This window comes from Schistocerca cancellata, chromosome 1 (genome assembly GCF_023864275.1).
Source record: "Schistocerca cancellata isolate TAMUIC-IGC-003103 chromosome 1, iqSchCanc2.1, whole genome shotgun sequence".
In the NCBI taxonomy this organism is placed as follows: domain Eukaryota; kingdom Metazoa; phylum Arthropoda; class Insecta; order Orthoptera; family Acrididae; genus Schistocerca; species Schistocerca cancellata.
In genome coordinates, this window is record NC_064626.1 from 707,280,674 (window position 1) to 708,434,106 (window position 1,153,433).

Here is a 1,153,433-nt window from a genome sequence, read left to right on the forward strand (position 1 = left end):
TCAAACGGCCGTGCCCAAAGATCACAACATGCCGACTCGATCGATCAGTCGATACACAGGATAAATAAAAAATAATAGCCACAGGGATAAGTGAAATAAAACAAATAGAGTGGTCCATCTTTTCGCCAGAGACTTAGTGCAGTCTTACTAGCGTAAACACTAGCATGGCGCAAAAAAATGTGGAGCGCAAGTGATAAAGTAAATCTAGTTGCATGAAACTAACGGATGGGTTCGCTTTAGTCTGTGCTCCGCTTACTTAACTTCCTTACTACGATCCACCATTCATTGCCACAAGGACATTCAGTCTCGCAGTGGTCAGCGATAATAATCTTTTGGCTCAGCAGCGTATGTTTCGAATGCTTATGTGTCTACAGACGAAAACTGTGGAATGCATCAAGTAGATGAAGAGAATACCAACTTTCTAGTACCGCGGACCTACGTAAGAGTCACAAGGAAAAAAAAGTTAGTTTACATCATTAATTTATTTAACAAATATAATTACAGTAGTGTATGTGTAGAGAAACATAATTTACAAAATGTAATTCAAACATGACAGATCATTGATTTCACAATTGCTTTAATGTTGTCTTACTTTTTGTCGTAAACAAGTGCAAAACTGAACTACTGACGCGTACGTCTTTTATGACCACAATTCATAGTACTATCTCCCTTTGGAGCTAAGGTTGCTAATGTTAGAGGCTCTCGCCTCTGCGGCGTCTTATTGGAATCACGGTGATGGCCATAAGGGAAGGAGATACGATGGAGTTAATTTTATGAACACGAGCCTATTTACCAATGATATGGGTTAATTCTTAAGCCTCTCCACCTCGCCATTCAGCGCCCATCAGCTCCAAGTCTCTCTGGTGCATGATGTGAAGTTAAGACACATTACGCTGTTGGTCGTCATCCGTCCGTCGAATGAATATGGTAATATCACTGGCCCGTAGATACTGTTTTTAGGAGTAACCTATACCCCGCACCTCATATTTAAAAAAAAAAAGTCGGTAACAACCTAATCTCTACACAACGCCACACAGGTAACTGTAACAGTCACGCCTACCCCACCGACGCCCATGAGACACTTAGTTCTAAGTTCTAGGGGACTGATGACCTCAGAAGTTAAGTCCAATAGTGCTTAGAGCCATTTGAACCATTATGGACACGCATCAAAAAAAGTTTTGTATACCTCGGTTCGGAGAGTTCCGGAATCCGTACAAAAAATTGTAATAGAGATCAACATAATCATCATTTCCGCCCTTTTTATTCCTCATGAAAACCATAAACTGCGTGTTGCACCACCATACAGCGAGACCTTCAGAGGTGGTGGTCCAGATTATTGTACACACCCGTACCTCTAATACTCAGTAGCACGTTCTCTTGCATTGATGCATGCCTGTATTCGTCGTGGCATACTATCCACATGTTCATCAAGGCACTGTTGGTCCAGATTGTCCCACTCCTCAACGGCGATTCGGTATAGAAACCTCAGAGTCGTTGGTGGGTCACGTCGTCCATAAACAGCCCTTTTCAATCCATCCCAAATATGTTCGATAGTGGTCATGTCCGGAGAACATGCTGGCCACTCTAGTAAAGCGATGTCGTTAACCTGAAGGAAGTCATTCACAAGATAGCACGATGGGGGCGCGAACTGTCGTCCATGAAGATGAACGCCACGCCAATATGCTGCCGATATGGTTGCACTATCGGTCGGAGTATGGCATTCACGTATCGTACAGCCGTTACGGCGCCTTCCATGACCACCAGTGGCGTATGTCGGCCCCACATAATGCCACCCCAAAACAGCAGGGAACCTTCACCTTGATGCACTCGCTGGACAGTTTGTCTAAGGCGTTCAGTCTGATCGGGTTGCCTCTCCGACGATTGAGTGCTTGAAGGCATATGCGATACTCAGCGGTGAAGACAATTTGATGCCAATCCTGAGCAGTCCATTCGCCATGTTGTTCTGCCCTTCTGTACCGCTCTGCATGGCGTCATGGCTGCAAAGATGGATCTCGACAGGAGGTCGGCTGTGAAGTTGCGCATCATGCAGACTATTGCGCACAGTTTGAGTCGTAACACGGCGTCTTGTGGCTCCACGAAAAACTTTACTCAACATGGTGGCTTTACTGTCAGGGTTCCTCCGAGTCATAATCCATAAGTAGCGGTCATCCACTGCAGTAGTAGCCCTAGGGCGGCCAGTGCGAGGCTTGTCATCAACAGTTCTTGTCTCTCCGTATCTCCTCCATGTCCGAACAACATCGCTTTGGTTCACTCCGAGATGCCTGGACACTTCCCTTGTTGAGAGCCGCTCCTGACGCAAAGTACAACGAGGACGCGATTGAACCGCGATATTGACCGTCTAGGAATGATTGAATTAAAGACAACAGGGGCCGTGTATCTCCTTCGCGTTGGAATGACTGGAGTTGACCAGCTGTCGGAGCCCCTCCGTCTAATAGGCGCTGCTCATGCATGGTTGTTTACATCTTTGGGCGGGTTTAGTGACATCTCTGAACAGTCAATGGGACTGTGTCTGTGATACAATATCCGCATTCAACGTCGTCTATCTTCAATTCTGGGAGCCGGGGTGATGCAAAATTTTTTTCTTTTTTGATGTGTTGTATATTCCCGTAGAGGCGAGGCATTTTACTTGCATACATGCATGTTCAGAGGAACGTTGCATCGTAATTCGGAATAACACAGGCACTGTAGTGTCGTATTTATCCACCGACACCGGGCGAGCGTCTTTCAAGTAAAATGTCTCGTTTGTACCAGAATATATGTAATGGATGTACGAATGCAGGCTGTAGACACATCGTTGACGTCATATGGAAGTTTGAGTCTAGCAGTGAGTCGTGCTCGGATAGCGTAATGGTTAGGCGACCGCTCGCGATAAGCAGGAAATCAGGGTTCGAGTCCCGCTCAGGCACTGATTTTCACTGTCGTCGTTCGATTATACAGCTGATGGTTGCCCATATCCGCAACTGCGAACATGTTTTATGTACTTCGTGACTGGGTCAATGAACAATCTACTGACTCTGCCCTATGTAGTGTTCTAAAATCCAGAGTGTCCTCCGCATTGTACGTGGGCAGAAACAGGGAACTGCGATTTCGTCTTTTAGCACTGGAAGTTAACCTTTTCTCTTCATGCTCCCTCCTGTGACAGTAATGGATTTTGTGCTTGTATCTTCTTGATCTTTGTTTTGTCATTTGCTTTCTTTTCGGGACACACTGAAAAGGCCGCAAGAGGACCTGGCATTTTCCTTACTAGAGTTCTCCTACAAAGGAAACCAAATACCTAGAGAGGAAATAGCATTTAGGCTGAACAACTCTCGTCAGAGACAAAGCCTAGACTGTGCATGAATGAGAACACAAGTACACAACCGTTTCTTAATGAAAATGATTTCAGTAATGAAAGTCATACCTAATGAACGAAAATATTAATTTTCGATGTTATACACATTTAGAACAAAAATAAGATTCAAAAGTTACAGTAAAAAAGGCACTATTTACTGCTTTCTAAGTATTATTAGCTTTCTTTGTTTCCATATACACTATGTGATCAAAAGTATTCGGACACCTGTCTGAAAATTACTTAAAAGTTCGTGGCGCCCTCCATCGGTAATGCTGGAATTCAGTAGTGTTGGCCCACCCTTAGCCTTGATAACACCTTCCACTCTCGCAGGCATACGCTCAATCAGGTGTTGGAAGATTTCTTGGGCAATGGCAGCCCATTCTTCACGGAGTGCTGCACTGAGGAGAAGTATTGATGTCGATCGGTGAGGCCTGGCACGAAGTTGGCGTTCCAAAAGAACCCAAAGGTGTTCTATAGGATTCAGGTCAGGACTCTGCGCAGGACAGTCCATTACAGGGATATTATTGTCGTGTAACCACTCCGCCACAGGCCGTGCATTATGAACAGCTGCTCGATCTTGTTGAAAGATGCAATCGCCATCCCCAAATTACTTTTCAACAGTGGGAGGCAAGAAGGTGCTTAAAACATCAATGAAGGCCTGTGCTGTGACAGTGCCACGCGAAACAACAAGAGCTGCAAGCCCCCTCCATGAAAAACACGACCACACCATAACACCACCGCCTCCGAATTTTACTGTTGCCACTACACACGCTGGCAGATAACGTACAACGGGCATTCGCCATACCCACACCCTGCCATCGCATCGCCACATTGTGTACAGTGATTCGTCTCTCCACACAACCTTTTTCCACTGTTCAATCGTCCAATGTATACGCTCCTTACACCAAGCGAGGCGTCGTTTTGCATTTACCGGCGTCATGTGTGGCTTATGAGCAGCCGCTCGACCATGAAATCTAAGTTTTTTCACCTCCCACCTAACTGTCGCAGTACTTGCAGTGGATCCTGATGCAGTTTGGAATTCCTTGTGATGGCCTGGATAGATGTCTGCCTATTACACATTACGACCCTCTTCAACTGTTGGCGGTCTCTGTCAGTCATAGGGACCGATGACCTCAGCAGTTTGGTCCCATAGGAACTTACCACAAATATCCATTTCTCTGTCAGTCAACAGACGAGGTCGTACTGTACGGTTTTGTGCTGTGCCTGTCCCTCCACGTTTCCACTTCACTATCACACCGGAAACAGTGGGTCTAGGGATGTTTAGGAGTGTGGAACTCCTGCGTACAGACGTATGACACAAGTGACACCCAGTCACCTGACCACATTCCAAGTCCCTGAGTTCCGCGGAGCGCCCCATTCTTCTCTCTCACGCTGTCTAATGACTACTGAGGTCGCTGATAAGGAGTACCTGGTAGTAGTTGGCAGCACAATGCACCTAATATGAAAAACATGTGTTTTTGGGGGCGTCCGGATACTTTTGATCACATAGTGTACACCGTAGCGACAAAGAAACTGGTATAGGCATGTGTATTCAAATACATAGATATGTAAACAGGCAGAATACGGCCTTGCGGTCGGCAACGCCTATATAAGACAAGTGTCTGGCGCAGTTGTTAAATCGATTACTGCTGCTGCAATAGCAAGTTATCAAGATTTAAGTGACTTTCAACGTTGTGTTATGGTTGGCACACGAACGATGGGACACAGCATCTCCGAGGTAGAGATCAAGTGGGGATTTTCCCACACGACCATTTCACGAGTGTACCGTGAATATCAGGAATCCGGTAAAACATCAAATCACCGACATCGCAAGAGCCGGAAAAAGATTCTGCAAGAACGGGACCAACGACGACTCAAGAGAATCGTTCAACGTGACAGAAGTGCAACTCTTCCGCAAATTGCTGCAGATTTCAATGCTGGGCCATCAACAAGTATCAGCATGCGAACCATTCAACGAAACATCACCGATATGGGCTTTCGGAGCCGAAGGCCCACTCGTGTATCATTGGTGACTGCGCGGCACAAAACTTTATGTGGCCAAGCGGTTCTAGGCGCTACAGTCTGGAACCGCGTGACCGCTACGGTCGCAGGTTCGAATCCTGCCTCGAGCATGGGTGTGTGTGATGTCCTTAGGTTAGTTAGGTTCTAGTAGTTCTAAGTTCTAAGGGACTGATGACTTCAGATGTTAAGTCCCATAGTGCTCAGAGCCATTTGAACCAAAACTTTATGTCTCGCCTGGGCCCTTCAACACAAACACTGGACTGATCATGACTGGAAACATGTTGCCTGGTTTGACGAGTCTCGTTTCGAATTGTATCGAGCGACTGGACGTGTACGGGTATGGAGACAACCTCATGAATCCATAGACACTGCTTGTCAGCAGGGGACTGTTCAAACTGTTGAAGGCTCTGTAATGGCGTGGTGCCTGTGCAGTTGGGAGAGATACGGGACCCCTGATACGTCTAGATACTATTCTGTCATGTGACACGTACGTATGCATCTTCTCTGATCACCTGCATCCATTCCTGTCCATTGTGCTTTCCGACTGACTTGGGCAATTCCAGCTGGACAATGCGAAACGGCCGGCCGGAATGGCCGAGCGGTTCTAGGTGCTACAGTCTGGAACCGCGCGACCGCTAAGATCGTAGGTTCGAATCCTGCCTCGGGCATGGATGTGTGTGATGTCCTTAGGTTAGTTAGGTTCAAGCAGTTCTAAGTTCTAGGGGACTGATGACCTCAGAAGTTAAGTCCCGTAGTGCTCAGAGTCATTTGAACCAATGCGACACGCCACACGTCCAAAGCTGTTCCGTGAACACTCTTCTGAGTTTAAACCCTCGCGCTGGCCACCAAACCCCCAGAAATGTACGTTATTGAACATATCTGCGATGGCTTGCAACGTGCTGTTCAGAAAAGATCCCCATCCCCTCGTACTCTTACGGATTTATCTACAGCCCTGCAGGATTCATGGTGTCAATTTCCTCCAGCACTACTTCAGACATTAGTCGAGTCCATGTCACGTCGTGTTGCGACACTTCCGTGTGCACGCGGGGGCCCTACACGATATTAGGCAGATGTACCAGTTTTTTTCGCTGTTTAGTGCATTTTCTCCAGCAAATAAATATTGACGTTTAGAAATGTTTCGATGCCACTTTCCAGTTCTTACAATTCTCAACAGTGTGCACAAGTCACTATAAGACGTGTGTCAACGGCACCCACTGTGAACTTTGCCTCCGTCATTAAAAAACGTTGCTAGTCTCGTAACTGTGTCACTGTATTTCGATTTTTGTGTAAAAAGAATGGTCCCTCACAGCCTTACTTTCGCCATTGGGGTTATGGACAACTGACAGCTCCTACAACACACGCTGACGTGTAAACAAACCTAGGCACTTGTGACAGGCCGGTCTCGGTATTAGCCGACCACTGTTATTACACGTGGGAACGAGAGCGCCTCGGTCGGCTTATATTCAGTTTTTATCGTGATATTTCGCGATGACACGTTGAACCATTTGACAGTAGACGCACAGTTATCATTCACAGTGCGATGCGTTTGCGATGAACCTTACTTCATTATTCATTTTGTCCTATGAAAATCCACGAAACTGAATCTAACAATTGAGGTTGCGGAAATGTAGATGTCACAGTGATTCGTTTTCTCTAAATAACTCGCATTCGTTCTTGTACATGATAAGTAACAAGAGCGATAAAACTGGAAACATCGTTTAGCATGTTAGTAGAAAATGTTTTCAGTACTGTGTCGTCCGCCAACGCATCAGACGCGCATGGGAGACACGGGAATCTTGCACCCCTCATGATGCCACAGTTAACGCAGAAATTCCTTTGGACGGGTGCGATGGCTGAGAATAGTACGCGGATTAGTCCTCAGTCAAGTAAAAGAGCTACTGGCAATCCTTGCGAGGGATACATTGCCGTCGTGTTAAGTCTCGCTGTGCAGAAGTGTTAGTGTTAATAATACATCGAAACTAAATGAGACGTGAGGCGTAACTCTCCCATGTGACGTATATAGCCGCCGAACCAGCGTCCCATGTTCCATTTCCGGTGCGGTTACTGGACGACCGCGTTCAGTGCGCCGAATCCCCATTCGCAGACATGAGCGGAGCGGAATAAATACGGCGGGCAAGGCGCGCTGCAGCTGGCAGTTTAATATCTTTTGGTTTCGGTCCGCCGGAGTTTACAGCGCCGCCCAACAAGTGGCGCGCAGCGGCGGCTGGCGAGGAGCTGCAGCTGGCCCGCTCTGCGCATGAACCTTGCTGCGCATGCGCGGCCGCGCCGGGCCACTGCAATCTGCTGCGAGGTGGCGCCTCCGCGGGACACTGCGGGATTCTCAGATCTCGCAATTCGTTAGTCTCGCAACCCCCATATTTAACTAGCTGTCAGTCCCACCTTTAAAGTGCCCCAAATGCCTTTGATTACAATAATAATAATAAAATATACAAAAAACGTTTTAGTGGATAAATTATAATTTGTGAGGTCAGTTATGTATTACTTCAAATTGGACGTCTAGAACCCTCGGCTACAAAAAATTTAAACGAAGCGTGTCAAAAAACTTCTTTTGTATCGAAACCCAGTTTTCGAACTGTTGTCAGTGACACCGACACATTTCACAGTTGCTGTTACAGCATCGAACACAGATTCCTAGCGTTGTCGTAAAAGGCTTTAAGCTGATTATTTCGAATCTTCAGCAACAACAGCAGCAGAAGAAGGTAACCAATATTACGTCGGAAAACATCGTTTTATACAAGGAATAATCAAAGCTACAGGACAAACACCAGAATCCTGAAGCAGTTATCGTAAATGAAATTTCAAGAGAATTATAAGAACAACCGTTCACTACCTGAGCAATCATGCTATTTAAAAGAGAAGAGTAAAAGATTTTATCTTGTAAGGTGTCTTATTACAAAGCCTTAGTAAGCTCTGATTTAATACTGAGACAGAATCACAATACGTCACGTAATAGATGTGTATTGTAATGTTGTTACGTTTTTGTCAAGCGTTTTTACTGAAGCAAAGTACTGTGCAAAACATACACAGGTGCCTTACAGGTAATAGGCATGCAATGAATAGTATTCTCTCTAGAGATATGCAAGATGTTAATGATGCGTCCATTGAAAGCTGTGCATGAACCTAGGTAGAAAATGAATATGAAGTTTATCCTAAGACACATAAATAATCATCTCTGATGGGGGTTAGTTTGGAAATAAAAAATTGAAAGCAAGTCACTTCTTGAAAACTAAAATAACAATAATAACATCTGAAGGCTTGAAAACGTCACAGGTCATTGCAAGTACAAAACTCCAATGTCCATACACAATCAAAGTTGGGAAGGGACATACAAAAGATAAAATTCAAAGAGGAAGAGCAAAAGTAAAAGTCCCAGAGAGACGCACAAAAGGCCAGCGTAATTCCGATGAAAAACAAAGAGAGATATTACAAAGTCCAGCTTCTGATCATGGCGTCAGGGGCCATATCTGTTCGGTGTAAAGACCACAAATGGTGTTGGTCCATAGCTGGCAGCTTCTGGAGGCAAAGCTCGATGTGGACGGAGTCGTCGTCGTTGCAGCAGCTCTAGAGTGAAATCCTAGTTGTGGGAATGCTTTCGCAATCGGCGTTTGGCCCAGGCAACTCAGAGCGAACTGTTGAAGCATAGCCCTGGTGCAAACCTAAATACTGCCTGGACGCCAGGATCCTGCAGGTACCACTTCCAGTCCTGCAGCCCAAGGAGGAGAGAAGCTGTGCAGGGCCAGTGGCCTCTGGCAGCTCTTGAGTTGCCTCTTAGTGATCAGATGGAGTGTGGCTATCCCTTATCTATCACCTGAAGAGCTGTCCCCTGCGGCATCTGTACCTACATAACAAGTTGGTTGCTGGCTGACAAAGCATTCCTCCTCTCACCCTGCAGAGGAGGGGAGATGATAGCACATCTCAAAGACTCTGGGAAGAGCTGAGTCCTCACTGGCAGGCGTGGTGGTGGGGGGGACGGAGGTGATGACCACCTCCGTCGGCGTTGCCCCAGCTGTGGCATAATGGAGCAGCTGAACACCAGGAAGCTGACTGCAGGTTGGAGCTGAGCCAAGTTAGTGTGTCTGGGATGGAGCTTGTAGACGACTCTGCCTTTGGAACAAAAGATGATGGTAGACTACTGGACCTGGGCAGAGGACCACAGGGAGGCCAGAACTGGTTAATGTTTTATGGCACACTGTGACATGTTGAAGCATCATCTCAGCTATGCCCAACCAGAAGATGCTTGTGGCCTTTGGTGAAGACAAGGGCCCAAACACAATCTGGGAGACAGTGGTCGCTTGACCATCGAGAGGAAGGGTAAGCGCTGGTAGGATGGATGATAGGTAATAGCGATTTGTGTGGTCGGCCAAGGAGCTTTTCTGCTGGGGCTGACCTGTCCTGGGGAATGGAACAATAAAAATCCAACGAGTGTAAGAGCCTTGTCCAAAGAATAGAAGAGCACAGTATGTATCAGCATTATGTCATTTGCTTTACAGAAAGAAGAGAACTCCTTGGAAACAATTGAGGGCTGTTGTATGTGATCATAATTTCTGGGAGTCCTCCAATTGAAAATACACAGTACAGGCCTTGAATTGTCTGCCATGTGAACACGGTAGACATGTGTGCAATGTAGAGTAAGTCACTGCCAGCATCTATGGTAATTATCCAGGGTACCTCAGTAAGCGATGAGCAAAACTGGGACCAGGGCAGAGGTGTCTGGCCAAGGAAAAAACAATGGGAATGGGTGGCCTATGTCTCTGGTAGGTGGGGCACGAGGCAACCATGTTGATGATCTGTGCCCACTTGTTGGCAGTCCAGGTGCTTGATGAGCACAGCACCCCAGTGCCTGATGCGCAAGAGAAACAAAATGCGCTTCTGGAAGGCTACTGGGATCACTAACCTGACACGACCATTGTTCCTCTGAAACAGGAGCACCACGTTGAGAGTGGAGAACTTATTCCGGTGACATCATAGGCCTGGATCTCCAAGTGTCTCATCGTCATGTGGTCTGGGGGCCAACTGCGATGCTCTAGATAGAGTACTTCGCGAAGCTGGGTCCTGAGTAATGTGGCACGTGACAAGTGACAAGATTGACGTCCAATCGAAGGCCGACAATGGCTACCTCGACAGCGACTGGGGGGGGGGGGGGGAGGGGGATTGAGACCAGACTACAACAAAGGCCATCGGTTCGGCAGCGGTCTCCAGGTGGATTTAGACTTTGGGATTTGCATCAAAAGCAGTGTCCTGACCCATGGACAGGTGCAAGAGGATGTCGGCATCAGCATGTCAGGTTGTTGAACGGTACTGAACATCACAATTATAGCTTGAAGAGAAACAGAACGCACAGCTGAAAGTGGCACGCCGTTTTGGCGGGAATATTTGCCGACACTTTGAAAAGAGGGAATAAAGGCGTGTGGTTCGTGAACAGCGTAAAATAGCGGCTGTAGACGTAATCATGAAACTTTCTTATATGGAGTATGATTGCTAGGGCTTCTTTGTCTATCTGACTGTAGTTATGCTGTGCAGCGGCGATAGTTTCAGATACAAATGAAATTGGTCGCGTCAATCACATGTGAAAGAACTACCCAAACTCATAAACTGATACATCAGCTGCCCAGATTATGGGCTTGGTGGGGTCGTACACTTTGAGACAAGTGGGACACAGGAAGGTCTGTTCCAAGCCCTAAAAGGCTTTGTCACATTATGTGATCCATTGCAAGTGAATGTTTTTGCGTTGGAAGTGGTGTAATGGTTCTGCGATAACTGTTATATGCAGAAAAATTCAGAGTAATACCTGAGATGCCTCAACAATTATTACAGCTAGTTGATGTTGATAGGGACCAGACGTTTTTGCACTACCTGAATATACTGTGGGGTAGGGTGGATGCCCCAAGTGTGACCCAAGTATTGCACTTCGTGAAAAAAACTGTATCTAAAATTTATTGCAATCCATTTCAGTGTGGTGGTACAGAAAGCTTGTATTGTAATGAATATTATAAAACAGTCGTAAGTTGCAAAATGCTCTTTATTGGTTCTAAACGATAAGTTTCATCCAGGTTATCTCATGTGGGTCATCATTCATAGCAGCGTAGTCTTCTACGCTGTTGTGTGTGATGACCAACATCGCACGGGATAATAAGACGATCCCCTAGCCTGGTGAAACTGCTTTTTTAATATCAATAAAACAGCACTTGTCTTTACTGCATTTGAGGTTTACCTGTTGGTGGACCGTGAACAGTGTGTGCAGGTTAGGCAGACCCTGCATGTCCTTGCCTGCGATGCGAGTGTCGTCTAAACAGTTCGCCGTTCCTGGCACACTGCGAGCGAATTGCTTGAGGTAGAGCTGAAAAACGGCTGGAACAATGGCAATGCTAAACAGAAGTCTACTATATTGAAACAGTCCAAAAGGAGTATTAATCACTAAGAAACGTTCGGAATATTCTATCACTAGAAACGTCAACATCTACGCTGTCATCACTTCATCTGGGTCCATCGGGCTATTATCCCCAGCCAGCGGTACCAGCCCCTCAGCCTATCTTGTTAATGAACACCAGATAAACCACGCAGCTACATTAGTCTACTCTGTGGATGCTGGTACTTTTGGGGAAAGGATCTTGAATCCCCTACTGATGACATCAGTACAGAGAATCGAGATCCCTCTACCTTTCTTCAAGCTTTCTGAGCAATGCTGGTAAGGGAGCTCCCTGAAACCATCAACGACCAGCAGCATCCCACCATCAGTTGAAAGGCAGTTCTCTACTGTAAGCTGATGCAAACCCTCCCCCTGGCCCTCCCAAAAAGAGCAGTAATGATGCTATAGATAAAAGCTTCATCAAAATTTTGGAGAAGGATGGCGTGATATCATGGAGTTAATCAACTGCAGAGTGGTGAGGAACTTATATGGGGATCATTGTACTGAGATGGTTTCAGACCTGAAGGAAAGATGGTCTGTTAAGGCACTCAGCCGTGTGCTCCACCATTAACTGCAAGTTGTTGATCGAGGTAAGGGGGGCCCACTCCAACCCTCTTCTGATAGATATTGCTGCTTAAAAAGCATGTACTAATGTCCATAATCTGTGTGAGAGGGATGAATATTGATTCATATGGTCACTTCTGGCTTGCGATAGATATTATCTAGATCATGCATATCTTACAGATACATTCAAAACATCTAACATATGTAAGCATTATAACTTCAGAGACATCTCATTTTCCATCACTGTCCCAGATCTATCGAAATTCGAGAGGCAGAATCCTAATTATTTAGCTCATATTTATGGTCTAGATGTAGATAAGAAAAAAGTGGGCCAGGAGATGTGGAGCATAAAGTAATTGGACACCTCTACTATTCCAGAGTAGCCATGCAGCATCTCAGACACGTAGATTTAATGCTATTCTCTGAATGCGAGAAGCTCAGAATTGTTGAAACATCATGGGGCAAGGCACTTTTGCCGTAGATACCTCAACTCGTTTACTAAGCTTGAGTGTTTAGAGAGACATGTGATTGTTTGAGACAAGAAATGGTATGTATGTATGTGTCCACTGACAATATAAACATATTCTTAAGAACGCCTACCGCCAGGAATGCTGTTCCTTTGTTGTATTGAGTCCTTAATTGTCCCTGTGGCAGTCTGTGAAGATGATCTCAATGCCTCTCACACCACATTCACAGAATGACACATACCATATGTAGCAGCATATCAAGTTGTATGCTCGTATGATCCAAGTTTTAACAAATTCGTATTATATGACGGGAATTATCCTGTTTGCTCTCTGAGTTCGATAACTTCGTGTAGTATGTTGGTGTTCTTTGTGGTAAAAACATTCTAACGATGACCTCGCAAGAGAATGATGCCTTACACAAGTAGGTAGTTGAACCTCAGATTTGTGGCTGCCATTGGATAGAAATGTGGAAACTCCGTGTAGAGAATACTGTCACCCAACCTGAGTGAACTCTGGTTGGAAAAAGATAAGGTCAGTATCATGCTTGACAACTTAGAAAAATACATTTCATTTTCCAAACGAATCAAGAAATTGCTATGCTTCCTGGATTCATTACAACAGATGCACAGACCTCTTCAGAAACTTGCTAAGACAATGTGTCATAAGGACATGCATATCACCAGAGCCACATATCCCAATGCTACAGAGTTTCAGCTTGTGATGAAGAAGGAGGTCTTCGCATACAAATACCTGGATTCGATGGAGAGATTCTGTGAAACCACGTTGCCAGGTACAACTAAATTCACCAGCAAACCTACAGGTACTGCTATAAGGGATGCAGAGTATAGGCAAATGCTATGTTTGGCAGGAGCTCAACATCTTTAATTTGAAGGGATATGCTAAATTGTTCATAGGGACAGATTTGCACTTGCTTGCAGACATTTTTGAGGAATTCTAGAGTATATGCCTGGGTAAATACACTCTTGATCCTGCCTTCTATTACACAATACTGAGGGTTTAGTGGATGCAATGTTAAGAAAGACATCTACGAACATCGTACTGTCGGCTGACGGTGAGATGTTGCTTTTTTTTTAATATAAGATTTGCAGAGGACTTTGCTGTGCGTCCACAGTTATGCCCCATGAAATAGTGAGCAGAACTACAGGCAATTTTTGGAAAAAGAATTGTCATGACGTCTTGCGACCCGTTTCTGGTGCCTTCGCTTTAGTTTCCTGGTTTCAATGTATTTTTCGTAATATTTGAAAGAAGTGTAGTTGCAATTGTTAACGCACTTTTCCAGGTTTGTGAAAATTTCGACTCAGTGCGTCGAAATTAGTTATGTAACTTTTTAAAAATTTCTTTCTGTTAGTGACTGCCGTGACAACCGCTTGGCACAGCTGTGAGGACGGGGCGTGAGTCGTGCTTGAGTAGCTCAGATGGTGGAGCACTTGCCCGCGAAAGGCAAACGTCCGAATTTCGACTCACGGTCCGACACACAGTTTTAATGTGTCACGAAGTTTCATATCAGCGCACACTCCACTGCAGAGTGAAAATCTCATTCTTGATAACTGTTGATTGTCGAAGTAGAGAGGATATAAAATGTAGACTGGCTATGGCAAGGAAATCGTTTTTGAAGAAGAGAAATTTGTTAACATCGAGTATAGATTTAAGTGTCAGGAAGTTTTTTCTGAAAGTATTTGTATGGAAGTGCAACACGGACGATAAACAGTGTAGACAAGTGGAGACTAGAAGCTTTCGAAATGTTGTGCTACAGAAGAATAGTAAAGATTAGATGGGTATATCACGTAAGTCGCAGGTTCGAATCCTGCCTCGGGCCTGGATGTGCGTGATGTCCATAGGTTAGTTAGGTTTAAGTAGTTCTAAGTTCTAGGGGACTGATGACCTCAGCTGTTAAGTCCCATAGTGCTCAGAGCAATTTGATTTTTATCACGTAAGTAATGAGGAGATACTGAATAGAATTGGGGAGAAGAGGAAACTGTGGCACAACCTGACTAAAAGAAGGGACCAGTTGGAAGGACACGTTCTGATGCATCAAGGGATCACCAATTCAGTATTGGAGGGTATCGTGGAGAGTAAAAATAGTAGAGGTAGACCAAGAGATGAATACACTAAGCAGATTCAGAAGGATGTAAGTTGCAGTAGTTACTCAGAGGTGAAGAAACTTGCACAGGACAGAGTAGCATGGAGAGCTGCATCAAACCAGTCACTGGGCTGAAGACCACAACAACAACAACAGAATTATTATCGGTATATCACTCGGCGCTACAACTGTGAAAACAGCTCTGAGACTAAGGCTGAGTGAGCTTGTAAATCAGGAGAATGCTGTTTCTTTCAGTAGTTTCCACCCAAGTTCTGGAGGTCAGTTTATTTTGTGTATTTTGTGGGTTCTACCTGTGGGCTTACAAAACATACTGAATTTAGGAATGTTCTCTTCTTACCTACACGTACATGTACATCTATACTCCAAAAGTTACCTTACGGTGTGTGATGGAGGGTACTTTATGTACCAGTGTCACTTCCTCCTTTTCCTGCTCCAATCGCGAATGGTTCGCTGGAAGCAGGATAGCTGGCTAGCCTCCGCGTGAGCACGAATCCCCCTAACTTTACCTTGATGGTCTTTTCGTGAGATATAGGAGATAAACCTAGCTGACATGATACCGGTGAGCATATCACCTGACATGCAGCGTACGGAATGTAACTGCCAAAAGAGAAACGATAATGACAGCTATCCACCGGTGCTATAGTGCACTTTATTCTGTGCCGCTATGTGTAGTGGATTCTGTGCTGATGTGGCACACTAGTGCTGTCTCAGAAAGAACCCGCTTGAGGGAAAGTGAGGCCATTCCGCGAGGAGGAGCGTCGCCCGCTGGGGCGCTAATAGCTGCAGCCTCGCCTCACCTGCTCCGCGGCAGGGCGGTGGCCTACACCTACAGTAATGTCACAGTTCACGGCCGCAGCTCGCACCACCCTCCGGGCCACAATCGATGTTCTCTTCTCGCTACGGGGGGACACTTAACCGCAAAAGTACGACGCCCCCACTTGCAACGCGCTCTCCTCAACAACCGAGAACATCGGAGCTCTTCATCCGTCGAAGAGACCTGCTCAGCAACAGAATTTATGGCGAACATGAAGGCATTCAAACTATGTGATTGAAAGTATCACACGTATGTAGTGTGGAACTGAGTAGTAGACCTCATGAGATGGGGACCCAACGGTGTAAAAGGACGCGGGTAGTATTGTGAAAAAGCACCAGCTTGACTATCAAACCTGGTACTAGGGACCTGCTCCTGACGTCTGGGACCCGATTGTCATTACGTGGCTAGTGAGGAGGGACTGGCAGAGTTTACCGTGATCCCGCCGATCGTCGCTTGCTTAGGCGGCTTGAAGGCCGTGTGAAGGAGAAAATACAAGAGCGCAGAGGTCTCTGCTGGAGAAAAAGACTCAGAATGCAGAACAGAACGTGAACAACGCATGGAAAATGACGAAATCGCAGAAGCCTACACTCGGGATAGACCGGCCACTCCGAGGAGAAAATGGGTCAGTCCACAACAAAGTTAACACTAGTTTTCGATCGGCTTTTGCGTGCATACATCAGACGCTTAGGTAATCAGAAATCCCCAGGTCTGACAAGGTCTGTGTCTGACACCTAAAACATCTACCTCCTTCCGCAGTCATCTACAGTCTACAATCAATACCTCTGCCTGATGTACTTCCCAACCTAAGAAGAACCTCGTTCTTCCGCAAAGCTTTCAGACCTATTTCACGCAAGTGCTCTCTAGGGAAAGTACATAGGTCTCACCCAGTTCCTCAAAGATAATAATATAATCACCCTTGACCAAGAAAGCTTCCGACCAGAACACAGCACCATCCACCGAACCCTACATTTGTTGGAACGCTTTGACAGAGTTGTGTTGAAACTCTTCCAGTAATGTTAAGTGTGACTTGCACCATAGCAGGCTGGTTGTGTTTGTATCTCTCGATTCGGTACTCTGCCTTTCCAATAAAGGGCCTCTAGAGAAGGAATGAGTGCCGATTTCTATTTATTTATTGCTTTTCTTTCCTTGCACAGCCACCGCTTTCTTTCATGCATCCTGTATGAATGAGGGAACAAGCAAAAGGGAGCAGGTCAAAACTCGCTCCAGTACAGTCAGATTGTTTGTAGTCTGCTATGATTTGATGTAGTACCGCCAACTCAAACTTCTGGCCTGGCAGTAGTGGGATCAAAGAGGGTAACATGATGGCGTGGCCGAACCACTGTTATCGCATGCACTGTGGAAAGCAGTTGGCACCTGTTCACCCACCAAGCGACCTGTACAAAGGTTAGCACAGAGAGAGCTGCGTAGGGTATTCGGCTCCTGGCGCAGTTGTCGGATAGGTTACTGCTGCTACAATGGTGGGTAAGAAGTGGAGGTCTCTGCTAAGCGCTTTCTTGATTTTTCAGACGAATATCCTTGGCCGTTATGTAGCCTTTTTTAAGTTTCAAGCTCCAAACTGTAGTCTTTACAAGGGTTCAAGTTAACTTATCGACGACTGAGTAGGTTATACATTGAAGCGCCAAAGAAACTGTTATAGGCATGCGTATTCAAATACAGAGATATATAAACAGGCAGAATACAGCGCTGCTGTCGGCAACGCCTGTACAAGAGAACAAGTGTCTGGTGCAGTTGTCAGGTCGGTTACTGCTGCTACAATGGCAGGTTACCAAGATTTAAGTGAGTTCGAACGTGGCGTTATAGTCAGCGAACGAGCGATGGGACACAGCATCTCCAAGGTAACGACGACGTGGTGATTTTCCCGTAAGACCATTTCACCAGTGTACTGTGAATATCAGGAATCCGGTAAAACATCAACTCTCCGACATCGCTGCGGCCAGAAAAGGGTTCTACAAGAGCGGGACCAACGACGACTCAAGAGAATCGTTCAACGAGACAGAAGTGCAACCCTTCCGCAAACTGCTGCATATTTCAATGCTGGGCCATCAACAAGTGTCAGCATCTGAACCATTCAACGAAATATCATCGATATGGACTTTCGGAGCTGAAGGCTCTCTCGTGTACCCTGGATGACTGCTCGACGCCAAGTTTTTCGCCTCGCCTGGGCACGTCAACACCGACATGGGACTGTTGATCATTAGAAACAAGTTTCCTGGTCGGACGAGTCTCGTTTCAAATTGAATTAAGCGGATGGACATGTACGGGTATGGAGACAACTTCATGAATCCATGGACGCTCCATGTCAGCATGGGGCTGTTCAAGCTGGTGGAGGGAGTGTAATGGTGTGGGGCGTGTGCAGTTGGAGTAATATGGGACCCCCGATACGTCTTGATACGACTCTGACAGGTGAAACGCACGAAAGCATCCTGTCTGTTCATCTGCATCCATTCATGTCCATCGTGCATTCCGACAAACTTGGGCGATTCTAACAAGACAATGCGACACCCCATATGTCTAGAATTGCTACAGAGTAGCTGCAGGAATGCTCTTATGAGTTTAAACACTTCCGCTGGCCGCCAAACTCCCCAGACATGAACGTTATTGGCTCTGAGCTCTATGGGACTTAACGTCTGAGGTCATCAGTCCCCTAGAACTTAGAACTACTTAAACCTAACTAATCTAAGGACTTCACACACATCCATGCCCGAGGCAGGATTCAAACCTGCGACGTAGCGGTCGCGCGATTCCAGACTGGAGCACCTAGAACCGCTCGGCCCATGAACATTATAGAGCATGTGTGGGACGCCATGCAAAGTGCAGTTAAGAAGAGATCTCTACTCCCTCGTACTCTTGCGGATTTACGGACAGCCCTGGAGGATTCATGGTATCAATTCCCTGAAGCACTACTTCGGACGTTAGTCGAGTCATACCAAGTCATGTTGCGGCACTGCTGCGTTCTCGCGGACAGGTGTACCAGTTTCTTTGCCTCTGCAGCGTAATATATTTCGTATGGAATGCGTGAGAACCTCGTAATTTTAACTAGCTTTCTTTGTAATCTAAATCCTTGATCTTGTGCCCTTCAGACAACCATCTGGTGGCTACTCCATCGCCTACCTCTGTAGAACGATTATAAAACGATTGCCTGTGTTATAATAAGCATGATTATATATAATTTATGTGTGGAATCTGTTAATTTCAACTACTTTTCTTTGTGAACCTCATCTTTGCTGTTGTGGCCATCAGCCACCTGATGGCCACAACAGCAAAGATGAGGTTCACCAAGAAAAGTAGTTGAAATTAACAGATTCCACACATAAATTATATATAATCATGCTTATTATAACACAGGCAATCGTTTTATAATCGTTCTACAGTGGTAGGCGATAGAGTAGCCACCAGATGGTTGTCTGAAGGGTACAAGATCAAGGATTTAGATTATAAAGAAAGCTAGTTAAAATTACGAGGTTCCCACGCATTCCATACGAAATATATTACGCTGCAGAGGTCGTTTAGTCTCTCTATACAGTGGAACTATTCTCAAATGATTTCGTATGTTATAATAAGCACAATGATATGCAACTGGCTTGTGCAGTCTCATATTCTTACATTTTTTCTTTGTGAATGATACTTTAACTCTGGCCCTTGATCCACCATGTGGTGGTTTCTTCATAATTCGTTGTTTTGGAGCTCGAATAGATAGTTGCTAGGATTTTGGTTCAGCAGTAAACCAATATAGGGTTCACCTTTTTTAGTAACCTCTTTATGCGTATTTTCTTTCTATGCTAGGTATTGGGATTAAGTTTTGAGATGCGGCATGCTTGAGTACGAACAGTATCAGATTCCCCCATCGGCTTTTGGGTCCCATCATCTGGTGCATGGTAATGTTCAGTAACTTAGTGGAAATCAACCAGTGGATGTTTGAGGAAATGAGTGTTTCCTTTTCTTTTAATACATGCACAATTATTGCTTCCTCTTCCCGACCAGCAGTGGAGAACGTTTAATGAATCAAGTTTGTGTGTTCAAATTCAACTCAAGGCGTCACCTTTACCGTAAATAACCTTGTGTGTTGAATAATTAATTGAGGGCACGTAAGCTCGTAGCATGTCAAGTTTGGTCTTTCTTAGATAATAAAACAGTTGAAATTTAGTGAAACCAGTATAGGTGCTAATAAACACGAATCGCTTATTTTCCCATTATGTCGTTCTTGTAACCAACTTGAAAGCATTATTTGTTATGAAAAAAATGTAGTACTAATAACAGAAAGGGCTGATTACCTCTACGTAGATAATTCAGAGAACCTAGCACGTTTATGACGCCACTACCATCGACCCTTATACTTTTGTAACTATTAATGCACATTAAGATCCGCTTTAACGGTTGCATAATTAGTTTATTAATGATTACTTCACTTTTTTTTAGCCAAGCCATTGGTTTCTGAAGTGAAATCTCCTTAGGGCATGTATGGAGAATGAATTTGGAATACATAAATTCAAATAGGACGATCATGACAGCTTTGATTGCAAACATAATTAAATTAAAGTAAGACAGTATTAGTATCACTCATTTAGGTGTGCAATCTAATCTCAGGGTAGGTACAGCAAACTTTCATGTGGGCGACCCTTCCAGTTTGTTAGTTCCTCCCCACTCATTCCTTATTAGTAGCAACCTTTCGGGTGGCGACCCTGTACCAGAATAACATCGCAAACTTCCAACAAATGCAGGGCGAGAGACAGGAAACACAGTACAGAGCCGTCTTTATCGACATCGAGAAATCGTTCAGTAGTCTGGCTTGATGGCTTAATATAGAAATGTCCCAGTAAGATATTCCAGGACACATGATCAGCATGATAGCCTCATTCTTAGCGGGGCGGCAGTACTCTTTTAGGTGCGGCAAACATGTTAGCACGATGAGGAATGTTGTGGCCAGAGTCCCGCAGGGTTCGGTTCTGGCTTCCGTACTTTACATACTCTACACCAACGACGTGCCAGAATTGGTGGGTGGTGAAGTTGCCCTGTACGCAGACGATAGGGCGATGAATAAAAGCAGCCCTTTTTACCTGTTAAATAAAGAAGCCATTTTTACAAATCAAATAACCTCTGCGGATCGATAAATATCTGTAGCTGACCAAATGTTAGACTGGAATGACTCGATGGTCGATTGAGCCTAGAGCTCGATAGGCGCCTGACATTTGCATAACAGGTAAACAGGATAAGAAGCAAGGGCAGCGCTATTTACCACCGGTTGCGCTGCTTTCTGCCAACTGTATCAGATCCTAAAGGGTGGGGATGGTGGGTTATCAATAGAAACAAAGTTAAGATTGTACAATAGTGTCACCCTGTCAACGATCCTGTATGCGTCATAGGTATAATCTATGGCAACCAGCACACTTCTGAGCAAACTGCAGTCATTACAAAGTCAAATCATTCGCAACATCACAGACGATGACCGGTACAGGTCAAACACACATATTAGGGACCTACTAGGCGAACCATCCACGTACACATACATAAAGAAGAAGTGTGCAAACTTCTATGAGAAGGCTTATAGTTAGCTCAACCATCTTATTCATCAGTAATGTACTTATTACCCCGCTGATACAAATAAAAGGCCTATGTCCACACTCGACAGACAGTTTAGGCTATAGCAGAATGCAGACAACAATCACGCACGCGAACAATCATTCAGATACATAAAACCGCCGTCTTCATTAATCAAGCCATGCTGGAAGTCAGACAGGCAAAGCCCTGTGGTGCTTCCAGGAATAAAATCCAGACACCGAGACGTTACCCGGCCGCTGTGGCCGAGCGGTTCTAGGCGCTTCAGCCCGGAACCGCGCTGCTGCTACGGTCGCAGGTTCGAATCCGCCTCGGGCATGGATGTGTGTGATGTCTTTAGGTTTGTTATGTTTAAGTAGTTCTAAGTCTAGGGGACTGAGGTCTCAGATGGTAAGTCCCATAGTGCTTAGAGCCATTTGAATTTTAAACCGAGACGTTGTGTGGTCGCTGTTGACAGCAGAATAGATCCGTCAGGAGAATTCAGTGACTGCAAACGGGGACTAGTCATTGAAGTCACCTGCGTAACAAATCCATCAGAGGCATCTCAGCTCTTCTTAAACTGCCCAAGTCGACAGTTGGTAATACGATTGTGAAGTGGAAACGCGATGGGATAACCACAGTTTAACCAAGACCAGGAAGATTTCATAAACAGACAGATAAGTTCTGTCGAGTATTGCGGAGAATGTACGTAAAAAATAGCATGAAATCAGGGGAAGCTGCCAGCAGTCCAGTTAGCACAATAACTTCGCGTAGGAAGTTAAAATGAATGGGATACGATGGTCAAGCAGCCTCTCATGAATACACACTCTATAGTTAATGCTAAGCGACGCTTGAGGAGGTGTAACTAGCGTCGCCGTTGGACAGTGGATGACTGGTTGAATGATTTGGTAAGATGAATCACGCTAAGCCCTGTAGCAGTCCCATGGAAGGGTTTGTGTTTGGCGAATGCCTGGAGAACGCTACCTCCCATCATGTTTGCGGTATGGGTTTATTTTTCGTGTTTGGGGTGTGATCCCCTTATTGTGCTTAAGAAAACTCCAAATGCGGAGGGATATAAACACATCTTGTAGCACTAGTAGAAGAACTGTTCATAGATGATGACTGTTCGTATGTACGCTGACATAATGCAGCATCTGTGAGTCAATAGTCGGTAGACAATGACATTTCTGAAATGGACTGGCCCGCCCAGAGTCCCGACCTGATCACAGTGGAACACCTTTTGGAAGATTTAGAGCGTTGATTTCGATCCAGATTCCAGCGTCTAAAGTCAATATCTTCTTTGGTTTCAGCTTTTGAAGAAGAATTGCTCCACAGACATTCTGACGCTTCTTTGAGAGTATTCTCATCAGAGTTGAAGCCGTCATAAAGGCGGAGGGTGGACACACCCCCTGTTAATATTGACTTATGGTCAGATACTGTATATGTACGCTCGACTGCGCTTTCTGTTATAGAACGAGAAAAATCATTACCACTAGTAATAGTAATATAGGATTTATTTTTCCATGGATCACACAAAGATATGGAACATGCCACTGCATTACGGCAAACATAATTTATACATACAGACGTTTGCAGGTCTAGTTTGACAAGATTGGGATGGACAGTCAGCCGAAGCCTTATCACTGGCACCATCTGACATCTGTCTGAAAAATTTGTTTTGTACAGGCAGTGTCGAACGACTTCTATAAACTGTGTTATGAAATATACATCTGTACCACGGTTTCTTTTATTGAAGACAATCGATTTCGGTCCAACATTAGACCATCTTCAGGTCTCTGAAAAGTACTCAAAGAACTGATTCAGTTCAAAACATGATAACAGGGCGCAAACAACCGTTTCTGAAACAGACTGAACATATAGATTACGCACAAAGTGTCACTAATTGCTACTGTGAGAATGCGTAGCTATGTTGCTTTTGAGACCAGAGATAGTCTGACTTTGTACCGAAATCGATTCTTTTCAATAAAAAAAATAGTGGTACAGCTGTATATTTCATAAAACAATTTTTAACCTTTTTGAAATCGATACTGTTGGATAGGTAGTAGAGCCCCCATCTTCCGCAATATAAGGCTACTATATTAGTAACGGATCAGCCTTGGTCAATTTATTCTATGTACAATACTGTAAACTTTATATACAGATTATAGTGTCCAAGTGTTATTTGCTTGTGTTACCTGTTTCACCAAACCCCTGCAGTATGTTACCTAAGCACTCTTTCATTGTATTGAATACATTGCTTAAGACGAACATTTTAACTCTCTTTTTTTTTTAAAGTTAGTTTTAATAAATTCCTCGGGCAGGCTGTGCTGCAATTTTACTCCTTGGCAGAAGATTCTGTTTTGAAATTTAGGTTTACTCTTTCTTGGTACATGTAGGTTCAGTCTAGATCTTGTTTTCTGGTTATGGAGAGAGTTGTTCGTGTTGAAATTAACAAGGGTTTTTATGTGCGTATCTGATGTTAAATGTAACTCACATGATCGTCTTGTGAATTTTGCAGTTCTTCTTATTTCCGTGCTTGCTAATAAATTGGAGAGGGGTTCTGCCTTGTGTAAGACACTTGAGTAGTTTTCTTTACAACCAGACATGTTTCAGCACTTTCTGTGCTATTTTCGGTTTGTTTAGTTTTTTATTTTACTTCTGAAAAATTGGTATTACACCTTGACCTTTAAAGAAACTCTTGATAAAAATATTTTCATCTGTAAAACGAAGTATTATTCTCAAATATTTTACATTCATTGGCACACAGTATAGAGACGAGACATGTGTCATTGAGCTGAAGCATTCTGTATTGTTTATTTATGATATTTCTAAGTGTATTATCATTGTAGTACATTTGGAAATAAAGTGAATCTATGCATTTATTTCCATACCTTACAAGAAGCTACTGAAAGTTTATGCCAGTAGCTCTAGTCTTTTACATCCAGAAATTAATCTATACCAAAAATTAACAATAGAAGAAAACTGTCACACCACACACCACTAACAAACCTCTGTGCAAAAAAAAACCACCTTACCACACAGAAGAACTACATAAGTAGCACCTACCCTAAAACTGTATATGAAACATATGTAAACATATGTAAACAAATGCGATGGTTCAAATGGCTCTGAGCACTATGGGACTCAACTTCTGAGGTCATTAGTCCCCTAGAACTTAGAACTAGTTAAACCTAACTAACCTAAGGACATCACAAACATCCATGCCCGAGGCAGGATTCGAATCTGCGACCGTAGCGGTTGCGGTTAAACAAATGCGTATCACTTTATTTCCAAATGTAGTACACAAATAATACCCTTAGAAATATTGTAAATAAACAACACGGAATGCTTCAACTCAGTGATACATGTCCCAACTCTTTACTATACGCATACCAATGTAAAATATTCGACAATAATCTCTCATTTTACAAATGTAAATACTTTTACCAAAAGTTTTTTGAAGTTTAAGATGTAACAACAATTTGCAGAAGTAAAATAAACCCACTGAGGAGTGCACAAAAAGTGCTGAAATATGTCTGGTTGAAAACAAAACTACGAAAGTGTCTTACATAAGGCGAAATCCCTCTCCAAGTAGCTAAAACCCCAATTTTTGAACAGATATTGACAAGGAGTCAAATACTATTGTTCGCAAGGTATGAATTTTAGAACCCAAGTTTACGACACATTTTTTTATTGTTTTGGTCCACTCTACCTCCTCCCAAAATATGGAAAGCCAGGAGTTTGCAAAGGAAGAGGTCCATAGTCACAGATGTCAAAACGATTTTCAAAAATGGTTCAAAGGACTCTGAGTACTATGGGACTTAACATCTGAGGTCATCAGTCCCCTAGAACTTAGAACTGCTTAAACCTAACTAACCTAAGGACATCACACACATCCATGCCCGAGGCAGGATTCGAACCTGCGACCGTAGCAGCAGCGTGTTCCAGACTGAAGCGTCTAGAACCACTCGGCCACACCGGCCGGCAAATGATTTTCACTTGCGACGGTCGTTTCCGGATCAGGACCCCTTACCTCAAACTGATACATTCATCTCTGAAAGATCATAACATCATCATGTAATCACCCTGAATATCCTAAAAGGCCTGTGTCGCGTATGTATTTACACTGAGGCGACAAAAGTTGTGGGAGACCTCGTAATTTCGTGTCGGCCCTACTTTTGATCGGCGTAGTGCAGCAGCTTAACATGGCATGGACTCAACAGGTCGTTGGAAGTCCCATACAGAAATATTAAGCCATGCTGCCTCTATAGACGACCATAACTGCAAAAGTGTTAACGGAGTAGGATTTTGAGAACGAACTGATCTCTTGATTATGTTCCATAAATGTTCGGTGGGTGGCCAAATCATGCGCTCAAACAGTGCAGAATATTCTTCAAACCATTCACTAACAGTTGTGGCCTAGTGGCAAGGTGCATTGTCATTCATAATAATTCCATCATTGTTGGGAACATGAAGTCCTTGAATTACTCCAAACGGTCCCGAAGTAGCCGAACAAAACCATCCCCAGTCAAAGATCGGTTCAGTTGAACCAGAGGACACAGTCCATTCCATGTAAACACAGTCCATACCATGCAGCCACAACCAGCTTACGCAGTGCCTTATTGACAATCTGGATTAACGGCTTCTTGGTGTCTGCACCACACTCGAACCATGCCATCAGCTCTTACCAACTGAAATCGGGGCCCAAAAGACTAGACCACTGTTTTTCGGTCATCTGTGGTCTAACCGATGTGCTTACGAGCCCAGGGGAGGCACTGCAGGCGATGTCTTGCTGTTAGCCAAGACACTCACGTCGGTCGTCTGCTGCCATAACCCACTAGCGCCAAATTTCGCCGCACTGTCCCAACGGGTACGTTTGTCGTACGTCACACATTGATTTCTGCGGTTGTCTGTTAGTACTGACAACTCTGAGCAAACGCAGCTGGTCTCGGTCGTTAAGTGAGGGCCCTTGGCCACTGCGTTGTCCGTGGTGAGATGTAACATCTCAGATTTGGTATTCGTGGTACACTCTTGACGCTGTGGATCTAGGAATATTGAATACCCTAACGATTTCCGAAATGGCCTGTTCCATGTGTTTAGCTCTAAATACCTTTCCGTGTTCAAAGGCCGTCGTGGTGCCATAATTCCCTCGGAAACATTTTCACCTGAGTCACCCGAGCTCAAATCACAGATCCGCTGTCCTTTTATACCTTGCGTACGCGAGAGTACAACCATCTGTACATGCGTATATCGCTATTCCACGACTTTTGTCACCTCAGTACGTATTTCGGGGATGTTTGACCTAGCAAGTAAACAATGATAACTGATGTTAAGTGCACTCGGTCTGGAGGCAAACCATGTTGAATATCCATTGACGAAATTTTAAGAACAAAACTATGGACAGAATTTATCATTTTACATCGGTACCACAGGTATAATATATGTGAAAACAATGACGTATTTGGGGAAAAAAATCGCATTGGATGTACATCCAATATCCTATTTATAGGAATTTACTAAAACTTTACTGTAAGATTTGTCGAATGAATCAAAACGTCACTTACCGTTGCTTAAAGCTGAGGGCTTCAAGTCAGCTGTAGCAGTGTCGTCTGATATACATTTGTTGCAATTGAAAAAACCTTCCGTTATTAAAAAGACAGATTTAGCCTGGGAAATACGTTACACTAAAAACTAAAGACTTTTGATTACTAACAGCAGGTGAAAAAAAAGTAAAAATTAATGCAATGTATAAGGGGCGATCAAAAAGTTTGTGCGAGGGCGTTGCTGCAGTGTATATACAACATAGCGCGACTCCGATACGGGTATGTAAGTACCGACGTGTAGGCAAGGAATTAGTGTGACATTCGTGTCTTTATGAAGAGCGTGAGGTAAAGGTGGAAACGTGACCTACGGTGACGTTATTACCAAATGCGTACAAACAGGACCATCGTGATTTTTCCTTGTCTACCGAGGGACAAACATCAGTTGACATCTATCGGAGAATGAGCAATGTGTATCAGGCAAGAGAGGATTTGCATATTTTTTTAAATGTTTATTAAGTTAATTAAATTGAGAATATCATAGCTTAGTTTAAACTTGGTTCCGATTTTGATCAGATCTTTATAGAGTTCAGGGAGGCCACACAGTCTTGAGCTGTAGAATTCATGTTGGCGAGAAAGTAGGTATCAGAGACAGATATTATACTTTTACCCTGTTTAATAACACCTTTAGCTCAATCATGATAAGACTGTGTGGAGTCTTTCTGCATCTGTTGGAAGTTGGCAAAGTTCAGGAAATCTCACTTTGTTTACATGGTCATCTTTGTTCATTAAGACAACACTATTTCCTTCGCCTGGTATGATTGCTATACAGTGGCTCTCACGTTGTTCTCACTCTCGAAATCGTCTAAAACTTGTCTTTTTTTACCTGGTGAGGCACTAGAAACGAGGTTAGGTTTTACCAGTTCGTGAACTACGAGATGTTTAGTAGAGACATCACCACCTAACGCACATTCGACGTGTATTTTTATTTTTTCCATTTATTTATCGGGAACGTTTTATGGTGAAGCATATTTAAAGCATTTCACCTGAACACTAAGTACCTGCACAAATACGTAGGTGTAACACTTTTGTAGGGATATGAAATGTTCACGTAGGCTCAGAAAGGAGATGGCAGGCTACACTACCACTCGTTTGACCCATGCTATAACATTGCTTGATTGTGTACACCAGCTATCCGGCAAAAGCCAACTTAAAAAGTTTGAAGTAGCCTCATTAAGCGAGTAATCGAGGAATCGCTTATGAAGGGTCTGCGAAGGTAAGATTAGACGGCACGCAGGGAGGCATCTTGGCAGTCATTCTTCCCGCTCACCATACGCTATTGGAACTTGAAGATATCTTCGTATAGTGTTCAGTGTCATGCACTTCACGGTGGCTCGCAGAGTAAAGATGCACACGTAGATACGAGGCAGACCGTCCACAGCATAATCTGCGGCTACAGCATAGGTAATGGCGACTTACTGTTGGATAGAACTGATCAGGTCATGATGTTCTGTCTCATCACTTATGCATCCGGAGCAACTGGCTTCCTCGCTGTTTGTGGTGCGTTAATGTTTTCTGACGGTGGTCGGAGGCCAGAAGATGGGTGTCCACATACGCATGTTCATTCTCAGTAGCTGTGTCCGTCCCGGTTAGCTGAGTGGTCAGCGCGACAGAATGTCAATCCTAAGAGCCCGGGTTCGATTCCCGGCTGGGTCGGAGATTTTCTCCGCTCTGAGTCTGGGTGTTGTGTTGTCCTAATCATCGTCATTTCATCCCCATCGACGGGAAAGTCACCGAAGTGGCGTCAAATCGAAACACTTGCACCAAGCGAACGGTTTACCCGACGGGAGGCCCTAGTCACAAGACATTTACATATCACACAATGACAGCACATACAAGTTGCTCCAGATATTAACTGATTTCTCATGCCACTAGTGTTCGGTTAACCACACGATTCTTTAAAAAAATTTCTTCAGTGTTCAGAGACCCTCATTGCACTTTGCCATTACCGATCGAGGTGGCGTGGTGGTTAAGACTCGGGCCTCATGCTCGTCAGAAGTGGCAAGCGAATGACCTTCCGGCAGTTCTTACTGATGTTTACTGTCTTCGCCCTAAATCGCTTGAGACATAAGTTGGGGTGGTTTTTCAAAGAAACTGCAGCCAATATTCTAGCGCGTATTGATCCAACTGAACTCTGCATCGACGTAACATTAAACTCAGACTTTGTTTCTTCACCGGCGACATATTTTCATGAGCTGCTATGGCTTTCTTCTTTGGAGATAATTGCTCTCGATACATATCCAACACATCGTCAGCCTTCAACATGCTTGTCCCAAATGAGGGTGGACGAACAATTTGTGTCTCATTTCGTGGCTCCTACATGCGGAACACCGTGAAATGTCATTACACCAATTCTACTATCACAAATTAACTTCGTTCAGCGTAATAGGAAATTACATTTTCTATGCGAGCATGATCACTACTACCAACTCACATAGTCTGTAGTTTGAATCTGGATATACAGTCTTTCTTCATTTTTTCGGATATTAGCGATGTAGACAAGATGGTTTAGTAAATCTCTCCATTGTTGCAGAGGCCATTACTGCAGATCTTCATCCACGAAGAGGTACTTTCTTCTGGTAACCGTTTTCCACAGACTTCCGCCCCCTTTTTTCGCTGCGGAAAATAAATACCATTTATTCCCTTTTTTATTATTTTTCGTGTTGAAACAGCTGCACTATTGGCTTTCGGTAACTCAATTTTCTAAAATATGTTTGAACAGAACATGAACAAGAAAGAGGCATATTGGCAACATAACACACAATCCACTGTTTGTGTAAGGGAGCACGTTCTGCAACCGCAGAATTAGGCTTCGACCGATTCTGCAGTGTGTCGTTCATTCCACTGTTCGATTCTGTGTGAGAACGAGCCTCGTGATTTACGATGAACAAATGCCATCACGCGAGCCGGGGCGCCGCGCATCCGCGGAGCCATTAGCATTGCAGTGCTCGCCCCATACCAGTGCTGCATGGCGGCCGGGAGACCCACGCAAACAAAGGCACGCCGTTTGCAATGCACGGGCAATAATGGCAGTCATTAACTAAGCGGCCTCGGCCGTCAAATATTGTGTTACGTCAAACAGGGAAGTATGCATTACCATCGGAGTCCGCCAACTGTCTCACATTTCCATGTCTTTCATTTCGTCATATCAAATGTACCTGATATAACATTCTCATTTGTGACTTTTTTTATTGAAATAGATACAGATAAATAATGACAATGTCGTACTTCCATTTAGAAATCAAATGCAAGTATAGTAGCTAATCAGTCTCCAACTGATGAGAATTAGGCTGAAACTGGAAACTGTAAACGAAAAGACACCATATAAATTGTACGTATAGAAAACGAGAAAATGAGGACAGACATACCATAGCTCAGCAAAACGAAAGTAGCGAAATAATCACTACTGGTCAAAATATTTTGTTTATCAATAAGGTAGCGGAAACGAACGTATTTGTAACAAAAAAAATCCTCTTCGTTGATGTGTAAATGAGTTTCGCTTGAGAAAATTTCCCAACTGATTCGTTTTTTGGCATATAAAATTAGCAAAAATGGCTAAGCGCAGAAAGAAGAATATTTCAAAGAAACGTGAAGTATTTGAAAAGTAGGTAAATCGTTGAAACAAGGTTATATACATCAGGTAAATCCGAGGTGCACAAACACAGGAAATTCGTCCTGTATCCATAGTCCATATCTTGTTTATGAAACATTTGTTTTGCAGTGGGTCGTGTTTTGGTACCTTTCATTGAGTGCGCACGTACTGGTATATATTCTCACCAGGACGTATCAAAATGAAGTTACACACGATCTAGTGCCCGCCGCGTCGTATACTTGAAAGATATTTGACTTTCAGTCACACGACGGAAAAGGGATACGCACTATCAATAGTCAACAAGGCATCTCATAGATTTAAAATATCTATACATCGACAGCACAGTCGGCTATCGCCATTCTTTAGCCAAGAGAAGCTGCTGTACGTTGTTGACCTTACTGAGTTGTTGTTACGTTAATCAATGCATTTCTTACTTGCAGTTGAATTTACCATAAGTGCTGCTGTTTATTGTTTTTGTGCTATATGTTGTTATGATAGTTTCTAATTATAATAAGAACTATCTACATAAAGACCTAAAAGGGTCCAATATTCAGGTACACACATTTTAAATAAATTTCCAGCAACTATTAGAAACTTGGTTTCAGATAAAGAACAGTTTGAAAGACTCTTTTATAGGCAACGATTCTAAACAGGGTCTGTTAGACCAGCTTAAGTAAAAATGTCTATTAGATTTAAGTTTTGACAGCACTTTGTCACAACAGTCAAGATCAGGTATTTCGTGCATGATAAATTTATTAAAAGTGCATAACCATGTTTCATTCTGACTGTGTATTAATTCTGTAAATACTAGCAGTTCCAGTTTACTGTTATGTATTCACATATTTTGACAACCTCTTGACAAACGATCACGGTAGTGAGTATTTTATTTCAATGTTTTACGTTTCTTATGTTACACTTCCTGTTTTGTTCCACACCAATGACGATCATCTCCTTTTTGGGTCTATTCGACGAAAACTAAATCTAATCTAATATACAACCTAATTAAATCTATGGATATGTTCGTAGCAAGAAAGAAGAGGAAAACCAGTTTTGATTTGTCTACTTATTTTATGATAAACTAAAAATTAGTCCACACTACCCTAATGGTTTAATTACCTCCCTAAAGCTGTTGAACGCTCTCACTTGAGTCGATATTTGGAGGCTGTTAGAACTCTGGGGCTGCAATAATTTAGTATTTCTCAAGGCTGTGGAGCGGTAAACAACATTACCCTTTTCCTCTTTTCGTCCAAAATAACTGAAGTCGGGAATTCCATTCACAATTAAATCTTTAAAAAAATGCATGATTTGTGCCCTATCAGAAATGGACAATTAAAGAAAAACATGCAACATCAGATTTCCTTCTTTTCTTGTGATGCACTTTATTTTATTTTAAAACAATATACAGCAACCAGTTTTGACCGGATTTTCCAGCGATGGGGTTAGACTGGAGGTTGAGGCATTCAACTAGCAACCACTGGATTTGGGAGGTGAGGTGGTTCGAACCCTATCCCCTAGCAACCTTGCAAACGGGTTTCTGTGGTTTCTCATTTTCAATTTAGGTGCATGCAGGTGATGGTAGCTTGCTATAGGCCAAGATCAATTACTTCAGAATTTCTTTCTTTCCTGACAGATTCCAGTTTTCTTGAAGATGCAGCCTCAATAAGCATCAAGGCGAACAGAATATCTCTTCGAAGATTCCCAGCACTAGAAACCACACGATAAATCGGTATTCATAAGACAGCATGTGATATGTTGATTATTTCTTGCTACTGTAGTGTTATCTTGAAGATGTGAGAAAGGAGGACAGGTGCTCCAAGACTCGGAAGCAGAGACGATGCTGAGGGCAGACGAAACTAGGAGAGATATTGTTACATCCAGTAAACCGTAAGGGGAGAGCCTTGCGAAAATGCAGACGCCACCAGACGCGGTCCCAGGGCGCTAGTTACTCTTCAAGGAATTAACATGTAACTTCATATGTCGTCTAGACGCTGTGGTAGGTTGCCAGAGTAGAACTTTGTAACCAACAGGCACGTATTAGCGATAAAACCAGCTTGATAGCAGCTCTGAGAACAGCAACGTCAGAAGGCTCACAAGGGTTAGAAATAGAGCGAAAACGCCTAAAGACTGTTGACCCAGCAGTCCCTACTCCGGGGAGCCCGAGGGGCGGGGCTAAATGACGTATAACAATAATGTTGCAGCCTTATTTGGCAGAGCAGTTACGTTTAGCTTTCAGCTGAACAATGTTGATACCAAATACGGACTTAGTGCAACTGCATTAACGTCCCCGCCTTAGGAGCAATAGAGGGGACCTAACTAAACCGTGATTGGCAGGCGCCTGCAAGGGACCTGCAGGATTGGCTGGGTGGCCCAAGTGGGAAAAGCAGTGCCCCCACGCGACTCTTTAAAACCCCTAGATTCCGCACTTTGGCGGAGTTCTCAGTTAGACGATCTGGGCGCCGAATCCGCGTCCGTCGACTCCAGCCTCGGTCCAGCTCTGCTAAGTCTGCTCTCTCACTTGGAGTGCCTCAGTGAACAGTTTCACATTCAGTATGTTTTGTTTTGCAATTAAGTTGTTGCCTTAAAATGCTGCTAGTGTTTGCTACTGTGGTTAGCATCCACTCCTGGGACTTCTGCACTGGCTTCTGTTGTTGTAACAGTGTTATTCATACTTTTTCTAACCCTATAACTAGCCTACAGTGTATTAGTTAGTCCTGTCTGGAATAAACAACTATTTCAAAACCCTGTTTGTCCAAGAGTCTCCACGAGTTCCCTACCAAGTTTCACCACCTGCATTTCTAGTAAATGCCTGTACCAGTGTTGGCTCAGATAGAAGAAAACAATCAAATGCCTTCACTGTGAATTGTCCTTCTGTCTTCTGCTCTGTACCGCTCGGGAGCACAGACTGATCAATAACCCCTTCTCTCCCTCTCCCACCCATGTCAGAACACGACAAGCATGCGCTACCTAATATGTTCCTAAACGCCACGCATAGAAACCGGATTCATCGTGGCTCATACCTTGGGTTCTTTTGGTGATAGGATGGTAGGGTCAAGCTCTTGGGATAGGCGTTCGTCCAAGGACCTTTTGTATACCCAACAGAAGGATCGTCTTAGTGTCACTAACCTACACTACAGGGTCAAAATATGAATATTACGCTTGCTCTTGCTTAGGCAAAGGAGCACATAGGTTGGTTCTTTTTAGATTTGATGTTGTCTACGGTGAGCATTAAGGGGCTTATGGAAGCACCTGTAGTTCATAGGATGTTCCTTAGAAAACCACAAAAACTATTTTTTACCATTTTTTGTTCCAAAAAGGTGCTACGGATTCGAAGACGTTTATGCAAAGAAAATGGCTGAAATTTTTTTGATATTCCTAAGATCCCGATCTCGAACAACACTGAAAATTTTGTTGATATCTATATCCTTGCTGAGATACAATGGTTCAAAGTTACCTCGCATACACACGAAACATATGCACGTAAAAGTTTCTTGATATCTTTATCCGTTTCCGAGACACAGAGGTTCAAAGCTGCCGTAATTGTAGACGCAAAATACTTACGTAAAACTGGGGGAGAGACGAAAACGTAGTTTATTAAGTAACGTAGCACGGAGAAATGTGCAGTAAAGTGTCTCCGTTATCATCAGAATGTTTTAGTAGTGAAGCACATGCAAAATTTTTGTGCACGTAACATCGGGTCTGAAGTATAAAATTAGTTTTGCGTTATTTACATTTCACGTAAGTAAACTATCGAAATTTTACTGACCTGTAAAGTTATTTTCATATGAGTGACATGTTCTGCTGTTGCACAGAGAAGAAGGAAACCAGCGGAAAAGCGAGCCTACCAGATCCCAAAAAAGGCGAATATCCTAATCTTTAAAATACTCTGACTGCAAATTTTGAGTGCCAGCTGCCTCATTCTATCTTCCTCCGAATCTTTAAAATTTTTCCTAAAAGTCCGGTATGCAAACATATTCGCGCTTTTTTATACTGAGAGAAGTAGATAGTGCCAGTGGGAGAGACACAGAAAAGTAGATAGTAGTTGTGGTACAGAAAGAGTGAAGGAGGTGATAGCTGTGTGAGAGACAGAGAGGGACACAGTGGCAGTGGAACACAGTGGACAGTGACAGAACGGTGCTAGGAAAAGAGTGAAGGAGAAAGGGAAAGTGGGAGAGGATTAAAGGGTCGAAGGAAGTGGAGGTGAATAAAAACCAGAGGTAATGAGAGACGGATTCTATGACCAAGACAACGAGGAAGAGAGAGATAATGACCGTGAGAAGAGACAGCAGCAGTGGGAATAAATAGTAGCCGTAAGCGAGAGAAAGAGGGTGACGGTGACAGTGCAAGGAGACAGTAGTAGTAGGACAGAAAAAAGGAGACTGGCTGTGAGACGAGAAACAGTGACAGAAAGGCACGAAGAGATAATCACAATGAGTTAGGCTAAATGAGTGAGGGGAATGGGCAAGTGGGAATGGACTGGTATGAGCGACCGTTGAGCAATGCACTAGTGGGCGTGAGTGTTACAGTTACGGAAGCTCGCAGGAGATAGATGTGAGTTGCATGTTAAAAAAAGAGCGCGAATGTGTTGGCATACGAAAATATTTGGGAAATTTTTTAAAGATGCTGAGGGAGGTAGAATGAGGCAGCTGATACCCCACTTTTCAGTCAGAATCTTTTAAACAGGGCCATCTTCGCCTTTCCCTCTGCGGCTGAATAATAATCCAAATTCTCCTCATTTAGGGTGACGCGTTTAACTGTGGGGAATGATCTTTCTCCATCGCAAGGAGTGACAAATGAGTACTTCATTGACGTAATTTGACTGAATAATTCCAAATCTTTTGTTTTCACGCGACTAAAAATTGTTCTAGCTTCTCTATCGAACTCAGCAGTATCAGAACCGTTTATTCTAACAGCTCTGTCGGTAATAAGCACGGTGTCCCAAGAAGATCACGTTCGTTCATTCCTGATTACTTCCTTAGCTCAAATCGAAACTGAAAGAAGAATAATGTAAAGTAATCTTGGAAGGTGAAGGGACCTGAGAGCATTACTGCTCCTTAGTGGTTTGCCAAAATACACTACTCCAAAGTAGCGTGGTTATATCTCTGCTTGGTGAAAACTCTGAGAACATTCTCAAAAAAAATGTTTTACCATTCTTCATGGAAATGCCATATTTTGTGAATTAAAATTGATTAAATGCACTATTATGCACAGTAGTGTAATATTATATAAAAGATGTCATATTAAGTATAAAAAAATCAAAATATAGAATATGCTTGAATTTATTTCCTTTAAGGTCAAAATATGCAAACATGCACGAGAAAATCCGGAGGCTGCCTCTTGCAGTAACATGGCACGAATTCGTATTAATTTGTTTAAAATAACTGAAATTTTATCTAGCCAACGTGGATAGCTGCGCCCGTTAGCACACTGCTTCTGTGATACAGGCTATGATGACGAACCTTGTATTAGAAGAGTGATTTGTGTTTTGATAGCAAAGAGGCAATACATTACTTTAGAATCACAATTCGTTTGGCAATGAAGTTATCATATTGTGAAGTAAAGGTATATTTAATTGTGGATTTGGGTATTTATTACATACTGCTGAGCGTATATATACTTTTCTTTAAAAAAACTTACGTTGCATAATTTTGTTGACCAAATGCTATCTGGACGAAGGCCTCCTAAACGCAAATTATAAACATAAAATTAAAAAAAATTGTTTTCAGAATAAATTAAAAAAACCTGTGAAGGTCCTGTTTAAGAGATCAGACTCCCCCCCCCCCCCCCTCCCTTTGAAAAAATCCTGGCTACATCCTTGATTCTTACAGAATGATTACAACTTTGACATTTCACCAGTCAATATACTGAAAACTCAGACTAAACAAAACAGAATGAATGTTATAAGTACTGATATGTACACAGGGTCAGAAGTAATAATTCGAAGTCCTAACTGTGAAGAATGTATTTGATACATGATTGAATATCAACAGTGAAAATTTCTTCCTCTTTTGTTGTTGTTGTGGTCTTCAGTCCTGAGACTGGTTTGATGCAGCTCTCCATGCTACTCTATCCTGTGCAAGCTTCTTCATCACCCAGTACCTACTGCAACCTACATCCTTCTGAATCTGCTTAGTGTATTGATCTCTTGGTCTCCCTCTACGATTTTTACCCTCCACGCTGCCCTCCAATGCTAAATTTGTGATCCCTCGATGCCTCAGAACATGTCCTACCAACCGATCCCTTCTTCTAGTCAAGTTGTGCCACAAACTTCTCTTCTCCCCAATCCTATTCAATACCTCCTCATTAGTTACGTGATCTACCCACCTTATCTTCAGCATTCTTCTGTAGCACCACATTTCGAAAGCTTCTATTCTCTTCTTGTCCAAACTAGTTATCGTCCATGTCTCACTTCCATACATGGCTACACTCCATACAAATACTTTCAGAAACGACTTCCTGACACCTAAATCTATATTCGATGTTAACAAATTTCTCTTCTTGAGAAACGCTTTCCTTGCCATTGCCAGTCTACATTTTATATCCTCTCTACTTCGACCATCATCGGTTATTTTACTCCCTAAATAGCAAAACTCCTTTACTACTTTAAGTGTCTCATTTCCTAATCTAATTCCCTCAGCATCACCCGACTTAATTTGACTACATTCCATTATCCTCGTTTTGCTTTTGTTGATGTTCATCTTATATCCTCCTTTCAAGACACTGTCCATTCCGTTCAACTGCTCTTCCAAGTCCTTTGCTGTCTCTGATAGAATTACAATGTCATCGGCGAACCTCAAAGTTTTTACTTCTTTTCCATGAATTTTAATACCTACTCCGAATTTTTCTTTTGTTTCCTTTACTGCTTGCTCAATATACAGATTGAATAACATCGGGGAGAGGCTACAACCCTGTCTCACTCCCTTCCCAACCACTGCTTCCCTTTCATGCCCCTCGACTCTTATAACTGCCATCTGGTTTCTGTACAAACTGTAAATAGCCTTTCGCTCCCTGTATTTTACCCCTGCCACCTTCAGAATTTGAAAGAGACTATTCCAGTCAACATTGTCAAAAGCTTTCTCTAAGTCTACAAATGCTAGAAACGTAGGTTTGCCTTTTCTTAATCTTTCTTCCAAGATAAGTCGTAAGGTCAGTATTGCCTCACGTGTTCCAACATTTCTACGGAATCCAAACTGATCTTCCCCGAGGTCGGCTTCTACCAGTTTTTCCATTCGTCTGTAAAGAATTCGCGTTAGTATTTTGCAGCTGTGACTTATTAAACTGATAGTTCGGTAACTTTCACATCTGTCAACACCTGCTTTCTTTGGGATTGGAATTATTATATTCTTCTTAAAGTCTGAGGGTATTTCGCCTGTCTCATACATCGTGCTCACCAGATGGTAGAGTTTTGTCATGACTGGCTCTCCTGAGGCCATCAGTAGTTCTAATGGAATGTTGTCTACTCCCGGGGCCTTGTTTTGACTCAGGTCTTTCAGTGCTCTGTCAAACTCTTCACGCAGTATCTTATCTCCCATTTCATCTTCATCTACATCCTCTTCCATTTCCATAATATTGTCCTCAAGTACCTCGCCCTTGTATAAGCCCTCTATATACTCCTTCCACCTTTCTGCTTTCCCTTCTTTGCTTAGAACTGGGTTGCCATCTGAGCTCTTGATATTCATACAAGTGGTTCTCTTCTCTCCAAAGGTCTCTTTAATTTTCCTGTAGGCAGTATCTATCTTACCCCTAGTGAGACAAGCCTCTACATCCTTACATTTGTCCTCTAGCCATCCCTGCTTAGCCATTTTGCACTTCCTGTCAATTTCATTTTTGAGACGTTTGTATTCCTTTTTGCCTGCTTCATTTACTGCATTTTTATATTTTCTCCTTTCATCAATTAAATTCAATATTTCTTCTGTTACCCAAGGATTTCTATTAGCCCGCGTCTTTTTACCTACTTGATCGTCTGCTGCCTTCACCACTTCATCCCTCAGAGCTACCCATTCTTCTTCTACTGTATTTCTTTCCCCCATTCCTGTCAATTGTTCCCTAATGCTCTCCCTGAAACCCTCTACAACCTCTGGTTCTTTCAGTTTATCCAGGTCCCATCTCCTTAAATTCCCACCTTTTTGCAGTTTCTTCAGTTTCAATCTGCAGTTCATAACCAATAGATTGTGGTCAGAATCTACATCTGCCCCAGGAAATGTCTTACAATTTAATACCTGGTTCCTAAATCTCTGTCTTACCATTATATAATCCATCTGAAACCTGTCAGTATCTCCAGGCTTCTTCCATGTATACAGCCTCCTTTCATGATTCTTGAACCAAGTGTTAGCTATGATTAAGTTATGCTCTGTGCAAAATTCTACAAGGCGGCTTCCTCTTTCATTCCTTCCCCCCAATCCATATTCACCTACTATGTTTCCTTCTCTCCCTTTTCCTACTGACGAATTCCAGTCACCCATCACTATTAAATTTTCGTCTCCCTTCACTACCTGAATAATTTCTTTTATCTCGTCATACATTTCATCTATTTCTTCATCATCTGCAGAGCTAGTTGGCATATAAACTTGTACTACTGTAGTAGGCATGGGCTTTGTGTCTATCTTGGCCACAATAATGCGTTCACTGTGCTGTTTGTAGTAGCTAACCCGCACTCCTATTTTTTTATTCATTATTAAACCTACTCCTGCATTACCCTTATTTGATTTTGTATTTATAACCCTGTAATCACTTGACCAAAAGTCTTGCTCCTCCTGCCACCGAACTTCACTAATTCCCACTATATCTAACTTTAACCTATCCATCTCCCTTTTTAAATTTTCTAACCTACCTGCCCGATTAAGTGATCTGACATTCCACGCTCCGATCCGTAGAACGCCAGTTTTCTTTCTCCTGTTAACGACGTCCTCTTGAGTAGTCCCCGCCCGGAGATCCGAATGGGGGACTATTTTACCTCCGGAATATTTTACCCAAGAGGACGCCATCATCATTTAACCATACAGTAGAGCTGCATGTCCTCGGGAAAAATTACGGCTGTAGTTTCCCCTTGCTTTCAGCCGTTCGCAGTACCAGCACAGCAAGGCCGTTTTGGTTAATGTTACAAGGCCAGATCAGTCAATCATCCAGACTGTTGCCCCTGCAACTACTGAAAAGGCTGCTGCCCCTCTTCAGGAACCACATGTTTGTCTGGCCTCTCAACAGATACCCCTCCGTTGTGGTTGCACCTACGGTACGGCCATCTGTATCGCCGAGGCACGCAAGCCTCCCCACCAACGGCAAGGTCCATGGTTCCTCTTAGTGACAGTAATCGACCATTCTTAAAATACAGCCACACATGAACAGCATAACAGAGTGAATGAGTGCCACTACCACCAACATAAACATAATCACCAGCAAAGAGTCGTGTATAAGAAAGAGAAGAATAGTTAATCATCATATCTGAAGAATTTTCTACTATCAAGCAAAGATATGTGTAAATCTCATTGATGAACTGAAATGCACAATACCAAAGTAACATACTTGTATATGATGCTCTTCAAACAGTATCACTGGTGTGTGTTGATGGCTACTGGTATTAAGTTTGAAAGTATACCTTATTTTTTAAAAAAATGTTATTTTATTGTTTTTCTAGATAGACCTGAGGTAATGGCGCAATATATCCACAATGACTGTGATTTAAATAAAATAAATTTCAAGAAGTCGAGTACTTTGAGGATGATTGTAAATATCACTTGAGTTACTTACCAGAAGAACAGAAATACTCTTGTGCATACATACAATCAATTGTAAACTATTTTTCTTTCGTGATAGCAAATCTTGAAGACCTTATACACGATTGCAAAAATGTAAATGAAAGATTATGCTTCATAACTTCACTTGAAACCTAATAACTGAAAATGAAAGTTAAGAGCCAGTGATTAATCAATTAATTTGATATAATTTACGAATATCTATACATTAGATCACTTATGGCAACAAAACAATAATAGGTCAGATATATACTGGGGAACAGAAATACGAGTTTGACATTAAAGAGGCACTCAAAGGTTGAAATTTCGCGTAATACAAAACGATATAAAAACAGTATAGCATAATACATCATGAAAGTCAATTTCAATGTTATAAATTATATGCTAAAAATAGCATACTGTGAAAACGTTTCTGCATTCTCAAATAATAAAATCAAACTCAAGGCTTCTACACTCCAGAAGATTTGATGGTTCTTATGGCATAAGTTTGTAGATAATGTATAGCATAATGCAGTCTTCAGGATAGTGCATGAAACCTGCATGTAAGATATTACATCAAAATTTAGTGGGAAACTGTAACAGCAGTGAACAAGTTAAAGACTCGTTTACCAAACAGGTGAGGAATTAAATGAAGTTATGACACACGATCATTTTCAATAATATAGGCAAAAAAAGACAGATCAATCATATTCTGAAAATGGAACAAGAAATTTTGAAGGCGGCATGCAGATTTCTGAGACCCTCACTGATCTTCATATAAATAAAGTACAAAATATCAAATCGTAGCTGAAAGTCTCCATGAGTAAATACATCATCTTTCTGTAGCCAATGATGAGAACTGAAATAATAAATACTTAGAGTAGTTTAAAAGTTTATAGATCCTTATGTTACCTTTGATGTGGTATATTAAGAAATTTCAAGCAACATAGTCTCAGAAATTGATACCACTAATAATTCCTTTAGAAAGTAACTTTTCTTCTTTTTCTTCATGATTGGCACCACCTATGGTTAGATGCACTAATCTTGATGACTGCCCATAATAAATGCACAAATTATGAATACAGTCATATGACTATAGAAAATGGTTGTATGAAAAATAATCAAAAATAGTAATTGAGCTCCTTGTAAGGAGCTGTTCAAAACATGCGGAATTTTAACTATATCATATGAGTGCATTTAACAATCCGTTATGCACATTACAAATAGACTTGATAATTAGTGCAAAAACAATTCTATCCTTGACCAAGAAACAAGATCAGCACTAAATTTGCAGTTACAGCTAAAGAATAAACATAAAACTCAAACCAGCATTTTCTTCCAGTGGACATATCTGCACAGTAAAATGCCAAAGGAGATTAAAGATAGAACTGAAATCAATTTATTAAACAGACAGTGTGCCAGTTGAGCAACACATTCTACACATTGAAGAACTGTGTAAATAAGACAGAGTAATGGTATGACAAAACAAGTGTAACAAAAATAAAAAATAATAATAATAAAACATCCATGTCATAACGTACCATACTTTTCCACTACAGTGTAGTTTTTTTTTTCTTTTTGAAAACTGTTCTCGAAAACTCTGTATTGGATGTTATCCTCTCTCTGAGCTCAACATACCACACATTACGCCGAGATATTGTCTCGGTTTTTCAGTCAAATAAATAGAATGTTTCAATACACAAAATGGAAACAATTCATCGCTTCAAATGTTACTGATGTCAGCTGACTGTGTGTATAGTGTTACATTATGAAATAATGTATGTGTAATGTGCATGGTGGTCTGTGCTCACAAATGACTGCACAGTGTAGCACTAGCTTTTTATGTGACTTTACAAAACAGTATCATAAACCAGTGACACAGCAAATGGAGTTGGGTTGTTTTCAATAACCTGACCCCGTATCAGGAATGCAGAGGCGACAGTTCCCAACCAGTCATTCTGCTTTAGGTTTTCTGTGGTTTCCCTACATTACTTTGGGCAAACTCAGGGCGTTTCTGTCTATGACGCCACTATCCGATCGTTTTCAGATTAGACCTTTAAGTATGTAAACGCCTGTTTACAAGAATAGATATTTCGTTTGTTCTTAATCTTTACTACCATAACTTGTCCAATACCGCTGCAAGACAGATCCATGGATGAATAAACCTCCTGCTCTTCCTCGTCGCCCTCCTTCTCCTCCTCCTTCTCCTCCTCCTCCTCCTCCTACTACTGCTATTACTACGCTGCTGCTACTAACACCAAGCGTCTGATATTTACTTACTCATTCGGCATTTACAAAGACACTTATCACATAATGTATTAATAAGATATCCTTAAGGCCCTACACTGAGTTCGAAAGATTCCAAGCCCTTGCTGGCTTGTCCTCTTTCATTTTTTGCATTTTATCACCCACTCGAAACGTTATCGGTGGGAGCGGGCGGATTAAGATTATGGAATAATGTGTGACCGGTTACTGAGAGCTCAAACTGCATTTGATCCGATTAAATTTGGCGTTGGCTCTGGTCTCTTTTCTATACTTTTCTATTGAATCTGTGAGTGTGGCCGCTTTGCGAGGAGCAGTGCAGTTGAGAGAGTCAAGTGTGATCTGGCGCTGGCCGCGGTGGCCGTGTGGTTCTAGGCATTTCAGTCCAGAACCGCGTGACTGCTACGGTCGCAGGTTCGAATCCTGCCTCGGGCATGGATGTGTGTGATGTCCTTAGGTCAGTTAGGTTTAAGTAGTTGTAAGTTCTAGGGGACTGATGACCTCAGATGTTGAGTCCCATAGTGCTCAGAGCCATTTGAACCATTTGTGATCTGGCTAGAGAGTTCCCAGAAGGCGGCTGATCGGTGACAATAGCGGGGTGGCGCCAGAGGCGATCCCTGGGGAACGGTTGGCGCCTACGTAACAGCCGGGATGCAGAGTTCAATGGCCCGGCAGAAGTTTGGAGCTACTGTCTGTCGCCTCGCAGTATAGTTCTATTGCTGAGTACGGCGTATTGATCGCCGTCCAGGCGTCAGGCATGTGCATTGTAAGGGGAACGCTCTCAGAACTTGATGTCCAACACTGTACCGTGCCCGACACATAGGCTCCACATGTAGACGCTGTTTTCCAGTTCTCTAATGCAATTTTTCGCGCCTCTGTCCTCACACGAGCGAGATGACTGGAGATGGTTCATGCTGACATCATAGAGGGCCGCTCAAACTTCACTCCAAGTGTCTCCTTTGCAGATGGATTTTGCGTGGTGTTTTTGGAGGGGTTGTGCGCGGCATGCAGTACGGAAACGATTGGTGTATGATCTCGCGCACAGCCACTATTGGAAGTACAGGAACGTGGAGGACCGAGGCGCGATAATTTTCCGGAGTTGGTGAGCTGATGAGCTGAGCTGAGTTTTCCGAGGAGTCTCATCTGGGCCGCCAGGTAGACAGGTCGGAGAGTATCATCTGGGCCGCCAGAGAGAGAGGTCGTAACATGTCTCGGTCGACTTAGAAGTGATTACGGTCACGGTAGCCCGGACAGAAAAGTTATCTTCCGAATGCATGCGGCTGCAGCTCGTAGCGGAGCCTGCAGAACAACCCAGAGCTGATAGCTGTCTACCCACGACCCGACTTTAAATTTTGCTAATGTATTCACAGCTGACGCTCTCAGCTATATGCACCATCACACTGTGGCCACACAAGCGATTTTTGCAAGTGTGAAACTGTAGATGAGTAATCTTACTCAATGACTGTCGAGTTTTTAGCCAATTTGAAATTCCATCCTGTTCACAATAGCAAGCAGGGAACGATAGTTACATAGTAGCTCCCCGTTTGACTTTACCTATAGCTCATTCTCAATTATCTTTTTTGGTCGATTATATTACAGAATTATTTAATTATCTGTGTGGGCTGGTTACGAACTTCCGGCATGCTGGAATAATTGTAGATCAACAACAGATATTTGTATACGCTGTAAATCTTCGTATGCACTTCATAATACATATACACTCCTGGAAATGGAAAAAAGAACACATTGACACCGGTGTGTCAGACCCACCATACTTACTCCGGACACTGCGAGAGGGCTGTACAAGCAATGATCACACGCACGGCACAGCGGACACACCAGGAACCGCGGTGTTGGCCGTCGAATGGCGCTAGCTGCGCAGCATTTGTGCACCGCCGCCGTCAGTGTCAGCCAGTTTGCCGTGGCATACGGAGCTCCATCGCAGTCTTTAACACTGGTAGCATGCCGCGACAGCGTGGACGTGAACCGTATGTGCAGTTGACGGACTTTGAGCGAGGGCGTATAGTGGGCATGCGGGAGGCCGGGTGGACGTACCGCCGAATTGCTCAACACGTGGGGCGTGAGGTCTCCACAGTACATCGATGTTGTCGCCAGTGGTCGGCGGAAGGTGCACGTGCCCGTCGACCTGGGACCGGACCGCAGCGGCGCACGGATGCACGCCAAGACCGTAGGATCCTACGCAGTGCCGTAGGGGACCGCACCGCCACTTCCCAGCAAATTAGGGACACTGTTGCTCCTGGGGTATCGGCGAGGACCATTCGCAACCGTCTCCATGAAGCTGGGCTACGGTCCCGCACACCGTTAGGCCGTCTTCCGCTCACGCCCCAACATCGTGCAGCCCGCCTCCAGTGGTGTCGCGACAGGCGTGAATGGAGGGACGAATGGAGACGTGTCGTCTTCAGCGATGAGAGTCGCTTCTGCCTTGGTGCCAATGATGGTCGTATGCGTGTTTGGCGCCGTGCAGGTGAGCGCCACAATCAGGACTGCATACGACCGAGGCACACAGGGCCAACACCCGGCATCATGGTGTGGGGAGCGATCTCCTACACTGGCCGTACACCACTGGTGATCGTCGAGGGGACACTGAATAGTGCACGCTACATCCAAACCGTCATCGAACCCATCGTTCTACCATTCCTAGACCGGCAAGGTAACTTGCTGTTCCTACAGGACAATGCACGTCCGCATGTACCCCGTGCCACCCAACGTGCTCTAGAAGGTGTAAGTCAACTACCCTGGCCAGCAAGATCTCCGGATCTGTCCCCCATTGAGCATGTTTGGGACTGGATGAAGCGTCGTCTCACGCGGTCTGCACGTCCAGCACGAACGCTGGTCCAACTGAGGCGCCAGGTGGAAATGGCATGGCAAGCCGTTCCACAGGACTACATCCAGCATCTCTACGATCGTCTCCATGGGAGAATAGCAGCCTGCATTGCTGCGAAAGGTGGATATACACTGTACTAGTGCCGACATTGTGCATGCTCTGTTGCCTGTGTCTATGTGCCTGTGGTTCTGTCAGTGTGATCATGTGATGTATCTGACCCCAGGAATGTGTCAATAAAGTTTCCCCTTCCTGGGACAATGAATTCACGGTGTTCTTATTTCAATTTCCAGGAGTGTACATTTTGACATGGTATTTTGCATTTCCGGAAATACCAATTGTACTATGTTTTAGGATTATATGAAAATGGGTCCCGACCAGAAACTAATCATCGAGTAAATAAAAAAATGTGAAATTTACAACTCTGACTGCTTTTTCGTTGCACTGAAATCTCGTAGTGATATCCAGCCTGACTATCATTTCAGAAGTTAAGGTATCAAGTTTAATATACTGTCCCCGTACCATACATTATTGGGAGACATTAATAAATCATTTTGTCACCAAAATAAATTATGACACAGTTTCTTGTAGAATTAATTATTATCCATTGCTTGATAGTTAAAATGGTGCTCAGGGTGGAGGGGGGGAGGGTAGAGTGTATTTGCCGTTCTGATACAGATTTATATAAAATCAGGTACACAACCCACCTCTCCTCCCTGGCACTTCGCAAGTTACAATATTCTCTACATACATTCTTATACAGGGTGTTACAATAAGGTACGGCCAAACTTTCAGGAAACATTCTTCACAGACAAAGAAAGAAAATATGTTACGTGGACATGTGTCCGGAAACGCTTACTTTCCATATTAGAGCTCATTTTATTACTTCTCTTCTCACATTAATCATGGAATGGAAACACACAGCAACAGAACGTACCACCGTGACTTCAAACACTTTGTTACAGGAAATGTTCAAAATGTCCTCCGTTAGCGAGGATACATGCATCCACCCTCCGTCGCATGGAATCCCTGATACGCTGATGCAGCCCTGGAGAATGGCGTATTGTATCACAGCCGTCCACAATACGAGCACAAAGAGTCTCTACATTTGGTACCGGGGTTGCGTAGACAAGAGCTTTCAAATGCCCCCATAAATGAAAGTCAGGAGGGTTGAGGTCAGGAGAGCGTGGAGGCCGCGGAATTGGTCCGCCTCTACCAATCCATCGATCACCGAATCTGTTGTTGAGAAGCGTACGAACACTTCGACTAAAATGTGCAGGAGCTCCATCGTGCATGAACCACATGTTGTGTCGTACTTATAAAGGCACATGTTCTAGCAGCACAGGTAGAGTATCCCGTATGAAATCATGATAACGTGCTCCACTGAGCGTAGGTGGGAGAACATGGGGCCCAATCAAGACATCACCAACAATGCCTGCCCAGACGTTCACAGAAAATCTGTGTTGATGACGTCACAATTGTGTGCGGATTCTCGTCAGCCCACACACGTTGATTGTGAAAATTTTCAATTTGATCACGTTGGAATGAAGCCTCATCCGTAAAGAGAACATTTGCACTGAAATAAGGATTGACACATTGTTGGATGAACCATTCGCAGGAGTGTACCCGTGGAGGCCAATCAGCTGCTGATAGTGCCTGCACACGCAGTACATGGTACGGAAACAACTGGTTCTCCCGTAGCACTCTCCATACAGTGACGTGGTCAACGTTACCTTGTACAGCAGTAACTTCTCTGACGCTGACATTAGGGTTATCGTCAACTGCACGAAGAATTGCCTCGTCCATTGCAGATGTCCTCGTCGTTCTAGATCTTCCCCAGTCGCGAGTCATAGGCTGGAATGTTCCGTGCTCCCTAAGACGCCGATCAATTGCTTCGAACGTCTTCCTGTCGGGACAGCTTCGTTCTGGAAATCTGTCTCGATACAGACGTACCGCGCCACGGCTATTGCCCCGTGCTAATCCATACATCAAATGGGCATCTGCCAACTCCGCATTTGTAAACATTGCACTGACTGCAAAACCACGTTCGTGATGAACACTAACCTGTTGATGCTACGTACTGATGTGCTTGATGCTAGTACTGTAGAGCAATGAGTCGCATGTCAACACAAGCACCGGAATCAACATTACCTTGGTGATTTCCCTAAATCACTCCAGCAAATGCCGGGATGGTTCCTCTGAAAGGGCAGGGCCGACTTCCTTCCCCATCCTTCCCTAATCCGATGAGACCGATGACCACGCTGTCTGGTCTCCTTCCCCAAACCAACCAACCAACCAACATTACCTTCCTTCAATTGGGCCAACTGGCGGTGAATCGAGGAAGTACAGTACATACTGACGAAACTAAAATGAGCTCTAACATGGAAATTAAGCGTTTCCGGACACATACCCACATAACATCTTTTCTTTATTTGTGTGTGAGGAATGTTTCCTGAAAGTTTGGCCGTACCTTTTTGTAACACCCTGTAATTCAATATTACTTATATTCTTGAGCCACTCTGTGACATAGTTGGATTGCCATGTAGTGCCTGTCTTTAACAATGAGTAATGTGTACGTCTGTTTCTATTTGATGATTCTAGTTAGCGTAACCAGTAGCTCCTCGATCCATACTGTATCGTAAGTAGATGTAAGACCTACGAAAACTAAGCCATTTTCATCACGTCTTGGAAGCCTTCCCTAATTCAGGATATGAGGGACAGCACTTGATCGCAACAACTGAAACATCCCCTTTGAAAATTAAAAATGACTGCGCTTGTTAGACAATTTTCTCTTTACTTATTCTGATCATCACTATACTGACACACAATATCTTTGGAGAAACGCAACCTGACTTTCAATAATCCCTACAAAAGAATGGCCCTGACTAACGATAACCTATACCCTTCATGAATCACTTACCTCACAAAAATCTTCGTTAGTCAAACTACTGCAGTACAGCGTGCGCCAATACTGCCAGCTGAATAACAAATTCTAATTACTGAAGGCACTAACTACTGATAGGCATAGTTAGCAAATGAAAGATTTTGATAGAGAACAAACAATGTCTTTACCTTAATAATGTTGAAAAGTGATCATATATATATATATCAGTCCATGATATCCAGTATTACAAATTTACTCTTTCTGATGGACACACGTCCAGATCGTCCGCTCCCAAAATTCTGCCATCTCTCTTCCCACATCCACCACTCCTGGCAGCTCACCTCCAACTGCGCAACGCTACGCACTGTTCACATCCAACTGTCCAACACTACACAAGCGAATATTCCAACAATGAGTCCAACCAGCCACAGACTGCACACACCGCAGTCAGAGATTTTCATACACAGCACTACGTGGCATTACCAACATAAAAACCTCAACAACCTACTTACACAACTTCTACCTGCACGAAACGCGCTTGGTATGTAGGAAGGCTAGTTTCGGTGTACGGAGTTAATCAGGTTAGTAACATTCACCTTACAGTGGGTGGCAGAGTGTACTTAGTCCCCCCATGTCCCTTCTCCCTTTTCCTGTTCCAATATTGAACGGTTCTCGAGAAGAACGATTGCTAATAAGCCTCCACATGAGATCGCATCTCTCTGATTTTACCTTCATGGTCCTTTTGCGAGGTATGCGCAGTGCGAAGCAATATTGTCTGACTGCTCTAGGAACGTGTGCCCTCTGACCTTTAACAGTAATGCGCTCTATGATGGTGAACACCTCTCTTGCAGCGTCTGATACTGGAGTTGACTGAGAATCTCCATGATCTACATCTACATCTACGTGATTACTCTGCAATTCACAATAAAGCGCCTGGCAGAGGGTTCAATGACGCACCTTAAAGCTGTCTCTCTACCGTTCGATTCCCGAACGGCGTGCAGGAAAACCGAGCACTTAAATTTTTCTGTGCAAGCCCTGATTTCTCTTATTTTATCGTGATGATCTTTTCTCGCTTTGTAGGTGGGTGCCTACAGAATGTTTTCACAATCGGATGAGAAAACTGGTGACTGAAATTTCATTAGAAGATCCCGTCGTAACGAAAAACGCCTTTGTTTTATAGATTGCCACTCCAATTCACGTATCATGTCTGTGGCACTATCTCTCCTATTTCGTGATAGTACAAAACGAGCTGTCCCTCTTTTTACTTTTTCGATCTCATCCGCCAGTCCCACCTGATGCGGATCCCACACCATGCAGCAATACTCCAGAATAGGGCGGGCAAGCGAGGTGTAAGCAGTCTCTATAGTAGACCTGCTGCACCTACTAAGTGTTCTGCCAATGAATCGCAGTCCTTAGTTTGCTCTACCCACAACATTATCTATGTGATCGTTGCAAATTAGGTTCTTTGTAATCGCAATCCCTAAGTATTTCGTTGAATTTATAGCCTTCAGATTTGTGTGACTTATCGCGTAATCGAAATTTAGCGGATTTCTTTTAGTACTCATGTGAATAACTCCTCACTTTTCTTTATTCAGGGTTAATTGTCACTTTTCGAACCATACAGATATCTTATCTAAATAGTTTTGCAATTCATTTTGGTCATCGGATGACTTTACAAGAAAAATGACAGCATCAGCTGCAAACAATCTAAGACGGCTACTCAGATTTTCTCCTATGTCGTTAATATAGACCAGGAACAATAGAGGGCCTAAAACACTTCCTTGGGGAACGCCAGATATTACTTCTGCTTTACTCGATGACTTTCCGTCTGTTACTACGAACTGTGACCTTTCTGACAAGAAAACACGAATCCAGTCGCACGACTGAGGCTATATTCCATAGGCATGCAGTTGGATCAATTTGACATCTCCTGTTGGTAGCACTCATTACTTCGTGAGAGTAAAGAGCCAGTTGTGTTTCGCAAGAACGCTATTTTCTGAATACGTGCTGACTATGTGTCAACAAATCGTTTTCTTCGAGGTATTTCATAATGTTCGAATACAGCATATGTTCCAAACCCTTACTGCAAATCGACATTAGTGATATGGGCCTGTAATTCAGAGGATTACTCCTACTTCCCTTTTTGGGTACTGATGTGACTTGAGCAATTATCCGGTCTTTAGTTACGGAGCTTTCTGTGAGCGAACAGTTGTATATATTTGATAAATATATACTTCTCAGCATGGTCGTGCGGTAGCGTTCTCGCTTCCCACGCCCGGGTTCCCGGGTTCGATTCCCGGCGGGGTCAGGGATTTTCTCTGCCTCGTGATGACTGGGTGTTGTGTGATGTTCTTAGGTTAGTTAGGTTTAAGTAGTTCTAAGTTCTAGGGCACTGGTGACCATAGATGTTAAGTCCCATAGTGCTCAGAGCCATTTCAACCATATTTTATACTTCTCAGCATACTCTGAGAGGAACCTGACCGGTATACAATCTGGACCGGAGGCCTTGGCTTTATTAAATGATTTAAGCTGTTTTGTTACACCGAGGATATCTGCTTCTACGTTTCTCATCTTGGCAGTTGTTCTTGATTGGAATTCAGGAATATTTACTTCGTCTTCTTTGGTGAAGGAGTTTCGGAAAACCATGTTTAATAACTCTGCTTCAGGGGCACTGTCATCAGTGACTTCACCGTTGTTATCGCGCAGTGAAGGTATTGATTGCGCCTTGCCACTGGTGTGCTTTATGTATGACCATAATTTCTTTGGGTTTTCTGCCACATTTCGAGACAGAATTTCGTTATGGAAATTATTAAAAGCACCTCGCATTGAAGTACGCGCTATATTTCGAACTTCTGCAAAACTTTACCAGTCTTGGGGATTTTGCGTTCTTTCATGCTTTTTTCGCTGCTTCTGCAACAGAGATCTGACCCGTTTTGTGTACCATGGGGGATCAGAACCATCACATATTATTTTATATGGTATATATCTCTCAATTGCTGTCGATACTATCTCTTTGAAATAATTCCACAATTTTTCTATGCTTACATGATTAGATCGGAAGGAGTGAAAACTGTCTTTTAAAAAGGCGGTAAGGGCATTTTTATCAGCTTTTTTAAATAGATATACTCTCCGTTTCTTTTTGATAGTTGTAGGTATTACGGTATTCAGCCTAGCAGCAACTGGCTTGTGGTCGCTAATCCCTGTATTCGTCACGATACTCACTCTTTGTCCAAGATTATTTGTCGGTATGAGGTCAGATATGCTTTCGCAACCATTTACGCTTCGAGTGGGCTCATGAACTAATTGTTCAAAATAATTTTCTGAGAAAGCATTCAGTACAATTTCTGATTACGTTTCTTGCCTGCCGCCGACTTTAAACGTATAATTTTTCCAGCATATCGAGGGTAGATTGAAGTCGCCACCAACTATAATTGTATGAGTGGGATACCTATTTGAAATGAAACTCAAGTTTTCTTTGAACTGTTCAGCAACTGCATCTTCTGACTCGGGCGGTCGGTAAAACTATCCAATTAATAGTTTAGCCAGATTGTCAGGTATAACCTCTACCTATACTATTTCTGTATATTGATAATTTTTACTTTATGGACCGTCTGACTACAACTGAATGAAACACAGTTTTCGTGCCATACGCGTTTCGCCTTTGTTTTCTGCAAGACATCTTCAGTGTCCTGGGATATGTACATATTTTTGCTATTTAGTTTACATTTTGGTCAATGTACCTATAAGTTAGAAACAGCTCTGGTGTTTGGATTTTGCTATTATGTAGTCATATTTTGAGCTGTAGTTACAGGCTGCGTGGACAATTTTTTTACATATTACGTCCCTGTTATATTTTTGGTGTTGTTCATCTTCTTATAAATGTCAATTTGCGGTTTTTTCCCCACAGTTCACAGCAATAGGAACTGAACACATGTTCTGATGCAATGTTTTGGGTTTTGCTGCGGACTATCAGATGTTAGTGCCAAGAATCGAATGTTACTGCCAACCTTCGAGTGTAATTATTGAAGTATCTGTGATTCGTTTGTGTATTTATTGTGTGTGTGTGTGTGTGTGTGTGTGTGTGTGTGTGTGTGTGTGTGTGTATGTGTGTGTGCGTGTCTGTTCAGAAGATGTTTGTCATGGTTGCTTATTCTCATCGTTCTGCAAATGTGGAATGGTCTGTTTCGTACTTCCAACACCTGATATGTTCCTTGTATCGTGTTTTAAAATTCCTGCATGTCATGCCTATGTATACTGCATCACAACTTTGAAATTCAAGTTTATATATTCCTGATTGTTGGAATTTGTCTCTCTTGGTAGCTGGTTGGCTTAGGTGTGATTGTTTTTTTTTTTTTTCCAGACTAATTACTATTTGGAAGCCGAGTCTCTTTAGGATGTTTGCAACTCTGTTTGTTAATTTATGTGTGTAAGTCGTGGTGTACCATATGGTTCTCTTCCCTGTAGTGTTGTTATTGTGTGTGTTTGTTGAGTGTGTGTGTAAGTTTCCAGCTTCTGAGTTTTCTTGTATTATGGGATGTTGTGTTTGTTTTATATTTGTGTTTTTATTTTTTGATTGAGCCTGTATAGTAAATGTGTGTCATACCCATTGTTCCCAGCTATTTGTATGATTGTACTCATTTCTTTTTCATAGTTTCTCTTCTTGAGTGGGATTCTGTTAAATCTATATAACATATGTTTTAGTACTACAAGTTTCTGGTTATGGGGATGGTTAGACGTGGAGTGTATTATTGTGCCTATAGCTATTGGTTTTTAGTGATGTTAAATGTATGTTTGCCGTTTCCTTTATTTATTGTAATGTCAAGAAAATTTATTTGATTTTCTTTTTATTTTTCAAGTGAGAATTTTACGTTCTGATTAGCTTTGTTGATTTCTGAGTGGAGTTTATCAATTTTTTCACTTGGCTCATCTACCAGACAAGTAATGTCATCCACCTATCTGTACCAATGTACGATTTTCAAACTTTCATTAGCGGTTATCTTTTCAAATATCTGATTTTCTAGATGACTGATGAAAATGTTTGCTAATGTTCCTGATATTGGGGATCCCATGGGCAGTCCATCACTTTGTAGATAATATTCATTCTAGAACTGAAAGTAGTTTTGTTCAGTTGTGAGTCTGAGCATATTTGTTATTTCTTTTATTGCTTCTGTGGTGAGGCTGCTGTGGGATGAGAAATTTTGTTCTATGATTTCTATTGTTTCTGTGATAGGGATGGAGGTATAAATAGTTTCTATGTCAAATGAAATGCTGTGTGTGGTATCTGTATGTTTTGTGTGTGTTCTATTAGGTTTCCTGTGTTTGTCACTGTTCTCTTGTTTTCTACTTTATAATGTTTTGTAACTAACTTTTGGAGGTGTTTGACTATGTGGTACGTTGCGGCTTTCTTGAGGTTGGTAACAGCTCTCATTGGCATTCTATCTTTATGTACCTTTGGTTGACTGCAGAGTGTTGGTGCTTGTGAGTTTTTCTGTGTTATGTAGTATTTCTGTTTGTCTGTGAGTGTGTGTTCAATGTTTTTCAGTGTTCGTTTCAGATTAGAGGAATCACAGAAAACATAAATCAAAATAGCTTTTGAAGAGATCTGAACATTGATCTTCCCAAACACCAGTCCAGTGCGTGAAGTACCCCGTATCATTTATGGGAAAGACGAACGTTCTAAGAAAAATCCTCAAGATGATACAAATACACTGCTGGCCATTAAAATTGTTACACCACGAAGATGATGTGCTACGGACGCGAAAATTAACCGACGGGAAGAAGATGCTGATGATTAGCTTTTCAGAGCATTCACACAAGGTTGGCGCCGGTGGCGACACCTACAACGTGCTGACATGAGGAAAGTTTCCAACCGATTTCTCATACACAAACAGCAGTCGACCGGCGTTGCCTGGTGAAACGTTGTTGTGATGCCTCGTGTAAGGAGGAGAAATGCCTACCATCACGTTTTCGACTTTTATAAAGGTCGGATTGTAGCCTATCACGATTGCGGTTTATCGTATCGCGACATTGCTGCTCGCGTTGGTCGAGATCCAATGACTGTTAGCAGAATATGGAATCGGTGGGTTCAGGGGGGTAATACAGAACGCCGTGCTGGGTCCCAACGGCCTCGTATCACTAGCAGTCGAGATGACAGGCATCTTATCCGCATGGCTGTAGCGGATCGTGCAGCAACGTCTCGATCCATGAGTCAACAGATGGGGACGTTTGCAAGATAACAACCATCTGCACGAACAGTTCGACGACGTTTGCAGCAACATGGACTATCAGCTCGGAGTCCATGGCTGCGGTTATCCTTGATGTTGCATCACAGACAGGAGCGCCTGCGATGGTGTACTCAACGACGAACCTTGGTGCACGAATGGCAAAACGTCATTTTTTCGGATGAATCCCGCATCTGTTTACAGCATCATGATGGTCGCATCCGTGTTTGGCGACATCGCGGTGAACGCACATTGGAAGCCTGTATTCGTCATCGCCATACTGGCGTATCACCCAGCGTGATGGTATGGGGTGCCATTGGTTACACGTCTCGGTCACCTCTTGTTCGCATTGACGGCACTTTGAACAGTGGACGTTACATTTCAGATGTGTTACAAGCCGGGGCTCTTCCCTTCATTCGATCCCTGCGAAACCCTACATTTCAGCAGGATAATGCACGACCGCATGTTGCAGGCCCTGTATGGGCCTTTCTGGATACAGAAAATGTTCGACTGCTGCCCTGGCCAGCACATTCTCCAGATCTCTCACCAATTGAAAACGTCTGGTCAATGGTGGCCGAGCAACTGGCTCGTCACAATACGCCAGTCACTACCCTTGATGAATTGTGGTATCGTGTTGAAACTGCATGGGCAGCTGTACCTGTACACGCCATCAGAGCTCTGACTCAATGCCCAGGCGTATCAAGCCCGTCATTACAGCCAGAGGTTGTTGTCCTGGGTACTGATTTCTCAGGATCTATGCACCCAAATTGCGTGAAAATGTGATCACATGTCAGTTCTAGTATAATATATTTGTTCAATGAATATCCGTCTATAATCTGCATTTCTTCTTGGCGTACCAATTTTAATGGCCAGTAGAGTATAAATACATAAATACACTGACGGAAAACAATCCCAACACCAAGAACGAATTGTGCTAGATAAACGGAAGTTGGTAATCGTGTTTCTACATTTGAAAGATGACATCTGTTCAAACTTTGCTCCACTAGCGTGAGAGTGGCGCTAGAAGTGAGTCAGGTTTGCTTTAAATACGCGGTCTGAGCGATAGTTACCTTTAATACTGTACGTAGTGAGTAGATGTTAGTCAAGAATGACTTTAAGGCAACAAAGACGCCATTATCAACAGCTCACTGAGTTTGAACGATGTCATGTAACTGGGTCACGAGAAGCTGGATGTTCCTTCGCGATATTACAGAAAATCTTGGTGGGAATGTAGCCACTGTAAATGGTTGCTGGTGAGTTGTAGACACTTGTGAGAAGCGGCGCTTGTGAGAAACTGGAATGTGGACACTTCTGAAAAATCCGGGGTGCCGAGGGACCGGCACAGGGTGTGTCACAAATGCTCGGCCACTACCTGCTGCTGCTTGGTGTGACTGAGCGCTCGACTTGTACAGGCCCAGGCAGCTGCTGAGGGACATTCACACTCCTCCAGTGCAGCCAGGTTACATTATTTCAGATTTTTTTTTTCAGGGAAGAGTGGCCTTAGTCAAACTAGAAATAGGATCTGATATTGCTCCCAAGATATCATATCAACCATTAGTTGCAGCACAGTTATGCGTAAGACCTTTTTCATTGGAATTTTTATTCTGATTAATCTTACATGGGGCATAATTTTCGCTCAACCTCATACTTAACGATGTATTTTACAGAAACTATAGAAACCGAAAATGTTTTCCATCTTTCAAACACTCACCCAAAATCTGATATGATAGGAGTGGCAACCTTTTACCATGTATTAAGGGGAGCCAACTAAAGAATTTGGTTCTCGGTAGAAACTTTTTTCTTTAATTATTTAGAAATAAACCTCAACTTTCCTATACCACGCAGGGTCTAATGTGAGTCCTGCTAGCAATTAGCGTTAAGTAATGCAATTTATGTCTTGAAACAAGATGTATTCATCATCCACTCAGACAGACATTGTTTCTAACATTCTATACACAAAAATAATGATTGTGATTGTTAGAAAAGCTATGACTTTTCAGACTTCATTAGTGAATCTTTTACAATTTGCAAGAGACATTTAGCCGACTTTGCGTCGTTTCCAGGGTACACCACGAGGAGGTAGTCTCTCTTCGTCCCCCATTACATTTATTTACAATATTTTCAGGATGTTTATTTGTTTACAATTTTTACAATAGGGCTATCGGAATGAACTGAACCCCTTTTCAATATTTATGAGTGTTGCTGTAGCTACAGCCATTTCCTTTTCTTTGTAATTTCTGTGCATTGGCCACGCAAGTAAGAAATGATTTTATATTGCCGTCAACTTGGAGTCTTGTAAGGGCCTTAGAAACTATCTCATCTGTCTTAAATGCGGACGTCTTTCTTCTTTTCCCACCTAGATTTAAAACTAGTTGGACAAATTGGTTCCCATGATATCCTACGTCCTCTCTGAGAATTTTTACTAAGGAGTAAAAATTTGGATGAACCTTCGAAATTAATGTATTAATCCCCGATTCCATCCTTCTGAAACATTGTTGGTGCGGTGACATCTTCCTGTGCCGTTCCATATATCCGTTGACATGTCTTCATTATTCAGCCATTGTTCAACAAAATAGTGGTAAACATCCTGTAGTTTCTCATTATGTGCCGTGCTCTCCTGAATGCATAGCCACCCATCATCTAACATGTCCAAGGGAATGGGGAATGTGAGCCAAAGGGGAACACAATCTTATGTGAAAACGAATTTCTTCGTTTTCCTTGTAGGCAGAAACAAGGCTGCAATTCTGCACATGCCTCCACAAATACTGATTGAAATTGTAGTTGCAGCCATTAATCTTTGCATCAGGAAACACACGTGTTACTGATTGGATGATTGCAGCTTCAAAACCCACCATGATAGCTATAGGATTCCATCCAGGTAAGTTGCTCTTAACAGCTGTAAAAAAGCGATCGTACGTTTCTCGCTTTTTATTGGGTAGCAAGGCGTACACAGTTGGAACTGTGAGTGTTTCCTCCTCAGAACTAGAAATATCGGCATGAACAGTAAATAACTATCCAAACTGCTTGCTGGAGCTTTTGGACGTTCCATGGACAAAGAACGAATTGCAGTCTGTTAAACAGGATTTTCCCCTTTCGCTGGCGAACACTAATATTATATCATTTGGTCCTCTTCGTCATCTGCAAGTAAAAATTTGCTCTAATCATTCATTAGCAAATGATGTTCTTGCATAAATATTCCTGCAGCATCGGTCGGATCTTGTGTAGATCACATGCTTTTTTGCCTAATGCATCGCACCGATCGTTTTGCACTCCTGTGTGACGGCAGTGATGTGACGATGTCATATCCTTGATTGAACAGCGGCCCTACTTCTTTAGTGTAAACAGAAGAAATTGAAGTGTCCGTTTCTTTTGCACGCCTTTTGGCGTTTGCCACGTGTTTACAACAGCAGTACTGAACTGCGGTGAGCTGCCTGTTTGGTATCCATAGCAGTACTGAACTGTGGTGCGCTACCTGTTTGGTGTCCCTGTAGACCACCCACAAACTGTTCGACCGGGTCTCCTCACAAAAGTCGCTCCTCACAACTGTGCTCCTCTCAAGTGTCCCAACCCCGTTGCTGGTAGCGGTGGACGCGGGACGGTGCGGTGAGAAGAAGACAATGATGCGGACGGCCACGTGGCACTACGGAGAGGGAAAACTGCCGTCTTCAGCATCTGCAGCAGCAATTCGAGCAGTTGGCACTTCAGCGACGCAAGTAACTGTTACAAGTCGGTTAACTGTTACCATTCTGTTACTTTGGTGGTAGCTCCGACCCAGACGCCCAGTAGCGTGCATTCCGCTGACCTCAAACCACCGCCATTGGAGCCTCAACTGGTGTCAAGCGAGAGATCAATGGACGACATGGTGGAGGCATGTTGTGTTTTCTGAAGAAAGGTGGGTCTGTCTCGGTGCCAGTGATGGCCGTGTGTTGGATAGGTGGGGTCCAGTTGAGAGCCTGCAACCAACAAACCTATCTGCATGCTAGACACACTGGATCAACACATGGAGTTATGGTCTGGGACGCGATTTCGTATTGCAGCAGGAGCACTCTCTCGGTTATCCCACGCACCCCGACTGCACATCTGTACATCGGCCTAGTGGTGCGACCTGTTGAGTTGCCAGTCAAGGAACAGCATTCTGGGGGGTATTTTCCAACGGGATAACGCTCGCCCATATACTGCTGTTGTAATGCAACATTTTCTACAGAGTGTCGACATGTTGCCTTGGTCTGCTCGATCACGAGATCTGTTTCCAGTCGAGCACATATGAGACATCATCGAACGACAACTCCAACGTCATCCACAAACAGCATTAACCGTCCCTGTATTGACCGACCAAGTGCAATAGGCATGGAACTCCATCCCACAAACTGATATCCGGCAGCTGTACGATACAATGTATGCAGATCTGCATGCTGCTTTCTACATTCTGGCTGTTACACAAGTTATTAATGTGCGAGCATTCACATTTGCAATGGCTTTTCTCGCTCTTACATTAACCTGTGTCTTAACACGTTAATCACTTAAATATGTTACATACACAAACTTATTCCAGAAATTTCATTAAAAAATGCGTCAAATGGCTCTAAGCACTATGGGACTTAACATCTGAGGTCATCAGTCCTCTAGACTTAGGACTACTTAAACCTAATTAACCTTAGGAAATCACACATATCCAGGCCTGAGGCAGGATTCGAACTTGCGACTGTAGCAGCAGCGTGGTTCCCGACGGAAGCGCCTAGAACCGCTCGGTCACAGCGGCCGGCGAAATTTCATCATACTATGTCAATTATTGCTCGGTGTTGGGATTTTTCCATCGCTGTACACGAAAGATAAAACGTCAAGGAGAGTTAGAAAACACGTCTACAGAAAAATCTCCTGGGCGCTATTGTTTACATAAGTTCCCCAATTTATACGAAAGAAACGGTTTACGACTGCAACTCCAGAGCACGCCATCTCGACAACGGGGCTGCTGCTGCCGCCCTGCACAGAGTGGAGTAAGGGAAGGAGTGGAGTGTGTGGGTCTGCGGGCGCCGCCGTGGGGCGCTAATTGCCGCCCTTACCTGCTGCCTAATGCCAGCGCCGCCATTACGGCAGTCGCTAACCTTTGCCAGCGGCGCTTGTCGCTTAAAAAGCGCACCCGCCGCAGACACCGCCGCCACCAGTTGTAAAGAGGCCCTGCAGGTCTCTAGCTCCCCACCATCCCAGCCACACTATGTTCGTTCCCAACGCGGCGTGTCTCGAGCTGTCCTCTGCTACCTTGGCCTTGCTGGTTGACTAAAATCATAGGTAATTAGATAGCTAGAGGATCGAGCAGTAACATTCCAATACTTCCAGGGTTGGGTACTGGACGAGGTCGTAGTTTGTTACTGTCTCTCCCCTCTCCCCAAATGAAACTTCATTCTCAGTTTTAACAACTGCATCTGTACGCCATCGGCTACCTTATGGCGCGTGACGGAGAGTACCTCTCGTGGCCGCTTCACTGTTCCACTTGAGAATGGCGCAGGGGATGAACTATTGTCGGTAAACCTCCGTATTAACTCTAATTTCTCGGATTTTCTCGTTGTTGTTCTTTCTCGAAACATATGTGCAAAGGGATGATGCGTTTAATTTACTTTATATTTATGCATAGATTTTACAATAGTATTACACATGACTTGTTGCAAGTTTTATTCAGAATAAATAACATTTCTTATGGTTTTATCTTTGATACAGATAAACAGTTTGTTACGTAATAATAATGCTACCAGGTAACCATGTATTCTACACTGATATGTAAAACTTAAGAACGAGATAGATAAAGTAACACCACATATTAACATATTAACCGTAGAGATAAATAAAAGTGCGTGACCATGTTGCCAGAAGTCTCCCAGTCGTTCACAGAAAGCTGGGCGTCGAATAGTCAAGGGCGCCCATGCCCGGGGATCCAGGGCAGGCGGTGGCAGCCCGCCGCCCCCCCCCCCCCTCCAGCTCTCTGGGAAAGGAAAAAAATATAGCGCAGTCAAGCGTTTTTCTTTCGAGAAAATGATTTAACAGTCAATATTAACAAGGTCTGAACTAGAACGTTTTTATGGCTACGCTCAAGTCGCCATTGGTGTTCCAAAATATTAAAAATAGTCCATACGGCCAGGTCTTCATCCCCCCCCCCCTCCACCCTCACACAAACTATTCTGAGGCCGCCCTTGCATATTGTGTGGAGTCAGTGTGACTATAGCGCCAATGGTGGCTGGCCCTGCAACACGAGGCAGCTTAAGGAACGGGAAAAGACAGTGTATAGTAACCAGTGAGCAGTTACCGTGCAATGTGGTGGTGTTCGTCGCTACATCATAGCCCAGAGACAGCATTTGAATGACTTCACCAGGGAAAGAGTCATCGAGAAACTATCAGAAGAACAATTTGTGAAGAATGTAGCCGAAGAGGTTCCTACTGGTCACAGAATTGTTCCATGTGCATGGTGAGCGTTCCGAACCAGAGGTACTGCTCCCCGAAGGAGACGAGCTCGTCGACCAAGGTCAACTGCGGCAGCAGACCACCGCTGCATTATGCATTAGGCAAGAAGGAATCCACATCCAACAACAGGTGCAACTGCAGCAAAATTTAAGAGAACTGTAAGTCACGGAATCTCACCTCCACAGTGGCACAGCGGCTGCATGTGGAGGTCCTCTTTGCCTGACGACCAGTATGTTCTGTTCCGTTGGCACCAGCACACCGGCAGCATCGTCTGCGATAGTGCCAGTAACATGGCGTCTCGACCAACGAGCACTGTATTCACGTGCTCTTTTCAGATTGGAGAGTTATTCTGGACGTACACTCAAATGGCGACAGATGGAAATAAGTAATACATCCAGAAATATTGTCCAACATGATCGTTTTGGTGGTCCTGGTGTTATGGTATGAGGAGGTATGAAGTTGCATGGACGTACTGATCTCTATAACTTTGAACACGTTACACTCATCAGTCAACTTAATTGTAAAACTGTACTCCTTCCCCGTGGGCCTCTTTTCAGATGTGCATTCGGACCTGACTTCATTTTTATAGATGACAGGTGCACCACCTGCTCTTGTGATTTTGAGCAGTGTATTCGCTATCACCAGCTGAAATTTATTCAAGGTTAATTGAAGTAGATCTTAGAAGTCTAAGATTTCCCATACCATTATCAAAAATGCCTCTGGAAATAACAGATTTAGATGTCTTCGTATCAAATAATGTATTGTGATATGTCGTTATCATTCCAATAATAAAGTTCAGTTTATGTAGAATGCTATCACTCCCAACCGTAACAAGAGATGGTACAGGGAAATACATTTATATGCAAGCCGGGCGGCCGAGCGGTTCTAGGCACTACAGTCTGGAACCGCGCGACCGCTACGGTCGCAGGTCCGAATCCTGCCTCGGGCATGGATGTGTGTGATGTACTTACAGGGTGTTTCAAAAATGACCGGTATATTTGAGACGGCAATAAAAACTAAACGAGCAGCGATAGAAATACACCGTTTGTTGCAATATGCTTGGGACAACAGTACATTTTCAGGCGGACAAACTTTCGAAATTACAGTAGTTACAATTTTCAACAACAGATGGCGCTGCAAGTGATGTGAAAAATATAGAAGACAACGCAGTCTGTGGGTCTGTGGGTGCGCCATTCTGTACGTCGTCTTTCTGCTGTAAGCGTGTGCTGTTCACAACGTGCAAGTGTGCTGTAGACAACATGGTTTATTCCTTAGAACAGAGGATTTTTCTGGTGTTGGAATTCCACCGCCTAGAACACAGTGTTGTTGCAACAAGACGAAGTTTTCAACGGAGGTTTAATGTAACCAAAGGACCAAAAAGCGATACAATAAAGAATCTGTTTGAAAAATTTCAACGGACTGGGAACGTGACAGATGAACGTGCTGGAAAGGTAGGGCGACCGGGTATGGCAACCACAGAGGGCAACGCACAGCTAGTGCAGCAGGTGATCCAACAGCGACCTCGGGTTTCCGTTCGCCGTGTTGCAGCTGCGGTCCAAATGACGGCAACGTCCACGTATCGTCTCATGCGCCAGAGTTTACACCTCTATCCATACAAAATTCAAACGCGGCAATCCCTCAGCGCCGCTACCATTGCTGCACGAGAGACATTCGCTAACGATATAGTGCACAGGATTGATGACGGCGACATGCATGTGGGCAGCATTTGGTTTACTGACGAAGCTTATTTTTACCTGGACGGCTTCGTCAATAAACAGAACTGGCGCATATGGGGAACCGAAAAGCCCCATGTTGCAGTCCCATCGTCCCTGCATCCTCAAAAGTACTGGTCTGGGCCGCCATTTCTTCCAAAGGAATCATTGGCCCATTTTTCAGATACGAAACGATTACTGCATCACGCTATCTGGACATTCTTCGTGAATTTGTGGCGGTACAAACTGCCTTAGACGACACTGCGAACACCTCGAGGTTTATGCAAGATAGTGCCCGGCCACATCGCACGGCCGACGTCTTTAATTTCCTGAATGAATATTTCGATGATCGTGTGATTGCTTTGGGCTATCCGAAACATACAGGAGGCGGCGTGGATTGGCCTCCCTATTCGCCAGACACGAACCCCTGTGACTTCTTTCTGTGGGGACGCTTGAAAGACCAGGTGTACCGCCAGAATCCAGAAACAATTGAACAGCTGAAGCAGTACATCTCATCTGCATGTGAAGCCATTCCGCCAGACACGTTGTCAAAGATTTCGGGTAATTTCATTCAGAGACTACGCCATATTATTGCTACGCATGGTGGATAAGTGGAAAATATCGTACTATAGAGTTTCCCAGGCCGCAGCGCCATCTGTTGTTGAAAATTGTAACTACTGTAATTTCGAAAGTTTGTCTGCCTGAAAATGTACTGTTGTCCCAAGCATATTGCAACAAACGGTGTATTTCTATCGCTGCTCGTTTAGTTTTTATTGCTGTTTCAAATATACCGGTCATTTTTGAAACACCCTGTAGGTTAGTTAGGTTTAAGTAGTTCTAAGTTCTAGGGGACTGATGACCTCAGAAGTTAAGTCCCATAGTGCTCAGAGCCATTTCGATTTCGATTTCTTCCCAAGTATTACAGTTGAAATTGTTCGTTGATGAGAATTTATATTTGTAATGTCTAGGTTAGACTACCTACAGCTGGAAAAGACTGGAGGATGTGGAACTGCAGATTGACTAACAGCAAAGGGAAATGGATTTTGAGAAAAGAGTCCAACACCGTTCTACATTTAGAGACTTAATCGTTACTATTACAATAGTAACGATTACTGTTACTCACATAGCCCATATTGCAGATAATTTTATGAGTTTTCTACAGCCTGTTTTGGAAGTAGAAATTGTTGCCAGTCAACATGTGTTAAGAATACTGTAGTTAACACACCTGGGTCTGCTCTACTGAGAAGGACAGATGACATTGTCATCTATGAGAGACAACCTCATGAAGAAGAGGATAAAGTGTGCTTATAAAGTAGAAGGTAGTAAAGAAGTATGGATATCATGTAACTAGGTATAAGAAGTACAAAAAACAAATGCATGTGTAAATTTAAAGGAATTACTGGCACATTATATACGTGCTCGTGAATTATTTTTGGGGCGAGGAGTCATGGCTATCGAATTCTATTAATAAGTGACATGACTGTGAGGAAAGGAGACAAAATTATTAAGAATGATATTAAAACAACGCACAAGGCGTTGTGTCAGGCGGACATCAGAAAGTGGGCCAGGGTTCTGTAAGAAACCAAATTTTCAGCTGCAATGGCTAGGCGAGGCCTATGCCATCGGGCACCAAGGTGACTAGCTGACACCTGCACACGGGCTGAATGTTCAGGAGCCTTCTAGAAGGTTATGGAAGAATATTTACGAAGACCTTCGAAATATCAGGCGACAACATCTCTACAAGAGAAACTCGTGTGAAAGTCCCTGAAAAAAACAGTATGTAAACGGCCAGTGCAAAGGACCAAGTCAATCGGTACCATGAGTTAAAAGGAGTGAGAACCAGGAAGCAGCTGGTAGCAGCGCAACAGCCAGGACGTCGGGAGCAGTCGCTATAGAGCGACACCTTTATTCCAATGCAGTAAAAACCACGAGAAGATTGTACGCATTCGAGGGAGGACAACTGAGCTTCAGTTAAATCTTCATTAACAGTTATTATCTTCATCAGGTTACCTTCCATTCAGAAGAGAGTTGCACGCAGCGACTGTTACATTGACTTGTAAATAATAGATTTCAGCTAGCAGTCGCCCTTTTTAAATTTTATTGGCAGATCTAGATTTCAGCTAGAAACTAGCCATTCTCAATGCACTATAATTTTTTATCAATGCATGTAATGCCTGTTGGCCGGGCTTTATCCACAGTTCGTTGAATACTAGTTTCTAGCTGAAATCTAGATCTGCCAATAAAATTTAAAAAGGACGACTGATAGCTGAAATCTATTATTTACAAGTTATTATCTTGAATTTTCTGCCTGTTAGAAAATAACAGACTCTCTAGAGTTCGCCTGTAGTAGTAGTAATGTGTCGTCTTCTTCTTTTTCTTTTTCTTTCTCCTTTGCCTTTATCCCGCGCCTACACGAGATTAGCATGGTTATTATCGGATTTGGTTATGTTAAAATTAGAGAGTGACCAGATGCCCTTACTGTTGCACTCCTTTACCCCTAGGAATAGAACCTATGCACCTCAATTCTGTACATGTAGTGTTATCCATATGCAAGTGTGAAAACGTTTTCTAAAACTTCGTGAATCGTGTAATGCAGTACCCGTCCATTATTCACTTCGACAGGTGTGCGAAACCGCCCAAAACCCACGTCCAGACTGGCAGGCACACCAGTGCTCGTCGTTAATCCACCAGCGGATGCGATCTCCTGTACACCTGCCAGAATCCCGGAAGCAGCATGCTACAAGGCGCGGCTATCTGAGCAGCCAGTAGTCGCAGCAACGAATAACAGTTGATATGCTCTGTGAGTCGGAGTATAAAGAGGGAGCAGCGCTGTCTCGCTCTTGTGTTTCATTGTCGTTCAGTATTCGACTGCGTAGTGCTGGAATGATTTAAAAGCACAGTACTCGTCTCCGATAGCGGAATGTACAACTCAGGAACCGAGAGTTGCTGGAAAGGACTAACATATACGAGGCAACTCAATGGCCACCACACTGACCATGTATCCCGGTTGTTCCGCCGCTCCACACAAGACCCCATATGGCCACCCTGGTCGCTAACTGCTCGACACCAGTGGCACTAGTTTTCAGCGCTCTACCTCAACAAGGAAACTGATTGTTGATTTGGGGCCACATAGTGAGTTGGGCAGGACTTCGACTGTCCACACTCAGAATAATTCCACACTCTTGGCTGTCTCTGGCAGCGGATGGCAATTTTAAGTCTCCTTTTATTAGAATAGCATGTTCAGGAAACATACGATATTTCACAAGTTCTTTCTGTAGTGCTCTGCCACTATAGCTGCTGACGCAGGTGGTTAATACTGATTACTACTTTTGGCCCTCCTCTGATGCTTCACTTCACTGAGATTACACCAACTTCTGAATCAATAATTACCTCACCAGATATTATTGAATCCTGTACTGCAATAAGTACGTCTCCATCATTGGTGAACAACTTATCTTAGCGATATGTGTTTCAATCTGCATTTAGAATAACATTACAGTTACCTTCCTGTTTCGACCAACCTTCTGTTCCTAATACTGTCTGTGTATTATTACCTTTACTAAGTGATTATAATTATGAGAACTTACCATGGATGTTACTAAGTTTACTAATTTATTAACCTTTTCCACTTCCGATATGTGAAGACGAGCATTCTTTCCCAATTCTGATATGTGTGGACGAACGTTCTATGAGAGCAATGTAGATGATCTATCTTCAATTTCGGCAGGCATTTCATCACTGACTGTAACGATAAATTCCTCTAACCTAAGAAAGCCAATGTGCACGCCACACGTGCTGTGCTGCCTAAGTAGTCCTTTCCTGCGAGTAGTGCACGCCTGACAGTTCTCCATCGCATAGATCGAGAAATTCGCATCCATTGTCGTCGCAGAATAGTCAAGGCTTCTGATTTATACCCTCCACTCAGTTTCAAAACAAAGGATCACTATCGACTTTGGGTCCGATGATGCAAATAGTGATGTTAGCCCGCATCCCTTGTATGACACTAGTTGCCTTCACTTCCTTAGACAACAATCTAAAGAAACGGCAGATATCCTCAGAACCTTAGCCACAGGCGTCATTCTTATCGACATAAGATACCATTTGCAGCCGGTTGCACCCAGTGCGTTGTATAGACGCCGACAGCGCCTTCTCCACGTCTCACATGAGAGCTCGCAGCAAACATACTGGGAGCATACTGGCCTTCTTTTCTGACATGACCGCTATTTCTCCACCATCCCCTTAATGTGGAGCTCCTAACAACCAGAATACCATACCTTTGCACTTGGCTCGATACCTCAGGAAAATCGGGCTCTAACCCAACAGACGAGGCATCTAAAGTTGGCTCAGACGTGTAATCAGCACTGGGTATCACCTCATACGCGCTTCTAAAGGCGTAAGGGTGCAATCGTACAGCCATTTCCCACTTGCACTCTCTGCCCAGAAATGTCACTCTCCAACACTCTGCCTCGAGGGAAGACAACCCAGCCAGATGCTGCGTATCCGATGTCAGTTCACAACAAGGTTTCGAGGCGATTACAACGGCACCAAACGTGCCTCACCTTTCGATTAAAATGTTGGAGGATATGAGTTTGAGAACTGTTGTTACCAAAAGATTTTCAAATGAGGGTGTCGTATGTAAGAAGCTGTTTGGGATGAGTAGTGTATCGAGAGAGCAGATGGGGATTGTTAATTCAGATTTGGTGGGAGGAGGGTTAGCTTTATAGGAATAGGTTGCGTGCGACAAGTAGCAGGTGTTACAGAGAGGAGGGGGTTGTAGAGTCGAACACTGTTTCAGGAGTGAGGAAATGTGGGAGGGTTATTACAGTCTCGGGTGAGGCGCTCGTTGTACACTAGGCTTTTGAAGTATCAGCACGATTTGGTTTGAGATTTGGAGGAATCAATGCAGTGTCTTAAGTGATAGATGAGAACATTGTTGACAATAAAGCGATCGATGGTTGCAGTCGATGGTTCAAATAGGTCGAATGGCTCTGAGCACTATGGGACTCAACATCTGAGGTCATCAGTCCCCTAGAACTTAGAACTTCTTAAACCTAACTAACCTAACGACATCACACACAATCATGCCCGAGGCAGGATTCGAACCTGCGACCGTAGCGGTCGCACGCTTCCAGACTGAAGCGGCTAGAACCGCTCAGCCACATCGACCGGCGGTTGCAGTCGATTCTGAGATTATACGGACTAGGAATGTGGGGCCAAAGTTCTTGGACACGTGTTGAGGTTTGTCGATCTGGAAAGCAGAGATGGTTTTCAATTCTCGCCCTGCTTCATCTTCTATAATCTCGAGGTCAGCTACCTCGATCACAACAATGAAGGTAGGCGGATGGACGGCGCCTGTGAAAGCCTAAACTCATTTACATTCTAAGACAAAAAAACACACATGCACCACAGAAGAATTATCCGAATGGGACAGAAATCGGTAGACGTGATGTACGTGTACAGGCAAACAAATGATTACCATTTCAGAAAAAGATGGATGATTTATTCAAGAGAAAGAGCTTCAAAAACTGAGTAGCTCAGTAACTCGTTGGTTCACCTCTGGCCCTTTAGCAATCAGTTATTTGCCTTGGCATTGTTTAACACAGTTGATGGAAGTACTTCTGAGGAATACCGTGCCAGAGTCTGTCCACATGGCACGTTAGATTGTCAAAACCCGAGAAGGTTGGAGGGTCCAGCCCACGATGTTCCAAAAGTTCTCAATTGGGAAGAGATCCGATGAAACTGGTGGCATGGGAATGGTATGGCAAGCTTGAAGACAAAAGTGGAAACTCTCGCCGTGTGCTCACCGCCATTATATCGCTGAAATGTAAGCCGGCTGGTCCCAGCGGAGGTTCGAGTCCTTCCTCGGGCATGGGTGTCTGTGTTTGTCCTTAGGATAATTTAGGTTAAGTAGTGTGTAAGCTTAGGGACTGATGACCTTAGCAGTTAAGTCCCATAAGATTTCACACACATCTGAACTTTCTTTTTTAATGTAAGCCCGGGATGGCTTGCGATGAAGGGCAACAAAACGGATTGCAGGATATCGTCAACATACCGCTGCACCTTCACAACACAGTGGTACGACGACCGACGATATTCTTGTCCTTTATAGCAAGCCATCCTGGGCTTACCTTTCAGCGAGATAATGCCCGCCCGCACAAGGCGAGAGTTTCTACTGCTTGTTTTCATGCTTTCCAAATTCTAGCGTGGCCAGCACGGTCGCCGGGTCACTCCCCAATTGAAAACATTTGGAGCATTACGGGCAGGCCCCTCCAGCCAGTTTGGAATTTTAACGATCTAAACCGCCAGTTGGTCAGAATTTGGCACGGTATCCCTCAGGATGACTTCCGACAACTGAGTGAGACAATGCCAAGTCGAACAACTGATTGCTTAAGGGGCAGAGGTGGCCCAAAGCTTGTTGAATTATTCAGTTCGTCAAACTCCGTCTCTTAAATAAATCATCACATTTTTCTGAAATTATAATCATTTGTTTGTTTGTACACGAACACCGCATCTACCGATCTCTGTCCCAAATGAATACTTCTTTCCTGATGCGCCTTTTTTTATCTTAGAGTGTACTTCAGCAACAGACAGAACTGTCCGCTGACTGCGCCTTCGACCAGGATAACCAGAACGGTTTGGAGTGTAACAAGTGTCCGCGGCGGCAACGCCCTGGGCCCGCGGCGCCCGCAGGTGACCGGGTCATCAGGCTGCGAGCTGCCGGCCAGGCCGTCCGGGCCCGCCGCCCGCCGCCTGCCGCCTGCGCTCTGCACCGCCGCCATGACCTTTCGGGGCACGCCGCCTCGTGACGTCAGCGGAGACCTCGCGCCTGCATCAGGCGCCGCAGGCCATTCGCAGGCTGCGCCTCTCCTCCGCCTTCCGCGGTATAACATTATCTAACTCGTTCTCTCAATTATTTCCTGTGTGCACACACAGCTGGCTGACTTTGCAGCATCATTAGTCGACCTCACAGCTTCCGGTCATGCGCCAGACCACTGATCCTGATCTCCTTCCTAGAAGACGGAGTTTGTTTTTTTATGCGGTCCAAAATATGTCGAATGCCGTCCAGTTCTGCAGTGATAGACGGTACTCCAAATTTTATGAGGCTACGAACAGCGTGAGAGGCAGGGTTGTAGCAATGACGGAAATAAAGGATAGGTTCATGAGTAGCGTAGTATTAAAATTCAAAGTGAAAAGATATCAGGCCATGATTCGCTGATGATATTGCTATCCTAAGGAAAAATGAAGAAGAATTACAGTAATGGAATGAACAGTCTGTACGAGTAAAGAATATGGATTGAGAGTAAAACGAAGAAAGACGAAAGTAATGGGATGATTAGCAGAAATAAGGACAGCGAGGTACTGGAGATCACGAAGTTGACGAATTCTGCTAACTAGACAGCAAAATAACGCATGATGAACAGAGCAAGGAGGACATAAAAATCAGACTAGCACTGACAAAAAGGGCATTCCTAGCCAATAGAAGTCTACTAGTATCAAACATAGGCTTTAATTTGAGGAAGGATTTTCTGAGAATGCACGGTTGGAGCAATGCATTACATACTAGTGAAACATGGACTGTGACCAAACCGAAACAGAACACAATCGAAACATTTGATATGTACTGCTACGGAAGCATGTTGAAAAGTTAGGTGGAGAAGAATGATGAGGTTCTTCGCAAAATCGGCGAGGAAAGGAGTATATGGAGAAAAATTAGAAGAAGAAGGGACAAAATATCAGGGGATAACTTCCGTAGTACTAGAGGGAGAAGTAGACGGTAAAAACTGTAGAGAAAGGTAGAAATTGGAATACATCTATCAAGTAATTGAGGACGTAGGTTGCAAGAGCTACACCGAGATGGAGAGGTTGGCACAAGAGAGGAATTTCTGGCGGACCACATGAAACCAGTCAGAAGACAGATGACAAAAAGAACTAAATTTGAAATAGAAATACTGAGCTATTATTTTATTCATTAACCATAGCGAACCACTACATGCAGGTGATGGAATGCCTAGATTAGTACTAAACAGTACTTTGGTCTGTTCAGACGTAAATGCAACCTAAATATGTAAAATAATTACAATACAACTCTGAAAAGTTCTGTGAATAGCATCGATAAGCAAAAACAACCTATATCTGTTTTATGTTATGCTTTGATTACCTTTCGAAGTAACCTCTAATGGCCACAGGATCATTTTGACAATGTTTGTAAGTGTCAACAAAGACTCCCTTTCGACTCGGTTGAAGCAGTGACGTCTCTGGATGTCCGTCGCAGTGAGGTGCAGAGAGTTGTACGTTGCCACTGTGATGGTTGTCTGCCCTCCTGCAGTTCGAGCTGGTACCATCAGGTCTCATCCTTGCGATGATGGTTTCCAGAAGCCAGCTTGTCCAGTAAGTTTCCTCCAGTTGCCATCTGTGCTTTCTTTTCGACAGTCAGTTTGAATGGCAAAACGCTAGAACACTATTGTGAAGGATACCGTCGTCGCTAATTCTAAATTCTTCCGCTATCAGTCCAAGAAGTAGGAGCTGGTCCTCGTGCCAACCTCTGTCGATCTTGCTCACTGTTTTTTACCGCTGTTCTGGCTTACAGTCGACTCAAACTATCCTAATCTATCCAAAAGCGTTTGTAAGACATCACGTGTTGTCCATCTTTATTATTTCGGCTATAGAGACTGATCTGATTCAGTCCCCCATTCCAGTTATTTGCCAGCCCTCTTCTCAACTATCTGCTTCCCTTGTAGATCTTCCCTCCCGGTGTCCATTCAGCTACGATGGATAATAATAAAGCTTTAATTACTATTAAGTGAGTTTTCCGTCGGTGCTTCGAAGAACATGAGAATAACATTAAAAAGGAAAACATTTCCCAGTGTTCTGCAGAATTATATTTATTTGGCCACAGACCAGTTTTCGGCTTCTCAGGCCATCTTTTACTGACAACTGAATGTCGCAAACGCAGATAAACATGCTGTGCAATTAAGCAGATAAACATGCTATGCAATTTACGCAAAATGTATTTGTAAAGAAGACGCAAAAAATGACAGAGTGTTTACGTAGGAAAACATTACATTTTCTGTCACACAGAAATAATTACATGAACTAAAAATGAGCATTTAGTAACTGATGAGAAATAAAATGAATTTACAGCTGGAATCTAGTGTTTGTAACGATATCTTAATTTAATAAAGGTGAAAATGGAAACAGTCTGATCATTTAATATTGGACGGAGTAGTGTGTTGGTTGATTTCCAGTAGGATCATCTTTCTAGTTTTGTTAATAGACTGTAAAACTTTACGTTCTACGACATATGAATGGTTTTTTTGCCAAAAGATGATCAGCGAAGGTCGAAACTTCCTTCCTTAATCTCCAGCTTCTCTCATGTTCACATACCCTAATTGCCAGAGCTCTGCCTTACTGACCAATATGCATTTTTCCACACTTAAGTTGCGAGACTTTATTTATTTATTTATTTATTTATTTTTGCAAGATTGTCTGAAATGTTGCCAATATAAGAGATTTTGCACCAGACTTTGTAACTATTAGGTGATTGCTGTAGGCCAGCGTACAGTAGTGATGTAATTTCATGCATTTTCTTTTTTCGTCGTACATTAGCAATCAGGGAAGAGCTATAAGCTATTGCTGGAAGCGATGTGTTTGATGGCCTGTAGTTCTGTTTGAGAGACTGATTCAGATAATGGAACAGATATGAGGCGAAGCATCATCGAATGAAAAGCTGCATGTTTGTAGCTATGTTGATGCTAGGAACTTGAGGGTGCTACCGTACCAGTAAAGCATTTCGTCTTCGGGCCACAAGTGGCCCATCGGGACCATCCGACCGCCGTGTCACCCTCAGGTGAGGATGCGGATAGGAGGGGCGTATGGTCAGCACACCACTCTCCCGGTCGTTATGATGGTATTCTTGACTGAAGCCGCTACTATTCGGTCGAGTAGCTCCTCAATTGGCATCACGAGGCTGAGCGCACCCCGAAAAACGGCAACAGCGCATGGCGGCCTGGATGGTCACCCATCCATAATTCGATGATCTGATGGGAACCGGTGCATCCACTGCGGCAAGGCCGTTGCCCACCGTACCAGTAGCTACGGTTTTTCTCTGTAAATGCTCAATAAGTATCTTCTTGTATTAAAAAAGTGTACATTAAGATCCAAGAAGAGCCTTCCAGTTCCATTGTAAACTGAATTTTCTTATGTTGCGGTTTTAAGTGCTGAGTTTAAAAGCTTTAATAAGCTACAAAAAATAAAGTTGCGTAGTTAATTTTATAAGTATTAGTTTGCAGGCAAATACTTGCAGTACTGGAAAGCAAAGTAGTCCCCGCGCCACAGTACCTCAGCAATCCGCTAGAGGAGCCAAAACAAAGTTACGCTGCCCATTGATGAAGTGGAGTATTGTGGGGTAATTCTTCATCTCCATTTGCAAGAGGACTACTCTGCCACAATCCTTTCTGAATTGATGAAAGTGTACGGCAACACTGCATCGCATGACACAGAGGGTAGTTGGCACACACTCTCCCAGCGTGGCCAAACACCTGTGAATGGCCAAGAACGAAGTTATCTCTATGTTACCAATCGGCAATGGCAAATGGAGGCCATGGAGCTCAGAAACCGGTGTTTCGCAATCGAGGTGATGGTTTCTTCGAGCCGTAAATAAATAAATAAAAATAAAATAAATAAAAATCCAGGTGATAGTAGAAATAGTGGAAACCGGTCGGTAGTGGATCGGTTTTCAACGTGTTGCACGGCATTGTGAACATGACAGAGATCACCGCCTTCTGGGTTCCGTGACTGCCCACACCCCTCAGATCCGAGGCAGGAACAGGAATATTGCACCAGTGTGCATAGTTCTTTAGACGTCCACTGCTCAGTGTGTCACTACAACCCAGAGACAGTGGCGCGAAACAAGCCAGCGGAAATATGCGGGTTCACCATCGGCGAAAATGACGTAGATCCGTCATCGGACAAGATGACGCAAAGTGTTTTTTTAGAGAGAAGGAAGATTAGTGTTTAACATCCCGTCGACGACGCGGTCATTAGGGACGGTGCACAAGCTCGGATTAAGGACAGGCTGGACAGGAAATCGGCCATGCCCTTTTAAAGGCACCAAGCCAGCAATTTGGGGAAATCGTAGAAAACAAACCAGGGGATTTGTACCGTCGTCCTCCCGAGTGAGATTGCAGTGTGCTAATCGCTGTGCTGCCTCGTTCGGGCCGGCCGGGGTGGCCGAGCGGCTCTAGGCGCCACAGTCTGGAACCGCGCGACCACTACGGTCGCAGGTTCGAATCCTGCCTCAGGCATGGACATGTGTGGTGTCCTTAGGTCAGTTAGGTTTAAGTAGTTCTAAGTTCTAGGGGACTGATGACCTCAGACGTTAAGTCCCATAGTGCTCAGAGCCATTTTTTTAACCTCGCTCGGGAGCTGCGGTGCTAACATATTATGTTCGTAAGGGGCACGCCGTCACAGGAGCATACTACCAAAATCTCCTGATGCATTACGGAAAGCTGTCTAGGCGAAGCGTCACTGCAAGCTGTCCAAAGTGGTCGTTTTGCTCTACGACAACGTTCCAGGTTATTTTGCGGACGACATAATCCTACATGCTGCTTCTCTGGCCGATCATATGTTGTCTTAGGCCCCTTATTCTCTTGACATTGCTGCTGCCGCTGGTTATGGGTTTACAGAAGCCAAAATCTAAGGTCATCAGTCTCTCCTCCTCACCACTCTGGAAGAAATCAGTGTACCCCATCTGTCTGTGTCTACAATAAATTCCGTGTGCAAGTATGAGAAAGTGATCCAAATATGTGCATGGTGTGTATCTGAGGCGATATGTGGGTACCAACCAGGTATTCACTTAGGGGGATGTGGAAAACCGCCCAAAAACCACATCCAGGCTAGCCAGCATATCAGCCTTCGTCGTGAATCCGCTGGGAGTGGGGAGTCGAACCGGACCCGACATATCCCCCCGGAAGCGGGCGCTTTAACGCGCACAGCTGTCTCAGCGGGGCCTTTCAGGACACACAGTGTCATCTTTGTGTTTCGTCGGTGGAAGAAAAAACTGCGTGACTGTTATTTCCAAAATGATAAGGTGATTTCTTAAGATCGAATATTTATCCGCCAAGTCATCCATCATTGGGGAAAATGTGTCACACTGAGGATGAATACGTAGAAAAGAACTGACACCGTCATCACATTTCGTGGTCGCACCTTGATTTTTTCGAGTTGATCATTGAAACTGTACTACTACCCGGTGTATACGTTTTAGCAGCGGTTCATATCATAATATCGACCCAACCGTTCTATCTCTACCTCTCTGTTCTTTATGTGGCATTTTTTCTCGTAGATTCATTGAAAGAGACCCACTAGCGAATCGGTCTTCACCGCCTTTCATTGGCTACGTTCCATACGGAAAGCACTGCCAAGTGGCCACAAGACATTAGTCTTCGTAAACGTCAGAGTCGGATTTTCTGGCAGAGCTGGGAAAATATACAGAGGCGTTCGCCAAGGATTTGGTATTCTAGCCCCTGCGACAGAAATCAGAACCCTTTAGATTATACCAGACTTTGGCATCCTGACAGTTTTTTTTCTTGCCTGGACACCCAGAAGGAAACTAGGCAGAATGTCAAGTGGAAATCGTCCTTCATAGGTTGTTTCCAGCTCGGTAGTGACACCTAGTGGTTTATCTAAGGATAGTCAGAAAGCTATTCGGCTGCAATCAATCTTAATATTAAATGTAAATATTATTATTGCAAAAAAAATTAACTTCCACTGTGCAGCGGATTTTGCACAGATTTGAAACTTTCTGGCAGACTCAAACTGTGTGCCTGACTGAAACTCCATACGAGTAGCTTTTCGCCGTCAAGTTGTCTACCGACCGTGCCATCCAGGCACGGCTCGCGACCCAGCCTCATAACTTTACGTACTTCCGCCGGTACGTCTCTCCTATTTCTTCTACTTTCCGAACTTCACAGAGGCTCTTCCACGTAACATGCGACACTAGTACTCACGGAAAACAGTCACACCATAGAGAATGATTTCGAAAATGGATATTCATTCTGCAGTGAAGTGTATGCTAATTCGAAACTTCAATCAATAAGTGTAGCGGTACACACTAGTATTTTGATCAGTACAGGCACACATACAGCTACAGAAGAAATGGTAAAAGTATCACTCAGTGGTTTTCTGCAAATGGTCTCACTCTCGGTTTTAAAAAGACACTATACCGATGCCTCTTCTTTAGTCTTTTTCTTCTTCTTGTTTATCCCGGCTTCTTGAGATATCTTGTGAAGAGACATGATACAAAAAGTTCCGTAGGGATGTAGGACAATCAATGAAGTTACACAACAGTTAATAATTTAGCTTTTGAAACTGCCGGTTTATTGGCATTTTTGGAAAGAAAAACAGTCATACTCTCATGCGGTCAGCAAACTTCATGTAACATTTTGTGTGTGTAATGGGCATTACTACGTCGCAAATCGCTCTTATGAATTAATTAAGCTGCTTTACAGTGTTGCTAGGCAACGTAATCAACAACGTGATACGTTACTCAATTGAAACTGGGCCTCGATACTTTGAATAAACTTTCGGTTCAGCGCGTGTCTCAAAATTGATTTCCAACTTCGTGCATTAAGTCCAAACGCATTTGCGACTATTGTACTCGATTTACTGGACAGCTCGATCACGCACTGGCGGGTAACGTATTTTAAATCGAGCGCACAAAATGGTTCAAATGGCTCTGAGCACTATGGGACTCAACTTCTGGGGTCATCAGTCCCCTAGAACTTAGAACTAATTAAACCTAAATAACCTAAGGACATCACACACATCCATGCCCGAGGCAGGATTCGAACCTGCGACCGTAGCGGTCGCGCGGTTCCACACTGTAGCGCCTAGAACCGCTCGGCCACCCCAACCGGCTGGAGCGCACAGGTTTCAGTTTTCCCTAATGGGCTAAACGATTCTTTTGTAATACCGTGATGTGTCTATCTCACGTAAAGTTTAAATGAAACTGGATTTACTCTTCATTCGGTTCAAGATCATAAAATAAAATTCACCACATAGATCAACGAACTGCACACTCTAAGTGATAACTGGTCTCAGAGTAAAAGTCGCACATAAATTCACACTTTTTTATCTGCATACAAAATTCAGAACACTTTTATATTAAACAAGTAAATTATGCCATGTAATTACTAATTGTAATTCACAGTCAATAAAATTTTATCGCCTGAGAAATTATTAGTTTGCTAAAACGGATTCAGATTACAGTCAACTCGTGTCTGGACGATGACGTCACGAATCGACACTCGCTTACAATAACCAATATACCTGTACTGAAAAATACTGTCGTTGAGTAATTTACTGACTTTTATTACAAATTTGGTGCCCCTTGCATCGCTACACTGTAATGTAATGTCGCGATAAGATCAATGACGTTGTAACTAACCTGTTTCTACGGTTTATTTCGTTAAGAGTGGGAATGGAAATGCTTATTGATTGTGAAACTAACGTGAGAAGATTAGGGTCGCCACCGACTCTAACCATACAACTAATCAAAGGTTTGGCCAAATCGGAAAATAAATTAATTTGATCACAGACCAAAAACTCATAAAAATTCGTACGTCGTGATATCGCTCATAGGAGATGCGATGTAATTAATAGTATTTCCCGTGCACTGTCCACGAGAATCAACCATTTAAAGTAAAATAGTACATGCATGAACACTGTGCAGAAGATCAGCTCCCAGCAACACACCTAAAAATAAGACTTAATCTAAAGCATTTGTTTTAAAATAAAAGGGGAAAGTAATCACTGGACCTGTGCGTAAGTAAACGCGTTGGATGTGTCAACAGGAAAGCCGCGAGGTGAGTGGCTTAGGTGCAAAAACGTAACCTCGGAATGTAAGAGAAGATTGTGTATAAAATCATTTATTCCTATGATATGGATGTGAGGCATGTACACAGTTCCTGATAACATTAATTCCTAAAACATTAAATAAAAGCATCGATACATACACCGTTATAATCTACACCTAAAATCATTGGTTTAAATCATTCATACAACTGCTGTTGCCTGATAACTGATCACAATAACTCGTGAAACGGTACACGTTTCGCAGTACATCCGAGTGCTCACGTGGTTTGTGGAGACGCAATTTCTAGGTATTGTGGCCAAGTTGCAACAATATCACATCACACAATCATGAACAGTTAACATTCTTTAAAACAAACATGAGACCAGACAGTTAGTGATGACGGTAGCCCAACAAACTTTAATGTTCAACCACGTGGTCGGGTCCCCACAAACGAAAGATACATAAAGCAAGGAAAATTTACGAGAAGGAAAAGCTATTAATATTTAGAAAAATGAAAGCTTATACAGGCACAGCTGAAGGCAAACAGACATTCATACAGAAGCGAGTGCTCACTTCTTATCGACACCTTTGTGTGGCGCTCTTCCGGTGGATCCAAGTCTGCTATACAAATTTACTAAAAGAAAAATCTGCCAAAGTTTTACATTCCTTGCTGCGACAAGGCAAAGCAATCTTTCAGAGTTGAAAAGCGAGACCAAAAGCTAACAGCTCTCCTCTCGCCAAGTAACAACGCGCCACGTGCTCAGTCTAACTCACCCTTCTTCGACTGGAGCACAGCTGTGGACACTTCCTGTACCGGCGGCAGACCGCCTCCCTTTTTCATCTCCAGCCTCCTCCACGCTTCGCGTGGCCTGGAAAACCCAAAGATGCCATTTCTGCCACCAACCTAACGCAGGTGGATTTCTCACAAGTAGCGCAAACCTCTTTGCCTACTTGACCACTACGAGAGTTGGCTATTCTGTACAATTGCTGCTGAATCTGTATCACTATTGCAGACTTCCTGCAGCAGACTACGCCACCGTCTAGCAGCATGACACACAACCACATTCATTCAATCACACCACTATGAGAGTTATGAGAAAAGATAAACAAGGAAAAGAAAGAGAAATGCTAGTGAAAATGGGCTACTGGAGTAATAAAAGGTGACTACAGGACCCTTTCAACGTTACAGAATTCACTGGAGTGTGCTAGGGTTGTCTAGTGTGCTGTTATACCTTAGTTCAGCTATCCCAAGATTCATACCACAAGTTGAAACGTACACTTTATATCAAATTTTACATGAATAATTGTAAATGGGGGCTAACAGAAACTGTCCGTTTAAATGAACCTCAAGAAATCAATGAACTCGTTAGAATTTCACTTTCTGACACGATGCACTTCACACTCACTACCCAACACACATACAACACTTCACTATTTGGTGAGACGTCCTTTCAACTGGCTGCACAAGGCAGGGATTGCAGCCAGTTCCGACAGAAAATGGATAGAACTGCGACCTCCACCGAGCCGTACACGCAGCTATAGTCAGCTCTGTCATCTTCTTTCTTGCTTTTCAAACGAACTGCGTACAGTGTCGGGTCGAATGACATATGAGCTGGTAACATCATCTCTGCTTCTCCATCAGTTGTCTTGCGATTCTCTCTCGACTCTCTGGAGCAAGTGCTGTGTCTTCGCCTGATATTGTTTAGTCAACAGAAAAACGAAGTGAATGCGCAATTTTCCGGTTATTCGGTGAATGTGTTTCATAATTTGTTTAATAAAGATTATTTCCTAGAAATTTGGATTACAGCATTTTTTTTGTCTGTTTCATAGCTTGAAGTTGCTTACTGCAGGTTGGGATTATTCTCGTCGATGTGTGTATCGTAATATACGGCTGTGTTTAAAGGGTTTCATTCGTTAACCGTCAAGTGCTGGTTTATTGTATAAAAGTGTCCTACAGATTTGCTTACGCGTTTTTCCCTTATTGTGCCGATTTGAGTCTTCATCATAAATACTGAGAGTATTGTTCCCCTGTGCTTGTTTTGGTGCATTTATTTTCTTTTTTGTCGCATACATCGTCATCCAGTATTGAAGTTTGTTCCGTCACATGATTGTCCTCAGTTTATATTAGACAATAGTCCTTCCATCTTCCTACCATCGTACCTTCATTATATTTGTATTCATTTTCCTTACCATAATGGTTATCAGTTCATCATGAAATTCAAACAATTACTTCAATTTGTTTTGCATCATACTTTCATTGTCTACAACATCTGGTTAATTCTTATTATGTTTTCCAGATTATAACGCCGATTAGACAGTTACATCAAGTTCCTTTTCATTCCTTTCTCATATTTCCTTTAGCTTTGATACATGAAATATACTTTCTACCATTAATACATATAAAATTCCTTCAACAATTCATAAACATAAAATACTTATGCCTCTAGGGTAGCGTTCTTTTAAACTTAACTAACGATCCTGATGTCAGTTAATCTTGCTTTCTCTTGTTCTTCAATCTATTAACTGTTTCTTTCTCTCTTCAGAAATTATTTCTTCTGTGTACTTCTTCATTTTAATCTTTTTAAATTAAATTATTATGGTATATTTGCCATGACACATACATTATATTTAATAACAATTGAATAAAATAATCCTTGTAACTATATATAAAACAATGAACTAAATAATACATCTTGTAGCTCATCCTGTGGTTCAAGTCTAATATCGGTGTCCTGTTAGTAATTACGCTTCTCGGTCTCTTTTCCTTCATATCCTCTTCATAAATGGTTCATATCTTCTCATTGATAATATTTCTTTATCTCTGTGTGGTGGAATAAACCTTTTATCACATCAGAATTACAGTTTGCAAGTATATAACTTCCTTCATGGGGAATTTGTATTATTCTGTTTGGTCTAGCATATAAATACTGCTGTTTCTTATTTAACTTTTTCTTTATCAACGCCTTTGGATCGTTTCTCACCAATATTTCTTCTCCAACAGCATAGGTTATTACCTTATTCATATTTATATCGAATTTTGCCTTTCGTAATTGAGCTTGATGTTGCAGATTTAACTCAACTTTCTTCGAGATGCCCTACTTAGTGAGATTGTCTCCTTCAATTTGCGGCCATCCCTTTAGCCAGTCTTGAGAATCATGCTTGCCATACATCACTTGGTCGGGTGAATATCCTGTAGTAGTATGAGGCAAGTCGCTATAAATCCTTTCAAATTTTGATAGCCGCCCGATCATTTTGTAACATTGGTGTGTGGTATAGGTACGTAGAAATCGATTTAATTCGTGGAACAACCTTTCGATTGGCTTCCCACAGGAATATAGGTTAATATTGTATTACTTCATAGTCTCTCTCCAGATTCTTCTGGTTTAATAGGTAGCATTGTCTGTCAATATCATCTTCGGTTTTCCAATCTCTGTTATTAACATAGGATGCACATGTAGATTCCTCAAAGGATACAATTTCACATACTTCGAAAAAATATCGTAGATTGCCAGAGTATACTTAAATCTTCCATGAATAGTAGGACATGGTCCACACACGTCACAAGATATCAATGTCAAAGGCTGGTGTGCTATGATTGGATGTAATTTAATTTTTCGGCAATAGTTGATGGGTTTAGTTTTCTGGAAAATCTTACATTTCTTTAGAATGTCAGTAGCCAAGCGTTCTAAGTCGGATGGTAGCGATATTGGGCTAACTTGGTTTTGCATTTTAAAGTTCAAAGCGTCCCCACTTGAGATGTGTATACCACAGTAAAGATCCAAGTTGTTCCTTTGGAATGCATACTTTCCATGGTTCGTCGTGAGTTTTTCTTAGAAATAATATATTAGGTTGTTAAGTATATAGACTACCAGAATAATTCGTATCTTCTTGGCTGATTACATATCGAATACATTTCCAATAAGGATCTTGTTCTTGCAACTGCGACATATTGTGACACAACTTTGAAATTTGTTTCTCACAAAATGCAATAGAAAGATTCATTGCTTTGAAATCTTAAGTCTGTTCCTCAAATTCTTCACTATCCTGTATTCTAGGCAAACGAGATAGAGCATCCGATACAACGTTGTCCTTCCCTTTTATATAATGCATTGAAATGTTATGTTCTTGAAGTAACAAGACCCATCTGGTTATCTTTGAGTGAAACATCCTTCCCATTAAAATATAAGACAACGGTTTATTGTCACAAAATATGGTTATTCTTTTTCCCTAGACAAAATATCTAAACTTTTTAAGCGCCCATACCACTGCTACCTCTAACTCTGTGGTATAGTATGCCCTTTCACATTTAGAGAGTGTTCTACTTGCGTATCCCATAATCTTAATGGTATTCGTATCTTGTGGATCATCCATTTGGAAAGATGTAGCGCCTAGGTCTGTTTCAGAAGGATCAGTGGCAATGCAAAAATCCTGTTCAAGTTTCGGATGACGTAACAACGGGGTGTTAACAAAAGCGTCTCGGATTTTGTCAAACGCTTGACTACACTCAGGGTCCGTTTCCACATGATGTTCTTTCGCAATAACTGTCATAAACATTCTTGGGTGATTAATTGATTAGGCAAAAATCGGCGGAAAAATGAGGCTAATCCCATGAAAGATGTTAATTCCTTTTTATTTTTAGGATAGGGCACTCTTTGATAGCACTCATTTTCTTAGGATTCGGCATAATACCGCCCGGCGTAATTATATGTCCTAGGAACTTCAGTTGACTTCTGATGAATCTAGATTTCATTCAGTGTACTTTTACTCCATACTCTAAGAATTTCGCAGATACTTTTCCAAGCAGATCAAGATGTCCTCCCATGTTTCGTTAGCAATTAAAAAGTCGTCCACATACAAGGTAACTCTATCGAGAAAATCTCGTCTAAGTACAGTGTCTAGCGCCTATATAAATACATCTCCACTAATATTTGGACCAAATGGCATAACAGTGAATTGGTAACTTCTGCCCATAAAAATAAAAGCAGTATACTTTCGAGATTCAATAGATATTTTCGTTTGCCAGTATAAACTTCTCATATCAAGGGATGTGAGGAATCTAGCACCACAGAATTTCTGAATTAACTCATTCAAATTCTCAGGTCTTGTCTGTACCGGTATGATTATCTTGTTTATCTCTCTGGCATCTAGAACTAATCTGACGTCACCATTCGCTTTGAGGACCGCCAAAAGAGGGCTACAATATTCAGAATGTGAGGGCTCTATAATTACCCACTCTAACATTATGTTAATTTCTTTCTGGACTGCCTCCATCTCTGACCAAGAAACAGAATAGGAAGCGCGACAAAAAGATTTGTGTGGATATGTTTTAATGCCGTACTCAAAACCTTTGATTATTCTGGGACGTTTGCTAAATAAGTGCAGATAATTACATAACAAGCAACACAAATCTTCTCATTGACTTCCAGATAGGTATTCGGATGTAGAGATTTTTTTCTGGGGTGTTACTTGAATTATGTCTTGTCCAGTATATTCAATGTAGAAAATATCACCAACTAAATTACAGTCAGTGCAAATATAGCTAACCGTTAACTTCATGCAATACTAATCTGGGACTATTTTGGACTTTGTCATAGAGACTATCAAAACGTCACCTTCAGAGTCCAAAGTACATGTTCCTTCTTTTAAATTGATGACTAATCCAGCATTACACAAAAGATCTAGACCCCAAACACATGGTTCGGTCATTCTTGAAAAATCAAGAAGGTACTTTCTATTGAACCCCCCTCCATTATATTGTTGACTCGTGCATGCATTAAGACTTTTTGCGCTTTCGCACTAAATGCTCCAGACACAGTGCATCCAGTAACAGGAAATGTAAGCACTTTTGCTGCTCGACTAATTTGTTAAAAACAATCTTGCGAATTTACGCTAATAGTTGCTACAGTATCAATAAAAATTTAAATATCAATACCATTTATTTCTACTTGAGCTACTGCCTGCAAAATTCGACCACACTTATCCGAAATGTAAGGTGTTTCTTCAGTGTGTTCCTCCCTTAGATCCAAATCATCATTATATCTCAGTACATTCAGTTTAAAATGATGCCTGCCCTCCTCATCCTCTCCAGTCATCCTAGGAAGACTTCGGTGACCGGCTCTAGTTTAAACTTTCGGTAGATGTCATATTCGGTGGTTCAGGTACTTCAACAGTGAATACAGTATGATCAGAATTTGGTAGTTGTTCCCTTCGCGACTTTCACCTCCAGAGTATCGGTCCTTGTGGTTGTTGGGCTTGTTGAGTTACATTTGCATCTACCCATCAAACTTCAGGTGTCGAAGGGTCTTTCCAAGATTGTATACTATCAGGATTGTCTTCTGGGTATATATCACGTCTGTGTGAATTACCATACTGATTATTCAAATCATTCTGTATGCATTTCCAATTTGCTTTTCCTGCACTAATATGATTCACCTGATTATTATTAGTTCCATAGTTTTCTTTAGTATAATAGGTGTTACGCTTATTATGATTATTATTACTCACTTTACTATAGCCATAAGATGTTGCTTGTCTTACTTCATGTAGTATAGGTTTAGTATTCCTATCTCGGATGTCGTTATTGTTAGTACTATCATTATTATTATTATTTCTTTCCTTTCTCAGACCTTATGTCTGGTTAAAAATGGAATGTGACGTGGACCTTGATCACGCGTGACTTCCTTTTAACTGTACGGTATATGTTACACTGCATTTAGGAACTTTCGGGTAATTGAACATGTGTCAATAATTACAGATTTCTGTAGTTGTATATATACGTTTGGATGTAACTGTATTGCGTTGATGTACTGGTGGATACTGTAGTTGATAGTATAATTGGTATAATGTCAACTTTATCCTGATGCCACATGTCCTTGACTTCCGCAGCGAGTTCAATGTATTTTTCAATTTTTTCTCCTGTTTTCTTCTGTATATTTGTTGTATTGGGTATGGATATTTCGATTAGTTGTGTTAATTTCTTCTTTTTATTGGTGAGTATGATGTCAGGTTTGTTATGTGGTGTTGTTTTATCTGTTATAATGGTTCTGTTCCAGTATAATTTGTATTCATCATTCTCCAGTACATTTTGTGGTGCATACTTGTATGTGGGAACGTTTTGGTTTTGTAGTTTATGTTGTATGGCAAGTTGTTGATATATAATTTTTGCTACATTGTCATGTCTTCTGGGGTATTCTGTATTTGCTAGTTTTGTACATGTGCTTGTATTGTGATCTACTGTTTCTATTTGTTGTTTGCAAAGTCTGCATTTATCTGTTGTGGTATTGGGATCTTTAATAATATGCTTGCTGTAACATCTGGTGTTTATTGTTTGATCCTGTATTGCAATCATGAATCCTTCTGTCTCACTGTATATATTGCCTTTTCTTAGCCATGTGTTGGATGCATCTTGATCAATGTGTGGCTGTGTTAGATGATACAGGTGCTTGCCATGTAGTGTTTTCTTTATCCAATTTACTTTCTTCGTATCTGTTGATGTTATGTGATGTAAAGGGTTGTAGAAGTGGTTATGAAATTGCAGCGGTGTAGCAAATGTATTTATATGAGTGATTGCTTTGTGTATTTTGCTATTTTCTGCTCGTTCTATAAAGAATTTTCTCAAATTGTCTACCTGTCCAAAATGTAGGTTTTTTATGTCGATAAATCCCCTTCCTCCTTCCTTTCTGCTTAATGTGAATCTTTCTGTTCCTGAATGTATGTGATGTATTCTATATTTGTGGCATTGTGATCGTGTAAGTGTATTAAGTGCTTCTAGGTCTGTGTTACTCCATTTCACTACTCCAAATGAGTAGGTCAATATTGGTATAGCATAAGTATTTATAGTTTTTGTCTTGTTTCTTGCTGTCAATTCTGTTTTCAGTATTTTTGTTAGTCTTTGTCTATATTTTTCTTTTAGTTCTTCTTTAATATTTGTTGTATCTATTCCTATTTTTTTCTGTATCCTAGATATTTATAGGTATCTGTTTTTTCCATCGCTTCTATGCATTCACTGTGGTTATCCACAGTCGCTGTGGTTATCCAACATGCAATCTTCTTGTTTAGTGTGTTTTCCCTTGACTGTGCTATATTTCTTACATATGTCTGTTCCAAAAGCCATATTTATATCATTCCTGTATACTTCTGTTATCTTTAGTGATTGGTTGAGTTGTTGTTTTGTTGCTGCCAGTAGTTTTAGATCATCCATGTATAGCAAATGTGTGATTTTGTGTTGGTATGTTCCAGCAATATTGTATCCATAATTTGTATTATTTAGCATGTTGGATAGTGGGTTCAAAGCTAGGCAAAACCAGAAAGGACTTAATGAGTCTCCTTGGTATATTCCACACTTAATCTGTATTGGCTGTGATGTGATATTATTTGAATTTGTTTGGATATTAAGTGTGGTTTTCCAATTTTTCGTTACTATGTATAGGAATTGTATCAGTTTAGGATCTACTTTGTATATTTCCAATATGTGTAGTAACCATGAGTGGGGTACACTATCAAAAGCTTTTTGGTAATCAATGTATGTGTAGTGTAGCGATCTTTGTTTAGTTTTAGCTTGATATGTCACCTCTGCATCTATTAACAGTTGCTTATTACATCCTTGTGCTCTTTTGCAACAGCCCTTTTGTTCTTCATTTATAATTTTGTTCTGTGTTGTATGTGTCATTAATTTCTATGCAATGACTGAAGTTAATATTTTGTATATTGTTGGTAGGCACGTTATGTGACGATATTTAGCTGGGTTTGCTGTGTCTGCTTGATCTTTAGGTTTCAGATAAGTTATTCCATGTGTAAGTGTATCAGGGAATGTGTATAGGTCTGCAATGTAACTGTTAAATAATTTAGTTAGATGTGAATGTGTTGAGGTGAACTTCTCTAGCCAGAAATTTGCTATTTTATCTTTTCCAGGGGCTTTCCAATTGTGCTTAGAATTAATTGCTCGGGTGACTTCATCTTTCAAAATTATCACTTCAGGCATTTGTGGTATCATCTTGTATGTGTCTGTTTCTGCTTGTATCCACCGTGCATGCCTGTTATGTTGTACCGGATTTGACCATATGTTGCTCCAGAAGTGTTCCATGTCTGTTATGTTTGGTGGATTGTCTATTTTAATGTGTGTCTGGTAAAAGTTCTTTTGGTTTGTGTTGAATGTTTGGTTTTGTTTCCTTCCATTTTCACTTTTTTTGTATCTTCTAAGTCGTTTGGCCAATGCTTGTAATTTCTACTTCTTTTTATCTAATTGCTTTATCGCTTCTTGTTGTGAGATTTTACCTAACCTTTTTCGTTTTTTGTCTGATATTTCATTTATTATAAATTGTGTTAGCTGTCTGATGTCTTTTCTCAGTTTTTCTATTCTGATCTGTAGTCTGTGTTGCCATGCTGGTTTTGTGGGTTTCTTCTGTGTGTTGGTTGGTTCTGATCTCTGCCTAGTGTGTATATTTAGTGTAGTGAGTGCTCCTATATAAACCAGTAGTTTTACGTCTTCCATAGTTGTATTTTCATTTATTTTGTTGTGTATGATTGTGTTGATAGTTGTTATTGTTGTTTCGACTTGTGGCTTATTTGGTGGTCTATGCAAGAATGGTGTAATGTCTGTATTTGTGTCTTTGTATTCTATATATGTCACCAGAAATTTTTCTTCTATATCTAACATGTGTGTCACTTTGTGTTTCATTTGTGTTTGTTCTGGTGGCTGTCTTAGGATTTCGTTTTCCTCTGATTGTTTAATTGATGCATGTTGTTCTTTGTTTGTTTGCTCTGAGATGTTTGAGTCCATTACTGCATTTTCTTCTTCTTCTGATTGCAAATTATTTTGTTCTAGTATTTGTTGTACTTGTTGTTTGTTGTTTTTTAATTCTGACTGGGGTATATTGTTATTTTTGATTACTACATGGATCTGATCAGCTAGTCGTTGTTCTGTTAAAAATTTTAATTCCGGGTATCTGGTAATAAATATTGTGTATACATGTGATCTGTATTCAGTTGTGTTGGTTCCTAAGTTTGTTGCTTGGTAATAACAGAACATGAGGTGTCGGTTAACTTCATCTGACCATCTCATCCTCTGTCTTTGTTTTCCTTCTAGAGTGATTGCAGGAAGCATATCCTGCAAAACACCTCTATTTGGATTTAAATCATTTTCCCTGTGGCTAGCAGTGTCACTACCATTGTGGACGGGCATAGGGTTCAAGCGTCGTCCCCGACCATGACAGCACTTGTCAGAGGCTTCATTAGTTCTGTCCTGAACCAACTAATCACAGTAAAAGGGGGGTTAGCCATATTAGTGGTTTGTTCTTTTCGTCGCCTTTTACGGGCCTCCACGGGTTCTTCTTCTTCTTCTTATTATTATTATTATTATTATTATTATTATTATTATTATGTTGTGAGGTAGACATTTGATTATTATTCCATACTCGGTCATCTTCTAGTATCATATCGATCGAATCGACCACATACAGTAACTGTTCCTCGTCATGGTCAGGGACGTTTACATGTTTCTCACGTATATGAATAGGTAATCTTCCCTTCAAAATACGTATTACTTCTCTATGGAAAATAGGATCACTCCAGTACCTCGTTTTTTTAATGTATTTCTCGAAATACTGTCTTAATGAACCTCATTTACTATTATACGATTCCAGTTGATATACCTCCTTTCGTAGCCTCTCTTGTTTGGTATTGGCTTTCTTTTCGATTTCCTTACTTTTAACTTCCATCCCCTCAGAAAGATCATCATCTAATTTTTTAGTTTGGTCCTTTAAATATTTATCTATGTACTTGCAAGTGTTTATTTCAATTTCAGACATCTTTTTAGACAGTTCCTCAATTTGGACATAAACCTTCAAGTAACTACTTCCACAGTTACAGATTTTATCTGACAAATCACTATGCCCCTTTGAAATAGTTTCACATTTATTCTCCCTCTCATTAATTTTACCCAAAATTCGGTGTGTAGGTTAGTCATATCCTTGGAAACTTTTATTTCTGATTCACTAAATTTTGTATTTAATTGTTCTTCCTGCTCTACTTTTAAGTTATAGAATTTCTCTTTTAATTGTCCATTATCATCATTATCATCAAATTTTTCATTGTGTAAACCGATTTGGGTGTTGAATTTTTCAGTTTGGTAGTCTTAATTTAGTATCAAATTTCTCATTTAAACGTCGCATATTCTCAGTTACTAATGTTGCATAGTAGTCATGAATTTAATAATATCATCATCTTTAAGCTCTGTAACATTTTACGTAATATTCACACTTTCCTGTGTAACTTTGGTGTTTACAGACTCCTGTATATTACTATTTCTATTTGTACTCGGGTCTGCTTCTACTGTCATCTCCATATCAATGATATTACTATCACTCAAATTATTTGATTGCTGTCCTACATTTATGACCCGAAAAATTCCAGCCACCGTCGCCGATGGACAGCAGTCAGCATAGGCGCTTGAACCAGCCACCTACTGTGGTGGCGCATATGCTGCACAGTTCGCTGAACGGTCGTTGGGCGGTCAGTTGATCAAGTATTGTACGTCTATTCGCCCATACGCTCCTCCACAGTAGTTGTTCACTCCTGTCATCTATTGCCTACGTTGCACAACTGTTGCCTCAGCACCGATTTTGGGTAGCACCATTTCGCCATGCATGGTATACTTTAACCATGGTAGCACACGAACAGTTTACAGACTTAGTCGTTTCGGAAATGCTTGCACACTTTACCCAAAAGTCAATGATCATGCCCTTTTGGACAGATAAAGAAATTGCGACGACTGCACTGTTTTCCGAGCCTCCCCCCCCCCCCCCCCGCCCCTTGACATGCTTTGCGTATCCTCCACTGCTACTGCTGTCACCAAATGTCTTATTGCACGTTGACATCTAATGCAGACAGTGGCCACATTAATCTGACTGGACCTGTATGAGGACAGTTTATGCAGCAGGTTTGTCACTGAGAAATCACATTTGAGTGGTGGCTGCTTGTGAGAAGATTGTGTTACGCTTCGTGTAAGGTGGCCAAATGTGTGTCTGCCAACACGAGTAGGAATTTGACAGCCGCAGGATCGTGGCCTAACGACACTGCAGTTTATCGTTCCGCGATGTTGCTACTTGCGTTATCCAGTATCCCATGGCTTTTTTGTGAATATGGAATAGGTAGGTTCAGGTGTGCCACACCCTCTGTGAGTAGGGCCAGAGGGGACAGACATAAGTTATAGTTCAGACTGCCGTGCAGGATCGTAGGGCTACGTCCCGTACTTTGAGCCAGGAAATGGGTTTGTTTGCAACAAGGTAATGCGACGACATCTGAAGCGCTGCGGACTGTCAGCAAGTCGACCATTGTAGCGGCTTCCATTGTTGCAGTAACAGCGAGGCGCGCAGACAGTGGTGCGCCCGAAGACAAGCAGTGCCAGTGTCTGTCCAGTTGAGTCACGGTTCTGCGTACAGCATCACGAACGGCGTATCTGTGTGTAGAGGCTCTGAGTAGAACGAGTGACGCCAGACCGCAGTCGGAATTGTCAAACAGGCAGAGCATCTGGGATGGTGGTTGTCGTCTCACTGAGCCCACAACATAATCACCTCTGGTTCGCATTGCAAGAAACGTACAATAACTTTCTGATAAAAGGTGCTACCGAGATGACGGTTTGACACTCAGTATTTCTAGAAGTACCGATGCCTAATCGCTCAAGGACTCTTAATTGAGACGGTTAAAAGCAAAGGGATGTAGGTGACAAAATCACGATTCTGAGAAAATGAGCTTCAAAGTTTGCACCAAATGTAAAATTCTATGTTTATTTGGTACACTCATAAGCCAAATCACTATGACCACTGTCCAACGCGACGTTGGATGTTGCCAGGTGGCGTTGCGGGAACGTGACGCGGTAACAAAATTATGCAAGCGGAGCAGACACGGATGGGGATAACCCTAGCGAAGATATGGGCTGAAGATGGGGAAATCATTTGAGATATGCGACTCTGACAAGGGCAGATTATTATTACGCAGAAATTGGTCGAGTGTTCATGTGCTACTGTCTTGAGTATCTATGGAAAGAGTTATGACAGTGAAACTACAACTAGGCACTAAGTGGTTGGGTATCCACGACTCTTCAGAGGACGCAAGGTTCGGAGGCTTGTGTGCTCTGTAAAGTAGGACAGACGGTGATATGTGGCACCTCTGCGAAAGAGAACAATGCTGGTGGACGCGCAAGTGTTTCGGAGCACATCGTTCATTTTACATTTTTTAACATGGAGCTCCGCAGCAGACCACCCCTATGTGTTCACATGTTGACCAACGACATCGTCAAGTACGATTGCAAAGGGCATAGGATCATCGGGATTCGACCTTTTATCAACTGAAACTTGTCGGCCCTTCGAGTGAATCATTTTTCGCTACACTAGGTCGCTGGTCGTCTCTACAAACGCCGTCATCGAGGTGAACTGACACTCGAAACGTGCAACGCGTCACGAATGCAGGATGTATGAGCAGTACTATGCTGTAGGAGACATTATCCTGCGTTTGCTTGGGACCTGCGGTAGTAATCGAAGACCCGCTGACAGCTGAAAACCACCTGCATCCCTTCATGATTGATGTCCTCCCCGACGGCGATGTCATCTTTCAGCAGTACATTGCCAGTGTCCCGCAGCCAGAGCCGTACCACAGTGGTTTGAGGAGCTTGATAGTGGACTCACGTTGATGTCTCTGCTACCAAATTCGCCAGATGTAAATCCTATGGAACCCATCTGGGTCACTATCGGGCGCCATTACTGCGTACGCGAATCAGCACATTACCTGTGTGTAGACATCTAATGCCACATACTTCCACAAACCTACCAATAAACTGACCGATCCCTGGTACGCAGAATCAATGATAAGTTATTAAGCAGGTGGTCATTATGTTTCGGCTCATCAGTGTGTATTGTCTGCATTAAGCATTATATGCAGTGCCTATTATGCAGCTATACATACAATATCACTATATTAAATTCAGAATTTTGTGCTCAGCGATGTTTCAGCAACTGATCTAGTTAGCACCTACACCCCACTGCCTCCGATGATATCACTTGCACCCTCTTGATTTTCGTTGATGTCATGTTTGGAATGACCTACAATGTTATACAACTTTGTCCCATTTTCACGTATTACTTTAATCCATACGCAACTTTCATTTAGTATACGTCACATATAACGGAGCGGATAAGACAAATGAATAAACAATGTTGCATACAGAACATAAATTTCCTAGCAAGCTGTAAGTACATACACACATAAATACTCCCTTGTCTTTTGTTATGGGTAATTTCTGTTCCATGTCCGACATAGCGTCCTTCGCAGATTGTGTGCTTGGCCCGCCACTTGCTGGTGATCTCCACGTGATTTGGAGAGAGATGTTTTTCACCAAAATATGGATGTACACTTTTATGTCTTTGCATCCAAAGGAAAAACACTTCTTGTTAAGTAATTCTTCAAATAACCAATAGGAAAACGTTCAAATTACCCTGTTGTCCGTATCCCTTTGCCACAAAACAGACCTGTTCTTCCACTACAATATGGTGCTCGTATCTCAAATATTCGATATTGTAACTTACAACCCTTTGCTTATAACCGCCTGAAATTGTAAGTGCAGCATTTGAAAGTACAAAAACATTAAAAATACATTAAGACAGTGAATATGTGAGACCTTGTATGCTCTCAGAACAGCAGGAAGCAAGGAACCTTTCACATCGTCCACAACGAAAAAAGTATAATTAAAAGAGTGCGTGGAATGCCTAAACATTGAGGCATCGCTACTGCGGAGCTGTCTGCAAATATGTACGCACAGTCAAGGATAAACGTACAATTAAGTAAAAAAAAAGTGTTCTAGAACTAAAACTTGTAAGTTGTTACAGAAATAAAACGAAATACACCAGGAATAGTGAAATGAATTTTTAAAAAAATTATTAAAAAGGGTGTGGCTGAGTGACGATACGTGAAGCCCTACAGACTAAGACAGTAGGGCTTCACGTATCGTCACTCACCCACACCCCTTTTAATAATTTTTTTTTAAATTCATTTCACTATTCGTTTTATTTCGGTAACAACTTACAAGTTTTAGTTCCAGAACACTTTTTTTTACTTAATTGTACGTTTATCCTTGACTGTACGTACATATTTACAGATAGCTCCGCAGTAGTGATGCCTCAATGTTTAGGCATTCCACGCACTGTTGTTTGGAGAGCACTAAGACGTACCATCCAATGCTTTCCGCACAGAATCCAGCATCGTCATGAAATGTTAGCCACCGATTCTGTGATGCAGAGAGCATTTGCGGTGTGGGCACTTCGAAAATTGGGGAAGATGTCGATTGTCCGTCTAAGGTGTTGTGGACCGATCAAGTCTATTTCACATTCAGCGGTCTATCAATACCCACAGCTGCAAAATTGGGGCTTCAGAAATCCGAGACCTGTCATGGTATCCCATTGCTTGACAAGAAAATCACGGTGTGATGCGGATTTACCACATCAGTCGTGATCGGATCTTTTTTCTTCGAGGATATTCGGGGCGCTGCTTTTCAAACTGTCAGCCTGAAGGGTGCAAGTTACGCCGACATGTTACAGAACTGCACCATCCCTAACCTGGATGATTAAGATCGCTGAAGCTACGACTTTTATGCAGGGTGACGCTCCACCCCTATTGCTACACGTGTGAAAGATCACTTGCGAACGTCGTTTGGTGGGGATCGCGTGCTGAGCTGCCGCTTCCGTCGTATTTGGCCTCCCAGGTCACCAGAAGTCGTACGTCCATTGCGATCGTCCGACCTCATTAGGGATGCTAAAAGACAACATTCAACGGTAATTTCACACCATACTACTGATTTACTATACAGAGAGGTTTACAACATTGTCCCTCGACTGCAGGTATTGTGGATGAATGAGGGCCGACCTGTTGTGCATTTGTTGTAAAGAACATCGTCCTTGCTAAAAATCAGTTATTATGCTAATTACTGCCGACGGCCTTACCGCAGTGGTAACACCGGTTCCCGTCAGATCACCGAAGTTCAGCGCTGTCGGGCTGGGCTAGCTCTTGGATAGGTGGCCATCCGGTCTGCCGAACGCTGTTGGCAAGCGGGGTGCCCTCAGCCCTTTTGACGTAAAACTGAGGAGTTACTTGATTGAGAAGTAGCGGCTCCGGTCTCGTAATCTGACAAAACGGCCGGGAGAGCGGTGTGCTGACCACAAGCTCCTCCATACCTGCATCCAGTGGCACCTGTGGGCTGAGGATGACACGGCGGCCGGTCGATACCGTTGGGCCTTCCAAGGCCTGTTCGGACGGAGAGTTTACGCTAATTATTGCTTCTGTATCCTATGAAGTACCCTCTGTTGGCCATTTTGTGCAATGTTTCAGTAAAACCTCAAGTCATTTCAAGCTTGTGTGTAAAATTTTACATCTCTACCTACATTATTTTGTGAATTACGGACTTTTGTGTTGCCATGTGTACTGTCCAGCAGTTGCTTTTCGTTTCCCTTTTTTGACTTGATTTTAAGCCGCTCATCATCGACTAATATCATTAGTCTGACGATAATTTGTGGTCACTGACTGAAATTAAAGATAGAAAAATGGCCTTGTATTGTGTAGGCATTCTTGAGACAAGCATCAGTGTCCATCTTTGGCCTTGGTTCCCAAACGTCATGAGACAATTATCCCTAAGTGCAATCAGATATTAGCTATTACCCCTCTCCCCAACCCACCCCCCATCCCAACCATCTTCAGAATTGACCCTTAGTGGACTCAGGTATTAGCTAATACGCCCTCCCCCTCCTCTTAAAATGACACAAGTTAAACGATATTTAGTTTATGTAGATGTTTCATTAAACCACGAACTTCTGGTCAGGGAAATAATCGGTATTATTTATTTCTAAAAGCATTTCTCATGGACTTATGGAGGAATCATGAGTGTATCACGGGTGTTACCGAAACTCCTCCTCAGAAGAAAGTTAACTACCCACATTTAAGATAGAGAGTTGTTACAAAATGTGCTTCCTCTGCACTCTCTCCACTTCCTGGTGACACTTCCTATGCCCACACATTGCACCCCACTTAAAATTAACATGTTTAAATGTTTACATTACACTTACTGTTCGTGAGCCACTTGAGACGGAGAAATTGGAATCCTTGTGTCTGACTACTGCCGCTAACAATAATAACAACAACAATAATAATAATAACAATACAACAATAACAATAACAATAACAATAATAACAATTATTATTATTATTATTATTATTATGACACTACTGTGTAGGCCCTGTAGGAGTGTACTAACCATTATACACTGCCTGTTGTCCCTGTTGTGTTGTGCTGACCGTTTGTTTTCTGTTGTGAAATGGATAACGAGGTAATTTCTGGTCTATTGTTGCAACTGCTTTCTTGAGATGTTCAAGCATATGTGATATATATGTGTCTGAATTTAATTGATTTAATTGATGAAAGGAGAAAATATAAAAATGCAGTAAATGAAGCAGGCAAAAAGGAATACAAACGTCTCAAAAACAAGATCGACAGGAAGTGCAAAATGGCTAAGCAGGGATGGCTAGACGACAAATGTAAGGATGTAGAGGCTTATCTCACTAGGGGTAAGATAGATACTGCCTACAGGAAAATTAAAGAGACCTTTTGAGAACAGAGAACCACTTGAATGAATATCAAGAGCTCAGATGGAAACCCAGTTCTAAGAAAAGAAGGGAAAGCAGAAAGGTGGAGGTAGTATATAGAGGGCCTATACAAGGGCAATGTACTTGAGGACAATATTATGGAAATGGAAGAGGATGTAGATGAAGATGAAAGGGGAGATTCGATACTGCGCGAAGAGTTTGCCAGAGCACTGAAAGACCTGAGTCGAAACAAGGCCCCGGGAGTAGACAACATTCCATTAGAACTACTGACGGCCTTGGGAGAGCCAGTCCTGACAAAACTCTACCATCTGGTGAGCCTGCTTTCCCTGCAGGCGAAATACCCTCAGACTTCAAGAAGAATATAATAATTCCGATCCCAAAGAAATCAGGCGCTGACAGATGTGAAAATTACCGAACAATCAGTTTAATAAGTCACGGATGCAAAATACTAACGCGTATTCTCTACAGACGAATGGAAAAACTGGTAGAAGCTGACCTCGGGGAAGATCAGTTTGGATTCCGTAGAAATGTTGGAACACGTGAGGCAATACTGACCCTACGACTTATCTTAGAAGCTAGATTAAGGAAAGGCAAACCTACGTTTCTAGCATTTGTAGACTTGGATAAAGCTTTTGACAATGTTGACTGGAATACTCTCTTTCAAATTCTAAAGGTGGCAGGGATAAAATACAGGGAGTGAAATGCTATTTTAATTTGTACAGAAACCAGAAGGCAGTTATAAGAGTCGAGGGGCACGAAAGGGAAGCAGTGGTTGGGAAGGGAGTGAGACTGGGTTGTAGCCTATCCCCATTGTTATTCAATCTGTATATTGAGCAAGGAGTGAAGGAAACAAAAGAAAAATTCGGAGTAGGTATTAAAATCCAAGGAGAAGAAATAAAAACTTCGAGGTTCGCCGATGACATTGTAATTCTGGCAGAGACAGCAAAGAACTTCGAAGAGCAGTTGAACGAAATGGACAGTGTCATGAAAGAAGGATATAAGATGAACATCAACAAAAGCAAAACGAGGATAATAGAATGTAGTCGAATTAAGTCGGGTGATGCTGAGGGAATTAGATTAGGAAATGAGACACTTAAAGTGGTAAAGGAGTTTTGCTATTTGGGGAGCAAAATAACTGATGATGGTCGAAGTAGAGAGGATATAAAATGTAGACTGGCAATGGCAAGGAAAGCGTTTCTGAAGAAGAGAAATTTGTTAACAACGAGTATTGATTTAAGTGTCGTTTCTGAAAGTATTTGTATGGAGCGTAGCCATGTATGGAAGTGAAACATGGACGATAACTAGTTTGGACAAGAAGAGAATAGAAGCTTCCGAAATGTGGTGCTACAGAAGAATGCTGAAGATTAGATGGGTAGATCATACAACTAATGAGGAGGTATTGAATAGGATTGGGGAGAAGAGACGTTTGTGGCACAACTTAACTAGAAGAAGGGATCGGTTGGTAGGACATGTTCTGAGGCATCAACGGATCACCAATTTAGTATTGGAGGGCAGCGTGGAGGGTAAAAATGGTAGAGGGAGACCAAGAGACGAATACACTAAACAGATTCAGAAGGATGTATGTTGCAGTAGGTACTGGGAGATGAAGAAGCTTGCATAGGATAGAGTAGCATGGAGAGCTGCATCAAACCAGTGTCAGGACTGAAGACCACAACAACAACATGTGTCTCATTTCCATTTTTTTCACGAGGAAAACATTCATACATTCGTTCCATAAGCTGTAACTTCCATCACACTCAAAACCAACGTAATTAATGGTAATTTATGTAATTAGTATTAAAGTCGTACGAAATAATGATAATAGTAATGAACTTTTAAAAATAATTTAGTTTACACCTCAGAAAATTTCACTTTATCCTTTAGCAGGTAATTATCGCTAGACTGGGAACCACTGGTCTATGGGATCTTTCTGAGTTCCTTGCTGTGGATGGAACAGAATTGACGGGCGTATTACTTTGATTGTGTGCCGTGTGGTTTGGCCCTGAAGATAGAGTAGCATTCGAGCTACGCTTTCGTTGCGTGTTCAGTGACACTGCAGTCGCCGTATCTGTGAAGAGATCATATTCGTCTGCTAAATATACACTGCAGAAAAGTGTATAGAGTGGTTTTAAGTTGGCGTGAATCTTGTCGCGTGATGAATACTTGAAGAATCTTTTTATGTGGCTACGGCCTGCCTCTTCGAGGTAGCTTTCTTTGCATATGTAAAGTGTGCCTGAAATACAGGCAATGGCGATTCCGTGCGAATCTGCAGCCTGCGAGATTGCCAGCACAGACCGATAAGAGTGAAAGGTCAGAGTGAGATTACACGCGCTAAAAGAAACTCGCCTAAGGAACCACTGCGGGTTCAGCGAAATTCAACACACACCAGACAACATCCATGATACAGCGAGGTATGACTGCGCTCAATGAACTCAAACGCAGCATGTGATATTAGGTGATTGTGCTTATTTTTATAATTCAGATTCTGCTGAGAGAGCTGAAAAATAACTGAACTAATAGAGACACGCAGTCGGCAGGAAAACAGTCATGAAGAGTAAGATTTAATGTCCCAGCAACAACGAGATTATTAGAGACGAAGCAATTGCTCCGATAGGCGAGGTAACTGGAAAAACCGCTTGTGCTATCTTCAACGGAGCCAGTCCGGTATTTGTTTTATGTGATTTATGCAAACAACAGTAAACGTAAATCTATTCCCTCCCCCCTACACACAATCGGTAAAACACTCTTTTTCCATATCGATATTACCTTAGAACTTGGATGAGTGCTGACATTGTTCTCCAACGTAGGGCGTTAGTTCATTGTCATTACTTCCCCGTCTTAGCTATGTTTCGGGTGATGATAACAAGAATTGTGCTCAAAAAGGAAAAGTTCATATCAGTCTAGTGAGCAGTTACGTATGTTCTGCATGATTCACTTGCTGGATGCAGATGATACTGAATAGGATTTTCGATACTAAATACTGTGTGGTATTTGTTTTGTAATTGAGCTGGTTTGTTAAAAATCAGAGCATGTAACTCATCACGGTATCGCATTAGAAGAGAGCTACGTGGGCCCTTTCCTATTCTGAGTAATACATCGCCCTTGCTGGTAATAATATACACTGCTGATATTTAGTATATCATCGACAAACACAGCAAATAACGAAATACACTCTTAAGACCAAAAAGCACAACACACCACGAAGAAATTATCCAAATGGGACGGAAATCGGTAGATGTGATGTGCATGTACAGACAATCGAGTGACTACAGTTTCAGAAAAAACTCGATGATTTATTCACGAGAAAGAACTTCACAAACTGAACAAGACAATAACGCTTTAGTCCACGTCTGGCCCTTAACAAGGCAGTTATTCGGTTCGGCACTGACTGTTAAGTTGTTGGATGTCCCCTGGGGGATATAGTGCCAAATTCTGACAACTTGCGTGTCAGATCGTCAAAATCAAAATGGTTGAAATGGCTCTGAGCACTATGGGACTAAACTTCTGAGGTCATCAGTCCCCTAGAACTTAGAACTACTTAAACCTAACTAACCTAAGGACATCACACACATCCATGCCCGAGGCAGGATTCGAACCTGCGACCGTAGCGGTCGCGCGGTTCCAGACTGTAGCGCCTAGAACCGCTCGGCCACACCACTCCGGCTCGTCAAAATCTCGAAATGGTTGGTGGGCACTGCCAATAATGCTCCAAAAGTTCTCAGTTGGGAAGACATTTGACGAACTTGCTCGCCAAGGTAAGGTTTGGCAAGCGTGAAGACAAGAAGTAGAAACTCTCGCCACGTGCGGATGGGCATTATCTTGCTGAAATGTAAGCCCAGTATGATTTCCCGTGAAGGACAATAAAACGGGGCGTAGAATATCGTCGACATACCGCTGAGCCTTAAAAGTACCGCGGATGACGGCCAGAAAGCTTCTGCTATGAAAAGAAATGGCATCCCAGGCCATCACTCCTGGTCATCGGGTCTTACGGCGGGTGACAGTCAGACTGGTATCCCACCACTGTCTGTGGCGCCTCCAGACACGTGTTCGCTGGTCATCGGGACTCAGTTTGAAGCGGGACTCAGCACTGAAAATTCTACTCTAGTCGATGAGATGCCAGGTCGAAGTGGTGGCTGTAAACGCTTCGGACAACGGTGGGATACGAACCGGACTATCACCCGCCATAGGGCCTGATAACCAGGGGTGATGGCCATTTCCTTTCATAGTGGGACCCCTTTGGTTGTCATCCGCCACACCCTAACAGCACAGCGATACGTCGACGATATTCTATGCTCAGCTTTGTCGTCCTTCATGGGAAGCCATTCTGGGTTTACATTTCCGCTAGGTAACGCACGCCCGCATATGGCGAGAGTTTCTATTTCTTATTTTCATGATTTCCATACCCTACCTTGACAAACAAGGTGGCCGGATCTCTCCCCAGTTGACAACGTTTGAAGCATCATGGGCAGGAAGTACTCATTTTTAGTATGCAGGATAGTGGGAGGAACACCTTATTAAATTTGAAGGTGATTTTGGGATATGCAGTGAACAGCAGTGCGATCTCTAGCAGCGACAAGGCCTCTAACCAGGAGAGGCTTCAAGTGGACCCGAGTTCGGATTACAGATATGGATCTGTCCACGCTGCCTCAGCTGTATGCCAGACATCCTCACTCGCAGTGGCTCGCAAGGGGTGCCATGCCGTTCCCTCTGCAGCCCATGATCACCAGCCTTGAGACCTGTTGTCCAAATTACCAGTTATGTGAACCAGAGACGATCATGTTGATACTCAATGGTACCCCATACCATCACGCCAGGGTGTGATACAGTCCAGGCATGACACAGGCCGCACCACTGTCGACGCACTTCCGTCTGCTTCCGCGGCAAGGGAAATCGCAAGAAGAGTTGCTGTGCCAACAGTCCTGTTTATTCCGTACGTCACCGCATTGTACGCGTGGATACTTGTCTGCTAAGCAGCCCATTTCCTGCACGGCAGATCAATATGTCTGCCCTCTACGTCGCGGGGCAATTCTGATTTCACATGACGTTGAGTGAGGCCTTCCTCAACTGATCGATCCCTATATCAGCATGAGAGTTGTGGGACCCCAATCAAGACCAGCAGCAATATCGTGGAACGATAATCTGCAGTCCCACATGATATACTGCGAAGTATGGATGAAGGGCAATAAGGATAATCCATTACAATGAAATGAACACCCTTAGCTGCTTACAGGCGTTGACATAAGTCAACGGGGACAGATGAAAATGTGTGCCCCGACCGGGACTCGAACCCGGGATGTCTGCTTACATCGCAGACGCTCTATCCATCTGAGCCACCGAGGACAGAGAGAATAGCGCGACTGCAGGGATTTATCTCTGGCACGCCTCCCGCGAAACCCACATCCTCAACGTATTGTCCCGCACTACATTCGTAGTGCCCCCGCCCATTATACTCATTACTCGCGGCGCGTTGCCGATTCCCGTAAGAGCTCGGGCACTGTTTGTGCATTCGCACAGAAGAAGAAGATGGTCAAGTGGCTGGTAAGCCTTAACTATATATATACAAAGATGGTATCCGTTCTTTCGGACATGTATAGCATATATAAAGGATAATCCATATTTCTAGATTTCCGGGAAGTGCTTGACGCGGTACCCATTGCAAGCTGCTAAAGAAGGTGCGAACATATGGAGCAAGTTCAAAGGTATGTGAGTGGCTCGAAGACTTCTTAAGTTATAGAACCCAGTATGTTGCCCTGTTCATCAGAGCAAGGCTATAGCAGGAGTGCCCCAGGGAATACGATAGGACCTCTATTGTTCTCTATATACATAAATCATTTGGCGGACAGGGTGGGCAGAAATCTGCGGTTTTTTTTTTTTTTACGGATATTGTGTACGGTGAGATACCGAAACTGTGTGAATGTAGCAGGATACAGGATGACTTAGGCAAAATTTCAGGTTGGTGTGATGAATGATAGAAAAATGTCAGTTAATGTAGAAAAATGTAAATTAATGCGTATGAGCAGGAGAAACGAACATGTAATGTTCGGATACAGCATTGGTATTAAGAGCCCGTAGCATTAGGCAGTATCACGGAGATGCTTCGGGACCTCAAATGGGAATCCCTGAAGGGAAGGCGACGATCTTTTCGAGAAACAATACTGAGAAAAATTAGAGAACCTGGATTTGAAGCTGACTACAGAACGATTCTATCGTCTCCAACATACAATGCGAGTAAGGATTACGAAGAAAACATACGAGACGTTAGGGCTCTTACGGAGGTATATGGACAGTCGTTTTTTCCCTGTTCTGTTTGCAAGTGAACAGGGAAGGAAGCGACTGGTGGTGGTACAGGATGCCTTCCGCCACGCGTCGTAAGGTGGACTGCGTAGTATCGATGTAGATGTAGCTACAGATGCAGATGTAGATGTGAGCGATTAGCGTCAGGCGGAATTCTCCTTCCAGTAATGCTTCTTCTCGCAAGGTGTTCGACTACTTTGTTATGTGCAGTTCCATGATTTCCCCTTATCCATAGCAAGTGGACATCTATGTCGTTATTCTTACTTCTGTTATTGCATCCAAAATCCAAAATATATCTGTTAGTGCGCTTGTCGAATTTTGCACTTTTTAATTTCTGCATAACGCTTTGTAAGTCCGAGAGTAGCAATGTGAGCTTAAATATCTGTATGCCATAATAAATACCCTACGTAACAGCCAACAATTCCGAAGTATCATCAGAAGTTTCAGGTGGAAGTGCAACCATTTTAAATCCTAAATAACCACCTTCTGCAGCGTGAACCGCTACGAGATGTGCAGGAAGAGAGTCGTTGAGGTTCTAGAAGGTAGCGACAGGCGTGTGGAGACCTGCCGACTTCAGTTCTGTGGCCAGCTACATGCACGGCCCGAGCAGCCCGATCGATGTGGTCCCACAGATTCGCGTTTGGGTTTTAATTCGGGGAGTCTGATTGTGAGGGGAGTAGGGCAAACCCATCCTGGTGCTCTTTCGAACTACGCACAGAGGATGCAAGCTGCGTTACATGTTGCATTGTCTACTTGTAGATGCCACTGTGCCGAGGAAAAACAAACTGCACTTAGGGATGCACAGATGCAAGGGTAGATGCATACACGGGTTGATCCAGCCTGGCTTTTAGAATGACCAGTTCTCACAGCGAGTACCACAATAATATTCCCCAGACCATAACGCTCGTTCTCCCTGCCAGGACCGCTTTGCTTCCAGACGTTTCATGCCGTGCACATCAACGATCATTTGACCCACGGAGCATAAAACGCGATTCATCTGAAAAGGCTGTCTGTCTCCATTTGGTGGACGTCCATTTGCAGTATTGGCGTGCAGATTACAGTCTCCTTTACCGATAAACAGCAGTTAGCATCGGTGCGTGAACCAGAAGCCCACACGGAGCAACGTTCACTGAACGGTAGTTCAGGAGACGCTGTTGGCAATCCCTTGGTACATCCTGATAGTTTGTCAACAGTAGTACGTCAGTTCGTCTGTACACCTCCATGGCCCGTGGTGCACCACAGCTGCCTCTGTGGTGGTTTTGGACAGTCCCATTTTGCGATCCATGGTATACATTAACCAAGGTGCCAGGCAAACGGTTTACAAACTTAGGCGTTTCGGAAATGCTCCTACCCTTGCCCCAAAAGCCAATTGATCATGCCCTTTTAGACTTCAAGATAAATCACTCCGGTTCCGACAACGACTGCACACTGTTTACCACGTCTGACCTCACATACCCTCCAATGCTAGTGCTGCCACCTGCCGACTGCACGTTGACGGCGAACATAGGCGGTGGTTACATTAATGTGGTAGGGCTATTAATGTGACGGGTACATAAATCGACAATCGAAAACGAAGTCTATTACTCTAAGTCCAGTAAAAGTTAAAGTTTGTAACTCAAGCTCACAGAATGGAATCAGCAACATTCCTTGTGCGATCCCAAAATTTGCACCAAGATCAGAGTTAAACATGCTTGTTTCTTTAATTTCGCATTTATCGTTATCTTCTTGAAGGTTTTCCCACTTGAATGCCCATTTAGGGAAATACATAGCATAACGTCCATTTCCATTCACTGTTTAGGTGCTTCCGTAACTAATATGTAGTGTCGTATTGTGGTTGATCTGTATATTTCATGTATGACTTAACATTCAAAGGTGAATCTACTCCTGCTAAATTCAGATATAATACGAGTATGATGTAATCCATTGCATGACTTGTTTCGTTACCTTTTAAAAGTAAATTCGCATGATTACATAGAGAGATTCACTCCGTTTTCCTGTCACGAAGACTTTAATTTTTGCATCTCAGTGATATGTACAACCACAACTACAGCCACCCCACCTCACCTCACAATGTGATGAAAAAAATGTTTCAAATGGCTCTGAGCACTATGGGACTTAACATCTGAGGTCATCAGTCGCCTAGAACTTATAACTACTTAAACCTAACTAACCTAAGGACATCACACACATCCATGCCCGAGGCAGGATTCGAACCTGTGACCGTAGCGGTCACGCGGATCCAGACTGGAGCGCCTAGAACCGCTCGGCCACCCCGGCCGGCTATGTGATGACCGCATATAATTATGAGGCGCTACGCTAGAGACTGCCTGGTGCATGGCACCCTCTATAGGTATAGCAGTGTCCTGTGTCTGACCCAGTACACTGCACAGAGGAATAGATTTCAAGAAGGGACAAAATAATTCGCAGGGAACCATAGAGTTAATGCTCATTTCAATCATTAAATTCTGAGATTAATCGTATATGAAGCTACTGAGTAGTCACTTTACGAACTGAGGAGGTCCTGAACTACACTCCTGGAAATTGAAATAAGAACACCGTGAATTCATTGTTCCAGGAAAGGGAAACTTTATTGACACATTCCTGGGGTCAGATACATCACATGATCACACTGACAGAACCACAGGCACATAGACACAGGCAACAGAGCATGCACAATGTCGGCACTAGTACAGTGTATATCCACCTTTCGCAGCAATGCAGGCTGCTATTTTCCCATGGAGACGATCGTAGAGATGCTGGATGTAGTCCTGTGGAACGGCTTGCCATGCCATTTCCACCTGGCGCCTCAGTTGGACCAGCGTTCTTGCTGGACGTGCAGACCGCGTGAGACGACGCTTCATCCAGTACCAAACATGCTCAATAGGGGACAGATCCGGAGATCTTGCTGGCCAGGGTAGTTGACTTACACCTTCTAGAGCACGTTGGGTGGCACAGGATACATGCGGACGTGCATTGTCCTGTTGGAACAGCAAGTTCCCTTGCCGGTCTAGGAATGGTAGAACGATGGGTTCGATGACGGTTTGGATGTACCGTGCACTATTCAGTGTCCCCTCGACGATCACCAGTGGTGTACGGCCAGTGTAGGAGATCGCTCTCCACACCATGATGCCGGGTGTTGGCCCTGTGTGCCTCGGTCGTATGCAGTCCTGATTGTGGCGCTCACCTGCACGGCGCCAAACACGCATACGACCATCATTGGCACCAAGGCAGAAGCGACTCTCATCGCTGAAGACGACACGTCTCCATTCGTCCCTCCATTCACGCCTGTCGCGACACCACTGGAGGCGGGCTGCACGATGTTGGGGCGTGAGCGGAAGACGGCCTAACGGTGTGCGGGACCGTATCCCAGCTTCATGGAGACGGTTGCGAATGGTCCTCGCCGATACCCCAGGAGCAACAGTGTCCCTAATTTGCTGGGAAGTGGCGGTGCGGTCCCCTACGGCACTGCGTAGGATCCTACGGTCTTGGCGTGCATCCGTGCGTCGCTGCGGTCCGGTCCCAGGTTGACGGGCACGTGCACCTTCCGCCGACCACTGGCGACAACATCGATGTACTGTGGAGACCTCACGCCCCACGTGTTGAGCAATTCGGCGGTACGTCCACCCGGCCTCCCGCATGCCCACTATACGCCCTCGCTCAAAGTCCGTCAACTGCACATACGGTTCACGTTCACGCTGTCGCGGCATGCTACCAGTGTTAAAGACTGCGATGGAGCTCCGTATGCCACGGCAAACTGGCTGACACTGACGGCGGCGGTGCACAAATGCTGCGCAGCTAGCGCCATTCGACGGCCAACACCGCGGTTCCTGGTGTGTCCGCTGTGCCGTGCGTGTGATCATTGCTTGTACAGCCCTCTCGCAGTGTCCGGAGCAAGTATGGTGGGTCTGACACACCGGTGTCAATGTGTTCTTTTTTCCATTTCCAGGAGTGTAGAACGGCCCGCTGACATATTACTCAAGTTGTTGTCTTGTAGGTAATGCTGTTAGCGCCTCCAGTTTCCTCAGTAACTGAATTCATTCGCGTAGTCGTCCTGGACATTCTTCACGTACAGATTATCCTCTTATTATCGCTTATTAATGAATGCCCAGCACTCAGTAATACGTCCACTCTCTTTCAAGGCGGGTTTGGAAACTCCCTCTACGTAGTCAGCCAGCAATTTCATAGTACAACAGTGCTTGACTTCGAACAAAAACGTTGTCACAATTATTTACAGTTTGCTTCCATACTGAGCCATGCCGCCTCTATATCCTTATATAATTGTGAAAGTGTCACCGTGCAGGAGTTTGTGCACAAACTGACTTCTCGATTACGTTCCATAAACGTTCGATGAGGTTCACATCGGGCGATCTGGGTGATAAAATCACTAGCTCGAATAGACCAGAACGTTCTTCAAACACATCGCGAACGTTTGTACCCAGATGACATGGAACTTAGTCATCCATAAGCATTTCGTCGTTGTTTGGGAACATGAAGTCCACGAATGGTTGCAAATGGTCTCCAAGTAGCCGAATACAATCATTTCGAGTCAATGATCGGTTCAGTTGGTCCAGGGAAGTCAGTCCATTCCATGTAAACACAGCCCACACCATTATGGAGACACCACCAGCCGGCCGGTGTGGCCGAGCGGTTCTAGGCGCTTCAGTTCGGAACCGCGCTGCTGCTACGGTTGCAGGTTCCAATCCTGCCTCGGGCAAGGATGCGTGTGGTGTCGTTAGGTTGGTTAAATTTAAGTAGTTCTAAATGTAGGGATCTACGACCTCAGACGTTATGTCCCATAGTGCTTAGAGCCATTTGAACCATTTTTTAAGACACCACCAGCTTCCACAAGCATTGTTGACAAACTGCGTCCACGCTCGCATGGGGGTGTGCGTTACCACTCGACCCCTATCACCAGCTTTTACCAACTGAAATCGGAACTCATCTGATCAGGCACGGTTTTCCAGTCCAGTCCAACAGATATGGTCACGAGCCTAGCAAAGGGTCTGCAAGCGAGTTCGTACTTTAGCTAACGCTCTGGCGTTGGTCGTCCACTGCCATAGCCCATTAACGCCAAATTTCGCCGCACTGCACTAACGAGAACGTTCGTTGTACCTCCCACATTGATTTATGAGGTTATTTCAAGCAGCGTTGCTTGTCTGTTAACACTGACAACTCTACGCAAACGCTGTTGCTCTCGATCGTTAACTGAAGGCCGTCGGCCACTGCGTTGTCCGTGGTGAGAGGTAATGCCTGAAATCTGATATTTTCTGCACAGTCTTGGCACTGTGGATCTCGCGGAATAGCCCGCATCTCGTGGTCGTGCGGTAGCGTTCTCGCTTCCCACGCCCGGGTTCCCGGGTTCGATTCCCGGCGGGGTCAGGGATTTTCTCTACCTCGTGATGGCTGGGTGTTGTGTGCTGTCCTTAGGTTAGTTAGGTTTAAGTAGTTCTAAGTTCTAGGGGACTTATGACCACAGCAGTTGAGTCCCATAGTGGTCAGAGCCATTTGAACCATTTGCCATCTCGCGGAATATGGAATTCCCGAACGATTTCCGAAATGGAATGTCCCATGCGTCTAGCTCCAACTAGCATTCCGCCTTACAAGTCTGTCAAATCCCGTCGTGCGGCCATAATCACGTCGGAAACCTTTTCACATGAATCACTTGAATACAAATGACTGCTACGTCGAAGCATTGCCCCTTGATGATTTGTGTACGCGATACTACCGGCATCTGTATACGTGTATACGTGCATGTCGCTAACCCATGCCTTTCGTAACATCAGGATATATATGTACTGCTATTCCACACGCACGGCTCGAAATTACGAATAAAAAACACAGTTATTCATGTGTGAAGCCGTAGTATTACAAGAGTGAAATACAAATATGGGTCCAATCATTGCTGGACAATTACAAGATGATCGAAGAACTAAAAGTCTGAAGTCGACAAGGATATGGAGAACTAATTCAATGACCGTCGTACACCCGCGTCCTCATTAGATGGTGACTGTCACGTATACTGAATGGCATTCTAGAAGCCACTTCTTCTCCAGAAAGGAGAAAGCTATTCAGGTCTGTTCTAGTTTAACCATCGATTGGCCACTTGCTTCCTAGATTCTCCGAACTTTGGAACTCCGCTCGTCACGAGAACTGGAGCGCAGTTAACGGCTGCCTTCCATCGAGCCAGGAAGGGGATTAACGCCAAAACGAAACAAACATCCGTCGCTGGGGATGTAAACAACGACCCCTCACTCCCCTCCCCTTAACAGACTACTCCGAAGATAGATTAATTGGTATACAAGCATGCGACCAGACAGATGGAGATAAAAAAGTGAAATATGAACCGGGACTAGACGTACGTGCAGTGTACGCCAAATATACTCACTGGAGTAAGCACAGGTGTCGTTTTAGCTACGAAGGTCATATGCAGATAGAGAATTAATCATCTTCTGCCGTTCGCGAGAAAATGACAAGAACTGTAACTTGAATTTGGAACAGAGCCAGTGTAGTACAAAAGAGTGCACACAACGTAACAGGCGCTTTTGTTAGATAATTTGGGGCGTGAAATCTTACAGCGCCGTTACAACTGAAAAACCGTAATGAGCGTCTTCGGAAAGTTCTTTTAAACGGCTTACCTGCCGAAAAGGAAATAAAGTGTGAGAGTGAGTACTTACGGAAGTATTACTGCAAGGATTAGATATAGCTCATAACATTTAGAAAAAGTAGCGACACTAGGGAATAAGGAGATAAAAGGTTATAAAAGGAAAGGATATTTGGTGAAAGTTAATAGTGCGAATTATTCACAGAATGCCTGCCGAGAAAGACGATATACGATCTTTAGAACAACGCCATAATAATTTTACTCCATAAGAGACGGTGCAGAAGGTATAGAAGCAGAACCCGCTAGTCTTCATCTATGGCAAATAAAACCCAAATGCTCACTACCAGTCCATAACCAATATCAGACCTTAAACCATAACAACGCTAAGAAATACTATCAACAAATTTATAAGAACGTGTGTACAGATAATGAAAGAAGTCATATAATCGCAACCAATATTCGCTCTGGTTGGAGAGCCTGATATCTGTGAACATAGGAAAGTATACCACTTACTGGCAACATGGGACTATTACAGGCCCATATATTAGATTGTGCGCCTAACTCACAAACATTTACACCATATTTTTGTGTATTGTTTGAAAATGAGGAGAAAACCCATCATTACGCAAAAAAATAAGTTTTTGTTTCATATAAAATATTTCACGTATGAAATTTGAGTTTGTATCATAATTTCAGTGCGGATATAGATTTGAGGACGAAAAACTCATTGAAACGTCGGCCATGAAAACCACAAAACAAAGGCATACACACTGTCCAGTAACATTTGTAAGGTGGCAGATTTTGCACCTTACATTATGCTAAATCAGTACTAATACACCGAATAATAATTGATAATTGGCCCACCGGTAGGAGAGAATGGACACAGAAGAGGAAGTTGTATGTGTCATGTCAGACTAACTAGATGGGCTCAGAGGCTGGAACACGGCCGGAACCCCTAAGGAGGGTGTTTATGTCATGTCAAACTGACGGGATGGCCGCGGCCGGACCCATTAGTCGCCTGGCACCTCAGACCACCAAAGACGTTGGGAGAGGCTGGGCCATCACAACAAGAAGTGAGAAGGAGCTATATGCGAAAGAGAGAAAGACGATTTCGCGCCACAGTGGAAAATTTGCGGAAGGCTGTGACGGGACTGGCGCAGAGGGCGTGTTTAAAGTTTGGCGGCAACAGTAACCGCGGGAGAATTCTATGTCGTGGTTGGGTACAAACGCGCACGGATACATGGTAGTCTGTGTCGTGATTGGCTACCAACGTGCACGGATCCATGCTGCGAAGAACGGCCAGGTTTGCAAAAACTCTGAAGGAGGACACTGGGGTCGGCTGTGGAGGACAGCAGTCGCGGTGTCTGGCTGTCCTGCTTGGAGAGCGTGGAGAGAAGAAGGTTGGGGAAGTTACCGGCATTGAGTCCAGTGGTTACTCTCCAAGTCTGAATAGTTTAGAGCATACGGCTCCACACACGTAGCATTATCTGTTCCTCTGAGGAGAGAAACAACAGATTTGTACTAACTTGTGGTGTTCGTATGCAACTGAAGTGTACGTTTGCTACCGCGCACTTGAGTCGACCAACTACTCTTGGCATATGTGCAAGTGAAACGTTCCCTTACAAAAATTAATGAATTACTGTGCTGATAAACCTCTTACATTACCTGCTGAGCAAAACAGAACGTACTCAGACATTACTCTCGTTACTTATTCTGATCAACACTAAACTGACATACAATATTTTTAGCGCAACGCAATCTGACTTTCAAAAATCCCTACAAAAGAATGGCCGTGACTAACATTAACCTATACGTTTCACAAATCACTTACCTTACAAAAATCTTCGTTACTCAAACTACTGCAATACAGCGAGCGCCAATACTGCCAGCTAAATAAAAGGTTCAAACTACTGAAGCCACTAACTACTGATAGGCACAGTTAGCAAATGAAAGATTTTGATAGAGAGCAAACAATGTATTTACCTTAATAGTGTTCAAAAGTCATAATACATATAGCAGTTCATGACATCCATTCTTACAAATGTACTGTTTCTGATGGACACACGTCCAGATCATCCGCTCTCAAAAATCCGCCATCTCACTTCCCCACATCCACCACTGCTGGCGGCTCACCTCCAACTGCGCAACGCTACGCGCTGTTCACATCCAGCTGCCCAACACTACAATGGCAGACAACAATGCAAACTAACCACAGACTGCACACAGCACAGCCAGAGATTTTCATAGAGAGCGCTACGTGGCGTTACCAATAAGAAAACATAAACAGCCTACTTACACAAGTAGCTTGAGTATTGACTAGTGACGGACTCCGCAATTGAACACTTACGTACAGAAGTTTACGGGCGCAAACCACGTCCACGCTGGAGATTAAAGCCAAGCTCGCTCACGGGAAAGACGGCATCACGACGTTGGCTGGGCCGACCGTCGTAATCATCACGCAGAATTACGGTGATATTAGCAATCATCAGCCAAAGTAGGGCACTGTAATTCTAAATGAGTTCGTATTCCGCTAGCTCTTTGACTGGCGCTCTCTGAGTCTGTGTCCGTTCAGGCAGAACTGCAATAGAGTCACTTGCGGGTTCAGTGTTGACTTAAGTAGCTGGGAAAAGAGGATACATTGTGCCAATGATGGACTAGTAAGGTTAGCGAGTGTATTGTATTGTCATGTTATGCTATAAATATTGCTCATCCTGTTCTGAATTAATCTTAATTTGGTATCATATGCTAATCACCGCATTATTGATTTCGTAGCTAGCAATCATCATATTTTTGTTTAATAATTAGAGTGTAATGGTAATTTCGATGCAAATGATACTGGGGGAATAACCGCGCATTTAAACAGAGCCAACTTAAGTCAGATAGCAACTCATGGTCGACTAAGACTACCAATAGATATTTTTCAATATATAGATAATTTTACAATAAACCCCCGTACGTTGCACATTAATGTGACCACCGAATTTGTTCGACGTCAACGAGCAATAATAACTCACAGACGACAGATGGCAGCACTATCAGTGGAGTGTATATAAAGCGTGTCGGGGGGACGGAAAAACTGTGACAGTCGTTGTCGTAGTGCGAAAACAGGGTTTTTATCTGACATTCGAAACAACATGATCATTGGCTTTTGGATCAGGGGTGGAAGCATTTCCTAAACCAGCTAAGTTCGTAGACTGTTGGCGTGCCGCTGTGGTGAAATTATACCGTGCATGGCAAAATGGCACTATACAAAACCGGCGCCGAGGCAATTTAGGTGCACCACGCGCAATACAGGTCAGGGCAATAAATGTCAGGGGTAAATGACGCCTTTGGAGATGAGCACAAGCGAACACACTTTTAACTGAAACTTCCTGGCAGATTAAAACTGTGTGTCGGACCGAGACTCGAACTCCGGACCTGTGGAACTCGAAATCGGGACCTTTGCTTGGGTAGCTCAGTTGGTAGAGCACTTGCCCGAGAAAGGCAAAGGTCCCGAGTTCCAGTCTCAGTTTTAATCTGCCAGGAAGTTTCATATCAGCGCACACTCCGCTGCAGAGTGAAAATCTCATACTGGAAACATCCCCCAGGCTCTGGCTAAGCCATATCCCCGCAGCATCCTTTCTTCCTTGCTAGTTCTGCAAGGTATGCAGGAGAGCTTCTGTGAAGTTTGGAAGGTAGGAGACGAGGTACTGGCGGAATTGGAACTGTGGGCCAGGAAGTCTCATATCAGCGCACACTCCGCTGCAGAGTGAAAAATCTCATTATAGACTTTCAACTGTTGAGCAGCTGAGCGCCCAGACGAATCAAGGTGCTACCAACAAAGTCTCCTCAATGACCGTTGTTGCGTATAAGCCTCAGCAGCAGCAGCAGCCGGCGCTTGGTTCAAAGACCTAAGTTGACTGCTGTTCATCGGCGACAAAGATCGGCATTTGCACGCCAGTGTCGGAATTGGACATCTACTTACTTACGAGACGTGGCCTTTCAGGTGAATCACCTTTTATACCCCATCGGACAGATGGCCGTTGGCGTGGATGGCGCGAAAAGTCTGAAAGCAAAAAAGGTGAGAGGATTATGGTCTGGGGAATGTTTCGTGGCATTCCGTTGGTGATCTCGTCATTCAGCAAGGCACAAGCATGCATTTATTCTTGGGGACCACATCCATCCGTACATGCAATTTGTTTTTCCTCAAAAAAATGGCTCTGAGCACTATGGGACTTAACATCGGAGGTCATCAGTCCCCTAGAACTACTTAAACCTAACTAACCTAAGGACATCACACACATCCATGTCCGAGGCAGGATTCGAGCCTGCGACCATAGCAGTCTAGCAGTTCCGGACTGAAGCGCCTAGAACCGCTCGGCCACCACGGCCGGCCGTTTTTCCTCAGCACGATGGTATCTACCAGCAGTACAAAGTAATGTATCACACAGCTCGTCCATGGTTTGAAGATCACTGGGATGAGTTTTCTGTACTTAACTGGCCACCAGGCTCCCGGATTTATAATCAATCGAAAATCTGAGAGGTCACCTCGTTCGGGATGTCCGCATCATGGATCCTCAACCGAAAAACCTAGGGCAGCTGCCCTGGCATTGTAGTTAGCATGGCTCAACATACTTGTCCATACCTTCCAAAACCTCACTGGCTTTCTTCCTGCACGTCTCTCAGAGGTCCGCGCTGCAGAATGGTGGTTATCCAAGTTTTTGATAGGTGGTCACATTGGTAGGGCTGGACAGTGTATATTAGAAAGAGCGCCAACCTCATATTCAGTCCATCACCTCGCAGTCAGGCTGGGCAACTGATGGGCGAAAAGGAAACGAAGAGTGCATAGGGTGTAAAAAAAATACTTTCCTACACTTTTAGAGTGTTTGGTGGAGATAAAAAGAAATACTTTTTTATGTGACCAAAAGTGCACCGCTTCCCAACTAGGGGTACTTGAAGGTTATAAGGTAGATGATATCCGGAGGCAATGTTGAAACTGCCGCGTGATGAATATTGTATCATAGATGTTGCTGACCTCCAATTGATTTCCTTTCGTGTGTATATGTGCGGGGGGGGGGGGGGGGGAGGAAGCATTTGCTGCACGAGGCACCGATAGACGCTCCAGAACTGGTTGCCCATTCGCCTGAAGCTGCATCCACTATTCGTGAACACCTGGTTGTGTTTAGCCTGTTAGACGTTCATTAGCTCACGCAGCCCAGGTGTGCATTAAACTGACGACATTTTCAACAACATCTATAAAACAATATTCATTACACGGCAGTTTGAACACCATTTCTGAACATCACTAATCGCCAAAACTTTCTTGAGGAATCAGCCAGTAAACGGTGCACTTGTGAAATTTTTGTCACATAAAACTATTTCTTTTCATCTCCTCTAAACACTCTAAAATTTTGTATACTTAGTTTTTTTACGCTCCCTATATATAAAATGGAGATGTGGGTCGTCTTCTTTGTCTTAACCCACCAATCACATTAAGCAACTGTAGGTTGTTCAACCGTGTGCCTGCTAATATGTGGTTTACCAGAACTAGAAACTGATCACAAAGTTGTCGTAATTAAGACATTAACAGACATTGCTCCCGAACGGACTTGTCTATTTGCACTTTTAGTACTGCGAACGGACCATGCCATTACATTAGAGCAGTGGTGGTCAAAGATTTCGGCTCGCAGGCCACGCTCAGGAGAGAGTGCCAGTCTCGCTTCGCAATTCCCCTACCGCCACGCCGCTCTGTCTGTGCCCGAGCAAAAGGAAGACGGGTAAAACAGCGAAAGCGCCACATTTAAATGGCAGTACAGTCTTACTGCGAACGACTTGACCTAATATTTCACATTTTTCAATAACACATATCACAAACAAAACAAGTCTTCACTATAAATTAATTACTTTTGACGCGCAGAAGACACAATATAATTTTTATCTGGTGCAAACTATTGGCATAAGGACAGACAGATGATTTTAAAGAGTTTCACACTCAAGTTGACATGTAATCTGACTTATTTAGTTTCATAATCGAGAAACGTCTATCACACAAATACGTCGATCGAAATATTGTAGGACTTTTCAGTTATGGAGACTTGGAAAATCTGCCTGAGAAAAGCAATGTAGACGTCCTGGATGGTTTTAACGTCAAAAGATCTGTAATTAAAACCAGAATTACCTTGCAGGTCAATCAGTTTCATCTGCACATGTACTGGGGTGCTTTCAACTGAAATGGCAAACGGTCTCGAAAACAGCTCGAAAATAGATGTAAGACTGACAGTGTCGTCAAAACCTTCATAAATCTATCGTTGTAATACTTGCAAGGCCACAATGAATTCTTCAAACCTCGCTCTTTCTGTACCGCCAATAAGCTTAGGAAGCTGTAATGTTTTTGTCAGATTGGGTATCTTCTGCAAAGCGATTTTCTTTTAAATGCGTCCCCATCGAATCAGAAAGAAGTTATGTCGCAATGTCTTACTGTGGGCAGTGGGCAGTCAAGTTCAGTTAAAATGCAAAGTCTGCAATTTATTCCGGATGTTCTAATTTTCGTTCCTGCACTCCTTTTTCCTTCATAAATTCAATAATAGCGTGATTTAAATCGAAAAATCGTTCTGGGCATGCCCCTTTACTTAACTAACGTACTTTGCAGTAATACATGAAGTTCCTAGAATGAACTATTCACTCTGCAGCGGAGTGTGCTCTGATATGAATCTTCCTGGCAGATTAAAACTGCGTGCCGGACAGGGACTCGAACTCGGAACCTATCCCTTTCGCAGGCAAGTTAGTAGAGGACTTGCCAACGAAAGTCAAAGGTCTCTTCATTCATTTCCACTGAAAATCGTTACAACTGAAAATGGAATAATGGGTGCAACTTCAGAAATTTTACCAAATTCTGCAAGTGCACCACGCCTGCAAATTTAACACAAAGTGGTTCTTGATGTACAGAACAATGAATCTCTTCTGTCGATCGATTTAATTTTTTGCTCTTTCATTATCATCGAAAAGTTCAAATTCTTTCTGCGTTGTTCTACACTCCTGGAAATGGAAAAAAGAACACATTGACACCGGTGTGTCAGACCCACCATACTTGCTCCGGACACTGCGAGAGGGCTGTACAAGCAATGATCACACGCACGGCACACCAGGAACCGCGGTGTTCGCCGTCGAATGGCACTAGCTGCGCAGCATTTGTGCACCGCCGCCGTCAGTGTCAGCCAGTTTGCCGTGGCATACGGAGCTCCATCGCAGTCTTTAACACTGGTAGCATGCCGCGACAGCGTGGACGTGAACCGTACGTGCAGTTGACGGACTTTGAGCGAGGGCGTATAGTGGGCATGAGGGAGGCCGGGTGGACGTACCGCCGAATTGCTCAATACGTGGGGCGTGAGGTCTCCACAGTACATCGATGTTGTCGCCAGTGGTCGGGGGAAGGTGCACGTGTCCGTCGACCTGGGACCGGACCGCAGCGACGCACGGATGCACGCCAAGACCGTAGGATCCTACGCAGTGCCGTAGGGGACCGCACCGCCACTTCCCAGCAAATTAGGGACACTGTTGCTCCTGGGGTATCGGCGAGGACCATTCGCAACCGTCTCCATGAAGCTGGGCTACGGTCCCGCACACCGTTAGGCCGTCTTCCGCTCACGCCCCAACATCGTGCAGCCCGCCTCCAGTGGTGTCGCGACAGGCGTGAATGGAGGGACGAATGGAGACGTGTCGTCTTCAGCGATGAGAGTCGCTTCTGCCTTGGTGCCAATGATGGTCGTATGCGTGTTTGGCGCCGTGCAGGTGAGCGCCACAATCAGGACTGCATACGACCGAGGCACACAGGGCCAACACCCGGCATCATGGTGTGGGGAGCGATCTCCTACACTGGCCGTACACCACTGGTGATCGTCGAGGGGACACTGAATAGTGCACGGTACATCCAAACCGTCATCGAACCCATCGTTCTACCATTCCTAGACCGGCAAGGGAACTTGCTGTTCCAACAGGACAATGCACGTCCGCATGTATCCCGTGCCACCCAACGTGCTCTAGAAGGTGTAAGTCAACTACCCTGGCCAGCAAGATCTCCGGATCTGTCCCCCATTGAGCATGTTTGGGACTGGATGAAGTGTCGTCTCACGCGGTCTGCACGTCCAGCACGAACGCTGGTCCAGCTGAGGCGCCAGGTGGAAATGGCATGGCAAGCCGTTCCACAGGACTACATCCAGCATCTCTACGATCGTCTCCATGGGAGAATAGAAGCCTGCATCGCTGCGAAAGGTGGATATACACTGTACTAGTGCCGACATTGTGCATGCTCTGTTGCCTGTGTCTATGTGCCTGTGGTTCTGTCAGTGTGATCATTTGATGTATCTGACCCCAGGAATGTGTCAATAAAGTTTCCCCTTCCTGGGACAATGAATTCACGGTGTTCTTATTTCAATTTCCAGGAGTGTAAATGCCGTTTTGTAATAAATAAGCAGTATCTGTCGCTTACTCAAATTGAGGATTCTCATCTTCTGTCATTTCCATTCGTTTTAAAGGATAGTAGCGACAGATCGCTATACTGCCTCATTTTGTGAAGACAGCCAATGGACCTGTGAATAACCTTCATACAATGAACAAATAGCGAAGGGTAAATAGTGCTAACAACACGATTCCATCGAACTCAGGAGAGTTGTGCCGAACTCAAAATGCCACACCACAATGCTAAATCAAATGCCTCACTGTTCTGGGTACTTCCGAGAAGTACCGAGCAAAGTCGAGTGACAGGCCGGTCCTTGGCCCGCACGCGGCACGCACATGCTGCGTGCGTGCGGCCCTGCACTAGAGCTTCGCACGGCAGCTAGCCGCTGGCTAGCTGCTTACTTTGTTGGTCTGTCTCCAGATTACTTAAAACTGTCGACACTAACGGAAAGGTTTGAAGTAAACGCGAGTATCACGCTGGTTTTCGTCTACGTGCTTCACTTCATCGAAGCAAGGGGTTCCAAACCTGTCTCATTGTATAGTGTAACTCTCTGCTGTCCATTCAAAGTTAGCGACCATAGATGACTGAGTGTTAAGTTGATCACTGACAGTTGAAGTGGGCTGGATGCTGCAGCTTTGCTGGCCTACCTAAACCAATAACATAACTCAATTTTGTAAACAACACTATTAGAGAGGGGCGATCCGTTCCTGAACTAATTCAAAGAGCCACATCTTTCTAGGGAGTGAGTGATTGGTGATCTGGAAAAATGAGCTTTAGCTCCTCTGATCCGAAATGTCTCTTTGGTGACACTGTACCACACAAGCGGCCTGTAGTGAAATTGTATGCATATGGAATATCATCTCAGTTACGTGACTGCCGGCCGGTGTGGCCGTGCAGTTAAAGGCGCTTCAGTCTGGAACCGCGTGACCGCTATGGTCGCAGGTTCGAATCCTGCCTCGCGCATGGATGTGTGTGATGTCCTTAGGTTAGTTAGGTTTAATTAGTTCTAAGTTCTAGGCGACTGATGACCTCTGAAGTTAAGTCGCATAGTGCTCAGAGCCATTTGAACCATGTTACGTGACTGGATTCGTGATTTCCTGTCAGAGGGGTCACAGTTCGTAGTAGTTGATGGAAAGTCGTCGAGTAAATCAGAAGTGATTTCTGGTGTTCCCCGAGGTAGACTTATAGCCCCTTTGCTGTTCGTTATCTATATAAACGATTTAGGACACAATCTGAGCAGCCGTCTTACGTTGTGTGTATATGATGTTATCGTATATCCACTAGTAAAGTCATCAGAAGATAAAAAAAAATTGATTCAAATGGCTCTGAGCACTACGGGACTTATTGCTGTGGTCATCAGAAGATCAAAACAAATTGCAAAACGATTTAGAAAAGATATCTGTATGGTGCAAAAATTGGCAGGTGACCCTAAATAACGAAAAGTGTGATGTCACCCACGTAAGTTAGATTACACGACAAATCAGTCAAATCTAAAGGCCGTAAATCTAGCTAAATACCTACGAATTACAACTACGAACAACTTAAGTTGGAAGAAATATATAGAAAATGCTGTGGGGAAGACTAACCAAAAACTCCCTTTAACTGGTAGGACATTTATAAAATGTAACAGATCTACTAAAGAAACTGCCTACACTACGTTTGTCCGTCCACTTTTAGAATACTACAGCGGGGTGCGAGATCCTTACCAAACAGGATTGACGGGTTCATCGGGAAAGTTCAAAGAAGAGCAGCACGTTTTGTATTATCGCGTAATAGGGGAGAGACTCTCACTGAAATGATACTGGATTTGGGGTGGACATTGTTAAAACAATGGCGTTTTTCGTTGGGGTGGAATCTTCTCACGAAATTTCAATCACCAACCTTCTCCTCCGAGTGCAAAAATATTTTGTTGACGACGACCTACATAGAGTGAAACGATCATCATAATAAAATAAGGGAAATCAGAGCTCGAACGGAAAGATATAGGTGTTCGGTTCTTCCTCAAGCTGTTCGAGATTGGAAAAAGTAGAGAATTATTGTGAAAGTATTCGATGAACGTAGATGTAGGTGATATTAGTGATCAGAACAAAGATTCTGCAGCAGGCCGCTGCAACGGTACCCCAAACAACATAATGAAGGAAACATTTCCCAACCTGTAAAAAAATAGCTATAGACCAAGTGCATGTATGGATTTATATACACAACTGGCCATTAAAATTGCTACACCATGAAGATGACGTGATACAGACGCGAAATGTAACCGACACGAAGAAGATGCTGTGATATGCAAGTAATTAGCTTTTCAGACCATTCACACAAGGTTGGCGCCGGTGCAACACCTGCAACGTGCAGACATGAGGAAAGTTTCCAACCGATTTCTCATACACAAACAGTAGTTGACCAGCGTTGCCTGGTGAAACGTTGTTGTGATGCCTCGTGTAAGGAGGAGAAATGTGTACCATCACGATTCCGACTTTGATAAAGGTCGGATTTTAGCCTATCGCGATTGCGGTTAATCGTATCGCGACATTGCTGCTCGCGTTGGTCGAGATCCAATGACTGTTAGCAGAATATGGAATCGGTGGGTTCAGGAGCGTAATACAGAATGCCGAGCTGGATCCCAACGGCCTCGTATCACTAGCAGTCGAGATGTCAGGCATCTTATCCGCATGGCTGTAACGGATCGTGCAGCCACGTTTCGATCCCTGAGTCAACAGATGGGGCCGTTTGCAAGACAACAACCATCTGCACGAACAGTTCGACGACGTTTGCAGCAGCATGGACTATCAGCTCGGAGACCATGGTTGCGGTTACCCTTGACGTTGCATGACAGACAGGAGCGCCTGCGATGGTGTACTCAACGACAAACCTGGGTGCACGAATGGCAAAACGTCATTTTTTCGGATGAATCCAGGTTCGGTTTACAGCATCATGATGGTCGCATCCGTGTTTGGTGACATCGCGGTGAACGCTCATTGGAAGCGCGTATTCCTCATCGCCATACTGGCGTATGACCCAGCCCGATGGTATGGGGTACCATTGGTTGCACGTCTCGGTCACCTGTTGTTCGCATTGGCGGCACTGTGAACAGTGGACGTTACATTTCAGATGAGTTACGACCCGTGGCTCTACCCTTCATTCGATCCCTGCGAAACCCTACATTTCAGCAGGATAATGCACAACCGCATGTTGCAGGTCCTGTACGGGCCTTTCTAGATAGAGAAAATGTTCGACTGCTGCCCTGGCCAGCACATTCTCCAGATCTCTTACCAATTGAAAACGTCTGGTCAATGGTGGCCGAGCAACTGGCACGTCACAATACGACAGTCACTACTCTTCATGAACTGTGGTATCGTGTTGAAGCTGCATGGGCAGCTGTACCTGTACACGCCATCCAAGCTCTCTTTGATTCAATGCCCAGGCGTGTCAAGGCCATTATTACGGCCACAGGTGGTTGTTCTGGGTACTGATTTCTCAGGATCTATGCACGCAAATTGCGTGAAAATGTAATCACATGTCAGTTCTAGTATAATATATTTGTCCAATGAATACCGGTTTATCATCTGCATTTCTTCTTGGTGTAGCAGTTTTAATGGTCAGTAGTGTCCAGCTTTTCTCAGTCATGAAAAGAATAGAAATTGAAGAAAGTTAAGCTCTACAGAACTCTACATTAACGCAGAAAACTCTTTGCTCCTTATACTGGATGTAAACAGTAACTGTTTACAAGTTATCACAGTGGTGCAGAGGAAGTCAAGAAGAAACAGTCTGATAGCCGGCCGCAGTGGCCGAGCGGTTCTAGGCGGTTCAGTCCGGAACCGCGCGACTGCTACGGCCGCAGGTTCGAATCCTGCCTCGGGCATGGATGTGTGTGATGTCCTTAGGTTAGTTAGGTTTAAGTAGTTCTAAGTTCTAGGGGACTGATGACCTCAGCAGTTAAGTCCCATAGCCCTCAGAGCCATTTGAACCATTTGGAGGAGGGGGTGGGGGAACGATGTGGCGCCCATTACGCGCCTGACGTTGGAGCTCCCAACTACCAGTAAGCCCACCCTCTGCGACCGCCCGGATCTTGCAGACTGAGGGCAACCTCTGGAACAGGACAAGCAGCCATGTCCGGCCAAAGATCAGTATCAGCCTGAGACAGAGCCTGAAGCCAGTTCGTCAGACAAACTGGAGAGGCCTTCCGTTCAGCCCTCCGGAATGTCTTTCGCCCCTTGCCACACCTCGAGACGACCTCCCACTCTACCACAGGTGAGGGATCAGCCTCAATGTGGGCAGTATCCAGGGCAGCCACAGTCGTAGTCCGATCGGGGGATACGTGGGACGAGCTGGCCGTCCCCGACAAACTCCCATCCAGACCCCCACAGTGATGCCCATTGGCAACAGGCTCAAGCTGTGTGACTGAAGCCAACACTGCCTGAAGCTGGGAGCGAAGGGATGCCAACTGAGCCTGCATCCGAACACAGCAGTTGCAGTCCCTATCCATGCTAAAAACTGTTGTGTGAAGAACGTCTGAACTAATCTACAGAGAGCACAAACAATTCGACACAAAATTTAAACGGTTATTAAAATACAAGATTGCCTAGTAAATGCAATAATGCTGCTACTTGCGCACTGCTGACACACTGCTCTGCGGCAGAAGGAGACTACGCGATTTTGCACTATTCAGGTACTAAAACGCGATGCTACAACTCTCAAATACTATAATACGCCAGAAATTTATGAATTAAACAATGAAAATAGCAAAAACATGCAAATTAATTGATCAATTTAATTAAGTAGTCAATCAAATTGATTAGAGTGAGAGGGAAGCCTATTCCAGTAACTCAGACCTGAAAGTGTACCTGTAGCAGTGAGGGGGGAGGGGGTTGGGGTTGGAGGATGGGCCGAGCGGTTCTAGGCGCTCAGTCTGGAACCGCCCAACCGCTACGGTCGCAGGTTCGAATCCTGCCTCGGGCATGGATGTGTGTGATGTCCTTAGGTTAGTTAGGTTTAAGTAGTTCTAAGTTCTAGGGGACTGATGACCTCAGCAGTTAAGTCCCATAGCCCTCAGAGCCATTTGAACCATTTGGAGGAGGGGGTGGGGGAACGATGTGGCTAACATCTCAACCACCAGTAAATCCCCCACTCCTCCCACACAAAATGGCAGGAAGTTCAAGTTCTATCAGGACAAATCAACATACCACAGCTAACTACATTAACCTAAGAAAATGGCAGGAAAGAAAGGTCACTTGGGCTACCTCCACTAACCTGTCACCCTATTGCCATCTCTTCCTAGGGATTGGTGGGAAGTTTGAATTTTGGAGAGAAGATAAGTCAGTTGGGCTATCTCTACTAACCTAATAAAATGGCGGGAATGAAAGGGCAATTCCACTAACCTAAGTCACCTGACTGCCACCTCATCCTAGGGATTGATGGGAAGAGGACACTACCTGTGCAGGAAATAAGTCTTTATTATTTTGCCTGCACTATTTATTTAAATAGTTTGATGCAGTACAGCTATCCAGTGTGTTCTCCACGAGGTCTGGACTCCAACTGACCTAGTACACAGTACCAGAGGCCGCTGTCGTCCATTCTGTGACGTAATCCAAGATGGCGATCATGACGTCAGCTTATGACGCAAGTTGTGTTATCCAAGATGGCGGGAAACAGTGTGTTCAACACGAGGTCTGGACCTAGTACACAATACCTCCACCAGAAGGCACTGTCGTCGTCTGTTCTGTGACTTAATCCAAGATGGCGGGGGAAAATAGCAGCAGACAGTGTGTTCACCATGAGGTCAGAACCTAGTACACAGTGCTGCCGTCAGAGAGCGCTGTCGCCCATTCCGTGGCGTAACCCAAGACGGTGGGGGAAAATGGCTGGAAAAGGACTCTCCTGTGCTGGACGTCAGTCTTTATTTTGCAGGCTGTGTCTCCACCACAAGATCTAGAGTCCAACTAACCTAGTTCACTATAGTGCCACCAGAGGGCGCTGTCATCTCTCCTGCATCGTAATCCAAGATGGTGGTCTGGGGCGAAAATGACTCAGCCTGCACTGGGCTGCTGAAGAGAGTAAGGAAGGAGTGTATTTTATTTTGGAACAATTTATTTAGGGATGGATTTTGAAAGATAGTGTATTTATCACATCGATACAGAACACATGCTCTGTCATGCTTAGCGTCACGCCACACAGCCCACAGACCTGTAAATTACTCCTAAAAAACCCTCTGCAGACACACAAACAACTCCTAAATTACCCAAATAATCCACACACAGATGCCCTCAAGCATGAAGTGGCGACTTCCCTTTCTTATAGGCAAGAAAAGGGGTTCACTATACTTTCAATTGCCTAGTTTCAACTACTTTTCAAGATCATCCAACCCCTTGCTTCGAGCATCCGAAATACAGGCACATAGATCGATGAATGTAGGAAATGTCTTTGGATTTTTGGTAGGTTAGCGAAGAAGACAGGTAATTGTTCTCGTACAAAATATTTATTAACTCTTGCATATACATTTACACACAGAAAACAACTCTTTCCTTATTGTTGTTAGGTGTAGTTTTAATAATGTCCAATTTATCTTTTAACTTATAACTTAAATCCACATCGGAATCATCTGTTTCTTTCTCCAACCAGTAATTTGGCAAATACAGAGAATTCTAAAACATATCTAATTTTTTTCCTGTAAAGTACTTGTTTCATGGCTTTAACTATTAGTTCTAATCCCTCCTGCAGTTCTTCTAGGCGAGAGCATTCGGGGATTTTAATTTTTCCTTGTTATTGTTAAAGCGTTCCACGTCTTCCTGTGTGTGTCGGTAACTCTTCTGCTCCACAGTCTGGCCGAATTTCTGAATAGAACTTTAAGTTTACAACCTTTGCAAACGAGTTGTCATTAAATGTAGTTATTCCATCAGTTTTAAACTCAGCAAATGGCTCTTCTGTTGCTAGGTGGACAACATCCAGTTCGCCACACTTAGATAGAATATAAGCATCCTTTTTAAGCCGATCCAAATGAGAATAGAGCTTAATAAACACATTTTTCGTGTATCCCTTAATACAGTAAACGTTCTCGATTCCACTGATTTCGGCCAGTACACCAACACGTGACCAGTTTCCAAGGCTGTTTACTGTAAACGCCAATATTTTGTATTCCCATTCGTAGTCAGATCTTCCCATACAGAATGTTTAAATCCGTATGTAAACCTGGTCTGCACATCGGCAATAGCTTCTCCTTTTTCCAATTACAGCTTATTATCTTCCTTTATAGCAGCTGTCTTCTCCATATACTCCAGTTTTCTTTTCTTTACTTCGAGGTCCTCCATTTCCAGTTTTCGTTTCCGTACACTTAATACATTAACTGCACTTACAGGAGTAATTTCTTTAATGGGGAATGGTTTAAGTCTGTTTGATACATTGGTCCTTTTTCTTAAGACTTTCGGTATAAGATTATTTGTAGGAACTAGTCCCAGTTCGGCGACATCTATATCTGACGGGGAACAGGGTTCTAGACTGAGAACAGGGAGAACAGGGTTCTAGACTCAGAAAAATAAGTTTCTCCTGCTTTAACATAACACTTATGCGTAATACTTATATTGTCTTTGTTGGAGTTAAGATCCTCCACGTAGTTTACAGGTAGATAATTAAAACTGCATGCACACGGAGCATAACTTATAAGCTTTTCTCGGTCCTGAGAGTCCGGCAGACTTACTTGCACACCAGTCAATTTTCGAGTATTCTTATTACCCCAGTAGACAAATTGCAGAACGTTGTTAAACATACACAGCAACTGTTATGTGAATTATTAGTTAGCTGATATCACATAGATGCAATTGGCACAGAGTAAAGTGGAGCACATTGTAAATAATGCTTGTTGGTGTCTAATACACTTAAACAGCTTTGCACTGGGTCGAACACGCGATCCATTCTGTAGTTGTATGTTGTAGCCTCCAGCCTGGTAATGCCATGCTCCTTAGCCAAAAAAGACGTAAAAGTTTCCCGTTGTCACGTATCTGGACACTTTATAAAATCTATAAGATGGTTACCTATAACTTTGTTTACTCCTTTACTTGTGATTTGACATATTCATTTCTTACATACCTTTACTCTACAATTGGAGCTCATCCACGTTAAACAGTGTATTCCAACTGTTTTATCGTTGTCTACTATCACATTGCTGCTTACCTGATACTCTCCTTCCACGCAGACGTCGTGGGTTGATATTAGGTAGTCGCACATGTCCTTTTTATTAAAAATTCCGGCAAAGTCTTGCGTTATGTCTAAATCCAAAAGGTAATAATCGTCTACAAGTATATGCTGCAATATTCCGGGCAGCTCTTCCATTAGATCATCCAGTTTAACGTCCACTAATTCCACTTTATACGGTATAGCCACAGGATATTTATATTTCTTCGAAATCATTTCCAGTGCTTCCGTGCCGATTTTGTCCAATATTCCTCTTGCTGTCACACTGTCGCTTCCATATAGGAGAAATGGTAGCTTTGCCTTGACACCATGTCTTGAGGTGACGAACTTGGAGAATTTACTACGTAGATAATAGTTAAATGAGCCACACATCTCCTTCTCTAACATGACAGATCATCCCTTCTCTAATTGCTCCTGACAGTCCCCTTGGTCACAGATTTTAACTATCATAATGTTATCGCAAAAGGGTTCTGTAATAAGAGTAAGTATATTTAAATTCTTCTTGCTAAGGAGCGTACCATTGTCGGTGTAATTTATGTTGCCAATGTCAGAAACAAGATTGTCCAGGTTCTCCAGTAGTAACCATAAACCGAAGCGTTCGTCAGTTGGTCTCGTCCTCCTCCCTAATAGTTGAGGCATGTTAAGCACTTTGGAGGAATCCATGTTGACACTTTCAACTAGCCACAGAAGACTAATCGGTTGCAGCTGTCATGCATCCTTTTATACTCTAAATATCCACGATGTCGGCACTTCCGGTCACATGATCTTCCAACCATAGATTCTAAATTTGATTGTATGACAGTCCAAGCGTAAACTCCTGGCTGAATTGCGCTATTTTGTGCGCAAGGTGTCCGTTGGAGGGAAGGCGACTGCCCCCCGCGAGTACATGGTCCCCCTGTCGGAGGTACGAGTCCTCCCTCGGGCATGAGTGCGTGTGTGTGTGTGTGTGTGTGTGTGTGTGTGTGTGTGTGTGTGTGTGTGTGTTGTCCTTAGCGTAAGTTAGTTTGCATTAGATTAAGCAGTGTGTAAGCCTAGGGAACGAAGATCTCACTAGTTTGGTCCCATAGAAACTTACAACAAATTTCCACTCACATCCTGTAACGACAAATATATTTTGACGCCATTGCACTGTTAGTACACGTAGATTATTTCGTAGTTTGGTTTTTAACCGACAGATCGCTAAATTCAAATCATTCAGTACTACGGTGGTTGCTGTTGTGGTCTTCAGATTGATTTCTCTTATTCCCAATTCTATTCAGTACCTCCTCATTAGTAACGTGATCTACCCATCTAATTTTCAGCATTCTTCTGTAGCACCACATTTCGAAAGCTTCTATTCTCTTCTTGTCTAAAGTGTTTATCGTCCATGTTTCACTTCCATACAAACACTTTTATAAAAGACTTCCTGACGCCTTAACCTATACTCGAAGTTAACAAATTGCTCTATTTCAGGAAAGCTTTTTGTGCCATTGCCAGTCTACATTTTATCTCCTAACTACTTCGACCATCATCACTTATTTTGCTCCCCAAATTGCGAAACTCATTTACTACCTTAATTGTCTCATTTACTAATCTAATACTCTCAGCATCACCTGATTTAATTCCATCACACTCCATTACCTTCGTTTTGCTTTTGTTGATGTTCATCTTATATCCTCCTTTCAGGACACTGTCCATTCCGTCCTTTGCTGTCTCTGACAGAATTACAATGTCGTCGGCAAACCTCAAACTTGTTATTTTTTCTCCATAGATTTTAGTTCCTACCTCAAATTTTTCTTCTGTTTCCCTTACTGCTTGCTCAGTATACAGATTCAATAACATCGGGGATAGGCTACACTCCTGTCTGACTCCCTTCCCAACCACTGCTACCCTTTCATGCCCTCTACTCTTATAACTGCATCTGGTTTCTGTACAAATTGTAAATATCCTTTCGCTCCCTGTATTTTACCCCTGCCACCTTCAGAATTTGAAAGAGGATTCCAGTTAACATAGTCAAATGCTTTCTCTAAATCTACGAAACCTAAAAACGTTGGTTTGCCTTTCCTCAATCTATCTTTTAAGATAGGTCGTGGGGGCAGTATTGCCTTGTGTGTTCCAACATTTCTACGGAATCCATACTGATCTTCCCCGAGGTCAGCTTCTGCTAGTTTTTCAATTCTTTTGTAAAGAATTCGAGTCAATATTTTGCAACAGTGCTTTATTAAACTGATAGTTTGGTAATTTTCACACCAGTCGACACCTACTTTCTTTGAGATTGGAATTATTATTGTAACACCCCACCTGTCACTTACCTGGTTTTGGTGTGTGTTCACCCCAGGTAATTGACTAACAGATCAACAGAGAGTGCAACGCTGCCGCAATGTCGGATAACGCAAAGAAAGTTATAAGGCCCTGTGACTCCTGATTGAATTGATTCACAATTGATCCCTTTTAATTAAAAGGGGTGCACATTGATGTTATATTCAGCTATTGAACACCAGATGCAAATGTTGAACATAAAATTAATTAAGAAAGTGACTTGGGATTTCAACTACTTGACTAAAAACAGATGCAGTCGATTAGCACAGACTTATTTTTAACTCACGGTCTTCAATCATCACATTACATGACTCCTAGCAGGCAGTGGAAATAAATTGCGTTTGCGTAGAGTAAAGTGCGATAATTCAAAAGTAATTCCTATCGACTGACCCAGGCGTAATGCAAAGTGCGAGAAGAATTCTACACTACACGGCCCATGAAACCCTCGTGGAAACTTTGACGACGTGATCCAACAAATTAATCAGTGGCCAGACAGGGTGCAATATCACCGAATACAGTGCGGCAGAGCGGCGTTGTTGTGCAGACATCGGCCGACCTCGTGGTGCTGCAAGGCTGTGCTCGTCTACTCACTCCTAGCTATCTTGCTCAGTACATAGCTGAACCAAAACTTCCTATCTCCAAGCTCAATCGTCCCATTTGCTAGGTCCCAAACTGCAGAGATACTCACTCTTTCCCAGGCAAACTGAGTAAAGAACGCCACGTCTGCACTCTAGGCAAGTTGGGAATGGTAGATCTCTACAGAGACTTCTCACAGTCCGCTCTTCGCCTCGGTTTCCCCTCCAGCAAAATCTGTTACACCAATTGCAGCGCAAGTCGCGTTAATTATGCGTCGCTTTCCAGCGCCGACCAATGCCTGCTCTGGGAGGTGAACAAATTCCCACAAAATTTCCCTTCCTCTCAACTTCTGTTATTTAGCTCCTCCCAGGCCACCCATCGAGGTTAGCGTCTGCACAATACCAAGTTTTCTGGAATTCTGACTCCCACCCAGGAGAGTATTTCAAATTCCTTGGTCCTACATTCCCATCGGAGGCCGGCGTATTGCATTCTGTCGCTCTTCACCTGATTTGCTTCAGACTCTGCGGACCGTGAATTCAGTGTGAAGTTGCTATAGTCATGAACACGCATATTTTGACCTCCGTTGACTGCTCCACCGTAGCTTTGCGCGGCTTTCTCACATTTTTCACAGAAAACAGGACGACGGACATTTATCAACAGGCGTACAAGTTCTCCATCTGTTTCCCGGTACACCAGCATGGAGTCGGGGTCAACCACCCACTCACTGTCACTCATCTTAAGGCGGCTGGAGGCCACACCCCATTACCGCTTTCTCAGAGCTTGAGGCGCCCTAAGGTGCCTATTGTCGCTTCCCTTAGCCGCTCCCCAGGCGGCCACGGTCAGTTCTGAGTACCTCCCTGGGGTAAACTAGCCTCCAGTAAATCGATGCGTTTCTACAAAGTTTTCATGTCGTGTGAATTACTTTAAAACCATCACCCGACATTAATTATTCCAATACCTCCATACTATACCCTCTACAAGATGCATTGTGCCTTGTCAGTCATTTTTGTTCAGCCCTACTGTTCGCTCGACTTGAGTTAGGTGATCTTTAATGACTTCATGTAAGGGGCATAGTTCTTGCCATCTTACATTATATTCTCCTTGATGTCTGAGGGTATTTCACCTGTCTCATAGATCTTGCTCACCAGATGGTAGAGTTTTGTCATGCTTCCCAAGGCTATCAGCAGTTCTAATGGAATGTTGTCTACTCCCTGGGCCTTGTTTCAACTTAAGACTTTCAGGTTTTTGTCAAATTCTTCACGTAGTATCGTGTTCTCCATTTCATCTTCATCTACGTCCTCTTCCATTTCCATAATTTTGCCCTCAAGTAAATCGCCCTTGTATAGACCCTCTATACACTCCTTCCATCTTTCTGCTTTCTCTTCTTTGCTTAGGACGGGATTTGCATCTGAGCTCTTGATATTCATACAGGTTGTTCTCTTTTCTCCAAAGGTCTCTTTAATTTTCCTGTAGGCAGTACCCATCTTACCCCTAGTGATACATGCTTTTATTTCCTTACATTTGTCCTCTAGCCGTCCCTGCTTAGCCATTTTGCATTTCCTGTCGATCTCATTTTTGAAACGTTTGTATTCCTTATTGCCTGTTTCATTTACTGCATTTTTATATTTTCTCCTTACGTCAGTTAAATTCAGTATCTCTTCTGTTACCCAAGGATTTCTATTAGCCCTCGTCTTTTTACCTACTTGATCCTCTGCTGTCTTCACTATTTCATCTCTCAAAGCTACTCATTGTTCTTCTACTGTATTTCTTTCCCCCATTTGTGACATTTGTTCCCTTATGCTCTCCCTGAAACTCTGTATAACCTTTGGTTTAGTCAGTTTATCCAGGTCCCACCTCCTTAAATTCCCACCTTCTTGCAGTTTCTTCAGTTTTAATCAACAGTTCATAACCAGTAGATTGTGGTCAGAGTCCACATCTGCCCCTGGAAATGTCGTACATCTTAAAACGTGCTTCCTAAATCTCTGTCTTACTATTACATAATCTATCTGAAACCTTCCAGTGTCTCCAGACCTCTTCCATGTATACAACCTTCTTTCATGATTCTTAAACCATATGTTAGCTATGATTAAGTTATATTCTGTTCAAAATTCTATCAGGCGACTTCCTCTTTCATTCCTTACCCCCAGTCCATATCCACCTACTACTTTTCCTTCTCTTCCTTTCCCTACATTCGCATTCCAGTCCCCCATGACTTCTAAATTTTCGTCACCCTTCACTATCTGAATAATTTCTTTTATCGCATCATATATTTCTTGAATCTCTTCATCATCTGCGGAGCTAATTGGTATATAATCTTGTACTATTGTGTTAGGTGTTCTTTTTTATGCATTATTAAAGCTACTCCTGCGTTACCGTTATTTTATTTTGTATTTATAACCCTGTATTCACCTGACCAGAAGTCTTGTTCATCCTGCCAGCGAACTTCACTAATTCCCAGTATATCTAACTTCAACCTATCCGTTTCCCTTTTTAAATTATCTAACCTACTCGCCCGATTAAGAGACCTGACATTCCACGCTCCGATCAATAGGACGCCAGTTTTGTTTCTCCTAATGACGACGTCCTCCTGAGTTGTCCCCGCCCGCAGATATGGATTGGGGAGAACGACATCATCATACAACCATGGAGTAAAGCAGTGCTATGGTATACGAATAAAAATAATCCAAATCACTTGCTCAAAGATTCTAATAGGTAAAACAATGATAGAAATAAATAAATGAAGACAAATGAAACGTTACTACGACGGTCAACATGATGTTACAAGGAAGTAGAATTAAAAAAAAAAAACATTACATTTATTGTCATTAACTGCATACAAATAATGATCAAAGTCATTACTATAACGAACTGCAAATGAAAATTTCAAACCAGTGGTCGAGTTTCGAACCCACAGCCTTCTGCACACTGTGAATGTCCGTTCACCACTACACCACTCCTTCACGCTGTACAGCACTATTATTTTTAAGGCGCTATGGTTTCATGCGGAGATCCGAAATTTGTTTTCGTCCACAACTCGCAAACGTAGGACCACCGTCCAGTGAATATACAGGGTGAGTCACCTAACATCACCGTTCCCTTTGGATCCCAACGTAATTCGGTGCTTTCCGATACACACGATCGAACAGCGGAGGAGTGGTACTCAAGCGTCAACTTTAGGTTACAATATCTCCGGATGTAATTAACGTTTTACAATGCAACAAACGGCACTGATTACATATTTGTTTATATGTTCAGATGTGCTAACAAAACTAAAGGGGTTCCATTTAAAAAAACGTAGGTTTGTGTTAAAAAACATACTTCCGTGCATTTTTTTATGGTTTGTATTAACCAATTACACTAGCCCCTCTCCTCACGTTCGGTCTGTGGAATCGATTCGTCAGTATTTGATGTGGTTTACGAAATATATCCAGCGGTAATGTTAGGTGACTCACCCTATATATATATATATATATATATATATATATATATATATATATATATATATATATTCTATTTCAGGTAACCAAAGCTAGAAGACGTTTGGCAACACCTTCTCTGCCTGGCTGCCTGAATTTGCACACGCGACGACGTGACTAGCTATCTTCAGTGTAAATTAACTCGGAAACGGCGCAATGTATCGAATTTTTTCTTAACAATTATTTTTCAACACAGCCTCCCCTGCAACACTCTTACAAGCTTTTCAGCCGGTTTCTGACAATCCTGTGCATCTATGATACGCCCGACAGTAGGGACATTTCCATTGGTACTAACTACAATCGAAAAGTTTACGAGGGTTTAGAAGTCTAGGGTTAATATCAGTTCATTTTCACTCCTTGAGAATGCATCATAAGCCATCTCAGACATGCTCATATTCTGCTGGGCTATCAAATAGGTTCCTTGACCATACATTTGTGTGTCCTTTCCCTCTCTATGAATGTCGTGGGTAAGGATCACGGCTCTTAAGAAGATACACTCTCGCATGTTGTCTAAAAAATTGGAAATATTGTCTCTCTAATAAATAAGGAAAATTATCAGACATCTGACTAAATGCCTAAAAGGCTGCTACTGTCCCTATCATAGTGCTAACACGATGCTCTTAATTTCTTGCTCGCTGAACGCTGGTGGACAAACAAACAGTCAAACTTTGTGGTTCGATAGCTCCCAAATTGTCTTCGGCTGTATTATAGTTTTTGAGAACTTGTTCTAAAAGCAGCATGATCGGGAAACTGGGCGAACTATAACATATTTATTTAAGTCCAGCTTATGTCCTTTGATGGATGAGCGAAACGAATATTGTTTAATGTCATTTCACTTCTGGAGGATTGTCACGAAAGAGATTCTGGAGTAACGTCATCGCCCATACGCGCAAGCGATAGGCGGACAGTCGTCGAGAATTCCCACCATAGTTGTACCACCAGCTGGAGCCCCATCTATTATGTCGGACTAATTGTTTGGAGGCGTGGTGTGGCCGCCAGACCGCACCATTCGCTGTGGGTTTGTTTACTGTCACCGCGGCCTCCCCCTTGGAAACAGATTACGCTTGCGGTCCAGCTGTGTTTGCCCGGTCACTGTCAATACCCCAGCTTAATGCGGGCTAACGCAGCAGCCGTAGTCTGCCTTGGCTTTCATTGCCCATAAAGATACTATCGTGGCAAGAAACAGTCGTGTACGATTTTTTACTGTCTAAATAATTAAACGTTAACAGAATTTTCCGTCGGTGCTTGGTACCGCGTGATAACAGTATTATTAAACACAATTTTGTAGAGCGCTAGCAAGTGTTTCCTACGTAATATTATTCAATAATTTAATTTCTAAGACAAGCTTCGGTATAGGGAAGAATTTCCTGGAGGTGTTCGTCTGGAGAGTAACCTTTTAAGGATATGAAAACTGGGCGATAAACAGTACAGATTAAAAGAGAACAGAAACTTTTGACAAGTGCTACTACATAAGGACGACGGACATTGGGTGGGTGAGTAGAGGGGCGATCAAAAACTTTCCGCATGAGCGCAACTTCCATGCGTGTACATAAGCGCCGGCATGTAGGCAAAGGATTAGTGTGACATTCGTGTCTTTCCGATATGCCTGTGGTAAATGCGGAAACGTGAACTACTGCGATGTTATTACCAACTGCGTCCAAACAGGACCAACGCGCCGTTATTCTTTTCTTGGCTACTGAAGGACAAACATCAGTAGACATCTATGGGACAATGAAGATTGCGTGTGGGGCAGCATGTCTGTCGAAAACCATTGCTGCTACTTCATGGTAACGCACATCCCCATACCGCACATGTAACTCAGAAGTTACGCCCACTGAAGTGGGAGATGCTAGAGTCCTGATCTCTCCCTATGCGATTAGTAAGCCTTTGGTTCCGTAAAACAGGCCTTGAAGGGACGACGATTCCTTTGAGACGAGAATGTGCAGCAGGCAGTTAGGACTTCTTCACACAGCGGGACACGGTGTTTTGCCTAATCTCCAGCCTGGTGCATAGGTAAGATGATTGCCTCAACGCTCACGACGATTTTCCTTGATTGGCATACCGGTTCTGAAGCACCTTCAGACGGAAACTTTTTGATTGCCCCTTATAATAAGAAAGCATTGAGTCTATTACGAAACAAAAAATCTCCATGGTTCAACCCGACTAAAAGAAAGGTTATGTTCATATGACACAAAGATATCAGACCTAAAGGAAAAGTTAATTTGTTAATGTAAGGAACTGTGGGGCGCAATAATTGCAGAGGGTGGCCAAGGCTTGGATAAACTTAGGTGACAACTCACGGGATACCTCCTAATATAGTGTCGGAGCTCCTTTTCCCCGTGCAGCAATTCATTGTGCCATGACTTCCACAAATCGTTGAAAGTCCGCTGCAGAAATATTTTCTTATTTTTCTTTAATTTCTTCTCGCTGTTCACCTTCCAAGCGTCCATAATCTTATGCATGGAAATCTATGGTAATATTGTTGTAAACTGAATTTTTTCGTGATGTTCAAAGTTTTGAAGTACGTTAATAGAGCAATAAGATTATCAAGACAGTAAACATGTAGACTAGGCATCCTGCACTGTTATGTACATGTTGATGTGCCTGACCGCTTTGAACTTCCTAACCCCACCATCAGGCCACTTTCCATCCCTTTAAGAACAGCTACTCTCCATTTTAGGGGGACACCCCAACCAAAAATTTCATTTTCTATTTTTTAAAGGCTATTTCACATCTTTGGAGTGTTTACTCGTAGATCCCAAAGCTGTTTGGTTGCATTCGAATTACAAGTACGTCTAAGAAATGTCTGAAATACTGACTGCATACGGGACTGTAGCACACAGAAAGATGCCAAAGATAATTTCCATCACCATCAAACAGAACCATCTTTACTCCGATCTTGGCATAAACTCAAATGGGAAAAACAAATGGCAAGATTTTCAGGAAAACAAGCGAAACAGTTGGCAGTCGTTGGAAATCAATTACTTTACCTGTTGACGGTGTAAATAAAAATTTAGGCAGTACCCTGAAGTCAGGTTCAGTACAGTCAACAAGTTCCAAGGAAACCGATAGTGGTTTACAATCAGATAGACCTTCCACTGCACCTCCTCAAGAAGACTGTGTAGATTTTTATTCAGAAATTTCAAGAAAAGGGCTACCCTGATCTTGAAATTACGAGAAGAAGCCTCATATAAGCAGCAATGGAAAACGTTATGGTGCCGGGGAATTTTAATGGCTATGTGTCCTGGAAAAATATTCATTTTTTTGATAAAATGTTAAAACCCGTTTTACCATAGGTTGTCTTTCTCAGTACCAACCCTACATAAATATTAACCAACCTAAAAGAAATTTTTCCAGGAATGTCTTTACGTACCTCTATGCATTAATAGTATCAAAATGTAATTATTTATTCTACCATCACATTTATAAATCGATGTTGTTGTTGTGGTCTTCAGCCCAGAGACTGGTTTGATGCAAAAAATGGTTCAAATGGTTCTAAGCAGTATGGGACATAACATCGGAGGTCATCAGTCCCCTAGACTTAGAACTACTTAAACTTAACTAACCTAAGGCCATCACACGCATCCATGCCTGAGGGAGGATTCGAACCTACGACCGTAGGAGCAGCGCGATTCCGGACTGAAGCGCCTAGAACCGGTCGGCCACAACGTCTGGCTGGTTTGATGCAGCTCTCAGTAAAGCTGCATGCCCTCGGGAAAAATTATGCTGTAGTTTCCCCTTGCTTTCAGCCGTTCCCAGTACCAGCACAGCAAGGTTCAAAAATGGTTCAAATGGCTCTGAGCACTGTGGGACTTGACTTCTGAGGTCATCAATCCCCTAGAACTTAGAACAACTTAAACCTAACTAACCTAAAGACATCACACACATCCATGCCCGAGCCAGGATTCGAACCTGCGACCATAGTGGTAGCGCGGTTCCAGACTGTAGCAGCACAGCAAGGCAGTTTTGGTTAATGTTACAAGGCCAAATCAGTCAGTCATCTAGACTGTTGCCCCTGCAACTACTGAAAAGGCTCTTCAGGAACCATACGTATGTCTGGCCTCTCGACAGATACCCCTCCATTGTGGTTGCACCTACGGTACGGCTATCTGTATCGCTGAGCCTCCCAACCAACGGTAAGGTCCATGGTTCATGGAGACGGGGGTCTATATCGATAATTAAAGAAAACTTAGTCTAACGGTTGTTTGCATTCAGTTTATCAGAAATGTCCACAATTTGTTTTCACAATTTATTTCAAATTTCAGCCTTAAATTTGAAATAAACAGTGAAAACAAATTGTGGGACATTTCTGATAAACTGAACGCAGACAACCGTTGGACTAAGTTTTGTGACTGTACCTACAAAATCCGGCATATGAAATTTGTGGTGTGAGTACCAAAAATTGGGTAGAAGAAAAGTAAAATTTTTGGGTAGAGTCTCCTCTTAAGTACCGCGACGTATAAACGGTACGTTCGTATGTAAGGTTACGCCGAACCTAATTATGATCTTTCCTCTGACGGCAGCACATTGTTTGCACTTCTCCCGGGCTACCAGCCGACTGTCCCACTTTACCGCCAGTGCGCACAATTCAGGCGGCGAGCGGGTGTGAGCGCACTTACTAGCCTAGTCGCATTCATATGTTACTAGAAATTAGATTTAGCGTATGTTTAAAGGTTGTAAAACTGCTATCAGTCACATTTTTACGATAATTTGTTTCGTCTTTACCTGTTTCATGCTGGTTTGCTCATTTTCTAACGGAGGAAGAAAGTATGAGTTTCATTGCTTGTCATCTGCCTGCGTTTCCGCTGCAAAGATTTGGTATTCCGTGTCTATCCATACACATTTTGATTCTAAGAACCTCCCAGAGCGAATGTTGCGATTATTCCACTGAAAAGGCTTGGTCTTTGAGACAGTCTTGTCAGTCTTCATTAGGGAATATTTTACAATTTTCACAAGACATTTAGCCCACTTTGTGTCGTTTCCAGGGAGCACCACGAGAAGGTAGCCCCTTTTCGTCCCCGTTAAATTTGTCTCCAATATTTAGAATGTTCATAAGCTTGCCAATCATTACATTAAATACTTTTCAATATGTACAAGTTTTTCAATGATTCTGGCGTTACAGTCGTCATTGTAACTTCCGTGCGTAGGCCACACAAGTCACAAATGACTTTAAGGTCCCGTCAGTTCGAGTTTTTTTTAAAACCTTTTGAATCTTTTTGTCAGTCTTCATTGCTGACTTTTTCCTTCTTCTCCCATCATAGTTTAAAATTAATCAGTCTGATGTCCGTGGTACTCTGCATCTTCTCTTCACTAATGAGTATACATTCGGATGAACTTTTGATATTAACATCTTTATTCTTTAGATACATCGTTCTGAGACATTATTAGTGCGATGGTGCCTTCCAATGCAATTCCATATCTCTCTTGGCATAAGTTCGCTCTCGAGCCAGTGGTCCTCTAAATAGTACTAAATGTCCTGAAGCTTTTTGTTTCCAGGCGTGTCCTTCCGAATACACAGCAAAGCCGTCATGCAACATTTCGAGGGAAAGATGTGCTGCCGGCCGGAGTGGCCGTGCGGTTCTAGGCGCTGCAGTCTGGAGCCGAGCGAACGCTACGGTCGCAGGTTCGAATCCTGCCTCGGGCATGGATGTGTGTGATGTCCTTAGATTAGTTACGTTTAATTAGTTCTACGTTATAGGCGACTGATGACCTCAGAAGTTAAGTCGTATAGTGCTCAGAGCCATTTTTGAAGATGTGCTAAAGCGAACACATTTTTATGTGACAGCGTATTTCCTCGTTTTCCTTACAGGCAGGAGCGAGGTCGCAATATTGAAGTTGTTTCCACAAACATTGATTAAAATAATAATTGCAGCCAGTAACCTCAGTTCCAGGAAGCAAAATTAGATGCTTGGACAATGGCAGTTTCGAAGTCCATCATCAGAGATGAAGGGTTCCACTCAGGCACCTTAGTTTTAATAGCTTTAAAAAAACGTTCATATGTTTCTCACTTTTTATTTTGCAGCAAAGTGGCAGCAAATTGGAATGGCATTTCTTTCCTTCCAAGACCTATTAAGGTCGGCGTGGAGTATGAAGTATTGTCCAAACTGCTTACTCGAACTCTTCAGCGTTCCATCCACAAGCAATGATTAGCAGTTTGATAAACACGCTTTTCCTTTTTCGCTGGCAAACACCAGTATTATGCCATTCGGTGGCCTGTTACCATCTGCAGGTAAAAAATTGCTACCATCATTCACCAGTAAAAATTGCTTCTCAAATACGTGGGCTCTTGTGTGTTCCCATATACACTGAAGCATCAAAGGAACTGGTATAGACATGCGTATTCAAATTCAGAGATACGTAAATAGGCAGAATACGGCGCTACCATCGGCAATGCCTACATAAGACAGCAAGTGTCTGGCGCAGTTGTCAGCTCGGTTACTGCTGCTATAATGACAGGTTATCAACATTTAAGTGATTCTGAACCTGGAGTTATAGTCGGCGCACGACCGATGGGACACAGCATCTCCGAGGTAGAGATGAAGTGGGGATTTTTCGATACGACCATTTCACGAGTGTACCGTGAATATCACGAATCCGGTAAAACATCAAATCTCCGACATCCGGTATAAGATCCTGTATAAGATCCTACAAGAACGGGACCACCGTCGACTGAAGAGAATCGTTCAACGTGACAGAAGTGCAACCGTTCCGCAAATTGCTGCAGATTTCAATGCTGGGCCATTAACAAGTGTCAGCTTGCGAACCATTCAACGAAACATCATCGTTACGGGCTTTCGGACCCGAAGGTCCACTCGTGTACCCTGGATGACTGCACGACACAAACCTTTAGGCCCGACAACACCGACTTTAGACTGTTAATCATTAGAAACATGTTGCCCGGTCGGACGAGCGTCGCTTCAAATTGTATTGAGCGGATGGGCATGTACGGATATGGAGAAGACGTCATGAATCCATGGACCCTGCATGTCAACAGGGGACTGTTAAAGCTGGTGGAGGCTCTGTAACGGTGTGGGGCGTTGCAGTTGGAGTGATATGGGCCCCCTGATGCGTCTAGATACGACTCCGACAGGTGACACGTACATAAACATCCTGTCTGATCACCTGCATCCATTCATGTCCATTGCGCATTCTGACGGGCAATTCCAGCAGGACAATGCGACACCCCATACGTCCAAAACTACTACCGAGTGGCTCCACGAACACTCTTCTGAGTTCCGCTGGCCACCAAACTCCCCACACATGAACATAATTGAGTATATCTGGGATGCCATGCAACGTGCTGTTCAGAAGAGATCTCCATGCTTTCGTATTCTTACGGGTTTATGGACAGCCGTGCAGAATTCATGTTGACAGTTCCCTCCAGCACTACTTCAGGCATTAGTGGAGTAAATGCCACGTCGTGTTGTGACACTTCTGCGTGCCCGCGGGGGCCCTACACGATATTAGACAAGTGTACCAGTATCTTTGGCTCTTCCGTGTATTTTCGCCTGATCCGCTGTAACCATTATTTTGCACTTTTGCGTGATGGAAGTGATGTTACTAAGTCGTAGCCTCGATTGAAGAGCCGGCCTATTTCCTCAACGTAAACAGATGAAACTGCAGCGTCCGTTGTTTTTGCCCGCTTCTTTGTGCTGACAAAATGTTCTCACACTTCATTTGCTGCTTCCTCTGGAATCCAAACACGGCTACCTTCCCCTTAGACTGTGTTCTTTTGTAGATAGTCTTTCTTTGCATTTATTCTTTTTAAACTTTACACAACGCCAGTCAGCCACTTCTTGTTACGAACTAATGCGCGGAACTTCGTGCAGCAAATGGGCTTTGGCCTTCTCCAGAATACATCGCAGGTAGCGGCGGACAGGTCAGTGTATTCTACTTCCGGAATAGCCTGTCCACTACCTACAGTGTTCCCAGCTCCGAGCAAATGTCAACACATTCCCTCTCCGTTCAAGTGTCACTCCGTGCAAGTGTCACAAAATCAAAACTTCGCGGGTACAAGTCGTGCGCGTACCAAAACAGCTAACGGCTCGAGGCGCCAGCCTGTCGCCTGGCCTCCTCCAGTTCGCCGCAGTACCGTTTGAAAGAATTTCCGTCCCCGACTTCACGGCGCCTGTCAGCCTGCACCGGTCATTGTGGAGCAGCTCTCGTCATTCATACAACGCCTGCGCCCTTCGTAAATCTCGGCGCCTCGGCCCTCAGCCGGCTCGGTGACCGCATTCGTACACTGTTCCTTGTTTCGGCGACCTCCCAAGGCGAGCGACCCCCCAAGAACCAGCTACTGCCGCGCTGAGACGCTCCGCTTGCCCTCTTGTCCACCCCGGTCGCAGCGTGCGGCCTCGGACCCACGACTCCACTCAGCTTACGCGATCATTCTATGTAAACGCCGATCACCCAACAAATAAGTGAACTATAAGTATTCAAATGGTTCAAATGGCTCGGAGCACTATGGGACTTAACTTCTGAGGTCATCAGTCCCCTAGAACTTAGAACTATCTAAACCTAACTAACCTAAGGACATCACACGCAACCATGCCCGAAGCAAGATTCGAACCTGCGACCGTAGCGGGCTCGCGGTTCTAGACTGTAGCGCCTAGAACCGCTCGGCCACCCCGGCCGGCGAACTATTAGTGTACAGGAGTACTTTACGATGTCAGTCATATTCTTTACCTTTAATAAACGGTTTCAGGCCTATCAACAGATGTCTAATCACTAGAGACCGGATTATACGCATCATAAAAACCTTAAAATATGCATGCAAATATGAATGAAAAATGCTTAACAATGCATGAAACGTGTCGAAATATGCAAGATCAAATAATAAAAACATGGTTGTTGGGGTTGCATTATATCTCAAATTCAAACCTGCGCATATCAATTACGAGGAAGGGCGCCGGCCACACAAAAAATCGGTACATTTAGAACGCTGATATTTTCTGAATACTTCCTGGTAGACATTAGGAAGGGGGCCTTTCTGAGACTATTTTCTAAAAACTTGCAAAATGGGGACGCATACCGTGTTTCAAGAATTGTTCCTTCTTTGCTGTTGTTTTCGGTAACAAGCGGATGTGATGCGAGTGAGTCGCAGCGAAACAATCGATATGTACAGGACCAACTTCGAGATGTATCGCACGCAGAGGGACACTCTCAAAAACTCCGTAATGTTTTATTTAAAATACAACATACAATCATGATTTTTTTTGAACAGCATTAACTTTTAATTAATACTATTGGACCAAAAGGGAGAAAAGGACGTTCTACACCAACTGAGGGAATAGGTCAATATTTGAAATTGGTGCTATGTTAGCACTTACTGTTTTTGGTAAAAGTTCATCCATCATATTAATAAAACTATCAATTTGCCACAAGGGTTCAAAGTCTGGGTTATTGTTTAAAATGTTTTCAAATATTTCTTTAAGTTTTAATGGGAATATCTCCAGCAATGAAGAATTCACTAGAATAATCTTATTCATTACATGAATAGATTCATTCAACGCCAAACCTTAAGTTTCAAGCTTTTCAATACTTGCAGCTATATGGGAAAAATGTGCTAATCACAGCAATGTCGTTTTTAGTACCGGAATCATTAAAAGCTTCTTTGTACTGGCAAAATGCCAAAGCAAATGTACTATCGAAGTCGTTTGCTACCCCTCTAATGGCCTTTAAATAGTCATTGTGAAACAACACAGCTTCGACCCACGTACCCCAGCGAGCTCCATTGGTTCGGAAGGTAAAGGCACAATGGGTAGCTTTTTCTTTGTAGGCCTTCATACGAGCAGGAGCCTTTATAACCTCTTTTATTTGTGTGTGAAATCAGTTTATTTACATTCACATAAGCAAAGCACGTCACATGAATCAAATTTGGACAAAATAATTGGAGGGCTTTTCCTGCTGTGATCATATAGGGAGCAGCATCTGAAATAAACACCGTCTGCAGAAGATTCTGGAAACATTTTTCTAATACCCTCATTCACAAATCTGGCGATGGTAGAATGATTTACTTTTTCAAGTTATTTGCAGGCCGCTAAATAGGAAGAAGAAGCCTCTTCTTTTAAAGCACCAACAATTAAATTTGTTATGTAACGGCCACAAAAGTCTGTAGTTTCGTCAACTGAAATCCAGATAATGCTGTCCTTGAGTTCACTGCGTATTTCTTCCAGAACATTTACCTAAATTGTCAGTATGTACGACATTTTTACGCAATGTTGATCCATATGGTACATTTTGATTTAAGCAATAGTTGCGCAGGAAGCCTTTGAGGATAGGGTTCGTAAGTTTGTGAAGAGGAATATTGCTTACGATGAATACTTCACATAGATCCATGTTAAACCGACTTTTTTGGTTACCTTGAGAAAAATCCCTGCAACTGGAACTTGCTGTTGTCAGACATTGTTGTCGTGGTCCTTTCATCTGCATTCCTGCGATATGAAGACTTGTATTGACGTGCTGGTCGATCTGAAACTTTTTTTTTTTTTTACACGAAACGTTTTTCTCGGAAACTCGACAAGATAGAACCATTTCGTCATATGTAAATGCTCCAAGATGGTCAGCTATACACGAAACGGTGTTTCTTTTTCGGGCTGCATGGTACACAATACGTTACACACTACATGTCGTAAACACGTTCAACTGTGTACAAGTAAATAGAAAGCTAAACTGAAACAATGAACATGCGACTAAATGCTTCCGTAGTTTAATTTAATTGTTGTCGACGTGTACGGTATGACAGCGGAGGCGATTAGCCGGGGGCGCGGGCGCTGGAGCATTGACTGACTGCCTGTTCCTCTTTTGTGATGATTTCGCAGGGCAGTGGCCTCTCGGTTACCGATTGCATGCAGCTCTAAATCGGGTCAATCTGTGAGACATGAATGCTAGATCGAGCTAGAGACCGCCCGTCTAAATTTATTGTAAACATAGAGCCAAAATGTACATCGTCACTAGTTTTCAGTTAAAATGTGCAATAACCGGTGAAAAGGAGCCAAAAATGCAAATGCAACGTGCAAATACATATAATCCGGTCTCTACTAATCATTATCTAATCGCATGAGTAGGAGTGGGACTGAACCTTTGTAATGTGCCAAAATACTGCTACGTTACAAAAAAATGGCTCTGAGCACTATAGGACTTAAACTTCTGAGGTCATCAGTTTCCTAGAACTTAGAACTACTTAAACCTAACTAACCTAAGGACATCACAAACATCCATGCCCGAGGCAGGATTCCAACCTGCGACCGTAGCGATCGCGCGGTTCCAGACTGTAGCGCCTAGAACCGCTCGGCCACCCCGGCCGGCTGCCACGTTACAAGCAATAGTAAAAAGACATGAACGCGTGGTCTCACTGCCGTATGTCGGAATAAAATATTCACGAGCTTACAACTCTGTCCGTTGTTTACACATCGATGGGTTTTCAAGTTGTAACTGACTGCTGTGAGGTTCATCCCTTCATCTTCGTATGGCCGTTGTACTAGCTGTGACATAGAGGTGCTCACTCCAACGCCTTATAAGCTAATGATTCCGCTTCGCGTCTGCCACGCCCGCCTTTACCTCGTGACGGTCAAGTTCCATGCTTTTCTCATCACAAACAGCTGTCTTTATTGAAGGTCCTTCCAAATATTCTGTTCTCCGTAGCTTCTTTTATTACGCTGTCCAGGAAACCGTTGCGATGTAATTAGGGGCAATATTTGTAGGGGAAAAAAGAAATCTTTGTTTTGATCCTGGACGAGACCAACCATACGCGACGTAATTAAGGAAACACTTCGGGAGGAAAATAAATGTTTGTTTTTAAAATGTTCTGTTCTTCTAGTTGCTTGCTTAAAGAAAAAATTAAGTAGCTAATGGTGAACATAATCACTATTGCTTCCACCAAAGTTCGACTTGTGACCAAGAAAAACACTGTTCATAGGGCTTCCCAGTGCGAGGTTGGCTTTCAAAATATTGGCTTCGTCACTGTACACGGGCCAACCAGCACATCCGTCGTAGTTAACCATATGTTCAAATGTGTGTGAAATCTTATGGGACTTAACTGCTAAGGTCATCAGTCCCTAAGCTTACACGCTAATTAACCTAAATTATCCCAAGGACAAACACACACACCCATGCCCGAGGGAGGACTCGAACCACCGCCGGGACCAACCGCACAGACCATAATTGCAGCGCCCCTGACCGCTCGGCTAATCCCGCGAGGCTGTAGTTAACCCTAGATGAAAGCAGGCACAAGTTGATTAAAACTGCATGCAGTAATTCACAGTTCTTTCACATTATTCGCCCCAGTTTGTTATTAAAATAATGTTTGTCAGTGCGAAAACTTCAGTAGATCGATCAGCATCGCGTGTTCATTTAACCTTCAGAAAAGCCAATAAAATTGTTCATAGTGCTTCAGCACACTTCTAAGTTGAAGTTCTGTAATCGCAAACTAACGATATTTTTAATTCCAGATCACCATCAAGGTTAACTGCAGAACAGTTCATAGATATTTAAAAAAAGTCGCCTAACCTGATATTATTCAGAGTCCAAACGCTGAACAACGTTATCAAACTCTTTTGCGATCGAGACTCGCGAAATATTTGCAATCCCGACCAATCGTTCATGCACCATGAATTTCTTCTAAGTACAAACAAGGTAAAATTATTTCAGAGCTCCTCGCCTCGCGATCGTCACAGCGAAACTTTAACAAGTCGCTATCGAATACTTAGAAAATATTTCGATTAACCACGAGAGGCGACTTCTGTCCGCACATACAACCTATCTGCACGCGAGCTCCGCTCCAACTGAGCGCAGAAATCTGTATTGCGCGAAAATGGCCGCCGATGCTTAATAAGGTTCATTCGATGATGACGATGATGATTATTATTATTATTATTATTATTATTATTATTATTATTTGAGGTGAGGGGCGCTGAACATCATGGTCATCAGCTCCCTGACGAAAAGTCAGCATGCGCATCTCATGGGTGGGGAGACGAAGGCTGTCCCCACATGAGGAACAGTTTACAATGTACTAAAGTCTGTAGCCGTTCCCCTCCAATTTAGGGGTGAGGCCTGACAGTCCACAAAATTTCACTAGTCTTGTTACACTGGAATCAGTACCTGCGATGATGGTGGGCAGATCTCCATCGATACTGAGGACTGCCCTAATATCAGTATGTAGGACACACGTTGCCAAAATATGCTGAACTGAAAGTGGCACACCACGACCTTCACAGAGTGGTGGATCCTCCAGCCGGAGGAGGAAGCCATGTGTTAAAGGACTATGTCCGAAGCGCGGCCTGGTAAGCAGAACCTCCTACCACCAGTGAGACTGACATGAAGTCCGCTATGCCTGTACGGTCGATTCGAGCACCACCAGTTTATTTCTGTCAACTGCAACCATTCAGTCTTCTACTGACGCATGATGCGTCAGTCAGAAAACGACACGATGGCGTGCAACGGGACGGGACACTGATGGACAACACCATCCCGACGTTCTTCCTTGGCTGCTTTGTCGGCAATGTCGTTTCCCTGTATCCCAACGTGACCAAGTACCCAGCAAAAGGTCACCTCCTTGGCACGGTGATGGAGCCGCTGTAAGGAATCATGAATGAGCTGAATCAGCTGGTCTGCTGGACACATGTGGTGATGCGCTTGTAGTGCACTAAGCGGGTCGGTACAGACAAGAAATCTTGTACGGTCATGTCTGTGAATCCTCTCCAGTACCATCAAAATGCCATATAATTCCGCATCACAATTTGTAAGCTGTTCCGGAAGATGCACTTTGAAAATCCTACCAGGAAAAACAGTTTTTGTAAAGTGAGGAAACAGTTTTCATAAAGTGGGAAAAACACTGGCATGGATATTACATTTTTCATGGAAACCATGTTGATTATTGTGTAGGTTAATCTAACACTTCATCGTAGCGTCAGTTGCTGACTCGTTATCCTAGTAGATTGATATCTAAGAGATCGTGGGTCGTATCACAACCGGTCCGACTTTTTTCTTTTGCAACACTTCGATTTCGCGTCTTTAAATTCAGACTGGCACATTTGCTGGACGCGTAATGCAGTGCTATCCTAGTGATTTGTAGCTAATGTAAAAGAGGGATGCCTACAGCTGACAAACTGCTATAACCAACGAAAAGCTTCAATGGTACCAGAAATGTTAACTTCCACCCCAGTCACGAAAATAGCCATCACTTTATGGAATGCTTGTTATTCCGTCTTGGCAAACGATCCTCTCCTGCAAAGTATCTAAGGCGTACAAAGTATTTTTCTTGAGAATGCAAGGAGTAAAATTACCACGTAGACTTCACAAGCGAAAATTGTTCAGAAGCTCCAGGAACACATCGGTTTGTTACATGTCACTGCAAATCATGTTTAACAACACTAATAAAAGTGGTCCACTCCAGAAGTGTTACACAACATAATTACCGGGATTCAGAATGGAGTTCTCCGCCTCGATAATGAGTAGTAAGCTATCAATACTCATAAAAAATTGAGAATACACAGAAATTAAAAACAGTATCAGTTGCAACCCTTAATCTCAGGAAACAAACATATAGCTGACTGGACGGTAAAAGTTCGAAGTCAATCACAAGATACGCAGCATTCCACCCATGCACGTTAGTTTTAACAGCTTTAAACAGACGATCATATCAAGCGAAACAACAAGTTTAGTGTCACTAGCCGCTGTTTATTGTATCCACAACATGTTTCAAAGGTTTAAATCTCAATCGTCAGGCGGATTTATATGTGCTAACATGACATGTGTGTGTCGTGTTACGACTCTGGGGCAACCTGTGGCACTGTCTGCTGTGGTCACAGGTTTCTTTCTGTGTCGTAATACATCGCATATAAACTGTCACTATTTGCCTATAAAGTGTCACAGTTTCTATGTGATGTATTATGACAGAGAACGTTGCCACTGGAGATAGTGTCGCAGGATGATCCTAAGTCGCACTAGAACATGTACATATCGCATTACCACATATAAATCCAACTGATGATGGAGGTTTAAACCTTTGGAACACATTTTGGCTATAAATAAAAACTAACTGATAACAACAAAATTGTTTCATTCGATATCAATAACAGCCTAAAGTGTTCGCATTTGAGCCATCATACGTTTCTCGCTTTTTGTGTCGTGGCAAAGCGTAAACAACTGGAATAGTGTTTCCTCCCAAAAGTTTGTAAGATCAGCGAGGAGTCACTCGCGTGGAAAACTTTTCCCAAGCGCATACGATGAATCTGAGATGAATATTAATTTGAAGGCTACTCAGGCGTTATTTAATATCAGAGAACTGCTCTGCAACATTTCTCAATAAAATGGTTCTAAGGTTAGAAGTTCTTCCATTTCCATATCGCGTTATCCTTCTCAGAGTCTTCGGATACGACGTCTTTCCAAAGGTATTTATCTGGAGTATAGTCCTTTACGGAGACGAAACGTGGGCAATAAACATTTCAGACAAGAAAAGAATAGAATGTGGTGCTAGGGAATGATGTTGAAGATTAGATGGGTTGGTCGAATAACTAAAGATGAAATACTGGAATGAACCGAAGAAAAAAGAAATTTAGGGCAGAACCTGACAAAAGAAAAGCATTGTTTGGTAGGACACATCGTGAGGCATCAAGGTGTAGCACCTTGGCATGAATACAGTAGGCAGGTTCAAGCTGATGTAGGTTACAGCAGTCTGGAACACGAATAAATACAGATCTGCAACAAGAAAAAGGTGCCTCAGTTTATAATGTTTATGTACTTGCTTCGCACAATGGCCGCGCTAACACACTTGTTTCTGAAGTTCTTGAACCAAAATCTGCACAACCACAATATCGCCCGCATAAATCATTTTATTTGAAAACAGTGCCAGTAAAAATTCGGACCGCGCATGTGGAAACACAGCCATCATCTGAAAGCCGTTTTCAACGCTTGTGGGAGCGAGGCTTGAGCTGATAACCGATTCGCCGCCCCAAGCAGTCCGGCGCACTCAAGGACAGGTCCAGGGGCTGGGCTACCTGCGAGACAAAGACGGGGAGGTGAGTTCCCGGAAGGCAGCGGGCACGGGCACGTCAACACAAGCGGGTGCTTCAAACACGAGGACAGCTCCACTTGTAGATTTACATTCTTAAAGTTACGGCATGGAAATTAAAAGACAGCTCTAGCATCAGCTGTAAATGGAACAAAAGTTATCACTTAGACCATTCTCAACAAAAATGTTTCGAAGTTAGGTGGTGTCCATAAATGTTGTTCATGGCAAAACTGGATACTGGAATGAATAGAAGACTAAACGATACGGCCCATATGCATTTTTTCAATAGCGTTTTTTTCTTCATCAGTGTAAATTTCGAAGTACCGTTTCATAATCAGTGCTTCAGTTGTTTCTCGAAGCACCTTCATCGCGGCGTCTACACGCAAGAAACATGTATCTGTGCATACAGTCGATTTCTACTGTGCGACACCACAATGACGATGCTGCCACATATATACGTTAAATGTATTTGCAGTTGAGAATAATGACAATCATCATCTGTAGAACTGAATGACGACGATGAAAATTCGTGCCCGACTGGGTCTCGAACTCGGATTTCCCGCTTATCGCGAACGGTCGCCTTACCATTTGGCTATTCGTGCACGACTCACGGCCACACTCAAACTTCCATATGTCGTCAACGATGCGTCTACGATCTGTACACGTACCTCCATTATGTATATTGCCGTACAGGGGAGATATTTTACTTGAGCGTTGCTTGCTCGGTGTCGGCGGATAAATTTGATATTGCACTGCCTGTGTTATTCCGAATTACGATGCAATATTTGGGTCTGGCCGTGAGTTGTGCGCCGGCCGGATTGGCCGAGCGGTTAAAGGCACTAGAGTCTGGAACCGCACGACCGCTACGGTCGCAGGTTCGAATCCTGCCTCGGGCATGGATGTGTGTGATGTCCTTAGGTTAGTTAGGTTTAAGTAGTTCTAAGTTCTAGGGGACTTATGACCACAGCAGTTGAGTCCCATAGTGCTCAGAGCCATTTTTCGTGAGTTGTGCACGGATAGCCGAAATCCCACGCCCGGGTTCCCGGGTTCGATTCCCGGCGGGGTCAGGGATTTTCTCTGCTTCGTGATGGCTGGGTGTTGTGTGCTGTCTTTAGGTTAGTTAGGTTTAAGTAGTTCTAAGTTCTAGGGGACTTATGACCACAGCAGTTGAATCCCATAGTGCTCAGAACCATTTTTCGTGAGTTGCGCACGGATAGCCGAAACAAAGTGAGTGAATGCGTCAACGATGAAGTTGAACGGGTGTCATGGGACGTCCGCCCCGAACAAACGTAACGAACAATAATGAACAAAATGAGATTTTAAAAAATATTAAGGTGGCCGATCGCGATGAGCTGAACATCCGGGTTCGTATCCCGGTCCAGTACAAATATTCATTGTCGTCATCCATTCGACAGCTGTCGGTTGACTTTATTCGCAACTGCGAATACATTTAATGTATTTCATAATGGTTGCAGTCGCCGCAGTGTCTGTTCCTTTGGACATGCATGCATGTCCAGAGGAATATCGTATCGTAATCAGAATACACACGCACTGCAATATCGTATCGTACTTCCACATGTTTCATTGTTACGTGGATGTGATGATGTCCTAAACTATTTCCTTCTAGTCTAATTAAATAAAACATACGAATGTCAGTAATTATTACTATTAATAATATGAGGGCAGATCTACGTCTGCATGATTACTCTGCAGTTCACAATCAAGTGCCTGGCACAGGATTCATTACTGTGCTTGGTGGCTGGCGAAGAACCACGCTCCGTGCAATGTGTGTACACTACCGCAGCTAACGGTTAGCCCCAAAATGCGTCATTCGTTAGTAGCAGAAAACAATTAATTAAATTCCGAAGATGCAGGTCCTAACGTAGTGGTCGTCAAACTGTAGCCCGCGGACCGCTTGCCACCCGCTCGCCCACGGTTGTTAGCCATATTTTATAATAATGTAATATGCATCTAGCAACTACCAGCCGAATCCAGAAGCAACGTTAAGAGTTTCTTAAGAATGTAGTTCTCCTCATCAGAAACAAACAAAAATACTTACGCAGACAGTAATACTTTAAGATGTTCTTCGGTTTAATTGGCGTTGGTGAATTCTGTTGCAAGCTAAGTAAAGCTCGTCGTATACCTCAGGGGCAGAGCGTAAACGGGGCGGTCACTGCGGACTCAGAGGGGCAGTGTTCTATTGTTTGCGTTCCAGTACAGACGACTCATCCGCGACTCCTACTCATCAGCCGCTATGAGATAAATTTTACACAGAAAGAACATGTATTCGTGAATGCGCGTTAAAGTGAAACTTCTTAATAAAATGATTACTTAAACTGCGAGTGAAATAGAATGTACTCAATTTACTATTCTTTATCATACCAACACTGACCCACAATATTCTAGCGCAACGCAATCTGACTGTTCAAAAATGATAACTTCTCTTCAAATAATTAATACAAAAGAATGGCCTGAATTAGTAGAAATCCTAATAATAGCCTATACATTTCATAAGTCACTTACCTCACAAAAATCTTCATTACACTAACTACTGAAATGCCACAAACACCGATACTGCTAGCTAAATAAAAGGTTCTAACTACTAAAGGCTGTAACTACTAATAGGCATGTGGTTAGCAAAGGCAAGATTTTGTTGCAGAGCAAATAATGTATTTACCTTAAGAATGCGACAACCAGTTCAAAAATTATATAATCGTTCATGACATACAGTTCCAAAAACTATACCATGACGGACACACGTCCAGATCGTCCGCTCGCGCTAATACTGCAAACCTCCAACAGTGCTAATTATTGACCTCTTACCTCCATCACTGCCGGCTACTCATTCCCTACTGCCATCACTATTGGCTGCTAACTTCCAACTGCTAGTGCAACCAGCCACAGAGTCTCTTACAGAGTGCGCACAGCGCTGTCGGAGTTATTAATGCAGAGCGCTACACAGCGCTGCCAACATACAAACAAATAAACAGCCTGCTTATAACAGAGGTGGTCATCTTCAAATGTGGCACCTACTTGTAGCATAGAATAAGAAATTAAACAGGCTGTTATAGTACAATACAGCAAATAGAAGAAAAGCAAGACATCTAGTACACATTTCTGATCGAGTCCCATATTATATAATGCATTGAAAAGTAAGGGCAATGACTGCCATTATCAAAAATGGTTCAAATGGCTCTGAGCACTATGAGACTCAACTTCGGAGGTCATCAGTCCCCTAGACCTGAGAACTACTTAAACCTAACTAACCTAGGGACATCACACACATCCATGCCCGAGGCAGGATTCGAACCTGCGACCGTAGCGGTCTCGCGGCTCCAGACTGTAGCGCCTATAACCGCACGGCCACTCCGGCCGGCCTGCCATTATCAATTAATCATCCAGACACAGACAACACAATAACACTGAGTCAGGCAGATACAGTGTGCAGGAAGTATTGGGGTCACTGAAGGTGGCAGCAATCTGAAACAGAGAACAGTGCCGACATTTAACGATCAGCACCTGGGGACAAGCGGCCTACTTGACGCCCCCTTGCTATGGTTATGCACTCGGGGGGGGGGGGGGGGGGGGTCATAATATATTAATTTATGTAGACCACCAATTAATAACAAGATCACACTAACTTATGTAGGCTACCCACTAGTATCCAGACCGGTACATATGTGACCCGAACAGCCGCCCCGTAATGTCCATACTGCCTCTCGAGCAAAAATGTTTACCGACCACTGCCATAACGCATTTACAATTAGCCGCCAATAATATCATACCACACGAGTTGTTACAGCTAGCAGAAAAGTGAGCAATAGATGGGTCAATCAATGTCAGAAAACAAGTATCACATCTACGAGAGTAATCCCAAAAGCAAGGTCCTCTATTTTTTTATAAGTACAGAACTCTGTTTGTGTGGCAGTTGGCCACACTGTTATGAAGAGTGCTTCACGCGCTGTGTATAAACATGCGCACGCCGCGCTGAGGCGCTCAGTCTTGGCTTGGCAGCCGTTGACTGGATCTCCCGTTGGATGTTACCGCCAAGTGCGAATTGCGCGCAGTTGTTCGATTTTTGAACGCAAAGGGCACTGAGCTGATTGAAATCCATCGCCAATTGACGGAAGTGTATGGTGAGTCGTGCATGGATGCCGAAAATGTTCGTAAGTGGTGTAGAGAGTTTGCAGCTGGTCGGACCGAAATTCACGACGAGCAAAGGAGCAAGAGACCGTCACTTTCTGAGGAGACAGTGTTGAAGGTTGAGCAAAGCATGCGTGAAGATCGCCCGATCACCCTGGATGATCTCTGCACGTTGGTTCCTCAGGTTTCCCGAAGCACCGCTCACAGAATTTTAACGGAAACATTGGACTACCGTAAGGTGTGCGCAAGATGGGTGCCACACATGCTGACTGAGGACCACATGCGACAATAAGTTGATGCTTCCCGCGCATTTCTTCACCGCCTTGCAGCCGAACAGGACAACTTTCTGGACTCAGTTGCCCCGGGTGACGAAACCTGGGCATACCACTTTACACCTGAGACCAAGCAACAATCACGCCAGTGGCCGCCACTGTGTCTGAATATCCGCGGCTTTGGCGAAGAAGGATGCCGCATCCTTCTTCGCCAAAGCCGCGGAAATTCAGACACAGTTTGCCGGTAAAGTCATGACAACCGTTTTTTGGGTTCGGAAAGGGGTATTGTTGGTCGCCTTTTGCCCATTGTGACCACAATTAACGCTAACAGGTACTGTGAGACTCTGAAAAAACTCAAACGGGCAATTTAGGACCGGAGAAGAGGAATGTCGAGCGAGGGCGTACACATTCTCCATGACAACGCTCGCCCACACATCGCGCGGCAAACTGTTGTTCTCCTGTAACAGTTTCAGTGGCATATAATGACCCATCCACCCTATAGTCCTGACTTGGCGCCCAATGGCTATTACCTGTTCCCTAAGCTAAAACAACATTTGGCCGGAAAGCGATTCAGCTCCGACGATGAGGTGAAAGAAGAGGTTCATAACTTTCTCAACAGCATGGCGGCGAGCTGGTATGACATGGGCATACAAAAAGTGCCACAGCGTCTACAAAATTGCATCGACAGAAATGGTAATTATGTCGCACAATAGCTAAATGTTCAAGCTGTAAACTGATGTAAACCATTAGGAGACCTTACTTTTGGGATTACCCTGGTAACTGCCTTTTTTATTATAGCAATCTTCAATCAAAATCAAATATTGGTACATCAATATCAATTGTGCAGATACCTCATGTAAGTTTGAACAAAATGGCTGATTGCCTCTATAGTCGTGTATTATGTCACTCTCTATCGAAAGACAAGGTCAGAGTGAGACTTTAACACTTTCCTGTTTTGGTAAGGAATCATTGAACAGTTCAAGTGTAGCAGCAATAGCAATACGCGCACAGCACTCTTACTGCAATCATTCACATAATAGCTTGTGTGACTTACACATGGCGTAATAGTTTTTTGAAAACGTTACACTACGATGAAACGTGATAAAATAAACAACAAAAACTGTAGAGTCGCGAAGAGGGCCTCGTGATGTGGTCGGCTAACACATTACATTTCCGCAAAATCGAGAAATTGCACTGTTTATGGCGTTAAGACGGAAAAAGATCAAATAGGATTTCTTTAGTCTTCCGTCTGTGGAACCGCGACATGCAGCTACAACTTGGATATAGTACGTAATACGATTCCCATCGATAGAATGAATAGTAGTATTTATATAGCTAAAAGGGTTAAATCCCTTTTTAGCAACGCCAGAAGCTTTACTCTGACTAATTGTGATTTACAGCTTGCAAAATCTTCCACCAAAGTGAGGGAAACGTGTCTAGCGCCGGGCTGGATGCTGCAATTCTCCAGTACAGTAGAAGCTCTTCCTGTCACTTCGTGAAACCTGCCTCACGCTTTCTCACACTTGTCGATGTCATGGAGCGGTCTATGGTCTTCGTGTGAGGTACAGGTTGTTAGTTTCATGTTATTTTGTCATGGAAACCACCAGAAAAGGACCACTAGAACAGTTACACAAGAGGGCGCAGAAAAATTTCCCCTACCAATCACAATAAAAGATTATTTATTCGTCATACGCCTGGTTTCAGGTTTGTGCCCATCCTCAGTTGTTTATACATTCATGTACATGTTTATATTGCTGGACATCACTGTATAAATACAAAAAAGTTTTGCTAGTGACTAAACAGATACAAGTGGAACAATTGTAAGTGAAAAGGCAGCATTTGTCGAAAATATATCTGCAGTTACATAAAAATGAAGCACCATATTTATAATTACGCTGTGATAACAGTCACCAGGGAAGGCTTGGGCCCAGGAGAGGCAGGAGCAACACCGAGAACGAATGCGGGAGCACTGGGCAAACATCAGAGCACGTAAAGGAAGACAGTTGAAATAACGTGGTCCAAAGATGACCTATACGAAATGAATGAACTAACGATTTCATAGCGGACAGAAGACGTATGTGTACGAATCATATATCAAAAAGATGCCCATATACACTGTATTGTCTACGGTCGTATCTAAGAAAAAAGGGACCAACAGTCCGTGGAAACTGACACTGTGTACTACACTGCAACATTTTCATCAGGCAGTGGTGTTTCGTGGATGATATGAGGTGTTTACACCAGCCCAGTATCTGTTTTTTGTGTGTTTATGTAACTTGAGAGATGGAACCATGCTCATCTGTAAACCAAATTATGGAAACGATGTCTGGAAGTTGAATAAGAAACCCTTGAAAGTGTCGACAGTAACGCATCCTTTTCTGATAATCTATTTCTTGCAATATCTATACTCGATGTTAACAAATTCCTCTTCTTGAGAAACGCTTTCCTTGCCATTGCCAGTCTACATTTTATATCCTCTCTACTTCGACCATGTGCACTATGTATGCACTACCGATTTCTTCGCAGATCTCTCACATGTGCCGTATGAAATGTCCGTCTCCTGGCTCAATCGACGCAACAATTTCCTTGGAGAGTTCACCAAGCGTCTTCGAACTTCAGCAATAACCTCTGCAGGCTGTGATGGTGTATGTTTACCTTCTTCACTGTTTAGTACACCATCTGACTCCAGCTTCCTGACAATCGATAAAATTGTTGCCTGTGTCGGAACTTTGCGCACATTGAACTCTCTCCAGAATGCCCGTTGTGTTGTAACCAATCAGTCCTGTCTTTTATTATGTTTTCACAACGAAAACCTGCTCTCGAAGTGATTACTGCATGTTTCTGCCAGATAAAGACTGCGAACGAATCACTAATTTGCTCGTCGTTGTCAAGTGTCCCGAATTAAACACTCACAGACTTTACAAACCGCGACCGACGAGGTTACGAACGAACTAACAACAGCCGAGCAAGCGCAGCATTATATTGCATAAAGGAACTCTTGTCCAAAACAACAATCAACTTGCCAACAACGAGTGGTAGCCTGAGCCACTGAGATCAGTTAAACAACTTTCAAGTTTCTACGAGCTTCCAGAGGGAAATTATGACCCATTGGAGTAGTTAAGGTTTACATGGATCGCCCTGTAGTAGACAACACTATATTCAGCGCGTATACGTATTCGTAAAAGCTAAAAGCTCCTTCTACTGCCCCTGTCGGATCATAGAAAACTATATTATCAGTTTCAAACAGCGGAAACTCCAGTGTGGCACATCAACATAGTACAAGATAAATTGCTACTTACCGCAAAGACGAAGACGGGCGCAATTCAGAGACACTTACACGTAAGCTTTCGGTCAGAGCCTTCGTCAGAAAGAGAAACACACACACCATTCATTCACACAAGCAAGCATTTTTGTCCGAGCTGCCGGAGTTGGCGGTCATGTGTGCATGCGGTGTGCTTGCTTGTGTGAATGAGTGGTGTGTGTTTCTTTTTCCGAAGAGGGCTGTGACCGAAAGCTTATGCGTGAGTGGCTCTGAATTACGGCTGTCTGCAACTTAATATACGAGTGTTATCAGTTTCAAATACTGGGAAGTATAGGACTCCGCAAGGATGGAGAGGGGGAAGGAGAAGGGGCGGGGACAAGAGGTGGCATTTGTCCCCTCCTGGAGTGTGGATAAACAGCTTTTCTTCATTACAGAATTCTGTCAAATTTCTGTCAGCGATTTAACTAAACTTCAGGTTAAACACTGCTGAACCCGGAGTGTAGAACCCTGTGGCTTTATCATTAGGCGGAAACCAGTGAAAAAATAATCAAAATAGTAACTGACTTTAGAGTGATTGTTGACCACGGATATGTTATTCATTATAACTGATGAACAAAATCTTGCACCTGTTTCATGATCCCTTTTCCAGTGTACAGCTCTGTATCAACGCAGTATCCTGTTTCGGGACAGAACATTATCCGCTGCTTGTATCCAAATCCTAAGGGTTTACTCCTAATAAATTACTTGAAATTGATGACCATAATATCTGACCATATGCTCGTCGGTGCTCATATTTTTGGAGAAAACACCAAACTTCATATAGTTTCGATCCATTTCATCAATGAGCGTGCATATCTTGAAATCTGCGACTACCAAATTATTATTTGTCAGATTAGCATTGACAATGAAATGCAGAGTTTTCTTCATTTTTAGACACCCGTTTCTGGAGCTTCTCACCAGTACATTTGCTCCTGAGGCAAAGAATGGTAGCCTGTAAGGCATAAAAGACCTGCAAAATTTTCGAAGACAGTCTACCGAAAAAGTAAATCCAAATCTGTTACTTTGTGCAGTATATCTGACACTTTCTTTCAGAATAGAATTTATTATTTCTTCATCGAACAGCGTTTCAAAAACTCCGATCGCTGATTTTCCTTTGAGAGAAGTTACTTGTTCCATAGCTCCCTTGATATCGCCATTATGCCCAAAATTCTCCTCGTAATCAGGCTGAACTTTTTCCTGATCAGCAACTAATTTTTTTATTGTTTTTGAAGTCAGTATTCTTTGACCGTTTTGGCCCTGAAGTACTAGGGTCATTTTCGGCCATAGGTTCTATACCGATATCGGCAACTGCAGTTGCACTTGAAACAATCTCCAACTTACCGGAAACATCATTATGACGAGTGTCCTACAATACGTCATCGTCGAATTCTTCAGGGTCAGAAACAACATACACTTGGCAGGAGAAAATTTAGCAATATTTATCTTATCTTCGTCATCATCATCTCCATTATCATTATCTTGGGTGAGAAAATTGGTTTGATTTAACACATCTTGTAGCTCGGTTACTGTATAGAATTTTCGGGTTCCCATATCTACAAAAAGAAAATGCAATAATTTCAGTCTGAAAATACTTTGTATCAGCCACGCTTCCAAAAGAAATTCGCTTTAAAATATGTACTAAAACAATATTTACTGGTAATAAATGACAGAATGAACATTTGTGAGCTACTATAATCTACAAATTTACTATATGATCGCATCATTTGGCAAAATAATAACAGCAATGCGAAAATGAACACAATTTAAAATCTATGATATTTGTATGCTCAACTTACCATCTGAATTTTAGTTTATTCACCTGCACACAAGAAGTTGAATGCAATATTTTGATTCTGCTCTGTCACTCATGTCAGATGAAATGTTGTCGATGATCCTGGGCCATTCAGCATTACCACGAAGACAAAGCCACCAACTGACGGACAAAAAGTGTCTGGTCCCCAAACAGTGATCGTGGTATTAATGGGTTAATCTTGGAAGTTAAATACGTCAGTCGAAAGAAATATAATACCGTTTTCTGTACTAGAATAGAGGAAAAAGGTTTGAAAGGTCGAAAAGATGTCCTCTCCAGGTACTGCGACATTCTCAAACTTCAAAAAGCAGTCGTAGAGCTACGAGTTATTCAATCCAGTTGGCCTGACTGAACAATAATAGGACAAACTGAAGAGAGCAGGACTCCTCGGTTCAGCCCTGGACTGTTAAAACTAGATTCTATCGGGCAATTTGAGGTTGGTTTTGGAAGATTTCCCACATTCCTCCAGTCGAATGCTGGCCCTGAGCAATACGTTTTTCAAGAAATTAAAAAAAAATAGCTTTCGAAACACATTTTATTCACCTTTAGATATGCCAGCCAATATTAAAAATAATAAGCATGGAAGTAATGCAATATATGTATTAACACGTTCATATGCAAAGTTTCGTAAGCAAACAAAGTTTTACAGAAGTCATCAAAGTTCACTAAGTGTTTCTAAAAGTTTATTACTGGTTTCTTCTCCTCGTGGAATATCGACACACAGCCGTTATTGATTGATTTTGGTGATATCCAACATTATTTTCTCAGTCGGTCTGTATGTTTATATTCCAGATTTTTAATTTCATTGACAGCCTAACATAACTGTAATACAATATTTTTGTAAATCGTTTCTATCTTCATTTCACAACTCATCGGTTACCACAGATGAAATTATGTAATGATAAATTTAATATCGTTGAATAAAAATGGTAGCATCCATATTCGTTTTAATAGAATCACAAGATTGCAAATACAATTGAAGTATGGATATGCTTTAGGTATCAGATTAATCTTCCTTGAAAGAACCGGGTGAATAATTATCAATCCATTCAGATGCAACTAGTTTTATATACCTCGTGCCAGAATTAGTGCCTGCGGAACGACGTAATCTCTAACACACTGACTCTGCTATATAAAAAATGGCAATTTTTTAAATTTTGCCGCTTCTTGCACAAATTTCTGCTTCGCTCATGCTGGGAAGTATACAAGATCATAATCACAGGGCGACGGCAACAGAGAAACAAAATGACTGCAACAGCGTCAGTGTACTACCACACAGCACTGAGAGCTAACGTTGGCTCCAACTGGAAACAAGTTAACATCAGTCCTAAGTCGCACACCGTCTTCCTGTTTATGTAGAAACAAATACTCTCGCCAGTCGAGCTGAGAGTCTTCTAAAGTGAGCAATTCAATATTAGATAAGCTCTTAGTATCAGTGCTACACTAGTTACACCATGCAAACGTGTTTAGTTTAATTATGTTTATCAGATAGATGACTGCTTCCACTATCTTACAGTGAATGTACAACAGGGTCATAAGCAGCAACAAAAAACCAATGTCATATTATGGCCCCCGTTGTCCCATGCAACTTTAGTTCCACAAACGTTTCAGCTCTTGGCTGGGCAAATTCGTCGAAGTCGGTTTCAAATGACGTCTCCCATCCTAACAACCATCGTCTAGCAGCTTTCAGAGTTATTCTTGGAGGCAATAGTAAGTGAATCACCCTGTATACCTCATACACGGAGCGGTCCATTGATAGTGACTGGGTCAAATATCTCACGAAATAAGCATCAAACAACAAAACTGCAAAGAACGAAACTCGTCCAGCTTTAAGGGGGAAACCAGTTGGCGCTATGGTTGGCCCGCTATATGGCGCTGCCATAGGTTAAACGGATGTCAACTGCGTTTTTTTAAACAGGAACCCCAATTTTTTATTACATATTCGGGTAGTACGCGAAGAAATATGAATGTTTTAGTTGGACCACTTTTTTCGCTTCGTGATAGATAGTAATAGTCACAAACATATGGCTCACAATTTTAGACGAACAGTTGGTAACAGGCAGGTTTTCTAAATTAAAATACAGAACGTAGGCACGTTCGAACATTGTACGTTCGAACATTTTATTTCGGTTGTTCCAATGTGATACATGTGACTTTGTGAACTTATCATTTCTGAGAACGCGTGCTGTTATAGCGTGATTACCTGTAAATACCACATTAATACAATAAATGCTCAAAATGATGTCCGTCAACCTCAGTGCATTTGGCAATACGTGTAACGACAGTCCTCTCAACAGGGAGTAGTTCACCTTCCGTAATGTTCGCACATGCATTGACAATGCGCTAACGCATGTTGTCAGACGTTTTCGGTGGATCACGAAACCAAATATCCTTGACGGACATCATTTTGAGCATTTATTGCATTAATGTGGTGTCACGCATGCGTTCTCAGAAGTGATAAGTTCACAAAGGTACATGTATCGCATTGGAACAACAGAAATAAAATGTTCGAACGTACCTACGTTCTGTATTTTAATTTAAAAAACCTACCTGTTACCAACTGTTCGTCTAAAATTGTGAGCCATATGTTTGTGACTATTACAGCGCCATCTGTCACAAAGCGAAAATAGTGGTCCAACTAAAACATTCATATTTCTTTACGTACTGCACGAATATGTAATAAAAAATAGGGGTTCCTATTTTTAAAAATGCAGTTGATATGCGTTTGACCTATGGCAGCGCCATCTAGCGGGCAAACCATAGCGCCATCTGGTTTCCCCCTTCAAGCTAGACGAGTTTCGTTCTTTGTAGTTTTTTCGTTTGATGCTTATTTCGTGAGATATTTGGCCCGGTCACTAGCAATGGACCACCCTGTATAAACTTGCATAGTTAAATAATGAATCTGTTATTTGGTAGATGATGCCTAATGTGAACAGGCGGAACACGGTTAAAAACAAAATGAACATTATCTTAAAAGAACCGATTAAAGTGGTTCCTAACGACATGATAAAATAACAGCAGTGTCATCTAGTTCGCACCTTTAGCCGAGTGGTCAGCGCCTCTGACTGCTATTCAGCGGGTCCGGGTCGGAGATTTTCTCCGCGCGAGACTGGGTATTGCGTTGTTCACATTATCATCGACACGCAAATCGCCCAATGTGGTGTTAACTAAAAAGACTTGCAACTTGCCGACCGACCTTCCTCTGGTTGGGACTTCTGGCTATCAATGTCATACGATCATTTCAGTTCATTTCATTTCAGTCGAAACTGATCAAAAATGGCTGCGAATATTAACCATATTAATTCAGTTGAGCACGTATGGATTACGTGAACTGTTAGACTCACATAGATTTTTAGATTTCAAATGCCTCTTGTACACCGGACTTTGCGCTTAGACAACAGAATCTGTTTCATAATCTCAATATAAGGTATAAAATCGTTTCCGATTTGTTTTAAGGCACGAATATCCCAAGTATCATATATCAGATTTAGGGTAGCATGTATGCGAAGAAGTTTACTGCTTCTGTTGGATTCCATAAGGAGCGAAGACAATTCAACAGTAAGAGAAACCATAGGCTGTCTTGGAAGAGGTTTCTAAAGCACTGAACTGGGATGAATTAGGATTACGCATCATTGGAGCTTACCTAAACCGATCTGAATGTGCAAAAGATACTGTTTTCCTTTCGTCCACCGCAGAAGAACTGCAACGAATACTAGAAGAAAGCAATAGTACAAACAAGAGAGTGGGCTTAAGTCTTACCGAAAAGAAGAAAGGGAAGTTTGACAATATGTTTCCGAGCCTACCGAGGAACTCCTTCACTTAGAACAACTAAAACCACGAACAAAATAATGGAAGGATAAACAGGTAGATTCCATTTGGAAAACCGAAAGTGTTATTCAGAAGTAAAATCCGAAGGAAGCTGAAATGGGAAAGCTTTATGCACTGTTAGTATTGATTACGCTGTTTAGTGTATAAGCAACGCAAAAATTGCATTCGGCAGCTGTTACCTAAGGAAGTGATGCAATGGCTGCCATTGCTTCCAGTGAACCTTCTCTTAGAGTAATCCCTTACATCCAGCATCATGTGGATATTGTGTATCCGTCACATTTCAAGGATAGTTCTGCGAAGAATGTCATTGCAACCATAAAGAGTCTCTACACAACTGAGCTTATTTAAAGTGGTATCGAAAAAAACTTAAAAACTTAAATGCTGCCAAAAGAATTCTTTTTAACTTCAGCATCACACCGCATAAAAATATTTCGACTGCTACTGCACATACACCTTTTTCACTGTACGTACCCTTTTTTACTGTTTCTTGAGCAGTTTATCAGATATTAAGAGCTTTGTTTTACGTGTACAAGGAAGGAAAGTTTTTAACACATTTTTCACAGCCGTCTATGGAGCGACAGGTGCAGCGCAAAAAGTACACAGGCAAAGCTAGTCCACTTTCCTCCGCTTCCTCTAAGGTTAGATGTTTGTTATTGACAGTAGTATTCACCACAATTTAATGTTACTTAGATCATACAGATTTAATTCCACTTGGTAATGTTCACTCTTGTAAGAGCTTGTTCGTGCACGTTTGACTTTCTCTCAGCTGGACAAATTCGTCGACGTCGGTTTGAAATGACGTCTCCCATCTTAACAACCATCGTCTAACAGACAGTAAATGAGATAGGAAATGCACTGAGATTAATACTCCTTTAGGATGAGCAAAATTTTCAGAAGTGTGGAAATTTATTGAAAAAGTTCAGTCAAACGAGAAGAATAACACTAGTATACAATTAACAAAAAAATGGTTCAAATGGCTCTGAGCACTATGGAACTTAGACCGAGCGAGGTGGCGCAGTGGTTAGACACTGGACTCGCATTCGGGGGGAGGACGGTTCAATCCCGCGTCCGGCCATCCTGATTTTGGTTTTCCGTGATTTCCCTAAATCGCTCCAGGCAAATGCAGGGATGGTTCCTTCCAAAGGGCACGGCCGACTTCCTTCCCCGTCCTTCACTAATCCGATGACCTCGCTGTCTGGTCTCCTTCCCCGAAACAACCAACCAAAAACTATGGAACTTAACATCTAAGGTCATCAGTCCCCTAGAACTAAGAACTACTTAAACCTAACTAACCTAAGGACATCACACACATCCATGCCCGAGGCAGGATTCGAACCTGCGACCGTAAGGGGCGCGCGATTCCAGACTGTAGCGCCTAGAACCGCTCGGCCACTCCGGCCGGCTACAATTAACACCAACAGAACAATGGGTAGACTACTACGAGCAACCACTGATGGAAAAGAGGGATGAATATAAAACTATTTCACAAATAAAATATTGACCGAAGGCAAAGAGATAAACATTGACATCTCCACATTTGAGACATTTGTACATAAAAAGCGCCCGAGAAGGACTCCTAGTAGAACCCATCATGTGTGAAAGAAGGAAACTATTCGAAGCCTTGACCTGGTGTATAAGTAAATTCTTAACCGGCGTTCATGTACTAAATCTGTGGAAGTGAGTCCGGGTATCAGCAATTTGCCAAAAACGAAATAACTGGATTGTGCGAACTGGCGTTCAAAACAGCTTCGAATCGTCTCGTAATAGATACGCACGGGTCCTGTGTTGTTTTCAAAGGAATCTTATACCATTCTTCCTGCTAAATAGTGGCAAGCTCAGGTATCGATGATGGCGGTGAATGGCGATCAGGAACGTTCCTCTCCGCAAAGCCTCAATAACATTGAGATCTGATGACTGCGATGACAGGGGAAATGCGACAATTCATCCTCGTGCCCACAAAACCAGTCCTGGACAGTGTGGGCTGTTGTAACATCCCCTTAGTAAATTTTATGAATTACTGTGCTAATAAACCTCTTACGTCATTTGATTTTCCAACAGCTGAGCAGAACTGAACGGACTCAGACATTTCTCTCTTTACTTATTCTGATCAACACTAAACCGACACACAATATTTTTAGCGCAACGCAATCTGACTTCCAATAATCCCTACAAAAGAATGGCCCTGACTAACAATAACCTATACCTTTCATGAATCACTTACCTCACAAAAATCTTCGTTACTCGAACTACTGCAATACAGCGAGCGCCAATACTGTCAGTTAAATAAAAGATTCTAACTACTGAAGGCACTAACTACTGATAGGCATAGTTAGCAAATGAAAGATTTTGATAGAGAACAAACAATGTATTTACCTTAATAATATTCAAAAGTCATCATATATATATCAGTTCATGATATACAGTATTACAAATTTACTCTTTCTGATGGAAACACGTCCAGATCGTCCGCTCTCAAAATTCTGTCATCTCTGTCCCCACATCCACCACTGCTGGCGACTCACCTCCAACTGCACAACACTACAATATCGAATATTCCAACAATGCCAACCAGCCACAGACGGCACACAGCACAGCCAGTGATTTTCATACAGAGCGCGACGTGACGTTACCTACGTAAAAACCTAAACAGCTTACTTACACTGTGTGGACAGGAGACATGTCTTGGAACGCAGCGTCACCACTGGGGAAAAAACATTCTAATATGGGATGGACCTCATCGGCCAAAACGGTCACACAATCCTTGGCAGAATATCAAAGGGGTCCATGGAATACCACGATATGGCTACCCAAATCATCAACGAACTCCCGCTATAGTTCATTCTTTGGACGTAAACTCGGCTAGAAGCTGGAAATAGCGAGAAACAAGACTCATCAGACCAAATGACTTCCTTCCACTGCTCAATGGGCCAAGTTTTAAGGCTTCAGCACCACAATATCCTGCTATGGGCACTTGCATCACTGATGGCGGGTTTGGATTAGCAAATCGTTCAAATGGCTCCAAGCACAGTCTCCTAGACTTAGAACTACTTAAACTTAACTAACCTAAGGACATCATACACATCCATGCCCGAGTCAGGATTCGAACCTGCGACCGTAGTAGCAGCGCGGTTCCGGACTGAAGCGCCTAGAACCGCTCGGTCACAACGACCGGCTTGGAGTAGCAGCTCGCCCTGTAGTTCCCTGCATATGCAGCTCCTTAGTTGTTTTGGTGCTGACAGGCTTCGCGTGTGCGACATTCAGTTCTGCATTGACTTCTGCAGCCGTAGTCCTTTTACTTTTCGACACAATCTTCGTCAATAGCCGTCCTTCACATACAGCCAACATACACTTTCATCCGGGTTGTGACTTTGTGGATAACGTTTTTCCGCTTTCCCTGTATGCGCACTAACTCTGTGATACGGTGCCTCTAGAAACACCAAACACTTGGGCTGGCTTGGTTGCGGAAGTACCCACCATGCGAGCACCAACAAACTGTCCACGTTCGAATTCAGTTGGCTCCAACGTAATGCACTCACAACAGAACACTGTTATGACCACGAGTGACATTTACAACGTATTGAGGACCTTGCCGTTCGTGGTCAGATACAATAGCTCAACCTGCGTGCCTCGCTAGCATCTGAATTTATTTTCAAGCATATATTTCTTAAGGTGTTTCCATATTTTTGTCCAACCCGTGTAATGTAAATACCCGGGCAGCGCCGAGCCTCTCGGCTGGTGATAATATAACCGCACGCAGCCGACTGGAATGTTGTGGACGGCTGTTCATAAATCATGACAGAGCAGTTAAACTTGTCATCGTTATGCAGGAACTAGCCGAAAGAATGTGTTACTTGTTAAAAGGAAGAACGAGTGTCGGAATCTGGGTGAGTACATTATCAGTTTCGACTTGAACCGAATTGGATAGCTGTGAAACGGTGCAGCTCCTTGGCTACTTAAGATGCAGCGGCACGCTTCTCCCCGAGTAACCACGAAGTCAGGACCATTGGGCAGAGTTAGCTTATTGGAAGAGCTGTGTTTAGCACAGGTCTGAGATCTCAATATTCCTTTTCAGCACTCTCATGGACTTTAATAATCGTCTCGACTCACAATACTGATTAATTCCCATGAGATTTATGATACTCCTCTTACTTAAAATATTGCTTGAAAAATAATAACAGCTTCTACATAAAGGTGGAAGAGCGTCTCTGTGCGATTGAGGACACCGACCCACAGGCAACAGAGGTAAAGGTCTAAACAGCATTAGGGAGCCGTTGTATTCTTAGATAAGAGGTAAGTAGCAGATGCTCCCTTCCTCATTGTTCACCAGCCAGTTCTGTTTTGCCTCCATGATGCAGCTATTGACCATCTAACCGGTGTTAAGGTAAAACGGACATTCAAAGGAACATATTAAGCTTTGTCAAATTTGGATTTTTTACTATCAGGATAGGATTTTTGATAGCATCTTATTGACAGTTATTCCGGATACAACTGAAGAAAATAAACTAAAAATAGAGCGAATTAATTACTAAAACATGGATGACAAACTGGATGCATGAACTGAAATATTGATTATCCTCAGTAAGATCAGTACATCATATGTCAGTTCTGTAGAAAACTAACTGCACAAAAGTCTTTAGATACTATATCTACACTTTCCAAATATATAAAAAGCAGTTTATAAATAGAAAGCAAGAGATGATACAAATGCTTGCAGTCAGACTTCCGTACTGGGAAGTTGTCTAAGAATATCACGTGTGAAATAGAAGCAACCCGTCTCAGTATGTTGTGGGTTGGCAGGAGAGCCAACACCGGGTGACTAGAGCAAGCCGAAGGCATGCGTTTTAGCTCACGCAGGCTGGCGTGAGGTCTGCAACAGGACAAGGAAATTAGACTTTAGAAAAACGGCCGTAGCTGGTGGAATACTTAACTTTAATCCATTAATGATGAGCGTCGCTCTTGCCCGTACACGACTCAGTATCAATAGTAACTGGTAATGGCGCCCTGCTAGGTCGTAGCAAATGACGTAGCTGAAGGCTATGCTAATTATCGTCTCGGCAAATGAGAGTGTATTTTGTCAGTGAACCATCGCTAGCAAAGTCGGTCGTACAACTGGGGTGAGTGCTAGGAAGTCTCTCTAGACCTGCCGTGTGGCGGCGCTCGGTCTGCAATCACTGATAGTGGCGACACGCGGGTCCGACGTATACTAACGGACCGCGGCCGATTTAAAGGATACCGCCTAGCAAGTGTGGTGTCTGGCGGTGATACCACACAGTACATACAGCATGTTGCGCCCTTTGATGTCAGGCAGGGAGCACCAATAGAAATTGTTTTGCTTGCGAAATGCTTGCAGTATTAGATGAGAAAATGAGGACAACAGGTATCTATTTTTGACTAAGAACGGCGTTTAATTGTGTACACCGCGCTAGGCTCCTGCTTAAACCAGTACATTTTGGAACTGCTGAAAATAGTTTTCTAACAGTTTGCTTCACGTTAAGAAAACAGCAAACAGAAAGTTGTTACCTATTGTTAACAAACAGTGAATAAATAGGAATCAGGAATATTTCTCAGTACGTCAATAATCCACCAGTCCACATGATGGATCATTAAGTCGTTCTTTACTGCCGGCCGCGGTGGTCTAGCGGTTCTGGCGCTGCAGTCCGGAACCGCGAGACTGCTACGGTCGCAGGTTCGAATCCTGCCTCGGGCATGGGTGTGTGTGATGTCCTTAGGTTAGTTAGGTTTAAGTAGTTCTAAGTTCTAGGGGACTTATGACCTAAGATGTTGAGTCCCATAGTGCTCAGAGCCATTTGAACCATTTGAATCGTTCTTTATTTCTAGTTGTGCGTAGCACATATGTTTTTATGACAGATGTGTAATGAAATGCAGTTGTTTAGCAGACAGCGGCTAACATTAACATGTTTCTAAGAAAGGAGGGCAAAAAAAAAAAGAGGGGATACAGTTTCGGGCGTAGAAGTTTTCTGTCAGCCACAATTTGCTATGACAAGACATTGAAGCTGAATATTTTAAATTCCTAGAAGGGAAGAAAGATAAAAAGACTTCTTCGAAGTTTCCTGTTTAGGGTGTTATGCAGAAAATGAGTGCTGCTATCTTCACCATGATACTCCTCCCCGTCTCTGGCTGAAATGCGAAGCCCTGTCTAATTTTGTTATTTTCATTCTATGAGTGCAAATTCTCTCGTGATAATGAGACACTAAGTCCTTTCTCCAGGGACTTTTCTGTCTACCAGAACGACTTGCGTTATCTGTTCTAGAGCTACCGCGCACACTTAGGTCACTGTTCAGGACGCCTTCGTACAGTTATTTGTTAGTAACACGAGAGATCTCCACTTGAGCGACGTTGCTTACCACCTGTCCAGAAAGGTGTGCGATGCTCTAGAGGCACCACTTTCTACTGAATTTCATCGTAAATTATAAACCTCAGGCTTTCGAATCCAAGTTGAAAAGCTTCTTAGCGGTTTATTCGTCTTGTTCTGTACAGGAGTCGTTTATAGACGCATATGCTGTGACGAATTTTAAATTTCTCGGGATACATTTTTGTATTCTAATAGCACTCTTACACTGTACTGGGTAACCCACGCAGTGTACATGTCCCTAATCTCTATAAATAAAAGACAGTGTCCTGACTGACTGACTGACTGACTGACCTATCATCCCCCAATCCAAACCGATAAGGACAGAAACTTGAACTTTGGAGAAGGTGTGGAGTTTGTACTGTAGGCATCATATTAAGAAGGTATTTTTCGAAATTCTAACTCTAAGGGGGTGAAATAGGGGATGAAGTTTTCTTTAAATGCCGCTATTAAGGCATTTTTGAAGCTAGACCTACGAAAATTGGTATTTCGTTTCTCGGTCAGAAATATAACAATTAGTGTTTCAGCGCTTTTGGAAATTTAAACCAATGAGGCTGAAATTGAGAGTGAAAGCTGTTTTTGAAAATATTTATTAAACAACTATTCAAGTATTTATGCAGCTACATCTATGAACATTGGTATTTGACTTGTCGAATCCAAAAAAAAAAAATACTTGTTTCATTGTTTTTAGGAACTGAGCCCTCAAGGGGGAGAAGTAGGGTATGAGATGTTTCATGAAAATATTTTATTATGAAAGTATTTTTAAAGCTAAATCTATGAAAATTCAAATTTAGTTTCTTAGTTGGAAATACACTCCTGGAAATGGAAAAAAGAACACATTGACACCGGTGTGTCAGACACACCATACTTGCTCCGGACACTGCGAGAGGGCTGTACAAGCAATGATCACACGCACGGCACAGCGGACACACCAGGAGCCACGGTGTTGGCCGTCGAATGGCGCTAGCTGCGCAGCATTTGTGCACCGCTGCCGTCAGTGTCAGCCAGTTTGCCGTGGCATACGGAGCTCCATCGCAGTCTTTAACACTGGTAGCATGCCGCGACAGCGTGGACGTGAACCGTATGTGCAGTTGACGGACTTCGAGCGAGGGCGTATAGTGGGCATGCGGGAGGCCGGGTGGACGTACCGCCGAATTGCTCAACACGTGGGGCGTGAGGTCTCCACAGTACATCGATGTTGTCGCCAGTGGTCGGCGGAAGGTGCACGTGCCCGTCGACCTGGGACCGGACCGCAGCGACGCACGGATGCACGCCAAGACCGTAGGATCCTACGCAGTGCCGTAGGGGACCGCACCGCCACTTCCCAGCAAATTAGGGACACTGTTGCTCCTGGGGTATCGGCGAGGACCATTCGCAACCGTCTCCATGAAGCTGGGCTACGGTCCCGCACACCGTTAGGCCGTCTTCCGCTCACGCCCCAACATCGTGCAGCCCGCCTTCAGTGGTGTCGCGACAGGCGTGAATGGAGGGACGAATGGAGACGTGTCGTCTTCAGCGATGAGAGTCGCTTCTGCCTTGGTGCCAATGATGGTCGTATGCGTGTTTGGCGCCGTGCAGGTGAGCGCCACAATCAGGACTGCATACGACCGAGGCACACAGGGCCAACACCCGGCATCATGGTGTGGGGAGCGATCTCCTACACTGGCCGTACACCACTGGTGATCGTCGAGGGGACACTGAATAGTGCACGGTACATCCAAACCGTCATCGAACCCATCGTTCTACCATTCCTAGACCGGCAAGGGAACTTGCTGTTCCAACAGGACAATGCACGTCCGCATGTATCCCGTGCCACCCAACGTGCTCTAGAACGTGTAAGTCAACTACCCTGGCCAGCAAGATCTCCGGATCTGTCCCCCATTGAGCATGTTTGGGACTGGATGAAGCGTCGTCTCACGCGGTCTGCACGTCCAGCACGAACGCTGGTCCAACTGAGGCGCCAGGTGGAAATGGCATGGCAAGCCGTTCCACAGAACTACATCCAGCATCTCTACGATCGTCTCCATGGGAGAATAGCAGCCTGCATTGCTGCGAAAGGTGGATATACACTGTACTAGTGCCGACATTGTGCATGCTCTGTTGCCTGTGTCTATGTGCCTGTGGTTCTGTCAGTGTGATCATGTGATGTATCTGACCCCAGGAATGTGTCAATAAAGTTTCCCCTTCCTGGGACAATGAATTCACGGTGTTCTTATTTCAATTTCCAGGAGTGTAAAAAACAAATGTTTCACTGTTTTTGGAAATTCAACCCCTAAGGGAGTGAAATAATAAGGGATGAAAATTTTTAAGAAAATATTTCGTCACATTAAAAAAAATTACAGCTAAATTTATGAAAACTGGTGTTTCACTTCTCGGTTAGAAATAAAGAAGTATTCGTTAGGGGATGAAAGTTGCTACGTAAATATCTCCACAAGAACGCAAAACGCATGATTAATAGCAACTTTGGACTCTAGCTACCAGAATCGCTTTTGGTCAGAAGTACATTCAGTAAAGATCATGCTCAAATGGCCTTAATTAGCGTGAAAAATCTTGGAAGGTGTTGCAATTTGTCAAAACAAAAACATTCGATTAAATAAAAAATAAAAAAATCTCTTCAGGCCATACAGTCCGCGAGAGCGAAACAGGGGCCGCTAAGCCAGTATTTCACAAACGGTTCAAGGTATCAAAACGATGTTTTAGTCTAATAACTGCAAAATACTGAGTGTTTTGATGAATGGCCAATATTTCCAACTTCTTAGCTATAAAAGCAGCAGTTGTTTTGTCTTTAAATGAAGGTACGTATTTTTGGTATAATACTCAATACCTCGTCATAAATTGAACTACAGTGCTGTAGCATACATCGTTGTTCGGAATGAAACATTTTAAAAAGACAGTTCCAAACCTGCTGACAGATTCTTGGAACACTTACAGACAACGTCTGGGTGGACAACAAAGGAAATAAACACAAGAGTAAAAAGGGCCAGGATTGTTTTTGGTAAACTAAGTAGTTTTCAAAACGGAGCATCTGATGTGTCGAACATGGAAATATATAACGAGATTTGACGTAACAACGTAGGCTCCCGCAGCCGAAGTTATAGTGATTAAAATTCTTCTGGCCGGCCGCGGCGGCCGTGCGGTTCTAGGCACGCCAATCCGGAGCCGCGCTGCTGCTACGGTCGCAGGTTCGAATCCTGCCTCGGACATGGGTGTGTGTGATATCCTTAGGTTAGTTAGGTTTAAGTCGTTCTAAGTTCTAGGGGACTGATGACCACAGCAGTTAAGTCACATAGTGCTCAGAGCCATTTGAACCAAAATTCTTCTGGGTATTGTACTGCGTCATTGTATAAAATGCTGTAATTATAAACTTAAAATAAAGTTTCACCGTATTACAACGGCCTTCCTCAGCGCAACACTGTTTTTGGTGGCGAAACGGTAAATCTATATATTGCAAACGATCAGTGTCAATACATCATATTTTTGAAACTTTATTCGCCCTAGAATGTAAGAGGCTACTCGTGGCGGAAGGGGGATGGTCGGAAACAAGCTGTTGATGACGTAGCCGGATTGTCAGAGAACGTCGACAAACGTGTATCCCATCCTTCTGCGCCCATGTGAAAGAGTGAGAACGTTGTCCGAAATGTTCGTGAATCGTGCAACAGAGGGGGCACTTTGGTACCATCACGGTATTGGCCTAGTGAGATACGGGAAAACGCCTAAAAACCACATCCAGGCTAGTTTATACAACGATCCTCGTCGTTAATCCGCCGGGGGGGATTCGAGCTGGGACCGACGAGCCTTCCGGAATCCATAAGGGGCCGCTTAACTTGCGCTTATCTGGGAGGGTGTACAACTCGCGAGAACGTGCTTATAAAACTCTAGAACCGTCTTTTAGGACAGCAACTACTAATATTCCTCAGGCCCCTACATGTCTATTCTGTAGAATTCGTGCTCGTACATTTAGGCAAGTAACAGGTCGCATAGAGGCATAGAAGCATTCCCGGAAAGCACCATCAATGAACATAACGAGAAGAAAGCTTAAAATGTGGTACAATCAAAAGCACCCTCTGTCGAGCATTTCAGTAATTGTCAGAGTACAGAAGTAGTTATAAATGTAGCCGTACAACGTGAGATAAGAAGATTGAGCTGCCCCAATAATTTAGAGTTCAGGAACAGAGCATTGCGCATGCCCAAGTTGAGCAATGCCAGTGTTCACAGCTCTAGGGGCCTATGGAGCTTCAGCTTGGTGTTTACATGGTCTAATAGAAGCAATATAATTATCAGGATACAGTATATGTCGAGATTCATTGCAGTTTAGCTCATAGTATCATTTCTTTTGAAAATCATTATCACAACACGTAGAAACGATTGAAATACAGGAACTCCATGTAGGTAGAATTACTACAGCGACGAGAGTCTCATGTCTGAACACTGAGATATGAAGATACTCCAAAACTGAAGTAGACTTCACTTATTATGTAAAAGGTCTCGAAACTGTGAAAGGAGTCTACTGGGATAAACGTATATGTGACACGTGAAAATTGTAGTGTTACTAATGTAAACTAAAATAAAATTATTATACTGTAAACGACGTACAGGATGATTCAAAATGAACTTACCGGGTTTAAGGCGTTGCAGCATTTATTGTGTTCAACTTACAATTGTAAATAACACACCAAATGAAAGAGCAACTCAAACAGTTTTGTTTCTATACCTGTGCACAATGGGAAGAGTATGGAATGACAAAGAGACTGAAAAACGTTTTGAACGCGTGCGAGTCTTTCACGCTTAAGCCCCAAGAAATATTCCCGACGAAAGTTTATGAGCCTTTCTTTTCCGGTTGATCAACTGTGACTGATGTTTCTTATCTTGATGTGCTGCAGCTATGGCCCTTGTCTCAATGGGAACAAGCTGAACAAGACATCTTTGGGAGCAAGATGGTGCGCCGCCTCGCAGGCACAACTCAGTGCGCGACTGGTTAAAAGACGTTGTATCGTACCGGTGGATTGGGCGCAAGGGGCCAGTTGATACAGCATTTTAAGCGTGACCTACACCTTCACACAAGATCTGACGCGATCGTGTGTATATGCATCCGATACCAGATGATCTGTCCGACTTTAGAAACAGTTTTATTGCAACAGTTACTCCTGACGCATTGATCAAGGTTTCGGAACAACTCGTCGTCGACCCGATGTGCGATCGGCGTTCACACAATAATTGTAAGAAAAACTATTTGTTTCTCTTTCATTTGGTGTATTATTTATAACTGAAAGGTGAATGTAATATGTGCTACAAAGCCTTAAAACCCGTATATTCATTTTGAAACGCCCTGTATGTCTCTGATGGGCTCTATAAAGCGGATCGCTGACTTTGCACGACCGCAGAGTCAAAGATACTGCTTCTGGTCTGAGATTGTAGTGTTGGAATAAGAGAGCGTGTGTAGCAGTGTGTGAGTGGAAGAGGATGCAGTAGGCAGTTTTGTGTGTGTGTGTGTGTGTGTGTGTGTGTGTGTGTAAAGTCACGAAGTGTTAGATGATAATGTAGGAATTTTCTCATGCCAATATTGTGTACTACACCGCGCGTTAAGCAGGTAGTTAAAAATGACGAGTGCTTTTATAATGGAATGTAAACTTAAATGTTAAAATGCAAATTTAATTGCGACAAAAAAGGATTACTGGATTGATATTACAACGAAGCTATACGAGTACACGTATTATTGGAAATATTAATGTGGAACCAGAAGGCTTATCGCAATTAAGGTAAAGAAATTAATTGTTATTACTTTCCTTTTGCCAGCGCAGTAGTGTAAATGAGTTGGCTGGTGATAAAATAAGAAAGAAAAATGATGCGAAGACATTGGACACCACATGAAAATCGTATCAAGGATATACACTCTCTCAGTGACTCTTCCGCACATACTCTCATGTATTCGGAGTCATCTTTATAGTAGTTCCTCTGTTATAGATTCCCTTACTTTGTAATAATTTTATCTTCTACTTGAGTAACATAGAATACTTTGCCTCACAAGTTTTCTGGTTTCTTTTCCGTCACTACTGAAGTCTCGCAACTGAAGCTTATTAGTTTGACTCACGTAGACAGGTTTGATAAAAAAAAAAGTCGGGAACTCGTTTATTTTAAAATTGTATAACCGAATGAAACAAAAAATGGATGAGTGGTTAGGCTGACGGTTTACGAACGTAAAGGACGAGCGTTCGAATCTAAGTTGAATCAACTGCTTTTTTATTTAGACATGTACATTTAAGATATTAAACATTAGTTCGCTACAAATTGTTCAGTTGTAGGCTCTTCTAGGTTCCACATTATTTCAAAAGATACTATTTTGTAGCAGTCTAATCTTTAAACGAACAGACAAATGGTCATAGTAAAAATATTGAAAATGGATTTGAATTACTTCGACCGCCACCTGGTGCCTCTATAGTTTTCACCTAAGAGAAACGTATCAGCCGATTGGCATACGTCATAGGTCCGCTTCAAAATGGCTGATGTCAATGTTCGCGAGCGAATAACTGCTCTCTTTGAAAACGGTGTTAGGGCATCTGAGGCCGGTCGTCGTTATGGTATTGATGCTTCCACAGCAAGAAGATGGGTTAGACGATTTAGGAATAATGGTGAGGTAGCGAGACGTCCAATACTTGGAAGACCACGAGTCTCTAAACAGAGACCAGTTGAAGAATTGGTCAGGCTGGCCCAGAATGCTCCTTTGTCACTCATCCGGTAATAGGGTTGACACTTTCTTCACAATAAAAGGAAGATTTTTCATGGACATAGTTTTTAATGGCTAGTGCATTCATATTTTTATTAAATGCCATTTTCAATCAAAAATAGCTCACATTTACATCTTAAGCCCTATTACTTCATATCACTATGGTATTTTGAAACTGATTTAGCTTTATGTAGGAATGTACTGTCATTCTTAAGCTGGTTAAAAAAATCTTTGCAGGACATGTCAACATTTATTACTATTTGAAGCTCTAACTTTGTAAGTTCTGGTGAACACCTGTTCCTAGCATCAGTCCACTTGTTCTTCATCATCGAAAACACTCGTTCCACAAATGCTTAGTATAAAACACCGGAGCCGAGAGATATGTGTCACTTTTTGTTGAGGCACTAGTGTGAAGAATTTTACCCACTTAGACGCAACATCACCATCCTTAGTGATACAGTTAGTAAAGTTATCTTTCACTTCACAAAATTCTTCATATGCCTGATCCAGGTTGATCCTATCTTATAGTTAAGTGTTTCCACTGCAAGTTCAAAATCACAATATTGTAATTCCCCATTCAAAGAAAGAGGCTCCAACCTTGCATACTTATTACTAGCTGAGAAGTTATAATGGTTTTCAAGATATTTCAACAATGTGTCATAGAAAGAATCAAATTCACATGAAATCATATTAAGAGATGTTGATGAAATCTCTACCATTAATTTCTTGGTTTCACTCCCATAGAATTTATCCTTCTTTCTTTGTGTAATCTTCTTATACATCATGGACAGACTGTTATGTGATTCAATTATGCTTAGCTCCCTTTTCTTCAGGTATTTGGATACTGTTTGCATTTGACCTCCTATATTTGACACAAAATGCAAGTAAATTTCAGGAATAATTCCTTTCACTGAATCTTCAGCTAAAAATACTGATGCAAGTTGCTTTGGACAGGTATCAATGCTCCTGAAATTGCTCTTTATAGCTGGCTAGCACTCAGTCTGTTAATGGCAGGAGTTAAGGACAGCCTTCTTGTGGGCACATGCCTTAATATCTCAGATCACTCAAAATCCATAAATTCAAAAAATGATTTCAGTTCCTCACGCCTTTCAGCTGATACTGAAAAATGATTATAGATCTTCAAAACACGATTCACTACATCCATTTCCAGCTCTTCCGTAGCATGCTTCATCGCATTATGAACCACGTGGTTTGAACAACTGGCTTTCTGCAGGTTGGAATTTATGGAAAGCAGTAATAGATAAACAGATTGTTTCCTGCAAAATTTACATTAGCATTGTCAGCGCTATATGCAGTTAAATTATTAATATTTAGTGAATGGCTCTCCAGACTATCAACAATTAACTTTGCCACTGCATTTGGAGTTTCATCAGGCAATAAATGTTAACAGTTTGTTCTGTACACCTACTAAAGGTTCAAAGTATCTTATCCAAATTGAGAACAACTTTCTGTTGCCTTTATTCGAAGCGTCTGTTGCTACTGAGAAAAACTATTTTCAGGAGATTTTAGAATAGTAACAACATCACTGACACTTTTAGGTGCTAATACGTTTTTCACCAACATTTCTACCTTCGTCTTGCCACAGGAAAGCTTTACAGCGGTTTCTGAATCTGTGAATATACATGACGTCAATTTATTGCTACAATCCAAACTTGAATAACTTAGGTTGTGTTTGACTGTGTGATACAAAAGTTCTAACTCACAAGCTATGACAACGTTGGCTTCAGATTTCTTAGAGTTCACAAAATATTTGGAAACTTTCGTGGTTTGACTACTTGCTTTCTCCTTTAACTGATGTCCTTTGTACTGAGCGTATTGCTTCAGATCAAACTGTCCACCATGAGAAAGACTGAATTCTTTCCTGCACAAAGTACAAAAAGCATGTTTATCAGAAGTTAAACCATGCCTAACCCACGTGAAAGTATCTTCCCATTTCTTAAAGTACACTTGACCGTACTGCTGTTGCTTGCCGCGTTTCTTCTTCGCTGGTGAACTCATTACAGTTCTTGAACAAAAGTAAATTAAGAAAACTAGACTTTCCACCGCATGGATTCAAGAAATTATCACTGCGACGAAGTTTATTAGTTTACAAACATCTGTAGTTCTACACATCAGAATCGGAAATAAGTATATCGACAACATTATCGATTACCCGATCAGGTGATCGTCAGAAGTACCAATTTAAACGTAGACCAGCCGAAAATCTACACTCCTGGAAATGGATAAAAGAACACATTGACACCGGTGTGTCAGACCCACCATACTTGCTCCGGACACTGCGAGAGGGCTGTACAAGCAATGATCACACGCACGGCACAGCGGACACACCAGGAACCGCGGTGTTGGCCGTCGAATGGCGCTAGCTGCGCAGCATTTGTGCACCGCCGCCGTCAGTGTCAGCCAGTTTGCCGTGGCATACGGAGCTCCATCGCAGTCTTTAACACTGGTAGCATGCCGCGACAGCGTGGACGTGAACCGTGTGTGCAGTTGACGGACTTTGAGCGAGGGCGTATAGTGGGCATGCGGGAGGCCGGGTGGACGTACCGCCGAATTGCTCAACACGTGGGGCGTGAGGTCTCCACAGTACATCGATGTTGTCGCCAGTGGTCGGCGGAAGGCGCACGTGCCCGTCGACCTGGGACCGGTCCGCAGCGACGCACGGATGCACGCCAAGACCGTAGGATCCTACGCAGTGCCGTAGGGGACCGCACCGCCACTTCCCAGCAAATTAGGGACACTGTTGCTCCTGGGGTATCGGCGAGGACCATTCGCAACCGTCGTCTGGATGAAGCGTCGTCTCACGCGGTCTGCACGTCCAGCACGAACGCTGGTCCAACTGAGGCGCCAGGTGGAAATGGCATGGCAAGCCGTTCCACAGGACTACATCCAGCATCTCTACGATCGTCTCCATGGGAGAATAGCAGCCTGCATTGCTGCGAAAGGTGGATATACACTGTACTAGTGCCGACATTGTGCATGCTCTGTTGCCTGTGTCTATGTGCCTGTGGTTCTGTCAGTGTGATCATGTGATGTATCTGACCCCAGGAATGTGTCAATAAAGTTTCCCCTTCCTGGGACAATGAATTCACGGTGTTCTTATTTCAATTTCCAGGAGTGTATATCTGAACGGTAATAATAACAAATATAACCAAATTAATGTGAATTTTTGTTGTTGTTGTTGTGGTCTTCAGTCCTGAGACTGGTTTGATGCAGCTCTCCATGCTACTCTATCCTGTACAACCTTATTCATCTCCCAGTACCTGCTGCAACCTACATCCTTCTGAATATGCTTAGTGTATTCATCTCTTGGTCTCCCTCTACGATTTCTACCCTCCACTCTGCCCTCCAATACTAAATTGGGGATCCCTTGATGCCTCAGAACATGTCCTACCAACCGATCCCTTCTTCTGGTCAAGTTGTGCCACAAACTTCTCTTCTCCCCAATCCTATTCAATACTTCCTCATTAGATATGTGATCTACCCATCTAATATTCAGCATTTTTCTGTAGCACCACATTTCGAAAGCTTCTATTCTCTTCTTGTCCAAACTATTTATCGTCCATGTTTCACTTCCATACATGGATGGCTACACTCCATACAAATACTTTCAGAAATGACTTCCTGACACTTAAATTTATACTCGATGTTAACAAATTTCTCTTCTTCAGAAAGGCTTTCCTTGCCATTGCCAGTCTACATTTTATATTCTCTCTACTTCGACCATCATCAGTTATTTTGCTCCCCAAATAGCAAAACTCCTTTACTACTTTAAGTCTCTCATTTCCTAATCTAATTCCCTCAGCATCACTCGATTTAATTCGACTACATTCCATTACCCTCGTTTTGCTTTTGTTGATGTTCATCTTATATCCTCCTTTCAAGACACTGTCCATTCCGTTCGACTGCTCTTCCAAGTCCTTTGCTGTCTTTGACAGAATTACAATGTCATCGGCGAACCTCAAAGTTTTTATTTCTTCTCCATGGATTTTAATACCTACTCCGAATTTTTATTTTGTTTCCTTTACTGCTTGCTCAATATACAGATTGAATAACATCGGGGAGAGATTACAACGCTGTCTCACTCCCTTCCCAACCACTGCTTCCCTTTCACGTCCCTCGACTCTTATAACTGCCATCTGGTTTCTGTACAAATTGTAAATAGCCTTTCGCTCCCTGATTTTACCCCTGCCACCTTCAGAATTTGAAAGAGAGTATTCCAGTCAACATTCTCAAAAGCTTTCTCTAAGTCTACAAATGCTAGAAACGTAGGTTTGCCCTTCCTTAATCTAGCTTCTAAGATAAGTCGTAGGGTCAGTATTGCCTCACGTGTTCCAACATTTCTACGGAATACAAACTGATCCTCCCCGAGGTCGGCTTCTACTAGTTTTACCATTCGTCTGTAAAGAATTCGCGTTAGTATTTTGCAGCTGTGTCTTATTAAACTTATAGTTCGGTAATTTTCACATCTGTCAACACCTGCTTTCTTTGGAATTGGAATTATTATATTATTCTTGAAGTCTGAGGGTATTTCGCCTGTTTCATACACCTTGCTCACCAGATGGTAGAGTTTTGTCCGGACTGGCTCTCCCAAGGCCGTCAGTAGTTCCAATGGAATGTTGTCTACTCCGGGGGCCTTGTTTCGACTCAGGTCTTTCAGTGCTCTGTCAAACTCTTCACGCAGTATCGTATCTCCCAGTTCATCTTCATCTACATCCTCTTCCTTTTCCATAGTATTGTCCTCAAGTACATCACCTTTGTATAGACCCTCTATATACTGCTTCCACCTTTCTGCTTTCCCTTCCTTGCTTAGAACTGGGTTTCCATCTGAGCTCTTGATATTCATACAAGTGGTTCTCTTATCTCGAAAGGTCTGTTTAATTTTCCTGTAGGCAGTATCTATCTTAACCCTAGTGAGATAAGCCTCTACATCCTTACATTTGTCCTCTAGCCATCCCTGCTTAGCCATTTTGCACTTCCTGTCGATCACATTTTTGAGACGTTTGTATTCCTTTTTGCCTGCTTCATTTACTGCATTTTTATATTTTCTCCTTTCATCAATTAAATTCAATATCTCTTGTGTTACCCAAGGATTTCTACTAGCCCTCGTCTTTTTACCTACTTGATCTTCTGCTGCCTTCACTACTTCATCCCTCAAAGGTACCCATTCTTCTTCTACTGTATTTCTTTCCCCCATTCCTGTCAATTGTTCCCTTATGCTCTCCCTGAAACTCTGTACAACCCCTGGTTCTTTCAGTTTATCCAGGTCCCATCTCCTTAAATTCCCACCTTTTTGCAGTTTCTTCAGTTTTAATCTACAGGTCATAACCAATATATTGTGGTCAGAGTCCACATCTGCCCCTGGAAACGTCTTACAATTTAAAACCTGGTTCCTAAATCTCTGTCTTACCATTATATAATCTATCTGAAACCTGTCAGTATCTCCAGGCCTCTTCCATGTATACAGCCGTCTTTTATGATTCTTGAACCAAGTGTTAGCTATGATTAAGTTGTGCTCTGTGCAAAAGTCTACCAGGCGGCTTCCTCTTTCATTTCTTAGCCCCAGTCCATATTCACCTACTACGTTTCCTTCTCTCCCTTTTCCTACTACCGAATTCCAGTCACCCATGACTATTAAATTTTCGTCACCCTTCCCAATCTGAATAATTTCTTTTATTTCATCATACATTTTTTCAGTTTCTTCGTCATCTGCAGAGCTAGTTGGCATATAAACTTGTACTACTGTAGTAGGTTTGGGCCTCGTATCTATCTTGGCTACAATAATGTGTTCACTATGCTGTTTGTAGTAGCTTACCCGCATTCCTATTTTCCTATTCATTATTAAACCTACTCCTGCATTACCCCTGTTTGATTTTGTGTTTATAACCCTGTAGTCACCTGACCAGAAGTCTTGTTCCTCCTGCCACCGAACCTCACTAATTCTCACTATATCTAACTTTAACCTCTCCATTTCCCTTTTTAAATTTTCTAACCTACCTGCCCGATAAGACATTCCACGCTCCGATCCGTAGAACGCCAGTTTTCTTTCTCCTGATAACGACGTCCTCTTGAGTAGTCCCCACTCGGAGATTCGAATGGGGGACTATTTTACCTTCGGAATATTTTCCCAAGAGGACGCCATCATCATTTAATCATACAGTAAAGCTGCATGCCCTCGGGAAAAATTACGGCCGTAGTTTCCCCTTGCTTTCAGCCGTTCGCAGTACCAGCACAGCAAGGCCGTTTTGGTTATTGTTACAAGGCCAGATCAGTCAATCATCCAGACTGTTGCCCTTGCAACTACTGAAAAGGCTGCTACCCCTCTTCAGGAACCACATGTTTGTCTGGCCTCACAACAGATACCCCTCCGTTGTGGTTGCACCTACAGTACGGCTATCTGTATCGCTGAGGCACGCAAGCCTCCCCACCAACGGCAAGGTCCATGGTTCATGGGGGGGAGGAATTTTTGTTACATGTATATTAAGGGGAAGGATTGTGTTGGGTTCTACGATAGTTTAGCGCCAAATATTTAAAAAAACGGAAGAAAGTGCTGTACGGGGAAATAAAAAACGTAAGGCGAAATTAACAGTAAAATAACGTAAGAATACGGGAAAAACGTACAACTTGGCAACCCTATCCGGTAATGAAGGAAAGCTTCACATTCCCCGGGCTCGTCAAGAACTGCTCTCGGAAGATTAAAGGACCATGGAATTATGTCCCGTCGTGCTTTTATTAAAAAACCGCTGTCTGTCGAACAAGCCGTGGACTGACTAACAATTGTGAGTTCCTGGGATAATGTCAATTAGAGGAAAATCTTATTCTTCAATAAGTGCACAACTGGGCCCACGAGAAGATGTCCTGCTTTTGTTTACCGCACAGATGGCCAACGGTACGACGCGCGCTTCATGGCCACACGCTCCAGAAGCGGACGCATAAGTGTGAAATGGAGCTGCATGTCTTACATGGGTGCGGGAACTTTAGAACCTATCCAAGGTAAGTTCATTTCAGCATACTATGAACATTTCATTGAAAATGTAATCATTCCTGGAGCTCAACTTTGGTATCCCGAAGGACGTTGCACTTACCAACATGATACTCATCCATCACACACTAAGAATAGGATTCAGAGCTGGTTTTAGATGAGGGACAATATTATTCAGTGCCTACCGTGGCCTCCAAAGTCACCTGATCTCAATCCCATAGAGAATGTACGGGGCCATCTTAGGTGGACTCTGTCCGCATCTCGTGGTCGTGCGGTAGCGTTCTCGCTTCCCACGCCCGGGTTCCCGGGTTAGATTCCCGGCGGGGTCAGGGATTTTCCCTGCCTCGTGATGAATGGGTGTTGTGTGCTGTCCTTAGGTTAGTTAGGTTTAAGTAGTTCTACGTTCTAGGGGACTGATGACCTCAGATGTGAAGTCCCATAGTGCTCAGAGCCCTTTGAATCATTTAGGTGGACTCTGCGGGATTATTGGACAGATCCTCCTTCGGGAACTGTGAACGCGCTATGGGATTTGGTTCATTCTTCACGGGAGAGAAATGCCATGGATGAAGACTTTTTCCATAGACTTGTAAATTCTGTGCCTCGAAGGATCCAAGCTGTTCGTGATACCAATGGCATGTGGACAAAATACTAAAGCTATATGTAGCCTACTCTTCATTTTTATTTTATTTCGTTTCCTGTAAAAGGCCTACATAGTTATTAGGCCAACAATACTAATTTCGAAATACAAATCCACTTGCTACTATATTATTTGTATTTTTGTGGGAGATCAGATGCATGTTATTTTTATTTAAAAATGGTTCAAATGGCTCTGAGCACTATGAGACTTAACTTCTAAGATCATCAGTCCCCTAGAACGTAGAACTACTTAAACCTAACTAACCTAAGGACATCACACACATCCATGCCCGAGGCCGGATTCAGACTGTAGCGCCTAGAACCGCTCGGCCACTCCAGCCGGCTATTTTTATTTGTATGGAAGGTTACATACGTATTGCCTCCCAAGGAAAATTGTTTTTAGACATCAGATTCACAAACCACCGAAGAGAATATTGAAGAAAAATAAAAAAAAGAGAATACAATTTAATAACACAAAGTAAATAAAGCACGAAACATTTGCGACGCGATAAGAAAGAGGCTGGGTGAGATTCGACCCGTTACACACTACAGCTCACAATACAGCAGGTTTACACGATACCAGGGAGCTAATGATCTCTTCTTTTTAGCGTAATGGTCGAATAGGCCTACCGTAGTTGAAGGACAAATATTAAACTGGAAACGACAGATATTGGAAGGCACATCCACTCGCTCGTGTAAAACGAACGTAAGTACTTAGAAAAATGTGCCAAGCAGCTGATGCGTTTTTCTTAGCTGAAAACTACAGAGACACCACGTGGCGGTTGAAGTAATTACTAATAAATATATCCCTTTTCAATATTTTAACTGTGATCATTTGTCTTTTTCTTTAAAGGTTATACTATTATAAAATTGAACTATTTGAAACAATATAGAACCTAGAAAAGCCTACAACTGCAGAATTTGTAGTGAATTAAGGTTTAAAATATTAGCTGCACAGGTCTCAATTAAAAAATGGCAATTGACTCCAATTAGATTCGAACGCTCGTAAACCGCCAGCCTAACCACTGAGCCACTGAAACAGATGTGAAGTGCTCATCGTTGTAGTAATTCTGTCGACGAGGAGTTGTTATATTTCAACTGTTTCTACGTGCTCGAATAATGATTTTCAAAAGAAATGATACGATGAGTTCGAACATATACTGAACACAAACTATTATATTGCTTCTGTTTGACGATGTAAACACGAAGCTGAAGTTCCACAGACCGCTAGAGTTGGGACCACTGGTACTTCTCAACTTCGGCATGCGTGTTTTTCTGTTCTGGGACACACTAAATTATCCGGGTCAGGCAATCTTTTTGCCCGTCATTGTACATTGGGGATTCACGGTATAAAGCTAAGACAGCCAACCACTCAAATAAAGAACGTACGGAAGGAGTCTTTATAGTTGTTTGCTGTATCACGAGTTTTCCCTACTCTCTTACCATACAGCACTTAATTAGCAACTCTTTCTGGACTCACCCTTGCCGGCCGGTGTGGCCGTGCGGTTCTAAGCGCTTCAGTTTGGAACCGCGTGACCGCTACGGTCGCAGGTTCGAATCCTGCCTCGGGCATGGATGTGTGTGATGTCCTTAGGTTAGTTAGGTTTAAGTAGTTCTAAGTTCTAGGGGACTGATGACCACAGATGTTAAGTCCCATAGTACTCAGAGCCATTTGAACCATTTTTGGACTCACCCTTGTTAATAAATAAGTTCAAACTTGAAAAGGCAATTTTAGTTTAATAACCCGACGAAGTCGTTAAAGATGGAGATCTAGTTAGACGTGGACAAGGGTGGATAAGGATGTGTGCTGTAGCCTCGATTAGGGTTCCATTTGCCTCAGGTGGTTCTGGAAAGAAATGTAAGATGAAATCGGGCTGGCGTAAGATGTATTCTCGATCAAGCAAAATGTGCGTTCATTGTTTCAGTATACGTCTTGCTACTGTCGCATCTACTTTACATTAATATACAAAGCACGTTCAGAAAGTAAGTGTATTGTGACCATAACGGGTCTTGTTTTTTGAGGATTGGCAGCACTGACTGGTAGAGGAGGTTCAGCTGACCAGAGAGAGCATCGTAGGAACACGATAGTACACTACTGGCCACTAAAATTGCTACACCAAGAATAAATGCAGATGATAAACGGGTATTCATTATACAAATGTATTATACTAGAACTGACATGTGATTACATTTTCACGCAATCTGGGTGCATAGATCCTGAGAAATCAGGAATAACCACCTCTGGCCGTAATAACAGCCTTGGTACGCCTGGGCATTGAGTCAAAAAGAGCTTGGATGGCGTGTACAGGTACAGCTGCCCATGCAGCTTCAAACACGATACCACAGTTCATCAAGAGTAGTGACTGGCGTATTGTGACGAGCCAGTTGCTCGGCCACCATTGACCAGACGTTTTCAATTGGTGAGAGATCTGGAGAATGTGCTGGCCAGGGCAGCAGTCGAACATTTTCTGTATCCAGAAAGGCCCGCACAGGACCTGCAACATGCGGTCGTGCATTATCCTGCTGAAATGTAGGGTTCCGCAGGGACCGAATGATGGGTAGAGCCACGGGTCGTAACACATCTGAAATGTAACGTCCACTGTTCATAGTGCCGTCAATGCGAACAAGAGGTGACCGAGACGTGTAACCAGTGGCACACCGTACCATCACGCCGGGTGTATACGCCAGTATGGCGATGACGAATACACGCTTCCAATGTGAGTTCACCGCGATGTCGCCAAACGCGGATGCGACCATCATGATGCTGTAACCAGAACCTGGATTCATCCGAAAAAATGACGTTTTGCCATTAGTGCACCCAGGTTCGTCGTTGAGTACACCATCGCAGGCTCTCCTGTCTGTGATGCAGCGTCAAGGGTAACCGAAGCCATGGTCTCCGAGCTGATAGTCCATGCTGCTGCAAACGACGTCGAACTCTTCGTGCAGATGATTGTTGTCTTGCAAACGACCCCATCTGTTGACTCAGGGATCGAGACGTGGCTGACAAAAGGAGTGTGCTTCTTGCACGACTATTCCCGTCCTCACTCAGCCTTAGCTACCAAGGCGCTCCTGGAATCATCCGGTTGGAATGTTTTGAACTACCCTGGTATTCCTCAGTCTTAGCTCCTTCAGATTATTATCTTTTCACCGGTTCTGAAGTGTAGGACGGAGTTAGCGGAAGAGTTCTTCGAGGATGACATAAAGAAGCTTGTGCCATGGCTCACCACATGCACTGAACAGGACGATGATCAAGTGGAAGAATAGTCAACAAGTGTATCAACAACATCCTGTAATTTTTAAATACACTTTTTTTCTAAAAAAAATATAAAAATCTACTACACTTACTTCCTGACCATGCCTCGTAGTTCGTTGTTCCTTAAGATATTATTTTATCGTATGCGAATAATAAATATGCTTTTTTATCCCAAATGAAGTGTTCTAAAATATGTTTCTTCTATTTCTGTGGTATCAACACACAGCGAGAAAATAGTAAACATGTTTACGGTCTTTCGGAGGTATTTCGTACAATTACGCACTGCCAGTTATGAACAGAGTACCAGATTACTGAATCTCCGATCAGGATACTATTTAATCGATGAAATGATTATCAGGCAGAGCTATTACAATATATTTACTTTTGTGCGTTAACATACAGCTATAACTGGCGGTGGAAATATATTTGCAGAGAAAAGCACATAATGATAAACATTACTGGCCATTAAAATTGCGACACCAACAAGAAATTCAGATGTTAAACGGGTATTCATTGGACAAATATATTATGCTAGAACTGACATGTGATTACATTTTCACGCAGGACAGCAGGCGAACATTTTCTGTATTGAGGACCTGCAACATGTGGTCGTGCATTATCCTGCGCAAATGTAGGGTTTCGCAGGGATCGAATGAAGTTTATAGCCACGGGTCGTAACACATCTGAAATGTAACGTCCACTGTTCAAAGCGCCGTCAATGCGAACAAGAGGTGATCGAGACGTAACCAATGGCACCCCATACAATCACGCCGGGTAATACGCCAGTATGGCGATGGCGAATACACGTTTCCAATGTGCGTTCACCGCGATGTCGCCGAACACGGATGCGACCATCATGATGCTGTAAACAGAACCTGGATTCATCCGAAAAAAATTACATTTTGCCATTCGTGCACCCAGGTTCGTCGTTGAGTACACCATCGCAGGCGCTCCTGTCTGTGATGCAGCGTCAAGGGTAACCGCAGCCATGGTCTCCGAGCTGATAGTCCATGCTGATGGAAACGTCGTCGAACTGTTCGTGCAGATGGTTGTTGTCTTGCAAACGTCCCCATTTGTTGACTCAGGGATCGAGACGTGACTGCACGATCCGTTATAACCAAGCGGATAAGATGCCTGCCATCTCGACTGTTAGTGATGACAGACAGTTGGGATCCAGTACAGCGTTCGGCATTACCCTCCTGAACCCACCGATTCCATATTCTGCAAACAGTCATTGGATCACGACTAACGCGAGCGGCAATGAAGCGATACGATAAACCGCAATCGCGATAGGCTACAATCGGACCTTTATCAAAGTCGGAATCGTGATGGTACGCATTTCTAATCCTTACACGACGCACCATAACAACGTTTCACCAGGCAACGCCAGTCAACTGCTGTTTGTGTACGAGAAATCGGTTGGAAACTTTCCTCATGTCAGCACGTTGTAGGTGTCGCCACCGGCGCCAACCTTGTTTGAATGCTCTGAAAAGCTAATCATTTGCATATCACAGCATCTTCTTCATGTCGGTTAAATTTCGCGTCTGTAGCACGTCATCTTCGTGATGTAGCAATTCTAATGGCCAGTAGTGTATATTGTAATTTAGGCCAATAGGCATAATTTGTTATTGTAGTGGTTTTGAATACCTTTACTGGTCAGGGCTAAATGACTATTGAAAATGTAATTGTTTTTCGATAGCTCAACATGAATTTCCCAAGGGATCGAAGTTTATCATGCATTTACCAGTAGAATAAGGTGTGGAGAAACTATTTTGCAGTATGCAACTTCCGACCGATTTTGACGAAACAGATTGTGACTGTGAACCATCAAAATTTGGAGAAACATAAAAGAAAATTAAATACGCGTGGTCATGAAGTAGTGAGACATAGGTTCTATACTAAATAATTAGTCCATACACAAGTTTCATTTAACTTTGAATTTATGACAGTCGATATATAACGAACTTACATCTTTTCACATTTCCAGATACACGTCGCACAATATAGTTTCTCATATGAATCTACTGCTATGCAGTATGGTACTTTCACATTACACTAAAATAATATTTTTTAAACAATAATAATGCGGTTGCAAGACATGCATGTCCGACACAAATTACGAGAGACAGAAGAATGAGTAACTGTTCATCGAGAATATCTCGTACATCAAAAGAATGTGTAAAAATGTTCGTCTTTTGTCCGCCCTTCCCGCAGTGGCTTTCAAAGTCAATAGTTCACTGTATCTCTGACGGCGCTTCCACAATAAACACGTCACGTCACAGGACGTTATTTGCTAACTGTAGGTGTTGCCGAGCGACTGCTCGGTTAGTGAATGATTTAAAATGGTAGGGCAATCACATAATGCTACAGAGCCCAACACATAGTTATAGGCAGAGTAGTCAAAAAAGTCAGAGCGTGCCTGAGAAAAGTGTAATGAGCCAGTAGTTGCGTTGTACCATACGTATTTTTTGGCAATATAGACCTTTTGCTTTCTAAGAGTGTTCGCTGATGACTCTATCCTTTGTATGAAGGAGATTTCTGGTGTGAATTACTGTGAAATTCAGAATGATTTGCAGAAGCTTAGTGCATGATGCGGTACTGATGACTCTCTTTAAATTTAGTAAAACCAATAAGAAACGCGATTGCAAGTTAAGCCCCTTGCATGTTTGAGTGGAGCATCAGTGATAAATGACTAATCTGTGACGTCCGTAAAAGACTTCGGCAGGCGCCTTTGTGGTGTTAGGTAGCGAAAGGGAAGAAGATCAGGGTTTAACGTCCAGTCGACATCGAGGATATTAGAGACGCAACACAAGCTCGGAATGTTTCAGAGATGGAGAAGGAAATCGGAGCCCGCATCTCGGGGTCGTGCGGTAGCGTTCTCGCTTCCCACGCCCGGGTTCCCGGGTTCGATTCCCGGCGGGGTCAGGGATTTTCTCTGCCTCGTGATGGCTGGGTGTTGTGTGCTGTCCTTAGGTTAGTTAGGTTTAAGTAGTTCTAAGTTCTAGGGGACTAATGACCACAGCAGTTGAGTCCCATAGTGCTCAGAGCCATTTGAACCAAGGAAATCGGAAATGCCACTTCAAAATAACCATCCCGGCATCTGCCTGAAGCGATTTAGGAAAATCATAGAAGACCTAAATCTGTACGGTCCGAAGCTCATGCGAAACCGTCGTCTTCCCGAATGCGAGTCTTGTGTGCTAATCATTGCGTCACGTTGCTCGGTTTAGGCTGTAGAGCGACCAAGAAAATCGTGTAGTGGGATGAGGCAAACGCCAAACTGCGAGTCGTTGGGAGGACGATGGGGCGGTGAAGTTTTAAGGTAAAGTTGTTCGATGTCGGTCCGAAGGTTCATCCTAGAAACCCCCTGGGGCTCATTTAGGTTGGAGTGGCTGATGAAATTGAAAAAGTTCAAAAAAGAGCTGCACGTTTTGTGACGGGTTTATTTCGACTACAGGAGACCGCTGTGGAGATCGGCACTAAATTCCAATGGGATGCTACGCAAGAGAAGCATCGGCCAGCAGTCAATGAGCTGCCCATAAAACTGAGAAGTTTTCTTCTTAGAAGCTCGAAGAACATTCCATTTTCTCTTAGTTACGTCTCGCGCCGAGGAGACAGAGATAAAATTACAGATATTTTCAATACGTGCAACAAGCCGCCTGCAGTGATGGCATTGATTTTGTTGGGAAGGGAGGAAATTAATACTGGTATGGTACTGTGAAATGGTTTGGCAGTATTTTCAGCAACATAACAAAAATTGTTTTAATTAATTTTATTAAGTAGGTACATACGTAAATTGTTTTATTAGTGCAGAATAACAAAAATATACCCACAAACCGCCACAATGACACATACAGCTACACAAAAATAAAACGCAATAAATTTCCTATACATTGTCTTCCGTGAACCACAAAGTTTAAGAATATAACTTATAATACTGCAATAATCTGTATTTTACCATGTACTGTGTTTAAGATTAAATCATAATTTACAATGTAAAACATGTTTGTTGCACAACGCAAGTTACTAGTGCTCAGTTAGACAGTTCTCATCCAATGTCACGACCTCACAAAGTACGGTTTCATAACCTTATAACCCGTAATACTATAAGATTGTGTGTTGTAATTACTGTGTACAATATTTTCCATTGCCCAAAGTTTAATTTACAATGTTAAAAAAGACGTGTTTGTAGCTCAATGTAAACGAACAGTGCTCAATTTAACAGTTTGTCAATGTTAAGAACTCACAAACTATAGCGCTATAACCATTTAACATACAATAATGTGTATTTTAATTCATTATTCCTCTTAATATTGTCCATTGTGTAAAATTTAATTTCAACGTTATGAAACTAGTTTGATGCACAACACTCTATGCAAGTGGATTGCATCTTCGCTAATAATCTATGGTTGCCTAAGAAGTACAGTCTCTCTCAGACGCTCGTCAGTTGTTTCCTGAAGATGGCCCAATAAGCCGAAAACTAGTTCGAAATAAACACAAATCAACAGAACAAAAAGAATATACTTGTTATTCAGCCTTAAATATGGAATTGTTCTGCCAAGAAGTAATGGAAGAATCCATAAATAACATTACAAAAATTGTTGTAATTAATTTTATGAAGTAGCTACGTATGTGAGATACGTTTTAAAAACGTATTTCACTTCTCTTACTATTGGCACTGGTTGTAGACAACCTTAAGGCGTACTTGGGACGGTAACTTTACAGTACGTAACGTAACTCTGCAGTACTGGAAAGGTAACTTCGCAATGCAAGGCTTCACTCCCCCAACTGCATTAGCCTTCATCTTCAGAAGTGGAATATTCACAATAGCTGTCACACATGTACACAACTTCCTTTGTCCGTTATTTTTGGCAGCTGTCGTGGTTGCGCATAATAAGCAAAGACAGCATTGTGTCTATGATCCCGTTTTTCCTTTCACCTCATATGAGTAAGCCTTCAAGCAGACACCACAAATCCATCGGTCAAATTTCCTGTTGCCTAGACGTTGTTGTGTGGAAAAACTGGCTACAACATTTGGGCCATTGTTTATAGTTGTGGAGATGCTGATGGACAGGAATCTAGGTTTCTTTCAACTACGATGAGACATTTGCCCAATGAGTCCTCCTTGCCGCGGTTCTGCTGCGATGTTGAAACCTTAGGTGCATCAGGAATCTTCGACAGATCTTTCGCATTTTCTGGAACCCTTGAACTCGAACCATAACGGTTTTTGAATTTTTACTACCACCACTCAGTAATCTTGTTCTGCGGAATTAAAAATTTGATCTCTTCCTTGGGTGACAAGTATGTCGTACACAAGTTTTCTGTCTTGCATCACGGTTAATCTAAAACCCAAAACCTGTATCTCAATAATTTAGTTGACAGCACGGTATTTAAGCTGGTATTGCAAATTGTGCGAACTGGGTGTCCAGTTTTTACATTTGTGGATTCAGTGTCCAACAAATACTTTTTGATAGTGTTTTAGGGTACATCATGTAGTTTTGATGGTTTATATATAGTAATAATTTCTTATTTCATTTGCCTAGCTGCAGCCAAGAAATCCGAAGTTTCCTAACTTTTGTACATTTTTTCACTGTTCACTTTGTTTAGGTTTTAATTCCACACGCTTTCCTTGAGTATCAGTAACTTTCTCCTTAGAGGCCATGTTTAACCAGATCCAGAAAAGTTCGAAGTATAATGTTTTAGCAAGAAAGCTTAAAAAATGTTTTAATCAGCTCTTTATTTTAAAAAAATCATACTTCTTTCATCAGGGAGCGTGATTTAGCAACAGTAAGGTAGGTAATTTGGCAATAGTCTGAAATTCATGTTTGTTTGCAGTTATGTGTGTGGAATACTTGCCTCAGTAATTTCTGCAATAAACGTCTTGCAGAAATGAGTAGAACTGATGTAAGGACAGCCTCAACAGTCGTCCAACTGAGTGGCCCAAAATGCAGTCCTACTATCCTTAACACCAAGTGTTGTCTACCTAATGTCCCTGTCTGCATGTATTTCAGAAAACAAGTAAACTAAATTATGTACGTAACATTATAGGTCTCAGCACCAATTTTCTAAAAATAAAATGCACGAGGGTTTCCCAAGAATTAATGCACTGCATTTTTTACCTCAGCCGAAAACAATACTTCGAATGCGAAACGTTACGTATGTATTATTTGAAGCCCCCTGAGTGAGTGCGCCAAGTTTCCGTCACTTCCGATAGATAGCGTAGCTGCAAGACTGTTTCAAAATGGCATCTGTAGGTGATTTACGTCTCAAAGACCTTGTAAAAAATAACTAGACTCACTGATGGCGCTGCAGTCGCGGGATAATTTGAACCTTCGGCTGGACGCCATTATAGTGGTGGTAGTCTGATGTGTTGTGTAGTACTGTTGTTTATGAAGACCCTGATTCAACGTTGTATATTTGTTGGGGCGTACATACAGTATTTGTTACTCGTAATTCTACTGTCTGTACGTTCCAGTCAAAAGAAGTACAATGGTGAAGAGTTGTGCAGCGATTTAAGTTGTTTTGTATGTCAGTGCACTTGCTTAGTAAATGTTTTTGTAACACGGTATTAGCATAATGTCTGTGCATATATTTGCAGGTTTCCTTTCTCAAAACCACAGCTGTTACAAAAATGGTTACACGCTGTCAGGAGGCAAGATTTCCGACCGACAGAATACCATTTTATATGTTCCGATCATTTTGAAGAAAGTTGTTTCCTTGAAAATTATGTAAATCGCAGAAAGCTGAAAGATGATGCTGTTCCATCCATCTTTCGTTTTCCAGACCATATACAGCAGAAGATAAATTTTTCTTTGTGAACCACATTTTATTTTAACTATAAAATTTGAGTTGCAAGCAACACGAAATTTGAGTTAGCAGGCTTTTTATCGTTATAAAATGCAACTGAATGTGCGTAATTGTAATCTGATTTCACAACTTCTCTCGATGGAACAATTGTTGAGGTTTATTTATTATATGAGAAAACCACTCATATAAACTGAAGTGTACATCTTCGAAAGTAAATATTGTGACTAATGCGATACTGGTTGCCTGCCTGAAGTCTTGTTTGTTGTAGCTGGCTGATCGGTAGTGTTTTCATGGTCTAGGTTAGGTTGAACCTTGATAATTTGGTCGTGAGTTGCCAAAGCAGTACGCCATATATAACGCACTTTTCAACATAAAATCTAAAGCAAGGTAGAGTCAGAAAATATCTATTAACATAGTGGGCAAATCTTCGAGTATTTTGATGCATTTTGCGTACATCAGTCGTAAATGAACTACGAAAAATGCTAGGGGTCCAGTGCATAACTTTTAGCTACGGCAGATTCGATGGACTACGTAACATAAATTCATAAACAGTGACTAGTTGCTGTTTGTTCATAAATTAAAAACTATATTGTAGTAACGTATTTAAATGAGGCATTATGTTTGTGACCTAACTCTAGGGAAGGCATTTTACAACCAAAAGCGATGTATAAACATTCGAAATCCGCGCGTCAGTTTAGCACTCTAATGGCCGCCGGCCAGCTATTGAATTTGTCCGCTCTTCACAGTCGACCACTCGTGCGGTTGTGGGGGCCTGTGTACGTCTGCTGTCGACAGAAGTACAGTTAGTTGCTGTGCACGGAGGGTGAGGTCATCGGAAGGCGGTTCGGCGGAGCTCCACGATTTGCAGCGGTCAGGGAGACCATCCACGGCTGTCACACCTGACATGTTGTCATTCGCGAGGACAGACGCATTACGACTTGGCAGTTGGCTCTGCATCTATCAATCAGCAGAGTGTGGATGCCATTATCCGCACTCTAGGATATTCTAAAGTGTGTGCAAGATGGGTCCCGCGGTGTCTAACGGTGGATCACATATCGCACAGAAAAAACATTTGTCTCGATTTATGGCAGCTGATCGGAGGAGGGGACTTCTTGTCCTAGATTGTGACAGGTGATGAAACCTCAGTTCACCATTTTGAGCCCGAAACAAAACGACAGTCGATGGAATGGCGCCATTCCCACTCCCCACATAAAAAAAATCCAAAGCAATCACCGTGTTCTAGGACTGTGAAGGTGTGATTATCATTTATGTGATGCCAAGAGGTGGTACCATTAATTTGAAAGCATACAGTATGTCAACACGTTAACAAAACTCTGAGGACTGCTGCACACATCGCAAAACAGGGTTGGGCAGTGTTATCCCACCCACCCTACAGCCCTGACCTAGCTCCATCGGACTTCCATTTGTTTGGGCCATTAAAGGGTGTTATTCGTGGAACTCCTGTTGAAGACTCATCGGTGACACACAGTGAAGCACTGGCTCCGCCACCAGGACAAGGATTAGTGCCGACAGGGCATACACGCCTTCGTTTCACTCTGGGGAAAGGCCACAGAACGGGATGGAGGTTACGTGGAAAAATAACGTGTCTAGATAAAACACTATTCTTTCGTGTGTGTAACTCTCATTGTGTTCAGTAATATAGTGCATTACTTTCTGTACAACACTCTTATATTACTAGGTTCTTGCAACTCTAAAATGAATCAGAAACTATGCAGCAACAAACCACCCCGCTTCGACCATGAGACGCTTCAGGCAACAGCAACTTGCTTTGTCATCCCATTCCACTAAGTGTGCGAGAGAGAAAGAGAGAGCACCTGTAACGCAACTCGAGAGGACATTGTCAAGCCCCCTTGTACCAAAAAAGGAAACACTATATTGGATGACTTAATTGCAGCAAGATTATAACAAAATACTGCAGAATTACCTATACTGCGAAATCACGTTACTTTACCCGACAAGGCACTCTTCACCATACACCTTCGGTGTTCTGTGGCACACGATTACAGATGTAGACTTAAGTAACTGTTACAGCTTGAAATGCAACACAGGGAAATCGTCTGCGCAGTATAGGATAGTTAACAGTATTTTGATTGAAGTTTCTAGATTTTCAAGTTTCGTCAATTGGGGAACATGTTATACAGTTATGCCGCAGCAAAAGATTGAAAGGCATTAGTGTTCATCAAATTACGATCTTGAAATACCATAGCAGGCTCACACTAATGTTTAACAGTCGTCTCTTGGACATTACCGACGTTTTAGCTATGCAAAATTTCCCTATAGACCGTCTGTGGTCGTTTTAAAACGCCTATTCCGCCGCGCTCTAGTATGCACAGTGCTCAAATACAGGGTTATTACAAATGATTGAAGCGATTTCACAGCTCTACAATAACTTTATTATTTGAGATATTTTCACAATACTTTGCACACACATACAAAAACTCAAAAAGTTTTTTTAGGCATTCACAAATGTTCGATATGTGCCCCTTTAGTGATTCGGCAGACATCAAGCCGATAATCAAGTTCCTCCCACACTCGGCGCAGCATGTCCCCATCAATGGGTTCGAAAGCATCGTTGATGCGAGCTCGCAGTTCTGGCACGTTTCTTGGTAGAGGAGGTTCAAACACTGAATCTTTCACATAACCTCACAGAAAGAAATCGCATGGGGTTAAGTCGGGAGAGCGTGGAGGCCATGACATTAGGGTTGCCATACGCCACGGATTTCACGGACAGTCCGCGATTTTAGGGTAAATGAAAACGTCCGGGCCGAAAAGGCAAATGTCCGCGATATTTGGTGGATTTGAAATCAACTTCCGGTAATTTCAAAAATTGCTGTCAAAGAAGCATCAATATGTTATCTCTTTGCCTTCACATTATATAAAATGCAAACAGAACAGAACAGCTTTCGAGATATGGAAACAATGGGCAGTCAGCCTCAGGCGTACGGTACATCCTCTTCGATTTGCGAGATTGCGAGTTGTCGATACAGTGGCGGTCAGTCATATCTGGCAATAAAGAGTATTATCCTCTTCGATTAGCTTGTTGAATGTTCGCATGGTTTGTTGTGCTTGCGATTTCGTTGTGTTATATTGTATTAAATAGTGACATTCAAGTGGATGCATGAAAACACAAGCTGTAAATTGAATGAGTCCCTTCTCTTTGTCCAAGTACTGAAATTAAAGTGTGTTTTGGGGGAGGTAAAAGATGAAAGTTTTGAGAATATGATGTCACATAAGAAATGGGTGTTCTTCATTCATAATTGTATTTCTAGTGAGCAGTATTCAGAGTCACTGAAAATTGTGGAATTTTATTTCTTCATTCCCAATCATAACGCCAATGTAGAGAGAGTCTTTTCCCTCATGAATTCTCAGTGGACAGAAGAAAGGAATAGGTTAACAGTAGAATCAGTTAATGCAATGATGCAAATACAGTACAATATGAAAAATGTAAGTTGCAGTGAATTTCATAAACTGATTGAGAACCAGATTAAGTTCCTTTAATCTATTCAAGGTTCTGAGAAATACGATTGGTATAAGAAAAGTTCAAATGATGACAATAGAACTTCGTGTACTGAATAATGTAATGCATATTCTTATTTTTTGTAATAAATGCTTTCTTAATGAAGCAGTCCTTCCTAAACTATGGATCATTAATTAAATGCACATTTCCCTTAGCTTATGGGCTTGAGGGCTCATTATTCCTTTTATTTCCTTCGATCGGCTGCGGTGACCCGTAAGTTTTGTCCTGGTTTTGGATTCCGAGATTATGGCAACCCTACATGACATGAATTGCTGATCATGATCTCCACCACGACCGATCCATCGGTTTTCCAATCTCCTGTTTAAGAAATGCCGAACATCATGATGGAAGTGCGGTGGAGCACCATCCTGTCGAAAGATGAAGTCGGCGCTGTCGGTCTCCAGTTGTGGCATAAGCCAATTTTCCAGCATGTCCAGATACATGTGTCCTGTAACGTTTTTTTCGCAGAAGAAAAAGGGGCCGTAAACTTTAAACCGTGAGATTGCACAAAACATGTTAACTTTTGGTGAATTGCGAATTTGCTGCACGAATGCGTGAGGATTCTCTACCGCCCAGATTCGTACATTGTGTCTGTTCACTTCACCATTAAGAAAAAATGTTGCTTCATCACTGAAAACAAGTTTCGCACTGAACGCATCCTCTTCCATGAGCTGTTGTAACCGCGCCGAAAATTCAAAGCGTTTGACTTTGTCATCGGGTGTCAGGGCTTGTAGCAATTGTAAACGGTAAAGCTTATGCTTTAGCCTGTTCCGTAAGATTTTCCAAACCGTCAGCTGTGGTACGTTTAGCTCCCTGCTTGCTTTATTCGTCGACTTCCGCGGGCTACGCGTGAAACTTGCCCGCACGCGTTCAACCGTTTCTTCGCTCACTGCAGGCCGACCCATTGATTTCCCCTTACAGAGGCATCCAGAAGCTTTAAACTGCGCATACCATCGCCGAATGGAGTTAGCGGTTGGTGGATCTTTGTTGAACTTCGTCCTGAAGTGTCGTTGCACTGTTATGACTGACTGATGTGAGTGCATTTCAAGCACGACATACGCTTTCTCGGCTCTTGTCGCCATTTTGTCTCACTGCGCTCTCAAGCGCTCTGGCGGTAGAAACCTGAAGTGCGGCTTCAGCCGAACAAAACTTTATGAGTTTTTCTACGTATCTGTAGTGTGTCGTGACCATATGTCAATGAATGGAGCTACAGTGAATTTATGAAATCGCTTCAATCATTTGTAATAGCCCTGTATTATCAGCATTGTTTATGTGAAACCTATCAATGTTCGATTTATATTTTATCTAGTCATGAAGCTGCTTTAGTACCGAAGTAAACTGTTGTGAAAGAGAGGGCGGAGGAAGGAAACAGTAACCCACTTAATCTCATTAAGAAGTAAAGTGTGACAGTCGGAAAGAAGTCGTGTTACGTTTCTATTTGGTTTTGGATGACACTTAAAAATATTCCATTCACTTGGCAACGTAGAGTGCCCTGTGAAATAAAATATTCTACGTGGGTGGAGTAACTCAGTAATGAATAATACTTTGTTTGAGATCTACTCGTTGTCTTGGAGATCTTACCTGAAACTGGATTCACATTTTAGGTTTATACAGCGCGTAATACGAAATTAGCTCAGGATACGCCAACAAAATTTTTATAACATTTTATTTCTGAATACGACACAGACCTCACGGCTTAAAAGTCAAACTATACACATTTCATAAAAATTGGAACACTGTTGACAGCGTTGATTTTTCGAGTTACAATGAAAAATCATAACATCCTGTTGATTTAACATGCAGTTAGAAATGTTACAGCTGATATCATTCGATCAATACACACAGTTCAGTCCGAAAAAGAGGTTATCACAGGAATTTACATCAAACATGCAACACAGACAATGTTTTTTATAGTTTTGTTAATTATTATACAATAAATAAATTAGATGCAGGATTCCTACCGTTTTAGGCGCTTGACTGAAGAGATCTTTCTATCAGTATTACCTGACATTCTGACATTTAAACATAAAGTAGGTTTTTAGCCGTTTGTTTATAGTTTTTGAATTGAGTATCGTTACGTATGTGTGACATACAAACGAATGGCAGTTGTAGACGAGATAAGTTAAACTTTTCTGAAGCATGTTGGCTGTTCATTGAAAATGAGCAATTGATAAAAACACCATTTTATAAACGTGCCAGTTTCATGTGTTCAGAACAATCAACAGAGTTCTATTGACTTGGTACATTGCTGTTTCAAAATCATATACATTACATGACATTCACGAGGTAGGGATTACTGTTACTGACATGTTATACTGTTATCTGAAATCTGGGTGATTACATGTCCTAACTGAACTAAGAGTTCTGGTATCGAACCATTCTGTTTGCTATCGAACCATTCAATTTCAGTCTCGAAAGCATAGCTTAATTCTTCTCCATCAGCTTCAACAAAAGAGATGTATTTATCGTAAACCATGTGCGGCCAAGTTAAGAGTGTGTCAACGATTTTTTTTTTTTTTCAAATTGACATGCAGAGTTTCGTAAAAAGAATTATAATGTTTAAAGCGGTTCTGTCTGGCTATTGTATACTAGGAAAATGTTTATTTTCGTATAAACGTTGGAAAAACATAAGTTTCTGTATCTTCAGTAATAAATAATTTCCAGCTCGACATAAATTTAAAGGAAATTTTGTTTCCATTCACGATTTGACCACGGGAACATCTTCGCGCGTATTGTTCACATTGTGAACTTTTATGGAGTAAACAAACTCGTTTATAAGATTCAAGGGAAAAGGTACAGTAGTATGAGACGGCTTTAAAGTTGTCACGCAACAAGCTGTCGTCTAGCACGGACCGCTGGAAAATAGTACTTACAGTGCATTCGGACTTCCATCATGAAATGTTCTGTTTTATGGAATTTTCCTTAATAGGTTAAAGTGAACGTCGAGATGATTTCTTTGACAGGGATAGGACAATATCCTCGCTCGAGCTTTCCCGGTCTCTCTCTAATGATCTCGTTGTCAACGGGACGTTAAGGGCTGATTTTCCTTCTTTCGTATGTAGCAGTTACTTGACACAAGCAAAAGCGGCATTTAACCTTGTATAGTTTAATCCATACAGCATTTTCGTCCTGAGCTAACCGCGGTCAAATTTAGATGTCCCGTCTGTGGTGTCGACGTACACATCGACTGAAATGAAAAGTTGCTACACATCTAAAAATCACACCAATGTCTTTTTTTTTTGGTCACCGTATCACAATATTTGCAACCTCGACGTGATCAGTCTCTTTGGTTCCAAAATGAGATTAAATTTTCTACGTTTCCAGCCACAATTCATCTCACGTAACATCATTGACAGTTAATTCTGGTGTACAAACTGTGCTTCCAGTGCACTGTAAACGTGTGACTCAAACAAATGATATAAATTCGGAAGACCGTATGTTGTTGTTGTTGTGGTCATCAGTCCTGAGACTGGTTTGATGCAGCTCTCCATGCTACTCTATCCTGTGCAAGCTTCTTCATCTCCCAGTACCTGCTGCAACATACATCCTTCTGAATCTGCTTAGTGTATTCATCTCTTGGTCTCCCCCTACGATTTTTACCCTCCACGCTGCCCTCCAATACTAAATTGGTGATCTCTTGATGTCTCAGAACATGTCCTACCAACCGATCCCTTCTTCTGGTCAAGTTGTGCCACAAACTTCTCTTCTCCCCAATCCTATTCAATACTTCCTCATTAGTTATGTGATCTACCCATCTAATCTTCAGCATTCTTCTGTAGCACCACATTTCGAAAGCTTCTATTCTCTTCTTGTCCAAACTATTTACCGTCCATGTTTCACTTCCATACATGGCTACACTCCATACAAATACTTTCAGAAACGACTTCCTGACACTTAAATCTATACTCGATGTTAAGAAATTTCTCTTCTTCAGAAACGCTTTCCTTGCCATTGCCAGTCTACATTTTATATCCTCTCTACTTCGACCATCATCAGTTATTTTGCTCCCCATATAGCAAAACTCCTTTACTAGTTTAAGTGTCTCATTTCCTAATCTAATACCCTCAACATCACCCGACTTAATTCGACTACATTCCATTATCCTCGTTTTGTTTTTGTTGATGTTCATCTTATATCCTCCCTTCAAGACACCATCCATTCCGTTCAACTGCTCTTCCAAGTCCATTGCTGTCTCTGACAGAATTACAATGTCATCGGCGAACCTCAAAGTTTTTATTTCTTCTCCATGGATTTTAATACCTACTCCGAATTTTTCTTTTGTTTCCTTTACTGCTTGCTCAATATACAGATTGAATAACATCGGGGAGAGGCTACAATCCTGTCTTACTCCCTTCCCAACCACTGCTTCCCTTTCATGTCCCTCGACTCTTATAACTGCCATCTGGTTTCTGTACAAATTGTAAATAGCCTTTCGCTCCCTGTATTTTACCCCTGCCACCTTTAGAATTTGAAAGAGAGTATTCCAGTCAACATTGTCAAAAGCTTTCTCTAAGTCTACAAATGCTAGAAATGTAGGTTTGCCTTTCCTTAATCTTTCTTCTAAGATCAGTCTTAAGGTCAGTATTGCCTCACGTGTTCCAGTATTTCTACGGAATCCAAACTGATCTTCCCCGAGGTCGGGGAAGACCGTAAGACCGTAAGACCGTAAGAGCGCAATTATTAGCAATGTCAACAAAAAATTGCGTAACATCTGTTGATAATAAACCTCGATCTCCAAAAATTTTGAATGAGAAAGTCAGGTTGATAGCAGGCAAGGCGAATGCTCTACTTCGTTTTATTGGGAGAATTTCGTGAAAATAGAACTCACCCATAAAGGAGACGGCGCACAGAACTCTAGTACAATGCATGATTGAGTACTGTTCGAGTGTTTGGGATCCCCCACCAGGCCGGATTAAAGGAAGACATCGAAACAATTCAGAGACGTGCTGCTGGATTCATTACCAAAAGATTCGATCAGCACTCAAGTATCATGGAGACGCTTCGTGAACTCAAATGGGAATCCCTCGAGGGGAGACGATACTGTTCCCGCAAAGTACTATTGCGGAAATCTAGAGACCCGGCATTTGAGGCCGACTGCAGAACAATTCTATAGACGCCAACGTACATTCCACGTAAGGACTATTAAGATACTATGGGAGACATTAGCGCTCGTACGAAGGCCTTTAGATAGTTTTTCCCTCGCTCTAGGGACAGGAAAGGAAATAACTAGTAGTGGAACGTGGTACTGTCCGCCACGCACTTTAGATAGATTTCCGGAGTCTGTATGTAGAGTTTGATGATTTTACAACACCAAATGTGTCAAATGTGTTCATTCTTTTCCGGAAACTCTACATTTTTTCCAACCCAGGCTGCCCTAGCCCTACGCGATTCAGATGTATTTAAGGAAGAATGTTGGAAGTGATAATGATATATCTTTACTCTTAAGCAGCAGAGGTTCAAACTTATTATATATGTTGAAGTTGTTGCTCTGAAAAAAGTTACTAACTGTAAGTGAAACCAACTAAGTGCAGTATCTAATTATAAAATTCAGTCCATTCTGCAGTATTCTTCACTCGTTACAAAAACAAGTTTCGCTCGCTTTTAGTCGTTTGTTAAGACTGATGCAGTTTCGCGCTCAGTAATGTGTAAGGGCTCTCAGATTAAAAAAAGGGATATAAACTCTGTTGCTATTTACTTATATGGATATGGTGTCTGTTTTTTCGGACATCAACGCCCGTCAGCAGCTGAAGGTATTAATATATAATTCTAATTTCGTTCTGTTACTATTGGTTATCCGTCTTAAACTGACTGCACTTTAATTAAAAAGAACTACACTAGACTCGTTTCGTTTTAATTTATAAAGCATCTTACGTGGTTAATCTGTAAACTGAATACATACATTTGTACATTTTTGATTGTTTTATGTTGAAAACAGCGTGTTGTTTATAAGGTTGGTGTGCAAGTTACTTGCGATGGTTTTTTACACATTTTGCTCCTTGCCTCCTTGCTAGCCAGCGGCTGGTGAATCGAATTCCTTTGACGTCAACCATAATCGTAAATATTCTAGCTCAGGAAATACTGCAGAATGCCAAAAACTGCCAAGTGCAAATGTGAAATGAAACCTTACGACACCAACCGCTGGTTGGAAGGAAGGAGCACAATATCTAAAGAAAAGTCGATAATCACGGAAGATGCTTTATAAATTAAAGCGAAACGCGTGTGGTGTAATTCTTTTCAATTAGATTGCAGTCAGCTCAAGACGGAGAACCTATAGAAACAGATGTTAACAGCTGCTGCGGAAGATGGCCACGCAAACAAACGTAAATTACAAGTAAGATTCGTGATTCTTCATTTGAGTGCAGACACCAAAAAAACAAAAACAGCGCCACGACAGAGCGAAAAGGCGTATGTGACGGTATGCTCCTCAAGACCGATCAATTTCACTTGTAACAATTTCCTTGATATGCAAATCGTTGACGATCAAGTGTTATGAGAACGCAAACTAAGATACTTTCCGAGTCTGCGCACACACGCTCTGTTAGATCAGATGCTACAGATTTCTGGAGAAGAACAAAACGAGCTAAAAAAAAAAAAATCTGGTGCAGCTCTGCTGTATAATTTTAAACTCGAATGCGATTCGGACTTGGCAGGCTGATGAGAAAATACACCCTGCTTTATTTTTACTTATTCTCTACTTGTTCATTTTACTGCCGTGCAAAACAACAACATACACGCAGAAGAAATTAGATACTGTATTCGCCACATCTTGTAGCACGTGTAATACGTAAAATCAAATCTCCCAAACGATCCAGACATCTCTTGAACAAAGCTGTCATAATTTGCTCAGTCTTACAACTGCTGAAGATAAAGGTTACCAATACCGGTACACTGTAAGTAGAAACTGATATTAAAATATTCTAGAACACACACACACACACACACACACACACACACACACACACACACGCCGGCCGCGGTGGCCGTGCGGTTCTGGCGCTGCAGTTCGGAACCGCGGGACTTGAATCCTGCCTCGGGCATGGATGTGTGTGACGTCCTTAGGTTAGTTAGGTTTAAGTAGTTCTAAGTTCTAGGGGACTTATGACCTAAGCTGTTGAGTTCCATAGTGCTCAGAGCCATTTGACCCATTTTTTTGACACACACACACACACACACACACACACACACACACACACACACTACTCAGTCGAAAGCGATACTCGAAGTAAGCGACGTTGCCACTAGACCCCGTACAAAGAAATGTACTGCAGTTGTGGCAATGTGTTTTTCTCAACACGACATTGGATTACGAGTTTTCCGGAGGAGAACCTGCATTTCTGGTTACCACACGTGGTGTATTAGACAACAAGACACGTCTAAACATAGAAGATGATGGATGCTGCGAATAGTGTTGCAAATGCTTGTCAGTTTCCTGATTAATACACATACCAATATGTCATCTCATTTAATTTAATAAGTTAGTCATAATTTACCGTTATCATTTACAGGAACGAAAGCACAATTGAGACGACAAGTGTTTAGCTTGTGTGACGGAAGGAACAATTATGATTGTATGGGTCATCTAATGAAGTGTTGTAATGTGATGAAATTTTTCAGAGACCGCTACCAGTCACAAAATTTTGTTGTTTTATTTAAATTATTTAATGAAGCAACATGTTTCGAATTACAAAGCTAATCTTCAGGCTACAATGACAACACAAAAAGTGTTTAATATATGCACGCATTGACATTAAATTTGTTCGCTACAGTCTTGGCATGTCTTGTGGTCATGCTGCAGAGAGAGAGAGAGAGAGAGAGAGAGAGAGAGAGAGAGAGAGAGAGAAGGATAACCTAATATGAGGCAATATTCACGACGTTTGTTAGTTGTCGTTCGCATAATTTTTCAAATTGTTATCACTCACTTTGTTCATATGAAATGCCTGTCTTCTTGTGATGTGTTCAGTTAACACCATTGTTCATAAAATTGCAACGGGCACTCAAAACACGTAATTACAATAAAATTCTACTGTGCAGTAGAAACAAAATCGTTGTCAAAATAAAGTTGTTTCGTATGACGTACCGATTAGTCGCTCTTGGTGTTGTATGTCACTTGCTTTGTTTTCTGCACATCTTGTAGCACATTAGAGTTGATTGTGATGGCGTATTTTAAGTGTTCATTGCAAGTTTTGAACAATGGCTAACAGGTTCTAAGGAGCCATACCAATGGAAGTAACTGAACCAACCACAAGAAGGAGGCATTCCATACGAACAACATCATTTTTTTTAATTAATTGAACAGTAAACCAACGATCGAACTGAGTATTTCTGCATAATAGGCCGATTTTTTTTTTATTCTGCAGCATGAACTCTGCACATGCAAAGATCGTAGAAACTTTAAAATCTCTGTGTGCATTTTGTTAGACGGCTTTTGTATTGACATTGTAGCCTGAAGATGAAGTTTGTACCTCGAAACGTGACGCTTTATTAAATAATTTGAGCATACCAACATTTTTTTAAATTGGTAGCGGTCTCCGAAAGACTTTATAATTTTTTTAAACAGTCACTGTACATTAACAGTCAAAATTGCTTTACAAAGTATTGTAAGTTTGTTCATATTTGGTAGCCCCCTGATTGAGATACTTTTGCAGTCAATATCGTAAGGTACATAACCATAAATAAACAAATAATCATTAATCACGTACAGATCGAGCGGAACTTTTTGTCGAATCGCAAAGTGCCGGACAATGTAGACAATAGAAACGTCCAGACACGTGAAGTTGTTATACTCCACACCAAGGAATTCATGTACATAGAGATCAATCATCGAAATTTAATAGACGACGTAGTTAAGTGTACTACATCATAGTCAGTAAAAATAGACGATGTGATATTGTTGTAAATGTAGGTGAGTGTGCGGACTTAGCCCTTATTTTTTGATAACGGAGTGGGCGTGACTGCATTAGTGACATAAAGTAGTGGCTCTCTTCACATTCTAAGCCCACTAAGTAGCTAGTAACATTTGAGAATAATTATGCACTGTTAGGTTCACATACTCCTCAGAGCGCAGAGAAGCTTTTATTAAAACTGGGACGAAAAGGTAAATAACAGTTCAAGAAAAGCAACGTTAACTGTTTTCAGTATCTAGCGGATTTTATCTTCAAATAACACTGGTAATTAAGAACTGTATCTTCCCACTTGTCGTATCGTTCTAATAAAATTCTAGATAATCCAGACCATAAATAGTCATGTTTTCATGTTCGCCGCTCCCACTGCGTTTGAAATCTCCGCGCCACCGCTACGCTTGAACGGCATAGGCTGCAGCGCGGCCAATGGCGTTGCACCTTGCTGCCCAGTAGGCTTCCCAGGGTTCCAATATGGCAACTCTGATAGTAGTAGCGTAACTTGCGGAGAAGATGTTTTGAAATAGTCGTACATTTGTGTCACTTGTAGAGCGCGAAGATATAGGTGTGTTACGTATAAAGCGGTTATGTTATTACGAGCATTAGTAGGTGTTATTATCCACCCATATCATAGCAATGGCGTGTGTTGTTAGGTTTATGTGTGTGTTATATGTATAACCTTAACTGGTTTTATGTTGGGTTGTATATATTGCTGAGTTTTTAATAATTTAAGCTTATATTAATATAAAATGTGCCGGTAAACATCGTATCTCTGCCCAACTTTCGTAAATGCCTTTTTAATATTTTATATTATTTTCGTAACCTTAAATGTCACGTTGCATATGATTTGTTTATGTCATGTATTATTGTTTGTAACGAAAGTCATTTCAGGATTTCGGTACGTTTGTTGTTATGTATGTATGAGTGAATGGTTATGTTGCTTCTGAGTGAATGGTTATACCATTAGGCTAGCGATGACAGAGCAGGTACTAAAAATAATAAGCAAGCCGAACGTCAGGTGTAATGTCAGCTGTTCATCTAAGACACAATTAAGCTGGAGTTACTGTGCATTACGAGAAATCGAGGAATACGCTGCAGTGGTCCCTGCAATTCATCTGCCTGCAGAAATATGCTGCTCCAAAATATTTTCTGGTGAGTAATATTTTTTATTTTTTTAAAATAAATCTTGGCAAATGTATGAACGTGTTGCAAACATGCAAATTGTCATTTCGCTGTTTCATTGAGCTTAGCTATTCCATTGGATAATCGTTCCTAATTGCGTGACACGTCGAGTGCAAATTGCTCTAATAGCAGACGAACGAAGTTAACATCCTTTGAAATGACTTCTTGAGTCAGTAACGTGCGTGTTTTTCACTCTACAAAAGTACAATTTCGTTTCGTAAATAATATTTTGTCTCTGGAAATGCAGTCCTACCAGTGTTTTTGTGCAGGGCTAACAAATTCTGGAAATTAGCTTATTGCACTGTTCTACATTCGCGTTACTGTGCAGCTGTTGTATATTGACTACTAATGCATACTAAAAAAAAGTTGTGCTAGGCACTTGACGTTGTAAATTTATGGTTTATACAAAATTTGCCATATTGTTCCGTATTGCATTGCTCGTAAAACTGATACGTAATCACTTTTTTTTATTGTTAGAAACGTGTTATTACTCGCTGTCGCGAGTGATCGGCGTGTGTTCATGTCTATGTATGTACAGAAGATATTGCAGCAACATACTACAGCGAGCGATTATATTCTAAATTGAGTAATGTTATGCAAGTGCTCAAGTTTTAATGTATTCGTGACTGTCAGTGAGAAAGTAAGGGAGAAGTGATCTAATTAAATTTTCACGAAAGATGACAGAGGAAATCTTTCCATGTCTTCTACCATATATTTTTGCGGGGAAACAACATCAAAAATGCAGCAACAGAAGCCAGTGCACAAACATCGCTTTCTTTGCAACATGAGAATTATATTAATAATATTTATCTCATCCTGTTTGTTCCTGTGCCTTTCGAACAGCTGATACCGGTTGTGTAGTACCAAATATTATCGTGTTCGAAATACACCACATGCATGTGCAACTGTAATATTTCTGCATAATTCACAGCGATGTCGCTGCTGCGTGGTAGGCTTTACTAGTGATGAACTGTTTGTAGGTGATTAATAATTACTTTGCTATCTAGGCTATAGCAAATTCAATTTATTTGACTGCGGTTATAAATTCGATGTGTGCAGTTTTTTTCGTTGTAAACTCGAGCAGACGTTTGCCACTGTAGTTCGTTTGTTACCCGTAAAGGTTGCAGCTTATGACTTAATTACTATTCGGTAAAGTGTGCAAACATGATTCGTTTTGAACTGACAGAATTGGGCTACCTAGCCACTCAGGATTCAGTTGTCGGTAAGAAGTTTTAAGCCGCAGGTACATGTTTTGATTCTTGATTTGGTAATGTTACCATTAGAAGTCGAATGCGTTTGAACACCATCTGCTATTAATTTTAAGCTTTGCACAGTTATTAACTGATGAAATATGACTAGCACTTACTGTTTTGCCACAAACATGAAGGATGGTGCTTGTTTTTCGTTGAACTCATCCATAGCTGGAAGTGATATTTTTGTGCAGTTAAAGCACACATTATAGCTTAGAACCACAGTTTCCGTCCAAGAGTTTGTGTAGGCACTTTATGATGTATGTGAAAGTTTAGACCTAAGACCGGAAATTTCATATCGTGACAGAGGGTGGTTATTGTTAAAGGAATTTTAGCGATACGGCGTGATTAGGTACTCGAGATTGTAGTGTAAGCACATTATTTTGATTCTGTGTTACTAGTTATTCTGTTGAAATTAACAACAGTAACAACAGTATGTTTCCTACTGAATTTCATGGCGCGCGACAATATTGTGAATTGTTAGCAACACAGCTGCAAAACTGCGTTTTCCTTCAGTTTGGCAATTTAGCAAAGGGGTTTTACAAACCAACCGCAACTGCACTAAAGTAATGAGCTTCCATAATCGTCTCTAAAATAAATACTCGTGTAATCGAACCTTTCTTTTTCAGAGTTATTTTCATTTTATTACGCCCATAATGCGCCGAATACAGAAGATTTTTGTATTCGAGATTGCACATCAGTGTCAACTAATATTCTTCATGTGACTGAGAACACATCCCTCACGGATTTAGTTTGCGTGTATTTCTATGTGTTTCTGTTTAATCTCTTACTGGTAAAATTACATCTAATCAAACACAGATTGCGTAGATGTTGCTTAAGCAGTATGTTTCTCAAACGATTTTCGCAGATCTTTGTGCGTGTAGGGTCGTAAACAAGTTTTGTTTTTTACTTCATACTCAGAGAATGGGGAGCGGCGGGCGAGAAAACTCTCTGTTGCTGGTTTAGTGAATGGATGATGGTCGGTGAAGATGTGAGGGTGTGGAGAATACGTGTTTGCTTAGTTTGGTGCTCAAGGCAGTGGCGAAGATGATTTCTGAGACGTGCTGCTTAACAGAAAGGAAAGAAACAGTTTGCAGTACAGCACGTGCCAGTCATTTTTATCATAAATATCCATATCTGCAACATGTTGCTGTAATGCGCAAACTGCTCGGCTGTGTGTAGTATCCCCCAGCTGTAGTGAGAAGCAAGCGCATGCGCCTTTGTTCTTGGGACACGGTCTATCCTGTCTCGAATTTGTTAGCAGCTGCACCAGTGTACCTGGATGGCTGCAAAACTATGCTAGCGTACCAGCAACGACGAGAAACTCCATTTTTTTACGATAAACTAGTCGCTTTTTCGCCTTACTAGCGTATTATATGGTACATATATCGCCTCTTTGAAAATTACTGCTCGTTGCTAGAATGGACCACTGTCGGAAGTAGATGTGTATCAGATTTTGATACAAAATGGAGATTATGACTGTGTCTTAACGATAAGTAATTCCCCATGTTATATTCAGGCACATCTCTAGATCACATGAATATGACGCAACTGGTTGTGGAACTTGGCGACAGGTGTGTCTAATAGTTAACATGTGAACTGAAGAGGTAGACGTCTAATAAAATACTTTTTTTCACTGAGAGTTATGTTTCTAGAGGTCAACTCTTGCGACCCAGCATAAGCAGCAAGTCAGTAACCAAATCGGCAGCATGACTTCCAAATATATTGATTGTGACGTTCCTAATGTCATATATAAAACAGATTTGTGTGTGTGTGTTTTTTTCGTTATCCGAAACAGTGGTATCGTTTGGTAATAAAAACACACACTAAGCGATTTTCAGCTCAGTTACAGAACCAAAGATACCTTGTGATGTAGAATGCAGTTGTGGACGAGGAGCAACTATATGACATAGCTGTGATGATAACGGTTTTTGGTGAGAAAGGCGTCTGATTATAGTCTCCGAGTATAACTCTGCATATTTAATGGAAAGTTGTTGCATCATATGCTGTTGCGACTTAGGTTTCCCTAAATAAGATAACGGTAGGAGTGGTCACTGACTCACCCTGCCGACAATCCTAAGTGTTAGGTTAGAAGAGGCGTGTCGTAGAGCACAAGGGATTGTTAGAATGTGGGAAGGTAGAAAATAGTTTTTTGTTCCTGTAGAAGTAATTACTCAGATTCTGCCAATTCTAAATTGACAAATTCCAAAATATGCTGCTTATTTCGTTTAAATATTCTAGCAGGATTGCAATACGGTAGAAAAATGTTAGAAGGTACCGTATAAAGCTACACACAAAACAGAGAAACCTTCACTTCGTGATGTTGTTGAAATACCACCGGACTAATCCATGTAAATGAGACAAGTTCGGCAGATGTCGGCAGTATTAAGCGTAATTAAATAAAGGAATAATGTACTTTTAGCTCGGCCGCATAATCCCCGGAACAGCTTTCTGTCGCGTTACTAAAATCACTCCTAACAGTGTCTGCAAAACAGCAGCATGCCTCCAGCGAATACGAGTTAACAAATTTAATAAGCTGTTATCATCTGTACAGAGCACTTAGTTTACACATCAGCACATCGTATCCCTATAAAATAAACAATAAACAAATATTCCCTGTTCTATCCCTTACGACCAAAAATTTAGGCTGCAACATCACTTGCAGAAATACTGTTTAAGGATTAAATGTTAATAAGTTTTGAACTAGCAAATCGGCGTTCCAAACCTTTTTTTACGGAATAATAGTTGTAACACCTGAAACTCTCGTACTTAGAAAGTGATTGTAAGTGTTTGCAATTCGTCTATCAACATTGTTTGTAAACTATATGTCAGGATACAACTTTCTCCATTGAGAAATAAATAAGATTTTTTTATGTAATGTAACTCGTGTTTTCAGATGATCTGTGTACTAAGGAGGTGTAGTTTATTCATAACAAAATTCATAGATTGAATCAGACGCTCTGCACAACAAAAAATTATAGTTTAACATTTGTATTGAGTTGTGTGAGGTGACAATTGTTTCGTAGTTATCGTTTGGACTGCGTTCCCCATTAGCAGCTGCGCGAAAAGGATCAGTGCGTTGTTCTGAGACATGTAAAAGCACTGTGCTTTGACACACACAAAAATAGCGCCTTTTTGTGACTTACGTCTTGGATTTTAATAGCAGTGTGAAGCTTGCCATATAGCCACGTGCTAGCGAACATTTTGCTAGATGACAGTTTCTGTAAAAAGCTGCCCGCATAGGAAACACAGTTGAGGTATCTGTAGGGTTATGATATTTTTTAATGGGAGTGGTTGCAGGTCCGTAATTTTGTGTGTGTGTGTGTGTGTGTGTGTGTGTGTGTGTGTGTGTGCGCGCGCGTGCGGGCGAGCGATCGTAACTCGGCTATTGATTATATTGCGTGTATGGACTATAGTAACCATCAGCATCTCCCAAATGGCAGCACTTGAAGCTTGATGGAATCGTTGATAGTAGTTTACAAAATTAGTCCTCATGATACCTAGATTGATATTATTGAAATCAAGTACGTTGTTTTGCTTTTTTGTCTGGTGGAGCTACGTTGACATGATCAGTTTTTGGATATGCATAGCTCGAATTAGGGGAGCACCATAGTACTGAACTACGAAATAATGTACGTCCCGCACGATCAGAAAGACTTATTTAAAAATATAGTGGTCTCACGCCTTTGTCCAGTTTGGATTTACGAATGTTCCAGGTGTAAATATAACACAACATGCGAAAAGCTGTATTCCATTACAGTTCTTCGTACCTCAGTGTATCTGCTTAGAAATATTACGTGTCTGACAGTGTAAGAGTGACAGAAAAATATGCTAGTTGCAACAACAAAAAATTACATTTTTCTGTTGCAACGAACATTTTTTTCTCTTAAGTTGCGCTTAAGTTGGCTGTCTAGAACCACCCTAGCCGAACTGTTGTCTGATGGATCTGTAACCCATGTCGGTCTCAAAGGATCGCATCTGTTTGTATCCATACAGTCTAACAAGTGAGGTTAAGAAAATGCTGAGTAATTGATGTTAATTGTTGAAATATTGAATGGATGATTTACTGAACGATAGATTATGGTTGTCGTCATTAAGGGAAACTTTGATGTGGGGTCAGAGGGACTGATTTCAAAGTTTCGAATGGGGGTATACTGACGTTTTGTGACGTGGCCTGAATGATCTGAGAGATTTTGTCAATGTTTAGGTTTGTGTACAACTCTGGTACCTTGTAGCATCTGTGGGAGTTCTGATGAAACTGTTTTGAATTCTCTGAACCTTGGTGATCTTAGTGTCGGAGGCCATCGGCCAAATATCGGAACCTTATGTAATCGTCGGTAGGAGTGTCATTTTGAAGATCCGTGTTTTTGTTGTGATAATTAGTCTGTTGCCCTTTATTAGGAGATTGTCTAACATTCGTGGCGGATACCTTTTGCAAATGTGAGTGACATGATCTTTTAAATGTCAGCCTCTTGCCAAGTTGGACGCCGAAGTATTTTTTGTTTTATTTTATCTTATTTCCAGAGAAAGATTGTGTCGTTCATTCTGATACACAGATCTCACGATATTCTTTTGAAAGTACATAAAATTTCTTGGGTCTTGTCAAGATTAACTGTTGCCTTCCTGTTGTTCACACACCGTTGCTCAAGTTTTGTGTGTTGCACAACTTGTTTACTATGAAATTAAGATCAGAACTACTTTTGAAGAGCTCAGTGTCAACAGCAAATAATGAAAGGTAACTTTCGGATTTTTTGGGGTATTATTTGCAAATATAGATTACAGGATTGGGCCCAAAGCCGTGTTTTGCGGGACTCCAGTTCTGTGGCTATCATATTGCTATCACCTCCTGGGACGTACACGTAGAAGACACTGGTGTACAGCCTCTAAAAAAATGGTTCAAATGGCTCTGAGCACTATGGAACTTAACATCTATGGTCATCAGTCCCCTAGAACTTAGAACTACTTAAACCTAACTAACCTAAGGACAGCACACAACACCCAGTCATCACGAGGCAGAGAAAATCCCTGACCCCGCCGGGAATCGAACCCGGGAACCCGGGCGTGGGAAGCGCGAACGCTACCGCACGACCACGAGCTGCGGACTGTACAGCGCTCTGGATGAGGTATCGAATATATTGCTTACCCCTACTTATACCTCCCGAGGAGATCACGAATGTAAAATTAGAGAGATTAGAGCGCGCACGGAGGCTTTCAGACAGTCGTTCTTCCCGCGAACCATACGCGACTGGAACAGGAAGGGGAGGTAATGACAGTGGCACCTAAAGTGCCCTCCGCCACACACCGTTGGGTGGCTTGCGGAGTATAAATGTAGATGTAGATGTAAACTGTTCTGAGCAAGTTAGACATTTCATTTTACAGGGTTAAAATCGTCGTCACAGTAGGAATGTTGTTGCAGTACGTTGGGTTTTTTGTGTCGTTTTGTGGAGTCATAAACTTAGGAAACAACAGTGCTGTGTTACACACGTGGTGCTTCAGGGCGAAAGGAAGACCGGTTCAGGGGTCATAGTATTGGGTCGTCCTGAAGAGAAACATGTGCGGATATTTACTATTCTCAGTAATATGTGAGGCAGAGTAGTTTGAAACTGTCAAGAATATGAGTGGTGCCGGAGATAGTAAATTACTAAAACGTTACTTTGTGAGTTTTTCTTCTACCTTGCTTTTTCAAATCGTTTTCATTAGTGTCACTGCCAACTGCAATTCAATGCATTTTGCTTCTCATGAAGTGAGGTGTTATCCCTTTAACCTGCACAAGAACATTTAAAACAGAAGCAAAGCAGATCATATGATTTGCCTGTAGACTAGTATCTTCAGACAGAGCTCCCTTATGGATAGAAATGCGCCTCCGTAGCTGAGTGGTCGGCGCAGCTGACTGCCATGCGCTGGACGCGGATTCGATCCTCGGTACTGCCAGAGATTTTTCCGTGGTGAGAGGACTGGGCCAGGCTGCACTCAGCCTCGTGAGGGCATCCGAAGAGCTGCTCAACCAATTAGTAGCGGTTCCAGGGTCTAGAAACCCGACAGCGACCGGGAGAGCGTTTGTTGGTCCCAAACCTCTCCATACAGTGAAGCCATAAGGAGAGGGGATGGTACGGCGGTCTGTCGGGCGGGACCAATTTCCCATCTAGTGCCAGAGCGCGAAACTTCACATTTTGGCATTATAGATAGAGTGCTCTTGACGGTCATAAAACAACTCACTATGTCTGACGTAGAGTTCAGGATTGTTTCCATTGTTAACGAGCTCTACATTGTCGCCACATACGTTCCGCGCCGGCCAGAGTGGCCGAGCGGTTAAAGGCGCTACAGTCTGGAACCGCACGACCGCTACGGTCGCAGGTTCGAATCCTGCCTCGGGCATGGATGTGTGTGATGTCCGTAGGTTAGTTAGGTTTAAGTAGTTCTAAGTTCTAGGGGACTTATGACCACAGCAGTTGAGTCCCATAGTGCTCAGAGCCATTTGAGCCATTAAGTTCCGCGCCTCCTCTTCCAATAATGAAGTAACAGGTTCTACAGCAGTTTCGGATATCGTGTTCCCTGCAATAACTAGTTCTGTGAATTGGTTATCACGCGTTAATCGGAAATTGATGCTCCGGTAGTGTGAGAATAGCAATATTTGCCAACTTCATCTGAAATTAGATTCAAATAGCTGTATGCCTATAACCATTAAGCATACGCTTTTGTGATAATTCCATTTCGAAGTGGTCCACACTGTCAACATGAAATATGTTTGTTCTGTCATGAAGCAAGGCGTGTACAATATTACGGTTGTCGGAAAAGCATTTATCGGTTATATGATGATGGCTTTAATGACGGGATTAACGTTGCTTAATGTTTGTGAGGACTCGCTGTCCGCTCTGTATAGTGTTCTACTTGTGCAAAATTGATACATGAAAATACACCATATCACGAAAGTCTTTCGAATATTTTTTTAACTGCCGTTTACTATGGTGGCTGGCTCATAGCGCATGCTACTGATGTTATCTGTTCATGAATACATTGTCTCGACCTGGTGTGCTAGAAAAGCTTCTGGGTTTATAACCCAGCAAATGTGTAGAGCGTCTGTAAATTGTTGGGAAGAATGCTCTCATCCAGTGAAGTACCTCAAGTCCACATAGGTCCATCGCTTTTCGCAATGTATATAAATACTGTAGCAGACAACGCTGGAAGTTCTGTGAGGCTTTCCGCGTTGATGCTGCTGTGTGCAGAGAAGTCGCACCGCTAGGAAGGTGTACGGAAGTACAGGAAGACCTGCAGAGGGTCGCCGCTTGGTGCAGGGAATGACAGTTGTTGCGACCCTCAACATAAAGAAAATCAAACGTATTGCGTACAAGTAGACAGAAAACTGGATGGATTATTATTTGATTACACGTTTGCAAACAATTAATGGAAGCAGTTCCTTCCATAAGATATCTAGGAGTTCGAGTACGTCGCGATTTAATGGAAGAATCGCGAAAAAACCGATATTTTATTGTGTAATTTATTTGATTCTTTAAGAGTAGCATCGCAAAGTTTCATAATACAATTCTGGCTAGAAATAGGTTTTAAAAATGTTTGTTTGGGCGTCTGCGCCTGCCACACCTCCTGTTACTATGCTGTGATCCATGCGTTCTCTACGCTAGAAATTTTTTGTGCGTTAATGTTTCGTTAACTCAATTGAAACGAGGTGCACATCAGTCTAGAAGGCAGTGAAAAAGATTCTCTTTGCTTGTTCCCTTATTCACAACTTTTTTATTCTATTTTTTTAATAGTACATGCTACAAATTTATTTCAATTTTTAGTTTTGCATATATTAACCTGTTTTGTTCGAAAGGGCCGTAACAGTGGAAGCATATTCAAAAAAGTTAGGAAATACCGAATTTCACCTATAAAAGGTACAGGAAATTAAATAGCAGTGTTACAGATATTGCTCTTAACTGTGAATCCTCAACATTCCCTTTGTGTAATACCGTGGTGCAAGTATCTTCAGGCAGTAGTCAGTGGAAAGCCATACACCCACAAACATTGTTTGCCATTTGCTGTTTTAGACGTTGTAAAATCAACTTTCATGTACCTAGCCTGTCGTGAACTGCTGAAGAAAATGTGTACATGGAAAACACAATACAAATGAGAGCTACAATCGCATTATGTGGATGCCTTGTCCAAAAAGAATATTTGTGTCCTCAACTGTTGTGAAGACAGCGGCATGTGATGCCTGTCTGGTGTTCAATAGTGGAAGTGTATGTAGGATTAAGTGCCTGCAGAGACTAGGCTTCCATGAAAGTGCATTTACACTGAAAATACTCAGAAGCATTGATTGAAGCGTAAGTGGACAAAGCTGAGGCAGCAGAAGAAAAAAAGCAAAAGTTGGCCAGGCAAAGGAGGCAGGGGAAGAGATTACTCCAGGAAGACGAGGAAGAGAATAAAGAGCACGGATGTGGTCAGCATGAGTCACTAGAGGTACAGTAATATCGTCAAAAACTGAAATAAAAACTTTAAATGCGAATTGCTGTAAACTGATTTTTTGAGCTGTATCATACTTTTTCTCAGTAACTATATAAGCTAAAATCCGGAAACTTGGTGCAGTTCATAAGAATTACTTACTGAGTAATCCTGTGCAGCTCTTTTCAGTCATCTTTTCTCGGAGAAAAGTTCTCCTTTGAAACTTGAGAAAAATAGACCAGTTCCGGGTAACACAACCAAAAAATTAATTTCGATGCAACTGTGACCTTAAACAAAAATCTGTCCCATACGTTTAACTACTCACTTATGCAGGTGTAAACTGTGAAATTCCAGTTTTATTGCTTGATTAATTTACGAGAAAAGGTACATTAAAGGAATAGTGGTAGTTAAAAATTCAAATCCTTGTGAAATGTATGCCGATGCGCGTTTTCAAAAAAAAATTGCACAAAAAGTCGAGCATTATGTTCTACATGATCGTCTCAAGTTTTACTAGTTTAGCTGTAATATTTTTGGAGATATATGTGTTTGAGTACAAGAAGGCATTGTGCCCTACGTCTGTAAAGTGAAACAGCCACATAAAATATATCGCAGAAACGCAGATGCCAGACAGAGATTGAGTGGAAGAATCCTCAGGAAATGCAGTCCGTCACCAAACGAGTAGCTTACAAAAACCACTATTCGAGCACTACTTGAATACTGCTCGTCAATTTGGTATCCGTGCCAGATAGGAATTGATATAGACAGTAGAGAATATCCAGTGAAGAGCAGCACCCTTCGTTACAGGTTCATAGTAAGCATTTAAGCGTCACGGAAATGATCAACCATCTCCATTGGCAGACGTTGCAAGAGAGGCGTTCTGCATGACAGTGTGCTTTACTGTTAAAGTTCCGAGAGCGTGCTTTCCTTGAAGGGTAAACAAATGTAGTGCTCCCTCCTACGTGTTTCGCGAACTGACCATGAAGATCAAATTAGAGAGATTCGATCCCAAGCGGAGGCTTACCGGCAGTAGTTCTTCCCGCGAACCATCGGCAACTGGCACAGGGAAGGAAGTGACTGTGGTACACGAAGTATCCTCCGCCACGCACCGCAAGAAATCATTGGTGAAAAGCGGATGGTTCTCGACGACTTGAAACAGGAGATGCAGCCTTCTCGTACAGATGTACCTCGTCTTTTAAGTTGAATTTCTGAACTTGGGTGCGGTAGTATTGGCCTCTTGCGCAGACCAGCTTAATCCGTTACCTCGCCTCGGCCCGCCTGCGTTATCTCTACAGAGATACCGTGTCGATTGCGTAGCTTGTAACGGCGCGCAGTCGCCTAGAAACGTTTTAAACTCTTCTAAAAAGTGATCACACTAACAGTGGATACGAAGACAATGCTTTTGGCGATAATAGCATTCATTTCGGGTGGACTGATCACTGCTCTTGCTTACTATCGATCCTAAACATTATGACCACTGCCCACTGCGTATTGAATGTCGCGTGCACCACGCGACATTCAATACGCAGGGCTCGTAACGCTGTAAAGCGGAACAGAAGTGACTGGAGAATCTTTCTAGCGAGAGTACTGGCCGAAAATGGGGAAATCGACTGACATACGCAAAACTAACAAAGGGAAGATTACGTCCCGGCGCCTGGGACCGAGCATCTTGGCGACGCTGGTGAGCTATTGGCGTGCTACGGTCGTAAGCGAAGTGAGTGAGGACAGTGAAACTACGAGTAGGCGGAAATGTTTTAGATGTACACGCCTAATTGAAAAAGCAGGTCGGAGATTTGGCCGCTCTGTAAAGGAGGGTACGCCGCGGTCTATGGCAGGGCCAATGGGATTACAGTGCTGGTTCAGGCACAAGTGTCCCAGAGCACAGCGCACTGTGTTTAACGTGGCACGCTGCAGCAGACAACCCCCACGTGTTTCCACGTTGACCTGACGACAGCATAATCACGATTGCAGTGGGCACGGGTCTACGGAGACTGGACCGTAGATCATTAGAAACGTGTCGCCTGTACTGATGAACTACGTTTCTTGTTACACCATGTCGTTAGCGGTGTCTGGCGAGCGGCTGCTCGAAACGTGCATCGCGTCTCGGACGCAGGGAGGATGGGCTGTGTGTTATGCTATAGGAGACATTTACCTTGACCTCCACGGTACTTGTGATAGTAATTGAAGGTAAAATGACAGCTGTTGACTATGTGAACATACATTCCTGGAAATGGAAAAAAGAACACATTGACACCGGTGTGTCAGACCCACCATACTTGCTCCGGACACTGCGAGAGGGCTGTACAAGCAATGATCACACGCACGGCACAGCGGACACACCAGGAACCGCGGTGTTGGCCGTCGAATGGCGCTAGCTGCGCAGCATTTGTGCACCGCCGCCGTCAGTGTCAGCCAGTTTGCCGTGGCATACGGAGCTCCATCGCAGTCTTTAACACTGGTAGCATGCCGCGACAGCGTGGACGTGAACCGTATGTGCAGTTGACGGACTTTGAGCGAGGGCGTATAGTGGGCATGCGGGAGGCCGGGTGGGCGTACCGCCGAATTGCTCAACACGTGGGGCGTGAGGTCTCCACAGTACATCGATGTTGTCGCCAGTGGTCGGCGGAAGGTGCACGTGCCCGTCGACCTGGGACCGGACCGCAGCGACGCACGGATGCACGCCAAGACCGTAGGATCCTACGCAGTGCCGTAGGGGACCGCACCGCCACTTCCCAGCAAATTAGGGACACTGTTGCTCCTGGGTATCGGCGAGGACCATTCGCAACCGTCTCCATGAAGCTGGGCTACGGTCCCGCACACCGTTAGGCCGTCTTCCGCTTACGCCCCAACATCGTGCAGCCCGCCTCCAGTGGTGTCGCGACAGGCGTGAATGGAGGGACGAATGGAGACGTGTCGTCTTCAGCGATGAGAGTCGCTTCTGCCTTGGTGCCAATGATGGTCGTATGCGTGTTTGGCGCCGTGCAGGTGAGCGCCACAATCAGGACTGCATACGACCGAGGCACACAGGGCCAACACCCGGCATCATGGTGTGGGGAGCGATCTCCTACACTGGCCGTACACCACTGGTGATCGTCGAGGGGACACTGAATAGTGCACGGTACATCCAAACCGTCATCGAACCCATCGTTCTACCATTCCTAGACCGGCAAGGGAACTTGCTGTTCCAACAGGACAATGCACGTCCGCATGTATCCCGTGCCACCCAACGTGCTCTAGAAGTTGTAAGTCAACTACCCTGGCCAGCAAGATCTCCGGATCTGTCCCCCATTGAGCATGTTTTGGACTGGATGAAGCGTCGTCTCACGCGGTCTGCACGTCCAGCACGAACGCTGGTCCAACTGAGGCGCCAGGTGGAAATGGCATGTCCCAGGAAGGGGAAACTTTATTGACACATTCCTGGGGTCAGATACATCACATGATCACACTGACAGAACCACAGGCACATAGACACAGGCAACAGAGCATGCACAATGTCGGCAGTGGATTGCCAGAAATCGATGTCAGTGATGTCTTCTGCTGTTTTTCCCCCCTTTTTGTGGTTCACTTGTATGGTATCACAGCCTGTATAGGATGCAGATAGTTTTGCATCAGTTGTGTGTTGCGAATGTAGCGTGAAGGGCTTTTATATGACAGTTTCGCAACACACAACTGATGCAAAACTGTCTGCATCCTATACAGGCTGTGGTACCATACATAGTGAACCACAAGGAGGGGAAAAAAAACAGCAGAAGACATCACTGACACAGATTTCTGGCCATCCACTGTCCCCCTCCCCCCTCCCAAATGCCACACCAGCCACTACAGTAACAAACAATGGACAAAGAGTTCTAGGTTAATCTAATTTAAGATGGTTTATTTTTAAGTAACATTTCTCTGTATGTATGTATGTATGTATGTATAAACGCCTGAAGACGAACAGAACCTGTTCGAAATGTGTCATATTATGTTAATTTAACAAAAATAAAAGAGTGACTGGTTGCAGAAATTGCAAATAAATGTTTTTGTTATTTCATATTGGGGAGGTAAATGAATGGAAGTCGATTTCTTGTCCTAATCACAGTCTAAATCATGAATTTGTAAATAGGCAGGATCACTCCTAGCATTAATTTTTGTAGGAAGAAAAGTTTTGCAGACTTAGTCTTCAAAAAGTAGATTAATCAGGTTCCTATAAAAGGAGTAAGGTGCCTCGCTAAGTATTTTCTATAGATCCCTTGTTAAGTTTATTTTCTGTCAGTTCCACCACCATCACACATATATACGGAATATACCGGGAGGAATGGTCCGTACTCACGGATATGACAGCAACGATCATTTGATGCAGAATACTTCGCATGAACATGTGCTCAATTCCGAATACACATTGTTGTTTATTTTCTATATTATTCAATACAGTGTCAGTTTTACACATGTACAGTAATTAGTAAACATTAGACAACGTGTTTCACAAAGTACCAGTTGAAGAATACGTATTTTAACACATTCACTTCTAAACATTAATGTACACGTCACATTACGGCTGTTGTACTGTTCACAATACATGTTCGAACATTCCACCGCTAAAACTTAGGCGACTTTGTGAACGTTTGGGTGAACATGTTGCTTTGCGTCTTTGCGTGCCTCCGTACTTCCCTAATGAGGGAAGCAGCGTCCATGATACGTCCAGGCAATTAATCTCGCGTATTCACCTTTCATTTGTACAACTCAGACTTCATTCAACCCTATAAATAAAAATCTGATAGCTATTTTAATGGCAGAAAGACATCCCGAGCAAATGGTATGCAAGCAACGATGAAAGTTCGGCTAGAAAACATCGTCAAAGAGCTTGGGTGGATAAGACACACAGGTGCGCGCCACTAGCTCAAAAACAGTGTACGTTAAATGTGTTTTATCTCGGAAACAATTCGGAATGGGCCGTACGTTCATATGAAGTTTTTCGCTTCAAATGAGTGTTCCTGTGATATCCCTGAGTATTGATCATTTCTCCTGGGACACCGAGCGAGTTGGCTGGTTGGTAAGACGCCCGGACTCGCATTCGTAAGTTGTAGTTAATATCACCGACCAGCCAGCCGTACTTAGCTTTTCTTTGGCTTCCCAAAGTCGCTTTAGACAAATGCCTGGATGGTTCCTTTAAAAATTACAACGCCGACTTTCTTGCTCGTTATCCTTCAGTCACAAATTGTGCCCAGCCCCTGATGACATTGTCGTCGACGGAACGTCAGAGCCCAGCCTTGCTTCCTTTCTTCGCACAGGTTGACATACAGACGTTTGATTCTGTGATACATATAATTACAAAGTTTTAACTATTCATCTTCTGAAACTGTCATAAATTATGCTCATTAGAAGTGCCCAGTTGTGACGAAATCTGAAGTCTCCATTCCGAACAAGAAAAATAACCACACTCGCCGACAGCTTTGGGTTCTTCTCCTAACGGTGTTTCGATTCTCAGCCCCACTCCGGTTCAGATGCCTGCTACTTGCAAATACAAAACTGAGAAACGCATAGAACGATGTTAAGTAGCTCCCCTACAGCTCCTGTAATTCAAAATCATAAAAGTTCTTAGGGTGTGCAGCATGCATGGCAGCAATCAAGGGCAAGAAGGTACTTAATACAAGAAACAGAGGGAAGCGTACCACAGTTTCGAAAGCGGATATGCTACAGGAAAGGACTGTCGCCAAGAAAAATAAGACTTAGCAGTGATTTGCTGGCCGCAGGTTTAGCGTAAGGATGTTGGAGTGCGATAATGTTGGAAGTGTACTTTGCAGTAAAGTTGCAGGGATTCCAGTGAAAAAAATGAATTTTTTCTGGAGCAGCAAAGCTCGAATCCCTGATTATCAGGATAAAATTTCGTCGTTAGAGATGCAAGTGAAGCCTAGTATGGATGTCGGGGCCAAAATCGATTTTTTCCATTCTTCTTCATCTGGAGCAGTGCTTCGTTTCTGACGACCTTAATATCGACGTTATGTTGTATTATAACATTGCTTTTCTTACTTTAAAAATATTACGGTTCGTTATGGAGATACCGCTACAGAAAATACAGTTGGTTACTAAATACTGAAAACCAGTTGCGATGAGCATAGTCGTGAGCGAAGGAAGGTCATACCTAACACTAAAGTCCACTCGCAGGTTTTTCGTAATGGTTACGCAAGGTAAGTGTGAAGTAGACCTGGTGAAGTTGGAACTGTGCTAGTTTAATTATAGCGTCGCTTTCATTTCCGGCGGCGAAGCTGTTGCGCTTCACACACGCTGCTCGTGGAAAAGGAGTGCGACGGGACTACAGCGTTCATCTCATACGGCCATCGAGGCCGGAGTCGTAATCCCATCGCTCATGAGATGAGATACGGTATCGAAGAGGGAGGTGGGGGAGCCACCAAGACCATATGTCTTCTTAAGTGGCTGCAGATATCGGAAAATGGAAGTTGTCATTAGGGGCTATGGCCCAGTTCTCTAGGGCGCGATTTCTAGGCGCTCCAGTCTGGAACCGCGCGACCGCTACGGTCGCAGGTTCGACTCCTGCCTCGGGCATGGATGTGTGTGATGTCCTTCGGTTAGTTAGGTTTAAGTAGTTCTAAGTACTAGGGGACTGATGACCTAAGATGTTTAGTCCCATAGTGCTCAGAGCCATCTAGGGCGCGAGGAATTCTAATTTTTTTTTCACCTCGCAAGTTACTGTCATTATTGAGACACTAATTATCACTGATAGTCTTCCTACCTGAATAGCAACGCATAAAATCGATAACTGACATTATCGAAAAAAGATCAATCAATAAGTGCTGAGGAGTATACATAGCAGAATTAATGTGTAGTATTGAAAATAACTTAAGGTGACAATTTGGCCGACTTAGGCGGTATTTAATTTTTGTACGTTGGATAAGATGACGTGAAATTCTACATAGTGGGTTTTAATTGTAAGTGATAACGCCAGTAGAATTTCAGCACTTATCTCTGACGAATTTGGCAGGGCTATACCAGCATCCAGTTTATCAAATTTCGAGCGCCATGTAGACGAACTCGACTGTAGCTACAGCGTTGGGAGAATGGCACCTAAGTATAGAAGTAGGCCACTCCTGAACCCATGTGTTTTTTTCTGATTTAACGATACAATTTTTTTTAGGGAAGACACTGTAGGTTATTTTTTTTTAAGAATCCGCTGTCTTGTCCATTTTAATGATACAGCTACTGTTTCCTTTCTTCGGGAAGATATGATTTATTGTAGCTTTTATTAAGTTTCTTACCTTACGTAAGAAAAGTCTCCGCGCATCGTGTGCGACAAAAAAAAAAAAAAAAAATTCCGTGACGATTGACTGAAAACTGTGAAGTAACCGTCCAGCTTTCTTTCATGGATACACTATTTGACGAAAACTATCCGGACACCTGGCTGAAAATGACTTAAAGGTTCGTGGCGCCCTCCATCGGTAATGCTGGAATTCAATATGGTGTTGGCACACCCTTAGCCTTGATAACGGCTTCCACTCTCGCAGGCATACGTTCGATCAGATGCTGGTAGGTTTCTTGGGGAATGGCAGCCCATTCTTCATGGAGTGCTGCACCGAAGAGAGGTATCCATGTCGGTCGGTGAGGCCTGGCACGAAGTCGGCTTTCCAAAACATCCCAAAGTTGTTCTATAGGATTCAGGTCAGGACTGAGCAGGCCAGTCCATTACGGGGATATTATTGTCGTGTAACCATTCCGCCACAGGCCGTGCATTATGATCAGGTGCTCGATCGTGTTGAAAAGATGCAATCGCCATCCCCGAATTGCTCTTCAATTGTGGGAAGCCAGAAGATGTCTAAAACATCAGTCGGCCGTTGTGGCCGAGCGGTTCTAGGCGCTTCAGTGCGGAACCGCGCTGCTGCTATGGTCGCAGGTTCGAATCCTGCCTCAGCCATGGATGTGCGTGATGTCCTTAGGTTAGTTAGGTTTAAGTAGTTCTAAGTCTAGGGGACTGATGACATCTGTTAAGTCCCACAGTGCTCAGAGCCATTTGAACCTAAAACATTAATGTAGGCCTGTGCTGTGATAATGCCACGCAAAACAAGGGGTGCAAGCCGCCTCCATGAAAAACACGACCGCACCACAACACCATCGCCTCCGAATTTTACTTTCGACACTACACACACTGGCAGATGACGTTCACCGGGCATTCGCCATAACCACAGCTTGCCATCGGATCGCCACATTGTGTACCGTGATTCGTCACTCTACACAACGTTTTCCACCGTTCAGTCGTCCGGTGTTTACGTTCCTTACACCAAGCGAGGCGTGGTTTGGCTTTTACCGACGTGATGTGTGGCTTATGAGCAGCCGCTCGACCATCAAATCCAAGTTTTCTGACTTCCCGCCTGTCATAGTACTTGCAGTGGATCCTGATGCAGTTTGGAATTCCTGTGTGATGGTCTGGATAGATGTCTGCCTAGTACACATTGCCACCCTCTTCAACTGTCGGCGGTCTCTGTCAGTCAACAGACGAGATCGGCCTCTACGCTTTTGTGCTGTACTTGTCCCTTCACGTTTCCACTTCACTATAACATCAGAAATAGTGGACCTAGGGATCTTTAGGAGTGTGGAAATCTCGCTTACAGACGTATGACACAGGTGACACCCAATCATCTGACCGCGTTAGAAGTCCGTGAGTCCACGAAGTGTCCCTTTCTGCTCTGTCACGATGTCTGATGAGTACTGAGGTCGCTGATATGGAGTACCTGGCAGCACAATGCACCTAAAATGAAAAACATATGTTTTGGCGGTGTCCGGATACTTTTGATCACATAGTGTGTATCAAGCAGTCAACTTTTATTGGCATCGCACTCTGGTTTAGTTGTTATCCTAGACCGTCAAATGCGGTAAGCGGTGTACGATGTGGATCGTTGGATGTCATCATAGACCTCTCTTATTTAACTTAACAATATACAAGTAGTCTTCTGCCGTCAGTGCGGTATCACGCAGAGACACTAATAAAGTCTAATTTATTTTACCATTTCTAATAATTTGCTATACGCTCACTATGTATACTAGCCAAATATTAGTTACGCCGACTGGTCGCAGTCATCTTTATCAATCGGTTCATTTGAATCCTATGATAAATATGCCCACAACTTCCATATACCCTAGTAGTCCTCTTTGTTTGTTTGAACGCGAAGTAATTAAATTAAATTTCGTTGCAATTGTGTATGCTTTGATCTCCTGCATAATCGACTAAGGAACATCGTGATTATAAATTGAACTACGGAGGAATGGTTTGCAACAACCAGTTACTGTTTAAATTTTGTGCTATTGTGTTTTAGCAGTTTTGGACGTTTTCACATGCTTTTGCGAAGGATGCACATTTAAATGAACACTGTAGAAAGCTGTTTGCTATCAGTACTCGTGTCTTCTGTCTGGTTACCGAAATTTTAACAAAATGCGTTGAATACACACGTCGTATGTTTCTGCGATCATATTGAAATGTAACACCTATGTTCGATACAGATTTCAAGTTTGTTTAAGCACCCGTATTGGGTTTCGGCTTTGTTCATGATCAGAATCTGTGATGACAAAAAGAAGTTCAGTTAGAAGCGTGCATCTAAGGGACCTTTATGCATGTTTGTTGCTTTGCGTTGTCAATAGTACAGAGAGATGATACCCCTGAAAGGGCATACGTATGCTCTGTGCCAGTTGTGCAGCATATTCGTATAAGCGCCATCCATATTCCAATCGTTAAGGAGAAGCGATTGCAAAAATTATCTGAAAAAAAAATCTGAGCGTATAGGAAATCAAATTTTAAGCAGTTCCTTTTTCATAAAACTGTATCCACAATGGCAAACATGGCAAAAAGCTTGTTTTTGTTAATAAAAAACTTATTACCTGCGGTCGAAAAATGTGAAAGCGGTAGGGCTTAAAAAGATTCCAGTACTTCTTTATGTTAGCAATTGCTTTCTTATGTTTCGAGACATATCGAAGAAACAGTTAAAAATCCGGTTCGCTACAACTCGTTAACATTCACGTTCCCGTACTTGGTATGTACGGTATGTACTTTATGTATAGCCCGCGGTAAGTCAAAAAAAGTACTTGTTTGACAAATTAAAAAAATTAATTTTTCGAGAAATCGATTTTTTGAAAAAAGCCTCTCCCAGTAATAGGTGAAATCCTCTCAGATGGTTCGACAGTAACGGTTTTTCGTCTATTTCGTGTCAAGCAGCTCTGCCGCCATGCCATTATATAATTTTACAATTTTTTAATTGTACGGTCAAAAAGTTAACATCGAAAACGTTGAGGTGTTTTTAAAACTATTTGAATTTTTATTTTATAAGAATAGCCTTTAAAGAAGGAAATTGCAGATATTTTTCACAATTTCAAAAGAAATCCTTTTCTACGACCCTTTTCCAGCAGTGCATCTTTATATAAACAAAAAGATTTAGTGGTCGCAGTTAACATTTGCCAGCGATCTTCGTGACGGAGGTTACAGTTGAATACTTATATTTTCTAAAAAATGTACTAGGGTATGTTTAGTTGATTTCTAGTGTTAGCAGCTGAGTAATAAAAGTGATACGTGCCAGTGCGGAGTGCGCCACCTGGAGCGGGGGGAAAACGGCGCTCGCGCGCACCCGAAACTGATCCTAAGCGGCTCGTGCTTACAGAAGCTTTGATATCTTGGCATCTGGACCACTTACAGAATTTATTTTGTACTTAAACTTCAGCTGGCCGGCCAGGTCGTAGCTCGTCAGATATGGAGGTTCGACTCTGTTTGAACTGTTCTAACACACTTACAAAACTTTCCGCGGTCCATACAACTTTCACCATACTGTAAGATAATCCGAGAAAATATTTTAGACTGTTTTTCGCTTTCAGAAAATAAAAAGCGTGTCACTGAACATTGTTCAACTAATGTGGATACTTTCGGTAGACACGCCGTCGTTAACTGCAATATTGAGGTTATAAGCAAAACAATTTAGATCAGTCAGCTGTCGTCAGCTCATCCTAGTGTTATCAACCTAAAGTCATGGAAGTACGAAGCCCTTCCTACAAACCGTTTCATTTCTATATTAACTTATCTCTCTAATTACTGAAGGCCTGCCGGTGTGGCCCTGCGGTTCTAGCCACTTCAGTCTGGATCCGCGTGACCGCTACGGTCGCAGGTTCGAATCCTGCCTCGGGCATGGATGTGTGTGATGTCCATAGGTTAGTTAGGTTTTAGTAGCTCTAAGTTCTAGGGGACTGATGACCACAGATGTTAACTCCCATAGTGCTCAGAGCCATTTGAACCATTTAATTACTGAATGGCCCACATACCAGGTGTTTGCTTAAGGGGCCATCATTATGCGTCTTATTAATCTCTGAGAAGAAAGATAAGTAAAATAACGTCCACCAGTTTCACTTTCCTATAATGTTTTTCCCCCGTTCTTGCTCAACAGAAGATGATGGAACGTGAACACTTAGCTTACAAACAGCAAGTAAACCAATGTATCATTTCACTATACTTTTTTATTGGCTCCACCTTGCACGAGAACCATTCATTCTGTACGAGAAGTCCTCTTGACTTCCGCAATCCTTGTTCATACGCATTTCTTGCGTCTTCATTCTTTTTTTTATTTTGAGTAAGGAGTAAGAAGAATTGGTCTACCTGTTTTAGTCTCTCGTCCAATTCTAACATTTTACCTTCTAGCATGTCCACCGGCTGCACACGCCGTTAGCTTACTTTTCCTTTGGTTTTTGCGCATCTCATTCATACACCACATGTAGACCACGCATCGGGACCCGCACCGTCAGACGCCCCGCAACAGCATTGCTCAGTCTTAACGAATTAACCATTAGCAGTTTGAATCGAAAACAGTAATACTGTTTACGATTATGCCTGTATGATTCTGTGTTTTCTAATCACTGAAAATTTTAACAAACAACATAAAATAGTATGCTTCTCCAAGCGTTTGAAGAATAAATTCTTTTTGAGTGTTAAAAATTGGTTCAAGAATTTTATTTACATGTTATGTTCCACTGTGGTCTGCTGTGCGTTATTATGAACTTGGACGACAACATTATTGCCGAGCGAGATCTTATCAGCATACAGTGGAAAGACTGTGTAATTAGCTGTGCGGTACAAGGAAACGAGTTCCTGCTCTACACAGGATGTTCTCAAAGGATGTGTAGATTCTGTGACAAAGAAGTGATTATGTAATTGCAAATTCAAGCCGAATTCACTTCAGAGAAAAAGTTGCTTAATGTATCCTTACAGTCAATGTACAGTATATTCTGTGTAATCAGCAAACTGAGCTTGTACACAGGAGTACCACTGTTAGCACATCAGTTTCCGGCCATCACGATATAGGTTTTCCGTGATTTCCCTAAATTGATCCAGGCAAATGCCGGGATGGTTCCTTTGAAAGCACTGTGCCGATTTGCTTCCCATCCTTGAACCATTCCACAGCTTGTGTTCTGTCACTAATGTCCTCTATGTCTACGGGGTGTTAAACCCTAATCGTCCTTCGGTGTTAGCAGAAGACTGAAGACACCACTTTCCGAACTTAAGAGATGTAGTGTGTACTGTGACTTGTAAGCTGCGACCAGTGAAATTCGCGCCCAGACAAGATCGAGTAAAGGTCGTGTAAACCCTGCGTCCGAACTCCACAGCTTCCCCGGCAGGTAGAAGGACCAAGGGCTCGTACGTGATGTACTGTCGAAGAGGACTGGAGATTATCGAACAATAATTGTAGTAAACAGTATGGAATTGTGGGTCCGGTTGGATGCAAAACAAAAGTGTTTAGCATCAAGGCGGACCCACAATCTCATAATGTTTTTTATGCGAATAGACCAGTGGATGATTTCAGGGTAAAATGATTAAAGAAATTTGTCAAAATTTTTACAAATGGAAGTGATAACAATTTTGTTATTTCCTGTCATACTTTTTTTCATAGGACCTCGTCTATGAAACTACAACTGAAAACTAAATTCAAATAAGAATTTTAAAGCCGTTTCACCGCTACTTGACAAAGCATTCTTCAATATGTAGTGTATATAATGTGCGTTCTCAAAGGCCAGTCTCATGCACACATGTAGTGACAAACGCTGAACATAACTTCCCATTTCTAGCGCTAGATGCGCTTACCCTCTATATATGAATTCGAAACATGAAAACAGTTCCAAGTCTGCATACCATTGTCGTTATCAGCACATGGAAGGTAAATGAGCGTTATAAAATTGTATATTAAGTAAGATGGTCTATAAGTAGACTGAATGTGAGTTAAAAAATAAGAAAAAGAATTTAAACGTTCCAGCAACTAGAACCAATATAACATAGGTATTGACAAAATCAGATTTGAATATCCGGACAACCCTATGAATGCGGAATCGACCACCAGATGTCACGAGAAGCGTGTAACCTCCCCCTCACTTATCGACCTTAATGACAGTGAAAAATGAAACCGCGTGTACCTAATGGGAATTTTGGAAAAGCAATCGTCACCGAAGTTAACCTGTCGGTAAAGAGGGAGGAAAGGGTTACATCTAAATGAAAGGAAAAGTGCTAATGAAACTGGTGGAAATTAATTTTGAAAAGGGGTAAAGTTAATAAAGAAAGTAAATGTGCAGCCGTTACGTTAACAATTAACTAGCGGTAATTAGGTATTTGAGATTTGGGGAAATCACGGTCGCCAGTCCTAAGGACAATTACTATAGTAACTGAAAAAGAAAGGTTATTACACATATAATTAGCACTAGAAGCGTGGCAACTGAAGGTTGACACGTGTAGTGTGAAAACTGTAAGTTTGTCAGAAGTAATAAATTTCGCTACGCCCTGACTTAATTTAGCAAAAGAATTAATAAAAACCGGAAAATCGAAAGTTAATTTAGTGGCTGAAGTTAATAGTGAGCTTTCTTTCTGAAGCACATCGAAATTCAGTAAAATACGGTTAGTCTTGGACTACCTCAACAATCATTTCAAAAGCTACTTGAATCTACGCAATTTAGAAATAAGAGATTTAACTTTGAACTTGAATTAAATGATTCTGAACAATTAACAATAGTAAAATTTAGTACGTACCAAGCTGAGCTGCAGTCACAGGTAAGCTAAAATATGGTAACAAAACTCGCACTCTTAATTTGTGCTTGTGTAATCTAAATATTGTAGCCAGCTATGAATGCCTTAACTGAACTTTGAAATTAAAGCAGTGAAAACGAATTAGCTATATTACTTTAATGCTGGCGTTTGAATTTCAACGACACTCGGGTTCATTTCGGAAAAGGAAGTGACTCTGCTTGGTAATGCAATTGGGACAATGAGCAACAAACGTTGATGCTAAGTTGCTGTAATTTAGTTACGAAAATGGTACAGTTTCAAAAGCTGAGGTCCGCCATACAGTTCTAAAACTTTACGTGCTTCCAGTCTTCCTTGTTGGTTGATTGAAGGTTTGAAGCCGTCGATCGAGGAGGTGGCGACAGTCACTCATTGTCGGCCGTCGCTGTTGCAGAAGCTGGATGTTGGCGCGCCTTCTTCTCGACACGGTCACCAGGCGAAACGGGCTCTTGATGTGCGCCAGCTAATGCTTCCCGTCCGCGACACCATGTCAGAAACTATCATCGCGAGTCGAGCGCAATTACATGCTACCAAACCCCGAAAGCGCGGCAACTCGCGGGAGCTTCACACAACGCACCTGCTCCACTCGCTACCCCAGCCAGACTCTCTCTTTGCCCGCGCTCCACGCGACCGAGTTAACACTACCAAAGATCCTACACACTTTGATTCTTCACACGACCTATAGATGTAATCGTTCGATAGCAGTTTTCCCTACGCAAGACCCAGCGTAAAAATACAAATAATATTTACGAAACAAACCAATTATACATCGACATAAATGCATAAATATATATATACAAACAGTAAAACAATTACAATATATAAAGAGACAGAAACGTCATATCTTGAGGTAACAAAGCAAGAGAAAAAAATAATAGTACAATAGATGGAAATAGGAGGATATGCATTTCCGGCGTTACAAGCGGAGCCGCCAATATAAAAGGAAACGGGTAATACTATGTTGACAATAAAGAAGGAGTAACGGAAGAATCGGCCGATCAAGAGAGCTTAGTGGCATCCATCGCCGACTAGTTATTTGGTGTCACCAAGTAACAGATCCATCAAAAATTTCAACATTTCTAAAGCGGGCCACGTCGGCTGTTAATTATGTGATTGTGTAGTGGAAACGCGAATGAACAAACATGGCTAACCACGACCAGGCAGACCTCATCTAAAGACGGACAGGGATAGTCGAGCATTGTGAAGGTTGATTGTAATAAAAATCACATGAAACCAACGGAAAAGTCACTCCTGAGTCCGAAGTGCTACCAGTAGTCCAGCTAGCACACCGAGTGGGTGACGACTGTGCGCCGAGATTTAAAAAGCTTTGTGCACAGTGTCGAGCAGCTGAGCATAAGCAACACATTTCAGTAGTCATTGTTAAGCGACATGACTTTGTGTAAAGATCGACACTAGTGCAAAGTGGATGACTGCAGACGAGTAATTTAGAGTAATTAATCCGACGGAATGTTCTGGGTTTTCGCGGATGCCTCGAGGATGTTGCCTGCCGTCGTGTGTATTGTCAGCAGTCAAGGACGGTGGTGGTGGTGGTGGTGGTGGTGGTGGTAGTATGGTATGCGGGTGTTTTTCGTGGACAGGGCGTTGGCTCTTTAATGTGCTAAAGAAAACTCTAGTGCGCAAGGATATGAACACAACTTACATCATTCTTTACTGCGTACAGTAGAGGAAAGGTTCGGAGACGATGATTGATTGTAAGAGCATGGCAGTATATTACGTCATGAAGCAGCATGTGTGAGGCAGTGGCTTGCGGACAATTACTTTCCTGAAATGGACTGGTCTGCGCAGAGTCCCAACCTTAACCGATTCGAACACCTTTGGGATGAGTTAGAACGTAGAGACTTCGCTGCAGATCCCAGACCACGAAATCACTACCTTATCTGGTTTTGGCTCTTTAGGAAGAATGGGCTGCCATTCCTCCATAGACATTCTGATTTCTCATTGAAAGTTCTCTGGCAGAATTCAAGTCGTCTGAAAGGCGAAAGGGGGAACACCCCCCCCCCCCCCCCCCCCCCGCCGCCCCGCCCTCATTATTAATGTCCATTAATAGGTGTCCGGAGACTTCTGATCAGATATTGTAGTAGGATATGGTATATCGTAGAACGTTGTGTCGACCTTTGGTTGAGCTTTGTTTGGCAGAAGGATGCTTACGTTGCTGGTCATTTGCATTGCGGCACCGACTTGGTTCGGACAGGACGGCATAGCACCTCACTGTGGGCGTATGGAGATTTTCCCGTGGACGAGAACTCACGGGGTGCAGGTAGCCGTCAGTTGCGGAACAGCTAGTTTTTAGGAATGCTGGGCGAAAATTTCACAGATGTTTGTTTGGGCGCAGTTTCCACGTAACAAGTGGCGGCGAGCGTAAGTAAACGAAAACTTATGGGGCCGTCACACGCTGAATATTTATTGCGCAGTAACATTGACCGTCTGAGAGCGCTATTGACGGTTTGCACAATACATTGGGGACAGCAGAGCTTTAAAAATATTCACGCTCGCTCAATATATTGCGTAATATATTGTACCGTGCGAGGCTGATGTTCTTTAATACGCGGCAGTTCCTGCCAAGACATCAGGATTTGCAGACATGCAAATGACTGACACAGCGACATGAGACGGACATGATTACATATTTAATAAGTTGCTGTAGAAATATTTGACTAAAGTGTTTAAGTGCAGGGAAATAACACTATTACTACTTATTGGTTCGTTTCAGACGCTTGAATTGTTCGTGGCAGAAACGCATAACAGCACCTACCGGTACTCTGCAATAACGTGTATTACTCTTTACTGGTTTATAAATTGCTTCCAGCATTGTGGAAAATAAAATCAGACTAGTATATCAACAGTTCCTTTTCTGTGTAAAAAAAAAAGTAGCGAAGTTTACCAATTAGTTGAAAGAGTCCTGGTGCATGCAAAGTGCCGATAGTCCTCAGGCTGTGCCTCCAAGTTCTCTTACACTGCCCAGTCACATTAATTTGACCACGTGCCAAAAGCCTGAACAGCCATCTCTTGCAGCGCGGATTGCCGCGGGAAATGGAGGGAGAGAGTCAATGAGGTTCTGGAAGGTACTGACAGGGATGTGGACCCATACCGGCTCCAGTGTCGTGACCAGCCGCGCTAGGTTTTTCCGGTTAGGGTCTGTGGCGCGAACGAGCCGGTAGAGGTGCACCACAGATTCTAGATACGGTTTAAATCCGGGGAGCACGGTAAACTCATTCTGGTACTGTTGCAACCACACATACACTGCGAGCTGTGTGACACGTTGCATTGTCGTGCCGGGGAGAAACAAACTGCATGTAGGGGTGGACATGTTCCCCAAGGATAGGTGCATACTGAGTTGATCCATTGTGCCTTCCATAATGACGAGATCACCCATGGAATGTTGCGAAAACATACCCCAAACCACAACGGCCCCTCCTTCGTCCCGGACCTCTGTGCTTTCAGACGTTTTACGTCGTTGACGCCAATGGCCATCTATCCCATGGAGCACAAAGTGATTTATCAAAAGGCCACCTGTAGCCACTCATTTGGCTTCCAGTTGCGCCTACTGCGGAGTCCCATGTGGAACAGCGTTCGCAGAACGGTCGCTCAGCCTCTTGGTTGATCTGGTCGTCAGTTGCTCAACTGTTGTAAGTTTATTCGCCGTTACGTATCTCTGCATCCGTCATGTCGTTCACCACTGTCATCTATGACCCGCGGTTCACCGCAGTTGCCTTGGCGCTTGTTTTACATTTTTCATCAGGTCGTTCATTTACATCTTTTAATGTAGATTACAAAACATATTCCATATTACGAACAGCAACTGTTGTTTTCAGCAATTGCAATTGAAGTAATAATAAATTAAAAATACATTAGACATTGAAAGAAAACACAAAAAATAATTCAAATTTTAAGATGATACGATGACAGATGATAGGGAAGACTTGGATAGTGAGTGAGAGAGCGAAATATTACTCTGTCTGAGCCAGCCTGGTCTGAAAGCCTCGGAACTACTTCGAGCCTTGCAGCCCCGGTTAGCTACAGTTTAATTTACGGGTTAATATTTCTAAACACTATTTACTAAAACACTATAATTGTTACGTTCATTGTGGAAAGCGTAGTGGTGTTTGAGGGTAAAGTATGTTATTTATTAGGGTTATTAATTAACCTTCAGCTGCTATATTATGTGCCTTGAATTTTACATGTTATATTGCTTATGTACTAAGTGTTCAGTTACAACTGTTACATCCCAACAGCGGTATAATGATCGCGGTTTGGCTACGCCTTCTGTTTATACTTAAATGGCTCTGAGCACTATGGGACTTAACATCTATGGTCATCAGTCCCCTAGAACTTAGAACTACTTAAACCTAACTAACCTAAGGACAGCACACAACACCCAGCCATCACGAGGCAGAGAAAATCCCTGACCCCGCCGGGAATCGAACCCGGGAACCCGGGCGTGGGAAGCGAGAACGCTACCGCACGACCACGAGATGCGGGCGTTTATACGTAAGCTAGAACAACTTTACAGGGTTGACTGCTTTACACTGTTTATTTGGTTCAGTTCAACTATTTTAGATGTTGTGTAAGGTTGTCGTGGTATGTGTTGATGAAAGTGTGTGCTGTTTGAGTGTGTGTGTGTTTCGGTACTGCCGTCTGAGTTGGTGCATGAATTGGAACTGCTGTATTGCGTGCTCCGTGTGTGTTGCAGTGTTCTGTTATACGTCCGTGTCTGTCTGTATTCGTCACGTAATGTCCTTGGGACATCAGCAGCGATTTTATTTACTATTTCGCACTCGTCTTTGTCTCTTATTGCGCGTATCATGTCATTGTTGCAGTGAGTTGGGATCTGGTGTACTGCTCTGCGTCGGTGACAGTGAAAAAGTTTATGTTCTCGGAATCCATGTTCCCCACATGTGCAAGCGGCACTTTGGATGCGGCCTACGAGGTGTAAGTGCGCATGGTAAGGGCTGCGACCTGTCAAAAAGTAAACCATACCCCGGCTGGGATTGATACGGCTCAGTCTCAGACGTGCCCTGATGTCCGAGAAGAACTGATACACCCTACGGCCCTTATCGCTTTATTCGCATTCCACCCGCCGTTTAACGAGTTGGCGCTTCTCTGTAATGTCCCGTCCGGTAATCTCTATTACCTTCTCCTGTCTCCCCCTCCTCAGCCAGTACATTGCAGCCCGAAACCGAATGGTTGTGTCGATAGGGAAGGTTCCAAGCACCATGCAGAGTGATTTCACTGGCGTGATGTTGAAAGCTCCAGACAGTCTTACCAGGGCACTTTTGTGTCCTCGCCGCACGATGTGCCGATTCGTCACCTGACGTACTCGGTGGGCCCACACTGGCTGCAAAACAGACCACAGACTAAAAGAGCGCACAGTGGTAAGTTCTCTGTGTGTAATGATACCTGTAAGTGTGTTATGTTGAGTCTGATCAACTTGTGCATGATCTTGGCAGCCCTGTCAGTCGTTGTTCTGATCTGTTCGTCAAAGGATAGTCGTTCGTCGAGTTGTGCACCAAGATATCGTTTTTTCCGTTGTCCGCGTATGCTAATGTCGTGTAGTTTTATGGTTGCAATACTTCTTAGTATTCATTTGAGTAGTATATAAACTCTTTTTGTGTAGAGCCATCAGAAGTTTATTATGTTTGCACTACTTGCTGATGCTTGTGAGTAGCTGTGTTGACCAGCCGCGCGGGATTGGCCGAGTGGTCTTAGGCACTGCAGTCATGGACTGTGCGGCTGGTCCCGGCAGAGCTTCGAGTCCTCCCTCGGGCATGGGTGTGTGTGTTTGTCCTTAGGATAATTTAGGTTAAGTAATGTGTAAGCTTAGGGACTGATGACCTTAGCAGTTAAGTCCCATAAGATTTTACACACATTTGAACAACTGTGTTGACCAGTGTTCGATTTGCACTCTTGAGCCCGCGGAGACCACCACCAGAAAGCTCATCTGCGTATGCTGTCCCCTGTTCGCACGATTATCCTCATCCAATTGATGTAGGAGGGGTTCAAAGGCGATATCCCAATAGAGGGGCCACAGATTGATCCTTGCGGGCAACCGTTGGTGATTACTTTAATCACTTTCTGATTTCCCGCGCGCCATTCAACCACCCTGTTTTTACAGTAGTCAGAGAGGCTATCGTAGAGGGTCTTAGGTATCTGCATCTCTCTGCCTCTTTCAAACATTGGGGGCCACCAGAGATCATCAAAGGCTCCCGAAATGCCTGTAAGAACAGTAACTGCGTATTTGTTTTCTATGTTTTGGAAAGCGCTCTTTTCTCATGCACGGTATACTTTAAGCACGGCGGCACGGGAACAGATTACAGACTTCAATGAGATTTTCACTCAGCAGCGGAGTGTGCGCTGATATGAAACTGTGTGCCGGACCGAGACTCGAACTCGGGACCTTTGCCTTTCGCGGTCCGGCACATAGTTTTGATCTGCCAGGAAGTTTCATATCAGTGCACACTCCGCTGCAGAGTGAAAATCTCATTCTGGAAGCATCCCCCAGGCTTTGGCTAAGCCATGTCTCCGCAATATCCTTTCTTCCAGAAGTGCTAGTCGTGTAAGGTTCGCAGGAGAGCTTCTGTGAAGTTTGGAAAGTAGGAGACGAGGTACTGGCGGAAGTAAAACTGTGAGGACAGGGCGTGAGTCGTGCTTGAGTAGCTCAGTTGGTAGATCATTGCCCGCGAAAGGCAAAGGTCCCGAATTCGAGTTTCGGTCCCGCACACAGTTCTGATCTGCCAGGGAGTTTCAGTTTACAGACTTGGCCGTCGCGTAAATACATCCACCCGTGGTCCGGAAGCCAATGATCACCCCCTTCTCTGCGTCAGACAAATCGCTCCGTTTCCACATTACGTCGACTGCATTGTTTTACACGTCGCTCCTGCGCGCTTTATATACCCTCCACTGCTAGTACTGCCACCTGCGGTCTGAACAGTTGTTGCACGTTGACATCGAACATGGGCGGTTTTCACATTGATATTATCGAACTGTGTAGCGTGTTAATATGGCCATACGTAGAAAATGCCTCCAAGGTACTTCTTCGCCCATCGCCGTTTTCTCTTTTTTTCTTTATGGAGCACGTAGCTATTGCAATCGCAGTACAAGCGAATTCTTAACCATCGAGCGCCGACATGTTCGCTTCGAAGGCAGAGTTCTAACGAGCGCTTGCCGGACGTAGGTATTCCACAGTATTGCTGTGCCGTTATTTATCTTGCACCTTCGTGCAGTATATTGACGCAGTTTTTCTGCCCAGTAAATTTGAGGTTTTGATGGCCTTTAGACCGCCTGAAGGAGAATAGCGTTGCGGAGGACAAATCCTGTCTTCCTCTTGCAGAGATGGCAGCGATTCGTGCTTCTGCGCATGCAGACCTTGGTCGTAGCGATCGCCGATCCCGTCTGGCGCTGTGATAATCGTACTCTTAACACCGTGGTGGACTAATTTCGAAATAAGAAAACAACGAGCTACGTACAAAACAAGGCAAAGGAAGTAAACAAAGCATTTGACAACGGCTACATAGCAGGTGCTTGGTAAGCAGTGTCGTAAGTCTGGTAGTTTAGGCTCGACCCCTGCCAGTATCTTACACAACCGTAGCTCCAAACATCACTTCCCCCGCTTCCATCCCGCAATCTTAAATTGCCACGTTGAAGTGTCTGCAGAATGTCTCGCTGTCGGGTTTTATGAAAACATTGAGGTCTGAGACAGCGAGGAAGATATGTGAGTGAATGCTCTGCCTGTAGGTAGGTTGAGAATTCATATACAGACGTGTTGAGGAAGCTGGTGCTGTCTTTGAGCCACGCCTCTAGTGTTCTCTTACTGGCAGAAACGTGGCGGATGGACATGTGGTGAGGCGGACGTGGTCCCACATCGCATTTCCACGCGGTTGGGCCGCGGCTGCGGTGTTGTCAGTGTTCGTGGACTGTGGTGGGACAGAGCCGAGGCGGAGGGAGCCCCAGGGTCGCGAAGGCGGCCAGTGTCGCACCGAGTGCGTCACCAGCGGCCTTGTGGGTGGCGCAGCCGCGCGTATTGTCGGCGGTAATTACTGTCGCCGCGGCGACCGGCCCGGCCCGTGTTGTCGACCTCGTTCCCTGTGCTCCCCGCGACGTATTTCACTGGCATAAAAAGACCACGTAATTGTAATTCAATATAAAACTACTTTGATTACTTATTTTTCTTTACGTAGTTGGAACTTGGCTGCTGCAAGCCTGAGATGTAATAGGTTGCATACCGAATGAAGCTGTTGAAATCTCAGCTTATGATCAAACTGGGTGAGCCTCACGACTTTATGCACTAATGTAGCTGCTTTAGTTGCAACACGGTCCACAGTGATGATAAAGTTCATGAAAGAAGTTAGTTTCCTGCATTCGCCGTTTTTGTAACTGTAGGTACTATCGATCGAAGTAAAAAAAAAAAATGTGATTTACAGTATTCATGACTACTTTCTTCCTGAAGCCGGTAGGGAGGAGAGGGGGCTTCATGATTTTTCCGTCCCTTTGTGTTTGCTAGGTTTCATTACATTTGGTTCGTATTTGGTAGCACGCGTCGATAAACTAATATCAGAACAGGCTGTGGGCAGGTAGCCATGCTGCTGGCACCGAGAAATACTCCTCGCGACTAAAATTATTGGCGCGTTTCGTAAGCCGAACTGAGTCCCACATTTTTCTACAAGCTCGCGAGCCAAGCGAGGATGAGTGTGTTCTTAATATTCCCACCTGAACAGCTCAGCAGTACGATACGACTACGATACCCATACGGCGTCCTTTAATGAGCTTTTGAACTAGTAGTCTGCCTTTGCCGAGCATATTTTATTATTTACTGTACCAGGGACATTTCATAAATAGTTCACACTGATTTTTTCTTACACTTTTTTAAAATCTTTTTACACACTCTCACTATAGTCTCCCTGATTCTCTGTGACTGAATCCCAGCGTCTCGGAAGCTCTATTATTCCATCCAGGACAGCACTTCTGTTCATCTGCCGTATGTCTCCGGTAACGATGGTAAAAGAACTTGCAGAGAAAGATAACGACGTCCACGCCTAGCGTTTTTTTCAAATTCGGGAACAAATCTAATTCTGGTGGACCCATGTCCGGAGTGTAGGGAGGATGCGGTAACACTTCCCATCCGTATTCGCGCAGTTTTTGGGCTACAACATTGCCGATATGCGGGGTAGCATTGTCGTGGAAAATGAGTGGCCCAACCTCGAGCAATTGATGTCGGGTTTTATGCGTTTTTCTGCGCAGGTACTGCATGGAGTTACGGTAACATACTGCAGCAGCTTTTGTTGTACATGCGAGTGTCTGTCAAGATGATCACTTGATCATACGCGAAAGCCATCATTTGCTTGAGCTTTGATTAAACCTGTCTAAATTTTTTTTGGACGTGGAGAATCCGAGGCTCTCCACTCATTGGACTGTGATGTCATGTCCGGTCCAAAGCCTCTAAACCACGTTTCATGAATAGCGACAATTCGACACAAGAAAGAGTTCTTGTGACCTTCACCGTCGAATCCTTGTTTCAGCAAGGTTGCAGTGTACAAGCGTTTCTGCTTCTCTTCAGCAGTCAAGTAATGTGGGATCTATTTCGCAGAAAATTTTCGTTTCTTCAAATCATTCGTTAGAATACGGAATACTGATGCTGAAGGAATTCCCGTGACTTCAGAGAGTTAGACATTGCGATCTTCTTCAAGAGCATCTGCCACTTGTTTCACACTTCGTTCATCTGTTGACGTTTTTGGTCTTCCAGGTCTTGCATTTTCGTCTGTGCTCATCCGACCACTCCGAAAACCATAAACCCAATGTGATACTGTACTGCGGTCCAACGTAGACTCAACACAAAACTCACTTAACGCACTGTAGATTTCTGTCGGGTTTTTGCCGCGTAAAGTTTCTTTATGTACGACCTGTGTGGTCTTCAACAGTCATAATACCCGAGACCCCTGCAGAGTCCATTTCTACCTCTCGCCAATTCTATGTTAGAGTTCACTGCGAAAAAGCAAAAACAGGTGCTTCTTCCTCGAACTCCTCACTACGTGTGATGTAATTTTAATTGCTGTTGCATCAAACAATCCACAGTAATACGAACCTGTGCTTTATTTATCACATGTCCTTCGTATATAATGCACTCCATCAACACAAGCGTAGCACACCATTAATCTGAATATGCTCTTTAGACTATAGCAACTGGTCAACGAAGGCTTTAATTCTCCTTTTTGTTCGTGCTCCTCCACTGCTGACTGCTGTAACAAAATAGGATTGTTGGCTTTCATACTTGTTGCTGGACGGAGATACTGATTGGGCGTAGATCTTGTTGTTAGAGATGAAGTATAATTATACTAGTGTGTACTGAACGGCGGCCTCTTCTTTTAGATGCATCGCCGTATCTTTTACCTCCCCGTAATATAAATAATTTTAAAGGAAGTAGTCTCTATGACGTTTGTCACTAATAACGCTTAACAGTGCCAAAAACTCAGCCGATCGAAATGAATGGAATCGATCAGATACATCATTGCAGATTGTTCTATTAATTTTTTGAAGGGCTACTAATATTATATTCTTTTCTAGCCTCGTTGTATTTCAAATTGCATTTCTCTGTTCTGTTCGCTATGAAGACAAATGTACAGATTCTCAAGACCAAAATGTGTATCTTAGTTTGAATTCTTTGTCTCTACTAATAAGTCTTCCTGGTAATTAACAAGTTTAATGTTTGACCTATAATCTATAATTATGTGAATAATGCAAATAGTTTCCTACCCCCTCCCCTCTCTGCATGCCACTGTGATTAACCTCTACATTTGTAAAATTCATGATTGCACTTAAACGGGGATATTTTACAAATCTCCACCACAGAAATGCATACCGCCTCGTAAAATTTCATTTCACGAGGTAAAGCGCAGCATATTCCATGATCCTAATGGGAACTACCTATCGTTTACAAATAATTTCTGTCTCATTACAGGCAATGAAGCCCATCCACAGCATAAAACTGCAAAATAAATCTAAAAGTAGAACACGAGATAAAAAGACAATAGGTTAAGCTAATTATTATTTCGCACTTCACCTCATTTTTGTGAAAACTGCATAAACCCAAAGAAATCAGTCTCGTGGGAGAGGATACCAACAGTTAAACAAGGAATTCGAACCACGTATCGCTTCTGATGAATCTTCGGTTCGTAGAGAGGTGAAGAGTTGGTCAAACGCTAACTGAAAAATTGCGTGGTCCGACGGGTATTCTATAGTCCGAGCTTTCGGTTCCCAGACACGCGGTTCACCGTTAGACTATCAGCCCCGACTCCTCAGGACAACAAACACAGTAGCCGCTCACGAGGGGCGACTTCAGTTTCTGACACAATAACTCTTCTAGAACTTCATCTGCCTTTTCCAGTGAGATCATGGGAAAGTGTTGTAGAATAAATTTAAAATCGCGACCTTCAGAAAAGATGAAGAAACACGTATCGTATTTGAAGGACAAATAAGATAATAAAAAGGAGTTTTTTATGGACATGCTCTCTGGAAAGGAGAATCGCCAAATTAACTAGTAACACAGTACAGGTTCTTCTGAAGCGAAGTGGTGTTGCTGGAAACGAAGCATGGATTGACGAATGATACACAGTAAGAACCCAATGAAAGAACGTAACAAAGCAGTTACAACCGTACCCCGCGAAAATGTGACGTAAACAGGTATCACCGTTCCTCGGCCATGCAGTCATATGGAGACTAGACGCATCAGTCGGTAAGATAACCGTGACCTAATGTCTACCGACGTCACATGCATAAAAAGTCGAAAAGAGAAGGCGCACATGCTTTTGTGGGATGTGTTGGCCGCGTTCTATTTTTCGTGGAGGGCGTGGCTGTCGCCTATTTTTACGCACCGGCGGTGGGCCACGCCATACGGGCACACTTGTGCGGCGGCAATAGAGCACGCTGTAAAGCGACAAAGGACCGAGACGGCCCGCGGCGATAAAGCGGGCGCCGGACCGCCTCCAGCCAGTCCGCCCCTCCTAAATAACTCACCCACGGCCGCGCCGCGCCGCTCCCTGCGTACCAACTACCTGCCGATGCGCGCGGGTCACGGGGTCAGTCCAACCGCTCCCCTCGTGAAATCTGCTGTATCCATCATTTGCCGGATGCCAACCTGCGAGTACACAGTCATGTACATTTTTGAACTCTCAGAGAATTTTGTCGAGGAATAATGTTCAACACATTGGTTCAGTTACAGTTGGTTCACGTGGTCCTGAGCGAGTGATCAGAGGGCGGGTAGGGGGGAGGGGGAGGTGTAAGCATTGATATTTGCGGGTAGAGAAACGATTTGGGTATAAGTTTGTAGGAAGGGGGCGGGGGGGGGGGGGGAGACCTTGGATTATGAAGTATTTTTAATATTTGGGAAGACGAATGGCAACTTGGAAGTACCCACAAAAAAGTTCCAGTTCCAACCCTGCGAAAAACCTACCTAATACCTCCCCTTAAATTATTTTGTCGAAAGAAAAACATCTGACAACACAATTTATTTCCTTTCCTTGCGAGCTAAGAGTGGACATAGCCAGACCCCCCCCCCACCCCCCCGCCTGTCCCTTTCTCCCAGCTATGGACGCCCTTGTCATGCAGTTGTGGCATTACATGAGCCGTGTTGTTTGAGTAAGTACCGCTTTGAAATAAAAATAGAACAAGTGGACTTTTCTCGGCAGTTTTATTTTTACATGAAAGCCTGTACTTCTATCTACTTTCTACACAGTTCCCACCAATATTCGACTTGTTTACATTTGTTTTTGAGTATTTGAAATGTCTGCTTTGGTGGATAATCCCGCCGACTGTAAAAAACGTGCTGTGATTGGTTTTCTTAGTACTAAAGGCTTGAAGTGGCTGAAATCCATCGTAAGATCAGTGAAGCGTATGGATATGCGATACGTGCATCAGTATTGGTGGGAATTATGTAGAAAAGTAGATGAAACTACAGGCTTTCATGTAAAAATAAAATAAGTACGAAAGTCTACTAGTTTTATTTTTATTTCAAAATTGTAAAAGGCATTACAGTTTTGAAAATGAATATATGATCCTTTCCAAACATAGGACATCATCGTCAAATATTACGACATATCATAGCATCTATGATACTCATATGTTTGTAAGCTCTTTGTATTTATCAGAACATGGGGTGCGTGGTTGAAATGATCTCAGCGACAAATCTCAAGTATACAGTGAGAACTATTTACGTGTGCAACAACGAGGATGCAGTGGGAATGCATTTACATCGGTTGGACGAACGTTATGAAAACAAACAGTCGAAACCGACGTTTCACGTAAGTCACGTGCAACGAAAATCTGTAACGCAACCATCTGTGTGTGGCGTGTTTATAATTATGTTTTATTTATATTTTAGGACAATTAATCTATAAAAACACACTAAATGTCATAAAGAAAGCGTGTAAACCGTCTGATGATGAATCACAAAGATTCGAAACCGGTAACGGTTTCCTTGGAATAAAAGAACTCAAAGTAAATTTGTGGCTGGTTGCTGTCCTAACACCATCAACATTTGTCTTCAAACAACAGTCACGGCCTCCATCATATCATCGTATGACAAAATTGCATAAAACTGTACTTGCTGAAAATACACGCCTCCTAGGTACGGTGCACACGAACGTTGTATTGTTATATCGCCAATTTTGGCAGTGGCCAGGCACTTCACACTCGTGGCCCGAAGTCACCCGACTGCAGCCTCTCCAGAACTAGTAGGGTGTCCTTGTTCAGGAAGTTATGGAGAAACTGTCTAGTCCCACCCAGCAGGCTTCTCCATGTTCGGTTCCTAACAGGGATGGAGACCCAGGACCGTAATAATCTAGGCGCGAATCCAAGGGATGGGTCGGGGGAGGAGGGTGAATCCACACCCCCTCCCCACCCCCCAAAAAAACGTAATAAAAGCGTCTACATATTCACCCATTTCAATTTCGACATTACTCAATTCAGATTTCATCCTTTGGCGACCCTGATAGCCGCGCGTTTTTTCTCCCTGCTTCCGGGATTCGGACAGGCGCGCCGTCCCCGGATCGAATCCGCAATAAGGTTTGACGAGGGCCGGTGTGTCGGCGGTTTCCCACATTCGAATAGGTTAATATACCAGGATGGTACTCACGTCCTATCTCAGTTACATGCTTCAGAATTTTTTTTATAAAACGTTCACTCACTTTCACATGGGTAAAATAGCCCGCAGACCATTGGATACACAGATTGCGTCCCGAGGATTAAAGTTGTGGCGAAAGAGAGGGCATCCGGTCACCCTGTAACATTAGGAGTGCTAAATCTGATGACTATTCCGACACTAAGTAGGTGCAGGATAAAGGGAAGGAGAAGCAGTAGTCATTGTCAATTATATGGCGATCCCAATGTACAACTACTAAGAAGAAACACTGTGTAAATACTGAAAAGAAGTTTCATGCCAAGTGCTACTGAACGTGTACCATATTGTAATCCAGTCGTTCCTTGACAGCCCTGACAAGCGTCCGCAGGGGAAGGGCAAGCGGCAGCACTTGCCCCTTCTCGAATCGAAGGATACACAGCTTTCGCGTGTTTCTAGCTGTCATTGCCTGCAATTCTACTAAATCGCAAAGTTATCAGTGCTGAGTAGGCCGATCCAAAATGATTCTTCGATCCTAATTTTTTCTGTTCGAAATGTGTAAATTTTGGTGAAAATCTAACAGTATAGGTACACGAATGTTTTTTCATAGTGAATAACTCGTTAAATAATATGGATTTAATCAGAAGGAAGATGTAATTTTAGATGTCTGAATCAGAATGTTCATATTAATAGAATAAAAAGTAAGTAGTTGGCTTGTACTACTCTAATACGTTTCCCATTTCGGTATCAAAGTAATGTACCTAAGAAACATTGAATGGATACTTACAAACCATTTGAGGTATTATAACTTTGGTGGCAATTCTTATCAGATTTAGCTTTTGGGACATTATACGGACACTACATTGTCAAGTTCACTGCATAGCTTGTATCAAAAATGGCAATTTTAGAATCTTGTCCACTCTTGCATAAGTTTCTGCCCATGGCAGTCCTCACCACCCAGCAAAAGCCACAGAATTCTTTTTTACGGACCTTTCTTCCTGCTGATTTAGGAGACTGACAGTTATGATGAAGGAGAAAGTCACAATGCATGATGATTGGTGTTTCATTAAGCCGTGTGTTTCACTAGCAGTACAGTTTGTCTGACAACGACGAATCAAACTACGCACGACGACAGGTGTTGGTCCTTGACAGGTTACACGTTCACAAGAGTCATCGTGGACTTACCAGTCGGTTGTGTTGAGGAAACTGTCGCTGATCAATTAATGCTATCGTGATTGACACCTAACGCATCTTTGACATCTGTTGGCTTGTTCTGTTTACATAATATTTTCTTCCCCAAATTCTAGTACTGTATTTTTGAAGGCTGTTGGACTGTGTCCGACCATCGGCTAGCTCGTGGTCTTTTCTTTTGGGGCTCAGTGCTCTAATTTTTTATTGTAATTTCCCTATGTCTGAAAGAGGTTGTAGACGGTCGACGGTGCTGTCGTTTATGTTGACTGCACATTGCTCGTGAATACTGCGAAGAATTAGTATAGAAAACACCAATTATTTTTTCCTTTTACAGTTACAGTTACAGCAATATTAAAAATTCACAATACTGAAGCAAAATAATAAGCTATACGTAGTGATACAGGATTTGAGACAGGGAATGGGAAAACTGTAGAGCTGCTTGGACGTCCGTATTCAACCCTTGAGTGGTAAGTCACTGGGCAAGTATTAGGCAATTTATTTAACAATTTATTAAACAGCAATAAGGACATTTTCAACATTGGTACTTGGCCATTACTGTAACAAAATCGGACACATGCCACCATAAAAGATACAAAAAGATAAACCGCAGTTAAACAGTTATTCGTTTTACGTAATTAGACCATAAACAAATGATGACCCAAACCCTGTATACAGAATTATTCCGCTTAGCACCCACTGGTAGGACCGACCAATTTTACTACAACTTATCAAATGTCGTTTAGTTGTTCGTAAATGACGCTCTTACTCCAAGTACTTAAATAAAATTAAGAAAGTTATTTTTAATTAGCAAGAAAAACCAGAGCTGTTTATATTCAGAACTACACTAGTAAAGGAGAAATTTATTACACTTCATTAAACGCCAAGTATTGAACATTGAACAATAAACATTAAATATTTAAAAGAAACGAACAGATAATTTAACTGTTAGTTCTGTTGAGCTAGAATTTGAAGAAGGCAGTTAACATAAATATCAGCTGTCGACATACAGGCAATGGTAAGAGGGCGAATCTAATATTCAAAACAAATTCTTACACGTCAGCTTAACAGCACTTGACTGGTGAGCCAAGAGATTAACGTTAAAGCTTTCAAGACAGAGCGGAGGCAGCTGTCTGCATTCAGATCCAGTTGAAATTGAAGAGAAGTGCACAAAATCTTAAACTTCAACAGTCACACAAACATCAAGGAGGCGAGCAAGGAATGGCAGTTAACTTCACAACGCTATGTACATTCAAAACAACTAGAATCTTATAATTTACACTGATGAACACCATTGTAAGTGAATTTAAACAGGAAAGCACTGTTAATATAATACCGTTCTACATATCCGAGGCGGACGCCTGTTCTGGTTCGTCAGGGATGACATTACTCACTTCCAGGTACTACAAAATGGCGACGCATTAGGCGTATTGGACACACCAAATTTAAATGACGCATAACAAGGTTCTACAACAGGGAAAAACTAACATACATAAGAGAGTTTAACAAACTGCTTAGCAGCACGCGCCCAGGCAAAGTGGTCCCATAATCCCGTTAAACCAACACGTTTACAAGTTTCAAATATAACTGGCGAACGTGCCTCAGCAGTTCTTTAATTCACAGGCGTGTGTTAGTAAACACAATTCTAATCTTAAGTATGACATTCACACTACTAGTGCCGAACTCGACATTAGAACAACCAGCAGTAGTAAATTTAACTGTTGCTCACTGTTAGGATTAAATCGGATAGGGCGAGCTCACCCAAGTCTGTCAGTAGGAAGTCAGGCCAACGTCGCATGCGATGTGGCTGCAGTTCCAGCAAAGCTGGTAGACACAGTCCCCACTCACACAAGCCACAGGACCCGCGGGGCCTTCCACAGGACAAGCCCACAACAGCGGCGCACAACCACGCCGGGAGACGCCACTCGTACCACACACTATCGGCCCTTCCACACCATAGCTCGGACACCGCCGTCGCATTCCCACGTCGCGCGCCGCTGTTTTGAGCACTCGCCCCAGTCAAGAAGCCGTGCACGCCGAGAACGCCACGCGGGGAACCTCTCTGAGGCAGCGGTGGCAGCGGAAGAGCACGATCGTTACGGACGTACCACATAGCCTATTATTACAATTTGCAGACATTCTTTCTCAGCTGGTAGATCTTACTGTTTACCTTGTAGGTATATATAGCTACTACTTGCATGTATTCAATTGAACTATGCTTATTTTTTTAATTAAACAGCTTTTACTGAATTGTTTAGGAATGTTCACTGGGAGTTAAGGGAGGTATGACAATAATCGCCCGCTTCACTGTCAGTATTTTCTGAACATAATTTCTCTCTCATAACACGACCGCTTATACTGGATGTGTATAAAATTTAGCCCGCATCTCGTGGTCGTGCGGTAGCGTTCTCGCTTCCCACGCCCGGGTTCCCGGGTTCGATTCCCGGCGGGGTCAGGGATTTTCTCTGCCTCGTGATGGCTGGGTGTTGTGTGCTGTCCTTAGGTTAGTTAGGTTTAAGTAGTTCTAAGTTCTAGGGGACTAATGACCATAGATGTTAAGTCCCATAGTGCTCAGAGCCATTTGAACCATATAAAATTTTAAAAAAAGTAGATGGTGCTAGAATTGTATTCAAATCAGTCTTTACATTTGCGGATGTTCTGTATTTTCTTGTCGAACATGTTGGGCAAGCAAAATATATTTTATTATGAGTCGCTCTTGTTTAAATGTCGAGATTTTCATACCAGCACTTTGTCCTCAAATTTACATTCGCTATAAGTAAAGGATATAAACAGCCTTTTCTTTACATCTCTTACGTTTTACGTATGTTCATTGCCTCTTCAACGTTTGAAATTCTTAGTATGATAGTTTTCACTTAACTGTATTTAACAACACTGCTGCTCCTGCTCTTCACCTCGCTGCTATAAAGAAGAAAAGAAGAGCCGAGACAGTTAACGGTGTGCTTGGCGCAGCTACTTCGAGCGATTGCCACTACCAGTGACGTTAGGCGATTTCGTTAACGTTTGTGTGGCAACGGCTTAGTGTTGCGGTCGTGTTAGGCACCTGTGGCTTTCAGTCACTGTTGCGGCACTCGTTTGCAAATGGCCGTTGAAAGCTGGCAGCTGCGCTGATAGCTGTCAGGGATCCCCTTTCGCCTAGTGGAGTACCTTCAGACTCTGAGAACTGTAGGCGATGTCAGTGGAGTGGGGAGAGGTTATGCAGTAGTTGGACTCTCGTGCTTGCGCTCTCTCTCTCTCTCTCTCTCTCTCTCTGTGTGTGTGTGTGTGTGTGTGTGTGTGTGTGTGTGTGTGTGTGTGTGTGTGTTTATTTTTTTTATGGCCAGTTGTGTATGAATGGGAATAATAGCAACTTCACTTAAGTGAAAACCTTCGTACAAAGAAGGTTGAGAGCAGAAGAGCCTGTGAACACACGCATAACATAGAAGACTTAAAAGAAAGTTCTCAATCTATGTGAACGTTCTCAGTCTTTGTTCATTTATTTTAGAAATGCAAGTATTGAGTTGAAGTTTTGGCATGAAACAATATCGCTACAAATCGAAAGAACCCAAAGCAAAATATACACATTTATTGTTTCAGAAGCTGAATACGCAGAAACTACTGTACTTAAGGAAAATAATAAATCATTAGCTAGGACATTTCTCTAAATTTCAATTACAAGATTTCATCGGGCTTCTGAAAAATCGTTTCTATGCGCTTTCCACCTTCTGTGCTGACGGTCCCGGAATTCAGTCTAACGAAAGGTGTTGTACCATCCATGCATTGCTTTGTCTGTTGGAGTTTTTACCTAAAATTTGGTATGTAATTACTGAACCGTCACAGTTCACTCACATTTACGAAATTAAAGGACATCAAACTTCTGCATCCCTCCAGTACACGGTATTTTCTAGCCCCCTGATGCTCTGCAACTACACCACGTCGCGTATTACTCTGCAACTACACCAAGTCGCGTATTACGAATCGAAACTTAGAGAGCTGCTCTGTTCACAGATATGCGTCATTTTTATAGGCTGCTATATGTCTTCTAGTTTTTGCTCAGTAACCTTTTGGAACCCCCATAGGAATTGGCTCAAATGGCTCTAAGCACTATGGGACATAACATCTGAGGTCATCAGTCCCCTAGACTTCGAACTACTTAAACCTAACTAACCTAAGGACATCACACACATCCATGCCCGAGGCAGGATTCGAACCTGCGACCGTAGCAGCAGCGCGGTTCCGGACTGGAGCGCCTAGAACGGCTCGGCACAATGGCCGGCCATAGGAATTATGAATAACTCCTCATGTAGTAAGAGGGTTTATTTTATTATTATTATTATTATTATTATTATTATTATTATTAGTTAGGTTAGGCTTATTATTCCCGATGTAGATCATTGAAGATATCTAAATCGATTATGTGCAAAAATGTTTGGTTAAAAACTAACATAAAATTCATTTACAAAAGTCGTGTAAGAGTTGTTTTTATCCAATAAACAGCATTATGCTGTGCAAGTGTGTTGGCAGTTATATTTGAAACATGACTGTCATGTACCCACTTCCAATACATAAATCGGAAGGAACACGATACGTTTTTACTGGGCACTCCTCCACGACAGCCGCACTTTTGAACAAATTTAACAGGACACCTTCACATTTCCTCACACGACAAGATTAAGACAGCCAAGCGCAAAATTACATCTGCCTCTACATGACTACTCTGCAATTCACACTAAAGTACTTGGCAGATCTTTCAGCGGACCACCTTCTGAATATTTTTACCTTTCCACTCTCGATTTGCACGTGGAATAAACGAACACGGTGAATCTTTCTGTGCGAGTTCTAATTTCTCATATTGTTTCATAATTAGTATTTCTCCATATGTAGGTGGGTGTCAATAAAACATTTTCATAACCTCAGACGTTGAACTTGGGTAAAGTATTTTGGAATACTGATCTTAGGTTTTATTTCTAGACAAGAAATGTATTTGTTGGGCTGCGCGGGGCCACTAGGAAGGCCAGCAAAATTGTACATATGTTAACACGAGCACTTACATCTAATAACAAACTGCTGCAGCTAGAGGCGACCCTTTTCCCCGAAGCCGCATTTCTCGTATCTTAACTAGCTCGTGGAAGCAACAGTTACATATCTGCGAATGATTCTGAAACTGTAATGAGTTTTTTGTTCAAAGGATGTCATGTGAAGCAAAATTGCCGATATTTTAGAAGTGATCCTTTCTGTGAGGGGTGGTACCTGTCATCAAAATTACGCAAAGATCTTCGACCTGCTTGATAGTCATATAATGACAAACTGCACATGTGTTGTTTGTAAGGTTTTGACTTGAGTAAGATTCCCTGAAGATCTCAGGCAGACGAGAGGTGTTCGCAACAAAGTCAGTTGACGTGCAAAGTCGCTTTTGGCATGAATTCCAATAACCTCAGACAGGCAACTATATGTCATCCACTGCAATACATTTGTGGAATTCCGATGTAACACTCTGAACATTGATGATAGATACGTATACGATGTTAGTAAGCTATACTCAGGGGACAGCCTGCTTATGCTTACTAGATTAACCTTACAATCGCTGCAAAATGAGCAGTTTTTATGAAGAAAAAATTATACAGTGGTCATAAGAGACCATCCAGTGCAAACGACAGTGTCACCTTCGTGCTAACTAATAAACATGCTGCATACCTACACTATTGGCCATTAAAATTGCTACACCACGAAGATGATGTGCTACAGACGCGAAATTTAACCGACAGGAAGAAGATGCTGTGATATGCAAATGATAAGCTTTTCATAGCATTCACACAAGGTTGGCGCCGGTGGCGACACCTACAACGTGCTGACATCAGGAAAGTTTCCAACCGATTTCCATACGCAAACAGCAGTTGACCGGCGTTGCCTGGTGAAACGTTGTTGTGATGCGTCGTGTAAGGAGGACAAATGCGTACCACCACGTTTCCGACTTTGATAAAGGTTGGATTGTAGCCTATTGCGATTGCGGTTTATCGTATCGCGACATTGCTGCTCGCGTTGGTCGAGATCCAATGCCTGTTAGTAGAATATGGAATCGGTGGGTTCAGGAGCGTAATACGGAACGTCGTGCTGGATCCCAACGGCCTCGTACCACTGGCAGTCGAGATTACAGGCATCTTATCCGCATGGCTGTAACGGATCGTCCAGCCTCGTCTCGATCCCTGAGTCAACAGATGTGGACGTTTGCAAGACAACAACCATCTGCACGAACAGTTCGACGACGTTTGTAGCAGCATGGACTATCAGCTCTGAGGCCATGGCTTCGGTTACCATTGACGCTGCATCACAGACAGGAGCGCCTGCGATGGTGTACTCAACGACGAACCTGGGTGTACGAATGGCAAAACGTCATTTTTTTCGGATGAATCCAGGTTCTGGTTACAGCATCATGATGGTCGCATCCGTGTTTGACGACTTGGCGGTGAACTCACATTGGAAGCGTGTATTCGTCATCACCATACTAGCGTATCAACCGGCGTGATGGTATGGGGTGCCATTGGTTACACATCTCGGTTACTTCTTGTTCGCATTGACGGCACTTTGAACAGTGGACATTGCATTTCAGATGTGTTACGACCCGTGGCTCTATCCTTCATTCGATCCCTGCGAAACCCTACATTTCAGCATGATAATGCACAACCGCATGTTGCAGGTCCTGTAAGGGCCTTTCTGGATACAGAAAATGTTCGACTGCTGCCCTGTCCAGCACATTCTCCAGATCTCTCACCAATCACCAATTGAAAACGTCTGGTCAATGGTGGCCGAGCAACTGGCTCGTCACAATACGCCAGTCACTACTCTTGATGAACTGTGGTATCGTGTTGAAGCTGTATGCGCAGCTGTACCTGTACATGCCATCCAAGCTCTGTTTGACTCAATGCCCGGCCAGAGGTGGTTGTTCTGGGTACTGATTTCTCAGGATCTATGCATCCAAAATTGCGTGAAAATGTAATCACAAGTCAGTTCTAGTACCATATATTTGTCCAATGAATACCCGTTTATCATGTGCATTTCTTCTTGGTGTAGCAATTTCAATGGCCAGTAGTGTACATTACGAAAAGGAACGTTCCAGTCTAGCCACCACAACGTACTCTATGCATTTCTCTTGTTTCAATAACATTTATAGGTAAATTGAAGGTGGAGAGGGCAGGAATGGAAAGGAAATGAAAGGAAAGGGGAGGGATCATTGCTGTCAGCTGCATTGGGACTCCTGCAGAATTGGCAGCGACGAGTGAAAATGTGTACCGGATCGGTGTTCGAACCCGGGATCTCCTGCTTCCTAGGTAGGTGCGGTAACCACTGCGCCGTCAGGGACAGAGTGTTGTCGCAACTGCACGGACTATCTCGGCTCGCCTCACGGCCGACTTGAGCGCCACCTACCCGCCGCCCCTGTCCATTTCCTTCACATTCGCTCTTCTGACATTCCCACAGGAGGTCGGACGTGTTTGAACATCCGCACTGAAGAAGGCGGATTCATTTTCCAGCTAGGCCTATCAAACTTACATGCATGTGTGGTGTCCGCTCTGTCGGACATGTCCGAAAGAACAGACACCACACATTCGTATAAACAGATAACATTTATGTTTCTACAAGTACTTACGGTGCCTGGCACTAAAGATTCGATCAACTCGCAAATGCGATCGAATATTTTTTAAATTTGTGCCTTGTTGATTGAACAGTAGCCCAGAGCTGTACATTTTGAGAAAGTAGAGAAAAATAGGTTATCATCTAACGATTTCCTATAGCAGTTTGGATCTCGTGAATGAAGTCCGATTTCGCACTAACCGCGCTACGAAAAACTGTGCTATTTCTGCGAAAGAGCTAATTGACCTCAAGGCTACGAAGCTTGACGTCAATGAAACAGGTGCACAGACCTGTGAATCGGCCGTACGTATCGTGTAACCGGAAGACTCTTGGGCTTTTTCCAACCACGTGGGATGCACTGTTAAGAAAGCGACGTAAGATAAACAGCAGCGGAAAGTGTGACCAGCTCTACTGCGTATGCCATATTCAGTTTAGTAAAAAAATTCATCGTGTCCCTATACTTTGCCTTAATCTATAAATAGTGATAACTTGGCAGTTACGCAGGCACACGTGTACTATTATCGTATCAATCTGCAGTCGAGCAGAGAAACTGCAATGAAATCTTAAATCGGATTCATAGTATTGATAAAACAGATTTCAGATTTCATGAAGCCATTACTTATTTGGTCACCTGTTCCGTCAACAAGCAACCTTGGAGTGTCAAACGACTTCATAACCGTAATGCCCCTCACTTCGGCGGCCCAGTCCGCAGCTCGTCGTCTCGCGGTCGCGTACTCGCTTCCCGAGCACGGGGTCCCGGGTTCGATTCCCGTCGGGGTCTGGGATTTTCACCTGCCTCGAAATGACTGGGTGTTTGTGTTGTCCTCATCATTTCATCATCATTCATCAATGTGGCGAGATTGGGCTGAGCGAAGGTTGGGAATTTGCGTGGGCGCTGATAACCGCGCAGTTTGAGCGCCACACAAACCAAACATCATCATCGTTGGCCCATGCTTACTGCTTCATAGAGACTTACTGTGTTGGTTTTTTTGTGCCCTTCTTTCTGATACAGTCCTGTAAGTCGTATTCCGTCGCACCGCCACCTGTATTTGTATCGTTCGTGGAGTGGGTTGCGTCTCTGAAGGAGGTCTTTCCAGTCTCTGTGGTACTTCCAGGCCGCATTGTAGTAAGTAATGTACGCGCTCTTTCTTTAGCCAATTTAACTGCGATAATTTCAGGCCTGGAAAATTAGATGTATCCCGTTGCCATGTCACATTCGTTTGCACCTACTTCGTTCAACGACGCCAGAGGCCTTAATGTTTGTCCTGATTGATGTTAGGTTGTTTCTCTCTCTCTCTCTCTCTCTCTCTCTCTCTCTCTCTCTCTCTCTCTCTCTCTCTGTGTGTGTGTGTGTGTGTGTGTGTGTGTGTGTGTGTGTGTGTGTGTGTGTGTGTGTGTGTCCTAAAGAACCAGTTGTTAAACATGATTTTAATACCTAATTAACCGACTTCAATATGTTTGAAATGATTCATCTGGAGCTTTGGGAACGGATTATCTTTTGTTATACGTGTTGTCCCAGGATGAATAGTTAATATCAAGGGATATGACAGAAATGATCATTCAAAGCAAAAGCCGAGTGAATATGGGCTCTAAAATGCGTATCTTAAGAGCTATGAGTACATGCTCAGTAGAAGAAATGTGTTTCGCAGGGGCGAAGATGAACAACTGGTCACAGCTCTTAAGGTATACGTTTTAGAGCCCATGTTTATTCGTTTTTCTTCGAATGATTGTTGCTGTCATATCCCTGGATATTGAGCATATCTCCTTGGACACCCTTCATAATTAGTGTGCGCAAAATTAAGTGCGACAGTTAAAATACGAATTGCAAGAGTCCATACTGTACCATCTAAAAAACTGAACTTCAGAAACACTTTTCGGGGAATTCGTTTCTTTTGATATGTATTAACTCCTGTGGCCCGTTTGAGCGGAACAGTTTGACGTGAAAAGAGTTACGAAAATGACAGACTCCCAGGTGATACGTAATGTCTGCCGTCTTAATAGCTAAACATAGTTGCGTGAATTTTTTTTTTTTTTTTTTTTTTTTTTTTTTTTTTTTTTGTAACAGCTGAGAGGCCGATAATTTTCGGAACACACACAAGGCAGAGTTGTTTTTGCATATGACTCAGTACTGTAATCGCAGTAAAAAAAAGTTGCCGATTTTGTTCTGTAAATGGTCTTCACAGGATTAAAATCTAGCAGCATTTTTAAGTCTGCATATGAAAGGGTGCAACACCAGTGACGAATTTAACGAATGGGCACCACCTTCTCTTTGATAGAATGTCTTACTTAGAAATTTGTAGCTTAGTGTAGTAGGGTGTACATAGTAGTGTGTTATACTTCACTGTTGGATAATAAATTCTCATAATCTGATTTCTAACTTCCTGTATGTTGAATCTCTTTCTCTCTTTGTACTTTCTGATATCGTACACATAGTTTCTCACTAAAGAATCGTAATTTAATATTTCTCCTACTTTCGCATTAAAACCCTCCGTTGCCGTCTAGCAGTGGCATTTACCATTTGCCACCTTCTGTCAACACTTACAGAGGTTTTATGCCTCCACATCAGACAGTGAGGATGTTGATGCGTCAATATCAGTGATACTGTTTTTTTTATTTTCTAGTTCTAACAAAGCACCGCAGTTCCAACGACTAAAACCAATTTAAAATTTTCTGAGAATAGGAAAATGTGTCTTTCTACCAGCAACATTTATCTGTAATGTTTGCGTGGTAACGAATGTAAAGGCTACATACTGGTAGAACAATACCACAGCAGATTCACAAAAGTCACAAATGGGGCATTATTTTCAGAAAACCAACTATTTGCTAGAGACAATATACGTTACAACGTACTTTTAGAGCTATACTTCACAAAATAAAAGTTACTGTGTTGTAGTGCATTCTTTCCCTACTCGTCACTGGAGTACAAATGTCGAGTTTCAATGCAGTAATTGAAACACAACAGAATAGGACAGCATGCCCAATTTATAAGGGCAACATTGGGACGTATTGTATCGTTTTCGGTGTAACCGCAGTGCAAAAAATGAAATGACTGTATGGCATTGTTGGCCGGGAAGCCCCATTCGGTTTCAGCCACCAAGTGCAAGTCTAGTTTCAGTCGACGCCGCATTGGGCGACTTCCGTGCCGATGATGAGGACAACACAGCTGCCAGTCCACGAGAGGAGAAAATCTCCAAACGCGGCCGGGTATCGATTCCCGGCCCGCTGTATGGGAGGCAAGCACGTTACCACTCAGTTAAGCAGGCGGACTCCGCGGTGCAGTAGTCCAATATCAAAAGCCACAGAGATGACGTTATCCAGATATTTGCTGGGAGGTGCTCCATTCCGTGAGTGTTCATAAAGGTCGTTACAGCGCGATGTTATTTGAAGAATTCCCAGGTCGCTAAATAATGACTTACGTGAGTTAAGTGTGTGCGTGCAGTAACACTGCGTATGTGCCTACCACGAGAGCTTCTCACCTTTTAGCAATCCCATGATGTGAGGCCTTACCACTAATAATAGCGGCATCGTAAACAAGTAGTGTCAGTTCTACTGAATTGTTTGTGGTAAAAATAAATTTATTGAATGAGTATGTTACGTGCAATGCAAGAACGTACAATACATCGTTCAGTTATTTAATTGCTGAATAATACAAGTAAGTAATATTCTTGTATCATAAGGCAAACTGTCTCAACACCATCAAAGAATATCAAATGGTTCAAATGGCTCTGAGCACTAGGGGACTTAACATCTATGGTCATCAGTCCCCTAGAACTTAGAACTACTTAAACCTAAGTAACCTAAGGACATCACACAACACCCAGTCATCACGAGGCAGAGAAAATCCCTGACCCCGCCGGGAATCGAACTCGGGAACCCGGGCGCGGGAAGCGAGAACGCTACCGCACGACCCAAAGAATATCCCTTTGGAGTAATATGGTACTGTTGTTGTTGTTGTGGTCTTCAGTCCTGAGACTGGTTTGATGCAGCTCTCCATGCTACTCTATCCTGTGCAAGCTTCTTCATCTCCCAGTACCTACTGCAACCTACATCCTTCTGAATCTGCTTAGTGTATTCATCTCTTGGTCTCCCTCTACGATTTTTACCCTCCACGCTGCCCTCCAATGCTAAATTGGTGATCCCTTGATGCCCCAGAACATGCCCTACCAACCGATCCCTTCTTCTGGTCAAGTTGTGCCACAAACTTCTCTTCTCCCCAATCCTATTCAATACTTCCTCATTAGTTATGTGATCTACCCATCTAATCTTCAGCATTCTTCTGTAGCACCACATTTGAAAAGCTTCTATTCTCTTCTTTCAGTGGTAATTCGTATTCATTGTAAAAGACGTGGTTCAAAAAAAACTTTTGTGTTTACAAAAGTGATGTTGAAAGAACTAAATGACAGCCAAAGAAAAATCGGTTTCCTAAAAGCTAGAAAATCACGAAACGTGAAAATGCAACCAAGTTTTCTGCGATTTCGGCCTACATTAACAAGAAGGGAAAGAACTGTCGACTACTGAATATGTGAAAGAGAGCAATAAACGTCGTGAGTAAGCTGCACGCCAAATTTATGAAGAAAACAGTTGTTAATCTACAAACAGCAGCATGTGGAGAAACATTTCGTGTTCTAAATTTACTGAATGACCACTGAAGATGTTTTGTAAATAAAAGCGAAACACGTCTGATGGAAAAAGTACGGAGCAAGTATAAGACAGAAAACAATTTATGAACAACCGCTACTGTGAAAGATGAAAACACAGAGAAACACATTACAGATGTTGCTTTTTTTGTTTTTTGGCTTTTGTGAATCTTTACTCCCCGGCGATTTGTCTGTTTCTCATTTTATGTAGTAGCACCATAATTGGAACAATTTCAGTATCTTTCTTGACGTTTTAACCATTCAGTGCTTTTACTTATTTGCGTATTTGAGAGAATATTGATATGCGTCCTAAAACAAAGCAAAAGAGAATATTGATAGCGTTCTTGCCCATTCGTGCATCAGCCACGTGATTATGTAATACTTGCTTAATGCTTGCCCATGATTTCGCTACTTCGACAGTTCTGCGTGCGCAACCAAGGTAACTCTCTCGGGGACCAGACAGAGAGAGGGAGGGAACGGAAGGTTGGCCGCTGCCGGTGTCGAGCTCCCGGCTTGCTTCCGGTCGCGTGTGGCAGCGCCCGCCGAACGCTGTCGTCAGTCGCCAGTTAACAGTGATAGGAGGTCGTCGACGGCCGCCCAGTCTCGCCACCCGCCCTACCCCGGCGCTAGGGATGGCGGTCATTGCTGAAACAACTGGTTTTCGGTCCTACCGATTTTTTCCTCTCCATTTTAACTCCATTACGAAAACCGCTCAAAATAACCGGTTTCTGAAAAAACCGGTAAATAAACGTAGCCATGTAGCAAATTCTAAGACCCCTCAGACTTTTGCGTTGTTCGTTTCAAGAAGATGTGCACAATAAAAATATCAAATAAAATAGGCAAATAAAAGAAAACTTCAGTCATCTTCCGTTTGCTACTTTCGTCGAAAAGTAATGCGGTGCTGAATGCTACAAAAACCTACCAGTATTCTCCTATTGACTCCACTTTTATGAAAAACTGCTCAAAATTATATTGTAATCATACCACTACTTCGGAATTACGAATAGTCATTGCTAAAGGGTGAAAACTCTGTTGTGTTAAGATGCTGTCATTCGAAGGGCTCCAAGTAGATAAAGGCATATTGTTAGACACAGGGAGCGGATCAACTACTTTTTATTTTTAACATGAACTACGAAAGAATTGTTAAGTTTTTAATTTATTACTGTCACCTTAATTCTTTCTCTTCTATTTTTCGCTTTTATTTTATACAAACAACTGTCAGATACAAAGCTTCTGTGTCAAATTAGTTCGTTCATTATTTCGAATGAAAAAGCAATTCTGTAATCAAAGTTATTTACCGTATTTACTTTTCCAACGCCAGTTTAAATAGAATTAATTTTTTGCTGAGGAAGGTGGTTCGAAGAATTGCGAACGTTGTTCGATGAACCCTCTGCCAGGCACTTAAATGTGATTTGCAGAGTATCCATGTAGATGTTTGAAACCTAAAAATACTCGTTCAATGATTCAAATGAACAATTTAGTTAGTAAGTGAAATGGAATATTTACTGGGAACAGTAATATCACGGTACTTAACATTTCAGTAATGAATTAATCCAGAGGCCAAAATTTATTTAAATTCGAACAGTCGAGATCGCAATAATATTTCTTTATTAACCGGTTTCGGCTTATCTATAAGCCAACTTCAGAATTTTTTGTGGGCCCCTATGGCTGGTGCTGGCGGCTCCTCGGATTTTTCTTGACACCACGACTGAATGTACGATCGAGGAGCCGGAGAATCGGGTCGCTGCTCTCCGTGTGACTCTGTTGTCAAAATTTATGAACAATATTTATTGTCCAGTCTGTTCATAAACACTCTTTCCATAACCTGTTGATCTGTAAGTGGACATCTTTCACCAGAAACATCATTCAAAGACGAAATCAGTCTTCCGGAATCCACAGAACTTAGTAACAACGGTAAATATTGTCGAGCTACAAATGAGAAGCCTGGCATACTCCTTTTAGTCAGCTCGCAAAAAACGAGTGGATGACTGCCGCTGAGTAACAGGTACAGCATCGCCTCAGCAGTGGTGTCCCAATTCTTATGTCGTGTGCGTGTTGTTCGTATTTAATTAACTGTTGGCGTTGTTGTTAAAACTGCCGTGATCGCATTTTCTACTTTGTGTAGTAACCCAATATTTCAAAGCAGTGGAAAGTTTATGAATCAGAATTACTCATCTTAAAAATAATTTTTTAAAACAAAAATCTTAGCTCCGCTGCTGCGACAAATTAATATACGCGATTTTTTTACCCGGTTATTAGTAAAAAAATAAACATATTATTATTGAGGCCAAACAAATACCGAATATAACAGGTTATTCGGAAGTTTAGAAAACCGGTATCAGTTTAAACCGGTCGGTTTTTCGCATCTCTACCCCGGCACTCCCTCCACAGCTGGCAGCTGGCGGTCCCACACAATGGGCACGTGGCGCTCTTCTCTCTGACCAAGGCCTGTTACTTTGTGTGTAGCTCCACAGCGGCAGCGTGACGCATCACCATCACATTTCGCGTCTTCACGCCACAGTTTGTCTGAATCGGGTCCGTTTTGAATTTGGAACGTCGATAGGGACTAAAGTTTTATTTTCCGACCATGTGATGCCCTTTTACCACCACAATTACACTTGAAATTAACAATTTTTAACATAAATATACCACAGGCTTATTTCTGGGGACTGTGTACTTTCCATCAATGTACAATTCGTAGCTTTTTCCTATCCCTGAAACACCAAAATATTCTTTCGTAAATTTACGTCGGCGACGTATTATGAAACCTACCGAACGCTTCTGAATGTTAGCACTTACCAAAATTAAATAACTTGTACATACGCTCCTAACCAGTTAATTAAAATTCCACAATAGCTAAAGCTCAATTTTTGTTTCTGTATAATTGAAATGCACGACGAAAATTTTAGTTTCATTCGTAGCATACAGATTCCTGTGAGAGATGCTTCGTAGGATAGGTGGGTAAAGATCTCTCATGGGTAAAAAATCACCCACAACACGCAGAGTACCACGGCCACCAGTAAGACCGATTAATTTTAAATTTCGATGGAAACACAAAGAAAGAAGACAGCACTTACGACTGGCGGGACTGTTGCAACGGCCTTAGAAAGACTCCAAACTGACGGCAACTTAAAATCATTTCTAGCTTACGTGGCCTATGCATTGAAATTGCAATGAAGAAGAAAACATCACTATCATTGGAAGTTACATAAAAAGTGAAATCTGGTTTATTGCATGTCATACATACTGGCTATGTTGTTAAAATTGTAAATAACTATAATAGGAGACGAAATTACATTACCTCCTGGTAGTTCTGTTTGGAACCGACGCGAAGTCTGATAAATGTCTCTTCCAGTTTGTAAAATATTCGTTAATGAAGACCGACAAAACTCTCTCGAAAGGCGTGACTCTTCTATGGAATCACAACACCGTTCCCCTTGAGTGATTTTTAGAATCAATGGGTGGACACACAATACAAAATTATTGCAACGGAAACGTGGGTAAATTACACACACACACACACAACTACATTTACACCTTCTCCCTCTCGTAAGTACAACTTGTTCTAATAAATAAAAACGCGTATTAAACGTTATATTATCCGTTTTGGCATTTTTTCAGCTGTTCAACATATATTAAAAGTAATTCCTAGTGACACCTGTAGTAGACCATAACACGCGTGGTATAATGCTAGATAGGAAACAGGTCCTTAGTGTGCCTGTATACCACCTACTAAAATCCACTTATCCCAGAAAGAGTCCTGAGCTCCACAGAATGTCTCTCCACTGGAGTGTCACTCCAGGTGAGTCTCTACACCCATTTCTCAGACAGATCACAACGACAAATATCAGTAACTGCTTCTTGCAAACACACTTTATCCTTGACAAGATAAAAAAATACAATAGAAAAATAAAATAGTTTCAAAGCGGTCAGTGAATACAGTTTTCAGCCGAAATGCTTGCATGTGTAATCATGGTGGTGAATTCTTTCTTTTATTAAGTACTAGAGGCATGCAAGCATGCCAACCCAGACAGTTGTTGCACCTTCCCATCCATCTATAAATGGAAAATGAACAACGCAAATAAGCATGTCGCACACGAAACCGGTTTGGCAGGATAAAACTATCAATTAGCGATTTGATGCTGTTTAACCTCTGACAACCAGCACAAAGCCATTTGTGGAATTCTATTTATTGTGTATAAAATAATTTCTAAAGATTTTCTTTACAAGGAGACCAATGGGGAAAAATATACGCTGCTGACAAGAAAGCTAATGGTCCTGTAACTTATAGCATCTTCTCAGTTGTGAATTAAATCGGTTACAGCGTTCTTTTACGTTTTGGATACCGTATTATTATGTAGACTTTTGTGACTAATACTATAAGCTTTACTTCGTCACATTCCACCTGTTGTTGTCGGCTATTTCCTTTTTCTGTCGTTTCCATACTTTCAATTTTGCACGTTTCTCCGTATTCGTTCTCCCGATTGGAGTTAAATAAGTGAAATAAGCAACATTGCTGCATTGCTGTGCTGAACATTCGTAAAATGGAACTTTGAGCTCCTGTAGCGGTGAATTTGTTTTTTTTTTTCCTTCATAATTACAGAAGCCGTGTAAAAAGAAAAACAATTCATTTTAAGGGCTATCCTAAACCCAAACAAGAGTTATGTCACCGATGCAAGATGAGTTTGTGAGTGATGGCGCTGAGCTTGAGATGTCAGGTAGGTTTAGGGAATCTATTCAGCGACAGCGTAACACTGAAATGTCAAAATGGATTGTTAAGTTTATCGGATGCTAATTGTATCTCACGGCGACTTCTACTTGCAGTGCTTCTCAAAGCAGCCAAATATGTCTGGTCGCAGTACACTGCTGCAGCATTAACTGAAGAGTCTCAACAGATATTTTATAATTTAGAGCATGTGAACTTGCTGGTCACTATCATTTATATGGTCCATATAATTAAAATTTACTGGTTATCAGTGAAATAATTCTCTAGCCCGAACTTTCGACCCTGCCTTCTCACCGAGAACAATCTCCGCCCCTGCCTGTGGAACTGTGGCCATTATTTTATGTAATGGAAGCACTCCTCCCCCTCCTGGAAGAAATACTGTCCTAGAGTTTTCATATCTAGTTCTGTTTCGGACCTGTACAGAAAAAACTTTTCATACTTCGATCATGTTTCTTCAGGCGCCATTAAAACCAGCCGTTAAAGCTGAGCTCGAGGATCAGCTATTGATCGTGACCATGTAATAGCTGACAGCCATTGCATCATATAACGGCGCTGCCTTCCTTTTGTATCGCTTTGCTTTTAGAAGTTTCACTGGCTGCAGTCTCTTTCAGTACGCGAAGACTTCGAACCCTGAAAACTTGAGACCGAAAATCTCAGCATGTGACAGTGATCTGTAGCATATAAGGACAATGTGTATTTAACACGTCGTTAATTGCCTGCTGTGGACAGAACATTTCTTCTGTTAGTGCTCTTCTCATGGTATTACTTTCACTTTCTCGCCCCCTTCCCTCAATATGTGACGCCATAGCAATTGCAGCGCTAGAGTGAACTCGTTCCTCTGCAGCTGGTGTATCTTGACGGACGGATGATCCTGCCACTCTGCTCTCGAAGTCGTATATTCTCAAGAGACAGCCAGAGTATTTGTGTTCTTGACAGGGTAAATAAACCGAACCTTCTTCACCATATTTTCTTATGCAGAATTTCCCAGCAGGGTCGCATGCATACTTCAGCTTTCCCGACGAACTTCGACAATATTGCAGTACAGTCTTGAGACTGTCTCTTTGTGGCACTCTTTATCACAGAAACTTGATTGATAATTTGAGGCATGCTTTCTGTGCTGAAGGGTTCCAGCCTCATTATTTTTTTTTGTGTATTGGAAAAATTCAGGTTTAGTTGTGGTTCAGATTCAATTTTGAAGTGAAGTTGCTTTAAAACTATACGTGCGCATACGTCGAGCGGGCGCAGAAACTGGGTACATGAATGAGACCGTGTCTAGTAACGCACAATGATTAGCATTTCAACGGTGGTGTCTGTTTTCACTTTGATCATACCGTCATTCGCCACTTGCCATTACGGTTTGAAAAATAATGGATGTTAGTGTGATGGCGCCGATGCTTCCAGGACATTCTTCAAATGGTTCAAATGGCTCTGAGCACTATGGGACTCAACTGCTGTGGTCATAAGTCCCCTAGAACTTAGAACTACTTAAACCTAACTAACCTAAGGACATCACACACATCCCTGCCCGAGGCAGGATTCGAACCTGCGACCGTAGCGGTCGTGCGGTTCCAGACTGTAGCACCTTTAACCGCTCGGCCACTCTGGCCGGCGGACATTCTTCAAGAATGTCAGAAGAGAGATGGTGGAATGTTTTGAACATAAAGGTGCAACTGATCTAACCGCAACATTCCATAGGCATTAGTCATGCGCAGTGTCGTCGTACAAGCGAAGCCGTTCCAGGCTGCGTCAGCGTATTTCGTTTCCCGGAATTAATTATGCTGCTTCAGCTTACAAGAGTGTTAGTGTTATCAGGCCATAAATAGCTCGTCGTGGTTAGTGGCGAACAAATATCGCAAATACGCCTATGAACAACAGGCAAGATTCTACAGACAGCAAGAACAATACTGCTTTTATGGTATTGCAGTTTCACAACAAAAAAAACTGCATTAAAAAGAATTTTAAATATTCTCTGGTGGGCGGAACACTGTGTCGAAATGGCGTCTTCAATAAGAAAAGTAACTTCATTTTAAATAAAGCACTATCAAAATTTCATCTTAAAGTGATTTGGCTCTTACAGTGCTCCTATATCTTTTTATGTGCAGGTGTCAATCTATATGTTGTATAAATAATATAAAAAAGTCACAATAGAAGTGTTAAGGATAGAGCCATTTCTTATCAGTATAGCAACGTAAAGCAGTACCAAGAATACACAAAACGATACAGCGTAACAAGGGTCTAAATAACAAATTATTTACAAAATTTCTATCGTCCAATAAGGTGGCAAAATAATGAAAATGGCGCTATTATGAAACATGTCATTGTGTCCTGGCAAGATACTGAAAAAATGGCCAACATATTCAAAAACACTTATTTTCGCACAACATTGACAAACTGGGGCAAGAATTAATACAGAACACATTAACTCGTACAGATGAAAAATGCAACAGCGCAGTTTACGACCTTTGCTGTCAAAATACTTAGGTCTTAGATGAATCTGGGAGGCGTTTTCAGAAAGGCGTCAAAAAGCATTTTAACGCTTTTGGACTGCACCATTTAATAAATCGTTGCTGTTTGTACTTCCTGTATTCAGGTTACTTAATACTTGAAATTGATAAACATCCTCGGCATACTCTACTACAGTAAAGGGCAAAAAGCTCGATTTATCAGAAGAGTTAGAAATTTATCCATCCCAACTTCAAGCAGCCGACAAATTTACTGTATTAAAAAGCTGAAGTCTATCGCCGCGACTTTTTGTTAGGCATATTGGTAAATTCTTAACTATTTTGGACGAAGAGCAAGATAGCTAATTATTTATATTAATGCATGTGGTATCACAATGAAGCAGACTCACCCAACTGTAGCAGTTGTATCCGTGCCCACAGCGAATTCGTAGCTCTGGACAGCATGTCTTCACACCAAAGGTTGCAGTGGTCTGTCTGCCTCATGGTTACAATTCTCGAAATTCGAGGGCCTTAAAATCCAGTAGTTTAGTATCTACAAAGTTTATGCATTTAAACATTTCAATTAGTTTTATGATACCGTACTTAAATTTTTATCTGTCGAATGTTGACATGTAATGTGCATATCGCGTCCTGTACTTCAGATTTATTTGAGAACAATGTTGCGTTGTTCCATTTTCTGGGTCCATTCTACGTTGCACGTTGGTAAGAACTGCCTCTATCTTCAAGAACGATCTTATTTATCACTATATTCTTTATAAATACTCTATAGAACATTTTTGTTGGCGGCACCGTGTGCAAGAATCCCCAGTAAAAGACAGACGTAGGTGGCATAAGAGCGAAAATACCATAAGGTGCATCCATCTGCCCAGAAACGTTTACTGCACCATTTAAAAAAAGGTACTTCGTGTTTGGATAAAGAATTTATACATACATTCATTTGGATGTCATACTGCGTTACGGGACGTGGTGAGATACGAGTATATATTACGAGTCAATCCCAAGCGACGTATTTGTCACAGTCACAGACGTATTTGTGTTGGAAGATTGAGATCAGATGCAACTCTCGAATTTCTTAGTTTCGACTGTTTTTGATGGTAAGGACTTCCAAACAGAAATGAAAATGTGGTGTAAGACTGAATACTTCATGTCATATTCGAAATGGAATATACTGGTTTTCGTGTGACATGAAATGTTTTGGTCAGATTCAGCAATTGGTTCAACGAGTAGTGTAATACATCATTTACATCCTGTTTCCTGTGGCCGAGGAGCTAACGCCGAGGCACAATGGAGGAAACCGACGAGTAGAAGTGGACTAATTGGTAATCTGCGCCCCGAGTGTGTGCTGCAGAACCGTCCACAGTCTGCAGTGTTAGCTATAGAGCGAAGGCGTTAAGTAACTCAAAATAAATATCATTTCACGGCGTTCGAAGGATACCAACCAAGGTATATGAGACAGGACTATTCTCCAACGATATACATTACCCTTGAAGTGTACATCTCCATTGTACTGACCTTTAACTGTTGATAACCTAAGGAAAATGTGCTAATGACAGTGCCCCTCTTCCATTCACACTCTGCAGTTTCTTCCACAGCTGCCAAGCTGTCATAAGCTTTGGTTTCTCTTGTCAAGCGCAAATTGGACATCTGTAACAACTGCACATCTGTCCCAAAACCCCAGCTCTACATCTGTATACAGGTTATCTATAAATGCTCGTATTTCCTCTCCTCTGTTGCCCGAAATGAATTAACTACTCCAGCCGTAGCTGAATCTAAGGTGACTGCAGTCTAATTGGAAACGTGGCCCTACCATCTCTTTCAGCATTTGACTGCGTGTGCAGTTCAGTGTCATCCTCCATCAGAGCATCTTAATTTCTGATGCAGGTCTGCATTATCCCTTTCAACAGAGCTACCTGCTCCATCAAAGATCGAATCGCTATGTGAGCGGTAATTGCATGTGCTCATGATGCAGCCATTATCCAATAGACACTAAATAATAAATGGTAACAATTAAAATACAGCTGACTGTAGAACTGAAATATTACCCTTAATATTTGCTCGTAATCATAAGCCATTTGGATTCGTGACACTGCCTAGGGTAATGCTCATACCTGCAGCATGCAGAAAACTGACTCGTCTGTCTCTGTACTTCCTAACAAACTTAACCCCAAAAACTCTTTCGCTAGTCAGACCGATCTGCCATCACACTCGAGAAAAACACGAAAAAGACAAAACAATTACTGAACTATACACATAGTGTTCTAAGAGTTGTGCTATTTTGTATGATGACAACTTTATTGAAGCCAGTGTTCAAATTCTTGAATATTATGTTCCATAACGCCTTCAAGTTTAATTGCAGAAAGTCAGTTCTTATCGCTTATTTACTCACAGAGAGGAATAACGTTCTAACTGCTGATAGTGCAAGACATTTTGCAAGAATAGGACACTGCGTCGTCGTCTTCGCCGTCGTAGTCTTCTTCTTCTCCTCCTCTTCCTCGTCCTCTTCCTTCTTCTTCATCGTCGCTATCGTTGTCACCACCACCATTACTCCCAGCATCACAACTATCAGGGGGTACTTCCAGCACTCCAGGTAGAATGTTTTCTAACGGTCTCCCTGGATCTGTTTCTGTCTTCGTATCATCCTGCCCCACTATAGTGTTCCTTTTTTGTCCTATTCTTTCCAGGACTTCTTTAATTTTGTCGATTTATATTTCTCTTGGGCGCCCAATGGGTCTTCGTCCTGTCACGTCTCTGTCCCAATACTGACGGGTAATTTGGTTAGGTCGCAACCGTTTCACTTAATCAAATCACTTCAAGTCTCGCTGTGTTCAGCCTGTCCGTACTTACTTCCCGTTACAGAACTCTACTTCGCGTGCTTGTTTCTGATATTGTCTCGGCATATCTTTTGTAGAGCAGACCCAGCTAATTTCATTTCACAAGCTTATAGCTGAATTACGTGTCCTGGTTAGGACGCTGCTCTCCAGACAATAGAACATAATGCGCAGAGTGAAAATTTTGGACATGGTCAGTTTAACTCGTAGAACAATGTCCTTATGCCAAACAAATTTTCTTATTAGATTGAAGAATTTTGATTCTTCGGTTACCCTGTTCAGAAACTCACTTACCACAACACTAGAAGACGCAGATTACTTACATTTTCAATCTTCTACGGCTCAAAAATAGGTTGCATGGAGAAGTTGTTTCATTCGCATTGCCACTGGCTTGTCAAGTTAACCTGAATTCGTTAAACGTGGTGATCCACAGATTCAGTTTCCTGTGCACCTCCTTGTTGGTTTTACACCCAAGTCGCGGCTTTATCCGCAAACTCTGGAAATTTAGGTCTTCTTTTACAAATTCCTTGATGTCCTTCATTGCTGTACCCATGAGTGTAATGAAGGGTAACGGGCAAAGAGAATTGCCCTGTTTCGCACTCGTCTTTCTTCTAAACCACTTCGACGATATATCCTATGTTTGTATGCCGTCTCACAGTTGTCGTACTGGATCCGAATTTTTGTAATTAGAGACTTGTGGACATTCCGTTTTTAGAAGTAACCTGATGTTTTTGTCTCAGCACACAGATATACCTGCACTAAATCTAAGAGCACTTTTTCTCAGGTCTTTTCTTTTCTCTCTGTCTTCTCTTCATTATTTGTCAGAATGCAAAAATAAGGTGAGTTACTCATCGGTTAGTTATAAATCCATGCCCCAAAATGCTATTGTTTGATGACTCTAAACCCATTTACTGGAGTATTTTCCAAGATCTGTAGACTTCGTGGAAATAAGGTGACCCCTCTGTAGTTGATTCATTTCCCCCTAGTTCCGTTTTTAAATATCGGTATAACAATTCTCTTTCTGTTGTCAGTGGATACCCCATTTTCTCCGTGTATCACTCCCTCTATTCGGTATGACCATTGTACTGATGCCGCTGCTTTTACCAGTCTGCAGTTAACTATCATTTCAGGGAGACTTCCCTCCTTCGTTTATTTCAGAGCATTTCTGTTTCCATCCAGGTACCTGGTGATTGTTACTCTTCAAGTAAATCAGCCACTCTGGAGACAGCTTAAGGAAATGAGTCAGTATCATGCACGAAATCCTGAAACAACGAATTTCCTAATTCATTCTTCATGTGACATAATTATTGCTAAATATGGTTCCTTAAAATGTATGGAACATAAGGATGAAATGTGCGGTGAATAAATATACTTTATGGCACAAGATGTATTGCAATACTTGCGACTGCACGACACTGCGACGACATGACACTCAGGGGTATATGTATCTACTCGAATCGTGTCTGTGGTGAAAGCTCTCCCCCTTGCAAAGTTTTGGCGATGAAAATTCTACTGCCATGGTCGTGGCTGCAGCCTTCTTCATATCTAGAGTTTTCGCCCTAGTGCTGAATAAAGCACAGAATAAATACGCTAGTTTAGGAAGTCGTACATTCAGTAGGTACGGGGAACATATACCATTAGAACTACTGATTTGGGCAGCAATACTTTGATTCAAAAAGAAATGTTTGCGTAAAACCGACTGTGAAACAGTGATACGAAAGACAGAAATGAGATGGATTTCTTTGACAGTAGATAATTAATTCAGTTCACTACCATCGATCTACTACGACGGAAGGTTGTGTCCTTACACTGTAGTATTATCATGAACGACAAGCAACACGAACCCTCAGTAGGGGGTCGCCTTTCCCTCGCCGTACAACCGCTATTGTTTGCGGCAGTCCACAGGTACGGAGTTTCAGCTCTAGTCAGTCGTAGGATTTCTTTCTGTCTTCCGATTACTAGTGTAGTTCTAGTCAGTCGTAGGATTTCTTTCTGTCTTCCGATTACTAGTGTAGTTACCTTAATCTTTCGAGTACTCCATTGTCATGTTTACCGGAGTAGTGCGTCTCTGCGTCAGAGACATCGTTTAGACCAGTGGCTCCCAATCTTTCCGCGACCATTACCCCTGAGTGTAATCAGATGTTAGTACCGCCGACGCCCCCCCCCCCCCTCCCCGCCCTCCTCCGCCCTTTCTCTCGCCTATTACCATCAACGTAGGCGCCTAAGTAAAGTTTAGAACGAAAAACAATTTCTTTGAAAACTTTAATTTTTAAAATGACAAAACATGAATGAAGTTGAATTTTTGTAGACGTTAATCAGACAATGAGGCAATTTGTACTGCTTATTTCTGATAACATTTTTTTTGCAGAATGATGAAGTAATCTTCAGTGCATCAGAAATGCTACCTACAACTCCTTCTCAGAAAAGGAAATTGATTTTTCCAGATAGAGGGTAGAAACTTCGTACAAAACACCATTCCTCTGCACCCATCCCCTGCGACAGTTGCTTCACCCACACCTTCATTTAAAGCCAACCAAATTAAAATGTGTGCGCTATACTTAGGCTTACTGTTCACTTGATTGCAGAACTTCTTACTTCTGGAGTGGCAGGAATTGGAAAACTTGAGGCAGACAGTAATTTGTATACGACCACTGCAACTAATAATAACTACGTACATCATGGAGAAGGCATTTTCATGAGAGATTTAAGCATATGTGATGCGTGTGTGTCTATTTTACTGCACAGGTAGGTGGTACATAGTATAGAGTATGTGTGTAGGGGGAGAACTGCGCGAGGAAGATTTTGTTCATACACTGACGGAAAAAAAATCGCAACATCAAGAAGCAGTCATGCGATATAAACGAAAGTTGGGAGGCGTGTATCTACATCTGAAATATGTCTGTGCTAATTTCACTCCAGTCGCATAAGAGTAGCGATTAGCGCTAGTGGCCCCGCTACAAGGTTGCAAATCGTGAGCGTTGAAATTGGACGTAGTGAGTTGATGTTAGTCAAGAATGTCTTTAAGGCGATAAAGACGCCATTGTCAACACCTCACAGAGTTTGAAAGAGGTCGTGTAATAGGACTACAAGAAAGACTCGGCAGGGAATGTAGCCACTGTACAGGGCGAGTGGCTATGAAGCAGCTCACCAAGATCTGGCAGAGCAGAGCAATAACAACTAGCACAAAGATCCAGCTAGTTGCAACACTAGTGTTTTCTACCTTCTTTTATGGTTGCGAAACATGGACACTCAAGGCCAGAAACAAACAGCGCATTGATGCGTTTTGAGCTTTGATGCTGGCGTAGGATGCCACGCATGGAATGGACCGAAAGAACAACAAATGTGTCCATTATTGAACAACTTGATATCCCCAGACGCCTTTCTTTTCGAGTCACCGAAAAAATTCTCCAGTTCTTTGGCCATATTGTGAGAAGAGATGGAGAAAATCGAGAGAAAATAATCTTGCAAGGAAAGATGCAGGGGACGAGACCAAGAGGAAGGGTAGCCAGCAGATGGATAGATCAAATCAAGGCACTAAGAAATCTGGCAACCGTCCGGGATGGAGACGCTTGGTTCATAGGGTCACGACGCTCAGCAATGAGCACGACGACTTTGATTGATTGATTGATATGATTGCTGGCAGCGGTGGTCACGGGAATGTGCGGTCGCAAGAAGACTGGGCTGCGTACGGCCACGTGGCCATACAGAGAGGGAAGACCATCGTGTTCGGAGTATGGCTCTGGCACCTCGTACTTTGCAGCAGCAGTTGGAGCAGCATTTGGCACCAAAGTGACGCAACGAACTCTTACAAATCGGCTCTTCAAGGACAGCTCCGCGCCACGGTGTCCAAATCATCTCATTTGCGACTTCAGTGGCGTCATGCGAGAGCACATTGAAGGGCAGGGTGGAAGTCTATTGTGTTTTCGGATGAAATATGAATCTGCCTCGGTGCCAGTGACTGCCGTGTGTTTGTTAGGAGGAGGCCAGTTTAGGACCTGCAACCAACTTATCTACATGGTACACACACTGGACCTGCACCTGGAGTTATGGTCTGCGTGCAATGACAGTGGGAACACACTTGCGGTTGGACCACACAGACTAATTGCAGAATTGTACGTCAGTCTGGTGATTAGACCTGTTGTGCTGCCATTCATGAACAGCATTCCAGGGGGTATTTTCCTACAGGATAACGCTAGCCCGCTTGCAGATGATGTAAATCGACATGAGTGAGTGTCGACATGTTGCCTTGGTCACCTCGATCACGAGATCTGCCTCCAATCGAGCACCCGTGGGAAATCATCGAACTACAACTCCAGCGTCATCAGCAAACACATTAACTGTCTCCGTATTTAGCAATCGGAGGCAACAGGCATGGAACTCCACCCCCCATTTGGCACCTGTACAACGCAAGGCATGCGTGTTTGCATGTTTGTCGGTAACACGGGTTATTAATCTACCAGCATTTCACATTTTCAGTTGCTTATCTCGCCCTTACAGTAACATGTGATCTTGCAATGTTAATCACTGAAATATGCTACCTAGACATGTATTCACGAAATATCATTACTCTACATTAATTTTCTTTGGTGTTGCGATTTTTTTTGCGTCAGGGTACATTCGTTTCACAAGCTTTAGCCCCACACTCCATTGTGCCGTCACACGTTCATGCTACTAGTTGACTAGATAGTAAATATTAGTAAATTTTGTAATCAGTACTACAGTCTCACGAAGTAGTGATAATATTAGTTGTAATATTGATATGAAAATGGTGTAGCATCACCATTTTGTTTGCACCACTCAGAAAATTATATTTTGCCCATCAGGAGCTAATTAACCTCAGATTGGGAAGCACTATTGGAGACAGTAGTCTCGTTATTATAATGTTTTTCTTTCTTAATACATCATCATGAGTCGACGTGGTGTAGTATATACTGAGGTAGTAAGTAGTAATTTGCCATGAAATCATATTCTGTAGTAAGAATTTCGTTTACATTTCTCAAGACATACCGTGCATCGGTTCTGAGCGTACAGACAGAAGTTTTTTAGATGAATGGAGTTTCAGTGAAAAAAAGTCATCGAAGCCATTATATTCGGCAGCAAAACTAATAGATACCGCCGCCAGTGCGGGGAAAGTCGTCGTAGAGCGAGAGGCGGCCGCGAGCATGGTGCAATTTGTGGGCAGGCGGCCGCAGCCGCTGTGGTGGGCCGTCTCTGTATTGGCAGACAGACCCGGCCGTCGCTTTGTCCTCGCTACCCCCCTTTCCCCCCACACAGCCCTCGCAAACCACTATTATAACCGCGCCCGTTCACGCCACATCAGCCCCCTAATTTGTTCACCGCTACAGCATGCGTCTCCGCGCCGCAGACAGGGCATGTCAAAAGCCCGGCCATCACGCCTTCCTGAAACAAGAAACGGCGCCCCGCTTGCCACAAATGAATGCTGCTTTTTGTTCTGATGAATGAAGTGAAGTCTGTATGGACAGGTAGGCGGCTGCGTGGATAAATGAAAGGTGGATTAATAGACGACGGCCGTGTTGTGCGTAGCATTTACGTGTTCCTTCGCTTGTGAATTCCTTGAACATCGTGGTCATTACAGTAGCTTGCCTGCTTGTCATAGAATAGAGCAGTTAATATTTTGAAAGACAAAAAGTTACTGACAGTCAAAACTGTGAAGGTGGGTAGTGAGTCCTACCTGGATAGACCAATGGTATACAGCATTGCCCACGACAGGCAAGTGTTCGGCGTCGAGTAACGATCCGACAAACAGATCAGACCGGTTATGAGGTACCACAATAGCTCGCACTCCGCTTCAGAGTGGATGATTCATTACGGAGCGTGGAAGGAAGTTTCCAGGAATTTCAACTTGGCGCCAATACACTAACAGGCTATGTGATAGCAGCACGTGCTAGCTTCGCACTATACTGAATTTAGAAACTCGATGATACCAACACTTCCTTAATTATTACGTACATAAACTTGTGGCGACAGTGGGGCCAAACCTTGTTGGCAGTCACCGATAGCGAAAAGGATACACACACACACACACACACACACACACACACACACACGCAAGTTCCGACAATTTATTTTTAACAAAACCATAAAAATATCGCCCCTTCCCTTGAAATACAACAAGACTAGTTGAAATTAAATATTTTCCGTTTACAATAAAACATTAACATTCTTTTTATTATCGTCAGTTCATTGGAATAAGATTTAAAAGAACTCACCTGAAAACTAATCTAATTCGTTAAGCAAGAATACCTTCATAAGGAGAAGTAAAGCTCTCCTTTTACATGTTGTCCTCTTTCTTTTTCAGCCTCTTTTTCCGCAGTTGCACTTACACAAGTTGCATAGATTAATTGCCGTCTTTAGCAACTGTAATAAGTGTTTTTAAGACTAGACGCGTTTCGCTTTATTTTAAAGCATCTTCGGTGGTCACTGTAACGATATGCTTTATTTCATTTACACGTTTGTTTGTTATGATCATTAACAGTTCACATGCTTGTTACCATAAACGGTTTTTATTGTTTTCGTTACTTGCGGTTTTTTACTTGTTGATTATATTCTTCTTCGTCTTCCACATGTATGTGTTAAACTTTTTGCACACAGCACTCTGACTACATTTAAGACATTTCTGTGTTGGGAAGTATCACTGTTCTTTCACCATTTCTCGTGTTTTGTTTGCTGTTGCGGTATGCGTTCGTATTTTATTTGTTTTCATAGTGGGTGAAGCATCTGCTATCGCTCTGCGAATATTTATATTTTCCATCTAGTGTGTGTGTGTGTGTGTGTGTGTGTGTGTAACTAACATGTGCTAGCTGCCGTGTGTAAGTGGTAAGTTGTTGCTTTATTATGGTACAGTGGTGGATGATCTAGGGTTGAAATATGTTGCCTAGTGTGTGGTATTATTTTGTGGCGCGTGTGTGTGTGTGTGTGTGTGTGTGTGTGTGTGTGTGTGTGTGTGTGTGTCAATATGTTCTATTAGTTCAAACAGCGTCTGGCTTCTGATTTTTGTCAGGTGATTTATTACGTGTTTCTTCTCTATTATTGTTTTTGAATTTGGAAATTTTTTTGGCGGTGTAGGAAATGTTTCTTGTTGCTGAATCAATTTTCACGTCCTTTTATGTTGTGGTTGGGTGGTAGTTCTGGAAATGTTAAATGGCTTTTGCAGAAGACCTCCGGAAAGAAAACCACCGCGCAACCGCAACACGAAAGGACATGGAAATAGATTCAACAACAAGAAACATCTCCTACACCGCCAAAAAAAAATTCTAATTCAGAAAGCAATAATAGGGAAGAAACAGCAAATGACCTGACAAACATCAGAAACCAGACGCTGTTTGAACTAATGAAACATATTGTTGGTAAGAATAACACGCATAGACACCACTTAATAATACCACAAACTAGGCGGTATTCCCTTCCTAGATCATCCACGACTGTACCATAGTAAAGAAACAACTTACACTCACAATAGCTAGCACATAGCTCCCTTCACATTCTCTCTCTCTCTCTCTCTCTCTCTTTCTCTAGTCGAAAAGTATAAACACACTCAGAGCGATAGCAGATGCTTCCACGTCTGTCAATTATCAAAACAAACAAAAGACGAACGCATCCCGCAATAGCAAAACAAAACACGCAAATGGCGAGAGGACAGTGATACTTCCAACACAGAAATGTGAGTGTATGAAGTGCAGTGAAAGTGTTGCGTGCAAACTCAACACACACACACACACACACACACACACACACACACACACACATACGTGGAAGACGAAGAAGAGTGCACTAAACAGCAAACAAAAAAACACCCTAACGAAAAGAATAAAAACTATTTATAATAACAAGTGAAGCATACGAATTGTTAATGATCATAACAAACAAAATTCTAAGAGAAAAAAAAACCAAATTGTTACAGTTGCCACTGAGGATCATTTAAAATAAAACGAAACGCGTCTGAACTTTATAAGACTTTTTTTATTACAGTTGCTGAAGACGGCAATTAACCTAGACAACTTTCCTTTTAATTAAAATAAGTGAAGTCAACCATATACAATTTACAATCAAGTATATTACGCTGACCAACGACCTTTGAATGAAACCTTATAATTAAAACTCAATCCTCAAAAAAATTTAAGACCCACAATATTTATAACACCATCCATTAAGAATAAACATCAGTATCCAGTCCGTCGTACCTGCCTCTTACTGAAAATTACTCCGAACTTTGCTTTAGTAGCTGAACAGGTTGGGATGCATTACTCTCGGTTACCCACCAACATGAAATTAGGTCCTCAATCATTCCTCTAACACTCTCCAATAAGGTTATTTACGTACTTAAGTAGAGTTTCCGTGAAACAAAAATGCTTTAGGAACAGTTCACACTAATCGGTTTATACACAGGCACTAGACAGGTTTCACAGTAAATGCATTGAGCAAATACCATAACCCACTAACTGTTCACCACTGCGAGAACTCCCCAACAATACAGAGGTTTTTCTGTAAAAAAGAAAAAAGAAGAAGACCGCCCCAGTCGAACGCATCTTCACTACCGTCCAACTGTTCAGCTGTAAATAATTTTTCAGCTCGAAGAACTGTCACTATGTTCTCTCTCCAATACTTCTGAGCAAAGTCAACACACATACTACTACTCAGGGGAGGGGAGAGAGAGAGAGAGAGAGAGAGAGAGAGAGAGAGAGAGAGATGGGTGCGGGGGACAACCACACCATAAACGAAATCTGGGTGGTGCAGCCGTTCCTTGGAAAACGTACCCACCATATATATTACGCCAAGAAAATAAAAAACGTTCTACGTATGAGTCTCTGCAGCGACAACATAAGTGTGTTAGTAGTTATGGTAGAGGACTGTTCTTTGATAATGTTGGCTACTGGCGCCAATGAAGCTTTATGAAAACTACAGACAAAACACACACACACACACACACACACACACACACACACACACAGTTTTTGTTTACTTTGTTTTGATGCGAAAGGGGTAATAAATTCCTGAATTTAAACAGTGAAGGACGAGGAAAATACTGTAGCTAAAAGTTAGAAAAAACTATGTTAGTCACCTTCGTACTTCGCTGCACCATCTCTAATGGCTAAGTTTTCTACGGGACGTTGGAGTACTGGGACTATGACAAATGAAACCGCATTTCTTTGCTTTGGAAGACATGTAGACGTAGGCAGAGTGAGTCTTCGATGTGGTTGGAAAATTAATCATACACAAATTGCTGAAAATAATCGGAAATCTGAGTACCATTTTTTGCGCAAACCAATGTTTACGGGTCTATCAAAGACAGGAGAGCATTAACAAATTCATTCCTAAAATAATCACCTTATAAAGATTTCGTAGACTGTTTTCTTCAAACTAAGTGCGTTGTTGGCTAAATGCACTTACTGATAAACTGTAACTGTGTGTCAGACAGACATGTTAGCTGAATTTCATTAGTTTTTTTTATCTTTGCTCTGCGGTGGAGCAGTCCATGTCTGCCTCTTGTTTCTTCGCTTTATTGGCAGAGACACTCGTACCAGAGCAGCACAGGACCAAAAGTGCGCAGAAAATTATTGATTAGAGTACAAACAGAGTGACATAGTTGTTTGCAAAAAGAGTATGCTGTTTGTACAAATCTTTTAGATTCAGCTTTAGACAGTGTGCACTAAAGGATTGGTCTGAATAGTAGTACGTGTCAGTAGCTAATTTCGACTATATGCGTTCGTCGCTTAAATACCAATTTGTTTCACCCGTTCGTGACTTTAGGTGTTCGTTACAGTCTTACTTATTCTGATAAGTTTCAGACGCACCAAAATTGTACGCATATCGCTCTCAGTAATCAGTGAATGTGTTGTTTTGACTGTATTGAGAAGTTTCTTTTACTGAGTACTGTTAGTAAATTGTCCTGAGAGTTGTCAGTCGCCCATGATCACGCTTGCCGCTTGCCGTATGTCTCTTGCCAAACACACACCTTTTAACAAGTCGGTGATCCGCCCTCTACTGAGAGATGCTGAACTTTGCGTATTTTCTTCGTACACGAAACAGCTGACGCATGCTTTTGGAAATCGTTAGCTGCATATGTGTATCGACGGACTATTACTAACCGCTGTGTACCTCGAAAAGACCATCGTTGGAACCCCTCCTAGAAGAAGGGCCAGTTGCCAATCAGCTCCATACCAAAGTACTGGTTTTGCTTTCTATCTGTTTCTTAAAAGTTTCTGAGCATACAGGAGAACGCAGAGATTTTCATGACTTAATGTACAATTTTATGCTTGGATTGGACGAGTATTTCGAAGGAAACTGGCCAGATCATCTTCAGTAAAACATCCCAAAAGTCGCCTTCAATGGCTTACGGAAAATCTAAATCTACATGGTTGGACGGAGATTCAAATCCGCTCCGCTTTCCAATGCGAGTCAAGTTGCCTTAACCATTGCCGTATCTCGCGTGGTCCCGCTGTCAAGACGAGATGGTCATATAATCGGTTATAATGCGTGGATTGGATTGTCTAGTTCGAAAATATGTTTCACTTCCCTCACTTCCTATACTTTCACCACAGGGTTAGGAGCGACAGATCGCTCATAAAAGGATCAGGGTTGTATTACACATCAGAGGATCAGCGTAGTTGACTGTTCCTGTTCGTGGCATGCGTACAAGGTGTTGGCACTCTCCGTCCAGTCGGCATGTTACAAGGGACTCGCTAATACTCTTACCACGTCTCAAGAACTACGCCAGATAAATGGAAAATATCAAGATATTCGTGACAGAAATAGCATAAAAGAATCGTACTTCGAATAAAAAACAAAGCTGTGGGGCCCACATAATACTCGGCTATAATCAGAGATTGGTAGTAGCGCGGTCATGGAAGCAAATCTGAATGTTTACCGAAAAGACAGGCTTCATGAGATGGGAGAGGAGGTTGTATTTCTGGCCGCGGACAAGAGCCTTACATCTACTGAGGTAGAAATGGAGGAAACATGCGAAATGGTTTTAACACGAATAACAATAACGATTGTATCGTTCACTAGATTCTGCTCCGTCGGTAGCTTGTAACATGAGAGAAACGTCCATTCTCTGCTGCATATGTTTTCAAGTCATACTTTATAGTTGGAAGGGATTTTAAAAACTCCAAAATCGGCTGGAAAATAACAACTTTAGACAGAGACGCAAAAGTACTTACCGAGAGACGCTGCAAAACTTGTCACTAAAATTTACCTAACACAAATAATTCGGTATTCTACCCATAATGTAAACGGACTCTATTTGTACGAAACAAACACACTCGACCTGAAATGATTCACGTAGAGATTAGGATCAATGCTCACAATACAGATGCAGCGAAAAGCTACAAAGACCTAGAAAAGAAAGTAAGTGTTCAATAAAATGGATAAGCGACAACAGATTGATACAGGCGGAGAATAAGTTAAGAAATTTAAATCATCGATCAAATTCCAGAAAAATATTTACCATACTGAATAATAAAAGATACTGGAGCTCAGTTAATTTTCGTATTAAATTCCGTCGCAGGTTGTAGTAGAACTCACGGTTTATTTTGCTCCCCATTGCAACGGCAGTGTGCGTTTCGAGGTAGTAAAGAAATCACAGTTTGTTAATTCTAATGTATTTCAGACGTAGCTTCCAGTCAGATGAACGGATGTGTGCAGTACCTTGCAGCCGGTTACGGACAACGTCGTCACGGGGAGAGGAATCTGCGTCATGCGTAACCGCAGAAATGCGCAGGAGATGACGCACTTCCATATCGTCCTCAAAGTACAATTGCGTCGTTGCGTACAGCTTGGGAAAGAATCCAGGAATGGCGCTGGGGATGGAACGATGGGGTATTTTTAGAAAAAACCAAACAAACTGGCGGAGGGAGAGAGAGAGAGGGGGGGGGGGGGGCTACTGTTGTACAGACCGGCGTTGTCGAATTGTTAGAAATTTTTCAGATACATGTATGTCAGAGACTCACATAATGATTTTGAAATGTTTCTCCAGAGTTCATCGCTATTTTGCTATTCAGTCTCATAGCTTTAACGGGCCATGCCGGAAAGAGAAGTGAAAACGTAACTTTCATAGGAAGAGTCAGCAGAACCGGACTTTCAGTGTTAGTTACGCAGGCGTATCTTGTGTCCTTTACGGTTTAGTCTGTATTAAATATACGAATACAAAGAAACTGGTCAAACTTCATTTCGTACAGCGGGCAATACGGCGTCGTATAACTGTTATCATAAATTAAGGAACAGAATGCAAAATTACTTTATGATTAAAATACATAGAAAAGCGATCCATTGCTGTCCGTTTACAAGTATTTGACTACTGGACTTCATTGGCATTGCTCTGAATTTTGGTAATGTTATGTACATGAAGATTGCCCCCATGAACTGCGAGACATACAGTTAGGTTATCACTAGCAGTTGAAGGACAGGCCGAAGCTCGAACTAATTAATTGTGAGTGTATAGTACGCAGGCTGCAGTTGTTCATGTTAGTATAGAATGGACTGCATAATTTCCGTGGACATAGTCCTCCTATATCTTCGGGTATTCTTAGCGGATACAATCTTGTAAGTGCTAGAAGAAACAGCAGCGCTCGTACCCGGCAGTTGTCGTTGACCAACATGTAGCTGCAAGTACACTTTGCTGTCAGCGCCATTTTAATGGTTAGTATGTGAAGAGAGCCGTGGTATATCTTGTACTTAACCATACTACTGCCATTTTTCTACAAAGAGATTTTTTTTTACGTACCATAAATTTAAAGGAGCAGATGTTACGTGGGAAACGTGCTTGCTATCTGCCGTGCAGGATGTACAAATCGTGTGTGTTCCTGCTTTGGACCGTAACTACCGAAGATGTGGGGGCCGTAGACTTTCATGTTCGTGATCACCATGGAATTTTTGTGACAAACATGGAATTTACGTTCGAACTTCAGTAGCTCAAAGATGCACTGATAACGTACTGATACTCAAAGAGACGGTTCTACAGATGCATGGCTTGCAAGCATTCACACTCTGAGCTTACTTCGTTAAATTTCAACTCATTATTGACAATCTGACAAGAAATTACTTCATCCGAAAATCTACTTCACTTGATGGAAATTTTTTAATACCGTGTGACTGTAACCTATCTAGCACTACATTGAAATTTTGAAAATCAGAGAGAAAATAACAGGAAAATTGAAATCATTATTCAGCGTTACAGTAATTAAAGTTCCCAAATTAACTAAGTTTGTACTGCGAAAGAATGTAAAAAGCGGTCGTTGTATAATGAAACTGTAATTGCTATCAGTTTTAAATAAAAAAATGTACACATTTCGCCGACTGACTTTTAACATTAGGAAAAAGATTCGAAGGAAACGTTAATATATTTATGAAAATTGTGACAGGAACTATGCCGTCCGCGTTTAGGTGAAAGTTTCGTAGTGTTTCGGATTAAATAATACACTCGTCACTGTTGTTTCGCGTTGCATTCGATCGGTTAACCTAACCATTGCTGCATAATGTATTAGCATGCCTGCCACTCATGGGAGAAAACGATGTTTTATATTCCATCCGACATTAGCATGCAATATGTAGTGCTACAAAAGTTGGAATTGTGTTCAGTCTTATGACGTTTCCTTGCTGCCAGAAATATACTTCACCAGAGGGGAGCCGGCCGTAGTGGCCGAGCGGTTCTAGGCGCTTCAGTCCGGAACCGCGCGACCTCTACGGTCGCAGGTTCGAATCCTGCCTCGGGCATGGATGTGTGTGATGTCCTTAGGTTAGTTAGGTTTAATTAGTTCTAAGTTCTAGGGGACTGATGACCTCAGCTGTTAAGTCCCATAGTGCTCAGAGCCATTTGAACCATTTTTGAACCAGAGGGGAAATGAGTCGCACATCAACGAATTGAGAGGCAGAAAGTAATCTTGCAGCCAAAACAGTTTCCCAAACTTCCCAAGTGTAGAATTTAACGTACCGTAATAGCGAATTTTATGTAAGTCTGATGCGCGTAACATTAGGCAGCCAGTGCAGTAGCGTGTGGCCGCAGATCTTGTTCATACTTTTGGAATCTTTTCATTCCAGCGAAGTAAACTTAAAATGACTAACATGTGCTCCGGTTATTAGAAATGCGAGAGATGATAGGTTGTATAAACGACCAAGAGCTGTGTTGTCAGCTCTGGAAAATGAGTCGATGTCAATAGGAAAATTTTTACGCCGTCAACACAATAATTGACAAATATTTTGCCCTAATTTAGCATGGTTTCTCATGGAGTAAATGGCACTGAGAACTAGGAGCTCTGAAGTTGACACTGTTGTAGTAGTGCTTCTGGTAGAGAGTTACGCTTCGATAGTGGTAACTGTGGATTGACTTACCCTCAGGCGGTTCACGTTGAAGCTCTTCTGATTTACGTAAAAGAAAACTACAAGTCGCAACCTGGTACGAGTGCCGCCTTTCTGTTTTTCTTCATTCCCAGGCTTTGCAAGAACATCTGAACGAACCCACCAACAAGGCCGTAATGAGTTCCAATACCTTTCCTTGACGGAAGTGCAGCTGCCGTAGTCAACGCCGTGCTTGGAGCATAGACAGAAACTCGTTATTTTCACTTGTCTAAGTAAACATGTCGTTGCTTTTCATACTGTATGATCTTCACAAGTTATTAGTTAGGTCAAATTTTGATTCGCTTTCCTCTTGGTGCCAAAAGATGGCTTTTATCGCTTTACTCATTTCATATCCAGAAGACAGATGCCGAATTTAATGAATGAGCTGTATTGGTTGGTTTTGTCTAAGAATGGCAAGCTAAACCTCCCAAAAAGCTCTTTATTAAATTTTTGCACCCGTCGGACTCTGAAATCCGTACAGTAGATCAGCGATTAAAGTACATATTTGTTACTACCTCAGGTTTCTTCATCTTGGCGGTCATGCATAAACTCGTGTCAGACACACAAGCCTCGTCGTGTCGTCGTGAGTACCAGTTAATTCTGTGCACTCAGTATTTTACCTTACTGTACGTAAGTCGTTCTTGAATAGAAGTACAGTAGCACCCCTCTAACCCGTCACCTTCGGGACCGGGACCATGGTTGGAACGAAAAAAGGTCGGATTATCCGAAAAATCTAATATTTATTGCAAAAAATATAAAAAGACATTTAGTACAAAAAATTAAACGATTTAAGAACTAAAAGACATCTACAGTAATATAAAAAGATGTTTTTTACACAAAAAAATGTCTACACACACTATAATATGTATTGGTTTTAAAAGGAAAAACGACAAACAAATTACAGTACTGTACTGTTTTTAATAACGTATAAACGATATATACTGTAGACTAAAAAAATGCTTATAGCACTATGTATAAAAAAGAAATTTTCTTACAAATAAATAAACTGTATGTATAAACTAAGAAATGATTATACTGTATGTATTGTTTTTACAGTAAAAACGAAAACAAACTACTTGGAAAAAAAGTCAGTGATACATTTTTGTTTAGCAGATGTTAGTATTGATTTAGCTGCAGTGTCCCTCCATTTTTTTATCCACAAAACGTCCATTGGAGTTGAAGTTGGATTCTGCTCGATGTACTGAATGGCGATGTCAAAAGCGTTTTATGCATCGGTGTGTGAAATCCGGGTTGAGGGTTCGTCTATGCCGTCCTAGTCCTCATTACAGTTTCTTGGCTAACAGCGGTAACAATCTGGTCGTCAATGAGCTCTTCAAAAGTGTCACAGTCTTCGTCACATTCGTTGATCCACTCTTCAACTTCATTGGCAGGGACGTTCGGCTCCAGAGTTGGTAGATCTTTAACGATTTCCAGTGCGTCGTTGTTTTGCTCATCTTCGGTATGCTCATTTTCATTCATAACTTGTGGCCAAATTTTACGCCACGATTTCCGCAGTGTGCCAGGTTGCAGTTCATCCCATGCTGCAGCGATTGTGTAGATAGCATCTTTGATGTTTAGGGATTTCATTGCCTCAAATAAGTTATGATCTTCAGATTTTTCCAATATTGATCTGATATACTTTCTGCGATATCGCCTTTGTAACCATTCGATAACGCCGTGATCCATTGGTTGGATGAGTGAAGTCACATTAGGAGGCAGAAAGAGAGCTTTTATGTCCCCTTTCCCCAAATCTTCCTCAGATGGATGTGATGGTGCGTTATCCAACAGCAGTAGAGTACGAACAGGCAGATTTTTTTGCTGCAAGTCTTTTTCGACCGATGGCACAAACTCGTCGAAAAACCAGGATTTAAAAATGTTGCAGTCCATCCAAGCAGATTTTTGATTGCAGTAATAAACCAGCAAGGAAGATAAGTTTATATTTTTGAATGCCCTTGGCTTCTCATATTTGCCAATGACGAACAAGGGGAGCTTGTGGGTACCATCTGCGTTGCTACAAGGAATGATTCTATCTTTTATAAGTTTCATTCCTACCACGGATTCATTTGAAGCTGCGAGCGTTTTTATTGGCAACATTTTAAAGTTCAGCCCTGTCTCGTCGATGTTACACACTTGGCAGGGTAACAGTTCATTTTCTTCTACTGTTCCTTGAAACTTAACAGAAAACTCCTTAGCAGCTGCGGCTTCGGCAGATAGTTTTCACCGGAAATAGAAACAAATCGGACACCATGACGAGTTTTCCAACGATCAATCCAGCCTTCACTAGCAGCAAATTTACTTTCGGCTTCCAGTTTTTTGTGCGAAACTATCGCTTTCTCTTTGAGAATTGGCCTGAATATTGGAGTTCCTTTCCTTCTTTCTTGACAAAACCACACCCACAATCAAGCAGTTCAAATATAGGCTTTTTTAATGTTTTCACCATCAATCGTAACTGTATAGGATTCAATGTCTTTCCGATTCTTCCTCCAATCCTTAATTTTCATAACACCTACATTCAGTTCCTTTGCAATTTTTTTGGAGCGAATCTCCTTCGTCCAGTCTTTGTAGCACTGCTATTTTTTCATTTAATGAAAGAGTTACGTGTTTACGTTTGAGTCCAGACATGTTGAAAAACAGACAACTGCACACACAATGAATCTACAATAATAGGTACTGTAGAGAACACGGAAGAAAGCAAACAACGCCGTTTTTTTAATCCCAACAAAGGATAAAACTGCACAATAACGTACAGTATAACAGTTTGCACAGCACAGCGATACACACCGCAACAATGGCTCTACAGGCGTCCAGTCAGTGACAAGTCGGCACAGGCTCGCGAGCCTGAGCATGGTCGGACTAACCGGAGTGACGGACCATCCAGAGTCTAATTAGAGGGGTTCTACTGTATTAAAAGAAATCCCTCGCTCCCCCCCCCCTCCGCCCACCCCTCACCCTTTCACCCTACCACGTCTCAATGCGGTCGCACTGGCAAGAGCCTGCAGGTGTTGGCGCGGCAGGTACGTAACACAGTCTTTGACAGCAACACCTACTCCAGTCAGCCACCAGCAGTGAAGAGTGATACTTTCACAATGCCAGACACTCGTGCCAGCCCCAACGTCAGCAAAATCATTAAATAAACGTCGGCCAAAGAATCCGAGCAGAAGCCAAGAGGCAATATGTCATTTAGTAAACACTTCCGCAGCACACTAATGTTGTCATTTCTCCCACGGACACTGAAGACAAGGTCGTTTTTGGCTCATAACCAGTAAACCAACAGAGCAGCGAGAAGTTGTTCACATTGGTTATTGTGAAATCAGGGGATATTTGATGAACAGCTTGATTCGAAATTAGGTTGAGAATATTCAGTTCTTCACCTACTTGTTCTGCACTCGATAATGTGTATGGTTTCACTTGACGTTGGCAATCACTGTACATGCAGTTGGATGAACGAAAGCAACTCTGAATAAATGTCATGACAGACGATAAGGAACATACTTGAAAATGCTAAAAGCAACCTTACAAAACACATTTGCCCTTATAGGGATTAAAAGTGATGGAAACGAAAATAAATGGGCGACTGGCTCTGTAATTTCGTAACTAGTCAGTGATGGTTGAAAGGCAGGGCGCAAATGCTTTAAATCAAATTCTGGTGCAGGTCACAGTCTTAACGCTGTAAGAAATAAAGTCACAGGCGATGGCAGATGATTAGGAATTAATCGCAAAAAAAACAACATTCGACTGGTGTCTAGGGGATTGCTTTTGCTAGAAGTAGGCATAAAGTCGTAAGAAGAGGTGTACAAAAGATAACGATTAACCCGTAAACATAACGATAAGTTGACGTAGATAAATGATCTAAGACATACAGAGCTCGATTATGGGGAAGGAGTAGCAAAATTGAGCTATTGTAAGAATATATTGTTAAAGCGTGTTGGTATCCTCCTAAAGCCACATTTTTAACTTTTTTTAAACTAATAGTCTGCGCATTCTCATTATACTTTTCTTAGGTAAACATTTGGCAAGAACTATTGTACAAATACTATCGATTGTAAGAAATAAATACAACGTTGGCGACTAACGGGAAACTGCAGTGAAAGGTGCTATAACGTGAGCCGACTTCTTTTGTGACTGACACTTGTGATGCATTATGCCGTTTACTGTTCCCGCACCGTGCGAGATTCTCTGCCGCAGGCGATTTTTGCACGGACAGGCGGCTGGTTAGCCGGTTCCCCCGCCCGTCAGCATGTGCAAACGTTATGCCATCGTGCTGATCCAATCAGCGGCGAGTGGAATCGATTAGCGGGCCGGTGAATGGTATTATCGGCTCGCATTACCCCCTCACCCGCCCGCCAGCAGGCCTAATAAAACGCCGCGGCGCTGCTGCAGCGTGGGCCGTTTTCCGCACTCGCGTATGCGGCTCACGTAGCTGGGTCTCGCGCGCCAACTGTTGATATTCATTCTGCGCTCATGATCTGGCCTCAGGGTACTCAGGAATGCAAGGCCACGATCAACAAATCCTGCTAATGTGGGCAATGGGTGAAATTATTCATTACAAATTTATTTTGGTGAGGAAGCACCAAATGTAACTAGACATGAGAAACGACCACTCCATGTCGGTTATTGAATCTTTTGTTACGTCTACGTTTACATACATAAATACACTGAAGTGACAAAAGTCATGGGATAGCAATATGCAAGTATACAGATGGCAGTAGCAACGCTTACACAAGGTATAAAAAGGCAGTGCATTGGCGGAGCTGCCATTTGTGCTCAGTGATTCAAATGGTTCAAATGGCTCTGAGCACTATGGGACTTAACTTTTGAGGTCATCAGTCCCCTAGAACTTAGAACTACTTAAACGTAACTAACCTAAGGACATCACACACATCCATTCCGGAGGCAGGGTTCGAACCTGCGACCGTAGCGGTCGCGCGGTTCCAGACTGTAGCGCCTAGAACCGCTCGGTCACCCAGGCTTGCCTCAGTGATTCACGTGAAAAGATTTCCGACATGATTTTGGCGTATGGCTGGGGTTAATAGACTTCGAACGCGAAATGGTAGTAGGAGCTACACGCATTTAACATTCCATTCGTAAATCGTTAGGAAATTAAATATTTCAAGATACACAGTGTCAAGTGTGTGCCTAGAATACCAGATTTCCAGCATTACCTCTCACCACTGACAACGCAGTGGCCTACGGCCTTCACTTAACGACCAAGAACAGCGTTGTTTGCGTAGAGATACCAGTGCTAACAGACAAGTTACACTGCTTGAAACAAACCCAGAAATCAGTGTGAGGCATACGACGAACGTCTACGTTAGACATTGTGGCGAAATGTGGCGTTAATGGGCAATGGCAGCAAACGACCGACGCGAGTGCCTTCGCTAACAACACGACATCGCCTTCAGCTCGTGACCATATCGGTTGGACCCTAGACGACTGGAGAATCGTGGCCCGGTCAAATGAGTTCTGACTTGATAAGAGGTGATTGTAGGGTTCGAGTATGGCGCAGACCCGACGAAGCCGTGGATCCCAGTTCTCAAAACGGGAGTGTGCAAACTGGTGGTGACTCCGTAGTAGTGTGGTCTGTGTTTACGTGAAATGGACTGGGTCTTCGGTTATCTTCGGCTATTGGAGACCATTTGCAGCCATTCATGGAGTTCGTGTTCTCAAACAACGATGCCACGTCACCGGCCACAATTGTTCGAGATTGGTTTGAAGAAGATTCTGGATTCTGAGCGAATGATCTGGCCACCCAGATCGCCCGACATGAATCGCATCGAACATTTACGGGACGTAATCGAGATGTAACTTGGGCTCAAAACCCTGCACCGGTAATACTTTTGCAATTATGGACGGCTATAAAGGACTCATGGCTCAATATTTCTGCAGGGGACTTAAGACGACTTGTTGAGCCAAGCCACGTCGAGGCGCTCTACTACGCCGGGCAAAAGGATATCCGACACGACATTCGGAGATAACCTATGACTTTTGTCACCTGCGTGTACACACACAATTGCTCCGCAAGCCACCATACGGAACCGGCCGCTGTGGTCGAGCGGTTCTATGCGCTTCAGTCCGGAACCGCGGTGCTGCTACGGTCGCAGGCATGGATGTGTTTAATGTCCTTAGGTTAGTTAGGTTTAGGTAGTTCTAAGTCTAGGGGACTGATGATCTCAGATGTTACGTCCCATAGTGTTTAGAGCCATCTGAATCTTTTTTTTGTGCCTCTGCTAACCATTCCCTTTCCCGTTCTACTCACAAACGAAACGAAGGAAGAACGACTGTCAATATGCTTCTGTACAAGCAGTGATTTCTGTTGTCTTCGCTGTCCTTACACGAAATGTATGTTAGTGGTAGAAGGATCGTTCTGCAGTCTGTCGCAAGTGCCCGTCTTCAGAAATGTGCCATGAGTGTTTCGCGAAAGGAGGGTCTTTTTCCATCCAGGGCCTCCATTTGAGTTCATGAACCTACTGGTAAGAAATTTAGCAGCCCGCCTCTGAATTGCTCCGACGTCTTGCTTTAAACCGACCTGGTTGGGATCCGAAGCACTCATGTGGCACTCAAGGGAGGGTCAGACAAGTGTTCTGTACGAAGTGAAGTCTCCTTTGTAGATGAGCTACAGAAGAGGTTGTAATCAATATAGACAGGCTGTCCGTCCTTTCAGCGCTCTGGGTGGCCACATGAAACAACAGTGGTCGCCGTAACTTGTAACATCAGGTACACCAAACATTCAGTGAAGGCAGAGGTAACAGACATTGCACATTTTTTGTCATTGAAATACAGTTTAAAGGTACTTTTATTCATCATAAATCATGCATTCAAATCACACATTAAAATGTTGGTTTACGTCCGTCATCGTTTGCCTTCTCTGTAAATGCCAACGACTTATATACACACATATATTTCACAAGTACGTAAGAAGGAACTACCCAACGTGAAATACGCGAAACCTCATTAAAATCTAAGGCGAAATAACTGTAAGTAACAGTAGTAAAGAGCTGTCATATGAAATCTAGGCAGATGGAAAGAAAGTAAGCAAAGCGTTTATTATTACAAAAGAACTGGCGTAACTGTTAATACATTTAGTTCATTGTGAGACAAGACAGTTAACACCGTCATGGGAAAATGTGTAGGGTTGTCTATGGAATCGTGATAGTACCCAAGCATGCACCATTTCGCCTGAAGAAAAACGATGACGAGGAATGCCATTCTTCGGGGCTCCAAAAATATGGCAGTCGTATGGGAGAAGTCAGCACTGTATGGAGGATGTGTAAGGGCTTCCCAGCGGAAGTTCTGCATCGTAGGGCTTCCCAGCGATAGTTCTGCAGCATAGTTGCAACAACCTTGGCATCATGTGGGCACAACCAGAACTTTATCTGCGAAGCTTTTACACATCCTCCATACTGTCCCAATCTTTCCCCATGCGATTGCCATATTTTTGGAGTCGCAAAGGAAGACATAATTGGCCGTCGATTTGCACGGTTGGGTGCAGTTACGGTTCCGTAGGCAACTGCAACAGTTTTTTCATTTATTTGTCTCACAGTGGGCTAAATGTATTTAGAGTTTCGTCGAGTACTCCTGTAATAATAATAATAAGATTACTTACTTTTTCCATCTGTCTCATTTAACATTTCACTGCCTTTTACATAAAGAAATTCGCCATTACCTGTAGGCTGAGATACATCGATAATACAGAAATGTGCATATTTATATTATCATAAAGTCTCCAGAACAATACAGCAGCTCGCACATCGCAAACATTACCCTCGAGATATCATATGGGGAATTATTTACCAAAACGCTTTGTGCTGGTAACAAAGAATAACAAAAAGTGACGACTCTTTATTTGTTTATAATATTTTTCCAACTAAAATACTCAATATGTATTCCAGCCTACAAAAGATTAGATAGTCCTATATATTTAATAGTGTACAAAACATTAATAGTGCGGAAGTATACATTTAAAGAAAGCAGAACGTACACGTTTATCATTTTCGAGAGCTAGTCAATCGGATTCACATTTATTATAATTGTATTTCATCGATCATTCGACACATTTTAATAATTAAGTATCACACTCTGCAAATTTGAAAATTCTGAACAAGGCATACTTTCATAGTTCACTGTCACCTAGAATTCTGCCTTAAGTGCCGGCCGGTGTGGCCGATCGGTTCTAGGCGGTTCAGTCTGGAACCGCGCGACCGCTACGGTCGCAGGTTCGAATCCTGCCTCGGACATAGATGTGTGTGATATCCTTAGGTTAGTTAGGTTTAAGTAGTTCTAAGTCTAGGGGACTGATGACCTCAGATAGTAAGTCCCATAGTGCTCAGAGCCATTTTTCTGCCTTAAATCTCTTGAGCACGTTTTCCTTTTGTCACTACACTTAACTCTTCATGAATGCCAATATTCGCTCACAAAGGCATTGGTGCCAGGGATACTGTACGAAAATCCTACCACTTCGGAAATACTGGGTACACCATGCTCAGGTACTGGAGAAAACATTTTAGGCCAGTTCGCAAGAAAATCACCATCTTTTTTTCTACTGCTGCTAAGGTAATCTCGATGACAACTACACTCCACATATAGGTCATCTGTGCAAATATTTGCACTTAGGTAGTTCTACATCCATTTCAAAATCTTCAAACTCGGACGCTTCTTGTAGAGAAAATGCTACAAGGGATGCGTAGGGGCTGGCATCTGTCATATATTTTTTGGCAAGTACTGAAGCATATTGCTGTAAAAGTTATTACGGCCCTCAGTTACATTCTTCTGTAATAGCATAGACAATACATTTAGGATTTCCTTTGCTTTGCTACTAAAAATGTTGTGTTTACTTTCCTATAGGATCTTAGAATTGAGAAGTCTCGTTTCTCTTTACGTCTGTAGTACATTTGAATCAGACCTTTCAAGTATTTGAGCTACAATTTCCAGCTGACTCCTAATATTACTTCATAAATCGAAGTAGCTTTCAGGTAACACTGCTTCCTCTGGGTCGTGTTAGGTAGTAACTTTGGAAAGTCAGGAATACTGTTGAAGTAACATTTAATTGCATCCCAGTTCCGAAGCAGTCCAGAAATGGCTGGTATTAATGAGAGCCTCCTATCCGGAACTTGGCTCAAATTTTCAGTCCATTTCAAATTCACAAATTCAAAGAAAGATTTTAATTCATCTCATCTTTTTGGATGAGGCAGAGAGGTGATTGTACATCTTTAAGACTATATTTTCAACATTGATATCTGATCTCTCAACTGCAAACTTAATTGTGTCATTTGTCAGTAAGGCCTGCAACATGAACTAAGTCGAAATACATCAAGTAGATGCTTTGTAGTGTTAAATTGCTTATGTTTAGAGGTTCGTTCACAACAAACTTGCCTGTTTCGGCTTACAATGCCATTTACAAGTGCACCTGTGGATATTGTGTATATGAATCTTATTTGCGACTTACATACGATCAATTTGATTTTTATAAATTACATTTTTTTTTTTACATTCAGGTGGAGTTAGATTATATGGTACGCAAGGTCTATCAGCTGACTTTCATGAAATGTTATCATAATCACGTAATTTTTGTTATATGAAATTTTTCGTGATAATTGTTTGAAATCTATTTGACAGTTGGGATCCTTAGATGCAGCATTTTTACAGATTTTTCGTCTTTGGGAGTCAGGGGTGGTGTGTTAATTGCATTTTCGACCGCGAGAAAGGATACACACATGGAATCACAGAGAACTCATATACAACAATTTTTGAGCAAATAGTATCTGTGCGACAAATGTACCATCCCTGACTCCCAAAGATGAAAAATCTATAAACGTACAGCATTTATGGATCTCAGCTGTGAAACCGTTATCACGAAAAATTTAATATTATAAAAACTACATGATTATAATAGGCCTACCTGTAATATTACTTCGTAATAGACGGCTAACGGTTGGCCCCTGGTACAATATGATCGCTAACTTCAGCTTGACGTAAGTAAAGACGTAAGTTCAAATGGCTCTGAGCACTATGGGACTCAACTTCTGAGGTCATCAGTCCCCTAGAACTTAGAACTACTTAAACCTAACTAACCTAAGGACAACACACACATCCATGCCCGAGGCAGGATTCGAACCTGTGACCGTAACGGTCTCGCGGTTCCAGACTGTAGCGCCTAGAGCCGCACGGCCACTCCGGCCGGCTAATGACGTAAGTAATAATGTTCACAACATCCACGAGTGCATTTGAAAATGGCACTGTAATCCAAAACAGGCAAGCTTGTTCTGCAGAAATCTCTAAATACAAGCAAATACAGATTACATTGTAGCTCCTGGACTTAATATAATTGTCTTAAGTGTGATATGATTTGAACAGTTATCTTTCTGTAAGTTAGGGTTTTTATTTGTCAGAAACTGATACATTGAATGTTTTCTTCCAAAGGTCACATTGGCATTGTCTGCACAGTAAGGACACACACAATTCACATGCAAATTGTGTATTTCTAAGTTCTGCAGTACTATATCATTAAGCGCCATAGATGTTTCCCCAGCATTTTGAACAACATCTATAAGTTTTTTTTTTTACACTCCCTAAGAAGGTTTAAAGTATCGGATGCAAACTGAAAGCATTTGTAGATTTCTTTTGTTTGATGTATCTGTAGCCAGCGAAAAAAAGAAAGTTAGTATTTCCTAGACACATTAAATTTGACGTAAAGTTGTTAACATTTTTAGGAGTGAGAACTTTCTTCACTGTTACTTCCACTTCAGTGTATCCACATGAAAGTTTGGAAGCAATTGCAGATTCTGGCAGTGAGCAACCGGCCGGCTCACAGCTAGAGGCCACCTACGGCTCTATCCTCTACCGCCCGACCTGAGGCTTTCGGACTGGATGGATGGTCTACAAAAGACGACTCGGGCTTTGTTTCGACAGTTCTTTCAGACGATAATAGGAGTGACCCACATAGACGCGTCGTTTCGACGACTACCGGACTTAGAAACGAGGACTCTGTGTTAGGAGCGGTCCTCCAAAAAGAGCCTGTTAACAGGAGAACGTGTGATTGTATCCAGTTTGGAAGAAGAGCACAGCTGCCTGTGGGTGTCACAAGCCGTACTGCGCGCATACCGACGACATGCTCTTATTCTCATCTAGGTGTAGGTGTAGGAACAGGTGGCAGTGTTGGTGAGCGGTTCATTATAACGCGAAATGAGCATTCCTCCTCTCCCTCCACGATTAAATACAACATATTGCTGCTCTTGTCGCACCTCACACTTCTCGCGGTCGCATAGTCAGTACTCTGTACGCTTCTCACTCCACTCTGGTGCTCAGGGCACTTTTTTTTTAAAGCCAGTTAAACTTACACGGCTGATTTTCCTATAGAATCCCAGCCATTTTTTAACAAATTTCCGAGTAAAATACAGATTTCATTGACATTATGAGAACAAGCACGTACAATGGCCAAATGTCTGCATCTCAAGTTACCAAACATATTATAAACGAATAAATTACAAAGGTTTATATTCACCGTCGTCAAGATTACCAATACATTAGAGGGAAGCTCTTGTTTCATTTCAACCAGCACCGCTTAAGCCGCCAGTCTGAATATTTTCTGTGTCCGAGAACAGCCGAGGTAAATGTGGTTGACGCCCTTGGCTCCCCATAGTTGCAGTTTGGTAATGGTATGACGTGGAGGATAATTCCTCTCGTCTTTGAATAAGCGTACCATTTGCTCGCGGGGCCGGCCGAAGTGGCCGAGCGGTTCTAGGTGCTGCAGTCTGGTCATGCCTTGGACATGGATGTGTGTGATGTCCTTAGGTTAGTTAGGTTTAAGTCATAAGTTTAGGGGACTGATGACCTCAGAAGTTAAGTCCCATAGTGCTCAGAGCCATTTGAGCCATTTGTTCGCGGGTACCAATATTTGCTTGTTAAATTAGTCTCGCGTATACCGGTGGAGAAGTGCACCTGTATTTTCATTTGCGTGCAGCCTGTTTACATAGTTATATGCAACTTAATGTTAATGTAATACGCGATTAGGATCTGCGTGAGACCATTTTTCTTTTCTTGTACATAGTTCAGTGGTTCTGACTGAGTCATTCCACTTCGTTTACAAAATCAAGTTGTCTATTGAAACTAACAAACGGCAATAGAACACAAAACCACGTGCCAGTAGAACACTCCATTTAAAAATAATGTAATACGTTCGACAATGTAATGCATTCGATATGAAAAACACGATTCAGAAGTAAAAATAAAATAGTGACTAATGATAATTTTTACAAGATGAGGACTCGAACATGGTTGTAGCAAGAGAGAGCCCACTCAAATTTTCAGTATCACTAACGTTTCCTTCCCATCACTTCCAGCATGTCAAAACGAGGTAATGGGTATTCCAGACTCCACAGACGCGGTGGGTAAGATAAACAATTAAATCTTCGTATCATTAATCTAAAAGCGCATAAAACGTTCGGGGAAAACCTGAACTGACTAAACATGTTCCTTTTGTTTTCAAACTGATACTACTTTCACACAACAAAATCGAATGGACGTCGCATCACAAGCTTGCAAAAATTCTAGACAAGACTAGTTTTAGAACAGAAGACAGCTGAAGAAAGGTCTCTGTATGTCCATCTTTCTAGAAATGGTTGCGGGGCTCGTCTGTTCGATAGAGGATGTGAAATTAAATACCTTTCAGCCGTCAATTTTCAACCTTGTTTTAATTGGCAACCAGTTTCAGCGTTTTATTACGCCATTTTCAGGCCCCTGACCGACATGTAGGAAGAATCTACTTTGGTTGTGTTCAAAACAGTCGGCAGGTGATAGTTGAAAAGATCACTGTAGCAAATATCTACTAACACCGGTGTTGCTGGCCCCTGTTCTGAACACAACCGAAGGAGATTCTTGCTACACGTCGGTCAGGGGCCTGAAGATGCGTAATAAAACGCTGAAATTGGTTGCCAATTACAACAAGGTTGAAAATTGACGGCTGAAAGATATTTGACATCCTCCAGCTGAAGAAAAGGAGAAGTTATAAATTTCGCGATTAATAATCATTAATGCAGATGGATCGTTAGACTGCCGCACAAACTCCCTTATGGAGGAAAGAGAAGCAGGTATCTCTGGCATTAAAAACAGCTGGAAGAATTGAAAACAAAGAAGCCGCCAAGTTCGTGTGGAAACCCGACTAGGTTCAGCAGAGAGTACTCACAGCCTGTAGCATTTGACCCTTGCAGTGCTCGCGTTTATCACGAATCTCTCGTCCAGCCCAGTCCCAAGTGGCGGGAAAAAAGTGCAAGTGATGGGTATATACGACGGGTAAAAGAACGGACCCTCAAAGTGGCAGATCAATAACATCGATTTGCTGCTGAACTCTTCAGCATATTAGAGGTTCGAATAAAAAAAATTCCGTGAGATAGAAAGTACTTCTCGTGTGGAACTCAGCTTACCGTTTTCTCGCACAATACTCTGTAATCCGTGGATGAAGGGCAAGTTAAGATTCCATAGTTGTAGATTCCCGGAAAGCGTTTGGTACTGTGCCGCGCCGAGCATACAGAAGACGTTCCCAAAAAGGTGAGAGGCTCGAAAACTCTGTAAATAATGGAACACAGTACACTGTTGTCGATGGCCCGTTTTCATCGGAGACAAGGGTATGGTCAGATGTGCCCGAGGAGCGCTCTTGTTATATAGGCCTATATAAATAAATTATATGATGGATAAAGTGAGCAGCCATCTGCGACTGTTTGCTAAGGGTGCTGTAGTATACGGGAAAGGATCGTCGTAGGCTGACAGTAAGTTGAAACAGAATGACTTGGATAAAATTTCTGTTTAGTTTGATTAATGGCAGCTTTGTTGTAAATGTGAAAAAGGTGTAAATTAATGCAAATGAGTATCAAAAACAATCTTGTAATATAGTGGTGTTGTGCTTGACACAGTCATGTAATTATACAACCACGTGTAACGCAGCAAAGTGATATAAAATGAAAAGAGCACGGGAGGTCTGTTGTAGAGAAAGCGAGTGTTCGACTTCCGTTTATTGGAATAATTCTGGCTAAACGTATCTCACAACTAGCTAAGAACATGTCAGCTCTTGCTGCCGCTAGTTTTTGTGTTATTGTTATTGTAGATTATAATTAATCGTAAATAATGTGTTAACTGTTTCGTCTTAGTTCATTGCTGTTACGCGTTTTTATTGTTTCTTTCTTATTTTTTCAGTTACCGTACTAACTTAGCCTTACTTCCATTTTTATTTAGCAGTTTATCGTACTATTATTGTTACTCTCATCATTAGCGCCTTTAATAGTACACTCTGTTTTCATTCCGTTTGTCTTGCTTTCAGTACCGTTGTGCAGAGATTATCCTAGCTCTGTTTAGCGAGTTCCTTTCCCTGTCATCATTTGACTGTTTAACAACTGCTGCAAAGCCCACTGCTCTTGGCCACAGAACGTACCACCGTCTGCAGCTTTCACTTCTGGGAACCTACGCTCCCCTTCCTAAGCGCACTTGTGCTTCGCTGTGCATTGTTCCAGTGTCCAGCAGCAGCATCCTCGCAAGCTTTGCACCTGAACTTACCAAGCTCCACATTGCACACGCAAATATCCAGTCTCTGCCAGCTTATCTCGACGGGTCCTGTCATATATGTCAAGACATAGACGTCCATTTAATACATCCGTCGGAGACCTGGCTCAAATCAAGTATTAGCACAAGTTCTGTAGAACTAGATGGCTACGCCTTTCAAACACAGGACAGATGAAACAGACGAGAGGGTGGAGTAGAGGCGTACATACACTATGATTTATCGGACTGTGCTACTCACATCTGACAATAATGAAGATAAACAAGTGGAATATATCATCATAGAGATTAAATAAAAAATGTGTGTGAAATCTTATGGGACTTAACTGCAATGGTCATCATTCCCTAAGCTTACACACTACTTAACCTAAATTATCCTAAAGACAAACACACACACCCATGCCCGAGGGAGGACTCGAACTTCCGCCGGAACCAGCCGCACAGTCCATGACTGTAGCGCCTGAGACCGCTCGGTTAATCCCCCACGGCAGAGATTAAATCCCGTAACAGAAGGTACGTAATATGTGTTACCAGTAAACCCCCTAAAGTAGGCGGGTTTGCCTCCATCGAAACTGCTCTTTTTCTTCTAAGTGTCGAATTGACATACGAGCATATAATTATAGCTGGTGACACTAACTTAAATTTTCTATTCAGTGGTCCTTCCACTATGAAATTCAAGCAGACGCCTTATTCTTTTGATGTGCCGCTACTTCAGCTTGCTCCTGCCTGTCATACAAATGGTAGCCACGTTCTCGGAGATATATTTTCAACGAAATACTCAAACAGCTCAAATATCTGCACCTGACATGTCTGCGCATGACATAATTTTCCCGACGTACTCGCTTTAATGTCCCAGAAAGTAACTGTGGCAGGTTACATACCGAGACTTCAAACGCATTAATTTATCTGAATTTACAACTGAGACGCAAGAAATACTTTTGGGGGACGTCTTCTATTGCCGTCTCGAACATAAGCGAAAAGCTTCATATATTTACTAACAAACTTACACAAATATGACATATAGGCTCCCTTAAAGACCTGCCTCTGGATGACGGGGTCCCGCGTTCGATTCCCGGCCGTGTTGGAGATTTTCTCTGCCTGGGGACTGGGTGTTTGTGTTGCCTTCATCATCATCATCATCATCATCATCATCATCATCATTCGTGACAGTGGCTAGATTGGATTGTGAAAAAAAATTGGACTGTGTAAAAGATGGGACTTAGTACGGGCGCTGATGACTGCACAGTTGAGCGCCCGACAAACCAGTCATCATAATCATCCCGTAAAGACCAAAAAAGTAAGAAGGAAAGCTCCACATTGGCTAACTGGAGAACTAAAATAGCTCATTAATCTCAGAGATGCTGCATATTGGGCAAACAAACTGCACTCCACAAAAAAGGTTCAAATGGCTCTGAGCACGATGGGACTCAACATCTGAGGTCATCAGTCGCCTAGAACTTAGAACTACTTAAACCTAACTAACCTAAGGACATCACACACATCCATGCCCGAGTCAGGATTCGAACCTGCGACCGTAGTGGTCGCGCAGTTCCAGACTGTAGCGCCTAGAACCGCTCGGCCACAATGGCCGGCTGCGCTGCACACCGGGAAATCATATTGCTTACAAGCCTATGGGAAATGTAAAACTCCAGCATTCCCATACATTGATTGACAACAGAAATAGACCACCTGTCCTATGGAAAAACCTGCATGGTCTTACTACATGCACCGTTAAAACTGCAGCCGATGCCATTGTCCCAGCGGAACAACTGAACCGGTATTTCACATTACCTACAACCAAAATTGAACCACAAAAATATAAAAAGCTGTACTCTCTTCACCTGAGAAAGAGACTTGTACTAATACTTCCAATAATTGAGTACAGCGATGTTATCCTGTAAGGCCTTTCTCAGGAAAACTCACCGCCCTGGAATGCCTGTTTTATCTATGATGATCGACTCTTTGATCACATTTCATCAGCATATGGACAACTATCCCGACTGCGTCGGGATAAGCGCAGAAATTTCCATACCCTCTGTATTCCTTACTGTCCTATCAACGTACACTGTCCCCCATACCTTTATTAGCCTTTAACGCTCTGGTATGAACAGCATAGCAGAAACACCCGTTTCCATCAGAGCAAAATCCTTTCTGTCCCACTCCATCGTTCAGCCACTAGAAGTCCTTCGCAGTAGCAGGATCCCACTGGAATAACTTCCTGCATTATATTGGAGAACCGAATAATATCTGCAGCTTCAGAAGACAGTTAATTACGTACCTACTAAAGCAATAATAAGGAATACCTGTTGGAAATTTAGTTGCTATGTTTTGCAATGTCACGTTGGGAGTGGTGTTACCAGACACTCCGTCATTAACGGATTCTTTCGTTTTTTCACCCTAATTTCCTTCCTCAGTTTATTTTTTACCCGACGTGAATTGAGCATAATCTTAGAAATAATCTTTTGAAAAATCACTTCGCTGTAGTTCCTTTGGTTATGTTGAGCTTCCAGATTGTAGGAACAACAGTGCAGTAGATATATCTCTGGAGTGAACATTCGGATGCGCAGAACAGATTTTGTGTCGTCAACACAGATTGCCAGCCAGATTGGACACGTGATCTCGGGACGCCGGAGGTTTGTCGGTAAATCTTTCTCTACATGTAGAATGCCATGAAATCGCTAGTATATACAGATTTTCTTTGCGTGTGTCATGGATTTGATATAGACGTTTCGGAAACAACATAACAATTTGTGTTTGATGCTTGGAATACGCCGAACTAATTTTCGGTATTTTTAATCGTATTGCTGAGTCCGTTGTAATTAATTTTTGCTGTGATAATATTGCGAAACGACTTGACAGCAACCCCAGCGCCTTTTGAAAGTGCCCGAAAAACACCGGAGTTGTTACCTATTAGAGATTATACCACCTACTTCATCGTCATCTTTTCTCCAGATTTTGTGCATTTATTTTCCTCCTCCTTATGGGCTTGCGCATCTCTTTGATTACGTACTGCTAATACCTAGACGTAGTTATTTAGCGCATTTTATATACATGCCCACACTACGTTACAGACCGAATAAAAAATGAAAAGAAAAAAAAAACCGATCGCTCTTCAAATTTTCTACAAAGCTGGATGTACTGTATCATAAATATTAAACATATATAAGACACTTTCCACCCTCCTCTCACCACCACCACCTCCTCCCCTGCCACGCCCCCGCGTCCCTTTCCAACATGGAAAGTAAGCGTTTCCGGACACATGTCCACATAACATATTTTCTTTCTTTGTGTGTGAGGAATGTTTCCTGAAAGTTTGGCCGTACATTTTTGTAACACCCTGTATAGAGGAAAAGAGCGTAACTTCTAAAAGTCTTGAAATGGCTATTTTTACAGCTGTGGGTTTCAGTTGCCTTTTAGGTGTATGGATACAAAGAAATGACTGTTGCAGATGACCAACGACTTTCCTCAACAGTCTTACACACTTCGCACACATAATAATAGATTTAAGATGTTTATTCAAAGTGCAACCAGAATATTCCAGTGTGTGAAAAGTATTCATACAACAAATCTTCTTCTTTCATGTATTTCCCTTTGCACCTGTAACAAAACCAGTAACTCATCATTCCTGCTGAGAATAAACTAACGTTGGAATCGCAACAAATAGAGTAATGATATATGTATTTCGTTGTCTGCGGAAAGCGTAAACAGACGGAGGTATCCCGCGACAACGTGACAATCCAAGGCGCAGAACGCAATGCTCCTCCAGAGATATTTCTACTCAATGTCAAGTCAACGGTACTATAGTAAATTGCTTCTCCTGGGTCTATGGTGTGATTCAAGCGTGGTGCGTAGTGTGTTCTTCACCGTTAGTGTTCAATAGAAAATCAGTTTCAAGTTAAAAAGTATTTGACGGTGAAGAATATGCATCTAATATACCTTCGCGAAGAAAGTTTTTATCTCAAAGCAAATATCGCCAAATATGTTTTAAGGAACGGGAAGATAGGTTTTCGTGGGTTAAGCCGGGACCAGATGTGAGTGGAGCGTTTTGTACTTTGTGTAGGAGGTATTTTAGTATTTCGCAAGATGGACAGACTGATCTGAGCGAGCATGCTCAATGCAAGGGACATCAGGTTACCGAAAAGTATAATTCTGAAATTTAAATAAACTGTCGGGCTATTTGTTAACTTATACAGTAAGGAAGAGTATGAAAAAAAGGTCAGGCCTATTCAAGAGACGGCTTGGGGAGCAAGAGCACACCACTTGAGCAGTGAGTGACGTCATTATACACCGCAGGGGAAGTGCAAATCGTACGCTTTGTGCACAGGAATGGCCGTGTGTTACGTTGGCCGTAGCCTTAGATGCAAGCGTATTACTCGTACGTAATGAGCTCAGAGTAGCTCTTTGTGAACCGATGAAAAGCAGCATTAGGGCCATGTTACAAACCTCGACGCGAAGGTCAGACACAGCAACATTAGCTTACAAGACGTCATTGCAGAATGGCTAGCTGCAGTTGTATGCGTACAGTGTAACAGGTAGTTGCGTGATAAATTTCGTAATAAAATAAGTGTTGTATACTACTATAAAAATTTTCCTTGTAATAAATTACCACGATTTAACAACTTTGTAGCAAAGATTATGTCGATGTTTGGACCTACATACTTGCGCAAGCAGCTTTTTTCCGCACATAAGAAAACGAACTGTACCCTCAGGAGCCGATCCAAAGCTTGTTTTCGAATTAACAGTGCTCAGAAAGCTGTACCAGATACTGACGCTTCAGTGAAAAGTAAAATAAGTAGAGTTCATTGACTTCCAGTGTTTTTATGTTTAATGTGTGAATAACATAGTCATGAAATATAAGTTGGTCTTAGTTTTAACTTCGTCTGAAAACGACATAAATAATACGGTTGCATCACTCGTAAGAAGTTTCGTGTTTTGTACTTCGCTGCACCATGTTCTTCGACCCATTAATTAAAAGAAATGTTTCATTCCATTATCATTTCTCATGAACGCACAGTCTTAGGAAATCGATTTGTCATAAAAGGCGTTAGTTAGCCACAGCAAAGCGATACATCTCCGTAGAACTAACATCAGCGGTTATAGAATAGATTCGTTGACAACAATTTGACGCATCGAACTGCCTTTTTTCCGATTCCTTTTCCTCTCTCGTGTGTCATACGCATGTCTTTCGGGCGGGAGCGCACGAAGCGTATTGTGGCCAGTAAACTTACAGGATGCCCTGCATTTAAAAGTCCATCATTGATCCTGTTTTCACTGATTTCCTTTATTATAATGTTCACAGTACTATGACTCGTTCCTAATTAGATATATATGGCCACCATCCAAACTGTATTGGCGAACCAACAAATTAAATAGCGTTTTCCAAGCAGTGCCACTAACCGCAGTGTTGTATCTGCCCGATGTACCGCAAACGCCAGGAGTGCGCAGCCCGATTGCGTCTTTGGCCGAGGTGGTCGGAAGATCGTTTGGACAGAGTGCTTCTTCAGAATCCTAGGAATCTTGCCTTCAGAAAACAGCCAATGTCACACCCGTCGTCAGTTGCTGACATGCTTGGCCCTACAGCAGCTTGAGATTTTGTAATAGTGTTCAGAGGCACACAGTAAGACCATCTCCCCCAAGGAGCTCGCCATTCTTTGGTAGGTTCGTACTTGACTACCACGGGGTCCTAGACTTCGCAGCACTTTTTTTCTTCCGTGCTGTATGTCTATCTTCTTGCTATTATTTTTCCCCTCCCTTGGGGAACATGTTTGGGGTATTATTGGGAATGTTCTGCATTCTTTTGCTGACCTGCGAACAGTCTCAACTTTCTTTTTGGCTCCCTTTTCCTTTCTTTGCTTCCCTTTTCCTCTCACTCCTCCGCTTCGGCGTTTGAGGATCTTCTTTTTCCTTCTTTCTCCCTGTGCACTCCTGAAGGCCGGCCCACGCGTCTGACGCGTGAAAGGTGACTGAGTAACGCGTAATTCCCAGCCCCGGGTCGACAGGTAGGGTTCGCATATCCCCCTGGTACAGGCCAGGCCCAAGGAGGGGTGATTTAACCTTCCCAAATTGCCAGTTGGTCCCTCCATCAGGTGTTTGGAAGGTGTGAACTGAGGTATGAACAATCACCTAAGGTGGGTGCGCCCCCTTGTGAAGGAGGCCTCCCTCAGTTGGAAGAAGCGCGCCATCGGAGACACGGGCAATCGTGGGGGATTTCCTCGAAATGAGTCAATCATCCTCTCCATCGACGTCGACGAAATGTAAACCTAATGAGGCTATTGATTCGAAGACCCTTCCCACTGCACCGCAGTTCCTTGTCGTATCACATACTGAAGATAGCCAGTCCTTCGCCACGGTCAATCCGTTTATTATTCAGAAATGTGTTGATGCCATTGCTGGCCCTGTGAAATACTGCTCTCGTTTACGGAATGGCACTTTGATTTTGGAGACGGCTTCTAATACTCAAGCACAACTACTACTTGCTGCCTCGCTTCTCCACGGCTACCCTGTTCGTGTCGAGGCCCACAGAACTTTGAATTCTTCCCGTGGTGTAACTTACACCAGGCTGCTTGACAGTCTAACTGAGGCTGAAATACGATCTTACCTCTGTGATCAGAGCGTCATTGCCGTCCATCGTGTAATGAAAAAGGTCGATTCCTCCTCGGTGCCCAGCCACACTCTTTTCCTTAAATTTGATAGGGTGGTGCTGCCATCCAAGATGAAAGCAGGCTATGAAATCATCATAGTCCGGCCGTACATTCCGAATCCGATGTGCTGCTACCAGTGTCATCGGTTCAATCACACTAGAACATCTTGGCAACACCCAGCCAAATGCGTAACCTGTGCAGGGATGCACACGAGGATGAAGGTCCTCCTCCTTCTCCCCACTGTATCAACTGCAGTGGCGCCCTTGCCGCCTCATCCCGGTATTGTCCCGTGTATCTAGATGAGCGGGCTGTTAAAGAGATTCGTGCCTTACCAGTAGCTCGCAAGTTACTGACTAGTCGCAAACCCTGTGTTCTCCGGTCTGGCACCTATAGTTCAGTTCTTGTTACCCCTCACTCCATGAAGGACACGGCCACGCAGATATGTGACCTCAAATTTGGCTCTTGTCCGCCGCTCGTGGTCTCGCGGTAGCGTTCTCGCTTCCCGAGCACGGGGTCCCGGGTTCGATTCCCGGCGGGGTCAGGGATTTTCACCTGCCTCGAGATGACTGGGTGTTTGTGTTGTCCTCATCATTTCATCATCATCCAGGACAGTGGCGAAATTGGACTGAGCAAAGATTGGGTAATTGTACGGGCGCTGATAACCACGCAGTTGAGCGCCCCACAAACCAAACATCATCATCATCATCATCATCATCTCAAATTTGGCTCTAATGTTATTAAGTCGCCCAGTGTCAAGGTAGCTTCTCAATCACCACCGCGTCACACGTTAAAATCCGGAACCGTCTAGGGCAGAGAGTTGCAACTTTGGTCAGCGAACTGGGATAGTTGACCGAGTAATATGTGTGACATGTAGTACTTCAACCATTATTGAGACCAGAATAAAAAAAATTCGGAGCCATTGCTTTTCAGCACGCTCTGGCATAATTTTCGGTGTCTCCACCTGAGAATAAATACTAGTTACCTTCGATACAAGGCCCCCGGAGTAGACAACATTCCATTAGAACCACTGACAGCCTTGGGAGAGCCAGTCCTGACAAAACTCTACCATCTGGTGAGCAGGATGTATGAGACAGGCGAAATATCCTCAGACTTCAAGAGGAATGTAATAATTACAATCCCAAAGAAAGCAGGTGTTGTCAGATGTGAAAATTACCAAACTATCAGTTTAATAAGTCACAGCCGCAAAATACTAACGCGAAGTCTTTACAGACGAATGGAAAAACTGATAGAAGCGACCTCGGGGAAGATCAGTTTGGATTCCGTAGAAATGTTGGAACACGTGAGGCAATACAGACCTTACGACTTATCTTAGAAGAAAGATTAAGGAGAAAAATGCTGAAGATTAGATGGGTAGATCACATGAGGAGGTATTGAATAGAATTGGGGAGAAGAGGAGCTTATGGCACAACTTGACTAGAAGAAGGGATCGGTTGGTAGGACATGTTCTGAGACATCGAGGGATCACCAATTTAGTATTGGAGGGCAGCGTGAAGGGTAAAAATCGTAGAGGGAGACCAAGAGATGAATACACTAAGCAGATTCAGAAGGATGTAGGCTGCAGTAGGTACTGGGAGAGGAAGAAGCTTGCACAGGATAGAGTAGCATGGAGAGCTGCATCAAACCAGTCTCAGGACTGAAGACCACAACAACAACAACAACAACCACCACTTTCGATACTAATGATGAGTGAAGAGAAAAGAATACCCTACAGGTACAGTATAATATGAAAGAACATACTATAAAGCTTGATACAGGAAAGCTGGATTGGTTAAGTTAAAATGTCCTTCTGGATATTCTTGATTTTAATTTTCCATATCGCCCCCATACTGTGATAGATTCTTTGGTAAAGCTTCGGCCTGTTTCCTCACTCTTTTTTTTTTACAGCTTAACTATTGCTTGGTCAGTAATGATATTGAAGCTGACGAACTTTTACATGTGGAGAGGTGCAAAGTAAGAATATGTTCCTGTAAATCGCGTTTCCGCATTGAGAGCGGCATATTTCTCCGCACATGTGGTCTGGCAGCAGCTGAAACAGCATGTAAAAGTACGAATGTATGCAAGGCGGCGTGTTCATCGATTGGTGACGTTGAAGACACGCTACCATCTAGTCCCGGCAGTGCAAGGGGAAAAACAGAAAAAAAGTCGCGTGTGGTAGGACGTGTACACTCATCCAGTGCGCGCTCGTTTCACCAGACAGAGGGGAGTGTTGTGTATTGGTTCCCCGTGATGACTGCACGCGTAGCTCTGCATAATGCGTAATGACAGCGTTAACATTAAACAGTTGCCGAGGGAAGTGGTGGTGCACTGCTATGTTAGTCAGGATGATTTGGATACGAAAGACGTTCGGACGTCTAAATTCAAATTTTCCTTTCCCTCCATAAGTTACTTCAGACAGTCACCAGAACGGTTTCTTTGCATAGGTGGTGGCCGATTATTTCTTGGTTTATGTCGTCCATTCTAAGCTTGAGATCCGTCCCTAATAACCCCGACATAGGCGGGAGTATGGTTCAAATCAGCGTCCGACCACCCTGAATGTCGGCAGGTGATGGTTGAAGTGATCACTGTAGGTATCTACTAATACCGTTATTGCTGGCCCCTGTTTTGAACACAACCGAGGTAGGTTCTTCCTGCACGTCGCTCAGTGACCTGAAGATGGCGTAGTAAAACGCTGAAACTGGTTGCCAAATAAAATGAGGTTGAAAATTGATTGCTGAAAGGGATTTAATTTGACATCCTGAACCTGATTTACGTTTTCCGTGATTTCCGTAAATCGCTTCAGACCAATCGCGGATGGTTCCTTTGAAAGGGCACGGCCGATTTCCTTCCCCATCCTTCCCAAATCTGATGGTACTGCTGACCTCACTGTTTGGTTCCCTTCCCCAAACCAACCACCGGCGAGACATTATATTCTAACTTTACTTCGCAGCTGTTGGTGGCCTGCAAAATGGCGTGGACACTTAAAACGTGCTAATTTCTTTTTTTGACATATGCACGACAAATGAAAACAGGAACATAGCAATAAACTAAGCACTCAATGCTATTTCCAAACCTTCTTTGTCACCTTATAGCCACCTAAAAATTACTTGATTATGGACACTTCCTCCAGTCAAAGCGCTCAACGTCACGTCCGAACCGTTCTTCTTTGTCGAACTGCCGCAACAAGTGGTCAGTTCACTTTGTCCGGCTTTCGTTTTAGTTGTGTTTGGATCCCGAATCGTGGATATGACTTATAATTTCGAATTTCATCACACACACACACACACACACACACACACACACACACACACACACACACACACACACCACATACGGGAGGACGGCGGATCAAACCCGCCCCCGGCCATTTGTATTTAGGTTTTCCGTGATTCCCCTAAATCGCTTCAGGTCAGTGGTGGGATGGTTCCTTCCGAAAGGCACGGCCGATTTCCTTCCGCATTCTTTCCTAATACGGGCTTGTGCGCCGTTTCTAATGATCTCGTTGCCGACGGGACCTGAACACTAATCTCCTCCTCCTCCGCAGTAGACGCGGTTCAGCGTCAGATATACAGTTATTATAACAACAGAGATAGGCTTACATTAGAAACGTTTCGCACGACATTGATACCAAATTTTTTAGGGCTGCAATTCATCGTTACTATTTGGAATATCAGTCATAAATGTAATAGCCGTAGCGTAGTGCTTAGGGCAATTAACCTGCCGTGTTGAACATCTTCAGTTCGAAACTCGTGAAACACAGTGACTTTCTTTATATTTAAATGTAACCAAAATACTTATTTTTAGTAAGTTAATTGATTTAAATTTAGTTTTTTAATTTCTAATGCTTTAATGAGTCGTTTCGCTATAGTATTGACTCTTTTATTTGCCCTTATTTTTCTTCCTATCATTCTTCTTTCATGCGGAGTCTGCCGGAATCGTCTATAATCTAAAGCAAGTTCCAACCAGGACTGCTCGCGCGTTGCTAAAGCGGCAGCTCGTGTAGTCAGTGTGAGGATAGATTCAGGTAATCAATGAATGACAGCGAGAAATTACAGTATGTTTTATAGCGCTGAAACTGAACTTACCTGTCTTGCGCCCGGTCATAGAGGTTAGCATTAGGACGTGAACAAAGCAGTTGTGATTTCAGTACTGCCGCAGATTGCTGACCTCCGTTGTAACGGAACCATTGCACGTCACCAGGTTGTAGTTAGGTTGCTACAAAATGCATCTTCTGCTGCAGCTGAGTCACTGGTTACTTAAAATCAGCTGTCGACAGAGCATCTAACATTTCCGTCCTACCTCACTGCGACCGCTTCCAGCATTGCTCCGCATTACACATCAACAGCATTTGTGAAGTGACACCCCGTACTTGTGTGTGTGTGTGTGTGTGTGTGTGTGTGTGTGTGTGTGTGTGGGTGGGTGTGGGTGTGGGTGTGTGTGTGTGCGCGCGCGCGTGCGTGCGTGCGTGCGTGCACGCGCGTGCGCGCGTGCGTGCGTGCGTGCGTGCACGCGCGTGCGCGCGCACGCACGCACGTCATTTATTACGAAACGGTAGTCGACAGTCGATGGGGCAACACCGTAGCGGCAAGTGACAGTCGTCAACTATCAAGTAATTTTAAACGGATAAAACTCATGAATGTTATATTGCTGGCCACCAAAGAGATAAGATTATGAAACTTTACAGAAGCTCTCCTTTCTTTCAGGAGTGCTAGTTCTGCAGGTTCGCAGGAGAGCTTCTGTAAAGTTTGGAAGGTAGGAGACGATGTACTGGCAGAAGTAAGGCTGTGACGACGGGGCGTGAGTCGTACTTGGGTAGCTCAGTTGGCAGAGCACTTGCCCGCAATAGGCAAAGGTCCCGAGTTCGAGTCTCGGTCCGGCACACAGTTTTAATCTTCCAGGAAGTTTCATATCAGCGCACACTCCGCTGTAGAGTGAAATATTTCATTCTAGATAAGATGATGTTAAAACCCTGTCTTACATTAATCTACGTAGTACTGTAAAAAGGAAAGCTGAAAGAAAACTGCACTAGGCAGTTACTCGTGTATGTGCGGTCCACGTAAAGCATTTGGAACTCTATCGTTGTTTTAGTACTCATTTACTGCTTTGCCGTGGTGCCGATATTTACTTTCCTGTGATTTCATGCCACATTAATTCTACTGTATATGGTTATCTCCCTTGTGTTATTTTACGTGTACCTCTAGAATGTGTTTTTTTGTTATGCACTAAACGAAAAATGAAAACTTTCCGTGTTTCGTCTCCGTAACTTTACGATAACTCAAACACAGATAAATATCGCACATTGACAGAAAGACGAAACACATCCACTCGCTGTTTGATTCAGAAATTAATGAGAACAGATTTCTAGGGAATGATTGCACAGTGGAAAGTTCGACTGTTTTTAACAACAGCTACTCAATCGCCACACATATTGGATAAAGGAAGCGTTTCGGCGATGTTGAAAGGCGTTGACATCGTGAGACAGATAGGAAACTGCTTGAACTGCATGCAGATTGAAATAGTGAATTCTTTCATCACAGTCATTGAGCAACGTTATAGGAAAGAAGAAAAACGCGAAAAGAAAGAACATAGACTGTTCCAGATAAGTTTTACACCACCTGCATATCTGCGAATATTGTTGTTGTTGTTGTGGTCATCAGTCCTGAGACTGGTTTGATGCAGCTATCCATGCTACTCTATCCTGTGCAAGCTTCTTCATCTCCCAGTACTTACTTCAACCTACATCCTTCTGAATCTGCTTAGTGTATTCATTTCTTAGTTTCCTTCTACGATTTTTACCCTCCACGCTGCCCTCCAATACTAAATTGGTGATCCCTCGATGTATCAGAACGTGTCCTACCAACCGATCCCTTCTTCTAGTCAAGTTGTGCCACAATCTCCTCTTCTCCCTAATCCTATTCAGTACCTCCTCATTAGTTACGTGATCTACCCATCTAATCTTCAGCATACTTCCGTAGCTTCTATTCTCTTCTTGTGTAAACTATTTATCGTCCACGTTTCACTTCCATACATGGCTACACTCCATACAAATACTTTCAGAAACGACTTCCTGACTTTTAAGTCTATACTCGATGTTAACAAATTTTTCTTCTTCAGAAACGCTTTCCTTGCCATTGCAAGTCTACATTTTATATCCTTTCTACTTCGGCCATCATCAGTTATTTTGCTCCCCAAATAGCAAAACGCCTTTACTACTTTAAGTATTTCATTTCCTAATCTAATTCCCTCAGCATCACCCGACTTAGTGGAATTAAATGCAAGGGGAGCGGGAATGAAAGAACATGCTGAAAATAGAAATGAAAAATAACTTGACTGTGAAATAAAAACAAGACTATGACCAAAATAAGGTCATTCGAAAGTACACATGTCTGCGAAATCAAAAGTAACTGCTAGGGAACATTAAATGCCTTGTTGCCACGTTGTGCGTTGCAACATGCTTGGCTCCTCCTTGCCATTCGGGACGACGACAGTTCAAACCTGCATCCGGCCACTCTGATAAAGGTTTTCAGTGATTTCTGTAAATCGCGTCAGGCAAATGCCGGGATGGTTGCTTTGAAAGAGCACGGCCGACTTCCTTCCCCATCCTTCCCAAAATCGATGGGACCGATGACCTCGCTGTTTCGTTCCCCTGACTCGAATCAACCAACCAACCAACCTCCTTGGCATGTTTTCCATACGGTGGTAGAGACGTTTCTGCGTAAGTTGTCAACTTCTCCGATGACAGCACAAGTGAGGTCATCCAGTCCTGCGAGTCAAACTGCAAGTTTCCACTGGTCACAAGCATTTTCTATCGCTTCATGTCTGCATATACCGCAGGTTCACCGCTGCCTCCTGGAGGAAGGTGTCGACAGGGTGAGCGCAGTGTGCTCGTGTATTACCCTCTTGCAAAGCAAATCCTTCTGTCGGGCTAGATAATAGGTTGGAGGATCCAGCACCGATATAACGCAGTCCTTAAATTACCATCCGCAGCTCGTGGTCGTGCGGTAGCGTTCTCGCTTCCCACGCCCGGTTTCCCGGGTTCGATTCCCGGCGGGGTCAGGGATTTCTCTGCCTCGTGATGACTGGGTGTTGTGTGATGTCCCTAGGTTAGTTAGGTTTAAGTAGTTCTAAGTTCTAGGGGACTGATGACCATAGATGTTACGTCCCATAGTGCTCAGAGCCATTTGAACCATTTGAACCTTGAATTACCTTATGTAGCGAAGAGAGACGGCTGACACTCGTACATGACACTAACCCAAAACGTCACTGACCAACCTCCTTTCTTTCGCCGCCCATCGCAGTGCTGAAGTATTGGTATTGTTTTTTGTTTGTAATTGACACAAGCAGAATTGATAGTGTAGAGACGGTTGCGTACTGCCTAGGTCGACTCATTCCTGCTAGCTGTCTGCAAAAATACAGTGCGGCGTCTTGTTGCAGTCTTCTCGCAGTACGTGCGAGTCATAATTCGTAGGCAGTGGACATCAGCAGACGTTGGTGATAAGGAAGGCCGCCATTGTCTTGTGTTTCATGTGGAGTATTCGCGTGATGATGCTTCCGTGTAAGGCACTTTCCGGGCATCTTCCCCTACTGTCATCCCTTCTTGCCGTGGAGTGACAATACGCTCACGGTGTAAACTTCAAATGATACTTCGAGGAATGTTAACAGAGTGAACAATTCTATCTAAGTGACAGTAACTCGTTCACGACAGGACACACAGCGCACTCTGTCCATCTCTAATGAGAATGAAGCTTTACTTTCACCTCTCTTATGTAGATGGATGTGCGAAGCAATTTTCTGTGGTAAAAAGGGAATTCAGAAAGTTTTATTGTTTAAAAAATCACACAGACTACGCATGACATGAGGGTATGGAAGCCTGTCTTGGTGGTATCTATCCACAGTGCAGTTACATTATTCCGTTCCAGCTGGCCTATAAAGTCTGTGATCCACAGGAGAAAAGCAGGTTGAACTCTTGGAACGCAGTAAGCACTTTTCAGTACTGATAAGAACGCTACGATCTCACGGGGAGGACATTATTAAAGACACTCGAATGTAAAGAGCGAAAAGTCAGTGCTGATTACCGACCGAATCAGGTCTAGGACGCAGGGATGTTCGTGGGACGTTGACTATCCGCCGCCATTAATACTGATACGACCTGACAACGCTGAAGCTGATGGTATATAGGTGTTTCAGGGGACAGTGTATAATAGTAAAGCGATGACGTCGCAAACGTGACAGTACTGCGAAATAGACTGCAATTTGTTATCTATCAAAAGTTACAGTTCAATTTTGGAGTGGCGCAAAAGTTCTTAAACTCGCCATACATCGCACGTTGTTGGAATTGGTGCCTCCGTATCTGATGACCCTAGTCTGTGCCTTTGTTGACGCAGTTACGTCGTTACTTAAGACAGCAGTAAGTAGGGGAACATCGGGTTTAGAACATCAAATAAAGAAAATAAACAAGTATCTTGAACACGTGACTGACTTTTCATGTTACATCACATCAACGGTCATGTCAAAAGATTTTTCTAGGAGAATGCCCATTCGAGGACCCAAACAGTCTAGTGGAGCACGGCAGCTGAAGCGACTCGGGGATCTGAGGTTTTTTTCCAGAAGATACCACGAAGGTTTGTAGAGCCTAAGCTCGAAGATGAAAAACAATACCGTACTCGTAACCTTCATGAACTGCGTTGTCTGTTACCTGCGACACCGAAAACGTAGATTTCATATCGTTTGTTTTTTGTCACATTTGGAACAACGTTTTATTACGTGGGTAACAAAAGCGTTCTGACTCTCATAATTTGCAAGCAAAGTATGTTACTGATGCGCACGTAAAAGTATTTTCAGTTTTGAACTACGACAAAAAAGACTACGTTTCAGCGTTGTTCCGACTCATTTGCAGCTTAGCGAAGGACACAGTGGAACAGTTCTCTAATGATTTCTACCGTAAAACACTTCCGTTTTTAGTGTTTTGTACTTTGTTTATAAAGAAGTATTGCTTTTTATTGTCATGTCTTGTTACCTTTACTTTCCAAAACTGACATAACTTTCTTCTTTCCTCAACGGCATCTAATGATGTAATTTGCAAGGGGAGGGTCCGTCATGTGTGTGACCGATTTTGATGTAGTTTTACAAGGACGTTCTCTATTGGAAATAAAAAGATCCGTATTTCGGGTTTTTGACACTCACTCCCTACTTTTTGAAAGTTGATGACGGAAAATGGCATTTTGAATGCTATACACCGAATAGTCGCCTAAAAACACATTTTTTATTAATGTAATATGGGGTCCAAAGCTAATAACGTCAGATTTGCTAACGTTTCTGTGTTTTCATGCTGTGGCTTGGGCCTCAGTCATTCTTCGTGTCTAGTACACCGAGGTTGGCGGTCGAGCGGTCAAGGCATTGATCTACCAAACTGCTGGCTCGTATTGTTTTCTTAGTTGGTTTTTTTTTCTCATCCAATATCTGCCCCGGTGTATCTAATAACATTCTGATAATGGGAATTTTTTGTTGAAATGAAACATCAGGTACGCGTTTAATGATCAGATAACTATATATAATGTAGAGACAGTTATTTTCATCGTGATACATGACGCTCTGCCAAAGGACTTTCGTAAATGATGATGCTCAACCGAGCTGTACCGTGAAAGTGATGCTACCGAAATGCACTTTCCTTTGTCAACCTGTGACGTTTACTTCTTCCGCCAGGTAAAGAATTTCATCGCGCGACTTCAAAATAACACGTCACAGCAGAGCAGAGAGTTAAAAGAAGGGCGGATGCTATCAAAATTCATACGTTGGTCCATAATCAGTTGTTCATGTCTGTCGTTCAGTATATTCTTTTATAATGATGGTACGGATCCAATTTAATATGTGATAGATCTGTTTTTAGCAACTTGAATCTGATATGTTTTCCACGAACAGTGTACCGGCAAACATGTTAATGCGGCGAGACTTCGTTCGAGTGTTGAGCACGGTGCGAGAAATATTTATGTTAGCCTTTTTCTGTTATAAGTTTCACGCCAATGATTGCGAGAACTCTCACAAATAGACGATCGATTTGGATTACGCAATAATATATTTTGGGTGTATATTAGTACTATGTATCACGAGGAAAGTAACTGCTAGTACATTGCATACACTTATTTCAGTATTAATCATGCCTCCAGCTGTTTTTCTTTAAAAAAGGCAAGAAATGTATCCCGATTATCACAATATTACCAGACACAGCAAAAAAAAAAAAAAAAAAAAAAAAAAAACACCGAATGAAATAAAGCCACGACCAAGAATCGAATACAGTCCTGGTAACCTAATGCCTCGACCACCGACCTCACTCCGTTAGAAACGTAGAATGAAAACACAAAAACGTTAATAACTTGAACATTATTAACTTTACGCTTCATATTAATAAACAGTGATTGCTTTTTAACGATCTTTCGATTTGTAGCATTGGAAAGACGATTTTTCGTCGTCAACTCTGACCCTGATTTTGTAATAAGCCAGGTAGTGTCTAGCAAAAAGCCGTAATAAGTGTTACTTTATTATCAATATAGAATGTCTTTGTAGAACTTGATCAAAATCGGTGACCCACGGGTCAGACCTTTCTGTTAGAGGTAAAAGAATGAGGCGGAGTAGAAATAATAACTGTTGTTCAGTGGGATAGTGCGACCACAACAGGTCGGAGAGATTCCGGTTGCAGCAGGCCGACGGACGGGGGAGTATTGACAGGGAACGGTGGTGAGGAGTTGTCGCCTTTGTTCCGGTGGCAGCTGTACCAATAGGCCCGCCAGCAAGCAGCCGGCAGCCGGCTGGCACTGCTTCCGTCACGGGTTGCGTCACGGGGCGGCGGCGGCGGCTGCTGCTGCTGTACCAGTGGTTACCGCCATTGTTCAGCAACTCCTCTCACACGCCACAGCTGTCGCCGCGCCGCGCCAGTCACGCTTCCCAAATGCACAGCGCTCGTCTCGTCTCGCCTGGTGGTTGTGTGGGACCCCTGTCAGGATTTCAGTAGCCTAACCTGCGTGGACACGCCAAAGACACATTGCATTTAAAGCCAAGAAGAAAAACATCTAATTATAGTTTGATGCGAAGCGGTAGAGGATCTAGCTGTTTTCCTTAATCTCGTCATCATCATCATCATCATCATCATCATCATCATCATCATCCTGTTCTTCTACTACTTTGTCCTCCTCCTCGTTTTTCTTTCCTTTCGGCTCTCTGTGCCCACCTCGCGCGGTCTTGTACTTGCTCTGAGTGTAGACACGTTATCTTGAGGTCTACCTGGCGACTTTTCAGTCACCGTTGCCTCGGTCTGCCAATGGATCGTTTGCCTTCAACTTTAACGAAAACACGAATTTTGCTGCTGTTTTAGACAGCTCTCCCCTCCTCAGGTGCTACACATTACCGCCTTCGAATTTCGTAATTAGTATCATGATCAAGAAGTTTCAGGCCAGATGTCCACCGAAACATTTTCGTTTCCATTACAGCACCTCGTTGCCCCTGCTTTTTTGTTGTTTCTGCCTTGTTCATGAATTAAAGGAGTTCACGACTGGTTGTCTTAACTTCTGGCGAATTTTCTGGGTTTTATGGTCGTGTTCCGGGCGCTCCAGGTTCCGGTGAGTCTTGCTCATAGTCGGCACCTCTGAAGATACCCATCGAAGCTGTGGACGAAACATCATGAACGGGAAAGTTTCATGGACCACAACCGTATAACTTGGAGACTATGGAATGCAACTGGGCGACTTACAGGAAGGTATATTTTCGACGTGAGCCAGTCCGAGATCGTCTTCTCACAAAACACCCAAGTTATTGACAGTTTCTAAATAAACGCAGATTGTGATTTTGGGATCGAGTGAGCCGTCGGCAGCTATTTTTGAGCCACGTACTGGACGACATTTGTCTTTTATAGGTCTATACCATAGATTTTAATGATACGCAATTATTTGTATCCGTTGGCAGGTATTCATACATTATGTTAAAGAAAGGTGTCGTCAGACATTAACTAGAATGGCGGGTTAAGAATATAACATTCTTCCACGTGGGGAAAATGGGTTCAGAAAGGGAAGAGAGACAAACTTGTTTCGTGATCTGCATACAGATCATCACTACAAAGAACAAATGTCTATAAACATTTCTCCCAGACGTCACAAACGTACACAACAGTGTGTTACTACCCCCCTTCTGGCCAACAAACTGAGAAATCAAGACATTTAAGTACGTTTATCTGCAAGCTCTGTTCCTTGGTAAGCGGCAGGATCCTGACTATGACTAAGATTACCGACGCTGTTGTTTTAAGGAGGTAAAAGTAAAGGGCTTCCTTTAACTTCTGTATTGCCCCCTTTGCTGTTCTGCCTATTTATAGTAGATACTCATTCTTTCTTTCACTCAAATGTACAAAAATATGCCAATGATTTGTTTCTGTCCCATCAGCGATGATGGTACTGTATGCCACCATATCGTATTGTTTAATGAATAATTAATAAAAAATTTCTTCGAAACTGCGTACGACAAACTGTGTTTGCTAATACTCCGAAGCGCCAAAGAAACTTGTATAGCCAAGCGTATTCAAATACAGAGATTTGTAAACAGGCCGAATACGGCATTGCGGTCGGCAACCCCTGTATAAAACACCAAGTGTCTAGTGCAGTTGTTAGGTCGGTTACTGCTATTGCAGTGGCACGTTATCAAGATTCAGAGTGAGGCTGAACGTGGTGTTATAGTCGGCGCACGAGCGACGGGACACAGCATCTCCGAGGTAGAGATGAAGTGGAGATTTTCCCGTACGACCATTTGACGAGTGTACTGTGAATATCATGAATCCGGTAAAACATCAAACCACCGACATCGCTGCGGCCAGAAAAAACATCCTTCAAGAACGGGACGAACGATGACTGAAGAGAATCGTTCAACGTGACAGAAGTGCAACCCTCCGGCAAATTGCTGCCGATGTCAATGCTGGGCCATCAACAAGTGTCAGCGTGCGAACCATTCAGCGAGACATTATCGAAATGAGCTTTCGGAGCCGAAGGCCCACTCGTGCACCGATGATGTCTACACGACACAAAGCCTTACACCTCGCCTGAGCCCGTCAACACCAGCATTGGACTGTTGATGACTGGAAACATGTTGCCTGGTAGGCCCACTCTCGTTTCAGATTTTGTCTACCGGATGGACGTGTACGGGTATGGAGACAACCTCATGAATCCATGGACCCTGCATGTCAGCCGGGGACTGTTCAAGCTGGTGGAGGCTCTGTGATAGTGTGGGGTGTGTGCTGTTGGTGTGATACTGGATCTCCGATACGTCTAGATACGACTCTCACAGGTGACACGGACGTAAGCATCCTGTCTGATCACCTGCACCCATTCATATCCGTTGTACATTCCGACGCACATGGGCAATTCCAGGAGGATAACGCGACACCCCACAGGTCCAGAATTGCTACAGATTGGCTCCGGGAACACTCTTCTGAGTTCAAACACTTCTGCTGGTCACCAAACTCCCTCCGCTAGTCACCAAACTCCCCAGAGATGAAAATTATTGAGCATATCTGGGATGCCTTGCAACATGCTGTTCAGAAGAGACATCCACCCCGTCGTACTCTTACGGATTTATGGACAGCCGTGCAGTATTCATGTTGTCAGTTCCCTCCAGCACTACTTCAGACATTAGTCGAGTCCATGCCACGTCGTGTTGCGGCACTTCTGCGTGCTGGGGGGGCCCTACACGATATTAGGCAGGTGTACCAGTTTATTTGGCTCTTCATTGTGTAGTCAAGTCGTAAACTAAAGACTATAACGTAAAACCTTTAACATTCCCAGGTAAGGTAGATACGTATGACTTTCTACGGACGATAAAGTATCATGAGGACCACATTGCCTATATAGTAATTGAAAAAATAGCATTTGAAGCAGTGAAAGGTATTTGGTGGGGTTCAGACACAACAGTTACTCTCAATTTATAGCGCAGACTGCCCTAGCTGCCGTACTATAGAGAATAGACAAGCGTTAGTAGAAAGACACTGTCATCTGTTCGGGAGGATTTAAGTCAACCCCGACAAATGCGCTAGTGAAACTGGAAATGAAATATCTATTAATTTAAAAAGAAATTAATTAATTGTCAGATTCCTACTAAAGTGTTTGTTTCGCACAAAACAGTTTCGCGTTCCAGTGACAGATTGATCAAGAAATATCCTTCTATAGCGGCTGTATATCACAACGTCCCGCCGTTACAGAGAATCTCTGTCGCTTCTCAGAAGCTGTACTATTTCAAAATGTCGTACCGAAATACACAGTTGAGCTAAGTTTTTGTATATGGCGCAATCGAAGAACAACATGAGCCGCAATTTATCCGAATGATCTCGTGTAAAGTTGCGGCCCGAAGAACTCCGACGGAGTCGTTCTTGTGTATGACGATAGTATGACGCAACGGTGAGGCAAACACAAATTTACGGCATCAACATCCATCCTTGAACTTTCAGCAGTCCTGGAGGTACTCATTCCGCAGAAGGGTTCTCGGGTGATGCGATTATAATAAACTACTAAAAAAGTTTTATACCATTTATATGTACGTACGTCTGAAGGGAGGAGTGGAATCAAAGAATAAGCTCTATGAATGTTTGGAAACCACACAGCTATTAAATAAAAAATATAACCAAAATATGGGCAATGTGTTGGAAAGTGCTAATCTTTGTACATATGTGAAATAAAAATGCTTCCGGATAACATTCAATACCATGGTACTCCAGTCCGTGCATTCATTGTGCGTGGATCCTCTTTCCAAAGACCCTTCCATCTGAATGATGAGAGGAAGGTGTTTGACAAAGTGACCACTTTGCCATAGTGCATTATCCCCCTTGGAAGACGAATCTATCGCAGTGGGACATCAGATAGGAGGATCCTACCCTGTACTACCATCAGTTTACCTTCGATAGCGAGAGGTATCTGATATTTGTACTTCGTACCGACACAAAATATGACGAACCTACCGCCCTGCTGAACCCGTGGGGCTGCATGTCTCAGATGTCCATTGGTACTTGGCCCACCTCTGCTGTCTGCTACGACGATCGTCAGGAGACAGACAAATCGATGATTGTGATCGCCTCAGTCTCCCAGTATGTATCGAACGCGATTTAAGGTTGAGCAACTATATAAAAATAGTTTTGCGAAGGCAGATAACAAACGCACGTTCACTTGGAGAATTGTAAATAAGCTCAGTTTGCCCACAATGGTGGTCCTTTGGCAAACTTTCCTCCTGCCGATTCTCGAGTAGACCCTGCTACTCATCGGTCTGTGTTTCTTAAGGGAACGACAGAACACGCAGACATCATGATAAGAGCGCCGTAAGTCGCCACATAATTGTTTATTTCGCGGGTAGCTCTTGCAGAAATAATCGTGGCATTTTTTTAAGACGGTTTAATATTCATCTCGAGAGAACTACCCGCCCTCATTGCTGAGTTCGTTAACGTACTTGCAAAAGCGGCGCGCGGCTCAGAAGTACGCGGTATCATCCCCAATATCTAGCCGGCAAGAGTGAGACATGTAAAGCAGTCCAAGTTATGTGAAGAATAGTTTGCGCCAGGCCGTATTCTACACGGGTTCGTCATGAGGGTACGCAGTATTGCTGTTCAGACACCCATGACTTTTAAGGTAACAAGAATCGTTATTGCAGACAATTTTGTATAAACATTGCTGCACAGCTTCAGTCTGTTTAAGGAACGGCTTTTGTAATATATAAGTATGTATTAACCGACAACCGGTTCCGATCAAGTGATCATTTTCGAGTCACGAATGCATTTACTTCAGGTAAAGAGCGGTTCTTGTTAACATCAAGTTAACAATTATCATCAGTTGCACTGTCTGTCACTTACATATTTCGTTAAACAGTCATTACTTCTGACATGGAGCTCCCATAATGACCTTTACGGTAGCTTCACCGAGAGACCTGGTGCACAGTTCAGTACAACAGATTCGCATTCAGAGGGTCCATTCGTTCGCTCTGTCATCCAGATTTTCGGCAGTTTCCCCATGTCAGTCATTGCCAATATTCGTCGACATCCTTGTCAAATGTGAACTTGAGTTCCGTCTGTATTGACCTTGTCGTTGGGATATTAAACCGTTAAAGAGATCACCATCCAGTGAGTCTGGAATATATAGGATTACGCTGGGGCGTTCGAAACTCATTCTTCCTGCACAGCTATCAAAAGTGGAACAGAATGGGGTAAAATGATGTTGGAATCGCTAAGTAACCTCTGCTTCCCACCACAAAATGGATTATGGGGTGTAAAGACTCCAGTGCGTTACACTATATTTACCTCACAAAGGTAATGACGCTGCATTATTCTGGCTGCCTTGTAATCCACTTTGAGATTAACTTGTAACTAATCTGTAATTTTCATTGGAAACGTAGATATACGTTATATCTTCACATTCTTCTTTAAAGATGGCTTGATAACCATTAAATTACATCGTTCTATTAAGTAAGATAACTGTTTAAGTATCCTGGTTGTAAAAATGTCAGTGTTCGTGTCCTAAGAATAAGTGTTTACTTCTTCGTATTACCACAGACCAGTGCCGTGTGAGGGAATAATTCGCTTCTGAGCAGCATAGCATACAGATCATGAATTAAACTTATCATCATGAATTAGGATAATGAATTAAACTTATTGTGGGTTACTATGAATCGCAATGATTAGGAAATTCATGACATATTATTCACTTCACACGATTCGAACTATTTTGTTCGACATTATTTTGACCCATATTATGCTTTAAAATAGGCTTTTCACAAATGTTTTATAAAAGACAGTCCATTAAGTTTTTGACAGTATGCTGTGGTACTTTTATATATTCTGTAAAAGTTAGAGCGTGCTCTTAGCTTTCATAAAACGTTTGTTAAAGATCTTTGTAATGTAATACCATCCTTGTCCACTTTATCACGACGGGCAGGAGGCACCACGACAGAGGCGACTAGCTGGTACTATATTTCCTGCCTAAATCGTGGGGGATGCGAGCCTTTTACCGGGGGACTGCTTGCAGGGCAAGTACACTCAGTTTCCTAAAAGGGCAGCACTCCCATGTTAGTAGATCACACGAAGTGAAAGAACAGGTATCACTAACCGTCTTTGAAATATAATGGCTTTGTTCCCTTGTTCTTTGGACTGTGCCCAGGGAGTCAGGAGACAATTTGAATCCGAGTCTTGTTCAACAAACTGGAATGAAGATCTACTTTTTTTTATAATTAGGTACAATGCTTCATCTCTTTTAAAACTCCTAATGAAAGAACATACTGTTGTATCGCGGAGACGTTATGCTTGTAGGCATCTGAATGCGCAGGTTTTACCTGCCTTCGTCCTTCTCCTAGGCGATGAACGTTGATACGCCACATTAAATAAACATTAGGGATATGGAACGCAGGAGGTTCGTACCCCGCTGTCAGATATCCGACGAGAAGTCATTCACTCTAATCACGGCAGGGGTGTTAGTAGAAAATGTAAAAGTAGAAGGAAGAGCGTATTCGGGGATCGATTTAGGGTGTGTTAATTATGTATGTATGTATGGATGTATGTATGTATGTTTGGGAAGATGTGGGAAAGTGGCCACTCTAAGTGAAACTGAATTTTCATGAAATCATGGCTATTAAGAGAAGTTTGTGGCATATGCACCTCTGATCTACATACTGTAAGGTATCAAACCAAATATTTATAACTAAGGTAAAATATATTTTATAGGATAAATAAACGTTTTTCTGAATGCTTTCATAGCGGCCACTTTTCCCTACCTAATGTGGTAAAGTGACCAGTTCTTTGCAACCATTTCCAAATAGATTGTTCAGTTTAAAGAAAATAGGTGGGCTTACCATTTTTATTTCACCAGTGATTATTGTTACAACGATAATACAAATGAGAAAGAAACGTGTTGCAATACATTGTTTGCACAAAAAGGTCAACAGATGAGAAGTAATAATTATTCCTAATGATGTAAATAGGGAAATCAACGACTAACTATCGGTTTATATTGCGGTCTAATTATTTCACAATTTATCCACTCAGAAACGATATTAAGTTATGTACAAAATTCGTACGTGAAGCTGTTAGCACCTCATCACATCCAGCGCACTGGTCATGAGCCCAGCGTTTATAGCTCGACATCTTACCCGTCCTTCATTTTCGGTAGAACTAGAAAATGTTTCCTTGCAGTAAAAGCAGTTTATGTCATTCTCCTCATCAGTGGAATTTTCTTCTTCCATTTATTCTTGAAAACGTTTCTTTTTAGCAGGAACTCTCGTAGCGTTTGGTCCCACTTTCAGCTTCTTATTTCTATTTTGTGTTACCTTACATTGTAGCAAATTGGTCTCATCTGTCTGTTTTTCTTCGAACATCCGTTTTTCAGGAAAAGCTCTTCATTTTTCTTTCTGTTAGCTTAAGCCAACAAATTTTTATAGGGGGCTCGAAGCGATTCTTGCAATGTTTCCGTGTTTACTCCTAATTCGTCTTTGATTCACACTTCAATTTTTAGACAAATGTTTTACATTCCGTGGGCTTATGTGGAACCCACCTGTTGGATATCCAGAGGGACGTTCTTCAGTTGTGGGCTGCCGAGGGGAACCTTCTCTTGGAGAAAAGTTGTCACGTATAACCTGAAGGCAGGCTGCACTTGAAAACAGCTCATACGTTGATTCCGGAAATGAACCAGTAGGACTATTTGGAGAAGACACAGGAGTTTGGAGTCCAGTGGGACCAGCACTAGCAGAAGACTCAGCAGATTTGCAATTAGAAGAGCCAATATTTGAACAAGTCCGTATAGAAAGGAATATCAGTAACCTCAGCAGCAGTATAGTCTTCATCGGTAAACACGTTAGGGTCTAGAGGAAAAACTCCATATTTTCTAAAGCCATTGATTGCTGTTACTGGAACGGCTGCACGAAGAAACGCTTCACCCAAGAGTGCACTTATTTGAAACTGTGTAATGATTTTTACTGGATTATTGCGAAGAAATTTTTCACAAGCTTGTGTGTGAAATGGTCTAAAAGGAGACATTAATGCCACATCCAAACGTTCGAGCTTATGGCTACAGTGTCGAACCAGGCATCATTTTCTCTGTTGTTATCAATGAAACCTATGTTCTTAGATAGGTAGAGAGAGACTATCTAAGATTATAAAACTGGATCTTGAGCAGTTGGTTTTGCACGTTTAAAAAAATGTTTAAATCAACCCAAAAAAACTTTCACCCTGCACCCACCCGCTGGGATGGCACGCAAATTCGGTTCCTGGCGGAACCCCATCATTAAATTAAACCTTCATTCTTCGCCTAGGGAAGATTACGAAAGGATGAATTAAATTTCCTCCTACAGATATGTGCACTAGAAAATTCGACAGCAAACCTCGCCGGTCGCGGTGGTCTAGCGGTTCTGGCGCTGCAGTCCGGAACCGCGGGACTGCTACGGTCGCAGGTTCGAATCCTGCCTCGGGCATGGGTGTGTGTGAAGTCCTTAGGTTAGTTAGGTTTAAGTAGTTCTAAGTTCTAGGGGACTTATGACCAAAGATGTTGAGTCCCATAGTGCTCAGAGCCATTTGAACCATTTGAACAGCAAACCTCTGTCAATTGAAGCAGCTGCTCCGACTTGTCGTCTTCCTTTTTAGTACAAAACTTTGCTGTTCTGGGTCTGAACTGTGAAAATATCGGTTTTATTTGCGTTATAAATATGATGAGCGGGAGGAGATCGTTCATCTTGGAGTATTTTAAGGTTATCAAAAAATTTGGCTACGTTCACCTTTTTAAACGCTTGTGCTCTAGCCATATAGCTATATTCTAGTTTCCTGAGCCTAATAAAGGTTGCCGTTCTCTAAAGCACGCCACCTAGTCTTTGACTGCCATTATAGACTCTCTGTTGAAACGATGTGGTATTTTTATGCTCTGCCAACTGGAAAGCTAACGCCGCAGGCCACGCACTGTAAAATTGCTTTTCCATTTTAAAAATTTAATTAAGGGTTTCTTGATTTTGGTTCTTCACTGAACGCTGCCGCTAAACTGTCCAGAATCTTTTTACTGACAACTGCATCTCTTTTCCCCCGAACCCTTCGTTTTAACGTATGACGTGGAACATTTGTTTGCAGCTGCTGCTGAAAAAGACATTTAATCATTCTTTAGTGTTTCAGTTGCGTTTTGCATCGCAAAATGGGTCCCATGGTTATTGCTTTGTTTTCCAGATTATTTCCTTGGTGTAATGGAAGTTCTTGCAAATCCTTGCAGAAGAGCAGAAAAGTCTATAAAACGATTTGTAATCTTCTAATTTCAGTTGTTATACTGTGCATAAATATGCAGTTAACTAGTTCTCATTGGGATAAAGAGGCTGAAAATGAACTGTCGGGAATTATAGCCATCCATGGCCACTTTTCTCGACTTGCGACGTTTCCAATTTTCCCAATCGCACGCCTTGCCTGTTCACAAGCGAAACAATACAACCGAAGGAAACGACAGTGATTTATATTTAATCCAAAAAAGGCATTGCGTGAACCGTGATATCACAAAAAAAAACTATTGCTCTACATAAAAGTGAAGTACCTATACTGGTGTGAGTGACTTTCCCTACATCAGCCGATGTAGGATAAGTCTCGTTTTCACAAACAGATAACGGAGTAAACTTCTTTTGTCAACGTCACCGACAACACTAATGGTGTCGAATACAGTTACTTTGGCGACTTTTCCCTAGAAAGCAGCACTATTGTACACATCGTATAAGCAGTGACCGCTTTTCCCAACCTGACCCCTTTACTCTTTCTTTCCCCTGTGTACGTATGTATGTATAATACATAATACTTGTGGAATAGAAAATCACACAGAGCTGTGGAGGCTTTTAGCTTTTACCATCTATTCTAATCATCTAAGACAAATGCAGGGAGCTGCACCCTAGGAAATAACGCAGGACTCACAGTCTACATTCGTAAAAGACATACAGCGCGTAGCATAGAAACTTAGCCAGTTGTTAGTCTGCATACCTCAACATTTCGCGGCTTCCAGCGATCCCTATCGGTGGACGACAGTTTTCCCGAAGCTATCGTGGCTACATAGAGAATAGACTCATATCTCCGAAATTTGGCAGACTCCCTGGGCTAAAATGTTCTTTGGGCTGTAACACAGCTCTGCTGTCCGAATGATACTGTCGATGACTGACTACCCAGTGATCGTGATTAGTAAAGAGTGTCTTTGTGCACCTCCCATGACGCCTCTCTCAATAGTGACGTGACCATACTAATGATTTGCTAAAGTCTGGAAAATACTTCCTCGTCCGTCGTGTAAGGAATTCTGTGTGATCTGTGGCCGGTGACTACGTGTCGCGCTGCCAGTTACGTGTTATCCCTGATTCAACAACCGACTTCTTATCTGCCTCAAGTAAACGATACTAGCAGGCGTCCGATCCTGGCTGAATTGTGAATTGAAAGAAATTCACATGCGTTAATATTCTATCTAGATACGACGTTAGTTTACCTATATGAAATAAGTTCTGTTGTTTCATTCTGTTCAATCCATGCGATACAGGGTAGTCCATTGATCGTGGCCGAACCAAATATCTCACAAAATAAGCGTCAAACAAAAAAAAACTACAAAGAGCGAAACTCGTCTAGCTTCAAGGGGGAAACCAGATGGCGCTATGGTTGGCCCGCTAGATGGCGCTGCCATAGGTCAAACGGATATCAACTGCGTTTTTTAAAATAGGAACCCCCATTTTTTATTACATATTCGTGTAGTACGTAAAGAAATATGAATTTTTTAGTTGGACCACTTTTTTAGCTTTGTGATAGATGGCGCCGTAATAGTCACAAACATAAGACTCGCAATTTTAGACGAACAGTTGGTAACAGGTAGGTTTTTCAAATTAAAATACAGAACGTAGGTACGTTTGAACATTTTATTTCGGTTGTTCCAATGTGATACATGTACCTTTGTGAATTTATCATTTCTGAGAACGCTTGCTGTTACAGCGCGATTACCTGAAATACCACATTGATACAATAAATGCTCAAAATTATGTCCGTCAACCTCAATGCATTTGGCAATACGTGTAACTACATTCCTCTCAGCAGCGAGTAGTTCGCCTACTGTAATGTTCGCACATGCATTGACAATGCGCTGACGCATGTAGTCAGGCGTTGTCGGTGGATCACGATAGCAAATATCCTTCAACTCTCCCCACAAAAAGAAATCCGGGGACGTCAGATCCGGTAAACGTGCGGGCCGTGGTTTGGTGTTTGGACGACCAATCCACCTGTCATGAAATATGCTATTCAATACCACTTCAACCGCACGCGAGCTATGTGCCGGACATCCATCATGTTGGAAGTACATCGCCATTCTGTCATGCAGTGAAACATCTTGTAGGAATGTCGGTAGAACATTACGTAGGTAATCAGCATACATTGCACCATTTAGAATGCCATCGAAGAAATGGGGGCTAGTTATCCTTCCTCCCATAATTACGCACCATGCATTAACCCGCCAAGGTCGCTGATGTTCCACTTGTCGCAGTCATCGTGGATTTTCCGTTGCCCAATAGTGCATATTATGCCGGATTACGTTACCGCTGGAGGTGAATGACTCTTCGTCGCTAAATAGAACGAGTGCAAAAAATCTGTCATCGTCCGGTAATTTCTTTTGTGCCCAGTAGCAGAACTGTACACGACGTTCAAAGTCGTCGCTATGCAATTCCTGGTGCATAGAAATACGGTACGGGTGCAATCGATGTTGATGTAGCATTCTCAACACCGACGTTTTCGAGATTTCCGATTCTCGCGTAATTTGTCTGCTACTGATGTGCGGATTAGCCGCGACAGCAGCTAAAACACCTACTTGGGCATCATCATTTGTTGCAGGTCGTGGTTGACGTTTCACACGTGGCTGAACACTTTCTGTTTCCTTAAATAACATAACTATCCGGCGAACGGTCCGGACACTTGAATGATGTCGTCCAGGATACCGAGCAGCATACATAGCACACGCCCGTTCGACATTTTGATTACAATAGCTATACATCAACACGATATCGACCTTTTCCGCAATTGGTAAACGGGTAATGGATCACGAAGCAAATACCTTCCGCACTGGCGGAATGTTTCGTGATACCTTGTACGTTTGTGACTATTATATCGCCATCTATCAGAAAGCGAAAAAAGTGGTCCAACTAAAACATTCATATTTATTTACGTACTACACGAATATGTAATAAAAATGGGGGTTCCTATTTAAAAAAAAACTCAGTTTGACCTATGGCAGCGCCATCTAGCGGGCCAACCATAGCGCCATCTGTTTTCCCCCTTCAAGCAAGACGAGTTTCGCTCTTTGTAGTTTTTTCGTTTGATGCTTATTTCGTGAGATATTTGGCCCGGTCACTATCAATGGACCACCCTGTATGTTCTGAACATGGGATCAGATAATACACACTTGCCGGAATGTTTCTGTCGTGTGCATTTGTACAGACTACAACAGGTCTTCTGCAAGTCTGTCGGAAGATGAAACTGTGGCAGGGAGTAACGCTCCCGAGGCGGCTAACTACTTATGTGCGGTGTGATCAGCGCGTGCAGGTAAGGAGAATTTTCGCCCCGTGCCGCCTCAGTGGGTCAGCGGCGCCCGCCCGCGCTGGGACGGTGCGGAGTGGAGCAGAGCGCCGCGCAGACCCGTGTTGTGAGAGGGGAGGAGGCCGCAGCAGGCTGACGGCTGGGAGGTGGCGGCCCGCAAATCGATGCGCGAGTTTTGGCGCGCCGCCCGGCCCGGGTGCCGCCGCCGTTGCTGTCGATAGCGCCGTGTCTCCTCGCGGCCGCGTGAGTGCGTGCCCGCTCGCACGGTGTGCACCGCCGGCCCCAGGATTGCCTTGCCATCAGCTGTTGTTATTTGGGTAGCTCTTAGGTACTCGGCAAAGGATTCAACCCTCTCGGCCTTCCAACGTTTCCTGTCGCAAGAAGAGACTACACGGATGAAGGTCACCTCACCTTCTTACAGTATTGCCAATTATTTCAAATGTTAATATAATCGCGAAAAAGGTATTAGACATTTCCTATTTTGAGTCTAGAACAGGCCTGGCCAAACCGCTCCGCAAGCGCCCCGGCCGCGCTCTTGCCTAGCGCTCCGATCGCTGTGGCGAGTGGGGCTGGGGGGGGGGGGGGGGGGGCAGACACTGAAGGCTGCAGCCGGACGCCGTCTGACGCGTCTTTGGCTCCGGTATTTGAATAAAATGACATTAGAAATCTACTCTGTAGGAATCAGCATGGGTTTCGAAAAAGACGATCGTGTGAAACCTAGCTCGCGCTATTCGTCCGCGAGACTCAGAGGGCCATAGACACGGGTTCCCAGGTAGATGCCGTGTTTTTTCACTTCCGCAAGGCGTTCGATACAGTTCCCCACAGTCGTTTAATGAACAAAGTAAGAGCATGTGGACTATCAGGCCAATTGTGTGATTGAATTGACGAGTTCCCAGACAACAGAACGCAGCATGCCGTCCTCAATGGAGAGAAGTCTCCCGAAGTAAGAGTGATTTCAGGTGTGCCGTAGGGGAGTGTCGTAGGACCGTTGATATTCACAATATACATAAATGACCTTGTGGGTAACCTCGGAAGTTCACTGAGGCTTTTTGCGGATTATGCTGTAGTATATCGAGAGGTAGTAACAATGGAAAATTGTACTGAAATGCAGGAGGATCTGCAACGAATTGGCGCATGGTGCAGGGAGTGGCAATTGAATCTCAATGTAGACAAGTGTAATGTATTGCGAATACATAGAAAGATCCTTTATCATTCAGCCACAATATAGCAGGTCAGCAACTGGAAGCAGTTAACTCCATAAATTATCTGGGAGTAGGCATTAGGAGTGATTTAAAATGGAATGATCATATAAAGTTGATCGTCGGTAAAGCAGATGCCAGACTGTGATCATTGGAAGAATCCTAAAGAAAAGCAATCCGAAAACAAAGGAAGTAGATTACCGTACACTTGTTAGCCCACTGCTTGAATATTGCTCACCAGTGTGGCATCCGTACCAGATAGGGTTGATAGAAGAGATAGAGAAGATCCAAGGAGAGCAGCGCGCTTCGTTACAGGATCATTTAGTAATCGCGAAAGCGTTACGGAGATGATAGATAAACTCCAGTGGAAGACTCTGCAGGAGAGACGCTCAGTAGCTCGGTACGGGCTTTTGTTGAAGTTTCGAGAACATACCTTCACCGAAGAGTCAAGCAGTATATTGCTCCCTCCTATGTATATCTCGCGAAGAGGCCATGAGAATAAAATCAGAGAGATTAGAGCCCATACAGAAGCATACTGACAATCCTTCTTTCCACGAACAATACGAGACTGGAATAGAAGGGAGAACCGATAGAGGTACTCAAGGTACCCTCCGCCACACACCGTCAGGTGGCTTGCGGAGTATGAATGTAGAAGTAGATGTAGAATTTGTGAAAATAAAATTAGCAAATCAATACAGTTTCTCATTGAGCAATGGAGCAGTCGTTGTTGATGGTGGCGCGCACTCTTCCTTTGCGTCCGATACGCATATAACAGGAATTTCATTGATTTCAAAATAAAATTGACTCCTGAAGCTTTTACCATCTACGCGCCGCAGTAATTTGACACCATTGTCAGTTCTGTGGGACCTGTATCTGACAGAAGCGAGAGCAGCGGACTCACAGTTCGGTGACAATGGCCAGATCATATGCAATTTTTGCTTGCTCAAATTCATCGCAAATCATTGTTAAATGATCCGCAAATAATCTCAGGGACGCGCTTTGCTTATAGCAGAATGGGATCAGTGGCTGAATGCAGCACATTGCGTCTCTTTACCATGATATTCTGAGCCCGAACTTCTAGCTAGCTTTTCTGGAAAACAGCAATTATGTACCGCTTTATAACTGAATGGAGTACACTTGCTTTTCAAATGAAACATAAACATAGCCTTTGTTTAAGCTATTTAATTATAGGTCGAAAATAATTCTGCTACAGAGAGACTTCCGTAACATACGGGTACGTTTGCTCAGTTAAATGGAGACAAGAGGAAAGACTACAGTTTGCTGAGAGGAGCTGCTCTCCTTCCTTACATTTTGCTATAAAACATTTGAAAATATAATTTCTCCGATTCGTTTCAGCCACAGACTGATATCTCTAGCATCGTTGATACGAATTCAGGGATCATACACGTTTTATTACATTCTTCATCGATAAGATGAAACATATCCTTAATCCTTAAGAAAAGAGTGCACGTTCGCTCAAAAAAAAAAACCTTCGAAATATTTTTTTTATTTAAAAGAGATGACGTTCTTAAATTAATGCTTCGCGTTGGTACTGATCAACCGCCTTCTCAGACGCCAAGTAGTTTGGTGACAGTACTAATTGCGTTGCATTAGATTAACATTCTAAACCACTCGTTCAGTGCCGAATGGGAATTGCCTTACTTTTCGTATCGTTTAAAGGCCAAGCGTGCGGTTCTATGCGCTGCAGTCCGGAACCGCGGGACTGCTACGGTCGCTGGTTCGAATCCTGCCTCGGCCATGGATGTGTGTAATGTCCTTAGGTTGGTTAGGTTTAAGTAGTTCTAAGTTCTAGGGGACTGATGACCTAAGATGTTAAGTCCCATAGTGCCAGAGCCATTTGAACCAAAGGCCAAGCAAAACACTTAATATGCCACTGCATTATTATGAGGTCTGTGAATGCTGGATAAACTGCAGGCGATCATTACTCAATAAAACTGAGTTGAATGTAAGCAGAGTGGTGTCAGTCATTTGTTGTTGACATCACGAATTATTTGAATTCTTTGAGTGAGTGTATTAATGCAAAGGAAAAATCATTTGGTTACAGATGTGGTGCAGCCTCAGTTTTATTTATGTCAACAAGTTTGTGACAAGGTCGCTTCACTGTTGGCGTTGCATGTTGCATATTGTAGCGCCATCATTCGCGAAAATACCAGATTTCTCCAGTAGTGCTGGGCACAAACTATTTTAGCAGCGCCACAGGGATGAATCGGGTAGCGTACACTGAATACCGATCTGATAAAGACGATTATTTCTAAACGTAATATGAACAATGAGTGCAAGTTAGTGATGTTGGAAGTGTTTACTGCGGGTGTAAAGGGCATGAAATCTATAGTGTCGTGCACTTCGACGACTATTTAAGTGTTATTGTCAACTGTTTACCGTCTAATAAACGTAACATAGCTTACGAAAATGCCTGAAGATGGAAAGAGAAAGTGTCACTTTTCGGATGATTACACAAAAGAGTGGTCTTTTGTCAAGGAAGGAATTACGGATCAGGAAGCGTCGTGTTAGATTTGTAGCTGTTTCATGTCAGTAACTCACGGAGGCGAGGCAGACGTGAGGCACCACATTTGTACGAAGAGTCCGCCTCCGTAGCGTAGCGGTAGCGTTACCGCCTACCATGCGGGCCTGAGTTCGATTCCCGGCAGTTGACTGGGTGATGTATGTTCTTCATCATTTTCATCATCATTGACTCGCAATTCGCCGAAGTGGCGTCAACTGAAAAGGACTTGCAATACGGCGGCCGAACTCCCCCGAATGGGGCCTCCCGGCCAACAATGCCATACGATCTTTTTTTTTTTTATTTTTGGTAGGAAGAATCATACAAATATATATGCGGTACCATCAACATCATAGCCTATTTCTACATTAATGATTTGCGGAGATACCCAGGAAGAATTGCTCGTTGCTGCTGCAGATCTAACAACAGCTTATAAAGTTGTCGGCCATCTCTGTCCTTTAGTTGTCTTGGTTGTACCGTAAAACTGAATGCCGCAATGTGTGCTGACTCCAAAGTCGCCGCAAAGCAGTCTACAGCTAGGACCAAAGCTGTAGCGATTGCTAAAAATATTCTCGCATTACCCTCCGTGTCAGAGTGCATGCACCAATTGCAAGAAGTTTAATTTTACGGCATTGACGCAGACACATCGAACCACAAGGCTGAAAAGAAGATCCATTTAAATGTACAATAATTTACTCAAACCGACGGAATCCAACAGAAGCTGTTTAAGTTCGATTCCCGCACACAACGCCACTGTGGAAAGAGTATTTTCGCTGATGTCGGTCCAATGGGCAGATGACAGAAATCGACTGCTGCCGGGGACTGTGGAATCAATCTTACAGTGCCAAGTTAACTACATGCTGACTTGCATGGAGTTTTATAGATACGTAAAAGGGAAAAAAATGACTTGCTGAAAAAGGTGAAACCTTCCGAAAAATACGGCGTATCAATCGCTTCTGCGGCAACAAGTTCCATGTAATTGTATTCTAAATAAAAAGTGATTGTATTAAATAAAATTTTTACTTCATTTCTACACCCCCATCTCAGTGTGTTCCGACGAAATTCCAGCTAGATATAGCAACCCTAACCGTAACTACTATTGAGAGTTTGAATGTCAAAAATGGAGCGAAGTCTGAAAATGATGATTATAAATTGACAAGATAGTATACATTACGCCTGATATGTCAACCAAATTTGTGAGGAATGGAAAATGAGAAACCTGCCTAGAAGCGGAAAGAGTTTCGCCATTGATTTAAACATAGACGAAACCTTGTACACCAACAAACAACGAACTAATCAAAACAAGAGTTGAAGCATTCAGCGAATTAAAAAGTAATATTCTATATATTGATCTCACTGAAAATTCTTAGAATTTGTGGTTTCATACCTCTCTACCGGAACTGAAACTAAGGATCACAGAGATAAGGCTGAAAAACTAAATTCTATTTTGCGAGATTCTTTCACGCGGTTCTTACTTCCCGTCGTCAGATACGAAAGTGACAAATATCGGATAAGTGACGGCTGGATAGAAATCTACGAAAATCGCTTAAAAAGGGAAAAATCAACTTGATGTGGTAAAATACCTATACGATTAAACGTAGAGTAACGACAGGACTTATTTCTTTTCTAGCAGCAGCTCCCGTCGCTGAGAAGCGACACTTTCCAAGTGATTCCAAAAATTTTCAACGGTTTCGTTTTCAAGAAAGATCCACAGACAGATACAGTTTTGGAACACGTTTTATGACCTTTCTGGAGTGAGAAAATCTCATCTTTACTAAGGAATGATGAAATGCGTTTGAAGCTATCTGAGCTCTCAGATATTGCGATAGTGAAAATTATGGTCGAACAGTTTGAGAGGAATGGACATCTCTAAAAAGGGCAATCACAGAAGTTCCGCAGGCAAACATAGGTACAGGAAAGGTAAGTGCAAAAAAACTTTGGGTAACAGAATAATTAGATTGATCGAGGAAAGAAGATAATAGAAATGATGTTCAGGAAAATTCAAATTCAAGAATACAGAGATGTTAATCCCATAGGAATGAAATAAATAGGAAGCGCAGCGAAACCAAGACAAAATAGCTGCGGGAGGAATCAAAAGAAATCGAAAAAGTAATGGTCGTGAGGAGGATTGATTCACTACAGAGAAAAGTTAAAACAGCCTTCGAAACGCAACGGGGATTGGTATTCCACTATTAAGTGCGGAGGAGAAAGCAGATAAGTGGTCTTTGACGAGGGGAGGAACTATCTGCTGACGTGATAGAAGAAACGGGAGTCGATACTGTAGTCATGGGGGATCCAGTATTAGTCAGAATTTAACAGATCTTCGGAAGCCGTGCAGTCAGATACGGAAGGAATAGGTGACATTTCTTCGGAATTCCTTCAATCACTGTAAGAAATGGCAACTAAGTGATTATTCAAGTTGGTGTGCAGAATCTAAGTCTATGAGCGTGTATAATCTATAAAAGTCGACAGACTTACGGAAAAATACCATTCACACAATCCTGAAGATAGTACGGGCATGTAAGTGCGAGAACGTAACGGCTCATGCATTCAAGTTGCTGACAAGAATAACGCTCAGAAGAATGAATAGAAAAGAAAACTGTGGATGGTTTGAATGACGCTCAGTTTGGGCTTCGGTAAGGTAAGGGTAGAAGAGTGGCAATTCTGACGTTGCGCTTTATAATTGCAGCAACACTTTAAAAAATCAAAATACTTCCATAGAACGCGTCAACCTGAGAAAAAGCGCGTGGTAATGTAAAATGGTGCAAGATGTACGAAATTCAGAGAAAAAGGGGGGTAAGCTATAGCGAAAGATGGGTGATATACAATAAGTAGAAGAACCAAGAAGGAATAGTAATACCTTAAGACCAAGAATCACGTGTTCGGATTGAAAAGAGCGTAAGACAGGGATGCAGTCTTTTGCACCTACTGTTCAGTCTAAACATCGAATAAGCAGTGACGGAAATAAAAGAAAGGTTCAAGAGTGGTATTAACGATCAGGGTGAAAGGATATTAATGTGAGATTCGCTGATCACATTGGTATCCTCAGTGAAAGTGAAGAATCACAAGAAATGTTGAATGAAATGAAGTGTAACGAGCAGGAATATGGATTGAGAATAACCGAACAAAGACGAAAATAATGAGGAGTAGCAGGAATGAGATTAGCGACAAATTTAAGATCAAAATTAGTGACAACGAAATGGACGGAGTTGAGGAATTCTGCTCCCTTGGAAGAAAATAACCCATGACAGAGGAAGCAAGGATGATTTAAAGAACTAGTATCACCCACTGACCTTAATCTGAGGAAGAAATTTGTGGGCGAAGCATTGTACGGTAGTTAATCATGGACTGAGAAGACCGTAAAAAAGGAGAATTGAATGGTTTGTGGTACTATAGAAGGATGTTGAAAATTAGGTGAAATATTAAGCTAAGCAATGAGGAGATTCTCCGTAGAATCAACATAGAAAGGAACACAACAACAAGAAGGGACAACATAATAGGGCACGCGTTCAGACATCAGGGAATGTCTTCTAAGGTACTAGATTGAGTTGTTGAATGTACGAACTGTAGGGGAAGACAGAGACTGGAATACAAGAGACGTTATGCTTCACGCTTTGGTTTACTGTTAAAATTCCGAGAGTCTATCAGTATATTGTTTTTTCTAGGTGTTGTTGTTGTGGTCTTCACCCCGAAAACTGATTTTTATGCAAATCTCCACGCTAATATACCCTGTGAAAGCCTCTTCATCTCCAAATAACTACTGCAACACACACCAATCATAACCTGTTCACTATGCTCGTCCTTTGGTCTTCTTTGCTATTTTTAGCCCCTCCCCACACACAAATATTAAATTGACAGTCCCTTGATGTTTCAGCATGTGCCGTATCAAACGATCCCTTCTGTTAGTCAAGTTATGCCACAAATTTCTTATATTCCCAGTTCTATTCATTATCTCCTCATAAGTTACACGATCTAATCATGTAATGTTAAGTGTTGTTCTGCAGTACCACTCTTCAAAAGCCGATGTTCCCATCTTGTCTGAACTGCTTATTGCCCTCATTTCACTTCCGTTCAAGTCTACACTCCAGACACATGTCTCCAGAAAAGGTTTCCTAACACTTATGCTGATATTAAGTGTTGAAAATTTCCCTTTTCAGAAACTCTTGACATTGCCATTCTGCATTTTATATCCTATCTGCTGCTGCCATCATTCTTTACTTTACTCTTCAAACAGCAAAACTCATCTACTACTTTTAGTGCGTCATTTCTTATCTGATTCTCCCAGCTTCGCTTGATGTAATTCCTTCCACGTATATTGCCCTAAAAGAGCACGAAAGCAAAATGAAAGGTGTACTAGCTCTCACGGTGGCATACCAGTAATGGCTCTTCCAGCGCATTATTCGTAACTGGAACAGGAAACGGGAGAAGTGTCGGTGTTACGCCGGCCGCGGTGGCCGAGCGGTTCTAGGCGCTTCAGTCCGGAACCGCGCGACTGCTACGGTCGCAGGTTCGATTCCTGCCAGGGGCATGGATGTTTGTGATGTCCTTAGGTCAGTTAGGTTTAAGTAGTTCTAAGTTCTAGGGGACTGATGACCTCAGATGTTAAGTCCCATAGTGCTCCGAGCCATTTGAACCATTTGTCGGTGTTACACATGCTAAATTGGCTTGCTCATCATAGATATAAATATTCACACACGAGCTGGAGACGAATAGTCACGCACTATGACGTCTCTGTTGGAATATGTAGCTATGCTTTACGGAGTTCCTCCCTCAACTGGTGAAGGTCCACGGAAGTGTGTTCACAGATCGAAAATGGCGATTACGGTTCTGTTGGATTCTCATCTTGGAAATTTGAAACCAAAGAAGATACTTCGAAGTCTTGATGAAATTCTTCCATTCACTAGCTGTAGGCATTCAATGCCATGAGACAACTTGCATTGTCCTGGTGAAACAGACTTTCCTCCACGGGAAGGCATTCGTCATCCATGGATGAAATTAATCCCTGAAGAAGTGTACTAATCAAATTATCCAAGAGCAGATTCCACGTTGATTAATAACTTTGTCATGAAAACGTCCCCTACCGTGTTTCGTTTGTCCTTCAATGGTTGCAGTATGCTTCTCCTTCTAGATTTCTTGCTGGGCACACTAACATGCAACAGTCCATTTTCGGTAATGTCAGCAATTTCAAGTCCCCCCTTGGACGTACTATCATTAGCGTGTGTGTTGGCAGACTCTGTCAAACTTCTTCGGAGCACAGTATGCAACAGTGTTCGCTGCACTAACGTACACACAAGTCTAGCCGCTCGTAGTTTGTTTAGCTGTGACAGTATGTCACAGCAAGGCTGCTGAAGCATAAGTAACCAGAGGAAAGATGGATACCACCTGTAGGAAAATTAGACAGTTTGGAGAAAAGATAAGCATGTGTATGAATATCAAGAGCTCAGATGGCAAACTGTCATTAAGTAAAGAAGGTAAAGCTGTAAGGTGGAAGGAATATATAGAGGATCTATTTGAGGGCAGCAAACTTGCGTTAAATACTAAAGAAAGAGACATGGATGTCCGCGAAGATGAGATGGGAAGTATTTTAGTGCGGGAAGAGCGCTGAAAGACTAAGTCGAAACAATGCCCATGGAATACACGACGTTTCGTTGACACCATTGAGATCATTGTGAAAGCCAGCCACAACAAAATTATTCCATCTGGCGTACAAATTTTATGAGACAGGCGAAATGCCCCCCTGGCTTGAGGAAGAATATAATAATTTAATTACAAAGAAGACAGGTGCTCACAGGTGTGAATACTAACGAACCGTCGGTTTCGATCATCTTTGGTATACGGACATGGATCATTTACAAAGGAAAGGAAATGTTGGTAGAAGTCGACATCGGAGATGATGTTTGGGTCCTGCAGAAACGTAGAAACATGCGAGGCAATATTGATCCTACAACGTCTCTTAGAATAGGCACTGAAAAAGGGAAACATACTTTTATATCGTTTGTAGAATAAGACGAAACTTTTCACAATGGGGTCTGGCTAACACACAGTGAAATTATGAATGTAGAAGGGATTACATAAGGGACCGAAAGGTTATTTACACGTGTACAGACCAGACAACAGTTACGATAGTCTGAAGACATGATAGCAATAATTCAGAAGGGAGTGAGACAGCGTTATAGCCTACCCCCAAGGATATTCAATCTCTTCATTGAGTAAGCAGTCAAGAAAACCAAGGAGAATGAGAATCAAAATTAATGGAGAGGGAATAAAAACTTTGAGGATTTCTAATGGCATTGCACGAGTAATTATGTGAGAAACTGCAAAGGAGTTTGGACGATAAGTTGATCGCAGTGGATAGTGTCTTGAAAAGAGGTTATAAGATGTACATCAACGACAGTAAAACAGGGTGATGGAATTGGATGATGCTGGGAGAATTAGATTACGAAACGAGACGCTGAAAGTAGAGTAGTTTTGTTGTGTGGGAAGTAAACAATTGGTGATGCTCGAGGTTGAAAGAATTTAAAAGATAGGCAATAGCAAGAAAACCATATTTAAGAAAGAACAATTTGTTAGCATCTTATACCAATTTGATTAAATCTTATTTCTGAAGGTATTTGCGTGGAGTGTACCATGTACAGAAGTGAAATGTGGACGATAAGTAATTCAGATAAGAAGAGAGTAGAATCATTTGAATCGTGTTGCATCAGGAGGATGCTAAAGATCGGATGGGTAGTTGATGAAACTAATAATGATGTACTGAATCGAATAGAGCAGAAAAGAAACTCATGATTCAGTTTGATTAAAAGAAAGGACCGGCGATAGTACACCTTCTAAGACATCAAGGCGTCACTAATTTAATGCTGAAGGAAAGCGTGATGGAAGGGAAGGGGTAAAAATTGTAGAGGGTCACCAAGAGATGAGTGTAGTAAGCAGGTTCTGAAGAATGTGTTTTGCAGTAGTCACTTGGAGATGAAGAGACAGGATTAGTATGGAGAGCTGTCTCAAACCAGTCCCAGACTGAAGACAAGGACGACGACGACGATGATGAATACTACTACTACTACTACTACTACTACTACTACTACTTATTTACTTACTTTCCTTTGGTCTTTCTGACCCATCTTAATCCACGTCCATCTGAAACATCAATGGCACGATCACACCATAATTGTGACAACAATTGCTTGCGATTTGGCAGTAATTTTCATACGCAGTAATTTACAAACGCTGACATCACTTCACTCGCAGTATTATATACACTGAGGCGATAAAAGTCATAGGATACGCCGTAATATCGTGGAACTCATTGAAAGACCGCCCCACAGAAACATTGAACCAAGCCGCGTGTATAGCCGTCCGTAATTGCGAAAGTGTTGACGGTGCATGATTTTGTGCACGAACTGACCTCTCGATTCAGCCCCATAAATGTTTGATAGAGCTCATGTAAGGTGATGTGGCTGGCCAAACCGTTCGCTTGAATTGTCCAGAATGTTTTTCAAAGCAGTCGCATACTATTGTGATTCGATGACATGACGTTGTTATTTGCTAACATAAAGTCAATGAATGGCTGCAAATGATCTGCAAGTTGCCGAACATAACCATTTCCAGCTAATGATGGTTTCAGTTGGACAAGAGGGTCCAGTTCATTCCATGTAAACACAGCCCAGACGATTCTGGAACAACCACCAGCTTGCACACTGCCTTGACAACTGGGGTTCATGGCTTCGTGGGGTCTGCACCACACGTGAGCCCTACCATCAACTCTTACCAACTAACATCGGAACTCATCTGCCCGGGTCACGGTTTTCCAGTCGTCTAAGGTCCAATCGACATGATCACGAGCCCAGGAGAGGCGCTGAAGGAGACTTCGTGCTGTTAGCAAAGGCATTCGCGTGTATCATCTGCTGTCATGGCTCATTATCGCCAAATTTCCTCGCACTTTTCTAACCGATCGTTCGTCGTACGTCACACATTGGTGTATGCGGTCATTTCACGCAGTGTTGCTTGTCTTTTAGCACCGACACCTCTACGCAAACGCCGCTGTTCTCTGTCGTTAAGTGACGGCCGTTGACCACTGCGTTGTCCGTGGTGAGAGGTATTGCTTGAAATTTGATATTCTCGGCACATTCGTGACACTGTGGATCTCGGAATATTGAATTCCCTAGCGATTTTCGTAATAGAACGTACTATGCATCTAGCTCGAACTACCATTTCGTGTTCGAAGTCTGTTAATTCCCGTCATACGGCCATAATCACGTCGGAAATCTTTCCACTTGAATCACCTAAATACAAATGGCAGCGCCGGCAATGCGTTGTCTTTTTGTATCTTGTTTACGCAATACTGCCACCATTTACATATGTGCAAATTGCTATCCCATGTCTTTTGTCACCTCATTCTATATAGGGTGTTCAGAAACAGTCTGAAAAGATTATAAGGGTGCTGCAGAGTAGGTTGAGCTTCGAAATAAAAATTTTTGAAAAATTTGTTATGCTGCAACGTTTTAGAGTCAATTAGCACTGAAGTTAACCAGTCACGTTATTGCGTTCGGAAATTCAGGCGGCTCGCAGTGACGGTGTCGCCAAAAATGCCTTCCGGTTGGTTCCCTAAAACCAAACAAGAGAGCGTTACCGAAACTGGACATGACACGGTAGGTACGATCGAAGCCGAGCAAAAGGCTGAGCAGTCTCGTGTGCTGTCATCAACAGCGTACGTTATGAGAACAATTGACGGCAGTAGCGTCTGGTGGGCCGCTTGAATTAGCGCGCAGTAGCGTGATTGGCTAACTTCAATAATAACCAAGTCGGGAAAGGAGCATCACGACGATAGTGAACGCGCTGGGATGAGTCCAATTGTTTATTAGAAAGAGACTCATAAGAAACACCACCACGGCTTCTGTCTAAATTTTTGCATTTCACACATTACCTTCGCGCATATGAATAATTTTCGCCTCTTTAGACGTGATGCAGCTGTGACTTTGACCTCGACGAAGGTTGAGGAGAATCCCACTTCTAGTCTATTTCACGTGAATTCCGGTGGAGTTTCCTCAAAAACAGAGCGGTCGGTTTCCTAGTGTAGCCTTGAGCAATTGAGAATGTGATGTCTGTAATCACCTTGACATGATGCTAAATCCTGTCTCCCCTCCCTTCTTTCTTCCCTCCAAAATAGGAACGAAATAAAGGTTTTGATGCGTTGCCGTTAGGGGGATTTGGGTGGCCTCTGTCTCAGATGCCATATGAAATCAGAATTTTTATTTTATTTTTTCAGTGATTACATAAACTTTGTCAGTTCTTTCCTTTAAGTCGTTATCCAGTTCTGCTTGTGAATGGTACTACTGCCGCTGCACTTATCACATAAATTAATTTCTTCCCCAACAAAGAAGGAAGCTTTGTACTAGCATGAACTTCTGGAAGAAAGCTCTGTTTTCATTATTGAGATTATCACTGGCACATGCCTGGCTTTGTTCCTACTTCAAGGTTTCTTTAATGGTTTTGTGTTAATTTCAGTGGCCATGTGTACGTCCTGTTGTTATAACAGCACTGTAATCTTACGTGAAGGGATTGTGTAGTTTTTCTGTCGAGAATTACCGCATCTGTGTGTTTCCCGTGTTAAAGAGTGTCGTGTTCTTCTTCTTAATCGAAAACAGTACGCTGTCGATGTGGAATGCACCTGGCAAAGCACGCCGACTGAACGACGCTGAACGACAGTCATCGTAAATTTTGCTCACAGATTTCATCCGTTCGTCACTCTTCCTTGTGTTGAACTAGTTGATGCTCTATTTATCGCATTGGTCTCTCAAGAGTCCAGTTCAGATGCAACTGTGGTTAGAAACATAATTCGTTTATGCATTTTTTTGGAGATGAGCAATTTTTTGTGTGTACTCATTTAACACACACAGAAATAACATATTCGTTGTTTTATTAAACTTAGTACTAGGCGTGTCGGAATGTTACTAGCCTAACAAATAAAGAATGACAGAAATTTCCTGATACCGATGTATTTTTCAATATAATACCCGTGTACGCTCAGATAACTTCCGCAAACCATTTAAATAAAAGGTATTCGATTTTGAGTCCAACCAAGAGTTCTTAGTATCAATCACTGTATCATTATTGTTAACTCGTCGTCTTTTGATGTATATTTTTGGGTTTGGGAAAAGAAAAATGTGATGGAGCCAGATTTGAAGGATATGGCGGATGGCGTAACAATTTGAACCCGCAGCCGCGCAGTTTCCAGTGTTGCGAGAGCTTTGTGCGCCGCTGCATTGTCCTGATGCAAAAGAACTCCGCGCGTAAAATTTCCGCGCCTTTTTTACTTTATCTGTTCTCTCAAATGGCGCAGGAGGATGCAGATGCATCGATAGTTACCCCTTTTGAAAGTAATCCACCATAATTACCCCTTCTGCATCCCAGAAGACCCAATGCCATCACTTTACCGGCTGATTTTTGCACCCAGAATTTTTTCGAGGTTGGGGACGAAGGATGTTGTTTTGTCTCACGATCAAAATGGTGAACTCGCGTTTCGTCCATTGTCACATACCTTCCAAGAAAGCCGTCTTCATTCGCTTCAAATTGGCGGACGATTTCTTCACAACACTGCACACGCTCCCGTCTCTGATCTGCACTGAAGTCTTTCGGAGGGAGGAGGAGATTAGTGTTTAACGTCCCGTCGACAACGAGGTCATTAGAGACGGAGCGCAAGCTCGGGCGAGGGAAGGAAATCGGCCGTGCCCTTTCCAAGGAACCATCCCGGCATTTGCCTGAAGCGATTTAGGGAAATCACGGAAAACCTAAATCAGGATGGCCGGAGACGGGATTGAACCGTCGTCCTCCCGAATGCGAGTCCAGTGTGCTAACCACTGCGCCACCTCGCTCGGTGAAGAAGTCTTTCGGGACCCACCGAGATTAAACTTTCCACATTCCCAAAATATCCACAACAGTGTCATGAGCATGCTCATGGCAGATTTCAAATGTGGTTTCAATGTGCTGCAACGTTGTTTGACTATCCCGCAAAATCGTATCGTGAAATTCAGTCACCGTTTCATCAGTAGCGACGGAGACAGCCCCTCCGCTCCTTGGCGCATTTTCCGCACTCGTTCTTCCACGTTTGAAGTAGGACACCCTGTTTTTCACTGTTGCGTAAGACGGGGCACTGTGCTTCAGTGTATCCCGCATGTCCTCCGCAATTTCCTTCGGCGTCATTCCCTTCAAATGAAGATATTCAATCACAGCACGGTTCTTTATTCTCTTGATATTCGCCATTTTGCTTACACTACATTATACAACGCACGCTAGCTGGAACCGCGAAATTTGACTTGCATAGCCACAAAGAGCCACCATAAAAGTAGGTGGTGGTGTTTGTGCGAGGCATTGCGGTAACTACCTCGTGCTGGGAAAGAGCCCTGGATTTTCGGAATACCATGCAGCTGGCGATTAATTATTTCAGTCTTCGCTTCACAAGATAGTTTGATAATGAAGCAAAGTACAAGAGTTAGGGAAAGTAATCAGATCCTATGCAGCTGGCAGTCACACCGGCTTTCCTGGCAAGTGCACTCTGCCGCCCCCGCCCTCCCCCCCCCCCCCCCCTCCGTCTCCGTGTCGTCATAATTATACTTGTTTCGGGTGTGGTGGTTCCGTTCGGTTCGTTAGCTGTTCGCTGGAAAGGGAACCAATCTATGCAAAGCGATTGAGCTTCTTAGGGAAGATGTTATTCACCATCTTATTTATTTTGCACTTCCAAATGAAACTTCGAAGACTTTTCTGTCTTGTCTCTACCACTATCGGAAGTATGAGGTGCCTTTCGTTCCGGAAAATGTAAAAATTGCTGAAACGTTGCGCACCGTGTCACGGATTTATTCGTCTCCCGCTCCTGACGAGTTGTGGTGGTGGTGGCAACACTCCTTTTCCTTACTTGATTATATACTGGACCACATGCATTCTAGGAATACAAATTATCTAACTGCCCTAATATTTCATCAGAAATTTTCACTTTTATTTTCGTTGATTGCCCTATAAAAACCATGGTTTTAGTCTTTTTCACATCTATGTTCATTCCATTTTCCTCACAGCTGTTGTTCATTTCTTGTAACGTAATGTCAATTGCCTTTTCATTTTCGCTTAGTTCTTCTGTGTCATCAGCGAATCTTACACATTTTATCTTGCCTCGAATTGTGACACAACTGTTTCATTGGAAGCAGTTTATAATTAAGAGCACGAAATACGTGTAGATACTGAGCAGGGTAGGTGAAAGGCAACAGCCTTATTTAACCCCTTTCTCCAAATTTAATCGCCCCGTCTTCTCATAGCGTTACTTTCAGTTGTTGTGCCACACATACGTTGCTAATTAGTCTCCTTTCTTTCGAGATAACTCCAATTCAGGACGTCTGAAAATTTAGTCGACCTAATTTTTTCGAAGTCTGCAGTAACTGCAAAGACTTCCCTACTTTTTTTGTTGTTCGCCACAATCCAGTTACTTCTTTTGCTGCTTTGCCGTTCTGAAGCCTAAGTGTTCTACATCCTGTTCTCTCTGAATTTTAGATTGCAGTCGCGTAATCATTATTCTTAGCAGCTTTCTGACGAATAAAATATCATATTTATTGTTCCGTACTCCGTACATTTCGTGGCATTAATTTCTTTTGTATTTAAATCATCATTGTTTATGTGATATCGTCTCACCTTTCTCATAAAACTTGCTTCAGAAACACTTTATTTCCGTCTTTCCTTGGCTTAAACTTTTTATCACAAGCTGCGACATGGTCGCGATCGAACAGTGATCCAGAAAGTATAGAATAAATGTCTTTATTTCCGTCTGTGATGACAAAATTTGTGATCGTAGACGGAAATGAAGAAATCTGATGCTTTTGGTCGTAATCCCATCTCACCAGTTATTGTGGAAACACATTTTATTTCCTTAAGCGCCATCTCAGCGTCTTCCATAATAATTGGAAATCCCTAGTCCTCCCTAGTTCTCCTTGTTCACAGCATCTGAACGACTTTTCGCCTCGTATAATTCTGAAAGCACCTTTTCCATTCATTCATTATTCCTTGCTTTCCTGCAATTTCATTACCATTCTCAGGATTTATCACGCACTTAGTGTTCGCTTTCCTCTTTATTTACTTCCTGCTATATCAAAGCGTACACCCCCCCCCCCTCCTGTTCTGCCTAGTTCTAGTTCCATAATTCATTCACGTTTCTTGTAGCCGTTTTGCTCTACTTTTCGTAGTTGATTATTTAAGTCATTGTCTTTTGCTACCTCGATTTTTTTACTTTTTCTCCTTTCTTTCACCCTGTCCAACACTGTTTCTCCCCGTTTCTCATGGTTTCTTAAAGTTAAAAAGAGTAACAAGACCGTCGCAACTTCCGCTGCTTTATGTATACAGTTTCTCAGACTACTTCAGTTGTTACTGCTGTCTGATTTATTTGGGTTGTTTTATCTCGTAATGTGATTGTGTTCTGAGTGTTGTGACTGTGGAAAATGGGGAAGTAACGAGGCCCACCGTTGGCACTTGCACCGTGATCAGCGATTACTTCTGCACAGTCGGCAGCCAAACCATTGCGACACATGCAAGTTAATAAATTCAACTGTCCTGTAGCAACACAGCGGAAGCAGTCGACGCGCTGATCAATCTCTGCACACGGCAATCTAATTTGAGTAACCTCCCGCTGTCAGCTGCGGGAGTGCAGGCGAGGCTACGAGCTAATGAAGTTGACGCAGCGAGGCGAGGCGGGACGGGACGGAGACGCGCTATCTGCTTCCTCTCGCTCATCCGAGTGCAAACTCCGGGCTGCAGCGGCGCCTCCTGCCGCCGGAAAACGCCGCGAGGGCGCGCGCCAGCTGCCGGCTGCCGCCTCAGAGCAATGACGTTTCATCTGCCTCCGTGCTAAATCCTGAGCCGCCCGGTGGCGTATCCGTGCTCGTCTCTGAAGTGCGAGAGTGAACTCACGAGTTCATTGCTTTCATTCTGCAGGGAAGGTTGAACTTATTTATACTGTATGTACAGAGTTGGTGCCAAGTTCGTGGCGTTATTGTTTTGCGTGTTAGTATTCCGATTTCTATGGGTTCTTTACCGATTACCATTTTTATGTGTGGTTTTCTATTGCTGTTGGAGTTCACATACTGTCACTTAGTCATTTGGAGGTAGTGAGTGGAGCTGTGGACGCTAGAAAATGCAGTACCAAGTGGAGAAATCAAAACTCTGGGAGGTTGTAGGGGACATCAAAACAAATATTTTTTCCTAATGTCATTTTTTCCTATGAGGAGTATTTAAACCGGTAGAGGAAGAGTTCTCTGGCGGCAAATTAATTAAACCAAGAAACACTTTTCCATTTTTTTATGACCAAGAGACAACACATTAACACAACCCAATTCCAATTACAGTAGATTTTCGAAAATGCCTCCATTGACACGTAAACAAGGTTACACCGTCGGATCATGTTCTGTCCGACACGGGTAAAACCCCAGGAGTATCCTGAATTGTTCCTGCTGCTGCTACTATCCAGGCAACCAGATCCTCTTCTGATGCAACAGGAGTTGCGTAGACAAGGTTGCGCACCTCTCCCCACACAAAAAAGTTCAGAGTGGACATATCTGGGGATCAAGCAGGCCATGGTACAGGACCACCTCTGCCAATCCACGTTTCTGGGAACCGTCGGTCCAGGAAACGACGCACACGACGACTGAAATGTGCCAGCGTCCCGTCATGTTGGAACCATATGCGCTGTCTTGTGGGGAGAGGGACGTCTTCCAGCAATTCTGGCAATGCTCTGGGTGGATAATCAACTGGTTCCAAGTAGTGGACACGCTGTAAGTGAAATGGACGTAACAACTGCTCTCGAAGGACTGTTCTTACATTCGTCTGATTCGTCCCCATGTTACGTGCAATTGCGCGAGTGCTGATTGAAGGATCCCGCTCCACATGCTGCAAGACAGCTTCCTCAAATTGCAGAGTTGTTACCGTGCGACGGCGTCTCTGTCTAGGTAATCTGCTAAATGACCCGGTCTCACGGAGACCTTGGTACATAGCAGCAAAGGTCGTATGATGCGGGATACGGCGATTAGGATATTGTTGTTGATAAACCCGCAGTGCAGCTCGTCAGTTGTGGTGCGCTGCGTAGTACGCACTAACCATGTCAGTGTATTCACTCCAGGTGTATAGCTCCATTAGTAAACAGAGACAATGCACTACTACACTGGAGGACAGCAGTTACCTACAACTGAAGATCTTAATACGGCCTCTAACAACTGCAGAGCGTAATACGGCCTCCACCGGTTTAAATAATCCTCATAGGAAAAAAAAGACATTAGGGAAAAATATTTGTTTTGATGTCCCCTACAACCTCCCAAGGTTTGTCGGTTTAAAAACTTTTCACCATGTAGATAAGGCCATTAGACACAGCACGGCAAGAAAGCGGTTTTCTCGAATTATAAGAAGGGTCATTTTTACATTAGCGACCCTTCACGTTGGGGAAGAAGTTCGGGGTTTGATGAATATCGTGTAAACGCATTAATCCACAATGATGCATGTCAGTGTACTCGAGAACTTGAAAATGTGGTGAACTGTGATCATTCCACCACCGTGCGACATCTGAATGCTGTTTAGGGGGAGGGGGATGTTCAAAAATCGGGTGTGTGGTACGGCATGCGGGTGACCATATGTGCATCTCTGCTTGCTCGTCATCAATTGGTTCGTAAACAACACCGACCATTCCTACCCGGTATCGTTACTGGTAACGAGAAATCGTGTCTTTATGCTAACCTAAAGAAAAAGAAGGCATTGGTGAGCCCAAACAAAGCAGCAACTCCCCGAACAAAGACGTGCGCTCATCTACAAAAGATAATGTTATGCATCCGGTGGAACAGCGACGGTGTGGTGTGCTACGAATTGCTTCCCCGAGCGGTAACCATCACAGCTGACGTTTATTGTCAACGACTGAGACTTCTTGCAGACGAACTCCAAGAATAACAATTAGGAAGACAGCATGAAATTGTTGCTACTCCACGATAACGCCAGCCCGCATTCTGCTAGACTGACAAAAGACGCTGTACAGGAGTTGGGTCAGGAAGTCATTCCGCACCAGACTTAATCGCTTGTTCTTGCGGCCTCAGATTTTCACCTTTTGCGCTGTCTATCGAACAGCCTCCAAAGAACTTCCTTTCCGAATTAAAATACACTCTGAAAATGGCTCGACAAGTTCTGCGCCTCAAAACTATGTGATTTTTACAGCCGCTGAATCGAAAAGTTGCCCTAGCGTTGGCAGACTGTTGTAAATAATGAAGGAGAATATATTATTTATCACTGAAGTTTCTGTTATGTATATCTGTTGTGTCTATTAAACTTATGGAAGGACACTACGAACTTAAGTAACAAGCCAATACTTTCAACTAAGATTCTGGAAGTGTGCACGCTCACTGTGTTCACCCCTTCAACTCTTGGCGGCATTCCACTTCGTGTCCTGCAGCAATTGAGCCTCCGAAGTGCAGCGTTCTAATTCAAGACTTCCGCAAATGGGAACAGTTGTGACTGGGTTCATGTTGTGGCAATCGTGGCTGGCTTACTGGTGACGTACCGGCGTGCCCAGTAAGAGTTGAAGTTCACTATAGCCCGATGGATTGACTTCTGAGATATGCTCACTTCATCGTTTATGAATTCACGGTTTGCCAAATATGGGAAATATCACTGCATTACTGTTTCCTTTGATACAAAATTGCTCTGGACACTATGGGACTTAACATCTAAGGTCATCAGTCCCCTAGACTTAGAACTACTTAAACCTAACTCAGGATTCGAACCTGCGACGGTAGCGGTCGCGCGGTTCCAGACTGAAGCGCCCAGAACCGCTCGGCCACACCGGCGGGTTCCTTTGATACAGCTTGAATGAATCCATCCCTGACGATTTTCTTGCTAGTGCGGCACGCGGAAGTTCCTGAACAGCACACGAAAGTAGCAGTAACTTGCCTCCCTATCCTTGAAATTCTTTGTTATGCGTAACTTTTAACGAATACATTACCTGCAGAATGAAATGAGAGGGGAAAAAGCGAACCAACTATCAGCTGACGTAGAACGACTTAGAGAAATACCATTTCCTTTTTACACGGAAATTATTCTTTGAACAAGGATGTCCTGAATTCGTACCGCAAAGAAACAGCTTCAGCTGCCTTCACAGAACGTATTATTAAACACGAGCAGATTCGAAGTGTCTCTATCCCACCAATATTTCTATTGTCTGTGATCCGTAGAGCAGAAATATTCCTTGTCAAAGGACAGAACAGTACCCGCATTCAATCTTTAATCTTCGCCACGTCGTATAAAGATTTCTTTTTAATTTCATTGCCTTCCATTACGAGAGATGACTGTCTCATGGGAAAATTTGAACACTATGGCGTCTAAACTTACACCCTGTAAATTCTGTTTTGGTACCGTGGTTTTGCATAATGTGGACAAAGATGGCTGTTCGCTTCATGTTGTGTTTGTATTCGTGATAACCTCATTGGTCAAGTAGAATGATGCCATCCAAGAACCTGACCCAGACTTACTATTCATATGCCGTTTTTTATCCTTTTTTTTATCAACTTGATTTGTTGGTGAAGTTGCGGTACATCTTTGCCATATTTATTGGCTTCATTCCCTACATACAGGGGATGGACAAATACATGGAAACACCGTGAGAAATTCATGCTTGTGCATAAATGCAGATGCTAGCAAAGCCTACAGGTTGCGCTTTTATATCTGACCGCGAACGACACCTGTTCAATGTCCTCAGTACGTTGCAAGTGTCAGTGGTGGTCAGAACAGTGTTCTGTGTAGTTCTGCGCATTATATCGGAGCTATGCGAATTCGAACGTTGGCAAATTGTTGTTGCTCTTTTGGTGGGTAGCCAAATTGTCTGGTGTTCCAAGAGGCACCATGCTGAATATCTTTACTGCACACAGGGAAAGCGGAAGAACAGAATCCGCTAAAGTCACAACGCGGACGAAAGTGTGATTGAAAGATAGTGACGGACGGTTATCGAAGAAGACTGTGACGACATGTAAGAGCGCTACGGCTGCAAAAAAACCTGCAGAACGGAATGTCACAATCGCGAATCCTGTCAGCACCAAAACAACACGAAGGAAGCTCCAGAAGCACGAAATTGCAGGGCGAGCTGGAATTCCAAAACTACTCATCAGTGATGCGAATTCCCGTGACAGGAACATGTGGTGCCACAGCCACAAAACCTGGACTATGAGGAATGAGTCTCGCTTGACACTAGTCCGAACTTCTGGGGGAGTTTACGTTTCAAGAGTGAAACTTGGTGAGGGTTCGGTGATGATTTGGCAGCCGTATCGTGGCATTAGCGTGGGTCCCTCAGTTACTCTGTAAGGTCACATCACTGCCAAAGATTGTCACCATTTTAACTGATCGGGGCCATCCCATGGTACAATGTTTTGTCCTCAGTGGTGATGCTGTGTTCATTCATCTTGCATCGTGCAGGCCTGATTTTGGGAGGAGCAAGAGGATGAATTGTCGCATGTCCCCTGACCACCACAGTCATCAGGTCTCATTACTGTTGAGACTTTGTGGTGGATTTTGCCGAGAGATATGCGTGATCGTCATTGACCTCCATCGTTACCCGACCTTTCCACTGTATTGCAGGAATAATGGTATGAGATCCTCTTGGAAACCACACAGGACCTGTAGTTATCCAGTCTGTGACCACTGGAAGCTGTTTCGAGTATCAACGGTTTTCCTCCACAGTAGTAGGAATGGTAATATATTGTTTTGTGGTGTGTCCGTGCTTTGTGCACTCATCTTTCATTTTAAGTCAATAAATTATAATAGAGGTCTTCCTGGAATTGCTTCATCTGCTTTTGGGATGTCTGAAAACAGATTTTTTTCTTTGATGTTACTGTGGTTTACTGAACCATATTGTTAGATGTAAAGGTTTCTTCGGGATTTTTGTAATGCTTTGTATCCGTCTTTTTGGGATTTTGGTAATGTTTTCTGTTGGAAAATTTTTCTTGATTGCTCTGGTTAATGGCACATGAAGTCTTTTATAGATACCGAGTACATGCATAAAACGCGTACAGTATAAATTTCAGTTAATCTATGATTTAAAAAGTTAAAAATGTTTCATCATACTTATTTCTGCACCATTCTTTCTATGTAATTTTGTGTACTTCACGGGAAGAAAATTTCATATTAATATAATCTGGCGAAGAGGTAAAAACAAAATGTCCGTAGACGCGTGCGCTGGTATTTACCACAGTCAAACGAAGCATATTGATCTGAAAGAGTCCTGTATTTAATTTAGCGTGCCGATATAAACCTCGTACGAAACGTCTGGAATTAAAACGCCAGTTTAGTCACGCAGCAACGGCACGTTCCGAAAATTCTTTAAAGTATTTCTGATTCCGTCTCGTGTGACTTCTGTCGCTGTTACTTCATGTTAGTCTGTGATTAATCACCCTAGGAAGTTGCTAGATAATGTGCTATACTGATAACAGAATATTGAAAATATGTTAGCTGCAGGCAGTTTAAAGATCATGATGGACAATGCTGCCTGCAGTGGGGTAGTTTTTCCTGGAAACAAACACAGAGTTCGCTGACTTAAAACGTAATGGCGACGATATGTTCTATTGTGCTGCAGGCACGTATCCGAGCCTAGTGTCATCGGGGTCCTAACAATCACCGAGAAACGGATATAACCTCCTTCAACAAAGAGATAACTAAAACTATATATATGTTGACATATATTAGTTTTCATACTTGTTATCCTCCTATTGGAGAATAGTGTGGCATAAAAACTAAGGATCTTGATAACAGCAAGAAACTTCACTTTTCAGCTGCTTGCCTGAGGGACAGAACACGTTGATGGAGCCGGCCGGAGTGGACGAGCGGTTCTAGGCGCTTCAGTCTGGAACCACGCGACCGCTACGGTCGCAGGTTCGAATCCTGCCTCGGCCGTGGATGTGTGTGATGTCGTTAGGTTAGTTAGGTTTAAGTAGTTTTAAGTTCTAGGGGACTGATGACCTCTGCTGTTAAGTCCCATAGTGCTCAGAGCCATTTGAACCACGTTGATGGTCTTGCAGCCTGAGTGGGTGCAGAAAAGATTCCAAACGGCTGAAGGCGACCATGCACAATTTGGCTAAATCCAACAACAAATACAAGGTCTTTGAGTTATAAGAAGTTGAGTATGGGAAGAGGAAGAGAGAGAACGAGGGGGAGATCTTCCACTGAGAAAACAGTAATAGACATATTGACATTTCCCAAGCGTGTGTGGAAACTGCCGAAATTGAAATTCCCCCATTTACGCGCTTTGATAGCCACAGTTGCAGTCTTGTATTCTCGATCGTCGTGCTGAGTGAATTTGCTACTGATAATGTAGAATGCACACTTCGATTTCATATCGTGTAATTTAGGACTTCACTGAATTGGGAAAATTGTGGGTATCATAAATCTCAAATCAGTTGTGTTCCTCTGAATTTCAATTTTCTTAAAGTTACATTAAAGCGCTGTACTCAGCCCTGACAAAAATCAATTATTATGTTGATTTATTTTATATATTTCACTGAATTAGTTAATATAATTAAAATAGTAGGCGTTTGTGGCGTTTTAAAACCTTAAGGAATGGAAAATTTTAACTATAGAGAATGAGGAAGGGGGACAAGACGTAGAAACCATAGTAGATAATTTGTAAATAAAGAACATATTGAACTGCAACAAAAATCTACAGAGGGCCTTCATCACCCTGCTCGCGAAAAGAGACACCAAAGATAAAATACATTTTCAAAATCACGAACGATTACACAGTCCCTTAGAGATCCTGATCGCTCACCATGTCGTCTGCGATCTGATTCCCCTCCCAGGTAAACATTCCGTACCACGACCATCAGCTCTGTGCAGTACGCGCCCTCAAGACAGTGGTTCCCAGCGAGTCCGTTCCTAATCCATGGCAAATTTAGAGGGGCATTGGCAATCAAATGAAGAAGCTTACAGTCGTTTACTATTCCACACAGAAGTTCGTTGACTATGAAAGGATATCCGCCTAAAAAGATTTTATGACCTCTTCGACTCGATTATGACGCTTTTGGAAAACAGAAGATTCCTTAAGAAAGAGCAGTTGGAAATTTCAAAATGATGTACCTTACTTTTTATATATGAGATGGTTTGCTTTTGACTTTTTTCTTTGTCGGAGACAATTCTATCACTTTCTGAATCTTTCCTCAATGTAAACGATGACGTTCTGGTATATTGCCAGGATTTGGAAGCACTTGATATAGATTTCACGAGGTCCTTAACGTGATTATTCCAGTTTGGGTATTAAAAACTTCAAGCCACAAACGGTAGAATTGTCACCACAGTAGGAGTTGATTGTCAACAAATGAAGGGGTAAAATCGGAACTAAAAAATGGATATCAAGAATTGTGACTTCAAAGGCAAATTTTAGTAATATAACCAGCTTTCTGGGCTGCATCAAAGAAGTTTTTCATTGCATTTTTTCATTGCATCCTCATCATCGTATTTAGCCGAAAGGGGTATGGTGTTGTCAACAATTTACCACCCAAGGAAATGTACAGATTATCGGCAGTGGGACGTGATGATCTAAGGTTGGCGATTGCAAATGTGATATCAAATATCGGAACATTAGTGTTACTGCACTTAGGCCTCTCACCAAAAATAGTACATTTACTTATTATTGCTACCCACGTGTGGGTCCTGCTGGACCGCACAATGTACAGCATGTGGTATTTCCATGGCTTTGGTTTAGTTTTCGTCTAACACAAACTACTTCCATTCCCTCCGAATGGGCTGTTTCCCGCTCGTCATACGATGTTGTTCCGGTCTTCCTTGACTTTTCTGCCAGGCCAGCTTAACACTTCAGAATTTTCTGCCTGATACACGAGGGCAGTTCAATAAGTAGTGCAACACATTTTTTTTCTCGGCCAATTTTGGTTGAAAAAACCGGAAATTTCTTGTGGAATATTTTCAAACATTCCCGCTTCGTCTCGTATAGTTTCATTGACTTCCGACAGGTGGCAGCGCTGTACGGAGCTGTTAAAATGGCGTCTGTAACGGATGTGCGTTGCAAACAACGGGCAGTGATCGAGTTTCTTTTGGCGGAAAACCAGGGCATCTCAGATATTCATAGGCGCTTGCAGAATGTCTACGGTGATCTGGCAGTGGACAAAAGCACGGTGAGTCGTTGGGCAAAGCGTGTGTCATCATCGCCGCAAGGTCAATCAAGACTGTCTGATCTCCCGCGTGCGGGCCGGCCGTGCACAGCTGTGACTCCTGCAATGGCGGAGCGTGCGAACACACTCGTTCGAGATGATCGACGGATCACCATCAAACAACTCAGTGCTCAACTTGACATCTCTGTTGGTAGTGCTGTCACAATTGTTCACCAGTTGGGATATTCAAAGGTTTGTTCCCGCTGGGCCCCTCGTTGTCTAACCGAACACCATAAAGAGCAAAGGAGAACCTTCTGTGCGGAATTGCTTGCTCGTCATGTGGCTGAGGGTGAGAATTTCTTGTCAAAGATTGTTACAGGCGATGAAACATGGGTTCATCACTTCGAACCTGAAACAAAACGGCAATCAATGGAGTGGCGCCACACCCACTCCCCTACCAAGAAAAAGTTTAAAGCCATACCCTCAGCCGGTAAAGTCATGGTTACAGTCTTCTGGGACGCTGAAGGGGTTATTCTGTTCGATGTCCTTCCCCATGGTCAAACGATCAACTCTGAAGTGTATTGTGCTACTCTTCAGAAATTGAAGAAACGACTTCAGCGTGTTCGTAGGCACAAAAATCTGAACGAACTTCTCCTTCTACGATGACAACGCAAGACCTCACACAAGTCTTCGCACCCGAGAGGAGATCACAAAACTTCAGTGGACTGTTCTTCCTCATGCACCCTACAGCCCCGATCTCGCACCGTCGGATTTCCATATGTTTGGCCCAATGAAGGACGCAATCCGTGGGAGGCACTACGCGGATGATGAAGAAGTACGACGTTGGCTCCGACATCGACCAGTGGAATGGTACCGTGCAGGCATACAGGCCCTCATTTCAAGGTGGCGTAAGGCCGTAGCATTGAATGGAGATTACGTGGAAAAATAGTGTTGTGTAGCTAAAAGATTGGGGAATAACCTGGTGTATTTTAATGCTGAATAAAACAACCCCTGTTTCAGAAAAAAAAGTGTTGCATTACTTATTGAACTGCCCTCGTATACCAGTGAGGTGTATAAGTTTGTGTAATTAATGCTCACTTCAGGTCCCTATCTGAATAAATGATGGTACGAGTATACTGTTCAGCTTTTTTATTTACTCATCGCCTGTACATTCCTTCTTCAGTATAATGTTGATTTAAATTTTCCCGATCACCTTTCGACTTTTTTTTTTTCAATGCCTCTCTTTTTGCTTAAAACGAGTGTATCAGCCCATTAAAGGCACTCTGATTTGATGACTGTGTTATAGTCTCCTGATTTTTTTAATAGATGTCTGAAAGCTGTTTCGGCTTTATGACAACCAATTTTGTAATCATTCTTTTCCAGAACAGTTTCCTGAATGGTTTCGCATGAATATTTGAACTGAGGAGCTACCTCGATTTTTCCAAACGTAGTTTTTAGAATTTTGGGTGCCATATTCTTAAAGGCATTGGTGTATGTCCAATCTATTGACAGTGCTTAGACATTATCGGAGCATGTGACCAATGCAGGTGATGCAGTCTGAATAGAGCTAGATGTATTCGAAAGTGTGCGTGATTCACTCCAAAGAAGGGCTAAAACATTTGTCAGGACATGTGGTAACAACGTACTGCACGCCTTAGCAGGGGCAGCCAAGAATTTGGCTTGCAAGTCGTGCCCTGTCTCACGTGCCATGGCACTCAGCTTGGCTGCACACTTCCCCCACTACCATTCCACGCTGTCTGAGTCTGAGGAGAAGCCAAGTCCCTGAGCAGAGAAAATCTCCGACCGAGTCGTGAATCGAATCTGGCCCCTTCGTTTAGCAAACCGCCACACTGACTGTGCAGCTATCGAGGCAGGCGTTAGTTGTAGTGGGACGACGCTGTTGTCTTCGGCAATGATCTCAGACTGGGGCTGAGCGGCACTTCTCTCTGACATTTGAAAGCATGCTGCTGCGTTGGGATATTGAACTTTCGAGGGCGTGTCTGTGCCGACTTACTTCATTCGTTACTGCGTCTGCCAGCTACTGTGCTTACTTGCGGTTTTGTCGCGGGGTACCAACTTCGCCTCAGAACCTCGTTCTTCGGACGACACCATACTCCGCGCGTTTAAATTTAGCACAAAGTGCTTGTTGAAGCACGGAACATTCAATCGATTGCTGTAATTTTTTGCTCTTTCATTGTCAACTAAATCTTTTAATAGATTATGCGTGGTGTTGTAATGTCGTTTCATAGCAAGTCTGCAGTACCTGTTGATTATGCGACTGCATAACAAATGTTGAAAACTCTCATCCCTCTCTTGTGTCATTCCCATTCATTTTTAAAGACTTGCAACTATATATCACCAGGCTGGCCGTTTTTGTGCTAATAGCCTCCGGAACTGTGAACGTCCTTCATACCACATACAAATAGCTGTGTTGACACGACAATTCTGGCGAACTGAAGAAAGTCGTGCAGACCGAGAAATACTGCACCGCAGTAGTAACTGAAATGTCGCGCCATACCGGGTGTACTTCTGCGAAGGACCCAGCAAAGTTTAGGCAAGCTGAGCCTTAGCCCGCACATCGGGCTCGCGTGCGGTTGGCACGCAGCGGCCAGCCATGGCCCAAGAAGTCTACGTGTTTGTAACAAACAGAGGACAGATTGGCCCATATCTCAACAGGTATTGGTTTCCGGACGTATTAGAGGAACTACCCTCGTATTTTTGACCAGTACTCTCTCCTGCAGGAATACATGCTACTTTTTTTAAAACTCCTTGTGTTTTGTGCAACGTATCGTGACTTGTTTGTTCAGTGTGTATTATAGTTTCGCAGTTGATAAAGTACTTGTTTTGGAAAGAGTAGTTCCACAGCTACACTCGATTGTTCTTATTTACTTATTTCGTTTTTTGCGACTAGAAACATTCGGAAGCGCTCATTCTTGTGACCAAGAAGTTATCAAGCTGTCAAACTCGGCTGATTAAAAGAATGATTACTTGAGAATAGTGTTGTGGCCCAGAAAACACGAAAGATGAAATATAAATAAATTACTCATCGTGAAAGTGGAAAAATTGGAAATTTGTGGTAAGGTCTCATGGGACCAAACTGCTGAGGACATCGGTCCCTAAGCCGCGCGGACCATGAAAGTGGGAACGTATACCGTTATGAGCTTACAACATTAGATACGGATAGATAGATATGGATTTTCGTAACCAACAGTTCAGTGGAGATTTGTCTATCGATGAAATTTCCAGAGAGTAAAACAGGATTGTGTCATCCTTATGAAATAAAAATTTGAATTATTTCTGGGAAGCGAAGAGTTCGTCGTCTAATGTGTGTTCACGTGCATACATGGTGGCGTCAAATTTATCCCACTGGGATTCTGGGGGGTGGGTTTGTGCAGATACAGCACAGAATCCGCCGATGCTTAATGAAGAACTACGGCGTAATTACTGTGCGCGCCCTGCGTGCTTCGCATAGTGAGAACCAGCGCGTGATTACAATTACCGCCTGCCCAGCAGTGACAAACGTGTTATTATTTCATGCTGCTCATGTTCACTGTAGCTGGAACATTTACAGCTGTAGATTTCTCTTGTTACTGCGTACAGTGAAAATAAATAATGCTCCCCTTGCTCTGCATTCCACGTGTGAGTGGTGAGCACTTCTAGCTGATTGCTTTCATTTGAGCGAAATCCTCTGAAATGGCACAGTTAGCCAAGACTAACCACGTTACGTTCTTCAGTTTTTTTCAGCAAAAATAGTGTAAAAACATGTTTCTTACTCAATAATTCCTACATAGATGTGGTAGGAAGTTCCGTTATTTCCGGCATGGAAACATTGACTGTCAAAAGTATGATGTGTCACATAGATGTTACTACTAATTATTATGATTTTTCGCCTTTCGGATGCATATACGTTACAGGTTAGTTGAAGTATTGATAAAACTGGGAACAAGCTGATAAAAAATTCTGCTGCCTATAGGCTTTCTGACAACTTTGCGTTGCTTTCACATAATTGAAATTCTGTGCTGTCGTCTTAAAGTGACGAGTTTTGTGCTTTCAGAATGTTTATTTAGTGGTGCGTTCTTGTTAATACGAACGTGTTACACCGAGAGTGAATCCTGACGAAAATTTCTACTAGGAAGGCTTCAAACTACAGGTGAACAACTCATTTGCATAGCTAATTACAAGTAAAATGAACTAGATTGCTAAGTGAGCTAAATGATTATGTGTATCAAATATCGAATGGAATGACGTCAATGAAAATTTGTGCCGAACCGGCACTCGAATCCGAATTTCCTGCTTTACGTAGGCGGTCGCCTTAACCGCTTTTGCTATGCATGCATGTCCGAGGGAACATTACAGAGCGAGGCATCGCTCCTGTCCAGAGCCTGTGTATCGGGAGAATGACTCCTGCGTGCACAGTGACAGGTGGTCTGAAGCGGGGCCAGTCGAATTCGTAGTTCTAATTTTCATCTGCTAGAGGACAGTAGCGGACAGACATTCAAGAAACAGGTCTAGAGAATGTTTTTATGAAGTGTTCTGTTTATTTCTTGAAGGTTTTTTGTTTATTTATGTTTGTACAGTTTTGTATGTGCTTTTAGTAGTGTGATGATGCGTGAATGTGGTCGAAAGTAAATATGTAGATCATTGTTCTACTGATAAACGCTATACGAACTACCGTGAGAAATTTTTAAGACAGTGTGAATGCAAACGACGGGTAATTCTGTATCATAATATGTTAACTAAGGTTATGGTAAAAGAAAAGCTAGAGTGCAAATGAAAGTAGTTAATAACGTAAAGTAGAAACAAAATATCAGAAGGTAAAATATTTACTTCGGGAGAAAGTACAGTTTGAAAGTGTGTTATTTGTTGATTAGTCAGTCATGAAAAGCGCGGACTAACGCCGGAGAAAAACGTTTTTCTATTGGCCTTAAGGAAAACTGAACAATCAAAACGGAGTATTCTTCGCGCGTCTTTTCTCTTGGAGATATGGAATGCTTACAACAGTTTAAAGTAGTCGAGCCTAGCCTTACAGTGGTTCGGTCGTTTGTAGTATGAGATCCGAAGGAAGATACAATTCGCCGGTTTTAGTTGTGCTACATGCCTCAAAAGTGCTTTAAAGTGAAGGCATATTTATTCGGGTTTGTTTTTTAGAACGTACAGATTTTTTAAAGTAATTTTGTGTATGAGATATGACAGTAATTCCGCTTGGCATATTGAGCAGATTGGTGACAGAAAACTTGAGTGCATTAGACACCGATAAACTTAATAGTACGGCGAGTATTTTCATTTAAGAAAAATCCGTGCTTATTAGCTGTTCAGATTTGGGGAACTACGTTACCATAAACGTGGTAACGTTTGTGCATGACTGTGTTAGGATTAGCACGGGCTTGGCAGTGAGCGTGTAGTTCTCAACTTCATAATATACCAAAGTTTTGCCAGTATTTCCATCTTTCATTCAGAATTTAGACCTTTTCCCCATTTTTTAGAATAGTTACGTTGTATACAGCCTAGTGCGAGTTGCAGTACGGTAGGTTTCTGCTCGGTTTTCCTACCGGCAATTTTCTGCAACAACTTCACAGGTAGGTGCAGGTAAAAGGAACTTCGCCGCCTCAAGAGGCACTAAATTATCGATAATGATGTGATACCTCCAAGACTCACCTCGAGATTTACGGGATCTGTTCATTTATTGACGTCCACTGTCATATTCAAACAAAACATCGGAACACTGCGCTAAAAGTTTTTTAATTATTGACGATGCCATTCGATAAGAGTTAAAAGAAAGAAGCCGATGCTTCACGACGTGATTACCCGGTTGTAAGAAGTACTGCTCCTGCAGTTTTTCTGCCGTGTTGTTAAATGACGATAATAGAATTGCCCATTGCTCCAAAAACAAAAGAAAATAATTTCAAAAATCAGTTGACAGAAAGGAAATTACCAGACATGTGATGAGACTTCTCTAGAAATTCGCAGAAAGGCATGCGATTCTTTTAGATCACGCCAAAAAGGAGACATTTCAGTTGGACGAGTAGTCTGTTTAATAAAGTTTGTAAGCTCATAGCGGTACACGTCCCCACTTTCACGATGTAAAAGAGCCCTTCTGTCTGTCAACAGGATGTTACATGCCAGTTGTTAAACGTAGAAAATGTATTTAAACAGGGACAAATAACACTTCTGGGCCCTTAAAGCGCCAACTGCCATTATAATCGAAAATGTAAATATTCTGAGAGAAATAACTTACCTCATAAATTTAAACAATAAATGAAATAAAAATATTTGTGTCTCCCTGTGGGTTTCAGTGACGGACTTGTAATTAACTTTTACATTTTCAAATATTTCCTTTCACCTCGTATTTCGACAGTATGGAAGGTTGTACTAAAATAGTTTGGGAGTTGGTCTTTGACACAGCTTTTTTCGGTTCTTTATGTGTCTTTAAGCCACAAGTTGAGTGTCTCTGCCGAACAGTTTTGCAACTGTACTTGATATCGATAGCTCAATCATTTGTCTGCACGTAAATAGTTTGCTGCGATGTCAGGGTGCTTAGTTTTTTTAGAACCAGGTTGGTACTGCCATGAAAGCAAAGTGTTACTAACGCATATGGGACGTAAACGATCTTCATTTGGGAGCTCTGTGGCGCAGTAGTCATTACTGTCGCGTGACAGCTAATCTGAATCGCTGCCAACTCATTGCAGCAGTAAACTGGCGTCGGCCCGACCACCGCAATCCTGCCAGTGCCAGAACGGCGCGAGGAGCTCAACAGAAGTCTCTTCCGCTCTCAGAAACCGAGTTTCTATGTCTGAAAAATAGTACGTCGTCAGTATAAGATATTGCAAATATACTGGACGTTGATGGTCACAGTTTTCGGATTCATCTGTTTTGCCCTTCACGATTCGTGGCTTCATGCTACCCCGTATTACATTTACGTACGTATGCAGCAGACCATAGAATTTCTGTTCATTTAGCAATGTGCTTGTATTATTAAATGAAACAACAAGTGCACTGTAACCAGTCACTGTTTATTTATCTCCATGACGCCTTTCAAAGGTTTAAACCTCCATCATCAGGTGGATTTACATTTGTTAGTATGACATTAGTGTATGTTGTGTTACGGTTTTTTGGAGGAACTTGTGGCGCTGTCTCCAGTGGTCATAGGTTCCTTGCACTGTCGTAACACGTCACATGTACACTGTCATATTCTGTAAATATGACAGTGTACATGTGATGTGTTACGACAGTGCAAGGAACCTGTGACCACTGGAGAAAGTGCCACAAGTTCCTCCAGAAAGTTAATGATTTCCTTAATATCACCGGCTTCCAAGTCCTTCCTAAAGACCCTACTAAATTGTTCAAAGAGGATGTTAAATATGCAATCAATTCATGCAAAAGCATATCCTCTGAGTTTGAAGCAAAACTGTTAACTAATATGAACCCAGTACCTCCTAGAATGTATGGGCTTCCTAAACTGCATAAACAAGATGTTCCTATTCGTCCAGTTGTATCATCATTCACTGCTCCATCTTACAAACTAGCTAGTAAACTGGATGTCCTAATGAAGAGCAAAACTAAATTCAAACCAAAGCATGGTATTTCAAACTCCGTGGACCTAGTAAATAAGTTAAGAGGTATATCTGTCTCACACAGTGATAAATTAGTATCCTTTGATGACAGCAATTAGTTTTCTAACATACCAGTGGTAGAATGCATTGATATTCTGACAGAGCTGATGCTCAAGTCTAATGTCAATCCTGTGGAATTAAATGACTGGAGACTGGCCGCGCAGACATGCTTGACACAGAACTATTTCCAGTTTCAAGGGACTCTTTATAAACAGTTAGATGGCTTAGCAATGGGTTCCCCTCTTATTCCACTGTTGGTTGTAATATTTATGGACCATTTTGAACAAAATTTTGTAAAAACAGAACCTTTGAGTGCAAATATCAAATACTGGTTTAGATATGTAGATGATGTCCTGTGTATGTGGACTGGTACTACAAGACAACTCAACACATTTTTAAAAAACCTAAACAGTCAACATAAAAATATCTAGTACACACACACACACACACACACACACACACACACACACACACACACACTGTTTCAAAAGTTACAGAAAAACTACAACTATAAACACAGTAATTCCTTCTTGCTCACAACACCCCATAGCTCACAAACATGCAGCTTTCCATTCAATGGTACACCGTCTCATATCCATCCCCATGTCCAGAGATGATTTTAAGGCAGAGTTAGATACAATAAAATATATTGCCACAGCCAATGGCTACAATCCAGTTCTTATTGACCACATCTTGCACAGGAAACAAAAATGGAAAATTATACCTCTCCTCTATGCCCCACCTGCTTCCCCATCCACTGTCTGCAAGATATTGTGTACACTACCATTTCTGGGTGAGGTATCACAGATTGTAGCCAAAGCACCGAAGTCCTGCAAGTATAGGCTTTCCTACTATGTCAGGAACACGACAGCCCAGTGTGTTTTTAATAGCAATGATAAGATCCAATTATTAGCCAACAGTGGGGTATACAAAATCACCTGTTCGATTGTGACAAGTTTTACATTGGTTAGTCAGGCAGAGACATAGTAACTGGGCTGGCTGAACAGGGACGCATCTGGAGGTTGGAGAATTCAGACTCTGCATTTGCTGAGCATGTACTGAATGAGAGTCACAACTACCAGCCAGTGTCCCGTGTACTTCACCTAGCAAACAAAGGTCATAAACTCAACCTGCTGGAAGCCCTGGAAATTAACAAACATCTTGCTCACATTCCACATCTAATCCTAAATGACCAGACACAGCTCAACACTTCCCCTCTCCCAAACTTCATATAATCATCTCTGTTGTTCATTACTTCCCACACTGGCTCTTCCTACATATTCCCAGTTTCCTGTATTCATTAAGTTATATATATATATATTTTTTTTGTTGAAGTTGTCTTTGTATTCCATATAGGCTGTAGTTTCAATAGTTAAGGCTTTCTTTTAACTGGTACTTTTATTACTGTCCTTGTTTAACACCCCTTGTTTCCTCATCAAATATTGTTCATATCTTATTTTGTTCGTTTATTTAATACAAACTGTTACACAGCCACTGTTTTGATTATAATGTTAATATCAAAATGTAGTATCACCACACTTTCAAAGATTGCATTTACTGTAGGTTCCCTCAAACGCCTCCATTTTCCTGCATTTATTTATTTCTGTTTATATTATTGATATTGCATAAGTTCCTTTAGTTTCGAATACAGTAAAGGTTTATTTGCCACTGAGATACTAGGAGAGGTGGCATTTACTTTTTGAGACTACCCATAGAGTGGTGTAGGATTGGGTGCCGTGCAGCTATCCTCCTTGGCGGACTCTCGTTTGTGAAAATGTAACAAAAATAATTTCTTGTGATATTCTAAACTATTAAAAGTAGTAGCTGCGTAGCGCAATGGCTAAGGGTCCAGGCCACTGGTCTTCAAACTACGGCCCAAGGGCAACGAATCAAGTATTCGTGTGGCCCGTGGTTCTCAGTCCATTTTATAAAAATATGCATTGACAGCTAACAGCAGAATCCAAAAACGTCAACTGAACTTAAGAGATTCTTAAGAGTTCAGTTTCTCCGCTCACAAAAACAGAAGTACTTACAGAGACAGTAACGTTTTAAGATATGCTTAACTTTAATTAACGTTGGAGAATTCGTACGTGAGCTAGGTAGGCGGCCTACCTCAAGGATAGAGCTAGAGGAGTGAAGTAGCGGAGGCCATTGCGGGCTTAGAGGAAATGAGGGGGGGGGGGGGGGGAATGTTTTATTGTTTGTCTTCCAGTACTGACAATCCGTACTGACCAGCTGCCATGGTATTAAATTTTGACAGAGAAGCAACCGGGATTCGTGATTGCTTGTTATTAACGCAGTCATCTTCAAATGCGGTACATATTCGCAGCAAGCAATATGAAATTCGTGGCTGTTGTAAAATAACGCAATGAGTAGAAGACAAATGGCATTTAAATCATTTACGTAATTTTTGTGATCGTGCGAGCAGTACTTTCGGGATACCGGCCAACCTATCGCACCCTTACTGTAGCTTGCCTCTCAGGGGCTCATAACACACTAATTTATGTAGGTTATAGGTAATAACAACATCGGTGGATATGCGGCCCGACGTGCAGCCTCACAAAGTCAGTTTTGGCTCCTGAGCAAAAAAAAGTTTGATGATCACTGCTCTAGGTTAAAGGTTGCGTGTTCAATACATACAGAACGGTAATTTTTTTAAAACCATTATCAAAATCGTTGTCGTCTTTACTTTTACCAAAAACAAACTGCGAGGAAATTATCCATCTTTTTGCATCAAGCATACAGGATCTTATTATTTGCGAAATTAACAAATGCAAATATTATTCTGTTTCATTCGACTCTACTCCAGATACATCTCATGTAGACCAACTATCTCTGATAGTGCGCTGTGTCCTGCCGTCTGGACCACGGGAAAGACTTTTAAGGTTCTTGGACATGGAAGACCATACTGCTGAACAACTCGGCCAGGGCTTACTAGATTTCTTAAATGAGAATGACATTGTTATCAGAGATTGTCGTGGGCAATGCTATGACAATGCCAGCAACAGAAGTCGGAAACACAGCTGCTTAGAAGCACAAATTAAGAAGATAAACAAATAAATACGCAGGATACATTCCATACTTTGCACATTCATCAAATTTGGTTGCCAAGTGCGCTGAAGAATGCTGTACACGAACAGCGTTTTTCTTCGATTTCATTGAAAGCCTGTACATTTTCTTCCGCTTTTGCCCATCGATGGGATCTTTTTTTGAAAGCATTTAAAAAAAGCTCGAAAACTCTGATTTTGAAAAGATGTCAGACACTAATAGTCGGCTCGCGCACATGTTACGAGGGACACTTACATGTGGTTTTGCCAGTATCAAGCGATTTCTTGGTGGCATATATAATAATATGGATAAAAAGATAGTGTGTCGAAATCAGACTTACGGACTAATTTCGAAGATGGATAAGTTGGAAATGGGAATAACGGCTATCACTTGGAACGAAAAACTTGAATGATTGCTAAGAGACTAGCACTTCATTCCAGTCGTAAGATCAAGACGTTAATATGGGAACGTGCAAGCAATGCGGTCTTCATTTTCGGATACTGAAAAAAAAGGCCAAAGTTCTGACCTGCTGTGGAGAGTTTAAGCAACACACTTCAAGGTGACAAAGCGAAATACAAAGTACGACAATTTCAGCGGCTCTAATAAACTCGATGAAGTTGGAGAAAACCAAATACGTGGACAACATTTTGAAATTTGGGTGTTTATTGTCATAATTGATAATGTGCTGTCTGCATCAGCTAAACGCATGGAAGTGTGCCACCAGGTGACTAGCGTATATGGAATACTTCGTAAATTCAAGTCTTTAACAGCAGAAGAGATTTTGGAAGAAAGCGTAGCACAATTCGTTGGAAGTCCCTTGCAGAAATATCGAAACATGCTGCCTCTATAGCCGTCCACAATTGCGAAACTGTTGCCAGTTCAGGATTTTGTGCACGAGCTGATCTCTCGATTATGTCCCATAAATTTACCAGGGGATTCATATCGGGCGATCTGGATGGCTAAATCATTCGCTCGAATTGTCCAGGGCGATTTTTAAACCAATTGCGAACAGTTCTGACCAGATGACACGGCGCTCTGTTATCTATAAAAATTTCATCGTTGTTTGGGAACATGAAGTCCATAAATTGCTGCAAATGGTCTCTAAGTACTGAATGGAGCCATTTCCAGTCAGTGATCGGTTCCGCTGGACCAGAGGACCCAGTCCATCCCATGTAATCACAGCCCACACCATTCTGGAGCCATAACCAGTTCGCACAGTGCTTCGTTGACAACTTGGGTCCATGACTTCTTGGGGTCTGCGGCACACTCGAATCCTACCATCAGCTCATTCCAACTGAAATCGGGAGCCATCTATCCAGGTCACGGTTTTCCAGTCGCCTAGGGTGCAAGCGATATAGTCACAAGCACAAGAGAGGCGCTGCAGGCGATATCGTGAAGTTCGCAAATGCACTCGCGTCGGTCGTCTTCTCCCACAGCCCATTAAAGCCAAATTTCCCCGCACTGCCCTAACGGATACGTTCGTCGCACGTCCCACATTGATTTCTACGGTTATTCCACGCAGTGTTGCTTATTGGTTAGCACTGACAACTCTACGCAAACGCTGCTGCACTCGGTCGTTAAGTGAAGGCCATCGGTCATTGCGCTGACCAAGGTGAGAAGTAATGTCTGAAATTTGGTATTCTTGGCACCCTCTTGGCACTGTGGCTCTCGAAATATTGAATTCCCTAACGATTTCCGAAATGGAATGTCCCATGTGTCTACCTCCAACCACCATTTCGCGTTTAAAGTCTGATAATTCCCGTCGTGTGGGCATAATGACGTCGGAAATCTTTTGGTACGAATGACCTGAGTACAAATGACAGCTCTGTTAACGCACTGCCCTTTTATACCTTGTGTACGCGATACTACCGGGGTCTGTATTTGTTCACATCACTATCCTACGGCTTTTGTCACTCTAGTGTGCGTGGCCGCTGCTATTGACAGCAAAACCCACGACCTGGAACGCAATTTTATAATCTTTTAATGGAAAATTAATTAAAATGATGTTTCTCTAAATGTAGAAAGCGTCTGAAGCATTTACTTTTATTTGATGATCGGCAACTGCAATGGAGAACGTTATTTTTAAACATTAACGAGCGTTAAAAAATGAATTACGGAACACCAGGGGACAAGAACGTTAAACCACCTCACCTTAATGAAGACATAATGCGATATGGTTAGACACATCGTTTTGATTAGCGTTATCCCTAAATTTACCCAAATTAAATGTAGACAAATTTTCTTGTAAATTATTGTCCTATTTTATATCCTGAACTTCAGGTCCTAAAGCAGACCAAAGGCCGCTTCTTAAGCATCTGCTACGATCGCAGCCCTGGCGTAATGCGGAACTTGGCTATAGCAATACAACGGTATTCCATAAGTTTCCACGGAAATCATTTTAATGTTGTAGATCTCGAAAGGTATTCGTGCAGCGCTTGAAGAAGAGAGCCGCTGGATGGCTCGTGAGCTTGCACGTTGTTGGCGAGACGTTGTCCGCGTGTACTTGACGGCAGCAGCGGCAGCTGAGCGTGATGCGCCTCGTGTCGTCTCGTCACGTCACGTTACGTCACGTCACGTCGCGGCCCGGCACGCCTTTGGCGCAGTCGCAGGCGCAGTGCGGCGTGGCGAGCATAGCGTGGCGCTCCTACCGCGCCGCCGCTGCTGCTGCACCATCACAAGCTAACACTGCGCGCGCTGGGCACCCGGCCCGTTAAATGCGGCGCCTGCATTCTCTATTTATGTCATGGAAGTTGTGTCGTGTTGACTAAAGCTGGATGTCTTCCTATCGGCTTTCCTCGTCTTTCCGTTCACAGCACGACGTAAGATTACCTGTTACAGCTTCTGATGTATGTGACTGTGACGTTTGCACCTTGAGACGTCAAAGACCGTAGTAGGTCCCATACATGACATGCTCAGAAAGCAAAGATTGAACCATTTACAATTAACCTCGAGTAATAAAAGAGTCTAAGGCGCTGCAGTCACAGACTGAGCGGCTGGTCCCGGCGGAGGTTCGAGTCCTCCCTCGGACATGGGTGTGTGTGTGTGTGTGTGTGTGTGTGTGTGTGTGTGTGTGTGTGTGTGTGTGTTTGTCCTTAGGATAATTTAGGTTAAATAGTGTGTAAGCTTAGGGACTGATGACCTTAGCAGTTAAGTCCCATAAGATTTTACACACATTTGAACATTTTTAATAAAACAGAAAATCGACAATCTTGGTACGTTGTACCTTCCGTCTTGCAATGTGCAATGGCTAGCGGAGTTAATCTGGATATGTACTGGTATAACCAGTGACAATTACATATTTTCGCAAATAACATCCTCTCATGAAAGCAACATGATGACATCTCGCCGGCCTACTCCTATCACGTAACTAATAGTGCGTTGTTCTTACAGTTGTAGCTCCGCAATTTCGGTTCTGATGCTGCGGTAATAACAACCTAGTATGAAAGGACGGGCATGGAAAACTACTTATACACTTAAAGTTGCGAAAATAATTCACTGAGAAGAATACATGTAATGGTGACTGAATTGTACGTGACAGATAAAGCAGATTAAGTGAAGTTTCAGGTGCCGACATCAAAGCATCATAAAGATGTGCTGCGAGCCTGTGACGGTCTCAATTAGTTTCGTGGGATTCTCCCTCTACCACCTCGCAGACATGCTCAGCGGACTCTCAGTGGGGCGAATGCTTGACCCGCGAAGTAGTGCCACTTTCCATTATTCGAGGACGTTTGTCGCATCTCTTTCCGTATGTGGTTCAGCTTTGTCGTGCTGTGAATTTGCGAAAAATAACTACAGTACCTCGAGCCCTAAAATGTTCTAAAGGCCTCAATACGTTTGACTAGAGATAGCTTGAAACTTCCTGTCAGACTTAAAACTGTGTGCCGGACCGAGACTCGAACTCCGGACCTGTAGAAGGTAGGAGACGAGGTACTGGCGGAATGAATGCTGTGAGGACGGGTCGTGAGTCGTGCTTGGGGGGGCTCAGGTAGTAGATCACTTGCCCGCGAAAGGCAATGTTCCGAGTTTGAGTCTCGCTCCGGCACATAGTTTTTATCTGACAGGAAGTTTCGTATCAGCGCACACTCCGCTGCAGAGTGAAAATCTCATTCTGGAAACATCCCCCAGGCTGTGGCTAAGCCATGTCTCCGCACTATCCTTTCTTCCAGGAGTGCTAGTTCTGCAAGTTCCGCAGGGGAGCTGTGAATTTTGGAAGGTAAGAGACCAAGGTACTGACTGAAGTAAAGTTGTGAGGACAGGTCATGAGGCGTGCTTGGGTACTCAGTCGGTAGAGCACTTGCCCATGAAATACAAAGGCCCTGAGTTAGAGTCTCGATCCGCTCACAGTTTTAATCTGCCAGGAAGTTCCGTATCAGCGCATACTCCGCTGTAGAGTGAAAATTTCATTCTAGAGATACCTTGTCAGCCCAATAAGGCCCCGAACCACCACACTTGATCTTCATCTGTGTCTCCAAAACATGATGGCTGTTTCACGGCCGTCATTACGACAGCGTGTAACACTAATGCCGGCAGCGTCACATGTCGTCACTAATCGCGGCTGTGACGGTGTTCCAATAGTCGTTGCAGTGTGAGCTGTTTCGTAGCTTTTTGTAATGCAGGCCGACGCAGTCGAATACGTAACATTAGTTCAAGTCATATTTATTGTGTTGCATTGTCGGTACACTTAGATGTGCACCTGATGCAGCTCGGCAGTCTAAAGATGTTTAACGAAACCGGCCGTAACACAGTAAAGCTGTAAATACAGCTGAGGTTATCTATGGCGTGGAACATCAACATATGTGCACTCATTACAGAGCTGAAGCATCTCATTGCGTTTCAACTTTGTATAACACCGACATTCCCATTCACGTAAAAGGTGTTTTTTGGCTACATTTACTCCATCTTTCATTCTAGATACTGCAGTTTTCACAGAGGTATGTGTAATAAACCTAGGGTACGTTCGACGATTCAAACTTCGTCACTAATTAGATATTGCGGATGCTGGCTCAGCTTACTGTCTGAAACTGTCATACTCCTGAAGTGATCTTGAACAGAGGTACACTGTAGATACATCTTATAAATCTCATTACTATTACTTGTACAAATGAAATTAGATTTACACTGAACCCTGCTGCGAAGTACTTCTCACTTTTCAGGTCTCCGGTGGATTGTGCTACTGTTCATAATGATTAGACGTACAATTTTCCTGACTTAGATATTTTAAAATTTTCATATTCTTCCAGTTCGCACCGCTTAAGTAGAAAATCCCCAGGCACACAAAAGAATCTGAAATAACAGGTCGTCTTCTGGAAAATTATTTTCCAAACTTTTTTAAACTTTGATTTTGCGTTAAAATTCCGCTGCTGAAATGTACTTTGGTAAATATGACATTCATTGTTATCTGCGGAGTGCTTTGGCTAACTAAAATTATTTTCAGAGAAGCAGAAATTATATAGAATTATAAAACCAGTAAATACCTCGTGATAACTCGTTTCTGGACTAGGGTGTGAAAAACTTCGTTCACATCACCGCAATAGTCGATGCTCAGTTAATCGAGAAATCCATTTTAAGTGTCGGATAGATACTTCTATAGTCGTATTCCGATGTAAATTAATTTATACAACGCAAGCAGTAACTGCGGTGAATATGTAAATACTTACCCTTTTTTATTGTCGTCGCAGATAGTCTCCTTGAACAGTTTCTTGGGAAACTTGTTTCTCAGTAGTGTCTGCAGGACATCTACTTCTTTCGTCGATAGCCGCTCCATGTTATTTATTTAGTTTGTGGATATACTTTTTCAGTTGTAGTGGCTAGTTATCAAAGTAGTTATCCAAAACTCGTACATAGGTTTCATTCTTAAACATCACGAACACATCGTTGTTTTGTCACATGTGCCTGTGTTTATTAATCTACTTTACCTAAAATAACAAATTTCCGAGCCGCAGCACAAATATCCGATTACCGAGCGTGGTCGACACTTTTTGGCGCCGACGATGGCTTCCATTCTCTAACAAACTGAACAATGAACCAGAGACTTTTTAATTCATTCTTCTAACTCAGCGATAACAGTTTACGTATATAAATCTAAAATAATAAAGCTTAATATTTACATTTCTTTTATCCATAGTTAACGTCATGCTAATGTCCACAAAATGCTTACAGTCTTTCTGGGGACTAACAGTCCGACCGTTTTCTGATCACGCATTACATCACACATGGAATGACATCTGTCTTCATTAACCCCCAAAAGGGTCGCTGTAGCGCGGCGAATAGTGATCTAACGGAAGCACTTCACAGGATTTCCATGCAATAGATTTTAAAGCGTGTTTTCAGTATGTGCGTGTTTCCATTCAATTGTGAACAGATTTCATGGTGAAACGCCCGCTAAATCACGCAGGGCTAACAGGTAATTAGGATTGTGGAAAGGCCGAAGAGAGTCGCGGTCGGATTCATTTCACAATTGTAATTTATTATCGTTTAGTACACAAATACACTTCTGAAAGAATTAAATTTGCTTCGCGGCTGAAGGTTCCAAACAGATGCTTCAGAATAAGTTCAATTTTGAAAAGACATGACATACAGTTAAATTTACGAATAAGATAAATCGTATACATATGAGACAAACATGCGGAACGGCTGAAGGCCGCCGGATTAAATCTTCAAAATTCCAAATATACTATGATTATTACTGAAGGCAGAAGGCCACAAAGTTTTAAGATGCTAACAGGGCTGATTGCCCACAAGGTGCGCAGAAAGAGATAAACAAACACAATAAGATAGCTGAAGGCCGCAAAGTCAAATTCTGCAAATTAAGGAAATATATATTGCAACAATCGGTAAAACAATACATTAAGTTTAAAAATTTCCTTTTTACAACACCAACGAGAGAAGGCCCACAATAACTTGTAAAATCTTTCAGAGAAAATTAAAACAACCTTTAAAGAGCAGAAGGCGGTAATGTTTGGACTTGAAGGAAACTCTGAGAACATGTTTCCAGGGCTGAAGGCGCACAACTAACCTTGCCAAATAAAAATACAGTTAAATTACAACAACATTAACACAGCCAAAAGGATGATTAATAGATGGATCGGTCTGCCCTCGTTCACTTAGGCGAGACAGGTGGTAAGTCCAACTACACTTAATTCGTGCGAACCCAGCCAAGGGACAGTCACGGACCGACCGACCAACCGCTTGCTTGCCACGACATTGTACACGAGAATTCAAGCCCCCTCCCCCTCTCCCAAAAAAAATACAAGTATCACTATCCACAAACAAACGCGTATGTGAACTGAGCTGCCAAAACTACACACCATGTTGGGCAGCAACAACAGTTGAGGAAAAGACACTGCGGCCGGCCGCGGTGACGGAGCGTTGTAGGCGCTTCAGTCCGGAACCGCGCGACTGCTACGGTCAGTCCGGAACCGCGCGACTGCTACGGTCGCAGGTTCGAATCCTGCCTCGGGCATGGATGTGTGTGATGTCCTTAGGTTAGTTAGGTTTAAGTCGTTCTAAGTTCTAGGGGACTGATGACCTGAAATGTTAAGTCCCATAGTGCTCAGAGCATTTTTTGAAAAGACACTGGCCGAAAACTACGTTAGCGGCCAGGGCAGGTAACCAGAACACTAATGGCCACATGGCAGAAAATTCCGCTGGTGTACTTCACTATAGATAAATTAATTTGATCATTTCCACCTGACGGCGGCTATTTCGAACACTTCACTTGTTGTGCTCACAGGAAAACCTCCACAACAGCAGCGCCGGAACCAACAACGTAATGCTCAAAACCACTCAACCTTAAAGTCCGGCGAGCGACGATGGTCGTACCGATCGAACAGCTCCAGACTGACTCCGACACTGCGTAGAGAACGCCAGTGGCCGCTTCGACTACGCCTCATGGAGCTGGCCTCGGACCAACCGAACGACCAACAATCCACCAAAAGTCAGGCCCGGCTTACGTGATGCGTGGCGGCAACGGTCGGGCGAGCGATGTCCACGCAGGGCTCACTGCTGCTGCAAGCCGGCTACTGGCTGGCCGGGGCTGCGCTCCATACGCGTTGCAACTGACTGCCAGGGCCCAACTCACGATCCGAGCTGCCACCGTGAATTCTCCTCCTCGCACGTCTCGACTGACTCCACGACAGATCACAACCGGGAAGTAATAGGAGCCGAGCAAAGATCCTATCAGAGGGGATATATCGATACGCGCTACTAGCGCCGATGGCGGTCAGGCAAAACGGCAACTCAGTAACGCCAGTAATTTAAATCAACGTGGTGAGATGGAAATACGTTAAAACAGGGTGTAAAATACCAAATGGTGGGACGGCGAGCCATGCACGGATCACATGGCATCTCTTCGATATCGTAAATTTCTGGTGATACAGCTGCTTAGTGTACTTTAAAATGTATGGTTTATCTGCCGTTATGTACCACTGATCCTACACACTTCCGTCGACATTATTTTTCTCATATGTATTTACATACATATATTGAATTCTGCTGACTAATCTGTGGACTATTTAATTTTTTCATATGTTTTTCTTTTAAGATTGCAAATGCGCATTCAGCACACTACCTGCTGCGTAAGTGCTTCCTGTCGTTGCAAAAAGTCACCAAATCGCGTAAATTTTGTCATTAAATTTCGAATGTATTGGACACACTATTTCAAACGACGATCTGCTGCAAAATGTCATGAATTTCTCACCGATGTTGGTCGTCGTTGTTACCTAGAGGGATCTTTGCGTAAATCGTGGCTGCACATTAAGGCTTTTGTAAGGACCTGTGGACTACCAACTCCAACTGCAAGTAGGTTAGATCTACAAATACTAAATTATTTTGTGCAGACACGGATATAAAATGATTGCATTCAAATACTTTCCGAAAATAAGATAGAGCAGAGTAGTTAAAACAATAAGAACCAATTTAGGCGAAGCGGAACCGAAGCACCCACCGTTGTTAATTTACATTAAGACAGGATATTTTATCTGCTCCAAACTGAGATGTAAATACAAAAAAATCTGTGTATTACAGAGTGAACCGTAACTGCTAAAAACTGTAAACTATCAATATTTTCTTAAAGCTGTGATTTGATCACCGTACGAGGCGCTGTAGGATCCAATTATTTCAAAACTTCGGTGTATGATGCAGACATATAATTAGATAGTAATATGAAACTGCCTGTTCTTTGTAGCATACGAAGCGAGCCTGACGTCGGCATTAAGCAAAGATGAAATGATCGTGAAACATTTTTGGCTGTGAGACGCCATCTGGGATGTTAGGCCGCCCATTGCAAGGCTTTTGAGGCTACTTCGGCGACTTAGTGTCGACGACGACGACGACGACGACGACGACGACGACGATGATGATGATGATGATGATGATGATGATGATTCAACATCCAGTCCCCGCGCAGATAAAACCTCCTACTTGGCGGGAAATTGAATCCGGCCCCCCTGCATGTAATTTGAGATTGCACCTGCTACCTGATGTATTTAAAATGCATACAAAACTGTGAGTACAGTGCACGAGAAATGTGAGCGTATACTACATAACTAATTTCCGTTGGAGGTAGTAATTCGTTACGTGCTTGCACTGATAAAAGCAGATTGCTTTGAATTTCTTGGTACATCAAGATATTTACTTAATTAGGCCTACCAGGACATAATATAACTCGCCGATTAGAGAAACTCATAGATAATCATCGAGTTATGAGAATATACGTGAAGGAATTTGTGTACTACGATAACTTCATTGTGTTGTACATTGTGATCTTCTATGTTACAGGTTCTCTTCCTGAACGCCAACAGCCGAAAGAAATGGGGGACTCCGTTTTACAAGGTGAGTTATCATATTGCTTTTTAGTGTTACTGGTTGCTCCCTTCTAACGATGTATTGATCGCAGTTACTGTCAAACAAGAAGAACGCTTCTTTCCCCGTAAAGAACGCTCGCGTGTTACTAATTAGATCGTTATGCAGTGCCTGATACGAAGGAACATCAAACATTGTCACCTTCCGAAAGGTGTCCGGCAGTTGAGAAATTTAGTAGCCTAAGCCGTTTTAGAACATAGATCCGTTCTGCCTCCTCTCATTATTGATTCAGTACAGATAACACCAGTTATTTTGCTTATAAATACTCTCTGCAGCTGTGGCTGAGCAGCGAGATGTTGTTTACTGTTCTCTATTCCTGTGCTGTGGTCGTCCTGTGGAAGAAGAGAAAACTTAGTTTTCTCTTCTTCCACAGGATGACCACAGCATTTACGAAAAGACTATGTAACATAAGTATGACATTATTGTAAAGCTGTTTTTGTAATGCCATTTAGCCTGAAGACGAGATTTAACCCTCGAAACATGTCGCTAAATAAATAAGTAATACAGTAGTTGACAAAGTTCGTGACTTGTAGCAGTAATATAAAAAAAAAGACTTTACGTATTTCTTGAGACAGTCACGGTCTAAGAATAGTCAAAATGGCTTCAAAAAGAAAGAAAAGCTAGGCTAATCGTTGTTCTGTGATACCCACGCTGTAGTCCGCAGTCCATTGCGCGGTTCGTGGCGGAAGGTATAACAGTATAGTGTCAGAGTGCCATTACGCTCCTTCACTTTCTTATTCCTGTTGCGGATGTACACAAAAAATGTTAAAATGCGTGTGAAATCTTATGGGACTAAACTGCTAAGGTCATCAGTCCCTAAGCTTACACACTACTTCACCTAAATTATCCTAAGGACAAACACACACACATCCATGCCCGAGGGAGGACTCGAACCTCCGCCGGGACCAGCCGCACAGTCCATGACTGCAGCGCCTCAGACCGCTCGGCTAATCCCGCGCGGCAGGATGTACACAGGAAGGAAGACTGTTGACACCCCTCTGCACGAGCCCGAATTTCTCTACTTCTCCTTTTAATGTCATTAAACGGTAAAATAAACAGTACGTTTCCAGAGTTATATGGAACGCATGCTCTTGGGTTTTTGTGAGGAACGCTTTCTGCGATGCCGAATGTCTTCTTTGTAATCTCCCCCACTGCAGTTAGTTGAGCGGTTCTTGGCATACACTGACTAAACAAACCCGCGACGAATCGAGCAGCTCATCTGCGTATCTTTTCCATCTAATTAATCTTGTGGCATGCAAAGACGAAAACGTTTGGGAGAGCAGTATGCTGATTTCGCTCTCCTCCGTACCGCATCCAATGACGCCATTGGCTGAAAATGACACTGCGATCTGTTCGTCCCGATTGACCCGTCTGAAGCTAGAATGGCGGAAAAAAATTTGATTCGGTGAAGATCACTGAGAGATTAATGGTACTCAAGAATATGTAAAATGAATGTTTTGTTAGCGACCTGTTTCGTACATTTATTGCACCTGCTTGGAATCCTCCAAAATGTTTATTACTGTCTTTGCCACGATGAAATTTATGTGGTCATTCCCAAATCCCCCCCTTAAATCACGCCTGACAGAAACTTTTAGATACTTGAAGTTGTAATCTTGCTCGATCGCCGGAATCTATTTACGTACATTACTTTCATTTGTGTTGAGGGTTAGCTGCCAATCTTTACACCAGGATTCAAAATTTAAACGTTCTTCCATATTTTTTCACATTCATTTTCGGAAATAGACTGGGCGGAAAAGGAAGAATGAACATTCAGTAGGAATAACAGTACGACTCATTTAGGTCGACGTTTCTCGCGCCGATATCCTTGTAAAGCATTATCGGTTTACACAGCGCATCAGATCTGGGTAAAATCTCGAGCTTTCGACGAAATGCTCCATCGTCTTCGACTTCTACATCTGTATCTTTACTCTGCAATCCACTGTGAGGTGCATGAAAGAGGTTATTTCCCATTGTACCAGTTGTTAGGCTCTTTTCCCATTCCACTTCAGCCGGGACAGCGGCTGTATTGTCATTGATGCGTGGAATCGAGCTCTCGACGCTAACAACACACAGAGGAATGCATTGAAGTGCTTACTTTCCACCGGTATAGACACGGACGCCATCTCTGGCGGCATGACTTGATGATGACGTACGCCTACCAGTTATTGCAGTAGCCACAACCTGTTGCTCACCGAGAGCGTTACTGCGCTACTTGCCCAGTACAAACACGACGACGCCAACGATTAACAATTACATATCACCACACTCCTCGCGCCTTACGTTCCACAACTGCGCTTGGGAGAATAGCGCGACGCGCCTGACATCCGCTCACACCTGGAAGTTTAGCATTTCCAGTCATGTTAGTCAACAACAGACGACAGTCAGCTGTTCCCGATGAAGACGATGGAAGATTTCGTCGAAAGCTCGAGATTTTATCTAAACAGAGAATATTTTATACTAGTCGGGCTCATTCATAATCGTTAGTGACTACACAATGACGAAGAGAACTTTTAACAACGACGTAGGTAGCCTTTATTTTTTTTAGGGTTTTATGCCTCAGTCTTTAAGAACTGCAACCTTATAGGATGGCTTTGTTGTCCCTCTGTCTGCCTGTCCGCCCGCCCTCCTGTTAAGAAAACTTTTCTCTTTTCTCAGGAACGTGTTAACATATACAGGTCAAATGTGTGTCACCTATTTAAGTTCTGTGGTCCCTTAACGTTGTAAAATTTTTAAGCTTCTAAGTCAGTGCCATTTATGTCACGTATTTTGAAACTCGGAGATTCACTCATCAAAATCTATAGGATAATTCCAGTTGACCTAGAATCATGACATTTGACAAGTAGCAACGTTTCACACTCCAATTAAAGGAAAAATCCGAAAACTTTTAATTTGTAATTATATCTCATGAAAATTTTTTTTCACTTCTTAACCGTCTTTATTTCCTCTATTAAGACCCCTTTTCTCTGGAACTGGTCAAGTTCAAATGTATGTCACGTATTCAGAAGGTCTACGGTCTCTTGACGATGTAAGCAATATAAGCTTCCAAGTAATTGCTGTGAAAAAATTCCGGCATTTACCCGTCATATTTTGAAAGTCGCAAACCCACTCATGAAAACCTATAGGGTACTTTCCGTTGACTTAGAATCATGAAATTTGGCAAGAAGCAAGGTTTCAGAGAGCAAGTAAAGTAAAAATTCCCAAACTTCTTAAACTGTCATTGTATCACATAAAAAGTATCTTTTTGCTATTTGAACATGCATAATATTTATCATCCGTCAAAAACATAAGAGGCGAACATTACTGGATGCAAACATAATACGTCAGTTGCTGTCAGGTTTTAGTAAGTAAATAAAAAATGTTTTATTAAATGTACTCTCTCTAAATACATATAATGTCCACTGCTCGCTTCATTTTGTATGTGAGAGCTAGTCTGAGGAACTACTGTAGAGATTTTGACACGGTCTTGGAGTTCCTGGGACTAATATCTTGCCAGTATCGATATGGATAACAGACAAAAATCGTTGACATTCTCGATTCATAGAATGGATGAACACAATAGACACATAATTAAGTTTGTACGGAACCCTCAGTGCGCGAGTCGTACTCACACTTCAGCAGTTTTTTTGCAATCCTTTCGAAACGTTTATTTATTCCACGCTAGCATTAGTTAGGATTAAGGTCAGAGCAGAAGCCGGTAAAAATATCTGTATCGATTATTTGCGCAACCGCGCTCCGAGGAGGCAATGTTTTCTGCAGATTGCGGCGTCAGCGTGACAAAAAATACAAGGCACCGTTTGGCGGAGTCACGCCTGGCGCAGAAGTAATGCGACAGCGGATGACGGCAAATCGAAAGCAATCCCGGCCGCGTCGGTGGCTGGACCGGGCAGTGCTTTAACCCTGCGCCAGCCTGCCCGCTCCCATCCCTCCGACACCCCCTCCTCCCCCCCCCCCCGACCTTCCTGGAAGCCATTATGGGAGCTGGCCAGAAGGCTCCGCGATTGTCTCGCCAGCGCCTCCGAACCACCATCTGGCTTACATTTGCACAGTTTTTCTTCGCGGCTTTCAGGGAGGGAAAGCAGGCCGAAGAGTGGGAACACTCCACTACGCACGACGGTACGAAGGCGAGGAGAAAATTTCTCGGTCTAGCATGGCGTATCGTTTGCAGCAATTTTTTTGTATTATTTTTGTACGTGTTATACAATCAAGTAAGAATATTGAGAGATTCGTATGCGGAATAGTCCTGTTTATATGGCTTTTTAAGTATACACGGTACTTATAAGTGGCGGAAAAATCGAAAATTTTGTATGACTTTATTAAATTCTATAGTCTTTCCAACTACGATGATGAAAAATGATTTGTATATACCAAATTTTGCCGCCACATCCCCTCTATTCGTTACAGAAACCAGTATTATTTCGAAAAGAACTGTGAACTTCCTGTTTCCAGTGATTATATGTGTGATACATTGTATATGTTGGTAACAGTACAGCTTTCTAGTGTCTGTAAATGATTTTCTTTGCGAGTATTTACTTTTGTTTCGCTTAAGCAGTTTCTTCACGTGCTACTGAATGATTGTTGCCCAAGTGCTACATATATTTGTGGAGGTGCATATCTTTTAGTGTGCAACAAATACAAACTATGCCACGTATCAAGAAATTCAGTAAAAGGAAATTCCGTGGTAACCATTTCACAAATGAAGCAAGCCACACAGTTGAAAGTAACCTATGTATCAGTTCTTCAGGAAAGAAACTCCCACATGGCACGCCTTCCAGTGGTTCAAATTTTTATGTTAACAATGATATTGCTTGTAGTGGATTTGCTGTTGTCGATGTGGGCATCGCATCTCCTTTCATAAAGAGAGTGGCGAAATGTAAACAATGTGATGGTGTAGGCTGTCTGGAAATAACTGAACAAAGAAGTTGCGTGAAGGGTTTAGTGTCAAAATTAGTTGTTCTGTGTATATCCTGCAATAAACCTACCTCGAAAATGACTTCCAACATTGTACATAATTCATTTGATGCGGCCGGTTATGTGACCGAGCGGTTCAAGGCGCTTCAGTCCGGAACCGCTCTGCTGCTACGGTCGCAGGTTCGAATCCTGCCTCGGGCACGGATGTGTGTGATGTCCTTCGGTTAGTTAGGTTTAAGTAGTTCTAAGTCTAGGGGACTGATGGCTTCAGATGTTAAGTCCCATAGTGCTCCGAGCCATTTGAAACATATGATGTGAATTTGAAGTTAGTGTATGCAATGCGTGCAATAGGAAAAGGAAAAAAAGGTTGCTCAAACGTATTGTGATTTGATGGACCTTCCTCCTCCTCCCAGTAGGTTCAGCAAGTACATAAAAATACTTTTAGGTGCCTTGATGGTTCTGTCTAAAGCATCTATGACACGTGCAGTAGAAGAAACTTTAAATATTAGTGGAACAGGGACATTGCTGTTGCACTTGATGGGCCATGGCAACCTCGAGGACATCGTTCCTTGAATGGTGTTGTAAGTGCTACTTCTCTGGAGAATGGAAAAGTTGTTGATGTTGATGTTGAGTGCTTATGTAAGTGCTGCCACACCTCCCATGGTAACACTGAAGGACATATTGAACATCAGTGTTCTAAGAATTATGGGGTATGGAGTGTGATGGAGCACTAAAAATATTTCAGAGGTCGGTGCCAGTTTATAACGTTAGATATACGAAGTACCTAGGCCATAGGGACTCCAAAGCTTTCAATAAAATTAATGAGTTAAATGATTATCGTGATACCGTGGTAAAAAAAAAACTGGAGTGTTGTAGACATGTGCATAAGGGGATGGGTGCTATATTGAGGAAGCTAGGAGGAAAAATGAAGGAAAAGTTGCTATATGATGGAAAATCTCTGTCTGGCCGAGGGAGATTGACAGAAACTGAAATACACCCTCCTCAGAGTTATTGTGGACTGGCCTTTAGACGAACTGCACCTCTGAATGATGTTACAGCAATGAGAAAAGCTGTATGGGCCACCTACTTTCATAAGTTGTCCACAGATGACCACTCTGTTTACAGACTTTGCCCTAAAGGAGCAGTTTCTTGGTGTGGTTACCAAAAAGCAAAAGAAAGTGCTCAAATATACCATATTAAGCATTCTCTTCCTGAGTCTGTTACGAATGAAATAAAACTAATTTTTAGAGACCTGAGTGACCCTGTTTTGCTTAGTAAATGTATTCATGGGAGCACTCAGAATACAAATGAAAGTTTCAACCATTGTATATGGGAAAGATTACCCAAGAATGTTTTTGTTGGACTAAATACCTTAAAAGTTGGCGTACTAGATGCAGTGATATGTTTCAGTGATGGAGTGATAGGGAGTTTGAAAGTCCTGAGAAATTTAGACATAAAATGTGGCTCTAATATGGAAGATCAATTGCTTGCGTGTGACAGGCAATGGGTGTATGAAGCTGAAAGACCCGCTCTTCAAATTACCAAACAAGCAAGACGTTCTAAAAGGAATGCCAGGAGGAAGCTTGAAGTTGAAGAAATGCTGCAGGATGAAGACTATGCTTCAGGAATGTTCTGAGGCACAGTTTAATTGGACTCGTATCTTCATTCGCAATTCCCTGCAAGTTGTATTTTTCAGAATTCAGGTACAAATATTTCCTAAAGTTTATAAAACATTGTTCTAATTTTTTCTGTAACTTGCAATAGTCCAACTTATGTAGTAGACCTAAGCTTTATTGCAGAATCAATTAAATTATAGAAAAAATAACATTTTTATTAGGAAAAAATTATAAACATTAAAATGTAAGATGTGACATTTTTTATCCTTGTAATATACGTAAAAGGTGGAATTAAATAGGTCTAGTACATCAGCCATCATGTCATGTATATCTGGTAAAAATTTGGTCTTCTTTAATTGTATAACATTCGATTAAATGGTTCCTCAGGTTGAGGAAGCATTTTGGAAAAAAATGCATCAATTTCTTTGTATTTTTTTAATAATTCTAAGCAGATTCAAAAATATTCAAAATACTTCTGATTTGTTTAGAATGTGTGCTGCATTACCTGATACCAATAAAAAAATCTGTAAAACATATACATTAAAACAGTGCCTGAAAGAAATAGGTGTTGAGTTTTATATAATATTGAGCCGGAAAACTACCCTGTATCCTTAAACAAATTGTTTTGAACGGTGCATCGAAAACGGAAATTCTACCAAAACTGGGGGAGGTTTATATTGACTCCAATCCTTCATTTCAGCGGTAGTGTGTATCTGAATTCGAACACGACCTTACTTCTCTCGGAGACTACTAAAACTAAGACCACAGAAATAAAAACCATGTGATATTCTGTGAGTGGTGATTGTAACTGTACGAAATAGATGACATTATAAACTTACCAGGTAAAGAGTGCAGTGCAGTTTACTTTAGAAACCTTTGTTCGAAGTTGAATGCAGTTGTTGTGTGCTGAACGGAACCAAATAGGAGAAATAGAAATCATTACCACAACAGAAGTGGCGAAGACATTCCCATGCGGTAGAAAGGATGTAGACATGTTTTCTGGGATTCAAAAGGCTCCCTTTTTGTGATTACGTAGTAAAGGTTAAAAATAGAGTAGAAGTAGCGATTCTCTCTCTCTATTCGTTTAGTCGGTTCCGACTCTTCGTGACCCCATGAACCAAATCACGCCACTTTTTCCTGTCTTGCACTTTCTCCCGTAGACCTTCCAGGTTGGAGCACATTGCTTCTGTGATGGCATCGATCCATCTCATCCTCTGACGTCCTCTTCTTCTAGTTCCTTCAATCTTCCTCAGCATTAATGTTTTTTCCAGCGAGGCATGCCTTCGCATTGTGTGTCCAAAGTAGGTCAGCTTTTGTTTTAACATTAGACCTTCCAGGGAGAAGTCTGGTTTTATTTGCTCCAATATTGATCTGTTGGTTCTATTTGCAGTCCATGGAACTCTAAGAAGTTTCCTCCAACACCACAATTCGAAGGAGTCAATTCTTCACCGTTCAGCCTTTCTAATGGTCCAGGTCTCACATCCATACATCACAACTGGAAAGACCATAGCCCTCACAATACGGATCTTTGTTGCTAGTGCTATATCTCTGGACCTTATAACCTTGTCAAGGTTTGACATCGCGTGTCTACCGAGCAACAGGCGTCTCCGGATTTCTTGGCTGCAGTCGCCATCAGCAGATATCTGGGAACCGAGATAACTGAATGTGACCACTACCTCCATGGTTTCTCCTGCTATATCCCACGAATTGGTAGGTGTAGTTGCCATAATTTTCGTTTTCTTCACATTCAGCATAAGACCGGCCTTTTCACTTTCGTCTTTCACCTTCAGTAAGAGTGTTCTCAATTCTTCTTCACTTTCTGCCAACAGGATCGTATCATCCGCGTACCTGAGGTTGTTTGCATTTATTCCAGCTATTTTAATTCCTGTTTCTCCTTCATCTAGCCTCGCATTCCTCATAACATGTTCTGCATACAGAATGAATAAGTACGGTGACAGTATGCAGCCTTGCCGGACCCCTTTCTGAATATTTATCCATTTCGTTGTTCCATACATAGTTCTCACCGTGGCTTCTTGGTCAAGGTATAAACTCCGTATCAGATGAATGAGGTGATCTGGTACACCCATGTTTTTCAGTACGTTCCATAATTTGTTGTGATCGACGCAGTCAAAGGCTTTGGCGTAGTCAATAAAGCAGAGGTACACATCTTTCTGGAATTCTCTCGCTTTTTCCATAATCCACCGAATGTTAGCAATTTGATCTCTAGTTCCTCTTCCTTTCATAAATCCAGCTTGTTCTTCTGGTAGCTCTCGATCTAGATATTGGCGAAGTCTGTTTTGTAAGATTTTCAACACAACTTTGCTAGCATGTGAAATAAGTGCGATTGTTCGGTAATCTGAGCATTCTTTAGAACTTCTCTTCTTTGGAGTGGGGATGAATACTGATATTTTCCAGTCTTCTGGCCACTGCTGCGTGATCCATATTCCTTGACATATTGAGTGCAACACTTTCACTGCATCCTTTCCAGTGACTTTAAACAATTCTGCTGGTATTTCATCAAGTCCACTAGTTTTGTTATCAGCCATATTTTCAAGGGCCCACTGGATTTCGCTCTCCAAAATATCTGGCTCTAGTTCTAAATTAACATTAACATCAGCAGTAGGAGCCCTGTCATTATGCAGTTCTTTCTTGTATAGGTCTTCTACATATTCTGCCCATCTTTCAGTAACATCCTCTGCTTCACTCAGATCTTTCCCGTTTCTATCTTTTATCATTACAATTTTTGCCTGAAATTTTCCTTTAATTTCTCTAATTTTCTTATAAAGATCTCTTGTCTTCTCCATCTTCAACTTCCTTGCGCTGTTCATTAAAGAATATATTTTTATCTCTTCTAGCTAATTTCTGAAAATCTTTATTTAATTCAAACATAGCTGATCTATCTCCCTTGATTTTTGCTTTCCTTCGTTCTTCTGCAACTTGCAGTGCCTCAACTGATAGCGATGTAGTCTTCTTACTGTTCCTTTTCTTGGGAATGTGTTTCTCTGCGGCCTCCTTGACAGTATTAGCTACTTCTGTCCACATCTCTTGAGAGCTTTTGTCCTCCAGCTGTAATACATTAAATCTGTTTTGTACCTCTAGAGCATAGTCGGAGGGTATAGAGTTAAGGTCGTATCTGCAAGTTGGGATACTTTTTGCTACATTCTGAAGTTTCAGCCGAAATTTTGCAATCAGGAGCTCATGATTTGATCCGCAGTCAGCCCCAGGTCTTGTTGTAGCTGACTGAACCACGCTCTTCCACCTCTGATTACAAAGTATGTAATCAATTTGGTTCCGGTGTTGGCCATCTGGCGAAGTCCAGGTATATAGGCGTCGTTTTGGTAGTTGAAACAGTGTATTAGTAATTATCAATGAATTTTCTTGGCAGAATTCTAGGAGTCTCTGTCCAGCTTCATTTGTTGTACCAAGACCATATTTCCCTGTTATACCTTCTACAGCTTGATTTCCCACTTTTGCATTCCAATCTCCAACTATGAAGACGATATCCTTTTTTGGTGTTGACAGTAGTAATTCTTGTAAATCTCCATAGAACTGGTCAATAATTTCCTTTTCAGCATCGGTCGTTGGTGCATAAACTTGAATTACTGTGATGTTGAGGGGCTGACCTTGAAGTCTGATGGACATCATTCTATCATTTTTATATTTGCATCCCATTACAGCTTTTCTCACTTTATCACTAACTATGAAGGCTACTCCATTACTTCTGTTGTTATCGTGCCCAGAATAATACACCATATGGTCATCCGAAGCAAATTCTCCCATGCCAGTCCACCTCATTTCACTTATTCCCAATACGTCAATGTTAATTTTCTCCATGTGTCTTTTCACTATGTCTAGTTTTCCTTGATACATGGATCTTACATTCCATGTTCCTATGCAGTGCTTCTCTTTGCACCATCTTACTCTTCGTGAAGCTCCTCTCAACCTGGTTCCCCCCGAAGATCCGATGGGGGAACTTGAAACTCCGGAACATTTTGAGCTGAGCGAAGCCATGGGCTTTTTTCTTGGGATAGTTCAGTGGTGGTTTCCCGTTGCCTTCCACTGTCCTCCAAGTCCTACCTGCTCACCGACTCTGTTTCCCGCTGGTGTTGGTTACCCAACCTTCCGCTGAGTTGCTCGGCTTAATAGGGGCACCACGTGTAGGTAGGAAGTTGGAGAATTGAGGTGACAGAGGCTGTGAGAACTCTCTTGCTGAGTTCTTGTAATCGCGTATCACCCCCATTTTATGCCAGAGTCTCATGATGTCTGCAGAGACCCCCCCAGGTCATTTCCTGGGCCCGAAGTAGCGATTATTCTGCCATTGTTCTGGACGAAATCAGTAAAAAAAATGAGGAGGCGGCCTGAAATAAAAATGTAAAAGGAAAGAACGTTTTATCGGGACAAAGCAGTAGCCGAGAAAGGTGCTTTGGCACTCAGAAAACGAGGGATGAACTAAAAATTGTTGAAACAAATATGCTGTTCCCCGGACTTGGCACCCTGCCATTTAGATATCTAAATACATTAGTTGCTGGAAGGGGAACAGTGGTGTTACAGCAGCCGAAGACCTTTTCAGTACATGCACAAGCAGCTTGAGTTCATGGCATGTGGTGAAATGCGGATGTTGGTCCTTCTGGGATAACACACAATTGAAGTTGCCGCCCGTTGGCAAGTTCGTTGCGTAGGATGCCGACGTGTCCTGGGATCCATACGAGCACCACTGAACGATGGGACCGGTCCAGGGCATAGGTGGACTCCTGGATGGACGCTACGAAAGGATGGCGAGGGTAGCACTGGTCGATAGCTTGCAGGCTGCTCACGGAGTCAGTACACAGAAGAAACGATTCCACGGGGCATGAACGGATGTACTGAAGTGCACGAGTGATAGGTACTAACGACAGCATGAATCGAAGCAGGCGACACAAAAGCAATTGTTAACAAGGTCTGAGAAGCTGATTACTTAGGTTAAGTAAACAAAGAAGAGCTTAAAATCGGTGTCTTGCATTATGCAGGCTTTCAGGACAAAGCCAAGTGTCATTTGATGGTATTAACATAAACTTCAAGTTAAACACAACAAACCTTTTGACATGCCAACTTATGTGATTCTACGCTACGCCAAATGAGCTACTGTAACTAACTTGATTTGGTAAAGTGCACTGACTCAAAAGCAGACTACCTTAAACACTAGTAGCATTTTTATCTAAAAACACTTTTCATTATTAGGCGGAGAAACGTTTCCTTTGCTGCTGGCGGGGCAAGCTCTACCACACACATACAGCACTCCCAGTTTCAGGTCCGTATGGAAAGATTTCAGTAATATGCATATGTGAGGAGAGAAAAGCGATTAGCACTTCTTAAACTCAGCATAAACTGCCACGCTGATAATGTTTTCTTTTATTTCTTCTAATTTTTGGTCTGCGGACGGCATTTATTCAGTTAGCTTCTAAATACCGGTATATAAAACTCCTGAACAGTTATTACACATACCAAATTCTGATGTTATCTACTATATGTAGATTTTGTGCACAAAACTAGATTGGTTCAATGTTGTGCTTGAGTCACACTTCGTTACACCCACTGCGCGATGCATAAATTATGCCACTGTCATAAGGTGGTTTGCTTCATGTTTTACATTCCGAATTGCAGTTGTGAAATGCACGTGGGATGTGTTTCCGGCAACCAACTATTTGACGAAGATGTTAAAGTTTGGCGAGAGTTACGTAACATACTAAAATAGCTGTAAATATTACAAACATTATACTTTGTATTTTATATTTAATTACGACATTCACACAACGTATTTTAATTTTAAAGAAAACGAAATGAGAACAACGGGACAAGAACAAGATTAAGCAGATTCTTTAAAACTTCTGGAACATGGTAGAATGTCAGTACTGTTAGTATTCCACCGAATCTACATTTCTTTAATGTAAGATTGTTTGAAACTGGGCGTAAAAAATGTTTTTACCAAAAGTATACGAACTGGCTGTAAATTTGTAAATGATTCCTGAAACAATCTAATCACAGGTAAGGATTTCGTCCTTACTTGTGATTAGATTGTATCACGATTTCGTCGTTGTCTCGTTGTCTCGTGCTTACACGTCTCGTCCAAATTTGGTCGGACCGCTGACACGTTATATGTAACTATATTTAGGAGTAATGAGTGGAAGACAACAAAATTTATTTAACGGTGGATATCTCGAAACTTTATACACTTTTCAACTTTTGTGGTGCTGCCTGCCACAGTTGGGTAAAATATCAGGGTATGTTAATAATTATTACTTTGGGACTGTCAAAAAACACGCAGTTTTAATGCCTTGTGCGCTTCACTTAACTGTTTTCGGAGACATCTTCTGTTGGCGAACATACTGAAGACACAAGGCTTCCAAATAGCGTATAAAACTGTTCAAATCCTCCAAACAAACTTGAATGTTAAAGTTGTGATGGAGTGTGCTTAGAAGACTGATGGGGCTGCACAAGCAGAGGTTGGTATTGCAAGCGCTAGTACGTGGTTTGTAGATGCACTTGGGTTGCCGCAGCTACCTTGAAGCCCGTATCTCCTCCCAGAACATCAGACAAGGCCGTGGTTGCCAATATTGCGGAGCTCCCTGCTGCTCCAGAGTATCCGACTACTCTGCCATCCAGCGCTGCCACTACCATCTATGCAGTGGTGGCTCCGAAACCTCCCCAGGCCAAAAACCAAAGTCTGGGACAAAGAATCAGCTGCCAGTGAAGATAGGAAGCAAGAATTCTGGCACTGTCGACATTCCTCTCCGTCACATCTCTCATGATTCATCTACAGAGCCGTTGGACCTTGATGTCGACCTCGGGCACACATTTCCTCCCCACACTGATCCTTCACCCATTACCGGCTCACCACCATGTCGGAAAGACAGGGTGAAAGTGCAATCTGCGTGACAGATAGCTCCCATATTAGAGTGGAACATTAATGGTTTCACGACACATGAAGCAAATGAAATTGTTTGCAAAGGAACGCCCCCTGTCGTTGTGTTTGCAGGAGACGCATTTTAAAGCATGTGATGCCCCTGTACTATGGAACCATACACCCAGTCGCAAGATGACCTGACTGGGGAAAGGGTCAAGGGAGAGGACGCTACTTTTGCCGATAAAGCACAACACTCCTTTGCTCTCCCCAGGCTACTGACCTGCGCGCTGTTGCAGTTGAAGTTTGTGTGTCAGAGGATCACAGTTCGCGCGCTGTATTCACCTCTGCACGATGCGATTGACTCTGAGCCTCTAATGGGTCTTATAGAACAGCTCCCCCAAACATTTCTCCTACGTCAATGCTTGTAACGCATTATGACACTCGACCTCTGCTTGTCCTCGGAGTTGTGTTTTACAGTGTGTCATGTCATCTTACAAGCTGTGCATATCAACATGCACTCCCACTAATGTCTGCGCTGCTACTGGGTCATTCTCAGCCGTCGACCTTTTTTCCTGCTCTCCAACCCTTGCAGACTCTGTTCAGTGGGAAGTCACTGAGATCTTCATTCCAGTGACAACTTCCCACTCCTTATTCACCTACTGGATGGAGCTCTTCCTGAAACGACACAACCACGATGGATGATCAGCAGAGCCACCTGGATGCTGTCCAGCGAGCTATCTGCCGATCGCTGTGGCAGTAACCTGGAGTGGGCAGAGACCATGTTGCACGAGTAAGCCATCATGCCACTGACTTCTCCATCCGGAAGTCCTATTGTCATCCTAGGAGGCCACCTGTCCCTTGGTGGACTGACTAGTGCTGCTCGGTCATCTAGGCAAGGCGAGCGGTTCTGCGAGGGTTTAAGTGCCGTCCAATGTCAGAAAACCCGCAGCCTTTCAATTAGCTGGGGCAAAGGCTCGTTGCATCATCAAGGAGAACTACTTAAACCTAACTAACCTAAGGACAGCACACACATCCATTCCCGATGCATGGACTTGTTCTATTGCAGTATAGGAACACATCAGGAGGATTTCGGTAAAGGCAGTGAGTTACTTATAGCAGCGTTGTTAAATCAAGTGTGTCACCAAACAACACCAGGAGACATCGCACAGATAATGCCGGAACATTTGCGCTGGCTACTGCCAATGCCAGCCAGAATCCAGTGTTCCATCATTATTGTGCCACCATGAAAAGGGGTGAGTTGGACTTCAGGTCTATCAATTCGGGGTCCTATAACTGCCCTTTCTCCATGTGGGAGCTGTATTCAGTACTGAATGTGGCTCGTGATACAGTACTCAATATCACGATCACATGTGAAAGAATATTACGTAACTTGCAACCAACTTCAAGGGAAGCCCCTTTACAATGTTTTAATTCGATTTGGCAGACAGCCAGCTTTCCCAACTCGTGGAGGGAGCAAGAAAGGACCACGTGTATCCCAATAGTTACCAGAGCGTGGCCTTAACGACCCATGTTAGAAAGACCTTGGAGCGAATGCTCAGCTGTCGCCTGGTCTGGATAGTAGAGACCAGGCAGCTCCTAAGTCGCTCTGAGTGTGGATTCAAGAGATTTCGATACACTGTCAACAACCTGACCTAGCTAGAGGCGGCTGTTCAGAAGGCTTTCCTACGTAAACAATATTTCATTGGTACATATATGTTGTGATATCTGTACGGCGTATGACACTACATGGAGACACCATTTTCTCAGGCAGATTCACCAGTTGGGCTTCCGTGGCCGTCTCCCCATCTTAATTGCGTTCTCCTTATCAGTGTAGTTTTTTCAGTATCAAGTTGGTGATGTGCTGTCAGATAGTTTCAGTACGAGAATGGTGTCCCTCTGGGCAGTTTTTTAAGTGTTACTCTCTTTGCCATAGCCCTAAACAGTATCACGTCTACAGTGAGGGGTCCCGTACAATGATCCTTATTTGTAGACAGTTTTGCAATTTTCTGTTCCTCCTCCAGTGTTGCAATAGAAACTCGTCAGTTTCAAGTTACAGTAAAGGGGCTGGAGGAGTTGGCTGTGAAGACTAGTTTCACATTTTCTGCAGAGAAGTGTGTTTTTGTGTAACGACCTGAAGGACCTGCAGGCTAGGTCCCAGAAGGCACTGAAGCGTATTAGCCACAGCTCTTGGCGAGCAGGCAGGACGCGTCTGTTACAGTTTTACAGGGCTTTTGTGCAATAGTTTCTGCAAAGGTCAGCGAGGCGTTTGTACCTGAAGATCATTGATGAGGGGATCAGGCTGGTCACAGGTGCCTACAGGACCAGCCTCTGTCCTGAGAGTGGGGATCCATCACTTCCCATCTGGCGGCAGCTGCTCGTGGTGTGTCAGGCGTGTCAGTTCCTCACTACTCGTACTTCCCCACCATACCATACTGTTGCTTGTCTGGCTATGGAACGCCTCTTTACAAACCGTCTGCAGGCAACGAAGCCTTTTGGGATCGATGCGATGTCTGTGTGGGAAAATCTCGGTATGGGGCACTAACGGGCTCAAGTCTGTGGTTTTAACTGACTGACACCCTGGTTACTGCAGAGGTCATGAGTAATTTTAGATTTAGTGCACTACTAGAGACATTGCACTCCAGTGCTTGCGGGTATGCTGTAACACTGCCCCTTCTCCCCTACAGCTAAGCAGAAAACTTCGCCCAAAAACAATAGCGTAATGCTGGACGTGTTACCGGTAGGTCCAAGCAACATGCTCTTTTCGTGAAAACACTACCGACAACCGACATTCTGTGCCAACGTAAGATAAGAGACATTAGGACCCTATCTATAGGTTCGTATTTTGTAGCACTCAGGTTGGAAATCGGTTAACCTCAAAATTTTGCTACGAGCACAATGTAGTAATATGGTGGTGACTTAGTAGTGGTTTACCTACCATGGTGTGCTATTTCCTTTACATATTGTATCTATGGCTGGAAATCGGTAAAACTGCAGTGCTTATAGAGTTCGCTATAACGTCATTATTTCCATCTCATATGAGTATACTATGATGTCACACACATTAGTAATGGAGTTGTGGCTCAGCAACGATAAATAATTCAGACCCATGCTGCATTGTGGTTGGCAGAGATCAACATGACGTGATTTTGAGAGCAGTGAAATGGCACTCACGTCAGTGGCTAAAATTTTGGAAAAGTACGAAAGGAATGTGGAAAACTATGTAAATGGTGGCAAAAATACAGAAAAAATATGAAAATTGGTGAAAAATACATCAAATTTGGAAAGAATGAGAATACTTACACAACTGCCAGGGTGTGGTCTCTGCTGATCCTTAAATGACAAAATTGTTATTAACAAATAGACCTTGAGTGACATGGCTTAACACAATTTGTTACAAACGAACAGACACACTCTGGTCCATCGTCTATTACGCCAAGATTCAAAGTGAACCACATCCAGTCAGCTGCCCCTGCTAGAAATGATGAAGATGACGATAGGGAGGGGGTACTTAAAATCTGATTGGCCCAGGGGGAATGGGAGGGGAGAGGAGAGTGATTGGAGGTGTGGGTGTTGTATTCTCCGAACAGATTGCAATGTATCAAGTTACATACGTTACATACGTCGCCATTCAGTTGCCAAAGTTACTATCAGTTGCTCTAAATAAAACTGGCCAAGAAACTGACTGGCGAACACAAGTCTTAACAATATATTACTCCATGGCTGTTCAGCACATGTCTTCTACGAGTTCACATAGCCCGGCAGCATAAATCATGTCTCAGGTGAAGAAATGAAATATTGAGCATCCAGATGCCTCGATACTACTACATTCAGTGGTTATCGGCAGAACTCAACAAACATAGACTGGTGTCGCTCGGACGCAACATAATCATAGTAAGGACTAAGACAGACTTCGTCGTTGATAATATTTTGATAAGTGAAGAGATAATAGCTGTGAAGATCTTGACAGTTTCTCATGTAGGCTCATTCTCGCTTCAGAAATATTTTTTGACGTTTGTGCTAGTTTTGTGTAGGTTCCGGACGAATTCTCTGCTGGTTACGCTACGTTACGAAATTCTGAAAACGTATATCAATTTTTGGGCGCCGTTTATATTGACAATAGGGTTATAATCAGTGTAACACAAGATGGTGGATAGTTACTGTATTTATACTGGGGCACTTGTTACATTTATCAGCTCTTATACAAATGACATATGGTCCAGCAAAAGCTACATAAATAAAGGTTTGTATGTTCTCAAAATAGCTTAAGAGGCAAAAAAGCTTTACAAGACTGTGTTTCTGTGGTTACTCTGGAGTGCATATCAAAGTGATATTTTTACAAGTGTAATCCAGTAATGCACTACATAGCATACCTAAACAAATAATTAGGTCAGATGAAACTATATGGTTCGAGAGACCTCTTCAGGTTGCCGGCCGGAGTGGCCGTGCGGTTCTAGGCGCTTCAGTTTGGAACCGCATGACCGCTACGGTCGCAGGTTCGAATCCTGCCTCCGGCATGGATGTGTGTGATGTCCTTAGGTTAGTTAGGTTTAAGTAGTACTAAGTTCTAGGGGACTGATGCCTCAGATGTTAAGTCCCATAGTGCTCAGAGCCATTTAACCCATTTAACCTCTTCAGGTCAGTTGGGACTGAGGAGGGAGGCGTGCTAGGGTAGTCTATGCAATTCTGCAAAGCCACTGTGCCAGGGCGGCGTAGTGGTTGTCGGGTCGGCCTAGTGAGCAGAACACTCTGGTTTGAATACCTGCGTCGATACATATCTTCATTCTTCGCTTCAATCTGCGTATGGATATCATAGATGTTTGAGACTTGAAAAGATCTCTGGAGCCACGTAGTTTCATTTGATTAGGGGACCTGTGCCTGGGTTTCAAGCATTATCTCCCGTTTCGTTCGATGCTGAGTTTCTATTCCAATATAGTTGGAGAGCCTTCGCAATCTAGTTAGAGTTTAGTGGGAATAACATATTGGGGCGAGGCGTAAACGGGAATTCGGGTTGAGTAGGGAAGGTTGCCGAGGGTAGCCCGTGCAGTTGTGCAAAGCCACGGTGCCGGGGTGGCATAGTAGATCTTGCCGTGACGAAAAACGTCTTTGCTTTAATGACTTCCATCCATACCTACTGAGGAGGAGCCCCGCGTACAAATTTTCAGTCCTCCTTTCAATCTGCGTATATACAAATAATTATGATATTGATATATAATCTTCCACATCTTTGGGAAAACAAAAGTATTTTTCTAGATAAAATCAGTGTTGTACTGATCAGTATCGCGACCCTACCTGTAGTCACAGGGCCCATAGTGTTTTACCTCCTTTTTATGAGAAAAGTTCCTTAGCATCTAAAATATCCACTTCAGAGATACAGCGTGCAGGTTTTGTTCCCTGCGCAGCTGCAGCTATGATATATGGATGTGTTCTCCCGGCAAGTTGCAGTGTAACTCATTCCCCCTTATTGTTGTTAGTGAGACGAGGCGCTCTAGTTCTAATGAGAATGGAGAGGGTAGGACTTCAAGATCCGGACAAACCATTAGCCTAATGAGCGGATCCAACACGAACCTCCAAGCGATCAGACATTATTCGTGTTCAGCGGAAATTGCCTAGCGATTTATGTACTTCGCTTACAGAAACTCGGACATTGTTAATCAGTCCGTCTGCATTGTCGCTTAGGCAATAAATCGATATGGTACTGCTTCAAGTCTTCTCTCTTCATACATGCAAAAATAAGAAAATCTGAAGTTTCGGTAATCTTATAAGGCTTTTAATATGATTACAATAAAACATAAACATGGAGCACCCGCATACGATCATCGAGTTATTCAGTTAAAATGTACAGAGACACGTTATGGATTAATGAAACTGTTGAACATATTACTTCATTTTCATCACAGCAGTGGGAATAACACGCCCTTTCATTTATCACAATTGTATATCGGTTTGTCTGTTGTTTGATTGATGGTTACGATTGGATGGGGTACTAGCTGCTAGACCATTGCCGGCCGCGGTGGTCTAGCGGTTCTGGCGCTGCAGTCCGGAACCGCGGGACTGCTACTGTCGCAGGTTTGAATCCTGCCTCGGGCATAGGTGTGTGTGATGTCCTTAGGTTAGTTAGGTTTAAGTAGTTCTAAGTTCTAGGGGACTTATGACCTAAGATGTTGAGTCCCATAGTGCTCAGAGCCATTTGAACCATTTGCTAGACCATTTGTTTGGAATGGTTTTATAGTTGAATTAAATACAGTCAAAAGAAATAACTGGAACCGTGGGCATATAATCAATGAAGATGTAATGTGATTATCTGATACTCGCATAAACCGTTCTGAAATTAGGACACCTGGGCACTCTTCCAGCCCCGACTAAAACTTACATTCTCATTGATGTTACCACCTTGTGATTCTCGCCAGATGCCGTTGATATGACTTCCTGCCACTGCATTTTCATTTATTTCATCACCATCTACTCTACATTCATTTTATTTTGGTTTTAAGTAAGTTTAACTAACGAAATCGCTAATCTGGCTTTCACGCGTTGTATGATTTCGTTGAAACAGTATTAACCATTCACTTCAGTGTAACAAGCTGTAAATATGTGATTTAGCACTTACTTAGCAGCATACCCCCTTATCGATTTAATCTCCAGGAATGACGTTTTCGGATTTTCCTGACGTCATACTCCTCCAATTACACCAACTCCCCTCCCCCCCTCCACCCCTTTCCTCTCTATCTGTCTCTCACTATCACTCTCTGATGAGACATGAATACATGAGAAAAGAATACATTGGAGGCAATTTTCACGACAGGAGTGTCTCATCTGCGTTACTGAACATGACGTAGCGTGTCCGGGAAACTTCAGTTTGGTTTATAGCCTGCTGTGAAAAACATAGCAACGACAAAGTGACGTAGAGCTAAATACTTATTCGTGTGCATCGGAACAGCGACAACAGAGCGAGTGACGCCATATGACACATTGTGGCCGAGCGCTTCAGTCCGGAACCGCGCTGCTGCTACGGTAGTAGGTTCGAATCCTGCCTCGGGCATGAATGTGTTTGCTGTCCTTAGGTTAGTTATGTTTAAGTAGTTCTTTTTCTAGGGGAGTGATGACCTCAGATGTTAAGTCCCATAATGCTCAGAGCCATTTGAACCAATTGAGCCCTATGACATAATCCTCGCATTCGGGATGGCACGAGTTCTAACTGGGACTTATCATCCAGCTGTATTACGCAGTTAACCCCAGTCGGATAAAGGCGAGTTCTGGAACGGTTCATTTTAAAAGGATGCTGTCGATCTCCATCCCAACAACCCGAACTTCTACTGCGCCTGTATTGACCTGAGCATCGACGGGACTTTAAACTTTTCTCTTGGAATAGCTGCAGCCGTTGGGATCTCTAGCGACAGATGTGTGTGAGGTGATACGAGGGGGACCCTGAAGTAGCGGGAATTGGGCTGCGGTGGAGAGGGAGAATAGGGAACCCAGTGTTCGACCAGGTGTCCGTTAAGATCACGCCACCTGAGTCAGAAAAGCTCTCCATGTGAAGGCAAACATCAAGACAGTGCTCATTTGTTTCTTCGACTGCAGATGTGTTGTGCACGCGGAGTTCGTTTCTCCAGGTCAAACTGTCAACCAGGAGCTCTACTTGGAGGTTTTGAACAGATTGAGAGTATCCGGAAGAAAAGGGCAGGTCTTCGGCGCAAAGACGACTGTTTCTTCCATCATGACATCGCGCCGGCCCACACTGCCCTCTCCGTAAAGTAGTTTTTGACCAAAAACGGATTGATGCCGATTGTACACCCCTCCCCTCCCCTCCTACTCGGATCTAGCCCCCTGTGATTTATTTTTATTCCCCAGACTCAAAAGGGACATGAAAGGAAAGGATTTTGCCACTGTGGAGAAGGTAAAACAAAAATCGCTGGAAGGCATAAACAACATCCCGATAAGTGAATTAAAAAACTGTTCTGAACAACGGAAGGATCGTTTGAGAAAGTGCATTATGGTCAACGGAGAATACCTTGAAGGTGATCACAATTTGGTGTAAAATATTAAGAAATAAAGACGTTATGACGAATTTTCCGTTTTCTTTTCGGTCCCCCCGTTTTTTGCGACTTTTTTGGAATATTTTGCTGCAGTAATATCGTAAAATTCCAAACCTCACAACGTATAGTTTTCAAGGAAATTTATTGATTTCGTGTGGAAGAGGGCTTGGTTTTAATGTTGATGCGGCTTTACGGGAGGCTGATGTAACATAGTTGCTCCAATACGTCCTGCCGTCGTGCAGTGAGAGCGTTCCTCGTGAGGGGATGAGCACTAGGCGTGGGCAAAGTGCAACAGTTTGACCTTTCTCCCGGTGCCGGTACTGCTCTAAATTGCCTTCCAGCCCTGGGTGGCCGCGAAACCCTGGCGCGGGCCAAGGCAAAGAAGACGAGTTGATTACACGGGACGAGCAGCCCGCCGGCTTCCGCGCCATTACCCCTTCTCGGGGCTCCAGCAAGCCTGTACACCGCCGGGCAGGTCCCAGCTCCTTTAGCTCACTCCGCTGATCAAAGAGGTTTTCACTGCATACACATTGCCTCGTCTTTGGTGTCAGCAGCTGCACAACTGTGCTGGGAGCATGACTAGCCTTATTCAGAGCGGTAAATAGGCTTCACACGTCAGCAGCAGCAGCGGCCGAGTGCTTCGTTACCACATTCGTTACGGAAAATTTACTTAAACGAGCCTTTTCTTTCTTTCTGTTTCGATGGTCGCAATATTTCTACACTTCACATCATGCTGTAGGCCAAGTGAAATATTCTCTTGCTATCTGTTGTACTGTTATGACGCAGTATTTGAAATACTTCGTATTTATCGTCGTGGTTCGGAGCCGAAGAACGAAGAAGTATCTGAAGATAGTCGCTGTTCTCAAGCTTATGTTCCATTGATGGCTCGAAAATACACTGAGGTGGCAAAAGTCGTGGGATATCTCCTAATATCGTGTCGGACCTCCTTTTGTCCGATGCAGCGCAGCAACTCGAGGTGGTATGGACTCGTTTGAAGTCCCTGCAGAAGAACTGAGCCTTGCTATCTTCGAAGCCGTCCATAATTGCGAAAGGGTTGCCGGCGCAAGATTTTGTGCACGACCTGCCTCTCAGTTACGTCCCGTAAATGTTCGATGGGATTCATGTCGGGTGATCTGGGTGGGCAAATCATTCGCTCGAATTGTCAGTGTTCTTCAAATCAATCGCGAACAATTGTGGTCTGGTGACATGGCGCATTGTCACCCATAAAGATTTCCTCCGTATTTGGGAACATGAAGTCGATGAATGGCTGCTAATGATCCCCAAGTAGCCGAACATATAACAATTTCCAGTAAATAGTCGGTTCATTTGGTGCAGAGGACTCAGTGCATCCCATGTTAACACAGCCCACACCATTAAGGAGCCACCACCAGCAGTACGTTGTTGCCAACTTGAGTCCATGGCTTAGTGGGGTCCGCGCCACTTTCGAACTCTACTATCATCTGACCAGGCCACCGCTTTCCAGTCGTCTAGGACACAGCCGATGTGGTCACGAGCCCAGGAGACGCGCTGCAGGCGATGTCGTGCTATTAGCGAAGGCAGTCGCGTCGGTCGTCTGCTGCCATACTCCATTACCGTTAAATTTCACCGCACTGTCCCAACGGATATTTGTCGTACGTCCCACGTTGACTTCTGCGGTTATTTCACACAGCGTTGCGTGTTTGTTAGCACTGACAACTCTACGCTAACGCCGCTGCTCTTGTTTGTTACATGAAGGCCGTCGGCTACTGCGTTGTCCGCGATGAGATGTAATGCCTGAAATTTGGTATTCTCGGCATGCGCTTGACACTGTGGATGTCGGAAAATTGAGTTTCTTAATGATTTACGGAAGTGCATGCCCCATGCGTCTAGTTCCAGCTACCACTCCTCGTTCAGAGTCTTCATTCCCGTCGTGGGACCATAATCATGGTGAAAACTTTTTCACGTGAATTACCTGAATACCAATGACAGCTCCGTTAATGAAATGCTCTTTTGTACCTTGTGCAAACGATACCACTGTCATATGCGTGTGTAGATATCGCTATCTCGTGACTTTGTCACTTCAGTGTAAATCATCACTGCGATTTGCAGGTAAAGTTTCCACCTAATAGTGATGCGCTCAAATGTTAAATTTCTGCTGAGTTGTTCTTTGCAGACGGTGACCTGGGAAAGCGATAAAATAAGTATAATGTTCCAGGACTGCGAATTTCCGAAAAATAATGCCAGATGAATGTAAAAATGAACCCTCCTGGGGCGCCGTACTCCACATATACACTCTGCCAATGTCTATGTAGTGCATGACAGGAGATACATACTATTGTATCACGTATGAGGACTTCTTGCCGTTGCATTCGCGTGTGGAATATGGGAAGAATTATCGAGTAAATGCCTCTTTGCGCTTCGTGATTAGACTAATCTTCAGCATTGTTAAGCTGAGTCGCGCTAGTATTTTACAAGAAATTGGGCTTTCAGACTCCGTCTTCTGCAAAACACAATGTATTTCCTTTCCTTCTTTACCCAGATATGTTTCGATACCTGTATGTCGTCTTCTGTGGGTCTCGATTTATTTGCGCAAAGTATCACATAGAAGTTTATTGTCGTTTTTTTGTTTTAGACCTAAAAACTATAACATATGCATTTTAGTTATTTTTGTTTTGATCGCTCACATGAAACTACATTAATTACAATAGCGGATATGTATAGGTCGGCTTGATTTTAAGGCTTTTATCCTTGTACAGTATGTCCTTTTCTCTGTAGTCAGAAAAGTCTTGCTGCAAAGAGTTCATTTCTACAAAACTTTTTCGTGAGTAGTGATTCTGTACCAACTGTTTTTCGTTCACGAATAATGCTCGTTGTGCAACTGTTACTGCTACGTGTGTTTACTCTCTCTGTTGGACGAATGCAATTAGTTCAAATGGCTCTGAGCACTGTGGGATTTAACTTCTAAGGTCATCAGTCCCGTAGAACTTAGAGCTACTTACACCTAACTAATCTAAGGACATCACACACAGCCATGCCCAAGGCAGGATTCGAAACTGCGACCGTAGCGGTCGCGCGGTTCCAGACTGTAGCGCCTAGAACCGCTCGGCCACCTCGGCCGGCCGAACGAATCCAGTTCCGAGTGTGTGAACAATGAATTTTTCTGTTCAGTGGCAACTTTTACGTGTGTTACTTGTGACATTTCCCCTTTTATTAATTCTTTTAGATCCAAACTGAACTTGTGATTTTAATCTTGTGCCTTTTACAGTGTTGATGAGGCAGAAAGAATGACTTTAGTATACATTCCGAGGTGGTCGTTTGTGGCTTCTTTCACGCAGTAGTTGCAGCGTAATTGCAATGGCTGTGCTCGCGTGTCCGTGCTCGTTATTAAGAGTTGTGCGGCCCGGCACAGGACGCTCGCTTCCTGCTGGCGGTACCGGTAGCTGTATGACGCACGAGACGCTTCCGGTAAGAATTTCCCGGAACTTCGTATCGGCCCGCGGCCGCGATAGCCCTTCACTGATAGCGGACCATTGCGCTCCCGCCGGGCTTTGGGCTCACCGGCAATCGTGGCCGCTTTTTGAGCGCAGAGTGAGTACTGTCGCTAAGTGTAGCTTTAATGTCTTCACTGAACGGAATATCATGTCACACGACATTTCTGTGACACACACATATTTATCCTTGATACCTCCCGAATATCAGTGAAAAGCTGCGTAACGGGACATCTTCATTTATTCCATTTCAGCGAATCTGATCCAACTTAACATATCTCTTGGGGCAGGATAAGCCACAGCCCTACACCGACACCGTTCCTCCACTGACACTGCCATATACTGCGTGGGAGAACGTCTGGTAGTAGTGTTAGGAAATCATTGTGTGGAAGATTCAGCATGTCTGAACGGTTTGCACTGATATCATTCCACGGACACATCTTCAATGATGTCATACCCATCCATCCAATTCAGTGCATGCAATTCATATGGAATGTATTTTACATAACACCACATTCAGTGACTTGTCACAAACCGATGCTAGCCGATTGGTTACAGCACAGGCGCATAAACTCTTAGCCTATCTGTGCCACACAGGAGAAAGACAAGTATTTTTGTGTTTTTGGACCACACAAAATATGCTTAACATTACCAACAGTAACCGCTGGGAAAGAGATGGACAAATGAAAGAGTAATATCGTGTGGCAGGAGTTTCAGATCGGAAATATTGTTTGCCGTAACTTTAAAAAAATAGATTTTTTTTTCGATCGTGTGATGGATGCTCACTGTTTGGGCAGCACTGATCGTTGCTTTGGGTAGCATGCGGCCTGTTGGCCGCGCGTTGGAGACCCCTAGGCTACAGCATGGCCATGCTACAGCATGGATAGACACGTCCTCTCACTGCGGCGTTTCCACGCCACCTGCCTGAACATAGGCACACGTCGCTTCAGGTATTTACGGAGTCCTCTACAGGGTTCAAATTACATTCAACAAGTTGTTTGTTCAGTGAAAAATAGTAATATAGTTCGATTTAAGTAAATTGGCATTTTCCAGCTGGCGGGCTGATGTACTCCCGTTACCAATACACCAGTGATGACTTGACATTGTCGGCTCGCAGTGTCGATGATGGTTGCAACGTCTGTGTTTGTACAATCTCTGTAATCTTCACATTACAGTGCATGCATGTCTGATAGAACTGACACTTATAACGTTGGCTCCCACTGCATTGCCAATTCCGCTGCCAAACTAGTTATAGAGCCGGAAACATTTACGACTGTATTCAGCCTGTTTCAGGGACTAATGTAGTTCCAGGATTATTAAAATTAAGGAATTATTATTGACGTGTGTGCAGAGACCCTTTAGGGATCCATACCATACGCAAATTTCACATATTTTACTTGACTTTTGCAGCAGATAGAAGTTTTAAATCGAGTTTCTATCGCCATGCAGAACAGAGCCCCATGGTGCCTGCCTGCGGTCTGTAGTTGAGACAGCATCGCAGCTTGGTGTCTAAACGCCAGATGCCAACCGCTTTAGATCTGATGCTAGCCACTAGTATGAATGACAGATGTAACTGGAAGAAATAAACAGAGAGCTCCATACATTTATAACAAAAATGTGTTCAAATGTGTGTGAATTCCTAAGGGACCAAACTGCTTAGGTCAACGGTCCCTAGACTTACACACTACTTAAGCTAACTTATGCTAAGAACAACACCACACACACACACACACACACACACACACACACACACACACACACACACACGCCCGAGGGAGGACTCGAACCTCCGGCGGGAGGCGCCACACAGTCCGTGACATGGCGCCTCAAACCGCACGGTCACTCCGTGCGGCTATTTATAACAGCATTGGCGTTTAGGGACACTAGTGGATTGTCATAGACGAACAAGTCACCACAGAAGCTGCTTTTTGAGGCAGTCCTGTTAGGAGAGGGATATAAGAAGAGAATTTAAGATTATCTCATTTCAAAGTAATAAATGTTTTCTGTTTTTAGTTCAGAGCACAGCGGTAGAGCCGCGCGGGATTAGCCGAGCGGTCTTAGGCGCTGCAGTCATAGACTGTGCGGCTGGTCCCGGTGGGGGTTCGAGTGCTCCCTCGGGCATGACTGTGTGTGTTTGTCCTTAGGATAATTTAGGTTAAGTAATGTGTAAGCTTAGGGACTGATGACCTTAGCAGTTAAGTCCCATAAGATTTCACACACATCTGAACATTTTTGAACAGCGATGGAAACAATCTGATGCCACAACATTCTAAGGCTTACGCACCCAGTCTCTGTTACACGTGTCTACGGTTTGAACTGATTTTATTCTCGGAGATCAGAGGTTCGTGCATCTTCGAAACACATTGATACTCGTAGTTTTGAGTTTTGTGCCCAGTGCGTGTGAAGCAAACTGCAAGAACGTCTGGGCTGTAGACAGTACTCGAATGAAGGGCACAGGAGTGGAAAATTAGTGTAGCATTTGTGTTCGCTTGTAGCGAAGTCTAGTTAACTGATTCGGTAACAGAGGTGTAGACTTGCGTCATTGTTTTGTAGGGTCTTGGTAAATACGTTTCTAGCTCTGAAATAATAAAGACTTTAACTTTTGATTTCAGTTCGTATCAACTTGATCTTAAGCTTAAGTTCAAACGAAAATTACTGTCCTTGATCGGAACATTCGTGAATAGCATCAATACTCATTCGTCATAAATTTTCTTCATTAATTATTGAAGATCTACCAAATTAACCAGATTTCAACAGTTTTTAATGGTTCACTGTGAACTTCGAAAATGGAACAAATATTTTCATTATGTCTGCACAGTACCCTGAGAACGCTAATAGCTGCACATGATCTTCATTTCTTGGAAAATTTACTGCAGAAATTACTAATCTTTAGCAGGTGCGAAAAGCATGACATAACATTAGTTTTACCGCTGTGTTGATTCTCTAAATTGGAAAGGCTGCCCTTGTGTTAGATTCAGTGTGCAGGGAAAGATGTTGGATGGCAGTACTAAAATATTAATCAAGCGTTGGGCGTGTAATTACTGAAGACGTTTTAGCTGCTTTCAAGCGGACGGTTGACACACATCGGACAGTTATGGCGAATTTATTTTCATAATATACGGACCGTTGTTGGCGATGACCAGTGCACCTTGATCTCACTTATGCCATTCGACAAAGAGAACCATATTGGGGCACAGTTGCCGGCGGGGTTTTTGGTTATATCACTTTTTCTCACATCAGTTTAACGTGACTATTAAAACCGGTCAAGCTAACTGGTTTCTGGAAAAAATCGGTTTTTCTTCGTATTGTTTCCTGTAATAAACGTAGGAATCGAAAACATTGAAAATTTGTGACTTTCTGTGTAAGATATAAAAAATCAAAATATTAAATAGGCAAATAAAATAAATCTTGCTCCGTTCGCTGCTTTTGTGGGGAGTTGTAAGTGGTTGAATAATACAAAAAAAATCACCGGCATTCTCCTGTTAATTCCAGTTTTTTGAAGTTTTGCTCAAGAATCTAGAATTGTAATTGGGGATTATTCCACCAGTTTGGCGCTACTAACAGTCAGTGCTGAAGTGCGAAAATTTAGGCCATTGTACCCTGGTTGACGTCTTAATTTGTCCATTTTCAAGGGCTACATGGGGATTGAGGCAGCAGCTCGGCTACTTTTTATTTTTATTGTGTATTATGAATGAATTGTTAAGACTTTAGTGTATTACTGTTATCATAATTTCCTTTTTTTATTGTTTCATAGGAATGGCAGCAAATCTTTAATCTTTTAAAGCAAATGAAGCATTGTACTCCATTGCTACTTCATTTCTTAAAAATATTTCCAGAGTAGGATTGGTGCCATTGTGCAATACAGCAGATGTCCGGCAACAACAGCGAGAAATGACTGTAGACAATGTGATGGTAACTGTTGCACACTGAGTAGACACGCGTGCCTTAAGCCACGGGACATGGTAACAGGGACATCATTGTCTCAGCAGTGCTGTACCATTTCTTATGCCATGTTTGGTTATTAAAAAAGCACTGATTGTTTTTCCAATTTTCTGCAGTAACGCAATATTTCAAACCAATGCAAATTTTAAAAACTAAAAATTTTAGCACTCCTAATTGATAGTTCGCTTTTTACTCTGTTATTAGTAAAAAAAATAATAAACCTGTTATAACGGTGCTCAAACAAATACCGAAAAATATCGATTATTCAGAACAAAAATACCGATATCGGGTTTAACTGGTGGGGTTTTTCCCATCCCTAGCCTCTATTTGACGAAATCGTCAGTACGCTGAGCAGTGTGATAGAGAGGAAAACTGGAATGGCCAAAACAACCTGTTCGGGCAGACGGCTGATTTATTAGCCAACCAACAACGTGAGGTACGCGCGCCTCTGGCAGTGCGCCGTCTGCTCTCGCCAACGGCGCTTAGGAATTCGTGTAGGCACTTGGGGCGTTGTGCAAATGAAGACGATTATGTCTGAGCTCCTCTGCATAGCCGGGGACGGAATACTCATTAATATTATGTTTCATCCGTGTTTGAATTACGTTACCCCCCGCATGAATGGGCTGAATAACCTACGAGTCCAGCGTGCTACACTATCTTGAAGACAGCAGTCCGTACCACATGTCGCAATAGTATCCATTCTAGCTCGTCCGTTGTGATGATAGTTTAATGTCAGTACACGTTTCTTTATTATATTCAAATGTACTTCGCAGTCCAGATAAGTTCCATAATCAAGTGATATTGCAGTAGTGTCCTTACACACGATTTTTTATAATATTGCTGTATTCAGCTGTTTTGGCGTCAGTGACACTGTTCTTTCAGTTTTCTGCGAGATTTTGAAGGAATTCAAGAGTGTTTACATGTAGCTGATTTTTATGAATCTTTGACGTTTGGCCAGTGACGACGATATTATGTCTGGATATCCTCAGCTCTTCCCACACTTTTTGTAAAATTAGATTGATAACAGAACTCACAGTCGTGGATGTTATTCTCATGTTTTTCATTCCCCAAATCCTCTCCCTTCGAGATGGAAAAATATTAGACAAGCTATTTTTATGTTTTCCAGGTTTTATCTTGAAATTCGGAAACAGTCTCACAGTGTGATGCAATTAGTGTGGTTAATGTATTTATCGGATATCCGTACCGTAGGTGCAGCCACAACGGAGGGGTATCTGTTGAGAGGCCTGAAGAGGGGCAGCAGCCTTTTCAGTAGTTGCAGGGGCAACAGTCTGGATGATTGACTGATCTGGCCTTGTAACCCTAATCAAAACGGCCTTGCTGTGCTGGTACTGCGAACGGCTGAAAGCAAGGGGAAACTACGGCCGTAATTTTTCCCGAGGGCATGCAGCTTTACTGTATGGTTAAATGATGATTGCGTCCTCTTGGGTAAAATATTCCGGAGGTAAAATAGTCCCCCATTTGAATCTCCGGGCGGGGACTACTCAAGAGGATGTCGTTATCAGGAGAAAGAAAACTGGCGTTGTACGGATCGGAGCGTGGAATGTCAGATCCCTTAATCGGGCAGGTAGGTTAGAAAATTTAAAAAGGGAAATGGATAGGTTAAAGTTAGATATAGTGGGAATTAGTGAAGTTCGGTGGCAGGAGGAACAAGACTTCTGGTCAGGTGACTACAGGGTTATAAACACAAAATCAAATAGGGGTAATGCAGGAGTAGGTTTAATAATGAATAGGAAAATAGGAATGCGGGTAAGCTACTACAAACAGCATAGTGAACGCATTATTGTGGCCAAGATAGATACGAAGCCCACACCTACTACAGTAGTACAAGTTTATATGCCAACTAGCTCTGCAGATGACGAAGAAATTGAAGAAATATATGATGAAATAAAAGAAATTATTCAGATACTGAAGGGAGAAGAAAATTTAATAGTCATGGGTGACTGGAATTCGTCAGTAGGAAAAGGGGGGAAGGAAACGTAGTAGGTGAATATAGTTTGGGGGTAAGAAATGAAAGAGGAAGCGGCCTGGTAGAATTTTGCACAGAGCACAACCTAATCATAGCTGACACTTGGTTCAAGAATCATAAAAGAAGATTGTATACATGGAAGAAGCCTGGAGATACTGTCAGGTTTCAGATAGATAATATAATGGTAAGACAGAGATTTAGGAACTAGGTTTTAAATTGTAAGACATTTCCAGGGGCAGATGTGGACTCTGACCACAATCTGTTGGTTATGAACTGTAGATTAAACTGAAGAAACTGCAAAAAGGTGGGAATTTAAGGAGATGGGACCTGCATAAACTGACCAAACCAGAGGTTGTACAGAGTTTCAGGCAGAGCATAAGGGAACAATTGACAAGAATGGGGGAAAGAAATACAGTAGAAGAAGAATGGGTAGCTTTGAGGGATGAAGTGGTGAAGGCAGCAGAGGATCAAGTAGGTAAAAAGACGAGGGCTAGTAGAAATCCTTGGGTAACAGAAGAAATATTGAATTTAATTGATGAAAGGAGAAAATATAAAAATGCAGTAAATGAAGCAGGCAAAAAGGAATACAAACGTCTCAAAAATGTGATCGACAGGAAGTGCAAAATGGCTAAGCAGGGATGGCTAGAGGACAAATGTAAGGATGCAGAGGCTTATCTCACTAGGGGTAAGATAGATACTGCCTACAGGAAAATTAAAGAGACCTTTGGAGAAAAGAGAGCCAGTTGAATGATTATCAAGAGCTCAGATGAAAACCCAGTTCTAAGCAAAGAAGGGAAAGCAGAAAGGTGGAAGGAGTATATATAGTGTCTATACAAGGGCGATGTACTTGAGGACAGTATTATGGAAATGGAAGAGGATGTAGATGAAGATGAAATGGGATCCGATACTGCGTGAAGAGTTTGACTGAGCACTGAAAGAACTGAGTCGCACCAAAGCTCCGGGAGTAGACAACATTCCATTAGAACCCCCCCTGCGGGTCCGGGGATTAGAATAGGCCCAAGGTATTCCTGCCTGTCGTAAGAGGCGACTAAAAGGAGTCCATCCCCCTCACGGGGGTAGTTAGCGCCTGCGTCTGGAGACGGACGGTTCCACGACCTATAATTGTGGTCTTTTTGGTTTTCACTTCTCGTTTCTTCCTTCCTTTTGTTGGTTCCTTTCTTTGCTCTTCTCCACCTCACTGTCTTCCTTACTCTTTCCCTTGACTTCTCCTTGCCTTCTCATTGCCTTCTTCTCCTTGCCTTCTCATTGCCTTCTTCTCCTTGCCTTCTCATTGCCTTCTTCTCCTTGCCTTCTCTGGTCTCCGCCTCGGCGTTTGAGACAGTCTGTCCTCTTTCTCCCTCTCTCTCTTCTTTTTCCTCTTCTTCCTTCCTTCCTGTGCGTGCCTGAAGGCCGACCCACGCGTTCGCACGCTTAGCCGTTGACGGGGTAACGCGTAATTCCCCGCCCTGGGTAGACATGTAAGGCACGCGCGTACCCCCTGGTAAAGGCCAGGCCCGGGGAGGGGTGATTGCCTGAGCTGATACCTTCTGACCATGCCGATTGGTCCCTCCGTCTGTTTCTCGGGAGGTGTGACCTGAGGTGTAAACATTCACCTAAGGCGGGAGTGCCCTCTGAGAGGGTCCCCACAAGGAAGGAGCGCGCCATCGGAGACGCTGGCAATCATGGGGGATTCCTCCGCAATGGATTCTACTCCATCTCTCTCGACTTCTGCCCAAAAACGGAAACGTGACCAGCCACCAGTGACAAAAGTACTACCGCCTGCCCCACAGTTCCTCGTCGTTTCTCGATCTGAGGACGGAAAGGATTTTTCCTCTGTCAACCCTTTCGTTATCCAGAAGGGCGTAGATGCCATAGCCGGATCTGTCAAATCTTGTACCAGGTTGCGTAACGGTACCTTATTACTAGAAACTGAGAGTGCCTTTCAGGCACAAAAACTGCTTCGGGCCACACTCCTGTACACGTTCCCTGTCCGGGTGGAGGCCCACCGCACTTTGAATTCGTCTCGTGGTCTAGTCTATACTAGCTCCCTCGACGGATTGACTGACGAGGAGATTCAATCTTTCCTCGCTGAGCAGGGCGTGACGGCTGTCCATAGGGTCATGAAAAAGGTCAACAATGACCTTGTACCGACCCGGACACTTTTCTTGACCTTCGATAGTGTTAAGCTGCCATCGCGCATCAAGGCGGGCTACGAGGTTATTTCTGTTCGCCCCTATGTCCCGACACCTACGCGCTGCTACCAGTGTCAGCGTTTCAATCACACTCGACAGTCTTGTTCCAATGCGGCTAAATGTGTCACTTGTGGCAGGGATGCCCATGAGGGTGACTGTCCACCTCCGTCTCCTCGTTGTGTGAACTGTCAGGGTGACCATGCCGCATCCTTCCGCGACTGTCCTGTCTATAAGGAAGAACGCTGTATCCAAGAAATTCGGGTCAAAGAGAAAGTGTCCACCTCGGCTGCTCGCAAGCTATTGGCTAGTAGGAAGCCCGCGCTGCTCCCAGCGGGGAAATACAGTACTGTCCTCGCCTCTCCTCGGACTACCAAGGAGGTAGCAACCCAGACATGCGATCTGACCTTCAGCACCACGGTCGTCCGTTCGGCCAGTGCTAAGATCGCGCGGTCGACGTCTCCTCTTCCTCCCATCACCCCACAAACACCAGCCCCTTCATCAGCTTCTGCTAAGACGAAGACCCCGAAGTCAGATGCACGGGCCTTCAAGAAGGAACCATCCCGTGCAGACTTCCTACGTACCTCGACCTCCCAGCCTTCGACCGGTACTTCCACCAAACGTCCTTCCAAAAAGGCTCATAGGAAGCACAGTTCTCCTTCTCCGCCACGGCGCATTTCTTCTCCTGCGCCACCCAGCGGTTGCCGCCCCAGGCCGTCACCCGTTTCGCCTGGCCGCACCGCTGGTAGCCGTACATCTGGCCGTTCACCGGCGGAGGAAGCTCCCCCTCCCGGCCATTCTCCCGAGATGGCCGATGAACCTATAGACCCAATGGACGATGACTGTCCGCCTACTGATGGCGGCGGCAGTGCTCGCTCGAAGCCAGGCTCTCAGCGGCCTTCGAGGTGACCCCTTCTTTCATCTTCCTTTTCTTACGATGGCACTTACTCACTGGAATATTCGCAGCATTCGCTCCAACCGAGAGGACTTGAAGTTGCTGCTCCGCTTGCACCGTCCGCTCATCGTAGCCCTCCAGGAAACGAAGCTACGCCCATGCGATCAAATTGCCTTGGCACACTACACCTCTGTGCGTTTTGACCTACCCCCTGTGGTAGGTATCCCAGCTCATGGAGGGGTTATGTTGCTGGTCTGGGATGGTATTTACTACGATCCCATCACGTTGCACACCGGCCTGCAGGCAGTTGCCATCCGCATTACTCTCCCCACTTTTACGTTTTCCTTTTGTACCGTTTACACTCCATCGTCATCTGCCGTTACCAGGGCAGACATGATGCAACTTATTGCTCAGCTACCTGCACCATTTTTGTTAACTGGAGACCTCAATGCCCACCATCCCCTTTGGGGCTCTCCAGCATCCTGCCCGAGGGGCTCCTTGTTAGCAGACCTTTTCAACCAGCTCAATGTTGTCTGCCTCAATACTGGCGCCCCTACTTTTCTTTCGGACACATCTCACACCTATTCCCATTTAGACCTCTCTATATGTACTCCCCAACTTGCACGCCGGTTTGGGTGGTATGCACTTTCCGATACATATTCGAGCGACCACTTGCCGTGTGTTATCCATCTCTTGCAGCATACCCCCTCTCCGTGCTCCTCTAGTTGGACCATCTCCAAGGCAGACTGGGGGCTCTTCTCTTCCAGGGCGACTTTCAGGATCAAACCTTCACAAGCTGCGATCGTCAGGTCGCACACCTCACGGAAGTCATTCTCGCTGCTGCTGAATATTCCATCCCTCACCCTACTTCTTCTCCACGTCGCGTACCGGTCCCCTGGTGGACCGCAGCATGTAGAGACGCTTTACGTGCTCGTCGACGTGCTTTACGCACATTTAAACGCCACCCTACAGTGGCGAATTGTATCAATTATAAACGATTACGTGCTCAGTGTCGTCGTATTATCAAAGAAAGCAAGAAAGCCAGCTGGGCTGCTTTCACAAGCACCTTCAACAGTTTTACTCCTTCTTCTGTTGTCTGGGGTAGCCTGCGCCGGCTATCTGGCACTAAGGTCCACTCACCAGTTTCTGGCTTGAAGGTCGCGAATGACGTCCTTGTGGCCCCTGAGGCTGTCTCCAATGCCTTCGGCCGCTTTTTCGCAGAGGTTTCGAGCTCCGCTCATTACCACCCTGCCTTCCTCCCCCGCAAACAGGCAGAGGAGGCTCGGCCACCTAACTTCCGCTCCTCGAATTGTGAAAGTTATAATGCCCCATTCACCATGCGGGAACTCGAAAACGCACTTGGCCGATCACGGTCCTCCGCTCCAGGGCCTGATTCTATTCATATTCAGATGCTGAAGAACCTTTCTCCTGCGGGTAAAGGTTTTCTTCTTCGGACATACAATCGCATCTGGATTGAGGGACATGTTCCCGCATGCTGGCGCGAGTCTATTGTTGTCCCGATTCCTAAGCCGGGGAAGGACAAGCACTTGCCTTCCAGTTATCGACCTATCTCGCTTACCAGCTGTGTCTGTAAAGTGATGGAGCGAATGGTTAACTCTCGATTGGTTTGGCTGCTCGAGTCTCGACGCCTACTTCCCAATGTACAATGTGGATTTCGTAGGCGCCGCTCTGCTGTTGACCATCTGGTTACCTTGTCGACCTTCATTATGAATAACTTCTTGCCGAAGCGCCCGACCGCGGCTGTGTTCTTTGATTTGGAGAAGGCTTACGACACCTGTTGGAGGGCGGGCATTCTCTGCACCATGCATACATGGGGCCTTCGCGGTCGCCTCCCTCTTTTTATTCGTTCCTTTTAATGGATCGACAGTTCAGGGTACGTGTGGGTTCTGTCCTGTCCGACACCTTTCGCCAGGAGAATGGGATGTCACAGGGCTCAGTTTTGAGCGTCGCTCTCTTCGCCATCGCGATCAATCCAATAATGGATTGCCTCCCAGCTGATGTATCAGGCTCCCTTTTTGTGGACGATTTTACCATCTATTGCAGCGCGCAGTGTACACGTGTCCTGGAGCGCTGTCTTCAGCGTTCTCTTGACCGTCTTTACTCCTGGAGTGTCGCCAATTGCTTCCGTTTTTCTGCCGAGAAGACGGTCTGTATTAACTTCTGGCGCTACAAAGAGTTTCTCCCACCGTCCTTACGACTCGGTCCCGTTGCTCTCCCAATCGTGGAGACAACCAAATTATTAGGCCTTACATTTGAGAGGAAACTTAGCTGGTCTCCACATGTGTCATATTCGGCCGCCCGTTGTACCCGTTCTTTAAACGTCCTCCGTGTTCTCAGTGGTATGTCGTGGGGAGCGGATCGAGCCGTCCTACTTCGTCTATATCGGTCGATCGTCCGCTCCAAGCTGGATTATGGGAGCTTCGTATACTCCTCTGCACGGCCATCCATCTTACGCCGCCTCAACTCCATACAACATCGGGGTTTACGACTTGCGATCGGAGCATTTTATACTAGTCCCGTAGAGAGTCTTCATGCTGACGCTGGCGAATTGCCACTCACCTACCGGCGCGATATACTGCTTTGTCGGTATGCCTGTCGGCTACTGTCAATGCCCGACCATCTGTCTTACCGTTCCTTTTTTGACGACTCTCTCGACCGTCAATACGGGTTGTATGTCTCTGCCCTGCTACCCCCTGGAGTTCGCTTTCGTCGCCTCCTTCAACACCTTAATTTTTCATTCCCTGCAACCTTTCGAGTGGGCGAGAGCCACACGCCACCTTGGCTCCAGGCTCAGGTCCGCGTTCACCTTGACCTCAGCTCGCTCCCAAAAGAGGTTACCCCCGGTTCGGTCTACCACTCCCGTTTTTTGGAACTTCGTTCGAAGTTCATCAACGTGACTTTCATTTATACAGATGGCTGTAAGACCAATGACGGGGTCGGGTGTTCCTTTATTGTCGGGGCACAAAGTTCCAAATACCGGCTCCATGGCCGTTGTTCGGTCTTCACAGCTGAGCTCTTTGCCCTCTACCAGGCTGTTCTTTACATCTGCCGCCACCGACATTCTGCTTATGTCATCTGCTCCGATTCCCTGAGCGCCATCCAGAGCCTCAGTGATCCGTACCCGGTTCACCCTTTCGTACACCGGATCCAACGCTCTCTTCAGCAGCTGGTGGACGTCGGTTCTCCGGTTAGGTTTATGTGGGTTCCTGGCCATGTCGGTATCCCTGGGAACGAAGCTGCAGATGCCGCGACCAAGGCTGCGGTCCTCCAGCCTCGGACAGCTTCTTGTTGTGTCCCTTCGTCCGATTTTAGCAGGGTCATTTGTCGGAACATTTTATCGCTGTGGCATGTCGATTGGGCTGCACTTACAGACAACAAGCTTCGGGCCTTAAAACCTCTTCCCGTGGCTTGGACGTCCTCCTCACGCCCTTCTCGGCGGGAGGAGGTAGTTTTGGCCCGGTTAAGAATTGGACACTGCCGGTTCAGCCATCGCCATCTGCTGACGGCTGCGCCGGCGCCGTTCTGCCCATGTGGGCACTTGCTGACGGTTCGACACATTTTAATGTCCTGTCCAGATTTCAACACACTGCGTCTAGATCTTAACCTGCCAAGTACCTTCGATGCCATTTTAGCGGATGACCCACGAGGAGCTGCTCGTGTTCTTCGTTTTATCAATTTGACAAACCTCTCTAAGGACATTTGATGATGCTGTTTTTTAATCCTATGCCTGTCAGTCTGTCTTTTATCGTGTTTTCCCTTTTAGTTGTTGTTGTCAACTTGTGCCTCGCGGTGCATTCTTAGAGTAGTCAGGGCGCTAATGACCATTGCAGTTGTGCGCCCTAAAACCACAAAAAAAAAAAAAATCCATTAGAACTACTGTCAGCCTTGGGAGAGCCAGTCCTGACAAAACTCTACTATCTGGTGAGCAAGATGTATGAGACAGGCGAAATACCCTCAGACATCATGAAGAATATAATAATTCCAATCCCAAAGAAAGCAGGTGTTGACAGATGTGAAAATTACCGAACTATGTTTAATAAGTCACAGCTGCAAAATACTAACACGAATTCTTTACAGACGAATGAAAAAACTGGTAAAAGCCGACCTCGGGGAGGATCAGTTTGGATTCCGTAGAAATATTTGAACACGTGAGGCAATACTGACCGTACGACTTATCTTAGAAGCTAGATTAAGGAAAGGCAAATCTACGTTCCTAGCATTTGTAGACTTAGAAAAAGCTTTTGACAATGTTGACTGGAATACTGTCTTTCAAATTCTGAAGGTGGCAGGGGTAAAATACAGGGAGCGAAAGGCTATTTACAATTTGTACAGAAACCAGATGACAATTATAAGAGTCGAGGGACATCAAAGGGAAGCAGTGGTTGGGAAGGGAGTGAGACAGGATTGTAGCCTCTCCCCGTATATTGAGCAAGCAGTAAAGGAAACAAAAGAAAAATTCGGAGTAGGTATTAAAATCCATGGAGAAGAAATAAAAACTTTGAGGTTCGCCGATGACATTGTAATTCTGTCAGAGACAGCAAAGGACTTGGAAGAGCAGTTGAACGGAATGGATAGTGTCTTGAAAGGAGGATATAAGATGAACATCAACAAAAGCAAAACGAGGATAATGGAATGTAGTCGAATTAAGTCGGGTAATCGCGAGGGAATTAGATTAGGAAATGAGACACTTAAAGTAATAAAGGATTTCTGCTATTTGGGAAGCAAAATAACTGACGATGGTCGAAGTAGAGAGGATATAAAATGTAGACTGGCAATGGCAAGGAAAGCATTTCTGAAGAAGAGAAATTTGTTAACATCGAGTATAGTTTTAAGTGTCAGGAAATCGTTTCTGAAAGTATTTGTATGGAGTGTAGCCATGTATGGAAGTGAAACATGGACGATAAATAGTTTGGACAAGAAGAGAATAGAAGTTTTCGAAATGGGGTGCTACAGAATAATGCTGAAGATTAGATGAATAGACCACATAACTAATGAGGAAGTATTGAATAGGATTGGGGAAAAAAGAAGTTTGTGGCACAACTTGACTAGAAGAAGGGATCGGTTGGTAGGACATGTTCTGAGGCATCAAGGGATCACCAATTTAGTATTGGTGGGCAGCGTGGAGGGTAAAAATAGTAGAGGGAGACCAAGAGATGAAGACACTAAGCAGATTCAGAAGGATGTAGGTTGCAGTAGTTACTGGGAGATGAAGAAGCTTGCACAGGATAGAGTAGCATGGAGAGCTGCATCAAACAACACAACAACAACAACAACAGTGTATTTATGTTCATTCCATTCAATTGTACAACGCATTATCTCGAACTATCATGAAGTTACTATATTTTGAGGACGGCTCTGCGTGGGCTATGTAGAAAAGATATGCATGGACGAACTCGGGATATATATCTTGTTCGATGTACTTAGCTTTGTTTACAGATGGGATTTGACCGAATTACGTGTAATTTAGGTTTTTCACGCTATTGGAATTTTACGCATTTTTATTGTAAACAGTGCTTGCAAAAATCTTGCTTCCTATTACATCTGCTTTTCAACAAATACTGCAATCTGCTGTGGTTTGGAGTTCGAAACACATCGTTGTAATTCAGTAAACGTTGGAAACGTTAGACACTGACCAGTCACTTCCAATACGATCAACATTGCGTTTAGCACTTGATGTCCATTGACGACAAGCGAGGAGAAAGGTATTTGGAGGGTGCTCAAGCATTTAAGTAATTGATTTCACTGCGGAAGACAGCCACTTATGCGACTTAAGTAATTTTCGTCGTTTGAACAAAATAGGGCAGTATTTCTAACATTACAGAGATCGTGAACTGCTCGCGCACCTCTGTGCTGAAAGTATATTGTGACCTAATTTGTCTACTTCATGTGCGACTAAACACTGGTTATACCCTGACAAAATTGAAGATTACTTTAATGGCATTTTTTGAATAATGTTAGTGAATTAACTGGCTCATTGTGAATTGTTATATAGTTGGAGTATAACTTGTCTGCTTACGGACAGAATGTGCGAGTGTTTTACCTTGTTTATTTTGACATTCATCGGGTCTTCTAGTGCCTCTTACTACAATTCATGAGGTACAAAATGCAATGTTCGGTCTGTGTGAATTCTGGGACCTCGTGAAAATGGTATTAATGTGGACGACATTTTCTGTAAGCCAAATTTTTTAAATAAATTGCAGGGAACTGTCTAAGTTGCAGTATTAATTTTCTTTATTACTTGTTGACAACTTTCAAGCCTAAGTTCATTATCAAATCATCCATTAAGCTCTGCAATAACATCAGTTACGACAGTCACATGACAGTTCATTCCAGTTACACGCATCGTGTAAATTAGCGCAGGGCTGAACTTCGTTCACCTAAAGAACGCATGACAGTGTGGAAGGTATTCAGACAATAGTGATCTCAGGCTCGAAACTAGCCATCAAGTAAGAAAGGAAATAAGTATTGCAACTTCGACGGTTCTCCGCAGTTTATTGTTTAATTTGGTAAACCATACTGTTACTGAAGTCATGTCTTCCAGAATCCTGGAAATTAGTAAATATTGTATAAGCGCCGTGTACACTGTTCAGTGAGTGAATGTACAGCTGCCAGTGATGGTAGCAAGTACCTATTAGGTGCATCAGAAATATTTACTCTCCTGCGTGTATCTGTGCAGATGCACACGCGAGTAAAAATGAGAAACTTCGTGAAACCCGGAAGAAACACGTGAAAAACCTTAAGTTTGACCACCCGAACCCCACCTGGATGAATTGTTGTAAAACCGAGTTTTGTAACCTCAGTCCATTCGCCAATGCGAAGATTTTGGCGCCAAGGCGTTAGTACGTGTTAAGTGATGTCACACCACGGCTTTCATCTCTCATGTTCCCTAATCTCTTGTGTCCAAAAGTTGTACGTAGTAAAATAGTGTACACAAAGCACTGTGGGTCAGCAAACCAAAGATTGTAGGCATATAGTTCTGTTACAGGGTTCGCGGGATAAGGAATCAACGTGGCATTGCGTTCGTACCGAACGCGGTGATAAAATCTGCTTTATTTTTCGCAAAAAAAAAAAATTGCAACGGTTGCGGAACGGACAAATTTTGTATTACAGAGAGTAACAGGGTATCTATTACAGTAGTTACGTATGTCGTAGTACCAAAAACACTGGCTGTCACTAACATACTCATAAAGTACGTACATGTCAAATGTGAAATGACTGTCACCACCAACCACCATGCACGTATAACTACGGCATAAAGTTGTATTCACTCATTAAAGGATATGTAACGTATATTGTGCAAAAGTTTACACGCCTAGCAAGGACACGCTATGTTTTGCCAGGATATTGTAAGCTGATTACCTGATACACGCTCTCGGGCAAAAATCGAATAGTCACTCGACTGGGACTGCCCCTCACAGTTCACTGACAGCGCATATGATGCGGCAGGTGCCCTGTCTTACCCAGCCTACTCTCGCGAACGACCTGACTTGAGGTCTCCTGTGAATGGCAGCACATTACGGTAAGAGAGGAGGTTCTTGTTTAATCACGTTGCACTTCAACTTGAAATTTCCGACATTTTGTACGTCTCAATTAACACAAGACTGTCGTATGCTGACCACGTAATCACATCTAACTGCATGGATCAACGATTTTTGTTGTTTACTTCATGCCGTAAAGTTCGAATTCCACTACTTATTTATTTTGTTTAGCGTACGACACAAATCAAGATTTATAGAGGATGCTAGTAAAGTAAATATATTCGTAAATTCGCATGAAAAATAAATAAGACAGATCACAAATATGCAAAGAAAAATATAAACACAAGTATAAATAAAGATTTACATATATGTATAAAGACAAAAAAGCAAGCGTGTAATAAAATTAGATGCACGTAAGAAGCATATGTCCAGATTAGTAATGTCATCGATGGCCTCTTCGATCGCACCCAGGAATTCAGTCTGACCGTGGGTACTTTCTAACAGGGATTCCTCGACGGTGTGTCGAATCGTTTGTCTTACAGCAAAGCAGTGGCACTCAGAAGTAACCATGTGCCTTTTACGCATGGAATTTGCGTACGCTAATACCAGGAACGGCTTTTTATTAAATTAATTTAATACACTAATATGAATGAGTTCGTCAATGGGATTGAAATCCGTGCAAATGCAATGACACGAAATGACATCAGTGCAAGCGGTTCAGAGATGCTGCATCTCCAGTTTCGTGAATGTGTGCTAACAATTGAAAATTTGTGTTGAACCGTGACGCTACGATGTGAACAGGATTTTTTTCCCAAGTGAATTTGTGTTTTTGCCTCCAGCGGCCTGAGATCGAAGTCAAGCTAAGGGTAATCCTTCCTGTTGGTAGCAATGAAATTAATTCCAGATATTGAATGCTGATAGTACTCCAGAAGATATCGTGTCGCCACTTCATTAGCCGCACTTACATCGATCAACTAGGTAAAATACCTTGCCTGGCGACGCTCTGAGCTTACAGGAAACAGGCGGACCATCGATGATTTTCAGCTACGTAACGAATGTCTCTTCGCCGTTCTACTGATTCAGATGTATATAGATCCACTATCTGCATTAGATATATTAAATAAAAGTATTCCTTTTATATATCTTGTGTTTCTCCATCTATATGTGGCGAGATTTGTCTCTGCCTTTTGCTTTGTAGGTGCACTGACTCTCTGTGATTGTAGAATATCCGCTACGGTCGCAGGTTCGAATCCTGCCTCGGGCATGGATGTGTGTGATGTCCTTAGGTTAGTTAGGTTTAAGTAGTTCTAAGTTCTAGGGGACTGATGACCTTAGAAGTTAAGTCCCATAGTGCTCAGAGCCATTTGAACCTTTTTTAGAATATCGCCCTAGACAATGACATTTACAACAGACAAGCCAAATTACATTAATTTCAAACAAACAACGTGAGTGCTGACAGGGACAGTCGAGATGCGTTCCTCTTACTTCTTTGCCATAATCTTTCTCTCTGATACAATGTAGTTAACAGTGCGAACAAATGGGACCCTCAGAACTTAACGAGAGCATTCTTTGAACGAGTAATTATTCAGTTTAGAACAAGCCTGACGCATCACCCGGCGATGGTGCATAATGATAACGCGCCAGACCTGTAATAGGGAGGACCGGGACCTCAAATTCCGGTTTGACCTGCTAAGTTAAGCTTCTGGCGGTCTGCTAGTTTCTTCGTTTGCCAGACTTTAGCTGTTAATTTTATTGAGTGTTCCAATAGTCCCCGTTTCGATCGCTACACAGTCCACAGTGCCGTTTTTGTCTTTCTCTGATATTTCATCAGTTTAAGTTGGTGGAATAGTTCGAAAAAGTGATACTTCGGAGGCGATCGATGAATCATGCGGCTGGTTTCTGTATGGGCCGTGCCTTCATAAATCTAGAAACGAAACAGCCATCATCGAGGTGGCTAGATGATTCAGTTGTGCAGTCGATTTCATAAACTGTATTGTTGTCTGAATGTAAGGGGAGTTTTCTGTATGACTGAGAAGAACTGGTCGAAACACTACCTGGATTTAGACTGGATGTCTCTCCTCAGGATTATCAGGCGAATTTTTTGTTGTGTTACTGTAGATAGTTGTAATTTCATTCCTACACTGCGTAGATGGAGTCTGACCAGACATGTATTGCTCATCACTTTTCATGCAACGCCCAGTGTCAACAAACAAAAATCATTTTTAAAGCAGAATTTTACGCGCCCATTCTACCCAGAGGTCCCAAATTAATCTAGTGCAATATTGTTTTTATCGATACATCATAAGAGCAACTGTAAAACAGGAAGAACAACCAGTACCCAAGAAGAGACTCGCGTGCCGCCGTTGCCCGCATTGACTGCTACCGCCATGCAGCAATGAAACTGTCTCTCTAGAGTACTAATTATTCTTGGTATTGTACTGTCCTTGTAAATACGTATCGATCAGACAAACTAATTTGGGACATCTCTATCTAATAGGCGTGGCAACAGCCTTGCCGCAGTGGATCCACCTGTTCCCGTCAGATCACCGAAGTTAAGCACTGTCGAGCGTGGTCGGCACTTGGATGGGTGACCATCTGGTACGCCATGCGCTGTTGCCATTTTTCGGGGTGCACTCAACCTCGTGATGCCAATTGAGCAGCTACTCGACCGAATCGTAGCGGCTCCGGTCTCAGAAAACCATCGTAACGACTGGGAGAGAGGTGTGCTGACCAAACACCCCTCCTATCCGTATCCTCAACTGAGGATGACACGGCGGTCGGATGGGCCCGATGGGCTACTTGTGGCCTGAAGACGGAGTGCTATCGAATGGGCACGTAAAATTTCGCTTTATAATAATTTTGTTTGTTAATAAGGAATACACCAACGCGCTTTCTTTAACATTGGGCGTCACATGAAAGTTGCGATGGGATGTATTTTTTTGGGCTGACTCCAGCTACACGAAACACCACAAGTGCTCCTGAGTAGTCTTACGGCGGACAGTCGTTTTGTATATAGCGTGTAAAAAAACAACATATACAAAATTTTTGTATTTAGAAGAGATAAAGAACAGATGCACCATTTCCCCGTTAGGGGTCGATGAAGGTAGTGACGCTCCTGATGTTCAGAAACGGTGTTCAGATAACGGTATAATGAATGTTTTTTTAGAAATATTGTTTACCACCTATGAATATCTTTTTTGTGGGGGGGGGACAAAGTGTTCGGTGTACGATACACCTATAGACGCATCAGAAGAATGGTTGTCCGTTTGGCTGAAGCTGCAGCAGTCATTCATGATACACTTGATTGATTTGACGGTGTTAGACAATCACCAGGACGCAGATGCTGCATTAAGTAATTAATTTAAACGGACGGTAATTTCTGCAACATCGCTGAAGCAATATTCATCGCACAGCAGTTTGAACACCTCACTGACCATCCGTAGCGTCAAATCCCTCATGGACAACTAGCGAAGAAACGATGTTCCTGTCTTATATTTGTCCCGTAAAAGGGTTTCTTTTTATCTCTTCTAAATACTCTAAAATTCTGTTCATGTAGTTTTTTTGACACCATGTGTATACGTATTGCAGCCAGTATCAGTCGGTAACTTTTCGCATAAAAATGAGTTACGCTTCTAAGTTTAGCTTGGCACGGTTTTGGTGAAATATTACAGAAGAATTGTCCAGATATTCTGCGTCGCAGTCTCGAAGCTAGCTGGAATACAGTAACAGAGGCGACCAGGAAGCGAGCGGCGGCATACAAACATGCAGCAGGAGGAGAGGACGGGCTCTTCCAAGGACTCCATTGACGTCAGGCGACGCACGCCGGGTGACTGCCTTAGAAAACGAACTGCCCTATCTGGCTGGCCAGCTGATATCACTGGAAGCAGGAAAATGTGAGTGTGCTCTCGGCTGCGTTTGTCGCTCTTTGTTGGGTACATGCTTGTTCACTGTGATGTACACCTGATGGTTTGGTTGTTTCTTCTTGCGAACGCGTGTCATGAGCAAACAGCTCCACTCGCACAAAGATGAATAAAGACTACGATTACCACATTTAATGTAGAATACGACGGTACTTTTGGACTTCAAAACAGCCCACGCCTTCCTATGATAACGGAACAGTGATGGAGGTACACTATTCAGGGGTCTTTGTTTCCACAAACACGTGTCTGTGCCTGTGCTGCATGTCATATTATTTTACCGAAAACAAAGTCCAAGACGTTCTTTAGTGCCTTGATATATGACTTTTGAAAAGAAGTTAGACGTTAATGCTAATAAAACACTTCCATAACAATGGCATTATATTTGTTATTTCCCTCCCCGTACCTGAACTCTGTAGGTTAATGCTCAGTAATTCAACTGACACGCAAGCCGGGCGCGAAATCAACCATTTCCACATGTAACAGTTCTCCCTTGCTCTAATTAAACTAGAGTTCAGTCGCTTTCGCTGTTTTTGATGTCTGTAGACAGATTATTTCCTGTTATAATCGGATACACATATTATATAAACAAAAATACATTGGAAACTTCGTAAATTTCTGCATTTCGTGCCGTAGTAGTACAGAAGGAACGACGTGACTTAAACTTGTCGGACATCAAAACCAAACTATTAATTTGTTTTATTGATACGTTTATCACGCTAATCTAGAAGCCGAAAGGTTTCTCCTGGTCATTTAAGATGGTTAGGAGTGATAGTACTGACATAAGTCTAATCGCCTGTTGTGCTTATGTGGATTCGTGTAAATTCCAGACACAGCAGCAAAAGCTTTCAGAACCGAAGGAAAAACGTATTACTATTATTATTAACGTTAATTCTCCATTAAGGAGAGCGCTAAAACACAATCAATTTTCATGACATTAGTTCTGTATTTTTTTCTTCCCAAAAAACTCTCATATATTCACTGTTTCTTCTTCCTCTCTTCTGTCCCCATACGTTCCTGTTTTCTTCTCTTTGGGCGTTTGCTGGAATTTTTTCTGATATTTTTTTGTCTCTGTCATGTCTTCCGCAGAGATGTTCAGTTTCTTGAGGTCGTCCATGGTTTCCTTTACCCAGTTTGTTTTCATTGTATTGCTTGTCAATATATTAAAATTTTTCTTGGTCAATCTATTTTCGTTCATCCTGTGTATGTGCCCGTAGAACTTTGCCCTTCTTTCTTGATGTTGTTTGTTATCGTGTCTGTCTGTTCGTATAGTTCTTTTGTCGGCCTCTTTATCCAGATCCTGTCTTTCTGAACTGATCCGTAGACATTTCTCAGTATTTTCCTCTCTAGTTTTTCCAGCTCCTTTTCTTGATTACTGTTGTTTCTGAGGCATACAAGGCCTCTGGTAAGACTACTGTACTGTAGTGTCGTAATTTGGCATTGATGAGAATACTTCTTTTGTTGTTATGGTTCCATGTAAGCTTCTATGCTTTTTGTAGTTTTGTGATCATTTCTTCATTGGATGTTGCGTTCAGTCCTGTTTTCTGTATAATCTCTGCCATGTATTTGAAATTAAGTACTCAGGTTATCTTTCCACACTTTGTTGCCAGTGGTGTCTGTCTTTGGATTTTGCGTCCATGTTTTGCGTTTTTTCATATGAGATTTGTAGTCCCAATTTTGCCGAGATTTCGTGTAGTCTCTCTAGAACTTCCTTGGATTCTTTCCTGCTATTTGCTATCATGGCTATATCATCTGCAAATGCCTGACATTTTATGTTGACAGTTCTAACCTTATGTGTCCCCTTATTTACCCCATTGACTCCTTTGTCCCATGTCCTGATTATTTTCTCCAGAAATAAATTAAATAGAATGAGTGACTGCGCATCTCCCAGCCTCATTCCTGTCTTGATTTCGAGTGGTCCTGATCTCTCTCCCATAAACTTCACTTTGGATGTTGTATTTGTTAATGTTTCCTGGATTAGCTGCCTGATTTTGTTGTCCACATTCATTTCTTCCAGTGCGCTGAAGTGTGTTTCTCTATCTATGGAGTCGTAGGCCTTCTTGAAGTCGACAAATGTTATTCTGGTGTTCCTGGACTTTCTTGTTGTCAATATTGTTCTCAGGCACCACATCTGTTCACTGCATGTTCTCCCATTTCCGAACCCTCCTTGTTATTCTCCTACCTGCGGATCTATTTGAGGCTGTGGCCGATTTAATAGGGATTTTGATAGAATTTTGTGTGTCACAGGCAGTAGTGAAATTCCTCTGTTATTAGGGTCTGTTTTGTCTCCTTTCTTATGAAGGGTGTGTATTATCGCTGACTTTCATTCTTCTGGTACCTTTTTCTGTTTACCAGATGTTTTTGATGATTCAGTGTATTTTGGGTGTGATGTGTTCGTGGTCTAATTTCCAGATATCCGCAGTCAGTCAGTATTCTGCAGGTACTCTGTTATTTTTCAGTGAGTTTATCATTTTCACGATCTCCTCGTGTGTTGGTGGTTTGAAATCGAGTTTGGCTTCTGGTTTCTCGAACTGTGGGTCTGCATCTGTTTTTAACAGTTTAATAGCATGTCAAAGTATTATGCTAATATTTCACTGTTCTTTTGCGAGTTTGTCTCTAATGTTCCGTCTTGTCTTTGGAAGCATAAGCTGGGTGTTTTGTATGGTGTCATATTTTCTTTGAATGTTCTGTAAAAAATTTTGTGTGTTGTTTTTGTTGAAGTCCTATCTCTTTCAATCTGTTGCTTTCACAACATCTTTCTTCGCTACGGACTATTTTCGAAGTGCTCTTCCATATCCTGTTGAATTCTCCCAATTGTCGGATGTTCTACAACAGTTAAATTTTTTCCAGGCTTGTATTCTGTCTACTATGGGTCTGTCACATGTTATCATCCACCATCTGTATATCCTTTTTCTCGCTGATTGCTCCAGTTTTGTGAGTTCTTCAACTTTTTCTGACAGTTCTGTCCAGTCGTCACTGTAGATTTCCTCAATTTTTTTCTGTTACTTCTTTCTTGTTTTATTGTAGGTTGTGTGGGTCTGCTCGGAAATTCCTGTTCGTTCTCTTGATTTGTCTACTGGGTAAAAATTTCGCTATAATTTGGAGTAATTGGTGATCGAAATCGAGAAAACCTCTCCTTGTTTTTACGTTCGTAATTTCTCTGGTGTATTTCATGGATATCGTAAAGTGGTCTATCTGGAATTCTCGTAGGCTGTTGTTGGAGGATTTCCAAGTACTGAGTTTCTTGTATGATTTCTGGAATTGTAGACATTGTTTTGAGGTCGAAATACCTGCAAAAGTTTATCCGGTGCTCTCCATTCGTGTTTGTCCGCTTGTGGGTCGTGTGTTTTCTTTTTGTGTCTTTGAATTTTCTTTCCCTAACCTAACTAGGTATTAAAATCTCCTAGTAAAACTTTCACGTGCTTCGTGGGGATTTTGTTGGTGGTTTCTTCCAGCTCTTCCCAGAAATCTTCCATCATCTGTGAGTTTTTCTTGTTGTAATTTTTTGTGGGGGCATGTGCTTTGATTAGTGTACAGGCTTCGTTTCCGTATCGAAAGTGTTGATATTTTTTCTGATTTTGAACTGAAATCTATTTCAGAATCTAGTATCGATTTGTGTACTACAAATCCCGTTCCGAAGTGTTTGAGTTTTCTTCCTGGAATAGTTATGGCAGGTTTCCCCTTATGTATTCTGCAGTTTTCCGAGTCATAGTGGTTCTCATCTGAGAATCATGTTTCCCGTATTGCCAAAATTTTGATAATGAATTCATCCATGGTGGGTGTCATGTGTTTCTATTTATCTGGTTTCAGTAGTGTTTCCGTGTTGAGTGTTCCCACGTAAAAGATTCTCTTAGTTTTGATGGTTTTTGAGAAGCTCCGATTATTCTCTTCATGACATGCCTGATACTCTGGAATCCGATGGTCCGGTCTATTACCCAGCCTTATTGACTGAGGCCTAGGGAAGTGGATTCTTTCCCATTGTTCTGTCACGATTAATGGTTTCTGTTGAAGTTTTGGTGGTGAAATCCCAAAGGATCTCACGTAATCTCGACTGCAATTTTGAATTCCAGAAGATTCAATCACAGCTGAGCTCACAGTGCCAACAGACGCTGACCAGAGTACCCATGGCTACCACACAGACGCGTCAGCATTTTGGGGTTTCATCTGTGACCCTAGGTAGGGCCCCCCACCGGGTGCTACCATCCGGAGCCACATGGATCCCGTTTTTTTTTGTTTAATGAGGTTGTTACTCCTCCCCTTCCTCATTCCTCATCTCTTGTAAGGTGAGGCCTCGGGCTTAGGACCGTCAATGGCGGAGTTCGAATACGTATCATTTTCTGAAATTCTTCAATGCATGTGCCGTTTGGGGTAGACTACGTGTGGCCATCTTATTCGACCGTCTCTGTAAATAAGTGACTGTTAACTGATTTTTCAATGGGCTGCAGGGAATTTTTAGTTGATGTATTAGCAAAACAGAAGTTCGATTCTTCAGAAAGCACGACTTTATCTGTGGTGTCTTCTTCATATTGTTAACTTTTGCGAAGTATTTTTAACTCCTATCGTCCTTAGGTCAGCAATTTATTATTTAATAATCGTATTTTCGTTACGTTGACTTCTAAATTATGTTTTCACGTGTTGCAGTAGGCAGAAATGTTACGGTAATTCGTTTTTTGCGTGTTACACAGCATTTAGTTTGCTGTACAGTTAGATAGATGTTCCTTGACCCCCTTAGATAAAATCTGCTTCCAGTGGCAACCGAAGCACCCTCGCTAGCAGCCAAAACTTGACATGCAACGAAGTTCTGTGTGTCATTACGAAGACTGCAGCATCTACAGCATTACATTACATTAAGAAGACTGTAGTTGTGCCTTTCGTATAATGTCTGGTGTATTTATCTTCAGCCTCTACGAAGGAAGGAAGGCTCTAACTGTACCTCACGCCGGTAGATTGTAGGGAGAATAGTTATTGTGAACTGGTGTCGACTTTAACGGCATTTGATTAGACTGTGACATCGTGTGTTCAAAGAATGTAGAGGATAGAGAATGGAAAGTAAACATATCGAACGTAAATCTAAGACATCAGAAATGTCCTCCAGCAATAGCAGAACGCTTAATCTTCTTGGTTTCAAGAGCAAGTAAACGACTAAGAATTAAAAAAAAACTTTTGAACTAATGTAACATGTTCGCCTGTTGGATTGATACATCTACATATACATTGCGCGCGAATCAACGTATAGTCTGTGGCAGAGAGTAATCTGGTTCACCAGACTCTATCCACCCTTCCAGTTCCGTGTACGCATTGTACTCTCCCCACAGGTTATCCAAAACTCGTAAACACAACACATGTCCTATAAACTGTTATAAACCTACCTGACGGTGGAGGCTTACACTTCTGAAATGCGTAGTGAAAATAAAATGAATTCTGGCTGGTTATCATAAGTTTGTAGTTTCAATTTATATTAAATTCCACTTGGAGACTTAGGGTCCTTCGTCTGGCTCATATATCTTCAACAAATTATCATTATAATCCTGTCATATCTTATGCCTGAAAGATGAAGACGATATCTTTTTCGAAAATCTTTCGAATCGAAACACACGCACCACTAAAAGTTGTCGTATTTCATGCTTTTGTGACAGAAACTAACGAGTTAACTAAAAAGTCATTCAGCGTGAGTTTCACCGAAAACTTTTTCGTGCCCTTTTCGATAGTAAGTTAAACGACGGAAATATGCGTAAAATTCTCAGCATTGAATTATTAGTAGGGTTTCCTTCTATTGTCAAATACATTTGTGTATGAAGTGTATCTTTAAAGTACATTAATACATAATTTGCTAAATTTGTGGATTTCGTATTGTTTCACTCTCCCTCCCTCCCCCCTCCCCCCCCATTCTCTCTCTGTTTCCTTTTTTAATTTTTTAAATGGCTGTATGTGCTCGCTCAGAACTTCTTCCTGAAATAACTGATGATTTGTTCTATGAACGAGCCTTAAGATCTTCAAAGCAGTGACGCATACTGTGTCGTCAAACTTCTAAAGGGGAAAAAAAAAAAATCCTGCCTCGGGTATGGATGTGTGTGATGTCCTTAAGTTAGTTATTAGGTTTAAGTAGTTCTAAGTCTAGGGGACTGATGACCTCAGATTTTAAGTCCCATAGTGCTCAGAGCCATTTGAACCATTTTTGAACCACTTTCTTGTATTTTGTTCAGTATTTTGTTCAGTGTTTTGTATGCATAAGGATCTTGTGCGTTGCTACTTTTTTGCGCTTTGCTCAGTGTTTTACGATCGAAAGGAATGTATTATATTATCATTTATTTATAGACGGATGTTCTTTGTTGGATATAAATTTATTATTTTATCGCATTTTGAACCATGCTATAAAGAAAAGAATATAACGATATTTGCTTCTCTTTTTTAGAGATACCTAAGTTTCTTTGCTTTAATTTTGATCAGTACCAGTGTTACATTACATAATAATGCTTTCCCTGGATCAGACAAGAAATAAATTATCTTACATTTTGTGTAATAATATTTCCATAACGCAATTGCCTAACGTTTTGCCCACTGGCTCATTATGACTCGAAATACCAAGAGTGTGTGCCATATTTAAGGAAAACAACAAGATTGAGACACAACGAAATCGTGAAAGCATTATTGAACTTTCGCAAATGTTAATGGGGATAATCTTCGGTGGGCCTGTAGCTGCAACGAGAAAGTCAATGAGAGGGAACGATAAGGACCAAACGCTGAGCTTTTCTCCAGTTGTCGCAGTTGGGCACTCGAAGTTTTCCGCGCTTTCGCCGAAACGAGCACCATCCGCGCTTGCGGCGGTCCGGACGGAAGCGCCGTAAATTAGAGGTAGGCTGCCTTCCAAAACGCGGCAGAGCGGATTCCCGGAAGCGGGACGCCGGTAATTGGCAAGCTGCACGCCAGGCGGTTTTACGATCACGTGCCGCGGGGACATCTTTAAGGCTGCCGGTCTCGCGACAGCCTTAAATAATGCCGCCTAATGGCTGGTGCCCGCCGACTTGCTACTCGTAGCCGCTGCTCCGCAGACCCTAGTGCGTTGCCGCAAATAACGCCCAGCAATACACAAGAATAGTCCACCGCCCGTTAATGATGGAGCTCGAGCCAGTAACTTCGTGTCACCGGCGACCAATGCGCGTATCGCCGACCCAGCCTTCGTATTAATCGACTCCAGAGGCCGAATACGGATGCAATAAAATACGCCCAGATGGTGTATTTTACTGTCTGACTAAATTTTCTTGCCTATCCATTCTTAGATTAGGTTCATTTGTATAATGATGGCACTTCTCAATTTCCAGTGTGTACGAGAAAACAATGTTTGAGGGAAAGGAAAGGAAAGGAAAAGGGCGATAATCTCTGCTGTCAGCTGCATTATGCGGAATCGGCGGCTATGAGTGAAACTATGTCTGGGACTGGCATTCGAATCCAGGATCTACTACTTACTAGACAGATGCAGTAACCACTGCGCCAGCCGGGACACTGTCATCGCAACTGTACGAACTGTATCGGCTCGCCTCACAGCTGATCCACACACCCATCGAGCGCCACCTATCGGCAGCAATATTATCCGTCAGTGACACTTTTTTTACGTCCAGTGTCTATTTTTATCATCAGTTTCGATCTCCCTGTAATTCATGGTAGACACATGTTTTGTGTTTTTGGCAGCAAGCGATGTAACGAGCAGGTTATCTGTTACGTTTCATCTGTTTACGTGAAACATAAACATTAAATGCTGCACTAAATGTCCTTTACATTGGTGAAATTAGCTGACAAGCCAAAGTACTATTGCTGCTGCCCGCCGCAAGATTGAATTCGCCTGTTGCCTTCGTGGGCACATGACACGGTAAGGAAAGTATACAAGCCGTTCCAAAATATTCGTTGCAGACTTCTAGGAGTTGTAGAGGGGGTTAGGTAAATAATATTTTGAATAGAGCGTCAAAATTACAGGCGCCTTTAGGGTGATTCCGTGATGATGTTACAAACTTTCTAGGGTGATGGAGATGCATAAAGGTCTCAATTTGGCGTAAGGGTCCTTGTACGAACGAGTCGAAAATTATAAGCCAAAACGTTCTGTTGCCTCTGACCGTGGAATTCGTGTACTGGCACCATTGTTGTGAAGATTGTAGGGTAGGCAACTTCCAGAAGTGGCAGTTTAGGACCAAAACAAGAAAAAAGTCCAGTAAATATGGGCTCTAAAATGTATAACTTAACAGCTATGAGCACTTGTTCAATGAAGGAAATCAGTTTTACAGCAGCGAAGGTCAACAAATACTCGTAGCTCCTCAGGTATGCATTGCAGAGCCCTTGTTTACTGGACTTTTTTCCCTGTTTTAGTCCATACTACCACAGCTCAAAGTCGCCTACCCTACATTATTACCAGCAACAGTTCCAGTACATGTATTCCAGTGTCAGAGGTATCAGATCGGTTTTCGCTCATAAGTTTCAACTCGTTCCTTTGCGGTACAGAGACCCTTACCTGAAACTGATACACTACCCTTCTCCATAATCCTAGAAAGTTTGTAACACCATAATGGAATCATCCTGTATATAGAGGGCTATTCGAAAAGAAGAAGAAAATTTCAAACATTTATTGCTTCCAAACTACTAAAGATGTAAACAAAATGCCAACGTTCCCAGAAACAGGAAAGTTCAAAATTTCTCTGCATTCAGTGTGACTACCATTGTGTTACACGACGAATATCAAAACGGTGGCACATTTCCTGCCACACACGAAGCAACTGGTCTCTCATTATGGAATTCACAGCTTCAAAAATGCTATGTTTCAGATTTTCAAACGTGTCGGCATAGGTGGGATAAAAACGCGGTCTTTTACCGCACTTGGAATGCCGTGACTAATAACAAGACATTTTTTCCCCTCTCTTTTACTACGTTGTATTTCAAAGATATATTTCTGATGATGTAGAAAATTTTTCATTTGGTTATGTAGTGTAGAACATGAAGTGTGACGGTTTACTTTGCTGTTTTATATACGAGTTCCTTATGCAAAGACTTACATTTTTTTTACGATCTTTCGAATAGTTTTATTAAACGTATTGTGTGAAACGGAATGCAATAGACAGAAGTGTTGTTAGAACTGTGGAGCGAGAGAGGTATCGATAATCGTCGAATCGAACAGTATGTGGCAAACAGTCGCGGGTGGCCTATGAGCGTGGCGGTACGGCAGCAAGTATTGCGTGTAGTAATGGTTTGCGTTTACACGCGATATTAATACTGGGTTTTCGTGTGTTTGTAATTTGACTTCATGATGGACATTCTAAACGGAAGCTGAATTACGCGAAAGCTGTTGGTTTTTCCAGAACGATGTTGTGCCAGTGACAATGCACTCATGAACAGACCGTATTGTCGGCTGTTTGGAATTGAGCTGCATTACATGAACTGTGAATTTAATATTGCTCATATTCTTGACTACAAGTCAATGAATTTCCATTCATTCATGTTTAAGATGCAAATTTATCTGAGTTTAACAGTTACTGGTAAGCAAAATTACAGTATACTGTGTCCTTGTTTATCAAATTAGCGTCATAGCGCTTTACTGTTTTCACCATCAAAGGATTTTATCATCAGAATTTTAACAGAATTGGGAAACTTCTCATACAGAGGTTTGCTTTTGAAGTTTCCAGAAGTAATACTTCTTTAGGTGTATACAATATTAATTTACTTCATGAAGTTTTTCTTTAAACACTTTCCGATTGCAAATTCACGGTCATAGTAAATCTCCAGGAACCGTTTCCTTCACAAACCCCACAGATAAGTAACAAGGTGTGAGGTCTGGAGACGTGGGAGGCCACTGGCGATGAAGTTCATCCTCTGTTTCTCCTCTTCCAGTTGAACGTCCTGGAATAATGTCATTGAGCCCTAGAGCAATAAGGCTGGGCACCATCTTGCATGAAGAGAAGTCATCTTCTTTCGTGGATGAATTCCATTTTCTTATCGTTCTTTCTGTGAGGAGGAGCAGAAGATGATCTTCATCGCCGATGGCATCCCTGGTCTCCAGACCACACACCTTGTGACTTTCATCTATGGGGTTACGTAAAAGATAGCATTTTTATCCACCCTATGCCCGACGCTTTTGAAAGTTTGCGACATAGCATTGTTGAAGCTGTGAATTCGGTAACGAGAGACCAGCTGCTTCATGTATTGCAGCAAATGAGCGACCGTCGTTTAACACGTGGTGCTCTCATTGAACGTATAAAAATTTGAACATTTCTCTTTCCAGGAACGTTGGATTTGTATCTCTGTCTTTTGTAGTTTGGAATCAATAAATGTTTGAAATCTGTTCCTTCTTTTTGAATGGTCGTGTACATGCGAAACAGGCTCCGGCACCTATGACTTGTACGCTCTGTAACGCCATTGGGTGACGTTTCTACACATGGATTCCTATTTAAAATGTTATTTAATCACTCTCTTCTTCAAATCCTAGCAGTTTGTAACGGCAATTTCCGAACACACTGTATACCCGGGAGCAGAGACAAATGGGGATCATTCTAGAGACGATGCATACTTTAAATGGGGAAGTCCAATGACTTAAGCAACTTTAACGAAGGGCAGATTGTTGTGGAACGGGGCCTATGAAAGAACATATTGGAAAAAAGCATTTCGGGAGCGGCGATGCTAGTCGACTGTGCTTGATACTGTCGTGAACATCTGTGTAAAGTGGCTGAAAGAGTGTCAGAGCACACGTAGGCAACACGGTGTTGGATGTCTAGACGTCAGCACACAACTCGGAGTTCGAAGGCTTGCCTGCTCAATAAAGGAAAATTGGCGGTCTAGTGACCGAGCGAGGTGGCGCAGTGCTTAGCACACTGGACTCGCATTCGGGAAGACGACGGTTTAATCCCGCGTCCGGCCGTCCTGATTGAAGTTTTCCGTGATTTCTCTAAATCACTCCAGGCAAATGCCGGGATGGTTCCTTTGAAAGGTCACGGCCGACTTCCTTCCCTGTCCTTCCCTAATTCGATGAGACCCATGTCCTCGCTGTTTGGTCTCTTCCCCCAAGCAACCCAACCCCCCGCGGTCTAGGGGCTGACGACATGGTACCCTCCTGGTGCAAGCACAAATGTTTTGGAGCACACCGTTCAGCACACGTTGTTGATGTGGGGCTTCCCAGCAGACGACCCCTATATATGCGCACGTTAAACGTGTCACCTAGTCGGGTGAATCATGTTCCGTATCACGGAACGTCGATGGACCTGTCCGGATACGCCATCATCCAGGCGAACAGCTGCGCGAAACATGAACAGCGCCGCGGAAGCAACCTGATGGGCCAGTATGATGCTATGAAAGGCATTCACCTCTGCTTTCAAGGGACTTACGCTAGTAATCGGAGGCACCAAGACGGCGATGGACTATATGAGTATTATTGCGAACCTTGTGTATCCCTTCATGCTTTACTACTTCTTCTCCGACGGCAATAGCATCTTCCAGCAGGATAACTGTCCGTGTCACAAGGACATGGTCGTGCTACATTGTTTTGAGGAATTATGTGGTAAACTGTCGTCTGTCTTGGTCACCAAATTCGCCTTATGCCAATCTCACAGAACACACATGGGACACTCTAGGGCGCAAGTTTCACATGCACAAACCACCGGCCCGTAATTTACGGGAACTGTCTTGCCTGTGCGTAGACGTCTGCTGTCAAATACACTCCTGGAAATGGAAAAAAGAACACATTGACACCGGTGTGTCAGACCCACCATACTTGCTCCGGACACTGCGAGAGGGCTGTACAAGCAATGATCACACGCACGGCACAGCGGACACTCCAGGAACCGCGGTGTTGGCCGTCGAATGGCGCTAGCTGCGCAGCATTTGTGCACCGCCTCCGTCAGTGTCAGCCAGTTTACCGTGGCATACGGAGCTCCATCGCAGTCTTTAACACTGGTAGCATGCCGCGACAGCGTGGACGTGAACCGTATGTGCAATTGACGGACTTTGAGCGAGGGCGTATAGTGGGCATGCGGGAGGCCGGGTGGACGTACCGCCGAATTGCTCAACACTGGGGCGTGAGGTCTCCACAGTACATCGATGTTGTCGCCAGTGGTCGGCGGAAGGTGCACGTGCCCGTCGACCTGGGACCGGACCGCAGCGACGCACGGATGCACGCCAAGACCGTAGGATCCTACGCAGTGTCGTAGGGGACCGCACCGCCACTTCCCAGCAAATTATGGACACTGTTGCTCCTGGGGTATCGGCGAGGACCATTCGCAACCGTCTCCATGAAGCTGGGCTACGGTCCCGCACACCGTTAGGCCGTCTTCCGCTCACGCCCCAACATCGTGCAGCCGCCTCCAGTGGTGTCGCGACAGGCGTGAATGGAGGGACGAATGGAGACGTGTCGTCTTCAGCGATGAGAGTCGCTTCTGCGTTGGTGCCAGTGATGGTCGTATGCGTGTTTGGCGCCGTGCAGGTGAGCGCCACAATCAGGACTGCATACGACCGAGGCACACAGGGCCAACACCCGGCATCATGGTGTGGGGAGCGATCTCCTACACTGGCCGTACACCACTGGTGATCGTCGAGGGGACACTGAATAGTGCACAGTACATCCAAACCGTCATCGAACCCATCGTTCTACCATTCCTAGACTGGCAAGGGAACTTGCTGTTCCAACAGGACAATGCACGTCCGCATGTATCCCGTGCCACCCAACGTGCTCTAGAAGGTGTAAGTCAACTACCCTGGCCAGCAAGATCTCCGGATCTGTCCCCCATTGAGCATGTTTGGGACTGGATGAAGCGTCGTCTCACGCGGTCTGCACGTCCAGCACGAACGCTGGTCCAACTGAGGCGCCAGGTGGAAATGGCATGGCAAGCCGTTCCACAGGACTACGTCCAGCATCTCTACGATCGTCTCCATGGGAGAATAGCAGCCTGCATTGCTGCGAAAGGTGGATATACACTGTACTAGTGCCGACATTGTGCATGCTCTGTTGCCTGTGTCTATGTGCCTGTGGTTCTGTCAGTGTGATCATGTGATGTATCTGACCCCAGGAATGTGTCAATAAAGTTTCCCCTTCCTGGGACAATGAATTCACGGTGTTCTTATTTCAATTTCCAGGAGTGTATATCTGGAAATCTACCGAAGAGTAGTCGAACGCATGCCACTCGGAGTCGTCGCTGTATTGCATTCTAAAGGTGAACTAAAACATTATTAACCACGTGATCATAATGTTCCTACAGTGTAATTAAACTTGCACTGTACAGTGGTGATGTGCATCACAGTACAACTCTTGTACTACATATTCGAATGAAACAATATTCCAGTTCTCAAGTGGGCGAAGAATGGCTGATACAGAAAACTATTTATTCTTCTGCGCTTATCATAAGTCGCAATGCTCGAAACTCATTTCTTTATGAACGAAATGTTTCACAAATACGAAACAGCGTGACAGTATATTTGCAATCAAGTTACAGTAACCAAGTTTCTGTTAACCTTCCTTTCAATCTAATCCTCTGATCTCGAAACCAGGAGCAACAAAAAACATGAAGGAGTGAAGGAAAGAAACAGAGAAATTCATCACTTCAATAACTTCGTCGTAATAACACAATATTTGGTACCTTGCAGTTAATAACATATTCCTATAGACAAATAGAATATAGTTAATTACGAGTAGCTTGACTTCCGCGTTTTCTGTAGTTCGAAAGAGTTCGCACAGAACGACAACAGAAGTTAAATCATGAACTTCTCAAGTGGTTGAAATATAGAATAAGGCTCGTATCAGGAGACGAAAGAACAAATTACCGTATGAATGTGATAAGGGAACAAAAAGTGCAGCCTTAGTACACGAAATACCAGCAGTCCACAACACAAAGGTTGCTTTGAAAACCATAGCTCTTTGGAAGGCGTGGTTGTAATAGTAGATGAACTTAACGGTGAAGCATGTTGAAATCCGTAATTTTACACACAGACGTGGCACTGCCTGCACTTAGTGCACAAATTGCGTGCTTACCAAACCGCATTCCGATTGCACCTTTTTCTCAGTACAAGCACTCACATTTCAGATAAAAAACCGAAAGATCCGAATTACGATATCCCATGAGTCCTAGGTTATCTCTGTTGCAAATAATTTGACATTCAACCCTGTCAGCGCTTTATACAAGCAAAAAAAAAATAAAAAAAAGTGCCACAGCGTGCCCCGTATTGAAATGCTGTTTCACTGTTAACTGGACCCGTGGCAGGGCTCCCTGGTCGGAGGCCTTGGTAACACACTGATAGCGTTGCAGTCAACCTCCACTTTGACATGTCACAACTAACTATTGCCCAAGGGGAAATACAGTTGCTGTTTGTTTAGAAGAACATCAACATAATTAATACTTGTCATTGACTAGGTACAGCAGGTGTTAGAATAAAGACCCACTGTAGTACCTGGAACTTTTCAGCAAATACTAGACCGCTGAGCTGGTGGAATGTCGGACGGAGTCCACATAGGGAATATTTGGAAGGGAGTTTCCAGTCCTGGCATCTGACTTTGAAACTTCCTGAAAACCTTCGCCAGAACCAGTGGATGGGAACTATCTTTCATTTGATTCTGGGACACACTCACCTAGAAAAAATGTATGACTAATACATGCAATTCGAGTGTATATAAGTCTATTTCTGCGTATAAAAAGTGAAGTTCGTAAGTACTTTCATGAATATTTACACTGGGCAATGGCGCGTAAATTAACGAAGTACCTGAGACACACAATACACATGAGCGATTGCACAAAACAGCGCGGCCGTTCTGCTATCAAAATTGTTCATACGAAGATGCGCCAGTTAAGAGGCGAGTGAAGATGAATGAGGTTTTTCGCGATAACCTTGTCTCTGGGAAATGAGTTACTCATACCTTGACATTTTGGCAAGTACATGACATGGTGCTTCGACAGTGATGCGTTTATGGAACCAGTGGACCAGAAATGAGTGGGTACTGGGACAGGCTGTATAATTACAGGGCAAGAGTACCGTCGTCATGCCCACATCGCCGTAACGGACGCACAGCCTCGTTGTAAACGGAGGTCGTTGACCTGTTTGCGTCGGCGGTACAACACCGTCTGCTGCAGATTAGCTTGTTGGTAAGCTTGTCCTTGCATCGGTCTCTGTCATTCAGAAACTACAACCCCATTGCTGGCGTGCTGAGAGGCAACACGCATCTTTTTCAGACTAGTCCCATTCTGTTGTCGGCTTAGGATTTAAACTCTCTGGCCTCCCGCAGTTCTGAGCGGCATAGCTAAACGCAAATACGATAGTGATTAAAATTCTTCTGGGTATTATGCCGCATCATTGCTAAAAACAAACAACAATAATAAACTGCCGGCCGGGTGGCCGAGCGGTTCTAGGCGCTACAGTCTGGAACCACGCGACCGCTACAGTCGCAGGTTCGAATCCTACCTCTGGCATGGATGTGTGTGATGTCCTTAGGTTAGCTAGGTTTAAGTAGTTCTTAGTTCTATGGGACTGATGACCTCAGAATATAAGTCCCATAGTGCTCAGAGCCAATAATAAAGTGATGTTTCGGCCAAACTGCAACGACCTTCCTCGTGCCCTGAGGAAGGCCGTTGCAATTCGGCCGATACGTCGGTTGTAGTTTATTATTGTTGTTAGTTTTTGGCAATGACGCATCATAATACCCAGAAGAATTTTAATCACTATGACACCGGCCGCGGAAGCCTACGTTCTTATATCAGCAAATATAATGGTTTGAAAAGCCATTACATACAGCTTGTGATGTGGGCTCCATTACCTGTTGCTTCCTAAATCGGCACGTTCACCTATCAAGTCAATCATCAAGCGCTGCAGGTTCTTTTAGCGACCAGTTGTCGCCCCACCCCAGCAACCACTATTGATGCTTCCTCAGGAACGTATCAGGGGTGTTCAATAATGCGACCCATTTTTCCTTGGCCAATTTCCGTTCAAAAAATGCGGAATTTGTTTTAGGCGATAAACAAGAGCACCAAAGATGTTCACAGGCACATGCAGAATGTCTGTGAAGACCTGGCAGTGTACAAAGACACAGTGAGTCGTTGGGCAGTGCGTCTGTCGTTGACACAAGGTCGCGTAAACCTGTCCGATCTGCCGCGTGCCGGACGGCCGCACACAGCTCACTTCTGCAATGTTGGTATGTGTGGACACTCTCAGCCGAGATGATCTAGGGATCACAATCGAACACCTCGCTGCACAACTGGACGTCTCTGTTTATGCTAGCACACTCGTCCACCACCAGTTGGGGTACTCAAAGGTGGTGCCCACTGGGTTCCTCGCCGCCTAACAGAATACTATAACGAGCAACGAAGGACCATCTGTGCAGAATTTTTTGGGCGTTACGAGGCTGATCGTGACAATCTTTGACGAACATTGTCACAAGCGATGGAGCGTGGTTCATCACTTCGAAACAGAAGCAAAACTGCTATCCATGGAGTGGCGCCAACAGCAACTCTCCCCCGAAGAAAAAGTTCAAAGCCGCACCCTCAGTCGGTGAAGTCATGGCGAGGGTCTTCTGGGGCTCTGAAGTGGTTATTCCGTTTGATGTCCTCCCTCATGGTGCAACGATCAATTCGGAAATTTGTACCTTACTACTCTCAGGAAACAAAAGAGAAGACATACGCAAGTTAGTCGCCAAAAAATGCATATGGACTTCTACGTCTCCTTGACAACGCAAGGCCTCACACAAGTGAGTGAACCCGAAAGGAGCTCACTAAACTTCTTCGGACTGTTCTTTCTCATCTACCGTACAGTCTGGACGTCGCACCTTCCGGCTTCCATCTGTTTGGCCCAATGAAGGATGCATTCCGCAGGAAGCAGTATGCAGGTGATGGGGAGGTTACTAATGCAGCAAGACGTCGACCAGTAGAGTGGTACCATTGCGGGCAAGCAGGCTCACCCAGCAAGGTGACATAAGGCCGTCGCGTTGAACGGAGATTGTGTTAAAAAATAAGGTTTTGTAGCCAAGAGAGTGGAGAATAATATGGTGTATTGGAATCATGAATAAAACCAATTTCCTTTCACAAAAAAGTGTTGCACTAGTTATTAAACGTCCCTCGTAGCAAGACTCTGGTTGATTCCATGCCGCGGTGATTGGAAACTGCTTGCAGCATGTGGGATGCCTCATACCATTCTGAAGTCTGAGTGAGGTCATGTACAGTGCTGTTGTATTGATCATTTTTGTATTAGGCAGCACCTAATGTCTAGTGTAAAGATCATTTCCGTCACATACATATAGGAGTTACAGTTTTCCAGAAACCGTACTGAGGGGTGTGTCATAAAGGGCACATAATAAAATATAAATGGATTGCCGAAATTAAGTAGTTTACATTTTAAAGATGCTGCCTGTGATTATATACGAAATAGATTACTGGATTGCACTCTACGGCTCCGCAGGCCCACCCTAGTTTTTTCAATGAAAATTTCCGTAACTTTTTCGGCATACTTGCACCTCACGTTCTGAAAATACCCAAAGAGTCTCGGCCCTGAACTCTGGAACTGATCGTTCAAAAAATGGTTCAAATGGCTCTGAGCACTATGGGACTTAACAGCTGTGGTCATCAGTCCCCTAGAACTTGAACTACTTAAACCTAACTAACCTAAGGACATCACACACATCCATGCCCGAGGCAGGATTCGAACCTGCGACCGTAGCAGTAACTGATCGTTATTTGTTCGCTTACACATGAGACTTCAAATATCCCCCCAAAAATAAATCACATAGTGCCACATCACAAGATCTGGGTGATCAATTAACATCATCTGTGCGAGAAATCACCCGGCTAGGGAATATCTCCCGTAACCAGTCGATTATTGCAATAGATGTGTCGCAAGTTGTGTCATCATTTTGAAACCAAACCTCTTCTGCATTCACCCCATCCAATTCAGACCACGCGCCATCTTCGAAGAAGTACGGTCCAGTTACGCACTCACCCTGAACCTCACAACACGCACTGTCACGCATTGTTGATGTGTAATGGGTTCTCCAGAAGTAGTCGAGGGTCTTCTGTTCCCAAAATCCTAAAAAAAAATGTTGTTCGCTCTTTGTTTCGCAGGCAGCCAGTGAGCAAATGCTCACAGCATTTCGTGATCGTTTGACTTCATTTCTTGAGTAATTCGAATTTTATAGACCCAAAGGTGCAGATCTCTTTTCAGAATTCATTATACGCTGTTTCTGGCAATAACCAATTGTTACGATTGTCGGCGAATAGATTTCACCAGACTTAACAGCAATATTATAATTCACAATGGGCGTGTTTTCCGCAGGACGACTGACACAAGGACGTACCGAGAGTCTCAAATTTAGCGGTCAGTCGCATCCACAGTTGTTGATAGCTCGGTGCATTACGTTGACCAAAACATTCCACGGAATTTAGAAACGTCACTGCACAACATTCACCCTATTTGTAAGAACTTGTACTATGACTGCTCGCTCATCCGTCCTAAAGAGCTCCATGAAAATCGTGCATTGTTCATTGCTGCCGGCTTATTAGAACAGAAATGGTGGACATTTCAGAAAGTGCTTTATTACGGGGCTCCCTTTATATTACTTACTTGAGTTGCCAAAAAGGTAGTGTCCAGATGCATGCTAAAGTGATGAAAACTGAAACTACCAACGGGAAAAAGTGTATCTCAGTTCATCCTAGCCGGTCGCTGTGGTCGAACGGTTCTAGACGCTTCAGTCTGGAACCGCGCGACTGCTACGGTCGCAGGTTCGAATTCTACCTCGGGCATGGATGTGTGTGATGTCCTTAGGTTAGTTAGGTTTAAGTAGTTCTAAGTTCTAGTGGACTGATGACCTTAGATGTTAAGTCCCATAGTGCTCAGAGCCATTTGAAGTTCATCCTATTTGCTGGACTTACACATTGAACATGTCGTGATTCTGACATATGCTTCATGGACTATTTTAAAGACTGAGTGGTTAAATGAAAGGCCCATCAAACAATTTAGGTAGAAATTACACCGAAGGCTGCTTGCAAGGATCTACCTCTGACCTCATCTCCTGGTCACTGAGCACTGTCTGAACTGGTGCACGCCAGTATCGCCGTGGAAGGAGATGATCTGATGATCATTTCACAGGGCAACCTAGAGCAAACTCACTTCGGCCTGCGGCTGGAGTATTCACAATAAACCCAAAGTGACAGCGCCATAGTTCTCTTACAACTGTATGTAAAACTTTTGAGGGACAGAACTCCGTCATAGCATTACATGGAACACTAGACACTAGGAAAGGAGTTATCAGGAATATGGGCATCTTCCAGGCATCGTCCGGACTTCCAAAGCACACATTACATAAGTTTATTGAAAGTGTCTAAACTGGTGCACACGATGGCCGACATCACATTGACAAGACTTGTTACTTTCGACTGCCTGCTGTACCACATCAGCTTTCATGAATAAAAGGAGGGATTGTAGATAGGCTTCTGCGCGGCCGCAGCTAATGACCATAATTCTGCATCGGATTCTTTCGTTCAGTGGTATAAGCATCACTAAATTTTATTTTCTAGCGACTGCATTAATTTTGCTGGCATCCATCGAGTTACTGGTTTTTGTTTCTTTTGTTGTCTGTTTGAATGGCTAATTAGTTGACTAATGAAAGTAATTGTACTTATATTCAAATGAACTATTGAACATGACACTTAGTCACTGCGTTGTATTGTAACTGTCTTAATTGAATTTCATATTCGTTGCTAATAATAAATACTGCATTTGAAGATGACCTCTGTAATTCACATTCATAAATGCATGTTACTTCCATATCAAAATTTATAACACAGCAACTGTTCAGTACAAGTCCTGCTCGTCCGTGTCTTGCCAGTACTGGAAGACAAACACTGAAATATTACTCGTCTCACATCCTCTATCCTCACAGTGGCTTTGCTACTATCCCCTTTGCCTCTGAGCCATGTTTAAGTATGTCATATCAGGATTCGCCAACGTCAACTGAAATGAAGCGCACCTTAAAATATAAGGGGCAGTGAAATGAAAGTGGGACTGACGGAAAAAATAGGGAAACTATTTATTATTTCAAAAGTGCTAGCCATAAGCGTTAAACCTTTGTCCCACTATGAGACTACGGAACCATGATTATGTCCAGGCGTATACCTCTTCGTCCGAAACAAGTGGACGGCCACTAATGTCTTTTACAGGGCTCCAAGTCGAGTGGGGAAAGATTGAGACTGTATGGGGGATCTGTAAGGGCTTCCCAGTGAAACATCTTCAGCAAAGTCAAAACAACCTTAGCAACATGTGGGCGGGCATTATCCTGCAAGCAGAATGATGCCTTCCGTCAACATTCCTGGGCGTTTGGATTTGATGGCGCGCTTCAGTGTTTGTGAAGTGTCTATGTACAGCTGCACGTTAATTCTAGCGCCGTGTTCCAGAAAGTCAATGAGCAGCGATCCCTAGCAGTACGTTAATTCTAGCGCCGTGTTCCAGAAAGTCAATGAGCAGCGATCCCTAGCAGTAAAAGAAAAAAGGTCATCTTGACTTTTACGGGGCTAGCGTCCCTGTTGTTGCTTGACAACGCAGCGGAAGTTTCGCTGGGAAGCCCACACACATCCTCCATGTATTCCTGATATCTCCCCATGCGATTTCTAATTTTTGCAGTCCTCGAGAAAGATGTGTATGGTCGTAGATTAGCTTCGGACGAAGAGGGGTACGCCTAGTACAATCATGGTTCCTTAGGCAACCGCAAACATTTTCCCATGAAGGCACTGATCGTCTTTTATCATGGTGGGGTAAGTGTATTAACAGTTACGGCGATTACTTTCGAACTAATAAACTGTTTACCTACTTTTCTCCTTTCTCCATCTGTCTCGTTTTCCTTTGATTGCCCCCCTGTCCTGTCTCTCTAACTATTTGTTGCTTGTTACTGAGCAGGAAAACAGCACTATTAAGAGCCTCTGAACGTTAGCGACGTTTCTCTGTATGGCTGTTAGTTACTAGATGCATATTATTATAAAACACGGCTTGATCAGCGAGGCATACGAATACTTGACTCGGGCCGCCGTTTAGCGACCACTGTCTTGGAAATAAAAAAAAATTGTTCAAATGGCTCTGAGCACTATGGGACTTAACATCTGAGATCATCAGCCCCCTAGACTTAGAACTAATTAACCGTAATTAATCTAAGGACGTCACACACAGCCATGCCCGATACAGGATTCGAACCTGCGACCGTAGCAGCAGCGCGGTTCAGGACTGAAGCGCCTAGAACCGTTCGGCCACAATGGCCGTCTCGTAATGCGTCATGAACCTTATATTAAGTACAAATTTTAAGTGAAACACATTAATATGAATTACCTAGTGCTTAAGGTATCAATGAAAAGGAAAAGAAACCAACATAGCAAAGAGAAGGCAAGTAACGAGCCACATTCTAGGAGTAAGTGCGTGCTATGTACTTAGAAGTGAGATATTATGTGTAATATCTCGAAATGCTACTGATTAACGCAAATTGACTTGAACAAGAAAATAACGCAGAGCAAGTGACATGTCGCGTAATTCTCTCTCTCTCTCTCTCTCTCTCTCTCTTTCTCTCTCTCTCTCTCTCTCTCTCTCTCTCTCTCTCTCTCTCTCACACACACACACACACACACACACACACACACACACACACACACATTGTTTTCTTCTCTTTACTCTTTCTCTGACTTTTCAAGTAGATTTTTTAATTTTAATTCGTCTGTTACCATGCTACCTTGTGTTGTGTGCCAAGGCCACTGGGCCTTGAAGCGAGTTACTACATAATTCGCAGAAAGGTTATGCGAAAACGTAAAATCAATAACGTAAGGCTGCAAACGGAAAAGATGTAACCACAGGAAGTATTTACAGCAGTGTATGCAACAGATTGTACGTCACAATACAAAACTAGAAACTAGTAAGGAACAAAAGGGAAACCTCACAAGGAATTTTTCAAATTAAGTCTGAAAAATCTGTGAATTATGACTAATGTTCAGCTAGTAGTCTAGTGAAAATGATACCTCCGTAATAGTCAACATGTTTCTGTACAAAACCTAAACATAGTACTGAAGTGCAATTTCCTTTATGCCTCCGTACATCCATCGGAAAAAATGAACCGTTACGGCAAATTGTGCGTTTGTCTGTCCGTCTGAGCTTTAAGAGTCCTCAGGAACGGGTATACGTATCAGGCTGAAATTTGTCACGTACTAAGGTCTACAGCCCCTTGGCTATGTAAAAAGCTTAAGCTTCTATGTTAATGCAGTCAGTTCATTCATCAGAATCTGTAGGGTACTTCTCGTTGACCTAGAATTACGAAATGTGGCAAGAAGCAACGTGTCGCAGTCTAAGGCAAAAAATTTGAAAATTATTTTATAATTAATCTCGAAACACGTAGAATTCCCTGGGACCAATATCTTGCCAGTTTCGATACCGGTAACAGACAAAAATCGTTTAGACTCCAGATTCACGGGGTGGGTGAACTATCTGTATGCATAAACTAAGTTTGGACGGAGCCCTTGGTACGTGAGTCCTACTAACACTCAACCCTATTTTTTCTGTGTAGTGTTAATTGAGTAAATATCACCGTTCCTTTGAATGAGGCCATATTATTAGTCACAAAGCCCACGAGGAAGTTTGTTACGGGAGTGTCAGAGTTAGAATGTAGATACACAAGACCAAAGGCCTTCACGAAGTTCGTGAACTGTCGCCACGGATAGTTTTGACTGTCCTTTTCTGAACTAAGAACATTCTTTGGGAATCCACAGAGTTGCCCCTAAATATGATACCATAGCATCTTTAACTTTTCTTGTCGTTCTCAGTTGCGTGTTATATTATGTTGATAATTGTCACGTAAGATCCTTCTGTTTGCAGCTCAATTTAGTTTCATGTAGACCGATCGTGACAATTATCAGCACAGTATGATGTCATAGGATATAGCAGAGTGGAATGTAAACAATGTAAACCGGCTTCCGCATTTCAGCGTTAGAGAAAGCAGAGAGAAATCTTTTAGCAAGTGGAACAGCATTAGTTTCTTATTTGGGGTAAAACGTTGCTGTGAACTAAAAGACGACTCAGACCCACAATAATTGCTTTTTTTTTCAGACTGTCCTATACGTTAGTGTTTCGTGGTAGTGCTTATGAAGGAGGTGAGGGTTGTGATCTGGAATTCAGTCACAAAATTAATGAGTTTGTCCACTATTAGGAAATGCTGGAGTAAATGTTCTATTGTAGAAAATGCAACAGATGAAGCATGTAGTGACAAAACTTTCAATAGCAGTGAGGTCCACTTTGCAGGTGATATTCTGCAGTATAATATTGATCTTGAAGGCGTCAAGCGCTAGGCAGTCATCGACAACGAGCAACCGGTGTCAGAGATCATAGGTGACAAAAACTTCATTCATCATGTCCGAAATGCGAAAGATGAAAGTGTGGAAGACGACGACGACGACGACGACGACGACGACGACGACGCTGACGATGTGTTGGTCCCAGCACATGCGAAATGTTGAATGGCAAAGTGATTACTTCGATAGAGAGACAAGTTGAACCAAGCCATGTTCAGTTTTTGCACATGATGAACGTGAAACATTGCACACAAAAGAAAAGACATGAAATGACCCACCAAAAAAAGCTGACTTCGTTAAAATAGTGGAAAAGTGGACCTATGGTAGCTTTCTTACACCGTTGTAACAGTCATATATTTTGCAGTGTATTTTATACACCGTAATGCATTACAGTGGTTCATGGGGAAGTACTGTAGTGCTATACTACAGCAGCCGTTTGAGTGAATTTTATCTTGTTGCTGTATTTGGTAGGTTTTTGAAATGTTTTATCTCTGATGTTCTGTAAGTCAAATACTGTACAATGTGTAGAACAGTATAACATTGTATTATGTGCTTTACAAACTTTCCATGCGTAGTTTGTCGTTCCGCAGCTCACTCTTGATACAATGCATAGATAAAGCGTGTCCCTCGACAGATGCGTTGCACCGGGCTTCTACCTTAAGTAGACGGTGCTCGTGAAAGTATGCGTCCAATCCTTGGAATGGTGCTATATGAGCCTTCTTGCCCATAACGGAACTCGATTTGCTACCCTCCCGTTCCTCGCCGCATTTCACAGACTGCGTCGTTTGTTTCCGCCACACAAATTTCTCCAGTATTGTAAGTCTTCAAAGATTTAGGAAGAGTCCCCGCAGAATTGAGGGTCGTAATAGAGAGTTGCTGGTTTGGTAAAATTTTGCGACTGAACCTGAGAGCGTACTTCAGTACCACACTTCTGATAATGAGTGTAAAATACCGTAAACGTTTATGAATCACTGATTGTGTACACTTTATTCCAAAAGCATCTATAGCACAAGTTTGGCGTTGAGCACGGCAATGTAATATGTTGTTTCTGAGGGGTCTGAAACAACGAAATGTTTGTTCCTGTGATTGTTGCCTCTTTCCGGCTCTGATGATGTCAATTCGCTGTTGGTAGCAGGACAAGAAAATGCTATGCCGTGAGGTTAAAGGTTTCTGTTTCATACCTCCGCACATTAGTTCTTGCAGATGACCAAGTAGTAATTATCGCAACTGCTGAAGACGCCAGCAAAATAACTGGAAAGCTTGAAAAATATGCCGACCGGTGTGGCCGTGCGGTTCTAGGCGCTTCAGTCTCGAACCGCGTGACCGCTACGGGCGCAGATTCGAATCCTACCTATGGCATGGATGTGTGTGATGTCCTTAGGTTAGTTAGGGTTTAAGTAGTTCTAAGTTCTAGGGGACTGATGACCACAGATGTTAAGTCCCATAGTGCTCAGAGCCATTTGAAAAATATGATTAACTGGTGCCTTAAAATATTGGGTGTAGAAAAATTTCCGCTAGCAGTCACAATAAACGGTTATTTATTCGTCACACGACCGGTCTCGGGCTTATGCCTATCCTCAGGTGTCTACACATTCATGTACATGTTTATATTGCTGGAGATCACTGTATAAATGCGCAAAAATTATTTGCAGGTGACTAAACAGATACAAGTGGAACAAATGTAAGTGGCAAGGAAGCATTTGTCGAAAATATATCTTCACTTACATAAAGATGAAGGATCATTATTATAATTACGCCGTGGTGACAGTTTTTCCACTTACTTGCACATTTGTAATCATTTTCACGTCCATATTTCAGTTTTATAAAGTTCAGCTGCATATTTCACTATTACGACATGAACTGATGAAATACACTGTTCATATACAAACAGTAGACTATGGTCGAAGAACGTGGACGTAGGACGTGTAACGATGTTGCTCATACAGAAACATGTAGGTTATGGTCTAAGAACTGAGCCACAGGAAGTGCAAGGATGTTGCACCTACAGAAACTTAAAAATCTATTATAAACTGCTAAGTTTTTTCCGCATTATGAAATTCTTTTGAACCACATTTTTGTCAGAGAACTTAGATCTAGGAAGTACAATGATGTTATAGACTTGAAATTTTAAAAGCTATTACAAATTCCCAAAATGACAGTTAAAGCTTGTGTTTACAATATGACTTTTACATATCACCATAATGACACTTGAATTGTTGTATGATTGCTACGTCTGATTTGTTATTATGTCAGAGGATAATGAATTCTTGTTTCAGAATATTTCATGAAATATCGGGTTCGATTCCCGGCGGGGTCAAGGATTTTCACCTGCCTCGAAATCACTGGGCGTTCTTTTTAACATCATTTATGAATGTGAGGAGTTAGGGCTGAGGAAAGGCTGGGAATTTGTATGGGCGCTGATAACCGCGCAGTTGAACTCCCCACAAGTTAACCATCATCATCTTCATGAAGTATGTGGAGATAAGATTTGTTCGCAAGCTCCACATGTTCGTTGAGATTAAGGTGTGGTGAGTCAGAGCTGTGGATGTAAATTTCTAGCTCTTCGAACAGATTCATTTTTTTCCATTGTTGACAGACAGTGTGTAGTATTTGTAGGTTTTGTGTAATGGCTGTGGCTGAGTGACCATGGTTTTTTAGATGCATTGCAAAGGTGGATTTATAAAAAGTTATTTAGCCGGAAGACATCCATATGCTCACGATATCTTACAGTGAAACTCCTTCCAGTTTGGCCTATGCAGAAATGTGGGCACTCACAAAAGTTTGAAAGTACCTGATTTGTGGTGGCACTGATTATTTGTCATACTGTTGTGGATGAGGTGCTGTTGTAGCTTCTTGTTAGTACTGGAAGAAATTTGAATACCAGTTTTCCAAAAGAGGTTGGGAATTTGGTATGAAATTATACCTACAAAGGGTATGTGGGCAAATGTGGTTTTTCTTCCTTGTGAATCTGATTTAAGGGTTGTGCATTATTTATTTTTGATTTTGTTGTAAATTTATCAATTACATCTGGGTTGTATCCATTTCTACGACCAATTTCTTTGATAATGTTAATTTCTTTGATAATGTTAATTTCTTTGATAATGTTAATTTCTTTGATAATGTTAATTTCTTTGATAATGTTAATTCCTTTGATAATGTTAATTTCGTTTTGTTCATCATGGGGGCTGAGTGGGATTTTATGTATATGATTAATTGTGGATATGAAGAATGCCATTTTGTGTTGTACTAGATGACATGAGGAGTTGTTAATGACAACATCACTATTGGTGGGTTTTCTGTAAATCTGGAAGGCATGTTTTTATTAACATTAGATATTGTAGGGTAAGAAAATTGCTGCCTTTATCTACTTGATGTTCTACAGTGAATTTGATGGTGTGCATGCTGCTGAGACCTTTAGCTAGTTTCTTAATCTCCTCAGCCATACCATTGTACAAGCTAATAGTACCATCTACATACATTTTGTAGTATATTATTTTATTTTCAAGTGGACAATCTGAACTGAAAAATTTATTTTCTTTGTGGTTAATGTAAATATGTACAAGTATTTCTGCCAAACTGTATGGTTGCGGGGGTTTTGTTTTCTGCTTGCTTGTTCTTGAATTGAGAACAACTGTGTGAGGTGAAATGACAAGTTTATTGTCTCAATATTTCTCACCAAATTACAGCTTTTCACACATTTTTCAACTCGCCAACATAAAAACAGCGCAATGGATAATGCATCTTGCCAACATCAAAAAGTGAAATACGTTTATACACAACAATATTACATATTAACCCTCTGAAAGAACATAATCCTAATCACAATAATATGAATGTTAAATTGGAAGTTTCTTTACATTAATGCTAATCACAATAATATGAAAGTTCAATTGGAGGTATCTTTACAAAATTGCTCCTACACATACGTTATGATGTTGGTCAGTACTACGAAAATCGTCCGATTCCGACTCAAAGTTCGGTACTGTTTAGGATGACAATCAAGTCTACGGTGGATGGTTAGTCAAATGACAAATTTGAGCGCAAGATTATTCAAGGTAGCTCGAGTTTACAGTGGACGCAAGCTGGTGAACCAACAAAGTTTATGCCTCTGCACGCGGTATTTACCTTAAGCTGTGATTTGCTGCTGTCTACAAGGCCGCTCTCTCCCACTGAAATTCCTACAAAACTAATCTGGCCTTTGCTGAACTTTCCAGCAGAAACTTTCCCTATGTTTCTCGTTATGCGAGAAAACATGTACTCAGCCCTAGCCTTATTATGTGGTAATATACACGCGCATGATTAGAGCAGCGTGCATATTATAGTGCCCCCTCAGTTCTCGCAAGAGCAATTAACCAATTTGTCTGGTTCGTTTTTCAACAGTTGGAGCTTAACGTTGCTACAGCTAATTTTAGCTGGAGTGCAGCCGCTGTGAACACAGTGTCCACACCAATTTCTTCTCTGCGTCATACGGAGCGTTAAGCACTCCATTCTGCACTTGACGCTAGTTCAGAGAAGACTCCCTCAAATATTTCTCTCTTGTCCTACTCATGGCAGAACTGCCTCTCACCACTAGGGTTCCTTTTTCACGTCACGGCTTTTTTCGAGCAATAGGAGCATTCCTGTTACTTTGTAGAAACACCCTCTACCAATCGCAGCGTCCCTTCTATCAAACTGCGTCGAAACTTCAGTAGTTTTCTCCTTCCTAGTGAGTTGCCGCCGATCGGACGTATTGTGCCAGTTCCAGACACCTAAAGTACATTGACGTTTCCGTGTGTCGCACTCGCTGGACGAAAATGCGCCACTTGCTTTTGTTCGTATCCCGTTGGAATTTCGAAACACAGTTTTAGAAAGCATGTTCTCTGATCTTGTACCGATGCCCTTGCTACAGGATGCCCTCCAGCTCGAATCACCTGGCCTGGGGTCGCTGTCCTCCTTTCTGCCACCCCTTTAAGTGGTTGCCGGCGTAACTCCCGCAGCACGGCTTCTCTACGCCGTTGTGGAGCTGGCTTTTCAAAACTAGAAGTGACTCGACTGGCGTTCCCTGTTCTACCTTCCGCTGAAAGACATGCATTGTATACGAATGGTGTTTTAATTACCATCGATTGATTGTCATCCCTTTTTGTATTACATATTGATAGGCAAATGTTCTCATAACTGTTGATTTATGTTAGGTACCATCTTCATGTTCTCATTGCTATTTGTCTCATATAAGGTGCGAATCTGACCATTTATTCTGCCACCTTACATATCCTCCTCCTTCTGTCTTCAATTTTTTACTGAGTCAATCAATGGTTGAGTAATTGATTGAAGACAGTGCAAAATTTGTTCAACTGCTGACTGTATAAATTGAGATGTTTACTGACCAACTTCCTATCTCAATGTTTAGTACAATTTACGCAGTGGTTCTATTCAGTCTCTTTCATTTACCTCGCACTTGATTTTTTGATGTTTTGTATTGTTCTATTGAACTAATTTAAGGAATTATTTTCTTTCAGATATAGTTGACTACATTGAAATTCAAACAATGTGCGTATGTTTATAAATTTGTATTATTTGAAAATTCTTCTTTTTATTTTGAGACTGTTCTATTTTATTCAGTTAATTTATGTTGGATATGTATTGAAGTTGAGGAAACCTGCATTTAATATTATCTTCCCCATTTTATAAAAAAAGTTACAATTTTCTTTTAGATTATACATAATCGAAAATATGTTTAATTCTTACAATTAAACTTTATAAGCTATTTCTCAACCTGTCTCATGATTTTACAGCTATAACCCTATTTATGACTCTATTTACATTCTCCAGATATCTTAATTCTACACATCATGACTTTACAAAAATTATCAACATTCACTTTCACAAACACTGAATTTATAAACCTAATTTTTACTCCATAAACTTTTCATTGACATCCTGCAATAGCTAAATCCATTCACGTTTATCTATCCTGTGTATTGTTATGAACACATTACACCCAAAAATTGTTAATAGTACGTTTTTCATTAACTTAAACAAGTTGAAAAAAACTGCAGTATAAGAAAATATTATTTACATGTCAAAATGAGCAACCAAACATCGTTAATAAAGATTTATCACACACACAGGAAAAGTTTACATTAACATATTTTTAAATACAATAAGAAATTAAATTGGTGTCCCTTTTTTTCTAGATAATAGTCCGTCACAGACAGTTCTTTCTCCTATCTGTACCATGGTTCACTTTTTCTTCAAGTGTTTCGACGCGTTTCCGTCGAAGGTGGAATGACGGTCGGCTGTGTGCCTCACCGTGTCTCCTTTGAGCATGGTATGACGCTTGGTATGCGTCTCGCCGCGTTTCCGTTGGTGAGTGTGGCATGACGGGTGCCCGTGCCTCGCCGTGTTCCCATCGAGAACGGAATGACGGTCGACTGAAAGGTCTGAAGGTCTGAGTGTGTCGTGAGTGCGTGGTATCCATTGTTCCATTATGCATATGCCTGTGGTGCAGTTGAATTGGAGATCCATTTTTGGAAGCTAAAACTTTTCTGCTTCCACATTCGTCGATTCCGTATGCCGATTCAACGTGGGTTATTTCGTCGGTAGATTTCCGTATGAGTTGTTATCTTCCATCTTTCTGGTATGCCATCTGAAAGCGTTGCAATATGCCATAAATAACATCGAATATATAATATGCTGTTAGAACAGTTAAATTATATTCTCACTGGTAGTTACATGTAATAATGGTCTTTTATAGGAAGGGATTTGAAAAGGTTTCTTGATCTCTTCTGGTCCAGCTCTTGTTTCTTCCAAATCTTCTGCGTTGTGTCTTCTGTTCTTGGTGCTTCTTGCTGTCTTCCTACTTGTGTCTTCGTTCTTCTCTGGACCGGGAGTTAGGATTGAAGATCTGTTTGACATCGTTGTCTTTTTCCGTTATCATGACGTCTTCTTCACAGTTGTTGTCTATTCTTCATTGTAATCGGTTGCTCATCTAGATAAGTTGAACAGCCTTCCATCCTTTTCCTGCTCCGTCCCATGTGTTGTTAGGGATTGTCAAGCAGATGTTGAATTTCGTATGGTCTGATGACAGTTTCCGCTATTCTGCACATTGAACTACAGAAACTCGTTTCTTCTTCTTCCTGTGGTGAATCTAAGCTTCCTCTCGTCCTCGCTGTAATATGTCCGCCTCCGTTCCGCTTTGTTGAACATTCTTCATTCCTTCACATGCAGCTTTGAATAGCTTGCGATAGAAGTGCCAAGTGACGAAAACTTTCGCAAAAACCATTGTTGTAAAGCTTCTGGGTGGCTTTCGTAGGAATAAAGCTCACTTCAGGGTACATGTTGCTTGCATTCAGGCTGCGTTGTATCTCTCCAAACTTTCCCACACAGGAGTTATCCTCTAGGAACGTCGTTTCCACAAAGGCCTCTTCTTTTGTTATCTCGTAAGCTGACGTACCAGGCACTCACACTCGGTGTTCCTTTCTCTTACGCCTAACCGCCCTCCTCAGTCTCGTCGTCGATCTGGCCGCAATGATGCTGCACCTTGGCTGCAAATCTCATCTCCAACATGTGACAGTCTTAATTCCTTAGATTACGCTATCAACTTTACAAACAGTAAAAAAATTTTTATATGACTGTACAAAAAGTATCATTAATTCTATCAAAATTAGCTTCCCCCTTTTTTTCATTTAACTTAATTCTACTATAAGATAAAGGTCATGGTTTCCTCATCTTCATCACGATGGATAGTAAATGTGAGATTGATGGTGATGACGGTTGGTATGTTAGTAACCATTTCTTTTTTATAACTACAGGTATATCATGCTGTTTTGAAAACTTCGTACCTTGACTCCGACAACCAGCGTCTTTTCATCTGCAATCTCTTCTCTTTGTCCTTAGCTGTAACAGAACCTCAGAATACACTTTTTCTTTTTTTTTGTTATTGCCCTTCAAAAACAGTCTCTATTGTTCTGTTGTATTGTTTTTAACTTCGTACTTATCCCTTCCTCCTAATTTTTTCGATTGTAAACTTTTACATTCCTGTCTTCCCTCATTGTATTCTTCCATATAGAAATCTTTTCTGGGTGAACTTAAAGCTCCTACCGTTCTACCTCCTGCCACGAAATAACATGTTTTTTGCTTATCTTAATATTTCAATTATCTTCCCTAATAGTTACCTCCCAACGACTTCTTATTCTTCTTTCTCTCATCTTTCTATTTCCATATCAGATTGTGGTATCTCCCACAAATCCTGTATGTTTCACATATTCCCCAAAATAGCTCTTCATTTATTTGTTCACCGTCCTCGATGGAACAAAAATTAAAATGCCCCTCTCTTTTCCCCTTAATCATCTATTTCCTACCTACTTCTTCCCTTCTTTTCTTGTACAAAAATCAACTTGCTCCTCCTTCACACTACGTCTTTAAGAGAGAATCTACTACTATTTCGTTAAACTATCCACATGGCTGATCTCTATTTTTCGTCTTATGTTCAATTCTTTCCCCAGAACACATTTCGTTTGCAGAAGAGTTATCTTAGTTGTTACTTTCCTGTCTTTTCATTATCATTATTTTCTTACCTTCACACGAAATTTATTTTATTTAATTAATCGAGATAAGTAGGCATTAGAAGTTTTATTTGTGTGATTCTCTCTTTCCTATTCTTTGACTTCAGGACATTGAATACAACTAAATTCTCGAGTGGACTCTTTTTTTTCTTTTGTCTAACCTTTGTACATAGAAAAGAATTTTACTTTTAACGCTGTAACCTTCCCATCGCTTGGTGCTAATTTACAAAATGTCTATGTTTCACATTAGTTACTGATGGGACTTCACTTCTAATTTAGGTATCACTATTGGTGTTTTTTATCAATGGTGCTTTATCCTCATGGCATACTATTACTTTCTCCGTTTCGTATAAACGCGCTACATCTTCTACAGTTTGGTCATCATCACATCAATTTTTATACTACTGTCTATATTCACCGTTTCTGACTCCTGTTCCTCATCATGGTCAGTCGATTCCCAGTCAATTGAATCCCAGCATGCTGGTGTCTGTATTCGATCGCCCCTTAAACGTACTTCAAGATCTGGCTTACCAAAACTAAGTCTATTTACATGTTTGATTATACAATTGACTTCATTGTTCGATCGAATTACATCTACATCTACATCCATACTCCGCAAGCCACCTGACGGTGTGTGGCGGAGGGTACCTTGAGTACCTCTATCGGTTCTCCCTTCTATTCCAGTCTCGTATTGTTCGTGGAAAGAAGGATTGTCGGTATGCCTCTGTGTGGGCTCTAATCTTTCTGATTTTATCCTCATGGTCTCTTCGCGAGATATACGTAGGAGGGAGCAATATACTGCTGGACTCTTCGGTGAAGGTATGTTCTCGAAACTTTAACAAAAGCCCGTACCGAGCTACTGAGCGTCACTCCTGTAGAGTCTTCCACTGGAGTTTATCTATCATCTCCTTAACGCTTTCGCGATTACTAAATGGTCCTGTAACGACGCGCGCTGCTCTCCGTTGGATCTTCTCTATCTCTTCTATCAACCCTATCTGGTACGGATCCCACACTGCTGAGCAGTATTCAAGCAGTGGGCGAACAAGCGTACTGTAACCTACTTCCTTTGTTTTCGGATTGCATTTCCTTGGGATTCTTCCAATGAATCTCAGTCTGGCATCTGCTTTACCGACGATCAACATTATATGATCATTCCATTTTAAATCACTCCTAATGCGTACTCCCAGATAATTTATGGTATTAACTGCTTCCAGTTGCTGACCTGTTATTTTGTAGCTAAATGATAAAGGATCTATCTTTCTATGTATCCGCAGCACATTACACTTGTCTACATTGAGATTCAATTGCCGTTCCCTGCACCATGCGTCAATTCGCTGCAGATCCTCCTGCATTTCAGTATAATTTTCCATTGTTACAACCTCTCGATACACCACAGCATCATCTGCAAAAAGCCTCAGTGAACTTCCGATGTCATCCACCAGGTCATTTATGTATATTGTGAATAGCAACGGTCCTATGACACTCCCCTGCGGCACACCTGAAATCACTCTTACTTCGGGAGACTTCTCTCCATTGAGAATGACATGCTGCGTTCTGTTATCTAGGAACTCCTCAATCCAATCACACAATTGGTCTGATAGTCCATATGCTTTTACTTTGTTCATTAAACGACTGTGGGGAACTGTATCGAACGCCTTGCGGAAGTCAAGAAACACGGCATCTACCTGGGAACCCGTGTCTATGGCCCTCTGAGTCTCGTGGACCAATAGCGCGAGCTGGGTTTCACACGACCGTCTTTTTCGAAACCCATGCTGATTCCTACAGAGTAGATTTCTAGTCTCCAGAAAAGTCATTATACTCGAACATAATACGTGTTCCAAAATTCTACAACTGATCGACGTTAGAGATATAGGACTATAGTTCTGCACATCTGTTCGACGTCCCTTCTTGAAAACGGGGATGACCTCCGCCCTTTTCCAATCCTTTGGAACGCTACGCTCTTCTAGATACCTACGGTACACCGCTGCAAGAAGGGGGGCAAGTTCCTTCGCGTACTCTGTGTAAAATCGAACTGGTATCCCATCAGGTCCAGCGGCCTTCCCTCTTTTGAGCGATTTTAATTGTTTCTCTATCCCTCTGTCGTCTATTTCGATATCTACCATTTTGTCATCTGTGCGACAATCTAGAGAAGGTACTACAGTGCAGTCTTCCTCTGTGAAACAACTTTGGAAAAAGTGACTGGTCTTCGTACCGCTCATCTCGTCAATTTTGTCTTTTACCTGGGTTTGGTGGCCTCACCTCGACTTCCTCTATCGGTTAGTTCCGCATGTTTTGTCCCGCTGAAGTTTGATTTTCCCAACCTTTCTGCATCCTGGCCATTCTACTTCCACCTGAATAACCTGGATTTGGCTGCTGAAAACCTCTAAACTTTCCGTCTTCGTTTGCACGGTGATTGTGTCTCGGATGATAGTTACCACCGTAGTTTCTAGGACCAAATCCCCCATCATTGTCATTTGCCCTCTGTGCGTTACCAAAACCATAGTTATTATTGTTCTCCCACGGGCGACTACCACTCCTTACAAAACCAATGCCTTTTCCTATGTTATTCTCTCCGTTGGAATTATTATTAAAACCTGATCGGTTACTGTTACTCCCCCTACTATTGTTTTCTCTGCTTGTACGTTGTTTTCTTGCGTCGTCTTCACTGAAGATGAATTCAAGTTCTCTCAACATTCCTTTAAATGCTGATAACGTAACGGTAACTTCATTGCGCACATCCGTATCAGTTCCTCATCGCTGTATGGATTATCTAAGCAATTACTTTTATTTGTCATATCTTCGAAAAATCTAACGGCTTGCTTTTCTCCGGAATTTTCGAACAACTCTTCCTGCAGCAACTCATACTTTATTCTGTTTTGTGTTTCTGTGGACCAGTACCGCTCCAAGAATGCAGTTTTAAATTGTTGATATGAATGGCTGTTCGCCGATACTCTTTGCATGATTTCCGCTATTGCTCCGTCCTTTTGCCCACAAATGAAGTCAAGTTTATGGCAAACCGATCTGAAATTGATTTATGAACGTGCGTGGATGTAAGCCGTTCCCACTTTCTTTGTAATTTTGTAATTTTTTGACTGTCAAAAAGTGATCATTGTGAAATTTTTCTCTTCCACCATACGGCGTTTGCTTTTTCACAACATTACTCCTTTCTTTCAGTTGTGTTGTATTCTCTTGTACTCGTTCTACCACATTTGGGCCTTGAACTGACATATTTGTGTCCCATTTAGTATCGTATCTACGCAGTGGTGTGCAGTTGTCTACACCGTACCGTTCCTCGTGTATCGGATTGAAAGATTCGTTTACATTTCCCGTTACTGGTTCCATGTATTGCCTTTCTATTAGATTCACATTAGCTTTCGGTGTGTAACCTGTTGTGCTGTGACTCGGCAATTGTGAAAATGGTAGATGTGTCGTCGCAATTTGTTCCGTACTCGCGTCACCCGCATACTTTCGGAGTGTCGGCTGCCGCTCTGCCGGAATGCGCGCGTCTACCGTTTCTCGCTCCCTTGTCTGGTGTGACCGCACATCGCCTACTTCGCTCCCCTGTGTTAACTGTTCCTTCCCTATTTGTTTTTGTTTTGCTTCCGTAATTGTAGGCTCAACCTCCTGTGGATGTACCACTGGAATCTCATGACATTTTTGTGGTTCAAATTCAAATGGCTCTGAGCACTAAGGTCATCAGTCCCGCAGAACTTAGAACTACTTAAACCTAACTAACCTAAGGACATCACACACATCCATGCCCGAGGCAGGATTCGAACCTGCGACCGTAGCGGTCGTGCGGTTCCAGACTGTAGCGCCTTTAACCGCTCGGCCACTCTGGCCGGCCCATGCGTATGTCAAATCTTTTTAATGCGGCTCGCGTGACACATTTTCAGACATTGAGCTCTTCCACGATTTGTTGCGCCTTACCAGACGTCTTACGTGCTAACTTATTCACTCTATGATTAATGTTAGACACTGCATCCTGCACCTGGTCAACGTTAGAACGCATCTTTTTCTGGTCAGCCATTAACGCTTGTATCAGCTCGCGTGAGTCTCTCGCCTCTCTCCGGATTCCAGTGAACTGTTCATTGACTTCTGTTCGTAATTTTCGCTGATCTTCGCGGACTTTCTCGAACCCCGCGCAAGTTTCAAATTGGAGACTACTTACGGCAGCATTTGACACTTTTTTTTTAGCTTTACCGTTTCGGTCTTTACATTCGCCGTTTCAGTTTTCAAGTCTGCTAATCCCGCATCTGTTGCTATCTTTAAATTCGTTAACCCTGCATTTGTTTCAAGTTTTAAATTCTTTAACCCTGTATTTGTTTCTGTTTTTAAATTCGCCGTTTCGGTTTTCAAGTTTGCTAACCCTGCATTTGTCTGCTTTACGACCATAGTGATTTGTTTCAATATTGCGAACACATTATCTGACTCTTCGCTATCATCACCTGTCACTATTTCATGAAAATTTTCCCGTTCGCGTCTTTCACGTGCCGTTTCACCGACTTCCGTGCACAGTGCGGACGCACTTACGCACATTCTTTGTGTTGGAAACTGTCCCGTTTAGTTCAAAATTACTATACTCGTTTCAACATACCGAAGTTGATCTTCCTCTGACTCTGTTCCAGACCCACTAGATCCGTCATTAGTTTGTTTTTGCGCTTTCGCTGACTGTGATACCAATCTTGAAACTGCTACCATTCCCTCTGCACTATGACTACGTCCCGTTTCGTGACCTGTACTCGATACCTTTTGTTCTACATCTATCTCTATTCTGCCAAGATCTTGAGTTTGACCTATCTGCGATACTCTTCGTTCTTCCGCCATTTCAGTTCGTTTAGCTAACCTCTGTCTTTCTCGAACCGGGCGAGCCTGCGCTCTCGTCAACTTCAAGTTATGGGACCTTACACGTTTCCAAAATATCATAGAAAGTTTCCTAGACTACGTACACAACAGTAGCAACACTGTTCACTGTTTGTGGGATTTCAGCCTAACTCAACAACGCCGTGAATAACTTCGTCAGCGAGGTCATGCACAATATACTTCTACTCAATGATTCTTCGATTCTACGTGTCAATACAACTTGTCTACGCTTTGGATCACACATTTACGGTATTTGTCCACTGTATACATTTACATACATTGGGTAACCTCGTCACAAAACACCATGAAAAAAAAAATTTGTTTTTATTCCTAATTTGACTAATTATCATCTAGGCAGACCAGTTGCCGTCCTGGCATGGTCGCCATTTGTATGGTTGCGGGGGTTTTGTTTATTGCTTGCTTTTTCTTGAATTGAGAACAGCTGTGTGAGGTGAAATGACAAGTTTATTGTCGGAATATTTCTCACCAAATTACAGCTATTCACACAGTTTTCAACTCGCCAACATAAAAACAGCGCAATGGATAATGCATCTTGCTAACATCAAAAAGTGAAATAAGTTCATACACAACAATGTTAAATATTAATTCTCTGAAAGAACATAATCTTAAGCACAATATTATGAAAGTTTAATTGGAAGTTTCTTTACATTAATCCTAAGCACAATAATATGAAAGTTTAATTGGGCGTATCTTTACAAAATTGCTCCTACACATAGTTATGATGTTGGTCAGTACTATGAATATCGTCCGATTCCGGTTCAAAGTTCGGTACTATTTAGGATGACAATCAAGTCTACGGTGGATGATTAGTCAAGTGACGAATTTGAGCGCAACATTACCCAAGGCAGCTCGAGTTTACAGTGGTGAATCAACAAAGTTTACGCCTATGCACGCAGTATTTACCTTAAGCTGCGACTATTACAGCGCCATCTGTCACAAAGCGAAAAAAGTGGTCCATCTAAAACATTCATATTTCTTTACGTACTATACGAATATGTAATAAAAAATGGGGGTTCCTATCTTAAAAAACGCAGTTTATATTTGTTTGACCTATGGCAGCGCCATCTAGCGGGCCAACCGTAGCGCTATCTGGTTTCCGTCTTCAAGCTAGACAAGTTTCGTTCTTTGTAGTTTTTTCGTTTGATGGTTATTTCGTGAGATATTTGGCCCAGTCACGATCAATAGACAACACTGTATATATATATATATATATATATATATATATATATATATATATATATATATATATATATATATATATATATATATATATACAGGGTGTTACAAAAAGGTACGGCCAAACTTTCAGGAAACATTCCTCACACACAAAGAAAGAAAATATGTTATGTGGACATGTGGCCGGAAACGCTTACTTTCTATGTTCGAGCTCATTTTATTACTTCTCTTCAAATCACATTAATCATGGAATGGAAACACACAGCAACAGAACGTACCAGCGTAACTTCAAACACTTTGTCACAGGAAATGCTCAAAATGTCCTCCATTAGCGAGGATACATGCATCCACCCTCCGTCGCATGGAATCCCTGATGCGCTGATGCAGCCCTGGAGAATGGCATATTGTATCACAGCCGTCCACAATACGAGCACGAAGAGTCTCTACATTTGGTACCGGGGTTGCGTAGACAAGAGCTTTCAAATGCCTCCATAAATGAAAGTCAAGAGGGTTGAGGTCAGGAGAGCGTGGAGGCCTCTACTAATCCATCGGTCACCAAATCTGTTGTTGAGAAGCGTACGAACACTTCGACTGAAATGTGCAGGAGCTCCATCGTTCATGAACCACATGCTGTGTCGTACTTGTAATGGCACATGTTCTAACAGCACAGGTAGAGTATCCCGTATGAAATCATGGCGGTGAATCGAGGAAATACAGTACATACTGACGAAACTAAAATGAGCTCTTACATGGAAATTAAGCGTTTCCGGACACGTTTCCACATAACATCTTTTCTTTATTTGTGTGTGAGGAATGTTTCCTGAAAGTTTGGCAGTACCTTCTTGTAACACCCTATATATATATGTTTCAGGAAACATTCCTCACACACAAATAAAGAAAAGATGTTATGTGGAAACGTGTCCGGAAACGCTTAATTTCCATGTAAGAGCTCATTTTAGTTTCGTCAGTATGTACTGTATTTCCTCGATTCACCGCCATGATTTCATACGGGATACTCTGCCTGTGCTGTTAGAACATGTGCCATTACAAGTACATATATATATATATATATATATATATATATATATATATATATATATATATATATATATATTCCTTACTGTCATTTCTTGTTAACAATGTTATTTTATTCCCAAGAATAAGCAGCTTTCACTCAGTTAATACTCGGCAGAAATCAAACCTGCATTTGGATCGGACTCCCTTAACACTTCGGCAGAAAGTTGTCCAGTATACCGGGGTAGCAGTAATCCACGCGCTTTCAAATCGAAACTAGAGTGTTTCCTCATGGGTCACTCCTTCTATTCTGTCGAGGAGTTCCTAGAAAAATTAAGCTGATTCTTATTGTATTGTTGATGGTGTTTACTTAAATTTATGGATTGAATTTTTTCGGGTTCATAAACATTTCATTTTTATATGTTATTACTTTTATGTTGTAATTTCATGTACTGTCATGTTCCAAGACTTTGGAGCTTTGCTCCTCTATTTGGTCCTACGGAACTTGATGTGTAAATAAATAAATAAATAAATAACTACTAAAGAATTTCCTGTGGCACACGAAACTGAAACATTGTGAAACAGTAGTCAAACCACAGTGAAAATTCTTACCCTGACTATGTAGATACAGCTCGAAAGATTAGGAAAGGTTGAAAGAAGGATCCTAAAATAAATACTAGAACCCACAAGCAGCCCTGTATCAGGATTCAGATTAAGATGTAATACAGAACTATATCTGATAGTTGAAAAGTTAACAGGTGTTGTGAGAAGAGTATGTCGCCACATATGCAGGATGAATAATGATACACCAATTAAATAAATCTTTGACTTGATAAACAACTGCAAATCCATAATCATATGACTGAGAAAGAAGGAAGAGATACCGAAAATATGGTAGTCGACATGAACACAATAAGAAAGGAACAGTTTTTCAAGAAGCAGTCGAAAAGGCAGGCTTTCAGGACAAGAAAAAAATCAAGAAATGGAAGAAAGTGGGCACAAGAAGACAAAGAATATTTTTCTCGAAGAATCAAAGAAGTGTAGGACCAAACGAAACTGCAGTTCAAAACAAAGAAGGAGAAACAATTTTGATATATCGCATCCTCTAAAAGGATTCTTCTGCTCCTTCTTCTTATTCTTCTTATTATTATTCTTATATTTATTATTATTATTATTTCTTTCTATACTCAGACGTTATGTCTGGTCAAAAATGGACAGTGACACGGACCTTGATCAAGTGTGACTTCCTTTTAACTGTACGGTATATGTGATATTGCATTTAGGAACTTTCGGGTCATTGAACATGTATCAATAATTACAGATTCTTGTAGTTGTATATATATGTTTGGATGTAGCTGTATTGCATTGATGTACTGGTGGATATTGTGAGGTATGACTCCTGTAGTTGATAGTATAATTGGTATAATGTCGACTGTATCCTGATGCCACATGTCCTTGACTTCCTCAGCCAGTTGGATGTATTTTTCAATTTTTTCTCCTGTTTTCTTCTGTATATTTGTTGTGTTTGGTATGGATATTTCAATTAGTTGTGTTAATTTCTTCTTTTTATTGGTGAGTATGATGTCAGGTTTGTTATGTGGTGTTGTTTTATCTGTTATAATCGTTCTGTTCCAGTATAATTTGTATTCATCATTCTCCAGTACATTTTGTGGTGTGTACTTGTATGTGGGAACGTGTTGTTTTATTAGTTTATGTTTTATGGCAAGTTGTTGATGTATTATTTTTGCTACATTGTCATGTCTTCTGGGGTATTCTGTATTTGCTAGTATTGTACATCCGCATGTGATTTGATCTACTGTTTCTATTTGTTGTTTGCAAAGTCTGCATTTATCTGTTGTGGTATTGGGATCTTTAATAATATGCTTGCTGTAATATCTGGTGTTTATTGTTTGATCCTGTACTGCAATCATGAATCCTTCCGTCTCACTGTATATATTGCCTTTTCTTAGCCATGTGTTGGATGCGTCTTGATCTATGTGTGGCTGTGTTAGATGATACGGGTGCTTGCCATGTAGTGTTTTCTTTTTCCAATTTACTTTTTTTGTATCTGTTGATGTTATGTGATCTAAAGGGTTGTAGAAGTGGTTATGAAATTGCAATGGTGTAGCTGATGTATTTATATGAGTGATTGCTTTGTGTATTTTGCTAGTTTCTGCTCGTTCTAGAAAGAATTTTCTTAAATTGTCTACCTGTCCATAATGTAGGTTTTTTATATCTATAAATCCCCTTCCACCTTCCTTTCTGCTTAATGTGAATCTTTCTGTTGCTGAATGTATGTGATGTATTCTATATTTGTGGCATTGTGATCCTGTAAGTGTATTGAGTGCTTCTAGGTCTGTGTCACTCCATTTCACTACTCCAAATGAGTAGGTCAATACTGGTATAGCATAAGTATTTATAGCTTTTGTCTTGTTTCTTGCTGTCAATTCTGTTTTCAGTATTTTTGTTAGTCTTTGTCTATATTTTTCTTTTAGTTTTCTTTAATATTTGTATTATCTATTCCTATTTTTGTCTGTATCCTAGATATTTATAGGCATCTGTTTTTTCCATCGCTTCTATGCAGTCGCTGTGGTTATCCAATATGTAATCTTCTTGTTTAGTGTGTTTTCCCTTGACTATGCTATTTTTCTTACATTTGTCTGTTCCAAAAGCCATATTTATATCATTGCTGAATACTTCTGTTATCTTTAGTAATTGGTTGAGTTGTTGATTTGTTGCTGCCAGTAGTTTTAGATCATCCATGTATAGCAAATGTGTGATTTTGTGTGGGTATGTTCCAGTAATATTGTATCCATAATTTGTATTATTTAGCATGTTGGATAGTGGGTTCAGAGCAAGACAGAACCAGAAAGGACTTAATGAGTCTCCTTGGTATATTCCACGCTTAATCTGTATTGGCTGTGATGTGATGTTATCTGAATTTGTTTGGATATTAAGTGTGGTTTTCCAATTTTTCATTACTATGTTTAGAAACTGTATCAATTTAGGATCTACTTTGTATATTTCCAATATCTGTAGTAACCATGAGTGGGGTACACTATCAAAGGCTTTTTGGCAATCAATGTGTGCGTAGTGTAGGGACCTTTGTTTAGTTTTAGCTTGATATGTCACCTCTGTATCTATTATCAGTTGCTCTTTACATCCTCGTGCTCCTTTGCAGCAGCCTTTTTGTTCTTCATTTATAATTTTGTTCTGTGTTGTATGTGTCATTAATTTCTGTGTGATGACTGAAGTTAATATTTTGTATATTGTTGGTAGGCATGTTATGGGGCGATATTTAGCTGGGTTTGCTGTGTCTGCTTGATCTTTAGGTTTCAGATAGGTTATTCCATGTGCAAGTGTATCAGGGAACGTGTATGGGTCTGCAATGTAACTGTTAAATAATTTAGTTAGATGTGAATGTGTTGAGGTGAACTTCTTTAGCCAGTAATTTGCTATTTTATCATTTCCAGGGGCTTTCCAATTGTGTGTAGAATTAATTGCTCGGGTGACTTCATGTTGCAAAATTATCACTTCAGGCATTTGTGGTATCATCTTGTATGTGTCTGTTTCTGCATGTATCCACCGTGCATGCCTGTTATGTTGTACCGGGTTTGACCATATGTTGCTCCAGAAGTGTTCCATGTCTGTTATGTTTGGTGGATTGTCTATTTTAATGTGTGTGTTATCCATTGTTTGGTAAAATCTCTTTTGGTTTGTGTTGAATGTTTGGTTTTGTTTCCTTCTATTTTCACTTTTTTTGTATCTTCTAAGTCGTTTGGCCAATGCTTGTAATTTCTGCTTTTTTTCATCTAATTGCTCTATTGCTTCTTGTTGTGAGATTTTACCTAACCTTTTTCGTTTTTTGTCTGATATTTCATTTCTTATAAATTGTGTTAGCTGTCCGATGTCTTTTCTCAGTTTTTCTATTCTGATCTGTAGCCTGTATTGCCATGCTGGTTTTGTGGGTTTCTTCTGTGTGTTGGTTTGTTCTGATCTCTACCTAGTGTGTATATTTAGTGTAGTGAGTGCTCCTATATAAACCAGTAGTTGTAACTCTTCCATAGTTGTGTTTTCATTTATTTTGTTGTGTATGATTGTGTTGATAGTTTTTATTGTTGTTTCGACTTGTGGGTTATTTGGCGGTCTATGCAAGAATGGTCTAATGTCTGTATTTGTGTCTTTGTATTCTATATATGTCAGCTGAAATTTCTCTTCTATATCTAACACTTGTGTCTCTTCGTGTTCTATTTGTGCTTGTTCTGGTGGCTGTCTTAAGATTTCGTTTTCCTCTGATTGTTTAATTGATGCGTGTTGGTCTTTGTTTGTTTGCTCTGGGATGTTTGAGTCCATTACTGTATTTTCTTCTTCTTCTGATTGCACATTATTTTGTTCCAGTATTTGTTGTACTTGTTGTTTGATGTTTCCTAATTCTGACTGGGGTATCCTGTTATTTTTTATTATTACACGGATCTGATCAGCTAGTCGTTGTTCTGTTAAAAATTTTAATTCCGGGTATCTGGTAATAAATGTTGTGTATACTTGTGATCTGTATCCAGTTGTGTTGGTTCCTAGGTTTGTTGCTTGGTAATAACAGAACATGAGGTGTCGATTAACTTCATCTGACCATCTCATCCTCTGTCTTTGTTTCCCTTCTAGGGTGGTTGCAGGAAGCATATCCTGCAAAACACCTCTATTTGGATTTAAATCATTTTCCAGTTGGCTAGCAGTGTCGTTACCATTGTGGGCGGGCATAGGGTTCAAGCGTCGTCCCCGACCATGACGGCGCTTGTCCGAGGCTTCTTTAGTTCTGTCTTGAACCAAGTAATCACACTAAAAGGGGGGTTAGCTCTATTAGTGGTTTGTTCTTTTCGTCGCCTTTTACGACTGGCAGAACATACCGGAGGCCTATTCTTTTCCCGGGCCTCCACGGGGGTTATTATTATTATTATTATTATTATTATTATTATTATTAACTGGCGTTTCTCTGTGTACTGCATATGCGTGGTGCCTTAGACTTGGTCTATCTGGAACAATAAATAATCCGTGGTATAACCCATACAAGCTTCCAACATTTGAATGCTGCAGATAGATGCTCTGTGCGGAGCCTCGTCTTTTGGATTGTGTCTTCAGGGTATCGACATCATGAAGATTGAAGATGGATGCTGTGCGGCTCAAAAGATGTTGTAGGAAACTGAACGTTGTCTGTATTCATCAAAGCCGCGATGCACTCTTGTAAAGAACTGCTCCCACTCCACCTCAGTGGACACCACTTTCGTATTTCGTCGAGGATTCTCTGCTTGGATTAAAAATTCATGTTCCGTTCACCTGTCACACGTTTCGAACCAGTAGAAGTCAACTTACATGTAGTAGCCAGCAGCAAATATGACATCATTCTGAAATGAATTAGTTAGGTGGACGAGCTGCTTCATTGCGTGTGAGTGTTATATACGCAACCGAGGAGTGGTTCCTCATGACACTGACCTCTTGTGCGTCAATCCGCAGAGCTGCGGCCGTGCGAGTAGCAGCTCTGCTGCTGTCCCTACTCGAGCGGCCAGCTGGCATTAGCGCCGCGAGCGGCGAGGGGTATTCCTCGGTCCACTGGCGGTTCTAGGTCCGTGCACTGTACACCCACCCGGTGGACGCTGCCTCCTGCACTTGTGACGCGCTGTTCTAGCGTAATTATTTAAATAAATGATTGAAAATGGACGTACTGCTGTTGTTGTTGTGGTCTTCAGTCCTGAGACTGGTTTGATGCAGCTCTCCATGCTACTCTATCCTGTACAACCTTCATCTCCCAGTACCTGCTGCAACCTACATCCTTCTGAATCAGCTTAGTGTATTCATCTCTTGGTCTCCCTCTACGATTTTTACCCTCCACGCTGCCCTCCAATGCTAAATTTGTGAGCCCTTGATACCTCAGAACATGTCCTACCAACCGGTCACTTCTTCTAGTCAAGTTGTGCCACAAACTCCTCTTCTCCCCAATTCTATTCAATACCTCCTCATTAGTTATGTGATCTACCCATCTAATCTTCAACATTCTTCTGTAACACCACCTTTGGAAAGCTTCTATTCTCCTCTTGTCCAAACTATTTATCGTCCATGTTTCACTTCCATACATGGCTACACTCCATACAAATACTTTCAGAACCGACTTCCTGCCACTTAAATCTATACGCGATGTTAATTCTGCAGCTCGTGGTCGTGCGGTAGCGTTCTCGCTTCCCGCGCCCGGGTTCCCGGTTTCGATTCCCGGCGGGGTCAGGGATTTTCTCTGCCTCGTGATGACTGGGTGTTGTGTGATGTCCTTAGGTTAATTTGGTTTAAGTAGTTCTAAGTTTTAGGGGACTGATGACCATAGATGTTAAGTCCCACAGTGCGCAGAGCCATTTGAACCATTTTTTGAACTCGATGTTAACAAATTTCTCTTCTTCAGAAACGTTTTCCTTGCCATTGCTAGTCTACATTTTATATCATCTCTACTTCGACCATCATCAGTTATTTTGCTCCCCAAATAGCAAAACTCCTTTACTACTTTAAGTCTCTCATTTCCTAATCTAATTCCCTCAGCATCACCCGATTTAATTCAACTACATTCCATTAACCTCGTTTTGCTTTTGTTGATGTTCATTCTTATATCCTCCGTTCAAGACACTGTCCATTCCGTTCAACTGCTCTTCCAAGTCCTTTGCTGTCTCTGAAAGAATTACAACGTCATCGGTGAACCTCAAAGCTTGTATTTCTTCTCCATGGATTTTAATACCTACTCCGAATTTTTCTTTTGTTTCCTTTACTGCTTGCTCAATATACAGATTGAATAACATCGGGGAGAGGCTACAACCCTGTCTCACTCCCTTCCCAACCACTGCTTCTCTTTCATGCCCCTCGACTATTATAACTGCCATCTGGTTTCTGTACAAATTGTAAATAGCCTTTCGCTCCCTGTATTTTACCCCTGCCACCTTCAGAATTTGAAAGAGAGTATTCCAGTCAACATTGTCAAAAGCTTTATCTAAGTCTACAAATGCTAGAAACGTAGGTTTGCCTTTCCTTAATCTTTCTTCTAAGATAAGTCGTAAGGTCAGTATTGCCTCGCATGTTCCAATATTTCTACGGAATTCAAACTGATCTTCCCCAAGGTCGGCTGCTACTAGTTTTTCCATTCGTCTGTAAAGAATTCGCGTTAGTATTTTGCAGCTGTGGCTTATTAAACTGATTGTTCGGTGAATAAATAGCACTCAGAAATTATTTATGACTGAGCAGCAGCGTTCCTAAATTGGTTAAATAAAATGAACAACATTGGGCAGTCACGGACGGGAGGGACAATGGCGGTCGTGGGGATGAAAGGGCAAAGGGTGAGGGGTGGTTTGAACTGTTCTTGGTTTAAATGGCTCTGAGCACTATGGGACTTAACATCTGTGGTCATCAGTCCCCTAGAACTTAGAACTACTTAAACCGAACTAACCTAAGGACATCACACACACCATGTCCGAGGCAGGATTCGAACCTGCGACCGTAGCAGTCGCGCGGTTCCCGACTGCGCGCCTAGTACCGCTAGACCACCGCGGCCGGCAACTGTTCTTGCAGCTTATATAGACTACTTTTATTTACTGTAATTAAATTTCGCCAAGTTTGTAGCCTCCGACAACGTCTCCTCGAACTATCTAATAACTCACGATCTAATACAAGAGCTCTGCCGATGAATGGCTTGCGCACGCAGTAAGCCAGCGCGTTCCCTGACCAGAGTGTGCTCGTAAATTAACTCCTTAGAACTCAATGCCCGAGCGTGGGAGCGTAAAACATGTTTAAACATTGAAAGCCTTCAGCCGGTCGGCCCTGGCGCATTTTGTGTGGCTTTTGCCCAAACTTGGACATCCTTATTAATCATACCATTTCTCCCACTGATACATCTTGTTTTTAGTGCTTCCTCCTGGCAGGATTTCTCTCATTTTTACTTTCCACTAAATGCTACTAGGACAATGTCTTAGCGTCACCAAACAGTTACTAACAATAAGGCAGGCTTTGCAGGTTCCGACCGCAACAATTGCCATACATTATGAATCTACCCCTGCTCGTATAAAACCCAGATTGCGTAATTATTGTTCCAAACAATCGTTACTACATGTTCTAACTGACATAATACTATTTGAGACTAAAGGGTTTCTCTTGAAAGTCTGAGAAACTGCATTAAACATCTGCAGATGAAACAAACGAAACAAATGCTTGGATAATTATAATTTATACTAGCCTGTAACAAGCCGAAAATGGATGTTCTACTAGGCTACGGATTAAATGCTCTCAAAAGAGAATAATTCGTGATATCCCAGTAAAATGTCACTGAAAAACGAAATAACCATCTCATTCTTTGTTTGAGCCAAAATAATTTCTTCTTAAGTCACTTTCTTCCTTCGACGTGATGTAGAGAGTACATTTAATTCTGAAATGCTGCACGAAATATCTCTTTCTTATCCCGTATGCTAAATTTCTTTTTTGTTGTTTGCCGCGTTTATCCCCAATTATGTTTACGAGTTTATAAATTCAGAGAGAGAGAGAGAGAGAGGGAACACACCGTCCAGCTGACTAAGCTGAGAGTGCGACGTCTGATTTTATTTTATTGGAAGCTTTCTCAAAAGTTGAATACGATAGAATGTTCTTCTGACGGTATTTGATTGCAACATTTCAGTCGCATCCATTTTCTCAGCTTCTTAATTCAGTGTTTGATATTTACTTGTTTAATAAATTATCATGCGTATCTGTCGTTTTCTTTTATTGCCATTAAAGATTCACTGCAGTCTCAAGGGTATTTTTGAGTGCAAGAAACAGTCATGAACACGTAAGCAACGTTTGCCAGACAAGATTCAGGAAAGGTAGTTATCTTCTCGTCAACATTAATTTATTGCGAATCTGAATTATAGATAGGCTGTGCGTTGGTAACGGCATACAAGTTTGTATTTTAACTGCCAGTCATCCACTTTTACTAGCAAATTTTTAATACTTCACCTTGGTTAACAGATGACTGACTGTTTTTATGAACACTGTTAGATAGTATATTAAAACTAGCAATATTACTACAGCGCATCTTGTTGCGGTTAGCAGATGGGTTTAATATACAGTGTTAGTTTTTTATTCGTCTCAAGAAGCTACAGGCGACAAGAGCTGACTTCTTTTGAGCCAGACATTCACGTTTTTCTAAATAAGTTTCTATCATGAGAACAAGTGGTGGTTTCTAAGGACATGAAACGAATGAATGAATTCGTAGTACAGTTATTACGGGTGGTAATAATAGACGGGAGACTAAAGTTGTTGTAATGTTCATTACGCCTATTAGTTTTTCAGTTAGCTTGTCGTAGACGATTCGTAATCTCTCAAGATAGTCAGGTCACAACGTACCTACTTCAAGACTGGCGGAACAAGGTCGGGATGTACAATAAACACATTTTAAAATAAGTAGTGTGCTGCCCCTGACACGGCCGAATTTGCTTACCTTGAAGAACGTTTGTATCTCGTTATCGATGTCCTTTTTAATTAATTCAGTGGATCACCAAATAAATGAATGCTAAACATATCAGCGATAGTGACACAAAGATGACTGCAGTGGTCGAACTGAAAAAGTTATATGAAATATTGACAGGGATTACAGGGAAGCCCGATGTTTCATTTGTAGCGGATATCTCCATTTATTTGTGACGTGAGACATGTCACGGACACACCAAGTGGATTCTATAAATTTAGTGATGCTCTGTGATGTAGAAATTAACATTTAAAGGCGGCGTTGTTACAACGCTGTTCCAATCGCGAAGTCATTGGTGCGTCGTTCATAACTACGGTTGGCAGTGCAGCTCGTGCTACGTAAACGTGGAGGAGGTGGTGTGTCTTACTTCCCCTACGTCGTCAGTTAAGCGGCACATGAAATATTGCGCACATGTCATTGTGAGAAGCTCATTCTAGGGTATATGGTACGTCTTTGTCTGAAATTCAGGTTGATTAAACCTGTTTCATTTTTCCAGTTACATTAGAATATTGGTCACGTCGTTGGATAACGTGATCAGTTTCATTAAAAGGGTGTTATTTCCATTTAAATATCACATAACTGTACATAGTCAAAAAATTGGCGTAGCATTGAGGTAATACTTAGGTATTTATTCGAAAACCTCTTCATTTGTTTGGTTATGTATTCCCATCCTATAAACTGCATACGCTGAAGGATTGTGATCATCACGTTCTTAGATATTGGGATAGGCACGTTATGAGGCAATGGCCATGGAGAAGGCGTTGTACATCAGACCATCTAGTCACAGGTGAAGATCGTTAATGAGTGCCATTGAAGGAATTTGATGGTGACAGTTATTCAGTGAAGTAAACGATTGCGTAACCCAACTGGTCGTCATTATTCGTTCGGTTTGTTTGTGCCCCAATCTTGATAGAAGTTCCGAGAAGCGAAATGGTAATCCTGTAAAGAACCTAGTATTTTCGAGCCTTGATGTTCGGCGCGTATTATCACCAACTTTTTTAGTTCTTTAAAACTTCAGGCATAAAACAGTCTACACTGATTTTTCAGCTGTTTCAAGCTTAGGCTGCGGAACTGTGACAGTAAAACGCGTTTCATCTGCTTGCGAATAGAATGTATAGTGATAGCAATCCCAATGAGCGGTTTCTTTAAATTTGTTTCTGGAGTATCTTTTATCTGAATATCGAGTGTTTATTTTCCAATAACACATGAAGTTTACACCATCGTCTGTTACAGTACTTACGAGGGGCGTTTGAAAAGTCCGTGCATAGTCCGAGAGATGGCACCACCGGCCGTATCGAGGTCATGTTTAGTTAGTAGCATCTTTGGAAATAACGCACACCAGGTTTCAGCCATATTGGTCTATTTCTTTGTGTTTGGCATTCGTGTGAATCAAGCAAGTCGAGTGATGGTCGAAAAAAGATCAAAAAAGAATTTCGTGTGGTGATTACTCAGGAGAGTAAAGAGAAGCTTGATGAACATTACGGTGACTCTGCACCTTCGATTAGAACAGTTTATACGTGGTTTAAAAATTTTCGGAGTGGCAACATTGGCACAAGTGATGCTGAACGTTCTGGATGCCCTGTGGAGGTTACGACTCCAGAAATCATTGATAAAATCCATGATATGGTGATGGATGACAGAAGAAGGTGCGTGAGATTGCTAGTGCTGTGGGCATTTCGAATGAACGGGTATATAATATTTTGGATAAACATTTGGACATGAGAAAGCTATCCGCAAGATAGGTTCCGCGATTGCTCACGCTTGACCAAAAACGGAATCGTGTGAAGTGCTGCAAGGATGGTTTGCAGCTGTTCAGGAAGAATCCGAAGTACTTTAAGCGTCGTTTCGTCACTGTGATGAAACATGGATACGTTACTGTACTCCTGAGACCAAACAACAATCTAAACAATGGGCCACCAAGGGAGAATCTGCACCAAAGAAGGCGAAGACCTTTCCTTCGGTCGGAAATGTTGTGGCGACTGTCTTTCGGGATTCGCAAGGGATAATTCTCATCGACTATCTGGAAAAGGGTAAAACTATTACAGGTGAGTTTTATCCATCGTTATTGGACCGTTTGAAAAACCGAGCTGCAGGAAAAACGCCGGCGATTGGACCGCAAAAAAGTCCTTTTCCATCACGACGATGCACCAGCAGACACCTCAGCGGTTGTGGTCGCAAAATTAATGGAAATAGGATTCCAACTCGTTTCACATCCCACCTATTCTCCAGACTTGGCTCCCTCAGACTACTATTTGTCCCCCAATTTGAAGAAATGGCTGGCGGGATAAAGATTTTATTCAAACGAGGAAGTCATTGCAGCAACTAATAGCTATTCTGCAGACTTGGACAATTCCTATTATTCGGAAGGGATCAACAAACTAGAACAGCGTTGGACGAAATGTGCAAGTCTAAAAGAAGACTATGTCGAAAAATAAAAAAAAAGGTTTACCCCAAACACGTAAGTAGTTTTTACTTTTGCACGGACTTTTCAAACGCCCCTCCTACAAGTGAAAACATGTATAGTGATCCCGACTATTATTTATGAAATAGGAACTTTTAGATTAAACGACTGTCCACAATAACCCTGGATTCGGTGTGGGGCGGCGGTGGGGTGAGTGGACTGCTGTAGTCTGTTGTGGGGTTGTGAACCGCTGAGGGCTACGGCGAGGACGAAGCCTCTCCGCCGTTTCTCTGTACCTAGTTCAGTACAATACAATAACGACATGTGAAACCAATGTCAGAATGCATATTACATATTGTGAGACAAATTCTCTTTTTGTTTGCTTCTCAGCAATAAAAATTTTTTGTGGCACTGTGACTGCATTATATAAAGTTTGTATCAGATTATCACGATGGTTCATTCATGTATAATAAAGTGCAATCTGGATGGACACTTTGTCATACATGAGTCAGCCTCGGCTGAGCAAAACGTAGAGTCTTCATCACAACAGTACGTGTGATGCACGACGTAGTTCGCAGTGTTAATAATATTCCCATAACTGTATCTATGTAACACTTGTTAAAAATAAGATTTTCTGTCACACACGTTGAATTTAAATGTGACTACCATAACGAGACAAGGAAACGCAAACAATAATCCTATAAAAACAACATAAAATCTCAGACTGCATTGACATAACTTCGACGGTTCGAATATAAAATATTTCCCGGTATTACGATACAGATTTTCCGTTGATTCGCGGTAACATAAAGTTTTCCATCTGAACACGGCGCCTGTTGTGAATGACACAAGCTTGCATGCATGCAGATTACTTCGGGCGACCCAGCTGCGCGTCGCTGAGGTAAAGAGGGCGCGACGGTGGCTCGTGTGATCACAACTGGGCTGTCAGTCCGCTGTCACATGTCAGCCATGTTGATTTTCCAAGTATTTGCGCAGTGATGAGTGTGTAATAGGGATGTCGGGGTCTGCGGGTGACCCTTACCGCTGCCGTGTTGGCAGTTAAACAAGGCAGATGACGGACAGGCGAGTGGGTGGGGGGTACGCCGAGATTCGCATTTCTGTGACCCGGAAAATGTTTCGTGCTTCGAAATTTCGCTAACTAAACCATCTCAGTACGCTTCGAAGAAAGATTCACAGTTCTATTTCATTTTACTGATGACGTTGATAAGTCTCCTGTCAACTACGAATTTGATATAAATGGAAGTATCTCTCTATCTTTTACTGATATTTTTCAACGTGAAATGGCAAAGGTGACATGTATCCATTTGTGTGTCAACCGTTCGATGATTTTGAACGAAAATGCATTTGGTAGCGAATTCGATTTCTTTGACCTCCCATCTTTTTCCGTGTTGCAGTGTGGCAGAAGTAAAGCCCTAGCTCAGTGATATAAGGTCATTGTACAATCATAGGTTGTATTAATTGCTAACGAGTAGTGCAATTTTTTGACTCCGAAAAACACATCGGTCGGAAGTAGTATAAGCATGGATCATGTGAAATTTGGCTTTTTCTGTTCGTGAGGTTTTGTATAGGGGAGCGCAGGTTAATGTATTTGTAGACACAAAGACTTTATTGCTAAGAGAACGCAGTGTGTCGTTCTTGATGGGGAAATTTCATCAGAAGCGTAAATATCGTTTGGTACATTTAAAGAAAATTAATGACTATTTTAGTTTGTAACGGAATATCAGCTGTTTTGAAATTTCGTGTAAAAGATTCAAACGGGGTTCGGAATTGGGACTCGAACCCAGCAGCCTTTCGTAGACAGCGCTCTTACCGAGTGAGCTATCCAGGCACGACTCACGACCCACTGTCTCAGCTTCACTTGTCCCAATACATCCGCTACTTCCAAGACTTCACAGCAGCTCTCCTTCATACTTTGGTGGACTATAGAGGGGACATTAGCTGTGAAATGGCTTAGCCACGGTTAAGGGACTGTTTGCAGAATCAGTCTTTCATTTTGCAGTGGACTGGGAGGAGCTCACTCAGACAGAGCGTTGTTCACGACAGGAAGATTCAGGGTTCGACTTCTTGCCCTGCACCAGTTCTAAACTGCAAGGCATTTCCACGATTGTTCCTGTTCACAGTGTATATGTAAAGTGTATGGGTAAAGGAACAAATTCTGAGGTCTCTAATTCCACAATATCTCAGAAAAGATGTCTTTATCCCTAACACCGAGCGTGGAGGCGCAGTTATTAGCAGACTGAACTCGCATTCAGGAGGAAGACGGTTCAAATCCTTGTACGATCATCCAGATTTAGGTTTTCTGCGATTTCACTCAATCGCTTCAGCCAAATGTCGGAATGGTTCCTTTGAAAGGGCACTGTCGATTTCCTCCCCAATTCTTGAAAGAATCAAAGTTCGTGTCTGCGTCTCTAATGACCTCGATGTCGACGGGTTGCTTAATCCTATTCTTCCTTCATTCATTCCTTTTTTTCCCCTCCTTACCATATATATCGCGTAATGACCATTCGGATAAAATTAGCGATAGTGTAATACACTTAGAGGCTTGCCTGCCTTCTTTCTTCCGATGCACCATCTGTGAAGCGAACGGGGAGCGAGGAAACCGTTTTATTCAAGCTACTGAGGCCGATAGTACTCGGCCGTACAGTACGAGTGAAAAGATACTGGAAATAATTACCAAAACATATTTTTTCTATTTTTCAGTTGAGCAGCACTTCTTTCCTTTAGGTTTCCGTTCACATATCTAAGAGCTAACATTAAGGTCTCCATCGTGCAAGGGAAACTCCCCGTTGCACCCCAACAGATTTATAGGTAAAATAGCCCAGTTGGTAGTCCGTTAGAAACTGAAAGCAGGTCAAGCTTGAAAGCAGGAAGAAGTTTTACAGAACTGTGGAAAAAGAAACAAAATAGAAACAGTGAACGGTCCAAGATGAAGATGTGCAACATCGAGAGCTGAGGAGGGATGACGGCGTCGTGGTTGTGTGGTCGAGGTTGCACTGCAAAGCGGGAGGTTTGTGTTCAAATCTCTCTCATCCCTCTTTTTTTTCGTAAAATTATGAACTGTCTATCTGATCATTGACATGTCTGTCTCCTTCTGTAGTCTTGGCAATTGTCATACTATACATTGGTTATAGAATGAGTCATGGGGTAAGAATTTATTACCGTCGCAAGTAAAAACAAAGAATAGTGAGAGCAGGTGAGATGCCGCACAGGCATCTCCCAAAACTGAAAACAACAAATAAACGGGTGTGAAGTATGTTACAAGCAAGGAATTAAAGAGTCATAATATGTGGTTCTTGTGTAGAACAAGAAAGAGTTACGTACGTCTGGAGGTCCCTTTCTTACTCCTCGCTGTTACACCACGACACAGATATAAATTTCAACAGAGACGTCAGTGACTGGACGGAAAGTTCACAGGTTTTTGAAATAACGTAAAAAAAGTGGGGCACGAGGAGATTTGAACGTGAATCTTCCCCTTCGCAGTCCAGCACCGTGGTCACATAACCACAACGCAATGGCTACTCCAAGTCTCTCGATATTAAACATTTTGAACTTACCCCGTTTACTTTTTTTACACCTTCCTGTTTTCATGCTTGATCTATTTTGCCGTCGATACTACTAATTAGAAATAACTGCGGAAGATTTAAACTGGATTGATAAGTTTTGCCTTGCGTGTCTGAGAAATGTGGTAACGTTACATGACTCTCTTATCACCTGTACTTTTATGAAGAAGTAGCTCTCGTAATTACATTTTAAAACTAGCGTGTATTTAGAACTTAATTTCATCTTGACTGACTTTGAATTAATCATCACTTTTTACGGTTACAGTGTCCGACTGCCAGCAGCAGAGCAGTTGCAGCGCAAGGAGAGGTGAGTCTCAGAGCATGCGCGCATACTCATCCATCTTCTTTTAAATGCGTCCCTGCGTTCTTATTTCTTTTATATACCCCAATGTTGTTCTGCTTCCCAGAGAGCTGAAGTAGTTCTCTACATTCGCAGTCTGCAGTATCATCGCTCCAATGTGACAAGATACACGTGATATACACCATGTTCTTTTTCAGTATGTACGGCCATATTTTTTTAAAGTTTTTGCGCCGGAAACGTATGTGTATCAAACTTCCGCACGCACATCAACAGTGCACTCTATAGAGCGCAGCTCCAACCGAATTATTTTGTATCTGCTTCCAAGACATGCTTCTTCACCTTCACTCTGTAGCTGGTTGTTGGCTATGGGTTTTGATGTGACTATGGCTATCGATTTTGACCGAACGGGAAAAAGAAAGGAATGCTGGAACATTGGTGGTGCTCCGGACAGTGATGGGGGAGATACGTGTCAGTTGTGGAATTTTGGAGGAAACATCCTGGCTTTCCTCTGAAGTGATATAGACCAACAAAAAGCTTGTATCTTCGTGGCAAAATGCTGATTGTAAATTGGCTCCTCTAGAATTAGAGTTCACTCTGCTGTGGAGGATCCCAGGGTGCAATGAGATAATAAGTTGAACATATTTTGAAAGTTGTATTAAGAGAGCTGCAATTTTTCCTATGAACGAATTATAATTTAATGATCATAAAGATACAGTATCGTAAGAAACCAAAACACAATTCTTCTTCGTCTCTCTCTCTCTCTCTCTCTCTCTCTCTCTCTTCCTCCTCCCCCCCCCCCCCTCTCTCCCTTTCGGAAAAGTACATAATTCACCTCGTTCTACCCCGGGCATGGGGCAAGAAAAATCAGGTTGGTCTATACTCACGTAGTTTTAAGTGCCTATAAGGTTTAACTACAGTTCTTACTGATTGTGTCCTTTTTTTAAGCCTATTGACAAAAATCACACAGTAGGACAGCCTCATTATCTTCGCTATCTATTCCTGTACTCGAATTGTGTGCCCCTTTTTTGCACACGAAAAAGAGGACCCTTCAACTGACTTGGAATAAAATCCAGCGCAATATAAACTTCAGTCAGGACAATCCTAAGAATAATTGTCGTCAGTTTTTGGTTCTCTCTCTCTCTCTCTTTTTTTACATTTGTCTTCAGACTCTTCCCTATATTGACCCATTCGTAATTTTATTCTGTTTCTTGAATAGTTTTATTCTTGCTCTTTCTCGTTTGGCAAATTTCTTTTTGTCTTTTTCCTTAGCAGTGGCGTTAACTTGTTTTTTTTTTTTATGGCGAATAAGTTAAGGCGGAGGCCTTCCCCTCTCTTCCGATACGTTTTTTCCCTGCTTTCATTACCTTTTGACAAAGACGTTAGAACTTTAGGTGGAACATGAAATTTAAATACCCTGTTCTAAGTTGTCATCCAAGAGCACCGAGGACTGGAACAGTAAATTGGACTTTCTTAGCCGGCGTCTCATTGTTACAGAGGGCTGAAATCTCGCCAGCTTTATCATCCAAACTGGTATGCATGTCTTTTTTGATTGGTGCGCTAGACGAAGGAAACTCCAGTTGCTGAGCTCCAAATATGATCACTTCTTTATTTGAAGTCCCACCAGGTCCGATTTCAATTGTCTGTTGGGAGCAAATTGGCGTCGGTGAATTTGGGTGGGTTAGTTGACCGCGTTTCGGTAGCTTCAAAACCATTAGTAGCAGTTTTCATTGTTAAGCTTTTAATAAAAGCTGATATAAAAAGTGTTGAAGTCTGAAAGAGAGTTATGACTTTCTTTGGGTTGCTTCTTAGCGTCTTTTGAAGCTCATCCCTATAATGAAGACTAAAAGAAACAAGTGGCAGAAGTCTATGAGAGCAATGTGGTGGTAGACTTAGCAACGAAACATGACTCTCCCTCGCCAACGTCAAAGTTCGTAGTATATTTTCAGAGGTGACAGGATACACCCCATGATTCCTCTAATTTAAACAGTATTGATTAACAAACTTTTTATGAAATACCGGTAATAAAGAATTTATATTTACAATTTATTAATTAAAATTTTCGTAATAGTTGTAAGTAATATTTTTATTAGTAACTGGTTTTGAACATTGGAATGAAAACTGGATTTTGATATTAAGTATGTAATTAGAAATAAGACGACGTGTATTTTTCATAAAAATGACTATTAGATGTGTTAAGCGTATATTCAATGACTTTTATATTGATATGAGGTAGGTACATGAACTGAACCGAAAAAGGAAAAGTCCGAAACGAGAGTCGATCCAGTGGTTACCAATCTAGAACGTTACTGCTTTTTTGCTATCTTTATGTATTTTATGCTTCACAGAAATGCTCGTCAAACATGCGCCTCTGTTTAATAGCTTGCATCGGCCAGGAACTGAACCCAGGAACCGGAGATAGCACGCGACCATCTTACCACAGAGCAGCACACTCTGTCAAAAATAGGTTCTACTTAAGGGTGTTCAAAACGCTTGGAAAACCTTAGCGATTTTCTCCAGAATTTTTGAGTGTTTCTTGGAGGGACTCTGGGAGATCAATATTTAAGTTTGAACTTCAAGTGCAATAAATATGAAAAATTATAAAAATCCGGTATGCCGTGTGATCTCCTTGTCAGTGAGCCGCTCTAGTCTAGCAGTGTCATCGAATGTGGCGGCCCATTTGAGCCTCAGTGATCAGCGGGCACTGTGAGTACGAGAATTACCAAGTCTGCAGAAGGCTAGCAGATGAAAGCATGCTCTGGATACGTGATCAGGATAACCTAGGTGGCCCGCCGTTGGCGAGAAACGTACAGAGGGTAACCGCCATAAGACAAACTCTAATAACAACTGAATCGGACTAGTTACTGAGAAACCACTAACATGGTTATAAAGACAAAATGAAGACGAGTGTGTGGGTAAAAACGCACACTCGATTGAAAAATTAGTTTGTGACTAAAGCCTTGAACGACTTTCTCAAACTGTGTTTCGACGCTTATTTGTCATTGAGCACTACAGAATATCATAGTAGATTTCTTATAAACAATACGTATAACAAATGACAGTCCAGAATGTGCATTCCACACATAAAAACATGAATTTTCACAAAAATCCATACATATAGGAAATGTATATATGTTAGTTCCACAACTTCCCCTAAAGCACTGGATTGTATGCAACCAATATTGATGCGCATATCACTTTCTGTTTGAAAAGAATCGCTGTGGGCGTAAGAACCATATACCTGTCAAAGTGTTGGGGGCGTGGGTGAAACAGAAGTGTAGCCCACCACACACGAATGCTGAGACCCAATTCACCCATGTAATATTTGAGAATGAGAGCACTTAGTGACTTGCAACAAACTTTACACGTAATTTCAAACCTTTATGAAACCTTTTCTGGCTGACGATCCGTACAAAAGATGAAAGGGGAAAAGTTTATCGTTTACTACATTTTTGCTGTTCATGCATAAAACTGCCGCATCAGGCACTACTTTCAATTTAATACATCTCAACTAGTAACTGTATTCGCGACACACATTGCAGACAGTATTCACATATACCTCTGAATGTACCTGCAAAATTACATTCTGGTACGACACCTAGTTCAGAAGGTATAAAGTCATCAACATTGAACAGCTTGAAAACAAAACTGCAGGGCGAAATTCACTAGAGATATAGGTGGCATTTGGTTACAAATATATGTGAAATATGTTAATTATATGTCACCTGGGCATATACAGACAAAACTGTGTATAAAAAAACTTTGCAACGATTTCAACCAAGGTTGGTACACATGCTAGTTGCTATCTGGAAATAAATACTGTGGAAGTAAGAACCAGCAATCTCCTGTTAGGTTGGGGATGATAACGTGGAGAGAGAAAGGGGGGAGAAAGAAATGGACAGCTAGAGAGGACATTGATACAGATACGGAGGAGAAGGAGATCGACAGAGAGAGAGGAGAAGGGGGAAATGTATGGAGAAAGGGAAGAGGAGCAGATGGACAGAGAGAGGGGGAGGAGGGGATGGACAGAGAGACAGGGTGGAGGCAATGGACAGAGGAGATGGTCTGACGGGGGAAGGGGGCGTGAAGGGGAGACAGAGAGGGCATAACGAAATGGTCGTGGAGGGGGAGGAGGACATAGAGAGAGTCGGCAATAGCAGACGGACAGTGTGTGTAGGGTAGAGGTGGGTGGACTGACAGAGGGGGAGAGAAGGAGATGGACGGAGTGGGGCTGAGGAGACAGAGGGGGGGGGGGGAGGAAATGGACTGATCGAGTCGGAATAATACATGCCCGGGCAACGCCGTGTACACAGCTAGTAATAAGTAAAACATCGACAGTAGCGGCAGCAATACAAAGTAAATTTAGATACAGGTATATGTATTTACTTTGTACAGATTGTTTATATTTACTAGCCACAAAATAGCATGTTTACCTTACCAAAATCATAATTATTGAACAAACTACTTAAGAAAAATAAAAAAACAAGAACAGTGATGGAAATCCGAGGAAATTTACTTGAAATCTGTTTTATGATACATGTAAATAATATAAAATTTATAGTTTTAAGTATGTTTCGAAAGTGGAAAGCTTGTGAGATTGATTGACAACTGATAGAGAGCTTAAATGGCCGGCCGGCATTTAGCATGCTTGGTGTCAGTCGGTTATTCGATGCTTTCAGGCGCAGTCGATCGGCTGTTGTCTTTTGGGAGAGTGCAGTACGTATGGGCGCCTCGAGTGTGTTTAAATTTTTCTTAAAGAGTTGAATCGCGGCTTGTGATATTCGCGTTTGTCACTAGCGAATACTCTGAAATATTTTGAGCTTGTGAACTTGGAATATTTCACATTAGGCGACCTAGTCTGAACTCTGAAACTTTACCGCGGTTTTTTGCGAGTGGCCTGAACTTGTAAGTTTGACTGGTTTACAATTGTGAAATTTCAACATCAAAATTGCGCTAAACGAACATTGATTTATTTTCAGAGATTTTCCAGAAGTTTACGCGATACATAACGTGAGACGCTGCTACTGTCTGGTTTAAGCTCTCGCTCAGACATCCAATAATTCAGTAATAAGCAGTTATAAAGCTGTGATAGATGATAAAATGTCGAAGGAAAGTGAATAAACGCAGTTTTGTTACATCGTAAAAATACTGTGAGTTGTGAACATTATTTTACATCTCAAATTCCTGCATGCATGCGTTTTGAACTTTCCGACAAAAAGCGTTAGTTTGCCCCCAGACTATAGCGTACTCAGCTCTTAGAAAGCCACCCACGCATTCGGAGGCACTGTGAATAGCGACTTTGAACTGAATTCCAATTTATAATTCCTGACTCACGAGCTAAACCATACAGTCGCAGCGCCATCTAAGAAGAACTGGGAAGTGTTGCTGCTATAGGAAATTCCACAAATTTCGTAACCCATACAAAAAATGACTCTACACTCATCCACCCAGTGCTGTAGACATGTCCAACCTCCTGGTAGCAATCCTAACTCAAAATTCTTTCTGTTCACACTTTCCAGGAAAAATGGACATCGGCGACATCTAACTTCCTCTCGTCGACATACAAATAGGGCAATTACAGTTTTGCCGCTTTCTGTCGATGTTAACGATCGGAATTGACGTCTTCCTTAGCAAGCTATGATCTTTGATTGGTTTTTAGGGTTCACTGAAACATTTGTTTTATCGTGATTATTGTTTGGGAAGCTGTTGACTTGTGCTTGTCAAGTAAATACGTTAGCAACGAAAAAAAAAGAAAAAGAAAACTAACTATACCGTATTAAAGCCCATGGTTCCTTCATCAGATGTTGCTTGGGGTTTACAAACTGATGAAGTAGGATGTCTCTTAAGGAATCGTTGACACAGTCTTCGCCTGCGATTTCAGTTTTAAATCTTTCATTAATGCCGTTTCTTCGATCCAACTGATAAGGTAAGCTTCACAAGTCTTTCATTGTTAGACTGAATAACTGATCCTCCTTACTTTTTAAGTATTTGAAGGGCATAGGTTGCCGTTCTTCCGTAATAAGTTTTTAAAATTTTCAGCCAGTTTATCGGTAGTGTAGTGAAGGTTTTCCGTACATTCGTTGACATAAATTTGCAGAATTGTCTGAGGAACATCTAATTGGTTTGAAACCTTCAGATACCCAGATTGGTCATAAATACATCTACATCATCACTCTGTAGTTCACAGTTAAGTGTCTGGCAAAGGATTCATCCAAACTACTTTACCGGCTTCTTCTCTACCGTTCCACTCCCGAACAGCCCGCGGGAAAAACGAACACTTAACTCTTCCCTTGCGAGCTTTGATTTCTATTATTTTATGATGATGATCCTTATACAGGGCGATTAACGAAGATATGCAAATATTTTAATATGTTATTCTAAAAGTAAAACTAAAGAAAAAAATTCATATAAACATAAGTCCGCCAATGTTTAGTTACTGAGTTACGGCTAATAAAAGATTTTGCCTGAAACTTAGCAACATCTCTAATATGAAGCAATCGTAAAACTGTACGAGGTTAAAGTAAAGCATGTTTTCCATTTATTTTGATGTTATTGGCCTGGTGAATGTAATAAAATGTGTCCCAGACGTGCATCTGCAGTAGTTTTCCAGAACATCCAGAGAAGCAAAGATTATTATACAAGAAATTTGTTCACTTTCCATTAAGAATGTGGAACAACCGTTAGTGGGTTGTTTCAGTCGTTTCCTAACCTTCAAACGAGTTATTTATCTGTATTGTTCAGTGAAAAAACATAACAGTGCATTTAAGTGAAACCAAATAGTAAATTTTGTAATTTGTAGATTATTTATGAAATAGGGATGCCTTTCAAATTTACGACATAGAATAAGCCGATATGGTGTTTATTTATGGCAAATGTAATGGTAATGCTACGGCTGTAGTTATCGAATATCGTGTACGTTATCCAACTCGGAGGATTCCGAATGCACGAACCATTAGTGGAGTATTTCGAGTGTTACGGGAGACAGGTTCTCTACCTAGCGTTCATTATCAGTACGAGCGCTCGATACGTGAAGACGATGATGAGGATATTATGGATGATGTTCAACGTGGCCCGGGCACCAGTACACGACGTATCTCGCAACGATTAGGCATTTCACAGTCTAAGGTATGGCGTACACTGAAGTACGATAATCTGTACCCTTACCATAAACAAAAAATGTGTCATTTACATTGGAGAGATCCTGCCCTTCGTTTGGAGTTGTGAAACTGGTTGAATACAAATACATTTTATTTACTAAATGGTTCAAATGGCTCTGAGCACTATGGGACTCAACTGCTGTGGTCATAAGTCCCCCAGAACTTAGAACTACTTAAACCTAACTAACCTAAGGACAGCACACAACACCCAGCCATCACGAGGCAGAGAAAATCCCTGACCCCGCCGGGAATCGAACCCGGGAACCCGGGCGTGGGAAGCGAGAACGCTACCGCACGACCACGAGATGCGGGCTTTTATTTACTGATGCGGCACAGTTTACTAGAGATGGTATAAACAATTTACATAACGAGCACGTATGGTCTGAAGCAAACCCACATGCAACAGTGCAACGCAATTTCCAGCAGCGATTTAGCATAAATGTGTGGTGTGGTATAGTCAACACACATTTTATTGGACCATTCATTTTCCCATGACGACTAAATGGCGGGACGTACAATTGCTTCAAGAAGAAATGCCCCACTTGCTCGGAGATGTTCCACTTGCTACGCGATTGCAAATATATTTTCAACCTGACGGCGCGCCTCCACATTTCACCAATGCCGTTACTACACATTTAAATGAACATTTTCCCTAGAAATCGATTGGTCGTGGTTGGTTGGTTGGTTTTGGGGAAGGAGACCAGACAGCGTGGTCATCGGTCTCATCGGATTAGGGAAGGATTCGGAAGGAAGTCGGCCGTGTCCTTTCAGAGGAACCATCCCGGCATTTGCCTGAAGTGATTTAGGGAAATCACGATTGGTCGTGGTGCTACGCGTCTGTGGCCACCCAGATCGCCCGATTTAACACCAATGGATTTTTGTATTTTTTGTGTATGGGAATGGATGAAAGACATAGTTTATGATGACAAAGTCAACACACTTAAGGCATTACTTGCTTGCATTATGAATGCAATAGACGAAATTTAGAACAACGCAGTGGAACTAAAACGAGCAACAAAATCTGTTCATACACATGCACCTAAATGCATTGAACTCGATGGAGACATTTTGAACATTTATTGTGAAATTGTACGTACACTGTACAACTTCCCTAACGTTGAGCTTTGTTTTTTCCGGTTTAACATGAGTTTACGTGTGCTATGGTATTAATAAAAGATCATCTGACACACTAATATAGTTTCAGTTAACATTATTACTATCATTTTTCCAAAATTAAATTCTCTACAACTTCTGTTGAAAACTATGTGCAATTGTCTGCAATTTAGAAAACAAATTAGGCAAAGTGGTTAATAAATTAAAAATTTTACGAAATTACGTCTTTGCTTCTCTGGATGTTCTGGAAAACTACTGCAGATGCACTCTGGGATATTTTTTATAAGATTCACCCGATCAATAACAACAAAATAAATGGAAGTCGTTCTTCCCTTTAACCTCGTACAGGTTTGCAATGGCTTCATATTAGCGAAGTTGCTAAGTTTCAGGCAAAATCTTTTATTAGCCGTAACTCGGTAACTGAACATTTTCGGACCTATGTTTACATGAACTGTTTTCTTTAGTTTTACTTGTAGAATAACATATTAAAATATTTTCATATCTTCGTTAATAACCCTGTATAGGTGGTCACCAACAAAAAAATTTTCACATCCTGAGGAGAAAGTTCGTGATGAAAATTTCATGAGAAGGTGCTGCCGCAGTGAAAAATGCCTTTGTTTTAATGATTGCCACCACAATCCTTGTATCATATCCGTGGCACTCTCCCCCCTTGTTTCGCGATGATACAGAACGAACTGCCCTTCTTACAACTTTTCCTATGTCCTCCGTCAATTCCATCCGATGCGGATCCCAGCAGTACTCCAGCCGTACTGAAAGTAGTCTCTTTAGTAAACCTGTTACATTTTCTATGTGCTCTGCCAATAAATCGCCTTCTTTGGTTTCCTTTCCCCCACAGCATCATCTGTGTGATCGTTCCAGTTTGTTATTCGTAATTGTAATCTCTAAGTATTTAGTTGAGTTTCCAACCTTTAGATTTGTGTGATTTACGTTAACTGAAATTTAGCAGATTCTTTTTAATGCTCATGGGGATGACTTCACACTTGTCATGATTTAGAATCCATTACCACGTTTTGCACCATACAGATATATTGTCTAAATCAGTTTGCAATTCGTTTTGATCCTCTCATGGCTTACTTGACGGTAAATGATAGTATCACCTGCAAACAGTCTGAGAGGACTGCTCAGATTGCCTCCTAAATCATTTGTATAAATCAGGAACAACATAGGGCTTATAATACTTTTTCGGGGAACGCCAGATATTACTTTTGTTTTACTCGATGATTTCCCGTCAGTTATTACGAACTGTGTCCTTTCTGACAGGAAATCATGAATCCAGTCACACAGCTGAGAAAATACTCCAAAGGCAAGCAATTTATTTAGAAGTCGCTTGTGAAGAACGGTGTCAGAAACCTTCCGGAAATACGGACTCAATTTGACGTTCCCTGTCAATAGCACTCACTACTTTGTTCGAATAAAGAGCTGGTTGTGTTTCACAAGAGCGATATTTTCGGAATCCGTATTAGCTATGTGTCAACAAATAGTTATCTCCGAGGTGATTCGTAATGTTCGAGGACAGAATATGTTTCAAAATCCTACAGCAAATCGACGTTAGTGATACAAGTCTGTAATTCAGTGGATTACTCGTATTGTTTTTTGGTTTTAGAGTCCAACTATCTGAAATCGAAAGAAAAAGAAGTTAGGGACCCAGTGAAAACTACCTCTGATTGTGGGGCAGAATGGTTACTTCACTGTTCAGCTCCATGGGCGCAATTTAGGTTATGGAGGTAAGGTCACTCGAGAAAGATTCGTGAACTGGTACTCAACGACACGGTACTAAATGCACTTTAATGCACATTAAGCATGTACTAACAATAGTTGTAATGTAAACATGTACGTCTTGGTTACAAAACCATCAGAAGTTGCAAGACTGGAGCAAAAAGTCACACAACGAAAACTTAAGTCACTAACGTTCAAAAAACTAGAAAATGTTACTGCCATAGTGGAGCAGCAGAGGTTAGTGTTGCACTTACTACTACTCGCTGTTAGCTCCTTGACACGGAAAAGCGCCGAACTACATTCCGCCTTGTGCTCCGAGTGCTCCTTCTTACATCTTATTGTCCTTCGTGGATAAGACAAGGAAAAGTTATTTCAGCTGTTTACGGAAATTCTCATCGACAACTGAAACAACATAGGCTCTATTACTATCCTGATAGAATATTTAGGGGAAGACATTATTCTCTCTGTAGCAGCGTCGTTGGCATATAACGGCATAATAGCTGACCGCATGAATCAGATGACATCGTGTTTTGCGCCCAGTGGTATCCGAAACCACGACGCTGGGCTCAGGTCAGCATATGAACAGCTTCCAGACGTTATGTATTAGTCCATTGGGTGAGGTCAGTAACAGAGGATCCGTAATAGGCGTGTTAGCGGCCGAGAAACAGATACGCTGGATGGCTACGTCGAATTGTGTCGCGATAGTAACGGGATTTGTGATACAATTTCCTTAAGACAATCGCAAACCACTAAGCGACATCCACGTCTTAAAACAGTAGACGTCAATAAGATGTCTCCGATGGTCCCCTTCTAAAGGGAAGTGCTCCGGCCTCCAACCGCAAATTCCGTTTAGCATCTCGACGAACCTCTGATGACAATAGTGTGGGTCCACGTTACTCGATCTCTAGAATTTCACATCCGAAATCTGGTTACTATTACTTTTAATGTGGGACGCTCGTTCCAAAACCCGAAACGAGAGAAGTAAGCCCGTTATGCGGTTGTCCTACAGGTCCGTTTCCTAATATTGTCTAGGAAATAAAAAATAAAGTTCGACAACTTTGTGTATTGTCAGTTACACAGTCTGAAAACAAGCTGAAGTACAGCAGTTAACATGAGGTCTTGTGTTCCTTCTTTCGTTTACTGGCAGACAGAAGAGGCAAATAGAGAGACTGACAAATAACATCCGCGGTATGGTCCTGGTGCGTAAACAATTGTTGTAACTTTAATTTTAGAGCGCTGCACTTTCATACACCGGATTTATTTGTGAGCAGTTACTGCTTAGTTTCGGTGAACTACAGCCAAGTCCGAGGAGCTTCTTCAGCAGTCTTTGTGTTTTGAAGATCACAAACACAGCTGTGCTTGGAGAACATCGCAAACAGCCCGGAGTCGTAACCCGGTGCTTGAAACAGTGTGTCGTAAAAGCAGCGCCAGGCGCGGAGCGACATCTTTACGTGCCGTGGAACTGCCGTTTTACTAACCATAAAAAGCAGCCATGTCGTTTCATGTCGCGCTACGAAAAATTACCGCCCTAGGTTGCTTAAGCCCATAATATCTAGTCTAAAAAATTGTCGTCTGCGACGCCTTTTTCGTACGGTTAAATAAATGTACCATGAAATGCCAAATTAATCCTCAGAACTAACATGAAGTTTGGGCTGCTGTGTAAACGTGAAATAAACCTGATGCTTTCGCCTCCTGCAGTTACATCCACAGGCTACAGTAGCGTGGTGACTGAGAACATTAGTACCTTTAAAATTTAGTCATGTCCGTATTAGAATGGTTTCCGTAACTACATATATCCTACAAAATTACACGTAAAAATTTTTTTAGTGGCACATGAGCAAAAAGATAGTTACAATCCCGGAGACAGCATACATGAAACACATTTTTTTCCGAATGTAGCAAAACACCTGAAATGTACAAAATACATCTATCAATTCGGTATAGCTGTAGCGCAATCGATACTTCGTGTGGCTACCACAAGCAACAGTATAGTGCGTAAAGTGATGTTGTTACTACAGAGATTGAGGCATGCGACGCGTTTATATTTTTTGTTCTAAAAAGATTCGCTCATGATAATGGAAATCATCTGTTACATCGAAAAACTGTAATAAAGCATGTAATCCGTATAGACTATTGCATTTTATGTATAAACCAGAAGTCGTGAAGGATTTGTATGTGCTTACGCTTGGAAGTCACCGCGCCTCTGAACGTATGCATTTCATGAATGGCAGAAGAATGGTAACTGGTTCCAGCATCTGAACATAAGCTGGCAGTCACTCGTGATGAGAACGGTCCTCAGCTTGAATGCAATACCTACCTGTTGTGAAGAACTGCAGGATGTACGCATAAAACGGGTTGTTTGGAGTCATAATTGCGACAGGTGCATGTTTAACAGACTGTGCATGTGACAAGGTCACAATGTCTTCATTAAGCCGTCCTCACACAGAATGCGTACGCCTACGTGGGCATGCCGTGTCACTGATTTTGTATTCTCATAGCGCAGAATTCAACATTATGCAGTATATTTAAGGGTTCACGTCAGTAATAAGTTGTTCAAATTTTCTGAACGTGCCGTATTATCTTAATAAGCATGTTCACACCCGTACTGAGTATGTAAGAACGTAAAAGTAAATTTGATAAATGTCATTCTTCAAGGTATTTTTTAAAATTTGTTTCTTTATTTCACAAATCTGTGTAAATGGAAATAGGAAATTCTATACTTGATCACATCGCTGTAGCATACGTTGGGTATGCGTCCTTCGAGTCATAGAGTATGTCACAAACATGTTATACCGTCCAAAATGTAAGTTTTCACCAATCGAGAAGACGAATGTTACGTGGTTAAACGCAAATAATATTTCTCTTTTTTCTTCCATTCCTCTTATTTTTCCCGCCCCAGACAGTTTTCTCGTTACATCCAACAATTATATGGCCGTGTTACTGCAGGCGAAAAACTGCAGCAGAATTAATGCCTGTTACTTCCGTACAGCCCTTGAAAATGGAGTCGAAGCATCGAAACCAGGGTTGCCACAGGTTGTGGAAGTCAGGGAATATGAGGGAATTTCAAACACGTCAGGGAAATCAGGGAAATATCAAGGTAAATTTGAAAAAAAAACACTAGAATGATCTCATTTTTGTCTTTGTAGATGAAATGGTTTGTTTACTGAAGTGTCATGCATCATCATTGGCTGGGTGCAGCTGAGTACGTGCGCCGCTTCCCTACTCATTCATTCCTACTGCTTCCCCCTCCCTACCACTCCCCTCAACTTGCAGTCAGTCTGCCACCACTTCTTGTTGGATCTGATTCTCAGAGACTGTAGGCACAGCGTCCGAAAAAGGCGATCATGTGTGCATGCGTTGTGTCCGAATGATTGTGTGAATGTGTGTGTGTGTGTGTGTGTGTGTGTGTGTGTGTGTGTGTGTGTGCGCGCGCCTGACAAAAGCTATGGCTGAAAATTTAATTGTGAGAGTGTGATTGTCTGTTTTATTTGCCCGTCTGTGGCTCAGCAATCACCTTTATGGTAAGCTGCTACTTATCCTCATTATTATTGATTCTCAGAGTATTTGAATAAGTTATCTGTTGCATGGATTGATCACAGTGGTCTTATTTCATCAACGTACTGTCTGTGGCTCGTGAACAGGTGGCCACACGAGTGGATTTCCACGACGGGCCAAAATCAGAGGCCTTTTCTGCGGGTGTCTGGAATGGATCAGGCCTGCCGATCTGAAGCCATTCGGTTCCCACTAATGTGGAGGCGTTGCCTTTCGGATCTAGTCTCAGTGATCTGCCCGCAGACCATGTATGTCTGTTTGTTTGTTTGTTTGTTTGTGTGTGTGTGTGTGTGTGGCGTAATGCAGTGGATTTTCATGGTTTATCCTTGGACCCAGGACTGCCATCTCTTCAGCAGGCCAGAGACAATGGGCGATGGCTTTCAGGAATTGCATCTGTCTCACCGCAAGTACGTTGTATAGCGTGGCATTTTGTTGACATTTTATTTGTTCTACTACATCTTGACACTTCCAAAGTAGTTTATATGTTAGAAAGTATGAACGAGAAGAAGAAGAAAATTGCGTCAGTCGCCGTCGTTTTGTACGCTATGTACTCATTTATTTTTAGAAATAAAAATCACACAATACGTGTAAGATAATGGATATAACACAGTGGGTAATAACCGACAATAACGAACGTAGCAGAGCAACATTTTATTGGCGGTCACCTACAGTGTTGGTTTACACAGTTCTTCCCCGCCTTAAGCACTTCTTTCAAGAGGCCAATTTTTTTCTGAGGTTATTTCTGAAATCAGCGAAGGTATTTTGAATCAGTCTTGCGACTCGAAGTAAATGTGTATTTTTGTCACCAAATGTGTTTCGTTTTATTGAAATAAAATGTCAGTGATCGTAATGAAACACATAAACCATGTGGTTTGTTTTCTCCATCTGAGAACAGTTCATTACGAAAGATGTTGATGTTAGTACTTAAAATTTTTGCTCACATCAGGGAATGCCATCTGCTTGCAAGTCTTTTCAGATATGTACTCGTTTGCGATATTGTTTTTTGTACCATAGCTGCAGAGACAGATTGTCAACTTACGTCTTAACCTACCCTTGAGATCTCAAAATTTGTCAGAGAAAAATGCTAAAACTTGTCTGGGAATCAGGGAAATATTAATGAATTTCACTTGGGGAAACTTGTGGCAACCCTGGAAACGCATTGGGCAAGAATGAGGAAATAGAAACATTATGACCGAAGACGGAATTTTATTAATTAATATATCCCTAACTTAGTATATCATGGACAAACGTGATATAATAGCGCTTACAACATCGCATGTTGGATCAAGCAGATGTATTTGATTACATCTTCTGCATTAGACAGTTTTTGTATAGGAACTTGGGTGTTATAAACATATGCTGTTTCAAAGGGCCGATTTTTTGAAGCACATTTTTAAAAATCAAGCTTCTTATGCGACTAGCAATACATAAATGATTAAAAAGTATATATCGGTGGTATCTGCTGGTGCAGATGGATAAACGAGAAAGTTTATTTTTATTAATTTATTCGCAACCAATGGCTAAGTACATCTCCACTTATGTAGAAGCGAAAAATTTGTGCTAGCCACTTGTTTACTACTATATCTTAGTTTATCTCGAGGACGAGGTATAGGGTATTTGGTATCGTACTGCTTTGAAATGCAGGAACCTACGTTCATTTTCCTGGCATACATCTAATTTTGTCGCAAATGTGTAAAATTTTGTTACAGAAATGATCCAATATGTTCATGACTTTCTTTTTAACATGTTAATCGGCACTGTATCCGCTGGTGTCCCAACAGCGTCTATAGGGTATCCTCCGCTCATATTCGATAATCGCTGATGAGTTTAACGCAACTGTTCCACGTTCGTTGAATTCGGGATCAAAAATCAGACTGTTCGCATTGTAACAAAGACTTGTAGGTATTGATCTTCGTCTTGTACCATGTATCCGCAACAGGCGTCTTGGTTTGTACATCCACATGCCCGCTTCATTACGAATTCGCTCTGAATCCCACACTGAACGTCCAGTGTGTTCAACCGCTGCGCCAGCCCTCTCTGGAAACCTGCATTAAGAATAAACGTCTCGACTCTTATGATACTGTTGTTTTATTTTCGCACTTAGCCTGGGGTATTTAATATTTCGGTTATACAGACGTATGTGATGGATTACGTAACTTAACGTAGAAAGTAAAGTAAAATGTTTCTCAAGAAATCTAAAAAATTACAGTGCCCAGTCACATTAATGTGACCATCTGTCAGAGGTCTGACTAACCACCTTTTGGAGCACGAACCACTGCGAGACGTGCAGGAAGGCAGTCAGTAAAGTTCTGGAAGGTGAACCGACAGGGACGTGGAGACATGCCGACACCTGTGCCGTGACCAGCTGCGCTGGGATTCTGGGCTGAGGAACTGTGGCGCGTACAACCCGATCGAGATTCTCGATTGGTTTAAATCCAGGGAGTTCGGTGGCCGGGGGAATACGGTGCACTGTGAGCTGTGTGACGCAATTTATTTTCCTGCTAGTAGATGCTATATTGCCGAGGAAAAACAGACGGCATGTGGGAGTGGATATGGTCCCCAAGGAATTATGCATACTTGTATTGATACACTGTGTCATTCACCATTACGAGATCGCCCAGGAAATGCCACAAAGAACAGCCGATGGCCATCCGTCCGATGGAGCATAAAACGTTGTTTATCTGTGGCAATCTGTCGCCACTCAGTGAACGTCGTATTGCGTTATTGGGATGCAAATTCCAGATTTCGTCGCCGATGGACAGCAGTCAGTATGGCTGCACGAACCAGGACCCTGCTGCGGAGGCCCATACGTTGAGGAGTCGGTCTTGGTCTGACCTTGGTTCACGTGGGCGGTCACTTGCTGAACAGTTGCATTTCCGTTCTCCCGTTCACATCTCCGCAGCCGTCGTGTTGTTCACCCCTTTCATGTATGGCTGGTGGTGCACCACAGTTGCCTCGACGCCCGTTTTGGTTAGCGCCATTTGGCCATTCACGGTATACTTTAACCACGGCGGCATGCGAATAGTTTAACAGTTAGCCGTTTCTAAAATCATTTTCACCCGAAAATCAACGATCACGCCTTTTTGGACGTCAAATAAACTGCTCCGTTTCCGCATTACGAGAACGGCTGCGCTGTTATGTGCGTTCTCTCGACACGCTTCATATACCGTCCATCTATAGACATTTTTTTTTTCCCAGTAACAAGCTCCGTTGTAAAATCCCGTACATTTCATTTTCTTATTAATAGCGATAAAAACAAGTAGGGTCCAGTTGTTGCTCTCCTGATAAGTTTCGTTTCATGGGAGCCAAGAGTACCACAAGCTAGTAGTTACGTTCCGACGGACACTTTATATGTATAAACTGGAGATTCACGGGAATTTGACCAGTGCAGTTTGATAAATACTGAGGTTTCTCTTCATTTATTCAGAATTCTACCCGTATGGTGATTTACAGAAAGAGTGGTACCAAAATGTATTCTCACTGCTGTGTCATATGTAATATTCCTGTTCTGATACTATGAACAAGAAGGAGGAGACTCAAGCATCTGCATGCTGAGATCTGACCAGTTCAAAGGATTATCGTCAAATGTAACTGTCGACTGTTCCAAATGCAGTAAAATCGATTGATTCCTCTGAGTGGGCATCAGAGCCTCGATGGATTAAAAAAAGAAGACAACGCACAGTTTCACCAGGCTTCTCTTTTTAATCTACTTTGTTAAGAACTACCATCTACACGTAGTTGCGAGAGTATGCTCTTAATACAGACCTCATGAAGCGTTTCTCAACAGCCGTGTCTCAACACATTGGTGTGTCGCGAATACGTGTCAGGTGTGTCACGAAATTCTTAAAGTTGTATGATCATCCGCAGAGAAAATATGTTGCACATAAAAAAAATATCGCCTAATAATTTCTTGGAGCAGCTCAGTTTAAAAGAAGTCGTCCATTATTTTACATGATTATATGAAAAATAATAAAAAAATTGTATCTAATTTATGTGTTTGCCTTTTTTGCGTCTAGGAGTAAAACCACATGTAGAGTTATCGCGAAAGTTTGAAACGTGCTTTGTTGTGTCACATAGGAAAATGGTTGAAAAACACGACTCTCGTCCGCGGTGGAGATGGGTGCATCATTCTCGTAAGTAGTATGAAACAGAAATTACGTGCCAAGCATGTCATGGTCGTCAGTATACTCGGCCTCGGAGAAGGCTCCCAAAAACGACGCACACGCAGCTGTTTGCTGATTCACTACATGTGTACAAGTGTCATGTACGGGTCACTTGTGCACGCGAGGCCGAACTGCAAACAGCTCAGCTGCGTATGCGTGAGTTGGGTATTTATTCAAACAAAGTAATAGTTAAAATAACAACCTAGTAGAAACGATGTTCTTCTTTTACAGTGAAGTCCTTAACTCAGTCTCAATTGAAGTAACATGGAGTTTCGAAGTTAAAAGACTTTTTCGCATACACTAATGAGACAAAACATCATGACCACGTGCTTAATAGCAGGTTGGTCTAGCTATGGAATGCAACAGAGGAGCGGTTGTGCGTGCCATGGATTCGAAAATACTTGACATGTTAGCGGAGGTAAATTTCAGCAGATGTCTACACACAGGTCACACAATTGTAAATTACTGCCCTGTGCTTTATGGGCGCGGAGCTGTGTCCGATAGTTCCCTAGATGGGTTACATCTGGTTCAGACTAGGCTAATATGGTGGCTAAAGCGCTAACGTGAGTTCACCAACATGCTACTCAAAGCGATTGGTGGTACGATAGTAGCCATGTGACACGGACGGTTGTGGCGTCATGCAGGTGAGCAGCAGGTACGTGATAATATTCACGTAGTCTACAGCTGTCATGGTGCCTTCTATTAATACCACAGGTCCCAGGAAGCCGAAGTGAAATTTCCACACAGGCCTGCGTAAGTGGCGCGGTGCCGTTCACCTGGATGATGGCTATCCGGATACAGGCACTGAGCTGGTGTAACAAGAAACGTTATTCATCCGACCAGGCTAAACTTCCAGTTTCGATTATCCCGTGCCAACTGCAATCGTAGTGGAGGAAGTCGTTGAGTCAACATGGGAGCACGTACGGGTCGTTTGCTGCGGAGCTCCAAGTTCAACAATGTGTGCTGAACTGTACCTAAACACTTGCATTTGCACCAGCATTGTACTGTGTAAACAGCTCGCTCACAGAACGCTCCCTACTCTACTTCAAAGAGCGGAGCAGCCACTGTCATCGACATTCTGTGACAGGCCGTGGACGTCCAAATTTCCGCCTACTTGTGGTTTCACCATTCTCAACCACCATGCATAAAAGCTGACGATCTGACGACAGTAGCACGCGAACAGCAGATCGGCTTGACCCTTTCCGAGATGCTTGTACCAAGGCGACGGACCATAACAATCTGCCCTATATCAAAGTCGCTTATGTCAGTGGATTTCCCCATTCGCGGCGCGGGTCGCGCTAGAGTGGTTCACCATTCGTCTCTGCGCTGCGCATTATATAGGTGTATTAATCGCGCAAACTAAACTGACACGCGGCGTGCCGACTCATGAGAGGTGATTTGATTCGATAAAAATAGAATGCATTCAACCGGCAGTGTCAGCTTTCCCTCGCTGCCGACCTAAACTGGCTAGCAAAAGAATTACAGAGTTAGTGTGTCGTCTGTTCGTAACAGAGTTAGTAATTGCTTTGGCGTAGTGCATATTACTTCTATGTTATGCGTAATTTGGGTTGAAGTAGTCTGTCTTAAAGACATATCGCACTTATTGACGTATCCATTGCTACAGATTACATAGAGTAGTTGTTGTGAAATATCTATAAGAAATGTATTTAGCAAATGTGATACATGGAAGTGTACTAATGGTTTTTACGTAGATTCTTCATATACACACAATTATAATGAGAAAATCAACAAAAAAAGCAAACAGTATGAAGTCTGCGAAAAGTCATTCAACTTCAGACACTTCATGGGTATCGTCAGCTTTATCTGAACAAGGTCCTGGTGATTCACTGGAGTCGCCTGTGCCAACATTAAAACTGATGTTGCCATTGGTAACATTAGTTATACCGTCGTTCGTCCAGTACTCCTCCAGTACTGTTCCACCTTACAATAGTAATCTGTCCAGTCTTCTCCAGTGACTGACACCAGAGAATCGTCCGCAAGTTTTCGGAGATTTTCCGCAGACATTTACTTTCGCCCGCGCAAGTTCGACTGCGTTTAGGTCACAGTTACAGTGCGGCAATCGTATCATTCTGTGATCTTTGGTGGTGACCAATACGTCGACAGCGTAGCATGTTGCGGCAGGTTTATGTACCTGCATTAAGGAGCAAAGAGCCTTCTTTCTCAAGGTTCAGCCGCACTCTGTTTTGATGTTAGCCACTCGAGCGACCGTCATTGAATCATAATAAGTGGGATGTTTGTCCAGCTTCCTATTGTGATAGGACGCACGGTCTAAAACAGTAACTGAGTTAAGGAGGAAGATGCGGTAATACTATTTCTTCAAATTATTTTTTCAAAGTTATTCGAGTTCACATGGCCGTGGTAATCTCCTTGGTTCGATCTCTTAAAGAACTTGAGGTAAGATGCCCTCAAAAAACCGTTCTCCGAACCGACAGATGATACTATTAATCTCTTGGAGGCTCTTCCCCAAGTGTAGCGCCGCCCATGTCTTCGGTTTACCAACAATTGCCACAAGTGAGGTTGTTAGCGAGCAAACACTCGTGTAGCTGGAATATTTCGTTTCCTGCCTCCCTAATGGCTTGACCTCTACAAAAAATCTAGATCTTCATTCCACAATGTCCTCACGTTCGAGTAACAAAGTTCTCTTGTTTCGAGACCTTTTCTACATGAAGCCGATTAACTTCAAAACTGTCCTAAGTTAAGTACCACACCAATTCCAAACTGTTTTAGATCTCAAAACTAGCAGCAGTTTCTTTATGTTGGAAACAGTTTTCTGCATCACATAGAAGTCTCTTACTCTATCACTAATGACGAGTTTGTCAAAGTCATCCAGTTCCTTGTGCATGTCTCCTATTAAGGACGGAAAGCAACGTCACTTCAAAACTCTGATCACATTTTACCGTTACTATTTCGAAATACAGTACTTTACTTCTACACAAAGTCGTTACAGTGTAATCAAAGACACATGAAAAAGAAATTCAGATCGAGAAGAGCCATCTATTGAAGGACAGTGGAACAAGTAGACTACTGAACCAAACGAATCTTTTCTTCTTATGGGTTCTTGGAGACTGTCTCGAATTAGTCTTGGTTAATTTCTCTGTCACCTCATACCGGACATGCTACTTCCTGTGTACTTATTGGTTATCCGGCCAGACTGTGATAACAGGTAGAACAGTTCCTTCTCCTTTTATTCCCTCATAACAGTATGTGATGTCATTAGGCACTATTTCGCATACTTGGCTATGTAACATTTTATTCTCTTTACATAATGGATTGGAAGGAGTGATAACTCCACGGAAGGACCAGCATCCCAAATTCAGTATTTACCCACGATAAAAAACTCGACACACCGAAGGCAAAATAGAACGAATAAAATAAAGGGACTGGGCAGCACCTTTGTTAGACGAAGATTGGCAGCACCAAAACAAGTTCATATCGGATCAAAGTTCTACACTGTCTTTAGAGTTTGGTCTATTCCGCTTCTCTCTCTCTCTCTCTCTCTCTCTCTCTCCCTCCCCCTGCCCCATTTCCGCCACCCCACCCACTGATCGTCAAATTAGTCTTCGCGATTAGTGATTCTACTTTCAATAGCGCGTCATGTGCGACAACGCCACACCAGACATATTCATTTTCTCCTTGGGTAGTGGTCATTAATGTTTTGGCTTATCGATATACACGCATACAGTAGTACGTCTAATTATACGCCACTAACGGAAATAGTGTAACATGTGATATAAATATTGCGTCAATCAAGCAGATGAACATAAGTTCACGAGGGCATTCTGGTGTGAAAGACTGATTCGTGATTTGCAATGGTTTAATGACTAACATAGTAAATTCGTGTTCAAGGGCGCGGTCTTGGTTGAGCGCATCGTTCTCGAACGTCTTTTTCAAGGTTGGCTACAACGGCGACGTGTCGCAAGCCATTCACATCCCCGAATGTTGAATATACGAGGGTGAGTCAAATGAAAGCCTTAAATTTGTAATCGCAAATCGAAATTTCGCGCCGTTTCCTGTAAGTTGGTAAGCGTGCTACAAACAGCGTGTAGAATGGCCTGTAGATGGTAGCATAGTGCAGATGCACACATACCTTCGCAGTATCAGTATAAAGATGACCGGCCCACTTGCGACTTGCACCAGGGAAGAACAGCGTTCTGCTGTTCGGTTTTTGCGTAGTGAAGGTGTGAAACCTATTGAAATTCATCGACGAATGGAGGTTCAGTACGGTGATGCATGTTTGTCACAGCAGCAAGTCTACGAATGGAGTAGGAAGTTCGCAAATGGTGTGACTTCAGTGGAAGATGCTCCTCGTCCAGGTCAGGCACAACGAGTTGTGACTCCACAGAACATTGCAGCAGTTGAAGCCATAGTGAAGGAAAACCGCCGAGTGACACTGAATGACATTGCAGCATGTTTACAGATTAGTGGCTGGTTTAAATGGCTCTGAGCACTATGGGACTTAACATCTGAGGTCATCAGTGTCCTAGAACCTAACTAACCTAGGGGCATCACACACATCCATGCCCGAGGCAGGATTCGAACCTGCGACCGTAGCAGTCGCGCGGTTCCGGACTGACGCGCCTAGAACAGCTTGGCCACCGCGGCCGGCTTTACAGATTAGTCATGGGTCAGCACATCACATTGTGCATGATGTGCTCCAGTTTCACAAAGTGTCTGCAAGATGGGTGCTACGGCAGCTGACTCCTGAAATGAGAGAACGACGTGTTGATGCTTGTGAAGAACCTCTTTAGCGCTTTGAACGAGAAGGTGATGGCTTCCTTGCAAGAATCGTTACTGGGGACGAAACATGGGTTCACTTCCACCAACCGGAAACGAAGAGAGCGAGCAAGGAATGGCACCATTCCTCATCACCAAAACAAAAGAAGTTTCGAACAGAACCATCAGCAGGGAAGGTTATGCTGACTCTCTTTTGGGACGAAAAAGGCGTCATTTTGGAGCATTACATGCCTAGAGGGACCACTGTCACCAGTGCATCATACACAGATCTCCTAAAAAATCATCTGCGGCCTGCAGTCAAATCAAAGCGACATGGATTGCTGTTAGCAGGTGTCCTTTTGCAACATGACAGTGCAAGGCCCCACACTGCCCGTACAACAGTTGCAACAATCACAGACCCGCATTTTGAGTGTCTTCCTCATCCACCATACGCACCAGACCTTGTCCCAAGTGATTTCCGTATGTCTGGACCACTCAAAGACGCAGTGGGAGGAAAGAAATACCGTTCTGATGAAGAGGTACGCCAAGCGGTGCATGAGTGGTTGCGCAGACTACAAAAAAAATTCTTTTTCTAAAGGAATTCATGCACTTTGTAAGCGCTGGAGGACCTGCATTGAGCGTGGGGGAGATTATGTTGAAAGGTAATACACTTTGTACCACTTGTGCACAATAAATAATATTTTAAAAAATATTTAAGGTTTTCTTTTGACTCGCTCTCGTAGAAGCAGGACGTGAATAAGAGTAAGAGGAAGAAGAAGAAGAAGAACTGAAACTACGTTGATATATCATCTGAAGAATCAGCATAGAGAAAAAAATGCTGTCGTCGCTTACATCGTTAAGACGGGTGGTGCTCGCGAGAGGACAGAGAGGTGGCAGAAGGTGGGCGCGGGCAAGCGTTTAGGCGAGCTGCAGGCGCCGGCTGCGGCTGGTGCGCGCGCAGGCAGCAGACGACGCAAATGAGTCCCCGGCGGGCGGCGTGATTAAACCGCGCCAGCCGCCGCCACCGCCGCAGCAGCCAGCAGCCAGCCCCGCCCCTCCCCGCGGCCGCACTTGGTGGGCTCAATCTCGCTGCCGCGCCGTCGCGGCCGCGGCCGCTGCCTGATTAAAATAATAGCCGCACTTGCTACTCGGGCCCACGCCTGCATCTCCATTCGTCCCTCCCTGACCTGTTGACTCCCGTCCGGTCGCCTTGTTAGTGCACTGCTGCGCCTGAAAACTGCTGACCGGAATAATATACATACGAATGGAGAAGAAAATTGAGGAAGTGGTAGATGACGATCAGTCTCACTTTAGCGAAGACTAGCGAACCCGGCAGCCTTTCGCAGCTGCAAAATATACCGGGTGATCAAAAAGTCAGTATAAATTTGAAAACTGAATAAATCACGGAATAATGTAGATAGAGAGGTACAAATTGACACACATGCTTGGAATGACATGGGGTTTTATTAGAACCAAAAAAATACAAAAGTTTAAAAAATGTCCGACAGATGGCGCTTCATCTGATCAGAATAGCAATAATTAGCATAACAAAGTAAGACAAAGCAAAGATGACGTTCTTTACAGGAAATGCTCAATAAGTCCACCATCATTCCTCAACAATAGCTGTAGTCGAGGCATAATGTTGTGAACAGCACTGTAAAGCATGTCCGGAGTTATGGTGAGGCATTGGCGTCGGATGTTGTCTTTCATCACTAGAGATGTCGGTCGATCACGATACACTTGCGACTTTAGATAACCCCAAAGCCAATAATCGCACGGGCTGAGGTCTGGGGACCTGGGAGGCCAAGCAGGGGTGGAGCGCCATCCTGCATAAACATCGTACGTTCCAGCAGGTGTTTATCAGCCAGGTTGGTGATGATGCGATTCTGTAACATATCGGACCCGTCACGGTAGCAGTTACAAAACCAGAATCACGCATTTCTTCGAAGAAAAAAGGCCCGATAACGGTAGATGTGGTAAATCCAACCCATACCGTGACTTTCTCGTCGTGCAATGGAGTTTTCACGACAGTTCTAGGACTTTCGGTAGCCCAAATTCTGCAGTTGCGGGCGTTGACAGACCCTCGGAGCGTGAAATGAGCTTCGTTGGTCCATATCACGTTACTCAATCAATCGTCATCTTCCGCCATCTTTTGAAACGCCCACACCGCAAATCCCCTCCGCTTCACTAAATCGCCAGGTAACAGTTCATGATGCCGATGGACTTTGTACGGATAGCATCGGAGGGTACGCCTCAGTGCCAACCAAACAGTAGTGTATGGAATGCCGGTGCAACGTGCGTCTGCACGAGCGCTGACTTACCCGTGCATAGACGAACCCGCTACAGTCTCCATTTCTTCTTGAACTGTGTCAGCAGCATTATGCCTTGTGCTTGGTCGGTCACTACGGGGTCTATCGTCTAAACAACCCGTGGCTTCGAACTTCGAAATCATTCTCGCCACAGCTGCATTTGTCAACGGACCTTTACCCGTTCTAACCCCTTCCTATGGCGATAGGATCGTAACGCTGAACTAGCACATTCGCCATTCTGATAATACAGCTTCACTAAAAGCGGCTTTTCAGGTAACGTCAACATGCTGCGACTGCTGGTGCATGTGATTCTCTCTTTTTTTTTCTTTATTGTAATTTTTATCACCTTACACAAGGCGGGCTGTCAGCAGCTGAGTACGCCGCTCTTCAGCCTTGAGATTTACAATAAGTAAGAAATACAGGGGACACAGAGTATACAATCAAAAATGGTGGGCGAAACAATGTAGACACCAAAAAACAAAAAAACAAAAAAAAACAAAACAAAAAAAAAAAACACGAAGCCGTTCACGCCTGACGAGAAAACAGCACTGACACTAGTGGACACGGCACACAAAACAGGGATGACGGTGATGGTACACGTGAACAGTGGCGGCGTTTCGGCGAACAAACATGAACACAAACGAAGGCACACACACGAGACACTAATGGCGATGACCTCCGGCGCGCGAATGTTCACTGAATGTGTGCGAGTCCGAGGACCTGCCAAGAGAGGAGGAGGAGGAAGGGGAGTGGGAGAGGGAGAGGGGAGAGCAGAGATGCCATGGGCAGGGGCGAGTGGGGGAGGGAGGAAGGGGGAGGGGAAGCCCGGGGGAAGAGGGGTGGAGGACGGGGGACGGGGGAAAAAAGGAAAGAGAAGGGAGGGAGGGTGCCTAAAGGAAAGGAAACAGGGAGTGGGGGGGAGGATCAAAGTTGATAGGAGGGGTAAATAAAAGGGAGGAGGACATCATCAGGGAGGGGGAGCTGGCGGAAGTCACCTCGGGAGAGGGTAAGGAGATTCTCTCTCTCTCATTACAGCTCCTTTTATACACGAATGTCATGCGCAGTCACTGACGTTTTGCTGTCCAGCGCCATCTGTCGGACATTTTGTGAACTTTTTTTGGTTCTAATAAAACCCCATGTCATTCCAAGTATGTGTGTCAATTTTTACCCCTCTATCTACATTATTCCGGGTTTATTAAGTTTTCAAATTTATACTGACTTTTTTATCACCCGGTATATGAAAAGTGGACACACATCCTAATCTGCTTCTACTCCCCCTTCTCTCCATGTCCCACTCATCCTCCCTTGGTCCATCTCCTCCTCCGCCGTCTCTGTGCCTATCTCCTCCACCCACCTATCTCTGGCCATCTTACCCCTCTGTATCGATTTCCTCTCACCTCCTTTCTGTCCACTCCCCTTCCCTCTCACCTAAAGCCTCGTTTATTGTTATTACAAATTTGTATTCGATAGTATTTTTCTAATCATAAGCCGATAAGCCATATGAACAACTGCTGTTTTCTGTGAAAACCGACTACGAGGAAGAGTACAAAACGATAGATTTTTGTATATACAGATTCTAAAACATATATATCATGAGAGAGAATATATATGGCAGAAGCAGTTTGTCTGTCTGTGAGAAAGATAACAAAATCACATTTTCACAGCAGAGCAGAGCACAGGATTTTCTTTCTCAGAATCTGTTCTGCCAGAATACTCTAAATTGTTGTTTAAAATATGTAATCCACGTATGGACGAATGTGTATTGTACAGTATCGCGTAAAGTGTAGAGTAACTCTGTTAAGAAGTTTTCGAAATTTTCGGTAACAATATTTCCCCTTTTATATTGCACAAATTAAAAGATATATGGCCTACCTGCGTCCGAATGTTTATTAGAGTATTCTGTAAAAATTTAAGTAAATGTTACCCTGTTTCCGCCCCAACGTTTGTTAGAGAATCCTGTTGAAATCTGAAGTAAATCGGTGAAGAACGTTCCGACATTAGTGGAAACATTAATCTACGACTTGTCTTTACGTAGGCACCAGTGAGGTGGTTCTGACTTCTGACGTTGTACTCGTAATGAAATTAAAACTGAAGATAAATCAAGACGCTTTCATGTAAAGTGGTGCAAGACGTTTGAAACTCTGAGAAAAATTTGAGTAAGCTATAGGGAAAGACGGGAACAAGGACCAAGAGGAGACAACCAGACTGGAAGACGAATAACGAAGTGCTCGGATTAAAAAGGATGTGTGTAAGGCAGGGATGCAGTCTTTCGCTCCTACTGTTCAATCGGTACATCGACGAGGCAAGACGGAAATAAAAGAAAGGTTCAAGAGTGGGATTAAAATTCAGTGTGAAAGAACATCAATGATAAATTCTCTTATGGCATTGCTGTTCTTCAGTGAAACAGAAGAATTGCAAGCCGGCCGGAGTGGCCGAGCGGTTAAAGGCGCTACAGTCTGGAACCGCACGACCGCTAAGGTCGCAGGTTCGAATCCTGCCTCGGGCATGGATGTGTGTGATGTCCTTAGGTTAGTTAGGTTTAAGTAGTTCTAAGTTCTAGGGGACTTACGACCACAGCAGTTGAGTCCCACAGTGCTCAGAGCCATTTGAACCATTTGAAGAATTGCAAAACCTTTCAATGTAATGAAGTCTAATGAATACGAAATACGGACTGACACTAAACCAAAGAAAGACGAAAGAAATGTGGGGTAGTAAAGAGCGAAAACTTAACATCAAAATTGGTGATCACGAAGTAGACGAAGTTAAGCAATTCCATTACACTGGAAGTGAAATAATGGTTGGCGGACGAAGCAAGGAGGGCACAAAAAGTAGACTAGCATAAGTAAAGAGGGATTTCCTGGCTAAAAGAAGTCTACTGATATCAAACACAGGCCACAATTTTCAGAAGAAAATTACGAGAATGTACGTTGGAACACGGCATCGTGGACAGTTCGGAAACCGGTAAATAAGAGAATCGAAGGGTTTGTGATGTATCGCTACTGAAGAACGCTGAAAACTGATAACGAATGACGAGGTTCTCCACAGAAAGGAACGTAGGGAAAGCACAATACGAGACGAAGAGGCTGCGTGAGAGGACAAGTGTTAAGGCGTCAGGCAATAACCTCAGTGTTACTAGAGGGAGCCGTAAAGGGCAAAAACCGTAGCGGAAGACACAAACTGGGATATATCCACCAAATAATTGACGACGTAGGTTGCAAGCGCTACTCAGAGATGAAGCGGCTGGCGCAAGAGAGGAATTCGTGGCGGGACGCAGCAAATCAACTAGAAGCCTGATGATTCCAAAAATTATTATTATTTTATGTACCATTCGACTCTATTGAATCATACAAAGTTTTGATATAATTTACCGAGCTTCAATGGCGTTTCTGTACGTATATTCTCTTCTTTCTTCAGTCTGTTCTGTTAACTTTTTGATCTTCGAGAGACTTCTCACTTGTCATTTTTTTGTGATGTGTGGTAATCACACAATTATTGTGACAAAACTGTCAGATTGCCAAAGCCTTCCACGCAGTTGGTAATTTCAGAACTTTTCACGAAACTAATTTACTGGGAGAAGTCTGCATAGTATGGTAATTCACTTGCTTAATACCCGTACTATTGACTCGTGACTCCTGTCATTCAATCTATATTTTCATCAGTGCCAGAATCTGTGGTCTGAATTTTTTTGTCTGAGTTTATAAAAGACTACTTTGTTTAGAGTGGATGAGATAGTTGCTTTGGTCTCGCCAACATGAGCATGAATGGCCTTGGGGAAGTATGTTCTGCGTCAACGTTTTCCTTCCGCCCTCCGAACCAGTTCAAACCTGGCGGTGACCATATCCCAACGTGATGCTGAATTGCAGATCACCATCCTCAGAGTGTTCCCGATGTTGTAGACATAATTACATTGTCAACGACATTGTCTGTACGTGTAATGGCAGAGATCTCGTCGACTACTATTTGCTGTCCAGTTTCTAGAGAGTCATCTGCTGCCATCTGATTTCTCAGGAAACAATAGGCACCAAAACATTGTGTATTTTATCCGGCTTGCTTTGTACATTGCAGTGTGTGCACTGGACTTTCATAACTGGGGCGGTACGGTTCTAGTGCCAGATTGTCTTTCCTTGAGAATTCGTACATTCAAATTAAGATCTGTCTTTTTTCAGTTACTGAAGACATAAAACTGTTCGAAAATGGTTGGTACACGTTTGGTGAATGCGCCTAGCTCTGCTAGAAATGTAAATATAGTACTCCTGAAATTCCAAGCGACTAAACTTGTAACTTAATAACCTATTTCATAATTTTACAGCGGTCCATACCAGCTGCCCGAAAAATACAAATACAACTATGAAAAAGGTCTCCCTGCTGTGGCGCCTAACCGAGGTACAAGCACGCACGGACACACTCTCTGACTCGCATCTATCTATTTGGTTCGACGAATGGGCAACTTCAGTGACACTGCAGCGTGTAAAACTCACTTGCTTCCCTTTCACTGCACAAGCTCTGACCCTGCGCTGCTCCTGCTGACACATTCATACACTGCGAGTGAAATGAAATGTTAGCGCAGGGAAGAGGTTGGTTGGCCGGCAAAAGCAGACTACATTGTTAAGCACCTGTGTCACACCAGAACTCAAGGGAGCCTTCACGGGAGCCCCTGATTCAGATTATTCGTCTCCCCGACATATTGTCTACGAACACGCGTTGCCATTGGGAGAATAGTACTCACACACATTGAACGACGCCTGTACAAAAATACTGCCACGCGGGACTTCATACACTAAACGCTAAGATACTGAAATACTGCCTCGCAGCGTTCACCAAAGGATTCTCCATTCCAATCTCTTTTACCCTCTGAATCGCGACCACAGGGCGATCTGCGATTATCTAAAGAAACACTGAGGATATCTGCAGCGAGATAGTTAGCACAGCGCTACGTACCAACATAGTGAAGAGCCATGACACAGTAGAGCGGCGAAAGCTTTGTTCATTTGATCTAACCACGCGTGAATCGGTAATTATTGCAACTATTCAAACTAAAATTTTGTTCACTAATCAGAGTCACTTCCTACGTATTTTACGTATTTCACTTGGCAATATCTAATAAACTAATAATTCAGCTGATAGCTCCACTGAGATTAAAGGGCTCTAAGCACTATTGGACTTAACATCTGAGGTTATCAGTCCCCTAGACTTAGAACTACTTAAACCCAACTAAAGTAAGGACATCACACACATCCCCGCCCGAGGCAGGATTCGAACCTGAGACGGTAGCAGCCGCGTGGTTCCGGACAGAAGCGCCTAGAACCGCTCGGCCAATGCGGCCGGCCACTGCGACCGGCCACTGAAATTGGACCGACAACAGCGAGATTGTCTACACTCGGCCAATCCCCGTCACGATCCCCTTCAAACAAAAGGAGCCACTACCTCTGTTTGTAAAGTTTTACCCACCTGTGATGTCAGATACACAAATTTTCATAGTAAACGTAATTAATACTTTCGCTAGCACCAACTATACCCAAAGCTTAATCCCACTCGGGTCAACTATTCCACGAATTCTAGTATGTGTATTTATTATCGATATGGTATATTTACTGACGGACTACTTCGTGTCTCCACTTCAGGAACATCGGCAAGTAGATTACACTGAGCCCAAGGGGTACCTCTTCACTCAAACTAGGTCTTACCTTTTTGGTTTCGCCCGAAGTATGTCTATACTCCAACCTTTCCTTTGAGTTCTGCTGTTCCTCTCTCTTCAAAACTGCATACAAATCAAACGATAAATTCGATTCATATGCGGATTGCGTCATTTGCTGGGATATTTTCCAACCTAATACACAGTAATTTATTCTCTACCTTAACTTGCATCATTACTTTATCTTATATTCTATAATGAGCGAAAATATGCCCTTTACGGAACCGAGTAATATATCTCATAAAATCAGCAATGTCCGACCATATGTCAAGTTCTTGATTTAGAAGACATGACGGCAAAGGTTTCAAACCCGAAGCCTAACATGTGAAGTAATTGAAGCAGACGCGCCTCTCTGTTCCCCAATCGTAATTTTAGCAAACATCACGCGGCACACAACTTGTATTCAGCTTACATTTCTGGTTCCAGCAATCGAACTGGTTGTTAAAACAATCATCGTCTTCGTCAATTCCCGTTTATCCCATTCCAAACTAGCGTATCAGCCTTTCTTCTCCAAATGAGAATAGGCCATAGTGCCAGTAGTGTCAGTGTCGTCCTAACCGCCGTCTGCTTCACGTCTGCTGTGCAGCGAGCTACCTTCATTTAAGTATTAACTGTATTTTTCTTACTTGTCACTTCTTCTTCCGTGTGTTTTTGCTTTTAGGAAGCTTTATTTGTCCAGTGCTATTAAGTGTTCCATAGATTTCGTGTTTGTTTTGAATACAGTCAGAGTCCCTTTAGTCAACCATAGTGCCAGTAGTGCTAGTGTTTGTTTTCAATACAGTCCAGAGACAGGTAGTGCTATTTTCTTTGTTTTCTACAAGAAGTGGCTAGCAATCACAGTTTAGTCAATAGTCAGCCGCCTTTAGTGAATTAGCAGTCTATTTGAAAGTTTATTAACTCTCTTCAGTAAATTGATTCCTTAGGATGGATAGGATGTGTGACTGCTGTGTACGGACGCAGGAAGAGCTGGCCACTGTTCGCGAACAGCTGAGCGTGTTGATGGCCGCAATTAGCCGTCTTCAGGCTGCTGCCTCGGAGTGTAGCGGCAGTGGGGAGTCGGGTGCGTCGCAAGGTACACTCCAGGTGTTACATGCTTCACCCACCGTCCCTGCTGTCGAGACATCTTCGCGGGTACCGGGCGCGGCTGGGCCACCCTCTCCCCAAGGGGAGTGGCGGGTTCAGCGGCGTTCGCGGCGCACGAGGCGGAGGGTAAATGTGGAGGCTGGCCGTGTGGCATCGCCCGCTCTGCCTGTGAGTGGACATGTGGCTGCTCCTTCAGCAAGGTCCGAGCAGGCACACGGGGGCAGGGGTTTATTAGTTATTGGGAGCTCCAACATTAGGCGGGTGATGGAGCCCCTTAGGGAAATAGCGAAAAGGTCGGGGAAGAAGGCCATTGTTCACTCTGTCTGCTTGCCGGGGGGTCTCATCCGAGATGTGGTGGAGGCCATACCGGCCCGACTGCAAATTGTTGCTCATGTCGCCACCAATGACTCCTGCCGTCTGGGTTCAGAGGTCATCCTCAGTTCGTACAGGCGGTTGGCGGAATTGGTGAAGGCGGAAAGCCTCGCTCGTGGGGTGGAATCAGAGCTAACTATTTGTAGTATCGTTCCCAGAACCGATCGCGGTCCTCTGGTTTGGAGCCGAGTGGAAGGCTTAAACCAGAGGCTCAGACGATTCTGCGGAGATCTGGGGTGCAAATTCCTCGACCTCCGCTATCGGGTGGAGAAATGTAGGGTCCCCCTGAATAGGTCAGGCGTGCACTACACGCCGGAAGCGGCTACAAGGGTAGCGGAGTACGTGTGGAGTGCACATGGGGGTTTTTTATGTTAGAGAATTCCCTCCCTAGGCCCGACAAGACGCCTCCTGAGACGCGGCAAGGTAGGAGTAGGCAAAATGCAACAGGGAATAACAATATTAATGTGCCAATAGTAAACTGCAGGAGCGTCTATAGAAAGGTCCCAGAACTGCTCTCATTAATAAATTGTCATAACGCCCATATAGTACTAGGGACAGAAAGTTGGCTGAAACAGTAATGAAATCCTGAACTCTGATTGGAATGTATACCGCAGAGACAGGCTGGACAGTGAAGGGGGAGGCGTGTTTATAGCGATAAGAAGTGCAATAGTATCGAAGGAAATTGACGGAGATCCAAAATGTGATATAATTTGGGTGAAGGTCATGGTTAGAGCAGGCTCAGACATGGTAATTGGATGTCTCTATAGGCCCCCTGGCTCAGCAGTTGTTGTGGCTGAGCACCTGAAGGATAATTTGGAAAATATTTCGAGTAGATTTCCCCCCCCCCCATGTTATAGTTCTGGGTGGAGATTTTAATTTGCCGGATATAGACTGGGAGACTCAAACGTTCATAATAAGTGGCAGGGACAAAGAATCCAGTGAATTTTTTTAAAGTGCTTTATCTGAAAACTACCTTGAGCAGTTAAACAGAGAACCGACTCGTGGCGATAACATATTAGACCTTCTGGTGACAAACAGACCCGAGCTATTTGAAACAGTTCACGCAGAACAGGGAATCTGCGATCATAAAGCGGTTACGGCATCGATGATTTCAGCCGTAAATAGAAATATTAAAAAAGGTAGCAAAAGTGACAAAAAGCAGATTACAGAGTACCTGACGGCTCAACACAAAAGTTTTGTCTCAAGTACAGATAGTGTTGAGGATCAGTGGACAAAGTTCAAAACCATCGTACAATATGCGTTAGATGAGTATGTGCCAAGCAAGATCGTAAGAGATTGAAAAGAGCCACCGTGGTACAACAACCGAGTTAGAAAACTGCTGCGGAAGCAAAGGGAACTTCACAGCAAACACAAACATAGCCAAAGCCTTTCAGACAAACAAAAACTACGCGAAGCGAAATGTAGTGTGAGGAGGGCTATGTGAGAGGCGTTCAATGAATTCAAAAGTAAAGTTCTATGTACTGACTTGTCAGAAAATCCTAAGAAATTTTGGTCTTATTTCAAAGCGGTAGGTGGATCAAACCAAAATGTCGAGACACTCTGTGACCAAATGGTACAAAAACAGAGGATGACAGACTAAATGCCGAAATACTAAATGTCTTTTTCCAAAGCTGTTCGCAGAGGAAGACTGCACTGTAGTTCCTTCTCTAGATTGTCGCACAGATGACAAAATGGTAGATATCGAAATAGACGACAGAGGGATAGAGAAACAATTAAAATCGCTCAAAAGGGGGAAGGCCGCTGGACCTGATGGGATACCAGTTCGGTTTTACACAGAGTACGCGAAGGAACTTTTCCCCCATTCTTGCAGCGGTGTACCGTAGGTCTCTAGAAGAGCGTAGCGTTCCAAAGGATTGGAAAAGGGCGGAGGTCATCCCCGTTTTCAAGAAGGGACGTCGAACAGATGTGCAGAACTATAGACCTATATCTCTAACGTCGATCAGTTGTAGAATTTTGGAACACGTATTATGTTCGAGTATAATGACTTTTCTGGAGACTAGAAATATACTCTGTAGGAATCAGCATGGGTTTACAAAAAAACGGTCGTGTGAAACCCAGCTCGCGCTAGTCGTCCACGAGACTCAGAGGGCCATAGACACGGGTTCACAGGTAGATGCCGTGTTTCTTGACTTCCGCAAGGCGTTCGATACAGTTCCCCACAGTCGTTTAATGAACAAAGTAAGAGCATATGGACTATCAGACCAATTGTGTGATTGGATTGAGGAGTTCCTAGATAACAGAACGCAGCATGTCATTCTCAATGAAGAGAAGTCTTCCGAAGTAAGTGTGATTTCAGGTGTGCCACAGGGGAGTGTCATGGGACCGTTGCTGTTCACAATATACATAAATGACCTGGTGGATGAAATCGGAAGTTCACTGAGGCTTTTTGCAGATGATGCTGTGGTGTATCGAGAGGTTGTAACAATGGAAAATTGTACTGAAATGCAGGAGGATCTGCAGCGAATTGACGCATGGTGCAGGGAATGGCAATTGAATCTCAATGTAGACAAGTGTAATGTGTTGCGGATACATAAAAAGATAGATCCCTCATCATTTAGCTACAAAATAGCAGGTCAGCAGCTGGAAGCAGTTAATTCCATAAATTATCTGAGAGTACGCATTAGGAGTGATTTAAAATGGAATGATCATATAGTGTTGATCGTCGGTAAAGCAGATGCCAGACTGAGATTCATTGGAAGAATCCTAAGGAAATGCAATCCGAAAACAAAGGAAGTAGGTTACAGTACACTCGTTCGCCCACTGCTTGAATACTGCTCAGCAGTGTGGGATCCGTACCAGATAGGGTTGATAGAAGAGATAGAGAAGATCCAACGGAGAGCAGCGCGCTTCGTTACAGGACCATTTAGTAATCGCGAAAGCGTTACGGAGATGATAGATAAACTCCAGTGGAAGACTCTACAGGAGAGACGCTCAGTAGCTCGGTACGGGCTTTTGTTAAGTTTCGAGAACATACCTTCACCGAAGAGTCCAGCAGTATATTGCTCCCTCCTACGTATATCTCGCGAAGAGACCATGAGGATAAAATCAGAAAGATTAGAGCCCACACAGAAGCATACAGACAATCCTTCTTTCCACGAACAATACGAGACTGGAATAGAAGGGAGAACCGATAGAGGTACTCAGGGTACCCTCCGCCACACACCGTCAGGTGGCTTGCGGAGTATGGATGTAGATGTAGATGTAGAAAGTGTCTGGACGGCGAAAACACAGTTTAAAAGGTCAACACACCTTGACAAGGACACAGGTCCAAAAGATCATATTGTTTTAGTAGTCTGCACTCTGCTGTAGGCAGTACCCTCTCCATCAGAGTTGTGCTTGGCGGATAAGTGGACTCATAATCGATGGGACGTTAGTCTCTAACGTTATTTACTTCCGTTAACCGCATCGCAACTCCCATGTATCTTCAATATACTTCTTATTCTCATTAGGAGTCCTCGTAACTTTTGCACCAATTGTGACATTATGGGGGAATCTTCTGTGCCGTAAATTAAAGAACATGATAATCGTTCCTAATCCCATTAAAAGCACTCTCGCAACGTTTGTGCACAGATTTGCTTAGTAGGAATTAAATGGTACGTATTGTTAGATTTGCAGACAGAATTATATAAATGTTACGGAAAGGACTTGCTAATTTAAAAGCATCAGTTTTCCTCAAGGTGAGGTGATTCGTCTCTGCGCGTCTCAGGTAAAGAATACTTTCGGTATTTCGTTACAGTATATTCGTCTTGTTTCTAAACTAAGAAATTGTTTTGTGACAAGTAGGCAGGTGTTAAAGCTCTAAAACGTAGCTCTGGACGAACAGCGACGCAGTTATTTTCATACTGTATGGAAAAGTATGTATGTTGTACGTGTAGTACTTCATTTTTGTGGCGAATTTTTTCAGTGGGCTTGTTAACATAGCAAGTCGAAAAAATAGCGTAATTTTTTAACACAGCAGTAATCATTTACTTAATTTCCACAGAAATGCTGAAATCTGACTTTTTTGTTTGTTTGCTACATGGCAAACGACGTTTTAATAGTACATCGTAAACTCTGTGTGTGTGTGTGTGTGTGTGTGTGTGTGTGTGTGTGTGTGTGTGTGTGTGGGCTGGGGGGGGGGGGGGGGGGGCGTAAACGTGTACCAGAATCTTGATGCCGTGTAGTTAGTGCTGTTTGTGTGTATGCAAATCATTTGTCGTTAAAGGTCGTCAAAACCCAAAATGCTTAATGAATGTGTTTTTCGTTTACCGCAGCTGTAATGTATTCGTATGACGCATGTGGGCTACACCTCTAACAAGAAAGTAATGAAAAAAAGGGGATATTATCATACAACATCGGACTTAACTGCTTACAAAGCAGTTTTTGTAATCCATTTGGTCACGTAGTGTGTGCTTGTATTTCGCTCGAGTAAACTGCAGACGGTCACCAGTTGCTAGGAGAACACGGCAAGTGCCATAACCCAGTTTCCCAGAAACTTTGCTCATTGGAACAGGGGTCAAAATACGCAAAGAGGTGTCATAGATCATTCGTAGATATTCGACTGTTTGGGAAAAAACACTGTCGAAGTTTTCGAGGTATCTGATGCACCTTTTAGCGAGTAAATAGTTTAGCCGAAGCCGTGGTGGCGCAGTGGCAAGCGTCGCTTTCTCGCTTTTGCTCCCCTTGTTCAAAACCAGATTATTATTTTTATTTTTGTTTTTCGTGTATCTATCCGTGTTCGTAGAAGATTACTATACGAATTTTTCCCATTATATATTGAACTAACGTTGCCCTTATCCGTCTTATAATTATATGTCTGGTGAATGAATTTATAAGAGAGAAGAAAAACACAATAAATGAATTGAAAATAATATTTGATATATTTTAAGTTGCCAAGGTGTATATTGATTCGTAATTAGATGCTAGCTCCATTTTTCGGAAAAAATGATCTTTAATGAGTAGTGAGCCGCGAAATTATTGCCAAAGCGTGAGATCTTCAGCATTTTTAACGATGTTTCTTTCCGGAGTGAGATTCACACGAAGAAATGTCGGTTTGGCAAACCGGCCATAGCGCGATGCTCGTTGTGCTTGGAATTTCTTTGTTTCGGACGTTTCTGTCATTGGTATTGCACCAAATCTGCCTGTAATATAAACATAAGAATAAAATATAAGAATTAAAAACCGATATAAGAAAGAAATTCAAGAATACGAGAATACCAGACACAGACATCTAATAAATGTATGACACTTACTTTGAAACCCAGTTATAACGCCCTTGTATCCCCTAACTAGGCAAGAAACATTCGTGGAGTAACCTTCCACGGACATTTGTGAATAAATGAAAGAGTAAGATGAAATAAAATAAATAAATAACTATAATCGGTTTTCAAACACGGGACACAAAAGTGTTAAGCCTTTGCACTAGCCACTACACCACTAGTTGGGCGGAGGTGATTGTGAGTTAAAAGCCATCTAAATTACATCGAAAACTTTGAGGGTAATTCTCAGAAACGGTCGAGTATCTACGGATAAGGCGAGACACGTGTTCGCTTATTTTGGCTCCTTTTCCACCGCGGAAGTTTCTGAGAAATCAGGTTATCGCGTTTGCCTTGTTCTCCTTGTTAGATTCTCAGTAGGAACGATATCGCTAACGCAGTTCTTGGTCTAGGCTAATTGATTCTATCCCGGTTGATGGTAGAGAACGTTATCCGCAAAATGAGGATGGAAAACTGAGGCAAAGTTGCATACATCCGAGGCTAGCTTATTGTTTCCCGGAATGAGGGCGTGGGCACTATTAATGTCGATGTCTCAGTCGAGTGTGGTAGTTTCAACGCATCTGCTTGGTACTATCAAAAAGGAGTAAACTATGTGTGAAAGCTGGGATTGACCCTCGCTCTTTCTTCAACAGCAGAGATACGATACACTAAATGCTTGATTTCTACATCTACATCCATACTCCGCAAGCCACCTGACGGTGTGTGGCGGAGGGTACCTTCAGTACCTCTATCGGTTCTCCTTTCTATTCCAGTCTCGTATTGTTCGTGGAAAGAAGGATTGTCGGTATGCCTCTGTGTGGGCTCTAATCTCTCTGATTTTATCCTCATGGTCTCTTCGCGAGATATACGTAGGAGAGAGCAATATACTGCTTGACTCTTCGGTTAAGGTATGTTCTCGAAACTTCGACAAAAGCCCGTACCGAGCTACTGAGCGTCTCTCCTGCAGAGTCTTCCACTGGAGTTTATCTATCATCTCCGTAACGCTTTCGCGATTACTAAATGATCCTGTAACGAAGCGCGCTGCTCCCCGTTGGATCTTCTCTATGTCTTGTATCAACCCTATCTGGTACGGATCCCACACTGCTGAGCAGTATTCAAGCAGTGGGCGAACAAGCGTACTGTAATGTACTTCCTTTGTTTTCGGATTGCATTTCCTTAGGATTCTTCCAATGAATCTCAGTCTGGCATCTGCTTTACCGACAATCAACATTATATGATCATTCCATTTTAAATCACTCCTAATGCGTACTCCCAGATAATTTATGGTATTAACTGCTTCCAGTTGCTGACCTGCTATTTTGTAGCTATTTTGCAGGGAATTTCGATAATAAATGCATTCCAAGCAAGGAGTCATAAGTAATAAGTCTTTTAGTTTGGAGCGAGAACACACATTATGGTTCTCTGTTTTTACCACCATCTGTGTATGTAATAACGCACACACAAAACTGCAAATGAAGGTAGAATTACGTTCTATGGCTGTGGTTATCTCACGTGAAAAGTTTTGAAAATTCTTTGGTATTTTTATTTATATTAGCTTGAAATAATGGCGTTAAAATTTTTATCTATTTGTAATACCCCATTTGACTTGTTAACCTAAATATTAGCTGGATTTTAAATACATACTGCGACTGGGTTTATACCTTCCATTGTCGTGGACTGACTAAAGGGCGTGACGATGATTTACTTAAAACCTACGAAAGAAGTATGTAGAGGTATCACATACCGAGTGGCGTACTAGTTTCACAGTCCAAGCAGGCACTTTGGTGTAATTAAAATGTTGCACATTTCCATTCAGGTAATAGTAATATTCATTATTGTTAGAGGACGTCTTAGTTGCCTGTATTTTTTCAAAGCATGTATTACTTTGATGCAGAAATGAAACAAATCTTCCCAAGACATGCGGCGAAAGACACTACGTGGAAGATAGGTTCACCTCTCCTGTTCCATGGTTACGATCGTGTGTTCTAGAGCCTCTATCTTTGGCGTGGTTGTAAACTAGGAGGATAATTCCGAACTGATGCCTCCAGTTTACACTGAGTGTCTGGTTCTGAGCACTATGCGACTTAACTTCTGAGGTCATCAGTCGCCTAGAACTTAGAACTAATTAAACCTAAGGACATCACACACATCCATGCCCGAGGCAGGATTCGAACCTGCGACCGTAGCGGTCACGCGGTTCCAGACAGAAGCGTCTAAACCGCACGGCCACACCGGGCGGCCTGAGTGTCCGAGACAGTTTTTAGTTCAAATGGCTCTGAGCACTATGGGACTTACTACTGAGGTCATCAGTCACAGTTGCTTTCGTCAGTCAGCGTAGTGATGGGAACAACCGAATGAAAACACTTGACTCAACCAAATTGCGACCACCGAATGAAAACTTTCGATACAGTTGTAGCTGTGTGTATTGACTGAATTATTTATTCTATCTTTCCAAGTGAAAAAGTCAGGTTTTCTGTCGGTCAAGCCACGTATTCATTCTTTCAAGTGAAACTACTTTTTAGTGTTTTAGTTGAGCTGTCCATTCAGTCTTCTGAATGAAACTAACGTACAGTACTTTCATTAGTTGAACTGAAGGAGTGCTACATTATACCGCCAGAGGATGGCCTTACACGCGGGGGTAAGTGAAGACGTACCTCAGGAAGTACGCCAGAGTTAAAAAAAAAGCATATACAGGGTGACACAGGAAAACGGGAATATTTCGACAATCCAGTAAAACTAGAAGTGATGAAGAAAACAAGTTGCATTTATGATAATTGAAACCTTACAACTTTGCCATTTACGAAACACTGAAGGCATCTATCATTATTAAAAAAATACGTCCTGTAGATGGCGTCGTCCTGTACGAATACAGTTGTGAAATCTGCTGTTGAGATTCCTTATTGACCGCTGCAACATCACAGCTGCGATACTGTGATTTGCATCCCGAATTCTCTGTTTTAACTCATCCAGGGTTGTTGGTCGAGTCGTGTAGACTTTGCGCTTGAGGCAGCCCCACAAGGGAAAAAAATCACAAACGGAAAAATCTGGCGATCTTGGGGGCCAAGGAATGTTACCGAATCGTCAGATCATGCGGATGCCAAACAATTCTCGCACACATGCCATTGATTGCCGTGCAGTGTGTGATGTCCCTCCGTCCTGTTGAAACCGGGCTTCCTGAACGTTTGGAAAGTTGTTCAATGCAAGTGTAACCAAAGTTCATAAAATATCCACGTAACGATCGGCATTGACAGTTATTGTGTTTCCATGTTCATTTGCGGTCCCGTAATCCCATGTTGCCTAGTATGGCGGCGCGTGTCTCCCGCGTCGTTCCCCTACGCTCTGTAAAAGAGTATGCGACTTCATCATTATCATCATCATCATCGTCATCATCAATCACATGTGATGAAACACCACACCATACTGTCACTTTATTAGCGTGTAAAGGGCGCTCTTGAACGTCATTACGATTTGTGCTTTCCCAGTAACAGAATTCACATAACCTGCGAGATGAAAATGTGCCTCATCTGACATCTACAGTTTGTTTAGAAATTCATCGTCATAGTTTATTTTTGTTATCATTTGTTGACAGAATCGTAATCATAACCGGTAATCGTTATCTTTCAATTGTTGCACCATCTGCAGTTTGTACGGATGAAATTTTAAATCAAGATGATGAATTCTGCGAACACTCTTCCGGGACAACCACTGCTGCTTGCTTACGAATTGAACGCCGTGGGCTCCGTAAGACAGATGCGCGTACGACGTCAATGTTCGCTGGAGAACGCACACTTCTTGGTCATCCTGTTGGTTTCTTCTTGAGGACAGATCCAGTCGCTTAAAAGTTATTGATCCAACATTTTATCGCGTGTTTCGACGGAACGGCATTATGACGTCCAAAATTATAAAATCGTCGAAACTCCCTTTGCGCCTCTACCAAACTGTCGTTCTTTTTATAAAACATTTTTGTAGCTAACGCACGCTGTTGTCCGTTCCAATGATCCATGATTACTGAAATGGCGTACTGTTTACTCGCTGTCACGAAACCGCAGTGCTGCCACCTGCCCAAGGCTGCCACTACTCACTTCAAACATTCCCATTATTCTTGGTCACCCTGTACATGTTCATTTAATTATGTACTAAATTAAAAAAGATTTATTTCCATCACTGATTCATCAAGTGGCATATCTTTGAAATATAAAATGGTCTTGATCGCACAATTCTTTATTAAGCATTACGCGTTTCAAAATTTCGCCATCAAAGCGAAGCTGTGGAATAAAATATACAAGAAAATTAACGATGGCAAATATGTACATCATAACATAAGTATGCATTTTCGTACTGCATATACAGAAATTTCAATTAGTCTCGTATTTACATTAAAAAACAGTTGTCAGTTGGCAGCCTACACTGTGTATAGCGGCGTCCGCCCAAAAACACAAACATTTTACATTTATATTTAATATGATTGTATAAACGATATTTAGTGAGTGACGATGTATTGATTTTTTTTATTTTAACGCATGTCGGTTGTCGTATTGCTGTTAGTTGCATAAAAGAAAATATTTTTTAAGTAATTAGGTAGTTGTCAAACTATACATTACGTTGAGAGAAGTATCAGCTATGTCCATTACTGGTTGTATGGTATGGATATTAGGGCACCGTCGCGCTACATGCCACATAGGATTATGATAAATCTATGTAAAACATAGAGTAAATGTTTTAAGGTCAAGTTAGATGTCATGTAATTAGAAAACTTATGGAAGCCAGTTACAAAGGAATACATAGTGGTAACTTTTTTTAATAATTAAAATCCAAATTTCAAGAAACTATCATCCTTATATGCAAATAATACTTTCGAAAAGCTTGAAAAATGTTCTGTCGACTACGTGCAACCCCAAAAAGGGCCGATGATTGGAGATCTTCATACATCATAAACAGGAACCAACAGCTCTACTGAATGAGCAAGTGGAGTTTTACGATAGAACATTTTTCGAGCTTTTCGAACGTATTATTTGCATATAAGGATGATACTTTTGCTTTCTCTAAAAATTCGTCAACCAATATATTGCTTCCTGCTACGTTTATCTCGCGACAAGACTGTGAATGTAAAACCGGGGGAGAATGGAGCTGACACGAAAGCTTAGCAGCACTCGTAATTAAATCCGAAGCATTCGCGACTGGAACAGGGAAACAGCAGTGGTATACCAAGTACTCTCCGCAACACCACCAGAAAAGAAAACAAGGTAATATAGCAATGTCATCCAGTTTCCGAGCTACGTTAAAAGTTTAAAATGTCTAGGTTATCGGGAATTTAGTTTAAAATCGGTTGGAAAATTTGTACCGAACAGACAAACTGAATTAATAAAAACCTGTTCAAAAGTGATTTTTCATTTACATCTGCATAAATTTACAGTGCAGCACCAGATGTTAAACTTTTAAAACCAACCAAAAACTGGTTTTTGATGCTACAATTATGAAAATTCTTACTTAAGTATTGTAAATATGTACATTTTAAAAATATTTTTAGAAATATGCGTTTATTCCCATCAACGAGAAATAAGATACTTTGTTTGTGTGTAAAAATGTTGTCTATTCTAGTCACCGTTCATGTATAGCCGCTAAGGCTGAAAAAATACGAAATAAAACCACTCAAACCTGTAGACTGAGTTAAAACATTCATGTAACGGCCACAACTGAAAGACTTCTCAGTCTGTTGTCTCGCACTGAATGAAACCAATCAGACCCGGTCAGTGAATGAAAGCATTCATATAGCTGACAGGGCCGCAGGTACTAGTTTCATTCGACTTAAACCGACTGAATGAAAAAACATTCGACTGACCAATCGGTTGTTAAAAACAGTCGGTTGTCCGGTCGCTAGGAGTATTCCATACTGCTGTCAGACATCGAGGTGCGTATAGAACAGAAATGCCTCGTTGAGCTCCCCACTGCTGAAGCCAATAGACGATACAGTGGACGTGATTAATTTGTATCGTTTCTGGCATTATGATAAGGATGTGCACGACGTCAAGATTCTACTCAGCCGCCATCACTGATAACGAACGACATCTCGGTTAACTAAGCCCTGATGATGGGTTGAATATGACCAAGGTATTGCGTGCTCATATAATGTCGGCTGTAATGACTTAGAAAAATGTTACGCATGGTTGTTTATCACGAAGTGTGAGAGATGGGTTCCGCCGCCGCTTACACCATACAAAGAAGTCATAAAATGAATATTTTTTGGGAGCTTATGGACCAGTATGAGGCTGAAGACCACTATTTGCTGAACACATCTTCAGCGGAAATGAGTTGCGGCGTCACCATTGCGAACCAGAATCCAAAAGACAGTCTATAGAGTGGCAACATGAAAACTCTCCAACAAAGATTTATTAAGTTGGTACAAAAGTTCTTCTGTTTTTCCTATTGGTATTCCGGTTATACGGATTTGTTTTTGGACTGTCATTTTGTATTTATAGTTCACTATTGCTGTTTGAGTTTGTATGTTGTAATTTCGTCATTTGGATATAGTGAGTTGAGCTCTGGACGCTAGGAAATGGAGTGCCAAGTGGAGAAATCGGAACTTTTTGAAGTATTCTTCAGTCTTCAGTTCAGTGGGAAGAGTGTCAACAGCGGAGGAAGCCAGAAACATTTGCGCCGTGTGTGGTGATAACTCCATTGGACAGAGGACGCCAAGAAAATGGTTTTGTCGTTTTAAGAGGATCGTTTTGACGTTAATGACTTTCCATGTTCAGGAAGACCTTCGGGGTTTGATGAAGATCGTTTAAACGTATTAATCCACAATGATTCAGGTCAACGCACTCAACAACTGGCAGATGTTATGAACTGTGATCATTTCACCATCGCGCAACATTTGCGTGCGATGGGGAATTCAAAAATCGGGTGTATGTATACCGATGCTGTAAGCCAAAATCACACAAATCAGCGGGTGGCCGTGTATGCATCGCAACTTGCTCGGCGTTATTTGGCTCATGTATATCACCAACTATTCCTATCCTATATCTTTACTGCTGACAAGAGATGGTGTCTTTATGATAACATAAGGAAAACAAAGCATTGGTTGAGCCCAAAGCTGGATCTTCTCATACAAAGACCTGCGCACATCCACAAAAGATAATTTTAAACATCGAGTGGAACGGTGACTGTGTGGTGTAGTACGAATCGCCTCCCCGAGGTGTAACCGTCAGTGCTGACATTTATTGTCAACAACTGAGACGTCTCGCAGGCACAATCCACGAACAGTGCGTCAAATGTAGCTACTCCACGATAACGCCTACCCTCATTCTGCTAGACTGACAAAAAACACTATACAGGAGTCAGATTGGGAAGTCATTCCGCACCCTCCTTATTCACCTGATCTTGAGTGGTCAGGTTTTCACCCTTTTCCGCTCTCTATCGAACAACCCCCAAGAAACTTCCTTTTCGGATGTAAATGCACTGCGAGCATGGCTGGAAGAGTTCTTCGCCTCAAAACCACGTGATTTCTACAGTTGGGGACTCGAAAAGTTACCCCAGCGTTGGCAGATTGTTATAAATAGTGAAAGAGAATTCATTATCGATGACTGAAATCTCTGTTCTGTACATGTGTTTATTCAAGTTACGAAAAGACTGTACGAACTTGTGCACGAACCCAATAGCTCAAGATAGCCATCTGGAAGCAAAGTGATGTACACAGCCCTCTTCTGAATGCCTTTGAGCCTAAAGCTATTGTTAGCTGAGAACGCTGCAAGGCTACACAAACAAGGCTGAATGTCTGGAATTCCAGAAGCGGACCAGAGAAGAAAAGTTTCCACTTGCAGCACGCTATACTCCAGGCCACATTTCCAATCATATAATACATTACTAAATTAGTCTGCAGTTATCCTACCACTTCTACAGTACACTCGTTATTTAGAACCTTCAGACTTTCATTCTTTGTGCCTATGAAAGATGGACGACGTGATCAAATGCTGTCTGATCCTGTCGCCAGAGCTGTAAGACTCTGGCTAACATCAATTGGTTCAGATTTTTACGAACGTGCCAAGCTATCTCTTGACCATTGTTAGCAGAAGTACGTAACGAATGGACTGTGTGGAAGAAAGACAGTATGCAGCCGAAATCTTGCTATGTTTAACTGCATCACTGTGCTTTCTTTATGTCTTTCACATTCCATGAAAATAAATGAGACATTACTTTGGAATGGCCCTCGGATAATATGGTTGCAATCATATCGAATTCCTTGAGAGTTACCAGAAGAAAAAGTTAAGTTACGGTATACTGTGTTATCTTCTGTTACTGTATTTGTTGTTATTGTTGGCTTTCCACAAAGTCGGATTTGTACAACATGATCTCTGCATAACTATTGGCACCAACGTCCATGTGAGCCTGCTTACTGTCGTCAAGCATTGACCTTCCTCATCAATTTTCCTCATTATGATGACCATTCTGATGAGACGCAAACACTTGTAACAAATCGACGTAATAATTAGCTGCTGTTATTAGTTTTCCTTATAAGCGTTAGCCACGCCATTTTTAAACTAAATTCTTCCTTAAGTAAACCTCATTCGAATTTTTAAGTAATTAATTCTTACTACCAACGTACCATTTCTTCTTGTAGATACTACAGTCTTTTTCTTGGGTTAAATTTCATTACAGTGTTATTATCAATTTTAGTCATTGATAAAGAGCGGTTGTCTTAGTTGTAGACAGATGTAGAAGAGGTAGAAGTAGATATAGAATTTGTAGAAGTAACTTTGGGTGTGCCCCAGGAAAATGTGTTGGGACCCTTGCTGTTCATGTTGTATATTAATGACCTTGCAGACAATATTAACAGTAACATCAGACTTTACAGACCACACAGTTACCGTTCATGAAGTACTGTCTGAACGAAGCTGTGCAAATATGCAGTCAGATCTTTGTAGGGTTTCAAAGTGGTGCAACTTGCTTTAAATGTTAAGAATTGTAAAATTGTACACTTCACAAAACGAAAAAACCGTGGTATTTTATGACTATAACATCAATGAGTCACAGTTGTAATGGGTCAACTCATAAAAATACATGGGTATAGCAGTTTCTAGGGCTATGAAACGGAACGATGACTAGTCTCAGTAGTAGGTAAAGCAGGTGGTAGACTGCGATTCATTGGTAGAACAACAGGGAAATGCAGTCAGTCTACAAAAGACATTGCATACAAATCACTCTTGCGACCCATCCTAGAACATTGTTCAAGTGTGTGGGACCATTACCAAATAGGACTATAAGAGGATATTGAACGGATACAAACAAGAGCAGCATTAATTGTCATAGTTCTGTTTGACCCATAGCAGATTATTACGAAAACGCTGAAAGAACTAAATTAACAGATGCGTGGAGCTACACGCATATCATTCTGTGAAGACCTACTAAGAAAGTCTCTAGAATCAACATCAAGTGATGCATCTGGGAATATGCTACAAACCCCAACATATCGCTCCCGTAGAGATCGTTGTCCGTGAATGGACGAGAGAAAGCTCTAACAATTGGTACAGTGGCTTATACCCTCTGCCATCCACTTCAGTTGTTTGGAGAGGACATATGTTGATACAGAACTGCGCAAATGATAGTATAATCTTAGTCATATTTTTTACCGTAAGATGTCTTACATTTCTAATGTTAAAGCGAGTCAGAAATAAAATACAAACTAGAAGATACTGAAGGACAATGAGCGAAATTCCGCGATGTGACTTACTTATGCTTGTTGGGAACCTTGTCAAAATTTATAAAGCAAACTACCTACCCATTTTCGGTTTGAGGGAGAATCGCTTGCCGTTAGCGGTCTCTGGGGCCCCGATGAGTAGCGCAGAACTTGACCCTTGTTTTGAGGTAGAGTGAGTTACAATGGTTAAGAGGGCGTCCCAGGTTACACGCGCATGTACGGCGTTTCCTTCCGTTCCGGGCTGCTTCCATGCATACAAGTGAAACCGAATTATATCTCCTTTCTTGAGAATTTCTGATGTGTTCGCTAGCATATTCCGATTATCGGGTCAGAATCAAGGCACAACATAATGCAACGAAGTTCTATACGTCATGAACACAGAATTATGAGGAAGATGCATAAAATCTGTATCATTGTCGAAGTAGTGAACTGAACTGATATGAGGTTGTAGAAGTGTAGTATCATATCTGTTACGTCATCACCTTTGCATGGTTTCCAGTGGACACTTGTTGCGGCGATTGGCACAATGCAGAGGTTAGTGCGTTAAGATGTCATACGTAGAGCTTATACCTTTTTGGCAGTTACATCGGGGAAGCAAAGATGTGTGATGTACTTAACATAACATCTGGCGCTTAGTGACCTTTATCTCGGAGTAGCGTTCCTGGCTGGACACAGAAGTGCTGAAGACTTGGAACTTCCACTTGAAAAGACCGAACGAGATGGCGCCTTGGTGTCTCTTGGACTCTCATTCGAGAGCAGTAGGTTTCAGCTGTCAGTTCAGATTAAGGTTTCCGTGGTTTCCCTAAATTACTCTATCCCAGTGCCTGAATGAATCCTTCCGTATTCTTTTCAAATCCAAATTGTCATTTACCACGTCTGTCACTGTCTTTGGCGGGACGAAAAAATGATAATCTTCAGTTTTTTTCTTCTTGTTTGGGAGTATTGGCTACTGAATCCTACTGACAATTCTGAAACAGGTTTGGAACTGTTTCTCTAGATAGTGGGATCTTCAACACGTCCATGGCCAAGTCCTTCCTGCATACTTCTCCGAGTGAGCTATTTTTAATTTCTTTTGGTTTTGATGTCAACGAGATGTCTTTCCACGCCGGCCGCGGTGGTCTAGCGGTTCTAGGCGCTCAGTCCGGAACCGCGGGACTGCTACGGTCGCAGGTTCGAATCCTGCCTCGGGCATGGATGTGTGTGATGTCCTTAGGTTAGTTAGGTTTAAGTAGTTCTAAGTTCTAGGGGACTGATGACCACAGATGTTAAGTCCCATAGTGCTCAGAGCCATTTGAACCATTTTTTTGTCTTCCACGCTACATTAACTGTCGTGTGACAGTAAGAATTGCAGTTCTCCGGTATGGAGAAAATTAATCAGAACAGTCTCAAAGTGCCTTTGCGCCACAGTCAAAAAACTGGCGGTATCTGCTTGGTAATTACGAGCGCTTTGCAAACATGTTCGCTGATTACTATCGTAATGCAACCTCACCTGGCATTTTTCGCTTTCTACTTTAAGTTATACCTGAATCTGCTGCTCCGTGTCCGTTTCATTCGTGTTTACGACCAGCTACGCAAATACCCCTCCGCAAATTCGTCTGTCAAGATGCTGTAACGGCGCATTCCCGCGACACTGGTCTCTGGCAACACAAGGGTGTTGACGGCTTCAAATAGTCGTTGGCGTTAACGGGTTTCTGGCCTGTGAAATATTGTCCTCACACCTGGCGAAGCGTTTCTGGGAAACAGCAGTGTCTCAGTGTACCCACCTGGCGGCAGACTTGACTAACGACGTGAAAATGATGATCGGTCATCTTTCCATCAGTATCATAGATAAACTTCAAGTTTCCACATTGTTACGAACTAGTTAGCATTGTATGGGATTGTGAAAAACAGTTATTTAGTGTCTACTCTATCAAAGGCAACCAGGTTGCCTAAACAGCGCAATTAAAACATTTTCCATGAAGTTTTGTCAGCAGAGTGATTGCTTTTCGTTTAATTTCATCGTTGAAAGGGTATGAGTGTAAGTAGTACTCCTACCCTATGTATCGGAAACGGGTTGTAGTTCTTGCGTTTAGTGTTGTCTCACGCCCCGGAGGGGTAGCCTCCTCGAATTCTGGCGTCAGGAGAAATTTTCATCGCTGTAATTTATCCTAGAACGGGATATAGGTTCATTTCAGTACGTGAACAGAATGTATACCAGTGTCCTGACTTAAATGTCGCATCTCTCTGCTGTCTCTCCTGGAGTGGGCACATGTGAAACGTGAACGTGGCCCATCCGGCGAATAGCGTAATTAATCTCGGTGGCCCTACTGGCACTCATCTAGAGGAGTCTAATATGTGCTTGCCTCAAGTGTAACCCTCTCCCTTCCTTCGTTTTCATCCAGAAAAAGACTACTTATACAACGTTCTACAAGGAATCAACAGCCATCTACACTGAACAGATGTAAGTGATAAAAAATACTCAGTGCTGGAAAAGCGCCATCGTCGCGCGATTCAAGAAGCCCTTTCTCCTCAGGCTGTTGGGTCCGTAGGGAACTTTGGAGCAAACTGTCTTACAACTGAATAACTATTTATTTTCAGTGTCCTCTACGTTCTTTATTTAGGAAATGAAACCATTATCGTCAGAAGGTTCACCTGCCCGTTTCACACGCCAATGAAAATGAAATGGCAAAATATGACCATAAATAACGAAATGTATTGAAAGAGATGAAAACTGCATCTTTGTGAAGGGTAGAAAAGTGATCCGTCTAAAAAGTTCCAAGCGTGTTTTTATTCCTGGCGTATAATCGTCGTCAGGGCAGTAACTACTGTGGCAGCTTGAACTAACAACTGTAAACAACAGATGCGTACTTGACCAGTCATTGTGAGCAGTGTTCAGCAGTGGAGTCTCACACACACACACACACACACACACACACACACACACACACACCTTGGCTTCCGAACGAAAACGGTGGCACATTGACACCTGTTGCAACTTGCTTGAAGCGCATAACCCAGAATTTCTTTTCTGGGGAAAAATCTTAAAAGGGTGACAAGACTTCGTGTGACCATTATGATGGATGATTGGTTTTGAAATTGTTGGGTCTAGACATTATCAATACGAATCGACGAAGTGCATAAATTTGTATGAAGGGTCAACGTGTTGACGACAAACTGACAATCAAGCCAATGTGACATGCATATGAACAACATCCCAAAAAAGGACTTTTCTGACTGTTTGACATGGTTTCATGAACGTGTTCTGCCTTCTGTGTTAAGAGCACAACCACCACCTTAATTCTTTCGATTTTTTATTAATCGACTCCAAAAACTTTTTGGACTGACGGGGGTAGACATCAGAAGAGAGAGAAACTGAACGATTAACAACCAGATATAGAGCTACAGGGCGTACAAATAATGAGTCATCGATTTGAGTCACAGTTACAAAACGACGAAGCGTAACACGAAGATAAGGCGGGGAGTAAAATATATTATAGAAATAATGTTGGAGATAACGCAAGGGTTGCCACAAAGAAAATGTGGGAAACCATTAAAAATAAGATACTATTCCGAAACGTTCCTTCGTTTCGTCCTCAGAGCTTCAGTGGCGAACCACTGTCGATATGCGCACGTTCTTGGCGTGAGAGACGAATTACGCTACATATTGTAACAAGATTATCTGGTAAAAGTTTATTAGCTGTCCTACAATAATTTTTCTGCGAAATTACACAGGTGTTTTTTTAATTCTTTCGTTTCTGTATCCCTAAATGTATAGAGCAGACTGTTCGAACAAAGACCAGTTCTGTAATTCCAGGGGCTGTTCAGCCAAATAACAGGCGAGCTGGTAGTGTGGCACAGATAATCGCAGCTGGGAACATACTGTCCCTGACAAAAGATTTGAACTGCTAAAAACTAGTCGAAATAAAAGTAACCGTCTCGGATTAAACCTACGAAACATAACTATACTTGTCACTGCTCCAATACCATTGATGAATGTCACGTAGCTAGCAGGTTGTATTAAGACTGATTTTAAAAAAAGCTTTTGTTATGTGCATATAACAAGTTGTAGAACGTGCAGTAGATTTAAAGCTACAAGCATTCACAACTAATTGCTTCATGTGAGTTATATAGGCCGGCCGGAGTGGCCGAGCGGTTCTAGGCGCTTCAGTCTGGAACCGCGCGACCGCTACGGTCGCAGGTTCGAATCCTGCCACGGGCATGGATGTGTGTGATGTCCTTAGGTTAGTAAGGTTTAAGCAGTTCTAAGTTCTAGGGGACTGATGATCTCAGATGTTAAGTCCCATAGTGCTCAGAGCCATTTTTTTGAGCTATATAAACAAATGTACGTATCCTAATTTACTATAAAAACAACATATTTAGACATATCGTAAATGAACAACGTATGGTGCCTCATTTCAATTATATACGTCTCACTTACAAGGGAACCTCCCCATCGCACCCCCTTCAGATTTAGTTGTAAGTTGGCACAGTGGATAGGCCTTGAAAAACGGAACACAAATCAATCGAGAAAACAGGAAGAAGTTGTATGGAACTATGAAAAAATAAGCAAAATATACAAATTGAGTTATCTATGCGCAAGATAGGCAACATCTAGGATAGTCTGAGGTCAAGAGCGCCATGGTCCCGTGGTTAGCATGAGCAGCTCATAATCACTCCCAAAAAAGTGATGAAAACATAAGAGTTTTTTCACATAAACTGAAAATAAAATATTAAACTTTTCACTGGAGGCAGGACTTGAACCAAGGACCTCTCGTTCCGCAGCTGCTCACGCTAACCACGGGACCACTGCGCTCCTGAGATCGTGCCGTCCTTGATGTTGCCTATCTTGCGTATGGACTACTCAAATTTTATATTTTACTTATTTTTTCATAGTTCCACACAACTTCTTCCTGTTTTCTCGATTGATCTGTGTTCAGTTTTTCAAGGCCTATCCAGTGTGCCAACTTATATCTAAATCTGAAGTGGGTGCGATGGGGAGGTTCCCTTGTTAGTACTGTATGCAAACTAATATAAAGTATTTGACACTTGATAATCGCTCCTTTTACAAATGAAAATACTCTTACGCCAAAAAGTCGATGTAACCCACACTGAAGATTAGCATCTAACAAAATTTTTTCAATAAGGAAGTAAACAAATAGGCCCACTAAAGGTAGCACAAAAATGCTGAAACATGTCTGGATGGAAATAGAACTGTAAAACATTGTCTTGCATAAGGTAAGAGAGGTCCGCTCTTCCTCCTAGCCCCCCTCCTCGTCCCCCCCTCCCCCTCCCCCTCTCTTCTGTTTCGGTTGACAAGTTATTGTCATCTCTTTCGTGGTCTTCATCTTTGTCTTGTCCCTCGTGGTTTGTAGTTAACAATTAGTTTCGGAATTTTACTTTCAGGCTTTCTGTTTATGGTGTTCGCACCAACTGATTCTATTTAGATCTAATTTCTTGCGCATTGAATCAGCTTGTAATTCATTCCTTATGTCTTCATTTCTGATCTGATCTCTGGTGCACCCTTTAACACTACGGACAAATGTCATTACCGCAGCGTGGATACTTCTCAAAGCCCTTTATGCGTGAACAGTGGTTTCAGGGCGATAGAGGTACTGCCACAACTTCGTGCCTTTCGTGCCTGTTTTGTAGCGTTTTTCTAATTGTCCCACAAATTGCGTTAAATATGAGGATCTTATCAGTTTCACTGTCGAAATTTCGTCCTTTGTCAGAGCCAAGAAACTGAAAGTGAGTCACTTGTCCCAGTATTACATAATTTATTACAGTTTTAGATCTGATAGTTGATTTTCTTTCGAATGCCATAACTTTTGCTTTATTAGTGCAGATATTCATGTTATTGATTCTGTAGAAATATTGGAAGACGTGAGGCAATTCCGACCTTTCGACGTATCTTAGAAGAAAGAATAAGGAAAGGCAAATCCACGTTCCTAGGATTTTTAGACTTACGGAAAGCTTTTGACAATGTTGACTGGAATACTCTCTTTCAAATTCTAAAGGTGGCAGGGGTAAAATAGAGGGAGCGAAAGGCTATTTACAATTGGTACAGAAACCAGATGGCAGTTAAAAGAGTCAAGGGGTATGAAAGGGAAGCAGCAGTTGGGAAGGGAGTGAGACAGGGTTGTAGCCTGTCCCCGATGTTATTCAATCTGTATATTGAGCAAGCAGTAAAGGAAACAAAAGAAAAATTCGGAATAGGTATTAAAATCCATGGAGAAGAAATAAAAACTTTGAGGTTCGCCGATGACATTGCAATTCTGTCAGAGACAGCAAAGGACTTGGAAGAGCAGTTGAACGGAATGGACAGTGTCTTGAAAGGAGGGTATAAGATGAACATCAACAAAAGCAAAACGAGGATAATGGAATGTAGTCGAATTAAGTCGGGTGAAGCTGAGGGAATTAGATTAGGTAATGAGACATTTAAAGTAGTAAATGAGTTTTGCTGTTTGGGGAGCAAAATAACTGATGATGGTCAAAGTAGAGAGGATATAAAATGTAGACTGGTAATGGCAAGGAAAGCGTTTCTGAAGAAGCAGAATTTGTTAACATCGAGTATAGATTTAAGTGTCAGGAAGTCGTTTCTGAAAGTATTTTGTGGGGTGTAGCACCGTATGGAAGTGAAACATGGACGATAAATAGTATTGACAAGAAGAGAATAGAAACTTTAGAAATGTGGTGCTACAGAAGAATGCTAAAGATTAGATGGGTAGATCACATATCTAATGAGGAGGTATTGAATAGAATTGGAGAGGAGAGAAATTTGTGGCACAGCTTGACTACAAGAAGGGATCGGTTGGTAGGGCATATTCTGAGGCATCAAGGGATCACCAGTGTATCCTTGGAGGGCAGCGTGGAGGGTAAAAATCGTAGAGGGAGACCAAGAGATGAATATACTAAACAGATTCAGAGGGATGTAGGTTGCAGTAGGTACTGGGAGATGAAGAAGCTTGCACAGGATAGAGTAGAATGGAGAGCTGCATCAAAGCAGTCTCTGGACTGAAGACCACAACAACAACATTCATTTTATATTTAGAAGTCGCCAAAATTAAGATCTTAGACAGCCCTTTGAAGACAGTCTTATTTTCCTTGGATTATTTGATCATCTACGTACTGCAGGGTATTAAAACAGTTCTCTCTGTTGATCTTTACGCCGTAGGCGTCAGATTTGGGGGAGGAAATATGTAGACACACCTGTCGCGGTCAGTCTAGCGATGGGACGCCCGTAAACGGCAAAAAGGTAATAATATCACTTATTTTCCTGAGCGTTACGAAGAAAGTCACGGGCGCTTAGTTGATTATGTGGAGCATCTGATGGCAATTGGCGACGTGTCGGAGGGGAAGGGATAAGGGGGCGCGACAGATGAGTGTCGCCTGTGTGCACAGCTCTCGAGGCGGGCCCTCGCGCGCCGTTAGCGCCGGCCGCTGCGCCGCCGTCCCCGCAGATTGCCTCGCGTGCAGCCTGTGTGAACGCGGAAGCTGCCTGACGCCGCCGCAGCACAGGCCAGCATGCACGGTGAAACGAAATAATTTCGGAGGTGGTTCAGCGGTGTTTTCTGAGTATATGGTGTAAGGAACTTGTGGTCTCCGACGACTCGTCGCGAAGTAAGGTAGAACTCCTGTAACACAAAAAGGTCAGATTGTCAGAAAGCACAGAAGAATACGGATTTACGTCTCTTAACTTATGACTACTGCACGTATGTATATTCTTCTCTTCAATGAACATATTTCAGTAACCGCACGAAAGCTATTATTATTACTTATTGAAAAGGAGCAATACTGTACAGTATGTATTTATTTTACTGTACTGTACATACAGTATGAATGTACGGTACTGCAGAAATTGAACGTAGCCTATACGCTAGCAAAAAATTACACTACTGGACGTTACAATTGCTACACCAAATGAAATGCAGATGATAAGCGGATATTCATTGGACAAATATATTATACTAGAACTGACATGTGAATACATTTTCACGCAATTTGGGTGCATAGATCCTGAGAAATCAGTACCCAGAACAACCACCTCTGGCCGTAATAACGGTCTTTATACGCTTGGGTATTGAGTCAAACACGGCTTGGATGGCGTGTACAGGTACAGCTGCCCATGCAGCTTCAACACGATACCACAGTTCATTAAGAGTAGTGACTGGCGTATTGTGACGAGCCAGTTGCTCGGCCACCATTGACCAGACGTTTTCAATTGGTCAGAGATCTGGAGAATGTGTTGGCCAGGGCAGCAGTCGAACATTTTCTGTATCCAGAAAGGCCCGTACAGGATCTGCAACATGCGGTCGTGCATTATGCTGCTGAAATGTAGGGTTTCGCAGGGATCGAATGAAGGGTAGAGCCACGGGTCGTAACACATCTCAAATGTAAAGCCCACTGTTCAAACTGCCGTCAATGCGAACCGAGACGGGTAACCAGTGGCACCCCATACCATCACGCCGGGTGATACGCCAGTATGGCGATGACGAATACATGCTTCCAATGTGCGTTCACCGCGATTCGCCAAACAAGGGATGCGACCATCATGATGCTGTAAATAGAACCTGGATTCACCCGAAAAAATGACGTTTTGCCATTCGTGCACCCAGGTTTGTCGTTGAGTACACCATCACAGGCGCTCCTGTCTGTGATACAGCGTCAAGGATAACCGCAGCCATGGTCTCCGAGCTGATAGTCCATGCTGATAGAAACGTCGTCGAACTGTTCGTGCAGATGGTTGTTGTCTTGCAAACGTCCCCATTTGTTGACTCAGGGATCGAGACGTGACTGCACGATCCGTTATAGCCAAGCGGATAAGATGCCTGTCATCTCGACTGTTAGTGATGACAGACCGTTGGGATCCAGTACAGCGTTCCGCATTACCCTCCTGAACCCACCGATTCCATATTCTGCAAACAGTCATTGGATCTCGACCAAGGCGAGCAGCAATGTCGCGATACGATAGACCACAATCGCGATAGGCTACAATCCGAGCTTTATCAAAGTCGGAAACGTGATGGTACGCATTTCTCCTCCTTACACGAGGCATCACAACAACGTTTCACGAAGCAACGTCGGTTAACTGCTGTTTGTGTATGAGAAATCGGTTGGACACTTTCTTCATGTCAGCACGTTGTAGGTGTCGCAACCGGCGCCATACTTGTGTGAATTCTCTGAAAAGCTAATCATTTGCATATCACAGCATCTTCTTCCTGTCAGTTAAATTTCGCGTCTGTAGCACATCATCTTCGTGATGTAGCAATTTTAATGGCCAGTGTGTACTTAGGGAGAGAGTCAGTTACAGATTTTTGTGTAGCAAATGAAGTTATAAAGTTAGTGTTGTGTGCGTACTGTAAGACCTTCGGTACACACACCATCAAATTATTTGACTTGTCGCTCTAACGAAGTAGGCGAGTGTCAGCAATATGTCTCGTGATCTTATCGTGGCGTGTTTATCTTCTGCCGTTAGGTCAGACGATAGAAATGCCACTTGCACGCTTAGAGTAGCAGATTGACGGTGACCAACTTTAAACAGAACTTGATTAATTTTCACACACATTTATTAAAATAATAACAACATAAAATTACTTAACTTGATTCTGGATGCTATTTACAATTGACAATCTGAAGTTCCTTTGGTATTGGTACGTTAATCTTATTCTCACATATCTCTGATACTTGTCAAAGTGTCTACACATTCCTCTTCATGGCGATGTAGAGGAATATGGTAATCTTATTAGGCGCAGACAGAAACTTGACTACAGACTAATGCAGATTGATGCAGACTGACTGATCGGAGGTCTGTACACTCGTTATAATACCTCGAGCGTTCGGGTATCACTGCGCGAGTGTGATCCGCGAGGAGAAAAGGTTCTACGTTAGCAGCAATCTCACTGGCTGCGTGACATATTAATACGCGGATCGACGGAAGCAGAATTTGGTCTGTCTCTAATACAGCGCCATCTCGTAGTGCGGAGACGGACGAGCGCTGCGCCTGCGCTGTTGTGCTTAGCGGGGCGCGCTCTAGTGAGAAAATTGTGTACGCACTGACTACACGGAACTATGTACACATCACTTAGCTGCAGTGTTCCTCCCTATTTTCACCCACGGTATGTCCATAGATGTTGTGGTTGAGTTCTGTTCGGTGTACTAAAGGGTAATATCAAAGCCATTCTTTGTGTCGGTGTGTGAAAATCCGGGTAGGGGGTTCGTCGTCATCACCGTCAGAGTCCTGTGTCACAGTTTCTTCACCATTTTATCCCCCCAAAACAGCGGCAATAATCTTGTTGTCAATGAGCTCTTCATTGGTTTCACAATATTTATCACATTGGGCAATCTACTTCTCAACGTCACCGTCATGTATATTCGGTAGTACAGTTTGTAGACAAATGATTTCCTGCGTGTCGCCCATTTTCTCGCTTTCGATCTGGTCGCTACCAAAGCTTGCACCAAGATTTTCGCGGTGTATCACGTTTTAGTACGTTACAACCTTCTTGGGGCTTTTCTAAAATTGAGCTGATGTACTTTCTGCGATATCACCTCTTTAACCATTCTGTGACTCCCTGTTCACTTGGCTGGACAAGTGATGTGACATTTGGTGGACGGGAGAGAACTGTTATGTCCCCTTAACTAAATCCTCATCAGATGGTTGTGACGGTGCGCTATCCATCAGCACGAACAGATTTTCAACAGTTTTGAACGAACTCGTCGAAAAACCAAGATTCGAAAAGAGTGCAGTCCATCCAAGCAGATTTTTGATTGCGGTAATAAACCAGCAAAGAGCATAAGTTGGTAGGGCTTTGAATTTCCTAGGACTCTTCAATTTGCCAGTAACGAACAAAGGAAGCTTGTGTGTACTATCAGCGTTGCTGCAAGGAACAAAAGTTAGCCTGTCTTTTTTAAGTTTCGTTACTGCCACGGTTTCATTTGATGAAGCGTTTTGTTTGGTAGCATTGTACAGTTTAGGCTTGTCTCGTGTATTTTATAGACTTGGCAAAGTAACAGTTCATTTTCTTCGACAATTTCGTGAAACTTCACAGAAAAATCTTTAGTCGCCTGGGCATCAGCAGATAGTTTTTCGTTAGAAATTTAAACAAACCGAATGCCATGACGGTTTTTGTGGCGATGAATCCAGCCTTCACTAGCTGCAGAAACTCTCTTCCGGGTTGCAGTCTCTTGTGAAAAGCTATTGCTTTTTCATTAATCGTGGGCTCAGATTCGAGGTTCCTTTCCTTTTTTCTTGATGTAACCGTGTCTACAATGAGCTGTCAACTAGTTCAGGTTAAGTTTTTCCAATGTTTTGCAATTCTTAAGAGCGTTTTGACCCTCTGTCTTCACTGTACATGAGTCAATGTATTTCCGATTTCTTCTCCAATCTTCTACTGTCGTAACGCCTACATTGAGTTCCTTTGCAATACTTTGAGTGATTCCCCCTTTGTCCAATCTCCGTACCTCTGTTAACTTTTCATTTAATGAAAGAGTAAAGTGTTTATCTTTTACTCTGGACATGGTGAAAAAACTCGCTCAACGTACAATACGTACAATGTAAAACAAATACATACAGATATACCGTTCACAGAAAAACAGCACCGTAAAACCACCGAACAGTAAGCACTAAGAACTTCATAGTGTAGCAATACGAGAAATAACGGAGCACTAAAACGGACAAGCGGTAACAACAATTACCTGTAACAAAAGATGAAGCAAACAACAATGGCACAATGGACAGTATGTCAGAGCAAGTTAGACAAGTTAGGCTCGAGCGCGGTCTAATCTACCGGAGCGGCAGACCATCCGAGCGCGGACGAGAGGGGTTCAACTGTAATTGCATTTCGTTCGATTTCCTACATTTATCTTTGTGTGACAGTCTGCACAACAGTGGAAGTTTAGACACATGTGCGATTTTCATTCACTCTCAATGCTTGTTGTCGAAGACAACATCAATGTCCACTTTACACTCTGCCCTGAAGCTTGCATTCGCTACTGCTCGGTTCTGTCGCGTATTTGATTTTCCGTCTGTGTTACTTGTACGCTGTAGGCTATGTATAACAGTATGGATAAGTTTGCTTATGAAAAACACCTTTGAGTGAACAGTTCTCCATTTTCTACATTCTACACTGTACATAAAAAAAAGATGGAAAACACTGTGGTAAGAGAGTATTATGTTTCGTCTGAGGAATTCTGCATTGTTCTGTGTTTTGTATTGTACGTTTTGGTGATTATACAGTACAGGCATTTTTGCTGTTATGAAAGTATATTCATGGAAACAAAGATATCTGGAGGGGGGGGGGATACCGGATAAACCATAATTGAATTATTAGTCTGCAACTAGCCAGCGGAGACCACGGATCACGTATACCAAAATACTGAGAGAATATCGCTGAACAACCTCAGATATTTTGCCAATTGTGATTATGAGTTTGTAGTTTGCGATCTGGATGAAAGCAAGATTACCGTATGTTTTGGATGAGTACCACAAGGTTGACGTGCGGACACTGGTTTGCTGTTGAATTCAAAAACATATTTTCCGCTCGAAACTATTTCCCTCTTAGGCACATACGAGTGACATTCTGTCGAAAATGAAACTAACAAGGTGTCTTAACGGTTAAAGTGGTGAGCTCGTACTCTGACAGAGGAGGATATAAATCTCCACCTGGCCGTCAACCGCAGGGTGTTCGTTGCTCCAAACCACTACAGGAGAATGCTAGCATTTTTCTTTCGAAAAACGTAGATCCTTCGTTCGTCATTCTTCGTTCGAGCTACGGCTCTTTCGCCAATTACCTTAATAAGGACAAGACAAAAGTCTGAATTTTTTTTCATTTTTCTTGGTGAATGGTACATACATCTAGAACAGGGACGCCCTATGGGCCATATTTTGCTCTCGTTATGCGTACAGTATACTTATAGCATACCTTTTTGTGACTTATGATGACACAAAATTAGAAAAAAGAGTCTTCTTTTGTATAGGCTAAGTTAATATTGCGAATTATCACACTTAGTCTACAGCTACTGAAATACGCACAAAGTAACAGCGGAACTGGATTAAGAAAATATAAATATGTCACATATTTACTTACATTGTCAGACATAGCGGAATTTGTGCGCTAAGCAGTTGGTAGATAGCTCTTGAAACATTCTAGTTCATACTCTTTGCTAGAAACACAAATAAATTGAAGAAATATTGCAGTTAGAAAATATTATACCTATTTAAAACAAGGCCAACTGAAATAAAGTTAGAAATAAACCACTAGTTAAATGTATGCCTACTTCATTCCCAAGCAAAACCTACATGTTACAAAAATGAGCACCATCTAAATCCAACTTCCTAAACGTTGTTGACGTCCAAACTTAATATATTTCCGCTTTCGGAATAACGCTGTTTAATATCCGTTTCGTTAAAGTGTATAAATAATAATAATGTTACCCAGTTAGCCATAACGCTAACTCTTATTGTAGTTCGCTAACGGAATGTCAGTGATAATCACTGGCGCCAATGAATCACTGACCAATCTGAAAGAATCTACAGCGAATTGAAACACCATAAGTTATTCTTTGTTCCACAAGCTGCGACATCGTCGCGAAAAAACACAGTGACCCGTATTTGTAATAAGTTTCCTTTAATTTACGTCTATGGTCACAATCTTTTTTGTTTAACAGATTACCGGTTTCGGTCTTTAATGACCATCATCAGATCTGTTTCATAAAAGCAAAGTCCTAATTTTTTTATGAAACAGATCTGATGATGGTCATTAAAGGCCGAAACCGGTAATCTGTTAAACAAAAAAGATTGTGACCATAGACGTAAATTAAAGGAAACTTATTATTCTTTGTTGTTTCTTCTCTACCTTGAAAAGTTCGAATTTTCTTTCTCTCACTTACTTTACGTTAGAATAACACAAATTTCAGTTACCTAATTACGGAAGCGTTGTGGAAGAAAAAAGATTGATTTATGAGCTTGGATTGATATTAATTTCTACAGTTCGCAGCTTGGAAAGTGACTGAAACTGAACCACGTTCTCATCTTGAAACACAATATTAGTTTCCTCGGACTACACAAAATATTCGAGTATGTTATACGTCATAAAACATGTAACGAATGAAACTACAGTGTCAAAAATGACTAACAAAGGGTTTGTAAGTTGGCAAGTCTTCCTCCAGCGGCAGTAAAATAAAAGTAAATAAAGTAGTACATAGATACTTACGGCAGTGCCTTGCCTTGGAATCTACACATAGAACATATTCCCTTCTGTACATAAGATTTTTGATTGGTTGTACGTACTCTCAACTCCAATAAAAACTTTTCTGTCAAACGTCTCATCCGCTCAAGACTGTACATGCGTTGAAATAGATAAATGGCGGTGTCACTAATGGAGCATTAAAATTTGTGCCCTGGATTTCTTCATAAACTGCCAACATTCGAAGTTACAAACAAGGGCGTGAAGTATCAATCACTTCAGACCTATGGCAGGGCGTGTAAACAAATCCCTCCCGAAATTAGCAACTGGAACATAATTGCAGAATTATTTAAACATTTTAAATTTGTGCCATATTGTCTTTCTTTTCATATCTTTCTCTCAGAGAATCGAAGTATCAGCGTTATTACCGTCACTGGGTATTAGGATGAGAACAAAATCCACCACGTGCAACGTGAATCACTACCAGTATAAAGACTGTGGGTTTCAACAGATCTTGTGGTTGAGTTTCCCAGATAAATAAAAGCTGTGTACAGGATGGTGACTCGAATTAATCAATCCTTCCATTTGCGTGCTTTATCGTTCCGCAGGAGATCCGTCTGCGATCCAGAATGCACGTTCCTCCTGTGCGCGGAGTTTCCTGACGAATTAAACCTCTGCGACGGACCAGAACTCTGTTCGAGGGTAATGGCGTGCAGCGATTGAGCCATCCAGACAGGACACGAGAACCGCCACACCACTTAAGACCGTCACTCACTTCCCAAGACAGAGCTACTCCGGCAAGCTGTGCAGAACGTCTGCGAACGAAGGACTGTGGGAGGTGAGCGTCGGCGGTTTGAAGCTCTAGGGTGGGCCGTGAGGCGCCTAAAGATACCCCAGTCGCTTAACGAAGGGTCGGGGATCGAATATTTGTTCGGAAAAAATTTTAATTTTTTAGGAAGTATGAACCGTCTTGTAGTTTTGAATCGGAGGAGTGCTATAACCCTCGCAATACCAACGTGTTATAGCTTTTTGAAAAAAGTTTTTATTGTTGTTGAATTACGTTAACCACAGACTTTCTAAAGAGGTACTCGTGTGTAAGTAGGGTCCAGAACTTGAAAATATCTTTTAGTACAATCGTAGAAATTCCAATGCACTTTCAATAACGCGTTCTATGAAGGGGGGGGGGGGGGTTGTACTTCGTGACCGCCACAGAAAAATTTCAATCCAATTTCGTTAAAGATGTGTGATGTGTAAGTAGGCTCCAGAACCAGAAAATATTGAATATGGCGTTCATCGTGAAAAGTCACATCTACTACTGAGACTTAAATGTGTGGATCACGTTTAACTGAAAAAAATGTAAACATTTATAGAGTCTAATAGGAGACGTGATTAGAATAATAAAGACTCGTTTCAAGATGTAAAAATATCAAGTACGTGACTAGATCACAATATTTTCAAAAAGTGGGCACTAAGTAGCCCTCGCAAAACCGAGGGATTAATGGAAATTGAAGCTTCGAAGCTATACATGTGGCGTGCTTGAATGGATTCGATGGGAGATCGTTGATCGTACAAATCAAAGCTTCGTGTTAAGAAAACTTCTGTTGTTAAGTTTTTTTGCTTTGATCGCTGTATGTACACTGGTTTAGTAGTTTCGACAAGAATAAACTGCCATTTTTACATCCACGCATTACAGGTTATGAAATAATGCTGCGCGATAAACCGCACGTTTGTTTTCGTACCATCGTTACGGACTTACAAAAAAAAGTATAGAGTAAAATATTAAAAACATATGGCTGTGTCTTCATGGCAAGACAGAGTCATACAAGTGTGGCACATCAAGAAGTTCCGCATGTATCTGGGCTGGCTGTCGACTACATACTGAATATATAGCCAGCAGTGTAATTTCCTAACCTGTATTCTGTGGACCTGAAGATGACAGACCTGGTGAAACTAGTGATCCAGTGTACATACACGCGATCAAGGTAATAAAAAACTTCAAATCAGGAGCTTTTTTTACATTAACTTAATTGATCGCTCTCCAGCCGACATTGTCAGATATTTATCAAAGTTTTGTTTGAATTTCCGTTACGCACACATTATGGGGATTTTTTTGTGATTATCTAGCAGTTTGGCAAAATAAACGGTCACAATCAGTGTTTTAGACGTAACCCGGTGTCAAAATTTAATCAGAGAACGGACAATTCCGTCAGAGCCTGACAGTAGTTTCGTAATTTGGGCTCGAGTTCTCCATTCCCTGCGTTCACCATACCCGACGCCTGCGTTGCACTCTAAATTTTGCCGGTAATTCGAAGCGAAAGCCAAGGGCAGTTAAGTAACGCATGACCCCGTAACCTTTGCGCGGAATGGGCTTCATTAAAGCGAGGGGGCTGCGGCTATAGTGCGGCGGCGCGCGGCGCATCGTGGCGAGGCAGGGGCGCGACGCCTGGCCGTCCGCCGGCCTGCGGCTGGCACGGGCTGGTGTGGTGCATCTGGCCGGCGCAGCGCAGACCGGCGCGGCGTGGGCGGAGCGGGCCGCTTCCGCTTAGGAGCGCCGCGATTCGCAGAGGCACTTGCCGACACTGCGCCCGTGTTACTCCGAATCCACCGCGGTTCTGCGGAAGCAGTAACTCTAGAATCGCGTCTATTTTCTGCTACCTAAGACACCGCTGGTACACGGGCCAATCGCAGGGACACGGGGATCATGACGTCATCCAAAGAACAATTCACCAGAACCATTTATATTTTTACATGCAACGTGCTGCCAACAACAAATCTGAAATGTTCGTGAGTCCGAGGAAATTGAGTAAAGCAAGACAGAAAGGAAAAGAACAGTTACTAATAAAAAAAAAACTTCAGAAATATTAAATATCGTCATACGTAGAAACGACCGAAATAAATAGCATAACCCCCTACTTACATGCTTGCATACTCATAGTCTGCAGATCTCTGGTCACAAACTAAGTGGTGATTGAAATACTGATTTGTGAGTAAACTGTTGGTAACACTGTTATCATTAGTCACTTTCTCCTACTATAAAGCAAATAACACTGCTACAGGTAAATGGTTACACTGGATGTTTAGTTTGGCTTTTTTCCCCCGCGATGAAGCTGGTATTTTTTTGGTTGAAGGTTTAATGAGTATTAATAACGAAAGCAAAAATGTTCCATGCTTTGCAGACTATTTTGAAAAAACCAACTTCATAGAATGTGCATCATTTTCGCTCGAAATTTGTGTTCCTATGCTGTAAGTTCTCAAATAACCAATTGTTGTAAGGCTTTTCACGTGACTTTCGTACTAAATTTTCAGGGAGCACATCTACATATATATCATTTTCTCGACGCTGTCGTTCGAACTCAAACGACCACCTGCATAAAAATGAATGATAAGATGGATTTCACCGACCTAATGTGAAAAACACGTGCAGTATACATTATGTGATGAAAGGTATCCGGACAACTGGCTGAAAATTACTTACAAGTTCGTGGCGCCCTCCATCGGTAATGTTGCAATTCAGTATGGTGTTGCCTCACCCTTAGCCTTGATGACAGATTCCACTCTCGCAGGCATACGTTCAATCAGCTGCTGGAAGGTTTCTTGGGGCAATGTCACCCCATTCTTCACGGAGTGCTGCACTGAGGACAGGTATCCATATCGGTCGGTGAGGCCAGGCACGAAATAGACTTTCCAAATCATCCCGAAGGTTTTCTATAGGATTCAGGTCAGGAGTCTGTGCTCGCCACTCCATTACAGGGATGTTATTGTCGTGTTGAAAGATGCAATCGCCATCCCCGAATTGCTCTTCAATTGTGGGAAGCAAGAAAGTGCTTAAGACATCAATGTAGGCCTGTGCTGTGATAGTGCCAACAACAAGGGGTGCAAGCACCCTAAATGAAAAACACGACCACACCATAACACCACGAGCCTCCGAATTTTACTGTTGGCACAACACACGACGACAGATGACGTTCACTGGGCATTCGCCGTACCCACACCCTGCCATCGGACCGCCACAGCGTGTACCGTGATACGTCACTCCATACAACGTTTTTCCACTATTCAATCGTCAAATGTTTAGCCTCCTTACACCAAGCGAGGCGTCGTTTGGCGTTTACAGGCATGATGTGTGGCTTATGAGCAGCTGCTCGTCTATGAAATGCAAGTTTTCTCACCTCCTGCCTGATTGTCGTAGTACTTGCAGTGGATACTGATGCAGTTTGGAATCCCTGTGTGATATTCTGGACAGATGCCTGCCTATTACACATTACGACTGTCTTCAATTGTGAGCGGTCTCTGTCAGTCAACAGACGAGGTCGGCCTGTACGCTTTTGTGCTGAACGTGTCCCTTCACGTTTCCACTTCACTATCACATCGGAAACAGTGGACCTAGGGTTTTTAGGAGTGTGGAAATCTCGCGTACAGACGTATAATACAAGTGACACCCAATCACCTGACCACGTTCGAAGTCCGTAAGTTCCGCGGAGCGTACTATTCTGCTCTCTCACATGTCTAATGGCTACTGAGGTCGCTGATATGGAATATCTAGCAGTAGGTGGCGGCACAATGCACCTAACATGAGAAACGTATGTTTTTGTTGGCGTGCGGATACTTTTGGCCGGCCGAAGTGACCGAGCGGTTCTAGGCGCTACAGTCAGGAATCGCGCGACCGCTACGGTCGCAGGTCGAATCCTGCCTCGGGCATGGATGTGTATGATGTCCTTAGGTTAGTTAAGTTTAAGTAGTTCTAAGTTCTAGGGGACCGATGACCTCAGAAATTAAATCCCATAGTGCTCAGAGCCATTTGAACGATTTTTGATACTTTTGATCACGTAGTGTATACTGAGTCTTCAGAGACTCCGAAGTCTCAGAAATTGGAAGGGAAATGTATGAGTGCCAAAGTAGTAACTGAGCGAAGTTGCCAAAATTTGTTACTAGTGGACTTCTTAAATCAGTTGCACGTCACATATATTTACCAGATTTTCAAATAGTATAATTGTCTGTCGTTTCTTTGAATTTATGGTATAAGTATGTACTAAGCACTGATGTTACTGATGTGGTAGGCATATGTGGTATGTTGAAATTGCGGTGGGGGTTGGGGTCGGAGAATTCTTTCACTGTGGGTATAAACAATTTGCAATGAAATTAGGCTACATACTGCACAAGACCAGTAACCTCTAGAGGGAGTGTAGGCGGTTCTCTCATCCTCCTGGTTCCCAAGAGAGTTGACGAGGATGAAACGTATTTTTAAAATTAGCTTACATCACGAACACACTGTAACCTCCCCCTGTATCCGTACCTATCATTGTATTTCAATACTTTATGAAATAATTGTACGTGACGGGTGTTTCTCTGTGTTGTAACACAAAGAACTTAGCCGACATTCCATAGGCGAAATACATTGACATAAACTCATTCTAATGTTCGAGGTGAAAACTCGAAAGAGGAGGCCGAAAAGGTGCTAAAATTTGTAGGCCGAGAGATTCACAGGCACAGAAAACATTACTTGATGTGAAAACTACACTGAGCCAATTGCTCTGGTTTTCGCATAACACATACGCCATGTCATTAGAGAGGAACTTAAACAGGCGTTACATAACTGTGTTCATTTTTCGGGAGCTGCCTAAGGCTGTTAAACAGAAGCATATTTACTTCGTCGGCACTCAAGAGTTACGAGAACTAGCAATATCTTAAAACACTCGATTCATTACGTCCTGTCCAGAAAACTTTCTCACCACGTCTTGGTCGTTTTTATGTTCTGCGCCCTATTACTTCGACTACTCCGGCGAAACGTCCGAGACAGGCAGTCCAGAGGAATTCTTAGAGAATAAACTTTCAATTGATATGGTTTCCATTATGTGTGGTTACGACCTAGTATTCGCTTTAAATCGAGGTCTTCGCTAAGTACACCAAAACTGCTCTTACACATAACCACTATTTTATCACAGTTGACATGGTATTCGAAGGCATCGTGACCACTTTTAATACAATGCAGTCTGACAGACACCGTCTGGGTCACAAATGTTAATTGGGAGTACCAGTTACGACCTTTTTTACAAGTCATCTTCAGTTTCATAGCAAATTACCGCCAACTGCAATTTGTTAGCAGAGGGAAGATCCAGTTAATCCTTCAACGTGTTAACTCCAAATTCACTCTGCCGGCGAACTACAAAAGTAGTGTAGCAAAACACAATTTCGTTACTTTTCACTCTTTAATTGGAACAGAACCTCAGTAAATAATTATTGCGTTAAAATTTTGGTTTCTGTGAAGCAAAGTCTTGGAAACGCCCTTGTATCCCGTCTTTTAGAAAATCAAATATGCTGATAAGTATTCCTTCAGTATAAGACAGTGCTGTTGGAAGCTCTTACTTCAAATTCAATGGGTTTGCAAGTTGAAACGATGCAAAGGATTGTGTTAATGTTTCCTTCGATGGAAGAAAAGCACGTATATTTTTAAACTGGACCGAGTAAGTGAAGGGGACGATAAACTAACGAATTGTTTCTCCTGCTGTTCCTGACCGTTGATGTCATTCACCTGTTCTTGCTTTAACGTAACATGCATGAAAAGGGTCAAGTTAGGTAATGCTGTTTCTGCTTATCTGTTCAGATGTAAGTATTAAAATATAATGATCGTGTGTGGCAAACTCAACACTAATTTTTTGTCTGTCATGGGCTATAGTTGTGCAAAAGCTTGAGTAGGGGAACAAACTTCGGCGGTCATGATACTTTTATTATTAAGAGTTCGTCGATGGGTAGGTCCGTTGTCTTGAAACTCTAATAATCATTCAGCTCAAATGAACAATCATTAACCCTCTTCCAGAGATATACTGAAGTTTCATAAACAAATGAAGGAATTATGTTTTCTGATGGAGTCACTAAATGGCATAATGGTCCCGGGTAAACACAACAGTTTTAATCACTCATCTGGGTCAACACGTATTCAGCTAACTGAATGCAGCAATGAGCAATAGATGTCGGCGACTGAGGGTCGATATTTTGAACACCATTGCCTTAGATACACAAGTAATTGCGCAGGGAGATGGAAGGAAAACGTACTGCACAGGATTTTCCTGGCAGCAAGGTGGAGTAATGATATGAGACCCCTGTATATGAAAAGAGTCTACAGTAAATCATCTTACAAAACGCCGACATTACAAAACCCGATAAGTGGTATGTTTTTTAGAACATTAGATTGCGTCTTGTGAGGCACTCCATATCAGGTGACCCCGACTGGGCGCAGACCGAAAGTTTTGCCTGCTCTAGGAGTGGTCAACTGCACGCCGTGATCAATTTGTGAATCAAGTGAACTTCACATGGAGGAAAACAAAAAGTTAAGTTGGCACTACAATATTTTCCTTCCCATTTTCAGAGACTTTGGACTCCTTATCACAGCTAAGTGTATATTGCACACGTTTATTATTAAGTCGGTGAGGCCTATCTATGTCGTTCATTTTAAAGTAGCTGGTTTTCTGAGTTAGAACAATATCATCAACAAAATGAGTTAGAACAATATAATCAACAAAATGATACATGCTGAGGCGACAAAAGCCATGGGATAGCGATACACACATGTACAGATGGCGCAAGTATCGCGTTCACAAGGTATAAAAGGGCAATGCACCGGCGGAGCTGTCATAAGTGCTCAGGTTATTCATGTGAACAGGTTTCCGAGGTGATCATGGATGCACTATGGGAATTAACACACTTTGATCGCGGAATGATAGTTGGAGCTATCATTTCGGAAATCGTTACAGAATTGACCATTCCGTGATCCACAATGTCACGAGTATCCGAGAACACCAAATTTTAGGCATTGCCCCTCACCAAGGACAACACACTGGTCGACGGCCTTCCCTTAACGACCGAGAGTAGCGGCGTTTGCGTAGAGTTGTTAGTGCTGACAGACAAGGAACACTGCTTGAAATAACAGCAGGAATCAATGTGTGACACACGATGAACGTATATTTTTGGACAGTACGGGGAAATTTGGCGTTAATGGGCTACGGGAGCAGACGATCGACGCAAGTGCCTTTGCTAACAGCACGGCATCGCCTACAGCGCCTCTTCTGGTCTCATTGAGCGTATCGGTTGGACCGTAGATGACTGGAAAACCTTGGCCTGGTTAGACGAGTCCCGATTACAATTGGTAGGGGCTGACAGTAGGGTTCGAGTGTGGCGCAGACCCCACGAAGCCATGGCTCCAAGTTGTGAACAAGACACTGTGCAAGTTGATGGTGGCTCCTTAATGATGTAGGCTGTGTTTACATGGAATGCACTGGGCCCTCTGGTCCAACATACCTATCACCGATTGGGAATGGTTATAGTCGTATACTTGGAGACCATTTGCAGCCATTCATGGGCTTCATGTTCCCAAACAACGATGGAATTTTTCTGGATGACAGTGCGCCTTGTTACCATGCTACACGCGTTCGCGACTGGTTTGAAGAACATTCTGGACAGTCCGAACAAATGATTTGACCACCCAGAATGCCCGACATGAAGCCCGATCGAACGTTTATGAGACATTATCGAGAGGTCAATTAGTGCACAAAATCCTGCACCGGCAACATTTTCGCAATTAGGAACAGCTTGAGAGGCAGCATGGATGAATATTTGTACTGTGGACTTCCAACGACTTGTTAGAGTCCAGGCCATTTCCAGTTGCTACACTACGCCCGCCAAAAGGAGGTCCGACAAGATATTAGGAGGTATCCCATGACTTATATCACCTCAGTTTATATATGGATTAAAGCCGAAAGCCAAGTGTAATGCCTCACAACCATTGGTTGTTGTTATTTCAGGACTTACACTGTCGGAGCCCAAATTTAGGGTGGAAATCCACATTCTATGTAGTTCATTATCAAATAGTCTGCGAAGCATGTAACATTTTCACTTTGGGGTTTAATGCCCATTAAATCTTCAACAAAAGTCCCCCCAAGTTCGTCGGGAATGAGAAAAGCTAAATCAGACACCCAGTGTAACTATGAGGTATATAGGTATACCAGTGTATTTTTTTGTAATTGGAGAAGGTGACTAAGAATAACAGCGCTGCCAACAGTTCAGTGCAAACATTTTCAAATAGCAAACAAAACACTTGCGCTTAGTCGACCTGTTTGACGTACCTCATCGCTCGCAGACGATATTTTTGCAGAGGTTCAAATGGCTCTGAGCACTATGGGACTTAACATTTGAGGTCACCAGTCCCGTAGAACTTAGAAGTACTTAAACCTAACTAAGCTAAGGACACCACACACATCCATGCCCGAGGCAGGATTCGAATCTGCGACCGTAACGATCGCGCTGTTCCAGACTGAAGCGCCTAGAACCGCTCGGCCACACCGGCCGGCTTTGCAGAGGTAATGCTGAAGCTGCTCGCGCGCTGTTTGCCCAACAGTAAACGTTTTCGCGCACCCACCCTCAATGTTGTGAGGCCCTACGCTGTTCCTCCTACTCCTACAATTTTCTCTTTCACAAAACTGAACCACCTCGGAAACAGTACTCACAGTACATCTGCCATACTCTAAGTCATTGACACAGAATAAATGAAAACCAACTTACGAAACAGGCAAGGGCACTGACAAAGACGGGAATTCCAACCAATGTCGTACAATTGGATTTTGGTGATGTCGCCGATCATTATCCTTTACGGCGATGAGGGACTTCTCTTAGCCGAACACTTTTATGATTTTGAAGACTATCGGCGACATCGATTGGCGTCTAACTTCGACGAGATCGGTGTTCTACATGATAATAAGGTGCCGCACTAGTCCCGTGCTGCTGTAGAACAATAACCGCGAGACTGTTGGGAACATTAGGGAATAGTGCTACAGATCATGTATACGAGAAATGAGACAAATTTTGTGGAAGGAACTAAATGCAGCAGAATGCGCCGCCGCGGACATGTGAGCGGCAGCTGCAGGTGTGCGCGTATGTCGGCGTTGGCGGTCGCCGTGGCCTTATCGACCTGTTTACCCGCAGCACGGGCCGGCTGGGCGCCGTACGCTGGGTGCGACGTCCCTCGCGGCGATCGTAATTGCCCCACCACTCGCGGCCCAAAGCGGCCGACACTCTCACTGGACTGGAGCCAGTGTTGCTGTCAACATTGCTGCAATGTGAGTGCAATAGACGGAAATGTTACGCTGTGGCTGGGCAGTATGTCTGATGTTGCAGGCAGTGTGGATGCTGTTGCAGATAGTTGCCGAGGTACTGAGGGTGTTCCCCGCAAAGCCGGAGAATATTTCATAATACAGCAAAGTATCTATTACGTTGGTACATAAGTTGGTAGAGTTTTTGTTTTGCACGTTGCAGTTCCGCTTGCTATGAGTTTGTTTATCGATTGTGATTTTTTATTAGCATTTCACTGTTGCTACTTGAGTTCACGTATTGTCATGTGAAGATAGTGAATGGAGCTGTGGACGATAGAAAATAGAGTGCTAAGTGGAAAAATCTGAACATTTCCGACGTATTCTTCGGTTGAGACCAATAGAGGCGTTACACCAACGGATGCAACCAGAAACATCTTCGCCGTGTATGGGCCATTGGACTGAGCACGGAAAGAAGATGGTTTTCCCGCTGTTAGGAGGATTGTTTTGAAATTAGTGGCTCTCCACGTTCTGAACGACCTTCGGGTATTGATAGAGATTGTTTAAACGCTTCAATTCACGTTTGTTTTTGGATTAGAGAAACATAATTTTGTTTTTTAACCCAAACATGTTTCACTGCAGTTGCAGCATCTTCAGTTTTTTTTTTCCAAGTCGGGGTACTCGAGAGCTGGCAAATGTGGTGAACTGCGACTTTTGCATTCAATGGCGAAGATTCAAAAAGTCGGGTGTATGGGTACCGCATGTTCTAAGCCAATGCGTCTGCTTGTACATCATCAATTGGCTCGTGAACAACAGCGACCATTCCTGTCCTGTATCGTTACTGATAATGAGAAATGTTATTTTTTCGCTAACATAAGGAAAAGAAAGGAATGGTTGAGACGTCCGCTCGCATTCTGCTAGGAAAGAAAAAATACTATACAGGAGTTGGGGTTGGAAGACATTCCACACCCACTTTACTTACCTGATCTTGCGCCCTCATAGTTCCAGCTTTTCCGTTCATTATCGAACAACCTTCAAGAACTTACTTTCCGGATGAAAATGCCCTCCGTACTTAGCCGGACGATTTCTTCGCCTCAAAACCAAGAGATTTCTACACTCGCGGAACAGAAAAGTCACCCCCAGCGTTGGGAGACTTCTGAACAGTGAAGGACAATATATTATTGAACACTAAAATTCCTGTTATGTGTATCTGTGATGTTTATTGAACTTAAGGAAAAACGCTACGAACTTAGGCGCCGAATCAGTATCTCTGTTCGTATCTGTAAATGCTTCCCTCTCGCTCTCGCTTTTGTTTCAAACTAAACAACATAATTCATGTTGCAGCATCATGTGTAACAGTATACAATAAAATATATTATCTAATAATTTCATTTATATTAATAAAAACACCATGTGATCAAAAGTATCCGGACACCCTCCCCCAAAACATACGTTTCTCATGTTAGGTGCACTGTGCTGCCACCTACTGCCAGATACTCCATATCAGCGACCTCAGTAGCCATTAGACATGTGAGAGAGCAGAATAGTACGCTCCGCGGAACTTACGGACTTCGAACGTGGTCACGTGATTGGGTGTCACTTGTGTCATACGTCTGTACGCGAGATTTCCACACTCCTAAAAACCCTAGGTCCACTGTTTCCGATGTGATAGTGAAGTGGAAACGTGAAGGGACACGTTCAGCATAAAAGCGTACAGGCCGACCTCGTCTGTTGACTGACAGAGACCGCTCACAATTGAAGAGAGTCGTAATGTGTAATAGGCAGGCATCTGTCCAGAACATCGCACAGGGATTCCAAACTGCATCAGTATCCACTGCAAGTACTATGAAAATCAGGCAGGAGGTGAGAAAACTTGCATGTCATGGTCGATCTGCTGCTCATAAACCACACTTCACACCAGTAAATGCCAAACGACGTCTCGCTTGATGTAAGGAGCCTAAACATCGGACGATTGAATAGTGAAAAAACGTTGTGTGGAGTGACGTTTCACAGTACACAATGTGGCGATCCTACGGCAGGGTGTGGTGATGGCGAATGCCCAGTGACCGTCATCTGCCGGCATTGTGTTGTGCCAACAGTAAAATTCGGAACGATGGTGTTGTGGTGTGGTCGTGTTTTTCATGGGGAGGGCTTGCACCCCTTGTTGTTTTGCGTGGCGCTATCACAGCACAGGCCTACATTGATGTTTTAAGCAACTTCTTGCTTCCCACTGTTGAAGAGGGATGGCGATTGCTTCTTTCAACATGATCCAGCACCTATTCATAATGCACGGCCTGTGGCGGAATGGTTCCACGACAATAACATCTCTGTAATGGACTGGCCTGCACAGAGTCCTAACGTGAGAATGCTACAGAACACCTTTGGGATGTTTTGGAATGCCGAATTTGTGCCAGGCCTCAGCGACCGACATCAATACCTCTACTCAGTGCAGCACTCCGTGAAAAATGGGCTGTCATTCCCCAAGAAACCTTCCAGCACCTGATTGAACGTATGCTTGCGAGAGTGGAAGCTGTCATCAAGGCTAAGGTTGGGCCAATACCATACTGAATTCCAACATTACCGATAGAGGGCGCCACGAACTAGTAAGTCATTTTCAATCAAATGTCCAGATACTTTTGATCACATAGTGTATATTTGACTAAATTATCTGTTGCATTACATTTAGTACAATCGTATATTTTTAATATTATTAATATTAATTAAATAATAGTTTTTATTATGTCATTCATAAATATGCATTATATTAATATACATTTTGCTTTATAATAACTTCACGCTTTCTAAAAAAAAAATGTGTGTTGTATCTTTCGATACATGTGTAAATTAAAATAATCAGTTAATATTAATCAAATAAAGCGTATAATGATGTATTTTATTAAATGTAATACATGATATTGCATTATTTATATTAAGAGAAAAACTGAGTACTTTTAGACAAAATTGCATACAAACAAAATGAAAAAAACTTTCATATTAATGTACTGTGGCTACACACACACACACACACACACACACACACACACACAAACACACGTATAGCAATATTAAATAAAAACAGACGTCATAATAATAACTGTAAAAACACGATAGAAATTATTAAGGGACATTTCCATGGTCTGACCTAGTTAAAAAGGTGTTTAGGAGAAGGAGAATTTAGTCGACAGAAATTTAGCGCATTTAGTTATTTTTGCTGTGTGAATGCGTGACGTAAGTTCAGGAAATCATAGTCGGCCCAAGCAGTCGCACCCGGCTATGCATGCGGTGTGTAAGTTAGACCAGCGACGTGCGTTGTCTGGGAGTCGGCGGCTCAGGAGCGACAGCTCGCGTAGTTAGCTGCTCTGTACTCAGTCGAGAGACCTCCTTGGAGATTTCAGGGGTTAACAACTCTGTTTTTGACTACCGTCATTTTTTCACTTAGTTCTTGTGTCATCATTTCCGTAAGCAAAAGCTTCCGTCACATCGTTTCTCATCCTTCCCTTTGAATTATTCGTTTATAGTCGCAAATCCATCGTCTTTTTGACCGATAAAATTTGTAAAGTTTCTCTGCGGCTTTCCTACTAGCTAGAAACGACTCAGGTTTCATCACACTCCGATATGGTGAGGACACGTGTTGTAATTATGTGGTGTCACCGCCAGACGCCACACTTGCTAGGTGGTAGCTTTAAATCGGCCGCGGTCCATTAGTACATGTCGGACCCGCGTGTCGCCACTGTCAGTGATCGCAGACCGAGCGCCACCACACGGCAGGTCTTGAGAGACGTACTAGCACTCGCCCCAGTTGTACGGACGACTTTGCTAGCGACTACACTGACGAAGCCTTTCTCTCATTTGCCGAGAGATAGAATAGCCTTCAGCTAAGTCCATGGCTACGACCTAGCAAGGCGCCATTAACCATTTCTAGAGAGAGTCTCACTTGTATCATCAAGAATGCTGTATACAAATGATGGATTAAAGTTAAGTATTCCAGCTGCTACGTACTTTTCTTTATAGCATTCATTACGTATCCTGTTTCAGACCTAAAGCAAGCCTGCGTGAGTTATCGCGTGCATTTCGGCCTCCTCTCTAAATTAGGTGCGTTGTGTTGGCTAATCTGCCGACACAACAAATTAAAAAAAAAAAATGGTTCAAATGGCTCTGAGCACTATGGGACTTAACATCTGAGGTCATCAGACTCGTAGACTTAGAACTATTTAAACCCAACTAACCTAAGGACATCACACACATCCATGCCCGAGGCAGGATTCGAACCTGCGACCGTAGTAGTCGCGCGCTTCCGGACTGAAGCGCCTAGAACCGCTCTGCCACCGCGGCTGGCTTGTTGTAATTCGATTTCATATAAGACAGTACATCTTCAGCTCAAATAACATAACAGTACTATTTGACTTACGACATCGAACACTTCATCTCCCAACTCTTCGTCACCCTCCACAGTCCCTCCCCCCCCCCCCCCCCTCCGCGCGCCACTCCCTCTCCTTCCGTCGAGAAATTTAAAATAGCTGACTTGTACGACTTATCTGACCTGAAAGACCTTGCTTTCGAGTCCCGACATCGATATTAGCTCCTTTTTGGTATTTTAGGAAATGTTTTGCTGTTTTGACACCAACTCAAGCGTCCCATTTCTTCTACGTAAAGTGGTTCACACTTATAATATGCTGGTCCGTACATTGCCCTTTATTTTTGCACTCCATGAAAATATTCCGATGCTTCGTAAGTGTCTGAATATCTATTGGGACTGCGTCGGAGGTCGTGATTTATTCCCAGCTGCGCGCAGATCTTCACAAATTTTACTATTTAGTGCTACAAGTATCTCATTATTTGTACTTAGCGCCATTGGACACCAGATGTCCAAATGAATTGCGTCATTCAATGAGTGATGGACCTTATGTATGCCATTAGAGTTACGTTGCTGTCACAATCAGATCTGGTACGGGGATGTGACTTTCACATTCCGGAATGTGTGACACAGAATTGTCTTTCGTACCTCTGTGTTTATTGGAGTTATTTCAGAAATCCGTACGAGTGTTTGGTTACGTGTGAATGATTCGCGAAAGCTATCTGATATATCGTGTCGGAATTGCTGAAAATGCAATCTCACTCTTATCCTTAGATCTGTGATGTCCCCTGGTCACGTTGGTCATTTGTTTCAGTTATTTATTTCGCACGTGGGTGTGCATTGTGCGTGCTCGCGCAGTTATAAAGGCGCGTAGCTAGCAACACTCTTCGCTATCCGGGCCGCATTTGCCTTGACAGACCACGGGTAAGATACCCAGCCCAACAAAACAGTTTGGTAAGGTGGTCCTTCTCGTGTATTCAACGTAAAGTGATCATTGACGGGAACGTGAAATGCTCTTCAGCTTTCACGTAATTCCACAAAACGGAACTTCGCTCTTGGGCGTCCAAGTCTTCCATTATCTACATAATGTAAATTTGATGACAGGAAAAACGGGTGTTCCATAGCAAAACGAAAATCTCTATCTTGTGCAGAACTTAGATGTGCGAGAGCTGAAGTTTTGATAATGACACCGCACCGATCAGCACGTGGAGGAAATTGTGGTTGCAACAGTCCTCCGCATTCCGCAAACTATTGCCGCTTGCGAAAGTGATAAAAGAAGGTGCTTGAGATTATCGGTAAAATGTGCGGAAGGAAATGACTCTTGCCGCAACCACGGCGCGTGTAGTCTGACCCGTCAGAAATTAAAAAGAACTGTTTGCTCCGTCTCTGCGCGGGGCAGCCGTTGTAGCATTCATTCGTATGTCTGGTCACAACTACGTACGTTCAAGCTTATTTTTTTCTTTTATTCTTTTATTTAATCTTTTGCTAATGGAGGCCTGACGGCTGTCATCTCGAACGTAAGCAAAGCGTACTGATTATATCGGAGATTCCAGCTTGTTAGCAGTTACTGCTGCAACGCCTCGACGAACACTTTCGACAGGTAAAAAGAAATTTTAGTGCATACCTCCTGTAGCAGCATCTCGTATTTCCTAAATAGGATATTTTTCAACTTTGCGTGAAGTAACCGTAAAAATCAATCTGGAACGTACGACGAACGTATCATTTAGCACTGTACGCCGAAATTTGGCCTTAATGCGCTATGAAAGCAGACGACCGACGCGAGTGCATTTGCTAACAGCACGACATCGCCTGCACTGCCTTTCCTGGATTCCTGACGGTATCGGTTGGATCCTAGACGACCGGAAGGTCGTGGTCTGGCCAGATGAGTTCCGATTTCAGTTGCTAAGAGCTGATGGTGAGGTTCGAATGTAGCGCAGACCTTACGAAGCCGTGGACCCAAGTTGACAGCGAGGCACTGTGCAAGCTTATGGTGACTCCATAATGGTCTGGGCTGTGTTTACGTGGAATGGAGTGTGTCCTCTGGCACCGCTGGACCGATCATTTATTGGAAACATATTCTGCTACTTGGAGATCATTTGCAATCATTCATGGACTTCATGTTCCGAAACAACGATGGGATTTTTATGAATGAAAATGCGCCATGTTATCAGGCCACAATCGTTCGCGATTGGTTTGAAGAACATTCTGGACATTACAAACGAATGACTTGGTCAGCCATCGAACATTTACAGGACGCAAAATGCTGCACCGGCAACACTTTTACAATTATGGACGGCTATAAAGGCAGCGTGGGTGAATATTCCTCCAGGGGACTTCCAACGACTCATTCAGTCCAATTCACGTTGAGTTGCCGCATAACGCCGAGAAAATGGAGGTCCAATATTATGTTAGAAGGAATCCCATGACTTACGTCACCTCTGTGTATCACTTGGGCTTCTATGGGCCGGGTGGTTGTGATCAAAGGCACCACGACAGCCTTGGACTTCATGGACATTGTTGCGGAGCGCCTGCGTACCTTCATACTTCATGTCTTCCCCGTTTGTGACGGCGTCTTCCAGCATGATAACTGTTAGTGTCTCAAGACCATAGTTATGCTACAATGATTTGAGGAGCGTGATGGTGGACTCTCGTTGACGTCTTGACTACCAAATTCGCCTGATATGAACCGGTTAAAAATGTCTGCGGCGATATCGGGTGCCAGCTTCGTGCATACAATACACCGGCCCGTAGCTTACAGAAACTGTTTGACTTGAACGTAGACACATTGTGCCACATACCCCGGAATCTACAAGGACTTTTCCCATCGATATCACGCAGAATCTGTGCTGTATTGCTTTCTAAAGATGGATCAACACGCTGTAAAGCTGGTGGTAATAACTGCACCGCTCATCAGTTTGTAATACTTGATCACTGTACGAAGGAGTATCTTTGTAATCCTCTGTAGGGTTACCGTCAGATGTCGGCTCACGTAATGCTACGAGGAAATTTTGTTCCACCTGTAACTGTCTTAAGCGCTAATAATAGCTCTGAACCTGTACAATTTATCTGATTCCGAGAAGAGATGAAGTCGAAACAAGTTTTATCTACAAGGAGCGTCGCGTGTAAGGTTAAAGGTTATCGTCTCTGCAGCGCCAGTAAAATCAAGATAATGCACAATCAATAAATTGCGCAAGAGCCCTGCCCAGGGATCACAACAAGATTGGAAGGCCAGTGCCCGGATTCCTATCTATTAGAGAATTGTTTTTAGTTTGCGACGAAGTCTTTTCTAAAATTATAAGTGGCAGTATTTTTAAAATAAAGTACGGTTTGATAAAATGATGCAGAAGGCCTGGAATTTTCATTATATGATGTAAATTTTAATACATTGTCCTTAGAGGGGATAGGAGAGTCAGAGCAACAAAACTCACAATAGCAATGTCAATCTTCCGCAGATATATATGTAGATTGACTTCTGTGATTCTGAGTAACAGTCAGCAGAATGTTACTATATTTGGTGTACAGTAATTGCCAGAATACATATGTGTAACAGTCGGTCTGGAATAGCAACCAGGATTAGAGTTGTTCCGGTTTTTAATAGAGGCAGTAGACAGCGATCATACCACAGCAGCACTTCCACTTCTGCAGTAGAACAGGAGTCAGAGTTAGTAATCTCCGCAATGTAAGACCTGTGGTGTCAGAGTCATAGGATGGGATTCAGAAAGTTATTTCTCTGGCTTTCTATTTTCATTTCCTTTTAATCTGTTAATGAGCCATATTAAGAAATGTTATGACAACAGGAGTTATTTCCATTATTTTCATCTTACATTTCTGGGGGAAGGGGGGGGAGAGGAGGGTATAAATGAAACCACTACTGTAAAAGGAATAGTTACTGTAGTTATCCATTAATCATATTATTTCGATAGTCACAAAGTTCGTGTAGCACGATTCGTCTCGTGTCTCCTTAGTCAGCGTCGGAGTGTCATAGCTATGATCAACGAACTGCAGGGGTATACGTTGCAATTTGGGCGATGTGCATGGCGTTGAATGTTATTCACAAAACTCTGAATGCTCACGTTCCAAAATGAGTAAAGAAACGTCCACCATGCGTTTCGCCTAATCACCGCGACGCACAAATGAGAGAAATTTGACTACAGGCGGAGGGGTACCGACAATTTTCCGCCTCACTTACCGTAAATGAAAGGGATAGAAAAGGGACGGTGTTGAGACTAATACGCTATTCGCATACAGCGGAGAGTCTTGCGAAATACATTTATAACTAGATAAAAGTTCATCACCGGTAACAAATTCTTTTTTCGCAATTTATTTACAAAGTGGATGAAAAGAGCCATCTGTGAACCTAGACAGAACGTAGGATTTCATTAAGTTACAACACTGGTTGAAGGTCTCGTGCCTTTGATATGGCGTTTTGACGTCGAACCTTGAGATATTTCATCAGAAATGTAGCCTATGCCAGAGATTAGTGATTTGTATGAATCAGCGTCCGCTATTAATTTTCTAAGTTGGGAGTCTATAGATACAATTATAGAAGGGAATGAATGAATTACCCCTTCAGAGAATCTTTGTTAAATTTTGACTTAACGCGGGTACACCATTGAAAATAGCACTATGGAATTGTGTACTTGAGTGTAAACGATTGATGAACTACTTCTGTGCTATCAGTTCACATCAGAAGCAAAAAATGAAGAGTGGTGTTGGAGAGGAAGTCAGTTTTCTAAGAGAGTCACCGCATTCAGAGGTGAAGCGGCGGAAACTGCTGCCGTGGGCAGGCTGGCGCCGTTGCTGTGGGCAGCTGCTGGTGCCTGGACTGCTCTTCCTGTGCACACTCCATTATGCAGCGCCGAGACAGTATTTGCATTGCCAGTGCAGTGGCAGAATGTGAGCAGTGCACATCTGCTGTGCCACATGCATATTCATGTTGGAGACTACGCTGAGGCTCGTCGCCTGTTCGTCGGGCGGGTTGTGGAACAAGTGGACTTGCTTTGGACAACGCGCCGTTTCTAGTCTTTCATTCGATTTAGTTTACCTGCTACTCACGAGAATCACATTACTACTTACTAAAAGCACATTTGCCGTTTTATCATTGGCCGAGCTCACATATACTGCCTCTGTGTCGTCACAGGAGAGCAGCTGCTTCCGTAACGTGCTTGTAGTGCAGAAACAGATTCAATACAGAGATAAAATGAGTCAGGAGCAGTGTACCACAGGTCTGTCGAGGATTGAAATGTACCGATTATTGGGGAAAAGCACAGGTTATTCCTGTTGTGGAGAAGGGTCGTCGAACAGACGCACGGAACTATAGTCCTTTATCCCTCACGTCGGTCAATGTTGGAGAGTTTTGGAACATGTTTTTTTGTTCGCGTATTTCAACGTTTTTGGAGACCGCAAATCTACTGTGTAGGAATCAACCTGGCTTCGAAAAAAAATGATCGTCTGGGACCCAGTTCGCTCGCTTCGTACACGAGACCCAGAAAGCAGTAGACAGCGACTTCCGTGAGGCGTTCGGTGGAGCCCCCCACACTGCCGCGTAAGCAGTATCAGACCAACTGTGTGATTGGATTGAAGAGTTTCTAGCAAAAATACCACAGCGTGTCACTCTCAATGGAGATAAGACCTGAGACACGTAAAAGTAACTTTGGGCGACGCCAGTCCATTACTTTTCACTTACATACAGTGTGTAAACTTTTAGATGGCAGACCTCTCCGTAGTCCTGAATCGGTAGAAGTCGGTAAACGTCGGGAGGCTTCGGTAGGCACGCAGTTTCGACTGCTGCCAACATTACGTAGCTGACTGTGTTGTACTAGGTAGCCATTGTCGTCTGCTTCGTTATTGTTTTGCGCTGTACTGTTCTGCGTGTTTTTATTGTGCAGTTGTGCTAAACATTATCAAAATGAGTGAAGAGGCAGTTGTCTGGCCTATCTCGGGAGTCGCCAGCAACCCCTACCAGTAGGCCTACGGTTAGAAGGAAACCATATTACGTAGCGATGCTCGCAAAATTATGTTGCGTGTGATTGAATGCTGCGAAAGGGAAAGGGAGCAGAAAAAATTGCTTCAGCCCATTTACAAATCGTCAGTGAGAGCTGCTACATACACAGGACAAAGCATGCGTAGCATTGGAAGATTCAAACAGTTTTCCAAGAATCATCCTGGCGTATAACCACAAACGCCTGGCAAGAGAAGGTGAGTTTCCATTTCAGATATTTTGTTCGCGATCACTTTGAAGGAGCCTCCTATTTCGTCCGAATTACCTTATATTTCATTTTTCCTTGCTACTGTATTGCTTTGTATGAAACACCACTGGTTACTGTATTATTTCGAAACACATTATATTACAGTACATTTCCAAATTCAAAAAAATACATGCAGTGCAGAAGGCACTTTCTTAAAAATCTTTCTCTCTCTTTTAACTTAGGAAAAGAAGTGGAGAAATCGAAGTAATGATCGATAATTTCAACCAGCGTGTCATTCGCGACACGATAGCGGGATTTTATTCAGTGCGGAAGATTGTGCCGAGCCTGCGAACACTGCTTCCAGTTTTGCACGACAAAATAGGCTGGAAGTGGAGTATTGTCTCGCTCAGAAAAGTACTTTTGTCTATGGGATTCATATGGCGTAAGGTGGGAAACAAGAGGAATGTGTTGTTAGAACGTCCAGACATTGTGCACTAGCCCCCCCCCCCCTGCGGGTCCAGGGTAAGAATAGGCCCGAGGTATTCCTGCCTGTCGTAAGAGGCGACTAAAAGGAGTTTCAACCGTTTCGGCCTTCCATGTGATGGTCCCCCTTGGAGTTTGACCTCCATTTTTCAAAATTCTACAGAAGTACGAACCTTTTGGGGAAGGACGCCTTATGTGGTGTATCACTGGTTCTCAGTGCACTGAGACCTTGGCACTCAGCATTGTAATGGCGTTGTAACCACACCCACTATTCCTCAAATTGGGCCTAAACTCGTGATGGGTTGCACAAGTTACGCCCATAGTGCGTCGCCATCTGCACCTACGATCATGATGGACTTTCCATGGCACCCGAAATCCAGCACGGTAGCCAGCCCGTTATGGTGGGGTCGTCATGTACACTCTAGGTTGTAGCCCCCTGACAACACAGGGATCGTACTGCCGATACCTGAGCTGCACCCTCCCCACGTCGGCCAAGGAGTAGATGCCCGTCTCCTTGGGGCATCAGGACTCCCGGCAATGGTCATCCTGCCAGGTGGCCCTTGCTGCGGCTGGGTGGCGCCCGTGGGGAGAGCCCCTGGTTGGAGTGGGTGGTATCGGGACGGACGTTTCGCAGATGAAACGTCAACATGTATCAGGTCGATCTGTGGCCGAGTCTTTTAAAAAGAAAGGTACTGTCTCTGGTTCTGGTTCTCCTGCCCTTTCCCCCTTGGCCACTCCCTGGGAGGAAGGACAGGCTTGGGGCGAAGTACTTCCCCCGCTATTTAGTCTGTTCTCGGACCGATGGGGGGACGTTCGCCACCTCCAAGCCCATGTTCTTTGTCCAGCACATCGAGGACATCTTCGGGGAAATCGAGGCTCTCAGTAAAATGTGTTCGGGGTCCGTTCTTATAAAGACCACCTCCGCCACACAGTCGGCGGCGCTCCAGGCGTGCGACCGACTAGGGGACATCCCAGTGTCCATTGTCCCGCATCTGGTACTGAATAGGATGCAGGGGGTTATTTTTCATCGGGACCTCCTGCTGCAATCTGATGAGGAGCTCAGGGCCAACCTGGAGCGCCGAGGCGTGCATTTCGTCCGGCGAGGCCCCAAAGACCGTCGCATCGACATCGGGGCCTTCATCCTCGCCTTCGAGGGGGACGTTCTCCCGGAGAAGGTAAGGGTGATGTGCTACCGGTGCGACATGCGACCTTACGTCCCACCTCCTATGCGCTGGTTTCGGTGTTCGCGCTTTGGGCACATGTCGTCACGGTGTGAGGCTGCGCCCCTTTGTGGCGATTGTGGACGTCCTCTTCGTGAGGAACATACATGCACCCCACCACCTCGGTGCGTCAATTGTCCTGGCATCCACTCGCCTAGATCTTTAGACTGCCTCACGTATCAGATGGAGAAGAAGATTCAAGAATTAAAAACTTTGGTTCGTCTCTCTTATTCTGAGGCCAGGAAGAAGTATGACCGCCTCCATCTCTTGACATTGACAACTTCGTTTGCCTCAGTCGTGTCCACTCCTTCCACAGTATCCTCACCCCTATCCTGTCCCCCCTCCACCTCCTCACTCCATCCGGGGTCTGTGCCTCCGCCTCCCAAATCCCTCCCTTCCAAATCCTCCTCCCTCGCGGCCCCTGCCCCCTCTGCCCCAGGGGTCACCCTTCCTCCTCCTCCCCCTCCGCCGCCTGAGAAGCGATCCTCTTCTCAGGCGTCCATCAGGGAAACGTTCTGGACCCCGGCTTCCGAGGTCCAGCGTTCCAAAACGGACCCCGCGCGTGAGGACCTTCTTCGGGTCCAGCCCACCATCCCTGTGCCTCATCGGACTTCCAAGAAGGCCTCCGAGAAGAAGTCTTTATCCCCCTCTCCACCCCGGCGCGTTTCGTCTGACGCTCCATCCGTGAGTCGCTGCTCCCGGCCGTCCTCAGTTTCGCTGGGACGCTCTGCTGCCAGGCGCTCAGCTGGCCTCTCGTCGGCGAATGATGCTGCCCCTCCTACGCAACCCGGGAAAGCAGCCGCAGCTGGCGACGACTCGATGGAACAGGATCCGCCTCCCGCCGGTTGTAGCGTTGTTCCCTCGAAACCTGGCCCTCCGCGGCCGTCGATGTGACCAGCTCTTCACCCGTTTCGTTCCCCCTTTTTTCTGACTAGCGATGGCTTTGTTACATTGCAACATAAGAGGTATTCGATCTAATCGGGAGGACCTACAACTGCTCCTCCGCCTGCACTGTCCGCTCGTTCTTGGTCTTCAGGAAACCAAGTTGCGCCCAACTGACCGTATTGCTTTTACCCACTATACCTCGGAGCGGTCTGACCTCACCCCTGTGAACGGTATTCCAGCTCATGGTGGGGTCATGTTGCTCGTTCGGGACGATGTCTATTACCATCCCATCCCATTGACCACCCCACTCCAAGCAATAGCTGTCCGTATTACTCTTTCTGCCTTTACTTTTTCTGTGTGTACCGTCCTCACTCCATCGTCATCCGCAGTTAGTCGGCCTGACATGATGCACCTGATTGTTCAGTTTCCTCCGCCGTTTTTATTGTTTGGCGACTTCAATGCCCATCATCCCCTTTGGGGCTCTCCTGCATCCTGTCAGAGAGGCTCCCTCTTGGCGGATGTCTTCAACCATCTCAATCTTGTCTGCCTCAATACTGGCGCCCCGGCTTTCCTCTCGGACTCTACTCATACCTACTCCCACTTGGACCTCTCGATCTGTTCTACCACTCTTGCCCGTCGGTTCGAGTGGTATGTCCTTTCTGACACCTATTCGAGCGACCACTTCCCCTGTGTCGTTCGTCTCCTGCACCACACCCCATCCCCACGTCCTTGGAGCTGGAACGTACCGAAAGCTGACTGGGGACTCTACTCCTCCCTGGCGACCTTTCCGGACCACGATTTTCTCAGTTGTGACAGTCAGGTCGAATACCTCACGGCTGTTATCATCAATGCTGCCGAACGTTCCATTCCTCGTACTACCTCTTCTTCACGTCGCGTTTCCGTCCCCTGGTGGAATGAGGCTTGTAGAGACGCTATCCGTGCTCGACGACGTGCTTTACGCACCTTTCGCCGCCATCCTACGTTGGCGAATTGTATTGGATACAAACGACTCCGAGCGCAATGCCGTACAGTCATCAAAGACAGCAAAAAAGCTTGTTGGGCCTCTTTCACCAGCTCCTTTAACAGTTTTACTCCCTCTTCTGTCGTCTGGGGTGGCCTGCGCCGGCTGTCGTGCATTAAGACCCCCTCCTCGGTACCTGGCGTGACTTCAGGTAATGAGGTCCTTGTTGATCCTGTGAATGTCTCCAAAGCCTTCGACCGCTTTTTCTCGGAGGTTTCAAGCTCCGCCCATTACCAACCTGCCTTCTTTCCCAGGAAAGAGGCAGAAGAGGCTCGGCGACCTTCCTTCCACCCGCTGAATCTGGAAAATTATAATGCCCCTTTTACTATGCGGGAACTCGAACGTGCACTTGCACTGTCCCGGTCCTCTGCTCCGGGGCCAGATGCTATTCACGTTCAGATGCTGGCACACCTTTCTCCGGCAGGCAAAAGCTTCCTTCTTCGTACCTACAATCGCGTCTGGACCGAAGGTCAAGTCCCCATGCGTTGGCGTGACGCCGGAGTTGTTCCTATACCCAAACCCGGGAAGGATAGACACCTTCCTTCTAGTTACCGCCCCATTTCTCTTACAAGCTGTGTCTGTAAGGTGATGGAGCGCATGGTTAACGCTCGGTTAGTTTGGATTCTTGAATCTCGACGGCTACTTACCAATGTTAAATGCGGCTTTCGTCGCCGCCGCACCGCTGTTGACCACCTTGTGACCTTGTCGACATTCATCATGACCAACTTTTTGCGAAAGCGCCAAACGGTAGCCGTGTTCTTCGATTTGGAGAAGGCTTATGATACCTGTTGGAGAGGAGGTATCCTCCGCACTGTGCACAGGTGGGGTCTACGCGGTCGCCTGCCCCTTTTTATTGATTCCTTTTTAACAGATCGAAAGTTTAGGGTACGTGTGGGTTCCATATTGTCCGACGTCTTCCTCCAGGAGAACGGAGTGCCTCAGGGCTCCGTCTTGACCGTAGCCCTTTTTGCCATAGCGATCAATCCAATTATGGATTGCATTCCACCTAATGTCTCAGGCTCTCTTTTTGTCGATGACTTCGCGATCTACTGCAGTGCCCAGAGAACATGCCTCCTGGAGCGCTGCCTTCAGCGTTGTCTAGACAGCCTATACTCATGGAGTGTGGCAAATGGCTCCCGGTTCTCTGAAGAGAAGACGGTTTGCATCAACTTTTGGCGATATAAAGCGTTCCTTCCGCCATCCTTACATCTCGGTCCCGTTGTTCTCCCATTCGTGGAAACAACTAAGTTTCTAGGGCTCACACTGGACAGGAAACTTTGTTGGTCTCTGCATGTCTCTTATTTGGCGGCCCGTTGTACACGTTCCCTTAATATCCTCAGAGTTCTTATTGGTTAATCTTGGGGAGCGGATCGCACTGTCCCGCTTCGCTTGTATCGGTCCATAGTCCGATGAAAGCTGGATTATGGGAGCCTCGTCTACTCGTCTGCTCGGCCATCCCTCTTACGCCGTCTCAACTCCATCCACCATTGGGGTTTACGTCTTGCGACCGGAGCATTCTACACTAGTCCCGTCGAGAGTCTTTATGCTGAAGCTGCCGAATTACCATTGACCTACCGGCGCGACGTACTGCTTTGTCGGTATGCCTGCCGGCTGTTGTCAATGCCCGACCACCCCTCTTATCACTCCTTCTTCGCCGATTCTCTCGACCGTCAGTATGGGTTGTATGTGTCTGCCCTGCTGCCCCCTGGAGTCCGCTTTCGTCGCCTGCTTCGACAATTGGATTTTGCCCTCCTTACCACCTACAGAGAGGGTGAGAGCCCGACACCACCTTGGCTCCAGGCTCCGGTTCATATTTATCTCGACCTCAGCTCGCTCCCGAAGGAGGGTACTCCGGCTGCAGTGTATTGCTCACGGTTTGTCGAACTTCGTGCGCGACTTGCCAGTCACGCCTTTATTTACACTGATGGCTCCAAAACTGACGATGGTGTCGGCTGTGCCTTTGTCGTCGGGGCCGTCACCTTTAAATACCGGCACCTCGACCAGTGTACCAGCTTTACGGCCGAGCTTTTTGCTCTCCATCAGGCCGTTCAGTATGCCCGCCGCCACTGCCATTCATCGTATGTACTCTGCTCTGATTCACTCAGTGCTCTTCAGAGCCTTGGAGCTCCATATCCGGTCCATCCCTTGGTGAACGGATCCAGCAGTCCCTCCATTCTTTTGCTGATGATGGCTCTGCTGTCAGCTTTCTGTGGGTTCCCGGCCATGTAGGAGTGCCTGGGAATGAGGCTGCTGATGCTGCAGCCAAGGCTGCAGTCCTCTTGCCTCGGCCAGCCTCCCATTGTGTCCCGTCATCTGACGTTAGTGGGGTTGTTTGTAAGAGGCTTGTGTCATTGTGGTGGGATACTTGGTCATCACTTCAAGGAAACAAGCTCCGGGCAGTAAAACCGTTCCCAACTGCTTGGACAACCTCCTCCCGACCATCTCGGCGAGAAGAGGTCCTTCTGACCAGGTTGCGGATTGGGCATTGCCGGTTTAGCCACCGCTACCTACTCTCCGGTGACCCAGCCCCGCAGTGCCCTTGTGGTCATGCATTAACAGAGCCCCATGTTTTATTGTCGTGTCCCCGTTTTAGTCAATCTCGTGTTGTCCTGTCACTACCATCTACTTTACAGGATATTTTAGCTGATGACGCTGTTTCATTACTTTGACTGGCTTGTCCAAAGACATCTAACTCTTTCACTTATTTTATCTGCATCTTTGTAAGAACTTTCTGGAGTCCCCCCCCCCCTTGAGTTTTACTAGATTCTATGTGCTCTAACAATTGTGACTGGGCGCTAATGACCTCAGTAGTTGAGCGCCCTTAAACCCCAAACAAAAAAAAAAAAAAAAAAAAAAAAAAAGTGCACTAGCGATCTCGTTTCATTGTTGACATGAAGAACATCAGGGAAGCAGGCAGAGAAATATTTTATCTCGATGAATCGTGGATCGATAATAACTTAACGTTTGATAAATGTTGGCAGAGGATGGCTGACTTACGTGAAGAGAGAGTCGTTAGTGTCACTACATGGGGGAACGCATAGTAGACAAAAAAACATACATTTATATATATATATATATATATATATATATATATATATTAATGTACATGACGATTTAAGTTTCGTTCACGAACAACATTGAAAGCTAGTTTTACTTCGAAGCCTTTCGTCTGCTTTCGTGTAAGCGTGACGCGCAATTTGTAGTGCCAGCACTGCAACTGGTAGGCGTGCCTGCCAGCCCCCTCCTCTCCCCACGCCAGCCAATGCTTGCTTCCTCCTCTCCCCGCACTCCCCTCACAACTCTGCCGTCTTACAGTTAACACACTGTATGTAGTAGATAACGTCGGATGTTGTATGAGGCTTTTCCCTGATGGCACAGTTGCATGTAGACAAGGCACAGGGCTAGAAAATTTTAACGAAATGCTGGTAGGCCGACAGAGGATAGACGCGTGGTGCAGGGAGTGGCAGTTGACCCTCAACATAAAACAAATGAAACGTACTGCGAATACGTAGACAGAATGACCCTTTATTGTGTGACTACACTATTGCAGTGCAACCACTTAAAGCAAGTACTTCCGAAGATATCTAGGAATGTATTTACGTAGCGATTTACATCGGCACGACCACAGTGAACTAATCGCAGGTAAGGCAGATGCCAGACTTATTCGTCGTTAAAATCCTCCAGGAATGTAGTACAGCCACATAAGAGGTAGCTTACAAAATCCTCGTCCGACCAGTACTTCATAGCCGGCTGCTGTGGCCGAGCGGTTCTAGGCGCTTCAGTCCGGAACCGCGCTGCTGCTACGGTCGCAGTTTCGAATCCTGCCTCGGGCATGGATGTGTGTGATGTCCTTAGGTTAGTTAGGTTTAAGTAGTTTCTAAGTCTAGGGTACTGATTATCTCAGATGTTAAGTCCCATAGTGCTTAGAGTCATTTGAACCATTTTTTGAGTACTTCATATTGCTCGTTAAGTATGGGAGCGGTACCAGATAGGATTGTTAGAGGAAACAAAGAAGATCAAAGAAGAGCAACATGTTTCGTTACAAGTTCGTTTCTTCGGCATGAAAGCGTCACGGAGACCATCAACCAACTCCATTGGCAGATACTGAAAGAGTGGCTTTCTGCATCACGCTGTGGTTTACTGTTAAAATTACGTGAGCCTATGTTCCCAGAACAGTCAACAAATACAACCTTCCCCCCCCCCCTCCCCCCCCTACGTATATCTCGCAAAGACAGGAAGTTCGAGAGATTTGAGTCCACACTGAGGCTCACCGCTTCCATTCGCGACTGAAAGAGGAAAGCACACAAATTATCCTCCGCCACACACCGCAAGGTGGCTTGCGGAGTACAGATGTAGGTTTTATGTCTAGTGAAACCTCGATCTTTATCGTTGAAATCCTTTTCTGTGACCGGTTTCAGCTGCGAATTAACTACCTTCAGAGCAGGCTGTGTCATCTGATATCAATAACAAGCCAGTTATAGGCCTGCCGTTGCGTGAGAGTGTGAAGATACCAGTTGATAAGTTAACATGTGTATCTTATAAGCAAATGGATGGTTATGATCTGAGGATAGCTAATCAGCAGGTGGATAGCGTCATTAAAACTTATTTATGCGTTCAGCTGTCAATAACGTTAACGTAAAGATAAGACAAAAAGTCCGTGACCGGGCATTGGTCTGACTGCGGTTAGGGTGTAGCCTTTATTCGCCACGGCACTACGAAAGGAAGGCTGACGTGTTCATCGCTTCGGGTGCTTTTTACCCGCGGGACAGAACCCCGGTACTCTTTTGATAGCAGATTGAGGGGACTAGAGGCCGTCCTGGAAGGAGTGAAGCGAGGAAAATTCTTCGCTCCTACCAGGGATTGAACCGGGACCTCCAGAGCCGGAGTCTAGCGCTCTGCCGTCTGGGCCACCGTGAAACTGTATCACAGAACTACACTAAGGGATCACTTTCTTCGTTGCACATAATGTCGACCGACGTGTAAATTTAATCCATTTAGCATCAGTGTGTAAGTTTTAAGGCTGACTTCCTTACTTCCGTGAGGGATCGAGATTATTGGACATTATAATTTGGTTTGGTTTAAAATTTTGCACCCGAGTAAAATTGTTTTTAGTGTAAAACTTTTAAGTGTGTGAACACGGAAACAAGATTTCTTACAGACATACTCCTACTCTCAAAATATGTCACATGTACACTGCTGTGCTCTGGGCAGTGATTTTTCTTCCTCAGAACTGCGCTCTGGAAGCTATTACAGGCTGTGTTTCATTTTGTTGGCAGTGTTGCATTAACAAATCAGTTACTAGTTAGTACGTACTAAAACGAATAGCCCTATATCTGAATGTGATATAAATGTCTGCGGGACTTTTTGCAATATTCCGTTAAAGATGGTGTAAAAGAAGAAAAGGATAGGGGAACAGGAAGTAAAAAGATTAATAGCAAGCAAGATGCTATATTAGCAAAATAGTGAGCGACAGTGTTCCATACTTTTAAACGAAATGATTGTAGTCACATCTATAAAAAGAAAAAGACCTACAACCAAACGCCTGGTGATGAGTATACTGTTTGAAATACGGGGCATTTTTCTCGTATCTAGAACGGTCTGTACTCTGTAGCCGAAGCTGCTTTCTTGTAAACTTTCATTTCTTATTGATTCAGTTTGTCTCTATACTTACTCTTCTGAATGAGAGGTCGTTTTCAGACGTTACACTTACAGCTGTCTTCTGCAACACACATTCCATACGTATCGTTTGGAGGTTGTGCTGGCATCAGAATAAGATTCGTGATTCCATGGAATATGAACAACGTGAACAGGGATTCGTTTTAGGAAACGGCAAAAAGCTTTGAGCACTTGTACTGTACCCTGAACGACTTCCACAACCTGGCATTCCATGGGAAAACATAATGTGCAATTTTTTGCAGCGGCTTGTAGACAAGGGATCATTCGCACCAAGTACAAAGGATCACGACAGATGTCTAGCAGTTCGCATGACGGATGTGGCGAGCGACTGTTGAGACGAGTACGTGATGATATTGAAATAAGTGTGCATAGAAATGGAGCTGCTCAAGGAGTAACGACACGCTTACTTCTACCTTTCTCCACGAGCAGATTTAGATGTATATCATAACAACGTGTAAAAAGCTCACAGACCGAAGACCGCCAGACCAGACTGAAGTTCTGCCAATAAATTTTAAGGCGAATCACTAAAATTTCGTTTACAGTATACATTTTATTTACGGTTGAGGTGGGGTTCACACAGTGTGGGATAATAAATTACCACAATAACGACGTCTGGACAGGTACAAATCCTCCAGCAGTCATGGAAGCAATGTATCTGGTTCCTTTTAGCATCCGTGGTTGGGCGGGAATAGTGGTTGACAGACTCATAGAACAAAGTTGACTGGACGAATAACACAAGTGCCCTTTGTCATCCACGCTACAGTAGAAAAACATTACTCTCTCAGAAAGACAACGGATGAGGTTTATGCACATTAGAAAACTTGCACATTCAACTCATTTTAATCCTTTAATTTTCTGGTAATATAACATAAAACTTATTGTTGTCTTCAGCGCCCTCGAAGAACATGAACACGTTACAGGAACATGTGACCAGATACGAGGGCGGCAGTGAGTGTTCCATGTGATTCTTTGAGGAGGGGTTGAAGGATGTGGAATATTAAGCGCTAACTATATCGAGCGGCATCTGTTGCGTCATAGTACAGAATGACTCAAATCTCAATTATTTATTTCTGGTTTTAATTTTGTGGGACCTTGTTGTCATAAACGGTCCAGTCACATTAATGTGGCTACAACCTGTGTTCGACACCAACGTGCAATAATAACCACAGAACGCAGGTGGCAGCACAAGCAGTGGAGGATATAATACGTGGAAAACAGGGCGATCTTTTACAAATGCGGAAACAGAGCAGTTTATCTGACGTCCAAAAGGGCATGATTATTGGCTTCGTATCAGGGGAATAAGCATTTTCGAGATGGCTAAGTTGGCAAACTCTTAGCGTGCCGTCGTAGTTAACGTGCACCATTGGTGACGAAATGGCGCTATCCAAAGCCGACGCCGAGGCAGCTCGGTTATGATGCACCACGTGGCATAGATGACGCGAGTGAACGACAGCTGTACGGGCGAACAGACGTGCAACTATTGAGCAGCTGAACGCCAAGATGAACCAAGTGTCTCCTCAACGACCGTTCAGCGAAGTTCGTTGCGTATGGGCCTCCATAACTGACGTCTGCTTCATGCGCTCAAGATGACGTCCATCGGAGACGAATGCTAGAATTTGCGTGCCAATACCACACAACTGGACTTCCACTGAGTGGCGATAGGTGGCCTTTTTAGATGAATCGTGTTTTATGCCCCATCGGGCAGATGGCAGTTCGTGTGTACGGCGCGAAACGTCTGAAAGCAAACACGCCGCATCAGAAAATCACAGGGACGTACTCAGTTGGGCTGTAAGCACCATGAACCCTCAACGGAGAAATATAACGGAGCTGCGCACGGTAATAGAGTTGGCATTGCTGCACATCGATGTCGGTAACTTCCAGAACCTCACTGAGTCACTTCGTGCACGTCTGCCCTGCAAAAGGTGGTTATTCAGGCTTTTAACGGGTGGTCACGTTAAAGTGACTGGACAGTGTAGATTTGACAAGTTGTGTCGCCCCTAATAATTAGGAACACTTTTTCAAAGGTCTAGCACAAAAAATAACAAGCAATGGTAGCGATAACATGGTCCTTCCTCCTTAACGAGCTGTTTTATTCGCGTCTGCCGTTCCTGTGGAATAATCTACAAACCTACAGCTTAACCCGGTATCACCAGTGGTTGTTTACACTGTACAGGCGTGTTCGACGATTACAGGGGGTCGTGTCGTACGCCGTGTGTACGGCGCGAGTCGCGCACCTTTTAACCGTAGCCACGGGAGAATGTAACAGGTGCCTCGCGTGCCGCATGAGCGCGCCGCCAGCTTTTGAGAGATTATAAGCGGGGCGGAAATGACGCTTCACGCACCACGAAACAGGCTACTTTATTACGAGGCCGTGGCCGTGGTATCGGACAAGCTAGTAAGCACGCCTGTGCCGGGAAACGATGTTGTCGCTGATCTAGTTATTGCACGTTTTCCTCATCGGTTACTCTTTGTTAAACCACTCGCAATGCGTTGTTGCTGTTTTATAGCTTCCGGCTGTTAACTGTCGATTAAATGATACAAGATTGAAACGATACAACCTCTGGCAGTGATTATTTTTGTTTCCTGTCGAATTCTGATGTTATTCTTACATAACATACCAGAGTTTTACGTCTTGTTCATTTTATTTAATTACCTCTTGTGGGCTTAACGTCCCATCGTCATTTTTGTCTTAGAGATGACGTAGTGAATCACAGGCGAAATTAATTCATAGGAATCCGTTAAATTAGCTGTTCTGATGCTTGCCAACTGCGCCTAGCTAGACTAGTTTTTTATATCAAGCGAGGTTAAAGAAAGGGGCTCTCAAGAATCCATTGCTGTAACAACTGCCTAACGAGAACCTGACAGTGGTGTACCGTATGCTTCTTACTTTTCAATTACTGTGTATTGATAATTGGACGAAAAGAAACTGCTAGATACTGCATTATGACGGAAAACTGTAGACCGCTGACAACATGTAAAATAATTTTTATTACTACTAACACTGAAACCGTACAGATTATGCGCTGTAGCGAAGGCTGATAAGGAAGATCAGGAAGTACAACGAACTCCTGTTTACTGTAACAAATTACAACGGTTTCCGTAAGGCCTTTGTTTCTTTTTTTCGTGTATTGACTACATTAACGCGCTCGAAGTAGTCGGGTGATCGTAGTTTTTTAATAGCGTCTGGTGTAGGCGCTCGCCGTTGAATCAACTCGTCGGATTATCATCATAGAATGAATGCAACTTCGACTTTTTGAAATGACTTCGCGGACTTCCTTTGTACGAGCAGCACTATTCAGTTGATATACCAGCCACAGTTCGGATAGAGGAGGAAAACAGAAAAGAAGGATCACGGGTGAAGTGCTTGACACGAAATGAACGTTAACAATCATGGGAGAACACTTGATTGGTTGCTCATCTCAGGGGTGTATCTTGGCTCGAACCGCAAAATGAGGTACCGCAGTCAGAGAGCCAGGTTTACGGCGAAGATGCACTACAGTGATTGAGAACATCGTGAATACCACGCATGGGCGCGAATGCGTCTTGTCAGCAATAGCAACCTCTTGTTTCACCATGTGTAATTTCGCATAATTTTTGTACTTTGAACCAAATATTTGCGTATATTATTACATGTCTCCAGTGAACGTGGTAGTTGGTCAAATGTTAAAACGAAAATTAGATATCAAATTAGTTATGTACCTTCAGGTAATGTACAACAAATCGTCAGTACGTACCCGATTCCTCATCGAATAGACTACTCGCACCGCTTTCAGTCGAAGTTTAGGCTCTTCTGCAGTTTCTTGGTGGTACAGAATCACAACGGATTGTCTGTTATGCCGCTGGGGTTCTTCTTCGAGACACTTTCGTTTCATGTCGTTATTCGTTGCAAATACTTGCGGCGTCAACGATAAGAGTTTTGGCCCATGTTGCAACAGTCTCTTACTTCACACTGAGTGTATGTGAAACTGTTTCCCGTGTTAAAAGAGAAATCAAGTATTTCATTACTACGACAGCCCGTACCTAAAGAGGTTCATAAACGTGACTGTTTTAGAAAAAAATATGTTCAGGGAAACTGGCCGAGAACGTTGTTACACATGCTGATAGTACGAAGGAAGGAATAGAGAGTAGTGAAACACTGGAGAAAGCGCGAGAACTGAATTATTTAGTCTCACTGCAGTCTGGTGTCTCACTTACTTTCACAGTGATCACCGGTTTGTTAACTTGTAGAACGTTGTCATATGAATCGCAGTTACAAGGCTTTCAGTCAGTTTAAAGTGCTGTACAGGTCTCAAAGCGCGCTCTGCTGCTTGGAGTGGAGAATGAAAAGAGAAAACAAAAGCCTGAAGAATTTGCCGTCACACTGGTGTCCACAGTTCTCCTAAAGTGGTTGATGGAGGTCATTCGTGTGCAGAGGCTATACTTTTGGTCGATTTCGAGTGCACGGCAGTTTTCAAACTATCGTGTCCGATCTTAGTTACGTGATAGCTTGAAAATGGCCATGTTGCCGAAATTTACCATCTGCAGAAAACTGAATATCATACAGGAATACTGCCTTTGCGGATGAATGATTTTCTGTAACACTTGATACTGACTGGTTGCTCTGCACTTCGATTGATCTGTATGAACAAAATTATTGATCATTGTAAAGAATGCGGCGGTAGATGTCGATGAAAGACGTTATAGAAGCTTCTTACGAAAGTTCAACGTCGATATCTTCAGTGACTGACCGCTGGCACAGTTGCAAATGGGTGGAGGAACGAGGCGGTTGTGGGCTACGTCAGCAACAATCCCAATCTTCGCCTAAGCACGGAAAAGTTGCGTCAGAATGGTTAACGAGAAACTGAATCATTTTTAATCGAGTACGAGCCCACTAGTACTTCTGTGTACATCCCGTCAGTTCAAAAAGTTTCGAGATTGTATTCAAAATGGTTCAAATGGCTCTGAGCACTATGGGACTTAACTTCTGAGGTCATCAGTCCCCTAAAACTTAGAACTACTTAAACCTAACTAACCTAAGGACGTCACACGCATCCATACCCGAGGCAGAATTCGAACCTGTAGCGCCTAGAACCGCTCGGCCACACCGGCCGGCGAGATTGGATTATTTAATAAGTACAACGAACAGAAGTTCATACAAGTCACCAGGAAAATCCTGCTTTGGGATGTTGTTCAACTCGCGCGTCATATGTATACCTTCTTCGATCTTGGCAATCACCAGAGACCCATTCTGCATTTTATAGTTTTGTGGTAGCTTCGTAATACCAAGTATCGTCACCCCTGACAGTTTATTCCAGAAAAGAATTGTCCGCTTTCTTCATTTCAGTCAATCAAGATATGCGGAACAGACACTGCACATTCGTTTCTCCTCTTCAAAACATTCTGGAGAATGTCTTGAACACATGATTCAGAGATTTTGCTCCTTTGCCGTTCGACACAACAACAACGTTGACGCACTACGGCCGCGCGTTTATTGCTTAACACTGCCTGCAGTTCCAGTCACGGCTGCGGTTGTGAAACTGACTTGTCGAATGCACATCTGCTGTTCTCAGTTCTTAGTCCAAGCTGCCATGGTAGGTAGTACGCTGACAACGTCTATACGCCAGAAATAACATCAGTTTTCACAATCTTTGAGTGGACGGTGTATACTCCGCAAGCCACTGTACAGTGCGTGACAGGCGGTATATCATATTAGTACTGTCGACTTTTTGTCTTAATCCATACATATAATGAGTGACAGGGAAAAAGACTATACGTCTGTGTACGTGACCTAATCTGTATTATCTTTTTCTCATGATGCCTACGCGAGGTACGCAGTGGTGGCAGCATAATCGTCTTAGTCTTCTACGAATACAGATTCTCTAAATTTACCCAATACAGTTTCGCAAGAGCCACGTCGTCCTTCTTCCAAGAATTTACATTTATGTTCCCGGTGCATTATTGTTAAAACTTCGCGTGGGCTATACCGACATGTAATGATACTAAATGGCGTGACGCAGAAACTTACCTATTCGGAAAAACGAACCTCACATCGGCTGTTGCTCGTTGTTGTGGGGAGTTGAGCGCTTTCAAAAGGGTGGGGAGTAAATTTTTTTGAGCTTAGTTTACTCGCAATCATGCAGTGGACAACAGAGCAGCGCGTTCGCCCTGACGACTTGCTTTTCCAGTGGCCGTTCGCTCATCGCAACGCAGCGCCTGCAGATCGTGTTCTTGATCGAAAGTAGGTTGTTGTTTACGGATGCTGGTACTGTACAGAGAAAGAAAAAAGGCCTTTCAAGAAGCACTAGGATACAAGCAAACGTCGAGAAAGTAAGAGTGGCGATACTGAGTTCCCCCGAAGCGACCTGCACGCAAACATGCAGCTACTCTTGCAGTTACTGATCGCACAGTGACACGAATTCTTCATGAAGACTTGAAATTTAATTCATACACTCTTGCAATGTTGCACACACGTAAACCACGCGAATTTTTCCCACGAAAAAATGTACATGAAACATTGATGGAACACCTGCATCATGGCAACCTTGTGTTCTTCAGCGACGAGGCACATTTTCGTTAGTGTGGATGCGTGAATGAACCAAACATGCGATACTGGCGTGGCACGAATCCCGAGAACTTTAAGAGGAGCCCAGCATACGGAACATGTGACTCTTTCGTGTGCGTTATCCAAAATTGGTATTATTAACCAATAACAGGGCAATTACGCTCGCTTCCGAGAATCATGTCCAGAGGAGTACGTTCTTCCCGAGTTTGAAGAAATAGATACAAGGGTCGTCTAGTTCCGAGAACACTGCGTCACGGCTCACACGGCACGAACGTCAGTGACACTGCCGCGAATACTTGCCGTACCGTCTCATCTCTTTGAGGGAGCGATTTCCAGTGGCCAGCACGCTCGCCAGATTTAGCCTCCTGCGACTTTTTCTTATGGGAGCTATCTTAAATCGTTGGTGTATACCAATCGTCCATGGGCCCTGGGTGAGATGTGCTGCTATTGCGAACATAGACAGAGAAATGGTGGACAGATTGGCCAGAAACTTCCGATTTCGACTCTCCAAGTGCACTCAGCAGAACGAAGGCCACCTTCAAGACAACATTTTCGAAACTTAACGAAATAAAACTTTAAATACACCATGGGCGTGGAGCACACTGTTCCTGATTGAGACAAACCTGAAGAAAGATAATTGAATTGATATTTCCAGTACTTTCTGTGTTACGATTTTTTTAATTGGGCAGTTCTTACGCAGCACCATGTACTTGTCTGGGCGCCTTCGAATTCATTCAGTGTCTGTTGTCATGAGTGTCTGATGAGGAGTCCGAACAATGGAACTATACTAGTAGTCGCTTTAGCGTCTTGCATGCAGTTTCCTTTACAGATCCACTGCATTTTCCGAGAACTCTTACTACAAATCTGAGTCTCCCATTCGCCTTCTCTAATACTGAATTTAAGTGGCGGACCTAGTCATTAAGAAACATTACCGTAGGTGATAGTAGTAACAAATGCTGGCAGTGTTTGTCAATGAGGAAAAAATTTCGAGTTGCGTCGTGGTACAAAATCCGCGTTAGACTGCAGGTTTCTCCATAACGGACTGGGAAAATCAGATCAGAGGTTGGAGGGAGGCAAAGGCCTACTGCTACAGCCTACACACTTTCCAGAGACGTTTAAAACACTTGTCGAAGCCTCTATAACGGCCCAGCCCAGTCGCCATGCAAAGAGATGAGGTAAGAAACAATTAAAATTACTGTTGCAGTGACAGATTCAGGCTGGTTATATAATTACGATTTCAGTGGTAGTAGGCACGGGGCTCAATACCAGTTATTAAAAAGACAATGAATTTAATACGTTTGATTATGCATTAAAAGTAATTTTTCTCAAACCATCTGTAACCACAGGTAGGTTGCGTGAGTACACGACTATCAAATAGTGGAAACGGAGAAATTTCTGAGTTCACCAGTCATTTAATTCGTAACTTCGTCAAAATGGTGCAGTACTGTAAAAGATTCAGCTGCTGTTGGTTTCAAAAATCTACGCCAAGGCGACGATTACGCGGAGGGACACCGGTTTCTCCGACGGCCAGACGCCTGGCACCGCTCTAGTAAAGCCAACCAGTGCGCTCTAGTAAAGCCAATCAGACTAAGCGACCGTCGGGATTCCCGCCCTCACTCTTGTTAGCAGCAGGAACCTTCCGCCATCAGAGGAAGCATACATTGTGCGATGACCCGAGATTACAAAACTAGTGAGAGTCGCTCTCAGTTCGTGCCAGTGCTTGGTAGTGTCACTTCGTGGCAGTACTCTGTGGGCTTCATTTCGTGACCAGCAGTCGTGCGGCAGTATACACCACTTTGCGCTGCATGTCTTCGTTTCCACCGCTTTGGAAGCAACCAGGTACCATTACGCTCATTCATCCGCGGGAAAAGGCTCATAGTAAAGCTGACTGTGCTCAAGATATGCACTACTGGCCATTACAATTGCTACACCAAGAAGAAATGCAGATGATAAACGGGCAATCATTGGACAAATATATTATACTAGAACTGACATGTGATTATACTTTCACGCGATTTGGATGCATGTATCCTGAGAAATCAGTACCCATAACAACCACCTCTGGCCGTAATAACGACCTTGATACGCCTGGGCATTGAGTCAAACAGAGCTTGGATGGCGTATACAGGTACAGCTGCCCATGCAGCTTCAACACGATACCACAGTTCATCAACAGTAGTGACTGGCGTATTGTGACGAGCCAGTTGCTCGGCCACCATTGACCAACGTTTTCAATTTGTGAGAGATCTGGAGGATGTGCTGGCCAGGGCAGCAGTCGAACATTTTCTGTATCCAGAAAGGCCCGTAGAGGACCTGCAACATGCGGTCGTGCATTATCCTGCTGAAATGTAGGGTTTTGCAGGGATCGAATGAAGGGTAGAGCTACGGGTCGTAACACGTCTGAAATGTAACGTCCACTGTTCAAAGTGCCGTCACTGCGAACAAGAGGTGACCGAGACATGTAAGCAATGGCACCCCATACCATCACGCCGGGTGATACGCCAGTATGGCGATGCCGAATACACGCTTCCAGTGTGCGTTCATCTCCATGTCGCCAAACACGGATGCGACCAACATGATGCTGTAAACAGAACCTGGATTCATCCGAAAAAATGACGTTTTGCCATTCGTGCACCAAGGTTCGTCATTGAGTACACCATCGCAGGCGCTCCTGTCTGTGATGCAGCGTCAAGGGTACCCGCAGCCATGGTCTCCGAGCTGATAGTCCATGTTGCTGCAAACGTCGTCGAACTGTTCGTGCAGATGGTTGTTGTCTTACAAACGTCCCCATCTGTTGACTCAGTAATCGAGACGTGTCTACACTATCCGTTACAGCCATGCGGGTAAGATGCCTGTATCTCCACTGCTAGTGATACGAGGCCGTTGGGATCCAGCACGGCGTTCCGTATTACCCTCCTCAACCCACAGATTCCATATTCTGCTAACAGTCATTGGATCTCGACCAACGCGAGCAGCAATTTCGCGATACGATAATCCGCAATCGCGATAGGCTACAATGCGATCTTTGTCAAAGTCGGAAACGTGATGGTACGCATTTCTCCTCCTTACACGAGGCATCACCACAACGTTTCACCAGGCAACGCCGGTCAACTGCTGTTTGTGTATGAGAAATCGGTTGGACACTTTCTTCATCTCAGCACGTTGTAGGTGTCGCCACCGGCGCCAACCTTGTGTCAATTCTTTGAAAAGCTAATCATTTGCATATCACAGCATGTTCTTCCTTTCGGTTAAATTTCGTATCTGTAGGACGTCATCTTCGTGGTGTAGCAATTTTAATGGCCAGTAGTGTAAATATTCGGTGTGGACTGCGAGATGTTGCCTCCCGGTTTTATCAATGTTGATTGGGTAGTCTTTGTCGTGCTGCCCCCGTCCGTTTGCTTGCAACGTGTTTCCACTCATGGCTATTTACCACAATTTGTAATTTGAATCCTAGAGTTCATCTTTGTTAAGCTGCATCAAAACTAACTATAGCGACTGGGATAGTTATCATTATCTGTGTTCACACTTTGTGTCTTTCCCCGTTATTGTGACTTGGCTGACAGCAAGCGTGCGCATCACCTGTGTAGTCCGAATTTGTGGACTGGATAGCTACGTCTTCTTGTATCGAAACTGCCTCTCATTTTAATGTATTTACGAGAATGTATCTGCATTTCTCTTACCGATCTGATACTGGTCTATGGTGTCCCTCTATTCTCTTATTTCAATCTTCAGTCAGGAGTCGATATCCTTGCAGTACGTGAAGAAGAATCCGACACCGTCACGATCGGAGTGCAGCAGATCATCAGCTGAGGTTCTTTTAATCGGTCACAGGTAGAACCCATTTATTTCTTCCATTTCGATCCCTTCGAAGCCAAGAGAGACGATCAAGCTACGCCACCGCCAACTGCACAAGCTCTGTGGTGTTCAAACCAACTTTCGGGTTGATTGCAACTTTTTTACACACTTAATGTCACATTATGCTATCACCCCTATATACTCACACGGCCAGGAACAGTTGGAAATAAAAAAAAAACTGTATTTGGTCGGATGTCGCATTTATGCAGCGCTGGCTGGTCCGAGACGTGCGATAAGCCGTCGGCATACGGACTGTGCATTCGAACGTTGAGCACGCCGAGTTTCTGACGTCATAGCGTCGAAAAAGAACGTTGGGAATTCTTTTCCGAGAGTGCAGGGCAAATCTAGTATGTCAGATATTCTGAACGTGCGTTTGAAGGTAGAACAATCAGATGAAGAAGCCACCTACATCTGATGACGCCATCTCTCTCCAGTACGAAGTCGCGAGACGCCATTTTGGCTTCCAGTTGAAGCCCACGTGTATATAAGCTGTTTCTAAGCACCAGCAGATTGAGGATCTTTCGAAAACCCGTCGTTAATTGTACAATTTGTTGTAATGAAATTACGGGAAATGTCATATTTGTGGTCAAAGAATTATTGTAACATGCGTATTATGAAAGTATGCCGGTTCAAGGCAACAGAATAATGAAGATCCATCAAAAAGTGCCTTGTTCTTGGCACAACTTGTTATAATTAAATGTCAGTTAAGAACGTATGTACGATTAAAGCTTTCAGGAATGGTAAGACGCGAAGTACGGTTGTAGGTCACTTATGGTCGGTGTAGCGTAATGAGTAGTGATGCAGATTAATGATATTAATACAATACGCGTTGCTGGTTGCGTCCCATGGGATCTGGTATTTACTTACTAAAGTTCGCGTTTTCTAATAGATTCTGATATTTCGTTATTAGTTTAATAGAAGTATGTTCAGTAATGTTCGGTGTTTCGTAAATACAAGCGCTCTGAGTTTGTTGTTTCGTTTTATCTACAAGACAGCTTACACTAGTTGCAGTTAGATATTTTGCACTTTCTTAGTTCAGGTATTGGATTTCACTGTTGTAAAGATTGTGCTACTGAAGAGGAACAATGATCAAGCAAGAATAACGTTAGAGTTGTAGAAGTCAGAATGATTAAATAATTTTTATCTGATGTTCAGAACTGTTGTAGATTTGCATCGCAATATTTGTAATGAAACTTTTATAAGCCGATATCCCTATTGACTCGTCATGATACTTACCTCTTTGCATTATACCATGTTCAGGGATATTGAAATTTTTACTTAACAATATTATGAAACGCAAAGTTGCTAAACATTCCTTTCCGTTTCATAATATTGTTAAATTCCTCCTGGATTTAACATTGTTTGAAATCCTTATTTATATATTCTAGAGACAGAGCGCCATGACTATATGGATAAGGGAGGTAGAGATAACGTAGGTATTTTACATCTGTCCATTTAGTAAACAATGTGACTTGTGAGGCAACTGCCGCTGGAGCGCGCCACGATCGCGCATACCACGTTGACAACACATACCGCATGCACAAGTCGCATTTGTTCTGAGCTCTCAGCAGCACGTTGAACTCGGTGCGCTCACCGTCGACTTTGGTGGCGACGGCTTTACGCGGTACGCCCACAGGCGAGGGCGTCGTCACAGCCGGCTGCGACGCGCGCGGCGGAGAGCCCTCGACGCGGCGGCTAATGCGCACTGAGTAGCGTGGCGTAATGAGCGGCCGCGGTTAGCGCTAAGTGAACACGCCTCACTAATTTGAGCGCGTCGCTCTCTTTCCCTTCGGCTTATCCGCTAATGATAATGGCCCGTAACTACCGTGCGCTAGCACAGTCAGTTATTTGTTGACGTCCCGTTCCTGCTCGAACTAACAAGAAGTGCAGGGGGACCGCAGTTGTTGCCTCTGCTTGCTGTCACTACACGGTGTTTAAACGACGCCCACCGCTTCATTAGTGGAAACAATCCGCCAGATCGTCTTCGTAGGCAGTCAGCTGTACACTTCAGTAATCGACACCTGGGCAACAACTGTTAAAAATGTTTCACTAAAACCAACGTTAAACAAACGTTCTTTTGTTCAGTCTTGTCATGGCACGGGCGATACACAGATGTGTAACAGATGAAAGAAGGTGTATGTGTCGAAAACATTATCGGTAGCCAGAGGTAATATACTTCGTGATGTGTTGAACGAGGTAAGTTAGAAGTTGCCATCACAGTACAATTGTGTCTACCAGGAAGACAAAATTTGGAATACTCTGTGCATACATAGCATTTGTACCCAGCAAAACGCTCAAATAGGAATGTACAAGTCATGCTAGACCAAAATAACTTTCGCGGCATACAAACAGTCCATAATTTTACCGTCTCATGACGGAATCACAGATGGAAAAATAGCTCACCAAAACCCCGGACGAAAGACCAGGAGTTCTGTCCTGTTGGCTTATTTAAAGTTTCGGTCACTTGACCACTTCTCGATTCAGTGCAGATAATTTCGCCCTGACCACCATTCGTAATTTTCGTAATAACTGGGTATAAATACGTACGATAAAACATGCAGAAATGTTTGCAGTCATTTTCCAACGTCTTAATAAACTCACTTGTACAGTATTTCAACAATTTTAAACAATTCTCCAACAATTCTCACACACACAAATCGCCAAATCAGGCACTCGTCGAAAGTTATTGAAATATTGAAGAAGGAAACTCATGCTGGTAAGATAATTTGTGTCTCCATAATTATGGCACTATCCACGTAAATAAACTAAATTGTTCGTATCGCTTTTTATATTTGTTTAATTTGAAAAATCATCTCTTCGTTATATTGCAGGCATTATCCCCTTTTATCTGGTGTATCACAGTTGTCATTTTCGTGATTGTTTCAGATGTTGTAATTTATTACAAACAATAATGGTAAAAATGTCAATAAATTTTCTATATTTAAAGCTTCAGGCGCGGATTTATGTTCAATGAGCTCGCCCCGTTGCCGCGGTTCCAGAAGCGTCATTGATTTTTCTTTAGCATGCTCGTAAGAAATTTTACTTATTTTCATTAAAATTATGTTAGTGACGATATTCAAAGTCACATGTCTTTCCATCTTAGCTGGTCCCGCCACCATGCCACCGGAACATACTCCTCATTCTGCCTGGGAAGACCTCGATGACTGCTGAGCCTCGAGGCTTGCCAGCAGCCTTTACTTGCGATCAGCTCGGCTGCATATCCCGAGGAACAGACTGAACCAACAGCCGTTTGCTCTGCAGATAGTTAAAGTCGCTGGAAAAATAATTTTAGGTAGTATCACATGGAAGAAGGAGCACATAGGAAACATGTAAAACGAAGTGCCTGTACCTGGTTGGTCTTGCTTTACACGTTTCTTGGTCTTGTATCATGAGTTGGTACTGAGGCATGTAATAGCTGATGAAAAAATTCTGCCTTAACGATTAGTGCTACATTTATAAATGGAACTAAAACAAAATGGACAAATCAGATTATTAGACAAATTTTATGTTTATTATTGTCTTAGAAATTACGTATTAGGCAGCAGTAGATAATGCACATTAGGATTTTTTGCGCGTCGTGAAGGCAGCGACGGACGATGCAGTAAACTACAGCAATTCAGCTGGGTCTGCTCTGGACGTGCGCATTCGACTCTGCTGATAATGGGATACATTAGAGATTTTGAATGTATGTAGAAATCACATGTAGTTTTGATTTTGTTTCATATAAAGAGCTTATAAGGCATACTATCTCTTACTAATGTATTATGCTATGGTTTTTGTAACAAGAGAGACTGCGCTATCAAATTATAGTATCTTTTCCTTGTGCCTTTACCCTGCACTGTTTAACGGTTGTGTCGTGGTTCATTTAAGGGATGGCCTGATTCTTCCTGTCGCCACCCCATTACTTACCGCCCCCCCCCCCCCCCCACCACCCGTCCTTCCAGGGTTGATAAACTGTCTGCGTGTAGTGTTTGTTACTCATATGAACGTGAGCGAAAATTTTCGAACTATGTACGAATAGTGTAACTGAGGCGGGACTTGGTTACGAGCCCTGTATTCACCTTGTGGGATGTGGGAAACAGCCTAAAAACACAGCCTGGTTGCCGGCCGACGGACCCTCGTCATTAATCCGCCGGGCGGATTTGCTCCGGTGCCGTCCCGGAAGCGGCGCTTTAACACGCGCGGCTGTCCGGGCGGGTTTTAAACTTCTTTTTTTCATTTAGTAGCTAGCACGGTTTGCCAGTCACGGCGTATGTAATAATTGGTCTCACTCTTATTTTGTCTATTCTTGCCTTTGTGTCTTTTTCCCATGTGCTTTTTTTCTGAAGAATATCATTGACACTTTGTTTGCGTTTGCTACTCGTTCTGTAACTTAGGTTTCGACATTTCCACTGCTGGACAGTTCATTACCAAAATATTTAAACGACATTAGCTGTTGAATAAATTTTCCATCTATCCACTTCAAGTTTGCTTCTAATTGCTTCCTCAGATGCCGTCATACATTTAGTTTTTTGAGCGGATATGAGCATATTTAGGTCTCTGGCTGCCACGTTAAACATATGTAAAGTTTCTACAGGTTATAATCACTGTTTTGTCGCAGAGCTGCATCGTCTGCTTAATGAATAATTTTTGCTTCTTCGTATCTCATTCTATAACCACTACCAGCCAATACCTTCTTATTACATCTTCCATTTCTATGTTGAAAAGTAATGCATAGTAGTTAATAGTGGTACTATTAGACAAGGTGACTCTTTGAGCCTGCTACTTTTCAACATAGAAATTACCTCTTCCATTTCTATGTTGAAAAGTAGCAGGCTCAAAGAGTCACCTTGTCTAATAGTACCACTATTAACTGCTATGCAGCTGGGTAATATGGAGTCAAATGGTTCAAATGGCTCTAAGCACTATGGGACTTAACATATGAGGTCATCAGTCCCCTAGACTTAGAATTACTTAAACCTAACCAACCTAAGGACATCACACACATCCATGCCCGAGGCAGGATTCGAACCTGCGACCGTAGCAGTAGTGCGGTTCCGGACTAAGGCACCTAGAACCGCTCGAATCTGGAATCAATTTTCGGGTTTAAAACGCTTGTTAAACCCTATCGAATGCCTTCCGTAAATCAATGATATTCCATGGACTTCTCTACAACCTGTCTGAGAATGAAATATACTGCTATAAAAAGTAAAAGATGGCTACAGCGTGCGTTGCGGAGCGAAGGCAGTCAACATCGGAGTGTCACCAGGTATAAGTCGTGGTAGATGCAGAGGGCGGCTCAAGAGCAGAAGACGGCAGTGGAACTGTTAGGGAGCTCTGTGCAGAGGTTGAGGCACTGATCGGTGCTGTGTTGTCGAGTCTAAACATCCAGCTAGAGCACAGCCTGTTTGGGAAGACAAATAAGGTGTTAACAACAGCAGTTGTAGCCAGAATCTCAGGAGGTTTTCCTTGGCTCTGAGGTAAATGGCTGGAATTTCTCCGTTAATAAACGCAAATAAATTCCCAGTTTGCGAGATATAAACTCCCCAAACGTCACAATCAAATAATAATAAAATGCGTACAAAGAGCACAACCAAAAATATTAAAGAAAAGATAAATCTGTGATACGTATCAGTAACATCCCCCTCCCCCCTCCCCCAACCTCAGTTCTTAACAGAATCAATCTCCGATCCTCTGGTTTATTGTACAGATAAGTTAATGTTTTAAACACTGACGTTAAACATGGAGAAACCTCATAGTTGAAGAAAAAACTCTATGCTGATCTCATTAGTTGCGACTTATACGCCCAAAGACTAATTAATGAAAGTCACGTTTTTCACGCTTTTCAATGCTTGTGAGGTCATACCTCCTGAACTATGCGCTGTACAGTGATATAAGTTTGCAGGTGCATTCAGTGATATATGTGGATCTGTGTGTAAAATGTATTTGCGTATAGAGTTAATAGTAAAGAAGTAATAAATTAAAATGTCATGCTTCATCCGGCTGTTTTTCTGGAGAACAGCGAAAATATCGTCAACGATGAACTTTTGTGGGCGTGTGTCTAGTGTGTGGAGAGGTATATTCTCGGTATTTTGCGCGCCGTGAACTTCGCTCTCTCAAGACGTAAACACTGTTTCTAATATTAATTCTTAATTCGGCAAATAATTACATAAAACAGTGAAACTTAAATTATTGTTCTCCTGGTAGCCGTTAGATAGGCAACCTGCAACTGAATCGTACTTAGCCATTCAGTAGTACGGATGTATGGTCATTATTTATTCCAAAGTTACATTTGAAGTCGTTGTCTTTAACAGTTAAAGTAGGTATTTCTTTTCTTCAAATAACCACATAAATTCATTTAACGACACACCAAAACTTACTAGGGTTTAAGTAACGTAGAAATTAAATATATTAGTGCAAGATGTCAATTAGGTTTACAGACTAACGTTGCAAATAATTTATTTATGAGAAACTACTGTTTTCATGTACATTTAGGTGCCATCACGAATGACAAAGAAAATTTCATAAAAATGAAGGCGTACGAGATGAATGAGAATTCAGTTGAATTAATTTTACTACCATCAAACGATATTAGTGGAGTAACGCCATTGTATGCAGAACTGTAATGCAATGAAATGGCTAAAAAAACTTTGGGCCACATCGAGAGTCAACCTGGATTAATAGGATTTTCCCGAACAGTCACCTTATCCATTAGGTGTATCATACCACAAGGCCTGACATTAACTTGCCATTGGTTTTCGTTCTGTTATCCCCGAAAAGTGAAAGAAAAGATATCCAGTTATTTTTGTGAATTGGTCCGACTATTAATTAAATGGTCTCCATAATGAATAAAGGACTCTATTTATTGCACTCCTTGTGCCAGCAACTAAACACTACTGTCAGATAGCACAGAACGCTCTTATATTTTTGTATGTACGCGGGAAGCACGTTGGAGTAAAACACCGCGCCCATGCCAATGTTGAATGTGCTTTCTTCAACTAAATCTCCATATCTGATGAAGCTGACTTACGAACTCCCACAGCCTTCACTACTAAGTTTTATTATAACAGACGATCAGATGTTTCCATTTGAGGGCGTTACTGGCAGCGTATATGCAACTTTGTGCGACTCTGATGCACCGACATGTAAGCAAGGATTTAGTTTGACATTCGTGTGCGGCAAATGCGGAAACGGGAACGGTGGCAACGTTAATAGCAAACACGTCCTAACAGGACCAATGTGCTGTTATTCTTTTCTTGGCTCCCGAAGAACAAACACTGGTAGACATCGATAGGAGAATGAAGTATACGCTTCTGGGGCAGCATGTCTGTCGAAAAATACCGTTTACCATCCCTTCTATTCCTTAAAAAAAAGAATGTGAAGGATCATCGATTTCTGTCGGACGAGGATGTGCAGAAGACAGTTACGACGTTCTTCACGCAGCTGGATACTGTTTTATCAAACGGGTGTCTTTAACTTTGTGCGTCGGTAATGGCCCCAATGTTCACGCTAATTTGCCTGATTTGCGTATCGATTCTAGGTTGTACGTCCTTCGAATGGAAAGTTTTTGGTTGCCCTTGATAAAAACAATAATAGTCTTGTATTCCTGTTCTGTTTATCCATGTATTTCTGTTTGAAATACACTCCTGGAAATTGAAATAAGAACACCGTGAATTCATTGTCCCAGGAAGGGGAAACTTTATTGACACATTCCTGGGGTCAGATACATCACATGATCACACTGACAGAACCACAGGCACATAGACACAGGCAACAGAGCATGCACAATGTCGGCACTAGTACAGTGTATATCCACCTTTCGCAGCAATGCAGGCTGCTATTCTCCCATGGAGACGATCGTAGAGATGCTGGCTGTAGTCCTGTGCAACGGCTTGCCATGCCATTTCCACCTGGCGCCTCAGTTGGACCAGCGTTCGTGCTGGACGTGCAGACCGCGTGAGACGACGCTTCATCCAGTCCCAAACATGCTCAATGGGGGACAGATCCGGAGATCTTGCTGGCCAGGGTAGTTGACTTACACCTTCTAGAGCACGTGGGGTGGCACGGGATACATGCGGACGTGCATTGTCCTGTTGGAACAGCAAGTTCCCTTGCCGGTCTAGGAATGGTAGAACGATGGGTTCGATGACGGTTTGGATGTACCGTGCACTATTCAGTGTCCCCTCGACGATCACCGGTGGTGTAGGAGATCGCTCCCCACACCATGATGCCGGGTGTTGGCCCTGTGTGCCTCTGTCGTATGCAGTCCTGATTGTGGCGCTCACCTGCACGGCGCCAAACACGCATACGACCATCATTGGCACCAAGGCAGAAGCGACTCTCATCGCTGAAGACGACACGTCTCCATTCGTCCCTCCATTCACGCCTGCCGCGACACCACTGGAGGCGGGCTGCACGATGTTGGGGCGTGAGCGGAACACGGCCTAACGGTGTGCGGGACCGTAGCCCAGCTTCATGGAGACGGTTGCGAATGGTCCTCGCCGATACCCCAGGAGCAACAGTGTCCCTAATTTGCCGGGAAGTGGCGGTGCGGTCCCCTACGGCACTGCGTAGGATCCTACGGTCTTGGCGTGCATCCGTGCGTCGCTGCGGTCCGGTCCCAGGTCGACGGGCACGTGCACCTTCCGCCGACCACTGGCGACAACATCGATGTACTGTGGAGACCTCACGCCCCACGTGTTGAGCAATTCGGCGGTACGTCCACCCGGCCTCCCGCATGCCCACTATACGCCCTCGCTCAAAGTCCGTCAACTGCACATACGGTTCACGTCCACGCTGTCGCGGCATGCTACCAGTGTTAAAGACTGCGATGGAGCTCCGTATGCCACGGCAAACTGGCTGACACTGACGGCGGCGGTGCACAAATGCTGCGCAGCTAGCGCCATTCGACGGCCAACACCGCGGTTCCTGGTGTGTCCGCTGTGCCGTGCGTGTGATCATTGCTTGTACAGCCCTCTCGCAGTGTCCGGAGCAAGTATGGTGGACACCGGTGTGTCAATGTGTTCTTTTTTCCATTTCCAGGAGTGTAATGCTGCACAGCCATATAATTTAGCACACTGTATATTATACACATATTACAGATAATTCAGTAATTTGAGGGGTTAAGGAAACTTGCCGATAAAAGGAAATGTGCGCATTTTCGTTGAAATCATATTATTTTCTTTATTTATCTTCCTGAAACACACAAGTAGCTAGACTATTCTTTGGAATATAGTTTTGCGATGCGCAGTGCGTCCAACGAGGCTATCCTATCCTAGGTCAAACATTCAATCTCCATAACCCAGCCGGCCGGTGTGGCCGTGCGGTTCTAAGCGAGTCAGTTTGGAGCCGCGTGACCGCTACGGTCGCAGGTTCGAGTCCTGCCTCGGGCATGGATGTGTGTGATGTCCTTAGGTTAGTTAGGTTTAAGTAGTTCTAAGTTCTAGGGGACTGATGACCTCAGTAGTTAAGTCCCATAGTGCTCAGAGCCATTTGAACCATTTTTGAACCATAACCCATACAAAGCGAGGTGGCGCAGTGATCAGCACACTGTACTGGCGTTCGATAGTACGGTAGTTGAAACCCGCGTCCTGATTTAGGTTTTCCGTGATTGCCGGGATGGTTCCTTCGGTAGGGCACGGCCGATTTCCTTTCCCATCGATCCATCCATCCATCCGACCATGTGCTCCGTCTCTAATGACCGTTTTGCCACGGGACGTTAAACACTATTTAGACCTCCTCCATAACCCACAGTTGTTGTATTGATATTCCATAAATATAGCTGTTGTTATCTTCCTGGTTCAAATCTGATAATCATCCTCTTTGATGAACGAAGTCAAAATTTTTCTTTTGCGGCTGCATAAAATTAGAGCGAATTCTCTTCTGAACGCAAGATATAGTCCCCCCCCCCTCTCTCTCTCTCTCTCTCTCTCTCTCTCTCTCTCTCTCTCTCTCTCTCTCTCTCTCTCCCCTCCCCATCCCCTTTAGAACTGTTTACTTCACAACTTTCTCGAGGAATTGACCGTACGAATTTTAGAGTATAGTTTTGTTTCTAATGTAAAAATACGTAGAAAATAAATTCATTGGCTGTGGGATTGCGTATCTCTACGTATTATAAAAACCGATGTACGTGTGCATGTGTGTTCCATATCTCCTCCTACAGCACTGAACCGATTTTAACTAAACGTGGTACACATATCCCTTATTGTCAGTCAACACACGCTGTGGGGGTAAGAACCACATACCTATCATAGTTCAACTGAATCGTGGAAAACTGCGGCATCATGCATGTCGTTTAAATTTATTACTTCTGTTCTGCCAACTCTGTTCACAACAAATTTCGCAGAAAGTATGCACATATGCCACTGAATATACCTACACAAATACAGGGTGAATCACCTAACGTTACCGCTGGATATATTTCGTAAACCACATCAAATACTGACGAACCGATTCCACAGACCGAACGTGAGGTGAGGGGCTAGTGTAATTGTTTAATACAAACCATACAAAAATGCACGGAAGTATGTTTTTTAACACAAACCTACGTTTTTTTTAAAATGGAACCACGTTAGTTTTGTTAGCACATCTGAACATATAAACAAATACGTAATCAGTGCCGTTTGTTGCATAGTAAAATGTTAATTATATCCGGAGATATTGTAACCTAAAGTTGACGCTTGAAACCAGCAGCATCTGCAGGGACATGTTTACGATGACGACCGTGTTTACGAGTGTGGCTGCAGTGCACTGTTGTGGTTTGGTCTCGCTGTCGCAGTGTCCGCATTTAGCGCTTGCTGCTATTGTTATTCTGCATTCGTCTCCGCACGTAGACCAACTGTAGTACACCGTGTTAGCAGACGTCTGTGAAGATGGCTCTGAGCACTATGGGACTAAACCTCTATGGTCATAAGTTGTAACCTCCCCCTCACTTACCGACCTTAATGACAGTGAAAAATGAAACCGCGTGTACCTAATGGGAGTTTTGGAAAAGCAATCGTCACCGAAGTTAACCTGTCGGTAAAGAGGGAGGAAAGGGTTACATCTAAATGAAAGGAAATGTGCTAATGAAACTGGTGGAAATTAATTTTGAAAAGGGGTAAAGTTAATAAAGAAAGTAAATGTGCAGCCGTTACGTTAACAATTAACTAGCGGTAATTAGGTATTTGAGATTTGGGGGAAATCACGGTCGCCAGTCCTAAGGACAATTACTATAGTAACTGAAAAAGAAAGGTTATTACACATATAATTAGCACTAGAAGCGTGGCAACTGAAGGTTGACACGTGTAGTGTGAAAACTGAAAGTTTGTCAGAAGTAATAAATTTCGCTACACCCTGACTTAATTTAGCAAAAGAATTAATAAAACAGGATAATCGAAAGTTAATTTAGTGACTGAAGTTAATAGTGAGCTTTCTTTCTGAAGCACATCGAAATTCAGTAAAATACGGTTAGTCTTGGACTACCTCAACAATCATTTCAAAAGCTACTTGAATCTACGCAATTTAGAAAGAAGAGATTTAACTTTGAGCCTGAATTAAATGATTCTGAACAATTAACAATAGTAAAATTTAGTACGTACCAAGCTGAGCTGCAGTCACAGGTAAGCTAAAATATGGTAACAAAACTCGCACTCTTAATTTGTGCTTGTGTAATCTGAATATTGTATCCAGCTAACTGAACTTTGAAATTAAAGCAGTGAAATGATGTTACTTTAATGCTGGCGTCTGAATTTCAACGACACTCGGGTTCATTCCGGAAAAGGAAGGGACCCTGCTTGGCAATGCAATTGGGACAATGAGCAACAAAGGTTCATGCTAAGTTGCTGTAATTATAGTTACGAAAATGGAACAAGATTAAAAGCTGAGGTCTGCCATACAGCTCTAAAACTTTACTTGCTTCCAGTCTTCCTTGTTGGTTGATTGAAGGTTTGAAGCCGTCGATCGAGGAGGTGGCGACAGTCACTCATTGTCGGCCGTCGCTGTTGCAGAAGCTGGATGTTGGCGCGCCTTCTTCTCGACACGGTCACCAGACGAAACGGGCTCTAGATGTGCACTAGTTAATGTTTCCCGTCCGCGACACCATGTCGGAAACTATCATCGCAAGTCGAGCGCAATTACATGCTGCCAAACCCCAAAAGCGCGGCAACTCGCGGGAGCGTCACACAACACACCTGCTCCACTCGCTACTCCAGCCAGACTCCTTCTCTCAGCCCGCGCTCCACGCGGCAGAGTTAACACTACCAAAGATCCTACACACTTTGATTCTTCACACGACCTATCGACGTAATCGTTCGATAGCAGTTTTCCCTAGGCAAGACCCAGCGTAAAAATACAAATAATATTTACAAAACAACCAATTATACATCGGCATAAATGCATAAATATATATATATATACAAACAGTAAAACAATTACAATATATAAAGAGACAGAAATGTCATATCTTGAGGTAACAAAACAAGGGAAAAAATTATAGTACAATAGATGGAAATAGGAGGATATGCATTTCCGGCGTTACAAAGTCCCCTAGAACTTAGAACTACTTAAACCTAACTAACCTAAGGACATCACACAACACCCAGTCATCACGAGGCAGAGAAACTCCTTGACCCCGCCGGGAATCGAACCCGGGAACCCGGGCGCGGGAAGCGAGAATGCTACCGCACGACCACGAGCTGCGGACAGACGTCTGTGATAGTGTAGGAACTGTGACCATGGTGTATTCGAACTCTGAAAAGGCGGAGATGATACTCATCTATGGCGAGTGTCGACGAAATGCAGCTGAAGCCTGCAGAGTGTATGCAGAACGGTACCCGAACAGAGAGCATCCAACGTGCCGCACATTGCAAAACATCTACTGCCAAATGTATGCAACAGGTATGGTCGTAGCACGCAAACGTGTCCGTAACAGGCCCGTCACAGGAGAAGCGGGTGCAGTTGTGTTAGCTGCTGTTGCCATGAACCCACACATGAGTACACGGGTCATTACGAGAGCCAGTGGACTGAGTCAAAGTAGTGTTATGCGCATACTGCATCGTCACCGCTTTCATGTGTCGCTACATCAGCAATTACATGGTGATGACTTTAATCATCGAGTGCAATTCTGTCAATGGGTATTAACAGAGAATGCGTTGCAGTTCTGCCTGTTTACCGATGAAGCGGGTTTCACAAACCACGGGGCAGTGAATCTACGGAACATGCATTACTGGTCCGTGGACAATCCTCGCTGGCTCAGACAGGTAGAGCGACAGCGACCGTGGACTGTAAATGTATGGTGCGGAATCATTGGCGACCACCTCATTGGTCCTCACTTCATTGCAGGGGCCCAAACAGCTGCAACATACATCGCGTTTCTACAGAATGATCTGCCAACGTTGCTCGAAAATGTCCCACTGGAAACGCGTCGACGTATGTGGTATCAGCATGATGGTGCACCTGCACATTCCGTAATTAACACTAGGCTGGCCCTTGACAGGATGTTCGACGGGCGTTTCATAGGACGTGGAGGACGCATAAATTGGCCAGCCCGTTCTCCTGATCTTACACCTCTGGACTTCTTTCCGTGGGGTACGTTAAAGGAGAATGTGTACCGTGATGTGCCTACAACCCCAGAGGATATGAAACAACGTATTGTGGCAGCCTGCGGCGACATTACACCAGATGTACTGCGACGTGTACGATATTCATTACGCCAGAGATTGCAATTGTGTGCAGCAAATGATGGCCACCACATTGAACATCTATTGGTCTGACATGTCGGGACACACACTATTCCACTCCGTAATTGAAAACGGAAACCACGTGTGTACGTGTACCTCACCCCTCATGGTAATGTACATGTGCGTCAGTGAAAAAGACCAATAAAAAGGTGTTAGCATGTGGACGTAATGCGCTGTTCCAGCCTCTTCTGTACCTAAGGTCCATCACCGTTCCCTTTGGATCCCTACGTAACTCGGTGCTCTCCGATACACACGATCGAACAGCGGAGGAGTGGTACTCAAGCGTCAACTTTAGGTTACAGTATATCCGGATGTAATTAACATTTTACAATGCGACAGACGGCACTGATTACGTATTTGTTTATATGTTCAGATGTGCTAACAAAACTAACGGGGTTCCATTTAAAAAAACGTAGGTTTGTGTTAAAAAACACACTTCCGTGCATTTTTTTATGATTTGTATTAACCAATTACACTAGCCCCTCTCCTCACGTTCGGTCTGTGGAATCGATTCGTCAGTATTTGATGTGGTTTACGAAATATATCCAGCGGTAATGTTAGGTGACTCACCCTGTATATCATTTTACGAAATGCAGTTCAAGAGCATGACATTATAAAATGATGCATGATGCACGACGTTTCAATTTATTACGTCTTTACTACTAACACTTTTCGCAACATATTGGGCAAACAGGATCCAAATATGCCACTAAACGTACGTGTAAAATTTCAGTTTTATACGAGATACTGTTCAGAACATTGAGGTGTGGGAAAAAGTAACTAGAGGACGAAATTCGCTACGGATAGAGATGAAATATGTGTACAATTATGTGTGAAATATGTTAAGTATATGTGAAATATGTGCTTACTCTGGCAAACTTGTTAGACACATTGTTTACTATCTGGAAAGAAATACTGTGGGGTAAGAAACACTGGCCTGCTACTGAGGTGGTGGTGATAGCTTGCAGAAAGAAGGTGGCGAGGAGGAGATTGACGAAAAGGGGGAAGGAAAAGATGGACCCAGGTAGGGGGGGGGAGGTGGTGTATAGAAAGAGGAGGAGGAAATGAACAGAGCGAACAAAGATGATGAGATGGACGGAGAGAGGGGGCGAGGAGGAAATGGACCAGCAGGAATACATTCTCGAGGAACGACGGGTACTCAAGCTTGTTTTATTATAAATGAACGTCCTTAGCACTCTGCCAACGGCCTCGCCGCAGTGGTAACATTGGTCCCCGTCAGATCACCGAAGTTAAGCGCTGTCAGGTTTGACTAACACTTGGATGGGTGACCGTTCGGTCTGCAGAGCGCTGTTGACAAGCGGGGTGTACTCAGCGCTTGTGAGGCAAATTGGGAAGTTACTTGATTAAGAAGTAGCGGCTCCAGTCACGAAAACTGACAACGGACGGGAGAGCGGTGTGCCGACTACACGCCCCTACATATCCGCATCCAGTGACGCCTATAGTGTCTTTCGAGGCCTGTTCGGACGGAGTTTAGCTTCTTACGCGTCCCTGGCACTTTTGTGCGCTTGGGAAACAACGCTTTCTACCTTTTCCTTGGCGGAGATATGTTTTCAGAGAGGTATGCACTATCGGAACGCTTTAGCTACAGCATGCGGCCGTGCGCGCGCAGATGGGATGGAAGCATTCCACGTGCATGCCTGCCGGAGGGCGCAATGTTCCTGCACGCGGTGCTAGCGCCACGCTACGCCACAGCAGGAGACGTGTGCGGCTGGTATTAATCACTGTGCCACGGCCTCCGGCGTACCATCCGCCGCTGTCTCGTGCCGGCGTCCGTGCCAGCACGCTCATTGCTGGGATTGTATCACCTCTACAAGTTTGAGCGACAGGGACCGGAGGACAGTAATGCTACAAGTTAGGCTGTGCGAGACTGGGCACCGTCTTTCTTAACTCTCTCTCTCTCTCTCTCTCTCTCTCTCTCTCCCCCATCCCCCTCCGTCCTGAGCCAAAACACTATGACCATTGTCCTCTGCGAGACTGGATTCCGCCTAGTGGCATTGCGGGCTGTTGTCGGTTAGGGGATGTTTTTAAACGGCGCAGAGACGAATGGCGAATCATTATAGTGACGATACAGACAGCAAATTGGAAAATCCAATGAGGTCTGCGACTTTTGCAGAGGGCAAATTATTACTCTGTGGCTCCTGCGAGCGAGCGTCTCGGAAACGGCAAAGCGTGTCGGCCATGCGGGTGCTGCTGTCGTGAGCGTATATGTAAACTGGTGGGGCCACGCCGTAAAGCAGGATAGCGCCGTGTGGCAGATTTCAAGACAGAGGAGGCTAGAGAGCTGGTAGAGGCAATGTCGTTTCGGTGCACATCGTTTAACGCGTATTGTTGAACATCGGGCTCCGCAGCAGACGAACCCTATGTGTTCCCAAGTTGACCCGAAAAAATTGTGAATTACGGGTGCAGTGGGGACCACATCATAGAGATCGGTTCGTGGATGAATCGAAATTTGTAACCCGACTATGTCCGGACACGCCGTCATTCCCGCAAATGGCTGCTCGAAAAATGCACCGCGCCACGGGCACAGGACGGCGGGGGGCAGTACACTTACATGCAAAACGTAAGGACGAAAGTAACTTTGGCATGGTTTGTCACTGCCACGTAATTATCAAACTTGGACCATAAATGGAAAGAACTACTACAGTATAGTACAGAAGGTAACTGAAAGATATACCCAATGACACGAACATAAATGACACTTTATTCAAAGACAGTAACTACACTGAAGCCACCGCGATTTATGATGGTCCTCTGGACATTAAAAAAACTTGGACATGGTTCTTAATGGGATGCGTGATCACAATGATGGCAGTGCATGTTCTGCAATGTGCTACCGTGCTTTCCACAAGGTTAGTAAAACAGTTACTGTGGTAGGCCGTTTCATTCCTCCATCAGCGTTGTTGACAACTACTGGATGATTATTGGTGCAAGCGTACGTGTTGTATTATTCTCCCCAGCGCGTGCCATATGTGCGTGATGGGTACGACCAGACCAGCCCATGCGTTCCCCTATTTTAATTCCTGGTCAACCTAAAAGATCATTTTTGACAATTCTGGACGTACCCTCATATGGCGACAAATGGGAAAAACAAATGCTCTCAGGAGTAGTGTAGAACATGATCGTTTTCGCGGTCCAAGTGTTAGGGTTGGGGGTTTCGTAATGCTGCACAGGCGTACTGACCTCCAAATCGTTGAATGCGGTACACTCACCAGTCAACGTTACGGTGACAGTACACCTTCCCCATGTGCTTCCTTTGGGGGTGCATTATGCCGTGTTCCAGTGGAAGGCTCTGCAGGAGAGGCGCTCAATAGCTCGGTACGGGCTTTTGTTGAAGTTTCGAGAACATACCTTCACAGAGGAGTCAAGCAGTATATTGCTCCCTCCTACGTTTTTCTCGCGAAGAGACCATGAGGATAAAATCAGAGAGATTAGAGCCCACACAGAGGCATACCGACAGTCTTTCTTTCCACGAATAATACGAGAGTGGAATAGAAGGGAGAACCGATAGAGGTACTCAAAGTATCCTCCGCCACACACCGTCAGGTGGCTTGCGGAGTATGGATGTCGATGTAGATGTAGACTTCATTTTTATAACTGCTCAGGTGAAGGAGCTTTTAGAACGAGAGGATATTCGGCGAATGAAGTGGCCTGCCCGTTCTCCCGACGTAATTCTATCGAGCATGTGTGGGTGCTTTGGCGAGACGTGTTGCACATCCACGTGTACCAGTAACCAACCAAAGAACTCTTTACCAGATTTGTGGCCAGCATTGGAGCACGTTGCATTACTGTCTGTGGTAATCGCACACCAGCCTTTCATAATGCCTAGGGGACCAACATAAATCGCCATGACTTCAGTGTAATTATTGCCTTTGAATAAAAGTATAATTTTTGATCATTACATTACTATTTCGTTCATTCACCTTCTGTGCTGTACTGCAGCAGTTCTTTCTATGTATTGTCCAATGTTTTTCAAACCAATGTTTTATGCCGTGGGGACATTGACATTGCCTGTGGTTGTAACTGGAGGCACCGTGTCTGCTGTGGACTACCAGAAGATAATTGCGGAGCTTCTGCATCCCTCCATGCGAGATGTGTCGATGGCATCTTCCAGCAGGATAACTGTCCTTGCCAAAAGGCCAGAATCGTGCTACATTTGTTTGAGTAGCTTGATAGTGAGCTCAGTTTGATGTTTTGTCCAACAGATTTCCCTGCTCTGAACCCGATGGATCACATCTCGGAAACTATTGGGCGCCAGGCTCGCACCCACAAACCCGTAATGTACGGGAATTTCATGACGTGTGTGTACAAGATTTGTGTCATGTACCTCTTGAAAACTACCAAGCACTTCTCGATTCCACGCCACAGTGTCGCTGCTGTATTGCGTCCCAAATGTGTATCAACTCATTACTAAATAGGTGGTCAGTGTTTTGGCTCATCAGCTACTGTGTTAGCACAAACTCTCGACCATATGTTGCACACCAACTGCAAGTGTAACTATTCGAAATTTAATAATCCTTGTGTGATACTAGGTAAAACTTTTTCCTGAAAGAGAGAAAGGAGGGATTTAATGCCTAAGTCTCTGTCTACAGACTGTAAGCAGACAGAACCTTAAGCCAAAAGAGAGACTTAAGTCGAAAACCCACAGTTCACCATCACACGTCTGGTCTCACAATTAAATTGTCCCTCAATCACGTCTCCTTTAAATAATGGTAGGAAAGGCAAACCCATATGAGGGCGGATTGTCGCGACATTCAGATGACATTTCATCTTTTTTTCTTGATTATGACTATTTGTTCAGCTACTCATTGTACCATAACATGTAACTTTCCTCGAAAAACGCTTGTTTATGCAAAAATGTTAAGGATGCATTTTTCCCCTGATGCTACATCTCCTAGATGATATTTCCCTGTATTCCAAGAAGCCTTGGTTCTCGTTACAACCACATTTCCTTGTCTTATATCGACATGATTTGGAAGTTTTCTCGTGATATCCGTGTGGCTTAGTCCACTGGCTTCAACTGCTCTAGTTTGGAGGGTGATACGGGTGAAGGAGGATATATGGCGGCTCATGAGACATTCTGAGATAGATAACGCACTACCCATCTCCGGATTCGAGTCACCGTGTGCATACGTTTTTCACTTGTTACAGTCTATCTGAGACAGGTTGTGTTTAAAAGAGGACAGTGTTGTTGCGTTGTAGAATGGAAACTGACTGCCTCGGTGTCATTTGCGAACAGGTACAGGCATGCGTATTCTAGTACTGAAATATGTAAACAGGCAGAAAGCTTCGCTGCGTTCGGCCACGCCTATATAAGACAAGTGTCTGGCGCAGTTGTTAGACCGGTTACTGCTGCTACAATGGCAGGTTATCAAGATTTAAGGGAGTTTGAACGTGATGTTATAGTCGGCACACGAGCGATGGAACACAGCATTTCTGAGGCGTCGATGAAGTGGGGATTTTTCCGTGCGACCATTTCAAGAGTGTACCGTGAATATTAGGAATCCGGTATACCATCAAATCTCCGACATCGCTGTGTCCGGAAAAAGATTCTGCAAGAAAGGTATCAACGACGACTGAAGAGAATCGTTCAACGTGGCAAAAGTGCATCCCTTCCGCAAATTGCTACAGATTTCAGTGCTGGGTCATCAACAAGTGTCAGCGTGCGAACCATTCAACGAAACATCATCGATAAGGGCTGTCGGTTCTGAAGGCCTACTCGTGTACCTTTGATGACTGCATGACACACAGCTTTACGCCTCGCCTGGGCCTGTCTCGTTTCAAATTGTATCGAGCGGATGGAGTGTACGAGTATGGAGACAACCTCATGAATCCATGGACCCTGCATGTCAGCAAGGAACTGTTCAAACTGGTGGAGAATCTGTAATGATATGGAGCGTGTGCAAATGGAGTGACATGGAACCCCTGATACTTCTAGATACCGCGCATTCCTACGGACTTGGGCAATTCCAGCAGGACAGTGCGAGACACCACGCGTCACTACTTTGATTTTAAGCATTTCCACTGGCCGCTAAACACCCCAGACATGAACATTAATGAGCATATCTGGGATGCCTTGCAACGTGCTGTTCAGAAGAGATCTCCACCCCCTCGTACTCTACTGATTTGTGGGCAGCCCTGCAGGATTCAAGGTGTCAGTTCCCTCCAGCACTACTCCAGACATTGGTAGAGTCCATGCCATATCGTGTAGGGACACACATGCGTGCTCGCGGGGCCCTACACGATATTGGGCAGGCGTACCAGTTTTCTTGGCTCTTCAATGTATTTGGTCACCGCCTAGCGGGAAGGATGAATGTGCTTGTCGTCCATGTTCACCACCGTAGATACTAAACGCACCATGCACAGCAAAATTAAAGAGTCCTACGGTGAAGACTTTCACGACCTGGTGCTTGGTTGTTGATGAATCTTTCATCTCGTGACAACCACGACCATGCAACCGGAAGATTGACCAGCAGCTACGTAGCTAGTTTTGGTTAGTTACATTACGCAAAATACTTGCCGTTCTACGAGTTACGTCTCTATCAATACCACTAACAAAATTTAATGTCATTGGCTTGGCACTGCTATGGTTCGTTGACTTTGTAAGTAGGCTAATTAGTTTCCGATTTTGCTCTTAGGTACTTCTTGCAGAAAGCAAGTTGTAATACTATATAAGGAGCGAACGGCCCGGCGCCCAACATATCGTACGCTGACAGTCCCGTACGATGGATAAAAGCAGCCGCGCCTGGCTTAGAGGCTACTAAAAATAAACGCGGCGTGGTGCGTGTGTGTTCACGGGCAGGTGGGTCGCGACAGCTGACAAAGCGCCCGCACGCCCGTCTGGCGCCCTACCCGCTGCTGAATACCAACTACGTCAGCTGCCTGCATTCGTCGGGATATCCCGTCTACCTAACACAAGCACTCAACCATGAGCGTCTTTACAGGTATTGTTAATGTGACCCTATTGTCTGCTCACCTAGAACGGCAATGAATTTCACACGTGGACAGCTCAAAAACTGACAAGTAACACGAGATGGTATCCAAAAGTTCCAGAAATTCTCATTTTGTTCGCAGATGTATACTGGTACACTAAAACACGAGTAAGTGCCTCCCAGTGTATCCATCTCGAATTACTGTAGCAAATGGCTAGGCTGAGTGGTTTTGTCAGTCATTAGTAAACATATTTCCATTGGTTTCCGTTAGTCTGCGATTTTGCAATGGCTGACTTACAAGTGTAACATGTTTGTATGAAGTTTTGTGTTAAACGTGGGTAAATGGCTGCAAAAATCCATCAAACGTTGAAGTGAATTCAGATACAATGCTTTAGGTCAGTCACATACCTACCACTCGTATAAGCGTTTCAAAAAAAGGCGAACATTAGCGAATAATGACGAGTGTTCCGGTCGGCCGTCAAGTGACGCCACACCAGAAAATGTTTGGCAAATGAGGAATCTGATTTTCCAGGATCGTAGACAGACCTTCCAAAACCTTGGTTATCGAGTCTCGGTCCGGCACACAATCTGCCAGGAAGTTTCATATCGTACGTTGATCGCGACAAATTAAATTCTTAACCATAAATAGTTACAGATTTTTAATTTATTTTTCGTGATTCTGACTAGGTACAATGTATTTCCGTATGAAACATTCATATTTTAATGGCAGCTCCAAGGGCCCTAAATTATGTAACAAATCCTTCTCATTGTTTAAATTTAGTCATTGGGTAGAAATTTGGAAATTTATTGTGATCTTTATAGTAGGAACGTACCATAATTTTTCCTGTCCGTGCCAGGTCATTAATAAATGTTCAAATGTGTGTGAATTCCTAAGGGACCAGGTTACTGAGGTCATCGTTCCTTAGACTTACTCACTACTCAAGCTAACTTATGCTAAGGACAACAAACACACACGTGCCCGAGGGAGAACTCGAACTGCGCTGCGAGAACAAATTAACAACGATTCAGAGTTGTGCTGATTTACTTACGATATGATGGATGGCCAGAAAGTAAGCGTCTGACGCTCAACGTGATTTTTTGTTTCTTTTTTATACAATTCTCAGCACTGCGCTCAAGGACAAGGTGTTGACAGGAGACCGCACGCTCGTTTGCGTCAGTCGCCTGAAAACACTTGTAATGCCATGTTGAAACGTATGAGTCTATTCCGAATCCCGTCAACTGCTAGGTGAAGAGCGTAATCCGGTTTCATCATGCACAGGGAAATACTCCGTTCCAGATTTTTAACGAAATAAAACTATTTATGGGGATGGTGTATACAAGTGGTGTCGTGAGTTTGAAACTGGCAAACCGAATGTTCATGATGAAGAAAGGACCGGACGTCACTCAATCGTAACTGATGAGCCAGTGAACAAGATTGAATAAAAGATTCTTGACAGCCATCAGTTGACTCTGGACGGGGTGAACGCAGTGTTTCCAAAAATCTAGGGATCTCTTCTGAAAACATTTGGTTTTAGAAAATAGTGTGCGAAGTGGGTACCAAAACAGCGCACAGCTCAGCACAACCAACAGAATGGCATCTACAAGTGAATTTCTCGAGCTCATCAAACTGAGAGGTGAACAATTTCTTGAATCGAATGTCACTGGTGATGATACATGGGCGGGAGAATACAACAGAACTTAGTCGACATTCAGTCACACTATTACCGAAAAAATTCGGAACTGTTGTTGCGGACCAAAAAATACTGGCCTCTTTCGTTTGGGACTATAAAGGAATTTTCCTCATTGAATTTTCGTCCCAGTGAAAACTAATTAATGCTCCGCGGTAAAATGAAATCCTAAACAAAATATTGGCGGTGATAACGAGCAAAAGCAGGAGTATTTAACGAATGACAATGCACATTCCCGCTTAGCCAAGCCTCAAACCAACCCTCGAATTCATTCAATTGGGACATCAACCTCTCCGGTCACAACCCTGATCTGGCACCTTTAGATATTCATCTTATCACTTCTCAGAAGTTGAGTATGGGTGGAAAAGGATTCCTACCGACGATGAGGTACAGAGTGCCGTCAAAGAACGGGCCAAAGTGGCGACGGGAGATTTTTTTTTATGAAGGTGTCACAAAGCTCATCCGTCGGCTTATAAAGTGCATCGACAACAAAGGCGACTATTCCGAAAACTTGTGTTTGTTGCATAAATGTGAATTTGTAAATGTTTCGAATGTATTGACTTCTCATTTTGTGAGTAGTCTTTAACTTCTAGTCATGCCTTGAGCATCGTCAGCTATTAACAGAACACTGAGGATATAAAGACACTCTTCAAACCATTATATCCACTGTAGTCTGGTAATGTTATCAGGTCGTCATATGTGTGTCTCCGAATTAGCTCTAAGTTAGTACTAAATCCATATGGATACCTTCAATGGACTTTACAAAAATAAGTTCTAGTTAATAGTGCTTTCCTTATGCTTTAAATTTCGATGCAAAACTCATTGATTCGTATGTTGACAGTATAAAGCAAACATTCTTGAGTCATGGTTAATTTCTCATCGATAAATTTTGAGGTTATGTGTGAACGACTGGCTCTAATTCCGTATGTGGCACGAACTGCTTACATTAAAAAGTGTATATTGCAAGCGCTCTTTGAAGAGAGCGGTGTAAGAAAGATTCCTCGCTTACTAAATGAAATGAAAACAGAAATATATCGCGATCTCTTCAAAATTAACGGCACTTTCTTCTCCTCGCGTATCTCATGATGTTAACTACTTTGTTGTGAGAATGCATCTTTTGTTTAAACCTTTGAAAAATTTCTTACATTTTGGGACATCTCATTTATGTTCTGACGATAGTAATCATTCACTGGACAGGCATTCTAGCGTAGGGAAACACAGTGAACCCTCTAGTAATGTATTTCAGCCTCTGGTTATGTATTGCAGCCTCTGGTCACACATACATTTATGTCAAATCGTCAGCCAGTATTTGTGTGTTCTGCCCATGCAAATTGACAGTGCCGTTTAGATTTGCGTGACTAACGAACAAAGTTGCGTACCAAGCAGTAGGCTCTAATAACCTAGCAGTCAAAAAATTTTACAAATATTTGCAATCGCCAGAGAATTCTAAACACAGATCCTTTTTTTAAGGGTGAAAGCTATGCAATAAGTACTATTTGACACAAACAGAAAATGTATTTTGCGAACATCTATAATTCTAATCTGGAGGTTAACATTGTTCATGATAACTGGAAGCCCACGATTCGTCAAGAAATCCTTTGCCAACATTTAATAACGAAATAGTTCATGAAGAACGTAAGAAGAGCGGTCTTAGCTTTGAAATATGCGCTGTCTTAGGTGGCAGTCTGCACTTCGGTATGGACGTTGCGCACCAGTTTTCCTGGCGAGCAAGATTGCGAGCTCCACGTGAAAAAGCTCAGGTTGTCCGCCCCCCTTGAAAAATCGCCGCTGCTGCATTGTCTGGCGGCAGAAATGGCTACGTTTGTCTTCCGCCACGACGGCCTGCAGTGCTTCTTACTTTTCGTCCCGACACCGTGAAAGGGTTTCTCCCAACAGTCACCCTGCTGCTTCGCCAGCAGTCGCATCTTCCACCGTGCACGTCGGAGTGGCAGCGTCGCAAATTTCAAGTACTCTACTAGAAGCTAATACAAGCAAAAATATTGCAAACAACCATGCCGAAGCAGGATAATCATTAAAGATCCCTAGTTATATTCTCAATGGTTGGTAATGAGGATATTCGTAACGCGTCAGTCTAAACTTTGCTGTTACGGTACCGGACGATTCATATCGTCCATCCATCCTTCTGGGACAAAATGGTTCAAATGGCTCGCTCTATGTTACTTAACATCAGTCCCCTAGAACTTAGAACTACTTAAACCTAGCTAACCTAAGGCCATCACACACATCCATGTCCGAGGCAGGATTCGACCGGCGACCGTAGCGGTCTCGCGGTTACAAACTGACGCGCCTAGAACCGCTCGGTCACACAATCCGGCTCTTCTGGGACACAAACATTCGTAATTCGTATTCAAATATTATTTCTGTTTAATGTGAACAAAATTTCAATTGGATATTAAGGAACTGAGTCAAGTAAAAACCACGAAAGTTCGTTGAAATATCGCAGAATGAGAATATACAGTATGTTTCAAAATGAATATACAGGTTTTGAGGTTTTGTGGTATTTATTACATTCAACTTATAATTACAAATAATACGTCAAATAAAAGAGCAGCTCAAACGGTTCTGCTTACAAGTGTTCAATGTGAGCAACATTGGCAAGGAATGAAAGAAGATCGGGTTTAACGTCCTGTCGCCATCGTTGTCACTAGAGACAGAGCAGAAGCTCAGACTGTGTCAGGAATGGGGAAGGAAATCAGCCATTCCCTTTGAAAGGAACCACCCCGGCATTTGCATGGTGAGTTTTGGGAAGTACCGGAAAACCTAAATTTTGTATGGCCATACAAGGGTTTGAACCGTCGTCCTTCCGAATGCGATTCCGGTCCCTCGGTAGCAACATACGTCACACATTGAGTCAAAGGCGAGTTCTTTTCAAACCTTGATCAATGTGGCCGGAGTAATAGTTGCAACAATGCTGTTTCTGTAGCCCGTTACCATAGCTAGTAGCAGAGACACATGCACATGATCTTTTATGTAGCACCGTAAGTAAAAATAAAAATCACATGGCGTCAGATCCTGTGTGACCGTGGAGGTAATGTTAAAGGAGTCTGACATCCCGCCCCTTGCGCCCAATCCAGCAGATGGACACAACTAGGTTTAACGAAACGTTTACTGAGTTTTGCCAATAAGGCGGCGCACCACCTTGCTGCTAATTGAACTTCATCAACAACCAAGCACCAGGTCGTGAAAGTCTTCAGCTTCTTCCAATTGAGAAAAGAGTCGTAGTTCCACCGGATCAAGTTAAGAAAGCTCCTAAACTGGATAGAGCACAAAAAAACATTCAATTTAGGAGAGTCGCATGGCAACTGTACTACCTCGTTGGAATTTAAAGAACCCCAGATGCGCACATTATGTGTGTTCATATTTCCTCTTAGGTGAAAGGTCGTTTCATCACTGAAGACGATACGATCCAGAAAATTCTCATCGTCATGCAGCAACAGTTCTTTTGCAAAGTTATCACGTAAACTGTAGTCTGTAGGCTTAAGAGCATGTAACAAATGGAAACGACAAGGACATTATAAGAGTCTCCTTAAAATTCTCCACACAGACGTCACTGGAATTGCTAATTCACGACTAGCCTTCCGAACTCATTTCTTGGGTTATGCGTGAGAGACTGCCTCGTTCAGCACTTTCGGTCACTCCTGATCGATCCATACTTTCCCATTTGCGCACAGGTGTACAAACAAAGTTGCTTTTTCATTTGATATGTTATTTATAATTGTAGCTTGAATGTAACAAATGCTACAGATAATTAAAACCCATAAATTCATTTTGAAACACCCTGTAGTTTTGAAAGTTTCCTACGATGGATCGATGGTTTACAGGTGTCGGCATTAAGTTAGTTATTTTGATGATCTCTCATGAAACTGCTGTAGCAGCTTCTTAACACCAAGATTACCCACGAAATCTGCATCTCAGAAAGAATCAATAACTACAATAAGAACAACTGCAATACGAACAGCAACAAGTCGCAACTCATCACTGTTGCTAGAATTTCCCTCAGACATTGTACAACTAACAGAATCTACTCTAAAATAATAAAGGTTCCGTTCAACAATCTTGTGTCAACGCTGCACACTACACTATTTTATGACGATAGCACATGTTGCAAGGAATTCGCTGGTCAGAGGTTTCCACCAAAATACATCACATGTACATAACTGCAGATAGCGATCAAATGTTGGCTCTGATACTCCTGTTCCACAGAAAATTTCTGGACAACCCGTTTTAGCCATAACTTTTTCCCTGATCAGTTATGAATGTTCTTATCAGATATAACCGTTAATGTAACCGTGTATTGCAGCTGAAGTCTCTTAAGAGGACGTGTATTCAATTACCTTTACGTTGCTGTACTTTCCTGTACAGGCACTGACATAAAAGAAACAGTTAAATCGTTAGGAGCGACTGAAAAATCCTACGACACTAATAGTCTTCGACTGGTAGTTTGATGGTTGAAGGGATGCTACACGCTGTTTAAATGTTGTTCTCTTTCCGTGTCGTCGTCATCGTTGTAAGTCCGAAGACTAGTTTGATGTAATTTTCCATGTTAGTCTATCAGGGCAAGGCTTTTCGTCTCTGTGTAGCAACCGCAACCTAAATCCATTGGAATTACTTACAGTATTCAAGCATTGTCTCCCACTTCAATTTTTACACGCCACACTTCCACCCATTGTCAGTTTCTTGGTGCCTCAGTGTGTACGACTGCTATCTTTAAACGAACGTCAGTAGATGTTCAGAGACTTTTGACTAAAAAAAAAGTTCATTTGAAGGTCGTAAAGCAACAAAAAATCATTGATAGGGTTTTATGTGTAAGAAAACAAAAATTACTGCAGCCTCACTTTTTTCACATATTCTTACTTTTTGTAGGTCTCTACTTTAAGATCAAGTAAACTTTTTTAGTCTAAAGTCTTTGAACACCTACTGATGATGTTACCTATTGATTTTCTTTCAAAGATAGCAGTCCCATGATTTCACAGTATTTTACTGCAGCCCACGACACTTTCTCAGTCGTTGACCTTCAACCTCGGTTCCTCGATAATGGTCCAAAGCACAACGACCTCTGCAACCGTGACCACTTTCCAGTGTTCATTTTGCTTCCGTGGTACCATCTATTAGACTGGCTAACGTGTTGCGCATTTAAGAGGTTGAACTGGCAGACCTATACCTCTAACGTCACATTTACAGGCTTCCCATCAACAACAGCGACGATGTTCTCGGAAACATCTCTGCAGCAGTCTACGCTCAACCACTAAGCCGGATCTGTGGTTCCCATTCTAACCTGCGGTCGTAATTGCAAGAGCCTTCACCACCGCCTGCGGCCGGTCTCTTGTTGGTCTGAATTAATTGCAGCGACAATCTGGAATTATCGCAGTACTTTTCGACGATATAAGCGGCACTCCAAGATGGCCAGCCTCGAAATCTTAAAGCGACAGCGGCCGAAATAATGCCGAGAACTCCTTTTTGGGAATGCACACATCATCTTCCCAGATATGGGCCCAGTTGCGTAGTCTGCTGTGCCACAAGCGGCCGACGACTGTTCTTGATCAGCTAGTTAACGGAAGTGCCTATAGTGTCCACTTCGTGCTTTATGAGCAACTCACGACCCAACTGTTGGCAGCGTCAACATCCATTGGTTAGCCTCCTACTTTCCAAGCACGTAAACAGCGTGTGGAAGAAGCCGGCATATATTTTACTGTAAAGTGCCCCAAGCCATATAACGAGCCATTTAATGAATGAGAATTCCATAGAGAGGTTCAACCCGTCCCACAGCACGGCACCAGCCCGGGAATGTTGGCAGTATGATGATTCAGTACCTGGATATCAATCATAAACGCTACCAGTTCATGACTTCGAATCGTACCGGTGTGTATTCTGAGGTGAATTACCTTCATAGTGATGGGACGGTCTCATCATCCCAGTTGCTCCGTTAGGAAAGAACCGAACTTCCATTGACAACTATAGACCAGTCAGTCTCACGAGAGCTCGACGTAAATTGCTCAGGATCATGGTGGTCAGTCGATTTTGCTGGATCCTTTATTAATCACAAGCCATTGTGTCGAGCTATCTGTGTCATCAAGTGATCCAAGACTACCTGGCAAGCTTTCACCAGGCACCAACACCTTATTTCTGTCTTTTCGACTTGCATTATAAGCATGTGATATTGCCTGGCGTCAGCACATCTTGAGCACCCATTGCGACTAGGGTTTCCGAGACACTTTATGGATCTTTGTCAGCTTAGTTATTTCAGATTACAGTCAGTGCACGCCACAGTTCCCCCACTGGTCCAAAAGAACGTCATTATTAGGGCTCAGTATTTAGTGTTTCACTTCTTCTTGTAGCCATTAATAAACGTATGGACTCCGTGGGCCTGGTTGTTAATCCATTCTTTTGTTGATAACTGCTGATTTTGGTACAACTCCAGGTCTGGGGTCTTAGCAGCGCATCAGCTTCAAAGAGCCATGGAGAAGACCTCTTCTTTAATCCCGTAACAAGGCTCCCAACTTTTTGCTGCTGAAATACAAACCATGAATTATTTCGTAGCATCGCGGTTCATCTAGATCTAGATCTGGAGCTTTACGTGGGGGACCAACGCCAGGAGGTAGTCGCGAAGTCACGTTTTTTGGGCCCTTTTTCGATTATAAACTGGTACAGTTATCGTATATCCCTCAGCTAAAAACTATTGCATGTAGAACTTTAATATTCTCGTCTTTCTTAGCCATACTCCTTGAGACGCTGATAGGGCCACACTCCTGCGGTTCTGTAGTGCAACAATCTGTGTATAATTCAGCAACGCCATCGGCTTTGCGACTGTTCAAGCGATTTCATCATTGTGGGGTAAATTTATCCACCAGTGTCTTTCGTACCAGCCCCATTTATTGTCTTTCGATAGAATCCGTGTTCCTATTCTGCAGTTTCGACACCACCAACTGCTACTAATCTACGCCAAGGCAGAAGTGCCGACACCCTCCATAAATAGGGGAAGATACCATATCCAAAATGCGGCTGTGGAGTCGCAAAGCTAACAGCTCGACACACAGTGGAAGAAGGTTCAAATCTAGCCTTCTCCGATTTGTTTGCAGCAACAGGCAACGTATGCGATGCTTGGATATTAATTTGTAACTAAGGTCGGCACATAAATATGTATATATGCACAAGTCAGCTTTATTGTTATCCTTACGAATATTAATAGTGCGAAAGTAACTCTGTTACGTTTTCACCGCTAAACCGGCGAACCGATATCCATGAAATTTGGTATGAGATATCTTGAACCATGATGAAGAACGTAGGCTACTTTACAAAACGTATAGTGCAAGATATTTGTTGATCTGAAGAACATTATGCAAATTAAGGAAAAATATGAACTTTTTGAAAAAGCTATTTACTCCTTCACTTTTAAACTTCATCATATTTGTGTAAATGCTTTTAATGGTTGATATGTTCTACATAATGTGATTCAACGTAACCGATACAACGCTAATTCAATTCTGAAAGTCTTTAATCCATACTTTCACAATAATACAAGTATTATTATCTGCGAAAGTAACTCACTCTGTTACGTTTTCACGGCGCTACCGCTGGATCAATTCTGAGGAAATTTCGCAGAGTGCTTGAGTCCTGTGGAAGCGCATAGGCTACTTCAGGAAAGTTTTATATTCTTAGATATTATTAACATTTTTAAATGAGGTATACATGGTTCAAATGGCGCTCAGCACTATGGGGCTTAACATCTCAGGTCATCAGTCCCCTAGAGCTTAGAACTACTTAAACCTAACTAACCTAAGGACATCACACATCCAAGCCCGAGGCAGGATTCGAACATGCGGCCGTAGCGGTCGCGCGGTTCCAGACTGAAGCGCTTAGAACCGCTCGGCCACCAGCGGCCGGCAGGTATACATGAGTGGGATGTAGACGGCCCTAGCGCGGTGGTCAGTGACTCTTACTGTTTATTGACAGTAAAAATCCAATGTTAAGATGCAAGTGGTTTATTATATTGAGTCACTACACCACCTGGGATTGGTTGAGATACAACAATAAAATCGGACGTTAAGATCGAGAATCATATTTAAAACTATTACAATAAGCCTCGATAACTTAAGTATGATTTAGCGCATAGTTCTAAGAGAGTTCGTCCGGTCCTTAGATGCAGAACGTCATGTAGCCTAAGAGCTGCAGACACGCTAGAACAGTCAGAGGCCTGTCGCATTTTAGATGCTGGGCGTCACGCTTCACTTAAAGGTTCGAAGCTGCTCAAAGACACACAACGACGGCGTCCTTTAATGGCTGTATGACGAACAGAATGCTTAACTCCTCTTCTGCACGAATGTAATGAATCAAAGTACTTATTAAATGTGTTTAGAAAATGTAACGGATGATGTGAGATTCGACATACAGCAAAATAATAGCATACATTCTACATACAACAAAATAATAGAAACCTTTTTAATACATACGTCTCTACATCACTACATACACAGACATCTCCTAAAATCGCTAGCTTCTTTATTCGCCATCACTCATCGTAACAAAACTACTGATACGCGAGGGAAGCAGCAGTTAACAGCTAGTATGAGTGTATGTGTATCACGATGTACGCCATACGATAAATAAATAAATATTATCCAACCTGCGTCACATGGTGGGGTGTTCTCGGCATGCCGACTCATATGGTTTGGGTATCACTGGCCGATACCTTAGCCAAAGAAGCGATCATGACAGGCCAATGGTAATAGCTATTTGAGACACTGATTCGTGAGTACAGATGAGATTGGGAGAAACGAATAGCGGGCTACTGATCTTGGCCATGTCTGTCTGACTCGTCACGAGACACCTCCCCAATGCGACGGCAGTGCTTCGCTGATGGTGGCTAATATCCTCGTGGAACGGTTACTCCTTACACGACTCCTACGAACTTGAGGATCTCACGGACTTTGCATCTTCATTGTGTTATAGTGTAACTGGACAAGTTTTACACGTTTTGAGAGAAAGAGAGAGGGGGGGGGAGGCACTTTCTGTTTCCAGTTTTTATTATTCCACCATACTTGGGGAGCTCTTACGTCAAAGATGCCCCAAGCGTCCCTAACTGTGCTTGTCCAATATGCCGGCTGGGTCATGTCTTTTTAAATCGCTTTTATCGCCTCTCGCTGCTTTTCAGTCTTACGTTTTTAGCGCTGTACACTCTTTTACTTGCAGGGATCTCTCCTTCGTCGTTTAGAAGGGGCGGCCTTATTATATAATTCTTTTGCTCACGTCTGCGGCCGGCAGGTGATCGGGCTTTCGAGGAGAGCGGACATTGGGGGATTTGCCTCCCACCGCGGATGATTTCCGATGGGATCTTAGCTGCTTCTGACCTTCACGCTCGCTCGAATTCGCAACCTTTCTTACACGTCATGTAATTGCTTTTAAGCCGTAACATTTTCAGTTTGTTGGTTGATCTGCTCTATTGTTTCCCAAGCGTCACGATAATATGCTATAACGATTTGTTTTGTTTTGCTTTAGGGCTCAAAAAACAATTGGGGTCATACGCTTCCAAGTCAAATCCATGGAACATGAACACTGAGAGGAGTTAAACGACTACACGTCAGCCCCAATTGACAGAATAGAAGACAGCTAAAAACAGGCACGTGGGAAAAGGGCTAAAAAAAGACACCATACAGAAAGGGAGGTCCAAAACTAAAAATTAAATGGCCTTCACCATATTGCTTTAGCGGATAAAAAGTAGCCGGCCAATGTGGCCGAGCGGTTCTAGGCGCTTCAGTCTGGAACCGCGCGACCTATACGGTCGCAGGTCGGAATACTGCCTCGGGCATGGATATGATGTCCTTAGGTTAGTTAGGTTTAAGTAGTTCTAGGGGACTGATGACCTCAGATGTTAAGTCCCATAGTGCTCAGAGCCATTTGAACCATTTTTAATAAAAAGTAAAACGCGGTCAAAAGCTCGCGCGTCATTCGCTAAAACGGATGATAAATCAGACGGCAAACCCAAGTTGGAACGTAAATGGTTTAAAAAAAAAAGGCATTCTAGCGGGAAGTGGCGGTCAATTAAAAGCTGGGCGCAATGTGTACAAAGTGGAGGGGTCATTAACAAATGATGATGGTTAAAAAGACAGTGCCCAATAAGCAGCCGAGTTAAAATAACCTCCTCCCGGCGGGAGGGCCGAGAGGAGGTCGTCCAAGCAGCTGGGACTGGTTTAATAAGCCGAAGCTTATTCAAGTGAAGACAGGACCTTTGGCGATGCCAAAGGGACACGACCTCGTGACAGACGGCCACGCAGAGATCTTCGGAGGGAATGTAGGTACTCGCGGGCTGAGGTACGACGACTGCAACCTTGGCAGCAGCGTCAGCAGCCTCGTTTCCAGGCACCCACAGAAACATGACACTGGCTCCACCAAGAGTGAGCAAGTGACAGTTTTCCTGGACCGGCTGCACTAAGGGATGGTCGGTGTGCAGCTCACATAGACTTTGAACGGCACTGAGTGAATCTGAGCAGAGGACACAATTGAAAAGGCTGTGTTACAACGGTTTTCACATCTGGCTATCGACGTGGTCCATAGACGAGTTACTAGTTCGATCCCTTGATCGACGTACAACCAATCCATATCTAATTTCGACATATATGGGTTATTAAATGTCAAGCTTTCTCCGTGCCGATGTCAGTACAGGCTTCAATACAACGCAACAGCAACATTGTCAAGGAAAAAACTAAGAACGTCCAAAACATTAATACAGTAAAGAGATCGGAGTGGCCGAGCGGTTCTTGGCGCTACAGTCTGGAACCGCGCGATCGCTACGGTCGCAGGTTCGAATCCTGCCTCGGGCATGGATGTGTGTGATGTTCTTAGGTTAGTTAGGTTTAAATAGTTCTAAGTTCTATGGGACTGATGACCTCAGATGTTAAGTCCCTTAGTGCTCAGAGCCATTTGAACCATTTTTTTTTTAAACACGCTTAATCCAAAATATGACTGTTGTTACCGGGAACAGCTATTTACTGTATTTACGAAACATGCTACGTGTCACATTCCATAGCCCAATGCATTACTTACGCGTTATTCTCTAGAAACTGCCAACATTTCTTAAAAAATTACACTTAAAACAAACTGTATTTCGTATCATCTGCTTTCAGTTCGCCTTCGGGAAATAATCATGCAATATTTTTTCTTATTTTTCTTTTTTATTCACGTTTTTACTAGTGATGATTCTCATTGTCTGGAGAGTTAACACTGAAGAGCCAAAGAAACAGGTGCACCTGCCTGATATCGTGTAGGGCCCCCCGCGAGGACGCAAATGTGCTACAACACGTGACATGGGCTCGACTAATGTCTGAAGTAGTGCTGAAGGGAACTGACGCCATGAATCCTGAAGGGCTGAAGAATTCGAGGGGGTGGAGATCTCTTCCGAACAGTAAGTTTCAAGGCATCCCAATGTTCATGTCTGGGGAGTTTGAAGGCCAGTGGTAGTGTTTAAACTCATAATAGTATTCTCAGAGCCACTCTGTAGAAATAATGCATGTTTGGGTTGTCGCATTGTCCTGCTGGAATAATCGAAGTCTGTCGAAATGCACAATGGACATGAATGGATGAAGGTGATCAGACAGGATGCTTACGTAAGTGTCACCTGTCAGTCGTATCTAGACGTATCAGCGGTCCCATATCACTACAATTGCACGTACCCCACCCCATTACAGAGCCTCCCCCAGCTTGAACAGTTCCCTGCTGACATGCATGGTCCATGGATTCATGAGGTTGTACACGTCCATCCGCTCGATACAATTTGAAACGAGACTTGTCCGACCAGGCAACATGTTTCCAGTCATTAACAGTCCAATGTCGCTGCTGATGGGCCCAGGCGAGGCGTAAAGCTTTGTGTCGTACAGTCATCGGCTCCGAAAGCCCATATCGATGATGTTTCGTTGAATGGTTCGCACGCTACACTTGTTGATAGCCTAGCATTGAAATTTGCAGCAGTTTGCGGAAGGGTTGCACTTCTGTCACGTTGAACGATTCTCTTCAGTCGTCGTCAGTCCCGTTCTTGCAGTACCCTTTTGCGGACACAGCGATGTCGGAGATTCGATTTTTCACCGGATTCCTGACAGTCACGGTAGACTCGTGAAATGGTCGCACGGAAAAATCCCCACTTCATCGCTACCTCGGAGGTAATGTGTCCCATCGGTCGTGCGCCGACTGTAAAACCGCGTTCAGACTCACTTAAAGCTTGATAACCTGCAATTGTAGCAGCAGTAACCGATCTAACAACTGCGCCAGACATTTGCTGTCTTATATAGGCGTTGCCGACCGCAGCGCCGTATTCTGCTTGTTTATATATCCCAGTATTTGAATACGCTCGCGTATACCAGTTTGTTTGGCGCTTCAGTGTAGATTACTGTTACAGGTGAGCGAATGCATGCTCTAATGACACTAAAGAATTTCAGTGTTTCGGTGTGCGCCATAACGGGTTCTTGAATCGCCTCGTCTTCGCTATATTCCTCTATAGAACACACATCGCTCGTTATATCCGCATCCAAAGCTGCTCAAACTCCGGTGATGTAGCCACTCGCGGATGTTTTCGTGATCTACGTCTTCATAACTAGAAATTTGTAAGTATGGTGAATCGCTGTATCGGCAGGGGAAGAATAAATAAAATGACGAAGTATATACATGGATAAAGAGATGGTTAACGTACGATATTTTCTGAAAATCGCACAAATTGGCGAGTGTAGTTAAACCACGCAATTTCAAGTAGGCATTACAAGCGAAAAACTTACGCAGGTGTGTTTTAAGGCATGAGATCTGGAAAGAGAAAAGGGAACTGCGACAAACGGGAGTATATAAAGTACAATAGAGTGTGCGTCATGTGACGCGAGGTTTATAGGACAGACAGGAAAAATATTTTCGACAAGCTATGAAGAGCGCACAGACACTTTCAGTGCGAGCGCTCATGGTAAAACGGTAGCAGCTGAACACACGTACGAGAAGGGGCACCCACTAAAAGGCAGTGAAAGGGGTCTACAGGTGGTGTACGTAGCGAAGAACAGGACGCTTGATCTGCTTGAACAACTAGAAATCTGATTTCATCGAGATAGAATGTACAAACCTGAGGGAGAGTGTTAATGGATACTTAAAAGGGTTTATGAACTTAGCAGTAACACGATATGTGGAGCTCGTTTCCAAAAAGTACCAAATCCAAAAAATTCAAAAACTTGAGTTTGAGCTGGCAATCCCTACATAATAGCTTGCTGGATCTAACAAGTAAATATTTCTTGGCAAATGCACCAAATACCATTGAACTTCCGTAGGAAGAAGTACCAAATCCTCTTTCAATGATTTGCTGTAGCATCACAATCGCAGTCATCCAACTTTAGGTTGCTATTGTTTTATTTAATGTAACATTCTTGTGTTCTCTGTTGTGTTTGCTTAAGGTTAACTCGTAAAATGAATTCTGATGTATCCATGTGCCCGAATTTACAGAAAATCCAAGGAAACGTTGAAGATCTGTAAATTTGTGGAAGTGGAGTGTTTTGAAACACGAAAAACATAATGCTCCTGCAAGTGCAAAACCTCAGATCACGTGTAGACGTAGTGATTACTTTTTGGAAGCGTTATGCGTATCAGAAGAAGGCATGATAACTGAAAATAACAGATATTGGAAACCTGCAGATGCTGTGAGCCTGAGAAAGGGTTTCATGGGTATATTGATATGAACTAACCTAAAAGGAGAAGACCTGATGAAACCAAGAAAGAATGTTCAAACAAAAAGAGAACTATAAGTTACAGAATACAAACTGCTCTTCAGGGGAAGGTCACTGTTTGTTGATTTACGTTCCTAAATATTTTTAATGTTGGGGGAAGGAAGGTACAGCATACAGCTGATGAGAAAATGAATAGTGGGGCAGCAGTTTCTGGAAGAAGAGCTGGTGCATGGCTTTGTGGTGACATGAATAAAACACAAGCTGAAATTATAGCTCACGTAACAAATTTTAAATGCAGAGAACAGCATCTTACACTTTTGTAGAAGGCATTTCAGTGAGTCGCAGACAAACGAAGAGTATTCTGGTTACAGGGAATTTTTCTGCTCCGCTCAAAAATCTGCCCGGTTGGATTCGGCACGTTTGGGAAACAACCTCCACTTATATGTCAGCTGTTGGCGTAGTTAAATGTTGGCAGTGTTGTTTCTTTACCCTGTGACAGCTCTGGAATGCTAGTGGAGCGGTTGTTGGCTTAGTGCAGTCAGTTGTTTACAGAACAAGCATTTGTACGGGAAGGCAGCTAGTGTGACTTCCAGCAAATCCGATCGGCTTTTCCACTGTAGAAAAGGAGCACTTCTGCGAAAGAGCAGTAGTATGTCGAAGCAAACTAGAGAATCAGATGTTGCCGATTTTTAAGTAAGACGTCTGAATACCTTTGTTTTATTTTATGGCAATTTTCGTGCTTGAAGTGCGTGTGTATGAAGAGTTGAATGCAGATGACGGGAGCTTGACTCTCGAAAAATTCGTGTGTGATGATAACGATCATCTTCAGAATCACTGTCTCCAATCCTTAATATGAATGATATTAGAAATTTGTATTCTAACGAAACTATTCCTTATCATTATAACTGAATACTTAAGTGTTTTTTTCCTCCAAAGATCGATCAACTGTGTTGAGATAACCCGCACCGGGATGACTGTCGGCTTGCTGTACTGCTATTGGTGATTGACATTAACGACGTCTCATTTAAACGCGTTCGGTAGGCTGTCTTTCTCTCCGTTCCTGCAGATCTTCCGCAAGTAGAGAGAGAGAGAGCGAGCCTTTTCAGGACTGGTCGGCCTGCCTGCCAGGGCTCCCGCCACGGCTGGCGGGCGCCACCTGCCACCTGTCGCCGCCGCCGCCGCCGCCGGCTGTCACCGTCACTCATCGCTCACCTAAATAGCCGCCGCCTCGCAGTCGTGCCTGTCCCGCCAATTGCTGAGGGCGTTTCATAGCGCGGCTTACACTTCCGCCTGACACCGCCTTATTTGTGCTTCTTTACAACTCTTTGTGCTTGGGAATCACAGGTGTCTGCAGAGAGAGAGAGAGAGAGAGAGGACTGGGTCTGGGCGGGAAGAGGGGCCACTAGCACCCCCTCCCCTGAAATCTGGAATACAGAGTTCCTATTTATTACAGAATTTTCTGGGATATAATAAGTTTTGTGTCACATATAAAATTTAGTTTTTGTGGCATGACACGTATGGAAACCGGCCAACTCGTTCATATGGAAAAGGTTACGAGGGCCAATTTCGGGTTGGAAAAAATGCGGAATTTGTTGTGTGACATCCGTAGAATATTCCCGCTTCATCCGTACAGGTGGCGGCGCTATAGGTAGGCTTCAAAATAGCGTCTGTATCCGCAGTGCGTTGCAAGCAGGAAGCTGTCATTGAGCTTCTTTCGGCGGAAAACCAGTGCATCACATGTATCAGTAGGTGCTTGCAGAATGCCCGCGGAGACCTGGCAGTGGATAAAAAGCACGTTGAGTCTCTAGGCGAGGCGTGTGTCGTCATTGCAACAACGTCGCGGAGGCCTGTCGGATCTCCCGAGTGCCGGCCGGCCACACACAGCTGTCACAGTGTTGGGACGTGCGGACACTCTCATTCGAGATCATAATCAAGCACCTCGCTTCTAAGTTTGACATATCTGCTGGTTGTGCTGACACTCCCGTCCACCAGTTGGGGTACTCAAAAGTGTATGCACGCTTGGTTCCTCGCCACCTAAAAAAACGAAGGACCATTTGTGCGCCATTGCTTGCGCGTTGCGAGGCTGATCGTGACAATTTTTTGTCAGACATCGTCACAGGTGATGAAACATGAGTTCTTCACTTCGAGGCAGAAACAAAACGGCAATCCATGGAGTGGTGCCACACCACCTTTCCTCCGAGGACAAAGTTCAAAGCCTCGTCGTCAACGGGTAGTCATGGCGACGGTCTTCTGGGACTCAGAAGGGTTTATTATATTTTATGTTTTCCCCTATGGAGCGAAGATGAACTCGGAAGTGTATTGTGCTACCTCAGGAAATTGAAGAAACGACTTCTGCGTGTTGGTCGCCACAAAAATGCAAACTAACTTTTCCTTCTCCATGATAACTCAAGGCCTCACACAATTCTTTCACCCGAGAGGAGCTCATAAAACTTCATTAGACTGTTCTTCCTCATTCGCCTTACGGCACCGATCTTGAACCTGTTTGGTTCAAAGAAGGATGCTCTCGGCTGGAAGCAGTACGCGGATGATGGGCGGGTTTTCGATGCAGCAAGACGATGGCTCTGTCTTCGAATAGCAGAGTGGTACCAAGCGGGCATACATGCCCTCCCAATAAGGTGGCGTAAGGACGTGTCACTGAACGGAGATAAATAGTGTTTCGTAGCCAGACGAATGGGGAATAATGTGGTGTATTGGTATCCTTAATAAAACCAACCTGCCTTCTGAAAAGAAATTTGTTATATCACTTACTGATGGCACCTCTCAGTTTTAGAACTTTGTCCCCCTCCCCCTCTACCCTTCCAGATAAATTACTGCAGACGCCCACGGTGGCAATATTCGTATAGTAATTCCTGTTGGCAAGTGATTTCATACATTTATTACCGTCTTGTTCAGCTTCTTAAATGTATTCTCACATGTTTGCATCCTTTGTTCACTGGTTACGAAATGTGAGTTGTAAGTGTATCTTCGTCGCTTAGGCGACGCTGAAGTGCATCGTTCATAATTAGTGTGAATTAGGGAACGTTTGACTCCCTTTTCCAGCACATTGCGCCACTATGCAAAGCGGCGCAGAGACCAATACACTGAACTTGTAATCGGAAAGAATCACGTTCAAATCCCTACCCACCATAATTTGTCTTCTCTTGTGTTTTCCTGAATTGCTTCAGATGAAAGTCGGTATGATTTCGTAAACGTCATTTCCTTACCTTGTCCTTTCCAACAATCCGGAGCCGTCGAGGTTTGCATGCTGAACCGTTAGTTTATTACTGTGTACAGTATCATTACTCGTTAATGCACTATTTAATCCTTTATTTTCTCCCGTATTTGAGGTTTGCTGCATAGAGATTTTGGCAAACCTTGCTGCAGAAAAAAAAGGAAGACGTATTACAGACTTACTCTAGAATCACCTTTTCTACTTGAATTGCAGCACCCATTAAAATACTGCAACCGAGCGAAGTGGCGCAGTGGTTAGCACAATGGACTCGCATTCGGGAGGTCGCCGTTTCAAACCCGCATCCGGCCATCCTGATTTAGGTTTTCCGTGATTTCCCTAAATCGCTTCAGTCAAATGCCGGGATGGTTCCTTTGAAAGGGAACGATGACTGCCTTCCCCATTCTTCCCTAATCCGATGGGGCCGATGATCTTGCTGTTTGATCGCCTCTCAAAAATCAGCCAACCAAAATACTGCAGTGGTCAGTCCATCGCTGCTGTCTTGCCATTAGGAATTGAAGGCCCTGCTGGGTGGAGGAAATTTTTCTGTCTCCAACTTGCGATTCGGCTCTTATTAATATTTTTTCAATTTACCACCGGAAAGACTTTATGAACACCCGGCATTGTTAAGTAAATTACCGCGTTGAACAGTTGTTACAGAAGACACGCAAGCTCGATTTTGGGGGATTGATATAGGCCGTGTCGTATCCCAAGGATTGACCCCACCGCTTGCCTTATGCGATTTAGAGAAATCAAAGAAAAATTAAACCGCCGTCGTCCTGCAAGAGTATCCAATGGCGTAACCACTGCAGCATCTCGCTTGGTAGAGAGAGTAGTGTAGGTCGTAGAAAGAATCAGTGAGACGATTCCGGCGTCCGTACCGTAATGCGGCCGGTGCACTGTGCGGGTGTCTTCGACTGACTACTAATACAGAAAATAGTGTTGCGTTGCTTAATGTGGATGCGTTGACAATAGAGCCCTGCGTGACGGAGTAAGCGAGCACAAAATGTGAGATTGGGAGAGCACAGCCTAATTGGATAGACTGCCCGCACTGGTAACTGAGGCCAAGCATAAAAGCCATGACAGAATCCTAGTTAGTGTTTGACTCCAGAAACCTTAAACTTGTGAATATCCGTGCGCGCCTACATCCATCAGTCTTCTCATTGGTGATGAGTTTCTAATTATGCAGCACAAGAAGACAGTGTAGAAACAAGTAAAACTGAAACCAATGGGTGCACATCGAAGAAAAGGGACAGTCTAAGAAACATATGGAATAAATTTGTTTGTTTTTAGACGAAAACAGTACGTCTACTGGGTACGTATTGTGCATAAACTGATCTCCATCAATGTTTTTCCAGTCGAGAACGAGTCATTTAAAGAAATACAGTTATAAGAAATCCGATACTGACACAGCTCCTTAGGAACACCAACAGTAGTAAAAAAGTTGTATAACAGGGATCTTTGTTCCAAGTGTCCTAAAGATATGAGACCTTTTAATGCTGTTTATGGCGATGGTTTCGAAGCGCTAGGCCAAGCATTACTTTATCCAGGTGCAAATTATCGAGAAGTCACCGTTTCAGATGTCATGCTACATCCCTCTACTATAAGTAAACATGTCAGACGACAGACTGATGCAATTCGAAACAGCATAAGACTTCCGGTTATTACGGAAGTTATTCAGAACACTTATACGACGTTGGTATGTGCACCGATTCGTACGAAAAGGTGCATAATTTGACGGAGGCATCACATTACGTGAACACTGGTCTCTTGTCAATAATTTTTTGTTTAGAACTAAATTCCAGGACGTTAATATGGAGTAAACTTTATGAAAGATACAGAAGATAGGATGACGGATCTCAACATTCCGCCGGACATGCTGCATATTTTATTTTTCTCTCCTGCCAAAGTGCCTACGTAATGGAAGCTTTTGAAAATGACGAAAGGCTTCCTTGTGCTGCGCTTATTGTAAAACAGCATTTAGCCACACTGTCGATGAAAGTAGCTTCTTGTTAAATGATGTCGCGAACATCGCAGCAACAATAAATATTGGAGAACGCATTGTACGGTACACGAAGGAAAATTGCCTCTGCTCATCTTTGAAATTATCTTTGAAACCAGAGGTCAGCACACGCTGGAATAGCTTGTACGCTGTGGTTGGTTTCTTACAACTCATTATAATAAAGTTGCTGCTTTATTCAAAAATGGCTCTGAGCACTATGGGACTTTGTGGTCATCGGTCCCCAAGAACTTAGAACTACTTAAACCTAACTAACCTAAGGACTTCACACACATCCATGCCCGAGGCAGGATTCGAACCTGCGACCGTAGCAGTCGCGCGGTTCCGGACTGAGCGCCTTAACCGCGAGACCACCGCGGCCGGCTGCTGCTTTATTGAAGGAAAAGTGTTCTGCTTACATAGCACAGGGATATGACCGTGAACTTCAAGAAAGGATTGCAGATTTTTCCAAATCGTTTTAAAAAGGACACAGATGAATTATTGTTGTTGTCTCAGCCGAAAGACTGGTTAGATGCAGCTCTCCATGCTAATCTATACTGTGCAAGTCTCTTCGTGTCCGAGTAACTACTCCTAGCTACATCCGTCTGAATCTGCTTACTGTATTGACCCCTTGGTCTCCCTCTAAGATTTTTACCCGCCCCACCCATCCTTTCTTCTAGTACTAAATTGGTCATCCCTTGATACCTCACAATGTGTCCTGCCAACCGATCCTTTCTTTCAGTCAGGTTGTACCACAAATTTCTCTTCTCCGCGAGTCTGTTCAGTACCTCCTCATTAGTTACGTGATCTAACCATATAATTTTCAGCATTCTCCTGTAGCACCACATCTCAAAAGCTTCTATTCTCTTTTTGTCTAAACTGTTTATCGTCGATGTTTCATTTCTATACAAAGCTACACTCCATACAAATACTTTCTGAAAGGACTTCCTGACACTTAAATCTATACTTGATGTTGAGAAATGTCTCTTCTTCAGAATCGCTTTTCTTGCCATTGACAGTCTACATTTTATATCCTCCCTACTTCGACCATCATGTTAGTTTGCTTTCCAAATAGCAAAACTCATTTACTATTTTAAGTGTCTCATTTCCTAATCAAATTTCCTCAGAATCACCCGATTTGATTCGACAACATTCCATTATCCTCGTTTTGCTTTTGTTGATGTTCATCTTATACCCTCCTTTCAAGACACTGTCCATTCCGTTCAACTGCTCTTCCAAGTCCGTTGCTGTCTCTGAGAGAATTACAAAGTCATCGGCAAACCTAAAAGTTTTTATTTCTTCTCCCTGAACTCTTAATTCCTTCTTCAAATGTGAATTTAAGTACTGCATTTCCAAGTACTGTTTCATTAAGACATGGGCAAAGGATAGATTTTTAAATAGCGTGATTGCGTATACTGGCAGATATGTATTTGTTAACAAGAGGTGCAGTGGATTACAAATGGAACCCCCACTTTCTGTTTGAGAAGGTTGTAATTACTTCCAAACATAAAACTGCTACGTTCGTTTGGTCGTCTTTCCGATGTCTCTGTTATGTTCGGCGTAAAAAAAAAAAAATAAAAAAAAAAAAAAAAAAAAACAGAAATTCCTAGCAATTTGCGACAGATTTGGCAAGCTGTTCAGATACAACATGCAACGATTAACGTAATACTTTAGGTATAGTTAATACGTATTGTCTTATAGCGAAACGGTAGCATTATAATTCTATAATATTTCATAAATGTAAAACACATTTATTTCGTGTACGCTTTCATGATTTCCATACCAATTCTGTATTACTTTATTCTCTTTCGTTCATTAAGTAGGACGTTGAGGTGCAGTGTTATCGCCAGTCAGACTCTCTTTCTTTTGAAGGACTGGAAGAATAACAAATCTTTCGCAACATATGAAGTAGATGCCTGTATTTTAATGCACCCAGGCATGACGGCATCTTAAAATTATGGAGCAGTCACAAAAAGCACCTACCAAACTTTGCTGCAGTCGTAAGACGTATTTTATGTATGCTAGTGAACGGCGCTTTAGTAAATCTGGCAGGGTATTAACAATCACCGCGATCAGTTAAATGTAAAACGCGTTAGTGATCTATTGCTGATCCACAGTTTCTATAAATTTTCTTCTCTTGCAAAGAAGTGAATAGTGTTTAAAGTTACAGCTGTAAATATACAATGTTCTTCGCATGTTTTTTTAAAATAAAAGGCACTCGTCTCCCATAATTCTGGGATACTGTTTATGTAATGGGTTCTTAGTTTCCTATTAAAGACTGGGACAATAAATCTGCTGTTCGGAAATGAGTCTTATCTTTTGCTGTTATTGTAGTAGAATATCAAATTGTTTTCCCCGTGCTGTATGAAGGTAACTCTGGCATGTAAGCGTTTTTGAAAACATTGACTTTGTGAAAAAGAGTGTGTGTGTGTGTGTGTGTGTGTGAGAGAGAGAGAGAGAGAGAGAGAGAGAGAGAGAGAGAGAGAGAGAGAGAGAGGAGGGGGGGGGTGGCGGCGTTGGATTTGTGCAGTGCGGAGAGGTGAAGCGAGATGAGACGTCAGGCAAGACTTGTCATGCTCGGTTATTCGCATGTCTGGAGTCCGGAGAAGAGACAGTTTGCATGTGACCATCCCGAGTCATGTGGGCCCGACACGAGCGGCTGTCTCCGCCTCCCCGTGGCAGCCGAGCCGTAACCGGTCAGACATGGAACACTGCAGCACTGTAGTAAACAACGAATGGGCCAGTTTAGTTCGAGATGTAGGACGATTGTGACCGCGATGTAGGCCTACATGTCACAACGTAGATATATCAGCAACGATTAAACTTAAATCTGTTAGAAGGTAACAGTTTGCACTCCTTCCACTTAGAAGTTTATCTTCAGCAAAACAAGTTCTATGTAGCTAAATTGTGATGTGGAAGAAATAAGAATACGTGTTCACTGTCTAAAACATTACGTATTTATGTTTCGACACTTGTGAAACCTTAAAAATGTTTCAAACATTGTAATTTGGCATTAAAGGTAGAAAGGTTGCAGTGTAATATCTAGTCGAGGTCATTAGAGCGAGCGAGCCGGCCGCGGTGGTCTAGCGGTTCTGGCGTTGCAGTCCGGAACCACGGGACTGCTACGGTCGCAGGTTCGAATCCTGCCTCGGGCATGGGTGTGTGTGATGTCCTTAGGTTAGTTAGGTTTAAGTAGTTCTAAGTTCTAGGGGACTTATGACCTAAGATGTTGAGTCCCATAGTGCTCAGAGCCATTTGAACCATTAGAGCGAAAGCTGGTCTTGGGAAAGGGTGAGCCATGAACACCGTCTGCACTGGTAGTGGTTTAGGGAAAATTGCCTAATTCCTGCTGGTTTTGGGAAAGGGTGAACCATGAACACAGTATGTACTGGAAGTGGTTCAAATGGCTCTGTGCACTATGGGACTTAACATCTGAGGTCATCAGTCCCCTAGAACTTAGAACTACTTAAACCTAACTAACCTAAGGATATCACACACATCCATGCCCGAGGCAGGATTCGAACCTGCGACCATAGCAGTCGAGCGGTCCCGCACTGGAGCGCCTAGAACCGCTTAGCCACCGCGGCCGGCCACACTGGAAGTGGTTCATGGAAAATTGCGTAATTCCTGAATCAGGGTGGCGGGACAGGTGTAAACCTAGCTCCGCTAGAAAAGGCTGATACAGTCTAAACCAATATACTACGTCGTACGTAAGCTTTCCAAACGTACAATATAAATGATCAGAAGTATCCTAACACCCCTATGTAATAAGGAATTCAGCACTTGATGTCACGAGTGACAGTGTAAGAGAAAGCGAGGAGTATTTTGGTTAGCAGTGAAGCAATAACACCAGAATGGTTGGTCAGGAGAACTCGGTGACTTCCAAAGTGGACTATCCATTTTACTTCACCACAGTAAAAAACGCATCATGGACATTTTAACCCTTCTAAAGCTGCCGAAGTAGACTGTTAGTGACGAGACTGTGGAGTGGAAAACCAAAAGAACAATCACAGCTAAACCAAGACGATGCGCACCTCGTGTACTGTCCGACAGGGACTGTCGAGCATTGCGGAGGTTGCTTACAGAAAATCAAATGAAATCAGCGGAACGAATCACTCGTGAGTTCCAAGCCGCTACCACCAGTCCAGCTAGCACAGTGACTGTGCCTATGGAGTGAAAAAGAATGGGGTAAAATGGTCGAGCAAATGCTCAGAAGCCATATACCATTTCTCTAGTAAATGGCTTGGGTTTGCTGAATCCCTGGAGAACGCTACCTGTCATGGTAGTGCCAGCGTTGAAGTACGGAGGAGGTGACGGTACTGTGTGAGAGGTGTTCTCGGTTAGGGTGTGGTCCTTAAAAGCATTGTGTTCTGCGTTCAGTAGGGGAAGAGATAGCAAGTGATGACTGTCAGCATGACAATGCCCACTGCCATAAAGCAGCGTCTGTGAGGCAATGGTTTGTGAACAGTGACATTCCTGAAATAGACTTCCCTGCCTAGTGTACCGACCTGACCCCGATGGAATACCTTTGGCATAAGTTGGAATGCCGACTGGGCTGTTACTTCTCTGCAGACATTCAGGCATCTCATTGCAAGGACCCTCAACAGACTTCAAGCCGTCGTAAATGCGGAGGGTGGGCACATTCCATGTTAATGCCGACTAATATGTCCGTATACTTTCAGTCGGATAATGCATCAAGAAAAATAAAGTTTTTGTCCATTCAGTAATTTTTTACAAAAGTGAACCGAGTCCTTTTGCCTCAGATAGGTTTTACCGTACACCATGTAGTATGTTCCAAACCTACAATTTCTTCTTTGTGTAAACATTTCCATCACAATCTCTTAGAGGGACAGTTTGTCACTGAGCAGATGTCATCATTGTATTTACCAGATTATACCTAGACGGTCATTAGTCGAAGAGAAAAATTTCTCTTATTGGGCGACCATCATCATCATCACCACCATCATCATCATCATCATCATTTGTGCTCTACCATAAGCTAGTAATCCAACTAAAAATTTACCTATTCAAAAAGATGAGTTTGAGTATGTGTCAAGTCTGTGTGAACCAGCAATAAACAAACTGTTAGTTACAATCAACGCAGTGTACGGCAGTGTCACACATACATTGTGAATGTTAGTGAGAAAGTAGTTAGAAAGAGTTACTATTTCGTTTTTGAGACTGTTCGTATTACTTTCATACATGGTAGGAGATGCACATTTACCTTACTGTAGTTAATTCATTTTAAGTTAAACCTAAAAAGTACCTCGAATTTGAAATATTCCAGCTGAAATTTAGTAGTTAATCTGTTGCTAAAGATGTGTTGGAGCGTTGTTAAAAAGCAACAGGAGCGCAAAGTTGCACTGCAATGCCATTCAAAACTTGTAAGGTTATCTTTTGTCGATCCACTGAAGAGACATGCTGCAGTACACTATCTTCTGCAATCTTGCGGATTCATTTCGTTATATCCTAAGCGGTTTCATTTTATGTTTTGGTAAATTGTATAGCTCTTTTACGCATTAAAACGCTGTCGATTTCGTACTACAGTAGTGACCAGTGAAATATTTTGTAATCACATCCGGTAAAGATATCAGCACCATAGCGCTTGTGGCTGCGGTTAGTACGAGGCCACTGCGCCATTTCGCAATGAAATTCAAAGCAGGCGAGTGAATGAATGAAGGCGCTCTTGGAGCCGTGCCGCGGCACGCGCGCTGTTTGCAGGGGCCGCACGCCTGCGGCTGCTAGGTGACATTTGTGCGCAGCTCTCTCTGGCTCTGCGCTATAGCGGGTCGTGTGGTGCGTCATGACACGCCCACCCATTGGCGACCTGACCCGTGACCTCCACGCCGTGTACCCCGCTCCGCGCGTAATTACTAAACGGCGGTTGCCCTGACACTTTGAAGTACCGGTACATAGTTCTCTTCACGCTTACCCACATCACGTGCTACTGGTACGAGGATATTAAGGGAAGCAAAACATAATGATCGCTACTCGCCGCTAGACGGAGTGGCGTTGCGGGCGCGTGACGCGGCAAGTAAGTCCGTAAACGGAGGCGAGACGAATACAAAGTCATTCTAGAGGCGGCATGGGCCGCAATTGCAGGGGCTGGACAAAACTATGAAAGCACCACGAGAAAAGCATGCGTGGACATTAATGCAGATGATTGCCAGCCTGCTGGCGGCGTGGTTGCATTTGATCACGACCTGCACCTACGCAGTGTCCTCAATATGTTGCAAGAAACAGTCGTCTGAACAGTGTTCTCTGAAGGGGAAGGTTGTTATCAATGGCCCACATTAAAAAAATGTATAATGTAATTCTCATATATTGTAATAAATATTTTGTTATCAGTGCAACTTGAACCTTATCTTTTACATAATTTAAATTTAGGGTGAAGTTTAGACGAAATTCGAGTTGGCTCATTGAGGTTGGGGGTTGTTTGGGGGAGGAGACCAGACAGCGAGGTCATCGGTATCATCGGATTAGGGAAGGACGGGGAAAGAATTCGGCCGTGCCCTTTCAAAGAAACCATCTCGACAATTGCCTGGAGCGATTTAGGAAAATCAAGGCAACTCGTACTGCAATGCTTATCAATACCTAGTTCCCATCCACAGCACGTAACTTTATATTGTCAACATGACGAAATGGTGTGAACCAGTGGCGTAGCGTGGTTGGAAAGGTTGGGGAGACTCTTCTGTTATTATAGGGAGACAAAATAGTACAATAAACAATAATTTAAACAAATGAAACAAAATGCATCAAATAAAACATCAACAACAACAACAACAACAACTACTACTACTACTACTACTACTACCACCTCAAATAATAATAATAATAATAATAATAATAATAATAATAATTACAACATAACAGGCATGCACGGTGGATACAAGCAGAAACAGACTCATACAAGATGATACCACAAATGCCTGAAGTGATAATTTTGCAACATGAAGTCACCCCAGCAATTAATTCTACGCACCATTGAAAAGCCCCTGGAAATGATAAAATAGCAAATTTCTGGCTAAAGAAGTTCACCTCAACACATTCACATCTAACTAAATTATTTAACAGTTACATAGCAGACCCATACACATTCCCTGATACACTTACACATGGAATAACCTATCTGAAACCTAAAGACCAAGCAGACACAGCAAACCCGGCTAAATATCGCCTACCAACAATCTACAAAACATTAACTTCAGTCATTACACAGAAATTAATGACACATACAACACAGAACAAAATTATAAATGAAGAACAAAAAGGCTGCTGCAAAGGAGCACGAGGATGTAAAGAGCAACTGATAATAGATACAGAGGTGACATATCAAGCTAAAACTAAACAAAGGTCGCTACACTACGCATACATTGATTACCAAAAAGCTTTTGATAGTGTACCCCACTCATGGTTACTACACATATTGGAAATATACAAAGTAGATCCTAAATTGATACAGTTCCTAAACATAGTAATGAAAAACTGGAAAACCACACTTAATATCCAAACAAATTCAGATAACATCACATCACAGCCAATACAGATTAAGCGTGGAATATACCAAGGAGACTCATTAAGTCCTTTCTGGTTCTGTCTTGCTCTGAACCCACTATCCAACATGCTAAATAATACAAATTATGGATATAATATTACCGGAACATACCTACACAAAATCACACATTTGCTATACATGGATGATCTAAAACTACTGGCAGCAACCAATCAACAACTCAACCAATTACTAAAGATAACAGAAGTATTCAGCAATGATATAAATATGGCTTTTGGAACAGACAAATGTAAGAAAAATAGCATAGTCAAGGGAGAACACACTAAACAAGAAGATTACATATTGAATAACCACAGTGACTCCATAGAAGCGATGGAAAAAACAGATGCCTATAAATATCTAGGATACAGACAAAAAATAGGAATAGATAATACAAATATTAAAGAAGAACTAAAAGAAAAATATAGACAAAGACTAACAAAAATACTGAAAACAGAATTGACAGCAAGAAACAAGACAAAAGCTATAAATACCTATACTATACCAATATTGACCTACTCATTTGGAGTAGTGAAATGGAGTAACACAGACCTAGAAGCACTCAATACACTTACACGTTCACAATGCCACAAATATAGAATACATCACATACATTCAGCAACAGAAAGATTCACATTAAGCAGAAAGGAAGGAGGAAGGGGATTCATCGACATAAAAAACCTACATTATGGACAGGTAGACAATTTAAGAAAATTCTTTATAGAACGAGCAGAAACTAGCAAAATACACAAAGCAATCACACATATAAATACATCGGCTACACCACTGCAATTTCATAACCACTTCTACAACCCTTTAGATCACATAACATCAATAGATACGAAGAAAGTAAATTGGAAAAAGAAAACACTACATGGCAAGCACCTGTATCATCTAACACAGCCACACATCGGTCAAGACACATCCAACACATGGCTAAGAAAAGGCAATATATACAGTGAGACGGAAGGATTCATGATTGCAATACAGGATCAAACAATAAACACCAGATATTACAGCAAGCATATTATTAAAGATCCCAATGTCACAACAGATAAATGCAGACTTTGCAAACAACAAATAGAAACAGTAGATCACATCACAAGTGGATGTACAATACTAGCAAATACAGAATACCCCAGAAGACATGACAATGTAGCAAAAATAATACACCAACAACTTGCCATAAAACATAAACTAATAAAACAACACGTTGCCACATACAAGTATGCACCACAAAATGTACTGGAGAATGATGAATACATATTGTACTGGAACAGAACCATTGTAACAGATAAAACAACACCACATAACAAACCTGACATCATACTCACCAATAAAAAGAAGAAATTAACACAACTAATCGAAATATCCATACCCAATACAACAAACATACAAAAGAAAACAGGAGAAAAAATTGAAAAATACATCCAACTGACTGAGGAAGTCAAGGACATGTGGCATCAGGATAAAATTGACATTATACCAATTATACTATCAACTACAGGAGTCACACCACACAATATCCACCAGTACATCAATGCAATACAGCTACATCCAAACTTATATATACAACTACGGAAATCTGTAATTATTGATACATGTTCAGTTACCCAAAAGTTCCTAAAAGCGATATAACATATACTGTACAGTTAAAAGGAAGTCACGCTTGATCAAGGTCCGCGTCGCTTTCCATTTTTAACCAGACCTAAGGTCTGAGAAAGGAAAGAAGATAATAATAATAACTAACTTGTTCAAGAAACGATGACAAATTTGTAGAACTCCTGCAGCAAGAGAAGAAGCACTTACATTTTCTTGTACACAAGTGCAATGCGCCTGTATTTTGTTTCCACGAATAAGTCTATAACTCGGTCTACAAAGATCTCATCACTGAATAGCTCTCCAAGTAGTGACTTTTCTATTGCTAACGTGCTCAAACAGAACAGCCGGATGTTGGACTTTGAATTCCTTAAATAATTCTTCGCTCGTTTAAGGGTACTCATGCTTCGTTCACTGCTTGCTGTAGTTGCGGGTAGGGTCAAAACCAAACGCAGGAACTTCGTTGTTTCTTCATAAACGGAATCTAAATCATTGTTGACAACGTACTTTAAGAGGATTCTTGGAGATAAGTGTTTTTCTCATCAGCGTATATGTTGCACAGTTCGTTTTCAACTTGTTCTTGTTTGAAAAAAGGGTACTGTTCTAATAATTGAAGCAGTTTCAACTTTGGGAATTCTTTTTGATAGTTCGGGAAACACTTTTCGTTCAAAAGTTCAACAAACTGAATTTGGGGAAAGTCTTGAAACCTTCTTTCCATCCGAGCAATTTGCAAATCCAGTATCTTGTAAGTTAGTGACCTGAGAGATGTCTTTTGACTGTCACAGAATGATAAGCTGCCATTCAAACACAAGCTGCATTTAATACATTCATCAACGAATGTTTCCGTTCTTAATTGTCGTAAGTTTCTCAAAACAGTTCTTATTTCGTCGTGGCAAGCAGTTATACTGACAGATTTTGAGTGAATAACATTAAAGAGATGATCGACATAAACAAAGCACACTCTGTAGAAGCAAAGCAAGTAGACAAACGTAGGATCATCCATCTGTAGTTTCAGTCACACAGCACAGCTCATAGATTCTGGGTCCCACTGAGAGTCTTTATCATAAAATATATAATTAAAAACACTATATAGTCCTGAGAAATGACTAGATGTTGAAACTGCCCTGGAACGAATGTTCCAGCGAGTGTTGCTTGGATGTGGCAGTTTAAATCCTGTCTCAGTTAGCAATACAGTTCGTTTTGATGATTTGCTGAAAAACAAATGGAATGCAGTAAGATCTCTTATAAACATGCGTACTTGTCGTATGATTTTGGAGGCATGGAACAGTACCACATTCAGTTGGTGTGCGTAACAATGAATAAACAGCGCATAGGGACAGAACTGCTTTATCAATTGTTGTAGTCCTCTTTCTCTGCCCGCCATTACTGAAGCGCCTTCATATGTTTGACTAACCATTTTTCCTTCCACATTCCATTCTTTCAATACTGCATGAACAATGTTTGACAAACCTTCAGCAGTTTTATCTCCAGAAACATCGTAAAATCCAACGAATCTTTCCTCAATTTTGTCTGCAATACAGTACCTGAATATTATACTCATTTGGCTCTTACATGATAAGTCTAATGTTTCATCAGCCTGAATCGAAATGAAATTGCAGTTCTGAATTTCAGATTTTATTTTCTCATTAACTGCCAGAGTTATCATTTCTATTACATAATTTTGTATATCTGGAGACGTTCCTTTAAAGGTTGAGGATGATGACGGATGGTCTCGGATTAACTACTCTCCCTGAGCTAGTAAATCCAACAATTCCAGATAGTTACGTTTGTTGCTGGAGGATTCATCTTCTCGACGGCTGCGAAAGGCTAGTTCTTGTTTACAAAGAAATACAATTGCCTGAATAAGACGAGCCAATACTCTCCTGCTGGATGCAACTTGTTCGTTGTATTTTATTGCTGTCAGACGAGCGGCTTAAGAAAGGGCGTGCTCAATTCTACTTTTGCGCAATAACTGAGATGATTCTTTGTTCTGCAGGTGATGTTTTGATGTCTGATGTTTTTGTGCTTTCCTGTCAAAGTTCTTTATTGTACAAACGCCCTCATTGCATCATTCAAAAAAAAAAAATGGTTCAAATGGCTCTGAGCACTATGGGACTTAACATCTAAGGTCATCAGTCCCCTAGAACTTAGAACTACTTAAACCTAACTAACCTAAGGACAGCACACGACACCCAGCCATCATGAGGCAGAGAAAATCCCTGACCCCGCCGGGAATCGAACCCGGGAACCCGGGCGTAGGAAGCGAGAACGCTACCGCACGACCACGAGATGCGGGCTTGCATCATTCCTTTTCACCACCAAACACAAGACATATAAAACAATATAATCTGTTATTAACTGCATTCGCAGTCAGCCAAGCATACTTTTCGTACCAGGCTGTCTGAAAAGTGCGTTTTTGTTTGGCTTCACTTAAAACTGCGTATATGAGTAGGTCGTTTGTCCTTCAATTCGCACATTTTTTCGTACGTTAATGTAGAGAAAGGCGTTTTAAATAAAAATTCTATTAGGTGTACAGTTGCTGGCTCACTCATGTTGGCGACACAACGAAAATATGCACTACAATCACCCAAGAATGACTATGAACACAAACCGCGTGGCTGTTCACTTCCGTGTTAAAAGCCAGCATAGAAGCGGCAGAGACTAGTCTCTATACCTGCTAGCAAGTGCAGCGCACCAGCCTTCGTGGAAGGGGAAATGGAGGGGAGCCGAGAATGCCAGTAAAGCGCAGGCGCACACAGCCAGGTAAGGGAAGAGAGGCAGAGACTGAGAGCAGTCGAGTCTCAAGCAGGCAGATACACCAATACTCAGGGTGCGGCGGCGCGGGTTACAAAACTGATGTCTTCGCACATTTAGTGCTCTTAGTAGAAAGTTGTTTATATTTTTGTTATGAATTACTATTGCATATTTTTTAAGCATGACTACAGGGGAGACTAAGTCTCAAAGTTTCCCCTCACGCTACGCCACTGGTGTGAACTAAACACACAGTACTTTCGAATGAAGGCTGCTTGAATTTAATCAGTATTACCTTATCACTACAACGTTTCAGACACTAATACTAGTCAATACAAGAACTTACCGCAAGTCCTGCCTTTTTTCACTGTTTTCTTGTGTCTTCGTGGAGCAACTTACGACTAAGATTGTGAATCTTTATCAACACGGGATACACTTAATGACCGGTAGTGTGCGCCTGTTGTCAGTAACCCCAGAGAAATCGAGTAGGACCATCGAAGGAGACGGCTCATCGATAGCAACCCTCCCCTAGTTCTGAGTGCATTATGTGGGAGCTAAGAAAATTCGAATCTGAGCAAAATTTTCCTGATCGTGTGGTTGGTGCTTCCGTGACCAAGGAAGCCGATTTGTTTAGCACCGCATAGAGGATATGCATCGCATACAGAAAAAGCAGAAAAACAAATCCACTACGTCACAACGCGGACGACATTATGTGTTGAGTTATCTTTGGCCTTAAGAAAGGCTTATGTACAGCAGATGACATCATTTTCTTGTACCTCTGCCCAATGTGGTACAATTCAGTACATGCAAAGCAGGTTGATGTAGCCTTAAATGACAGCTGTAGGATTGTTACAGGCTGCCTAAGGCCAACCCCCATGGACAGAGTTCAATGTCTCGCTGGGATTGCTCCATGTGACATCAGAAGAGAGGTCGCTGCTAACATGGAGAGGCATAAATCAAATACAGTCACCTCACATCCACTCTTTGGACATCAACCTGCCAAGCCAAGACTGAAGTCCAGGAAGAGTTTCCTAACAACTTCACAGCCCTTAGAAGGATCTGCTGCGGCTAACCGATTCACCAAGTGGAAAGAAAGATGCCAACACCTGTCAAACTGGATGACACCACAAGAATCCCTGCCGCCAGGACACATGGAGAAGTGGGTCATGTGGAAGTCCTTGAACAGACTACGGACCGAAGTTGCAAAATCGAGGGACAATCTCCTTACATGGAACTTGCAACTGCCAAATGCCAACACAACACTGTGCAAATGCGGTGAATTGCAGACAAACCGGCATCTCTTCAAATGTAACCAGCTGTAGCATGAAGGACTTAACGCCTGCAGCACCCAGTGCTATCAAAGTTGCCCAATTCTGGGTGAATATTGTATAGTTTTCTTTGTATGTATTGTATATGTGTTCAAAAATGAATAAAAAAAGAAATGTGTTGAGTAATCGTCACGGATGATCATTGAAGAGAGTTGTGACGAGAAATAAGAGGACGTTAGCTGCAGAAGTCACCGCAGAACTGAAGGTAGCACGCACGATCCCTGCAGCTTCAAAACAAGAAGAAAGGAGGTCCATAAGCTTGGAGTGCCAGGGCGAGCTGGAATTTCAAAAACAAACATCGGTGATGCAAATGCGCGTAACAGAAAACGTCCTACCGAAGCCATAAAAACTGGACAGTGGAGCAATGGAAGGAACTCATTTGGTCGTATTAGTTTTGTTTCACAGTCTTTCCAACTTGTGGCCGAGTTTACGTACCAAGAGTGAGAAATGGCGTAGTTCCCGTGACGACTTTGGCAGCCGTATTGTGGTACTGCCAAGGATTATGTAACCATTTTGGCTGATCATTTCCATCCCATCGTATAATCTTTATTACCCAATGGTGCTGATGTGTTCCAAGACGACAGCTCGCTTGTCAAAGATCAATTTTGTGAGTATCAGAGCATGAATTGCGGCATCTCCCCTGGCCGCCTCAGTCACAAAATCTCAGTATTATTGAACCTTTGTGGTCTATTTTATTGAGAAGGGTGCGTGATCGCTGTCCACCTTCGTCATCGTTACTCGAACTTGCCACTACTTTACAGGAAGAAAGATATAGGATTCCTCTGAGAGCTATACAACTCCCTGTCTGTGTCCTTTACGAGGAGACTGGGAGCTTTTTTGAATGTCAATATGTTTTCTGCGCTGTGTTGTGTTGTATGTTTGGTGTTTCCATAATTATGTCCAAACCTTCTAGTGAGTTTGATAAGGGACAGCGTGTTATGGACTGACGCTTGAGAAGGAACGGCTTAGAAACGGCGGAGCTAGTCGGCTGTTCGTTTGCTAATGCCGTGAGCGTCTGTGGGAAATGGTAAAAGGATGGCGAAACCACTTACAGGCGACAACATATTTGACGTCCATGCCTCATCACAGAAGTTTACCGTCGGAAGTGTACAGACGTAGTAGTAACCTGATCAGGTAGTCGAGGACCCGGGCGTTTGAAGGATCTTTTTAAATGAAAAAGTTGGTCAAGAGTTAACATACAACCTGTAGTTAATTTACTTGCCTTGCATTGAACTATTGTAGTAAGTTAACTCTTAAGCACAGACGGGCGCTTTCTTGCAGTTGACCAGTCTTGGAATACATAAATGTAGTTAATTTTTATATCGGAAAAAATGGTGCAGGAAAGGATTCAAGCCATTGCTAGACGGAAGCTGGTACCATAGAGAGCGTCCAGCATTAATTGACGCTGCAGGTGGCGAACAGCAGACATTACGTAATTCCTTTACGCTCCCAATTGTCTACCAACAACGTGTGCAAACTGGACACGTTTACTTTTGTTCATGTTCATCTAGTAACCTATTCTAAGATATTATCCATTCTGTTAAGCAGCTCTTCCAAGTTCTTCGCTGTCTCTGACAGAATTACAATGTCATTGGTATACCGCAAAGATTTTATTTCTTCTCTATGAATTAAATTCTCTCTCCAAATTTCGCCTTGATTTCCTTTAATGCTTCCACAATATACAGATTGAGTAACGTCGGGTCCGCAGCTCGTGGTCGTGCGGTAGCGTTCTCGCTTCCCACGCCCGGGTTCGATTCCCGGCGGGGTCAGGGATTTTCTCTGCCTCGTGGTGACTGGGTGTTGTGTGATGTCCTTAGGTTAGTTAGGTTTAGTAGTTCTAAGTTCTAGGGGACTAATGACCATAGATTTTAAGTCCCATAGTGCTCAGAGCCATTTGAACCATTTTTGAGTAACGTCGGGAATAATGTACAACCCTGTCTCTTTCTTCTCAGTTGTAGCATCCTCCTATGTCATTAGGCTCCTATAACTACGTTCTGATTTATGCAGCAGTTGTGGATAACCTTTCGCTCCCTATATTTTATCCCTGCTACTTTTATAATTTCGAAGTGTGTATTCTAGTCAACATCAAAAGTTTTCTCTAAATCTAAAAATGATATAAACGTTGGTTTGCCTCTCTTCATCTTGCATTCGAGGATAAGTCTAGGGTGATTATTGCCTCGTGTGTTTCCATATTTCTCCCTAACCGAAACTGATCTTCTCCAAGGTTGGCTTCTACCAGTTAGTCCACACTTTCGTAAATAATTTGTCAGGATTTTGCAAGCGTGGCTTATTAAACCGATTGTTCGGTAATATTCAAACCAGTCAGTACCTGCTTTCTATAGAACACGAATTTTATTAAATTCTGCTTGAAATCTAAGACTATTCTGCATGTCTCATATATCTTGCACACAAGGTGCAATATTTTTGTGCAGGCTGGTTCTTTCATAGATCTCAATAATTGTCAGGGAACGTCGTCTGTTGCAGGGCCCTTGTTTAGGCCCAGGTCTTTAAATTCTTCTCGCAATTCGGGCATGGATGTGTGTGATGTCCTTAGGTTAGTTAGGTTAAGTCATTCTAAGTCTAGGGGACTGATGACCTCAGATGTTAAGTCTCATAGTGCTTAGAACCATTTGAACCATTTTTCTTCTCGCAATATCGTATTGTAACACGCCCGGGGGTACAAATGGTTGGGGTCCCTTAAACTGTTTCTAGTTCTTTGACCGTGCGCCCTGTCTACACCACGTACCTGATAATCCCGTGGTGGTCGTATTGCTCTGCACCACACTGCCGCTGGCTTGCCTGAAATTACGTATCGCAATATGCAAGCCGGTTTAGGGGAGCCACTCAACGTTAAACACAACACTGCCCTACGTCTGGTATGAACAACTATATTTTGAGACGGTAAGAAAATCGCAGGTTGCGCTCTTTACATTCTAAGTCATAAGTGTTTATCCCAATTAATGGATGATTACCAGTCCACAATATCACTCTGACTAGCTTACGCGTAACCGACACGACGCGGGAACGGAAGTTCTTACGCTCGTCACCCACACGCAGATATCGGGCTCCGTTCTCCTTGTGTCTAGTAATAAAATAACTCGCTTCATAAAGTTAAATTTTTAGTTCTCACATGTACGAGCATGCGCGTAACCGTCGCGGCGCGGTTGACTGTTGACGATGCGGAAACGCGATGACCGAACGCACGTTCTCACGCTCGCCACAAAACACTGGCACTTGAATGCACTCTTTTGTGATAACTAATTTTTACTGTTTCACATTATTCATTCTCGGAAACCGAACACGGCGCGTTTGACTGACTTAGGGTACGACACGCAAACAGGCCGATACTCAAAAAACGATATCGACAGCACTGCTCATTTTTAATTACATCATTACGCACTTTCCTCCGAATCCCCTTCCATATTTCATCACTTCACTGTAATAGCACTTGTAGCAAGACTTGAACTTGCATAATAATGCCCTTCCAATGCAGAGCTACACGCAACACACCTAACTGCTCCGTGTTCCGTGCTCGACTTTGCAAACGTGCTGCCCGCAAAAATACTCCGCAATCAAACCAGCGATGTGACAATACGGGTGCAGTATGTCCTATCTTGTCTTCACCTACTACCCTTCCCCTTCTTTAGTGTTACAATTAATTTCGTTACTCTTCTATAGGCGGTCTATAAAATCAGTCCACCCTTCACCTTTTCCTTCTGTGCTTAGCACCGGCTTGCCATGTAAACTCCTGATATTTATACAGCTGCTTCTCTTTTCTGCAAAGGTCTCTCTAATTTTCCTACAGGCGGCATCTATCTTCACTCCAGTTACACATACTTCTACAGCCTTGCGTTTGCCTTGTAGCTTTGCCATTTTGCACTTTATCAGTCTCAATTTTTAGACTCTGTATTCCCTTTATGTAGCTTCAAGGGCTACATTTTTATGTTTTGTCCTGTTGTAAATTGAGTTACACAGTATGTGTCATGCCTTATCCAAGGACTTCTATTGAGCTTTGTCTTTTTCCCTATTTGATCCACTGCTGCCTTCACTGTTCCCTCTCTTAAGATACTAAATCTTGTTCTGGTGTTTCTTTAACTCTGTTTCAGCCAGTCATAATTTAACTGAAAAAAACTTCTGCTTCTTTCAATGTAGCCAGGTCGCATCTCCATAATTTACTACCTTCCTGCTGTTTCTCCAGTTTAATCTGCAGTTCATAATTAATGGATAATGATTAGTGTCCACATCTGCCCCTGGGAAGATCTTACGGTTTAAAATCTTGTTCCGAAATATGCCTTTCCCGTATATGTGTATAATTAAATTGAAACATTCCAGTGTTTACAGGTCTCTTCTACGTGTACAACCTTCTTCCATGATTTTTAAACGAAGTATTTGCTACGATTAAATACAACCCATTCGTCTAACTTAATTACCTGAACAATTACTTTATCTCAGCATACATTCTTTCAGTCTCTGCATCTTCTAAAGAGCTAGTTGGCATATAAGCGTCTACTTCTGTTCTGTTAATGTAATATTTAGAAAAGGTCTCATCAATGCGCAGTGATGCACAAAGAATTATGTTTCATTTGTGTTATGTCAGATGGCTTACATTTCCATTTTTTAAGAATTAAGTAAGAAATTGTGATTCTTTTTGTCTACCTTGGCTAGCCGCTGTGGCCAAGCAGTTCTAGGCGCTTCAGTCCGGAACCGCGCTGCTGCTACGGTCGCAGGTTCGAATTCTGCCCCGGGTATTGATGTGTGTGATGTCCTTAGGTTAGTTAGGTTTAAGTAGTTCTAACTCTAGGGGACTGATGACCTCAGATGTTAAGCCCCATAGTGCTCAAAGCCATTTTGTCTACCATGTTAACTGTACTGATTTTGGTACTATAATTAAAATCAGATCTTACCCTCCTTTTTTCTTTTTTTACAGATCATCTGTACAAATGCCGCCGATCTTCAGCGAGGCTTCCTAATGCTGTTCGGTGAGTGTTCTAATATTATTACTGTTTGTAAAACGATTATCAGCGATTTGAGTTCAATAATCGTCGGATGTCGCTTCGTTGTATCTAAAAATATATCGGTTTCAACCCATAGATTGAGTTTAATGTTTTTGTGTTATTTTTTTTCTTTTCGTTGAGTGTCAGTGTTGAGTGGCTGTTTAGAAGTTGAAGTCTTACGTTACTTGCAGTACCATCATCCTAGTTGAAGAATATACTTCCCAAATGTCCTAATGTGATAACTTCCTTGATTTATTTGCATAGTTTTTTGTCGACGAGAAAACCGTATACTTTTATCATACGAGTATGTATGCTATGCTTTATTTTGCCATTTTCTTGTAATCTTAACATTAGTGTTATTGGCAGTAATACAGAGTCTAGTGTCCGGATATGAAATATCAAGATTATAAATAAGATACTATACATCCTGCTGGTTGTACAAACAGGAGTTAATTTAATTTATTCATATTTCCAGATTATTTTTGTACAAACACAGGTTTTCGTATTCTGCAATCATCACAAATACATATCCACGGGTGTGCTGCCGGTCTATAGTGTCCAACGGGCACAATATTTCGGCGATCATACATGTCGCCATCATCAGCTGAACTGACGGACTGAGCTCCTGTGAACGTGCCGGCACGGAGATCCGTACGCTATGGCTGCTCAGAGGGAACTGGGTTCGGTCGCGGCGGCGGCCGATTTAAATACCCTCCGCCCGCGGTGCGCTCCCTCCGCCGTCCGCGCCCCGCGCCACGGTCGCGCGGTGGAACAGATTGCGACGGCGTCTGAGATGACGTCGGTGTGATGGCTCTGTCCGCCGTGGTCGTCACAACTATTAACCCAATCGCTGGTTCCCAAGCCTTGCTAAGATTATAGCCACAGTCACGGTTTATGAGGTCGTCATTGGTGCGAATTTCGATGGCCTCTCTAACAACGCTGTCCCAGTATCTCGACGTCTGTACCAGAATCCTCGTGCGGTCATACTCCATGGCGTGATTTTCCGACAAACAATGTTCAGCGACCGCCGACTTGCTCGGATACATCAGTCGAGTGTGCCTCTGGTGTTCACGGCATCGATCCTCGACGGTACGCATCGTCTGACCAATATACGACTTGCCACATTGACACGGAATCTGGTACACGCCGGCCTTCCTCAAACCGAGGTCATCTTTGGCGCTCCCCACCAGTGCACGAGTTTTATTTGGAGGACAAAACACAGTTCCGACCTGGTGTTTCTTCAGAATGCGGGCGATTTTACCCGAGAGTGCGCCTGTGTATGGAATAAATGCAGTGCCTACCTCCTCCCTCGTGACTTCATCCAGCTCAACAGGTTGTGCTGCAGTGGTTGGGCGGAGAGCACGTTGAATCTGCCACTCTGAGTACCCATTTTTTCGAAATACAGTTCTCAGGTGTTCCAATTCCTGGGATAGACTCTCTGCGTCAGAGATAGTGCGCTCCCTATGTACTAGAGTTTTAAGTACCCCGTTCCTCTGTGAAGGGTGGTGGCAGCTGTCTGCGTGCAAATACAGATCAGTGTGCGTTGTCTTCTGATACACCCCATGACCTAGGGTGCCGTCAGCCCTTCTCTTGACCAAGACGTCAAGGAAAGGTAATTTACCCTCCGTTTCAGTCTCCATAGTGATTTGAATATTGTGCCCGTTGGACACTATAGACCGGCAGCACACCCGTGGATATTTTGACTATCAAATACGCCGGGAGAAACTCAAGAATCAAATCACAAATGCAGTTTAATACTTAAAATTCCGTCGATGTGTAATCAATAACAAAATATTTTCTTAAACTGTTAATAGTAAGGCGTTTATGTACGTAAGGCATTGTCAGTTTCATAGAAATCCGTAAGGGGCTGGTGCAAGACGGGGACTTTGCTCTTTTATGGAATCTGCACTGCAGAGTAGTTATTCATTCCAGAATCCTTATTGTTTTCTAGAAATGATTGTTTGTGATGCCACTAAACTATTAAACTCCACATTTAATAACTCCGAGTGCAACGGGAAACATTGTAGCATTAGCAAGTACTATCTAACGTGGATTGTTTTGCCTGTCAGGATGTCAACCGTAAATTAGAGCGCTTCCTTGGCTGGCGCGGAGAAGTTGCGGAGCTTTTCAGTCATGGCAGATGAGGACCTTTAGAGAACATTGCCGGAATAGTGTCCCGAATCTTTTTACACATTGGAATATGTGTTACCAGTAGTGTAGACAATTTAAGATCACATCATTGTATCAAACTGTGGAGACGAGGGCTGTACTGATTCAGTCCAAGGTTGTTATGAGTCGGTTCTGCAGGTCAATTTGAGGGTTATTTTGCAAGATTTCTCACATTCATCTTGTCGAATTCAGATCCAGGGTTTCATTTTAACCAAATAACCCAGAAAATATAACTTTGAAACCACATTTTGTTGAACTTTTAGTATGAAAAAAAACATTAAAAAAGTCTCGAAGCCGCTTTTAATTTACCACAGATGCATAGAATTTTGATAATAATAATAATAATGTAATAGTATATATTAATCAGAGCCCATTCATCAACAAACAACTAGAACAACCAAAAAAGCCATACAAACTGGATTAAAATAAACATATTAAAATTTTAATGGGAGACATAAACGCATGAAGTGGCAAGAAAAACAAATTCCGAACAACTGTAATACTATATCCTGCTCACAAAGGACTAATAAAAATGGAGAGACACTTTTGTGAAACCTTTCAACTGAAATAGATGCCAACAAATTTTCTGGAATGTCCTAACCAGAAGAAAACTTCCAGAAATTAAAAAAAAGTTTTTAATTGAAAAGTAAGGAAAGGTTAAAGTTAAAATCCAGCAAAATAGAACCATACCGAGGCTAACTAGAAATCCAAGAACTAGCCTTGAATTTCTGTAGCAAAATTCGAACTCCTTCCATGCAAACATTGTAATCATGAATCTTCCAGCTGGTCAGAACTTAAAGATAATATTTTTAATGTAATGGTACACCGCAAATGAAACGTTAACATAGGTGGTGGAGCAATATCTGTGACATGGCCGTAGAGCAAAGAACTAAAGCCTGGAAAGACTGGAATTTGCATAAAATCACTTCGCTGCAGTCCAGAAACAGACTTCAAGGATCATTCGATCTGTACAACATCATTATAATAAAACCAGACTTGCAGAAATGAAACAAGTGATCAAGAAAAATAACGCGGTATTCTGCAGAATTTTTAGAGGACAAATGTCAACATATCGGGCTTCCAGCCTCTTTTGTAGACAACCTGACGGGACTCTGGAAACAAATAACAAAGACAATAGTAAACTCTAAGCAAAGTACTTTAAAGATCTCGCACAGTCGAATTGAACGAACACACACACACACACACACACACACACACACACACACACACACACACACACACAATCAGAATCCCGACTATAGAATATGTTGAGAAAGCAATACGTGAACGTAAAAACAATAAAGCGCCAGAGGAATATGATACAACGGCAGAAATGTGGAAAATAGGTGGTAAAAGCTTCACGAAGAAAATTCGTGACGTATATATTTCGTTTGAAGAATCGACCCGTAAAGAATGGTAACCTGTCTTAACACACCCTTTACGCAAGAAAGGATGTGAAACTGATAGTAAAGAAATCCCTGTGCGGTTATTTATGTCAGTTACTTAGTGTCAGTTAGTTACAAAATTCTTTCAAAAATCATGCGTAAAAAGCTTGATACACAAACGAACAACTTAATTGGCAACTATCAAGCAGGTTTTCGGAAAGGCAGGACCTACGTGGAACCAATTCTCAAGACTGTTATGAAAATACGCAAGGGCAGGCGAACGCTGCTTTGTTAGTGTGCTAGAAGAGTTTAAAGTGAATAGAAAGACGAAACAGTTGATTAAACATACATTAACTGATACCAGCTCACAAGTTAGATTTAAAGGCAATATATTTGAATTGTTTGAAATAAAAATAGGCGTCCGACAAGGAAGTTTTCAATTTCCCTTACCGTTGATTCTTGAACTAGCAAAAGTCATTAGAACATGGGAAAAATAACAGGAATGACTATTGACAGACGACGGGAAACTAAAATTGGTTTGTGATATTTAGCTTGTGCAGACGACCTAGCGATCAGTTCAAACAACAGCGAAGTGGCGATTAATTTCCTTGAAAGAGACACAGATGGACTACCTATGTTTACACAGTTCGGCAGAACATCTCAAGTATCCCATTTTATAAACTTCGGAGAAACCAACCCACCCTCTGGATTAAATGGTGAAGTAAACAGAGAGAGAATCATTAAATTACAGAAAGCTTATAGAATTACGTGGAATAAGTATAATGAGAAACAATATCTCGTAAAGAAAGTTCAAAATTAAATCACAGTAGTCAAATCTCAAGCGTTACATGCGTCACTGTCGTCGGTAATCATTGAAGGTAGATCATTGACTAAAGACATAGGAAAAGAAGAAAAATTCGAAGGAAAATTTTGGTGCGGTTTGTGTTTAGAGAATGTGAATGAGACGGAAGTGTAACGAGTTACATCAAAATTTAGACCAAATCCTGGACACTTTCAGGAAAAGGGGATCAAAATCTTGTGGCTGCAGTCTCAGAATGAAACAGACTGACCAAAAGGATTCTTTCCATTGCCCTCTTAATGAAAGTTAAAAACAAATGGAATACTTGAAATTAGACGGTCGCAGGTTCGAATCCTGCCTCGGGCATGGATGTATGTGATGTCCTTAGGTTAGTTATGTTTAATTAGTTCTAAGTTCTAGGCGACTGATGACCTCAGAAGTTAAGTCGCATAGTGCTCAGAGCCATTTGAACTTGAAATTAGAAAATATTATCGGGAAATAGGCATCACAAACCAAATTCTACGAGACAGAGCTGCATTGAAAACTGTAACTGACAAGCTCGAAATTAAAGCTAAAGCAACTGTTACATCCAAGAGAACACGGACAAAAGAACTTTAAAAAAAAACCACACTGAGAAGATGAAGACATTTTGGGAGAAGAAGAAAGCAAGCATTTAAGCGAAATAAGTTCAATCGCGGTCCATAACTGAGCGTCACGATGTAAGAGAAAGTAAAGTAAAACATATATAAAATATTTTAATCTGATAACAATTTGTTTACTTCAGTACTTCGTAATTTAGTACATTTAGAAAGATATACCATTTTAAAAGCACTCTCAGAAAATTTGAGACACTTGTGCAGTTGATTTAAGAACTATAATCGGTACAAAATCTTAAAATTTTGACTAAATAATAACTGACACGATATGAAATCGAAGTGTGCATTCTTTTTTGATTAGGAGGAGGGATGCCATTTCTTTCAGTCATTTTCGCTTCCCTTCCGGAAATATCGGGTGTTTTTTCGCAGGTACAGGCAGCCTGCGGATTAGTCGCCTTTACTGGCCGGAATGTTCTCTGTAATAGTCATACTGACGCGAGTAACTGAAAAGTATCCTGCTTGCGATGTACCTGCTGGTTACAATTAAAGTGTAGCTAATCATAGAAGTCAAGCGAGGACTGTATTTATTGTATGGCAGCGAAATTTGGTAAACATGCTAATGCGATAATATGCAACCGATTTACGCTGAAAACAGTTCGGCCACCAGGTGCAAACCTGGCGCTGTATAGCATCGCTTCGATGTCTCCAGTGCTCATATTGAGCACATTCTGTAAGTGGCGGTTAATAATAAAGCGTACATTATGTGTTCGTCACATTTTTGACAATTTCTGCCCATGTCTCGTTCCTAATAAATTACGCAGGGAAAAATTTCTGTACGACTTTCTTGCATTTACGGCGCCAGATTTGTAACTCATGGCCAAAACTGGAATTAATTTCTTTCATGGATAAATCGGTTCCGCATTAATGCGTTAGAATACCTACCAAATTTCGCCGCCATACGATAATTGCAGCCCACACTGGGCCCCTGTTAGTAGTTGATCGTTAATTATAACCGATCGGTATGTATAAACACAGTAAAATATTGTAGGAAAAGGGGTTGTAAATTACATATCCAGAGGAAAGAGGTAAGTGGATCGGCCAACCAAGAGATGGAAGGAGACTGTGGCAGCGACTGGACTCGGTGCGCGAATGGGCACTGGTGGTGGTAATCCAGTTATTTAAAAAAGATTATCAAATGCTGCTTACGCAGGCAGTAGCACGGGAGACATCAGATCGTTGTGTGTAGGATTTACGCAGAAGAAAATGCGACGCGTGCAGTGTTTGATGTGGCGGGCAAGTAAGTAGTGGAGTGCAGCGCATATGACACCTGCGGCTGATCGCGTCGCGTGCGGCGTTGCTTTGATCCGTTAGACTAGGGGGGCTCGGCACGCGACGGCGGCGCCTGTTGCCTCCCAGGTAAGTGTCTGCCTCTCACACCGCCAGCGGCTGCACACGCGTCTAGGCAGTGGGCACCATCTGTCGTACTGCTGGCCAAACCGGGAGTGTCAGCACTCGTGACCGATGAAAAGCACAGCATCAGATACACGCGGTCCACACAGTGTTCTTCTCTCAGTAGAAATTGAACTTAAGGACGTACTTCAAATATGCACCGCCTTTCCCAGTACGACATGAACCAGAGCCCCGCCGACAAAAAATTTCGGTAGTTGTTCAGGGACATAATCCGATTACTTTGGTATAAGATGAATAATGTCGCTGGTGTCTCGTAACGGAGTAATAATGTAATTACGAGTTACTGGGTTTGTTACCCAACTACGTATCTTTCTTTGAAAATACGTCCACGGCGCTGAGAAAGCCTGTAAAATGCAGTCACCAAAACGTACACCACGTATCATAGAGAAGTGCAAAAATTCTCAGACGAAACTGTGCATTTTTGTCATAGCATTTTTCAATCTGTTTCGTCAGTGTACAGTACGGCACAGTACAGTGCAGTACGTAACATGTACCGGGTGATCAAAAAGACAGTACAAATTTGAAAACTGAATAAATCACGGAATAATGTAGATAGAGAGGTACAAATTGAAACACATGCTTTGAATGACATGGGGTTTTATTACAACCAAAAAAATACAAAAGTTCAAAAAATGTCCGACAGATGGCGCTTCATCTGATCAGAATAGCAATAATTAGCATAACAAAGTAAGACAAAGCAAAGATGACGTTCTTTACAGGAAATGCTCAATAAGTCCACCATCATTCCTCAACAATAGCTGTAGTCGAGTCATAATGTTGTGAACAGCACTGTAAAGCATGTTCGGAGTTATGGTGAGGCATTGGCGTCGGATGTTTTCTTTCAGCATGAATAGAGATGTCGGTCGATCACGATACACCTGTGACTTCAGGTAACCCCAATGCCAATAATCGCACGGACTGAGGTCTGGGGATCTGGGAGGCTAAGCATGACGAAAGTGGCGGCTGAGAACACGATCATCACCAAACGACGCGCGCAAGAGATCTTTCACGCGTCTAGCAATATGGGGTGGAGCGCCATCCTGCATACACATCGTACGTTCCAGCAGGCGTTTATCAGCCAGACATATCGGCGTACCTCTCACCCGTCACGGTAGCAGCTACCAAACCAGAATTACGCATTTCCTCGAAGAAAAAAGGCCCATAACGGTAGATATGGTAAATCCAAACCATACCGTGACTTTCTAGTCGTGCAATGGAGTTTCCACGACAGCTCTAGGATTTTCGGTAGCCCAAATTCCGCAGTTGTGGGCGTTGACAGACCCTCGGAGCGTGAAATGAGCTTCGTCGCTCCACAACACGTTACTCAACCAATCGTCATCTTCCGCTATCTTTTGAAACGCCCACACCGCAAATGCCCTCCGCTTCACTAAATCGCCAGGTAACAGTTCGTGATGCCGATGGATTTTGTACGGATAGCATCGGAGGGTACACCTCAGCGCCAACCAAACAGTAGTGTATGGAATGCCGGTGCAACGTGCGACTGCACGAACGCTGACTTCCCCGTGCATAGACGAACCCGCTACAGTCTCCATTTCTTCTTGAACTGTGTCAGCAGCATTATGCCTTGTGCTCGGTCGGTCACTACGGGGTCTATCGTCTAAACAACCCGTGGCTTCGAACTTCGAAATCATTCTCGCCACAGCTGCATTTGTCAACGGACCTTTACCCGTTCTAATCCCCTTCCTATGGCGATAGGATCGTAACGCTGAACTAGCCCTTCCTATGGCGATAGGATCGTAACGCTGAACTAGCACATTCGCCATTCTGATAATACAGCTTCACTAAAAGCGCTTTTTCAGGTAACGTCAACATGCTGCGACTGCTGGCGCATCTGATTCTCTCTCTTATTACAGCTCCTTTTATACACGATTGCCATGCGCAGTCACTGACGTTTTGCTGTCCAGCGCAATCTGTCGGACATATTGTGAACTTTTTTTTTATTCTAATAAAACCCCATGTCATTCCAAGCATGTGTGTCAATTTTTACCTCTCTATCTACATTATTCCGTGGTTTATTAAGTTTTAAAATTTATATTGACTTTTTGATCACCCGGTATAACGCACTTTCCTTGCAGGTACTGTCTGTCAGTAAACCTAATCATACTGCTGTGTATCATTATCAACTTACAAATAAAGCTGCCGGAAAAATAAACTCCTGACAGAAGCAAAGAGTATTGAATGCAAGCTTGAGAGCGGTGAGTGAAGTGTACATTACTGCTGAAAAGTACTGAGAGTGAATGGACAGTGCATATCGTCGACACTTGCACTGTTGTGCAGATGTTGAAACGTCCCCTTAGAACAAATTATACAAGACTGTGCTTAAACTGACACACAATGTTTTTAGCGCAACGCAATCTGACTATTAAAGATCCCTGCAAAAGAATGGCCCTGAGTAACATTAAACTATACCTTTCAGAAATCACTTACCTCACAAAAATCTTCGTTGCTCGAACTACTGCAATACAGCGAGTGCCACTACTGCCAGCTAAATAAAAGATACAAACTACGGAAGGCAGTAACTACTGATAGTCTTAGCAAATGAAAGATTCTAATAGAGAACAAACAATGTATTTACCTCAAGATTCATAATATATACAGCAGTTCATGACATTTTTCAAAACTCCGCCATCTCTCTCCCCACATCCACCACTGCTGGCGGCTCACCTCCAACTGCGCAACGCTACGCGCTGTTCACATCCAGCTATAGCAGTTCATGACAACAATGGTAGACAACAATGCAAACTAGCCACAGACTGCACACAGCACAGCCAGTGATTTTCATACAGAGAGCGCTACGTGGCGGCGGCGTTACCAATCTAAGAACCTAAACAGCCTACTTACATAAAGAAAACATAAACAGCCTACTTACATACAGCCTACTTACATAAAGAAAACATAAACAGCCTACTTACAATGTTACAGTGCGAAAGAGAAAGGTCAGTGGGGTGAGAAATCAGATTGGATGCAATTGCTCTGTTACGAGCCACCAAAGACCACGGGATCCTTATAACGATAAACACTTAAAAACCGCTAAACATCTCGCGAAATCGTCTTGATGTAGTTTTGGTTAAATCCCTGTACATGTTAGACTGTAGTTTAGACTATCGTCACGTGGATACTATTCCGGTGCAGCCATACAAAAGATTATAAGCAGTGTCTTTCATAGGTGCAGTGGAGTTTCTCAACATGCTGCCACGAAATCGATGCCAGCCGATTATTTGACCTACAACGGAGCCTGAATTATCAATAATCCACTTCAAATGCTTCCCCTTACCGTTATTTCTGTGTTTTTGTATGGCATGTGACCCCACGTGACTCTTTATTGTGGTGAAGTGCACAACCATACATTGCTTTAAAATTACAGCCACAAGACCTTCCTTAGATTACCTGTATCTGTATTCAGAATTTGACTACGTACAGCTGTAATTGTAACTAACAGTAGCCGCTAAGTCATTCACGTAAAATATGTGTGCCTGGTAAACGGGTTGTTACATTTCCTTGGCGCACATACGATATTACGTCTCTGTCTGTGCAGGACTCGACAACCAGGGTAACATAGTACTGCATTTAACTGCCAGGGAGTCCTGTATTGTCTTCAAATCGAGTAGATGCACCGTAAAACATTTATATTTAGCATGTCTCCGTACGGCACCTAGGGTGGTAGTGTACCTCAGACGGTTTCCTAAAGATTGCTCGTACATACGTACACAAAGCGACTAAGTTCGGACACTTTCTATACTTTGGTCAGACACAGCGAGCCGAACGTTATCAGTTAAAGCCTCAGCAAGAAGGCCGTAACATGAACTCAGAGTATACCACAACAACGACGCGGTATAACTTCAGAAAAAGTTTTAACATCGACAATGACTGCGAAAGGCTACCTCTGTTCGTTGTCTCCAGTCCGGCACGAGAGTGATTGTGAGCATCAGCGACCGGTTAAATGTCAGTTTGTTCAAATGGTTCTGAGCACTATGGGACTTAAAATCTCAGCCCATCAGTCCCCTAGAACTTAGAACTACTTAAACCTAACTAACCTTAGGACATCACACACATCCATGCCCGAGGCAGGATTCGAACCTGCGGCCGTAGCAGTCTCGCGGTTCCAGACCGAAGCGCCTAGAACCGCACGGCCACTCCGGCCGGCTGTTAAATGTCACTTCGCCGTACAAGGGAACCTTACGGAGTGGCTTCTTCGATTTTCTTCACATTTAATTGCATGAAAATGCCAGTATTCACAGTGAATTAAAATTTGGTGCAAATATGCAAAAGTGGAATATACAATAAAATAGTTTTGTATTTCTATAGATCAAACACTATTATTTATATGGATTGTGTATGGCAGACTTCCAGAGGTTGTTCAGGGATACGTTCTTAGTCGACATTTACATCAGTACTTCGCAAGCCACCTGAACGTGTTTGGTGGAGGGTACTTCTGGTACAACTGACTGATCTTCCCGTCCCTGCTCCATTCGCGAATGGTGCGTGGGAAGGTTGATTGTCGGTCAGCCTCTGTGTTGGCTCTTATTTCTCGAATTTCCTCGTCGTGGTCATTTCTCGAAACGTAAGTGCGAGGAAGTAATATGTTGTCCGACTATTGGCGGAAAGTGACTTGAAATTTTAATAGTAAAACTCTACGTGATGTCCACCGCCTCTCTTGTAACATCTGCCATTGCAGATTGTTGAGCATCTCTTCTAGAGTTGCTGTCTTGTAGACAACCGCATCATCTGCGAACAGACTTAAAGAGCTTCGGATGCTTCGCACTAGATAATTTTGTACATTGAAACAGCAACGGTCCTCTCACACTTACTTGGGGTACGCCCGAATTTAGCTTTACATCTCTCGATTTTGTTCGCAAATCTGGTCCGATACTCCGTGAGTATCTCGGTGTATGGGACCATAGTCTCCGGCGGCAGGTTCCAAAGTTACAGCATTTGGTTTGGTTTCATATCTCTATAAGCTTTGTATCTACGTAGCACTGAAAATGTTGCACAACAGTGTAAATGTCAACGGAATGCTCTGTGTGTCTTGTTTCCATTCGCGCACGGTACCTGCTGTTGACGACAGTAATGTCCTGTTTAACTCGTTGGGCTCAAGTTTGCGTTCACTACTGCTCGGTTGAGTGCTTTCTGGCAACGTTAGTAGTGCGTCAACAGCGACACCATTCCGTGCTATGGATAGTGTTTGGGTTCACTGAATGCAGTGGAAGAGCAGCTCGGCAGCCACATCACAATACTTGTGCATCTGTACCGCTTCGGCGAGAATTTGAACGACACAGAAAAGATTACCATGGCCTCTGCGCAAGGACGACACGCATAGTCGTTAAGCGTTCCACATTTTTAAGTACCTTGTAAGTAATCCACTACAGTTCAAAAGGAACAATCATGTAAAAAATACGTAAATGTGTGTGAAATCTTATGGTACTTAACTGCTAAAGTCATCAATCCCTAAGCTTACACACTATGTAACCTAAATTATCCTAAGGACAAACACACACACACACACACACACACACACACACACACACACACACACACACACACACACACACACACAAGGGAAGGACTCGAACCTCCGCCGGGACCAGCCGCACAGAACAATCATGTACATAATTACAATATCAGAAGAAAAAATAACGTACATTGTTCCACATTAGGGTTTCCGTTTGCACAAAAAGGGTTGCACAATGCTGCAACCAAAATTTTATCACATACCTAGTGATATAAAATGCCTGACTGACACCAAAATAAAATTTGAAAACAAATTGAAAAGGCTTTCTCCTGGGGTACTGCAGTTACGTACAAAACTTTCTGTTGTTGTGACGTGTAGAAAGTGGTTGGAGGGAATTAATGTCTCCCATCTGTATATTAAAAAATAGAATCTTGCAAATGATCATGATGTCATATTTATAAAATGGTAATGTTTATGTAATATGACTGGTTCCACATAATTACATGGGACATGTAACTAACATAGGCGTCTTCGGGAAACTGGATCCTTCCGTTTTGGAATAGAAGGTACTGCTTTTGCGATATATGGTGGAACAGCCGATATGAAAGGAAATGTGACGCATGTGATTGGTGACAACCCTGCTTCTAGCAGTCAGCGCGTTGCACGACCGCAGAACTTGAGGGCATTCAACTTTTTTTGAGTATCAAATGAACAACAAATGCTTTCGTATCATCCGTTGAAGGTGCAATTACTGCAGCCTGCGGCCCTCACATTACCAATGGCGTTTGCAAGTTAATGTCTACAGCAATGTACAGAAAATAACGAATTTCCTGTTTTCGTGTTGTTCACAGTCGAGACCATGTATACAACAAGGGTATGTTCAACTGTATGGGATGACGAAAATTCTCACGCACTGGTTTGTCGATGCTATCAGCAAACGTTGCTTACTAGAACACTGAACGGAGTCATGTACAAAACGTTCCGTCAATAAGTCCTCCCTTACTTCCCAGATGTGCCGTTGTGACTTCGTCGGGTTACGTTGTTTGAACATGACTGGACACCGGCGCGTTTTATCTCTTATGTTGGGAACCACATTGAAGTACAGTTTGGACGACAATGGGTTAGTCCCGGTGGCCCTGTTCCATGGCCAGCTCGGTGACCAGAAATGGCACAAACGGACTAATTCTTCAGGGAATATGTTAAGACCCTAGTTTATGAGACTCCGGTTGATACTCGCACGCATATGGTTGTTAGGATTATCAGAGTCGCGGAAGTAGTAAGCGAAACCCATTGAATTCTTGAGTATGTAAGACAGTCGATAGCGCGTCGCTGTACGCCCTGCCGTGCTCATGATGGTCGGCATTTTGAACAACAGTTCTCCGTTTCTTAAGTGATGTGCAGTTCGCTGATAAAACGAATTGAACACAGTGTGATAAAAGTGTACATGTTTTGTCTGAGGGTTGTTGTGTTAGTCTGTGGTGTGTGTCGTATGTTTTTGTTATTGCATATTGTAGGCTTCTTCACTGTAGTGAAGGTATTTTTCTCAAAAGAAAAAGAGATTGCGGTAACAAACAGAGTCCATTATAATTATGAGCCGTCGTAGACCGTTGGTCCCTTGTATCCCTAGACAACTTCCGAAGGTCTGTCGGTGGAGTTCTGGCTCAGTATTTAAAAATAAAAAGTTATTTAGGAAGCTATTTTTGATTAAAAATTATGAGTCGGTATTTGTTAATTAACCTTTGTTTGTTAGCAAGTAGGTAAATTAAATAAATGTAAAAAAATGTTGCTAGTCTACGTCTACATGATTACTTTGCGATTCACAATTAAGTGCCTCGCGGAAGTTTCATCGAACCAACTTCGAGCAATTTCTCTGCCGCTCCACTCTCGAAGAGCGCGCGCGAAAACGAACACTTAAATGTTTCCTTTTTTGGGGGGGGGGGGGGCGGATTACGTCATCCTGAATTAGAAAACTGATGTCCGAGTAGTGACCTTCAAATCCTATAAGTATGAAGAAAATCGAAGAGAGCAGAGCAGTCTGTAAGGTCTCCTTGTTGGTTCCTGTGCTGTAGTGTTTGTCGTCCCTCTGATGATACTGCGAGGCTAGACGCCAGCCCGCTTTCCCTCCCCACAGTTTGGAGACACTGCACGGCGGCCGACCGCGCAGAGCAGCCGGGACGAGCAGCCGCCTTACCTTCGGCGCTCGGGCAGGGCAGCTGCGGCCGCGGCTGCGAAGGGCGCGCCAGCTGCCGCCCACGGCGCAGCTGCACGGGGCGCGCGCAGCTGCCGCGTCGGCCGCGGCTCTTCCCTTAATTAAAAACATTCTTCGCCGACTCCGTTGTGCAAAAAATATGCTGCACGCCCATCCCGCTTATGAAGGTCTTGCATTTCCTCTGATTTGGAAGACTTGTTCTCTTCGGAGGTTCTTCGCAGTAATGACTGTGGCGTTCCTCGCACTTTAAAAGGGGCGCGTCTTTGTAAAGCGCGTTATTTGTCATGCAAGACGAAAAGGTTCTTCTTTACAATGTAGTAAGATTCTTTCACGTACTGTTGCACAAAAGAGTACTGTCACAGAAATGGAGTCCGTGCGTGACGCAACTTTCACAGCTAGATGAAATTGAAGAACCTCTGTTTTCACTGTCACATTATACTGTTAGAATTAGGAGATTTAACACGGGATCCAAAAACTAAAGGCGACATTATTTGCATCTCAACTGCGGAGTTGGTGTCATTGCCTTCCATATGACCTTGCAACAAAGTATAGAATCGCACTCCAGATCTGCCTTCTGTACATTGGTATAAATCATTTTGTTTGCCTGTCTAATAGAAAACTAAATAAAAGTAGTATCCCATTAATTTTAATCAACGTAATTCAAGCTATGAATAAGGGATGAACTGCAGAACCATGTTAAGACCCTTTCAGGTGTCCACTGGTACAGCGGAGACTGAAAGTGACTGCGTATGTATGAAATAACGCAAACATGGAGCTACATACCAACATTCCGAAAGTTACGGAAAGAAGTACATCCATATTGAAATCGAAAAGTAGGTAATTCATGCAATAAAGTACGAGCTGCATTTTTAAGAGTACATGAATAACACGGTAAAATAACTCTTGCTTCAGGCTGCCCTTCTCTTTAAGCACTGAGTTTCATATATGATGAAGCCCACGTATGACGTTATCAAGTGATTGAAGTCTTCTGCAGAGACATATAGAGAATCGCACTAATCGCTTCCATGGCAGGCTGTGATTCAATGTTCCTCTTTGCTTCATTTTCATGATCTTTATCTTCTTCTAATCTTCGGTTATTACATGTATGCTCAGCGTTTGAGTTGCCTCAATATTATCGTCAACTGAAACATTCTTGAAACTGCACGTCACAGAGTTTCCACTGGCTGCCTGGTAGTCTTCGTCGTCAGAATCGGTAACATGGTCATTTACTCCTCCATGTGTCTACGACAAAGAGATTGATCTGGTGATGTTATGTTACCCGGGGACCTAGAAACGACGGAGAGGCTCCGTCCCCGCCGCAGCCGCATTGGGCCACAACCCCACGACGACTACCGCAGTCTACTTCACCCCTCCGCCGCGCCACACCGAACCCAGGGTTGTTGTGCGGTTCGGCCCCCGGTGCCCCGGTGGATCCCCCCCCCCCCCCCCTCCTCCCAGGGAACTTCTCACACCAGACGAGTGTAACCCCTATGTTTGCGTGATGGAGTAATGGTGGTGTACGCGTACGTGGAGAACTTGTTTGCGCAGCAATCGCCGACATAGTGTAGCTGAGGCGGAATAAGGGCAACCAGCCCGCATTTGCCGAGGCAGATGGAAAACCACCTAAAAACTATCCACATACTGGCCGGCTCACCGGACCTCGACACAAATCCGCCGGGCGGATTCGTGCCGGGGACCGGCGCTCTTTCCCGACCGGAAAGCCGTGCGTTAGAACGCACGGCCATCCGGGCGGACGATCTGGTGATACTGTAGCTACAAAAATACTTCACAAAAATTCGAAGAGATTCATAAAATCACCTAGAAGATGTGATGTTCCAGAAACAGTTTTCTATAACTGGAGGCTGCGCCACAGTACCACTCCTCCCTGCTCCCTCCCCTCCCCTCTCCCTCCCCCCACCACTCACGCTTCACGCTGCAGGAGGGGGGAGTGCGGAGGGGGGGGGGAGGCGTAATCAGTGCAGCTAGGACATTCGTGTTCCTCGACTTTTGCAGAATCCTGAACATTAATGTATTGTAAATGCTGTTAAACAATATACTTGCGCTAAAACTGTTTTGTCATTTTTATGATTCCTTCACGTATAGACTAAAGTTTGCTGGTTGGAACTGGAGAAACGAAAAAATGTTATACGTTAAGCAGTAAAACATTTTTCGCGTAGATAGCATAGTCGTTTACAAAAAGTAAAACATTCGGTTTCTTCGATCATTATCTAATGAAACGCTTTTGTTCAAATGGCTCTGAGCACTATGGGACTTAACTGCTGTGGTCATCAGTCCCCTAGAACTTAGAACTACTTAAACCTAACTAGCCTAAGGAAGGACATCACACACAACCATGCCCGAGGCAGGATTCGAACCTGCGACCGTAGCGGTCCCGCGGTTCCAGACTGTAGCGCCTAGAACCGCACGGTCACTACGGCCGGCGAAACGCTTTTGTCCATGTGACAAGTTGTATTCCTGTCATCCAAGTTGTCGGATAATTCAGGTACTCGCTTGGCAGTTTACTCACGCTGTAAAAGGGATGGCAAATTACTTCTGTATCCTTGCTCACCAACCTCAATTGCTCCGCGCCATCAGCAATGGGGCAAGTGCGTATCGTCACTCCCTCCTTGCTAAAATTCTCATGATGATAAAATGCATCTAGTACAGTTTCAGACGTGACAGGTACGAATTTGCTAAAGGGAACAGACAAGTTACGTCTACATAAAATGTCTTACTCTTTTCATACTGTGCCGTCAAGCGTGCTAATTGTGAGGGACAATTTTCGAGACAGTAACATAATTTACGTTCACGCATTCGGCCTCATCACTGACTTGTTGGAAAACTGTTCCAGTACACTTCCTAAAAGCTGTCCAACAAACCCGCAGAAACACTAGAATTTTCTAGTTTCACCTTTCAGTTTTTTTCAGTTTCTAGAGTATTTGCTTGAATTACTGGCCTATTTACGGGAACAGTTGTACCCACTAAATTAAATTTCAGTTTCTCGTAAACTCAAAATATTTCTTCTTATTTTGCACGGTTATTACGCACTAATGTATGGAAATGAAAACTCGCCCCTTGATAGCGCACATAGTCAGAACAGGGAGGATGGTAGGAAACGTCAGGCGACTTTACCTGCTTGAGGTTTCCAGCCTCCAGTTGTTGAGAACAGCTCATACTCTCCCTCGTGCTGCTGATAAGTTGCCTATCACCTGCTGACAAGTTTTTGTCCGGAGATTCTTCTGTGGGAGGTGAGCGCTGTAAAAAGGAAGCTGTCATCGAACAGGGAAGGAATAGAGGTTCGATTCAAACGGGAATGCGTTAAGACAGTTTAAGAGACAAGTATCAAACAAATCGTGCACTCTTTGGTGGAGGGAACCAATCCGCATTTACCCTGGTTCCATTGCTTGTGTTAACTTACCCAAGCTCTTCGTAGATCACGTTGCTACAGGGCTTGTACAGTTGTTCGAACTAGACGCATGGAGCCCAAATCGATCGTATGGAGAGGGCTACGTACTGTCTGCGTCGACGGGGACCATCTAGTGCGTCCATAAACGCAGCACACAGTTCTACTACATTCTCATCAGTGTACTTACGAGCCATAATTTGTAGGGAGCGTCATTAGGTGCAGTTATTGATCTGATGTGACTCCTGTCGGCCAGAAATCCATTTTCTTGTGTTTCGTGATAGGAGTTGAATGTTCACATGAAACCACAGTAGTGTACGCCAATTCGGCGGGCGTCGTACCGTGATGAAATGAAATGTGCGTTTGGCTGTGGCCTCTCGTCGGGTGGATCCATCGCCTGGTGCAAGTGTCTCAAGTTGACGCCACGTGAGCAACTTGTGTGTCCATGAGGATGAAGACAATACAACACCCAATCCCCTGGCGGAGATAATCTTTGATCCGGCCGGGAAAGGACACCGCTCCCTCGGATGGCGTTCTGCAGTGCCGACTCCTCAGGTACGGGGCAGGTGCACTTCTTCGTATGATGGCATTCATGAAGTGGCAATGCGCCCACGCTATAAGCTTGAAACGACTTTTTCTAGTGGCAGCGTGAACAGTGTACACAGTCCGCATTGTCCCGCTCCGATTTGAGAACGAACAGCCTGCTGAACCTCACCTGAGTGTGTGTGTTTACTTTTACTTCCATTATACAATGTGACAATACGTAGCGATTTCCTGTCGTCATAATGTATGTTGAGATACAGATTTCCAATAAAAAAAATACATACTGTGCGAGCCATAAGGGTGGTGCAAAGTGGATTTGGAGCAATTTGCGTGAACGTGTATTGTGTGGTATGCGTACTGTAAGACCTTCGGTACACACACCATCAGATTATTTTACTTGTCGCTCCAACGAAGTAGGCGAGTGTCAGCAATATGTCTCGTGGTCTTATCGTGGCGTTTTTATCTTCTGCCGTTAGGTCAGGCGATAGAAATACCACTTGCACGCCTAGAGTAGCAGATTGACGGTGACCAACTTTAAACAGAACTTGATTATTTTTCACACACTTTTATTAAAATAATAACAACATAAAATTACTTAACTTAGTTCTGGATGCTATTTACAATTGACAATCTGAAGTTCCTTTGGTCTTGGTATGTTAATCTTATTCTCACATATCTCTGATACTTGACAAATGTCTAGTCATTTATCTTCATGGCTATGTGCAGGAATATGGTAATCTTATGAGGCGCAGACTGAAACTTGACTATAGACTAATGCAGACTGACTAATCGGAGTTCTGTACACTCGTTATAATATCTCGCGCATTCAGGTATCACTGCGCGAGTGTGATCCGCGAGGAGAAAAGGCTCTACGTTAGCAGCAATCTCATTGGCTGCGTGACATATTAATGCGCGGATCGGCGGAAACAGAATTTGGTCCGTCTCTAAGACAGCGCCATCTCTTGCGCGGAGACGGACGAGCGCTGCGCCTGCGATGTTGTGCTTAGCGGGGCGCGCTCTTGTGGGGAAGTTGTGTACGCGCTGACTACGCGGAACTATGTACACAACATATTGTGTAGAGCTTTACGAGAGCCAATAATGTTTGTAACTTTAAGAAGACGGAATATTATAAGTTTTGTACTTGTCTTTGCGGCTTTTTTCTTTTCTCCTCCGGGAAGGCTTTCACACTTTCTGCAAAACCTGCACATTCCTTCCTTCATCTGACGCACGGGTCAAGTGGCGTTATTTCGAGCGAACAGCGGCTGCGTCAGTTGTTTACATCAGACGCGTCGCGGCAACGGACGGGGCTGCGGCTGCTTGCGGAACGGGCCCGGCCCGCACCAAACATTTAACTGGAGCACGTAGCGAGGCAGTAACACGAAGCAGCGCTCGTTGCGGCCGTAGCGCGACCTAACTGCGCCGCTCTCCTGCCCTGCACTTCCTCTCTGCTTTGTGGCCCAACGCCGAGCTCACTGCACTCAGCGTCTGCCGCCCACCCGGCGCTCTTCCTGCCCCGTACACACTCGACGAGTCTCGCCCGCGATACGGCCAGCGAGTTGCGTACTCTCACCTCGCATTTAAGGTTTTACTCGGTCCTCCTTTGGACTTCAAGAGCCTCCGGTCTTCTTGTTACAATCCGTAATGCTCGACGAGCGCTCTCTTTCGCCTATAAACAGTGTTACTATATTTACGTGCTGGAGCTCGTGCGCTACATTTTAGTCCTGCATTTGAAGTGCTGTTCCACTGTAACTGAAGGCACGGCGTTTCTGACGCCACATAAAGCAATGGTTCTCAACCTTTTTGAAAATAGTTCCACAGAGTGTAGTAAGGTATGACGAGGGCAATCCCAAAAGTAAGCTCTCCTATTTTTTTTATATGTACATAGACCTGTTGATTTCTACAATGGTTTACATCAGTTTACAGCTTGAACATTAAGTTATTTTCCGACATAATCACCATTTCTGTCGATGCATTTTTGTAGACGCTGTGGCAGTTTTTGTATGCCTATGTCATACCAACTCGCCGCCATGCTGTTCAGAAAGTTATGAACCTGTACTTTCACCTCGTCGTCGGAGATGAATCGCTTTCCGGCCAAATGTTCTTTCAACCTAGGGCGCCAAGTCAGGGCTATAGGGTGGGTGGGTGATTATGTTCCACTGACACTGTTGCAGGAGAGCAACGGTTTGCCGAGCGATGTGTTGCTCAACATTCCTCTTCTCCGGTTCTGAACTGCCCGTTTGAGTTTTTTCAGAGTGTCACAGTACTTGTCAGCGTTAATTGTGGTCTCAGCGATTCAGCTATGACGACGAGGTGAAAGAAGAGGTTCATAACTTTCTGAACAGCATGGGCATACAAAAACTGCCACAGCTTCTACAAAAATGCATCGACAGAAATTGTGATTATGTCGAAAAATAGCTAAATGTTCAAGCTGTAAATTGATGTATACCACTGTAGAAATAAACAGGACTACGTACATATAAAACAATAGGAGACCTTACTTTTGGGATTACCAACCGCCACCCTCTCCCCACCAACATCAATACTAGCGCCTAACTAAGCTTTAGGATGAAAACGTGTTTTCTCTGAATTTTTTATTTTTAAAACGACGAAAGGTAAATGGTATTTAGTTTTTGTGTTTTTTTAAACCATGAACTAATGAGAAAGTGAGAGAATTGGTACAGCGTATTTCTAACAAACTCTTTTCTTAGAATGATGAGTTAAATCCCGGTGCATCATTGCATGACTTAAAACTTCTGCGAAAAGAAGGCTACCTATCCGCATTGGGATAGACGCTTGCTACGAAACATGCTTTCTCTGCACCGTTCCTCTTCCTAGTGACGCTTGCTGCATCTATTCCGTGTGCCCTCATTTAAAATGACGTAAGTTAAAATGTGTATCTTATACTTACTGTTTGTAAATCACTTGATCAGTGAACCCTTTACTTCTGAACAGGCTGAAACTGGAAGACTTCATGTTGGCAATGCTTTGTGTCTGACCACTACCAACAATAATAATAATAACAATATAGTGTAAGCCTTACAGTAGCCATTGCGTAATTATTGTCACGTTGAACTGTCAATTAATTTGTTATTGTGATTATTTTAGCAATATATGGTCTATTCCTGGAACTAACTAACTATAAGAGTAAACGGAATGAGATAATACTGTTTTAAACAGATTGACCTAGAATTTGGGAGGATGGAAACTCCACTCTTCATCCAGGAATCCCGATTTAGGTTTTCCGTGGTTTCCCCAAATTACTTCAGGCGTATGCCAGGATAGTTCCTATTCTAAGGCTACGGCCGACTACCAATCCGATTCTTGTCATACTAGACCTGTAACTCTGTAAATGTTCATATATATGAATTATTTTTGTTGTTCTTAAATTGTAATTCCAAGACATGTTCAGTCTCTCTGCAAAAGAAATCTGCAGATAAATAAAATTACTACTGCTACGTAAATGCCTCAATTTTACTACCACAGATGCAATGGTACAAACTGTGAGTATAATGGGTCGACTATGTGAGGAAGATATTGTTATATACTCGTTTCACAAGCTGTAACCTCCACGACATTGAGTCATACGTTAACGCTAGTGAAACTCCCTGCTAAACCCGCAGGACAGGACAGGTACTTGGAATTGTGGAAAGGGGCCAAAATGAGCGGCTGTCAGTTAGACTCGAACACATATAACTTTATTATTTCACCAAACATTACAGCACAAATTTTTGAACTTAGTTATCGGCTTAAAGGCCACACTATCTTATGCCTTAAGGGCACAACCCCTTAAATTAAAAAAAAAAAGGGCTGAAAGCCATTAACTTAAGATTCAGACCCAAAACAGAATATTTAGCAGGCAGAAGTCCTCACGTAAGTAAGTTCCATAACTTGGCTGATGACCCAACAAATCCAACACTTGACAAGCAAGAAACTTTAATTTCAAAACTGCTCAAAGCCCATGACTTAAAACACAACTAAAATAACCTTTAAAGGCAGAAGGCCCAAGGCTTTATCTTTAAACAATATTTTACACAGGCTGAAAGCCCAAATAATCTAAGGCTTGACAAGTAAGGAAATTTAATTTTAAAGTAGCTGAAGGCCCATGACTTAAAACACAACTAAAAACAATTCAACTTTAAATCAAACCATCGGCTATGAGCCATGCAAATACACACAACAGAAAATAAGAAAAGGCATTGCAGCTAACGGCGCTAAGAAGTTTCGGGGGTCGGCCAGCACTTGAAATACTAACGTTCACGTAGGCGAGACAGGCAGTCGGCCCAACCATCCTCAATCCGACGGCAACCCAACCGACAGACCGTCAACACACCAATGCTCAAGGTGATTTCAGCTCCACACTTGCACCAAGCTTCCGCTCCGCACTTGCACCAAAATACCAACGATGCTGACAGCAGAGACTGTGGAACCAGACTAGAACGGATCCCAGACAACCCATAAGGGATGGACGACCCGAAAACGCATGTAGTTTAATCAAACGACCGACTAACTGAGAAGCAGTACGCCGACAACACTTAAATAAACAAGTCCGTGAAAATCACATAAACTACACACAACCCCACGAACATCTGCACGAGGACTAGACAACTACTTAATTTCAAAATGTTCCGAAATTTCTTCCTTGAATTTTATATTTTTAGGTTTTGCACCATGTAGTGTTTCAGTAATAATTGGAGCTGTTTTCTGGTCGAGACCTTATTGCTATGTAGGTACAAACTATTTTCTTACTGCAAATTTTTTATTCCTGAGTATTAGTTTCTGAACTAAGAAGGGAATGGTCAGAATTGTTATGCCGAAACATGTATTGCTTTTTTTAGCACTGTTATTTAACTGTGCAAAAGGTCCGCATGCAAAATTGTAGCTGCTGACAAGAACTGGAAGTCGCCTAAAAAAAATGACGAACATGGCTGTGTTTCCTGCTTGGCGCTTGCAGTGACAGCTGGCCACCCCTGGAAATGGCGAGTCGCGAGCGTTGTGCGCATGGTCGGGAAGTGCGGCCGTCTTATCGCGGCGTTCATTAAAGAGGAATATCGCTGCACGGTTTTGGTGGAAAGGGGAAACGATTATTCGTTTCTGTGACATGCACGTCCTTTTAATTTCTGGTGCGTATTTCGAAACATACCGTCCTGAAACTGGTTAGAGATGTGAAAGATGTTCTGTACATGTTCATCTATACTCCGCAAGCCACTTCACGATGAACATTAAATCTCCCCTCACAGGTGATGGCGAACCCTGTAAATGTTTTGTTGCTTGCCATGGAGATATACCACAGACGCCAAATGAAGCAGTCAACAGAAAACACGCGTGAAGACTATGTGCTGTGCGACATGGTTGTTAAACTTCTAGACGAGCATGTACGTGGCGCAGACATGTGGCTATAAACAACTGAAACACTCGATATTGCAGACTGTGAATCTACAGACGGCGAAGACACCGACGAAAGTTGCACGCATGAAGACTCTTCGAGTGATAGTGCTACGTACCATCATCAATTATCTCCGAAAGTAACACCAGCAACTACAATTACCTTATCAGACAAAGAAAAAGCGGTGACGTATTGGTTGAACCAAAGTGGTAAGAAACGCCTACGTGTCAGTACTGTTCAAAATAAGTATAGCTTTGTCCGTTCTGAACGTGAATTGTATAGATGGAAAAAGGAAGTCGCTGGACGACGTAAGAGTCGACTGGAAATTGCGACGTAGATAAATGCTCAACTTTTTGAGCTATTTACCGATGCCAGACAACAGTCATTTAGTGTCAGCGATACAACTTTGCGTGATTGGGCGTTAGAGATTGTCAACGCGATAGGCGCTAAAGAATTTACAGCTTCTCGAAGTTGATTAATCACTTCAAAAGATCACATAAAATTGTGGCAAGAAAAATAAAAAAATTTGGATCGAGCTTTTCTTACGAATGCAAAAAATGAGATCGCTAGTTTTAGTGAATCGTACGTGTACAATGCCGGTCAGTCAGGTTTTCAAAAAGAAATGCGTGCGGAAAGAACACTGTCATTCAAAGGGGAAAAACATATTGAGGCGATTGCGCAGTCTACGACTGCACTCACCCATTCATATACTACAATGCCCATAATTAGTCGTGATGGTTCATTGCTGCCTAAACTATGTCTGGATAGTTCATTGCTGCCTAAACTATATGTGTGTCTTCAAGAACCAACTGGACGTTTTGGACCACATGTCAAAAGAACAATGTTCAACGCAAACAATCTTGTGGTAGACGCATCGAAGTCTGGAAAAATGGGAAATGAAAATGTTACACTTTTCATGCGTCATGCTTTTCTTCCGTTCTGCGGGAACAAATCTCTTCTTCTAGATTCGTGGTCAGGTCATAAAAGGTCTGATTCATTAAAAGCTGTATTTCGAGCCCACCCTGACAAAGAAGCAGAGATACTTCAGATTCCACACGGCACGACGAACGTAATTCAACCTTTAGACAGTGGAAGGCATTTTGCAGAAAACTAACAGAAAATTATTGTGTGCAGATCATTGCAATTTCCTGTCTATCAACGTGACAATATTCTCAGGCTGCAGTCAGTAGTACATTATCAATTTTCCTCCCCACGGTTTCAGAATTTGATTAAATATGTGTGGCACTCGTCGAAATATACTGATACTAGGCCTGATTCATTCCTAACACCAGCCCAGTTTTGTCTACGGACATCTGACAATGTCTGTGATTCGCAGGGCTGTCATATGTCATCTTTACTTGTATGTTCTTGGTGCACAAAAAACCTATGTTTTGAACATTGTATCAATATTTCGCATTTTTGAGGTAATTACAAGAAATAAAATTTGGACGTGTTCTAAACCGTATATTTATTTGTGTCTATTTCATAGCTATCTGGAAAGAATGTTGTAGATAACATATCAGCCATATTTGTCAACGAATGTTTCATTATCATACGATCGCTTTCACTGGGGGAATCAGCTCTCTCACTGCTGTGGCGAGAGAGCGGCGTTGGTATAACGTAGCGAGAGACGTCAGGGTTGTACAAGACGCAGTTACAACCGCGGAAACCATGCGACAATAATGTCTTACTTCATAAAATTGTTTACAGACTTCCAGGTCATGTCAGCAGCTAAAATTCTGCATACAGACTTCTTGCAATGTTAACTCACAGTGGTAAAAAAAGCAACACAGGTTTCGACATGACAAGTCTGACCATTCCCTTGTAAGATTCGATCTGGGCAAGATGTGTTTGGTTGGTTGGTTTGTTAATTTGGGGGGAGGGGACCAAACAGCGAGGTCATCAGTCCCAACGGATTTGGGGAGGATGGGGAAGGGAGTCAGCCGTACCATTTCAAAGGAACCACTCCGGTATTTGCCTGAAGCGATTTAGGGAAATCACGGAAAACCCAAATCAGGATGGCCGGATGCGGGTTTGAATCGTCGTTCTCCCGGATGCGAGTCCAGTGTGCTAACCACAGCGACAACTAGCTCGGTGTATTTGGTCTTGAACCAGCTAGATACTCATCAGTTTTGCATTCAGGTTGTACCATCCAATTATCATCATCCGCTTTGTTTCCGTTTCTATGTAGTGGAGGTATCAATTCAGTTTTAAAATCGACCGGAATTTTTCGCATGATCACTGTAATGATTTCTTGTAAAGTTTTTGGACCAGACGACTCCAGGAGTTTCGCATCTGCTCCATCTTCATCAGATACTTAATTTTTAACCTTTCAGTTTGTTCAACATTTTACTCCCTATTTGGTGATTCTGCCTCTGGATTTGTTTTAGGGGAATTTCTGGGGGAGTTTTTCTGTGGCCTCAGGGTAATTCAGAAGTATTTAAAACTACTTATTTGCAAACTTCTCTGTTGTTTTCAGAATGAGATTTTCACTCTGCAGTGGAGTGTGCGCTGATATGAAACTTCCTGGCAGATTAAAACTGTGTGCCCGACCGAGACTCGAACTCGGGACCTTTGCCTTTCGCGGGCAAGTGCTCTACCATCTGAGCTATCGAAGCACGACTCACGCCCGGTACTCACAGCTTTACTTCTGCCAGTATCTCGTCTCCTACCTTCCAAACTTAACAGAAGCTCTCCTGGTAGAGCACTTGCCCGCGAAAGGCAAAGGTCCCGAGTTCGAGTCTCGGTCGGGCACACAGTTTTAATCTGCCAGGAAGTTTCTCTGTTGTTTATTGGTTAAGTGTCTGTTGTCGATTTTCCGTCTTGAAGCAGAGATATTGGGGCTGGTATTTAGCTTTGTTTTAAAGGTTTTGTGAATAATTCCCTTCAGTTTCATAGAGTTGACCGTTCTCTGTTTATCTAATTTTGGAGATTTGTTGCTCGATTCCAGGAAAATCTCATGTCCATTTTCTGATGCTTTAGTACTCCATGATTTGAATGCCTTGTGGCGAGATTTTACTGCTTGTTGACAATGTTCTTTCCACCAAGAATATTTGTCCTCCTTTGTAAAACAGACATAGTTTTATTCAGTTTTGATACGATTATGTTTGAATTGTTGTCTGTTTTGTGCTTACGTTTTGCCGAGTTGCGTTTGTTAAATGGTTCAAATGGCTCTGAGCACTATGGGACTTAACATCTGTGGTCATCAGTCCCCTAGAACTTAGAACTACTTAAACCTAACTAACCTAAGGACATCACACACATCCATGCCCGAGGCAGGATTCGAACCTGCGACCGTAGCAGTCGCGCGGTTCCGGACTGAGCGCCTAGAACCGCTAGACCACCGCGGCCGGCTGCGTTTGTTAAATCGCGATATTTGGATTTTGCTGGTGTTAAAATTAGGAATTACCGACATGCTTTTGGTGATTTTTTCGGTCTGTAAACTTAGTTTCGTTAGGGTTAAGTGGTGGTTGGTGTAATTATTTGCTCCTTTGAGTACCTGGACATTCAAAATACACTTGTGTATATGAGATTGTGGTATGATCGGTTTGGAATTCATCTATATTCTTGTTGGTCGATCGCCATTTTGTTTTTTAGTATTTTTCTTAAAATGGTTTGACTTAACTTTGGGCTTGCAATTTCCACATTACTGTCAATCTTTTTCCATTTTCTCTACCCCATTTGTGTGCAGGGAAACCACCAATTGTTTACCTGAATTTCCTCTTGCCCTAGGTGTGCATTAAAATCGCCGGCTGGAATTTTCGCTTAATGTTCTGGGAATTTAGAGACTATTTTCTACCGTCTCCCATGGCGTACTTATTTTTTCGCGGTTTGTGGTTGATCGGCGTATGTGCATTAATTATTGTGTACATTTTACTTGCATATTTCGAGGAAATTGTCATTAATTTGTTACTCACAGGCTTTATTTCGATTACAGAACCAAGAATGTCTTGTGAAACTGCGTACGAAGCCCTCATATGGGGTGTATTTTTATGAATTCTTTTATCTATTTTACTTTTGAACAGTCTATAATTTCGAAAGTCCATGGTGTTTTCGTCTAACAGTCCTGTTACTTGCTTGAATAAAATTTTAATTTCTGGTTCTGTGTTTCTCCTCATTTGCAGAGCTTCCCTGCCTTTGAAAGTGAGTTGGTATTGGTTGTATCAAAGAAAGTTTGGTTTTGGGCATCGTTTGGCCTGATAACAGAGATTTCCTCTGATTTGGGATCTGACGACAGAGCCCTTTTTCGCGAGAAGCCTTTTCCCCCCAGAAACCGATGGACCAGTTGCGTCATTGATGGTGGAGGCTTTGTTACCTTCTGGAATAATTTTGTGATTAATAGAACGCTCCATAGACGCACTTGGAATTACCGGGCCGAATCGCACCTGCGGTGAACAGACGTCGATCACATTGCCGCCTGATCCCTGTTAGAAGCATAGCGCGTTTCCTTAAATGAGGAGACACTTTTGCTGGCTTCCCTGTATCGAGATCCACTCTCTCCGCCTTCACTACTACGGAGGTTTTCGCTGTCACCCTAGCATGGCAGTCTTGACACAGGTCCACAACTCGGGTCGGGTGAACCTAGTTTTTTAACGAGGTTGTTGGTCTTCCCTCTCGTCTTTCTTCATCACTTGTACGATGAAGGCCGGCCGCGGTGGCCGTGCGGTTCTGGCGCTGCAGTCCGGAACCGCGGGACTGCTACGGTCGCAGGTTCGAATCCTGCCTCGGGCATGGGTGTGTGTGATGTCCTTAGGTTAGTTAGGTTTAAGTAGTTCTAAGTTCTAGGGGACATATGACCTAAGATGTTGAGTCCCATAGTGCTCAGAGCCATTTTGTACGATGAGGCCCTGAGCTTGCACCAGTATTATTAAAAATAATAGTAATAATGAGACACCAAGATGACTGGCTTGCTAAGAAAAGAAGTGCACGGCAAACGCGCGAATGTTGTCAGCCAGAATGCCAGTAAGTTTGCACGATGGCACAAAGGAAGTGAAGAATTTGTGACGGCGGTACAAGATCAGGTCTTTGGGATTAGGAGGTATCGGAAGTACGAGGTTGCCAAAATAATCCACCAGAAGTTGGTACAGCATTATCAGTTAACGAAAGACTCTCCTCCATATTACTGATACGATCATCTCACTATTGTAGGTAACGAAAATTTCAAAACTTACTGGAACCGTAGTATAGTAACAAATAAAACAGTCTGTTCTAATAGACCTACGTAACAATGATAAATAAATCTGAGTAAGTCACCTTCCTCACAGACATTGCTTTAACCAACACCCATAACCGTGACATAAGAAGGTATCATAAGAAGGTATCCATATACACCGATGTGGCAGTGAGGTGAAAGCCATGTGGAAACAGAAATGGATACACATCATCCAGTAGTAATAGCGGGACCGACATTGTACCAAAACGAACTGTAGAGAAGCTGCAGGACCTAAAACTTCATCCTTCTCTGTTTTAGCAGCTGCAGAAGACAACCGTACTGACCTGCAGAATATTTGGTCGGTTTCTCGCAGAACATTGTTAATTTAGTGATAATTAATTATTTAAAATGTTGCCATTATATCAACATCTTGTAAAATGAGTGAGCTACTAAATAATATTATTATAGACTTCAGAAAAGGAAGGCTCTGTATTGAACAAATTTGGAACCTGCGAACGCTCCTGAAGGTCAGACAAACAAATAACAATGTAGCCACATTTATGGACTTCAAGAAGACGTACGACTCTATAGATAGGTAGATTCTCTTTGACATATTAGAAAAAGATGGAACAGACAGAAATACCAGAACACTCATACAACATACACTTACAGACACAACATACAAAAAAAAAAAAATGTATGGTGTAAATCTTAGATCCATTAGAGTTACCTACAGAGTTCAGACAAGGGGATGGTCTCCTACCGCCTTTATTCAATATTGTCTTGGACGAACTTATCAAACATTGGGAAGAAAAACTAACAAGAATTCTGTTAGGAAAACGTGTGAAAACAAGACGATCATAAAATGTCTAGCATATGCAGATGACCGCGCACTACTCAGCAACAATAGACAAGAGGCACAAGAAGCACTGGAATACTTACATGAAGTCTCTGCCAAAACAGAACTGCAGATATCGTATGAGGAGACGCAATACATGGAAAGAAGGAAGAACAACTAGAAGCAAGGAATGTACACAAAATTCAGAAAATTAACAGAGTGGAAAAATTCTAATACCGTGGGGAATTTATACAAATAGTAGGATCAAACAAGGCATCCAACATACAAAGAATAGAAATACTTTACAAAGCATACAAACTGACACAGCCTCACAACAATAAAAGAAATATTTCAAAACGGGATAAACTCGGGCATTACAGTATAGTTGTACTACCAGAAGCACTCCACGCATCAGAAACGACCACAATCGGAGCATCAGGCTGGAACAGTACACAGAGATGGTATATGGATGAAGAGACTAACCAAATAATTATATAAACACGCAGATAGGATCACAGACACGATCAGAAAACGCCGACTAACATTCTGTTGACACACGCGTAGAATTAACAACAGCATACTCACAAAGAGGCCTTCTGATGTAGTAAACAATACAATAAAGAAAAAAAAATTATTTCAAGAAAGAAGACCCAAAACAAGCAGGGATCAGTATTGCAATGATAAACAAAAGAGATAAATTCAGAAACAAAATTATAAACACGAAATGAGAAGTAAAAGAAAAGAACGAAACAGGTAAAATATGGACAGAGCAAAGGAAATGTGAACACAACCAAAGAATGACCAGGTTTTGGGAAGATAAAAAGAAAGAAAGAAACAATCAAACAAAAAATGAACAATGATGTAACATTCAAGTTAATCACGGTCCAAAGGGGAATAATGTGTAATAAAAAATATTAATAATAGTAACAAGAATTTAATAAGGTTCTGTATTTAGTTAAACAATGATGCAAAAAGTTTTGCACCGTACGTGCGAAACCCTGATTTTATCAGGTTCAGTAAATAAATGTTTTAATTGTAATGACAGGTTCATAGCAGTTTTAACAGTAATACATGAAACTAGTGCAAAAGGTGTCAGGCGCACGGACTCCTTTTACATGAAGTGCACGTCTTCTTGTGAGTCTCGTGACAAACTTCGTGCCGCTGCTTGTCTTGTCAGCTGTTTCTTAGTCCTCGGCGATTTTGGTGTAGCAAAGTGTGAAATACCCCATATCTTCAATGATACTGTGAAAAGCATGGAGCCGATTTAGATTAGTAGTTTCTTCTGATTTCCAGACGTCAAAGAAACGAAGTACAGTATAGACGAAATAGTCATCCGTTTCTCTTTTGCTGGTGGAGGTACTGAGACAGGTCTGCGCAACGATTGCGGATCTCGTTAGCCACCTGTGGAATGTAACGGCATCTTCGTCGTATACCGCGGGGCTTGTCTGTCGCAAGCGGCCCGTGTGATTGAAGTAAGGCGGCCAGCTGGTTTCGTCACGCTGCCACACTGAATGCTCCCTGGTACACCGCTGCTCCTTCACAGCTGCGGCGCAACACTGCTGTACCCCCTGCGTAACGGTGCCTCCTGATCTATTGTTGGAGGTAGTTGCTCAAACTGATGAGATGCAGTGCACTTTATATTTGACTGCAGAGAAAGATAATACATTGCGTAAGACGCTGTACTCTCGTTCGGAAGGGACACCTTCAGTCAGCCTGTACAGATATTCCGCCGACCTTGTCATCGATGGGGCGTTAAAACCTTAGTCTACCTTTCTTTTTTACGTTTAATTAATACGTTCACTTTTAGTACCTACTATGCCTAAGTACATTGAAAAGTAGTCCCTCAGCTGCAGCTGTTCGTACTCGTAAAATTGAGCGTTAGCAATTTGTTAGGTTTTTTCTCTCTTCAGTCCTACTCCTCTGTTTCCCTTATTAGTGTTTGTCACCTTTTATCCCATCTCCTCTACAGTGGCTTATTATTTCTTCCTTGCTGTGGTGCGCAGTTGAATGTATGTGAAGAGCGATACTGCCGGATTTCGATATACTTCCGTGCCTCATCTTGAATGTCCCATTTTTATTTTACCGTACAAGAATATTTAAATCTGATCAACCTTTTGACCTCTTACACCAGAAGAAAGGATGAGACAACCTAATACCGTCTACACTGACTGGCCTTAGTCTCAACCGTATATGCTACTAGCCTCGTACAAACTTATCATCCTGCTCTTCGTCCGTGAGACGGTCAAATTCAAGACGTTAAATACTGGTAACGAAAAATATCTGTTTCGTGACAGCGCTGGCAGCCTGCTTGACACACTCAGTAGACTGCAAAGTCTCCCAGTTCACTAGCATGGAAGAAATTAAGTGCTTATTACACGGAAAATATGTTGTCAGAATTCAGAATATCAACTGCGCAGAACGTCCCTACAAATGCTCTTACTACCCGAACACGGGAAGATGTTCCGGAGGAAACAGCTATCCCTTGCGATTGTCTGTGGATGAAGAGAAAGAATTGCCTATAAACAAAGGAAATATCCTTTACTATCCGCGGAACAACCGCGAGTGAGGCACGGAGAGAAGTATACAAAGAGGTTACATTGAAAACTTTGGTAACTTCTGTCCTAGTGGGATTTTGTGCAGAAGGTGACACTATTCTGGAACACACTGACTTCAAACAAGTTAACCAAACGACAGAAATGTCAGTATACCGTTTATCGACTTCTAGTAAGTTTTTTCCCAACACATTACAGCGTGTGCAGAAGTAAACAAAGCCTGATCACAGAATGCGCAGTATACAAAACTTTGTTGAAATTTGACATTGCTGAAACATATACGACCAGAAAACCGTACGAAATGATGTCCATAACTAAATGCACAAAGGAAGTAGAATCCGATGAGTTTCAGTGTAGTGCACCAGAGGAAACAAATTTTGCAGCCTCCATATTACAAAGACGATCTGATTTACGGGTAATATTGTGGCAACGAAGAAGAGATACGATGTTAAACAAGTACCTCATATTACTGGGAATATTGGTTGTAGCAGTGACGCAGACAAGGAAACACCGAAATATGATAGGGAAATGAGGCATGCAAAACATAAGGACGACAGTAACTTCTGCGTGATATATTACTGCCAGGTAACGTACTGTAGGTCGACGAAACTTGGATCACACATAGAAAGAACTGCCACAGTATAGTACATATTGTAACCGAAAGAAATAAACAATGATATGAACAAAAATGACATTTTTGTTTTCGAAGCCCATAATTACACTACTGGTCATTAAAATTGCTACACCAAGAAAAAATGCAGATGATAAACGGGTATTCATTGGACAAATATACTAGAACTGACATGTGATGACATTTTCACATAATTTGGGTGCATAGATCCTGAGAAACCAGTACCCAGAACAACCACCTCTGGCCATAATAACGGCCTTCATAAACTTGGGCATTGAGTCAAAGAGAGCTTGGATGGCGTGTACAGGTACAGCTGCCCATGCAGCTTCAACAATATACCATAGTTCATCAAGAGTAGTGACTGGCGTATTGTGACGAGCCAGTTGCTCGGCCACCATTGACCAGACGTTTTCAATTGGTGAGAGATCTGGAGAATGTGGCGATGACGAATACACGCTTCCACTGTGCGTTCACTGCGATGTCGCCAAACACGGATGCAACCATCATGATACTGTAAACAGAACCTGGATTCATCAGAAAAAATGACGTTTTGCCATTCGTGCACCCAGGTTCGTCGTTGAGTACACCATCGCAGGCGATGGTCTGTCTGTGATGCAGCGTCCAAGGGTAACCGCAGCCATGGTCTCCGAGCTGATAGTCCATGCTGCTGCAAACGTCGTCGAAGTGTTCGTGCAGATGGTTGTTGTCTTGCAAACGTCCCCATCTGTTGAGTCAGAAATCGAGACGTGGCTGCACGATCCGTTACAGGCATGCGGATAAGATGCCTGTCATCTCGATTGCTAGTGATACGAGGTCGTTGGGATCCAGCACGGCGTTCCGTATTACCCTCCTGAACCCACCGATTCCATATTCTGCTAACAGTCATTGGATCTCGACCAACGCGAGCAGCAATGTCACGATACGATAAACCGCAATCGCGATAGGCTACAATCCGACCTTTATCAAAGTCGCAAACGTGGTGGTACTCATTTCTCCTCCTTACACGAGGCATCAGAACAACGTTTCACCAGGCAACGCCGGTCAACTGCTGTTTGTGTATGAGAAATCGGTTGGGAACTTTCCTCGTGTCAGCATGTTTTAGGTGTCGCCACCGGCGCTAACCTTGTGTGAATGGTTTGAAAAGCTAATCATTTGCATGTCACAGCATCTTCTTCCTGTCGGCTAAATTTCGCGTCTGTAGCACGTCATCTTCGTGGTGTAGCAATTTTAATGGCCAGGAGTGTACACTGAAGTCACAGCGTTTTTCGATGGCCCCCTGGGCATTAAGAAAAGCCAGGACATGAATTACGATGTGTGATCACTAGGGGCGGCAGTGCGTGCTGTGCAGCATGCTTCCATGCTGGCACAACGTTGGTAAGGAGTTCGTGTCATAGGGCGTTCCATTCCTCCGCCAGCGCGATGATCGTTGGTGCATACGAACGGCCTTAGTTTCCCCAAAGCATCTCACACGCGCTTGATGGGATTTGAGTGTACGGAAACGGGCAGGCCAATCCATCGCTGAATATCTCCTCGTTCTAAGAGCCCCCTCACTTGCGCTGCTAGACACGGTCGCATCTTGTCATCCTTAGAAATGAAGTTAGGGCCAAATGCAGCCTGGGAAAGATACACACTGCGAAGGAGTACAGTGTAACAATACGTTGACCAGTAAATGATTTGGAGACAGCACGTCTATGCAACATGATGTCTTCCCACACCATAACACATGGACCACCAAAACTTTGACGTTTGATAATGTTCCTTGGTGCATTACGTGTTCACACTTCTCACCATATGCGGATACGTCCAGCATTGTCGAACATGAGCGTTTTGATAGTCCAGGTAATCCAGAATTTATTACTTTTAATATCTAGAAGGCTTGTGCTACGTAATTGCAGGTATCTCCGCCCTACAGAAACAAAAAAGTTCGAACGTAAGCACTGACAGAGAGCTGAGCATAGTCAGACACGTGGTTGGCATAAGCACTGGCTGCGCCGTGTCTGTCTTGTTACGAGACTCAACTCCTGTTATCTGCTTGCGTAGAAACACGAACAATGTCATACGGCTTTCATTCGCGCACAAATCCCGTTGCAAGCGGCGTTTCGCCACCCGTGCGCGGCAGAGCTTATTTCTTCAGAAGCAGCTATCGCAAGTGAGTGGCTACACAGGCCACATACTACTTTAGTAGCTACAAACTGAAAAAGTGCAACTGTGGTGTCTTCTCGTTGTCCATAAATGTGTGGATGAAAATCCCAGGGCTTGATGGTATAATAATGGTTAGATCTCAGCGCACTAGTCTCATTCTTCTAATTTAATCTATTCGTTGGTTCTCAGAATTACTGCAATGAGATCTTTCTCCCGCTTCTGTCTAACGGAGCTCACTTTCCGTTTATAGTAACCTCGGTGTCGACAGAATATTAAAAATTTTTGAGAGGAACGCAGAGACAGTTCTCTACGTTAGTTGTGCGGTGAAATCAAAATTATTGCCTTCATTGTAATTAGAAATTACTAAAAATATTATTTTCATAATCCCCACATCGAGCAATTATCAGGTGATAACGTACATACCTGATAAGCATCAGATTTCTTATGCACAGTCTTATTTACTTATGGTTTCGTTAAATTATCTCACGTTCTTTTCAGTAACATAAAACTGTGCACATCCCATAGGTCGGTCTGAATACCACAGTGCATAGACATTTTTGTACTGGAGATGGTCATCTCCTATTAAAAAAGTTGTAAGATGGGTGCAGTCTTCCGCCACTGGTGTACAGTTAAATATTAAGGAATGACGGAAGTAAAGGAAATGTTCAAGAATTAAAATTCGGGCTGAAAGGATAACAGTGATAAAACTCGCTAGTAACATTGCTATTTTCAGTGAAAATGAAGAACAATAGCAGAATCTCTTGCATAGAATGAACTGTCTAATGAGTACAAAATATGGGGTGAGAAAACAGGAAAAAGACCAAAGTAATGACTAGCAGCAGAAATGAGAGCAACTAGAAACTTAACATCAAAATTGATGATCGTGAAGTAGACAAATAGGGATTCTCCTACCGTGGAAGCAAAATAACCCATAATGGACGAAGCAAGGACGATATAAATAGCAGACTAGCACGGGCAGAAAGGGCATTCCTCGCCAACAGACGTGTCAAACTTAGGCGTTAATTTGAAGAAGAAATTTCTCAGAATGTACGTTTGGTGCACGGCCCTGTATGGTAGTGACTCGTGGACTGTGACAATACCGGAACAGAGGAGAATTGAAGAATTTGAACGTACATGTGTTAAGACATAAGGTACATGTATTAAGACGTCAGGGAACAACTTCCATGGTATTAGAGGGAGTTGTACAGGATAAAAGCTGTAGAGGAAGACAGAGATTGGAATAAACCCAACAAATAAACGAGGACGTAGGTTGCAAGTGCTATTGAGCTACATCAAACCAGTTAGAGGACTGGTGAGTCAAAAGGTGCCCTTCCTGTGACCATTGAACAGATTGGCCCAGCTCAGTACCAGTCACAATATGTGATTTTATTTGACGCACGACCGGTTTCGGGCTTATGCCCGTCTTCAGGTAGTTTGCATCGTGGTACATGGTTCTGTACACAGTGTTGGAGATAACTGTTTAAATAAAAAACAAATGATGTGATGTTGACTAAATTGACACAAATGAAATATTTGGAAGTGGCTAAGTGACACGATGCAAAATATTATGGTAATTACATGTGTATCTACATCGTTTTCATAGTATCATATTTTTGTACGAAAATATTTCGTTTTCCACTTATTTATTGTATTTTAATCACCATGCTAATTATTGGTTCTTCAGTATTATATCTTTAATGAAGTAGTGGCACGTTAGATGTTGGTAACATCAGACACACAGGCACTCAAAACATCCAATGTTTACATTTGAAAAACAGACTTTATGGTCAAAGAAGTACAGAGATGTTATACATACAGATACATAACATATAGTACAAACTGTGAAAACGAAACTGTTGTGTGATTGTGGAACCACACTGTCATTTATAATATGTAGAAAGGTTGCTGGTAAATAACTAAGGTTAAATGGGCTTTCTTTTTCTTCAACATTGTTCAGATGATCGAATCTGTGTGAAATCTTATGGGACTTAACTGCTAAGGTCATCAGTCCCTAAGCTTACACACTACTTAACCTAAATTATCCTAACGACAAACACACACACACCCATGCCCGAGAGAGGACTCGAACCTCCGGCGGGACCAGCCGCACAGTCCATGACTGCAGCGCCTGAGACCACTCGGCTAATCCCGCGCGGCTTTCAACATTGTTGTTGCGAGGAATCACAAATTACAATTTTTGATTTTGAAATATTTGACGAATGATGTGTATAATTGACTTGTTTGCAAGGTCCGCTTGTTCACTGAGGATAAGGTGTTGACCGTGCAGGGTGGCCGTGCGGTTTGAGGTGTCATGTCACGGATTGCTCGACCTCTTCCGCCGGAGGTTCGAGTCCTCCCTCGGCCATGAGTGTGTGTGTTGTTCTTAACGTCAGGTAGTTTAAGTTAATTTAAGTAGTGTGTAAGTCTAGGGACCGATGACCTCAGCAGTTTGGTCCCTTAGGAATTCACACACATTTGAATATTTGATGAGGTGTGGTGATTTGGAGCTGTGGCTGTAAAATTCGAACTATTCAAGACAATTCATTTTCTTTCCTTTGCTGACAGTGTGCAGTATCTGTAGATAGTCTTTAATGGCTGTGGGTGAGGGATCATGTTCTCCCAGATGTGTTACAAAAGTGAATTTATCAAAATTAGTTAGTTGGAAGGCATCAGTGTGTTTCCAGTATCTTCCAGTGAAGCTCCTTTCTGTCTGGCCTATGTAGAATTGTGGGCAATTATCACACACAAGTTTGTAACTACCTGATTTGCTATGACACTGGCTGTTTGTCTTTTTGCAGTCAATGATGTCCTGTGGTAGCTTATTATTAGTGCTGAAGGATATTTGAATGCCATTGTTACGATAAAGGTTAGTTACTTGGTACGACATTGACGGCCGATTCAGCCTCCTTACAGTGAAGGATGATACGTGTTGATGCCACCCGTGGTAATCACAATGTGGCGGAATGTGTTGTTGAACGGCATAGTAGGCAAACATCAGGTGTGACTGTAAGGGATGGCACTGGACACAAAATGTGTTGTTTTCTGTTACACAGGACATTCTGAACAGCAGTCTTTACAGCAAAGGGATTTCGAAGTCTAGGGCACTAACCCTCCTTCAGGCCGACCTAAATGCAATATTTCGACACGGGAATGCGTTCTTCGAAGAATGAATGAAGTAACTGCTTTCATAATTCACGTTCGCCTGACTCGCTGCCCATATAACAGCACCTCTAGTATATGGATGGTGGGCAGTTTGTTCGTTACAGTCTTTAATGCTGCCAAGGCATACGCTGTGTGGACTCCCATACAAAGAGCCTGAGCGAAGATCCACTATCAACATATCCAGGCCCTATTCAGTTGTACACGTTAACATTCAGTGGCTCCGACTGCAGCTTGTGCCAGCTGCAGACCGTGTAGACTTGCCAGAGACCATGGCAGTTTTGTAATACTAATACAGTCGTCGTTGTCCATGTATCTCATTTGTGGTATTCAGTTCATTTCAGTCACATGTTCGATTTTTCACAATTAGCGATGTATAGCGACCAAATTGTGTGACTCGGAACATTTTCGTATCACTTAGTGCGACTTGCCTGCCTTATCCAAGAGGAGGCAATAAACAAATTTTGGGAGCAAATCGTGGTACATTGTACCACAATCCTGAGGTCTCTTCAGACCAGATCTACACAGACAGACAGAGGGAGAGAGAGAGAGAGAGAGAGAGAGAGAGAGAGAGAGAGAGCACATGTGAAAGTGAGATACTGACATGCGTTTCTTTTCTAAGTCGGTGGTGTGTTTTATTCTGTAACTACTGTGTTGCCTGTAAGCAGTTTCCACTGGATCAAGATTGGACTTGCGTAAAGTTAAAAGTTGTGACTCGAAATCACGCAAAAGGTATGCGCCCGCTTGTACGTAATTTCAAGATTGTATCAGTGTAGTTCTGGACGTTTCGATTTATACATCATTAGCAGATTAATCTGAAAGTATAAAGCCGGCCGAAGTGGCCGTGCGGTTCTAGGCGCTCCAGTCTGGAACCGCGGGACCGCTACGGTCGTAGGTAACCGCCGTAACTATAAGACGGTCAGAGCCTTCATGAAAAACCAGGCGTGCACGTCTTCGTCCGTTGCAAATAGAGGGCCACGAACGTCTTTCTTTAGGGCTTCAAAAAACTGGAAATCGTATGGGGAGAGATCGGGACTGCATTTGGTTGCAAGGTTGTTTCAACTACGTTGCTGAAGATTCGCTGGGAAGCCCTTACACGTTCTCTACACAGCTCCAACCTCTGACCATGCGATTTCCATATTTTTGGAGCCCGGAAGAGACATTCATGGCCGCCGATTTGCTTCGGACGAAGAGATGTTCGCCTGGGCACAATCGTGGTTCCGTAGGCAAACACATTGTTCCATGAAGACATCGACGGCTTCTCCCATAACGGGTAAGTGAAACAACAAATATGGTGATTACTTCTGAAGTAGTGAACAGTTTGCTTACTTTTTCTCCATCTGTCTCGTTTTCATTTGACTGCCCCTTGCACGAACACGACCAGCAGGTTAGAAACCTCTCCGCTCACATACAGAACATTGCTAACTATTTTCCAGAGGAAATGAAACATTTGCCTCCATATAACTGTGAAAGTCGTCGATGTAGCCTTGCGATCTCTGCTCACGAAATTGCGCCTGCGCGTGTGTATTTTATGCGGAAGACAGGATTTTTTTCATTCGATCTTTGCACTTGTCTATTTCTAACTACTGTGAGTGAAACTTCAATATCGATTGAATATGAGAATTTCACTATGTGCATCCATTTTATTTCTATAGCAACAAAACACGAACATTGCGAAACGACGACGAATTGAGCAGGAGACAGTCGCAAGTGACAATGGCTGCTGAAGCTATCGACGATGATACCTGACTCATAAATTTGGAAGTGGTTCCTGTCAGCATTATCAGGTTTGTGATTGTGGTTGTTTCTCCTCTGGAGCACGTTAATCACTGATAAAATTTATCGGTGAGTCACTTCTAAGAAGTCAAACTATCTTCGATTTCCGCAAATGTGATCTGACTCGGCCACAAGATACCCCGTTTTCCTTGAGTCGAGTCTTAAGTTTCAGTTTTATTTGCTAAGTAACAACGGCCTCAAACGTTGTTATAGAATCTAGATCAGATTTCAGAAATATCCTTAGTGAAATGAGATTTTCGATTGTTATATGGAGGCTAATGTTTCATTTCCTCTGGAAGATAGTTAGCCATGTTCTGTATGTGAGCGGAGAAGTTCTTGACCTAACTATTTTAGTGAAGATCATTCGTGTAATTAATTCTCTGTTCACTCTCGCTTTCCTGCTAGCAGAAATTCGAGAACGCTACATCGTCTTCAAGCACATTGAAATTTTATGGGCAGCGACAGTAAATGTTTCCCGAGTTTTTGCAAGTTACTATTGATGAACATTATGATTTGTATTTAAATAATCTGAGCATAGTTTATGGTGATGATAGAATCCGCCTTCGTATTAACGGCACGGCGAGATTCATAGTACCTCGCCGTCTGTGTTGTCCCAAACTGTTAACGTTCACTTGAATTTACAGGCATTATGTAAAACTAGAACTGACGTTTGATCACCAGCATGCCAATAACAACACTTTTGTTAGAAAAATGAGATTTTTATCCCATTAGTTTCGTCGCGTTCAACAGTCTCCCGTACTGATAAACGAAAATAACCAGGTGCTAAGTAATTCGACGCACAAGTTTCATGTTCATAAAGAGTTTCTGGAATCTACACTATCAGTGTAGTTCACCAACACTTCAGTTTTTCTGCGTTTGATAATAGTGTCATATTCGATTTCTGTAGTCATGCAACATCATATAAAATTTGAAGTAGTGTCAAATAAGCTACTGATGTCTTATCAGACAATGGTGTCTATCTTAATAAAAAGAAAATTGTATTTTCTTCAACTTTTGTAATCTTTTCGTCCTTAATTCCATTTAATATTACGGTACCGTCTACTCACAACTGAATAAAACTGAGTTTTTATGGTATACACGTTTCGCTCTCAATATTTGTAAAGAGCCTTCAGTGGCCTCTGATATGTACACTTTTTTTTGTTTATACTATTTACTTCACATTTAGGACTTTTGTACACTATATGATCAAAAGTATCGGTACACCTGACTGAAAATAACTTATAAGTTCCTGGCGCCCTCCATCGGAAATGCTGAAATTCAGTACGGTGTTGGCCCACCCTTAGGCTTGATGACAGATTCCACTCTCGAAGGGTACGTTCAATCATTTGCTGGAAGGTTTCTTGGAGAATGGCAGCCCATTCTTAACGGAGTGCTACACTGAGTAGAGGTATCGATGTCGGTCGTTGAGGCCTGGCATGAAGTCGGCATTCCAAAACAACCCAAAGACTTTCTATAGCATTCAGGTCAGGACTCTGTGCAGGCCAGTCCATTAAAGGGATGTTATTGTTGTGTAACCACTCCGCCACAGACCGTGCATTATGAACAGGTCCTCGATCGTGTTGAAAAATGCATCCCCGAATTGCTCTTCAACAGGGGAAAGCAATAAGGTGCTTAAAACATTGATGGATACCTGTGCTGTGATAGTGCCCCGCAAAACAAAGGCTGCAAGCCCCCTCCATGAAAAACAAGACCACGCCATAAAACCACCGGCTCCGAATTTTACTGTTGGTACTACACACGCTGGCAGATGAAGTTCACCGGGAATTCGCCATACCCACACCCTGCCATCGGATCCCCACCTTGTGCACCGTGATTCGTCACTCCATACAACGTTTTTCCACTGTTCAATCGTCCATTGTTTAGGCTCCTTACACCAAGCGAGGCGTCGTTTGGCATTTACCGGGGTGGTGTGTGGCTTATGAGCAGCCGCTCGGTTTTGAAATCCAACTTTTCTCGCTTAACTGTCTTAGTACTTGCAATGGATCGTGATGCAGTTTGGAATTTCTGTGTGATGGTGTGGATAGATGTCTGCCTATTACACATCAAGACCCTCTTCAGCTGTCGGCAGTCTCTGTCAGTCAACAGACGAGGTCGGCCTGTACGATTTTGTGCTGTACGTGTCCCTTCAAGTTTCCACTTTACTATCACATCGGAAACAATGGACCTAGGTATGTTTAGGAGTGTGGAAATCTCACATACAGAGGTATGACACAAGTGACACCCAACCACCTGACCACGTTCGAAGCCCGTGACTTCTGTGGAGCGCCCCATTCTGCTCTCTCACGACGTCTAATGACTACTGAGGTCACTGATACGGAGTACCTGGCAGTAGGTGGCAGCACAATGCACCTAATATGAAAAACGTACGTTTTTGTGTGTGTCCGGATACTTTACATCACATAGTGTCTGTAGGTTATAAACAGTTCTGGTACTTTTTTTCTTTTCTGTGATATATTACAAATTTAAAGCTCTGCTTATAGATTTCGTGGATGGTGATCTAAGCGTTATATTGTAGTTCCTTTATTACAGCAGTTCTTTTTCTTCTGATAACTGCCATTTCAAATTCCCTTTTCGTACTTCACAGATCTAGGAATTAAACATACGTTTTGATGTTCTGTTTTGGATGAAGTCGCCTACTCTTACCAACAAACTGTGTATTTTATCTCCCACGTCGGATTGACAACTCTTGTAACTTAGTTAATGACCAAGGCCTGTTAGCTAACACACAGTCATCACATGTTTTGGTGGTACATATTGACCAGAATGTAAATAGGAAAAAGAAAAAGAAAAAAAAAAAAAACCTCGTCCTATAACATCTTACACCGCAGTTCGAGGGGTTCGTACTCGTGGTTCACAAACCTAGGAAAGAAAACAAATGGTAAATCAACACACATTGTTTACTTTCATTCAATGATGTCCTATGGAGTAGCTCCCTGGAGCGACGCGACTCGTGTTTGAGGAAAAAAAAAGTTTTTGTTACAGGATAACGTAAAGTAAGACAGTAAGAACAATAGTAAGTAGTTACCTATTATCACATTTGAACTACAGCTTCACAGTTCGTATTACATTTTCTCATGAAATAATTCGTAAATAATCACAAGGAATCACACTACAATATTAGTAGAAAAACTAACTTTATTCTGAGAATGTGTTACCAAATCTTTGATCGCTTACCTAAGGAGACGAAAAACTCAACAGATTTGTAAAGTTAAACTTGTATATAGGTTGAAGAAGTTGCTTTTTGGAAACATCTGTTCAAGAGAAGGTTCTAAGTTTTGAAACTTTACGATTATTCCATACAAAACTTCCTTTTGTTTTATAACGTAATCTGCAAGTAGACATGCTGTCATTTTGAAATAAGAACAATATTTAATATTCCGTTCTTCGCCATTGTGATTTATCGTACAACCAATTTGAACTTAACTCCCACAATATTATCTCCTTTGCCAGTGGCGGCATTTCCTTTGACACCACAAGAAACGTGCAAGTCATAATTTAAAGTCCACAAGATAAGGGAAATGTCCAGATGAGTTTCGTGGCGTTCAGTCATACTTTGAGTCAAACTTTGAGGTTATGCAAGTAAATTTTTTAATTTTTTTTAAGAAATGTAGAAAAATTCTCTTATCACACAACCTTTTAGCGTTTTTTACAGGCCTGCGTAGTCTGGGACAGGCGTCATTGTCTCGTAAAGCGACGACCGCAAGTGCATCACCTACTCCGGGGTGTTGCGTCGTTTTAAATCTGCAGGTGTGTGTGTTCCACATGGAGGAATGCTGGAGTAATATTGCGCGCGAATCTATGAAAAAATCGTCGAAATAAACTAGGAAATTGTCTGTGTAGTAGTTTCGAATCAAACTTCGCTCTAGGAAACTAACCGAATGGATGAAAACGCTAATATTTTCCAAAGAAATAGAAAAAAGTTTGTCGCGTGTAAGTTCACAGAGTATACGTTTTGAGAGATGTACTTAGAAAATACGAAGGGTTCCAAAATAGACCATTGAACTGATATTTGTGTTACGTTAATCCAAATTAGAAAGTGTTCTAGTTTTTTCGATTCAAAACAAACCGTCCTGCGAATTCGAGAACGTGACAAAATATCGACAACATTTTCTACAATTGAATTTATCTTGCCGTGCGTTTCTTGATAACGATCGAAAGCAGCCGGCGCTCTACAGGCGCAGAACGTGGACAACTAAAGAAATCGTTTTAACATTATGCAACAGTTCAAGCAATGGAGTTACATGAATTGTCTACCTCTCTTTGATACTACAGATATACGTACTTTACCGGTGAGCTGATCACGTATTTAGGAAATATTTTCACGTTTATACACTGTGAAAAGAAATATGTTCATTTGTGGCACGTATTAGAAAGTCGTTGTATTTAACAATTCCTGTATTTCCAAACTTTCGGAAAAACTTGATTCACGTAACTGGAGTACGGATTCCTCATGTTGGATTACCTTCATAATGTCGAGAAAACAGCAATAGTACAGTAATCAGTATTCAAAACAGTTAAGGGAATTCAGAAACGCATCTTAATTCCATGAACAGACATGTTAATGACGTATTACGTTAATGAGATTCCTGTAGAAACGAAATGCGTGTTGGAATTCGATGTATCAGTGCATAAGGTACCGACCTAGTGAATCATTTAATGATGGTTCGATTCAGTGGTTCTTCAGAACTCCAATGCAACAGACTGTATTCGACGTGCTAAAATAGGAAGTTAGTAGTGGTTTGGTATGTTGCGTAGCAAACAATATTTAGTTTGTGTTTGTAAAAGCGCAACGCAATATAACACATTTTTATTTTGCGATAAAAACACTTCCTCACTTGGGTTGCCAGAAAATGCACAAGGCACCGGCTTTATCTTCTCGCTCCCGCGTCAATGGTTTTACAATCTCATTAATGTTCAGTTATTCCCACTTAACGTTCAGTTTGTCATTTGCTACATTATGCTTGAAACGCATGGAAGAACGTGCATGACAGCTGACAAGAGTTGCATTCGTGACAATAATCGAATAGAACAGATTTATTTATATTTTGGCGTTCAAAATTAAGCGAGCACTGAGGACGTCATTAAACCAGTTATTGAATTTGACGACGGTCGGATGTCATCTGTGACTGAAATTCCATTTTGACTTCAAAGCACTTGATCACTTTATTCCTGTTTCAAAGTGGATCTGCATTTGTTCACCGCAGATAACATTATAGCGTGCGTTATCGACTGTGTGTTTCAGTTCGTGTGGCCGTGCCCAACATTCCACTATGGAGAGGTTTGCATCCAGGTTTTGTGGCGACACGTCACTCACGGCCACTGATGATAATTTATGAACTCTAAATCTTAAGAAGAATATTTTTGTGAGCTAAATATTCGTTGACGTAGTAAACGAATGAAGAATGAAAATCTGAACCTTTCTGTGTGTCAAAAGATTAAAAAGCGATGTATCTCTCTTCGAACATAACTAACTTGTTTCTGGAAAACTGGAAGATATCGCAGAATTATGCTGCTCATCTTAAAAAAACGAGACAAATTACAAAATAAATTATTTATTTAGAACGTTCTAATTGCCGTACGAGGAAACTGGCTGGTTATGACTACCAACAAGCAAGTTTTTGTTCCACGTGCCACTAATACTGTGGCACTGCATTTTATTTGTGAGACTACACATACAGAAATTCATCAGTAATGTTTTAGCTAGTAGAACTGTAGTAAAAAAAAAAGCCATTTCTCGTATCTTCCGAATTTTTTTACGAGTGAACTACAAAATCAAATAAAAGACAAAATCTTTCAGTATTTACTTCTGTTTCGTACACACGTCCATTCTTGGCATCAGATGTTGCAAAGTTTAGTGTAGAGCTTGCGGTGTTGTTGAGGAAGAAATGAGAACATCAACAGGTCTTTAAGTATTGAATGTGATAAGCATGGTTGGCATTTCAATTGAGGTACGACATGATATGCATGAACCGTGGTCTTTTCTTTTTTGAATACATTGACTTGTTCCTAGTCTTCTGTTTCAGATTGAGAATTTTTAATAACTACTCGAGATGCATAAGTATGAGACACTTTGATTATACTGCATTTGGATATCTTACATGGCTGCATTGACAACAACGTTTTCAGCAGGATCTTTAAAATCAAAGAAGTCTGTTGTATGCATTGTAATTACGTGGAATGAATTCATAGCTTTAGCTTTCGTAACATTTTCTACTCACACTTTTTTTGTATGTTCGCCTATCCAAAGCTTTTACAAATTACCTTATTCCCGTACAAAGATATTTTATTGATACAAACAAAAATTCATCCGAACTTCGCATACGACACAAACTGTATATCTAGTAAATGGAGGACACCTTGACGCTTGGCATAAAGACCATGCGCCATCTATTAATGAATGTTGGAAACATTTTATCCACAGTTTTGCCCTTGGAAGAAGTCTGGGGATATGCAACAGAGCACCAAAAACACCACAACACTGGAAACGCTTTTTTTTTCAAATAGCACTTTTTAACATTTGAACTGTTTAAATACTCATTTCGTAATTCAACTTTACGTAGTGAAATGTACCAAAAAAAAAAACCTTCGTAGAAAGATTATACATTAGCGACCAATTCCTTATTCACTGTCCCCAAGCTGTTACCGTTCACATCGCTGACTCTTCGTAATAATTTTATTCTGACACTTACCACTTTAATTATAAACGTAATTTGTATTTCTATTTCTTTTGCAAACGAAATTTCTGCGGCTAACTCATCACTTCAGTAGTCATATATAATTAGTGTTGAACGCTGTTAGTCTTGGGACAGCAAACACCAAAAACTTCGATGAGGTTTCCAATATCGAGAGATTTCTCTCCGTGCGGTCCTGGCGGCAGCCCAATAGCAGTGTCCTAAGGAACCCTGCCCACACGCGATGATGCGACGTACGTTAGAAATAACGCTCAAGAAGGAGACACTGACGTACTCTTAAAACATTCGTCTTAATTAAACTTGCAGTATGTATGTATGTATTGAACTTGGAACCTAGAACGACCCCTCAGCCGACCGGTGTGGCCTTGCGGTTCTAGCGCTTCAGTCTGGAACCGCGTGACCGCTACGGTCGCAGGTTCGAATCCTGCCTCGGGCATGGATGTGTGTGATGTCCTTAGGTTAATTAGGTTTAATTAGTTCTAAGTTCTAGGCGACTGATGACCTCAGCAGTTAAGTCGCATAGTGCTCAGAGCCATTTGAACCATTTGAACCAACGACCCCTCAGTAGTACACAACTCCGTAACAGGCTACAACAGTCCACTCACCCCACCGCCGCCCACAACGAACCCCAGGGTTATTGTGCGGTTCGGCCCCAGTGAATCTGGTATTTAGTTCGGTCGTTGTGTTAAGAGTACGGAAATTAAAGGGCGCAGAAAGCCTATTCGTCTGCAACAGCCCCAAGGGACCAACGTCCTTAACGTCTTCATCTCACAGGCGGATCATCAGCAACAGTGACACATAAGTTCAATCCAGTAGACACTGCAGACACGTCTGGAATAGAAACCAGCACACTGACAGTAAAGCTGCTGATAAGGAACTAGACACCGCCACCACCAGTCATCTCTTTGCCGGTCGAATACTTCCGCCTCCAGTATTGTGTCTCACTGTTTAGAGGCACAAAACGCATGGGTGTTTTCAGCTCGTTACTAAATGCAAATACGTAGGAGGCCGAGTTGATAGGAGCTGAAGGAGTCCAGGTTGCAATAATATGCTGTACGGCACACTGTTAGAGAGAAGGATTATTATTCAAGAAACACATAGTACAATGAAAATCACTTATCTTCAGTAGTTTGTAGGCCGGCAGCTGCGGCTATGAACTAACAATATCGAAACATGGAATACCATGAACTAATACGACATATTCTCAGGGACTACGCCTGGTGAGCCCTCCTCAGAGAATCAATGCAAACAGAACTGGCTGAGGGCCGATTATGAAATCTAGCTAAGAAGTGAACGAGGCACACTCCAGTTCCGTCGAGCTGCACAGCCCGCTAGAGTGCGCTGTGCTCGGCTGACGACTGGCTGCCAACCTTGTGTTGGCGCGGCGTTGTAGTAATATCTGTGGCAATGATACTACACCCAGGATTCAAACTAACCAACTTAAAAGTCAAACATCACCGCTAGAATGTGCATTACCAAGCTTGGTTGCACAGCAAGATAACCCGGATTAAAATATAAATTATTTTCTTTTAAACTCGAATTTTGAAAATTTAAAAATAGTCGAATATATTAGAAAGTGGTGCCATTTCCTGACTCCTAAATGAAATACGTTTTGAAGACCAAGCTACTGAAGATCAGGATAAAATATTGATGCTGTTGGATAGTAATGACCTTTTCGATAAAATTTAATAGACTACCTAGATATATAAAGAGATGAATTAAAATTCTTCTGATGCATTCGTAACTGTGTCCCTGCAGTTCAGTTATTAAACACCGTATGTAGTCGTTAGTATTAACTCACCTGTAGCCTTTCCAGAAGCAATTTTAAGGTGACTAGCTGATTCCTTCAACGAAGACTTTACCCAGAGAATCTGTACAAGAACAGGTGATATCCGCTACAAAAACGTAACAGAGGACGATCTCGTGGCGTATAACATAAACAAACTCTTCTGTAATTAGAAATATTTGAAGAAAGGTAGGTAGGTGCAGATTTATCCTACCAAAGACGACGACGACGACGACGACGACGACGACGACGACTACTACTGCAATAACAACAACACATTCGAATTGGGGAAGCGTGCCGGCTGCGTTTTTTGCAAAGGAATCATCCTGGCATTTGTGTTAAGCGATGCGAGTGAGTATTTGAGCATCAGTTTTGTGTTACGGAAAAAGAAAGTGCGCGACAATCTGTAGCTGAGCAGTATGAAGAAGAAAACCGCTTACGTCTCATTTATACGAAATTGTAACAAAACAAAAATTGAATTATTGTAGTGGCTCCTGTGTATAAACAACATGTGCAGCCAAATTTCGTAGACATGACGAGGTCGCCTTGTTAGAAATAAGGCGTATTTCGTGAAACATTTGCGCTTCAGGAAAATGCTCGACGAGCTGAATTCAGCAAAGCCAACGAACATCGGATGGAGCATAGAGCTCAGGTAAACGTATTGCTTCGCCTTTCTTACCTGCAGCGTACGGACCAGACCTATCGTGCTAATAGGGATGAGATCTTTCGCGGAACAGGGAGCGTCTTATCACAGTCCACTGCATTGTTGCCTTGAAGATTATACATGTGGTTGTAAAGATATAGTGACGATGCACACGCCGTTAAAAGTTGAAATACGTTCATTCTTAAACACATGCATGTTAATATAAGAACTCGATCTTCCTCTACCTGTCATATGGCTTAGAGCTCAGAAATTGCTGTTACTTGGGCTGGTAATCTACTATTAGTTATCATTCAGCGCTTTACTACAGGTCTGATGCTGCGTTACGCTTCTCTTAGCTGTCTGCTCCACCACTTAGCGGTTTGTATGAATGTGCCGTGAAACATACTGTGAAAAAGAAAGCTGTGCTACATCCGCCAGAAGTTCAGACACACAGTGCTCCCGGCTTAGAAAATAAAGAGCTAAAAATCATTGTCCCTCTTTGTTCCAAGGAGAAAAAGAGGAAGGCAGCCGGCTCTGAATTTTAATGAGCAGCCACTATGGTTTTCACTTGGCGTTATCTGGAGAAATCTCAGGACAGCTAAATATCAGAGGTCACGGCACGACTGAAACCACAGGGTTCACGTCTAAAATGTGGAGTTGGTGCGTCGGTTGCTATTCCGGACGGACCAGTTACAACTCGAAACATTTCTGTGTGTCAGAGTAATATTTACAGTACTTGCGCTGTGGACATCGTCAAATATTGCAAGCCCCTCAAACGATTTCATTCACGGTACGGGGATCGGTCACTGTACCCGCTAGGACGGAAAGTGCCAGGGTATAAGTTGCTTTGACTGGATCCTCTAGCTACAGGGTGATTATTTCTTCCGAGGAGAGAAACACTGGAAATTTTGACAACTGTACCGAACGATCACACGCATACTACTGTGAGCGCGTCCCCCCCCCCCCCCCCCCCCATCACATTGTCGTAGCTACTACCATGTTTAAGCAAAATAATCCAAGGGTACCTAATGTTTTCGGATGAATTGGAATATTTATTCAGAGGTTTTTTGGCTAATATGAATGTGAAAGTCTGTTGTACTGAAAAAGTACTAGTAAAATTTCATATTGTGAGACTTCCGGTGTATGTACTAACCTAAGACCAAATTTGATCTCTAGCTAATAATTGTCGATACTGCAGTTGGTTGTTTCGTATGAGAAGGAGATATCACTATCGAAGAAACCACTCTCCGCAAGCTACTTTGCTGTATAATTATTCTTAGCTACTTGCATGGCTCAGTTCTTGTAAAAAACGCCTTTGGTACTCGGGAAAACTTTCCGTGTCATTCTACCATATTCAGATGGTATAAAAGAGTATGAAAGGAGGGGACTTCATGAACTCAGGGATGTGCCCACCCACCGCCCCGGTTCTTTCTCTTAATAAGTCACTGAATTTTACTGCAGTGGGCAGGATGTCTGTTCTTGAAATACCGTGAGGCAAATCCTCGTCGAATCTGTCTGCTCGAGGACTTTTCACAGTTTCTCAGCAACAAAATAAAGTGACGTTCAGTTTGTCTGTGTGGTCACATCGTGTCTCGTGATATAAAGAAACTCGAAAAATTTGAAAGTGAAGTATATAGGATGTCCCAAAACAACACCGTCAAAATTTAGGAACATGGTCCTTATACAGAAATAAGTAAAAAAGTCTAGTAAACCTGGACTCCAAAATGCATACCTTAAGAGCTATGAGCACTTTTTCATTTTCGCTAGTGTGAAACACATCTCTTCTGCTAAACAAGTACTTATATTTCGTAATAGATGTGCTTTAGAGCCCATGTTTATTAGTTAGCCTTTTTTTTTGTTTTTGGTGTAGGGAACGTGCCCCTAGAGTTGATCGGTGTTCCTTGGGACAGTCTGTATTTCCTCTATTCCAGGCAGTGGAGACCATCGTCTTCACTATTATTATCCAGTCAGTTCTCGAAAGAAATCGAGATTTACAGCTTTTTGACCACTTCGCCAGAAAAACTTTGTTTGTCAGGAAGAGGATGGCACCTGTTTTTTTCACTCAAAGCTCAGCAGTGAGACGTGTACTGGTTAAAATCGTTACGTAAGTGATACGCGGAAGATATCTTTTTTCTCGGTACATCACTTTGTAATTGACAATTGAGACACAGCGGAGATGATGGCGATTTTCTACCGAGGAGAGTGTGCAAGCCTGGGACCAAGGGACGCCTTACTGATGGGAGACGCTTTAAGAGAAAAAAGGCTGAAAGTGGTTCGAAAGATGAATACACACAAGGATGTAAACTGCCATAAAAGCGAAGAACTCGGAAGGAGAGGAGGAAACGAAATGAAACTTCACAGAGCGAGATACGTGCTGTAATTGCAATGATTACAAAATAAGTCAAAATTACAAGAAAACTTGGCAGTATGAGGCTACTTATTAGTGTGATATTGCTATACCCTCTGGCCTAGATGCACGGATTGATTCGGTTGGCTCCCTACACCACGACGCCAGAAGTAACAGCGGTGTGCCTCTCCAAAGCATTGGAAGAATGGGATCTCTCCGCACGTCGCCATGAGGGGTACTAGCGAACGATGGTTATCCCAGGTAGTGCAGAACAGCGATTCATCGATGAACACAATACGACGCTATTCATCAGCAGTCCATGGTACCACTCCAGATGCAGCCGTTAGTGTTGTGTTGTATTAACGGCAGTTGACGTTCAGGACGATAATTACCCAGTCCGGCTGCTTCTAGTGTCTAACCAATGGTGAGGGATGATGCAATAAGTTGCAGGGAGTCAATCACTTGTTCTCGCCGGCCGGAGTGGCCGAGCGGTTCGCAGGTTCGAATCCTGCCTCGGGCATGGATGTGTGTGATGCCCTTAGGTTAGTTAGGTTTAACTAGTTCTAAGTTCTAGGGACTGATGACTTCAGATGTTAAGTCCCATAGTGCTCAGAGCCATTGGAACCACTGGAACTTGTTCTCGGTTGGCTGTTGCAAGTGTGAAGGGTTTACGGAGTGCTAAGCGCACATTATGGCGATCCTACCTTGTGGCGGTCAGACATCGTCAATCGGGTACTTGACAGCGAGTTCCTGTTCAGTTTAACGTCGGGTCACTGTCGCATCCGAATCCCTCGCAAATTTGGATATTGCACACTTTGACCAGCCGACCAGCTGGAGACGCACAGTGAGGTTACTTCCGATCGCTCAGTGTCTGATACTGTTAACGTCACTGAACAAGAAGAAAACTAACGCACTCTAGTAGCCGTTGTAGCTGTCAAAGAGAGTTGCAACCCTAACATTTACGTACCCGCTGATGATGTGAATCTATACAAAGTCGACATCTGACGCTGTGAGAGACATTGTAATAGAAAACGTTCGTAACAGTAATTGGCATTAATGCTCTTAAGCTCTTCCCAAGTGAGAGGTGAACGCCAACAGCAGAATAAAATGCGTTGAATTCTCTCCACCACCTGCGAAGCAATGCGTTGCAATTTCGCTTTCTGCGTCACAGACCGAACCGAGCACAACACGTATTGGAGTATAGCCTTCTGAACCTGAAGTACCTATTCGTTTTATTTAGAACTAGAAGTTTCTTATTACGCAAGTATGTCGTTTCACGACAGCAGCACATTAAATATAAATGAAAAGACACGTAGTTTTGATTGTGAAACGGAAAATGGTTCGTCGATGATCAAATGTGCTAACGTATGTAATGCTATTTCGAAATGTATGGCTAGGGAGGTAAACCTCCACAAAAGCTTTACACAACAAATGATAGCACTATTTTCCAGTGAGTATGTAGAAGTGAAAATTTGTCTGAGATTACTTTGGAAGATATGGTGCAAATATTTTTGATAACATTGATAAGGCTTGTGGAAATAGCGTATTTTGTAGCAGCCTGATTTCTTTCAAAATTGGGGTATCTACGGTCGATGCCTGGCTGGTCACGTAACAACCAACACCACTGTTGTTGAAATATGTTGTCAGTGACGTAGTGTGCAGCAGAAAGATGAACATTTTTATAACTCTTTTTGCAACATACTTGAGACCTAGAACCCACTGACACATCCAGAATATACAAGGAATTTTCCCTTTTCCCTTACTCCCTTGTCTGTATTCGGAAACAAAATCTATTTGGTTTTCGCGCCTTATGAAGCCGGCAACTGGCGCTGGAAAACGTTTTATTCACAGATAATACTGGCGAGTAGCAGTACCATGCGATTTATGAACGCTCACCAACTGCGTTGGAAGGCACGACGTCATCTGCTTCCGCGTTCACGTCTCGTATGAGGGCAGCCTTAGCGATGAATAAACAAGCACCCGCGTGAAGCTGAAAGGCTGCAGAGAAGTACGCCTACGGGGGCCCATGAGGATGTCTTCTAAAACTTGTTAAGCAAGTCTTATGTGAGAAGGAACCGAAGAATGTTGTACCTGTTACTGTAATGGCTACTGGACGACTGTTAAAGACAGGCACGCAATATCGAAAGTCGAGCCACTCGTAATAGTGAAAATGTCACTTCAGTGACTACTCGCGAGGAAAAAGCGTGTATATTATGCAAAGTAGCAACGTTATACAAGAATTTACCTATTCCCTCTCCTGTACGGAAAACTACAATCCTAGTTGCATTTTTCATTTTATAATGAATTTGTTAAGGTTTTTTCTTTATAATTTGCATACTGTACTTTCTTTTGTGTCCACACTTTGGTGCAAAAATTTTGTATTGTAATTCTAATTTAATCAAATGACACTAAACAAAAGAAAACACTGCCACACTTCATTACTGTGAATCCATAGAAAAGAGTTGCTCTGTAGATTTTCAGTTCCCTTATAAATTTTCTCACTCTTCCCCATTACTCAGCCTAGGCGTCAAGCAGACTGTACTCTCCAAGATTTCTACCAGTGTATTTTTAATCCCTCCTGAAATATTGTGATTGGCTCTGTATCCAATTACGCACTCTGTTGAGTAGCGGCAGCGTAAGCGTAACCAGAGTCTTTCAGCTTAGTTTTAATTAAGGCTACAGGCTACCCATTACATTTCATTAACTCAGGTTAATTCGTTATGGCATTCATTATATGATTGATGGCGCTGGAAAACAAATTGGTAACGATCAGATCCATACTATGAATGCACTACTGCTCATTAAAATTGCAGCGCCAAGGAGGATAGCAAAAACCGAAGCTTTGTGCGTATACAGTATAGTAGGAAGAAAGCATTATTAATTCTGTAGTAGGTGATTTTGCAGTATGTACAGGTCGCTAAATTCAGTAGACAGAGGTGCCGCCGGCATCTCGTGGTCGTGTGGTAGCGTTCTCGCTTCCCACGCCCGGGTTCCCGGGTTCGATTCCCGGCGGGGTTAGGGATTTTCTCTGCCTCGTGATGGCTGGGTGTTGTGTGCTGTCCTTAGGTTAGTTAGGTTTAAGTAGTTCTAAGTTCTAGGGGACTTATGACCACAGCAGTTGAGTCCCATAGTGCTCAGAGCCATTTGAACCATTTGAACAGAGGTGCCACTTCTGACAGAAGCAATTGTTGTAACCCGGTAGGACATCGAGACTAACTGACGAGGAGAACACGGCAAGTGCCATCACCCGCTTTTACAGAAACTTCGCTCAGTGGAAGTGGAAGAGGAGTCGAAAGAAGCGAACACATGTCGGCTTAACCGTAGATAGACGATTTCTGGAAAAGGAAAAAAAAACCGATTGTCGAAGTTTTCGAGGTATTTTGTGTGTCCTTTACCGAGCTACATCCTCAGACGAAATGGTGGCTCAGTGGTTTGTGTCTCGGCTTCTTAATTTTGCGCCCCGTGTTCGAAATAAGATTATTGATTATTTTATTTTTATTGTTTTCGTTTATCTACCCACGTCTGTAGAAAGTTACTACACGAGTGTTTCTTATCAAACTAGGGGATGCAAGTGCGTTATATTAATTGTAAAATTACAATTGGATGTCACTTTACATGTATTTTGTATGTTTGTATGATGACTTTCTGATATTTCATTCTCGTTTCTATTTTAATATTTTATTCATATGTTTATTCTTCAGGAAGATTCGGTGCATTCCCTTGGATGATACCGATCGTAGAAACATTCGAAACACACGTATTCCGGACAGCACGAGCACCGCGCGAGGGCAGGTGTGCCTCAATGACATTTCTTCGAATGAATCTCACTCGGGAAAGAAACGTTGTTAACGTTACTGAAGATGTGGCTTTAATTTCGCGTAAACCATGCGTAACGGATCACTTTTCCTAAAAGTGGCGCTTGCAACTGATTATTCGGACGCGTGGCGCAAAATTAAAAACCCGCGGCGCTTGCCTAAGGATATTGCGCGGTAAAAGGCGCATAAAGTAATTCGAAAACGGTCGAATATCTAGTGATAGTCTGAGAGACATGTTCGCTTATAATGACTCCTCTTCCACTGAACGAAGTTTCTAGGATATCTGGAGCTGGCAGTTGCCGTGTTCTCCTTGTGAGCCTCGATCACTGATAACTGTACTTCAGTCCATGCTAATTCTACCGCAGAGTTGATCATTTTTGGTGGTTGGCAAATGGTAGGATCCTAGTGTCTCGACAGTCGACCGTTGTGGCCGAGCGGTTCTAGGCGCTTCAGCCTGGAACCGCGCGATCACTACGGTCGCAGGTTCGAATCCTGCCTCGGGCATGGATGTCTGTGATGTCCGTAGGTTAGTTACGTTTAAGTAGTTCTAAGTTCTAGGGGACTGATGACCTCAGATGTTAAGTCCCATAGTGCTCAGAGCCATTTGAACCATTTTTTTAGTATCTCGACAACCGATGGTCAGATGTTTTGAATGGGTAAGAGATCTGGAGAACGTCCTGGCCACGGCAATAGTCGGAACACACTCTGTACCGAGGAATGTCGGGGCAGCACGAACAATATGCGATCTTGAGTTACCTCGTTAAAAGATAACTTCACAGGCATCTCTAGTTTACGGAAAGCCTCTAGCCGTCACACATCAGATGTGTGACGCCTGTTGCACAAATTACCTACTATACTAATGAGAAGTGTTCATGTTGCGTTTATTCCGTCGTGCCAGGTGCTGTGCTTTTATGCGCCAAACGTCGTCGCACTGCCCGTGTGAATGCTTGCCTCGCTGCACACAAACCCATTTCCTGACAAGGCAAGTGACTTGGCTGTACCATCGTGCATGACAGAGTGAATAGTGTGTGTCCTTTCCGGCGCTAGTCCCTTAGGGCACTGATATGCATGGCGTTGAATTTGGCCCCCTGAACCTACATTCATATTTCATATTAGCACGAAAGTCATTAGATCCCTGGCAACACGCGCAGCAACATCGCGTTACAATAAACAGGAGCCTCGATAGGCCACGATTCTTCTGCTGTTGCATTCCGACCCGTGGTGGTCGACGATTTTCCTTTTTGCACGATGGGAAACACGATATTTTCACAGTTACATTAAAATTCAATATCTGTGTGAGAAACCTGCTGCGCATCTTTCCTTATACAGGGTATCCGGAAATTCCCATTACAAACTTCTAGGACTTGCAGAGGGGAATGAGTACATAATATTCTGAGTAGGAAACCATGTCCGGAAACGTACTGTTTCCGCGCTACAACCACTTAAACAAGTAATTGATTACGCGTGATCCGGATCATCACTTATTTTACCATTCCACTCATTAACAGCCAAGGAAATTGCTCGTGTACTCGTTGACGGATTGTCGTCAACGTAATGCAGTAGGGCCCGTTCCAATTCGGATGTGCGGCGTCCCCTTGGAGCACTACAGCCACGTCTGCTAATGGTGAAGGTAGCGTTTCTCGAAGCCGTTCCATAATTGTGGCGAAAAAGGTATGCGATGGAGTCTGACGTTGTGGAGAACGATCTTGATAAAGGCGATGACCAGCTGTTCCATTACCGTGAGCTTCGCCATTCAGATGCATCTTGTTGGTGCATTCTGCAAACGCGTACTCAACCGTGTTGCTCTAACACTCACAGACACGTGAATGAGGCTCGAACCAGGTCGGATTGGTACGATAAATGTCAGATGACATCGGCCGATCCGACGAAAGCACCCTCAACCATGACTATCTTGTTGCATACCTACCTAGTAAACATTTTTCAAACGGCTGTAGCACGAGAAAGATACGTTTCCGGACATGGGGTCCCTATTCAAAATATCATGTACTCACTTCCTCTGCAAGACGTAGAAGACTACTACCTACTTTTTGGCTGCGCTGAACTGCTGCTCATTTGCATATCTAAGCACGTACTACAGTTCATGTCAATTTGACATTTGTTTCGCACCACCTCTATGGTGTTGCAATTTTAATGGCCAGCGGTGTGTTATCATTGACAGATCTTCTTAAATAGGCTTCACCATTCAAGATGAAAAGAATGCAAAGCAATGGATCGAATCCAGACTGTCATTATACAGTATAACCTCGTTAACACGAGTCCGAAAGGACCGAAAACTCTAACTACAGTAATGCGTAATACATTACAGTATCAGTTACTTTACATTACTGTAGGCTTAAAACACTAAAAGTGACTGTAAAAGTACTCACGAAATACGCTATTTTCTTGGAAAAAATTCAAGCATTGTTCGCTGACATTGACGGGAACGAAAACACCTTGTAATTTCGTAACCAATTGTAGCTATAGCGTCCGTATATCTAGCACTGACTTCGGATGTTGAAGAAAATTGTTCTGAACTATCCAAGGAAGTAAATATCGCCTGACAGGTAGGTGGAATGGAATCTGTGTTCTCCTCCTCCTCCTCACTTCCTTCTGACGACTCTTCTTGCACCTCAGTCACAGCTTTAGACACGTCAGATTCCACAGAACATACTCGACACGATCATCTGAACTCCTCAAAACTAATGGCAGGGTTCGTAATGTCTTACAGAACTGTCCATTCATCGGGTGAAGTGGTGTCGTCTAATTCGTGGATATTTTCAGTGTTGGTATGTCTCTAGGCTCTGTTAACACATTGAATGTCATGGTATAGTTGGGTTACCGACCCCATGGGGCCATTTACTTTTTTTCAATATCCTGCTTTAGTTTGCTCCAAGTAAACTTGATAAGTGCAAATAAAGTGAAAATATGGCATTTTAGTAAGTTTTTTAATTTTTTGTGTGAGTTACATATGATTCACGTGGTCCCAGAGTAAAGGTACCAGGTGTTTCATTTCCTATGTCGCTAATAATTTCAGGTTTGTACTCCTGTTAGTTTTTCATTCCACAGCATTATTTGTGTACAGTTCCATTATTGCTTTCGTGCACTGTTGCTTCAGTCTTTATTCATTGTTTTTTGCTCCGTAACAAAGTGATATTGTGGCAGAAGAAAATGTCTCGTAGAAGATATGAAGATTAACAAAGGCATATACATCAGCTTTTAGATGAAGTTATGGACATAAGTGATGAAGATTCTGTGTCTTTATTTGGTGATAGCTCAGACGAATTTTTACCAGAAGTTCTGATGATGGAATCACATCAGTGAAGGTAGGAAGAAGAGTTTTATTTCCACGTTCAGTCAAAGAACCAGACTTCACAGCTGTAAAAAACAGGCAACAAACCGTGTTAGTGCCATAACTACTGCAGTTGATTCAGATTCAATTGAAGTAAGTGTAATATCAGATAGTTCTGAAGATGAAGATGACCCACTTAGTTCAAATTCTGATTCTGGGGGGCCAGTTACGGGTAAAAATATGAAAAACTTTACATTTATTCATTCCAGTTCTGGTGTAAATGCTTCTGCTACGTTAGCTCTCAAAGGCAAGATACCATACGATTTCTTCAAATATTTTGTAACCGATGAAATTTTAGAATATGTGACCCAACAAACAAATTTTTACGCAAAACAAGTCTTAGAAAGTCAATCAGCAATTGTTAATTCGCGACTGAAGAAGTGGACTGATGTCAGCAAAACTGAAATTAACCATTTTTAGGATTTTTGTTATGGATGTCACTAAATGTAAAACCGAGGATTCCAAATTATTGGCCAAGAAATATGCTCTATCACAACAATGTAAAAAATGTAATTTCACGCAATTGTTTTGAACTGCTTCTACGTATGTGGCATTTTTCCAATAACAACCAGTGCCCACCGGGAAACCGCTTATTCAAAATTCAGCCACTTATTGATAAATTACTGCAGAGATTTCAAAGTGCAGTTGTGCCCGAGAAAGAAGTTTGCATTGACGAAACACTTCTGCGATTTCGAGGAAGACTAAGTTTCATTCAGTATATTCAGGGCTATAAATTCGGAGTTAAATTGTTCAAACTTCATCTAAAGGGTGGCTATACCTGGAATATGAAAGCTTACTGTGGGAAGAATACGAATCCTGGTGTTCCTCTTGCCACTTCTGTTGTTATGAGCCTTATGAGTGGATTACTAAATGAGGGCAGAATCTTATAGACAGACAAGTTTTACACAAGTGTTCATCTAGCACACTAGCTTCCTGAACAATCAACACATTTAGTTGGTACTCTAAAATCAAACAGAAAACTGAATCCTCAAGATGTACAGGTAAAACTGAAGAAGGGGCAACACAAAGCAAAGGAACGTACCACAGGTGTAGCAGTACTGAAATGGAAAGATAAGAGGGATGTTCTGATGCTGAGTACTGTTCATGGAGAAGAAGAAGAAGAAGAAGAAGAAGAAGAAGAAGAAGAAGAAGTTCAAACCAGGAAGGGCACAAAGAAAAAACCAGCAATGATAATAGACTATAATCAAAAGTTTTTTATAGATCTTGCTGACCAAATGAAGTCGTACTCGCATTGTCTAAGGCGGGGTGTGAAATGGTACAGGAATCTTGGGATTGAATTGTTGACAGGGTCAGCACTGGTAGGTGAATGCTCATGTGATTTACCGATACAGCAACAACAAGATGATCTCAATCACGGAATTCAAAGAGGAAGTGACTTTGAGACTACTCCATACAGAAGATGCCGATGAGACCGAGGCATTTCTCCCAAAGCCACCGCGTTACCCGCAGATTGTGCGCTTGTGAACATGGGAGCAGGCAGACGTAGGTGTACAGTGTGATACGAAAAAATGAAGAATGAATTTGGACGAGAGCAAGCTGTCAAGAAATGCAAACAAACTGCATGGAAATGTAAGAGTTGTCACTTATATTTTTGCGTAAAGTGTTTTTTCATAAAGCACAGTGCATACAAGTGTTAGAGAAAGAAAGTGGAATGACACAAATTTTTCAGTTTCATTGTTGTTGCAATTAGAGTTGAAGAATGTAAATAAAACTGTATGTGATTTGCAATCTACTGTGTAAGTAATATGTCAAAATAAATAATAAAAAAAAGAGAAGTCCAATACTACTGAGTCACGTGAGTTAGATACAACTCTTCGAATTCAAATGTCAATAACTACTCTTGAGTTCTTGAAAACCGTAGTCCACGAACACGATTTGCTGCTGAGGCCATAACCAATTCTAACACCGAGTCACAGCATGTTCCTTTGAGTTACAACTGTACCACGGAGTTTTAAATTGAAAAATGTCCGTGAGTTGTATTTACTTCACGTGGCCCGAAGAGAACACTTCCTGTAAGTTATATTTAACTCACGTGGCAGTCAGTGTGTGTTAAAGCACTTCTGTATATGATGTGGCTACGCTGAGTTCCGCACTGCTGCGATGGCCTTTATTACAAGTAGATCCCAGTTTGGTATTGCAGTATTGTTTGCAGTAGCACGAACTTCAGCTCTTGCAAATCGTTTGCGATAAGCTCTCTTCATGAGGGAAATGATGCCTTCGTCCAAAGACTGAAGGCGGCTTTTAGCATTTGGTGGAAAAAACTGATCTTTTATGCTGGTTAAGTTCAGATCCTGTACGTTATGGGCAGAACATCTGTCCATTGTAGAGAAGAATTCAGTTTTGAGCAACCATTCAACTGTTGAAACGAGGAAGCCACTTGCGAAATGATGTGTCGTCGCGCGAAGCTTTCTTATAGTGAGAGTAGATGCAAGATAAAGTGTCCATATTTATGTTTTTAAAATGAGGTATCTCACACATACCTATAACCCAAGGACGCAACTTCTCACTGCCGTCCGCATTACATCCAAGTGCAACATTTACACGGTGTTTGCTGCGTGCTCGACTGTGGCACTTGTCACCTTACATCCCCAGGGTGCAATTTGGAAAAATTTTGTTGAAAAGTACAGTTTCATTCATATTGAACGCATCACATGTGGCATACTTTTCACTTACTCGGTCAAATTTATCTAACCAGCTGTTCGCACTTTCATAATCATCAACTTTATTTGCTCACTCCAAATTTGCGCAGATGAAACTGAATGTCTCTTTTGGAAGCAGTGCAGCCAACCAGCAGAACAACTGAAGTCCTCAATGTCTACATTTTTGGCGGCCCCATTTGCTTTTGATTGAATCATGGGGCTACTTACAGGCACGGTAGATGCACGCATGTGTTTGAACCATTCTAGCAGTAACATCTCATGTCTTCATACTTGCGCTGCGAAGTGGTTTAAATTTCTTCCAGAACCTGATGCAGCAGCATTAATGATTTTTTCTCGATTCTTAGTTATGGCGGATAAAGCAGATTTGGGAATTCCAAACTGCTCTGCATTTGCTGTTTTCTTTGTACCACGGTCAGCTTCATCTATAATCTTTAGCTTTACCTCTACATTTAGAGCTACCTGTTTCTTCTTTGTAATATGTGATTGCACATACCATTGAATTTATTTAAATGCACTGCACACGATGCTTGTTGAGGTGATAATAGCGGCTGCCGACGTACAATATGTTAGAAAAAAGTACTGAAGAGTTAGCTTTGAGTTACATTTCTTGCATTCATTGCGGAAAAAATTAACACTTAAGAATACTGTAACATCGGAAGTTCGTGTTACGATGAAACTTAATTATGCTAGGGACTGAAAAAGAGTTCGTAATTCGCCTTAACCAGAATTCGTGTTAGCCGCTAAAACTTCCCATATAAACTAATGCATTCCTGCCGGGGCCAGTATTTTTTTTTTTTTTTTTTTTTTTTTAGAGTTAACAGCGAGTTCGTCTTCAGCGAGTTAACGCTAAGGAGGTTATATTGTACTCAATTGTGCGCCGCAATTTATATGCGGATTGAAATGCAGAAACACCTACAGGGTGTTTCAAAAATGACCGGTATATTTGAAACGGCAATAAAAACTAAACGAGTAGCGATAGAAATACACCGTTTGTTGCAATATGCTTGGGACTACAGTACACTTTCAGGCAGACAAACTTTCGAAATTACAGTAGTTACAATTTTCAACAACAGATGGCGCTGCAGTCTGGGAAACTCTGTAGTACGATATTTCCCACATATCCACCATGCGTAGCAATAATATGGCGTAGTCTCTGAATGAAATTACCCGAAACCTTTGACAACGTGTCTGGCGGAATGGCTTCACATGCAGATGAGATGTACTGCTTCAGCTGTTCAATTGTTTCTAGATTCTGGCGGTACACCTGGTCTTTCAAGTGTCCCCACAGAAAGAAGTCACAGGGGTTCATGTCTGGCAAATAGGGAGGCCACTCCACGCCGCCTCCTGTAGGTTTCGGATAGCCCAAAGCAATCACACGATCATCGAAATATTCAGTCAGGAAATTAAAGACGTCGGCCGTGCGATGTGGCCGGGCACCATCTTGCATAAACCACGAGGTGTTCGCAGTGTCGTCTAAGGCAGTTTGTACCGCCACAAATTCACGAAGAATGTCCAGATAGCGTGATGCAGTAATCGTTTCGGATCTGAAAAATGGGCTAATGATTCCTTTGGAAGAAATGGCGGCCCAGACCAGTACTTTTTGAGGATGCAGGGACGATGGGACTGCAACATGGGGCTTTTCGGTTCCCAATATGCGCCAGTTCTGTTTATTGACGAAGCCGTCCAGGTAAAAATAAGCTTCGTCAGTAAACCACATGCATATCGCCGTCATCAATCCTGTGCACTATATCGTTAGCGAATGTCTCTCGTGCAGCAATGGTAGCGGCGCTGAGGGGTTGCCGCATTTGAATTTTGTATGGATAGAGGTGTAAACTCTGGCGCATGAGACGATACGTGGACGTTGGCGTCATTTGGACCGCAGCTGCAACACGGCGAACGGAAACCCGAGGCCGCTGTTGGATCACCTGCTGCACTAGCTGCGCGTTGCCCTCTGTGGTTGCCGTACGCGGTCGCCCTACCTTTCCAGCACGTTCATCCGTCACGTTCCCAGTCCGTTGAAATTTTTCAAACAGATCCTTTATTGTATCGCTTTTCGGTCACATTAAACCTCCGTTGAAAACTTCGTCTTGTTGCAACAACACTGTGTTCTAGGCGGTGGAATTCAACACCAGAAAAATCTTCTGTTCTAAGGAATAAACCATGTTGTCTACAGCACACTTGCACGTTGTGAACAGCACACGCTTACAGCAGAAAGACGACGTACAGAATGGCGCACCCACAGACTGCGTTGTCTTCTATATCTTTCACATCACTTGCAGCGCCATCTGTTGTTGAAAATTGTAACTACTGTAATTTCGAAAGTTTGTCCGCCTGAAAATGTACTGTTGTCCCAAGCATATTGCAACAAACGGTGTATTTCTATCGCTGCTCGTTTAGTTTTTATTGCCGTTTCAAATATACCGGTCATTTTTGAAACACCCTGTAAATAGAATCGGTGCTAGCATCACTCCATCCTCCATTTTGTGGCATTGACAGATGTTCATTATTTCGCTTCACCAAACGTTTTGACTCTCCTGGTTGATCTCCATGCGTTAAAGCTCTTTAGCGTTTTCATTTCTTCACGCCTTTTACTAATGAACGTAGCCCCTGACCTACGCCCGAAATTTCACGAGCGTAACTGTCATAAATAGTGGATACCTCCCTTTTTGTGGCATTTTCAGCAGCGCTCAGTAGCTATTTTACTTCTGTCGACGGAGAGGACGTATTGATATCAGTTTCAAATCCCTTACGTCTATCCTGATTTAAGCCTCAACATGGTTCAAATTCGGCCACAGCGGCCGGCATTTAAGCCTCATCGTATCATCACTTCAGATGAATGCCGAGAAGGATGCTAAAATAAAGTTTTTATTTTTCACAATAAAAGTCAATCATCAGTTGCAAATATATTTTTATTATGCTTTACCGGTTTCGCCAAATTAATTTGTCATCTTCAGAAGCTTAGTACCGATACTGGTTTAGCAGATATCAACATATTATTCATATGAGCATAATGCTATGATATGTCCAGAAATGTACATATTGTATGTGGTCATTGTAAATGCAGATTGTCAGTATGTGTTTACAATAATCACATACAGTATGTATATTTCTGGACATACCATGACATGCGTCTGTGAAAATATCTTGGAATCTACTAAACCAATACTAAGCTGAAGATGACTAATTAGTCGAAACCGGAAAAGCAAAATAAAAATATAATTGCAGCTGACGACTGAATTTTATTCTGAAAAATACATACTACAGTTGCTCAAAATTACAGCCACGAATAAAATAATAAAGTCGTTTTTGGTTTCTCTCCTCATCCTTATATAGTACAAACGTGACCTCAGTATCCAATGCCCCAGACGTCGACAGGACATTCTCTTTTCATATTTGGATTTCAACCGTTATAGTTATAATTACTGCGACGTACCCCTCAGGGCAACATGTAGCTTCAAGACATGCACGACTGCCGTAATGATGCACAGCCGAATTCATCTTCCCTTTCCAGGTAGTGCTCTGTCACTGATGACAGGGTAGCGTTGTTGAAGATACCAGTTACGAAGTTATTTACGCTAATTGCGTAATTATACCGTTGCTCGTTACCTTCCCTTTCGAGAGAATAGTTGCAACTTCCAGAGCTCCGACGTCTTTGCCTGTGTATTGCGCGTTCGACGTCGCCACATCTTACTCTAATTGTCGCCAACCAGAGAGCTGTGACATAGTACCTTGTGCCTCAGAGAAAGTGCGCAAGGTTGCCCTTCATGCTCTCGTGATAGCTATTTCTTGTGGGCAGTTGTTAGGCGTCTACTTATTATGTGCAACTTGTACTAGCATCATCTTTCGTACACCATGAAGAGGCGATGGAGTGCCTATTACTTAAATGCACAACTGTTTTCGTCATGACGTACTTGACTGGGTCCACGATGATGTCCGTTCCCAGAACAAAGCTAATCCCTACCAGCAGGTATCGTTTGCACCTCTTGGCTTGCTCTTACGTTCGCAGTTGCAGTTGTATGAATAATATATTGCTTATGGCCTTTTTTCAAATCTTACTAAAGTTGCAAAAGCAGCCAACACCAAGATACTGTTTCATGTGGGTATTTCGTGTTAAACAATTTCCTTACTGTGTACTTCCAAGTAGGAACTGTAAGCAAGCGATGTTCCATCGAGTAACTGCAGAAAAGTGAAATCTTAACAAAACCGTGGTGCACAACAGCATGGGATGGTGTGATACTTGCATTTTCTACTTTTGTAACTTAGCTACGGTTGAAATCTGTAAACGAAATACCATACAGAAGGCATGTGCTACCGTTTCTAAAAAGTTTGGAGTCCTCATGAAGTAGGTATAACAGTAGATATAACAGTAGATATCGAACGAATTCAGACATGTGTTGCTACGTTCGTATACGAGATACGAAATTTTTCTGCTCGTACCTTTTACTTACTGTGCATGGTCCGCTTCAAAACACTCTCCTCCACAGCTGATAAACCGTTCCCAACGCCGTTTCCACTTCCGGAAGCTATCGTGGTACGCATTTTGCTGGATCGAGCGAAGCGCCGTGGCGAATATTCTTTTATCTCGTCTATCATTGCAAATCTTTGTCCTTTCAACGAGGTTTTCAACTTTGGAAATAAGGAAAGTTATGTTTCACTTAAGGAACATCTTGTTCTCATTTGCGCGATACAAAAGTTCTTCACAGATTGCGAGGCGGAGGTCCTTCTGGTCTAGATTCACGAGCCGTGGGACGAACGTGGTGACAATATGATACATTCCAAGACGCTCTGTCAGAATTTCATGACATGATCCAACTGAAATGTTACAGTCTCCTGCAATCTGTCGGACAGTCTGTCTTCGATTGGCACGCACAATTTCCTTGACGTTCCTGGCATGAGGGCGTCCTGAACGAGGATGGTCTTTAACTTCCGTCCGATCATTTTTAAACCGCGTGAACCATTCGTAACACCGTGTGCGACTTGAGCTCGGCACCGTAGGTTTCCTGCATCGTTTGGAATGTCTCTGTAAAGGTTTTCTTGCATTTCACGCAAAATTTAATGCAGACGCGTTGCTCCTTTACCTCTGGCATCTCGAAATATGCAAACTGTGGAACGCAAGGTTCTGGTTATACAGCACTGAACAAGAACTAACGGATATACAACAGTGAGACATCCGGCAGTTACGCATTAAACGCAAGCGTGTGCACGTATGCCAACCTCATTTCGCTCAAACTCACCATTGGCACAAAATTGATAATGTTCCGGAGTTTTTTGAACAGACTTCGTAGTCCGTACAAAAGTGCAACACAGATGGCCGGAGAACTCAAATGGCAATCCTTGGGGGGGGGGGGGGGGGGGGCAAAAGATAACGTCGTTCTCCCGATATCCCGTTGGATGAAATTAGAGAATATTTATTCGGAAAAGAATGTGCGACAGTTAAGAGGCCACCATCGCATGTCTCCTCTAGGGATCGTGAGAGTAAGAGACTAGGGTGCATACCGAAGGGTATGGACAGTCATCTTTTCAGTGCGCTAATGAAAGATACAAAAAAAGAAAAAAAGAAACTATAACGTTACGTTCAGTATACTCTCCGTCATGCACTGTACACTGAGCTGCAGAGTATATATACAGAGTGTGGACAAGAATATGGAAACACTAAAAACACAACCCATTACCTTGCCTAATACGGTGTAGGAAAACGTTGGGAACTGGCATGCAAAACAGCTTCCATTCGTCTTGGAATGGATGAATACAGGTCCCGTATGGTCTTCAAGGGAATCTTACGCCTACTTCTTGCAAAATAGTGGGACGTTCAGATAACGATGATGGAGGTGGATAGCAATCACACACCGTTTCTCAAAGTAGGCCTCAAAGTCTCGATAATATTGAGACCTGGTGACTGGCGGCCAGGAGAGCCCTGACAATTCATCCTCCTGCTCGCAAAACAAGTCCTGGACGATGCTAGCTGTGTTAGGAGGGCCATGTCTTGCAACACAGCACCACCACTGGAGAACGAACGTTGTACCATAAGATAGACCTAATCAGTCAAAATGGTCACATAACCCTTCGTAGTAATGCGCCCTTGCAGTGTACTCGTGAGGCACGCGGAATACCACGATATGGCAGCCCAAATCCTCTCCGAACCCTCGCCATGTCCTCTTCGGGCGTAAACTCGCCCAGAAATTACAAACAGTGTGAAACAAGGCTCATCTGACTAAACGACTTTCTTCCATTGCTACATAGTCCAGGTTCAACATCTTCACCTGCAAACTTGACTAGCATCTGCATTTATGTTCAAGCCTGCATTTCTCACGGTGTTTCCATTTTTTCCCAACCTCTGTATATGGAAATACAAATTATTCCGCGCCTCTTCTCGAATTAAACATAGAGATGTTACACATTCACAACACCACTGAACACAGAACAAGATACCATAGTTCCACCACAATTATAATGTATGGTTCTGAGGACAAATTGGTTATTTACAGCGTATCATGTAATGTGCGTATTTTAGTTACTGTCGAAGTTAATGTAGCTGACCAAACTCTAAACTGAGCACCTAAACGCGTTCATAAGCCATAATATTACGAAGACGAAGCAGATGGTACATTGACGTAAAACTGTACGTAAGGACATGAGAGTACAACACAAGAAATCCAGAACAGAATCAGCATTTAGGAAATGCAACTAGTATTTTCAGTTTTGGGCATGCTGGAGATCAAGGTTACGTGTCGAACTTCGCTGGGACACCAGTTATGTCGCTAATACCAGGTCTGGTATAAAAATGGAACCTGGAAGTTCTCACCTATGCATTATAGTCGGACGCTTATCGTAAATTTAGGGTCTCCAAAGAAGGTTTTGTCACGTGGATGATTCAACGTCTTGGTTTATGGCACGATGCTTGTTAATAGTTGTGATTTGTCATGCATTGTGGTATACAGTCACTGAGATCACTACACAATAGGTGTGAAACAAAGAGTAGGGCTATAGATAGAGAGATGCTGATTGGAACGCGTTTGGTTGTCAAGAGGGCAATGCGTGATGCCTTCAGCGACTAACGTAGCAGAATATTGTCAGATGATCTTTCACAAAACCCAAAGAAATTCCGAGCGTATGTAAAGGCTGTTATGGCACCATAGTTAGTGCCCAGTCCTTAGCGAATAAGACGGGAAATGAAATTGAGGGTTGCAAAGCAAAAGCTGAAATGCTTAACTCCTTTTTCAGATGTTCGTTTAGAAAGGAAAACTCAGGAAAATTGCCCCAATTTAATCCTCATGTCACTGAAAAGATGAATGAAATAAGAATTAATATTAGTGGTTTTGAGAAACAGCTGAGACCGTGAACAGAGCTGCAGGGTGCCATGGAATCCCTCTGATTCTATACGTGCTAGCTCCTCTTGTAACTATAATCTATTGTAGATCCCTCGAACAAAAAACCGTGCCCAGTTGTTGCAAAAAAGCGCAGGACACACTCGTCTACAAGAAGGGTAGTAGAAGCAATCCACAGAACTACCGTCCACTATCCTTGACATAGGTTTGTTGTAGAATCTTAGAACACATTCCGAGCTCAGAGGTAATGAGGTATAACCACCTGAGTGACACCCATTATGGATTCCGAAAACACTGATCTTGTGAAACCCAACTAGCACTTTCCTCACATGACGTACTGAAAGCTTTGGATAAGGCAGGCAGGGAAAAGCATTTGACTCAGTAACACACCTACGCCAACTGTCAAAAGTACTAACATATGGGGGTATCAAGGAAATTTCTAAGTGGATTGGAGATTTTTTGTTAGGGAAGATGCACATGTTATCTTGCATGGAGAGCCATCGTCAGATATACAAATAACTTCAGGTGTGCCCCAGGGAGGTGTGTTGGGACTCTTGCTGTTCATGTTGTAGATTAATGACCTTGTGGACAATATTAATTGTAACCTCTCACTTTTTGCAGATGACGCTGTTATCTGTAATGAAATTTTGTCAGAAGGAAGCTGCATAAATATCCAGGCAGATTTTAATAAGGTTTCAAAGTCGTGCAAAGATTGGCAACTTGGTTTAAATGTTCACAAATGTAAAATTGTGTACTTCACGAAACAAAAAAAGTAGTCTCCTATGACTATAATATCAGTGAGTCACTGCTGGAGTCGGCCAACTCATACAAATACCTGGGTGTACACGTCGTAGGGATATGAAATGGAATGATCATATATGCCCAATGATGGGTAGAACAAGTAGTAGACTTCGGTTTATTAGTAGAATACTGGGGAAATTCAATAAGACTACAAAGAAGACTGCTTACGAATCACTCGTGCGACCGTTTCTAGAATATTGTTCAAGTGTGTTTCACTTGTACCATGTAGGATTAACAGGGGATATTGAACGTACAGAGAAGGGCAGCACGAATGGTCACAGGTTTGTTTGATCAGTGGGAGAGTGTCACAGAGATACTGAAGGAACTGAACAGGAAGACTCTCGAAGATAGTTTACGTCTGTCCGAAGGAAGTCCTTTAACAAAGTTTCAAGAACTAGCTTTAAATGATGCATCTAGAAATATACTAAAGCTCTCTACATATCGCACGTAGGGATCGTGAGGATAAGATTAAAATAATTACTGCACGCACAAAGGCATTCAGTCATTCTTCCCGCGTTCCATACGTGAATGGAACTGGAAGAAACTGATTGGAACTGGAAGGGATCCTAATAAGGCGTGCAATGGAAGGTACCCTCTGCCATGCTCTTCACGGTGGTTTGAAGAGTATAGAAGCAGATGTAGCATCCATCTGTAATGTCATATTTTACGTGAGGATGGTTTGTTACTCATCGCAACTGGTTGTTTAATAAGGTGCCGACAATACAGCAGTGCACCAACCATAATTTTAAAAAAAAATTCTGGAAAAAATTCTAGAAACTGTGAATCACTTCCTCAGAATAATGTGAAAATAAATAACAATATTGGAAATCCTCACCCTAGAATGAACCACCTGGTGGAATGCTCGAAGAAAGAGAGACAAGTTTACAAAATACACGTACACGAAGTTGGAAGGGAAAAAGAGGAAGAAGCTGGATTGCAGGATCCGAAGACTGCAAAATATTATGAATAAGCTGGCAGCATTAGGTCCTGTTTGAAATCCGTTGCCTATGTTCAGAAAATGGACTGAGATGTATTCACAAGTAATTTACTAAAAGCTGTGAAAGCCACAGAGTCCTTGCAGAGTATTTGGTTAATATGGTTAATTATATTGAAAATGCATTATCAGCGTCTATTTTAAGTTACGTTAAAAGTGTACTGCAGTTCTATCACAGTAGTATCTATTCAGGCTGATTTTAAACACGCCAAAGTGGTAAATAATTATCATTTTGACAGTCCAAAGCCTGTTAAAAGTGTGATGGGAGTCAGCCTTTATCAGTTGTAACAATAGGCCTCAGAACAGTATGCCAAAATCTCTTAATGATAAAACTAGCTGGTCGTAGCCTGGTTGACTAGCGCTTAATCAATAAACCGTGGGATTCGGCCTAGTGAAGCTTGTGATCGCAAATCTGTGGTAAGGAAATACTTTTGAATTTCGCAGTAGCTTTCAGCAACAGCAAAAATCCTTAATGTTCGTAGCCACTGCAAATGGTGTATATTCGTAAACATCTTTGATAACGGCATTTGTTTGTGATTGGAAACGACCTTCTACCTGTGCAAAAATGTTATTGGCAGGACTGCTGCTGATGTTGATTTTCTCCTACTAGCTGGCCATACACGAGCGGATGCTTCCGACGGATTCTCGAACACCAGAAGGTTCCACCTGTGCGTTAGTGGAGAGACGACCTTCGGGCCGTCAGCTGCTGTCCTTGGAAAGGGCGGTCTTTCATCGGGTGTTGTCAGTAAATCTTCAGCAAACACTGCTGCTTGCATGTCTTCGTGTTCTCATTTCCTCGGCATTCGAAATATGTTGGGGAAGCACGTTATCAGTGGAACTGATAGGAACAAATACAGGTCACGGTATCAGAGTTAGCTGTAGCTCTTCGTGCTATTGAAAGGCTGCCACGATTCTTCATGTTGTCTACTATAGCCTTGGTGTCCCGTCAGCGCACCCCTCTCCCCCCCCCCCCCCGCTTGTCCTCCTTTGTGTCGTCTCTTTCCAACTTAAATTCTTGTCTCCAAGTAACAGAGAGAGAGAGAGAGAGAGAGAGGTATGTAAGCAATGCAATACTGAAAGGCGTCTCGGAAAACCACCTCCTTCCCTAGGCTGTGGCTAAGCCATGTCTCCCCAATATCCTTTCTTTCAGGGGTGCTAGTTGTGTTAGGGTAGCTCAGGTGGTGCCGGCACGGTAGCTCAGCGTGTTCGATCAGAGGGTTATCTATCCTCTGTAATAAAAAAAACTGAGCAAATGGATCAACGATGAACTGAAATGGGTGTCTTGCGACGTCCGCCCCGATCAGATACAACGAGCAAAAACGAATAAAATGAATTTTAAAAAAAGTGGTAGAGCACTTGCCCTCGAAAAGTAAAGGTCCCGAGTTCGAGCCTCAGTCCGGCACACCGTTTTGATCTTAATTATGTGGCAGTAGAGTGCAGTGAGTCTTCTTTTAGACACCCTGCAAGTCGTCCGTAGTAATTTTTCATTTAGTCAGTTCTGTCCTGTTTCTAAGTATTATGTTATTGTCGCCACGGTCAAATGTGGGATATATATATGGACGACAGCATAAATATACGCCATATGAAATAAAAAAAGTCAGTATACGTTGTTTCATCTTCAGAAGCAGAAATACCACGGCTTAGGGCCACTGCACGAGTTCAGTTTTAGCTCTCCAGGATGAACAGTCGAGTTTTCTCTGTCAGCCACGAAACTTTTGAAACCCTAGTTGAAAACACTAGCTTACTTCTCCAAAGATTAGTCACGAAGAGTCGTTGGAGACAGCATCTATTACAATATATCACCGCGCCCGCCGTCGACAACACGACCTCCACAACCACCACCACCACCACCACCACCAGGCATTTCATATCTAGTGCTGGATAAAGGCCTCATCGAGACTTCACATGGACTAGGGTTTTCATCTGTACGAATTCATATTTTTCGTGCATGTTTCTGTACTCGTCAACCGTCATCGACTCGGTCTTTTATTGTCTTTTGGAATCCAGCAAAGAACTTTCTTAGTTCATCTATTACCAAGTCTCTAGGCCTCAATTTTATTTCCATTACGGTCATAATTACACGTTTCTATCGTTGTTGCCCGAATCGTTTCTTTCCTTTCCTGTAGTTTCCCGTAACTACTGACATATGTCTCCCTATTACTCTCTGAGAAACACTCAGTTTTGATTGCTGTCGTATGAAAAGCCCATATCTGACTGCCGTTGGTGAAAGCTGGAGGTACCCAGGGATTTGTTTGTACATTACCCATTTTAGACACAGTGTATCTTCGTTCTTAAAACTACTTTATTTACGAAATGCACTGCACGCCGCACACAACTCTTCCGTTTGTGACTCTTCCTATTCACCCAGTCGAAATCGCCACCTGCTGTGAATACAAATATTCCCCTGTCAGCTGTATTACATCATTCAAAAAATTTAATATTTTATTGCTGAGGTGTTCATTGGATACGGTATTATTTTGGTCTTATTTCAGTTATAGAGTTTTTGACTTGCAAACTAGCTCTGTAAAATTCGTGCATTCGACATTTTAAGTTTATCTGCAGTGTGGACGTTACAATGTTATCGGCGGAACAGTGATTAAAGCCAGATTATCGTATAACATTGTACGTTGAAGTCTGTAAACTCATGTATAGCATTAATATAATAATAGCAGATTTAAATAAATTCTTAGTGTAGTAGTACGTAGCTAATTAACGAAAACTTTACACATTCGCCAGATGCCAGTCTTTGCCTACCAACAGGCTGTACAGTGGCGCCTGCGGCGGCGACGCGGTTCTGCAGTCCACCATTAAATTCCGTTCTCCGCCGCTAGATGGCTGCCGATGTCCCAACAAGAGCGCCGTGTAATTCTGCCAGTAGCCAGGTTCTTCTTTTTTTCGTATGGTTTTGCATCCGCAGAATCACGTATTTATACGCAACACATACCGTTAATTTGCATATTTCAATCATTTTGACACACTGAATGTTTGAATGCAGATTTCAACGCCACAAGCTGGCGGTGTTCCGTTTAAACTGCCAGCTGTGAGCATTTTCGCGGCCAACGAAATGAAACTAGTATATGTACGCATTCTTGGTAAAGAGACATTTGGAGCAGTACCAGTTTAGATCTCACCTAAGAACATAACGGTCCGTCTTCTGTCTATCTTATAGGAAGATTTGTTGTCGTAAGTATTTCACATTTCTTTCTGTAGTTCGGAGCGCTGTATTGAATCAGGTCATGATGGTTAGGTGACGGAGTAGGTAAATTTTGACTAGGGTGTTGGAGAATAATTTTACAAGCCACGAAGTAGACAGCAATAATCTCGTACGTCACCCTGTACTTTCCATTACGACAGCTATCAGCATATTTGCCCCGTAGGTAACAACTGCAAAATTACAAGTGTAAAAAGAGGCGCCCAAGATGTCCATTAAAATATGAGAGTATGAATATTTAAAAATCAAAGACGCAAAAGACAAAATTAAATTAGCCAGCTAAGGTACCAACGTAATATTAAAACTGTAAGAACTTAGGTCCCTATAACTACTTCTCAAGAACCAACGAAAGTGAATAGTGTTGGGAGAATAGCAAAATTGAGAACCGACCGTTCGGGATGTACAAAAGTTCATTTGGTAGATTGTATCTAAATTAGATTAGATACGATGTTTGCTGATGTGCAAATGTACCTTCTCTTTATCGTGATATAAGCCTTAACTACGTAGATCTATACTTTTCATTTGCAGAATGTAGTAACTGTTTCCTCAAATGTAGGCAGTAAATCATTAGTGCTAATTAAAATTTTCACATATATTATGGGAGAAATTTAACTGCTTTGAAGCCAAAAATGCCGTATTGTTTGTCAGATGCGATGTCATAAGGCTGTGACTGTGTGAAAACTTAATGAAAATAAAAGCAGTAACTAGCCATTGTTAATAACTATACTTATTAAGTAAAATTTAGATATGATATTCTTTAGTTTGTAAAATAACTACATGAAGCAGCTGACAAATTATTAATGGTGTGCTTCCGGGTGTCCTGCCGAGTTGTTTCCATTTTATGCTAAGTTTTTCGACGGCCAACCCGGTTGTCTTCGTCAGGATTTTGGAGTTACGTTGTGTGTATTCGCTGTCTCGAATCCAGACGTGAACAATTACTGTTATCTCGCGCCGCTATTAATGACTGGCTAGCTTAGCGCCCGCTGCATCGCATACGTACACTGTATGGTCTGTGCATATTGTTTTGTTTTTCTTTCAAGTAGTTTGTATTGTCTTACGCCCATTGCTTATGTGTAAATCTACATCCTATAAAAGAGTCAGTGGCCCTTTACGTGCCTACCAGTCTTTGCATAACTAGGTGTTCCGACGGGTTGAATTTAATTTCATAATAGCGTGTTAAAAAATCGAGAGAGGCAAGTCGAATAAGATGTACTATAGTTACTAGTGCTAGTGCTAGTCTTACACCCAGTACTAAATTCTGTAGATTCAGAGGGATATTCTTAGAATCGCATTTAATCGTCGTATGTTTTGTCATCAGTAATGATTAGTTTCGGTAGTAATTACAACAAAACTAATTTTATAAACCTATGTTAGTCCCATTGAAAAAGTGACGTATTAAAGATACGTTTCTTTTTCAAATCAATTCTGACGAAACAGAATTGTCGCGGTGACTGCTAGCTGGCTTCCTTTGTTTTAGTTCACAAATTGTAACACCTAAACTTTTCGCGCCGGTTAAGGTTATAGAGGCATGGTCTTTCCCGGAGGTACTTTCGAGCAGAAAGCGATTCTGCTTTCATAATGAAATATTTTCATAAAACTTTTCATCTCCTATTTCACCCCCTTAACTGCTGGATTTTTAAAAACAATGAAACACGTATTTTTCCAAATTTTGATCGAGAGACCAAACACTAAATTTTGTAGTTCTAGCTTCAAAATGCCCTTATTAGCGACATATTTTCAAAAAACTTTCGTCCCCTATTTCACACGTACAGGAGTGGAATTTCGAAAAATCCCTCTTAAACAGTGCTCATAGTAAGATCGACACCCTCTCCAGATTTCAAGTTTCTTTCCTTAGCAGTTTGAGCTGTGCGATGATCAGCCAGTGGATCAGTCAGGACGTTTCCTTTTATACAGGATTTGCCAGAAATGTTGCGACACACTTCGTGGGCTTGTATAGAGCGTTTTGAAAATAAGTCGAGGAGAAGAATTGCGGCAAGTTAAAAAAAAGAGAACAGGAAGAGAGATGGATAGTGATATATACGTGTGTATGATATAACACTTCACCCGAAAATATTTCTCTTTCATACCTCATCTGTGTTACCACAGATGACGTGTCACTGATCTCATTTGTACTAAGATTGCAGTACACGCGAGGTGCCTGTTCGCTTCCACCGTCCTGAGTGGAATGAATTAAGTTCTGTTAAGTGTTAACCAACCTGCAGTCTTCTGTAGTAGTTGTCCCCTGCGCAGGAAACATCACGAAGGTCGTGAATACGTTATCTTGAGGCTGTAAGAAACTCTTAACGAGTAACTATTATTTTAGAAATAATCAAATTTCCAATCAGTTTATACGGAATGCCACTCGCTTTTTATTGGAAGAATACGAGAAACCGTACAATCACACTCCACTTCACAGTCACAAATAATTTCTATTCTTCAACAAATTAATGAACTGCATATTCCCGTTATTACAGCTATCACATTACAGCCGAACCACTTCGCCCGCCATCCAAGCTAGGCGCGATCCGATCACCGAAGTGCTTCCTCTGCCTTCCCGTTTAGCAGTTGTTTCTTATTCTGTTGATTGTTAATACTTGTGAAATAATGGAATGATAGCACGCTATTGAGAGATGCTTTAAGAACGAAGCAGCCAATCGCGGAGAAGGACCACAATTAGGCGGTCTTTCTCGCGATACCCGTAAAGAACAAACCATCTGTCACCGGTATCTCACACCACATTACGTCTTCGGGCCACAGCTTCCTTCTCAACTGCTCGAAGAAGAGCTTTCTGTACCCGATTATTACAGAATCCGTGTCCGGAAACGTCATCCACTGAGGCAACAGAGCATCGCATTCGTTGGAGACGAGGCCATTTTACGCAGCAGCTAACTCCACCTTCTCCACGCGTCATCGTTGCAATTACTCGCCATCACTGAATAACAAATAAAATGAGACGTTCCGCCTACGGCCTGTCTGGATATAAAGCCGCATTTGCTGCCTAATTGTTGGCCTAGTGGCAGGCGCCGGCGCCCCTAACTTGGACGCTGACGTTCCCGGTCATTGGTTCCCATCCTTGATTTGTTCCTAAAGATACCCTGTGCAAGACTACGAGGTTCGTTCCAACATTTTTGGTACATCCTGTGTATAGAGATTGTGGATTCGACTACTAACACCCACCATGCCTTTTCATGCTCTTTTACTTTTCAGAGACAGCACTGATATTTCGTGAAACACAAAATATCTCATCGTTTCCCAGCTCTAATGGATATGATGGGCGGCGAGATCTTAATGAACTGGGTGTCAGACCCCAAACCTGTTTCATTTTAAACTTTAGGACGTATTTATTGGCTTTTCCGATGTATTTATTTCGACAGTCTAGTTAAGTACAAAGTCCCAGAAACAATGCACTGACATCACCATACTGGTCTCGTCGCTTCTCATTTCATTATTGTATCTGAGGCAGCGTGCCGCTGACGTTCCTTTGCATCTCTCCTCGACTGCTCTCGTAGTCTGCCCCCACGTAAGACGTAGCACATTAGCATAGAACGCGGTACACAGTCGGCTTTGGGATACCTAGACCGTCTTTAAAATTACAAGGAAGATTGTTTACCTTTGTTGGCGGGAGCGAAATAGGCAGGACGGCATGTTTCCGTAGTAGTTGACTGATCTTTCTGTGTACTGGGCCAGCATGAGACTGATACGCGCGACGGAGGTTTCAATTTAAACAAGATAGTTTGGCACTCAGTTTAGCAATATCTCGCCGGCCACGTGCACCAGAACTGGGAACACTATGAGAATGTGTCCGCCTCCGTAGCGTAGCGGTAGCGTTTCCGCTTATCACGCAGGGGGCCCGGGTTCGATTCCCGGCAGGGGACTGGGTGTCGTGTCCTTCGTCATTTTCATCATCATTGATCCGCAAGTCGCCGAAGTGGCGTCATCTAAAAAAAAAGGACTTGCAATACCGCGGCCGAACTCCCCCGCAATGGGGCATCCCGGCCAACAATGCCATACGCTCATTTCCTTATGAGAATGTTAGTTAAGTGGAATACCAGTACTGGTTCTGAAGAGAACAAAAGAGCAAAAAGAGCGTATTGGGCGTCGTGACTCGGACCCGTTTAACCCACGAGGTGTGGTCTCAGACTGCGCGAAAATTTTCGAACTTGCTCTCCATGGTAAGTTATTGCAGAATGCTTCTTAACTCCCCCTGCCCTCCTTAAATCGCGAATCCTATAATGGTTTGCTCTCGGTTGCATTATCATCTTCTTTGTTTGTTGTTGGGACGTGTTACTACCACGTGTCGGGGTCTCCCGGACAGCGTTTCGTGGACTAAGAACCTGTTTTCGACTGTAGTGCGAAATTTTTCCCGAGGAACGTGTCAACTTCATCGATGCTAAGTCCTATGAAACTGTTGGTAGGTGGATGTAGGAATAGGTCAGTGACATAAATCAAGAAACAGACGAGAAAGAAGATTTTACAATAGCGAGTGATCACAGTTCTGCTAGCGAGCAAGACGATCATTCAGACGAAGAACTTCTGGACCATTATTTTGACATTTACGTTCCTCCAAGAAATTACTTAAAGCGTTAATTAAAGTCAAATGTATTCTGAGTGGTGATAGAGAAAAATGTAGATCCCAGCATAGGTTGTCAATTTTGCAGACTTCCATTTTGTACTTATCGAGTGCAGTTTTTATGTGCAAGTTTCAAACTTGGACTTCAGTTTCAAGTGAACATTTATTTGCTACAGGGACACCACAATTTTTCAGAACGTAAAATTCAGTTCTCTAACACTTTGTTTACGTGTACTATTTTTTTAAAAAACTGCACGAAGTATGTGTTTTATGTGATAAAAAGTAAAATGCTGCAGGCATTATTTAGTGTAACAAAATAAGCTAGCAGTATTCAAACAACACTTACATAATTGTAAAGACGGTTAAAAATTTCAAATGATTTGCGCCTTAAATCTCTGGTTAAACGCAGGGGCCCCGGAGAACTACCTCGTAGTACACGTTACAGAACAGTCATCTCGCGGGTTAGGAATTAAATAACGGCGCGAGATCAACGGTAGTTCACTACCCGCTGCCTGCAATCCAGACTGAACAGCGCAACTCGCAGCACTGGGTCGGTCGTGCAAATATTGTACGCATAATGGAAACAAATCACTTGGAAGAAGACGCGGAATCAGTCACTCTGAGTAAACTTGAGAGACCACAGGTGGAGTATTGTCTGAGGCTCCTGATAACGCTCGCAGAAATAAAAAGCGGAAAAATGGAAAAAAAACATACGTCAGCGACTGTAGTTGCGCAAGAGAAAATTGGTTCAAATGACTCTGAGTACTATGGGACTTAACATTGGAGGTCATCAGTCCCTTAGAACTACTTAAACCTAACTAATCCTAGGACATCACACACATCCATGCCCGAGGCAGGATTCTAAGCTGCAACCGTAGCGGTCGCACGGTTCCAGACTAATTGCATAAGAGACATTAATATAAAATTAGCGAAGTGTTAATTACATAAGTGAGTGCCAACCAAATTGTGCACGGAGAGCCGGCCAGTGTGGCCGAGCGGTTCTAGGCGCTTCAGTCTGGAACCGCGCGACCGTTACGGTCGCAGGTTCGAATCCTGCCTCGGGCATAGATGTGTGTGATATCCTTAGGTTAGTTAGGTTTAAGTAGTTCTAAGTTCTAGGGGAATGATGACCTCAGATGTTAAGTCCCATAGTGCTCAGAGCCATTTGAACCATTTCTTGTGCACGGAGAAAAATATTACGAAATTGTAAATTAGTTTTTGGAGAGGGTCCGCCTTGAGCAAATTTAATTTTCGAGACATATTTTGCTAAAGTCTCAGCGTCATCTGTGGGCTTTTATTATCTTTCTATAAAACAGGAAAAATGCTCTTTGCCGCTCGTACACATGTAAATTTGAGCTTTTAAGAAAACCTTTACAAATTTGAAAAACCTACTAAGTTTTGTATATTGTTACCGTATGCTGTGGGTTTCATGCATTTTTTATTGCAGTCGTTTTCTTTCACAGTTTGTCATCTGCAGCCGTGTAGAACTTAATGTACGACAGTTATTTACTTTTAAGTTTGACGACTGGGAATGTTTTGGTTATACCTAATTTTAAGTAATTCTAAGTGGAAGTGTGTGTGTGTGTGTGTGTGTGTGTGTGTGTGTGTGTGTGTGTGTTTGTGTGTGTGTTTCACTTACTTTGTCTGGTTTCCCATTATCTTCAATGTGAAGAGATGCGCTAAGTAACTTTCACGGTGACTGTTTACAAAGTGATGTCGGATAGCTGAACATTTGAATGTTCTCTGGCCGCTAGGTTTGAATCTTAGCGAGGTGTGTCTGCCATGACACAATGGCGTGCGCTGCCCCCCCCCCCCCTCCCGCTACACACACTTCCGCATAGAATTAGTTAATGTTAGGCATAACCATAGCATTCACAGCCGTCAAATTTCGAGGTAAATAACTGTTGTACATTAAGTTCTATATGGTCACAGGTGACAAACTGTGAAAGAAAACAACTGTATTAAAAAAGTGTAAAAATCTAGGAAAACCGCAGCATCTGGTAAGAACGTATATGTACAAAACTTTGAAAAACAGTGAAATTCGTAAATACTGTCTTAAAAACTGAAATTTACATGATAACAATTTGTAAAGGGCAGTTTTCCTATTTCATAGCAAGAGAAGAAAAGTGCACTGATGATGCTGAAACTTCAGCGAAACATGTCTGGCAAATAAGAGAAAAGATAAAAATAGTATTTTGCTTCTCCAAGAACAACATGTGAACACCGACAGAAGCGCTTCGTAGCCAAGATGATTATGAAATTCACTGATGATGACGAAAACATTGCCGTAAGAATTTAGAGTACAAACTACAAAGAGCGTTTTGCATCCGTACACTTCTGCAACCGCGGGTGAGTGTGTTTGCCGCCTGCCTGCGGCGCCAGTTCGCCGGCGCGTTGCCCAAAGTGAACGCTCGCCTCCACAGTCCCCGCGGGGCGGGGCGGCGCGGCTGCCGCCTTTGAAGTGCGTTGCCTTTGGCTAACTCAGGTAGGTAGCGGCGCCGGAGGAATGCTTCTGCCTAGGCGCCGCGACCGTAACACCCGGAGATCTCGGGCGTTCGCGCCAAAAGGGAAAGCAGTTTTTCTGTAATTTGTAACGTATCTCCTTTTTTCCAGGTAGGCCAAACGAAGCACTCGTTTTAAATTCCTTGAGACTTCAGTTAGAATCAACGTCTACTGGAACGTTCTTATTTCTGGAATGTGCACTGAAGTCAGAGACTTACGAGAAAAAAAAGGGCACGTGCATCTATGTGCTTTCTTTAATGCTGATCTGCAATAGAAGTTACTTTTTAAGCACTACACGTGTTGTGTCACATTGTTAATAGTATTCTTCGAATTTAGATTAATCTCCGTTCCCAGTGCTGAAAGTGACAGAGACACCTGTGAGTCTTGTCGGCGATCTGTACCCGCACAGCGAAAATGTCGCCGGAAATAATGGCACATATGTTCTAATCGATATGAACCGAGTTTTCAACATTCGAATGTACTTTTACAGCCCTGGCGGAAATTTTTAGGCATGTAGAAAGGCCCGTTATCTTGATCCGAGCCCACCGTCCGCAAGGGCAGAACACTTGAAAAAAAAGGGGAACCCGTTTTGTGTTATCGCGAAGTAGGAGAAATAATGTCATGGATATGATGAGCGAGTTGGAGATGCAATAATTAAATCAATGACGTTTCTTGCTGTGGCGACGTTTCTCCGCGAAAATTCAAACTTCTCCTCCGAATGCCCAAATAATTTGTTGACTCCCAGTAACATAGGGAGAAATAACCATCGTAATAATAAAATAAGAGAAATCAGAGCTCGTACGGAAACATTCAAGAGCGCATTTTTCGCAAGCGCTATTCGAGAGTGGAACTGTAGAGAAATAGTCTTAAAGCGGTTCCATGAATTCTCCACCAACTACTTAAGGGTGAAATACAGAGTAGTCATGTAGATGTAGGTTTTTGTTTGGATTATCACGTAAGGTTGGACGTGATCTCCGAGAATGGACCAGATAGGACGAGAGCAATTCTCACGAAGATAAATGACCACAAAGGATGTTAGGAAAAAAAAGAATGTTACGAAAACATTCCCTGTACAAAAATGCTATACTGTCCTGTGATGATGATGTTGGATGAATTCGATCACTAACGTAGACTGGAAAGCTGTGTTCACGATCCCTGCCGGCCACAATCTTGACGACAGTTTAAGCGCGCTGCTCAAGTGCTGAAGTGTCCACAGCTCGTGGTCGTGCGGTAGCGTTCTCGCTTCCCACGCCCGGGTTCCCGGGTTCGATTCCCGGCGGGGTCAGGGATTTTCTCTGCCTCGTGATGACTGGGTGTTATGTGATGTCCTTAGGCTGGTTAGGTTTAAGTAGTTCTAGGGGACTGATGACCATAGATGTTAAGTCCCATAGTGCTCAGAGCCATTTGAACCAAGTGCTGAAGTGCAGAGGTGTGTATTACTGTACGGCAGTTCACCCTGAAGTCAATCCCTCACACTGATCTGAAACCTACGATCAAGAAATCTGATTACGGGGACTGGAACTGTGAGTAGCATGTATCTCAGCAACGCAAGGGCAGACATCTAGTGGACATACAACCCGGACATCTATCTTCCACTACGGTTCGAATGTTTGAAGCTGTAACGGAACATATTAAAGGCTTTACTGTACCGAAGTATGCGATACCCTCCAAATTCAACCAGTTTACCGAGTATTTATGATTATAGAAAAGTTATTGTGTATGTTAACAATGATTGCATAACATGTCTCCATAAACAGTCAACCCATTAAATTATACTGAATAACTGACCCACACAAAAGTTTATATCACTTGATCACTGATACAGCAAATGTCATCATGTAAAAACACTAAGTTCATCTTAAATAATTAATATGAAGTACGAAAAATAGTGGCCAACTTAGGTATTTTGGATCTCCTTAAATAAAAATCACCCAGTGAAACCTATTTGTTCACTAGGAGCGGTTTCACTCAGTATTCACGAAATCAATCCTATTTTAGACGAAAACCAATGTAATTCTTAATAATTCATGTTATTTACTTATTTATGCAAATTAGAGAAGTCAATTGACAAACTTCTAAAAAACGGCCTTTTTGTAACAAAGGATTATTCTGTCAAGTCAACAAATCTGTCTGTCATTTTAATAACATGTTAAATTATGTCACTCGATGCAAATTAATAACTTTTCTGCACAAATTATGATAACAGATGTACATGTGACTTGTAAACTGTATCTTTTTTTAGTAGTTCTTTGACAATGTTATAAATACAAGCAGCAAGAAGGGTCAAGAGGCAGTCGGAATGTCACTTTGGTAAAGAGTGTTTGTGTGTTATTGTTTGAGGTGGACAAACAATGCAAAGAACATGTAAAGGAAGTACTACTTTGTGTTGTGTCATGGTCTTTGGTAGACAGTGGAATTATGATGGCCACCAGAGTAATAAATATTTGAAGTTTACATATTTGTTGGTTTCGCTCGTTCTTTATCATCAAAAGCACATAAAAAACACGGGACCTCATGTTTTTAACCCTAGACAACCAGATTTAGAGCCAGCATCAGCATCGAGACACGGCAGCGATCCAGCACGTAGCAGCGATTACCACAACACAATGCATTTTAATGGCGCCAACCTAACATCAAGTGCTAACAAGCTCCGTAAATGGGAGTGAAATAGTGCGATTATAGCAATTAGCAATATCTACGACCAGGCGACCATTACAAAGCCTAGCAAACATCATCCGACTTCCATTAATCGAATTAGCATGGGTAACGCGTGTTAACCCGTACATTTACACCGATTCAAGATTCTGGACATTCCGATGAGGATCAATCAGACGTGGCAAATATGAATCATATAACACTGGCTTGCACTAAATAAGAAGATGCAGAAGTACTACTGTACAGGAAATTAGATGCAAGGGGTTTTTCCCCTACCTACAAGTGTAACATCCTTACTCTACCGGTTCGATACATGTAAATTCCATTTGATAGCAAAACATTTAAAAGAAGCTGATATACAGACCTGTACTACAAACTGATGTGGTCAAGTACTCTCAAGGAATCATCAAGGGTAGAAAAATGCGCTGTAACTTCATATATTTATTTTTAGTTAAGAACTTATTCTTGTACATAAAACTTAAGTTTAATGTTCCATTGTGAAATTTTAAATTACCCTAACTTCGTACATTTGTAATTATTACTGTCTGTATGGTCAGTGTCACCTAAAGCAAACATAAATAAATAAATTAATAAAACAAAGTATTGAAATAGTGAAAAAGTACATCTATTATCCACAGACGAAAAAAGCCTCTAGTCGTAAAAAAAAGAAAGATATTTTGATTTTAAATGAAACAGCAAGTTTACTGTTACCAGTCACTGTTTATTTACCTGCATGGCACGTTTCAAAGGTTTAAACCTTCATCATCAGGTGGATTTACATGTGTTAGTATGACATTTGTGTGTGTGGTGTGTTACGATTCTTTTGGAGGAACTTGTGGCACTGTCTAATGGAGAAACAAAACGCTATATCAGAACATACTTTTGGGTTTCTTTCGGCGAAAAATTAAACGTATATCTACCGGTAAACATAAAATAAGTAAAATAATCTCCAGTGGTCACAGGTTCCTTTCACTGTCGTAACACATCACATGTATACTGTCTTCCGTATACTGTCATATTTTGTTAACAAATATGGCGTCTGGAAACTATTGGGTGCAAGGATCGTATAGCAGAAGAGAAAACATTATCTCAAAGTACAAAGGATCGTAACAATATTATTAGAGAATAAATTTAAAGTATTTGGAGATGTTTGTTTCGAGGTGTCGAATACATGCGTTGGAACAAATACTTCAGGTGGTATATAAATCCGTTTTTGACAAGTTAAAATAGCTTAAACTTCATACTCGTTTATACAATCAGGTGAAATGTTAAAAACTTTAAGTACAATAATCATATTGGCTGTAGTGGTAAAATTATACACAAATAACAATTTTGTTTGGAATTCGCAGATAGACACGAAAGGCTGGAGGCAGAGAGAGAGGAAGAGAAAGTGATAGGAGAGAGAGGGTGGAAAGAATGATTGTATGAGAGCAAACTTTACAAAGCAGAGGTCTTATGTGTTGTATGTAGTAACTGCTTAAAGGTTGGGGTCGTGACTAGAGCCTCCCGTCGGGTAGACAGTTCGCCGGGTGCAAGTCTTTCGATTTGACGCCACTTCGGTGACTTGCACGTCGATGGGGACCTTGCATGTCGATGGGGATGAAATGATGATGATTAGGACAACACAACACTCAGTCCCTGGGCGGAGAAAATCTCAGACCCAGCCGGAAATTGAATCCGGGCCCTTAGAATTGACATTCTGTCGCACTGACCACTCCGTTACCGGGGTCGGACAAGGTTGGGGTAATACATTGTTACGTTACCATGACAGCAGCCAAATGTACAAGAGATTGACCTCATATACAGATACATCATCACACCAACAGCTTGCATCCCTTGTCAGCTTGAAACTATATGTACATCAACTACTGGCACTGGCACATTGTTAAGCATTAACCAATGCATTACCCCAACGTTTAGGCAGTTATTAAATTGGCACCCGTTTATGTTTTTGTTACTCCGATATGGTCCGTTTCCCAATATTTTTGGACAGTGTACTCGAGACGTAGTCTCGTATTCTACGACCATTATTATTATTATTATTATATTATAACTCTTGGAGTAAAAATAAAACGCACGAAGAACAGGTGGCTGAATATTAAACCGGACGCACGTAGAACGAACTGATTCTTTTGCACCGGTAAAACGTTAGCGTGAACGGCTTACTGATAATGACAGCTACAGAAAGAGAAGCAACCATAAGCAATGGGCTGGCGGGCGTCCCGTGCAGGAGGGAGGCGGCCAGCAGCTGTTTGCGCTGGGCTGCCCCCATTACGGCGTTTACGCTGACGTAGCCGCGCTTTATTCTCACACAGTGGCAGCGATCAATACAGTTTAAAATACCACCGGCCCCCACAAACGCCCCTCTCTCACATCCTATTCGTATATGCTAGCACGCTGCAAAATCCTTAAAAAATTACTAACTGCTCCGACGTGGTTTCTTCTAATAAGCTAACCGTGAATACAATGAGTCATATAAGTGGAGCATCCACAGCTGAAATGCTGAAAGGAACACTCGAACATATTTAAATATACTGTGGTGTAGAAGTGCTGGTAAAATTTGTCGCATTAGCTGTTTCGTTGTACTCGTACACTGATGTGAAAAAAGTCATGGAATAGCGATATTTACATGTACAGAGGTTGGTAGTATTGCGTACAGAAGGTATAAAAGGGCGGTGCATTGACGGAGCTGTCATTTGTACTCAGATGATTTACGTGGAAAGGTTTCCGACGTGATTATGGTCGCACGACGGGAATTAGTAGACTTTGAATGTGGAATGGTAAATGGTACTAACATACATGGCACATTTTGTATCGGAAATTGTTAGAGAATTCGGTATTCCGAGACCCACTGTGTCAAAAGTGTGCCGAGAATATCAAATTTCAGGCATTACCTTTCATCACGGACAACGCAGTGGCCGACGGCCTTCACTTAACCACAGAGAGCAGTGGTGTTTGCACAGCGTAGTCAATTGCTAACAGAAAGTAACACTGCGTGAAATGACATTAGAAATGAACCGTACGACGAACATCTCCGTTAGGACAGTGCGGCGAAATTTTTCGTTAAGGGCTACAGCAGCATACGACCGACTCAAGCGCTTTTGCTAACTGCACGACATCGCCTGCAGCGGCTCTCCTGGGCTTGTGACCATCAGTTGGATCATAGATGACTGGAAAACGTTATCTGGTGAAGTGAGTTCCGATTGCAATTGGTAAGAGCTGATGGTGGGGTTAGAATATGGCGCAGACCCCACGAAGCCATGGCCCAAGTTGTCAGCAAAGCACTGTTCGAGTTAGAGGCGGCTCCATAATGGTGTGGGCTGTGTTTACATGGAATGGACTGGGTCCTCTGGTCCAGCTGAACCGATCAATGACTGGAGTAGATCATTTGCAGCCACTCGTGGACCTAATGTTCCCAAACAACGACGTAATTTTTATGGATGACATTGCGCCCTGTCATCGAGTCACAATGTTTGCGATTGGTTTGAAGAATATTCTGTACAACTGGAGCAAATTATTTGGCCATCCAGATCTCCCGACATGAATCTCATCTAACATTTATGGGACGTAATCGAGAGGTCGGTTGGTGCACAAAATCCTGCACCGGCAACACTTTCATAATTATGGATGGCTGTAGGGGCAGCGTGGCTCAGTATTTCTGCAGGGGACTTTCAGACAACTTGTTGAGTCCATACCACATCGAGTTGCTGCACTACGCCGGGAAAGAGGACGTCCGACACCATATTGAGGGGTATCCCATGACATTTTTCACCTCAGTGTATAGATGTTGACAAAATAGGAGCTGTAGACATTGGTGTACTCTCCAGTGTCATCTCAATATTAAGATTTCCAGCGGTCTACTCGTTTTCACGTTACCACATGGGCATCTCACACTCTCCGAACTTGAATTATCAGTGACAATTAGCTGTGTTTAGTTTGAATTCCGCCAGTAGTTCCCTTTATAGAATCTTGGAACACGCATTAAACCATTTAGATAACATGGGACTTTAAAAACACCTGCGGATTTACTGGCATGATACGAAACGGTTGTACCGGTCTGTGAGCTGAACGACTACAATAAAACAGCTAAAGGCAAATTGGAGACTCAGTCAATTTTACCAGCGTTTCAACACCTCAGTATGTACTGTGTGAGTTTCCTTTCAGTGCGTATAACTTTGAATAACTTCTGTTTACATAAGTCACTTATAGTTAAAGTTTTTCAAGCAGTTGCAAAACTATCTACTGTTCATAGTCTTCTTCTTCTTCTTCTTCTTCTTCTTCTTCTTCTTCAGTAGCTCTACAGCCCTTGTTGAGCCTTGGCTTCTTCAACAATCTTCCTCCACACTTCTCGGTTATTTGCTGCTCTTTTCCACCCCCGGACTCCCAATTGCTGATATCCATTATTACCTCATCGATCCATCTTCTTCTAGGTCTCCCTTTTCGCCTAACTGAATGGATCATACCTTTCATCATTTTCTTTGGAATTCTATCCTCTGCCATTCTCTCCAAGTGTCCTAGCCATCGTATTCGCTGTGATTTAACAAATTTTACTATGTCCCTGCCTTGTATTAACTCTTGTTAATTCAGCATTGTAGCGTATTCCCCAGCCTCCTTCCTCCCTTATTGGCCCATTGATTTTGCGTAGTATTTTCCGCACAATGCTTCTTAGAGCATTTTTATCGTGTTCTGTCAACGTCCATACCTCTGAGCCGTATGTGATAACTGGGCGGATTAGGGAATTATATATTAGCAATTTAGTTTTTCTTGTAACAAGGCTACTTTTGAAAAGCTGCATATTTGCAAAGTAAGCTCTGTTTCCTGCTTGTATTCTTTCCCTTATAGCTTTTCCAATACTGTTATCATTTGTTATTAGGGCTCCCAAGTAGTTAAAAGAGGACACTCCATTGAAGCATTTCCCATTGATGTTTAGGTTTTTAGGGGTTCTTCTGGCCTCAGATTGTGACATTACCATATATTTTGTTTTGTTTACATTTACTATGAGGCCAATTTTTAAGGCTTCTGTTTCCATTGCCCGGTATGTTTCTAGGAGTGTATTGGTATTTCTTCCTACTATAGCAATGTCATCAGCGTATGCACATATCTGGCTAGTTTTCATAAATATGGTGCCTCTTTTGTTGATTTTATTTACTGCACTATGCAGGGCAATGTTGAATAGGACAGTGGAGAGACTATCCCCTTGCTTCACACCTTTATTAAAGTCAAAGCTTTCACTTGTTCTGCTAAGGACCTTTACTTTTGCTCTTGTCTCTGTCGTTGTCATTCTGATTAGTCTTATTAATTTAGCACATATACCAACTTCTTTCAGTACTCTGTATAGTTCTTGCCGATTTATGCTGTCAAAGGCTTGTTTGAAATCGATGAATAAGAAATGCAGATCTATATCATATTCATAGAACTTTTCCATCATTTGCCTTATCACAAATATTTGATCAGTTGTTCCTCTGCCCGGTCGAAAGCCACACTGATATTCCCCTAGTATGCCTTCTGCACACTTCCGTATCCTTTCGTTTAATATACTTGGGAAGATCTTATAAGCTGTACTTAGGAGTGTTACACCTCTATAGTTTTCACATGCTGTTCTGTCCCCTTTCTTATAAATGGGGACTATTATTCCAATTTTCCAATTATCTGGCATAGTTTCTGTTTCCCATATATCTGATATTAATGTGTGCAGTTCCTTTATTACAGCCTCACCACCAGTTTTTATTAATTCAGCAATTATGCTGTCTTCCCCAGGGGCTCGATTGTTTTTTGACTTGTGCACAGCCTGCGAGACCTCTTGTAGTGTTGGTTTTCTTGCCTCATTGGTTTCATTGTCTACTTCCAGCTCCACTCTTCCCTCGTGTGCAGCTGTTTCTTCATCTTCTAGGCAGGTGCTTAGTGTATTACTCACTATCTGTTCTTCCTTCCTTATCATTTTCCCATCTTTACTGGAACAGGCCATTGTTTTTGGTTGGAATCTATTCTTCATTTTGCCTATGGCATGATAGAACTTTCTTATTTCACTTTATTCCTTTAGTTCTTCTAGTTCTTGAAATTTCTTCTTATTCCACTCTCTTTTCTTTCTCTTGCACAGTCTGTTAGCTCTTCTCCTTAATTCTCTATATTGTTCCACATTATTTCTGGTTTCTCTCTGTAGCATTTTTGTTCTTGCCCTGTTCTTTTCCTCTATTGCTGACCTGCAATCTTCATCAAACCACTCCTGGGTTCTTCTGTTCCTTCTTATGCCTATTATTTCCTCTGCAGCATCCTTAATGGCTTTTTCAAACCTGTTCCACATTTCATCTACTCCTACTGTGGTCTCTTCATTGCTCAACTTTCTGCTTAGTGTTACTTGGTATTTTTTTTTACTTCATCAGGGATGTTCAGTTTGTCTGTATTCCATTTCATCATCTTTCCCATTCTGTTGCCATTTGTTAGTGACAGTTTCTCTCTCAAGATTGATTTTATCAAAAAGTGGTCTGAATCACAGTTTGGTCCTCTGCAGCTCCGTACATCCGTAACTGACGTGGAGTGGCGTGCAATCACTAAAATATGATCAATCTGATTGACTACTCCATTGGCTGCAGACTTCCAAGTACCCAGATGGATCCTTTTATGTGGAAAGCAGGTACTTTTAATAATCATATTATTCCTTGCTGCGAATTGGCATAGTAAGTCTCCATTCTCATTGTTTTCTTCATGTAGTGAATATTTTCCAGAAACTCCATACAGATGTTCATTCCTCCCAATTTTCGCATTAAAATCTCCTATTACTAGCATCAGGTCATATTTAGGTACTGCACCGTATACTTTTTCCAAGTCTTCGTAGAACTATTCTTTAATTATATCCTCTTTTTCCTCTGTTGGTGCAAGTGCATTAACTATTGATATATTCTTAAATTTACCTTTTAGTCTGAGTCTGCACATACTTTCATTTATGGTTTCAAATTCTAGAAGGCTTTTCCTAACTTCCCTAGTTATTATAAACCCTGTTCCAAGTTGGCCTGTTCTTTCTTCTGGTCCACTATATACCAATGAGTACTCAGGTTTATCTATCTGCCCATTACCTTGCCATCTTATTTCCTGTAGCCCTACAATATCATATTTGAATTTTAAAATTTCATTGGCTATTTCTTTCATCTTTCCAGGCTGAAGCATTGTCCTCACATTCCTTTATCCGTTTCCTTTGCCGGGATCGTGATACATGCTTTCCATCCAGTTTCCGAGGCTTCTGTTGAATTTCCGTAATATTCTTTTTTTTACAGTATGGGGTTATTAGCCCCATGCCCAACCCCCAACCTGGAGGACTAGGATTTGTATGAGGTTTACTCCTCTAGGGAAGCTGGCTTCACTACGCCTCTAGAGCCCTCCCTGCCCTATGTTGTGGGACACACTTTGTCTGGCTCCTCTGTCGAGACCAGTCCGGCTTGGGAGACCCTGCCAGTAGCTATGCTACCGCCGACATAGTTCTCGACTTCACCGAAGCACGCAAACCCTCCCGCCCGGCACTGATGGTGCCTACTATAAGGCGGTTCATAGTGTATAAATCGTTTCATTTGAGCTTCGGCAATGCTGCATGTTGCGCAGAATTTGGCATATGATCCCAAACCTCGTCCTGTACAGTAGTGATGTACGCCAAGTTGTTCTGTAAGGATGACAATGTTTTATTAAATACCTACTGTACGTTCGATAGATTTTATTTCACGTTTGTTAATATATGTCAGTCTTTCCTTTAATGATTTATGAGACTTCAGTCATGCGGTTTATAGCAAATAATTTATTATTTTAGTCGTTGTTTAGCTTTCGCCCAACTATCTTTGTCCATCTGATACCTCATGTGACATATTCTTGGAAATTGTATGTAAATTGAGCTGAAATGTTTTCGTCTTGGACCAGTCACTTCCTTCGTAAATCTGGTCCATCACAAATGACATCGTCGTTAACCGAAAGTAAAATCTTTATCATTTTTTCCTTTCCCATGGTTCGACCTTGTGATCTATCAGCTTCTGATATTTAGAAATGTCGCTTGATTAAATTTTTTAGATGTCAGTTGCTCAATTCTTTACTTTTGTTCTGTTTCAACATTCCGTACAACTGGGTGAAGCGAATTAGTATTTCGTTATCAATTAGTTATAGAGGGAATGATGCAAAGTTTGGCTACGGTAGTTACAAAAGAAAAGCGAGAGTCTCTGGTTAAGGTTCTAAAAAACGTTTTGTTGAACGAATATCATTCAAAAGAGTATGTCAGAGGTCAACGACGTCATGATCTTTCCTTTGTACACGCTGTATTGAAACGACAAAGAGGTTCACAAGCAAAGATTCACAAAGTGTGCCGCTGTATGTACTACTTTTACCAGCCTACATACTATCGAAGAAGGGTTGTTCCAAGCAGTTTGAGGCAGAAATTCCATTCATGATAAATTTTCCCTACATTATGTTGACCTATCACAGCAGATAATAAGACAAAAGTGTACGTCAAGATTTCGCAAGACTGTTGTTAGTAAGTTATGCTACATACGAACAGGGCGCGTAACATGTTGGCAATCACATACTTTGTCTTCAGTAACAGCGAACATTAATTTTCGGTGTTTCTACGAACGGTGTTTCTACCACCAGCGGTCTTACCGACAACTTAGGTATTATGTACACCTTAAATACCCAGCACTTCATTTTTAGCGCCAATTGGGATTGCAGGGTGGTAAAATTCACGCGACTAAAATAACGAGGAGTTATGCAAATTGAAGGTTGGGAGTGGGGGGAGAGTACAGCAAAGGGATGGAACTGTTGACGTCAGCTTCATCGGGACTTGATGCAGAATCAGCGGCGACGATTGAAAACGTGTGCCGCAATGTGATTGGAACCCGGGATCTCCTGCTTACTAGGCAGTTAGGTTAACCACTGCGCCACCCAGACACAGTATTTATCTCAACTGCGCAGAATCTCTCGGTACGGCCCTCGGCCGACCCACGTTCCCATCTAGCCCCATCTATCCGCAGAGTCCGCCCATATCATCCTCCTCGCTACTTTGCGATACCCACAGAAGGTCGAAAATAGTTGCGCATGCGCACTGAAGGTGGTAGATTCATGCTCATTGAGGCGAATCAATTACACGGATGCGTGGTGTCTGTTCTTTCATACGTGTCCTAAAGGACAGACACCACGCATTCATGTAACATCCGGACTGGCAGACACTGTAACGAAAACACTGGAAGTGGAAGCTGGAGTGTTAGTGTTAGATTCCATGCGTATGCGCGAAAATATCAAATAGGCGACTACAGACTACTAAAATAGAATTTTCACTATAATGCAGGCCCAGCTTCCATTAAATTCTTTTCACTTTGCAATCGCAAAGATGTAAGTGCTTGACTATTTTGAGGGAGTAATACAGTGAATAAAAAGATAGAGGGTTTTCTGCATAGTAACTAAATTTCGTAACGTCTGGACATAAATTCAGTGTAGACGGCGTAAGCGCTTCGACTTAAAGCAGACTACATTCTAAAGTTACGAGATTAATTGGCTTTTATTATCATACTCCGTTTCGTGCTCAGGGAGACAGCTTGGTGACACATGGCGTATATCTTCTTCACATTTTTCATTACTTTCAGACGTGAAGTATTAAAGCTCACGTTGCAGCGCAGACTTTTCCTTTTGGAGGTTTATCGCCTCGCGTATTATCTGCAGCATTTTCGCTGTGATAGGCGCCTTTGCCAGAGCGCAGTTGGCGGTTGCTAAGGCGACCGCAGGGCGAAGTGCGCCGGCTGGCCCGGCCACAATGGGGGCAGAACGCCGTTTTATGCCTCTCCTGTACAATAGATTGGCCCTTCATAGCTCGTATACGGCGGCGTCGCAATTCGGTAGGGGGGCGAGGAGCTTCCTCGTAAACGGTGGCCGCGGACCAGACGCTTTCTGAGGAGTGAGAGCACTCGTAAAGCCAGCGCTTATGAACACCGTTCACCCACGCCCTAATAACGAAAGCGGCGCCTCCTAAAAACACGGAAGATTTCCTGGGTAATAACTCCAAAGTGAAGAAACACTCTTCACTGTAATTAAATAATATATTAGGTTCCCATGATATAGTCTAATGTTCCAAGGGCTTGCGAAGTATACTCACATTTCCTTTTCCCATTTTCGCTGTTCATTCCCTTTGAAGGCTTAAGGCACAGAATATAAGCTCACCGTACAAACCGTTACTCACACCCCCATTAAAGAGCACACTAGTCACTTTGGAACAGTGTAGATGGTGTACGAGGGGCGCTCAATAAACAAAGAAATGCATACTTTTGATCACATAGTGTAGCTCGGTCGGTAGATAACTTGCCCGCCGTAGGTAAAGATCACAGGTGCGAGTTCCGGTCCGACACATAGTTCTAATCTGCCTGGAAATTTCAGATGAACGCACACTCTGCGCCAGAGTAAAAATTCAGGCTGGCAGTTTACAGTGATTCGATATTATAGTGGTTCAATTGGCTCTGAGCACTATGGGACTTAACACTTGAGGTCATCAGTCCCCTAGAACTTAGAACTACTTAAACCTAACTAACCTAAGGACATCACACACATCCATGCCCGAGGGAGGATTCGAACCTGCGACCGCAGCGGTCGCGCGGTTCCAGACTGAAGTGCCTAGAACCGCTCGGCCACTCCGGCCGGCCGATGATATAAATTGGCGAACTGTTGTGTCATTCTTGAGCTACTCGAATTAGTTCGGACTTTTACACCCTTGTGAGAAGAAGAATTACTTTCAAAAAGTGCTGTCTCCTGAAGGGAGGCGAAGTTTACTCAGCTGGATAAACGTGGACGCCTAAATTTCATAGCCGTACCAGTTACTCTTGCACTGAAAGTAACTGTAAGCAAAACCCACTGAACTCACGATATGACCACTCTAGCAGTTGCAGATCCACTGACTACTTCGCAGTTAGAAGAAGATAGCTGGACTGACACTCACCTAATTTCCTCCATACTTAGCTCAGATTGCAGCACGGAACGCATTACTTGTTGCTGTTGTCCGCTAATATAGCGCTCCTTGCGCTATTGAAGCTCCTGTGTTGCATTCGCGTATTTTCCAAGAGGTTTAACATAGTATCCCAACTAACTGTTTCGTTTTGTAGTTCCTGTGCTCAGTTTTCTTGGACAGTGTTCTCTGGACGTGCATTGCGTATTGCACGACATTGAGAACGGTACAGACAGTAAGCAGCTATGTTGTACGTGTAATAGGACAGTAATTACGGAACAGTATATTTACCTAAGTCTGTTTAAGTTGTCATAAAAGTAGTGAATCAGTTGGGAAGCAATGTAAATTCTGAAGGGACTGTAAGCAGCTAGGTGGTTAAATCGTCAGTTACGTGATTGCTGCACTATGTTATGTAAGCTCGACATCAGTATAAAAAGAGAGGCACGTATCTTCCAAAATGCACCAAACATAATTATATGTTCTGCTAAGACAACACTATGAATGCCTTAAAACATTGTTGACGGTGGACCTTCGGTTGGACAGGGGTCTGTCATGGAACTATTTCTTTGATAAAGAAATTTGATCAAATATTCAGCATATTGCTGTGATAAAGCTCTTTGGCGCGGCACAAAATGGGGTTACACTGTCATCGAATATTTCGTCATAGTTCCTTCAGAATGGCTGGAATGAGTAACAGAAGAACCGCATGATATCAACTTAGGAATTGCTATTTTTAATGCTGTTAGTTTCATAGTTCCAAGTCAATAAAAAGGGCAGTGAATCGGATATTTTATGACAGTGCGCCTAAATTACATGTACCTGCTTTCCCTCGGCAAAAACTTGTAACGATCATTACTTGTCTGCAGGTTGGAGGAGCAGTCACACAATGAGGAGCACACACATAAAGGGCCGAGTGTATTCCAACTGTAAGATACTCTTGTTTTCACTGTTCACAACTGATCCGGTCACACTATCGACGTAAATATTAAATGGTAGTTCAACCACGTGGTCCGTTTTGAGTACAGTGCAATGTATTGTCGTGCTGTTTAGTGACACATTTCGATTACGGTACTGCCGCCACAATCACGCAGAATCACTGTTGAGAAAGTTAGTTCTAGTTTTGACAGGCCGTACAGCTCTCACAATTGACAATAATTCATACTAGCGGTGTTACCAGTGATTTTCACGCGTGCACGCTTGGTATTTGCGACGCAGCTGACGGTTGAGCTCACGATATGCAAACAAAACTATGTTAATTCGTGAATTTTTGTCTCACGTATTGTGTGTCTGGTTGTTGGTCTGACCACACGACATACTGGTGCGGAAATTCCGCTTTTCATGCCTAACTGACGTTGAGCTGATGCAAGACACTCAGCTTTCAAAATGAAGACCTTGACATCTCGGATCAAAAATGGAGGCTTGTGATTTCGCAGGCCACGGCGCCGGGACTGCACGTTGCATTTACCACGAAAGGTAATAGACGATTCCATCTAACAATCACGATCAAAGCTCTTGAGAGAGGCTACTGTCGGTACTGCGGAGGAGTAAATTTCTGTGCAGAACAATGAGTTGCTCGTGAAGACAGATACAGCTGTTCTCCTAGATGGGTTAGGGTACGTATTATGCACAATAACCTACCACCTGAAGTGGAATATATTTCATTCGGAGTCTTTCGTTCACACTCAGGAAGAACTGCAGCCCTTTCGTTCTTGTGAAATGACCACTGTCGCCTTACTGCAGAACCTTTTTCAGAAACAAGAGCAGGCGATGTATAGAACAATAAACTTTAAAACTACTCTTTAATACTTCAGCAGAAATATATAAAATTTCGTAAGTTTCAAAGAAAGTTCGACGTTAGTAGATACGAAGCATGTGCAGAGATTAAGTGTACTAGATATTTGTATTTTTTTGGAAGAAGTGTATTTGAAAAAATTTACTGGATATTGTTGACATAATTATTGACTATTTTTCCACATAATCGCCATCCCGTTCAATACGGGTGGTGAGCTACTCCTCAAGCTCCTTTACGCCCTCCTCGAGGAACTCTGCCACCGCCTTCTTCCCTCACTTCAGAACCTCAAAAAATGGCTCTGAGCACTATGGAACTTAACATCTGTGGTCATCAGTCCCCTAGAACTTAGAACTACTTAAACCTAACTGACCTAAGGACATCACACACATCCATGCTCGAGGCAGGATTCGAACCTGCGACCGGGGTCACGCGGTTCCAGACTGAAGCGCCTAGAACCGCAGGGCCGCACCGGCCGGCTTCAGAACCTCTTTCTGTACGCGCTCGTCGGTTGAAAACGTAATGACACTCATGTGTATCTTCGGGGAAATGAAAACATAATAATATGAGGGCGCCAAGTCAGGGGCTTACGGGTATGGTTCAAAACCTTCCACCCAGCTAAGTCCAAGAGCGTCTTAGCGCCTAAGGCTGTGTGCCTTCTCGTTAGCATTTCCTCCTTTTGTTTGGAATGCTCCTTTTGAGTTTTTTTAGGGTCTCGTAATGTAGTTGTGCATTGATGGTCTTGTCCTGTGACAGAAATGCGACCGAAATGATGACTGTTGGGTCACGGTACACTGAAGCCTTTATTTTTTTTTTATTTTTATTTATTTTTTGTTAGGTGGAGAAATGGGGCGTCTACAATGGGACGACTGTCTTTTTGTCTCAGGCCTATAATTAGCCACCCACGTTTCGTCTATAGTCCCAGCAGAACTCAGACGATCCTCACCTTCCAGTTCAAGTCTCTGAAGAAACTCGCGGACCCTATCGTTCCGATATTTCTTGTGCCGCCCTGTCATCTGTTTTGGGACTCATTTTGCACAAAGTTTACGGTATTCCAGTGATTCTGTGAGTGTGTCGTGTGAGAGAACTCTGGATAGCTTTGGAAGCATCGCAGAAATTTCATTGACTGTCAATCGGCGGTCTCCACGTACAGTTTTCTCCATTTCTGGCACCAACTCATCAGTCAGAATGTGTTTTCCTCTCCTATGCTGGTCATGAACATTTGTTCTTTCTGGACTAAACTCCCTACAATACATACACTGTTCATAGCGCATTCGCCGGCCGAAGTGGCCGTGCGGTTCTAGGCGCTGCAGTCTGGAACCGCGAGACCGCTACGGTCGCAGGTTAGGTTTAACTAGTTCCAAGTTCTAGGGGACTAATGACCTCAGAAGTTGAGTCCCATAGTGCTCAGAGCCATTTGAGCCAACCATAACGCATTCGCCATCAACAATTTTGATTCGCGAAAAAATTTCACTTGGTGTTATTCCTTAAGCGAGTAGGAGGCTGATCGCAGCACGTGCCTCGTACTTGGTGGGATTTCTTATCGACATCTTTCTCGCAACTGGACACTAAAACATGAGTTCAGCGTGCTACCGTATTTCGCGATGTTCGCTCATGTCAGGGAAACCATGTCAGGGAAACTCCCTCTACCACGCAGCGTTTCCGACCCTCAAAAAACAAAACCACAGCCCGTTACACTCACAAAATATGCCACGTATGACTAAGTCTTGTATCACCCTCTTCGTTTGAATGAAACGCAGACAGATCTGTACAGTCGTTATTAGCCGAATGATGTGTTCATTTGCAACATTAGTTCGGCGTGCGAACCGCACGATTTTCGTTCTGAGAAAGAGCTGTGCAGGCTGTACTGCACATTTTAGCTGCTGTCAGTAAGCGGCGATACCGGTAACAGCTGTTCACAGCGCTGGCCTATGAGAACATGGAAGATTTAATAGCTGCGGGATCGGCAGGAATCGTCGACGCTGAGCATTCGTGAAGCGCGGAATGCAGGCTGCCAGCGACCAGTTGACGCGCTCGCGATCAGGCGTTGCGCTGCGAGCAAGCCGTGCGGAATGCTTGAAATCGCGCGAACCACGTGTTTGCGTCGCGATAACCGGCCGTGCATAACGCTGCGTGTTGCTGTGTGTAGCGGCCCCCGTTGCTGCAACTCCATAGCACCCTACGCTTAATTCATGACTGTGGGATCGACAGTGACTGACGGTATCGCTTTCAACTCTCAACGTCCGGAAAGGAAGAGTGATGTAGTTCAATAGCGGATGCCTTTGTTTTCCTCCTAAATTAGAACTCGCTTCTGACGGTAGGCTAGGGACTCCACAGAAAGACATTAATTATACTCCGTTTCGCATATGCAAGTCAAACAACTCATAACATTTAAACACTTGATATAATTTCTCGATTATTACAGCAATAGAGTGGTACTCGTAATTACGACAGCTATTATTGGCTTTCGATGTGCATTTTAACTGCAATAGTGTAATAGTCCAGTAGGTGCTGACAGACTCGCACAATATTGCGCTTGTGTTCACAATTGTTTCGAGACAGGTCTTGCATTGCCGTAACTAAAGTTGAGCCGGTGGATGATGTCATATGTAGGACCATGAGTAATGCCCATTTGGTTTTGCAACCTCATCAGCGGTCACTGGTCGGTTATTCAAAATCACGTTATGAAAGTGATCAGTGTTGGCATCAGTATTGGTAAGAGGACGTCATATTCTTTCCTCGTACTTCACACTTGTTCGGTCGCTTTTGAATTGTTCACTATCAAAAACTTCGCCGTGGTAAGGCATTGCCCTCGTATAAATGACCTAGTAGATAGTGTCGGAAGTTCCATGCGGCTTTTCGCGGATGATGCTGTAGTATACAGAGAAGTTGCAGCATTAGAAAATTGTAGCGAAATGCAGGAAGATCTGCAGCGGATAGGCACTTGGTGCAGGGAGTGGCAACTAAACCTTAACATAGACAAATGTAATGTATTGCGAATACATAGAAAGAAGGATCCTTTATTGTATGATTATATGATAGCGGAACAAACACTGGTAGCAGTTACTTCTGTAAAATATCTGGGAGTATGCGTGCGGAACGATTTGAAGTGGAATGATCATATAAAATTAATTGTTGGTAAGGCGGGTACCAGGTTGAGATTCATTGGGAGAGTCCTTAGAAAATGTAGTCCATCAACAAAGGAGGTGGCTTACAAAACACTCGTTCGACCTATACTTGAGTATTGCTCATCAGTGTGGGATCCGTACCAGATCGGGTTGACGGACGAGATAGAGAAGATCCAAAGAAGAGCGGCGCGTTTCGTCACAGGGTTATTTGGTAACCGTGATAGCGTTACGGAGATGTTTAACAAACTCAGGTGGCAGACTCTGCAAGAGAGGCGCTCTGCATCGCGGTGTAGCTTGCTCGCCAGGTTTCGAGAGGGTGCGTTTCTGGATGAGGTATCGAATATATTGCTTCCCCCTACTTATACCTCCCGAGGAGATCACGAATGTAAAATTAGAGAGATTAGAGCGCGCACAGAGCCTTTCAGACAGTCGTTCTTCCCGCGAACCATACGCGACTGGAACAGGAAAGGGAGATAATGACAGTGGCACGTAAAGTGCCCTCCGCCACACACCGTTGGGTGGCTTGCGGAGTATAAATGTAGATGTAGATGTAGATGTAGATACTGATGAGAGCATGCTATGGATTTCAGCCCCTGGCACAAATTCAGTCCACGAGAAATTGAGCACCATATTAGTCGAACATCATTGGTGGAAAGAATCTGCTGCGATTTTAGTAAATGAAACATTCCGACATTCGTCTAAATCAGTGATACTCGTGGTTGCTACTGCCCAATAGTGGGCAGTCCAGCTTACATGGTAGGCGATACGTTATTGGGGGTGTTAAAAAAAATTCCATTTCTTTGTTATACAATTTTGACATAAAATATATGGGAAGTACTTATTATTATGTTCTTTAATTTGCTGTAACTCTGTGTTATAAATTTTACAGTGTGAAGTTACTTAGATACTTCTTAAAGCACCATTACTGTGGAACCGGTGTGCGCTTACTACTAAAAGGGATACTAATCTGGGCGGTAGGGCGGTAGGTAAGAAAGGTTGAATAGCCATGATCCAAATGATTTATGGAAACCCCAGAGACCCTGTATCGGAATAACCTCCAAAATTTCATCCAGCTGATACAAAACATTTACTATCAAATAAATCTGAAACTATTTAGCGGGTTCAGTTCATACAGTAGAACAACGCTGTTCTTCATTAGTGCAAAGGAAAAGTTGTGCTGATATGTTGACTTCGCAAATGCGCGAAACGAACAAGTGTGAAAAACGATTACATTTTTTTAATAATCTGAAAACATGCAGCTTTTAACTAAATTGCAGTAATTGCCTCATTAGTACGAGGGTAAGGTGAATATTTCCCAGCATTATACTGACAAACTAAATTCCTCACGTGGGCCGGAGCGTTACTCTGATCCTAGACTGGCGGTCTCTTCTTTTGCTTTTCATGTCGTTTATAACTTTTTTATCATTCAGTTGATCCAGGAAAGTAGCGTCTGTTCGCCAGGTATGGTTTTACCATTTGCAAGATAATCAAAAATAGATTTTCATTTAGTCATCCACTTACGGAACTTGATTCATGCAAACCACCTTCAAGTGCGATGATGTTTGAAGTTCTTGACTGTCATAATAAGTCACCACCTTTGGACGCGTTTCTGTTGGCGATAAACGAACCAAAACAAAGAATTTTTTGACGGCACAGTATCTGTATTAAGAAAGCTCTACTGCAGTTACACTAGCTCGTCAGTACCAGCAGGAAGAAAACCAAGCCGGCCAGAGTGGCCGAGCGGTTCTAGGAGCTACAGTCTGGTTAGTTAGGTTTAAGTGGTTCTAAGTTGTAGGGGACTGATGACCTCAGAAGTTAACTCCCTTAGTGCTCAGAGCCATTTGAACCATTTGAAGAAAACCAAATTTCACTGAAGTAATAGATGAAACTGACTGCAGAAGAGAGCGATTAAAATCCCCGTTCCTTTCGCTTTTGTTTCCCCCTCTACAAAAATCTGAAAATGTAGTTATTCGTAAAAAGTGTTAGTGACACGCCGCATTCCTTTCCTTTTTTAAGACGTGATATCTCGATAGAAGTCCCTAGTTATTCCGTTCTGTAATAAAATTGCATTGACATCAACATCAGAACCATGTCATCATATTGACAAGTATTCATTTTGTGACCGTAGGGTTCTTTTGCCTCGGCACCATTCAGTTTGGTGAATCATACACTTAGGTGACAAAAGTCAAAGAATAACAACCGAATATCATGTCGGACCTCTTCTTGCCCGGCGTAGTGCAGCAACTCTACGAGGCATGGACTCAACAAGACGTTGTTGGAAGTCCACTGTAGAAATATTGAGCCTCGCTGCCTCTACAGCCGTCCGTAAATGCGAAACTGTTGCCGGTGCAGGATTTTGTGCATGAACTGACCTTTATGATTATATCCTATAGATGTTCGATAGGATTCATGTCGGGCGATCTGAGTGGCCAAATTATTCTCTCGAATTGTCCAGAATGTTCTTCAAACGATTCGTGAACAATTGTGACACGGCGCATTGTCTCCATAACAATGCCATCGTTATTTGGGAACATGAAGTCCATGAATGGCTGAAAGTGGTCTCTAAGCAGCTTAACATTACAATTTCCAGTCAGTGATCGGTTCAGTTGGACCAAAGGACTCAGTCCATTCCATGTAAACACAGCTCACACATTACGGAGCCACCATCAGCTAGCATAGAGTCTGGTTGACAACCTGAGTCCATGACTTCGTGTGGTGCGCTACACTCGGACCCTACCATCACTCGCACCAACTGAAATCGGGACTGAATGACCAGCCTAAGGTTTTACAGTTGTCTGGACTCCAACCGATACGGTCACGAGCCCAAGAGAGGCGCTGCAGGCGATGTCGTGCTGTTAACAAATGCATTCGCGTCGGTCGTCTGCTCCCAAAGCCAATTAAAACCAAATTTTCCCGCACTGTCCTAACTGAGACGTTCGTCCTAAGTCCTACATTAATTTCTGCGGCTATTCACACAGCGTCTGGTAATGCTGATAACTCTACGCAGACGCTGTTGCTGCCGGTTGTTAAGTGAAGGCCGTCGACCACTGCGTTGTCCGTTGTGAGAGGTAGTGCCTGTAATTTGGCATTTTCGGCACATTCTTGGCACTATGGATCTCAGTATACTGAATTACGTAATGATTTCCGAAATAGAATGCGCCGTGCAACTACCTCCAAGTACCGTCCCGCGTTCAAAGTTTGTTAATTCCTGTCTTGCGGCCATAATCACGTCGGAAACCTTTTCAGATGCATCGCATGAGTACAAATGACAGCTCCGCCAAAGCATTGTCCTTTTATAACCTGTGTACGTATTGCAGTTGTTGTAAGGAGTAGTCTGCTTCACACGTTGAATAAGAAGGGAAATTAACCTGTCATGCATCCCAAGAGCGGACGTATAACATGGCAGTTGCTTCTCTTCTCTTTAAAACCCCTGCTGCGTGTTGAATAGAAGCAGAAACTTCGGAACGACTAGTTGAATTAATGGATTCCTATATCCCGAGCGAAATTACCCTCTCTTCGCCTCGGCAGGGCTGGCGCACGCGGTCCATACTAGGGTGCGTGTGGGTCGGGAGCAGCCGCCTTCATCCATCATCGGCGGCCGTCCGGGCGTGAACCGGCAGCCGGGTGCTGACATTTCGGGACCCACCCACCCACCTGGCGACCCGGCGTATTCTGGACGCGCCGCACCGTTCCGCTGCGCGACCTAATCCCGGAGAGAGCTCCCGTTTCGGGACTAATGGCTTCCTCGATAGCGGCCGCCAGATCGTCGCATCGGCTCGCTGACGTCACATTTCTCCCCCTATCGGCTCTCATCGTGTGCCTCTCTCTGGGCGGAATCGAACGCCATCCTTTCATCGAATGGCACTTTGCTGTTATCTGCGCCGTGCGAAGGCATATTTCGGAGACGTTGCTTTTCGAGAGATGGGTGTCAATCGAAAGAAACACGTTGTTAGAAGCTAGACACGCTGCTGAAGTAAACCGAAACAAAGTGAGAACAGCAGATTTATCTACACTGAATGCGATAAGTTTGAACACCATCCACTGCAAACAACCGTGCAAAAATATGGACTTCAGCAGCAAAGCAAAATTCTTCGGGTAGGGTGTAAAGAAACTACGTATAGAAATTGTTAGACTGTTTAGAGGAGATAGCAGAACTGTTCCCTTTTTTTGTGCCACAAGTATCATTGGTGTACCGTTCCCTTGTTGGAATTTCTTGAAGAACTCGACGGTGGTTTTCCCTTAGACCGGTGGTTTTCTCTTAGACCCACGTTCATAGTTGTTCTGACTGCTCCGAATGCAGTACGTTGACATAGGAATTTTGTTTGCAACGCTGTTATATCTCACTGCAAGGAAACTCAAGTTTTGATTAGTGCTATCAGTGTTCACGTTCCTGCATAAACAGTTGCATTATTATTTTTTTATTATTATGTTTACATTAATGTTTGTACTGATGTTTACAGGTCCTTGACCGCTGATTACACTGTAAGGCAGGGCTTCCGAACCAGTGGCACGCAACCAAATAATTTTGGCACGGCATTAGGGATTTAGGTAGGCGAACCTAATCCAAATAATTCATTTTTTCGTCTGCCTTTGAAAGCATAGTAGTAAAGTCCATCGTGGACGGGGTGTCGGTGCCAAAGCGTCATAGAGGTTATAGATGACAGATACTCGGTCAGGCTCCATCTCGGTGAGTCACGGTGTACTCAAATGTGTTTGTAATAGACTGCTCAGTGGCATGAATGTGACCACCTGTTAAAAACCTGAATAACCATCTTTGTCAGCGCGAGGGCTGCGAGCCCTGCAGGAAGAGTGCCAGTGAGGTCCCGGGAGGTACCGACAGGCATGTGGAGCCACGCCGACTCCAGTGCCGTGGTCAGCTGCGCTAGGTCTCTCGGTTGAGGGTGCATGGCACGAATAACCATATCGAGGCAGTCCCACAGATTCTGAATTGGGTTTAAATCCGGGGAGTTTGGTGGTCAGGGGAGTACGGTAAACTCAACCTGGTGCTCTTCGAACCACGCACGTACACTGCGATCTGTGTGACACATTGCATTGTCCTGCTGGTAGGCGCCATCGTGCCGAGGAAAAACAGACTGCATGTGGAGGTGGACACGGTCCCCGAGGATAAATACATAAGTGTGTTGGTCCATGTGCCTTCCAGCATGACTATATCACACTGAGAACGCAGAAATACTTCCCCAGAAAACACTTCTCCCTCCAGGTTGCAGAGTGTTTGCTTTCAGACGTTTCATGCTCTCCACGCCAACAGCCGTCTATCCGATGGAGCGTAAAACGTGATTCAACTGAAAAGGCCACCCGTCGACAATCAGCGGACGCCCAATTGCGGTGCTGACGTGCAAATTCCACCTTTCGTCGCCAGTGAGCAGCAGACAGCGTGAGGGGATGAACCAGGTGCGTGCCGCGGAGGGCCTTTGCGCAGTTACGTTCGCTGAATGCTCTGTAAGGAGACACTTGGTTGATCTGGACAGTCAGTTACCCAACAGCTGCACGTCTCTTCCGTCGCACCCTGTAATCTATGTTCCGTGAGTCACCACAGGTGCCTCGGCGCCGGTTTGGGATAGTAATTTTTCCATGCACGATATACTTTGACCTCGGCGGCACGTGAAGAGTTTACATACGTAACAGTTTCGAAAATGCTTCCACCCTTGACCCGAAAGCCAAAGACTATGACCTTTTGGACATCTGATAAATAGCTCCATTTCCACATTGCGATAATGATTGCACTGTTTCCCCCCCCCCCCCCCCCCGATATGCTTTATATACCCAACACTGCTCATGCTGCCACCTGTCGTCTGTGAGTGGGTATTGCATGTTAACGTCGAACATAGGCGGTGGTCGTATTAATGTGATTGGACCGTGTAATACACCGTCTTCCGCTATTAGATCGCATAGGTAGGCAGCTGTCAGCTGTTCCGACAGCGACGACTTCCGACCTCTACCGACAAGTACCACAGTGCCAAATTGTCGTGGCGAAAGAGCATTTACCTGTTTGTTTTTGTTTGTTGCGCGCTTACATCATATGCCGCAATTACACGAAGTTAGTGCCATTTTTAAACTTTGGGTGTTACTTAACATGGCTAGTTTGACAAAGTGCAAGTAAATTTCATAGAGAATTTCAAACTTGGTTCATTGATAAATATGGCATGATTAACAAAGGCAATAAAGCGATGTGTGTTTTTTGTTGCGGAACATCGTCTGTAAAACTGCGCTATGAAACGAATCATAAATATCTTAAAATGCGGGTCAAAAGCAATTCATTACATACGCTGTTAACTAAAGGAATATGGTCGATAAATATAAACGAATATGTTAGTAAGCATTGTCGTACCAGTGCAGCAAGTTTCTCGGCTGAAAATGTCATGCTCGGCACAGTAAAACCTATGGCGACGGGGAATTTTTGAAGTAAGTCTGGTTGGGATTAGCCGCATCACCATTTCAAAATTTTAAAAATAAAGGTAAGATCATTGAGCGCATCAAAGATGGTTCTTCATCTAGTAACATAATTAACGATGGAATCTTAAAACTGGCAGAAAATGTAAAAAATTAAAATAGTAAAAAAGAACTATCAAGGCATCTCATATTTTGCTGTGTCTTGACGAAAGTATAGATCTAACTAAATGTGCCCGTTTACCAGCATCTGCTCCATATTGCGTTGTAAACGATATCGAAGAAGAATTGATTGCGATAGTATCGTTGCCAGCAACTAGTAAGGGCACAGATATTTGTACGGCTGTTAAAAAGTCGGTTTCTGAAAGAGGATTAGATTTAAGCAAAACTGTTTCGATAACAAAAAAAGTTTTATTTGTTTATTTCCGACACACATTTGACATTATATTCTTGAGCTCCACTGCATCATACACTCCTGGAAATGGAAAAAAGAACACATTGACACCGGTGTGTCAGACCCACCATACTTGCTCCGGACACTGAGAGAGGGCTGTACAAGCAATGATCACACGCACGGCACAGCGGACACACCAGGAACCGCGGTGTTGGCCGTCGAATGGCGCTAGCTGCGCAGCATTTGTGCACCGCCGCCGTCAGTGTCAGCTAGTTTGCCGTGGCATACGGAGCTCCATCGCAGTCTTTAACACTGGTAGCATGCCGCGACAGCGTGGACGTGAACCGTATGTGCAGTTGACGGACTTTGAGCGAGGGCGTATAGTGGGCATGCGGGAGGCCGGGTGGACGTACCGCCGAATTGCTCAACACGTGGGGCGTGAGGTCTCCACAGTACATCGATGTTGTCGCCAGTGGTCGGCGGAAGGTGCACGTGCCCGTCGACCTGGGACCGGACCGCAGCGACGCACGGATGCACGCCAAGACCGTAGGATCCTACGCAGTGCCGTAGGGGACCGCACCGCCACTTCCCAGCAAATTAGGGACACTGTTGCTCCTGGGGTATCGGCGAGGACCATTCGCAACCGTCTCCATGAAGCTGGGCTACGGTCCCGCACACCGTTAGGCCGTCTTCCGCTCACGCCCCAACATCGTGCAGCCCGCCTCCAGTGGTGTCGCGACAGGCGTGAATGGAGGGACGAATGGAGACGTGTCGTCTTCAGCGATGACAGTCGCTTCTGCCTTGGTGCCAATGATGGTCGTATGCGTGTTTGGCGCCGTGCAGGTGAGCGCCACAATCAGGACTGCATACGACCGAGGCACACAGGGCCAACACCCGGCATCATGGTGTGGGGAGCGATCTCCTACACTGGCCGTACACCACTGGTGATCGTCGAGGGGACACTGAATAGTGCACGGTACATCCAAACCGTCATCGAACCCATCGATCTACCATTCCTAGACCGGCAAGGGAACTTGCTGTTCCAACAGGACAATGCACGTCCTCATGTATCCCGTGCCACCCAACGTGCTCTAGAAGGTGTAAGTCAACTACCCTGGCCAGCAAGATCTCCGGATCTGTCCCCCATGGAGCATGTTTGAGATTGGATGAAACGTCGTCTCACGCGGTCTGCACGTCCAGCACGAACGCTGGTCCAACTGAGGCGCCAGGTGGAAATGGCATGGCAAGCCGTTCCACAGGACTACATCCAGCATCTCTACGATCGTCTCCATGGGAGAATAGCAGCCTGCATTGCTGCGAAAGGTGGATATACACTGTACTAGTGCCGACATTGTGCATGCTCTGTTGCCTGTGTCTATGTGCCTGTGGTTCTGTCAGTGTGATCATGTGATGTATCTGACCCCAGGAATGTGTCAATAAAGTTTCCCCTTCCTGGGACAATGAATTCACGGTGTTCTTATTTCAATTTCCAGGAGTGTATATCAACAAGCATTGTGTACAGAGGGTGGTGTCGCTTACCTTGAGAATATAATGGCCGTAGTCATAAAAATAGTGAACCTTACATCGCCGCAAGTTTGTAATGAAAGAAAGTTCGAAGTCTTGGTAGATGTAGTCAGCTCGGTGTACAGTGTGTGACTTGTGTATAAATGTTCTCTAGTTGAGCAGTTGCAACGGACAGTAGACATTTGTGTACTGTTGAGGCGAAATTGTATAATATTCCCAGTTATTGGATTTTATTCGCGCTTTTCGAGTTTTAAGGTTTTAATAATGATATTGTTTCCCAAAAGAAGTATTTTCCAGATTTGGAAAAAATATTCCAGCGATCTAGATTTATACGAAAGCCTTACAAGAAAAGTCACTGAAGAACGTTCTTCGGTAATACATTCTTCCATGAGATTTTCTCGGTTGGAAGAGTTGTCGAAAACAGTAAAATATATTATGTATCCAGATGTGAATTGACTGAATTAACTGAACGTGTCTAAATTATATCGATTGGAAATTAAAATGCAACTGATTGATTTCCATTATAGTTCAGTGTGTACTCAATTTACTGAAACAAGAAAAAATTTGGAGTAGTAAACGAATCAGGAAGAGTATCAAGCAGCATGAGCCAAAATGTCGGCATTAAAATTATGGAAATGTGGAATTCAATTCTAATCACATATAGCTGTCTAAAGAACCTCGTGTTTGCTGGCTTGGCAGTATTTTCATCTATCTACGCGTGTTAGTCATTGCTTTCTGAAATGAATAACATTTAAGTATAAGTAAGTAATATAAGTAAGTAATATAAATTATTTGGCATCGAATTTGCAACAGCAAAATCACAATATTTCCTTCATTTAGATAAAGTAAAAAAACGTTCATTCTATGACTGCTGTATAAAAGGTCTATTTTATGATTGAAGTATTAAGATGGAAGTATGCAGTTTTTTTTCACTAACTCATAGAGCCCAAATTTCTATCCACTATCAAATCTTAAAATATGCACTATCGTATGTCTCAATATACACAAAAAAACAAGAAAAGAGAGTAATATGCGGGATCAAAATTTAGTTCTGCGATTAGTTTGATGGCACGCCATGGTCATATTAAACATTTCTTTGGAAGAAAGGGTACGTAGATGTAGAAAGGTTCGCCATGTCTGCTCTGAGGTGTCGTCGTTGAGTGACTGTAGAAGTATACAAGATTACTTAAACAAAATTTCTGGTTGGTGTCATGAATGGCAACTTGGTGTAAATGTAGAAAAGTGTACGTAATGCAGATTGGTAGGATAAAAAAATCACTTAATTTTCGAGTACATTATTAATAGTGAACTGAATTGCAAAGCGATATGAAATGGAACGAGCGCATAAGGACGGTAACAGGGAAAGCGAATTTTCGTCGTCGATTTGTTGGGACAGTTTTAAGAAAATGTGGCGCATGTGTAAAGGAGACTGCGCATGGAACTTACGTGCGATCCACTCGTGGATACTGTTAGAGTGTTCGGAATCCGTTCCAAGTTGGATTAAAGGAAGATATCGAAGCAATTCAAAAGCAAGCTGCGAGCTTAGATACCGGTAGATTCGATCAACACGCGATTATTACGGAGATGTATCGTGAATCCAAATGGGAATCCCTGGAGGGAAGACAATATTCTTTTTGCGGAACACTAATGATAAAATTTAGAATATCGACGTTTGCAGACGATTCTACTGCCAGCAACGTACATTTCTGTGAGCACCGCAGAGATAAATTGGGACTCTCACGGAGGCATGTAGACAGTCGTTTTTCCCTTGCTCAATTTGCGAGTGGAACTGAAAAGGAAATGAGTGGTGGTACGAGGTAGCCTACGTATCCACGTAGATGTAGGTGAACCGAGTTAGCTGACATGCATTTCATTTATGCGGGGGTGGGATGCAAAGCGGAGCAGGAAGGCGCCTGTATACAGGAAGATCCTGGTTTTAGACAATGCTCAGCTACCCGAGGTCGCCAGACGACTCTTGAGAAAGTTCGCAGTAGGGGGATAGAAACGTAGAATCTGGAGAAGCTGAGGGGGATTATGACAGTCTCATTACCTATCTTATAAGGCACATCTCTCAGCCAAAGTAAGTGTTTTGAAAGTGCCAGAATAAGTGTGTATTTTTTTTATTTGTTTGCAACAGTTTCCATTACAATATTTATTAATACTACACGTGTGTGCGTGCGTGTCTGTATGATGATGATGATGATGATGATGATGATGATGATGATAGAAGAAGGGGAAGAGTGAAACCTGGTACCGGCACGTAGCCTGCTCCTTGCGAATAGCACCTAGGGTGACGACAAGCTTAACGTTTCCATCCGCCGGACGGATAATCATCAGCAAGTGTCACATGCCTCCATTTCATGACACATGACACGGCCGTGAAAGGTTACATGTTATGACATTGCTGAGAGGTTTGGTATTTAAACTATGACGGTGGAGAAGTTATTAACTGTTTCAGTGAGAAGGGACTATTCTGAGAAAAACTGCTGTGGGCGGAATAATTATCATAGAAAGTCATTATCTTCCACATTGTTGTTGGTCTTCTAGACAAATTCAGCCTGAGAAAATTCTCCAAAAAGAGTACTAAGAAAATCATAGAAGATCGTTTAGATGTGCCAATGTGACGCGTGTTCCTACAGTAAAAACCCAGGTCCATGGTCTTCTCAGCACGGAAAGCGTCTTGTACTTTTCATTGCGGCAAACGTTTCGAAAACCTGTTTACAGTATTTGCTGACATAACCTAATTTCTGGGAGGAGACCACCCGTAAGCGAATCCGATCAGAGTGAGCGAGCGGCACTTTACAGCTCTGCTAAATGATTAAAAAAAAATAAAAATAAAAACCTGTTTTCAACGACACAAGCTGTTGATTAAACATTCGTGTCGAATTCATTATGCCATCAGTTTCGACTTAACGCCGTTTAAGTGTGACGTAGCGTGACCTATCGTGTACTGTAATTAGATTTTCGGCAGCGAGTGAGTCACTGTACACGGCGCGCAGAGAACGCCCACGTGCCACACTTCAGCCCAGTATCGAGCGGGTGATCGCTCTTTACTAAAATTCTTGCAAAGCCGCTGATAACCTAACCTCACTTCGTTGTGCTGGCTAAACCGGAACACTTTTGACAGACACCCTTCTTGTAACAATAATAATAATAATAATAATAATAATAATAGGGAGAAGTGTCTCAGTAGCGAAATCCAGAGAACGGCTGTTGAAGTGCCCATCCGGACCTTCCTGGATTTTTAAGGTAAGTTACCTTAATTAATGACTAAGGGTTTTTGTAAAAAAAAATCCAGAATGATGGCCAAACTGACGAGTCCGACTTCCAGCTCAGGATTTGCTCCTTCAACGTCCCCTCTGCTACTTGTTACTCAAGTGCAACGCACTTGATTCAAGAAATAAAATAATCATTGTGTGTGGAAAATTCGTTAACAATAATTCGTAACCTTTCCAAAGAGAGCAGCTTGGAATTCACGTTACACGATTCTCGGAAACAAAGGGGAACCTAAGTTAGTTGGGTGACATGAACCCATACCTATCTTAAAGAAATGTAGTCCACGTTCTCAGTTTAAGTACTTTTCCTAAGAATAGTGTATCCGTCTAGGGTTAACATCTTTCACTAGTAATCAGAACGTCCTGGGTCTAGCGTTAGATGCCAAGTACTGTTTAAATTCTGGATAAAAATCCTCAGCAACGGCGGCTGCAGACTAAGGAGCCATCTTTATCCTGCCAGCGTCTTTGTCAAATAGAGCGGAGGAGCGGACAGAGTTTCAGGGCAACCTCTTACCCTTGGGGTGGGAAACTGCTCTTAAAAGGTGGAAGATTCAGCAGTGAACAGCAGCGTGGGGATACAGAAGAAATTGGAAAGCACTGCATTAAAGACGCGGGACGTGTGGCCTTTAATTGATCAAGTGTCGTGGTGATCTCACCATTCGTAGATGATTCCAAATAAGCCACTTCCTTCAGGTTTCCGGGAGGGGGCTACCAGCGGAGAGGTGACCATGAGAAAAAGAAGAAAGGATAACGTGATAGGGAAGCTATAAAATCTGAACAGGAAAATACAGAGGCTCAATGTAGATATAGTGGGGTCAGTAAAGTGAAATGGAAAGGTGGTCAGTATTTCTGGTCAGACGAGTATTGGGTCATATCAACAGGAGCCGCTGAAAATGGTATAGTGGAATTAGTATTTGTTATGAATAGGAAGTTAGTACAGAGAGTGATATGGTTTTTGTCATCAGAATCGACAGCAAACCAGCATCAACAACAATAGTTTAGGTACACATGCCGACGTTATAACCAGGAGATCAAGAGGACGAGAAAGTATGAGGATATTGAACGCATAATTTAATATACAAAGGGAGATGGTAATCTAATAAACGCGTGGGGGGAATCGGAACGCATTAGTAAGCGAACGAATGGAAAGAGTAGTTAGGGCAAGTTACGGACTAGGTAGTGGGAATGACAGAGGAAAAAGACTGACTTCTGCAATAAATTTCCGTTAGTAATAGCGAAAGCACTATTCAGAAATCAAAAGAAATAGAAGATATGCTTGGAAAACGCCTGGAGGCACGGGAAAATTGGTTTTGGATTACATCATGGCCAGACAGAGATTCCCAGGAGGAAATGTAGACTCATATCAGACTTTCGTAATGGTGAAAAGTAGGCTGAAGTTCAAGCAAATAGACCGGAAGAATCAATGCACAAAAAAGTGGGCCGCAGAAGTATCGAGGAATAAATAGTTGAAGTTCTCTAATGCTGTAGATAGTTCGATAAAGAATACTACAATAGGCAGTTCAGTTGAAGAAGAATGGGCATCGCAGAATCACAGAAGTTTGCATGACAGTTATAAACACCGGAAGGTACCTGCGAAGACACCATAGGTAACAGAAAGCGAGCTAGCACGGGTAATGAGAGTATTCCTGGCGAAAAAAGTCTAGTAGTATCAAACCAGGGCTTTAATTTGAAGAAAAAAATTCTGTAAATGTACGCCTGGCGCACAGTATTGTGTGGAAATGAATCATGGACTATGGGAAAAACGGAAAAGAAGACGTAGGCTCCCGCAATATTGACAAAGAAAGGAACATAAGGAAAACACTGACAAGTAAAAGAGACTAAATGATAAGACATATTTTCGACATCAGGGGATAAGTTCCACAGTTCTGCAGGGAGCTGTAGAGGAAAAAAGTTGTAGGGGAAGACAGAGATTGGAATACATCCAACAAATAATTGAAGACGTAGGGTGCAACTGCTACTCTGGGATGACGAAGTTGGCACAAGAGAGTGCGGTTTATGTACCATCCAAGTCCTAAAGTACGTGTCACAATGTGGCGAAGAAACAATAGGCACGATAATGTGTTTTTGAGAGTCTTATAAGCCCCCACAATCTGTTCCGGCACCTGTTAAATAAGCCTGGATAGTTCAGATAATATCGCTTATTTTGATTAGAATTTTCATTCTGTATTCGGACTGTTCACCCATTGTAGGTGATGGAGTGTTCTGAATTGAATAGTAGCGTCATTACACAAGGTACTAAACGTTGATCCCTCTTTAGCATTTTCACTCATTTATTGCTCGTACCAGTTATTCTGTTATTAGTTATCTATGATTAGTTATTCTGTTTTGAAACTAAAGCAGACAGAAAATTTTACATTGTATCTACGCTTGTAACAATTTTACAACTAATTTTGTAAGTCCGCTTCCTAACTTAACCGCATTCTTAGTACGATCTCGTTAACTTTCTCTCAAATGCACCTATTGCTTATATTTTGGTGTAAATGCGAAAACATGTGTTAAGCATTAGACTATAATTAAAAAAGGCTCTGACCACTATGGGACTTAACATCTACGGTCATCAGTCCCCTAGAACTTATAACTACTTAAACCTAACTAACCTAAGGACATCACACAACACCCAGTCATCACGAGGCAGAGAAAATCCCTGACCCCGCCGGGAATCGAACCCGGGAACCGGGGCGCGGGGACTATAATTATTTGGGGCTGTTGTCTTCTTGAACGTTTTGCGTTTTGATTTTCTGAAAACACAATAAATAATGAGAAAAGACGAAATTTGGCATGTACGAATACTTCAAAGCATATACCCACACTATCATTTAACTCTGGGGTCGAAATTGATACACACTGAGCTTACGGGCTCTGGAATTAGGAACGTGTTTCTGGTATTGAGAAGAAATTGACGAGGCTAAAGAGTCCACATCTCACATTCTTGTGTCTTTAGCGAATGTATATATCGTTACACTTCATATTTTCACAATATCACTTCGTGCTGTCATGAGTTGCCTCCATCACCGTCAGAAGAGCTGAGCCTGCAACCCGACTAGAGTCCCGCATGCTTCTAGCGACCCCGATAGCTTATATTGAAGTAACTTGCAGCGGATAACAGCCCTTGGAACCACAGAACTTATTCTTCAGCGCTGATCATCCCATTGTTTTCTACCCAAGTTTATACCACGATCTATACGTCGGTTTTGTTGTGTGTAATATATCTCTCGCTTCTTCCTGTTTCGTTTGTAATATTTCGCTTCATTTTTTCTGATTAAAGCGTCAAAGATGTACTTGTGTAGTATTCTTAAGGAAGAACGTTAGTATTTTGGTATATTGGAAAAACGCGCCCCAGTACACCCTTCTAAGGCTTATTCAAATCTAACTGTTAATACCCTGCGCACCCACACTGTTACAGCGTAGTTGGGGAGACAAATACAGTTTCGCTATATGCCGTTTTATATTGGATGGCGTGTGCAGCTACAGCTGCCCATGCAGCTTCAACACGATACCACAGTTCATCAAGAGTAGTGACTGGCGTATTGTGTCGAGCCAGTTTCTCGGCCACCATTGACCAGACGTTTTCAGTTGGTGAAACATATTTTGGCCAATAGTAGCAATTGCAATAAAAAATAGATCCCGTTAACAAGAACTTTAGACATGAAACTTTTGCTTTTGGCCAGTACGCAGCCTCAAGTACACTACTGGCCATTAAAATTGCTACACCAAGAAGAAATGCAGATGATAAACGGGTATTCATTGGACAAATATATTATACTAGAACTGACATGTGATTAAATTTTCACGCAATTTGGGTGCATAGATCCTGAGAAATCAGTACTCAGAACAGCCACCTCTGGCCGTAATAACGGCGTTGATACGCATGGGCATTGAGTCAAACAGAGCTTGGATGGCGTGTGCAGCTACAGCTGCCCATGCAGCTTCAACACAATACCACAGTTCATCAAGAGTAGTGACTGGCGTATTGTGTCGAGCCAGTTTCTCGGCCACCATTGACCAGACGTTTTCAGTTGGTGAGAATCTGGAGAATGTGCTGGCCAGGACAGCAGTCGAACATTTTCTGTATCCAGAAAGGCCCGTATAGGACCTGCAACATGAGGTCGTGCATTAACCTGCTGAAATGTAGGGTTTCGCAGGGATCGAATGAAGGGTAGAGCCACGGATCGTAACACATCTGAAATGTAACGTCCACTGTTCAAAGTGCCGTCAATGCGAACAAGGGGTAACCGAGACGTGTAAGCAATGGCACCCCATACCATCACGCCGGTTGATACGCCAGTATGGCGATGACGAATACACGCTTCCAATGTGCGTTCACCGCGATGTCGCCAAACACGGATGCGACCATCATGATGCTGTAAACAGATGCGGGATTCATCCGAAAAAATGACGTTTTGCCATTCGTGCACCCAGGTTCGTCGTTGAGTACACCATCGCAGGCGCTCCTGTCTGTGATGCAGCGTCAAGGGTAACCGCAGCCATGGTCTCCTAGCTGATAGTCCATGCTGCTGCAGACGTCGTCGAACTGTTCGTGCAGATGATTGTTGTCTTGCAAACGTCCCCATCTATTGACTCAGGGATCGAGAAGTGGCTGCACGATCCGTTACAGCCATGCAGATAAGATGCCTGTCATCTCGACTGCTAGTGATACGAGGCCTTTGGGATCCAGCACAGCGTTTTGTATTACCCTCCTGAACCCACCGATTCCATATTCTGCTAACAGTCATTGGATCTCGACCAAAGCGAGCAGCAATGTCGCGATACGATAAACCACAATCACGATGGGCTACAATCCGACCTTTATCAACGTGATGGTACGCATTTCTCCTCCTTACACGAGGCATCACAACAACGTTTCACCAGGCAACGCCGGTCAACTGCTATTTGTGTATGAGAAATCAGTTGGAAACTTTCCTGATGCCAGCACGTTGTAGATGTCGCCATCGGCGCCAACCTTGTATGAATTCTCTGAAATTCTAATGATTTGCATGTCACAGCATCTTCTTCCTGTCGGGTAAACTTCGGGTCTGTAGCACGTCATGTTCGTGGTTTAGCAATTTTAATGGCCAGTAGTGTATATTCATACTACACCGTAATAATATTATTATTATTAATTTAGTATATTATTATTATTTTAGTATTCAGGTTTCTTGTCCATAACTTCCTTTCAGCAGCTTGAAACGGTTTTTAATTTGTGTCTTCGTGGCAGATTAAAACCGTGTGCCGTACCAGAACTTGGAGTCACAGTCATAGTGCTTCACGGACAATTGGTCTACCGACCGCGCTATGCTGGCATGACTCACGATCCTGTCGCACAGCTTTACTTCTTCCAGTATCTGTTATCCTGCTCCCCGAAATTCATACAAGTTCCCTGCATCCCTTGCGGAACTAGCATTTCTTCAGGAAACGTTATTGCGGAGAGGTGGCTTTGCAACAGCATAAGGGATCGTTTCTAGAATGAATTTTCACCCTCCAGCGCTGTTTGGGCTGATTTGAAACTTCCTGATCGAGCACACAGTTTCTGTTGGATTCAGAAAATACTACTGAATAAAACAGTCCACGTCACTTATTGGAATTTCGTTATTTGCTACGACGTTCCGGCCACTGACATCATTAGGTAGCAAAAAACTTAGAACTTATAAAAGAAGGTTCTTTGTCAGTATTAAAAACTATCTCTAATCCGATTTTTGGTACTGACACAGAACCTTCTCTAATAAGTTCTGAGCTTTCTGTTATCTGGTGATATCTTTAACCTAATCGTCTTAATAAGTAAAGAAGTTCTTATAACCCATCTATACGGTTTTGTTCACAAAATATACACAGTGATCTCGGACTCATATAGGAAATTCATTTCCTAAGTTAGTAATTTAAAAAAAATGCTATTCTCGTCTAACATGAATGTCTCAAGAAATGAAGTCTCGTACCACCACACGTAGCTACCGTTATTGAGATGGGTTGCTTGCACGCAGCTACTGTACAGCCTCGTCTAAGGACCAGGTAAGTTTCGGCTAACTATGGCAACGAAAAGTACCAAATCCACAATAATTTGTTAAGAGGAAATACACGAAACTTATTTTGAAGGTGAAAGTGATGGATGCCAATCTTGTTAAAATTTTACTTTGAACCCTGGTCTCGTCCTGAATCTAGTGGGTGATGGCTGTTGTAACCAGTGGAAGGTCCATTGCGACTCTTCTTGGCGGCGACTGTAGATTCATCGTGTTACTGTTTTGAGGCACAGTGAAAACGATAATACGGCATTGATGGCCTGGAGTCCTCACTTGAGAAAGTTCGGCCGCCGAGTTGCAAGTCTTTTCAGTCGACGCCACATTGGGCGACTTGCGTGTCGATGATGAAGGAATGATGATATAGACAACAGAACACGCAGTCTCCGAGAGGAGAAAATCTCCGACCCGGCTGGGGGCCGATCCGGGTCCCGCTAATTCGCAGAAAGACATATTGACCTCTCAGCTAAGGGGGCGGACTGAGGCATGGTATTCCTACTGTCGAACTAGCTGTTGACACCCTGTGTAGCCGTGCGTCCACTTACATCCACGTTTGACGGATAATATCTACGTATGAACAATTTGCGTGACGTAAGGCGGAAACATAACATAGTCTCTTCTATAAATGATGACTAACTGAAACCCTTAGCTGCCTCATATATATAGTCACTTTTGTTTCCGTCCTCTATGGTCCCTGACAATAACTAGTTGCGCCTTATTGGAGGCTGCACATGCCGTTTCGGCGCCATCTCCGTGTATGGCTGTATCTTGGGGAGGATACAGCAGAATGAAGATTCAGTCCGTAATTTTTTAAAATTACTTCCATAATATCCCCACTACTTTCGGCTGACACAGCTCTAAAGTCTCCTGTCATTGAGCGGTCATCAATAGGATCCATAATTCTGATTTCTTAGTTAGCCTATTTGTGTAACACTTTCGAGCGCACGCGGGTCTGTTTTGAGCTGTTGCTCATACTCTAACCCTTGCTAGTTCCTTTTACTTTTGAGGGTTTCCCTTCCAACATGGCTGAATAATTTCAGAAAGTGCCCCGTTATCAATTATGAGAAAAGAGGCTGATATTTTTGACGGAATAAGACATGCTCACATGATAGACTGAAAGAAATGCGAAACCTGCTTCTAAACGCCTGGATTTGATTTAAAGGAATTTCTTTCGAAATGTTGTATCTTTCTATATCTCTTCCTTTATAAAAGTTTTCGGTAATAACTGCAGCCATTCGCTACTGGACGTCGGGTTGTAGTTATTTCTGGAAACCTTTATTCATCGCAGTCGCAGTGTTGCACAACTGTAATGGATAAAAACCATTTTCCCCTTTGCTTCGTTTATGCTTTCTCTAGCAGAATAAAAACATTCTAAAGCTAAGATAGCATAAATATTTCTTTTTTTTATAACAAACAGTTTCGGCAGACTTCGCTGTCATTTCAGGTCTTCAAAAATTTTTTTTTATGAAATGTGTTGTTTTTGAGTCGAAACCTGACGCCAAGTTGTCATGTTACTGGATCAAATGGAGCACATTATACAAAGGTTTATCACAAATAAAACATTTGAAATCAAAAAGCACCTTGTGCACATGGCGATGTTCATACATGTAGCGCTCACAGATGATTGTTACGCCATGCCGGCCGTGGTGACCGAGCGGTTCTAGGCGCTCAGTCCGGAACCGCGCTGCTGCAACGGTCGCAGGTTCGAATCCTGCCTCGGGCATGGATGTGTGTGATGTCCTTAGGTTAGTTAGGTTTAAGTAGTTTTAAGTTCTAGGGGACTGATGACCACAGATGTTAAGTCCCATAGTGCTCAGAGCCATTTGAAACTTTTTTTTTTGTTAGGCCATAAACAATTGTGCTTCTATGTATTTTATCGTCTACTGTATTTTTTATGACGTTACAATCATCTGTGAGCGATACATATTTGGACATGGCCATGTGCACGAGGTGCTTTTCGTCTTTAAATGTTTTATATACGACAAATTGTCTGTATAATGTGATAAATTTTGTGCACTAACATGACACCGTGACGAGATGTTCCAACTCTAAATGAACATTTTATAACAAACATTTTTGAAGACCAGAAGATGACAGAAAAGCCTGTCGAAACAGGTTGTCGTAAATAAAGAAATCTTCATGCCATCTCTGCTTTATACGGTTTTTACGAAGTAAAAAATTCGGTCTTCGGGAATACATAGAAGTGTAGCTGTAGTTAGTGAGAGGCGGCTGAAGAATGCCTTGGCAGTGTAGGGACCGGGCGCGGGCAGCCCGCGGTGGCCCCACGGGACGGGGGCGCAGCGGCAGACGCCGTGCCGCGGCACGCGAGCGCCTATCGGCCATCGGCGCCGCTGCGGAAGCTCGGGCTACCTGCTGGCGTGCAGATGGAGGCCGCGATACGACGCCGTCGGTGGCTGCATTAATCACGGACACGGCGCGCCGGCGCCCAGCAAATCCGGGCGCGCTTCGGAAACAACCGGCCAGCACTGAGCGCCCCCAGCTCTTGCCGCCAACTGTAACACTCCTTTACGCATTAATTTACAGGTACAAGCATGGAATTTTTTTGGCAACATCAGTGATGACGTTCGTAAGCGGAATGGTTTTAATTACAAGGAAAGCATACTTCTAAAAAGAACTTATAAGGGATTCAAGTCGAAGGGAGGACCTGGCATATCTAGCCTAGGCTTATGATATCTGCTTAATCAGTCGTTCTGAGTAAGAATTGAAAAAAGAAAATGGCCAGGACACTGGAGATGGCTACCGGCAAATTCTGGCTACTCATACATGAAGCCAAGACGCATTACCTCGTTACGACCCGTCGACATAATCAGGATTCTCAAAAGTTGACACTCTCTGCGGGTGAAAGATGAGTCCTACGAGAAGGCCCGTGATTTTTTAAATACCTGGTAGCGCTTCTCACGAATTCGTCATACGAAGTGGAGGTCAACTCCAGGATCTTCATATACATCACTGCTCTGCTATTCACGCGTAAGTGCCTGGCAGAGGTTTCTCGACGCACCTTCAGACTATTTCTCTGCTGTTCCACCCTCTAACAGCGCGAGGGAAAAATGAAAACTTAAATCCTTTCTGAGGGAGCTCTGATTTTTCTTATTTTATTACAGCGGTCATTTATCTCTTTGCAGGGCGACAGTAAATGTTTTCACATTCAGAGGAGAAAGCTGGTGATTGAAATTTCGGAAAAGATCTCACCGCAGAGAAAACGCTTTGCTTTGATGATTGCCATCCCAGCTCGGTTATCACGTCTGTGATACTGTTTCTCCTATTATATAATAATACAAAACGAGTTCCCCTTCTTTTGAACTTTTTCGATGTCCTTCAAATGGTTGGTTCAAATAGCTCTGAGCACTATGGGACTTAACATCTGAGGTCATCAGTCCCCTAGAACTTAGAACTACTTAAACCTAACTAACCTAAGAACATCACACACATCCATGCCCGAGGCAGGATTCGAACCTGCGACCGTAGCAGTCACGCGGTTCCAAACTGAAGCACTTAGAACCGCACGGCCACACCGGCCGGCCGATGTTCTTCGTCAATCCTACGTGTTAAAGACCCTATTCAGCGCAGCAATACTCTAGCTGAGGAGAAACAAGCATAGTGTAGGCAGTTTCTCTACTAGACCAATTGTATCTTCTAAACTAAACTCCGTCCACACAGGCCTCAAAAGGCCCAACGGTATTCATCAGTCCCCTAGAACTTAGAACTACTTAAACCTAACCAACCTAAGAACATCACACACATCCATGCCCGAGGCAGGATTCGAATCTGCGACCGTAGCGGTCGTGCGGTTCCAGACTGTAGCGCCTAGAACCGCTCGGCCACCTCGGCCGGCGGCCGTTGTCAGTTTTCGTGACTGGAGCCGCTACTTCTCAGTCAACTAGCTCCTGAATTTGCCTTGCAAGGGGTGAGTGCACACCGCTTGCCAAAAAGCGCTCGGCAGACCGGACGGTCAGCCATCCAACTGCTAGCCAAGCCCAACAGCATTTGACTTCGGTGATCTGACGGCCGCTGGCGATTTATGCTCTAAGCGTTCTGCTGATAAAACGCAGTCTTTGGTTTACCTTCCCTACAACACTGTCTGTGTGATGAATCCTACTTCACTTGTTCCTAATTCTGATTCCTAGGTATTTAGTCGAAATGACAGCCGTTAGATTTGTGTGATTTATAATGAAATAACGGAATTTTTTTGTACTCCTATGGATAACCTCACAATTTTCCTTATGGAGAGACAGTTCTCACTTCTCGCACCATTCAGATACCGTATGTAAGTCATTTTGCAATTGGTTTTGATCTTCTGATGACGTTACTAGACGGTAAATGACAGCTTCATTTGAAAACAGTCGAAGAAGGCTGCCCAGATTGTCTCGTAAATTATTGATGTAGATTTGGTAAAGCAGAGGGCGTATAACGTTTCCGGGCGAATGCCGGATATCACTTACCTTTTACTCGATGACGTTCCGTCGACTACGTACTCTAGTCTTTCTCAGAGGAAATCATGGATCCAGTCGCACTACCGAAACGATACTCCATAGGCACGCAGTTTGATGAGAAGTCTGTTGTAAGGAACGATGTTTAAAGCCTTCAGGAAATCTAGAAGTATGAAATTAATTTGAGGTCTCCTGTGGATAGCAGTCATCAGTTCTTGCAGATAAAGAGCTAGTTGCGTTTCGCTATAATTATATTTTAGAAATCTGTGCTGACAGTGTGTCAATAGACCGTTACTATCGAGATAATTCGTAAATTCGGACACAGTGTATGTTCCAAAATCTTATTGCCTGCAGGCAGAAAGCCGATGCTTCTACAGTGTAACGCAGCTGATTTGGTCCAGGTGCCTTTCGAGACAGTTTCAGATTCGACTGTATAAAACCCTGAGTACTGTACGACTGTGAGACGTGGAATATCGGAAAGCAAGACTCTCATAAACTTCTCTTATTTGAGACAAAAGTACTGCGGAAGATCTTTGGTCTGATTTTGGATGAAAACGTCAGACACTGATGAATGGAGGATCAGAGGCAATCATGAGCTGTATGAACTGTACCGAGATGCCAATATAGCAGGAATCATAATATGCAAGCGAATACAGTAGGCCGGACATGTGGCTCGGATGGGAGACGATAGGTGGCCATGGAAACTTCTGGATTTAATCCCCACTGGTAGGAGGTCCTCGAGAAACGACTAGAGAAGAGGTAGATGGCCTCCGTGAAGACCTGCAACTGTCAGCGACAGATGTGGAAGCATGGCGGATGGAAGTGATGGGTACAAAACAAAGGCGAAGGAAATACGTATCAAGGCTCGACACATTGAGCCTGATCGCGTAAAAAGCAAGTAAAGTAATACAAGCAGCGGGTCAGCGACTTTGCTCATCTCTCGCATGATTGTAGTACGTACTTAATTTGGATCGTCCTATGGTAAAATGCGGAAGTAAAGTCTACCAGGGAATAAACAATATCCAAGAATATGAATTATCAAACAGGAGCTTATGAAACACTAATGTTTGGTTATCAACGCAGAAAATATAAGTAAGAAGCCAAGGCCAGTAAGAACACAAGGAAGAAAACGACAATATGATGTGAAAGAATAGTGATAACAGAAACAGAAACAAATAGGAATGAAGTTAGGGATACAGTCTTCGTTTGTCAGTATTGAAAAAAGGAAAAAAACTGTTACATGATTCTGCCTACTGAAACAGACAACACAATTTTGCTCGAAGGAGGAGGATCGGAGATTAATATCCTGTCGAAGTCATTGGAAACGAGACCCTAGTTCAATTAGAAAACGAAGAAGAATAAAGACCTATTGTGACACTGTTCAAAGAAATATCCTGGCATCCTCCTCTAATAATTTGGAGGAAAAACGAAAAACAACTGGATCGCCGCACAAGAATGTGAAGTCTTGCTTCTCTTGAATAGTTGCACGTATGTTATTTACTGCCCAGCCTCGCTTCCAAAAGTGGTGACAGCTGCTTGCCTTTGCCACACATTCTTACGTATAAAACTCGAGATCACTTTCGTGTTATGATCATAGTTCTCTCGCATTCTAGCTGCCTTTCCGACGTACGTCGTTACACAACACCAATGTGAGAAATTGATAAGAAGAGTGGAACAGAAGTTCTCTGGCCGCGAAGTAATCTAATATACAGGGTAATCGGAAACTTACTGTGCGATTACAATGTGTTTTCGAAATTACGTTGATGGGCGGCTCTACAAAAAGAACCTGCTCAGTTTTATTGGAAGACATGTTATGCAGACCTGATTGCGATATTCCTCTCATGTACACCGTTATCTTAGTTTTAAGTTACAAAGCTTACGTAGGTGATTGCGATAGACTATAGATTTTGCTGCTCCCAAAGAGAAAGGTCTGGTGGAGTAAGGTCCGGTGAGACTGCGGGCCATAGGTTTTCTTGAGATGCAATGTTCATCAAAAAAACTCTTCCAGAAGACGCAAGTGTCGTCAGCGGTTTGCGTAGTAGCTCCATCTTGTTGAAACCGTGAGTAGCCGATTTTGTCTACCTTGAGCTAACCAGTGGAATCATGGATCATTAAACAACGACTTTCACTGTTCACAGTTTCTTCAAATAATAAAGGTATAATAATGCACCCTATAGATATTGCTACCCACACTCGAATTTTCTGATAACGCAATCGCATTTCAAGCACAGCACGAGGACTCTCCGTTGACCATAATCGTGTTGTGTGTGTCAGCATGACCAGAGAGTTGCAACCTGGCCTTGTCTGTGTAGAGGTGACATGGGGAATGTAAATGGTATTCCTCTAAATAAAAGATGTAAACTATCTGCAGTAACGAATTCGTTTTTTATGATGCGCATCTTTCGTTCTTGCACTGCTGTCACTTTACGCGGGAAAGATTTCAATGATTGGCTAACCGCTTTATGTGCGTTTGCAACCCTAATATCTTTTTCTTGCTCCAACCTGATTTTGCTCCTTTCGTTCAGTTCAGGTGGTCTTCAAAGTTCGTCCCGCATTTGACGCAGCTTCTCTCTCGAAATTTATCTGTAACTTGACAAACCGCCTTACGATGAGATGCAGTTGTTTCCGGAAATTTTTCGTCGAATACCTTCTTGTCGAAATACATGTTCAACAAGAAAAATATGTTCGTCACTTGAATGCTTGCCGGTCTGAGTGGCCGAGCGGTTCTAGGCGCGCAGTCTGGAACCGCGCGACTGCTACGGTCGCAGGTTCGAATCCTGCCTCGGGCATGGATGTGTGTGATGTCCTTAGGTTAGTTAGGTTAAACTAGTTCTAAGTTCTAGAGGACTGATGATCTCAGAAGTTAAGTCACATAGTGCTCAGAGCCATTTGAACCATTTTTGAATGCTTCGTAATTTATAAACAAATCGCATTCAGTAGTCTTCGTCAGCTAAACCAAACAGTTATATAATATGCAGCAGTAGAATTAAAAAAGAAAAAAATCGTTTTTCTGTGAAAAAACATATCTGCCAACTTGTGTTGTGCCAACTTTGTTTCGAACTTCCAACGTCCATAGTCCAGTACACATCGATTTCCCGTACACACTGTATAAGAAGTACACGCTGAGGAGGGATCAGTATTAAGCAGTCTCTGTGAGTACGTTTGAAGTGACTACGAGTAGCCGGCCGCGGTGGTCTAGCGGTTCTAGGCGCGCAGTCCGGAACCGCGCGACTGCTACGGTCGCAGGTTCGAATCCTGCCTCGGGCATGGATGTGTGTGATGTCCTTAGGTTAGTTAGGTTTAAGTAGTTCTAAGTTCTAGGGGACTGATGACCACAGATGTTAAGTCCCATAGTGCTCAGAGCCATTTTTTGACTATGAGTAATGCCATGCTTTTGAAACATGAAGCATGCAGTCAAATGATGTCACTAACGTATGAAATAGGTGTAACGCGGGTTACAGTATTTGGATTCAACGTCGTCGCACGTAACAACTGTACTTTATGAAATTGCGATGGCCATCATGCTATATATTAATGTTTGAAAACGGAGGGAAGTGATAATTTTTTAAGACACGATATTCTTTCAAACAAATAAAAAAATGTAATCGTGGTTTTGATAAAATTTAACATCCAAATAAACGCGTCTGTTTGTTGTCAACGAGGAAACTGATTGCGCGACAGACACCTTCGGTAGTGAAACGCTGCGAGTCGTAAAATGTGAGACGAGGGAAGCGTCCCGAACTGCCACCTTTATCCTTCCTGATTGTATTTCTTGTTGCTACGAGGTTAGCCCTCAACTAGATTAAATCTTGATTAACCCCACAGCGGAGCCCCGTCGCTCGCTGGGAGATGAAATTTCCCCACTGCTCTGCAGCGGAACCCCAATTACTTGCGGAACAGTTTCACAATCACAAGGTGCTGTCCTTATGACCAGTTTGAGCTGCTGTTATTCTTTGCCTCGTACATGGATATACCAACATAAACGCAGTTCTTTCATTCCTGTTGTTCTGGTAGGAAGTTTTACGGCGAGATTTCTAACTGATGATTTATAGAAAACCTATTCTTACAGATTTCGATGATTCGTAATACCTTGCTGTACCAGATACTAGCAGAGGTAACATCCTTAATGCAAAAAAGAGAAAAAAAAGAAAAATGGAACATAAAACTAAAAGAAACATAAGTTTTAAAAACATTTCAGTTGCGAAACGCGTGAGATATTGTGGAACACATGGGCTTGCACAGTGATGGGAGTTGTGTGTTTTCGTTAACTGTTAACTGTTTAACAGTTATATGTGTCAGTGAAAACCTATAGTAAAAGTTTTCAGAATTTAGGAGTAGTACTTTACTAGAATACGCCACGTAATAACGTAATGCGTAGCGGTCATTTTAAGAGTTTTATGCGAGTTCCGCCCGTATGTGCAGTAGAAGAAACCCACAAGTATTTGTGTGTGAGCATAAATTACCGGCCGGCCGGGGTGGCCGAGCGGTTCTAGGTGCTACAGTCTGGAACCACGCGACCGTTACGGTCGCAGGTTCGAATCCTGCTTCGGGCATGGATGTGTGTGATGTCCTTCGGTTAGTTAGGTTTAAGTATTTCTAAGTTCTAGAGGACTGATGACATCAGAAGTTAAGTCCCATAGTGCTCAGAGCCATAAATTACCAGCTTGTATAGTTCGTATGGAAACTTTGAGGAGCCTTAGTTAGCCTCGCTGCATGCGCCGCAACTTGGTATCGGAGCGAGCCGATCGTGTTGACGTCGAATCAGAATTACTGCAACTGCAACATTTCTAACAAGCGCTTTAGAAGAAAAACGTCACTATCATGTGTGTCATATTTCATTCTTGGAAATTCCGTCCAGGATAGGGCCCTATCTACACCTCCCTCATGAACATCACTTCTAAATGCATATCGTTAACGCATGGGCGCGCGCGCGCGCACACACACACACACACACACACACACACACACACACACACATACAGAGAGAGAGAGAGAGAGAGATTTTGCATTCAGAAGCTGCAGATAATTAATTCCTGTGCACAGTCCTGATTTAAATTTCACATAGTTTTCCTGGTAAGTTATGGCTAATACGAAAATTGTAATTTCAGCTAGACCAGAAGCTCGTCCATCTTCTGTCGATGTCCACTGGAGTGCATGTTTCATTTCTAACGACCCTCGATGTTGAAGAGACAACAAGCTCTTCAAAGAAATGGTTTAAATGGCTCTGAGCACTATGGGATTTAAATTCTGAGGTTATCAGTCCCCTAGACTTAGAACTACTTAAACCTAACTAACCTAAGGACATCACACACATCCATACCCGAGGCAGGATTCGAACCTGCGACCGAAGCAGCAGCGCGGTTCCGACTGAAGTGCCTAGAACCGCTCGGCCACATCGGCCGGCATCAAGCTCTGATATACCTTCTACCATCTGCACGTGGTCGTGAGTCAGATATGGGGACTCTGCTGTTGTCATCACAGTGGTTAGTGCGTTGGTATATATGGTGGAACCAGTGGTTAGAAGATGGACCATGGACAGTATTGACGCGGTAGCGGACCACTCAATGTGACTACAGCATATGATGATGGACGTCTTGGCAATGTAGCTGTACTTCACATGCTGGTTCATCCAGTGTTGGGCCGACTGAAACGGGTGTGGATCAGAGTGCCGTCGACGATTTGACGTCACGTGCTACGTTCAGCACCGGTGGCACATAATATCCTTGGGTCTAGACGCTTCAGACTGCAACGGCAGCATGAATGAAGTCGCTAGCAAGAAGAATGGTGAAAGCAAGTTGGTTTATTTTCTTCTTCTTCTTCTTCTTGTCGTCAGCAGATCGACATGTGACCTGGCCGTGCTGACTACAGTATGGCAGCTAGGTTTGTTAAGCGATGTAACGGGTAAACGCGAAGAACGGTGGCACTGAGGTCGTTGGATACAACATACGATGTCTAAGTACTGATGGTAATCAGAAAAGTAAACCGTTTACAGGGTGGTCAGAAGTAGTCTGTAAAGCCAGTAAGGGTGTTGCCGGGTAGGTCGTGCTGAAAAATAATGGGGAAGAAAAACTTCTAAGTGTTGTGCCATTTCCGTGTTAATTGGCATTGAAGATAGCCAGTCAGGCCGCTGTAAACGCAAATTCAGGCGGGTTTGATCCTACTACCATCCCATGTCCAGCTTTTGTACTGCTCTCTTTTTTGGTTTTAGGAAACCTGCCACCATCTCTGGCAGGCCGCTTGAATTTAACCGCGCAAGTTCCTGATTGGCTAACTTCAATACTAACTGAATCGGAAACGGCACAACATATCTATTTTTTTTCTTAGCAGCTGTTTCCCAGCAGAACCTACCCTGCAACACTCATACAAGCTTTTCAGACTGTTTCTGACCACCATGTATTTGTGCATAAGGTCGTAGCGTTTCCGCATGAGTTTAATAAACACAACAGGTATACGCGACAGGGACTTTAGTCATCAACGGTATGTTCCACTGTTTACAGATGTCTGCCAACGCTAGGGTAACTATACGATTTCGCGACTGTAGAAATCACGTGGTTTGAGGCAAAGAACTCTTCAAGCAATGTTCATCCGGAAAGGATGTTCCTTGAAGGTTGTTCGATAGAGAGCGGAAAAGGTGAAAATCTGAGGCAGCAAGATCAGGGGAATAAGGTAGGTGCGGAGTAACTTCCCAACCCAACTCTTGTTGTCAGTCTAACAGAATGCAGGCGGTCGTTATCGTTGAGTAGCATCTATTCACGCAGTCTTCCTGGTCGTTGTATTTGGATCGCTTCTGCAACACACATCAGTTATTGACAACATTAAATGTCAACCATGGTGATTACGCCTCGGGGAAGTGATTTGTAGTACACCACACCATCGATGTTCCACGAGATGCATAATATTTCGTTCGTGGATGCGCGCAGATCTTTGTATTGGGAGTTTCTGTTTCGTTTGGGCTCAACCATTCCTTTCTTTTCCTTGAGTTAGCATGATACCATTTCTCGTCACCAGTATCGGTACAAGATAAGAATGAACGGTGTTGTTCACGAGCCAATTGATGACGAGCAAGCGGAGATGCTCATATGGCCACCAGCTGGTATTTTTGATTTTGGCTTAGAGCATGTTGTACCCCTACATCCGATTTTTGAACCTTACCCATTGCATGTAAATGTCGTAGGATGGTGAAATGATCACAGTTCATCACGTTTGTCAGTTCTCGAGTACACTGACGTGGATCATTGTGGATTAATAGGTTTAAATAATCCTCAAACTCTAAGTGTGGTCCTGAACGTGGAGAGTCACTAACGTCAAAACGATCCTCCTGAAAACGAGAAAACTGTTTTCTTATCGTGCTCTGACCAATGACATTATCCCCACATACGTGCAAATGTTTCTGGCTGCCTCCGCTGCCGTCATCCCTCTACTGAAATCAAACAGAGGTATATATCGGGCATGTTCCGATGTCTTCAGTTGGCACTCCATTTTCTAGCGTCCACAGCTCCACTCAATGTCTCCAAGTATTTTGCAGTTTATGTCGTCATTCTGTATAGCGGGGACCTCGGTAATTCTCACGGTATTTGGATATGCACGAAAATGTTGGTGACTTTGTCCGCTATGTGCGTGGTGGCGCTAGTGCCCTTCCGTGACACACGAGCACGTTGATAATCACTGGCCCTGCACGGCGAGGCCGTTGGAGGGTTGCTGTCCGCCGGTTTCTGCTATGAAGTGAGTTTTTTTAACGTTGGGCTGTCACTGTTGCTGGCTGGCGTTTTTACGTTTCCTTGTTTGCTTATTTGCTCTTTTCATCGTAGGTAAATGCGCTTTTAACATAACAGTTTTTCAACTTCTTAGTTTGAACTGTGACACCCTGCTTGTTGCGGGTAACAGTATTTTATTTCGAGAACGTTGAGGTCCCCTCCTTCCCGTATCTGGGCTTAAAGTTTTGTGACTTATGAGTATTTCATATTGGCTTCATGAGCATAGATTATTAGGATAGGTAATGTTTTTTATCATAATGTCGATTGTATGTTAACCTGTGTTGTAGATGTACATCTGAAGATTTGATTTGAAATGACGAAACCTGTCGCGTGTTCATATGCAGCAGAAAACGGTTTATTTCAGAAACATGGATATCTCCAAATGACAAGACGACAATCTGTAATCTCAAACAGCACCAGTGAACTACAAATAAAATATGAGAATCGGTAAATAAACCCATTGCAGCCGGAGTACAACACATGCAAAACAAAAACGCAGCGAACTTACGCACCAACCGAATACAACTGCAGCAAACCATATACAAAACTCTTGTTAATCTTCACGACTTCCACAAGACCTCGTAATGGTCAAGCGTTTGCGTAATGAAACATTCTTCCCACTATCCATTGGGGCAGTTCCCTACCCCTTGAATTTTTCCCAAAAAGGAGATTATTTGCGTTCTCCTCAGTGCAAAGAGATCTTCCTAATTATAAAACTGTGCGGATAGCACTTTCACAGTTTGTTTCACGACTTATATGAGATTCTCCAAAAATTCCTAAGCACGGCATTATCGGTGTGAAGGGCCTCAAACGTGCCGTAATTTTCACATTTAACCCTTTCGTGGGCAAAATTATAGAGCAATTTTTTTTAATGAATGGAGAGCAGATAGTAGTTAACAGATAGGTATATTTATCATACAGAATATCAAATTTGCTCCAACTGTGAAAGTGACGTCACACAACAAGGTGGGAAGTATTCTTCCCACTGCCCTTCCTTGGAGTTAAATGACAAAAACAACTTTTTCAATATATGTCATATTTATTTGATAAATTTACTTCTCTTGTTACAATGATTGTTCACAATTACTTGCCATGAAATTTTCTGAAACATGGGTCTATGCAAAGTGGTATTTGACAGTATGTACATACACAGCGGCGTCTATGCAAAGTGGTATTTGACAGTATGTACATACACAGCGAGTGCTCTTTTCCGCAGCATTGGTACTACAATGACGGCATGTCCAGTAGGTTTCTCCTAAAATGGGTTGATGCTCCGCTACAGCCACATGACGAAAATCTTCAGGTACTTTACCCCTTTTTGCCAGAAAGAAGGTTTTTTTTCCACGCCGTTTTTGGGATGAGAAGCCAGCTATCAATTGTCTGGCTAGATGGATCCTGTATGTGAGTTGATCATGCTGTCCACTTTCTCTTTTGCTTATTTTGCACAGGATAAAACTGTTCACTACAGCAACATCCACCAGGAAATAAAATATTCTGTGCCACCATTTTACAGAACGTCCGCCAGTAGCATACTTTTCTCGTAATTGATAAAACTTATCGACACCACCCATTATTTTGTTGTATTCTGCCACAACTTCAGGACAAGAAAGCTCTGTACTAGTACCAGCTTTGTTTTTCCTTTTCACTGTGGGTGTTTCTCATGGGTCATGAATTGAGGACAGGAAAGTGACTGGATGATTATCCATCCATTTTACTGCAGAAATGTCTCCTTTTGTTTCAAACTTTAGTTCTCATTGTTTCAATTTTACGTGCTCCTTCATAAATTTGGTTAAATCAAAAGTATTTACGTTATACTATAGCTTTGAGGACAAAATCACAAAATGTCACGCAAACAGCACTGAAAGGCTACTCTACAGAGCAACACTCAGCTATACAATGCCTCTGCGCGAAGGTACAGCAAAAACGGCGGGAACTTCAGATTGCAAGTAGTGCCCTATACTGTTCACTATGTGGTAACAACGTACAGAGGTGGGAACTGTGAATCCCACGGGACTACGGGCGAGTTCATTGTAGTGGGAAGCATGTTTCCCACGGCTCACAAAAGGGTTAACTGACTTCCATAATACCATTAATAATATTGACCCTTGACCGTAATTGATACGAGGTAAGATTTAGTGATATGACTATAGACGAAAAGGAAGAGGAATAACTAAAAAAAATACCACTCCGACCACAACAACGCACATACTTCGTGAATTTAATATATAAATAAACCGTCGTACTAAATTTCGTGTTCGTTCCTTTAATAGCGGATCTAAATTTCAAACAAACATCAATAAAATGCTAGGAGATGGCGAAGTATTGCTTACAAGAGCATGAAACTCTGGCTCTTTGGTTGTTTACATATCCTGAAGACAAATCCGTAATCAAAGGAGCAGGTGGTCATAGAAAGCAGTTTCAGTAGATTTTAGCTCTAGGAGAATTACGGTTCGGTGGTTTTGGTACACTATATAAATGACGTAGTAAATGGTGGTATTACCGGTAGTATTGGTAGCATTGGTATCGAAAAAAATAAAAACAGAAACAAACGTACATACAAGAGAGAAACTGGAAGCCGACGGTTTTTTCTTCGTTCGTTCGTTTGTTTCTTTGTTTTGGACATACTTAGAGCTGCACATAATGCAGTGTTAATTCAAAATGATTCAAATGGCTCTGAGCACTATGGGATTTAACTGCTGAGGTCATCAGTCGCCTACAACTTAGAACTACTTAAACCTAACTAACCTAAGGACGGCACACACATCCATGCCCGAGGCAGGATTCGGACCTGCGACCGTAGCGTGTTAGTCCATTGTGTATTTTTATATCGTTACACAATATAAATTGCATTTTATAACTAATAAAAGTTATTTGATCGCGTAACTTCTGCGGATATATGTAACCCAAGAAATTACTTTTGATGTTAGTACAATTTACGCGTACAAACATAAAGACATATATTTAATTATTGTTGTTATTTTGTACTCAGTATAAAGTTGTTCATGAATAATAGTAACTTATTTTATATAGATTCGCTGAAGTGTAGGAGCGATATGTGATTTTTTTTCTTTTTGCCTTTTGTTGAGGAAATTGCACTTTCTAGCTGTTTATGATAAATATCTATTCATTTCTTTATATTTACTACAGCATCCTTCTGTTTCATACTACAAACCAACAATTTCTGAATAAAACCTGAACTAAACATTGTCAATTTCATTTCTGCTATAAAAACAGTTTGTTTTAAAGTAACAGACAGTACGATAACTTTGTAAAACAGATGTTCTGTAGGTTTGGTGGCCCTTTACATATCCTCACTCTGGTTTTAGAAGATTCACCTGTCCCGATTTCTAGGAGAACCTAATAAGACGCTGATCGCTCGTAAAGAAAGTGATCGTTATTAGGTAACGCCCGATGGATGTGGAACACACGTAACGTGTAGGTAATGTAGATTTCACCTAATTGGGAGTATTCTTAACGAGATGAGTTGCGAGTAACGGCCCGCTGCTCGGCTTAGCGGCCAGACAGTCTCTACTAATTGCCCAATAGTCCTTGTATCCCCGTTGTATGTTCACATTCCGAGCGATTTTCTGTGGTTTTCCTAAATCACTTAAGACAAATACCGGGATGAAAAGGAAGCGTTCGATTTCCTTCCCCATCCTGCGTCAGAGCTTCAACTCCATCATATTGACCTCGTCGTCGACTGTACATTGAACCCTACCCTTCGTTCGCTCCTTTTTTGTATTTGCCATTGTATCCTCGCGCAGTACGTGCTGCAGTGGAAAAGTATTCGCACGTGACGCTGGGTAGTGGACCGTTCTTAACACATTCTGCTGCGCGTGCCAGTATTTTTGCCAGTGAATCGGTGGCTGATCCGGATTAGCACGGCGCTTCCACTGGAGCGCAGGTGCGAGCTGTGGGGCAGCAGGTGCGAGTGGGGCGCAACATGGCGCGCAGCCAGGGGATCGATAGCCCGCCCCGCCGCGCCCCGCCAGGCCGCTCTCGCGCGGTCCGGCGAGCTGCCTGCTTGACCCGAGCTGTGCGCGCGGCCGCCGCGGCCCGCGACCCGCCTACTGCGCATGCGCCGGTGTACCTGTCGCGCCGCCCCTCTCCATTCCAGCAGCGCAAGCCCGCGGTACGAGCTTCCTCGTCTCGCTCTCGGAATTCTATCGCTGCCCACGTGCCATTGGGTGCTACAAATATCACAGTCATAGACAACATCGGAATACACGGGTGGAAAATAAAAGCAAAGTTGCCCCGTCAATGAAGGTATACTTCTTAACGAGTCTAGAAGTTTTAAGTCTACACTAAACTTATCGGAAAAAATAGGTTATGTCAGCCCATTGAAAAAATGCTGTGGAACTGTGTAGATGGTGTAGGCGTGGTTTCAGGCGGTCGCGACATCCTCTACCGTTAGCATAAATAACGACAGTTACATGGGCTGACGAGGTGACGTGACAGAATGACAGAAGGAATTGACGTGACCATGCCGTCAATTAAAACTGAAGAAACTGCAAAAAGGTGGGAATTTAAGGAGATGGGATCTGGACAAACTGATTAAACCAGAGGTTGTACAGAGTTTCAGGGAGAGCATAAGGGCACAATTGTCACAAATGGGGGAAAGAAATACAGTAGAAGAAGAATGGGTAGCTCTGAGGGATGAAGTAATGAAGGCAGCAGAGGATCAAGTAGGTAAAAAGACGAGGGCTAGTAGAAATCCTTGGGTAACAGAAGAAATATTGAATTTAATTGATGAAAGGAGAAAATATAAAAATGCAGTAAATGAAGCAGGCAAAAAGGAATACAAACGTCTCGAAAATGAGATCGACAGGAAGCAAAATGGCTAAGCAGAGATGGCTAGAACACAAATGTAAGGATTTAGAGGCTTATCTCACTAGGGGTAAGATAGATACTGCCTACAGGAAATTAAAGAGACCTTTGGAGAAAAGAGAATCACTTGTATGAATATAAAGAGCTCAGAAGGAAACCCAGTTCTAAGCAAAGAAGGGAAAGCAGAAAGGTAGAAGGAGTACATAGAGGGTCTATACAAGGGCGATGTACTTGAGGACAAATGGAAATGGAAGAGGATGTAGATGAAGATCAAAAGGGAGATATGATACTGCGTGAAGAGTTTCACAGAGCACTGAAAGACCTGAGTCAAAACAAAGCCCCGGGAGTAGAAAACATTCCATTAGAAATACTGTCAGCCTTGGGAGAGCCACTCCTGACAAAACTCTACCATCTGGTGAGCAAGATGTATGAGACAGGCGAAATACCCTCAGCCTTCAAGAAGAATATAATAATTCCAATCCCAAAGAAAGCAGGTGTTGACAGAAGTGAAAATTACCGAACTATCACTTTAGTAAGTCACGGCTGCAAAATACTAACGCGAATTCTTTACAGACGAATGGAAAAACTGGTAGAAGCCGATCTCAGGGAAGACCAGTTTGAATTCCGTAGAAATATTGGAACACGTGAGGCAATACTGACCTTACGACTTGTCTTACAAGAAAGATTAAGGAAAGGCAAACCTACGTTTCTAGCATTTGTAGACTTATAGAAAGCTTTTGACAATGTTGACTGGAATACTCTCTTTCAAATTCTAAAGGTGGCAGGGGTAAAATACAGCGAGCGAAAGGCTATTTACAATTTGTACAGAAAGTAGATGGCAGTTACAAGAGTCGAGGGACATGAAAGGGAAGCAGCGGTTGGGAAGGGAGTGAGACAGGGTTGTAGCCTCTCCCCGATGTTATTCAATCTGTATATTGAGCAAGCAGTAAACGAAACAAAATAAAAATTCGGAGTAGGTATTAAAATCCATGGAGAAGAAATAAAAACTTTGACGTTCGCCGATGACATTGTAATTCTGTCAGAGACAGCAAAGGACTTGGAAGAGCAGTTGAACGGAATGGATAGTGCCTTGAAAGGAGGATATAAGATGAACATCAACAAAAGCAAAACTAGGATAATGGAATGTAGTCGAATTAAGTCGGTGATGCTGAGGGAATTATATTAGGAAATGAGAGACGTAAAGTAGTAAAGGAGTTTTGCTATTTGGGGAGCAAAATAACTGATGATGGTCGAAGTAGAGAGGATATAAAATGTAGACTGGCAATGGCAAGAAAAGCGTTTCTGAAGAAGAGAAATTTGTTAACATCGAGTATAGATTTAAGTGTCAGGAAGTCGTTTCTGAAAGTATTTGTAGGGAGTGTAGCCATGTAAGGAACTGAAACATGGACGGTAAATAGTTTGGACAAGAAGAGAATAGAAGCTTTCGAATTGTGGTGCTACAGAAGAATGCTGAAGATTAGATAGGTAGATCACATAACTAATGAGGAGGTATTGAATAGAATTGGGGACAAGAGGAGTTTGTGGCACAACTTGACAAGAAGAAGGGACCAGTTGGTAGGACATGTTCTGAGGGATCAAGGGATCACAAATTTAGCATTGGAGAGCAGTGTGGAGGGTAAAAATCATAGAGGGAGACCAAGAGATGAATACACTAAGCAGATTCAGAAGGACGTAGTTTGCAGTAAGTACTGGGAGATGAAGAAGCTTGCACAGGATAGAGTTGCATGGAGAGCTGCATCAAACCAGTCTCAGGACTGAAGACCACAACAACAACAACATGCCTTCAATAAAGTTGCCCGATCTTTAAAATGTCAGTACCTACTGTTCAACGTGTCTACGTGGAGCAGTGTACCACTCGCAGCTCTGTAACATGGTCCAGGATTAGTGGTCGTAAAAAGATCCTAACTGACAGCTTTGTAGGTGACAATCAGTTTCAAACCCCACAGGAATGTTTGCTGTCAGAGACGGAAAGTCCGACTCAACTAGTTTACGAGCGACATTTCTTAGGAAACTGCATTCGATAGACGTTAGGAATCGGGTAACACGCGGGAGGCCATTGCTAACAGCACCACATAAAGCTGCACGTCTAAAATGGAGCAAACGACACTGAAAATAAACAGGAGATGACTGGAGGCGTGTACTGTGGGACGACGAATTATGTAAGACACTGAGTACATTGACAACCCAATCAGGCGATCAGCCTGCAGTGTTTAGTGTGTGCCTTTCAGGTTACAGATGTTTATGTAAAGTTCTGTCGGTGTTTTTTACACCTTGAATCAAGCCCACTCATCGAGGACATCGTGAACACTTACCAGCATGTGTATTTCATATTTCTCGGTGACTGAGTTTCGTCTTTTCGTCAACATCTCCGTAATAAGTATGCTGTGGACACTCACGTCTTACAAGATAGTGCACAACTGCGTTCACAGGTGTGCAGCATTCGTCTCTGCTTTGTCGTACACTCGGACAGCGTATCCCACTTCGACTGACAGCTAAATCTTCCATCCTAAGCAGATATAAAATGTCTGCCTTATTTAGTTACTGCGGTCTTCAGTCTGAAGACTGGCTTGTTGCAACTCTCCGTGTTACTCCTTCCTGTGCTAGCCTCTTCATCTCTGAATAACTGCCGGCCGATGTGGCCGAGCGGTTCTAGGCGCTTCAGTCTGGAACCGCGCGACCGCTACGGTCGCTGGTTCGAGTCCTGCCTCGGGCATGGATGTGTGTGATGTCCTTAGGTTAGTTATGCTTAAGTAGTTCTAAGTTCTAGTGGACTGATGACCCCAGAAGTTAAGTCCCATAGTGCTCAGAGCCATTTGAACCATCAGAATAACTACTGTAATGTGTACCCTTTTGAATGTGCTTGCTGTCTCCCTCTACGATTTGTAACGCCCATGCTGCTTTCCCTTGATGTCTCACAACGCGTCCTTTCAACCGATCACCTCTTCTAGTCATGTTGTGCCACAAATTTGCCTCCCCTGTTTCATTCAGTACCTCCTTATTAGTTACGCGATCTACCCATTTAATCTTCAGTACCACATTTCGAAAGCCTTTATTCTGTTCTTGTTTAAACCGTTTATCGCCCACGTTTCACTTCCATATATGGCTACACTTCAGACAGGACTTCCTAAGCCTTAAATCTGTATTCGATGTTAACTGATTTCTCCTTTTCAGAAACAGTTTTCTGGCCATTGACAGTCTACATTCTGTATCCTTTCTACATCTTCCATCATCAGTTATTTTGCAGCCCAAATATCAAAACGCATCTACTACTTTCAGTGTTTCAGTTCCTAATCTAATTCCCCCAGCATCGCCTAATTTCATTCGACTACATTCCACTACCCTTGTTATGCTTTTGTTGTTCATCTTATATCCTCCTTTCAAGACTATCTCCATTCAACTACAATTCCAAGTCCTTTGCTGCCTCTGAGAGAATTACCGTGTCATCGGCAAACCTCAAAAGTTTTTAACTCTTCTCCCTGAATTTTAACACTTACTCCAGAGTTTTCTTTGGTTTCTTTCAGTGGTTGCTTAATGTACAAATTGAATAACATAGGGGATTGGCTAAAACCATGTCTCACTCCCTTCTGAACTACTGCTTCCCTTTTATGCCCGTCAACTCTTATAACTGCTATATGGTTTCCGTACAAATTGTAAATAGCCTTTCACTTCCTGTATTTTACCTCTGCTACTTTCAGAATTTCAAAGAGAATATTCTAGTCAACATTGCCAAAAGCTTTCCTAACTTTACAAATGCTATAAATGTAGGTTTACCTTTCCTTAACTTATCTTCTAAAATAAGTCATGGTACTCGTGTATTCCTGCATTTCTGCTAAATCCAAACTGATCTTCCCCGAGATCGGCTTCTACCAAGTTTTCCACTCTTCTGTAAAGAATACGTTAGTATTTTGCAAGCATAACATTTCGGTATATTCACACCCGTCAGGATCTGATCTCTTTGGAATTGCAATTACTACATTCAATTTTAGATATGAGGGTATTTCGCTTGTCTCATATGTTGCACGCCAGATCCAATAGTTTTGTCATGGCTGGCTCTCCCTGGCTATCAGTAGTTTTGACGGAATGTCGCACACTCCATGATGTTTTTCACCTGGCCAGTTTGAAATATGACGCCGTGCTTTCTTGCGGGCAACAGTATTTTATCTTATGCGGTTGTCAAGTTGTTCTGGCAATATCGTACCTCCCACCTTATCTACATCTACGTCATGTCCCTTGCATAGATGCTTTACATAGTACTTCAACCTTTCAGCTTTTCCATCGTTGCTTAGTACTGGTTTTCCATCAGAGGTCTTGTCTAGGTCTATGTATAACACCACATTAGACGTAGTGATCAACATCGCGACGATTTGGTTGCTGCACGGAATCTAACATCAATGACTGGCTTTTGCTGATTGCGGCATTTCTGGAGAAACTTTTGGACTCTCTTCCTTACCGAATCGAGAACATTACGAAGGATAGAGGCTGTGTTACGTGGTGTTGCGCCATAGTATGAAATTGTGGGAGAACAAAAATTTTTTGAAGTGTTTTTTCGCGGCAAGCACGGAGCCGTGCAAAGATAAACTCGAAAGCAATGTCTCAATCGGAATCTAAACTGGGAAAAAAATCCAGTGCTGCAAATAGTGAGGCACTCCATTGGGGCGTTGCTTCACAGCACTTGAGCAGAGTGCGCGGAATGCCACCGCCGCAGGATGAGCACACTATAGCGTCATTCTGACAGCAGCGCAAGAGCGCATCCACAACACCGAGACGTTGCAGAAAGTGCCCAATTGCAGGTCTGAAACCAACAGCTGGGACAACGCGGTGTGGTATAGAGCGCTGGCAAGCCTAGCAAATGGAGCCATATTCGCTCCTCACCACGGGTGGGTAACGCGATAGGCACGTGATAAGCAGCGTTAATACTTGCGACTCGGAAGCTCATTCGCTCAGTCGTCATTAACCATTCACGAGTGTTCAGTCGATAAGACAGTCTTGTAAATTCCATGAGGAGCCACCTATTGTTCGTATACAACAGGTCACCCACCCAACCTGTTGCCCTTCACTTAGGTGGATTGCCGTTTCTGCCATTGATATTAACACTTCAGCGCCTTCGGCCAGGCCAACGACCCATGGTTGGCTGGGGGGGGGGGGGGCGGGGGGGGGGGGCACGAGCTGCCGACCTCACACCTTCTCCTTGCTGTACGTGAGAGCAGCTACGGGTGTCTTGACCGTCTCTTCTTGTGGCGTCAGGACATACTTCTGCGCGGCTCTACTTTCATCCCGTGCGGTGCTGTTGACCGCCGCCCATGACGGCAATCATGACGACCCCAAGAGCGCCTTGGGTCGAACGGGTCGCCTGGCTGTTAACCTGGACGAACAACGCCTGCAGATGTCTGGCTCGGCATCCCGTACGACACCGCCTGCGCCGAGTGTGCCGTCCCTGACCACGCCAAGTAACGTCGACGCCTGCTGACGTGGGCGAGTCAGAAACTCCCAGCTACTCGCGCCGCCGGTCAACACCCGGAGAAGCTGTTTTGCATTTTATTAATCATGACACTGTCTTACCGACACCATCGGACATGCTACCGGACCACACTCCGAACTTCTTATTCTGCGCTCTTGGTGTCTGTCATGGATGACTTATTTTGTGTCCAGCGTGCTTATATTGTGATAATACACAGTAACTTCAGCAGGTTGCAGGTTGTATACCGCCCTCCATCTTCGATGTAGTTCTGCAGCCTGGCTTGGAAACAGTCGTTTCGTGAGGTAGTATTTCACTCTGCTGTCACCTGATGTTAGGCACAGGGAATTTATAAATTTGCTATACAAAAGTAACTGTTAATTGTGAAAAATGTCAGTAGCTTACAGAAGGGTTTGCTAAAACACTGTATTCGGTATATATATATATATATATATATATATATATATATATATATATATATATATATATATATCTGCTTAACACTTAGTTCTTGACGTTCTCGCTTGGCGGCATGCGTTAACTTATATTTACATAACATCAAAAATTATAGTATGTACTTATATTAAACTAATAATAAAGTATCGGAACTTTACAAAAACACGAATGTTAGGAAAAAAATTTGGAAGTGTCCAGACACGAACCACCGCCCCAACAGGCAAGTTCATGTGGTCCAGGGACGCTACTCACTACGCTTTTTTTAAAAAAAATCTCATTTTGTTCGTTTCCGTTCGTTGTATGTGCTCGGGGCGGACGTCGCAAGACACCCGTTTCAGTTCGTCGTTGATCTATTAACTCAGTTTTTTTATTACATAGGGCAGCTAACCCTCTGACCCAACATGCTGAGTTACCGTGCCGGCATGCTAAACCAACAACACACAACTTGCATCCAATTATAACGTGTTACTACATACTGAAAAACTTAATCGTAGATATGTTACTAATTGAAATTTAAATATAACGAAATGTACCAAGAACAATGCGTTTTGGGTGGATGCTCAGTGTGTCGCTGCCTTCAAATAGTATACTCTCATAATGCGCAAGTTACAATAATTCTTTTACCACGAACATGATGTTTCTGATTATTTTATTGGAACGGATCACACAGTTAACAACGGGTTTTCCAGTGCTTCTCTATTTGCTGGTGCTCAGAAACGGCATATATACGTATAGGCTTGAACTAGATGGCAATATGGCGCCTCTGTACTGAAGGGAGACGGCGTGCGTGTGACGTAGATGGCGTTGTGCCATCTCATTTGTCAACGCTCGGACGCATGCTCAGAATATCTGACGCTAGACATTGCTTTGCACGTTCGGAAAGACTCCCGAACGTGCTATTCCACGCTATGACGTCAGAAACTCTGCACTCTCAACGCTCAGCGCTCGGATGCACGGTCCGTGTTCCGACGGCTTTAGTGTGGAGATTGAGGGGAGATTTTACACATCACAGAATGCTCATGAACATCACCGGTATGGCCTAGGTGCTATGGTATGGGCAGACATTACGCACAATGGCCGAACACCGCTGCATATCATTGCGCGAATTACCGCGACATATAGCCGTATTGCAGGGAGATTATTCTGGATCAGTCCGTCTGCTTCGAGATGCAACGGTCCCGACTTACTGTTTAAGGATGGCAATGCCCGCCCACGCAGGACTGCTGAGGTTTCGGACACGAAAATGAAGATATTGAACGTGTGGAATGGCCTGCGTACTGCCCACACTTAAACCCTGTAGCACATGCCTGGGATGCTCTTCGCAGACGTGTTTGTCAACGAACACGTCCTCCCCGAACCGTGCAAAACTGAAAACAGCCTTGTGAGAGGAGTGGGACAATATTCCCAAATGACTTCTCAAAAGTTTGGTAGCCAGCATGCATAAGAGGTGCATTTCCTAGGAGGGCATATTCATTATTGAGAGTCCGATATCGACCTTTCTGTTGGGAGTTTGAATTGTGTCAAACATAAACGTTATTTATATATATTATTCTGCTTTCCCATGTGATGAAATCTGTACCAATTTTCTTTATAAATATACCACTCCACCTCTATTACGTATGTACTGTGTTTCATTTCGTCCATCATTGCCTGTGATTATTCCTGTCCGACAATGTCTCAGTGCTCAAGCAGTGCAATTTATGCTACGACCGCCGTGAGTTCTACAATACTGTTGCTCATTTGGCACAACGGTCCTGCTGCGAGTTTACCCATTTACACACTGCCGTGATCACCATCGCCAAACAGTTGACGTCATGTACCCTTCGACACCAGTCTTGCGTGGCCACAACGTTCGCTAACCCTTTACGACGCTCCAGACAACAAATCATTCTTCCAGTGATTCGAATACTGTTGTATAAAATCAGTGTTTTTCCTTTTTGTTAGTCGTTCTACAGATCCAACCTACGGCGCTTTTGAATCATCAGTGCCACAGGCAGGTATGATTTTCCTAGGAGCTCGTCGTCTTATCTTTGAGATGAACAGTGTACGTCACATGTTGCACTAAAGGTAAGTTACTAGTGGTTAATACGGAACTGATGGGTGTTTCACACATTCCAAAATAGATGAAAAAGCACCTAATGCGTAGCAGGTGCGGTAGTGTCCACAGTTCAGTAAAAAGGAAGGAATAACAGTGTTTAACATCCCTTTCATAACGAAATCGTTAGAAAAGGAGCGCAATGTCGGATGTTTTTGTTACTCATGAGGAAGGAAGTAGACTGTGCCCTTTCAAAGGAACCATTCCGGCATATGCCTAGAGATTAGGGAAATAATGGAAAACCTAAATCTGAATGGCCAGAGGCGGATTTGAACCACTGTCCTCTGAATGCGAGTCTAGTGTGCTGACCACTGCTCCCGAAGGTCATTCTTACTGCACACCAATACCGTGTGTCCTTGCATATGATACGGAGTAACTGTTCAAAACTGTTACTGGCAGACATGGGTCGAGGTTTTCAATTTTGGTGACTAAAGGTAAAAAAATTCAGAAAAGTTGGCGTTTTATTTGCACAGCCCTACAGCGGCGCCTCCATAAAACAACTTTTAACATTATTCATATATAAACAGGGTCGTGTTCAACGAACTAATGAATAGCTCGCTTCCTCTTATGCAATGAAATGAGAGAGGAAGAAAATGAGAGACAGTTGTTAAATACACTCCTGGAAATTGAAATAAGAACACCGTGAATTCATTGTCCCAGGAAGGGGAAACTTTATTGACACATTCCTGGGGTCAGATACATCACATGATCACACTGACAGAACCACAGGCACATAGACACAGGCAACAGAGCATGCACAATGTCGGCACTAGTACAGTGTATATCCACCTTTCGCAGCAATGCAGGCTGCTATTCTCCCATGGAGACGATCGTAGAGATGCTGGATGTAGTCCTGTGGAACGGCTTGCCATGCCATTTCCACCTGGCGCCTCAGTTGGACCAGCGTTCGTGCTGGACGTGCAGACCGCGTGAGACGACGCTTCATCCAGTCCCAAACATGCTCAATGGGGGACAGATCCGGAGATCTTGCTGGCCAGGGTAGTTGACTTACACCTTCTAGAGCACGTTGGGTGGCACGGGATACATGCGGACGTGCATTGTCCTGTTGGAACAGCAAGTTCCCTTGCCGATCTAGGAATGGTAGAACGATGGGTTCGATGACGGTTTGGATGTACCGTGCACTATTCAGTGTCCCCTCGACGATCACCAGTGGTGTACGGCCAGTGTAGGAGATCGCTCCCCACACCATGATGCCGGGTGTTGGCCCTGTGTGCCTCGGTCGTATGCAGTCCTGATTGTGGCGCTCACCTGCACGGCGCCAAACACGCATACGACCATCATTGGCACCAAGGCAGAAGCGACTCTCATCGCTGAAGACGACACGTCTCCATTCGTCCCTCCATTCACGCCTGTCGCGACACCACTGGAGGCGGGCTGCACGATGTTGGGGCGTGAGCGGAAGACGGCCTAACGGTGTGCGGGACCGTAGCCCAGCTTCATGGAGACGGTTGCGAATGGTCCTCGCCGATACCCCAGGAGCAACAGTGTCCCTAATTTGCTGGGAAGTGGCGGTGCGGTCCCCTACGGCACTGCGTAGGATCCTACGGTCTTGGCGTGCATCCGTGCGTCGCTGCGGTCCGGTCCCAGGTCGACGGGCACGTGCACCTTCCGCCGACCACTGGCGACAACATCGATGTACTGTGGAGACCTCACGCCCCACGTGTTGAGCAATTCGGCGGTACGTCCACCCGGCCTCCCGCATGCCCACTATACGCCCTCGCTCAAAGTCCGTCAACTGCACATACGATTCACGTCCACGCTGTCGCGGCATGCTACCAGTGTTAAAGACTGCGATGGAGCTCCGTATGCCACGGCAAACTGGCTGACACTGACGGCGGCGGTGCACAAATGCTGCGCAGCTAGCGCCATTCGACGGCCAACACCGCGGTTCCTGGTGTGTCCGCTGTGCCGTGCGTGTGATCATTGCTTGTACAGCCCTCTCGCAGTGTCCGGAGCAAGTATGGTGGGTCTGACACACCGGTGTCAATGTGTTCTTTTTTCCATTTCCAGGAGTGTACATAATAGCGATTAAAGATTGTTGTGTAACTCAGTGGCAGAAGAATTGGGGCTAAGGAGTGACCCATACGAGGAACTAACTCAGTAATTACTGTGACTGGTTTAGGAATAAAGTACAAAGGTTTGGATTTCGTTTCTCTCGAATACGTGAGCACTGCCTGGAACCAGCCCAAGAGAAACGGTTAAAAGCTCTAGCGGCCCTCTAAAGTCAATGTCAGTCATTACGGAAAGGAAACTAGAAAAACACATCTCGACAATATTAACCATCTCCAGAAAGCGGTTAGATTCCACAGGAAAATATCGGTTTCCATGGAAATTTTCCCATTTAATACCTGATTTTTTGTGATAATCAACATTAAGCTGAAACAGCATTTTATTATGGGCCGTAAAAAGGTCTTGTGAACAACTTCTACCGTAGGCGAACTGCAGTTTCTTAGGGTTCGAGCAAATAAACTGTAGTCAGTCATTTGCTTGACCCACAAGTGAGCTGAAGTGATTGTTCCACTCGACATTTTCATATATTGTTTAGCCCCAGGTAGTTCAGTAGCTGTGCGACTTGACTGATTGATGAATTATCTCTTACGTTTTCTTTTTTTTTTTTTCTTTTTTGCTATGATTGTCAGTCAGTTGATATGTTGAAGTTAAGTTTTTAAATTTAATTTATGATTTAGTTCACAAGTCTAAACAGAAGGTCCCAGTAGGTAGCAGCTCGTGAGCACAAAGGTTAGTCGACTGTTGGAGGGATGTCGCTGTGTGTTAGACTGGCCCGAATAGCGAAAGTGGAAGCTCTTGTAGCGGAGGCGTGAGATAAAGTTGACCGTGTAGCAAGACACTCCTGTTAAGTCTGTACTGTCGTAACAGAAACTTTGATTTCTAATTAATAAAATAAGAAGCCAATATAATTTGATTTTGGTCTCGCTAGCCATCTCCTGATAACGACTTTGACTCCGTCTTGACAATTCCTTTCCCACTGAATTAGCATCTATTTCAACTGACTTTTTATATCGCGTTGATACTGTTCTCCACTACTGTTCCGTACTGGATAAATACAAAACCAAAATCTCACGACTCCATACGTAGATGTTTCATATTACTCTGCACCAAAGAATAATCTGTGCACTAAGTGCATATTACATTTACGGTATAACACACATATAATCGTTCATGAACCACTGGCGCACTGCCAAAATACTTAACTATCACTATTAGTGGTGTAACTTAGACACATTGAACTGTCAAATTAAACCAAAAAAGGTGATACTATATCGTGCTGTGTGCTGTCATTGTGTATGTGTTCCGATTAATATGTATCAATTAGCTAAGTCACATTTACTCTTTATCATCGGCGAGGATCAGTGCTCTAACGTGGCGTCAATACACCACTTTTAGAGTTCCCTTGTATTAACTTGGCATCTGCACGTTTCCAGCACTTTAGAGTCGATCCTTTTGTTCTGAAGGGGCAGTCGCTTGCTGATCTCGACCCTTTGAAGTGGCTCTCTTACGTGCTGATTTTCTTATTCGACTGCGGATTTCTCGAATTTTTGCTGTACTGTTATATTCTGTTAATACTATGGTTTTCGAACTCGTTAGCTGTAACTTACAAGTTCTGCTCCTGAGTAGCCTTTGGATCAGAGAATACATAGAGAGGCGTTATTTGGCGCTCGCTGTGTACTCCGTCGTAATATTACAAGTCATATTTTCTGTACGCATTCTGCTGTTGCTCTGAGGCGGATAATTGGATTCTTATTGTGAAAGCTTCACAATTGATGAATTGATTCTCAGAATTATACCTGACGTCCGTGCAGGGTATAAATGCACACATACACTAAATTATAGTAATAATAATAGTAATAATAATAATAATAATAATAATAATAATAAATTTAAAAAATTGAAGATTTGTGTACATGTTTTATGTTTTGTAACCGTGCTGTATTTTATGTACGTTGCTGTATTTATTTAGTAGTGTAATAAAGCTTGTTTCATCCAAGTTATTCTCGCCATATACATTAAGCCGTGAAATTTTCCTAGAATTTTGTCACGATGGAGAATCTTGGCAAAGGTTTGCGTCATACAGCCCGTGGACAAAAATATGTAAATGTTGCGAGAACAGCACGCTTGAACATAAATGCTACGCTGTTGTCAACTGAGGTGAAAAAAGTCAGGGATAGCAATATACACATACACAGAAGGCTATGGTATAGCGTATACAAGGTATAGAAGGCCAGCGCGTTGAAGGAGCTGTCATTTTTACTCGGGTGATTCATGTGGAAAGTTTTCGGACGTGATTGTGGTTGCGCGGCTCGAATTGATGGACATTGTACGCGGAATGGCACTTGCAGCTATACGTATGGGACATTTCATTTCGGAAACGGTTAGGGAATTCAATACTCAGAGATCCAGTGTCAAGAGCTTGCCGAGAACACAAAATTTCAGGCATTACCTCTCACCACGGTGTTCGTTTGGGCAGTGCGGCGAAATTTATTGTTAATGGGCCATTTATTGTAGCAGACGACCAACGCAAGTTTTTGCTAGAAGACCTACATTGTCTGTAGTGCCTCTCCTGGGCTCGTGACCGTATCGGTTGGACCATAGATTGCTGGAAAACCGTAGCCTGGTCAGATGAGTCCCTATTTCAGTTGTTAAGAGCTGATGGTAGAATTCGAGTACGGCACAGTTGCCACGAAGCCAGGGACCCAATTTGTCAACAAGGCATTGTGCAAGCTGGTGGTGACCCGATAATGGTGTGGGCTGTATTTACATGGAATGCAGTGGGTCCTCTGGTCCAACATAGCTGATCATTGACTGGAAATTGTTGTAATGTTAAGCTGCTTGGAGACCATTTGCAGCCATTCATGGACTTAATGTTCCGAAACGCCGGCCGGTGTGGCCGAGCGGTTCTAGGCGCTTTAGTCTGGAACCGCACGACCGCTACGGTCGCAGATTCGAATCCTGCCTCGTACATGGATGTGTGTGATGTCCTTAGGTTAGTTAGGTTTAAGTAGTTCTAAGTTCTAGGAGACTGATGACCTCAGATGTTGAGCCCCATAGTGCTCAGAGCCATTTGAACCATTTGTTCCGAAACAACGCTGGAAATTTAATCGAGTCAATGCGCTACGTCACCGGGCCACAGCTGTTCGCAACTGGTTTGAAGAACATTCTGGAGATTTCGAGCGAATGATTTGGCCAACCAGATCGCCGGATATGAAACTAACCGAACATTAACAGGATATAACAGTACAGGTCAGTTCGTGCACAAAATCTTTCATCGACAACACTTTCGCAATTATGGACTGCTATAGAGACATCAGGATTGATGGTCACGAAGTCAATGAAGTTAAGGAATTCTGTTACCTAGGCAGTAAAATAACCAGTGCCGGACGGAGCAAGGAGGACATCAAAAGCAGACTCGCTATGGCAAAAAAGGCATTTCTGGCCAAGAGAAGTCTACTAATATCAAATACCGGCCTTAATTTGAGGAAAAAATTTCTGAGGATGTACGTCTGGAGTACAGCATTGTATGGTAGTGAAACATGGACTGTGGGAAAACCGGAACAGAAGAGAATCGAAGCATTTGAGATGTGGTGCTATAGACGAATGTTGAAAATTAGGCGGACTGATAAGGTAAGGAATGAGGAGGTTCTACGCAGAATCGGAGAGGAAAGGAATATGTGGAAAACACTGATAAGGAGAAGGGACAGGATGATAGGACATCTGCTAAGACATGAGGGAATGACTTCCATGGTACTAGAGGGAGCTGTAGAGGGCAAAAACTGTAGAGGAAGACAGAGATTGGAATACGTCAAGCAAATAATTTAGGACGTAGGTTGCAAGTGCTACTCTGAGATGAAGAGGTTAGCACAGGAAAGGAATTCGTGGCGGCCGCATCAAATCAGTCAGTAGACTGACGACCCAAAAAAAAAAAAAAAAAAAAAAAGAGAGAGAGAGAGAGAGAGAGAGAGAGAGAGAGAGAGAGGCATCATGACTCAATATTTCTGTAGGGGACTTCCAACAACTTGTTGAGTCCATGCCACGTCGAGTTTCTGCACTACTCCGGGTACAAAGTGGTCCGACACGATAGTAGGAGGTATCCCATGACTTTGTCACGTCAGTGTATTCTTGGTCCAGTTTTATGTACCTGGCTAAAGTTTCAAATAATTCGAATAATGTATCATTGCAGTCCTATTACGTCAGTAGTAGTGATTTTAGTATAGTTTCTAGAAGTTAGAGAGTAAAAAGTAGCTATTTACGTCTGTTATATGGGTAGCATTTTCATCGAAAAATTAAATACTTAAAAATTTGAGGAATTCTTAAAGCCAGACTAAAGATTTTCCCTCTTACATGCACTAAATAATTTTTCCGATGTCATGTGATAAATACAACTTCAAAATGAGTAACAACTATTTTTTTTAGTAGGCAGCGCCACTTAATTTTTGTGTCCATCGCAAAATCCATTTCATTTAAACGAACCATTTGTGCGAATTTTCCCCAGCCACAATGTTGACGGTGTTTTGAACTTATATGTTTGTATTATAATGAATTCCTAATTTCCGTAGATTACGTCATTACCTTAGATAAACGCTTAATTTTTTAAAAGATTTTTTTCCTTTTTTTCAGAATGCGGACCATGTGTTTGGCAAGAACAGCAGGTCGGTGAGTTGAATATGACAAACTTGGTATTGCTTTGCAAGTAACAGCTGTATATACTTGTAACTGCAGAAATTCTCACAACCATAATTATTTCGAGATTTTGATGGCGATAAGAAAATTCCCAGAAAGATATTCTGAAAATATTTTGTCGTTTCTGAAACATGGAATATCTTCAGTGCGTGTAATGTACTGTCTTAGAATTGGGCACCTTTCTTCCTACGTATTTGAAGTCACTAAATGCGGTAAACAAAAAGAGCATGCCCTCCGTCTTCGATACTTACAGAGTAGTATTCAGTACACACAATATTTGTTGCCTAAGTTATTTGCAAGAATGATTACCATAAACCATCACTGATCCAACTGGTTCGCAAAGCCCTGAAGATGAGCTGTAGTTATACTATTGATTTCGGCAGTAAAGATAGATTCTGATTGCAGGATTGTTTGAATGTAGCCTCTTAACTCTGAAAAAGTAGTAACATTTCTCAAAAGAAAATTTATCGAGTATCATGAAGGTATTCCACCACTGTAACTATACTGTTGTCCATTTAAGAGTACTACCGCCCTCTGCAATCTCGCAGTCAGCTATAAATGGTATTGTACGTCGTGGGATACTGTCTGTATACGGACAAGCGTCCTTAGACACTCATGCAGAAGACTTGTAAATTAATATGTAAGCACTTCGTCGAGAAAGGCTTAGGATAAATTTCCGAATGCGTTAGCAGAAAATTACCTGTTTGTTTACTATCGTGTCAGAAGTACAAAGTATACAATCAACAAAAGGAAATAGATCGGTCACCTCAGTTTACACATTAGTCGATCAGACATTGGCCACGACATTGGACACGTCGGGTGAATTCGGTATCGTCCTCAACATGTCTTGGTGGTGCATGTGGCTGAAGATGAACACAGTAGTACACAGTTATTAGTCTGCACAGCATCACGCTACCAGTAAACCGACCCCCGGGAAGACCCCACTTCTGCAGGTTGATCTTGCATCTCATGGTACTAAGAACGTAATCTGTAGAGAGCCTTCTATGTTGTCCACGGTTCTGTATGACCAGGACGGAGCTCTTGTTTCGAAACAACACATTTCTCCAGATGTTGACGTTTGCAACGGCACTTCGAGATCCTTACTTGATGCAGTGCTCCTGTAAGAGCTTCAGTGGTTACCAAGAAGCTCTTTCTTGATTTTAGCCGAGGATGTGCTGGCTGACAGAAATCTATAAATAGTGTGCATTTCTCGCATCTGGCAGCTACTTCCTGTATAAGTTCAGGAGGGACTACGCGAGCAAGACAGTGGCGTGTATCTACGGGTGTTGGTCTTAAACAACCGATGATATTTCGACAGGTCTCATGCCTGATATGACTGGACATGCATATTCAGAACTTTAGTAACACAGCATAAAATTGAAATCTCATTTTACTGTGTACCGGCACCTTCTGCCTTATATCCGGATGACGACACGAAACAAAACGTGACGTTCAACGCTTACTGTCATCTGATGTGCAAAACCAATTTGAAGCTTGTTACAGAGTCAGAAATTCTGTGTCTGTAGGAGACAGGCCGTTGTTCATCCATTCGGAAGCGAGCGAAAGAGAGACGGCCAACTTGCCGGTGATGGGAACCGTTCCACAAAGTGGAATACTTGAGTCCGGATATTGGTTGTGTTATCGACGAGTGGCGCATCTGCGCTGCTGCAGGAACTGACCGCCTGAAGCCTTACAGAAAGTTAAATCAAAAATCCTCGGTCTTGAGCAGACAGAATAATCTCCCTCCCCCCCCTCCCCCCCCCCCCCCTCTCTCTCTCCCTGAGCGAAAGTGTGATTGCTGTGAGTAATTGTGCAACTTGGTTGAAACCACAAAAATCTGCATTTTAATCAATTCTTCGAAACATGACACGATACTTGCTTCACGACGTTGCTTTCATTATATAAGTAGAGCTCGTCATAAATTACTATATAGGTGATGGGGTGGTATTAACATTGTGATCGAGCTACTAACTATCTGCGTTTTCTTTTAATCACTTCATGTTCTTTCCTTCACAGATCCACAATAAATTTCGTTACTGTAGCATTGTCAGAACTATTACGATATTTTTCTCATTGTTACTAATTTCTTTAAGGACAGAGTGGTGACTCTACGAGAGTATGGAAATCAAAAGAATCGATAGCAATGGCGATTAAGGGTTGTTCAGACATTCGCGTCAACTAAAGTTGGGAAACAAATCTAATAGCTAAATTAGGAATGCAGAAAGAATGGCGCTGGAAATTATGGCATGTTGTTCTCCTGAATCATTGGAGGTGCTTGCTGCAACTAAACAACATTGTGTGGATATGACAAATGTTACCGGAACATTTAGTTAGATTTCATGTGTACAACATCTAGATGAAGGTAGATAAAAAGCACAGATAATAAAGAATCCTGTGTAACCTCAAACATTGAATGCCTGAGATACGAGACCTCTGGCAACATTTACAGAATCGTTTTGATTCTTAAATGTATGCAGAAAAATTGTTGGACGTGTCATTACATCAAAATAAATCGCTCTTCTTTGGTTAGAAGGGTGTAAGTAAAATTGGTCAGTAGGAGCCACTTACGTACTTTTGCGTGAAGATAATTTACATTTTTGCACTTTAAACCTAAATGCGAAAGAAGCGTCATCGTGGTTAAAGTATCCTAAATAGGATTATACATGTTTCTGTGAATGAAGTTGTGGCTGTTCCTTGTGAGAGGGTCGTGCTATCTCATCTTTTTTTCAATTTAGGTAGGGTCCGAAGAAGAGCGAAATACAGGGTTAGTAATTACTGCCAGGGTTTCAGAAAACGACTACGTGAAAATTATAGGACATGCAGAAAATAGGTGTACATCAGTGGATAGAGCACCTCTCCAAGGCTTAACTCAGTCACAGGTGATGAATATGGGTTCTGTTTGTGTCAAAGAAATGGTTAATGCTACAGTCAAATTCTTGTCATACACATGCCCACATGACACGGTCGACATCAGCGACCGAATCATTATCCTTCCTCGCAACTCCTCCGAATTAAGTGGCAGTGGAGAAAGGAACCCACAATCTTTGACTTCACTCCACGTGATGCCTTGTTATGGTGTTAAGTGACTGTGATGCCACTGAAGAAGAGGTGGCTAATAATGGGAAGCACGCCCAATCCAACGCTGAGGTATTTCGTCATTGGGATGAAACGAACGTCTGAAAATAAGTGTGGTTGAACACTGTTTTGTCAAAAAGTGAAGTCTCCACTGGCTTGTTGTAATAGTTGTACTAATCGTTGCTGCAGCTAGTCCATGTACACGAAACTAGTTAAAGTTCTCTCCGCAAAGAAAAATTGTCCATAAACTTCTGAAAGGGAAAAGCACAAAATACGTTAACTTTACGTGAATTACGAACGTGTTACACAATCTCGTGGGGATGTTCTGTTCCTCAAACACGAACGTTATGACGATCCATGTTTCCAGACACATAAAGCCTTACTTCCTCACTGAAAGTGAATTCCCGTTAAAAACAGTCTTCCTCCAGTAGCCGCTGTGTTATTACAAAAGTCAGAACGAAGCTCGTTATCCAAAGTAGTCAACGCACGCAACAACAATCAGACGAGTGCGTCGAATGTACTGTGCAGTTATCGCGGCAGTATCTCGATTTCTTTGTCTGCACAAATGATCCCCGCACACGCTTCATTATACGCCATGTACCCATACACCTGCTTCTAGTAAACTTTGCAACGATGCCATGGGGCGTATTATGTGTCGAAACCTATCAGTTGACATCATCATTCAGTCAGTCCTGTTCTGAAAACCCAGAGGTACTTACCCGTAATCAAGTATATAATATCGACCGCTCTAAAGACGTAAAGCTAATAGCAAGAAATTGGAGTATTATTAGTAACCAGCTCGTACAGTGTTTACAGAAAAGCATGTAGTAGTGATCAGTGTATAGCACTTGAAAACTGTAAGTTCGTCTTACTATATTCACGTGCTGACACTGGCCATTGCTAAATTGTTGTCTGTATATGCTTGGAACAAATTGTGTAAACAAGGTCTTCACAAAACGTTAAAATACGCATGACAACAAAGGTCTTGAGCATCAAAGTACAACTCAAAATAACTAGCATTAAATAAAAGAGACATATACAAACCAGACTTAGCTAACTAATATGTTTAGAGTGGTTTCAGGGTCCAGTTAATTCATAGTAGTTGCATTACATTCAAAAATTATAATTTTTTGAGCACACAAAACAAACTAAGCAAAATATTGTACATATCGGACCAGGGTCAGCACGGCATGCGTCAAAGCAGTGTACAGCCGCAATGTTTAATTCTGACCGAGCAAGTGTGTGGCGCTTAGTTTCATGGCTAGTGCCTTCGCCAATACCTCATGGTGCTCCTTGATTCCTGTTCTGGCTTCTCTCGAAGTGTACGTGTAGGCCCTGTCTTGTTTTGAGCTTTGAGTCCCCCCCCCCCCCCCCCCACCACCACCACCACCACCACCATTGAAGGTTTGTCCGAGCCAACTTTGTGTGTAGCAGTTAATAATGCTCTCCTTTTACATATCTCTGGTATCTTATTTCGTCTCTGAAGAAGTTAAAACGTTGTATAAGCATGTGATAGCAAGTCACCATTCAACAATCGACACATATCCAACGCGATTGGGAAATGGGAAGCACCCGTAACGAAATTACACACGTGCGAGCCACTACACCGCCATAAACCGTTTTAGGTTCGGTATTACGACTTACTTTTTTTTTTAGATGCATGTATGAAAAACTAAATAGTGCAGCCAAGAATGTCTTGAAAAAATGGAAGTCTTACAGCAAGGTATGTCGTCCATTAAGCTGTCTCCAGTATGTAGCGGTTCAAAAGCTCAAATACTCTTGTATCTGAACTCAACGTGTGTAAACGAGATCTTGTATCTCTTTATAATAGCTGCAAGGACTGGAGTTATTACATTTCAAGTAGTTAACTACACTTTTGCATGGACATCCGAGATACAAAAACGAGTTGAAAGGCGCGGCTCTGTTCCGCTCTGAGAGCCCGCCATAAACGGTGCAGTGAAACGATCTTCTCACGAAAACGTGTAAAAATTCCACATTACCTCGTAGAGCGATCGTAAATCAAAGATATACGGAGAGGCGAACTTTATTGTTGCCATTAAAAGTTATTTACGAGTTAGGTAAGATGGGGTGGGATCCATAGCGAAGGGATTTATAAATGACTGCTTGGTGTAGGCGCCAGGTTCGTAATTGGAGTTTGTCTCAGGCGTTGTTAAGGTGTATAGCCGAAATTTAATATCTCCCCTAAGTGAAAGGCAGGCTTGATTAATGATTGCTTCTTCCGACTCAAGATCTTTTAATATCCGAATTTATTGACTGCTTCGTAATTACGCCTTGCCGGTTAATATCTTCATCGCAGTGAGTGCTCTACATTGTTTACTCCATTTCCTGATCAAAACATTTAAGCTCGGGGCTTTTATTAAATGCGTAGAATTGTGGGGAATCCTGTATGATTAGTATCTGTTAATACAATCGAACTAAGTGGGAAGATGTTACAGAAGTTCGAAAAAATGCTTCCAGGAATGCACAAAAATCATCTTACGCGCCGTAGAACTACATATATTTTAATCAATATTGACACATTTCTTTCCAACATTTACTTACAGTACAGAAAGTGTCACGTTACTTCAGATAACAGATATTTGAGACAATGAGGGGACCATAACACATGATTTCCCGTCTGAGAATAATGGAGCACTGGCATCGTTCCTTGTCCAAAACAATTTGGGTCTTCTTCTCTAGAGCTACGAAAATAGCTTGGTGTTATAATAGTTGCTAGACGAAACAAGTGCGAAGCTAATCTCGTGAAATAACCCCACGTTGGGATCCCAAAATTAATGTGATAGGGGAAAAGAACAACAACTGAACTGGGAGTGGAAAATTAACGTAGTATATGAGGAAATGAAGGGAGAAATAGTCCCACTTCGCCAAATTAATATAGTGCCTCTTCGAAGACGCTAGCAAGGACACAGTTTTCGGAATTAGATACTTAATAAATATGTCTATTGCATCCTTCATTTAATTAACTTCTATCTCCTGTATCCTTTCGTATTAGCTATGTATTCATTTGCAGTGAAATGACAATGTAGTAGGATGTGGCTAACTGGCAAAGTCACACGTTTTAAGACTTTAACACGTCTTTAGTCAATACATATAATGAGTGAAAGCGTGATTTGCCAACTTGTGCCTTTAAAACTTTGCAAGCCACAGCCGCAACCCGATGGAGGTTGTGTGGTACGGCAACTTTGCGTCCCCCATCCATGAAAAAGGAGATGTAGTTGTCGAAAAGAGGGCGTCGCACCAGTGAATTTCTTAGATTAGATTAATACTTGTTCCATAGATCATGAATACGACTTTTCGTAATGATGTGGAGCGTGTCAGGTTAATAAAAGATGTCTGTACAAGATATTACATTACACAAAATATTACATGACACTAATGTTTAAGTTTTTTCCCTTAATTTATATCTAAAAATTCAGCCAATGAGTAGAAGGAGTTGCCATCTAGAAATTCTTTTAATTTATTTTTAAGTGTTAGTTGGCTATCTGTCAGGCTTTTGATGTTGTTTGGTAGGTGACCAAAGACTTTTGTGGCATTTTTTTTCCTGAAAAATTATTTATTTACACATCACAAAATTATTTTTACAAATTTACAGCAGCTGCAAAAAGCTCAGAAACATTTCTATTTGCAATCTATTAAATTGTTTTCCACATCAATATTACATCATCTCTGGTTACAGGGCTCCTGATCAAACAAAATTCTGTGAATGTTCACATTCAGCATTTACATAAAGTTTCCTGACGTCTTATTCTATAATTTCACAGCCAAAACCTTCCCAAAACACATCCAAGTACATAAAGTTAGAGGTAGGACACCAGTGTGCCCACTTCTTTTCCAGTCAAGAAGGTATTTCTGCCCTTTCTTCTGTGGTTGGGACTGCTCCATAACCATTTGATACTATTTTTACACTTCCCAGCAAATCTGCTTTGTTTTCTTCATGATTCCATGTGGCCATTACAGAAACTCTTGTCTTCCTCTCCCAGCAGAGAAAACTGATTACAGATGTAAACACAATGATCTGGAATACAATTATGAAGAGAGTTCCTGTCCTGAACCCAACTGTATCGAAAAGAACTCCAGCTACAGAAGTTCCTATGAAATCTCCAAGGGCAAATGAAGCAGCCCAAATACCAGAAACAAGCCCATATGTTGTCAGATCATCTGCCATACCTCATTTAACAGCTGATCTTAGTGCATCTATGAAACATGGGACAAGTGTACGTGCTATTCCAAATCCGTGGATTATCAGCCCAAGAATACACAGCCACAGCTTCGTTGGCACTGGTATGAAAGGAGCAGGTCCAATTAATGAAAAACTAATAATAATTAGAATATTTCCATCTGCCATCAATTTCTTTGGGTATATTCTTTTGTCACACAGTCTTCCAACAAATGGAGCTGTCAATGCATAAATCCCACCACTTATGATAAAATACAAATCCAAGAGCAAAAGGAGGCAATTTGAACTCCCTCAGGTGGGGCTCCAGTATAGATGAATTGAAACCCATACTCATTGATGTGCCAATTATACATATTATGTCCAACACAACTGCAGGAACTTTCAGAATTTTCATTAACTGTCCTTTTTGTTGTACATCCTCACCAATTTCTAATGGTGGAAGAATACAGTATATCAATAGGCCCGCTAGGGCTGTAATAGATCCCATCACTACAAATGGGAGAACATATCCTCCAAGAGAATACAGAACTCCTCCAATTGATGGCCCAGCAATGTACCCCAGTCCGTAAAAGACTTCCAGTGTCGCAAATGTTGTTGCCACTGAATGTGGAAACATCATTGCTGTAACTGAAAAAGCAGCAGTTACAGCTGCTGAAGAACCAAGGGCTTCAGCTATTCTGACTACGAACGAATGGGAAGTCTGTGAAGCAGGTGGGAATCGGGTGCTGAGGAAGACTAGAGATTGTTCTAGAAGGTTCGAAAAGATCCGAGAATGTTCCATTATCCTGTTATAGCAGGAATGCGTCCCCACTCAGAAGTGTACGTATAGACAATAACGAGTCGCATGCGTCAGTATACTTTCGGAAATCGGTTAGAACGGATCGAGAAAAAGAGGAAAAGTGAATTGTCTAAGGTAATTAAGAATGTATTGAGTGGAATTTTAGTGTGTTATTTAGTAATTTAACATCATGCTGAAACATGGGTGAATTAGACAGAAGGAAAGAGAAAGAACAGCGAAGAAATAAAAGATAAGTAGCGAGAAACACGTTTAACTTCACGACGGCAGAGAATGAATTGATTGGGAAAGAATTAAAAAGGTGAACAACGAGATGAAATCAGAGAAGAAGATCGAGTGAGACACTGAGCAAGCAGACACAGAGAAGCTACAGAAGAAGTAAGATTACGAAATCAACTAAGTAGAGCTATAAGGAGTCAAGTTCGTGAACACAACTGCCGCCAGCGCGTGAACAGAACAGTGTACGAGAAGTGTAGATTACAGTTTAACAGGTGAAACATTCCGTTATAATCCCTTTAAAAAGACTACAAAAAACACATACACGTTATCATTGTCAAAATGGATCAAGTGTCTCATGTCTGCGTTGCCAAGAAATTCAGTAGAGAAACGCAGGGATTTGTTGCACGAGCGAAAAAATTGGATTAGCAAGATTGGAAGTGCCTTCACGAGAATTATTTAGTTACATGACTGGAAAACCTCTGAAATCAAAACATTTTCTTTCAGATGACATTTGGTGCTACTTCCATGAACAGTGATGAATATCAGTTTACTCGTGTGTTTTCGATAAGAGAACGAATCTTTCGGAGAGTGAGATCATTATTACGGTTGCCAAACGAATCTTGAGAATTTTTACAATTGTATTTCATTGAGGATGAACAAATGAAAGTCGACCAATCTTGCGCCAATGTAAGTGAATGGAGACGGAAAGTCACTGAAGAATTGCAGAAGATTTTACATGACTATAATCATCTTGGTGTTGAAGCTCTTTTTCCTTGTTTGCTGTAACAATACACATGATTTTGGATGGGATCCGCCTCTAGCAAAACACATTTTTGGTTTTTATCTCAAACATTTTTCACTGCAGTTGCAGCATCGTCAGTGGGCTTTTATTTTTTTGGCTGTTAAAGATAAAGAATGTTCTTTATTGTTCGTATATATGTAAATATTATGTTTTTAAATCGTAATTACAGATTTTTGAAGAAAACACGCTACCCTTCTACTACATGGTGTGGTTTTCCTGATGGATTATGTTTCAACATTGACAGTTTTCATTCACAGTTTGTCATCTACAACCATACACAACTTAATGTAGACAAGTCATTAAAGCAAAAATTACGATTTGGAAGCTGTTATGGCTATGCCTGAAATTAATTAATTCTATATGGAAGGTTGTGTGAAACGGGAGTGTGTGTGTGTGTGGGGGGGGGGGGGGGCAGCTCTATAGGTTGGTATTACCTAATAATTCTTTGAGGGCAGAGAACAGAGTTCCACTGGAGAGAGAGCTGTGTGTTCATTTTTGAGGGTAAACAAGTAATAAATGAATACACAGCTCTCTCTCCAGTGGAACTCTGTTCTCTTCCCTCAAAGAATTATTAGATAACACCAACCTATAGAGCCCCCCCCCCCCCCTCACACACACACACACACACACACACACACACACACACACAGAGAGAGAGAGAGAAAAGGAAAAATCTTCAAACGTTCTCTCTCTCTCTCTCTCTCTCTCTCTCTCTCTCTATCTCTCTATCTATCTCTCTCTCCCCCTTTTCACACAACCTTCCATATAGAATTAATTAATTCCAGGCATAGCCATAACAGCTTCCAAATCGTAAGTTTTGCTTAAATAACTTGTCAACATTAAGTTGACAAGTTAACATTAAGTTGGTTGCAGATGACAAACTGTAAAAGAAAACAGTCTCTGTAAAAACATAATACATCAGGAAAACCACACCATGTGGTAGAAAGGTATGAATTCGTAATTTTGTGTGTTTTCTTCAAAAAATCTGTAATTGCGATTTTAAAAACTAATATTTACATGTGTAGAAACAGTAAAGAACATTCTTTAACAACCAAAATATAAAAGCCCACTGATGGTGCTGCAAATGCAATGAAACATTTTTGGGATAAAAAACAAAATTGTGTTATGCTACCCATAAACGTATGTAATAATCAATTGGTTCAAGTATTCATAACAGGATCAACAGGCATCCGATGATTGTAAATTTGCGATTCGAGCTAACAAAAGACCGGTTAGAGAACAAAATGATTCAAATGGCTCTGAGCACTATGGGACTTAACATCTGAGGTCATCAGTCCCCTAGAACTTAGAACTACTTAAACCTAACTAACCTAAGCACATCACACACATCCATGCCCGAGACAGGATTCGAACCTGCGACCGTAGTAGCAGCGCGGTTCCAGTCTGAAGCGCCTAGAACAGCACGGCCACAACGGTCGGCTGGTTAGAGAACACTGCGCCTCAAGTTAGTGAAATTGCCGTTGTAATTGTGGATAGTGAGTACAAAACCCATGGTATAAATGTTCACGAAGAAGAGGAGGACTGCAACGTAAAGCAGAAGCACATCGATTCTGAAATATTTTGTGAAAGTAGATGGCCATAAAGAGCAAGCGAAGCAGGGCTTTCTCAGCTAGTTTTAAAATAAGTGGAAAGAAAGTGTTATTGCGATATATTTACTACCGTCTAACTTCACCGTTTCTTTACAGCGATCATCGGATCATAGTAGTTGCAGAGCAGACTGATTGTTTCAGGTTCTTGGTAAAGAGTCCGTGAGTCATGAGTCACGTGAATATAGTTAGCGTTATGGAAAAGTGTGGCATTTGACGGTAACAAGTTTCAATGTAATGTAGTGTTGACACCCTTGCTCTTAATTTTACCGACGGTAATTTCGACTTTCTCATATGTCTAATGTCTCGTTCTGACGTCCATTTCTTATCGCTTTCTTCATAATCTTTCCTTCAGCCCGTTAGCCTTGATTTCCCTGCACTACTTATTTCATCCTTAACAGAGTTTATATTGCTGTATCCCTGTTCTCCCTGAACAGCTTCGTACTTTTCTCTTTGTCGATAAAGTGAAGTATTTTTTTCTGCTTCTCTTCGTTTCTTCGCATCTACCTTCCTTGTATCTATACTTGTCAGTCCAGCTTCTGTGATGGCACATTTTATAAAGGATGATACCGTTATGCTGTTACAAACTTTGAGGCATGATAGAGAAGGGTAAATGTATCTGTTTGAGGTAAGGCACCTGGTGCGGAAACGTCCGAGTCGGGAGTTAAAAGCGAAAATCGAAAAGCGAAAATCGTTCTGATATCTCTCACAGGTAGAACACACACACCGGTACTGTTGATTCGAAGACTGCAGAGTACGCAGTTTTCACAGGTGATTGTATGGACCATTACGAGATAGAAATGTCCAGTAAATATGGTCTCTAAAATGCAAACCTTAAGGGCTATAGGAACTTGTTCGGTTGAAGAGGTTTGTTTTACAGTAGCTAAGATGAACAAGTAATGACGGCTCTCAAGGTATGCATTTTAGAGCCCTTGTTAACTAAACAATTTTTCGTGTTTTGGTCCGTACTACCACCTCTAAGTGACATGATGATGATGATGATTATGATTATGATTATGATTATTATTATTATTATTATTATTATTATTATTATTATTATTGGTTGGTTGGTTGGTTGGTTTGTAGGGTGCTCAACTGCGTCAGGGCCCGTACAAAGCCCCAATTTTTACACATTCCAATGTAGCCAGTGTCACGAATGATGTTGATGAAATGATGATGATGATGATGATGAAATGATGATGACCACACAAACACCTAGTCCCCTGGCAGAGAAAATCCCCAACGCGGCCGGGAATCGGACTCGGGATCCCTTGATCCAGAGACAGCAACACTAGCCGCTAGACCACCAGCTGCAGACCACCCACCTCTGAGTTTCCTACCCCACAATCTTAGAAGCGGCAGTATCAGTATTTGTATTCAACTGTCAGAGGTATCAGAACGATTTTCGCTAATAAATTTAGAGCCGGTCGTTTCCGGATTAGGGTCCCTTAACTCAAATCATACGTTTACCTTTCTCCTTCATCGCTGGATGTATGCAACATTGTCACGGAATCCCACTGTAGATGTCCATTCCTCTTCAACTGAACTGCATATAGTTTTCATTATCAGACTATCATCAGCCTTAGATAACTTCAAATGAAACTCTTCATTCCTCAGTACTTAATTGTCCAACTTCTTCCCACATTTATTCTTCCTCTTGATTATCCAGCCTATTCATCATCATTACTAAATTGTGGTCTGAAGATGAATCCGCCCCTGGGATTCTCTGCATGACCATGATGTAATCCAGCTGTAATTTTATGTCTCCAGGGCTTTTCCAAGTACTTATATACCTCCTCTTTTTGAGCATTGTATCTGCTATTATTAGATGTGATTTATTGCAGAACTCAATTAGTTTTTCACGTCTCTCATCCCTACTACCTAGCCCTTATTCTCCCGCAACTTTCTTTCCCTTCTTCTAGTATCGCATTCCAGGGCCTATCGCTGGCTGTTCACAGTAACTCATTTCTCGCCCTACTTTCCTGTTCATAACGAATCTTTCTTCCGCTACATCATTTTTGGTACTGGTGATACCCTATTTAGGAATAAGAAAGCAGTATCTTCCTTCCATTTCACTTCAGCCGTCTCTGAATATTCAGTCTTGGCATTTCACTTTTCAGATTTTCTAGCTCCTGCACAACTCTCACACGTCTGACACTACGTACTCCGAATCGGAGAAACTGCCATTTTGTTGGTTATTCAGTCTGTATCTCGTTTATTTCATGGTTGACCCCCCACCCCTTGGCGGTCCTCTCCCGGAGATCCGAATGGGAAACAATTCTTGAGTATTTCGCCAGTGGAGAACATGAAAGCTTATCAAGAAAGGCCCCATGTCCCGTGGAAACACATCATGTGCCTATAACGCAGTGATTTAGTAACATATGCATTCCCTCCGGTGTGGATTTTTGTGATTTTTGAACGTAAATGAGAAATTAAAATTTTACCGAAGAAAGCACACTTCAAATTGCCAGCAAGAAAAGAAATAATGTAGTTATGTAAATTAGGGAGAAGACATTGAACTTTCCATTGTTCCTGTGGCATAAAATGATTGAGAGAGTTTTGCTACAGCCGCAAAGTCGTCGTTGGAAAGTAGCAGATCTGGTGACACAAGAGAGTGTTATTGTTAATTACTGTCGATGCAAAGATATAGATATAATAATAATTATTATTATTATTACCGCCGGACTTTGTTAAGAACATAGACTGCAGGTGCGACTTAACAAATGTTGAAACATGAAAACGATTGCGCGCTTATGACGCACGATCGTTGCGTCTTCAAACTGACTACTTCCAACTGATACAAAAGGCCAAAAAATATACAAAATATTTCGTTTTGCAGAAATGACAAGGTAATGCAGTCAACCACCAAAATGAAGTCGTAATTTAAAAGATGTTCTTATATTACAACAGAATTCATGATACAAGAATGATAGAAGCTGCTAGCAGTGAGGCTGGAAGAAGAAGAAGAAGAAGAAGAAGAAGGAAGACTGAATATCAGTTCTTGTTTTTAAAGAAAAAATGTTGAAAGTTCATAGATGATTAAGACACCGCAGTAAAGTTCACAAAAAATGGTTGAAATGGCTCTGAGCACTATGGGACTTAACATCTGAGGTCATCAGTCCCCTAGAACTTAGAACTACTTAAATCTAACTAACCTAAGGACATCACACACATCCATGCCCGAGGCAGGATTCGAACCTGCGACCGTAGCGGTCACGCGGTTCGAGACTGAAGCGCCTAGAACCGCACGGCCACATCGGCCGGCAGTAAAGTTCGCACTCGGAGATATAATCTTATCGCTAATATCGTTACAACACGACGATTTGCTACAGTCTTCATTACCTTCAGCATTCTCATGTCATTGATGATTCTTGTGCCTCTTAAGGGCAGTTTCCCACCTCAAAGGCAAGAGGGTGCCTCGAAGCTCTGCCTGCTTCTGCCCCGTTTTTGACAGGACCTTTAGCAGAACGAATGTGACCTCTTACATCGGAAATCGTCGGCTACCAGTGCTGATGATTTTTATTCAGAATTTAGGTAGTGGCTTGGATCGGACCGTCACCCAGGACGTAACGATTACAAGTTAAAAAAATATTTCGCCTTTCTGCGAAAGATAATTTTACAAAATGTTCGTACAGTTCTCTTCCTCTACAGTTTGAATTACGATTCTCATTCATCCCACAGATTGGTGACATTCACCTTGGCATCTAAAAACTCCATATGCCAGTTTCACTCCACTGTGCAGGCACTGAAGCTAGTACATACTGTTGTACACACACACACACACACACACACACACACACACACACACACACACACACACACTCATACAAATATCGCTAGCTGTTTAGCGTCTCCAGATAAGCTAGCTGATTCGCTAATAGGTAGGTATCTGAGGAGTTACTGGTCTCTGTGGCAGCAATCTCACGTATGGTAGCAGAGTGTGGTAAGCTGTCGGTGAGTGTAACAAATGGTTTTGATACCACAGTGCATCAGATTAGTGCCTTCAGTCATGTTCCCTTTGACAGCAAGTTGCATATGAAGACGACTGTAATTCTTGTTCGTCTTTCTCTTTATACACGACTGGGAAGTAGAGGCGCATCAATCTGTGGCCTCTCTGTGATGTGCAGATACCTGGCGACGGTTTGTTTTACAGACGAATGTTAAAATTGTACTGTATTACCTATCTTGTGGACGACTGGAACGCAAAATAACTGAAGTCGAAGAAGACCAAATAGGTCTGTGTCTGCTTCGTGCATTCGAATACATGCGAGTGAACTCTTATAGGCCACCTGAAATTTACGAAGTGCGTGGGAGATATTCTAACTATACAAATGATTGGTTGTCTGTTCTTAACCATGTTTATTCTTTGCTTTGTGCGTTGCACAGAAGACCCTACAGCAGGGGCGGCCAAGAATTCGGTAAGTCTGCCTCGGTAGTTGGGCGGTCAGTTTGGTGGATTTCCAAGCTAAGGGGCCGGATCGGAGATTTTCTCCGCTTGGGGACTGAGTGTTATGTTGTCTTCGCTTAATAATCATTGACATTATTATTCAGATGGCTGAATGGGCATGACGCGGAATAAAAAAATTCGGCACGTGATTAATGCTCTTGCACGCTTGCGTAGCTCTCACACCTGGCTACACTCTTCCCCATCGCCACGCCACGGTGTCCGAACGTGAGAAGGGGGAAACTGCATACGACCTCGTTTCATGTTTATCAACAAAATACTTCACAAACAAAACAGAGATTCAGTATTATTTGATTATTTTTGATGCACAGAAGACGTGGTACAGTTTTTGTCTGTGACATTTTTGGCGTAAATACAAAGACAGACAATTCCCCAGACTTTTGCACTCAGGTTGCACCTAATCGTGACTATCTTAGTTTCACAATCGAAGAAACTGTTTCGCACAGATCTGTTAATCGAAATACTTTATTACTCATTGAAAACGTGGTATCTCTTCCAGGATACCACATGGACAGTTTTATGTAAAAGAATTTGTCTTTTAAACGGGAATTACATTGCATATCATTTATTTCGTTATGTGCATTCACTGAGGCGCTTCCAACTGAAACAGCGAACGTCTCCAAAACAGCTGGAAGTAGATGTAAAATTGTCAGTGTCTTCAAAACATTTAAAAAAACTATTCTTGTAATTTTTTCAGTGTCATAATGAATTCTTCGCCACTGGACAAGCGAACTTCTTTTGTACCACGAACAAATAGCGAAGGGTAAACAGCGCTGAAACCGCGAGTCTCTCAATCTGAAGAATGTTATGACGACCAAAAAATTCCGTACCGCAATGCTAAATGAAATGTGTCACTGTACCGAATAATCTCCAGAAGGACCGAAGAATGACGAGACGGACCAAGCCTCGGCTCCCACGTGCGCAAACATCGTGCTCGCGTGCAGTTCGGCCGAGTTCACCCTAAAATTTCTGTGTAGATCCTTCGCGGGATAGTCGCAGATATTATGTGGTACTCCTTATCACAGAAGCGGCAAACTGTCACACGATAAAAGCTGTGCGTTTCCTTTTAAATTTATTAATGCTTGCACAAAGAAACTGACCTTCCAGAAATATATCCATTTAGAAGGCTGCCCTCATCTCGAGACATTCAGTTAATGATGCAGATCTAATATGCATGGATAAAATTCAGTTATGGTATCAAATGGAAACTGAATAAAATATTGAATGTCTGTAGCTATGACAGTACTCCATCACAAATTCAAAGACTACGACTAACAGCCTAAATGAAAACTTAACGCCTGTTTAAGAAGACGTTGAAATAATTACGAGTTTAGGTCTTCATTGTACAACTACATTTCTGTGCCACACGCACTGGACATTTTAACGTTGTTGACGCTGTGGTAATGCCATAACAGCCATAGTTGATAGATGCTTAAAAATACCGCTCTCACACGCACGTTGCTACCGACGCTGGATTACAAACTCCTCCGAGACAGAGAACGCCAGCCTTCCACTGGTTAAAATCATGCGTCACGCCCACTAACACTCACTCATCTTCCCAAGAACGACAGCTGATAGTTGGAACGCCTTCCACTGCCTATAAATGAACCTGTAAACGATAGTTATGTATGGCTGGTGTTCTCAACCAGAATATAATCATTGTTAGCAGTTGCGCGGGCGCGGGCGCGCGCACGCGCTTGTGTGTGTGACAGGCCCTTGGAATTGTAATTATATGATTCACTGAAACACTAGCGAATTGAGAGTTGCTGCTCCCGTTACACGGGTTGTATACGTGGACAAGGAAAAAAAATTCCCAGGTTTTTCGGATTTTCCGGTTAAAAATACACTTTCTCCCGGGTGAAATTACACTTAAAAAATGGTTCAAATGGTTCTGAGCACTATGGGACTTAACATCTGTGGTCATCAGTCCCCTAGAACTTAGAATTACTTAAACCTAACTAACCTAAGGACATCACACACATCCATGCCCGAGGCAGAATTCGAACCTGCGACCGTAGCGGTCACGCGGTTCGAGACTGAAGCGCCTAGAACCGCACGGCCACACCGTCCGGCGAAAATACACTTTTTCCATGTTAAGTGACAGTATACTCTTCCTCGGCACTGTAAAACTCATCAATCCTTTGAATGAATGTTTATGGTTTTAAATACGGACGTAGAATTTCCCGGCACTTTAGAGAACTAAACACGGGGGAGGGTGGGGGGGAGACGTTTTGAAAGGCCTTTGATTTGCAGCAACATGTACGCTGCATATTTTTGTACTTTGAAAAACAGAATTGTTAAACCAAAACTATCATCCTCAACAATTAAAAAAATATCAGTTGAACAATTAAAATATCTGGCCTAATTATTCTTTCTGTATGATGGGTACTAGAACAACGCAAAAAAATTAAAAATTTCTTCAACACAGTGATAAAACTGTTGAAATTAACACCGCCCCAGAAACTATAAAATTAGAGGCAACGAAAAGAACAAAAAGTTGATAAAATTGGCCTCTTGGCCAAATAGTATAATAACGACAAAATGTAAATAGCATCCAAACACACTCACTTAATACGGACAATAAATCATAAAAACTGCCTTCAGATTTAAATGGGCTTTCATACGTTTACACTTCACTAGATCTTATAACCTCTCATTTGACCAGTTGTTCACTACTACAACCAACCAACTAAAATACTATGGTGTCTACGCATATTAACAATTACAGTTACTGGAACAGTAGCATGTAAAACGCTGCATATGCTCACGGCGTAGTAATAACAGACAAGATTACCTGACGTACACCCAGCGTGCAAGCAATCACCATAACATCAACACTCCAAACTAAGCTCACGGTCTTTCCGAGTGGAATATGGTTGACAAGTCATTACACCCGGTGCACACCATTTGTACACTAAACACATCCTGAGTCAACTCAGTGATATTCCATTGTCGGTCACTGTAGCGCAGAGTTAGCGCTCCACCTGTAATACGGAAGGAAGCCCCCGTCTGCGTATCTTCTGGGACAGCTGCGCCGTCGTTTCGTCGGGGAAAGACGCAAGTACGCCCGGTTGGGCCAGTTGTTCCACACTTAGCGGGCACGGGGAAGTCCCAGTCCCAGTTCCTTGGCGCCACAGGCTCTGCAGTAAGCTTCGTACTCGTTGGCTGCACGCCCTGACATTCTCCGTCCTCGCACGTCTAACTGCTGTCACTGCGACGCCTAAGGCCTGCTACGCCACTTCAGACGAGTTGAGCCCCAAGACTCGTCAGCCGCTCGTATAAATGCTACCGGCAGAGGCCCTCCATAACGTCACCGCGTCTTCTTGAGCTCCTGTACAATAGGCTGAATCGTCCGCCATGTTTTCCCCAACTGCGATTCGACAATGCTTACCGTGCGGGTTGTTAACGCATTCACGAAACTTTTTACAATATTCGTTATAAAATATTTGTTACTGCTTGTGTGAAGTGTACTGAACAGTAATTAATGTATGAAGATGCTATCTGTTCTTTCGGACATGTCCGATCTTCATATAGATACGGCTTACTGGCCAATGATCTTCTTCAGTGTAGATGCGCTGATATTGCCCGAACTCTTATGGGAATCAGTAGATTGACTGCCGTGAGGAAAGAGTATAGTGGGAGGGGCACTAAAAATGTAGTGTGTAGACAGTTGAAAATGCGGGTCTCACGGGCAGCGTGCCAAAGATAAGTCACTGCAGTCGCACTATCGTCTGTGTCCTCGGTGGCTCAGACGGTTAGAGCACCTGCCATGTAAGCAGGAGATCTCAGGTTAGAGTCCTGGTTGGGGCGCACATTTTCGACTGTCCCCGTTGATATTTATCAACGCCTGTAAGCAGCTAAAGGTCTGGTTTTCATTGTAATTTTAGTAATTAATGTGGTTAGCGAAATTTAGAATGCGCCTTTCATGCAACAGAAAAATTAAAATGTGATGGTACATGGTTATAGGGTATGCTCCTCTTATGCATCCTCGCCCGGATTTTTTATTCTTCTGAATGTTTTCACTGCAGTGCCAAAAATTTGGATTTTATTTTCTCTATCTCCACGTAATTTCCTATAACTGAAGCGTTTCGTCTGTAAAGGTCTCGAAGACACTGGAATTTCGCTCATTTTCTTGTACCAGAAATTTTTTTTCACAGGAGTAATTCATTAACATTTTTCGTATTTTAAGTATGACGCATTTGAGCCACCAGAATGGGTTGTGTGTTGAATAGAGTTATAAGGCGAATATCAACAGAAGTAACACAAGAGCCATGGAACGTAGTTGAATTAAATCAGCCGTTACTGGTAGAATTAGACGAGAAAATGAGATAGTAAATGTTGTTGACGAATTTTGCTGTTTGGACAGCAAAATAAGTGATGATAGCTGAAATTAAGAGTTCATAAAATGCATATTGACCATTGAAAAAAGTCTTTTCGAAAAATGGCCATTTCGGTAACATCGGATATAAATGTTAGTGTTAGGGATTCTTTCCTGGAGGAATTCGACTGAAATGTAGCCTTGTGAGGAGGTGAATCGTGGACGATAAACAGTTGACACAAGAGAATAAACTCTTTTGAAAAGTGTGCTGTTGCAGAACAATGTTGAAAAGTATATAGGTTCATCAAATAACTAATGAGTAGGTACTGAGTCGAACTAGAGGGAAAAAAAAGGAAATTTGTGGCATATCTGACTACTGAGGGATAGGAAGGTAGGACATGTCCTAAGGCACGAAGAAATGGTCAGTCCGGTTGTGGTGGGAAGTATGATTGTGCGGGAGGGGGGGGGAGGTTAAATTGTGACGAGAGACCAGGGACTAAATATACTTGGTGAAGCGAAATTCGCGCAGTCGTGCTGTAACGTTGGTGCAGTGGATAGAGTTTTAGGTTTTATTTGCTAATTTCATTCTGACGTTTCGTACAGTAATATACACCGTTTCTTGGGTCACATGTATCCTAAATGTACAACATTTTGTACTGCTGAACGTAATAGATACGTTGTTAGACAAATAAGGAATAGACAGTCGAAACAAATGACCTGTCACAGGACAGAAGAACTACAAAAACATCAGTTTCGAGATGCTAAAAATGATAGCACAGTACAGTAACGCAATATCTACTTGTCATTTACACTACATGTAATATGAGCTCTCAGACGTCGCACATCAGCAACCAGTGACAATAATAATGTTCATATTGATGACTGCATGACCTACACAACAGAATATGTTGTCCTCAGAACAAAAGGTGCTCAAAGCGACCTTCCTGCACGTCCAAACATTGCGCAACCCGTCGGATCATACAGCTCTGGACCGTTCGCAGCAAAGCTGCGTCCACAGTAGCAAGAGCAGCATGACCACGCGCTACCAATTCTTCCACAGGAAGAAATCCAGGGGATTTAGGTCAGGTGAAGGCAGTGATCATGCAAATGGACTCCACGTCCGAGCCATTTCCCTGGAAATGTTCTGTGCAAATACTGTCGCACTTTTAATTCCAGAGTGTGGAAGTGCACCATCATGTTGGAACCATACCTTTTGCCGAACATGTAGTGGAACATCTTCCAGCGCATCAGGCAGATAGTTTGAGAGGAATGCACGATATCATCGTGCAGTTAGCCGGTCAGGCAACATCTAGGAGCCCAAACACCTGATACGGGTGCAGCCCATGCTCGTGCAGCACGTTAAGTACCGTGAGCTGCGAGACAGCTGCTGCCTTGCTATGCAACGTGTACATCGCTGAGCTTATTGGTGTATGACCTCCTCAGTAGCAGGAGTACGGCGAGTCCGTGGACGACGCGATGGTGGAAGGAGTGAACCTGACTCCCGAAGGCGCAGCTCCAGATGACGAAACACATTTTTATCTGGATGGCGTAGACGAGGATATCTAGCAGCACATTCACGAGCGGCAACACCAGCCCGGTTATCACATGCACCAAGGACCAGAAGCATATCCACATGTTCATCGTTGTCTGCCGCTCTGGTTTGGAGGTTTACAATGAGATAATTCGATACGTTTACGCATGTACGTTGGAGCCTGTCACGGGCGTGTTACTCCGCTCGCAACTAGGCCCTGTATGGTGAACAGCGCATACAGTATAAACACGACGTCAGTCCTGCGTGCTCTTCCATCCAACGCTCAATACTCCTCTGACGGATATTGTTCTGTATGATTCATCCCGACAGCGCTAATTGTTCGGTTTCGAATTACACTACTTCCCTAACGGTAATAGACGTGATGTTTCTACAATTCCATCGATATAAAAATAATAATAATAATAATATAATAATGCATTGAGATATGTACTAAACAGCATGCGGTTACCAGACTTAGTGTTGAAAGGCATAATTAGTGAGACCATCGTGATAACACATACAAACAGTAACCGAGTTTGGGCATTATTCGCAAAGCACGTCCCTAGCCCTAGTGGCAACGTAAGGCCCTAACGAAATGTAATGCACTTGAACGAGGCAAGAATAATAGTTGGTACTAACCTATGGGACCATTGGAGGAGGGTACAAAGAAAACAGGTTTCCCGTCTAGTAGAACTAGTGCGAATAAATTTACGCCCACGACGTGGAGAGAACTTCTTTCAAAGCTGAAGAATCTTCCATTTCTACGAATATAGTATGTAAGTGGAAACGTTTTCTAGAGGAGCCGCTGCAGTCGCTGTTGACGATTAAGATGGCAGGTACCGTACCACCTGCCACTTGGATTACATTTACCAAATAAAAAACACATGCCTCAACCTAGGATCGAACCAACTCGATGCACTGCACCAACTGTACAGGATGACTAATATGCATTGACAGAGGTAGTTACCATACATGTGGTTACTGTGTTGCCAGATTTCCAGTCTTTAACGTCCTTTTTCTGCTGGATGTACCCGCCGCACGAAATTTTTTTATCGCTTGCATGCGAGGAGTCGTGCTGCGAAGCCCCAATTTCGCTTCGTCCTGTAGAAGCAGCTTCAAATGGAGGTGGGTTGCTATAGGTATGCTGAGATAAAGTGAAGTGGTGTTCAGAAGGTAGACTGGCGTGGAGAGCTTCGTCAAACTAGTCTGACCACTGGTTACCACAACAACAAATTATTATCGTTATTATTATTATTATTATTATTATTATTATCATCATTATTATCATTATCATCATCAACTCGTTGTCATTGTTATGAATATGCTTTGCTCTACGGGCAACCTTGCTCACGCCTGAAGCTATCGCTAATTTATCCATTCTACGGTGTTCAACCCCGGGGCTGTGGCTTATATTACTTTGAGTTAACTGAAACTGTTGCGTACCGCAACGTCAGTTTTTCAAATTATAAAGTCACTATAATGTCTAACACAGAAAGCAGGCATGTATTAAGGTACTTGTGCTTTATTCGATCATGTCGGCATATGAGGTTCATGATGGCATTAAATCATGCAGACTTACTCACAGGCAGACTGAAAAAAATGTCATAACTGTAATTTATGAAGTGATGTGGTGAGACTGTACTATGATGTAATTGTTAATACAGCGACATTTTTAATCAACGTGAATTTAGTTGGAGCTTTTCTCGTGGGTATCATTAGTCAAGAGATATCGCAATGATTTTTATGTATATCAGCTGTTGGTTACCTTTCAGCCTTGTGTTTATTAGTCACCCGTTATCAGCGTACTCCAAATGCTGCAGCAGACAGGTAACAGATTAACGAGGGCCTTGCGTGATTCATATTCCGTGGGCGGGTGTGTTGTTCAGAAAGACGCAGGCAGTGGTAAGAGGCTGACCGTCACAAGATTCCTGTGTTCCATACGTAACACAGAGAAAGCAGTGTCACACTCTGTGGCCAAGTCGAACGATTCAGAATCTTGTGTAGCCGTTGAATCTGGACATGGGCATTTCACAATCTAATGTATGGCGTACACTGTAGCAGAATAATCTGTAACCTTACCATAAACAAAAAGTATATCAATTATATCCGGGCCGGCCGAAGTGGCCGTGCGGTTCTAGGCGCTGCAGTCTGGAACTGCGAGACCGCTACGGTCGCAGGTTCGAATCCTGCCTCGGGCATGGATGTGTGTGATGTCCTTAGGTTAGTTAGGTTTAACTAGTTCTAAGTTCTATGGGACTAATGACCTCAGAAGTTGAGTCCCATAGTGCTCAGAGCCATTTGAACCACTGAATTATATCCGGGAGGTCCTGCCCTTCCCTTGGAGTTGTGCAACTGTTTAAATACTAATAGGCTGTCATACAAATAAATGTTATTTACTGATGAGGCACAGTTTACTCTAGATGGTATAAACATTGTTATTAATAAAAGCTACGGTATTAATAAAAGCAGATTATCTGACACAATCATACAGTTTTAGTTAACGTTATTACCATCATTTTTCCAAAATTAAATTCTGTTCAACGTGTGTTGAAAGCTTTGTGCAATTGTCTGGAATTTAAAAAGAAAATTGGGACAAGTAGTTAATAATTTCAAAATTTTACGAAAATACTTCATTGCTTCTCGAGATGTTCTGAAAAACTACTGCAGATACAAGTCCGGGACCTGTTTTATTAGATTCACCAGTTCAGTAACAGCAAAATAAATGGAAATCGTGCGTTACTTTAGCTTCGTACAGTTTTACGATGGTTTCGTATTAGCGAATTTGCAAAATTTCAGGCAAAATCTTTTATTAGCCTTAACTTCGTAACTAAACATTTGCGGACCTATGTTTGTATGAGCTTTTTGCTTTCGTTTTACTTCTAGAATAACGTATTAAAATATTTGCATATTTTCGTGAATCACCGTGTATATAGTCTCTGTCCTTCCGGACAAGTCCGAAAGAAAGCACACCACATATATGGAATTAATTTCGATCTACAACGTTCCTCTCGTAGTGTCTGTCATTGGAGTCGTTCGAATAAGTGTTCTTAGCACACTCATGTTCTAAGCCTTTCTTCGCGAAGAAGCGTTATACGTTTTTCAGACGTTGTATCTGATTTTACGGGAACTTGTCGTGTATCCTGGAGATTGTGTTAGGCTAGAGACTCTCGTATTCAGCCAAAGAACAGAACTCCAGTAGGAATAGGTTCGACTCGAATGTGGGCCCATAAAATCTGACCAAAATGTTCACCGTCGGTGGCCGGCCGAAGTGGCCGAGCGGTTCTAGCGCTACAGTCTGGAACCGCGCGACCGCTACGGTCGCAGGTTCGAATTCTGCCTCGGGCATGGATGTGTGTGACGTCCTTAGGTTAGTTAGGTTTAAGTATTTCTAAGTTCTAGGGGACTGATGACCTCAGAAGTTGAGTCCCATAGTGCTCAGAGCCATTCACCGTCGGTGTGTCGATGACCTGATTGTCTTGAACGTATCCCTCACTGGTGCTCTATAAAATAATTTCACGCGAGCATTTTCTCCGCTTTCTTGGCGTCCTTTATTTCTCTGTGCCAAAGCTGATCCGCGACAACGGAAAAGAAATTCCATTATGCTGGTAGGACGAGGGCTTAGGGCGCGAGGCAACGCCGTTGTGTGAGCTTGGCCGCTTTGAATTTCCTGCGGCATCACGAGGGGCGCGCGGCGGCGACGGCGGCGCCGACGCAATTGTCATGCAGGTGGGCGGGCGACTGAGCGCCGCTGCAGCTCTCCAGCGACGCTATTTGGGATTCCGCGGAGCAAGTTGGGTGTCTGCTTGCCACTCCCACACTCCCCGCCTAACACCCAGCTCCCTTAAATGTTGGAGAAACTGCGCACCTGACAGCTTGACGTACATAGGTGCTCGCTTGTTTTGACGTCATCTGATGCCGTCATTCACAGCTCTGTAAATTACTTCTTGTCTTCTAAAGAGTTTCACCATCTGCATAGAACGTCAGCATTTCGTCTCACAGTTAGTGCTTCAGACGTACCCAAGGATGCGGGCGGAAATATTCGCGAAGGCAGTTGTTAGTTGCGTTCTCACGCATCATATTCGCGGTAAATGTGTTGGTGTGGAATTTACCAATTCAACAGAACTTGCTAGCTCTTCTTAAAAAATGCGCACTGCCTGACGAAAGAGTGAAGCACGCAGAAGAATGCATTGGTGTTGTTAGCGTTTAGTGATGTTACCAGGCATGGTGGGGTATACGAGGGTCGTCATTAGCGTCAGATATTGAGTGATCTCTGTGATGTACACTCTTTTGAGATAGCATTATCAACGTCTAGATGCCGCACTGTGGTTCTCCATTTATCCGGCTGGACGTATCGTGCAATATCCAGATCTATGGGGCTTTCGAATGCATTGGGTTGCTGCATAAGTTCGTAGCAATTTTCGATAAGCTTGATAAGCGGAACAGATGCACATAACAGACACTTTAGACATCAATAATATATTCTCTTTCACGACGTGCAACAGTCTGCCAACGCTGGGTTAACTTTTCGATTCCACGACCGTTGAAATCACGTGATTTTGACACGAAGAACTCGTCGAGCAGTGTTCGGGCGTATTTTCATCTGCAAAGGAATTTCTTTGAAGGCTGTTCGATAGAGCGTGGAAAAGGTGAAAATCTGAGGGCGCACGATCAGGTGAATAAAGTGGCTGCTGAATGACTTTCCTACCCATCTCCTCTATAGTGTTTTTTGTCAGTGTATCAGAATGCGGCCGGGCTTATCGTGGAGTAGCAGTCTTCCTGGTCGTTGTGCTTAGAGTGCCTCTGAAAGACGTTTCTCTTGCCAGTACATGTCGGCAGTGATAGTTACACGTCGGGGAAGCTATTGGTAGTACACTACACCGTCGCTGGCTCATCAGATGCACAACATTATCTTTTGTGGATGCGCACAGGTTTCTGTACGGGGGGTTGCTGCTTTATTTGGGCTCCACCTTTTCTTTTTTCTCTGTAGGTGTTAGCATGAAGGCACCGTTTCTCGTCACCAGTAAAGATACAAAGGAATGGCCGGTTTTGTTTACGAGCCAGTTAACGACGATCAAGCAGAGATGCACATACGGCCACTTGCTGATTGTTGTGGTTTCGGCTTAGATCATGCGTTACACATACATCCGGTTTCTGAACCATCCCCAGTGCATGCAGATGTCGCACGCTGGTGGGATGATCACAGTTTATCATATTTGCCAGTTCTCGAGTACACTAACATGGATCATTTTGGATTAATGCGTTTAAACAATCTTCATCAGAACCCGAAAGTGTTGTTGAACATGGAGAATCAGTGATGTGGGAACCATCCTCCTTAAAACGAGAAGACAATTTTCTTGCTATGCTGTGTCCTATGGTGGTATCCCTATATACGGCGCAAATGTTTCTGGATGCCTCCAATGCTGTCACCCCTCTCTAGAATTCAAACAGAAGAATGTGTCGGAAATGTTCAGATTTCTCCATTTTCTAGTGTCCACAGGCCCACTCACTACAAATGACAAAATGACAAGATATAAACTCAATTAGGAACAGTGAACTACAAATAAAAAATGTCGATCGATGAATAAACCCATAGCAACAGGAATATCGGAGTGCGAAACAAAAATGCTACGAACTTAAGCACCAACCTAATAGATGTGAGTGGTGTCTGCTCGTCGGACATGTTTGACCGAATATACATGAATATTTTGGGGTTAAGGAATTGAACGGAAACGGGGTGGGAAACTGATAGGAAGGAAATAATGACTACCAGCTGCAGAGGCGATTGTGGCAACGCAACGCCGAGAGTTGAAAATTTATGCTGGACGAGGACTTTAACCGGGATGCACCGCTTTTTTAGAACGGTTGCTTTAACCGCTTCGGTCATCCGGACACGCTTTCCGTCAGTCCCAAACATCCAAATTCCCGCCCGCCACACCGCAGTGATCACCACCCATTAATCCCCTACTCGCAGACTTCTGATTCCCGTAGTTCGGACGTTGGTTGTACATCCGAACTGAAACTTTTTCATCGGACACGTCCGCAAGAACAGATACCGCTCCTATTTATAATTATATGGGGCCGACGACTGTTTGCTGAAAAAAGTTTCTATGTGGATGCAAACCCACGCCCGAACTCCTACGGGAATCAGAAATCTGCGAGCAGGGGGTTAATGGATGGTGATCATTGCGATGAGGCGAGCGCGAATTTAGATGTTTGGGACTGAGGGAAAGCGTGTCCGGTTGCCCGAAGCGGTTAAAGCAACCTTTCTAAAGAAGCGGTGCATCAGATTTCGAGTCCCAGCGCGGCACAAATTTTTGCCGATCTCGTCGTTGCATTTCCGCAGCACACCTGGAAATCGTTATTTTCTTCCTTTCCCTTTCCCATCTCGTTTCGTTTAAATTCCTTTCGCCTGAAAATATTCATCCTATCGAATATCACAGGGGCCTGGTGTTCGACTGCATGGCAACATGAGGTACGCATAGTCGTCGTCGTAACGGTTCCAATTCACCGCTGACCACCACAAGGGAAAGAAAAAAAAAGTAAGGAGGATGAGAGTCAAACGTCCCGACAGCGCGGTCATTAGAGACGGAGCACACTCTCAGATTAGGAAAGGATGGGGAAGGAAATGGACCGTGCCCTTCTCAAAGGAACCGTCGCGGCATTTATCTGGAGCGATTTAGGGAAATCACGGAAAATCTAACTCTGGATGGCCGGACGGGGATTAGAAGCGTCGACCTTCCGATTGCGAGTGCAGTGTACTGGCCAATGCGCCACCTCGCACAGTCGCCAAAAGTGAGAATTGTCGTATTCACACCAAGCACGTCATGGCCCCTTCACATCTGCGCCTGCCATACGAGAATAAGTAATGGACTCACTGCAACTTCCTGTGTCATCCCGACTACCTGCTGCTGGACGGTGTAATTACCGCCCCATGCGTAGCCTGTCATTGATACCACAACACAAAAATCAGCGTTTGCAGTGGTGCCGTGATCGCGAAGCATGGACTGGTCACGAATGCTTTCGCATTGTGTTCAGCGGTTCTGCACTATCCGGGATGACCATCGCCCACGAGCAGGGCAGCTGTCTGAGGAAAAGGCCCATTCTTCCAATGTTTTGGAGGCACAGCGACGTTAACGTTGGCGGCAAGGTGTGAGAAGCCATCTGGGTTACTGGTAGTACTTGAGGGTACTGTGACGCCACACCGGTACGTCACAGGCATCCTTCGTTACATCTGTATCCTGCAAGTCACAACAGATTGACGTCAGCGATGTAGATCTATAGTTGTATGTGTTCTGTCGTAAGACCCTTCTTGAAAACGGGAGTGACCGGCACTTTTTACAATCGCTGGGTTCCCTTCATTCGTCTGGCGACATACCATAAACAGCTGTTAGGAGGGGGAAGCAAATTCTATCAGATAATCTTACAGGTATCTCATCTGGGTCAGGTGCTTCTTCACTAGTAATCGATTTTAGTTCATTTTCTATCCCGCGATCACTTATCTCAATATCTGCCATTTCGAATTTACTAGGTCTACAACTTTGCTTCCGCCGTTTTATCTCTAAGTTCGGGGCTTTATTGTGACAAAATGATTCATACTATTGCCCATCGCAGGCCACTACATTCTCCCATCTTTCGGATAGCATACGAATCCCGTGGCGGAAGAACTGGGCGTCTTTCGTGGGAATTTATGAATCGATTCAATTTTGCAGTTGTTCATATGATCGGAAGAACTGGTCAGCCATACTGTATGCCATTGATCGAAAACGATGATAGTCAGAGAGAGCAACGTATGGAGAATACGGCGCGAGGGATAGGACTTCTCATTTCAACGTTTCCATGTATATTTTGACGGATTTTGCGACATGGGGTCCAGCACTGATCTGCAAAATTACCTTTACGTGTCTATCGCTGTATTGTGGCCGTTTGTGTTTCAGTGCTGGGCTCGAACGCATCAGTTGCTTTCGATAATGATGTCCTGTGACTGTCTTCGTCTGTTTCAGCAGCTACGAAAACTTTCTGTCTTCCACCGCCATGCCGGTCTTCGACATCAAAATCACCATTCTTAAGGCGTTGAAAACATTCTCTGCACGTTCTTCCACTAATAGTTCCCTCACCATTGGTCTTACCCAGCATTTTAAGAGCCGCAGCCGCAGATTCCTTCGTGTTAAAGCAGAAAATTAAAACTTCCCTCAAATGGCGAGAAATTGGTACGTAAGTTGACGTACTTAATCAAGAATAACCTTAAATCTTCTAACATTTTTATGGCATTATGTTTACAGATGCCTAAAAATGGTTCAAATGGCTCTGAGCACTATGGGACTTAACTGCTATGGTCATCAGTCCCCTAGAACTTAGAACTACTTAAACCTAACTAACCTAAGGACAGCACACACATCCATGCCCGAGGCAGGATTTGAACCTGCGACCTTAGCGGTCGCGCCGTTCCAGACTGTAGCGCCTAGAACCGCTCGGCCACTCCGGCCGGCACAAGCAGGACACAAAGATGAGTCTGCTAGGTGGACATAATAAAGTCTTGGGTAGCTCGATACTTTTCTGGTAACTGCTTTATACCAGGTTGCCGAAAAGTTCAAGTCTGTCTGTTTCTTCGAAGTCTAAGACGTTACCATCACGAATTCTCTATCTATCTGCTCGAACTAATTTTTGGTGAAGACATTCAGAATAATGTCACACGACTCCCTGTCTCCGGCACCAGATTGATCACATGCCTCTCCCATTCTATACCTGGCAGTTTGTTGACTCCCCCTATCACAACAACGCGATCAGGAAGCTTATTCACTGCGACTAACTGTACATCACAATCTGTCAATCCATATACAACAGGAGAAGCACATCTTGTGTTTCGCTAGTTCTTCTGAATCAAGTTGTAGTTAATTCACAGACCTGCTTCATATGAAAGTTTTAAGAAATCACATACCTGATTGCAAAGTTTTGTGTGGTAAATAAAATTTGGTTACACTTGAGTATACTGTTGTAACGAAAGAAACTGATTAGCATGTGTTAGTTTCGTTGTTCTTAGAGTCTGCCGTCACTTAGTTTCGTTGTTCTTAGAGTCTGCCGTCACAGAATTTGAAACCCACGATAATTATTCATTAATTTTGACCAATCATAATTTGCTTCAAGTTCAGATCAGTGCCGTCAGAATTATGTGATGTGTTTTTGAAATTTTTCGTATAACGTGTAACAAAATTTCTGAATTTCAATGTTAAAGTTGAAGCTTCGCAGGTGAGCCTTAAAAAGTGTTTACATCGCTGAAGTGTCGTGATTGTGGGAGATGAGTCATTGAAGACGGAAGTTTCTAATTTGGAGATGCTGTGAAGAGAATTTCTGGACAAGCAATAATTACCATGTAATCACCGGCGTACCATCAAACTGTGCCATCTGTTTTGTGTAATATTTGCTCACACCTGAGCAAAGTTAGGAGTGGGTCGTTTGATGTCATTACGTTCTATAGTGCTCCAGAAATGGGAACGTAACGGACGTTTTTCAGAATTGCATTTTGCTGTTTACTCATCATTAATCCCCACCATGAAACTGCTAAGACGACACTACTCCTGGCGACCCACCAATCGCATCGTGCTTATGGTGAGACATGCCGATATGGTTTGCTTTTTCTTTGGAGGGGGGAGGGGGCAGGGCGAGAAATTTGAACGATAGTGGTTATTAAAAGCTTTTAAACTATTAGTAAGGGACCGATGGCCTCTGTAGTCTGGTCTCTTCAACCCCACAAACCAACCAACCAAACTATTGGTTTTTCTTCGCTTACTGTCTACAACGCATCTCATCTTCCATTACGATGACGCAAGGTCTCTCCAGTGTGAAAAAAATAACTGAGAAATTTTGGCACGTCTATGACTTCTTATTGTCATCTGAACTAAATGCTTTACGGATGCCGATTTCAAGCACCAGAAGATATAGTTTTAGTGAGGAAGTGAGGGCCGCACCAAACGAATAGGCAAGACATTGTAGAGGTACTCTTGAGAACTGTGGTTCAGTTTCCCTTTCGGACAGCCAGATTTAATTTATGAGTGACTTCATTACATCGTTTAAGGCAAATATCGGGATAGTTCCTTTGAAAGGGCACAGCCGATTTTCTTCCCCACGCCAAGCGCGCACTGCCTTTCTAGTGACATCATCGTCGATGGTACGTTAAACCCCCATCTTCTTTCTCCAGACCGCAGCAAGAAAATACTGGAATAAAAAGGTCTGATGTCTGCACTATGGTTTTGGTTAGGTTTTCTCTCGTAAATGAATAGGTTTTCACTACCTGTCAAAACATTTCTGCCCACTAGTTCTTCCTATCTACTACGTTATCTCATAAATATAATGCAGTGTTATTAATTGGGAAGTCTTGAGTCATCACTGTAACTGTTCTTCTTTGCAGTTCTACACAAACTGCAAATGTGATATTATTATTCGTGTGCTGGAACACTGAGCCCTTAGTTTATCCGGTATGTTGTATTACTCTTCTTCGTGATCGTTACATTACTTGATATTGGGAACAGACTGATGATGGTCTTCCATTCGACACGTAACTGTCCGGAACTAAATCACAAATATGAAATGTTTTTGATGTTTTTGGATGAGTAATGCGTTAAAACCCGTGTATTACGTTCCCGTCCGTTTAGACATTGCAACTAATGAATCACTAAATGTCGTCATAGTTTAGTGTGACACAGTTTTGTCATGTACTTCGTCAACTCGGTAGATATAGATTTTTGTGGTTAATTCACTTTCAGCGAACGTTCCGGAGAACGCATACTTACGTAATTGCTCTTCAGACGGAGTGAGCAGCTTCAGTAGGTAAAGTCTGAAGCGATAGGACCAGTATTAATATGATATTTTGTCCCCATATGAACCGGGACTATATGAAAAAGAGAAGGAAGCTAAGTTCTTCCTGATGTAAATATCTTGTGCTGTGTTTCTTCGTATGAAGTTCGCATGCGTGTTATCAGGGTCACTGCCTGTCTACATTCAAATTCAGTATCCCTCTGCCGAGTCCTGCAAACGAGGTAATTACACTTTCCCGCTCAGAGCAAAATTTAATTAAAGCCCTAGTTTCCGCTATAAATATTAATGCGGTCGGTTATTTGAACAAGTCGGCACATTCTCAGAATGAACTGCAGTGTACAGCTTGTCTGATGATTGTTTCAGCGGTACTAATTTCATTTCCAGAAAGAAAAAAATCTTTGCTACTCTGAGCAGTATTTTTCCTGAGCTCTACGAGAAAAATTAGCGCTAATTGTTAAAGCAACCAGACTGTCTTTCTCTCGATGTGAGACTAAAACACAGTTGATCAATAACTCTTAGACATTTTGAAACCCTCTTTCTTTCTCGTGAATGTGTTCCGTCATTTTAGAGCTGTGGATCTCTTCCATAGCAACCAAATCACTTGCATGCGAACGAATCCATAATACGCTCTCTGGTAGAGATGCGATTATTTTCTCGGCTTCAGAGTATTTAACTTTAGGTGGACCGCTTTGCTTCATCCAATAGACAGCTGTGATCGCACTGACACGCCATCAAGAGACAGAACCTGAAACACATTCTATAATGCAGTAATTGATGTTGTACCGAATGCCTGTGAGCATAGCAGGAGAATTGGACGCTACGCACGCTCACAAACGGCTTGTCTTTCTATCTAAAGTGACTGTAAGAGTCATCAAGGTATCAAATACTTTACTGATCCGAAAACTCCCATTTGAAAAGCTGTGGGACCACTTAGGAGACCTTGTTAGTTGTGCAAATATTCCACAGATCCTGTGGCAAATAATACAAACAGCGAGATCCAGCTTCTCGTGGAGATCTGTCGGCAACAGCCGGCCAGGGTGGTCGAGCGGTTCTAGGCGCTACAGTCTGGAACCGCGCGACCGCTACGGCCGCAGGTTCGAATCATGCCTCGGGCATGGATGTGTGTGATGTCCTTAGTTTAGTTAGGTTTAAGTTGTTCTAAGTTCTAGGGGGCTGATGACCTTAGAAGTTAAGAAGTTAAGTCCCATAGTGCTCAGAGCCATTTGAACCATTTTTTTGTCGGCAACACACGCGCCTATCTGGCACTGAAGCGCTGCGACAGGCCATGGATGGGTTGCCTAGAACGAGCTAAGTGGCGACCAGCGTGGATAAGGGATGGGTGAACGTTTTTCCGGCTACAGCCCCGATGTGATCCTCTTGAACGCTTGAGAAGATGTGGTGACTTGGTGAAGGTAAGACCGTGGATCCATCAGTCTCAGAAGCGACAGTTAGTGCCATGCGACTGGCCCCTGATGTCTTTAGGAGCCTCTGACATTATATGGAACCTCCGTCCAAGATCCGCCTGTTGTGACATCTAGGCGACTAGCATCTGTTTTCTCGTAACTTTTCATGTAGTTCGCGTTACTTTTCACAGTAGTGTCAATTAAAAGCCCTTATTCACCGTTATGATATGTTGTTTACATTATAACCAATTTTATTACATAGGTTTACTTTTTACGCCCTTTTGTTTCCGTAAACAATTACATGCCAGCTGTCTAGCTGGTACAGCGACTGCTCTGAATGCTACAATGTGTGTACTCGCAAAATGTTTGTTGTAGTCTTTCTTCGTATCCGGTAATTGTTAGAAAAAGGCATCGTCTGGTCACTAGTTGGAAGCTAGTATATGTTAGAGCCTCGAACTCTTCGTAATTGCCCATTTAATGCATAGAAAATTGGGAACACCTGGCGAACTGCATGTGACACTACAGCTTATTTTTGGCGCAGTAAAACCTGTTAGGTTTTTATGTATTGCTGTTAACTCTCGTTGATAATAAGGGAGTACTAATTTCTTAGTGAATTAGTGTACTATGTTATTGCCAGGCAATTAGGGTACAGTTAAGGAAGATTAATACAACACTACTGGCTATTAAAATTACTACACCCTAATGGCGGCGTGCAATTACGTGAAATTATCATGAAGTGTACCACCTAGTTGGAATTGCAAATGATAAGCACTTAAACGCAATCGCACAAAGTAGGTGGGACTAACGTCATCTGCAGTCTGTAAATAAGGAAAGATTACGCAACAGACTTCTCATTCTGATATCGTATGTGCATGTTGTTAGCCGGCCGGGGTGGCCGAGCGGTTCTAGGCGCTACAGTCTGGAACCGCGCGACCGCTGCGGTCGCAGGTTCGAATCCTGCCTCGGGCATGGATGTGTGTGATGTCCTTAGGTTAGTTAGGTTTAAGTAGTTCTAAGTTCTAGGGGACTGATGACCTCAGAAGTTAAGTCCCATAGTGCTCAGAGCCTTTTGAACCATTTTTTTGAATGTTGTTTGTTTGTGAGAAGGTGGTGGTACGCGTTGCGTAAGAAAGAGACACGTCTGCCAGAACGTGTTTGTATTCGACGGTTGTAAGATCATGAACCATCGAGATTACAGTTTACTGTTGTGCGCTGTTGCTGCTCGCTTTGGTAGATATCCCACGGTTATCGTGCGAACATTGAATCGACGGCTAGAGAAGTGTCGAGGAGGACCTCAGGCAGCCTGCGCGATTAGCGCCCGTAGGACGGAAGCGCTGTTCGGTCGACCGTCCACTGTCCAGGTGCCTTCACCCATGTCGCGTACCGTGAGTTACGAATTTGGCTTGTTTACAGCAAGGCATGAATCCCTCACCCACAGTTCAACGACATTTCACCACGTCAAAGCGGCTTTTCCCGCTGCGCTGCAGCAGAGAGGCAAGCTGACGGTGGTGCGCCCAACACCACGATGTACATGAGAGACACGGTGTGCTCTTTTAAGACGAGACCTCGTTCATCGCACAGCGTTAGGATGGGCGTATCCGTGAGTAGTATGTACGAGAAGATCGAACGTTACCAGATCGCATTTGTCATCGTCATACAGACCAAACAATTGGCCTTTTGGTATAGCGTGCCATTGGGTGCGTAAGAAGGTAGCTCTACTTGTTATGGCCAGTAATTTAGGCAGCTTGCGTTGAATTTGCAACACGTTAAGAATAATGCCCGTTCCCTAACCTTCGAGGACTCCGTGACGTTATCTTTCGGCAAGACAATGCGGCCTCATTGTATCTGTGCTGTCCTCGCCTACTACGTTACAGAAGGTGTTCGCTGAGATTTTACCGACTCGCTAGCTACGTAATATGACTGGAATTCGGTTACAAACAGACTGACCGACATTCGTATGAAATACCGAAACAATCTGAAAACAGCTAATATTGTCTCTGGGAAACCAGAGACATCGTCGCAGGACGACGGGATGGCCAGACATGCTGCATACGTAGGCATGTCGTAGGTACTCAGGTGTCAAAAACAAAACATTGAAAAATTCTTAAAGAAATTAGGACATGCACCCTAGGGCAAAAAAAAAGAACCACGAAGGAATTATCCAAATTGGTAGACGTGACGTACATGTAGAGACAAACAAACGATAACAGTTGCAGGAAAGCTGGATGATTTATTCAAGAAAAAGAACTTCACAAATTAAGGAAGTCAATAATGCGTTGGTCCATCTCTGGCGCGAACGCAAGCAGTCATTCGTCTTGGCGTCGACTGATGGAGTTGTTAGATGTCATAATGCTCCGCACGTTCTCATTTGGGAAGATATCTGGTGACCTTACTGGTGAAGGTGCGGTTTCACAAACACGAAGACCAGCAGTAGAAACTCTCGCTGTGTACGGGTTGACGTTACTTTGCTTGAAGTGTAAACCAGTATGGCTCGTCATGAAGGGCAAAAAATGGGGCATAGAATATCGTTACCATACTGCTGTGCTGTAGGGGTGCTGCGGATGGCAGCGAAAAAGGTGTCTTCTTCTGAGAAGAAATGGAACCGCAAACCATCACCCCTGTTTGTCGGGCTGTATGGCCGACAGCAGTCAGATTGGTATACGACCACCATCTGGGGTTTCCAGACGCGTCTTCGCTGGCCATCGGGGCCTGGAATCTCTTTGACTGGAGTAGAATTATCTTCATAGATGAGTGCCGCTTCGAACTGAGCGTCCACGACCAACGAAGACTGTGTGGAGACGCCAAAGACATTAGTGCGTACCAAGCTGACTGTCAACCATCATACGGCCCTACAAAGTGGAGTTACTAAATACAGTTTTCCGTAATTCCTTCACGAAAGAAGATGAAGTAAATATTCCAGAATTCGAAACCAGAACAGCTGTTAGCATGAGTGACATAAAAGTAGAAATCTAAGGTGTTGCGAAGCAACTCAAATCACTTAAGAAAGGCAGTCTTTCGGCCCAGATGGTATTCCAATCAGGCTCCTTTCAGAGTATGCAGACACAGCAGCGTCTTTCTTAGCCATCATATACAACCGCTCACTTGACGAAAGGTCTGTTACTAAAGACTGGAAAGCAGCACAGGTGCCGGCCGTAGTGGCCGTGCGGTTCTAGGCGCTACAGTCTGGAACCGAGCGACCGACGGTTGCAGGTTCGAATCCTGCCTCGGGCATGGATGTGTGTGACGTCCTTAGGTTAGTTAGGTTTAATTAGTTCTAAGTTCTAGGCGACTGTTGACCTCAGAAGTGAAGTCCCATAGTGCTCAGAGCCATTTGAACCACTGACCTCAATTTGCAGTAGGATTTTGGAGCATATACTGTACTCGAACACCTTGAAGAAAATGACTTATTGATACATAACCAACACGGATTAAAAAAATATCGTTCGTGTGCAGTACAGCTAGCTCTTTATTCCCATGAAGTAATGAGTGCTGTCGACAAGGGATCTCAGATCGATTCCATATTCCTAGATTTCCAGAAGGTTTTTGATACCGTTCCTCACAAGCGACTACTAATCAGATTGCGTGCATATGGAGTATCGTCTCAGTTGTGCTACTGGATTTGTGATTTCCTCCCAGAGAGGTCACAGTTCATAGTGATAGGCGGTAAATCATCGAGTAGAACAGAAGTGATATCTGGCGTTCCGCCAAGTAGTGTCATAGGCCCGGCCCTCTGCTGTTCCTGATTTACATAAATGATCTAGGTGATAATCTGAGCAGCCCCCTTCGATTGTTTGCAGATGACGCTGTAATTTAGCGTCTAGGAAAATCATCAGATTTTCAACATCAATTAAAAAATGACCTAGAGAGAATTTTTGTATGGTGCTAAGTGGGAATTGGCACTAAACAAAGAAAAGTGTGAAGTCATCCACATAGGTTCTAAAAGAAATCCGATAAATTTTGGGTATACGATAAATCGCACTAATTTAAGTGCTGTCAATTCGACTAAATACCTAGGAATTGCAATTACGAGCAACTTAAATTGGAAAGACCACATAGATAATATTGTGGGGAAGGCGAAACAAAGACTGCGCTTTGTTGGCAGATCACTCACAAGATGCGACAAACCCACTAAAGAGACAGCCTACATTACACTTGTCCGTCCTCTGCTGGAATATTGCTGCGCAGTGTGGGGTCCTTACCAGGTAGGATTGACGGAGGACGTCGAAAAAGCGCAAAGAAGGGCAGCTCGTTTCGTGTTATCGCGCAGTAGCGGTGAGAGTGTCACTGATATGGTACGCGAGTTGGGGTGGCAGTCACTGAAACAAAGGCGGTTTTCTCTGCGGCGAGATCTATTTACGAAATTTCAATCACCAACTTTCTCTTCAGAATACGAAAATATTTTGTTGACACCCACCTACGTAGGAAGACATGATCATCACAATAAAAATAAGAGGAATCAGAGCTCGAACGGAAAGATTTAGGTGTTCCTTTTTCCCACGCGCCATTCGGGAGTGGAATGGTAGACTAGTATTATGAAAATGGTTCGATGAACACTGCCAGGCACTTAACTATGAATTGCAGTGTAACCATGTAGATGTAGATGTACAACGGGAAGTGGTGGTCTGGGGTGCAGTTTCTTCTCGTAACAGGACCCCTTACAGCACAACGGTACGTCGTCGATATTCTACTTGCGTGTTGTTGCCCTTTATGGCAAGCCTCCCTGGCCTTACATTGCAGTAAGGTTATGTCTGTCCGCATACGGTGAGAGTTTCTATCTTTTGTCTTCATGCCTGGTATACCCCGTCTAGGACAGCAAGGTCACCGGATTTCTCTCCAATTGAGGACATTTGGAGTATTATGGGCAGAGACCTCCAACCAGCTCGGGATTTTGGCAATATGACTAGTCAGTTGGACAGAATTTGGGACTCTAATCCTCACGAAGACGTCCAACAGATCTGTCAATCAGTGCCAAACCGAATAAGCGGTTGCTTAAGGCCCAGAGGTGGGCGAGCGCGTTATTCCCTTGCTCAATTTGTGTAGTTCCTTCTCTCGAAAAAATCATGCAATTTTTTCTGAAATTGAATTCTTTTCTTTGTCTGTACATGTACATTACATCTGCCAATTTCCGTCGTATGTGTTAATTCCTTCGTGGTGCGCCTCTTTATTGAGCGAACAAAGCAAAAGCGCACAGTTGTTACCCATCGCAGTTATGCTGTCAGTTAGGAAAGACGGAGCTTTTGGCCAGCATCTGTGGATCTTTCATTAGAAAACTTGCGGTCCAAGGTTGCCTAGACTGTAAGGCCAGCCCTGGCGGGTGGTTACATTAATTAATTCTGGCGTAGAGTTGAAGCAGCATGGAATGACACGCACGTATCTTTCTCCCAACCTTAGTGCTACTCGATGACCAGCTGGGGTGGAGCCATTGTTGGGCGGCCGGAGTGGCCGAGCAGTTCTAGGCGGTTCAGTCTGGAACCGCGCGACCGCTACGGTCGCAGGTTCGAATCCTGCCTCGGGCATGGATGTGTGTGATGTCCTTAGCTTAGTTAGGTTTTAGTAGTTCTAAGTTGTAGGGGACTGATGACCTCAGATGTTAAGTCCCATAGTGCTCAGAGCCATTTTAACCATTTTTTTTGGAGCCATTGTTGTGGTTAGTGGTGGCTGCTCTGTGTACTAAACTGCGCTTCCTGTCTACATTCAAATCACGTACAAATTGAATCACACGTTCTGCCTGCTATACAGTATACACACATTAAATAAAGTTTTCTTTTGGGTACCCTGTACGGTTTTGGAATTTTAATGCCCAGCAGCATATTACGAGGAAAGCTACAAGTACCGAGTGCAGATTAAGTAGTTGTAACTTTATCTGCGAGAGACTGGTACGCGAATTGTAGGTGCGGAGGTGGCAACCGCACTCGCGCCTGGCCGCTGCGAATGCCGACGCAGAGCTCGAGGTGAGGTGCGCTGCGGTGAAGTGGCGCCGCGGGCCTCGGCGGCCTCGGCTCGTAGGCTGGCGCCGCGGCGCGGCAGCGGCCGTCGCCCGCACTGCCCATCGATCGCGGCGCTGCGGCAGCTCCGAGTCGGCAGGCGCGCCATGCGACACCCTGCCGGCTCCCACCGGCTCTGAGCAGTCGCGCGCACCCTGAGCGCGGCGCGCCGCTGCTGAGGCTGCCGATAGCTGTAGTACCTCACGCGTCCGAGAGGGCCGCTGTAGCCAGAAACACGTTCAGTCATACCTTATCCACGTTCATCTGCACTTGACTCGTTCTAGGAAATCCATCCGTGTCGTGCGGCAGCCCTTCAGTTTATGTGCCTTCTGCACGTAGTATATGTAGTATTACTATTTGGTTGGTTGTTTGGTTGCGAAATGGACAGTCGATTGTGATTCACTAAAATGTGCGACATCAAGTGCCCGTACGATAGTTTCGGCTACACCTGGTGGAGTATGGTGTATTTTTAATATCTTGGAAGACCAATGACGACTTGTAACTAGCCATAAAAAGTTCCAGTTCCGACTCTGTTAAACATATTCGTAATACAGACGTCTAAATCATCCTCGTGAAAGAAGAACACCTGATTACACTATATTCTTTTCCTGATAGCCTGAGCGGGGGGAGGGGGGGGGACAAAATCCTCGTCCATGCAGGTTATTCGTTTATTGACATGAACAGAGAAATGAAGCGAAAGGTGCACATTACAACAATAATTTACTGTAGGAAACAGTTCGAAACAGAGCACGTGGCACGATACAAAGTCTCATTGCTTGCGAAAATATTCTTAGTAGTTTTTTATCGTTTCATTGCCAGTCCATACAAAGTCGTCATATACGAGGGCAGTTCAATAAGTAATGCAACACATTTTTTTTTCTGAAACAGGGGTTGTTTTATTCAGCATTGAAATACACCAGGTTATTCCCCAATCTTTTAGCTACACAACACTATTTTTCAACGTAATCTCCATTCAATGCTACGGCCTTACGCCACCTTGAAATGAGGGCCTGTATGCCTGCACGGTACCATTCCACTGGTCGATGTCGGAGCCAACGTCGTACTGCATCAATAACTTCATCATCCGCGTAGTGCCTCCCACGGATTGCGTCCTTCATTGGGCCAAACATATGAAAATCCGACGGTGCGAGATCGGGGCTGTAGGGTGCATGAGGAAGAACAGTCCACTGAAGTTTTGTGAGCTCCTCTCGGGTGCGAAGACTTGTGTGAGGTCTTGCGTTGTCATGAAGCAGGAGAAGTTCGTTCAGATTTTTGTGCCTACGAATACGCTGAAGTAGTTTTTTCAATTTCTGAAGAGTAGCACAATACACTTCAGAGTTGCTCGTTTGACCATGGGGAAGGACATCGAACAGAATAACCCCTTCAGCGTCCCAGAAGAATGTAACCATGACTTTACCGGCTGAGGGTATGGCTTTAAACTTTTTCTTGGTAGGGGAGTGGGTGTGGCGCCACTCCATTGACTGCCGTTTTGTTTCAGGTTCGAAGTGATGAACCCATGTTTCATCGCCTGTAACAATCTTTGACAAGAAATTGTCACGCTCAGCCACATGACGAGCAAGCAATTCCGCACAGATGGTTCTCCTTTGCTCTTTATGGTGTTCGGTTAGACAACGAGGGACCCAGCGGGAACAAACCTTTGAATACCCCAACTGGTGAACAATTGTGACAGCTACCAACAGAGATGTCAAGTTGAGCACTGAGTTGTTTGATGGTGATCCGTCAATCATCTCGAACGAGGGTGTTCGCACGCTCCGCCATTGCAGGAGTCACAGCTGTGCCGGCCCGCACGCGGGAGATCAGTCAGTCTTGCTTGACCTTGCGCCGATGATGACACACGCTTTGCCCAACGACTCACCGTGCTTTTGTCCACTGCCAGATCACCGTAGACATTCTGCAAGCGCCTATGAATATCTGAGATGCCCTGGTTTTCCGCCAAAAGAAACTCGATCACTGCCCGTTGTTTGCAACGCACATCCGTTACAGACGCCATTTTAACAGCTCCGTACAGCGCTGCCACCTGTCGGAAGTCAATGAAACTATACGAGACGAAGCGGGAATGTTTGAAAATATTCCACAAGAAATTTCCGGTTTTTTCAACCAAAATTGGCCGAGAAAAAAAAATGTGTTGCATTACTTATTGAACTGCCCTCGTATCTTAGTCACCTTCCCTTTTCTGTGTTCACTTATTCTTTCCCTTCTTCATCCAAATCTTTTACTTCCCACTCCTGCTTCATACACCCTCTTTCCCTTTTCTTTTGGTTATCCAAATGGTTAAAAATGGCTCTGAGCACTATGGAACTTAACTCCTGGGGTCATCAGTCCCCTAGAAGTTAGAACTACTTAAACCTAACTAACCTAAGGACATCAACACATCCATGCCCGAGGCAGGATTCGAACCTGCAACCGTAGCGGTCGCGCGGTTCCAGACTGTAGCGTCTAGAACCGCTCGGCTACTCCGGCCGGCGGTTATCCCCCCCCCCCCACGGCAACAGCATTTAAGTCGCGCTTTGGAGCTACCATACAGTGGTGGCGTCACAGAAGACCAGCTACTTAATGATACTCACGTCAACACTCTAAGCTGTGATGAAAATATGAGAACCGTATCTCACCAGCCACTCTGGAGTTCATCTGAAGTGGAATGTTTAATTGATGACTGAGCTTCTCCACTACTCGGGCAGTGCTTTACAAAAATTCAAACGCCGCGGCGCTCTATCGCGCAATCACACACTAACTATAAATTTAACGCAAACTGTCAGGACACCGATATAAACGTTTTCTGGGTATGGTACCGCGTCATATTGTATAAAACAACTGCTGGAGAAAGACCAACGTTTCCGCCACGGTTGCAGCTGCCTTCTTCTAGGTCTACTGGTCACCAGTAGAACGTTGGTCTTTCCCAGCAGTAGTTTTATACAATATGACGCCGCGGTACCATACCCAGAAAACTTTTTCGTCGACTGACGCTGGCCGCGGAAGCCTACGCAATTGTGTCAGGACACCTTTTACAATCGCGACTAATTATGGTACTAAGTACGTCCTCTTGATGGCAAAAAAATGAGATTACTTTGTTAGAAAACGATCATTTACTATCTGTCATGTTTTCTCAGCGTGTTGAGCAGAGTTGTTTCCATTTTGAGCAAAATATTTCGACCACCGACCAGCCGAGTTTTGAGGTTGTGTGTATTCGCTGTCGGGACTATCCAGACTGTGAACTATTGTTGGTCACACGCCGCTATTTATAGCTGGCTGTGACTTCGACTACCCGCGCTCAATACGTCCTTTGATGCTCTTTGGTTTTTAAGAGACCCCATTGAAACACAAAATCTCGTAAGGTATCCCAGCGCTGGAGGATGTGATAGTCTGCGATATCTGCCGGACCTCAAGTCCTATTTAAATTTTGTTTTTATTTTTATTTAAATTTAAATTTAAATTGAAAGAGATGTCCCTGTTTATTAGGTTTCCAACATATTTATTTCGACGAGTTTCTAAATTACACTGTGCCACAAACTGGGCTTTTACACCAAGATACTAGTCTCAGTATGTTTAATTTTATGATTATATTCAGGGCGGTGCTCGGTGACCTCTAATAATTTACTTTGTTGTTTTATTTTGTGTCCCTGATATTTTTTGTATCTCTCTTCGACTGTTCTAATAGTCTGCCCCCTCGTAAGACATGCTACAGTCAAAAAAATGTTCAAATGTGTTTGTAATCTTCTGGGACGTGACTGCTAAGGTCATCAGTCCCTAAGCTTACTCACTACTTAACCTAAATTACTCTAAGTACAAACACACACACACACACACACACACACGCCCGAGGCAGGACTCGAACCTCCGCCAGGACCAGCCGCACAGTCCATGACTGCAGCGCCTCCGTGGTCCTGCGGTAGCGTTCTCGCTTCCCGCGCCCGGGTTCCCGGGTTCGATTCCCGGCGGGGTCAGGGATTTTCTCTGCCTCGTGATGACTGGGTGTTGTGTGCTGTCCTTAGGTTAGTTACGTTTAAGTAGTTCTAAGTTCTAGGGGACTGATGACCATAGCTGTTAAGTCCCATAGTGCTCAGAGCCATTTGAACCATTTTTTGCAGCGCCTCTAACCTCTCGGCTAATCCCGCCCGGCTGCCACAGTCACATAGGATGCGGTGCACACCCGGCTTACAGAGATATAGCCATCTTCAACCTTACAAAGAAGACTTATCTTTGTTGACTGAAGCGAAATACACTGGATGATGCCATGTTTCCGTAGGAGTGTCTTTCCGGGTACTGGACCAGGATAGGGTAAGATAAGGGATTCTTGCCCCCTCTTTCTGACTTTCAACCTGTTTATCTGAAACATTGTTGATTTTGACTGCAACATCAGCTCAATTTGACGGTCTGAGTGCACATTTATTCTGAACACAATCTTAGTTGTAATTCATGGGCGAGACTTTACTTATGTGAAAGTGTTCGGCCTCTATGGACCAGCGTCTTTAGCATGATACTTCTTTGTGACAGGTCGTGGTGGCTCGAGGTGCGGAGATGCGGAATCAGTGTGCGTCGGTTTTCTGTACAAACTTGACCAAGGGATCCGCTCGGTCTTCTGTTAACTAACACGTACAGGAAATGTAGCTGCCCCCCCCCCTTTTTTTTAAATTTCCATCGTGATCCTTATAGCAGATTGGAGAGAGTTTGTGACCCTGGCACTCTTCAAGATTTTTCATCTAATGCGGCCACAGCAATAACGTATCGATCACGTATCGATAGAAACACACAAGCCTGAACGTGGCGAATAACAGTGACTTCGCTTCATTGTTCCATGCGTAGATTCACCACTTTCTAGCACATCGCGCTCTATAGATTCACCAAGACAGACGATAACGGGCTACCCATCGCCGCCCCATCGATTTGTTCACAATATTTTCTGTAGAACAGGAAATACATATTCTTCCGATGAATAAAGGTAATTTGAGCTAATCATTTATCCTTTCAGACGTATTGTAGACAAATAAAAAATGTTTACTGTATAGTTGTTACTTTGTTACGAAAATATAACCAAATGTTGTGGGAGCACTGTTGTAAGGCATACAATAAGACCATCAAATGACTCTGTATTGTTTGCATATACCGTTAGATAATTATGGCAAGCATGGGCGACGCTGAGGCAGCGAGACCGCCTGCAACCCTCAAACCCTTCTTGGGACTCAAATTGTCAGGCGTGGAGATTTAATCCAGCGATGGAAAAGCAACGCTAGGGCACTCCATTTGTATCAAAGACACTGGTCTAAATTCGGCTCTTCCATTTTGTGTTAACTGCTTAAATCTAGTATCATCATTGGATGGGCAGTGCATTTGTTCGGTTGTAGCATGTGCATGTAGTCCATAGTTTCCTCATAGCGTTTCATGATTGTTCTGGCCTACGAACAACATAAATCAACCCCTTGCGGTAAGGAATTATGTGCGCTACTACTCAGGTGATGCGCAACTTATTTCGCAAATCCTAGTAATGAGATTGAGCGCCTTACTCGGTGCACGAAAAAATGTTTATTTTAGGGGAACGCCAATCGCATACGAAGAACAAAAAATTCTAGGCGTCGTGCTCCGCCCTAGAACCTTCCACAGTTGCAGTTGGTCGAAACCGGCAAGCTCGTCGAATATGCTGGTCGTTGTTGTCGTTGTGAGGCAACTGCTGTTTATAATTTGATCTGCAGCCACAGACAAGCACACAGTTAGGAATAGAATTTATCCTAGTCGCCAAAGAGAACCTTGCACCAAGGTTATTGAGGACAGCTCGTAGCGTGCCGGATATATCGAATGGGATGGTTTGACAACTGTTTCATTTTGCGCGGTTTTCTACATCTATATCTGTACTCTCCAAACCACTGTAAAATTCGTAGTAGAGGCTGCTTAACACAATACCACACGTTCGGTTTTCTCTCTGTTTCATCCGCGAATGGAGCGCGTGAGGTACTACTGATTACTGCTGATGCTGATAATGTTTGGTTTATGGGGCGTTCAGCTGGGCGGTTATCAGCGGCCGTACAAAGTTCCAATCTTTACACAGTCCAATCTCGCCACATTCGCGAATGATGATCAAATGATGAGGACAAAATACACACTCCGACCCCGGCAGAGAAAATCGCCATCCCGGTCAGGAATCGAATCCGGGACGCCGCGATCCAGAGGCAGCAATCCTAGCCACTAGAAAACGAGCTGCAGATTCTGGATATTGCTGAATGCCTCTGTTCCTGCTGTAATTACTTCAATGCCGTCTTCTCTATCCTTTCTGAAGCAATATTTATGAGGCTGTAGAATATGTCTAGACACTTCATGGAATACTGGTATACGAAATTATATAAGTAGGTTTTCGCGGGATGTCATTTATCTTCAGGCGTCTGCTAATTCATATTTTTGAACATTTCTGTGACAGTCTGCCATGTGTCAAACAAACCCGAGGCCATTCATAGGTCTTTTCTGCATATTTCAATGTTCTGAGTTACTCTTATTTCGTATGGGCTCCACACACTTCATCAATATTCTAACGTGGGAGATATAATTTGTTTGTACGCAATCTCCTTCATAGGCGGACATTTTGGCAGCATCCTTCCAGTAAACTGAAATCTGCCACCTGCCCTATTTGCGAATGAGCCTATGTGATCTTTCCATTTCATATCCTATAGAGTCTTCTGATTCCATTTATGATTCACTGATGTTGTAGTCAGAGGATACTACTTCTCTGCATTTTATGAAATGCACAATTTTAAATTATAGTAGTTAACAAGAAATCGCCCTTTTTGCATGCTTCGCTTTCTGTTTGTATGCATAAACGCGTTGCGCCTTTTTGTCAAGGCATCCTTTATGGATGCACAGGAATATTCCTGCTTTTTCGCTTTCACATGTTGGTTATTAAAAATGGTTCAAATAGCTCTAAGCACTATGGGACTTAACATCTAAGGTCATCAGTCCCCTAGACTTAGAACTACTTAAACCTAACTAACTAAGGACATCACACACATCCATGCCCGAGGCAGGATTCGAACCTGCGACCGTAGCAGCAGCGCGGTTACAGACTGAAGCGCCTGGAACCTCTCGGCCACAGCGGCTGGCTATTGGTTATTAGATTTATCTGAGTTTCCATACATACTCGTACGTTATTATAAAATGAACATTTACATACACGAAAGCTTGTAATACATTACTTGATGATCATGAGGGAAATTGGCTGAAAGTCGCAAATTTTACATTTATGAACGTTTAAAGCAAGTTGCCGATCTTTGCACTATTGCGTAATCTTATCAAGATCTGCTTGGATGATTGTGGATTTTTTTTCACACAACACGTTTTGACCCAGTGTGCCATGTCATTTTCTCATGAGCCTGCCGTAAAAGATGGGTGTAGGGAAGCAAGCACGTACTGGTATGCCTAGTGTGACGTGCGATATAGTACTGATTTTTCTACGACGCTCGGTCAAGTTCAGACCGGCAGCGTCTAAGATATGCCGCGAAGAGAAAAACAGAGAGACAGTACAATAATCCTACTCAAAATTAAACATGTACATATTGTTACAAAACGTTGCCGGTTTATGTGTTACTAAGTCCTTGTCAAAGGTTTCGAATTTCAGTAGATAATCAGTTTCTTGAAAAAAATCCAGTTTTTACGAAATTTTAAAAGCGTATAATATTCAAGTTAGAGAGTTTTACCTTTGTATTAGGTTCCCATTATCATAAAAACGTATGGTAGAAGTTTTCATGAAGTACATCCTTCACTTTTTGAATTGTTAAGTAAGCGCCTATTTAATGCCAAAAACTGGAAACAGTAATTCGTAATAAAGATACAAAGCTGAAATGACAGCACTGTATTTGAGATAAGTAATAATGAAACTCTACCAACTTTCGCTATGATGTTGTAGTTCAATAGACGCACAGAAAGTAGAAAGAGACAGTTCAGAGGCCACTCTGTACACTCGGTACCATTTGAAAAATTCTGGAGGTTAAAATTCAAAAGTTATCGGGCTAAGAATTTTATACAATATAAACAGAGTATATATTTACTTAGAGAAAAGTTGGAATCATTGTAGTTCTTCAACTAACAACGATATAGATAATTAGGTAACCAAAAAGGGTGCTGGATGTGCGCTGCTGCCGACGCTGGAATCAATATTGGAGTGAGTATGTAAAGACAGGTGCGTTTGCAATTTGGATGTTGTTCAATCATTTTCAGTCATACGGAATGTGTTATGATCCGCTGCAGAATGTGCCGTGATTCTGTCCATGTCAGCTTCGGAAGGCGTTAATGACGACTGACATGCTTGTTTTTTCGATAGAGTGAGATATCCTTCTTATTTTGCAACTCCACATGGGCGCATGGATTCACCATAAAATATGTAATGATGCTTCAACTGTTCCACCAATGTATACGATTCTAGAATTATGTAAGATGTTACTGTGCGATATACGGCTACCATAGTAATGTCCGGAACTACACTCCTGGAAATTGAAATAAGAACACCGTGAATTCATTGTCTCAGGAAGGGGAAACTTTATTGACACATTCCTGGGGTCAGATACATCACATGATCACACTGACAGAACCACAGGCACATAGACACAGGCAACAGAGCATGCACAATGTCGGCACTAGTACAGTGTATATCCACCTTTCGCAGCAATGCAGGCTGCTATTCTCCCATGGAGACGATCGTAGAGATGCTGGATGTAGTCCTGTGGAACGGCTTGCCATGCCATTTCCACCTGGCGCCTCAGTTGGACCAGCGTTCGTGCTGGACGTGCAGACCGCGTGAGACGACGCTTCATCCAGTGCCAAACATGCTCAATGGGGGACAGATCCGGAGATCTTGCTGGCCAGGGTAGTTGACTTACACCTTCTAGAGCACGTTGGGTGGCACGGGATACATGCGGACGTGCATTGTCCTGTTGGAACAGCAAGTTCCCTTGCCGGTCTAGGAATGGTAGAACGATGGGTTCGATGACGGTTTGGATGTACCGTGCACTATTCAGTGTCCCCTCGACGATCACCAGTGGTGTACGGCCAGTGAAGGAGATCGCTCCCCACACCATGATGCCGGGTGTTGGCCCTGTGTGCCTCGGTCGTATGCAGTCCTGATTGTGGCGCTCACCTGCACGGCGCCAAACACGCATACGACCATCATTGGCACCAAGGCAGAAGCGACTCTCATCGCTGAAGACGACACGTCTCCATTCGTCCCTCCATTCACGCCTGTCGCGACACCACTGGAGGCGGGCTGCACGATGTTGGGGCGTGAGCGGACGACGGCCTAACGGTGTGCGGGACCGTAGCCCAGCTTCATGGAGACGGTTGCGAATGGTCCTCGCCGATACCCCAGGAGCAACAGTGTCCCTAATTTGCTGGGAAGTGGCGGTGCGGTCCCCTACGGCACTGCGTAGGATCCTACGGTCTTGGCGTGCATCCGTGCGTCGCTGCGGCCCGGTCCCAGGTCGACGGGCACGTGCACCTTCCGCCGACCACTGGCGACAACATCGATGTACTGTGGAGACCTCACGCCCCACGTGTTGAGCAATTCGGCGGTACGTCCACCCGGCCTCCCGCATGCCCACTATTACGCCCTCGCTCAAAGTCCGTCAACTGCACATACGGTTCACGTCCACGCTGTCGCGGCATGCTACCAGTGTTAAAGACTGCGATGGAGCTCCGTATGCCACGGCAAACTGGCTGACAGTGACGGCGGCGGTGCACAAATTCTGCGCAGCTAGCGCCATTCGACGGCCAACACCACGGTTCCTGGTGTGTCCGCTGTGCCGTGCGTGTGATCATTGCTTGTACAGCCCTCTCGCAGTGTCCGGAGCAAGTATGGTGGGTCTGACACACCGGAGTCAATGTGTTCTTTTTTCCATTTCCAGGAGTGTATTTCTTATCCTTACTGCTGTAACTCGAAAGCTTTCAATATTTACGTCATTTACGTCATTTAACCTCAGCAAGTTGTTAATTGAAAGTGAAACTTCCCTTCGTCGATATCCTCTGCTATTTGGGAGATATTGGAAAGTTGTAGTGACCTCGAATATAACAGTCGGCGCTGTTTTCCTTGTCCATCGTTCGTCTTGTTGATGCACTTGTTTCAAATTTCCACTCACGCATACGAGTACCACTCAGATAAACTAAAGAGTCCAGTTGTAAGTAGGCTGTTTATGTTTTCTTATTCACAACGTTACGTAGCGCTCTGTATGAAAATCACTGGCTGTGCTGTGTGCAGTCTGTGGCCAGTTTGCATTGTTGTCAGCCATTGTAGTGTTGGGCAGCTGGATGTGAACAGCGCGTAGCGTTGCGCAGTTGGAGGTGAGCCGCCAGCAGTGGTGGATGTGGGGAGAGAGATGGCGGAGTTTTGAAATTTGTAAGACTGGATGTCATGAACTGCTATATATATTATGACTATTAAGGTAAATACATTGTTTGTTCTCTATTAAAATCTTTCATTTGGTAACTATCCCTATCAGTAGTTAGTGCCTTCCGTAGTTTGAATCTTTTATTTAGCTGGCAGTAGTGGCGCTCGCTGTATTGCAGTAGTTCGAGTAATGAAGATTTTTGTGAGGTAAGTGATTTGTGAAAGGTATAGGTTAGTGTTAGTCAGGGCCATTCTTTTGTAGGGATTTTTGAGTCAGATTGCGTTGCGCAAAAAATATTGTGTCAGTTTAAGCATAGTCTTGTATAAATTTTTCCAAGGGGACGTTTCACAGTGTAGACTGCTGATAAGAGTATTGCTCATAATTTTTATATGGGCTGAGTCAACAAGTCATCGTAGGTTTGCTCTTGGCATCTACAATGATGTGTAGAATAAACCACGTGATTTTGTCATATTGCTGGGGCGTTGGAACCAGTCGCGATACTGAGGTGCGTGCAGATGGTGCGATAAAAATGCACAGAGAATATTACACGGTATTGTTGATTCATTTTTGTGAAATCATGTGTTGAGTTTTACTTACTACTTTGCAGTCCCGTTAGCCTTTGCTATCGATAAATGTGCCGGTTCTCAGTGAGTTACTCTGCGGATACCTCGACGGCAGGGATGAAAAATCACGCGACGTGGAGAACATGGTTATACTACTTCCATGTTTTCGTGAATTAGTGGTGCTGTTGGTGGTACATGACACACGACCTTCGTATGCGATAGTGTTATTTAGTTATGAACTAGGCTATTCCTACGCTTCACGGTGCCCGTTATGATCATTTTCATTAAGGAGATTCTGTGGCGAGAGGTTCAGATAATACTGCCGAAAACACCTCCGATTATGAAGTATTACTACTACGTACACAATGCAGTCACTCATTTATGTTGTATACCCTAGCTAACAACTGAGCAATGCAGAGCAAAAAATTATACTTTGTGCGTTGGAGCCATATGGAAATGAATATCCGAGAAACTGGTTAGAAAGCTTTTCGTGAATTTTCACATATATATGGCGTGCGGCTACAGATACAGATGCTTCTGGTTCACCATAAGATAAACAGATGTCACAACCATGTATACAGATGTCAGAACCATGTATACATGTTAAAATCCCAAAATCAGTGACAGTGTGTCTTAGGTCCTTACGGTTTTCACGCATCTTTTGATATGTTGATCACGGGATGCAACGTTTTAATCGTAGTACGCGACTTGCAGATGGCTCTGGACCAGGTATCTTGTCCGTCTTGCAATCTGCAGAAGGCCAACAGACAACTGTTTACCTTGTGAAACATCTGACCTGTGGTGGAATATTCATTAGATTATAAGCCGTTCTGCCTTTGTCGTTGAGGCCCGTGTAACACATTAACTGAGACACATGCTGCTGCTGTGACAAAAGTCGCAGTGGCTTTTGACGCTGGCTGTCCTGTTGATGTAGGACGAAAAACTCGGAGGCAAATACTGACGCCAGCGAAACTGCCACAGCACCAGCACCAGATCCAGGAGCAGGTGTAATTTTACTTTATAGGTACTCAGTGCCACCGGGCACGAAAGGTAGCGGACTGGTCTTTTCGTAGTACGGTTTCAAAGGTAATAAGGAACGTTTGCATATTCAGGAATTATATAATTAAGAATTGCAGCAATTTTTGTGCTAATGATTCCTCATGTTTTTATTCAGGAGTCTCACCAAGCTCTAAATCCCTCCCCATTACTCTCATTAAAAAGTCAATGAGCCGGTTGCTATTTCCCCATACGTATGTGTGCGAGTACGTGTCTTACGTGATGCTTAATGCAGGATATTTCACAAGACTGTCTCTCCTAGAAGAATGAAGAAGGGAATCTGGGGTGTATTTCAAATTGCACAAAAGTTCAAATGGCTCTGAGCACTATGGGACTTAACATCTATGGTCATCAGTCCCCTAGAACTTAGAACTACTTAAACCTAACTAACCCAAGGACAGCACACAACACCCAGCCATCACGAGGCAGAGAAAATCCCTGACCCCGCCGGGAATCGAACCCGGGAACCCGGGCGTGGGAAGCGAGAACGCTACCGCACGACCACGAGATGCGGGCTGCACAAAAGTTAACAAAGTCTTATTTTCAAAAGAACCATACGATTTTACAGCGCTTTGTCTTTTACGTGCATGTACATACAAGCTTGGGATACTTTTACCAAATTGTGTTTAGGATCGAAATTTTCGTTTCTTCCTTTCACAGATGTTCTATGGGCTCTTCATAGGTGTCATCAGTAACAGCCAGTAGCCGGCCGATGTGGCCGTGCGGTTCTAGGCACTTCAGTCTGGAACCGCGTGACCGCTACGGTCGCAGGTTCGAATCCTGCCTCGGCCATGGATGTGTATGATGTCCTTAGGTTAGTTAGGTTTAAGTAGTTCTAAGTTCTAGGGGACTGATGACCTCAGCTGTTAAGTCCCATAGTGCTCAGAGCCTTTTAGTAACAGCCAGTGGATAGTGAAACTCGTCCCACACTTTCGCTAACATATCTGGAGTTCGTTATTCAATGCTATTTCTTTGAGGCATTGCAATTCAACCAAAGTTTCTTGGTAGGGGAGGCAAGCTGAAGCATCATTTAAATCCAATTCTCTCTCGCTGTATGTAGACCAGAATCAATGTGATATAACAACGTATTTAATGAAAAATGAATGCTAGGTCCGTTAATTAGATTTCTCTAATTGCTTCTGGAAAAAAAAGTTTTCTTCCAAATAAGGTTAACTGTGCGCGCAGTTCGTGCTACCCGTTAATCCGGACAATCTACTAGACGCTGTAGTACTCCCAGTTAAGGAGTCCAGATTTCGATGAAAATAATAAGTAAGAGGTACGTTTTCTATGTAAATCAGTTTATATTCTTCATACAATACTTTCCCTACATAAAATCGAATAACTTCTAAAATAATTCCTTCGTATTAATGACACAGAATTTCTTGAGATCAAAATTTCCGCAATTTCGACTTACAGCAAATATTTGCTTTTACAGAGACTCTCTCTCTAAAAAATCCACTTATTTCTCGAACGTCTAACATAAAGCGAGTGAACCCAGCATTCGTGCGTGCTACTAATATTGGTAATTCACAGAATCATGCTGTGGTCTAAGATCGTTAATGTACCTTCCAGGCTTTTCCCTTTGACTGTTAATGATAGGAAATTAATGCTTCTTTAAACCAATATGTTCTAATTTCTCGTTGCACGAAACAAAATTCGACTGAAATCACAAACAAAGGTCAGTGACCTTGCTGGGCGTGCCAAAGTTGACTATCCATGTATATAGTATACCCCCGCACACCACATTTCTTTAAAACGTTTGACGCCATGAGATCAGTCGACTTTGTAGGCTAAACGCGCAATCCGTGAACAGTACGCTTCAACCATCGTTGAGGCAACTCCTTAATAACGAATCCTATTAAGGCGCTTACGCACAGGGCAGCGAAGACAAATGAACAACATCAAATGGATTGGGCCGAACGTTTCTCGCTAACGCATAGGCGTTCGGCTTTTTATCCTCACAAAACCAAGGGGTTGGGACCAAGGGATTCGGCCACGTGGAGTTGCAGTTGGCTCTGATAACTTGTCGAAGTTGCCCCCATTTTATTATTATTTTATTACTGTTATAAAGTAGCGTTTGAATAACGGTTTCACCGACCGATATTAGGAGGGAAGAAGAGAATTTAGCAGTCGTCGCACGTGCAGCATTTATTTTACTGCAAGAAGCTGATCATCAGAAAAAAGTAGTAGTAGTAGTAGTAGTAGTAATAGTAGTAGCAGAAGAAGAAAAAGATGGTGATGGTCGACAACTTTTTTAGAAGTTAGGAAGCAGTGTTGTGGAACAAAATTAGCGCCTGACCTTAAAGCTGAACTGGAATATTGGCTATTTCAAAATTTTTGTGAATGAGAACTACAGATTTCTAATTGTTATCACATTATATAGGCCATAAAATTTCAATTTTAGGAGAGAGCTGTACCTGCGGCAAAAATATACCCCTAAAGATTCCATTTCCTTTTTCACATCTTGCACATTACTTTTTGACATCTCACTTATTTCCCTTCAAGCGCCTAATCTTTTCAATTTGTTTTTACAGATACAGTTCAAATGGCTCAAATGGCTCTGAGCACTATGGGACTTAACATCTGTGGTCATCAGTCCCCTAGAACTTAGAACTACTTAAACCTAACTTACCTAAGGACATCACGCACATCCATGCCCGAGGCAGGATTCGAACCCGCGACCGTAGCGGTCACGCGGTTCCAAACTGAAGCGCTTAGAACCGCACGGCCACGCCGGCCGGCTAGATACGGTTCATAGGGTCCCATAAATATTTTCGTTCAGGGAAAAAGATTACAAAATCAGCTTCAATGCTGTCTCGCCGTATTCCACTCAATACTCCAATATTTTCAGAGACAATAAGTACATACTCGTTCAATACACACAGCTACTGAACCAACGAACATTCGACGCGACGTGCACACTAAGAGGTGGGTCCCGAGCTCAACTCAGCCCCAACGCTTTGAATTTACCGACGCCATTTCGACCTGTAAGCAAGATCAATCGCATCGTTGGCTCCGATTTGCTTTCCGTAAGCACTAAGCAAACTTCGGCCAAGAGTGGTTGTCGTTCATTGGTCTGGTGCGTATCCGCCTTTATATGCAAGTGCAGTGGTGTTCCGTCTAGCTGAAAAATGTAAGTTTCGACTTCTTCTCGCAATTAACGAAAAATTCGGATCTGTAACATATCCGGATACGCGATACCCTTCGTACAAAATGAACGAGCGTAAATCTTAACTCGCATGAAGCTTTGGAAAGTCTCCTTCGTGATCGACTGAAGTATAAGGGACAGTGAAATTAAAACCCAACACCCGTCACAACGCGACCATGGAATGTTTGCACTTAAAAGTTATAGAGACGCGATGATAATTCCTGTTCCGTAGAACGCGGTTGGCCTCTGATGGCTCCACAACCGCTCCCACACTGTTCCACTTCCTCGTACGACTAAAACCGACGTCCACGCGTAGTTTTGTTCAGGTCTGCAAAGATGGAAGATCGTTGCTGTACGGAGAATATTGCAGTATATCACAACCAAATCGCTGAAGCTTAGCCTTTGCCCGATTGGCCGTCTGGGGATGAGCGTTATCGTGCAATAGGTTGTTTCCGTTCGACATCATTCCTGGGCTTTTTGACTTTATGGCGCGTTGCTGTTTCTGCAAAGTGTTTTCATAGCGCTGCGCATTGATTGTACTTCCATGCTCGAGAAACTCGACGAGCATTGGGCCTCTGCAGTGGAAGGAGGAGATCATCGTGACCTCACCACCACTTTTGTGAACAGCTTTGGATTTCTCCGGCGGAGGAGTTGTGGAAAGTTTCCACATTGGTTATGCCTGTTGGCCTCGAACTGTCGGAATGCTGTCGGACGGAATCATTCAGTTGCATGGTATCGCCCGCCCCGAGACTGCCAATCGGACAAAGGCCACGCTTCAGCGATTGGGTTGGGAAACACTGCAACATCTTCCGTACTGCCGGGATCTGCCACTGCGTGATTTTCAGGTGTTTGGCGACCTGAAGAAAGGCATGTGTGGATGTAGATTTTTGTCGGACGAGGAAGTGGAAAAATGGGCACGGTTTTGGATCGGTCAGCAGCCGACCGCGTTCTGCGAAACAGGAATTGATCGCCGCGTCCCTCAGTGTGATAAATGTCTTATCGCGTGTGGTGATTACTTTTGAATGGAACCATTCTACAGTTACGTTATGACTGGTGTTCGGTTTTCGTTTGACTGCTCCTCATATGTCGCTAGTGTGTACCCTGTGTTCTTACGTTGCGGTATCTTCTCTTTCCCACTTAAACGGAATGTAGGCTCATCACGGAACAGTATACAAGAAAGGAACTTGTTATCCCCAATCTCTACCCCCTGAATGAATCGACAGACTCTACACGTTATCATTTGTCACCAACATCACAATATTGTAACAACTGGATCCTTTAAGGTATGAAACACAAACGTCGCCACATACCCACCAGAAACATTTGGAATGGCTGACGGTAGACTGGCACGACGAGGTAGTTTCAGTTATGTGGACTTCGTGAAAGATCCTATTGAACGTTTGTAATGAACGCACATGATTGACCTGTGAATTTCCCCTTACGGGGTATCTTGACTGCTGGTGCAGTAGTGCTTTGAGTTGTAGGAGGCGCAGTGCCGTACATTCTGCAAAAATCACGTTGGGCAATTGTGACTGAATTCTGAAATTTAAAACAGGAGAACACAAAACTCAAAACTCCTTTTGTTGCCATATAATCCCCATCGTGATTGGACACACATTAGGTAATTAAGGCAATACCGAGTGAGCTATCTATGTGTGAGGGAGATCCCAACTGGCAGTTGTTAGAACCGGCAACCTTTTCGCTTTCAGCATTTAAAGTAACATCTACCGAATATTTCTGTCTTCATTGTTATTGAAGGTGTAGTGTTTTGGAGTCGAATAAATCTTATGGAAACATCCTACAGAATTATGTTATTTTGAGCTGCCAGATAGTAATTCCAATCTATTAGGAATCGTTTGTTGGAATGAACGTGTAAATCGGGCTACGGCTCCACCGTAGCGTAGAACAATGATGTTTTCCACGCTACTCGTCCCTTTTGGCAGCAGGTGATGCGGTTGAAGTGTGTGGAACTGCCTGTGTGAAGTGGAGGTAACAAAAAGGACCGCAAGATATCCTCAAATGGCTTGATGCGCAAGTCGCGTATGATGCTATTCGTATCCTAAGCCCCCGGTGGAGGAATATCTTCACTAGAATTCCATAATGATGTAAGTAGGTAGAAGACATAATCTATCGACGGGTTTACTTAAATAAATGCGAACCAGAAAGAGAGTTACCATAGATGTACGTTTTGCGAAATTGCAGTCATGTGCTTCGTCAAAGTTAGGGAGCTGTGACGCAGGATCGTGGGTTGTGCCTCGATAGTTCAGTCGTAAGAGCGTTTCTGTCGTAGGACTGCGTTCCGCGTTCAAATCCCTGTCTGGCACACAGTTTTAATGAGGCAGGAAGTTCCAGATATTGCGCACACTGCGTTGCAGGGTAACAAATCCATTCTTCTTCAATATAGATCGCGCTCTGACTTACGTAATTTCCACGTTGAAGTGACTGCCCATGCTACGGTACGTGGTCAGGAACGTTAAAATTATTTATTCCCTCTTTAAGAAGATAACTTTCCTCGTCCGTGCCACATTCTGACATAATAAGCGACCTATCTCTCATGAACGCCTCGTATTACATTTCTGTCTGCCCATCGTGATGCCACTGTGCACTGCATCAATTACTCGCTTGTATATCATTTTGAGGCCCGGACGCGAATAGCTACTGTGACGTGAGTTCATAGTACATAGACTGCATGCAACCTCTGTGATAACGGCTCCAGTGACATCCAACCCAAGTAGAGCGCAAAACACTGTGTTATGAAAATAGGATGTTCTCTAAAAACGTTAGTTTTTGAGTGGATGCCTTCTAGAAGTTTTGTTTTACTCGTGTGAAAAGTGATAAGTAAGCGCCACTATGTTTTTTTCAGTGCACAAAAACTGCCACGGGAATATTTCACCTGTTTTTTTCCCTTCAAAAGATGATTGAGATAGGACCTGGATCTTGTAAAGTTCAAACCTGGAGCTTTGTGATCTACTGCAAGGTAACAAAAAGTGGAAATGAAGAAATGTGTGTTAAGTATGAACATAGTAGTGATAACAGTGATAATAGATGACGATAACAAATGATCCGTACCAGGCCGCATCTCAGGTTCCACGGATCACAGAGATAAAGGATCAGGCTTTTTTTTTATTTTTATTTTAAGCCCTTGCCCTTGCGATCATTTGTATGCGTAGCGGAACAGCGGGGATACGGTAGCTATCCTACAGGACAGGGTCAGAATTTAAACATTACACATATCCTACCGCCCGGGCAAATTGAGGAAATCCGTTGGTTCTTTTGTATTTGGGGCGGTCCAGGGTGGACATTAGGCAGCTTACAGGAGCACCGTTTGTTGATTTGTGGTACCTGAGAAACCTGCGAAAAACCAGGATTTTTGGGTACAAGTACCAATCGTGAGGTTTGCCACATCTGTAATACTTTATCGTGGGAGATCGTCAAAATTTTTACCCTATGTTCTTAAGATGATATCCTCTGGGAACTTCTACATTTTTTCAGTAGTATTATCCGTTGCAGAGATCCAAAGGTTCAGATTTACTGTACTTGTGCATGTAAGATATGCACTTAATATCTGGTCTGAGGCGTAAATGTAGTTTTAACTGACGCAGTGAACACATGGCAAGGATTCTAGGATCGTTGAAACGGTTCTGATGTCACCAAACTATGTTTATAGGTAGCATTTTTCACCAATGAAACTTTGTGACGCACTGTCTCCGTATAAGGGACACTTCACGCCAGTATAAATATGACTCATTTGTAACTCCAGTGAAAAAAAATGGGGTAAAAGGGATCTTGACATTCCTGAAAAGAACGTAAAATGACTGCCGAAAATTATGTAAACTTCGAAGACTTGTAAATCCAGTAATATATTTTTAATAAAATTTTCATTCTCATAATATACAGATTATAAGGCGGGCATTTTCGATGAATGACGGTCGTAGTGCAAAGTACCCAGAAAAAGATGTAAAGCAAGCGAGTTAGTGTTAACCTTATAACAGGGCTTCCCAACCTTTTCGGCTGGTGGACCCCTTCTTCAGTCGAAAATCCATGGCGGACCCCTAGTCTGTTCCCAATGACCGCCCACCCCCCCCCTCCCACCCCCCACGAAGTATCAATAGTCTTTGGCTTAGAGATGAATGAAAATAACATGAAGGTCAAAAATCGACTTATGAAATAGGTAGTGCACTAACAAAGCAAGTTTAACATTTAATTATGCCTGGGGCCACATACGTGCCAGCGAGTGCTGTGATCGGTCGACAAAGCTCGCCCCGCGCATGCGTAAAAGGTTTCAGCGCATCTACCGCCGTGAGCCGGCGCACGAACGACTCCCGTATTCTTGCGAAACAGTCGATCAGAGAAGCCGCATTCTCTGGCACTAAACTGTGTATGCGTTCTCACTTAGGGACCGCAATACACCTGAAGTAAAAGTACACATTTTTTTCACACTAAAAAAGAGTGATGGATTTTCACATTTTTATTCAATAATTTTGCTCATTATTTTATACGATTTCGTGGAGGGTGGCCACGGACCCCCTAGAAAGAGCCGGCGGACCCCGAAGGGGTCCGCGGACCACACGTTGGCAAGCCCTGCCTTATACTATGGCTATTTATTTGGTGTTTATATGTGTGAAGGCTTTACTGATTACTGAACTGGAGAATTGAGTTTATACGAGCAGCACACAGGGCTGCAGCAGAGAAAAGAAGAGAATCAGCGGAAAAATGTCTCTTTCGGAGCACAAAAAGCAAATATGTCTCTCTTTAAAAGACTGATAGAAAAGAGGGGACCGTGCGGTCTCAATTCTCAGTCCTCCTCCTTCACCAAAAATTTTGGCATGTGAACATTTTCGCGCTTTCTTGTGCTGAAAGAGAGAGATAGTGACGGGGGCTTAATTACAGAAACAGACCGGAGAAGAGTATGTATACTATTATGTGTTGAAATAGCGCGAGTATGTTTACATACCAACATTTTTGGTGAGGAAAGCGGAATGAGGACTGAGACAGCTGGATCCCTACTGTTCTGTCAGAATCTTGTAAAGAGGAACATATTTGCATTTTTTGTGCTCCGACAGGGGCATTTGCAAGCTGGTATAATTGAAGTTGTCCTCATCAAGATTGAATTTACGTGATTATTAGCAATGCTTTGGTAGGTGGACGGACAAATGATCGAAAAACGCCAAAGTCTTTTCTATACTGTATGACTCGTGCCTTGTCCCTAGGAATTCAGACCCCTAACATAGGTTATAAGTAGGCGCAGTATTTAATTTTCGTCGTGTAGGAACCTTAGTTGGTGCTTTGCAAGCAAACCCCGATTTCGTCATCAGGATTCTGCGGCTGCCATCCCCGCTTGAAATCATTAGACAGGTTTTCTCGTGGCATTTACAAAATTTTCATCAGGTTTTGATTACCAGACGATAAAATGTTTTCTATATGTTTAGAATTATCGAGAAATATTTTTATCTCGGAATATTTTCACGTACTTTGCTAGCCCTCCCTGCGATATCTATAGGACGATCAAAATGTTTCCGTTAGAAGACTGTATAGCCCAGAATCGACATGCCAGTCGGGCAAAATCACTGTAAGCATTGAGGCAATCATGCCACGGACGCACCAGGTGGAAGATATCATTTGGTAAAACTGCTGCATGAAGAACATCATCGTCAGACAGGAATCGTCGATCCTCCAAGGTCTTTTTTAAGGGACCGAAGGCGTGGTAATCGAATTGGGAGAGACCAACACTGCAGGGTGGGTGCTCGAATGTCTGCTACTTGTGTTGGCATAGCCACTGCATTACGACATCTGCGATATGAGAACGTGCGCTATCATGAAGCAGCAGCACCCCTTGGCGCAACATTCAACAACTGTGTCTAGCGATGTTTGTCCTTCGGCAACCAAGAAAAGAATAACAGCACGTTGGTCGGACTTGGACACATTTGGTAATAACGTCGCCATTGTTCAAGTTTCTGCATTTACTGCAAGCTCGTCGGAAAGACGCACATGCCACACTGATCCGTTGCCTACGTGTCGATGCTTACATACCTGCTTCGGATTCGCGCTGCGTTGCGTATAATCTGCGACAAAGCCCTCAAATGAAAACTTTTCGATTACGCCTTATATTTTCATACACCACTGGCCATTAAAATAGCTACACCACGTAGATGACGTGCTACAGACGCGAAATTTAACCGACAGGAAGAAGATGCTGTGATATGCAAATGATTAGCTTTTCAGAGCATTCACACAAGGTTGGCGCCGGTGGTGACACCTACAACGTGCTGACATGAAGAACGTTTCAAATCGATTTCTCATACGCAAACAGCAGTTGACCGGCGTTGCCTGGTGAAACGTTGTTGTGGTTCAAAAATGGCTAAAATGGATCTGAGCACTATGGGACTAAACACCTGAGGTCACCAGTCCCCTAGAACTTAGAACTACTTAAACCTAACTAACCTAAGGACATCACACACATCCATGGCCGAGGCAGGATTCGAACCTGCGAACGCAGCGGTCGCGCGCTTCCCGACTGCGATGGTGTATTGAACGAGGAATCTGGGTGCACGAATGGCAAAGCTTCATTTTATCTGGTGAATCCAGGTTCTGTTTACAGCATCATGATGGTCGTATCCGTGTTTGGCGACATCACGCTGAACGCACATTGGAAGCGCGTATTCGTCTTCGCCATACTGGCGTACCACCCGATGTGATGGTATGGGGTGCCATTGGTTACGCGTCTCGGTCACCTCTTGTTCACATTGACGGCACTTTGAACAGTGGACGTTACATTTAAGATGTGTTACGACCCGTGGCTGTACCCTTCATTCGATCCCTGCGAAACCCTACATTTCAGTAGGATAATGCACGACCGCATGTTGTAGGTCCTGTACGGCCTTTCTGGATACAGAAAATGTTCGACTGCTGCCGTGGCCAGCACATTTTCCAGATCTCTCACCAGCTGAAAACGTCTGGTCAAAGGTGGTCGAGCAAGTGGCTCGTCACAATACGGCAGTCACTACTCTTGATTAACTGTGGTATCGTGTAGAAGCTGCATGGGCAGCTGTACCTGTGCACGCCATCCAAGCTCTGTTTGACTCAATGCCCAGGCGTATCAAGCCCGTTATTACGGCCACAGGTGGTTGTTCTGGGTACTGATTTCTCAGGATCTATGCACCCAAATTGCGTGAAAATGTAATCACATGTCAGTTCTAGTATAATGTATTTGTTCAATGAATACCCGTGTATCATCTGCATTTCTTCTTGGTGTAGCAATTTTAATGGCCAGTAGTGTAATAACATGGGGTTTCTTTAGAGATGATGGCTGTGTTCCCCATTACCCCTCTCTCATTTTACCTCTGCCCCAATCCCCGACCCTGTTAATTAGAACTTAGTGTCCATTGTTGTGGTCGACATAATTACATATTTTAATTGATATATTTATACTGTTGCAAAGTTTCAGTACTACAGTGTAAACAGCCTATCGATGTATTGTCTGATCGTGGTATTTGTAGGGTAGTTTCGGTGTGGAGTTTTTAAGCGGCGCGGCGTGTATTGGGTGAGCACCCTGCAGCGCGGCCCCGGCGCCCAGCGTCCATCGGAGCAGGGCGGCCGCGGCCAGCTGTGTGCCAGACGTCACTCGGCGGTGAAATATGAGCCTCGCCTGTCGATGCCGCCGTAATAATAGCGTCCACGGACCGCGCCTCACCCGCTGATATCGCCGCTGCGCAGGGGCTGGACCCTGCTCCGTTTTGTGACGTAAATCCGTTCAAAAACAACCCCCGCACGTTGTGTTCGTCACTGGAGGCACGAAGCTTTAAATACAAGCTAGAGCCAGTTTAGATTACGTAACATGTAGCCAAATAGGCCAAGAAATCCTATTTAAACAAATACAGATAACTGTATGCAGCTGTTGCTCGAGTGGATAAAGATGCGATAGTCCTGTCAAGTGCATAATTTTTTTCATGCTGTTCTATCCTGTCCTGTCCTCTCACATTTATTTTGCATACTTCAGATCCATTTTCTGTTAAACGTTTTGTAAAAGATATTTGAAATTAAACCAAAGGGAAAAGCCTGCCTCGTATGTACACAGGATTCTCTCATATGAATTGTTGGGTTTCAAATATCTTTCTCAAAAACTTTTAATGGAAAATGGATCTAAATTACCTGAAGGAAACGGTATCCAAGAATCGTCTAAGTGGCATGCTGTGCATTGTAAGCTGTGTTACGCAAATGATTAACTTTTTAGCCTAACCGCACCGAGTATGTAAGTAGCGCCATCTACATTCTGTATACAGTGCAGGACAGGAGAAACACTGCATGCTTTGAGGAGTGATAGTTTTGGTGATTTTGAACAATAAACTTCATATGGCCATGTGCCATACCGAGTAGTTTCTGTTGTCAGTTTTGAAATTTTTTTGAAAAATTCGAAAATTGCGGCCTCTAGAGGAAACACATCGAGTACAAAATTAAACTGCATTAAATATCCTACGAAGAAGTCCCTTTCAGTTTGTTCTCTACGGCTAGTAGGTTGCGCGAAGACAGCGAAAAAATATTGAATATCTCGCACGACACGCATGCGAGGTAGCTTAGGTAGTTTTTATAGGCCAATTTGAGTTAGTTTACAGACATTATAAATGACAAGTGTCCCATATCAAATCTTTCGCCTAGAATTCTTTTACAGTATAGTGGTGCGCTGTAGGTAATTGAATTGTACAGAAAATTAATAACAAAGTACATTAAACGTGTTCTATCTCAGAAACCATTTGGAACAAGATACACGTCCACATGAAGCTTTTGGTTCAGAGTCACCAATACAATCATGGCTCAAAGCATGTACCTTTCCTCCTGGCTCAGCCAGTACAAGCTGCGTTTCTCATTCAGAAGTCGCATCTGAATGTTGGTTCGTTGCGAGAATATAATGCTATGGCTCTTGTAAGGAGGAGAAACGTCTACCATCACGTATCGGAATTAAGGAGAGTCAGAACCGTGAGCCTTTCGAGACTACGATGTATCGTTCCCCGCTTTTTCTGCTCGTTCCTCTGTATCCCGCTGCTGTCATGCACGTATGAAATCGTTGAGTTCAGGAGAATCATACTCAAGACAATGCAGGATGTGTGTGGCCCAGTACAAGCACCGTAGTTATTAGACGTAGTTTTGGCTCGTCTGTCTATGATCGTATAGTAACGCCAGTACCTTGAGACAGGAAGCTAACTTGTCCGCATCAAGAAAAGTATCCACACGGACATTCTGAATATCTCTTGAAAACCACGAACTTTCAGTTCGGTGGCCATTTTTGACTTACTCCTTTACGTGGCGTCAAAGAGGGAAGCCCCGACGATGGTGCACCCACCAGTTTCACTTGACCACGGCACCACGTCATCTTAAATGTCCGCCGCTCGTGGTCTCGCGGTAGCGTTCTCGCTTCCCGACCACGGGGTCCCGGGTTCGATTCCCGGCGGGGTCAGGGATTTTCACCTGCCTCGAGATGACTGGGTGTTCGTGTTGTCCTCATCATTTCATCATCATCCAGGAAAGTGGCGAAATTGGACTGAGCACGGGTTGGGTAATTGTACGGGTGCTGATGACCACGCAGTTGAGCGCCCCACAAACCAAACCAAACATCATCATCATCACGTCATCTTAAAAAGACGAATCCTCGTTCCGTGTACAGCATCATTGTGTGGATACTCCAAGGAAAACACACGTTGCCACAAGACATTCGTCATCGTTACACGACCTTATCATCTGGCGTAATGGTATGGGGTGCCAGTGGCTACATAACACAATCACCGTTGGTTCATATAGATTTGTTTGGACAGCAGCCGTTACGTTTCCGACGTCGGTGACTGTGCCACGTTTTCGACGTCCCCGTAATGACATTTTTCAATAAGATAACGCAAGACCGCATTCGCTGGTGCTGTCCACAACTACCTGGATGCTGAGGGTGTTCGCCTGTTGCCCTAGGCAGCACGTTCTCCAAGTCCGTTGGTAGGTTACTGACGGACAAGTACAACACCACTTGCCAGCGACAGAGACCTATCGGTCAGTTTTGGTCATGCTGGAAGAAGAAATATGCATATCAATTAAGGTAATAATCTTTCATCTTTGGAACTCTAAAGTAATGTACACTCCTGGAAATTGAAATAAGAACACCGTGAATTCATTGTCCCAGGAAGGGGAAACTTTATTGACACATTCCTGGGGTCAGATACATCACATGATCACACTGACAGAACCACAGGCACATAGACACAGGCAACAGAGCATGCACAATGTCGGCACTAGTACAGTGTATATCCACCTTTCGCAGCAATGCAGGCTGCTATTCTCCCATGGAGACGATCGTAGAGATGCTGGATGTAGTCCTGTGGAACGGCTTGCCATGCCATTTCCACCTGGCGCCTCAGTTGGACCAGCGTTCGTGCTGGACGTGCAGACCGCGTGAGACGACGCTTCATCCAGTCCCAAACATGCTCAATGGGGGACAGATCCGGAGATCTTGCTGGCCAGGGTAGTTGACTTACACCTTCTATAGCACGTTTGGTGGCACGGGATACATGCGGACGTGCAGTGTCCTGTTGGAACAGCAAGTTCCCTTGCCGGTCTAGGAATGGTAGAACGATGGGTTCGATGACGGTTTGGATGTACCGTGCACTATTCAGTGTCCCCTCGACGATCACCAGTGGTGTACGGCCAGTGTAGGAGATCGCTCCCCACACCATGATGCCGGGTGTTGGCCCTATGTGCCTCGGTCGTATGCAGTCCTGATTGTGGCGCTCACCTGCACGGCGCCAAACACGCATACGACCATCATTGGCACCAAGGCAGAAGCGACTCTCATCGCTGAAGACGACACGTCTCCATTCGTCCCTCCATTCACGCCTGTCGCGACACCACTGGAGGCGGGCTGCACGATGTTGGGGCGTGAGCGGACGACGGCCTAACGGTGTGCGGGACCGTAGCCCAGCTTCATGGAGACGGTTGCGAATGGTCCTCGCCGATACCCCAGGAGCAACAGTGTCCCTAATTTGCTGGCAAGTGGCGGTGCGGTCCCCTACGGCACTGCGTAGGATCCTACGGTCTTGGCGTGCATCCGTGCGTTGCTGCGGTCCGGTCCCAGGTCGACGGGCACGTGCACCTTCCGCCGAGCACTGGCGACAACATTGATGTACTGTGGAGACGTCACGCCCCACGTGTTGAGCAATTCGGCGGTACGTCCACCCGGCCTCCCGCATGCCCACTATACGCCCTCGCTCAAAGTCCGTCAACTGCACATACGGTTCACGTCCACGCTGTCGCGGCATGCTACCAGTGTTAAAGACTGCGATGGAGCTCCGTATGCCACGGCAAACTGGCTGACACTGACGGCGGCGGTGCACAAATGCTGCGCAGCTAGCGCCATTCGACGGCCAACACCGCGGTTCCTGGTGTGTCCGCTGTGCCGTGCGTGTGATCATTGCTTGTACAGCCCTCTCGCAGTGTCCGGAGCAAGTATGGTGGGTCTGACACACCGGTGTCAATGTGTTCTTTTTTCCATTTCCAGGAGCGTATATCCAAATGGAAATGTGTTCCGGACAGAGACTCGGACTCAGGACCTCCAGCCCTCACTCCGCTCCAGAGAGAAAATTTATTTCTGGAAACTTCCCCCAGGCTGTGGCTAAGACATGTCGCCGAATATCCTTTCTTCCAGGAGCGTTAGACTTGTTAGTTTCGCAGGAGAGCTTCTGTGAAGTTTGGAAAGTAGGAGATGAGGTGCTGGCGGAATTGAAGGTGTGAGAACGGGTCCTGGGTAGTGCTAGGGTAACAGTCGCTAGAGCACTTACCCGCTAAAGACCAAAGACCCGCGTTCGAGTCTCGTCCGGTACACAGTTTTAACCTGCCAGGAAATTTCATGTCAGCACACACTCCGCTGCAGAGTGGAAATTTCATTCTGGTACTGTACATACCTTGTCCTCCGCTTTCTGCCTGTGACCATGGTATATTTGTTACAGTACTTCTTGCAAATAATTTCGCCGTATGGGTACTCAGTAAGGCGCTAGGCACACTGTTGGTCGTCTTCTGACAATATTTCGTGCATTTAGAACGCGGTGGCAGAAACTAAAGGAACTAGTAGGTATTGATGCAGTGCCGCTTGTGATATTAACAGTGATCATTGTTATATTTTTTTAAAATAATAGCAAGCGTAATTAATGAATTCTGTGCTGTTGACCAATGAGTTCATAGCATTTGGTTCTAATCGTACATCGATATAATCTCCGACACGAATTTCATATATCCGTGGGGGACTTACAAAGTACAGTAAGATGAAAAATTTGCAGGCTTCAGCGAACCTCATCGCCGTGCATCATCTTTTTCTTTTGTAATCCAATAAGTGTTGATGCGTTTCGTCTTTCATCAGAAATGTATGTTTCAGGGAAGAGGACATTTTGTTATTCGTAATTTCGATTAGGATTAGCATTCCCTGTATTGAAGACAACAAATATTCAAAATTTCTGTCCAGCCGCTCAGTTTTGAGATTTCTATAGTTCGCTGAAATCATGTTGGTCTAGTTCGGAGATGATTAGCCTAAAAAGGATGTGGCTGATTTTGCCTGATCCTTGTCCACTCTAGCTTTTGCCCAGTCTCAAGATGCTTCGCTGAAACTTGAAACTAATTTCGTTCACTGTCAAAAGGCCCTCACGATGGTAACGCCTGTTTATAGCGCATGATCTGGTTCTACGAAATACTTGTTGATTTACTTCACGTGCTTGTGACATGAGTAATTGGTGAGTCTGGTGAAATATAAAAGCGTGGGCAACGAGGTTTCTTTCAAAAACACTGAAAAGATTATGTGGCCTCACTGTTCAAAAATAAAGGGCTGACGAGTGACAGTTGCAAAAAATAACTCTAAGTGATTTGTGAGGTGGAGTGAGTTACATGAATTCTCATTAGGGAAAAAGGATAGTTACACTGTAGGGTCGAAGGAAATTATTAGATTGCATTAACTGTAGTTTATTTTTATTTTACTTTCGTGTATTAACAAATTCAACACCACTATCGTCTTACAACGTTGACATGTCGCTGTTGGTTCATCCTCTATACACTGCTGTATTGATCGGGTGAGTGGCCAGAATGCTATTATACCGGTCTACTTGCGAAACCTGGGACACAGCTCCAAGAAGATTTTCGATTTCTTTGCGGTGTTATATGTCTCGTTGAGAAGCAAAGAGAATTCCTAACTCAGATTCTCAGTGCGGGATAATACAGGTCGGCCGTTGGGTCATGAAGACGAACAGTTTAATGTACAACGCGTAGTAAATAATTTATTTTCGTCTCTGCTGGGCGCAGGTAAAAGCGGGTAGAATCGTTATTACCGTTTTCTCTTAATCGAGAAGTGACGTTCTCATCGACGAAGATACGGTCAGTTACGGGGAAAGAAATCGCCTGACTCTTAATGCAAGGAAAGCCAAATTAGTCAAACGATTTAAGGATACCGATTAGTGCCATTATAAGTCTTGGACAACTTTTCAAGCTTTCCTTATCGCGTCAGTTTATTTCTATACTCCAGCTTGCGAAGACCCCCTCTGTCGTCTTGTTGAGGAGTTAATTGTCGCACTAACAGACTGTGTGGTGGTTTCATACATAGTTTATGAAACTACGTCGTGTTGACTTTACGAAGTCACGAAACTCACCTTATTTCTCTGTAACCTTTCAGGATAGAAGGCCCATTTCCACATTCCAGTAAGAGTATAGGTGTTGTACTGGTTAGAGCGTGACTCAGATTTCGCAAGTTGACCGGTATAATAGCATGCTGGCCACTCACCCCATCAATACAGCAGTGTATAGAGGATGAACCAACAGTGACATGTCAACGTTCTGTAAGACGGCAGTGGTGTTGAATTTGTTAATACACTCGAGTAAATGAAAATAAACTACGGTTTATGCAATCTAGTAATTTCCTTCGACCCTTCAGTATAACTACCCTTATGATTTGGACGGCTTTCATGTCATAATCCCAGTTTATATATATATGTTTAGGAGAAGATTTTCGCTTCATCAAATATAGTTATGTTTGTGGAATACTTGTGAACAACAGCAGTTTTGTCAAAATAGCAACATTTAATGTGACACCGTTGCTCGAAAGTTACAGAGAAATAAGCCGAGTTACCTACGCCAACGTAATCAGCATCCCTACTAATCTTTCATCGTCACAGACAGCGACTTAATCTCTGATAGCTTACGGAGGTTTGGTGACTTCTCAACTTCTCCATGACATAGTTCGACCATTTACCAAGTGAAAGGTAACAATTATCGAACTAAATGAAACGAAGTCGTCATAACTTTTGAACGGTTTTCGTTAGGACGTTCAAATTGCACAGTTGGCTGCGAGACATGATGGAAATTAGAATGCGTATTTTGGTTTGGTTTAGCGATGAAGCCCACTTTCATTTGAATGGCTCGTCAGTAAGCAAAACTGGCGCATTTGGGAGACTGAGAATCATTATTTCGCGATCGAGAAATCTCTTCACGCTCAACGGGTGACTATGTGGTGTGCAGTGTCCAGTCACGGAATAATCGGTGCGATATTTCTTGATGGCACGGTGACTACCGAACAGTAGGTGAAGGTTTTCGAAGGTGATGTCACCCTCATTATCCAAATTGACCCTGATTACGACAGTATGTGGTTCATGCAAGGTGGAGCTCGATCCCATCGAAGGAGGAGAGTGTTTTCACGTCGTGGAGCACCTCTTTGGGAACCGCATTCTGGCTCCGGGGTACACAGAGGCCACTGGCAAGGGCCTCAAGTGGTCACCATATTCTCCGTATCTGCGACTCCTTTTTGTGGGGCTGTGTTAAAGACAAGGTGTAGAGCAAAACCCCAAAACCATTGCTGAACGGAAAACAGCCATTCGGGAAGTCATGCAGAACTTCGCTATTCGTTTACGCCACATCATCGTCAGTCATGGCAGGCTTATCGAACGTGTCATAACCGAAATCCAAACACCTGTAGTGATGTTTACTTGTTGTATGAAGTGTCTGCACCCCGTAGTTTGTAACTAATTTACGTTTTTTTTCATATAGTTCAGAAATAGAAACCCTTTAGGTATAATAGGGGGAGTTGTTATTACGTCATAACCTTGAAGTCGACGTCCGCCATGTTAGTCGCCCCAAACGTTAACGTATGGTCGAAGTGTTTTGATAAAAAATGTCAGCTTGTATTGTTTACAGGCGTATTAGTCGTTGTGATTATAGTCTTAAAAGTGTAAAGGAATTACATTCGATTCGTAAGTGGACTCGTTAAAGCGAATTTTCTTTTATATACACCAATTTTATTTGCACTGCTTACTTTTACTGTAGTGGTTATACATCCATAATTTAGCTTTAGATTTCATATCGATACAAATCGAACAGCGCTCTGGTCGAACGCTGTGAAAAGGAAGTATTGCAGATCTTCCAGCCGTAGCGAAACATGTTCTCAGCGTTTTCGGAAAAAGTGCATAGACAGAACAGTTCGTGTAAAGGAACATGTTTTACGAAAGCAGCCTTTTCACATTACATACTATGCTTCTTGATTATTCAAAACTTTTAGAAAAAAGAAATTTACATTAACGAAGCCAAATGTTTCGTATTATTGGATGAAATATGCAACTGAGACCAGGAAAGGTCTGAAAATGCCTTCCAGACACTACGTTGTTCGCGAAAGCACTATAATAGTAAAACAACTGTTGCTTATACACGGCAGAAATGAAGAACAACAAGCAATTGTAAAAGTAGTCATCTAATGTTCAGGGGCTACTTATTATACCTCCATACTAATTACGTACGCTGTGATAAACACTCGGATGGACGTTATTTATACATGTGAAAATACTGTTACGAAAAATCTCAAAATTTGACCGATTTACTTCTAATTGTTACATATATATCCTGGGAAGTCCTTGACCGATTTATTTCAGATTTTTACAAGATGCTCTAATAAACATTCAAACGAACATATCCTGTTCTTTAAACAACCATGTAAATGTTTCAGTTAGGAACGACTGCGAGAAAGAAAATGCTGTATAGGCTTCTTACTGTTGATTTTGACAGAAAGCAGGAGATTTGTGTTCATGGATTATCGGTCTAAATGGTGCAAATGGCTCTGAGCACTATGGGACTCAACTACTGAGGTCATCAGTCCCCTAGAACTTAGAACTACTTAAACCTAACTAACCTAAGGACATCACACACATCCATGCCCGAGGCAGGATTTGAACCTGCGACCGTAGCGGTCACGCGGTTCCAAACCGACGCGCTCAGAACCGCACGGCCACACCGGCCGGCGATTATCGGTCTATGATAAGGATAATACTACGGGTTCTGAATCGTCTGAAACTTTGTAATCCTACCCGTTTGCATATTTACACGTCTCGTTTACACGTTGCATACCAATGATCCCAACGGCTTTACCCGTTCGTTTTAAGCGACTTAATTTCCCAATTAAGCTTTTGTTTGCAGTAACAAGAATCAAGGCTTAAAGTCAGGGAGAGGGAGGGGGGAGAAGATATGGGACGGGGAAGGAGGAAATGGACAGAGAGAGAGAGAGAGAGAGAGAGAGAAAGGTTGCGGATGGAGAGAACAGAGAGAAGGGCAGGAGGAAGAGGAAATGGACACAGAAAGGAGGCGGCAGGAGGTATTGAGCAATTGCGGAGCATTACCGGGTTCGCCAGTTTCGTACACAGCTGACGAATGGCGACGAATAAGCTTCTTCCATCCAAAAGGATTTTAAGACTGCATCGCTTAAGTCGGTCCTATAAAGAACTGGCGTAAACGTATAAATGTTTGCAGAGAGCGTTCTCTCTCATATGGCATCCATGAAGGGAGCACTGAATCGGCATTTTTCGGGAGCGAAGCAGACGCCAGCAGCCTCCTGGCGGGTATGCCACCCGCGCATCGCGCTCCGCCTTGGCTCGCAGGGCGACGACGCTATCCATAAAACATGACCCGGCGCACGCCCCCCGGCAGCTCGCTATTGACCTTAGCGACACCGGCCCGCCTGTTGACACAGCATTCAGGGGGCGGTTGCTGCCTGCCCACCCACCAGCTGTCGCTTACCTGCCGCTGCCGTGCTGCGCTTGGCTATCACGTCCCGTTCTTCTCGATGGGTTTTGTGCTGCTTTCGTTCCGCAAGCCTGCTGTGGACTACGTATCGACAAGCTGTCGAATGAAGAGGAAATGGAATAATTTGACGTTATTCGATGCTGCATTACACGTGCGGCATCTGCGTCACATATGAATGTGATCATAATCTCGAAACAGTCTTCACTTGAGTTTATGTGCCTTGTCTGCACGAGTCCAGGCTTCTAATTGCGAGGATGTTCCAGGGACTATCTAGTGCCTCACGGTAAGTTGCTGGGAGACCAGAAATATCGATTTTTGCAATACGCTATATTGGCGCAGTACAAATCAAAGTGATTTAAAGTGTATGCAGGGTCTGTCATGATTGATTGCGAAACCTGAAGTAGGTGGAGGTTTACAATAACAGAAGCAAAAACGTTCTTACAAACTTGGTCCCTCTAACTAGTCGTTTGCGAGATGAGTGCGAGTGTTACGAGCTGCCATCTACTTCAGAATGAAATGTTGCCCTAGTTAGTTCGAATGCATTTTAAATATAAACCTCTCCACTTAGTCCCCGTGTAGTGGGTCTTACATTGGCCGTACACGGGCATGACGTTCATGAGTCGAGACCTCAGCAATGCTTGTCATCGAATGTGTTGCTACGGGCACTAGGAGACTGACTTATTCTGCCATATTTTCTTTCAACAAAACTTGATGCACGAAGTTACTTTTTGTGCGGACTGATCTTGCAGAATTACTTCAGGACGTTCCCCTTGGGCAATTCTGGAGAGTTGGCACATGCAGGCATAATGGAACACCGGCACGTTTTGCTGCTGGTGTAAGAGGACAGGGCAACGCGCCAATATGGTCTAATATGGTAGCTACATCAAGGTCAGTACTGTGGCCTCCAATATTACATGATATGTTCTTCTATTGAGGATAATTTCAGAAGTAAAATGTACAGCAACTTCCTTCAACAGTAAATTGTAATATGTAACGCGCTGAAAAAAAATATTTTATTTCTTGTAAAGGCACACCATGGTTAAAATTTGAGCTCATTTAGATGGAGACAAACCAAAGGTTTCCATGTCAGATATATTGATACTAACTAGGACAATGTTTCATGTTAAAGATCGTAGATAGAGGTTCGTAATTATATTTTCACAATGGTCTCGCAAACGCCTCATTTGCGGACGCATGTTTATAGGAACATTTTTGCTTCTATTATCGTTTCTTTAAACCCGTGTCAGCTTCCGCTATATAATACACTGTGCATTTCAGAGACACAATCAGTGCAATGTTTCGCGAAACAACGGGTTTCGACTATTCACGGGTAACTTCAGACCCTAAGTAAATGTAGCTGCATACTTCACACATCACACATCTAAGAACGAAGTCGTTCGCGACGGCATTATTGTATAAAACATTCTCGGACTTCTTGCCGCGTCAGTTCAGGGTAAAACCTTGAGCTTTCGACTAGTACGTCCAACGTCTTCGTCAGGAGCCACTGACGAAGTCGATGGAGGTAATCGTCAAAAGCTGGAAGCCTTACCCTGAATTGACGCGACAAGAAGTACGAGAATTTTTAATAAATTACTCATGTGAATGGCATACGGCGTTCTGTCTCTCTTTACTAAAGTAGGTGTTCGTAATTGCGGCTTCCGTATGTGGGCCGCCATCAGGATTCTTTCTCTAACTTGTCCCTCATCATAACCATCTCCACAAGCTTGATATGAATGTGTGCAGGCACTGACAATGTAGAGTCACACATTTGACAAATTGTAAAAGCGCCGATATGAGGTCCAGTAGAAAGTATTGTCCTAAGCAATGGAAAGAAGAATTGACATTTTGACTTCCGAATGAATTAGCGCTTCATGTTGATCGCCTTTAGTTCACAGAACAATTTCACACGCATGTGTATTACGAACTCTGCTGTGGCCGTAACTGAGTCACCAGATTAAGAGCAATGAACATAACTAATGTATATACAGCTCTATTTTTTAATTTACTTTTATTCATGTTTTGCAGTTTTGAATGTGACTGTATTCGGTAGACATATAGTTTGATTAAAAATGCCTCCAGTCACAATTTTTTCGTGTTTTATTAAATTGAACGATGCATTTCGGATCCCGTAGGTCACTCTTCAGCTTCCTGCAGGTCTAGTTCGAAAAGTGGACCGGGGTGTCAGGTTCTTTGGGAGACCGACATTCGTTGGGCGTTGCAGTGTCGACAGTACGAGTTTCTCGAGTTGGACGTGCGTGCGTTTTCAAGTAGTCACAGACTGGGAGCGGAAGATCGAATGTAGAAGCGCGCCGCGAGGGTAGGTACAGAGAATTGTGAGAGAACCAAGTTACATTGTATACTGTGATTATAAAAAGTGAGATACGTATCGATGGAAGGTAGAAATGGAATTGCGATAAAAAGAAGCTTTGTTTTCAGGGGAACGTAATGCGGTGATAAGTTACGAAGGGCATTGCGTTGGATTGAAGTTGTTGAAATGTGTACAATTAACAAACGCTTGCCCCTGATGACAGATAGTAACTGTCCTAAACGATATTTCCTTTAAAAATCGGTAAATGTCATGCAGTATACTCCAGAGTGACTCCAGTCAGAGCAGAAATAATTTTGTAAAGATAGTGACAAATGTATTATTAGATTGAAATTTTTGTCTAATAAACAGTTACTTATTAAATATAACTCAGGACATAATATCATCTGTTACATTACAGTAAACAGTGCTTCAAACGGCAGTAAAAGTGACATAGGGAGAAACGTTCACCACGATAAAATAAGGGAAATCAGAGCTCGTACTGAAAGATATAGGTGTTCGTTCTTTCCATGTGCTATACGAGGTTGGAATAATAGAGAATTGTGAAGGCGGGTCGATAAACCCTCTGCCAATCACTTACATGTGATTTGCAGAGTAGCCATGTAGATGTAGATGGGACTGACTGTAGGCACGCGCCCGCAACTGTTAACCTTTCCTTGTTCTCTTTTATCTGACTTCTTCAGCGCCAACGGATAAATTTTCCATTGACTTTGATTAAATCAACGTTCTAAGTATAATGAGAGGGGGAAGACTGTACGGGGAAGAGTGTTAAAAGAAGGTGAGACTGACAGTAGATTGCCGTGGTCTTACGATAGGAACCACCCTGACATTTATGTGAAGTAATTTAGGGAAACAACGGAAAAACTAAATTATGACGCGTAATGGGAATGAGGGTCTCCATCCTCCTCAGACAACTAACAACAGCGCGACCTCGTTTGGTTATCTCTAGTGTACAATGCTGCTTTGTTTACACAATCTTGCAAAGGATTTATTTCAGAAAATAAGAAGCTAATGCTGCACTTTTCATTGCTCAACACCAGTCATTGTACCGTCTCCACACAGCACCACCTGACATCAGAAACCCTCAGCTTCACGTATCTGTCGAGTTAGCTCATCCATAACGTAATATAGTACACTACTGGCCATTAAAATTGCTACACCACGAAGATGGACTACAGACGCGAAGTTTTACCGACAGGAAGAACATGCTGTGATATGCAAATGATTTGCTTTTCAGAGCATTCATACAAGGTTGGCGCCGGTGGCGACACCTACAACGTGCTGACATGAGGAAAGTTTCCAACCGATTTCTCATACACAAACAGAAGTTGACCGGCGATGCCTGGTGAAACGTTGTGATGCCTCGTGTGAGGAGACATGCTTACCATCACGTTTCCGACTTTGCTAAAGGTCGAATTGTAGCCTACAGCGATTGCGGTTTATCGTATCGCGACATTGCTGCTCGCGTTGGTCGAGATCCAATGTCTGTTAGCACAATATGGAATCGGTGGGTTCAGGAGGGTAATACGAAACGCCGTGTTGGATCACAACGGCCTGGTATCACTAGCAGTCGAGATGACAGGCATATTATCCGCATGGCCGTAACGGATCGTGCAGCCACGTCTCGATCCCTTAGTCAACAGATGGGGACGTTTGCAAGACAACAACCATCTGCACGAACAGTTCGACGGCGTTTGCAGCAGCATGAACTATCAGCTCGGAGACCATGGCTGCGGTTACACTTGACGCTGCATTACAGACAGGAGCGCCTGCGATGGTGTACTCAACGACGAACCTGGGTGCACGAATGGCAAAACGTCATTTTTTCGGATGAATCCAGGTTCTGTTTACAGCATCAAGATGGTCGCATCCACGTTTGGCGACATCGCGGTGAACGCACATGGAAGCGTGTATTCGTCATCGCCGTACTGGCGTATCACCCGGCGTGATGATATAGGGTGCCATTGGTTACACTTCTCGGTCACCTCTTGTTCGCATTGACGGTACTTTGAACAGTGGACGTTACTTTCAGATGTGTTACAACCCGTGGCTGTACCCTTCATTCGATCCCTGCGAAACCCTACATTTCAGCAGGATAATGCACGACCGCATGTTGCAGGTCCTGTACGGGCCTTTCTGGATACAGAAAATGTTCGACTGCTGCCGTGGCCAGCACATTCTCCAGATCTCTCACCAATTGAAAACGTCTGGTCAATGGTGGCCGCGCAGCTGGCTCGTCACGATACGCCAGTCACTACTCTTGATGAGCTGTGGTATCGTGTTGAAGCTGCATGGGCAGCTGTACCTGTGCACGCCATCCAAGCTCTGTTTGACTCAATACCCAGGCGTATCAAGGCCGTTATTACGGCCACAGGTGGTTGTTCTGGGTACTGATTTCTCAGGATCTATGCACCCAAATTGCGTGAAAATGTAATCACATGTCAGTTCTAGTATAATGTATTTGTTCAATGAATACCCGTTTATCATCTGCATTTCTTCTTGGTGTAGCAATTTTAATGGCCAGTAGTGTAGATACTTTTACGCAGAATAATTTAAGGCTGAGAGAAAGCTGAATTTCATTCAAAAATAATAAGGATCAATTTTTGAGACTAAACGAAGCCATTAAAACACTATGCGAGGTGAAATACTATTTCCGATAACCTCGTTGTACGAGCTTTACGGAAGTGTTAATGCGAAAGCAACGAGGGAGCGCGTACGGTGGTTGAATACACGGCCAGCTGGCGAGCGGCTCAGGTGGCTGATGGCTGACCGCCCACACGTCGTGTCAAGTTAAATTTTCAATTAAGCCGGCCAGGTAATGGAGTGTAAGCGCGGGAGATTGCTTTCCACCGGGGAATGCGCGGGATTAGTTGTACGTTGCCGCGCCCGCCGCCCGATTGCGGATTACCTCCCTCTATAACTGTCACTCGTAATAACGTGAACTCTGATTTTTGTCCGTCCATGTCGTACTTTGATGAGGGCGGGTGACCTTTGGTTTGAATCGCGATATAAATGTATATATTTGCACAGTGTGTTTGTGAGGTGGGGGGAAGGTCATTGTAAAAATTAAATTTTTGATTACTGTAACTCATTTAACTTTGTATTCCTTCAAAGGTATGTTATTTGAAAGTAGCAGTTAAATTTATTACGGTAATTCGTGGCAGAGACATGTGGACAGGTAATTTGGAAGAAGAAACGACATTTTCTTTCTCACAGTTGTGATTATGATAAGGTCTTTGTAAACTAGTCTTCATGGCGACGAACTCACAATAGTAAACTCGTAACTTAGAACTGGTAAATCAGAGGAGGTTGTTGACATTTAGACAATATGGAAAATCAGTGGACTTTCTCGCTTTCTCTTCACCGTATTGTTGTTGTTGGTGGTTATATAACGTATTGCAATGTGACATATACTACTTAAACTAACAAACTCAGTGCTCATTACGTTAACACTAGAGTTACATATGTAATATTCAGAAGAGTTGTTAGGTTAAATCTTAGACTAGTGTTTGTGTGTGTGTGTGTGTGTGTGTGTGTGTGTGTGTGTGTGTTTGTATGTGGGTGGGTGGGTGGGTGGGTGGCTTGGTTCAAATGGCTCTGGGACTTAAGATCTGCGGTTATCAGTCCCGTAGAACTTAGAACTACTTAAGCGTAACGTATCTAACCTAAGGACATCACACACATCCATGCCCGAGGCAGGATTCGAACCTGCGACCGTAGCAGTCGCGCGGTGCCGGACTGAAGCGCCTAGAACCGCTCAGCCAAAGAGCAAGACATCAACACATCGAAAAACTGGGAGAAGTGGAGAAACCGGTTTGACCCATAACATTAAACAATTTTCTGTTTAATCACGTGTGGCGAGTTAAACTGTGTGCTTAAATCTTTAATTTGTGTCGAGCTGCTCCCCTTTCCTTCCAGACTCTGCACACAGTATCAGCTTGTCACATACAGTGATGAGCAGAAAAATTGTAGCAGATTCCTATCCGGAGATAATATACTACTTGGTGGCGTTGCAGGCACGTAAGATAAGGAAAGCGTGTAAGAGAGCAACGATAAAGACCGGACATGGGGAAATATTCTGTCATTAGCGACTTCGATGGCGGATTGTTACCACACGGCATCTCGTGACGACAATCTCGGAAACGGGGATATTTGGCTGTTCACGTGCTTCGGTCGTGAGCATTTATGGAAAGTGGTTGAAGGACGGTGAAATTACGAGTAGGTGACCAAATTCACAAGAGGCTTCACGTTTATGCATTTCCCGTCACGTTCTTTCGCTCGACACACTTCCATAAAAGAGCGTTAAGGACAACAATCACTTGGCGGCACTGTTATCTTGTTAAAGATTTGACAGCTACCTGTAATGTTATCCGGTCTGTCCAAGAGTGTTAATTTTATCCTACACTGTTGTTATTAGCAAATCAATATTTTTCCGTGAACTCTTTAGCCTGCCTCGCCACGAACTACATACAATAGCTTTAAATACCACTAAGAGATTTGTCACTATTGCTCTGTATGCATCAAACAAGACGGCACCGTTATTTCTTGCTTTTGGAAATCTGTAACTTCTGGCAATAACGAACTAGATACTCTGCCAGAAATGCTACGATACGGTGTCAAGGGAGATCCAGTATTAACAGTAGTTACGGTAGTAGTAGCAGTAATTAGTGGAGGTGATGGCCTTAGTACAGTACGTTTAAAAAACAACGTAGTCTGTGCTGGTTACGAAGGTTGTTCGAAGTGGCCTCCATTACGGAATCTGAGCACTATGGGACTTTTCTGTGGTCATCAGTCGCCTAGAACTTAGAACCACTTAAACCTAACTAACGTAAGGATATCACACACATCCATGCGCGAGGCACGATTCGAACCTGCGACCATAGTGGTGGCGCGGTTCCAGACTGTAGCGCCTAGTACCGCCCGGCCAACTCGGCCGGCGCAGACATTAATAGTAATAGTAGTAATAATAATTGTGACATTAATAACAATAACGATGGTGACAGATTAAGAATTTATAGCTCCACAAAATAGATGTTTTTTAATATAGCTAGTTTAGCGAAAAGGAAATTTAAGGAGACCATGTCGGCTAAGAATACTGGGGAATGAAGAAGATCAAGTTAGAAAGAGGAATGTACAAGGGTAACGAGTGCGTAGGAAACAATGGTAATCTTATTGTTGCTTCAATAGATACGTCATTGCCTGTCTTCTGAAGGTGGAAACGTTATTTAGTTCTCTAACATAATTCGGGAGATTGTTCCTGACAAGGGAACCTCCCCATCGCACCCCCCTCATATTTAGTTACAAGTTGGCACGGTGGATAGACCTTGAAAAACTGAACACAGATCAATCGAGAAAACAGGAAGAAGTTGTGTGGAACTATGGAAAAAATGAGCAATATATACAAACTGACTAGTCCATGCGTAACATATGCAACATCAAGGAAGGTGTGAGCGCAGGAGCGCCGTGGTCCCGTGGTTAGCGTAAGCAGCTGCGGAATGAGAGGACCTTGGTTCAAGTCTTCCCTCGAGTGAAAATTTTACTTTCTTTATTTTTGCAAAGGTATGATCTGTCCGTTCGTTCATTGACGTCTCTGTTCACTGTAGTAAGTTTAGTGTCTGTGTTTTGCGACCGCACCGCAAAACCGTGCGATTAGTAGACGAAAGGACGTGCCTCTCCAATGGGAACCGAAAACATTTGATCGCAAGGTCATAGGTCAACCGATTCCTCCACAGGAAAACACGTCTGATATATTCTATACGACACTGGTGATGCCATGTGCGTCACATGACAGGAATATGTTTTCTACCCACCTAACTCGTACACTTGGCGAATGGGTAAAAAGATTCTTCTACATTGCCCGATTTTGGTTTTCTTGTGGATGTGAAAATCACTCCCAAAAAAGTGATGAAAACATAAGAGTTTGTCGCATAAACTGCAACAAATGAATGCAACAGTTTCACAGTCGCACCGTTTTCCCTGTGCTCTGTCAAAACATATGTTTTTAACGTTTTCAAATTTTTCCGCGTGTAGACCGTCAAATCCTGCATATGTCCAAACAAATCTGAACATGTCCTGGAATTTTGGAGAGCGAAGTTGATTATGTGTGAGTGCCTGAACTTTGATAATTGTCTGAAAATAAAAAATTAAGCTTTTCACTCGAGAGATGACTTGAACCCTGGACCTCTTGTTCCGCAGCTGCTCACGCTAACCACGGGACCACGGCGTTCCTGAGCTCACATTATCCTTGATGTTGCTTATCTTGTGCATGGACTACTCTGTATATTTTGCTTATTTTTTTCATAGTTCCACACAACTACTTCCTGTTTTCTCGCTTGATCTGTGTTCAGTTTTTCAAGGCCTAACCGCTGTGCCATCTTATAACTAAATCTGAGGGGGGCGCGATGGGGAGGTTCCCTTGTGAGTAGGGTTCCTGCTACTGAAAAGGACTTAGAGAACGTGGCTGAACAGTGGAGTGGGACAGAAAGGATTTTCCTGTGGCGGGAACGTGTATTTCTGCCGTGTTGTTCAGACAAGAGCTTTAAAGTCGAGGACAGATATGAGGTACAATGTTATTGACACGAGAGTAGAGAAGACAGATGGAAATCTCTGCGCTTTCCTGCACGCAGCTAGGATAGCTATGTATATAATGGTGAAATGTGATCAAAGAGTCGAACGTCATAGATATAAGAAACACAGGCATTCATAACAGATCCAGGCGTCGCGAGCTTTCCTGAGAAAGGCCTTGTAGGATGATATCGCTGCAATAATAATTGGAAGTATAAGTGTTTGTACAAGTTTCATTTTCAGGTCAAGAGGGCAGAACTTTTTTTATCTGTCACTTTTTATATCCGCTTCAGCTGTTCTTAAAGTATAGCGTTCATAAATAGATGCACCGTCTGTATGTAGCACGCACTGCTCACTGTGGCATAAGAGAAGCAATAAAGATTCGCCTTCGTGATATTTACTCGTTGTGCCCACTTTCGGCTTCCAGAGGGTACTCACGCATCTGACGTGGATTTTCCGTAGCTCAGTTGCGTGAATTCTGTGCACTCACATTACCTTCAAGATGGAACAATGCCTCCTCAGAACAAAACTCCTCATTCTTTCCCATAATAGATGACATGGACCACTGACAGAAAGTTACACTTTGCGATTGTCTGCAGATGATAACTTATGAAGAGCACTAATAGTGCCTATGTGGGCACTGTCAAAGCTGTGAAACAAATGACGCAGTTGTAAGATGCAGAACTGGCGTACGGCAGGACGTCGGTTCAGATTCTTGTCCGGCTCTCCAGGTTTATGTTTTCTGTAGTTTCCGTAAATAGCTTTAGGCGAATGTCGAGATGGATCCTTTGAAAAGGACACGGCCGGTCTCCTTTCCCAGTCCGAGCTTATGTTCCGTGTGTAATGATCCTGTCGTCGACGGGTTGTGAAATGCCGATCTTCCTTAATTTCTTTCCTTTTCAGTGCCAAGGAAGTGATCAGAGTGCTTAGATAAGCTCGGCTGCACCTGCCACATTTCCTGTTTCTGAAACTTGTCGTACAACACAAAGGGATTTACATCAAGGGGCAAGTTGAAAATTTGATCCGGACGAGGAGTCGAACCTTGGTATCTTGCTTACTAGGCACATGAGCTGACCACTACGCCATCCGGACACAGTGGTCACCGCAGTTGCACGAACTACCCTGATACGCCTACTGTCAGACCTACGAGCATATTCTCAGTTTATACCACGCACTACGATGTAGGGCCCCTGCTCGTTAGCCTCATCACTCGCGACATCTCGCCGATTCCTGTAAAAGTTCGAGCTTGGTGTGCAATATATTTTCTACTTGTCCAGTTGATGTAAATAAGTGCCTACTGGCAGCTAGTACCTTCTTGATTCCTAATAGCTGCAGGGTGACTTCTTAATAATACTTCTGGATGATCTGCATGATTTTGTGTGTTATGATCATGTAGCGTAACTTTGTAAATTTATAATAAAGATTTTAGACAGTGGTTTCATTCGTAAAATTATAAGTGACATGCAGTTTTAATCAACACGGCAGCGCGAATCCAAAGATGCAGTTATCGGTCTCCTCGGCTAATTTCATACAATAACATTAATGTACTGCCTTGCAGTAATATGGGTCCATTAGCATGTAAGTTTGGGGGGGGGGGGGTCGGCATGGAGGAGGAACACATTACACAGCCTATGAGAAAGAGTAACACAGTTGTAGGAACAGTTGGACTAGGGGCGTGGTAAGTGACGGCCATGAGGTGCAAGTTTCCGAGTGTAAAATATTGTGCTGGAAGAGATAACGTTGAATTTATATTGATAAATTGAATGCTGTTTGTGTGTGAATGTTTATGTGAGGTTGTACCGGGTACTACAATTGCAAATTTTACGAGGTAGTCAGTCGCACCCCTTATGCGTCGTTGGTTTCCAGGAACATTCGGAGCTGAGTGCACTTTTTTCAGCCAGAGGCATTTTCTTTGCATTTTCGTTCACCAATGCTCAAGCGCTACCGTTCCCGCGACCTTAAGCGTTCAGGTTTTGTGTGTAACGGTCGCATGCAGCCGAAAACAGGAGTTGCACAAAAATATGGAAACAGAGAGACGAAATGCATGTTTGAACATAAATGGAGATGTTAGCCGAGCCCGCAGGTCGTGCTGTTGCATTTGGCCACGAAGGGCGTCTGCGCAACGTCCTCAGTACATTGCATTGTCATTCGTTGTCATAAGGTTCTGTGCAGTTGGGACAGCATTATGTCGGTGCAAATGACTTCTAATGCGGAAAAATTGTTGGCGCTCGTATGGTGAGTGTTTCCACAACCAAGGTAGCCGAATTGTTTGGTGTTTCAAGAGGTACCGTATCGAAGATTTATACCGCGTGCAAGGAAAGCGGAAAAGCGTCATCAGCTAACATGACGCGGATGAAACTGTGTTTTGAGTGATGGTGGCGGACGGTGAGGAGGAATGTGCCGAAAAATAAGAGGGCAACAGCTGCAAAAGTCACAGCAGAACTGTGTGTCGCACTCACTAACCGTGTCACCACCAAAACGACACGAACGGAGATCCACAACCAGGGAATTGCAGGGCGAGCTGGGATTTCGAAACCACTCATCAGTGACGTGAATGCCCTTAGCAGGAAACGGTAGTGTCAAAGTCATATACACTCCTGGAAATGGAAAAAAGAACACATTGACACCGGTGTGTCAGACCCACCATACTTGCTCCGGACACTGCGAGAGGGCTGTACAAGCAATGATCACACGCACGGCACAGCGGACACACCAGGAACCGCGGTGTTGGCCGTCGAATGGCGCTAGCTGTGCAGCATTTGTGCACCGCCGCCGTCAGTGTCAGCCAGTTTGCCGTGGCATACGGAGCTCCATCGCAGTTTTTAACACTGGTAGCATGCCGCGACAGCGTGGACGTGAACCGTATGTGCAGTTGACGGACTTTGAGCGAGGGCGTATAGTGGGCATGCGGGAGGCCGGGTGGACGTACCGCCGAATTGCTCAACACGTGGGGCGTGAGGTCTCCACAGTACATCGATGTTGTCGCCAGTGGTCGGCGGAAGGTGCACGTGCCCGTCGACCTGGGACCGGACCGCAGCGACGCACGGATGCACGCCAAGACCGTAGGATCCTACGCAGTGCCTTAGGGGACCGCACCGCCACTTGCCAGCAAATTAGGGACACTGTTGCTCCTGGGGTATCGGCGAGGACCATTCGCAACCGTCTCCATGAAGCTGGGCTACGGTCCCGCACACCGTTAGGCCGTCTTCCGCTCACGCGCCAACATCGTGCAGCCCGCCTCCAGTGGTGTCGCGACAGGCGTGAATGGAGGGACGAATGGAGACGTGTCGTCTTCAGCGATGAGAGTCGCTTCTGCCTTGGTGCCAATGATGGTCGTATGCGTGTTTGGCGCCGTGCAGGTGAGCGCCACAATCAGGACTGCATACGACCGAGACACACAGGGCCAACACCCGGCATCATGGTGTGGGGAGCGATCTCCTACACTGGCCGTACACCACTGGTGATCGTCGAGGGGACACTGAATAGTGCACGGTACATCCAAACCGTCATCGAACCCATCGTTCTACCATTCCTAGACCGGCAAGGGAACTTGCTGTTCCAACAGGACAATGCACGTCCGCATGTATCCCGTGCCACCCAACGTGCTCTAGAAGGTGTAAGTCAACTACCCTGGCCAGCAAGATCTCCGGATCTGTCCCCCATTGAGCATGTTTGGGACAGGATGAAGCGTCGTCTCACGCGGTCTGCACGTCCAGCACGAACGCTGGTCCAACTGAGGCGCCAGGTGGAAATGGCATGGCAAGCCGTTCCACAGGACTACATCCAGCATCTCTACGATCGTCTCCATGGGAGAATAGCAGCCTGCATTGCTGCGAAAGGTGGATATACACTGTACTAGTGCCGACATTGTGCATGCTCTGTTGCCTGTGTCTATGTGCCTGTGGTTCTGTCAGTGTGATCATGTGATGTATCTGACCCCAGGAATGTGTCAATAAAGTTTCCCCTTCCTGGGACAATGAATTCACGGTGTTCTTATTTCAATTTCCAGGAGTGTAGTTAGGACTGTGGAGCAATGGAAGAAAGTCGTTTGATCGGCTGAGTCTTGTTTCTCACTGTTTCCAAATTCTGACCGAGTTCACGTCCCGAGAGTGAAACATGGCGCGGTTTCGATGAGATTTTGGGTTACCATATAGTGGTATTCCTTGGGCGAATTGGTTACCATGTAAGGAATATGTGACCATATTGACTGATCGTAAAGTATGTTTCTCAGTGCTGATACCGTGTTCCAGGGCTACAGGGCCTCTGTTCACACAACTTACATCGTCCAGGAGTGGTTTTGTGAGCGCAAGGACGAATTGTCCCGTTTTCCCGGGCCACTGTGATCACCAGATCTCAATGTTGATGAGGCTTTTCGTCTAGGTTGGAAACAATGGTGCGTTTGTTTTTTTATTGATTGGAAACTTAAAAAGTTTTTTTCATAGTTTTTCATGGGTTTTCAGTATGCCCGCCTTGAGATACACGATGTATGTCGATGCGGTATTCAAATTGTTCCCACACTGCAGCAAGCATGGCTTGAGTTACAGCTTCTACATATGCTTTTCGCGATGTGTCAGTTCATTCATTGCAGTTGGTAACTGAGGCACATAAACAGTGTCTTTTATAAACCCCACAAGAAATAATCACATTGTCAGGTCTAGTGACCTCCAATGCCAATAATGTAAGGCTGTATCATTTGGTCCAGCGCGACCGATCCATCGTTCAAGTAATATTTGATTTAAAAATGCACGCACTTCGATTTTCCAGTATGACGGTGGCCCCTACTGTTGGTAAATGAAGTCGCTCGAATCAGTCTCAGGTGTGGGAAAAGGAAGTTCTCAAGCATATCCAGATATGTGCTTCTCTAACAGTGTTCTATGCAAAGAAAAATGGACCAAATACCTTTCCCGTGAAATTTCACAAAACACATAAAATTTTGGCGAGTCCCTCTCATGTTGTACAATTTCATGTGTTTGTTCCATACCTCATATTCTCACATTATGACGGTTCACCTTTCCATTTAAATGGAATATTGCCTCGTCACTAAACGTTAAGCGTGGAAGAAAACTGTCAGTCTCCATTTTGCCAAGAACGAAACTAGAGAACTCCGCGCGTTGTTGTTTCTCACCTTCACAAAGAGCTTGCACTAGTGAATTTTGTACGGTTTCATGTGTAAACATCGACGCAACACACATCAAACGGAGATCGGGGGGGGGGGGGGGGGCATGTTGAGCTGTCGAGCTGCACGACGAACGGATTTCTGTGCACTCCTCGTGAAATTATGGCGGATTCGTTCGATGCCTGTGTCAAGACACTCGGGGACGGCCCGGCGATTTGCCTTTACGTTAACATGTTTCTAAGAATTGTTCATGCCGTCGTCTAATGCTCTCTGCTGTAGGAGGATCCGCACCACACCTAATACGATAGTTACGTTGGACAGTTATTATTAACCCGCACTGCGCAAAACATAGAACACAAAACACTCTCTGTTGTTCCGACACTATTTTTAGTAGGAATGAAGTGACCGTACACTGCTGCTACGTAGCGGGAACCATGAAAACTCGAGAGTTCATAACTATTATGCTGTTTGAGATGATTATTTTTGATACACCCTGTCCGTAAGACAAAAAGCAGATGGAAATTATCATAGTAGACCACTCATTGCACGAGAATGTGTAAGATAAGGGTCGATAGCGTCGTAAACCCACGTACACGAAGCGGAGACGTAAAACTGGAGTGTCCGATAGACGACAGACCGCAGCTTGATGGCTGGGTGCGACTGCTACCGCTGTCGCTTCTGTGCCGCGTCAACAGGCCGGCCGCACTCTTATGTATTTAGGACCGGCCCTCAGCACGACCGCGGCCGCCCCTGCGCCCTCATAAATATTCGAGACTGCCGTCCGGCACTAACGATTTAATTACTCGCGCGCCTTCATTTGACTTGCAAACTTCCGGTCCGCTCTGTCGATCCGCCCTGTCCCATGGACAGCGCGCCAAAATTATTTTTTAGCGGCAGCGGTTTGTCGTTCAGAGATGATGGGCAGTGCGCGGGCGGACGTGTGAGTTAACTTACTGCCGGCCGGGGACAGGGGAGAGCGCCCGCCTGCTGGTAATCCCCGTGTCGCGCCCGCTGCCCACTAACGAGTCGTCATGCTGTGCTTCGCTGCAAATTCGGGCTCGTATATAAAACTTAAGCGCACAGTGGCAGTCACTGTTAACTCCAGCAGTTCTGCTCGCCAAAACAAATTTGGAGTTTTAGAGTGAACAGGAAATGTAGCTGTGGGCATAAGAAGAGACGGTGTGTTTATCAATAATTGAGCAAGTAAATAACGCGTTGGTCCACCTCTGTCCTTTATGCAAGCGGTTATTCGGCTTGGTGTTGATTGACAGAGTTGCTGGAGGCCTTCCTGACGGATATCGCACCAAATTCTGTCCAGTTGGCACGTTAAATCGTCAAAATCCCGAGCTGGTTGGAGGGCCCTGCCCATAATGCTGCAAAAATCCTGAAGACATCCAGCGACGTTTGTGACAAAGGTATGGTTTGGCAAGCAAAAAGACAAGCTGTAGAAAATCAAGCTGTGTGGGGGCGGACATTATCTTGTTGAAATATAAACCGACAATATCTTGCCATGAAAGGCAACAAAACGGAGCGTAGAATATTGTCGACATACCGTTGTCTGTAAGAGTGCTGTGGATGACAAGCTTAGGTGTTCCTACTGCTGATGATGATGTCCCATACTCGGTGATGGAGCGTAGGGGAACGATGCGGGACACCCGCACCGCCGTACTAGGCAAGGTCATAGTGGAGGTGGTTTGCCATTGCCTTCCTCCGACCGTAATGGGGATGAATGATGATGATGATGATGATGATGATGATGATGATGATGATGATGAAGACGACACAACAACACCTAGTCATCTCGAGGCAGGAAAAAATCCCTGACCCCGCCGGGAATCAAACCCGGGACCCCGTGCTCGGGAAGCGAGAACGCCACCGTGAGACCACGAGCAGTGGACGTGTTCCTACCATGAATAGAAATAGTACCCAAAACATCACTCCTAGTTGTCGGGTCATATGGCGAGCGACAGTCAAAATAATATCGTTGCGCTGTCCAGCGTGTATCTAGACACGTCGTCAACCTGGATTCTCATTGATTGGAATAGAATTGTCTTCAGTGATGAGTCTAGTTTCGAAATCAGCCACGATGACTACCGAATACGTGTCTGGAGACTCCCCGAATAGTGGTGGGTTACCGACCTCACTGTCCCGCGCCATACGGCCCGACAACCAGGAGTCGTTGTATGGGCTGCCACTTCTTTTCATAGTGGGATCCTTCTGGTTGTCATCCGCGGCACCCTTACAGGATATCGGTGTGTCGACGATATTCTGTGCCCCGTTTTTTTTTCCTCCAAGCTATCCTAGGCGTACATTTCAGCAGGATAATGCCTGCCCGCACACGGGAAGAGTTCTACTGCTTGTCTTTGTGCTTGCCAAACTCTACCCTGGCCAGCAAGGTTGACAGATCTCTCACCAACTGAGAAAGTTTGGAGCATTATGGGCCGCGCCCTCCAACCAGCTCGGGATTTTGACGATCGAACGCTCCAATTGGACAGTATTTGGCACGATGTGCCTCAGGAGGACATCCAACAATTCTATCAATGCCAAGCCGAATAACTGCTGCCATAAGGGCCACAGGTGGACCAATGCCTTATTGACTTGCTCATATTGTGAAGGTCTTTCTCCTGAATAAATCATCCAATTTTTCTGAAACTGTAATCATTTGTTTGTCTGTGAGTGTACGTCACGTCTACCGATTTCCGTCCCATACGGATAATTCGTTCGTGGTGCGTTCTTTTTTCCTATAAGTGTATCTTGCATATCAGGTAGGACAGTTTCTTCATGGCTGGCTCGACCAAGGACAGGTGAAATACACTCAGAGTTCAGGAAGAATCTGTAATTCTAATTCCAGACAAAACGGGTGCCGAGTGGTGTGAATACCACCGAACCGCCAGTTTAAATACGGCGTGGTTGCAAAATATCGAGAATTATTTATATACGGAAGAATGTAGATACTGGAATCGAGAAAAATCGGTTATGGTTCCGGTAAATGTCGCAAGACACAAAGCAGTACTGATCCTATGATGTACCTTAAAACATAGCATTTGTAGATTTAGAGAAACTTTTGATAATGTAAAGTGGACTACACTCTGAGATTTTGAAGGTAGCAGGCTGAAACAAGGGATCGAAAACTTACTTTTTACAGAAACCGCATTGCAGTTACAACAGTTGAATGACACGAAAGGGAAGGTACAGTTGAGAAGAGAATGAGACAGGGTTGTAGCCTGTCACCGATGTTATTCAGTCAGTGGACTGATCAAACTGTGAAGGAAAACAAAGAGAAATCTGCAGAATAAATAACGAAAGGAGAAGTACAGTGGATATAAAATGCAGACTGGTAATAGGAAGAAAACATTTTTTAAAAAGGGGTAATTGTTAACACCTGATGTAAAACATAGAATATGGACTTAAGTGATAGGAAGGCTTTTCTGAACGTATTTGGAGTGTAACCTTGTATCGAAGCGAAATGTTGTCGAGAGGCAGTTCAGACAAGAAGAGAGACGCTGTTGAAGTGTGGTATTGTAGAAGAATTCTGAAGATTGTAGAGGTAGCTCGAATAACAAATGAGTAGGTACTCAATGAACCTGGAGAAAAAGAAAAGTGTGGCGTAACTTGAATAAAAGAAGGAAGCGGTTCATAGCACCAAGAAAGCGTCAGTTTGATAGTGGAAGGGAGTGTGGTGGGGATAAAAATTTTAGAGGGAGCCCACGGCTTCAGTGCAGTAACCAGGTTCAAATGGATGTAGGTTGCATTAGTTATGCAGAGATGAAGAGGATTTGGCAGGCTAGATTAGCATGCAGAGGTCCATGAAACCAGTCTTCGAACTTCAGACGGGCAACACCATCTTCTGAATTTCAACTAGTGTAAATTATTATATAGTAATAAAAATGAACATTGCGACTAGTTGTAGAAGAGTCTGTGAAGAGTGGGATGGTGGTGGTGGTCTTGGAGATCATCACGCTTTTCTGATGGTGTTGCACCGCATGGCGTTGCCAAAACCTCGTAACGTCTCGACTTAGCATGCTCTCCTAAACTAATGATTTTGACTGTCAGCGAAAGCCTCCATTGGGGCTCTAGATAGTAGCTGAAGAGTGAACACTCAGTCATTAGTATGTATCATGTGACTGTTTACTTGCTTTGCGAGTGACATGTTGACAGTAAATCTGCGTCCCGCCCATAGCCCCGTCTCTCGTCTCTCACGTTCGGCTAACGTATTTACTGTTCGTTTGGGGCAAAGGAGCTGCATTCTAGCACCTTCATCGTCCAACAGCTCGGCTGGAGCCTGGCCACCGAGCAGTGTGTAAGTCGCACGCAATCAGCGAAGCCCCTTGAGCCGCGCCTGCAGGCGACATCCGGGGCCTGCTCTGCCGCTGCCGCCGCCGCCTGCTCTCCTGAACGGACAGGCAATTTCCGACGGCCGGCGGCTGCGCAGCCACTGGACGCTGCCTGCCGCAGAATGAGCTCTCGCGGCTAAAGGCCATCTCGCCCTGTCTCTCGTCACCATCACTTCTCCCCTGCCGGAGTGCATTTACAGGCAGTTCACCTTCGCTAGGTGATCATACTTCTGTTTCTGGTTAACGAGTTGTATTATTGTCTGATCCTCGAACAGATGTTCCCATTTGTGTATCAGAGAAACAGCGGATCGCGTTTTATTAAGGGAGAGGGCGGGGGTATGGAAACGACAGCGCTCAGGGACTGAATAATTGTGGCGTCACGAACACCGTTCGTAACACGATAGTTGTCTACGTTTATGAAGTGTATTCGCAAACTGTGGAAATGATTACACATCAGCTCTACACTGTGGTAACAGAGGTCGTGGTATATCTTCTAATACCGTGTCGTACCTCCTTTTACCGACGTAGTGCCGCAACTCTACGTCGCATGGCCCAACAAGTTGTTGAACGTCCACTGCAAAAATGGCTCTGAGCACTATGCGACTTAACTTCTGAGGTCATCAGTCGCCTAGAACTTAGAACTAATTAAACCTAACTAACCTAAGGACAGCGCACACATCCATGCCCGAGGCAGGATTCGAACCTGCGACCGTAGTGGTCACGCGGTTCCAGACTGAAGCGCCTTTAACCGCACGGCCACACCGGCCGGCCGTCCACTGCAGAAATAGTCATGTTGCTTCTACAGCTGTCAATAATTGCGAAGGTGTTGGCGGAGCAGGATTTTATGTACTAACTGACCTCTGGATTATGTCGCATAAATGTTCGACGCGGTTCATATCGGGCTATCTGGGTGGCCAAATCGTTCTCTCGAACTGTCCAAAATGTTCTTCAAACCAGTCGTGAACGGTTGTGGCCTGATGACATGGCACATTGTCACCCATAAAAATTTGATCGTTATTTCGGAACACGAAGTCCATGAATGGCTGCAGATAGTCTCCAAATAACTGAACATAACCATTTCCAGTCAATTATTGGTACAGTTGGACCAGAGGACCGAGGTACACTACTGGCCATTAAAGTTGCTACACCACGAAGATGACGTGCTACGGACGCGAAATTTAACCGACAGGAAGAAGATTCTGTGATATGCAAATGATTAGCTTTTCAGAGCATTCACACAAGGTTGGAGCTGGTGGCGACACCTACAACGTGCTGACAGATACGGTCACGATGCAGGAGAGGCGCTGCAGGCGATGTGGTGCTGTTAGCAAAGGCACTCGTGTTGATCGTGTCCGGCACGGTCTTAACGCGTACGTTCGTCGTACGTCCCACATTGATTTCTGCGCTTACTTCATGCACTGTCGCTTGTCTGTTAGCACTGACAACTCTAAGTAAACGCTGCTGCTGTCGATCGTGAAGTGAAGGCCGTCGGCCACTGCATTGCCCTTGGTGACAGGTAATGCCTGAGATTTGGTGTTCTCGGCACTCTCTTGACACTGTGGATCTCGTAGTACTGAATTCCCTAACGATTTCCGAAATGGAATGCCCCATACGTCTAGCTCCAACCACCATTCCGCGTTGTAAGTCTGTTAATTCCCGTCGTGCGGCCATAATAAGGTCGGAGACTCTTCCACATGAATCACCTAAGTACTGCCCTTTTATACCTCGTGCAGGTGAGTTTAATGCCATCTGTATCTTTGCATATCGCTGTCCCATGACTTGTCACCTCAGTGTATGCCCATCGTTCAACCGTCGCTGCAACACTGTTTGCTGTCTGGCTCTGAAAGTGTTAGTTGTGAAGGGTTATTACCTGAGTCTAGTTCCGCTCAGCTGCTGCTCTCTAGGACTTTAATTCTTGTACATATTACATTGGATCAAGTTCGTACTCCACAGTTCCACTTGCAGTAGGTTCGACTAATAACACTGAGAGTAGTCGTGCTTCAGCTTTACCGTAGATAGGATTCGTCTACATAATGTTGTAAAGGATCTGTGAGAGTAAGCTACATTTATTTGTTGTGCCAGTTCAAGTTTACAGGTAGAAATAACTTTGTGGAGACGTATTTGCTGCAGAATGTTTTTTGGTTATTTCCTAGATGTTTCACATTGCTGTCACTGTAATCAGTTCATTCTCTGGTACTTGAGGCTTCGTTGTTTTTTTTTTTTTGTTTTTTTTTATATTTTTTTTCCTTCTAGAGGTGTTATGCGTGCTAATATGTAAGTTACAGGAAAAGAAAAGTATGAGAGCCGTCTAAGGTTCTTGTATGAGAGTCATTTGGGTTTCTTGACAGATATCCCGAAAGATTTTTTGGCTACCTAATTGAAAGAGACTGGTTCCTTCTCGCTAATCAACGCCCTGTATCAGAAGTGTGTAAGAGAACTGTCTTAGATGCGTGTTAAGTGTGGACGGTTGTGAATAGTGCCTCAAGAGTGCTTGTGTATCTGTGCTGTTGTGGACGAAGGAAGGAGATGACGGCTTGTACCGGCACGTAGCCTTCTACCGTCGAATAACACTTCGACGGATACAGATTGAGTGATCGAGCCTGGGGCAACAGGAGGGATAGACGCAGGGAGAGTGTAAGACACAGAAGCAGCTCAGGAGATGAGCCTCTCTGCTGTATCGCTGCCGGAGCAGCTGTTTAAAAAATGGGCTCCCGCTGGAAGCGCCCGCCAGCTGGGCTGCTGGGACTTCCGATAACCGGCAGCGGGTCCCGAAGGTGCTCCGCGGCGAGACCGCCGCGCCGTGACAAACTGCGGCCCTGGCGAATGGTTCCTAATGCCCGGCCGAGGCCGATCTTTCTCTGCCAGCGGCCACCTCCGGGAGAGCAATCCGTCCACCGCTCCCGCCCCCACTCTCGGGAACCCTTGCCTGGGAAGGCGGACGCACCAGCGGGGCCCTCCCGCCTCCACACACACACACACACACACACACAGGGAGAGAGAGAGCACATCTTGATCGAACAGCTTTCTGTCTGGTCCCGGGCTCTGTGTTCGCCCATCTGCATCTGCATGGCTACTCTGCAAATTACACTTAAGTGCTTGTCAGAGGGTTCATTGAACCACCTACACTATAATTCTCCATTACGGCAAACTCGAACAGCAGCGGGAAAAACGAAGACGTATATCTTCCCGTGGGAGCTCTTATTTCCCTTATCTTTTATGATGATGAGGATGATAGTTTCTCCCTATGTAGGTCAGCGTCAACAACATATTTTCGCATTCGGAGGAGAAAGTTGGTGATCGAAATTTCATGAGAAGATCCCGCCACAACAGGAAGCGCCTTTGTTTTTACGATATCCACCTCAACTTCTGTATCATGTCCGTGACACTGTCTCCCCTATTTCTCGATAATACAAAATGTGCTGCCCTTCCTTGAACTTTCTCAATGTACTCCGTTAAATCATATCTAGGTAAGTATCCCACACACCGCAGCAGTATTGCAAAAGAATGTAGGCAATCTCTTCAGTTGATCTGCTGCATATTCTTAGTGTTCTGTCAGTAAAACGCAATATTTGCTTCGCTTCCCCACAAAATAATTTTCTGTCTCCTTTCTAATTTAAGTTGTTCACAATTGTAATTCCTAGTTATTTAGTTGAATTTACGGCTTTCAGATTTGATTGATTTATCGTGCAACCGAAATTTAACGGATTCCTTTTAGCACTCATATGGATGGCCTCACAGGTTACATTATTTAGCGCCAGTTACCGATTTTCGCATCATAAAGATATATTATCTAAATCGTTTTGCAATTTGTTTTGATCTTCTGATAACTGTACTAGACGATAAACGACAGAATCATCTGCAAACACCTAAGACGGCCGCTCAGACTGTCTCCTAAATCGTTTATATAGCCAAGGAACAACAGAGGGCCTATAATGCTACAATTAGTACGAACTGTGACCTCTCTGACAGTAAATCAAGAATCCAGTTGCGTGACTGTGACGATATTCCATAAACACGCAATCTGATTACAAGGCGCTTGTGAGGTACGGTGTCAAAAGCTTCCTGTAAATCTACAAATACGGATTCAATTTGAAATCGTTTGTCGATAGCACTAAGCATTTTAATTGAGTAATGAGCCAGTTGTGTTTCACAAGAATGATGTTTTCTAAACCCGTGTGGACTGGTCTCAGTATACCATTCTCTTCGAGGTGATTCATAATGTTCGAACACAATATATGTTCCAAACACATGCTACATATCGACGTTAATTGTATGGGGAAGAAGCAATTTGCCGTTACGTTTCCGTGCATGCGAAACTTGAAGATTGATCTCGTAATCCCTACGAAAACGGATAGTCAAAGAGTACTTTCTCGTCTGTTACAAACTGCTCGGCAGTGATGCGTGACTGCGGCATCCATAGTATCAGTCAGACTTATTCAGTGGTTAATGATGTTTGGTTTGTGGGGCGCTCAACTGCGTGGTTATCAGCGCCCGTACAATTTCCCAACCTTTGCTCAGTCCAATTTCGCCACTTTCCTGGATGATGATGAAATGATGAGGACAACACAAACACCCAGTCATCTCGAGGCAGGTGAAAATCCCTGACCCCGCCGGGAATTGAACCCGGGACCCCATGCTCGGGAAGCGAGAACGCTACCGCGAGACCACGAGCGGCGGACAGTCTTCAGTGGTTAATTAATGCCTACTGTCACTGTGTCCCGAGAGTTGCTCCTGATGCTACTGCTGTGATAAATGACACGACGTGTAGACTGTAGAGTGCGTACTCTCCGCAGCATACGTGTGAAATGTTTTGAAAATAGACTGAAATTCGCTTTTGGAAATATGCCACATATGTATTAAGCAAGGTACGATCGCGATAATTGTGAAAATACGTAGTTCGGAAAATTCCCAGGCCGCATGCTGTCATTGCGAATATTCAAATATAATATCGACAATAATATAATTGTGGTTTCGACAATAAATTAAGCCAGGTTCTCACACGTTATTGCCACTTATTGTTATTTATTTTATCAAAATTTTGATTTGTTGTAGCAATGTTCTAATGAACACACTTTTCCGAATTTTCTGTGTGACATCTGTTCCAATTTTTCCCGTGTACGTACACACCTGTCACCGTTCCTACAGGCCTCAATCCAAATGCAAATGGCGTACATTACGAAATGAAATATCAGTATTTTACGCCGTGTTTGCAAAAAACAGCAGCCGCGCTGCAGTGTTGCCACGCATCATACAGTAAACAGTTGAAAACAAGTGATTGATTGCTTCTGATGCGAAATCCTTACTGAAATGTGCTACGTACCAATTTCCGCTAACACTTTCGAGGGAGCGTCTTGTAATACTGATGGCTACGTGATATATGCGTCAGGTGGCGTACCGTACTCTTGTCACAGGCAACGAAATACAGCCACACTGCGTATCAGCAAATCACCATGTTACGTTTTGAACGGTTGATTGCAAGATGCTCGCTTGAAACTGACATGTTATTCGTTGTAGTACGATAGTACGCCATGCAGTCACATTAATATGACTACGGCCTATTTCGACGTCAACGTGCAATACCCATTCAAAGACTGCACTAGCGGTTTTATTCTTATGGCTAGGGCCTCTCGTTGGGCAGACCGTTCGCCGTGTGTCGGTCTTTGAATTTGACGCCACTTCGGCGACCTGCAGTCGATGAGGATGATAGGATGATGATGATGATGATGATGCTGATGACAGCACAACACCCAGGCCCTGGGAGGAGAATTTTCCCCGAAACAGCCGGGAATCGGACCTGGGCCCAGACGATTGACAATCCGTCACGCTGACCATTCAGCTACTGGGGGCGGACAGCACTAGCGGTGGAGGATATATAAAGCGTGTCGGGAAGGACGGGGAAAAACAGTGCAGTCGTTGTTGCAATGATTTGCAAAAGGACACGATCATCGACTTTCTGATCAAGGACTGAAGCATTTCTGAAACGGCTGCATTCTGGCTTACCTCATCATCCTGACTGACACATTGTATCAGTCGGAATAAGCATCTTTTCTTGGAGACCGTGTCCACCCGTACATGCAGTTTGTTTTCCCTCAGCACTATGGCATCTATCAGCAGGACAATGCAACGTGTCACACAGCTCGCAGCGTATGTGCATGGTCTGAAGAGCGCGAGGATCCGCTTACCTTGCTCCCCTGGCCACCAAATTCCCCGGGTTGAAGCCCAGTTAACAATGTATGGGACCACTTCGATCGGACTGCTCGCGACATGGATCCTCAATCGAGAAACCCAGCGCAGCTGGTCACAGCACTGGAGTCTGCATAGCTCCATACACCTGTCTTGACACTTGATAACCTCGTTGACTTCCTTCCTGCAAGTCTTGAGCTGCAAAAGGCTTAAGAAAGGTTGTCACATTCATGTGACCAGACCGTGTATATTTGCAATAAAACTTCTACTGCCAGAAACTAACAATGATTTCTGTGTACTAGCTACTACGAAGGGATTGTTTCCAGAACGAAGATTTCATCCCGTGGCGGAATGTTTGCCCTTTTGGAATTCCCAGTGAGATTAAATGTGTGTGCTGGAACCTTAGCTTCCTCGAAATCTGCTCTACTAGTAGTACTAGTGCAGCGAAGTATGTAGGAGAGTTTCTGTTAAGGATGGAAAATATGAGAATGTTATTAGCACAACTGGAGCTGTGAGTGAGTGCGCGTAGCTGGTCGTGCCTGGGGAGTCGATAAGAGTATTAGACGCCGAAAGCAAGGTTGCGGATTAAAATCCCAATACGGCAAACGGGTTTAATCTGCTGAGAAATTTTTAAAAATAGCGTACATTCCGCTGCAGGGTGGAAGTTATATTGGTCTCATATTTTATTCCTGGGATTTCTTCCGAACCGTCTGTTCATGATGTGTTTTAGTCACGAATGGGTCTTCACAACAGTTGCGGTCGCACACATTATTTTATCCTATCGGAAATCCTGTAAATTACTTTTAATATCGCTACCTGATCCCATTTGTCAATGGCCGATTGCTTGGCCAAGAACGTAGGAAAAATTAAGATGGAGCTCTCCTTTCGCCCCATTGATATTAAAGTTTATAACTATAATAATTCAGTTGGCGCAGGAATATTTTTGCCTAGTCTAAATCACCACCAGACTAACTTATTGTTATCTTAAAAGTTCGTGCGCCATGTACTTTGCCCACACATTATCAAAATGAAACAGGTAGCGAATATGTGTATTGCTGATCAACCATTCAGTGTGACTTGCAGGCTTACCGTAGGTATGGCAACAGCCATATAGCCACCTGGAGGTATCGTACGACATACCTAATCCAAACGTCGATCTTCTACCCGTGAAGTTAAACTGTTTATATCATTGATGGTTTCAATGTTTGATTCGCTACAGTGTCTGTATCTTCATGTTATAATGTTCTTCAGACATGCATGCAAGTCCGAAGAGAAAGGAACTGTTCTGATACTACAGCTGTGGTAAATATTACGAAATTGATGCGCATTTTCCGAATCCCTATTGAGGTCAGCTGTTCGTGACGGATGAAAATTTGTGCCAGACCACGACCCGAACCTGAATTTCGCGCTTATCGCGAGCGGTTGACTTGATCACTTCGGCAAGTTGTGCACGCCTCCAGGACCGAGCCAGATCCTATATGTCACGGAGTCCACAACCCTTTGGCTCGGACATTCGTGATTTCCGCAGAGAGAGTGAGAGAGAGAAATATCTTATTGTCGTCATTTTGGCCCGTCAAAGCATATTACTGTACATATACAGGGTGTTACAAAAAGGTACGGCCAAACTTTCAGGAAACATTCCTCACACACAAAGGAAGGAAATATGTTATGTGGACATGAGTCCGGAAACGCTTACTTTCCATGTTAGAGCTCATTTTATTACTTCTCTTCAAATCACATTAATCATGGAATGGAAACCCATAGCAACAGAACGTACCAGCGTGACTTCAAACACTTTGTTACAGGAAATGTTCAAAATGTCCTCCGTTAGCGAGGATACATGCATCCACCCTCCGTCTCATGGAATCCCTGATACGTTGATGCAGCCCTGGAGAATGGCGTATTGTATCACAGCCGTCTACAATACGAGCACGAAGAGTCTCTACATTTGGTTTCGGGGTTGCGTAGACAAGAGCTTTCAAATGCCCCCATAAATGAAAATCAAGAGAGCTGAGGTCAGGAGAGTGTGGAGACCATGTAATTGGTCCGCCACTACCAATCCATCGGTCACCGAATCTGTTGTTGAGAAGCGTACGAACACTTCGACTGAAATGTACAGGAGCTCCATCGTGCATGAACCACATGTTGTGTCGTACTTGTAAAGGCACATGTTCTAGCAGCACAGGTAGAGTATCCCGTATGAAATCATGATAACGTGCTCCATTGAGCGTAGGTGGAAGAAACTAAAATGAGCTCTAACATGGAAATTAGGCGTTTCCGGACACATGTCCACATAACATCTTTTCTTTATTTGTGTGTGAGGAATGTTTCCTGAAAGTTTGGCCGTACCTTTTTGTAACACCCTGTATAATCATTTATGATTACAATTTCTGTGTTTTTACTGTTATGCATGCAAATGTGAAGGACAGTGTATGTGGAGGTACAGACACTGTAGAAACACAGACATTGTAACAATCTGTGATGTACATGACTCGACGGGCTAAAATGACGATAAGATATTGGTTTCTCCCAGGGCGAGAGTCACGAAATGTGCGAGTGTGACGGTTGTGGAGTCTGCGACACGAGAAATTTTCTGTTGCTCCTGGAGGAATGCTCGAGATGCCGTAGTTTCTAAGGCGACCGTTTGCGGTAAGTGAGAAATCAGAGTTCGAATCCCGGTTCGGCACACATTCATCTGTCACAAAGCGCAAACGTCTGTCCACATTCGCAAAATACGAATGGGTTTCGTATTATAAACTATTTACGGACTCCTCATTTTGTTCTTACATCTACTGCTACAACTCACATAAATCACTGTTCTGAATACTGTTTGTGTGAATTGAGACATGATAAATGTTCAATTCTGAAAAAAAGTGAACAAAACTCTTTTCTTCTGCGTTGCATGTATGATGGGAACTACGCTCCTCAGACTCTACTGTAACGGGTTTAGATCATCTGCAGTCTGAAGACTCCAATACGTCCTTTGCATGAACTGTAAGTACGTTTACAAAGGAAGTACCACTGGCTCGAACGCCTAATGTCAAATATTCGAGGTCTTTTCAAAAAATTCGGGAATTTTGCCCTCAAAATTTTTCCACACTTACTTGTTACTTATTGACCATGGTCTCCATCGAAATATTCTCCTCCATCAGTGCAAATCTTCGTCCTTTCAACGGGTTTTTCAACTTTGGAATTAAACGTAAGTCCGCAGCGGCCAGGTCTGGAGAGTACCAAGTGTGAGGTAGCACAGCGACTTCATTTTTTGTGCAGTAGTCACACACCAACATGGATGAAAGTGTGGGTGCGTTATCGACATGCCTCATTTCAAGCCGTTTCCTTCTCACATTGTCGCGAAGTCGTCGCAATGCGTCCTGATAGTACCATCGGTCAACAGCTCTTTCCTGTGGCACGTATTCATGATGAACTTTCAGTCTGGAACCGCGCGACCATTACGGTCGCAGGTTCGAATCCTGCCTCGCGCATGGATGTGTGTGATGTCCTTAGGTTTGTTAGGTTTAAGTAGTTCTAAGTCTAGGGGACTGATGATCTCAGATGTTAAGTCCCATAGTGCTCAGATCCATTTGAACCATGATGAACTAATGAAAGGTGGCTACACTGAGTCACAGCGCCAGAGGTTGCGCCAAAGATTATTATTCCGCCGCCTCCACTGAGCGCAGTAGTAGTTCAGATGTCGAGAGCAGTCGGTGTTCTGTTGGGCGAGAGAGCAGATGATCTGAGTGTTGACTGAAATGTTGTACTGTTCGGTTGGTGTAATGTATATGTAGTGGACTGACGAGACAGCCAGTCCACAGTGACGGGTAACCGAAATGCACGCGTACACAAACGCCGACTGGCGTGAAGTCTGGAACAGGATACTTTATGAATGCACTAAAGAAAAGTACGTAGCGTCTGTTTACTTAACTTTAATTCATCCTTGTGGTACATCGCTCTTGACTATATAAAGGAGACTCTCTCCAGATATGGTTAATGGCGCCTTGCTAGGTCGTAGCCATGGACTTAGCTGAAGGCTATTCTAACTGTCTCTCGGCAAATGAGAGAAAGGCTTCGTCAGTGTTGTCGCTAGCAAAGTCGTCGTACAACTGGGGCGAGTGCTAGTCCGCCTCTCTAGACCTGCCATGTGGTGGCGCTAGGTCTGCAATTACTGACAGTGGCGACACGCGGGTCCGACATGTACTAATGGACCGCGGCCGATTTAAAGCTACCACCTAGCAAGTGTGGTGTCTGGCGGTGACACCACAGTATAGATGGAAGAAAATGCAATAGTCAGAACATATTTGAGAAAGGAGATGGGCTTTTGATTTATGATGCTGGTGTAGTGGAATATTTTCGTGAATATATAATGAGGTAAAAAGGTATTACAGTTTTCTTTAATAACAATCCCTCTTGCTCACAGGTACAGTCAACAAAGCATCTGGCTCGTGTTCATTTATTAGACTTGTAATTTCGGTTTCTATGTGCAATTATAGTATTTCTGGTTTTTCAATTAGTTCATTGTAAATGGTGTTTAAAATATTTTGTCTTTTTCTTCTTCCTCCCTGTACGCCCCTGAAGGCCAGCCCACGCGTCTGACACGTAGCAGGTGCCTGGGTAACGCGTAATTCTCGGATCCGGGTTGCCACCCAGGGTTCGCACGTGCCCCCTGGTAGAGGCCAGGCCCAGGGAAGGGTGACCGTCGATTGGCCCTTCTGTCAGGACTTCGGGAAGTTTGACCTGAGATGCGAACAATCACCTAAGGCAGGTGCACCCCCGTCTGAGGGTGGGGGGGGGGGGGGCAGTTGGAAGAAGCGCGCCGTCGGAGACGGTGGCAATCATGGTGGATTTTCTCGCAATTAGCCAATAATCTTCTTCACAGTCGACGTCTACTAAACGTAAACAGAACGAGGCTACACCATGGCTCCTCGTGGTTTCACATACTGAAAATGGTCAGTCCTTTGCTTCGGTAAATCCGTATATTCAGAAAACTGTTGATGCAGTTCCTGGCCCTGCGAAATCCTGCTATCGTTTACGCGATGGCACCTTGATTTTGGAGACTACTTCTGATTCTCAATCACGACAACTGCTTGCAGTTTCGCTCTTCCACAGCTGTTCTGTTCGTGTCGAAGCCCATTGAATACTGAATTCTTCCCATGGTCATTTACAGCTGACCTGTACCTCAAGAGTGACAGCTGCAGCTGCCATCACCGAGCACAACGGAAATCCGTGCTCACTACCCTTGTCCGCAAAGCTCATGAAATATACGACAAGTACAGTTTATTTGCTGATATTCAGCACCTGAAGAAAACCTTCCAGAAGAATGGCTACACCGTAACGCAGATTAGACGCCCTCTCAAGATGAGCAGGAAGAAGAAGGAAGACCTTCAGGAAGAAGAGAACAACGAAAGTCTGCCGTTCCTCACGTATGTGGGACCGTCCAGGCCAAGATTGCCAGGATACTGGAGAAGAACAAGATAAAAACCATCTTCCGTCCTACAGCAAAAATCAGGAATATGCTGAGCACATTGAAGGACAGCTTGGGTCTAAGAACACCGGGTGTCTACAGTATTTCCTGTGAGTGTGGAAAACAATACATTGGACAGACGCAGAGTTGCGTAACACAACGCATTTCTGAACATGTGAGAAGCGTTCGCCTCGGACAAAACGAAAAATCCACGGTAGCGGAGCAGAGCCTCAGTGAAGAATACACGTTTCAGTTTGAAGAAAGCAGGAGACTGTGTAGAGCGAATGGTTTCTGGGACTCTAATATTAAAGAGGCAGTGGAGATACAGGTCGATGATAACCTGGTCAGCCGGGATAGTCGCTTCCAACTCAGCACCGCGTGGAACATAACATTGGCAAGAATAAGACGAGAACGCACTGATGGAGGCAGGTCGATGGCGGCGGATGGAATAAACAGGCCGCACCGAGACGAGACGCGAGGACTCGGCGCCCGCGCCCCCTCCCCCCCCCCCCCCCTCCCCCGCGCGCGCGCGCTGCCGCGAAGTTTCCGTTCGCAGCTGATTAGACCGACCGGCGCCGAGGATGCAAAGAAGCCCGTGGTCTAGCGGCTATAAAGATTCGGACGAGACGTAAACCCGACACTTCGCATGGAGATGGCAAGTAAGAAACTTACTGAAACGTTGCCGGAGAACAACGCATTGACTCGGCTGTCAACTCTATGGCAATCTCCAACACCCTGGGCCGCTATTTTGCGGTGTTTTCGAGCTGCTCCAACTATCACTCTGCCTTCCTCCATCAGAAAGGAGTGGAGGAGGCTCAGGCGATATACTCTTCTCAGAATGATGAGTGCCGCAATGCTATCGTCGCTATGAGTAAGCTAAATCATGCTCTCACTTCACCCCATCCTCCGCCCAAGAGCCGGACAATGTTCACATTCAGATGTTACAGCACGTTTCTATTGCGGGCAAGCACTTTCCCCTTCGTATGTACAATCGGCTCAGGGCAGAGGACAGGCGTCCCAGACGCTGCTTGAAGCCACTGTCATACCCATACTTAGCTGGTAAGGACGAATACCTTTCTTCTAGCTCCCGCCCCATTTCTCACACCAGCTGTATTTGAAAGGTTATAGAATATATTGTTCATGCCTGGCTAGTGCGGTGGCTCGAGTCTCGGACTTTGCTAACCACTGCAGAGTTTGGATTTCCAGACGATAGACAAACTCGTGACTTGGTTTTGCGAGCATGTCTGTAGTTACTGTATTCACTGCTATTGCTACGTAGCATCGCAATCCACCCACAGTTATTGAAGGGGGGGGGGCAGCACACACACAGACGGAGTCTTTCACAAATACCCGCAAAAGATGTCACATACGTCGAGGTCAGGCGACCTTGGAGATCAACTGTACAATGTGACATCTGTACGCCGCTTACGGCCGATCCGTCGTTGAGCAGTGCAGTGCTGTACTCTGGACGCAAATCACGCCCCGCGGTTTTGACTGACTTTTACCCGTTGAAACGGAGGACACAAAACTCCTTTTCATGTTGTGCTACCTGCAGCTCGACTTGGTTCAAATGGCTCTGAGCACTATGGGACTTAACATCTGAGGTCATCAGTCCCCTAGAACTACTTAAACCTAACTAACCTAAGGACATCACACACATCCATGCACGAGGCAGGATTCGAACCTGCGACCGTAGCGGTCGCGCGGTTCCAGCCTGTAGCGCCTAGAACCACTCGGCCACCCGGGCCGGCGGCTCGACTTGATACACACTGCATAACAGAAGAACGAGCGAGACAGCGAGCAGGAGGGAGACCGCTACCTGCAACTACGTGTTTGGCCTTGTGAAATCGAATGAATTTTTCAGAAACCCTGCGCGTTTCCAATCAGTGTCAGCCATTAGATTTGGGGTATTTCACTTATTAGAATCTAAGGAATAGCTGTATGACAGTTTCTTTTTTATTTTAATTTTTTGTTGTTGTAAATCTTTCTTTTCATTTGCCTCAAACTGTTCATTCATTATGTTAGAACTCCGGTGACTCAAGGTCAGCTTATTGAGTGGCAGCTTCTCTTTTGTCGTTCAGGCTGAGGTGTTTCCAATCGTCATGTCCTTCTCAATTCAGTCAAGCCGTGTGTTTTACACAGTGCCGAGTACCTGCTACAGTGTCGTGTTTGCCATTGTCTGTTCACTGCTCTTCGCAGCATCTGAGTCCAATCCCAAAATCTTGGTGCGTCTACCATCTCTTCGTAACGTCGCTACCTCTGCGTGAATGCTCTCATTTTGTGAGCCTCAGGGACCTGCGCTGGTTGTGTCGTAATGTGTGTGTCACCTACGCACGGTGTAGTGCTTCAACATTGACAGGTGTGATTAGGGGAGGGAGTAGGTCACGTACGTAGGCAGAGGCCGCGGGAGCCCCTGGGACCTTTGGCGCAGCGCGGCTGTGTGCGCCTGTTTGCCCGGCGTGATCGCTCTCTCCCCAGACGGCCGCTCTTCTAATGGTGGCCGCCCGGCTTTGGTTGCTCGGAACAAACACTGCTCTGGCCTCTGCACCTTCGCTATCCGAAGGGCGATGTGGTGGGCCTGCTCAGGTGCCGTCCTCGCCGCGAAGAGGTCACTTCGGTAACGTGCGACTGCTTCACGTTTGTTGAGACCAGTCCAAAAACTGACCTCATCTGAAGAACACAGACGTGAAAAACTCAACAGCCGAACAGTCGACTGACGGAAATGACATGGAATTTGACATTTGAGCCTTTCCCAATAGGTACGTCGAACGAATCTTTTTTTTTTTTTTTTTAAATCGGAGGCCACTTTGTCACATATCGTACCTGCTGCCCAAGGAGTTTTCCTTTCTTACATAGAGTACCTGTGTGAACATTGTACTCGTATTCTAGTTTGAGATCTACTTATCATTATTTTCTAGCATGCAATCGAGTCTGTATCAGTAGATACCCAAATCTACTACTCCAGTGGTTAATCTTGATGTTTCTTCCAGCACTGTATGTCCATGGCTTCATTTGAAGTCAGAGATGGTATTAAGTTAAGAATAACAAACAAAAACTTTAGATAACGTTCGTTTATTGCCATCATTTTACAAAAAGGAAATACAAACATCGAAAGCACGCCAACAAGGACGCCATAATTCAGAAATTAAAGTGTAGCGACATCTGAAGTGTTACACGCTGTCTGTTGTACATTGTGTCAAATTACCTTTTATACGATTTCAAGTAACGCTTCAGACCAGTTTTAGGCAAGATTTAGTGCTTCGTGATAAAAATCCTGGACCATCGCAGATTGACAGTATCGTTAGCGTGCAAATAATGTTTGCAATTCGTTCGTATGAAGACAGAAAGGCTAAAAACAGAAAAATCACTATAAAAATGTCAAAATGAAAACTCAACAGAATACAGTTGATATGTTTTATCAAAAGGTTTTGTTTGGTTAGGAGCGTACAATTTCGAAGCGGAATTTTGTAAAGAAAACTTATTTCGAAATTTGTAGACAATTTTTTATCAATGCTTTAATTAATATTAATTAAACATTTTTAAATAAAGCAAAGTATCTGAGGCGAGGAATTTCGACTTTGTAGTTGTACTACTTTCTAAATAAAGCGACGAAATTAAGTAGATCAATCCACTTATGTTAGGCTCTGTGGCATTTGTTCATAGGAGCTAACCCACACAAAACCTTTTATGTTACTGCGAGTAAGAGGTGGTTCGGACTTTCAGTGTTATTAAGGCCACAGTTTCTAAAAAGGCAACCCAAAGCAAAACCTGGAATAATACGAGCCGAGCTCATCGAGTAAAAACAGGATGAGTCAGGAGGAAAGTATCATGCTGTGGATGGTGATAGGATTGGTGTTTCTGAACAACAAGCTTCAAATGAAAATATGTCCTTTTCTTAACAGTGTCCGATGCAGCTGTTTGAAATTCGTGGGCATCACTCTTGTCTAACTAGTCAACCACGTTGCGTTGTCGAAGGAAAACCCTCACGAAGTATTGTGGTAACCACCGTTCTCCATTAAGACGGTTATCTAAAGCAACTGGACTGATGAGTTGGTCATCAGTAATACCGCACTACACGTCCACTGAGAAACGTCGCTGAAAATTTGTTTCCACAGTGGCAAGCATATTTTCATGTTCCCACAAGTGAAAGTTACACCTGTTATTGATGCCTTTGCGGGTAAATGTCGACTCATCAGTGAACAGAATACGTGGAATACAGCATTCCGTACGAATGAGCTCATGTGAATAACACAACAGCTCTCTACAAGAGCTTCATAGTGCGTTGCAGCTGGCTGTCGACTTTTTAAACATCTTTTGCGAGGAAATGTACACAATTAAACAAAACATTAGATCACAGCGTCTCATTGCTATCACTTGCGTTTGTGCTGTTCCCCATTGTTTTCATTAGCAACTTCGGTAACTATTAAGAGCGGGACATACTTGTATGTTTATATGACGTTTTTTATTCAGAATCACTATTACCCTCAAAGCATGTACATTTCATCTTGACTCATCCTGTGCAAACACAAAAACTGAAATGAAAAGGGACGGACAGTTGCAAACATTTTTGTGTTGTAACTAAAACTGGATGTTACGTTAAATTAGAACCAATTTTTACTGTCCGAATCATAGGTTAGGATGTACAAAGAGCTTTCCACCTGAAGCTGTCGGTTAGATGCTCTTAGTCAAATTGTAGTAAGACCCTCGTGTACGGGGACTACGGTTTTAATGGTACACTGGCTCCTGTGTACGTGTCTTCATGCTACCCAACTTCATGTATTGGGCTGTAGCGTCTGACTATATTCAGTAGTACCGTGTCCAAACTTTCATACCCTGAACAAAGTTCAATGTGAACCGTATTTAAAATTTCCTTTTGGAAATAGTATTGTTGGGGCGGTGACGATTTTCCCATCCACCTCCACGGAATATTTAGTTATTCGAAACCAGGGATGCATACTGCGTGGGAAAACCGGAAGCTGCTTCTCAGTAGGCAGCGGTAGACTTTCGCTAATGAACGAGATTTTGATTCAAATTAAAAATCAGCGACGTTCATTAATACTTGTAATTATAGCAGAGGCACTGCTGAATGCGCCTTGATTGCGCCGAGTTTATCACTCGGCTCGACCGTAATTTCCTTAACAGCTGTATTGATCGTAACTGAATTACCTGTGCACGCCGTCGTTATGCACCAACGTTAATTAACGTCGCGTTTTATGCCTTTCGACGGAGAAAAAAAAAATTCGTGTCGCTCCCCAAGGAGAAAAATCTCGTGAAGATAAGCCTCACAGTTTCGCGGTACGCCGACGTTCAGGACTGTAATAATGACGCAGAGTATGGGTGCACAGTTAAGTGTGCAAATGTTTCCTACGAATGCATGCACGAATGTGAACGCACTAAACTCTCAGACTAAAAGAGCAGAATCAGTGTTGTGTACTAAACAAAAACTTTCGAGAGTTCAAATGGTTCAAATGGCTCTGAGCACTATGGGACTTAACTTCTGAGGTCATCAGTCCCCTGGAACTTAGAACTACTTAAACCTAACTAACCTAAGGACATCATACACATCCATGCCCGAGGCAGAATTCGAACCTGCGACCGTAGCGGTCGCGCGGTTCCAGACTGTAAGCGGAGTGTGTGCTGATAAGAAACTTCTTGGCAGATTAAAACTGTGTGCCAGGGAGTGTCATATCGGCTTAAAATGTTCTGTAATGTGGTTGCCCCCCATGAACTATGGACCTTGCCGTTGGTGGGGATACTTGCGTGCCTCAGCGATACAGATGGCCGTACCGTAGGTGCAACCACAATGGAGAGGTATCTTTTGAGAGGCCAGACAAACGTGTGGTTCCTGAAGAGGGGCAACAGCCTTTTCAGTACTTGCAGGGGCAACAGTCTGCATGATTGACTGATCTGGCCTTGTAACACTAACCAAAACGGTCTTGATGTGCTGGTACTGAGAACGGCTGAAAGCAAGGGGAAACTACAGCCGTAATTTTTCCCGAGGGCATGAAGCTTTACTGTATGGTTAAGTGATGATGGCTTTCTCTTTGGTAAAATATTACGGAGGTAAAATAGTCCCCCATTCGGATCTCCGGGCGGGGACTACTCAGGAGGACGTTGTTATCAGGAGAAAGAAAACTGGCGTTCTACGGGTCGGAGTGTGGAATGTCAGATCCCTTAACCGGCCAGGTAGGTTAGAAAATTTAAGAAGGGAAATGGATAGGTTAAATTTAGATATAGTGGGAATTAGTGAAGTTAGGTGGCAGGAGGAATAAGACTTCTGGTAAGGTGAATACAGGGTTATGAATACAAAATCAAATAGGGGTAACGCTGGAGTAGGTTTAATAATGAGTAAATAATAGGAGTGCGGGTAAGTTACTACAAACAGAGCAGTGAACACATTATTGTGGCCAAGATAGACACGAAGCCCACGCCTACCACAGTAGTACAAATTTTTATGCCAACTAGCTCCGCAGGTGACGAAGAGATTGATGAAATGTATGACGAGATAAAAGAAATTATTCGGATAGTGAAGGGAGACGAAATTTTAATAGTCATGGGTGCTGGAATTAGATAGTAGGAAAAGGAAGAGAAGAAAACGTAGTAAGTGAATATGGGATGGGGTTAAGGATTGAAAGAGGAAGCCACCTTGTAGATTTTGCACAGAGCATAACTTCATCATAGCTAACACTTGATTCAAAAATCATGAAAGAAGGTTGTATACATGGAAGAGAACTTTGGAGAAAAAAGAACCACTTGCATGAATATCAAGAGCTCAGATGGAAACCCAGCTCTAAGCAAAGAAGGGAAAGCAGAAAAATGGAAGGAGTATATAGAGGGTCTACACAAGGGCGATGTACTTGAGGACAATATTATGGAATTGGAAGAGCATGTAGATGAAGATGAAATGAGAGATATGATAGTGCGTGAAGAGTTTGACAGAGCACTGAAAGACCTAACTCGAAAAATGACCCGGGAGTAGACAACATACCAATAGAATTACTGATAGCCTTGGGAGAGCCATCCGTGACAGACTCTACCATCTGGTGAACAAGATGAATGAGACAGGCGAAATAACCTCAGACTTCAAGAAAATGGACACTGAATTCTATTCGACGAAACATCTGTCGTTATGAAGACGAAGGGTTTTTGGGATAGTGTCATACGAGAAGATATTGAAATAAAAACCTCTGAAAACACCACCAACAAGAACGGAGGTTTGCAGCTCAGCACAGCCTGGGGCCTGGCTGTCGCGATGTTAAAACGGGCGCGACGGACACGGAATAAAAACATTATCATATATGGCGAGGAAGAGAGCACCAGTGACGTCACAGCCAGCAGTTCGGCTATGTAACGACGCGGCCACGGCGACACAGCTGTCAGTCTTACCACTTGACAATGACCGGGAAGAGATCTTAACCACCTGACGCGGCGGGAAGCCCGAGAAAATTTTATTAACTGTAGATCACATCAAAATGGTTCAAATGGTTCTGAGCACTATGGGACTTAACATCTGAAGTCATCAGTCCCCTAGACTTAGAACTACTTAAACGTAACTAACCTAAGGACATCACACACATCCATGCCCGGGGAAGGGTTCGAACCTGCGACCGTAGCAGTCGCGCGGTTCCGGACTGAAGCGCCTAGAACCGCTCGGCCACAACGGCCGGCTTCGATTTATAGAACAGTGGATAAGTAGCGCTGGCTTATATTAGTCTCAAAATAATTTCTTTATAATGGCGGTAGTGGTTTCTGCTTAACCGTAATTGGCTCATATATCTCTGCTAATCTCATAGCTTTCAACGAGTGTCATTACCGTGTGCGACAGGTTTCTACGTTTGTACGACTGGAAGCTGTTATTGCAGTAGACAGTCCATTTGTGAAGATTTTTATATTTGGGAAATGAGTTGTGAACTTGACGTGAATCGAAGAAAGAACGGGCGATGTGGGCGCGATCGTCAGCCGCCCGTGGTTTCAGACCGTCGCTTCGGGCGGAACTACGTCGATAAAAGGGTTGCCAAAGTGCATGTTAGTCACGGCCGGCGCGCCACATCACTCACACTGCTGCTGCTGCATACTCCCACAAAGAATGTGGTCCGCCAGGTACCGAAATAGCCGCTTGCGGGACAGTGTCAGAGGCTTCACTAGAAAATATTCACCTCATCGTCTCAAGTAACTCGTCGTTCTGTAGGCCATGCAGAGTGTCTCTGTCGCTTTTCCGCACAAGTGTTACGTAAAATAAAATGGAGACTGCGATGTACTGTCGATTTTAACTGTTGCTGAGTGATGTTAAGTGCGTAAGCTAATACGAGGGTAAGTCAATTATTGTCCGCAGAGTAGTTATAAAATTTTATTATAATCAAATAGGAAACTTACATTTTTCGGCATAGTCTCCTTGCGTTTCAACGCACTCGGTCCATCGTTGTACGAGCTTCCTGATGCCCTCATAAAAGACGGTTGTCGGTTGAGGTGCGAGCCACGAATGCACCGCTTCTTTCACTGCTTCTTCCGAGGCAAATCGACGGCCGCTTAATGCCTGTTTGGGTGGACCAAACAAGTCATAGTCAGAGGGAGCAAGATCGGGACTATATGGAGGATGATCCAGTACTTCAAATTTGAGTTCCTGAAGTGTTTCGCAGTGTGGGCCGCAGTATGCGGACGGGCATTGTCGTGCTGCAACAACCCAACACCTTTTGACAGCAGTCCTCGGCGTTTGCTTCGAATTGCAGGCTTTAGCCTGAAAGTAAGCATCTCACTGCAACGTACACTGTTTATTGTTGTGCCCCTTTCCCCATAATGTTCCAGTACTGGACCTTCTGCGCCCCAAAAAACCGTAAGCATCAGTTTTCCTGCGGACGGGTGGGTCTTGAACTTTTTTCTTGCACGGCGAATTTGGATGCTTCCGTTCCATACTCTGCCATTTACTCTCCGGCTCGTAATGATGGATCCATGTTTTGTCACCAGTAATGATAATGTCTAAGAAGTTCTCCCTTTCATTACCATCGCGATCCAAGTGGTTTTTGCAGATGTCCAAGCGCGTTTGTTTATGCAACTATATGAGTTGTTTTGGGACCCATCTTGCACAAACTTTATGAAAACCAAGTCTGTAGTGGATGATTTCGTAGGCAAAACCATGACTAATTTGCAGACGATGTGCCACTTCGTCAGTAGGTAATCGTCTGTCTAAGAGAATCATTTCACGTGGACGCTCAATGGTTTCTTCATATGTGGCGGTAAACGGTCGTCAGGCTCCTTCATCGTGCGTAAACACTTGTGCGACCATTTCGGAATTTTTCAATCCATTCGTAGACACTCCGTTGTGGCAAAACACTGTTCTCGTACTTTACCGAAAGTCTTCGATGAATTTCGGCGCCTGATACGCCTTCTGACCACAAATACGGATCACTGAACGTTGCTCTTATTTGGTGCAAATAGACAGCGGAGCAGCCATGATTAACAGCACGGCAGCGATAACGGAACTAACCTAGCAGCTTGAAAATTGCAATGATATAACTACAAATAAACAAAGCATGCCTCATCAACGTAAAACTACAGTACTACCAAAATAAACAAAATATAACGAAATAGCGGATACTAATTGACTTTCCCTCGTAGATGCATGTATATGTGACAGATGCTGCAACTGGAAAAAATTATTAGTATGACGCCAAGGAACTTTGCTTTAACCTGAAGTAACATTAATCTGTGACCTTAACATGATCACTTGACCGGAAGTGGTTGCGTGTGAATAAGTACACATTATAGCAACTTTTAGTGGTCCCATGATGTCATTCTTCGATTATAAATACAGGCAGTCCAAAGAATACATAAATGGTACTATAAAAACGAGGTAGTGTTTTGTGATCGTGATGGGAACCACATAAGAAGAGACACATGAGAAATCGTATAATATAATTACATGCTGACATTCGCATTCTATGAAGTGAAAATAGTCTTACACGTCTCGTCGACCCTTTAGTCTCTAGTGGTCGACAACAAGCTGTCCATTTAGTCTCGAATTTTCGTCAGTATAATTCCTCAAGTGGAATGTCACTTCTCTTCCAATATTTTCAGAATGTAAGAGATGCTTTTTCAGGAACGAGCCAGTCAGCTGCAAATTTAGCAGTCCACTATTCTCCACTGCGGTAACTTGTGTTAAATAAATATGACTAATGAAATTAATTGCATTGACGACTCCCCGCATCATCACACAAGTCTTAGAACTAACCATAAAATTGTACGTACTTTCTGTGTCACTGAATTTGAGTGCTCCATCCACTTTAAATTGGGTTTATTACGATACCACGGATGCTGAAGGTATTGCGGTTATAGTACTCTTTGTAAATCGAAAATAATTCGGCGTTCCATTACAGCTAAATTCGGTTTCTAGCAATACTGTAATTCTGAAGCTGATAAATTTCAGTTCTAACTCATCTTTCAGATTTGCTATGGGAGTCTTCACGTTTTGGCGGAGACGTTATCTCGCTCCTACAATGTAAATCCGCATTCTAACCACTCCTGTGGTTTGTGCATCTGTCGTCCGTGTATTCTGTTCGTAGATTTGCCTTGTTACAAAGTTCAACACAAAGGTAAATAACCTTCATCATGACATTATAAGAAAAATGACGTCTTTATTCTGTCATCTCCATCACCTTGTAGAACGTAGTTTTTTTTTTTTTTTATCGAAAGTCTTAACTGAGAATGTTGTGACCTTCCTGCAAGAAGGAAGATACCTTTCTTTCTTTGTGTGTTCTGCTCACCAACTGTACTGAATACATGTATTTCCAGTGATCAGCACATGAACGGCTTTTTGATTTGCTGTGATAAGGTCTGCCTATTTTTGGGCATATTATTAGATGTTGCTGATCTTGTATTGAATCGTACTGTGTTTGTATCCCCATTTTCTCAGGTTGGTATTACAGTATGTGACTTGAGTTCTTAAGCTGTCAAGTCTCTCATTTTGGAAACTGTAGATTGCTCCTAGCAGCCAATTGTTCTTTAGGCTTTATTAGCGTCTGATTAATACAGCTTTGTCGTAAATTTTCACGTCGTATTTCAGGCTGCTCGGCTAAAGGGTTGGTCATTCACATAAAGCTTTGCCGGGACTTCAGTAGCCACATAACGGGTGCCTGTGATCATCACACTGCTACTTCCATTCAGACTTGGCTGCAACTTGCCTTCGGATTGTGGGTGGGGCTATGTCGACATTGGCATAAATTTGTTGAATTGGCATTGGTTTTAGGCAGCCAGACGCATTGCAGATTGTCTCACTAGTCGCCACGTCAGCATATTTGCCGTCTGCAGAGTACAGCCAAGCCGCGCGGGATAGCCGGGCGGTGAGTGGTCTGAGGCGCGGCTCCCCTTCCCCCCCCCCCCCCCTTTCTTCGGAGGTTCGAGTGGTTCGAGTACTCCCTCGGGCATAAGTGTGTGTGTTGTCCTTAGCGTAAGTTAGTTTAAGCTGGATTAAATAGTGGGTAAGCTTAGGGACCGATGACCACAGCGGTTTGGTCCCATAAGATCTTACCACAAATTTCCAGTACTGCCAAACACGTGCTTCGTACCCTGCTGCGGAGAAACGTGGTGTGGGAGCCGATATTCTCAGAATTTGAGGTTGAGCTCCCCATTTCGTGCTTGTGAGTTTTCAGATGATATTTGCCAGTCGTTCCAGTTCCGGAACACCAAGTGGATAGTAGATACAACAGAAGAAAATGAATCTCATTTATTGGTCTTCTGAATAAGAAAAGGGAAATTGACAATATTAAATGCGTCGACCACAACAAATGTAAGTAGACTTGTGATGAGAGAGTCTTCTATTCACAGAACTAAGTGTTATTTTGGGTATCAATCCAACGAGTTTTTGGTTCCATTTTTATACATAATACTAGACTTTTCACCACTGCTTTGACAATGTATATATTCGACACATGTTTGAACAAATCTCTTCGACCCTCTGTCCACCCACATCTTCCTACCTCTGTTTCCCCACCTTCTTCTCCTTCTGGCTGCCCACCTCTTCCTACCTGTGGCTGTCCACTTCTTCCTCCACCTGTCTGTCACTTCATCCTCCTATCTCTAACTCCACCTCCCCACTCTCTTTGTCTCTTCATCCATTTCCCCCTCTGTCCATTTCTCCTTTCCCCTTACTTTGACCATCCACTCCTCTTTTCATCTTAACCTGCCCCTGGCCATACTCATTGGCATGTGTATCGCCTGCAGTACATTTAAATAAAGTGGGCCAGTACTACTCATAGCTTGCCTACTATGCAGGGTAGGCTACACACCAGGGTCTTGGAAAGCATTTATTTGCCCCTGATGTGCAGGCCACCGTGCAAAGAATATCGATAAAATGTGCCAGTACTGCACCAACACAACACATCTGTCATATAGGGTAACATGTTGGGCCCCAGAAAACTGTTTGGCCCCAGAAAACTGTTTCTTACCCATGATACGTAAGCTAGCATACAGTGCAGGTTGAATGGGAGGCTGATGCTGTTCCTATACAATATGGCTGTTGTGCAGGACAGCCTATACACCAGGTGGTGGAAAAAGAACCATAGTTTTGGCTGCATCTCCTCTCCTATAGGAGTCAGGAGGTTATAACGTACAATGTGTTCTGTGAGAGCTAGGAGATTATGCATTCTTGTTTGCTGATATTCATAAAGCCTGCTGTTTCTGTGCCAAATGTGTCTGAATACGATTCAAGTGTTTTGGAGGAAATTTTGGACATATATACATAAACTGAGCTTTATAATAGGTAGATAGAATCAACAGCTTCTCTGAAAACTCAAAATCACACCATTAACCAATCGATCTGAGGAAACCAGAGATATGAAAGTGAATACAGTTTTTAAAATATCATAACACCAAGATAATGGAGCTAATGGAAGAAACTAACTCAAGCTATCTTTAAAACAAAAACAAGTGCATGCAACTAGGAAGTAAAGTTTGCGCTGGAAAGCTGTTAACATCCTCCCCACAATCTGGATCTCTCCTCATGCGATTTCCATATTTTTTGAGCCCTTTTGGAAGTCATTCTAGGCCGCTGATTTGCTTCAGACAGAGAAGTGCACACCTCGTTACAATTATTGTTCCATAGGCAATAACGAAAATGTAGCCACCATGGCACTGACTGTCGTATCTTAGAGTGGGATAAATGTGTTAACAATTACAGAGATTATTTTTGAAATAATAAACAGTTCACTTCCTTTTTTTCCATCTATGTCAGAGCAGCACTGATAAAGAGAGTTGTGAAACTTCTGTAGGCTATCAGAAGTAAGCATGGAGTGCGGTAGTTTTCCTTGTAACTTTGATCAGCTAAGGTGGTAAACGCGTTACCTATACATTAGGTCTGTTGCATACCCATCAGGTATTACCTCATAACTACCTAGATTCATCTAAAAAACCAGAATCGGTGAATCGTCTACGAACTAAATGAGCATATACACATCAAAAAAAGTTTTGCACCACCTCGGTTCCAAGAGTTCTGGAACCTATGCAGAAAACTGGAATAGAGATCTACATAAACGTCATTTCCGCCCCTTTTATTGCTCATGAAAACCACACATTGCATGTTGTACCACTATACAGCGAGACCTTCAGAGGAGGTGGTCCAGATTGCTGTACACACCGGTACCTCTAATACCCAGTAGCACGTCCTCTTGCATTGATGCATGCCTGTATTGGTCGTGGCGTACTATCTACAAGTTCATCAAAGCACTGTTGATCCAGATTGTCCCACTCCTCAACGGTGATTCGACGTAGATACGTCAGAGTGGTTGTTGGGACACGTTGTCCATAAACCAGTTTATACCAGGCATGTTCAATAGGATTCATGTCTGGAGAATATGCTGGCCACTCTAGTCGAGCATGTCGTTATCCTGAAGGAAGTCATTGACAAGGTGTGCACGATGGGGGCGCAAATTATCGTCCATGAAGACGAATGCCTCGCCAATATGCTGCCGATATGGTTGCAATATCGGTCGGAGGATGGCATTCGCGTATCGTACAGCCTTTACAGCGCCTTCCATGACCACCAGCGGCGTACGTCGGCCCCACATACTGCCACCCCACAACAGCAGGGTACCTCCACCATGCTGAACTCGCTGGACAGTGTGTGTAAGGCGTTCAGCCTGACCGGGTTGCCTCCGACGATTGTCTGGTTGAAGGCACATGCGACACTCATCGATGAAGAGAACGTGATGCCAATGCCGAGCGGTCCATTCGGCATGTTCTTGGGCCATTCTGTACCGCCCTGCATGGTGTCGTGGTTGCAAAGATGGACCTCGTCATGGACGTCGGGAGTGAAGTTGCGCGTCATGCAGTCCATTGCGCAGAGTTTGAGTCGTAACACGATGTCCTGTGGCTGCACGAAAAGCGTTATTCAACAAGATGGCGTTGCTGTCAGGGTTCCTCCGAGCCTTAATCCGTAGGTAGCGGTCATCCACAGGCGTAGTAGCCATTGGGCGGCCTGAGCGAGGCATGTCATCTCCGCAGTGTCCGAACAACATCGCTTTGGTTAGCTCAGAGACGCCTGGAGACGTCCCTTGTTGAGAGCCCTTCCTGACACAAAGAAACAATGCGGACGCGATCGAACCGAGGTATTGACCGTGTAGGCATGGCTGAACTACAGACAACACGAGCCGTGTGCCTCCTTCGTGCTGCAATGACTGGAACTGATCGGCTGTCCGACCCCCTCCGTCTAATAGGCGCTGCTCATGCATGGTTGTTTACATCTGTGGGCGGGGTTCAGTGACATCTCTGAACAGTCAATGAGACTGTGTCTGTGATACAATATCCACAGTCAACGTCTATCTTCAGGAGTTCTGGGAACCGGGTTGATGGAAACTTTTTTTGGTGTGTGTATAAGAAAATCAGGTAACCTAAGGAACATTTTTGTTCTACATAGTTATCTCCCCGTTTGTTACTTAAAAATAGACAGCATTTGTAGCAAAGCTGAAATTTTCGATGTTTAATTCAGGTCGTATTCGAAAACCTTTGATTTGTTACATGAAACAGTGGGATGTTGTAGTAAAAATGAAGGAAACAATTTTATTTACATGTAGCGTCTGTTCTTTCAGACATGTCGGAAAGAGCAGACAACACTAAGACGAGACAGCCAATCATCTCTTCAGTGGAAGTGTACACCAGGCTAGAACTCTTACAGGATGAGCGAAATGCTGCGAGTAATAAAAGTAATGGGCAAGGAGTAGCACAGTAGTAGTGTGAGGATAACTTAAGAATTTGGGTCTGGTGGGAGGCGAGCTAGGACAGTGTGTGCGGTTGCAGTGATCTCTTTGTTCAGATGCTTAGTGGTCAGAGAATCTGCCTAGTGAGCAGGAGACCCCGGTTCGAAACCTAGTCTGGTACAAATTTTCAAGTTTCTCCATTTAATTGAATAAAGACCACTTACAGCCAATGTTTATAATTCCTTAAGAATAGAGATCTATCATATAGTGCTAGAAAATGCCATTTTTTCAACAAAAAGGTTAAAAAACGAAAACAGCAGTACGCTGAGGTGACAATAGCCATGGTAAAGTTATATCCACAGTTACATATGGCGGTAGTATCGTATACACAATATATAAAACGGCAGTGAAGAGGCAGAGCCGTCGTTTGTGATCACGTGATTCATGTGAATGTGTTTCCGACGTAATTGTAGCCACACGACGGGAGTTAACAGACTTCGGACGCGGAATCATAGTTGGAGCTAGATGCAAGGGACATTCCATTTCGGAAATAGTTACGGAATTCAATATTTAGATATCCACAGTGACAAGAGAATACCTAATTTGAGGCATTACCTCTCACCACAAACTGCGCAATGGCTGCGTCCTGCACATAACGACCGATAGCAGCGGCCTTTGCGAAGAGTTGTAAGTGCTAACAGACAAGCATCACTGCGTGAAATAATCGCATAAAGCGTTAATGGACTCTGGCAACAAAGGCCCGACACGAGTGCCTTTGGTAACAGCACGACATCGCCTGCAGCGCCTCTCCTGAGCCTGTGAACATGTCAGTTGCACCCTAGACGACTGGACAACTGTGGTTTGGTCAGGTGAGTCCCGATTTAAATTGGTATGAACTGGTGATAGTTTCGAGTGTCATGCAGACCTCACGAAACCACTGACCCAAGTTATTCAACACGTCACCGTGTGAGTTAGTGGTGGCTCCATAATGGCATGGGCCGTGTTTACGTGGAATAGACTGGATGCTCTGTTCCAACTGAACTGATAGTTGACTGGAAATGTTAATTTTTGGCTACTTGGATTTTCGTGGACTTCATGTTCCCAAACAGCGACGGAATTTTTATGGGTGACAATCTGGTGACATCCGGACCACAGTTGTTCGCGATTGGTTTGAAGAATATTATCGACAGTTTGAGGGAATGATTTGGCAATCCAGATCGCCCGACATGAATTCCATCGAACATTTATGGGACATAGCTGAGGGGTCAGTTCATGCACAAAATCCTGCGCTGCCGATACTTTCGCAATTATGGACGGATATAGCGGTAGCATGGCTCAGTGTTTCTGCACGGACTTCCAACGACTTATTCAGTCCATGCCACGTCTAGTTGCTGAACTATGCCGGGCAAAAGGAGGTCCGACACGTTATTAGGCGGTATCCCATGACTTCTGTGACCTCAGTGTATGTCAAACGTGGCTTCAATACGTCATAGAACGTATATGAAACACGTTTGCGTGCCGGCCACGGTGGCCGTGCGGTTCTAGGCGCTGCAGTCCGGAACCGCGGGATTGCTGCGGTCGCAGGTTCGAATCCTGCCTCGGGCATGGATGTGTGTGATGTCCTTAGGTTGGTTAGGTTTAAGTAGTTCTAAGTTCTAGGGGACTGATGACCTAAGATGTTAAGTCCCATAGTGCTCAGAGCCATTTGAACCTTTTGATGAACGTTGCGTTCAGTACAAAATAATTACAGTGATTATGTGTATTTTTTTATGTTTGTGCTTGTAAACTGTACTTGCATCAGAATTAATTGCTGTCGTTACATAAGAGATCAGATGTTATGCGATCAACTAATATTTATTAATTATAAAATGCAATTTGTTTTCTGTAAGGGTGTAAAATCTTAAGGTGCTTCTAATTATGTGCAAAACAACCAAAGAATGAAAAGTCGTCTGTTCCCACTTTCTTTCGTTTGCATTCATGTATGTTTCTTTCCCTAGCAATACTACCAGTATTATGGGTATCCCCACCATTTACTACGTCGTTTATGTGGTGTACTAAAACTATCGATTCGTAGTCTTGGCAGAGCGCACCTCCACTGATAACACATCTACCATGCCGCATCGTAGAAAGAGACTACAAGGAAGATAGACGCACTAGTTACGTCGGTCCATGCTGTACGAACAGCTAACTAACTTTTACTTGGGAATAACTATGTGCGTGAGACACAGCGTCGCTGGCTAGGATTCACGACAACGGTCGCCAATTTAATCGTAATTTCTTCGGTTGTGCGTGTTGTGCTTAGAGGATGCACGACAAGAATCGTAAGGTAACAACTATTCTAGATACGCAACTGGAATGCTCGAATCCGCAGAACAGTAGTCTCACAAGGGGAGGCCGCCAATTGTGAAATTCAGATTCGATTCATACTGCGCATAATAAAAGCTCATGGCCAGAGGTGTCATGTGGCAAAGCATCAAGATGCACTTCTCAGCCGTTGTCGAAAAAACCGACAGTTAAAAGAAACGTTTGCGGTGAAATACTCTCGACGCTTAATGATTTTCTACAGCGTCGTGGCGCAGCGGTAAGCGCTGGATTTCGTAATCCGAAGGTCGCCGGATCGAGTCTCGCGCTATGCAATTTATTTTTATTATTATTTATTTTGTAATTCAAATATATATATATATAAACTATTAATGAATTGCTTATGCATATTGGTGAAGGCGGATCGCTCTCCAATTGTACCGCCTCCATTTTTCCGTTTGTTTAACAGGGTGTACCAAAGCTCTCCCGTCCGCACTGATTTTCGACGATGTTATAAGTTGCGCTAGGGACCGCATCTACCTTCTTTCGAAGTTAGCACGCAACTACGCTGTTATGCAGCGGCTCGTTTCGGCCCATTCAACATCTGTCCTTCAAGTGTAACGAGCGAGTAACGGAGTTTATATTTCATACCTGCCACAGCAAGTTTGTGTTCGTGGGGTCTCTATTCTAATTCGAACGTTTGACTTACGCTATACGTATTCGTTTCGGAATATCGTTCCTACGTCTTCCGTTAACTATACGTGGTTAACATTATGAAGACAATTAATAACCTTTGTGAAATACAACTTTGTTTGGGGAAAACAATGATGTTCGAAGTCGCCAGTTTTTCCACGACAAACGACTTTCAGCAACTTATTATATGCATAATTGTTGCAACTGATGGCCGGGAATTATATATATATATATATATATATATATATATATATATATATATATATATATATTTGAATTACAAAAAACAAATACTAAAAAATGGTTGAATGGCTCGGGATTCGATCCGGCGACCTTCGGATTACGAACCCGAGCGCTTACCGCTGCTCCACGACGCTGCAGAAAATTTCTACTCTTAGAGAGTATTTCACCGCAACGGTTTCTTTGAACTGTCGATTTTCTCGACAACGGCTGAGAAGTGCATCTTGGTGCTTTGCCACATTACACCTCTGGCCATGAGCTTTTATTATGCGCAGTATGAATCGAATCTGAATTTCACAATTGCCGGCCTCCCCTTGTCAGATGTGCTAATCGTAGATGAACAGTCATGGGAACAAGCAGTACTCTGATAGTAGCGTGGGAAGAATAATTGTTGCTGTAACAATTAATTTCTATTAAGACTGAATAAATATTTCTAATTAAACAAATATGTTTACTACGTTTCTGAACATTTAATTGCATTGTCGTGTCTTGTATTGATATCAGAGAAAAGTATAGGAGGAAGCATTTTGTGCTTGGAATAATGACTTGTCCTCTGCTAACTAAACCTAAAAAGCTGCGAAAGCATGCAGTTAGATTGAACAGTGTTAAGACAAAAGTATTCTTCCACTTTTAAAGGGCGTTGTTTATAAAATAAAGTTTAACTGATAATTAATTTCAATGCTGATGGTGATGCTTTTTCTTTAATACGATCGTACGTTTTTTTTTTTTTTCTAGATCGTTCGATAGCAATTCCTCGGGATGTCACACTCACAGGTAAGTTCAATCTCTGAATATAATCCTTGATTTCTCCATACATGCCTATCGACGCTCAGAATTTGCGTTTGATAATCATGTTCTTTCAGCAGCGTTATTGCCCAGTGAATATTTCCTGTGTGATATTTATTCCGTGCGGAACTGGGGTCCCTCTACATATTGTTGACAGTTAGAGTTGGATGCTTCTTTAAGAATCATTTATGTAGACCGGGTAACGGTTCAGCACGAATTACCTCCTTATAGCAACTGCTATAGCTTTGACTCTGTCTGTGATTTATTGAAGTTTTCAGAAATGTTCTCAGTAATTGGTTATTTGTTAGAAATCTTGAGTATATGAATAATTGCTGCTATCTGGGTTTGGAATTGTTAGGCTGTACCGTGAATGAGTTATGAGCTGGTCGACCTAAGATATACTTATCTCACTACGAAGCACGGATACCCATACTCCGCACAATTTGTGATCGTAATTCGTCCTTCCATTGTGACAGTAAGAGAAACAAAATTTCTGGGAGATGCATAAGGAGCAAAATTAGAAAAGAATACGTTCGCCGGAACAAATGTAAGTGCATGTAACGCAGTCAGTTTATATGTTATTAATTGCGGGCAGAGTTTTGTTATATTACACAACTCATCCGAACACCAGATAAAGTGGCAATGACCAGTAAAATATTGTGGGGCAGTGCAGGAACGTACATACGTTGATGAATCTAATCTATATAAATGAAAACGTGGAAGTCAAGTCGTCTGTGCGAATGCGCACAGGTTGCCCGAACTCTTATAGGAACCCCAAAGTGTGCGCGAGTAATGAGTGGATGGGCAAATATCTATTAGGTACATTACATATTTAGAGTTGTGGACGGTTGGGAATGTGGATGTCACGGGAAGCGTGCAAGGGATAAGTCCCTGCAGTGGCGCTATTCATCTGTGTCCTCGGTGGCTCAGATGCATAGAGTGTCTGCCATGTAAGCAGGAGATCCCGGGTTCGAGTCCCGGTCGCGGCACACATTTTCAGCTGTCCCCATCGAGGTATATCAACAATACCTGTTGTCCGCTGAGGGTTTCAATTAATTATCATTTATCCTAGAGAAGCTGCACGGTCTTCAGTGGTATCTGTTCTTTCGAGAACAGTTACTATCTGCAAATATATTATTGGTTTGTGATAAGACTATTACTATAGAATCTGAACTTGTTATAGTAATATAAAATAAGGCTCAGTGTCAAAGAGAGGGTGGAAGAGGAAGTGGACAGAGGGGTGGGAGGAAACTAACATAGAAAATGGGAAAGGGGAGATGGTCAGAGAGAGGGTGGAGGGGTTGATGGACAGGGAGATGGTGGAGGAGGAGGAGGTGGAGGTGGACAAAGAAAGGGGGTGGGGGAGGTGGACAGAGACGGGGGCTGGTTGGTTGGTTGTTTGGGGAAGGAGACCAGACAGCGTGGTCATCGGTCTCACCGGATTAGGGAAGGATTGGGAAGGAAGTCGGCCGTGCCCTTTCAGAGGAACCATCCCGGCATTTGCCTGGAATGATTTAGGGAAATCACGGAAAACCTAAATCAGGATGGCCGGACGCGGGATTGAACCGTCGTCCTTCAGAATGCGAGTTCAGTGTCTAACCACTGCGCCACCTCGCTCGGTAGAGACGGGGGAGAGAAGGAGATTAGGAGGTATATCCAATACGCATACGTATGAGAAACGTGTGTATTCTCTTTTCTTTCTTTTCCATTTAAGGAGACTGAGCCACAGCAAAGCTTGACCGGGTACAACTATTACTCTAATAAAAACAAGTATAGCCGTTTGAAGATGGGTGTGAAACTGGTTGCGGGAGTAAAGTAATAGTTTTCAAGTGTTTGTGTCTGGTTGCGTTGGCGATTAACAGTCCTTAATTACCGTGCAATTTGACGCACAGCGGTTAGGTTGTAGTCTCGATGCCCGCAGTTGTCGTTCGGAGTGCAGCCAGCATTTTGGCTGGTGTGCACGGTGGAGCTTTTCAGGCACCGCGCCACTCGACGCTGCCTCAGCCCTCGGTGGCCGTTTCGGCCGCCTTCCCGACCACTGTTCAGCTCCACTGCGGAGAACTTGAGAGCAGGGACGCGGAAGGGGCGGCTTAGGTTCTCATTGTGCGCAGGCGGAGAGCTGCGGCTGCGTGCGCGTGCAGTTGGATCGCCGCGAACAGCCGTAAGCGCCGTCGCCGCCGTTGTCCGCGCACCGAATCTGCATATAGAGCACCAATGCGTGCTTGCAAATTGTCCTAATTGGCGGGCCTGTCCGCTCCCTGGGTCGTTCGTGGAAGAGGGCTGTCGAGAAAGGAGGTGGAAAGCAGGGCGACTCGGAGGCGGGATAAGAAAAAGTCTTGTCTTCTCGCAGTTTCCCTTCTCTCGACTGCCTTCGCTGCCCCGCGAGTCCGCCGACTAAAGCTTTTAACTCAACGCAACAGTGAACACATTCGGATTCAAACTATCACTGCAGGCTTCAGTGGAACGACGCGTTGAAATATTTTATGCATTTCTGTTGCATGTCCTAGACGGTGTCTTAGCCCCTATATTCAGTCTTTGACAGTATCGTCGTGCTTCGAACAAGACTAACTCGAATGATTAACTTTTGTAAATAGCAAAGTGGGGATTCCGTAAAGGGTATGGCACACACATCTTCTCGGAGGGATGGCTGTACTATCAGGGACTGGGAAAGAGGCTAAGACGCAGTCTAGGATACCTAGTCGAACTTGGCATCCCATTCAGGGTTTGCCGTGGTGTTTCTTTCTCGTTCTTGAATGTAGCCAGTGCTATGTTAACGAGGCTGTAGCCTGTCGTCTGGCACTGGTGAGAATACGAGCATCTCTGCTGCCTCGAACTGAAAGCACGCAGGCTCTCCAGTCGGGACAATTTGCGTGTGAGCAGAGGCACTATACATACATCAATAAATATACATACATACATACATGCATGTATTATTGGAATGTTTCGGCTATTGGCGTCATCAGATCGCATTACACTTAGAATTTGCGAAAGTAAGTTTATTGTAATTTGCAATGAAACGTATACTGAAGTCGGGATCTGACGATCGCAACAGCTGGAACGCGTCATTAATGTTGTGAATTAAAGAAAAAAATCCATGAACAAAGCGACCTACAAATTATTATTAACAAAAGTTTATAATACAGTTTTAAAAATGGATGTTTCTCAGCAACAGTGTATTAGTTTGGGGTTGCAAATAACTCTTTCGTACATTGACCTAGGTTTCGACACATATAAGGATGTCTTCATCAGAATTACATTTTGAGAAACCGTAAAATTAAATTGTGAGAAAGCAATGGTCGGAAAACCGCAGATACGCTCAAGTCAAAAAAATAAAACAAGACACGTTCCAGGGAGCTGATGTTGTTCCTAAATAGGCACACGTGCCAAATGCTGGAACGTGTTGTATTTTATTTTTATTTTTTTTGACTTGAGCGTATCTGCTCTTAATTTGTCCATTCCTTTCTCGCAATATAGTTTTACGGTTTGAAAAAATTTCATTCTGATGAAGACATCCATAGAGATGACGAAACATAGGTCAGTGAACCAAACAGTTATTTGCAACCGGTTGGCTGCATAATCCTATGTTTAAAGTTCATAATGATCACAAACACATTTTAAGAATATATTTCCTCCATTAACAATGAGAAGATGTAGATAAATACTGAATAATGATACCGGAATTCACTCCTTTGCTATGTGCTATTTTCTAATTAAATAGAGTGACTGTCTACGTGAGCTAGTAACGGATTCCCAATAGAGACGAGGTAGGTGTGTTCGCATCTCCATCTACACTCCACAGCGATAGTGGACTTTTTCGTCGTACTTTTGGCATTTCTTTGGCACGCAGCTAACAGAGAGAGAGGGGGGGGGTGCTTCTGTAAAGTGTTTGACTGTTGGTTGGTTTGGGGAAGGAGACCAGACAGCGTGGTCATCGGTCTCATCGGATTATGGAAGGATTGGGAAGGAAGTCGGCCGTGCCCTTTCAGAGGAACCATCCCGACATTTGCCTGGAGTGATTTAGGGAAATCACGGAAAACCTAAATCAGGATGGCCGGACGCGGGATTGAACCGTCGTCCTCCCGAATGCGAGTCCAGTGTCTAACCACTGCGCCACCCCGCTCGGTAGTGTTTGACTGTATGAAAAGGAATGCCTGATGTCTTCACCCTGTGCTCTCGGGCGAGCAGAACGACCTCAACCATATGACCCTTTGTTTGCTTCTGCGTTTCCAAGATACGCACAGTTTACCACAGAAACCACACTTTAAGTATTCGAAGGTGTAAGGCTAAATTAGACCGCAGTTATCGCAATGTATTGTTTTTTATTTCTCATATTACAGACGGACTGCGTCAGCGGTACATGTCTCATTTAAAGAATAATAAATCGAAGTGTGGTAATACTAAGAGCGTATTCTACTCCCTACATGCTCTGACGGCCATTAGTTCCATTCAAACTTCATAGGAAATCTGGTAGGCTCCTAGAACCAACTCTGAATCCGATTCGTGCTATTCTTGAGCGACACTGACAATGGAACACACACGAATAATTTTCGGACGTTCCTTAGGAACAGCCGCGGTGGTAGTGGTTGCTGCGTAGAGAAACGATGTGTGAGACTTTGTGCGATCCGGCGCCCGCAAGACAGGATCAGACCGATTTTATGAGCCGAAGATAGAATTAGATATTCGTGCGTGTTTCTGCTGATAACTGGAGACTCTTCATGCAGTACGTAGTCACATAAGCCCTCTTATCAAGCTTCTAGTAACTGTACGTAAGTACTAAACCCTCATATTTCTGTTAACACAGTACCTAGAGTGCACATATGTTTCACAAAATGGTTCAAATGGCTCTGAGCACTATGGGACTTAACATCTTAGGTCATCAGTCCCCTAGAACTTAGAACTACTTAAACCTAACTAACCTAAGGACATCACACACATCCATGCCCGAGGCAGGATTTGAACCTGCGACCGTAGCAGTCCCGCGGTTCCGGACTGCAGCGCCTAGAACCGCAAGACCACCGCGGCCGGCTATGTTTCACATACGACTTGTAGAAAGAACCAGATTCATTCTGTCAATTCAGGGAATCTAGTTGTCAGCTCGAAGGAGACCATTTGGTGCACTGTGAAACTTTTGTTTTCTTGTGCTTCTCCGTGTGTATCTCATATAGAATCGAGATTTTGTAGCAAGTCCACAACCTGTGGGTTCACCACTAGTGTTCACTTTAAATTAGCTTTTTTCGGGTGTGGTCTGTACGACCGTTCACTGACATCTTTACTGCGGCATAAACCCGGAGTCGTTTAATGTAACAGCTAATTGGCTGGATTCGAGACCGCGCATTTCGTTATGTCAAAGCTTTCGCTCGTCATCAGAAGCGATTTCATAATAGCACACCAGCAGTGCCACACTCAAAAGGGGGAGAGGGGTCGGTGGTCGGGGTGACGGGGCAGTTTGGACACCAGATACAATGAAAATTTTCTAGTGCCAAAATCCCTGAACTTTATTTCCTACTCCAAGTTTTTCTTTTGTTTGCTCAACGTAGATACTGAATGACGAAGACGATGGCTACAACTCTCTCTCAATCCCTTCTCAACCACTGCTTCCTTTTCAAGCTCTTACAACTGCCGTTAGGATTTTGTACGAGTTGTAAATAGCCTTCCGCTCTCTGTATTTTACCCCTTCTACATGCAGAATTTCAGAGCAATATAAACATATAATTTTCGTAACGCAATTTCCCGACAACAGCTCGTGGAGCGTCAGCATTATTACAGAATTGTACCACATGCGCGTCGCTTAGACCAGAAGGACGCTGTAGCTACTGGTAGCAATAAAAACTACGAGCACGTTTTGAAACCGTTGTGTCAGTTCTTTTATATTGGCGGTGGATCTCACCTAACAGGCTGTTTAGTTCTAGTATAAATTGCAGTAGCATTCGAAACAACAAACATTGTTTTCTGTATTCTCGAAGTTGTCAGGATTCACGAACAATTTACTTCCTGAGTGACATTTTCTGTTAAAGAACGGCGTAAGTAAAGTGACATAATTTACACTGTATTCAGCATAGGGCCATTGATAGCCATTTTTGGTCCTTTTTTTGTAACAGGAACTAAAAGCCTTAAAAGCGATAGGCAATAAAGCTGGTTCTGTGGAGCGCTGTTCCCGCACGTGCTCGGCTCCGTTGTGTCAGTCTCTGCTATCGGCCAGATCGGAGCCCGCTCGGCGCCGCGCCTGGGCGCAGTCGATAATATCGCCGAAATTAGGTGCGAGTGCGCAGTATCTGTTTCCGTGTTGCGCGCTACGCTGCGTGGCGCTTCAGTTAATTGGCAGCCCTGGCTCTGTAAACACGGCCGGCCGACCGGTAATGAAATTGAAGCGAGCTTCCGCGGGCCGGTCCGACTGCCGCCCACCGCTGACGCGCCTCTTCCCGCGTCCACCCGGTGCGCCGCTTTGTTGTCGGCGTGTTGAGGCCCGAGCTAATTACGCTGCTCCCTTCCTCTGCGAATTATGGGCCTTAAGTTGAAGAATATGCCTCTGATGAGAACGTTGTCAACCACAAGTCGACGGTTGTTCACGGCGCGATTAAAGGCGTACTTACTGTAAACAAAAACATAATGGCGCTGTCTAAGGACAGTACGCTATACACCCGTTCCTTGTGTCAACGAGGAGAGCGTTAGAGACTCGCGCTAACCTTGATTTTACGAGAATTGTGTTGATGATACACTGTTGGCTATGGGAAAGCATGTGGAAGAACATACAGGTACATATATACTTTGCACGTCACTTTACATTGCGTAACGTAAGAAATTCCTATTTTCGCTCGCGCGTGTGGCGACAGAGTAACAACATGGGTTTGACAAAAAGTAAGGATAACACTGTTCTAAGTAATACCAGACGTTATTGACACGTTCACCGCATTATATATTCTCATTATAATCACCTCGCATCTCGATCACCTTCCACCACACAGACGGAAGGCGTCGTACGCCATCAGCGCGTTTATCTGCGTCTGTGTCTCGCGACGACCACCCTATGGTATGTATGATGTCTTGTCTGGCGTTGTAACGCATGCCAAGAAGAGGTTCCTTCATTTTCGCGAATAGGTCGTAAGAGCACGGACTCGTATCGGGTGAAGAGGATGTATGTTCCAGTATTTCCCAATCCGACGTACGCAGGAGCTTCTGCACGGGGTTCGCAATGCAGTATCGTGCACTGTTCGGAAGATGATGGGATGCACTGCCATAAGGCGCCGTCACTTTCTTCTCAGTGATGTCGAAAGAAATTGTTGTAGTAGACTGCAGTGACCGTCTGCCACTGTGGTACAACGTGTGTCATTATTAACCCGTGGATATCGTAGGCTACAAAACCAACACTTTGATACCAGATGTTTCATGGCGCACGTTCTGTGAGCGAGGAAAACCAAGGCGTTTCTATTCATGGAGTGCCGCTTTATCGTGGTTCGTATGACCGAGCCCAAGTTTCCTCCATAGTGACGATCTTTCTAAGGAAGTCTTTACCAACCCTGTGGTAGTGATGACAAATTCCTTTGCAAGTGCATAAGGATACTACTGCTGCACCACGCCGACTGCATGCGATATCCAACGCGCTGTAATTCTGCGGAACCAAACAGTATCGTGCAAAGTGTGGAGCACTGTTTTGTGGTACACGCCTTCCTCTGCGGCTAACTCATGCGCAGTCCATGCGCAGTCCATGGGCAGTCCACATCTGAGAGGGAGGCGAAGACCTCAGCTGCCATGTTTCCAGTGGGGGATTCGTCCCGAACGAGGCCAATCTTTAATGATATCCCTGCCATCCTGAAACACTTTCACTCATCTCTTCACCGTACGACATGGCAATGCTGCATCGCCACGCGCTTCACGAAGTCCCTAGAAACCTTGTTAAGCGCTTGGGCCATGTACCATTCAAGCACGTAGTTCGTGTTTGCTAAACATACTGTTAGGGTGCCGGATTTGGGCTCCCCCTCTTTCAGGCAGTACACACCGCAACTGACTCAAACACAGCCGTTGCCGCTCGCTGCACTACTTCTACTGACCTTCTGCTGTCAGCAACAGGCAGCGTGCATGTCATTTGACGCACATCCTTCATGTTAAGGCAGTGTTGCCATTACATCTTATGCATCCCTCGTATATACGAGTGCCCCTGGACACATGCTAATTTCTTACCTTACTCTCTCGTTCCCTTCGCGAGCTATAGGGTGGTGGCATCTCTGTTGTCGCACAGTCTTCTTCTACAAGGGGCTTTCTGTGATTTACACTTGATTTATTTTATCATTCATTGAGTGCTGCCTGATGCATGATTGCAGTTGTAATATGTAGTACTTTGGTCTACCCGTAGGTGGCAGGACAATCACCAGAAGTGTCATCCCGACATCTACATCTACATCGATACATCCTCCAGCCACCCTACTGTGCATGTCATCCCTCCACAGTACATCCTATTTTCCTAACTTGTATCACTACGTGACCGGACAACATATAGAGTAATCAAAAGGCCGGCCGCGGTGGTCTAGCGGTTCTAGGCGCTCAGTCCGGAACCGCGCGACTGCTACGGTCGCAGGTTCGAATCCTGCCTCGGGCATGGATGTGTGTGATGTCCTTAGGTTAGTTAGGTTTAAGTAGTTCTAAGTTCTAGGGGACTGATGACCACAGATGTTAAGTCCCATAGTGCTCAGAGCCATTTGAACCATTTTTTGTAATCAAAAACGACAGCGCTGGACGGCATGGTTTCTGTGGAATGAGAGTGCAAACACCGCGGTTACGCAGAGGCGACTGGTGTCACATGTACTACTGGGAGGACGGCTGGAAAAGTGGCCGCACATTAACGGAGAAAGAAACTTGTTCTGGAAGAAAAGTCACTGTGGTAACACCAGTCAACATTTCAAGAATGCATAAGCATATTCAGGAGAACAGGTTGGCCGAGCAAGGTGGCACATTGTCTAGAACACTGGACTCGCACTCTGGAGGATCATGAGGATCACTGTTCAACTACGTGTACTGATTTCCCTAAATCGCTCCAGGCATGTATCCGGATGCTTCCTTTCAAAGCACACGGCATATTTCCTCCCCTATCCTTGACACAATCCGAGCTTGTGCTTCGTCTCTAATGATATTGATGTCGACGTGACATTAAACCCAATCTTCCTTCCTTCCTTCCTTCGATAACAGGTGCATCAGTGTTACGGAACTGGAGGCGGCTACAGCATTTGCGAGAAGCATTCTGCTGTGCATAGGGCAGAACACCTTAAGCTTTGCAAGGTGTCCGCGAGGTGTGTCGAAAAATCCCTGAATGCAGCACAAACACAGCAGCAGAAGGACGTTGGAAGTGATCTCCTTCAACACCACAACCAGGATCCTGAACGTTTCATGTCCAAACTCGTGACTGGCGACGAGACTTGTTAGCTGACGTATGTTTTGACTGAATACATACTTCAAAACGTGTAACATATTTGTGGATATCATTGAGTAGTTGTCAAATGTTTTATGCTACTGTATTCCTGGAGTCGACTTTTTGCAATCCAGGCCTTTTCTCACGTAGTTTTCCATCAATTTCGTGCACAATATTTACGCAGTATTCACCAGTTATCTTCACTTTAAAGAGAAATTAACAAGAAGAATGTATTTTTCATAAAAGAAATACCAGTACCATGGTATGATGTGTATTTGTAATGTACGCCGTCCTCTTCAAGATAAGATCGGCTACGTTGTATTTCAGCCCACCGTTTCTTAACTGTTTTTAACAATGGACCAGACTCATTATGAACTTTCATTTAGAATGAATTTATGTTGGCTCTAGATTGGCCAAAACTAAGAAATTCGTGACAACACGGTATTTTAATTTAACCATACGCATGACAGACATACAGCAGCGCAACTTTAAGCATCCGTGTAAGCGAAGTATTTCGCAGAGCCAATCGCCGCGTGCTTCCGTTATTGCGCATAGTGTACCAATACCATACATACAAAATTCTGCAGTGAAAACTCTTCATATTATTTTTGCATATTAATGTCGCAAACTTCTTGGTTTGCATGTGTGTAAGTCATCACTCATTAATATTGCTTCAATGAATCATGTTAAAATACCATACTATGTAAAGAAAATAATAAAAGAAAATAAAAAAGACAACTCGCATTTGAGACGTTAGTGGCAGAGATTTCCTACTACTGTACGTGTCCCAGAATGTAGTTTGCTTTGAAATGATAATGTAACGTCTTCTACTTATTGACGTCGAGAGAGTACGCGTGTCGCTTATTCTCCTCTCTTCTCTTCACTAATGGCGCCATAAGAGGCTTCAATTAATGCGGTAATTGCCGCGCTCGCTCTAATTGAAATTTCAGACGCATATCTCTCTGTTTGAATAGTGTCAGAGACGCAAACAGAACGGAGTGCCCTTTAAATTCTGCGCATTTTGTCCGCGTATTTTACGTCAAGCACACCGAAGATAATTATGACGTCTTTGGAAAACATATCATGCGATACTTACGTAATAGTTTTATTTTTCTTTTCTAAAGAAAGGAAGAAAATTTACCGCAAATATGCTACAGTTTCATGACCCACCGCATGATCAGCATTAAATGTGTATTGCGTTTGATTAAAGTCAAAGATAGTATAGAAACAGAAAATAATAATTTAATTCAGAGATGCCTGTTAATCTAAAAGACACTGATTTAGGGTGTCTTGTTGGGGTACGGGGGAATGAGGGAGGGGTGGAGTGAGATTTGTATGTAACGGTCAGCAGTTATTTTTTGTTGAATTTACAGTCAATTCTCCTCTTTACCACAATCTTTCTGGTACCCCTTCCACTTCTTAATGTTGCTGTATTTGGTCTCTAACTAGTTTGAACTTGTAGCGGCAACATCATTGTGATAATGAAAGTGCTTTTTTAAAAATGATAGCGGCACGTTGTTCAATGAAAGCAAATGTTAATGTTAAAGCTGTTAATTACTCAGGTCCAAGGACAGATTTGTGCTCTGGTCGTTACAATCTTCGGACTAAGGAAGGTTAGAGTTCATGGTTTCATCGACGAAAAAGTCATTCAAGATTGAGCAGAGATACTTCTGGAGAGGGCAGGGGCAGGAAGCGGACTGTTGAAGGAAGCATCCCAACAGTGGCTTGCTTAAATCAATGCAAGTAACGGTCGGGATGCTTCCTTCAACAGTCCGCTTCCTGTCTCTACCTTCTCCAGAAGAATCTGTGCCTTGATTTAAGCAAGCGACTGAAACTCTAAGGTAGAGATACCGAACTGTGATTTTACCTCTCCTCCTACAGTAAGATTCCTGTCCCTTTACCATTGCTCCTACCTTTCTCCGTTATTAAAAACTTCAACTCCTTACATTTCTGCTTGCTTCGTAAACGAATCACTAATTGTTCTGAAAGGAGTAGCTCCCACCATAGGAATGGTATGTCGTTAATTGTATCTTACACAAGTACAGTAGAAAATTATTCTTTGCGTATTTTTTTGACTGGTGATGGTCTGGTGTTTGAATAGACATTTTATCGTATCGAGTCAATAGTGTCGGCTCTGTTCGTTTCGTATGTTTTGTCAACGTGAGAAGAAGGAGATTTCTAGGATTTTGTTACCATGTTAGTGATAGAGTGAAATCATTTCGCCCGCCTCTGTGGCCGAGCCGTTCTAAGCGCTTCAGTCCGGAACCTCGCTGCTGCAACGGTCGCTGGTTCGAATCCTGCCTCGGGCATGGATGTGTGTGATGTCCTTAGGTTAGTTAGGTTTAAGTAGCTCTAAGTCTAGGGTATTGATGACCTCAGACGTTAAGTCCCATAGTGCTTAGAGCCATTCGAACTACGTTGAAAGCATTTCCTGATAACGTTGTCTTGTGTAGATAGTGGTACGGGGCATACAGGAATATTTGCATCACGCTGTCCTAGCAGGTGGTGAGAGCGCTTGGCGGGTAATTGTTTGAATAGGACCCAAGTCCGGATATTTAATAGTTCCCGTGGTACTGGAACAATATATAAAGCGATATATCTACAGTCCTCTGATCGTTGGGTGACAGTATTTGTAATTTACTGTAAATCTGATTATTAATACGTTTGTTACTTCAAAAATGGCTCTGAGCACTATGGGACTTAACTACTGAGGTCATCAGTCCCCTAGAACTTAGAACTACTTAAACGTAACTAACCTAAGGACATCACACACATCCATGCCCGAGGCAGGATTCGAACCTGCGACCTTAGCGGTCACACGGTTCCAAACTGATGCGCTTAGAACCGCACGGCCACACCGGCCGGCTCGTTTGTTACTAATTGTAAGTAATGTGGAAACAAAACTCAGTGCTAACGGCAGTTGTAGTAGTAGTGAAAACGAGTTGTGGAAATCCACACACCTCGTGCGAAAAGTGGCATGTGGATGTTGTACGTATCGCCTGTGTCTTCATACTGCACTTCGTCAGCACCGAAGTTAACTGGTAATCTACCGTGTCCTATTCAAATGAACACTCAGAAACCTACCTTAAGACATCTAGGAAAATCTTTTAGAAAAACTACACTTGGAAACCAGACGAGTACTTGGACCACCATCCTCCCAGATGCGAGTCTAGCTAGTATCGTATCACCGTCCCATCTTGGTCGGTCCTCCTGGTGGAATCACCTCTGCACGTCGTAGAGGTTGTATCACATCGAGCAGTACTACTCAAAGACTTCCACTGGGTCACTGATGACATTACAGAGCCCTTCGTCGATGGTGGCGTTCAGTTTCTGAATTGGATTTAATGACGTCACGCAGTGCCATTACATGTGCATTATGTTACTGATCTCCATCACCGGTTGTGTTTACTATCCAGAATTCTATATGCGCAACTGTTCGCATCTTTTGGAATGTTCTTGATTGTTACTTCTTGTCCGAGAAGAAAGCAATGGATAGTGTTCATCCTGTGCCTGTTTGTGTATTCGCCTAAAGCACATCTAATTGTCTTCATAGACTGCTGTCTGTCAGAGTGTAAGAGATCTTTCACTAGACATCGTCAATCATTTGTGAACAGCGGCGCGACGATTGTTGCAACATCTGGGAATGGAATGATCGTGCTCATGGAATCGAGGAGACGTCTCATTTCACCTTCTTCCACGACAGACGGTCGTTTTTCACGGAGATCTTTGCTATGGGAATTTGGAGCTTGTAAATCTTACTCTTAATAATGAATTATTAAGGAGGTAGTATCGTTATGGAACAGATCTGACAAAGGCTGGGTTTTGAACGACTCATAGTCACTTAGAAACAGATGTTTTGTTTCGAAATAGTTCACGGGTGATTTACCGGATGTCAGTGACCAATGATGGCAAAGTGGTCGTTTGCCGAAAAAAAATGTTCAAATGTGTGTGAAATCTTATGGGACTTAACTGTTAAGGTCATCAGCCCCTAAGCTTACACACTACTTGACCTAAATTATCCTAAGGACAAACACACACACCCATGCCCGAGGGAGGAATCGAACCTCCGCCGGGACCAGACGCACAGTCTATGACTGCAGCGCCCGAGACCGCTCGGCTAATCCCGCGCGGCCACGTTTGCCGATATGTTCTGCCCGTTAAGCTTTGACATTCCGCAGTTCATCCGTGAACTATTTCGACATGAATTACACAGGCAAAAGCTGAACAATCACAGACGTTTTGTCGTTGTCACCAAGCGAGGTTGACCTAACGTTCCGCCCAGAGGCTGTTCAAATCCTCGTGAGCCCATTCATATTTAGGTTTTCCTCTGTAGATTAAGTCTAATGTCGGAAAGGTTGCTTTGAAGAGTACAAAGCCTTTTCACTACCGCATCATTGCCCAATCAGAAACTGTGCTGCCTCTAATGACATCCGTCGACGTGACGTTAAGCCTTAATATTCTTTCAGGTTACTGAAGTTAAAATAGTTTTTGTATCACTCGTGATCAGACAGGCGACAGCGTCTTGAATTCAGACCGATATAGTCACCTGTGTGTACTCGCCCAAATGTAAACTATGTCCTCTGCAGCCATGTGCTATTCAGCAGCACCTCGGTATCTCTTTTCTCTTTTGGTCTTAATTGACTCGGCCTGTTAGTCTCGTGGGAACATCGTGGAATTCGAGCATAAGTCTAAAGACCATAGCATAGTATCGGAACAGCAAATAGAACGATGAGAACCGAGTAACACATTCTAACTGTAGATCTGAATGAGGAAAGACAACTGTCCTTACCTGATGGTTGCGAGCAGTCACTCCAGACATTCAGGAGCGTAACAGCGCAGCGAGAATATTTTCTCTCCGCTAAAGGACTGTCTCTAAAGTTTCGTGGAGGGAAATGCTAATTAAATTTCTAACAGTTCTCTCTCTCTCTCTCTCTCTCTCTCTCTCTCTCTCTCTTCCTCTTGCGACCACGAATTTAATTAGCGTGGAAGCTACTCGCTGACAGTGAAACAGCAAAGCTCTCTGTTGCTTTCTGTGGCAGCAAGTGCGAGTACTGATTATTTTTAAAGCCGAAGTGGCTGCCGGTCGCGGTCTAATTCCTTAATTGAAACGCCCACTGCCGTTTCGGTCTTTACCTCACAGTGGCTTCCGCCGTGATTAAAGTCCTTGTTCTAGTGGACGTCTATATCGGTTATCAACTGGGGCCGACCTTTTCAGAGACCAATGGATCACAACGGTAGTAGTTCACTTCAAATACGGCCAATACTTACATTTACTACGCTCTCAACTCTCTGCAGTGCATGGTACGATGACTTGCATAGTAGAAGATCATTGCACATCGGACAAAAAATTGGCACCAGCAGGAGACATCACATTAATCCCCTGTAAGACTGCCTCTAGCGTTGATAATGACCTTACATCTTCGAGGCAAGGAGTTCTTAAACTTTTTTCAGGCGCGCTGTATCCACCTGAAGCCACTCATTGATGAAGTACCAAACTGCGGGTATGTTGATAGCCACGTTACACCCGCTGTTCCAAATAGTGCCAGATATTTTATATGAGCTTAACAGTAGGCGATATAGCAGCTAGTCGAGGGGCGGTCGAATGCCTGAGTCTTCGTCAAACGAAGGAAGGTGACCATGCAGCACTGTGAACACGGCTGTCGTGACCTGGGAAGACGGAAGTGTTCACAGTAGGCTGATTATGAAGATGTTGAAGAAAGAGCAACACTTAGTCACAGATAACGTTGAAATAAATATTGTGGTTAAATTTCACGGTAATCAAAATGAATCGACCCAAGTCATGCTACGCAGAACACTCGCGAAGCATCACAGAACCACCTTTGGCCTGAATTGAAGCCTCCATACACCGCAAGTTAATCGCCTCATTGGGCCGTTGATGCGCTGTACGCCTTCCATCATTTGAAAAGAAGGACAGTGGCAACACACTGAACCATACTATAACGGCCAGTCAGTACTGTCGATTTTCTGTGTTGTGTGGCCCAGCGAAGACATGCAGCTTATGTACCGCTGTGAGTAATGACCTTCTGCAAGGTAGCCGACTCCAACTGTCCATTGCATGCAGTCTCCTTCGCAGCGTTAGCTCAGAAACTGCCGAGATGAGTCAACCTTCACTGACACTACAAATTCCAGTTGCGTTAGAAACGGATTGTCTGCTGTCCTTTTAGTTTACGATCACTGTTCTCGCGCCGTGTTATATGACTGCGAGTGGTATAAGATTTCTTGAAGACGTATTGGACAGTTCTAGTTGATACACTGTCGAGTGACATTAATGCGACCAACTGTCAAAAGCCTGCATAGCCGCCTTTTTCAGTGCCGATCGCTGCGAGACGCGCAGCAAGAGTGTCAGAGAGGTTCTGGGAGGTACTGACACGGTCGGGGAGCCTTGTAGACGCCAGCCGAGCCACGTTTCTCGATTGAGGATCCATAGCGTGAACAGCCTGTCGAAGTTGTCTCATTGATTCTTGATTGGGCTTAAATCCGTGTAGTTTGGTGCCGAGGGAGTTCGATATACTGATCCCAGTGCTCTTCGAACCATACGCGTGCACTACAAGCTGTGTGAGACGTTGCAGTATATTGATGGTAGATGACATCGTGCCCAGGAAAACTAAACTGCATGTTGGGGTGTACACGGTCCTCAGGGATAGACGCATGCTTTCGTTGATCCATTCTGTCTTCCAGAATAACAATATTACTCAGGGAATGCCACGAGGACATTCACCAGACTGTAACGCTTCCTTCTCCGGCCAGCACCCTTGCCACTACTGTTGATGGGTGTTTTCTTTCAGACGTTTCACGCCGTAGACGCCAACGACGATCTGTTCGATGTAGCATAAAAGAAAGAGAACCTGCCGCTACTCAGTAGCCATCTAGTTGCGGCATTGGCGTGCAAATCCAGCCTACGTCGCCGATGAACAGCAACCAGCATGAGTGCGTGAACCAAGCGCCTGCTGCGGACGCACATACGCAGCTACGTTCGCTGAACGGTCGTTGAGAAGGGTGTTGTAGCTCCTTGGTTTGTCTGGATGATCAGTTGCTTAGCGGTTGCGCACCTGTTCGCCCTACACATCTCCACAGCAGTCGTTTACTCCTGTCGTCTGTGGCCAGTGGTGCCTGACGGTTGTCTCGTGCCATTTTGTCATGCACGGTGTACTTTAACCACCGCGTGGCGCTAAAGGACTTGGCTGTTTCGGGAAGGCTTGCACCCTTGGCTCGAAAGCCACTGATCATGCCCTTTTGGACGTAAGATAAATCGCTCCGTTTCCGCATTACTGTTTTTCGCGTCCTCCACAACACCATTTATATACCCTCCACTGCTAGTGCTGCTACCTGCCGTCTGTGAGTCGTTATTGCACGTTGACGTCGGACATCGGCGGTGGTCACATAGATGATATTGTATCCTGTATAACAACAAATCCGGTTATTTCGTTCACATTGTGGTCAAGTGACCCCGTAGGACGACAGCTCCTCTTTGCCTTTCTGTCACGTCTTGATATAGTGTCTTCTTTCTGCGCTGTTTGCATACAATTGAATAGCGCACGTATACACCGCGTAACAACCATGACTTGGTATGAATTACAGCATGACCACTTAGTTCCAGTGCTCTACCATCAAGAGCTCTTAAAAAAAATCTTTCTTGTCGAGCTGCGAACGTAGCGAACAGTTTTGTAGTACTAACAACCTGATTGTACCTAGAGGCGATAAAAGTCATTGCATTCCTCCTAATGTGGTGTCGGAACTCCTCTTGCTCGGCATAGTGCAGCAGCTCGACGTGACACGGACTCATCAAGTCGTTGGAAGTCCCCTGGAGGAATATTGAGCCATATTACCTCTCTAGCCGCCCGTAATTGCGAAAATGCCGGTTCAAGATTTTGTGCACGAACCGACCTCTCGATTATGTCCCATAAACGTTCCGTGGGATTCGTGTCTGGCGATCTGTATGGCCAAATCATTGGGCCGAATTGTCCTGACCGTGCTTCAAACCAATCACAAACCATTGCGGTCCAGTAAGATGGTGCATTGTCATCCATGAAACTATCACCGTTGTTTGGGAACATGAAGTCAATGAACGGCTGCAAATGGTCTCCAAGTAGCCGAACATAACGGAGACCCAGTCTATTGCATGTAGACACAGCCTACACCGTTGTGGAGCCATCACCAGCTTGCACAGTGCCTTGTTTACAACTTGTGACCATGGCTTCATGGTTTCTGCGCCAGATTCGAACCCTACCATCAGCTCTTACCAACTGAAACCGGACTCATCTGACGACGTTACGATTTTCCAGTCGTCTACGGTCCAGCTGTTACGGTCACGAGCCCAGGAGAGGCTCTGCAGGTGATGTGCTGTAGCAAAGGCAATCGTGTCTATCTTCTGCTGCAATAGCCGATTAATGCCAAATTTCACTGCGCTGTCGTAACGGGCACGTTCGTCGTACGTGCTACTTGATTTCTGCGGGTGTTTCACGCAGTGTTGTTTGTCTGATAGCACTGACTATTCTACGCAAACGCAACTGCTCTCGGTCGGTGAGGGCCGTCGGCCACTGCGTTGTCCGTGGTGAGAGGTAATATCTGAGATGTGATATTCTCGGCACACTCTTGACACTGTGGATCTCGGAATATTGAATTCCCTAACGATATCCGAAATGAATTGTCCCTTGCGTCTTGCTCCAACTACCATTTTAGCGTTCAGTTAATTCTCGTCGTGTTCCCATACTGCCTTCGGAAATCTTTTCACATCACTCGGCTGAGCACAGATGACATTTCCCCCAATGCACTGCACTTTTATAGCCTGTGTACGCGATACTCAGCTCGTGGTCTTACGGTATCGTTCTCGAGTTCCCTGGTTCGATTCCCGGCGGGGTCAGGAATATTTCCTGTCTCGAGATGACTGGGTGTTGTTGTGTCGTCTTCATCGTCATCATTCATCCCCATTACGGTCGGAGGAAGGCAATGGAAAACCACCTCCGCTAGGACCTTGCCTAGTAAGCGGTGCGTGTCTCCTGCATCGTCCCCTACGCTCCTCGGAGTATGGGACATCATCATCATCATCATCACGCGATACTACCCCAACCTGTATTTGTGCATATCGCTGTCGCATTAGTTTTTCGACTTCGGTGTATGTCAGGTGTCTGCTCACGGTGTAGGGAACACGTGTTTAATTATAAGCTGCGCATCTACATAGGAAATGCTGAGTTATGAGCAGCATGTGTGCGGGACTACGGTAGCGAGAGTCAGTTTGCGGCGCGCGGCGGAACCCTTCGCCACGCCGCGCAGCGCGGGCTTGGCTGGCCGGCGGCTGTTTGCAGAGCGGGGCGCAGCGTCTGTGCCCTGCCGTGTAAGACAGGCGGAGGCGCAGGCGGCGGCTGCGGCGGCGCTGGTGGCGGGCGGTTTTAATCACGCGCGCCGCCATACAAATCCGCGGCTCCCGCCCGCCACCCCCGCCCTCGGCGCTGGCTGCGCGGCGCTGCGCGAGCTCGAGATTGTGTTTACCCAGCCCCGTCTCCCAGGTGGAGCAGCAGACTGCCTGTCAGCGCTCACTGCCGGCCCAGCACTTGCCGACACTTTCAGAAACTTGCCAGGCTTGCACTGCTCGTTCCCACCTTCTGTGTGTTTTTAGTTCTACGAGGCTTATTCTAAATGTAACAGCCGTTTGATCGTAAAAATTAATATCAGTTAGAAAAAAAAAAGTTTCATACGTATCTGCACGTTTAAGACAGATAGAGCTGAGCCTATGTCGACGAGAGACCCCGATCGGCGCTTGTACGAGGGACGTTCAATACGTAATATAAGACTTTTTTTTATCGCCCATCCTCGGCTAGAATGCGGAATTTAATGTGGGACATCGTCAATATTCCTGCTACAGCCTCCGTCCTGTCATGGAGTTCCGACAGATGGCGCTGCTAAACGTCTGTAACGGAGATGCGTTCCAAGCAGAGAGCTCTCACTGCTTTTGGTGGAAAAGCAGGGCATCACAGATATTCGTAGGTGCTTGCAGAATGTCTGAACAAAAGCATGGTGAGCCGTTGGGAGAGACGCCTGTCGTCATCGCAGCAATGTCGCGCAAACCTGTCCGATCTCCAGCGTGCCAGCCGGCCCACACAGCTGTGATCCCTCCAGTGTTGGAACATGTGGACAATCTCATTCGATGTGATCGACAGATCACAGACAGACACCTGCTGCACAACTGGACGTCTCTGTTGTCAGTGCTGACACAGTTGGCCATCACTGGGTATTGAAGGTGTGTGCCTGCTGTGTTCAATTGGTTCAAATGGCTCTGAGCACTATGGGACTTAACATCTATGGTCATCAGTCCCCTAGAACTTAGAACTACTTAAACCTAACTAACCTAAGGACATCACACAACACCCAGTTGCTGTGTTCCTCACCGCCTAGGTGAATACCATAAAGAGCAGTGAAGGAGCATCTGTGCAGCGTTGCTTGAATGTTAAGAGGCTGATTGTGACTTTTTTTTTTTTTTTTTTTTTTTTTTTTTGGTCGAAGATCGTCACAGGGAATGAAACATGGGTTCATCACTTCAAACCCGAAACAAACGGCAATCCACGGACTGGCGCCACACCACCACTCCTCAGAAGAAAAAGTTCAAAGCCGCCCCCTCAGCTGGTAAAGTCATAGCAACGATGTTCTGAGACTCTGAAGGGGTTATTCTGTTTAATGTCCTCCCTCATGGTGCAACGATCAACTCTGAAGTGTACTGTGATACCCTTAGGAAAGTGAGAAACTATTTCAGTGTCTTGCACGCCACAAGAGTGCAAAAAAATTTCTCGTTCTTCATGGCAAGGCAACGCGTCACACAAGTCTGCACACCCGAGAGGACCTCACAGAACTTCGTTGGACTGGTCCTCCGCATGCACCCTACACGTCGGTCTCGCACCTTCCGACTTCCATCCGTTTGGCCCAATGAACGATGCACTCTGCAGGAAGATGTACCTACATAATGGAAGGTTGTTGATACAACAAGACGTTTTTCCGATGTCGATCAGCAGTGTGGCATAATGCTTTCATACAGGCCCTCCCAGTAAGATGGGGCAAGTCCGTCATATTGAACGAAGATTTTGTTTAAAAGTTTTGTAGCCAAAAGAGTTGGGAGTAATATGGCGTATTGGAGTCCTGAATAAAACCAAGCTTCTTACCGAAAAAATAGTTGTATTACTTATTGGCCGCCCCACGCGTTTTCCGTACACTTGGTCACAAAAAACGACTGCATACAATTTGAAAAGTTTGGAGGGATGTCAGCGGCACTGTAGCGCTTAGTGTGTTTACTAAGCACAAAATCGGGCTTTAATAAGTGTGCACTGTATACTTCCGCCGTCTTTAGTATGGATAGGGACTGTGATTGCTGTGTTCGGATGCAAGCTGAATTGGTGACCCGTGGCTCACACTCCAGGCATTGCTGGCTTTAGAAATATAGCTTCAGGCCGTTGCCAATGACCGTCACTGGAGAGAGAGAGAGAGAGAGAGAGATGGGGGGGGGGGTTGGACTCGGACCCAAAGGACGAGGTGCACGTCCCACGTGTCCCCCGATCGGTCCACCACAGTGACCACCCCTGATGCTGCCCGTACTCAAGTTGATCTCTCATCTTTTTCGAGTGAAAGATAGTTTCAGCGTGTGGCAGGCACTGAAACATTTTCCGGGGACAGATCGAAAGGCCTCAGCATTTTGCCTGACAAACTGATTTCAGGCTCTGGCTATAACTGACAAAAATCCTGAGCCAGATGCAGTAGCTTTTCCTGTTTCAGGGGAAGTATCTGAGCATGCAAGATTCGAACAGTCACAGAACGTGTGATTACTGGTAGTCGGGAGCTCTAATACGAGGGTTGGAACTTTAATAGTGGCAACTATTTATTTACAGCTCGTACAAAATAGATACGTGTTTCAAAGTTTTACTAACCTTCAGCGTAGTCACCAGCAGTGTGTGTAACCCGTTGCCAGCGATGTGGAAGTCCTAGGATACTCCTAGTAGTGCCAATTGTGTTGACAGTTCGAGCGGTGCGGTCTGTTGCCCGACGAATTTGTAGAGTTCTGAAGCGAATGCCGTGAAGTGTTTCCTTCAGTTAGGAAGTCGAGTTGAACTTACTAGGGCTTATGTCAGGGGAGTGCAGTAGGTGGTATAGCACTTAGCAGCCCCATCAGTCAAACAAATCAGTAACAGCTTGCACTGTACGTGCTTGAGCATTGTCCTTCAAAATGTTGGTCAGGTCCTGCAGAAAGTGTCATCACTTCTGTCTCTATGCTGTTCATTTTTGGAACACAACCTACGACCAGCTTAGAGGCAGAAGTGATGACCCTTTCAGCAGGACCTGACCATCGTTTTGAAGGACAATGCTCAAGCACGTACAGTGCAAGCTGTTACTGATTTGTTTGACTGATGGGGCTGCTAAGTGCTATACCACCTACTGCACTCCCCTGACATAAGCCCTCGTTAAGTTCAACACATCCTAGATGTGGAACGGTTCCTTCTGGATGCCATGCAGAGCACAAGGAGCAGCCAACCGTAGGGCATGAAGAGCACAAGGAGCAGCCAACAGTGGCTCACATCAGCACTAATTATTTGATAGGTTCGAAGAGATTCTCTTTGTTTTCCAGCGGCTGTCTGAATTGGTATAGAATACCAGCCTTGCTTGCGAGATGAGAAGATGCAGAGGATCAGACCCTTCGACGGCTGTATAGGCTGCAGATTCCTCGACTTGCGGCATAAGATCGTGCGGTATCGATTTCCGCTTAGCGCGTCAGGGGTCTTTTACAGACAGGAACCACTACACGGGTAACGGAGGTTGTGTGGAGTGGAGTGATCGGTCTTTTATGTTAGAGGTTCTTCGGAAAGAACGAAGAGGGCTTCAGTCTCAAAGGGTGCAGGTCGTATACAGGACGAGGGTAGACGTAGGAACCATATTTATTATAGTTCTTCATTTATCATAGCTATGTTGGAGAAATAACCAGAGATCCAAGCGCTAATAGAAAGCACTAAAGCACAAATCGTTATAGCTACTGAAAGCTGGGTAAGGCGCAAAGAAGTTAAGCCGTCATTTTTGCAAATGACCTACCGGTGTTAAGAAAGTATAAATTCCATATAGCTCGTGGTGACGTCTTTGTTACTTCAGAAGTAGTCTTGTAGCGAAATTCAAGTATATAATTCATATGAGGTAGTATGGGTGAGGCTGTACTTGACAAATGGTTTAATGTAAACCGGTATTAGTTAATGATTGGTTCCTTTTCTCGATCCACCGCTCCGACTCTGATGATACAGTTGTACTGAAAAGTTAAGTATTGTCAGTCTACTCTATTGAAATAAAAACTATTAAGGTGATTTGCTTGAATTGTTGTATAGCATTCCGAGAACGCGGCATCCTTTAGGCACGCTGTACGAGACGCGTGGGCAGGACCACACAGTAATGTTACCGATGATAATAGCGGAATTACTAAATACGGTTTTTCGAAATTTCTTTGCGAAAGAAGACGAACTAAATACTCCACAATTCGAATTAAGAACAACTGCCAATATGTGTAACTTAGAAGTAGATATCGTCGTGTAGCAAAGCAACTCAAATCATTTAACAAAGGCAAGTAGTCAGGTCCAGACTGTACACCAGTTAGGCTCCTTTCACAGTATGCTGATATAATAGCTCAATACCTAGAAATCGTATACAACCGTTCGCTCGACGAAAGATCTGTACCTAAAGACTGGAAAGCTGCACAGGTCACAGCAATACTCGAGAAAGAAAATACGAGTAATCCACTGAATTACATATCCATATGACTGACGTCAATTTCCAGTCGAGTTTTATGACATATACGATGTTCGAACATTATGAATTACCCCGAAGAGAACAATCTATTGACACACAGTAAGCACGGTTTCAGAAAATGTCGCTCTTTATTATCATGAAGCAATGATTGGTATCTACAGGGGATCCCACTTAGTGTATTCATTATTCTGGATTACCAGAAGTCTTATGCCACAGTTACTCACAAGCAGCTCCTATTCAAACTGTGTGCCTTTGAAGCATCCTCTCAGTCATGCGACTGTTCTAGTGATTTCCTGTGACAAAGATCACAGTTCGTAGGAACTGACGGAGAATAATCGAATACAGCGGAAGTGATATGTCGCGTTCTCAGGGAAGTGTTACAGGTCCTCTGCTATTCCTAATCTAAATAAACGTTATAGAAGCAATCTGAGCAGCCACATTAGACTGTTTTCAGATGACGCTGTCATTTACCGTCTAGTAAACTCACCAGAGCATCAAAACCAATTGCAAAATTATTTACAGAAGACATCTGCTTGCTGTGAAAAGTGGCGATTGACCCTAAATAATAAAAAGTGTGACGTCATGCACAAGAGTACTAAAAGGAACCTGTTAAATTTCAGTTACACGATAAATCACACAAATCTAAAGACTGTCAACAAAGTACCTAGGGATTACAATTGAGAACGACTTGAATTGGAGCGATCACATAAATAATGTTGTGGGGAAGACGAATCAAAGAGAGTGTTTCGTTGGTAGGACACTTACAATATGTATCAGATCCACTGAAGAGACTGTCTACACTAAGCTTGCTCAGTATCGTATCTTTACCTGATACGACTGAGGGGGGGGGGGGGGGGGGTAGTTCGGAGAAAGGCGGCTCGTTTTGTAGTATCGCAAATAGGGTAGAGAGTGTCAGGATTATGATGCGTGTGTTGGGGTGACAATCATTGAAACAAAGGCGTTTTACGTTCGGCGAGGCATCTTCGCTAATTTCAATCACCGACTTTCTCCTCCGATTGCGGAAATATTTTGTTGTCGTCCACCTACATAGAGAGGAATGGTCATCGTAATACGAGTAAAATAAGAGAAATTAGACATATCACTGGAAGATTTAAGTGTTCCTTTCTCTAGCGCATTGTTAAAGAGCCGAAAGGTAGAGGAAAAATAGTGTGATTGTGGTTCGACGAACGCTCTACCTGGCACTTACGGGGAGTACGTGCATCCTACACCTTCGGTGTTAAATTTGCAATGTTGATGACCTATTTATCTCGGAACGTCTGACAGATAGGGATCTAAAATTTTTGGGAAGCATAGTTTACTCTATTACTGAACCAGAATCACAATATACAGATAAATAATTAGTTGGTTACGATAATTTAAAAAAATTATGTTCAGTTTTTTTTAAATCCACTTTTGTTGCTAGTAAATAACCATTATAGGTAGAAATGTTTTGGTGGTTCAGCAGCAGTATACTAAGAGATAATATATTATGAAATTAGATACACCTGTTTGTAATAAATCCTGAAATATTGGTCAAATATTAAAAAAAGGTCATTTTCAGAAAATCAAGTTTAAACGTTTCGTTTGATATTAACTCACATAAGGATGCATACCAACTCCTAGAAACAGCCAGGCCCGTAATCACCATTATCTGGATCCTGATTTTATTCTTGCTTCGTTAATCATTTCGTCTGCTGCACACTGGGCTTTCATTATCCTATATCGTTCCATTCGTTGGAACGCTTGCAATGTATTGGTTCCTGAAGTGATACCAAGTTGCTCTAGTACCGGAATTTTCTTCTATTGCCATCATTAAACCTTATTACAGCGTCGCAAACACCCATGCATATAGTTTCCATTCATACAAAGACATTTTTTGGTATGTGGGTCCAAATGACATTGTTGAAAGACTCATTCAGGTTTTGCGTTCGACCATAGAGACATTCGTCAAGAAGGTCAGGATGAGCTATCTATCTATGTATTCGTTTAATAGCTTCCATCAATGCAGATGGTATACTATTTTTGTGTTTAAATTGTTCTTCTGCACACTCTGCCTGAGCTTTGCGGTGCTTGTACCACGAATCAGCACCAGGGGGCAAACGCCGTGCATAGGTGTGTCATCAGTGGGTAATTTGTGGAAGATCATGGCTCACACTGCTCTTTACATCCCTTGTAGGCTATGTGTATTGTTTTATATTGCCATTTCATAATATTGCTGAAGTTCATCAGTGTTTTTGTTTGTAAATCTTCCTTTACGGTTTAGAGTCTCCACATAATTCATGTGCAATACCGCCGTTTCTCTTTACACACTGCATCCAACCTCTTAACACGAACATTAACATGAATTCGAGGAATAAATAGCTGAAAACCACAGGCTTCTAGATTGAATAGTTTCGGAAATAGAGATACTTGAGGACGTCAATGCAGAATGACTGGACTTTTTCAGACTTTCGCTTATAAATTTGAAATAATGAAAACTACACTACCCATTGGAATTAATCGAGAAAATATGCGTAAAATTATTGAGGTGAGATCAAATATTATTAAGGAATAGTAATCGGAAAATGTCACTTTTTGACCAATTTCACCATACATTCAACCCTTTTTAAATGTGAATTGGAGAACAGTCATGTACATGACGTTTATTGTTGCGTTCTGTTGGGTGGTGATTGTTAATGTCGCTGGCCGCAACTTCCGTGAACTATAAAAGGCACACTAAAGCTAGGTCCTTTTGCAAGGGATGCTAGGGGCGTAAGCACGCGATCGCTGCCTAGTTTATGGCCTGCAGCTGAGGATTGTTGGACGGGAAGAAGAGGAAAAGTGTAGGAGAAGCAGGCCCCGCCTTTTTCTCGCAGACCAAGCAGCGTGTTAGAATCAATAACAAGTTCACAGTTCCTGCTAAATTCTACGTCGTGTTGTATTGTTGACAGCTAACGTTGTCAACGTGTGGAAACATTCCGTACCTGTCCGAAGTGATTTGACATCTACTGGTTCCTTCGGCTCCAAAAAGGGCCAAGTTACATCATGCATGTAGCAATTTTGTTTCGCATATATTCTGTAAAAGATGACATTACTTTGGTTGCCAGTTATTGTGCGTGTTAGCTATTATTATTATTTTTAAATTTCGTCTGTTCCACAAGATTAGGGGCGTGAAAAAACAAAGTGCTGCAGAAAATAGCAGTAACATTAAGCGCCAGATGGAATTTTTCTGTCATTTAATGGAACTGTTAACGTCGGTGGTAGTAGAGTTAGGAGTGGAGACCTTTCTACCCCACTGGATACAAATACACTGACGGATAAAACATCGCAACACCAAAACATAATCAATGTAGAGTAATATTTCGGGAATACATTTGCCTAGGTAACGTATTTGAGTGATTAACATCGGCCAGCCCGACTGGCCGAGCGGTTGTAGGCACTACAGTCTGTAAACGCGCGACCTCAGAAGTTGAGTCCCATAGTGCTCAGAGCCATTTGAAACATTTTTGATTAATATCGCAAGCTCTCAGTTTAATGTCAGCGAGAGACATGCCATTGCAAATGTGAAATGCTGGTACATTAATAACCGGTGTAACTGTCAGAAGGTTGAATGGAAGCATACAAACGTGCGTGCATTGTGGTGTGCATGAGGCGAATGTTAGATTGTGGGATGGAGTTCCGTGCCTGTTGCACTTGATCGGTCAATTCGGGGACCGTTAATGATATTTGTGGATGTCGTTGGAGTCGTCGTCCAGTGAGCTTCCATATGTTTTCGATTGGAGAACGATCTGGTGATCGAGCTGGCCAAGGCAACATGCCGATACTCAATAGAATATGTTGGGTTATAACAGCGATGTGTGGGCGTGCGTTCTCCTGTTGGAAAACACCTCCTGTAATGCTGTTCATGAATGGCAGCACGACAGGTAGAATCACAAGGTAGATGTACAGATTTGCAGTCAGGGTGCGTGGGATAACCACGAGAGTGTTCCTGCTGTTTGATGAAGTAGCAACCCAGACGATAACACCAGGCGAAGGTCCGATGTGTCCAGCACAGAGACAGGTTGGTTACAGGCACTCAACTGGCCTGCTCCTAACCAACATACAGCCTTTACTGGCACCAAGGCATAGCCAGCTTCCATCAGAATACACAACAGACCTCCCCTCCCCCCGCCCTGCTATCGAATGGCACCACTGAATTCGCGAATGGCGGTGGATTGGGGTCGGTGGAATGGACACTACAGACCGTCTGATTCGGAGCTGTACTTGAAGCAACTGTTTGTTGTGTCACAATGGTGCCAACTGCTGCTGCAGACGCAGTACGATGCGCCAGGGCCATACACCGAACACAATGGCCTTATCTCTCGGTAGTGCCACGTGGCTGTCCGGAGCCAGGATTTCTTGCGGCCGAACATTCTCTTGACCACCACTGCCAGCAGTTACGTACAATGGCTACGTTCCTGCCAAGTCTTTCGGCAATATCGCAGAAGAAACGTGCAGCTTCTTCTAGTCCTGTTACACCGCCTCTTTCAAACTCAGTAAGGGGTTGAAAAAGGCCTTTCTGTCGCCTTGAAGGCATTATTGACTAACATCAGCTCACCACGTCCAATTCCAAAGGTAAGTAACGCTCACGATTTTTTTTTCTTTGTTGTATTTCAATTCCCCATCGGGGCGGGCTGGCAGCAGCATATGCGCTGCTCTTCAGCCGAAAGACATAGAACAAACAAGAGAAGACATTTAAAAATAACAAAGGAGAGAATATGGTGAACATAGATATAAAAAAGGGGGAACATCATGGAAGACAAAAAAACGGGGTGACCGTAAAATGGAGATAAAAAACTGTGAAAACTGTTTAAAAGGAGCACACACAAAAAGCCACACACTGCGACAATTAAAAGAACACAAGGCACAGTATGACTGGAGCATAAAAGGTATCGACGGATGGCGTAGCACATAACAAACACTGACGGCGAACCTCAAGGCAGTACACAATTAAAATCACACCTCTTGACGCACAGGAGAAACAGCACTAAACACAACACTGATGCACACTGACGATGATCAAAACAGAGGATCTGCCAAGCGCAAGGAGATGAGGGAGACTGGAAGAAGGGAGGGAGGGGAAGAGATGGGGGAGATGAGCGGGGGGTGTGCTGAATAGGGCCAGGTAGGGAGGGATGTGGGAAGGAAAGAGGCAAGTATGGGGTGCAGGGTCTCAGGGGAGGGGGGGAGAAGGAGGAAAATCCGCTTTGGGAGAAGGAGGGAAGAGGAGAAAAGGGGGCCCTAAAAACGCTCACGACATCACATCGTGTATTTAAAGCAAACCTAATTTGCATCCTCATGGTGGCGCTACTAGCGCCACTCATATGCGTCTGGCGCAAAATTTAAATTGATATCTTCTTTCAGTTGTAGAAACACACCTACCAACTTTTGTTCATGTAGCAAAACTCTTTCTTGGTGTTCCGATTTTTTCCGTCAGTGTATAAATTTTACTTTAAGCACACGATAGGCGAGTGTTAGAAGTAAAGTTCAAACAGGTGCTTTACATGTTCACGAAAGGTATAAGCCGGGAGAAGACGATGCGCGTCTCCACTCTGGAACTTGCAAGCCAGTGAATTCCAGAACAGTTGCCAAGTCCCGTTTGTATCCCAATCGATCAACAGAATAATAAACTGAAGAACCAAAGAAACTGCTACACTAGCCTAATATCGTGTGGAGTCCCCGCGAGCACGCAGAAGTGCTACAACACGACGTGGAATGGACTAGCTAGACTAATGTCTGAAGTAGTACTGAATGGAACTGACGCCATGAATTCTGCAGGGCTGTCCATAAATCTGAGTACGAGAGGGTGCATATCTCTTCTGAAGCGCGTTGCAAGGTATCCCACATATGCTCAATAATGTTCATGCCTGGGGAGTTTGGTGGCCAGCAGAAGTGTTTAAGCTCAGAAGAGTATTCCTGTAGCCACTTCGTAGGAATTCTGGACGTGTAGGGTCCTGCTGGGGTCGCAGGTTCGAATCCTCCCTCGGGCATGGATGTGTGTGATGTCCTTCGGTTAGTTAAGTTTAAGTAGTTCTAAGTTCTAGGGGACTGATGACCATAGATGTTAAGTCCCATGGTGCTCAGAGCCATTTGAACCATTGTCCTGCTGGAACTGCCCAAGCCCGTCGGACTGCACTACGCACATGAATGGACGCAGGTAATCGGACAGGATGCTTACGTACGTGTCATCTGTCAGGGTCGCATCTAGAAGTACCATGAGTTCCATATCACTCCAACTGCACGCGCCCAACGGCATTACAGAGCATCCACCAGCTTGAACAGTCCCCTGCTGACATGCAGGGTCCATAGATTCAAGAGGTTGTCTCCATACCCGTACATGTCAGTCCGCTCTATAAAATTTGAAATGAGACTTATCCGACCAGAACAACATGTTTCCACTCATCTAGAGCCCAATGTCGGTGTTGATGGGCGCAGGCTAAGCGTAAAGATTTGTGTCGTGTAATGACCTGGGATACACGAGTGGGCCTTCAGCTCCGAAAGTCCATATGGATGATGTTTCGTTGAATGAGTCGCACGCTGACACTTGTTGATGGCTCAGAATTGAAATCTGCAGCAATTTGCGGAAGGGTTGCACTTCTGTCACGTTAAACGATTCTCTTCAGTCGTCGTTGATCCCGTTCTTGCAGGATCTTCTTCCGGGCGCAGCGACGTCGGAAATTCGACGTTTTGCCGGGTTCCTGATATTCACGGTACACTCGTGAAATGGTGGTACGGGAAAATCCCCACTTCATCACTACCTCGCAGATGCTGTGTCCCATCGCTCGTGCATCGACTATAACACCACATTCAAACTCACTCAAATCTTGATAACCCCCAGTGTAGCAGCAGTAACCGATCTAACAACTGCGCTAGACACTTGTCTTATATAGTCGTTGCCGACCGCAGCGCCGTATTCTTCCTTTTTACATATCTCTGTATTTGAATATGCATGCCTATACCTGTTTCTTTGGCGCTTCAGTGTATAATATCGCATAATGAGGTGATTCCTTTGAAGGACGCGCTTTTGATTTCCTGGTCGCGGCGTGTGTTTATTTAAACAGGCCGAGAAAGCGAAAGGTTTGCCTATCTAAGTCTCACCGAGCAAGGCGACGCAGTGTTTAGCACACTGCACTCGCATCCGGGGGACGACGGTTCAAATCCGCTTCCGGCCGTGTTGATTTAGGTTTTCCATAATTTACATAAATCGCTTCAGGCAAATTCCGGGATGGTCCTCTGAAAGGGCACGGCAGACACCCTTCCCTATCCTTCCCTATTCCGCTGGGACCGATGACCTCGCTGTTTCTTCCTCTGCCCCAGATAAACCAACCAACCCGCCATCTAAGTCGCGCCTCATGCCGTGCCGTCGCGATGCTCTATGTCCATCCTGCGCCGATCACTACCGAGTAGTCTATCACACCTCTACGTCGCTGTCCGCTGGTCGGATACGCTCTTCGCTACTTGACAGAGATACAGTACAAACGACATTGTTGCTGAGGCATTTAAGACGGGGACTTGAGAAGGTAGTATGGAGCTTCCAACATTTGGAAACAGGGAAATAAAGGAGTCGGTGACAAGAGGATCGCGAAAAGTGTCAGGAAAGTCGAAACCAAAACAAGGTTGGTTGGGGAGCGGGAGTGGCGCCAATATGTATCTGGCCTGTGGCACCGCCACCTGTAAATGCGGTCTTATAAATGTACTCCACTTTCCCACTTAATCGCCACAATTTTAAGCACATGTTGTAACTTTGTTGTAGCTTCTCCAATTCCTCTGCATTGATCTTTGCCTTTCAATTCAACCAGCTGACGACGGTGGTGGTATTTTCAAACCGTTTTTCACAAATTCTTGTTTGGAGTTGTAAGTGTAACGCTCAGCCAGGCTGATTCTCTTGGCGTGCCCTAGCTTTGGCATTGTCGCAGCGGAACGACGACGTTAGTGTGGAATGCGAGGAGCGTGGTCGCGTCTGGCACGATCGAGGTACGGGAAGATGTGAGGTAAAGTTGCGAGTATTATTTAGCGATTAACCTTTATCATTTATGATAACATCGATAAGAATTGAAATACCCCACATTATTACGAATTGATCTAGCATCACTGGATATTAATTGAAACTATGAACGATTGGTGCACGTTTATAACAGATACACAGTGAATGCTGCAAGTACTTAAAATATGTGGTTTTGTGACCGCGAATTATAGGAGCTGCATGCCAAACACACGTTGAATCAACTTCAGGGGACTAATAACCTCGTAACCCAAGTAATGGAAAAGCAGAATTGTTACGTCTAGACGTGTGACTTCGAAAGCATAGGTGTAAACGATTATTTTCAAAATAAGCTCAAAAGTTGTACTGTTAGGTGGATAGTCGAGAAAGATCACAGCGGAATTCTGAATCTAGCGGTGGTACATGCAGCAGTGTGTAGACATACTTGTGATGGAGGAACACTACCTCGGACGACAGTTTCCCTTGCCGATCTCAGTCTGACGAGCGTTTCGATGTACGCGTCATCTGTAATTGTGGCCCACATCTCAGGGAATCAATCCGAAGAACGCCCCATTTCGTCCCAGAAAATCGTAACCACCGTTTTTCAACTGGACCAAAAACAAGATCGTTCTATTTTTTCTGTTTTAGCGAGGTAGAGTGGCGCAGCATTTGTTATTTTGTATCTACGTTGGTTAGCGTATCCACACCTCGTCGCTCCTAACAGTTTTGGAAATCAAATTATTTCCATCTTGTCGCAATCGTAAATCGTCGATAAGATAATAGCTTTCGGTCCACTTGTTGTCAGATTTCACCGGTCTGTGTGCTGGGCCGCCAACTCCGCTCTTCATATGCTCATTTGCACGACCACTACTAGTTACTAGTTACTGTTTTCGAACCAGCAGTTCTGGGTCTTGAAATAAGCACTTAGGAATTTATCGAAGCAACAGTTTTTGAAACACCTGTTGTTTGTTTTCTCATACAGTCAAACGATTACTGAATCAATACTATGATTTCATTGGCTTCGTAAACAATCAACAAAAGGCGCTACATTCGTGCAACTTTATTCGAGCTGCCATGGGTTAAATACAAGCGAATGATCCTTACGTTCTAATTCGCTCTTGGACTCTGTTTATAAGGAACTTAACTTGCCCCTCATGGATTAGCTGTTGGTTGTGTAATTAGATAATAACCTTATTACTAACACAAGCGAGACATGAAATGTTGTCTGACATTTTTACGAAGGCACAAGGAAGCTTTCAGCTAATGAATATTCCATTCTGTACTGCAGTGTTGACTGTCGCCAAGGCTGTATCAGAATAGTTGAAGTCAGATGTATATTTTGTAACGATCTCGAATGAAACAGCAGTTAAGAAAACGTAAATATTGTTTGTAACTAAAACCGCACCGAGAAGCACACATTTCAAAAGAACAGATGTTTGTGATTGCTGTTTATGTAAAATTGTCCTCAGTTTATATAGAAGTTGTCAGTGCGCATCACTGCATAAAAAAAAAAAGTTGTGTGTCCTCTTGCTGCAGCCTCGTAGACAGCTGCATATCGTTGCCGACAAAGCTACTACTGTAACACTCGATATGGAAATAGATTGTTCTAATTCTCGCGGTGGAAGCTGTATTCACTGTGGGGGCGTACTGCTCGCGACCACCACAAGTACGCCATTGTCTTATGTTGCATGCTAAATATCTTTGTAGTCTCAGACAGTAGCGTCTGATAACATATCTTATACGTATATTCGTTGGCGGCAGTGCACTGGCCCGACAAGGACGGGTTACACTCTGGCAATGCCTTTCACCATTTCTCTTCCTTTATTTCCGAGAGTCTTCCATAACATCACTAAAATAACTATGTGCTGTAGATGAACTCAGTCTGGTCATTCACTAGGCAAGTTGTACATCTGAACCAACATTCACACGTCTCAGAAAGACATTGCGAATCACTTGGAAGGATTCAGTCACTGCCGATAACGACAAAAATTTGTGTGTATTGTTCAGACAGAAGTAAACATAATAAACAAATTTCTAAATTTCGCCCCCAATTTCGACTTACTATGGAGTCTGTTTTAGTATTCATTTACCGAACAGCATCGATAGATAGCAATATGTATTCATTTCTCTCTCAAGTTATCTCTTGTCACTTGAATGGAACGATCTGCCAGCAGCTGAAGCACACCATCGCCATGCAAATGGCAGTTGTTTAAATTGTCATACTAAACATGTCGTTGAAATTTAGAGACTAATTTTCTCAAATCCAAACGTACAATAAGTATTATGACATTTATGGACAGCGAAAAATCCTCTATAAAACACATATTGATTCCGTAAACAGAGATCTTTCCAATATACGGCACGTTCTGGTGTCCGTGAAATTTATGGCGCCATAGATAATGGCGTAAAATTTATGCACCTATTTTTTAGAAGATGTAAAACGGTGAAAGCAATTGAATTTTTCAGGTGTACATCACAGTTGTATTAATTTATTAAGCAATTGGGGCACCCAGTTTACAGTTTGTAGCCTTTGTAAGTAAAATATTTACTCATGTATTATGTAGTACCGCTTGTCTTAGAAAGATTTATAAATCAGGTATTAATTGTAGTTAGAAGTGCATAAAACTGCTATTTTTCACCTATGCTCCAATTATCAGTTTAATATGTAATACTGAATTATAATACTCCGATGTCAATATAAATATGATCATTTGGGAATATTACCAGGTACATTACTGGCTGTAACTGTAAACTGTACATCACCAATGCGGATCTCAGCCCTCTTTTTTTCAAGGTGTACCTGACGTGATGACAAATGCTACACATCAAAGCCTAAGTGAAAATTAGATACATAAATTATTTTTGGGTAGTTACTGTCTACCGTTGTCTCAAAAGGCCTTAAAAACATAGCAGACTCAGTGTGAGAGAATACGAGGACAATAATTCAAACATGCGGAGAGAAAAGTGCGACAGTACGCTTTCCTATTCTATTCATTGAAGGCAGCATCCAAAAAGATGGAAAGAAATTAACCTTCAACACGCCGTGAATTATTTCAGCTAACGTGTTGACACATAGGTTACGACGTTGGATTCGTAATCTAGAGGAGATGGATTTGAATCCATGTCCGTACATCACAAGTAACGTTTGTCATAGATACCCTAATCACGTAATAAAAATTTCTGTCAGCAAGACCAGGACTGTTCTCCTGTACTCATTGTTTGATTCCGACAGTTACTAGATTCTGTTGTTGATGTCGGTGCGTTAACGTACTCAGTAGAAATAAAGCGGCTGAAGTGATCGACCGTAAGCACACCTGCTGTTTTAAAACCAGAAGAACACTATGTTATTTGAAATTCGCAGTGTTGAGTTTCATCTTGCTTCGTCTTTGTATACCACGAACGATAGAGACAGTTTGAAAGTCCGAACTGAGAGTACACTTTCCAATTCAGCACGTTTCTTGACCCTTACAGATCGTCAACTCTCACATTCCGGCCTCCACAGAGTTTCTCTTGCCAAACACCATCGGGAGGAGGCGTATTATAAGAGTGTGAAACCTCAGCCTTAGCATTGTTTCAGAAACTAAGTAGAATACTTACAGCCCGAAGATGTGAAATCATTCCGACAGTCATGTGGTAATGAATTAGCAATTTCTCGAAAGGCAAGTGTCTCATTACAGTCCCGGTCAGCGGAGTAACCCATACCCGCAGCTACAGCAAGAGCGGCTGTTCCACGACACACTGAGTACTCTAGGAGACGGTATGCACCATGCAGGCTCGCATTTAAAAGTGAACCAGAAAAATAGCGAGGAGCTACGGGGCTTGCGAACAACGCCCACCGATTGAGCTACTAAATGGCGCTCATTTATTTTGCTTTTTCACGCGCTTTCTTTACGTCGGGAGCCTGAATGGGTCGTTCTTCTTCACGCGGAGGAAACAAACATTTTATTCAGGTCTTAGAGCCCCTGTCGAGTAAACACTGTCTGGGATCCATTACTGCCAACTCAGAGAGCACCCAAACAAACAGACCGCCAGCGTTTTACGAATTAAAGTGGAGAAGCCCATGTCACTACATACACAGTATTTTTTATCTAGTTCACGCCGGCTGCAGAATTTACCAAGTTGTTCTCTAAACTGATTATTTTCGAATGGTTGTTCACTCGCCTTCACAGTAGTCTATCTCCATGCAGATTGAGTACAACGTGCTAAAGTAATAGAATATCTTTCTGTTTTCGTATAATGCGTCTCTTTTCCACTACCTTCGTGGAAAATCGTTGGAATAAACTAGAGCGTATAATTAAATTATCACTTGTAGTGGTAATCGAGCAAGATGACGCAGTGGTTGAGGCACTGGATCTTTCCTCCACAAGTAGTAGAGTTCAAATCCCCGTCGACTGACTCAGCTTTCCGTTTCCCATTATTTTTCTAAACCACTTAATGTTAATGCCTTGATGGCTCTATTAAAATGGACATGACTGTTTTCTCTTTCCCTCCTTCTCCTATCTGAGCTTCAGCTTTCGTCTCTATTGACGTCTTCAAAGAAAGAGTGTACAATTGTTTCTTAATTAAGTGGCAGAACTCCTTCATAGGACTCATTGTTGTTGCTGTTCTGCGCAGATCGAACTAGAAAAATAAGGTTATTTTTAATTAACCTCAACTCAATTCCTTTGTTAAATGTATACTCTGAGGCAAGAGGAAAACTCCACGGGCTGGAAAAAATGTTTATGGAATAGCTAGAGTGGGATGCCACTACATAATGGATACTTCATCCAATGGTTTATCAGTGCTTACAACTATTTCAGTGAGTTATTGTAAAGACAGAATAACTTATGCAAGACGAACTTAACCAAACTGTATTGAACGGGTCATATTAAAATTTGCCATACATTGCGCGCGCGCGCGCGCGCGCGCGCACACACGCACACACGCACACACGCACACTCACACACACACACACACACACACACACACACACACACACACACACAGGGCTATTCAGCTACTCTTACTTATTGGTTTTATGCAAGTCGCAACACTTTCAAAACCTCACATGAGATTTTCACGTTCTCTTGCCCGCTACGCACAATCTCTTAGTTCTACAGAAAAATGAACAGAACCGTTTTTGTAGGAAATTTAACGTAACTCGAAAATTATGGCCTCCAGGGAAAACTTATCCCAGTACAAAATTAAAGTACATTAAATATCCTACAAAAAGATCCGGTTCATTTTTTCTGTAGAACTGCTAGCTTGTCAGTACTGAGCGACAGAGTATGAAAATCTCGTGCGTGGGCTTTGAAGGCGTCGTGGGTCGCATAAAACCAACAGATAGGGGCAGCTGAAGCAACCTGTATACATACATTTCTTTAAGTATGCGAAGATTGCACGTTTGTTGATCCATTGTGCGGCAAGAACGTTGGCAATACAGCAGTGAAGACATTAGCCACACAGTTGTTGATAAGCAGAACTGTCTGAAGCCTCAGACAATACTCTGGCTTGCGTCACACCAAAGCGTAATATTATTTTACGTGCATCTGACAGGATAAAGGAAAATTCGTGAACTCTGACTAAATATGGGAGAAGAAATCAAAGCAGATTGCCGAAGCGAAGTGCATTTGTCTCCAGCAATAGGGGGTCACTGTTATTGGTCGGATAAATGGAAAGTGATCAGTTGAATCACAGTGTCATGAATTGTAAGAGATTTTCAGTTCAAGCATTTTGTAGACCATGAGCAGCCATGGCTTCTGGTTTTCCGTATGACACTGTGCGCTGTGTGTAGGCATACCATGTAATGAGTAACGTAGGAGTCACCCACTCGTGCTGTTTTGTTAGGGCATGTGGCCTGAGGACCTGTGGGCCATTGTTAGACGCCAATAAGACAAGATTAATTATTACTCAGTTCATTGGTCAGTATACATCTCATAGCTGTGACCGCAGTGATGGCTGTTTGCTATGTAGGTCGTAGAGGAATCTGCTATCGTCAGTGGCAGACCCTCGGCTGCCGGAGGTGTGTCTGTCAGCCGCAGCATCAGCCAACGACACGTCGACTGGCGGGTTGCTTGCTTGCCGATCTGTAGGCGCTTCCCATGCGGCAGACCGATGCGAAGAAGGCATGGCCGTGCTGCATGTGTAATTGATTCACACACCATCCTGACTGTGCTCAGTTCCTCTGTAGTCACTACCTGCATTGTCCCACCAGATAGACGGAAATGTCACATGCCATGAAGTTCGATGTCATCATGTACGCTGAGTCTGGCCAGCCTGTTAGGTAGGCCCCTCTGGTCCATATGAAGCTGAAGTATCAAAGCAGCTTGTGCCCTGAACCGGAATAGTGGTGATGGATCTATGGATGACCTATCAGTGGCAGCTGCAGTCCTGGACTCTGGTATCAGTCATACGTGGTTACGGAACCTCTGTCATTGCACCAGCCAGTGAGAGTGGCTGGCACAGTGTGACAATAATGGAACAACCTTGCACATAATGTTTTAATACAGTAATCAGATAATCGAGTGCGAACGACATGGACGCCTTCAGTCCTACTGATTGGCTGGCTCTAAGCAGGCAGATCGGTGTACTAATATTGAACTGATGAGAGTCTTTGCTGTGAGACATCATTCATAATGACAGAATGTGTCCAGTTTATTATGAGAGGTCAGTGGTCTCTGGCTCTGCTACATTTGCTCAACGGGTCTGTTTCAGTACCGTAACTGCTTTGTCAGGTCCCTGATAGGTGTTGTTGCGTACTATCTAGTGCACTTACTTAATGTTACGAGGGAAATGAAAGCAGTTGAGTCTGCACTTTCTAACACTTTTCCTCTGAGCTCATTCACACACACACTCAGAAGTGACTGAGTAACCGTGTCGAAATTTCTACATCTTGTGGCTTGCTTGTGTGGACACATCCCTGCACTGAAGCAGTGCTGGACTGTGAGAACTTCCATTCCCATAGCATCTCGGTGCATATCAGTACTCCAGTTTTCCTAGAAGAATCTATTGTTGGTGCCTCCCAGAAACTTTACTTACAGACCATTTCTGTCTTTTCACCTATTTCATAGAATATTGTTACAATGAGAAATTTCATCAGAATCTTGTATTCGCTCACAGATATAGTAAGTGCCAAATATCGACATAGCGTGGAGAGTGGATAAAAATTCTGTTACTCAGTATGCAAGCATCTCGTATTTATGAGCGATCCGTTCAGTAAATAGGACACCGATATTCATCAGAAAACACAGTCTTTCTGCATTCAGCTGAGTACCGTTCGGAAACTATAGTGCATACTGAAGAATTTATTGCCTATTTGTCTTTGTTGATGTATATTGTGTGACCCGAAGACCTTTTTAGATTTCAGTGTTGTGTCTCTGTTATGACGGTGATCTGCTCTACTGTTACGGTTAGCTTCCTGCGAATAGAAGGACCATCTTTTCTCAGTTCAGTTATTCACAGTGTTGTCATAGGCTGTCACGGAATCTGTTGACATAACGCACCATTGCCGAAATACTGCCACCCGTTGCCAGAAGTAGAAAATAATCGATCTCTCAGGTTCGATATGTCGTCTCTCTCACACGTGACAAAAGCAACTGATATGTATGCAGACGGCCTGTCACGCATGGGACGTATAGAGTGCAATTTCTATTCACATTCAACGTGAGCCTACTTCGTCAGTGATATGGGTTATAATGGGACAGTGCAAATTCTTCGGCTGAAGCAACAGGAGATTCGGTGCTAATAGTTTAATTGTATCTTTCTTTATCTGCAGACTGATTATACTGTTGTAAAACGCGCGAATCTCGTAAGCGCCTTTGTTACTGATATTTGACGCCTGTCATTAAGTGACACTTTTAGTGCACCGCACTCCATTTCAGTCTAATACACAATTTACATGAAACATCTGACTTATGTTTTTGGGTTTCCAGCTCAGTCGACAATTCTGTTTCTGCACTCAGTATTTCTGTGACAGGCTTATCTGTCTCCTTCAGTTTCTGCGAGAAGTGGTTCACTTGCCTAATTAATCAACATACCAGGAGCACAAACACTAGTCTCATATACTAAAATGGTTCAAATGGCTCTGAGCACTATGGGACTCAACATCTGAGGTCATAAGTCCCGTACAACATAGTACTACTTAAACCTAACTAACCTAAGGACATCACATACATTCATGCCCGAGGCAGGATTCGAACCTGCGACCGTAACGGTCGCGCGGTACCGGACTGAAGCGCCTAGAACCGCTCGGCCTCATATATTAGTGAGATGGAGTTCCACTGTTGAACTCTTAAAGTTGTGGATGAAGTGTTATGATTAAATGGTTAAAGGAATGTGTAATTGAACAATATGCTCAACTGACATTTAATGCCGCTTCTGCACTTTAAAACACCACACAAAATATATGACCAGTCTGGAGTTTATTGGCGTTCATTATAAATAATTTTATGTTAGATGGGCAAGTGCGCCTGTGAAGTGGCAATTCTGTGGTGTACTTTTGATACAGCCTTTGGCTTAGTGGGTGCCAGGCCAAAAATCCAAATGTTTGGAATTCGCTCTTCAGTTGGAACTGGGCTTACTACTGTCAGTTATCGCTGTTATTACCTCAGTCAGTGTTTTTTATCTGGACAAACCTCAGACTGGACCGCGGTTCGAAGTCCACGTGGAACTGTAGTTCCTCTTGGAACTGACTACATCGAATGGTAAGTCACCTTCAATAAGATCATGCCTAGTAAAGCAGTACGGTGTTCCAACTTTCGGATTTATGACAGCATTACCTTTTTTTACACATCGTAAGGGTAATGCCAAGTACATTTCCATTTACAATGAAATGAACACCCTTACCTGCTTACAGGCGTTGGCATACGTCAACGGGGACAGATGAAAATGAGTGCCCCGACCGGGACTCCTGCTTACATGGCAGACGCTCTATCCATCAGATGGTCAGAGCGTGTGCCATGTAAGCAGGAGATCTCGGGTTCAAGTCCCGATCGGGGCACACATTTTCATCTCTCCCGTTGACGTATGTCAACGCCTGTAAGCAGCTAAGGATGTTAATTTCATTGTCATTTCATTCTAACGAGGTGCATGGTTACCGATGGTATCTGTTCTTTCGGACATGTTCGAAAGAACAGATACCATCTTAGTATATATATATTTCCATTTCCTGCAGACAGTGTAAAACTTCTCACAGGCACTTCGTTAACTTCTTCATCTTTGACTGCTCCAATACGATCGTATTGTGGAGTCAGTGATCAAAATTGCATTCGCGTTAATTTGGGGTGGTAGTGGCTGTTACGTCTTGCGAACAGACATTAAGCTTGGAAGCTTCTCATCCAGATTGTCATGTGCAGTAATAGTAGTAATAGTAGTAGTAGGTTGGTATAGAATGCCTTTTATTTTGTATCGTATTCTAATCCTGGATCATTGTGTGACTCGAACATTGTAATTCGTCGGCAGGAATCTCATATTCAGGTCTGATGTGGTTGAATAAGTGAATGTAAGGTACCGAACGATTGATGGCACAAATTTAAGACGATTACTCACCTTTTAATGGCATCCTGGTAAGGGATTGGCCTAAAGTCATGTTCATGTCCCAAGACCGAAGACTCACATAAAAGAGAATAGCTTCCTTTAAAATGGTATCTTTTTACTTCGAAAGTCGATTGGAAAAATTCTCGCGCGTTCTCTCTCTCTCTCTCTCTCTCTCTCTCTCTCTCTCCCCCTCTCTCTCTCTCTCTCTGTGTGTGTGTGTGTGTGTGTGTGTGTGTGTGTGTGTGTGTGCAGAACCGGACGAGCTGTGCAGTGGTGATAATCTGGACCGTCATCGGGACGACATCGGTTCAAATTCCCCACCGTCCATACTAATTTGTGTTTCCTGTGGTTTCCCTTAATTGCTTAAGGCAAATTCCGGAACGATTCGATTGCGCTGGACGTGGTCGATTTGCTCCCCACGTTGTCCAATCCGAGCGTCTGATCCGGTTTCAGCGACGTTGTTGGCTACAGGCGTTCACCAGTCCTGGCGTCTGATCGGTTTCCAGTGAGGCTGTTGCCTACGGGATGTATAACATCAACAGAATCGTTATTCCGCGAGGCGACTCGTAGACGCTAGGCTCCGAGGTCGGGCTAGCGCGGCCTGGGAGGCGGGAAGTCGATAGCGCGCCGGCGGTGGGCGGCCAGTGGCGGTCCCCGGTAGGACGTGACCCGCGTGCAGCGTTCCTCCGTCCGGCCGCCAAGGGCAGCCCTCGGCGACTCGGCCGGCGGCGCTCGTGAATATTTGAGCTCTCTTGGCGCAGCGCAATCAATAGCTGTCTGTTCACCGTGTCTCGACGACCGCTAAGCCTAACAACCACTTGCTGTTCGCCGGGAAGCGGCACTACCAGGCGTTCAGTACCTGCCGCTACGCAACGCTGGTGCGCTGTGTTCGTTTTCTGGACAGAGGCAGCTCGCCCTTTATACAGCCTTTGTCGTCGCATTATAAAAAGATAACGAACCGTGAGACCAGATTTCTGCTAATGGCGGAAAACCACGTTTAAATTGCGTGTAGCGCGACAAGCTGGGACACACTAGTCTTGATAATTTTTCTGCGAGGATTTTCGGGAACTAAAAACGGCAATAAACAGTACTGGAAACTAGTAATGATGAATATTTAACCGCGAACGTAGGACATCTGTTAGGAATCGATTCTTCAGTGGGAAATACCAGAAATGTCATCGGCGATACCTTAGAAGAACGTCTTTGTCTTCAGCGCATTCTTGCAGACGAAAGCAGTTAACATAAATAATTTGGCAAGAACCGAAACACAAATTAAATTGGCTGTGTTATATCAAATGATAAAAAAATTATATTCTTGGTAACATTGTTTTTATGGGCATTAGGCCATTATCTAAGGCAAGCTTCTTTCCCTAACGTATCGTCCCCTGCTGTGGCAGACACTCTGAAGCCGCGAAAATGTAGGCAGTTAATTTGCAAACGTATGCTTTTGTAGTCACCCGAAACTGCAAAAGTGGTTTTTGGTAACTCCACAACGGTCGAATTAGACGTCATCCGACTCTGCCAAATATTGCGGAGTCCCGCTAACATGTGATGTGAGGCTTGCACTGCTCAGCAGTTGGTGCTGTTTGTTTTAGGCAAACACTGAAGCCCGCAATTTGGCTAATTTCTGTCCTCCTCCTTTTCTGTTAAAACGTTCTCTCTCTTTAATTTCTACGGCCTCTCTGTACGTCTTACCGTAGCAACGATTGGTCCGTGATGAAACTGTAGTTTCGTATGACGGAAATATGTAGTTCTCTAGTGCATGATCTGCTACTACTGCTTTAGGCAACGACCTAATCGTCTTAAAACTAAATTCACCAAAGACAGAAGTACTATCCGCGAAAGACTGTACTGTGTGAGTAAAGAAATTATGCAGTATATGTTGGTTCTAAACCACTTTCAATTTGCTTTTGATCACAAACTACAAGGAGCCACAAGTCAAAATATACTCAAAACTGTAAAAAAACTAACAAAAGCGGTACGACATCGTAATTGTACATATCGAGTATTTATTTAAAGATATTGGGCTATACTAGATTAAATTAAACAAGAAGTTCGGCATCTTACATTATGAAGGTTATGTATATAGAGATGAACGAGGCAATTATTTTAACAAATTGAATGAAGCAAACAACAAAAAGTTGCAAGTACGAAGACATCAAAAGAGAAGAAAATGTCAAAAAGAACGAAACAGCTATTGAAGAGCAGGCGGAATCTTCCTGAAAACGGTAGTACGAACTTCTATAAAACAGTGAATGAAACAAGAACTATTCAGACATTGCTCCGAGAAACTGTGAGAAGAGACATTGAAGATGTGATAAGATGAATAACTGAAATACTGTTACGAAGAAGACAAAACAGAAACTTACGTTGGGTAAAAGCACTAGGTTTCTTCATTTAAGACTGCACAAGACACACTGACGACAAACATTCCAGTGTTTCTTTAAATATTTGTGTAGAGGAGGAAATGAAATGCAAACATATAAAGTTAATTATGAAAGTAATTTATACAGGATAAGGTGTGTAAAGCTGTTGGGTGTATGAATAGAGGGAAGGCACGTGGAGATGATGATTGAATCTTGGGACAAAGTAATACAAAAGGAACTTGTAAAATCGTTTACATAAAACTGCACAGGAAGACGATTCTCAAAATGTGTAATTGTGCTACTTCGCAATAAAGAAATCAGTCAAGGTGAAAGAAAAATACTATAGACCTTCCTGATGTGCAGTGTACTGAAATTATCACAAACCGCATAGACAAGCCATTAGAGTTTAATCATGCAAACGAACGAGCTGACTTCATAAATGGGTATAGCGCAATGGACCACTTGCAATCGCGAATGAAATTATGATACTGATAGTGAGTAAGAATGACTGTTATATTGAGATTCACAGATTTTGGAAACCGTGTGATTCAGTTTGGTCAAACTCTTTACTAGCTGCCTTTAAGAAATAAGGCATCGATTCAACCTTTGTTAATGTACCGAAGAAAATATGCATCAATATTACCGCTTCCATTACATTTCAGTAGAGTCATGAGAAGTTCAAATCTGAAAGATGAATTAGAGAAGCATATTCCGTATCATCAATGATACTCTTAGCATTCCTGTAGAATTTTTTCAGATCCTTAAAATCGAAAGGAAAAAGAATTATTGGTCGTATCTGAATCACGGGCTTTTTGCGGATAACAATTGATTGTTGGCCTATGGTGCAGATAAACTCAACAACGAATGAATGATATCGGCAGTTCAAGTTCGAAAGTTACCAACATTTCTAGGAGAACGTAGAACAAAATAATAATGGATCCACAGAACCAGTCGATGAGTTTTTGCATTTAAGGTGCTTGAAGACAGTTAAGAGGGAAAAGAAAAGAAATAAACATAAGAGCAAAGTGGCTTGGATTGCTTTTGGTAAAGTAAGTAGGATGTTCAGCGTTTACTGCTGTTTCGTGTGCATTTGTTTTGGTGCTCCGTATCTGATGAGCTCGCGTCGCCACTAACAGCATCTGACTTTCAGTCGCCAGGACCTGCGGCTCGGCCACCACTTGCGTCCTCAAGAGTGACCTTGACATCATTCTCTCCCTCTTCCTCTCCCTCTTACCACGGCTGACCGTGGAAGAGAAGGAACAATTCAGTTCGTCAGCGGCTCATCCACCGGGCGTAGATCGAAAGAAGCCTCACGTCGCCCAATTGATTCGTTAAAATGTAGACTGCCAGCTGGGACAGTGCCAACTTGTCAATACCGGCCGCCGTGGCTTCCCTCTGTGTATTGTTACGAACGAGCAGATCCCCTTCTGTGAACGTGATTAATTAGAGTGATATATGGGCAGAACGACGGGACAGTACAGGACAATTGCGTTAAATAATGGAACAGAAAAACCAATCTGCTTCGATTTAAAAATCCCCAATGCAATTTTGAATCTTTTTGTATAATTGTCGTGATTGTAGTGTATTTCCATTAATCACACGACTGTCTGTCAAAGTGTTTGAATTTGGGTCACATTCCATGTTTTGACTGACGTTGAAAAATTCAGAAAACACATAAGAGCTATGTTTAATCGGACAACACATTGATGAACTTTCTAATTATTGATCTTTTGCTAAGTTTTGTGAGTCGTTCATTTAGAACTGTTTTTTAATATGTTCGTCAAGCATTGAATATTCGCTGCAGTGTGAGCTGTGTGGTCCAGGTCATATATCGCCCACAAATATTAATCATTCGTCATTGTTTAAGAAGTGGAAATATAGTGCTGGAGTTCCAGCAAAAAATAAAAATTTCTTAAGGCTGTGTAGTTCTTTGGATTCGGGGATGTAAGCTTTTTGCCCTGTTTGTGGGGATCAGATTAACCGTCTCTTACTTCCGGCCGCATTATGCTTGTGGACGTTCTTGTCTCCATCAGTTGATATTCATTTCCTTCTCGTCAGTCGTACATGAGTTGAATTTGGAAAAAGACACGTGTCTGTCAGTTATTTTTGCCTTAACCATTAATTATTTTTATCTGTGCAGTTGCTGCTAGAACCCAAAAAATGGCCAATTGGGGCACCAAGCTAAGAAGGGCAGTAGGGGTGCCCAAGTGCGTGATTTATATACTGTGCGTGTCACAATTAGTAGCGAAATATGATACTGGTAAAAGTGTACTAAGGAAAACCGCATCTTCCATCTTTGGAACGAGCCATAGCATCGGTTGCTTACGGAATCAGCAACAATTACTCTCCAGAATGAAAAGAGTGAGATGTTAATGGAAACTTTCTCCGAAACAGCGCAGTGTAGAAAATCCTTCACTCTGAAACATGACTTTCCCCTTTGGGGTGAACGGTAATGGAATACCGGGAGACGCGATTGTAGCCTACGTCGTCGTAACGCTGACAGAAGCCAGATAATGCTGAAAGTCCAGTGGGTAATTTGGACACCGACAGTGTCATACGATTGGAATTCTCAAAACATTTTTGTAGACGAGCATCAATAAATGGAACATAACTATATACCCTGAAAACGAGAGGAGGTCATGCTACAGTTACAATATGTGAGAGCAGTTTGTGCTAGTAAGATCTTCTGCGTAACTTTGCTATTTATTTCTTCGGCGTTATTCATTATCTTTTTTTATGTTTCTAGTAGTAATTGTCTTGTGGTTTGCTTTTTTACTTTATCGTCATGGTCTGGTAATAATTTGTTGGTAACTTGTTAGTGGATGAATGCCCATCTTGTCCGTATCTTGGTCAGGTAACCTAAATTGTGTCTGTGAATAGTGTTACCTTTGTTCTCTGAGAGTGCTATTGTGTGCTACCTATTTTTCTAACACTTTTTCTGACGCGGAGGTAAGGAACCAGCCTGGCGTTTACCTAAACCAGCATAGAAAACAGCCTTAAAACCTCACTCGGATTGACCACAATATGTCAAATGGCTCTGAGCACTATGGGACTTAACTTCTAATGTCATCAGTCCCCTAGAACGTAGAACTACTTAAACCTAACTAACCTAAGGACATCACACACATCCATGCCCGAGGCAGGATTCGAACCTGAGACCGTCGCGGTCGCGCTGTCACAATATGTCAGACCAGGGGTCGTTCAGTATAGTATAGTACACGGATTCCGTCACCTACACGTCTGGCAAGTTAACGACATGTGCATTGAGCTGTATAGACATGTCTCTAAGCGGTGTGCATACATTGCGCAAATTGAAGCAGATTCAAAAATTCAAATGGCTCTGAGCACTATGGGACTTAACATCTATGGTCATCAGTCCCTAGAACTTAGAACTACTTAAACCTAACTAACCTAAGGACAGCACACAACACCCAGCCATCACGAGGCAGAGAAAATCCCTGACCCCGCCGGGAATCGAACCCGAATTGAAGCAGACACTATGAAAATGAGAGATGAGCCATTAAACAGAAACGCCGTATTAGTCTTTTTTTCTTCTGAGAGGCTGTACATTTTGTTTTTGTGTATATATATTTTTTACGCATGGAGAGATGGCTTCACATGTACGTTCTCATATGTAACTACATTAGAGAAAGACCACGAAGCCGTCCTTACTGTACCGTGGACGTTGACGATGGTAAGGAATGTAATGGAATGTATGAAGAAAATTTTACTTTCGAATGTATGTTTTTCTTCGTCTCTCATCCCTATCCACTTAGGCACGGTGGGCCTTTGTCGAACTCTCAACGTTTTCAGCTAAATCCCCAGAAGCTGCGAGTGGGGGATGTGGGTTTGTGAAATCATTGCCCAGACGAGACAAAATGCCTGCAGATGTGTGTAAATCATATTTGATTTGCACGTCTATTTTCCCGAAGTCTGATTTGATGCAGCTCGCCAAGTTAGTCTATCTTGTGCAAGCCTCTTCATCTCTCAGTAACTACCTCAAGCTACATCCATTTGGATCTGCTTACTTTAATCCAGGTATGATCACCCTCCATAATTTTTACTCCCAACACTTCTCTCTGTTACTATATTGACTATTTTTCGATGGCTCGGGATGTGTCCTATGAACCGGTCCCTTCATTTAGTCCGGATCTGCTATGAATTTCTTTTTCGCTCCAGCACCTCCTCATTAGTTACTCGATCCATCCATCTTATCTTCACCATTATTCTGTGGCCTCACATTTCAAAATCTTCTATTCTCTTCTTGTCTGAAATATTTATCGTCCACATTCCTCCTTACAAAGCTGTAATCTAGGGAAAAAACCTTCAAAAAAGCCTTCCTAAAAATTAAATTTATATTCTGCTTTAACAGTTTCTCCTTTCAGACATGTATTTCATGCAAATAAATCCCAGTTTCATTTTATATCGTCTCTACTGGGGGCATCATCAAGCATTTTACTGTCGAAATGACAGAAATGTCTACTACTTTTAATATGTCATTTCATAATCTAATTCCGCCAGGACCGTCAAATTTTATGCAACTGCAGTCCATTAAACTTGTTTCACATTTCTTGATGTTCATTTTATAGCCCGTTTTCGAGACACTGACCCTTCTGTTCGACTGCTCTTCTGTGTCGTTTGCCGTTGCTGGCAGAAATACAATGCCATTGGCAAACCTTACTGTTTTAAGTCCTACGCGCTCAGCTTTTTAATACCATTTCCAAATTTCTCCTTGGTTTGCAAGGTCTTTTTCCCCTGTTTTACTGTTACAAGTACTAGCGAAGCCGCAGTGCGATTTTCGTGGCTACTACGACCTTCAACTTTGGATACAAAAAAAAAAATGAGGAGAGCTACTCAAGGCCGTTGCGCCAGAAAAATGTAACCTGTAATATGCTAACTACGAAGAGAAATCAGATTCGATATTAGTTACGTGAACACCAACAACTTTTTTTGAGCTACTCTTTGATGACTGTTTTGTAATTTTATTAAAATAAACGCCGCGCGGGATTAGCCGAGAAGTCTAGGGCGCTGCAGTCATGGACTGTGCGGCTGGTCCCGGCGGAGGTTCGAGTCCTCCCTCGGGCATGGGTGTGCGTGTTTGTCCTTAGGATACTTTAGGTTCAATAGTGTGTAAGCTTAGGGACTGATGACCTTAGCAGTTAAGTCCCATAAGATTACACACACATTTGAACATTTTTGAACATTAAAATAAACGGTGTGTGTTAACAGTCTTCTTGTTCTACTGGTCGGGAAGTATTCGTCCGAAAAAATTCGGACGGATTGTGACCAGTAAATTTTCTTTATTTTGATTCCATAGTAGCTCAGGTTAAGTTAACTTGCAGTTGAAAAGGAGATAATTGAGAGTCCCTCTCAGCGAAGTGTGTGCCCGGCTGTGAACGCAACATTGTTCGTTTCTTCTGTAGGTCACAAATGAAACTATTCGTGTACTCCAGGCAAGTGAGAAATCAAACACGAAAATAATCAGTTGTTTTAATCCGCACTGCAGTGGCTACACCGGCTCCTGTCAGATCACCGAAGTTACGTGCTGTTGGGCTAGGCTAGCAGTTGGATGGGTGATCGTCCGGTCTTCTGAGCGCTGTTAGCAAGGGAGGTGCACTCAGGCCCTGTGAGGCACACTGAGGAGCTACGTGACTGAGAAGTAGCCGCTCCGGTCTCGTAAACTGACATACGGCCGGGAGAGCGGTGTGCTGACCACATGTTCCTACATATCCGAATCCTTGAACGCCTGTAGGTTGAAGATGACACGGCGATCGGTCGGTACCTTTAGGCCTTCCGAGGCCTCTTCGGGCAGAGAGGAGGTATCTTCGTCAGTGGAGCAATGCAAGTGAAGAGGGAGGAGCGACGGTTTGGGCACGCTGTACATCTCACGTAGTATTATAGTGCAAACCTGGTTTGGTTGGCGGACGAGGTATTCGCCCTTGACGTTCCCACGAGACAAACAGTAGAGCGCAAAGCCTTTGACTACACACACACACACACACACACTACATTCTCTCTCTCTCTCTCTCTCTTTCTCTCTCTCCCTCTCCCCCTCCCCCTCCTCCTCCCCCCTCCCCCTACCCCCTCCCTCCCTCTCGTTCATATCTTGGTGCGCAATATCTCGCCAGCGCAGAGGTGCCCTGTGCACACTCCTCGTCTATTCTCGTCACTGCCACTGTCTCCGTCTCCGTCGCATTCTCCCAGAAGTCAATCGATCACTGTCTACTCGCTGAGCTGGAAGTCCTGCACCAAAAAATGTGCGGCCGTTGTGAGTTTGCTTCTCTTTATCATTTATCACCGCTGTGTGCCGGAAAATTCGTTTCAGAGTTCTTTTTATGCGTAGTATGTTTGCTAATCAAAATACGTAGTTATTTATTAGAGATTTTATGAAGTCATACTGAAGAAGAGCACTACGTAGAGCGTTTCCATTAAATACCTCGTTTCGAACATTAACTTATTAATGGCAGGAATTCTAATTGTTTGATCCATAGTAACCTTCAATGTGCGAGTTATTTTTTGTAGAAACACTTATATTTCATTTCCATCAGAACCGGCTTTAAGTGCTTTCATATATTTTAGTTAACTCAAAGACGAGAAATTTTAGAATGGCTTTGGTGAATGTAGGTTGTGTCTTTTAAAACGCACGGAATGTTTTTTAAGGTATGTGTTGGTTTCCTTCTCAACCATACTGCAGTTATAAAAACTCGTGAGGTGAAGATGAGATTGTCGAGATACTGTCGGGTTCGAGATACACGGGATCTCTCTTTACCCAAGTTTCTCCTTAATATTCTGACACACAGCATACAGACCTAATTATTATACTTCTTTAGTTTCTGCAACTAGAACTAGGCCTTCCAAATATTCCTGCTGTATTTACAGATTTGAATTTCAGTCAGCTCTGTTATTTCAGTATGAGATGTAGCGTGTCTCATAGCGTCTCATCATATCTTCGTCCGGTCTTCTTGCTTCCTTTCCTTGTTTGTCGGTCGAACGGAGTTCTAACTCTGGGAAGGTGGTCTACCAAGGGTATGGCAACCCGAAATATTGCACAGTCGTCCAGTTTCGGTGTCGAGCCTTTGGGCTAGCTTCCCAGCACTTGTAAAAAATATTTCCTCGGCTCAACGTCTCAGCCAGAATCCTCGGAAAAATCACAGGATTGGATAATCACGGAGGCGAATGTGGCTACGTAAAAGTACTATGCTTATAACAACGTGGAATGTGCAGCGTTTCGGCACAAAGAGAAGAAAAGTATTCCAGTAACTAGGGAGGTTGAAGGTAGCTATTTGTGTTAAAGTGAAACGAAGGTCAAGGGGAAGGGAAATGAAAATACAGGAGATCACTCACAGTTTTACAGTGGCGTTAAAACTGAGGAAAGGGTCAAAAGATGGATTTCAGTAGCTGTCCATAAGAAGCGTAGAACAGACATAAAATGCTGGGAGGAAATTAATGAGAAGATAATGACTGTGAAATCTCACAATGTGACAACGAAATTATCATTGTCGGGACTTACGCATCGGTAAATGACGCTGACAGTAGAATAAAATATGAGGTTTATGAAAAATTAACAAGTATGTTAGAGAGCATAAGCGCCTACAAAGAAAATAAATTTAATGGAAAAGTAGAGATGCTCAACGATAGTGGAGCAGTAGGAAGTTGAGGAAATGACACATTAATTGGCAATGGAGAAAGGTTAGATGATATATTGAAGCTACTGCCTTTAAAGATTTTAAATGCTTTCTTTTCCCTCTAGCAGACCCGCAGGTATACCTGGTAGAGTCCCTTCAGAAATATCTTGTCAATAATAGACTGTATTATTCAAAATAAAAATTCCAGCATAAGAACAAATGATGATAAGAGTCTAGAGGTGTGTAGAACATGGCTCAGATCAGTAATGGAGATTGATCTCGTGAAGCTCTGTAAACATGTTACCTAATTTTTCCGAATAAAACTGTATTAAATTTCACGCATATATTTATCAACTTATAAGACAATTTTCTGTTTTAATTGTGGTTGCTTACCGTCTACATTAATTTTTTATCATGTGGCTTACATGAAGAGCTATTGGGTCGCGAGAATAGCTCTACATACGGAAAGATTACTAAACTACAACTTATCGTGGCCGTGCGTTTCTGGGCGCTACAGTCTGGAGCCGAGCGACCGCTGCGGTCGCAGGTTAGAATCCTGCCTCGGGCATGGATGTCTGTGATGTCCTTAGGTTAGTTAGGTTTAATTAATTCTAAGTTCTAGGCGTCTGATGACCTCAGAAGTTGAGTCGCATAGTGCTCAACGCCATTTGAACCATTTTTGAACAACTTATCAACATGAGATCACCTACAGGCAAATATCAAGGTCTTGCATATAGTTTATCATATCACTCATCTCTGTCAGATAGTATTCGAAAGGGCTCTTGTAGGCATGTGCGGGACGTTGTTACAACATGTCGTTCCGCACCAGTTACAGGATGGTGATGAAGGTTTGCCCCCATTTGTTAAGTGTGTGTGCACATCTTCCATGACACGTTCGGATGCAGTTCAGGATAGACAAAATCGCCCGAGGCTGCCCAAATCCACAGTGTTCATCCTGGACGCAGACCGTTTAAGGCATGTGGATGACAGTTTAATCGTTTTCCCTTCACGATATTCAATGTTCGTTATTCGGAGGTCGGGGTTATCAACAGTCAGTCTTCCGTCTGATATTAGTAGATGGAATGTGACTCAAGATAGGTAACCAGTACATGGGGTAGACTGTATTGACTCCGCAACAATGCGCATGAATTAGTTAAGTTGTACATCAGTCTTTGCACACGCAGGCTATTAAGCCACACAGAAGCACGGAACGCTACTGTTGAGTATACCAATCAGAGTGCTAATACTAGAAGAGTGTCTGTTGAATATCCCCTACTATTGTCACAGGACTTACGGAGTATGTTGTTTCTGCTTTTGAGGTTAGCAGACTTTTGTCACGTGATCCGTAAAAGAAAGTAGTATGTTAACGTGATACTAAGATATTTTGGATGCATATTATAACGTAATCAGTCACCCACAAAATACACATTAAGGGCTCCGTGTACCATTCTATTGAACAGATGAAAACGTGTAACTTCTGTTTTATTTGTGTTGAATTCGACACGTTGCACCGCTTCGGAGTTGATTAGCATTGAAGTTGGCCAGTCAGGCCGTTGCGCGCGCAAATTCAGGTGGCAAGCCAGAGATGATGTTGCCAAACGTGCTCTTCGTTTGGTTTTCTAAAACCGAGCAAGAGAGTGATACAAAAATTTGACTTAGGACGGTAGTAAGGATCGAAGCCCACGCTCTGAGAACAACTGACAATAAGTGTATTTGGCACAACCTTCGCTGAAACACCCTGACAAGTTGTTCGGACAGTCTGACCACTTTGTATAAAAAGTAAACAAGAGAGGAGCGAGGACGGATCCCTGCCATAAGCCATAATTCAATACTTCTGGACAGCTAGTGTCTTTTCATGTACTTAAAGTAAATATACTTTCAGATAAGATGTTGTCAATTAATTTTGTTGTCCGCAAAAGAATTCCCAGCTTCGTCGCATGAACGAAAGTATTCGTGCACATACTTAAATATTATGCCAATAGAGGTGAAAAAACTTGAAGAGGCAATGAATTACATAAATGTGGAGGTGTATTGTGGTTACGATCCTTTAGCTGAACTATGCACCGTAATACAACACCACAACAGCAGGTAAGAAGCTAGCTTTTAATATATAAGTAAGAAGTAGTGAAGCATTGTTGATTTCCTGAACAGTCATTTAAGTTATTAAATAAAAGATACAACTTGTATCTAACTAACCTGCTGTAAAAAATAAAAGCGTGAGAGGGACGTAGGAACAATCGAAGCGAATTGATCTGTTTGCAGAACATATCTTTGTGTGAATCAAATACTAAGTAGCAAGGAAGTTTCAGAAATATTCACCGAATTTCTTTGTCTCCTAAGCGAGGTTTCAGTAGTGCAAAAAAATGTTGTTATTTGATAATTATACTTGAGGGAAAGCTACTGAAACGAAAGGACGAAAATTTACAAAAAGACGCGATTTGAGTAGTAATCTGGTCTAGTGTAAGCAAGCAGTAAAGGTACAGACACCTCTAGAAAACATTTTGATTATATTCACGCCGAAGGCTTTATTTCTGTATACAGAGAGAGAGTGCTAATGGTAGCAAAGAAGTTATTTTGTATGGTGTTCATTATGAAAGACAAAAAATATCAGTTTTATAAAAGCGTTTTTCTTTTGAGGAAGGAGTCTGCGATTGCCCGGCCGATAGGCCTTGGGCGCCACTGGAAATTCCAATTTAGTTTCCAGTCCAGGCCGCTATTTTAATTTCACGGGCCGGGGCACCCAGTGAGGCGCCGCTTTAGGCCTATTCTTCTGCAGCTGCTGATTAATCGATTGTTACTGAATAAACGGAAGACTCCACAGCAGAGACTACAATATCATCCAATGAATGCTGAAGAGAGCGTCGTGTGCCGAATCCTTAGGTGGGTGCTAGTGTACAGATAAGATGGTTCCAATCTCAGACAGTGTATTGGGAGCGCGATTACGCAGGCCAAGCAGTACTGGGGAAATTGGACCCGAATGCGATTTTCTGGTAAGGGGGGGGGGGAGGGGGGATGTTGCTGGCGGGGCATTGGTGGTGCTGCCCTTTGATGTCTGGCCGTTCTTCGCAGCGCCTTCCGCCGTTTCTGGCAACTCGGGGCCACACATTCTCCGACAAATTGAACTCCTGGCGCCAAGGACCTGCTCTGCGTGAGAAATACTGCTCTCCCCGCATACTGACTAAGGCACTAGTTTCACCACACAAAATACTGTGTAGTGTCGGAGGAAATGTAACGACTCTAAACTACTGGTCACTTTCTTCCATTAACATTAGCCGCTTTTCGATAATGTTTCAACAAAGCGTTTCTTGCCGACGTTTCGTGCAACATACTGGGGTAAAACAACTATTGAATCAAGCCCAGCTGCCTTGTTGAGAAGAGATCGCTTTGTCACCAAGACACTTCACTTGGAAAGCGTTCAAAGGGAGAAGGCTACTGAGAAAAAAGTGGTAGGTACTTTTCGAGATAAACGCGGAATCAATTCTTAGAGTGCTCAGGGCGTGAGAGTAGGACTGGAAAACAGATGGTTTGGGAGCTCTGTGTGTCGTCCACAGTGAAGTCATAAGAGAAGATGCACTGGCTCGTAGAACAAGCGTGGGGGCAGGTAAGATGCCCCTGTCTTGTTGAGGGAACCAACCTGTAAATCGCCTGAAGCGGTTTAATAGAACCGTAGAAAACTTAAACCAGTATTGCGTAAAGGCATTTGACCGCTTTCCTCCAAGTAGGTCTTTGATAAGATGACGGAGACTACGGAAATCATAACATCGTTTTATCTACGTCACTTACGAAGTGACATCAGAGGGGAAATCAGTTATCGTAAACTTACAGGAGCATCACAAATATGTGTAGATGGATCTTAATAACAGTGTACGAAGAAATGTTAAAATATGGAGATTTTATAAACGAAAGTTCTTCAGACAGATGTTTGTATCACTGCACTAAGACAGAGCACGCACATGTTGTTTGTGTGTCAGATGACCTACAGAAACAGTATCACTGCACTAAGACAGAGCACACACATGTTGTTTGTGTGTCAGATGACCTACAGAAACAGACTGTACATACGGAACGCTTTCTAAATTTACGATGGTGATTTTGCGGGTGTTTCGTTTCTGCTCACTGATTCTGATTTGACCATCTAAACCATGTATTTAATTTTGTGTTTTCGATCAGTGTTCCAGCTTCGAGATGTTACAAAGGTATGGATGATATACTAAAAAAAATTATGTGTTCCTAATGCTGGAGGCGAGGGCAATCTGTAGTCTGTTTCTCCCATGTAAGCCGCCCGGTCTGGGGCGTCTCGTTACGGTCCGCGCGGCTCCTCCCGTCTGAGGTTAGAGTCAAAAATGGGTCAAATGGCTCTGAGCACATGGAACTTAACATCTGAGGTCATCAGTCCCTTAGACTTAGAACTACTTAAACCTAACTAACCTAACGACATTACATACATCCATGCCCGAGGCAGGATTCGAACCTGCGACCGTAGCGGTCGCTCGGTTCCAGACTGTAGCGCCTAGAACCGCACGGCCACTCCGGCCGGCGGAGGTTCGAGTCCTCCCTCGGGCATGGGTGTGTGTGTGTGTTGTCCATAGCGTAAGTTAAAGTTAGATTAAGTTGTGTGTAAGCTTAGGGACCGATGACCTAAGCAGTTTGGTCCCATAAGATCTTACCACACATTTACAGTTTTTTTTCTCCCATGCTAGATTTCTGGACGAGGACTTGTAAGACATGTATTCGGAGATTGGGACTGAGATACTCTTTCGACCACGCTGATAATATTTACCACATTTCCCTAAGAAACGACAGCAACAAATTTCTTCCTCCAGTCTGTACCTCCTTTTTCAGTGCTCAATAATTAGTGGTCTTCATATCCGCAAGAGATCACAATATACGTCATCGACTGGCTTGAAGCTCTATACTACAACCTATGGAAATAAAATATTCATCTGAAGGGTGATAGAAACTGTTCACCCAGACGGTGCGCCATTCCCTCAGACCTTCTTAACTCTTACTGTTCAAGTGCTCAATCTCACTACGGGAAATTCCAAGCGTATTGCGACATATGCAGTTCATTAATTATTACTGTAGTCTTCATATCAATCACAAATGCGTAGGTTGAGATCGATTGAACGGACTAGGAGAAGTGCTTTAAACAATTTTAAATTGTCAACTTTACTCTGTCGAAAGCGATTACTCTAGCGCTGATCATCGATTATCGGTCATCTTGATCACTAGGTTTAAAAGCAGAATTTATTCCACATAGGTAAGAACCGGGAATAAAGAAAGTGGCTTGAACATATGGATAAACCAGGGGATGAATTTACTTTCACATACTGTTAACTGTATTCCCTGAAAGGACGCAGAATCATCTCAGTTGTATCAGATACTGGTCCTTGTTTCTTAATACTCGGCGAGCCCTGTGTTCATTTTAATAAACGTTTGTCGTGATTAACAGCGGGTATAATTTCAGAGCTCGGCGCACCTGTTGTATACTGTTAACAACGCTGTGTCCGTAACTGTGAAATAAGACAGAAACTGCAGACTCTGCGGGTGAATGCTTCTGATGCACAAAGGAACGACAGCGGGCGAAAGATAATGAGCTCGCGAATGCCCTCCAGGAAGGCGGTCTGTGCTTTTCTCCCGGTACTGTTGGAAAAGACAAAATCCTGCATTCCTATCTCTGTTTCCTCGGTACGGTAGATCCTGTTCTGTCATTGGCAGTAAGAGTCTGAACTCTTGTGAACTTTACTGGGAAATGTAAGATTACATTCTCGTTATTGCTGTGGCTGACAGATGCAAATCGGCGAAAGATTTCTAGATTTACCGCAATGGGCGTGGCATATTATTACTATAATCGTTTTGGCATCGAGGATTGTAACGTATAAGTTTGTATCAGAAACAGTTGCCAGCTCGTTATTTCTTTCTCGCTGCTTTTTATTAAAAAATTACAGTGTTTTTTACAATAAACTGTTTTAAGGCTGTGCACCATTTATGACAAATATGCAAGAACTCAGTCCCACTCGGTTGAATAAAATTTGAAATTACAGAACGTGTGAAAACTGAACATAATCGCAAAAACAGTACAGCTAGAAACGGTTGTACAAAACCCCTAGGCGAATTAATGAGACACATACTCACAACCCGTGGTATACAGAGAGTAGAAATTATGAAAAATGGCAGCACTGACATTGGAATCTCAGTGCTACCGCGATTTGTCTGTCGTTCTTACATCGGAGACCTGATATGTTCCCGCCATCTTGACTTTTTAAGTATCACAAACGGGCCATTTCTGGCACAGGAAGGAAGCAGTGGTTCGATCTACTGAAGATCACAAATTTTGAATTTTCAAACTTGCATTTAAAATAAGTGTACCTGACTGGGGTGGGGGGGGGGGTAATTAAGTGAAGGATAATTCTAACCATCCTTGGTCCACATTGTGCAACATGGCGTTTACGAGCTAGGGGGAATAAGCTTACGTATCGTGCTATCGTCCGGTCCAGATTTTAATTCTGGTGATGAACTGTACACCCTAAACGTGGCGCGCGAGAACGCCGCTGCGTGGGCGTAGTTTCCTGGCGATGGCACTGTTGCCGGCCACAGTTACGGGGAACGTCTTCTGGTAATTCCCGAACGTGGAATGCTTCTTCTGCCGGCTAGCACGTATTGCGGTGGTTTCTCCATAAGCTGAGCGGCGCTGGCTTTCAGGCACGTTTTCAGGATTTAACACGGTACACGGACGTGGGTGTATTTGTTGCTCTAAATGAGAGATGGTTTCGCATAACGTTTGTAGGATTTTTCAGAGTGTTATCGTAACATGATAGTAATACGGGGTCCCATCAGGGGAAAAAAGGAAAACATGACAGACAAATCACAGACAGTGATGTAATCTGGAATGTATGCCGAAAATCTAAAATCTTACCTTCAGAGGACCTATAACACAACATTGGACGGCTTACGAACGTTGAAATCTAGAGCAAAGGTGGAGAACTTTACATTGCAGAAGTATTCATACTACAAAAAAATTGAAGCATCCACAAAACATGGTAAGATGGCAATTTACCTTCGTTACACATTCACACCATCGGCAGGTATGTAAATGTGTGTGTATTGCATGTGACAGCTACAGTGGTCACTCGAGGGCATTAGTCCTTTCCTGTTCAGTGACCCTTGGTAGGGTAAATAAGGCGACGCGAACAGAGTCAGACGTTGAGTGATCGCTGTGAAGGACACAGAGTTGCCGCGTAGTCGTTTGAGACAGCACTGTAACCCCCTGCCATATCGTAAAAGGGGCCTCATCGTGGGTTTCCATTTGTGTGGTAGGTCGAATCGTGCAGTATCAAGATTTGTTGGGCTTTCGGATTTGACAGGTTCCTGACGTTGGACTTCATGGAAACTCGTGTTCTAGGTTCTGGTTGACCACGTGTAACGAACACGGGAGAGGATCGCCGTATTGTGCACCGAGCACATCGTAACCCCATCACATCTGCGTCTGCGAAATGAGAACAGGTAATGGACTTATTGCAAATTTGTGTCATTGGTCGGAGGCTAGCGGCAGCCGGGCTAGGGAGTCACCGTCTCACGCTTAGGCTACCATTGACACAACAGCACGAACGGCTGCGTTTGGATTAGTGTCTAGGCCGGGAAGCATGCACTGCTGTTGATGGTGTCGCATTGTGTCCACCGATGAATCTAGGTTCTGCAATACCCCGAATGACCATCGTCGGCGAGTATAGCGGCGTCGTGGGAAGACACATGATTTGGAGAGCAATCATATATGACTTCAGGTCACGCATAGTAGTGATGGAAGGAACGGTGACGGTACGACGGTACGCTACAGACACCCTGCGTCCTCATGTGTTACCTGTCATATGACGGTATCGTAGTGCTATTTTTCAACAGGAGAACACTCCTCCACACATGACATGCGTATCTATGAATTGTGTGTATGTTGTTGAGGTACTCCCGTAGCCAGAAAGATCCTCAGATTTGTTCCCAATAGAACAGTTATGGGACCAACTTCGACATAAAACTGGGCGAGGTGGCGCAGTGCTTAAACACTGGACTCGCATTCGGGAGGACGACGGTTCAATCCCGCGTCCGGCCATACTGATTTAGGTTTTCCGTGATTTCCCTAAATCGCTCCAGGCAAATGCCGGGATGGTTCCTTTCAAAGGGCACGGCCGACTTCCTTCCCCGTCCTTCCCTAATCCGATGAGACCGATGACCTCGCTGTCTGGTCTCCTTCCCCAAAACAACCCAAATTCGACATAAAGTGCTCTGCAGTGTCAGTATCCAGGATATCAAGAACCAGTTATATCAGTTGTGGGCCACCTGGCCTCAGGAGAGAAGGTAAAGGCTTTACGACATCCTTCCCAGACTGTTTATAGATCCATACAAGAGGGGGTGCAACGTCATACTTATGAGTGAGCTCATACTGTCGAGTTCTTTGTAAACTTGACTCGATTTTGTTATCACTACAGTAATATCACATACCCTCTCAACCCAAGTTGTTCAATTTCTTTTTCTATTTCCATTCTGGTTCTTCACGTATTTATCAGGCGATATATGAAGGTTTGCCCTTAAACTTTCGCTAGTTTCTCGACTTGTACCAAATGTCAGTTTCACAGTACTTCAGTCCGTGACCGTAGACGATCTGTTTCGGCTATGTGTAACCTATTCCTGAAAGTGCCACACTGGAAAATACGCAGCAACGATATTAAAATTTCGTTCTTTGCTCACAATAAATTTCTTGAAAAGCTAGCGAATTCACTAATCAGGCGCGAATCCTAGAGAAAATAGAAACTGTGCTTGTACTGGGTGGAGAAAAATTGTATCGCAAAATTTTAACCCTGGATAGCTGATGCCATTAGGAGCCAAAATTACTAGTGTTGTGTAGGTCGACAACGCACAATTTTATGACTGCGGAAACTTAGCGCCAGGCGCTCCGATTGGCCGCGGTGGTACCGCGCCAGCCTCTGGGGGCCGGGGTGCGAATCCGCCGAGGCTCGACACATCCACTGTAGTTACATGGTAAGACGTACCGGGAACAAACCCGTCAACAGCTGTTTGTTCGCGTACAGAAAATCTTTTATAAATTCTGTCGGCCCTGAAAAGGTCCTTGTTTGTAGCTAGGACATTATTTACTTAAAGCAGGGGCTCAAACTGGCGACCTTTTGACGTCGAAAGGTGTTTTGGCGAACTCTTTCAAAGATTCCTGGCATTGCCCTGATGTGATTGGTGACATGTTGGATGCAATCCATTAATTCCTCTTCCTTTTTAAGTGGTTCGCGTCCGGGTGGGTTAACTAGAACATTGAAGAATCCCCAAAGGAAAAAGTCCGATGGCGTGAGGTCTGGTGATCGCGGGGGCCATCTCCTACGAGCACCTCTGCTAATTACCCGGCCGTCGAGGAGTTCATTTGAATGTCCGCGCACAGCATGACTGTTCTGTGCGGGCGTCCCCTCATGCTGCCACCTTATGCGTAGCCGTATGTTCAGGGGAACATCTTCCAGCAGGTCCGTTAGAGTTTCTTGGAAAAGTGAAGGTAATCTGCCCCGGTAAGTCTAGAAGGTAGACGGACCGGCCCAGTCAGATGGTCACTCACAATGGCTGCCCAAATGTTGAGGGGAAAGTCGTTCCTGGTGTCCGTGAACGTACGTGACGTATTTCCCCTTGCACAGTAATGAACGTTTCCATCCCGATGGAAGGTGCAGTCGTGGGTAAACAATACAACAGCGGGGAAGTCAGGATCTCGTGCAACACGTCGCAGAAGCCATCGGCAAAACCCTAGCCTGTGTTCGTAGTCCCCACAGGATTTAGGCCTTGCACAGGGTAGAAACTAAATATATGCTGGCCGTCATCCCTCAAAACCTCCCAGAGTGACTCCCATGTCGTGTCCAACGGTTCGAGTACTTGTCGTAGGTGCTTCCTCGAAGCGCTCGAGAACAGTCTCTTCAAATGCAGCATCCCGTTGTGTTCGAGGTCTTCCAGCGTCACCATGATATCCCGCTAATAAACCTGTTTCGCTAAGTCGCCGGTGAATTGCTGTAAACGTTTGCGGGTGTGGGCGGCGTCTTGCTGGGTTCCGTTACTCATACAACCGTCAAACTTCATGCACATTACTGTCGGATAGTCCGTAAAGAAGAACCGTATCTCTTTGTTCTGCAAATGAATACTGTTTGCCGCCATGCTTACTGTATGACTAAATCACAGGTGACGTGTGTGTGCTCCGAAGCGAAGCTTACGTGTGAATGCCTCTGACGTGAGGTGGAGAGAAACTGCAAGACCTATTCGACACGTGTGCATATCACGTTGGGGCAGTGACAGGGTGAGGGACGTTTGTATGTGTGAACCGACAACCATAGCGCTGCCCGTCAACCGACGAACGGCAACAGGGCAATCCCACGGCCAATCGGAGCGCGTGGCGCCAGATTTCCTCAGTTTAAAAATGGTGTGTTGTCGACGTACACAACATTAGTCATTTTAGTTCCTACCGGCATCAACTATCCAGAGTTCAAATTTCGTGACGCAATTTTTGTACACCCTGTGTTTGTACTTACGGCACTTGCGAAATTTGTCAGGAATTTTCGGAATATAAAGTAGCTTGAGAACTAAGAAACTCGACAGTGGCAAGATATAGTAGAAATTGCAACTTAATGTTTCACATTGGAGGCTTAACAGCTGCTTGGGTGAGGGTCTGCCCAGATGCACGGGCTTATATAGTGTATTCCAGGCATTCACTTTTTCTGTTGTTAGCAACGAATCAGACAAATTGCGTGAGGTCGCAGGTGAACCGGGAAATTACGTGACATTGAGTAAGACAGGACAGAAAAGAAAAGACTGTCCACGTAGAAAAAATATAACGAAGACAGACTTGCCGAAAGTTGATTGAAAGAAACAGCGTTTGGTCATTTACATTCTCGTGTAGCCGCAATCTGAAGACCTGTGATCACAATCGTTGTCCTAAGTGAAATACTGACACTACACATTTTCCCAATGAATTCTTTTGAAATGTTGCATTTCCCTACATTGCAATTTCTTGAAATCATGCTATGTTTTGTACTAAGTACTGATGTAAAAAAAGCTATTATATTAAAACATTTAAATATTTTATTGTAATCAAACAATTGTTTATTATTATGGAAATCTCTGTGGCACTTTTTAAGTGGGAGTGATAACAATCTATATTTAGATTTGGGGGTGGGGGGGAGAGGGGGAAGAGACACTAACAAAGTACGACCCTTCCCAGAACAATGTGTTGCATTCATTCCTGTCACTAATTATTATACTTCTGTTGAAAGACTTTGTCTCTCACTGCTGGAAGCTGCGTACGCAAGAACATGTCTTCTTCTCCCATGGTACATTGTATTTCTCATTAACAGCTGATTCCCCTGTCTCGACTGCTAATTCTGGCCAACCCTGATCTATCTCTAACCTAAAGGATCTTTCGATCTTAAAATATTTAATAGGTTCTTTTCTCTGTATATTTCAAGTAAATGCTGCATACATTAAAATTCCATTCTCTCTCTCCCCCACCCAACTTACTCATAGCTGTCTTGCACCATAAAAAATTTTCTTCACTTTTATTGGCAACAAAACCGCCAGCAACACATGTTGCCATTTCCATTAAGTGTTTGATTGTTGTTTCGGTAACTGTGGCGGTACTGGCGCTCATTGCCTCGATCCGCGTAAGCCAGGCCAACTGCTGTCGCAGTCCTGTGTTTAAAAAGCTGTGGAACGATGAAGTTACAAAAAAATATGAAACAGTTTCACTACAGGAACTGAAACGAGGGAAGTTTACTGTTACAAAAGCTTTCCCCCGTTTTATCAGTGATTGCAGAATAACCCTTTAAATTAATTACTGTAAAAAGTAATGATTGGATAAATATAAAGAGACGCAGTGAAATACATAGAAACACATACACTTAAAGTAGAACAAGTTAGTAAGTTTAATTATCTTGGGGAAGACATGGACTAGAAAAAGTTTCAATAGACGTAAGAGTTAATAAAACGGAGAGAGCACGTGATTTCACTAAATCATCTAGAAATATAAAACTAAAACACTAGACCTCAGTAGTAAGACCAAAATATATTCCTATGAATGGCTAGCGATAAACTGCAAGCTGGGCAGAATAGAAATACTTGAAAGACGAACGATTAGAAGATAATGGGTGCAGTGCAAACTGCAGATTGGTGGAAAACGACAAGTAATGTGGATATTTACCAAAATATGCTGAAAACGTAAGAAGTAACGCCAAAACGAATGTTAATCTTGTTTAGACACCGCCAGGAGTGAAAGAGAGCAAGCTAACGAAACAGGTATTTCTGTGTATCTGGAAAAGACGTCAACATCTATTACAGAAATAAGAAAGTAACTATAATGAAACAACATCAGAAAATCGGAAATACCAGAAAGGAACTTTAAGAATAAAAACTGACTTTCGAACTCTTTAAAGGCGGAAGTAATAAGAAATCAGGAACAATATGCAAAAGAAAGGAAGACGCAACATGGAGAGCAGGTGAAGGAGTGCTGGAAAATTAGGAAAACACAAAGAAAGAAGGGGAATTGAGGTTGTTGGATGTGTGTGTTTGGTGAATGCGGAGATAAGACTGTGTGAAGTGATGAGGTCATAAGTTGCTATACTCATCTCAACTGGTACAACACTCATGTAAAACAGAGAGAACCCGTTGGTATGTGTTCAGGAACAGTCATTTGAGATTATGAACAAATAAGCTGTGTGTCTGTCCGCTCTGTTGCAAAACACTACACAGATTCGAGAAAGTTCTGTAGCGATTTCTAGGCTTTTCGTTGTCTTGTACTTCAACGGTGACTCGAACTAGAGGTACAAAGCTCGTACATACTGTGTGTTTCGAAATACGTCCTGACTAAATGTTTATGAATATGCGTTTTGTTCGACTAGAATTCACTGTTACAGTAGCGGAAAAAATCAGAACACAAAAAAATTAATGTACAGTAATGCAGTTTCTGGAATACATTTATCTAGGTAACATGTTTAAGTAATTACCACTACAAGATGACAGGTTAATGCAAACACGAGATAAGCCATTGCAAATGTGAGATGTTGTTACAGTAACAATGGCTGCAACCGCCATAATGTTGAATACAAGCATGCAAAAATGCAATACCGTCTATGGATGACGCTAGAAGTGTCGTCCAATGATGTCCTGTATGTGCTCGATTGGAGAATATCTGGTGATCGAGCACACCAAGGCAACGTGTTGACACTCTGTAGAGTATGTTGGGTTACAACACCGATATGTGGGCGAGTGTTAACCTGTTGGAAATTTTCCCCTGGAATGCTGTTTGTGAATAGCAGCACAACAGGTTGAATCACCAGATTGAGGTACAATTTTGTAGTCAGGGTACGCGGTGTAACTACGACAGCGCTCCTGCTGTCAAACGAAATCGCACCGTAGACCATAACTCCAGGTGTAGGTCCAGTGTGCCTGGCACACAGACAGGTTGATTGCAGGCCCTCCACTGACCTCCTCCCAACCAACACACAGCCGTCACTGGCACCTAGGCAGGAAACGTAACAGTCGTCAACCCAGGCCTCCAGTGAGCTCTGCTTGACATGACTGAAGTCGCAGATAGCGGTGATGTGAGATCAGTGGAATGCTCGCTTCAGCGCATCTTATTCAGACCTGTCCTTGTAGTAACAGATTTGTGACAGTTCGTTGCGTGCCAAAATGCTGCTGGAATTGCTGATGCAGATGCAGTACGATGCGCCAGGGCCACACGCCGAACACTGTGGTCTTCCCTCTCGATAGTGCCGCGTGACTGTCCGAAGCCAGGTCTTCTTGCAACCGTACATTCTCTTAACCGTCGCTGCCAGCAGTCGTGTATAGTGGCCACGTTCCTGCCAAGTCTTTCGGCAGTATCGCAGAAGGAACATCCAGCTTGTCGTGGTCCTATTACACGATCTCGTTCAAACTCAGTGAAGTGTTGAGAATGGCGTCTTAAAGACATTCTTGATTAACATCAACCCACCACGTCCAATCTCAAATGTAACTAATGCTCACAACCATTACAGCGTGTATTTAAAGCAAATCTGCGTGGAATACTCGTAGTGGTGCTGCTAGCACCGCTCTTGTGCTACTTGCGCGTTATTTGAATAGCCATTATGTTCGTATATAGAAACACACCTACCGACTTTCATTTATGACGCAGAACTTCTTCATGATGTTGCGATTTTTTTTTCCGTCTGTAGATGCACTTGATGAGAAGAAGGCACGGAGAGGTAGTGGAGCAGGAATAGCTTCCGTATCGCAGCCGCAGTAGCGCTGCAAAGAGAGGGCGTGGTCGGCCGGACTGTAGGAGGGGCTGGGCTGGGATTTTCGACGAGTCACCGGGTCAGCCGCCCGCCTGGCGCCGTCCGCCGACCCAGCGGCTGCTGATGCACGGCCGGTGCTCACTGAGCAGCCACTACCTCTCAGGATTAGGCGCGTAACCAGCAGTAGAGAATCACACGACTCAAAAATCATTCAAAGCACTCCGACGATATGAAGCACTGTACGATACAGCAACCGTTACTACTATTCTCTAATGTGACTGGGTCACGGCAAAGGCTCAAATGGCTCTGAGCACTATGGGACTTAACTTCTGAGGTCATCAGTCCCATAGAACGTAGAACTACTTAAACCTAACTAACCTAAGGACATCACACACATCCATGCCCGAGGCAGGATTCGAACCTGCGACCGTAGCGGTCGCGCAGTTCCAGACTGTAGCGCCTAGAACCGCTCGGCAACCTCGGCCGGCAAACTGTGTGCCGGACCGAGACACTGCAAAGGGTCAGCACAAATTCGTATCTCTAGCGCAAGGATACAGAAATATTTTTCGTACGTCTGTGAGAAACATTCTTCTACTGCTCACAACAGAACTGCACCTGCTAATTGGCACTTCGGTGAATTCAGTTTCTCTATAAATCTAACCTCTTGTCAAGTCTCTTAAAAGAACCTTCGATAATTCTAAGAAATCTTAGAATGAAATTTTCACTCTACAGCCGAGTGTGCGCTGGTATGAAACTTCCTGGCAGATTAAAACTGTGTGCCGGACCGAGACTCGAACTCGGTACCTTTGCCTTTCGCGGGCAAGTGCTCTACCGACTGAGCTACCCAAGCACGACTCACATCCCGCCCTCACAACTTTAATTGCCCGCGAAAGGCAAAGGTCCCGAGTTCGAGTCTAAGAAATCCTGCGTGTTTTGGCACAATCGATAAACCAGAGCGATTGTCATGGCATGGGGCGCTTTAAACACACTATAATTCGAAACCAGCGGTTATGTAATTCGAATTGTTTCCTCAGTTGTTCAGATCATTGTTTCGTTATTCTTCTCTTCGCGAAACTCCTTCGTTCTCTCAGCAATGCATAATTTAACACAGTTTATAAATCTGTTGTAAATATGTCTTTAGTGAAATAAAAATGTTGGAAATAATCGTAAGGTGGAAGGAAGCGAACACGGCGAGATGAGTTTCTGCCTCTCGAAGAATGCTTCTTGAAAAGGCTTTGGCAGCGCAGAAGACAAAATATATCCCTCTTAGTTTTTATGCTTAAAACAAGCCTAAGTTATTTACTTTCAGTCTGAACATTTAACGGCCCGACACAAATGAGGAGTGGCTGACTAACTTCAAGTACAACAATTTTGACATAAATTTTTATGTAAAAAGATTTGTTTTCAGCATGGAAAAATTGAAGAAATCGAGTTTTTTTAGGTATTCTCTGAAATTTGTGTGTGCTTTTCGTTTGATATGTTGTTGTTGTTGTTGTTGTTGTGGTCTTCAGTCCTGAGACTGGTTTCATGCACCTCTCCATGCTCGTTTGATATACAGGGTGTTTCAAAAATGACCGGTATATTTGAAACGGCAATAAAAACTAAACGAGCAGCGATAGAAATACCCCGTTTGTTGCAATATGCTTGGGACAACAGTACATTTTCAGGCAGACAAACTTTCGAAATTGCAGTAGTTACAATTTTCAACAACAGATGGCGCTGCGGTCTGGGAAACTCTATAGTACGATATTTTCCACATATCCACCATGCGTAGCAATAATATGGCGTAGTCTCTGAATGAAATTACCCGAAACCTTTGACAACGTGTCTGGCGGAATGGCTTCACATGCAGATGAGATGTACTGCTTCAGCTGTTCAATTGTTTCTGGATTCTGGCGGTACACCTGGTCTTTCAAGTGTCCCCACAGAAAGAAGTCACAGGCGTTCATGTCTGGCGAATAGGGAGGCCAATCCACGCCGCCTCCTGTATGTTTCGGATAGCCCAAAGCAATCACACGATAATCGAAATATTCATTCAGGAAATTAAAGACGTCGGCCGTGCGATGTGGCCGGGCACCATCTTGCATAAACCACGAGGTGTTCGCAGTGTCGTCATAAGGCAGTTTGTACCGCCACAAATTCACGAAGAATGTCCAGATAGCGTGATGCAGTAATCGTTTCGGATCTGAAAAATGGGCCAATGATTCCTTTGGAAGAAATGGCGGCCCAGACCAGTACTTTTTGAGGATGCAGGGACGATGGGACTGCAAAATGGGGCTTTTCGGTTCCCCATATGCGCCAGTTCTGTTTATTGACGAAGCCGTCCAGGTAAAAATAAGCTTCATCAGTAAACCAAATGCTGCCCACATGCATATCGCCGTCATCAATCCTGTGCACTATATCGTTAGCGAATGTCTCTCGTGCAGCAATGGTAGCGGCGCTGAGGGGTTGCCGCGTTTGAATTTTGTATGGATAGAGGTGTAAACTCTGGCGCATTAGACGATACGTGGACGTTGGCGTCATTTGGACCGCAGCTGCAACACGGCGAACGGAAACCCGAGGCCGCTGTTGGATCACCTGCTGCACTAGCTGCGCGTTGCCCTCTGTGGTTGCCGTACGCGGTCGCCCTACCTTTCCAGCACGTTCATCCGTCACGTTCCCAGTCCGTTGAAATTTTTAAAACAGATCCTTCATTGTATCGCTTTTCGGTCCTTTGGTTACATTAAACCTCCGTTGAAAACTTCGTCTTGTTGCAACAACACTGTGTTCTAGGCGGTGGAATTCCAACACCAGAAAAATCCTCTGTTCTAAGGAATAAACCATGTTGTCTACAGCACACTTGCACGTTGTGAACAGCACACGCTTACAGCAGAAAGACGACGTACAGAATGGCGCACCCACAGACTGCGTTGTCTTCTATATCTTTCACATCACTTGCAGCGCCATCTGTTGTTGAAAATTGTAACTACTGTAATTTAGAAAGTTTGTCTGCCTGAAAATGTACTGTTGTCCCAAGCATATTGCAACAAACGGTGTATTTCTATCGCTGCTCGTTTAGTTTTTATTGCCGTTTCAAATATACCGGTCATTTTTGAAACACCCTGTATTAAAATAAAAAATAATAAAAGTAGTAAAAATGAACTTTATTTTCGGGTTGTTATTTTCTGCTGACGGAGACTCGAACCAGAACCTTTTGCCTTTCTCTGCTGCAGAGTCAAAAATTCATTCTGGAATCATCCCCCAGGCTGTGGCTAAGCTGTGTCTCCGCAACATCCTTTCTTCCAAGAGTGCTAGTCCCGGAAGTTTCGCAGCAGCCTTTCTATGAAATTTGGGATGTAGGAGGTACAGGCGGAAGTACAGCTATGAGGACGGATAGCTCGATTTGAGGGGCACTTGTAAACGAAAGGCAGAGTTACCAGGTTCGAGTCTCGGTCCGGCACACAGTTTCAGTCTGCCAGGAAGTTGCAAGTCAGCGCACACTCCGCTGCAGAGTGAAAAACCCATTCTGGATGCAGTATCATTTTTGTTCAATTATACACTTATTTCGACTCTCTTTCGCAGAATCACCTTGCGGCGTTACAGCCACTGGTTTCGATGTACAGCTATAGCTGCAGTTCGATTTTCAGTTAATCAACCTTGATTTAATCTTTCTTGATCATGTTCGGATTTCTGTTATCTAGACTGTAAACCACAACTAAACCTTTGAAGTTTTCTGATAAGCAATGGGCAGATTCGAACGTCGAGATAACCTGTAGTACACAAAAGCACTCTCAATTGTCCTGGTGAAAGTGTTATCTTCTCGAAAATTGCCAATGATAAAGCTTATCCCTTGCTGATTTGCTTCCAAACGTTGTGGAAATCAGTGTAGAATTTTTGTGTCACGAGGACCGAGACGTGTTTTAAGCAGGTCTTACGTATCTACAAAGGGCAGCGCCGTAAATAACCTATGGCTTAATTGTTACATTTTCGTAAATTACAGATCTCAAATTACACTGCACAACTGAATTTACTTTTTCGAAACCCTGTAATTTACACCCATTGCAACGCATAAATTTGAAATTTAGCTTAAAGGTGCGTACAATCTTCCTCTGTAGCGGTGCAAAAGCGTGGCGCCCTGCGACATCACTCTCGATCTCCACAATACTTCGAACAGCAAGGTGTCGGCACACGCGGAAAAAAGGCGACAGCTCAGAAGTTCATGTGACGTGTAAGATCGGTTAATGATGACAGATCGACACCAAATTTCACCTCATTTCTGCTCAGTGCCACGGGTACGTGTCACACGATAGGAAAGTCTTCATACCCTACCCACATTTCATACCTTCTTTTGACGCCTCCGCGATGGAGGTGAGATCCACGAAGCGCAGCGTTGAAATAACGCCGTTTTCTTGTGACTGGCCAAGGAAAACATTCATTTAACTCTGTTGCGCAGTGTATTTTGAGTTTTTGCAGTAACCATCAATCAAAACAGGGAAATAATTTTCAGTGAATTCTTGCAAAGTAGTCGCTGTACGCTTCCTAAATGAGAACTCGAACAAAACGATCTTCAGTTCTTGTGAAATTCGGAATCGAATAACGTAATAGCAGTCGTACCATTATCTTCTAATCTGCATACATTGGATTAGTAGGAACCATGGTGTGTCAGCCGCTACATTCTGTTACACCGTAACCTTGATAGGCAAATTGGCGTTAAATCGAACTCTCAGTTATTCGAACTTATTGTTAGGTCCCTTGAAGGTCGAACTAGCGAGAGTCGACTGTATCGCCAGCTTTATTTCAGTTACGCGGGTGATGATCCAGTGACAATAAGCTTGCCTGGCTGTGTTCAGTACGGTACAAAGGCGGCTACGAAAGCACAAGCCAGTACATTCAAATAGTAGCCTCACAACGTAGCATCTTGCATCAAATGGGTCGTAGGCGCTGCTGCCCATGAAACGAAAAATATTCGCCTAAGGCAGCAGGTGGTGGCACAAGATATCAAAGGACTTCATCTCAGAATTTTAGAGTCACTTGAGGGCGGTTAATGGGTGGTGCTAAAGTCTGCTCCTCACGCAATCGTTGTTTCAAAAAAGAAAAACAGTCTGCCACCACGATATTGAGATATTTCACGCACAGTTATGCAGTTACTCTCCATTTCACGCTAGTTCCAGATGTAAACGTCTCGCAGATGTCAGATTCTCCAGTAAATGCTGAACTGGGTAAGTGCAAATAATATCAAACGTAATTCTCTCTCCAGGACGATCCAATGATGTGGAATGGTCTACATCTATCTAAATCTACGTGATTGCTCTGCTATTCACAATAAAATGCCTGGCAGAGGGTTCAATAAACCACCTCCATGCTGTCTCTCTACCGTTCCATTAATTTTTCCATGCGAGCCCTGATTTCTCTTATTTTATCGTGATGATCATTTCTCCCTATGTAGGTGGGTGCTAACAGAATGTTTTCGCAATCGGAGGAGAAAACTGGTGATTGAAATTTCATGAGAAGATCCCGTCGCAACGAGGAACGCCTTTGTTTTAATGATTGCCACTCCAATTCACGTATCATGTCTGTGACACTATCTCCCCTATTTCGCGATAATACAAAACGAGCTGCCCTTCTTTGTACTTTTTCGATGTCATTCGTCAGTCCCACCTGATGTGGATCCCACACCGCACAGCAGTACTCCAGAATAGGGCGGACAAGCGTAGTGTAAGTAGTCTCTTTGGTAGACCTGTTGCACCTTCTAAGTGTTCTGCCAGTGAATCGCAGTCTTTGGTTTGCTCTACCCACAATATTATCTATGTGGTCGTTCCAGTTTAGGTTATTTGTATTTGTTATCCCTAAGTATTTAGTTGAATTTACAGCCCTCAGTTTTGTGTGACTTATCGCGTAATCGAAATTTAACTGATTTCTTTTAGCACTCATGTGAATAACCTCGCACTTTTCTTTATTCAGAGACAGTTGCCACTTTTCGCACCATACAGATATCTAAATCATTTTGCAAGTTGTTTTGATACCGTAATTTCCCTGTCTAGTGTAATTAACACAGGAGATATTTTCTGGAACGCCCAGATCCTAAGTCCAATTTTTATCACATCGTGTAGTGTCTTGCCATTTGTCTCTTCTGTTACATTTAATAATTAGCTGTTGAGCTGTATTTTCCATCAGTTCCTTGTGATATTTTTTCAGCTCTTGAAAGACTTGTTTATATTACCGTTAAGAGAGATAGTTTGGCATTACATGAATCCCAAACATCAGTTACATATCTCAACGTTTATATCGATTTCCAGGCTCGGTTATTGTGTAACGTGTAACAGATTCTGAGACGACTAACTTGAAGAGTATAAAGATGGTATCTGTTCTTTCGGACATGTCCGAAAGAACAGATACCATCTTCATATAATTAAGGCTAAACGGACATTGGCCTTCTTCTATGCGGATGCACACGTATTGCCCGAACTCTTACGGGACTCGGTAAGATTGTCTGCCGCGAGTAATAAGTGTAATGGGCAGGGGCACTACGAATGTAGTATGTGCACATTAAGTTGGAAATGTGGGTCTCACGGGGAGCGTGCAAGGGATAAGTCCCTGCAGTCGCACTATCGTCTGTGCCCTCGGTGACTCAAATGGATAGAGCGTCTGCCATGTAATCAGGAGATCCTGGGTTCCAGTCCCGCTCGGGGCACACATTGTTAGCTGCCCGCGTTGATGTATATCAACGCCTTTCGGCAGAGTAGGGCCTTGATTTAATTGTCATTTCAGCTTGAAGAGTGGTTCCGATATTTATTTCGTGCGTTTTCCGACAGTCTCTGTTGCTGCCTTTTCTCACTTAGATTTACGGCGGCAGAAAGCCTGAGACATGTTTGATGTGTACTGATCAGTTAAAATCTGGTCCAGGTGATACCATGCCATGTAAGCTCGTTTCCCCTGGGCTCGATAATTGGCTGTTACGCTGTGTGGACCGTGATTGGAGACAGACTTGCGTCAGTACATTACCCCACCATTAGGTAGAGCCTTCGTGGTACAGAACCCAATATTTGCAGTCTTCGGCACCTTGGCTCACTGCTTCCTTCCGCGTGAACTTGCTCGTGTGCTGTGTCTACGCAGCCTTCACGGGTCGGCCTGCGGCGCCATCTGAGAGCACATTGTGCCGCGGCTTCTATTAGAGGCGGGCCCGCCGCCTTTGTGCGCCTCGCCGTCGATGCTGTCGCCCCTGTGATGGGCGCGCATGCTACAAACAGCTGCCTCGTGTTACGTGTGACCTCGGCACGAGGCAACCGCCGTTCTCCGCTTATGGGCTGTAAAGGAAGCGCCCGCGGCGAACTTGCGCTGGTCGCTAGCAGCGTGGTAAATCTTAAAAAAATTGCTTCTCCACAGATTACCGCCTTCTCTTTCAAGCAGTTGTTACATCTCTCCATGGACTGATTTTCCTTTTCATCCACATCTGCATCTACATGCATAACACCGCAAGCCACCGTACGGTGCGTGCGGGATTGTACTCTACACCACTACTATTCTTTTCCTTTCCTTTTCTACTCGCAGATAGAGCGAGGGAAAAGCGCCTGCCTCCGTGTGAGCCCTAATTTCTTGTATCTTACCTTCGTGGCCCTCGGGCGAAATATATACTGGCGGCAGTACGATCGTTCTCCAGTAAGCTTCAAATCCCGGCTGTAAATTTTCTCAATAGTGTTTCTTGAAAATAGCGTCGTCCTCCATCCAGTGTGATTCCCATTTGAGTTCCCGAACCATCCTCGTAACACTTGCTTGTTGTTCGAACCTACCGGTAACAAATCAAGCAGCCCGCCTCTGAATTGTATTAATGTCTTCTTTTAATCTGATGTCGTGCGGATCCCAAACACTTGAGCAGCACTCAAGAGCAAGTCGCATTAGCATCCTATATGCGGTCTCCTTCACAGAGGAACCACACTTTCCTAGAATTCTCCAAGTAAACCTAGTTGACTATTCGCCTTCCCTGCCACAATCTTCACATGCTTCCATCCATTTCATATCGCTTTACAACGTTACGCCCAGGCATTTAAACGCCGTGACAGTGTCAAGCAGGACACTACTAATAACCGAGAGAGGTGGCGCACTAGTTAGCACACTGGACTCTCATTCGGGAGGACGGCGCTTCAAACCCAGATTTAGGTTTTCCGTGATTTCCCTATATCGCTTCATGCAAATGTTGGAATCGTTCTTTGAAAGGGCATTTTCTTCCCCATCCTTCCCTAGTCCGATGCAACCGATGACATCTCTGTTTGGTCCCCTCCCCCAAATCAGCCAACTAACCAACACTACCAATGCTCTATTCCAATGTTGCGGGTTTGTTTTCCCTACTCAATCGCATTAAACTATATTTTTCTACTTCATCACACCAACTACAAATTTTGTCTAAGTCATCTTCTGTCGTCCTACAATCACTCATCGGTGACACTTTCCCGTACACCACAGCGTCGTCAGCTGACAACCGCACATTGCTGGTCACTCTGTCCACCAAGTTACCTACGAATACAGAAAATAATAGCGTCCTGATCACACTTCCTTGGGGTACTCCTGGCGTTTCACTCTGATGAACACTCGCCGTCGAGGACAGCATACTGGGTTCTGTTACTTACGTAGTCTTCAAGGCACTCACATATCTGGAAACCAATTCCGTATGCTCTTACCTTCGTTAAAAGTCTGCAGTGGGGACCGCGTCAAATACTTTTAGGAATCGAAAAAATGCGGAATCTGCCTGTAGGCCTTCACCAATAGTTCGCAGTATATCACGTGAGAAGAGGGCACGTTGAGTTTCACACCAGGGATGCCTCCTAAAAACGTACTGATTCGTGCACATAAGCTTTTCGGTCTCTAGGAAAGTTATTATATTAGGATTCAGAATATGTTCTGCAATCCTGCCGATATTAAAGATCACTATCACAGTAATTTTGCACGTCCGTCTTTTACCCTTCTGATATGTAGAAGTTGCCTACGCTTTTTACCAGCCGCTTGGGTCTTGAGGCTGGGCGCGAGATTCGCCGTAAATGCAAGCTAAGGGGCCAATGCCGTGCGGTACTGTATCTATAGCCGAACTGGGATTCCATTCGACCTCGTGACGTATTTGTTTTCAACTCTTTCCGTTGTTTCTCTACTTCAGGGATGCTTCCATACGAGATGTGCGATGATCAAACGACAGACCAGAATTTTCTCGTGTTCTCAGCTAGATCTTTTGCTAAGGTATGACGGTGGTAGTTGTTCTATTCTTAGCACATAGATCTTTTCACAGACTCACGAATCACTAATAACCTTTGCCTGTCATCATTTGAGCGTTCTCTTGTGAACTGAAAGTTCAGCAGCCATTCTGTGCTGGGCAGTATACGCTGACTGGGAATGGGAATTGATGCACAATAAACGCCTTGACCTAAAGTCACTAAATCATATTCCAGTATTTCCGTGCTTTCGGACGTGTTGAGTAAAACTGCGTCCATGCCAGCAGACAAAGGGCATTTCTACAGAAGAAAAATGATACTAGAGCATGCTCTCCTGTGCGTGTGTGTAATTTTCAGGTGTAGATCGAATACGGCATCGATTGTTGACATGAGGAGTGTTGGAACATCATATGGACATCGCGCGGACAGTTGGATGCAGCTACTGTAGGACGAGTGGTGACGAGATTCACTTAGGAAAGTAGAACAGGAAAGTATGCTTGCAGAAGGACTACGCCGTGAGAAGACAGGAAGATTGTTCGACTGGCTCTGCGGAGAATAGACGGCAGATTATCACAATGAACCGTCGGAAACAGATTGTTGGAAGCTGGTTTGAGATAGACCTCGAGTTGCCAAGCGTCGTTTACCGCTACCACCATACCACAGGCATCAGAGACCAACATCGTGTAGAGCCCTAGTCGGCTGAAGCAATGAGCGTCATTGTGTAATGTTCAGCGATGAGTCTGGCGATGTTCGTGGCGGTAAGAATGACGCCAGCTTGTCCCAAAGCACCTGTTGCACTATCATTTGAAACACCAATTGTCGAGACTTAGGCCTCTATAACTCGTGGAATCATTACGTGAGGACCTGTTGGAAATGGCCACAGAACAGATTTGAAATTGTTCAAAGGATGCTGAATGATCACCAGTATGTGGCAAGGCTGGTAAACCGCACGTTGTACTGTTCGTGACCAGGACACCAGATGGCATATTCTAGCAGGATAATCCAAAAGCCTACAATGGAGTGCACATCGCAAACGCTTTGAGGAACGTACGGTACCTCGACTGAGCTGCCCGTCCCTTGGTTTGTCACCCAGAGAGCATTGCAAACGCGATGGGAGGACGAACACCTTCATTCCCGTCTTTAACCAGCAATCTTCATCAACTGACACAATATGTTTTCAGGCATGGCAAAAAATTCGTGAAGATGGCTTCTGGAGGCTATTTGCTTCCATGACTACGAATGCAAGTGTGTATTTGTGCTTGTGGGGGGTGACACCACATATTGATCTTGATGGATATCGCTTCCAAATGGAGTGAAAGATTAATCGTTTAATACACCCATTCCCACAAAGTTTGATCATTATCGCAGTAGTACTTCGTGGTGTAACACTTTCAGATTCCATTAGTGTAATTATGTTTCGGAGCGGATGGATATGTTTTTACCTTACCGTGCCGTGGTTGATGCAAAAGCAGCAAATGTAATTTGTTGGATATTTGCTAGCAAGCATGGTTCAACGACTTTTTTAAAAACGTTTCTTTGCTGAAGCTTCTGTACAATAATTATACCTGTGACATGTCGATGTCACTAATTGCACGCTATGGAAACTGCAATAAGAGTTTATTTATTTACTAGTTAAAGCTTTGATCAGAATTTTTATTAGAACTTTGTAATTTCTTCTGTCCTGGGAATTCTGAGACTTTTTGGGAATGTTTTAATTTTCTGTTTGGAGTCGGATAACAGATGACTAAAGAAATATTTTTGTGGTATAGTTACATATTCACAGTTTTCAGAGTTTTTCCTATACTTGTATTGTGAAACGTTGTATCTTGCCAAATTTCATGATTCTAGGCCGCCAGGAAGTACACTGTACATTTTGATGAGTGAGTTTGCAAGTATCAAAACTTGTGACGAAAATGGCCATATCTTTTGATTACATTGTCTTAGAAGCTGTAGTTATTTAGACCGCCAAGGTTTCTTAGTATATGACATAAATATCAACTTGATACGTCTAACCGTTCCTCACAAAAAGGGTTTTTAACGGCCGGACGGTTAGACACACAGACAGACAGTCAACGGAGTGATCCTATAAGGCTTTTATTATTACCGATTGAGATGCGAAATCCTAAAAAATCTCATAACATTACATAAAACTTCCTGATTCAAAAGATAACCATAGGATAGAAACATACAGTCAACGACCAAACATTAGCAACCAAACGTTACTTGATCTAACAGAACACACAGTAGCAACACCGAAGCAAGTAATACGAAGTGTAAGTGCATGTGTGCAACATGAAACGTTAATTTGCGCGTGTCAGCCGTGTCGACAGTTACAGCCAGAGGCTGACAGATTCCCCCACCTCCAGGGTTCTGGGAAAGTGGATCATTTACCTTTCGCGGTTCATGCGCTCGCTCCGCTCACCGGCAGCCCAAGCCGTGTCAGATTTAACGTTTTCACTGACACTGCCCCTCTTGCAGCTCGCGAGCATAGGCGTTAACGCACAACGTGTCATGGCCATTGTCAGTTGTCAGTTTACCATTCACACAGTAAACGATCTTTATCTGAGCTGCTTCATTTGTGACTGAAAAATAGTTTCGTTACCTAATACTCCTTGGTCGTTCAACAGTTTTTCGTTCTGATGTAGTCTTCCGAAATAGACAAGGATTTAAATTGATAAAAAATTTCTGTGTCTGCCATGTTCTCTTTCCCTGTATTACAGTAGAAGTACCTTGTGTTCCCCTTCAGAAAGCTACGAAGTATACAAAATCAATGGCTAGTGTCTGGTACGTCGGCTCATACAATCTGCTGTCGTGGCCTGGCTTGACAGGAACTCGGCTCTCGGCTGCGGAAATTCCGCTGCGGCCGTCCCGTCAAGCTAATGAAAGCAAGGGGATGAAATGGGATTTATGGCTGTGCCGGTTTGCGGCGCAGATTGAGGCAGCGTTTAATGAAAAATGAAGTCGAGGGCTCATCGCTTGTCGGCGCTGCGCGACGCGGCGTCACCCCCGGCTTCTGCCGCGCCAGCTCGCTCACCTCACGTTTCTGTCCCACAAACGGTGTCGCTAATTGAAAATGAGTACTGCGCCATTAATTGACAGTGAATGTCCGTGTCATAATTGCATTCATTGGCTATTGACTAAAGGTAAGGTTGGCCTGGACACCAAAGTGCTTTCCAAGACGTTGTAGCAGTGGTTTGCGTTGCCTTCTGTCAAACTGACATAACTTACGCCGTTGCAGGCGACGTATAGTTCTACGTGGACACCGAAGGAAGTAGCTGCTCGACATTTTTCACGGCCACAAATCATTCCAGAGTTGGAAAAAGAGAGAACTATCGATACCGCCGTTGCTGTTAAAGAGACTGAGAAATGATGCTAGTCACTTATATATGTAGATCTCTCCCCCAATCAACCACGCCTACTTTACGGCCCAGCAATGGATCAGTGGATGGGGGTGATCACATAGTTTCTTTAATGGCTCTGAGCACTATGGGACTTAACTTCTAAGGTCATCAGTCCCCCAGAACTTAGAACTACTTAAACCTAACTAACCTATGGACATCACACACATCCATGGCCGAGGCAGGATTCGAACCTGCGACCGTAGCGGTCACGCGGTTCCAGACTGTAGCGCCTAGAAACGCACGGCCACCCTGGCCGGCATTTCTTTAATTATGCACGTGGATAACTAGCTGTGAAATGAAGTTCGAAGATACGATAAATTCGTGACTTTATTAGCGCAAGTTGATTTCCTTAAAAAACATTGCCATGCATTTCAGTAAAAGTTATTCCAGATGCAACGACACTAATAACAAACACAAAACAAGAAAAAATTGAAGTGACTTGTGGTTGGAAAAGTTCAGGAAGGGAAGCAGGTGATGGCAAGTACAGCTTTTCTAACATATTAATTTTTAATTCACTGAAATCTGCAGCTCGACAACAGTTATTGTATTCATGCTTGCAAATAAGTGAAGTTGAAGTGCTGCTGTGCCAACCCCAGCGGCCAGACGGGACATAACTGTGAAATTATTGACGGTTATTAAATCAGCGTGACCTATACCGCTGCCCGGAAATGTCACCATCGTCGGAGTGTGAATGCGCCGGCTGTAGGAGCCGCCGATTGCTCGCTCAGCGCGGCTGTGTGGGCGTCGTCGCTGCATCGCTCTCGGACGAGGTCTGACTAAGGAGCCTGCTGACAAAGTCGTCTCCTGAAATGTCGTCACCACAAACTGTCCCACCTGTGTGCGGAAGTGTGTCTGCCGAGTGTAAAACGTGAAGTGACTCTCCTGCAGACAGAGGTCGAAGTGTCCTCTTTGCAATCAGAGCCCGAAGTCGCTCTACTCAGAGCTAAACCGAAGTGAAGCGCACATAGCGCGTGAGTTCTGCGGACGTTTCCCGCGTCTCAAGCTGCAGTTGCCAATCAGAAAGTTTTTTTTTAATTAAATATCCGCCCCTGAATCCCAACAACCGTAGGACAAATGCAGCCCTTACAGTTAAATCTACTGTAACCTCTCTTCCACACTCTTGCGTCTAAAAATTTTACGTCACGATACTCCAGCCAGTCCGGGAGTCTCATATTTGGCGCCTTCGGCGCACTGTATTTTGGCATAACAACATAGAAAGGGAAAGAAAGAATAGAAAAGAGAAAGATGTTGGGCTAGATGCCGAACAGGCGAACGAAGCATGTGCCCGTCATTCCCAGGTACTGCCCGTATCATTGCACTGTATTTTGGCATAACAACATAGAAAGGGAAAGAAAGAATAGAAAAGAGAAAGATGTTGGGCTAGATGCCGAACAGGCGAACGAAGCATGTGCCCGTCATTCCCAGGTACTGCCCGTATCATTGCGAAAGCTTTCGAGAGCTACATCTTCCCTACGAAGTTTTTTCCATAACAATGCATTCGGGAGGATGACGGTTCAATCCCGCGTCCGGCCATCGTGATTTAGGTTTTCCGGGTTCTCCCCAAATCGCTCCAGGCAAATGCCGCGATGGTCCCTTTGAAAGGGCACAGCCGACTTCCTTCCCCGTCCTTCCCTAATCCAATGAGACCGATGACCTCGCAGTTTGGTCTCTTCTCAGGTTGGCCGCGTGGGATTAGCCGAGCGGTCTAAGGCGCTGCAGTCGTGGACTGTGCGGCTGGTCCCGGCGGAGGTTCGAGTCCTCCCTCGGGCATGGGTGTGTGTGTTTGTCCTTAGGATAATTTAGGTTAAGTAGTGTGTAAGCTTAGGGACTGATGACCTTAGCAGTTAAGTCCCTTAAGATTTCATACACATTTTAACCACGTTATTTACCAGACCCTCTTTCCGCCTGGGAAAGGTTTCGCAGATGTTCTTGGCAGAAAATATTGCAGACTGCCCCTGGCTGACAAAGTTCAGAAAACCGATAGAGCACATGCCCGGCTATCCGCAGCATCCGTTCTGACCCACCATGAGCCCATCACAAGAGGCCGACGCAAACCAGCGAGGGTTGGAACAGTTCTTTCGTTGCTTTCGGTTCGCACAACACACGGAAATCGCTTTAGCCCATACCCAGTACATACAAGTATCTAGGTGGAAGAAAAAGGGAGAAATCATCTATGCAGTCATTGTTGTTGTACACACTTGAAAATAAACGTGCAGTTATGCAATCTTCCCCATTTTGACTATTTAATTTGAAATGTAATTGATCTGGATATCAAATTGACTATTATTTGCACATAAAAATGAAGCCAGTTTTCATAATAACGTATCGCTGGAATGAAAAGAGACAAGGCATTCTGGTTTGACACTTTCCAAACTGACATAAAAATGTGATTTGGCCGACTGGTATTGAATCCTCGACGTTTGGACCAGTACTCTGGCACTTACACCCTATCTGCCGAGTCACATGCCGTTTAGTAGTGTTCAACATCCCCCTCTCACTCCGATGACGGCAGCGACGCTTCGTAGCATGGACTCTTAAGAGACATTGAAATTGTGGACCCGTCCTGATCTTTTAACACTTAACCGCGATGTGAGAGTGATGGAGCGGGGTGGGGGCAATTGCTCGGAGATAGGTTCAACGCATTCGCCGCTCTCTCAATAGCGATTTCCGTTGTACGCAGTGTGATGGAGGTCGGTGCCGAGGAGGAAGAGAACAGAGAGAGGAAGAATACAGAAGCATGTGCATATGTGAGTGGGTTTGCTGAAAGTATTCTAGCACAGTACGGGAGTGACGGGATGATGCATTATCATAGTGAGGAAGTAGATCGCTTACGGGCTGCTGTTGGCAAACAAATGGGTGCAACTGAAAAGGCAGTAGGTTTTTGTATCGTTCGCTGATGAGACCACAGTACGTAACATCTAGACGCCCTCCCCCCCCACCCCACCCCACCCTAGGGTACCGCGATTCTTGACACCAAGCGATCTTTTTGCAAGCTGCAAGCTTCAAGCATGTACCTGCGCCCTTACTAATCTGTGTGACCAGTGGCCATGTGGTGAGCAGAGGTTCATCGAGTGGGGCCGTGTCTTCTGTACTGTTTAGCGAGGGGATGGTTCTGGTCGTTTAAGCCTCATTTGTGACTTACTGCAGCCTGTCAGCTGCAACGTAGGCAAAATCTGTGTGGGGAAAATTTTAGACCTGGATTATAATTTCAAAAAATTGTTTTCAATTGAGAAAGGTGGTGGCGTGTGTCAATTTCGATGGCTAAAGTTACTGTAGTGGGTCTTTGCGGACTTTGGTAGATGGAAATTTGGTCTTTTAAACTGCACCTTCCACCAAACAATGTATTTATTTTTCTATTTAGCCAAACATGTTTCCACATGTGTGTGTCATTTTCTGTGTGTCTCGATTTAGTTCTGTACAAATATTAGACAAAGTTCACGGTTCTTTTTAGCCTGAAAAGTACATCATACGCCGTTTTCATTTTACTTCTGTTGTTCATCCAACTCTACATTAATTTTGAATGTGGATTTGCATTAGGTCGTCATGTTTTAATGCCTTTTATCGTATAACAGCATGTCATCTGCAAAGTTGTCGGAAAAATTTGCTTTAAGTTGTTAATTTTGAAATGCTTTTTCGAAAGTGCTATTGATAGTTGTGTGTGTTCTGTACTTAAGTCTTCCGTCCTGTTATGGGTCTTTGCTGTATGGTGCATTAGCTCTCTATGAATTGTGATTACTGCCTCCTTGTATTTCTATGTCAGCGGGGTAGTGATTCTTTTATTTGAGGTAATTTCCACTTTTCCCTGTTGCATATGTTAAGAGTATCTTATTCTTGTTGTCTTTCACATTTACGCTGAATAAGGACCATTGATAGTTAATTGACATTTTATGTTTGTTTTGCTCAATTTATTTGTTGTTGTACATAGTGCTTGTAATTTTGCTGTTCAGTGTCACCGCGAATCATCGCGGGTATGTAATACAAAGTTTCTCTCTTTATCTTATATATTAGTAAAACTGCCTGGTCATTACAATAACTTGGAAGAAGGGTACGGAACTCGCCACGTTTTTTTCGAGAGACGTAAAACTCATCCGCACGTATTCGGCGTCGCTTCAATAGCAAATCCGCAATCAGTTGTGGCATTCATCCCGCCAAAACCTGGCGCAGGAGATAGAGCGAACTGTGACCAAGCTATCGGCCGATGTCGTCGGGCGACCTCTGGTGTCGGCGTCTGCAGACCGTTGTCGGCGCCTCTGTGACGGCAGCCGAAGGAGGTTTCTACAGCCTGAGTTGATGGGCCTGGCTTTCCCTGACACTCCTAATTGAGTAGTGACCTGGGCGTAAGGGACCGCCTTGGTCAAGTGATTTCCGCATTTCCAGCACCCATTGCAGAGAAACTTGTAAAAGTCCTTGCAGGAAGTAGCACAACACGGAGGGAAGTGTGGGCAAAACTCGACGAATGAAATGCCTACATTCTGCTCCTGTTCATGATGGGCTGGCCCTATTGTTAACTAATTTCATAGAACGGTTTGGAGCTCCCGTAATAGAGCAGTCGGCCGTCGGACCTCGTGCGGTATAAACGTTGAGAACCCTCTCGGACAAAGATGGTGTTCCCGTTGTGTATATTTCAGGAGTCTGGAGAAGGTGATCTGAGAATTCGTAAGGCCGTTCCCGCGCGCGACCGTGCATTTCTGGTTGCATCATTGTGGATTTTGGCGTTGAGCATGTGTGTACAAGCTCATATTCGGCTGTGGTGCCAAGTAGCTAGCTGGGCGGTGGTGTTATCGAACGAGACGGAATTGGCAACATTTTTAGTGAAGCCAATAAATTATATTCGTTTCCGCCGAACTTTTTTCGCTGGTGTTTCTGTGTTACTCTTTTCCTGTTGACTTTGATTTCCTGTTGACTCTGAATTGCATTCTGGTTTCATTGTTGTGCAGATTGTCGGCAGAAACGACTAAGAGCCAGTTGGAGCCGGTGTATGAACTGAATTGGTAACTGTTATTCTGTTTAATCCAGGTGACGGACCTTGGAATCTTTCTAAAAGTAGCTGGATTACTTCATGGTTTTCTTCATTGACGTTGGATTAGTGAGAAATTTAACCCCTTCATACCTTAATACCTCGTAAAATTCTACTTTTCGAATACGTAAGGTGAAATCTGGGATACGTTATTATACCTGAGAGATTTATTTACGACAACAGCCATGTGACAAAATGGACGCCTAGTACACTTCATGTATTAAAAGATTTGTATTTAACATTTATATGATACATTGATAGGATTTACATGACTAAAAATAATAAAAATACATGGTGGCATATATTTTTAAGTAATTTTATGTAATACAATATAGCCTTACTCATGAAATCTTGGAAACAGTTTATTATCTTGTTTACTCGCAGATGAACGCTACACTAACCACATATGAATTCTGTCTGTCCCTTCTTTTACATCTCTGACTTGTGGCTGCTACCTAAAGCCAGTGACCTTCTGCTTCAATTCGGGTAGACGTAATTGTAAGTGATTTTTTGGACCCTGATGCTTGTTGCATAGTAGTTCTGCCTCGATACTGGCTGAAGTCCTGTCTCTCTTTTTATTCTCTATGACTCTTCTTTCGTTGGGAATGGCTGAGCTATTCTGGATTTGAATTCTAGCACATTATTTTGTTTATTACGGCGAATTTTGAAACCGACACGGTCTGTCTCCGCTAGTGGTAAACAAGCTTTAAATCTCCATTCGCATTTTGTGGAGCATAAATCCTCGAGCATCTGTTGGTAATAAAAGGAAAGCTTCAGAGTATTAGCAGTTCATTCGAGCTGAAATGAAATATAATCAGTCAAAATCGTATTAAGCTCATATATTCATTTGAATAATTAGGAAACTTCAATTTATTACAAGTTCGAGGCCTATTCGGAATGTAACATACGATTTCTAACAATTAGCTACACCTCCAGCTACTTCCCCACGTAGGTGCCGCTCCGACTTAGACGCTTTCGTAGCATTATACCAACTTTCCAACACCCTCGCCGTAGAAAGACAACCGCCAATCCTCTATGCTGGTCTGCAGCTCGTTGCCTGTGCTAAAATACTACCCTCCTAAGCCGGCAGTTCATGTGAGCGAAGATTAAAAGCAGAGGGAGTCAAGTCCTATCTGTATGGTGTGTGATCAAACACTTTCCATCGAAAACGCTCCAGGAGCTTCTTTATTTCCCTTGCAGTGTGCGGCCGAGAATTCTCATGTATAAGGAAATGGACAACAGCTACGCTACGCGGGGATGAAAACTGGTGAAATCTCTCAGTAGACAATCATACTTGGGGGGAGACACTATTTTCTAGGGTTATTTGCGTGCCCATTGCGCGCTCTGATCCGAAATGAGCGACGTGAAGCGATCGACAGGCATAATAGATGCAGTTCACTTCATATCTGTGGAAAACTTCATCGTACGTATTTTCACTATAGTTTCCATTTCACGATCTTCTGCCTCGACGCAAGAATTGTCGACCCTCTTTCGATCTCCTGGTGACTTCCCGTACTCACTACATTTTTTCCGTCGTCTGCTCTGACTTACGTATCGGCCCCATCTACACACTTCTCCGTTAATTCTTTCTCAGCTCTGGCGTCAGTATTACCTCCAATGCCACGGTCTTATCGCTCCTACGTTCTTACATGATCACGTACTATGCGTACGCCACTAATTACGGATGACCTTCCATTAGATCGAGGGACTGATGACCCTACTTTTTAGTCCCTTAACTCCAAGCAACCAACCAAAGAATCTTCAAACTTTGAATCCACTAGATTTAAAGCCCTTGAAATTTGTATTCGTTGGAGAGTTCTTCATATCGTTAATGGTGGTGGATTTTAATGCCCAGATTCTTGCTCCATATATTTACGATACTTTTTAAAATTCATTGCCTTATACTGAGTGTGAGGCTATCATTACATAGCTTCGGTTGAGGCGTACATTTAACAATTCAAGTCGATTGCAGGTTTTAAAGTGTGTTTAGGGTTTTATGTGATAATGCAACTGAGTAACTCGAAAGATCCTTTTCTACTGACTGTACTACCGACCATGCATATTGTCTGTACTGCATTGATCTTAACGTCTAATTATATTATAGCAATGATACTTTTATCCAGAAAAGTTTCTATGTTACTCAGTTAAAGTTATGGTCTTGTTTGGATAGCTGGACAGCATTATTATGCTTCCAGAGGGCTGGTGATCAGAAAGGATAAATACAACTTTGACCAACATACCTGACCGTTCACTTCAGTGGTTTTATATAACTTCATCGTACTGACAAAATATTCCACGGATGTACTGCTGGTTCTGCGATCGGCCCTGCTGTCGCCATCACTTTACAAACATACGACTCCGACGTACTGCTCATACAACACCTCGTAATATCTGCAATATTCAGTTCCGGCCATGGGTTCGCTATCGCAAAATAGCATTTATAAGTTTCACCCTAAAGATTTTGCTCAACTTGTACGGTATTTAAAAATTAATAACTTTCTTTAAATGGAGGTGAAAGAGAAACTTACTAATAGGTACAATTTCACGAAGAATATCTACAGCAAAAATCTATTTCAGTAAATAGAAAAGAAGATATAATGCGGTTATGAAACCAGACAAATACATTATGTGATGAAAAGTATTCGTACACTCACAAAAACATACGTTTTTCATATTAGGTGCATTGTGCTGCCATCTACTGCCAGGTACTCCATATCAGCGACCTCAGTAGTCAGACATCGTGAGAGAGCAGAATGGGGCTCTCCGCGGAACTCACGGACTTCGAAAGTGGTCAAGTGGTTGTGTTTCACTTGTGTCATACGTCTGTACGCGAGATTTCCACACTCCTAAACATCCCTAGGTCCACTGTTTCCGATGTGATAGTGAAGTGGAAACGTGAAGGGACACGTACAGCACAAAAGCGTACAGGCCGACCTCGTCTGTTGACTGACAGAGATCGCCGACGGTTGAAGAGGGTCGTAATGTGTAATAGGCAGAAATCTATCCTCACCATCACACAGGAATTCCAAACTGCGTCGGGATCCACTGCAAGTACTAAGACAGTTACGCGGGAGGTGAGAAAACTTGGATTTCATGGTCGAGCGGCTGCTCATAAGTCACACATCACGCCGATAAATGGCAAACGACGCCTCGCATGGTGTAAGGAGCGTAAACATAGGACAATTGAACAGTGGAAAAACGTTGTCTTGAGTGACGAATCACGGTACACAACGTGGCGATCCGATGGCAGGGTTTGGGTATGGGGAATGCCTGGTGAACGTCATCTGGCAGCGTGTGTAGTACCAACAGTAAAATTCGGAGGCGGTGCTGGTACGGTGTGGTCGTGTTTTTCATGGAGGAGGCTTGCACCCCTTGTTTTATGTGGCACTGTCACAGCACAGACCTACGCTGATGTTTTGAGCACTTTCTTGCTTACCACTGTTGATCTGCAGTTCGGGGATGGCGATTGCATCTTTCAACACGATCGAGGACCTGTTCATTTTGCACGGTCTGTGGCGGAGTGGTTACACGACATTAACATCTCTGTAATGGACTGGCCAGCACAGAGCCCTGCCATGAATCCTATAGAACAACTTTGGGATGTTTTGGAACGCCGACGTCATACCAGGCTTCACCGACCGACATCGATACCTCTCCTCAGTGCAGCATTCCTGAAGAATAGGCTGCCATTCGCCAAGAAACCTTCCAACACCTGATTGAACGTATGTCTGCGACAGTGGAAGCTGTCATCAAGACTGAGGGTGGGTCAACACCATATTGAATTCCAGCAATAGCGATGGAGGGCGCCACGAACTTGTAAGTCATTTTCAGCCAGGTGTCCAGATACTTTTGATCAAATAGTGTACTATGCAGCTAAATGCATTGCTACATTGAAAAATGGGGGAAATAGTACGAGTGGAGGGAAAAACAGAACATATTCGTTGAAATATTCTGAAGCCGAAGACTGATGAGAATAACAGCTACCAAAAATAAATGTAAATGAAATTGAAAAAGATGGACATGAGATGTACAAATTAGGATGAAGGTCCAGAATGAGATTTTCACTCTGCAGCGGAGTGTGCGCTGATATGAAACTTCCTGGCAGATTAAAACTGTGTGCCCGACCGAGACTCGAACTCGGGACCTTTGCTTTTCGCGGGCAAGCGCTCTGCCCGCGAAAGGCAAAGGTCCCGAGTTCGAGTCTCGGTGGGGCACACAGTTTTAATCTGCTAGGATGAAGGTGTTCTGTTCAGGAAAAATCGGAATAAATCCAAGCAATCAGCTTATAATGGAAAGAGAAAGATAAAAATCAAACTGGAGGGTTTTTCACTGTGAACCAGAGAAAATAATTGGATGAAAAAGTGATATGACAAAGTATTTGGAAGAGGAAGAAAAGAGAACCCAAGTACAAATTGTGGGCTCTTCTTTCAGATAGTCTACAATAGAACAAATTCAGTGAATAAGGCACGTTGTCACGGTCCGTGCGGCTCCCTCCGTTGGAGGTTCGAGTCCTCCCTCGGGCATGGGTGTGTGTGTTGTCCGTAGCGTAATAGTGTGTAGGCTTAGGGACCGAGGGACCGATGACCACAGCAGTTTTGGTTCCATAACACCTTACCACAAATTTCGAAATTTTTTCGGTGAATGAGGAGAAACTGTTAATTAATTCGAAGTAACAACATTGGCGTAATGCCCGATCAAAAAAAAAAAAAAAAATCACTGCGATCTATGAAGTTACTTTCAATAACTATTAGCTGCCTTGTTACTATAGCCGTATAGTATCATTCATTGATTTCGGTTATATAGAGCCATCTACAGGCCTCTCATCCTACAATTACCTATTGCGTAAGCAATGCACATGTTCCTTCAATCTTCTAAGTTGTGACTCTTTTGTATAGCTGTCGACTACTTGTGACGAGCTTCACCTAGCATGTGCAATGCTTACGCAGTTAGCGACGCGACACGCATGATCACTGCCCTGAAGATAACATTACGTAACCGAAACCGGTATAAAAGTCCCAATTGCTTATGCATTTGCTTCAGTCCGGAACCGCGCTGATGCTACGGTCGCAGGTTCGAAACCTGCCTCGGGCATGTATGTATGTATGTATGTATGTGATGCCCTTAGGTTAGTTACGTTTAAGTAGTTCTAAGTCTAGGGGACTGATGACTTCAGATGTTAAGTCCCATAGTGCTCAGAGGCACTTGAACCATTTGAGCTCATGCCTTTGTTGAGGAACGATTGGTAAAGTATAGGAAAGCAATTTAGTATCTGAATTGCATAAAGATGCAGGATTAAAGGGACGGGAACTAGAGGTCAGGTTGGTGGGTGAGTGGAGGGGGGGGGGTGAGAAGGAGGAGGAGGAGGTTGTGGTGGCGGACAGGTGTGCAGCACTAGGACGTGCGCGCCCCGGTCGCAGGTGAGCGTGGGAGCACAATATGTTGGGCTCTTCCTTGGCTGATCCGCGGGCAATGAGCGAGCGGCTTTTGTTCAGCCTAAGCTCGGCGCACGGCTATGTATTTCGCCAGGCGGCGGGCGCCTCGCTTTCAGAGTGAAGCATTGTTCCGCGTGAACAGTTTGTTACCATTGAAAAATTAATACTGCTTACGTATTGAGACAGCGAGCGCCTCAATGGCAAGGCGCAGCATTGTTTCCGCTGAGCTGCAGAATACACTGCGCATTCACCATGCGAGTCACGCAGCGCGCTCAAAGTTGCGGTGTTCGCTCCCGCCAATTGTCATTCAGAGCGTACATGTCCGGCGTGCTCCCTGAACTAATGGCGCTATTAACGACGTGCTGCGGACGTCGCACTGCGGATGAGCCGTGTGCGCAGGTGAAGAACTAACATTTGCGAGTACGCCAAGTAACTTGGCCACACTCGGTTAAACTGCACATGAAAACATTTGTGGTTCGTTACCAATACCGGTAACTTGAAAAACAAAATCCAGATAAATTTAGGCACTACTTCTGTTATGAAACTTTAAGTTTTATGATGTAAAATGTATTTTTAGCATCTTTAAACCACTTTCGGTTCTAGGCAGGAGTGAATAGTGCATATTATATTGATTGTGGGCTTTTGGTGATGCAATGTAACTATTATTCAAGAAAACAATTTTTTCAGTGTATTTCAGAACCGTTTATTCTACACGACCTAGGCTTCCAGTTACCAGTCCATATCGTAGCATTACTGTTTCACAGATATTACCCTTTTTCTTGAGATCTATGAAAGGAATAATCCACACCCACAAAAGAAGTTTATTAGACATTAATAATGCGATGTTTTACAGATTGTATTGGAAATACACGCTGGTTGAGAAAAGTGTATTAACAACGGCGTTGGTCTGTGACCGTATGGTGCACGCTTTCTAGAATCGTGTCATTAGTCTTTATTTTAATGGCGTCGTGCTAAATAACCACAAATATCTACAATTCCTAATAGATAGGCTCCCGCATTTATCCCTTCGCACTGTTTTTTTTATTTATTTTTTATTTTTTTTATTTTTTAATGACAGTTTGGCGCAGCATGAACTCACGCGTGTTATTCACAATTAGTCTAATGAAATACATTAAAAAATGGAAAAATGGACTCCTGCTTAGTTTCATTTGAAAGTACAGAAACATAGATCAGTTAATTTGTGTGGGAGTCATCCGTAGAGGATATCTGGACACATGAAAGCATCTTGTACTCCATATCTCTGCAAGGAAAAAACTTGAAATAATTTGATATTAATTTTTTTATTGAAGATATTCCAGGGAACATACAGTGGATTATAGCAGAGTTTCTTTTGCTTTTCTACAACGCCAAACTTTTCCGTGAATGTTGGGAGCATGGCGCTAGAACGATTTGAAGTTGGCTACCATATGAAACTCGTTCTAGGAAAGATGGGTACCAGACTTTGCTCGCTGGCAGAATTCTGAGGAACTATCATTAACCAACGAAACCAGGAGCGTACACGGTTCCCGTTTACTGAGTCTTGAATATCACTCGTGAATCTCGGATACTTAACTGGTAGATTTAACAGAGGAGATGATAATGGTCCACAGAAGTGCAACACATTTCGTTAGGAATTCGTGTAGTGAACATGAGGGCGTCACTTAAATTATGATTGAACCGCAGAAGCACAAGCTACAAAGGGAGACGTAGTACTCCACGGAAAGGTTTACTGTAATTCCTGTAAGATATGTCCCAAGAGGAGTCAAGCAACGTCTTACTTGCCCATACGTGTATCTCGCAAAATGACTGCAGCGGTAAAATGGGAAGAATTTGAGATCATGCCGCCGCCTACCGATAGTTGTTCTTCCCGCAGAACATTCACCATTGGAGCAGGAAAGGGGGAAAGCACTTCCCGTGACACGCCTTAAAGTGCCTTGTTGAATATGTCCGTAGGTTTGCGATGAGAATCTACATTCGCACGCACAGGCGGCAGTATTCTTTCGAGTGATCGAGGTTACCGATTATCGTGGGTGGCCAGCGGTGGATTATAGTCGACGTTTGGAACAGCTTGTGCGGAGAATGGACGGTAATGCAATAGGGCGCCAGCTGCCGGCAGCTGTTCGCTAAAAATACGGCTCCGCGGCACAGTCGCACAATTAAAGGCTGTAGTCGACAATGGCGGCAGCTCCCGCGCCTCCTGCACATGCGTTCTAGCGCATTCGCCGTCTCTCTGAGTACGAGCTACGACGATGAACAGGTGAATGATGGGCGATCTGGCAACAAAGACAATATTTCCAATGCACGGTGGTGCTGTTTGGTATGGATTTTTAGGTTGTTTTTACACCGGATGGTTGTTTTTCTTTTTATTTAGTTGAAAATTAAGTTTTGAAATAAACTGGAACCTCCTTTGCTACAATATAATATTGTCAAAATCCCTGTCTCTTATAATTGCATATGACTGCATATTACAAGTTGTTATAATGCCTTTAATTGATTCACAAAAAGGAAATTGATTGCTTTAAAGCTGACAAACTTTTTTTTAAACCATCTGTTACAAATTTCGGCACTTGTAACCTTTGGAAGGACTAGAAATTACTATACACAAAATAACAAGCGGCATACATTTTGCTTTGACAACTGTGTAAAGTTCTATCTTCTGGACCTTATTGTTTAAAGCTGAACACTCCTTGTCTACACGTGGCGTCGGGAGAGTGCCGCAAGCATGTAATGTCAAAATTGTGCTGAAATTACTGAAGTAATGGGATACCTCCTAACATCGTGTCTGACCTCCTTTTGTCCGACACAACAAGTCGTTGGAAGTCCCTTGAAGAAATACTAAGCCAGGCTATCTCAATATACTGCGGAAGTGTTGTCAGTGCAGGATTTTGTGCACGACCTGATCTCTCGATTGTGTCCCATAAATGTTCGATGGGATTCATGTCTGGCGACCTGGGAGGCCAAATCATTCGCTCGAATTGTCCAGAATGTTTTTTGAGACCAATCGCGAACAATTGTGGGCAGGTGACATGTCGCTCTGTCACCCATAAAAATTCCATCGTTGTTTTGCGACATGAAGTCCATGAATCTCTGCAAATGGTCTCCAAATGACCGAAAAAAACCAGTTCCAGTCAATGATCGGGTCAGCTGGACCTAGTCCATTCCATGTAAACACAACCTACTGGAGCCACCACCAATTTGGGTCTGAGCCACACAAGAGCGCTACCATCACCTCTTACCAACTGAAATCGGGACTCACCTGATCAGGCCACGGTTTTCCAGTCGTGCAGGATCCACCCGACATTCTCACGAGCCCAGGAGAGGCGTTGCAGGCGATGCTGTCCTGTTAGGAAGGTCGTCGGCTGCCATAGCCCATTAACGCCAAATTTCGCGACACTGTCCAAACGGATACGTCCTTCGTCACACTTTGATTATTGCGTTTATTTTACACAGTGTTGCTTCGTCTGCTAACACTGACAACTCTATGCAAATGCTGCTGGTGACGGTAGTAAAGTGAATGCCCTCGTCCATTGCATTGTCCATGGTGAGACACTGTGGATCTCGGAATATTGAATTCCTGAAGGATTTCCGAAATGGAATGTACCACGCGTTTAGCTTCAATTACCATTCCGCATTCAGAATCTGTTAAATCCGGTCGTGCGGCCATGATCACGTAGGAAACCTTCTCATTTGAATCAACCGAGTACAAATGACAGATCCGCCAGTGCACTGCCCATTTATTCCTTGTGTACGTGCAACCACCCTCTGCGGAAGTTCATATCGCTATCCCAGTACTGTCACCTCATAGTATATGTAATATAGAGGATCCTAATTTGAGTACATTGAGATAAAGTAGGGGACGGAAATGAATATTTTATTACTGCCACAAACAATTAAAACCACGTAGCAGCAACTTAATTTCATAGAATCTGTTCAAAGTGACGACTGTCACTCTCTAACCATGCGCTAGAACGGCGCTTGAAATTTTGCCACATTCTCTTGACAGTTGTACATCTACACAGACAGCTGGGACCCTACCAAGCAGACAGCTGGGACCCTACCAAGCCGCTGCTTTTCACCTGTACGACGACGACTTCGTGATTCCCTATAGGAATAAATTGTCGTAGTGAGCACCTTCCAGTCTAACGACGTATTTCCTATTTGGCAGTCACGAACATTAACATAGCAGTGGTACATATTCCGACAACTGTCGAAAACGTGTCGAACGAAGATCAGGTAACATGCACCGTTCAAATGCTCTTATGTTCATGGAGACGAACCTACTGCATTTTGTATCCCAGCAGACATAGATTTTGCCCCATTTGATACTACAATAGCAGTTAAAAGAGGCCTCATGCGAGAACATCACAAGCTGTAGGACAGTGGTTTCCAAGACTTCGGTTCGCAGGCCACGCATGGGCCCGAGCGACGAAACGCTCAGCCTTACTTCAAGACTCCGCCGCGCCGCGCTGTCTGAGCGTGAGGAGGGGGAAAAGGGAAAAACAGCGATCGCGCGGCACTTAAAATGGCAGTAAAGTCGTACTGCGTATGACTTGGTTTTATGTTTCACATGTCGCAACAACAAAACTATTTTTCAGTATTAATTAATTATTTTTGGCGCGCTGAAGACGTAACATAACTTATTTCTGGTACAAACTGTCGGCGCAGACAATTTCACAGAATTTCACTCTCAAGTTGCCATGTAGTTGTGAGTTTTTTAGTTTCATAATCGAAAAAAGTTCTTTCACACGAATATGTCGATCGAAATTATGTAGCACTTTTGCAACCTCATTATGGAGACTTAGGAAAATAAACCTGAGGAAAGCAGTGTCGACGTCTTCTACAGCTTTAATGTAAAAAGATTGGTCATTAAAACTAGAAGTACCTTGCACGTCAGTCTGTAATATCTGCACATGCACAGGTGTGCTTTCAACTGAAACCGCAACAGATGTACGATTGACAGTGTCCTCAAGACCTTTATAAAACTGTCTTTGTAATTTTCGAGAGGCCCTAATGAATTTTTCAAACTTCACGCTTTCCTTAACGCCATTGAGCTTACGGAACTGGGTTGTCTTTGTCAGAATGTGGCCCTTCCACAACGAGATTTTCTTTTTGAGTGCATCCCCATCAAATCAGAAATAAGGTACCTTGTAATGTCTCAGTGGCAGTGTGCAATCAAATCCAATTAAAATGCGAAGTCTGCAATCCATTCCGGATGTTATAATTTTCGTTCCTGCACTCCTTTTTTTCCTTCATATATTCAACAGCGAGATTTAAATCGAAAAATCGTTCCAGGCGTGCCCTGTGATTTAGCCAGCACTCTTTGCAGTAATATGTGAAGTCTCCATATTCTTCGTACATTTACACCGAAAATTGTTGCAACTGGAAGTGGAATAGTGGGTGCGGCTTCAGAAATTTTACTAGTCGTACCACCAATTTCTTCAAGTGCTTCATGCCTGCAAATTTAGTACAAAGTGCTTCTTGGTGTAAGAAAATTGAACCATGTTTGTCGACTGTTGTAATTATTTGCTCTCTCATTGTCATCTGTAAGTTTAAAACTCTTTCTGTATGGTACTATAATGACGTTTCATAGCAAATAAGCAGTACCCGTCGCTTATGTAAATTGAGAGTTCTCATCACTCTCTTCTGTCATTCCAGTTCATTGTAAAGCATTAAGACGATAGGTCCATAGACTGCCTATTTTTGTGGAAACAGCTACTGGATCTGTGAATGACCTTCACACCACGAACAAATAGTCTTGGGTAAACAGCGCCGACACCACGATTCTGCCGCATTCAGAGGATTGTGCCGACCGCTGTGCCGGGTACTTCAGAGAGGGACGGAGCTAAGTTGAGTGGCAGGCAGACCGGGCCCTGGACCGCCCTCGATGCAAGCGTGAAGTCTGGCGCGCCGTGGCTGACCCTGCCGCAGGGAGTTTGACACTGAAGTACTGAACTCTGGATTCCAATGCATTTTTCTAGAGTGTTTCCACTTTTTTTATGATATAAAGTGCAATTCACTCTCTAGCCTGTGGTCTTTGAAATATGTATTTCAAGGAAAAGTTGAAAAAGGCTTTCTGATGAATCATCTCGCACATGATTCAGTATAATCTCATCAAATTCAGCTGTTCCAACAATCTTTACTGAAAACCTTGGCGAGCTCTCTGTGGCCTGAACGACTCAGATTCTCATTTCTATCCATGGTTATAAACTCCTTCCAATCAGGATGACGCCTTTCGCACGCCTTCCTCTGCTTGCGGGGACTACCTCTTGCTGCACCGTACAGTAACTGGATGTTCCTGTAACGAACAATCTTCCACCTTCTGAAAGTGACCATGAGCAGTGTTAAGCCCCACCATGAACTCATCACGAACAATTGCGTATTGCTTTTCAAGTTAACATCAGCAACTTCTATGTGGCGGGCAGCTGTTCTCTGTGAAACATAAGCAGTTTACAAACACGTGCCTCACATGCATGGACTATTCAAGACCTTGCAGCGTCTGAAATATTTATTTCCAAGCATTGTTTGCATCTGTTAAAGTACACACTTTAGGAGAATCTACTTTCTCTCTAATTTTGGTTGTAAAAGTTTGAGGCACCCGTTTACGGCACTTGGTGCTAAGAGAATAAAATTTCGTAGGTTTAGCATGACACCACTATTGTATTGTTAAAGAAATCTTCAATATTTGCCGTTTATGCGTCGTCTTTTATGTCGTTGGCCACAGCACAGTGCCACAGGCCCTCCTCCATCCAAGATATAACAGGTTCAGTTTTTCCGATTATGTCGCTGGCGGTTTGCGGCGCCGACCACGGAGGACTTCGTGCCGAACATTGATCGAATCCTCTTTCAAGTTTTCCATACTGATTTGGGATGCGACAACAAGATATCGATGCTTTTCTTGCTTTGCTGTTTCTTTTCTCTTAATCTATCTTTTCCGTCGTAGAAAACTTGGATTCACAGTAATTATATAATATGTCGATATTTTGCTTCTGTTGTCATATCTGACTTAATGTCTTGAGAGATCAATCCCAGGATGTCACGGAACCTCTGGCAAGCTTCTGTGCTTCTGTTCGCGTCGTGAACCTGAAGGTGCTCCGCAAGTTTACAATCACGGGAACTTTCCGAAGTGTCAGAAAGTAACTTACGCAGTCTAACAGGATATTTTAATTTAAAATAACTGTAGACGCCATAGCTGTGCCTCACACACGTAAACGGCATTTTACATCTACATGGTTACTCGGCAATTCACAATTAAGTTACTGGCATAGGTTTCACCGAACCACCTTCAAACTACACTCCTGGAAATGGAAAAAAGAACACATTGACACCGGTGTGTCAGACCCACCATACTTGTTCCGGACACTGCGAGAGGGCTGTACAAGCAATGATCACACGCACGGCACAGCGGACACACCAGAAACCGCGGTGTTGGCCGTCGAATGGCGCTAGCTGCGCAGCATTTGTGCACCGCCGCCGTCAGTGTCAGCCAGTTTGCCGTGGCATACGGAGCTCCATCGCAGTCTTTAACACTGGTAGCATGCCGCGACAGCGTGGACGTGAACCGTATGTGCAGTTGACGGACTTTGAGCGAGGGCGTATAGTGGGCATGCGGGAGGCCGGGTGGACGTACCGCCGAATTGCTCAACACGTGGAGCGTGAGGTCTCCACAGTACATCGATGTTGTCGCCAGTGGTCGGCGGAAGGTGCACGTGCCCGTCGACCTGGGACCGGACCGCAGCGACGCACGGATGCACGCCAAGACCGTAGGGTCCTACGCAGTGCCGTAGGGGACCGCACCGCCACTTCCCAGCAAATTAGGGACACTGTTGCTCCTGGGGTATCGGCGAGGACCATTCGCAACCGTCTCCATGAAGCTGGGCTACGGTCCCGCACACCGTTAGGCCGTCTTCCGCTCACGCCCCAACATCGTGCAGCCCGCCTCCAGTGGTGTCGCGACAGGCGTGAATGGAGGGACGAATGGAGACGTGTCGTCTTCAGCGATGAGAGTCGCTTCTGCCTTGGTGCCAATGATGGTCGTACGCGTGTTTGGCGCCGTGCAGGTGAGCGCCACAATCAGGACTGCATACGACCGAGACACACAGGGCCAACATCCGGCATCATGGTGTGGGGAGCGATCTCCTACACTGGCCGTACACCACTGGTGATCGTCGAGGGGACACTGAATAGTGCACGGTACATCCAAACCGTCATCGAACCCATCGTTCTACCATTCCTAGACCGGCAAGGGAACTTGCTGTTCCAACAGGACAATGCACGTCCGCATGTATCCCGTGCCACCCAACGTGCTCTAGAAGGTGTAAGTCAACTACCCTGGCCAGCAAGATCTCCGGATCTGTCCCCCATTGAGCATGTTTGGGACTGGATGAAGCGTCGTCTCACGCGGTCTGCACGTCCAGCACGAACGCTGGTCCAACTGAGGCGCCAGGTGGAAATGGCATGGCAAGCCGTTCCACAGGACTACATCCAGCATCTCTACGATCGTCTCCATGGGAGAATAGCAGCCTGCATTGCTGCGAAAGGTGGATATACACTGTACTAGTGCCGACATTGTGCATGCTCTGTTGCCTGTGTCTATGTGCCTGTGGTTCTGTCAGTGTGATCATGTGATGTATCTGACCCCAGGAATGTGTCAATAAAGTGTCCCCTTCCTGGGACAATGAATTCACGGTGTTCTTATTTCAATTTCCAGGAGTGTATTTCTCTACCGCTCTGCTCTCGATCAGCGCGCAGGAAAAACGAACACTTAAATTTTTCTCTGCGAGCTCTGATTTCTGTTATTTTATCATGATGATCGTTTCTTCCTATGTAGCTGGGTGCGAACAAAATGTTTTCGCAGTCAAATGAGAAAGTTGGTAACAGAATATTCTGCTGCAACTTACGTTGCCTCCCCAATTCACGTAATTATGTCCGTGGTACTGCCTCCCCTATTTTACGATAACACAAATCGAGCTGCCTTTCTTTGAACTTTTTCGATGTCCTCCGTCAGTTCCATCTGATGCGGATCCCGTACCGCACAGCAGTACCCCAGAAGAGGGCAGACAAAAGTCTGGCAGTCAGTTTAGTAGACCTGGTGCAGTATTTAAGTTCTACGGTAATTAATCACAGTCTTCGGTTTGCCATTCGCACAACACTAAGTTATCGTTCCAGTTTCGATTATTCGTAATTTTAATCTCTAAGTATTCAGTTGAATTTATACCCTTTAGATTTGTGTGATTTATCGCGTAATGGAAATTTTACGTAGACATCGAGCAATATACCTGTCTTCACATTCTTTGGTGGACACGACTGCATGCGTGATAATTTGTGTGCACTAAGCAATCTGAAGAGTTACGGTGTGTCAATGGTAATATCTACACACCAATATAATTTTTGCCCCCTCCCTTTCATCTAACATTCGAACATGTTCGAGATACGCACCACGAGCCCAGATATCATTATTACCTCTACAGAACATCCTATACCCACACAATGAATAACTTTCAATGCACCCCATGCAAAGTCCACTTATATCTCACTGTGACACCACTTTCTTGTGCTTGCTCCATAAAACAAAATGAATAATAGTCCTGAGTCATTGCCACTGGCAGAAACGCTACAGTTAACATTTATAAAATTGTTCACTTGTCAGGAAAACTCCTTATAAAGCTCTTTACTAAAAAATATCAGTGAAATTTAGCAATCCATGGGGATCACCACTCTCTGTCTTAGTTGCCACTCGTCCTGGCATTCGCATCTTCCACACAGATACCTTGAAGATTCGTCTGTATCGCCCAAAACTATTATCTTATTTCAGTCGGAAACGTTATATTTGCAATCTCTAAACTCTACACCACGATCCTAAGGACATCACTTCTCCAGTAATCGGCCGCACGGGGTAACCGCGCGGTCTGGGGGTCTTCTCACGGTCCCCGCGGCTCACCCCGTCGGAGATTCGAGTCCTCCGTCGGGCATGGATGTGTGAGTTGTCTTAAGCGTAAGTTAGTTTAAGTTAGATTAAGTAGTGCGTAAGCTTAGGGGCCGATGACCTCAGCAGTTTCTCAAGTAATCGTTCGCTCCTAAGAGCTACAGTCGCAACTCTCTTCCGAAAGTAAGTCCCAGGCTTACGTCGAAGTTTGTCTCAGGATCAGACTTGAAATTAACCACTTGCAAGTAACTGAACTATTCACGGTGTATTTTGCTGCCCTCCGCTAGCTAGCCTATAAAGATCATTAGAACGGTCACTGATGCGCCAGTGTTGCCATTGAGAAACCATGAAACTCATATCTAAAAGAAAACAAAAAGAATTTTCTGGTACCAGCTTCTCAGGTAATCTAAAAATCTCAGATTCAGTCAGTAAGTACAGTGGGAATGTGGGACCGTGTCATGATGTACAGGGTGATTAAAATCAAACTTTAGCTATCTGGGAGGGCACCCATGAAAAACGAGTCATCGTACGACAACGGAACTTCGTGGAAACGTTTGTAAGGACACACGGAAGAGAAATAACGAATAACCCATTGAAAGAAACACATTTTAATTTCCACCTGAGAAGGTAACATGTGTTAATTGCCTACCTTGTTAATGTTACAGGTTACAAACGTTGCTTATTGTGACGACCATCTGCAACCGCACTAGATATACCGTTTCACAATTGTTGGCAACACTTTTCGAACGGTGTACCATGGAATTTTCAGCTGTCGTGACGAAATTCGTGCACTTGAAATCGCACATTGCATACATCATTCTCAGCCATGTCAACAGTAACTTCGTCAATAATTTCTGGTGAAGTTCGCCGTCGGCCTATCTTCAGTGAATTTGCACTTCTGAATCCTTCAAACCTAGTGTGGAAAGAGTACCTCTGTATTCCTTTAACGTCGATACTTGGGAAGAGCAAGCAGCAGCACTGTTGCTGTTGTCTTGATAAAACAGCTAAATGAGTAAAGTCTTGCTCATCTTGTCCAGATACATGTTGAATCTCCGCAAGTGTAATACACGCTGTTGGTTGTGTTTCAAACGTACGTCGCCGTACCATTACCTGCAGCGAACAATACGAACATTATTTCTATGGAGTGTGGAACCCATACGGTAAATAGTTTTCTGTGTACACTGGCTCAAGTAGCGAAAGTTTAATTATAACCAACCTGTTAAATAAAAATAACTGTTTCGTGCTGCCTTAATCTGGGTAACTGCGTTTCTGTGGAAACATGTGCTGCTTTATCATTGTTATCACGTAACAGTGATGTCTCGAAGGTCATCTGAAGTAGTAACTGAAACATTGGTTATTACGCACAGAGTAGTGTAACGCAATCAGAAGAATTTAACGGAGTAGAACTCCGTATGCGAAAGTCAACGCCCATTTTTTATCACTGATATACTGGGCAGAATATGTCTTCAATAAATGTAAGCGACGAGATCACAGTTTTACAATCATGCTTTGCGGATAACCCGGTCTTGCGGCGACATTAGCCCTTTGTTATTCAATCATCGTTGGAATATACCGTTGTAACTATGAATGAAGAACAATGTTTTTAGTAAGTTACTAATAAATTTGGTAACGCTGTATAATGTAGGACGGTATAGTTTTGGCGAACATTATACAACCGCACAGAATAAAATTTATGAAACTCGCATTTGATTAATATTCTTAATTTCAATTTTCTGTTTACAGGGTTACGTAGAATTGCCAGAGGTTCTAATCGGTTCCCTCCGTTGTGGGCGCTTTGGTAATCTTCGCATGGTAAGTACGTGGGTGCCTCCAATATATGTTTTTATCTATTACTAATAGTGAATAGAATTAGCTATGTTACCACGTAACGAAACAGTTTTCTCTTTGCCTTAGAGATGTTCGCTGATGATAATGAAGTAATTTCTTAGGAAAAATCAGATTTATGCTAGCGCTGACTAGTGTATCGAAATTATTATAGCTGGTTTACTTTGCCACAGGGACCTTTCCCTCATACTCGTAGTATCGACACATAACGAAACTACATAATACCATCCATATAGAATGACTAAAATAAAACGTTAGTACTTGAGACTACATGTAGACGGAGACAGGGAATAACATGAAAATTTCTTCTGAGAAAAGACAAGGTTGTTAACGCGGAATTGTAAATCTAAATGTTGGGAAGTATTTTCAGAAGTTACGTGTCTGGTTTGTAGCCTCGTTGTCGACAGGCGGACGATAAACAGTTCCGACAAAAAGGGAGTAGAAGCTTTTAAAGTTTGATGCTTCATATTGAGAAAAGTGATTTGTGGCACAACTTGACTAAAAGAAGAGTGTTGGTCGATAAGACATATTGTAAAGCATCAAGGAATAGCCAGTTTGGTAATGGAGGGAAGTGTGGAGGGTGGTAATGGCAGTAATGGCAGTAGCAGATTTAAATGTATGTGGGCTGTGGTGGCTACACAGACATGAAGAGGTTCGCACGGGATAGACTGGCGTGGAGCGGTCCATTAAACTAATCTTCGTAATGAAGACGACGACAACGACGACATTAGATTCTAAAACGAATCGCAGGTAATGATCAGCAGATAATTTGTAAGTTTCGGGTGCGCTGGTGCGAATATTTCAACTTTCTATTTGCGGGAGGACTAAAAAAAAAGTTTCCACCTTTCGTGTAAGAAATCTAGGGCATTATTACACATCAAAACAAGGACCTGATATGTGCACGCCGACGGACAAAAATTTGGAGACAAGCTTAAGCCATTCCTGAAGTTTCTCGTAAGTTTTTTTGTGGTTTTTTGTTTTTTTTTTGTTTTTTTTTTTGTTTTTGTTTTTACTCGAATAAAATATTTGCGTTACGCGTACGTTAGTCAAGCAGAGCTGCGTTGCCGGCTGTTATTGGTTTTGTTTTCCTCCTGTGTCACGTTTGACTTGTCTCGCCTGGCAGCGTCCACTCCGCACGCACGTACATAGCAGGTACCACAGTGATCACATAAAGCCTGAGAAAGAGCGGCGGTCGACTGACGCCTTGTTCTTACCACTCGACTCGCTTACACTTCAGTCACAGAGTTATTTTAATCGAACTACAACAAAAACTTCAAGAGCTAGTGCAGAAACTGTATGGTGCTATCTTCACTATAACAATAATGTCTACTGATTGTGACACTGAAACGCGAATGCATGTTTACTTTACTTTACCTTACTTATTTTCACACCTATCTCCAACGGTATCATATTTTGTGCAACTTTGTACCCTCACCTAGGACATTCTTAGCCCAGCTCAGACCGATTTGCAGTGTCATCTCGCGAACTTCGCGTAGCCTATTGATCAGGTCTCCTGGAATTCTACCTCTGTTATTCCTGGAGATGTCATGGGATTTGTTGTTGGCAATGTCTGCTGTCCGGGAGAAACTCCAGAATTCATACAGTGAACACTAGACGGGAAAACGATAAGAACTTGGATAGCATTTCCTTGAGCAGTGCATTCAATTCCAAGCTGACAGATTTTTCCTTGTGACCTGCTCCTTCTATGCTGTTGACGAGTTCCTAACAGTAGTTTAAAAAAATGGCTCTGAGCACTATGGGCCTCTATGGGACTTAACTACTGAGGTCATCAGTCCCCGAGAACTTAGAACTACTTAAACCTAACTAACCGAAGGACATCACACACATCCATGCCCGAGGCAGACTGCAACGCCTAGAACCGCTCGGCCACCCCGGCCGGCTCACAGTAGTTAAAATTTTACTCTGTAATGTATTATATATGACTTACTGTCTCACAATTTGGTTTTCTGTTTTCATTTATTGTTGAATTTCTTTTGTTTATAAGTTATCTGATTAGCATTCTGTAAAATGTGTACTAAGCTGTTCTACGATGAAGTATCACTGGCTCACATGGTCCCAAGGAGCAACATAAATAACTACAATTAAATGAGAACCTGTTAGTTCCGTAGACCGTTTAGAAATTATAAAACTGTTCCTCCCATCCTTACCCACCTGTTACGGCAAACGACTGTTCGCACAATTCTAAAATGGCTACAAAAATAATTGAAGAAAAGCATGCATAAATATTATGATTGCTCGTGAGTTTTGAGACACTTTGTCCACAAGACATATTGCAGCAACACTTAGAATCATATGCCATGTTTCCCTGAATATTTAGCGCACTGCCACCTTGAACTGTGCCGTATACCTCAAGTCTTCATAACATCACCCATATATGTTTCCAGAGCAGTGGTTGTGGTACGAGTGTTCAGACGTAACTATTCATTTGATGCTCACACAATCACCTGAGAATTCTGTGACACGAAAATGAAAAAAAAATAAAAAAAAAATACAGGGCATGAAGAAAGTTCAGTGAGTGCGATATTCTCAGAAGGCCACCGAGCGGAAATCAGTTGACCAGTATTTCGGCCGACGGTATTATTCACCGTGGATTACAGTACTTGCCGTATGAATACTGCCAAAAAACTTGCGGCGGAATAGCATTGCTTGAGACTGGATGAAATACAATGATAACCATGGTCCTGATACTGATAGTTGTCTAGAAACTGCATCTCTTGTATTGTGATGTCATCTGTGTGGCAGTGGTTCCGGCTTACATGAAACATAAGATCGCAAGCGTATGAATACTCGACATATTAGCTGTAGGCTTCCTGGAATGAAATGGATTGGCCTCTGTTATCACATGACTATATCAGAAGTGTATGTTCCACTGTTTCTACCTTACTACTAAAATCCATAGTTATACACACGTAAATGAAATTCTTATATATTATTCAAATTAAACGTTTGTCTAGCTGGAAAGGAAAGGAAATATATATGATCTCGTGGTGTAATGGTTAGCACTGCTGCATCTAGATGACAGGATCGTGGCTCGATTCTCCACTGGGATGGAGATTTTCTTCACTCAGGATCTGAGTGCTTTTGTTGTCCTAATCGTTTGTTTTGTGTCATCTCATTGTCACTGTGGGCTTGTACCATGGGAAGCAAGGGGAGAATGTTGTTTGGTGACCGGTGTCCTCATTCTATAACACAACATCATGCATGTATTAACAGAGTTCTTTATTTATATGAACAGAAATTTACTTATCTTAAAGTAAGTTGTTGTGGTACAAGCTCTTCCGTCATAGTCCACGTTAGCTCTTCTGCTGGTGAAGTACAACTCCACTATGTACACTACTCTGGTCGCTAGATACTGACTGACTCTGAGCTAGTGGCTGAGGTAACTGCGACTGTGACTCCCACTGGGCTGCGACTGATGACTCGACTCGTTAACTCACTGGATGAGAGACTGGTCCTCTGGTCCACGGCGGCGACCTAGATATTGGCGGCCTAGAGGGCGTTGGCTGCTCGAATTTTCTCCACACATGTGGCTGCTGGCAGTAGTGGAACCATCTAGTTTCTATCCCATTGACTTATGACCTGTCTATTTCAAGGTCAAGGTGACCCCCCTCTGCATCCCCCATCCCCTCCCAGCTCTCCCACTTTAATAAGCCAGTGGTGTGATTTTGTTAAAAAAAAAAGCAGGAAAATCAGAGGGGATTTGTGATACTAGTCTGTCCCCCCTCCTCCCTCTAGGGCGATGACTTTTTGCATTCTGCACACTGTAGTGGAAGGCTCATGATGCAGAGATCATCCAGAAGAAACGAGTTGGGATGTTATCCTACTAGTCATTACCCAAATATTGTGATATAATTTACTGCCCAATTACTGACAGAATGCATAAACTAATTATACTGATGCTATGTGTAACTGTTACCGAAAACAGAGCTAAAATTACGCTACGCAGTTATATAAACAAAAATCATGATTTCACTCGAAAATAATTGATGCCTGACTAGTACAGTTGCTCTACTGAGTTACACAATTCCATTGATTGTGGCAGAAAACCTGTTCTAACTGATCTACGTACATGACTTGCGACCCCAAAAATAACATACCACTTAAGTCTTACTACGTTCATATCAGTATCACGTTAAAAAGCGGCACATACATCTATGTACACTGTGGCGTATGCATTGCGGGGAAGGAAGGATCCAATCGGCCTACCGGTGTGGTTATATTTATAAGGCAATTACGCTACAGCTACACTCCTTCTATGTATTATTACATTGGACTCCAGCTCACTCGGACATTTACAGTGTGGGAAAGGAAGGGTGCAAAGTCATTATTAGTCTACTATGTTTTTGGGAAGGGTACAAAGTCTTTATTACTATGGTTAACAAGTTCTTTACTACGTGCGTTTACACTGTGGTTCAATGTGCGAAAGGAAGGGTACGAAGTCTTTATTACGTTGACCACCATTCAGAGTATGTCCTAAGTGTGTCCAGTGAGCCGCCGTACAATGTCCACAGCGCAGTCCGCAAATGACTGCAGCTCAAGGTACAGTGACGCCGTCACGCGCCTCTGACAGTCAGCGAATGAGCCCACCATCTCCCCCTCCCTTCCACCCACCATCTCCCCCTCCCTTCCACCCACCGCCCCTCATCTGCCCGATCCACCGTAGCCCGCACCCCTCAAGAAAATATGCTACACCGACAGCTGAATGCACAGAAATTTATTGAGCTACTGCTTTCCTCCCGATGTGAACACGCTAATGCTCAGGCTACTTCTTTCCAAGAATGCAGTATAATATCTCTCACGTTGGCAGTCATAGCATTGTAAAAAACATTATGAAGTGTAACACACGTGAGAAGATTCCACAGACCCTGGTCAGCATATGATGGAGCGTGTTTGCATCAGTCCTCTGCCCCTTCATGTGTCGTGGGTGGCTGACTCCTGTCTGCAGTGTGCATACCTTGTAATGTACGGAATGACTATCAGATAGGATTCTGTTTGGCGAGTCTTGCTACATGTTTCCATTTTAATGATTTTCCCGAAGAAGAATGTTGTTCAAATTTTTTGACTACCGAAAAGGTGTGTTCGAACACCGTACCACAAGGCCTGTAACTTAACAGGTTTGGTTCTGGTTCCGACCACTCCTACATTTTAACACTGCTGACCAGTAGTGTCAGAGGTTTAATACGTTTATAGATCTCTTGGTACATTTCACTCCACATAACGCTCGGTTCTGCTCCAGCATCTGTAAGGACATTTATATTCATTCCTGACATCTTAATAGCAAGAAGACGATAACGATTTGCAGAATAACCTACAGGTGGTTGATGAATGGTGCAGTGAATGGCAGTTGATTCTGAATGTAAGTAAAGGTAACGTATTGTACATACATAGGAAAAAAAGTCCACTACTGTACAACTATACTATTGATGACAAACTGCTGGAAACAGTGACCACCATGAAATATCTGTAGTATCTATCCGGAGCGACCTTGAGTGGAATGACCACGTAAAACAAATTACAGGAAAAGCATATAAGAGACTGAAATTCATAGGAAGAATCTTAAGAAAATCTAGCTCATCCACGAGGGAAGTGGCATACAAGGCGCTATTTCGACCAATAATTGAGTATAGTTCATCAGTGTAGGACCCATACCAGGAGGACTGATAGGGAGGGTCCAACGAAGAGCGGTTCATTTCGTCACGGGATCGTTTAGTCGGTGAAAGCGCATTACATGTAAGTTCTACAAACTTTAGTGGCAGGTGCTAGAAGAGAGGCGTTGTGCATCAGGGAAAAGTTTACTATTGAAATTTTTTGAGAGCACTGTCCTGGAAGAGTCAGACAACATATTGCTTCCTCCCACATACATCTCGATGACCACGACAAGAACGTTCGAGGAATTAATCCTAATAGAGAAGCTTACCGACAAGAGGGGGGAGGAAATCAGTTTGCAATACCAGAAGTACTTAGTACCACACACCATCATGTGGCTTGCAGAGTACTTGTGTAGATGATATCAGCTGCAAGTTGTTTCAAATTTTTCCTGGAATAATCCATTAGTTCGACGTCTAGAACATGATTTAATAATTATAAAGCTGGTTGGTATTTTAGCAAATTTCTCTTCTGTCGAATGGCAGCAATGTTCCTAATAGGCAGACCAACAGGTCTTTTAAATCTGGATGTCTCAATTTTACTCGTGTATTCTCATCTCATTTTGTTCTCGGTGGTATAATTCCTGGCCAAATCAGTTATAGATTCGATCTTCCCATTGTCTACGTTGTTATTCAGGTCTATATCTATTGTTTTTCCTGCTCATCCAGGTTATGTCATCTGTGAAATTTCAGTCACTATTGCATCGGTAAATTATCTGTGTGTCATTACTCTGCATTGGCACTCTGCGATGTTCGTAAGGCTTCGGCGTGTATAGCGGCTCTTATGTCCTTCGATTGTGTCTTAGCTATCTCTTATGACACACAGCTCCCCAAATGTTGCTGGCCCATTATTTGCTTCAACCGCTCTCCTGTCAATGAGTCAATGAGTCAACAAACGACAGAAAAGTTTCTGTGGCGTCTTCAGCACAGTGACCCGTTTCTCCCTCATTTTGATGGATAATTTTCTTTTTAATACTCGCAGAATGTCAGCCTGATGAATCTCCTGATCCCAGTACTTCGCTTTGTTTAAGTATTTCTGAAAACATCGCAAAGATTTGGTCCTGATATGAAAGGTTCGGAATTCATCACCTGCTTTCACAGTCCCTCTTTAATACACTGCGAAAAGCTATCTCAAAGTTCTCGTACCACGGCTATACGGATCGGATGCTTTGGAAGCACACATTGTGGATCGTCTTGCATATATCCACTGACAAATCTGATCTTAAGTTTCTCACTACAACTTTGTGGTAGCATGCCATGAAAAGACTTGACAAAAACCATTGGACTGTGATCTTTCCTCCCTGCTACAAAACTCGTGAATGGTTTATGTCTGAGCATATTGTCTTCTAAGAGGTACATCGATAAACTGGGTTCTGTTGTGGGACTGATGGATATTGCAAACAACGGAACCTTGTGTATACTCTGCGGACTTGCATGTATGTCACTGCTCTTGGATGGTGTGAGCTATCTCGAATTGCCATCGAAAAGTGCTCTCCAGAACAATTTGTGAGATTCCCCTACCAATCACACAGACTTTCAACTGTTTCAATTTGTTTTGAACATTCTGTGCAGCACTCTGAACTTTGTCGACAGTATTGTGCAGAGTGTTAACTTTCAAGTTGCCTCTAAATTAATAGTCTTGAATCTGTTGTTTGTAGACTGCTCTACTTCCCGCTTTTTGTTCTTGCAGTTTTTTTTAATTTTTCTCTCAGGATTAATTCCGCAATTCTCGATCTTTCTTGCCATTAATTGGTATACATGGATATCATTCTCAGAATAGTGTTTGAAGGACTGATTTGTTGACATGTCCCATTCCGCATTTTGAATTTTGTTTCAAGACATAAAATTTTCAGCAACTGTTGTTCAGCAGCACTCCACCCTTCTAACTTCATATTGATGTTAGTAGAGGGGTATCTACTTTACCGCCTACATCTTAGGGAAGCGCTTGAATCGTGCCTACTTCCTCTGATATTGCACTTATTTTATTGACTTCCTTGGAAATGTCGTAAATCGTTCCTGCTTCCATTGCAATGTCAGACATTTTCCTGCAAAACTGATTCATCACTACGACTAAGTAAACTCCTAGAGCAGGATTTTTAGCCATTTTCTTTAAATAATTTATTTGATCTCCGGTGAAATTACTAACACTCGACCCCCCACAAATATTCTCACTCAAAAATGTGTATATTAAATTTATCACGCTGCAGCGTTCACTAACAGCATAGTTTAAAGATTTACTTGCATATGGAACAGTGCTCTTTTCTCTGCTGTGATCTGGGTAATGGCATAATGAAAAAACTTCCACTCGAAATCAGAATTGTCTCTAATGTCCAGTATTAAATGTTCAGCAGATTTTCTGCAGCAATGTTTCATTTCGTAAAATCCAATTTTCCTTTCGTGTCTAGTCCTTAAGGTATCTCTCTGTTCAAAAAATGGTTCAAATGGCTCTGAGCACTATGGGACTTAACATCTATGGTCATCAGTCCCCTAGAACTTAGAACTACTTAAACCTAACTAACCTAAGGACAGCACACAACACCCAGTCATCACGAGGCAGAGAAAATCCCTGACCCCGCCGGGAATCGAACCCGGGAACCCGGGCGCGGGAAGCGAGAACGCTACCGCACGACCACGAGCTGCGGACATCTCTCTGTCGTCCTACATGTTTTTCACGTTTTCAGTTTCACGTTCGAATACTGATTACATGAAAAAGAATGTTTCTTGGTATTAGAACAATAATAAAACACAGTAATAATTCTAAAAATTACTTTGCCTTCTGTGCTTGTCGGACTTTGGATCTTGAATGGATCTGAAGATTACTGCTAAATGGGTCCTATCAAGGGCGACACACATTCATCACCGGAGATGACATCTGTTGATAAAAAAAAAGGAAATTTTCAAATAGGTGTTCGTTTGTGATCTCGTCTGCGGTCGGGAAGTAAGGCTGCCTATCTCTAAATTTCATCTTGACTTTTGATGTTAATTAAATCGCGAGATCAACGACAGTTATTACGTCAGATAAACATGTGTTTTTATTTTTAATAGGGCTGCATGAGAGCTTTATACACCAGAAGATGTTGTATTTCTGTTTAGTCAAACAACGTATCTTTTTTCTTATTTCAGCGTGACAGACGAATGTAGGAACCTAGCAGAGAGAAAAATTACCAACACAGTGTAATTAATCTCTTTGGATATCAGCATATCTAATGAGAACATTATGCAAAAGTGCCCTGTTATACTTGAAAATCGTATTAAAAGTAAACCAAAGACAAACAATTTATTGGAGACGGTAACCTCAGCTCGCAGACATTATGAATAATAATAACAACACTCATCACTCAATAATCATTCAGATTATCATAAAAATATAATAATTAAAAAGTCAAGAATGTTGCTACATAGGTGCATGAAGGTGCTTTATTCACGTTTCACGTCAGTATAGACGCATCTTCAGGTTTATAATCTACGTTGCCACACTGTAGATGGAGAATTACGGAGTTCCAGCTTTGGGGAAGTTATCCATGTTAAGAGCCTTATCAAATTGGTGGTTTTTCATAATAAAATGGAGTACACCCAAAACATACTTATCGAAATGTACACAGCATGACTTGAATCAGCCAGGACGGATAACATCTCGAAGGACATAAGATGCGGTAGACACAAGCTGTATAAAACCAAGTTTTATTTAGACTGGATTTATCCATCTAGTGTTTGCATTTTATAGCCCGTGTTCACTAGACTTTTTTTCTTTTTGTAGTGAGGAAAAGTCTGTAAAGGAAATATAGTAATACCTCGTATAAATTCCGAGAAAAAATTACACCATCGGGTGTTTTCCAATTGATTCAAAATTTATTGTAGAAACGATACATATGGAGTGCATGTAAAGATTACCTTTAAAGATTGAAAGTTCAAGCAGATCTGAGGTACCAGGTATGTGGATCTATACCGAAGTATCCTTATTACTACGCAGGGCAGCCTCCACGGGCGCCAGTGCAGGCACTGACTCTGGTACTCAGTCGCTCGTAAAGGTGGCGAACATCGTCGTGGATACGCTATTCCACACTTGCTCGGTCTGCTGGCGTATTTCTGTATGCGTCCTGGTTGGACGATTCGCGAAAGTCACTTGTCGTCTACCGAGCGAGGTGGCGCAGTGGTTAGCACACTGGACTCGCATTCGGGAGGACGACGGTTCAATCCCGTCTCCAGCCATCCTGATTTAGGTTTTCCGTGATTTCCCTAAATCGGTTCAGGCAAATGCTGGGATGGTTCCTTTGAAAGGGCACGGCCGATTTCCTTCCCAATCCTTCCCTACCCCGAGCTTGCGCTCCGTCTCTAATGACCGCGTTGTCGACGGGACGTTAAACACTAACCACCACCACCACCACCACCACTTGTCGTCCCATCATGTCCCACAGGTGGTCGACTGGAGACAAGCGCAGCGATGGTGGTGGCCAGGGGAGCAGTTACACGACTTGCAGAGCACGTTGAGTTTCAGGGGAAAAGTGTGGGAGAGCATTATCCTGTTGGAATAGAATATCAACGTCCTGTTGCAAGAACGCAGAACTGATCGAACAATATTCTTCACGTGTCGTGCACTGGTCAGCGTTCTTTGCACAACATCAAAGTTGAACGAGAGGTGTACTTTTCGCACTTCAGGCCATAAGGTCATTGTGTCTTGGACGGATGCACTGTTCGAGCCAGCGCTCACCAGGTGTAAGTGTACCTCCTTCGCGCGAACGGTCATCATTTGCGTACAGTCGGAATCTGCTTTAATCGCTGAGGACCACGGTGCATCATTCCACCACTCCATGTGACCCTCTGACGGCACCAGTCGAACCGCGCACGTCCATGCTCTGGCGTGAGTGGAAGACTGGCTAGAGTTGGGTGCCCGTAAGTCCCACTTCTAGCAGTCGGTTACAACAGTTAGTGTTGACACTTTTGGCATCACATGTGCTTTTATATGTGCTGTAGTAGCTGTACGAACTGCCACAGCTGCACTTACAATACGACGATCACTGCAGGCATCTGTGCTGCGTGGATGTCGAGAACCTCGCCTACTAGTGTGACCATGTTCACATGTCCAATGCGTTGCCAGCGTCGCTGCACAACTGACCTGACACGTCCAACTCGGACGGCAATTTTTCCAGACGATTATCCCGCCACAATCTGGTCACTCTGGAGGCCGCTCAGTTGGCTATAGCAAGCACGAGTGCGTTTCCGTGCCATGATGCTTGCTTGCTCTACACTTCTGCACCTCATTGAGCCTCATGAGCACGGGCATTTCGTTTTAAATGGTAAACACAGATGTAGCTCTGGTAGCTATGCCATCTGCTGGCGGATGACGTTGAAACCATATCTGAACATCTACTATCCCTCCGGTAGTGTGTGTCATCATCGGGTCAAAATAGACCTCTTTCAAGATTTTTTTTTTTTTTGTCAGTGTATCTAGAACCCAAGGCTTTCGTTTTTTACGTACAGATATGGTTCCCACTCATTTTTTATGCGACGATTTTACAAATATATAATTTCTGAAAAGGGGCACCCGTTTCGAATCTTCCTCTTGCTACATTGAACAATTAGGACAACACAGTATTTGCCGACATATTTCACCATTACAAACGTTTGCATGTGTACTTTTTAACTTAGTCCCTGTAGTGTCGTGAAACTTTCGGAACAAGACTTGGTGTTTTATAGTTTTGATCCCAGGCACACTGTAGCTACACCGCAAGTAGTCAGTCTTCAACGTCAAACATTCATCAGACGCCTCATAGGCGTTGTGTGGCCATCGAAGTTAGGACGGGCGACGTCATCAGCATCGCAAATCCCCGGAGGCTCGTGTTTGCGCACCGAGCACCGTCTCCTGAATTATTCTCGCGCTTGTGCGTGGGCAGCAGTCGACGGCAAAACGATGAACCCGTGCGACAGCGGTCGCCAGTGAGCGTCGCTCCCAGTGTATCCGCTTTTTCGACAGGTGTTGAAGAGACCATTGTGAGAACCCAGTTTTTCGGTATCTAGCAACTGTTCATGACTAACGCGTTAGTTCCTACCAATAATTGCCAGCTGGAACAGACGTAAATGAGGTATGATGCATAACTGAAGCAGAGGAAAGGGTTGCTTAACAAGATTTATTCAGTGCAAGTAGAGAGACGATCCGTAAAAGCATCACACGGATTTGTATTTCCATAAGGCACACGAACCTGTGCTGTGCTGAGTTGCTCATTGGAGCATTTAGTGACCCCTCATGTGTTGTAACTCAGCCCTGCGATCCTTAAACCATTTTGACGGAGAATTGGCCTGTAAGACAACCAATAATGGTGAAAGCTAACACCCGAACCTCCACACGTCAGTCAGTCAGCTCGATAACAAACTTTGTATATCGATTGAGTTTCCTCTAAAACACCGATATAGTTTTTCCTATGCGCTGTCGTCCAGGAGAACATGCTTAAACTGTAAGTAAAAAGTAACATCTGAGCCACGGAGCACAGAAAAAGCCTAACTGTGAGTGTCAGTCGTGTAGAGCCCTCGTTAGATTGTCATAACAAGGATCCCTGGTTCTAGCCCTGGTCATGCCAGTTTTTGTACTGTAGTACGTGTGAAACTTATGTGGGACAACATGTTCGTGACATGTAGAACTGGAGTTTATACCAATACCACGAAAGCAGAAAAGGAAAGTGTTTTACTCAAAAGATGAGAAAATGTAAATGCTCTTATATTGCCTTAACATCAAAAAGCAGCCGAAGCTAACCCTAACATTTGCACATAGCATGATGTCTACAATGAAAAACGGATTTCGTCCTATGCGTCCTACACGATGTATATTGTGGAAAGGGCGGTAACAAAGTGGAGAGTTAATGTATGTAAAAGAAAAGTACAAACATATTATAATGCATGTGTTGGAGACCTTCAAGCAGCGTCGCTAGGAGTGATGATGTGTTCGTGATGTATAAATCAAATTGTGGTCAAAAACAAAGGCAAGACAGTTAAATGCGGTAAGTTTTAGCGCAAGTGACAATTTGGGTCTTGCGATGGAAACGTAAAAACAGTATTGTAAGACGTAAAGACAAATCTTTTGTTACAGTGGAAACGTACCTGTACCGAAACGACATCCAAGAAACGGTGGAGGACTGGCAACAAGCAACTCGTACACTCTTGACAGCCTACACACAGATGAAAATATCTACAACGCCGATGGAACAAGGAGATGACTGTGGGTTCCGCTCTCGCAGCTAGATGTTCTGCTGATATTGCAGAGGTTGTATGGTCCGTTAGCTTGACAACCCATATGTACGGAATTATTCCATTGCTTTCAAAGACAGGCGAACTTGCTCCCAAGCTGTTTGTAGTCCTTCAAGAGCCTCGCTCTTTGAAACCTCGCATACGTTAGTCCATGTTCGCAGCTCCACATTTAATCGCCCACTCTCACTCCTCCGACAAAAGGACAAAGAAGCAGTAGTGGAACAAACCGGTGGAGAGAAACTTTTGCTAATACTGGATTCTTACGGCCCCCACACAGACGCCAGTGTTCTTCGTGATCTTCACGTACAAAATAACATACCACAAAAGAAAATCACAATTCACATTATTGCAGCAAGCATAAGCTCCACTTGTCAACAGCTTGAACGTCATTTCTTCAAGATGGACAAGTATATGATTAGTAAAATCCGATCCTGCTCGAGTTTCTTCGGAAGAGATTAATCTGCAAGAACGGAATACTCTTCTTATGCTGCAGTCCCTCATATGAAATCAATTGTGTCCTTCACGTTTCTGTGATTCTCACCGTCACGGCTGGATAATGGCAAAAACCGTTGACGAACCCACACCCTCTGAAACTACAACACAGTTCCTGTCCGCAATGTACAGGTTGGATACGCAAATGTGGCAATCATCAAATGTGTTCGGAGTACAAAAGTAATTTTCTGCAATCACGTCTTCCTAGGCAAAAACTCCGTACGTATAAACTTCGAGCCGGCAGGTGTGGCCGAGCTGTTCTAGGCGCTTCAGTCTGGAACCGCGCGACCGCTACGGTCGCAGGTTCGAATCCTGCCTCGGGCATGGATGCGTGTGATGTCCTTAGGTTAGTTAGGTTTAAGTAGTTCTAAGTTCTAGGGGACTGATGACCTAAGATGGTAAGTCCCATAGTGCTCAGAGCCATTTGAACCAATATAAACTTCGGACAGTCCATTAACATGCCAGGTAAATGTTGTCCCATGTAACAGTTTCACACGTAATACAGTATAAAAACTGGCATGACCAGGGCTCGTACCTACGACCCTGGGTTCGACAAACTAACGTCCTACCGACTTCCCCCCGGGACCTCTACACGACAGACGCTCACTGTTACGCTTTTTCTGTGTTCCGTTGGTCAGGTGTTACTTATTACTTACCGTTTACGCACGTTCTGCAGGACGCAGAAGACAAACTAAATCGGAATTTCTGTTGGTACTTATCGTACAACGTTTGTACCGATCTAACACTCTGACATCTGGAGGTTTGGGTGGCAGTATAATCCTGAAATGGAAATGTGTGCGCGATGTGAAAAGATCACAGGAAGTGCAAAGGTTAATGACAAATCATTTGGCTTAAAGCAGTGTCGAAATGCCACGACAGTGCATCCCAAACATTGTCCAGAGCAGGCCGTTCATCGAAGCTGGCGCAGCCGCTCAGTGTAGACAGAGCATGTCTTTGGGTTGCTGCGGATGAAGTGAATTACACTAACAGAAAGTCCTTAATATCACACTGTTTTCGCTGCTGCGCAGGGGGCACTGTATCTTCTTAAGGCTGTGATGCGTTTGTAGGGTGTTTGGTGTACCATAAAATGCTAGATGACGTGGTTCAATAAATCACACAGCAAGCCTCTCTGCAAGAATGGGGACGCAACAGATGTCAATTATTACCGTCGAGAAAGTATTATACTCAAGAGTGGTTAGTCATCTCAGCGGTAATGGGATACTTATTAAATAGCAGATCGAGTTTCTAAAATTCTGTTCCAGTGAGACAGCAATATACAATTTCACTGCCCACATAATAGAGTCTTTAAATAGTAAAATGTCACCAATAGGAATTTTCTGACATTATGTTACAGAAATTACAGTTCTGTGGGTATAAATGGAATGAGCTTACTCGGAACTTTGAAAAAACACAGTATATCCAGTTTTCTGCTGCAAGAACTACAATTTCTTCAATAAATGTAACACATCAATAGAAGTCAGTAGCTGGGGTAGAGCGTATAAGGGGCGTTGAGAAAGAAACGAGCCGGAGTCTGGAATGCGCAAACCTTGACAGGGGGGGTGGGGGTGGGGGGTACTAATACCGTGACGTGTGTAACGAGGTGTGGTTCCGACCAGAGCGTTGAAGTTCACAGTCCGTCGCTAGACGGCACGCGTGGACGTCACGTGACTGTACAGGGCTAGCAGCAGCATGCATCAATTGTCCAACGCTGCCCGTCGCATTGCAAACAGTGACATGGAGGCGTCAAAAGACCAGCAAAGAGGTGTTGTTCGTTTTCTGATAGCGGAAGGAGTAGGAGGAACGTACATTCATCGACGAATGTCGTAAGTTTACGCCGAATACTGCATGTCCCTTGCAAGGGCCAAGGCATGACATAAGCGTTTCAGGGAAGGACGGGTGTCGTTAGCTGATTATGCGTGGTCTGGACCACCAGACTGCATTACCGATGACATCGTGCAACTGGTGGATTGCACTCATTACCCAGGAGCGCCGAGTGACACTGAAAGACATAGCCGCCACGGACGGATTGAGTGTCAGAAATGTTCACACCATCATGAACGAACGACTGCACACGCGCAAAGTGTGTGCCCAATCGGTGCTTCACAGTCTTCAACCACATCAGGAAGCATGTCGAATGGCCCACTGTCTTGCTCGTCTGTAGCGCTATGCTTAGGAAGGGAATGCTTTCATGACACGAGTGGTGGCTGGAGATGAATCATGGTGTCATCACTTCGAACCAGAATAAAAACGACAAAGTCTTTAGTGGAAGCATTCAGAGTCACTACCACCAAAAAACGCCATCCACACAAGTGCCGGAAAGGTTATGCTGACGTTCTTCTTTGACCAAGATAGCCCCCTTCTGATCCACTTCCTGCAGCACGGGACAACAGTGAATGCCCAGCGCTACTTGCAAAGCTTGACCACCATTCGCCAAACCGTCAATCATAACGACCAGGCAATCTCACATGTAGGGTCATTCTGCACCACGACAATACAAAACCTCATACGGCCAACACAGTCGCGGCACTCCTGCAGAAACTCAAATGGGGGCTTCTCGGCCAACCTCCGTACAGTCCCGACCTCTCTCCCTGTGATTACGCCATTTTTGGTCCCCTTAAAAAGGCTCTGAGGGGCATAGTGGGACAGGTGTCTCAACAGCCAGGATCAGGACTTCTAACATACAGGTACTGGTTTCTGTAATTATGCGTCCGGCTCGTTTCTTGTTGAACGCCCCTTATACTACGTTTTAGAGCGTACATATAGAGTCTTAATTGGAAAATTCATGTTTCGGATCTCCTAAAGCGACTAGGTTCAGCAAGTTCTGTAGTGAAAATAATTGCCAATTTTGAGGATATGGAAATTACACTACTGGCGATTAAAATTGCTGCACCAAGAAGAAATGCAGATGATAAACGGGTATTCATTGAACAAATATATTACACTAGAACTGACATGTGATTACATTTTCCCGCAATTTGGGTGCATAGAACCTGAGAAATCAGTACCCAGAATAACCACCTCTGGCGGTAATAACGCCTGGGCATTGAGTCAAAGAGAGCTTGGATGGCGTGTACAGGCACAGCTGCCCATGCAGCTTCAACACGATACCACAGTTCATCAAAAGTAGTGACTCACGTATTGTGACGAGCCAGTTGCTCGACCACCATTGACCAGACGTTTTCAATTGGTGAGAGATCTGGAGAATGTGCTGGCCAGGGCAGCAGTCCAACATTTCCTGTATCCAGAAAGGCCCGTACAGGACCTGCAACATGCGGTCGTGCATTATCCTGCTGAAATGTTGCGTTACGCAGGGAACGAGTGAAAGGTAGAGCCACGCGTCGTAACACATCTGAAATGTAACGTCCACTGTTCAAAGTGCCGTCAGTGCGGACAAGAGGTGACCGAGACGTGTAACGAATGGCACCCCATACTATCACGCCGAGTGATACGCCAGTATGGCGATGACGAATACACGCTTCCAATGTGTGTTCCCCGCGATGTCGCCAAAGACGGATGTACCATCATGATGCTGTAAACAGAACCTGGATTCATCAGATAAAATGACGTTTTGCCATTCGTGCACCCAGGTTCGACGTCGAGTACACCATCGCAGGCGCTCCTGTCTGTGATGCAGCGTCGAGGGTAACCGCAGCCATGGTCTCCGAGCTGACAGTCCATGCTGCTGCAAACGTCGTCGAACTGTTCTTGCAGATGGGTGTTGTCTTGCAAACGTCCCCATCTGTTGACTCAGGGATCGACACATGGCTGCGCGATCCGTTACAGCCGTGCGGATAAGATGCCTGTCATCTCGACTGCTAGTGATACGAGGCCGTTGGGATCCAGCACGGCGTTCCGTGTTACCCTCCTGAACCCATCGAATCCATATTCTGCTAACAGTCATTGGATCTCAAAGACGCGAGCAGCAATGTCGCGTTATGATAAACCGCAATCGCGATAGCCTACAATCCGATCTTTATCAAAGTCGGAAACGTGATGGTACGCCTTTCTCCTCCTTACACGAGGCATAACAACAACGTTTCACCAGGCAACGCCGATCAACTGCTGTTTGTGTATGACAAATCGGTTGGAAACTTTCCTTGTGTCAGCACGTTATAGGTGTCGCCACCGGCGCCAACCTTGTGTGAATGCTCTGGAAAGCTAATCATTTACATATCACAGTATCTTCTTCCTGTCGGTTAAATTTCGCGTCTGTAGCACGTCATCTTCGCGGTGTAGCAATTTTAATGGTCAGTAGAGTAGTAAGCTAAGATGTTCTGTACACTTCCACTTTCTGATAATGTCACACGGAATAATATTTTGAGGTAACTCAACACTTTGGCAAAATGTATTCACTTCCCAAAAGAAAGTGGTAAGAATAATGTGTGGGGCTCATAGTCGCACCTCTTGTAGGCATCGGTTTAAAAGATTACGAATTCTTACAACAGCCTCACAGTACATTTACTCAAATGAAATTTGTTCTCAACAACATGGACCAGTTTAAAAACAACAGTGATATTCACGATTACATTACCAGAAGAAAGAAAGAGTAACATTATCCTCTACATCACCTATCTTTGACACAGACAGGGGTGAGATATGCTAGTGTAAAACTTTTCGATACATTACCAGATGAAATAAAAAGTAATAGTTTCAAAAATAAATTGGAATCATATTTCTCTGACAACTCTTTCTATATCATAGATGAATTCTTGAATATAAATAAATAAATTTATAGGTATAATGCATTAGTGCCACTTAAGGGAATGGGTTAGGCAATAAAAATTTTAAACTGAAAAAAAAAAACCCTTGACTCATCTGTGCATTTTTTATGCACTTGACACGTTCCACATCATAACGGATACCGATATTGATCAGTGGAACAACTAACTAACTAACTAGTTCGACAAATTCGTCGATGACGAAGTAACTGTTGACATAAAAACAGTTTTGTAAATCAAGTTACAGGTTATATGTATATATGTGTGATTTGTAATGTGACGACATTATCACGAAAAAATTGTTTTTAACATTATTGCGACTCGAGTGAATTTAATTAATTGTTACTATGTTATTAAAAGATATCTAATTTTGGGCAGATTGTGGATATACGAACGCTAAACTATACTGTGTGAATAAGAATTAGAATTTCCTATCAGGTTGCTGTAGACTTCAAACCAAGTACTGAGAGCGAATAAGTTCCAGAAACTTTTGTAACAGCTGTGGAACAGCGTGTGGTAGGGACCAAGGGACCAACATTTCACGCTCTGCACGCTTCGGAGTAGCCGTTCCGTGTGATTGTAGCACCACCAACGATGTCCTAGAGCCTTGATTCCCAAAGTGACGTTTTCTGAAGGGTAAAACGGAAAAGGATTTATTTGTGGTTGAGTCGAGAAGCTGGATTACGCGAAAAGAAATCATCTCTGTTATTCCTGTTTTCGTTATACTCTAATTCTTATCAGGTATGAAAGCAGAAATTACTCAAGATAATCAAATACCATCATTATCGCTTAATGTGATGCGACGGAAGCCACAGTTTGTCATGTCAAGCGAATGTTTTTCAAAAAATGTTCAAATATGTGTGAAATCTTATGGGACTTAACTGCTAAGGTCATCAGTCTCTAAGCTTACACACTACTTAACCTGAATTATCCTAAGGACAAACACACACGCCCATGCCCTAGGGAGGACTCGAACCTCCACCGGGATCAGCCGCACAGTCAATGACTGCAGCGCCAAAGACCGCTCGGCTAATCCCGCGCGGCAAATGTTTTTCAAATTCGTGCACATTCAGCTTTGACTACAACTTATACTAGTCAACTAATTTCTTCGCGGCTCGTCCATTTGTTAGACCAAATCACACTCTCATTGAGTCAGGTATTTGCACGCCGACCAAGCAAAATTTTCTAGACTGGCTTGGCTCGTGAATTTGTTTGGAGGAATCAGTCCACATATGATTGGTTTCCAAGAAAATTTGATGAATATTTTGAGAGCTCAAAATAAAGTTGGCAGTTTTCTTTGCGAACCTCTACCGTGCGAAGACAGGCCTGCCGAATAGGAAGCTTCTGTGTTTTCAGAACTGACTGCTGTATTCGACTCAGGCAATGAAAAATATTCATTCTCAGATGAAATAAGTGTATACTTCTTGTGAATAATAAAATCTGTTAGCAACTATTTTCATGTGGCAAACTGAATGTAAATTTCTGTGCTCTAAGACTATTTTGTGTGAATGAAGGAATGTTTTCATAAAGTGAAATTCAAACTAAAATTCTAAAATCGGTTGGTTTATATTTCGCAAAGAAAACGCACAGAAAATAAGTGTTGATAGATGTGGCAACATTTCGACGAAAAGCTTATGACTGTTATGGATCACTGTTTCTTTTTTTAAGCCGTGTGAATACTTATTCCATTTCCCAACAAAGGTGGCAGCAGTGAAAACGTAAGTGATGAGCCGAATACATTGAACGTTAACTAAATATCACTTCGATGTTTATTTTTATATTATTTTGTAAATAAAAATTATTGATCTAAAGTTTCATTAGGGAGGCCACTAAACTTTAAGTTTTGACTAATATCTCATCTCATTCGGTGGTAATGGTATCAGAAAAATCAGACACGTCTGCCAGTCTAACCAGTCGTTACGATATAATCTTCACTTAGGGATATTCATCCCCATCATCTCGATGTTCCTACAAAATGGTTCCTTCTTACACAAGTGACCCCATTACCATCAAACTGAACTTTATCCACTATTTCTGTCGTTTTACCTTTCACTACGTTCTCCCTGGAGAATACGCGATGAAAATCGTTTTAGTGAGTGAAACGGCCTTCATTTGTTAAGAGTATAATACGGCATTTATTCGTTGTTAACTGTCGAACCTCTCTCTTCAATGCCGACAAATATGTAGATCGAAATATTGTAGCAGTTTTGCGTCCTCGTTATGGAGACTTGGAAAACCTACTTGAGAAAAGCAATGTAGACGCCCAGGACGATTTTAACATAAAGATATTAGTAATTATGAATGGAATTACCGTGCACGTCAATCAGGTACATCTGTACATGCACAGAGGCGCTTTCAACTGAAACGGTAAACGATCTCGAAAACAGCTCGAAAACGGTTGTAAGTTTGACATCGCCGTCAAAACTTCTATAAAACTACCCTTGTAATACTTTAAACGCTGAAATGAATTCTTCAGACCATGTGTTTTCTTTAACGACAGTGAGCTTGGGGAAATGGAGTGTCTTTGTCAGAATGTGTTCCTTCTACAACTACTTGATTTTGTTTTTAAACGCACTCCAAGCGGCATGTTCTACTTTTTGTTCCTCCACCCCTCTTTCCTTAATAAATTCAACGGAAGAGCAATTTAAATCGTTCCAGGCATGTCCCTTGACTTAACTAACGTACTTTGCAGTGGTGTATGAAGTCCCATTCTTCGTTAAGTTCCATTGAAAACTGTTGCAACTAACATTGGAACAATTCAGAAATTTTACTGTTCGTACACCAATTTCTTCAAGTGCTCTATGCCTCCAGATTTAGCACTACGTATTTCTCGATGTACGGAACAATGAATCCTGTCTGTTGATCACTGTAATTTTTTCTTCTTTCATTGTCAACTAAATCTTTAAATTCTTTTTCCACGGTATATTCATCGTTTATGCGATCTGGAGGTTCTCATCCCTCTCCTTCTGTCATCCCCATTCATTTACCGGATTCGATTGATAGCTGCACTGCCTCTATTTGTGCAAACATCCACTGGACCAGTGAATGTCCTTCATACCACGATTAAACAGTTTGAGTAAACAGCGCCGACGCCTCGATTCTGCCTAACTCAGAGAGTTGTGCCAACAGAAAAATGGCGCACCGCAAGGCTAAGTGAAATGTCGCGCTGTTCTGGGTACTTCCCAGAGGGACTGGGGAAAGCTGATTGACAGGTAGGACGTTGGCCCACACGCGGCCCGCACACGCTACATACGTGAAGTTTGGCACGCCGTGGCCAACCCTTTAATACATTTTCTAGGAGCAACTACTTGAGAGATAGCTGTAAGCATTACAAAGAGGTGATTTTCATTTAATCGTGCCGATACGATCGGATACTGACTTTAAATAAAGTAATTACTCCTGATCCATCTTTTTATAAGCTACCATGAAAATTTCCTAATCCTCGAAAGCGTCACCAAATGCCTGAAATAACGCATTGTATGACATTGAAGCTGCTTCGGCGGATGGGGGAATTCATTCCTGGCAAACATCGTTTTATAGATAAAATTCACTACTCGCAGCGGAATGCGTACGGGACTGGTACATCATGATTTGAAAGCAAAGATTTACATTATATTTTTACTACTAGTGTGTTAGATGTTGGCGGTACTCGTTTCATAAACAAACTATACAGTTACCATTTGTGAGGAAATATTAATACTGACTGTTCGCGGTTTCCCTTCCACCTACCACTCCGAGCAATAATTACCCTTATGTTGTGGCCATAATTTGGAAATTTGCGGTAAGGTCTTATGGGACCAAACTGCGGAGGTCATCAGTCCCTAAGCGTACGCACTACTAATCTAACTTAAACTAACTTGCGCCAAGGACAACACACACACACACACACACATGCCCGAGGGAGGACTCGAACCTCCGACGGGGGGAGCCGCGCGGACCGTGACAAGATGCCGCAAACTGCGCGTCTATCCCGCGCGGCAGCCATTAGTTCAAAAAGGCAGGGCCATATTGCGAGATGTAATCTTTGAAGCACTAGAAAGTGATGCAGATATTCTTAGCTACTATGTCAGCTGTGTTCGTTGTTAATTTCGTGGATTGGATGTGGATACAGTGCATGCCTCGTCACCTCCCCTAATTTAACCCTACACTGGCGTTTTCAGCCCCAAATGGCTTCCTATGACGTATCTCTGAAATACACTGAGCATATTATTTCTTGAAATTTGGAACTTAACTTCTCAGGAGGTAATCAGCGCGCTGTAGTTAAGCTATCTTTATTGGTGTTAATATCTTCTGACAATTTAATAGAATAAAAGTCCACTAGAGTTGGAAGCAGTTTCTTATTTATTACACGACCGGTTTCGAAATCTTCAGGTGCCACCAAATAATAATGGAAATCCAAATGCGTGGCATTCTGGCCAGTCAGTCATTAGGGGTCACACCCACACCAAACAAACGTATGGACGCGTAGGACCAGTTGCCGAAGCGTCTGTCTTGGCAGATAACAAGGAAATGACTGTTGTAGGCTCCACGCATTTACGTTTCCATAATTATTTAGTGGCACCTGAAGATGATGCTTTAGGCTTCCAAACCGGTCGTATGATAAATAAGAAATTGCTGTCAACTGAAGCGAATTTTAATTTTTTTTTATATCCTCCTCAGTTGTCGATATTCGTCCCATCACACATGTTTTTTGACAGTGTTAATTCTCTGTGCTTAACTATTCCAAGCCATTGGTATACGGCTGAGTCAGGAAGAACGGTTCGTGCTTTGAGGAGTGATAGTATTGGTGATTGTGGACAAAAATCTTCATATGGGCACTTGCCCTATTCCAAATATTTTCCGAGGTAGTAGACGTTTAGTGCGCATTGTTATCAACTTTCTGTGTTATTCAGCACGTTGTCATGGTTTACAAAGTACCACAATAGTGTAGAAGAATTCGAAACGAACAATGTAATAGAGGACTCTTATGGTTTACCAAATCAGCCTACAAAAACGACCTAAGCTACAGCATATGTGTGCCGCACGAGATTTGCAATATTCTCTCGTTATCTTAGCGCAGATTGTTAGCCCTAGAGAAAAAATGAATAGGAACTTTTCTTGTAGGAAATTTAATGTAGTTAAGTTTTGTACAGCGGCACGTTATCGAGTTACCCAGGAAAATGTACAAACGTGGCATTGAAGGTGTTCTATTTCGGTAACGATTCGGATTTTACAGTTCAGTAATAAAGACGTTCAGATTACTGATTCTGGTATTTCAGAACGTTTATACGATGAATCCAGATGACAAGAGGACTGGCATAGCATTCGAGAGGATGGCGGCTCGAATCCCTGCCCTATCTCTAGTCTCAAGTTTCACCTGTTTCCTATCGCTTAAGGTAAGCGCCGGATGGTTCCTTTGAAAATGACACAGCTGATTGCTTTCTCTATCCTTCTCCATTTGAGTGTGTTCTGCGTCTTCAATAATCTCGATGTGAACGGAACTTCAACCAAGCCTTCATTCGAAGGACGTCACACTTGACAGTAAAATTCGAGACTATGGGGATCGGGGAAAAAACTGATTGTAACAGTGGCTTGTGTCAATTTGAATAGAGATTTATCTTGGATAACTAATACCGTATATAATAGAGAATGTGATTGTTTTGGGAACGAGTTCTCTAATAACAATGCAAAGAATTCCGTCCACCACCTTTGGAGCAAATTTTTAATTATTTATCAGCTTGAAAATCATATTGATTGTTAACATCTGTTCGTCAGAAATTTCTGAATAATTTATATAATATTTATGTGAAATGTAGCCGGCCGGAGTGGCCGTGCGGTTCTAGGTGCTACAGTCTGGAGTCGAGCGACCGCTACGGTCGCAGGTTCGAATCCTGCCTCGGGCATGGACGTGTGTGATGTCCTTAGGTTAGTTAGAATTAATTAGTTCTAAGTTCTAGGCGACTGATGATCTCAGAAGTTAAGTCGCATAGTGCTTAGAGCCATTTGAACCATTTTGAACCATGTGAAATGTATTGAGGAAATCATGATCGCGATATCGAGGGACCAACGGGTCAAATTGAGAAAGTATTTCACTAATGTCGGTTAATGCAGTCACGGTGATACCAAAACACCAGGAAAATCGCTAAGGAATTGAAGTATCGAATGTATTGCAAGATAGGGAATTAAGACTAAAGGGGAACAAATATAGAAGTAACTACATCATACATGGCCTGTTTTTTACTGCAACATCGTTCTTGTGAAACATTACTGGAAACAGAAATCGGATGAATATGGTCTTGACTTTTTCTGTGCCACGCTTCACTGAATGTGGCTTGCTGTAAGCTGTGGGCTGCCTGTGTTTACCGCATAAAATGTGCAGGCAGCCTTTTAGCGATCTTTTAGTCGTAATACAGGAGTGCAAACAGCGCATACGGGTCGTGCTGGAGCGGAAAGGATAATCGATCTGACTGTTTGTAGACTATTAAGTTGGCAGGCTGCCCGACCGGAGTTTGGGCACGGAAAGCAGCAGTCCCCGTGATTTGATTTTCGTGTCACGTTCTGGCATAATCAGTGATCCGTAAAAGACCGAAGCACTATTCGCCGGGCTGATTAGGGCACTAATTTTAAATGTTAGTCTGGAGACGCACAAATAGTTGACTTCAGAGTTTCAGGGATGAGCTATGTAAATCCTTGTCGCTTTTATACTCCGCAAGCCACCTTGTAGCATGCGGCGGAGTGTGCTTCGTGGAGCAGTGTCATTTTCATCCTTTCCTGTTCCATTCGTATATATCGTGCGGGAGGAATTATTGTTGATAAGCCTACCTCTGAGCTGTAATCTGCCTAATTTTATCCTGATAGTCTGTTCGCGAGAAATACGTCGAAGGAAGCAATAGAGTGGGTGTATCTTCCAGGAACGTAAGTTCTCCGAATTCTACAGTAATATACAACACCTCTCCTCTGCATCTTCCATTAGAGCTGGAAGAGCATCACTGCGCTACACGCTACGGTCGCAGGCTCGAATCCTGCCTCGGGCATGGATGTGTGTGATGTCCTTGGGTTAGTTAGGTTTAAGTAGTTCTAAGTTCTAGGGGACTGATGACCATAGATGTTAAGTCCCATAGTGCTCAGAGCCATTTCAACCTGCGACACATTCGCGCTAAATGTGCCTGTTACGGGACGCGCTACTGTTCTTCGAATCGTCTCTAGTTCCTCACCTGGTACGGATCCCAGACTGACGAGCATTATTCAAGTCTTAGTCCAATGAGCGTTTTTTAAGCTACTTCCTTCGTGCATGGACTACATTTCCAGAGGATTCTTTCAGTGAATCTCTGTCTGCCATCTGCCTTTCCAGCGATTAGTCTTAGATGGTCGTTCCACTTTAAATCGCTCCGTACGCATACTCTCATATATTTGAATTTTACTGCTTCCAGTGTTCTGCAATCGTATAATCATACTATACTGGGTCATTCTGTTTATTCATGTACAATGCTTTACATTTATTTATGTTGAACGTTAACTGCCAGTACCTGCACCAAGCATCAGTCCTCTACAGTTCTTCCTCTGTTTTGCTATATTTTTGTAGCATTCTGACTTCTCTGCATATAACAGCATCATCTGCGAAACCCCTTATAAAACATCTGACGCTGTCCACTAGACCATGGATATGCCTATGTGTGTCTCTGTCAGAGTCTTTGCATCAAACGTCTACATACGTGATAAATCACGTCATTGGGAACAACTGTAGAGACAAAATCTTCGCTGACTTTGTCCGATGATGCTAAGGCATATCGCTGCGTGCGTATGGTTTGCGTGTTGCCTACAATACGGTCATCTGCTCCGCGTGTAAGGCAGTAGCCGAGCTGCTAAGCTGTCTTTCTCCACTTCGAGACATTTATTCATACATGGTAAGGTTTTCGTATTGTAAACCACTCAGTCAGGTTACTGTGGTAGTCAGTATGCAGCATATGTGATTAGTACATCTTGGTGGTTCGGCGAAATATTGTCGTCCCAGGGGTGATGGAAATTGAAGGACGCGTAGCGTCGCCGGAAAGCATCGCGATGCTTTCTTTTACGTTAGATACGACATACTGTATTCTGTTTGCTAGGAACTCGTCAGTCCATCCACAAAGCAGTTGTGATATTATAAACACTCGTATTTTATTTCGTTTATTTATTCGAATAACCTTTTTGAAGGGTACGATAAACCAACTTTGGTTTTGCTTCTTTGTGTTTAATTTTCGTTGCTCCTATACTTCCTTCATCCTTTGAGAGTGTCGTTCCTTTTCTTCCCCGGTCCACATTCTTCCTTTTTTTTCAAACGATTTGTTTCCTGAACTCCTGTCTTTTGGATTGCTTCTCCAAAAAGTACTGTTACCTGTTATGTCCATTCTGATTCCTGTGTTTTTCATATCTTTGTCAATTTCGGTGAACCCTGTGTGTTTAGATTTGTCGCTGTTTAGTAAATTGAAGATCTTCTTGGTTAGTCTGTTACTATACATTCGGGTTATGTGGCCATAAAACTGTAGTCTCTTTCCGTCATTACACCAGTTAGCTTTCCCATTTTCAAACACAGCTCTCTCTTTGATCTTAATTTGTATTGAACATTAGTATTACTTATAAGTCCCAGTATTTTTCTTAAAATTCTTTATTAAACTTATTTTTTAAGATCCGCAAATCTTGGTAGTTTAAGTGTTTCTGCTGCATACAGTGTTTCAGGCCTTACCGCTGTTTGACAGCATATTAGCTTTGTGTTCCAGGACAAAGTTCTTTTGTTATATGTGTGTTTGTCATTTGGAATGCTCTTTCTATTTTATGTTGTCTTCTTTCTATGACTATCTTTTCTTTTGTGTTGCTGGTTATCCATTCTCGTAGGTATCTAAAACAGTTTGTTGTAGATATTGTGTTGTTATGAATTGTTTTAAGATTTAGCGGGGCGTCACTGATATTTGTCGTGAAAAGTGTTTCTTCAAATTATATTTTTAGTCTGCTTGTTTCTGTAGTTCTTTGTTTTGTTCTTTGTCACTATCCAGTGAGTCAGTAATTAATTCCATGTCATCTGCAAAAGCTAGCTTTGGATTTCTTTCTAGTTAAACACCCTAAGTACTGATGGATTTTCCCCATCATCTCATTAGCTTCTCCAATACGCGGTTAAGAAGCAGGAGTGATAAACCATCTCTCTGTCATACTCCTGATTTTATTTCGAAAGGTTTTGACTGTTCCCCCATAAATTTTATGTTTGACGTTGTGTTTGTTAAATTGACGGTAATTACTTCTATTGTTTCATTGTCGAGTCCGGATTCCTTTAAAGTGTTAATCAGTGCATTTATATCAATTGATTCATATGCTTTCGTTTAAAATCTGCAACAGTTGTTACGTATTTCAGGTTCCTAATTTCCCTTATTCCATTATGTTCTTTTTTTTTTTTTAAGTTTAGCATTTCCTCTGCACGAGACCTTCCCTTCATACGTCCTGCTTAACATTCACCCAGTTGCGGGTTGAGTATTCCTTCAACTCTCTTTGAAAGTGTCATGTACAAGATCTCATATGTGAGTTGTAAGAGGGAGATCCCTCTATAATTGTTAGGATCAGTTTTCTTTCCTTTTTTATGTAGTGCCTGTACTAATGACATTGTCCATTCTGATGGTAAGCTGTTTGTTGTCCAAATTTCATTAATGATTTCTGTTAGACGTAGAATAATGTTGTCAGTAGTATGTTCCACATAATGTCTTTTCCTGATGCTTTGTTATTTTTAAGTTGTTTCATGATTTCTTTGATTTTCGATGTTGATGGTGGTTTTGAGTCTGGTTGTATTTGCATTATAATATAAAAATTAAATTCTTCTTTTGGTGGATTGCAGTTGTGTAATTCTGTGAAGTAGTCCGAGAATATTCTGTAGTTCTCTGTGTTATTCTATTCAACCTTTTGTGTTTTTGAATCTATAAACTTTAAACTTGGTGGTGTATCCTTCTTTAAACTATCTTTGAGTGTTTTATAAACGTTTCTTATGTGTTCTGCTTACAATGGGTGTCAATTGACTTTAGTTGATCTTTTGTATGTTGTACTCTGATCTTTTTGAGACCTTTTGATTCCTGTTTCCTTGATCCTATAAATTTTTTCTGTGCTTATCATTTTTATATGCGGGCAAGATATTCCAACCCGTTTGTCTCATTATAATTATCTCATCACAGTCATCATACCACCAGGCACGTTTCCATTTCTTTTTAAGAATGGTAGTTTCTTCTGCAGTCTCAGTACTGGACCTTTATTTTTTTTTAAGTTGTTCCGAATATTTAGATATTCTTTCTTCCGATTTTAGTTTGTAATTATTTTCTCTAGATAACTTTTGTAGGTCAAAATTTCTACGTTGGTGTTGGTTCTTTTTCCTAAATACCTACATTCACGCCTACTGCGCAAGCCACCGTACGGTGCGTGGCGGAGTGTACCCTGTACCACTACTTGTCATCTCCTTTCCCGATCCACTCGCGAACAGCGAGGTAAGAACGACTGTTGACAAGCCCCCGTATAAGCCGTGATTTCTCGCATTTTATGTTCGTGATCCTTACGCGCAATGTATGTCGGCTGCAGTAGCGTCGTCCGCCAGTCAGCTTCAAATGCCGGTTCTGTAAATTTTCTCAATAGTGTTCTTCGAAAAGAACGTCACCTTTCCTCCAGGGATTTCCATTTGATTTTCCCAAGCATCTCCGTAACACTTACGTGTTGTTCGAACCTACAGGTAAAAATATTGGGCAAACCCTTAATTTAATGATAAATAGGATATGGTCTGAATCTAATCGGCGCTCTTGGTAACTTTTACGTTCAGTACCCCCATTGCAGAGTGTCTACTTACAGCAAGGTGCTCGAGTTCTTTCTCACCTCGAATCAGATTTGGTGATACACGTGTAGTTTGTTTTCTAGGGAGTTGTTCGAAGAACATTGATTTTAGTACTACGTTATGCTGTCTGCATAGGCTTAAAAGTTTTTCTCCGTTTGCGCTGCTTCTTTTATGTGCAGGGAATTTTTGTACTGTTGATCTGTGTGACGTTCTTTGCCAATTTTTGCTTGAAAGTCTCGAAGTAGTAATACTGGGTGTTTCGATGTGATTTAGGGTGTTTGATACAGTTTGCCAAAAATTTTCTGTTTGCTCGTTCTGTGTTCTGTTTTTCTCATTTGGTGATGCATGTGTATTTGAAATAGTATAAACTTTGTTTGGTGATTTAAATGTTAGTGTGGAAAGTCAATGTTAGTGTGGAAAGTCTGCCTTGTTTGATAGAACACAGTTCAGAACTGTATCGAACTTACTAATGAAATGGAGGGTCGCGTCATCTCCCTGAGCGCCTTCGTCTAGTGCCTTCTGGGTCTCGCGGAAGTACAGAGCAAGCTGGGTTTCATACGGCCGTTGTTTACAGAATCCGTACCTATTCCTACAGAGGAGATTTACTATCTGCAGCAAGGTCAGAACATGTGACCATAAAACGTTCTAAAATTCTACCGCGAATTGTCGTCAGTGAAGTAGACCTATAGGTGTATACACATGATTGACGAGACAGGTGCTGCTACGTTAAAATCCAGTGGAGAGCATTGATGTACAACGCAGACTTTAAATGAATAGCGATAAATGTTAAGCAGATACTGATAAATGAAACGAGCCATTAGAAGAAGGCAAAAAGAGGTAAGTTACGAAAAGGACGAACGTGTATATGCAGCCTGTTCAGTATCAGGACTGCTCGGTGACACCGTAAACGTCTGTGAATCGAATAAATAGTGATTGGGAGACACGGTTATACATTACGAATTCATTTAACAGAGAGTGTTTGAAAAAGGCGTCAACACCATTTCATTTCTCTTCGCATCGCTTGATGTGAAATGGTATCGGCCAGGATGGCAGCGATTTCATTTCCAAGTCACCGGTTTATAGGTGGTACATTATATATTACACTGATTCTTCTCCCAACTTATTGTTACGACGATATGTCTGCATTAGTACCATGCTTCGTCATTAGACATAAAGGGTGTCAAGTGATTGACTATATCTCCATACCGTGTATGGATAACTTACAGAATCTGAAATGCTGTTAGAATATGTACTACACTATAAAACGTGCGAACTCATTGCATTTTTGATAGAATTAGTTTCTGTTATCTCATGTCTGTCTGTGTATTCTTTTATTGAAGAAAATCAACGAACTGTACCTCATGGAATTGCAGCTGAAAATCGTAACAGAACAAAGGTAGAGAAACAAATCCATCTATTTCGTATATTTACGCTTTTGTAACATAAGTCGTGTTGATATTTTTAGTGCAGTTGCTACTCTTTTTTTTTTTCAGAGTGGGTCGGGAACCAATGCACTTAACTTTTTACTGAACAGGACTCGTTTCAACTGGTTTGATACTGGTTTCAGGCGTTGCAGGTTTATATGAATACGTTATTCGTTACGCTTATTGCGTTATTGACGTTAAACGTGATGCGCACGGGCAGAAGAAGAATTACGCACATGTTATGACACGTCGAGTTTAGTTGTTACTGTTAAACCGCGAACATGAATGGACGTACCTACAACTTTACCCGTATGTTACTGTGGTTTGAAGACGCCTCGATCACATTACATGCATCTGTGGTCAATATAGTGACTCAGCGGCGTACTCCGGGTTACCAATTGAGAGATGTGACACAGCAGTAAGATAATGGATTCGCGGTTCAAAACACCCGTCCGTATATCTAGATATAGGTTTTCCGTGGTTTCCCGAAACCGCTAAAGGCGAATCCTGGAATAGGTCCTTCGAAAAGGACATGTTCATTCCCCTCCCACATTTCCCCAAACTGCAGTTTTGTTACGTCTGTTATTACCGCGTCGACTAGCTGGCAAACCGTTCCTTCTTTTTCTCCCTGTTATCTGCCACCCTGTGGCCCAACAGAGGGAGAGCGAGGGTTCCCACTGGCGCCATGTCGCAGCTAACCGGTATCCCACGTCGGCGTCGTTTTTGGAGGGTCGCGACGCAAGCGCGTTTAATCTCCCAACAACAGCTCGACGCGCGCCTTATAAAGGGGGCCGAGAAAGCTGATTCTTGTAAATGGGGAGCCGTTAAAGTTTAATGGCTTTCGTTAGGCGGAGTGCCGCTGCGTAATCGTTGGTATTAGCGGACCCCCTCTCCCAGGCCGCTTTACGCCTCAGTCTGCACTTCCGACCAAGTGTGTCTACTTTGCTGGGTGACACAGCTCTTCTTTTGCATTATTCGCCGAAAGATGTTCACTGCTAAAGATGCGCGGTGCGACCAATGCACTTTTTCAGTTACAGGACGCGTATTTATAGTTTGATGTTTTTGTTATTATGATCTTCAGTCTGAAGAACGGTTTGATACTGCTCTCCGTGCTAGTCTGTCCTGATCAAAGTTGATCTCTGCATAACTGTTGCATACGTTTTAGGCAAGCCGTTATCTGTGTCCGCAATTTTTACTCTCCACGCTTCCCTCCATCACTAAATTCAGCATTCCATGATGCCTCAGTATGCGGCCAATGAACCGAACCCATCTTTTAGTCAAGTTTAGCCACAAATTTCTTTTCTCCCCCAATTCGACTGATTACCTTCATTTTAGTTATCCGACCTACTCATCTACTCTTCATCATTTTCCTGTAGCACCACGTTTCCCGACTTTCTATTCTCTCGTTGTCTGAGCTTTTTGTCGTCCAAGTTTCACGTTCGCATAATGCTACATTCCAGATAAAAACCTTCAGAATATACTTCATTTGTACTTTATATGAAGAAATATAAGTTTTTTCAGAAGCGCTTTTTCTTGCTATTACCAGTCTGCATTTAATATCCTCTCTGCATCGTTCATTGTTACTTAATTTGTTGCCACCGAGCGAGGTGGCGTAGTGGTTAGCACACTGATTTGCATTCTGGAGGACAACGGTTCAAACCCGCGTCCGTCCATCCCGATCAGGGTTAAAATTTCGTGACACAATTTTTCTCCACTCTGTGCAGCAAATACGTTTCACTGAAATAACATTTATATCCAAGCAAAGCAGATATTGAGAAAAGTTTGTGGCAAAAGAGAAAGAAATTACAGAAGGAATTTACAGTTTAATCCATACGAAATGCTGGTCTTTATAGGGGCATCATTTGACATTGCAGCTTATCTTTACGTGGTCAATGCGTTGAGATATTGTTGGTGCCTCGTCGGTGCTGGCGGCGTAATGGAAATATCTCTGTCAGTCATAAAATGCAACTGGATTTGCCCTCTTGTTTGGAATATGATTCTCCTGTTAATCATTCCTTTGGTCACAGTGAGTTTAGACGTAGTCTTTGCTGCATAAAATCAACATTAATATGTATAGGCACTCTTTACACACGTTTCTATTCCTAACGTCCCGTACTCAGTTTTAAAACCGTATGCAGTGCATTTTTACCCGCTGATTGCCAAGTTACAGTCATTCCGCTTTTAGCAATAGTGATCACGATTTCACAGCTCCGGCGGAAAACAGTAGGCAACCACACGTAACAAACTGTTTAAAACTCTCCACGGCGACAGATAATGTTCTAGTGCGCGCGGCACCTGGTTGGAACTGAACTGTTTTTCACGTAACAGAGTTGTACGAAATAATGTACTTTGAACTTAACACTTTGTTTAATGACGTCCATGTCAAAATTTATTTTATACCGCTGGTGAAAAATAAGAACGCGGTCATAAATATGTGTTGCAAGGTTACTCAACACACGCGCATACGCCACGACGCTGCACACCCACGCAATGCCGCTGTTTGACTGTCAACTGCCGAAACCGCTCTCGCATCGCAGTTCATACAACAGTGCTAGTATACAGCATTGCCAGCCTTTCAGCGTTACTGGATCGCATAACTGCGTGGAAATGACAGTTCATTTCAGTAAAATATCGCACATATTAACACCTACAATAAAAAATCAGTTTTTAGGTGTCTGTCCTGGATTGTTGTAGTTGGCCTATCGAACGGCTTCAAGGGGCAACAAAAAGTTCGCATTAAATATTTCAGCTGACTACTGACTTAATTGAAATGTGACTTTCTGTCATAATCTACTCATTCAAAGTAAATCAACACGATAAGTATTACAAACAGAAACTAAGTACTTGTGTTGAAGCTGATGGCGCACAAATATTCCAACTTTGTTCAACCATTACTCGAAAATGAAAACACTTACCGACTTCCAACGAACTACAAAATGATGATGCAAGGAAAAAAATGTTTCGCTTATTACGTTTTCGCTACTCATATGGACAAACTTCAGCATCCGTCACGACGTTTTAATTTTTTCCTTCTTTACTACTAACGCTATTCGCAATTCACTGTGCAGGGAATATCTACATATATCACTGAATGCACCTGCAAAATTATGTCGCTGAACGGCACACAGTTCTGAGGGACATAACTTGATAGGCTCTTAGACGGGTCAAAAACTAGCTTCTGCTTACATTAGTGTGCAGTAAAACTTCAGCATGAGGCGCAACGTTTTGATTTATCACGTTATTACTAATACCATTCGCAACATATCTTGCACCTGCAACATAATATCACTGTACAGCAAATAGTGCAGGAGATATGACGACAGCCGGCCAGTGTGGACGACCGGTTCTAGGCGCTTCAGTTTGGAACCGCGCGATCGCTACGGTCGCAGGTTCGAACTCTGCCCTGGGCATGGATGTGTGTGATGTCCTTAGGTTAGTTAGGTTTAAGTAGTTCTAAGTTCTAGGGGACTGATGACCTCAGATGTTAAGTCCCATAGTGCTCAGAGCCGTTTGAACCATTTGATATGACGACATAAATAATAAGATGCGTCAAAAACGCGCTTCTGCTTAAAACGGAGTGTAAATTACCTATCCTATAATCATCCGATATTTCATAATGAAAGCACTTGTCGAGACCCAACAAACCTGAAGCATAATTTCAATCCTTTTCTAAAATTTTTTTCACTTACATGCTTTTAACGGAATTACAGCGGAATTATGATTGCTGCAGTGCATCCGGAAGAACTCGTGGCCGGCCTCGGCCAGCGCTTTATACCGATTCCATATAAAAATGGGCGTGTCCGATTATTTTACGTTAAGTTCTTCACATTTTAATGTTACTGATTGTTAATTTTTTTATCTAAAAATTTATAAAAGTTAAATACGTTTCGTAAAATTGCGTAAACAATTACTTCGTTATTTGCTTACCTTGGAAGAAGACTTAACAATGGAATGCATCATCATCACCATCATCCTCTGGAGATCAGGAGCAGAAGAACTGGAAGTGAATGGCCGAAAATATAACTGCACTTTCTTCATGCTACTGATCATATTTTGAGTTGGAACAAAATTTTGCATGAGCAGCTGCTCCTCATACACTGGCTGCAAGTAAACATCCATTCACTGTGGAAGTAACGAGCCTATTCCTATTTTTCAGTTTTATAAGATTCATCTTACTGAAAACTCTTATCACAGTCAGCATTTGAATGTGGAAGAGATAAACATGAGAGCGCAAACACTGGTAAGGCTGGGAATTCTCTCTCGCCTAATAAATTTTGATGTTAATTATGTTCCCCCAAAATACTTTCAATTCTGAACATTTATAATATTTACGTCTAGTTTTACGATAGGAAATATCCTCCAGTCGGCATAGATATGTTGTAGACGCTTGTCATCATCTAGAGACTACTCTTGGCAAACTTTGGCATAAGAGGTATAAGAGGGGGAGTTTTGTATAAAAGAGCTCTTTTAGGCGTTAAAACTGCAAGCAGTGGCAAGACGTCATCGTCAAAGTTATATCTCTCTTCCAGTTTTGAGCATGCCATCTGCATGAAATTTTTACATCTGCTGTAAAATTCTTTCATAGCGTCCCGTTTATTATATATTTCTGGTTTATGAATTGCGTTCTGAGGTTCAACTCCTAAATACATTTGGCTGTCAGGAAGAAACTTTGGCCTGTTATTGCGGTCAATGTCAATTTATTGGTTACGACATACTGCCTGTGCAGGTAGCAAAGCAACATATCCTTCTACCCTTCAACCATCATTTCATGTAAGTCAATAACAACAATTTTACCACTCTGGAAAGAAATAATCTGTGAATTGCGGTAAAATATAGGTTAAAAGTAAATGAAACAGTTTTTAAAAAATTGTCATAGGGATCGGTGAATTCCTTCTCCCGCAGCCAGCCTCTCTAGGTATTTAGAATCAAAATAGAGACGCAAAACTTTCCACTGCTCTAAAATTCTCACTACAGCTGCTCACAAAGATAAGTCATCTTGTCTGTGATGGATGCAACAACTTATGATTTTTTATATAAATACTTTTGGAATCTGTCACTTAGCACTAGCTTTAAAATGGATATCAATGTTCCTAGCTAGGTCCTCACAACGTTTAGGAAGACATTTGCAAGCTTAATTGGCATATGTGTGAAGCGAGTGAAATACATTTGAGATAAATTAGTCCTGGACATTTTTCAGCTAACCGAATAGCAACAGAGTTTCTTGACCGAATCATAGAATTACAGATATCAGAAGCAAATCATATAATACAGTTTTCAAAATCATTGTACTCGAAAAGTGAAATGCATTAGATTAGAATAAATTTTTTCATGCTGCACCTTCGTTTGCCTTATCATATACACCGAGCTTAAAAAAGTTTCACAAACATTCCAAAGTTTACTTTCAGTTTTATGTGTGCCCTTATCAAAATATCTAACCACGACACACGACGTTTTAACAGATCCTGCGTCTGCTGACTTATCACCAGAACATTGAATTTTTTATGTCTCAGTTTTTGTGCAAGTTCGTTCTAATGGCTCTCTTCTGTCACATTTGGTGCGACGCGCAAAGGTATAGCGTCGGTGATTTTAGAATCAGGAAAACATCTCTTAACTACACCCACCATGTGATCTACAATATTGAAAGGAAGATTGTGTTCTGCCACGAATCCTGTTAATTTAATTTCAGCAGTGTGAGCCTGATTATTTAAAGACGCATCAGTTGTAGCTGCTTTCACAAATGTACTCAAAACTGTCTAGCTTTCATATGACATCAGCTTCACTTTCTGACATAATTTTCACTTTCAGAATGTTTCTAACACATCCCAATCAAACGTAAAAGTTACGGTACAGATTGTATATCTAGCCCTTTCAGAAACTTGCAAACTTAAGTGACAACAGTGTACTTAGCGTATCACAGTTTGGATTACCAGAATGATTGCTCGACTGAGAATGCTGTTTATAGATTCACTGTTGAAGTAGTAAAAGCGTTAAATAATAAAATATCGCCAGTTCGTTTTTTTGGTCTTTCCAAGGTGTTTGATTGTGTAGATCATGTTACTCCCGTAGAAATACTCAAGTTCTGTGGAACGGATGGCTTTATGCTCAGCCTAAGAAACACAATGCAAAAAGTAGTGCTGAATAATTCAGACAGTATCGGAAACATAGAACATTTAAGTGACTGGAAAAATAAATCACAAAAAAAATCACAAAAGGAGGTGCACAGGGTTAGATTTTGGGTCCGCTCCTATTCCTTACAATAATGAATGACCTTCCACTTAACATTCTAAAAGCAAAATTGGTACTTTTCGCAGGCGATGATAGTGTTAAAATAAATTCCATTAGAGAGAAAGTAACAGAAGACTTGGTAAATGAAATTTTTGAAACGATAATTGTTTCTCTGGAAATGCGCTCTCCCTAAATTTTTAATAAACACACTATATTCAATTCTGTACAACAGTTACTCATACCAGCAGTTGATGTAGCAAATGAGCAGGAGTCAGCAAATAGTGTAGAATGATTAAAATTTTTTGATGTGCATATTGATGAAAACTTTATCTGGAAGAAGCGTATTACTGAGCTTCTCAAACAGTTAAGTTCAGCTACTTTTACTCTTCGTAAAATTACTGATCTTGGAAACAAAAATATCAACCTCGTGACATATTTTGCGTATTCCTACTCAATAATATCTTACGGAGTAATTTTATGAGGCAATTCATCACTTAGAAAGTATTAATTGCACAAAAGCGAGCAGTAAGAATAATATTTTGTGTTCACCTACGGACGTCACGCAAACACCTCTTTAAGGAGCTAGGCATTTTAATTGTGTCGTCACAATACATATAGACGCTAATGAAATTCGACATAAATGATCCATCACAATACCTACGACACTAGAGGAAAAAATGACATGTATTACCAATTGTTAAAGCTGTCAGTTTCTAAGAAAATAGTTCAGTATGCAGCAACAAACATTTGGATCAGTTTCCCAATAAGAGAAAATGTCTGACAAATAGCAAAGCAAGTTTTAAATCAAATTTTATATCATTTTTTAAGGACGACTCCTTCTAATCCATTGACGAATTTCTACTCAAAAACTGGCAGCTATATATAAAGTGTAGCTTTATGAATAGAACTAAAAATAATCATGTGCTATTTAATGTTACCGCTAATCATGTATACATGTTGTAAACTGACGCGTCCTACGTCATTTCGATAAAAGAATCGTTCAAATGATATATGGAACGTGTAACTAACCAACTACTACTTGTAAAGGCGTTGCATCGTTCTCATCTGTACTGGTCTTGCTGTTATAGAGGTGCACTGGCTTGACGGCAGCCATACATCTTGCGTTTCCCTCCGTCGTGGCCAGTAAGATTACCCACTGTAAGCTCCGGGCAGGCAGGCGGCAGTGACTGATGTGCTGTACAGCGCCTGTGGACGTCATACTGTACTGGGGCCGGCGAATACAGGTCCTTCGGCACCACTCTCCTGTGTCACAGAAGGTTCCTTTATTTATTTTTCAGTTTCCGTAACCGTCGCAACCAACGCCACCCCATATTTGAGAAAGATAACTGTTCTGTAATTAATTTGCGTACACTAACCCGCACTCTTCTGACTGATTTGAGGGTAGCTTCAATACCGTGGCTTGCCGTGAATTAGGCGATGTGCGAACCTGAACAGTGTCATTTTAGTGTGTAATGGATGTGTCGCGCCTTTAGGTCCTTTCAACCTTATTTTGTACATACGAATAGCGAGTCGGTACGGGTTCATTAATTAGAGTGCATGGACGTTAGCAGCGGTGCGTCAGATGTAGTTTTTTGCAGATACATCTAAAAAAACTGACGTAAAAAGATAAATCCCAGTTTTTTTTAATTGATTCTTGCATCGCTATCAGCCAGTAAACCCACGAAGTTTAGCATCTCACTTACCTTTTGGGGTGGGTTTGTGAATGGGAGAGAAGTTACACTTATATTTTTAAAATGATGAAAGACAAATATTTAATTAATTTTCAAAGCAATAAATGTCATGTACTTTTATACAGAAATTTCGTTAAACCAATTAATAATGAGTCAATGAGACGAAGAATGCTGCTTGTTTTTAACTGCTTTTTTTATACACGGCTCTGTTTCCGTCGGCGCTCATTTTCAGTCAAGCTTAAAGTACGTTTGCTTCCTTGCTTTTCTGGACAGAAAGAAAGTCATTATCTGTCGTAATGTCATCTGTATTTTACTGCAGATCTAGAGTGTAGTTATCTGTGCAGCTGTCGTTGGTGCTGTATAGGTAATCACGTGAACTCAGCATAGTTATAACGACACATATTACAATATAACATTTTATATGTACGAGCACTGACTGAAGGCTGTGCATACGAAAGTTGAATTTTAATATGTGTCGTTATAATGAATCTACATGACTATCTATACAGCACTAATGATGGACGCGCTATTAGATGGAATCTGGATCTGCAATAAGATCCAGATGACATTACGACCGATGCTGAACTTGTTTCTGTTCTGAATTATTTCACGCCCACGCGGCATAATCATCCCTACTTAATCAAACCGATTCCTTGCCTTACCTTCCATTCTTATCGTATTTGCACATTGTGATGAATAGTACTGAAATCATAAAGCTTTCTATTTCTAACTACGTCAATATTTCGCAAGCCACCTGATGATGTGTGTGTGTGTGGAAGAAGGTACTTCTGACGCCACTAACTGTTTCCCTCCCCCTTCCCGGTTCCATTCGCGAATGGCACGTGGGTAGAGTGATTGTCATTAAACCACTAGCTCTAATTTTTTGAATTTTCTCGTTGTGGTCATTTCGTGAGACGAATGTGGGAGGAAGTTAAATGTCGGATTCCTTACTCTGTGGAAGGAAACTGTTACTTTTATTTTCTGGATGCTAAAACAATAATTACAATAATTTTCTCTATCCATGTTTTACAGTACATGAACTACTATTGGAACGACTTTAGCCTTAAACACAAAACGCTGTAATTGGCTTTTTTACGTTTCATCTAGATCCACATCATGGTTGCATTTAGGTTTAGGCTCTTATTCTTTCATGTTTGTCGAACACCAGTAGTTGTCAGTTTTACTGGACTGTTGGTTCACTTTTATGGGTAAACGAACCGTAATGTTAGAGAACGATTTCCTCCGAGAGTGGGTATACAGTATCTTTGTTGTGAGGCTATGACGCAGACCACTTCAAACGTCGCTTAGCGAGATCCAGTCTTAGGATTTGCTTTTGCTCTGTCCGCGCAATCTCGTTTTTCCTACGCCGTAGCAACGATGTATTTATGTGTTCCCTCTTAGGGAACTTGACGCTAATGATAATTTTATGTGATACTAAACCGGCTGTTGCGTATTATGTGTACCCATTTATCTTGGTGGCCAGTAGGTAATCATTTTTTTTCCTCTCTCCAGAAATGAATTTATTTTCCTCCTGTTACAGGTTAATATCACACTTAACATACAGAGCGAGCAGGTAACTCGTCGTTCAAGCGTTCATGGACTTACGGCGTCTGTCTGTATATTTCGTGTAACATCAGAAACATAGTTTAAGAGGACTGAAACTAAAGTGGCTTCATATGTAAATTTTCATGTTCGTTGAAGGCCCTTCTCGTCGTGAGAAAGTTTCGACAATGGTATTTCACTTTATCACATCATATACAGGGTGTTTCTTTTAAAACAAAGGGGCCATCATATATTCCTTCAGAATGCAATACTGGGCAAAACTATAAGTTTCCGTTCTTATACCTCTGGAAACCAAAACCCGTTGAGGTATGGGTAGTTTTTGGTTCCGACGAGTAATGCGTGGTATTCAATGGTTCTGTTTACAGATGTGACAGTATTCGCAAGAGATGACATAGTAAATTACCACACTACGCACGTGGGCTGGCCGGGGTGGCCGAGCGGTTCTAGGCGCTTCAGTCTGGAACCGCGCGACCGCTACCGTCGCAGGTTCGAATCCTGCCTCGGGCATGGATGTGTGTGATGTCCTTAGGTTAGTTAAGTTTAGGTAGTTCTAAGTTCTAGGGGACTGATGACCTTAGATGTTACGTCCCATAGTGCTCAGAGCCATTTGAACCACGCACGTGTGGGTGGATGTAAATCCTTTAGCAATGACGGAGGTGGGACGTCAAGATCGCTTCAGTGTCAGCGTATGGACTGAAATTGTGGGTGACAGACTCACAGGGCCGTACACTTTACCAAACAGGTTAACAAGTGCTGTGTATCACCGATTTCTGCGGGCTGAATTACCAGCGCTATTTGAGAACGTTACCCTTGCAAAGAGTGAATGACTGGCTTACGCGCGAGGAGCCACCACCCCCTTTTCTGCGGGTCGTGCGACAGTACCTCACCGAAATGCTTAGTGAACGATACATTGGTCTTGGTCGAGGTGGTCCGGTGGTGTGGCCTTCCCCTTCACCCAACCTGAATCCGGTGGATTTCTGGCTATGACGACATTTGAAGACATTAGTGTATGCCATACACATCAACAGTGTGCAGACGTTACTGGAGTCTGCGAGCAGAGTATGTGACTCAGTCTGAATGGAACCAGATTTATTTGAAAGAGTGCCAGATGCTCTCCGAAAAAGAGCTGAAAGATGTATCAGGATGCGTGGTATGCGCATCTAGCCCCTTAGTGTATACTTCTACGTAACAGACATGTGAATTGGACGACAGTCTAATCCATACCTCAACAGGCATTGCTTTCCGGGCATATAATTATAGGATCTTCTGGTTTTGACCAATGCGACCTCTTGTGGTAATATGTGACACTCTTTTTAAACACCTTGTATGGAGGCTGTTCTTGTGTTTATCAAGATCTTCTTCGTGTTGCCGCTGTTCCCTCGTTATTTCTGTCCTCCAGCTGTATCAATCACGCATAGGTAACACATGATGTGTCACGTGGAATGCACTTACATGAACTATTGAGATGAAAGCTTCCGTTCTACGCGGACGTTAAGCCTGTTATCATTTCACCAGACAGGTTTGATAGAAGAGATGGAGAAGATCCAAATGGAGAGCAGCGCGCTTCGCTACAGGATCATGTAGTTATCGCGAAAGCGTTACGGAGATGGTAGATAAACTCCAGTGGAAGACTCTGCAAGAGAGACGCTCAGTAGCTCGGTACGGGCTTTTGTTGGAGTTTCGAGAACATACCTTCAGCGAGGAGTCAAGCAGTATATCTTGCGAAGAGACCATGAGGATAAAATCAGAGAGATTAGAGCCCACACAGAGGCATACCGACAATCTTCTTCCCACGAACAATACGAGACTGGAATAGAAGGGAGAACCGATAGAGGTACTCAAGCTACCCGCCGCCACACACCGTCAGGTGGCTTGCTGAGTATGGATGTAGATGTAGATAGTTTGAGAATTCCGTTACTCTGTAAGAGCACAGTCCTGAGAAAACACTGCGACCAGACACAATTTACTTATTCGTGTCCAGCTTCGGGCGTAAGCCAATCTTCAACAGCGGAGTATATTTCTTACGCAGTTTGGTTTGTTGCTTATTTAATGTAAGAAAAAAAAAGATCGTGCCACTTATGTGAACAGACACTATTGTTTACTTAGTGTAATGGTATAAACTGGACGTTTATTTTCGTATGAGATATGTTGACTTCTTGGGGCAGGCTGCGTGCAGTGTGGCTGCTGTCGCAGTCAACTGACAATTTAAACTATGTTATGCAAAATATGAAAATCTAAATGACAGTTACAGCTGTACCCACCACTTATACAGCTGCTACATAAAGAAGAGAAAGCAAAAATAAAAAAACACTTTGCTTGAAAATGAAAATACAGTGATCTCTATTTAGAATACTGTTGAATCTAAAAATACACTGATGTAAATAATATGGGAAGTGTATAACAGAGGTTACATTTCTGTTAATTAGCTGCTCAGCTGAAAAGTTTAAAGCGGTTTGAGTTGTAGGAGCCAGACGAAGATAAGATTTTCAGTAAGAAGCTGAGATAAGAAAATTTAACGACGAAATAATTCTGTGTAATTGCCATGCACGCTCTTGCTGCCACACAATTTCTGCAGTTTTTCAGTTCGATATTCTGGTTGAACGTTTACGATATATCGTTGAATAGTCGCTGGCTACATCATCAGGTCATGGTGCACCGTGCAGAGGACGTTTTGGCTGGATCTTTACTCTGGAATCTTGGCGGGAGGGTTGTTAACGCGTCGTGTTGGAAGCAAAATTGGACAGAAGCGTTCCGGAACAGTAACCGGACAGAGGAACTCTAGCCATCACTATCTTTAATTGATTTTGGGTCTGAATTCTAAAGTACTTTCATTCTTTCCACTGGTAACTCTTCCGCTGCTTTCTATTTCTCTGCTATTTCATTTATTATTGTGCTCTTCAAATTGAGATTTGTAATCAAGACAAAACGTAAGAAAGATTAGAAAATTTTTCTGTTTGGCATAATGTGGTGCAGCGTATAGCAGGTGTACCGGTATGAAATGAGCGTCAAGATACAAATGTGTTGATAGGGAACATTTGTTGTGAACGAGCCTGAAGTTTTTTTTTGTTTGGTTGGTACGACATCTGTCAAAGATATTTAGTATACATAAAGTCATGGAACAAACAACAACATATGTTTTCATCGTGTTAACAAAGTCGCATTTTCTACCAGAAAGTGATAATTTGCTGAAAGCATTAATTTTTTGTTTTCATTTAGAAAAAAATTCTGCAGAGTCGCATCGAATGCTTGTCGAGGCATATGGTGATCATGCTCTATCAGAAGCAACATGCAAAAGTTGGTTTCAACGGTTCAGAAATAATTATTTTGATGTAAGAAATGAAGAACGTGGAAGACCACCAAAAAAAGTTCGAAGACACTGAATTGCAAGCAATATTGGATGAAGATGATACGTTGAGTCAGAAGCAAATGGCAGCAATGCTAAATGTTTCACAACAAACAATTTCTGGCCGTTTGAAGGCTAGGGGAAAGATCCAAAAGTGTGGAAAATGGGTGCCACATGAATTGAATGAAAGACAGATGGAAAATCGAAAAACCATTTGTCAAATTTTGCTTCAAAGACATGAAAGATGATCAATTTTGCATCGAATTGTTACTGGCGATGAAAAATGGATTTATTTTAAGAATCCTAAACGGGAAAAATCATGGGTTAATCCGGGACAACAATCAACATCGACTGCAAAACCAGATCGATTCGGCAAGAAGACAATGCTCTGTGTTTGGTGGGATCAGAAAGGTGTGGTGTGAGCTTCTAAAACCCGGTGAAACTGTGAATACTAATTACTCCAAACAACAAATGATGAATTTGAGCTATGCATTGATCGAAAAAAGACCAGAATGGGCCAGACGACATGGCAAAGTAATTTTTTTACGCGACAGTGCACCTGCACACAAAGCAAAACTGGTTCAGTATACAATCAAAACACTTGGCTGGGAGCTGCTACCCCACCCGCCGTATTCACCAAACTTGGCCTCTTCAGACTACCATTTGTATTCATCAATGGGACACGCATTGGCTGAAGAACACTTCGATTCCTACGAAGAAGTCGAAAATTGGGTGTCTGATAGGTTTGCTTCAAAAGACGAACATTTCTATTGGCGTGGTGTCCACAAATTGCCAGAAAGGTGCTCAAAATATATAGAAAGCAATGGTCAGTACTTTGAATACAATGTTTTTGCTTTTCAATTCAAAATTAGTGTTTCATTTTCACAAAAAAACGCTCGTTTCATACCGTTATACCTGGTAATCTGATGCGCTGAATTCAGAATTACTGTCATTATTGCTTGCATGGTGGGGGATGAACAGTACCATTTCCGTCCGGAATTGGAATTTACGACATAAATCATGAAAACTAGCAGTGCTGTTTATTCGTGTGCCACATGAGTACCGACTGGCTGTGTAGCGGTGAAATGCATACACACATACCAGTGCCTATAGTATGAACATGGAATCGGTAATTCAGCGGAGTATTTGTTTGAACTGCTGTGCAAAATAATCAGTCCAGGTCCAAATAAGGCTAGCGTGATTCATCTGAAGGGGTGAATTTGATTGCTCTATTTTATTTTGTAAATGAAGTTTTCTCCGTGTTTCAACAACGGCTGCCATTCCTCTCGAAGAGAACTCAGCAGGCGTCCCCATCCGAAGAACAGATCACCATCTACAGTGTCCCATGCCCTCAGTTCATGAAACACTGCGGAGACGCTGGAATTGAATCCAGGACATGCGCAAAGACCTGTTATCGGGACTTTAAGCCACCGCCTCTGCTTTCCCCTCTGTCGTAAAAACAAAGGAAGAATTGTCAACAGCGCGCAACGTACCTCTACGATCAGCCATCCAATTGCTGGAACCCTCGACGGTGCTTAACTTCAGTGATCTGACAGGAACCGGTGTACCCACCTCCATTTCCGTCCGCCGTTGGCGATTCATAAAAATGAATTTCACTTGTAGTATAGTTGCATTTGCTTTTAAGTAGGCTCGCCGTTATTAGATAAAATTAAAGGCTGGCTTTTTTAATTTATTGGCTTTCGGGACGTGCCCATACAGCCATCTCTACAATGGAATATAAATTATGACGATATGAGCGTAAGGACAACACAACACCCAGTCTCAGAGCGGAGAAAATCTCCGACCGGACCAGTAATCGAACCCAGGCCCCTCGGTTAGCAATCCGCCGCGCAGCTGCCGAGGCGGACATGGACTGACATGAAAATTTTTGAAGAAGAATTTTATGTTGGAAATGTACTAAACCGCTGGTACGAATGTGTTTAATTATTTTATCCGTCACAGGAAACTACTGATATGCTCCTAGGCTTAGTTAATGTATATAAAATAATAACGTTCTTAATGTCTCTTAGTATATTGTCATGTACGCATTAATTCAGTTTTGTTTCCTTTCCTTGCAATGCTTGTGGGGAAAGATGCAAGCATTGCTTTACAAAAGTTCTCAGATTTCATCTGTACATGAAGAGACTGTGAAGACTGATGGTGTTAGCATCTCTGGTCGTGGCTGCTGTATGTTTGGAGACGCACGACAATGAGGTGTTCCTCGCCAAGGTTTCGCACAGGAGTTGTCTGAAATATATTCGTCATACAAACCTTTCAGAGAAATTTTAAAATATGTTCTTTATAAGTCTTAAATTATTCCATAGTTTCATATACAGGTGATGACAGCACGTACTGTTAGGAACAGTTTTCCATTAAATTATGGCGATCAGTACCTGAGCACAGTACTGTGCACTATGTGAGATCTAATCTCCATTCTGGAAGAGAAGCACACAGCTGCAATGATGAATCGCGACTAAAGACAGCGGTGATTAATTTGAAAGTTTTTACTATTTACGTCCTGGAAAGAAGCGACGTGTATACAGAGTTGGGAATAACAATGGATGGTACTTGGTATTCTAGGAGAATGAAACAAAGAGATAGATCTCTGAAGATATGCGCCCACACCCTCTCACCCCTTCATTCCTCAAGGCTCTCCTTTTAGGGACGCCGACCACGTCCGCGGTTCCGAAAGCCGATACCTGCGGGCGGAACTTGTTCCGCGGCGATCGTTACCGCCTGCCGCCTTCCTCTCCCGAAAACTTGCGGAACGTGTGCCTCCGTTCCGCGCTTTGTCCATCACGCAATCCGGCCACAACCCTGCTGCCGCTTCCCTCCCAACCTGCGTACCGGGTGCCACTCAAGGCGTTGCATTTCACTAACTGATCTGCGATTGAATAGCAGCGGCCCTGCCAGAATTTCTTCCGAAGGTTAACACGTCGCTACTGTTATGTTCCATTGGTAAACATTTACCATAGATTTCACTAAACGCAGAACACAAATCACTGTAACCAATCACTTAAGTTGACCTTTTCTACTTCTCACATACATCACCACGAGGATTAACAATTCATTAATACAGAATTAATATAGACGATTTATACATGAGACTTTCCTGGGTAACCTTTGGCACTGTCTGATTGAAAAGGACGTAAATCTATTTAAGTATGTGGCTCAAATTTAGGAGAGTCCGTAGACTACTTAGGCGAGCAGTAACATGAATTTACATACATTTAAGCGACTACAGGCCGCCTTTAAGGCGGTGTTAACATTATCTACATTTTGCAGGAACTGAAATTTCGATTTTACGATTTTTATGTTATATAGTTAGTGTGTGTGTGTGTGTGTGTGTGTGTGTGTGTGTGAGTGAGAGAGAGAGAGAGAGAGAGAGAGAGAGAGAGAGAGAGAGGTGGAGGTTTTTACATACCGTCCATCGCGGACTTCTCCCTCCATATGAGGCTTAGACACATACACCATGGTTTCTCGCAAACAGCAGCAGCCGAAATCGAAATAATTACTCAAAAATAAATAATTAATAAATATAGTACACAAATCAGAAGGGAGACTTTAATGGTGATGTTACTAGAAACGGTAAAATTAAACTTTTTAAGAAGTTTTACGTGTGTATTTAGCAAACCACCTGAATCAGTATTAAGTAAATACTTACATTTACGATCAACATGGTTCCAGACCCAAGATGGCTTCAAACAGGAAAGGCAGCCGCTGCAAGATGGGACCTGCCACTGCAAAGCAGTGTAGGAACAGAGACCAAACGACAAGGGGCCATCAAGCCAAGGTCACACACAACAGCACTTGTAACCAGACATACGAATATGAAAATTTGCAACAAAATGATCAGACGACAAACTAATGGACTCCACGCTCGCCGCGTACACACACACACACACACACACACACACACACACACACAAAGTTGTTAATCCTAATAAGCAGATAATGTAATAGATCTCAGATCGAATTTTGCACCAAAGTAAAATTGTATTATTCCTCAAAATGTATAAAACTGAGTACGAAACAGATATTGCATTACCACTGGAACATAATAGGTCTCTAAGATTAAAAAAGAATGCTTGTTGACAACTAAAGTTCCATAAGCCACACCATACGTTGCGAACACAATGGACCCTCAAACTAAATTCCCACAGATAAATTGTCTATATTACTCAACCAAAATACGTGGGGCTTACTTATTAGTAGTATTGAAGTAAAATATATTTTAGTAGATGAGCATAATTGCATCTTTGTACCATACATCAGATTCGTCAAACTGTATAAAAACTGCTTCCATTACATCGTAAAACACAAATGCTGATCTAACGATAATTACCAATATAAACAATATTATTCCCACGATGTTGGCATTAACAACATCTTACGTCCGCAGAAAGCAGTTTTAGCTTATTCACCTTCCATCCATACAGCTTGACACACTTGAAATGCATTAGGATAAGTAATATCATAAGAATGCCTACCAGTAGCAAATGATTTTTGTTGATACACGAAATTTCGATTGTCCATTCCAGCAACAAAAACCTCTGTGACAGGGTAGCTGTTGAAACATGTTTCCCGTGTTATCAGTTCACCTCGTCTTGTTTCAGTCGGGAACATAACAAGAATCCTACTCAGTGGAGTAAGTTCATCATTATTTAACAAAGCATCACGGTCCTCAAAGTAAAACTTCAGCATCAATAGGTGGAAGCGTCATTGCCTTGCTAAGAAACTGTGCTTTTTCTTCTAAGCACAATAGCCCTATAGTCAAAAACTCAACGCAGTTCGGCTAATCCAGTATCGAAGTTAGCCAGGCAGATATTGTGTTGATCCCATGATACGGTATTAACTCTATCTTGCAGTACAAAACGACCTTAATCTCTATAATGCTAAGATGCCCCGTAAAACAGCGAAAACTACACGACACCTCCATGAAATAGCATTCTGAATTGTAGTAACACACATTTGTGTAGGTAAGGAACAAGGGTTGCTATGCTTTCAATTAACTGCTTTCAAAGCCATTCAAACATTAAAGGCGAATCCATGCTGGGATACGAAACTTATCGTGCAGAAGAAAACGTTTTCCAACTTCTGCTATCACGCAGTGGAAACTACAGTTGCATGCAGAGCTGCACAACGCCGGCTAGAGGGCGCTGTCGTCGATGTCGTAGTGCCAACCTAAGATCTTGGACCTACGCCGTGGCATCGTGGTTATCGATACCACAAACTCCACTGTCAAAACTGTGCCTCATTTGAGGAGGAGATTTCTGCAGCCAATTATTTCGGACCATCTTGCAACGGCGTGGCGTAGAATAGAAACTACCCCCTGGATGTCTGTTATGTTACGTGGCGCATCCAAGGTCGGTGCAAAAACTCTCCTCTTGGTTCTGACAACTTCGTGTGCTTAATTTCAGCGTTAGTTGATAAATATTTATTAATGTGTCATTACTGTGTATTGCATTAATGGTGGCATCGGTTGGAAGTGCGATGCACTACCGATGATCCGCTGCAAATGTTGACAGGCTCCGCCGTAACTAATCTTTCTTGATGCGTGCGTGTAATGTTTGCGCGCGAGCGCGGCCGTGCTGGCAGGGGACCACGGCTCGCTGCGGCCGACCCGTGTTTGCGGAGCGCTTCGGGCATTCCAGCCGGCCGCCGCTTGAGCTTCCGCTGACCAGAGCAGTGCAGGGCAGGGCAGGGTACAGTGTGCTGCGCCCACCCGCCCGCCGCTCTCCTCTCGGTAAACACCGGCACCGATCGCTAGTGGACTGCCCCCTCGGTGCTCCACTTCTTCTCCTCCTCCTCTGTTTATCTTTCCCTCGTGTGCTGTTATATTTTGTATAGATTTTATTGCAGTATATCCCCAGGCCTGTGGCTGTAATAACCTCCCTTTTCTGATATAACTGGCCTTCCTTTCACTTTCCCATTTTCTTTTACAGTGCGATGAAATTTACGTTTCCCAATATCCCGTTTTTACTTTGTCGTTGCTGGACTGTCGTAACTGAATGGAATTGGTAATATGTTGCTATTTTGCTTTTGTTTATTCTCCAAATTATATTACGAATGATATCAAAAAGAGCCGCGCGGGGTAGCCGTGCGATCTAGGGCGCCTTGCCACGGTTCGCACGGCTCCCCCCCCCTTCCTCCTCCCCCCTCTGACCCACCGTTGGAGGTTCGAGCCCTCCCTCGGGCGTGTGTGTGTTTTGATCTTAAGCGTTAGATAGTTTAAGTTAGATTAAGTAGTGTGTAAGGCTAGGGACCGATGACCTCAGCTGTTTGGCCCCATAGTAACTTACCACAAATTTCGAAATTCCAGGTCAAACAGATTCTGACGTTTAAAGAACTTGTTTGGTCATGCCATGTTTGCCATATTACTTGACTCCACTTTCAATATTAACAACCTTAGAGGCTTCGTGGGCAGGCAGATCCCGGCCTGCATATCCAAAGTTTAACCCTTCAGTCCCCACTTCAGCACAATTTGTTTTTTTTTTGTTTTTTGTTTTTTTAAATCTCGATGTAACTATCTCTCAGCAAACGCGGCAGTGAGCAGTTTCCTCTAACCTTCCCTATGAGCGTTGGACATAAGATTGAGTATCGGTTCTACGTTTAGTCACAAGGAAACTGATTTGACGAATGCCCAAGGGTCCAGACATTTGATGTAAACTCAGAAAAATAAAACAATGCTTTTCAATAGATCAAACAAATATGTAGCATTAGCTGAGTACCCGCCGGCCGGAGTAGCCGAGCCGTTCTAGGCGCTTCAGTCTGGAACCGGGCGACCGCTGCGGTCGCAGGTTTCGAATCCTGCCTGGATGTGTGTGTCGTCCTTAGGTTATTTAGGTTTAAGTAGTTCTAAGTTCTAGAGGACTGATGACCTCAGATGTTAAGTCCCATAGTGCTCAGAGCCATTTGAACCATTTTTGAGCTGAGTACCCAGCGTTGCCTCGGTATGTATTTGTTCAATTCTATTTTCCCATCTCCTTCCTCCTCCATCAACTACCCCTCGTCTCTCTGTCCATCTGCTGCTCTCGCCTCTGTCCATCTCCTCCTCCTCCCCCCTTTTCCAGCTCTTCCCCCCCCCCCCTCTCCTTCTCTATCCACGGTATCACACGCACCGCAATAGCGGGGTGCTGGTTCCTGTCCCCACAGTATTGCTTTCCAGGCAGTAAGTAATATGTGTACAATGTTTGACTGGAGTCGACCCAAGGGTTTATGAGAAGTATTGTACCAGCGGCTTTGATCGCATTCGCACTTGTCATGTGTATTTCACATATCTTTAATGTATTTCACACATATTGCTACACACATTTCATCTGTTTCTCTAGTGAATTTCGCCCTGCAGTTACGTTTTGCGAAGCTCACTGTTCATGACATCATACAGGGTGGGGTCAGTAAAGGTGGATTGGACGAGTGGGTACCATTTGTGGCAGCATTAACGGAGGAGGAAAAGACCTACAGTTACTTCCAACAGGTCCGCCCCTGGTAACTGAGTGGTGAACGCGACAGACTGTCATACCTAACCGCCCGGGTGCGATTCCCGGCTGGGTCGGAGATTTTTCTCCGCTCAGTTACTGGGTGTTGTGTTGTCCTTATCATCATCACTTCATCCCCATCGACACGCAAGTCGCCGAAGTGGCTTCAGCTCGAAAGACTTGCAACAGGCGAACGGTCTACCCGACGGGAGGCCCTAGCCACACGGCATTTCCATTTACTTCCAACAGGATGGAGCAACTGCCCATACAGCCGGCTGAACTTTATAGCACAGTTTCACAGTCGTCTCGCCTGACGGAGTTGTTGGCGAAGTCAGTCTGGTCACGGCCCCAGCTGACATCACTGGTCACCTGTTGTGTCAGTGTGCGGTTACTTTGTCTGGGAAGCCATCAAGGCTAAGGTGTGTCACAACAACTTTCGTAGTCTCTAAGAACTACAGCGGAACATATCGGATGAGACTGCAGCAGTTCCAGCAGCCCAGCTTCTGTCCGCGTCCAGCAGCTTTCTGACCAGCGCCCAAAAGCGCCAAGAGATGAATTGTGGTCGCTTTCAACATATGCCGTAGTCACGTTAGTACTGTATTTCCTTTCCTCTGCTGTGTTTCTTTCTACCCTGGAACACATTGTGTACCGCGATTCGTCATTCCACACAACATTTTTCCACTGTTCAATCGTCCAATGTTTACGCTCCTTACACCAAGCGAGGCGTCGTTTGGCATTTACCGCCGTGATGTATGGCCGCTCGACCATGGAATCCAAGTTTTCTCACCTCCCGCGTAGCTGTCATAGTACTTGCAATGGATCCTGATGCAGTTTGGAATTCCTGTGTGATGGTCTGGATAGATGTCTTCCTATTACACATTACGACACTCTTCAACTGTCGACGGTCTCAGTCAGTCAACAGACGAGGTCGGCCTGTAGGCTTTTGTGCTGTACGTGCCCCTTCACATTTCCACTTCACTATCACATCGGAAACAGAGGGCCCAGGGTTGTTTAGGAGTGTGGAAATCTCGCGTACAGACGTATGACACAAGTGACACCCGATCACCTGACCACGCTCAAAGTCCGTGTGTTCCGCGGAGCGCCCCATTCTGCTCACTCACAATGTCTAATGACTACTGAGGTCGCTTATGCGGAGTACCTGGCAGTAAGTGGCAGCACAATGCACCTAATACGAAAAACGTATGTTTTTGTGGGCGTCCGCATACCTTTAATCACATAGTTTATGCCACATTGAACTGCAGACAAACATGTAATTGGCAGTGTGAACTAGTTTACAGATCAGAGGAAGACATGCACGGTCTTCAGAAAAGACTTGTCGAGAGAATCGCTGAAACGGCTTCCTTATTACGAAAATCTGTTTCCAGTAAAAGACGCGTAACAGCATTCATGATTAGCGGTCCTCTTGCGCGATTCTAACTTTTCGTGAAACAGGTTTTTGAATGGCTAACTGAGAGAGTTCATTCGGTATAATTCGTTTCATTTGTATATAATACAGTGTAGGATAAAATTGTATTTTGGGATGTTTATCTGCGTAATTCTATTTTAAATAATATTTGTTCTAATGAAGCCGGAGTAAACAACGGAAAATCAACTTTGTTTTGATCCGTTGGGGTTGATCATGTACTTTTTTAACTAAAAATGTCATATCACATACATCTCATTCAGTGTGTATGGAAATTGTTTTTGTCCAAACGAGATAGTTTCTGTATTGATGGAACCCTTACGATACCAACAAATTTTATTGATCAAGATTTTGCTCGAACGCAAAGCAGGAATCACCTTTCACAGTTGTAATGCTGCCGTATTCCAGATTTCTTTCTTTACATACTGCCCACCAACTAAAGTAGGAACGTGTCTCCTACATCATGTTCAGCCGTCTGTTGGACTCAGACATTTTGCACAGTTACTGCAACGGTTTTTTGCGTCTCGTAGCAGATTCGGAATACTCCAGCGAAAAAAAATCTCAGGTTGATTGCCAAACGTTAGTTTGTATGATATAGTTTTTACGTTTCTGTGGTTTCTTATCAAAATTATATTACTAATTTTAGTAGTCTGAAAGCAGCTTGAAGTGGCCGTTAGGAGAGGATACAGTCGTCGCGTAACGAGGCCTCCGCCAAGCACTACGAGAGAGACACTATCTGTTCCTTTCCATCTCTCAACAGAATTCCCTTCGGGAAATGGGAATTTAGGTGGCATAACTTCAGCCTCCTCAACTACGCATTTCGTTATTGCGTCCTGCAGCAGGACGAAACTGCGATGACACCATGTGGGGTTTCTGATTTTAGCATTGTGAGTAATGTATGCAGTGTTATCCTGGTAACGGATTGCTTTTCCGCAAGCAATCAGTTTCTACACCGTCGTTTCGTTAAACAGACGCTTCAAGAGAGGATTTGTACAATACGCACTGTTTGCTGTTAAAATGTAAGCAAGATAGAATTTACTTTTCAGGTATATCTACTGTTCACAGAAGATCGTCTATTGATACAGCAAGATCTGTTGTACACGGATAGTTTCTCCCGAATCAGTGCTGCCACTTTGAGAGAAGTTTCATTTCCGACTGGAGCGTCATAGTGTTAGAGCTTAGAATCTGTTCTAGGATCCTGTAGCAGATGGATGCAAATCATCCCCGTAACAAACACAGATGATGCTCGCTCTTTCTAGTCGCGCGCAATATCCGCAAGAGATGCTCGATAAATACCCTAACGTAAAATAAATCACAGAACCAGAAAATAATTAATTTGGAGCTGTTAAATTTCGCCAATACATTTGTCTGGTTAACATATTTAAGTGATTAACGCTGTAAGATCGCAGGTTAATGTAAGTGGGAGATGAGCTATTGCATCTGTGAAATGGTTAAAAACTCACGCTGGCCTGAGTGGCCGAGCGGTTCTAGGCGCTTCAGTCCGGAACCCCGCTGCTGCTACGGTCGCAGGTTCGAACCCTGCCTCGGGCATGGATGTGTGTGATGTCATTAGGTCAGTTAGGTTTAAGTAGTTCTAAGTCCTAAGGGACTGATGACCTCAGATGTTAAGTCCCATAGTGCTCAGAGCCATTTGAACCATCTACCGACCAAACATTCGTGCGACCTCCGCTGCCAGCAATTATCGTCCGGCGATCCAGATATAGGTTTTCGCAATTTCCCTAAATCGCGTAAGGCAAATACCGGGATGGTTCCTTTGAAAGGGCACGGTCGATTTCCTTCGTTGACCTTCTCTAATCCGAGCTTGTTCTCAGTCATTAATGACATCGTTGTCGACGGGACGTTAAACACTAAACACCTCCTCCTCCAAGGCAATTGCAGTCTGTAACACAAATTGCAAGTCTTGAGTGAAGATAATCGTAACAGACTCACAGCATGCGCTGTGTAGCCACCATACGACTGACAGCCGGTGAGTTTTTTATGCAACAATAGGAAGATTCTTGGTGTGCTGCAAAACAGACGTAGTAGCTTAGTTTCCTTTCTCGCTGCTCGAATCAGCCATGAAAGACTTAGGTCAACATTGAATGGAAAGCAAAGCGTGGTTTCACTTCGAAAGAGCGAATTGATCTTTGATGTTTCTTTTATGTATGAAAATTGTTATTTTGCAGTCGACATTCCAGTGTTTTTTGAACAGAATGTCTAGGAATGACAGGGGTCGGACTTTAGTACGGTAGTCCGTACAATGCAGCCAGTACAACTTTTGCAACCTTAAAACCTCATACACCCTTTCCGCATGAAAATAGCACAGTTTAGACATTTACATTCACGTTTGTTGTAATATTAGTTAGATTATTAGCTGAAAAGAAGCAGTCATATTGCGGAATGATGATGCGAGCTTTCCTATTTCTCCAGTTTCTTTCCTTCCATCACTGCGCCAGTACGATGTAAGTTAACTGCCTTTGCACCTCCAATAAAGTTTGATCTGAGTCATGCAAGCAGGACATTAGAAATAATGCGAACATAGCATGTCAGTGAATGCCGAGTCGCGAAAATTGTTGTTTCGTGTCACGAGGAGCGATCATTGCGCATAATTTCCAGTGTCTATTCTTGCGTTATGCTCCATAAGAAGCAAATTGTGTAGCCGTCGTAAATCACGGGGAGAAAAGCGTTAGGTATCTTCTGCGACTCGATTACAGGATTACCAAAGCATGGTTATTTGCTCCTCTGGAGACAAAAACACTACGTAAATAAAATTTTTATTGAAAGGCGTGTTTTATCAGCAGCATATGAACTCTACCATGGATCAGTTTTTTATGTTAAATAAACTTGGTGCGTCTTCCTAGTATATCGACAACTGTATAGTCTTACTCCATATTTATACTAATTCAACACAACACTGCCTACAAGCGGACAATAGACACTACAATATTTTATATGTATATGCTGTCATTGCACAAACCTCTTGCAGAATTTAACGGTGGCGTGAAATTTTGGATTAAAAATTTTAAACAATCTAACTTTAAAAAAGTGGAGTATAGAAATCGTCAATTAAACATTGACTATTAATTAATTACACTTAATTATTTCAGAAGAAACATGTACCTGATTACGTTGAGTGAGTAGTGACATACTGATACCTATACAGATTTAAAATGTCATAGTTCTGTATGTGATATATACTATTGCACAAATGTCCGCCTTCTTAGCCGAATGATAACATGCTTGCCTCCCATGCAGTGGCCCGGGTTCGATTGACGGCCGTGTGTGTTGTGTTGCCCTCATCACCATTTCATCCTCATCACCGGCAGGCGAGTCGCCAGTGTGGCGTCGACTGCAATTAGGCCGGCAATGCCTTGCGATCATTTCTTTTTTGCACAAATATGCCATGTAGAAGCAATAAACAAAAATGTTCAAATGTGTGTGAAATATTATTGGACTTAACTGCTAAGGTCATCAGTCTCTAAGCTTACACACTACTTAATCTAAATTATCCTAAGGACAAACACACACACCCATGCCCGAGGGAGGACTCGAACCTCCGCCGGAACCAGCCGCACGGTCCATACTGCATGCGCCTTAGACCGCTCGGCTAATCCCGCGAGGCAAGCATTAAACAATGACTTAAGATACCACTATGATATGTACAAGAAAGATCTATTACCATAAGGAAGCAAAACACCAAATTATGTGATAAAAATAATGTTAACTGTCGAACAAATTACATCAACAGGATTCATAACCAAAACGATGAATGCACAGTACATCGTTACTCTACATCTTTCATCATAGTTGACTTCGTCAAAAAATGTGTATAAACGAGGAAAGTTATATAAAAATAATTAAAAAGCATGTACAAAACCTAAAGTTTACTACTGAAGCACTCATTTGAAACAAATTAACATAATACAGCAAATACACTGTCCATTGACAGCCTTCTTTAGTGTAATGTTAAGTAGGTAGTGAATTACCGCCTCTTTGTTGCACTAAGTCGTTAAAAGTGCAAATTTAATAAGACATTTAGTCATGAAAGTGAACTTGTAATGAGAAATACAAATATTCATGCTAATGAGACTAGGTGTATATACAGAGTGTTAGAAAAAGGTAGGCCAAACTTTCAGGAAACATTCCTCACACACAAATAAAGAAAAGATGTTATGTGGACATGTGTCCGGAAACGCTTAATTTCCATGTTAGAGCTCATTTTAGTTTCGTCTGTATGCACTGTACTTCCTCGATTCACCGCCATGATTTCATACGGGATACTCTACCTGTGCTGCTAGAACATGTGCCTTTACAAGTACGACACAACATGTGGTTCATGCACAATGGAGCTCCTGCACATTTCAGTCGAAGTGTTCGTACGCTTCTCAACAACAGATTCGGTGACCGATGGATTGGTAGAGGCGGACCAATTCCGTGGCCTCCACGCTCTCCTGACCTCAACCCTCTTGCCTTTCATTTATGGGGGCATTTGAAAGCTCTTGTCTACGCAACCCCGGTACCAAATGTAGAGACTCTTCGTGCACGTATTGTGGACGGCTGTGATACAATACGCCATTCCCCAGAGCTGCATCAGCGCATAAGGGATTCCATGCGACGGAGGGTGGATGCACGTATCCTCGCTAACGGAGGACATTTTAAACATTACTTGTAACAAAGTGAAGCCACGCTGGTACGTTCTGTTGCTATGTGTTTCCATTCCATGATTAATGTGATTTGAAGAGAAGTAATAAAATGAGCTCTAAGATGGAAAGTAAGCGTTTCCGGACACATGTCCACATAACATATTTTCTTTCCTTGTGTGTGAAGAATGTTTCCTGAAAGTTTGGCCGTACCTTTTTGTAACACCCTGTATAGCAGCTCAGGTACAGTCATGCCCACAGTTAAATAGATGACGGAAAGTAGTTTATGGTTTAGACACAGTAAAATTGACATGGGTTTACGAAACAAGTGTTATCATAACAACATAGCAAAAAACTCAGATTGCATGATAAATAGAAAAAATGTTTTTTTTAATTATTACAGTAAGATTAATGATACACAATATTTGTAGTAAATGTAACTGTGGCAAAAAGATAATCCTAGGCATGAATCATGTGTAATTCTGGGATTGCATGATTATTAAAGAAAAATCTAATTGGCGTGGTTCTTTATCTCACTATCCCAATGAGTGCATTGATGTCGCATATGGTTACTTGAAAATTATCGTTTAAAAAGCTAGCTACCTCGCCACATAGTTTACAGGCTACTTATGCAAAAACATTTCCGTTTCTGTACATAACGTGTATTGGTCCATTCGCATACAGGTGACAAAGAAAAACTAACATTTTTAATACATCATGAAAATAATGATCGATCTACTACACTGTACATCTCTAATTACTCTGCTTTTGAAATACTACCTATATGTTGAACTGTACTCCATACCCAATCACACAATTTCTTAATTCAATGGGCTGCAGCATCGACACAGCTCGTACTAAAGAACACCTAATAAAAGCGTCGTAAACACATCACTAGATGCAGTTCTTGTAATACCCTCCCTTAATGTGAGCCACACACGGTTACACCATATCTTGAAGCAATGGGATTTGTCATCCAGGCCGCAAGGGGGAAAGACGCATTGTGGTGTGTGTAACAGCTATTGTCTAGTACCGTGGTAGCGTCATAACAGCTAATCCATGCGCGCCATTGGTTTGCACTGTATACTGCCCAGTGTGACGCCAGCATGGAAACACGACAGCAAAATTACTTCAATATTATGAACAACACACAGCGGTGCTGTGTGTACATGATCTCGCGCCGCTGGCTGTCTGTGTAGAAACTGACAAACGAAACATTCACTGAGCACACTCCCGATGTCTTCCTCAGCAACATTTGGCCCCGTACACTGCCCGAAAACATTGATGTAGCACTCCAATACATGCTTATCATTAGGTCGCCGCAGCTAGCTACTCGAGACCCTCAAACACTCGCAACAGCTTCTTGCTACTGTCCATTAACCTAGACCCGTAACTACCAACCATTGTCTGTTAAATCAAATCCGCAGTAATTCACGCTGTCATTTTCCCACAGTGAGCACAGAACAGACAAACCAATACATGCTTTAACCATTCTGATTGGTATGATGCTGGTCGATAAGAAGAGATTAGTACAGGTATGTGCCAAATTCGCTCTTGCCGCATGAAACGTTTTCAAAGGTTTGAATGAAACTGAGGACTGTTGGGTGACAAAATGCATTCTGATTTGATGGAATTTATAATCTATTCATCTTTCGAGATTTTCTCCGCTCAGGGACTGGGTGTTGTGTTGTCCTAATCATCATCATTTCATCCCCATCGACGCGCAGGTCGCCGAAGTGGCGTCAAACCCAAAAGATCTGCACCAGGCGAACGGTCTACCCGACGGGAGGCCCTAACCACACGACATTTCATTTCATTTCAGTTCCTTAATCCTTAGTTTGCTACCAGCTTTTCTTAATAGATAAAGACGTACAAATTTGAAGCTTCCCTTAGACTGGAGGAGTGGGCCATAAACATCAAATGCTGGAATTTTTCCAGGCTTCAGTGGTGTGGTTCTGCTCACAAAACCTTTTTGTTGAATGGTAAAAACCTTGATTTTTTGACATAGATCGCAGGACTTCTATACTGCTCTGACTTTTGGGCCATATTGTCGAAAATGACAGCCTCTTGCAACTTCAGCATGAATTTATGTTATACAAACTGAACGTAGCTAATGTGCACATACAGTATTTTATAAACACGTCTACAAGGTGTCGGTGCATGTAGCCTCCAGTTACCTGACAGTCACATTAATTTTTCTGTATGACATGTCGTCATTGTTCGAATAATATTGTTGTATCTTTTTTGTGATTATATTCATATTTTTCTTAACAGCTTTAAGAATTTGATCTACCTCCTGCTTTCATCTGATAATGTGTAGAAATCTGCATATAAAACGCTCACCTTCTGCACTTCTCGTATACTGAATTCTCACGTCTTTCCGCCTGGGATAAGCAACATCAATAAATTAATTTTCCTTTTGATGGTGCTCGAAGAACATTCGGTACAATGTTTGCCATCGTGGTATATACTGAATCTCAAAATAAAATTACTGAACTGCTAGTGCTCACTGGATTAACCAATGGTGCACTAATTCGCAATTTAGCAATAATGAAAGTGCCTTGTGATACATAAAGGCGATAGAAAATCTTCCTAGCAAGTAGAAGCACAACGTTTCAAAACTCCATACAATGGCAACTGCTTCTCTTCCCATGACAGTGTATTTCCCCTTCCAGTTAGTAAGCACACGGCTTGCAGAAGCGATAGTATTGTGTTAACTTCATTCAGTTGATGCAATTATTAATCAACAGCATAATAGCTGCAACCGTTGCCAAGATAGAAATTTCCACTTGAATCAGTATGAGCAAGTATTGGTGCCTCACACAGTTGGTTTTTATTTATTTCAAATGCTTCGTGATGTGCCTTATCCCATTTCATAATTAGTTGTTCTTTAAAATTTCCTGGCCTTGGTACAAATTTTCATTCGACGCTTCAATCCGCGTATATATGTCAAAGAAGTTCGAGACTTCAAACTGTCCCTGGAACCATATACAGCAGTTTTACTTGAGTAAATCGTTCAAATGGCTGTGAGCACTATGGGTCTTAACTTCTGAGGTCATCAATCCCCTATAACTTAGAACTACTTAAACCTAATTAACCTAAGGACATCACACACATCCATGCCGGAGGCAGGATTCGAACCTGCGACCGTAGCGGTCGCGCGGTTCCAGACTGTAGCGCCTAGAACCGCTTGGCCACCTCGGCCGGCTTACTTGAGTATTTATTTTGCTTCTATATTATTTGTTAGGCAACGGCCTTGCCGCAGTGGATACACCGGTTCCCGTGAGATCACCGAAGTTAAGCGATGTCGGGCGTGGTCTGCTCTTAGATGGGTGACCATCCAGGCCGCCATGCGCTGTTGCCAATTTTCGGGGTGCACTCAGCTTCGTGATGCCAATTGAGGAGCTACTCTACCGAATAGTAGCGGCTTCGGTCAAGAATACCATCATAACAACCGGGAGAGCGGTGTTCTGGCCCCACGCCCCTCCTATCTGCATCCTCCACTGAGGATGACACGGCGGTCGGATGGTCTCGGTAGGCCACTCGTGGCCTGAAGACGGAGGCCTAAGTTAGATTTTTAGTTTGCGAAGCCACGAATTTGATATCAGGTGAATAACTGTAGCTGTTGTTATTGGACGTGTTCTACGCGTATCGCAATTCGATGAGTGATTTGCGGGTACCACTTTGATGAGGTAGTGAGAGGAAGCAGATAAGTGGTATCGTCAGGTTAAATATTTCTCAGATTACTCCCTACGTATCGCGGGCGGCCTCCCAGTATAAAAAGCGTTGGCGTCTGCGGCCATCAGGGTTGAGAGTCGCGGTCGGCGCCGTGATTGGATAACTTCTTGCCGGCGTGAGCGGTGAGCGGGCGGGCGCTGCCACTCTAACTTTCCCAGCTGGTCCCCGCGGCGCCCGCCAATCCGGAAGGCTTGCAAACAAAAACCTGCTGGTCGAAACAATGCCGCCGATAATTGAAAGCGCACTCCGGGGGCGGGCAGAGCGGGAGGCCGCCGGAGGCGACCGGGCCAGACCGGCCACCGGCCAAATTAATTCGGCGCTCCGCTTCATTGGACCCTCGTCCGATTAATTCACGGGCACATCGCAGGAGTAAATTTAATTTCATTCTGTGCTCAAGTACTCTACGGCCCAGAGCGCCGACAGCTGCCGGACGTGGAGGAGCTCTTCGCACGTGGGTTTCCCGTCGACCCCATTGCAGAACGGGCAGAGCTGGAAGAACGCTTGGTCCTCAGCCCGATTCATATCCGTTATCTGGGCGCTTGTATTTCTGCGCCTTGTTTTGCAGAAAAGGCGTCTCGCTAGTCCGATGAAGACGTTATAAGAAGTGCTTTATAGGTATTAAAAGCTCTTGTCATGTCTCCAAAAGGTCAAGTTTTACTACCAATGTGCAATTTAACATTGATAATAATTGTAGTCCAAGACTTTCATGTGCTGGACATGTAAAAAAATAGTGTTAGGGCGTTACATGAAGTATATTCACAGTTGCGAATACGGACAACTATCACCTGTATTACTGAATGATGACCATGAAAATTTGTGCCGGGCGAACATGGCATCGTACTTCTTATGAACATAGCCACTGCAATATCGTATGTCTCACGACCTTGTAGTTGTGCTAGGTGCTTCGAAATTAAATAACTTTTCACATCCTAATTTGTTAAGAGTCGCAAACGATGATTATTTTCGGTGATGTGCTCCCTTATTTGGGATTTGGGACGGCATTTTTGGTCTATTAAGGCAGTTATTTGTAAAAAATACGAGGCAGTTGCAGTAGCGTTAAAAAATGAGCCTGGCGTTACTTTCATTCATAATTCACCTAAGATGAGCAGTTGACGTCCATACATAATATAAAAGTGGATGCGTGCGCGAACCTGTGTGTGTGTGTGTGTGTGTGTGTGTGTGTGTGTGCGCGCGCGCGCGCGCATTATACAAGTCCTAAACAAATGGAACGATTTCAACCAAACTTAGTACTCGTATTCGTTACTGTCAGGCAACAATCGCTGTGGCGTTAATAACCCCCTATCTGACATGGTTCCGGAGATGTGACGTCACAATCAATGAGATGTGACAGAAACTACCGCATTACCTCTTTTCCACTAACCCTGTCACGTTTTACAGACGGTATCCACATCTGCCTCTGAAAGTACCTAGCAAATGCATCATTATAGGACGTATGGACGAGGAAATATGACGTCATAAACGCTGAAACGCGTGAAAAATGGACGCATCGTTCTTGACGTTTAGATTTATTCCTCCTTCGATACTTTATTCCCAACATGTTTCGTACACAGTATATACGTATACTGCTGAACGTAGCTACACAAATACATCATTGTACGACACATAGATCAAGCAATATGACGTCATAAACGCTGAGATAAATTGCAGCATGAAGTTTCAGTATATTTATTCTTTTCTGCTAAGGCATTCGTCCAATCGAGTCAAATTACACCCGGCAGCGCTTTTGGCAGCTTCCAACTGCAAAGCGCAAACGGCTCTAGGAGAAAACAGTTTCCGTCTATATAACTTCAAACAGATGTTGCCTTAGAGACATTTTTACAAAATCGCGTTGTAACACGTGCAGCAGCTGCGCCCAGCGTACAGAAACTATCCGGGATCGTGTTTCTTAACTTTGATACTGTACTTATTCATTTAATCATTACGCATATTTGTTTGTACGACCGTTTCATAATTTCAAAAGTGTTTTCACGAATACATGGAAATAGTAGTTTTTGGATGCTTCACTACAAAACACAGTTCATTTTTTGTTTTTTTTTTTCTAATAGAAAATTGGTAAAATGAATTTATTTATTTTTATTTATTTCCATGTCAAGTTCCGTAGGACCAAATTGAGGAGAAAATCTCCAAGGTCATGGAACGTGTCAGTACATGAACTTACTACATAAAAATAATAACAGATAAAAATAAATGTTCATCAACCTGAAAGAAAATCAGTCCATAAGTTTAAGCAAACGCTATCAGCATTACAATGAGAATCAGCTTAGTTTTTCAAGGAACTCCTCGACAGAGTAGAGGGAGTGACCCATTAGGAAACTCTTCAGTTTCGATTTGAAAGCGCGTGGATTACTGCTAAGATTTTTGAATTCGAGTGGCAGCTTATTGTAAATGGATGCAGCAGTATACTGCACACCTATCTGCACAAGAGTTAAGGAAGTCCGATCCAAATGGAGGTTTGATTTCTGCCGAGTATTAACCGAGTGAAAGCTGCTTATTGTTGGAAATAAACTAATATTGGTAACAAGAAACGACAACAAGGAATAGACATATTGAGAGGCCAATGTCAAAATACCCTGACTCGTGAACAGAGGTCGACAAGAGGTTCGTGAACTCACACCACTTATTGCCCGAACCGCCCGTTTCTGAGCCAAAAATATCCTCCTAGAATGGGAAGAGTTACCCAAAACATAATACCATACGACATAAGTGAATGAAAATATGCAAAGTAGACTAATTTACGTGTCGAAGTATCACTCACTTTCGATACCGTTCGAATAGTGAAAATGGCAGTATTAAGTCTTTGAACAAGATCCTGAACGTGGGCTTTCCACGACAGCTTACTATCTATCTGAACACCTAGGAATTTGAACTGTTCAGTTTCACTAATCATATGCCCGTTCTGTGAGACTAAAACGTCGGGTTTTGTTGAATTGTGTGTTAGAAACTGTAAAAACTGAGTCTTACTGTGATTTAATGTTAGTTTATTTTCTACAAGCCATGAACTGAGGTCATGCACTGCACTGCTTGAAACCGAGTCAATGTTGCACACAACATCCTTTACTACCAAGCTAGTGTCATCAGCAAACAGAAATATTTTAGAGTTACCCATAATACTAGAGGGCATATCATTTATATAAATAAGGAACAGTACCGGCCCCAACACTGATCCCTGGGGCACCCCCACTTGACAGTACCCCACTCAGATCCCACATCACAGCCGTTATCAACATTGTGAATAATGACCTTTTGCTGCCTGTTGCTAAAGTAAGAGGTGAACCAATTGTGAGCTACACGCCTTATTCCGTAATGATCCAACTTCTGGAGCAATATTGTGAGATCAACACAGTCAAATGCCTTTGTTAAATCAAAAAATACGCCAAGCGTTCGAAAGTTTTTGTTTAGCCCATCCAGTACCTCACAGAGAAAAGAGAATATAGCATTTTCAGTTGTCAAACGACTTCTAAAGCCGAACTGTACATTTGATAGCAAATCGTGTGATATAAAATGATCAATTAACCTTACATACACAGCCTTTTCCATAACTTTTGCAAACACTGATGGCATAGAAATAGGTCTAAAATTATCTACATTGTCCCTTTCTCCTTTTTTATAGAGCGGCTTTACTACTGAGTACTTCAATCGCTTAGGAAACTGACCATTCCTAAAGGAAAAATTACAAATATGGCTAAATACAGGGCTAACATGTGCAGCACAGTACTTTTAATATTCTACTAGACACTCCATCATAACCATGAGAGTCCTTAGTCTTCAGTGATTTAATTATTGATTCAATCTCCCTCTTGCCTGTATCACAGAGGAGTATTTCAGACGTCAATCTCGGAAAGGCATTTACTAAGAAATTTATATGATTTCCTGTAGAAACTAAATTTTTATTTAATTCACCAGCAATGCTCAGAAAATGGTTGTTAAATACTGTTCATATATCTGATTTATCAGTAACAGAAATATTATTACTGCGAACTGACTTTATATCATCAACCTTGTGCTGCTGACCAGACACTTCCTTCACAACTGACCATATGGCTTTAATTTTATGCTGTGAATTAGCTATTTTATTTGCATACCACATACTTTTTGCCTTGCTAATAACATTTTTAAGCACCTTACAATACTGTTTGCAATGGGCCTCCGTAGCTTGATTGTGACTACTTCTAACATTTTGATATAATTCCCGCTTTGTTCTACATGATATCCTTATCCCACTAGTCAGCCAACCGGGCTGTCCATTACTGCTAGTACCCCGTTTGGAATGTTCTAATGGAAAGCAACTCTCAAAGAGCATGAGAAATGTGTTATGGAAAGCATTGTATTTTCATCAATATTATCGGCACTATAAACATCTTGCCACTCTTGTTCCTTGACAAGTTTTGAAAAACTCTCTATTGCAGTTGGATTAACTTTCCTACGTAGTTTGTAATTAAATACGACGTTGGTTTGAGTACAAAAACCTTTTAATGTTAAAATTTGTGCATGATGGTCTGAAAGGCCATTGACCCTTTTACTAACAGAATGCCCATCTAGTAATGAAGAATGAATAAAAATATTGTCTATGACTGTGCTACTATTCCCCTGCACCCTAGTTGGAAAAAACACAGTTTGCATCAGATCATATGAATTTACGAGATCTACCAACACCCTTTTCCTTGCACAATCATGTACAGAATTAATACTGAAGTCACCACATATAACTACTTTCTGGTACTTCCTACAAAGTGAATCAGGAACCCTCTCTAGCTTAAGCAAAAATGCTCTGAAGTCGGAGTTAGGGGACCTATAAACAACAGCAATTAGAAGTTTAGTTTCACTAAATTCAACTAATGCTGCACAACTTTCAAATATCTGTTCAGTGCAGTGCAGTGTCGTGACACGTCTGTGTACTCAAATGAAATACTGTTTTTTTACGTACAGAGCCACTCCCCCACCTCGCAAGGAACTCCTTGAGAAACAGCCAGCTAATCTGTAGCCTGGTAAAGGAAGCCTCTGAATTATCAAATTCAATACTCGGGCAATGCTGGGTTTGTCAGGTAGTTTCCAATAAATGAAGCTTCCAGTACGCCCAAGCGGCACTTCACCAAGGTACTGGAAAAGCAGCCGAAGTTCAATCCGTAGTCGTCGATGAACGTCTTACGTGAGTAGTAAAGTTTTTGGATGACAATCATCTGCTGCAGTGACTATCGCAACGTGGGCTGGAGTATCCCTGTATTGCTATTTTCACTAGCGCACAGTTTCGGTCGTAGACAGGTAGGACACGTACGTACCCACTGGTAACGGCCAGGCCCAGGGAGGGGTGATTACCCGAGCTGATACCTTCTGAAAGTGCCGATTGGTCCCTCCGTCCGTTTGTCGGGAGGTGTGACCTGAGGTGTGAACAATCACCTAAGGCGGGAGTGCCCTCAGAGAGGGCCCCCCACAAGGGTGGAGCGCGCCATCGGAGACGCCGGTAATCATGGGGGATTCTTCCGCAATGGTTTCCTCCCCTTATACTATGTCTGCTCACAAGCGTAAGTTCACTGAGTCTCAGCCACAGACAGTTCTTCCATCGTTGCCACAGTTCCTTGTTGTTTCTCGGTCTGATGAAGGTCACGATTTCTCCACGGTCAACCCTTTCATTATTCAGAAAGGTGTCGACGCAATTGCAGGTCCTGTAAAGTCTTGTTCCAGATTACGGATTGGCACCATGTTGTTAGAAACAGTCAGTGCCCTCCAGGCACAAAAATTGCTGCGGACTTCACTTCTCCACACCTTCCCTGTCTGGGTGGAACCGCACCGTACTTTAAATTCCTCGCGTGGAGTCGTTTATACACGCTCCCTCGATGGATTGGGTCAAATGGTTCAAATGGCTCTGGGCACTACGGGGCTTAACATCTGTGGTCATCAGTCCCCTAGAACTTAGAACTACTTAAACCTAACTAACCTAAGGACATCACACACATCCATGCCCGAGGCAGGATTCGAACCTGCGACCGTAGCGGTCACGCGGCCTCGATGGATTGTCTGACGACGAAATTCAGCACTACTTGTCTGACCAGGGCGTAACGGCTGTTCATAGAGTCATGAAAATGGTTGACACGAACATCATTCCAACCCGCACTGTCTTCTTGACATTTGACAAAGTTCAACTCCCATCCAAAATCAAAGCAGGCTATGAGATAATTTCTGTTCGCCCTTACGTCCCAAACCCTACGCGTTGCTATCGGTGTCAGCGGTTCAATCACACCAGCCAGTCCTGTTCCAATCCAGCCAAATGTGTTACGTGTGGCAAGGATGCCCATGAGGGTGCTTGTCCACCTCCATCCCCTCGCTGCATCAACTGTATGGTTGACCACGCTGCTTCCTCTCGAGATTGCCCCATTTTTAAAGACGAGAAGCTCATCCAGGAAATCAGAGTGAAGGAAAAGGTGTCGACCTTTGCTGCTCGAAAATTATTCGCCAGTCGAAAGCCCACTGTGCCTCGGACAGGAAAATACAGCACTGTCCTTGCTTCTCCTCGGCCAACAAAGGAGGCGGCCACGCAGACTTGCGACCTCACCTTTAGTGCCACGGTCGTCAGATCGGTCAGCGCAAAGATCGCCCGTTCAACCTCACCACTTTCGCCTGCCCACTCTACGGCTCACCCTTCATCGGGTTCTGCTAAATCTCGAGCCCAAAAGTCAGACACCAAGACTTCGAAAAAAGAGCATACTCGCGAAGATTTTTTACGTACCCCAACTTCACAACCATCGGTTCCTCCTTCATCTAAACATCATATTTCCAAGAAGGCTAATAAGAAACCCAGTTCATCTCCTCCTCCGCCAAGGCGTGTCTTATCTACAGCACCACCTGGCGGAAATCGCCCTCGGCCGTCTTCTGAGTCGCCGATTGCTGGTGGCAGGAGCTGCTCCTGAGCAACCTATGGATCAGGATCTTCTGCCTTCGGCTGAATGCCATTCCATGCTGTCGGTCGCAAGCTCTGAGCAGTCGTTGAGTTGACGGCAACCTTGGTGACATTCCTCCATTTTCTGTTCACCCTATGTCCGTTATCCACTGGAATATCCGCGGCATTCGAGCCAATCGGGATGAATTGTCGATCCTCTCACGATCCTACTCGCCGGTCATCTTCTGTCTTCAGGAAACAAAGCTGCGTCTCCATGACCGCTTTGTTCTCCCCCATTTTCAGTCCGTCCGATTTGATCTCCCCTCTGTTGAAGGCACTCCAGCCCATGGAGGACTCATGATTCTTCTCCATGATACTCTCCATTATCATCCAATCCACTTAAACACTTCCTTCCAAGCTGTCGCTGTCCGTCTTTCCCTTTCTGGATATACATTTTCTCTTTGTACTGTATACATTCCATAGTCCACACCAATGGCACGAGCTGATCTCCTTCATCTTCTTGGTCAGCTTCCACCCCCCTATTTGCTGGTTGGGGACTTCAATGCCCACCACCCGCTTTGGGGATCTCCACATCTTTGTCCACGTGGCTCACTATTGCTAGACGTCTTCCACCAAGCGGATCTAGTTTGCCTCAACACTGGGGTCCCTACATTTTTGTCTGCCTCCACGACAAATTTCTCTCATTTGGACCTTTCGGTCGGTACTGCTCCGCTAGCTCGGCGCTTCGAATGGTTCGCCCTTGATGATACACACTCTGGTGACCACTTTCCATGTGTCCTTAGACTGCAGCCTCAACTGCTCTATATGCGCCCGCGACGCTGGAAGTTTGCCCAAGCCGATTGGACACTTTTTTCGTCTCTAGCGACATTCGATGACCGTCACTTTCCTAGCGTCGACGATGAGGTCACACATATTACCAACGTTATTCTTACAGCTGCGGAACGTTGAATACCACGCACCTTCGAATTGCCCCGACGCCCCCCAGTTCCTTGGTGGAACGAGGCATGCCGTGACGCCATACGTGAGCGGCGACGTGCTCTTCGCGTTTTCCGCCACCATCCTACTTTGGTCAACTGTATCCGCTATAAGCAGTTCCGTGCGCGATGCCGTCGCGTCATCCGCGATAGCAAGAAGGCAAGCTGGAAATTCTTTATTAGCTCATTTAACACCTTCACGCCCTCCTCGGAAGTTTGGAGTCGGCTTCGACAGTTATCAAGCGCGCCTAGTTTCTCCCCGGTCTCTGGGCTCACTGTCGCGCGTGATACGTTAGTGGACCCCGTCGCAATTTCTAACTCCTTGGGTAAACACTTTGCTGAGATTTCGAGCTCTTCAAATTACCCGCCAGCGTTTCTCCCGAAGAAACGTGCAGCGGAAGTGCAACCTCTTGCTTTCTTCTCTCAAAATCGCGAAAGCTATAATACTGTTTTCTCCATGCGGGAACTCCAACATGCACTCTATTCTTCTCGCTCCTCCGTCCCAGGACCGGATGGTATCCACAACCAAATGTTGCTGCATTTATCAACCCATAGTCTGCGTTACCTCCTTCGCATTTATAATCGAATTTGGACCGACAGTACTTTTCCCAGACGATGGCGGGAAGCTATCGTCGTTCCTGTTCCGAAATCTGGAAAGGACAAACATCTCCCCTCTAGCTATCGCCCCATTTCTCGCAAGAGTAATGTATGTAAGGTTTTGGAGCGTATGGTGAATTGCCGTTTAGCTTGGTGGCTGGAGTCCCGCAGTCTTTTAACACCTGCCCAATTTTCTCCGGAAACGCCAAACAGTAGCAATATTTTTTGATCTGGAGAGAGCATACGATACCTGTTGGAGGACAGGCATCCTCCGCACACTGTTCTCTTGGAGCTTTCGAGGTCGGCTGCCTCTTTTTCTTCGCGAATTTATGGCAGAGCGCACATTTAGGGTGCGGGTGAACACTACTCTCTCCCGTACTTTCTCCCAAGAAAACTGGGTTCCCCAGGGCTCTGTGCTAAGTGTTGCACCGTTTGCTATTGCCATAAATCCAATTATGGATTGTCTCCTTCCTGATGTCTCGGGCTCCCTCTTTGTGGACGATTTTGCGATCTACTATAGCTCTCAACGGACCAGCCTTCTTGAACGACGTCTTCAAGGATGTCTCGATCGCCTCTACTCTTGGAGCACCGAAACCGGCTTCCGTTTTTCTCCCAGTAAGACCGTTTGTGTTAATTTTTGGCGACGTAAGGAGTTTCTTCCACCCTCCTTGCATCTAAGACCTGTCAACCTTCCGTTTTCGGACGTCGCTAAATTCTTGGGTCTTATGTTTGACAGAAAACTGTGCTGGTCCTCCCACGTTTCCTATCTTTCGGCTCGCTGTCTGCGATCGCTCAACACCCTCCGTGTCCTGAATGGTACCTCCTGGGGAGCGGACCGAGTGGTCCTTCTCCACCTCTATCGCGCCTTAGTGCGCTCGAAATTGGACTATGGAAGCATAGTTTACTCCTCTGCTCGGCCGTCTATTCTTCGTCGTCTCGACTCTATCCACCTCCGTGGATTACGTTTAGTGTCTGGAGCTTTTTACACCAGCCCTGTGGAAAGCCTTTATGCTGAGACTGCTGAACCTCCGCTGTCCAATCGGCGAGCAGTCCTTCTGAGTCGTTATGCTAGCCATCTGTCTTCCATGCCTGCTAATCCAGCCCATGACATTTTTTCGACGCCTCCTTTGATGTAGGGTATGCAGGCCGCCCCTCCTCCCTACTACCACCGGGAGTCCGCTTCCGTCAACTGCTCCATTCTCTTTCCTTCCGCTTTCCTAAAACGTTCTCGACAACTTGGGGTACAGCACCGCCTTGGCTCCGTCCCCGGATCTGCCTGCTCCGTGACCTTTGTCAATTTCCCAAGGATGGTACCCCTTCACTTGTTTACCGTCGGGCATTTGCTGCTCTATGTGCACAAATGAGGGAAGCCACATTTATTTGCACTGATGGCTCGAAAACATCGTTAGGTGTAGGGAGTGCCTATATTGTTGGCGACACCCCAAATCAATTTCGGCTTCCCGACCAGTGTTCGGTTTATACTGCGGAGCTTTACGCTGTTCTCCAGGCTGTCCACTACATCCGCCGCCATCAGCGGATACAGTATGTTATCTGCTCCGATTCTCTCAGCTCTCTCCTCAGTCTCCAAGCTCTTTACCCTGTGCACCCTCTGGTCCACCGGATTCAGGACGTCTGCGCTTGCTCCACCTGGGGGGGCGTCTCGGTGGCGTTCCTCTGGCTCCCGGGACACGTTGGTATCTGTGGAAATGAGGCGGCCGATATTGCGGCCAAGGCTGCAGTCTCTCTTCTTCGGCCAGCTATTCAATCGATTCCCTTCGCCGATCTACGGAGCGTTTTATGTCGTCGTGTTGTTCTTTTATGGCACGCACATTGGTCGACACTTCCCCATAATAAATTGCGGGACGTGAAAGCTCTTCCTTGTGCTTGGACCTCTTCCTCCCGAACGCGTCGTCGGGAGGAGGTAATTTTAACTAGACTCCGGATAGGGCACTGTCTTTTTAGCCATCGACGTCTTTTAAGCGGCGATCCTCCCCCAATCTGTCCCCACTGCTCCCAGCTGTGGACGGTAAGACACCTTTTAATTGAGTGCCCTTATTTTACTCCGTTACGCGCCCTTCTACAGCTGTCGCCTGAAATATCGTCAGTTTTAGCAGATGACACGCGTTCGGCCGATCGCGTACTCGAGTTTATTAGTGCCAGTGAAATGACGTCAGTCATTTGAAGCTTTTTGTGGGGACAACCAACCCCTTTCTGTAGTGGATTTTTAAGCCTTCCTTCTGCTTTTAGTTTCTCCAATTTTTTTAGTTTCGTTCTCATTGCTGCTGGTTTCCATTTTCGGTTTTTACTGTTTCCTAAGTCACGGACCGGGCGCTAATGACCATAGCAGTTTTGCGCCCTAAAACCAAAACAAAAAAAATAGTTTCGGCCTTCTAGTGGTTTTCAAGTTTCGCCATAACCCAGGAAACGGACATATTTGGGGTTGACAGTCAAAACTTAACTTGATAATACATTGCTAAAGTGTGTAACATACTGCTTGCAATTACAATAGTCTAAAATTCTTGTCGGAAGCTTATCATACGTTTACCGCCATAGGAGCTACACTGTGACGTGATCAGAATATGAAGTACGCCAATTTGCTTTTAAAAAACATGAACATTCTCTACGTGCTACATTGTAGGGCACACAACATGCCTCATACTCGTTTCTCATCTTTCCAAAAAAGGGCTTTCTAATGAGGAAAACATGTGTACGTTCAAATGGTTCAAATGGTTCTGAGCACTATGGGACTTAACTTCTGAGGTCATCAGTGCCCTAGAACCTAGAACTACTTAAACCTAACTAACCTAAAGACATCACACACATCCATGCCAGAGACAGGATTCGAACCTGCGACCGTTCCGGTCGCGCGGTTCCAGACTGTAGCGCCTGAACCGCTCGGCCACCCTGGCCGGCCAGGTGCACGTCATCCTCGCCAAAACTGTATAAAAGTATAGATAGGAGTTAAGGATCTCTGCTACCAACCAGGAGTAGGGTCAGGCTTAGGCCATTGTCACACATCATAGATCCAGAAGTTACACTATTGGAGAAAAGTCTCACGTAATGTGGCACTGCACCAAAGATAGCTCGCTTGTGTGTTATACGTATATTGGTCGATATTTCATAACTCACTGTTCAGTGATTAACCAACTACATCTATCACAAAAATGTTTCTCGTTGACATCCGCAGCTTATGCAACAATGTCAGAATTTTTATGTGCCCTCCTGAGTGCGATAGCGTATTGTGTTGCTTTTTTTTCTTTTTTAATCGTTCTTGTCACTTAGTAGAAATAATGTGAGTGGTAATGAACCAGCTAAACGTAAGTAAAAAATCATCATCATTAAGTCTCAGGATATCAAATCCGGTGAATGTGTTATGGCAGTTCATACTGTAAACCCCTGAGCTTCCAAAGTGATATAACGACTGCTTTTGTTTTGAATAAACGTGATCCTTCGTTTCTGTCATTTGTAATTTTGATGATGGACGACGTAAAGTGATGACTTACAAAGAAGTCATGGCCGTAGAATGTTTCCTTACAGTGAATATGGCTTAGATTTTGACAATCGGATGAATATCCTACTATAACTGTGAGTGATCTGGAATCTGGAGATACAGTGATAGCGAGCCTGAGAGTGCTAGAAGAACAACACAAAGTTCGAATAATTTTTTGGAGATTGATGATAATGAACGTGTTGCTGATATACCGATACTACAAGCTTGTGAAAAGACGAAGATACAAAAAAATCCAATCATTTGGGAAAAAAGCAGAGTGCTTTATTTGGTATTGAACGAGATACTGGAGCATTTGAAAACGTTGTGATACGCCTAGTAAGGAAAATTGCAAGGGATCCGAACTACAAGATCTATTTTCGTAGGTATTATACCTGTAAATCTAGTTGTATACCAGTTCAAGCTAGGGATTCAGTGTGTGGAACGATCCAAAGGAATAGAATATCAAAGTGTAATTTTCAAAATGAGAAGTAGCTAAAAAAGAAGTACGTGGATATTCTAAGGAATACACTACTACTATTGGCAAAGTGGACATTTCCGTGATTTTGTATGTAGACGGTAGTATTGCAAAGTTTTAAACATGGCTGCTTGGTTCAGTGACCTTTTATAAATTGAAGTTGAAACAAATGAAGACTCATTTGTTTCAACGTTAACAGTTGTAGTGTCTCTTTTTCCGCCTACTTTTTTTCGGCAAGCTGCCCAAATGTGAAATGTAAAGGTTTGACAGAAAAAAGAGAGAACAGAATGGGACCACGTCCTGTTATTCCATTTTACAACTCACATATGGGAAAAGTGTATTTGTTAGATTGCAACATTGGCAATTGTCATATAAATATTATATCCAAATGAAGGCATTTATGTTTGTTTGTTTTGGTATCTGGTTTGTATAATTGTAATAAATTTGTGGATTCTTCACAGAAATGTATTCAAGGGAAGGAAGAAAAAAGACAAGCCAATTAAGCGGAAGTAGTTTGGAATTGAACTGGACCTAACTGTAGGGCAGATTAGTCCTGGTGCAAAAAAAAAAAGCGTGGTGGAGCGGCTAGCACAGATATAGTGGATATCAACAGTGTCAAATTAAGGGATCATTGTCACCTACAAAGAATATCTGATTAGATTACTTTAATCGCTGGCCAATGTGGAATGTAAAGTGTTACGCTTAAATAAAGACAAAAACTGCTTTCCTGCGGTCCAGTGTATCTTAAGACACTTGCCTTCTATCCATTTTCGATAGCACCATTAATTGTATCATGACTGTTGTTCATTTGGTGTTCACAACTGTGTTTTTATACTTAAAGAAAGTTTATTAAGGGCTTCAGATTCACACCATTTTGCTTAAGCGTAGTGTGTGACGTGGGAGTGAAAACGATAAATTTCACACAGTTACGCATAAACGTAGTATTTTTCAATTCTTTATCTATCATGCTTGAACGATTTCAAATTTTAAAAAACAAGTGGTATTCCGAAAAAAAAGCAGTATGAGCAATTTTATTTAGCAATCAATTTGTGATTCGTTCTGAATTATTGCGCAACAGTTGATTGATACTATGTCGGTGCCATTGCCAGGCGTAGAAGTTTTCGCGTTGGGCGAGAAACACGGCCAGGTAGCGTGAATAGAAAGACGAACTGGGGCGGGGGAAGCTCGCAGCCGGCAGTGGGCGGCGTGGCGGTGACAGCGGCGCGGCTGACAGCCGGCCTTTGTGCGGCGGCGGCGGCCGTCGGGCCCCGGGTCGCACCTCGCCTGCAGCCGAGCCGCGGCGCGCCAAGTGGCCGACCCACCGAGACCGCTTAGCCCCGCCGCCGCCGCGCCGCCTCAATGGCCGACGCGCTCGCTCTCTCAGCGCTCACCGCCCGAGTGCGATTGTACTCGATTGCGGCTGTCAGGGAACTCGTTCTGCTGCAATTTTAATGCAACAACAGAAAAACCGCTGTTCTTTCAGGAATTACCAAGAGTTGTTCTGTTCAGCACTTACAACTCTTTCACGACGTGTTTCAGGTCGATACAGATGTACCTAAAAGACTCTGTAACGCACTAAAGGCAAAGCAGACATACAGTTGCGTTTTGCTGTCAACATCTCGACATAAGATAGAGATCCGAAATTAAAGTGGTTCTCTCTCAAATTATTTAAAGGTGAAAAAAGCTCCGATATTTTAAATGGAAGTTTTTTTTCAGAAATTCATTGCAATAATGATCTGAAATTGTCAAAGCACAGGACTTTGTAATACCGCGACAAGGCATGGATAAATCCATTGACGATGAACCTGATCCAACATTTTACGTGAAAGAAAATAACAATTGCTTATGATATCAGATAATTACGCATTAACATAATTCGTCAATCTAACGCCCATTCGTATTGTGAAGCTAGACACACCAGGCTGGTGAAGCGATTGCCAACGTCATTGTTCGAAGCTAATTGAAGAGTTGCGCACTACCAAAGCTACAGTTCAGTAGTTAATTACGATTACCGGTAGTGTTGATGAATTGGTAGGAAAAGAAACATAAATGAATGTGTAACACATAAAACGGGACACGACATCCTCGCTTTGTTTTCATGTTTCTTTGTCTGTTTTGCACATAGAACCGCACATCGTTCAATGATAGTCCATTCTGTATTTTACACTGAAGCACCAAAGAAACTGGTGGTGGCATGCGTACTCAAATATATAGATATGTAAACAGGCAGAAAACGGCGCTGCGGTGGGCAACGCCTACATAAGACAACAAGTGTCTGGCGCAGTTGTTAGAGCTGTTACTGCTGCTATAATGGCAGATAATCAATATTTGAGTGAGTTTGAACTTGGTGCTGTAGTCGGCGCACGAGCGATGGGACACAGCATCTTTAAGGTAGCGATGAAGTGGGGATTTTCCCCAGTGTACCGTGAATATCAGGAGTCTGGTAAAACATCAAATCTCCATCTCTGCAGCCGGTAAAAGATCCTGCAAGAACGGAACCAACGACGAATGAAGAAAATCGTTCAAAGTGACTGAAGTACAACCCTTCCGCCGATTGCTGCAGATTTCAGTGGTGGGCATGCTGTTGGCATGCGAACCAATGGACGTGTACGGTTATGGAGACAAGCTCACGAATCCATGGACCCGCTTGTCAACAGGGACTGTTGGAGGCTCTATAATTGTGTGGGGCGTGTGCAGTTGGAGTGATATAGGACCCCTGACACGTCTAGATGCGATTCTGGAAGTTGACATATACGTAAGCACCCTGTCTGACCACCTGCATCCATTCATGACTATTGTGTATTCCGACGGACTTGGGCAATTCCAGCAGGCCAATTCGACACCCCACACGTCCATAATTGCTACAGAGTGGCTCCAGGGACACTCTTCTGAGTTTAAACACTTCCGCTGACCACCAGACTCCCCAGACATGAACATCATTGAGCATATCTTGGATCCGTTGCAATGTGCTGTTCAGAAGAGACACCCACCTCCGCGTACTCTTACGGTTTTATGGACAGCAGTGCAGTATTCTAGGTGTCAATTCCCTCCAGAAGTACTTCAGACATTAGTCGAGTCCATGCCACGTCGTGTTGCGGCACTCCTGTGTGCTCCCGGACGCCGTACACGATATTAGACAGGTGTACCAGTTTCTTTGGCTCATCCTTACAGAATATAAATTGCGTTTTTTGTAGTTGATCGCCTAATTTCTGGTCTTTTGTGTGTGTTGTATTTCTGGTCCTCAGTTCGAACACTGCTTTGATACAGCTCTCCATGTTACTCTATCCTGTGCAAGCATCTTCATCTCCGAGTAACTACTGCAATCTATATCCTTCTGAGTCTGCAGACTGGTATAACACAGGCAGACGTTACAGATAGAAAAATATTCAGACGAAAGATATTTGGTTGGTAAGTTAGTCAGACGGAAATTAGAAAACGGACTGGAACACCGTGGTCTGAAAGGTTGAAACAAATTTGGAACGCACAAAGGAAGGCCAGTTATCAAAAACGACTTTGATCGACTGTGCATCGCGTGAATAATGATTATGGTAGTATATGTTTCCATTTGTATACCTTTATTTTATTGTTTATACGTTTACGTAGTTTCACGGGGGTTACATAAATATTTTTCGTTGCTGACATGTGTAATGTTACAAGTGCGAACGGTCCAAGTGACAGGAAATAAACACACTATAATTTGTTGAACTTTATTCTTACTTTTCATTGACAGAACTAAAAACAGTGGCCCACGTCTTCTACAAAGTCGAATATAGAAATCATTTGTGTCTTATTAATTTGAACAATTCACTTGTTGATATAGGTAAAGTGTAATCCTCGTAAACGCTTAGGGGCACGATACTGTGGAATTAATAGCGTCAACTATAGGAGGCGGCGATCATTAAATTTAGATTCATTCAACCACCGTACACGGATCCCGACACGGTGTTAGTTAATAAGTAAGAATGGTGTTCTACAGCACTCCATCGCACCCTTCTGGTGGTAGTGTTAGTTAGTTTCATGTTACAAGGGTCATTTGCAGGATAATTCGTAATGGTGTGGACCAAGTTGTTTCACATACACATCACATCTTAATTTTTAAATGTCGCTACTACATGTTTAGAATTAATTTTTTTTTCTCTACAGATGTTAGTATCACCTACTCAACATCTATTACACAGCACAGTAACAGAAATGCTTCTACAGAAGAGGAGTTGTCGAGGAGGAACTTTTTTATTTTGTTTTCAGATTATACTTTTCTGTCTACCAGACATTTTATACCCCTAAGAAAGCTATCTAATTTTTTTCTTGCAATATTGTGCACCTCTTTCTGAAATGATACTAAAGAGAGAGGTCATAGCGTCTACGGACAACGCACTGCATAAGATGGATAAAGGACAATCATTCTAAAAACACTACTGCTGAATTTTGTTTTGGACCTCGAACGGTGTCCAGAAACAAATTGGAGCCTCCTGTTTCAAAATAACGATAAAGGGGAGTTTACCGAGACAACAATCGTGAAGTCTTGAAAAATCTGTGCTCAGCCAATTGCGAGTCTACTGGCGCAGCTTACTACCGTACCATTTCTGATGTACCGATTTAGGGAAATAACGGCAACACCTAAATCTCGATTGCCGCACGCGGATTTGAACCGTCGTTTTCCCGAACAAGAGGCAGTGGCGGTAGTGATGATTGACGAAGTTGCGCTCAAGCCGCTGACATTGAGACACATACAGAGGCAACAGGGCATCTGGACAAAGTAATGGTTTATTTTGAACCCCGGGAGTAGGCATCTTCGGCCGAACTACTGCTTTTGGAATACTTCCGTGATCGTGGTGCTCATAAAAGACACGAACCTGGCTCGAAAGAAAATTACTGATTATTTCAGTGTATAAAACTCATTCAGCTGTTAAAACTCATTCAGCTGTTTTTATCAATATGTGATCAAAAATTACATGAAAATAATGAATAATTTGTTTACTTGAAAGTAAGTGTGACGTGTGCGTTTATGGTGTCAAATCAGTTTCATACTAATTTTCCTCTGAATTTCCGGATTGCCTCGATTTACGGTAATCCAGATGTCCTACGGTCCCACCTCGTCCAGATAAAAGAGCTTCCTCTGCTACTTGTATTTTGAATTCACAATACCTCGTACTTACAAGCGTGAGTATATGTCGACTTTGTGCCGGCCGCGGTGGCCCTGCGGTTCTGGCGCTGCAATCCGGAACCGCGAGGCTGCTACGGTCGTAGGTTCGAATCCTGCCTCGGGCATGGGTGTGTGTGATGTCCTTAGGTTAGTTAGGTTTAAGTAGCTCTAAGTTGTAGGGGACTTAAGACGTAAGATGTTGAGTCCCATAGTGCTCAGAGCCATTTGAACCATTTTTGTCGACTTTGTCCATTTAAGGTTGTGGCATCCTGCAGTCGTTCTGTGGAGCATCCTGCAGTCGTTCTGTGGATGAGCCACCTGACCTGTTCTCGACAGGCCATGTGAGTCCACATCATCTCCCGGGCGGGAATCAAGAAACGTAGCTTAGGATTAGACGTGCTCGCTAGCACGTGACAGAGACGCAACTATGATATACGTATCATACAATTGTCGCCTGAAGTTATTTAATTCCAGTTCTTCTCCTTGATTGATGATGTATTTATTGTGTGTGCTTTCATATGCAGGGTGTTTCGCACTGTTTCGACGACTTCAGATTTCAATAACACACAAACTTGTCGCGAAACAGAGTTGACCATTTTGCACAAGCTACAACATTTATTCAAGTTTTCTTACGAAATACTACATCAGACAAATAACGGCCATTCACGGCTAACAAAATTTGAGGCTTTTCGCCAAGTTTTTGAACACATTTTTAGTAATTTATGGAGTTAATCAGGCAGTTTTGTTCTTAAATTTCATCTTTCAACTGTTGCAAGCTTCTCGACCGGTCAGAATAGCTCTTGGCTTCAGGCAACACAGTAGGTAAAATTCTAGCACGATACAATCGGGCGATCGAAGCGGCCATTCGACATAAGCGCGTTTGGAAATAATTGTTGCTGCCAAACGCTTCAAGCGTGCGATGCACTGGCAGCTTCCACGAAGTTTATTGCCCAGTTCAGTATCATTCCACGGGGCAGGAACTCGATATCGTGGCTGAATTTTGAAATGCTAACGAAGGCGCGTTGGACGCGCACGATAGATTCACCGTAGCGAAACGCATGCGAACGCATGATGTTGCTTCGACCAGTATGACATGATTACTGATATGTATATTGAACGAAGCTTGACACTCCGTACTACTAATAGACGGCGCCACCGTCGCCATATCATGTTTTTTAGCACGCATTATTCAAATTTGAAACCGTCAAATCACTGTGAAACTCCCTGTATTTTGCGGGTTTGGCGAAACTTTAAGATTTTAGCCGTGTTGTAGCGTTGTCTCTTGAAGAAATTTGAAACGGCATTTTTCTGGATATAAAAATATTTTATTGATATGACAAATCCAAGTGCGTATATTTGTGATTCGTCGTATAGAACCTTATGAAATTGTTACTCGGCATAACGTACAAACATCTTTTTGAGACCTGAATATTTCCCTGAAATTAACCCTGCAAAAAGAGGACGACGTGACTGATGCCCACAGATTAGCCTTTGTTGCTAACAATCGTTCAGGTTGACCTTTGGAAGATTGCCTTGATATGTCTATCTATTGTTAAGTCCATTCTGATTCTGCGATTAATACTCTGCGATTGAATGTTTGCACTGTAACTGTTTCCGTAGGCCAAGACATTACGATTGACTGTCATTACAATTCTAGGTCAGTTCTTTCAATAACAATTTTTTTCACAAATTAATGTTACGCGTTTGGGAACATAATTCGTGGAAAGGCAAAGTATAGACCACAAGTCAACTCCAGATTTGATGGTTAAAGAAAGCATTTGAAAGGTGTTACTGCAGAAATGAAATGATTTTACTGTTTGAAAGGCTTCTCGCTAAATATACTGCCTCTGAGGAGCATAAAGATTATATTGCTGTTTTCGAAATATTTATGTAAAAACTGTCCGAATCTTTAAAAAAGCTCGATGCTAATATAACGTAAGACCTTTAAAGGTGTTCTACTGCCAGCGCTTCGCACTTTACACATTAGTTTTACGCTTTGCAAAGCATTAACTCAGTTGCTGTACAGCCATCTCGGAGAGCTACATGACTTGATATCCGTCCTTGGATGGTGAGTAAACTGCCGTGAAAGTCTCGCAGAGGGGCCGTGGAAGCGAGTTGCGTGTACCGCACCCAATGGTGACTGACTCTCAGTCGTTCAGACAAACAATTCGCGCTGTACCTTATGGTTTTCGTGCAGACAAAGCGGCCACCGTTGCCTGCTGTTAAGTCGTTTCGAGAGGATCATTGATGCCTGTGCACGCGCAGCACGCCTGGTCGCTAAAAATGTCGAGGACAAAAATATGCGAATAACACTGCAGTCAGCAAAGACCGATTTTGCTACCAGCTCTCTTACGGCTTTTCCTCCTATTCAGACTCTTAAGTGAGGGAGTGTAAAATACTGAAATGCTCTTAGAAGGGTATCTCCGATATCTGTCGATATGGTAAACGTTGTTATTAATAAACTTAGCTTTTATTTTCTTGTGCACGATCGTGATTAGACATTGATTGAATTCTATCTGTTCCTCTTTCCACTTGGGTAAAACATTGTCCTTCTGAAAAAAAAAAAGTTTTTAGAGTGTTGTCTTTAACAAGTAGCGTATCTTGAACGCTCATTGAGTAGTATTAAGTAAACCAGCCGCAGCAGAATTAAGTATATTCTTTCTGTACGCTCTGGTGGTTTTTGTTACCTGTTTGAATAGTCTACGTGTGGAGGATACACGAAAAATTTTAACAGGTGTTTTCTCTGTTTACAGAACCGCTTCAGACTGCTGTGCTATTCTCTGGACGGCAGGGTGCTTCATTTGCGGTAAGCATGATACAGCATAGTCTGTCTTGTTCGGACTGTAGTCTCCATTAGGGTCGTGAAGTACTGTCTTCGGTCCACTATACTTTCAAATTAAAAGGCAGAGAACGTGGCAACTTTTGGAGAATACCATACTGCAGTCCTGCGTAATGTCTTAAAGACGGTGTGCTGTTGTTTTTCTTTTAATCAGTTACAAAGCATGTGGTGTGTGTTTCCATCAGGTTGGAGGCGGGAAGCTGCGAGTAGTGTGTGTGTGTGTGTGTGTGTGTGTGTGTGTGTGTTTGAATTAATATCAGTGATGAGGAATGGAAGATAAGGAGAGGGTGAAACTCAGTGCAGGTACAAGGTTTGTCCCTTTCGAATGGTACAACGGGAATCTAAGACTTTATCGTCTCCTTCCGTCGGATCTTTGTCAACATTGTCACATGCCTTGTTTTTGTCAGACGATGAGGAGAGGTTTGGGGTTCAAACCAAGTGCCAAAGCACTCCTCAGGCGTGCAGTGCGGATTAAGAAGGAAGACCGGTCAGCTATGTTTTCAGGGCGATATTCATGTGCAGATATCGGACGCTTCTCGCCGCTGTCAAAGCTGCTTTCTAAATGGTTACCAGTTGTTTGATTTTTGCCCTAGTAACAGGTATTACAAAAGGCTCGTCTCGTTCTTCCTCAAACAGCACCTCCTGCTTGTAGCAGGACATCCCACAAAAATAATTTACTTGCAAACACACTGGAAAAAGTTCCAGAGACCTCGTGAAGACTGTCTCATATCACGATTCTCTTGCAAGAGCGCTGTGCCTCCAGTGGAAACCTTTCCGAAGAGAACTGTTCGCAGATAAAAGAAAACCGGCTCCAGCCGTAAATGGTATGCCAGCAAATGATATACATCACACGAGAGCAGACCAGACGAACCTTTCGCAGACAAATCGCTGAAGCGCCCGTTTGCAGCACGTATGGTGTGGTGCACACTCTTGCCTCACTTAATATTTGTGTGTACAAAATCATTGCAAGAAAAACTCCGGATCGGTTAATTCACCACTGTAATAGAGTGTTCAGTAGACGCCCTTGAGGCCGTGCGTTGAGCTTAGTTATTCAGGAACTCTGTAGGTAAAAAAGCTACGAGGGTTGACCATGTAGCTAAACCCTACCCCAACGTCTCTGTCGTTTGTCGGAAACCTTATTCCGATTTGTTGAACAGTTTGTGAAATACAGCATGTTCGAAAACGATTAATGCAGTTTTACAAGAGTATGTCTTCTACAGGAAAGAAGATAAAAACTTGACATAAATTGCAACTTGCGCATCGAAACTAAATCTTATCTTGGCGCCACTAGTAAGTTGTTTCCCCTGTGCAGGTAGGTTGTTCGCTGGCTCCATTACAGTAATCTCGTACCTATTTATGTTGGAGACCTGGCTTCTTCCATAACTGCGTGAACTTACAAGACGTTTAATTTTTCAACAGGACAAAGACTACAGCTGTGGCGCCTGCATGTAAGGACATGTCATAACAACGGGCTGCGTCGGCGATGTAAAGGGCGTTCATATCTTTTCTTCCACCATTGATGTCTAAGGTAGCTTAACCCCACGATATGTGAATTGTTCCGGTTTTTTAGAAGACTCCGTATGTATCTATCCGTTTCCACCAACAGTGGTGAACAATGACGCCACGTAACTACTACAGCGAATACAATAACTTTTAGGTAAACTTTGTGAACTGTGGGACAAGTATGACTTTTGTCTTTACGTTTGCCGTTCTTTCGTAGGAGTGAAAATTGAACGTTTCTGAAAGGTAAAGAAAAAAACATTTGATCCTAAAAGTAATTGTAAAAAATAGCCCAAAGATCTATCTAAAAACCGGCCGCGGTGGTCTAGCGGTTCTAGGCGCGCAGTCCGGAACCGCGCGACTGCTATGGTCGCAGGTTCGAATCCTGCCTCGGGCATGGATGTGTGTGATGTCCTTAGGTTAGTTAGGTTTAAGTAGTTCTGAGTTCTAGGGGACTGATGACCACAGATGTTAAGTCCCATAGTGCTCAGAGCCATTTGAACCATTTTGAACCATCTATCTAAAAGATATATAAATACATAATCTGCAGGCCAAATTACAGTGCAGGGCAGAGGGTATCTTCTACCACTACTAATGGAGCCTTATTTTCTCTTACCTTGTTTTCGCGGTCCGTACATTAAATATACGTCGACGGCTGTAGAAGCGTTCTGCAGTCAGCCGCAAATGACGGTGCTCTCAGTTTTCTCAACAGTGCAGACAACCTTGTAGGTGAGGCAACCACAGCTATGAGTATTCATCTTGGATATTAATAACCGCTTCAGCTGTATTTAGTTCTTTATTACTGGATCAATACCGTTTCGTGACACTAAAAGCCACATCTTCAGGTTTTCCGCTCTAATGTTTTAATCATTTGTTCACCTGAAGATAGGGATTTTAGTACCACGAAACCGGTAGGTATACAGTAATAAAGGACTAAATACAGCTAAGCAGTTATTAATACCGAAGATGAAACTTCCTGGCAGATTAAAACTGTGTGCCCGACCGAGACTCGAACCCGAGTTCGAGTCTCGGTCGGGCACACAGTTTTAATCTGCCAGGAAGTTTCATATCAGCGCACACTCCGCTGCAGAGTGAAAATCTCATTCTGGAAACATCCCCCAGGCTGTGGCTAAGCCATGTCTCCGCTATATCCTTTCTTTCAGGAGTGCTAGTTCTGCAAGGTTCGCAGGAGAGCTTCTGTAAAGTTTGGAAGGTAGGAGACGAGATACTGGCAGAAGTAAAGCTGTGAGTACCGGGCGTGAGTCGTGCTTCGGTAGCTCAGTTGGTAGAGCACTTGCCCGCGAAAGGCAAAGGTCCCGAGTTCGAGTCTCGGTCGGGCACACAGTTTTGATCTGCCAGGAAGTTTCATATCAGCGCACACTCCGCTGCAGAGTGAAAATCTCATTCTGAATACCGAAGATGATTTCTCTACAGTGTTTCGAGAAAAGAACGCAGTCTTCCCTCCAGGTATTTCCACGGTTCACAAGTCATCTCCGTAATACTCGCATGCTGACCAAACCTACTGCTAACAAATGTGGCAGCATGCCTCTGAATTTCGCTCGATGTCTTTCTTTAATCTGACCCGATGGCGATAGAGTACTACTGAAGACTGGTCGGCACTAGAATTCTCGCAATAAACCGAAGTGGATCAACCACCCTTTCTACATCCGAAATTACGCGCTCGTCCGATTTCTTATCGCTTTGCAACGTTATGCGTAATTAGTTAATCGACGTGTGTCAGGCATTTTTCAATGGTTCTTTCTAAGGGAAAAAAATCATTGTACCTCTATTCATAAGTTAAAATTGACCCCAAGTTTCATTTTCATTTAAAGATGTAATCGTGTGAAGTCGGATGTACATGGGTTGGATGAAAAGTAGTGGCAACACTTATAATTCATACCAGAGTTCATTGACAGACATTCACCGTATAACATAATCGCCTCGCCTCTTGATCACTTTACCCCACAGAGATGGAACGCGGCGTACAACGTTAGCGCGTACATCTCTGGTGATGTCTCGCCAGGACCGTCCTGTTATAACACTCCTGTCCGCTACAGCTACACCATAACCTCGAAGCTGGAGGCAGCTTGTGAAGTAAAACAATCTTATTAACGCAATTATGGTATAACGCAACAGAACAGTGTTACCCTCTGAGAGGAATTTTGCTAGGTTGACCGTGTTGTACCTAACGGAAATGGCTTATCGGAAATGAAAGTCAGAATTACGTAAATATTCGAACAGTAACAAACAATATTTTTGCCTAGCTATACTGTTTAAAGAATAAGGAAAACGGTCGCCAGCCTAATTAGGCAAGAGAAAGATTAACGTTCTCGTTTAAGAAAGTAGGTATGAGTAACTTTAACCGATAAACACAACCTATACTTGGCCACACGCGAGTGCAATGAACTCTGACACATACATATGTTTACGATAAGATTGAAGCTAGCAGCTAGAGCAGCACAAACTATTTGCAAAAATATAACAGATACCGAAACACTCTATTACTTTCAGGACTTGTTTAAACTGAATGGTCTTTATAACATTACTATTAACATTCACTGCAGGATCATAAATTGGACATAGGTTAAGTCTCTCTCAGTTAAATACTTTACTATTTGAAATGGAAGTTAATTGGAATCCACTAACAGGTTGCTTCTCACTATCTTTTGAATAAAGATATTTTGGTTTTCATAAGTAGTTGTCTTCCCATTACTTGTTACCTGGCATTAGCGTAATAGACAAACTGAGGATCCTGTTATACTATTAATATGCACTTCCAATACACAAGAGAGACAAACACTTAGCAATCATGAACATATAATTTTCTACTATTGCAGTTTTCCACTTTTACTACAGTGAAACACAATGTTGACAAAATTGCAAGAAACTGACTCACCTTTTAAAATTGACTACAGGTAACACTATGATCATTAACTAAGCAAAACTTTATAAGCCTCAATTTTAAGAACTTTAATTTATAAAAGGAACAGAAATAGGTGACTTTGAAACTTCACAAAACTACATTTACTGCCTCCCACAATTTCACTAAATCCACAGTAAATCTGAATATGCCCTTCTCATCAAAGATCAAATAACATTATGTAATTAACTGTCTAACTTCGAGTCCGCAGCTCGTGGTCGTGCGGTAGCGTTCTCGCTTCCCACGCCCGGGTTCCCGGGTTCGATTCACGGCGGGGTCAGGGATTTTCTCTGCCTCGTGATGACTGGGTGTTGTGTGTTGTCCTTAGGTTAGTTAGGTTTAAGTAGTTCTAAGTTCTAGGGGACTGATGATCGTAGATGTTAAGTCCCATAGTGCTCAGAGCCATTTTTCTAACTTCGAGGCTTTCATTTTTTCCACAAAATAGGACACTCGGTACTCATAATTAAAATGGAGAGGAACCTGAGAGGTGTTGTGACAGGAAAAAATGAAGGTAGGTACATAAATTCAGTTATAAGTTACCTTATATTTGTGCACACTAAATCGCCCAATAAGCTGATCCTTCACTATACATTATTCATCTACATCTACATCTACATTTATACTCCGCAAGCCACCCAACGGTGTTTGGCGGAGGGCACTTTACGTGCCACTGTCATTACCTCCCTTTCCTGTTCCAGTCGCGTATGGTTCGCGGGAAGAACGACTGTCTGAAAGCCTCTGTGCGCGCTCTAATCTCTCTAATTTTACATTCGTGATCTCCTCGGGAGGTATAAGTAGGGGGAAGCAATATATTCGATACCTCATCCAGAAACGCACCCTCTCGAAACCTGGCGAGCAAGCTACACCGCGATGCAGAGCGCCTCTCTTGCAGATTCTGCCACTTGAGTTTGTTAAACATCTCCGTAACGCTAGTTACCAAATAACCCTGTGACGAAACGAGCCGCTCTTCTTTGGATCTTCTCTATCTCCTCCGTCAACCCGATCTGGTACGGATCCCACACTAATAAGCAATACTCAAGTATAGGTCGAACGAGTGTTTTGTAAGCCTCCTCCTTTGTTGATGGACTACATTTTCTAAGGACTCTCCCAATGAATCTCAACCTGGCACCGGCCTTACCAACAATTAATTTTATATGATCATTCCACTTCAAATCGTTCCGCACGCATACTCCCAGATATTTTACAGAAGTAACTGCTACCAGTGTTTGTTCCGCTATCATATAATCATACAATAAAGGATCCTTCTTTCTATGTATTCGCAATACATTACATTTGTCTATGTTAAGGGTCAGTTGCCACTCCCTGCACCAAGTGCCTATCCGCTGCAGATCTTCCTGCATTTCGCTACAATTTTCTAATGCTGCAACTTCTCTGTATACTACAGCATCATCCGCGAAAAGCCGCATGGAACTTCCGACACTATCTACTAGGTCATTTATATATATTGTGAAAAGCAATGGTCCCATAACACTCCCCTGTGGCACGCCAGAGGTTACTTTAACGTCTGTAGACGTCTCTCCGTTGATAACAACATGCTGTGTTCTGTTTGCTAAAAACTCTTCAATCCAGCCACACAGCTGGTCTGATATTCCGTAGGCTCTTACTTTGTTTATCAGGCGACAGTGCGGAACTGTATCGAACGCCTTCCGGAAGTCAAGAAAAATAGCATCTACCTGGGAGCCTGTATCTAATATTTTCTGGGTCTCATGAACAAATAAAGCGAGTTGGGTTTCACACGATCGCTGTTTCCGGAATCCATGTTGATTCCTACATAGCAGATTCTGAGTTTCCAAAAACGACATGATACTCGAGCAAAACACATGTTCTAAAATTCTACAACAGATCGACGTCAGAGATATAGGCCTATAGTTTTGCGCATCTGCTCGACGACCCTTCTTGAAGACTGGGACTACCTGTGCTCTTTCCCAATCATTTGGAACCTTCTGTTCCCCTAGAGACTTGCGGTACACGGCTGTTAGAAGGGGGGCAAGTTCTTTCGCGTACTCTGTGTAGAATCGAATTGGTATCCCGTCAGGTCCAGTGGACTTTCCTCTGTTGAGTGATTTCAGTTGCTTTTCTATTCCTTGGACACTTATTTCGATGTCTGCCATTATTTCGTTGGTGCGAGGATTTAGAGAAGGAACTGCAGTGCGGTCTTCCTCTGTGAAACAGCTTTGGAAAAAGGTGTTTAGTATTTCAGCTTTACGCTTGTCATCCTCTGTTTCAATGCCATCATCATCCCGGAGTGTCTGGACATGATGTTTCGAGCCACTTACTGATTTAACGTAAGACCAGAACTTCCTAGGATTTTCTGTCAAGTCGGTACCTAGTATTTTACTTTCGAATTCACTGAACGCTTCGCGCATAGCCCTCCTTACGCTAACTTTGACATCGTTTAGCTTCTGTTTGTCTGAGAGGTTTTGGCTGCGTTTAAACTTGGGGTGAAGCTCTCTTTGCTTTCGCAGTAGTTTCCTAACTTCGTTGTTGTACCACGGTGGGTTTTTACCGTCCCTCACAGTTTTACTCGGCACGTACCTGTCTAAAACGCATTTTACGATTGCCTTGAACTTTTTCCATAAACACTCAACATTGTCAGTGTCGAAACAGAAATTTTCGTTTTGAGCTGTTAGGTAGTCGGAAATCTGCCTTCTATTACTCTTGCTAAACAGATAAACCTTCCTCCCTTTTTTTATATTCCTATTAACTTCCATATTCAGGGATGCTGCAACGGCTTTATGATCACTGATTCCCTGTTCTGCACTTACAGAGTCGAAAAGTTCGGGTCTGTTTGTTATCAGTAGGTCCAAGATGTTATCTCCACGAGTCGGTTCTCTGTTTAATTGCTCAAGGTAATTTTCGGATAGTGCACTCAGTATAATGTCACTCGATGCTCTGTCCCTACCACCCGTCCTAAACATCTGAGTGTCCCAGTCTATATCTGGTAAATTGAAATCTCCACCTAAGACCATAACATGCTGAGAAAATTTATGTGAAATGTATTCCAAATTTTCTCTCAGTTGTTCTGCCACTAATGCTGCTGAGTCGGGGGGTCGGTAAAAGGAGCCAATTATTAACCTAGCTCGGTTGTTGAGTGTAACCTCCACCCGTAATAATTCACAGGAACTATCCACTTCTACTTCACTACAGGATAAACTACTACTAACAGCGACGAACACTCCACCACCGGTTGCATGCAGTCTATCCTTTCTAAACACCGTCTGTGCCTTTGTAAAAATTTCGGCAGAATTTATCTCTGGCTTCAGCCAGCTTTCTGTACCTATAACGATTTCAGCTTCGGTGCTTTCTATCAGCGCTTGAAGTTCCGGTACTTTACCAACGCAGCTTCGACAGTTTACAATTACAATACCGATTGCTGCTTGGTCCCCACATTTCCTGACTTTGCCCCACACCCGTTGAGGCTGTTGTCCTTTCTGCACTTGCCCGAGGCCATCTAACCTAAAAAACCGCCCAGCCCACGCCACACAACCCCTGCTACCCGTGTAGCCGCTTGTTGCGTGTAGTGGACTCCTGACCTATCCAGCGGAACCCGAAACCCCACCACCCTATGGCGCAAGTCGAGGAATCTGCAGCCCACATGGTCGCAGAACCGTCTCAGCCTCTGATTCAGACCCTCCACCCGGCTCTGTACCAAAGGTCCGCAGTCAGTCCTGTCGACGATGCTGCAGATGGTGAGCTCTGCTTTAATCCCGCTAGCGAGACTGGCAGTCTTCACCAAATCAGATAGCCGCCGGAAGCCAGAGAGGATTTCCTCCGATCCATAGCGACACACATCATTGGTGCCGACATGAGCGACCACCTGCAGATGGGTGCACCCAGTACCCTTCGTGGCATCCGGAAGGACCCTTTCCACATCTGGAATGACTCCCCCCGGTATGCACACGGAGTGCACTTTGGTTTTCTTTATAGTGCTCCTTTACAGTGATGTGGTGGCAACTGCATGTTGGTTGGCGGATTTGCAGACAGAATTGCTGGACTTTGGCCCTTCTTGGTGACGAGGATGAATACCAATTCCAGAATCGTTCCAGCTATTTATCCATCCATCCGAGGCATTGGAAAGTAGCAGAAAAAGCCTCTCTCGGAACCAGGACAATATGCCACTTTTACATGGCAGTCTACAGTTTGGTAGCTCGTCCCCGACTAACTCTTGTTCCACCTTTTCTACCTAGGCCAACCACAATTTGCGCGCGCTACACAGTTCCGTTCCCGAGGGGAACCTCAACAACTTTTACATACAGAATAACTAAGAACACTAAGCGAGGATCAGCAGTTTACATAACAGTAAACAAACATTTTCAATAAAACAGAACATTTGCACATATTGACATTTCTACAAAAATTATTGAAACAAAATTACAATTATATACAGTAAGTTTTGTTCCCTCCAAATAGGACAAAGAATTTAAATGACAGATATACTATATTGCATAGAATCAAACCACGACATCAAAGTTTTAACAAAGAAAGGAGTATACAATTTTATGTTATCGATTCAACCACATTTACAGATACTCAATGATGTAACATTCAATGAAACAAAAGCAAAGTAAATCAGTACAGCATTTGAGCTATGGTGTTACACTGTGACACGGATGGTGTCTTCTCTTGTCTTGTGGCGCGTGTCACTAAGAAGTTTCTCCATTTTGGCCAACAGGCCGTAATCGCACGAACTCATATCGGGTGAATACGATGGGTGTTCCAGTTTTTCCCGCTCCGACGTACGCAGTGGCTGCTGCACGGTATTCACCGTGTGGCATCGTACATTTTCATGAAGGATGATGGGATGCAGTGCCAGAAAGAAACATTGTTGTCCGATCCGATCACGTACCACTTTATCCACGCATCTTTTTCATGTTTCCTAAAAATGCTGTTAGTGCGCTTGAACTGGCCTCCTACACTTTCGGACAGTGCACACAGCAGTAGACTCAAACACAGTCGGCGCCCCTCACAGCATTACTTCAGCTGACCTACTATCAGCTACTGACTGCGGACATTCCGCGTGAGGAACATCCTTCATGTTACGGCAGTGTCGCGACTTGCTTTTATCCAATACACGTATAATTTTGAAACACCCAGTATAAGGGATGTCAATTTTCTGTTTAACACCCTGCCAAACGACTCGTACCACTCCTTCCTGACATCCGCCCGACGCCAGCTTCTTTGTTGATGGGCGTGGTTTACTGTACTGCCGTTCGCGCAGTGACGTGTGGAGTGTCGTAGGGGAGGGGGGAAGACTGCTGAAATGGCACCGCGTGCGTTGTGTCAAGCAAGGGCTACGAGTAGCAAAGAGGTCGTTGTCAGAGTCGTTAATTCGCTAGTTAGAGCGCCCGCAATTGACCACCGGGTCATGTTGAATCGGGCGACAATAGAAAGCGATCGTTTAGCGATTGGACGCTGGCACGCCGCCCCACGGGCTTACGTCAGCGCAGACGGACCGGGGTAGAGCAGAGAGCTAAATAAAGTGGTGTCCCCCCTCCCTCCCCTCTTCTCTCTCTTCTGCTCTACTCTTCGCTGCTCTGCTCTGCCCTGCCCTCCCCTCTCCCTCCCGCTATTTTGAGGGCGCTGGTCGATATGCGCGCCACGCCGCGCCTGTCATGTTCCGCGCCGGTATGTGCGGGCGCGCTCCCCGATGCACGCCGATAGGTGGCCAGCCTCTGTTGAGGCATTTGGGTGCAGCCAGGAAGGAGAGCACCCGCCACTGAGTCACTTTGCTTTCGTGTGGCTGTCGCTTCGACATTGGACCACATGTATCGTCGCATGACTTTCGATAACACGAAGACGAAAAAGTACCACTTTGACTAGAGTATGCCTCGAAGACACTGAGTCATTCAACTAGATCTACTTACTGGCGTTGTGATACATTCCCTTGCGTACGTGATGCGTACGAGAAGTAGTGCGACTGATCTTTTTATCCATTACTTTTTTTATTTTTCAAACAACACTATTGTCCCAGCCGTACACCCGCGGAGTACTTGTTCCCAGTCTTGCTAGCAGCACTGAAAGGCTTTAGATGGTAGGACCTTTAACTTGTCGGTCACATTCTTTTGAACATTCTGCAGAGTCTCAGAATGACATCCTTCTAAGACATTTTTCAATTTCGGGAAAAGGAAAAAGTCACAAAGAGTTCGACCAGGTGAATAGAGGGGCTCTGGAACAACAGGAATGCCTTTTGAGGTAAAAAATTCCGTGATGGAAGTGGCCGTGTGACAGGAGGCGTTGCCATGGGTCAGCATCCAGTTGTCTGCAATGCCCGGTCTCAGTCGATTCACCGTTTTCCTGAGACTTGCAAGGACGTATTTGTAAAACACTTTGTTGACGATTTTTCCTGGAGGAACGAAGTCTTTGTACACGGTACCCCTGCTGTCAAAAAAATATAATAGCGTTATTTTGCTGTTTCATTTGCTCATTCGAGCTTTTTTCGGTCGAGGAGATGCCTCAGGGTGCCACTCCTCATTTTGACGCTTTGTCTCAGGACCGTACTCAAAAATCCAGGATTTATCTTCTGTGATCAGACGACTGAACCACTCGTGGTCGTTGGCAATCCTCTGAAGATGATCAACGCAGACGTTTCTTCGACCGTCCTACTCAGTTGTGAGGCTTTTGGCACAAACCTTTCACACGTGCAAAACGTGGTCAAAATTTGTGTACAGTAAAAGTGTTTAACAAGTTACCCATGATCTTTAATATTAAACGCGTGTCTAATCTCACAAGAGCACCCACACGTCCGACATTTTTGTCGCTTTTTGAAGCTGAAGGACTTCTTGAACGAGGCTATCTTCAACGTGTTCTCGGCCTTCAAAAAATGATTTGTGGCACCGAAAAGCTTGGTGCTCTTAATAAAGAACGTTCGCCATAGGCTGTTTCAGATTCTCGAAGGTCACACTCGCGGATTCCCCAAGTTTAACAGAAAACTTCCATTTTCGTAACACACACAAAAAAAAAACAAGTTTTAGCTGATGGCGCTCTCAGAAATCACATGATGGGGGCGTGGAGACAGCGTCTGGAAGGAACACACGTGTCTACACTAGTAGAAGAACAAAGCGTTGCCATATCGCTCGTAGTGTTGTTAGTCTCATTATTTTTATCGCTCACTTCGTGTTGTGCAAGAAGAATTCAGAGAGCATGGAGCAGGAGAATGTAAAATCACCATGGATATTGTGTGCACTTACAGAATAACGTAGTTTTACGGACCTTTAATTATTGTTTCTTGTTCGACTGTTTTCTGGAAAACAGTGAAATCAAGGGCACGAGTTGAATAGTTAGTTTAGTCCGATACGGAGCGACAGAGAAAACAAGGCCGTTGCATATATGGGAAGACAAACTGTGATGTAATTGTAGAAAATTGGAGCGTATTGTAGGAGTACCTGCAGAGGGTCGATGGTTAGTGCAGAGACTGGCAGTTAGGCCTCGAAATAAGCAACTATGGCGAATTTGCACACAGAGGCATCCGTTGACCCGTTGGTGTTTTACTACAAGACTACCGAACAGTCGTTGGAAACAGTTACATACATTAAATGCTTGAGAACAACGGTCGAAATGACCTGCAGTGTAACGATGAAATAAAGTTAATCGTAGGAAGTAGTTTTGCTAAGCATCATTATTTCACTATTGATCGCTAGCCTGGGTCCATTATCAGATAGGGTTTCTACTAGAGACTGTTGTTTGGGAGTAACCCCCACGTGCCTTATGAAGTGTTACTGAGGAATGTTGTCACGATTTCGTAATTTACATCAACAGAGACATAATATTCCAAAGACGTGTGCACACAATCATAAAGATTTCACTCGTAATTTCATTAAATTTACTTAATGTGAGCACCGTTTGTGACATGCAGAATATATAAACGGTACTATATCTCGCACCACGCATTCTGTAGCGTTTCAGGGGGTGACAGTGTTTTAAAACAGTCTCAATGATACGTTCACGCAATGTGCGCATTTCTGATAAAAGTGTGGCATACATCTTGCTGTTAATAAATCCCGAAAGGAAAAAGGTCTGGCGATCTTGGTGGCCAAGAGATTTCCCTTCCAGTCCACTGATATGGAAATTCTGCATCGAAAGAATCTCAGATACATTATGCCCAACGAGGTGTTGCTCTGCCTTGTTGATACATTATACAGAGCTGTTCCTATAGAGAAGAATGAGCCGATGACTTTGTCGTAAATTAGTTCATAACACTAATTGGCCTTTCCTCTATCTCTTACGTGCTCTCTTACAAGACCTGACTTTCAGTCAGCCAGAAATACGCCTGTTATGTCTATCTACAAAGCCACGTACGTGAAACGTTGATTCATTACCAAATGCTGTTTGCTGAAAGAAATTTTCGTTCTCTTCAATACGGAAGAACTTACAACTGGCAAATTCTTCTCGTTCATAATCACGTGGGTTCAGGTCAGAATTTTGTAAGCGTACAGTTGAAACCGTTTGCCTAACACACTGGACACAGTGGTCTTTGTAACCTGGGAATGACATGATGTTTGTTTCAGTTATTTGGATGAGGATTGTGTAAACACTGTCCAGATATTTTTGATAATCGCTGCAGACCTGGAAGGTTTCGCGTTGCCTTCCTTTTCTTTTCAACTGTTCTTTTCTTTTCAACTGTTGTATTATTAAAAGATTGTTCCGTAAACACCTTAGTCAACGTGACATCCTGTGGCGATTTCCCTTAATGTATTCTGAACATTCGTTGCTCCGTGAACAGACACAACATATTGTGCTCTTTCCTGCATTGATGCCTGCATTTTACACTTATAGAGGTCCGCTACCAGCGACAGGCCCAGGGAGTGGAACACACCGCCATGGGAACTCAGCGAGTTTGTCAACTTGCTGAAAATAGATTACGTATACTTACGTCATAATAGTACAATAGTAGCTGCATAGGATCAAGGTGACGCTACGGTCGCAGGTTCATGCCTCGGGCGTAGATGTGTGTGATGTCCTTACGTTAGTTAGGTTTAATTAGTTCTAAGTTCTAGGGGACTGATGACATCAGAAGTTAAGTCCCATAGTGCTCAGAGCCATTTGAATCAATCAAGGTGAACGTTCTGGCGTACTGCGTCTTGAGAAATGGAAATTTTACTAGTCGAACTGTGATCTGCTCGTTATGCGAGCAGTCATCTTAATCATTAGACTGTCGGAGTACGAAATTCACATGTGCACAAATTTTCGTTCGGCGGGACATATTCATCATGTTGCAAGCTCTACTTTTCTCGTGATTTTCACTGGTATCGTTTCATTTAATTGATTCCGTCCTACTGATTTAATTTCAGTGAATTTAGTTGGATTGGTGGTGGTGGTGGTGGTTGTGTGAGATAGAGCCTGCTGCTGACAGTTGAGAAGTATCAGTGTCTACAACTTCTTATGCAGCGTGGAACTGTCTTCAGGTCCTTGATAGGCTGGCAGATCAGTTCTTCCAAAGGAAATTCTGATGTACTTAAAAGCTCTGTTGGTAGATCGCCGACATCGTTGCGGTTGGCAGAGGCGGAAGCAGACGGCCCAGGAATAAGGACTAGAGCTCGAGTTCTGAAGGGCTTACGGATTGCGTAGGGAATTTCTTGAGACGAACGGCGGTAAATTTGAGGGATTTTGTTGTTCTTTTGTTATTTTTGTGGCCTGTACGACAGTTTGTGTGGTACTGACATGCTCATGTGGGCATGCGATTAGTATGATTCCACATCCGTGCGCCTAATAAACTAATCACCACCCCCTGGTGTCAAATGTGACAAGAATTTAGTGGCACGATCTAACTTTGGGGAAACTGTTTCGTCAGTACACTGTCACTGATGCACAGATGGGAGTAGAGATACCATTGTTTAATTACTGGAGGGCGTGGCGCTATACTGCCTGAAACAGTTTGTAATTACCAGTGACCCTTTATTTCAGTAGGTTGGTTGGATGGATTGTATTGGTGAGGGGATTGCATTATGGTCAAATTGTAGTTTGTGGTAAGCTTCGAGTCTTGTTTATGAAAAAGTTGCCTTAAAATTTTAAGAGACACATAGGATCTGCTTTATCCTTTAGATTGTGGATCGTCCTATGTCGAAATAAATAATTTCTTTCCCTTGATATTATTTTTTATAGCGCTACTACACCAAAGTTAGTTAATTATTAGAAATAAAAAACTTTTCAATCACGTTATTGAAGGAATGGGACAACACTCATACAGAACAACTCAACTACCTGAAAGAGCGTGTCCCAAGTACTCGTGCTGGCGTAATGCTTAAGGCACTTGATTCCCATTTAGAAAGGACGAAGGAAGGCGGGAAGGATGGAATGAACGAGTGAAGATAAGAGTGTAAACTCCTGTCTACAAGGAGGTGAATTGAGATTTGGGAAAGATATCAGCCGTGTGCTCTTCAAAGGTTACGATTGCTGAACAGACCTGAACCAATATAGAAAAGCCACAGTCCGGATGAGCGAAGGGGGATTTGAACACCGCCGCCCTCCGTGATGCGAGTGCGGTGTCCCACTCTCTGCGTCACGTCGCTCGGTGGCTCGCATTCGTATTCGGGACGAGCGACATTCGCTTACCCAGATTTACAGTTTCCATCATTTACCTTAAATCGATTGAGGCCATTGGCTGTGGGGCTTCTTCGAACAGGACAAGACCGCTAGCCTTTCCTGGTGCACTTCTACTCGAGCATGCACTACACGCTAATGAACTTGTCGTTGACAAGAGGTTAAACCGCAACCTTCCTTCCAGTTCTTCCTTAAAGCAGACTTATGTCGTCCATTCCAGTCGGCTGCGAATATAATCTTCTTGATGTACTGGCACCCTTGTTCTAATGAAAGTTCATGCTGTTACTCAATACTGTGCCAAGTGTAGCTTTCAGTTTCTTATTGTTCAGGGACTTCCCTCCTTGAGGCATTCCTAACGTATCCTGTGAATAAAGTTTGCCTTTTTCGATGTTGACTTGGTACTTTAAATCAACAGTAGATATACGAGGCGCGTTCAATAAGGAATGTGAAAGTCGGTTGGTTTTTATTCAGAATTCCAACACACGTGTTATTCCCTACTCTTTTGGTTACAAGACCCAATATTTCAACATGATCTCCGTTCAACGCGACGGCCTTACGCCACCTTACTAGGAGGGCCTGTATATCCGCATGGTACCTGTAACGGAACTGAAATGAGGGTGTTGTTGTTGTTGTTGTTGTTGTTGTGGTCTTCAGTCCTGAGACTGGTTTGATGCAGCTCTCCATGCTACTCTATCCTGTGCAAGCTTCTTCATCTCCCAGTACCTACTGCAACCTACGTCCTTCTGAATCTGCTTAGTGCATTCACCTCTTGGTCTCCCCCTACGATTTTTACCCTCCACGCTGCCCTCCAATACTAAATTGGTGATCCCTTGATGCCTCAGAACATGTCCTACCAACCGATCCCTTCTTCTGGTCAAGTTGTGCCACAAACTTCTCTTCTCCCCAATCCTATTCAATACTTCATTAGTTATGTGATCTATCATCTAATCTTCAGCATTCTTCTGTAGCACCACATTTCGAAAGCTTCTATTCTCTTCTTGTCCAAACTATTTACGGTCCATGTTTCACTTCCATACATGGCTACACTCCATACAAATACTTTCAGAAATGACTTCCTGACACTTAAATCTGTACTCGATGTTAACAAATTTCTCTTCTTCAGAAACGCTTTCCTTGCCATTGACAGTCTACATTTTATATCCTCTCTACTTCGACCATCATCATTTATTTTGCTCTCCAAATAGCAAAACTCATTTACTACTTTAAGTGTCTCATTTCCTAATCTAATTCCCTCAGCATCACCCGACTTAATTCGACTACATTCCATTATCCTCGTTTTACTTTTGTTGATGTTCATCTTATATCCTCCTTTCAAGACACTGTCCATTCCGTTCAACTGCTCTTCCAAGTCCTTTGCTGTCTCTGACAGAATTACAATGTCATCGGCGAACCTCAAAGTTTTTACTTCTTCTCCATGAATTTTAATACCTACTCCGAATTTTTCTTTTGTTTCCTTTACTGCTTGCTCAATATACAGATTGAATAACATCGGGTCGCTTCCCACGCCCGGGTTCCCGGGTTCGATTCCCGGCGGGGTCAGGGATTTTCTCTGCCTCGTGATGGCTGGGTGTTGTGTGCTGTCCTTAGGTTAGTTAGGTTTAAGTAGTTCTAAGTTCTAGGGGACTGATGACCATAGATGTTAAGTCCCATAGTGCTCAGAGCCAATAACATCGGGGAGAGGCTACAACCCTGTCTCACTCCCTTCCCAACCACTGTTTCCCTTTAATGTCCCTCGACTCTTATAACTGCCATCTGGTTTCTGTACAAATTGTAAATAGCCTTTCGCTCACTGTATTTTACCCCTGCCACCTTTAGAATTTGAAAGAGAGTATTCCAGTCAACATTGTCAAAAGCTTTCTCTAAGTCTACAAATGCTAGAAACGTAGGTTTGCCTTTCCTTAATCTTTCTTCTAAGATACGTCGTAATGTCAGTATTGCCTCACGTGTTCCAGTATTTCTACGGAATCCAAACTTATCTTCCCCGAGGTCGGCTTCTACTAGTTTTTCCATTCGTCTGTAAAGAATTCGTGTTAGTATTTTGCAGCTGTGGCTTATTAAACTGATTGTTCGGTAATTTTCACATCTGTCGACACCTGCTTTCTTTGGGATTGGAATTATTATATTCGTCTTGAAGTCTGAGGGTATTTCGCCTGTTTCATACATCTTGCTCACCAGATGGTAGAGGTTTGTCAGGACTGGCTCTCCCAAGGCCGTCAGTAGTTCCAATGTAATGTTGTCCTCCGGGGGCCTTGTTTCGGCTCAGGTCCTTCAGTGCTCTGTCAAACTCTTCACGCAGTGTCGTATCTCCCATTTCATCTTCATCTACATCCTCTTCCATTTCCATAATATTGTGCTCAAGTACATCGCCCTTGTATAGACCCTCTATATACTCCTTCCACCTTTCTGCTTTCCCTTCTTTGCTTAGAACTGGGTTACCATCTGCGCTCTTGATGTTCATACAAGTGATTCTCTTATCTCCAAAGGTCTGTTTAATTTTCCTGTAGGCAGTATCTATCTTACCCCTAGTGAGATAAGCCTCTACATCCTTACATTTGTCCTCTAGCCATCCCTGCTTAGCCATTTTGCACTTCCTGTCGATCTCATTTTTGAGACGTTTGTATTCCTTTTTGCCCGCTTCATTTACTGCATTTTTATATTTTCTCCTTTCATCAATTAAATTCAATATTTCTTCTGTTACCCAAGGATTTCTACTAGCCCTCGTCTTTTTACCTACTTGATCCTCTGCTGCCTTCACTACTTCATCCCTCAAAGCTACCCATTCTTCTTCTACTGTATTTCTTTCCCCCATTCCTGTCAATTGTTCCCTTATGCTCTCCCTGAAACTCTGTACAACCTCTGGTTCTTTTAGTTTATCCAGGTCCCATCTCCTTAAATTCCCACTTTTTTGCAGTTTCTTCAGTTTTAATCTACAGCTAATAACCAATAGATTGTGGTCAGAGTCCACATCTGCCCCTGGAAATGTCTTACAATTTGAAACCTGGTTCCTAAATCTCTGTCTTACCATTATATAATCTATTTGATACCTTTTAGTATCTCCAGGGTTCTTCCATGTATACAACCTTCTATCATGATTCTTAAACCAAGTGTTAGCTATGATTAAGTTGTGCTCTGTGCAAAATTCTACCAGGCGGCTTCCTCTTTCATTTCTTAGCCCCAATCCATATTCACCTACTACGTTTCCTTCTCTCCCTTTTCCTACACTCGAATTCCAGTCACTCATGACTATTAAATTTTCGTCTCCCTTCACTATCTGAATAATTTCTTTTATATCATCATACATTTCTTCAATTTCTTCGTCATCTGCAGAGCTAGTTGGCATATAAACTTGTACTACTGTAGTAGGCGTGGGCTTCGTATCTATCTTGGCCACAATAATGCGTTCACTATGCTGTTTGTAGTAGCTTACCCGCATTCCTATTTTCCTATTTATTATTAAACCTACTCCTGCATTACCCCTATTTGACTTTGTGTTTATAACCCTGTAGTCACCTGACCAGAAGTCTTGTTCCTCCTGCCACCGAACTTCACTAATTCCCACTATATCTAACTTTAACCTATCTATTTCCCTTTTTAAATTTTCTAACCTACCTGCCCGATTAAGGGATCTGACATTCCTCGCTCCGATCCGTAGAAAGCCAGTTTTCTTTCTCCTGATAACGACATCCTCTTGAGTAGTCCCCGCCCGGAGATCCGAATGGGGGACTATTTTACCTCCGGAATATTTTACCCAAGAGGACGCCATCATCATTTAATCATACAGTAAAGCTGCATGCCCTCGGGAAAAATTACGGCCGTAGTTTCCCCTTGCTTTCAGCCGTTCGCAGTACCAGCACAGCAAGGCCGTTTTGGTTATTGTTACAAGGCCAGATCAGTCAATCATCCAGACTGTTGCCCTTGCAACTACTGAAAAGGCTGCTGCCCCTCTTCAGGAACCATACGTTTGTCTGGCCTCTCAACAGATACCCCTCCGTTGTGGTTGTACCTATGGTACGGCTATCTGTATCGCTGAGGCACGCAAGCCTCCCCACCAACGGCAAGGTCCATGGTTCATGGGGGGAAATGAGGGTGGGCTGACAGTAATTTGGAGCCCGCGCGTCTGAAACGGGCGCGCTTGTGTGAGACTGCCAGGGAGTGCACCCTGATGCCATCTATTGGCGAAACTGGGAATTAGCGCTACCTGTCAGACAATGCACTAAGCTCTCGGAGTCAAATGTATTCTTTTTCTTGGTAATTATAAGTTATTTCTGTATAATTTAATGTTGTAAAGCGCTAGTAGTAAATTATTATGACTGGTATGAACTCCAGTGTAGTAAATATAAATATTCTTAAATACTAAATGATTTCGGTAAAAAGGTGGTAGGGGAACGCCCCCACTCTTGGTGATACGAGTGTAGCTAGGGGTAGCTGAAGACACAGGGACTGAACAATGGAATGGCCTGGGGAGTGTTGACGTGATCGGACGTGTGTAACTGTGCTCACGCAAAAGTGATTGTGCAACAGAGAAGAGGCGAATATCGTCGCCGTTTTCGGAGTGAAACGCGACGAATGGTTATTGAAACCGCCTCTATGCCACTGGGGCTGATTGTAAGAGTTCCTGCGCCCAGATTTTATGGCGGACGTGCAGTAGCTTATACGAGTGCTACAGCTCGTAGTTCCAGCCGCCATTAAGGGCATGAGGCGTGAAGAGCTGGATTTGCCACATGCATCTCACCACCAGCACCGACACGTCTACCCAAGGCAAGACTGCTTGCAATTGTTAAGTCGAACTTTGTATACATGTAAAAGGAGAATACCAGTTTTCTTTTATGCAAGTGCAGAGGACATGAATATAGTAATGAGTAAAATTACGACGCATGTTGTTCATTGTAAAGTGTAGTAACCTCAAACATAGTATAGTGAAATCAGACTGAGGCCACCATCGCCTCTTTCATTTACAATTCTTTTGGTTGTAGAATACTTTAGCGTATAAGAATGTTGAAAAGAGCAATGGTCACACCAGTATGAGTCGCCTATTTATAGTTACTTAAATTTTTCTGAGTAACCTTTCAAGTAAAGTCACTTAACTAATTCTGTATCAATTGTCCAAAGAGTAATATCCAGAATCATTAAATAAGTTGAAGGATAGAATTTTGTTAACCCAAGTTGCATAAACTGTCTTGGTAGTAATTACCAAGCCAACTCACAGAAATTGAGAGAGTATTTGCTTTGTAGAATCATCTAGAATGATCAGAAATAGTAATATTCAGAATTAAGTTTAAATTCAACTCAAGCCATTTCACTTTGAAACGAGCCAAAAATTGATTTATTCTTTTGCTCCTTCAGAGCTGGCGACCGTAGTTATAAGTATTTTCAGGAGGATTCGACGGTAAGTCTGCTGCTCTCGTCGTGCTGATAGGATTATCCACTGCTGCTAGCAGTGGTGATTGGATACATAAGCTCACTACCAAGTTAAGTGGGTCAGGTAGGCAGTGTTACCGTGTGAACTGTAGGGCACTGTAGGCCGTGGATCGAACCCGTTCAATCATCACAGCTCTTAGGGAAATAGTCCGGTTAGGAGTGTACTAATCATTAGGTAAATACTGGCGAGTAACGGTCAAAAATGTATACGCAAGTGAATTTAGCAAGGTCCACGTAGCACCTAGTTAATGTGGTGCAATGGCGAGGGTAGGAGTGGAGTAAAAGTGAGCTGAGCTTGTGGCAGCTGTGCTGTATTCAAATATTAACAACGTGAATTCACTACTACCTCTTACCATTAGGACTGACCTATTTACAGTTAAAATACGTAGCAGTAAGCGCAAAGGCGTGACAGCTACAAGTCCGTATTGGTTTTATACATACGGAATTAGGAAGCGGGTCATTCCGTCAGTGGAGGGGGTTAAAACAACCGAGTCAGTTGAGAACATACCCCATTTACTGATGGAAAGATTCGGCGGTTCGGTCGCATACCACTCTACTGGTCGACGAAGGAGCCAGCGTCTTGCTGCATCAGTGACCTCCCCATCATTCAAGCACAGCATCCCGCGGAATACATTCTTCATTGTGCCAAACAGATGGAAGTAGGAAGGTGAAAGATCCGGGCCGCAGTTGGAAGAGAAAGAACAGTCCAGTGTAGTCTTCTGTGAGACCTTACGCTGTCATGGAGAAGGAAAAGTTCGTTTGCCTTTTTTGTGGCGACGTGCTAGCTGAAGACCAATATTGCAGGAGTAACAGCTGTGTTCGGTCGGTCGGCACACGGAAATCGAACAGGGTTGCACGATCTTGTTGCAATAATGAGATATGCCTCTCCCAATGACTCACCGTGCTTTTGTTCACGTCCAGGTCTCCGGAGGCATTCTGCAAGCTCCTGTAATATCTGTGATGCTCTTGTTTTCCGCCAGAAGAAACTCAGTGTCAGCTTCCTGATTGGAATGCACTTCCGTTATAGAAGCAATTTTGAAGAACACGTATAGCGCTCCCGCCTGTCGGAGATTCGTTAAATTATAGGGGCTGAAGTGGGAATATTCCGCCATGCCGCTCAACAGATTCCGCATTTGCTGAAGGAAAACTGGCCGCGAAAAAAGGTGTTACTTATCGAACACTGCTCGTAATAACAAAAGCTGTAGCAAAATTTATGATGTTCGTCAGGAATGTTTAGCTGTTTAGTAACATAAGGTTAATGCAAAAATTGGTAGGTTTTGATGGGAAGATTACAAAATGCAGTGGCGCTGGTGTGCACTCCGGCTGTACACAGCGAGGACCCGCTGGGTCTGGCCAAGAGCCACGCAGAGCCCGCGGCCGCCGCCGCCACCGCAGCCGCAGCTTTTAATTGCTTTCCCCGGCATTCATTAAGGGCAGCGCGGCGCGGCGGGCGAACTCTGCCGCCGCCACTGGCCTTTCTTCTTGCAAACGCGACGCCGAACCGGCGCGCTGCCGGCGTTCTAGTCGCTCTTACAGTCCCAGGACTGACTCATGTCTACGGTGAGACAACTTAAAGTTTCTCTTTTCTTTTCGTTGTCTTCTTTCCCGAAAAGCCCGAGCTTCTAGCGACACAAAAACATTTGTCTTCAGTTTTTAATACTTGCAATCCCTATTCCTAAAGGTAAAGCTGGCTCTCTGAGCAATGACGCAGTCTAGGGTCAGGAGCTCTTCACTCAAATGCTAGGCATTCTGTAGTGCGGCAGACGGAGTACCAAGTAACATTTGGGAGGGGTTCTCAGTTCTGGCATCTGCCTTAGAAACGAGGCAATCCTCTCGTAAACCTTGGTCAGGGATATTAACTACTTTTAATTTAATTCTATGACGATCTCTCTCAGAAAATGCACTACTGGCCAATAAAATTGCTACACCACGAAGATGACGTGCTACAGTCGCGAAATGTAACCGATAGGAAGAAGATGCTGTGATATGCAAATGATTAGCTTTTCAGAGCATTCACACAAGGTTGGCACCGGTGACGACACCTACAACTTGCTGACATGAGGAAAGTTTCCAGCCGATTTCTCATACACAAACAGCAGTTGACCGGCGTTGCCTGGTGAAACGTTGTTGTGATGTCTCCTGTAAGGAGGAGAAATGCGTGCCATCATGTTTCCGACTTTGATAATGGTCGGATTGTAGCCTATCGCGATGCGGTTTATCGTATCGCGACATTGCTGCTCGCGTTGGTCGAGATACAATGACTCTTAGCAGAATATGGAATCTGTGGGTTCAGGAGGGTAATACGGAACGCCGTGCTGGATCCCAATGACCTCGTATCACTAGCAGTCGAGATGACAGCCATCTTATCTGCATGGCTGTAACGAAGCCTGCAGCCACGTCTCGATCCCCGAGTCAACAGATGGGGACGTTCGCAAGACAACAACCATCTGCACGTACAGTTCGACGACGTTTGCAGCAGCATGGGACTATTAGCTCGGAGACCATGGCTGCGGTTACCCTCGACGCTGCATCACAGACAGGAGCGCCTGCGATGGTGTACTCAACGACGAACCTGGGTGGACGAATGGCAAAACGTCATTTTTTCGGATGAATCCAGGTTCTGTTTTCAGCATCATGATGGTCGCATCCGTGTTTGGCGACATCGCGGTGAACGCACATTGAAGGCGTGTATTCGTCATCGCCATACTGGCGTATCACCCGGGGTGATGGTATGGAGTGCCATTGGTTCATGTCTCGGTCACCTCTTGTTCGCATTGACGGCACTTTGAACAGTGGGCGTTACATTTCAGATGTGTTACAACCCGTGGCTCTACCCTTCATTCGATCCCTGCGAAATCCTACATTTCGGCAGGATAATGCACGACCGCATGTTGCAGGTCCTTTATGGGCCTTTCTGGATACAGAAAATGTTAGACTGCTGCCCTGGCCAGCTCATTCTCCAGATTTCTCACCAATTGAAAACGTCTGGTCAATGGTGGCCGAGCAACTGGCTCGTCACAATACACCAGTCACTACCCATGATGAACTTTGGTATCGTGTTGAAGCCGCATGGGCAGCTGTACTTGTACATGCCATCCAAGCTCTATTTGACTCAATGCCCAGGCGTATCAAGGCCGTTATTACGGCCAGAGATGGTTGTTCTGGGTACTGAGTTCTCAGGATCTATGCACCCAAATTGCGTGAAAATGTAATCACATGTCAGTTCTAGTATAATATATTTGTCCAATGAATACGCGTTTATCATCTGCATTTCTTCTTGGTATAGCTATGTTAATGGCCAGTAGTGTAAATAAATAATGCATTGCAAACCACCAGCTGCATCGATACAACTTTATTCGTCGACCAGTTTCGGTTCGTAAAACAGTCATCACTGCAGGGAAAGCTGGACCTTATTGATTTACACATACATATCGCTATAATGACATACGTAGAGATATGTATGCATAAATCAATAATGTCCAGTGTTCCCTCCAGTGACGATGGTTTTTAAGCCGGCCGGGGTGGCCGTGCGGTTCTAGGCGCTACAGTCTGGAACTGCGGGATCGCTACGGTCGCAGGTTCGAATCTTGCCTCGGGCATGGATGTGTGTGATATCCTTAGGTTAGTTAGGTTTAAGTAGTTCTAAGTTCTAGGGGACTGATAACGTCAGAAGTTAAGTCCCATAGTGCTCAGAGCCATTTGAACCATTTTTGATGATGGTTTTATGACCCGAAACTGGTAGAGGAAAAAAGTCCTGTTGGTATAGTTGGTGGTTTGCAGTACATTATTTCAAGTACATGGCAGCTGTAGACTGTTGCTTCAAGAAAATAAAAAAAAACACCATATTGTGTGTGAATGTGTGTACTGAATCAGGTCGGTAAGTAGGTTGACATATAAAATGTATGTACTATGTTCTGTTCGCTTCAGTTATACGTGTGCAGATATAGGTTGATGTAAAACTACTAGACTATGGCGGTTGTTTCATCTCAGTCCCATGTTTACTAAGACAGACGACCACGCGATATACCATTTCTCTCCGGACTCTCCCAAGATGTGATGTGTGTGTGTGTTGATGGCTGTAGTTAACTTTTGCGTGGGGACCGAGGCAACTCTCAGATGAGAATAAAGCCAAACGAATCCGTTTGTATTTCCAGCACTTAATGGTTAATTTCTGCACATACGTTAAAAGTTGAGAACTGAAAACTTTAGTCCTTGACGACACTAGGATAACACGCACTGGGATAATTGTGGTACACAAGTTGTGTATAATGCGGTATCTAGCAATGTTCCAGGTATCGTTGTGGACACCCGGATCTTTCTATGCCAAAGTGGTGACTCCCGCCTTGTTTTGGTGAATCACCTAAAACTTGAACCGTAAATGTTGTGGAAATCGGGAGTACTATTGATGTGCCGTTTTCACAGATGGAATTGGTAGTCCGGGACTCGTATTGTGAGCCAATAAATAGACTGTAACAATACTTAGGAAGTTTATTTTTGTGCAAACATAACAGATTTTTAAATTAAACAGTGCCTATTGACATTAACAAAACTAAAAGTGGGATAAACTAGAATGTCACAGGTGTTTGTTGCAGGATTGCAGTGCTAACAGTACTAGCTCCTGACTACCGATCCATTGTCAGAACCGCACATCAGTGGCACTTTTCTATTTTCGCGATATTTGCGGTCCAAGGTTTAGGTGGTTTATCCTGTATAAATACTTTTTATTCCCTTCCCTCCCTCCCCCATCACGACGCGTGCAATTAAGCAGTGCTCCAAGCAGTCGTGATGATAGTTGTCACGCCAAACTGAAAAGTGTCACTCGTAGAAGAAATGTCGTTGGATGTAATTTGTTTTAAAAGGTACTTACCAACGGCGAAATGTGATCCCATAATCGGTCCCATAAGACAGAATTCTGACGATCATTACTATACTCTTCCCATGCGTCCTCGTCCAGTTCGTAGCATGTCCTCGAATTCACTTCCCAAAAATATTTGAAAATGTGTTTTTCCGTAGGCACTAAGTTCATGTAACATGAAAAGAAAGATAAGGTTAAACAATAAAATCAAGTACTTCCTCAAATAAATAAAGGTGCCAGTGTCTGACATGGTGTTAAAAATATAAAATAGTTATCGGCAGTAGTATCCTTGGGGAACACTAGCAGTCGTCGATGAATCATGACGAATGGGAAACGACATGGATGCTGTGCAAGACAGCCTCAGGCGGCGCCGACCTCGGCTTTCCTTTACGGCCTCTCACGATTTATCCGCTTCATCCCTTCCGCCTGTAAATATTTGGGCAACACTAAGCGTTAGCCAGAATTCACCTTCTAATGGAACTGGATTGTTCGCAATACGCGACCCCAGAGATTAAGATTGCCCCTTCATTAGTTACTTAGCGCGTTTCTCCTGTTTGCAGGGAGTTAAACCTGGGTCAGGGTTACTCTGTTCCCAAAATTGTCCCGCTTTATGTTATCGTAAGATTCTGATCGTGGGGAGTGACAAGTTAACCTGAGAAATGCAAGGACAGATCTTACGTGCGATCATCTCGATCGAAGCTTAATGCCTTTGAGTCGACCACGATAGACATTTTTGCCCAGTACTATTGTGAGTGACTGCGCTAGCTACCTGCTCCGATCGCTTCTCGTCATTGAAAAGTCGGCACTTCGACAACGACGACAAGAGTATTACTTTGAATCCTAAGCACACAACTATTATCATCTATGTCATCATCCATACATCGAGATTTGAGTCACACGGTAGCCCATTATGTGACAGTGTTACGCAAAGAGTATCAAGGATCAGGTGAAAGGTAATACATTATAGAAAGACAATTTTAATAGACAATTTTAATTAAATCTCTTTCAAATGGTTCAAATGGCTCTGAGCATTATGGGACTTAACATCGGAGGTCATAAGTCCCCTAGAACTTAGAACTACTTAAACCTAACCAACCTAAGGACATCACACACATCCATGCCCGATGCAGGATTCGAACCTGCGACCGTAGCAATCGCGCGGTTCCGGACTGAAGTGCCTAGAACTGCTCGGCCACCGCGGCCGGCAATTAAATCTGGTATTGTGCGTTGAAGGATATACAGGGTGTATCAAAAAGAATCATCCGATTTTTAAAAAAATGGTAATTATTATGTTACTTGAGGTATGTGCGTGAACAACGTACTGTTGGAAAGAGCAAACTCCCGAGTTTTACATGGTTCCCGCTAGGTAGCAATAGTATGCGCCCACTTCAGTTCTAGTAAGAAGGGTTTTGTGTTCTACGTTTTGCGCACTGCAGGTCACTAATAAATGTTCAGCTTGACTTTCGTATTAGGTATTGTGTGGATCCTCCAACAGCACAGAGCATTAGACGACGGCATGATCAGTTCCGAGAAACAGATTATTTGTGTAAAGGCAAATCGCCGGGCCGTCCCCGAGTGTCTGACGCAGATGTCGAACGCATCCTCCATAGTTTCACAAGGGATCGGCAGAAATCCGTTCGCTGTGCAGCTCGACAGCTCAACATGCCCCCTATGTCCATCTGACGTGTGTTGCGTCGACGTTTACACGTGAAACCATGCAAAATTCAGCTAGTGCAAGCTCTTCGTGAAGGTGACAAACAACAACGTGTGGAGTTTTGTAATTTCGTTCTTGGTAAGATGGAGGATGACAGTTTTCTTCCAAGCTTGGTGTTTAGTGACGAGGCAACATTCCATTTAAATGTGAACCGTCATAATGTGAGAATATGGGGCACGGAACAACCACATGAAGTTGTACAACATGAGAGGCACTCTCCAGAATGTAATGTGTTTTGTGTGGTTTCACGGGAAAAGGCGTACAGTCCATTTGTATTTGCCGAGAACACCGTTACAGGAAGCACATTTCTATATGCTTGAGAACTTTCTTTTCCCAGAGTTGGAGACCGATACGAACGACTTCATTTGCGGACTGACTGTATGTGATTATCTCTTGTGGAGGTTTACAAAAGACTCTGTTTGTGTGCCTCCGTCACGTACAATAATGAATGAACTGAGGTATCGCATAATAGCAGCCGTGGAAGCTGTAACTCAAGATATGCTCGCAGCAGTGTGGAAACAATTTGAATACAGCACTGACATGTGCCGTGCATCTCAAGGGGGGAATATTGAACACCTGTAAAAAGGTACGAAAAAACTTTGAGTTTCCTGTTCATTAGAAAACAAAATTCATTGTATATGTTTATTAGTTTCAGAAATATAGATGTGCCAAATTGGATGATTGTTTTTGATACACACTGTACTTTCGGGACACCGTATAATACACTGGAATCGGATCTAGGTTCCCAGCAATTCTTATTTACTTTCACTTAGAGCTTAGAGGATAAGTTTTGTAGTGGTAGGACAGCCCAAATTCTGGTGCAGCTACCTCAGTTAACGTCCACAAATACAGCCACGGTCAGTGTGAGCAGCCAACACTCTCGGAATGAATTTTCACTCTTTGGCGGAGTGTGCGCTGATTTGGAAGTTCCTAGAGACTCGAAACTGCCCTTTGCCTTTCATGGACTAGTGCTGCAACTAGTGCTAGAACTGTAAGGTATGCAGAGGAACTTTGGTGAAATGTGGACGTTAGGAGAAGATGTACTGATGAAAGTGAAGCAATCAGGGCGGGTTGTGAGTCGTGCTTGGATAGCTCAGACGACAGGGAATTTCCTCGCGAAAGGCAAAGGTCCGGCGTTAGACTTCCAGTTGGTCAGACAGTTTTAATTTACCAGAAAGTCCAACACTTCTTCGGGATTACTTGAAATGTTTTCAGTGCGATTATCAATGAGCTCTTTGGGTCATTTTACAATTCATCTCCACGAGCGCTCTTGTATCTGTAATAGACGCAGATGGCATTGTCGTAAATGCAGTACACCTTCCAAGCGAATGCCAGACGTATTGAATAGACTTCAGTTCCTGGGACCGCGCTGACCACACCTTTAGAGTGATCCACTCACCAACTGATTCCTTTGGGGATCAGTATAGTTCGCTGTAAAAACGAAAGAATTGAAAAAAGCAAACATTTCAGAAGGACAGGGGGTATCGTTCATGTGTCTCGGCACTGGAAATCCTCGACATTTCGCAGCTCGCAATGGGACCGACCATGCACATTTACTACTTTGTTAGAAATATTTAATTTACGCGATTACGTATGGTATGAAGTCACGGTTGGTCCAAATAAAACGGAAGCTTAACTTCTGCGGTCCGTCAAAATGTTTACAATTAGGCACCTTTATTCCATATTGTCAACTGGCCGTTAACCTTTTATGTTGCTATATATAACTACATTTGTACTCTGTAAGCAACGTTTCAATAAGTGGCGGGGGATACTGTCACTTCCCCACTTTCCTGTACCCTTTCGCGATTGGTGTGTAGACTTAATGTGAGCTCGACACACTCTCTCTCTCTCTCTCTCTCTCTCTCTCTCTCTCTCTGTCTCTCTCCTTAAGTCATCAGTCATCTGTATGGTTTGGCAGGACGCGCCATTGATTCCTCTCTTGCGCTTACCTCTTGGTCTCAGAGCAGTACTTGCACCGTACGTCCTCAATATTTATTGGATGTATGCCAGTATCTGTCCTCCCATACAGTCTTTACCCCTCTACAATTCCCCCCAGTACCCTGACGTTTTAACAGGTGTCCTACCATGCCATCCTTTCGTCTTGTTATGTTTTCCGTATGTTCCTTTCCCGCCGATCGTATAGAGAACCACCTCGTTACTTATCTCATCAGTCCACCTAATTTTAAACCACCTTCCGCAGCACCACTCTCAAACGCACCGATTCTCGTCTGCTCCGGTTTTCTCACATTTCATGATTCATTACCATACAATGCGGTTCTCCAAAAGTACACAATGTGAAATTTCTTTCCCAGATTACGGTTTATGTTTGATACCAGTAGACCTCTATTGGCCAGGCCTGCAGTAGTCTGATTTTTGTGTCTTCCCTTCGTCCGCCATGGGTTATTTTGCTTCCAAGGTAGCAGAATTTATCACCTTCGTCTACATTGTGATTGCCGATTTTGATAAGTTTTTCGCTATTTTCATTCTCCTACTTCTCATTAGTTTTGTCTTTTTCCGATTTACGCTCAAAACGTGTTTTGTACTGATTAGACTTCATTCCATTGAACGGATGTTGTAAGTCTTCTTCACTGTCACTAAGGATAGCCGCGTCGTCAACGAATCCTATCATTGATATCCTTTCTGCTTAATCCCGCTCTTGAACCTTCCTTTTATTTCCGTCATTGCTTCATCGATGCATAGACTGAACAGCTAAGAGCAAAAGACTTCGTTGTTGTCTTACGCCCTTCGTAATCCGAGCACTTCGTTGTGGGTCTTCCATTCTTACTGTTCACTCTTTGTCCTTCTATAAATTGTGTATTATGAGACTTGACATGTGACTTATTCCTATTTTTCTCAGACTTTCGAACATCTTCCATCGTTGTTCATTGTCGAACGCTTTTTCCTGGTCGACAAATCATTTTTCTTGATTCCGGCTTCCATTATCATGCGCAACTTCAGGACCGCCTCTCTTGTCTTATTTGCTTTCCTGAAGCCGAACTGATCATCATCTAACGCATCGTCAATTTTCTTTTCCAATTTGGTATACATTACTCTTGTTAGCAACTTACATGCATGAGCTGTTTAGCTGACTACGCGATAGTTCTCGCACTTTTCTGAACTTGTGTGTGTGGATGATATTTTTGCGAAAGTCTTATGGTATCTCGCCTGTCTAATAGATTCACAGTAGTGTTAGTTGCATGATGTTTTCACGAGACATACGTAGGAGGTAGCAATATCTTGGTTGGATATTGTAGGAAACTACGGTCACAGAATTTCAACAGTAAATCATAGCGTGACGATGCACAACGCCTCTCTTCTACCATTCGCCATTTGAGTTGAATGACTATCTCCGTGACGCTTTCGCACTTGCTAAATGAACCCGTGGTGAACTTACTGCTCTTCTGTGGATCTTGTCTATTTCCTCCATCAATTATCTTGACAAGGATCCCAAACTAAGGAGCAATATCCCAGTGTCGGTCGAACGAGGGTTTTGTAAGCTACGTTGTTCATGGATAGACTACATTTCCTGACAGTTCTTCCAATGAATCTCAGTCCGGCATCTACCATCCCTACTATTAGTTATATTTGTAAACACTTAATCTGCATTGTGGCATACTCTGCGACAGTCGTCCATATTTAATTGACATATTGTTTGGTACCACCGTATGGTGGCATACACTTAGGAGAAAGCCTTGTTTTATATAAATATCTACATGATTACTCTGCAGTTGACAGAGGCTTAATAGAACCACTGTTGAACTCTGTCTTGGCTGTTCCTCTCTCGAATAGCATTTGAGAAAAATGAACACCTATATCTTTTTACTTTGGTCATATCTCGCTATAAAGGTGGGAGTCAACAAAATATTTTGCCATTCGGTGAAGGTAGTTGTTGATCGAACTTTCGTGAAAAGATAGCGCCGCAACGAGAAACCCCTTGTTTTAATGACTGCCACCCCAACACATCTTTCATATCTATGATGCTCTATACCCTATTTCGCAATAATAAGCGAGCTGCCATTTTTTAATTTTGGTTGATGTCCTGCGTCACGTAATGATCCCATACCGCACAGTAACAGAAGGGTAATATTGGTCTTCAGTAGATTATTTGTCCAATTTATCGGAGTTCTGTGGAATTCCGGTTTTTAGGGGTACCCTTATGTATTCACGAAAATACGAGGGCTATTCGGAAGATAAGGTCCCATAGGTCACTAAAGGAAACGACAGTGAAAATTCGATGAAGCTTTGCACAGGTGTGTTGGGCAGTATCACTAGTTGTGCCTGTCTATCATCTCACGTCGCTCTTTTCAGTTCTGACCCCACAGTAAGCACGTGAAGATGCTTAGAACAATAGTGGCTCCCGCCGAGTAAGGGTGCCTATTGCGAGGTTTAGCCCGATTTCATGAAAGCCCGCATAACATATGTTATGCTTCTTCTTCATGACAATCCTCAGCCGCACACTGCAAGGGCAAGGAGGACCCCTCTGCATCGTTTTCGATGGGAACTGTTTGATCATCCACCATGCTGCCCAGACTTGGCTCCTTCTGATGTTCATCTGTGTTCACGTAAACCGCTGGCTATGAAGACAACATTTTGGCTTAGACAGCGAAATCCAGACCGACGTAGAGAAATGGCGGAAGGACAGTTGCTTTACTTCTGTGACGAGGGTATTGGGAAACTGATGTAATACTACCACAGATGTCTAATTCGGAGCGGCGACTATGTCGAGAGGCATCTGGGACATTAGCAAACTGCTACAAATGAAATATTTTTGATTTTCTCTGTAGTTTCCATTTCGTGACCGATCGGACCTTCTTTCGCATGGCCCTCTTACATTTGGTTTAAGAATTTCACTTACTTTTCTGTTTACTCCTTTTTCCTCACTTCTGGTAATGCAGTACTTCCTGTCAAGAATCAACAATGTCAAACTCAACAGTTCGCTAAGACTGTGATTAAAAGTGGCTAACTTGTAAATACTGTTCTTCAGTGCATGTCAAACGCACTGTTGGCTACCTTTATTGCCACAAATGCCAATGATTGTTAGGGGTAGCTGTGTTTAATTGAGACAGACGAACAAATATCGATGAATTTCCCTGCAGCAGATCCACTGTTGCGAGGCGCGAGCTTTTGAATGCTGCATGCAAGGCGCGTATAGATGTGACAGCAGCATAGTCTGTGCATACACGGTCCTCGCTTGAGGCAGTTACTGTAATTGGTGCGCGCTGTTGCTCCCCTAATAGAGATCAATTAGTGCACGATCGATTCAGTGGCCCCAAGCTTCGTCACCTGTCTGACACACGGTCCCACCTGCCACGGGGGATCTTGCCGTCCTCTAACGCCAGAGAATGCACATCTCTGTGAACATATCTGGACGTGACGTGGAGGCGTCCGCCTCGGTCTCTGTGTGCCTGCCGTGACATTAACGTAGTGTGATACAACAGTCATACTCGTCGAGTGAGTAGCTGCAATTGTTAACACACTGGATTGGTAGTCAAGTGGAAGGAGCGGGATTTTCATCCCCGTCCAACCAGATGAAACCGTTTTCGGTCGGCCACCACTGTAGGTTCTTTGATTCCTCTAGTAGTAGGTGCATCAATGTAGAACACATGAAATATTAGTTCACTTTATTACCTAAATGATTGAAATATTTACTTAGTTTTGACACACTTGTTTGCCACAGGATTACTGGATAATTTACAACTATCTCTTGCAGTGCAAAATGCAACATTTACGAGTTCGTCAGAAACTTCAACTATGACTGTCCTACATGGTTATGTTATGCTGTCTGCTGAGGTCTCGAGTTGGGTTGAGCTATTTCATGCTTGACACTGTATTGACCTCAGGGTCGTGTTGTGCTGGGAGGGAGATGTGGTCTGGAAGCAGTGTTGTCCATTGTATGTTGCGGAATGTAGCGAGCCCTCGGTAACGTCTGTGGTATCGATTCACACTGCTGACTTTGCTGCAGCACCACGATCTCTGGACGACACCACAGCTCGCTTGTACAGGTTTTCTGTGGAACCCGAATGACTTCAAATTAACCCGGAATGAGGTTTTCACTCTGCAGCGGAGCGTGCGCTGATATGAGACTTTGCAAAGGTCCCGAGTTTGAGTCTCGGTCCGGCACACAGTTTTAATCTGCCAGGAAGTTTCGACTTCAAATTAATTTCGGAAGATACCTTCAGAACGACTGATTCCTTCTCTAATCTTCGTCTAGTCCGAACATTTGCAGTTTCTCTGATGACATCATTATTCTCTAGTTCATTTTTTCCTTCACAGTTTCATCAGAACACAGGTCTCGATTATACACTGAAGAGCCAAAGAAACTGATACACTTGCCTAATCCTGTGTTGGGCCCCCGCGAGCACGCCGCAACACGATGTAATATGGACTCGACTAATGTCTCAAATGATGGAGGGAACTGACACCATGAATCCTACAAGGCTGTCTATAAATCCGTAAGAGTACGTGGGGGTTGGGCTCTCTTATGAAAACCAAGTTGCAAGGTATCCGAGATATGCATAATAATAATCAAGTCTGGGGAGTTTGGTGGTCAGCAGAAGTGTTTAAACTCGGAAGAGTGTTCATGGAACCATTCTGTACCAATTCCGGACGTGTGGAGCATCGCATTGCCCTGCTGGAATTGCCCAAGTCCGTCGGAATACGCAGTGGACGTGAATGGATACAGGTGATCAGATAGGATGCTTACGGACGTGTCACCTGTCATAGGCATATCTAGACGTATCAGGGGCCCATATCACTCCAACTGCAGATGTCCGACACCATCACAGAGCCTCCACCAGCTTGAACGGTCCCTTGTTGACATGCAGGGTCCATGGATTCAGCAGGTTGTCTCCACACCGGTAGACGTCCATCCGCTCGATAGAATTTGAAACGAGACTCGTCCGACCATTCGACATTTTTCCAGTCATCAACAGTCCAGTGTCGGTGTTGATGGGTCCAGGCTATGCGTAAAGCTTTGGGTTGTGCATCATAAAAGGTACACGAGTGGGCCTTCGGCTCCGAAAGCTCATATCGATGATGTTCCGTTGAATGGTTCGCACGCTGACACTTGTTGATGGTCCAGCATTGAAATCTGCAGCAATTTGCTGAAGGATTGCACTTCTGTCACGTTGAACGATTCTCTTCACTCGTCGTTGGTTCCGTTCTTGCAGGATCTTTTTTCTGGTCGCAGCGATGTCGGAGATTTGATGTTTTACTGGATTGCTGATATTCACGGTACACTCGTGAAAAGGTCCTACGGGAAAATCCCCTCTTCATCGCGACCTCGGAGATGCTGTGTCTCATCGCTCGGCGGCAATTATAACACCACGTTCAGACTCAGTTCAATCTTGGTAACCTGCCAGTGCAGCAGCAGTAACCGATCTAACAGCTGCGCCAGACACATTTTCTCTCATACAGGCGTTGCCGACCGCAGTGCCGTATTTTGCCTGTTTACATATATTTGTATTTGAATACGCATGCCTGTACCTGTTACTTTGGCGCTTCAGTATCTTTGGTCACTCTGCTTCCAACAGAAAAACTATGTTTTTATTGATTTTATCGTAATAACAAAACGAAAATTTTACATGTCGAATACACAGATCTTCGTAAATGTTTTTATAGTGCGTGCTTAATTACCTTTTGTTTGCTATTTCCCGCCAACGGCCTCACCGCAGTGGTAACACTGGTTCCCGTCAGATAACCGAAGTTAAGCACTGTCGGTCTGGGAAAGCACTTTAATGGGTGACCGTCCGGTCTGCCGAGCGCTGTTGGCAAGCGGTGTGCACTCAGCCCTTGGGAGGCAAACTGAGGAGCTACTTGACTGAGAAGTAGTGGCTCCTGCCACGAAAACTGACAACGGCCGGGAGAGCGGTGTGCTGACCACATGCCCCTTTAGTATGGATAGGGACTGTGATTGCTGTGTTCGGATGCAAGCTGAATTGGTGACCCGTGGCTCACACTCCAGGCATTGCTGGCTTTAGAAATATAGCTTCAGGCCGTTGCCAATGACCGCCACTGGAGAGAGAGAGAGAGAGAGAGAGAGAGACGGGGAGGGGGGGGGGGTGGACTCGGACCCAAAGGACGAGGTGCACGTCCCACGTGTCCCCCGATCGGTCCACCACAGTGACCACCCCCTGCTGCTGCCCGTACTCAAGTTGATCTCTCATCTTTTTCGAGTGAGAGATACACTCCTGGAAATTGAAATAAGAACACCGTGAATTCATTGTCCCAGGAAGGGGAAACTTTATTGACACATTCCTGGGGTCAGATACATCACATGATCACACTAACAGAACCACAGGCACATAGACACAGGCAACAGAGCATGCACAATGTCGGCACTAGTACAGTGTATATCCACCTTTCGCAGCAATGCAGGCTGCTATTCTCCCACGGAGACGATCGTAGAGATGCTGGATGTAGTCCTGTGGAACGGCTTGCCATGCCATTTCCACCTGGCGCCTCAGTTGGACCAGCGTTCGTGCTGGACGTGCAGACCGCGTGAGACGACGCTTCATCCAGTCCCAAACATGCTCAATGGGGGACAGATCCGGAGATCTTGCTGGCCAGGGTAGTTGACTTACACCTTCTAGAGCACGTTGGGTAGCACGGGATACATGCGGACGTGCATTGTCCTGTTGGAACAGCAAGTTCCCTTGCCGGTCTAGGAATGGTAGAACGATGGGTTCGATGACGGTTTGGATGTACCGTGCACTATTCAGTGTCCCCTCGACGATCACCAGTGGTGTACGGCCAGTGTAGGAGATCGCTCCCCACACCATGATGCCGGGTGTTGGCCCTGTGTGCCTCGGTCGTATGCAGTCCTGATTGTGGCGCTCACCTGCACGGCGCCAAACACGCATACGACCATCATTGGCACCAAGGCAGAAGCGACTCTCATCGCTGAAGACGACACGTCTCCATTCGTCCCTCCATTCACGCCTGTCGCGACACCACTGGAGGCGGGCTGCACGATGTTGGGGCGTGAGCGGAAGACGGCCTAACGGTGTGCGGGACCGTAGTCCAGCTTCATGGAGACGGTTGCGAATGGTCCTCGCCGATACCCCAGGAGCAACAGTGTCCCTAATTTGCTGGGAAGTGGCGGTGCGGTCCCCTACGGCACTGCGTAGGATCCTACGGTCTTGGCGTGCATCCGTGCGTCGCTGCGGTCCGGTCCCAGGTCGACGGGCACGTGCACCTTCCGCCGACCACTGGCGACAACATCGATGTACTGTGGAAACCTCACGCCCCACGTGTTGAGCAATTCGGCGGTACGTCCACCCGGCCTCCCGCATGCCCACTATACGCCCTCGCTCAAAGTCCGTCAACTGCACATTCGGTTCACGTCCACGCTGTCGCGGCATGCTACCAGTGTTAAAGACTGCGATGGAGCTCCGTATGCCACGGCAAACTGGCTGACACTGACGGCGGCGGTGCACAAATGCTGCGCAGCTAGCGCCATTCGACGGCCAACACCGCGGTTCCTGGTGTGTCCGCTGTGCCGTGCGTGTGATCATTGCTTGTACAGCCCTCACGCAGTGTCCGGAGCAAGTATGGTGGGTCTGACACACCGGTGTCAATGTGTTCTTTTTTCCATTTCCAGGAGTGTATATCGATGAAGTCGACGTAGTGTTAAGAACTCAATAGTAAAATGAGATGGCGTCGAGAATGACGTTCAAGCAGTCCTGCAACCACATCGAATGATCAGCGGAAGGTCCTATGTTGTCAGCAGTAGTATCGATCGTCCCGTCGACGACAAAGTCATTAGAGAATAAGCACAAGTTCGGATGGGAGAGGATGAGAAATGGGGTCGGCCGTATTCTTTTTCAAATGAACCATCCACGCGTTTGCCTTAAACGCTGTAGAGATGCACGGCAAATGTAAATTTGGATGACGGGAATTTGAACCGCGCCCTCCCGAGTTCGAATGCCGTACCTCACTTCTGCGCCATGTCGCTCGGTAGCAGAATTTAGACTGATAAAGGTGAGGATGCGATAGTTGACCATCAGTAAGAGATCCTGGCACAGGTGCTGCGAAGTTTATTTAGTAACTTTGATCATTGTTGTTCATGCTGTGGACAGAACCTCGATGTAGCTGGATGACCCAACCTCCATAGGTTTCCCCCGCTCCCTCAGCACAAACACACACACACACACACACACACACACACACACACACACACACACAACCCATTTAGGGTTTGTAAGGACTCGCCGACCCAAGACCTCCATGCTGAAGAAACTTCTGCCTCCTGGATACCGACGTCGACTGTAGTTACAGAGTAATTTAGTAAGCGAGAAACCGTCACGGAGGTGGTCAGCTCACTCCAGTGGCAGGCGCCGTCCTGTCTGAGAGGCCGTCCTACACCACAGTGTGGTCAACCGTTAACAATCGGATATGTATGTTGTTTCCTCCTGCATACAGCTTGAGAAACGACCATGAAGGTAAAATTGGAGAGACTGACTCACCGAAAACGTTCTTCCAACGAACCATTAGCGACTGGAACAGGAAGAGGGGGGGGGGAGTTGGACAGTGATAGTGGTAGACAAAGCAACCTCCGCCATACACCGTAAGGTGTCTTACGGAATATAGGTGCAGATTTAGAAGAGCAAATAATCGCGGCCGGGAAATGAGATGTTACAACTCTAAATTGAGGTGACAAAATCATTGTGTGAATGTTCTTTACTTGATTCGATAGAGTTCTCGTTTAGTGTAATTGTTCTTATGCGAAGTTTTAACTGGAGTCATTCTGCAGTGCTCTCTTCTGCACATCTTCCTTCATTTCGTAACCTCCTCCTTCCTAATCGTCTTACTGGATTGCGATATAATTGACAGTGATCGCGTATGCCTAGTAAAATTTTACAGCGAGTAAAGAAAGCTATTGTTACCGAAGAAAAATAATACGGGTTAGCAGAAGGCAGAATCTATTCTAAATACTGATAATAATCTGGAAATGGGTGGAATATAGTGCAATCGGTCACGAACCACCCAAGTTGGGGAGGGGGGGGGGTAGAGGAATACTTTAATAAAAGAATTTTGATTAGCAAAAAATGGATAATTAGATGTTCGCCAGCCCACTAGGCCAACGTACATCCAAAATATTAAGAATCGTAATAGCAAACAAAATTAACGAAATAATCACTGGCTTGGTAGCCGTGATTATTTCCACAACACAACAGTTCACGAGAAAATAAATGAATCGGGAAGCGCTCACTTTGCAGTATAAATACTAAAATATATAAATACTAATATATAAGTACAAAATTTTGAAAGTAAAGTTAAATGAAGTTGGTGGGTAAATAAATGACTGACTGTAACTGAAACTTTATTTCGTAAAAAATCACTTTCAGTAACATCATCATAACGTAATGCAAAATTTGGAAAAAGGCAAGCAGTTTACTTCTGATTATTAAAAGACAGAATTAAGTTTGAGCCAATGAGCAACTGATTTACTTAACATAACAATAAGGTACGTTCCAAGCAAGCAGAAGTCACTCGTTACGTACGCTAATTACAGAATAAATGGATACTGCGCACCCTTAACTTGTGCTGTATCTTTAGTTACTAGTTTTGCCGGTGAAATTTTGCGTTACTTTAAATGAGTTAAGTTAATACTCAAAATTGCAAATTGGTTAAGCCTCTGTTGTGCAATACAATTTAATACAAGAATGAACAGTTACTGAGGCAGGAGCCGGCCTCAGGGGCCATGCGGTTCTAGGCGCTTCAGTCTGGAACCGCGCGACCGCTACGGTCGCAGGTTCGAATCCTGCCTCGGGCATGGGTGTGTGTGATGTCCTTCGAGTAGTTCGGATTAATTAATTTTAAGTTCTAGGGGACTGATGACCTCAGATATTAAGTCCCATTGTGCTCAGAGCCATTTGATTTTTGAACTGAGGCAGAAAAATTTAGACTGAAAGTGCTCATTAGCAAAGAAACAAAACTGTCAGTAAACAGCTAATCAATTTTCGTATTTTTACGACACTCGGTGATTGCATGGAAAGGAAAGGGACCCTGCTTGGTAATAATGTCTGAAGAAAATCACAACTCAGGTGCCGTACCAGGCTGTTTTTTAAGAAAGCTAAACTTCGCGAAAGAAATGCCACTGGGTTATGCCTGTCACTGGGTTATGCCTGTACAATAAGTTATTAGTTAACAGTCATACGGTGTTGTAGCTGCTGGGACGACGAAGAATGCAGCCGACGGCAATGCTGAGATGTCGTCGTTGCTGCTGCTGGTTGAGAACCATGTGTCGTCTCCAGAGCCACGGAGAATTATGGGACAGGGAATAGTTATAACTGCAGCTTCCTCCGCCTGTTCACTCTCAGTATTCGCGAGTTAACGAATTAGGCGTGCCTATACTGGTGCGGTCATAGCTGCACATCGCATCTGCGGGAGCGCCCAACACTTCCGTATTCTCATAATTCAAGCTGCTCGGCTTCCTCTGCTCGCAGCGCGACAGGGATTCTTCATACGCGAAGATGAGCAACGGCACAGCTACTGCCATTTTCTCGTTTGTATCTATACATTAAAATAAAGTTCCCTTGGCTATTTACAATATCTACATATTAATTATAATCAGTTATATACATTCAGAAATAAATACACTATTACATCGATTACTTATTAAATATAGTTTCTGTAATAAGCTTACTGCTTCAGAATCATAAGTACAGTACAAGTTATCAACTGTCATTAAACGGCGAAAATTTGAATGGTGTAGAAGGTATTTTATCTGCATTTTCTGATGTACAATCTGTTTATATGATAGTCGTCATCTAACATCATCCGTCATTCCAATTCCTTGCCTAAATCTTCCTCCCGTAAGTCCCACTTTCCCTTTTATAATTCTTTGTTACAGACGATTCCTACACAGTGCATGTCCCAGGCAAGACCTTTTTCCCTATTTTGATCACTTCCAATAATCTTTCTTCTCCTATTTTCTTCATTACTACTTCATTCTTAGGTCTGTCAGTCCATTTCACCTTAAACATTCTTCTCCATAGCCACGTTTTTTTTTTTCTTAACTGACTTTGATTCACTGAGGTACAACACTACGCACCAGACATAACAAGTAGTAAATATTTTCCCAGTGTCGGATAGGCGCAATATCTGACAGCTCGGTCATAGTCGCATGTCGTCGTATAAGTTAGTGCAGCCGTTGTAAATGACAAGTAAACAGTGGAAAGTGAAGCCTTCGTGCACCAGCTACCGGCGCCGTTTCCTGGCGGCGGCGCGGCATGGCCACGGTTCGCCCTTCTGGGTGCGGCAGAGCGCTGCGGCAGCGCGGCCTGAGCTGGCTGCTGCGGCCGTGCCAGCTGGCGACCCACCGGCGGTTCCTCCCCCCGTCTCGCGCCGCTGCTCTCACCCCAATTGCAGGTCGCCGGAATTCTCGTTTTAGCAAGATTGCCTCATAAAACGCCGAAGAGCTGCGTATAATTTTGTCGCATTTTATCCTCACCGTAGGTTTCAGATCACGTCGGCGTAGAGTAGGAAAGTCACTTCGTTAAAAGTGTTGATAGCGAATTGGCACACCGCTTTTAAGGTACCGCGCTATAATCTCTGCAGTATTACTCACAGGAATTTTCAACAACATTTCCCTGGTGAGCAAAAGGGAAAACATCATGACTCTAGGAAAAGCTTGTTGAAAGTACTTAATATAAAAGAAAAAAAAAACAGTTTGTACGTAGTATACAAGGTAGAAGAAGTAAGAGAACAGGTGTGAAAGAATGTGGCGAAAGATAAGAAATGTCATCAAAAGACGAAATAGTATTGGGGAAATAGAAAAGCACAAATCAGAGGGAATGGAAATTGTCACTAGTCCCTTCTCCCTAGACGACGAAAAGGAAAGGGAGTGGTGACGGTGAGCAGCGAGAGGAAGTTACCTAGTTAAATGTTTATATTACCGTGTTGTATTATGTCCAAAAGAACAGACGCCAGGGGGAATACTATGGAAACTGAAGGTGGAGGCGGAAAAAGCGAAGAAAAGCGAAGAAAATATTCAGGTCAGCTGCGTAGGGCCATTATACGGGATCAGCAGCGACGAGTGAAAGTGTGTGCCGGACTGGGACTCGAACCCGGTACCTCCTGCCTACTGGAGGACCCACACGAAGACTTGGGGGTAGGTGGCGCTAGATGGCAGTCATAGTTGGCTGGGAGGCGTGCCGAGATAGTTCACGCAGTTGCAATAAGCACTGTGTCCGGATGGCGCAGTGGTTAACGTAATTGCCCAGTAAGCAGGAGGTCCCGGGTTCGAGTCCCGGTCGGACATACTGTTTCCACTCGTCGCTGCTGATTTCACTTAAGGTCCGTATGCAGCTGACACCAATAGTTCCTTCCCTTCCCTTCCCTTTCCTTTGCTTTCTTCCCCTCCAACTTCAATTTACATAATAATTAATTCTTATTTACTTGCGGGTACGTGTCTGCACCCCTGGTACACACAGAAAGAAATCCCCTCGACACATCGCATTAGCAGCCTGCATTAGCAGTTAGAACAAAATGGACCATTAATAAAGAGGAGATGGACTGCGCCCTCCATCTTGTTTTGGATCCTCTTGCGGCATGCTTGTGGTACTTTGGTTCTGGACTCTTAAAGTAATCCAAAAAATTAAGCAAGTATGTGTAAACAGTCAAAAAATAAATTACGTAACATTGTTTCCTCGAGGAGGACTACAAGCAGTCGTTCTTCCCACGCACAATTCGTGAATGGAACAGGGAAGGGGGGATCAGATAGTGGTACAATAAGTACCCTCCGCCACACACCGTAAGGTGGCTCGCGGAGTATAGATGTAGATGTAGAGGTGATAATTAAAAGAAGCTTGACATCCGCTCGTATGTAGGAGAGATTGAGAAGAAAAAATAGGAACGTGATTCCAGGCATCCCATGTTTGGATGTGAACCATTTCCTAGGCTGAAGTCGAGGAACAACTGTCTTCTAAGGTTTCAAGCAGTTACGTCACCACCGTCCTCTCGCCAAATAGAACTTCGGCGAAACAAGTCAACTGGAAATGATAGCTAAAACCTAAGGGAAACCCTGGTTCGGGACCACCATAAGACGTGGAAGACACTGAACAGACTGCGAACTGGAGTGACGCAGTGCGAACGAAACTAGAAGTAGTGTCGCCAAGTTACTGGAGATGCAACTTGCAAATGTGGAGAACTTACAGATGCTGAACACCTCTTCTCCCGCCCGAAGTTGCGTGACGCCTGCACGCTGGAGGACCTGGTTTGCAAATGCTCCAGCAATCAAGGCTGCCGAATTCTGGGCTTCAACGTCAATTTGACATGCACAATGTCTCGTGTATGTATTGTAGATATGCTTTGATTTTGTAAATAACGTTACTGTACTTTCCTGGGTACGATGATAATAATAATAACCATGTCGTTGTTAGCAGTAGGTGCTCATTTTCGTTGCCTTGCCCTGTTGGTCTCTTTGCCTTCTCTTGTTGCTCCGTTTCTGTTATCTTATGCCCACAGAATTCAGATCTCGAAATTGCACCTATATTGTTGATTGCCACAAAATATCTGGCAACACGTTTTGCCGGGTTCTCAGAGCGTGGCCGAAATTAAACCGCGCGTTCCATTCATGCTCGTTGTGAATAACGCGATTATCTGCCGTGTCGACGAAACAACAGGGCCACCACAATAAATGGCTGGCCGATGTGCGGACTGTTGTGCGCCAGCCGCAGGGACAAAGCAGCCGCCATCCGTGGTTCGGGCTGGTCTCCCCTCACCTGCTTGCGGTCGCTTTCCAGCCGCACCTACCTCGTAAGCCCCACGAGCAAAATTAACAGTCTATCAATTCGCGACTAATGTTATTTGCTCAGATACTCCGTGAATCTCCGTAACAACTTTCCTGCACGAGAGCCGCAAAGTACGTCTCCGTTCTTCAACGAAGTTGGAAATTTTCTGATACGAAAATGCTGCTTCAGGAACAGATTTATGAGTTTAGCCACATATCACAAATCAGGTGACGAGAGGAAATTAAAGTATGCCATCAACAATAGCTGCAAATTGATCTAAGGCTAAAATTAACCACAACGGAGAAACTTTCTGTTCCTATGAGGCATCGTTCGTCAAGCAGTTACAGATAACTCGATCTGTCCTCTTACCTGCGTTATCGATTTCATAAGTAGCCACTGAAATCCTGACGCAGATTTATTACTACCAACAGTTGCCTGTGAAGAGGAAGTCACTTCCGTTCAAGAGAAATAGGGAATGTGTCAGACATAATTGTATCCTGCCCTCAGTCAACTAACACCTTGAGATGGGGGTAAATGGAATACATAGAAGTCTATAAACAGTTTTCTGTGCGATGCTGGGAGATTTAATATCTAACGTTCACATCTGGATTTTGGTATGTGGCACTGCGTGTAGAATTATCTCTCATCTGTAATGTTCAGTTCTTATGAGGTAGTTGATTCTAGACAAAACTGTTGTAGCGTCTGTGATTATTACAGCTTAGCCACCTGTCGTGCTGGACAGGACCAACCAAATGTGTTGCTAAGGCGAGACGGCCCCGGTTCGAATCAGCCCGGCGAATAACGACGAGGTCCTGTGTAGCGGCCATCCTGGACGTTGTTTTTTGGTAGTTTCCCACATCGCACTAGATGAATACTGGGCTCGTACCCACGTCCCACCTCGGATACACGCTACGCAAACTTTCTCAAAGTTGCACTCAGAATGTACTCTACAAGCAGACAGATTGGGGTACATTGATTTAGTTCTAGGCAATGAGTTGGAGAATGATGATCTTATAGGTTAAGTCTCCTTAAACGCTTAATAAGCAACGATTTATATTCCTTGCATTGCTCCTAGACTGCTCTGACACTCCCGCCACCTTAAGTTGTTCAAGACTTACTTCGTTGCGCAACTGTCAGGGACATCTTTGTTAATCATGTTTCCGGAAAACCTTGTAAACAGTAGCGAAAATTTGAGTGTAGGCAAGACCTGATATCCGGCACTCATTAAATAGAGGTACACAGAGAAAGCAGCGTGCAAGAAGGTACGGGAGCAGCGCTAATAGTTAAACTTGTGAATAAATAGTGCCATATTGTTAAAATACCCACAGTGTGGTTGGAGCTCCTCTAAGACCATAGTCCCAAGCACGTGACGAAGACGACTTTGCCATTCTGATACATATTGTTCTATACAAACGTCAACTTACTTGGCTTAGGAACATATGACTTCTGTCGTACTGAAAAAAGTTTCAAAAATTAAACCGGAGAGTAATTACGAAAGCAAAAGAGTCGAATTCCGAAGAAAATTTCATTTCATGAACATTTTATTGCGGTGGAGATACTACGATGGGATCGAAACGAACACAACTACCACGGTCTCTATAGTGTTCCACATTTCGGTCTAAACTCGCGACTAGTTTCACGAAGAGTAAAAAGAAATATTGAAAGATGGCAAAAGTTACATTCAGTAAGTAATTAGACCTGGAGTTATATGTTTTAGAAACGATGAAATTTCTGCGAACGCCAGCTTGCTTTCTCTCTGCAACTGAGCTATTTTACTATTATCAGCGTCTGTCAACATGTCCATTACTAGCGAGGTGTTGTCTTGAATGATTTTGACGTCAGACGTTTCACTTTCTCAGTTACCGCTGGCATTTGTTTCTTCGAAGTAAGAAAGATAAAATTAATCTTCTGAGCTTCAGCAACATACCATAATAGTACTGTGTTTCAGATCTTTGAACTTTAGAAATGGATTTCGTGCTTGGATTTCAGAGTGGATGCTTATCCATATGCTATTGTTAAAGACGTTATTGTTAAAGAGAGTTTCGCCGCTTGTGCATATGAGGTCTTCTAGCCAACAACCACTTGCGTTGAATGTGCTCCATCAAAAAATCCCGTAATGTCAGAGAGACAGAGCGATGCAGTGGCCGAGAAACTTTACAGGGAACACCTACACACTTAGAAGTGAGACACTAGATAATAATGCATAAAGGATAAATGAAATTGATGTCTCGCCATCTAAGATGGATGATGTATGGAAGTGAAAGTCATGAAGGAAGGGAGAAAGTTTTAGAAACGGAACAATAAAATTGAACATTGCTCTTCAGTAGAACAACAAAAATGAATTGCACTTTTGGATGCACCGCAGCTGGCTGTTATTAAAAACAGAATAAGTTGAAATGTGTTTAAGCATCGATTGAAATGCATTTTGGCTGCACTACAAAACAGGACCAGTTGTAGGAAATTTAACTTAGATTTACTATGTTATGGGAAAAACACTTTAGATCGCTAAATTAAATTTATTCATCTATTACGGCGTTTCGGCATCTGCCATCATCTGTCACCTGCAGTTACAATAAAAGGAACGGATTTTATTTAACGGTTCGTGTTGATCGCGGACCGGAAATTCGTTTTCTTCTATTAAATTCAGATATGCTAAGTATACCTTAGCTAACATGAAAAGCAGCAGCATCTTAAGAGTACTTTAACGTTTGTCGCAAGTGTCATGTACCAGAAAGATCTTGACCTTGAAACGTAAGGTACTAGATGAATGTGTACCAAATAATTTGGGATTATAATTTTTTCAAACGTCTGAGGACACCGTTTAAGTAATTTGGCAACGAAAGACGCCAAGTTTACGGAAATGACACTTGGTTTGGATTCTAAGTGCATTAGCAAAACCGTGTTAATAAATGGAATGATTACCACCCGGTTGAAGCGAATGCGTAATATTGTTTTGCAATATGGGATTTTTCTGATAATGTGTGGTCTAATTCTTCAGTTTCTCCCGGTGTACTTCATGATGAAAAATTGCACGGATGAACAGCCGGGTGTTAGTGTCCAACGGCCACAATATTTCGGCAAGCGACCACACTGCCATCATCCGGTGCGCTGACAAACTGACCGCCGAGGCGCCGGCACTTCACTTTTATCTCTTCCCCCCTCTCCCCTCCCCCTCCTCCATGTGTTCTGAACGCGGTCAGCGCCCAGGCGCGGAGCGTCCAGCATCCGTTTCCATCGCGGTCCGCGCCCAGTGGCGCGTGCTGGCGGCGTCTTTTTAGTATCTCTGCCTCTTCTCGAAGTCAGTTCGTAGTGGGATGTATTCTTTCTCCTTCTACTTATTTTGAAAACACTGTTAAAGAAATTGAAAGGCTCCGTATCACTCATTGCTAATACACATAATTCATTCCAAGGTTTCCATAGAAGCTTCTATTACAATTTCTCGCAACATAGGTACATTTTCTGAGTTGTGAAAAATATAATCTGGTGATAAACGATAACGTGAAAGAACATAACGGATTTTTTCATTTCTAAAATGTAAAATAATAGTCTCTTTCAACAGATCCGGAATATTCAAGTCAATTGAATGGAGAGCGTTGTCCAGGTGTCCTATTATTACAAATCTGCTCAATTTGTACAAAGCAGAAACCATTTCGTAGTGTACTTACGAAATATTCACTAAGTGCAGCTTCGGCGAGGTCAGAGGTAGACGCAGTGTTCAGTAAGTTGTCAGAAGACAAGGTTACTAAGACCATAACATACCACTTTATAAAGTGCATGGCGCAAATGGCCGTGACCGATTACGCGCAATTTTTTTCTGTCGCCAACCTTTTGCTGTCGTGGGTGCTTGCCCAGATAGCCGGCTTGAAAAGCCAACTATCTCAGCACCACAGCCACAGGCGCCATGGCGACCTTGGACCAGGGGACCCAGGGGGGGGGGGGGGGATCGAGTGTATGGTCAACATGAATCATGACGCACGTGCGGCCGCACATGTGCGTCGATTTAGATCTTAGGGGAATTGAATCACTTTTATGTTCTGGTTCACAGGATAGTATATTTTATGTTACCTTTAACAATGTATGGGAATATTATTTCACTTTGGGCGATTGTTGAACCTGGTTAAACAAAATTCTGTTATTCCAATGTGAAGATGACAATGATAAAGCTACAGAATTTTTGTTAAGTTTAGTTTCATGGTTCAATAAGAATGGATTGTATTATTGGAATAATGATAATTATGTACAGTCAAAAAAGTTAAACACTTTGTGTATTGTGGGTCCTCCAAATAGTGGTAAAATTGGTTCTTTGATTGCTTTGTATCTTTAGCTCTTAATGTTGGTCATATAGGTAGATGTAATAACAAAACAAATCAATTCGCAATGCAAGATGCTGTTAATAGAAGATTAATTGTTGGCAATGAAATTAGTATTGAAGAAGGACCCTTAGAAGATTTTAAAAAAGTGTGCAAGGGAATTTCATGTAACATTAGAGTGAAGTATAAAGGCGATGCAATTTTAAGGAGGACACCACTTTTATTAATTTCCAACATTCAACCTGTAGTTTGCAGCCACCATGATTTTAAGGATATTCGTGTGAAAACTGTAAGGTGGCTGTGACCGATTACGCGCGATTTCCTTCTGTCGCCAACCTGTCCAGATAGCCGGCTTGAAAAGCCAACTATCTTAGCGCCACAGGCGCCATGGCGACCTTTGGACCAGGGGACCCGGGGGGGGGATCGAGTGTACATTTTCTGAGTTGTGAAAAATATAATCTGGTGATAAACGATAACGTGAAAGAACATAACGGATTTTTTCATTTCTAAAATGTAAAATAATAGTCTCTTTCAACAGATCCGGAATATTCAAGTCAATTGAATGGAGAGCGTTGTCCAGGTGTCCTATTATTACAAATCTGCTCAATTTGTACAAAGTAGAAACCATTTCGTAGTGTACTACATTCAACATGAATCATGACGCACGTGCGGCCGCACATGTGCGTCGATGCACTCACATGTGCGTCCTTCTACTCAGATTCAAAGCGGGTTCCCATGTCTTACTAAGGAAGTAAGCGCTATCTCGATTGATCAGCGTTTCCCATACTCGAATCTCGATAGATTCTTTAATGAAACAGTCCCAGTATTTGGACGTCTGTGTCAGAACCTTGGTCTGGTCGTAATTCATTCTGTGTAATTCCGAGAGGCAATATTCAGCAACCGCCGACTTGTTAGGCTGTTGCAGTCTGGTGTGCCGTTGATGTTCTTGGCAACGATCTTCGATAGATCGTTTAACGTATCTAAGTAATGCCACATTCACAGGGGATCTGGTAGACTCTGAATTTCCGTAGTTCTAAATCGTTCTTGACACCACAAGCAGTGCTTGTGTCTTAATTGGTGGGAGGAAGACAGTTTTCACTTGATGTTTTTAAAGAATTCGATCTATCTTTCCCGATAAAGCGCCACAGTACACCCACATCCTGCTGAGGATCCTCTTTTGTTTCCTCCGGTTGTACAGTCGGTGTAGGACGTAGAGATCTCCGAATTTGCTCCTCTGTGTAGTCGTCTTTCCGGGAAACCGATCTCAGATGTTCCAGTTCTTGGTTAAGGCTCTCATTGTCAGACAGGGTACGGACCCTGTGGATCAGTGTTTTGAGGACGTCGTTCCTCTACGCTGGATAGTGGCAGCTGTTTGCATGTAAGTAAAGGTCGGTGTGCGTCTTCTTACAGTACTCATTGCACCGCGATGAGCACGCAGCTACCGAGGTACCCGAGTCCAAAGTGCTTCAGTATTATATATTAAGGCGGAAAACACTTCCAGCATCATGTTCCCACTCTTGGTTTCAAAAGAATATCTCAAATTTTAGAAGCTCAATAAACACTTGCATGTTTTTGGGTGAGTTGTTACTTCTTATCCCTCCACTTAGCATCGCATTCGGAATGTACTGCCAGCGATTAAAAAAGGTGCTGTCTTTAGCCATCAAGCAGTCGGAGTGTATCGCTAAGCGATCCAAGAATCACTCCCCTCACAACAGTTCAGGCCCTCCTCCACTCTCACCGATCGGACCTTCTCACTAGCTCACCGCCCTACCATTCTCAGGAATCAGACTGCAAGGTAGATCACTGGTCCCCACCGCTCTCGCGGACGAGATATCCCACAGACCAGACCACACGGCAACTTGATGCGTCATTCTGTTCTACAGCTTTCAGCTCGCTTTCTTGACTAAGCACCTCTCCATCCGAGTTCAGCTCTTTATTCTTTGTATCCTTGTTTGATTTGTTCTAGTCGTCGTCCTCTTGTGTTGTTGCTCATCTGTTATATTGTTGTGTGTGTGCTAGTATGTCTTTTTCTGTTTCGGTTGCATTTATAGTTGCTGTTGTTGGTAGCCCTTACCCAGGTTTTAATCACTTTGGGTGGATAGGAGACTAAATATAACGGTATGTATAACATATAATTATTTTAACATACATGAAAGTCCCTGTATAAACGTTGTCTCAGGTGGAATGGTCGATATTCGGAGATACGACAGAAACAATCATTTGAAGCAAAAAAATTAAATATGGACATATGCCCCATTCCAAATAGTTCCTGAATTCTTGAGAACATGAAATCTGCAGGCTATAGCAAAACTTGTCGCGGTACAAAATTAAAATACGTTCAATTTCCTTTTAAAAGGCCCTATTCATTTTTTCTCAGGGACTTATAGATTGGGTGAAGAGAGCGAGAGAATACACGAAATCTTGCGCAACATGCATGTGTTGCGGTGTAGGTTAGCCAGTTTGCTGTAGTTTCCCGACTTGATAGACCACGTGTCCTACATCAAATTATTTGTCTCGACTTCCTCTACACTAGTATGGTACGTTGTGAACGATGAGAATATACTGAACAATAAAGAAAATAACTAACAATGTACATTAAATATGTGCTATCTCGGAAACCTTCAGAATAGTACATACACTCCTGGAAATTGAAATAAGAACACCGTGAATTCATTGTCCCAGGAAGGGGAAACTTTATTGACACATTCCTGGGGTCAGATACATCACATGATCACACTGACAGAACCACAGGCACATAGACACAGGCAACAGAGCATGCACAATGTCGGCACTAGTACAGTGTATATCCACCTTTCGCAGCAATGCAGGCTGCTATTCTCCCATGGAGACGATCGTAGAGATGCTGGATGTAGTCCTGTGGAACGGCTTGCCATGCCATTTCCACCTGGCGCCTCAGTTGGACCAGCGTTCGTGCTGGACGTGCAGACCGCGTGAGACGACGCTTCATCCAGTCCCAAACATGCTCAATGGGGGACAGATCCGGAGATCTTGCTGGCCAGGGTAGTTGACTTACACCTTCTAGAGCACGTTGGGTGGCACGGGATACATGCGGACGTGCATTGTCCTGTTGGAACAGCAAGTTCCCTTGCCGGTCTAGGAATGGTAGAACGATGGGTTCGATGACGGTTTGGATGTACCGTGCACTATTCAGTGTCCCCTCGACGATCACCAGTGGTGTACGGCCAGTGTAGGAGATCGCTCCCCACACCATGATGCCGGGTGTTGGCCCTGTGTGCCTCGGTCGTATGCAGTCCTGATTGTGGCGCTCACCTGCACGGCGCCAAACACGCATACGACCATCATTGGCACCAAGGCAGAAGCGACTCTCATCGCTGAAGACGACACGTCTCCATTCGTCCCTCCATTCACGCCTGGCGCGACACCACTGGAGGCGGGCTGCACGATGTTGGGGCGTGAGCGGAAGACGGCCTAACGGTGTGCGGGACCGTAGCCCAGCTTCATGGAGACGGTTGCGAATGGTCCTCGCCGATACCCCAGGAGCAACAGTGTCCCTAATTTGCTGGGAAGTGGCGGTGCGGTCCCCTACGGCACTGCGTAGGATCCTACGGTCTTGGCGTGCATCCGTGCGTCGCTGCGGTCCGGTCCCAGGTCGACGGGCACGTGCACCTTCCGCCGACCACTGGCGACAACATCGATGTACTGTGGAGACCTCACGCCCCACGTGTTGAGCAATTCGGCGGTACGTCCACCCGGCCTCCCGCATGCCCACTATACGCCCTCGCTCAAAGTCCGTCAACTGCACATACGGTTCACGTCCACGCTGTCGCGGCATGCTACCAGTGTTAAAGACTGCGATGGAGCTCCGTATGCCACGGCAAACTGGCTGACACTGCGGGGGCGGTGCACAAATGCTGCGCAGCTAGCGCCATTCGACGGCCAACACCGCGGTTCCTGGTGTGTCCGCTGTGCCGTGCGTGTGATCATTGCTTGTACAGCCCTCTCGCAGTGTCCGGAGCAAGTATGGTGGGTCTGACACACCGGTGTCAATGTGTTGTTTTTTCCATTTCCAGGAGTGTATGTCCACATGATGTTTGTTGCTTCAAATCATCATTCCTGTCTTTTCCCTGAATATAGACCATTCATCCTGGGACAAGCTGTATATTCTGTTTAATATTGTGTTTATTCTTTTAACCTGAGGACATTAATGCCTTCAGGAGTCTCTTACATCATACTAGTTTTGTATGTAATTACAAAATTCATTAAAATCACGCTTTATAAAAAATAATGATATTTTTAATATGGTATCTCTTGTTCTTCTCTCTGCATGTATTAGTCATTTGCCTGTTAAGCCCTCTTGGTTTAAACTGTTGATTTTCCTCTGTATTGCTAAATATCTTCTGCCCACTGGGTAATAATTCTCACTAATTTTAGTAGTCTGCCGTCTTCCATTCTTGTAACATACTCCTTCCAGTTGTTTCTCTCCAGTAAATGTTGAGCTGAAGGATTTTCGACAGTATTATCAGCTCAAGAAAGAATTTTTGCTGAAGACAAAATTTGTATCAGAAAATTACAAGGGACATAACACAAAATTATTACTCCCCTCTACAAGTTCTTTCAAAATAGGACCAACTCAGATAAAAAAAACAGGTTTAGTGACCTGAATTAAAATGCCAGTGTACCTTTCTTTTACTTATTTTTGTGAGTGAATGGTGAATGCTTAGTCATGCAAAAGAGCTAGTTCATTCCAGTGAGTGACCAGTTCTGATTCAACTTCTGAAAGGAACAATTTTGCCCATCTCTAGTCTAGATGGTATTCTTATAAACTCATCTCATTAATTTTCGCTTAACTTCATACACTATGTATTCAAAAGTATCCGGACACCTGGCTGAAAATGACTTAAAAGTTCGTGGCGCCCTCCATCGGTAATGCTGGAATTCAGTATGGTGTTGGCCCACCCGTAGCCTTGATGACAGCTTCCACTCTCGGAGGCATACATTCAATCAGGTGCTGGAAGTTTCTTGGGGAATGGCAGCCCATTCTTCTCGGAGTGCTGCACTGAGGAGTGGTATCGATGACGGTCGGTGAGGCCTGGCACGAAGTCGTCGTTCCAAAACATCCCACAGGTGTTCTATAGGATTCAGGTCAGTGCTCTGTGGGGGCCAGTCCATTACAGAGATGTTATTGTCGTGTAACCACTCCGCCACAGGCCGTGTATTATGAACAGGTGCTCGATCGTGTTGAAAGATGCAATCGCCATCCTCGAATTGCTCTTCAACAGTGTGAAGCAAGGAGGTGCTTAAAACATCAATGTAGGCCTGTGCTGTGATAGTGCCACGCAAAACAATGAAAAACACGACCACACCATAACATCACTGCCTCCGAATTTTACTGTTTGCACTACACACCCTGGCAGATGACGTTCACCAGGAATTCGCCATTCCCACACCCTGACGTCGGATCGCCACATTGTATACCGTCATTAGTCCTCCACACAACGTTTTTCCACTGTTCAATCGTCCAATGTTTTCGCTCCTTAACGCCAAGCGAGGCGTCGTTTGGCATTTAGCGGCTGGATGTGTGACTGATGAGCAGCCGCTCGACCATGAAATCCAAGTTTAATCACCTCCCGCCCAACTGTCATAGTACTTGCAGCGGATCCTGATGCATTTTGGAATTCCTGTGTGTTGGTCTCGATAGATGTCTGCCTATTACACATTACGACCCTCTTCAATTGTCGGCGATCTTTGTCAGTCAATAGACGAGGTCGGCCTGTACGCTTTTGTGCTGTACGTGTCCCTTCACGTTTACACTTCACTAACACATCGGAAACAGTGGACTTAGGGATGTTTTGGAATGTGGGAATCTCGCGTACAGTCATATGACACAAGTGACACCCTATCACCTGACCACGTTCGAGGTTCGTGAGTTCCGCGGAACGCCCGATTGTGTTCTCTCACGACGTCTAATGACTACTGAGGTCGCTGATATGGAGTACCTGGTAGTAGGTGGCAGCACAATGCACCTAATATGAAAAAGTCCGTATACTTTTGATCACATAGTGTATGTGCAATAGGAGTGACATGGTTTACTTTACAGAAAGAATGACCAAACTATCTCTTCTTAAGTGGCAGCCATTCAGTGGGAGCGATTCTTCTTTCTAATGGAAAAAATGCGGAACCTTTGGTATATATTTAGAGTGGTCGTCATGACCTACGGAAGGGAAAATCTCTTAATGAAATGTAAGAAGTCTGTTCTGTTACAGATGAGACTTAAGAAATAATTTTGACGCCAAATCAAGGATACGTCTTATGTGACTCGGTAATTTCTAGGGAAGCCATTATGTCGGAACCAACGTTCAACCACTTTCCAAAGAGAAGTTCCGCAACTGTAGCTCAGAACATTCTTCGCGGTAACGGTGTGGCGAATATTATTGTTTTATGCCAAGTTGGAGTAAGTTGCCACAGTCTCTTCTTAAGAGGCCTATAGTTGTTTATAATTTGACCCATTTTAAAGAAGAGTGGTGAGACCTAGTGGTCAAGGAAGGCAGGATTCGGTTACGATTGTGGACGGGGCCGTGATGAGTTACTATTGGTTGGCTTTTCTTTTAATCACATACAATTTATTTAAAATAATCGCAATAATTTAAGAATTGTTTCACGGCTGTCGGTCTTAATGACAATAAATTAAGAATTTATTAAACTTGCTGCGACTTACAAACTACAGTTTTAAAAATAATGAAATCACCAATGTCTTACAGGTTAACTGCTAAATATAATTGCCACATTAGAATTTTTAGACAAGTAGCGACAGTCACGGCTGAAGGCCTTTAACGCCAAGAATGGCAACTATTAAAAAAATTTAACAAACATACTGTCAACAGCAAGGCAATAGCAAAAGTTAATTTAGAAGACAAGCAACTGTTCACCAAACAGGTGAGACAAATGACGGTAACTTGGTAATACAATAATAAAATAATAACACAATAATAAAACGCAAGGGCTAGTCACAGACGGTGCTCCAGGAATCGACCTCTGAGTGGATCAGGCCAAAAACAATTTCACGAGCGATGAGAAAGGCAGCCAAGAGTTGCATTCTCTTCACAAGATGGTAACTCAGACTAGTGGCAGTCTCACGAATGACTAATGATAATCTTGCTGAAGCTACCTAACGTCCGTTAACCAGTGCAATGGAACACCATGCCAAAGCAGGAACCAGCGGTCAGCACTATGTCCTCAGAATGCTGTGTTTAGATCGTCCGAAAGGAGAAAGGAACCACTACTACCAGAGTAGAAGAAATATCAACCGACCTACAGACCAAGGAAACTAGAAAGAAACCACTACTACCAGAGTAGAAGAAACATCAACCGACTTACAGATCAAGGAAACTGTCAACACTACACGTCTTACCGGACAGCAGCGGCAAAGCGAGGAAACGACACTGTCGTTACATACGCCAACGTCTAGGGAAGGTCACTGGGGCGTTAGCGGCCACCAGGCAGGAAAAATGCCTCCAGTTGAACTTAACAAATACTAACATATAGAATGCAGCAATTAGTAACAAGGAGTCGAGGAAAGCTAATTAGATCTGCCTTCCCCAAGCACTCCACTCGCTGCTCTTTGTCTCAGCGACACTGCGAACAGCAACCCAAGTCACTGGAGAATCGCGGGATCTGGCAGTGGTGGAGGTTTCACTGCTAGGGTTAAAATCCATTCAACTTAAACCCTGTTGGTTCCAGTTGTACCCTCGAGACCACAGCCCTTCCATCTGGCATGCGTGCCGCCAGCGGCCCCGGCGTGGTTACGCACTGCCCTCTTGGCTCCTCCGGAGCCCCGACCGAACTGCTCATTCGCACGACCCGGAAGAACAACGACGTCACCCCAAAGATAGGGCCAGAATTACTATATATCGACTACGCCGCTGCTGCCACTACCGGACAGGCAATGCTTGTGTAACCATGTGGCGCCAGTCAACACAAGAAGAATACAAACAACCGCAACCATGTCAACTAAATGATACATTGTGGCCTCCAACAGAGGACGGAAACGTACAACAACACAAACGCGAGCCGCAGCACGGCGCAAGTGGAGTCTAAACATAGAGGGTGCGGCGAGGTGGGGTCGTTCTGTCTTCCTTTTGTCTCCTTACTCTCTCTGTCACTTTCATCGAACAGTTCACCTGCCTCTATACTTCTTCCTTCTGACGTCCCTTCACTCTGCAGTAGTAGATACACGCTAGGCAGTGTAAAGCAGCGTTGATGTAATCAATGCCTAATACCTACTACACAGAGGCCGCGTAACTCAAGTTTCAAATCAGTTCCTGTAAGTTCATTTTCACAAATTTCGGGCGGTAGGAGAACGCAGATTAATTGCAGTAAGCATTTGAAAATTCTATTAACGTCTTTTTATTCATAAAAAAAGCACATGAAAATGGCTATCAAGTCCGTATATAATAATGCAAATGCTCTATCATTCCAAGTTCACTGTTTATCCAACACGTTGCACACGTAAAAGCAGCCAGAATTCCTGCAAATCCGACCCGATTAATTTTGCGATCTAACAGTCACTGACCCACCACTACTAGCGAGGTGAACGTTCGGTCGTTTCAGTGGTGCTCGCCCAAGTATTCCATAAAGAACACGGAATATGCCATGCGGAATTGTCTCTACGACCAAAAGATCACACGCTTATAAAACTTCAACTAATTAATTCAGCAATATCAAACTTCATCAACATGTTCGCAACTTAAGCCGTCCTAAACACAATGAACTCCCTAGTTCTTCATTTTACATACTATTTTCATGGAGACATCTAGCATGGTGTTACTCAGAAGCAGGTTAGCGAGCGACTCTCTCGATGCTCCTCTCCTCTCCTCTCCTCTCCTCTCTGCCTATCTATCTGCACGCCGGAACCGCTTAATTCTGATTGGCTATTGATCTGAATGACCAATCAGAATGATCCTTACAGATCATTCTCACGGCAAAGCGTGCCTTAACCAACCACTAATCAGATACGTCATTACAATTTCAATTTCTAATTTATTGTTTAATAAAATAGAACGAAATGCAAAATAATCTTTAAATTAGTATAGAAACTTTTACCGCTTGAGACTTTTATTCTGTCTGCTCTCTTACAAAAGCAAGCACACATTGACATACGTCATCTCAGCATCGTGGTTGCAACACAATCTTCCCACTGTTCAATTTTATAAAGTTTTACATAAAATGACATTAAGTTTTAACGTATGTCCCGCATACACTCTCTCATTTATTACCATGTATTCACACCAAAAAATAATAAGCAAATAATAATTTTGAATGATTTTTATACTACATGACGTAGAGTAATTAAAGTTTTAACAAGAAAATTCCAGTTAAGTGATTTTATATACTGTGAGGTTTGTTATGACTTCAGATGATAATAAAAGACATTTGGTTATTGTTACTAACTGAGTTTTGAAACGGAAGTGTCGGTTTTAGGACATTTAAGTAATTTTATCAATCTCCGTAACTATAAAAGATAAAAATCTGAAATTTTTAAAGGATCTCTTCCTTAATAGCAAAAGATTGCGTGCCACGTTTGAACAAAATCGGATGATAATCACTTTGTTTTGTTTAGATTCGTAGGGGGTATGAATTTGCGTACCGACTGATTGTTGGTTGAGACCGTTCTCACGGCTGGTAACGTCAGCTGCGCTGTGAGTCAGAGCGAAGAAAAAACGTAGCCATCCTGAAGCCACCGTCCTACACGGCTGCTTGCCTTACTGCATTGAATGTTATCTCATAATAACTTGCTACGTTACAAGGGTTTTAGATATTTATTTGATATTATTTAGATGAGGACCACAATTTGAAGATTGGGTATACAGAATTATACACATAGGTGGAAACACTGACGATCTCTTGGTTGCTCAGTAGCTTCTCCTGGTTGCGACATCAGCATCTGCCTACCGGGTATGTTTACAGCATACCATCCTTAGCAATACGTTATCCTGTTAGCACAGAAGTAAATGAGGCAAGACCAAGGAGCGATTTACCTTATCTGCTCCGGTTCTCCTTAGAGCTCAGCAGAAAGAAATGATGCGGAATGTACATGACACTATCCTCTTCCTAAAACAGCATGGAAAGGAGGTGATATTGTGTGGGTACCGCGGCACACCGGAATAAATACAAATGAACAAGTTGACGTAGCAGCCAAGGAAGCCGGTAGGGTGACAAAATAAAAACAGTGTGGCATACCGATGAAGGCATTAAACTCACTGTTGAGCCAGAAGGTCATGTGTCATAGGGAGAAAAGAAGCTGTAGGCAATGAAGAAGTAGCTGCGGACCGTGAAACGAGCTATTGGTCGCAAAGTTGGGATGAAGTCTTACTCACCCGACTTCATATACGATATAGCGCCTTTACACACGGCCTTTTGCTCCGGCTCGAGGACCTGCCCGTTAGTAGTGCTGTGGCGCACATATTTCTGTACATCGTATTTTAATGGAGTGGGTTTCATTTCTGGCGAGAGCGCAGCTGGAAATATAATATTGGTCGTGCCCACTATTTTCGGCAACGACGAGATGAATGAACCTTGTTGGACAATAACTTTAAATATTCAGGGTGGAACTTCTAGTGGATCGTAAATGTCTAACTCATCGTTTTCTAGTCTAGAGATAACCCAGCCATGTTTTGCTGCTGTGTTAGTTTGGACTTTTCTGGCACAATCACCGTTTCCAAAACTGATATTCATTTTCATTATTCACACATGTATTAACTAGCATAATAGAATGTCACGCAGGAGGCTCATATTAATAATATGAAAAAAAACGGCTAAATAGTAATCTGCGACAGAATTGTACAGTGTAACAACACTGTACAATGTAAGCAACATAATACTGCGTCAGCAGTGGCGCCTGTGCTATTCCTGTCAGTAACCAGTCAACACGCAGATGCGAAATATTTTTTTCTTAACGAAAACGAAAATTTTAGACCAGACAGTAAATGGAATTCAGTGTGTGTACATGGGTAACTAAGTAAAAGCTTAGCAACTTGGAAGATGAGATTGCTTTATGTGATTCTATGACTCATACTTTGACGTGACGAACCCGCCCGGATAACCGTGCATTTAGCACACCACTTCCGGGATAGTTGGAGGCGCGCTGACCCCACATCAAATCCACCCGTCAAATCAACGCCGAGAGCCGGTGTGCCTGGATGTAGTCTTTAGGCCATTACCCCCATCGGACTAGGTGAATACCGGGGTGGTACCCTACAACAGGGTATCCAGCCTCAGTTACTCGATTCGCAAACATTTCGACAACGTTCTCACACGTTCACTTGCTATAACACTAGACGCAGACAGCTGGGATACACAAATACCGTCGACAGTAAGGGCATATGGTCACCTTTACATTGCTAAATCTAGATTAAAATGCCGAATATGTGACACTTGATAAAGCGTCTGTATCACTGAAGGTGAGTGAACGCAGCTGATCTGAGAAATTTCAGGTCCTGATTTGTTCCACGAGATCACGCAGTCATATAGTGGCCTTAAAACTTCGGAATGGTCCGGGGACCGGTGGAACGTGGAATACATATGCTCCAGAAAGATTCTGGAAGACAGATAGCAGATATCAGAAGAGCTGATCGTCAGATAAGTGGCAATCACACAGAAAAACTGGACATCATTCACAAACGTTTGTCTTTACAGGTGAGCAGATGTGTATCCACCACTAAGATATCTAGGCGTCTCGCTAAACAAGATGTATATTATCACCATTCTTACCTATCCAATAGTCTCGTAAACATAACTTCATTCTTGTTGGTCTCTAACGCTAGTATAGCTGTCATGGTATTACACCGAGTACAGTCGGACGACGGATTATTATCTTAACCAGCCATAGTTATGTACTGAGTCGGCCAGTGAAGACTCGGACAACAAATTCCTTTAAGAATCTCACCACCATGACTAATTCAGAGCGCAGGGAATCGACTTGCGAATCCCAGTATTTCTAATACAGTAAATATTAACGATGCAGTGATTAACCACGGAAATTCTGCACCTGCGTGCCGTTTCAACGTTAGAAGATCCCGAGAGTCCTGTCTCTGCAGCAGTGTATGTCCACCTTCATACAACACGTTGTCCTGATAGGAAGATGCTGGAGCAGCTAGTGGGGTTTTCATAATGTGATAATTTGCCAGCCTAACACCGTTTTGGACAATACGGGAAGCAGACTGAGGCCAAAATTTTAAAGCCAGCGGCCATGACTTCCATTCGTGTTCTGAAAGTGGTTGTCGAAATCAACAAAATGGTGGACTCTTGTTCCTTTCTGTCTTGTGCATGTGCCCCAGCTTACAGTCATGAACGTATGTGGTTGTCTGTTTATATAGTTTGCCAAATTCTGAGAAACATATCTTTTCTCGTTATTCTCGGTTTCTCGGTGATCATTCCTGTGACCAAGATTATTTCTAGTTTTTTTTCTTTCTATTTCAGTGAGTTCTTTCAGAGAGCCGCAGACACTCTGTGGTATAACAGCTTTCCTTTCTGGCAGCACGCAATTGCTGCAGATGTCAAGGCGGGACACGCAAACTCGTCATAACATTGTGTCGTAGCAGGTGCGAAAATATCTGTTGCTATCGCGGCGATACTACTCGCGATAAAGAGCTCGGTTGCCTTCCTCCTTATGCATGAGATTCAGAGAACGCGTCGATCACCGCAGACGTGTATCCTTATCTGCATAACAGAGAACGCTGCCGCAGTTACAGGCAGCGGTCTTCGCGGTGGCAGCTCCCTTTTCGTCGCAGTCGCTGTAGTTATTTTGGCCGTCTCTGCATCGCGCAGGTACCGCAAGTCACGCGAAAGCACACTGCTATCTCAACAGCAGCGTTCATCGGTGACAGCAGTACCCCAATCTGGGACATAAGAACTTGTGCCGTTTTTTCTACTATAACCCTAAATATATGGATTTAATTATTTAAGGAACGACGGGTAACATTTCATAGAACTGAAAAGTACGGAGTAATTAATTTATTTTGCATTTGAAAGCCTTGAGGCTTAGCAGTTCGGACAACGGTGTCTCACTGTACATAGGTGTCAACGCGCTAAGCCTTACATACGGCTATTGTATTTTCTATTCTGTTAGACACGTTGCAGCGTTACTCATTTATGTCGAGGTAGTAGAAATCGAAACACTAAGAAGGAGCAGTGCGACATAAACGAAAGTTACTTTAAATACACACTTTAACAGCCGTGAGCGGTATTTAGCTTTGAGATTGAACATGGTTCAAAATGGTTCAAATGGCTCTGAGCACTATGGGACTTAACTTCTGCGGTCATCAGTCCCCTAGAACTTAGAACTACTTAAACCTAACCAACCTAGGGACATCACACACACCCATACCCGAGGCAGGATTCGAACCTGCGACCGTAGCGGTCGCGCGTTTCCAAACTGTAGCGCCTAGAACCGCTCGGCCACCCGGGCCGGCTTGAACATGGTAGGTTGATATTAGTCAAGAATGCCTTTATGGCAACAAATATGCCATTATCGTCACATCAGTGAGTTTGAACGAGGTTGTGTAATAGGACTACGTGAAACTGGATGTCCCTTTGGCGATGCTGCCGAAAGACTAGGCAGAAATATAGCCACCGTGCATGATAGCTGGCAGCGGTGATCACGAGAATGTACGGTCGCAAGAATACTAGGCTTCGGACGGCCACGTGCACTCCCGAGAGACCATCGTGTTCGTCGTATGGCTCTGGAGCATCGTACTGCAGCCGCAGTTGGAGCAGCAGTTGGCACCACAGTGACACAACGAGCTGTTACAAATTGCCTACTTCAAGGACAGCTCCGACCTAGACGCCCTGTAGCGTGCATTCTACGGACCCCAAACCACCGCCAGTTGCGACTGCAGTGGTATCAAGCGAGAGTTTACTGGAGGGCAGGGAGAAAGTCTGTTGTGTTTTCTGATGAAAACTGGTTCTGTAATGTTGCCAGTGATGGCCGTGCGTTGATTAGGAGATGGCCAGTTGAGGACCAGCAATCAACTTGTTAGTTTGCTAGGCATACTGGATCCACACCTAAAGTGACTGTCTGGGATGCGATTTCGTACAACAGCAGGCGCACTCTCGTGGTTATCCCACGCACCCTGACTGCAAATTTGTACATGTCTGGTGATTCGACCTGTTGTGCTGCCATTCATTAACAGCATTTCAGGGGTGTTTTCAACAGGATAACGCTCGGCCACATACTGCTGTTGTAACCCAACATGCTCTACTGATTGTTGACAGGTTGCCTTGGCTTGCTCAGTCACATCTGTCTCCAACGGAACGCACATCAGACATCCTCGGGAGACAACACCACAAGAGCATAAACTGCCCCTGTATTCACCGACCAAATGCGTCAGGCATGGAACTCTATCCCACAAACTGATATCCGGCTCGTGTATAACACAATGCATGCACGTTTGCATGCTTGCATTCAACAGTTTGGCGGTTGCATCGGTTATTAATGTAGCAACATTTCACATTTGTTACGGCTTACCTCTCGCTTACATTAACCTGTAATCTTGCAATGTTAAGCACTTAAATACGTTACCTAAACAAATGTATTCCCGAAATTTTATTACTCGATATTAATTACCTTTTGGTATTGCGATTTTTTCGGTCAGTGTATATAGAATTGGTTCGCGAATTACTTTACTATATGATTGGACAACTAATAAATTCGTCTGCCGTCGTGGTTAAACGTAGTTGGAGGAGCAGCTGTTATTGTTGGATGTTGCATTTCCATACTGTGCAGTCGGGAAAAGAATTACTGATTTGTGACGAGGCAGTAGGAATATTTAGAAGTGTTAACTGAATTGGACTGCTAGTGATGGGATAATTAATAAATCGGTTTTTCATTCTGACTAAATGAAGCGTGAGAAAAAACTGCGGGTAGCGGAGGCTCCATTTGTTTGTCATTGTAGCACTGGAAATCACAATGGGTGCGTATGTAACTGTAAATGTGCTGAACAAAAATGTAATGGGTGGTGGCTAGAGCGAAATGCAAGATGAATAAATAGTCAGTGCTATATTTCTCGAAGCACCCAGTATTGGATTACTCAGCATGTAACACAGTAAACTGTCGATTTTAACTGGAAGTAGAAGTGGTAATAGCAGATTCGTGGATGAACGCGTCATGTACGACGGTAGTTCGTTCGGTAAATCGGTCGAACGTTTGGTAGCAACCCAGCGACATTAGTGGAATTGGACAGATTGTTCCAACTGTACATTGCCAATGGATGACGCGGTAGCGACTCTTGCAGTTAAAACGCATTAGGGCTGCTAGTGCTATTTGATATCTTGTTACTTGAAAGCAGCATCTTCAAGTAAAGATTTAAAATCTTTCTAGTTTTAACTCTCGCAAGTCACACTGTTGCGTGAAAAAGTTTGTAGATGTACGTCGATTTATCTTTTGCAAGTACTTTTCGCTACCTGTTGACAGCGGATTTTTAAGTTTCGTATTATAGTAGGCTCTGTGAGTCTGATGAGTTCTGGCGCTATCTTGGATATTACGAGGGTGAGTCAAATGAAAACCTTAAATGTTTTTTTTAAATAGTATTTATTGTGTAGATGTGGTACAAAGCTGTATCACTTTTCAACATAATCTCCCCACGCTCAATGCAAGTCCTGCAGCGCTTACAAAGTGCATAAACTCCTTTAGAAAAAAATACTTCTGGCGTACCTCTTCATCAGAACAGATTTTCTTTCCTCCCATTGCGTCTTTCAGTGATCCAAACATATGGAAATCCCTTGGGACAATGTCTGCTGAGTATGGCGGATGAGGAAGACACTCAAAATGCAGGTCTGTGATGGTTGCAACTGTTCTACGGGCAGTGTGGGGCCTTGCATTGTCATGTTGCAGAAGGACACCTGCTGACAGCAATCCACGTCGCTTTGATTTGATTGCAGGCCGCAGATGATTTTTTAGGAGATCTGTGTATGATGTACTGGTGACAGTGGTCCCTCTAGGCATGTAATGCTCCAAAATGACTCCTTTTTCGTCGCAAAAAAGAGAGTCAGCATAACCTTCCATGCTGATGGTTCTGTTCGAAACTTCTTCGGTTTTGGTGATGAGGAATGGCGCCATTCCTTGCTCGCTCTCTTCGTTTCCGGTTGGTGGAAGTGAACCCAGGTTTCGTCCCCAGTAACGATTCTTGCAAGGAAGCCATCATCTTCTCGTTCAAAGCGCCGAAGAAGTTGTTCACAAGCATCAACACGTCGTTGTCTCATTTCAGGAGTCAGCTGCCGTGGCACCCATCGTGCACAATGTGGTGTGCTGACCCATGACTAATCTGTAAACATGCTGCAATGTCATTCAGTGTCTCTCGGCGGTTTCCTTCACTATGCCTTCAACTGCTGCAATGTTCTGTGGAGTCACAACTCGTTGTGTCTGACCTGGACGAGGAGCATCTTCCACTGGAGTCGCAGCATTTGCGAACTTCCTACTCCATTCATAGACTTGCTGCTGTGGCAAACATGCTTCACCGTACAGAACCTTCATTTGTCGATGAATTTCAATAGGTTTCACACCTTCACTACGCAGAAACCGAATAACAGAGCGCTGTTCTTCCCTGGTGCAAGTCGCAAGTGGGACGGCCATCTTTATACTGACACTGCGACGGTATGTGTCCATCTGCACTATGCTGCCAGCTACAGGCCATTCTGCATGCTGTTTGTAGCACGCTTACCAACTTACAGGATAACGGCGCGAAATTTCGATTTGTTATTACAAATTTAAGGTTTTCATTTGACTCACCCTCGTAGAAACATGAAAAACAGATATGAGCTGCATTGTTTCTTACGGTTTAACCGTCCGCTGTGTCAAGGACATGACGACAGTTTACGGCAGAGCAAAAGTTATGTTGATTGTACAGGTCGACCACATATAATTTCGGTCGCCTGTGACCAAGAAACCGGCACGACTGTGCCTGATCGCAAGCGACATTCAGTATATGCTGGGGTAGGGTAAGCAATTTGGGCTGCAAAAAGACCAACTACTGGGTCGTTATTTGCTGTACGATCTTGGAATGAGGAGGCAGTGGTACCCATCTGAGGTCCCTCACGTGCAGGAAGCTGCTCCATATATCTTGCTTGGCTGTACAGCCACCTGGGCCTCGCCGTCGGTAATAACTCAGTCGCTGGCGCCCCCCTGGCGCGCGGCGCGGCTTGCAGTTCAGCTTGAGGAACACTCTGAGCAACCGGCCGCCGTGCTGCTCCTGTTCCGCCCGAGCACGCACATCTTGCCTCAAGGATAAATTCGTGCCTCTCCCGGGCGCCTCCCAGCGTCTCGTACGTCCTTTACACGAGATCGTCATGAGGGGGAACCTGTCGGACTACACCCTGTTAGCACAATTAATTTTTTTTATGACACCGTACCGACGTTTACAGATAACTACTTGCTATAATGAGAAACAGTTTGACAGCAACAAGCGCTCCGTTATTTAATTTTTCTTCCGGTACGCAACCGCAATAAATTGTTTAAATGACAGCATTTTTTTTTCACAGTGGCTTTTACTAAATAAAGTATCGGTATTTCTTCTTGCGATCTTGCCACAGTGGTATCACCGGATCCCGTCAGATCACTGAAGTTAAGCGCTGTCGGGCTGCGCTAGCACTTGGATGGGTGACCATCTGGTCTGCCGGGCGCTGTTGGCAAGTGGCACTCTTTCCTTGTGAGGCAAACTTAGGAGCTACTTGATTGAGGAGTAGCGGCTCCGGTCTCGGAAACTGACATACGGCCGGGAGAGCGGTGTGCTGACCACAGCCCCTCCATATCCGCATCCTGTGACGCCTATGGGCTGAGGATGACAAGGCGGCCGGTCGGTACCGTTGGGCCTTCATGGCCTCTTCGGGAGGAGTTAGTTAGTTATTTCTTCTTTTTAATTTCGCTTTGCATAACTGAACTGTTTCGGCTGTGTAGCCAATTTGGAATATGGGTCTAAACACGCCACATATTGAAGCTAATGCAGTATAGCAGCGTTAGTACATGCCTTTGTAGGCTCGTATTTTAAAGTGTCTTCGCAACCGAAACTGTTTACTAATGCAGGTGAAAATCAAATTTAAAAAAAAAGTACTCAATTTAATAACAACTTTTGTAGGAAAACGGTATCATTTCAGCAACTAAGTATTTTGCACTAAATTTGTGAATAAAAATTCGTCTTTGGATACCTCTGACGTTGGTCATTTGTAGTATTTTGGAACATGTTGTATGCTCGAGGATTATGACATTTCTGGGGACCGAAAATATCATATAAAGAAATTAACATGGATTCCCAGAACGACGATCGTGTGAAAGCTAGCCTACTCTGTTCGTCCCCGAGATTTAGAAAGAAGTGGATACAGGCGTCAGGATGCATAATACGTTCCTTGACTTCCGGAAGACGTTCGATACAGTTCTGCATTCTGCAATGACGCGTAGTGAAGAAGATACGACTGTGCGGAATATTAGACCAAGTCTTTGACTGGACTGAAGGGTTTCTAACAAACAGAACATAGCACATCATTCTGAACGGACGTAAAAGTAACTTAGGACGTGCTCCAACCGAGAGTTACAGGACCGTTTTTACAATATATCTATAAATCACGCAGTAGATAAAGTCGCAAGTTCCATGAGACGGTCCACGGGTGATGCTGTCGTACACAGCGAAGTTGCGACGCTGGAAAATTATGGCGGAATGCAGCAAGCCTTGCAGAGGACCGACGTTCGGTGCAGGGAGTGGCAGATGAACCTCGACACAAACAAATGTAACGTATTGCGTATACATAAACAGAATGATCTTTTACTGTATGATTACATGGTTGCAGAACAACCACAGGGAGCAGTTGCTTCCATAATATATCTGGAGTATGCGTACTGCGCGATCTGAAGTGGAACGACCACACAAAATTAACTGCAGGTAAGGCGGATGGCAGACTCATATTCATTTGAAAAATCATCAGGAAATGTCATACATCAAGAAAGTAGCTTACAAAACACTACCAGTAGTTGAATAGAATTCGCAGCCTGTTATCCGTACCAGATAGAACTGATTTGCGAAATGGAGAAGATCCAAAGAAGAGCAGTACGTTTTGTTCCAAGTTCGCTTAGTAAGCGCGAAAGCATCACGGAGATGTTCAGTCAGGTCAAGTGGCAGGCGCTCCAAGAGAGGGGTTCTGCACCACGGTGTGGTTACAGTGCCGAGAGCGTACCTTCCTAGAAGAGCGAACCAGTATGTTGCTTCCTCCTCCGTATACCTCGCGAAAAGTCCATGAGGATAAAAGTGAATATATTCGAGGCCATATAGAGGGTGACCAGAAATCGTTCTCCCCGCGAAGGATTGGCAACTGGAACGGGAAACCGGTGGAGTGATACTGGTACACAGAGTACTCTCTGCCACACACAGCATCGTGGCTTGCGGAGTATAGATGTAGACAAGTAGTAGTATTCAGGGAGAAACATTTTCAGCGTAATTGTAAAGTGAAGTCAGTGGGTCTTGGGGACTTGTTTTGTAACTTACCGATATTTTCACTGTTGTCAGTGGTTTGTTAATTCCAAATTGTACCGTGAATCGAATGCCACGTTGAACTGTGCTTTCCCATATATCCTGGCTGGGTAGTTCTTTATTGTGATGATTTCGACCAGTAATATAATAATTTCAACTGTCTTGTGCTGGCCATTTTCTCTGCAGTTGTATGTAAATTAAAGTAGTTCAAAAGAAAAACGCCTTTTCCTTACTGCACATTTAAGTTTTTTAATTTATTTTGTGCACTCTGACGCGTTTCGCTTTAGTTACAAGGTATCTTCAGCGGGTGTCAGATCGGCGTGTAATTCATTATTTGTCAGCCGAACAGCTTCCTCTCATGTGGCAAATTGATTGAAAGTTTGCAGTAAAGTGCTGTAATTCGAAAACAGTGACCAAAAGAAAACTGCAAACTTTCAACCAGGTTGACACATGAGAGAGAGAGAGAGAGCTGTTTGGCTTACAAATAATGAACTAGACTTTGATCTGACAGCCACTGAAGATGCCTTGCAGCTACGTCGAAACGCGTCTGGGTGCACTAGGTAAATAAAAATAAAAAAAACTTAATCTGTAGAACGCAAAAGGCGCTTTTCTATTGAGCTATTGTAATTAATATAATAATTAACTTTTTCCATGTTTCAAAAACAAGCTACGCCCTACACAATTTCGCTGCACTGACTTTTCTCTCGAGTTGATATTTGACACATTATTTCACATATTACGTCGATTAAGTGGCTACCTTTAAATTGAGGAAGTAGTAAAAAGTGCCAAAAGTTAAAACAAAGAATGAGCCCTTGACCTGTTTAGATTTAGAGCCAGTATCATATCTATTAGGTTAGATTGACTCTGCTATTCCTTATTTACCGATTTTAACTCACTTGATAAATGTTTCATGTGGTCTTTATTTTAATTCTGATTTTGTCCAGTTGCACTATACACGTTACTTTTTATTTATATGTAAAATTTTGTACGTAGACCAAATTACAAACATAACTGAAAGTAACTAAGATTTCGAACAAGAAATCTGTACGCTCAGACTTCATAAGAACTTACGAATAAACCTGACTACTTCTGTGTATTTCTTTGCAAATAGACAGCGTAGAATGTTGTTCAGTAAACTCCATATGACAGATTCAATAAAGTCTTTAATTCAGCATGTAATGCCACTGAATACTTAGACATAATACAAACAAGACTGAGTGAATTTTATTACACACGTCTCTCAAACAGAAATGGCTTAGCCTTACATTGTGTGCGTGCGTTTCTGCTCGTTCAAGTGTTTGGAGGGAGTGAGTCTGCCTGTGCTGACCATCAGTCTTAGTTTGCACACGCCCGTCGTGGAGCCGTCAGTGGAAGACCCGGCGATGCTATAAGCAGCAGCGGCAGCAATTTGTCACCGCCGCGGCGTTCTGTTGTGCGAGCCTGTGGGGCGTGGTACCATGCGGCGCCCGGGTCCTTTGTAGCGTCTGCATCGCACCTCGGAGGAGAGCGGGAGGCGTTGTTTGCTCTTTTCGCCTCACTCTTGCAAGCTGACTGGGTCGTTTCTTTGGTCAATAAATTATATTGTTGGGCCGGGAGTGTGGGCGGAATTTTGAGTCTCTTCCATTGTAAAAAAGTCTGAAACCTATATAAATAAAAATATAAGTGTTTGTTCAAAATCGTGTATCTCCGAAAGTTCTTGACTGATTGCATTGAAAGTGTGACTCAACGTTGCATCCTAATACAGGCCTGTTTTTTTGGTATCTATTTCTTTGATATATATATAACTTTTTGAGAAGTTTTTTGTAACAACGTTCCCATATTGTTGTTGTTGTTGTTGTTGTTGTTGAAGTCGTCTTCACTCCGAAGACTGGTTTCATGCAGCTTTCCGTGCCACTCTATCTTATGCAAGCCTCTTCACCTCCGAGTAACTACTGCAACCTGTAGCCTTCTGAATCCGCTTACTGTATTAATCGCTTGGTGTCCCTCTACGATTTTTACCCCACACACTGCCCTCCAATACTAAATTCGTGATCATTTATGTCTCGAATGTGTCCTATCAACCGATCCCTTCTTTTAGGCAGGTTGTGCCACATTTTTCTTGCGCCCCAATTCTATTCAGTACCTCCTTATTAGTTGATCGACCTATCTAATCTTCAACATTCTTCTGAAGCACCACATTTCGAAAGCTTCTACTCTCTTTCTACCTAAACTGTTTATCGTCCGTATTTAACTGGATACGTCGCTACACTCCAGACAAATAGTTTCAGAATAGACTGATGGCACACATATCTATACTTGATGTTAACAAATTTCCCTTCTTCACTTATTTTGCTGCCCAAATAGCAAAACTCGTCTACTAATTTATGTGTCTCGTTTCCTAAACTGATTCCCTTAGCATCACCTCTTTTAATTACACTACATTCCATTATCGTTGTTTTTCTTTTGTTCGTGTCCATCTTATATCTTTCTCTCAAGACTCTGTCCATTCCGTTAAACTGCTCTTCCAAGTCCTTTGCTGTCTCTGATGGGATTACAATATCGTCGGCAAACCTCAAAGTTTTTATTTCTTCTCCTTGAACTTTAATTACTACTCCAAGTTTTTCTTTTGTTTCCCTTACTGCTTGCTTGATGTACAGATTTGATAACAACTGCGATAGGCTACAACCATGTGTCACTCCCTTCTCAACCATTGTTTTCCCTATTATTACTGCAGTCTCGTTTCTGTGCAAGTTTTAAATTGCCTTTCGTTCCTTGTGTTCTACCCGTACTGCCTCAGGATTTCAAAGAGAGTAATCCAGTCAACACTGTCAAAAGCTTTCTCTACGTCTGGAAATGCTATAAACGTAAGTTTGCATTTCCTTAACCCACCTTCTATGAGATGTCGTAGGGTCAGTATTGCCTCGCGTTTTCCTACATTTCTCCGGAATTCAAACTACTGTTAAGTTTATATAAATTTGTGTATTACATTTATTTTAAAATATAGGCAAACGAAAACAGGCGGTTATGCCAGTGGAATACTGTGTCAATATTTCAAAGCAATCGGTCAAAAAGTTTTCGAGTTCTGCTATTACGAACATCCACATTTTATATATAAGTACAATTTTTTTTTACCAACGTTGCATTCGAATATTCAAGTGTTGTTATACACGTACTGGAACGTCGTCTGGTATTTTATAATAAAAGGGGAAACGTTATAAAAATGTAAATTTTGATTTGTTCAAAATCGTTAAACTCCGAAAGTTCTAGACGGCGAGTTTTTGGTTACCTAATTCCTTAATATAAGTATATTTTTAATACATGTAAGTATGTATATGTAATTTGTAAAGGCAAAACATTGCTACCAAAAATATCAAAATGTACCATCCCGATTTATTTCAGATTTTCGCACGTTACTGCAATGAACGTTTAGACACATATAACCTATATACTTTTTAATATATAAATATTTGTATAAAATATACAGTAGTGAAACGTTGTTAGCGAACAGGAAAGTTATGTTTATGGATTATTGGTGTACGATTAGAATACTGCTGCAGAATCTGAATTTGCGATAACAGTAAACACGGCTCAAGGTCAGAGGGAGGAGGGCAAAGGAGATGGACTTCGCGTTGGGGTAAATGGACAAAGAAAATGGGAAGGAGAAGACGGAGAAACAGAGGATCAGGAGGAGACGGAGTGAGATGGGGATAGGAGAAGAGGAACAGTGGAAGGTGGGAGGGGGGGGGGGGAGGAGGAAGAGAAGATGGGCAGGGGGAAAGCGAGGAGATGATGGACAGAGGAGTGAGCAGGAGGTGGAGATGAGGACGTATATCCAGTTCCCTTACGTGTTAGAAATGTGTGCTTTCTCTGTTCTTTCTTTTCCATTTAAGCAGACTGAGACATAGCAAAGCTTCGCCGGTTACAGCTCGTTTCGAATATTTCCGACTGAAAGGATGAAGTGAAACAAAGGAAGCAATATTGGACAATCATTAAACGATGAAAAAAAATTACATTTTGTAGAAAAGTGTTTTTATCATAGGGCTTCTTTTTTTTATATAAAAAAGCATGCTTCCAAGAGTGAATCGTGTTTTCTTTCCCGGCATTCGTCGCGTTCCACACTAACTACCAAGGAATTTGTTGTATGTGATACACACCCCACTGTTTTTGCCGAGTTCCTTTTTCTGTAATACAATTCCGTAGATCCTTCTCATGTAGATCTTCACTACTTTGTCTCCATTTCTGTTCAGGCGCCAGCCGCTGTGGCCGAGCGGTTCTAGGCGCTTCAGTCCGGAACCGCGCCGCTGCAACGGTCGCAGGTTCGAATCCTGCCTCGGGAATGGATTGTGTAATGTCCTTAGGTTAGTTAGGTTTAAGTAGTTCTATGTCTAGGGGACTGATGACCTCAGATTGTAAGTCCCATAGTGATTAGAACCATTTGGACCATCTGTTCAGGACAAACCACCAAAGATGGAGTACAGCTTGTACATTTTATTGTTGACCTACTAATTAAGTTTCCTTAATAATTTTTCTGCGCGAGTCTGTAATCTGTCAGTTAATTATGAGACAGCACCATGGTAATTTACTTTGGTTTTAAGCGGAAGCAACCCTCTGCCCGTGTTTGCCATGCCCCTAACTCTTATTGCAGTACTGGCGAAATAAATTCTCTTCTTTCGCATGATCAGATCATTTGAAAAGATAAATATCACTGGCATATGAACTCTCATATAACATTGTTTACCTTATCAACTGACGCAGGACTTTGCCAAATTATTTTATTATTGCGTTACAGCAGTATCTCATATAGAATATGCGGCTTCGAGTGCAGCAACGAATCGTTGGCGTTGGCCACAAACTGGTGATTCTGAAGTCACGCTGTTATTGATTGATAAGCTATTTCTTCTCGAGGACGTTGCTCGTGACAACGGACTATGCTGCCAACACTATTTCCCGGCGTGCCTGGGCCAGGCA

At 43.2% G+C, this 1,153,433-nt stretch overlaps 1 protein-coding gene, 2 non-coding genes and 2 pseudogenes across 3 annotated transcripts; all 5 read left to right on the forward strand.

Annotated features, from left to right (window-relative positions):
• The first annotated feature begins 204,016 nt into the window (after positions 1 to 204,016).
• On the forward strand, positions 204,017 to 901,318 carry LOC126096493 (uncharacterized). The gene is made up of 6 exons (XM_049910588.1): positions 204,017 to 204,700; positions 371,456 to 371,509; positions 471,557 to 471,598; positions 632,323 to 632,374; positions 780,670 to 780,705; positions 901,276 to 901,318. Exons 1-6 carry the CDS (start codon positions 204,523 to 204,525, stop codon positions 901,316 to 901,318), a joined length of 405 nt encoding a protein of 134 aa, XP_049766545.1. The 5' UTR covers positions 204,017 to 204,522.
• Positions 415,457 to 415,574, forward strand: LOC126098354 (5S ribosomal RNA; annotated as a pseudogene).
• Positions 644,066 to 644,168, forward strand: LOC126097180 (U6 spliceosomal RNA). Its single transcript, XR_007522095.1, has one exon. It is a non-coding gene; the product is annotated as a U6 spliceosomal RNA (small nuclear RNA).
• Positions 901,319 to 1,116,606: 215,288 nt separating the features above from the next.
• LOC126099715 (5S ribosomal RNA) lies at positions 1,116,607 to 1,116,724 on the forward strand (annotated as a pseudogene).
• Positions 1,116,725 to 1,123,145: 6,421 nt separating this feature from the next.
• Trnat-agu (transfer RNA threonine (anticodon AGU)) lies at positions 1,123,146 to 1,123,217 on the forward strand. Its single transcript has one exon. It is a non-coding gene; the product is annotated as a tRNA-Thr (tRNA).
• Positions 1,123,218 to 1,153,433: the final 30,216 nt, after the last annotated feature.

Excerpts from the sequence above, each read along its gene's own strand:
- LOC126096493 (XM_049910588.1), top strand. The coding sequence starts at position 204,523 with ATGACAGAGCAGGTACTAAAAATAATAAGCAAGCCGAACGTCAGGTGT. Across the intron at positions 204,701-371,455 it reads CTGCTCCAAAATATTTTCTG|GTTCTCTTCCTGAACGCCAA; the intron begins GTGAGTAATATT and ends TCTATGTTACAG. Across the intron at positions 780,706-901,275 it reads TTGGCAAGAACAGCAGGTCG|ATCGTTCGATAGCAATTCCT; the intron begins GTGAGTTGAATA and ends TTTTTTTTCTAG.